We start from the raw sequence: 1,153,433 nt of genomic DNA, 5'->3' as shown, positions 1-1,153,433 counted from the left end.
CAGACAGATGGCCAAGAAGCACATGACAAGATGCTTATCATCATTAATTATTAGAGAAATGGAAATCAAAACTGCAATGCGATAACACCTCAGACCAGTGAGAATGGCTATCAAAAAGTCTACAAATAATATGTGTTCGTGAGGGTGTGGAAAAAAAGGAAGCCTCCCACACTGTTAGTGGGAATGTAAATTGGTGCGATCAAGAGGGAGAACAGTAAGGAAGTTTCTCAAAAAGCTAAAAATAGAGCTACCACATGATCCTGCAATCCCAGTCCTGGGCATATATCCAGACAGATCTGTAATTCAAGAAAATACAGGTCACCTCAATGTTCATAGCAGCACTATTCGCAATACCCAAGACAATGGATAAAGAAGATGAAATGTGTATGTTTGTGTGTTTGTGTGTGTATCAGTTCATTTCAGTTCAGTTGCTCAGTCGTGTCTGACTCTTTGTGACCCCATGGACTGCAGCACGCCAGGCCTCCCTGTCCACCACCAACTCCCGGAGTTTACCCAAACTTATATCCATTGAGTCGGTGATGCCATTCAACCATCTCATCCTCTGTCATCTCCTTCTCCTCTCGCCTTCAATCTTTCCCAGGATCAGAGTATTTTCAAATAAGTCAGCTCTTCGCATCAGGTGGCCAAAGTATTGGAGTTTCAGCTTCAGCATCAGTTCTTCCAATGAACACCCAGGACTGATCTCCTTTAGGATGGACTGGTTGGATCCCCTTGCAGTCCAAGGGACTCTCAACAGTCTTCTCCAGCACCAGAGTTCAAAAGCATCAATTCTTCGGTGCTCAGCTTTCTTGATAGTCCAACTGTCACATCCATACATGACCACTGGAAAAACCATAGCTTTGACTAGACGGACCTTTGTTGGCAAAGTAATGTCTCTGCTTTTGAATATGCTATCTAGGTTGGTCATAACTTTCCTTCCAAGGAGTAAGTGTCTTTTAATTTCATGGCTGCAGTCACCACCTGCAGTGATTTTGGAGCCCCCCAAAATTAAGTCAGCCACTGTTTCCCCATCTATTTGCCATGAACTGATGGGACCAGATGTGTGTGTGTGTGTGTGTGTATACACATATATGTATATAGTATGTCAGTTGTATATTATATGTTTATACTCAGCCATCAGTTCAGTTCAGTCACTCAGTCCTGTCGGACTCTGTGACCCCATGGACTGCAGCACACCAGACTTCCCTGTCCATCACCAGCTCCTGGAGCTTGCTCAGACTCATGTCCATTGAGTTGGTGATACCATCCAACCATCTCATCCTCTGTCATCCCCTGCTCCTTCTGCCTTCAGTCTTTCCCAGCATCAGGGTCTTTTCCAGTGAGTCATTTCTTTCCATATTTATATTCAGCCATAAAAATGAAAAATGTGATATGCAGCAAGATGGATGGACCTAAATTTATCATATTACCTGAAGTAAGTCAGAGAAGGACACTTATATGTGGAATCTAAAATATGACACAAGTGAACCTATCTTTGAAACAGAAACATTCTCACTGACATCGAGAACCAACCTGTGATTGTCATAGGATGGGTAAGCTGGTGCTGGAGGATTAGATTGGGAGTTTGGGTCCAGTTCAGTTCAGTTGCTCAGTCGTGTCCAACTCTTTGTGACCCCATGGACTGCAGGACGCCAGACTTCCTTGTCCATCACCAACTCCCAGAGCTTGCTCAGACTCATGTTCATCGAGTCAGTGATGCCATACAACCATTTTACCCTCTGTTGTCCCCTTATCCTCCCACCTTCGATCTTTCCCAACATCAGGATCTTTTCAAACAAGTCACTTCTTCACATCAGGTGGCCAAGGTATTGGAGTTTCAGCTTCAGCATCAGTCCTTCCAATGAACATTCAGGGCTGATCTCCTTTACGATGGACTGCTTGGATCTCCTTGCAGTCCAAGGGACTCTCAAGAGTCTTCTCCAACACCACAGTTCAAAAGCATCAATTCTTCAGCACTCAGCTTTCTTTACAGTCCAACTCTCGCATCCATACATGACCACTGGAAAAACCATACCTTTGACTAGATGGACCTTTGTTGGCAAAGTAATGTCTCTGCTTTTTAATATGCTGTCTAGGTTGATCATAGCTTTTCTTCCAAGGAGCAAGTGTCTTAATTTCATGGCTGCAGTCACCATCTGCAGTGATTTTGGAGCCCAAGAAAATCAAGTCTGTCACTGTTTTCATTGTCTCCCCATCTATTTGCCATGAAGTGATGGGACCGGATGCCATGATCTTAGTTTTCTGAAGGTTGAGCTTTAAGCCAACTTTTTCACTCTCCTCTTTCACTTTCATCAAGAGGCTTTTTAGTTCCTCTTCGCTTTCTGCCATAAGGGTGGTGTCATCTGCATATCTAAGGTTATTGATATTTCTCCCGGCAATCTTGATTCCAATTTGTGCTTCCTCCAGCGCAGTGTTTCTCATGATGTACTCTGAATATAAGTTAATTAAGCAAGGTGACAATATACAGCCTTGACATACTCCTTTCCCTCTTTGGAACCAGTCTGTTATTCCATGTCCAGTTCTAACTGTTGCTTCCTGACCTGCATACATATTTCTCAGGAGGCAGGTCAGGTGGTCTGGTATTCCCATCTCTTAAAAATTTTCCACAGTTTGTTGCAATCCACGCAAAGGCTTTGGCGTAGTCAGTAAACCAGAATTAGATGTTTTTCTGGAACCCGCTTGCTTTTTCAATGATCCAACAGATGTTGACAATTTGATCTCTGGTTCCTCTGCCTTTTCTAAATCCAGCTTGAACACCTGGAAGTTCACGTATTGTTAAAGCCTGGCTTGGAGAATTTTGAGCATTACTTTGCTACTGTGTGAGATGAGTGCAATTGTGCAGTAGTTTGAATATTCTTTGGCATTGCCTTTCTTAGGGATTGGAATGAAAACTGACCTTTTCCGGTCCTGTGGCCATTGCTGAGTTTCCAGATTTGCTGGCATATTGAGTGCAGCACTTTCACAGCATCATCTTTTGGGATTTGAAATAGCTCAACTGGAATTCCATCACCTCCACTGGCTTTGTTCATAATGATGCTTCCTAAGGCCCACCTGACTTCGTATTCTAGGATGTCTGACCCTAGGTGAGTGATCACACCATCATGGTTATGTTATCCAGGTCATTAAGATCTTTATCTGGGTCACCCTGGAGCCTGAGCAGTGTAGACCCGGAAGGCACACGCTGCCGTGAGCAGGGGCAAACCCAGTGGTGCATACACTGCGAGCTCTCCCCACACACGCCAGTGATATTTGTTTGCCGTGCCCTCCCTCCCCACAACACAACTGAACAAATGAGCCTAAATAAGTGACAACCTTCGCCTCTTGTGTCAGGGTGGAAATCAGACACTGAAGAAGAGACTTGCAAATAGAGGAAGCCAAAATAAAGAAGACAGAACCACTCTGGATATGAGAGGTGCAACAGGTTAAAACCCTGTAGTTAACATTGACTAAGCATTGGAGGGGTCCTATAGAGAACAAGCACAAGCTGGAACAAGCAACCATCTGAACCTGAACTGACCCCACATTACCCACACAGCTCCAGAGAAATTGCTAGATATATTTTGACTATTATCACTTGTAAAGTTTTTTGAATTTAAGTTTTTTATTACATCTTTAATTTTCATTTTTATAACCTACTGTTATGAGACAAATTCCACCACGGATAGTTTGTTGTTTTGAATCAAGTATTTCGCCCAGGGTTCTTTAACCTACACCAGCATTTCCAGTTATTTTCCAAATTTGGTTTCTGATAATCTAGTGAAAGATGGCTGTGTGCTCAGTAAGAGCAGGAACCTTGTCTTATCTAACTTTCATCTTTGGGGCCTATTTAGGTTCTGATAGGAGTAAACAGGAGAATGTTGGATACCACCAAAAAAAGATATCCCACGTCCAGGGGCAAAGGAGAAGCCCCAGCAAGATGGTAGGAGGGGCAAAATCACATTTAGAATCAAACCGCATACCCGCCAGAGACACTTAGAGGGCTCAAACAAAACCTTGTGTGCACCAGGACCCAGAAACCCCACAGAGATTGAGCCAGAACTGTGTCTGAGTGTCTCCTGTGGAGGTCCGGGTCAGCAGTGGCCTGCCGCAGGGGCTCTGGGTGCAGCAGACCTGGGTATGGCGTAAACCCTCTTGGAGGAGGTCACCATTAACCCTACCATAGAGCAGCCAGAACTTACACAGGACTGGGGAAACAGACTCTTGGGTCCAGGAGGTGCAAATTATTATATTTAAGATCTCTAAAAAAGGAGATCATATTGTATAGCACAAGGAAGTATATTTGATATCCTGTAATAAACCATAATAGAAAAGAAAAGCAATGGATTTCCATTCCTCAAGAGACACCAGAATGGAAAAGAGAAGGCACAAAGTAAAAATTTTGATCAGTATTTAGAATATATAAAAAGCCTTTATGGTCAATAGAGTTGATAAGATGATTGACCTCATTGATACATAAGGAAATGCAACTTAACCACAGCACAAAGCCATTATACCTTCATTAGACTAGCAAGAATTAGATGAATCCAATACTTGGTAATTTTGTGGAGCAAAATGCACTCATATGTTGTGATGGGAGTATTAATTGGTACAACTATTTTGGAAACAATTTGATATTGTCTTGTAGAAGGTTGAAGATACGCAGATCTGATGATTAGTATTCCAGTCCTAGGTGAATAACCAACAGAAATGTGTGCACGTGTTCATGAAGATTCATGCTAAAAATGCTCAGTGCAACATCACTTTTAGCAGCTCCAACCTGGAAGAATCCCAAATGTCCATCAACATTAAAAAAAAGGTATAGCTAAACTGTACTGTTTGTATGAAGGAATATTCTACCACATTCAAGAACATGAGTGAACCTTAAAAAGTTTTGAGTGAATTAATCAAGATAACAAAGAACATATCCAATAAGATTCCACTTACTCAAAGCCTCAAAAAATAGGCTTAGGGAAACAATCATAGAGGGTAAAATTATAGAAAAGAACAAGGAAGTAAATTATCGTAAAAGGGAGAAGGGGTTGTAGTTAGACACAGGACCAACTATTCTAGACAAGTGACCTGGGATACACATTTATTTCCATGATTGTAACATGCCAAAATGCAAAATAAGTGCCTGCAAATGTGTATTCAATTTTCTTGCTGGGCATGTAGTAAGAAGACCCAATTCCCAGGCTTGGTTAGCTGCCTGATTAACTCAGTTGACCTAAGGCTGTTATTTACCTGCCAATTCACCTGAGGTCTCCCTGAGGAGACCAGTGCTCCGGATCCTGAGGTCTCAACTGCAAAATGAGTGGTTTCATCAAAGGAGAAGTTCCCTGCAGGAATGTTTCATAAACTGTAGCTCACTGAAAATGTTAGCAAATTCATCCCTATTTCAAAATTGTTAAAAATTTGCTAAAGACCTTTGCCTTGTTCTCATTTGAATTTGTTTTTCAAGGTGTAAAACTGAAATTTTGAGGGTATAGTGAAACACAGTACTCTCAGCCAGGAACCATGAGGAATGATGTCTCTAAAAATTTTCTACTAAGAGTTGGTGTTCCACACTGAGACAGACTCCTTAGAGCATTAACTGCATTTTCATAGTTGTTTACTGAGTTTTAAGAATATAAGAATTCCATCTCTGGGAGGGAGTTATAGGTTCTATTAACATAGTGTGTGTGTGTTCATTTAGTCACTCAGTCATGTCTGACTCTTTGTGACCCCATAGACTCCCCGCCAGACTCCTCTGTCCATGGGGATTCTCCAGGCAAGAATACTGGAGTGGGTTACCATGCCCTCCTCCAGGGGATCTTCCCAACCCAGGGATCAAACCCAAGTCTCCCCCATTGTAGGTGGATTCTTTACCATCTGAGCCAGCAGAGAAGCTCAAGAATACTGGAGTGGGTAGCCTATCTCTTCTCCAGGGGACCTTCCTGATTGGAAGATCCTGATTCCCACCAGGAACTGTACCAGGGTCTCCTGCATTGCAGGGAGATTCTTTACCAGCTGAGCTACCAGGGAAGCCCTATTAACATTATAAATAGGTTGAAAATTGGGAAAAGGAGTACAACAAGTCTATATATTGTCACCCTGCTTATTTTACTTATATGCAGAGTATATCATGTGAAATGCCAGGATGGATGAATCACAAGGTGGAATCAAGACTGCAGGGAGAAATATCAACAACCTCAGATATGCAGATATCTCTAATGGCAGAAAGTAAAGAGGAATTATTTAACTCCTATGCAGAGTACATCATGAGAAACGCTGGGCTGGAAGAAGCCACAAACTGGAATCAAGATGGCTGGGATTTCTCAATAACCTCAGATATGCAGATGACACCACCCTTATGGCAGAAAGTGAAGAGGAACTCAAAAGCCTCTTGATGAAAGTGAAAGTGGAGAGTGAAAAAGTTGGCTTAAAACTCAATTCAGAAAACTAAGATCATGGCATCTGGTCCCATCACTTCATGGGAAATAGATGGGGAAACAGTGGAAACAGTGGCAGACTTTATTTTGGGGGGCTCCAAAATCCCTGAAGATGGTGACTGCAGCCATGAAATTAAGACACTTACTCCTTGGAAGGAAAGTTATGACCAACCTAGATAGCATATTGAAAAGCAGAGATATTACTTTGCCAACAAAGTTCTGTCTAGTCAAGGCTATGGTTTTTCCAGTAGTCATGTATGGATGTGAGAGTTGGACTGTGAAGAAAGCTGAGCGCCGAAGAATTGATGCTTTGGAACTGTGGTGTTGGAGAAGACTGTTGAGAGTCCCTTGGACTGCAAGGAGATCCAACCAGTCCATTCTGAAGGAGATCAGGCCTGGGATTTCTTTGGAAGGAATGATGCTAAAGCTGAAACTCCAGTACTTTGGCCACCTCATGCAAAGAGTTGACTCATTGGAAAAGACTCTGATACTGGGAGGGATTGGGGGCAGGAGGAGAAGGGGACGACAGAGGATGAGATGGCTGGATGGCATCACTGACTCTATGGACGTGAGTCTGAGTGAACTCCAGGAGTTGGTGATGGACAGGGAGGCCTGGTGTTCTGCGATTCATGGGGTCACAAAGAGTTGGACACGACTGAGTGACAACTGAACTGAGACAGCATGTTAAAAAGCAGAGACATTACTTTGCCAACAAACATCCTTCCAGTCAAAGCTATGGTTTTTCCAGTAGTCATGTATGGTTGTGAGAGTTGGACTACAGAGAAAGCTGAGCACCAAAGAATTGATGCTTTTGAACTGTGGTGTTGGAGAAGACTCTTGAGAGTCCCTTGGACTGCAAGGAGATCCAACCAGTCCATCCTAAAGGAGATCAGTCCTGGGTGTTCATTGGAAGAACTGATGCTGAAGCTGAAACTCCAATACTTTGGCCACCTCATGGGAAGAGTTGACTCATTGGGAAAGACCCTGATGCTGGGAGGGATTGGGGGCAGGAAGAGAAGGGGACGACAGAGGATGAGATGGCTGGATGGCATCACTGACTCGATGGACGTGAGTCTGAGTGAACTCCGGGAGTTGGTGATGGACAGGGAGGCCTGGCAGGCTGTGATTCATGGGGTCACAAAGAGTCAGACATGACTGAGCAACTGAACTGAACTGAACTGAACTGAACTGAAAGAGGAATTAAAACACCTCTTGATGAAGGTGAAAGAGGAGAGTGAGAAAGCTGGCTCCAAACTCAAATTCTAAAAACTAAGATCATGGCATCTGGTCCCATCATTATGTGGCAAATAGAAGGGGGAAAAGTAGAAGCAGGGACAGATTTTATTTTCTTGGGCTCCAAAATCACTATGGACAGTGACTGAAGCCTCATGAAGACACTTTCTCCTTGGAAGCTAAGACAAACCTAGACAGCATATTAACAAGCAGAGACATCATTTTGTTGTGATGTATGTATACAAAGTCTGTATGGTCAAAGCTACAGTTTTTCCAAGAGTCATATACAGATGTGATAGTTGGACCATAAAGAAGGCCGAGCACTGAAGAATTGATGGTTTTGAACTGTGGTGTTGCAGAATACTCTTGAGAGTCCCTTGGACTACAAGGAGATCAAACCAGTCAATCCTAAAGGAAATCAATCCTGAATATTCACTGGAAGGACTGATGCTGAAGCTGAAGCTCCAATACTTTGCCACTTAATGGGAAGAGCTGACTCATTGGAAAATACCATGATGTTGGGAAAGATTGAGGGCAGGAGGAGAAAGGGGCAGCAGAGGACGAGATGGTTGGAAGGCATCACTGACTCACTGAAGATGAATTTGAGCAAACTCAGGGAGATAGTGAAGGATAGGGAAGCCTGCCTGCTGCAGTCCATGGGGTCACAAAGAGTCAGACAGATTTAGCGACTGAACAACAACAACAATTTACAAGGCAAAAATAAAAGTAATGCAAGACAGTTTTTAAAAAATTGTATCTAATATTTATCAAGATTTTAAAATGTGCATGTATTATTAAAAACACTGTTATAATTATTTAATTATACTTAAATCAGTGTCCCCAATGATTAGAAAGGAAATCAAGCATAAGAGGACTACATTTTATGATAATTATAGCAATTTTGTAAGTTATTCATCAGAAAACATTCTAGAGAATTAATATGAAAATGTTGGTTCTGTATGCCACTCAGCAGAGTCAGGACTCAACAAGATTACAGGCATGTCCATTATTTCTTTGCAAAGCATAAATGCCAAACTGTCTTAATTATCATAGCTTTAGAATGTATCATGAGTGTCTGTTCAAGTCATGATGGAATAACAAGGAATAGATTTACCCTGTGTAAAATTCAGGGCTCTCCAGAGAATCAGAAGAGATAGGAAGCATGTTTATTACAAGAAATTGGCTCACATGATTATGGGGGCAGGAAATACAAAATCTGCAGTGTGGCCCAGGCTCAAGATTCAGGCAAGGCAGTGGTGCCGGTCTAGTTCTAAGGCCATTAGCCTGAAGACTGGAGACAGTCAGTGCTGCAAAGACTGGTAGGCAGACACCCAGAAAAGCTGGTGATGCAGGCGGAATCTCAAGTCTGCCTGCTGGAGGAGTTTTCTTGTGGTTGGCGGGGCCCGTCTCTGTTCTCCTCAGGCCTCCAGCCGATTGGATGAGGCCCAGCAGGTTATGGAGGTCACTATGCTACACTCAGTGTCCGCCGGTTTTAACCATAATCTCACACAGAAGCACTCTTCAAGTAAATATATAAAATTAACCTTCACACCCCCCTTCCTTAAATGACTTCAGAAACAGACAAAGTACAGTGTTCAGACACTGGCCACAAAACCCTACAGAACTATGATCTCTGAGTGAAAGGCTGCAGAGGAAGTGAACCTTGTCGTTGCCCAGCTTACTGCCTGGGCAAAGCTGTGAGGATGCAGTACAGAGAGGGAGTCAGACAGACTGTCTCCCTTGGTCTCCCTTGGATGAGGAGACAGAGTGGAGAATTTGAGGACACCAAGGTGGCTGAAACTTGCAGAATAAAGCCCTGGATGGGAAAGAGCTGCATGTGAGGAGCTGAAATGAATGGAAGTCTTCCCTCAAGTCCCCACCTTAGTCCTGATTTGTGTGTGTCTGTGTGTGCGTGAGTGTGTGTAGACTCCGGGGAAGGTACTACTGGAATGGAACAGGTAGAACAATCTCTGGAGCAAAGAGATGGCCAGGAAGCGTTTGCGTCCCCACCTTCTGGAGTGGAAAAACCTGACAGTACATGGGGCATTGGGTAGACGACTCAGAAAAATATCACCTCAGTTGTTCAGTTGCTAAGTCATGTCCAGCTGTTCGTGATCCCATGGACTGCAGCAGGTCAGGCTCCCTTGTCCTGCACTGTCTCCCGGAGTTTGCTCAAACTCATGTCCATTGGGTCAGTGATGCCATCCAACCATCTCATCCTCTGCCTCCCCCTTCTCCTGCCCTCAATCTTTCCCAGCATCAGGGTCTTTTCCAGTGAGTCAGCTCTTCACATCAGGTGGCCAAAATGTTGCAACTTCAGCTTCAGCATCAGTCATTCCAATGAGTTTTCAGGGTTGATTTCCTTTAGGATTGATTGGTTTAATCTCCTTGCAGCCCAAGGGACTCTCAAGAGTCTTCTCCAGCACCACAGTTTGAAAGCATCAGTTCTTCGGCACTCACCCTTCTTTATGGTCCAACTCTCACAACCATACACCACCTCAGTAGCAGTGCAGAATTCTTCCTAGACCCAAGACTGTTCTGACCCTAACCGGATCAACTTGAAGGTAAGCCTCAAAAGGATCAAACTGTCTGCAAGAGTGAGAGCTTAGCGCCTTCTCAGATCTTCCTGAGATAGTTCACAGCCCCGTGGCAGGCACATACCTTCCGAATTCCCAGGACTATGTCAGAGCGTCCGGAGCCCCTGTGGACTGCCCCCCACAGATGCTCCTTTTAAGTCTTCAGTTGTGTGCTAGACCGCTTTTGTCGTGTCCGACCCTTTGCGCCCCCATGGCGGTAGTCCGCCAGGCTCCTCCGTCCATGGCATTCTCCAGGGGATCTTCCCAACCAGGGCGCAAGCCTGTGTGTCTTCTGCGTCCTGCACTGGCAGCAGATTCTTCACCACTGCTGCCACCTTTTCTCCCCAGCCATGGGCCACTGCCTGAGGCACACACGACATTCAAGAAGTGCCTCTGATCCTTTTGCACACATGGCTTTTGGAAAAAAGATCTTTGCACTTAGTGAGCTCTAAGTCAGGTTAAATAGAGCAGCCCTGCCAGAGGCGTCTTCCAGGGAACCACCAAACCAGTTATATCATCACAGTTCTCTGGGAATGAGGCTTTGAAGGAGTTGCAATCTGGATTTGCCCCCTCTAATGGGTGCTAGGCTGCTGTTTTTCATTGGGATTATGAGCTGCTGGTTCTCCAAGCTACTGCAGAACCTGAGAAAGGGAGATGAGAGTAAGGCAAGTTAAAATACCACCCGTCTCACTGCTCTTGCTGAGATTGTCAATTTTTAAACAATAAATGCTCCCCAGATTGCTAAAGCCTCTGTTTAATTTCCAGAGCTCTGAAGAAGTTAAACTTGAGCACTTATGCCAATTTTATCATTGCTTTGATGGAGGAGAAATTTTTCAGTAGCTCTCCATTTTTACTTATATTAGACAGCAAAAATTTATAGTATAAATTTTATATAGTATATAGCAAAGATGTATATTATAAACTCTAAAACATCCATTAAAAGACAAAAAGAGCTATGCTATGTATAATAAACCTAAACCAAGAGATGAAATGGAATTATAATGATTATTCAATTAACAACAAAAAAAATAGAATAAGGGAAACATATGAGAAATGGGACACGTCAAGAACAAATAAGGAGACGACAGATTTAAACCCAGCCATATCCGTATCAATAATCACATTATGTGTCAATGGCTTAAACGTCCAAATTGAAAAGCAGAAGTTGTCAGTTTAGATGAAAGAAAAATAAGACCCAAGTCTATGCCTGTCTAAGAGAAACACAGTTTAAATGCATATTGAATAGATAAAACAAGCTCCTGGGTGCCAGTGGCCTGAGGGCAGCTGGTCAAGAAAAGTCCCAGGTGGTGACTGTCGGGGACAGAAGCACATGAGGCCTTGTGACCCACAAGGTGGTGGATGGTGACCAAGGTCAACCCAGGCACTACAAAGACAGTTAGCCAAGTGTCAGGGCACACCCAGACTTTGAATCTTCAAAGTGAGTCATTTAAGAGAACGTGGCATACGTGATACTCAAAGTGAAAGCGACTAGGTTGCCATGAAGATCGTTGAAGGGGCCATGCTGGCCCAGCGCCTGTTCTCACAGTCTCCACCAGGAGCTGAGGTGACATCTGCGGGCGGCTTCTGCGGTCTTCTCTGACGTTCTACTGTCCCAGACATTGCTAATTCCTCTTCCTCTGTGAACACTTCAACACACAAAGCTCTGTGCCACCTACATTGCAGAAAAATTATTGCTTGAGTTTTCCTTCCCACAGGGCTTCACAATGCTCTTACAGCAGTGACTGTCTTATTCGTCTTTGCATTTCTGACGTCTGGCCCCGTGGCTGGCTTCAACTAGGGATTCAATAAATGGTCGTTGAATGAATGAATACAGAAATCCTTTACAGCCTGTGGAAATTCTAGAAAATAAAATTTATCTTCAGTATCAAGTTTGAGTCTCGTATTGATTAGACAAAAGCAACGAAAATGACAAACTCCCTGTAGCTGGCCAATAAAAGGGATTGAGGCACGTCAGGTAACTCTTACATTTGGCTCAGAAAGCTTCTTACTGAAAATAGAAACTCAAGACTTCAGCTGAATAAAGCATTCCTGATGGAGAGCACTTGGTTAAAAAGAGCTCATTGACAAAAACCAATACTGTTTTTATAAGGACTAAGCTCCTCTCATCCCGCCCTGGTTTGGTCTCACGCGTCTACAGAGCACCTTTGGCAGTCGTGGGCGCCTGCTCCGCCACTGGCCGTGTTTGCAGAGGCTCAGGCCCTTCCCTGACGTCACTCTGGAAGAGATTACCAGCTACTTAGCTGGTCACCGTTATTGCTTCCGAGCTCCAAGGGGGGACATCTGGTGAGATCACAAGGACTTCAACAAAATGAGCTATTTCATTTTGTTTTTTCTTGATGACACAAAAATGCTTCTCAGAACACTAAAACTTTGGATACTTGGAATGGGATGTACCTGATGAAAGGTGACCTGTAGATATTCCAAAGAGCAGGAAAAAAATCTCTGGGATGGGATGAATACTTTTGACTTTGTCTTCAGCTTAGACATGTGGGGAAAAAAATCTGTTTCGCAGATTTTAGTTTCCCTGTCTTGAATTCCTCTTTCCCAGCAATGCATCAGCCATTCTGCCCACTGTATCCTCTCTGAGAATCTGTCTTCAGATTGTTTTTCTCTAAATAGGCAATAGCTTTTGTGTGGCCAATGCCCACTAGAGCCGCCACCCCACCCTACAGAGGTTCTGTGAGTCCTGTCTCTACTTGCGAAGACCAGTCTTGCATTTTCCAAGGGAATTTGGAATTTGTCACTTGTATCTATGTAAATCATTAGTGGTCACTCTTTATTAAGTTTTCTTAAGTTAAAAATGCTCTGTGTGGATTTTCTGCCCCACTGGGGACTGGAAAGGCAGAGAGGTGGGTCATAGGAGAGGGAGGGTGTGTTCTGAAGTGCTTCCCTGAATTGTTGTGCGATTGTTTTAGTTCTTGTTGCCATCTCCACTCTTCTTTTAAAGTCAACCAATTCATGAGTTTAGTCAAAGGCCATTACAAAATACAGTATCATGTTTAAGTTGAAAACCTTCACTTTTGGCCACAGAAATTTGTACAAAATTTTCACGTTTCTTTGAGATATGTACTCACCTAACCAGAGTGTGTCACCGGGAGCAACTCGCTTGCTTGTTCCATAGCTGTGAGCTCCACAGTTGGGAAAGTGACTCTAGTTCTCCTTGGCTTCCCGGGGGTGTCCAGTTCATTGAATGGATGTTTTATGAATATACTTGGGGCAGTTAATACAAATGAGAAGCTTCTTTAGGTCACAGACATGAAACAGTAATCTACTCTGAGGAAGTCATGTGGACTGATGGAATTTGCTCCAGAAAGAAGTGATTTCTAGCCTGGGGACCTCGGTCAGGTCACTTCAGTCGGTACATCTGTTAAATAGGGCCGCCTCAAAGTCCTGCTGAATGAGATATCATATAAATGCCTTGTTGAGTGAGACAGCATGTAACATGCGTCTGGCCCTCAGTGAACACACAATAAACACATCCAGGCACCCTTTTTCTCTTTCACGTTCTGTCTTAAACAGTTCCAGAGTCAGTGTGATGTGGCTGCAGACGCATGGACAAACAGAACAGGCTGGAAGATTCTCCTCATTCAGCACTGCCCTAAAAATTTCCTCAGCCCCTTTTTGCTGAGATTTGTGCTCATTTAATTATATTATACCCAATTAAAGACCCTTGGGCAGATTTATGATCCAGGCTTAATATTTTTTAAAATAGTTTTGTTTGTTTTGGGCTGTGCTGAGTCTTCGCTGCTGTGCTTGGGCTTTCTCTAGTTATGGCGAGTGGAGACTCCTCTTCACTGCAGGGCGCCAGCTTCTCATTGTGGGGGCTTCTGTTGTTGCAGCTCCTGGGCTCCAGAGCACACGTTCAGTACTTGTGGCACAGGCTTAGTTGCTCTGCGGCATGTGGAATCTTCCCAGATCAAGGCTCGAACCCACGTCCCCTGTTTTGGCAGGCAGATTCTTAACCCCTGCTCCACCAGGGAAGCCGCATCCAGGCTGAATATACATTTCTCACAAGTGAAACCACGTGTAATTATTAGTCAAATCCATTTCACCTACCGTCGGTAATCAAGGCCATAATCAAGTCTTTCAGCTCCTCTGAGCATGGAGCCTAAACAATAAGGTGTTTGCCTGAATTGTTTCCCAGGAGCATGGAGTCAGCTGTGTCTAGTTCAAGCTGAGCTGGTTGAGACTGGATGGGAACCCAGACCCTACAACTGGGTCTGTACCTGTGTCCACTTCGTGATCTCTAGACCATGCAGAGGCCTGTAGACCAGGTATGCTTCCCTGAATGTTGATTATGCACCTGTTTCCAATCCCCTTTCCCATGCTCTCCATGCCTCAGACTGCCCAGCTTCTTTATTTGTTATTCTATAAATATCACGAGCATCTTGCCTTCAAGGGGTAGATTTGAGGTCTGGTATTCCATGTCCTCCCTTGGCTGCTTCCAACTCTCTGCTTCAAATCTCGGCTCTGCTTTGGGCAAAATGAACCTGATTCAGTAACACAGGCAACTAGTTTATTGTTGTTGTTGTTTTCGAACTAAAAAGTGTGTAATTGACCTCATTTGTCTCTTTCCATTGGCCAGTAGAAAACTTAGAATCAAATTTGTTGCTTAATCTTTAGAAATATATGTCCTTTTGTTAGCTTCCTTCCTAGTTCTATTTTGTCTATCCATTTTTTCATGTTACAACATATTTTTACTGACATGTAATTACTGTGATCTTGATGTATATCTTATAAGCTGTCTGTAATCCTGGGAAGCATATAGGAGACACAGAGAAATATGTATGATTTGTCGTCTTCCATGGCAACAAACATCAGTTGGAAAGGCGAAGTAAAAACAGAAAACCAAAGCACCTTGTTCATTTCCTTTGACAAACCTAATAATGGAGGATTTCCCTGTTCTCTGTGCTATTTCCCCTCAAAAGCGTGCTCATCAAAACTTATTTCGCCTTCCTGTCCTGGTTTTGTTTTAATTATTATTACAAATAGAAAAGGAATTGATTTCAAGGGTATGGGGTAGGTCAGGAAATCACCAGGAGTGCTGGAGAACCATGCCTAAGAAACCACCAGGCTCAAGGGGGTCACAGTGCTAAGGCAGTCAGACCAGTGCGGGTGGGATGCTGTGGTTCTGAGCTGCGGCCCCTGCCTGCACCGTCCCCTCTGTCACACAGCTACTCTGTGGCCCCTTGGCCAGCTCTTAGCCGTCTTTCCTCAGCAGAGCTGCTCCTGATTCAAAGTCCTGGGTGGAGCCGCTCACTGGCTGAGGCTCATCACATGACCCTTGTCTAATTGCAAAGGCACCCAGGAAATGAGTTCTGGTTTTTAAGCATCTTCTTTCTGATATGATCTTTTTAATCTTTACAGTGAAAAGAGGGTTCTGTGTCTTTCCACACTCACCCAATAGAGAATGGCCCCAAAATAAGAATGTTCATACCTTTGCAAAATGACAACTGTCAACTCCAGTGCACCCTCATTTGCCTGCCTTACAGCCCGCACATGCTTTTTGCCCCCATACCTACATTTTTTAAAAAAGGATATTATCTAACAGCAACAGCAAAAAAAAAAAAAAGCACATTTCTATCGCATTCTCTTCCCAATGGTATACAACCCAAAGCCTTGTCAGTTACTGCAAAGAGCGTCCTCCTCCTCCGGTGTGGCACAACTTGGTCCCAATAGTTCTATATTCTACTTAAGTTCCATGACTAATAACACACCCTCTATAAAATACTGTGGAAAAGGGAGAAAGAAGCTGAGAAGGTAGCTTGTAGGGTGCCATGCTTTAGTTGCTCAGTCATGTCCGACTCTTGTCAGCCCGTGGACTGCAGCCCACCAGGCTCCTCTGTCCGTAGCATTTCACAGGCAAGAATACTGGAGTGGGGTGCCATTTCCTTCTCCAGGGGATTTTCCCAACTTGGGGACTGAACCCATACCTCTTGTGTCTCCTGCATTGGCAGGCAGATTCTTTATCACTGTGGCACCTAGAAAGCTCTTGGTCAAACCGAGAGACAAGTGGGCTTGTCTCCCTCATAGCCCCTCCAGAAGCCCCTTTGTGGAGGGTAGGGGTGGTGATTTGGGGTCCTAGAGATCTGACACCCCATCCTTTGCCTTTATACCAAAGGAGAGAGTAAAGGATGTAAGGATTGTCTGTCTTTTTTACTGATATTGATTTCCAGAACATAACAAATGTGTTTGCTCATAGATATGTAGATAGAAAGAGTCTTTTCTCTCTGCATCCGCGTATACATCTCCCTCTCTGAGGAAAGAGAAATGATTGAAAGAAAAATACCAAATTGGTAAACAGTCATTGTCTCTAAGAAATAGTTGACTTTTTCTACTTCCTTGTTACTGTGCTTTCTAAATGTTCTGTAATGAGCTCCTTTATTTATATCTGCAAAGACATAATATAAAATATTTCTCTATTAAGTGTGAACCATCTTATCTCTTTGCTCTGTGGTAAACAATTAGCTAAAGCACTGATTTAACATAAAACCAAGAAGATGGATTACTTAAGGGCTTCCCAGGCGGCACTAGTGGTAAAGAACCTGCCTGCCAATGCAGGAGATATAAGAGACGCTGGTTTGATCCCTGGGTCTGGAAGATCCCCTGGGGGAGGGCATGGCAACCCACTCCAGTATTCTTGCCTGGAGAATCCCATGGACAGAGAAGCCTGGTGGGCTACAGTCCATAGGGTCACAAACAGTTGGACACTACTGAAGTGACTTGATGCAACACTTGGGTTACTTAAAACTCTATTTCTTTAGAGATAAAATGGCTGTGTTAGCTAAGAAAGTATACTGCTGGCTATAAAAGTCAACTCTATGGTCCTGGTGATGATGGAATGTTGTGTCTTGACTGTGTTGGTGTCAGCATCCTAGCTGTGATATTGTCCTTTGATTTTACAAGATGTTATCACGGAGAAAAATTGAGGAAAGGGTATGTAGGATCTCTCTGCATTATTTCTTACAACTACATGTAAATGTACAATTATCTCAAAATAAAAAATTCAATTTTTAAAAAGCCCCTGAAAGGTACCACTTTGCTATTTCTTAGGTACATTAAAGGCCGAAAGTCTCCACTGTTACCATGAAGGTGATTCTGGAAGTAGATATTCATATCCTCTTAGTACTCTTGCCTGGAAAATCCCATGGACGGAGGAGCCTGGTAGGCTGCAGTCCATGGGGTTGCGAAGAGTCAGACACAACTGAGCGACTTCACTTTCACTTTTCACCTTCATGCATTGGAGAAGGAAATGGCAACCCACTCCAGTGTTCTTGCCTGGAGAATCCCAGGGACGGGGGAGCCTGGTGGGCTGCCGTCTATGGGGTCGCACAGAGTCGGACATGTCTGAAGCGACTTAGCAGCAGCAGCAGCTTCATGATGTCGATAAAATTTTTGTTGCCTTGTCTTTTAATACTTTAGGCCACAGAACTACATATCCAAATATCCATGACCAAGTGGAAGACTATTCTGTCAAATAAGAACATGTATTGTTGAGGATCAACTCTCCTCAGGTCTCCTGTGTTTCTACACTGACTGCTCTCTGCTCTGGGCGATCCTTGAGGGAGGTGTGTTTTGTGAACAGCCTTGGAAAATAGTGCCTCCATTCAAAGCAAAGGACAGGCATGTGTATTGCCCATTAAAAAGTGTGTGGGTTCCCCAGGCTCGGAGTCCCATCTGTAACACATCCCACTACATGTGGAGGTGTCATCTGATCTCTTTTGGTCACCTGAAGGAGCTGGGGTTCGGAGAATCAGTGACAACGTGGAAATCCCACTGGTCCTCAAGCACTACACTGTTGTAAGTTCCGCATGGTCCTTTGTCTCTGACCCAAGAGTCCCCCATCTTCTAGCAGCATCCATGAGACTGGACTGGATGCTGCATGTGGGGTAAATGCAGACCCTTGGGAGCTCCTGACAGTTCTGGTGATTAGTCTGGGTGCTGATAGAGATGTGACCTCTGGGATAGGAAGGATGAGGGCCTTGTGGAGTAGCTAATGGGATTTAAGGAAAATCCATGGGAACTGACAGGAGGCATGCTGATGGAAATTTATAGTCAACAAAGTAATACGTGGCCTTTCCCTTTATTTTGTCTTAAGGAGGAGAAATTGGGAAGAAGTTTGCAGATGGGGGTAGGTTTAAAGACAGCTGCACCAAAGGTTCCTTGATGGTTGCTCCCTGTGCTCACATGGAAGAATTCCTTCCAATCTGACAGGTCCACCCATTGTAACAACCAGCACCTAGATTTGCCCTTGGTAGGCAGAAGAGTCTCCCCCTTCAAATAAAAGTTACGAGAGCTGCACCTACACAGTGTATGAAAGGAAGGAAACTCACAACTGCTGCAGGCAGAACCCAGGTAGGTCATCAGAACGGGGCTGGTTTGTGTGGGAGATGAAGCAGCTTTGCTAAGAAAGCCTGGCCACAGTCATGTGCCTTGTGGCTCAGCCCCTCTCACAGCCCCTCAGAACACCCCCAGGTCCATTTGGAGATGAGAGAACATTTGCATAGGGTCCTGGCTGCTAGAGAAAAATTCTGACTGTTCTGGGAGGTTCTCAGAGGAACCCATCAATGAGGCGCTGACTAGTACTGGGGCTCTTACTGCACTGGTTTAAAACGCTGGTGGAGGTGACCAGTAGGATGAGAACCTGCCGGTAGGTGAAGCTGATGAAACCTGAGGATGTGAACTGTGGGGACAAAGCATGGCTGCTGGTGGCTCCATCTGGGTCACTCCTGCAGAAGTCCATCCTGAGGTGCCGGTCTCAAATGAGCCCAGCTGGACCCATCCTCCTACTGGACATGGCTGCACATCCCCATCAGGGATTCTGCACCAAGCAGAGGATTCTTGGGTCTGCAGCTGAGGCCATGGCCGCAGCCAAACCTGGGATTCCTGCCACGAGCTGGCCTTGGATGTGTAGGGCGGGAGGCCATTGTGCCTGGGGCATTACCTCTGTGAGGACCTGGCAGATTGAGTTCATCAAGCTTGGATCCTTCTAGAGGCCGTTGGGGATGCCTCATCACTGTTGACACTTTTCTAGGTTGCAGTCTGGCTGCTGTTGTCTGAGCAGCTGGGACTGCCCGCAGCCCTGTGGCCCTGGGGACTTCCCTGTGGCAGGCTTTTGTCTTTCCAGATGGTTCATCTGAGGATGGTGCACTTTTGTCACAGGAGCTACTCGCCATGGTGCTGAAGGTCAAGGCATGCAGTAGACCTGCCCCACCCCCGGCACCCACAGGCCCCAGATACTGCTGAGCACTCGAAAGGTCCAAGGCAGTGTGGCCACAGAGTCGGCTTCCCCAGGGAGCCGTCAGCGCCTCTCGACTGCCCCTAGATAGTGTCTGCACAGAAGTGGCGAGGAGCTCTCTTTTGGACATTCAGGATTCTGTCCTGGCAGGCCTGGGCAGGCTGTCTTTCTTTCCCCTGAGGGCAACCCCAGTCTGGCCCGGTTTGTTCACAGTCTGGGAGGCAGCCTGTCCAGAACGGGGCCTGAGGAACCAGCCTGAGTTCTGGTTCTGATGTGGGGCCTGTGTGGCTGGGGGGCTATCCTGGGTCGTGAGCACAGTGGCGAGTGCACACCTCACCCAGCCTTCCTGCCATGACCCCAGGAGCTGATATGGGGGTGTATCGGGCCTCTCTAGGTCTCATAAAAAAAAACCCTCATCTCTCTTGCATCTAACCTGTCCAGACAAGAGGTCTGCATGCAAGTAGGAAATTATTAGAAAAGTAACTGCTGAGATGGGCCATGATCTTGTGGTGCTAGAACAGGAAGGGGATACCCAGGCCCTGGGAAGTACAGGTTTGAGGGAGAAAACCCTGACCCTCTTCATCCTTCCAAATCGCCCTGACACCCTCTGCAGGAATGGAAGTGCACAGAGACATTAAGTGCCTTGCTCTTACCTGGTCCTGAGTCTCCAGCCACTTCCAGACTACTCCACCCAGGATCTGATCTCCATCCCCCTTAACCTGACATGCATGCAGTTCCTGTAACAACTTTGGGGTCTGCTGGTGGCCTGGACGAAAGGACAGGTTGGGCTGATAACCATCAGACAGTCCCACTGAAAGCGCAGATTAGACCCAGCTCTTCTGCTGCACTGCCGGAGCCAGCCGGAGATGGTATCTGAGGCTCTGCCAGCCATGGTTCCCAATGGATGTGGCACCAATGCTTGTAAACAGCGTTGTCTTTTCAGCTGCTTCCTGGAGACTGTAACTTTTCATAGGTGCCAGCGTTCACTCACCGCCCTCCTGGAGACATACTGACGTGCATGTTAGGGGTCGTCTTCAAGATCTGCAAGTGTTTGTGGGAACACACCTCTGCCTTGCAAGGTGTCCAGGTAACTTCACCCCTGCCAAGACTGTTCTGGAAGGTAGAATGGCCCATGACCTCCACCTCATGCAATTGCTAGTCACCCTGCTGTATGTGGAGCAAGGCCTCCAGCCAGGAGGATTTCTGCAGTAAACTCTCATGGTTCATAGCATTTCTTCAACTTGGAGTAGGGCCTCTGGGGTCATGGTCAGGGTTCCCTGTGTGGTTTGGCCTTATCCTGGTGCTCAGAGTCCTGTGGCTAGTAACTCTAGAGAGAGACTGTCTGAGAAAGTTTGAGTAGATTTGGTCTTAGCCTCTGTCAGATTAATCAGCTTGGCTGATGAAGGACAAGTTCACGGAAAAAGGTACCAGAAGCTGAGATGGTTGGGTTGGATGGTGGCCCCCTTCCAACCCCCTGCCCCCAACAAAGATACCTGGAACCTGTAAATTTGACCGTATTTAATATTTGTTTTAGTTTATCTGGTTGCTCCAGGTCTTATCTGTGCATGTGCGATCTTTATTGGGGCATGTGGGCTCTAGTTCCCTGACCAGAGATCAAACCTGGGCCCCCTGCATGGGGAGCTCAGGATCTTAGATACTGGATCACCAGGCATGTCTCAAATGTGACCTTGTCTAGAAAAAGGTCTTTTCAGAGTAATTAAGAATCTTGAGATGAATCCCAGCTTATCCAGATGGGCCCTCATTGCAATGACAGGTCCTTGTAAGGGACAAACAGGAGAGACAGAGGAGGACATAAGAAGAAGGCAGAAGCTGAAGCGCCACAGCTCAGGTGCATCTACCCGGAGCCACTGGAGCTGAATGCGAGGAGGCTTGGAGCCTTTGGAGGGGACAGCCTGGGCCACCAGCTTGATTCCAGACCCTGGGACTCTGTGCAAGAATAAGTTATGCTGTTTTGAGGCACCTAATTTATGGTTATTTACTGGGGGTTTCAGGAAATGAATACAACCATGTTGAGATGAAGTTTAGTTATTGGTGGGGGAAAATTTTCCATGAGTGTCTCATTTTTTAAGTGAAATATAGTTGATTTATAGTTGTAATAGTTTCAGGAGTATAGCAAAGTGATTATATATATATATATTCTTTTCCATTATGGTTTATTGTAAGATATGAATATAATTCCCTGTGCTGTATGTTAGGACCTTAACTATCTGCTAATCCCAAACTTCTCTTCGGTAATCATGTCTGTTTTCTGTATCTGTGGCTCTAATTTGTTTTGTAAATTAGTTCGTTTTTATCATTTTTAAAATTCTATATATAAGCAATACCATCTGATATTTGTCTTTACCTGACTTACTTCAGTCAGTAAGATAATCTCTAGGTCCATCCATCTTGCTGCATAGGGCATGATTTTGTTCTTTTTTATGGCTGAGTTCTATTCCATATATTCACATATATACCACATCTTTATCCATTCATCGGTCAATGGACATTCAGATTGCTTCCGTGGTGATTACCTCATTTTTCTGTGTCTTAAAAAGAAGGCAGTGAGTGCCATTTGCCCCGAACTTTCTTTTTGAGGGACAACCATGGATGTTGTTGTTTTGATGGTGGGTTAAATCTCAGCCTCTTTCCAGTTACTAACAGACGCTTTTCTTAAGTCTTCTGTAGTCAGGCTGTGACTACCACTCTAGCTCTGCTACCAGCCTCTGCAGATGCCTAACTTAATTCCATCCCCTCCTTTGAGACTCTCTAAAATATGTGAGCACCACTTATCAGAGAGGCAGATCAGTTGTAAAGAGATTAATTTATTATTACATTTTGTATTTGTGTCCGTGAGGAATGGGGAGTAGAGAAGAGAGAAGTTTTTGCTTTTAAAAATCTGCTGAGTGTGGGAATGGAGACGAGGCAGGTAGGAACATGAACACGTGTTGTTATCTTTGCAAAGTCCCATTGAGTCAAGAGTGCCCTCGTGAGAACAAATCACCCCTTCTTGTCCCCTCAAATTAGACGAGGAGCTGATTTGTCAACAACTCTTCTGCAGGCAAGAGACATACATTCCTCTCCTGGTGCCCTGCCAGCCTGTAGAGCTGAGATAAGGAGTCATACTGGCGTGTGTTGAACATTATGAAACGATTACTGGCGCCCTCTGTGGTTAAATGCCCTCAGCCCATCCTGTCAGCAGTGCTGTCGTCACAGCTCCAAGCAGGTGGGAGGATGAGGACGATAGGGTTGTTGATGAGGGCTGGCTGCACGCATTGTGGACCAGAGGCAACTCCGCACACGATTCTCCCTGCTCAGCGCCTCGGTCAGCTTTGGGGCTGGGGGCGGAGCCAGAGCCGCACACTGCTTCCACGTCAGGACCCTCCTCCCTGCCACATCCCCTGAACCTGCAGGACCTGGTCACCCAGAGACCCACAGCCCTGTGGGTGCTGCAGCTGAAGGGTGTATTCAGTCCAGAAATTCACAGGATTTAACTGAAGTAAAAGGCCAAATCCATTATGATTGTACAGTAGAAGTGACAAATATATTCAAGGGGTTAGATCTGATAGATGGAGTGCCTGAAGAACTGTGGACGGAGGTTCGTGATATTGTTTAGGAGGTGGAGGTCTAAACCATCCCCAAGAAAAAGAAATGCAGCAAGACATACCGTCGTCTGAGGAGGCCTTACAAATAGCTGAGAAAAGGGCAAAGGAGAAAGGAAGAGATATACCCAACTGAATGCAGAGTTCCAAAGAATAGCAAGGAGAGATAAGAAAGCCTTCCTAAGTTAACAAGACAAAGAAATAGAGGAAAACAATTGAATGGGAAAGACTAGAGATCTCTTCAAGAAAATTAGAGATACCAAAGGAACATTTCATGCAAAGATGGGCACAATAAAGGACAGAAACAGCAAGGAACTAACAGAAGCAAAAAATATTAAGAAGAGGTGGCAAGAATACACAAAACTATACAAAAAAGATCTTGATTGCCTGGATAACCATGATGGTGTGATCACTCACCTAGAGCCAGACATCCTAGAGTGTGAAGTCAAGTGGGCCTTAGAAAGCATCAGCATGAACAAAGCCAGTGGAGGTGACAGAATTCCAGCTGAGCTATTTCAAATCATAAAAGCTGATGCTGTTAAAGTGCTGCACTCATACTGAGTGCATGGAAAACTCACCAGTGGCCCCAGGACTGGAAAAGGTCAGTTTTCATCCTAATCCCAAAGAAAGGCAATACTAAAAAATGTTCATATTACTGTACAATTGTTCTCATTTCACATGCTAGTGAGGTAATGCTCAAAATCTTTCAAGCTACACTTCAATAGTATGTGAACCAGAAACTTTGATATGTACAAAGCTGTATTTATAAAAGGCACAGAAACCAGAGATCAAATTACCAATATCTGTTGGATCATAGAAAAAGCAAGAGAATTCCAGAAAAAAAACATCTATTTCTGATTCATTGACTATGCTAAATCCTTAGACTGTGTGGACCACAACAAACTATGGAAGATCCTTAAAAAGATGGGAATATAGTCCACCTTACCTGCCTCCTGCGAAAACTGTATGCAGGCTAAGAAACAGCAGAAGCAGACATGGAACAATGGATTGGTCAAAACTGGGAAAGCCGTACATCAAGGCTGTATATTGTCACCCTGCTGATTTAACTTATATGCAGGGTACATCGCACAAAATGCCAGGCTGGATGAATCACAAGCTGGAATGAAGATGGCCAGGAGAAATTATCAACAACCTCAGATATGCAGATGATACCACTCTAACAGCAGAAAGCAAAGAGAAACTAAAGAGCCTCCTGATGAAAGTAAAAGAGGAGAGTAAAAAAGCTGGCTTAGAACTCAACATTCACGACTTCCCTGGTGGTGCAGTGGTTAAGACTGGGAGCTCCCAATGCAGGAGCTCCCAATACAGGTTCAATCCCTGGTCAAGGAACTTGATCTCACATGGTGCAACTAAGACCCAGGGCAGTCAAATAAGTAAGCTTTTTTTAAAAGTTCAACATTCAAAAAACTAAGATTATGGCATCTGGTTCCATCACTTCATGGCAAATAAATGGGGAAAAATGGAAATAGTGACAGATTTTGTTTTCTTGGGTTTCAAAATCACTGCAGACAGTGACTGCACCCATGAAATTAAAAGACACTTGCTCCTTGAAAGAAAAGCTATGACAAACCTAGACAGCATATTAAAAAGCAGAGATGTAATTTGCCAAACATCTGTATAGGTGAAGCCATAGTTTTCCAGTAGTCATGTACGAATGTGAGAGTTGGACCATAAAGAATGCTGAGCCCCGAAGAACTGATGCTTTTGAACTGTGATGCTCAAGAAGACTCTTGAGAGTCCTTTGGACAGCAAAGAGATCAAACCAGACAATCCTAAAGGAAATCAGTCCTGAATATTCATTGGAAGGACTGATGCTTAAGCTCCAATACTTTGGCCACCTGATGCAAAGAACTGACTCAATGGAAAAGACCCTGATGCTGGGAAAGATTGAAGGCAAAAGGAAAAGGGGATAACAGAGGATAAGATGCTTGGCTATCATCACAGACTCAATGGACATGAGTTTGAGCAAACTCCAGGAGACAGTGAAGGACAGGGAAGCCCAGTGTGCTGCAGTCCATAGGGAAAGTTTCACACTTTCAAACATATAGACTGAGTGGGGTCTCAGAAGCTCCAGAAGCCACTTCCCACCGTGATATAAAAAAGCATCACCACCAGCAGCCATCAGTTTCTTCCGAGGCCCAGCGATGCCCAGCCATGGAGGGGGACAGGGGCCAGAGCCAGGCTGCACTTCAGTTTTCAATTGGCCTTTGGGATAAGCTGACATTTCTTTGCCTTTTTCTGAGACCAGAGAGGCAAAACTCCATTGTAACATCTTCTCTAGCATTCTGGCAAGAGTGGTGTCCTGAGGGCATTCATTGGCCTGCCTTGACGTGCTGCACAGGACAGAACCACACGCATGCACCAGCCGTGTGAGGAAACCCCAACGGCGTGGTCTTTCCTGCAGAAGCAGCCATCTTTCTGGGGATCCTCTCCCAGGGATGACTTAGCCTCATCTCATGGCAAAATGATTCCTTTCTCTCACTCTGTTTGGGCAGCCCTGTGAAAATAAGGCAAACTACTGACCTGCCCATATTAATCTCACTCTCATTTTTCCTGAGACCTATGGGTTGTCTCACCCATAATCTATCTGGGTAATTTCAAGATATCATTCCACTTTTAATTAGTTTCTGACATTCTGATGTCTTCCTTTGATGTTTAAGAAAATAATTCACTTACAAAAAAAAATGGTTTGCTGATGGCTTTTTCCCCCAAAAGAGAAATTTCCAGAATAGGCTATAAATTAAGATAATCAGATGTACTGTTTCCTGGAGATGAATCTCAGGATTTAACATGTTTGAGGGACTTTATAGAGAGCTTTTAAGACCCTCCAAACTATGACTCCTATTTTTCATCTCACCTCTATTTTTAGGTCTAGAAGGGTGAAGACACTTGTCTGTAGAAATGAAATTGGATCCCTGAGAACTGGGTGTCGGCAGGGCTCCAGGCAGGCACTCTGTGGCAGGAACACACAGGTCACACACTCGGCAGAGAGTCGGAGGCCTTTGGCTGCAGGTCTCGGGAGCGCGTTGCTGGCCTGCAGCCAGAACCATGAGCTGTTGGAGCCCTGTGCACTGTGGACCCCTCCTCCAGGAATGTTGCTGAAGTTCGAGGCGGGTCCGTGAGGGAGCCCCTATAGGACTCATGTGCTCCCTGCTCAGACTCCAGAAACTCAGGCTCCATCTTCTCCTACTCAGTGAATTTCTACTTATTCCCATCTTGGGCTTCAGTTTTTAACAGAAGAGTTGGCGCAATAGGAACGTTCCTGTACTTCACTGTGAGAGAAGCGTCTGCACAGGCTTAGTGCATTTATGAGCATGAATGCCGTGTAAACTGTTTATACCTCTTGGGTGAGATGTGAAGTCTGGAGGTGACATGTATGTGTGTCAGAGGAGGGTCTTTCCGCTTTGATGTCTCTTTGTTTTACCATGCCATGAAGGGATAAAGGGGCAGGATGTTTAAAAAGCACAGGCTTTAGACACAGAAGCAGCTCTACTGCTAATCAACTGTGTGATGTCTGGGAAGTAATTTCCTTGGGCTCACCTATTTCTTGGGAATAATGACATGGAATTTCCTTAGGTTGCCGTGAGAGTCACCTGGTAACAATACCAGCCTCGGTGGGCAGTCAGTGAAAACTGTGACGCAGCAGCTCTGGAAGATGTTATTCCAGCCTGCTCGTGAAGCATAAAATGAAAACCACATGATCCTTTCTGAACACCAGCGATGCACAAGAGACACACATGCTCCCCGTCCTGCTCTCAGCAGCGAGGAATAGCTGAGCACTATGTGAGTGCGTGCTCAGTTGTGTCTGACTCTTTGCGACCCCATGGGCTGTTGCCTGCCAGGCTCCTCTGTCCAAAGGATTTCCCAGGCAAGAATACTGGGGTGGGTTGCCATTTCCTAATTCAAGGGGTCTTCCTTACCCAGAGATCGAACCCACATCTCTCGTCTCCTGCATTGGCAGGCAGATTCTTTAGCACTAGCTCTACTAGCATCACCTAGGAAGCTGAACACTATAAAATATACAAAGTACACAACTCAATAAGCAAAAGACATCCCACTTATCCACCATGTGTAAAGAACTCCTACAACTCAGCAACAAAGACAATCCAGTTTTTTAAAATGGGCAAGAGATGGTACTTCCTTGGTGATCCAGTGGCTAAAGACTCTGTGCTTCCAATTCAGGGGCCAGGGCAATGGTTTCAACCCCTCGTCTGAGAACTAGATCCCACATGCCACAACTAAGACCCAGTGCAGCCAAATAAATACATTTTTTTTTGAATGGGCAAGAGATCTGAATAGACATTTCTCCAAATAAGATATCAATAAGCACGTGAAAAGATGCTCGACTTCACTTGCCATCAGGAAGATGCAAACCAAAGTCACAGTGAGATGCCTTTCACACCCACGAGGATGGCTGTGACTACAAGACAGACAATAACACGTGTCAGAAAAGACGTGGGTGAACTGGTATCCTCAGACGCTGCTGATGGGAAGTGTGACACGGAGCAGCGACCTTGGAGAACAGCGTGGCATTTCCTGGAAAGGTTAAATATAGAGTCACCCTATGACTCAGCAGTCCCACTCCTAGGTATATACTCAGTTCAGTTCAGTTCAGTCGCTCAGTCGTGTCCGACTCTTTGCAACCCCATGAACCACAACACACCAGGCCTCCCTGTCCATCACCAACTCTTGGAGTTTACGCAAACTCATGTCCATTGAGTTGGTGATGCCATCCAACCATCTCATCCTCTGTCGACCCCTTCTCCTGCCCTCAATCTTTCCCAGCATCAGGGTCTTTTCAAATGAGTCAGCCCTTCGCATCAGGTGGCCAAACTGTTGGAGTTTCAGCTTCAACATCAGTCCTTCCAATGAACACCCAGGACTGATCTCCTTTAGGATGGACTGGTTGGATCTCCTTGCTGTCCAAGGGGCTCTCAAGAGTCTTCTCCAACACCACAGTTCAAAAGAATCAATTCTTCAGTGCTCAGCTTTCTTTATAGTCCAACTCTCACATCCATACATGACCACTGGAAAAACCATAACCTTGACTAGACGGAACTTTGTTGGCAAAGTAATGTCTTTGCTTTTGTATATGCTATCTAGGTTGGTCATAACTTTCCTTCCAAGGAGTAAGCGTCTTTTAATTTCATGGCTGCAGTCACCATCCGCAGTGGTTTTGGAGCCCAGAAAAATAAAGTCTGATACTGTTTCCACTGTTTCCCCATCTATTTCCCATGAAGTGATGGGACCAGATGACATGATCTTAATTTTCTGAATGTTGAGCTTTAAGCCAACTTTTTCAGTCTCCACTTTCACTTTCATCAAGAGGCTTTTTAGTTTCTCTTCACTTTCTGCTATAAAGGTGGTGTCATCTGCATATCTGAGGTTATTGATATTTCTCCCGGCAATCTTGATTCCAGTTTGTGGCTTCTTCCAGCCCAGCGTTTCTCATGATGTACTCTGCATATAAGTTAAATAAGAAGGGTGACAAAATATAGCCTTGACATACTCCTTTTCCTATTTGGAACCAATCTATTGTTCCATGTCCAGTTCTAACTGTTGCTTCCTGACCTGCATACAGATTTCTCAAGAGGCAGGTCAGGTGGTCTGGCATTCACATCTGCTTCAGAATTTTCCAGTTTGTTGTGATCCACGCAGTCAAAGGCTTTGGCGTAGTCAATAAAGCAGAAGTAGATGTTTTCTGGAACTCTTTTGCTTTTTTGATGATCCAGCAGATGTTGGCTATTTGATCTCTGGCTCTTCTGCCTTTTCTAAAACCAACTTGAACTTCTGGAAGTTCATGGTTCACGTATTGCTGAAGCCTGGCTTGGAGAATTTTGAGCATTACTTTACTAGCGTGTGAGATGAGTGCAATTGTGTGGTAGTTTGAACATTCTTTGGCATTGCCTTTCTTTGGGATTGGAATGAAAACTGACCTTTTTCAGTGCTGTGGCCACTGCTGAGTTTTCCAAATTTGCTGACATAGTGAGTGCAGCACTTTCACAGCATCATCTTTTAGGATTTGACATAGCTCAGCTGGAATTCCATTACCTCTACTAGCTTTGTTCATAGTGATGCTTCCTAAGGCCCAATTGACTTCACATTCCAAGATGTCTGGCTCTAGGTGAATGATCACACCATCGTGATTATATGGATCATGAAGATCTTTTTTGTACAGTTCTTCTATGTATTCTTGCCACCTCTTCTTAATATCTTCTGCTTCTGTTAGGTCCATACCATTTCTGTCCTTTATTGAGCCCATCTTGAGAAACCTATATTCAGGTCAGGAAGCAACAATTAGAACTGGACATGGAACAACAGACTGGTTCCAAATAGGAAAAGGAATACATCAAGGCTGTATATTGTCACCCTGCTTATTTAACTTATATGCAGAGTGCATCATGAGAAATGCTGGGCTGGAAGAAGCACAGGCTGGAATCAAGACTGCCAGGAGAAATATCAATAACCTCAGATATGCAGATGACACAACCCTTATGGCAGAAAGTGAAGAGGAACTAAAAAGCCTCTTGATGAAAGTGAAAGAGGAGAGTGAACAAGTTGGCTTAAAGCTCAACATTCAGAAAACAAAGATCATGTCATCTGGTCCCATCACTTCATGGGAAATAGATGGGGAAACAGTGGAAACAGTGTCAGACTTTATTTTCTTGGGCTCCAAAATCACTGCAGATAGTGATTGTAGCCATGAAATTAAAAGACGCTTACTCCTTGGAAGGAAAGTTATGACCAACCTAGATAGTATATTGAAAAGCAGAGATATTACTTTGCCAATAAAGTCCGTCTAGTCAAGGCTATGGTTTCTCCAGTGGTCATATATGGATGTGAGAGTTGGACTGTGAAGAAAGCTGAGTACCAAAGAATTAATGCTTTTGAACTGTGGTGTTGGAGAAGACTCTTGGGACTGCAAGGAGACCCAACCAGTCCATCCTAAAGGAGATCAGTCCTGGGTGTTCATTGGAAGGACTGATGTTGAAGCTGAAACTCCAATACTTTAGCCACCTCATGCGAAGAGTTGACTCATTGGAAAAGACCCTGATGCTGGGAGGGATTGGGGGCAGGAAGAGAAGGGGACGACAGAGGATGAGATGGCTGGATGGCATCATCGACTCGATGGACATGAGTCTGAGTGAACTCCAGGAGTTGGTGATGGACAGGGAGGCCTGGTGTGCTGCAATGGGGTCGCAAAGAGTCGGACACGACTGAGTGACTGAACTGAACTGAACTTGCATGATATAGTTCCTTGGTATGAAATGAAAACACATCCATGAGAAAATGTGCATGTGAATCTTTGTAGCAGCAATATTCAAAAGAACTGATAGTGGAGTAACCCAAACGTCCCTCAACTGATGAATGGATGAAGAAGATGAGGTCATGCATTTAATGTAATGTCATTTAGCAGGAAAAAGGAGTGAAGTGCTATAGTAACATGCTACAACATGGATGAGCCTTGTACTAAGTGAAAAGGAAGATCACATATTGTGTTATTCTGTTTATGTGAAGTGTCCAGAATACACTGATCTGTAGAGGCAGCAAGTGGATTACGATTGCCTAGGGCAAGGTTGAGTGGATTTTGGGGAAGTGTGTCGCTTTCCCAGGCTGCTGTAACTGGGAGGCTTCGAGATGTATCCTCTCACATTTTTGGAGGCTACAAGTCTTCAATTCCTGCTGGCTAGGCCCTGCTCCCCAAGAGGGCCTAGAGAGAAAGGTCCCAGGAACCTGGGGAAGATGCCTTCCTTACCTCATTTAGTGTCTGGTTGGTTGCAGTCCATGACTTTCCTGGGTTTGTAGAAGCATCGTGCTGGCCTCTCTCCCATCTTTCCATGGCTTTCACTCCGTATGTCTCTGGGGTGTCTATGTCTGTATGTGCAGACTAAGGACACCAGTCACATTGGACTTCGGGCCACGAGAATCTAGTGTGACTGCGCCTTAACTTGATGGTGTCTACAACGACCCTGTTTCCATATTAGGTCACCCTTTCAAGTTCTAGGGATTAGGACTTGAGCACATTATCTCTCAGGGGACACGATTCAGTCCACAACGTGGAGAACTAGAGGGACGCTGCTCATGGGCCCAGCGTTTTTTCAGGGGAAGGTGAAGATGTTCTAGAATTGTGATGGTGGTTGCCCAACTCTACAAATATGCAAAAAACTATGGAATTGCACTCTTTAAACAGATGCATCATATGGTCTGTGAATTACATCTTGATGAAGCTGTTATTAAAAGCGCAACCTTAAGGCCTGGCTCCTGCCCTGGTTTGTAGTCCAGTTAAGGCCACCAGTTTGTTCATGTGGAACAAGCAAGCAACAGAAATCACTGTGGAATGACGTCCAGTCACCAGGATGCTGCTCATGTTGTAGGTACTTAGAGACAGGGGATACACGAGGGCAGCATGGCCCAGAAAACTCCCAGACAAGGTGTGAGTCAGACACAACCTGAAAAGGTGACTCAGATTTCTATTCTTTCTCTGGGGATCTAGAATGGCTTGGAGTCCCCGCTATGTGTGCAGGGTCTAGAAGGGCCCTTCTGGCTTGACTACTCCTTCCTCTCACGGGGGCACCTTGGGTCCTGGTTGGAGGCCAGTTCTAGGAAGTCGCATTTGCATGTTGCAGGAGTGGGGAGGGCAGAGCAGACCTAGAGGTCCTGAAGTGCTCTGGTGTCTCCTGTGAGGCTGGAAAGGGGTTCATTTGCCTGGTTTTGAATAACCAGGGGAGAACTGGTTTTGCATCGATTTCTGAGCTCTGTGTGACTCACTGATGACTTTCTTCCCAGTGTGGTACCCTCAGACCCCTGCAGATGCTGTGGGCACACCTGAGAGGTTTTCTGTACCTGTCTGTCTGCAGTTGCACAGGCCTCGGCAAGCTGAGGGCAGAAGGAAGTCCCATTTGTTACAGCATCTCCCTGACAAAAGCCAGCTCAGGAGCACAGTGGCCCTCAGGAGAGGTTTTCTTACGTGAATTTGTTGTTCAGTTTATGTCTAGCTCTTGGGCACTGGTTTTTGTTTTACTTACACCTGCTTAATGCTTGTCTTAATTTCCGGAGAAATTATCGTAGGACATTGTGGACGTAAATCCTGATGGAGAACAGTTTTCATTCACTGTGCAAAGGCCAAGCACAGTGAAGATAATAATTGATCATTACTGTAAGTAATGCTGTTCAGTTCAGTGCAGTCGCTCAGTCGTGTCTTACTCTTTGCGACCCCATGAATCGCAGCACGCCAGGCCTCCCTGTCCATCACCAACTCCCAGAGTTCATTCAGACTCACGTCCATCCAGTCGGTGATGCCATCCAGCCATCTCATCCTCTGTCGTCCCCTTCTCCTCCTGCCCCCGATCCCTTCCAGCATCAGAGTCTTTTCCAATGAGTCAACTCTTCGCATGAGGTGGCCAAAGTACTGGAGTTTCATTACCCAAGACCATCATCATTGGATTACAGAGGACACTTTTATATCACAAATTCCTTTTCCTTTCAAGAAGAATATGGGGGTATTTTTATAGCAGATAGCATATATAAATGGGCCAGGGGCTCTCAAATTTAGTTGAGCCATCACATTCCTGGGGTGTCTGTGTATAAAGCACATTCCTGAGCCCCACTCCTGGTGACTCTGTGGAGGGTCCAGGGATCAGCAACATTCACAGACACCCATGGGGATTGATGCAAGTGGCTCCTTGATCACACCCGGGGAAAACCTAGCATAGCAGCCAAAGCTGAAGATCAGGGTCCGTGAGAAGAAAGCATATAGAAACGGCCAAGGTCAATGTCTGTAATTTGTAAACAAGTTTTGTGGAAGTGTAGTTGATTCACAGCATTGTGTTAGTTTCTGCTGTCCAACACAAAGTGACTGAGGTATATGTATTTATATATTCTTTGTTATTTCTTTCTCATTATGGTTTATTACAGGACATTGAATGTGCTTCTCTGTGCTATACACAATAGGGCCTTGTTGCTTATCCATTCCGTATATGAGTTTGCATCTGCTAATCCCAGTTAATCAATCCTACTTTCCATCTGCTAAACTCCCAGTCCTTGCCTCCCCCCCCCACTCCTCTGAGGCAGCCCCAAGTCTGTTCTCTAAGCCTATGAGTCTATTTCTGTTTCGTGGATAAGTTCATTTGTGTCTTATCTTAGATTCCATGAATAAATAATATCACATGATATTTGTCTTTCTCTGTCTGACTTACTTCACCTACTATGATAATCTCTCAGTCCATCCATGTCGCTGAAAATGGGGTTATTTCATCCTTTTTTGTAGACGAGTAATATTCCATTGTGTATGCCTGCCACATCTTCTTTATCCAGTCATCTATTGATGGATATTTAGGCTGCTTCCATGTCTTGGCTATTGTGAATAGTGCTGCTGTGAACACTGGGCTGCATGTGTCTTTTCAAATTGTAGTTTCATCTGGATATGTGAGTGGCTGTAATATACCTTACATTTATTTTGAGACTCTTGGCAACTGTTACCAAAAAAAGACAAAGATGAAAATTTACACAGCTCTTACTATTAGAAAAGTGAAAGTGTACTGTTTGTTAGGAGAAAAGTGTTCTCCTGACGCTATACACTGTAGAATATTTTTGTAAGTGGTCTTCACAGAGGAGATGCTCAGATTCACTGGCTGGGGGTCTGGGAGGCTATTGTCTGAGTGAGAGGCTGTCACCCATGGCTCCATCTCAGGGACACAGCAGCAGGAGCAACAGTGGAGCCACATGCAGATAAGTTCTGTGCAAGAGATATTTGCCTGCCGTTTCCTATGTGTCAGACAGTCCACCGAATGCTGGAGGAGCAGGGAGGAAGAGGCTAATGGCCTGGTGACACAGGAGCTGGAGGGAGAGGCAAAGGCAGTAACCTGAGCTGGCAGCTTGTGGACGGGTGGGGAGAGTCCAGGTGTGGGGCTAGCCGAGCAGAGGGTGGGCCCTGACAGAGGGGTGAGCCATGTGCATGGGTCTGCTCAGCTCACAGAGAGGGGCTCCCTCATGCTGATGTCAGCAGGACCGGCCTTCCACACAAGCTCAGTTTCAGATCAGGGCATGAGAAAACATGACAGTGAGTCAAAATTACTCTTGCAAAATTCCTTATATTGTCCATAAAGTAAAGCATATATACATCCAACAGAGGAAGAACTGTGCAGTATGTGATACGTAGAACACATGCAAAATGCGATTTTCACTTTACGTTGTATAATTTAGATCCTTTCCCTCTTCCTACCCACTGTCCCTTACATTGCTTCACATAAATTAAAATCATGGGTGATGAGATGGCACTGAAATGGGTGATGCCCTCAATAGAATTCCTCCTTTTTGCAACAAATACAAAACCAGGGTTCCAGTGAGTGGCACATTGAATGCTTTTCAATGAAATCTGAAGTCTGCCTTACTTCACTCAATATGACGATCTTCAGGTCCATCCACGTTGCTGCAAATGGCATTATTTTGTCCTTTTTTAATGACTGAGTGATATTCCATTCTATATATGTACCTTGCCTTCTTTATCCATATCCTCCATGCCTCCAATCCATTTAGGTTGCTTCCATGATCTGGCTATTGTGAATAGTATTGCAGTGAATATTAAGGTGTATGTATCTTTTCAAATTATGGTTTTCTCCATGTATATGCCCAGAGTGGGATTGCTGTGTTATATGCTACTTCTACTTTTAGTTTTTTAAGGAACATCCATCTGTTTTCCAAATCAATTTACATTCCCACCAACAGTGCAAGAGGGTTTCCTTTCCTCTACACCTTCTCCAGCACTTCTTGTCTGTAAATTTTTTGATAGTAGCCCATATAGAGAAGGAATGAAGAGGCTGAGCCAAAGCAGAAACAACACTCAGTTGTGGATGTGTCTGGTGGTGAAAGTAAAGTCTGATGCTGCTTAGGAACCTGAAATGTTAGGTCCATGAATCAAGGTAAATTGGAAGTGGTCAAACAGGAGATGGTGAAGTGAACATTGACATTCAGGAATCAGTGAACTAAAATAGACCAGAATGGGCAACTTTAATTCAGATGACCATTTACCTACTATTGTGGGCAAGAATCCCTTAGAATAAATGGAGTAGCCCTCATAGTCAACAAGACTTTGAAATGCAGTACTTGGGTGCAATCTCAAAAACGACAGAATGGTCTCTGTTCATTTACAAGGCAAACCATTCAACATCACCGTAATCCAATTCCATGCCCCAACCCCTACTGCCAAAGAAGCTGAAGTTGAATGGTTCTATAAAGACCTACAAGAGCTTATAGAACTAACACCATAAAAAGATGTCCTTTTCATCATAGGGGACTGGAATGTAAAAGTAGCAAGTCAAGAGCGACCTGGAGTAACAGGCAAATTTGGCTTGGAGTACAGAATGAAGCAGGGCAAACCTAACAAGAGTTCTGCCAAGAGAACACACTGGTCATAGCAAACACCCTCTTTCAACAACACAAGAGATGACTCTACACATGGATATCACTGATGGTCAATACCAAAATTAGATTGATTATATTCTTTGCAGCTGAAGATACAGAAGTTCTATACAGTCAGCAAAAACAAGACTTGAAGCTGACAGCAGCTCAGATCATGAACTCCATATTGCCAAATTCAGACTTAAATTGAAGAAAGTAGGGAAAACCACTAGGCCATTCAGGTATGATCTAAATCAAATCCCTTACAATTATACAGTGAAAGTGACAAATAGATTCAAGGCATTAGATCTGATAGACAGAGTGCCTGAAGAACTATGGACAGAGGTTCGTCACATTACACAGAAGGCAGTGATTAAAACCATCCCCAAGAAAAAGAAGTGCAACAAAACAAAATGATTGTCTGAGGAGGACTTACAAGTAGCTGAGAAAAGAGAAGTGAAAGGCAAGGAGAAAAGAAAGATATACCCATCTGAATGCAGAATTCCAAAGAATACCAAGGAAGAAAAGAAAGCCTTTCTAAGTAAACAAGGCAAAGAAATAGAGGGAAATGACTGAATGGGAGACTAGAGATCTCTTCAAGAAAATTAGAAATACAAAGGGAACATTTCATGTAAAGATAGGCACAGTTCAGTTTGGTTTGGTCTCTCAGTCGTGTCCAACTCTGCAACCCCATGGACTGCAACACAACAGGCCTCCCTGTCCATCACCAACTCCCGCAATTTACTCAAACTCATGTCCATTGAGTCAGTGATGCCATCCAACCATCTCATCCTCTGTTGTCCCCTTCTCCTCCCACCTTCAACCTTTCCTAGCATCAGGGTCTTTTCAAATGAGTCAGCTCTTCGCATCAGGTGGCCAAAGTATTGGAGCTTCAGCCTCAGCATCAGTCCTTCCAATGAATATTCAGGGCTGATTTCCTTTAGGATGGACTGGTTGGATGTCCTTGCAGGCCAAAGGACTCTCAAGAGTCTTCTCCAACACCACAGTTCAAAATTATCAATTATTTGGCACTCAGTTTTCTTTATGGTCCAACTCTCACATCCATACCTGACTAACTGGAGAAACCATAGCTTTGACTAGATGGACCTTTGTTGGTAAAGTAATGTCTCTGCTTTTTAATAGACCATGTAGGTTGGCCATAACTTTTCTTCCAAGGAACAAGCATCTTTTAATTTCATGGTTACAGTCACCATCGGCAGTGATTTTGGAGCCCCCCAAAATAGTCTCTCACTGTTTCTGTTATTTCCCCATCTTTTTGCCCTGAAGTGATGGGACTGGATGCCCTGATCTTAGTTTTCTGAATGTTGAGTTTTAAGCCAACTTTTTCACTCTCCTCTTTCACTTTCATCAAGAGGCTCTTTAGTTCTTCTTTGCTTTCTGCCATAAGGGTGGTGTCATCTGCATATCTGAGGTTATTGATATTTCTCCTGGCAATCTTGATTCCAGCTTGTGCTTCATCCAGCCCGGCATTTCTCATGATGTACTCTGCATATAAGTTAATTAAGCAGGGTGACAATATACTGCCTTGACGTACTCCTTTTCCTATTTGGAACCAGTCTGTTGTTCCATGTCCCATTCTAACTCTTGCTTCTTGACCTGCATACAGATTTCTTAGGAGGCAGGTCAGGTTGGTCTGGTATTCCCATCTCTTTAAGAATTTTCCACAGTTTGTCATGCAAAATAAAGGACAGAAATGACAAGTTCCTAACAGAAGCAAAAGATATTAAGAAAAGGTAGCAAGAGTACACAGAAAAACTGTACGAAAAATATCTTAATTGCCTGGATAACCGTGATGGTGTGATCACTCACCTAGAGCCAGACATCCTGGAGTGTGAAGTCAAGTGGGCTTTAGAAAGCATCACTACGAACAAAGATAGTAAAGTGACAGAATTCCAGCTGAGCTATTTCAAATCATAAAAGCTAATGCTGTTAAAGTGCTGCACTCAACATGCCAGCAAATCTGGGAAACTTACCAGTGGCCACAGGACTGTAAAAAGTCTGTTTTCATTCCAATCCCAAAGAAAGATAATGCCCAAGAATGTTCAGACTACCACACAATTGCACTCATTTCATATACTAGCACAATAATGCTCAAAATTCTCCAAGCGAGGCTTCAATAGTACATGAACCAAGAACTTCCAGGTGTACAAGCTGGATTTAGGAAAGGCAGAGGAACCAGAGATCAAATTGCCAACATTCGTTGGATTATAGAAAAAGCAAGAGAGTTCCAGAAAAACATCTACCTCTGCTTCACTGATTACGCTAAATCCTTAGGCTGTGTCACAACAAGCTACAGGAAATTCTTAAAAAGATGGGAATCACCTTACGTGCCTCCTGTGAAACCTGTATGCAGGTCAAGAAGCACCAGTTAAAACTGGACATGGAACAACAGACTGGTTCAAAATGGGGAAAGGAGTACGTCAAGGCTGTATATTGTCACCCTGCTTATTTAACTGTTATGCAGAGTACATCATGAGAAACGCTGAGCTGGATGAAGCACAAGCTGGAATCAAGACTGCCGGGAGAAATATCAATAACCTCAGATATGCAGATGACACCACCTTTGTGGCAGAAAGTGAAGAGGAACTAAAGAGCCTCTTGATGAAAGTGAAAGAGGAGAGTGAAAAAGCTGTCTTAAAACTCAACATTCAAAAAATGAAGATCATGGCATCTGGTCCCATCACTTCATGGCAAGTAGATGGGGAGACAATGAAAACAGTGACTTACTTTATTTTCTTGGGTTCCAAAATCGTGGCAGATGGTGACTGCAGCCATGAAATAAAAAGATCCTTGCTCCTATGAAGACAAGCTATGACAAACCTAGACAGCATATTAAAAAGCAGAGTCCAAGCTATGGTTTTTCCAATAGTCATGTATGGATGTGAGAATTGGGCCATAAAGAAGGCTGAGTGCTGAAGAATTGATGCTTTTGCACTGTGGTGTTGGAAAAGACTCTTAAGAGTCCCTTGGACTGCAAGGAGATTGAACCAGTCAATCCTAAAGGAAAGTGAAAGTGAAACTCTCTCTGTCACGTCTGACTCTGCAACCCCATGAACTGAAATCCATGGAATTCTCCAGGCCAGCATACTGGAGTGGGTAACCTTTCTCTTCAGGGGATCTTCCCAACCCAGGTCTCCTGCATTGCAGACGGATTCTTTATCAGCTGAGCCACAGGGGGAGCCCAAGAGTACTGGACTGGGTAGCCTATCCCTTCTCCAGCAGATCTTCCCAACCCAGGAATCGAACCAGGGTCTCCTGAATTGCAGGTGGATTCTTTACCAACTTAGCTATCAGGGATCCTAAAGGAAATCAACCCTGTATATTCATTGGAAGGGCTGATGCTGAAGCTGAAGCACCAGCTGATGCTAAGAGCCCACTCATTGGAAAAGACCCTGATGCTGGGAAAGATTGAAGGCAGGAAGAGAAGGGGACAACAGAGGATGAGATGGTTGGATGGTGTCACTGACTCAATGGACATGAGTTTGAGCAATCTCCAGGAGATGATGGAGGACAGGGAAACCTGGCATGCTGCAGTCCATGGGGTCGCAATGAGTCAGTCATGACCGAGTGACTGAACAGCAACAGTAAGAAAGCCATTCTGACCATTGTGAGGTGATACCTCTTTGTAGTTTTGATCTGCATTCCCTAATAAGCCCATTCTGAAAGAGATCAGCCCTGGGATTTCTTTGGAAGGAATGATGCTAAAGCTGAAACTCCAGTACTTTGGCCACCTCATATAAAGAGTTGACTCATTGGACAAGACTCTGATGCTGGGAGGGATTGGGGGCAGAAGGAGAAGGGAATGACAGAGGATGAGATGGCTGGATGGCATCACTGACTGGATGGACGTGAGTCTGGGTGAACTCCGGGAGTTGGTGATGGACAGGGAGGCCTGGCGTGCTGCGATTCATGGGGTCGCAAATAGTCGGACACGACTGAGCGACTGAACTGAACTGAACTGAATAATTGGTGATACTGAGCATCTTTTCATGTGTTTCTTGGCCATCTGTTTGTCTTATTTGCAGAAATGACTATTTAGGTCTTCTGCCCATTTTTTGATTGGGTTATTTGGTCTTGTTTTGTTTTGTTTTTGATATTGAACTGCACGAGCTGTTTGTATATTTTGGAGATGAATCCATTGTCAGTTGCTTCATTTGCAAATATTTTCTTCCATTCTAAGAGTTGTCTTTTTGTTTTGTTTATGGTTTCCTTTACTGTGCAAAAGCTCTTAAATTTAATTAGATCCCTTCATTGTGCAAAAGCTTTCAAGTTTAATTGGGTACCATTTGTTTATTTTTGCTTTTATTTGGGAGGTGGGTCATAGAGGATCCTGCTGTGATTTATGTCAGAGAGTGTTTTGCCTATATTTTCCTCTAGGAGTTTTATAGTTTCTGGTCTTACATTTAGATCTTTAATCCATTTTGAGTTTATTTTTGTGTATGGTGTTAGAAAGTGTTCTAGTTTCATTCTTTAACAAGTGGTTGACCAGTTTTCCCAGCTGCTGCTGCCACCAAGTCACTTCAGTTGTGTCTGACTCTGTGTAACCCCATAGACAGCAGCCCAACAGGCTCCCCTGTCCCTGGGATTCTCCAGACAAGAACACTGGAGTGAGTTTCCATTTCCTCCTCCAATGTGTGAAAGTGAAAAGTGAAAGTGAAGTCACTCAGTCCTGTCTGACTCGTAGCGACCCCATGGACTGCAGCCTACCAGGCTCCTCTGTCCATGGGATTTTCTAGGCAAGAGTACTGGAGTGGCTTGCTCACCACCGCTTGTTAAAAAGAGATTGTGTTTTCTCCATTGTATATTCTTGCCTCCTTTGTCAAAGATAAGGTGTCCATAGATGCATGGATTTATCTCTGGGCTTTCTGTTTTGTTCCATTGATCTATATTTCTTTCTTTGTGCCAGTATCATACTGTCTTGATGACTGTAGCTTTGTAGTATAGTCTGAAGTCAGGCAGGTTGATTCCTCCAGTTCCATTCTTCTTTCTCAAGTTTGCTTTGGCTATTTCAGGTTTTTTGTATTTCCATACAAATTGTGAAATTATTTCTTCTAGTTCTCTGAAAAATACTATTGGTAGCTTGATAGGGATTGCATTGAATCTATAGGTTGCTTTGGGTAGTATACTCATTTTCACTACATTGATTCTTCCAATCCATGAACATGGTATATTTCTCCATCTATTTGTGTCATCTTTGATTTCTTTCATCAGTGTTTTATAGTTTTCTATATATAGGTCTTTTGTTTCTTTAAGTAGATTTATTCCTAAGTATTTTATTCTTTTCGTTGTAATGGTGAATGGAATTGTTTCCTTAATTTCTTTTTCTGTTTTCCCATTGCTAGTGTATAGGAATGCAAGGGATTTCTGTGTATCAATTTTATATTCTGCAACTTTACTATATTCATTGATTAGCTCTAGTAATTTTCTGGTGTAGTCTCTGCAGTTCAATTCCAGGAAAATGAATGACCCAATCAAAAAAATGGGCCAAAGAACTAAACAGACATTTCTCCAAAGAAGACATACAGATGACTAATAAACACATGAAAAGATGCTCAACATCACTCATTATCAGAGAAATGCAAATCAAAACCATAATGAGGTATTATCTCATGCCAGTCAGAAAGGCTGCTATCAAGAAGTCTATGAACAACAAATGCTGGAGAGGGTGTGGAGAAAAGGGAACCCTCTTACACTGTAGGTGGGAATGCAAACTAGTATAGCCACTATGGCGAACAGTGTGGAGATTCCTTAAAAAACTGGAAATAGAACTGCCATATGACCCAACAATCCCACTGCTGGGCATACACACCAAGGAAACCAGAATTGAAAGAGACACGTGTACCCCAACATTCATCGCAGCACCGTTTCCAATAGGCAGGACATGGAAGCAACCTAGATGTCCATCAGCAGACAAATGGATAAGAAAGTTGTGGTACATATACACAATGAGATATTACTAAGCTGTTAAAAAGAATGCATTTGAATCCGTTCTAATGAGGTGGATGAAACTGGAGCCTATTATACAGAGTGAAGTAATTCATAAAGAGAAACACCAATATAATATATTAACACATATATATGGAATTTAGAAAGATGGTAACAATGACCCTATATTCGAGACAGCAAAAGAGACATGGATGTAAAGAAGAGTCTTTTGGACTCTGTGGGAGAAGGTGAGGGTGGGATGATTTGAGAGAATAGTATTGAAACATGTATATTATCATATGTGAAATAGATCGCCAGTCCAGGTTTGATGCCTGAAACAGGGTGCTCAGGGCTGGTGCACTGGGATGACCCTGAGGGATGGGATGGGGAGGGAAGCGGGAAGGGGGTTCAGGATGGGGAACACATGTATACCCATGGCTGATTCATGTCAATGTGTGGCAAAAACCACTACAATATTGTAAAGTAATTGCCTCCAATTAAAATAAATAAATTAATTTTAAAAATAATAAATTTAATTAGATCCCATTTGTTTATTTTTGTTTTTTTTTCATCATTTTCAATTACCACTGTGAAAAATTTAAAGCCTATGTCTAGATAACTTCTTTGCTGGTGAATGTTCGGTTTTCTTAACATTGTTTGTTGAAGAGACTATCTTGGCTCTATTGCTCCGTTTTGCTCCTTTGTCAAAGATCAGTTGACTCTATTTATGGGCTTTTCTCTATTCTATTCCATTGATCTATTTTTCTGTTCTTCTACCAATACCTCACTGTCTTAATTACTATAGCTGTACCATAAGTTTTGGAGAAGGTAATGGCAACCCACTCCAGTACTCTTACCTGGAAAATCCCATGGACAGAGGAGCCTGGTAGGCTGCAGTCCATGGGGTCACTAAGAGTTGGGCATGACTGAGCGACTTCACTTTCACTTTACACTTTCATGCATTGGAGACGGAAATGGCTACCCACTACAGTATTCTTGGCCTGGAGAATCCCAGGGACGGGGAGCCTGATGGGCTGCCGTCTATGGGGTCATACAGAGTTGGACACAACTGAAGCGACTTAGCAGCAGCAGCAGCAGCAACCATAAGTTTTGAAGTTAAATAATATCTTTTCCTCCATACTTTATTTGTTGTTCTGGGTCTTTTGCCTCTGCATGTAAACTTTAGAATCAGTTTGTTAATATCCACAAAAAACTTGCTGGAACTTTAATTGGGATTACATTAAATCTACAGGTCAAGTTGGAAATAACTGACATTTTTACCATATTGAGTCTTCCTATCTATGAACATGGAATATCTATTTACTTCTTTAGTTCTTCTTGATTTACTTCATCAGAGTTTTGAAGTATTCCTCATGACCTGGGACATATTTTTTTAGATTTATATTGAAGTATTCCATATTATGAATTGCTGATATCAATTATATTGTGTTTTTAATTTCAAATTATTCTTGTTTATTGCTAGTATATAGGAAAGCAATTGGTTTTTGTATATTAACCATGTATCTTGCAACCTTATTACAATAACTGATTAGTTTCAGGAGTTTTCTTATGAATTCTTTTAGATTTTCTACACAGACAGTCAGGTCAGCTGCAAAGACAGTTTTTTCTTCCTTCTCAGTCTATATGCCTTCTATTTCTTTTTATTGTTTTTATTGCATTAGCTAGGACTTCTAGTATGATGTTGAAGATGGGTGGTGAGAGGGTGCATCCTTTCCTTTACCTAATCTTAGCAAGAAGTCTTCAACTTTCTGAGCACTAACTATGATGTTAACTGTAGAGTTTTGTATATGTTATGTAGGAAGTTGAGGAAGTTTCCCTCTACTAATGGTTTCTTGAGAGTTTTTATCATGAATGGGTGTTGAATTTTGTCACATGCTTTTCCTGAACCTATTGATACAATTATGTGATTTTTTTTTTTTTCTTTAGCTTGTTGATATGGTGGATCACATATGTTGAAATAGACTTGCATCCCTGGGATAAGTCTCATTTAGTCATGGCATAGAATTATCTTTATACACTGTTGAATTTGTTAGCTATCCTTGTTGAGGATTTTGCATATATGTTTAAGATAGATATTGGTCTGGCATTTTCTTAATAATGTCTTAATAATTGTTATTTCTTAATAATGTTTTTACATGGTTTTTGTATTAGGGTAGTGGTGATTTCATTGGATGAGTTAGGAAATATTCACTCTGCTTACATCCTCTGAAGGAGATTGTAGAGAATTAATATCTCTTTCTTAAATATTTGGAAGAACTCACCAGTGAGCCTGCCAGGTTCCTGTGTCCACGGGGTTTCCCAGGCAAGAAAACTGGCGTGGGTGGCCATTTCCTTCTCCAGGGGGGTCTTCCTGACCGAGGGATGGAACCTGCATCTTTTGCTTCTCCTGCATTGGCAGGAGGATTCTTTACCACTAGCACCCCCCTGGAAGTCGGGAAGAAAATAGGGTCATATGAATTGCTCAATTAAAATCACAAAAGGCAAAAAAGAAAAAGACTAGAAGGTGAAACAAAGGAACATAGAACAAGGATGTAAGTAGAAAATAGTAACAACTATGATACACATTAATTCAACCATACCAGTGACCATTTTGAGTGTCAGTGGGCCAAAATACACCAGACTAAAGGCAGAGACTGTCAAAGTGGATCAAACGAGACCCAACTATATGTTGTCTACAAGAAACCAACTTTAAATATAAAGACATGTAATTAGAAGTAAAAGGATGGAGGAAGGTATACCTTGTAAACACAAACAAAAAGCCATCAGGAATACCTATGTTAATTTCAGACTGAGTAGACTTCTGACTAAAGAAAGGTATCAGAGATTTAAAAAGGGCATTATGTGATGATAAAGGGATCAGTTCTCTAAATCTCATACCAGTCCATAATGTGTATGCACTTAACAACCATTTCAAAATATGAGGCAAAACTTACTAGATGAATCTACTATTATAGTTGGAGACTTCATTTCTATCAGAAATGTACAGCTCTAACAGGCAGAAAATCAGTAAGGACACAGTTGAAATCAAGAACATCAATCATCTATATATACTGGACACATGTACTATTTCATCCAGCCACAGCAGGATACACATTCTTTTCAAGCTCACCTGAAATTTTTTTTTTTTCTAATTTTTGGCCATGCCATGTATCTTGTGGGATCTTTGTTCCCTGACCTGGGATTGAACCCAGACCTTTGGCAATGAAAGTACCAAGTCCTAACCACTGAACTACCAAGCAAACTCCCAAGCTCACCTGGAACATTTACCAAGAGAGACCACATTCTCAACCATAAGACACACCTTCACAAATTTAAAAGAAAAGAAAGCATATAATGTCTATTCCCAGAACACAACGGAAATAAGCTAGAAATAAAAAAATGAAAGATAGGTGGAAAATCCCCAAACACTGAATGTGGAACAACAAACTCCTAAATAACATGGATTAAAGAAGAAATTTCAGCCCGCCAGGTTCTTCTGTCCATGGGGTCGCAAGAGTCGGACATGAGTGAGCACACGTGCACTCCTATCTTCTCCCCCTTCTCAGCACGTCAGATATGCTTCTTCTTTCTTTTTCAGTTGTTGCCCTAGATGTAATGCTTCCCAGGTGGTTCAGTGGTAGAGAATCCACCTACTAAGGCAGGAGACACGGATTTGATCCCTGGGTCAGGAAGACTCTCTGGAGAAGGAAATGGCAACCCACTCCAGAATGCTTGCCTGGAGAATTCCATGGACAGAGGAGCCTGGTGGGCTGCAGTCCATGGGATCCCACAGAGTTGGACATGTCTGAGCAATTAACACTTTCCATGTATTATTGCTGTCATTCAGTTCCAGATGTTCAAGCTGGATTTAGAAAAGGCAGAAGAGCCAGAGATCAAATTGCCAACATCCATTTGGGATCATCAAAAAAGCATGAGAGTTCCAGAAAAACATCTACTTCTGCTTTACTGATTATGCCAAAGCCTTTGTATGGATCACAACAAACTGTGGAAAATTCTTAAAGAGTCGGGAATACCAGACCACTTGACCTGCCTCCTGAGAAATCTGTATGCAGGTCAAGAAGCAACAGTTAGAGCTGGACATGGAACAACAGACTGGTTCCAAATCAGGAAAGGAGCACGTCAGGGCTGTATATCGTCACCTTGCTAATTTAACTTTTATACAGAGTACATCATGAGAAATGCCGGGCTGGATGAAGCACAAACTGGAATCAAGATTGCCGGGAGAAATATCAATAACCTCAGATATGCAGGTGACACCACCCTTATGGCAGAAAGCGAAGAACTAAAGAGCCTTTTGATGAAAGTGAAAGAGGAGAGTGAAAAAGCTAGCTTAAAACTCAACATTTAGAAAACTAAGATCATGGCATCCAGTCCCATCACTTCATGGCAAAAAGATGGGGAAATAATGGAAACAGTGAGAGACTTTATTCTGGGGGGCTCCAAAATCACTGCCGATGGTGACTGCAGCCATGAAATTAAAAGACGCTTGCTCCTTGGAAGAAAAGCTATGACCAACCTAGACAGCATATTAAAAAGCAGAGAAATTATTTTACCAATAAAGGTCCGTCTAGTCAAAGCTATAGTTTTTCCAGTAGTCAGGTATGGATGTGAGAGTTGGACTACAGAGAAAGCTTAGCACTGAAGAATTGATGCTTTTGAACTGTGGTGTTGGAGAGGACTCTTGAGAGTCCCTTGGACTGCAAGGAGATCCAACCTGTCCATCCTAAAGAAAATCAGTCCTGAATATTCATTGGAAGGACTGATGCTGAAGCTGAAACTCCAATACTTTGGTCACCTGATGCAAAGAGCTGACTCATTTGAAAAGACCCTGATGCTAGGAAAGATTGAAGGCGGGAGGAGAAGGGGATGACAGAGGATGAGATGGTTGGATGGTATCACCGACTTGGTGGACATGAGTTTGAGTAAGCTCTGGGAGTTAGTGATGGACGGGGAAGCCTGTCGTGCTGCGGTCCGTGGGGTTGCAAAGAGTCGGACGTGACTGAGCGACTGAACGGAACTGAACTCAGTCCGCTTATACATTAGCACACATCACCTGTTTGTATATGCAAACACAGTGGCTGACTGCTGGATGGGCTTGGCAGTGAACAGTGTGTCTATCTGACTCCTGAGGGCCCTCAGTGCTCACCATCCTTTTGGCTTTAATGTAAGAGCTATACAGCTACAGCATCCTTTGTTGATTGATAGGGCAGCAACAATATAGTTCTCAGGTGTGCTCAGCTTTTTACCCTGTTAGCATGGAGTGGCAACTTCCAGCTCCTGTCATGCCAGACCAGAACCAAAAAGTGCTTTTTCAGTCTGTTTTTCTTTAGCTAAAGTGGGTGGAGGGAGGACAAACAGTAGGAACTCAAAGTTTGAAATGAATTATTTTGAAATCTCAGCAATCTGATTTTGAGCAGGATTGATTGCATCAACTGGTTTTGAACAAGCATCCTATCTCATCCTTCAGATCCTGGTTGGATTGCAACTGGCCCCTGGGGGTGGGAATCTGTAGGATCAACTCTGAGAGAACAGTGCGGAGTGATCTAATCCCATCTCAAATCAAAGTTGGCTGGGGGCACGGGGTAGTCTTCCTCCCATCACACACTCAGTCTCTGCCATCTCCACACTGTTACCTGAGCCGATGTCCCTTCTTCAGCCCTGGTTCTGCCTCCCTTTGGTGGGGCTCCGCTCCAGGCCCACTGCTCGGCCAGCAGTCCAGAACTTCCCTTCCTGGATCTGCTCTTTTTCAGATCCCAATCTTTCCTTCCCTCCTGTTTTAAAAATTAATTCCTTGTTTGCTTGAGGACGCCTTCACACAACTTCCTCTGAAAAATACATGAGGCATAGGCTTGCTGAGTGTTTGTGGGTCTGAAAATAATTTGCGTGTTCTGCATGATTGGTAGACTGGCTGACCACAGAGCTCAAGGAGAAGAGCCTTCTACACGTATTCGTGAGAAAGAGAGTGTAGGCCCTTCAGTGCTGTGGGGTCCAGGGTGGACGTCCCTACACCAGGCCACAGAGCTAGGGGCCTCAGAAAGGGGTCAGGAGGGCAAGGGTCAGAGCCTCCAAGTTGAAGACAGCATGGCACACAGAATCCATAGATAAGGGGAAGGACTAAGGGAGACCCACCTAGGTGACAAGGAAGGCCAGATTTAGCCAGAGAGAGAAATACAGGCTATCCAGTTAAATTTGAATTTCAGATAAATAATGAATAATTCTTTTGGTGTAAATGTGTCCCATGGAGTCTATTTTATCTGGTGACCCTACAGATAAAATACACACACCCATCTGGCCCTCACAGGGTGGCAGGGAATTAACAGTTGAGCTGAAGCCTATATTATCTTCAAGGCTGTGAGAAAACGAACCTTTGTAGCTGAGGAACCTGGGTGGGGCTTGAGGGGGCAGGGCAGAGAAGCTGGGATGAGAAGCTGAGAATTTTCCAACTGATCACCTTGTCTTTCTACAGGGCCTCCTATAGCTCATGGAATTGCTGCTGTGTAAGAGGTCGCTGCAGGGTGATCAGCACTGCAGGTAGGGAAGGATGAGCCCAGCACGCTGCGTGTGTGTGTGGAGGGGAGGGGGCAGGCAGCCACCAGCAAAACACAGGCTGGAGGAGGGCACCGAGTTCCACGGAGAGCTGGGCTGCCATCGCCCAGACTCAGGAACACGAGCTTCATCTTAAAGAGCGCAGCAAGCGTGCTGAAAAAGAGTACGGCACTGTTGAGAAGTAAAGAGAGGCCTGAAAAAATAAGTGGAGAAAAATCTCTCGAAGCAGTAGAAATGCCAGGACAGAAACCACAGAGCAAATATAAGAGGACCAGAGGTAAATGCAGAAGTTGTAATGTACACATAAGCAGGCATTTGAGAAAGAGAAAAAGCAATCAAGGGAGGAGAGCTGATATTTAAGCAAATAGGTGAAGAAAATCTTAACAAAGCTAAAAAAAATACTTGAATCTTCAGACAGAAAGGATTCTTTGCGTTCCAAGGAAGGAGCATCCAAAAAAAAAAAAAAGAACACACAAGACAGATTCCGGGGTAAAACGTCGTCATTCCAAAGATAATGATAAAGTTTCACAGTCTCCCAGACAGGAAAAACAAGTCATTGACACAGAAAGAGAGTCAGGCTGGCTGTAGATTTCTATCTGCAACTCTGAAATCAGAGGTCGGCAGGATAGTGTCTACTGATAACTGTCAGTGTGGGTATAAAGCAAAACCCAACCGCATGTTACTTAAGAAACCCACTTTAAACAAAATGAGAGAGGTTGAAATTCAGAGGATGTAAGAGAGGCCATTAGATAAATATAAACCAAAAGAAGCCAATTCTGGCCTTTAATGCAGGAACAAGCAGGATTCATATTATGTAATGGTAAAAGGCAAATTTATAAAATAGGTGTAATAACCATAAAGCATGTTCACCAATCAATATAGTAGTTAAATATATAAAGCAAGAACTATTAACACAATGCAGTAAACATGCAATTATAATAGAGGATTTTAGTACATATTTTTCAGGGTCAGACAAATCTAGACAAAAAATAAGAAAAAGAGGAATAGAATAAAAGTACCAACAAATTTGACTTGCAAGATGTGTGGACCTTGTAGAGTTTATTTATAATACGGGCTTCCCTGATAGCTCAGTTGATAAAGAATACGTGTGCAATGCAGGAGACCGCGGTTTGATTCCTGAGTCGGGAAGATCCACTGGAGAAGGGATAGGCTACCCACTCCAGTATTCTTGAGTTTCCCTGGTGGCTCAGCTGGTTAAAGAATCCACCTACAATGCAGGAGACCTGGGTTCGATCCCTGGGTTGGGAAGATCCCCTGGAGAAGGGAAAGGCTACCCACTCCAGTATTCTGGCCTGGAGAATTCCATGGACTTCAGTCCACGGGGTTGCGAAGAGTTGGACATGACTGAGTGACTTTCACTTTTTCTATTCTATTAAGATAGTGTTAGGTGTATAACATAGTGATGTGATGTTTTTGTAGATTATGCATCATACATGGTTATTACAATATTATTGACTCTAGTCCCTGTGCTGTGTGTTACTTATTTGGAAACAGAACTTGGTACTCTTAATCCCTTTCACATACTGTATTCATCCCCTACCTTCTGTCCTCGGCAACCACCAGTTTGTTTTCTGCATCTAGGTGTCTGTTTCAGTTCTGTGAAGTCTATTCTTTGTTTTGTTTTTTAGATTCCACATTTTTGTGTGGAATCATATTGTACAGTGAAAACATATAGTATAGTTGACCCTTAGAAATCATGGGCTTGATGGGCTTGAACTGTACTTAATCCACTTATATGAGGATTTTTTTCTTCTTTTTTTTTTTTTTAGGATTTTTCAATAAAATATTGGAAAAAATTTTGGAGATTTATACAATTGGAAAAAAAAGTCATGGATGAACCAAATAGACTAGAAAATCAAAAGAATTAAGAAAAATATATGTCATGAATGCTTAAAGTATATGTAGATTCTAGTCTATTACTCAGGCATAGATTATATTTAATATAAAATTAATAATGTATTAGTTTTCGTACTGTTTTGTAACTTTGCTTCCAAAGAATTACCTTACTGTAAAGTATGTCTCTGTATCTCTCATAACAGAAGAAACTGCATATAAGTCTCATATATGCAGAAGAAACTGCATATAACCACTCACCACAGGTGAGTGGTTTTTTAAAAGCTATAAAACAATATTTCTAATACTATATTATAAATAGGACTGCATGTCATAAAATTACTACAATTGATTCATTAGTGTATAGTTAGGCTACCATAAAAGCATTACTACATGTTTCTTTTTCACCTTATCTTTTCGTTTTTGATGTTCGGTGTTAGTTGTAAAAACGACATCTACAGTGTCGTATTGTATCAGACAACATTGATACTGGTAATGAAAGACAGATGATTCATCATGCAGACAGGCAACATGATCTTAACCGTGTCGACAAACACAGTGCCAGTGATGTAAATGGATTTTCTCTCCCTTACGATTTCCTTAATAACATTTCCTGTTTTCTAGCTTACTTTATTGTAAGAATACTGTGTCTAAGGCATATAACGTACAAGTATGCATTAATTATCCATTTATGTTATTGGTGAGGCTTCTGGTCAACAGTAGGCTATTTGTAATTAAGGTTTTGGGGCATAAAAGTTATATGTGAGTTTTCTATTGCCAGAAGGTTGGTACCCTTAATCTCTGTGTTATTCCAATTTCAACTTGTATTTGTCTTTTGCTGTCTGACTTATTTTCCTAAGCATAATATTCTCTAGGTCCATCCATGTGGTCACAAATGATAAGATCTTACTCTTTTTGGGGGCTAAGTAGTACTCCACTGTATATTTATAGACCACTTCTTTATCTGCTCATCTGTTGGTGGACATTTAGGGTGCTTCCGTAACTTGGCTACTGTGAATAATGCTCCATTGAACATAGGGGAACATATATCTTTTTGAATTAATATCTTCCTTTTCTTCAGATAAAAACCAGAAAAAGACTTGCTAGATCATATGGTAGTTCTATTTTTAATTTTTTGAGGAACCACTTTACTGATTTCCACACTGGCTGCACCAATATACATTCCCACCAACAGTGAACATGGGCTCCCTTCTCTCTCCATCCCTGACAACACTTTTCATTTCTTGTCTTTCCGAGGATAGCTATTCTGACAGCTGTGAGGTGATAGTTTATTATGGTTTTGACTTACATTTCATTGATGATTAGTGATGTAGAGCATCTTTTCATGTGTCTGTGGCCATCAGGATGTCTTCTTCAGAAAAATATCTATTCGGATCCTCAGTCCATTTTTTAAGCTGGTTTATATGAGTTCTTTATATATTTAGGGTATTTACCCTTATTGTGTTAGTCACTCAGTCATGTCCATCTCTTTGTGACTCTTTGTGTGGAGTGTAGCCCACCAGGCTCCTCTGTCCATGGAATTCTCCAGGCAAGAATACTGGAGTGGGTTGCCATTCCCTTCTCCAGGGGATCTTCCCAACCCAGGGATCAAATCTGGGTTTCCTGCACTGCAGGCAGATTCTTTACTGTCCGAGTCACCAGTTTCCTCCCATTCGGTAGTTGCCTTATTGTTTTGTTGATGGTTTCCTTTGTTGCATGAAAGCTTTTCAGTTTGATATAGTCCTATTTGTTTATTTTTGCTTTGGTTTCCCTCGCCTGAGGAGACAGATCTGGAAAAAAAAAATTGCTACCACCAATGTCAATGTTTTTTTTTCTTGGAGTTTTGTGTTTCCAGATCTTACAGGTAGGTCTTCAAACTATTTTGAGTTTATTTCCGTATGTGGTGTTAGGGAGTGTTTTAATTTCGTTCTTTTACAAGTAGCTGTCCAGTTTTTCCCACACCATTTATTTAAAAAACTGTCTTTTCTCTGTTGTATATTCATCTTTTTTGTTGATTAACTGACCATGATGTATATATTTCCGGGCTCTTTTCTGCTCCATTGATGTGTATTTCTGGTTTTGTGCCAGTAGCATACTGTTTTGATCATTGTAGCTTTGTAGTATAGTCTGAATTCAGGGAGTCTGATTCTTCCAGCTCTGTTTGCCTCACTTAAGCTTGCTTTGGCTATTTGGGATCTTTTGTGGTTCCATATAAATTTTAGGATTATTATATTTGTTTTAGTCTGATAGTCATTTGAGTTCAAACACATTTGAAAAGCTGAATGTTTTTAATTCTCCCCCAGCACTTTATGTTTTGAACAATGTATTTTACATTTTCTTGTGTATCCTTTTATTACTTATTATAGTTGATTTTACAACTTTAGATTATGTTTTTTTTTTAAGTGGTTGATAAGCTGCCTTTATATTTGCCTTTCCCAGTGAGATTTTTTTCTTCATATATTTTCTTATTTCTTATTATGGCCTTTGCTTAAACATGATCCTTTAACATTTCTTTGAAGGCTGGTTCAGTGGTGATAAACTATTTTAGTTTTTGCTTTTCTAGGAAACTCTATCTCCTTCAATTCTGAATGATAACTTTGCCAAGTAAAGTATCCTTGATTGTAGATTTTTTCCCTTTCAGCAATTTAAATATATCATGCCACTCCCTTCTGGCCTGCTAAGTTACTGCTTAAAAATCAGCTGATGGACTTACGGGGGATTCTGCTGTAAGTGACTCTTTGCTTTTCTCTTACTGCCTTTAAAATTCTCTCTTTGACTTTTTTCATTTTAATTGTAACATATCTTTGTGTGGATCTCTTTGGTCCATCTTGTTTGAGACTCTGCTTTCTGGACCTTGATATCTGTTTCCTTCCCCAGGTTAGGGAAATTTTCTGTCATTATTTTATCAAATACATTTTGTGTAGTCTTCTCTCTCTTCTCCTTTTGGGACCCCTATAATGTGAATGTTGTCTCAAAGGTCACATAAACTCTCCTCATTTTTTAACATTTGTTTTTCTTTTCGCTGTACTGATTGGGTGTTCCCACTGTCCTGTCTTCCAGGTCACTTAAGCATTCTTCTGTATCATCTGATCTGCTGTTGTTTCCCCTAGTATAGTTTTCATTTCAGTTAGTTTATTCTTCAGCTCTGACTGATTTTTCTTTCATATTTTCTAATTCCTTATCCAGGTTCTCACCGTGACCTGTATTTTGTTCCCAAGGTGCATGAGACTAGAGCTGAAGGTGAAACTGGCAGGTTAGCCAGAGCACAGGTGCATCTATCTGCTGCCTCTGTCCTGGGACTCAGAGGGAGCTAGCATTCACACTGTTTAAGAGTTGAATCTTGGCTTCTTACAGCCCTCTGGTTCTCCCAGTTGTAAGCTCCTCTGGTTTTCAAAACCCATTAAGCGGGCTCACCTTCCCAGTGCCGGTCACCAGGGCGAGGGTGCCCAGTGTGCAGCTTGCAGCCTCACTCCTCAGTGAACCTGAGTTTGTGGCGTCCCCTTCTGCTTCGGGTGCCCTGTGCAGGGTGTGAGTCCTAACTGGAGCGCGGCTCCACCCTGCCACCTCTCCTGACGTGGCTTTTTTCTTCACGTGCTGGTTGTGGGAGAACTGTTCCGCTCATCATTATGTCGTTCTCAGAGAGAGCTGTTTCATCCATAGTTGTAGCTTTGGTGCATCTGTGGGACGAGGTGAGCTCACGGTCCTTCTACTTTGCCTTCTTACTTCTTCCTACTTTGCCTCTCTTTTGTATTTTAATGGAACGTCTATAAAAGTTAATTTCGTCTTTGCTCCCAAATAATATCTTAGATATCTGAGCTCATTCACAAAAGTAGAGATTTTATAATCCTCATTCCCTGATTGTTATTTTTTTTTAAAGGAACTCCTGTCCACTCCAAAACCCTCCAGTTATTAGAAATTAAGATCCAATATCCTAAATAAACTTTTGTCAAAATGTAAATAAAACTGAAATTATAAACCACCTACAAAGTAATGATGGAGGAAGCTTCATACCCAAACATACATGACACAGTTCAAACTATTCCAACTGGGAATTTATAGCCTTAAATGGTTTATTATTAAATAAAAAATAGAAAAATAAATTTAGAGCTCAGTCTAAGAAATAAGAACAGCAAGATGAACCAAAGGGAAAAAAAGTTGAAAAAGAGAATAAAGATAGAAATTAAAGAATAGAAAGCAACAGTAGTAGAAAGGATGCATGCTATGTCATTTCAGTCGTGTCTGACTCTTTGTGATCCCATGGACTGAAGCCCACCAGGCTCCTCTGTCCCTGGGATCTCCCAGGCAAGAATACTGGAGTGGGTAGCCATTCCCTTCTCCAGGGGATCTTCCCAACCCAGGGATTGAACATGGGTCCCCTGTGCCTCCTGCATTGCTGGTGGATTCTTTACCCACTGAGCCACCAGATAAGTCCATCTTAAAGCTGATTTCTTGAGAAAGATCCCGTGAGTAGACAAGCTCCTGGCCTGATGAGGGAATGAGAGGGAAGTCATGACAGCCAGTGCAAGTAGCTGGCCCAGTGGGCACAGGCAGGAGGTGCTCACTCTGTCCCACCACTGCCTTGGGCCATTTTTATCAGAAACATTTTCTTGCTCCTGGTGACATTGCTGGTAGAACATGGCTTTTCACCCACTTTGGTCCTAACAGTCGCTCAGTAATGTCCAACTCTTTGGGACCCCATGGACTGTAGCCCTCTAGGCTCCTCTGTCCTTGGGATCCTCCAGGCAAGAATACTGGAGTGGGTTGCCATTCCCTTCTCCAGGGCATCTTCCCAACCCAAGGATTGAACCTGGTATCCTGCATTGCAGACAGATTCTTTACCATCTGAGCCACCAGTGAAGCCCTTGGTTCTAACAACAGTCCCATCTTTAGGGACCTTGTGGCTTGATCACATTTAGGTGAAAGCGCTGCCTCATCAGCTCCATGCTTCCCCTCTTCCCAGCACAGGCCCTTCACTGCCCCTCAAGACCAGCGATGAGGAAGGGGCCGGACTGCCCACTGCACCTGTGCCCCCACCCCCAGGCCCCCCAGAACCTCAGGTGGTCTCTCCCGCTGCACTTTCACTGTCTGCTTCTCTTGATGTCGGCGTCTGTCCTGGGAGATGCCCGTGGAGGCCACCACAACACACCTTTCCCTGGAGCAGTGGGTGCCTTCGCCAGCCTCTGAGACGCTCTGGCCACCATACTCCTTGCCTGCTGCTGTTTGTACGTGGCGTTTTGTTTGTGTGTTTGTTTTCTTTTTTAGAATTCAGGTCACCCTGACAGGTAGCCCTCTCTCAAGGAATAATTTCAAGATGACCCATACCCTGCTACCTAATGGTGCTATGAGAGAAACAGAAGCTGTAAGATGCTGGAAACACTCCTCACTCTGCCGCCAGCCTGTCCTGCTGCCCTTGGAAGATCTGCTCCAGCCCACCCGCCCCCTGCAGACTCCGGAGGGGGAGACCCGCTGTCATGCTGTAGTCACAGGTGACCCTCGACTTCAGGACACTTGCCTGGTCCCACAGCCGGGGAAGAATGCCAGGATCCTTCTCTATCAAACGTCCACATGGGCGAGTATACCTCTTGATGCTCGCTTCACCCAGTTTGCTGGGGCAGTAGGGGACCCAGCACATCCCACACTCCCACCTGGCCTGGCAGCTCTAGGCCAACTCTCTCTAGTCCCATGTTGGAAGCCTAATTCTCTCCTTTCTCAGCTGGAGGAGTCATGGGGCTATGGTGGGGATAGCTCAGATGGTAAAGAATCTGCAATGCAGGAGACCAGGTTTAATCCCTGGGTTGGGAAGATGCCCTGGCTATGGGGGGGCGGGGGTGGGCGGCTACGGTGGGGGAGCCCAGGACAGAGCTGGTGTCCATGGGGATGGATGGTGGGAGCAGGTGTGACTGTCAGAGTGGGAAAAGTGTCTGGATGAGGGGTTTGCCCTGGAAGCCAACATGAAGGATGCCCACAAATCGGGGTCAAATCAAGCCTCAAAAGGACTAATGAGAGAAACACCTAACCCTCTGGATACAGCTGAAACCCATGAGGGTGTATATATATGTATATGGATAAATTGAAAGTTTGAGAAGTAAGAGCATGTTTTCGTCTCAAAATACTTCCTAAGAAAATAGTTGAGAGAGAAAAACGTAACTCTGCAGTAGGGATACCATCTGAAACAAGCTGTGTAACTGCCCATCACCAAACCCACATCATGTGCCCGTGGTGGACACCAGGGCAGGAACACAGCATCGCTTCTGTGAATTTTCTTCTGAAGGGGCATAACCCAAATAATGAGGAATCGTTTTAAACCCAAGTTTTTCAAAGTATCTGGCCTACAACTTTCAAGAAATTCAAGAATGAACAAAATTTTCCAAGTTGAAGAAAGGGACATGCTAGCTGTGTGCAAGGTATGATTCTGAACCGAATGAATTTTTGCTCCAAAGGACATTGCTGGGGCGATTCCTCCTCCTCCTTGTTCTTGTTATTATTGATCAGACTCCCTGGTGGTGATGTCTGAGGCCAGTGTACCAATCCTAGTGGTGGTGCTGAAGTTTGTGGGAGAAAGTCTGTGAGGTGACGTGGCATCATCTGGCAGCTCACTGTCAGATGGTTCAGGAGAATGAAAGTTCCTTATCTTGTATTCGCAAACTTTGTTTCAAAATTAAACAAAATTTGAAAGTTTATGAATAGAAAATGAAAAGACTAACAATTGGGAAAACTCTGAGCAATGCCTGTATCACAGAAGCACTAATATTTTAACATATGAGGGGCTCTGATGAAGATAAAGAGAAAATAAGACAAAACCCACATGGCAAGGGAACGATAAACAGAGATTACCTCATTGTTGTCAGGGATGAGCAATTAAAATATTAGCCATCTAACATAAGGTACCTGTCAAACTGATAAGAATTTTAAAGAGTGGCAGCCGGAAAGGGTGACTTGGGATGTGGAGTGAGTATTTTCATCCTAAGAATGGTAGAAATGTAAATTGTTTAGTTTTTGTGGAGTGAAATCTACCTATATCTGTTAAAAATGGATATTACATCACAACTAGTAGAGAGATAGGTTCTGGAGATTGAATGCACAAACCATGATACTAGTTAATCCTAGTCACTGTATTATAAACCTCAAAGATACTGAGATCTTAATTGCTCTCGACACAAAACAGAAATGCTCATTGGGTGACGTAATATAAGGGTTAGCTAACGCCAAGGTGGGATCACCTTGTGATGCTCACGTGTATGAACCAACATGTGGTATACCTCACACTCAACAGTGCTATATGTCAATTATATCTCAATTTAAAAAATCCTTTAATGCATTTCTCTTGATGCAGAAATTCCATCCTGGAAAGCCTATTCTGTAGAGATAAGAATCTTCATTGCGATTTTGTTTTTATTTTATTTTTAAAAAATTTATTGAAATGTAGTTGATTTACAATGTGTTATTTTCTGCTGTACAGCAAAGTGAATCAGTTATGTGTACACATATATCCCCTCTTTTTTAGATTTTTTTTCCATATAGGTCATTACAGAGTACTCAGTAGAGTTGCCTGTGCTACATAGTAGGTTCTCCTTAGTTACCTAGTTTATATATAGTGGTATGTGTGTGTCAATCCTCATCTCCCAGTTTATCCTTTCCCTTGTAGTTTTGTTTTTAGTAACAAAAAGCAGAACAGTAAATGACTATTAGTAGGGAAATGATTGGGATTCAAACAGCCCATGGAGAACTATGCAACCATGATAACTAAGGCAAGCTCTTTGCCAGTTGACTAAAAGGGCTTCCTACAGTATATTTGTAGCAGGGGAGAAAGGCAAGATGCAGAGAAATATATAAGATATATTCCTATTTTTCAGCACAGTTAATTTCCCAATGCATATAACCATTTATTTTGTTTGGTTATAGAAGCAGGTTACAAAATGCTTACCCTCGTGGTTACTGCACCATACATTGGTTTGGGGTGAGGAGTGAACACAGATAAGAAGGAGAAGATGGATTTTGATGGTATCACTCCATTTTGACTAATTTCTATTGCTCTACACACAGTCCTTACAATCTGGATTAACTGATCGCTGAGACACCAGCAGTTTGGATGAATTAATAGAGAAAGATGGCTACCGTGAGACAGTGACAAGTAACAGTCTGTAGATCCACTGCCCAGCAGAGGAGGCTGGAGCCAGAACCAGCAGTGGGAGGCAGAATGAGTGATGAACACAAAAAAGTTCAGGAAAAAGTCTGTGAAGACAGAGGTCCCAGGGAGGTTTAAGAGAAGATTCACAACTGATGCTTGTTTTATTCACCAAAGGGGAGTGAGGGGCTGGTGAGCAGAGGAGGAAGAGACTGAGCACGAGGGGTGAGCATCAGAGGCCAAGGACTCACGTGGACTCAGGGCTGGCGCTCAGGAGAGACTCAGCTCGTGGGAGGTGGGTCTGCAGCTCAGGGCAGGAAAGGTGTGGGCAGAGCAGGGCTGTGGAGGGTCCTCCTCTCTCCATCCTCCCACCCTGCAGCTCTTCCAACCCTCACCATTAGACGTTTGGGCAGCTTCTGGTCAGGAGGAAGGGGAGAAAGACAAAAACAAAAGACTAAGCACAAGACTTAAAAACCTAACATTTTTATATTTTTAAGGAAAAAAAGTTCCTTAATTTTGTTATTGCTCAGTTGCTAAGTCTAACTGGTGTCCAACTCTTGTGACCCCATGGACTTAGAGCGCCTGGCTTCTCTGTCCGCCACTATTTCCGTGTTTGCTCAGATTCATGTCCGTTGTGTTGGTGAGGCTATCTAACCGTCTCATCCTTTTGCCTTCAGTCTTTCCCAGCATCGGGGGCTTTTCCAATGAGTTGGCTCTTCACATCAGGTGGGCAAAGTACTGGAGTTTCAGCGTCAGTCCTTCCAATGAATATTCAGGGTTGATTTCCTTTAGGATTGACTGATTTGGTCTTCTTGCAGTTCAAGGGACTCTCAAGACTCTTATCCAAAAGAAAGTTGTGGTACATATACATAATGGAATATTACTCAGCTATTAAAAAGAACACATTTGAATCAGTTCTAATGAGGCAGATGAAACTGGGGCCTATTATACAGAGTGAAGTAAGTCAGAAAGAAAAACACCAATATAGTGTATTAATGCATGTATATGGAATTTAGAAAGATGGCAAAGACAACCCTATATGCAAGACAGCAAAAGAGACACAGATATAAAGAACAGACTTTTGGACTCTGTGGGAGGAGGCAAGGGTGGGATGATTTGAGAGAATAGCATTGAAACATGTATATTACCATATGTGAAACAGATCGCCAGTTCAAGTTCGATGCATGAAATAGGGCACTCAAAGCCAGTACACTGGGACAACCCAGAGGGATGGGATGGGGAGGGAGGTTGGGGGGTGGTGTTCGGGATGGGGGACATATGTATACCTTGGCTGATTCATGTCAATGTATGGCAAAAACCACCACAATATTGTAAAGTAATTAGCTTCTAATTAAAATAAACAAATAAAAATTTTTAAAAAGAGTCTTATCCTAAATACCTCAATGTAAAATAATCATGTCAAAACTAAAAACAGAGCTACCATATGATCCAACAATCCTATTCCTGGGCAAGTATCTGGATAAAAACATGATCTGAAAGGATACATGCATCCAAGTGTTCATTGCAGTGCTGTTTACAATAGCCAGGCATGGAAGCAACCTAAGTATCCACCAACAGAGGACTGGATAAAGAAGATGTGATACGTATATACAGGGGAATATTGTGTGTGTGCTAAGTTGCTTCAGTTGTGTAAGTGATTCTTTGTGACACTGTGGACTGTAGCCCACCATGCTTCTCTGTCCATGGGACTCTCCAGATAAGAATACTGGAGTGAGTTGTCATTCCCTTCTCCAGGGGATCTTCCTGACCCAGGGATCAAACTTGAATCTCTTACATTTCCTGAATTTGCAGGTAGGTTCTTTACCTCTAGCACCACCTGGGAAGAAAAAGAATGAAATAATGCCCTTTGCAGCAACATGGATGGGCCTGAAGATTATCATACTAAGTGAAGTAAGAGAGACAGAGAAAGACAAATATCATATGATATCACATGTGTGAAATCTAAAGAAAATGATACAAAGGAACTTAATTACAAAACAGAAATAGTCTCTAAAATACGAAACTGTGGTTACCAAAGGGAAAAGGTGGGGAGGGATAAATTAGGAGTTTAGGATTAACATATACACACTGCTGGATATAAAACAGATAAGCAACAAGGGCAAGAACTATCTTCAATACTTTGTAATAAATTGTAATAGAAAATAATCTGAAAAGGCATGTATATATACACACTATATACATCTGAAAAAGTATGTGTGTATACATATATATATATGTATATACACTAGAAGGGGCTTCCCTCATAGCTTAGTTGGTAAGGAATCCACCTGTGATGCAGGAGATCCCACTTCGATTCCTGGGTTGGGAAGATCCGCTGGGGAAGGGAACGGCTACCCATTCAGTATTCTGGCCTAGAGAATTCCATGGACTGTATAGTCCATGGGATTGCAAGGAGTCGGACACGACTGAGAGACTTTCACTATACGTACACTATATATGTGTGTGTATGTATACACGCATATATATGTATGCTGCTGCTGCTGCTAAGTCGCTTCAGTCGTGTCCAACTCTGTGTGACCCCACAGACGGCAGCCTGCCAGGCTCCCCGGTCCCTGGGATTCTCCAGGCAAGAACACTGGAGTGGGTTGCCATTTCCTTCTCCAATGCATGAAAGTGAAAAGTGAAAGTGAAGTCACTCAGTAGCGTCCGACTCTTAGCGACCCCATGGACTGCAGCCCACCAGGCTCCTCCATCCATGGGATTTTCCAGGCAAGAGTACTGGAGTGGGTTGCCATTGCTTTCTCCGATATATATGTATACACACACACACACACATATATATATATGGTATGTGCTAAGTCACTTCAGTCATGTCCAACTCTTTGTGACCCCATGGACTGTAGACCACCAAGCTCCTATCTCCATGGGATCCTCCAGGCAAGAATACTGGAGTGGGTAGCCATGCCCTTCTGCAGGGATCTTCCCGACCCAAAGATCAGACCTACCTATCCTGTGACTCCTGCATTGCAGGCAGGTTCTTTACCACTGGGCCACTGGAGAAGCCAATATATATATATATTGTGTGTATGTGTATAAATTACCTTGTGTGTGTGTGTGTGTATAAATTACCTTGCTGTACAACAGAAACTAACAACATTGTAAATCTACTACAGTAATAAAATAATGAAATACATAAATAAAACAATCATACTCTTACTACTACTAAGACTAGTGAAGTTTTACTAAGCTCTTACTAAGTGCCATATAGACACACCAAGTGCCTCAAACGTCTTCTCACTTTTAAGTGTCACCACAACCCGTGAGGTCGGTACATTGTCTCCATTTTCCAGATGACGAAACTAACGCTGACAGAGATTAAATAACTCTCTTAAAGTCACGTGAGTAAACTTTCTAAAGCCCTTCTATTCAAATCTGAGTCCACAGTCCTATTTATTCCGTTTGTACAATAATCGACATTTGCAATTATGGCCTGGAGTCATCTGTAAATGTTAACGTCTTGTGTTTTTTATTTCAAAAAATCAGGGAAAGGTATACTATCTCTCGGATACTTTCATCCAAATAAAAATTGGTTTTCCAGAGTGACCCATATTTCAAGAATTCTGGATAGATGAAGCTTTAACTGTACTCTGCAGTTTCTTACTAAATTTCAGTAATTAGAGTTCTACAAATTGCTTGCAATTGAGTTGCAAGTAAAATTTTTATGAAATGCTATAAAATATAGTGGTTATAAATTCTGAGTGCTACATAAATTCTATCTATTGCCATTTTCTTGCAAACATCAATTTTAAAAAGGTTTTTAAATGTTTTTGGCAGAATCTTTTTTTCAATGTAATACTTCAATATGTACTTTCTTGGCAACCCATGAGATTTCCTGGAAGTTCCTGCTGTGTATACACTTACCATGTAAACATAAAACTTGACTCCCCAGTATAAGCATCAGCCATTTGCAAATGCCAGCAGGCTTTATAAGCAATTCGTTGTCTATACGGTCATCATCTTTTCCTCATATTTTTTTCTAACGCTTGGAGTTTGGGCCACAGAACTCTTAGAAAGACTATTTTCAATTTCCTTCTGCTTTAAGATCTCCCCATCTTTTGACTAAACACTCCTTCATCTTCCTGGAGTAAATCTGATTTAAAATGTCTAGTCAGCTTACTTGATCACATTTCCTCCAATATGTCAGTGTAGCCATAACTGCTTTGAACATTTAACCTTTCCTGAACCCCAGCACAATTGTACAACCACACATAACAGTGTATACAGTTCCTTTTCATTTATCAAAGGAAAGAATCCTTGGGGAATAAAGATTTGACAGCTTATCCAGTTACAAGATAATTGTAATACTTTAAAAAAAGAGAGAAAAAGAGATGAGACAGATGGTGTACGCTGGAGACATGTGGAAGTTTGCTTGAAAAAAGCTTCAGAAATTAAACTGACACTGAAAAGAAATTATGCAAATCATCATTTTTGCATAAAAGCATCATGGAAAACAGGCAAATTATCTTAATCTGTAGTCTTCCACAATCTTGTCTAAGAGAGAGAATATCAAGTGGACTGATACCCTCCTGGTGTCCTATTTAAAAAGCTCTGTAGCCACTCATATTTCTTATTTATTTTTATCTATTTATTGGGTCCACTCACTTTAAATCACAAGGAAAAGAGATTAAATTGAGTGGGATGGTTAAGAACATCTTCTACTTTGCCATGCTTAGGTCTAAGTCATTAATATAAACCATTGATACATTTTTTGATGAGTTATTCAGTACTTTTATCATACATTATGGAATTTACACAGAGGAGTGCTTTATAATAAATTTACTAGATATTTCATCAGATTAATTTATGTGGAATGAAAGGATGATGGAAATTTAATTTTAATATTATGATTGTTACTTTAAAGCAAGATTTTCACATTGCACCTTTAAACTTTATATGCTTGTCTGATTTACACATTTCCCAAAATTTATAAAACAAGAAAATAAGCTCTGAGGCCAAAGAAGCTTATGAGGACAGGAATTCTAAGAAAGAGTGTGAATGTTGGGGTGAAAATTCTGGCAGTGTAGGTTGAGGGGACTGAAGGACAGAAAATTAGTGAGCAATCTGATTTCAGTAAAAGGAGGATAATCACATCCTGAATTCAGGCAAGTGTTGGAAGAGCAGGTTTGGAGGGTAACAGCATCAGTATCTAGTGTGATGATCACTGTGCTTTTAAGAACATGAATAAATATGTTTATTTGGGAGCAAGAAGGAGCAAAGGTGACCTGTTAGCTGTAGACAAAAGAAAATGTTATGATGGGATCATTTCAACTTATTTTGAGATCATGGAATATAGGCTTGTGTCTGAGTGTACATATGAATCAGGGAGAGTAAATGGAGAAGGGCCCACATTTTTGACCCAATATTATAATGAAAACAGAAACCTAGGTCTTACATTATGAGTGTTCCATGAGTGTGAGTGTGTGTTTAAACTGGCCTATTTAAATGCCATTAGAAAAGTCAACCTTTATATTTAATTTGAACAGAGAAAGAGAAGTCTGGAATTTGATAAACAACAACCTCAAAGATATAAGGCACTCCCCTTATATTTCAACCTCAAATATATAAGGTTCAGATGGTAAAGAATCTATCTGCAATATGAGAGATCCAGGTTTGATCCCTGGGTCGGGAAGATCCCTTGGAGAAGAAACTGGCTACCCACTCCAGTATTCTTGCCTGGAGAATTCCATGGACAGAGGAGCCTGGCAGGCTACAGATGGGTTACCAAGAAAGATGATGGAATTTCATTTCCTGAAGATGGTTAGATAAAGTGATGGATATTCGGGAAGACTGCTTTAGAAGCAAAAAGATCACTTCAAGGTTTAAGCTTTCAAAGTGAAAATGGAGTTTGACAAGAGAAAGTATTTTTCACAGAGAGGAACACATCCTAGTACATTTTCTTCAGATAAATTACATTTATGTTTCAACTTGGGTCAGCAGTCTCTCTGGCATGCTTCCAGTGACGTTTCACAGTATAAGCTGGGGACCTTCTGAGGCTCGATGTGGATGACCCTGGACCACGCTGGGTCCTGAGTTAACTCAGGGCAGCCTTGCGTGTTTCTCTGGGAAAGCTAATATTTTGGCTCCCTTATTAACTGATATCCTTTATATAAAAATCTGTGTAGCTTTTATTAAGAGGAGAGGCCGAGCCCTGGACAGTGGGGTGGGTGGGTAGGAAGAGGGGAGACCAGAATGAAAGTAGGTTGCAACACACAGGTCCTTTCTGTTACAGCGGCAAACCAGCACTGGCTGGAGCTCCTGTATGCTTCCTTGGCTTTATCAACTGAAGCCCAGAGGCCCTTGATGGACTAGCTTCCCTGCCCAGCTCTGGGTGACTAGGTTGGTCCTTTCTTAACTGCGGTCCTAGCATTGCTTTGTTAGAACAGTGTGATTCCCAAACCCATGCTGGTCCTGGTAAGAGAGCATCCCTAGGGACGGGCTGGAAGCCTGCATTTTGAAGGAGCTCTGCTGGTGATTCTGGCTGCACTGAACCTCAGGACCCATCCCTGAAGCCTGGGTTAGGATTAGAGGCACTTAGAGAGCCCTGGCTCCTCCCCAGTCAAGCAGCTCCTCAGACGTCTCAGGGAGACTGGAGGAAGGTACCATTCGCCACCCACTCCTCGCCCTTGCTCCCCAGCATCCATCCTGATTCAGCTGAAGTCCCCAGGGAGGGGCCTATAAATACTCCATCTGCTTGGATTTTTTTGCCAGACAGTGGAGTTTGCAGCATCTTCCCACTCCTGAGACCAAAATAGCCCCTCTGGGTTTGCCTTCTCTGAGCTGTTAAGAGCCCTGTTTCCTGACAACCGTGGTGCCTCAGGACTCCTGTCTTTCTACATGGTGATTCCATTACCCTTAGATGTCCTTTATGCAGTTAGGATGCAGATAAGTATTTAACTGGGGCTTCCCAGGTGGTGCCGTTGGTAAAGAGTCCACTTGCCAACACAGGAGACACAGATTCAATTCCTGGGTCGGGAAGATCCCCTGGAGGGAAGCAGTGGCAACCCACTCCAGTATTCTTGCCTGGAGAATTTCATGGACTGAGAAGCCTGGCAGGCTACAGTCCATAGCATTACAAAGAACTGGGCACAACTGAGCAACTAAGTAAATGCGCACACATACATTTGTTGCCACTTGCTCAGAATGTCACTCCTACGTCCAGGGCAGACCGTGGAGACATGAGCAGAGGCAGGCAGGCTGACGAGGAGGGCCAGAGGCCAGGATCCACAATGCTTGAAATAAAGGTGCAAAGAAGACAAAGGGAAGTAGGTAGAAACTGAAATATATTTGGGGGCGGGTAGCTGGCAGACTTGTTTGTTGATGGAGAGGAAACTGGAAAAATCACCATGACCCATGGGTTTCTGGTTTAAACACTGGATACATCATGCTGATATTTACCGATATCGTGACAACTGGAGGAGGAATTAGTTTTTTTTTTTTTCCCTGTAATAAATATTTATTATGAGTCAAAGGAAGTTGCTTTTAGCAAATATATCTCCCAAGCTTTTTGTTTAACCACAAAACTTAAAAATCAAATGGGAAATTTCTAGAAAATTACACAAACATTTGTGGTTGAAAAGTTATGTAGGTTTTCAATTTGTCATTAAATGTCAATAAACATAGATAAGAACTGTTAACACAGTACTAATAAATACGTCAAGTACAGCTTTGCCTCACCTGGATAATTTCCAAAGTGTCTCTTTGGTTATTATAGTCTTGTGGAATTATTGAAGTATAAATATTCTGTTACTTTAACTTTCTGAGGTGGTAAGGCAATGGCACCCCACTCCAGTACTGTTGCCTGGAAAATCCCATGGACAGAGGAGCCTGGTGGGCTGCAGTCCATGGGGTCGCTAAGAGTCAAACGACTGAGCGACTTCATTTTCACTTTTCACTTTCATGCATTGGAGAAGGAAATTGCAGCCCACTGCAGTGTTCTTGCCTGGAGAATCCCAGGGACGGGGGAGCCTGGTGGGCTGCCGTCTATGGGGTTGCAGAGTTGGACACGACTGAAGCGACTTAGCAGCAGCAGCAACTAACGGTGCCCAGCAACTTGCTTTTTTAATATATTTATGTTGGGAGAATTAGTTTCTGTCTTTACAATGTTTCCCATCAGACATCACTGAATTTTGATTCATTTTAATTTTAAATAAGTCTGGTCACAGTTTGAGGCTTCAATATTTTTATAGTACATAAAGTATATAGCTGATATACAATATGTTACAGGTATACAATATAGTGATTCATTATTTTTAAAGGTTATATGGGCTTCCCTGGTGGCTCAGACGGTAAAGAATCTGCCTGCAATGAAGCAGACCTGATTTTGATCCGTGGGTTGGGAAGGTCCCCTGCAAAAAGGAATGGCAACCCACCCCAATATTCTTGCCTGGAGAATCCCACGGACAGAGGAGCCTTTCAGGCTACAGTCCGTGGGATCACAAGAGCTGGACACAACTGAGCAACTAACATTCTGTTTATAGCTATTATAAGATGCTGGCTATAGTCCCTGTGTTGTACAATATACCCCTATAGCTTATTTCATACCGAATAGTTTGACCTCTTAATCTTCTCCACCTGTATTGCCTCTGCCCCGTTCCCTTGCCCAGCTGGTAGCCACTAGTTTGTTCTCTGTATCTGTGAGTCCGTTTCTTTTTTTATGTTATCTTCAGTAGTTTGTGTGTATTTTAGGTTCTATGTATAAGTGATATCATACAGTATTTGTCCTTCTCTGACTTACTTCACCTAGCATAATGCCCTCCAAGTCCATCCATACTTTGTGAATGGCAAAACTTCACTCTTTTCTCTGCTTTACCCAGTCATCTGTCAATGGACACTTACGCTGCTCCACATCTTGGCTATTGTAAACAGTGCAGCTGTGAACACTGGGGTGCGTGTATCTTTTCTAATCAGGGTTCTCCATTCTTTTCAGGTAAATACCCAGGAGTGGCGTTGCTGGGTCTCATGGTAATTCTATTTTTAGTGTTTTGAGAAACCTCCACATTGTTTTCCACAGTGGCCACACCATTATACATTCCCACTGACTGTAGGAGGGTTGGAGGAGGAATTAGTTTTGAAGGAAGTTGGTGAGCAGACACACATATGTTTCTGTATGTGTAAGCATGTGTACCAGAGCTTAACAAAGAGCACGCTGGACTGGGAATGGAAGAGTCTGACTCGTGTCAAAGCATCATCACTGCCAGCAGGAACTTCTTGACACCTCATCTTTCCCTGTCTGCAACTGGGGGATGATTATATCTGTCTTCACCACTTCAGAGGGATGCTGAGAAGACGAATGAGATAGCGTTGGGGATAGCACTTTGAAGTCTTGGTTGGATGAGAACTGTAGGAATCCAAGCTATCATTATCATGTCAGGGCGTGTTTATTTCTCATGTATCTGCTCAGAGTCACAGGGGCCATGCGCATATCACGTGTACATCCTCTCCTTCAGGTTCAGTTCCCAGAAATGGTCAGATGAACGTGTTTTTCTTTCCCTTACCCTCCTTTCACCTATATTATTCTCTTGACAGAATTTTGCAGTTATTACTGTTGCTGCAGACTTCTTAAAAGACCCTGGAAAGAAAGGACTTTGCCCAGTATAACTTCCTCAGGTAATTATAAAGATAATGATGATACCTTACTATAAAAGAGGTGTACAGGTTATAAAGAACCAGGGCTCTGCCTCACAGAATGCTCAACAACAGTCTAGGAAAGGTATGATTTTTTCCCCCACCATTTGACAGAGGGACGATGGCTCAAGAAGTTCAAATAATTGACCTAAAACTTCATTGTACAAGTTGGAGTAATGGAAACTAATGAAAGAATTGTGTTCTAAAAAACAGAGTGAATGAGCAGCAGGGGTATTGAAAGAGCTGAGCCGTGTCCCAGGTGACACTTGGGGAATCATGTGGGCTTCTTTCATCCCTTGTATCCCAGACAGTCTCCAGGTCTTTGATAACGCGTTGCTGTTTTCCAGTCACTAAGTCATGTCTACCTCTTTGCGACCCCATGGACAGAGGAGCCTGGCAGACTACAGTCCATGGGATTTCCCAGGCAGGTATACTGGAGTGGGTTGCCATTTCCTCCTCCGGGGGATCTTCCTGACCCATGGATTGAGCCAGAGTCTTGTGCATTGGCAGGCAGGTTCTTCACCACTGAGCCACCAGGGAAGCCCTTGATGAGGGGTGCAGCTAGGCATTTTCTGGTCTAGAGTTTCAAAAGCTGGACCATTCCACTCAGGGCCTTGTGTGCGTGCATGCTAAGTTGCTTCAGTCATGTCCGACTGTGCAACCCATGGACTGCAACCCATCAGGCTCCTGTGACCATGGGATTCTCCAGGTAAGAACACTGGAGTGGGTTGCCATGCCCTACTCCCAGACCTTGTGAACTGTTCTCTAAATACAAGCAAGTAACTAAAATAAGAATAAAATAAAACATAATTGTCCCTTGGTCTCCAGAGTCATTACCTGGTTAAGTGTCAGCTTTCCCTTGCAGGTCACACAGCACACTAAGGGGTGCCTGAGGTGACCTGTGAAAGACATCCTTGGGACAGCAGGAAGAAACTGGACTTGGAATCCAGACATGAGGTTGAGTCTTGATCCAAAGTGGCTACTTGTGGTGAGTGAACCTGCTTGAGTTTTGGTTTTAATAACCATAAATGACACATAATATTTACCTATTTACTGACTGTAACTGTCCGATCAGCCTTCCCTTCACCCACCTTGTTTCAGATGCAGAAGTTGATAGACTAAGTAGTCACTTTCAAGGTGACTTGGTGGATTAGTGGTTTAAAACTGCTCTGTTCTGATCATGTCCCCCCTTGTCTTTCTCAACTCAAATGCATGCATGGATTTGTTCACTTCAGTTTTTATTACATGCAGATGCTTTTACTGTTCCAAACTTGGTAGTTATTTTTTTGTCTTATTAAGGTTTACATTTATTTGTCAGATAAATACACATTCTAGGAGCTAAAAATGAAACATTTTCAAATAGTGTCTACATTTTATGATTCAGTGTTATGAAAAACTTGAAGTAAGTTACTTTGCTTTGAAATCAGCAATGCTCAAAACCAAATCATTTCCACAGCTCCCTCATTCTGCTGCTTGATTTTGCCTCTCTGTGCATCTTTCATCACCTTTGACATTGCTCACTTCTTGTTTTAATCAATAGTTTAAAACTCAAGTATGGGTGATTTACAATGGTGTGTTAATTCCTGCTGTACAGCAAAGTGATTCTACTATACATACACATACATCCTTTTTTAAATCCTCTTTTCCGTTGCGGTTTATCGCAGAATACCGAATACAGTTCTCTGTGCTTTACAGCAGGACCTTATTTATCTATCTTCTGTATATGTATTCATTCCCTTCTAATGGAGGGCAAGTGGGCTGTCTTTCCTGGCATTCATGCAGTAGATTGTCCGCATATTCAACCATTAGCGCAAAGCTAATGAGAGAAGGGGCTTCCCTGGTGGCTCAGATGGTAAAAAAAAATCTGCCTGCAATGTAGAAGTGGGTTCCATCCCTGGGTTCCATCCATGGCTACTCACTCCAGTATTCTTGCTTGGAAAATCCTATGGACACAGTCCCTGGGATCGCAAAGAGTCAGACACGACTGAGCGACTAACACACACACGGAAGGAAGATGGACGGAGGCAGTGAGGACTTGACCACATCTCAAACGTCGAGCAGGTGACTGCAGCCAGTGAGGGAGCGGTGACTGAAGGGTCACAGCGTGTCCTTACTCGGGTGGTTCTCATTTGTCTGCAGTGGTTTTGCCGTGGCCCCAGCCCAACCTTAGAGGAACATCCACTCCCTTCAAATGGTTGGGCTGGATGAAGGGCAGGCAGCGGTTTCTCGCAAAGGAGTATGTGTCCCCTCTTCTCCTTATTTTCTGCACACCTTTGAGGAAAGGTAGTTGGGAAAAATGTTTGTTGAGTGGACGGTAAATGCAAATAAAATGACAATTTTGAGATCAATGACAAAATTTTAACTTGTCTTCCCTCTAAACTGAGTATGAGAAACAATCCCCCACACCTGTGGACGACGTTTTCCCAAAGGACCTTTCGGTTAACAGGTGTGTGTCTGGCGTTACAGGTGTGTGCGGGGGGTGGGGGGAGCGAGCGTAGGCAGAGGCCATGGGGCTGGTTCCGGCCAGGCTGACCCCGGGTCCGGGGCTGGGCCGGGCTTCCCGTCCGCCCCGCTTTCCGGGTCCTGGCCCGGTCCCAAGGCTCGCGGCAGGGTCTGTGTCCAGGGACCCGGCGGCGCCTGCGCCTCCTCTGCGGCCAGCGTGTCCCACCTAGACCTCCCTCCCAGCCTTTGCGGCGGCCGCTCGGGTCCCCTATCCGTCCCCTCCCGGGACCCGCCCCGGACCCCGGCCCTCGGCAGGGCCCAGACACCGGAGGAGGGCGGGTGGCGCTCCTTGCCCCTCCTGCCTCCTCCCTCCTTCCCTGCGCCTCCTGCCTCCTCCCTCCTTCCCTGCGCCTCCTCCCTCCTCCCTCCTTCCCTGCCCCTCCTCCCTCCTCCCTCCTTCCCTGCCCCTCCTCCCTCCCCCTCCTTCCCTGCCCCTCCTCCCTGCCCCTCCTCCTTTCCCGCCCCTCCCCGCCTCTCCCCTCTTCCCTCTTCCCTCTCCCCTCCCCCCTCCTCCTTCCCGGCCCCGCCCCCTTTCCCGCGCTCCTCCCCTTCCCGCCCGGACCCGCCCATACCCACCTCCTCCTTCCCGGCCCCGCCCCTCCTCTCCTCCTCCTTCCTGGCCCCGACCCTCCCCTCCTCCTTCCTGGCCCCGCCCCTCCTCTTCCGCGCTCCTCCCCCTCCCGCCCGGCCCCGCCCCCTCCCCTCCCCCTTCCCGGGCCCGGCAGGCGGCGGCGGCGGCGGCGGCGGGAGCGCGCGGGCGACGAGCGGAGTCCAGAGCTGCCCGGCGTCCGAGGCAGGCGAGCGGGAGAGCGCGGGGCGTGCGGACAAAGAGGGCGCCACGCTGAGGTAGGACCCCTCCCCGCCCCGAGCCCCCGGCCCCGAACCCCGCGCCCGCAGGGCCGGGTTGGAAAGGGTCGGCCGGCCGGCCCCAGGCACTGCAGCGGCGGGCGCTCGGACGCCCGGCGGGCGGACCTGGCGACGCGGCGCTGCGGGCGCTCCTGAGCCCCGAAACTTCCGAGGGTGCGAGGCTCCTGTCCGGCCAGGCCCGGGGCGGCGGCCAGGCAGCGAGTGGACCCACCCGGCCCGGCCCTGCCTTCCCGGCCGCTGGCCGGGGCGCGAGGTCTAAGCGGGCGGCCCCCTGCAGCAGCCCCGGGGCGCGTCTACACGGGCGGCTCCTGGCACCTGGCCCCGGGATGTCTACGCCGGCGGCCCTAGCAGCAGCCTCAGGGCGCGTCTACGCGGGCGACTCTAGCACCTGGCCCTGCGGCGTCGACGAGGGCCGCCCTGGGCACCTGGCCCCAGCGTCTGCAAGGACGGCCCCCTGCCTCTGGCCGCGGGAGCGTCTACATTGGCGGCGCGGGCACCTGGCCCGGCGTCCACGCGGGCCCGCAGTACCTGCGGCGAGCAGAGCGACGGCCAGGCCCCTGCCCGCGTCCACACCGCCACCTGGCTCTCCTGGGCACGCCTACACTGAACTAGGGGTCGAGGAGAGCGGTGCATGGTCTGAATGCTTTTTCCTGAATGGCCCCATTTTCATATTCTGCTCGCGGTTCCCAGTCTAGCATTCCATTCTCAAATTCTTTGGGTGATAATTTTGCCAGATTTTCTGAATGGGATTAGCACAGGCCGTTCAGAAATCGCTTCCGAGTTTGTCAGCCGCTGCCCTGAAGGGTGATACGTTTATATTTGAGCTGCTTTCGGGCCCATCTTCAGTGTGTCTTTTAGAATTGTCAACCTTCAACTCGTTTTCCTTGGGTAAGATTAAACAATTCTATTTTTAAGACCAGCGAAGAAACATATGTATTTCATACTGGGATCATTTACCACCAAAGTGGCTTGAGTGCTGGGGAACTTGGTTGGATTTAAAAGGAATTTCAGGTGGAGGAAACAGTTCATTTGCCACTTTAACCTTCTCAGATAAGTTGAGGACTTAGTTAAGGCCTCAGGTTTCACTTTGAAAGCCAGAGAAATTATGTTTCTATTGCATTTCATAAATCCTATTTATGTCAAGAGTCCCCTGTGGTACTTGATAGCTGTTCCTGCACAGTGAACTAGATGTCTTCACGGATTTATTGTGAACTGCTTAAAAAGCCTGTTTTGTTTTCAATTGTTGACTCTGGAGTTCAGGCACCATGTATTCCAAAGCAAAGCTCCATTCTCTCGGGAAGCACTTCTGTGTGCTGTTGGGTTCCTGGCTCTTCTTTGTACCTTTACCCGCCAGTGATGGTCCTCCTTCTCTGTCTTTCCCTCCTCTTCCCCGGGGGCCCCAGAGCAGCGTCTGACATGGATGTTACATGAGCCCCTTTGAGAGCTGCACACAAGTATGCGTGTCACTGCTGCATTTCCTTTGGTGAACTAGAGGAAGATGGATGAGTCGGCCCTGCTGGATCTTCTGGAGTGCCCTGTGTGCCTGGAGCGGCTGGATGCCTCTGCCAAGGTCTTACCTTGCCAGCACACGTTCTGTAAACGCTGTTTGCTGGGCATCGTCGGTTCCCGGAATGAACTCAGATGTCCCGAGTGCCGGACTCTGGTTGGCTCGGGTGTGGAGCAGCTTCCGAGCAACATCCTGCTGGTCAGACTTCTGGACGGCATCAAGCAGCGGCCGTGGAAGCCCGGCCCCGTGGGGGGCAGTGGCACCAACGGCACCAGCGCCTTGAGGGCTCAGAGCAGTGCTGTGGTCACCTGCAGCCCTAAAGATGGCCCGAGCTCACAGGGCGGACCCCAGCCGCGGGCGCAAGCCTGGAGCCCCCCGGTGAGGGTGAGTAGCCCGCGGAGGCAGATGTGCGCATGTCTTCTTTATTCGTTGGGTGTTTTCTACATCAACTCATGGCTGAAGGAGCCACATCATTGGAACAGATAGGAAATTATGCGTCAGGAATTGTTTTTTTCTTTTTTGGAGTGAGATTGGATGTAAATAATGGTTTTGTTTTTAGAATTCTCTCCTGGATGGTGGGCCTCTATTGGCTTTTAAGATAAATTTTGAGAAACAGTAGCAATTATTCAATGAAATATAAAACACAGCAGTTTTTTATGCTGAATGTAAAATGAAAATTTGTTGTGGTTTTACCTTTTTGATGGCATTGAAAGAGTCATAATTATGCATGTATGTGTGCATATATGTATGCATATTATAAATAGGTGTGTGGGTAGGTCGTAAGTGGGAAATTGAGCTTTAATTTTATGTGGCTTGAAGCCATTCTATGGGTTTTATGAATGCACAGCACAGAATTTTCTGGTTGGAGGAATTTTTAACAAATCATGGCCACAGGTAGAAGAGTTTTGTTGCTGTAGCAACAGATTGTCATTGAGAGCCATGCTAAGACAGCAGAGAATCTAGCTTTATGTTGACTTTTGTAGGGATTGAAACAAAATGTTTCCATCAGATTTTTCTGGGGTTTTGGGTTTGGGCTGAAATAATTTCAAGTGTGGCTAAATATCTATGTGGTACAGTTACCACAACAGAAATTTCTAGAAGGAAGGTAAAAGATTTTGAAGAAATCTGAATTATGTTGCAGTTGACGACATCCTAATGAAGCATGCTTTTCTCATTTTTGTAAATCTCAAAAGTAGTTCTGGACATTTAAAGCAATTCTGTTTTTTTTTTTTTTTTTTATCCTGGAAGAAATGATTTTGATGAGTGGCCAAATTGAGAAAATGCAGTTTTAAAGAACAGTTAATCTGAATGAGAATATTTTTGTTACATACTCATAGTAAATACACAGAACTGACTTTTTCATGTAATGTAGGAGTGACCTTTGGGATGGTGTTGAATAGTGTCAGCTCACAGGTGTGGCTCCATTGGAGCCGTTAACAGAAGGGCTGTCTTTCTACTGTTCTTCTCCTTTCTCAAGCCCGTCTCTTACTAATTGTGTGTTTGCATCACTAGATGGTAAGTATAGAAAGTGTGTTAATCTCTGGAAAACAGTTTTATCCTCAGGCTATCAGATTTCTCTTAAGTCACATTTACTGTTTTTCTAAGACAGTGAGAACTTTGTGTTTTGGAGGTTTTCTTTGCATATTTGAAGCCCCCTAGTTATGAAATTGCTTATAGGATTTTCTTAGATTTTTTTTTTTTAAATGGGAGTTTACACGATTAGCATTCATGGGCTCATGAATATTTCAACCTCAGAACCTCTGATCAAGTTGGTTGTTTCTGAGACACCTGACCCAGGTCTGCTTCACTTAATTAGGGATTGGATTTGCTTCTTGGAAGGATTTTGTTTCCTTGTTAATTATGCTGGAGAGTCATAGCTTCTGGCTGTGAATAGAAGCGTCTCATCAGTTGACAGGTTGCCTTACCTGTTGTGAGGAATGTGGTGAATGTTTGATTACTGATAAAAAGAAATTTAAGACGAGGGCTCAGCATTCAACTTGGTGTCCTTTGAATTCTAAGGTTTTGTTTCTTTCTTACGTAGAAACTGACATTGTGATGCTGGAATGTTCATTTATTTGAGCTGCTAATCTCCAAAAATTGACCGACACTTTTCTTAGATACATTATTTTGAGGTTTTGATGATGTCAGTATTATTATTCTGACTGATTATGATTTTCCTAATTTACTTTTTGTTTCTTCTTTAGCATAAGAAAAATTACTCGCCAAGAAGCTCAACTGAGCTTGAGCCTTATAACTTAGATAAGGCAGTTGAGACCATTAAAAATAGGAGGTGATGTCTATTACTTGGGGTGGGGCGGCGGGGGGACGACACTGAGAGTGGAGGACAAAATAACAAACAAACCAGAATTATTCGGTAATGCGGGTGGATGCAGATGCTGCAATTCTTAAAAAAAGAACTTTCTCCCCACCTAGTCTAAAATAATTTCTCAGTAGCAGTTACTGGTACCTTTTACTTTGAAATATTCAAAATAACCAGGTATACAGGAACAGCACCAGCACCTAAAAGATAAATACATTTCAGAAAATGTTCATTTCTTATTTCTTTTAAAAATTTTATTTAACAAAGCGATTCAGTTCTACATACCTTCTTTTCATAATCTTTTCCATGATGGTTTACCCCAGCTTCTTGACTATATTTCCCTGTGCTCTTCAGTAGGACCTATTGTTTATCCATCCTGTATATACTAGTTTGCATCTGCTAATCCCAAACTAGGAAATGCTGCTTTTGAAAGTGAGAGCCCTGGAGTCGTCCACCAGCCCCTGGGGTGTCCCCTGAGGTGAGAGAATCCCAGATCCTTAACTGTTCTGACACCAGCCAGGGGATGTGAGAGCCTGTACCCACTGTGGCGGAAGCTGGTGCTGATAGCATGTGTTATGCTGTTTGGTTGTTGGTTATGATCCTGTGAAGAGCTGACTCAGTGGAAAAGACCCTGATGCTGGGAATGATTGAGGGTGGGAAGAAGAGGGGGCAACAGAGGATGAGATGGCTGGATGGCGTCACTGTCTCAATGGACATGGGTTTGAGCAAACTCCAGGAGATGGTGAAGGACGTCTTCACTCCAGAGAGGCCTGGCTTGCTGCAGTCCACACAGTTGCAAAGAGTCGAGCAAGACCGAGGGACTGAACGACAGCAAATACGTTCCTTGTTCTGTTAGATCGTGGCCATGTGGCTTCCTCATGCGAGTGTCTCAGGGAGACTGGGTGTTATCAGCAGATGCGAACATAGCTGACATATGACACACATCCTGTTCCCAGAATTTTAGTGATTTTTGCCTCATGTGTGTGCATGCTGTCCCTTCAGTTGTGTCCAACTCTTTGCAACCTGCTAGGCTCCTCTGTCCATGGAATTCTCCAGGCAAGAATACTGGAGTAGGTTGCTGTGCCCTCCTCCAGGGGGTCTTCCTGACCAGGGATTGAACCCAAGTGTCCTGTTTCTCCTGCATTGGCAGGCAGGTTCTTTACCCACTGTGCCACCTGGGAAGCCCTTCTTGCTACATTTTGTTATCGTTCAGTCACTGAGTTGTGTCCAGCTCTTTGTGACCTGATGGACTGCAGCACACCAGGCTTCCCTGTCCTCCACTGTCTCCCGGAGTTTGCTCAAACTCATGTCCATGGAGTTGGTGATGCTGTCTAGTCTAACCACCTCATCCTTTGTTGCCCGCTCTCCTCCTGCCTTCAATCTTTCCTCTCATCATCATCTTTTCCGGTGAGTCGGCTCTTCGCCTCAGGTGGCCAAGTATTGGAGCTTCAGTTCAGCATTTGTCCTTCCAATGAATATTCATGGTTGATTTCCTTAGGATTGACTGTTTTGATCTCCTTGCAGTCCAAGGGATTCTCAAGAGTCTTCTCCAGCACCGCTGTTTGAAAGCACCAATTCTCTGGTGCTCAGCCTTCTTTATGATCCAACTCTCACATCCATACGTGACTACTGGAAAAACCATAGTTTTGACTAGATGGACCTTTGTCTCGTATGAAGGATCAAATGGAAAAGTGTTGGGTCGACGTCACCACAGGGAGCTGGCAGCTCTTACTTCAAGTAAAGAATTCCTGTGATCCAAGGGCCAAAGGTGACCAGGGGAATGAGGTGCAGGGTGGGGGTGTCTGTAGATAACTGTTTACATGGACTGGAAAATACCTACTGAAGATGGGTTTTACATATATAAGGATATGCACAGTTAGACACGGACAGCATGTTTGAGTGGTTCCTATAGAATTATGACTAATGGAATAGATTTCTGCTTTCTGAGTGTGGTTCCGCTGGTTCCATAGCTGATACCTGTGCCTGTGTCTGTCTAGGTGTTGCCACATAACAACCTCACACTGCTGCTCCCTCAGAGTGAGCGTATTCAGCAACCATTGATCACATGACCCCTGGTTGACACTAAATTGTATTTCTTGTAGTCTTTCCTTTATCTGGCAAATATTGATCAAGCACTTAACTAGGTGCCAAGCACTGCCCTAGCTGCTGAATAGATAGAATTGGGCAAACCAGATGCAGATTCCGCTTAGGAACTTGTGTGTCACTCTGGTGGGAGACACAGCTTTGGTAGTGTGTAAACAGTGCAGGTAGGTCATTCCAGGTGCTCAGTGTTAGGCAGGGAGCTGGTAGAGGGTGGATGAGGGGCAGGTTTAGCGTGAGGGTGTGTGTGTGAGAGAGAGAGAGAGGATGGGCAGGGGCCTGGTTTAGGGTGAGGGATGTGTATGTGTTCATATTCACAAGCTTCCCAGGGTGTGTGTGTGTGTGTGTGTGTGTGTGTACGTGTGTACTCATAAGCTTCTTGAGGCCAAGGCATTTGAGTTGAAGTCTTCAGGGTGAAATGGTGTTAAGTAGTTGAGAGGGGCTGGGCAGGAGAAGGGTCAGTGGTCACTGCTCGGAGCCAAAAGGAAGGGCCTCTGGGCCTGAGATAACCGTCAGGCTCAGGCAGAAAAGGTTGGAGCTTGGTGTTCGGGGACCGGGAGACGGGGAAGGCGAGGGGTTCTAGAAACTGGGGTGCAGGTGAATTCCTTTCTCCTGTTTTCATTTCTTCCTGATTACACTTCCCTCTCTCCCCGGAGCTGACTATGAGGGGCTGAGTCGTGTCCTCCCAGACCTAGAAGTTGAAGTCCTGTCCCTTAGTTCCTGGGACCTCCCAGATGGTTCCACTGAGAAGAACCTGCCTGCAATGCAGGACACATGAGTTGGATTCCCTGGGTTGGGATGATCCCCTGGAGAAAGAAATGGCAACCCACTCTAGTATGCTTGCCTGGAGAATGCGATGGACAGAGCAGCCTGGAGGGCTCCAGGCCCTGGGGTTGCAGAGTCAGACCTGACTGAGCACACACACAGGGAGGCAGCAGATGGGGAGGCCGCAGAGTGTGGGGTGTGATGCAGGGGCGTCCCTGTGACTGAGGGCGGTGACCCCAGAGTGAGCATCTGGTCAGGGGGGAGGAGGTGGGTGAGAATGGGCAGGCAGGACCAGTTCCCCTGGCAGTTGGGTCACTGGGCACAGGGGGAGCATCCCTCCTGGACAAATCCAGCGGCAGTTTGGACAGGAGATGGTGAGGTGGGGAGGTTTTGATGTTTCCAAGTGGCTGAGTCAAAATAAACAAAGGTGTTGCTCGTTTTTGCCAAACACTGTCGCAGACATTCTTGACCTCTCCTTATTTACTGATTTATTTCCTCCCTGACCCCTGTTCTGTCCTTGTGTCCACCCCAAGCCTGGCTGCTACCTTGTTTCTGAGTCAGGAGGGCAGTGAGGCTCAGGGCTGGACTGGGCAGGAAGCCTGCGCCCAGCAGGGAAACGCCGAATGACTCTTGTACCACAAATGGATCGTGGATCTTACGTGTAAATCTCAACCAGCCCTTTGCAGTTAATATTGGAACAATATTGTTATTTTTAAAATGTAAATTTCAAAATGAGTTCCTGAAAACATCCTGGCTGTCAAAAAAAATTCTTCACTTTGGAAGTATAATGTGTGTCTGTCTTTATCTCTTTGTATATGTTTGTATGTATATGCATCTGGTTGTTTTGGTTCTTTACATAAGTGGAATTCCATACTCTGCGTATCTGATGACTAGAATGTGGCTGGGAAATCTTGTCTTGTCTGAGCACGTATACATCTACCTTCTTAAAAAGAAGACACCTTTTTTATTGAGCTGTACTATACACACAGAAGAGTGCATGAATTGTGAGCACGCAAGTCACTAAATTAACATGCTTCATTCTTTTTAAATGACCACGTAGTGTTTTTCTCTCCATTTAAAAAATTAAAGATAGTAAGTACTCATCGAGAGGATGTACAGGGGGAATGAAGGCTTCTACTCTCTCTGATCCTAGTCTCCAGAGGTGACCACTGGGAGGGGTTATTTTTTGGTGTGTTTTCTTCCCTAAGGAAAAAGCTGAGTAGAGACAGGATCCTATTATGCATGCTATCAGCAACGTGCAGTTTTCCACAAAGTGGCGTCACTCTCAGAGCGTGTCAGTGCTCTCACTGCTGCACAGGAAGAAATCCTCATTTTGTGGACGTGGGGAGGGTGGCTGGAGAGGCCCAGGAGCTGGTGCAGGGCCCCCGGGCGCCACTACAGGCCCCTGACCAACTGCCCTGGCCCCCTCAGCACTACAGCCAGCGGGGCTCTGTCCACCTTGCTGTCCCTGGCTCGTGCTTCATCCTGATAGAAAAGGGCCAGTGGATCCCTGCATGGCCGCAGGCCGGCCCTGTGTTCCTCTCCTGCGGCCACTGTGACAGAGTGCCCTGAGCACTCTGGGTGGTGGAGAACAACTGCTGTCCTGGGGCTGGATCCAACACCCGGGTGTCCTGCTGCCCCGAACCCGCAGGCCTCTCCTAGCCCCGGGGTCTCGCAGCAGACCCTGCTGTGGTCACCTGCTGCCCACACGCCTCCCGTCCCCGTCCCTCTGCACGGGGCCTGGCGCCCTGCGCGTCTGTCACCTGGTCTCCCTCCCACAGCCTGGCGGGCGTGGGGTGCTCAGCCTCCAGGGTCCCGCCTGGCCACGGTGGGGACACCGCATGCCTCTGCGAGGTGCAAGGGCCCGGCACCACTCGGTGTGAGTCAGCCCGCCTCTCCACAGCTGTGCGCTATCCGACTGTGGGCTCCTTCACTGTGGAGCCCAGCCCTCAGTCTCCCAGAGCTTTCGTCATGGTGTGTATTGTTGTTTAGTCGCTGAGTCGTGTCTGACTCTTTCGACCCCGTGGACTGTAGCCCCCCCGGCTCCTCTGTCCATGGGATTCTTCGGGCAAGGATACTGAGTGGGTTGCCATGCCCGTCTCCAGGGGATCTTCCTGACCCAGGTTCAGACCTGTGTCTCGTGCACTGACAGACGGATTCTTTCCCACTGTGCTACCTGGGAAGCCCTCATACTGTGTATACCCCTCACTTTTTTTTCTCAATTTCAAAGACTTCTGAGAGTCGTGACCATAAAAAGAGAACTCGCGAGGTTCACGCACCCTGTGTGTGGGGCCGTCCTTGCCCTGGCCGTCTCTGTGCCCGTACCCCATCCGGAGGATGGGGCGCCGGCCTCCGGGAGGCTGGCAGGCCTGTCACTGCACACACAGGCCTGCCAGTGGGTTCCTGGGACCGCAGGGCGGGGAGGAAGGCACCAGTGGCCGCTGAGCAGTAGATTATTTGAGTTGTGAAACGTGGGAAAAGGCCGCAGTAAGCAGCGTGCACGTGAACTGTTAAGTTGCATTTAGTAGAGTGCCGAGAGGCTTGGAATGTCAAGTTTCAACTTTCTTCTGTTCAACTAAGGAATTAAAAATTTCCCCAAGTATTTTTTAACAAGGACAAAAATTTAGAACACTGTATGTTCACTGTTTATATAACTCAGCAATGGATGAACAGGGGTGACTTTTCATTAGCATGTTTAAAATGTACTGAGTGTTCCTGGACATCAGAGAACTGCCAGGATGAAATGCGAGTTCGCTGGAGGGGCTCCATGCATACTACGTCATGTCCTACGTCATGTCTGACCCCACGGACTGTAGCCCGCCAGGCTCCTCTGTCCGTGAAATTCTCCAGGCAAGAATTCTGGAGTGGGTTGCCATTCCCTTCTCCAGAAGATCTTCCCGACCCAGGGATCGAACCTGGGTCTCCTGCATTGGCAGGTGGGTTCTTTTCCACTGTGCCACCTAGAATGCCCAAAGCGCTCCCTCCCTGGTTGTAATTCATGTGAAGGAAGCTTGTCTGCCCCCACAAATAATGCAACAGCAACGGGGCAGAACCTCACTGTGGGAGCCAGCAGCTTGGTATTGATATAAGGTTCCTGGAAGGTGTTTGGACACTAAGGCTACAAGCTGAATGTTCGATTTCTTAGGAGGAGATTATATTTCCATAGAGCTGAAAATCTTCTGACACTGATGATTAAATAACTGCTTAGTTCTTAAACATGTATCTTTATAGAACTTTAAAAATTCTTTAATACATTGACCACGTAGAGGAAACAATGTCAGGAATAAGTTAAACCTCAGACCTTAAATTTTTATTTGCTCAGCTCATTTGAAGGGGTATTTAGTTACCAAATGTCTCAATTTTTTTTTGTTTTTTTGTTTCCCATGGCTGAGTTTGTCTTTTAAACACACTGATATATTATTTCCAGCATTTCATATGTTTTTACTTTTTCTTCCCCACCATTGAGCAACAGTTGAAGAGCTTAAGTTTTTGAGTCTAAATATATTTGCCATTTTTGGTCAGTCTAAGTACTTTCGTTCAGTATTACGTATTTCATTGTATGTAATACTATTAGCACTTTCATTTTTCTATTTTCTACTTATTCTTAGGACAAATCCAAAATATTAGAAGATCTTGAAAGCCCAGACTCTCTTGTACAAGGGTAGTGATTTTGCTGAAAGTGAAATGTTAGGTGAAGGTCATCAGTAGGAGACAGTGCGGAATGTTTACAGAGTCCAGGAAAGTACAGCTGTGGCGTGGGGCTCTGGTCGTGCCGCTTGCTCTGCGAGGATGTCCCGAGATGGGGCGTGAGGACCACCTGTGCGGTGCCAAGTGATGGGGCCATGGCATCAGTCCCGGCTTGGTGACTCGCCACCAGGGATTTCTCTTCCACAGGCTGGGGTTTCCTCTCTTCTAAAACTAGAGGTTTGTGTATCTGAGTTCCTGTGCAGCCCTGAGAATTTTGACCTAATTGCCCACGCCAAGACCAGGTTCGATAGTGAGCGTTTAGGACGGACTGAGGCTAGTGTCTGGAGATCGTCTGGGTGAGACGACAGGAAATGTGCCTCAGTGTCACCCTGGGCCCGCAGCTCCTGAGTGTCCCTGGAGGCGCGGCGCGTCTGTGTCTTCAGACAGGTGGGAGGCGCACCGGGCGTTGAGCAGGGGGACACGCAGGAAGGCGGGGGCAGCTGGGGAGCCCAGCTGGGGGCCAGGGTGCTTGCCGGGCCGCCTCTGTTCTGCTTGCTGGGGTCCCCAGGGCTGAGACTGTAGTGTGCTCAGCCAGGTGTGCCGCCCTGCAGGTGTCTGGGCACCCTGCATCTGTCTTTCCCACTCTGAATGGCTGTCCCGGCATTGTGTTGATACTGGCAGTGGGGGGCGGGGGAGTGGCTGAGCTTCTCTGGGGGCAGATGAGCCTGGGGCGGCGGGGGCGGGAGGGGGCGCAGCAAGGGCAGCCGTGGACCTGCTCCTCCTCGTGGGCACACTTGGCTTCGGGAGTGAGGATGGAGGCGGTGGGTCGTTGGCGGAGTGGTCAGGAGGCATCGGGAGGCCATGTGGGCGGTGAGCTGAGGGCAGTGGGAGCAGCCAGGTGGAGGGGCTTCATTCAGGGCAGGGGAGGTGCCAGAGAAACGAGGCTGCTTCAGACGGTGCAGGGGGACGGGGGCGCAGCATCTCTGTCCTGGGAGGACGTGATGGCGGGGCACTGCGCCCCTCGTTTCCCGTGCAGCTCCGGGCACCTTCTTTCCTCAGCCTGACTTCTCCCTTTTTGGGACCACGAGGGTCTGCAGTCCAGTGCCCGGGAACCTGTGGACGCTCAGCACCGTGAGTGCCTTCTGGTCCTCTTCCCAGAATGAGAGCTTTTTGTGGCCCGTGTCAGTTATGTTGCGAAGTGAGCTGTGTGTGTGTGTACGTACACGCCCTAGTGCACGCAGGCTTGTGTACGACATTTGTCATGCGCATGTCATCGGACATTTTGTTCTCTTTTAAGCAGGCAGCTTAAACTTGAGGTTCCCAAGCTGTTCATGAGTTAGTGACTGTTGTCACCTCTGGTTTCGCCCTGGCTCTGCCACCCACTCGGGCTGACCCTGGGCTGGGAGAGGAGGCTGGGGGCCTTGTGTCTCTCCCTCCTCCTCCTGGGGCCCTAGCGGCCGTGGAATTCCTGACATGCTGATCCATGACTGTTTCTTCTTCTTCTCTCCCTGCCTCCCTATTTCTCTCTATCTTTTTGATGACATGGGGGAAATAATAGCTGAAATAATTAAAAATGCTTGTCTTTTGATTCTGTTCTTTGGCAGAGTTTTGAAAAATCTTAGATTCCCAAACGTCTGTCAGGGAGACGAGATGAGCTTTGTAGCTTGGTTCTGACTTTTAAGAGTTAGTGTTAGGGAAGATTATGATGTCCCTACCCGGGTCCCTTAATGGATGTTGGATGTAGAATGTGTGCTTTATTCCTTGAGGCTGATTTTTGTTTACCCTGCTCACCCTTTCCCGCCCCTCCTTTGAGAGTGCCCACTTCATGTTTTTAGATAGATACTCTGCTCAGCTTATCTGTGTTTTGATTATTTTTATCTCCTATCTAGAGTAGCTGATGGCTTTTTAAAATGTGACTAGGCCCATCTCTTTTAATTAAAAGACGTTTGCTCCTTGGAAGAAAAGCTATGACCAACTTAGTGTATTAAAAAGCAGAGACATCACTTTGCCAACAAAGGTCCATCTAGTCAAAGCTATGGTTTTTCCAGTGGTCATGTATGGATGTAAGAGTTGGACTATAAAGAAAGCTGAGGGCAGAAGAATTGATGCTTTTGAACTGTGGTGTTGGAGAAGACTCTTGAGAGTCCCTTGGACTGCAAGGAGATCAAAGCAGTCAGTCTTTTTTTTTTTTTTTTTCAAAGCAGTCAGTCATAAAGGAAATCAGTCCTGAATATTCATTAGAAGGACTGATGGTGAAGCTGAAACTCCAATACTTTGGCTACCTGATGCAAAGGACTGACTCACTGAAAACACCCTGATGCTTGGAAAGATTGAAGGCAGGAGGAGAAGGGGATGACAGAGGAGGAGATGGTTGGATGGCATCACCAACTTGATGGATGATGAGCAAGCTCTGGGAGTTGGTGATGGACAGGGAAGCCTGGTGTGCTGCAGTCCACAGGGTCAGACACGACTGAGTGACTTGATTGACTGGGAACCATCTCTCAGTAAATAAGTGCATTTATGTAGCTGATAACTTTCTGATGAATTTTGAAAATGAAGCAACAGTGAAGAGCTTTGTTCTGCTTTAACTTTTAGTAAGTTTGGTTTTTTTTTGGTTTTTTTAATGGAGCTTCTATTTTTAGTTAAAATATTCACTTCCTGTCTTTGTAGGGTAAGAAAGGACACTGAGTGGACATTTTAGGAAGACGGTCATCTCCTGCACTGTAAAATGTCTTTTGGAAAGGACATTTCAAAAGCTTGTTGATAACTTAGTCCAGAGCCTCACAGGAATCAGAGCCCGGGAGTTCTTGTTCTGTTTTGTTGTTGTATCACATCCAGGTTCATCGGATTCCTCTCGTCCTGTCCCTCATGGGAAAGAAGCGCTCCCTGTACCACCCGGCCGCCTCCCGGGCCATCCCTTATCTGGCCTAAACACTGCACTTCCTTTATGTGTCCCCGGAGGACCCATTTCCTGACATTTTGGTCATTTTAGTTGCTCTCCTTTGGAAGCCCGCCAGCTTCTCCCCTTGCCTGGGTTACTGTCCAGGGGTGCCCTGAGCCTGCTCATGGAGTTCTGGGAAGAAGAGAGCCTTGCCCTGGGGAAGGGCCGCCACGTGACGCTCCTGAGTGCGATGCTCCTTCTGTCTCTGTAAAAATAACTCCCTGTGTGGCTGACTCATGCTTGCACAGACACTCAGATTTTCTCTTCTTTTAAGTTTGGTTTTCTCCCATCTTTTATGTGAGCCCTTGGTTTTTGCTTCCTAATTAAACCAGCCCCTGCCTCTGTCACCCTCACAGCGGTCAGTAGCTCTCCATGGGAAAAATGCTGCTTCTGTAATAGTGGATGTCACGGGTGGACCCCTGATCTTAAAAACATACTTAATGTGTTGTTATATTTATTTAGAGTATTGTATTTATTATATTGAACCGCCTTGAAAGTTCAAATCTTTACTAAATCCCTCCATTTGGTTATTTTTTGTCATTCAGTCGCTCGGTTGTGTCCAGCTCTTTTTGACCCCTTGAACTGCAGCACGCCAGGCTTCCCTGTCCTTCACCATCTCCCAGAGTTTGCTCAGACTCATGTCCCTTGAGTCGGTGATGCCACCCAACCATCTCATCCTCTCTTGTCCCCTTCTCCTACCCTCAGCCTTTCTCAGCAGCAGACTCTTTTTCTCTTCGCATCAAGTGGCCAAAGTATTGGAGCTTCAGCTTCAGCATCAGTCCTTCCAATGAATATTCAGGGTTGATTCGGTATTTGACTGTTTTCTAATTAATGGTGTTTCCGTTTTGTCTCCTGTACCAAGTTATATGTTACTTGGGAGCAGGAATCTTGTGTTTTATGTCTCTCTTCTGATTTTTACAGCTGAAAAGGTAGTGGGTGTTTGCTCCAGGGACCACATCTTGATGGGCTTGAAAGTTCATATCCCAGAATCCTACGTCCACTTGGGCCTTTTTATCTTCTTCCCACACGTGTACTTTTGACACCTGTAACCGTATTTGTTCTCCACGGTCTGAGTCAGCTACGAAGGTATTACCAGAGGCTATGGAAACTTGACTGCCGTCAGACCCTCTCTGGGGGGTGGCCCTCAAAACATTTATGTGACTCCCACCACTGTGGTCTGGTAGTCATGTTTTCCTAGTTTATTAGAAAGAATGTTCTGCTGAATTGAACCAGAAGCCTTGTTAAAGTATGTGATCTGTTATTTCCTGTCCCCCCATGCAGATTGTCACTCTGACACAAGGAAAATAAAGTGGAACTAGCTCCCAAGGATGACATTGATCTTTATTAAATACTTGCTTAATTTTGAAAAATTTTACTGAAGTATAGTTGATTTTTCAGTTGCTAAAGAATCTGCCAGCAATGCAGGAGACCCTGGTTCAATTCCTGGGTCTGAAAGATCCGCTGGAGAAGGGATAGGCTACCCACTCCAGTATCCTTGGGCTTCCTTTGTGGCTCAGCTGGTAAGGAATCCGCCTGCAATGTGGGAGACCTGGGCTCGATCCCTGGGTTGGGAAGATCCCCTGGAGAAGGGAAAGGCTACCCACTCCAGTATTCTGGCCTGGAGAATTCCATGGACTGTACAGTTCATGGAGTCCCAAAGGGTCAGACACGGCTGGGCAGCTTTCATCTCTCTTCACGTAGTTGATTTACCGTGTTGTGTGAGTGTCTGCTGTCCAGTGAGGGGTTCGGTTATATGTATATATTCTTTTGCATTGTGGTTTGCCATAGGATATTGAATACAGCTGCCTGTGTTGGGCAGTAGGCCCTTGTTGTCTGTCCATCCTATGTATATGGGCTTGCGTCTCCTAATCCCAAACTCCCAGTCTGTCCCTCCCCAGCCCCTCTCTCCTTGGCACCCAGAAATCTGTTCTGTGTGTCTGTTTCTTTTTTTGTGGATAAATACATTTGTGTTGTATTTAAGGTTCCACTTACGAATGATGTCACGTGGTATTTGGCTTTCTTTTTCTGACTTATAATACTTTGCTGACTTATAATACTTATAATACCTTGCTGGGTCCATTCTTGTTGCTGCAGATGGCATTGTTTCTTTCTTTTTGTGACCGAGTAGTATTCTGTTGTATATATACACACCACATCTTCTTTATCCTTTCCTCTGTTGATTGATATTTAAGTTGTTTCCATGTCTTGGCTATTGTAAATAGTGCTGCTTTGAACAAAGCGGTACATGTATCTTTTCGAATTACAGTTTTTTTCTGGATATGTGCCCATGAGTAGGATTGCTGGATCATGTGGCCATGCTATTTTTGTTTTTTGAAGAACTTCATACTGTTCTCCATAGTGACTGTATCAATTTACATTCTCACCTACAGTCTAGGAGGGTTCCCTTTTCTCCACACCCTCTCCAGCATTCATTGTTTGTAGACTTTTTAAGGATGGCCATTCTTACTGGTGTGAAGTGATATTTCATTGTAGTTTTAACCTGCATTTCTCTAGTAATTAGCAGTTTTGAGCATCTTTTCATGTGCCTGTTGGCCATCAGTGTCTTCTTGGAAGAAATGTCTGTTTAGTTCTTCTGCCCATTTTTTGATTGTTTTTTGTTGTTGTTGTTTTGTTACTGAATTGTATAAGCTGTTTGCATATTTTGAAAATTAAGCCCTTGTTGGTTGCATCATTTGCAAATATTTTCTCCCAGTCCATAGACTGTCTTCTCATTTAGTTGATGGTTTCCTTTGCTGTATAAAAGCTTGTACATTTGATTACATCCCATTTGTTTATTTTTGCTTTTATTTCTGTTGCCTTGGGAGACTGACCTAAGAAAACATTGGTACGATTTATGTCAGGAAGCGTTTAGTCTGTGTTCTCTTCTAAGAGTTCTGTGGTGTCTTGTCTCATATTTAAGTCTGTAAGCCATTTTGAGCTTATTTTTGGGTGTGGCGTGGGGATGTGTCGACTTCATCAGTTGGCATGTGACTGATAGCATGGGCTGAATGAAGTACTGAACCCCTTCCAGTTGCTCTGCCTGCACCTCTGCTTTAGGGGTGAAAATGTTGCCTGTAATAAGGCTTGATGTTGGTGTAGATGATAGAGGTACTGAGTAGTCCCTGTGGTTGGCAAGAAGCACAGGTGATGATGTGGTTAGCAGTGAATGGCACCTCCACACCCCAAATCCTGCAAGAGGCAACACACAGGGTCAGAATTAAATTAAAATTCCTAATAATGAAGCAGAAAGGGGGCAATTAGAAGAAAAAATAAGCCCCAAGGGGCTCTGCAGTTCTCGAATCCTGAGCCAGCTATGGTGAAAACATGATCCTGGTTTCTCTGGTGAAGACACCTGGAAGACTGATTCCCCGTGGTTGTTAGTATGTCAGGTATTTAACTGCAATGCGTGGAAATGCTTTGAGTCATCATGACCTCTGTCAGGAGGCTGAGCTGTGGGGTGTCCACAGATAAGTAGCACTAGCTCGACCCGGTGTTTCTTGACGGATGAGGGCATGGTCTGTCCTGAGGAACAGCCCGTCAGCAAGGCCTGGGACCTGAGGAATGCCTCATGCTGGGTTTCTGGGCGTGCTGTAAGCGTAGGTCTCTGTCAAAGGAGCGGGATGTTTTGTGAATATTTATTATGCAAATTTGCATGTGTTGCTAGGTTTATTTAGGTTTCTCTTTGTGATCCCACTTTCTTTACTTCCTGGACTGGGGGGCAAGTTTGTTTTTCATGTTAAACTGATACATGACTTTCTCAAGCCCCGCTACCAACTTCGTTCTCCTTCTAGTAGCGGCATCAGGTCAAGGTCTGGGTAGGGAGTCCAGGCATTAACTGCTGGCTGGTGTCTGATGTCTGCAGCTGCAGTCCTGCTGCCATCCACCCATCCCCTCTGTGACTGGGGGGTGTTGGCCAGGGTGGGATTTATTCAACATACCTTATGTTCAGGTGGCTCAGCGATCAAGAATCCACCTGCAGTGCAGGAGACACAGGAGGCCTGGGTTCGATCCCTGGGTCGGGATGATCCCCTGGAGGAGGGCATGGCAACCCACTCCAAGTTGCCCTGAAGAATCCCATGGACAGAGGAGCCTGGCGGGTTCCAGTCCATAGGGTCGCAAAGAGTCGGACTTGACTGAAGCGACTGAGCACACATGTTCATTGATAAATGTTGAAATTTAGAACGTATGGAAACAGGTTGTATTTTGCTCCTTCAGTACACATTTTTTTCCTCTGTGACTGGATTGAAAGGTCACCATTTCTTGGAAATTACCAGACACACTGGTAACTTAAACCAAAGAATAGAATGGGTAAGTTAAAGATAGAGCAAGGCCAGGATTGATTTTAAGTTTGATACCTCATATCAATTTTCCTAGTCAGTTGTGTGTAATCTGACAAGTGTGCAGAGTTGCCAGTAATTGTAGCAGTCAGGTCCTGGGTAAGCCATCCACCAGGCTGGGGAGGAATCAGATCACAACTATCTATTGGCAGCTTTAGAATGAAAATAGTAGCAGTTTTAATGACAGCAAGTCCATTGTAAATGGTGCAGAATGATACTCAGAGTGGATCCTTTGGGATTCAGGAAGGTAAATTCTTGACTACCTGACCTTGGGGAAACATTTGTAGCAAGATGTTTTGTGATCTTGAAAGAGTGAAGTCATATTTTAGTAACTTTGTGTTCTGTCAGTTGTGTCCAGGCAAGCTGTGGAAGAACGTCCCAGTGCTGTTCTGCATTGATGCCACTATCTGAAAACAACGCAGTGGTGCACTTCATGAGCTGGAAAACTCAACACGCCCTAAAATGTGAAAATGCAGTGCTGCTCTTTACATACTAAGCAACAGTCTCCAACATCAGGTTACTTGCCTTCCTGTTACATTTCACACAGACCGGACACTAGAGTCCTAACCCTGTAGACCTGCGATCTTTCAATTACCGCTTCCGACTGATAAGTACACTTATTTGGCACGAACACACATGAATAAAGGTGACCTGAACAGTATATAGTTTTGACTAGTGAATATGCTGGGCTTTTCTTTAAGGTTTGACCAAAGAAGGATAGCACCCACAGTAGCACAGAGTTTTGTTTAATAAAAACAAAGGTTAAAGATGGGAACTGTTTCTCGTGGACTGTGCGGCGCTAAGTCATTTAAGAGTAAGGCAGCAGTTTTCTGGACAGGTCGTGCTTCCCTTGCAGAGGAAGGAAGCCACCTTTGTTCCGTGGCCCTGCCGCATACCTGACAGGTGAGGTCACCCGTGTAGCTGATACGCCTTTCCTTTCACGCAGGGCGGCCGCGGGTCCTCCCTGCGCCTCTGAGCTCCCACAGACCTCGGAGCCGGGCTTATGTGTACCTGTGCGTGAAAAGCTTCTGAAGGACAAAAGCCAACCCCAGGGGCTTTGTGAGCCGTGAATGGACAATAAAAGACAGTGTGCTTCTGTTTCTCAGATAGCCTGTTGAAGAACAAAGGAGCTATTCACTCCTGTGTGACTTTCATGTAGTTACAATGAAGGAGGGAAGGACGGTCGGCGTTGTTACGTGCTTGATCTTAAGGCTGCTCAACTGAGATCTTTGGAAACAATCGTTTTCAGTTATTCAGACTGATGAAGTCACCGAGGGATGTGTGCTGCTATGTCTTCTTATGTCTCGTTTCTTTAGGAAGAGGTGAATTTAAGACGAAGGTCCCCACCCGCTGCAGGTGCAAGGTGAAAGCATTTAGAGTCAGATGAAACTCTAACTGTTGAAACTGTCTCCTAACTAGTCCCCTAACTCGTCCTCTTGCCGCTGCCGTGTCTCTCAGGGCCCCTGGCGTTTCCATCAGTGTGACATGACGCCTCTTGTTCAAAGGTGCACAAGCAGAGTACCTGAGCCCTGCCCTTTCCTCCACCTTATCTTTTATGCCTGCATTGTTGGTTCCAGTCCCACAAGTCTTCTTGTCATTTATTAAATCACCAAGGCCTGGGGCTTTGGCACCTGCTCTTTGCCCTGCCTGGCGGGAAGGGCTGCTTTTACACACGTATCAACACGGCTCACTCCCCTGCTCCAGCTTGCTCTCTTCCTCAGAAGGTGTTCTCTGACCACCATATCCAAAAAAGTGCCTGGTCTCCTCCTGTCACTGCCCTGGCCTCGCCCTGCTCATTCTTCTTCGTGGCACTTTGTTCTTTTTCAGTCGTTCAGTCGTGTCTGACTCTCTGTGACCTCCTGGACTGCAGCCCAACAGGCTTCCCTGTCCTTCACCATCTCCCAGAGTTCGCTCAAACTCATGTCCATTGAATCAGTTATGCCATCCAACCATCTCGTCCTCTGTTGACCCCTTCTCCTGCCCTCAGTCTTTCCCAGCTTCAGGGTCTTTTCCAACGAGTTGACCCTTCACATCAGGTGCCCAAAGTATTGGAGTTTCAGGTTCAGCATCAGTCCTTCCAATGAGTATTCAGGGTTAGTTTCCTTTAGGATTAACTGGTTTGACCTCTCAAGAGTCTTCTTCAACACCACAGTTCCAAAGCATCAGTTTTTCGGCATTAAGGCTTCTTTAAGGTCCAACTCTCATATCTGTACATGACTGCTGGAAAAACCATAGGTTTGACTATCTGGACCTTTGTCGGCAAGATGATGTGTTTTAATCCGGTGTCTAGGTCTGTCGTAGCTTTTCTTCCAAGGAGAAGAAAAACTTGAAGCTTCTTTTAATTTCTTGGCTGTAGTCAACGTCCTCAGTGATTTTGGAGCCCAAGAAAATAAAGTCTGTCTCTGTTTCCATTGTTTCCTCATCTGTTTGCCATGATCTTGGTTTCTGAATGTTGAATTTTAAGCCATCTTTTTCACTTTCCTCATTCACCTTCATCCACAGGCTCTTTAGTTCCTGTTTGCTTTCTGCCATTAGGGTGGTGTCATATCAGGGACTCCTGACTTGTTTGTTCTTTCCTTTAAATAGACAGTAAGCTCTTGGAAGGCCAGGATGTACACTCTTTTCCTGTCTGTCATCCCAGCAGCTGGAGCAGACCCTCAGTAAAGAATCTGTTACTTGAACAAACCAGTGAATGAGTTTTACTTGAGGTATGTTGGGCTCCAGAACTCTGCACACCTCATGCTGAAAAAATGTGGCAAATGGAAAAATGATCGTGAATCATTCAGATGTTTTAAGTTGGAACAGAGAACTTTTGTAGATGAGCACATTCAAGTGTCATATTTGCTTGTTTGGCCATTCATTTGGTATTATTTTGTTTTATGGGGATAAATGTAGAACAGTTTAAAAAATTATCTTGCTGAGAGCCCTTTTGTTCAAACCAGGAGATGAGCGGCGTGACTTGGGGCTGTAGCGGCACCTCTGTTTTTAGCTTTCGGAAATGATACGCGCCCTTTATGACTGATGGAGCGCTTTGTCAGGCCTCCTTCTGTTGAGGCTACCAGGATAAAGAGAGCACGGAGAGGAACATGGTGCTTTTCATGTGTTTCTGCAAATACCGTGCTTCACTCACTGCTGGAGGAGGAGGGATGTTGTTTTGTGTGCCCACGGCTACTGAAGGAGGGGGTGGAGATGCCATGTCATCGCGGCTGTGTCGTGACTCCTGAATACTCCTGCAGAGGTTTGTGGGGGATGCAAATCAACCCTAAGATCCTGTGCTTTTAGCCCAGCCGAAGGGTGGGTTGATTCTTGTTGGTTCGTGTCAGAAGCGACTTTCCTTTTCCAAGGCTGGTTGTGGCTGTGTTCGTTACACGTGGGATTCACCGGAGCATCCCCTGGGGGCCCTCGTGTGTCACCAGGGACCACACCCCACCCCACATGCTCCTCTGCGGGGTTGCCACCGGCATGTCTGGCAGGGGGTCTTGTGTTTCTCACTCCCAGAAAATTCTGTGCTTCCCTCCCATTGGCACTCGGTCTGTTTCCACGTAGATTTAGACGCTGTCCCTTCTGCTGCTGCTGGAGAGTCACCAGAAACGGCTCTGAGTGGTTCTCTGAGGTCACTGTGAGTGTCATGCAGGTCATGCTGGAGGGACCCTCGGTCCCTTCTGGGGGTGTCACAGCCCCCCGCCCCAGCCCTGCTCTGGTGACACCGCGTGGCTGGCTCCCTCTCCCCATTCCGCTCCCGTGCTCAGCTCCAGGGTTTGCGGTGCTGCAGGAGGGGTATGCCACCTCCTCAGACTCCAGTCCCCTGGTCAGCAGCCCCTCCGTAGTCTCAGAACAGTGAGCCTGTTCTCTGTGCCCCCGTTTGTCGTGGGGCCTCCTCCACCCCTGTGGGTCACAGCTATCCTCAGGAACCTGGACCCCAGCACAGACCAGGGAAGCTGGGTCCACCTTCCACCTTCAGGCCTATCCCTGTGAGACTGGTCACTGTTCCCAGCTGGGCTCACCTCCAGCATTGCTCTGGACACTGCCCACCGTCCATTCACTCCTTCCATTGACATTGATCAGGAGGAAATCCGCCAGCTGGTCCCACCACATCTCCTGTCCACCTCCCAGCTCAGGCCATCAAGTGTGGCTTTCTCTCTTCCGTCTGCTCGCTTCTTGTTTCCTCTTCCTGCCCCTCCCGCTGGTGTCTGATTCCAGTATCTGACCTTTGTCCTCAGACATCGCCTTTTCCCATTTTCCCCAATCACCCCATTGTGCCTTACTCTGTTAAAGAGCTGTTAATGTCCTTTTTTCTTTTAAAATGTAAAAAAATATATACATTTTTTAAAGGTTGCTTTCAGTTTGTAGTAATCACAGGGTATTGACTAAACTCCCCCTGTAGTACAATACATCCTTGAACCTGTCTTACACCCAGTACCTCTCCCCACCTCCATAGCCCTTCCCCATCCTTACTGGTGGGCTTTCCAGGCAGCTCAGTGATAAAGAAGCCGCTTGCCAATGCAGGAGACACAGGATTGATCGGGGAGTCGGGAAGATCCCCTGGAGGAGGAAAGACAATCCACTGCAGTATTCTTGCCTGGGAAATCCCATGGACAGAGGAGCCTGGAGGGCTACAGTCCATGAGATAACAAGAGAATCAGACACAACTGAGTGACTGAAACGACAGCATCGTCACTGGTCACCACAAGATTGTTCCCTACATCTGTCAATCTGCTTCTTTTTTGTTATAGTCACTACTTTGTTCTGTTTTCCTTAGTTCTTTTTTAACGTTAACCATGTTTGATTTGGCATAGAAAAACCAGTGGAGCATAAAGCATGGGGTAAGAGACGGCTTGCTCGATACTTTCTCTAATTTTTCTGCAAAATGGAACTTTGTCTTCTCCCACCTTCCTTTCTGGATGGAGAGCCATGAGATTTTTCACATTTTTCACCAGCAGTCTTGCAAGATGGTCGTATTTCCCAGGGAATTATTTTATAGATGAAAACACTTCAGTTGGCTTGTAGTTTCCGAGTAAAGTAATTGCTGGTTAAGTGACTTGCGTTAGTGGATCAGGCCCAGTTATTACATGTGTGCCTCTCTGAAAATGAAAGTTGAAAAATTGAATTTGTTCCTTGGTAATTTGATTTGTAGGAAGTGGGGAACAAAGGATTCCAAACAGGGCTTTTAAAATCAGTTCTAATTAATTGTGTGTGCAGAGGCATCGGCGGAGATGGGGAGGCAATTAGTCTAATTATGTTTAAAATACAGTTGCGTGCCTCAACAGACCCTCACCCCCGTGGGCCTATCTTTCTCTGATTTCTGTTTTAGGCAATCAGTGGATTTTTTGGCCATTAAACATGACCTGATCAGAGTCTGTGGAGCAGAAGAGTGACTGGCTGCAGAGGAGAAGGGCTCATGCCCTCCTGCTCTGTGATCACGAGTGCCCAGCATACCCAGGTGGGATGATTGAGGTGTGCTGGGGACCATTTTTGTTTTCTAACTACTCACCTCCCTCCCATACCCTCCCCAACCCACCCCCCCCCCCACCCCCAAATCTTATTTTTGAAAAGCTAAGCTCTCTCTGAAATATTTTTCTCATGCTCCAGTTCGGAGTAAACTAGAAGTGAGTCCGGATCTCCCTGGTAGCTCAATCGGTAAAGAATCTGCCTGCAGTGCAGAAGACCTGGGTTTGATCCCTGGTTTGGGAAGGTCCCCTGGAGATGTAAATGGCAACCCACTCCAGTATTCTTGCCTGGACAATCCCATACAGAGGAGCCTGGCGGGCTACAGTCCATGGGGTTGCAAAGGGTCAGACATGACTGAGCAACTAAACCACCCAGAAGTGAGTCCTGTTCTGCACATTATGAACTGATTTGAGTTTCAGAGCAAAACTTGAGGAAGTAGAGCCTTGCCTGACAACTTACCTTAGCATGAAAGACTCAGTTGCTGGCCAGGGGGAGAGGCTGGGGCCACCTGGACTTCTGAAGGCCTTTTATACCCACCAGCTCTTCATCTGCTGCCGTTGCAGTGGGTCTGACACCCCTGACAGAACTGTGGTTTTTTTTCTTTTCAGTGTAAGCAGTCGGTGTTTGCACAGGAGAAGGAACCAAAGACATTTTCTGCCTTTTCATTAAAAACTAACCGCCCACTTTTCTCTTCCACACTTTGGATTTTATGGGAAGAACTGTGCTAGGTGGTCTTCTGCAAATACTCCCCTGCTGCCCTCCCTTTGGTTTCTGGTGGCATTAAAAATGATTTATGAATTACATTTGTGTTTTATAGGATATCCTGCCATTACAAAATGACAGTCTTTATTACTGACCTACCACAGCGATTTTACTTTTCCTTTCAGCCACATTTGCTGTATTTCTGCCCATATTATTTGTAGCAGGAACTGAGGTTGACTACCATTGCCATATTGATAGCTGGACCATGTGGTTTGCTCCTTGCAGGCTTTCTCCCACAAGAGTGGGACGTTGAGGGTAGATGACTGGTGGCGTTAGGCCAGTTGGACCTTCGTTTTCTAACTGCTTTGGTCTTCCTGCTGTTAAGAACATAAGCTTATTGTATTGTTGTCAGTACAGTGGATGTAGGGGTTTGTTCAGTTGCTCAGTCATGTCCAATGGTTCTTTGCAACCCCATGGACTGCAGCACGCCAAGCTTCCCTGTCCTTCACTGTCTCCTGGAGCTTGCTCAAACGCATGCCCACTGAGTCACTGATGCCGTCCAACCATCTTGTCCTCTGTCTCCCCCTTCTCTTCCTGACCTCAACCTTTCCCTTATCAGGGTCTTTTCCAATGAGTCAGCTCTTTGCATCAGGTGACCAAAGTATTGGAGCTTCAACTTCAGCATCAGCCCTTCCAATGAATATTCAGGAATGATTTCCTTTAGGATTGACTGAGCAATACACAAATTTTGACAGAGATAGTTAACGCGGACATTTGAATATGTCGCTTCTTAGGCAGTGAGGCTTGTGTACCAGCATGGGGACCTCTGTTTATGCTTCATCCACAGACACAGGCTTAACAGAGTGGATCTGTTCAGAGGTGACAGTTTCATCTTCCTCCCTTCTTGGAGGTTACTCTGTTGAATAGTTGGAGTTTGAGAAGTTTATTCTTTAATCTTGGAAACAAAACCACTCTTCTTGTTATGGTAAACGTAAGAAATTCTTTTAACATCTAGCGCAGTCTAGGAATTTGGTTTGTAATAAAGCAAAAGGTAAATGTATTCTTTTAATTCTTTTAAACAGATGTTTGTGTTTATAGTATTGTGTTCACCTCTTGTGTGTTGAGTCATCTTTACATATGTGGAACCTGCGTTTTGCATCACCTTTTCTAAAAACCAGGAAACACACACTGTTGCTTTGTTATAATTTCAATACCATTTTCACACAGAGCCTTATTTACTGTCCTTTTTGTTTCTAATTAATAAACTGTTCATTAATAGTACTATTTAAAGACATTAAAGGAATTAACAGGTTATTGCCAACAAAGGTCTGTCTAGTCAAGGCTATGGTTTTTCCAGTGGTCATGTATGGATGTGAGAGTTGGACTGTAAAGAAAGCTGAGCGCCAAAGAATTGATGCTTTTGAGCTGTGGTGTTGGAGAAGACTGTTGAGAGTCCCTTGGGCTGCAAGGAGATCCAACCAGTCCATTCTAAAGGAAATCAGTCCTGAATATTTATTGGAAGGACTGATGTTGAAGCTGAAACTCCAATACTTTGGCCACCTGATGCAAAGAGCTTACTTATTTGAAAAGACCCTGATGCTGGGAAAGATTGAGGGCAGGAGGAGAAGGGGACGACAGAGGGTGAGATGGTTGGATGGCATCACTGACACAACGGGGATGAGTTTGGGTAAACTCTGGGAGTCGGTGATGGACCCGGAGGCCTGGTGTGCTGCAGTCCACAGGGTCGCAAAGAGTGGGACACGACTGAGCGACTGAACTGAACTGAACTGATCACTGAAAACCACTGATGAATTTTAGAAAAGCTTAGCACTGGGGTGGCCATTGTGTCTTGGTTAAATATGTGCACTGTAAAAAAAAAAATCATCATTTTGTCCTATGTCTTATTTTATTAGACAGGCTTCCCATATTCTGTCTTAAGTATTGTCTTAAATATTCCCATTTGCATTTTGGTTTAGTTAGGGCACGAGGTGTTGTTTGTCTTTCCCCTTCAAGTAATTCTGCTTATTGTTAGATGAATTTAAATTATTAACTTGCAGTGGGGAGAATTTAGATTGATTGACATCCTGCCATTGGGACTATAGTGAATTCTTGAGTCCACAGGCAAAAAAAAAAAAATAGTGTATTGTGAAACACCAGAATTGGGTAGAAAGAGATCATCTGTATAGTGGCTTTAAAAACACAAAACAAAACTGGGAAGAGCTTTTACAAAAGCAGCAGGAAGTTCTTACTGAATCAGCACTAGGCCATTGTGTGGAGGGTTTGCAGATTTCTAATTAAGCCAGTGGATACTTACAGTCCTCAGTTCACATGGAAAAATGTGAAAGTGGCGGTGAGGCTGCTGTCCAGTGTGTGTGTGTGTGTGTGTGTGTGTGTGTATGTTTGCATGTAATGACTCAATAGCGAACATTAGACAAAAAAAGTGTCATGTGTGAAAGCAGCAAGAAGAATCCAAGTAGAGTGGCCTGAAAAAACAGTAGGATAACCACTGAAATGTCATTCCATGTAATTTCGAGATCAGACATAGCACTGGCCCCAGCATAAGGTGAGCCTGCGGAGGCCTGTTACTAAATCAGAAATGGGCAGCAGTGCAGCTCTGAACCTTGCTTACTACTCTTTAATCGGTTACCCTCGGGATAGACTTTGCATACTGACTCTGTCATCGCCAGGGTAGCTCAGTCCTTTGGGTGAAAACCTGAATGCGCGATTTGAAAGTGAGAGTCGACCATAGTCCATACAGTGCGTTACATTTGCGGTTGGGTGGGAATTTCTAGACTTGCAGTCATCTTTTGGAAAACAGAGATAAAAGGTCAGAGATAAATTCTGATTCTAAAACGTTCAAGTAGGAAAAGCTCAGGACAAGAAAGCAAGACTTTCTGAAATCCCTGGGCCTGGGCTGCCAAGGCTGATTTGAATGTCAGGCACCCTCTCAGTTTGCAGCTGAACGAGGTAACTGGAGAACGTAGATAACAAGATCAATAGTCAGGGGAGTGCTGGAGATGTTGCTTCAAGACTGAAATGATAGAATCAGCCTAGAATGACCGAAATCCTTTGCAGCTCTAACTTGAAATGATTACTGAGAACATGTGAGCTTTCGCCCTTTTGCTTGCTCCGTCTGCTGCGTTTTGCCTTCTGGTGTTGGTCTGAGGTTGCATTGAAAATGACATCTCAGAGATTCTCCTTGAAAAACACTAATTCAACTAGGGATTGTTCAAAAAGTGTCAAATAACAAGTGGAGTTGAAGCCTGGACAGACCGCTCTGATGGAAATGAATACTCTTCCCTGTGGTGCTATTTTTCTAGACCACCTGGATCAGAAACACCAGGGTGCTTATTAAAAACGCAGATTTCTGCTCCCTCCCTCCCCGCCCAGACCCACTGGTTTTGGTTTCCTGGGGCTGGCACTCCGAAATCTGTATTTTGAACAAGTTCTTGGGCTAGTGTGTAAGGAAAAACACTTTGAAAATATAAATGCATATTTTTGCTCATAAGACACAGTGATTGAAAGTTTCAAATCTGTCTTAACTTTGGAAATGAGGAACATTTTGGAAGTGGTATTTCACCCCAAAATTACTGCTTGATAGAAATGATTAGCAGATGCTGGAACTTGGGCCACTGCATAAGCGAGGTGTCTGTGTGAGGAGAAAAGTTTTCATAGAAAGCGTTTGCATGTTTGTGATCAAATTATCCCTCGGTTTAATGATCACAATGGCTTTAGGCAGAGTATTTCCCTTTTGGAGAGAGTAACAGAGAGTCATTTACCATAATTTATAATCCTTTGTTAGAAAAAGTTTTCTAATTCAACCAGAGAAACATTTGATCCCATCCCTCCTTTGCCACTAACGGGGACCCTATTTATAATATTTGGAGCCTGTAAATATTATTATCAGGCTTCCCTGGTGGCTCAGTAGTAGAGAATCCATCTGCCAATGCAGGAGACTCGGGTTCAATCCCCATGAGGAGGGCATGACAACCCACTCTAGTATTCTTGCCTGGAGAATCCCATGGACAGAGGAGCCTGGCGGGCTATAGTCCGTGGGGTCACAAAGAGTAGGATATGACTAAGTGACTAAACAACAACAATAAATATTATTGTTTATATCTGAAATCTTTAGGTTTTATTGGAGATGTGATTGAACTGAAGCTTCATCTCTTATTTTTCAAAATTAATTTTTGATGTTGTGCTTTCAGCTGTTTTAACTACTTGGTTGCAAATTTAGGGACTGGCCGTAAGGGCAAAGAACAGGTTGGCTTCATGGGCATGGAGAGCTGTGCAGGGAACTGGCCTCCCAGCCCCAGCCCAGGTGCTGGAATGACTTTCCCATGGGCTCTCAGCCCCAGCTTTTGAGTTTTCCTTTTAGAAAAAAGCCAAGTTCTCCTTTTAGTTTGGATGTGTTTCTGGAACTGCTGACCTTGGGCCCAGCCCGGGGTGTCCGGCCTGCTCCGTGTTGTGCGTGGAGCTCAGGTGCCCGTGTGGGCAGTGGGCCTGTACTCAGCCCTCCTGCACCTTCTTTAGCACAGACAGCACCCCCACAAGATAAGGCCAGACAGTCCTAGCTAGAAGTAGTCCTCGCTAAAGTTCACAGCCTGTGCCCAATAGTGTGTTTGTTGAAGAAAATCTATGTAAGCTCCTCCTACGTGTTATCCAGCCTGCATTTCCTGTATGTATTTGAAGGTTTAAACTTGGGTCCATTTCACATAGACTTGAGCCGTTGGCATAGCTTTAAATTTGTTGTTTTGTTTAGTCACTCAGTCATGTCCAACTCTTTGTGACCTCATGGACTGCAGCACACCACTTCCCTGTCCTTCATGATCTCCCGGAGCTTGCTCAAACTCATGTCCATTGAGTCGGTGATGCCATCCAACCATCTCATCCTCTGTTGTCCCCTTCTTCTCCTGCACTCAATCTTTCCAGCATCAGGATCTTTTCCAGTGAGTCAGCTCTTTGCATCAAGTGGCCAAAGTATTGGAGTTTCAGCTTCAGCATCAGTCCTTCCAATGATTATTCAGGGCTGATTTCCTTCAGGATCGTCTGGTTTGATCTCCTTGCAGTCCAAGGGACTCTCAAGAGTCTTCTTGAACACCACAGTTCAAAAGCCTCAATTCTTTGGTGCTCAGCCTTCTTTATGGCCCAATTCTCACATCTGTACATTACTATTGGAAAAGCCATAACTTTGACTAGATGGATCTTTTTAGCCCCCAGTAAAATTTTCTAGCCCCAAGGAAATGTTTCCGAAGAAGGCTTCACTCCCTTCCAAGGCCCCTGCGGTGAGTGGGATGCTCTCTCAGTGAGGCCTCAACTGGTCACCCAGCTAGTGCTGAGCGTCAAGCTGTGTAGGCGGGAAAGGAATCATGCAAGCTGGCGGCCCAAGTTGCCGTTTCTCAAACCACTTCCTTAAATAATTAAGTGAAACTCAGTTCACTGTAAAACTCATTGAGAGGTTTTAATTGACCTTCAGAAAGTTGACCATCTTACAATTCCAGGAGTAATTGTCTGTGCTCTGTGATCCTTACTTGTTGGGGTTCATTATATATTTTTAAAGAGAAGATGTTCATTGATGGATCTTGTGTTATAATTTGCAGTTAATTATTTGCAGTTCCCTGGGGGTATTTTAACAGACTGTACTCATTTCATTGAGATAGAAATGCTTGATAACAGAGGCAGATGTTGCTAAAACAGTTGGAAGGTTTAAACCTTAGATGACGCTTTTTGATTTCTTTGGAAGTCTGTGAAGGGCTGTTTAGTGAAAAAGCATGTTTGCCTGTTGACTGGCTCCAAGGTTCTCCTGGCAGTTGTCTGTTTTGCATTCGGAGCAGCCCTCGTGACTGCGAGCTCACCCGCCAGCCACTCTCTGGCCTCCTTGGGCCTGGCCTCGTGGGCATCAGCTTCTTTCTGCAAGTGGCTTGCACACCCAGGTGCAGAATGTCCCTCATGGTGCACTAGAGATGTGTGACGTCGATAGAAACAGCGCTTTGTACAAAGCGGGTCGATTGGTAACCTTCCTTATTAGTGTAATCGTGGCCAAAGCAGTAACCCAGGTATGGTTTGTAAAGGCAAAAATCCCACTGAGAGATGGAGGTGAATAGGAGAAAGATCACTGAAGCATTCCTGAGATGACCCAGGTGTGGTGTAACGTTTAAGAACTGGCTCAGGTCAGGCTTGGTCTGTAGATGTATGTGATCAGGCAGACTTCTTGTTTTAATGGGCTAGTCATCAAAATTAAATGTTTCCAACAGTAATAATAATAAAGACCTGACCAAGCACAGCAGTGGGTACAGCTTTCAGTTTCGAAGGTGTGTGAAAGACTGTGGTATCTCAAAGCTGCAAGGGGATAATCAAGGTAAAGAAAAAGAGTCAGCTTGGGAATTCTTTACCTGTCCATCTTTATTCCTGAAATGGTTAAATAGCCTGAAAATCACGTAGGAAGCAAGAGGCCAGGGAGGTTCTAATGGGGCAAAAGTGAGGTGGAGGGAAGCATGGTCGGGACCAGCGCTCTCTGGCAGAGGTGGTTCCAAGTGGACCTGAGGGTCCCTGCAGCGGGCAGTTTTGATTTAGTCCTGAGACCCAGGACCGTCACCTGCGCAGCCGAGGTGGTGAGTGGTGCCTCGTGAAGGGCATCCAGGGCTGATCCCTGGGCTTGGTGCTGTCATTCTGACCTTGAGAAAGTCCTTTTGCTCAGAAGGGCAATGGCCCGGGGGTCCAGCCTCTTCTGCAGCTTGGATGCCCTCTCCCCAGAGAGGGCGGGTGGTACCTACCGTACAGCACAAGGAACCCTACTCAGTACTCTGTAATGGCCTTTATGGGGAAGTCTAAAAAGAGAGGCTGTATGTGTACGTGTAGCTGATTCGCTCTGCTGTACGCCTGAAACTAGCAGCGCTGTTAATCAGTTATACTCCACTAAAATTGTTTTTTAAATGTAAAGCTCCACATGCACATTTTATCACACCAGCCCCTGACTAGGTTATTTTTCAGTAGTGTGAGATATTTTTTAGTATGTAAACGGGGTTCTTCTCTCTTCCTTTAAAAAAGTCTCCCTGTGTTTTCTTTAGCAAAATTGTGTCTCATAAAGATTTCAGAACTTTGCGTTTGTAGCAGGCTGGTCGTTGATGTGGGTAACCTCCGATGAGCATGGCAGCCTTTTTCACCCTGGAAATATGTTTTGCTTTTCTTCTAAGTAAATAAGAATCTCCTTTGGCTGATGATGCTCTGTGAAAGGCTCCGTGATTGTAAGCACGACCCTCTTCCTGCCTGCTCACGTGTCTTGTGTGTCCAGGGGAAGCCTCTTCCAGGCTGGGTTCCCGTCACATCGCTCCTCCTCCGTCTGCTGATGCTGTGCCCGCTCCTCGCCATCAGGCGACGTTAATCACTGTGCACTTCACACAGCCAGTTGGCACCACACATTTGGCTCCTTCTGTTGAATCTATAGTTGGCTGGCAGATTGTGTGCTCATTGAGAGCAGGATATGTGTGTATTTGTGTTTGTTTATATGTGTGTTACTGGCAGAGGATAAGGCAGGAGCAGAGTTGGGCTGGTTAAATACAACCATCTCTCTTCCATTTTCTTTTTTTTCCACCTCACTATGTACCATTTTTATGTATTCTATTTATTTTCTTTAAAAAAATTAAAGTATAATTAATGTACAATATTATACATTACAGGGCTTCCCTGGTGGCTCAGTGGTAAAGAATCTGCCTGCAATGCAGGAGACGCAGGTCCAGTGCCTGAGTCGGGAAGATGCCCTGGAGGAAGAAATGGCAGCCCACTTCAGTGTTCTTGCCTGGAGAATCCCATGGACAGAGGAGCCTGGCAGCTTACAGTCCATGGGGTCGCAAGAATCGGACATGACTTAGAGACTAAACAGCAGCAACAGTATATGTTACAGGTGTACAATATGAAAGCGAAAATCACTCAGTCGTGTCTGACTCTTTGCAACCCCATGGACTATACAGTTCATGGAATTCTCCAGGCCAGAATACTGGAGTGGGTAGCCTTTCCCTTCTCCAGGGGATCTTCCCAACACAGGGATCAAACCCAGGTCTCCCGCATTGTAGGCAATTCTTTACCAGATGAGCCACAGGGAAGCCTGTGTACAATATAGTGATTCACATTTTTAAAAGGTTATAACCATTTATAGTTATTATTAAATATTTCCCTGTTGTACAGTGTAGCCTTGCACATTTTTTTATAACTAAGTTTGTACCTCTTAATTCCCCACCCCAAATTGCTCCTCCCTTCTTCCCTTTCCCTACTGGTAACCATTAGTTTCTTCTCTGTGAAGAAAAGAGCAGCAAGTCTGGTTCTTTTTTGTTTTATTCAGTGATTTGTTGTATTTTCTTGATTCCATATGCAAGTGATACCATACAGTCTGTGTCTTTCTCTGACTTACTTCACTTAGTAATGACACTCTTTGGGTCCCACCACGTTGCTGTGAATGGCATTGCCTCACTCTTATTTATGGCTGAGTAATACTCCATTGTACACATGTACCACAACTTCTTTATCCATCCATCTGTTGATGGACACCAGGGTTGCTTCCGTGTTTTGACTACTGTAAATTGTGCTGCTGTGAACACTGGGGCACATGTCTTTTTCAATTAGTGTTTTGTGTTTTTTTGGTTATATACCCAGGAGTGGAATTGCAGGATCATATGGCAACTTTATGTTTAGTTTTTTGAGAAAAAATTATGTGTTACCTTTGGAGTCTGTGTATTTAACTTTTTATTTTTAGAGTGGTAAGGTATGGGGTACATGTTTGCACATCTCTTCCTCGTGTTGTGAATCCCCTCGGCCCTGGTGGCATGGTGGCTGGCCTGTGGGAGGAAATAGAGAGGGTGAGTCACCAGGTGTGTGTGTGCTGAATCTCTAATCCCATGAGCGGAGTAGTCAGGTGAGGGCCCCTTAGCTGGTGACCGAGGGTGTCACTGAGGACAGGCTCAGCCATGACTGCTGATGGATGAACCAGCTGTCTGAGGGCGCCTCGGGACCACGCTCACTGTTCGCTCGTGCCATGGGCCCAGTGGGGGTCTGGGGGCGGGGCCTGTGCATGGGGTCCCCCAGAGCCCCAGGACCACAGAGGCTCTGTCTCAGCTCCTGCTTCTAGGCGGGGATGCCAGCCAGGCTCTGCCTTGCAAAATGCCCCCCTGTCCCACCTCCCCCTGAAAGTGACACATTTCACTCCTGCTCAGTCTGTGGTCCAAACCTTTGCTGGGCCCTAAAATGGCACCCCACTCCAGTGCTCTTGCCTGGAAAATCCCATGGACGGAGGAGCCTGGTAGGCTGCAGACCATGGGGTCGCAAAGAGTCGGACACGACTGAGCGACTTCACTTTCACTTTTCCCTTTCGTGCATTGGAGAAGGAAATGGCAACCCACTCCAGTGTTCTTGCCTGGAGAATCCCAGGGAGGGGGAGCCTGGTAGGCTGCAGATCATGGGGTCGCACAGAGTCGGACACGACTGAAGCGACTTAGCAGCAGCAGCAGCAGCAGCAACCTCGCTTGAAGGCGTGGGAGGCACAGCCCCAGAGGGCGGGGCAGTGGAGGCCGTGAGCAGCCTGGCAACTAGCAGGTGGGGGACCCAGCCTCTGCCCCAGCATAGTGACCGCACGGTGCCCACGGCCGTGGGGAGTGTACGGCAGGTGGCCTGACGGTGTCCAGGACGGTTTTGTCACTTATGACAACAGAGCCTGTGTCCTTGGAAGAAAGTAAGCAAACTCTCCTGACTGTGTGCTCATTATTATGTGATTTGTAATTATTGATATGATGTGCTTTTATACAAGAGGTGGAGAAGCAGGGATGGTAGGAACATGGACTCTGGAGTTAGGCTGCTTGGATTGCTGCAGAGTTCCTGTGTGATCTTGGGTGAGTTACTTCACCACTCTGTGCTTTAATCGCCTCCTATTTAAATGGGATTAGCAGTAGCACCTATTGTACAGAATCACTGTATCATTTAAAGCTGTGCGTGTGTACTGCTGTTAGAATAGCCAGTGTAGAACTCAGAGTAAATGTTGAATAACTGCTAGCTGCTATTTTTTATTATGAATTTTGTTGTGTCACGGAGTAAATGACATCTCTAAAATTATAAAGAAAAAGTCTGATGGCCATGTTGGCCTATGAGGGTGTCAGTGTGTTATTGGAAGTCAGGTTATACTGATGCATGGATGCTTATCAGTGTTTATAATTTTGTGCTCATAAATTTGCTTTGTGTTCATCAGGAATTGGGGAAGTGTTGCTCTGAGTCCTATTTCCCACAGTAGGGTGGAGTCCTATTTAAACAACTTATTGACCAGAAACATATTAATTAATACCTCATCCCAAATGTTATTGACCAGAGATGTTTCACTATTCACTTACATAACAAATCTCTGGCCACAGGCATTAGTTTCTGCAAAAATCTCCAGGTCAATAATGTGTTAAGAATACAACATGAAAGAACTTGATTTAATTATCAGATATGTTTGTAACCAGCAAATCAGTGAATGAGAATGCAAGTGTGGAAACCCGAGTGAGCGGTCTGGCGTGTAAGCTCTGGAGCAGCAGTGGTCCGGGGAGTGGTCTTGTCCCCCAGGGACAGACGTCGGGCTGCGTCTGGACCTTTGTCATCCTTGACAGAGTAACTTGGTACTGCTGGCGTCTCGTGAGTAGAGGAGGGACAGAAAAACCTTTGGCCTTGCGAGTTTTACTCTGGAGTGGTTTGGGTGAGGACTCTGCGATCGCTGATTAAGTTGCTGATTATCTGGAGTCTATGAAGAAAATCAGACTATGAATTATTGTGGTGAAATACAGAACTTTCATTTTTCCAGAAGCCAAATCACCCCCCCCCCAAAAAAAAAAAAACCCTAAAGTAACCAGATATGTTTTTCATGGCTTAAAATGGCATTTCTTTTTATCAGCAAGTGAAGGCGGTGAAGAGTGTAGCAGATCTTAGAAGAACGCCTGCCCTGCAGTTAGCTTTCCTGTTCTAGTTACCATTAGCTGTGAGAAGGAAGACCATGAATAATCGTATTGAGTATGGTTTAAAATTTAAGTTATTTTACTCTAATTCTTTAGAAACGGTATAATGCACATCTTAATTACCTTCCAGATAACCAGAATATTAAATTAACCAGATCATCCCGTTTACTCAGGGCATCCAGTGTTGCTATAATCTGCTCTATATTGGTGGCTCATTGGTGAAGAATCCGTCTGCAATGCCCAAACCTCAGGAGACTTGGGTTTGATCTCTAAGTTAGGAAGATGGCCTAGAGGAGGAACGGTAACCCTCTCCAGTATTCTTGCCTGGGAAATCCCATGGATGGAAGAGCCTGGTAGGCTGCAGTTCATGGGGTCACAGAGAATCAGACACGACTGAAGTGATTTAGCATGCACGCACGCTCCGTATTAGGGCTTAATATTTATATGCAGGCAGTTTCCACCATTGATCAGCAGACTCTTAGGTTCTGTCATACTCAGAGTTGCAGTCCTGTGAAATTGTTTGATGGGCATGAATCTTATTGGCAGTCTCAGCGGGCCACCAATGAATGTAAACGTATCTTGGCGCAGCCAGCTTTCAGGACGGGAGCCCAGGGTTCCCGAGTTCACCCAGCATCGTCACTGGGTGTCACCGTGACGTGTGTGTGGTGCTGTTTCAACCGGAAGGTATCTGGCCCAGGTAAGTTCATGTGTCCTGGCCACGCCAAGGACGTGGTGTGACCCACAGCTGCCCTTTGATCTTAACTCCGAGGGCTGGAGAGGAGAGGGCGGTGGCAGGAGGAGGCCTAGATCCTGGGCCGTCTCCGCCTTCCTTCCAGCTCTGTCGTGCGGTCCTGTTGAGGCTCACTGTCCACCATCTGAGGGATGAGGGCGCCCTGTCCACCCACAGCTGTCAGAGGCGGAGCTAATTCTGAGGCTTGGTGGAAACGATAACGCTCCATGACTTCATCTGTCTTTTTTTTTTCTTCTGGTTCTTGCTTCCTTTATTTTATTCCTCATGTTGGGCACAGTGATCTTTTCCAAATGTGGATCTGGGCACTAACAGCTCTGCTTGAATCTCTCATAGCCCTCCACTGTCTGGAGCAGAGAGCCCCACGAAGCCGGCACTGTCCACAGGCTGGGGACCGCCGTCTGCTTACCCCTCCCCTCACTGCTCCTCATCGTGCCCTTCCCACCAGCTAGCACTTCGAGCAGCTGATTGGAGGCGTGCCTGCCCGTCTACCTTTGGTCAAGCTGCTCCCCGACAGCCTCCCTTCTCTTGTCCACCTGTCCATCTCCCTGGCCTCGTGCCCCCTCCCTTCAGCAAGGAAGCCAGCCCTTTCTTTTGCCAATAATAAATGTACTATGTTTTGGATATATTTCCATTGTGGAATTTTTAAAAACTTGAAAAACATTTGTTTCCCACTTTTTCTCCTTCTAGACTAACAGGTTTTTAAAGAAAGGACCTGATGCTTATATATCTTTATGTTTCTGAAGTCAAACGGTGCCTGAGAAGTAGTGGGTAATTGATGAATATAGTTGAAGGAAGCAATAATTGAAGAGAGATGGTCCAGGCAGAAGTAGAAAAAGATGGCAGTTGTTCAGAACTCTGACGGGAACGGAATGGTAGTTGGTGCTTACAGGTTGCTGGAGGAGGAATAAGTATCCTGTCATAGCTTTGGGGCAAAGCTAGTCTGGGCAGGTACGAATCTTGAGTGGATTAGGGGTTTATCCTCTCACATTTGGTGCAGCAAACATGACTGCAGTGTCATGAAGACAGCGGGAAGGCGGTGACAGGACACATCTGCTGAAAGCCACATGCGGGCTGTCCTCAGCGCGTCCGTGGTTGGCCCTGCATCCTTGCCTCTCCCGTTTGTTAATGCAGAGATGTGGGTGCGGGGAAGATGAGCAAGCCCAGGGCCAGCGGCTCATGTGCAGAGCTAGGATCCACCAGGCTCTGAGCTTGTGCTCTTCACATGGTCTAAGCACCTCTCGTAGCAGGTGGCTCATTGACCAAAGACTGTGTTTTTTAACCTGTTGAGCCTAGTACATTGTTTCTACTTAATGACTGTAAACTTCAAGAAGTAGATCTCATGTATAGAATTTTTTTTTTAGTAAAAGGAGAGTCACTGATATTTGAACAGTTACTATTTTAAGATTGAAAGTGTAAGTGTTAGTCACTCAGTTATGTCTTTGTGATCCCATGGACTGTGGCTCGACAGGCTCCTCTGTCCATGGAATTCTCCAGGCAAGAATACTGGAGTGGGGAGCCATTTCCTTCTCCAGGAGATCTTTCCTACCCAGGGACTGAACATGGGTTTTCCACATTGCAGATAGGTTCTCTACCTTCTGAGCCATCAGGTGATTAAAGGTGAGATTTTTAGTTTAGATGGAAATATTTTTAGACTTTTATTGAGAGACAGGGTGAGAAAGATTTAAAAGCAATTCCCCATCCCTTCTAAATTAACCTCAGTTTATTTTCATTGAGTATTCTTTTTAACTCAGTGGATGAAGGAAAAAAATAGCCTATGGAATGCCTTTTATGAATCTGTTGCTTATGTACAGTGGATAGAACCTCCACAGCTGTTTGAAGGCCAGCGTTTTGAATGAGATATATTTTGACTGTTTATAAACATAGAAAGGTTTGTTTAGATGTGGACCATTTAAAGCCATCTTGAGTTGAAAATGGCTTCTTTTAAATGACCTATCCATATAAATACAATTAGAGGCTACAGTACATTTCCAAAGCTGTGTTGTTTCAAGTTAGTCTTAATCCCAGTTGCAACTTGGTATTGGTTATACATTTGATATTTACAAATAGATCCCATAAACTCTCATGGGCTGAGCTGGGGCTGGTTTTGTTTCCACATGTGTTGAGTCTGCTCTGGGCGCGTGGTGAGTGATGCCCTGTGATGTTCTCATTCTCCTGTCTCAGCGCTGGTTAGTCACAGGGGTGTTAGGAAAACATTTCTGAGAGCAGTGAGGTTGAAGTCTTAGAGCTGTCAGTGCTTTGGGACATGTAAATTTAAAACAGTTAATGTGTATCTGCGACCCTCTAGAAGAGAATAATATATACATCCTTTCCCAAACCTCAGTGCAGTTCAGTCGCTCAGCTGTGTCCCCCTCTTTGTGACCCCGTGGACTGCAGCACTCTGGGTTTCCCTGTCCATCACCAACTCCCAGAGTTTGTTCAGACTCATGTCCATTGAGTTGACGCCATCCAACCATCTCATCCTCTGTCATACCCTTCTGCCTTCCATCTTTCCCAGCATCAGAGTCTTTTCCAATGAGTTGGCTTTTTGCATCAGGTGACCAAAGTATTGGAGCTTCAGCATCAGTCCTTCCAATGAATATTCAGGATCCTTTAGGATTTTTTTTTTTTTGAGATATACCAGGTTTTATTTCCAGGTATTCCAAGGAACACAGTCAATTTGGGAAACAAAAAAGTCATTACTTTAGAGTAAATTATTATTAAAATTGCTCTTTAGAAGCCTCAGGAACTGTTCCTCTGATCCTTATTTAAAGGAAGCGACCAACAGAAGTATTAGAGAATTGAAATGAGTTTGACAAACCTATTCTTAACTAAATTCACATATTTTAATTATTCTGTGAGAGTCTGTTCATTTAATAAAAGAGGGAGAATTGCAAATATGAATCCACATCCTTCAATTAAAAAATAAACAAAAGATGGTGAGTCCATTTTCCTACAATTGAGGTTAGAATTAAATTGTCATGATTTATTTTTCTTGGAAAGTGCAACAAATGAGCAAGCACTCAGATATCTTTGGTTAACTGAAAGGAGGCCTTGAGGGTTTCTGGAGAAACTCATTCTTTTGAGATAAAGTAAAATTAACTTAGTGGAAGTGTAACCATAGGTTAACCTGCCTGTAGCAGAATAAATTATACCTACAGGGGATTTCCCTGGTGGCTCAGATGGTAAAGCGTCTGCCTACAATGCGGGAGACCCGGGTTCGATCCCTGGGTCAGGAAGATCCCCTGGAGAAGGAAATGGCAACCCACTCCAGTACTCTTGCCTGGAGAATCCCACTGATGGAGGAGCCTGGCGGGCTACAGTCCATGGGGTCGCAGAGTCGGACACGACTGAGCGACGTCACTCACAGGAGCCTTAGAATCTTCTGTGGAATCTGCCCTGAGATGTGTGTGTAGCAGGTATCAGACACTTTGTGCAGCTAAAAGAGCTCTTTCATGGGGGCTCTCATGCTTTTATTATTATGATTTTTAACTCAAAGTGAAGGTATCTTCTAGATTGCCCTCTTGGAACCATCTGAAATTTCTTTCAAGATAAAAGATAAAATTTTAGCACTATAAAACTCTAGGAGATGTTTATGGAATTATTCAGCAGACTTAGTCTAGAACTCATGAACTGAAGCAGGAAATCCAAAGAATTTGTGTGTGTGAGAGAGAGTGAGAAGGAGGGAGAGAAAGACTCTGCTGTATGTCTATGTATTTATATGTAAAAATAAAATAGTATGTGTACTAAAGTGCTCAGTTGCTCAGTCATGTCTGACTCTTTGCGACCCCATGGACTGTAGTCCGTCAGGCTCCTCTGTCCATGGGATTCTCTAGGCAAGAATACTAGAGTGGGTTGCCATTTCCTTCTCCAGGGGATCTTCCCAACCCAGGGATTGAACCCGAGTGTGCTGTGTCTCTTGCATTGGCAGGTGGATCCTTTACCACTGAGCCACCTAGGAAGCCCGTATGTACTAATAGATGATTACATATTGTGGGAGGCAGAGCACTGACCCCCTCCTAACCCTGGAACTGGTGAGTATGTTGTTACGTGGCAGAGAGGAATTAGGATCACAGGTCAGATTAAGCTTGCTAGTCAGCTGTTCTGAGGTGAGGAGATGACCCAGGAGTGCCCAGATGGGTTCAGTGGAGCCCAAGGGCCTTTAGAAGGAGGAGAGCAGCAGAGAGGGTCAGAATGAGGCCGCTGAAGAAGCACTCAGCCTCTTCTCCTACTTGGAGTTGGATGAAAGACCCATAAAGCACTGAGCTCCGTATGTAAGGGGGTAAAGGTCAGAGGATGGGTCTTCCCTGGAGCCTTCAGAGAGGAGTGCAGTCTTGTCTACACTTGACATAAATGAGCCCATCAAGATCCACTTTGAACTTCTGACCTCAGAACTGTAAGATGATAAATTTGGGTTGTTTGAACCTATGAAGTTTGTAGTAATTTGTTACAGCAGCCACAGCAGACTGATACACATGTCAACTGTGAGCTGTTCAGGTCGACTCCCTGTGTTTGATGATCCCCCGGTATTTTCTTGTGCAGACTTTTAGTTCTTCTTGAAGATACGCATTTAGCGTATGGATTCAGTGGTGATCTGCTTAATGCCCCTGGAAACAGTTAAAAAGTGACACCAGTGAAACAACTTGTTGAAGAAAAATAAGAATTGAAAATGCATTCAGTTACTTGCGTAGGAAATAAAACCTTTAATAAAATTCAGATCAGGCATTTGGAATTCAGTTACTTCATGACTCCAGGGTCTATGGAGTTGCCGCCATTCACTCTTGTGACATGCTTTTTTTTTTAAAGTTTTCCTCATGAATGTCCTGACTTGAAGCATTTAGGGTACAGAAGATTCTGCTTGAGAATCCAGGATGTTATGTTTCCTTCTGGGAAGTTGCACTGCAGCTTTTCATACCACTGCTCTTTGTCATTCCTGCCGCTTGACCTTCCTCTGGAAGTGTCCAGGTTTATCTTGATGGCTCTGGGGCTGCCAGCTCTCCACTCTCAAGGTGTGTTTCCAGGCCACTGGTGGAGGGGACTTACGATCAGCACATGAGACAATGACATGAGTCGTGCACAGATGCTCAGGGACCCCCAGCTACCCCTGCCAAGTGTTGTCGCAGAGTGGAAAATCCTCATGGGGCTGCTGGGGGCTCCACTACAGGTTGTAAAGCATAAATCCCAACTTGACACACCTGTTAAGAAAACCCCTTACTTTTGTCACCGTTGATGGCCTCCAAGAATTATTTTACTGTGTACCTCTCAGTAAAAGATGGAATATTTGGTGACAGATGCAGTATATTCAAGAGGAACATTTTTTAAATATGTGAAATAGGGAATAGTTCTTGGTTTCTCATTTGCCATCTCTAATCTATTTAGAGTTGAGTCGATCTGAACTGAGTATTCTGAAAATAGATTATGGATTGGTATTATAATCTAATGATTTTTTTTAAATCTCCTACTCCTATTTAGCATTTTGTAATTGAAGTTAATTGAACTATTTAAATTCTATGTTATGTGTTTTTAAAACCAGTTTGGTAATTGAGGTATATACAACTTATATTTGAAATTAAGGATAACTAATTGGACTGCAAGGAGATCCAACCAGTCCATCCTAAAGGAGATCAGTCCTAGGTGTTCATTGGAAGGACTGATGTTGAAGCTGAAACTCCAATACTTTGGCCGCCTGATACGAAGAGCTGACTCATTTGGAAAGACCCTGATGCTGGGAAAGATTGAAGGCGGGAGGAGAAGGGGACAACAGAGGATGAGATGGCTGGATGGCATCACCGACTCAATGGACATGGGTTTGAGTGAACTCCGGGAGTTGGTGATGGACAGGGAGGCGTTGCGTGCTGCAGTCCATGGGGTCGCAGAGAATTGGACACGACTGAGCGACTGAACTGAACTGAAGGATAACTAATACTACTTTTACTTATTCATCTGTCATCCAGTCACAGTTTTATAAAACTGACTTTTTTACCTTCATGACAGTTTTGGTGCACTGAAGAGAGTTATAAAGATACACTTTCATTGTCTACGGTAGTTTCTTTTAAGTTGATGGTGCATCATGGCCAATTGTTTAGAAAGTTTCTAAACTAAAGATATTAGCTGCTGGTTTGTGCTGTTTTTGTTCCTCCCTCTGGGGATGGAGGGTGGTTAAATGAAGTTAGCGTGAGCTGTTATTGTGTCGTTAATTATTTAATTCATCTAAGTATTCTTTTCTCTCCTATCCCCCACTCTTTTAAATCAAATATCATCAAAATTTTCTTCCTGATAGCATCTTACATATTTAGCTTTTCACTGTCATGGAATGGTGATGTTTTGGTGACCAGGAAAAACTTCGTATAGAGACACGACAACTGTGGTGGAAAGCAGACTCGTTTTGGTTTATGAATTCAAAGTTGAATTGTAAATGTCAAGTGATTGTGAAAAACAAACCCCGTAGGAGTTGAACTTAATTTCAGAAGCAAAATATACTTTTATGTACAGCATGTTTTGCCTCGTTTGGAAGCTGCTTCTTTATTCACTTACCAAAGGTACTTAACCACCCACCTCTTTCATTCACTTTAAATGCATGCAGCAGGAGAGGAGCGTGAGTCCCAGCCTGGGCTGCTCTACGGTCAGATGGTCCTGGTGGTGGCAGTGGGTGCCGTATCTCCCCTCGGGGGTGGTCAGAGCGCGATGCTGGCTGGCCTGTGGCATCCTCTCCCTGCAGTGCACCACTGAGGTCGCGGCCTCTCCCTCCAGGTGCCCTCACTGCCCCTTCAGGTGCCCCTCACTGTGCCCCTCCAGGTGCCCTCACTGCCCCTCCAGGTGCCCTCACTGCCCCTCCAGGTGCCCCTCACTGTGTCCCCTCCAGGTGCCCCTCACTGTGCCCCTCCAGGTCCCCTCACTGCTCCTCCAGGTGCCCTCACTGCCCCTCCAGGTGTCCTCACTGTGCCCCTCCAGGTACCCTCACTGCCCCTCCAGGTGCCCCTCACTGTGCCCCTCTAGGTGCCCCTCACTGTCCCTCCAGGTGCCCCTCACTGTCCCTCCAGGTGCCCTCACTGTGTCCCTTCCAGGTGCCCTCACTGTGTCCCTTCCAGGTGCCCTCACTGTGCCCTGCCCCTGGTACCTGAGTGACTGAGCTTACTACACAGCCTGGTTCTGTGGCTCCTCTTCCTCCCGTGCCAGCCTCCACCCAGGGTTTTTTCTGCCAGCCCGCACATGTGACATCAGTCTGGACTGTAGCAGGGCCACCTTGTTGATGGCCCAGTGGTGATGCCTTCCTCACCCTGGGCCATGAACTCAGCGCCAGCAGGCTCTCCTGCCAGGGGGCCACCCGCTCAGGTACCGAGGCTGCAGCAGACAAGGTGCCCTCCTCAGCCCCACCATGTCCGCTGTCACTTGTTCAGGGCCTGTCGCCTTGTGCGCCCAGCCTCACTGCAGGGCCCATGGTGATGTCCTTTCCCCACTCTGGGACTGACGTGCCTGGGCTCCCTTTGCGCTCTGTCCTTACCCCCAGGCGGTGTGTGCACAGCGCAGGGGTCTCTACTGAGTGGGTGATCCACCCCAGCACCTCGTCCCCCGTGGAAGGCCACTGTGTGCCCTGGGATGGCCCCGAGGGACTCCAGGCTCAGTTCCCGTCCAGCCTCTTTGCTGACGTCTGCTCTTCAGCCTTCAGTCTCTGCTGCCCTGTCTGCACCACAGCCACCAGCTGGCCACTGTCCAGCACCCTCGCCGTCCCCACCCTGCCAGGGCTGTTGGGACCCCCCGTGGCTGCCCCATCACCCTGGCTGCTTTCCCTCCTGGGCTCAGTTTCCCGAGCCACAGATAGACAGTCTCAAGGTCCCATTTCCCTTGCAGCTTTGTGGGATGGACTCTGAGCCCTCTCCTCTGCTCCCAGCACTGGGGGCCTCCCGGTGACACGTGGAGCACAGTCACAGTGACTGTGTCCCTGGAACACAGTCACAGTGACTGTTTCCTGATGACACCTGGAACACACAGCAACTGCTTCCTGGGAACACTTGAAACACAGTCATAGTGACTGTGTCCTAGGGACACCTGGAACACAGTCACAGTGACTGTTTCCTGGGGACACCTGGAGCACACAGTGACTGTTTCCTGGGGATACCTGGAACAGACAGTAACTGCTTCCTGGGGACACCTGGAACACAGTCACAGCGACTGTGTCCTGGGGACACCTGGAACACAGTCACAGCGACTGCTTCCTGGTGACACCTGGAACACACAGCAACTGTTTCCTGGGGATACCTGGAATACACAGCAACTGTTTCCTGGTGACACCTGAAACACAGTCACAGTGACTGTTTCCTGGGGACACCTCGAACACAGTCACAGCAACTGCTTCCTGGGGACACCTGGAACACACAGCGACTGTTTCCTGGGGACACCTGGAACACACAGCGACTGTTTCCTGGGGACACCTGGAACATAAGCACAGTGACTGTTTCCTGGTGACACCTGAAACACAGTCACAGCGACTGTTACCTGGAGACACTTGGAACACACCACGACTGTTTCTTGGTGACACATGGAACACACAGTGACTGTTTCCTGGTGACACCTGGAAAGCACCGCAACTGTTACCTGGAGACACCTGGAACACACAGCGACTGTTTCTTGGTGACACATGGAACACACAGCGACTGTTTCCTGGTGACACCTGGGACACACAGCGACTGTTTCTTGGTGACACATGGAACACACAGCGACTGTTTCCTGGTGACACCTGGAACACACAGCGACTGTTTCCCAGGGACACTTAGAACACAGTCACAGCGACTGTTTATGACAGCAGAGCCACATGGGACCTGGCTGGTGGATCTCAGGGGCAGGTGTGCACCTTCCCATCCCTGTGGGCTGTTTGGAATGGCGAGGGGTTCTTTGCTGGTTATAGGGAAGGTCCTGTTGGCTTTCGGCCCCTCAGGGGCCACGATGCCGAGCAGGATGGGACAGGATGCCCACCTCTCCTTGCCTCTGCAGCTGCTTCTGCCACCATCCTGCTCAGGGCCTTTGCTTGGCTTTCCCCATTCCTTTGCCCGAGTCACTCCCTTTCTCACTTGTTCAGGTCTCTGTCTGTGAGTCCCCGCTCCTCGGTCCTTTTGCCTAAGTCCCTCCAGGTCACTGTGCCTTGCCTCCACTTTGTTCTTCCTCTGTACCTGATGCAGCCTGACGTGAGCTTGGCATGTATTTGTGGGTCTGTCAGTCCTTCTCGTGCTCTGGAGAACAAGCTTGTGAGTGACTGGAGTGCCGGCCTGCCCTATTCGCAGTGCACAGCCCCCTAAACCTGCTGTGACTGCCCAGTATGGCTGCCCTTCCCCGAGGAGTGGTTTCTAGAGGTGACATTGTGGGGGGCTGGGAGCAAGGTCTGATCTCGGTCTGATCTCAGCTTCCCTCACCCCTCGCCGCCAGCCTCTCTCCCCTAGCCTACTGAGACTGTTCTCTGTCCACCCGCACCTCCATTTCCCACCATCCCTGGGCCTGCAGCTGTACCAAGGCTGATATGGCCAGCCCCCAGAGTGCTCCTGGCCTTGATCTGTGTCTCCTCCCCCATCAGTTGAGTAGGTGACCTTCAGTGACTTCCTAGGAGAGGGGCCCCCTGAGGTGTGGGCTTCAGCATTCTATGGGAGGCTTGGGGAGTGTGCATGTGCAGGGGGACCTGTGTCACCTGCAGGGACATTGGAGGTGATGTCGTGTGTGCCTCCCCCATAGGGGCTGCAGCTGTACAGGCAGGGGGTGCGACGGGGTGGAGCTCTTCATAAGCCTCATGTGCCGGGGGCGCCGTCCACCCCACTCATGTCCAGGGGCGCTGTCCATGCCGTGTGTGTCCTGGGGCTCCATCCACTCCGTACACATCCAGGGCACTGTCTACACCACCTGTGTCCTGGGGCTCCCTCCACTCCATGCACATCCAGGAGCTCTGTCCACACTGCATGCATCCAAGGGTGCTGTCCACACCATGCACATCCGGGGCGCTGTCCACACCACCTGCGTCCTGGGGGCTGTGTCCACTCTGTGCACATCCAGGGCACTGTCTACACCACCTGAGTCCTGGGGCTCCGTCCACTCCGTGCACATCCAGGGCACCGTCTACACCACCTGAGTCCTGGGGGCTCCGTCCACACTGCAGATATCCAGGGGTGCTGTCCACTCTGTGTGCATCTTGGGGCTCCATCCACACCACACATGCCCGGGGGTGCCGTTGCACCCTGCGGGGTCCTCGTCAGACAGCGTCCAGACCGCCTTTTCTCAGCAGATCTGGTGACTTAGGGGTGCGATCGGGAGCAGGACAAATCTCCATAAAAGTTAAAGTGTCACAGAGCAGAGAGTTGTTAGCCTCCATTCTCTCTCACTTTTAGTTGTAAAAGCAGTTTAAAAGGTGAAAGATTAACACGGAAACAGTAAACTGTCTGAATTTTATCCTCAGATTATGAGTTCCACTTTATTAGAGTGAACTTTGTTTTTATTTTGTCCCGGTATGTATCCAACAATGTTGTGAACTTGGAGTTAAACTCTGTTACCTTAAATTCCTGTTAGGGAGTTGTCAAAATATATGGAACAACTAACAGCTTATATGCAGGTAATAATTCACAATAATTCAGTCACCACGTTGCTGACTTCCTGTTGCAGAATGTTTTGCCTGGGAGTAAAATAAGTCAGCCTTATAAACCAAGCACATGGATTGGACATATGTTATGATTACACAGTACATGTCACACTTCACAGTGTGATTTGGAGGAGCTAGTGGGTTCTTTGGATGGGGGAGGGAAAGAAGGCTTACTTTTAGAAGGGCAAATTGTACAGTTGATTATATTGGAAGTCTGTGTATCCATTAAGCACCGAGGTTGTGTTTTAGCTTAGCACTTTCGTGTATGTGCTATACAAAGGTGTTAGAATTGTAGAATGTAGATACTGTGTCAATGATGAAGTAAGAAATTCATGACAAATTTTAAGGAGGAAAGTATGACACATTTTGTCATCTTGGATTTAACAGCTGTGCCCTTTTTAAGAGTACCTATGTGCTATCCACTCCAGCTTCGAGATGTAATTGACGCACAGCTCTGTGTATGGTTAAGGTTATACCATAATGATCTGCCTTCTGTACATCATGAGATGATTATCACAGTAGCTTTAGTGAATACCCATTTCGTAGATTGGAGAAGGCAATGGCAACCCACTCCAGTACTCTTTTGTCTGGAAAACCCATGGACGCCCGGTAGGCTGCAGTCCATGGGGTGGCGAAGAGTCGGACACGACTGAGCGACTTCATTTTCACTTTTCACTTTCATGCATTGGAGACAGAAATGGCAACCCACTGCAGTGTTCTTGCCTGGAGAATCCCAGGGACAGGGGAGCCTGGTGGGCTGCTGTCTATGGGGTCTCACAGAGTCCGACACGACTGAAGTGACTTAGCAGCAGCAGCAGCAGCATCTTGTAGATTAAATAAAATAGAAAAAAACATTGTCTTTGTGATAAGCACTCTTAGGATTTACACTCTCAACAACGTTCATATATGACCTGGAGCAGTCTTAATTGTATGTGTCGTGTTGTACATGACACCCCTAGTACTTCTTTCTCTCATAACTGAAATTTTGCACCTTTTACCACCTTCATGCAACTCCCCCCACCCCACCTCTGATAAGAAGTCTGATCTCTTTTTCTGAGTTTGTATGTTTTTGAGGTGTAACTGACCTGCATAACCCTGTGCTGGTTCCAGGTGTACAGTATAGTGATCCAGTATTTCTGTGTATATCAAAGTGGTCACAAACAGCTGTGTTCTCTTACTATAAGGCGTCATTGTGGATTATGAGGCACATTACTAAGAGTATAGTCTTTATAGGTTGTAATGAAAGGCTGCTGTGGAGGTTTTAGCCTACTGCGAATTTCACCAAACCTCCTTTTCCAATGTCAACATTTTCTAAATTTTCCCAGAACAGACTTGTTAGTATAGTGGATCATGGTAAAGCTTAACTTATGCATGAATTGTCTTTGATGGAGATCAAAACCAGCAATTTGGGCAGTTTTTGAGTTTTGGTTTTGTGGAAAGTAGATCTAAGGGCATCCAGGTTCGAGTCTGCTGGATAAGGATGCAGCTGTTTCACTGTCTAGGGCGCTCGGTTGGAAAGACCAGTTTTCTGTGTGTGTTTGAAGGCTTCTCTGAATTCTGTTTATAAACATTGTCAGGAGCAGAGAGTGTCAGGAATCTTCCACCTGAAAGAAGAACGACAAAAGGAGTAAACCGCGCCGGGACTCGCCGTGGTTCGGGGCCACGTGTCTCAGCCCCATGCCTCTGGGATTACTCGCGGTCCCCCGAGAGCACGGAATGGGTGCTGTCAGCAAGTTGCACGGCGCATCACAGGCGGCGTGTGCCTCCCACTTCTGATGAACCACTCAGGGCCTTTCAGTGGTACAGCTGAGTTGTGTTTAAACCATTTTGACAACGTGACGTCCACTTTTAACTGAACTTTTAACAGAATTTTAATGTTAGCCTTGCAGCAGAATTGTTTGTCCGCCCTTGAAGGCACATTTTACCTATGCCAGACCTTTGATCTCATTCATTTCCATGATACTCGAGACCTCTGCTTTGACTGTGTTCTTGAAAATGATGGTCCTTCCCTCATGAAGGTTATGGATGGTACTCTTTTCTGCAGTCACGTTTTCCTGGAAAGTCACGTTCCAGAGTGAGCTGGGAGCCGGGCAGTCAGTTGTCTGCCTGAGGACTCCAGTGTGGTAGAAATGACTTTCCCCAGAGCCGGGTGCCCAGGTGCCCAGATGGGTGCCCAGGTGCTGGACATGGGCCGGCCCGCGAGTTGCTGAAATGTCCAAAGGCCAGACCATGGCTGCTCTCATAGCGGAACAGGGGTCTCCTCCAGCCACTGTCTCCAAAATGGGCACTCGAGAAGTGCTGGAAGACGGGAATTTATTTGCAGGAGAGAGGATCACCCAGAAGTTCACTTGGCTCATTCATGCTGACTGAGGAAGGCTAAGTGTAAATGTTTAAAGCTGGAACTCATGAAATGACATGCATTCAGAATGAGAGGGAGTCTTCATCAGTCTCCCTGTGAAGAGACAGCCAGCTCTTGGCGTTTTTCTTCCAGTTACAAGAAGTTCATCGTGAAGACAAAGAATTATGTCTGTTTCAATTTCACTGTTAAAACAGTCAGAATTACGCACAGCTTGGGACACAAGCTATTTCCTGTCTTAGTTTTCTCTAGTTGTAGACAGGCAGTGAGGCGGAGGCATCCTGGCAGACAGGTGATTCACTTTGAATTGAAGTAAGTTTAGTGTGTCTTTAAAGTATTAATGAAAAGTTCCTCTTTATTTTTTTTTTTCTTCTTGCCTCCCTTCTGTTTTTCCCCTAATTTAGATTACCACAAGCTAATTTGAATTGATTGCACGGGTGTAAATTATTAAAAAAAAAATAAAACCCTGTCTGTCCAGCTCTCATTTTTGTCACTGAGACAAGATGAAAACCTCAGAATAAAAAGCATTACATTTTAGTGAACACAATGATTTTACACAAGATGACAAGTAAATAATTGATTTCTGGTGGTTGCTGGCTTGATGAGAGAAGGCAGAGGAGCTCAAAGGAAGAAATATTCCTGCCTTGCACACTAACAAGCCCCTGGTTTCTGCAGCAGGAGTACAGGGACCCCGCTGTGGGTGGGGAGGGCAGCTGCGTCCCCGCCCTGCCCACAGTGGCCACAGGGAGCAGAAGACAGTGGACACAGGAGAGCAAATGCAAGCTGCCCTTGTTCATGTCCCTCCAGTACTTGGAGAGGGTATCGAAGGAGAGTGTGTTCAATTTTAGCAGGCAGTGTTTAATAGCCTGAAAATAGCTCCTTTTAGGAAGGAAATATTGAAACTCAAGCATCGGCTCCTTTCCTTGATGTCAGTGGGAAAGAAGGTATCTTCGTGGATGCATATTTGTCAGACTGTTGTATTACCTCAATACCGGAACCCCCTTTTCTCTCTGTAATTTCTACTAAGTCTTTGCTTAAATGCATCAGTGCCCCCTACGTTACTTGGACTAAGACCGCACAGAGCAGACGACCCTCCCCCGATGGCTTGGCACCCCTGCCCTGTGCTCAGCGTGACTCCACTTCTCCAGTCATTCTTTCCCTGAGTCTGTCACTTCTTCCATATTATTCTCCTTATACCTATCAGACATGCCTTTTAATTGTTCATATTTTTTAAGTGTTCATATTTTTTTATGCATTGAGAAATCAGGTAACTGGGTTTACTGTGAGTTCTCTTTTATGTAAGGAAGATTATGAAGGAATTTGGGTCTTTGGCTGGAGGACTCAGACTTCTGTGCCCAGGGCTGTGTGTTAGAGGGTGGATATGTCCAAAGTGTGATTTCTAAAGGGCGCCATGGAAGAACAGTTAACCCCTAATTAGCTTGAGCAAACTCTGCTTCTAGATTTTGTACTTCTGTGGTGGTGGTTTGTGGTTTAGTTGCTAAGTTGTGTCTGACTCTCTGAGACCCCATGGACTATAGCCCACCAGGATCCTCTGTCCATGGGATTTTGCAGGCAAGGATACTAGAGCAAGTTGCCATCTCCTTCTCCCGAAGGTCTTCCTGACCCAGGGATTGAACCTATGTCTCTTGCATTGCAGATGACCTCCTGCATTGCAGGTGGTTTCTTTACCACTGAGACACCAGAGAAGCTGCATCAAATTTGATTTTGATGCAAATCCTGGCTACTGCTTATTCTCCATAGGGATGAAAGTGTTCATATTTGATTTCTTATTGAAAATTCAGTCTGTAGACTTGTTATTGCACTGAAGTCATTTGGAGAATTGTGGCATGTTTCCCAGGGTAATTGAAGAGACCCATTATTTTTGAACAGTGATGATAGCATTTTTTCCCTCATTTTTAAAGCATTTATTTTTATTGTAGTGAAATATGTATAACATAAAATTTACAATTTCAACTGTATAGTTCTTGGATGTTAAGTCCATTCATGGTGTGTATCCACTTATAGAACTTTTCATCTTCCCTACTAAACACTTTCTTCCCGCTCTGCACCCCAAGGCCAGGCCAGTGTTTTATTCCTCATTGTCAGACACACCTGATCTCATCTAGTCCAGCCTTGGGGCTTTTCATTCGTCCAGAGCCCCTGGTCAGTGCCTGGCCGCATGCCCTCCAAGTTTAGGCTCCTTTTCTATTTGTGTGTGTGTGTGTGTTTTAATTGACATATAGTTGATTTACAATGTTATGTTAATTTCTACTCTGTGGCAAAGTATTCAGTTATAATATATATACATTTTAAAAATATTCTTTTCCATTGCAGTTTATCATAGGATATGGAATATAGTTCCCTGTGCTGTATGGTAGGACCTTGTTTATCCATTCCATATATAGTTTACATCTGCTAACCCCAGCCTCCTACTCCATCCCTCCCCCAAGCCTCTTCCTTGGCAGTCACAAGTCTGCTCTCTATGTGCGTTTCTGTCTCATAGATACGTTCATTTGTGTCATAGTTTAGGTTTCATGTATAAGTGATTTCATGTGGTATTTGTCTTTCTCTGTCTGATTCACTTCATTTAGTTTGGTAATCTCTAAATCCATCCATGTTGCTGCTAATGGCATTATTTCACTCTTATGGCTAAGTAGTGTTCCTGTGTGTGTGTGTGTGTGTGTCTCTTACCACATCTTCTTTTTCCATTCATGGTGGGAAACTCAGACCCTTCCCACGAAGATCAGGTACAAGGCAAGGATGTGCCCTCTCACCAGTCCTTTTCCAGACATCATACTGGAAGTCCTCGCCAATGTAGAAGTAAAAGGTACACAGATTGGAAAGGAAGGTATAACACTCTTTGTTCCCCCCATTCACTCCTGGTCAGTTCTGCTTGTATTTCTTCATTCTTTAAAACAAACAAATTATTGTCTTTGTTCACAGTTGACATGACATGATTGTCTATGTAGAAAATTCTAAAGAATTGATGGAAAAATGCCTAGAACTAATAAGCAATTGTAGTAAAGTTGCAAATAACTAAATTAGTTTATAAAAATCAGTTGCTTTCCTACATACGGGCAATAGAGAAGTAGGATTTGAAATTAAAAACACAATACTATTTATAGCATAATCTCCAAATACGAAGTATGTATAAATCTAACAAAATATATACAAGATCTATATGAAGAAAACTGCAAAACTCTGATGAAAGAAATCAAAGAACTTAATAAATGGAGAGATAGTCCATTTCCATGGATAGGAAAACTCATTATTGTGAAGATATCAGGTCTTCCAAACTTGATCTCTAAATTCAGTGCAGTCCCATTCAAAATCCCAGCAGGTTACTTTGTGAATATAAACAAACTGATTCCAAAATGTGCATGTAGAATAGGCAACACAATATAGAAAAACAAAAAAGTTGGAGAATTGATGCTACCTGACTTTGACTTAATATAAAGCTACAGTAGCCACCATTGGGTGGTATTGGCAAAAGAATTTTCAAAAGAACTGACAGGTTGATGAGTGCAACAGAATATAAGGCTCAGAAATAGACCCACATGAATATAGTCAACTGATTTTTGATATGGGAGCACATACAATATGGTAGAGAAAAGATAGTCTTTTCAATAAAAGCTAGTAGAGTAACTGGACATCAGCAGGCAGTGAAATGAACCTAGGCACATACCTTATACTCTTCATAAATTAACTCAAAATGGAATATAAAATGTAAAATTATAAAACTGCCTAGAAGATAACATAGGAGAAAATATAGGTGACCTTGGATCTCATGATGTCTTTTTTTTTTTTCTTTTTTTTTTCATGATGTCTTTTTAAATACAATACTAAAGGCATGATCTATGACGAAAACACTGATAAGCTAAACTTTATTAAAGTTTAAATTTTTTTCTACAAAATACACTGTCTGGAGAATAAGAAGAAAAGCCACACACTGGAAGCTAATATTTGCAAAAGAGATATCTGATGAAGGACTGTTATCCAAAATTTGTAAAAATTCTTAAAACTCAACAGTAAACAAGCAAACAATTAGGGGTACAGGGCTTAACTGTATAGTGATGAAGGGAAACTGAGCTTTTGATACGAGCATCATGGACGAAGGAGCCTGGTAGACTACAGTCCATGGGGTCGCAAAGGGTCGGATACGACTGAGTGACTTCAATGTCAATGTCATAGTGTACATAGAAGGTGAAATATAATGTATGTGAACTTTATATAGTATTATAAACCAATGATGCTTCAATAAAATAGAAAAGAAAAACAACCCTTTTAAAACCGGGCAAAACACCTGAACAGACATCTCACCCAAGAAAGTAAAACAGATAGCAAATACGCATGTGAAAAATGCTCCACGTTATATGTCATCAGAGAAATGCAATTTAACACAATGGTGAGATACTACTGCACACCTGTTAGAGTGGCCACTCCCCCACAGTCTGCATGGCACAGCCCCCCTCGCCCCTCCAAAATAAGAATGGCCAAAGTCTGGAATGCTGACAACACCATATCTTACTGAAACTGTGGAGCAACAGGAACTCGCATTCATGGCTGAGGGGAGTGCAGAATGGTGCGGCCACTGTGGAAGGCAGTGTAGCACTTGCTTATAAAAACCACATACACTCTTAGCAGGTGGTCCAGCACTTGCAGTCCAAGTGAGCCAAAACGTACGTTCATACAGATGTTTGCAGCTGCTGCTGCCGAGTCGCTTCAGTCGTGTCTGACTCTGTGCGACCCCACGGACGGCAGCCCACCAGGCTTCCCCGTCCCTGGGATTCTCTGGGCAAGGACACTGCAGTGGGTTGCCATTTCCTTCTCCAGTGCATGAAAGGAAAAGTGAAAGTGAAGTCGCTCAGTCGTGCCCGACTCTTAGTGACCCCATGGACTGCAGCCTACCAGGCTCCTCCATCCATGGGATTTTCCAGGCAAGAGTACTGGAGTGGGGTGCCATTGCCTTCTCCAACACAGATGTTTAGAGCAGCTTTATTCATAATTGCCAACATGTGAAAGCAATCGGATATCCTTCAGTCAGTGAATGGATAAATTGTTGTATATCCAGACAATGGAATATTATTCAGCACTAAAAAGAATAAGCTATCAGGCTGTAAAAAGATATGCAGGATCCATAAAATGCATATTACCAAGGGAAACAAGCCAATCTGGAAAAGCTGCATATTTTGTATTTCAACCATGTGACATTCTGGAAAAGGCAAAACTGGAGATGGTAAAAAGATCAGTGGTTACCAGCAGTGAAGGGGGGCAGGTGGAAGAGTTTTGGAGCAGTGACTCCATCCTCTGCCGGATACTGTAATGACTGGTGAGTGCCGTTATACATTTGTCAGACCCACAGAATGCCCAACAACTTCAGACGTGAATTCCGACATAAACTTTGGACTTCAGATGAGCAAGATGTGTTAGTGTCGGTTCACGGATTATCGTAAGTGCACCTCCCTAGTGGGGTTGCTGATGGTGGGGACTGTGAGGGGGCAGGGGTATATGGGAACTCTCGTTCTTTGGCTTACTTTTTTTCTGGGAACCTAAAACTGCTCTAAAAAGAGAAAAATAGGAATGATGAAAATATATTTAATATAAATATTAAAAAGAGTGCTGAATTTATCATGTCATTCTATTGCTTCAGACAAGAAATTTTTACTTTTTCTTCTGTAGTGATTATATCTTTCAGAGACTCTTTTAGAAATGAGATAGTGAAGATATCCCAGAAGCATTTATTTCTCTTTAACACTGTTAACAAAACACTAAGTCATGGTATGAAAGGTGAGAGATTAGCTACATTTAGAAAGAAGTATCTGAAACTGGATTTTGTAATTTTTCTTGCATTGTTGGCATTAGGATGTAAAATGTAAGGTAATACCATGGTGCAAAGCCCCACTTGTGAGTGTGGGTCAAAGGGGTGACCATGCAGATACTATCTTTGGGTGGGGTCAGCACAGTTTTTTTGCTAGATTCCTTGGTATCTGACAGACTGCCCAATATAAATGGAAATAAAACTTCTAAATGCTTTTGTCTGCCAGCCACAGACATAACATTTGTATATTCATAGTCTAGTCTGTAACTGTCCACTGTGAAACATGCTGTGGACACACACAGGGCTTTATTCAAGTTGAGGTAACTGGCTGTCTAAGAAGGAGCGTGAGCTTCCAGATGTTCAGGCTGGATTTAGAAAAGGCAGAGGAACCAGAAACCAAATTGCCGACATCTGCTGGAGCATCAAAAAAGCAGGAGAGTTCCAGGAAAACATCTACTTCTGCTTTATTGACTATGCCAAAGCCTTTGACTGTGTGGATCACAACAAACTGTGGAAAATGTAAAAGAGATGGGAATACCAGACCACCTGACCTGCCTCCTGAGAAATCTGCATGCAGGTCAGGAAGCAACAGTTAGAACTGGACATGGAACAACAGTCTGGTTCCAAATCAGGAAACGAATACGTCAAGGCTGTATATTGCCACCCTGCTTATTTAACTTATATGCAGAGTACATTATGGGAAATGCCAGGCTGGATGAAGTACAAGCTGGAATCAAGTTGGCCAGGAGAAATATCAGTAACCTCAGATATGCAAATGGCACCACCCTTATGGCAGAAAGTGAAGAAGATCTAAAGAGCCTCTTGATGAAAGTGAAAGAGGAAAGTGAAAAAGTTGGCTTAAAATTCAACATTCAGAAAATGAAGATCATTGCATCCGGTTCCATCACTTCATGGCAAATAGATGGGGAAAAACAACGGAAACAGTGAGAGACTTTATTTTCTTGGGCTCCAAAATCACTACAGATGGTTACTGCAGCCATGAAATTAAAAGATGCTTGCTCCTTGGAAGAAAAGCTATGACCAACCTAGACAGCATACTAAAAAACAAAGACATTACTTTGCCAACAAAGGTCTGTCTAGTCAAGGGTATGGTTTTTCCAGTGGTCATGTACGGATGTGAGAGTTGGACCATAAAGAAAGCTGAGCGCTGAAGAATTGATGCTTTTGAATTGTGGTGTTGGAGAAGACTCTTGAGAGTCCCTTGGACTGCAAGGAGATCCAACCAGTCCATCCTAAAGGAAATCAGTCCTGAATATTCATTGGAAGGGCTGATGCTGAAGCTGAAACTCCAATACTTTGGCCACCTAATGTGAAGAACCAACTCATCGGAAAAGACCCTGATGCTGAGAAAGATTGAAGCCAGGAGGAGAAGGGGACGACAGAGGATGAGATGGTTTGATGGCTTCACCAAAATGATAGACTTGAGTTTGAGTAAGCTCCGGGAGTTGGTGATGGACAAGGAAGCCTGGCGTGCTGCAGTCCATGCTATCGCAAAGAGTTGGACATGACTTGAGTGACTGAACTGAAATGAAAGAATTTGACCTAGTTCCTCATCTACCGTAGATCTGGCTGATGTGGTACCCAGCCTTTTCTGAATTCTCCAGTGAATCATGGCAGCACGGTGACATTGGGTTTAGGTCCATAGAGAATGGATTGAAATTCCAAACCTGCTCAATTATGGACAACAGTGGAGACTTGTTTTTTTAAGCAGTGTATCAGTCACTCAGTCTTGTCCAGCTCTTTGTGACCCCATGGACTGCAGCACACCAGGCTTGGCTGCCCATTACCAACTCCCGGAGCTTGCTCAAACTCATGTCCATCGAGTTGGTAATGCCATCCAACCATCTTATCTTCTGTTGTCCCCTTTTCTTCCCACTTTCAATCTTTCCCAGCAGCAGGATCTTTTCCAAAGAGTCAGTTTTTTGAATCAGGTGGCCAAAGTATTGGAGTTTCAGCTTCAGCATCAGTCCTTCCAATGAATATTCAGAACTGATTTCCTTTAGGATGGACTGGTTGGATCTCCTTGCAGTCCAAGGGACTCTCAAGAGTCTTTACCAACACCAAAAAAAAAAAAAAGCAGTGTATAGATTTTAATTTTTTTTCTTAAATTTTTTTATTATTTTTTAAATTGAAGTATAGTTGCTGTACAGTATTATATAAGTTACAGGTATACAGCACAGTGATTCGCAGTTTTTAAAGGTTATAACTCCATTTATAGTTATTATAAAATATTTACCGTGTTCTCCGTGTTGTATGCCATATCCCTGTAGCTTTTTTTATACCTGATAGTTTGCACCTCTTACCCCTGACCCCTGTGTTGCGCCTTCCCCCATCCCTCTCCCCACTGGCAGCCCCTAGTTTGTTCTCTGCATCTGTGAGTCTGCTTGTTTTTTGTTATATTCACTAGTTTGTTGTATTTTTTAGATTAGTGGACTTTGCATGGGACTTTGGATTTAAGGGTGTAAATGGTTTTGGTCTCTTGTTTTTATTTGCATTGTCTTGTGAAAATAATTCTGTTTTGATGAACAAGATTTTTTTTGAGTAGCATCAAAATAATGAAATAATTATGCAAAGTTATGCACATTATTATGAAAAGAAATGTTTTTCATAAACCACTTAGGTAAATGAAATTCTGTTTCAACAGGTTTTTTAAAAAAAATTAAACACCCCATTAGGCTTGCATCTTTTTTGGAAATAATGAACTGAAGTCTGCATTATGTTTCATTGTCATTTATGAAATTAGCATTGCTTCTTTATCGGCCTCATATTATGCATAATCATAGGTTAAGCCATATCTAGAGAAAGAGTGAAGCTGTCACACAAAATGTTTTGTCTTAGTGTGCATGAGAAGGTGAAGTTTGCAGTTTCAGATGCAAATGATCCTTTGTGGTAAGAAGGTGGAAATAAGCAGGAAGGTAAACACAGGAGGAGGGACAGGAAGGAGAAGCAGAGGGAGGAGAAGGGTGAAAAGGCAGAAAGGCTCTTGGGGCTGGGGGTGAGCAGGGAGGGGGATGGGAGAAAGGAAAGCCTGGAATACTCAGTGAGGCCCTTGTGCCAGCCTGCCTGGCGTGTCATGGATAATCTTATCTGCCTTTTTTGTTGTTGTTCAGTCACTCGGTTGTGTTCGGCTCTTTTCAACCCCATAGACTGCAGCACACCAGGCCTTCCTGTCCTTTACTATCTCTTGGAGTTTACTCAAACTCATGTCCATTGAGTCAGTGATGCCATCCAACCATCTCACCTTCTGTTACCCGCTTCTTCTGCCCTCGGTCTCTCCCAGCATCAGGATCTTTTCTAATGAGTCGGTTCTTCACATCAGGTAGCCAAAGTATTGGAGTTTCAGCTTCAGCATCAGTCCTTCCAGTGAACATTCAGGACCAGTTTCCTTTAGGATTGACTGGTTTGATCTCCTTGCAGTCCAAGGGACTCTCAAGAGTCTTCTGCAGCACTGCAATGTGAGAGCATCAATTCTTCGACTCTCAGCCTTCTTTACGCTCCAACTCTAACATTCATACATGACAACTGGGAAAACCAGAGCTTTGACTATACAGACAAACTATACTTTGTTGGCAAAGTAACCTCTCTGCTTTTTAACACGCTGTCTAGGTTTGTCATAGCTTTTCTTCCAAGGAGCAAGCATCTTAATTTCATGGCTGCATATCTGTCTTTACTGTCTCCATTTTGCATCTTATGCACAGTGTGAGTTAATGGTAGAAGCAGGGTTTGAACACATATGATTTCACTTTTCTAGTAATAGTGACTCTCATCATGGGCCAAGCTTGATGTTGAAAATACTACAATTACAGGCTCCATATAGTCTCTCTCCTTCTTCAGCTTGAGTCCCAGTGGGGAAGATGGCTCCAGGGGCTCCACAGTGACCTTCAGGGGATGCGAGCTGTAGATGGGAATGCGTGGGAGAACCTCAGACAGACCCGGCTTCAGGGAAAACTTTGTGGAGGAGGTGGGTCCTCGTTTGAGAACTGAAGGGCAAAAGCAAAGACCGCTCTCCTCTCCTGGGACAAGCTGTCTGATTTTTATTTTGTTTGGTGTGTGTTTCATCTTTTTCCTCCATTGCTTTTTTTTTTTTTCCCAACTTGTTTTTATTTTCTGGCCTTAGAACCCAGAGTCTCAAGGAAGTTCTGAGGCCATTATTCATTACTGGGGGGTGGTGCACAGTGGGGACTCTGAGCCTGCTTCTTGGCTTTGGGGGCTCTCTAGGAGCTGGGTGGGTGCAGGACAGAGCAGGAGGCAAACCCGGGCAGCTGCAGACCCCACACTTGACACAGATTCAAGCCTTAGTGTCATCTCATTTTGTCCTGGGGATGTCAGGATGTGGTGAACTTTGTGTTCACCTAAAATGCCTGTGATTTACTGGCCTTTTAGGTTATGTGTATTTGATTAAATAGGAATGAAAAATATTTGTTTACTCAATCATTCGGAAGGAAACATTTGACCTAATGGGCTTCCCTCGTGGCTCAGATGGTAAAGAATCTGCCTGCAGGAGACCCGGGTTCGATCACTGGGTCAGGAAGTTCTCCTGAAGGAGGAAATGGCAACCTACTCCAGTGTTCTTGCCTGGAGAATCCCATATACAGAGGAGCCTCGTGGGCTACAGTCTGTGGGGTCAGAGTCAGATACAACTGAGTGACTAACACACATATTTGACTTAATAGAAACATTTTTCAAATTTTGTTAAAACTTTGTTAAAGCTAATATTAAAATACATTGTGTGTGCATGTGTGTCCATGCACGTATGGTTTTTAGAAAGCTTTGTGTTTGTCTTCCTAAAAAGAAGTATGGCTTTAAGGTTGATTTTTCGTCTTTTTCTCCTGCCCAGTGATAACTGTGGGCTTCCCTGTGGCTCAGACATAAAGAATCTGCATGCAGTGCGGGAGACCCAGGTTCCATCCCTGGGTTGGGAAAATGCCCTGGAGGAGGGCATGGCAATCCACTCCAGTATTGTTGCCTGGAGAATCCATGGACAGAGGAGGCTGGCGGGCTGCAGTCCATTGGGTCACAAAGAGTCAGACACGACTGAGCACAGCACAATGATAACTGCGTCCTGGGTCGATGGAGAGTTCCTTTAGGAACACAGTCAAAGGGAGCAGAGAGCGGGCCCAGTGGGCTCTGTAGGCAACAGAGGACAGATGTAATCCCAGAGAAACCGGAGTGGGTGGGAGGGCAGAGGTCATTTCAACTCTGGGCAGCAACTGCTAGCACTTGGCAGCCTGAGCCAAGTATTTTGCATATTTGTGATGACTTGTTTCAGAATGTAGGAGTCTTGGTGGGATGCTCAGGAGCCAGCAGACCCCGTGTCTTTGTCCCTGCCCTGTTTCTGTAAAATGACCACGGTCCTGAGTGTGGTTTCCCTGGTTTGTCAAGGCTCGCTGTGTGTCCCATGAGGCAGCTTGTCTCCTGTGAGCTTGGGGTGGGGGTGCTCAGTATAACTCGCCTTCATGGTGCAGGCCAGGTGGTTGATGGAGACATTTCTTACTTCATGTATTTAGTTTGACTAAATCCTATGTGCAGTCTTCTTGGACGCTAGACTCCAGGGCAGTGTTGGCAGGATCCTGGGTGAAGTCACAAAGTTGTTTCAGGAGGCTGGGGGCCTGCCAGCACCCCCGTGACACACAGCGGTATCATTTTCAGGTCGCTGGGAGTGGGGTGTCGTCCACATTAGCTGGCGGTTCCTGAGTCTGGTCACGTTTCCTCCACACCCTCTCCAAGTTGCTCTTTAGTTCCACTCTCCCCATATCCCGAAGGACTGATCTCAGAGAGTTCGGTCACAGGGCCTCTCAGGCTGCTGCACTGGCCGCCCTCCAGATCTCCGCACTCTTTATTCCCCTTAGAAACATGAATTAAAAATGTATTTATTGTTCTTCTGTTGGTGGTGAGGGCAAGACCCCATTGTAAAAGGCCCCAGTGGGCTGGAATTGCTCTTTCAGGGTTTTTTTTTTTTTTTTTTTCTTTTTTTGCCACCAAAGTGGATTTGAGAACTCCTGTGGATATGGTTTGCTTGTTTTCCCAAGTCAGGATTTGGGTTTTTCCCGCATGTGTGTGTGTGTGTGTGTGAGTGTGCGTGTGTGTTTTGTTAGGAAATTCTTCACATATTCCTGGTGTTATCTTTCCTTTCCTTGAGTCAGAAAACTTTCACTGAGCGTCAGGGTGGTGTGTTGGCAAATTTCAAGACAGGGAAAGAACAGAACTTATTAGTCCTGTTAAGAATGTCATTGAGCCCTCGCCGAGTTCCTGGCTGTGTTACTAGGTGAGAAACTGTGGCGGGGGCTTTTCTGACCCGTGAGCGTGTCAGCACGTGAATGAGATCAGACGCTTTAAAAATAACCCCCGGAGGATGTGCTGTGGGGCACCCTGGACGCCTCTTAGTAGGGCTGTGCACTTGACAGGTCTGTCAAATGGCCTCCATTTTGGGGTGATTTTATCTTGTTTTTGCAAAATCAGAGTTCTTAATGTAAAAGAGACTACATTAAGGCACATGGGGCAGTTTGCCATGCTGAGTACTGCCTTATCAGTGGGATTACAAAAATACAAGCTCGTTCTTGCGATAGGAATGTGACAACTCATTTCTTTTCCTCCAAGACCGTCCATGTGGTGTTAATTTTTGACCTGATTCATAGGGCCTCTGATACCCTCCATACAGAGTGTGTATAAAACAGCTAGACCAACCATCACTCACTTGCAGCTCTTGCCAACAAAGAAATACTGTGTACTAAATTTGAATCTAGTTTCAAAACAAATGTCAACATTTTAAAACGCAGGATTTACTGGAACGTAAATAGTGTGTTTAGTGCAGCAGTTCCTCCTGACTCCCCCCTTATTCTGTCAGCATGTCAGGTAACGCCACAAATTTTCATCTTAATATATGATTCCTGTCTCTGCTTCATTCTCTGATGACTGATTGATACCGAGGAAGGAAAGCCCACCCCCTTCTCTTCAGCAAATCAACTTCTCAGCATGTCAGATTACTTCAGATTTCAGAAACAACATAAGCAGGAGCCCAGCCTCATCAAAGGGGGACAACTAGGCAAGATGCAGTTTTATTTGTGTAAATTAGGTGTGTGTCAAATAATCATCTTCATACTTGTGTTGTTGCCAGCATGCTGCTGCTGTTGCTAAGTCACTTCAGTCATCCAACTTTTTGCCACCCCTTGGACTGTAGCCCACCAGGCTCCTCTGTCCATGGGATTCACCAGTCAAGAATACTGGAGTGGGTTGCCATTTCCTCCTCTAGGGATCTTCCTGGCTCCAGGCTCAAACCCACTTCTTCTATGGCTTCTGCATTGCAGGCAGATTCCTTACCCCCCGAGCTACCAGGGAAGCTGTTGCCAGCATATTTTGAGCTTTGCTGCTGCTGCTGCTGCTGCTAAGTCACTTCAGTAATGTCCGACTCTGTGCGACCCCATAGACGGCAGCCCACCAGGCTCCCCCATCCCTGGGATTCTCCGGGCAAGATCACTGGAGTGGATTGCCATTTCCTTCTCCAATGCATGAAAGTGAAAAGGGAAAGTGAAGTCGCTCAGTCATGTCTGGCCCTCAGTGACCCCATGGCCTGTAGCCCACCAGGCTCCTCCATCCATGGGATTTTCCAGGCAGGAGTACTGGAGGGGGGTGCCATTGCCTTCTCCAATTTGGAGCTTTAAACCTGGCTTATTTGGGGACATTTTTATGTTTCTGGGTTGTTGGAGGAAAGAGACAAAATTTAATTGTACAAATACCGTTTTGATTTAGAAGATGCGAGGGCTTTGACAGAATAGGGCGACTTAATGTGATTATCTGCTGGGAGTTTTGTTGAATTAGTGTGATTAAACAAGATGAACACCTCAAGGTTAAAAGACACTCTAGCACTCAAGACCTCTAGGAACGTGAATGGGGCTAGTGTTACAGGCTTTAGAAGCAAGCCTTGTAAAGCATCCTTCTTGTCTCACGTTCGATGGGGGGTTTGTTTTGGCCTGTTTACTTCATCTCACTCAGCAGCCCCCCGTGACGTGTTGCTTGTCCCCTGAGTTGTTATTTCCTCAGGATTTAAATGAGGGAAAAGTCAGAATGAGGGAGAGGGGGGTGGTATTTTTTGAATCCTTCTCTGTGCCAAGCTCATGCCAGGTGCTTTCTTCACAGGGGTCTTATGGGATGAAAACGTTTTAATTCCTGTTGTGCAAAAAGTGCTCAAGATCACACAGCCCTGGCTGTCTCACACACGGCCTGTGTTCTTGCTTCTGTCATATTCTCGTAGCCCCCCTGTTCGTTTTAGGGGGTCTGGAGGGTGTATCAGAGCAGCTGTCTCTTGATTAGAGTGAGGAAAAAGAGAATTATTTAGTCATTCATTCAACACATATTTGTATATGCCAGATATACGGATATATGTATATTTGTATATGTATATTCTAGGTGTGTCCTCAACCAAACAGGCTTCCTTTCTTTTATTTAGCTATGACTTAACACATTTATGGGCTTCCCTGGTGGCTCAGAGAGTAAAGAATCTGCCTGCAATGCAGGAGACCTGAGTTCAATCCCTGGGTTGGGAAGATCCCCTGGCGAAGGAAATGGCAACCCACTCCAGTATTCTTGCCTGGGAAATCCCATGGACAGAGGAGCCTGGCAGGCTTCAGTCCCTGGGGTTGCAAAGAGTTGGACATGACTGAGTGACTAACACTTTTATACACTTTATACATTTGTAGATGATCATTCTTACTTGTAATGAGGGTTGTTGAACAATTAGAGCACAGCCTTAAGATATCTGTTTCATTGTTGAGTCGCTAAGTCGTGTCCAGCTCTTGTGACCCCATGGACTGCCGCATGCCATACACAGTTTCTTCACTGCAGAACTTCTTGTTGTTGTTTAGTCACTAAGTCGTGTCCGACTCTGCGACCCCATGGACTGTATGTAGCCTGCCAGGCTCCTCTGACCATGGCCAGAATCCTAGACTGGAATGGGTTGCCATTTCCTTCTCTAAGAAATCTTCCCAAGCCCTTAATGCACTTCTGTCAGTCTCCTGCAGGATTTCCAAGCTGAGTTGATCATAAACTCTTTTTTCCTAAGAGCTGCTACCCCAAACAGTGTTGAGGAGAACTCGCACTGCTGTCTAGGTACAGAATGCTGTATTTCCCTCCTGTAGTTTTTTCCTTTCCCTACTCAGAAAGCACACGATTATGTCTTTCAAAGTTCTTTTTATTGAAGAACACCTTAGCATTTTAAGATATTGAAATATAGTTGATTTACAATTTTGCATTAGTTTCAGTTATATAGCAAAATGATTGTTATATATATACATGTGTCCAGTCTTCTTTAGCTTATTTTCCCATATGGGCTATTACAGAGTATTGAGTAGACTTCCCTGTGCTATACAGCAGGTCCTTATCAGTTGTCTATTTCATATATAGTAGTGTGTATATTTCAATCCCAGTATCCCAATTTATCGCCCCCCCCTTACTTCTTGGTAACCACAGATTTGTTTTCTACATCTGTGAGTCTATTTCTGTTTTATAAATAAGTTCATTTCTATCAATATTTTAGGTTCCACATATAAGTAATATTGTATGATATTTGTCTTTGCTTCAGTGTTTCTAATAATAAATTTATTAAATGTTACTTTAGGTGCACTGATTAAATATCTGATGACAACAATGTGTCTAAGGAAGCTTAAACTGATTCTCTTTTTGTCACAAAGTTGCTAGATAAAATTATTCTGTTACTGCTTTAGAAATAGGCACTTCCGCAGGCCTTGAATTAACTGATACTTTGGTTTCTGAAGGTGGGTATTTACTTCCATTGTGTTTTCAGAGGTTCAGACAATTGTCACAGTGCCTTAAACCCAAATAATAATTATAAGCTGTCTGCAAGCTGAGGACTTTCGTTCATTTTAAATTATCCTCTGTAAAGAATCACATCCCCTCCTTTGGAGGAGATGGTAAATTGAAATAGCCCTGCCTGCCCTGGACTCTGTTTCTTGAGCACAGAGGTTCACTGTTTGAGCTTTCAACGTGTGTTCTATTTGCCTGGATGTGTGGGCACAGGAGAAAACAGGGCCCAGAACCAAGGTTGATCTCATCCCAGGAGCCAGCCCCTGCCGAGGAGGTGGGCGTGAAGCTGAGGAAGTGGGGGAGAAGCAGCCTTTGCTGGGCCCATGGCACTTGCACCACCCTCCGCCTCCCTGGCCCCCAGGCGTTGGGTGGTACAGACCAAGCCCTCTACAGATATTTACTGAGTGACTCAACTGTGGCCTCCTCTTCCAGAGGTCACTGAGAGTTCTGGGGAGCTCAAGGTGACCTCGGTCTCAAGTGGTCATTTGCCAGGCATTGTGGTAATGTAATAGTGGCCTGTGCACAGCCCTCAGCACATGGCCATTGGCGTTCTTCAGTCACCCTACAGCCACCCTGTTACCAGGCAACAGTTACCACAGGGCCATTAGCAGTCCTGCTCAGCCATTGGTCAGGGCTGCAGTGCCGCCCCCAAGTGAGCAGCCCTCAGTGGCCCACTCAGCCAGCTGTTGGGGAGCGGTGGTCGTCAGGCTGAGCAGTGAGATAAGAGGCGGGCCCCGTCTTCTCACCCAGCCTCAGGCCAGCGGGTGAGCTGGGGGCCCAGGAGCAGTCTGGGGGCTCTGTCCTGTGGGCTCCAGAGCCTCACCAAGGCCGCTGCTGGCCAAGCCCAGGCCTGCAGGTGGCAGCGACCCTCTCCCCCATCCCCTCCTCTGTGATCTGATGGCATCGCCCATCTGCATGGGACCTGCCCCCATGTCTGGGTGTCCTGAGGAGCCTGAGGCCAGCTGGGTCCTAGGTGCCCAGCTCCCTCAGCCGTGACCGCTGGACGGGTCTGGGGAACTGGCCCCCAGGACCGTTCTAATGGTCCTAATGTACTTGGCCACTTTACAGCTGGGTAAACTGAAGCTGGAGACCGTTAGATATGTGCCCAAGGCGCGTGTCTCAGAACTGGAGGGGCCTGGGTGCAAATCCAGGGGGTGGACTCTGCTCCTTTGGGCTTCACCAGGGTCCCGGGCTGTCAGGGTTCTTCTTGTCTCAGCCAGTGTAGTAGATGGGGTTTCAGTGTTGAGACCTTCTCCCCGGAACTTTTAATAGTAAACCTCCTATTTCCATTGGAAAGATTAAAATCCATGTATGATTTGACTGGGAAACCGAGGCTGTGGGGTAACTCGGCAGTGTTTTCTGTGTGACTTCACAGAAAGTTACCATGGAAACAGTAACAGTGTTATGAATGCAGAATTATAACCTGGAGCAGGAAATTAGCAACCTGAGGAGACAGAGCTGAGAAATAGCAGACAAATTCAGCAGCATGTTGTCTTGTCAGTCATATCTGACTGTTTGCGACCCTATGGATCATAGCTTACCAGGCTCCTCTGTCCGTGGGATTCTCCAGGCAAGAATACTGGAGTGGGTTGCCATGTCCTTCTCCAGGGGATCTTCCCCACCTAGGGATCCAACCCACATCTCTTGTGTCTCCTGCATTGGCAGGCAGGTTCTTTACCACTAGCCCAGTGTGAGGGCTAAATGCCTGCCCTCTCAGCCTTCCTGAAACATCCGTGTGAAATTACTCTTTTTACTTTCCCCAGTGTTGTTACTACTTTCAGAACTTGTTGAAAGTAAAATAATTCCCATGTGTGCGTATGTGTTTTCAGTTCAGCATATACTGTTTTTTTCTACCCCCACCCCCCATAGGATCCTGCCTTTCCAGGCCCCTCTAATCCCTTCTTGAAGATATTCCCAGTGGAGATAAAGTGTTTCCTGGGTTTTGCATCAACAGATTCCCTGTGGAGTGAGTTAGCACTGGTATTTGCTGATTGATAAAGCTGATTCTGGCAGCCAGATGGAGGGAGTAAAGTTAAAAAACAACAACAAAAAAACATTATTTTCCCAGTAGAAACTTAAATTCTAAATTATGTTCTTCCTGTCCTGTTAAGTAAATACAATTCTTTCCCAAAAATGCTTATTTCAAAAACATTTGTAATATGTCTTAAACCTTGTCATAGAAAATTCTTTAGATCACTGGTAAGTGGAGGTGGGGACAGTCAGCCCGTCCTCTCTGTGTATCTGGAGTCCTCTGGTGGGCCCTGTGTCTGCCTGGTTCCAGGGCACTCTGGAGATGTCCCTTCTTTTCCTGCTGCTCTTTGACCGTGAAAGGACTGAGGACCCCAGACAGGAGCCTCCCCGTGGCTCTGCCCCTAAAGCTCTAGAAGCTTGTCAGCTGACTCACGTGAGTTAGCCCCACAAATTCCTGTGGGTGCAGAAGCATCTTTCTCCCTCATGTCTTCTGGGACCTGAAATATCTTGCTAATCTGTGATCAGGAAGAGAAGAGTAAGTAGAGGTGGAGCTGTCTTTTTAATAAAAGGGGATTTCAAGTGACGAGAGAAGCTCAGAGAGAGTTGAACTGGTCCCGGCTGTGTATGTGCAGGTGATGGCGACCTGTGATACCCAGGAGAGACTGTGAGGTGTGTGTGCCATGAAACTTACGTATGTGATGGAAGAGTCAGAGCACGACCAGTACCGGGAGGTAACCTTGTTCTTTCACTGCTCTGTTTGTCTACCAAGTTGTGTTTATCATTCACTTGTCTTGTAGAGATAGAGTTGTGTGCTTTACCAAATGTGTACAAATATTTTTGAAAAAAGGAAATATACTCATCATAATGTGTTTTTTGTTGTGAGCTGTGGCTCGTTCTTACTAATGTATAAATTTCCTTTCCAATCTTTACTTTGAATTAAGGGTTACTTAGAAATGTTAAAAAAATTTTTTCCACGTGGAAAAATTTCAAATTTATCCATGCATTATTAATTTTAATTGCCTTGTGACTAGGAGATGTGGTCTGTATAATAACTGACCTTGAAAATCCATTGAGAGTTATTCTGTGACTTGGCACATACAGAGGTTTGCAACACGTATGTGAAAACAACGTGAAGTCTCCTAGGTGTTCTGCCTCTACTGCACTGAGCACGCTTTGGGATCTCCTAACAAATGATGGGTTTATTAGTTTATCCTGTATTTTTATTAAATTTTATCTGTAGGTTGAGGCGATTTTAATAAATATACGATACATAGATTTGTTATAACTTCTGTTAATTTTTGTCATTATATAGCGGCTCTCTTTTTTATTGAAGTGTGATTGACTTGCAGTGTTGTTATCGGCTTCTGATGCACAGCATAGTGATTTGATGTTTTTATACATTGTGACATGATTGCCATGATTAGTCTGGTAACCTTCTGTCACCATACAGAACTAGGGCGGTATTACTGACTGTATTCCCTACGCTGTGCATCACAGCCCCACGACTTATTTTATAACTGACTTCCTACCTTTTAATCTTCCTCATCTGTTTCCCTCCTCTCCCCCAACCCACCCCGTATGACAAGCCCCAGCCTGTTCTCTGTAGCCTTGAGTCTCTTTCTGTTTTGAATGGTGGTTCATTTGTTTTGTGTTTTCGACTTTACATGTAAGTGAGGTGTTTGTCCTTCTCTTACTTACTTCACTTAGCGTAGGTCCATCCATGTTTTTGCAGATGATATCATTTCATTTCTTTTTTTTTAATGGCTGAGTAACATATTCCACGGCTCCTTTATCCATTCATCTGTTGATGAACACTGCGGGGGCTTCCCTATCTTGGCTATTGTAAATAATACTGCTGTGAACATTGGGATGCATCTGTCTTTTCAAATTAATGATTTGGTTTTTTTAAAGATACATGCCTAGAAACAAAATTGCTGGGTCATATGGTAGTTCTATTTTGTACTTTTTGAGGAACCTCCATACTGTTGTCCATAGTGGCTTTTACATCCCCATTTTAGATTCCATTTTACATGCGACTTACATTCCCACCAGCAGTGCAAGAGGGTTCCCTTTGATCCACATCCTCTGCAACACTTGCTTTCCTTTTGATGATGGCCATTCTGACAGCTGTGAGGTAATACCTCACCGTGGTTTTGATTTGCATTTTCCTGATGTTTAGTGATGCTGAGCATATTGGTTTGATGACTGGCTTTATAGTATAACATGAAGTCAGGAACTGTGAGGCCTCCTGGTTTTTTCTTTTTTTGTGATTCCATAAAAATTTTAGATTTTTTTTCTCCTTCTGTAAAAAAAATATGGCATTGGAATCTTGTTAAAGATTGCATTGAATCTATAGGTGACTGTTGGTAGTATAGACATTTTAACAGTAGTTATTCTTCCAATATTTCTTATCCTTTTTAATATTCATTTCCTTAATATATTCATTTATGCATTTTTAAAGTTTTATACAAATTGGATGATCTAAAAAAGGTGAATTAAAAATTTATTTCTATAGGAACACAGATTTCTTTCTAAATATTATATAAATCAGGATCCATATGTTGAATCCATATAGAATATAATATTAGAAGTTGGAGCAAAAACAAATCTATAGGTTTTTGGACATGTACAAAGGTATATAATTTTAAACACACATTTATATTGACCAGCCCTATGGAAAATTATAGCATATAAAAGAATGAAGAGCTTGGATGTTTGCCACTACTGCGTGTAGATGAATATACACTGCAGAAGAAAAGCAATAATGGTAATATATTTAAAGTGTTATATATATATATATCTATTCATTTGCTGGTAGTCTAAAAATGAGGCCTTTCATTTGTGGTTTAAAGTGATGAAAATTAAACAGTAGCTTGACAATTTCTGCTTATAGAAAATACATGAAAGGTGGGTTCAGAGGACTCTGTTTTTAACCTTTTCATTAGGTAATTTACCTTATTCTCTGGCTCAAAAATAATGCCAGAAAGGGTGGAAAATCTTATTTGATGCAGTAACTTTGAGCCATTTGATTTTTCTAAACCACTGTTATGAAACATTTTTATTTTCCCTTCAAAGGAGAACTTTCTCATTATGAGGTGTCACTGCTTATTTAGCAATTCCAGCAAGTAAGTCAACTGTAGTTTTCTTATACAGCAAACGAAAAAAACAACTGTGGAAACTCTTCTTGTCTTCTCTTCCTCAGTGTCCTATAGTCAAGAGTTAACTTTTCTTCATCTTTTAGAAGGATATAGTACTGTTCAGGCTTCCCCTGTGGCTCAGCTGGTAAGGAGTCTGCCTGCAGTACGGGATACCTGGGTTTGATCCCTGGGTTGGGAAGATCCTCTGGAGAAGGGAAAGTATAAGTATTCTCCAGTATTCTGGCCTGGAGAATTGCATGGACTCTGTGTGTGTGTGTGTATACATACAGTATATACATATATATATAGTGTATATATATACATGAATGTTTAACAACGTGTGGTCCACTGGAGAAGGGAATGTAAACCACTTCAGTGTTCTTGCCTTGAGAACCCCATGAACAGTATGAAAAGGCAAAAAGATAGGACACTGAAAGATGAACTCCCCAGGTTGGTAGGTGCCCAGTATGCTACTGGAGAAGAGTGGAGAAATAACTCCAGAAAGAATGAAGAGACGGAACCAAAGCAAAAACAACACCCAATTGTGGATGTGACAGCTGATGGTAGTAAAGTCTGATGCTATAAGAACAATATTTCATAGGAACCTGGAATGTTAGGTCCATGAATCAAGGTAAATTGGAAGTGATCAAATAGGAGATGGCAAGAGTGAACATCCACATTTTAGGAATCAGTGAACTAACATGGACTGGGATGGGGGAATTTAATTCTGATGACCATTATATCTACTACCATGTGCAAGAATCCCTTAGAAGAAATGGCGTAGCCAACACAGTCAACAAGAATTCAAAATGCAGTACTTGGGTACAGTCTTAAAAATGACAGAATGATCTCTGTTCGTTTCCAAGGCTAACCATTCAGTATCACAGTGATCCAAATCTATGCCCCAACCACTAATGCCAAAGAAGCTGAAGTTGAATGGTTCTCTGAGGACCTACAAGACCTTCTAGAACTAACATGAAAGAAAGATGTCCTTCTTTTACAAGTGGTTGACCAGTTTTCCCAGCACCACTTGTTAAAGAGATTGTCTTTAATCCATTGTATATTCTTGCCTCCTTTGTCAAAGATAAGGTGTCCATATGTGCGTGGATTTATCTCTGGGCTTTGTATTTTGTTCCATTGATCAATTTCTGTCTTTGTGCCAGTACCATACTGTCTTGATAACTGTGGCTTTGTAATAGAGCCTGAAGTCAGGTAGGTTGATTCCTCCAGTTCCATTCTTCTTTCTCAAGATAGCTTTGGCTATTCGAGGTTTTTTGTATTTCCATACAAACTGTGAAATTATTTGTTCTAGCTCTGTGAAGAATACTGTTGGTAGCTTGATAGGGATTGCATTGAATCTATAAATTGCTTTGGGTAGTATACTCATTTTCACTATATTGATTCTTCCAATCCATGAACGTGGTATATTTCTCCATCTATTAGTGTCCTCTTTGATTTCTTTACCAGTGTTTTATAGTTTTCTATATATAGGTCTTTAGTTTCTTTAGGTAGATATATTCCTAAGTATTTTATTCTTTCTGTTGCAATGGTGAATGGAATTGTTTCCTTAATTTCTCTTTCTGTTTTCTCATTATTAGTGTATAGGAATGCAAGGGATTTCTGTGTGTTGATTTTATATCCTGCAACTTTACTATAATCATTGATTAGTTCTAGTAATTTTCTGGTGGAGTCTTTAGGGTTTTCTATGTAGAGGATCATGTCATCTGCAAATAGTGAGAGTTTTACTTCTTCTTTTCCAATTTGGATTCCTTTTATTTCTTTTTCTGCTCTGATTGCTGTGGCCAAAACTTCCAAAACTATGTTGAATAGTAATGGTGAAAGTGAGCACCCTTGTCTTGTTCCTGACTTTAGAGGAAATGCTTTCAATTTTTCACCATTGAGGATAATGTTTGCTGTGGGTTTGTCATATATAGCTTTTATTATGTTGAGGTATGTTCCTTCTATTCCTGCTTTCTGAAGAGTTCTTATCATAAATGGATGTTGAATTTTGTCAAAGGCTTTCTCTGCATCTATTGAGATAATCATATGGTTTTTACACCATACACAAAAATAAACTCAAAATGGATTAAAAATCTCAACGTAAGACCAGAAACTATAAACTCCTAGAGGAGAACATAGGCAAAACACTCTCCGACATACATCACAGCAGGATCCTCTATGACCCACCTCCCAGAATATTGGAAATAAAAGCAAAAATAAACAAATGGGACCTAATTAAACTTAAAAGCTTCTGCACAACAAAGGAAACTATTAGCAAGGTGAAAAGGCAGCCTTCAGAGTGGGAGAAAATAATAGCAAATGAAGCAACTGACAAACAACTAATCTCAAAAATATACAAGCAACTCCTACAGCTCAACTCCAGAAAAATAAATGACCCAATCAAAAAATGAGCCAAAGAACTAAATAGACATTTCTCCAAAGAAGACATACAGATGGCTAACAAACACATGAAAAGATGCTCAACATCACTCATTATCAGAGAAATGCAAATCAAAACCACTATGAGGTACCATGTCACACCAGTCAGAATGGCTGTGATCCAAAAGTCTACAAGCAATAAATGCTGGAGAGGGTGTGGAGAAAAGGGAACTCTCTTACATTGTTGGTGGGAATGCAAACTAGTACAGCCACTATGGAGAACAGTGTGGAGATTCCTTAAAAAACTGGAAATAGAACTGCCTTATGATCCAGCAATCCCACTGCTGGGCATACACACCGAGGAAACCAGAAGGGAAAGAGACACATGTACCCCAATGTTCATCGCAGCATTGTTTATAATAGTCAGGACATGGAAGCAACCTAGATGCCCATCAGCAGATGAATGGATAAGAAAGCTGTGGTACATATACACAATGGAGTATTACTCAGCCATTAAAAAGAATACATTTGAATCAGTTCTAATGAGATGGATGAAACTGGAACCTATTATACAGAGTGAAGTAAGCCAGAAAGAAAAACACCAATACAGTATACTAACACATATATATGGAATTTAGAAAGATGGTAAAAATAACCCTGTGTATGAGACAGCAAAAGAGACACTGATGTATAGATCAGTCTTATGGACTTGTGGGAGAGGGAGAGGGTGGGGAGATTTGGGAGAATGGCATTGAAACATGTATAATATCATGTATGAAACGAGTCGCCAGTCCAGGTTTGATGCACGATACTGGATGCTTGGGGCTGGTGCACTGGGACGACCCAAAGGGAGGGTATGGGGAAGGAGGAGGGAGGAGGGTTCAGGATGGGGAACACAGGTATACCTGTGGCGGATTCATTTCAAAATTTGGCAAAACTAATACAATATTGTAAAGTTTAAAGATAAAATAAAATTTAAAAAAAAAAAAAAAGAAAGATGTCCTTTTCATCATAGGGGACTGAAATGCAAAAGTAGGAGGTTAAGAGATACCTGGACTAATAGGCAAATTTGGCCTTGGAGTCCAAAATGAAGCAGGGCAAAGGCTAACAGAGTTTTGCCAAGGGAATGGACCAGTCATAGCAAACACCCTTTTCCAACAACACAAGACTCTACATGTGGACATCACCAGATGGTCAACACCAAAATCAGATTGATTATATTCTTTGTAGCTGAAGATGGAGAAGCTCTATACAGTCAGCAAAAACAAGACCTCAGTCCATGAACTCCTTTTTGCCAAATTCAGACTTAAATTGAAGAAAGTAGAGAAAACCACTAGACCATTCAGGTATGACCTAAAATCAAGTTCCTTATGATTATACAGTGGAAGTGACAAACAGATTCAAGGGATTAGATCTGATAGAGTGCCTGGAGAACTATGGACAGAGGTTCATGACATTGTACAGGAGACAGGGATCAAGATCATCCCAAGAAAAAGAGAGGCAAGATGGTTGTCTGAGGAGGCCGTACAAATAGTTGAGAAAGGAAGAGAAGCTAAAGGCAAAGGAGAAAAGGAAAGATGTACCCATCTGAATGCACAATTCCAAAGAATAGCAAGGAGAGATAAGAAAGTTCTCTGGACTTCTTAACTAATCAATGCAAAGAAATAGAGGAAAACAATAGAATGGGAAAGACTAGCGATTTCTTCAGGAAAATTAGAGGTACCAAGGGAACATTTCATCCTAAGATGGGCACAATAAAGGACAGAAATGGTACAGATGTAAGCAGAAGATACTAAAAATAGGTGGCAAGAATACACAGGAAAACTATACAAAGAAGATCCAGATAACCGTAATGGTGTGATCACTCACCTAGAGCCAGACATCCTGGACTGTGAAGTCAAGTGAGCCTTAGGAAGCATCACTGCGAATAAAGATAGTGCAGGTGATGGAATTCCAGATGAGCTATTTGAAATCCTAAAAGATGCTATTAAAGTGCTGCACTCAATATGCCAGCAAATTTGGAAAACTCAGCAGTGGCCACAGGACTGGAAAAGGTCAGTGTTCATTCCAATCCCAAAGAAAGGCAATGCCAAAGAATGTTCAAACTACCACACAATTGCACTCATCTCACATGCTAGCAAAGTAATGTTCAAACTTCTCCAAGCCAGGTTTTAACAGTACATGAACCGAGAACTTCCAGAGCTTCAAGCTGGATTTACAAAAGTCTGAGGAGCCAGAAATCAAATTGCCAGCATCCACTGGATCATAGGAAAAACAAGAGAATTCCAGGAAAACATTTACTTCTGCTTTATTGACTATGCCAAAACCTTTGACTGTGTGGATCACAAAAAACTATGGAAAATTCTTGAAGAGATGGGAATACCAGATCACCTGACCTGCCTCCTGAGAAATCTGTATGCAGGGCAACATGCAGTAGTTAGAACTGGACATGGAACAACAGACAGGTTCAAAAATGTGAAAGGAATGCATCAAGGTTGTGTATTGTCACCCTGCTTATTTAACTTATATGTAGAATACATCATGAGACACGCCAGCCTGGATGAAGCACAAGCTACAATCAAGATTTCCAGGAGAAATATCAATAACCTCAGATATGCAGATGACTCCACCCTTATGGCAGAAAGTGAAGCGGAATTGAAGAGCCTCTTGTCGAAAGTGAAAGAAGAGAATGAAAAAGCTGGCTGAAAACTCAACATACAAAAAAACTAAGATCATGGCATCTGGTCCCACCATTTCTTGGCAAATAGATGAGGAAACAATGGAAACAGTGACAGACTTTATTTTGGGGGGCTCCAAAATCACTACAGATGGTGATTGCAGCCATGAAATTAAAAGACATTTGTTCCTTGGAAGAAAAGCTATGACTAACCTAGACAGCATATTAAAAAGCAGAGACATTACTTTGCTGACAAAGTTCCGGGGGTTTTCCAGTGGTCATGTATGGATGTTAGAGTTGGACCATAAAGAAAGCTGAGCGTTGAAGAATTGATGATTTTGAAGTGTGGTATTGTAGAAGACTCTTGAGAGTCCCTTGGACTGCCAGGAGGTCAAACCAGTCAATCTGAAAGTCCTGGATATTCATTGGAAGGACTGATGCGTAAGCTGAAACTCTAATACTTTGGCCACTTGATGCAAAGAACTGGCTTATTGGGAAAGCCCCTGATGCTGGGAAAGATTGAAGGCAGGAGGAGTGGGGACAACAGAGTATGAGATGGTTGGATGGCATCACCAACTGGATAGACATGCGTTTAAGCAAGCTCTGGGAGTTGGTGATGGACAGGGAGGCCTGGCATGCTGCAGTCCATGGGGTCAAAAAGAGTTCAACATGACTGAGCCACTGAACTGAAGTGAACTGATACTACTATTTTAACCATACAGTGCTAGAAAAGTTTCATTATTTATTTATTTATTATTTATTTGTGGAACAAGTACTAAGTCTGTGTACTATTTTAATATAAAATGTCAGTAATTTTATTCATATTTAAAGAATTATTATGCCATTCCAGATTCACTTTTATAAAACATAATACAAGCACAGTTATTCTATGGTGGGCCTTTACGTAATTAAAAGTAAAAATTATAGAATTATAGATGATTGTTTTTAATGCTTTCAGCAAGAGCAATTTCCTCCCCTATCGTTCTGGAGACGAGAAGTGGCAGGTCAAAGTGTGGACAGAGTTGGTTTCCTCTGAGGGCCTCTGTCCTTGGCTTGCAGATACCATCTGTCATGGCCATCACTTGGTCTTCCCTCTGTGTCTTTTATGTGGCCTTTGTTTACTTTGGGTGTTTATTTTTCATTATTTTAAAACTTAAAACTATTCTTAAAACTATTTTAAGAATTTTAAATAATTGATAATAACAAGTCTTGTTGGATAAAACCAAAGTTGAAAATAAATATCCTGTTGGATGAAACTAAAGCAAGAGTAGACAATTTCACTCGTTAATATATGGGTGACTTTGAGGAGATAGAGTAAATGGTCAGCTTGTTAAAATAGAATGCAGAGCCCTGTGGGGGACTCAGTCAGGCGGGTTAGCCTTCTTGCTAAGGAATAGCAGGAAAGCAAATTAAAATGTAAAAAAGTGTTCTTGGAGCCACAAGGTGTCTTGCAGTAAATGCGTGGAAAAATAAACGGACACATCCAGATGTTAGAATAATGTTCACTGCTAGGAAGGAACAGGCTGTTAAGCCACGCAAAGACAGAGAGGAGTCTTAAATGCATAGTGCTACGTGAAGGAAACCCATTTGATAAGCTACTTCCTGTGTGATTCCAGCTTTGTGATATTTTAGAAAACACAAAAGTGTGGAGAGACTGTGGAGATGAATGCTTGTCAGAGAGTAAGATGGGGAAAGAAGAATAGGTGGAACACAGAAGATCTTTCTAGCAGTGAAAATACTCTCTTGGTATGATAGTACAGTGGTGGATACATATCATTGTACATTTGTCCAGACCCATAGAACATGCAGCGCCAGGACCGAAGCTTGATGCAGACTGTGGACCTTGTGTGGTTATGATGTGTTTACATAGGTTCTTGAGTTATAACAAATGCAGCATTCTGGTAGGGAATGTTGTTCATGGGAGAGGCTATATACGTGTGAATTGGTCGAGGGCATTTGGGGATTCTCAGTACCTTCCTCTCAATTCTGATGTGACCCTAAAACTTTTCCTTAAAAAATTGTCTTTAAATTTAGGAATATTCTACTTAGAGGCATTGGGGAGGTTATAAGATAGTGAAGAATTATGGGGCCAGGATCAGGGAGGACGGAGGCTCTTTCTCTGAAACAACGTCAGGGTGAGTCCAGAGTACTAGTCCCTTAGGCGTCTGGCAGAAACAAGCTTAAATCCCCTCTGGAAGAATATAATGTTATCCTAGCCCTCAAATTACTTCTACTAACAGTTTTCCAAAAACAACATCTGAAAATCAAAAATAAACATTGGAGAAGGAAGGACAACATTAGCAAACCTTGAAAAACAATAGCAGTGGAAAAATGCAGACGCTTCATAGATTGGTATTAAGAGGAATAGACTTCCAAATGGTTTACTATTTTCAAGGAAAGACAGGAATTCAAGAGAACTGGAAAGTATAAATAAGAACCAAATGAAAATTCTAGAACTGCAAATTAAAACAACCAGCGGATTAGGTATAACCAAAGACAGATTTAGCAACCTGAAAAATAGGTAAAAGAAATACTCAAAGTTAAACACAAAGAGCAAAAGGATGAAAAACACAGAAGAGAGGTGACAGGATGTGGTGAGAAGTTTAATGTACTTATAAACAGAATCTGGAAAGGAGATGCAAGCTAATATGGAACACAGTGATATCTGAACAGGAAGTGACTCAGAACTTAAATGGTAACTTCTATCTATAAACTCCACAAATCCTGTGAACTCTAAGAAGGATAAATAAAAAAACAACTCCTACCAAGTCATATTGTTGTAAAACTCACGAAAGCAAAAAGAGAGAGAAGACATTAGAAGCAACCAGAGGGGGGGTAAAAAAAGACAATTACTTTCCAAGCTACACTTAAGTCAACAGCTGACTTCTTAGCATAAACAGCAGAAGCCAGAAGGTGATGGGGTGGTATCTTTAAACTGTGGAAAGAAAATACCTGCCAACCTAGAGTTCTCTGCCCAATGAAAATATCCTTCAAGTATGTGGGTGAAATAAAGACATTTCAGACAAACAGAAATTGAACGGTTTTGTTGCCAACAGATTTTAGACTAAGACTATATTAGGAGGGGTTATTTAGGTAGGAGCAAAATTATCCCAGCTGGTCAGAAATGCAACTGTAAACATGCCTATGAAGAGAAGTCTAGTAACTCACTGTATAAAATAGTAACAATGTCTTATTGGATTAAAATACATGGAGGGTTAAAACATATGCCACATGGGCTTTTGAAAATGGGGAAATGGGACGTCCAATTGGGGCGAGATGCTGTGACACTCCTCCATGTATGGTGAGGAGGAGGAGGAGCAGCCGGCACTTCCTGGCTCTCCTGGGGAAGAACGGACTTGCTGTAACCACGTTAGGAATTTGGTGTGAGTACAAACTGTTTGGATAGGCATATGCCATGATCCAGCACTTTCACTCCCAATGTACTTATTAGTAACAGAGGTTCATACAGAAGACACATTCAAGAATGTTCATGACAGCATATTATAGTAACTAAAGCCTGGAAAGAGCACACATGTCCACCTAGGTTAGATGGACAGATTGTATGTGTATACAGTGGATTATGCATTGATGTAAAGGAATAAGCTGACAGTACACATAACCACACAGATAAATTTCACACACGTAGCATGGAGCAGAAACAGCTTGACGCATCAGAATACACACTGCATGATTCACTGAAGTAACATCTTGTAAAGGACTGTAGAGCCATCGTGTCTAAGGCTGCGGACCTAGGTAAGAGGCAGGATGGCAGGTGCCTTTAGGAAAGGAAGGGGCTGCTTGCTACCAGGATCAGGTGGAGGCTTCCTGCTCTGCCGGGGTCCGTCTCTTGACTGGCAGTGGTTACGTGTTTCTCGGTGTGGTAGGTCTTTCAGCTGCAGCTCTTGTTTTGTGTTTGTTTCTGTGGATGGTTTACTTCACAACAAGGAGGTTAAAATACACACTCAGTCCTTCTTGAACTGTATGGAAAGTCCTTAGATGGAGAATTGTCTTGACTTCATATTCTCTGAGTGTGTGTGTGTGTGTGTGTGTGTCTGTCTGTCTTTTAATATCTTGGAGGTTCTCTCGGGACAAGTTCTCAACAGCTCTCATGCTCACTGCCGAGAGTCAGCTAGTCCCTTGGTCCCGTTTGTAACTCTGGCCCGAATAAGAAGAAAATCCCCATCCTTTATGTTGCCTTAGTACAGCAGATAAAGATATTTTTAAAATATTTTACCAAATACCCAGGGGGGAAAGGGCAGGAGAAAAACCCGGTCACATCAATGGGACATAAACCTGGACAAGATTCTTCCTTTCAGGTTTCTAGTCCAACAGCAGCTGATTTAGTCCCGAGGCTTGTGGGCTGTCTTCTTCCATCACCCAGCGAGTGTCTGTTACCTCCTAAATAGAGACCTTGTCCTCAGTCCAGGCCCCAGACCCAGGGGCCTTCTCTTCAGTTGACAGGGAGTCCGTGGGGGAGACCTCGCCCCTCCCGTGCATGGATGGCGGGATGGAGCCACGCCGTAATGATCACTCAGGCACTCAGCAAACTGAGCATCCTTTGCTGTTATTCAGTCCCTCAGTCGTGTTGACTCTTTGTGACCCCATGGGCTGCAGCACGACAGGCCTCCCTGACCTTCGCCATTTCCTAGAGCTTGCTCAAACTCATGTCCATGGAGTTGGCGATGCCATCTAACCATCTCATCTTCTGTTGCCCTTTTCTTCTGTCCTCAGTCTTTTGCAGCTTCAGGTCTGTTTCAGTGAGTTGGCTCTTTGCATCAGGTGGCCAAAGTATTGCAGCTTCAGCTTCAGTCCTTTGTAGCGTCCTTATTAGTGGAGCCGAGTCTGTCTGTCCCAGAGGGAACAGTTCTGAATCCCAGCTTTAACTTGAAGACTTAATATCTCTGTATACTGTTGTGGAACGTAACAGCCCTGGAATAGCCACAGGCACTTGTTTATACGAAAGGAAAAAGGACTCCTCAAATCACTGTGGGTGTGAGGTCCTCAGGCTTTGTCTGCTGGAGGGTGACCCTGGGTTCCTGCTGACACTTCAATCCAGGCGTGCCTGGGGGCGCCCTGCGGCCCTCCATAGCCTCAGATGCTCTGCCTGCTCGTCCTCCCTTCAGCCTGAAACATGATTGTGAAGAAACTTGGGAAGAGTCAACAGTCTGCCTGAGAGCATGCAGCAAACTCAGCATGGTCGAGAGCGGGTCCACGACTCATTTTTTTCCCTGCAGGCCCCCCTTTTTCTGATGACACAGGGAGGTACTTGGTTTATTTTTAAGTTGGGATTCTGCGCCTAAGGCCCTTGGAACAGAATTTTTGGCTGGAAACATCTGCAGAGGAGAGGGCGGCAAGCGTGCCCTAGTGCTTGTGCTGTGGCTGAGTCCTCCCCCGCGGGGACTCTGCCTGCCTGGCTTCTCAGCCAGAGTGTGATGGGCAGGGAGCGCCGGCTACTCTCCTGGCTGTGTCCGCTTGGGCCCACGTGGGGACCAGCTCTGTAAAGGAGCTGCAATGCCAGCAGAGTGTCAGTGCTGGATGCTGAGGCCACGCTGCTGCGGTCCGACGTGTCTGACTGCAGGGAGCCCTTCCTGAGTTGATTGAAGTGGTTTGGGGCAGGCATTGTGTTCATTGTTGGGATCAGTGGTCACTTTACTCTGAAGGCACTTGAATGTTGCGTCAGTGGAAATAGAATTGTGAAAGCACAGAGAGCTTCAGCTTAGATGCTTGGCAAAGCTTCTACTTGAACCACGAAGAGTCTCTTCAGAATAACTTTTAAAGCCAAAGCTGTCTTTACCAGAATGAGAGAATTTAAATGTAGTCCCAGAAATTTTCATTTGTGCGTGTGTGTATAAATTTTTTTTCTTTTCCATGATACGTAACTTGCTGAAGATGTCAAGGCAGCTACATAGTTCCACTGAAACAGTCAGTTACCAGTGATCCATTGATAAAGTAATTCCCTAGTGACGCAGCCGCCAAAGTATTGGAGCAGAAAAGAGCATGTGTTTCACACTCCTTGCTGAAAGCTTGATGCACACACACACAACTGATAAAGGGAATATGGAAGAAATTATCTGGCCAGTTCTGGCCACTTCTGCACAAAGCTTTTCATTTAGAATTTACTGAAATGTGTCAGGCAGGTTGAAATTATTAAATAAGCCAGAAAAGCTGTAAAGATTTTGGGTATGTCGATGTTTGGGGATGTGGGCTTTTTTCCTGTTAGCTGTTCAGCGAATTACAATGACTACAACTGCGTTTTCATCCTTTTCTGTACCGTGCGTGAGGGAAAGGGTCCAGAAGTGATGGAGGAGACAGGTGTGGGGCTCCCCGTATTCCTGTTCCTGGAAGTACCGGCTTTGGTCCACCCCTCAGTCTTTCGGCTCCATGGGCGTCTCCCCTGCTGCAGGGCAGGGTGCATGGGGCTGCCTGGTGGGGGAGGGACCCATGGTCTCTGGAGAAGGCAGTGATGGGATGGCAAGGCTCGAGCATGTGCACCAGCGCGAGGCGTCTTATTGTGTTGGATTTCACATGAAGAATGAACGGGTCCTGGGAAGGCTGTTTTCATCCACTCGTGCCTTGGAGTCAGGGATGTCATGTTCATTTCCAAGGCCTCCTGTTGTCAATCCCCAGCCACAAGCCTGGAGAGAAGAGGCTGGGACAAGGCGGGACAGGGCCCCTCTCTTGGGAGGCTCTGGGGAGGGGTCCTTACCTGCCTTCCCAGCCCTGGGGGACTCACTGCCAGCCTCCCTCCCCCGGTGTTCTCTAAAGGCGCCTGTATCGCTCCCCAGCCCCTATCCCTCAGAACGGCCCCTCTGCCTCCACGTGGGCTCCGTGTCTGGGCACCACTGCTTGCTTAGGGGCTCAGCCCTAAGCTCACCCCATGTCTCTGGGGTGACACCATGTGGACAGATCACATCTGCAGGACCCTATATCCACTTGCAGCCTACTTCCTCCTCCCGCATCCTGTGGACACAGCTCTTTTTCCTCCCTCTCCTTTCCTGTCCCCACCAATTTGGAGAGTGAGGGTCAGAGACTAGTGTTCACCTTTCAATGAAAATATTTTCCTGAAAGAAAAGAATGATGCTTCCCGAGAGTCATAGTTCTCTTCTGTGCGGCTAAACTGTGCAGCTGGACTACAATTCACTCCTAAATTTTTAGAATTCTCTCTCTGTTGTATATAAGATATTTCAATTGAGATGTTCTGGAGTCAAAAGCTACCATTTCCTTCTGGCCCTTCTGTCCTGGGATTTGTCCCTGCCCAGCCCTGGGCTCCCCACCTGTACGGGCCGTGTCTTCCTTGTACATCATTTTACCTGCAGAGTCCAGTGCGGAGCTTCGCGCCAGATGTGTACCTTCTGAATACTTGTAGGGTGTGAGAACTGTGAAAGAACAGCTTCTTTGTATGCATGAAAGGAAACCTTGACCAGTTCACTTCAGTTCAGTCACTTAGTCGTCTCCCACTTTATGTGACCCCATGGACTGCAGCACGCCAGACTTGATTGTCCATCACCAATATCCAGAGTCCACCCAAACCCATGTCTATTGAGTTGGTGATGCCATCGAACCATCTCATCCTCTGTCGTCCCCTTCTCCCCCTGCCCTCAATCTTTTCCAGCATCAGAGTCTTTTCAAATGAGTCAGCTCTTCACATCAGGTAGCCAAAGTATTGGAGTTTCAGCTTCAGTATCAGTCCTTCCAAAGAACACCCAGGACTGATCTTTAGGATGGACTGGTGGAATCTCCTTGCAGTCCAAGGGACTCTCAAGAGTCTTCTCCAACACCACAGCTCAAAAGCATCAATTCTTTGGTGCTCAGCTTTCTCTGTAGTCCAACTCTCACATCCATACATGACTACTGGAAAAACCATAGCTTTGACTGGAAGGATGTTTGTCGGTAAAGTAATGTCTCTGCTTTTTAATATGCTGTCTAGGTTGGTCATAACTTTCCTGCCAAGGAGTAAGCATCTTTTAATTTCATGGCTGCAGTCACCATCTGTAGTGATTTTGGAGCCCCCAAAATAAAGTCTGCCACTGTTTCCACTGTTGCCCCATCTATTTCCCATGAAGTGATGGGACCGGATGCCATGATCTTAATTTTCTGAATGTTGAGCTTTAAGCCAACTTTTTCACTCTTCTCTTTCACTTTCATCAAGAGGTTCTTTAGTTCTTCTTCACTTTCTGCCAATAAGGGTGGTGTCATCTGCATATCTGAGGTTATTGATACTTCTCCCAGCAATCTTGATTCCAGCTTATGTTTGTTTCATCCATCCCAGCGTTTCTCATGATGTACTCTGCATAGAAGTTAAATAAGCAGGGTGACAATATACAGCCTTGACATACTCCTTTTCCTATTTGGAACCAGTCTGTTGTTCCATGTCCAGGTCTAACTGTTGCTTCCTGACCTGCATACAGATTTCTAGAGAGGCAGGTCAGGTGGTCTGGTATTCCCATCTCTTTCAGAATTTTCCAGTTTGTTGTGATCCACACAGTCAAAGGCTTTGGCATAGTCAATAAAGCAGAAGTAGATGTTTTTCTGGAAGTCTCTTGCTTTTTTGATGATCCAGCGGATGTTGGCAATTTGATCTCTGGCTTCTCTGCCTTTTCTAAAACCAGCTTGAACATCTGGAAGTTCACGGTTCACGTATTGCTGAAGCCTGGCTTGCAGAATTTTGAGCATTACTTTACTAGCGTGTGAGATGAGTGCAATTGTGTGGTAGTTTGAGCATTCTTTGGCATTGCTTTTCTTAGGGATTGTAATGAAAACTGACCTTTTCCAGTCCTATGGCCACTGCTGAGTTTTCCAAATTTGCTGACATATCGAGTGCAGCACTTTCACAGCATCATCTTTTAGGATTTGAAATAACTCAACTGGAATTCCATCACCGCCACTGGCTTTGTTCATAGTGATGGTTTGTTTGTAATGATGACCAAAACTTGTCCCTTTCAATTGAAATGTCATTGTAGGAAGCAGATGACACAGACGGCTTACTTGCAAAAATGTGGAATGAGGAGGCTTTCATCTTGGTGGTCCTGTAACTAGGACCACTTGAAAACTAGGAGGAGCCACCAAGAATTTGAGTCAGGACGTAAAAGCCTTATCTTGCAGATAATCCCTTACATGTGTAGTCTTGTTAGTTGCTGTTTTCCACTGGTTTCTCTGGAGGTGGTACTTTCCAAGCTGTAATTCAGAGTACACCCTGGGGCACAAGATCTGTCTTGGCATATTCCTTGTTGAGCCAGTGTGCAAAAAAAAAATTTAAAAAGTAGCAGCGCCTCCTACCCCAGCTGATAGGGAAGCCAGGGATCTTTTCTGGACCAGCCTCTTCATCCGGAGATAGGCATCTCCTCCTGAGCGGCTCCTGGATCATGAGTGATGGCTGTGGACTGAGGGGAAGGTCCTGAGCCTTCACTGAATGCAGGACGTCATCATATTGTTCAGTTTAAATGACTGTCTTGAAAGGAGAAGAGCAACTGACCTCAGCAAGGCTCAGGAGGCAAAGAAGTTGTGATGGGTGAAACCCAGGTCTGGCACCCCCCAACGCTCCCCCTCCCTACCTCACAGCCTGCATTGGTTCCCCTCCAGGACCTCACTGTCTGGTTTTCTAGAATCTTCCAGCTTCAGGGTCAGGCGTGTGTGGGTGTGCCTGTGTGAGGGGCCTGGCACTGCCAGTGGAGCTGGAAACATGTCAGTATTTAAGGTTGACTACAGAGCATTGGTGTGACGCAGTCAGTAGTCGGTTTGGGAAGATGCAGGTGATTCCCGGGAGAGCGCCTGCTCCAGCACGTGGACTTTGGAGGCACGGTGGGGTCATGGTCCGCCTGCCCACAGGGTGCTCAGGTCTGGTGCCTCCATGAGTGAAGGTCTGCGTGTCACCAACAGCTGTGCTCAGGCTCTCGGTGCTTCACCCCTCACCGCCGGTCACAGATTCAGGCAGAAGTAATGACATGAGCTTTTATTGCTTTTAAAAACAAACAAACCTTCCTTTGAGCCCTGCTAATGGATAAAACCTGTCAGCTCGAGCTTTGTACGCTCATAAACTTTGTGATGTTATAGAAATGAACCATCCCTTTTCTACATACTTCTTCTCTTGGCAAAGGCTTCCAATAAGCAGTCATGTTTCTTGTTGACATAAAAAAAATTTTTTTTGAGCAGTTATTAAAAAGGTTTGGAAAACACCACTAAAAGCCACCTTTGTCCTTTCTTTTTGTGGCAGAAAAAAGCTGTTCCTTGCCTACTGACCTGTGCTATAGCTCTTTAGGGAGGTGGAGGGGCTGTCTGAGGTCTAGACCTGCCTCCTTTCTGTCCTTGTTCAGCAAGAAAGGAGTGTAGTCATTAACAGGGACCCAAAGCAGTCACTTGTGTACAGGAGACACTTTTCCCATAAGCCCTTTGTAAGTCACGCTAGAGCAAGACTGCACCTGAAGATCCCACACAAGCCTATGATTGGGACATATAAAGTATCTCCTTTATTGTAAATTGTGAAGGTTGGTTTTTATGTTATGTTGGTTTCCATTCTCTCAACATCTCCATCATCATATTTTTGAGGAGTTTTGAATTTTCAAGGTGATGTTAGGTAGGAAATTAAGAATACTTTGGAAGAGAGGATGTTTTGGCATCTTAATTATGCATGTGTTGAAACAGGGGTCCTGCTTCACAGGTCCTCGTGTCCAAGCACTTGCTTGGGAGTGATTTGTTTCCATCAGCCTCTTTTGTAAATGATTATGTCTTTCCTGGTTTGAATATGAAAATTACTGTATCTAGCAAATCAGTGGTAATAATGTATTTCTTTTAATTTATAGAATAAGACACAAATAACTAAAATTATTAACTTGATTGCATTCAGTCAAGAATATGTAGTATATATGGTTTCCCTTGCTGTGCAAAAGCTTTTAAATTTAATTAGGTCCCATTTATTTTTGCTTTTGTTTCCATTACTGTAGGAGACAGATTTAAAAAAATATTGCTTTGATTTTTTATGTCAAAGAGTGTTCTGACTATGTTTCACTCTAGGAGTTTTATAATATCAGGTCTTGTATTTTTAGGTCTGTAAGAGATGATTGGATGGCATCACCAATTCAATGGACATGAGTTTGAGCAAACTCTGAGAGATAGTGAAGGACAGGGAAGCCTGGCATAGTGCAGTCCATAGGGTCACAAAGAGTTAGACATGACTTAGTGACTGAACAACAACAACAAGGCATTTGGAGTTTATTTTTATAGATGGTGTTAGGAAGTGTTCTAATCTCATTCATTTACATGTAGCTGTCCAGTTTTCCCAGCACCACTTATTGAAGAGACTATCTTTTCTCCATAATGTATTGTTAACTCTTTTTGGTAGATTGTCAGTAGGTGTGTGGGTTTATCTTTGAGCTTTCTATCCTTTTCTATTGATCTATATTTCTGTTTTTGTTCCAGTACCATGATGTCTTAATTACTGTAGCTTTGTAGTATAGTCTGAAGTCAGAAAGTATGATTCCTACAGCTCTGTTCTTTCTCAGTATTGTTTTTGCTATTCAGGGTCTTTTGTATTTCCATTGTAAAATTATTTGTTCTAATTCTTTAAAAAATACCATTGGTGATTTGATAGGGATTACATTGAATCTGTAGATTGCCTTGGGTAGTATGGTCATTTTTAACAATACTGACTCTTCCAATCCAAGGATACAGTATATCTTTACATCTTTCTGTGTGGTCTTCAGTTTTTCCCATCAGTGACTTATAGTTTTTGGAGTACAGGTCTTTTGTCTCCTTCAGTTCAGTTCAGTCGCTCAGTCGTGTCTGACTTTTTGCAGCCCCATGAACCGCAGCACACCAGGCCTCCCTGTCCATTGCCAACTCCCGGAGTTCAGGAAACCATAAACAAAATGAAAAATGACTCACAGAATGGGATAAAATGTTTGCTAATGATGTGATCAACAAGGGATTAATCTCTAAAATATACCAACAGTTTATGCAGCTCAACAACAACAAAAGAAAAAAAAAATCTTCTTCAAAAATGGGCAGAAGACCCAGGCAGACACTTCTCCAGAGAAGACATACAGATGGCCAACAGGCCCATGAAGAGATGCTCAACTTTGCTAATAATTTGAGAAATGCAAATCAAAACGGCAATGAGGCACCACCTCCACTGCTCAGAATGGCCCTTTTAAAAAGTCTACAAATAATAAATGCTGAGGAGGGTATGGAGAGATGGGAACCCTCCTACACTGTTGGAGGGAATGTAAATTGGTGCATCACTATGGAGAATAGTATGAAGCTTCCTCAGAAAACTAAAAACAGAGTTGTCATATGATCTGGCAACCCTACTCCTGGGCATGTATGTGGAGAAAATTCTAGTTTGGAAAGGTACATGCACCCCAGTGTTCACAGCAGCACTGTTCACAGTAGCTAAGACATGGAAGCAGCCTAAGTGTCCATCAGCAGATGACTGGATAAAGAAGATGTGGTAACCATTTTCTACACATTCATGTGTTATCAGGGTGCCTCAGATTTCACCATTAGTTTAATCTCCTTCTACCTAAAAGAACTTATTAATCTTCAGAGTCCTCTATTTAAAGGTTTTTCCAAAGTGAACGTTTGCTAAGAGAATTTTGGACCCGGGACACAGGTATGGAGCGGGGAGATGATGGGTACCAGCCACATCTGGAAGGAAAGAACAAGGTCCGCCAGGCTCCTCCATCCATGGGGTTCTCCAGGCAGGAATACTGGAGTGGGTTGCCATTTCTTCCTCCAGGGGATCTTTCTGGACCCAGGGATCGAACCATACCTCCTGCGTCTGGTACATTGTAGGCAGGTTAGTTACCACTGCCCCACCTGAGAAGCCAGAGGGGACAGTGATTATGTTAAAATCTATTGAGACAAAGAGCAGAAGTGTCTGCGTTTGCTCCATGTGCACAGGACTCTGACATAAATTCGTATTTTTCACTGTCTCACAGTGTATTTGAGGTGCTTCTACTCAATCTTATTTACTTGGGTAGACGAGAGCGACAACCAAAGCCTAAAGCAAGTAAAGGAAAACAGAACCAAATGAGGTTGGGCAAGTGCTGGGACGAGACCTGGTGGGTCACGGTGCATGGGGCGCCCACCTTGCTCTCTGGCCATGCTTTTAAGCTCTGACCTGGGCAGTGGTTGTTCCCATCCCTGATGGTGCAGGGCACAGAGTGACCTGTTACCACTGTAGTGGGCTAGTCTGGTGATGGCTGGAGTCAGGAGGTGGGTCAGTATTTACACGAGTGGGCCTTGGGAGAGCCCGGCTGGTACACGCTTCTCCTCAGCAGGTGCTCAGTTGACCCTTTTCCTTCACTGCTTCATTCTTCAGGCCCGTCCCAGGCCAAGCAGCAGCACGTCGGATGTGGAGGGGAGGAGCTGCTCCGGCTGCCTGGGCTGCATCTGCCTCCTTGGCCCTCGCTGTGCTCCACGTGCTGTCCTGGCCCCTGGGCTCAGAGCTGCGAGGTTTCCTGTAGTTGTGCCTGACAATCCATGCCGGGGCTGAGGCTGGAGGCGGAGGGGCTAGGGGCTGCCCTGTGTGCAGGCGAGGGGTCCGCCGCCGCCCTGCCGTCCTCTGGGACGCTGACTGCAGATGGCAGCGGAGGGCTCTGTCCACATGGTCATCTGGGGTCACCACCATGGCTTCTGCTGCAGCTTAGTGGGTGGAATAAGTTTTAGGGCAAAAAAAAAAAATACAGAGTTCTGATAAGATGCTGTTTGGAAGGTCCAACCAACTCTTTGAAGTAGAACACTGTAAAATGTATTCACAGTAAATCGTATTTCACTTAGAAGCAAACACAGTTCCAAAATGAGCTAAGGTAAACAGAGGGTGGCCTTGCCTGGCATTGTGTGGGGCCGTCTCTGGGCTGGGCCCCCAGCAGCCGTCTCCCCGGGCTGTGAGCCCTGCAGCGCTGCCTGCTGTCCTCGTGTGACCCGGGCAGTGTGGGGAGTCCCCTCAGCTAGATGAGATGGGGCCGCACCTGCCCCGTGGCCTTGTACCTCCTTGGACTGGCTGGGGGAGCGAGGGTTGGCTCTGGGTTCACGTGCAGTGTTAGCTTTCTTACTCCTGCAGTGAATCACCAGAAACTTCGGACTGAAACAATGCAAATTTATTTCCTTACAGTTCAATAGGTCAGAGTCTCCCTGGGCTGACCCCAACGCGGAGACAAGCCCGAGTGCTCCTGGGACGCTCCAAGAACGTTTCCTGCCTTTTCCTCGGTCTGGAGGCCATGCGGCCCTAGGCTGGGGTCCCCCTCCACCTTCCCACCTCGTGAGACGCAGCCAGTGTATCGTGTCCATAGCCAGCAGCATCCCCCCATCACCGCTGCCTCTGCCCCCCAGCTCTGTGGGAGTGTTTCTGATTATCCTGTGATTACCTGTGGCCCACTCAGTCCAGGACAAGCACCTCAGCTGAAGGTTCTGAACTGCACCTTTGCCAAGTCTCATTGGCCCACTGAAGCAACATCTCAGGGTTTAGGGTCCTGACTTTGGCACTGACCAGCTGTGTGATGTTGGCATTAGATTTGCCTTTTTGCCCCAGTGTGCTGGAGTTGGTCTAAATAATCGTTTGGGTTCCTTCCAGCAGCAGCACCCTGTGAATCTGTGCCTCCGAAGAGGAATCAGGTTCGTTGTTTCTAAAATGTAACTCTCACGGATGCTGTGTATGAGAACCAAGGCTTTAATGCCTTTACCCATCAGCTTTGTGAGTATCTGTGTATGTATTCAGCCCATGCACGCTTTTGATATTTGCTATTCAGTCACGCAGGGAACTGTATCAGTGAAACTATGTTTAGAATCTTTTATCTGTTTTCGTACCCCTTAACTCCATGGAAACTGGTCTCCATGTATGTAAGCAACTTGAAATAAGAGTTATTTTAAAACGTTTTAACACTTAGTTTACTTTTAAAATAGTAGATTATACAGTTAACATGAAGTCAAAATGATGTTGTTGTTCATTCGCTAAGTTGTTCCAACTCTCTGCGACCCCATGGACTGCATCACACCAGGCTTCCCTGTCCATCACAATCTCCCAGAGCTTGCTCAGACTCACATCCATTGAGTTGGTGATGCCATTTACCATCTCATCCTCTGTCACCCTCTTCTCCTTTTGCCTTCAATCTATTCCAGCATCAGTGTCTTTTCCAATAAGGCAGCTCTTCGCATCAGGTGGCCAAAGTATTAGAGCTTCAGGTTCAGCATCAGTCCTTCCAGTGAACACCCAGGACTGATCTCCTTTAGGATGGACTGTTTTGATCACCTTGCAGTCCAAGGCACTCTCAAGTCTTTTCTAGCACCACAGTTTGAAAGCATCAGTACTTTGGCGCTCACTCAGCCTTCTTTATGGTCCAACGCTCACATCCATACACAACTACTCGAAAAACTGTAGGTTTGACTATATGGACCTTTGTTGGCAAAGTGATGTCTCTGCTTTTTAATACAGTGTCTAGATTTGTCATAGCTTTTCTTCCAAGGAACAAGTGTCTTTTAATTTCATGGCTGCAGTTACCATCCTCAGTGATTTTGGAGCCCAAGAAAATAAAGTCTGTCACTGTTTTCATTGTTCCCCCATCTATTTGCTATGACATGCTGGAGTCCATGGGGTCACAGAGAATTGGACATGACTTAGCGACTGAACAATGTTTCCCATGAAGTGATAGGATCATTTGCCATAATCTTAGTTTTCTGAATGCTGAGTTTTAAGCCAGCTTTTTCACTCTCCTCTTTCACCTTCATCAAGAGGCTCTTTAGTTCCTCTTCACTTTCTGCCATAAGGGTGGTGTCATCTGCATATCTGAGGTTATTGATATTTCTCCCGGCAATCTTGATTCCAGCTTGTGCTTCTTCCAGCCCAGCATTGCATGTGATGTGCTCTGCATGTAAGTTAAATAAGCAAGATGACAATATACCGCCTTGACGTACTCCTTTCCCAATTTGGAACCAGTCCGTTGTTCCGTGTCCGGTTCTAACTGTTGCTTCTTGACCTGCATACAGGTTTCTCAGGAGGCAGATAAGGTGGTCTGGTAGTCCCATCTCTTTTAGAATTTTCCAGTTTTTGTGGTCTACACAGTCAAAGGCTTTAGCATTGTCAGTGATACAGAAGTAGATGTTTTTCTGGAGTTCTCATGCTTTTTCTATGAAATGTAAAAAATTATAAAGTTATAAAATTATTAACTTGTAAAATGGCTTGAGTGAAAGTCACTCAGTCATGTTCAACTCTTTGCAACCCCATGGACTATAGTCCACCAGGCTTCTCTGTCCATGGAATTCTTCGGGCAAGAATACAGGAGTAGGTTGCCATTTCCTTCTGCAAGGGATCTTCCTGACTATGTAAAATATATAAAATAGCTTATATTAGAGTAATCCTCTTCGTGATGTGGACATATACAATGGATTGCGAATGTTCTTTTGTGTTTAAATAAACGTTCCTTGCATTTACAAATTTATTGTGTGTTTGTTAAGATCAGCGTGGAGATCTTTCAGTGCTTGATTTTATTTTTTTTTTCTGTTCTTGCAAATGCTGTCATTTTTTTTAGTTTTTATCTTCTTATTTAAGTAGAGAATGAAAAATATCTCCTTGGTCCAAGAGGCTGTTTATAAAGATCTGTAGGGTACAAGCTGAAGAGATCTTTAATAAAACATCTGTTTTTCAAAAGAATTTAACAGTGGAAGACAAAAACTTGAGCAAAGACTTCTCTTCAGTCCATTTGTATCCAGCAGGCAGATGGTGGGAGCTGGTACAGGATGCCTGGCATCCCTGTTCAGCCTCAGAATAAGGAGCACACAGACACACTGTACTTAGGGCTCATCGTCCTTTCTGGCGTAACTTGCTGGCACCCCTGTGAAGAGTGGCACACGTCAGCAGTGTTCTTGGCTGTGGGTTTGGAGTAGGTGTTTGGGTGGGAAAGGAGGTGTGTCTCGTTGAGGAGCACAGCTGAGAGGGGCCCTGTGCAGCTAGGGCGGGTGCTGACTGGCGGGGCCGCCAACCCCTCCCCAAGTCCTCGCTGTTGGCCTGGAGCCGCTGTGGGGAAAACCCTTCCTTCTACCTGCAGTGAGCTTGGGTGGTCGTGACGTCCCTTTAGCTTTAGGCCCAGGAGCTGCAAGTAAAGAATAAGTGTAATGCTGGTCTTTAACGTCACCCTGTCAGGCTTGTAAAGGCTCCGTCCTGAGGTGAGTGTGAGCTTTGGGGTCACCAGAGGTATAGCTTTGGTTTCTGTAGCCTTTTAGTGGAAATAATGGTGGTCCCCGACCTGCCGGCTGCTGCGAGTGTGGAGTGTGCACCGTCAGTGCTCGGCTAGTCCTGGCGGCTTCCCTTACCAGTTCTCTTCTCCCAAGCCTTTGGAGCGCTTCTTTCACTTATGTATGTATGTTTGCTGTGCTGGGTCTTCCCCGCTGCCAGCCTTCCTCTCCTTGCAGTGCACAGGCTTCTCGGGTGGAGCACAGGCTCTAAGTGCACGGGCTCAGCTGCTCATCAGCATGTGAGATCTCCCCAGACCAAGGGTCAAACCTGTATTCCCTGCATTGACAGGTGGATTCTCACCCACTGTACTACCAGGGAAGTCCCCTTTTAAGGCCTTCTAACATGATTGTAGACCTTGTGTATTTAGAGACCATGTTACTAATACTCCCCTTAAGCTGGGACACAGAGAAGGAACAAGGTGCTCCATTATGAAGGTAAAGGAACAGCACGTGAAAACCAAAGTCCAGTTGTTTAAGAAAAAGGGGACCCACGCTGTTGCCACAGTCACACTCCTCACTTCTGTGCAAGAACCTGTGATGCCTTCACCCGTGTGATTCCACCCTGAGACGCAGGAGAGATGAACGTTGGAGTGTGATGCTGCATCCTGGCAAGTCAGGCCAGCGATGGCGGTGTGGTGGGTCTGCTCTTGTGTTTCTACAAGACTTCATGAGAAAAATAATGGCTTTGTGTTAAACATCTAAAAATCTCCTCTTTCTGATGAATCAAGTTTTTGTGACTGTGGTTTTAATAATTCTTGTGTCACCCCTCCATCCACCTGTTTAAAGGAGCTTGTCAGTGAGTAGATACTTGGTCATCAGGAGTACATATTGGTTTCTTAAGTTCACACGTCAAGTGACTGCCACGTTTCTCAGCAGTTAGTGAACTAATCCCTTTTTGAGCGAAGGGAAGGTGTGCACGTTTTTATCTTCTTCAAAGCTAGACTGTTAATTGTGCTGCTTCTTGTGGTCTGCAGCAACTAGAGGTCAACTCTCACTGTGAAGTCACGCCGACGGGATCGCCAGAACTTCTTGCAGGGAAGTGAGGAGCATGATCGTGGACACAGCTTAGGCCCCCTCCCCCCATTTTTAAGTTCCCACAGCTGAACTTATTGTATATATGTGCTCCTTTTTTATTCCATAAAGGAACTTATTAGCACAGCAAACGAAAACCTGAGTATTCATTGTGAGAGACGGAGCCTGAATGACAAGCGAGTGAAGTGAGGATGTCACTGTCATTCTGCTGATACTGCATTAATGTGCAAGAGTCGATGATTTGTGCAACTGAATGTCCTCATCAGTGAGGCAGGGCCTGGAGCTGGCAGTGAGGGGCGAGTGTTTAGGGTTCACCAGCTTTACTTCATTTTCTTTTAAAGGTTACTATATGGTTGGTGAAGAAAACTGTAGGAGGCTTCAGCTGCTGTTTACAGTGCTTAATTTCTAAAGTGAGGTTGTCAGTATAGGGTTATCTTTTGTGTTATTGATCATCTTTGAATGTTGAAAAACAAGATAATCTATTACAATTTATAGTGAGTACCTTTGAACTTTACACACTGCCTTCCTTTTTCTTATGCCTTTTATCTTTGAAGTTATACCTATTCATGATAGAAAATATGCAACCACACAGCAGAGTCTAAAGTGAAAAATACAAGTATTTGTCCTTTCATAGCTAGTCCTAAATTCCAGAGGTAAATGCTTACTCTGTTTTCTGTAGTTCTGCCGGTTACCTATACAACCTTATAAGATGCTTCCATTTCTTGATTGCTGAGCCTTAGACAGTATCAATTTCAGTTACCCTGTCATAAAACTCAGATGTCTTCTCCCACCTCCCACCTCCTCTTCCCAAACAGCTGGGTTTTGTTCAGCATTTTTTTTTTTTTTTTGCATTATTACAGTTGATAACATTCCCTCTGTGGCTCTAATTAAGGCTTCTTTGCTGTGTGTGGAGATTAATTCTAAAAATTGAAACCCCATAAAAATAGCACTTGCAGTGTTGGGATTATATAACCATTAGCCACTGCAGTGGATCTGGGCCCATGAAGAAGGACACATAACCTGTGTCAGGGGTCCTGCCCCACTGCAGGTGGGATGGGTCCCGCTCCTGTGTCTGGTGGGTCCTCTTTACATTTCTTTCCATTTTCCTCATCTCCCCAATCATATGGGAGTCACATTTCTTGCATCACGTGTCATCTCTCTAGTGAGTGGGTGTGGGTTTGCATAGGAGTTGCCTCTTTGAATAATTTTTTTTTTTTCATCTGAAATGCACAGGGCATAAACCTCCTGAGATTTTGTGTGTTTAAAGATGTCTTTGTTTTGTCCATGCACATAAGTAACAGGTTAGCTGGCTAAGATTTTCTGATCATGTTTATGATAAGATATTGAGTATAGTTCCCTGTCCTTATTGTTCATCTGTGTTATATATAGTAGTTTGTATCTCTTAACCTCATACTCACAATTTATCCCTCCCTGGCCTGCCCCATTGGTAACCATAAGTTTGTTTTCTATGTCTGCTAGTCTGTTTCTGTTTTGTAAATATGTTCATCTGTATCATCTTTTTAAGATCACATGTATAAGTAATACATGATATTTGTCTTTGTCTGTCTTCCTTCACTTAGTATGATAAGTTCTAGGTCTCTCCATGTTACTGCAAATGGCATTATTTCATTCTTTTTAGTGGCTGAGTAATATACATATATATGAATATATGTATGTATATATATGTGTGTATATATATGTATTCCACATCTTCTTTTCCATTCATCTGTTGATGGGCATTTAGGTAAGTTCCTTTCACATCTTGGCTGTTGTAAATAGTGCTGCTGTGAACACTTGGGTGCATGTATCTCTTCAAACTATGGTTTTCTCCAGATGCATGCCCAGGAGTAGGATTGCTAGATTACATGGTAATTCTCCTTTTAGTTTTTTAAGGAACCTTCATACTGTTCTCCATAGTGGCTGCGCCAGTTTACATCCCCACTAGCAGTGTTCTGCGGTCTTCCTTTTCTCCACACCCTCTCCAGTGTTTGTTATTTGTAGAGTATTTGATAATGGCCATTCTGACCTGCATGAGGTGGTGCCTCATTGTTCTTCTGATCTGCATTTCTCTAATAATTAGCAATGTTGAATATCTTATCATGCTCCCATTAGCTGTCTTCATGTCTTCTTTGGAGAAATGTCTATTTAGATCTGCCCATTTTTTGTTGGATCGTTCAGTTTTTGAATATGAGCTGTCTGTGTATTTGGGAAACTAAGCCCTTTTAGGCTGCATCGTTTGCAAATATTTTCTCCCAGGCTGTCGGTTGTCTTTTTATTTTGTCAATGGTTTCCTCTGCTGCACAGAAGCTTATAAGTGTAGGTTGGTCTCATGTGTTTATCTTTGCTTTTACTTCTGTTCCTTTGGGGGAGTGGGACACTCACCATCTTGATCGTTAGCCCTGCCTTATTTTTCTATCCAGCCATTGAAATGCTTTTAGTGTATTTATAAGTTTTAATAAAAGAATTTGACTGTCTTAAAAGTGAATATAATTTGACTACTCACACCAAAGGCTTTTTGGTCTGTTTTTTACTTTTTTAGTTATCAACTAATAACTTCTGGTTTGAGATATAGTTCACATACTAATAAAATTCACCCATTTACAGCCACTGAAATTTTCCTGATTTCACTTGCTTTCAAGTCTTCTTCTCTAAGTTCTTAAAAATTTCTGGTATGCTAATACATGTTTGCTGGAAAAGGTCAGTTTTCATTCCAGTCCCAGAGAAAGACAATGCCAAAGAATGTTCAAACTACCGCACAGTTGTACCCACCTCACATGCTAGCAAAGTGATGCTCAAATTTCTCTAAGCTAGGTTTCAACAGTATGTGAACCTTGAACTTCCAGATGTTCAATCTGGATTTAGAAAAGGCAGAGGGACCAGAGATCAAATTGCCAACATCTGTTGGATCATAGAAAAAGCAAGAGAATTTCAGAAAAATATCTACTTCTCTCTCACTGACTTTGTGTGAATCACAGCAAACTGTGGAAAATTTTTCAAGAGATGGGAATACCAGACCACCTGACCTGCCTCTTGAGAAATCTGTACACAGGTCAGGAAGCAACAGTTAGAACTGGACATGGAACAACAGACTGGTTCCAAATAGGAAAAGGAGTACCTCAAGGCTGTATTTTGTCACCCTGCTTATTTAACTTATATGCAGAGTATATCATGCATAATGCCAGGCTGGATGAAGCACAAGCTGGAATCAAGACTGCAGGGAGAAATATCAATAACCTCAGATATGCAGATAACACTGATTTTATGGCAGAAAGCAAAGAGGAACTAAAAAGTCTCTTGATGAAGGTGAAAGAGGAGAGTGAAAAAGCTGGCTTAAAACTCAACATTCAAAAAACGAAGATCATGGCATCTGGTCCCATCACTTCATGGCAAATAGATGGGGAAACGATGGAAACAGTGACAGACTTTATTTTCTTGGACTCCAAAGTCACTGCAGACAGTGAGTGCAGCCATGAAATGGTTCCTTGGAAGATGTCGCTTCCTTGGAAGAAAATCTATGACAAATCTAGATAGCATATTAAAAAATAGTGACATCACTTTGCCAACAAAGGTCCGTATAGTTAAAGCTCAAGTTTTTCCAGTGGTCATCTATAGGTGTGAGGGTTGGACCATAAAGTTGAGCCCCGAAGAATTGATGCTTTTGAACTGTGGTATTGTAGAAGACTGTCAAGAGTCCCTTGGACTGCAAGGAGATCAAATCAGTCAGTCCTAAAGGAAATCAGTCCTGAATATTCATTGGAAGGACTGATGCTGAAGCTGAAGCTCCAATACTTTGGCCACTTGATGTGAGGAACTGACTCATTAGAAAAGTTCCTGATGCTGGGAAAGATTAAAGGCAAGAGGAGCAGGGGATTACAGAAGATGAGATGGTTGGATGGCATCACTGACTTGATGGACAGGAGTTTGAGCAAGCTCCAGGAGTTGGTGATGGACAGGGAAGCCTGGCGTGCTTCAGTCCATGGGGTCACATGGGCTGAGTCGGACATGACTGAGTGATCAAACTAAACTAAGTGCACGTTTTCCCTCTTTTTCTAGAACTTCTATGTGTTAGTCGCTCAGTCGTGTCTGACTCTTTGCGACCCCATAGGCTGCAGCCCACCAGACTCTCTCCATGGGATTTCTGAGGCAGGAATACTGCAGTGGGTTGCTGTGTCCTTCTCCAGGGATCCTCTGGACCCAAGGATCGAACCTGGGTCTCCTACATTGCAGGCAGATTCTTTACCACCTGAGCCACCAGGGACTCAGGCAAGTAAACACCTGTGTTTAGCCACAACTGCATACCGCCTTGATTTGCGGTGTGTGCTCTTCCTTTGATTTCCTTGCCTAGATCAGATAAAACAACCAAAGGACAAGCAGATGCCCATCTCAGTGCCCTGACCTTCTGTTGGGTTGTTGCATATGTGGACACTACATAGGCCACCCCACTGACTTCTTACGCAGAGTTCCTGGTCGTAGGACCCCAGACACACCCTGGCGACTCAGCCAGAGGGTATGAGGCGGAGTGGGGGGAACAGGCAGAAACGCCTCGCCTCTCTCAGGATTGTGAGGTTGCTGTGAAAGGGTGTGGGGAGGAGGGACCTCATCTTTCAGTAAATGCACTTACTGTGTGTAAGGCCCAGAACTGGGCCCTGCAGGGGACTCAGGACCGTGTTGAAGACTATCACTGTCCTCAGAGTGTTTTACGTCTCGTACTGTTACTAGCTAAGAATGCAAGTGTATATTTAAAAGGTGCAGTAAAGCAAACGGGGAACCATAGATAACCGTCGGGTCCAGAAGGAGATGTACATCTCTATTAAGGAATAAGAAAGGGGTTGGACACTGTTGTATTTGAGTTGTGTCTTGTAAGGTAAATGGGCTTCTGACAAGTGGATGTGGGGTCTGGGGAAGAGGGCTCTTCAGATGGAGAGAGTGTCAGAGAAAAGTCCCAGGGGTGGGGGAAGAGAGACTGTGTTAGACTGTGTCTAGGGAGTTAGAATATTGGATACCTACTAAGAAAGGAGGATGAGGTATTTGAGAAAATTGTTTGGCATCTTAAGTGTCAGGAGAAGAGTTTGAACCAAGTTTGCTGGAAGGGAATTGGAAAAAGCCTGATCTGATAGAAACGATAGTTTTAACAAGATGAGTGTTTTAACACGATGATCTCTTGGCGTGAAATCCAGTGAGATGCAAATGGGAGACTTTGCCCTGGTCTCACTGTGCTCACAGCCTGTGGACAGGACAATCTAGTTGCTTTACCCAAAGAAACATTCAGTTATAACACATTTTTAAAAACATAGGTATGTAGTAGATATTTAGTAGATTTTTAGCTATAATTGAATCCATTCCCATGGCCATCTCAAATGATCAAATTTCTCATCTCAAATTTTATTATGAATGCAGCTAGAATGATCAGTTATTTTCTTCTGCCATATGTTGTTGTTCAGTCTCTAAGTTGTATCCGAGTTGTTGCAACCCCATGAACTGCAGCACACCCGGCTTCCCTGTCCTTCACTGTCTCCTGGAGTTTGCTCAAATTTATGTCCGTTGAGTCTGTGATACTATCCAACCATTTCATCCTCCGTCTTCCTCTTCTCTTCCTGCCCTCAATCTTTCCCAGCATCAGTGTCTTTTCCAATGACAAAATGTGGCCCACTGGAGGAGGGACTGGCAAGCCACTCCAGTATTCTTGCCTTGAGAACCCCAGGAACAGTATGAAAAAAATGCCATTTGTATTAAATGCTCATTACAAGTTGTCTTGCTTAACTTATACTCGCTGCTATATGTTTAATCATCTAGAAATATAAAAAATAATTTATCTCTTTATGATTGATTTTGGTTGAATGTTAGTGGTAGTTGCTCAGTCATGTCTAACTCTTTGTGACTCCCTGGACTGTAGCTTGCCAGACTCCTCGGTCCATGGGATTTCCCAGGCAAGAATACTAGAGTGGGTACCCATTCCCTTCTCCAGGGGATCTTCCCTACCCAGGGATCAAACCTGTGTTTCTCGAATTGCAGGCAGATTCTTTACCATCTGAGCCACCAGGGAAGCCCCTCATTTTGGTTGAAAGTAACTTTAATTCATATCCTATTGTTTGGTTATTTAGAGAAAGAAGAGTTAGATTTGGGCTTATCAGAAGTGTCTTAGTAAATCTTTCCTTTTAAGTTTCTCTTATTTCTTATTTTTGGAAATCATTATACTTGAATTGGAATACTGTTTTGTTTTTTTTAAAGAGTGCTTCAATAAAATTGCTCGTTTCAAAATAATAATCTGCTATTGATAAAAATTACTTACTGCACATGGGTATTTCTTTTCCTCTTATATCATCATATATTTGGAGAAACTAAGGCATAAAGACAGTGTTTTTCAGTAACACTCATCTCACCACAGAGTATTTTCAAGTATTTTAAGCATCCTTTTAAGATAGACTTAGTCAAAGGTGAAAGAGCTTAGTTGAAAAGGCCAGGAGATTGTACTTGGAATTCTTTTTGAAAGCCCAGATCCCAAAGCTTTTGCACCCAAGAGTTTGTTTCCTTACTGAAGATGTTGATGGTGCCGTCTGGGTTCACAGGGTTGGCTTTCCATCCTTAGAGTAGATTGTTCCACAGTGAGAGAGTGTCGTGCCCTGTGATTCCGTGCCGTCTTCACACTGGCTCAGCCAGCAGAGCCATCCTTTGGAAAGCAGTGACTGTGACAGGCACATTCTGTGTCACTTTTGCATGAAAAGCACGCGTGGTGAGAGGAAGGGCCGAGTGTGTGTGGCCCACAGCCGAGCTGCCTCAGCTCTCCTGTAACCTGGACCCCAGGGTGTTGAGGTCGCATTTAGGTCCTTCACATCCCAGGTGTCTTCTTCCCAAATGTGCCATCAGTGACCCTGCCCACACCTCATCCCCTCTGCATGCTGGAGAGCCCACCCCTAAAAAGGGAACAGAGACAGAACCAGCAGGAATGCAACCACCCTCTCGGATGGTCTGGTAGCCACAGGAGTCATCGAGATCACAGGTTGTCCTGTCTTCCTTTGCCTTTGGGCAGAACTCATCTTGTGAGAAGTTGGATTCTTCCAAGTCTCCAGTGACAGAGGTGTCATAATTCACTGCAGTATTGAACAGCCCTTGCTGTCAGGAAATCCTTTCATCCCACTTAAATAATGCATGCATCCTTTTCAGCCTGGGTTTTTCCGTCAGCAAATACGGAGCTGACTTCCTCTCTCTGTATGAGACTTCTCTGTTGTATTTGAAGACTGACTGCCCCACGAATACATCTCAGCTTCTGCAGCTTGTCTTTCATAGTATTTTCATATATTATGTAGAGACAATAGGTGAGATGTGGGTAAAGTCATCTGTACCTCTCTCTCCCCACTGAGAGCCCTGTGTTCCTTCTGTTTGTGGACTTCAGACTGTGTCCAAGCCATCCATGGAGAGGCCCCTGGCACTGGTGTGGGGTCAGATGACCACAGGCACCCACTTCTCTGCCTCAGTGATGGGTTTCCTTCCTGTTGGGCGCTGGTCTCTGCTTCTGCACTGCAGGTCTCTTGATTGCCCAGTTAGGCGTGTAACTGACTGAGATACTCGTGTATCTTTCCCCCCACATGCGTACATAGTTACAGATCTGGCATATGCGGTCATTTCTAAGTTTTTTTCACTGTGCTGCCACTGGTTTATTTGTAAAACATTTTAATATTGAAGTAAAACTCACATTAAGTGAATTACAGTGTGGAAATCCTCAAGTGTGGAATTATACTGAGTTCTGACACATGTCTACAGCTGACTAACCAACATCCCAGCCAAGATATAAAATACATCTATTTTCTCATTCCTTGTGAGGGTTTCTTTACAGTAGTTTGGCTTTACCTATTCTCAAAGTCATATAAATATAATTTGTATATATGTATTCTGATACCACTCTAATGGCAGAAACTGAAGAGCCTCTTGATGGGGATGAAAGAGGAGAGTGAAAAAGCTGGCTTGAAACTCAACATTAAATAAACTATCATGACATCAGTCCCATTACTTCATGGCAAACAGAAGGGAAAAAAGTGGAAACAGTGACAGATTTTATTTTCTTGGGCTCCAAAATTGCTGCAGATGGTGACTGCAGCCATGAAATTAAAAGACACTTGCTTCTTGCAAGGAAAGCTATGACAAACCTAAACAGTATAATAAGAAAGCAGAGACATCACTTTGCCAACAATGGACCATAGAGTCAAAGCTGTGGTTTTTCCATTAGTCATGTACGGACATGAGAGTTGGACCATAAGGAAGGCTGAGCGCCAAAGAATTGATGCTTTCTAAGGGTAGTGCTGCAGAAGACTCTTGAGTCCCTTGGACAGCAAGGAGATCAAACCAGTTGATCCTAAAGGAAATCAACCCTGAATATTCATTGAAAGGACTGATGCTGAAACTCCATTCCTTTGGTCACCTGATCCAAAGAGCCGGCTCATTGGAAAAGACCCTGATGCTGGGAAAGATGGAAGGCAAAAGGAGAACGGGGTGACAGAGGATAAGATGGTTAGACAGCGTCACCAACTCAATGGACATGAATTTGAGCAAGCTCCAGAAGATAGTGAAGGACAGAGGAGCCTGGCGTGCTGCGGTCCATGGGGTCACAAGGAGTCGGATGTGACTGAGTGACTGAACGACAATTCTGATACGTGTTTATTGTGATATATGTTTATTCTGGTTTTCCATTCCTAAGTGTCAGTAAGTTGCCCTTTTCTCTGTTTTAAACTAGCTGAGGAGTCCAGCATTCATCTTCGGCAGATGGACCACCTGGGTTCAGTGTTCGCACTGTGAATGGTTCTGCAGGGAGCATTTCTGTGCAGATCTTTGTGTGGACACAGCTTCATTTCTTGGATTAACACCCAGGACTGGAATTGTGGGGCCACGAGTAGCCGTGTTTGTAACCTTATAAGAAACTGTTGAGTAGTTTTCCAGAGTGGTTCCACCATTTTAAATGCCCACTGGCAGCGTGTGTGAGTTGTTGGCTCTGTATCGTTTACATTTTCTGTTGTCAGTTTTTTAAATTTTAATCATCCTAATGCGTATGAAGCAATAACTCCTTGTGGTTTTAGTTTATATTTCCCTGATGACTAGGGATGTTGAGTACCTTTGCAGTTCCTTTTTGAAGTGTGTGTTCAGATCTTTTGCCTGGTTTTCAGCTGGGTTGGTGGGTTGTTATTTATTTGCAGTTCTTTATATTTCTAAATTCAAGTCCATTGTCAGATACAGGTATTGCGAGTGTTTCCCCCTGTATGTAGCATGAATTTTTATTTTTTTATTGTCTCGTTTGATGAACAGAATTTTTCGGTTTTGATTAAGTTCAACTTGTAAATTTTAATGTTTAGTTAAGATGGGGGGGGCAAAGGAGACCTACCTCATCATTAAGATATTATTCTGTGTGTTTTCCTGGAAAACTTACAGGTTTAGATTTTACATTCGATTCTGAGATCCATCTCAAGTTGTTTTTATATGTGGTGTGAGGTAGGGGTCTCTCCTACGGACTTCTAAGAGTTCCACATCCATTGTTGAAAAGACTTTCTCTTCCCCAGTTAAACTGCCTTGACACATTTCCTTGCTTGTCCATATGTGTGTGGGTCTGCTCCAGTGCTGTTTTAACTCTGAAACTGTGAACTGTCTTTCACGTTTAATGTCATGTTTAGATTATATGAGCCTGTCTTACCACTATATCAATGAAAACACTGGACAAAAAAAAAAGAAAAATCCAACCCAGGCAGTTGAACTAGAGGTCTCACCTGACCGTCCTGTTCAGCATTGAAGCCTGCTCCCGTATGCCCCTGCCCCCATGCTTCTGGCTCACCCACCTTCCTGGCTTTCTGTGAGGGTTGGACAGGGGCGTGCAGAGCCCCTCAGGCAGGGCCATTCTTCCCTGTCTGCCCATGGCCCCGGGGCCGGTGGGAGGAAAGGCAGGCTTGGGGCAGGGCCCTTGCCAGGAACCCAGGTGTTTCCCAGATAGAAAGTCGATGCTTTACCAGGAAATAGCCCTCATTCTGCCATGAATCCTCAAGACAGCAGATCAAGTTACTGTCGCTGATTTTCCCAGTAAATTTTGCTGCTCTCTGCAAAATATTATAATTATTAAATGTGATGAAACAGAGAACTAACAGGGCGACGAGCAGCATGAGTTCCCTTCATTTTATTTCAGTGACTGCCTCTCAAGAGCTCTCTTCCCTTTGAAACATTTGTAAGATTTGTTTTCTGTAATGGTTTGTCAGTTGGGCGCTCCATTTTTAAGGCCATCCAAGAAAAAATACAATATATCAGCTGTGTGACTGCTTCCTCATAACCGCCAGAAGAGTCTGTAAGAAAGATGTTTGTTTGCTGTGGTTTGCAGCAGGCTTGGCTTTGCGTTTTTCAGATGCCAACAGTTCACTCAGTGCAAAGCCCTCAGCTGCCCCTGTCCGGAGCATTCGCGTTTTCAGCTTTGTCTGCAGCACACACCGAGGGGGACACCAGCTAGCAGCGGCGGCTCTCGTTTCTCCAGGTGCTCCTTGTGCACAGGTGCCAGGTCCCCCGGGGCTGGGGAGTGACCAGCCTCCTTCCTCCCCCTGCCCTTCCTCTGTCCACCATGCGTGTCCACCACATACTGGACCCAGAGGAGGGGCTGGGGACAGGCCACACAGGTGTGCAGCCACGCATCCCCACAGAGCACGACTCACAAGCAGGGGGGGTGTGGTCAGTGTGTCCGCAGCTGGTGAGCCTGACCTGCCGTAGAATCGTTTGAAGCAGCTGACCCTGTGGATGTGGTTTTTCCCATGTAGCCATCGCAGCTCAGTGCTCAGCCCACCAGGTTCATTCTTCCCTTATTCATCCAGCAGGGCTATGATCACGGGCACCCAGGTGGGTGCTCGTGAGGAGAGATGGGAGCCTGCAGCCCCTGTGCCCTGGTACCCTGGTCTCATGGAGACCAGGCTGGGAGCCAAGTGAGGACGGTGTGCAGCGGGCTCAGGACGAGCAGCCCCTCCTCCCACCCTGAGGGTGGGGTGGGGACCTTCCCCCGGCGGCAGCATTCAGTCTGGTCCTAAGACAGACATGGCCCATACGTGTGGAAACGGACCGTCCTGTGGACCTTCACCCAGCCCCGAACTTGGTCTTATTTATGGGTGATTCCAAACAACAGAAGCATCCGTCCCAGACAGACAGGAAACTGCAAGCGGGGGAAAGCCGGCCTCCTTGTCACCTCAGGATGTGTCCCTCCGGGGACATACTGGGGACCCTCCAGGTAGGAACAGGGTGGGGGCCGGGTGCCCTTGGTGAGCTCCAGCGGAAGACTGTCCCGTCTAGGCTGCCTCATAAAACACCCCAGATGGGGCAGCTTGTAAATGACAAGCATGATTTCTCAGCACTGTAGCATCTGGCAAGTCCAGGATCAGCTGTCTGGAGGAGTTCCTCCTGTCCACTGCTTGTGCCCCTCGCTGTGCCCTCATCGGGCAGAAGGGACGTGGGGTTTCTGTGGGTACTAATTGCACTGCTGAGGGCCCCACCTCATGCCCTGAGCACCCACCTCTTCAGCATCGCCTTTGAGGGGGTGGGTTTCAACATCCGAATCACAGGGGCACACAGACATTCAGACAGTAGCACGGAGGCGAGGCACCTCGGAGACTGGAGGTGATGAAAGCAGACAGGTTCATCTGCTGAGGGTGGGAACCATGACAGGAGGGTGTCCACACGGAGGGGGGTGCTCAGTTCTTTCTGGAAGTTTTTGGAAGTCAAGTTGCAATCAGCCAGAGTTTATACCAATTGAGATACAACTCAGTCATTGAACTTTACACATTTTATTGCTGTTCCTAGGACAAGAGTATCTTCTAAATGTTCTTTTTAGTAGGCCATTGAATCTTTTTTACTTTATGGAGCAGTAAGAAATGCATGAAGGAATTTGAATTTAGAGGGGCTGTTGTGCATGTATATCTGGGCACTGGCATTTAGAGTCTATAAAATCAATTGGCAGTGAAGGTTTTATTTACATGTGAGGACCTCAGCTAGATCGCCACGCTGCTCTTTGCCAGATGTACTGGAGTACACCCGATGGGGCAGAAATGGGCCGGAAACCAGTGAATCAGAAGTGTTTGTGCACCGCTCTCATGAGGATTTAATGTCCTATAAAATACCTGCGTATATAATGGAGAAGCAAAAATATTAGAAAAGTAAAACAGGCCCATGTCATAGTTATTCTTTTTTATAGGAGGAAAGCAGTTACTGTTTACTGAAGTGTGTTTTTGGGTTAAGAACTGTTGTCAAAGCTCACACTGTGATGCCCAGCTCTTTGACAAGACCTGCGGGCCACTGCAGAGCGTGCTTGGCCGCCACCTCTGGCTCTTTCTGGCCGGCTATGCTCCTGAACCTCCCTTTCATATGTAGCCAAGTGAAATGTAAACTCTGCAGATGCCGGGGGCCTTGCCCGGGAAGCAGTTTGGGAAGGCGGCCGAAGGTCTGGGGGCCAGGCAAGGCTGCAACCCCCAGCCTTTCCAGGAGGTGACCGAGGGGCCCCTGTGGCTCCCAGCTCTCAGGATGGTTTTGGCACAGGAAAATGCAGTCTTGCTTGCTTTTCAATCGCTTTACTCTTTATCCTTCATTGTCTGCCGTCTCTGTGGGGATCAGCCTTTTAAAAATCAGTGAACTTTGCTGGGTTTGAAATCAGGGTGAGATTCATTTTATTTAATACAGGAAGTTTTCTTTGGGGAAGTCTGACACAAACTGACTTTGCAGTCTCTTGGAATTTAATTGAATCAGCGCAGTGGAGCAGGACAGGGCCAGGGGCCCAATGTCCATTGCGGGGTTAGAGTGCTGTCGACCCCTGGCTGCCTCCTGCAGGGCTCCTGGTCACTGAGCGAACCCAACCCGCAAGGCAGTGTGTTTCCGGTTGCAGGCAGCAGGGTATAACCAGGCTGTTGCCTGAAGTTTACTCCTGCCACTCACCGTGTTAAGAGTACTGGGTGATCTTTGCTGTTCAGTTGCTCAGTCATGTCCAACTCTTTTCAACTCCATGGTCTGCAGCGCAGCAGGCTTCTCTGTCCTTCACCATCTCCTGGAGCTTGCTCAAACTCATGTCCATTGAATCAGTGATGCCATCCAACCATCTCGTCCTCTGTTGTCCCCTCCTCCTCCTGCCTTCAATCTTTCCCAGCATCAGGATCTTTTCTCTTGGGTCAGCTCTTCGTATCAGGTGGCCAAAGGTTTGGAGCTTCAGCTTCAGCATCAGTCCTTCCAACAAATATTCAGGGTTGATTTCCTTTAGGATTGACCTCCTTGCAGCCTTTGGCACTCAGCCTTCTTTTTGGTGCAGTTAATGTCAGAATTTAAGTTTTTAATGAGTTTTTAAATTTTATGCCAGGAAGCCAGACTTAGCGGTACTTCCACATCCTAAAAACCCTGAATAGGGTGAAAGTCTGGCTAAATTAGCCTTAGGAACAGAATGCCTTCTCAGGGTCCAGGGGTGGTCTGCTGTTCTTTCCTCGTGTGACATGGTTTGTTTGCTCTTGGTGACACACACACACACACACACACACACACATGCAGTTTTTTGTGTGGGATTGTCTTCCTAAGACAAAGTGTGTATTTGATCTGGATCTATTAACAACCACTGTGAAACAGTTGAATTTTAAGACATTTTGGGACAGTTCTTTCATTAAAACTTCTCTCTTTCCTTCAGGGAATACCTCAGTTACCATGTGCCAAAGCATTATACAACTACGAAGGCAAGGAGCCCGGGGACCTTAAGTTCAGCAAAGGCGACATCATTGTCCTGCGGCGACAGGTGGATGAGAACTGGTACCACGGAGAGGTTGGCGGGGTCCACGGCTTCTTCCCCACTAACTTCGTGCAGATCATCAAACCGTTACCTCAGCCCCCGCCTCAGTGCAAAGCACTTTATGACTTTGAAGTTAAAGACAAGGAAGCCGACAAAGATTGCCTTCCGTTTGCAAAGGTAAAGTTAGAACACGTTGCCTTCTGTTTGCCAGCTCTTCTGTGTACCTCATGCATGAACTATGGCCTGTGCAGAAAAATACAATAGTTTTATGTGAACTCTCTCTCTGTGCTTCTAAAAATATGTGGAAGCAGGCTTCTCAGGTCAGAAAGACAGTAATTTTGTGCACAGAGTGTTCTCTATGAAAGATAATTTTGGTTGACGCTCTGTATGGTATCATTTTCATATTTTGGGCCTAAATGTAATTCTAAGCTATGTTTTCGGGCGGGTGCATGCCACTTGGGGATTTTAATTCCCTGAATTATGAATAACAAAATGAAGCATCATTACTTCCTTGTTTTATATGTAAATTTCTTTGCTGAAAAGCATACCAGACTGTATCTACTGAATTGATAAAATGCTCTGGGATTATGACCAGAATGTTGTGTTTTTTTTGGTAAAGAAAAATAGTAGGATGTACATTTAAAGAAGGTGAGCAGAGCCTGAGAGTCCATCTAGAACAGGAGTTCAGGGCGTGGGTGGGATGGCAGGTGCCGACAGGCTGTTAGTTTGGTCTGCTGCCCTTCAGTTCATCACCTCATTGTGGTCACATCCCAAAGACATGGCATGGCATCTTAATTCATGTGTTCTTACAACTTGAGTCTCCTGTTAAAAAGAAAATTAGGTTGTGCGCTTCCTAGGGTCAGGTGGAGTAATGTCCGTTGATGTTTCTTTAGGATGACGTTCTAACTGTGATCCGCAGAGTGGATGAAAACTGGGCTGAAGGCATGCTGGCAGACAAAATAGGAATATTCCCAATTTCATATGTTGAGGTGAGTCAGCATCTGGAAGCATCAATCGTGTTAGTATTCTGCTTAGCAGACCAGTCTTAAGTGTGCAGGGTGAGCATTCAGGAGTCCTCACGATCATTTCTCAGTATACACACATATCGCCTCACTGTTGCACACCTTAAGTGATACAATGTTGCATATCCCTTTCTTGGATAAAACTAGGGAACAAAGAAAGACAAAAACCTAGTCTACTTAAGAAAAAAAAAAAAGCCCGCACAGCAGAAAGCCCCAGGAATGCCCCTGTTCTAGACTGTGGGATGGAATTCGTCTATCCTGCCCTACAGTTCCTGAGGACCAGGGGACTATGAGATGTTTGAGCTCTGTACTTTGTTCCCTGTTAAGAGCATTGGCATGTCTGTCGAGTGGGACCCTGAGCTGCCTGCAGCCTCTGTGTTCTATTTGCAGTTTTGGGGTCAGAGGGTGGTGAGGTCTTGACCAAGGTGGGAGATGCGTGTATCTGTGTGTTTATGTGCCACACCTCAGAACTCATACACTGATTTGCAGCGTAGCCTCCAGTCAGCATTAAATAAGCGATGAACTGCCCACACTTCATCCCAGCAGCCACGTAGCCACCCTCCCCACTTTAATCAGCTTTATTCAGAAACATACAGCCAATCCGATTCATCAAAGTCTCTTTAGGAGTATATATTAAGTAATATGTTGTATTAAAGAATAAACGAACTAAATTAAAAATGAACTAGGGAGTTATAATTTACAGTAGGCCTTATAACATCATGGGCTTCCCTGGTGGCTCAGATGGTAAAGAGTCTGCCTGCGGTGCGGGGGACCCGGGTTCAGTCCCTGGGTCGGGAAGATCCCCGGAGAAGGAAATGGCAACCCCCTCCAGTATTCTTGCCTGGAGCATCCCATGGACAGAGAGGAACCTGGCATGATACAGTCCATGGAGTCACAAAGAGTCCGACACGACTGAACGACTTCACTTTCACTTTGTAACATCATGTATAATAAAGTTTCATGTTGTTTAGTCATAAGAATTTCATACAAAAAACAAAGGGGTATTTATATATAGTTATAACTGATTTGCGTTGTTGTGTGGCAGAAACCAACACAAAATTGTAAGCAATTTTCCATCAATTAAAAAAAAAAGAATTTAATGCCAAAAACAAAGTTGAAGACGTTTTAGAGACTGAAACACCAGCCCAGACAACCCTGCAAGGTTAGCTGAGATCCCGGAAGGCTTCTGGGAAGAAGCAAGTTCTTCGCGATGTCTCTGTGGTGGGTAGGTAGCGCTTCACCAAGAAAATGGAAAAGGTGCCTTTTTACAGCAGAAAGGACACTCACACAGGATGACCAGTGTGTGCACAGGCCAGAAAGTAAGAGGCGCATAGGCTGTTGGGAAATTGAAGGTAATCCTGTTTTTAAGATGTCAACGCGTGTGTCTTAAGCATGTAACAAAGTAAAACCACATCACTTTTATTCCTGCCTTTTCACCTGCGGCATTTGTTTTGACATGATCCTGAGAACAAAAACGACAAACTGTATCATTAGAGCCATCGTTCGCCCATGTTTTCATAAAAAACTACTTCGACTACCATATAACCATGGAAAGCTAATTCAGACTGTGTACACGCCTGGAGTTTTGTTCTTATCCTTCAAATGTTCTTGTGTATGACAGTTGTTTTTCCTTCTTTGGAAGTAAAGAACAGAGGAAACTCGCAGCTCTCAGGTAACCCTTCTGTACATTGTTTACATGTTCTAACTGTGGTCATGGAAAGTTACACGCGTTTCCGGGTATTTGGATGCTTACTGTCGGGAGCGTGGGTACACGAGCTTAGTAATGAGAGCCTGTCTCCACCTGTGTGAGCTGAGCTACAAGCCAGCGCTTGGCGTGCAAGTGCTGGCCTCCACACCAGGCAGGTGTGCAAGAGGACTACTGTGCTTTTGTTACCAGGTGGGTGTAGAATTGCGTGACAGGCATGAATGATCCACCCACAGCAAACCCAGAGTCACTGAGAGTCACTTGAGTCATGGGGATTATTTACTCTGACTTCGGTTGGGAAGATAAAGGTCTGCCCAGGTTGAAAGTACTTGTATTCTCCTGCCTCTTAATTTCACAAGAGTAGTTTCCTCATTTGAACCGCAGTTTTGCCAGTTGAGACGAGTGAACAGATCGTCTCTCTTGGGGGGAAGGTGGGGACTGTGAGCTTGTTGTTGATGTCTGGCTGTTGGATGGACATTCCTGGCACCTGGAGATTGGCATGGGGTTCAGCCTTTAGGGGAGGAGGGGGGTAGATTTCAGTAGCAACCTACAAAATTCAACTGTTCAAGTAAAGGACAGGTGGCTGTACAGGGCAGCCTCACATGGAGTGAAGCCAGCTAGTGTTGGGAATCACAAACTGGGGCTCTTTCCTGAGTAATGTCTTTCTCTTGCACCATAAACCCCTTCAGGGCTCAGATTGTCCCTGCTGTAAAAACAGACGATGTTACAGAAACCCAGTTGTAAATTATTTTCTTACACCTTGTAGACACACATTTAGGTCTGCACCGTGTTAGGTGCCTCTGATTCTTGCACGGTGCTGCCCCAAACTTACCCCTGACGATCGAGCAGGTGTGTGTGATGATGTGTCTCGGGGGCCTAACCCTGCTGTGTGCTGTGCACCGCGGTCCAGAGCTCAGATCAGACGTGACCCAGAGAACAGCCTCACAGTCCTTAAGGGCCCCAGTGTTCCATCCCATGAGGAAGTCAGCTCAGGGCCAAGTCTCCAGAGCAGCATCTGGGCTGTCACAGCCTCACCAGCAGGGCTGGAACCCCAAGTCCTGCTGGGCAGCTGGTCTGCAGAGATGCCCACGGGCAGGACTTGCCCGAGGCAGCAGCTCTGACCGGTATGGGCGGGGTCGGGGGCGGGCCTGCAGCAGGATCTCAGGCTCCAGTCGGGAGCTCAGCATCAGCAGTGGGTGAGGAGAGAGCTGAGTGGGGAACCCAGGGCGTTAGAGGTACTGCTGGGGTGCTGTCCCCTTCCCTGTGACCCCCCACCCCTCCCTCTGTCTCCTGTCTCAATCCCACCCCCTCCAGCACCAGGACTGTGTATCCTGCTCCTGACCTGTGTCACAGGAGGTGACAAATGACCTCTGATTAAAGTACCAGAATCTTCAGGGTTTGAACAGAGGAGAGTCTGGTGGGAGGTGAGCAGGAAGAGAAAGGCCATGTGAATGTCCTCAAATTCTGCCCCTCAGGACTCTGTGAAGAGGAGGGGTCTTTGCCTTGATTGCATCATACCCCCGCTGGAGACTTGCCCATTGGAGCCTCGAGGCTGTGGATTCTGTTCTTTGGATGGATCTCCCTGGACGTGGGAAACTGGGAAGGAAGGAAGATAGACGTTCCCTGGGGAAACCCAGGGGACTCTTGGAGAAACCACATCAAGATATGTGTAAAAGGCTGTGTTTGTCAAGGACTGAATGTGGTTTCAGAAGAAACCAGTAGCTTGCTACTTTCTTTGTTCAGAAATACCAGGCTCCTCCAAAACCGCACGGAAGATTTTAACACCCTCATTAATTCAGAGCTGACTCACTCACATTTCAGGGTCATTTGGACAAAGATGACATGACTCTTAGCATGCCAGAAGTTGGGATGAAGTAAGTGCTAAATATGGCATTTTGGACGATATTCAAACATTGTTGTGTATTGTGGGCTTATGAGCTGTACATTTTTATTAAATCTAGTCATGCATGTAAACTATCACTCAGTTTTTCCAACAAAAAAAATTTATTTAGCAACTCTGCTACAGCTGGAATGTAAAAGTGGAGGTGGCGTGAAGTGGGCATGGCTTGTTGGACTGCAATCTTGTTCTGTGGTTGGTGCTGGCAGGGGCGGGGTGGTGTGGGAGAGTGTATCCCTCAGTTAGATCTCTGCCCAGTGACCCCTCTGCAGGCATGCCTGCCCTCGGCTCCTCGTGCAGAGTGATTCTTCCTCTGCAGCTGCCCTGCCTCACACATAGGGCGCTATGGTCCTGGAAGAACTTGGACTCTGAGCCCAGAGGCCCAGGATCCCAGTCCTGGCCGGACCAGCAGTTGTGGAGTGACTGTGTCCTCATCTGTAAAGCAGAGCTGTGCGGTGAGCTGGGCTGGTAGTGCTGTGCACTGCCTGCCCTGTGAGAGGTGTGTGCACTGCACTTGTCATCTCTGCACCGCACAGTGTCCCCCGTCTGTGTCTCCTCTGTGGGTGTTGCCCTCAGCCCTGTGCACCCCTTGGTGGGACTTGAGCTCCTGGGCCCAGCGTCTTTCCCTCTGCCTGTGCACAGCACTACTGGTCACCTCACCGAACGCTGGTCGAGTGGGCAGCCTGAGGACCTGGTGACCTGACACCGGAAACGAACTGGACGTGCACGTTGCTGACATTCACGTCTTTCAGCGAGGACTGACGTGTTGTCGCCGGGTTATCTTAGTGTTCTTCTGGGCCGCCGCCCCTGACCCCGGACGTGGGGTAGCTCCTCTTGGCCGTTCCTGTGCCGTCGCAGCCTGGCACTCTTCGGCCGCTGCCCCTGACCTTGGATGTGGGGTAACTCCTCTTGGCCGACTCCTCTCGGGCATGGGGTCCTCCCGGCTTCTGCCCCTGACCTCGGACATGGGGTAGCCGCCCGCACTAAATGCACCGGTAGCAACCACCCGCGCGCTAAATGCGCCGGTTGCAGCCGCCTGTGCTAAATGTCCCAGGTTAGCGGCGGCGGCCGAGAGGAGCTACCCCACATCCAAGGCCAGGGGCGGTGGCCAGGAGGACCTACCCCACGCCCGAGGCCAGGGGCCGCGGCCAGGAGGAGCAACCCCATCTCCAAGGAGCTGTGGCTACGGGGGCCCAGGAGGGCCTAGAGGAGCTATTCCACGTTCAAGATCAGAAGGGGTGGCGGTGAGGAGATAGCCCTTGTCCAAAGTAAGGAGCAGCGGCTGCGCTTTGCTGGAGCAGCCGTGAAGAGATAACCAACGTCCAAGGTAAGACAAACCCAAGTAAGACGGTAGGTGTTGCAAGAGGGCATCAGAGGGCAGACACACTGAAACCATACTCACAGAAAACTAGTCAATCTAATCACATTAGGACCAATGAAACTCAGTGAACTCAATGAAACTAAGCCATGCCCATGGGGCACACTAACTCAATGAAACTAAGCCATGCCCATGGGGCAACCCAAGACGGGCGGGTCATGGTGGAGAGGTCTGACAGAATGTGGTCCACTGGAGAAGGGAATGGCAAACCACTTCAGTATTCTTGCCTTGAGAACCCCACGAACAGTATGAACAGGCAAGATGATAGCATACTGAAAGAAGAACGCCCCAGGTCAGTAGGTGCCCAATATGCTACTGGAGATCACTGGAGAAATAACTCCAGAAAGAATGAAGGGATGGACCCAAAGCAAAAACAATACCCAGTTGTGGACGTGACTGGTGATGGAAGCAAGGTCCAATGCTGTAAAGAGCAGTATTGCATAGGAACCTGGAATGTCAGGTCCATGAATCAAGGCAAATTGGAAGTGGTCAAACAAGAGATGGCAAGAGTGAATGTTGACATTCTAGGAATCAGTGGACTAAAATGGACTGGAATGGGTGAATTTAACTCAGATGACCATTATATCTACTACTGTGGACAGGAATCCCTTAGAAGAAATGGAGTAGCCATCATGGTCAACAAAAGAGTTCGAAATGCAGTACTTGGATGCAATCTCAAAAACAACAGAATGATCTCTGTTCGTTTCCAAGGCAAACCATTCAATATCTCAGTAATCCAAGTCTATGCCCCAACCAGTAATGCTGAAGAAGCTGAAGTTGAACAGTTCTATGAAGACCTACAAGACCTTTTAGAACTAACACCCCCAAAAAGATGTCCTTTTCATTATAGGGGACTGGATTGCAAAAGTAGGAAGTCAAGAAACACCTGGAGTAACAGGCAAATTTGGCCTTGGAATATGGAATGAAACAGGGCAAAGACTAATAGAGTTTTGCCAAGAGAAAGCACTGGTCATAGCAAACAACACAAGAGAAGACTCTATACATAGACATCACCAGATGGTCAACACCGAAATCAGATTGATTATATTCTTTGCAGCCAAAGATGGAGAAGCTCTATATAGTCAGCAAAAACAAGACCGGGAGCTGACTGTGGCTCAGATCATGAACTCCTTATTGCCAAATTCAGAATGAAATTGAAGAAAGTAGGGAACACCACTAGACCATTTAGGTATGACCTAAATCAAATCCCTTATGATTATACAGTGGAAGTGAGAAATAGATTTAAGGGCCTAGATCTGATAGATAGAGTACCTGATGAACTATGGACTGAGGTTCGTGACATTGTACAGGAGACAGGGATCAAGACCATCCCCATGGAAAAGAAATGCAAAAAAGCAAAATGGCTGTCTGGGGAGGCCTTACAAATAGCTGTGAAAAGAAGAGAAGTGAAAAGCAAAGGAGCAAAGGAATGATATAAGCATCTGAATGCAGAGTTCCAAAGAATAGCAAGAAGAGATAAGAAAGCCTTCCTCAGTGATCAACGCAAAGAAATAGAGGAAAACAACAGAATGGGAAAGACTAGAGATCTCTTTAAGAAAATTAGAGATACCAAGGGAACACTTCATGCAAAGATGGGCTCGATAAAGGACAGAAATGGTATGGACCTAACAGAAGCAGAAGATATTAAGAAGAGGTGGCAAGAATACACAGAAGAACTGTACAAAAAAGATCTTCACGACCCAGATAATCACGATGGTGTGATCACTGACCTAGAGCCAGACATCCTGGAATGTGAAGTCAAGTGGGCCTTAGAAAGCATCACTACGAACAAAGCTAGTGGAGGTGATGGAATTCCAGTTGAGCTATTCCAAATCCTGAAAGATGATGCTGTGAAAGTGCTGCACTCAATATGCCAGCAAATTTGGAAAACTCAGCAGTGGCCACAGGACTGGAAAAGATCAATTTTTATTCTAATCCCAAAGAAAGGCAATGCCAAAGAATACTCAAACTACCGCACAGTTGCACTCATCTCACACGCTAGTAAAGTAATGCTCAAAATTCTGCAAGCCAGGCTTCAGCAATACGTGAACCACGAACTTCCAGATGTTCAAGCTGGTTTTCGAAAAGGCAGAGGAACCAGAGACCAAATTGCCAACATCCGCTGGATCATCGAAAAAGCAAGTGAGTTCCAGAGAAACATCTACTTCTGCTTTATTGACTATGCCAAAGCCTATGACTGTGTGGATCACAATAAACTGTGGAAAATTCTGAAAGAGATGGGAATACCAGACCACCTGACCTGCCTCTTGAGAAATTTGTATGCAGGTCAGGAAGCAACAGTTAGAACTGAACATGAAACAGCAGACTGGTTCCAAATAGGAAAAGGAGTACGTCAAGGCTGTATATTATCACCCTGCTTATTTAACTTATATGCAGAGTACATCATGAGAAATGCTGGGCTGGAAGAAGCACAAGCTGGAATCAAGATTGCCAGGAGAAATATCAATAACCTCAGATATGCAGATGACACCACCCTTATGGCAGAAAGTGAAGAGACTAAAAAGCCTCTTGATGAAGGTACAAGAGGAGGGTGAAAAAGTTGGCTTAAAGCTCAACATTCAGAAAACGAAGATCATGGCATCTGGTCCCATCACTTCATAGGAAATAGATGGGGAAACAGTGGAAACACTGTCAGACTTTATTTTGGGGGAGCTCCAGAATCACTGCAGATGGTGACTGCAGCCGTGAAATTAAAAGACGCTTGCTCCTTGGAAGGAAAGTTATGAACAACCTAGACAGCATATTGAAAAGCAGAGACATTACTTTGCCAACAAAGGTCTGTCTAGTCAAGGCTATGGTTTTTCCAGTAGTCATGTATGGCTGTGAGAGTTGGACTGTGAAGAAAGCTGAACGCTGAACAATTGATGCTTTTGAACTGTGGTGTTGGAGAAGACTCTTGAGTGTCCCTTGGACTGCAAGGAGATCCAACCAATCCATTCTGAAGGAGATCAGCCCTGGGATTTCTTTGGAAGGAATGATGCTAAAGTTGAAACTCCAATACTTTGGCCACCTCATGCAAAGAGTTGACTCATTGGAAAAGACTCTGATGCTTGGAGGGATTGGGGGCAGGAGGAGAAGGGGACGACAGAGGATGAGATGGCTGGATGGCATCACTGACTCGATGGACGTGAGTCTTAGTGAACTCCGGGAGTTGGTGATGGACAGGGAGGCCTGGTGTGCTGTGATTCATGGGGTCGCAAAGAGTCGGACACGACTGAGCAACTGAACTGAACTATCTTAGTGTTACATTCGGACACCACCATCCTCGAAGCACAGAGTCTCTCCAGTGACTTCTGGAAGTTCTTTGGTTTTGTTTGTTTGTTTTTAAATGAAGCAGGATGAGTGCTTGGTTATGCCTAGTTTAGACTTTTCCAGACTAAGGTAACAGTAGTGACACCCTGTGGATTAGATCCTGCAGCCTGTCCAGGTTGTCTCCCGGATTGTTTGTGAGAGAATTTTCACCTGTTTGGTACTATTCCTTTGGCCCACTTTGAGCAGAAGTCAGGTGGCCTAATTGTTAAGAATCCTCATTTTTCTAAACTAACTTTATGGAGTTATCAGTGACACACAACAAACCGTGCATGTTGAAGGCGTAATGATTAGGTGGTGTTTGTTGTTTTCAGCTTTCAAAAGCAGCCTGTAGACAAATCTTGGGAGATACTTCCGTGGCCAGAGAACAGAAGTGTGTCATCAGCCCTGATTACAGAAAACCACGTGTGTATGTCCAGGAGCATAGGTGCAGCTTTCATGAGAGTGAGAGCTGTGGATGCAGGGGCTTGGGAAACGTCGTCCGTGTTCCAGGGAGTTACACGTGGAGGTTTAGGTGCACAGTTTGAATTTGCCAAGGTGCCCCTCCCAGGAGCCAAGAGCATGGTTCACTTTACTCCTTCACCTAGAGTCTTTGCCCTAGAGAACGAGAGCCGAGGATCAGATCACTTGGCTTTGATCTCTCAGTCAGCGAGAGCAGACTGAACGATATAAAAGGATATTCTGTCATTCATATTTAAGGGAGTATTCTTTTCCTTTCAGATGCAGAAGTGAAATGTTCAATTCATTGAAATAGTTTTTTTAAAACGAGAAGTGTACGAAAATTGGGGAGAAGTTGTAAAGAGAATTACTATATTGCTTGGTTTCCCCAATACCCCTTCAATTCTGAAGTAATTTTTATAAAGTTGTTGGAAAGTCAGGAAGACAGTCGGTTGTCATACTTTCTCCTTCAATTCTGAGGTAAATAAATTTTTATAAATGCAATTCAGAGATACTGTTTAGGAATCAACGAGGGAGACTTACTGAATGCCCAGCATCATACGTTCATTCATCTGCAAGTCGCGCTGGCCGAGTCCGCCAGCCCTGCGTTGAGTAGTGTCTTCAGCCCCTGGGCTCTGCCCTGTGCTGAGGCTTCTCGGGTCTTCTGAGTGTTGTCTGCTTGGTGTAAGTAATAGTGGCATATCTATTTACCACAGTGATGGAAGTGAGAGCTAGGACCCTGAAGTTCTCAGGGCAGGTCGGCTCTGGACGCCAGGAAAAACCCTGCTCACTGTGGACAGCTGGAGGCAACCTGCCCAGACCTACTCAGAAGAAAAGGAAATTAGGCCAGGGTTTACTCGGCAGTTTACGCTCCATCTATTACGCAGCAGCCTCTTTCCCATTTAAGAGTTTCCCTTTGTTTTCCATGAGGAAAACCCTCCCAGAGCTGAGATTCTAAAGATGGGTTAATGTTTGCTTATTTCTCGCTGCATGAGCGGGCAGTTCCATAGAACATAAACACGCTCACGTCCTGTTGAGCCTGGAGCAGAGGCCAAGTGAATGACCAGCTGGTGTCTAATGTATGCAGTGCTTTCCCCCGGAGTCCACCAGTTCTTTAGCCTGGCCGTATCCCCCTGGGTCCTCGCTAGGCTGGTCCCTTGGAATTTCTGTCTTTACAGCTCATCAGGGATGTTTCTTTGTCCATGTGTCTGTGGAAACACACCTCTCTTCGGGGTCCTGATGGAAACTGTCCTTTCTCAGGAAGCTGTTCTTTCCTGATTCTCTTTCGTGGAAACAAAACACAAAGTCCTTGCATCAGACTTCCCCGGCTGCGGCTTGTGTGTTCTTACAGCCTGGCTTGTGTGTTCTTACAGCCTGGCTTGTGCCTGGAGGGTAGTGATGTGTGTGCAGGATTCCATGTTTTCCTGGGAGCCTCGTCGTATGTGAAGAATGCTGTTAATCATTTTATTTCTATGATATTATTGTGTTGCAGAGGATTTGGGGAGAAATAACTCTTAGGGCCATCGCATGTCATTTTGGTAAATATTCTTTCATTCTTGCTCTCTGTGCTTTAATGACAGTACATGTCTGATTCAAATATAGTGCTACTCTCCACCAGTGTTTGTGACTGTGAAATAATTCTGGGAGCTACACCGTAGTTTAGTTATTTTTCCATTTTAAAAACAAGTTAAGCGTCTTGTTTGGGGACACCCACCCAGTCACTGAGAGGTGATCTGTGGTCTCGCTCCAGCAGCCTGGGTCTGCCCTAGACCCCTGCTTTGCTGTTGCCTCCGAACTCGTGCTGAGAGCTAGTCTTCGTAAGGCTGGCACAGAATCACTGTGATCATCAAGCTTCACTTGAGAAGTGTTGAGGACATTTTGGTATTTTATCAAGAATAATGACAGTTTTTTAAGTTTGAACACCCAGAAGGTTGATTTTCAGAAGTGATGAAATATTCAACAACGTCAGATTACTGAGGTGGTCTTTTTTAAGAGGGAAATCATACCTTAATCAAAACCACCATATTTTAAAGCCTTAAATTTTGTCATTTGAAATTCTTAGTACATTGTTCGTACATACTAAATTTGGTAGTAACTGACGCTTTCTAATAAGCAAGAGTTGAGGCCTGTCCTGTGTCCTGAGAGAGACAGGATGAGTGTGTGCCCTGTTCTGCACATGTGTGTGGTCTGTTTCATCTTAAGTGTGAAGCCCCTGGGGACAGGCCCCTGTGGTGAAGTTGATGAGCTTCAGAAACTTGTGTCAGGAGGTGTGGAGCAGCCGCCCTGATGACAGCGACGTGGCGGGTTCCCTGCCTCATGGCTGTGTGAACAAACGCTTCTCTGCAGGTGGGCAGGAGGAGGGAAGTCCCACACCCCGTGCAGCTGTGGGGCTCTGGCCCTCCTGATGTGGTCATCCTGGTGGTGGCTCTCCCCATGCACCTGCTCACCTGGGCTGGGCCGCGCCTGTGTGCCTGCTTTCCATTTCAGGTGTTCACTGCTGGGCTCCATGTCCTGGGAGGGGGCAGCCTCTCGCCTTCCTCAGGCCATTCCCCTGTCTGCACGCCCCTCCCTCCTGCCTTTCCTGCCAGAATTCCCAGGGCTGGCTCCCCAGTCCCTCTGGTCGTCGCCCTCCCGACTGCTGGCTAACTGCATCCCCTCTGCTCTCCTCTTGCTTTGTTTTCCCAGTGCTGGTGACTCCTGCCATGATGCTTCCTCCTTCCTTTCCTTGTAGGAGTTACCATCATGACTGCTGCCCCCATCCCCTGGCTCCTTGGGCTCCAGGGCGGCGGCTGGGGGTCGTCTTCTCACCTGCAGTTCTGGGCATCCTCCTGGCCCTGTGTCTTCTCCAAGTTTCCTGCCCCTGCAGAGACCCCAGCTAGTAATACCTGCAGGGCGTCCACACTTGGCTTGCAGAGTGTGTGCATGTGTGCTAAGTCACTTGGGTCGTGTCTGATTCTTTCTAACCCGATGGGCTGTCGCTCACCAGGCTCCTCTGTCCATGGAATACTCCAGGCAAGAATACTGGAGTGGATTTCCATTTCCTCCTCCAGGGGATCTTCCCGACCTAGGGAATCAAACTTGAGTCTCCTAAGACTGCTGCAGACTGCTTTTGTTTCAATTGTTGTTCAGATGGAAAAATCAGGGTATTTTACAGAAGCCTAAGTGTGTAGCTTGCTGGGCTTGTGACAGTCGCCCAGAGAACATAGGGGCAGGGGATGTCCCCTCCAGGTCCGACTGTAGTCGTAGGCCTGAGGTCTTGGCCTCTGTGTGCTCTGAAGGGGTGAGAAAAGCCATTTGTACATCGTATATACGTAAAACTTTCTAGATCGTCAAGTCCAGCTATGTGTGATGTCTGAAAAGTAGGAGACGCACGTGAAGAGGACAACTGACGGTCAGGCTGGGTCTCAGGTCACGGTGAGAGCAGGGCGCGTCTGGGTGTCACACCGCAGTGATGATGCGCGTTCCCCTGCCCCTGGGTACAGAGGGCGGAGGTGCCCATCCTGCTCCTGAGAAAATGGAAACCTCATTTGAACGTCCCTCAGGACTGCTCAGCTGCGGAGACAGAGACCCGAGTCCACCTGGGCCTTTCATCTACAGGCTCGGAGCGTGGCTTTCTGGAGAGTACTTTCCTCAGCCTCCTGAACGAAAATCCTTTCAGGCTTTTGATGGTGTGCTCCCCCCGCTTCATCCCTTACATCTCAAAATCAGAAACCTGAAAAAGAACATTCCAGAACCTTCCAGTGTATTTATTTTCTGACAGGCCCACCAGAGGGGAGACAGTTAACATGCTGTCAGAGCTCAGGGGCTGGGGCTCCCCCTCCTGACTGGACGTGAGACGAGTCCCAGAGTGCCCTTTCCGGTCCTGTGGCACACGGGGCTGGGGTGCTGTGCGCCCAGCCAGCTGTGCCAGCTCAGGACACATCAGAGCCACTGCGTGGGGCGGGGACCGTTGAGGTCCTTCCTGTCCCACACGTTCCTTGAGTTCAGTGAACCTTAGGAGGTGCCCCCTGAGCCCCCCGTGCATCTTGGGGGGCCACTCACGCTGAGCCCGTCTCAGCTGGGATGTGGGGCAGGTGCCCGGAGCACACTGGGTGGCAAAACTCATACAAAAGAAGTGCCTATCTCAGAAACTTTCATATTGATTACATGCCATAGTGGTGATATCTGGGTTTTATGAAATAAAATGCATTATTAACTTTACCTGCTGCTTTTCATTCTTTAAAATGGGGCTACTGGAAAATTTCACACCACAGCTGCAGCTACTGTTCCGCTTCTCCGGGTAGCTCTGGTCTAGAGGCCTCCCTCCCCACCCCCGCCCTCCGATGGTTCTGGGACCCCAGCGTTTTTATTCTTTCAGCAGATCTGTACAGACGCCTAAATGGAGTTGCTACCTAGGGAAGGCTTTTTCGGACCCATTTAAAGACACTCCTGAATAACCCTTCCAGTCTACTGGTTATTCCTCTGCTCTGGGGGAGCCTTGTTTTATGAATAAAGACAAAGTTTGCTTTTGTATTTAGATCATCCAGAAACAAAAGCCTTGTTACGCAAATTGCAGAGAACAATGAAAGACTGATGAACATACAAAATCCCCGTTGCCACTGTGTGAGAGCACCTTGCAGAAGAGGCAGACACTTTCCATTTCTGCTTCACGGGGGCTGAGGCGTGAATCCCCACCACAAAGCGTCTTCCCTGGGGATGGGCACTGGCTTGACAGTGCAGCAGAGGGGTCTCTGTTGAGACCCTCACTTGTGAAGGGGGGTTTTCAGAGCTGGCAGGAAAGGATGGGGTTGTATAAATTGCTGGGCCACATGGAAGGAAGAATGGTCTGTCCCTGTCTCTGTCTTTACACAAAACAAAATGTCCACGTGGTTAAAACACCCAGAAGGACAAAGGGAGGAACCATAAACACACTGGGAGAAAAGTGATTTTATTTTCAAAAAATAATTGTAGAAAAAGAAGATTTTTAAAGTATGATGTTAGCTTAAGATACCATAATGGAAAAGATGAATAAATTTGCACATCCAAGAAATATTTATGTATGACAAATATATATCATTACAAGCTGAACTGGAACAACATTTCTAACTCAATGGATATATGTTGTTGTTCAGTTGCTAAGTCATGTCTGATTCTTTGCGACCCCGTGGACTGCAGCACACCAAGCTTCCCTGTCCGTCACCATCTCCCAGAGTTTGCTCAGATGCATGTCCATAGAGTCGGTGATGTCATCCAACCATCTCATCCTCTGTTGTCCCCTTCTCCTCTTGCCCTCAATCTTTCCCAGCATCAGAGTCTTTTCCAGTGAGTCAGTTCTTCGCATCAGGTGGCCAAAGGATTGGAGCTTCAGTTTTGGCATCAATCCTTTCAGTGAATATTCAGGACTGATTTCCTTTAGGATTGACTGGTTGATCTCCTTGCAGTCCAAGGGACTCTCAACAGTCTTCTCCAGCACCGCAGTTTGAAAGCGTCAGTTCTTTTATATTCAACCTTCTTTATGGTCCAACCCTCACATCCATACATACCTACTGGAAAAACCATAGCTTTGACTAGATGGACCTTTGTCAACAAAATGATGTCTTTGCTTTTTAATACAACGTTTAAGGCAATGGCACCCCACTCCAGTACTCTTGCCTGGAGAATCCCATGGACAGAGGAGCCTGGTGGGCTGCCATCTATGGGGTCGCACAGAGTCAGACACGACTGAAGCGACTTAGCAGCAGCAGCAGCAGCAGCAGGTTTGCCCTAGCTTTTCTTCCAAGGAGGATATATGTACTCTTGTATATGTATATATACATGCATACATAGTATTCTAGTATATTAAAGAAAGATTTATATGCTATATAAAGAGAACTCATAAATGTATCGGAGAAGGCAATGGCACCCCACTCCAGTACTTTTGCCTAGAAAATCCCATGGATGGAGGAGCCTGGTAGGCTGCAGTCCATGGGGTTGCTAGAGTCAGACATGACTGAGCAACTTCACTTTCACTTTTCACTTTCCTGCATTGGAGAAGGAAATGGCAACCCAGTCCAGTGTTCTTGCCTGGAGAATCCCAGGGACAGGAAGCCTGGTGGGCTGCCGTCTCTGGGGTTGCACAGAGTCGGACACGACTGAGGCGACTTAGCAGCAGCAGCAGCAGCAGCATAAATGTATAAGAAAAATACCAACTCAATAGAAAAATGGGTAGTGTGGGAATAATCAATTCCTAGGGAAAGAGAAAAACATACTTAGTCTCATTAATAGAGAAAAACAAATTAAAAGAAAATACAAATTGCCTCTTCATCTGATGAGATTTTTTTTAAATGGTAATACCTAATACTATAACTGTTAGAAATTTTAACAAAACATCAATACACCTGATACTGCTAACAGTATGAGAAACAGGGACTTTTCATTCACTTTTTCTTCAGAGGTGATGAGAATGGACACTTCTTTGAAAGTGCAGCTTGGCAGTGTCATTCAGAAATGCTTTAGGCTGCGCTTTAACCTGCAGCTTCACTTTGGGGAGTTCGCCTTGTGGGTGTGGCTGCTCAGGCAGGATGCGTAAAAGGAGATGGGTGGGCAGCACACAGCCAGCCTGCCTCTGTTCCCAGGAAAGGCCTCTCATGAGATGCTGTGAGCGGAGAGAGTGTAGTTTCTTTGGTGTTAAAATTAACCAGGCAGGTGCTTAATTAACAACATCTCCATGGAATGTACATGCAAGAGAGTGTTCCGAACTGTCAAACAGGAGAGGTCTGGGCAACAGGCCCAGGGCGGTCAGCGGAGGAGATGCAGGCAGAAGCTGGCCGAGGCCTGTCACCTCTCACTCCTGATAATTGACACCATTTCCTGTTTAAAATAACCAACACGTGTTACTTGCATAATCTATATTTACAGTCTTTACTTGCCTTTTATTGAAAACCCATCCCGTTGAGGAGCAAACACTAGGTTATGAATTAGACGAGGTTCCTCTATGCAGACCTGCTCTGTCCATGCTCTGATGCTCAGAATCTAGAGACCAAGTCCCCTGTAAAGCTTTATGGAAAACGGTGACTGTTCAGCTTTGTTCTCATTAGATTTTTTTGTTCTCGTTTAGAAAAAGTGAAGTCCTGTCTTTTAAAAAGACGGTATTCTCTTTGAGAAAGAGGCCAACCACACACACACAAAGTATCTTCATATTTCTTAAATTGCCTTGTTATTACTGCTGTTATTATGTCAGTATTTTCCCCCATGTTTATTTATGCCTCTTGTAAGACTAATTCTTTCTCTGTTTCAGAGTTTCCCCAAAGGGGATATTACTGGTTTTCAGATCGACCAATCCCGTGTGTCCCTGCTGTCCACTCCAGGGTGCTGCGTTGCCCCTCGTGTCCACCCTTGGCAGCTGGTCCACACCCAGGGCTGGAGGATGGTGTTCTAGGGCACAGAACAGGTGTCCTGAGGGTGGGGAGTGTGTTCACGAACATGGGTTGTGGTCAGAGAAGGATGTGCAGAAAAAGCTGCACAGAAGTTCAGACAGACTTCCTCTGGGAGATCGCTGACCCCTGGGGCTGGCTGAGAGGTTTTAGTTCCTAAGATGTCACAGGGCAGCCAGGTCAGTAAAGGCCACATACAGCCTGTGGCCAACTTGAAATCAGATTGCATTCCAACAGTGTGTAAGCACAACAAAACCCTTTGTGTGTGTGTGTGTACTTGAAGAAACAGAATTCCATGACGTTCCATGGAAAGTCATCGGGTCCTTGCTTTCCTGTCTGATTAGCTCACCATGGAAGGAGGTGTGCTCGGACCCCTGAGCTCTAGCATTGCAGAGCGGGTCTTCCGTCTCACTGGGTGATGGGTTTGGGGTAAGAAGGATGGAGGAGTTGGTCTGTCTGATGGGATCTCAGACCCTCATCCCCAGCCTGGGCAGAAATAAGAAGCCTCTGCTCCGTGCCCAGGCCTGGGCCACGCCTGCCATGGAAACAGAGGCTTTGCTTCCTTGGGTACTTGATTCTTTTGGAAGCACTCCAAAAATGAGGTGGCTAGACCGAAGCAGCAGCATGAATTCTGATGAGATCGGGTGTTTTTGGGGTAGTATGGCAGTAGAGGGCAACATCGTGAATCCTGGGTCTCTTGGCCACATGCTATGATGGTGCTGGAATACGGCTGCCCCTTCCTAGCAGCCCAGCCCCCATCCTCAGCACAGTGGCATCGTGATCCATCCCACCCCACCCCCCCAGCATTTGGGCATTATCGGGCACTACTCCCCACAAGTCTTGAAAGTTACCACGTGGAAAGAACCCTTGCCTTGAATGAGGGATGAGCTCGTGCTAGAAAAACTGTCAGACCAGGTTCTGACTGAGTCCCCAGGGAGCAAGGGTTTTGGGGCTCGGACACCACGCCTCCCAAGCTGCTGCTGCCAGAGCAAGAGTGAGTCCTTGAACATCACCAACAGGAGTCCTGTCCTTCCAGGAGGACATCCTCAACCGTAGGTGGGAGACAGCCTTAGCCTGTTAAGATGTGACAGTGTATTTGGAAGGAGGATGGAAAGAGGTGTCTGCAGAGTGCTGGAATGGGACAGTATCCACTGTCCTCAGGATTTCCAGGTTCCCTCTGAGTAGTTGGGCTTCCCTGGTGGCTCAGATGGTAAAGAATCTGCCTGCAATGCGGGAGACCAGAGTTCAGTCCCTGGTTTGGGAAGCTCCCCTGGAGAAGGGAATGGCAGCCCACTCCAGTATTCTTGCCTGGAAAATCCCATGGACAGAGGAGCCTGGCGGGCTACAGTCCATGGAGTGGCAAAGAGTTGGACACGACTGAGCAGCTTTCACGTCTAAGGAGTTTACTTGTCATCTGCACGTTGGTTACGAGATTACACTGCACTCAGTGATTCCCATTACTGCACTGTCTGGGTGCAGCTGGCTGTCATGGAAGCTTTCTGGAAGTATTGTTTCTGCCCTCAGGGAGCCCAGGCTGCCTGTGTTTTTCCTCTCTTGCTGGCGTTCCCAGCCCTCTGGGCAGCTTTGCCCTGGCTTTGCACTCAGGCAGCTTTTCAAACAGGCCAGTTTACCAGTCAACAGGACTTGGGTTTCAGGTCGTAGCCTGTTATAATTCAAAATGTAAGCTCAGGAAAGTAATGGGCATGTAACAGAACGATGGTAATCAGGAGTTTCCACTGATGTTTCTGGGAGGCCCCTGCACGGGGCAGAGAGGCGGGAAGTAAATTCCCCTGGAAGTGTGGTCATGCTCACAGCCACAGTCACCGCCCGGAAGCAGCCCGGCTAAGCCAAGACCATCAGGCTGACCACGCAGCCTGCTGCTCACCGTTCTCTGTGTTTCCTCTGGAGGCTGAAATACATCTTTGTTACCATATCTATGGCTGATTCATGTTGAGGTTTGACAGAAAACAACAAAATTCTGTAAAACAATTATCCTTCAATAAGAAATAAACTTAAAAAGACAGCCAATCATGGAAGGCATGTTTATGTATACAACCCAGAACTAGATACAATAAGCTGTCATTAAGTGAAAAAAGCAATTAGATACTTTGAAGATTCTTGAGGGGGGATATGTTCTCAGCCTTGTTGGTGTTAGGTTGGAATCGCTTGTTCTTGGCTTAGCATGTGTTTGTGATGTAGGAACAGTGCAGTCCCCATATTGAGACAAGATGCTGCACATGGGAAAAGCGTGTACTCGCAGATGCAGACTTTGAAGGACTGACACTCAGCTTCAGACACAGGCGTGTCAAGAGTCCCTGTCGTGTGACCTCATCTCTCTCGTCGCTTTGCAGTTTAACTCGGCAGCCAAGCAGCTGATCGAGTGGGACCAGCCCCCCGGGCCAGGAGTCGCGGCTGGGGAGGGCGCCCTGGCTACCACCCCGAGCAGCACGACCACCAAACAGCCGGACGGCAAGAAGAACACCAAGAAGCGGCACTCGTTCACCTCGCTGAGCATGGCCAGCAAGGCATCGCAGGCCGCCCAGCAGCGCCACTCCATGGAGATCAGCCCCCCGGTCCTCATCAGCTCCAGCAACCCCGCGGCCGCGGCGCGCATCGGCGAGCTGGCCGGGCTCTCCTGCAGTGCGCCCTCTCAGGTACGGGCCGCCGTGACACTTTACGGGGGTGTGAATTCCAGCAGCACAGATTTACCTGTAAAGATCAGCCATGTGCTGGCTTCCCCACCTTGGCAGCACCTTGTCCCGGGGAATTGAATGTTCCTTCAGGTCCCCTGGGAACTCACTCGGAGCCTGTCTTTGTCTTGAGCATCTTCTTCCTAATTGTTGGGACTGAGGAAACTAGGTTTAGGATTAAGTTCTTGTTACACAAAGCCCAGCAGTTTTGGTGTCACACTCTTTGCTGGAGAGCAAGGTTGCAGGCGGTCACCTTCCTTTCACCCTTAATAGTGGAAGGACGGCCCTCCTCCAGATGTCTGCAGTCATGCTGGGGTGCAGCAGGAGGGAATTCGATCCCGTAGCCGAACACAGGCACGAAGGGGCCTGAATAACTCTGTTTTTTCCTAATGAATTCATCTCAGGTAGTGTTCTGGATAAGACACCTTTGAACACAGGTAGTTTGGTTTGGCATTGTTCCCTGAAGGGTTTTGTAAACAGTTGCCTGCAATCCGCCAGCACATCTGGGCAGCTGCATTTTAATTACGGGTCCCCACGGGAAGGTGCAGGTCCTGAGACGTGATCCTGAAGACGCACCATGTGCCTTAAGCGTGTATGTAGATTCAGTGTGCTGGCGGACAGGTGAGCATCCAGAGAGCCCCCCTGAACTGGATCCTTGGGGAGGTGCTGATGGGCTGGCTCGTCCTGCGCCAGACAGGTCCAGGCCACAGCCATGTGAGGCAGTGGCCATGGGATCCTACACACGAGATGTCGAGACCAGTGTTTATCAAGTGACTCCTTGGCGTCTGACACACATGATGCCCGCCACACCTTTGGGCTCAATAACCCGAACAGGACTCTGCCTTGCCCCCGCAACAGACACTGCAGGCTTTGTGTGTTTCACTGTGACTTGGCTTCCCAAGGTTAGCTGGTCTCGTCTGTTTTGTCAGGTGTCTTCCTTGTATTCACTGCTGTTTCCTTGGCAGGTTCACATAAGTACCACTGGCTTGATTGTGACCCCACCCCCCAGCAGCCCCGTGACCACCGGCCCCTCATTCACGTTCCCGGCGGAGGCCCCTTACCCAGCCGCCCTGGCAGTGAGTATAGCCCTCCCCTCCACTCCCCCACCCCTGCCTGCTGGCCTGGCCCCTCCACCCTGCTGACACTTACTGAAGGTGGCGGAGGTCTGTCTTTCACCTCTGTCTCTGTTAATTTTAGCAAAAAATTACATAGGCTTTGGCCTGCAGCTGGCACTTTATTTTAGCAGTGGAGGTGGGTGGCCTGAGGCGACAGAAGGAGCCCTGTGAAGCTCTTTCAGTGTTCATTAAAGTTCAGCCTGATTCTCTGCAGGCTTATTACCCTTTGCTTCTGTCAGGTTTCTGGTCGGGCTGGTTTATCCAGGGACTGAGGAGGCTGGACTCCCCAGGCCGGGTGGTGCCTTGGTCCCCAGAGCAGGGATTCTTCTTGGCTCTGATCTCAATTCCACTCTGGGTCCCTGGTCTCCTGTTGGTCTGCGTGGCCGGAGCGCCTGGGAGCTCTCAGATGAGTAATTCTGCCCACAACCCCGCAGCCTGCAGACACAGTCTGACTTGGGGGCACACCCTAACGGAGGAACAGATAGAAGGAGCAGGGCAGTCCTGGGAGGCTGATGCAAAGAGGAACCCCGAGGGGAGAAAACTGAAAGAGACAAGGCACGCGACCCTGGGAAGCAGAAAGCAAGGCTCTAAAGGATTGCGCCTCCTGAGCTTGCAGGTGAACTGAGGGGAATGAGCCTGTCTTGTCCAGGACACAACCCTGTTACATGTTCAGACTCTTTCTTCCAGTGCGAGGGGAATGAGGAGAGAGGAGATCACTGACTCCCCTCTCCCAAGGGGACCCACCCTCTGCCTGCCTCACAGAGTCTTTGCTGGCTGTGATGCCCCTGGGGAAGCTGTGGCCAGCAGTGGGGTCCTGACTCCCCTCTCCCAAGGGGACCCACCCTCTGCCCGCCTCACAGAGTGTCTGCTGGCTGTGTTGCCCGGGGAAGCTGTGGCCAGCAGCGGGGTCAGGCCTGGGGCAGGGAACCAGCCCAGTTGTGCGTGAATGATGCAGCCAAGAGGTCACTCAGCCTCCTTGGGCCTCTCTGTCCCCTCCTGTAAGATAAAAGGCATCCTGTCTGCCCTGGGGAGGTGGCACTGCCTGGGGCCTGGTGGGGGGACTGTGGCAGCTGCCCATCACCCTCTGTCAGTGCAGTGGCAGCTGTGACGTGCCTACCGCTTTGCTTGGAGCCTGGGGTCTGGCTCATCGTTAGGGTCCTCTCTGTTCTCTGCACGGGGTGGCGAGGCTTCCCAGGGGTGGTTTGTGTTCAGGTTGTGAACTTTGTATATGTTGTGAAGGTGGAAGACTGAAGGCCAGACTTGCATCCACCCCAGGCCGGGACCTCACAGCTTGTTGTTGGCTCCATCTACTCGTATTTTCCTCATTTCCTTTTGCCTCATTTTTCTTTTATTTATCATGTCTTGATACATTTTATGAATAGTTGAAAGCTGACTTTGAAATAAGGTGGGCAATAAATAAATGCAGGATTAGTATCTAGCGACTTCCCTTTCACTTTTCACTTTCATGCATTGGAGAAGGAAATGGCAACCCACTCCAGTGTTCTTGCCTGGAGAATCCCAGGGACGGGGGAGCCTGGTGGGCTGCCGTCCATGGGGTCGCACAGAGTCGGACACAACTGAAGCGACTTAGCAGCAGTAGATACTAGTACACTAGAGACTAGTGTAGACCTTTGAAAGCTTTCTGTAGAGTTAAGTAAGCATGTTCCTGTATGTAAATAGAAGTTAGTAAGTTCCGATTAGCATTCAAGCCGTTTTTTGTTAATGTTTCTGGAACAATTACAGCTTCCTTGATACAACAACTGTGTAGGGTGGGAGAAGTTGCGTTGATTCCTCTGGGGAGGAGGGGGAGTCAGGTAACTTTTACGGAAAGGTGGTTTCCCTGAGGTTCCGTTGGCCCTGGGTGTTTCACCCAGAATCAAGTTTCCCAGTCTTCCTTCCCTCTCATCCCCAGAGAAGACGCTGTCTGTCCATCCTTCCTTCCTTCCCACCCACCCCAGTGCATTCACACGCTGTTGGAATTTCCATTTCCAAGTGACCTTTTCGTGTGGCAAAATTCTAACTTTATTTGTTAAGGGAAAATGGCTGATTTTTCTGATTGTAGAAAAATTAATTAGTGGAAAAGATGTAGAGCTGGCTGTGCTTCAGCCCTTGTGGGCTGATTATTTTACGATGAGGGAATGGCCAGTTGCTCTTAGCTGGGCGCATGCTAGGGCACCCTGGGCACTGATCACAAGAGAGCACGAACCCACAAAATTAATTCACACTCAGCCACTTCATCTCGGGATCATATCAGAGAGCCTGAATGTTCAGCACGAGGGTTTATTAACGTTGTGTCTCTGCCACTTCCGCTTAATGGAAAACTAATTATAAGTAGACCCACGGCCTGTTGTCCCAGGAGACGCCTGGCTCTCAGAGCCCAGAGTCGGCAAGCAGGAGTGCTGGATTCAATGTGTTAGGTTTAAGTGGGAAAATCTCTGTAACAGGTGCCCTCTGAATCGTCCATCAACCTGGCGAGTGTCCTGTGTAAAGTGTGAGATCTTCCCAGGACCTAGGGTGCAGTCACAGCAAGAACAGGTGGCATGATGGGAAGGAAGCTACCCTTTCCCTGGTGTGGGTTTTAGGTGCTGAGGCCATGGCTGGACCAGGGAGCGAGCAATGTTTCCAGCACTGTTTCACAAGGTAAAACTGTTTGATCTCTTATGCAGAATGAAATTGTGAGTGTGTTGGCCTAATTGTCTCACACGTGATAGTTAAAATGTTAAATATCTAATACTGGAAACAACACTGGTATTCCATGTAATTCACACATCCACTATATTCACAGCAGGGCGGGTTTTCTTCTGCCTGGTTCTGTGGGGAGGAGAGTGCAGATCTTGCTCCTGTGTCCTCTGCACACCAGCAGTGGAACTTGCGAAACAAGGGAGGGTGACCCCCGGGGCCAGCCAGGAGGTTTTAGTCACAAGATGTCACAGGGTAGCCGGGGCAGCGAAGGCCGCACGCAGCTTGTGGCGAACTTGGAGTCAGATTGCATTCTAAACATGTGTAAGCACAACTAAACCGTGTCTATGTGTGTGTGTACCTCAAAGTAAATGATGTCAGCTTCTCAGAACAGCCAAGATGTACTTGGCCACTGTCGCCCGTGGTGGAGGGTCCAGAGGGTCAGGGCAGGGCCCTGCATGTAGGGGCGGGACCGTCACGCTTGGCAGTTGGAGGGTCCAGAGGGTCAGGGCAGGGCCCTGCGTGTAGGGGCGGGACCGTCACGCTTGGCAGTTGGAGAGGCAGAAGTGGCGCCTTTGGAATTGGCAGGATGTGGACCAACTTCACAGTGACCACAGAGAGGGGCTCGGCATCTCGGGGACCAGGGTCTGCTGATCTGTATGACTGTCCTGAGGGCGGTGGAAGCACAGGAGGTTTTCTCATTGCCGAAGACCATGTTGAGCATCTGCGCGTCCTGTGGGCAGAGCTGGGCACCAAGCACGGGGACGGCGAGGTGGCGTGTGGCTCCACAGCCACGTGGATCCTGACCACCGGAGCCTGCCCCCGAGCCTCCACTCCTGGGCGCCAGAGCCATGTTGCTGAGAGCTCGGTGGACAGCACGTGGCCACGTGCATCATTTCTGCAAGTCGGGAGCACACGTGCACCCTCTCCTCGTGTGTCAGAGCTGCAGCCATGTATCAACAGCTGTGAGAGGAGGTCCATTCCCAGAGAGAATTAATTAATCTTCCTAATTACCAGATCCTTAATTACACCTCCCCTTCAGACACCATCTTCCAAGCATCTGTTTCTAGCATTTTAAGTACTTTCATTTTTTTTCTTTTTTTCGTAGCTGTGCCTACGACTGACTGGCTTAATTCTACTGGATATCCAGATGAGACAAAAGCTCACTTCCCATCTTCTTAACTTTACTGAATCCTGATGCCTGTGTTTTTTTAATCACTAGTATCAGTGCTTCCATTTTTCTACCTCCTACTCATCGTTTAAAAAAGGCAAGATACTCAGTTGCTCACACACTGCTGTGTGCAGGGGTTAATGCTGCAGGAATTAGTGACAGCACTCCCCGAGGGGATGACCAGCCACCATCCGTCTATTGGCCGAGCAGCTGAGTTCACAGCACAAGCAGAGTGTTTACAGAGGTTGAAAGTGGATTCATTGGAATCGGATATTTAGGAAGGATGGAATTGGAGGGCGTTTAATGGTCTTTGCTCAGAGGACCCAGAAATGCCCAGAGTCTTACACTGCCAGTCACTTTCTACCCCAGAAGAGAGGGGGGTGCACACATAAAGGGCAGTTGGGAAGAAAATGGACCCTTAATGTAGCCTGGAAGAGAGTGGGTATGTGTCTGTGTAAGGCTGAATCACTGCTGTGGGGAAGAAACTGATACAACATTGTAAATGAACTATCCTCCAATAAAAAAGTTAATTAAATAAAGAGAGGACAGATCGTTTACAGCCAGAACCCCAAGCTCCAAGCAGAGCACTTTCCTGGTCAGCGGCCAGTAGTTAAGACCTCGTGTAGCTCAGCGCCTGGGCATCTCAGCACTGGTTGCTGGAAGGGGAGAGGGCAGGGGGCGCCAGTGAGGAGGGGCCCCCAGCACGGCCTTGGATTCTCCCTCACTGTCCCCTGGCCGATGTGGCCTGTTGGGGCTGGTCGCAGGAAGGGGAGAGGGGAGAGGACACCAGCCAAGAGGGGCCCACAGCACAGCCTTGAACTCTTGCTCACTGTCTCATGGCCTGGCGGTAGCCTGGAGCCAACCACCTGGACAGGATGCTTTTGTTCTTGCAGTGAAACTGAGGGCGGCCTGCAGGGGCTGAGCGGGGACTGGAGTCTGCACAGCGTTTCTGACACAGCCCCGGGCTGCCTCCTTGTCCCAAGATGAGTGGGTCGGGAACACAGTCTGGATGTGGTGGGCCTGACCGTCCCCCATCGGCTGACCCCCGAGCCATGATTTTAGGGAGCATCCTCGTGGTCTCCAAACACCAGTGCCAGTAGCAGAGGGTCTGGATCTGCAGAAGCACAAGCAGAACCTCATCTCAGCAACCATGGGGCCACGGCCAGTCCCCTGCGTCGGATCCCGGAAGCCCGGCCACAGCCTCCTGAGCCTCAGCCCTTCCACAGGACTCAGTGGAAGCAGGAGCTGCAGAAGGCCCCGGTGAGGGGGAGGCTGCGGTTCCCGTGGGACAGCTCACAGCAGGTTCCTCCCGGGCATCTTTGTCCCGGGGTCTTTCAATGTGGACTGTTCATCAGCACCCGTGGGGCCTGCTGGCCGGCCCAGCCCTGGACATGCCCAGACCTTGGCATCTGACCAGCCTCATGGGACAGCCATGTCAGGGAATCCAGTTGGGATGTCTGCTCTGTGTGCTTAGCCTCCAGCACACGCACGTACACACACACACACACACACACACACACACACACACACACGTGTGTTCTCCCAAAGATTCGCAGACCAGTGCTGGGGTATGCCAGATGTCAAGTGAGTCTAACTTATGCTTTGTAAAATTCATACACACCAAACATTTCCTTTCTGTACTTACTAACCATAGGAGATGACCTTTTCTTCAGTTCAGTCACTCAGTCGTGTCCAACTCTTTGTGACCCCATGCACTGCAGCATGCCAGGCTTCCCTGTCCTTCACCATCTCCCGCAGTTTGCTCAAATTCACGTCCATTGAGTTGATGATGTCATCCAACCATCTCATTGTTACCTTCTTCTCCTGCCTTCAGTCTTTCCCACTATCAGGGTCTTTTCCAGTGAGTCAGCTCCTCACATCTGGTGGCCAAAGTATTGGAGCTTCAGCGTCAGTCCTTCCAGTGAATATTCAGGGTTGATTCCCTTTAGGATTGTCTGGTTTGAAATCCTTGCAGTCAAAGGGACTCTCAAGAGTCTTCTTCAGCACCACAGCTGGAAAACATCAGTTCTTCTGCGCTCAGCTTTCTTTATGGTCTGACTCTCGTGACCTTTTCTTACATTTTGTTAACGTAACATGGCCTATGTTTTTATCGGGCCTATAGTTTCCTTCTCTTTTCCTGCCTTCTTCTGTCTAGAGCCAGTGAGTACAGGCTGTCCTGACATGAAGGTGCAGGTTCCCTCTCTTCCCTTTGCCAGTGGAATTCTCCTCAGAGCCGAGTGGGCCCTTGACTCTGAGTCCTTCCAGGGTTGGGTGGCCTGAGTTCCTTTTGTCCACTTGTCACCTGCACCTCTGCGGCCACACAGCTATAAGGTGGGGCCTGGAGAGACACAGAGGAGACAGCTCAGTGGTGACCTCAGGCCGCTCCCGTGCTGCTGTGTGCGGTGGCCCAGCCAGGCCCACCTGGGTCACGTGCGCTAAGTCTCCTACCGGGGTTAACTTTGTTCCTCCCACTTTGTCCTGAGATACACAGCTCAGGTGCTCGTCCTTTTCCTGATTAAGGGTCATGAGGGCTCCAGGCCCCGTGTGTGCCCTCCTGGAGTCACAGCGCAGCCTGTTGTGTGACTGTCCGCCTGGCCTTGCCTGCCCTGGGAGCACTGTCAGCGTGTCTGTCCTGCCTCGGCCGCGGGACAGACTCCATTGTGGGAAAATGGAACATAATGTGCGCAACAGTTGCAGTGCGCATCTAGAAATTTGGGGTTCTTCTCTCCTGCGGTGTTTCTGGAACCATGTGACTTAATAGGCAGATGAAGTAACTGCTGATGAAGTGTCAGATTGTTTTTCCAGACAACAGAAACCTGTTGGTGTTCTCCGTGTTCAGAAACCATGGGGTTTTTCTTCTGTTATTCTGACATGGAGACACCACGTGCCCTGCCCAAGTTGCAGTCTTCAGCCTCTTTATTTCTCCTTTGATAAAGTTTTACACCGAGTGGTTCAGAGATTTGGGGCAGCTGGGCGAGGTAGGGGTTCAGGCAAGTCTGTGTGTGCCTGTTTGCTCAGTATCCAGACCCTAAAGAATGATCTGGGCTGTGTAGATTAGAAAGTAGCAGGCGCTCCATTGATTCTGAGAAGGCGTGGAGTCCTGTGGGCAGAGCCCGTAGAGGGACCGGCAGCTGCTTGCGGTATACTTGTTAAAGATTACCAGCCTTGATAGTCCTGAGCTTAAAAAGCCGGCAGAGCTAACAAGAGAGGGGTAAACAAAAGCAGCAAGCATATCCCCACGATTGTGGCTCACTGCTGTTTGTGGTTTTAGAAGCCCAGATGTCCAAGGAGATTTTCTTCTTGGGCGTGACATCCGAGATTTCCTTCTGTGGGCATGGTGTACAGTGCAGCTGGACTGTCTGCTACTTTGTTGACGTTTCGGGTTGCAGAAACAATCGCAAATTCAGCCCCAGCAAGCCCTGTGCTGTCAGAGCTGCCCCTTAGAAGGCATTTGGATCCTGATCCTAGTTTGTGCTTAGAAGTGCAATTAATCTTGAAATTGCATGCAATCTTGTCATTTTTTTTCTTTCCCTCCTCCCAGTTGTGATTACTTACCTGTTTGCTAGAAGGGTTTCTGGGGCTCTAAGACCTTGAAGGAGAATAGAGAGGAGTCTTTTAAAAGGAGGCTTGGGTATAGTGTGCAGGTGCTACTCTGTAGATTCCACCGATGTCTTTTTTTTAAATGGGTTTCTGATTCCTTTTCCCTCCCACTTACTGGAAGAGATGTTAATAAGTCATCTGTTCCTTCTTTTTCTTTCTCTCTCCAGACTCTGAATCCTCCTCTCCCCCCGCCCCCTCTCCAGGCGGCCACCCCCACGGGCACTGCTGTAGCTGCTGCCGCTGGGATGGGCCCCAGGCCCACAGCTGGACCCACTGACCAGACCACACACCCGCGGCCACAGCCCCGCCCCAGCGTGTAAGTGCAGGGGTCCTTTCTGCCCCTGGACCGAACCCAAATAGAGAGGCAGAGAACTGGTTTTTCTGAGGGGAGCTGGTGCCAGACTGGTGCCAACTGTGTTTGTGATTAGGAAACTCATGCTCTAAGGCTGAGCCTTCTTGGCCTTCCTCTGCGAGTGCTACCCGGGCTTTGTCCCCACCTTCATCCCCAAGTAAGGGTGTGAGGGGACAGGGAGGGCCCCGCACAGGTCAGACCTAGAGGAGGTGCAGTGGTGCCAGCAGTGAGTGTCCAGAGTCGGGTTGCTCCATCCATTCTGCCCATGGCCCAGTGCAGCCTGCGGGTGGTGGCCCTCCGTGCACACTGATCCAGGAAACACTTGGGGCCTGTTCATGTTGCCGCCGCTCTCCCTGTGTCGGTGGCTGTCACCTGCGCAGATGGGCTGTTGGGCTCTGTCCGTGATCTGGACTTGCTTTGCCTCTGACTCGCAAGTTTAGTGTCTACCCCAACTGAGCCCACAGATGCAGGTGCTGCCCGTTGCTGGTTCAGTGTGCACGGGGAGGCTGTGTGCCAAGCTTCCCAGTGGGATTTTAGACCACATGTCCTCGACAAGGCTGCTTCCCAGGTCTCAGGAGGGCTATCTGCAGGCCCAATTTCCCAGTAGGCATCTGATGCCCTGCTGCAGGTGTGCACACTGGGGGGTGGCATCAATTCCTCCACACCCACAAGTACCGTTTGGCGGGGTCATCACCTTTGCACCGGGAGGGCCAGGTGGGAGGTTCTGAGTCGCGCGGCTTCTGCCTTTTCAGAGTGGATGGCTGCCGTTCAGTGGACAGTGATTGAGGCTGCCCACAGATTAAAGGATTCTACTTTCTGTTTACTTTTGTACAAAACATTCAAGGCTTCATGCCAGAGAAGAGTTCTGCACATCGTGTGGTATGTCTGTTCCTCACCTTGAAGTCAGATGTTTTTTCCTCTTCTAGGTATGTTGCCATTTATCCTTACACTCCCCGGAAAGAGGACGAGCTGGAGCTGAGGAAGGGAGAGATGTTTCTTGTGTTCGAGCGCTGCCAGGATGGCTGGTTCAAGGGGACGTCCATGCACACCAGCAAGATTGGGGTTTTTCCTGGCAATTACGTGGCCCCCGTCACGAGGTATGGCTCCGAGCAAGTGGCTTTCTGAGCCCTGAACACAGAAGCTTTGTCCTTTCCCATGATTTCCAGCCTATCCACAGTTCCTTCTCATGTTACAGTTATGTGTTACACAGCCGGCATTTTAGAGGTCTCTGCCTGTATTTGCCAAAGTCCCTTCTAATCCTTAAGATTTTAGCTTACTCTTCACATGTGACATTGTAAGTTTCTCCCAATACAGGTGCTGGTTTTAAATTATTTGCTTTAAGTCGCATGTGAGAAGACTCTACTACACTGTTTTCAGTATTTTTTTGCTAGGAAATTTGTGCTGTTTAATATAAATACAAGTGATGTTATTAATCCTCTTGGTTATGTGATGCTTACCTGACACCTGGCACACAGAGTTCTGTGTTCTGCATATTAACGCCAGGTCCTCAAACGGCTCCCTGGTGTATGTGCTGTTATGATCCCCACTCAACAGGTGAGCAGGTTGAGGTGGAGAGGTTAAACAATTTGAGGTCACCCGGTGAAGCGGTGCTGAAAGCCAGGTGTGTATTCCAATAGCTTGGTGATTACGTCTGAATTCTTAATTACTTTTTAGAATGCAATCAGAACTGAAACTCCTTTAACATGACATGAGTCCCTCACCCTTCTCAGGAGAGGGCGGTTTTGCTCCCCAGGGGATTTTTGCAGTGTCTGGACGTGCTTCTGATCGTCACGATGGGGGAGCAGGTGCTACTCGCCGCCAGTGTATAGAAACCAGGGATGCACACGCCACCCTGCTGGGCACGGCACAGCCTTCACAGAAGGGAGCTGTCTGGCCCCAAACGTCACCGAGGCTGAGAAACCTGTTCTAGGATAGTCGGAGGCGAGCACTTGGGGTGTGTTGATATACACTGTTCACTTTATTTAAATATAGTCCCCATTCTGGGCACTGAGGACGCTTGCTCTGGGATGACCGTGATGACCTATGATGGGTCAGTGCTGAGAAAACCCCGGGTTTTGGCTACTGGGCTCTTAATAAATGGTCCACCTTAATTGTGTTAAATCATTTCTCAAAGACCCTGATTTTGAATAAGTGGCTGAATGAACTGACATGCTGTCAGATGTCGGTCTCAGTCCTCAGGCTGGCTGGCAGCCTAATCCAATGAAGATCACTGTCATTGCAGATGGCAACAGAACACTGGCTCCAATTAGACTTGCAGATTTCTCATCAGTGTAAACCTTGTCGGTTTATGCTAAAATCTACATTCACAGCCCAGAAGATGGGAGCTCTGTCTTCCCTGGTGGGATAAAACAAACAAACAAAAACCACAACAAGCAAGGGAGATAAACCAAGCAACAACCGCATGTCGACTTTCTGAAGAAAACGTTTTCCTAAGACTCAAATACGAACCATCAGAAGTCTCTGGAGAGACACTTCCTGATGGAAGATTCTGTCATTCCTCACGGTAGATAATGAGGTTTGAGTTAATGAAGCCTTCTGCTTGGTAGAAAGTTCCTATCTATAGAACTGTTCTTTAAATGAATTTAGGATATTAAAAAGTATGTTACATGAAGCTACACTGAACCTAAGTTAATGACATTCAGCCGGTAAATATTTGTTGAGGGCCAGCTGTGCCACTGTAACTGCACATCAGGAAGGGTGGGGAACAACCATTGCCCGCGGCCCTGCTGTCAGGGAACTGGTACTGAGTCAGGAGTATTTCACTGGGAATTGACTAAAAAAACTCCACGTCATGTTTTGTAATCAAGGGTCATAGAGGAAATACACCTGAAACAGGAGAGTCCCGAGGTCCTGGGCCTGAGGCCAGGCTGCTCGGGATGACAGGATTGAAACGCAGGTGAGGGGGAGGTAGGGTGGAGGGAGCCAGAGGGACATGACAAGAGTGTGCGCACACACGTGCGTGTACACGGGGCAGGTACAGAGAAGGCGTACGTGAGCCCAGCTGTGACAGCCTAGGCACTGCTCTGACAGGCCGGAGAGGAAGCGTGCAGGCCCTGGAGGCCCAGGGGAGAGTTACCTCCAGAGGGGAGCCGAGCCGAGGAGCTGTGTCACCAGCAGAGTGCTGTGTGATCTTTCTCCCCTCAGAAGAGGTTTCCAGAGCTTTCTCCGCCTCGGGGCCGCTGTTCCTTGAGTGTGTTGTTCTTACCTTTGGTCAGATAACTGCATTCTACAGGGTTACGTCTTAAAGCCCTGCGCCATTTTCTTTGGTGTTGGTCGTCCTCTCTCCCTCTTGCTGACGGACTGGGTTTCTGTCTCAGCAGGGCCGTGACCAGTGCTTCCCAAGGCAAAGTCCCCATGTTGACAACTGGCCCAGCAAGTCGCGGGGGGGTCCTGGCCAACCCTCCCTCTACAGGCGGGCCTGCCCAGAAGCCCCCGGGGAACGGCGTGGCTGGCGGTCCCGGGGTCCCCACAGCCGTGGTGTCGGCAGCTCACGTCCAGACGAGCCCCCAGGCTAAGGTCCTGCTGCACGCGTCCGGACAGATGACTGTCAACCAGGCCCGGAGCGCTGCAAGGACAGGTGGGCGCTGGGCCGAGGCCCCGGGAGAGGGGCCTGAGCAGCCTCAGACCTGCACCAGAGGCTGCGAGGATGTGAAGACAGTCTGAGGATGGTGGAACTTTAGGACAGTCTGAGAGAGCAAGGTGGAACTTTAGGACAGTCTGAGAGAGGAAGGTGGAACTTTAGGACAGTCTGAGAGAGCAAGGTGGAACTTTAGGACAGTCTGAGAGCAAGGTGGAACTTTAAGACAGTCTGAGAGCAAGGTGGAACTTTAAGACAGTCTGAGAGCAAGGTGGAACTTTAGGACAGTCTGAGAGCAAGGTGGAACTTTAAGACAGTCTGAGAGCAAGGTGGAACTTTAAGACAGTCTGAGAGCAAGGTGGAACTTTAGGACAGTCTGAGAGCAAGGTGGAACTTTAGGACAGTCTGAGAGCAAGGTGGAACTTTAAGACAGTCTGAGAGCAAGGTGGAACTTTAGGACAGTCTGAGAGCAAGGTGGAACTTTAGGACAGTCTGGCAGAGGGAGGTGGGAGAAGACAATGAATAACAGGAAGCGGGCCCAGCACAGCCTCAGCACCATCACTTTACATTGGCTTCATTTGCCTTCGCCTGCTCAGGTTGTGAATCCAAGCCTGGTCACCAGACCACGGGTCTGAAAGAAATTATTACTAGGCGGGTCCTGAGAATGTCGATAGTACTTGAAAATGTGACTCCTGTGGTCGAGACCAGCGATCTGGGGTCCCACTGCTGTGGAGGCGCACCCCCGTGGACTGCCGTCTGCATGCTGGGATGAGCTTAGTCACCGCTCTGTTTCAGACACAGAGTAGCTTTCTTCTTCCCAAAGAGTTTAAAACCTCCCAGGGGTCTTGGTTAACAGTGATAGAGAAAACACGTTCAGTTCTATCCGAAAATCCAAAGGAGGAAGGTAGGTTCTGAGAAAAGGGAGAATAGGAAACAGCACTGGGGCCAGCCTGCTCTGCCCTGCCAGGTGCGTGGGGGGTGGTGCCTCGGCCAGAGCCCGGGGGGCCTCCTGCACCCCTGGGTGTTGTCACCCTGCAGTCGCTCGGCAGACATGGCAGCAGACACTGTGTCGTGGGACAAAGTGGGGCGCTGACCTGGGATCAGGGAGGGGATGATGTCCAGGGGCCCCTCGAGGGTCAGAGCATCTACACCACCATGGTTTCTCATCACCTTGACATGCGCAGGGCTCAGTGAGCAGCGAGGCTCCAGCTTACACTTTCCTCCTCTCTTCCCTTTTCCAGTCTCGGCGCACAGCCAGGAGCGTCCCACGGCGGCCGTGACACCCATCCAGGTTCAGAGCACCCCGGGGCAGTCCCACCACCCTCTGGTGTCACCGCAGCCCCCAGCCCCGCTGGGCCCCCCTGCCCATGCGGCTGCCAGCGGCCTGGGCCGGGTTGGAGGCCCCCTGGCCTGCGCCACAGCCCCAGCGAGCATCCCTGCTGCTTCCCTGGAGCCCGAGCCCAGCAGCCGCCCTGCGACCCTGCTCCCGGGGACACCCACCTCTCCTGACAGTGGCTCGGCAGCCAGGCCAGACAAGGACGGCAAGGTGAGCCCAGGCGACGGCTGACCCGCTCGCGGTATGGGGAGGTGGGGTTCCATTCAGCTCTGGGGCTTATTCCCTAGCTGCTCACTCCCCTACCCCCTCACTGCCCTGAACTCCTCCCAGTGAGTGAGCTTTGCTTCTGGTTAACTGTTCTGCAGAAACGCACTTAGGATATGAAGGAGTTGAAACTGTTGATCCGAAATGTTGCTTGTGGATTCATTGTTCCTGCACTGTATTTGATTATAATCTGTGTGGATGTGGATAGTTTTTCTCTTGACTTTAGATATAGGGGGAAATTAATTTCTAATTTGATCTTTTTTATTAAAAAAGATCCTTTGGGCCTGAATTTCAAAGAAATTGTAAGTGGGAAGCTGTGTTTGAAAGACTGACCTGTGGTTGGGTTGTAGACAGAGGCATGTGTGGTGGTTAAACATGCACAGAGAGAGCAGCATGCAGCAGGCTCTGGTAGTCATGCTGCGGGCGTGGCTTCCACTCTGCTCATGCATGCCCCCCAGACCGCTCGCCAGCTCTGGGAAGCTGTGGGATCACACCTGCTTCCACGGTCATGTACATCGCTCTGTTTAAATGACCAGGGAGCCTGTGAACAGGGCTTTATAAGGAAATAAACTTAACAGCCTACTAAAAAGTTAATATTTAATTGTTGAGTTAACAGGAGTGCTTTTGCAAAAGATCGGTATCAGTTCAATGTTTATGATTAACTACATTAAACTTGTACTCAGTCTCATGTGGTCAACCCTGCCAGGATCTTCAGAAAGTAAACTTACTTTACAGCTTAGATCTGAAGGTTCCAGGACAAGGCATCAGGGGCCATTGTCTCAGAGAATCGGGCTCTGGAGCCCAGGCTTCCAAAGGAAGGATTCATAGAATCTGCAGGATGCCTGTGCTAGGGAGAATAACGGCCCCCAAGGAGGTCCATGTCCTGATCCCTGAAATTTGATAATACATTTCCTTACGTTGCAGAAGGGGTCTTACAGATGTGATTCAATTAAAGGTTTAAAGACGAGTGGATTAGCTGAGTGAGCCCAATATAATAAGCAAAGGGATCTCCTTATAAGGGAGGAAGGAAGATCAGGGCTGGAGGGAGATGACACCAGAAGCAGAGAGCAGTGACCTGTTTGCTCCGCTCATTCCCCCTCCTGACAAGTGGCCACTGGCCTCTGCTAGGATGCCCTGTGGCCCTGTGTCCTGTTGTGGAGCATCAACACTGTCTTCAGGCAGCTCGAACTCCTGGAAAGTTCCGTCAGCACACACCTGTCCCCCTGTGACTTCAAGCCCTCGCACTGTGCTTTGAGGGACTGCATAGAAAACGATGGTCTCCTTTCTATATGATCCCTGCAAAGAGTTCAGGGTTATCGTCTTTTCTTAAAGGCTTCACTCTTGAGGGTTTTTCCCCCCATATTCTTCATATCACAGATTTCTAATTTCCCTTTCTAAATCTGCCACCTCATTTAATGTTCCCAATTAATTAAAGAGATTGTCCCAATGGCTATAAACTCAGTGACCCATGATTAGTGCAAGGAGCGTCACTTCACCCCCATCACTCCATCCTCTTGCCAGGACACTCGGAGAGAGCTTGGCGGATGCCTGGCTGAGATCCAGCTGTCTCTCATTCTCCCATCCAAACAGTTCCCCAGTCGCCTCACCATTTCTGCTGTAACCTGTTAGCCCGCATCTCATGGAGGAGACTTCCTTGGTCTCACTTCCTTTTCTGAGTCAGCCTTTCATCAGATACCCTGTTTTAGGATTTCCCAGGTGGTCTGCAAGTGCTGTTGTGGTCGTCTATGAAAATGAGGACCACACATGTCTTTCTTTGGCATGTTGAGTTGACCTTGGTCCCAGATTCACCTCGATGTGTCAGAGATGGGTTGTGTTCCAGCTGTTAATTTCCTCAGTCCACTGGGGTGGATCAGCCTGTCGGGAGGAGTGGTTTCACCTCTGAATCCCAGTTCCTCCCCTGTTTCCCTCCTACCAAGGTTTGTTCTTGCTGTCTAGTCTGAAAGGGACTCTTCATGCATCTGAGGACCACCATCCACCCCAGGCACCAGATCCATGTCTTTCTTGTTCCCAACAAAACTTTAAAGCAGCACACACCCCACCCCTACTTTTTTCGGTCATTCGCATTTTTGTGAGTTTAAGTTCATTCTGGCCTTCAGCATCTTGACTTGCCACAGCCATGGTGTGTTCTTCTTGGGGCCCTTCTCCTGATCCTTTTGTGGAGGCCTTTCTGCCACTTCCTGGGACATCATCATCACTTCCTGGGGCATCACGTAAGTGCCTTCATCATTGGGTCCTTCTGCCCCTTCACCTGCTGGGGTGATTTACAGTGTGTGCTTGGAGCCGAAGCTTCAGGATTTCCTTCTGAATTTCAGGCCATGCATATATTTTCTTGTAACTTTTAAAAATCAATTCTCACTAATTACTAGAGAAATACAAATAAAAATTACAGTGAGGTATTAATATCACCTCACATTGGTCAGAATGGCCATTATCAAAAAGTCTACAAATGAGAAGGCTGGAGTGGGTGTGAAGAAAAGGGAACCCTTGTACACTGTTATGAGAATGTAAATATGATGACTAGTGCAGAGAACAGTGTGGAGGATCCTTAAAAATTGAAAAATAGAGTAACCATGTGACCCAGCAATCCCATTGCGGGGCATATACCCAGAGGAAACCATAACTCAGAAAGATACGTGCACCCCATTGTTCACAGCAGCACTGTTTACAGCAGCCAAGACGTGGAAACGGCCTGAGTATCTGTCAGCATAGGAGTGGGTCAAGGAGGTGTGGTACATGCACACACTGGACTATCACGCAGTCATAAGGAAGAACAAAATAATGCCGTTTGCAGCAACACCGACAGACCTAGAGATCGTCACACTGAGTGAAGTGCGGCGGACACAGACAAATACCATATAATGTTGCTTACGTGTGGAATATAAAAAGAAAAAGGGCACAAACGAGCTTATTTACAACACAGAGTAGGGTTGCAGACGTAGAAAACAAACATGGTTAGCAGGAGGTAAGAGAGGGAGAGACAGATTGGGATCGATATGTGCACACCACCGTATAAATAGATGACTAATAAGGACCTAATGTATAGCTCAGGGACCTCTGCTCAGCGTTCTGTAATGATGTTCCCTATGGGAAGAGCCCCTGCCCTGCAGGTTAGCAGTGCTGTGGGCCACGTTAGGTAAATGGGGCCCGTGGTGCAGACCACCTGGGATGATCGTCTGATAAATGGTTACCTTTGTTTCCTTCTGCCAGACTGTCTCTAACTGAACTCTGTTATTATGGATCCTCCCCTACCCCACCCCCCGCCACCGTGCCCAAGGGATATTTGACTGAGTTTGAACTAAGTCAGTATTCAGGAAGAATTCCTCGGTGTTCTCTCTCCTTGAGGGCTGCTTATAATTCTCCTTCCCTGTTAGTGGATCTTAATAGTCCCAGTTTGCCTAGAGAGCATTCTAAAGGGTTATTTCTCTCAACTATTGTATTTTCGGACCATGTTTTCAGTCAGAGGACTTGATGGCACAGTTGACACATTAGTAAAGCAACTTAAAATGATGGTTGTTATTACTTTGGGCATCAGAAGAATATTGACACCTGGGGTCTGGGCACAGAGAAGAGCCAGCCCTAGATCTGGTTTCCTAGCAGAGCAAGGCCAAAAGGAAAAGACCACAGGGGACCAAGACCCATGAGGTGGCTTCTATGGCTTGAGGTTGATGGGAGTAATTCTCATTTATACGCTTGCTTGCAAAAAGACACATAAAATGTTTTTATTATACTGATGGGCTTTTTTCAAATTTTGTACTTGTTTTTGGTAAAGAATCCGCCTGAAATATAGGAGACGTAGATTTGATCCCTGGGTGGGGAATATCCCCTGGAGAAGGAAATGGCAACCCACTCCAGTATTCTTGCTTGGAGCATCCCATGAACAGAGGAGCCTGGCTATAGTCCATGGGGTCGTAAAGAGTTGGACACGACTGTTTTTGAATTAAAGAAGTATTTGCACAACAGATACGGTTTGACTTCTGTTATTATCAGTTTGTTAAATTTCATCAACGTAGTGATGAGTGAATATGACTTAGCCCTTCACCCTGGTCAAGACATCATCTCCTATGAGGGATAAGCCTCAGGTCTATGGCTGTGGAGTAAGATACTAAAATGCAAGTGGGTTTATGTTAGTTGAGTATAGCACACAAGAATTGAAGATTTCAGGAAATTAAAGCTATCGTCTGAAATTTCCATTTTGTCCTAAAGTGTCTACTTTGCCTTCGCCAAGCCTGGGAAGTGAATTGGTGGGATTTTGGTTTTCCATCCTTTTTATCTGCTCATCCCACCTCCATGGAGGTTGGTGATGAGCACTTGAGTGTCCAGAACCAGGGAAGATGTGCAGGTGGGTGGACGTTGCGCAGAGAGGTAAAGGGCATTGAGCACACAGCCCCAGGAGCCGGACCAGGAGTCCCAGACACCCTCAGGGGTCCCTTGGAAAGCTCAAATCTGAACTTGAAACTCTACCAACAGAACCATGTCTCCAACCCATGCACTTTTTTTTTTTTTCTTAGAAAGAGAAAAAGGGGCTGTTGAAGCTGCTGTCTGGGGCCTCCACCAAGCGCAAGCCGCGGGGATCACCGCCGGCCTCACCCACGCTGGATGCCGAGCTGGGGGCCGAGCTGTCCTGCGGGCCCCCAGGTCCCCCCTGCGCCTGCCCTGGGCCCTGCGATGGGGACACCATGGCCCCCGGCCCCCAGCGCAGGGCCTCCTCCCTGGACTCGGCCCCAGTGGCGCCACCCCCCCGGCAACCCTGCTCGTCCCTGGGCCCCGCGGCCAGTGAGGTGCGGCCCGCCGTGTGCGAGAGGTGGGTTCTCGTCATGGGCGCTGGGAGCCGGCAGGTCTGCGGCACCCACGGCGTCTCCGGCTCCTTCCTGGGGTCTGTGGTGACAGCCGGCGCTGGCTCCTGTCCCCCTCGGGTGACACGCTCCATCTCTGCGGTCCCCTCTACATCCTCACCCCTTTCCATCATGTCTCCAGAGCTCTCCTCTATGGGGCAGTGGTCACGGCAGCCCTGGCCCTGCCTTCTCTTGGCTCCTCGTTCACGGCCAGCCAGCCACCCTCGTTTCATCTTCGGCCCTTTTTATCAAAGGTTTATGAACACCACTGCCTGCTAGTTGGAGGGCTCCTGGAGTGTTCCATCCCCCAGAGTTCTCTTCAGCTTCTTCCTGAGCCAGAATGTAGCAGAGTTCTTCTGGCCCGACCCCTGCTGACCCGCTGACGGGGCTTACCCTCAGAACAGTGAGCCCTGTTCGGTGACTGTGGCCTCGAGTCACCTTTACAGATGGGAGCTGTCCTGTCTGTGTCGCTGCTGGGGCTCTCGGAGCGTGTTAGGAAAGAAAATCTATTTAATAAAACAGAAACCTGCTAGGAAAAAAATAAAGCCGATCCGAGAGCAAAAAACAAAAACCGAAACCCTGCTCGGATCATATGAATTAAAAGTGCGGCATGGTCTGTTGCCTGAGAAGATGGCATGAAGCACTCTGAAACTAGAGAACTGTTTTCCCATAACGTTAGCATAAGTATGTAAGCATTTGCTGGAGGAGGTGCCATCTGTCTCTGCAGGCTCGAGTCCCCCTGTCCCTGAGTCTCACACAGAGCATGTTTCTCATCTGTGGTGGTGTCGCCTTTGGGGCAGTATTTTCAGTTAATGATTCAAGATCTTACTGTAAAGTGTTACACTTTACAATGACTTAAATCCACCTGAACTCTGTATTTCAGATGAAATACCCACTAAACCTGAGGCCTGCACTCAGACAGTTTGAGGGGCTTACTTTATTACCCAGAAGTAACTCGGGAAAGAATTAAACAATCCATGTGCCTTAAATACAAAGTACACTGTTCGCTGTGGACTTTTATGGGGGCATGAGATAGTTCTGTGTAGTTCTGACCCTTCTAAAACCAGTTTTGAAATGAGACATTACCCTGAAGTGTTTCTGCCTCACCTGTGAAACCATTCTGTCTTTCCCCTCATCCACTGGGCTCTCAGTAAAGCTTTGAGGTTTTGCCCCAAGTTCACATCCCCCTTCATTCCAGGAGTCTTGCTTTTTCCTGTGATGTCTCTTGGCTCTCCAGGGAGGGCACCTCTGCTCCTGGACCCAGTCCAGTGACTCGTTTACTCTCTCTGGGCCACAGAGGCGGTTCCTCGCCCCCCAATGCTGAGTGCAAGTCCCTCTGCGAGCTGAGCCTGCCCGCTGCCCTCTCATTGGTGGTGTCTCTGTGTCTGCCTGGGGGCTGCTTCACTGTACCAGACCCCCCCCACTCCCCGCCAGACTCTGGCCAGCACTGACACCTCTCCACGCCCCCCACCCCCAGCACTGGCTCTTTCCAGAGGCCCGGTGTGCCAGTCTCCAAGCTTCTGCACCCCAGCCTTGCTCACAGAGGGGCGCCTTGCTCACAGCAGGTCGCCTTGCTTACAGAAGGCTCCCACAGTCCAGAGCATCTCAACAGGAGGGGCCGTGGGTGGCTGCCCCTCCAGACAAGGCGCAGGCGGGTTTACTGCTGATCATGTGGGCAGGGCACGCTGGGATCCTCTGCCTGGTATTTTATGGAAGCATTTCCATTTTTACAAGTGGGAAAGTGGTCTTTGGAGAGAATTTCTGCCCCGCATTTATATTTTTATAATCCACGTGCTCAGTGGAATATTGAATATAATAGCCAGCCTTACCAGCTTCTCATGGCCTTTTTGCCATCCTACAGCCATGGTGATGGTATGTGTCTAACTCAGCTTCTTAGGTCTGCCTGACTATAGACACAATAGGAAAAATGTGTGGAAGCAAGTAGCATAGGAAAACAGTCTATTATCCTGTTATCCACTGGGAAGGAAATTTTTTGGTTACTCAGAAACTTCCAAGGGTGTATTTTAGGGATTACCTCTTTTGGAATTTAAAAAATTTCAACCTAGGAAAAAGTACTTCATGCTAAAAATGCAGGGAAGGTTAGCTTTCACATCAGTCTAATTTAGGAAGCATTTCAGGATCTTAGCATCCTCAATTCACCAGAGTCTAAATGTCACGACTCCTGCCCCCACAAAATGCGAGAGCATGGGGCTCTTCTGGTAGAATTTTTCCTTCTAGAGTTCCAGAGAAATATTTTTAATGTGTAATATCAGTCTAGTATGAGATAGGATTCATCTACAGATGAGAGTGACAACAGGAATAAAATTTCCTCTTGAAGTGGGACCCTGCCCCGTAAATCTCAAGTGGGAGAAGGGGAAGCTCTGCTTACGTCTCACACTATGAGGAGGAAGGGAGGCGCCTGGAGGTGTGCTGGCAGATCTGGTGCCAGCTGAGCCTGTTCTCCGAGGAGCAAAAGGAATCTTTTGTGTTTGTGAGAGAGACTGAGGAAAACAAGCACGAAATGCTGTATTCTGGGGGCGGAATAGAATTGATGACAGCGGAGATAATAAAGCAGATATTGAAGGCTCTATTTTGGAAGGACTGAGGAAAAATAATTAGGAAATTGCAAAGAGAAAGTAGAAATAAAATATTTCAGAAGGGATGGCAAATAAAGTACATGTGACAGTTTTTTTTTTTTTCCTACGAAAAGAAATTACAGATAAAGTAGACACAGTAAGTCATCTTCGTATATTTTTAAGTTTAGGATTTAAACTGATAACCACGTACCGATAAGCCCATCTGCTAAATTGGAAAAGGACCTCTGCTCCTTGATCAGGGACAATACCAGAAAACATACAAATTGGACAGAGATAGATTTATAGAAAGGCAGCTGGGCTTAAACAGAATGATTAATTTGAGGCTGTGACAGTGAACCCCCTGGATGAAGCAATGAGTGTAAGTCACTCAGACTTCAAGCAAACTACGAAGCAGGCAAGTCTGGTTTTGCTAGTGACATGCCGTAGTAGAGGTCAGCCACCCAGACGGGACAACGGGCACCCTGCCTCCCAGAGCCTGGGGACTCGATCTGGGCAAGATCCGGAGAGATCAGAAACAAAAAAGCGTGAACTGCAGAAAACATGAGAAAGACCAAAAAATTAAGGAAGTGGGAAATTTGTGCTAATGAAAGACTGCGGGTGCCCATCTAAGCAGACTGGAATGCCTGAGCCTGGAGCAGAAAGACTGCCCTGGGGGTGTCCGTGGAGCTGCTTCATACAGCAGGCTTCCCTGTCTTGCATTCCACCTGGGTCAGCATCCCCCAGATCTCAGGGCCACACGAGAGGCGGAGGCCCTCTCAGGGCCGGGCCTGGGAGCCGCCCTCCGTGCCCTTTGTCACCCCCAGGCTTTGTCCGAAAGGAGCAGGAGGCACGTAGCTTTTGATGGTTTTCCTTCCTTCCTCGCTCCTTCCCCGTCTGTCTTCTTTGCTTTCTTCTTTCTTTCAGCTTTCCATTAATTTTTATTTTTATTTTTTTTTAGTATTTATGCTTTCATTTTATTGTTTTTAAGAATTAAACTGCCACCTCAGTAGTCTTTTAAGAGCAATATAATGAAACATACATACATTTAATTTAGACTTACGTCCATCATAGCTTCAAAGGATTCCCTGAAATAAGGCTGGGATTCACATCTTTTTCCTTAAGGAAAGAAACACTAACAGTAATTTTGTTATCCTTCTACCCACCCACCCTCATTCAAACAATAACTAGATGAATTCAAGTCTAACACCATTTAAAAAAAAAAAACTGTCTGCTACAACACATTCATCTGAACTGCCTCCCTGCATAACACATATTTCTTAAACCTAACCAAATATTTTAAGCCTATGAGACTTAACATGTGGAATTTTACCGTGATAACATTTTTTTGTTCAGTACATTCTAGTGAATTTCAATTAAGTCAGGTGAGCTCTTCATAAATAGCTGAGAAGCTTTAAAGTGAGTTTTGTTAATTTTTCCATTAATTTTTAAAAATATGTATTTGTCTGGCTGCACCGGGTCTTTGTTGCAGCATAAGAATTTCTAGTTGTGACCTGTGGGATCCACTTCCCTAACCGGGGGTTAAACCCTGGCCAGGCTCCTGCACTGGGAGTGGGGAGTCTTAGCCACCGGACCATCAGGGAAGTCCCTTCATTTATTTTTAAATTAATTTATCTTTTTTTAAATTGTGGTAAAATGTCCATAAAATGTGCCATTTTTTTTTTTTCAGGGATACAGTTCAGTAGTATTAAGTACATTCACATTGTTGTATAACCATCACTGCCATCCATTTCTAGAGCTTTTTCGTCACCCTGTTAAACACTCACTTTCCATTCCTGCCTTCTCCAATTCCTGACAAACCCTCTTCTCGTTTCTGTCTCTCTGGGTCTGACTAGTCTCCACATCTCATAGGTGGAATTGTGTGTGACTGATTTCACTCAGCATAATATTTTGAAGGTTCATCCATGTTGTAACTTTTGTCAGAATTTTATTCCTTTTTGAGGAACGTTGTACATTTGGAAAAATCACTTTGCTATACAATTAAACCTTTCCTTTTGTCGCTGGACATTCTTATGAAGGATTCTTATGTGTACTGTGCTAAGGACCACGCACAGGGCTTCTGGAATCTGGTCAGGGATGAAGTTTCCTTCAGTCACGGGGCAGATGGAGCAAGGCTTTGAGAGCCTGTTGGACATGGGTGGGCTCTGGGCTTGTCCGAGGGTGCCCCCAGGGGACTGTGTGAGCCAAGGCCTGGGGTTTGGGGCAGAGGCCGTACCTGGGGGCTGTGTCCCGGTGCACAGGTGTGTGTGCACATTCATGGGGATGACCATTAGCTGTGGCTGCAGAGAGATTGAGGCCATTGAGCGCTTCACATGCCAGACTGGGGAGTAACCTTGCTCCAAGGAGTTGGGAAGCTGTAAGGAATATTGAGCAAGAAATAGCTGCAAATAGAGCTGGCAATTAAGAAAGTTAGTATTTTGATCATATGCAGAATGCAGTGGGGACAGGAGGAGATTGGAGGCTGGGAGGACAGGCAGGTTATTTGCTCAGGTGGGACAGGTCAGAGCGGCGAGGCTGGGGTGCAGATGTGGAAGGTGGACCCCAGGTCCATGGCAGTTGTGGGAGAGAATTATGGCCCCTGAGGCGTGGGATGCCCCAGAATCCCTACTCAGAACACCCAAGGGGTCGTGGCTGGAGCAACGGGTTTTGGGCTCTGTGGCTGCACTCACGTTGCCTGGGGTCAGTGAATATGGACTTTACAAAGCTTCTCCGTGCCTGAGATGGTGGCCCGCTGTGCCCAGCATTGGTCTTGAGCGTCCCTGTTGGGAATCTGTGTGCACACCGCTCTTCGAGCCAGGGCCAGGATCTGAGCAGAGTCTCTGCTGCAGCCACTGGTCTCCCTATGGTCCAAGGTCATGGTTCTCGCTCCTCTCAGCCCAGGAGACTCGTCACTCAGCCATGAAAACCCGCTCCCCTGGGAACTTGGCAGGAAGATTGTGGTCTTAGCTTGGCAGCAGTTCAAGTTCAGAAAATGTTTGACGGAGTTGGTTTAGTGCATTTTCTAAAATGCAAATGTTAATCTAGTCACTTTTTTCAATAACAGCTTTTGTTCCATTTCACCTTTAAGGCAGCTCGCGGAGGACCAGGGTCGATACGTTTAATCAGAGATTGGCTCTGAATATGATGAGTTACTTGTGTGCTTCTTCCTATAATTACGGAGCTTTGCTCAAATGTTAACCTGCCCCAGATGGCAGCATGGCTTTTCACAGGCTCTTCAACCTGTTGGCATCAGAGCTGAGACACCTTCTCATCTGGATCCCTTGCCTGAGACGCACGGTCGTGGTGGGAACTGGCGCTCAGGGTGTGAACTCTGTGACAGACGAGTGTTGAGTGCATCATACCCCTGTTGTCCCCACATCCTCTGGTAACACCTGTGTGGTCACAGCCATCCTAGTGCAAAGATGAGGAAATTAAGGCTCAAGCAAAAGCTGCTCTGAGCATAAGCCCCAGGCCCACTTCTCACGAGAGGCCAGGCCTCCCCCTACAACCTGCAGGCTTGCTCAGACGCAGCCTGTCCTGTCTCTGGCTTCCCAGGACCTCTCTTACGAACAGCCAGGCAGCCTCCGTGCTGCGCTTCTGCTCAACACCCCGGACGGCAACTTGGTTCCCGAGCCCAGAGTCACCCAGGAATGGTCCAGGCAGCCGCTGGGCCTTTGCAGAGATGCCTTTATTAATCGAGTCATAGCCTGAGGCTCTTGCTCACGTCCTCGCGTAAATGGACTCTGGTCATTATGGGTTGGAGGCTGGTAAAACCAGTGATCTTCCAGAAGGACTGCGCTCTGATGGGTTTCATGAGGTTGGGGCAGTTGTGTAGACTCAGTTCCGACGACCATTTTTTCAGCCATGACATTCTCTATGTGCTGTTAAGAGTGAGTCCTAGGAGGCTAGAGGTTCGTTTTCTGACTTTAAGAGCCAAATGAGAGTAGAAACTCAGCCGCTTTTATAGCTCTGTTGTTGTTGTTTAGTTGCTAAGTTGTGTCCAACTCTTGGCAACCCTGTAGCCTGTACCCACCAGGCTCCTCTGTCCCTGGGATTTCCCAGGCAAGAATAGTGGAGGGGGTCACCGTTTAGGCTCTAAGTTCATTTTCTGACTTTGAGAACCAAATGAGCGTAGAAACTCAACCACTTGAATAGCTTCATACTCACTGATTAGCATCAGCCAGCAAGAGAGGTGTGTCCACATTTATAAGTGTAACACATTACTCCAGAACTCAGAGGCTTAACTTAACCGTGAACATGTATTGTTTCGCAGTTCTGGAAGTTAGGACTTTGGGGGTGGCATACACGACTGGTCCTGGATTAGGGCATTTTTTGAGGTTAGTGTCCAGACATCCACCTGAGCTACAGTCTCGTGAAGGCTTGAGTAGGGAGAGAAGACCCCTTCCAGGTGGCTGCCCATTGCCAGCGACTTTTGGAAAGAGACCTCTCTTACCTGGCCTGCACATCTGTGCGCGGGGGGATGACTCAGCTGGCAGCGAGGGTGGTTTCCAGGAGGCTGCAGAGTGGGGACCCCCGCACACCCATTAGGACCGTGCCTCAGCACCCCAGATCATCATTTGTGCAGGCTTCTGTTGGTCACACAGGTGGGCAGAGACCACACAGAGTGAGACACAGCTCACCTCCCCAGGGCTTCCGTGGCTCTTGAGCATAATTTTGCAGAAGGAAACAAGCCTGGAAGCAGGGGGTGCTATGCTAAGTCATTTCAGTCATGTCCGACTCTGTGCAACCCCATAGACGGCAGCCCACCAGGCTTCCCCATCCCTGGGGTTCTCCAGGCAAGAACACTGGAGTGGGTTGCCATTTCTTTCTCCAATGCATGAAAGTGAAAAGTGAAAGGGAAGTCGCTCAGTCGTGTCTGACCCTCAGCGACCCCATGGACTGCAGCCTTCCAGGCTCCTCCATCCATGGGATTTTCCAGGCAAGAGTACTGGAGTGGGGTGCCAGGGAGTAGCTGGCCTTAAACCAGCCAGGCTTCAGGAATCTTGAAATGATAATTACCCCTTCTCCCAGTGATCCCTGAGTTGAGAACGCTCGGAGAAGCAGACCATAGGTCAGACCCGTGGCAATCAGATTGAGCAGGTGGCCCCAGTCCCCTCCTTGTGTGAACCTTGGGACAAGCTGCCCCAGAAAGAGCTGGCTGTGTAAGGAAGAGCTTCCCTGGAGTCCATCCTCATCCAGCTCAGTCCTTGGTCACTTGTGGACTTTTATGCACGTCCAAGCGCTGTTCACAGCAGGTCTCTACTCAACAGGGGACGGTAGCGGTTTGGGTCATTTTACCAACATTGTAGGCAGATTTGTGCTCTGTCCTGCTCTGTCAACATCTGAGGTATGCATGCTGGCTTTGCCTGACTCTGAGCAGCTGTAACTGAGCCCCCACCTTCCCTCTCCCTCCCCGACTTCTCCTGTCATTATTCTATCATCTGCCTCTGCCTCCCTGCTCCCCCTCCCTCCCTCATCCATCATCCTCCCCTTCTGTCCTCCTGCCCCTCATCATCGGTCTGTTCCCCTGTCTATCTGTTCCCCGTCTATCATCTATTCCCCCGTCTATAATCTATTCCCCCATCTATCTTTGATTTATTCTCTCTCCCTGTATCATCTGTCTATTCTCTGTCACCCGTCTACTATCTATCTGTTCCCCTGTCTATCATCTATTCCCCCATCTATCTTTGATTTGTTCTCTCTCCCTGTATCATCTGTCTATCTATTCTCTGTCACCCATCTACCATCTATCTGTTCCCCTGTCTGTCTATCACTTACTCTCTCTCCCCACATGTACCATCTCTCCCTCTGTGCTCTGGAGCCTGACTGTCTGTCATCTGTCTGTTCTTTGTGCCATCTCTCTGTCATCCACCGCCTCTCAGTCACCCACCGCCTCTCTGTCACCCACCGTCTCTCTGTCACCCACCGCCTCTCAGTCTCACCCACCGTCTCTCTGTCACCCACCGTCTCTCTGTCACCCACCGCCTCTGTCACCCACCGCCTCTCAGTCACCCATCTCTGTTTCCCCACCGCAGGCACCGGGTGGTGGTCTCCTACCCGCCGCAGAGCGAGGCAGAGCTGGAGCTCAAGGAGGGCGACATCGTGTTCGTGCACAAGAAGCGGGAGGACGGCTGGTTCAAGGGCACGCTGCAGCGGAACGGGAAGACAGGGCTTTTCCCCGGGAGCTTCGTGGAGAACATCTGAGGGGCCGCCGGGCCGGACCGCATCTGTCTCCACGGCCCTCTGATGGCCCGCGGGCACTTGGCCCCTTGCCTTGGTCACCTGCCACCTGCCTTGAGCTGTCTGATTCACTCCACAGAGGAACCTAGCTGAGATGGACAACTGTTTACAAGGCTTAACTAATTTATTTGCTTTTTTAAACTTGAATTTTTCCTGTAATAGATGAATTCTTTGGATTATGATTTTGAGAAGTTATTAATTTATGAAACAGTAGCCGATGAGAGGCTGTGTGACCCCCTGTTGGGAGCAACAGACCCCCTCGGTGTAGAAGATGGCCCCCGGGCTGCCCTGGTGGCTCAGAGGGTTAAGAAGACGGCCCCGCCTTCCCGGGCTCACTCCCTTCTTTGGGTCCGGGATGCCGGCTGTCACGCCTGGCCGTCTCTCTGGGAAGTCAGGGCCCATGAGTGAACCCAGGGCGCTGAGGGGGGCCCGGGTGGCGAGGTGGGCACCTGTCTTTCTGGTTGGGTCTGGAGTCACCCCAGAACCCAGTCCTCACTTTAATAGTGAGGGTCTCCGATTTCCTAGGAGAAGGGGGAATAAAGCACAACCCTTGGAGAGCATGTGTTCAGAGCTCGGCTCAGTGGCCGGACGTTGAAGAATCGCGGGTGCGCCCTGTCTGCAGACGGCCCTGAATGACCCCATGTTGTCACCACAGGCGGCCTCCGCGTGAGGGCCACAGGCGTTCGTGGGGCTCTTCCCATGCCCCCCACCCCCGGGTGGGGCTGCACCCCACACAGCAGCCACAGGGGATGCCGCGGTCGTGCGGCTGGGCTGGGCAGCCCCTTGTCTGCCCAGGTCACCCCCTTGTCTGCCCAGGTCACCCCGAGCGCCGCTGTCCCCGGGCGGCTGAGGCCTGGGCTGTGCCCCTTGCAGGCTGCTGGGCATGGGTGCGCTGAGCCCACGGCCCCCACCGCCCCTCTGTGACAGCCATGCCGCCCCCACCCCAGCCAGCCACACAGCCTGGCTCAGGGCCCCCTCACAGCAGAGCCAGGGAGGGGGCCTGGCAGCAGCAGAAACAGCGACCACAGTTTTCTCATGAGAAAGCAAAAACAAAACCCTTCTCATTTTTTACCTTTAAGAATTGCAACTAGGGAGTCAAAACATGGACTGAGAGTCTTCTTGCAAGCAGTTTTATGGTCTTAAAGAGATATATTATGTGGTTGAAATGAAATCATTCCTAAATTAACCATTTTTTATAAGACACTGTACATTATGTTCCTGTGTATTGAATTTTTTAAAAAAATACTTTACTGGGATATTCATGTAATATATAAAGTTTTGGTGAAATGAACTTCAGCTAGGAAAAAAAGCTGCCATCAGCTTTCATTTGTGTAAGTTGACACCAATGTGTCATAATATTCTTTATTTTGGGAAATTAGTGTATTTTATAAAAATTTTAAGAAGTAAAAAGACTACTACCGGATAAGATCACTTTTTTACCTGTCTTTTCTCCATATTTTAAGCTATGTGATTGAAGTACCTCTGTTAATAGATTCCTGGTATGAAGTTGGTTAAAATTTCATCTGTTAATAGATCACTTAGATAATATAATGTATGGGTTTTCTGTTGGTTTTTGGGCACAGTAGATGGAGACTTTGTAACAAGGGCTTGTTACTTGGCGATAGGGTAATGATAAAATTGCAGTTTATCATTCCTTTTCATGTTAATAATTTGAAGACTGGAGAAAAGGTTCAAGATTAAAATTTGATGTTCAGACTTTATGACTCCTTTACTTTTTTCTTTTCTTTTTGAAACATGGGACACATTTGACATCATTTCTACTTCATAAGGGAGAAGGCAATGGCACCCCACTCCAGTACTGTTGCCCGGAAAATCCCATGGATGGAGGAGCCTGGTAGGCTGCAGTCCATGGGGTCGCTAAGAGTCAGACACGACTGAGTGACTTCACTTTCACTTTCCACTTGCATGGCATCTACAACAATCAGCTTGCTGGCTGTGATATATTTTAGCCCTCCAGTCAGCAAACCATGTTTATTAAGGTTTCCCCAAAGGTTATAAAGAGTGTGTAGCATCTCACCGGGGAGCGGGTGACACGCCTGCTGCCCTTTCCCTGCTCATGGTGGCTACATCGTCTGATGACTCCGCAAGTCTTTTCTTAGCTACAGGAGGGCCAGACCTAAACCACCTGTGCCACAGCCTGTAGGTCTCAGCAAGGCTTGGGAACATCATCTGCAGACTCACTGTGACTTTAATCTCCCCTGGAAACCACAAAGTCCTAAGTTTAAAAAGACTGTGTCTACCAGGTTAAAAATATATGCATTTTCCTAATTTAATTTTTGTTGTTGCTGTTAAGTTGCTAAGTCGTGTCCAATTCTTTGTGACCCCGTGGACTGTAGCCCCCCAGGCTCCTCTGTCCATGGGGTTCTCCAGGCAAGAATACTGGAGTGGGCTTCCATTTCCTTCTCCAGGGGATATTCCCGACCCAGGGATCAAACCCGTGTATCTGACATCTCCTGCATTGGCAAATGGGCTCTTTACCACTAACTAGTGCCACTTTAGTTTTGCCGAAAGTGACCTCTGTAACCAGGTGGGCAAGACAGTGATGGCTTTGTTTCCTCCTGTCCGCCCCGTCTCCTGCCTGGGTGACAGTGAGGAGGAGGAAACTGCGGCCCTGTATTGAAAAGTGCTATTTTAACACGTGCATTGTTTTCACCTCTGCTTTCAAATATTTCACTTCTTCCTCCCAGAGTGTACGCATGTGGCCTTGGCTGAGTCTGACTGAGTCTAGAAGGAGCCAGTGAAGGTGGTGTTTCCCTGTGGTGCATGGACATCTCTGTCCCTAGTGAGAGCAGGACAGTGTTTTCATCCTCCAAAACTCAGGCAACGATTTCAATTCAGAGCTCTTTACAATATTAGGGTTCAAATTTAGAAAATGCTTTCAATAGGTTTTAGAGTAAGTTGTAAGCTCATTGTTTGTATCTGTGTGAAAATTTTTAAAATGGTTTCAAGCTGGTAAAATGATGCTCTTATTAAGCTTATCCACATTGCTTCTTTCCAGATGTGCCAACCCACCAGAATAATGGAGGGGATGTCCCATAAGGGTTGCCATGTCCAGGCTGAGCGTGGGCTTGCCTTTCCTTGACTCCTGTGAACACCTGGCTCTGCCCCTGGTGGTGAGTTGCACCAGAGACTGGAAGGAGCTAATAGGGTGGCTGGTGTGAACTGTGGATGTCTTAAAATGCCGTCTTTCTGGTTTACAAGGGAATATTTATTTTACTTCTGTTGTCTTTCCTGCTAATAAATTTTATTAACTTTCTGACTTGGCTGTTTAGGTTTCTATCTTTAAAACAGCACCTTGGTCTCACCCGATGCCAAGTCTTGTTCTGCAGCCATCTTGACCCAGGAGCCCTAATGGTGAGACCTGCAGGGGACAGTGGTCTTCGAGCCACCATCCTGTACCGTGATTACAGGTCAGACGACCTGAGTGATGTTCTAAAGCCCAGAGGTGGCAGAGTGGTCAGTGAGCCAGCAGCCACTGCATTGCCCACAACTTAGAGACGCAATTCAGTTCCAGAAGGCTTTGACCTTGAGTTGAATCTGTCTGGGTCTGAGACCCTTGTAAAAGCACTAGAAGAAACCAGGGGAGACTTCCAAGGGAGACCTTTCTAAGGGTGACTTAAAAACCAGAAGCCATAAAAAAAGAAAACAGGGATAACTTCAATTACAGAAAACATACCTACATGACAAAGACCTTACAGTCAACAGAGAACAGTAGGAAAAAAATTTTGTAACTCTTATGGTAGACAAGGATTCCTTTATATATAAAGAGCTCATGGGACTCAATAAAAGTGCAAATCCAAAAGTAAAATTGACAAAGAATGTGTGACAGAAACTACCAATTGCCTCTCAATATCTGTTGTCCTCTTCCCCCTTCTTAACTGATTCCTGGGCAATGCCCTCAGTTGAAAAGCCTCACGTTCCAATTTCCTTCAGATACAGCCACGTTACTGAGTCATTGCTGAGATGGAAGCTAAGTGTCAAAGGGAACTTCTGTGAAGCTTCTAAAAGGGAGGAGGCACACACCCTCTGGCTGTTTTCTTTTTCCTTCTTGCAGCCTGCAATGTAGACATGATGGCTGGTGCTTCAGCAGCTGTCTTGAGTCATAAGTGACCTTTAAGATGGAAGCTACATTTTAGCATGATGGGGAAGAAAGAGAAAGAAGATACTTGAGACCCTTATAACCTTCCAGCCTTCATGCCAACCTTAACTACTCATCTTCAGATGTGTTCTGTGTGAGAATAAACCCCTTGACTGTGGTTTGATCTCTCACCCACAGTCAACCTGATGCCAGTATTACCTAGTGGTTCCTCAAAAAGTAAATGCAAATATACTAAAAGATGATCTACCTCATGTAGATGTGCATGAGCAACTATGAAATATCTTTCACCTATAAAATCAGAAACTAAAAAAATTAGAAATTAAGAGCACATATTTTGCTGATGAAAATGATTTGATTAAAAAAAAAAAAAAACCATCTAGAGAGAGCAGTCTGGAAAATATCAAAATTCCAAATGCATTCACCCATTCTGAAAATCTGTTTTCCAGAGGCACTTATTTGTCAAGTGTAAAATGCCAGTACCTCGTCCATCACAGCAAGATACTGGCAACAACCCGTGTCCAGCAATAGGACGCTGGTGATGTTTGTGCAGAGAAAGCTGCGCAGCCATCAAGAGCTACACAGGTAGGGGACAAAGACGAGGCAGAACGTGCCGCCGCTTAGTGAGAGGTCAGGAGGCGGGGAAGCATGCGTGCATTAGCTGTTAGCTCGTACTTGGTGCAGTGTCTCTGTCAGAAGACACAGGGAATTGCCGGGGTGCTGGTCTCCACCACTCAAGATGGGACCCGTGCCAACTTCCTTCCTGAATCTCCCCTCAGACAGAACCTCAGCTCCCGGCCTGTGGGGATCACAGAGTCAGAGGGATGAGCAGACATTGGAAATGCTCTAGAGAGTTGAGATCTGAGAAATCAAGGGATACCCACTTCAGAGAGAAATATTGATCATCTCACTGCTGAGTCAAGAGCAGATAGAAAAATGACATTGCTTAGGAAGAGAAGCACCGCCCCAGGTTTCCACCACTGCTGTGAGTGAAAGCTCGTTGTCCTTAAGAGCCCAGGGTAAGTAAGCCTGATGTGATTTTCCACAAAGGATCGGCTTTAACTCCTCCCGTTACTTTGAGAACTTGAGAACCAACTTGTTTCATGGTACAGTGGATTCCATGAAGACCTTCCAAGATAAAATATACTCATACCCAGATCAGCAGTGAGGTGCTCCTGGGGCCCTGTGTGTGTTCCCAAGTGCAGAAGTCTAAGAAACTCCTGCCACAGTCTGGAGCCAGGGGCAAGATCAATGTAAGAATCTTAGGGTGCAGGCTTCCAGACTTGGGTCTCCTCGAGGACACATGTGAGACAAGCAGATTTCTGATGGTGCCGTCAGTCTGTGGGTGTTCACGTGAAACTTCCAGCAGAGTTATCGGCAAGCCCCCGCAATGCCCTGCATCACCCACCAGACAGACTCAGGTGTGTCCAGGTGGATGAGCAAGCGCTCTCTGCTGGCCAGACTCCATCTCCCAAACCTCACGCGCTCCCTTTGGCCCCTGCAGAATCAAGGGGCCCTGCATGTCACACCCTCACAGCACAGACCCTAGGGGCCAGAAGATAAGGAGCAGTAAAAAAGAAATAGAAAACAAAGCCCTCCTCATGGAGCAGAAAGTGAGCAGGTAGGGTGTAAAATTCAGAGTGTCTTTGCTGGCCCTGGCCTTCCTCCAGCTCTCTCTGTAGCTTCTCTAGCTCACGCTTTAAGGAGTTCTATTATTTTTGTAAGTGGAGTCCCTGAAAGACCTGCTATCAAAGGAAATCAGTATGCCACACCCTGCTGGCCCTTAAATCCCGAGACCTAGTTGATAGCTAGAAGAATCTAAAGGCAGTTGAACGTTTGAGTTGCTGTGTACAGTCTGGGGATTCTGAATATAGGTGGGCGTAGGGGAGAAATAAACATATCCCGTCCGTCTGTGCTGGCAAGTGACGGGATGTCTCATACCTGCACCTTCCACTCCGAGGGCCGCCTGTGTCCTGTGGCTGCCGTGACCAAGGAACTGAATGCCTCTAATTAGATTGCATTTTGTTGTTGTTCAGTAGCTCAGTCATGTCCAACTTTGCAATCCCATGGACTGCAGCACGCCAGGCTTCCCTGTCCTTCACTATGTCCCGGAGCTCACTCAAACTCATGCCCATCGAGTCGGTGATGCCATCCAACCATCTCATCCTCTGTCACACCCTTCTCCTCTTGCCCTCAATCTTTCCCAGAATCAGGATCTTTTCCAATGAGTCAGCATTTTTACCAAAGTATTGGAGCTTCAGCCTTAGCATCCTAAGTTTCAATGTAAATAGTCACAGATAGCTAAGAATCGGGTGGAGTGACAGATCTGAGTCAGAAGGAGCACTGAGGCCCCTAAGCCTGTGGTGTGTGCAGTAGATGCTGCTTCCCTGCGGACAAAGGCCAGTGAGTCCTCCGTGGCTGCCTTGCATCTTCCAAGTGTGTCTCCACATGATGCTGAGCTCACAAAGGGCCACGAGGGTGAACATGTGACTCCCTGGGGCTGTCAGGGCAATGGTCAGCGGCACTGCCTTCTGTGAGCTAATGACAGTTGTCAGCAGATTGGGGTTGAGGTTTATAGAGAGAACACAGAATTTGAGCTCTGTAATTATGCAGGAAACAGTCCCCTCCCCTGGGAACTAGTCCTTGCTTCTCATCCCCCTCCACCCCCAAAAGGTCAGTTCCCTGCAGGCTGGAGCTTTATCTTGACCATCAGAGCTAGACCATTCCTTCTGCCCGTGGAAATTGAAAGCTTGGTGGAATTACCTTTTCCCTATTTTTGAGCACTCAAGGATGTTATAAGACATAAAGCAAAAACATCCTTTTGGGTTGAACCAGTGTCCTTATCAGTGATGTCACTGGAGCACATTCAACAGATCTCGTATAGGCAGCTGCAAAGTGAAGACAGTGGCCTGGCTACCAGCTCCCCCTCGACACCCAGAGTCACCCGGGGTCACTTGTGAGCACCCCCTCCTTCCCCTCCTATGGAAAGGTCTAGTGAGCGCTCTGCTGGGACCTGATGCTCACGGAGGATGCTGGTTTTGTGAGGGAGGGTCTGGGGCTTCCCTGGTGGGTCAGACAGTAAAGAATCTGCCTGCAATGCGGGAGACCTGGGTTCAATCCCTGGGTTGGGAAGATCCCCTGGAGAAGGGAAAGGCTACCTACTCCAGTATTCTGGCCTGGAGAATTCCATGGACTGTACATTCCATGGGGTTGCAAAGAGATATGACTGAGCGACTAAGCTTGGCATGGTCTGGGGGTAGCCATCCTTCTGAGGTTTTACAGGATGTCAAGTGACAACACCAAGTCTGTGGTCCTTCTTGTTGATCAACTGGCAGCTTTAAACCCCTCCATTTCAATAAGCCCACCTTGGCTGTGGAAACCCTCCATGTCCAGTAAATAAAGACAGACACAGAGAATGATTGAACAGACACAGCACTTAAAAATCCACCTGCTGATGCAGGAGACACAAGTTTGATCCCTGGGTCAGGAAGATCCCCCGGAGGAGGAAATGGCAACCCGCTCCAGTATTGTTGTTGCCTGGAGAATCCCATGGACAGAGGAGCCGGGCGGGCTCCAGTCCACGGGGTCCCAAAGAGTCAGACACGACTGAGTGACTGAGCACGCACATCGGGTGCCAGAGCAGTGGGGCCCACACAGCACTGCGCCCGGCGCCCCCGGGGCACAGACACAGCCTCCCTCCGCCCCGGGAGGGGGCAGGCTGCTGCACCTTCTGGCCCTGGCCACGCGGCCCTGGGCCCCTGTCAGTCCATGTCCACAGGCAGCTGGCCCCGCCGGACCAGCAATCGTGGGGCTGCTGTGATGTGGCGGCCGTGGCGGACATCAAAGCTGGGCTCGAGTTTCTGCCCTCTCCGTGGGACGGACCCGCCTGTGGTTTCCCTGCCCACCAGGATAGAGGCGTGGGCCTGGCCTGTCATCCTCTGGGCCCTGTCATCACCCTGGCGCGATGAGGCTGCCGCAGCAGGACTCCACACAGCAAAGCTGTAATGATCCTGCCACCAGCTGAACGCACCCAGCGGCGTAGGCAAAACAGAACAGATGCAGAACTAGATGCAGAACTTTAGAAGTCAGAATCTTATCCTTTGACCCTGAACTGACTCGTGCCAGAGAGGCACTTTTTCTTTCCTTAAAAAAAATCCTGTTTCATATTATTTCTGTCCCGTCTCACTGACTGAGCGCCTGCATCTCTCTCTGCCCTGTTTCATATTATTTCTGTCCCGTCTCACTGACTGAGCGCCTGCATCTCTCTCTGCCCTGTTTCATATTCTTTCTGTCCCGTCTCACTGACTGAGCGCCTGCATCTCTCTCTGCCCTGTTGCATATTCTTTCTGTCCCGTCTCACTGACTGAGCGCCTGCATCTCTCTCTGCCCTGTTTCATATTCTTTCTGTCCCGTCTCACTGACTGAGCGCCTGCATCTCTCTCTGCCCTGTTTCATATTATTTCTGTCCCGTCTCACTGACTGAGCGCCTGCATCTCTCTCTGCCCTGTTTCATATTATTTCTGTCCCGTCTCACTGACTGAGCGCCTGCATCTCTCTCTGCCCTGTTTCATATTATTTCTGTCCCGTCTCACTGACTGAGCGCCTGCATCTCTCTCTGCCCTGTTTCATATTCTTTCTGTCCCGTCTCACTGACTGAGCGCCTGCATCTCTCTCTGCCCTGTTTCATATTATTTCTGTCCCGTCTCACTGACTGAGCGCCTGCATCTCTCTCTGCCCTGTTTCATATTCTTTCTGTCCCGTCTCACTGACTGAGCGCCTGCATCTCTCTCTGCCCTGTTTCATATTATTTCTGTCCCGTCTCACTGACTGAGCGCCTGCATCTCTCTCTGCCCTGTTTCATATTCTTTCTGTCCCGTCTCACTGACTGAGCGCCTGCATCTCTCTCTGCCCTGTTTCATATTATTTCTGTCCCGTCTCACTGACTGAGCGCCTGCATCTCTCTCTGCCCTGTTGCATATTCTTTCTGTCCCGTCTCACTGACTGAGCGCCTGCCTCTCTCTCTGCCCTTGCCCGTTGGTGCAGGTGTTGGAACCCCAGTCCTCGGGGTAGTGGGGGTGTAGTGCACCCCTTGGTACGGGTGTTCACTCGTGGAGCTTGGTGTGCAGTAGAAATGATCTACCAACCATGCTCCTGAAATTCCCATCTGAAGAGCCTTTGAGGGTTTTTTAATCGTTGTTTGTTTTTACCTTTTCTCTCTTTAGTTTTAGTTGTATGAAATCATTATCAAAGTTCTAGTATACAATGAAAAACTACTTAGCTTAGTTGAATCAGAGTAGGGGAAAAGCTTATTAAATGGTTCACTTAAATTCAGGTTCTTAAGGGGCTGAAATATATTTTCTTTTTTTAAAAATTATTTTAATTGGAGGATAATGGCTTCACAGTATTGTGTTGATTCCTGCTATATATCAGCATTAATCAAGTATACATATGTCCCCTCCTTCTTGAACCTCCCTCCTACCCTCCCACCCCTGAAATACATTTTTAGTTGCCTGAGATTAATAACACATATGCCCTGCTCTATTTCAAAACCAACTTCGTATTTATCAAGCAAATTCTCACAAGCCAATGCGTGTTTGGCTAGTACAATGATACGCATTGTGAAAGACACAGAAGGAATTATTTTTTCATCCTAGAAATTTGCAGATTGCTTATGAAGACATGTACAATAAAAAATGATAAAAGTAAAAATTAGGTAGGATCATAGAAAACAAATAGGATATCAAGAGGAAGGGATAAGTGGAAGGAACACTGTCCCTGCCCTCAAGGAGTATACAGTATGAATGGGGAGAAAAATGCAAACTGAAAGTGATAAGAAATATTAGAAGACAAAGCATCACTGTAGTAAGTCTGAGGTGGAGATGACAAACCTGACATGAGCTCAGAGCAGAAGCAGACGGAAGAAGGGAGAGAACATTCTAGATAAAAAGGTGCCAAGAGCTGGGTGATGAGGATAGGGAGGTATCTTCTGGAGATTATCAGGATGGAGGAGACACAGGAAGGACCAAGTGCAGGGGCTCAGCAGTGAACACGAAGCAGCTTGTTTGGGGGGAGAAGGACCCTGGGGCTCACACAGAAAGCATGTGCTTTGGAGTGAGCTGAGGGCCAGATGCTGCCGAGTCAGGAAAGGCCAGTGGGAGGTTCACCTGGGGCTGCTGAGGATTTCCCAAGACAGAAGCGATGGGAACAGGAGACCAGCCTGGCCCTGTGTGTGAGATCAGATGGGGAGATGGGAGCTTGGGGGTCCAGGAGATGGGAGCTGTCCCCCAACTCCCAGAGGCAGAGGGGACACAGAGGAAAGAACAACTGGAGAAGATGCTTAGAGAAGAAAGCCAGGAAGAATACATGACTGAAGAATAGAGGAGATGGAGAAGAGGGGACAAGAGCAACGTCTGAGATCTGCATCACCATTGCCATGGCAACGGTGGAGCCTTCAAGAGCGATGGTCATGTGGGCAGGAGGAGTGGCTCCAGGTCAAGACAGGAAGTTCCATTTTGGGAATGTTGAGTTTCGAATGATGGCGGGAGTTTCAACTGTAAATTTCCTGCTGAAAGCATGACATTTAAGCTCAAGTAGGGCAGCAGTGAGAAACTGCCAAGCAGGTGACTTTGAACTCCTTTAAGGATGAGGGGTGTGTGGGGTGCACAAACCAGGACCACCAGCTGCAGTTTAGAAAGGTTCCTGGGATGGAAGCTGTGGTCTAATGATGGGCAAGAAGAGGATCAGGGTAGGTCACAGGTCCCAGCCACCCAGAGAGCAGCTTCCGGCAGGAAACACCAGCAGGACCCAGGGCAGCAGACGGAAATGCTGAGGAAGAAGTTGTATTTCCACCTCCTCTACCTGGAGCCCTAAATGGGGGCTTCCTTTTGACCTTGGAGAGGCTCTGCTCTCAAAGCTTTGGAACCAAACCAAGAAATTCCTGGCAGGCGTCCTCATCCCTTTCTCTCCTCTTAAAAAAAAAAAAAAATTAAAATTTAAAACTCTTCCTCTTTGAGAAAAGAATGCAAAGGCCTAGTAGACCCAGTCAGAGCTGAAATAAAACCCCTGTGTGCTTGCTGTAATGTGTGTGATGACATGGAGATTCTGCCAGCAGATCTGATGGGGGTTGGCAGGCGGGGAGGATGTCTGTAGAATCGCACGGACCTCTCACTGAGCACAGCCTGAGAGCTGCTGCTAAACATGAGGGTGTTTCTTACACTGACTGTTCTTGTGCACAGTAAGGACAGAGCACTTCAGAGACAGCTGCCCTGCCAGCGGCTGTGCTGGGCATGGAGCTGCGTGCAGAGAACCTGCAGCCCGACCACAGGAGAGATTGCAGCAGGTGCCCCCACCGTGAACACTGGCACCCATTTCCCTTGCTGTCTGGACCCGCATCTTGGCCGGATGCTCCCTTCACGCGATTTCTTCCCATCTCAAATCTTTTTCTCTGCTTCTTATATTACACCCTCCTCTCTGGGCATGTGGCCATGGAGAGAGAAGAAACACATGTTGTTGGTGGTTCTGTCTACTAACTCTGCTGGTGCTTTCTCAAGATCAGGAACATGGGGTGACTTGAAAATGTGTTTCCTTCCTGACAGGACAGAAAGAGAGAAGAACCCAGAATTGTTGTTTTTCCCTCAAAGCAAAGAAACATCCTGGGAGCCAGAAAACCCCACTGATCCTCAAAGATGGCGAGTCCAGACCATGGATTCCTATGTTCCAAAATGCGCAGATGGACCTGGGGAAGGTGTCCCCTGATGTGGCAGAAGGTCGTCCCGGGCTGATACAGACCGAGTCCTCAATCCTGCCCTTCCTCCACAATCCTGATGTAGAAATAGAGGGGCCACTGATGTCACAGGTACCCTCCTTGCAGGAAGAGGCAGCGTGGGGCAAGGCTGGGCAGAGCAGTCCTCTGGAAGCCAGGTGGGGATGTTCAGAGATCATAATCGCATGCTGCCCCTCAGCCCTTTTGTGCCTTCTGTCTTCTCAAAGAAGAATCTTCTGCAAACTAAGAAGTGCAAATCGAACAGCTGAGAGGATGGCACAAGAGCTGCACCCAACAGGGGAAAGGAGATCCCAGATGCCCAAGAATCGTCAGATGCAGCTGATCCTGGGGATAATCTCAGAGGAATCATGAAAAATAACAGAGCCCTGAGAGATAAGGAAATTGCAGTTGTAATTTTCAAAAAGGGAAAGAAGGTAGGTCCTGTGAGGCATAGACGAGTTAGGTTGATGTTGACTCTTGGCCAGAATCTTGAAGGATGTCTGAGAAGATGGTTTTCAAGCTCCCACAGAAGGCATCAGCCACCCTGAAGAGCCAGCCCCGGCCTCAGAAAACACATGGGGTCAGGTGCACTCACCTCCTTTCCCAGCAGAGCCTCTGACGGCAAGCGTGTAAGTGAGGTGGATGATGGCCCATGGTCCGGGAAGGAGCAGATGAGAAAGGAGACTGGGCTCACTGACTGTGCAAATTCTAGCTAGTTTAAGCTGAGAAGGCATCTTATTCAAGGATATAGAACTGCTTACCAACTCTGGGAAAGGGCTAGAGAGTCGAGTTTGGGCATCACACACAGAACCACATCCAAAATCATGAGGTTGGTCCCGTGGGGACACAGAAGCTTGTCAACAGTGGCCTGGACACCACCATTCCCACCACCGACACCATGACCCTGGTGCCCCTAAGGGCATCAGACTGTCCCCACTCTCTTGCGCTCCTGGGTCAGAGTTCAGCATGATGCCCTCCACCATTGGAGCCCAGATCACATGGCCGTACCCCAGCTGCAAGGGGCACTGGGAAAGCCAGCCACTGGCATTTTCCACCTTTCATTCTGGGAGCTGGTCTGCACTCTAGAAAGACTCTTAAGGTAGATAATTACCCCAAATAGAAAAGGGGCTCAGATCATGGTGACCACAGAGATTGGCTAATGTCCTGCTACCGCTCACAGAGGTTGAGGGACAGGGTAATTGGGCAGGTTTATAAATGGTTGAAGGATCACAGAGTTGCTAATTAGCCATCCTTTTTCATCTAAAGGAAGGTTGTTACTGGCATACCGCAGAACTCTGTGTTTCTGTGCTACACAAGAATTTTTTTTTTTAATCAGTGGCTTATTCTCTCTGCAGGTGACATAGAACTAGCCTGGAATGCTAATACAGCCAAGGGCAAAATCGGAATCACAAAGGATCTCTGGGAGTCTGAATCAGCCAGCTCGCGTGACAGGACACAGTCTATCAGTAAGTAAATGGCAGGCTCTGTTTTCGGGTTTTCAAAACCCAACCACTCAAATGTGTCGCCGCTGCTAAGAAACAAGCCGTCATTTAATGTGGTTGCCAGGAAAGCTAATTAAACCCTAGGCTGCATAAATGGGCACACAGTGCTCGGAACAAAGCCGTCTGGCTCCACGTCCACCGGCCACAGCTGAGCCCTGTGCCAAGCCCCGGGCACCGCGGTCCGTGAGGGCAGGCCAGCCGCAGATGCCCAGAGGGAATTCAGGAAGGGAAGTGAGCTCAGCACCCAGACAGGAAGAGGGGCCTTGGAGGGACCAGTTCGAGAGGGGTTAGTTCAGTTCAGCTAGGTCACTCAGCTGTGTCCAACTCTGCACTGCAGCACGCCAGGCCTCCCTGTCCATCACCAGCTCCCGGAGTTTACTCCAACTCATGTCCGTTGAGTCTGTGATGCCATCCAGCCATCTCATCCTCTGTCGTCCCCTTTTCTTTCCACCTTCAATCTTTCCCAGCATCAGGGTCTTTTCAAATGAGTCAGTTCTTCACATCAGGGGCCAAAGTATTGGAGTTTCAGCTTCAGCATCAGTCCTTCCAATGAATATTCAGGACTGATTTCCTTTACGATGGACTGGTTGGATCTCCTTGCAATCCAAGGGACTCTCAAGAGTCTTCTCCAACACCACAGTTCAAAAGCATGAGTTCTTTGGGCTCAGCCTTCTTTATAGTCCAACTCTCACATCCATACATGACTACTGGAGGACCTCCAGTTACCAAAAGAGTCTGAGCATGGGAGAAGGGTGAGATACAGCCCACAGGGTGTCAAGAGCTGAAACTGAGGCCAGGCTGGCCAACCATAGGGCATCCTCAACAACAGGAAGAAGCTGTCCCAGCTGAGCTGGAAGAGCCTGGGGTGGGGTGGGGGTGGGGTGGGGTGGGGGTCACACCTACCTGTCCCTGAAGGTGTTCAGGTGAGGGACCATGGCCAGCAGTCAAGGTGCTGTTGAGGGACACTCAGCTAAGCTTGGAATAAATGAGCTTCATTTTGAAGCTTTCTTACTTTTAGTATTTTTATTTAAAAATATTGAGATATAATTGACATGTAATACCAAGTCATCAGGTGCACAGCATAATTATACGGTATATGTATGTATTGTGAAATGATCATCACATTGTCTAGGTTACAGAATTTTTCTTCTCATGATGGGAACCTGCAAGATCAACTCTCTTAGCAGCTTTCACATATGCGGTACAGTATTGTTTTTTTTTCAAACTTTAAACTTTTTATTTTGTATTGGGATATAGTCAATTAACCAGAGAAGGAAATGGCAACCCACTCCAGTATTCTTGCCTAGAGAATCCCATGGACAGAGGAGCCTGCTGGGCTGCTGTCCATGGGGTCACACAGAGTCAGACACAACTGAAGCGACTTAGCATGCATGCACGCATTGGAGAAGGAAATGGCAACCGACTCCAGAATTCTTGCCTGAAGAATCCCAGGGACGGGGGAGCCTGGTGGGCTGCCATCTACAGAGTTGGACATGACTGAAGCGACTTAACAACAGCTGCAGCATAGCCAATTAACAATGCTGTGGTTGTGGCTCAGCTGGTAAAGAATCCACCTGCAATTCAGGAGACCTAGCTTCAATCCCTGGGTTGGGAAGATCCTCCGGAGAAGGGAAAGGCTACTCACTTCAGTATTCTGGCCAGGAGAATTCCATGGATTGTATAGTCCATGGGGTCACAAAGAGTCGGACACAACTGAGTGACTTTCGTTTCCACTATAGCCAATTAACAATGCTGGGATAGTTTCAGATGAACAGGGAAGGGACTCAGCCATACATATACATGAATCTATTCTCCCCCTAACCCCCACTTCCATCCAGGCTGGCACATGTGGAATCTAAAAAGAAATGATACAAATGAACTTACACAGCAGAAAGAGATTCAGACTTAGAAAATGAACTTATGGTTGCCAGGGCAGGGAGGTGGGGTTGGGGGAAGGGATAGTTAGGGAGTTTGGGAAGGTCATGTGCATACTGTTATATTCAAAACAGATAATCAACAAGGACTTATGGTATAGCACAGGGGACTCTACTCAATGTTATGTGCTGGTGCTGTCAACTATAGTCACCTTACAGTGTATTATACCCCGGAACTTAGTTATTTTGTAACCGGAAGTTTATACCCTTTGACTCCCCTGATTCCCCTACTGTTGGTGAGCGGTATTGGTCTTTCTCTGACTTCTTTCACTTAGCATAATCCCCTCCAAGTCCACCCATTTTGTTGCAAATGACAGGATTTCCTTCTTTTTCAGGGCCGAGTAATATTCCATTGTATGAATATGTATATATGTGTGTGTGTATATGTATGTGTGTATTTATATATATACATATACCACATCTTCTTTACCATTTATTTACTGATGGATAGTTAGGTTGCTTGTGTCTTGGCTATCATAAATAGTGCTGCTATGAATATTGGGTACATGTATCTTTTCAAATTAATGTTTTCATTTTTTTCAGACAAATAAGAGTAGAATTTCTTTGTCAGATGGTAGCTCTATTTTTAGTTTTTTAAGGAGCCTCCATTCTGTTCTCCATCATGGCTGCACCAATTTACATTCCCACCAACAGTGTAGAAAGGTTTACTTTGCTCCACACCCTCTCCATCATTTATTTGCTGTCTTTTTGATGACGGACGTCCTGACAGGTGTGAGGCTAATAGCTCATTGTGGCTTTAATTTGCATTTCCCTGATGGTTAGTGATACTGAGCATCATGTCACGCGTCTGTCCACTCTGTCTTCTTTGAAAGACGTCTCTTCAGTTCTTCTGAATGTGTTCTAGTTGGATTATTTGCTTTTGCTATTGAGTTGTATGAGTTCTTAAATATTTTAGAGAGTAACTTCTTGTCAGATACATGGTTCCCATTTAGTAGATTTCCTTTTCATTTGTTGATGGGGTTTTTTGTTTGTTTGTTTGTCTTGCCGTGCAGAAGCATTTAGTTTGAGGCAATCCCACTTGTTAACTTTTACTTTGAACTCTCCATTTTAAGATTCTATTTTTTTATGAAAATTTGAGGCACTACCAGGCTCCTCCGTCCATGGGATTTTCCAGTAATCCCATGGACGGAGGAGCCTGGTAGGCTGCAGTCCATGGGGTTGCGAAGAGTCGGGCATGACTGAGCGACTTCACTTTCACTTTTCATTTTCATGCATTGGAGAAAGAAATGGCAACCCACTCCAGTATTCTTGCCTGGAGAATCCCAGGGACAAAGGAGCCTGGTGGGCTGCCATCTATGGGGTTGCACAGAGTCGGACACGACTGAAGTGACTTAGCAGCAGCAGCAGGAAGGTAACACGAGCAGCTTTAATGTGCCCATGAGCATTTTAGATGTGACCTGGTCTCTGCTGGATACTGGAGTGGAGGTGGGAGATGGCCTCGCTCAGCTCAGGGCTAGTCCTGCTTCCCTCTCCCTTCCTGCTGAGGCAGACAGTCGTGCCAGCCTGCAGCCGCACGCTGGGCGGGCAGCAAATTCAGGGAGCCCAGAGAAAGCAGATGAGGATGGTCAGCTCCAGGGCTCTTATAGGAGGCAGTCCGGGCTTCTCACCCACACTCCAGGGGAGAAACCAGGCAGGGCACCAACAGAGGCAGTCTCGATGCTCAGGAGGGCTACACCAGCTGGGCATGGTGGGTGCCAGGTCAGGTGCAGGCAAAAGGGGGAGATGGGAAGAAAGAGAAGACCCCACACTGCCACCTCAGACATGCAGGTGACACCACCCTTATGGCAGAAAGCAAAGAGGAGCTGAAGAGTCTGTTGATGAGGAGAGTGAAAAAGCTGGCTTAAAACTCAACATTCAAAAAACTAAGATCATGGCATCTGGTCCCATCATTTCATGGCAAATAAATCGGGAAAAAGTGGAAACGGTGACAGATTTTATTTTCTTGGGCTCCAAAATCACTATGGGTGGTGACTGCAGCCATGAAATTAAAAGATGTTTGCTCCTAGAAAGGAAAACTATGACAAACCTAGAAAGTGTATTAAAAAGCAGAGACATTACTTTGCCAACAAAGGTCCATCTATCAAAGCTATGGTTTTTCCAGTAGTCATGTACGAATGTGAGAGTTGGATCATAAGGCTGAGCCCTGAAGAACTGATGCTTTTGAGCTGTAGTGCTGGAGAAGACTCTTGAGAGTCCTTTGGACTGCAAGGAGATCAAACTAGTCTATGGTAAAGGAGATCAGTCCTGAATATTCATTGGAAGGACTGATGCTGAAGCTGAAGCTCCAATACTTTGGCCACCTGATTCAAAGAGCTGACTCCTTGGAAAAGTCCCTGATGCTGAGAAAGATTGGAGGCAGGAGGAGAGGAGGACGACAGAGGATGAGAGGGTTGGATGGCATCACTGACCTGATGGACATGAGTTTGAGCAAGCTCTGGGAGATGGTGAAGGACAGGGAAGCCTGGCACACTGCAGTCCATGGGGTCCCAGAGAGTCGGACACCACTGAGCGACTGAATGACAACAGCACGGCGGGGCTGATGACGCGAGGGTGGTGGTGGCTGGTAGTGTTTGTGACCTGTGACCGTGTGAGAGGCCACGTGTCTCTCTCCTGAACGTCTCCCTGAATTCGGGTCAGGATGTGCCAAGGAGAAATTTGTATGCAGGTCAAGAAGCGACGGTGAGAACCGGACATGGAACGACAGACTGGTTCCAAATTGGGAAAGGAGTATGTCAAGGCTATATATTGTCCCCCTGCTTATTTAACTTCTGTGCAGAGTACATCATGAGAAACACTGGGGTGGAAGAAGCACAGGCTGGAATCAAGATTGTCGGGAGAAATATCAATAACCTCAGATATGCAGATGACACCACCCTGATGGCAGAAAGTGAAAAACTAAAGAGCCTCTTGATGAAAGCGAAGGAGGAGAGTGAAAAAGTTGGCTTAAAAGTCAACATTCAGAAAACTAAGATCATGGCATTTGGCCCCATCACTTTATGGCAAATAGATGACGGAACAGTGGAAACTGACAGAATTAGTTTTTTTGGCTCCAAAATCACTGCAGATGGTGACTGCAGCCTTAAATTAAAAGATGCTTACTTGGAAGAAAAGTTATGACTAACCTAGGCAGCATATTAAAAAGCAGAGACATTACTTTTCCAACAAAGGTCCGTCTAATCAAGGCTATGGTTTTTCCAGTAGTCATATATAGATGTGAGAGTTGGACTATAAAGAAAGCTGAGTGCCGAAAAATTGATGCTCTTTTTTTTTTTTTTTTAAATTGATGCTTTTGAACTATGGTGTTGGAGAAGATTCTTGAGAATCCCTTGGACAGCAAGGAGATCCAACCAGTCCATCCTAAAGGAAATCAGTCCTAAATATTCATTGGAAGGACTGATGCTAAAGCTGAAACTCCAATATTTTGGCCACCTGATGCGAAGAACTGACTCATTTGAAAAGACCCTGATGCTGGGAAAGATTGAAGGCAGGAGAAGGGGACGACAGAAGGTGAGATCGTTGGATGGCATCACCGACTCAATGGACATGAATTTGAATGAACTCTGGGAGTTGGTGATGGACAGGGAGGCCTGGCGTGCTACAGTCCATGGGGTCGCCAAGAGTTGGACATGACTGAGCGGCTGAACTGAACTGAACTGAGTGCCAAGGAGCATGACAGCAGCAGATTCCTGGGAGTTCAAAGTCTGACTGGTCCTGGCCATGCTCATCACACCTCAGAAGGCAGGAGAATTCTCTGCACAGGAGTTGGGCTCTGTGACTGGGATCTTTGGGGGCTTGGTGGGGGCAGGGGTTTCCAGTGAGTCCAGAGGGCTTCAAGTACCCTCATGGTGACACTGGTGACACCTCTGATGTGCAGGTTGGACTTTATTTCTCTGGAGCTGCGCTGCATTTGCTGGTGAGGTGGTGGAAACCCAGGCTCGGCTCTTGAGGGTATGAGAACCCCTTCCAGCCTCGAAGCCCCTTCTGGCAATTCCTCGGTCAGTTCGGGATTTTAACTTGTTCAGGGCTGGTCTCCCCTGTCTTTGTCCTGGTGACCCCGGGGATGAGGTTGTGCTTTCTATGACCCATCCCCTTCCCTGGGAGGCGTCTTGTCACCTTGCTTCAGGTGTCGTCCTGGCCCTGTGCCTTCAGCACTGACCTCCTCGTCTGCTGTCTCAGAAGGACTGTGGTGCCTGCTCCCCGCTGACCCTCCCACACCAGCGGGCTGAGACCACCACCTTCACCCGGTCCCCGAGCAGCTGTGGTTCCCTGCAGAGAGCTGACGGGGGAGCAGGCGGGTGGCTGTCTGAGAGCCCCCTCAGTGCAGGCCTGCCCTCCCCATGATCCTGCAGGCAGGGTAGAGGCTCAGGCCACAGCCCTCGGCCGTCGCCCCCTGTCCTGCCCCCAGCCCCAGGCGTCTCAGCCCCAGGGTTGCAGCCCCCGCTGCCTACACCTTCTAAAGGGCCTCTCCACCTTCCTGTCTACGCTCTGCCCCTGCCCTGTCCTGTCCAGGAAATATTTTCATTGGTTTTTTTCTTGATGGGGAAATGACCTTCTACCAAGGCCTGTGTGTTTAGAGGTTAACACCTGTCCTATGCACCCCTCCTCCAAGGTTTCACCGTCTTCTTAAAGCCAAGCCCTTTGGGAATTCAAGACCGAATGCCACTTCTCTCTCTTCCCACCCACCCCCACACTCGCACACCACTAGCTCTTGCCAGTGTCTTCAGCTTCAGATGTTGTGAATTACGGCTCCACTCAGCACCTCGCCCACTGCTGTGTTCAGGCTGTCTCCACCTTCTCCTGAGCTCATCACGGCATCAGACTCATGGGTAGAGAACCAACAGGTCCTGGAAGGAAAAGAACCTCAGCTTCAAATTTTAAACCTTCTATAACCCATATGCCTCCTCTCCAAATAAATGGAGGTGTGAGTAAAAGCCAAGATGATCTGGGTCTAATTTGCCTTCATCCTGGTGTGATTTGAGCAAGGAGAAGCCGGGTGCCCTGTCATAGCTCAGAGTAACTCACCACAGTGGTCGGTGATTCTTTGTTCCCACACCATACCCCGGAGAAAATCATAGGGTCACCCTGCCTTCCCTTGAATTCAGCGGAGGCTTAGACCACCTGAGCTCCTGTTTTCATCCATAAAGTCTGGGTCCGTTTTGAAGTTGGCACTGTGGTCATGATTTGCGCTGGCTTCTTATTGTAAAGACTTTATGTTTCAGAGGAAGCTGGGCTTCTGTGCTTGGAGTCTGCGGGGCCGGTATTCTGTCATCTCCGTGGTACTCTCTACAGGTGTCCACGTGGGGACGATGGGGCAGGCTCAACAGCAGTGACTTTGGTGGGTGTTCTGGCCCCAGGCTGTCTGTGTGCAGCTGTTCCCCGTGGTCCCTGGTCTCTGGGGGTCACTTTCTTCCACCCCGCCTAGCCCACTATCGGCAGTCACCTGCATCTTGTCTGCGCCAGTGGCATCTCATCAGTGTTGACGGGCGTTTGGTGGGGACCCTAATGGGCAGTGGCCTGGGAGATGCAGCTGCGTGGACCCAGCTGGGGCTGGCTTCTTGGGATGCAGGCAGAGGGGAGAAAAGGCAGATTATGGGATTCTAACGAGAAAGAGGGACATTGAGGCTATTTCAGCACTTCCCCTGTGCTTCTCCACGTAGGGGCAGACCTGGCGCCTGAGGCTGACAGGATCGCGGGAGGTGGGGGCTCTTTAAGAAAGAACGTGGAAACACTGCCGGGAGAGGTCCCTGGCGTTCTCCTTACTTACTGCAAGTCATCAATCCTTACTTCTCCTGGCAAAAAAAAGAGAATACAAAATTATGTGGACAGAATTAGTTACAGCATAAAGAAATCATAGCAGATTACATATTTTTAAAAGCTAACAAATAAAATCACAAAATCCAGAAATGATTATTTGAATTAACTTATAGCCCTTTGTACTTCTGTAAAACATTTTCCCCCTACTTTCCTTGCCTGTATAAATCGTGTCTGGTGCAAGACATGGACGCTCATGAGGGTATCCAGTGTTTTCAGCCTGAAAACCACAATTCCAGATGCTTCGGCTGACGGCTAGGACACAACTCATGCACTTCCTTGGTGCTTGGCTAGCCGGGCTGAGGGGGGCAGCATCTGGCTCCCTTTTCCCAGAGCCCTGAGCCCCGTGGAGGAGAGGGGCCCCGTTCCTCTCTGCCTGGGCTCTCTCTACCCCCACCTGCAAAGCAGAGGTGGTGACCGCGCCGAGAGAATGGCTTCTGTGTCTTGACCCTCATGAGGGCACAGGGACCTGCTCTGCATCCAAGGAACTCACCCACGGGGCTGGCCAAGGGTATAGCCATTATGCCTGCTGTGCTGGACACAGCCTGGCCGCAGAGAAGGGGCACCGGGAGTCCTTACAGGTTGTCCTTGAAGGAGAATGTGGTGATGTGGGGTTCACAGGTGCCAGGGGAAGGGACGTGTGGAGTGAGTTCCAGGTCTGGAGATGGAGCCCAGCCCCCAGGGTGGCACTGCGGCCTGGGGTCCCCAGATGCTGGGAGGGAGGGGGACATGAGCATGACTTCAGTGTCTCTGCTCCCCTCTTGTCCCATGGGAGGACCTGGGGCCCCAGGGCTCTGGCAGAAAGGAGAAGATTTCAGGAGGTCTGGTTTTGGGGTGCTCCCAGGGTTGAATGTTCAGTCTCGTTTGTTCCTGAAAGTCCTGGCCACCTGGTGCAGGACACTCATGAGCTCACACACCCGGCCATTGGCGGAGGAGGAGCAGTTGGAGCCCCTCAGACAGCACAGCCCTAGGGGAGCAGGTGGAGGGCCCCAGGGTCTCTCGGAGAGCTGTTTCTGAGAGAGTGAGCCGTGGTCTGCATGCTAACTGCAATCAAGGGCTTGGAGCCAAATGCAGCTTAGCTTTGGTTTGTTAAAAGCTGCTTTATTGAGAGGATTTCCTCTTGGGGTCTGGCTGGAGGAACTGTGCACTCTCCCCCCACCCCCTGCTGAAGTCTGAAGCCCACAGGTGGACCCCAGGACCCTGCTCTTCCAGAGGGGCCGCTGACACCTTTGGTCTCAAAGGCCGATGCAGCCAGCCTTGCTGGGGCCACACTGCACCCACCACATGGCCGGTGGTAATAATGGTTGTCTTCCCAGTGAACACGTCAAGTCGGGGGTAGAGGAGCCCTCTGTCGACTTTGGAAAATGCTGGATTTCCCAAGGCCTAAATCATAGGCCATCCTGAGCCCACTGAGGAGGCTTTCAGCTGGTCGTCCAAAGGAAGGGAGCAGGGAGCTGGAGAGCTTGGGGGGGCGGGGCTTGGAGGGACTGTCCCTGGAGCATCTTGGTCGCGCTTCCTTGGTCGCGCATCCAGGAGAAGATGACTGCCCCCAAGACTCACAGCTTGGGTGTGTTTGCACCGTGACAGCAAGTGATGCAATGGCCCTGCCTGGGAACCAGGCTGAGGTCAGGAACACAGTGTGGGCTGGATAAAGCGGAAGTTCCCATCACTGGACTGTGTCCCACCTGACCATCCACAGGGGAGCGTGTCCTAGGGGCCTGTGACTTTCCAGACTAGCGGTGGCCTCAGGCGCACGATGACAGACACTTGGGACTGCAGCTGGCAGGAAGGATCAGTCCACCCCTCTCTGTCCCATGACCTCATGCAGTCCAGTGACCAGCATAGCCTTTTGTTCTTGGAAGGGACAGGAACTTTGCAAAGTGGAGTCACTCTGTCGCTTCTGTAGGTCATCTTCCCGGACTTGCCTGACCTTCAGGAGCTCAGTCTTTGGCTCAGTTTTACACGTGTTTTTTGAAATTTTTTTAAATGGTGAACTACTGTGTGTCGAGCATATAGGAGAGTGCAGAAAATAACATAATAGGGATCCAGTATCTACCAGCCTGCTTTAGCAAGCACTAACATTTTTCCCCATTTGTATCAGACATTTGTACAACTGCATTTAGAATTAAATCCTCTGCGTATCTGTTTTTGTTCAATGGAAAAGCACAAATGTTCAGTTCTAGTAGGTCACTGGGTATACACAGCAGCCTCTTTGAGCCCCCAGATAACAGAAACGTCGTGGATCTGTGCAGAGAAGTGAAGCCCCAGATATGTGCCTTAACCAGAAAGATTGCTGGTAAAGATGGTCTCAGTGCCTGAGCGTGTTTTCTTGGATTTACAGTCCAGATTTTCTCCATCAGTCTGCCAAGTGTCCCCAGGGCTAATACCCATCCCCACCGAAAGCAGGACCCCCTCCGGCTCTGAAAGTTCCAGGTGCAAAAAAGTACAACTGAACTGCTCAGGGTCTGGTCCCCATCTAATAAGAAACAATACTAAACATTGCAGAAAGTTACTAGCCCTTTAAACGATGTGCCGGACCGTTCAGATGTCCATGTCCCAAAGCTAAATGTTTGTTCTCCGGCCATAGAGGCTGGAGTTTTCAGGCTTGAGAGAGAGAGACGGCTCTCCTAGAATCTAGCCCTGAATCCCCAGACCCACTTGTTTCCACCAGACTGTCCTGAGGCTGTCTCCCACTCGCAAGGCTTGGCCGCAGAGTTACATTTTTCCACCTAATGATGCCCTTTTTGCAGTTTCTCCATTTTTCCACAAAAGGCACCTCTCTTCTTCCAGCCGCGTGATCTGGCCTCAAGCGTCTGTCTGCTTGATCCTCACCACCAGCATCTTCCCTGAAACATTTCTCACGCCTCTCTGCTCCTCCGCACGCCTCCTGCTGCCACTCAGGTTGGAGCGCTTTGACCATGTGGTGGCTCTCGCTTTGACCATGCGGTGGCTCTCGCTTTGACCATGTGGTGGCTCTCGCAGTTGAGTCTGCCTTTACCCGTTGCCCTTTTAGTCCAGTCTCGGCTCAAAATTATTTTTAAAAGGAGCATTTTGTGCCCACTTAAAATGATCCAGTAGTTTCCACGGCTGACCAGGGACTCGTTTTGTACCCAGAACCGCCTATATTTTTCCTAGTCGTTTTTCTATGATTTAATAAACATATCTACTCTTGGCTGCCCTGGGTCTGCGATGTGGCGCACAGGCTCTTCCTGCACGTCGGCTCCAGTTGTGGAGAATAGAGGTTCCTGTAGCTGCTGTGCGCGATTTTCTCACTGCAGTGGCTTCTCCTGTTGCAGAGCACAGGCTCTAGGGTGAGGCCTCAGCAGTTGTGGTTCACGGGCTGAGTTGCTCCACAGTTTGCGGGATCTTCCGGGATCAAGGATGCACCCTGTGTCCCCTGCATTGGCAGCTGGATTCTTTACCACTGGACCACCGGGAAAGGCCCCCTCCTAATCTTTCGTCTGCACTTATGTTTCTTCGTGGGTCCCAGACACACGGTGCTGCTTGCCCTCTCTGATCCTCTGACTCCTCTTCAATTATTTTCTCTGCCTGAGTCTCCTTTTCCCTTTTCCGTTAAACTAACCAACCCTCACTGGGCGCCCACTGGGAGTCGGGTTATGTGAAATGTATGTGTGTGTGTTAGTCTCTCAGTCGGGTCTGACTCTTTGTGACCTCATGGACTGTAGCCCACCAGGCTTCCCTGTCCATGAAATTCCCCAGGCAAGAATACTGGAGTGGGTTGCTATTTCCTTCTCCAAGGGATCTTCCCAACCCAGGGACCAAACCCAGGTCTCCTGCATTGCAGGTAGATTCTTCACCATCTGAGCCATCAAGGAAGCCCATGTGAAATGACGCCTGCCCATATAGACTTACAGCCTAGTGGGGAAAACAAAAGAGTAAACGGACAGTCGGCAGCCAGGCTGTGGTGGTGGTACCACAGCGTGGAAGCATGGGGACCCCAGACCCAGGTCTGGGAGTCAGAACAGGCTTCCAGGGAAGAGGCACACAGGTGGTGATTTGTTCTTTAGGTTAATGGGGAAGGGGAAAGGAGGAAAGTGAGTCAGGCAAATGGCAGCACTGGCTTGGAGGAACGCCGGGAGAAGCCATGGGTTCTGGGCACATCTCAGCAGGACCGTACAGATTTGCAATGGATCAGATATTGGGTTCAGGAGAAGTGAAAGGACACCCTTCTTGACTGGAGTGCCTAGAAGAACAGAGTTGCTCTTTAACAAGCCCCCAGGACTCTGGGGGAACAGAGGGGCTCAGCCTTTGACGTGCTGAGCTTAATGCAAAGTGACCTGGCAAGGTTTCAGTTCAGGAAGACCATTCAGTAAAGACTTGAAGGAGATGAGGGAAGAAAACACGTCTGTTTGGAGAGCCAGAGTCAGGCAGGCTCAGCCTAGGCATGTCCACTATTGTCCGTAAAAGATCCTCCTCTGGGGCAGCAGCTGGAGCAAACTCATCCCGACAGCCTCCCTCCAGTGAAGAGAGTGCACCGTGTCCACCCTGGTTACTCACAGGTATTTACTGAAAAGACTAGGGGAAGGAATGTTGTTCCAACCGTCTTCCCTTCCAAGCAGGCGATCCTTGCCAAGACCCTCTGCATCTGTGGGCAGGGACCTGGAGGTCTGAACCCTCCTTTTCAGGGTTAGCAGAGCCTCCTGCTGCAGAATCAGCTGCGATGGTGGTAAAACCTGCACCCCAGACCCTTCCCCAGACCTCCTCAAGCCAAATTCTGAGGGAAGAAGCTGGGACCTCTCAGTTGCAGACTCGTCAAGAGACTATTCTGAAACGAACATTTAAGAAGTGCTGACACTGCAGAAGATGACCACTATTCACGCTGTCCCTTGGAGGCAGACTGTCTCTAGCCGTGATGGGGTGAGTTACAGACACTCTGCAGACTCAAGTAACGCGCGCTCAGCACCTCATCAAGCCGCCTGGCTGAGCAGGAAGCCGGCTGGCCCCGAGCACCATGCGCTGTCCAGCCGCTTCGGCAGGCGAGTCCTTGTGCCAAATGCCTCGCAGCTGGACTCCGCAGCGAGAGGAGAAAAGTATGCAAGTACAAGTGCCAAGTCTCGTTATCCCGGGGGTTTTCAAATGACAGCAGTAAGTCTGTCTCACTCTCAACTGTAATGCAACAAAAGGCATACTCCCTTCACACCGTCCGAGCCACAGTAAGGACCCAGAGTTGCATGTTGACCTTGGACTCCGTGTCTAGAGAGCCCTTCATGGCTTGTCTTCCAACACCAGACAGTGTCTGCTCCCGAGGGGTAGTGGTTCCCCCTTGGTGCCCACAGTGCCTGGCACACAGCTGTCGCTTAGCAAGCGCCTGGATGGAGGATGTGACGCGCTCTCCACGCTTCCTGAGATGAAAAGCCCGGTGTGCACCCACACCATCTGTGTGGGTCTCACTTGTTTTCGCCTTGTCTTCCACACACCCCCATTCCGATGGTCCACTCCTCTCTATAGAAATCTGTGCACTTTTCATGGAAGATATTACTGTCTGCTGACCCCACAAAGAATTGGCAGGAGCCCTCGGAAAGGATGATACTGTAATTGTTCTTGTGGGGCTCCATGGGGGGATAAATTTCTCATGATTCATATTTCCAGACGGACTTCAGTTCCCCAGGGCAGTCATTCCAGAAACTTCTCTCAGCCTTTTTACTCTAAGAAATAAAAATAGTGATTTAGGGCTTGATTGCTCCCATGAGAGACTCCCCTGTTCATGATGCAGAGTGGGAGCTGGGGCAGAGAAGAAGCTGGCTGGGAGGCAGGACAAGGGGCCCCGGGGGTCAGGAGAGGCTGCGGCCAGCCTCTCTGGAGGGTGAGGGCTGGGGGGATGGGGGGACAGGCCAGAATCGGGTTTGTCCTCGTGATCAGGCTGCCCAGGAGGCTTGGGCAGCAGGAGCCCATGGACGCAATGCACTGAGACTGGAGGCAAAGTGGGTGCATGCTGTCCTTCCCCAAAATGGTACTCACACACCAGGCCGGTGCCCACGGCTGGTGCCCACGGCTGGTGCCCGTGGCTATTCCATGCCACTGGCTGCGGAGCTCTACTACAGGGGTCTGTGTTGCTCTTAGTGGCTCAGTCATGTCCAGCTCTTTGTGACCCCATGGACTGTATAGCCCACCAGGCTCCTCTGTCCATGGAACTCTCCAGGCAAGAATATTGGAGTGGGTTGCCATGCCCTCCTCCAGGGGATCTTCCCGACCTAGGGATCGAACCCAGGTCTCCCGCATTGCAGGCCTCCAGGGAAACCCATACTACAGGGGTTCAGCTGTCGTGTTTCTTGAGCTTTTACTAGGCAGATAATGAACTCTTTGAACAAATATCTACGTCAGCATCTGCGCTGGGTGCTGGGGACACAGCTGTGAACAGGGATGAGCACGAAGGACGGCTGATCCATGAACTCTTATTCCGCAGCCTCAGAGTCAAGCCCTGGGCATGTATTTCTCCCAGGCCTATTGTTGTTTTCAAGGGGATGTGTTCAGAGTCAGTGGATCAGAGTTAATTTTTCAGCAGTTCTTGCTGAAAACAACAACGGTCAGGGGAACCCCCTCTTCTAAGGATTTAAGATCAAATGCGTGATTGAGAGTCGGCCTATCAGAAGTGCCCCAGGCGTTTGACTCATGTAAGGCTCAAAGTTTCAGTGTCAGCTGACAGGATGGTCCACTCCTGGTACCGAGTGACCAGAGGGGCCTGCCTGGCCAGCAGCAGGCCCTCCCTGGACCTGCCCTCACCCTCGCTCTGGGGCGCTGGACCCTCCTGGTCTTCCTGCTGTGAAGGGATAAACCCAGTGTCTCACCAGCTCTCCTCCTGGGTCTGTTCCTACTCTGAGCCCCACTGTTTCTCTACAAGCTTATTCTACCAGCTCCTCATAATCCTGGGCTCAGCTCACACGCTTCCCAGGAGGGATCCGTCCCCATTACTTGTCATCACTAGTGTGTTTCTCACTCTACAGAACAGACACTTCAAGTTCTGTAGGAAGTTGGAAATTCCTTGAGAATAGGGGGGTAGGTGGCTCTCATTAAATAAGTGACGTGGATCACGTTTCCTCCACACTCGCCAGCTCTCTGGGGATGTCTGTGACTATCACCAGGATGCCGCGGACTAGACCATTCTCTTGAAATCATATCTGGAAACATGGCCTGTGACCTAGAGGCGCAGAACCTGAGTAACCTAAGGCATAAGATGTTTTGTGTTAAATTGACTTGAACTAAATTAGCACCAGACCAGTAACTGGGTAAATGACATGTGACCCCAGAATTCCCTTTAATGGGGCTGGACAGCGGCCCTGGAAGATGTGCTCAAAGTGGCCACTTATTAAAAGGGTGATGTCACCCACGTTCCTTTTACTAGAATGGAAGCTAGAGCCCAGGGAGCTGGAGCCACTCCAAAAAGAGAACCAGCATGGGCAGGTGATTGAAACGTGATGGAGGGAGATGTTGCAGCCACTCTGTGCTCTGTGTCCCCTTGAGACAGGGTGTTGGCAGGATGGGGCCCTTCTGCAGCCTGCGTGGTAGCTGTGCTTGCTCAAATGACAGCCTCACCATCAAAAGCTGACAAGGAGAGAATGAAAGTCTCCCGTTTTCTGTGTCACACCCAGATACCCCATTGTTTGGCAGCTGGTTAAAATTCATATTTCCCTTGTCTGGTTTTTAGTGACTTTGGAGATCCAGCTAACATGGGTCTCCCTGTCTCTGCCCACTTGGCTAACCAGCTGGTCACACTTGCTTTTCTTTGTGTGTGACTCTTTTCCTTCTCTCCTTTTCACAGCATGGTATCAGCAACGGTGTATGATTTTCCTCAGTGGAGTGACCATCAAGAGAAAAGATCAGTCAGCTCCTAGGAATTTGAGATTTTGCTAATCCTGCTAGAATGGGAAATTCTAAGTATTTCAAAATAGACTTTTCCATTGGTGGAGATTCACTGACAGATCCTGGATTGTAAAGTGCTAACCTGGGGAAATGAAGGCTGACTTCAGTGTCAACATGTTCGTCACACCTGTGAAACCTGTGGCAACGGTGTCCTTTCTCCTCCTGGTGAGGAGAGTGGTCCAGCCATGGGAGCGGGAAGGTGGGCAGCCTCGCTCTCACCTTGCCTGTGGATTCTGCTTGGTCCATGGCTGACAGGGACCTGCGGCTGAGAACCATTCACCGGCAGCTGCAGCCTCAGGCCTTCTCCCCACTTCACTGGGAAATTGCCAAGAAGGCAAGACAGAGCCTCCCGGCTGCATAGATGCTGCCTCAGGAGCATGCAACCATCACCCTGAGCTGAGCTGAGAACCTGGAGCACGATGGGAATTTCTCACCCGGACAAACCCAGGAGATCGCTCCTGAGGTGTGTAGGAAACTTGTTTCTCACTCAAGGGTCACAAAATGCATTGTTACTGATATGAATTTTAATTGACTGCCAGGTCATTGCTAATTCATCCCTGACTAAGGCAGAAAAAAATTAATTGTTAAATTGAGGAGGATTTTTTGTTTTTTACATGAGCATGATCCTACAGCTGGAGGGTAAATAAACCCAGGAGCTGTTTTCAAAACTTTCTGCCTGAGGAGGAGTCTGGAGAGCTAGGAGCTTCATTTTGGAAGATCAGTCTTCTGTGCTGACAAGGGAGTGGATCTGCTATGGCCAGAATCAGGCCAGACCAACTGATGCTCTGAGGCAAGGCTGCGGGACGGGGCATATCAAACAGAACCAATACTGACCTCACTTGGGGTTGAGAAGCTGAATCCCAGGTCCTTGATCTCTCCTCCCATTGTCCTGGATTCCCTACCTCCCCCCATCCTCCTGGGGTCCCTGACTTCACCCCATCCCCCTGGGTCCCTGACCTGCCCCCCCAACCTCCTGGGTCCCTGACCTCCCCACCACCTTCCTGGGTCCCTGATATCCCCCCAATTCTCCTGGGTCCCTGACCTCCCCCCATCCCCCTGGGGTCCCTGACCTCCCCCCCATCCTCCTGGGTCCCTGACCTCCCCCCATCCTCTTGGGGTCCCTGACTTCCCCCCATACCCCTGAGGTCCCTGACCTCCCCCCATCCCCCTGGGTCCCTGACCTTATCTGCCTGGGGTCCCTGACCTCCCCCCATCCTCCTGGGTCCCTGACCTCGCCCCATCCTCCTGGGGTCCGTGACCTTCCCCCATCCTCCTGGGGTCCCTGACTTCACCCCATCCCCCTGGGGTCTCTGACCTCCCCCCCATCTTCCTGCGTCCCTGACCTCCCCCCATCCTCCTGGGGTCCCTGACCTCCCCCCATCCCCCTGGGGTCTCTGACCTCCCCCCCATCTTCCTGGGTCCCTGACCTCCCCCCATCCTCCTGAGGTCCCTGACCTCACCCCATCCTCCTGGGGTCCCTGACCTTACCCCATCCCCCTGAGTCCCTGACCTCACCCCATCCTCCCGGGGTCCCTGACCTTACCCCATCCCCCTGAGTCCCTGACCTCATCCCATCCTTCTGGGGCCCCTGACGTCACCCCATCCGCCTGGGGTCCCTGACTTCACCCCGTCCCCCTGGGGTCCCTGACCTCATCCGCCTGGGGTCCCTGACCTCTCCTTCATCCTCCTGGGTCTCTGACTGCACCCCCATCCTCCTGGCCTCAGGAGAGCCCTCTTGGTTTTGTCCCTACCTATTCCTCTCATTTCCTCCTCCCCCAATTTTTTCCCTGTGTTTTCTCTCCTTACATTCACATTTTCTCTCTTTCTGCTACTCTCTTTCTGTAGATATCTATTACATATATACATTAAAATGTTTAAAATTCACAGTTGAATCATCACACATCCACATACTAAAATGAAATCGAGCGTCCTTTTTGGGAATTTATGCTGCTTGATGGATAATGTTGATCTGTCCTTTTGACATGCCACCCAGCCTGCTGTCTTCTCATATCATAAAGGTTAGAAGAGAATCTCTCAGCTTCCCAGCTTCTCTAGAATCCCGCTCTGGTTAAAACCTACCTGCAGTTTCTCAGGCCCAACAAGACTGTTAGAAAGGCTTTCCCCAGGAGACCTTGGGCATGAACCCTCCCCAGGAGATTGTAGGCTCAGAGGGGAGCTGCAGTCCAGGTTGAGGGACTCTGGTGCCTCCCCCACTATCTGGTCCCTTTGCTCTGGCTCCCTGGAGAGTGAGAACCCCACATCTGAGCTGACCCACTCTCTCCCATAATGGTGGGCAAGGGTTCCACGGGGGATGAGGGTGGAGATGGAGCTTGAAGCATCGCAGTGGGTGATTACAGGCTTCACAGTTGGTCCTTGTTGCCTTCCTTGGCTGCTCTTAAACCCCTGGTAGTTCAGTGCTCTCTCCCAGCTCAGCTGAGCTCCGGACAACCATGTCACACAATTTTAGTCAATTAAATCTAACAGGAAGTTGGCTGGATGGTGTAGGAGAAAGCTTTTACTTTCCTGCTCAGGCAGGCAGAGAATTGTGGGTGGATGGGCAAACATCATTCTGCCTTCATCCTGCCTAGAGGACAGATGTGATGGCTGGAGAGGCAGCAACCACTGTGTGACCATAACATGAGAAGCCCAGTCCTTACAAATCCTGAGAAAGTTTGAAGGAGCCTGTATTTTGATAACACACCTGAAGGTGAAAGTGAAAGCTGTTCAGTCATGTCCAGCTCTTTGCAACCCCAACTATACAGTCCATGGAATTCTCCAGGCCAGACCACTGGAGTGGGTAGCCTTTCCATTCTCCAAGGGATCTTCCCAACCCAGGGATCTAACCCAGGTCTCCCACATTGCATGTGGATTCTTTACCAGCTGAGCCACAAGGGAAGGCCATTTAAGCCATTGCAAAGCCTTGGGATGCCTCTCCTGGCATTTTATCTTGTGCAAGGACCTGAAACTTCTATAATGATTTTAAAATATATCTTCAAACTACCTGACTCTCTTCCCATCAGAACATAAAGTCTAACACCTTCCCTTCAATAAGGGGGCAGCTTTAGCTCCTTGTTCCTAATAGAACACAGCAAGCAGGATGCTGAGGCCAGGTTACAGACAGGGTGTGTGTGTCTGTCTCTCTCTGTTATTGTGTCTCTGTCTATCTCTCTCCTGCCTTCAGGGCTCTTAGTGGACACAGAAGATGTCCAGTTACACTGAAGCCACCATGCTAGATAGACCACAATGGTTTTTAAACATGAGCACAATCTTGCCACTGCTGACCATCTAAGGCAGGGGATGGTGCATCCAGGCTGGAGACAGACAGCAGAAGGTTGAGAAGTAGGATTTGGGTTACTCAAGATTTAGTGTGAATCATTCTGGGGGGCTTGCGGGACAGGGAGAGTAATGAATGCTGCTAATTATCCTGCTAAGTGTTTTCTGTGACTGGAGGCTACTTGGTTGTAGAGGCAATTCTCTCTTTATTATGTATGAACATATTTACAAGATCCATGTGGGCGTCGGTGACTGGGGAGCCCCATTGCACAGGTGTCCAGGGTGATAACAGAGAGCAGTCCGGCCCTGCTGCCCCCGCCCCGCCGGGGCTGTAGGTCCACTGCGGTGGTGCAAGGTGGACACTAAGTCTAGGAACAAAATTATCTCACCATGTAATATTAATAAACTATTAGTCATCTACTTATCTATGTTTCCAGAATTTGCGGGCCACCCTGCAGACATCGAAAGTGAAGTCGCTCAGTCGTGTCTGACTCTTTGTGACCCTGTGGACTGTGGCCTGTCAGGCTTCTCTGTCCATGGGATTCTCCAGGCAAGAATACTGGAGTGGGTTGCCATTTCCTTCTCCAGGGGATCTTCCCGACCCAGGGATCAAACCTGGGTCTCCTGCACTGCAGGCAGACTCTACCTTCTGAGCCACCAGGGAAGCCCATTGAGTGGGGGAGTATATGGCAGAAACAGAGGAGGAACTAAAGAGCCTCTAGATGAAGGTGAAAGAGGAGAGTGAAAAAGCTGGCTTAAAACTCAACATTCAAAAAACAAAGATCATGGCATCTCGTCCCATCACTTCATGGTGAATAGATGGAGCAAAACACGGAGATAGTGACAGACTTTATTTCTCTGGGCTCCAAAATCACTGCGGACGGCGACTGCAGGCATGAAGTTAAAAGACGCTTGCTCCTTGGAAGAAGAGCAAACCTAGACAGCATATTAAACAGCAGAGAAAGCGCTGTCCCTCGTTCCTGATCGGAAGGAGACGGTTGTGCTTGAAAGAAAGGATGGAGTTCGCCAAGCCTTGCAGAAGAGAAAGCAGTACTGTGCGAGTGCTGGTTTTTCAAAGAGGATGTTTTAAATCTCCAGTGCTGCAGAACCAGCAGAAAAGGAGGCAGAAACTTCATTTTGCTAGCTTATATTTTCAAACATTTAAAGAATGTGTTGAATGATTCCGTTGATTGAGTGAAGCGATCCAAAAAGGTCACACAGGGTTTGGCATCTTCAAAATGGCGATTGTGCTTCTGAAAATGCCCCAGAAAAATTAAACATGTTGTGAAGGATGAATTATAGCCGGACGTGAGTTGTCTTGTTAAAACGTCATCCCTCCTCCTCGGCAGCCTCCTTCCCGTCTCATTAAGCCAGCTGCCTGGCTCTATCCAGACAATTATCATGGTGATTTACTGCTCAGCTGTTTCTGGGAGCTGCAGGGGGAGGGTGTCCCATCTTCTGTGTCTCATGGGGGCCAGTCAGGCTCAGCTGCAGCAGTAAATACAGCACTAGAAAGCCGGGGCATAGGAATGCGTTCTGCCTGCTGTTAGAAGCCGAGATATAAAACGAGATTTATTTGCAACAATCTGATAGAGAAAATTGAGTCTTGGGAATTGATGTCCCAGAAAGCCTTTCAAGTCAGCCTAGAGTCACCGCATGACGTGAGTCACACCACAGAATAGGGAGGAGTTGGGGGAGGAAAAAACTGAGCCCTGACATCTACTGCGCCCACTGCTAAGGATAAAGGGATTGACCGAACTGTACACCCTGAACTGTGGTCACGGTTACAGACTCCCCCATCAGCTCTCTCCTGACAGTTGGATACTTTGGGCCCTCAAATCAGTGCTATAACTCAGCTTTTTAAGATGCGGTTCTTCCGCAGATTTGACGCCAAATAAACTGCCCCCCCCACCCACCCACCCTGCCATGGCTCTCTCCTTTTCCCGAAAGGTTTCATCTAATGTCTGTGCGTGCGTGTGTGCTCACTCAGTCGTGCCCGACTCTGTGACCCGGTGGACTGTAGCCCACCAGGCTCCTCTGTCCATCAGATTCTCCAGGCAAGAATACTGGACTGGGTTGCCATGCCCTCCTCCAGGGGATCTTCCCGACTCAGGGATCAAGCTTGCATCTTGCTTGGCAGGTGGATTCTTTACCACTTGAGCCACCTGGGAAGCCCTTCATCCTAATAAATAATTTCAAATAATTGTGATGGTTCTTCTGGTATTTCACATTTTAGTTCTTTAATTTTTCTGAGGATTCCTATTGAAATTTGAATTTGATGGTACAGCAATCCCCAGCTGATGTTTTTAAATTGTGTGTGTGCTCAGTCGTGTCTGAGTCTTTGCGACTCCACAGACTACTGTAGCTTGCAAGGCTTCTCTGTCCATGGAATTTTCCAGGCAAGAATACTGGAATTGGTTGCCGTTTCCTTCTCCAGGGGATCTTCTTAACCTAGGGATCGAAACTGCATCTCCTGTGTCTTCTGCATTGGCAGGCAGTTTCTTAAACCAACTGCGGCAACTGGGAAGCTGAAATGAGTGTGGAGATTAGACATTTATATTAAACTTCATTTACTCCGGTGTTTGTTCAGCAGTCAGTATATTTATAACAATGTTAATGTATGTCTGGCCTTGCTGGGCTATGATCAGAGAGAAGATACATGTGATTTTTCTGCTGGTGCAACTTGCTTCCAGGATACATTTCAAGTCTATGTATGTTTGCAAACTACCAGAGGTCGCTGCTGCTGCTGCTAAGTCGCTTCAGTCGTGTCCGACTCTGTGCGACCCCATAGACGGCAGCCCACCAGGCTCCCCTGTCCCTGGGATTCTCCAGGCAAGAACACTGGAGTGGGTTGCCATTTCCTTCTCCAACGCATGAAAGTGAAAAGTGGAAGTGAAGAGTTTCAGGTAAAGAACATGCAGGTTACTCTGCAACCAGAGGTTGCAGGTAAAGCTAAAAAAAATAAATAAATAAAGTGGAGGTTCATGAGTCTGTGAGGACTTTGCGTCCAGAAAGCCCCTTCCCTGTGAGGCTGACTTCCAAGCTTTGGAATAAGCCAGGGTCCGAGCTCAGGACAGCAGGGAGTGGGACCAGCGTCCCTGCTGGATCCTCTGTTCCCCACACATCCTCAGTCCCATCCCTGCCTCTTCCCCGCCCCAACATTTGGCCAAAAGTCATTGTTTCAAAAGCTACAGCACCTAGACTCCCCCTACTGCTCCTGCAAACTTGTCCCTAATTTACAGCTACTTCCATGAAGAACCAGATGACGACTTCAGAAGGGAACACTTTTGGCAGCTTTATTGGCCCCTCCAGCTGCGAACAAGGGTGGCGACAGCCTTCACGATAGCTGGCACAGGGGACTGTCACCCACTCTGTCCTCAGCAGCAACGGGGTGCCCCGCTCCCACACCCGGGAAGGGTTTGTGTCAGAATTGTGTGAGCGTGTCTGGTTCTGCTTGTTTTGAACATGTACAATGTCACTGTCTGTGCAGAGTGCATAATAGTCAGAGTTTGGTCATTTTGATCTCCTGAGGGCTCAGTAAAGAATCTGCCCGCAATGCGGGAGACCTGGGTTTGATTCCTAGGTCAGGAAGATTCCCTGGAGAAGGAAATGGCAACCCACTCCAGTATTCTTGCCTGGACAGTTTCATGGACAGAGGAGCCTGGTGGGCTACAGTCCTTGGAATTCAAAAGAGTGGGACACAACTGAGCAACTAACACTTTAATTTGGTCATTTCATCTTATTTTCCCATCAGAGGTGGGAAAAAATGGTTAATCGTGTGGTGGGTGAGTCTTTGGCCCATAAAGTGTAATTGGATCAAGAATTTCTCAAAACAATGATATGTCAATGATATATCTCAAAACAACTCAGTGTCTGCATGGCATTTATATTTATATTTAATATTATATTATTATTATATTATATAATATTATTAATATTAATATTATATAATATTAAATACAAATATATAAAATATAAATATTTTATATTTATATTAAGAGTTTGACCCATTGCTCTAGTTGAACAAGACCCTCAAGTTTTAACTTTCTAACTAAAAGTCTGAAAATATCAAAACTACTTGCATTATTTCGTTGTCGTTCATCTGTACATTGTCCCCTGCTTTCTTCCTCCACACCCCACACTGGCTCTTCCTTTAGTTATGCCGAACTGACTTTGCTGATGGAAAAAAATGCACAAAAGGTCAAGAGTTAGGTTTTATTTGGTGGGCAAAGCTGAGAACTTAAGCTGGGGACACAGCAGCTCAGATTGCTCCAAGGGACTGGTCCCAAGAGGCAAGGGAGGAGCCAGGGTGTGAAGGAGTTCTTGCATCAAAGACCAGGTAGTCCGAACATCAAAAGATTCGTCTTAATTAAAGAAAACCAGACATCTCAAGGAATTTAGGGCTTTCCTGAGTATGGGAAGATGCAGGAGTCTGGGCTAACTGAAATCATAGCTCTGACTGCACCTCAGCTGTCTGGGGCCACTGTCCGTTTTCCCGTCCTGAGTCCCCTCAGGGTGCAGTGTTGGGGGGGGGGTCGGGGGGGGTTGTAACGCCGTAGCTCGATGGCCTGGCTGCAATGTCCTTTGTTTACCGTATGGCAGGTGACATTTTTCATTAACAACTTTCATAAGGCAAAGTGTCTATCCAGCTTAAACTGTCTGAGAAATTTGAAGGAAGATAACTGTCGATTCCGTATCAGGAAAGATGTCTGGATAGTCAGTTTTCTTTTCTTCTGGTTCCTAAGGCTGACTCTGAGAAGGGTTTTGTTTTGAAACAGTCATGGGCTCACAGAAAGCTGTGAGACCAATACCCCGAGCTCATGCTCTCCTCCCCCATCCTCCCTGGATGGTGATGTTTTAGGTCACCACAAGCCGGTGTCAGAGTAGTGACCTGCTAACCGGGTGGCAGCCTTGCTCAGTTTCACCAGTTTTTACAGGCGTTTGTGCACACGTGTGCATGCATGTGTGCGAGACTGGCCTTTTTACTCAGCACACTGCCCTTGGGTCCATCCGAGCTGTGTGGTGGTCCTTCATGTGGATGGTTCCAGATGCCATTGAACCACTCACTCTTCAAAAGATATTCAGGCTGCTTCCAGGCCTCTGTGCTCACACACTAAGCTGCTATGAACACAGGATTTTGTGTCTGAGTCTGAGCAGGAGTGCTCATCTCTCTGGGACACATGCCCACGTGTGCGATTGCTAGGCTCTTGGGCTGAATGCAGAGCACACGTTTAGTTCTATGAGAAACTGCTGAGGCGCTTCCCAAGGGTGGCTGGAACGTTTTGTTTCTCCCAGCAGTGCTAGAGAGGAGTGTGTCTTTCTGGGAGCATCTTGTGTTTTGATCCCATCTCCCTGAATACCGCCCAGTCCCTCCAGACAGGAGTGGTGGAGGAAGTGGAGTCATGGAGAGCGGCTGGGCCGGGCAGCCCTCTTCTCCATGAGGGACAGTCTGTATCTGTGGGCAGGTTGGGCTGAGCTGCTGGGATGGCCGTGTTCTTAGGGGTTGCTGGGGCGGTGGTCTGGGTGTGTCCACAGCCCTGACGCGCGGAGCTCAAAGGTGTCACACCTGAGGCCTCGGCCACGGCCTCTCACGGTCACTTGGGAGCCCCCAGCTGCTGCTCTACACACGCTTTCCACACGCTGTGCGCGGCCCCCTGCAGCCCTCCAGGACCCGTGTCCTCAGGCGACCAGCAGACCTACACTCCCCCCTGGGACCACCTCATCCGTGCACTGGGCAGGTGGGCAGCCACCAGCTCCACTTTCCACTGACAAAGGACGTGTCTCAGCCTTGACACTCACAGAAGAAGCGCAACCTCTTGCCCTTTCCGTGACAAACTATCTGATGTGAGCAGGAGCCGTGGAGCGAACCCACCTGCCAGACGTGAGCCTCAGCTTAAGCCCAGAAAGGACCTCCTCGCGCTGTCTTCCTGCCTCAGTTCCTGTGTATATTTGACTGCTCCAGCTGTCTGGGTCCCTGACTCCCTCCCCCCTCCCTGCTCATAGCTCTTCCCCTAGGAGTAGTTTGGGGACGAAAAGGGAGTTTTTTCCATCCAGGGTGCAGAGAAAGCTCCCCACGTCTTTACTGCCGCCTTCCTGACTTGGCACCGCAACAGTGGGTAGGACTTGCCTTACTTAGTTATGGTGCAAATGCCAGTTGCTGTCACAAGGGCCCCAAGGTAACAGCGGTTTAAGGGACACAGAAACATATTTCTCTCTCTGGACTCAGAGCCAATACGCCAGCTCTGCATGTCAAGCAACCACTTGCCTTTGTCTGGTTTCGCCACCATCCTCAACAGGCTGCTCCAATCTTGTGTCAATCTGGGCAGCCCTCTCCCTCGTGTTCACGCCTCAGCTGCAGGAAGTTGGGTGGGGGGAGACAGGATGAGAGAACACACTCCTCCCCTTCTCCAGATGACCAGGAGACGGCCCACATAATTTTTGCTTATATCATATCAGCCTCACCCTTGGTTGGCTGTGAGAATCTGCCAAGTGTGGTCATCATACTAGACAATTGTGAGGTTGGCGGGGACTTGGGTGTCAGAACTGAACTTCAGACAGTGAGGAATGACTGGCAGGGTCAGGTACGCTGCCCTCTAGGTTTGGTGCAGGAAGGAGCGGTGTCATCTTGGGCGGTGGTTCTTGGCCAGGGGCAGATTGCCCCCAGGATAGGTTTGGCCCCGAGTGGAGATGTTGCTGGTGGTCGTAACTGGGCATGTGTGTCCTGGCATCGAGCGTAGATGCTTCTCAACACTCTGCCAGGCTCTCAGGCAAGGACCCAACCGTCGTGCAGCAGTGGCATGGTGAGAGCCCTAGTTCACCACATGCTAACAACTTCTCTCAGCTTTCTTTTTGTTCCTTTCTGGAAATTTTTCTACAGCTAGTGTCCTCTTAGGTGAGATTAGGAAGGTGTCAATGCGCTTCCCAGGTGGTGCTAATGGTAAAGAACTCATCTGCCAATGCAGGAGATATAGGAGATGCTGGATCAGGAAGATCCCCCTGGAGGAGGAAATGGCAACCCACTGCAGTATTCTTGCCTGGAGAATCCCATGGACAGAGTAGCCTGGTGGACTACAGTCCATGGGGTTGCAAAGAGTCAGACACGACTGACACAACTTAGCACACACGATGTCCTTCCAGCAGATGACAGTTTGCTGTGGGCTGAATTGCAAGCCTCTAAATTCATATGTTGAAAATCTTCCCTGACACAGCAGTGTTAGAAAGAGATGGAGAGGTGCTTTGGGAGGTGTTTGGTCATGATGGTGTGACCCTCCTGAATAGGATTCATGCCCGTATAAAGAAGATCCCAGAGAGCCCCTCACCCCTTCCTCCACATGCGGACACATGGGAAAGGCTCCAGCCGTGAACCTGGATGAGGCCAGGGACGAGTCACCTCTGATCTTAAATGTCCAGCCTCTGTGAGACATAAACGTCTTTTGTCTATAAGATGCCCAGGATGGAGTGAGACAGACTGTAAGGTGCTGATGCTCTGTTTGCTGTTGATCATTATAAGGGAGGAATGAAGCTTGCCACCCAGCAGGCACAGTTCTGTAGGAGTTACTGCCAGCCCAGCTTCAGTCCTGAAGGTGAAGCCTCCCTTGTCTCGGTTTTCCCCCACTGTTTAATAATACACACCATCCCTCTAATACAGAGGAAAAAAGGAAATCTATTCAATTAGAGACAAGTGTAATTTCATACAATTAATCATAGTCTCCTTAAGGGAAATAAAAATAATTTGTTTTTAGTAGGAAGGAACCTGTAATTATTTGGTGATGGAGGAAAAACTGCCCATTAGCACACTGTGATTGCTTTGAATGTGGGGAGACACGCTGCTGCTTTTGCTGTTAGTCTTAGGCATGAAATACTGGGCATAACATCTTGTGATTTCGGGATCTGATGCCCTCCATGGATGACATTAAACATGTGGCTTCGCATTTCAGGACACAAATCTCAAATAATCAGCCTGAGAGGACAGCACCAAACCCTCCTGGGGGGTTGCTAGCATGAGGCATGGGCTCTTGAATAAACTCGAGGTGGAGATGTGAGCCTGGTGGAGCCGGAGGGGTAGGGTAGGAGCAGGTCCCAGCCGCTGCAGTGACCACTCAGAAGCTGTGTCCTGTGAATGGAAAACCAGGACACACTGTGACTCAGCCATGCCCCACTGACACTTTTTATTACTTCAGGGGGTTGCTGGGCTTCACACATTTTCTTTTGGATAGAAACAAGCCAAGCTCTTTGTCTCCTGTCTCCCTGGATCTGGGAGACCTGTAATGTCCTTCATGGGACATGACTGTAGCCTCTCTCTCTTTTTTAAAAAAATTTTGTTTGTTTATTTGGCTGTGCCAGGTCTTAGCTGCAGCATGTGGGATCTAGCGCCCTGGCCAGGGATTGAACTCCAGCCCCTGCATTGGGAGCATGGAGTCTTAGCCATTGACCACCAGGGAAGTCCCTGTAACCTCTCTTAAAATATCCATTTCACAGCAAGTCACCAGTGAAGTGTGCTAAGTCACTTCAGTCACGTCCAACTCTTTTGTGACCCCCACGGACTGTGGCCTGTCAGACTCCTCTGTCCATGGGATTCTCCAGGCAAGAATACTGGAGTAGGTTGCCAGGCCCTCCCCAGGGGATCTTCCTGACCCCGGAATCGAACCCACGCCTCATACGACTCCTGCATTGGCAGGTGGGATCTTTACAGCTAGTGCCACCTGGGAAGCGTTTCACGGTGAGTCACACACACTCTTGCATTTTGTTGCATCTCTCTCCTCTATTTTTCTTTTTGTATCTTCACTTGTCTTTCCAATTAGACAGTAAAAGCTTTGGGGGGAAACTTCCTTTCTTACTGTGGTACATATATACAGTGGAGTATTAGCCATAAAAAGAATGAAATAATGTGATTTGCAGCAAAAGATGGATCTAGAGATTATCATACTAAGTGAAGAAAGTCAGACAGCGAAAGACAAATATCATATGATATCATTTATCTGTGCAATCTTAAAAAAGATAATATAAATGAGCTATTTACAAAACAGAAACAGACTTACGGTAACTAAAGTGGAAGGGAGGGGAGAGATAAATTAGGAGTTTGGGATTAACATATACACACTTCAGTTCAGTTCAGTTCAGTTCAGTCGCTCAGTCATGTCCGACTCTCTGCGACCCCAAGAATCGCAGCACGCCAGGCCTCCCTGTCCATCACCACTATATATAAAACACTTCCCTGGTAGCTCAGCTGGTAAAGACTCTGCCTGCAATGCAGGAGACCCTGGTTCGATTCCTGGGTCAGGAAGATCCCCTGGAGAAGGGATAGTCTACCTACTCCAGTATTCTTGGGCTTCCCTGGTGGCTCAGAAGGTAATGAATCCGTCTGCAGTGCTGGAGACCTGGGTTCTATCCCTGGGTTGGGAAGATCCCCTGGAGGAAGGCATGGCAACCCACCCTAGTATTCTTGCCTGGAGAACCCCCACGGATAGAGGATTTGGTGGGCCGCAGTCTGTGGGGTCGCAAAGAGCGGGACACAATTGAGTGACTAACACACACAGATATATAAAATAGACAACCATGCAAGTCCCACTGTATAGCACAGGGAACTGTATTCAGTGTCGTGTAAAAACCTATAATGGAATATAATCTGAAAGCAGGATAAATCCGAATCACTGCTGTACACCGGAAACTAACACATGTTGTGTTCCATTGTTCTCAGTTGAAGTCTCAATAAGACTATTAGGAAAAGAACTTCCCTTTCCGTACTCTGTTTCCCGTGACGTCTAGTACAGGTCCTTACATGTGCCAAACATCTTTACTGAGTGTTGTCTTAACTTTCACTTTGTATCATGGCTGCTAAGCGTGCTCTCAAAATCATCCCGACACAACGATCAGGAGACTACATGCAATTCAACTGTTCTCAAGCACGAATACAAAAGAATTTGAAACATAACAGAGAAAAAGATCTGGATTTTATGTGATTATGAGCTATTTTATAGGGACATATATAAACATTAAACCAATATACAGAACTTTAATTTGTTGTATCCACTGATATCTAGTAAAAATCCCTTAAAGTAGAATGCGGGTGAAGTGTTGAGCCCATGTGCCAATGAAGGGAGCTTTTTTAGTATTAAAAAATCAATTGACTGGACTTTCTAGCTAGGAGGGGCCAAGCCAGCCAGGGCCTTGGACACAGACCTCTCAGTTGGGGGTGGGGGTGTTGGGGACGGGGGGTTGAGGGGGCTCCCTTGAAGCTGGGAGACTTGGCAGGTGAGCTGACCCTCCAGCCAGAGGGCAGTGGTGGAAATGGGGGTGGGGTGTCAGGACTGAGGGCAGACTTAGAGCCACTTCTGGGCCACTGAACCTGGTAGACACGCTGCCCGGGGGGCTTGGTCTTAAGTACCTAGCTGGCCTTAACAGTTAGAAATTGGGGACAGACGTTTTTTTAAAGTGGTTTCATAAAATTTCAGGCATTGCACTCTTCCACTCCTGTATTCTTGCCTGGGAAATCCCATGGACAGAGAAATCTGGTGGGCTGCAGTCCATGGGGTCATAAGAGTGGGACACAGCTGAGCGACTCAGCAACCACACGGTGCCTCCTGGGGACATGTGCGCCGAGAGACGTCCTCAAGGGGAAACGCCAGCACTGCCTTCACTGACAGTCTCCCTCATCAATGAAGAGAATCCTTATGTTAGGCTATGTACTCCTTATGTGTAAACAATGTGTCTCCTAGTGAACCTCGTAACCTACTGGTGGACAGTAACTGCTGTCGTCACTCTTTGTAATATTTCTGAGTTATTATTCTTTTACTTCACGAGCATGACACTCTCAGAGGAGCCTGCTCTGACCTCAGACCCCCACACTGGGTTACAGTCCTCTGTTAGTGTCCTGTCCCTCCCCCTCACAGGCCCTCCACTGTTGCAATGAAATAGCAATTGCTTGATTAATTGTTTCATGCCTGTCTCCCTTGCCAGATTATTTTCCCAATGAAAGCAGGAACCAGGTCTGTTTTAATCATAGCTGCAGCCAACACTGGTTCTTGCCCATAGCAATAAATTCTTTTTAAATGAGTTATTTCATTCTCTCATCCATTCATCCATTAGCTAATGCATTTAGCATTCACAAGCTCTCGGAACTGTGCTACAATCAGGGACACAAAGCATAACATGATCGGGTCTGCATTCAAGGAGCTTATGATGTAGTGCAGAGGTCTTAACCCATGAAGGTTAATCTGGAGAACCTGGTAAAAACAATGGTCCCTCTCCCCAGAAACGACCATATTCATTTAAAATGGAAGCAAGATTTTGTAGGTGGCTTGCAATGTTCATAGATCCCCTGAAGTCTATTCACTGTCTTCCTAAAATTCGCTGAATTCCAAGGTCCTGCCATGAAACTGAGACTTAAAGACACATACAAGTTGAGACTTCCCTGGAAGTCCAGTGGTTAAGACACTGCTCTTCCACTGCGGGGGAACAGGTTCAATCCGTGGTTTGGGAACTAAGATTCTGCATGCCCTACTCATGGCCAAAACATAGAAAAATAAAAAAGACACACATGAGTTAAAGAGAGGAGTGAAGGAGGGCACCAGAGTGTCCTGGTGGGTTGAGAAATGCTCCCCTGGAAAAGATGTCTGAGCCCCGTTCTGAGTGCTAAATCTGATCTCATCAGAAGTAAGGACTAGAAGTGGAGCAGACAGCGTTTGAAACCGCACGACTCAGAGTGGGACTTGAACCCACTGTCTTTTCATCGAGATCACACACCTGGTCTCAGGACTGAAGGAGGGCCAGGTTCTTTATGTCTCACTGCAGAAAGAACTCAGTGAGAGACAAAGCAGTGGGTAAGAAGTGGATTTATTTAGAGAGATACACATTCCATAGACAGTATGCAGTCTGTCAAAAAGGCTAGAGGCCCTGAGATATGGGATGATTAGTTTTTATGGGCTGAGTAATTCCATCAGCTAATGAGTGGGCACATTAGTCCAACTATTTGGCGGAAGGGGTGGGGATTTCCAGGAATTGGGCCACTGCCCACTTGTTGGCCTTTTATGGTCAGCCTGGGAATGATCCTGGCCCCTGGGAGAGTGTCATTTAGCTGTGTTATACATGGACATCACCAGATGGTCAATACCGAAATCAGATGGATTATATTCTTTGCAGTCAAAGGTGGAGAAGTTCTATACAGTCAGCAAAAACAAGACTGGGAGCTGACTGTGGCTCAGATCATGAACTCCTTATTGCCAAATTCAGACTTAAATGAAGAAAGTAGGGAAAACCACTAGACCATTCAGCTATGACCTAAATCAAATCCCTTATGATTATACAGTGGAAGTGACAAATAGATTCAAGTGAAGTGACAAATAGATTAGATCTGATTGAAGAGTGCCTGAAGAACTATGGACAGAGGTTTGTAACACTCTACAGGAGGTGGTGATCAAAACTATCCCCAAGAGAAAGAAATGCAAAAAGACAAAATGGTTGTCTGAGGAGGCATTATGAATAGCTGAGAAAAAAAGAGAAACTAAAGGCAAAGGAGAAAAGAAAGATACACTCATTTGAATGGAGAATTCCAAAGAATAGCAAGGAGAGATAAGAAAGCCTTCCTCAGTGATCAATGCAAACAAAAAGAGGAAAACAATAGAATGGGAAAGACAAGTGATCTCTTCAAGAAAATTAGAGATACCAAGGGAATATTTCATGAAAAGGTGGGCACAATAAAGGACAGAAATGGTATGGATCTAACAGAAGCAGAAGATACTAAGAAGAGGTGGCAAGAATACACAGGAGAACTATACAAAAAAGATCTTCATGACCCAGATAACCACAACGGTGTGATCACTGACCTAGAGCCAGACATCCTGGAATGTGAAGTCAAGTGGCCCTTAGGAAGTATCACTACAAACAAAGCTAGTTGAGGTGATAGAATTCCAGTTGAGCTATTTCAAATCCTAAAGATATGCAGTTAAAGTACTGCACTCAATATGCCAGCAAATTTGGAAAACTCAGCAATGGCCACAGGACTGGACAAGGTGAGTTTCTATTCCAATCCCAAAGAAAGGCAATGCCAAAGAATGTTCAAACTACTGCACAATTGCACTCATCTCATATGCTAGCAAAGTAATGGTCAAAATTCTCCAAGCCAGGCTTCAATAGTACGTGAACCATGAACTTCCAGATGTTCAAGTTGGATTTAGAAAAGGCAGAGGAACCAGAGATCAAATTGCCAGCATCCGTTGGATCATAGAAAAACCAAGAGAATTTCAGAAAAATATCTATTTCTGCTTTATTGACTATGCCAAAGCCTTTGTGTGGATCACAACAAACTGGAAAATTCTTAAAGAGATGGTAATACAAGACCGCCTGACCTGCCTCCTGAGAAATCTGTATGCAGGTCTGGAAGCAACAGTTAGAACTGGACATGGAACAACAGACTGGTTCCAAATTGGGAAAGGAATATATCAAGGCTGTATATTGTCACCCTGCTTATTTAACTTCTATGCAGAGTACATCATGTGAAATGCCAGACTGGATGAAGCACAAGCTGGAATCAAGATTGCTGGGAGAAATATATGTAACCTTGATATACTGATGACACCACCCTTATGGCAGAAAGTAAAGAGGAACTAAGGAGCCTTTTTATGAAACTGAAAGAAGAGAGTGAAAAAGCTGGCTTAAAACTCAACATTCAAAAAACTAAGATCATGGCATCCTGCCCCATCATTTCGTGGCAAGTAGCTGGGGAAACAGGGGAAACAGTGACAGACTTTATTTTCCTGGGCTCCAAAATCACTGTAGATGGTGACTGCAGCCATGAAATAAAAAGATGCTTGCTCCTTGGAAGAAAAGTTATGACAAACCTAGACAGCATATTAAAAAAAACAGAGACACTACTTTGCCAACAAAGTTCCATCTGGTGAAAACTACGTTTTTTCCAGTGGTCATGTATGGATGTGAGAGTGGGGCCATAAAGAAAGATGAGCACTGAAGAATTGATGCTTTTGAACTGTGGTGTTGGAGAAGACTCTTGAGAGTCCCGTGGACTGCAAGGAGATCCAACCAGTCCATCCTAAAGCAGATCAGTCCTGAATATTCATTGGAAGGACTGATGCTGAAGTTGAAGCTCCAATACTTTGGCCACCTGATGTGAAAAACTGACTCATTGGAAAAGAACCTGATGCTGGGAAAGATTGAAGGTGGGAGGAGAAGGGGACGACAGAGGATGAGATGGTTGGATGGCATCACCGATTCAATAGACATGAGTTTGAGCAAGCTCCAGGAGTTGGTGATGGACAGGGAAGTCTGGGGTGCTGCAGTTCACGGGGTTGCAAAGAGTCGGACACAACTGAGCAAATGAACAACAACAATATCCAGCGAGACTGTGAGACAAGAAGACATGGTAGGGGAGGGCGTGTTGGCCGGAACTGGCCAGCAGGTTGGGAGGCGGTGACTCTGTGCTGTGGGGTGGATATCTGCTGCAGTGCCTCATCCCTGGGGCGGGAGGGCCAGACGTGACTTCAGGAGAAGCTGTCTGCTGAGGATTTGGGAACAAATGGAAGGGCAAGATCCTGGGGGACAGTTGATCCCATGTACCCGTCATTCAGGTCCAGGACCTGGATGCAGGTGAGACTCTGGGGTTGGTAGGAGTGTACGGGCTGGAGTGGCACTTAGGGAGGAGAGTCAGCAGGACTCAGGGACTGACTGCAGTGACCCGTGTGCAGGATGGTGGGAAGAGACTCCAGGTTTTTGCCTTAAGCAGTTGAGTGCACATTGAAATAGTTTCCTAAGGTGTCCTTGGGCACAAACTCTGTCCTTTTTTGCATGGATGCCAACCTGGCAGAATAAAGGAGCTCACAAGGCACCTTTTTTTCCCACTCAAAATGAAATAAGCTTTTGTCAGTGACTGAAAGGACATTCCTTACAACTCAGACGACCCAGCAGATTGGCTAGGAGAACGTCCAGAGGAAACCGATGCTGTTTCATCACAAAAGTTGTATGTAAGGCAGCTTGCTAATTTCCCTCCTGTGAATAATAAGGAGCGGGGCTGTACCCTCGCCATGTAGGCACTGCAGGTACCTGGTAGGGTGGACATGCTTAGTATTGGGTGTTACAGAGCTATTCCCCCAAAATGTCAAAACATAATTATGAATTTCTTATCAATTTCTATAGATTAGGAAGCTAGGGTGTTATACATCTTGACTTATATAAACCCATGAAAGAAACCCACTTACAATTAGCTGTCATTTTAAACTTCATTTGGAAGGACAAGTGGGCTTTCGATGAATTTTTTAAAATACCAGCTTTATTGAGATTTAATTCATAAACCATATAATTCACCCATTTAAAGTGTCCGGTGGGGAGCTTCCCTGTTGGCTCAGTGGTAAAGAATCCAGCTGCAAGTGCAGGAGACTCGGATTTGATCCCTGACCCGGTAAGATCCCACATGCTGTGGAGCAACTAAACCTGTGTGTGACAACTACTGCACCTGTGCTTTAGAGCCCGGGAGCCCCAACTATTGCGCCCACGTGCCCTAGAGCCCACGCTCACGACGAGGGAAGCCACCGCCATGAGAAGCCTGCACACTGCAGCAAGGAGTAGCCCCCTACTTGCCTGCAGCTAGAGAAAGCCCGAGCAGTTATGAAGACCTAGCACAGCCAAAAATAAAGGGCACAGTGGTTTTGACTAATTTTTACTTACTAAAAATATTGTTTTTTTCGAGATTTCCCTGGCGGTCCAGTGGTTAGGACTCAGCGCTTCCACTGCCAGGCACCCAGGTTAGATCCCTGGTTCGGGAACGAACATTCTGTAAGCTGTGTGGTATGGCCAAAAACTATAAAGTAAAAAAAAAAAAAAAAAAAAAAATTTTTTAATTATACGAACGTAAAAAAAAAATTTACTTTTTCCTAAAATTCTTTCAAGAATCAAATGGTGTTCCTTTTGTAACAAGAAAACTAATGCAAAGTATGTATAATTAAAAATGTGTACAGTAGTCTTTATACATAAGGAATTTTCTTGAATATCTCCAATGATTGCAGGGAAGAGAAAATACGTTCTGGCAAGCTACAGTCCATGGGGTTGCAAAAGAGTCTCACATGACGGAGCACACACACACATGTCCTTAGATTGGTTCAAACTGAAGTGTAAAATATGGTCACCGCACTATCATGAAAGTGACACGTGGAGTGAGGAGGGAAGCCCAGACGTGGCCTACCCTCGTGGCCCTGTTCACTGTCCTACTGGGGAAGAAGATCCAGTTTAATTCACAGACCTTCGCTCCACTCTCCAGGGCTCTGGGAGACCCTGCTCCTGCTGTAGCCACCTCCCCGCCCCCTGCCTGATGGCTGGCAGGTGGTGACGAGTGTCCTCACCTGGGCGGTGGTGACCCTGCACTCAGAAATTGCCTTGGGCTTTAAACTGAAGGTAATTGCACAGGAACAGCTCCAGCTAAGCACTGGTGTGTGTACACAGTGAGGATCATCGGAAGGCTCCGAGAATTTGAATGTCATCCCACCTCCTGTGTATATAATCTTTGTGGTAGATGCAGTACGTCTAAAAACCAGGCTTTTTCCAAAACAGCGTGCCAGAATAAATGTATAACCTTTTTTAAATTTGAAATTGACAGAACTCTTTTTTTAGTTTATTTTTTAATTGGAGTATAATTGCTTTATAATATTGCATTGGTTTCTGCTATACAACAACATGAATCAGCCACAGGTGTACATACGTCCCCTCCCTCTTGAAGCTCCCTCCCACCTCCCGCCTCATCCCACCCCTCTAGGTTGTCACAGAGCACCAGGTTAAGCTCCCTGCATCATACAGCAAATTCCCATTGTCTATTTTACATTTGGTAACGCATATGTTTCCGTGCCACTCTCTCAATTCTTCCCTCCCTCTCCTTCCCCCAGTATGTCCACAAGTCTGTTTTCTATGTCTTCATCTCCACTGCTGCCTGCAAATAGGTTCATCAGCACCGTCTTTCTAGATTCCATATATATACACATTAATATTCAATATTTTTCTCTTCCTGATTTCACTACTTAACAGGCTTTAAGTTCATCCACCAGAGAAGGTGATGGCATCCCACTCCAGTACTCTTGCCTGGAAAATCCCATGGATGGAGGAGCCTGGTAGGCTGCAGTCCACGGGGTTGCAAAGAGTCAGACACGACTGAGCGACTTCACTTTCACTTTTCACTTTCATACATTGGAGAAGGAAATGGCATCCCACTCCAGTGTTCTTGCCTGGAGAATCCCAGGGACAGGGGAGCCTGGTAGGCTGCAGACCACGGAGTCGAAAAGAGTCAGACACGACTGTAGCAACTTAGCAGCAGCAGCAGCAGCAGGTTCATCCACCTCACTAGAAGTAACTCAAATGTGTCCTTTTTATGAAATATGAGTAATATTTCATTGTATAGACTCTGTACCACAGCTTCTTTATCCATTCATCTTGACAGAACTTCGGACAATGATTGAACTTCTCTGCTTTGCCCCATGATGCTGGCTTACAGGAATATAACTGGCATGTAGATGGACACATATGTTGGTGATTTGTCTAAAAGTGGTTTCCCCAGATTACACATGTGTGTATAGTGGCAGAGGGGCTCAGACAAATTTGGTCTAACCCATCCTGATGTCACTACTAGCCATGTTCTTAAATTCAGCTTTTATCTTGTGACTTCTGGGGTTTCAGTGCCTCCCTATTTAAGGCCTGCATATGATTTTAAGGCTTCCCTGGTGGCTCAGATGGTAAAGAATCTGCCTGCCAATGCAGGAGACCCAGGTTTGATCATCTCTGGGTTGGGAAGATTCCCCTGGAGAAGGGAATGGCAATCCACTCCAGTATTCTTGCCTGGAGAATCCCTTGGACAGAGGAGCCTGGCGGGCTACAGTCCATGAGGTCACAAAGAGTCAGACACAACTGAGAAACTTCGCTTTCACTTTGTTTGCTTTAGCCACTAGGAAACCCAGACTTACACGTGCACTGCTTCTATAGTACTGCATAGGTCCTTACAGCACAGCTTGATTGTTGTAGCTTTTCCATTGACCCATGTCATTGTTCTTGCCTTGAGGGGTGAGGGTGGTCTCTCTTACCTTTAAAATTCATGTCTGTAGTTTTTAAAGGGGACAGATGTTTGTTAATTTGACATTTCCCATGGGTCAGGAGTCCTGGCACCACGTCTCACAGATCTGGAGTCCAGGAGTGCCCCTGGACTTCTCCCCCGCAGCATGGATCCTCGTCCCGTCTCATGGAATGTTCACAGAACCTACCTCCTTGTCCCTGTGGAGCTGGACGTCTTACTTACGCGATGGCTTTAGCTGGGGCTTACTCTCAGCCTCCAGGGAGCATTCACAGCACAGCTCGCATCCCTCCTAGAGACAGCAGGAATGCCTCTCAGGCCCTGAATCCCCTGCGGGCATCAGTCTTTTATTTTGTTTGCTTGTTTTGTGTGGTTTTTTTTTTTTCCATTTTATAAAATTGAAGTATGGTTGATTTGCAATGTTGTGCCAATCTCTGCTGTACAGTAAGTGACTCACTTATACACACATATGCATTCTTTTATATTCTTTTCCATGATGGTTTATCACAGGATACTGAATGTAGTTCCCTGTGCTACCGTAGGAGCTGGGTGTTTATCCATCCTGTGTATACTAGTTTGCATCTGCTAATCCCAACTTCCTAATCCATCCCTTTCCTTCCCCCAACACCTTTGGCAACCCAGACTCCGTCATCTACGGCTGTGAGTGTTTCTAGTCTATCTATTTCACAGAGAGGTTCATTTGTGGCATATTTTAGGTTCCACTTCACAGAGAGGTTCATTTGCGCCATATTTTAGGTTCCACATATAAGGTGTATCATATGGTATTTGTCTTTCTCTTTCTGACTTAATTCACTTAGCATGATAATCTCTAGTTGCATCCATATTGTTGCAAATGGCATTATTTCATTCTCTTTATGGTGGAGTAATAGTCCATTGTATATATATGTACCACATCTTCTTTATTTATTTAGACCGTTAGGTTGTTTCCATGTTTTGGCTATTGCAAATAGTGCTGCTGTGAACATAGGGGTGCATGGATCTTTTTAAATTATTATTTTCTGTGGATATACACCCAGGAGTGGGATTGCAGGATCATATGGGAGCTCTAATTTTAGTTTTCTGAGGAACCTCCATATTCTTCTCAATAGTGGCTGCACCAACTTACATCCCCACCAACAGTGCATGAGAGTTCCCTTTTCTCCACTCCCACTCAGCATTTGTTATTTGTAGATTTTTTAAATGATGGCCATAAATTTGACAGGTGTGAGGTGATGCCTCATTGTAGTTTTGATTTGCATTTCTCTAGGAATTAGTGATGCTGAGCATCGCTTTATGTGCCTACTGGATATCTGTATGTCTTCTTTGGAGAAATGTCTATTAAGGTCTTCTGCCCATTTTTCAGTTGTTTGGTTTTTTTGCTGTTGAGCAGGCTTTTAGTGTCTTTGACTTCCTCCTCAGCAATCAGCCAGAGAAAATGCTGTTTTAAGAGCATCACCTGATTAGACTAGACTCACCCAGATCATCCACATATTTAAGGTTAATTGAATTGTGGTTTAATTACATCTTCAAATCCCCTTCCCAGTGGTTCCTAGATGAGTATTGGGTTGAATGGGGTAGGAGAGGGAGGGTCATTTTCAGGATTCCGCCAATCACAATCCCTATATGGAAGACTATTCAAGTGTGAACAAAACCATGGCATGGTTTCCAGAGTATATTTTTATTCTGAAAAGAGCCATAGTTGCGTGTCCCACCTTTGTGTAAGAAAGAAGGAAAAACAGGAAAGAAGCCTGCATTTTCTAATATTTTAAAAAGGAAAGAATGGAAGGATAAATAAAAATCAATGAAAACAATGTTTTATATGGGTAGGAAGAGAACAGGAGACAGAGGCAAGGATGAAAGCGTGTTCTCTGAATGTGCTTGCTTTGTTGTTTACACTTCAGACAAAACTAAATACTAAATCATAAAGCAATTTCTAAAGACGGCAAACAACCCAGTATCAAGTTTGTGTTGTAACTCCTCAGAGGAGACATATTCAAAGTGCTTTTAAATCACAGTATTTTGACACTACTACTATAGACTTTAGGGATAAAGGTAACCACATTAAGAAGCTTTAAACTGCATCCAGTGTTCTTGTCAATGTTAATATTGGTATTGCTGGAGTTGTTTTCTTCCCCAATTTTAAAAATTGTGGTAAAACACACATAGAATTTAATTTCCTTTCTTAACCATTTGTAAGTGTACAGATAAGTGGTATTATGTAACATCCATATGATAACAGACATTACCATTACACCTCTCCTGAACTCTTCTCCTATTGCAGAACTGCAACATCGTATCCGCTAAACAACTCTTCTTTCGTCCTCCTGCCCAGTCTCTGGCGATCGCCATCCTACTTTCTGTCTATACCATACTGCCTTCTCTCGGTGCCTCCTGTATAGGTAGAATCATACAGTATTCGTCATTTTGTGACTGGCTTATGTCGTTTAGTGTAATGGCCTTAAGATTCAACCAAAAGTGAAAGTGAAAGTCTGACTCTTTGTGACCCCGTGGAATTCTCCAGGCCAGGATACTGGAGTGGGTAGCCTATCCTTTCTCCAGCGGATCTTACTGGGGTTTCCTGCATTGCAGACACATTCTTTACCAACTGAGCTATCAGGGAAGCCCTTAAGGTTTAACCAAGTTGTAGCATATTGCCAAGTTCCTTTTTCAGGCTTAGTAATATTACAGTGTGTGTGTGTGTGTGTGTGTGTGTGTGTGTGTGTGCACGCACACGCTACACATACGTATCCATCGTCTATCACTGGTCACTTGGGTTGCGTCTACACTTTAGCAATGCTGTTATGAACATGGGGTTACAAATGTTGCTTTGAGACCTTGCTTTCAATTCTTTTCAGCATCTACTCAGATGGAGTTGCTGAATTATGTGGTAAGACTTTTTTTTTATTTTTTTAAGACTTTTTTTTCTTTTGAGGAACTACCGTTCCATTTTCCAGAGCAACAGTACCAATTTACCTTCCCATCAGCAGAGCACAAGCGTTTCAGTTTCCCTACATCCTCTCCAAGTCTTGTTGTTTTTATAGTAGCTGTCCTAAAGGGTTTGAAGTTTTACTGTGTATTTTTGCAGGCCACTTCACATCCCTCTTGGGGCTAGGTGGGACAGAAATGATGCTGTTTGCTTAGCTCTGTTTTGTTTGGCTTTTCCCCTGCCTTCTTTCATCTGCATCCAGTCCTCTAACCTAGCTTCTCTGTGCCTTTCTTCCTCCTTCATTGACCTCCCTTTCCTCCGAGCTCTCCTGTTAAGATACTTCTGCAGGTCATGATTGTGGTCGCTCACTAGTGTTTCATGTGGATTTGTCCTGTTGCCCCACCCGATCTACTTTTTACCAGTGGGGACCATGGCGTACTTTTCTGAAACATTTCCTATCATGATACTGTAGCAAGCATAATGGTAATGAATGGTAATGAAACTCAGCTTTCATCTTACTAACCTGGGGAACACTGAGCATATCCTCTTCAGAATTGCAGGAAACTATGAGGATGCTTGAGGCTCATGTTTTGGATCTAGGAGACCGTTCACTTGGGTAACTTCTTGAGCTCCTCCTGTATGTTCCTGACTGGACACACTTGCCTCTGCAACAACGCCCTCTGAGGAGAACGGGGGCCTGGGCTGGGCAGGGGCAGGTAGGATGGGCTCTGACCCTTGCGTCCCACTCCTTCCCAGGAGGGCATTGGGATCTGGGGTGTGCCCTCCACTGCGGTCACTCCTTCCGGGGAGTGAAAGCAAGTCCACCTAAAACTGAGTTCATTTGTCCAGTTTTTGATGGACCGCTCTCTCCAAAATGTTAGTCCTTTTCTTGTCCAACACCTGTTCCCCTCAAGATGAAGAATTAAGGGACAGGTGGGAGTTGAAACTGAGCAGGACCCTGTGGGGCCCTCCCAGGTATAAAAGCTTGTCACCGATTTCTTGTTGGTAGGAAAGAGGCTTTCAGCATCCTAGACCTTTCCTGAGTTCCAAAGGGCAGATTCAAACAGTTACTGGTTAAGGGATGGGGAAGCAGAAAGAAACAATAGCGTGCGATGGGGCAGGGTCCTGGTTCCTGCTCAGAGGACATGCATAACAACATGATACATGTCTCTGAGTTGTTCTGCAGGAACTAAGGCCCCACCCAGTTAGATGGTGACTTCCTGCTGAGCGCAAGCATGAGGACCCCAGAGTGTTTGGAACCAGAGGCTGATGATGGAGATACCTAGAGCACCACTGTGTTATCTCACCACCAACCAGTCAGAAGAGGGTTAGGTATTCATCATTCAGTCATGTCTGACTCTTTGTGACCTCACGGACTGTAGCCCGCCAGGCTCCTCTGTCCGTGGGACTCTCCAGGCAAGGATACTGGAATGGGTAGCCATTTCTTTCCAGGGTGAACCTGTGTATCCTTTGGCTCCTGCACTGGCAGGTGGAATCTTTACTGAGCCACCTGGGAAACTCCACACTAAGCAAACCTCCTAGGAAATTTTGCCCATAACAACACGTTTGCCAAAACTGTTACCGAACGCAGTTCCTGTGCTAGATGCACAGTGGGGCCAATGATACCAACAGTCGACAGTCTGGAGCAGAGACAGGTTTATTGAAGGGCCATGCAAGGAGACTGGTGCCTTGTATCCAAGGAACCCCCAAACTCGCTGAAGGGTTTCAGCAAAGCATTTTTAAAGGTATGGCTGGTTTTGCAGACCTGGCGCAGAATTTCATGTTCTCACAGATGTCCAAGTAGGCCAGATCACAAAGACCCTATAAACCTACAAGACAAATGTTATTCTCTGTTTTAAAACTTTTTTTTTTAATCTCTATTTGGTTGGAAAAACGTTAACTTTTAAAGGGCTGCTAAGTCACTTCAGTCGTGTCCGATGCTGTGCGACCCATAGATGGCAGCCCACCAGGCTCCCCCGTCGCTGGGATTCTCCAGGCAAGACTACTGGAGTGGGGTGCCATTGCCTTCTTTTAAAGGGCAGAGACTTGATTATGGGCTCCCTTGTATATTTTAGGCTATAGGCAACATTCTTAACCCAAAGCAGAAACCATAGACTACAAAGGTTATAGTAAAACAACTGACCCAATATGGGGTCAGATTTGTTGTTCCCTTTTACAACCTTGCAATAAAACGTTCTGCTCCAAACTCCAAAATTTTGGTTTGACGGGCTTCCCTGGTGGCTCAGATGGTAAAGAATCCGCGTGCAATGCAAGATATTCAGGCAGGCACAGGAATCAAATTCCACAGCAGGAGGACTGGGGTCTGCTGGGAGTCTGACCCACGTGCCACTCCTTTGGGTCTCAGCCAAACACAACCTGGAGCATATATCCGGGGTCCTCATGCCCGAGTCCCTGTCGGCACGACCTTGATTTAACCCATAACATCTAGAATCCAGTAACCCGATGCCCAAGGCCCACTTCCTACAGGGCAGCCCCCCGCCCCGAGCCTGGAGCCCTTCTCTCCCAACACGGCCCCACGCCCTCCCGCCTGCACCAAGACTACAAGTCCCAGCGTGCAGTGTGGCCCTTGTACTGTCCCGCCGGCCCACGCTGGCATCCGCCGGGGGCGCGCCGCCCGGAGCACGTGCGCGCTGACGTCGACGCGCCAACGTGACTAGCGGTCGCGGCGCTCTGGGTTTCTGGGCCCGCACTGGTTCCAATCCGGCGGCGGCAGCCGTAGGCCCGCGATTCAGTTTGAGCGCGCCGCGGTGTGTGAATTTACGAGGCCGTTGGGAAGGGCCGTCTCTTGTAGCCTCTTCCCCCGGGCCTGCGGCTCCGCGTCCCAGATGGACAAGGTGTGCGCCGTGTTCGGAGGCTCCCGGGGCATCGGCAGGGCGGTGGCCCGCCTGATGGCCCAGAGAGGCTATCGACTGGCTATCGTCGCCCGGAATCTGGAGGGGGCCAGAGCCGCGGCCGGGGACCTCGGCGGTGGGTACCGACCGGGGTCGCACCCCCTCTTCGCGCGGCCAGTGTAGGTACAAGAAGCCGTCTTGGGCGCTCTCCCCGCCATGCTGGGCGAGGGGCGGCACAGGCGTGCTCGGGTCTTGGGAGGAGGCCCGCGCGTGTGCGCATGCGCAGGGAGTGCCGCCTCGGGCCGCTGGCGGCTGCACTAGTACGGGATGTGCGTGGGCTCGCCTCCCGGTGTCCACAGCGTTGAAGCACTCTTATGCCCTGATGACCTTCACCAAGGGACAGTGAGATTGTTCGGCAGATTCCGCTTAAATTTCATCCCCCCCCTGTATTAGGAATGGATTCACAGTTGCTGTGCGAATTTCAGTCTCTGGCTGGTAGTGAGACGGGGTGCTGTGAAGGATCGAGCTCGCAGCTAGAGTTAGGAGGGCTGGGCTCAGGGGCACCTCGTCCACTGTCGGGGCACCTTTACGCATCGTCGCCCCGACTTCACATAAGTCTCCAGAGGTTTAAGAAGGTAATTTTAGTGTTAATGTACCACGCAAGGTTAGCCAGAAAAGAATTGTTTACCTTTAAAAAAAAAAAAAAAAAATGGCAGAGTGTTAAGTGGTATAATGGTGAATAAAGAGTGCTTTCTTTGAAGTTTAATTTTCTTTTTTTAAAATTTAAACATTTCCAGAAAGTGGACTTTAAAAAAACAGGTAACAGTTTTTAGTAAAATTTTTTTCATGATTTGAGCATTTTAAAAAACAGCTTCCTGCTTTGTTTCATCTTTTCTAATAGTCACGCTATAGTAATGGCCATATAAGATTGTGTTAATAGTTAAACAGAAAAACCCTAGAGTTTATTTCAAAGCCAAGAAACCAGTTCGACAAGAATGTAACTGAATTAGACATTAAGCTTATATATGCAAGCGTGTTCAGTCGTGTCCCACTCTTTGCAACCCCATGGTCAGTAGCCGCACCAGGCTCCCCTGTCCATGGAATTTTCCAGGCAAGAATACTGGAGTGGGATGCCATTTCCTTCTCCAGGGGATATTCCCAACCCTGGGATTGAACTCGTGTCTCTTGTGTCTCCTGTATTGCAGGCAGATTCTTTACTGCTAAGCCACTGGGAATGTCTCAAGTTTACAAAATAGGAATATAAAACTGAGAGAACTGCTGAATTAAATGGCATAGGGTCAGTGTCAAACTGTAAATATTGGTAGGTGACTCATACAAAGTGCTATGAACATGAGAAAGGTGCTCCCTGACCTTTGTTGATTAAAAAAGTGTTTTAAGGTTTACATTCTGTTGCATTACTTTGCTTCTGCTTGTTCCCCACCTTCCTCCATCCAGTTTCTTAGACTGAACTCCATGAGATCAGGACTCTGGGACTTAATCATCCTTTATCTCAAGTTCTGGATAGAACAGATCTAAGGCTTCCATGGCTCAGATGGTGAAGAATCCCTCTGCAATGCAGGAAGACCCAGTTTGGATCCCTGGGTTGGGAAGATCACCTGGAGAAGGGAAATGGCTACCCACTCCAGTATTTTTACCTGGAGAGTTCCATGGACAGAGTAGCCTGGTGGGCTACAGCCCAAAAGGTTGCAAAGAGTCAGACCCTACTGAGTGGGACATAACTGAGTAATTGACACTACTACACTAGTTCATAGGACTTCCCTGGTGGCTCAGACGGTAAAGCGTCTTGTCTACAATGTGGGAGACCCAGGTTCGATCCCTGGGTCGGGAAGATCCCCTGGAGAAGGAAATGGCAACCCACTCCAGTACTATTGCCTGGAAAATCCCATGGACAGAGGAGCCTCGTAGGCTACAGTCCATGGGGTCGCAAAGAGTCGGACACGACTGAGCGACTTCACTGACACTAGCTCATAGTAGGTGTTTGATGAATGTGTACTGAATCATTTTTACAGCCAAGGTATACTTTATTAGTAATTCTAATTTAATTTTGTTGTGTAGGAGACCATTTGGCATTGAGCTGTGATGTTGCCAAAGAACATGATGTTCAAAATACATTTGAAGAGATAGAGAAAAATTTAGGTCGCGTTAATTTCTTGGTAAATGCAGCTGGAATTAACAGGTTGGTCACAAACTTAAGTACATTTCTAATTTTTTTTCGTCCTAATTTTCTTTTGATTAATATGAGTTAGTATATTAACTTGTTTTACTTCTAATTGGAAGAAAAGTTATGTATTTTAAAATTTGGTCTGTCAAGCTGCACACTTTTTTCATTGTTTTATATTGAGATTATAATAAGGGTTTCGTTTAGTTTTTTTGCGTGTCAAAATGTTATTTTATTACAGAGGAAAAAAACCTTTTTAAACTAAACGTGTGCTATTGGAATAGTTATATGTGTGTGTGGTACAGGTATAATATGATGTCTGGGAAGTGCACGTATTAAGGGTACAGTTTAGTTTCAACATTGTAATCAACACCCATATTGAGCTAAAGAATTTTACCAGAAACCAAATGACTCTCTTGTTTTCTTCCCAGTTAGTACTTCCTGGGTTACCACTGTTGTGACTATGTATGTTTCCTCACAGATCAAGTTTAAAATGGGCTAACTCAGAGGCAAAGCTCTTCTTATATTCTACTTTTAGAAAAAAAATATTATCTATTTCTTGACTTTTTAATTTGTCTTGCCCCATTTTTAAATCACACGGGATTGTTTTGGTTTGATTTTGCTTTTTTCGTAGGGATAACCTCTTAGTAAGGACAAATACTGAAGATATGCTCTCTCAGCTCCATACTAACCTCCTGGGCTCCATGCTGACCTGTAGAGCTGCCCTGAAGACAATGATTAAACAGCAGAGAGGGTCCATTGTGAATGTAGGTGAGTCTTTACCTCTGCGTGTATAGTATTATCTCATGGCACCACAGAAATTTAATCAGCTGATTTGGAGTTTATTTACCTGTGAAACTTGGACAGAATGTGTCTTTATTACCCATGGAAAAAGGATTTTATTAACTGATTAATAGGTGAAACAGGAATCACCAATTCACATCCTTCTAGCGGTCAAGCAGGTGTTATGGAGTGACACCACCAGGGACTGGGGAGGTGACAGCACACACCTGGAGATACCTGATCTGAGGCCCCCAGCTTTGGAGTCCAGAGGCTGTGTGGAATAGCTCCGATCCAGCAGGTCGTTGCTATGCACAAATGTGGTTCAGTTTGACCAGCTCTTTTGCACATTTAAGAAAAATTGGACATCCTGATTCTTACATGAAACCAAATTTTCAAAATGTGATCAAGGAATGAAAAACTTGTAGTTGGTGAGGGCTAAAAAATGACTTCTGCAGCAGCTGTGTGCGTCACTAGCAAATCCAGCACAGAGGTCTAAGAGGAGGTTTTCTTAAGAGAATAACCTTTTCAGTGTTTAGAATGGATGTTAAGTAACTCCTGGGCTTCAGTTCACCGGCCCCATAGGGCAGAGTGGAGTGTTTGCCTGTAGACTTTAAAATGCAGAGTGACTTGAGATTTTGTTTCAATGTGGTAATTTGAGAATAGCAGCATGCCTGCCGTCTCCCATTTAAGTGGTGATACCTTATAGGCCATAAAAAAGGGATGCTGCTCCTTAGAGTAAGTGACCCTACTCTAAAACAGGAAGTGTTTTTCCAAGCCAGAATACAGAGTGCTTCCTTTTTGAAATTGACCAAAGGAAAGAATATTGTGCTAATAAGAATTAGAACCTTTTGGATATTTACCCTTAAAAATATGAGAGGTCAATTTTCTTCTGAAAGATTAGTAACTGAGCTGACTTTTGCTATCTGACATAGCCAGGTAATGATCTGGGTTCTTGTAAGCTGGTATACTACCATGCACATCTCTCCTGGTAAAGGGGGGTATTTGTTCAACTCTGAAACATCCCCTCTTTAGACATGCACAAAACAAACCCCCTATCAGCCTTTTGCTTACATGCAGACTTTTAGACTTGTGCTGTAAGTCAATAAAATAGACTACTGAAAATAAGTTAGGGGTCTCTAGGGGTCTCTATGACCAAAGAGGTTACTGTAAATTTCTGGAAAGGACGTTGGTATTTCAGAAGTTAGCCCTTTGCAGAGGAACAGCTGTGTGTGGTGGAACCACAGCTGCTCAAGCCTCCTGCTCAGCCTTGCCTCCAAGTCTTTATTTTTCTTTTTTGTGTTTCTCTTTGTTTCTCTTCCTCCCCCAAACCCCACCTGCATTTCCTCTGTCTGATCAGAGTGTCTTTTCTCACTCTCTCTGCACTCCTTTCTGTTCCTTTGTCATTAACTAACATGTAACACCTAGTGTGGATCAATATTTTATTCTTGGACTTGCTGATGATAAGTATTTGGAGTTTTTTTTTTTCTCTCTCTCTAAAATTCACTTCAGTCGCTCAGTCGTGTCCGACTCTGCGACCCCATGAATGACAGCACGCCAGGCCTCCCTGTCCATCACCAACTCCCGGAGTTCACTCAGACTCACGTCCATCGAGTCAGTGATGCCATCCAGCCATCTCATCCTCTGTTGTCCCCTTCTCCTCCTGCCCCCAATCCCTCCCAGCATCAGAGTCTTTTCCAATGAGTCAACTCTTCGCATGAGGTGGCCAAAGTGCTGGAGTTTCAGCTTTAGCATCATTCCTTCTTTTTTGAGGTTCTTGGTTACTTTTTATATTACCTGAAGGAAAGTTACATGGCTCAAAATAGCCTGGAGTTCAAACTCCCTTCCAGGTCTGCCGGGGATCAGCCCCGGCTGATCCAGGGTATTGGAAGGAGAGACGGCGTAGGCGAAGATCAGGAAACAACTGCTTAATTAAACGTTAATTAAGGATATAAAGAGTAATAGAATAAGGATAGCTCAGTAGGAAAATTCAGTGGAGAAAAGAGGCTGAGTAGCTTGGTTTACGCTGGAGACCAATAAAACTTCAAGACAAGAAGTTTGCACCACTTACGTGGGCCGCAGGCGTCCTTCCGTTCTCCCGAAGGAGAGGACACACTGAGGCCTCCCCGGTCGGATCTTAGAAGCCCAGGCATAATTAGTAAGCATGGTGGGTTCCGCGCTCCAGATGGAGACTCAGCCAGAGTGAGAGAGAGAGCGACATGGGGAGACCAGTATTTCTAGAAACTGATCCCAATTCTTTATTTTCCATGGTCTACTTTTATACACTGAGATGTTATGCAAAAGTCACGTGGGGACAGCAGTCCTGACTTTTATCAAAGTCAGGTGCTTCACACAAATGTATACAGAGGTCTTAGGGGTGTTACATCATCTTCTGGCCAGGGGGGGCCTGCTGACAATTTACGACCCTCTCCTTGTGACAACGGTCAGTCAACCAGGACACTTATTTCTCCAGGGGTGATTATTCTTAAAACAGACACCACCCAAATAAAGTTACATTCCTATAGGGTGACGGTGTAGTGGGTTTTAGTTAAGGAAAGAATTTACTTAGCCTAAGGTCTAACGTGATTAGTATCAAAGGTTAATACTTATTTCTTCTATATATTCATTAATGTGTGTAAGGGCAGGGGATGTGGAGACTTAGCAACAAACATTGGCTCAACAAATGAAAAACCCTTCACCAATACAATTTCTAATCAGCCCATTATACTTATACTAATAGTTTTCTAACTTTTCTAAGGAACCTGTTTTTAGAAGGTTTAAAGCATCTCGTGCCTCTCACGGTTGGGAGGCTGTGAGCAATCACATGTGGCCGGACAAGCCTGTCAGGCAGGCTAGAGAACCTTCAGAGGAGTTTGTAGGTTAAAACACTCTTATCACGCCCAGGAATTATTATTAACTGGAGCTCTAGGTTAACTCCTTCTCCGAAAGAGGTGGTGGGGGACAGCCCCCCGTAAAGTCAGATGTGTAGGTGAGAGCACAAAGTAGTAAAGTAGGCAGGCTCTGGTTATGGGGGTAGATGCTCGAGGAGTTCCAGGGGGACTCCTGAGGCTCGATCCCGCCTTTGCATATGTCGAGCCTCCTTCCTCATGACCTTTGTCTCGGACGGAGTACCTCACTCTGGCCCCCAACACAGGTCCTCCCCACCATTCTATGCAAAACAAAGAACTCTCTCACCCAAAGAAAAAAGTGGACATCAAGGTTGATTATGACCAGCTCCTAGCCAGTCCAGCCTCTGGCCGATCTCCAGAATTCTTTGCCCCAGCCATTTAAGAGATAACTACTCTGAACAACCTTGGAGAAGAATAGGTCTCCTTAAGACAGTAGATTTCCACATACATGCCTATATATACTTACTCTTTTCTTGGGTTAGTGCAGCAGCTCACTAATCGGAATGCTGCCCCTTTTCGCCTCATTAAAGGTGATCTGTTCTTGTAAAGTGCCAGTCTGGTTCTTTTTCTGAACCTCGCCTTCTCTAACTCCCTTACTCTACATTACATATACAGGTCATTGATGCAGAAAATGACTTCCCCAATTTCTGTTCTCCAAGAATTTATTTGCATACAGTTGATACTTGGGTTATAAGTTATTCTTTCATATTCATATAATTGAGCCACCCAAGAATCTTTAACTAGGCAGTACAAGTTGATACATCTCTGAAAGTAACTAAATTACAATTTTACAAAAAGTTTACAGTAGAAGCTTTGTTAATTTAATCAACAGTAGTTGAAATTTAGTAAAATTTATCTTCAAATGAACTGTTTTTTAGCTGGAAATAAAAACTTCATGCAATGTCATAAAATCAGTCTTTACCTGGCTTGTCTGTTCTGGTTTTAACCTCTTCCTCCTGGAAGCCTCTATAAACTCTGTAGGCTTTTTATCATGCTCCACCTCCTCAGAGATGAGCATGAGTGCTGTCATTTAGTGGATCAGTTCTCAGCCCCTGCCTAGTCCTCCGGGTTCTACATGAGCTTCTTTCGGCTCCTGTTTCTGAGCAGACTCTAAGTCTTGCTACTCAAATGACAATGGTTAGAATTCCTCATTTTAGCGAAAGACGAGGTAAGGGTTTGTACCTTGTTTGTTTACTATAGACTATCTGAACGTGCAGAATAATAACCCTATGAATGTAGTTTGAATTTGCTCTCATTTCTTTTTCTAGGAAGTGTTGTTGGTTTAAAAGGCAATTCCGGCCAGTCTGTATACAGTGCCAGTAAAGGAGGATTAGTCGGATTTTCACGTGCTCTTGCCAAAGAAGTAGCAAAAAAGAAAATTAGAGTGAATGTAGTTGCACCAGGTGAGTGGAAACTTTTTTCTTTTAATTTATGTGAATCTATGGTTTTATAAATGGAGAAGGCAATGGCAACCCACTCCAGTACTCTTGCCTGGAAAATCCCAGGGACAGAGGAGCCTGGTAGGCTGCAGACCATGGGGTCGCTAAGTCAAACACGACTGAGTGACTTCACTTTCACTTTTCGCTTTCGTGCATTGGAGAAGGAAATGGCAACCCACTCCAGTGTTCTTGCCTGGAGAATCCCAGGGACGGGGGAGCCTGGTGGACTGCCATCTCTGGGGTCGCACAGAGTCGGACATGACCGAAGCGACTTAGCAGCATGGTTTTATAAAATAATAGCAAAGACCGGTCTTGTGTCTGTAAGCACTTCTCAGGGGGTTGGGGACAGGAGCCGGGACCCCACAAAGAACATGGAGCATGGTGGTGGGGGGTGTTGAACTCTGTCTGATGGGGCTGGGGGCCAAGACTCAGGCCAGGCATGCTGTATCTGTGCTGGACACAAGAGAAAGTCCCCATTTAAAAGTCAGGCATAACTTGGAACTCTCAAGAACTGAATGTATGAATGTCAGGTAAGTGGGATGAGGCGTATTGGTGACGTATATACTGCAGTTGAGCCCAAGTTGTACCCCTTGGCAGAACTGTTTGCATTTTAATTGTCTTTGTCCTCTTTGGGGATGTGTTATCTGTTTGCTGCTCATGAGGATACAGTGTTTGCTAATTTAGACGTTGTCAGTTTGTCAAAGCAGAACTTCAAACAATGCATCCATTCCCTAACATAGTCCCTGCATCTAGATTAAAGAAATAACACGTCTTTATATTTAAAATATCTGAATAGCACTGTCATACAGTGTGCTTTTCATAACAGTACGAATCAGAGGAGGTAATCCAACAAGGCTGCCTTGGTGATGTCCTTTGCACATTTCATGACATAATTGCCTGCAGTAACTGACTTACTGATAACCTGAGAGACTGCGGGTTTGGTTCCAGACACCACAGTAGAGCTTGTATCACGGTAAAGCAATCAGCAAACCTTGTTTCTCAGTGCATATAAAAATTATGTTTATACTATACTGTAGTCTATTAAATGTGCAGTAACACTGCATCTAAAAAACCAATGTTCATACTTTAATTTAAAAATACCACAAGATCCTCTTTGACCCATCTCCTAAAGTAATGGAAATTAAAAAAAAAAAAGCAAGTGGGACCTAATTAAACTTGAAAGCTTTTGCACAGCAAAAGACACTATAAATAAGATGGAAAGGCAACCCTCAGAATGGGAGAAAATAATTGCAAACAACTGACAAAGAATTAATCTCTAAAATATATAAGCAGTTCATGCAGCTCAATATGGGAAAAACAAACAACCCAATCAAAAAATGAGCAGAAGACCTAAACAGACATTTCTGCAAAGAAGACATCCAGATGAGCAATAAACACGTGAAAATACACGCCACATTGCTCAGTAAGACACACGTACCCCAGTGTTCACTGTAGCACTATTTACAGGAGCTAGGACATGGAAGCAACCTAGATGTGAATCAACATCTGAATGGATAAAGAAGCTGAGGTACATATCAGTTCAGTTGTTTAGTAGTTCCGACTCTTTGTGACCCCCATGGACTATAGCATGCCAGGCTTCCCTGTCCATCACCAACTCCTGGAGCCTACATAAACCCATGTCCATCACACTGGTGATGCCATCCAACCATTTCCTCCTCTGTCGTCCCCTTCTCCTCCCACCTTCAATCTTTTCCAGCATCAGGGTCTTTTCCAGTGAGTCGGTTTTTCATATCAGGTGGCCAAAGTATTGGAGCTTCAACTTCAGCATCAGTCCTTCCAATGAATATTCACGATTGATTTCCTTTAGGATTGACTTGTATCATCTCCTTACAGTCCAGTGGACTTTCAAGAGTCTTCTCTAGCACCACAGTTTGAAAGTATCAGTTCTTTGATGCTCAGCCTTCTTTATATTGTCCAGCTCTCACATCCAACATGACTACTGGAAAAGTCATAGCTTTGACTAGACAAACCTTTGTCAGCAAAGTGATGTCTCTGCTTTTTAATATGCTGTCTAGGTTTGTCATAGTTTTTCTTCCAAGGAACAAGCATCTTTTGATTTCATGGCTGCAGTCACCATCCACAGTGATTCTGGAGCCCAAGAAAATAAAGCTTGTCACTGTTTCCATTGGTTCCCCTTCTATTTGCCATGAAATGATGGAACTGGATGCCATGATCTTTGTTTTTTGAATGTTGAGTTTTAAGCCAACTTTTTTTAAGCCAGCTTTTTCACTCTCCTCTTTTACCTTCATCAAGAGGCTCTTTAGTTCCTCTTCACTTTCTGCCTTAAGGGTGGTATCATCTATGTATCTGAGGTTATTGATATTTCTCCTGGCAATCTTGATTCCAGCTTGTGCTTCATCCAGCCCAGCGTTTGGCATGATGTACGCTGTGTGTAAGTTAAATCAGCAGGATGACAATACACAGTCTTGATGTACTCCTTTCCCAATTTTGAACCAGTCCATTGTTCATGTCTGTTGTTCACGTCCAGTTCTAACTGTGGCTTCTTAAACTGCAAACAGGTTTTGCAGGAGGCAGGTCAGGTGGTCTAGTATTCCCATCTCTAAGAAATTTCCACAGTTTATGTGATCCACACAGTCAAAGGCTTTAGCATAGTCAATGAAGCAGAAGTAGATGTTTTTTCTGGAATTCTCTTTTCTATGATCCAACGGATGTTGGCAGTTTGATCTCTGGTTCCTCTGCCTTTTCTAAATCCAGCTTGTACCTCTGAGGATGAGAGTGAGCCTGAAAAGCCCGGCTCCCAGCCCTCCCCCCATGGCCCCCAGCAGCCAGGCTGCCAGACTGTGGAAAGAATGCGGGCCTGGCAGGAGGATCCACCCCAAGGACTGGAATGCTGCTGCAGAAGCATGTTGCCCCTGCAGTGCTTACTGTGATGTGGTTTCTTTTGAGAAAGATGATCATTAAAAAAAAGAAGAAATTGGAATCTATTTCCTGCCTCATATTTGAAGGTACAAACAATGCCCATTTTTTTCCTCAAAGGAACATATAATTGCAAGTAAAGATTTAAGCCAGTGGAAAAGGACAATATGAAAATATTATGGATTTAACTGGACTCACAGAAGCTAATGGTCTTCTCCCTTCCAAGTCAGTGCCTGTCTTACAATGTCATGCCTCTAGCACTTGGCTAGGATCAGGGCTGCCCAGCATTTTGTATGATGTACTCTGCATATAAGTTAAATAAGCAGGGTGACAATATACAGCCTTGAGGTACTCCTTTCCTGATTTGGAACTAGTCTGTTGTTCCATGTCCAGTTCTAACTGTTCTTCTTGACCTGCATACAGGTTTCTCAAGAGGCAGGTCAGGGTCTGGTATTCCCATCTCTTTCAGAATTTTCCACAGTTTATTGTGATCCACACAGTCAAAGGCTTTGGCATAGTTAATAAAGCAGAAGTAGGTGTTTTTCTGGAACTCTTGCTTTTTCAGTGATCCAGCGGATGTTGGCAATATGATCTCTGGTTCATCTGCCTTTTTAAAGTCCAGCTTGAACATCTGGAAATTAATGGTTCATGTACTGTTGAAGCCTGGCTTGGAGAATTTTGAGCATTACTTTGCTAGCATGTGAGATGAGTGCAATTGTGCGGTAGTTTGAGCATTCTTTGGCATTGCTTTTCTTTGGGATTGGAATGAAAACTGACTTTTTCCAATCCTGTGGCCACTGTTGAGTTTTCCAAATTTGCTGGCATATTGAGTGCAGCACTTTCACAGCATCATCTTTTAGGATTTGAAATAGCTCAACTGAAATAGCTCAATTCCACTTCCACTAGCTTTGTTTGTAGTGATGCTTCCTAAGGCCCACTTGACTTCGCATTCCAGGATGTCTGGCTCTAGGTGAATGATCACACCATCGTGATTATCTGGGTTGTGAAGATCTTTTTTGTATAGTTCTTCTGTGTATTCTTGCCACCTCTTCTTAATATCTTCTGCTTCTGTTAGGTCCATACCATTTCTGTCCTTTATCGAGCCCATCTTTGCATGAAATGTTCCCTTGGTATCTCTGATTTTCTTTTTTTTTTTTTGCCAATTTTTTTTTTCAGTTTTTTGTTTATTTATTTATTTTACTTTACAATATTGTATTGGTTTTGCCATACATCAACATGAATCCACCACGGGTGTACACGTGCTCCCCATCCTGAACCCGCCTCCCACCTCCCTCCCCGTACCATCCCTCTGGGTCATCCCAGTGCACCAGCCCCAAGCTTCCTGTATCCTGCATCGAACCTGGACTGGCGATTCGTTTCACATACGATATTCTACATGTTTCAATGCCATTCTCCCAAATCATCCCACCCACCCTGCTCTCCCAGAGAGTCCAAAAGACTGTTCTATATATCAGTATCTCTTTTGCTGTCTCACATACAGGATTGTCGTTACCATCTTTCTAAATTCCATATATATGCGTTAGTATACTGTATTGGTGTTTTTCCTTCTGGCTTACTTCACTCTGTATAATAGGCTCCAGTTTCATCCACCTCATTAGAACTGATTCAAATGTATTCTTTTTAATGGCTGAGTAATACTCCATTGTGTATATGTACCACTGCTTTCTTATCCATTCATCTGCTGATGGACATCTAGGTTGCTTCCATGTCCTGGCTATTATAAACAGTGCTGCGATGAACATTGGGGTACACGTGTCTCTTTCACTTCTGGTTTCCTCGGTGTGTATGTCCAGCAGTGGGATTGCTGGGTCGTATGGCAGTTCTATTTCCAGTTTTTTAGGGAATCTCCACACTGTTCTCCATAGTGGCTATACTAGTTTGCATTCCCTTTTCTCCACACCCTCTCCAGCATTTATTGCTTGTAGACTTTTGGATCACAGCCATTCTGACTGGCGTGAAATGGTACCTCGTTGTGGTTTTGATTTGCATTTCTCTGATAATGAGTGATCTTGAGCATCTTTTCATGTGTTTGTTAGCTATCTGTAGGTCTTCTTTGGAGAAATGTCTGTTTAGTTCTTTGGCCCATTTTTTGATTGGGTTGTTTATTTTTCTGGAGCTGCAGGAGTTGCTTGTATATTTTTGAGATTAGTTGTTTGTTAGTTGCTTCATTTGCTATTATTTTCTCCCATTCTGAAGACTGTCTTTTCACCTTGCTTATAGTTTCTTTTGTTGTGCAGAAGCTTTTAATTTTAATTAGATCTCATTTGTGTATTTTTGCTTTTATTTCCAATATTCTGGGAGGTGGGTCATAGAGGATCCTGCTGTGGTTTATGTTGGAGAGTGTTTTGCCTATGTTCTCTGAGAGTTTTATAGTTTCTGGTCTTATGTTTAGATCTTTAATCCATTTTGAGTTTATTTTTGTGTATGGTGTTAGAAAGTGTTGTAGTTTAATTCTTTTACAAGTGGTTGACCAGTTTTCCCAGCACCACTTGTTAAAGAGATTGTCTTTTCTCCATTGTATATTCTTGCCTCCTTTGTCAAAGATAAGGTGTCCATAGGTGCGAGGGTTTATCTCTGGGCTTTCTATTTTGTTCCACTGATCTATATTTCTGTCTTTGTGCCAGTACCATACTGTCTTGATGACTACGGCTTTGTAGTAGAGCCTGAAGTCAGGCATCTGATTTTCTTGAAGAGATCTCTAGTCTTTCCCATTCTGTTGTTTTCCTCTATTTCTTTGCATTGATCGCTGAGGAAGGCTTTCTTATCTCTCCTTGCTATTCTTTGGAACTCTGCATTCAGATGCTTATATCTTTCCTTTTCTCCTTTGCTTTTTGCTTCTCTTGTTTTCACAGCTATTTGTAAGGCCTCCTCAGACAGCCATTTTGCTTTTTTGCATTTCTTTTTCTTGGGGATGGTCTTGATCCCTGTGTCCTGTACAATGTCATGAACCTCCGTCCATAGTTCATCAGGCACTCTATCAGATCTAGTCCCTTAAATCTATTTCTCACTTCCACTGTATAATCATAAGGGATTTGATTTAGGTCATAGCTGAATGGTCTAGTGGTTTTCCTTATTTTCTTCAATTTCAGTCTGAATTTGGCAATAAGGAGTTCATGATCTGAGCCACAGTCAGCTCTTGGTCTTTTTTTTGCTGACTGTATAGAGCTTCTCCATCTTTGTCTGCAGAGAATATAGAGTTTGGCAATAAGGAGTTCATGATCTGAGCCACAGTCAGCTCCTGGTCTTTTTCTTGCTGACTGTATAGAGCTTCTCCATCTTTGTCTGCAGAGAATATAATCAGTCTGATTTCAGTGTTGACCATCTGGTAATGTCCATGTGTAGAGTCTTCTCTTGTGTTGTTGGAAGAGGGTGCTTGCTATGACCAGTGCTTTCTCTTGGCAAAACACTATTAGTCTTTGCCCTGCTTCATTCCGTATTCCAAGGCCAACTTTGCCTGTTACTCCAGGAGTTTCTTGACTTCCTACTTTTGCATTCCAGTCCCCTATAATGAAAAGGACATCTTTTTTGGGTGTTAGTTCTAAAAGGTCTTGTAGGTCTTCATAGAACCGTTCAACTTCAGCTTCTTCAGCGTTATTGGTTGGGGCATAGGCTTGGATTACCGTGATATTGAATGGTTTGCCTTGGAAACGAACAGAGATCATTCTGTCGTTTTTGAGATTGCATCCAAGTACTGCATCTCAGACTCTTTTGTTGACTGTGATGGCTACTCCATTTCTTCTAAGGGATTCCTGCCCGCAGTAGTAGATATAATGGTCATCTGAGTCAAATTCACCCATTCCAGTCCATTTCAGTTCTCTGTTTCCTAGAATGTCAACGTTCACTCTTGCCATCTCCTGTTTGATCACTTCCAATTTGCCTTGATTCATGGGCCTAACGTTCCAGGTTCCTATGCAATATCGCTCTTTACAGCATCGGACCTCGCCGTCTGAGCCACCAGGGAAGTCGAAACATGTATTACTGTATGTAAAATAGATGGCTAATGGGAAGTTTCTGTATAACACGCAGAGCTCGGCCCACTGCTCTGACAACCTGGAGAGTTGAGATGGGAGGGTGGGTGGGAGGCAGGATCTCGAGGGAGCGTTTCTATCTGTACCTGTGGCTGATTCACGTTGTTGAACGGCAGAAACCAACACAACATTGTAAAGCAATTATCCTCCAGTTGAAAATAAACTAAAAAATACTTTATTGCTAAAAAATGCTAACCATCATCTGAACCTTCAGCAAGTCAGTCTGTAGTGCTGACATCAATGGTCACTGATTACAGATACCACAACAAATACAGTAATAATGAAAAGTCAGAAATACTGTAAGAATCACCAAAATGTGACCCAGAGTCATGAACTGAGCAAAGGCTGTTGGGAAAATGTCACTGATGGACTTGCTTGATCCAGAGTTACCACAAACCCACAACTCGTAAAAACCCCAAAGTGCAGTGTCTGCAAGGCCCCTTAAAACGAGGTCAGCCTGTACTCCAGAAAGCCAGTGTTTGTAGAGAAGAAAGTATTAATGTCACAGGTCACGTACGTTTGTTTTCAAAATGGAGAAGATGCCTTTCACTGGGTGTCTCTGCGCCTCAGAGAGCTACCCCATATTCACATTAGAATTTCAACACGGAGAGGAATTTGAAGGAAAAAAGATACTTTACGCAGACTCAGGAGGGAGAATTCTTTTGAAAACTGACTCTGAAGTAGTTGATTTTAACAGTGATTGTAGCTGTAGTTGCTTCTTTAGTGAGTGAAGGGCCTCTGTGTGATTCCTTTTATATCGTTACAAACTTTACGTCTTTTTGGGTTTTTCATAATATGATTTTTCTAAACTGTCTGGATCTTCCCATTTTATAACTTTTACCTTTACGTTATTTGCCTTTTGACAAATTACTAGTTTATAAATATTGTCTGGATTAGTTGAGACTAATAAAAAGGTGCTAAAACGCAAATCTGCGTTGTCACTCGTGAGCTGGTATGACGGCAGGCTTGGTTATTGTGCTTTCAAAGACGACGGATACCCTCCTGAACTTCCGCCGGCTGCCACGGGACCTCTGTCCCAGCTTGCCGAGGGCACTGCGGCCGGTGCGCTGGGGGTTCGTGAGCAGGCTGAGCGCGACCTGGGCCGCTCTGCCCAGTGTGGCCCAGAGCTGTCCACCAGCAGGGACCTGTCAGGAGTGGCCTGCGTCCCCGTTGAGTGTTCAGCCAGACACTGGCTCCGTATCCGTAAACATCTGAGAAGTGACTCGCTATGGGCGCATTCTTTTTCTAAGGTAATCCCGAAGTGGCCCTGTGGTCCTGACAGCGCGGTGAGTGTGTGTGTGCTTCGTGCGGCCCAGCAGGGTGTTAGTGTGAGCTGACTTTAATGTGCAGAGTAGATGGTTTGTGGGTTGGGGGCTCTGTTACGTGCTTCCCACTTTGCGGATTGCAGCAGTGTGGGTGATGGAGAGTCAGCTGTGGGTCACAGTGAGCTGCGAGCTGCATGCTTGGAGCGTGATGCAAGTGTGCCTCACGTCTAGTAACTCATTCAGCAGACTCCCCGAGTGTGTCCCGTGTGCCAGGGCTGGCAGCGCTCCAGATTATAAACACGAATAAGGTGTTTGTGTCACAGGGAAGTAAGTGCAGTGGGAAAGACAGGCGTGTAAACAGATAATTACACTGCCATGTGATGAGTGCAAAGTAGGTACCCGCAAGATGCTATGGAAACGCTGGAGAAGGAATGCTTAATTTTGTCAGTCAATTAGTTGTTAAGGCAACAGACTAAACAGTGCGGATCCAGTTGTGTCCAAAGGGAAATTTTTTGAGTGTTAGGGAAGTGTGCTTGTATAGCCTTTCTAGAGATATTACTTTCCACTGCAATTTACACTGCAGGAAAGAAAAAACCTGTTGCCAGAAATGTGGACATTGAGTAGAGTGAGTTTTATTATATTATATTGGCTGTAGTATAATATATGAAATTGACTATGCTATAAGCCTGGTATGAATATGCTTCATCAACCAGGAGCAAAGTACAAGCTGAAATGGTAGCATCTAATTGATTCTATGGGTTATTTGTTAATTTTAGATAGTGATTTCAACCAGATTCTTCAGATCTTTGAACAGAGCTGAGAAATATCAGAATTAATATTTTTATATTTTTTTAATTTATTTATTTTTTAATTGAAGGATAACTGCTTTCAGAAGTTTGTTGTTTTCTGTCACACAGTAACATGAACCAGCCATAGGGTATACATATATCCCCTCCCTCTTGAACCTCCCTCCCATCCCACCCCTCTAGGTTGATACAGAGCCTCTGTTTGAGTTCCCTGAGTCACACAGCAAATTCCCATTGGCTATCTATTTTACATATGGTAATGTAAGTTTCCACTTTACTCTCTCCATACATCTCACCCTCTCCTCCCCTCCGGCCTTTCCCATAGGTCTATTCTCTATGTCTGTTTCTCCATTGCTGCCCTGAAAATAAATTCTTCTGTATTATCTTTCTAGATTCTGTGTATATGCATTCAGTTCAGTTCAGTTCAGTCGCTCAGTCGTGTCCGACTCTTTGCGACCCCATGAATCGCAGCACGCCAGGCCTCCCTGTCCATCACCAACTCCCGGAGTTCACTCAGACTCACGTCCATCAAGTCCGTGATGCCATCCAGCCATCTCATCCTCTGTTTTCCCCTTCTCCTCCTGCCCCCAATCCCTCCCAGCATCAGAGTCTTTTCCAATGAGTTAACTCTTCGCATGAGGTGGCCAAAGTACTGGAGTTTCAGCTTTAGCATCATTCCTTCCAAAGTATACGATATTTATCTTTCTTTTCCTGACTTACTTCACTCTGAATAATAGGCTCTTAGTTCATCCATTGAGTCATCAGAACTGACTCAAATGTGTTCCTTTTTATGGCTGAGTAATACTCCATTGTGTATATGTGCCACAGCTTTATCCATTTATCTGTCAGTGGACATCTAGGTTGCTTCCATGTTCTAGCTATGGTAAGTAGCGCTGCATGAACACTGGGTTACATGTGTCTTTTTCAGTTTTGGTTTCCTCAGGGTATATGCCTAGGAGTGGGACTACTGGGTCATATGGTGGTTTTATTCCTGTTTTTTTAAGGAATCTCCATACCATCTTCCATAGTGGTTTTATCAGTTTATATTCCCACCAACAGTGCAAGAGGGCTCCCTTTTCTTCACATGCTGTCCAGCATTTATTGTTTGTAGACTTTTTGATGATGATCATTCTGACTGGTGTGAGGTGGTATCTCATTGTGATTTTGGTTTTCATTTCCCTAATAATGAGTGATGTTGAGCATCTTTTCATGTGTTTGTTAGCCATCTGTATTTCTTCTTGGGAGAAATGTCTGTTGAGGTCTTTTTTTCCACTTTTTGATTGGGTTGTTTAATATGTTTATTTTTAATGTTAGTTTTCCTGGTCACCTTCAAATGGAGATTCCGATGAAGGAAAAATCAGTTAAAAAGCGAATCAGAAAAAACAAAAACAAGCAAATTAATAGATTAGCCTCTCATTTGCTTCCTAATGATTTTTAACTTTTAAAAGATAAGTTAGTTGCTAATTTTGGTATTACAGTAGCTGTAAATTTCCCGTCGTTGATAAATGTTACTGATTATTATTGAACATGAGAAACAGAATATTTGATAAATTGAAACTATTTTGGATACATTACTTTTAAAACTGTATTTTCAATAGGTAATAAAACACATAGTACAAAATTCAAAAGTACAAAGAAGCTTAAAGTGAAAAGTGGGTTGTCTTCTGGCCATCCAGTGCCTTCCTCAGAGGCAACCCCTGCAGCTGGGTTTTCTCTGTGTTTCACTTACAAGCTAGTAAAGTGTATGTGTGGTGTGTGTGTCATTTTCTGTGCAGTTCATCTATAAGCCAGTTAGGTGTGTGTGTGATATGTATAGTTTTCTCTGTATTTCATCTATAAGCCAGTTAAGTGTGTGTGTGATGTGTATAATTTTCTCTGTATTTCATGTATTATCCAGTAAAGTGTGTGTGTGGCATGTGTAGTTTTCTCTGTATTTCATATGTAAGCCAGTAAAGTGTGTGTGTGTGTATAGTTTTCTCTGTATTTCATATGTAAGCCACTGACGTGTGTGTGTGTTCTGTCCAGGAGGCAGCCTCTGCGATAGCTCTGAGGGACTGGTGCAAAGAGCCAAGATACATGGGAGTTTTTGTGACGAAAGCCAGGTTGTCAGAACATCACAAGATTACTATTTACTAGAGAAAACCAGACCTCTCAAATTAAGGAATTTAGTGCTCCTCTGTGTATGAAGATGCAAGTGTCTGGGCTCCCTGAAGTCACTCCTCTGACATGTGCTCGGCTAACATCCGGGCCAGCGTCCTGGGCTCCCATCCTGAGCCCCCTGCAGGCGCAGTGTTGGGGCGGGGTCCCGCAGGGCATGGCCTGCAGTGGCAGCAGCCTGTCCGTGTCTGCCCGGAGGCCCTCAGGGCTCAGCGATGTGGCGCCGATTGCAGCAGCCTTTGTTTGCTCATGTAGCAGCAGCACGTGTCATTCACAACACATATGTGTAAGAATGTTCTGTACCTTGCTTTCCTCATAGAGCAATCTCTGCTGGAGTTGATTCCATGTTGCTACATGTAGAACTGTTTTACTTCTTAAATAATAGGTTTATGGCAGTGTAATGACATAGTGTAATTCGCCCATTTAGAGTGTCTGATGTACTGAGTTGAGTGCAGTCACACAGTCGTTCCATCATCACTGCGGTCCACTTGAGAACACGTATTTTCATCGTCCCAAAAGAAACCCTGGAGCCCCGAGCGTTCGGGAGTCCCCATTTCCTTCAGTCTCCCCAGCCTTTCGCAGCCACTCACCCGCCTCCCGTCTGTCCGCAGAAGTGTGGCTGCTGTGGCCGCTGTGCACTGTGCCGCCTGAGGCAGAAGCCGGAGGTGTGCTTCACGGGTGCGCGGGCGTCCTGTGACCTCTGCCTCCCAGGGGGCACTTCCGCTGTTGTTCTTGCTCTTTTGCTGGTTCAGCTGCTGACACTGCGGCTTGTGCATGATTTACTTTGCCCGCACATGAGTGCGTGTCACGGGGGACTGAACCTCCGAGGACTGAAGCGTGTGACGTTTGGACAGATGGCACGGCAGTCACGGATTTCTCCGGGGACCCTCAGTGTCTTTTTCAGTTGAGGCGCTTTTGTGCTCATGACTGGGGCCGAGGCTGGCTGGCAGGTGCTGCAGAGGCTTGGCAGACGCGCGGCGGACACGACTTTCGCTGCTCTCCGGCGCTGTTCGGCGGGCAGCGGCTTGTCACGCCGCCTCCCTGTGCATTTTCACAGACGTAATGTTAGGACACACACACTTGCCCTGGTGAAAGTCTTGGTCTAGCTTTTGGCGACAGTCTTATTTTATCTCCCTAAAGAAGTGTCTGGGATTATTTTAATTCTTTCTAGGTCCTAGGAACTTGTGTCAGAGGACAGACATCTAAGCAGGGAGCTTTATCCTGCAGGTGGTGGTGCTGGTGCCTGAGAGAGGCTGACATCCTGGTGTCTTACTTAAGTGTCAGATCTCTAGATCAAGCTGTTCAAAGCTAAAATAGTAACCAAGCCATATGGAAGTGAGATGCTGTTTGTTTATACTCTGTAGCTAGCCAGGGCTTCCCTGATGGCTCAGTGGTAAAGAATCCACCTGCCAATGCAGGAGACATGGGTTTGACCCCTGAGTCGGGAAGATCCCCTGGAGAAAGGAATGGCAGCCCACTCCAGTATTCTTGCCTGGAGAATCCCATGGACAGAGGCGCCTGGTGGGCTACAGTCTATGCAGTCCTGAGAGAGGCTGACATGGCTGAGCAACTAAACGGCAACAACAACATAGCTAGCCAAAAATGGGTGAAGGAAGTTCATTTCCTTGGGAGCCGACAGATATAAACCCTCACTGGACAAGAACCATGCACTTGCTTTTATGAGTAAGACTGTTGGTTCCTAAGGCATTCCTGTCTGGAAGAAGTGTACCAAGCATGTTGTCACCGATGTGAAGTGCAGCAGCCGCACCCGTGTCCTCAGTTGAGCTCCTGTCCCTCCGTTCCCTCGCTGGCTGAAGGAGAGATGGCTTTGCAGCCACCGAAGCCTCAGCCTGGTCAGTGGCAGTCACAATGACGTCGTCTTCGCACAGTGGCACCAACTGGGGTTTTTCATTTTTATAGCCCAGCTTGAAAGGCATTGTACATGTGTATGTAGTAAACGAGCAGTAAAGCAGAATTTCCAGAGCTTCATAAAATGGCAAATTGCTTTGGGAGATAGTCCTCTGGGGTCGAGGAGGGAGCAGAGGTTGGGAAACAGTACAGGCACAAATGTGGGTGCGTGGAGCGTTTACAGACTACTGATACCCCTGCACGGGTCTTCTGAGACGTGACAGAGTCCGGGAGCCTGTTTATGTGCAGTGCCCTGGTTGTGAATGTATTTATAATTCAGGACCCTGTTGTTCACGAGCTGCAGCATAAAATAGTAGTGAAATTTGGTAGGGGCCTGGACTAGTTTCCCTAGAGACTAGCTTCATGCTTTTGGTTTGATTCCTTCATGTTTTTTAATTTTATTGGACTTTGGGAGATGATATGTATGAATTTTAAGAAGCTGCAGCTAGAGACTTAGGGCAGTTAAACTGCTGTCCATGATGTAGTGGTGAATGCGTGGTGATGCATTTGTCAAGACCAAACAGCTGTACAGCCAGCGGCTGAGCCCTGACGTGAGCCGTGACTTTCCTCCGCGGCACTCTTGGTCCGTCATGCAGCACCCTCAGGCAGGGCGTTAATACTTGGGGGTCCTGGGGGACGCAGTGTGGGAGGGGCTTGTGTGGGATTCCCTCACCTTTCTGATCAGTTTTTCTGTAAAGCTGCAGCTGCTCTAGAAAATAAAGTCTATTATTTGAAAAAAAAAAAAAAAAAGCTTCTGGCAGTGAGAGAACGGTGCCTGGGTTTGGGACAGGTTCCTACTCTGCTTGTCCAACATCGTGTCCAGGAGCAGATGCCAGCGCCAGGGACAGCTGCCTTCCACACAACCTGGCCTCTGCCCCCAGTTCTGGACTGGCAGCCACTGCTAGGCTCCCTGACTTACAGGTTCTCTGAGGAGTTTGTTCTTGTTTAATCACTCAGTTGTACCTGACTCTGTGAGCCCATAGACTGCAGCACGCCAGGCCTCCCTGTCCATCACCAACTCCCGGAGTTTACTCAAACTCATGTCCTTTGAGTCAGTGATGCCATCCAACCATCTCATCCTCTCTTGTCCCCTTCTTCTCCTGCCTTCAATCTTTCCCAGCATCAGGGTCTTTTCAAATGAGTCAGCTCTTAGCATCAGGTGGCCAAAGCATTGAAGCTTCAACTTTAGGAATGGAATTGAGGAACTGAATTCTTATTCATGTTTATATCCATCCACTTATATTGTGCTAAGAGTTGGACCAAATATTTGGTGGTCAAATATTTTAGTGTTGAGTAACTCTTCATTGAACTAAACTGAATAAAAGATAAGGACTTGAATGTTTGATTATTAGCAAAATTCTGTTTCCTAAAACAAGGTTTATTAACAATCTCAGATTAAATTTCCAGCAGTGAATGTTTTTAATTGAGCAAGTGTTTCTTAGTGTCTACGTTTTTCAACTAAACAGGCAAACATTTCTCTTTCAGGATTCATTCACACAGATATGACAAAAGACTTGAATGAAGAACTTTTAAAGAAGAATATCCCTCTGGGAAGGTTTGGAGACGCCCTTGACGTGGCCCAGGCAGCCGTATTTCTTCTAGAGTCGCCGTATGTGACAGGGCACGTCCTGGTGGTGGATGGCGGCCTGCAGCTCACCATGTAGCCGGCTCCTGTCACTGCTGTTGGAGTCACGGGCAGTCTCTGTTACTCCTGTGTTTGCTAATCAGACCTGCTGATGCTACAGGTGTTGATTTCTGTCTTCATACAAATCTGTCTGTAAAGAACAGTGGGAGAGCAGCTGCGTTTTCCAAATGACACGGGTCTCATGGGCGGTGTTAGTGTACAGTCCCTCCTCACAGGGATCACCTTCAGGAGCCCTGGTCTTCAGATGTTCCCGCCTCTTACGAAAACAGTGTCCTCGTGTCTGCGTGTAACCTCTGTGTACTTTCCATCATCTCCGTTGTTGTTCAGTCACTAAGTTGTGTCTCACTCTTTGCAGCCCCTCACACTGTAGCCGGCCAGGCTCCTCTGTCCATGGAATTTTCCCAGCAAGAATACTGGAGTGGGTTGCCATTTCCTTTTCCAAGGGATCTTCCTGACCCAGGGATCGAACCTTTGTCTCCTCAGTCTCCTGCTTTGGCAGGTGGATTCTTTACCACTGAGCCACCAGGGAAGCCGGAATCTAAATCATTCTTAGATTACATATAATACCTAACACAGTGTAAATGCTGTGTGAATAATTGAAATGCAGTGTAAATGCTATGTAAATAGTTGATTTTTAGAGCTTTTAAAAACATATTTAGAAATTTAAAAACTTTAAAAAATATATTTTCTATCCATAGTTGGTTGAAGCCATGGCTGTAGAAGCCGGATGCAGAGGGCCAGCTGTCTACATTTTGCTAATAAAAACAGATGTTATCTTAATTTATGCATTTTGTTACACAAGTAGGAAAAATTATGAGTCTGATTGTCATTAGATACTTGTTGTGATAGCTTACGGTGAACGGTGTTGGATTGGTGATCTCCGAAGAAGATTTAACTTTGGGACCAGGGACCAGGGTTGATCATTCAAGAGCTTTTGTGTAGCAGAGTTTTATTAAAGTGGAAAGGGACTGAGAAAGCTTCTGACACAGACATCAGAAGGGGGACAGAGAGTGCCCCCCTCACTAGTGTTAGCAAGGGAGTTAGATACTTTTTAGTTAATTATTACAATAAATCAAAATAATTCCTCAGGTTTGTGAAAATTTTACCAGACCCACTCCCATAATTTACATTTTAGGATAACAGAATTAGAATTTAACAATAGAAAGATCCTAGCAGAGCCACTCCCATAATACACATTTTAAGATATCAGGATTAGTCAGAAGGTTTTCAGGAAGGAAAAACTGTCCTCAAGCAGGATACATCATTGTTATATAATCCTTAGAACAGAGTTAAACTCTGAGTTGTTTGTTGTGTAATCATCAGTTCCGGGCTTAAAGAAAAAAATGTTTTATGTGACTAAGACTAAAGAATGTAAAGAAAAAAAAGTTTTTGTCCTTTCCTCCTCCTTGAGAACCCCAGACCTCTCTCCTCAGGGACCCCTGGACTTCTTATCAGCCTGCCTAGGAATTGACTCTCTCAGCTGGATTGGGCCGAATACTCTAGAAGTGAACCTGGCAGGCCAAGTGCAAGTTAAACAAGTACACCAAAGCAGGAGGACTTGAAGGGCACCCGGCAGGTGCCCTAGCAAGCCCGCTGGAGTTAAACACTGTAGCCCTTTGTCCGTCCCCTGAATAGTCAGCTGTTACTCAGGTTGAGAACAGTTAGACACAGCCGTGACTGGAGTCTGGTTTCTTTGGTGGCACTGCTCCTGGGTGAGCAGCTGGGTACAACAGACTACGCTGGACAGAGGAGCCTGGTGGGCACAGTCCACGGGCCAGAACTGGACACGACCGAGCGACTGAGCAGCAGGTGTGGATGGCTGACGTGCCCTGTGGAAATCTCGGGCGGCGTGGCTAACCCTTGGTCTTAGTACCTGGTCCAGCTGGGGGCTCCGTAGACCCCATCAGCTTAGGGTGTGGGACTGCTGTTTCTTGGGTTGTGTTTGTTTGTTTTTAATTCCTCAAAGCTCTCAATTAGCTGGCTTCTTAAAAACAGCATAAGAAATAATGACATTTTAAAAATTAAGAATTTTTGCATTAATGAATGTAATAATGATTCTTATGTGAAATTTTAGAAAAATAATAATTGTGAACAATCATTAGTAAATATGCAGCAATAGGGCAGTGTCTTTACAAGGAGCAGGTAAAGCATTAGTCTTGAATGAAAATACTTGTCTGAGATTAGAAATGTCACAAATTGAGTGAAAACATCAGATGATACCTATTTTGCATTGATCTCTTTTGTGAGAATAGCATGATAATTTTAAATATCACTGGGTTCATGTTATTTTTATTATTTCAAATGTTTTAAATATTGCATTTTAAAAAGTAATCTTTTTACAGTTTTATTGGAGCTGAACATGATTTTATGTAAACAGATTAATTTTATTTAAAGGTATGAATAGGATATATAAATAAATTCAGACTGATAAAAATAATAAAGTCAGATCTGTGTTCTAAATCAAGATTCATGATTCCTTAAAAATTCTTTTACACTGATCTTCAAAATAGCCTTTACTTGGAGAAGTCTATTCAGGAGGTAAAAAGGTCAGTAAGTGTCCATTACCACCAGGTTGTCTGCTCAGTGCAGACACGGCGGTCCCATCAGAACTGACCGCGTAGGAAAGCAGCAGGCGGCGGTTTCAAGTTCCACAGAAAGGACACGCCTTGCCAGCGCTGACCCTGGGCCGGCTTCCCTCTCTAGCTCCTCACGAGGCCACCTTGGCTGGCGGTCAGGAAGGAAGCAGGTACCACTTGAAATAACGACACTGAGGTGTGAGTTACAGGTGGATTTAACATTCGGTTGTGTGTATTCACACGTTGAGAAATGAGCCCTTTTACACTGTCCACCTCTCCCTCCAACATCAGACTGGTGGAGGGTGGAGTGAGGACGTGAACAGGCACGGTGAGCCTCGGCCCCTCGGGTGCTCCTGGCCAGATCTGCAGCCGGGTGTTGGCTGTCAGTCACGTGCAGAGGTTTGAGAGCTTCCCTGACTTCTTAACAAGAAAACTCATCTGCAGGTGTTTTCTGGCACTTACGTGCCAACAGTCCAGCCTGAATCGAAGGCTTTTTAGAAACCGGTTTATGGTTAAAGCTAGGGTTAACATTTTTGCATAGAATGTTTTTAAATTTGTGCTTCTATTTTTTTTTTTTCTTCCATAATCAGTTTATAAGAGGATTTAAAACTGCTTTCTAGGAGAAAATTGTATTATAAATTTGGGGGTGATGATTTACGTGAAGATGATTTAATGCACATGCTTGTGTTATCTAGAATGACGTGAAATTATTCTAGAATTTGCGTTATGCCTTACATTGCTGGCACATTTTCCCAAGTTTTAAAGACAGAAATATGTGTAAGTTGAAAAGTCATACCCCAGCCCTAACTTGACAAACATGATACTTAATAATTTTTAAATTTGTTTTATATAATTAATCTTTCAGTTACACTGAATAAATAATCTTTCAGTTACACTGTAAGCGCTAGAGGGCAGAAACCATCCTGTGTTTCCATTCCTTTGGTTAAATAACTCAGTAAATATTGGTTGAATATCTACAAGGGGCTTGTACTTCCTTTGATTCCTCCACCTTTCCTGCTCAGCCCTGAGTACATCAGGTATATTTCAGAAGTGCACTGATAAAATCTTACATGTTTTCATTCAGGGTCATCAGTCTTCCCTTGTGGCTCAGCTGGTCAAGAATCCGCCTGCAATGTGGGAGAACTGGGTTCTATCCCTGGGTTGGGAAGATCCCACGGAGAAGGGAAAGGCTACCTACTCCAGTATCCTGGCCTGGAGAATTCCATGGACTGAATAGTCCATAGGGTCGCAAAGAGCCAGACATGACTTAGCGACTTTCCTTTCACTTCATCGGTCATTACATGATGCTATGGTGGTGTGGTGGGGTGGGTCACTGAACTGTATCTTGCTCTCTCAGTACACATCCTGGAATAGTCAGTCACTCAGCTTCCCTTCTGTCTATTTATCTCTGATGCTTACTTTCCACTCCTAACCATTCAAATGCTAAGCTCATCAACTGTTTCTCTTAGGCAACAGAATTGACTCTGTGGTAATTGAGTAATTACCACCAATTTAATTTGGAAGCCTTGGACTGATAATCCAAAGGGGGATGGTATCGGTATCAGCTGGAAACCGCCCCCCACCCCTGCCCCCCCACAAAGTTTAAACACGTGTCAGCAGCCCCATCCCCGTGAATTTTGCTGGGGTAGGACGGGGTGAGGGAAACCTGGAGATGTTTTTAGGAAACGTTTTCAGCGATTCAAAGTGTTCATTACTTCGGTAAGTTCCGACTGTATACGCGACACTGTAGTCATGGGAAGTACAGTGGTGGGGAAAACAAACAAACCCAGGTTTCCTGGAGCCCACAGATGGATGGGTTCGGTCGGGGGCAAGCAGACCTTAAACCAGTACCAGACGTCAAAGCACAGCTGAGGTGAGCACGGGAGGGGCACGAAGCTCCTGTTTCACCGACACTCCTGGTGGGGACTTGTCCTGTTCTGGCAAGACAGCTGAACTGTAAGTGAAGCCTTGTTCACAGGGAGCAGCATGTAGTCAGCTCGGTGTGGAGGGAAGCTGCTGAGATCACCCTGGTAGTGGTGGTTTAGCTGCTCAGTTGTGTCCGACTCTTGCGACCCCATTGACTGTAGCCTGCCAGGCTCCTCTGTCCATGGGATTCTCCAGGCAAAACTACCGGAGTGGGTTGCCATTGGTGGCTCAGACGGTAAAGCGTCTGTCTACAATGCGGGAGACCTGCCTTCGAGCCCTGAGTTGGGAAGATCCCCTGGAGAAGGAAATGGCAACCCACTCCAGTACTATTGCCTGGAAAATCCCATGGACAGAGGAGCCTGGTAGGCTACAGTCTATGGGGTCGCAAAGAGTCGGACACGACTGAGCGACTTCACTTTCACTTTCTCCAGAGACCACCTTAACCCAGCTGAATTGAGGTCGTGCAAGAAGCCAAGAGTCGGACACGACTGAAGCAACTTAGCAGCAGCAGCTTCAAGTAGCCAAGAGGTGACCTCAAATACGCATGCACTAGGAACGTCCTGGAGGGTGTTGGGAAGAGCAACACACACAGTTCATCTACGCATAAATGGTAATGAAGGCATGAAGAGTGTGCCAGGTCAGAGCGAGGAGCTGACGCTGACAACTGCCTATCCGTGTAGCACCTGATAGAGGCCACGAGCCCCATGTAGTTCTTGGCCAGGGAGATGGGGTCTGTGGGAGCCTGGGGAACCACTTGCAGTTCACAAGGGAGGCGGGGCCTGGGGGTGGAGCCCGGCGAACCACCAGACATTCTCCGCCAGGGAGGTGGGGCCTGGGGAGGGGGAAGCCAGGCAAGTCACGTGGTATTTTCCTCAAGGGAGGCGGGGCCTGGGAGAGCCAGGGGAGTCCAGGAAAGAGCCTGAGACTAGCTAGCAGATAGGAGCAGTGGGTCAGGACACCCTGGCTGAGGGAAGGTTGTCTGGAAGGAAGGCATTCTGAGTGTCATTTCTGTTGGATACAGTGAGTTGCAAATAAAAAGAGCTGCTGCTGCTAAGTTGCTTCAGTCGTGTCCGACTCTGTGCGACCCCACAGATGGCAGCCTACTAGACTCCTCCGTCCCTGGGATTTTCCAGGCAAGAGTACTGGAGTGGGGTGCCCGTGCCTTCTCCATAAAAAGAGCTAGTAATCCTAAAAGATGATGCTGTCAAAGTGCTGCACTCAATATGCCAGCAAATTTGGAAAACTGAGAAGTGGCCACAGGATTGGAAAAGGTCAGTTTTCATTCCAATACCAAAGAAAGGCAATGCCAAAGAATGTTCAGAGTACCACACAATTGTACTCATCTCACATGCTAGCCAGTACTCTTGCCTGGAAAATCCCATGGATGGAGGAGCCTGGTAGGCTGCAGTCCACGGGGTTGCTAAGAGTCAGACACGACTGAGTGACTTCACGTTCACTTTTCACTTTCATGCATTGGAGAAGGAAATGGCAACCCACTCCAGTGTTCTTGCCTGGAGAATCCCAGGGACGGGGGAGCCTGGTGGGCTGCCGTCTATGGGGTCACACAGAGTTGGACACGGCTGAAGTGACTTAGCAGCAGCAGCACATGCTAGCAAAGTAATGCTCAAAATTCTCCAAGCCAGGCTTCAACAGTACATGAATTATGAATGAATTATGAATTTCCAGATGGTCAAGCTGGATTTAGAACAGGCAGAGGAACCAGAGATCAATTTGCCAACATCTGTTGGTTCATCGAAAAAGCAAGAGAGTTCTAGAAAAACATCTGCTTCTGCTTTATTGACTATGCCAGAACCTTTGTGTAGATCACAATAAACTATGGAAAATACTTCAAGAGATGGGAATACCAGACCACCTGATCTGCCTCCTGAGAAATCTGTATGCAGGTCAAGAAGCAACAGTTAGAACCAGAACAGACTGGTTCCAAATTGGGAAAGGAGTACTCAAGGCCATATATTGTCACCCTACTTATTTAACTTACATGCAGAATACATCATGCGAAATGCCGGGCTGGATTAAGCACAAGCTGGAATCAAGATTGCCGGGAGAAGTATCGATAACCTCAGATACGAATTTGACACCACCCTTATGGCACAAAGAGAAGAGGAACTAAAAACCCTCTTGATGAAAGTGAAAGAGGAAAGTGAAAAAGCTGGCTTAAAATTCAACATTCAAAAAAATGAAGATCAGGGCATCCGGTCCCATCACTTCATGGAAAATGAAAGGGGAAACAATGGAAACAGTGACAGATTTTATTTTCTTGGGCTCCAAAATCACTGCAGATGGTGATTGCAGCCATGAAATTAAAAGACACTTGCACCTTGGAAGAAAAGCTCTGACTAACCTAGACAGCATATTAAAAAGCAGAGACCTTACTTTGCCAACAAAGGTCTGTCTAGTCAAAGCTATGGTTTTTCCAGTAGTCATGTATCGATGTGAGAGTTGGACTGTGAAGAAAGCTGAGAGCTGAAGAATTGATGCTTTTGAATTGTGGTGTTGGAGAAGACCCTTGAGAGTCTCTTGGACTGTAAGGCGATCAAACCCGTCCATCATAAAGGAAATCAGTCCTGGGTGTTCATTGGAAGGACTGATGCTGAAGCTGAAACTCCAGTACTTTGGTCCCTGATGTGAAGAACTGATTGACTGAAAAAGACCCTGATGCTAGCAAAGACTGAAGGTGGGAGGAGAAGGGGACGATAGAGGATGAGATGGTTGGATGACATCACCGACTTGATGGACATGAGTTTGAGCATGCTCTCAGAGTTGGTGATGGACAGGGAAGCCTGGTGTGCTGCAGTCCATGGGTCGCAAATAGTTGGATATGGCTGAGCAACTGAACTGAGTGATGCAGGAGTCTTTGGTTCCTCGAACAAGAGTGAATTTGTGGGCTGGTGGGTTCAGAAGGCAAAGCTTGTGAGGGAAGAAATTAAATTTGGGAGTTTAACTGCCATTACAAACCTCGGTTCCCTGTGGGAAAAGCCCTGTATGTCCACATGCTTAGCAGAAAGTGCAGTGGAGCCTGGGACAGTGCAGGCGTTTGTCCCCGTGGAGCTGTGTCCCAGGTGCTTCCACCGCGGCCAATGGCCCCGAGCACTTGCTACTGCTGCTGCTGCTAAGTCACTCCAGTCGTGTCCGACTCTGTGTGACCCCAGAGACGGCAGCCCACCAGGCTCCCCCGTCCCTGGGATTCTCCAGGCAAGAACACTGGAGTGGGTTGCCATTTCCTTCTCCAATGCATGAAAGTGAAAAGTGAGAGTGAAGTTGCTCAGTCATGTCTGACTCTTAGCGATCCCATGGCCTGCAGCCTACCAGGCTCCACCGTCCATGGGATTTTCCAGGCAAGAGTACTGGAGTGGGGTGCCATCGCCTTCTCCAGAGCACTTGCTATTGGACAGCATATGAGCAGATGGCACCTGGAGGCTCAGACCTGTGCTGTTGGAGGCTCACCTGTCCATTGGCGGACACTTTTCAGACTCTGGGATGTGGCAGGAGTTCTTAAACATAGAAAGGAAGGGTTGGTTAAACTGTGTTAACATCAAGACCCTCCTCTGTTATAGCAAAACACCATAATAGCAAAAAAAAAAAAAAGGCTGATTACAAACTGAGAGGGGATTTTATGCAACACATATAACCAATGAAGAGTATCCAGTGAATGACAAATCATAATAACAAAGTGGGAAAATGGACAAAAGATACAAAATGAGAATTTTACAGAAAAGGCAACACAGCCAACAGGTATTGAACATTAAGTTCAATAATTGAAGATTAAGTTCATTAATCAGTGGTATGCAAATCAAGACCATGCTGCGAGTTCACTTGACATTCAAGTGGCAAAAATAATCCCTGATCTTTAAGGGATTAATATTAAAATCCGAGAAGCCCTGCTTCGCATCACTGGAATTATCAAACTTTTTTTTTTAACATCGAATGATCTTCTAACATTGCATCTTCTGACTCAGCAGATCTGCAGGGAGTCTGTGAAGCTACGTTTCTAACAAATTTCTAAGTTGATGCTGATGGTCTGTGGACCACAGTTCCCCTTGCCAGGTTGTGAAGGCTGTAGACCAACAGGGTCTGTTGAACGTCACGTGTCTGTTGGGAGTATAAACTGGTAGACATTTGGGGAAACTGGATAGGTAACCTGTCCAGTGAGCATGTGACCCTACTGTTCACCGACGTCAGTCCCTCTACTTGTGCACCAGGAGACATGTACGTAGCGGAAGCTGTCGGGTCTCCACCCAGATGTCCTTGGAACTCTTGCCATCTCTTTTAAATTGCATATTAATCGTGGTATTGCTGTGCTTTCATTCCCGTGGCAAACCGCCTCTGTGTCTTTGTTGACAGGGTGCCCAGGGATGTGCCTGCCTACAGAAAGCCTGGATTTTATGTCCCCTGGGGGCAGGCACTGATTATGCCTGGATTTTATGTCCCCGGGGGGTAGGCAGCAGGTATCCTGCACTTTTTGCATGCATGCTCAGTTGTGTCAACTTCTTGTGAGCCCATGGACTGTAGCCCGCCAGGCTTCTCTGGCCATGGAATTCTCCAGGCAAGAATACTGGAGTGGGTTGCCATGCCCTTCTCCAGGGACTCACTGGTATGGGGGGGGGGGATACATTACTATGCCAGTCTCTCCCCCACTCTCCCCTGATGGGACAGCTTGAAACTATGATTCTGTGTCTTTAAGGTTCCCACATTTGATTCAAACATGGTTACCTTCTATAGGACTTTGCTTAATATCACACTCTTGAGTGCCTTTGTCCTGGGATTGTACCTTCCTACTTCGATACAGGTTTTCCCTGGTTATATGCTCTCTTTTTAACATGGTATTCATTGTTGTTGTTCAGTCACTAAGTTGTGTCCAACTCTTTGCAACCGTACGGACTGCAGCATGCCAGGCTTCCCTGAACTTCACTATCTCCTGGAGTTTGGTCAAACTCACATCCCTTGAGTTGGTGATGCCATCCAACCATCTCATCCTCTGTCACCCCCTTCTGCTGCCCTCAATCTTCCCCAGCATCAGGGTCTTTTCCAATGAGTTGGCTCTTCATGTCAGGTGGACAAAGTATGGGACAAAGTATCAGTGCTTCCAGTGAATATTCACGGTATCCTTCTGTTATTCAAGGTATAACGTAGGATACCTCTCTCTACAGGGCTTCCCTAGTGGCACAGTGGTAAAGAATCACCTGCCAGGGTAGGAGACCTGGGTTCGATCCCTGGGTTGGGAGGATCCCCTGGACAAGGAAATGGCAACCCACTCCAGTATTCTTGCCTGGGAAACCCCATGGACAGAGGATCCTGGGGGGGCTGCAGTCCAGGGGGTCACAAAGGGTCAGACACAACTCAGTGACTAAATAAACTTGAGGGCCACAAGGTGAGATTACTTCATGGCCTATTTTTAAAAAATTGTAATTTCATTTGCATTTTATATTGGAGTAGAGTTGATCTCCATTGCTGTGTTTCTTTTAGGTGTATAGGACCTGATTGAGTTATACATAAAGTGAAGTGAAGTCACTCAGTCGTGTCTGACTCTTTGCAACCGCTTAGACTGTAGCCTTCCAGGCTCCTCTGTCCGTGGGATTTTCCAGGCAAGAGTTCTGGAGTGGATTGCCATTTCCTTCTCCAGGGGATCTTCCCAACCCAGGGCTACAACCTGGGTCTCCTGCATGGTAGACAGACGCTTTACCGTCTGAGCCACCATTGTTTGGCGGGGGGTGGGGGGGAGTTCTAATTCCCACAAATGTTGTGACAGTGGTTTAGTAGAGTTCCCTGTGCTATTAGGTTCTTTTTAATTATCTGTTTGATACAAGTTAGTGTGTATGTTTATGTCAAAATCTTATTTTATCCCTGGCCCCTCCCATTTAAAAAAAATCAACAGTTGTGTTCTATGTGTGTTACTCTGTTTCTGTTCTGTAAATTAGTTCCTTTGTGTGGATTCACAGATTCGATGTGTAGGTGATGCTCTATGCTATTCTTTCCTCTCTGGCTTACTTCACTCAGCCTGGTCATCTCTCGGTCCATCCACGCTGCTGTCAGTCACACTGTTCCCTTCTGTTTTACAGCTGAGTTGTGTTCCACTTTAGAGTTATACGATTTCGTCTTCCTTTTTCTCCAGATGGACATTTTGGTGGATTCTGTGCCTTGACTGTTGCAAATAGTGGTGCCATGAAAGTAGGGATGTGCATGTCATCTTGAGTTATGACTTTCACTGGGTCTCAGCGTCATGGAGGTGAGATGAGTGGATCATGTGGTTCCTCTGTGTTTCATTTCTTAAAGAAACCCCGTAATGTTTGCTTGTGGCAGCCCCTATTTCCATCCCCAGCAAGAGTGAAGGAGGATTCCCTTTCCTGGACGTTCTGAGCAGCATTTATTCTGTGTACATCTCTCGGAAGGTGGCTATTCTGATGGGCGGGAGAAGACAGCACCTCATAGTGGTGATTTACCTTGACTTACCAATTAGTGATGTGGACTGTCTTCCTATGTGCTTTTGTAAGTCATACAGTGAGAGTCCCATTTACCTGTTGAAGCTGGCTTCTTGTAAGTCTGCCCTGTTTTGAGTTCTTCTCTGATGATCTATCCCAGGACATCCCTTGAGGGCAGGAGTTCTTTACAACCCCACAGGCCTTGTGAATATGAGGAGCCCGAGAGCACCGGCTTTCAAGTTGTTGTAATGAAAAGCTGCCACAAGGGGGGGCTTTTTTCCTGCCCCACTGTGGTCCCTCCAGCAACCAGAGCCTCAGGGAAAGTCTCTTCCTAGGTTGTCAATGGAGTGCAGTGTGCAGAAGAAACACCCAAAGCCTGAGTATCACTGCATCTTCCCTGGAGCCATTCCCCCATAGACACATCCCAATGCCTGCAGTATCACTCTGCTGAGGGGTGCTATCATCCACAGGAGGGGCAAACCCTATGGAAGGAGGGTGGAAGCGGGAACACGCCCCGCTTCATGAGGACCCATAGAACCCAGGGGATGTCTCGGTGCTTCTCCAGCCTGGAGGCTCCCTGTTGCCTTGGGTGAAATCAGCTTGGTTTTGAGGCAGGAGTGCCCACCTGGTCTGGAGATGATGGACTGCTGCAGGGTCCCTTGGCACTTCAGGTCCATGGGGCCATGGGGTTGTCTGACTGGCAGATCCTCTCCAGTTCCCTGGGACCCAGGCCTGCTCGGCCTGCAAGGGTGATGGACAGCCCACCAAGTCCCTGAGGCGTGCGGGGAGTACAGTGGGCGTTTGGTTTTCATGTTCATTCTGGAGGTGTGTCTAGGTAACTGACAGTGCTGTGGGCTCTCTTTTGGGTTTCTTTACACGTATTTTGTTTCCTAACTAGGTGTCCAGCACCCTCCTTCCCTTACCCACAGAAGTACCTGAGTTCTTTTTCTGGTTGTCTTGCAATCTAGGCTGTTATAATAGTGTGTTGACACTGGTGAAAGAAATCAAAGAGGACACTAATAGATGGAGAAATATACCATATTCATGGATCGGAAGAATTAATATAGTGAAAATGAGTATACTACCCAAAGCAATCTATAGATTCAATGCAATCCCCATCAAGCTACCATGGTATTTTTCACAGAGGTAGAACAAATAATTTCACAATCTGTATGGAAATACAAAAACCTTGAATAGCCAAAGCAATCTTGAGAAAGAAGAATGGAACTGGAAGAATCAACCGGCCTGACTTCAGGCTCTACTACAAAGCCACAGTCATCAAGACAGTATGGTACTGGCACAAAGACAGAAATATAGATCAATGGAACAAAATAGAAAGCCCAGAGATAAATCCATGCACCTATGGACACAAGCCACTCCAGTACTCTTGCCTAGGAAATCCCATGGAAGGAGGAGCCTGGTAGGCTGCAGTCCATGGGGTTGCTACGAGTCGGACGCAACTGAGCGACTTCACTTTCACTTTTCACTTTCACGCAATGGAGAAGGAAATGGCAACCCACTCCAGTGTTCTTGCCTGGAGAATCCCAGGGATGGCAGAGCCTAGTGGGCTGCTGTCTATGGGGTCGCACAGAGTCGGACACGACTGAAGTGACTTAGCAGCAGCAGCACTAGCAGCATGGACACCTTATCTTTGACAAAGGAGGCAAGAATACACAATAGAGAAAAGACAATCTCTTTTACAAATGGTGCTGGGAAAACTGGTCAACCACTTGTAAAAGAATTAAACTACAACACTTTCTAACACCATACACAAAAATAAACTCAAAATGGATTAAAGATCTAAACGTAAGACCAGAAACTATAAAACTCCTAGAGTAGAACATAGGCAAAACACTCTCCGACATACATCACAGCAGGATCCTCTATGACCCATCTCCCAGAATATTGGAAATAAAAGCAAAAATAAATGGGACCTAATTAAAATTAAAAGCTTCTGCACAATAAAGGAAACTATAAGCAAGGTGAAAAGACAGCCTTCAGAATGGGAGAAAATAATAGCAAATGAAGCAACTGACAAACAACTAATCTCAAAAATATACAAGCAACTCCTGTAGTTCAATTCCAGAAAAATAAACGACCCAATCAAAAAATGGGCCAAAGAACTAAACAGACATTTCTCCAAAGAAAACATACAGATGGCTAACAAACACATGAAAAGATGTCAAGATCACTCATTATCAGAGAAATGCAAATCAAAACCACAATGAGGTACCATTTCACGCCAGTCAGAATGGCTGTGATCCTAAAGTCTACAAGCAATAAATGCTGGAGAGGGTGTGGAGAAAAGGGAACTCTCTTACACTGTTGGTGGGAATGCAAACTAGTACAGCCACTATGGAGAAGAGTGTGGAGATTCCCTAAAAAACTGGAAATAGAACTGCCATAAGACCCAGCAATTCCACTGCTGGGCATACACACTGAGGAAACCAGAACTGAAAGAGACACGTGTACCCCAATGTTCATTGCAGCACTGTTTATAATAGCCAGGACATGGAAGCAACCTAGATGTCCATCAGCAGATGAATGGATAAGAAAGCTGTGGTACATATACACAATGGAGTATTACTCAGCCATTAAAAAGAATACATTTGAATCAGTTCTAATGAGGTGGATGAAACTGGAGCCTATTTTACAGAGTGAAGTAAGCCAGAAAGAAAAACACCAATACAGTATACTAATGCATATATATGGAATTTAGAAAGATGGTAACGATAACCCTGTATGTGAGACAGCAAAAGAGACACAGATGTATAGAACCATCTTTTGGACTCTGTGGGAGAGGGCAAGGGTGGGATGATTTGGGAGAATGGCATTGAAACATGTAGAGTATCATATGTGAAACGAATCGCCAGTCCAGGTTCGATGCACGATGCTGGATGCTTGGGGCTGGTGCACTGGGATGACCCAGAGGGATGGTATGGGGAGGGAGGTGGGAAGGGGCTTCAGGATTGGGAAGCCATGGCGGATTCATGTTGATGTATGGTAAAACCAATACAATAATGTAAAGTAATTAGCCTCCAATTAAAATTAATTTATATTATATAAAAAAAGCAGTAGTGTGTTGAGTCAGGTTTCCTTGTGCTCTAGGGTGGGCCCATGTTGAACATTGTATGAGTTGTGTTTCTATGTTCCTGGGAACCAGAAAATCTGTCTCCACCCTGTACTTTCCCTTTGGTAACCCTATGCTTCCTTTTGAAGTCCGTGAGGTTGTTTGTCTTTTGGAAATGAGTCCTTTCGTACCACATCTCGATTCCATGTCAAATGGATACATCAGAGCCTTTGGTCCCTGTGTCCCTTCCTTCACTATGTATGCTCATGTCTGCTCTCCTCCCTGTGGCCTGAAGTTGCACAGTGTTTTCCTGTTCATGGCTGAGTCGTATTACAGTGTGCATACGTCCTCTATCTTCTGTACCTGTTCATGTGGATGGATACAGACTTTCTTCAGGGAAAAGTCCCTTCCTGGGTTTTCAGTGAGAGTGCAGTGTGCTGGAAGAAGCACCCAAAGCCTGTGTGTCTTTATCTGGTCGTGTTCTGGCATGGGTTGTTAGAGAGTTTTGAATAGGGTTTCCACGTTCTGTAGAGTTGACACAGGAGGGTTTCACTTAGGATCCTGCAGATCTTATGAATTTGATTTGCCCAACAGCATCTTTTTTTTAAACGTTGTAGTTCCCCCAAACTGCCACAAGGCGGCAGCATTTCTTCATGCCCCACTTTTTTTTTTTTTTTCCGCCCCGGTAATTTCGTCCATCTTTTATATTGGAATAGAGTTGGTCTCCAATGTTGTTTCTCCTAGGTGTATAGGAACTTGATTTTGGTATACAGACACATACATTATTGTTTTTGGAGTTCTAATTCCCACATATGTATTACAACAGGTTTAGTAGAGTTCTGTTTGCAATTTGGTAGGTCCTTTGTGATTATCTGTTGGATATATGTTACTTTGCATAGGTTTATCTTTTTTTTAAATCAGTTTGGTTTTACATACCTGTAAGTTTGCTCTGTTTTGTAAATTAGTTCGTTTGTCTGAATTCATAAACTGTATGTTCCAGTGCTGTTGTATGATAGCAGTCTTTGACTTCACCAAGTATGGTGCTATCTTGGTCTATTCACCACGCGTCTGTTTCACAGCTGACTAGTGTCCCAGTGAGTAGTTGTACCATGAAGTCTTTGTTTTTCTCGGGGTGGACAGTCTGGTGGATTCTATGTCTTGAGTGTTTTCAATAGCAGTGCTGAGAAAATGGGGTGGAAATGTCATTTCGGATGATGACTCTCTCTGGGTGCCAGCACAGGAGTGGAGTTCCCGGATCCTGTACCTGTCTCTAGTTTTTCAAAGACCCTCCATGCTCTTCTCACTGTGGCTGCACCCATTCCCCCCTCCCCCTCCACCACCACCCCTGGAATAGAGGACGAGTCCCCTCTCCGTGTCAGAGGGCCATGCTGGCCTGCCTGTGAGGTGACCCCTCACTGGACTTCGGATTTGCCTTTCTCTCGTGATGAATGCTGCTGAGCATGTTTTCATGGGCCTTTTGGTCATGTGTATGCTTCCTTTGGGAAATCTAGACATAAATGCCTATATCCATGTGTTTTTTACAGAGCAGCAACAGTTATGTATATGTCAATCCCAATCTCTAAATTCCTCCCACCCTCCTCCATTCCCCCTTGGTATCCATACCCGTGTTCTCCACCTGTTTCTATTTCAGGCTGGAAGTAAGGTTACCTATGTAATTTTTTAGCTTTCCCATGTACACGTTAGTATGGTATTTGTGTTCTGACTTTCTTCACTCATTATATGGCACTCTCTAAGCCCACCTAAGTCTCTACAAACAGCAGTTTCATTCCCGACCATCTTTCAGTCTGTGCCCTTCTCCGCTGGCTGGCTCTTCAGTTTCCTGTGGCCTGGACGAGTGTGCAGCCTTGTAAGGATTTCTGTGTTTATACTCGTAACTCTGGTGACAGAAATGCTCATTTGCTTTCAAAGCTGAGTGAGTCTGGTGCTGGACTCACAGTTGAATAGCTGGGGTCCTGACGAGGCGTCCACACCCTTCACTCCCCAGGGAGCAGCTCGGGGTCAGTCCCCTTGATGTGGGTCACTGTGCCAGGCGGTGGGGTTCACTGTGGGGCTGACGTGGGTTTCCCCATTCACCTGAGGTCACTTTAGAGGAAACTTCTGTGTGTGTAGCAGTAGATCTGGTGTGCCTGTGGGAAGGAGTGTGTTCAGCATCTTGTATTGACATCTTGAGCCACAGCGCCGTGCACTTAGTTCCTGAGAAAGGTGATGGTTAAATGGTGCGAAGGTGCTCCCTGTGGGGTCACAGAAACCAGTGTCACGCACGTATCAGGTAAAGTGCTGAGGTGGGCGTGGTTTCGAGAGGGCTCCCAAGGCCCCTCGTGGGTGCACCCACCTTGCCTCTCCCCGACACCACACCCAGGCTCTGTGTGGATGGGACTTTGCAGTCCCCACAGCTGGTGGTCCCTTGAAGCACGGGTTCTCCCAACAAGAGTTAGTGTGTGTGAAGACGTGTGCCGAGGGTCTTGGTGCTGGGCTTGGGGACGGACGGGCTGCCATGCCAAGGGGTGCGGGTGGCCCGTGGGAGCTGAGCGCCCCTCGCTGACAGGCCCTGTGAGCCCTGTCCAGTGGCCGCGTGGAGTTGGAGCCCGTTCCGGTCTCCTGCACCCAGGAGAGCGTGCAGTGCAGTTATCAGTGGGTCTGGTCTGCACGGGTTCATCAAGGCTGTGAGAGAGACTGGAAACTGAGCATGCGCTTCACAAAACTGCAGCTCTGATTTGTTAAATATTTATTGTTGTTAAATCCACATTACACCAGCACAACAACCCAAAGTAGTAGGATAGTACTTATTGTTTTATAAATACATGAAAGGTGGCAAAATAATGCTGCTTAATCCCAAACCCAGCAAATCAGCAAAATGTCACATTCGGGAAAATTTGGCAAGTATGAGAAGACATCAGTCGTAATTCTGCAAGAGAGAGAGGTCCAGGAGAGCCTCGCGTGCTCGTCTGCCCAGGCTGCGGGTACCGGCGCTCACACTGGGCACGCAGAGCTTGCTTGGTGTGTCTAGAAGAAGTGGAGAGCTGTGCGTGTGAAGCAGTGAAATGGGCTACACGGGCGCACACAGGTACAAAATCGTTCAAAAATACTACATATCGAGTAACTGAGCTAAGAGAGTTTGACATCTTTGTCATAAATAATGAAAGATAAATGTGTTTTGCATAAGGAATACAGTGTGTTCTCTTCATAGCAAAGTACCATTATCATATCATAGCAGGCCCCATTTTCTCGTGTTTAAAGTTGATTGGTTCCGACTTAAAACTGTCAAGTCTGGTCAGAATCCGCCCCGTCCAGCTGACCAGGGTCAGGGGCACTCAGGATGGCCTTGGGATGACTGGGAGCCCAGCACCTTCTTCAGTCAGAGGCCCCATGGCTGCAGGGAAGTGAAATTACGCTCCCACCCGCCGCGCGGGCGCGGTGGGGAACATGCACGCTGGCGCCCACCTGGCTCTAGCTCAGCCCTGTGCCCCCCAGCAGACGAGTGCCCACAGGCTGCCTCCGACCTTGACGACCTCTCCGCTCAGCCCATTACCAACTTGCTCTGTGCATCCCACCTCCGGCTCTGACCCTGCGGTGTCCCGAGGGTCCCCCACCGCTGGAACCCCAACTCCCTGACTTAGGAACGGCAGTGTTGTAGGCGGAATTTGAAGAGAACCAAGGGAAGCCTGGCCTCCACTGGCTCCCGCCCCCCCTGCCTTCTGCGTGGACACCGTCACCGTGCACCCTGCATTTCGCCCTTCTCCCCTCTGCTCCTCCCTAGCCCCTCACCCCCGACACGCCCCGCCTGCCGCGGTCACTTGGGTGGTCGAGACGCCCTCTGTGGAATGGTCTGTGATCTGTTTCTGCTTTCCTCAGAGTACGTTACGCATTTCAGCATGTAAGCTCCCTACCAAGGCAACACAAAAGGAAAATACACATTAAAAAAAAGCTAACAATGAAGGTCTTAACCTTGACAGAAACTCAGGATGTTGCTAGAACTGCAGCAAGTGGTTCCTTCGTACGACTTAGTAGAAAACGGTTTGCACAGACAAGGCACTTGCGTGGGTTTCTTGGTCGTGCCCTCCTGCTGTGGGGCCGCCTCCGGGAAGCGCCTCCGCTCACGCTGGGTGGCAGTGCTGAGCCAGTGTTGAAGGCACTTAGGACAACACGGAGAGGGGGCACTTTTCCATGAGGGCTTTGGCTTTTCAGACCCCTTGAAACACAGCGACTCCCGGAGTTTGAATTGGCTGATGAGTGTGAATTCTGTGCAAGGCGTTCGTCTACTGGCGTCGTGTGCACAGCCTCTGTTTTGTTTTACAGGAAGAAAAGGAGAGTTGAGGTGCCCTTTTGTCTCTCGGAGTCGAGGTGCACTTGCGTCCCGCGGCAGGAGGCGGGTCCGGGTGGCACGGTTTGGGTCTGTGCTCCCGCGAGGGCGCTGATCACAGGTCCTCGCTCTCCACCAGGCCGGGGCTCAGCGCCAGCGCGGATGGGCCGGCCTCGGGCTGGAACGCCGCCCGGATGTCCAGGCCCTGGTCGGAAAGCGCGGCATAGCGGCTGGCCGACGGCCGCACCCGCTTCGGCTTGGCGCTCGGCGGAGGCTGCTGCCACTGGGCTGCAAGACACCCGAGGGTGCACAGGTGAGGGCCATGATGGGGAGGGCTCTGCCGCGGGGCACGGGGCCTGTGGTGGGGCCAGGCGTGGGCTCGCAGCACACCCCACATGCCCCCGAGGAGGCCTGAGAGGCCTGCATGGTTCTGCACCTCACACCCCTGTCACAGAGCTCGTCTACACGGGCTGCGAAGACCGCAGGGGTAACATGGCCAATGCAGCTCACCCGCACCTTGGTACTCGCTGCAGCCTGGGGACTCCTCGGAAATGGCCACTAAGCTTCCTAGCTGCCCTTTTAAGAAATCTTCAAAGCTCACGGGTAGGCATGCCACAGTAGCAACAGTCAGGAATTCTGGATGGACTCGGGAGGGGGCGCTGGCTGAGCTCATAGTTACTGAAGCGTCTCACGGAGGTATTTCTTAATTCAGAAATCAGTTCTGAATTTTTCCTCGGGGTTTACTTGTCACAGAGTGCTACAGTGACTAAGTGCTACTGTCATAGAGGGATACTGACCTAGTCTGTCAACTCAAAAGGGATGATTTTTAAAAATCAGGGACACGTGTACACAAGGAGACACACACAAACACACAAGCCTACTGCCACACTACTTCAGACACCACACACACACACACACACACACACACACACACACACGAAGCGCTCAGCCGTGGGAAATACACCCTGCAGCATCAATGGGCCCCGTTCAGCGTGGGTCCCGACGCTGTGCCGGGTCAGGACACAGGAGGAATGTTAGAGGCGGCCCCGTGCACCATGCAGTAATGGGATGGACACGTCTGTGACTATGCCTGAGCCTAGCGTTAGCTCCTAGAGGCGCGGGGGCAGAAAGCACAGCTGGGGAGCCCACGCCAGAGAAACAGGCACATGCGGCACTGCGACACGCAGCGCTTCTGAACGATACTTGGGCACTGTTCTCCTGGCGAGGGTCACTATTACTGTCGGGAAGCTACAAACAGAAAGAGAAAGAGCACGATGAAGTCTCGGAGCGGGAGGCTCTAGGCTCTAGATCAGAGTCTGCGATGCGGGCCGGGAGGCCTCGGGCGCCCAGCACGGGGAGGTACTTACTGTACACGTCGAGTCGGGCCGTGCAGGACACAATCCCGGCCTCGTTCTTAGCTGACACCGTGTACCAGCCCGCGTCGTCCTTCGTGGCACCCTGGATGAGCAGGCACACGTAGCCGTGGTGGTCCTGGTGCATGCTGCAGGAGAGGGCCTGCTGTGAGGGCTGTCGGGCTCCTCAGCAGGGCTGCGAGCCGTGGCTCACAGCACCCTGCGCGTCCTGCAGCGGCTGCGGCCACGCCAGCGGGTGAGCATGGAGTGGACGCCTGCAGGCTCTGCCCTGACGCCCCTGGCAGGCGGGTCACCTTCCCGTGTGTGAGGCACAGGGGAGGCCCACAGAGCCTCCGCAGGTGGGGCTGGGAGGCCCGCGTGGCCCTTGTACTCTGGGGTGGCCAGCTTCTCCGATCCTGGGGTGGGGCGCCCCACAGGGGTGAGTCCTGCTGCCTCAGGAGCCCCAGACCCGAGGGTGGGCAGGGCCCAGCACTCACCTCACGCGGTCCGTGCTGTGAGTCAGTGACTCGTTCTCCTTCTTCCAGAATATCTGTGGTGGGGGTGCCCCCGACACCCGGCACTCCAACCTCACGGGGTAGCCGTCCGCCACGCCCGTGTTCTGCAGCTTCTCCAGAAAGACCGGTGGCTTGTGCGCTTCCTTAGCTGGAAGACAGGAGACAGGTGTCCTGCCTGGGAGACCCGGGCAGTGCCACGGAGCCTGCAGGTGCCCTCAGCGATGCGGGGCAAGAGGCCCATCCTCCACCAAGGGAGTCCTTCACCCGGAGGGAGCCCGTGCTCACCCCACACCTCCTCTTCCTCTGCTAGGTCGAGGCTGAGAGCCCTGCACCCGCCCCACAGCGCCTGCCTGCGTGGTTTCAGTGGCCTCCTGCAGGCTGGCAGTTGACCAGCAAGGGTGCAGGGCTTCCCTAGTCCGCCGCTGCCCCCGGTGACGCTGAGCCCCGGCGTGCGGGGGCAGATCCACGCGCTGCCGCCCTGCTGTCTGGGAGGTGCTGAGGCTCTGCAGGACTGTCTGACCTGCTGCCTGGCTCTGCAGGACTTCTAGGTCCTGCTGCAGGGAGACGGGCAACAGCACTGCACGGGGCGGGTGGCGGGGGGCTTTCACCAGGTGCCTAACGACTAGCAAGATGGGCTGTGCCCTGCAGGTCCCGCTGGCCTCGTGATCACTGCAGCTGCCAACACGAGGGAGAGCATCCGGCCTTCTCCCTGCCCTGCTCAGGGACGGACACATCACAGGTAGAGGCTCTCCCCCAGACCTGTAAATGATGAGGACCCTGTCTGACCTTAAACTATGCAGGGAGTTAATTTTTACTGGACTTTTTCACCTGAGCTACTCTGGGGGACGCAGGTGGTGGGAGAAGACCTCACTTCGTTTTCTTTCTGGGTCTTTGCTTTCCTAAGAGGATAAAGATGGATGGACCTTCACGTCACAACAGCAGACAGTTGCATTCAGAGGCTGTGCTGGGCAGGGCACGGGGACGCAATGCTTCGTAGGATGTCATCCTTGTGAAATGATTAAGTCCTTAAACTGTGAGCATCACGGCCCATTCTACAGCAGGGAGAGTGAGCAGCAGTGATGGGCCGGCCAGAGGACATGGCCAGGAAACGCGGACTGAGCCCTGACTTCTCCCAGAAGTGCCGACGGGGACATCTCGGGCCCGAGGACAGGCATGGTCCACAGAGCCAACTGCACAACAGTGAGCAGCGGGGGCCGGAGGAGGGAGTGGAGCGGAACAGCCCACAGGCTGACTACACTTCTGTGTGCGCGTGTCTCGTTGTCAGGAGCATCCTCATGAGGAGACACTGTCTCTACAAAGAGCTCGGGGTGCTCGGACCTGGAGGAAGACCAGGGATGGGACAGACCCAACTCCACAACCAGGGGAGGATGTTGTCTCCATAGATCCCGCCTCTGGGAAACATGGAAGAAGCCAGCTGCTTTGCTAAAGGTGCTCCTCTGAGGACCAGGCGAGGTAACACACACAGAGCGCTGTGCACAGAGGAGAGATGCAGACACAGCACAGGCTCCCCACACGGCTCCTGGAGGGCTCTGCACGCAGCATGAGGAAGGGACACAACACACTCCCCACTCTTGTTGATTCTCTAAACACTTTCATACACTCATTTTCCTCAGCTAAAGTAAAAAAGTATATCATCCAGGTCTCCTGCGTTGCAGGTGGATTCTTTACCAGCTGAGCTACCAGGGAAGCCCCACTGCTAAGTTAACTTTATAATCCTTATTAGTATATCCTATTTTTCCTATGTTTGCGTTAATGAAAATGATTTGAAATGTTAAATGATGAAGTCACTGTGGCTGACTTAACAAGTGGTGTACATGCAGAACGTGTGTACAAGCCCCACCTCACACACCGCTGGCTCGTGGAGGCTGGGCGGTGCTCTCTGGCCTGAGAAACCCTTGGGGCCCAGGAGGAGAGACACCCGGCAGAGCTGCTCAAAGCCCCTGCTCCGGCCCACTTGCTGATGGGGAGGTGAGACAGGTCTCACTCCAGCCTCTGACTGGCTACTCTGATGAGGCCCGCTATTCTCTCTGCTGAGTGTGAGGCCCACACTGGGGCCCTTGCTGAGTCTCCTCTCGCCCTGAGCGTGTCCTCCCGGGCCTACCTGCGACCACGAGCTCCAGGCAGAAGGAGTTCTGCCCCGCCCGGTTGGTGGCCACGCACGTGTAGATGCCGGCGTCCCGGGCTGAGACGGGCTCGATAACGAGCGAGTGCACGCCGTTCTCCCGCACCAGCATCTTGTGGGCGCTGTCCTGGCGCACTGGCTTGCCGTCCAGCAGCCAGGTGAGATCGGGCGTGGGCAGCCCACTGACCTGAGGCAGAAGGGAAATGCACATGAGTTCCCCCGATGCCACAATGGGTCACTCCATCCACAGGAGACCGGCTCTAGGGTCGGCCCCGGTACTCTTCTCAGCACAGACAGGCTCCCTTCTAAACACCTCCTCCAGGGCAACGCGGAGGACAGTGAGGTGGGGGCCTCAGGGAGTCCGGTGTAGAGTCTGCGCGTCACTGCATGGGGCCCAGGTTCAGTCCTTGGATGGGGAGTTAAGATCATTCTTTAAGAGAAGCAGATTTTTTTTTATACATTCACAGTTCCCTAGGGCTTCCCCCACAGCTCAGCTGGTAAAGACTCTGCCTGCAATGCAGGAAACCCTGGTTTGATTCCTGGATTGTGAAGATCCCCTGGAGAAGGGACAGGCTACCCACTCCAGTATTCTTGGGCTTTCCTGGTGGCTCAGCTGGTAAAGAATCCACCTGCAATGCAGGAGACCTGGGTTTGATCCCTGGCTTGTGAAGATCCCCTGGAGAAGGAAAAGGCTACCCACTCCAGTATTCTGGCCTAGAGAATTCCATGTGGTGTATAGTCATCCATGGGGTTGCAAAGATTCTGACATGACTGAGCGACTTTCACTTTTACATATAAAACTAAAATTAATAATAACCCCTTGGTATCACCTGATTAAAATAAAAAAATTTTCCCTTTTGACTCTGTATATGTATATTTATGTTTGTATTCATTTTCGTTCTGTAACTAAAATGTCATTTTAGAGGTGGTCTGTGTGAATTCTTACAGACCCACGATAAATACACGCATATAAACATACACATTGACAACTGCATACTTACACTGTGGAAAGAATTATGTAGCAAATGATGCAGCTGACAAGGGATTCATCTCCAAAATTTACAAATGGCTCATGAGACTCAGTATCAGAAAATGGATAGAAGATCTAAACAGACATTTCCCCAAAGAAGACATACAGGAGGCCAAGAGGCACATGAAGAGATGCTCAACATCACTAAATATACTACAGAAATTAAAACTAAACTATTAGAGAAAGGCAAATAAAAGATATGAGGTGTTACCTCACATCAGTCAAAACGGCCACTATCAAAAAGCCTACAGACAATAAATACAAGGTCCCCTTAGGAAAAGGGGACCCTCCTAAGGTGCTGTGCTGGTGGGATGTCATGGTAATAGCCCCTGCAGAGAACTGTAAGGAAGCATCTTTAAAGTGTTCAAGTAGAGCCACCACATGATCCAGCAGCCCACTCTTAAGAGTATATGTGGAAAAAAAAAAAAAAAACAGAATTCCAAGTGCATGTAATAGTGCACTGCAGCACTATTTACAACAGCCAGGACATGGAGGAAACCTAGCCATCCCACGACAGGTGAGTGGGTGACGGGTCAGGGCACGGAGGAGACCTAGCCATCCGACGACAGGCGAGTGGGTGACTGGCCAGGGCATGGAGGAGACCTAGCCATCTGACGACAGGCAAGTGGGTGGCAGATGTTCATGAACAATGGAATATCACTCAGCCATAAAAAGGAATAAAACTGGGTCATTTGCAGAGATGAGGATGAAACTATACAGTTTATATACAGTCTATTATACAGAGTGAAGTCAGAAAGAGAAAAATAAATACTGTATATTAATGCATATATATATATAAAACATAAATATGGAATCTAGAAAAAGAGTACTGATAAGCCTATCTGCAGGGCAGGAACAGAGATACAGGATGCAGTGACTGGACTTGTGGACACGGGGAGAACAAGGAGAGTGTGCGATAGACAAACTGAGAGTAGGATTAACATATACACACGACCACGTGTGAAACAGAGTCGGGGGAAGCTGCTGTAGAGCACAGGGAGCTCAGCTCGGTGCGCCATGATGACCTAGAGGGGAGGGATGGGGGGCGAGTACGAGGGAGGCTCAGGAGGGAGGGGGCAAACATGTAGTCACAGCTGAGCCACGCTGTTGCAGGGCAGAAACACAATGCTGTAAAGCCATTATCCTCCAATCATAAAAATGAAATAACAGAAGTGATACATTTGCATGATCGGATATGATTCAGCCATGAAAAAGAAGGAAATAATGCCATTTGCTGTAACCTACCGAGGGATAATCATAGTAAAGTGAAGTAAGTCAGAAAGAGAAAAACAAACACCATGTGGTTATCACTTACAGGTGGAATGTGGGAATGGATACCAATGAACTAATTTACAAAAGTAGAAGAGATGCACAAACTTAGAAAAACAGACTTATGGCTACTAAAGGGGAAAGGTGGGGTGGGAGGGGTAAATTAGGAGGCTGGCACTAACACATACATGTAAATACATAATCAACACAGACCTACTTTATAGCAAGGGAGGTGTACTGAACATTGTGTAAAAAACCTATATATGGAAAAAACCCCAAAGATGAACATTTATAACTGAGTAAGATTCTGTATACCTACAACAAACATGACATTGTACATCCACTTTACTCCAAATACATACATACATATATATATGTTAAAGTTAAAAAAATTGAAGAAGTAATGAGACACAAGTTTTTGGTGGCTTCTTGTAGCACATTTACACTCTAACTTACAAACCCAAAAAAGCACTTCCACTAATGCACTCCAATTTGACACCAGCACTATCCACAACAGCCAGGACAAAGAAGCAACCGTAATGTCCATTGACAGAGGAATGGATAAAGAAGATGTGGTACACATATACAATGGAATACTACTCAGTCATAAAAAGAAGGAAATAAACGTCAGTTGCCATAGCCTGGGTAGATCTAGAGATTGTCATTTTAAGTCAGTCAGAAAGAGAAAGACATATATGATATTGCATATATATATATACATATAATCTTGAAAAAAATGATACAGACGAACTTATTTATACAGATGAACTCATGTATAAAGCAGAAACGCACTTACTGACGTAAATAATGAATTTATGGTTACCACAGGAGAAAGGTAGGGCTATCCAAGTAGCTCTTATGGTAAAGAACCCGCCTGCCAATGCAGGAGACATAAGAAAACTCACGTTTGATCCCTGGGTCAGAAAGATCCCCTGCAGAAGGAAATGGCAACCTGCTCCAGTATTCTTGCCTGGAGAACCCCATGGACAGAGAAGCCTGGTGGGCTACAGTCCATGGGGGTCGCAAAGACTCAAATACAAGTGAAGTGACTTAGCACCCACACAGCAGGGAGGGGATAAATTGGGAGATTCAGATGGACATATAAAGAGCAGTATATTTAAAACAGATAGCCATCAAGGACCTGCTGTATAGCACAGGGAACTACACTCCCTAAATGGAAAAAAAACTTGAAAAGATACATGTGTAACACTGAATCCCTTTGCTGTACATCTGAAACTAATACGACATTGTATATCAATTATACCCCAATGTAAAATGAAAATAATAAAAAAATAACTACTCTGGAAAATAAACTCCTGTTAACAATTCTTTTATCCTTTTTAAACATTTCTGTAAGTCCAGAGTAAACTCTCTTAAGCGTCTCACGTTTATGTTCTGTAATTCCAGAGATAACCAGCAGAGGGAGCGCAAACAATTTTATAAAACATTCATGCTTCTGAGCTGAAATTTAAACTTAAGGTCAATCAATGGGGCAAAACCAGAGAAGAGAGACACAGCACCGGGGGGAGGTTGGGCGCACGCACTCACCTTGCAGTCCATCCTGCAGAGCCTGCCTTCCTGCACTGTCAGATCCCCGGGCGCCTGCAGGAAGTGCGGGCGGAAGAAGCGCTCCTGGATGGGCTCCCCTTCGTCAGCACTGTCCCTGGACCGTGAGCGCGGCCTTCAGACCGAGAGTCAACATTCGGGAGATGGGGGTGGGGCGGAGCGGAAAGATGATACAGAAAAACAGACCGAGAGACGGCAGGTCATTTCTAGGGTCCCAGTCTAAACACAGGGGCAAAAACAATTTCCTTACCTGCTTACCTGATCCCTAATCTCAACCGTTTACACCATAAAAAGTCCGGAGGCAAAATCTTGTTTCATTTGGGAGTTTAATATAAATTCAATAGTCTGCTAACTGCAGATCTTAATCTGCTATCCTAACCCTTATGACTAGTTTAAACGGGAGAAAAAATAGGTTAAAGATAGTTTTAAAATATTTTTAAAGTTGAATGAGAACTGTATGAGAATTAGCAGCTCATTTACTACAAAATATTTTTCAGTATCAATAACTATAACTTTCCACTGTGAGTCAAAGTTTGTAGGAAATCAGAAGTTATTATTTTTTTAAAAATTAATATATTTCTAATAAAAATTCCTTTTCATATTAACCAGGAAAACAAGTGAATTTTTAGGCAGGTCTAATGCATCCGTTAAAATTGTGTGAATCTCCCAGATTTTGTGTATCTTTCTTGTTTTTGAGTATGTTTCTAGAGGCACCTTTAAGAGTAAAATGATTTAAAGTGATGACAGGGAAGATGTAATAATCAAAGGGCAAGATGTTCAAACTAATTCTGCCAGTGATCATCAGAAAGTAAGTTATGAAACACTTAACTAGAAAAAGCAAAAGCAAAACAAAAATTAGTATAATGGGCTAGAATTATCCACCCTTCAACATAGAGTCCACCTATCAGATCGAGTTTATGAGCACCATGCTCCTCCAGGAAACTGCTTCCCATGTGACCCATGAACAGCTGAAATGTACTGAAGGCCCCAGAAAAGCAGAAGATGGACCTGCTCAGCTGTGCTGTGCTCACAGCTGGCACAGGTGGCGCTGTGCGAGGGTCCTGCCCTGGAGGCCAGCATCACAGCTGCGAGCCCGAGGCCTGAAGCTGCCCCCCAAACACTGGCAGAGGCCGCGGAGTGTGGACCTGCTCGTTGTTTCTGCTCCTCCTGCAGCTTCTCTGGCGTGCCCTCCCCTGCCTCTGTGGCCCTTCAGGATGCCAGCCCACCTGGAATCCCCTGGCAGGGTCCCCACGCCAGCAGCCCAGTAGCTCCTTTGAAGCCACGCCCATCACTGGGCACCACACACCCTGCCCATGTTCGCGTGCCCTGGCAGCTGCGGGTATGGAAAGTGTCCAAAATGTGACCAGTCTGACCTTGAGGTCTGGGTCTCGAGTAAACTTGTGCACTGAGTGACGAGAGCACAAACCTTTAGGCACGAGGTGGTCACAGGCAACCAGAGGCCCGCCTCGAGGGCGGCGGTGAGGGACGCGCGGCCGGGCCTGGGCACACCCGTGGTGACGTGGCTGCCACAGGATATGCCTCCTGGCTGGTGTCCCCACCCAGCCACAGGGAACCCCAGGCTTCCCCGCACATGCCCACTCTGTCGCCCCACAGCGCGGATGGTGCTGGGTTTAGGAGCCAGCGAGACCCCAGCAACGCCCGGGAAGGGCGCAGGGCATACCTTCTGCCGTGAGGGTGTCCGGCCGGCGGGCGGGGGCTGCGGCCTCTCTGGTTCACGGCCTGGACCATCAGCCGCCCTGTGCAGCTGACGCGGCCCTGCGGGGACAGGACCACAGTGGTGAGCGATGCCTGGAGCCAGCGCGGTCTCCTCAGGCCCATGGGCCGTGCCAGCGCCAGCCCCTGCCCACCCCCTGGGACTCCGCATGTGACTCCACATTCATCTGAAACACTTGGATAAGAAGGGCCCCCTTTGATGCTTGGCTCCGCTTTGTTTCATCTAGGATGCCGTTTAAGACGACGACCCCCTATGAATTAACTGTCACTTGCCAAGGTCTCCCGAGCCCATGAACATTCTTCCCATGAAATGAGTGCATTTGAGATTTATGAACCAGAAGCAAATCCCTGAAACGTGAGGGTCAGATGATAAAGGTTAGTTGGATAAGCTATCTAATGAAAAACTGTATTTTATCTTTAAAACATCTTTAATTTGAACTATAGTTGATGGGTCTACAATCACCCTGCCCAACACACCCAACCTCATCGGAAATATAGTGGACTTAACATTAGTTTCAGGTATAAAACATGAGTCAACATTTTTGTTGCTTATACATTTGCAACTGCCTTCTGAGTTCCCCTGGGAGTGGGCTGAGTGGGGAGAGGAAGCTTGCGGGGGACAAGGAAGGAGGTGCCACAGCCGGGTGCAGGGAGGGGCCCTGCACGTCTCCCCACAGCCTGCACGTCAGGCCCCAGGCCCCAGGCCCCAGGCAAGGCACGGACTCACACTAACAGTGCAGACAAATAGCTGCCGGGAACACACAGCTTGCGTGGCCCTGAACCATGAGGAAGCCTCCTTCACTGAGGCCACCACACCCCCGGGTACCGTGCAGTGCGCTTTGGGAGGGAACGACTCCCGCCCTGCACCAACTGCGTCTCAGGTTCTGGCCGTGTGACAGAAGTGCTCCCATGCTGACCCTGGCACACCCGGGGACTCCCCGACACAGCCTGACATCTAAGAATCACACTGACCCGTCCCATGTGTACTTGAGTAGGTGCACGTGCCTAGGAGAGCCTGTTACAGACAGCACAGCTGACGAGTCACCGCGGCTGGTCTAACAGGTGGATGTGGAAGCCCCGTGGTTCTTTCCGGAGCTTGACGACAAGAGCTGTGCATTCACACAGATAGCACCCCTTGTTCTCAGGACAGGGTTTCCCTACTTTCTGCTCTGCTGCTTCATCACAGGCTCTGGGCCCCCTCAATGCCCTCTGTTCACTTTTAACTGTCTTATTAACACATGAAGGAATAACAGAAGTGAATGTGTGAAGTGAAGCTTGGAAGGAGCCAGGAAACCCTGTAACGCTGAAACAGAGCCCATCAACAAGCCAGTCTTTTGAGTGTTAACTCTGCTGCCCACAGCTCTTCTGTTCCTACCAAGTCCTCGGCTGAAAGCTGACACAAGTCCCGAGTGTGAACTCTGAAGGTGGTTAACCATGAGGAGCACGTGATGCCTGGCAAGGCTGGCTCTTGACCTGCTGTGCAAACAGCATCTGCCTGTCCTGGCTCACAGAGTCTAACTGAGGGCCCAGGGCTCAGGACAGCCAGCCACTTGGACACACAGCACAGCTGGAGAAAGCACAAACCACCACGGCCATTCCAGCCCCGGGCAGGACCAGGGACCTAGCAACGCAGCAGAGCAAAGCCAAACATCTGGGTCTGCATTCTGCCGAGACTTTAGGAGGCGTGAGACTCGGCAGAGGTGGGGCCTGTGGTCCCAGTGTGGCACAGGGGGATATGGCACAGCCCCTCCTGACCTCGCTAACCCCTCGGCTGCTTGTCTCCTGGGAGCCACCAGGCAGGGATGCTCTCTGGTGGAAACCTGTCAACAACACCTCACATGCCTCTTCTTCCCGAAGACCAAGCAGGTGGGAAAGTCTTCTATGAAATAAACTGCTGGCCGTGTTCGTCTCCCTCTGTGCTTCTCGCCCCCTCTCGTAGCTACTCGCCCCTTCTCGTAGCTACTCTTAGGACACTGTCAGGAAAGCTGGGCTCAGGACTTCGCTGTGGCCAGGGGCTGAGACTCTGCGCTCCCAATGCAGGGGCCCGGGTTCCATCCCTGATCAGGGAACCAGATCCCACATGCCACAACCAAGATTCTGCACACTGCATCTAAGCTCGATCACCCTGCATGCCTCAAATAGACCCAGCACAGCCAAATAAACAGACTAAAAAGGCAAAGTGGGCTTCTGGTGCCCTGATGTAAATGGTCACTCCCCATCTCTTTGTCTCCAAGAGGTAAAGCATGAAGAATCAGCCGAGGTGATCTATAGGGCGTGGCCAGCTCTTCGCTGAGGCAGCAGAGCTCAGGGCCCCAGGTTGAGGGTGGGGGCCTCCTCCTGGCCCTGGTGTGGCTCCCGCCAGCCAGGCTGTGGTGGTGGGGGGTGGATCTTTAGCTAAGCCCCATGGCTGTCCCAGATCACACCCTGGTTGTGGTGAAATCTGTGGGACCTCAGTTCAGTCTAATTTTAACACTGCTGCAGTAAGGTATTTTTAAGTGACAGTGTAACCTTAGGACAGGATAATGCTGTTTGCAACACTGTACGCACTCGTAGAAGTGTGCAAGCGCTGCTAAAAGTACCTGGATCCTTTACTAACACTTAGTGTTTCTTTCAAAAGAAATAATGAAATATAGAATGATACAAATAGATCAGAGATTTTTTTTAAAAAGGATGACTTGTGAGCTATCTCCATCAGTTACCTAATAAAAATGTTAGCTTTCTTTTTTAAAAGACTGTTATTTACAGGCTTCCTTGATAGCTCAGTTGGTAAAGAATCTGCCTGCAATGTAGGTAGACCCTGGCTCGATTCCTGGGTTGGGAAGATTCCCTGGAGAAGGGAAAGGCTACCCACTCCAGTATTTGGCCTGGAGAATTCCATGGACTATATAGTCCATGGGGTCGCAAAGAGTCGGACACGACTGACTATGTGCTTTCTGTAGACTTTGTAAAGTACCCTGTCAAGTGTTTAAGGCACAAAACCACTTCTTACACATGTCTGTGGATCCAGTACAGTTCCTAACATATACAAGATATTCTCTAAAAAAGAATTTGCAGGCTTGAATTGGAACCTGGTAGCCAGTAGCTGCCTACTAAATTCTAAGTAGTCAATTAATTTTTTGGCCCTAAATCTAAAGGCCAATACAAGAGAAAACAAACCCAAATCCTGAGTGTTCTATTTATATTCTATCAAAAGTATAATTTGTTTACTTATAGGTTATTTAAATTCCACTGAATTAAGTGTGTGTGTATTTCTTCTAAATATTTAATTTTTGAGTCTTCCTATCACATCTTACACATACCCCTCACTCCCCTCTCCTGGGAATGTTATTCTACGTGGAATCACGTGGTTTGTGCGTCTATTTACTGGCTCATCTTCTGTCTCGGGACCTCGTCCTCCCTTGAACGGCAGCCCCATACCCCAGGAGAGGTGTGCACAGCAGTCTCTCGACATTGTGGAAATAAATGGTGCACATCTGTGCATCACGCACACAAACGTCTAATGGAGTAAACAAACGCTCAGGAAAGGAAATCTCTCTGCTGGGAAACCAAGCTGGACAGAGGACGTGGGGGACCAGTGTCCCATCGGGTGAGCCGCCTCTGGGGACCACACCAGTGCAGAGCGGAGCCAAGGCCACCCACGCTTCCCACCTGAGGGTTCGCGGCCATGACTGTGTAATTGCCGTCGTCCTCCAGCGTGGAGGCTGCAGTGTGCAGGGAGCAGGTCCCGCTGGGGTCGCTGCGGATGCTGTAGTGATCGTTCTTGGGGGAGATCTGCTTTCCATCCTTAAACCAGTAAATCTGCGGGAGGAGGCAGAGAGAAGGTGAGGCCTGTGTGTGTAGAGGGGTTGGGGCACTGCTCTGAGCTCCTGCAACAGAACAGGACACCTGGGCAGGACCTTGACTTCCAAGGGACAAAGGGAGACAGCAAACAGGCTAGTTCTATTCTAGCTTCAGAAATTACACGTTCTCTTTCTTTCTAGAAGATGTATAGGGATTTCCCTGGTGGTCCAGTGGCTAAGACTCCTTGCTCCAGTGCAGGAGGCCCAGGTTCAATCCTTGGTCAGGGAACTAGATTCCACTTGCCCCAGCTAAGATGACAGATCCTGCATGCTGCAATTGAGACATGGTGCTGCCAAATAAGAAAGTAAGAAAAATGTATATTTTAAATAATAAATTAAAATAATATTAAAATAAGATATTAATAATACATTATTAATAAAATAATAAACATATATATAAAAGACATACATAAACGGCATTTACATTCATCCATTATTTACATGGAAGACAGTGATGACTTCTCAGCTGGCATCACAGTTCTCTTTTTGCTTCTGTTTTCAAATGTCCTAAGTGAACACGTATTACTTGTAAAGGTAAAAGCATTATCTCAAGACGAAAACAACCTGACCCTGAAGTCCAGTCAATTCGTCTGTGTCAGACAAACAGAACAGGGTGAGAGGGCGGGGTAGGGGGCACAGGTTGGGGGCACAGGGTTGAAGGTTACAGTCCACCAGCTCTCCCCACTATGTTAAACACAGCAGTATTTAAACGTATACTAATTTTCAAATAATATTTGGAGTGATAGAACATTGTGAAAAATACAATAAAAGTACACCTTGATTAGATAGAAATGTTCTAAATGGTCAAACCATCTCTTCTACAGGTCCCTCCTCCCCTCTCTCACCTTTAAGCAAGATCCCAGGTCATCGGTTTCTCATGTTTTGGCGGTTATATCTGAGCTGGTCATGAACTTCACAGCAGAAGAGAGCCCACAGTGATGGTCACAGAGCCGCAGCCCCATCGCAGCCAGTACACTGTGTCGGCCGGAGGAAATGACCTCCTCGCTTTTTAAGCAGGATGCGGTCACCTCTGTTCCCTGCAACCCAGGCACTCCTAACTGATTCCCAGTAGAGGAAACCTACTTCAGAGCCTGCCATAAAATGAACTTCCTCCTGCATGTACATCACTTGGCAAGGTGAGACCGCAGCTGGCCTTTCACTGCTACTCCTGTCAAAGCCTCTGAATCTGAAAAACTGTTCTTAAACCTTCCATGTCTAAGACAGGAAAAGGCTAGAAACCGATGACACGAAATAAGTGCACCAACAATGAGGGTCTGGGAGCTGTAGCTCTTTTCTCCCTAGTTTCTATGGAAACTATGTTACCAATATTATCAGTCTACAGAACCTAAAAGTTCACCATTGAAACAGACTAGTAACTTTCAGTTCTAAAAGCTAAGTTACCTAAAGGCTGACACTTCATAATTATCAGGCTCTTACTTGTTGATTACTTCCTGGAACAAAGAAGCTCTGATCAGTATATAATTTATCCCTTTCACATTCTTGCTGCTATGCCAGTTCTTTAGAATTCTTTTTTCCCTTTAATCCTGTTTTTCACCTGTATTATACTTAGTAGACAACTTTCAAAAGAGAATTAAGAGACATATTGTGCTGAGCTGCTCAGTCATGTCTGACTATTCTCGACTCCATGGACTGCAGTCTGCCAGGCTCCTCCGTCCATGGGGATTCTCCACGCAAAAGTACTGGAGTGGGCTGCCACGCCCTCCTCCAGGGGATCTTCCCAACCCAGGGAATGGACCCTGGTCTCCCACATTGTAGATGGACTCTTTATCATTTAAGCCACCAGCGAAGCCCAAATTAAGAGACAGCACCAACATTCTACCAAGACTGCTCTGAGACGAAAACAGTGTGAACTAGAACTCGGCTTCAGTCTTCTCATGTTTCAAGGGAACAAGCCTGTCGAGGGCAGAATATCCTGGGAGAGTGTCAAGGTGGAGCTTCCGCTTCTCACTGTGCCTCTTACTGTCTTCTCTCCAGTCCTAGGGAAAAGTGCAGTCCTGTGTGCTGTTCCGTGGGGCCATGAGCGGTGATCCTAGTCTCTGTCTGAAGAGAGGACCACCGCCACCCGGTGTCCCCGTGTGCCTGTAGGACAGGGCTCTGGCTGGGCCAGCCCCCGCTGTGGTACTCCTGCCCCCTCTGCCCCTGTATACACAGGAGGCCTTGGCTTTGTGGATTAAACATGATTCCCATCGGTAGTGGCAGCTTCGCTCCTCTGTACAGTACAGAGCACAGGCGGGGTTCAAGTTCAGGCCTGGCCGCCACAGCCCTCTGGCCTTGGGAAAGCTCGTCAAGCTGCTGGAGCTGAGCCTGACACCTGTACCCTGGGTGTCACAACGGGTGACTCCATGTGAGCGAGAGAGGGGAGGGTGTGAGGCGCTCCTTGCCAGTTACTCTCCTCGTCTATCCGTCCTGTTCTCTTAGGTCCCATTCTATCCTACCCTATTCTGTTCAATCCTGTCCTAGTCTAGGGGCTTCCCTGGTGGCTCAGACGGTAAAGAATCTGCCTGCAATGCAGGAGATGTGGGTTCAATCCCTGGGTCGGGAAGACCTCCTGGAGGAGGGCTGGTAACCCACTCCAGTATTCCTGCCTGGAGAATCCCACGGACAGAGGAGCCTGGCAGGCTACAGTCCATGGTGTCACAAACAGTAGGACACGACTGAGTGACTGACACTTTCACAGTTTCAATTCCGGCACTTGTCCTCCTACCACACACCCTGCAGGCTGGAAGCCAGACCCAAGCTCAGGGCACGCAGCTCTGAAGAGGCAGTGTCTCCACTCACCTTGGGCTTTGGGTCGCCAGCCACTCTGCATGTGAACGTCGCAGGCATACCCTCAAAGATCTTGTAATGCTTCAGCTTCACCTCAAAGAAGGGGGCCATTCCGCTCTCCACAGACGTGTCCCCGCAGGGTGCCTCATCCCCTGACTCCTCCACCGGGGACCGCTCCAGCCGGTACTCGATTTCACTGATGAGCCTCTGCTCGCAGCTGGAGACCTTGTACTCCTGAGTCAGACGGAGGGGCTGCGTCACCTACTGGTACACACTGCCCCACCGGACTCAGCCCCTCTCCAGTCAGGCTCCCAGAGGACCGCGACGTGTTTACTGCAGAACTCAACGAGTCTGCACCCCAGTCACTCCCACATGAGACAAAGAACGCCAGAAGGACGTGTGCTGTTTCAAAGCATCCTCAAGTCCTATCAACTAGAAAACACCACAGACACACAACTAACAGAATGAGCTTATTTCGCCTCTCTCTTAGAATGGGGAGAAGGAACAAAAAGGCAACGGTTCCTCCTAAACTGCTCGTAAAAGTTAAGCACTGACCTCACACTGACCCGTCCCTGTCTGAGGGCGGGCGCCTCCCAGATGGGCAGCTGTGGCTCACTTGGCCTTTTCTCCAGCGGGTGATGGAGACATGGGACCTTACTCCCTTCTCCTGACAATCCTCCCCACCCAGCTTCCGACTTTCCCTCAGCTCCCCAGCTCTGGGCAACCATTCTCCACCCTCTTTAAAAGAAAATGAGGTCTGACAGTCCAGTCCAACGTGTGGTTAAAAAAATAGGCATCAAGTGCCCGCCAGCATCCTCCGGTAGTGGGTACCAAGAGACCTCTTGCTCACGAAGTATAGAAAAGAAAAGGCAGCCCATGATGAGACATTCTCTATTTAATATTAAATGAAAGGTTGTTTCAAACAAGGTTTCCTCTTAAAGTTACTCATTCTTTAAAAAACAGTCTGGCGTGGGGTTTCCCTGGTGCCTAGTGGTTAAGACTTGGCACTATCAGCGGAGGGGGCAGGGTTCGAGCTAAGATGTCACACGCCACATGGCACGCCCCAAAACCCAAAAAAGTCTGTTGGCTTGAAGGAAGAAATTCAGCAGTATGAATAAAACTGCAGGAAATACACAAGTTGCTTTGTCTAACTATTATCAAATTAATCAGTTTAAGAATTAGCTCTTTTTTCTCCTAGAAAACTTTTAACAAATGGGAAACTCCTCACGATTTAAAATTCAGAGTGTTCATAAAGGACAGAATAAAATTCAAGTCTGTAAATAAACGACGTGACAAATCACACTGCAGTAACTCTGTGCATCTGATACTGAATGAAAACAGACGTGGTGAGTGTATCGGTAACTAACGTGTGGCAGGAAATACAGACACACAGGAACATGAGGGAGAACACAGAAAGCGGACATGGAAGGACTGGGAGGAGAAGAGAGGTGAAGGCGACCTTTTGACCGTCCAGAGGGTTCTCTACAGAAGCACGAGATGGCCAGGGGTCCTGAAACAGCAGAAAAGGAGTAGTGAAGCCCAGTAAGAGAAGCGGCAAGAATCCAACCAGATTTCTAGCTTTAAGGGAAACACTGGTGGGAGCAATATTTAACACAGAAAAACTTTCAGATTTTGGAGGCTGATCCATTTCTCAATAGACACGAGGAAGAGTTTACGTGATCCTTTAAACTTGTGTTCTAAAGCGTTCTTTTACCTTAAAACTATTCAGTATATAGGGAGACTCCAAACAGAACCATTGGGATGATAAACAGCTCACAGCAAATCCATGAAGGATTCTGGTGTTAGCAGGGGACAAAGCAGATTCCTTGCTCATTACTGATTTTTAACTACATTTGTGAAGAAAAACATTCTTTTCTGTACATAGATACTTCACCTGGATGAGATATTAAGAACGTAGTTGAAAATAGTCATGAGTGATTTCACATAATTTCAGTGAACGTATGTTCCTCCACACAAACCTGTTTTGCATTACAGCACAGGACAGGGAAATCAGAAAGATACTTGAAAGAAGAGAAACTAATGGATAAGACAAAAAGGACAGGTGTCATGGACGGAAATAACTCCATCACCCCCTCAACACAGGGCATGCTCACTAGCTGCTGGCCAGAGGCAGCCTGAGACCCACCCTTGGTTCTGCACAGAGCTGGCCCCAGGACCGGGTCCCCAGGGAGGCTGGGGGTGGCAGGCGGAGAACACTCTGCTCTCCCGGGAAGCTGGGAGGATCGCGTACCTGGTTGGCCGCCTCCTCTTCTGGCTCCTGGACGTTGAAGACAGTCGCACTGTCGGCACCCAGCAGCCGCCGAGCCATCCTTTCCTCGTAGGTCAACCTCTAAGCAAAGAAGCCACACAAGTCAGAAAAATCACACTGCTGCAGCGCCTTGAGAACACGAATGCAAAGAACAAACCGGTCTGTGGTTCTCTGTGACCGCTCCTCTCCACCTCCAGGCGCCTGTGCAGACAGGAACCCTCTGCTCCCTGTGCTCACCTGCTCCCACTGCCCCTCCAGTCCTGACCCTGTGCTGAGAGTCAGGGTGACCCATCCCGAGAGCCAGCTAACAAAGCAGACTGAAGGTGAGCACAGCAAGCAACAGGGCAGAAGTCACCTAAAAGCGAGCGTCACGTATTTATGCCTAATGATAAATATGAAGACAAAGACCTTTACGTAACAAGATGTTTTCTACAGGACGTGTATGGTCATAGCTATCACGGGCTTCAGAACAGCTCTGAGCCTGGGAAGGGAGTCCGAGGCTGGTGGGCAGTGCTGCTTCGAGAGCTCTTCTGCGGGGCTAGGCACGGGGGTGAATGCAGGCAAACACAGGAAGTCGTGAAGGCTGGCTGCACACGCTGACCTAGAAGAGGGGCTGGAAGTGGCCTGCTGACCTGACACCCACGGCCTCGAGCCTAAGGGGAGACTGCTCCCAGCGAAGGTGGTGAGGCTCCTGCATTCAGTGACCAGGGCTTTGGGCTAAACACAAACCAAAAGGCCCACTTACGTTTGGTCTGATGGGCTGATGGGTGCCCTTGAGTCCTGGCTCCAAAACAACCATCAGCCCATTCACTGGGGCATTTTAAAAGCAAGCTTTTGATTCAAAATAGAGAATAATTAGTAATGCAAAATAAAATTTTAAAAAATGTGTAAGTTATTTCAGATGAGCTTCCAAACTTCTGAATCTAGACACAGACTCTCCTAGAAACTCTCTAATCAGGAAAATATGCTGGGTAAACCGCTGCTTTCCAGTAATTGCTGGTTTTAGTCCCAGCGGAAACCGGGAAGAGAACCAGGACACATGCCAAATGGCAAACAGACCTGAAGTTCCAATGACCTTGTTTTGGGAAAAAGGGGCTGAGGATGAGGAGAGGTGGAGGAAGGCATCTGTGGCACAGAGCAGCTTGTCCACATGCTGCTATTTAATTTTCTCACATGAGTTAAAAAATCATGGATTCAGTTTTCAGACACAGTTTTAAATACCTTTTTAAATGCCTGCTCTCGTAAAAAGCCTTCCTAATATTTGGGGAGGGCGGCCTGGAGCCACCCCATTCCTCTGGAGTGGAAGCATCACTCGATATTCAGGCCCACGTCAGACACACTTGCCACCGCCAGCAGCCAGACTCACTCACTGCTGTGTTTCGGAACCACTCACTGAGCCGTGTGAATAAAGTCCATATATGAAGACGCCAGAAATGCGCACAGAGTCACGTGCAGCGTCAGAAAAAAGCTGTTTGACAGTCACATTTTCTAAGAACAGAAACCTTACTTGTTCTTTTAAAATTCTCAAATGTGGAAACGTACGGAAAATACTGGAAATGTCATTCATTGCTGAACAAATACAAATAATATATGTCTATGCAAAAGAGATAAATGACACATATATGTAACAAATATAAATACATGTAGTGTAATAATAATAGCTTATAGAAATCTATTCTTTTAAACCAAGAGTTATTAGTTCATAAGGAATATTTAAACAAATAAACAAAAAAACCTTGAAAAAGCCTTTACCTGGCTTGAGAAAGATCCCATAAGTCATTGTTTTTATCTTTCAAAGGCTCTGGTTGACAGAGCCAGGGAAAACTTGCAGAATGTGTTCATTTGCACATGCAACCACTTGTTTCAGGGAGAAGATATTTCCCCTGTGTGAAAATCTCAGTGAGGTGAGTAACGTGAGGTCTCTTTAGCATGTCAGTCTTCCTCAGCCCCAGTAACTAAGATCAGTACCCAACCCCCTTCTCTGGCCCCAGCCTCCCAACCCAAGCAGTCTGTGCTCACGTCTTTATCTATCAGGGCGGCATAACCGCAGCTCCTAGAAAACAGAGCCAGCACGCAGGCTTTCCCCTCTGGAGAAGGTGCTGAGGGAGACTTTACACAAGAGGCCCCTCTCTGCTTCTACTGAAGAGCCAGGCCAATGCCCCCAGTAAAGCACACGGGTCACTGGCCCCCACCTAAGAAATCTCATTTCCTAGACTCGTTTGCCTATGCCCTTCAGGAACTCAGACGTGATGAGGGGCAGTGAGTCCAGGAAACAAGCCAATACCTGATAAGGAAGCACTGCGCCCGTGGAGGAGGCCCCTGTGTGGACTGTCTCCTCGTCTATCTACAACCCGCAGCCTCGGAACAGTGACCACTCCCTTCCAGAACTGAGCTGAGCTGCCCTGACAGACCAGGACAAGCGTGGTAAAGGAACCCGCACCTGGAGAGTCTAGACCAGATTGGCATGGTCTCCTAAGGTGTGCGGCCTTCTCTGCAGAAGCAGGGCAGGGCAGGGCACAGAGCCCAGAATTGAGTTCCCATCCACTGCCTCTGGGCAGAGACAGACCATGGGCCACAGCCCCCAGCCCTACCCTCCAGCGGGACGGGTTCCCTCTCTCTGCCTCCCACCCAAGGACTCACCAAGCCCAACCCTGCTTAGCTTCCAAGCAGGACAAGCTCGGGTGTGATCGGGGCAGTGTGGCTGTAGACCGTCCCTTTTCTCTGTAGTGTTGGAGGTCCTCGCTGAGCTGTGGCCTCAGCCTTCCTGCCCCCTCTACCTCCAAGCTGCCGGATTCCCCCCAGCCCCCAGGAATGGTTCACGGAAGGAGGCAGCAAAGCCTCCCCCCATGCTCTCCCCTCCACAGGCTAACATCAACCCGGAGAGGCGCGTAGGGGCTGGGGGGGGCTACACCAGCTGTGAGGATGGTGCTCGGGAAGGCCAGGTGTGAGGATGAGGCTCCAGCCCTAAGGCTGGTGAGGGCTGGCTCCAGGGACTGCCCCTGCTCATCGTGTCCCCGCCCTCTACCGCCCCCTACCGGCTGCCCGTTGTTCAGCAGGTCCTCCTTGAAGCGCAGCTTGCGTTCCAGGTCCTGGATGACCGCGTCCTTGGAGCCCTGGATCTCCTCGTCAGAGGCCATCCTGGCAGGTCTGCTGGCCTTCTTGGGAAGCCCCCTGCGGGAGAGCACACAGCGCAGGCAGGGTCAGGGTTTGATCCGGCAGGCACACCCAGCCCAGTGCTTGGGGCCTCGGGTGGGCTGTCCACCCTGGGCCCACACCCCTCCTGCTGGGTGTGGACCAGTGACACAGACACAACCGCTGGCACACGCTGGCGTGTCATGGGGTGAGATGAGCACCGAGGTAGAAGAGGCAGCAGCAACATGTGGCACCGTCTGTATGCAGACCTGGGTTTCTGCCACAACAGGTTGTGACTTTGGGCATCAACCGTGACTATTCATTGAAAAGACAGACTAATGCTGAAGCTAGAGAATAAATCTAAATCACAGAACACACCTTGCGGCAGGAATTCTAGGTGGGACAGGAATGGATGCAGGCCGGGAGGGGATGGAGGAGGCATGAATGGAAGAGGACCCTAGGATGCTGTGTGGAGCCCCTGGAGCCTGCCAACACTCCTGCCGACCCGCTGGTTGGGGCCTTGCTCCATTCCAGGCACCAGAGCAGACTGTGCATCAGCCTTAAGCCACTATTCTTGTGAAAATCGCCTCCTGCAGTGGCGGTGGGGAGGTGGTGCTGCCAGGCGACAGGAGGGGAGGGTCCAGGTGGAGCTGGACTGGGAGGACTGCATCGCGGCGGGGCGGCAAGAGCCAGCCCGGGGGGTTGGCGTGGCACCCTCTCCGTTTAACACGGAACCTGTTTTTCTGAGAGTATCTCGTTTGGACTAATTACTAACCTGATTTGGCAAACACTAAGAAATTATGTTAAAACCTGAGCACAGACTAAGGCTGAGCCTCTAAGGTCACGGAAAAAGCAGGATGCAGCATCTGCCCCCAATGTGGCACCCATCGACTTCCGAGGAGCAAAGAGCCACTCCTCAGGAATAAAAACGTGTCTGCTGACAGAGATGCTTTCCCTTCACAACGGTTTGTACAATTAAAAGTTAAGACATCTCTTCAAAGTTACCCAAACCAGCACTCTTCACCGCGCGCAGGAGCCAGTAACAGCCCCACCCGCCTGGGGTACTGACCTGGTGTGCACACGGTCCTGCCCCGCGTGTGCAGCAGCGACAGCACGACCCCCGGCCCCGGTGAACAGTGCTCGCGTGCTTGGGGTAGGAACTGCCTCCACTGGAGATGCACCGCTGGCTGGACAAGTGTGTCTGTAACCAGCTTTGGGAAGGGCAGTGACCCCACGGCCTCGGGAAGGAAAGTGGGGAGGGACTAGATCCACAGAAATCCCCTAAACCCTGACCCACATGAAGGCCGCAGGCTGTGGGGAGGCTGTCCAGCCTCCCTGCCTCCGTGGTCTGGCACTGCTTCTGCCCTCTGCCCGGCCCTCTGTTGCCCAGACATAAGACGCAAAACCACATCTCCACACACTGTTTAGAAGCTACTCTTTTACAGATGAGAACAAGACGATGCTAAACACAAACAACGAAAACAGCCATTAGTGCAACTGATGGTTAAGAAAATAGAGATATCTGATTTGCTGTACGGCTCAGGAAACTCCAACAGGGGCTCTATATCAACCTAGAGGGGTAGGACGGGGTGGGAGATGGGAGGAAAGTTCAAAAGGGAGGGAATATATGTATACTTACGGCTGATTCATGTTCAGGTTTGACAGAAAACAACAAATTCTGTAAAGCAATTATCCTTCAATTAAAAAAAAAAGATTAAAAAAAAAAAAAGACAGGCAACTGCCAGGTGGAGAACTCAGTACCTGGGAGGGGCTTGTGCCAGTGCTCAGAAGTCACAACCACTGTCTGTGTTCACGACGGCCTGAGAGAGCACATGGGCAGCAGGGGAGATTCTTCTTACACCTAAATGAGGACTGATGTCACTCCTGGAGGGGTAACCCAGGCCAGGGCTCAAAAGGAATGAGCTCCCATTTTTCAGAGGAAGACTGAGAGTAATTAATGTCAACATGAGTGGCATACCAAGCTTGGCATCCAAAACTGCCCCCCAGGAATTCTATGGTCTATGCCCTCTGGTTCCGAGAGGGTACAGGTATGACCATTCTGCCTGTCTGGCTTTGAATACTGTGTTAGCTCCTGCATCCCCAGGGCCTGCCTGCTCTGTGTCTTGGTCAAGAGAACTCACTGTTGCCTCTTGTGGCTGTGCAGGAAAACTGCACAAGTCACAAAACAAGGACTGGGATGGACATGCACATACGGCCATACAAAACGGATGCCATGTAAAATGGATAACCGAGGACCTGCTGGATAGCACAGGGGACTCTGCTCAATGTTACACGGCAGCCTGGATGAGAGGAGAATTTGGGGGAGACTGGATACATGTATATGTATGGTTGAGTCCCTTTGCTGTCCATCTGAAATTCTCACAACATTGTTAATTGGCTGCACTCTAATATAAATTAAAAGCAACACTAAAAAAATAAAACAGAGATATCTGAAATTTGCATCTAAGATTTTGGTATCAGATAGGCAAAGAAGCACAACAAAAAACCAACCAAACTAACGGATTCCTACTTCACAGAGTCACTGGTCATCAGTCTACTTGCGGGCACTTGACACACACGGCAAAGCTGTCCAACCAGACGAACAACAGGTGAGTGAAGCTGAGTCTGCTGTTGCATCACCACAAGTGCCCCACAGAACACACACACGTAACTGAAGAGTCAACCGACCAGGGTTGGGCAGTTCCTACAAATTCAAGGATGCCAACTGGTCATGGCAGCCCTGAAAGGGACACTCCAGTCTTGGGCAAATCGGAACGGATTTACCTGAGTTATCATGATGGCTAAAAAGTTACTTTTTCATTTTTAATTCAGAATGCAAACCAGTGATCCCACAATTTTGCAGAGGAAAAAATGTTCCAAAGGTCACGTGTATCAAACCAAAAAAAAGAATTCTTTAAGTGTGTGTGATTTTGCAACAGGAAATTTTTTGCAGACAAAAGGGTGACCACACAACTGTGGCTTCTAGGCTGGCATAGAGCTGGAGGCCTGGGATCACCATTGAACATGGTGTCAGAGGGCCCACCTCCCCACAGCCATAAAATCAGAGTGATGTCCCCATTAGCTTTGAAGAAATTGCAGGAGCTGCTGGTCTCCTCTCTGCTAATAATTATAAAATACCATGACTCCATATGAGTAACCATGACAGACACTGCTAAGAGGTAAGCACTTCTGTTACTTGAGATGAGCCCTTAAAACTGTTGAATACAAGGGAATTTCAAAGTCGGAGATCAGAATACACTACTGTTTCTGCCTAAGATGGTAAAAGATGTGACACTGCCCCCTTGTCCAAGGTGGTGGTAGATTCATCTTTCATCAAATTCCAACCGACAAATGTTGTTGTTGTTCAGTTGCTAAGTCCTGTCTGAATCTGAGACCCCACTGACTGCAGCGTACCAGGCTTCCCTGTCCATCACCATCTCCTGGAGCTTGCTCAAACTCATTTCCATTGAGATGGTGATGCCATCCAAAGATCTCATCCTCTGTTGTCCCCTTCTCCTGACCTCAATCTTTCCCAGCATCAGGGTCTTTTCCAATGAGTCAGTGCTTTGCATCAGATGACTAAAGTATTGGAGCTTCAGCTCCAGCATCAGTCCTTCCAATGAATATTCAGGACTGATTTCTTTTAGGATTGACTGGTTTGATCTCTTTGCAGTCCAAGGGACTCTCCAGAGTCTTTTCCAGCACCACAGTTCTAAAGCATCAATTCTTTGGCACTCAGTCTTCTCTATAGTCTGGCTCTCACATCCGTACCTGGCTATTGGAAAAACCATAGCTTTGACTAGACAGACGTCTGCTGGTAAAATGATGTCTCTGCTTTTAAAATCACTGTCTAGGTATGTCATAGCCTTTCTTCCAAAAAGCAAGTGTTTTCATGGCGCCTCCATAGTAAGAGGACAAAGGGTATCACGAACAAAGAGACAAAGGATTGCTCAGGCCAGAGGTTGGGAAGCCCATGATTACACCACTACCATCCTTGCTCCCCTCTTTATGTGACTATTTTTAATCACTTGACTGAGCTTTTCCCCAGGAGGACCTGAGAAGCAGCCAGACCTCAATCGTAGAATTCCTCAGGCAGCCTTTAGAAAATGCCTAGGAAAGCAGGGCGCGCCTAGCAGGCACTCCTGGACACACCTGGAGGGCAAACAGCAGTCTCGTCGCCAAGGAGCCACAAGCCCACCCCAGGGTGGGAACCTGCTGTGAATGAGTGTAACTCGAATTCTAGGGTCCCCTCACTTTTATTCCCATAGGAAACCCCACTTAGGGCCTCCTCCTTTTCTCTCTGAAGTACTGGGACCCTGCCAGCCCTGAAGCAGGATTCCAACAGGGAGGGTTGAGATGTGGCTCTGGGCTCGCCTTGGCCAGCAGGCAGTTCTGACCTCCTCAGTGGATGGGTGAGTGCCAGCTCTTACTCCACTTCAAGACGTGCCAGACGCCTCCCCGTGGGTTTGTTTTGCTAGCTTAGATTTTAGAGGGCTGCCACGTCAGCACTGTGACCTAAGGAAAGCCATTCAGAGAGTCTGGCAGAAGATGATGGAACCCTGTAGAGATGGGGTGGGGGGCTGGGGCCAGGGCTGGCTGCATCATTCAGGCCTGGGACAGAGCCTCGCGTATCTGCATCAAGTGTAGCCACTAACAGGTCTGTCCCCTCCAACCACTGCCCGGATGGAAACGTGTGCGTGGGCGAGTTCACCTCCTGATCCCGCGCACGCAGGGACTGCAACCTCCCCTCGGTGGGCACCCAGCCCTGACCTCGGCCCCCAGCAGCTGGACCCCCACGGCGTGCAGACCGGTGCAGAGGGGTGGTGGGCACTCACGCAGCGGGGGCGGCGCGCGGCAGGCCGAGGGCGGAGACCCCGGTGGAGACGGTGGTGGCGGTGGCGGGCTGCGAGGGCAGCAGGGCGCGGAGCAGCGCTGCGGGTGCGGGGCCTGGGCGGGCGGCGCGGGGCGCGGGGCCCGGGCCGGGTGGAGGTGGAGGCGGCGGCGGCGGGAAGAAGTCGGGCCCTGTGGCGAGCGCCGGCGGGCTGAGCGGCGGGGGCGGCGGCGGGAGCGTGCCCCACTCGGGCTCAGAGGTCGGCGGGGACGCGGGCGCCGGGGACCGGGGCGCGCTGGGACTCAGGCTCTGGGCGGCAATGAACTGCTTGGGGCGCGCGTAGCTGAAGGAGCTGGAGGCCTGCATGGCGGGCGCGGGGCGGGCAGCCAGCGCGCTCATGGGCTCCGCGCGCGACTCCGGGGGCTCCGGGGACGCGGGCGGCGAGGGGCGCGCGCGGGCCTCGCGCTCCCGGCGGATCTGCTGCTGCAGCTGCTGGATCCTGAGCGCGTCCCTGCGGGGAGAAAAGGACACCTTAATATGTGTGGCAGGGACGGGCCGCGGCGACCGCAACCCCCAGGAGCCCAAGGGCCACCATGGACACCGCTGACCAGCGTCTCACCGGACTCAGACCTGAGGCGAGCCGAGCCGGCTAACAGGTGCCAGTGGACGCTGTCTGACCCCCGAGAGCCACAGCACTGCATTTTCACAGAACCATAATCTATTAAACGGAAAACTTCTAACCTGAGTTCTTACCCTCTCATCTGGGGCCAACGTTTTGGGAAAAAATTTATCACAATGGGAAAGTTAAAAGAAACACCCGATTTAATTTATTTTTGGCAGATTTAGGTGAATCCAATTTGCCTACCTCATTGCTGTCAACTCTGTAATCAATAAATACCACAGGCTGATCTGGGGGTGGGGTGGGGTGGGGGGAGGCCTACTGTGATTTCTGCCTTTGCTCCCTAAAACACACATGCCGTTTATTCTACCCCAATTTTGAAACTGCAAACTATTTACACAAACCTTAATACATAAGGTTTTTTTCTGACATTTGGCATCACATCTGAAACATACAACACACATCGTTCACGTGCAGGGGTTCAATAAGCAGTAACAAATTATTAATTTTACAGTGTGCTGTGCTGTGTCTCTCAGTTGTGTCCAACTCTTTGTGACCCCATGGACTATAGCCCTCTAGGTTCCTCTATCCATGGGATTCTCCAGGCAAGAATACTAGAGTAGGTTGTCATGCCCTCCTCCAGGGGATCTTCCCAACCCAGGAATCGAAGCCAAGTCTCTTGTATTGCAGGCAGATTCTTTACTGTCTGAGCCCCCAGGGCAGCCCAAGAATACTGGAGTGGGTAGCCTATCCCTTCTCCAGAAGATTTTCCCAACCCAGGATGAACTGGTTTCTTCTGCATTGTAGGTGGATTCTTTACCAGCTGAGCTACCAGGGAAGCTCTGGTATTTTAAAATAATGCAGCTTTAATTCCTCAAGTATTTTCCACCAGAGTTTGAAAAAAAATTTTTTTTTTGATAAAAAAGTCAGCAAGTAACTAGCAATCAGCTAAAATCGTACTCTCATTTTACTCAAAACCTTTCCTCTCAAGCTGAGTTTTACATCCAAGATGTTTTCCTTTATCCACACAGTGACCACATCTGTCAGAAGAAACATCAACAGAAGGTGGCACTCTAAGCACAAATAAAATAGGAAGAGTCCACGGAAAGGCAGGGCTATGCTAACTTGAAACCATTTAAAACTAAAAAGCAACCCTCCCATTGAAACGTGTATCACCATATGTGAAATATACCAGTCCAAGTTCAATGCATGAAACAGGGCACTCAAAGCTGGTGCTCTGGGACAACCCTGAGGGATGGGATGGAGAGGGAGGTGGGTTCGGGATGGGGGAAAACACATGTACACCCATGGCTGATTCATGTCAATGTATGGCAAGAACCACCACAATACTGTAAAGTAGTAATTAGCCTCCAATTATAATAAATTAATTAACCCCCCCAAGCCTTCCTTATCTATAGGCATTAAATCTTCAAACTCAAAGCAATAAGAGGGACTGAAGCTCCTGATCAAAGGGGATCAAAGTTAAAGGGGATTCAGATCTGTTATCAAGTGTCACTAGATACAACATCGGCGAAGGAATCGCTCAACTCCTTCCCACGAATCGATTCCCGGCTATAATTTAACAGTGAGGTGATTACAATGAAGCTCATGAAAAGATGCCTCTTCAGGAACTGAAAAGTGTAAGGAGAATAGGGCTGCACATGAGAACCTGAGCTGAGCAGCCAGGCTTCCAGCAGCGGTGAACTCTGGGCAGTCCCAGTGAGATGGGCTGAGACTGGGATGCTCTGCTGCAGGGCTTGCACCTGGACACACCGCTCCTTGAGTAACAAAGAACTGCAGGGTCTGATGACACCTGCGTGCCTACTCAGTGGGGCAGATTATGGACCACGAGAGACAAAGAGACCAAAAAGTCCAGCTGCCGCTTCTGAAGAGCCAGGAGCAAAAGCAGGTTCTTCGCATGCTCCCTGCACACAGCACCACCAGAGGGATGGGCAAGCCACCTAAGCCACCCCTCTGCCCCGTCTCCTGGACACACCACCACCCTCACCCCACAGAAGGGAGCAGTTGAGCCTCTCTCTACTCCAGGAAGTGTGCAAGCAAGGGCACCTGTTACTTGTTCTTGTTCCCCACGTGGCCCCTGCCTCTCTGCAGCAGCAGGGGCCCCAAGAAAAGCCTTGTTTGAATTTCTTGTCTGGCCAGCAGCAGGGGCCCCAAGAAAAGCCTTGTATGAATTTCTTGTCTGGCCGCTGGTTGATTTCTATTGATGGGGAAGGCCAAGAGCACTGGTGCGTAACACTACGGAGCTTGGTTTGAAGGCTTTAAAAGGAGCCGTGCCATTGCTGGAATACACCGGATGCTGAAGCTCATCACAGAATTCTGTGGTTTGGGTAGACTGATGACCACCACCCACCAATGCTGACTTTCTGACTCCCCAGATGCTCCTTTCTGACCGCCCTGCCTTTACTTTCTTCTTAATTCCTACTCCCCGGAAGATGGGTCCCACCCCTGGACCATCTATCCCCCTACCATCCAGCTGATCTGCCCCAGGACTGGAACTGCCCCGTGTGCTCCGTGGAAGGCATGCTCCGTATTCAGCTCGCCTCCTCTGGGCCAGCTGGGCTCACGACGGCCAGGGCTTCAGCTCTCTCTGAAGGTATTTCCAGCCTGGCTGCGTGAAGCTTCCCTGGCACATGGCTCTAGACATCGTGCTGTCTCTGTGTTTGTGTGGGGACTCCCCTGCCCCAGGTCAGGTGTGGCCCCTGATAAGCCAGGCTTGTTCAAAGAAGCCGGACAAGGAAGCTCAGACCATCACGATGCTGGTTCTAATGTTGTCCACAGGCTCAAGCCTACTCATCCAGGCATTAAAAAACCCCACCACATTTGCTAACTTGCAAGGGCTTAAAATTGCTGAGATGCTACTGTTAGCAGTAAGTGCCAGTTCAAGAAGCTAGTGCAGTTTCTGTTCGTTTCACAAGAAGTCAGCAGGCATCCTGGTGATCCGTTCCTAGCATACCCTGCATGAAGAATTGCGCCCCCCCGCCCAACCCCCGACTTTGTGCAGGTGAGGATGTAACAGGCCGGGCACTGCAGGGCTGGGGGAAGGGAGGGCTGAACAATCATTTTGAATCTGAACGTTTCTGACTTGCTTTCTGTGCAAATTCTAATATTTAAAAAAAAACAACTTTATTAAATGATTTTCACACCTGGATTCTGAGATGACGAAATGCACAAATCTAAGTCACTTTCTCAGTTCCCAAGTAATTTTTATAAAACTTGGTTTTCACAGAGAGACAAAAAAGCAAATGAAATGAAAGGTCTCAGAAAGGCAAGCTTGCCTGTGGCTTCAGGAAATCACCCAGAGTTACCTGTCACATTGACATCAGTTTCAGAGATGCTTTCCTGGATCTAACTCCAAAGCAGGGGGTAAAAAAAAGCAAATATAAACAAGTGGGACTACATCAATCTAAAAAGCTTCTGCACAGCAAAGCAAATACCATCAAGACACAAAGGCAATATACTGAGTGGAAAAAGATAGCTGGGAATTGTATATCCTGTGAAAGTGAAAGTCGTTCTGTCGTGTCTGACTCTTTGCGACCCCATGGACTATACAATCTATGGAATTCTCCAGGCCAGAATACTGGAGTGGGTAGCCTTTCCCTTCTCTGGAGGATCTTCCCAACCCAGGGATCTAACCCAGGTCTCCTGCATTGCAGGCGGTTTCTTTACCAGCTGTATATCCTGTATGGAGTTAATATCCAAAATATATAAAGACTCATTCAACTCAACAACAAAAACACAAACAATCCAAACAAAAAAAAAGGCAGAGGCTCTGAACAGACATTTTCCCAAGGAAGACATACAGATGCCAACAGGCACGTGAAAAGATGCCCAACATGGCTAATCAGCAGGGAAATGCAAATCAAAAGCACAGTGAGGTGCCGCCTCACACGTCAGAACGGCCTTCATCAGAAAGGCAAGAAATAACAAATGTTGGCGAGGATGTGGCAAGAAGAGGAAATTTCTACTGCCTAGCACAGGGAACTCTGCTTGGGATTCTGCAGTAACTTAAATGAGAAAAAGAATCTGAAAAATATTAATAGAAAAAATTTAAGAAAAAAAAATTCTGCTAGCAGGAATGTAAACTGGGGTACCCACTATGGAAAACAGTATTGAGGTTCCTCAAGAAACTGAAAATTAATGACTACAGTATGATCCAACAACTCCACCTCTTATTTATCTAAAGAAAATGAAAACACTAATTTGAAAAGATATACACACCCCACTGTTCATAGCAGCATATTCACAATAGCCAAGATGTAAAATCAACCTAAGTGTCCACTGACAGATGAATGAATGCAGAATATGTGGTATGCACACCCGCATATACACAATGGTGTGCTGCTCAGCCATCAACACAAAAAGAAATGCTGCCCTTTCGTGACAACGTGGACGGACCTGGAGGCTCGAGAAAGACAAATACCATGTGACTTTTACTCATACGTGGAATCTAAACAAACAAAACACACGGGTAAAGCCATTAGTCTAGCTGTTACCGGAGGGAAGCGGTTTGGGGGCAGTGAAGGGGTGAAGCGGTCAAGTGTGACACGCAGTGACGCCCGCTCTGCAGTGTGTATGACATGGACTATCACGCTCTACACCTGAAACCCACATAATAAAAATGAAACACTCAGTATTTGTAAAACACCTTTTAAAAAGCTATTGGTTAAAAAACAATTCGTCACTTTTTTGGTTTTCCCATTTTTTTCTGCTACCCTTTCTCTGAAAATGAAAGAAGCATATGAACTGATGTGAGTGCCTTGGGGACTCTGGGTAAGGTGGGAAACTCGGGTGAAGGCTCCCAGCCTGAAGCAGGACAGTGAGGCCATCCTGTTAAAGCTGCCCCGTCCAGCCCCTTCCGCCCCCCTCCTCACCCCACCCCACCCCCAGTTCAGAAAGTCTCAGCAGTTCTCTGCTCTTCCCTCCTTCAACTCTGAAGAACGAGCTCGTGGGACTCTGATCACGTGCCACAGCCCGTGTACAAAGGGGAAGCCGCTAAGTGACTTGTTCAAGGTCACATCAGTTCCTGGAGAACCAGGTAGGTGCGTGGAGGAGAACTGGGACCTTTCACGGGGTTTCTAAGGAGCCTGTGTCCCTTTCCCTCCTGAGGACCCTTCACTCGCACGCCTCTTTGCTCCCGTAGCAACCCGCGCCTTTCGGATCTGAACCATCGGGCAAAGTTTTAAATGTCTACACATGTAGGCATGGACTCTTTCCAGGGTGAGGTGGTGCAGCTCTGGCAGCTCCGGAGGGGGATGCGTCAGGACTAATGAGGGGTCCTCTCTCTGTCACAGGAATCACGAGTCTCCATCCTCCCACCCCCGACAGTCTGGGCATGGCTGTCAGCAAGAACGGATTTACGGATGGCTGCGTGGGGAAGATTCAGATTTGACCGAGATAAACAGAGCTGTGGAAACCACTTTGAGTTTCCGATTCTGTCCTCTCTCCTGTCACCTGATGAAGGCAGCCTTGGAGAAACCAGGCAGCTGGGTGGCCAAGCGCGTGGGGGCAAAGGCTGGCCCGGCAGGGGCACGACAGGGGACCCAGCGGTGAGATGCACGCTGTCCCCGTGTGAGCCCCACAAACGCCTCTCACACAAGCACGGCCATGCCCGCCCTGGCTCCCTTTCAGAGAGGACCACGTTCTTCCCCCAAGGACTGCCCTCTTCACGGGCAAGTGGACAACAGGGGCACCTGGGGAGGGGGCCTGGAGACCGGGGCAGGGACTGAGCCGGGGTTAGGCTCCCCACCTTCTGCTCACAAAGCCACGGGGCTGGGAGGTGGGTGCTGGCCTGGGAGGGTGGCTGACAAGCCCGTGGGTTGGGGGGGAGGGCAGGGGGGCTCCAAAGCCATGGGCTGCGTCATCCCATCCCGACTGCTCAGTAAACAGAAAAAGGTTATGAAAATGCTAGTTGTTATTACCACAGATAGCTCTGTCCCTGGGGGCCGTAGCCCAAGGTCAAAATGAACGCTGTGAAAGCAGACTTCTGGAAAACAGCTTCTGTGTGACTTGGAAAGTCCCAGGGCTCACGGCGATGGAGACGGAGCAATCACAACTGTCCGCAGGGACTCCTGGGGTCACGAGGCTGGAAAGCAGCCATGCTCTCAGAGTAAACAGGCTGCGCGGTGCATGCTTTCTTTCCCCTCTGACTGTGACACAGAAGCCCTGCACCCTGTGAACCGGGCCCTGCGGTTCAGAAGGACTTTAAGGCAGGGCTGTGACCCGCAGCCTGCTCCCAGCACCCACCGCTCACAGACGCGGGGACACATCACAGTCCAGCACGAGCATCTGGCGTGTTCAGTCAGGCTACCCGACACAGGCCCACCTGGGACCGCCCAACGCCAGGCATTCTCACACGAAAGCAGGTAAGTGAACTTGGGATAAAGTGCTGGGTGCTCCCATAATGGAGTCCTCTCTGACTGGGATGAGCTCAGCATTGTACGTCTGAGAGCTTAGCAGATTAATTCTGGGTGCTTGCAGACAGGATATAGAATACCCAGAAGGGCTTCAGCCAGGCCTGTGTCAGCTCCCCCTGTGACTTGCTACAGCAGTCCCTCAGCGGCCTTGTCCTGCATGGATGCTTCAGTGTGCGTCTCCACCACAGAAACGATGCCCACTGGGCGAGAGCTTCCCAACACCTGAGTACTGCCCCTGGAGACATGTATACAAGGGCTTCCCAGGCGGCTCAGTGGTAAAGAACACGCCCACCAGTGAGGAGACCAGGGTTCGATCCCTGGGTTGGAAAGATCCCCTGGAGGAGGAAATGGCAACCCACTCTAGTGTTCCTGCCAGGAAAATCCCACGGACAGAGGAGCCTGGTGGGCTACAGTCCATGGGGTCACACAGAGTTGGACACAAGTGAGCACCTCTAAGCAGACTACACAACAGGTATACAGGTCACAGTTCAGAGGACAACCTCTTAGACCATCAAAACAAGTTAGCCAGGAGCCAGAGGAGAATGCAGAGAATGCATCCGTTGTGTTCAAGGGAGGCTGTGAGGGCAAAGCTAACTATTAACATGTATTTAGAAGCATCCCCCAGGAAAAACAAATGCAAAAAGGCAAAATGGTTGTCTCAGGAGGCCTTACAAATAGCTGAGAAAAGAAGAGTAGCTAAAGGCAAAGGAGAAAAGGAAAGATATACCCATCTGAATGCAGAGTTCCAAAGAATAGCAAGGAAGATAAGAAAGCCTTCCTCAGTGATCAATGCAAAGAAATAGAGGAAAACAATAGAATGGGAAAGACTAGAGATCTCTTCAAGAAAATTAGAGATACCAAGGGAACATTTCAAGTAAAGATGGGCACAATAAAGGACAGAAATGGTATGGACCTAACAGAAGCAGAAGATATTAAGAAGAGGTGGCAAGAGTACACAGAAGAATTATACAAAAAAAGATCTTCACGACCCAGATAACCATGATGGTGTGATCACTCACCTAGAGCCAGACATCCTGGAATGCAAAGTCAAGTGGGCCTTAGGAAGCATCACTATGAACAAAGCTAGTGGAGGTGATGGAATTCCAATTGAGCTATTTCAAATCCTAAATGATGATGCTGATAAAGTGCTTCACTAAATATGCCAGAAAATTTGGAAAACTCAGCAGTGGCCACAGGACTGGAAAAGGTCAGTTTTCATTCCAATCCCAAAGAAAGGCAATGCCAAAGAATGTTCAAACTACCACACAATTGCACACATCTCAAATGCTTATAAAGTAATGCTCAAAATTCTCCAAGTCAGGCTTCAACAGTATATGAACCGAGAACTTCCAGATGTTTAAGCTGGATTTAGAAAAGGCAGAGGAACCAGACATCAAATGGCCAACATCTGCTGGATCATCAAAAAAGCAAGACAGTACCAGAAAACCATCTACTTTTTGCTTTATTGACTACACCAAAAGCCTTTGACTGTGTGGATCCCAACAAACTGTGGAAAATTCTAAAAGAGATGGGAATACCAGACCACCTTACCTGCCTCCTGATAAATCTGTATGCAGGTCAAGAAGCAACAGTTAAAACCGGACATGGAACAACGGACTGGTTCCAAACTAGGAAAGGAGTACGTCAAGGCTGTATATTGTCACCCTGCTTATTTAACTTATAAGCAGAGTACATCATGTGAAATGTCGAAATGGATGAAGCACAAACTGGAATCAAGATTTCTGGGAGAAATATCAGTAACCTCAGATATGCAGATGACACCACCCTTATGGCAGAAAATGAAGAGGAACTAAAGAACCTCTTGATGAAAGTGAGAGGAGACTGAAAAAGTTGGCTTAAAACTCAACATTCACAAAACTAAGATCATGGCATCCGGTCCCATCACTTCATGGCAAATAAAAGCGGAAAAAATGGAAACAGTGACAGACTTTATTTTCTTGGGTTCCAAAATCACTGGAGATAGTGATTGCAGCCATGAAATTAAAAATGCTTGCTCCTTGGAAGAAAAGCTGTGACCAACCTAGACAGCATATTAAAAAGCAGAGACATTACTTTGTCAACAAAGGTCCGTCTAGTCAAAGCTATGGTTTTTCCAGTAGTCATGTATGGATATGAGAGTTGGACCATAAAGAAAGCTGAGCACCAAAGAACTGATGTTTTGAACTGTTGTGCTGAAGAAGGCTCTTGAGAGTCCCTTAGACTGCAAGGAGATCAAACCAGTCCATCCTAAAGGAAATCAGACCTGAATATTCATTGGAAGGGCTGATGCTGTAGCTGAAACTCCAATACTTTGCCACCTGATGTGAAGAACTGACTCACTGGAAAAGACCCTGATGCTGGGAAAGACTGAAGGCAGGAGAGGAAGGGGACGACAGAGGATGAGATGGTTGGATGGGATCACTGACTCGACTGACATGAATTTGAGTAAGCTCTGGGAGATGGTGATGGACAGGGATGCCTGGCACACTGCAATCCACAGGGTCACAAAGAGTCAGACACAATTGAGTGACTGAACTGAACTGAACTGAAAAGCATCCCCCTAAGGCTGGGGGAGATGTCTGTGTCATTTTCCCCTCAGCTGTTTCTGCTGCCCTGAGTTCCAGAAGCAGGGCTGTGAAGCTCAGGCTTGAACGATGAATGATGACCTTGGGAAAAGGTCCTGTCTCTCAAAACAAACAACCTAAGGGCTTCACTCGCCTGGAAGAAAAGGCATTCTCCCACGTTTCTCCCCTCCAAGCATTTTCAGCTCAGCATTGCCCTCTCCCCTCACATGTAGGTGCTTGCCAATTGCTGGGTGCTTTTAATTAAAGTCTCCAGATTTCTGCCAAGTTCAAAACTAGCTGCTCCATCGGCCTGCGTGGCACTCGGGACACTGCAATGACTTTCTGAGGGGTAAAGCCACCATCACACAGGTTATTCACAAGGAAATGCAGAGTCCACCAGAGAGAGAAATGTTCAAGGAGTTCAACTCCAGCTTGCCCACTGGCTTTTTATGACATCAGACAATTCACTTCTCCACTCTGGGACCAGCTTCTCAACTATCTGCAAGGTCCTAATAAACTCTAAGGTCTATGAGCCTTACTCCTTAGTCCAGCAACATTTAAACATTATAAAGAGACCGATTTTAAAGGAACTTGTGAAGAACTAACCAGGTCCAGGTGCGGTGCTTATTGTATACACATAATAACCTTAGGCACATGCTGTTTTCACCTCCCTGTCAACTGTTTTGGAAAAATGAATGTATGTCCTGGCAAACATAAATTGGCTTCAAAGGCACGAAAGGCAGACTAAATAATCCCACAGTAAATCCTTCTCCAAGAGGAAGGACAGGTCTATGCAGTGAAAAATAATCACCTACTGCTTAACACGAGCTCCATTTCCTTTTCTTAAGGCAGATACACCTATAGATACATACCATCCCGAAAGGAAGAAAAGCGGCTTTCGGGTTCTGCCTTCCTGGGTGTGTTTCCACTGCAAGGTGCGGCCCTGAAGTGTGAACTCCCTGTTATGTTAGTAGACGTTTCTCCTCTTCCTACCACAGAACCTTTTCTGTCCCTTGGCCACTCTGACCTGATGCTGTAAACATTCTAACATGGAAAGGGGTTCCTCACCCTAAAGGGGTCCCCCAGCCCATCCTCGCCTTGCTGCCCTGCAACCCCCAGCCTCTTTCCTCGAGCCCTCTCCTCCTCTGACCTTTGACACCAGACCCATCCTCATTCCCTGACCTCTGACCAGGCCTGGTCTCTCCCACCGTCGCCACCAGCTTTCTGGCCCCATGCTCTGTGCCTCCCTACTTCCTCTGCGTCACCCTTAGTCCCTCCGGGGTCCAGAATGCCAACTTGACAATCCAGTTCCATGTGACAGAAATGCAGTATTTGACGTCAACTCAGCACATCTAAGTCAGAGTCCTGCTCAGCCCTCACCCATGTCTCCCCCATAAAAGATAGGATGTTCAAGGGCAAACACACAACCAGGCCAGGCTGTCAGGAATTCTCACTGAGGACGACAGGAAGGGGTCTCCTAGTCCTCTGACAGCCGACTGACCACACGGACGGGACCCCCTGAGGGAAGGCAAGCACCCGAGAGCCAACACGTGAAAACAAGCCACAAGAGAAAGATGAGCAGGCGGACAGGCGCCTCGGCCCAGGGCAGGCCACCTGCAGACCAGTCTTACTGAATTTCGTGTACTAACGCCTGCCTCGCCCCCATTTCTGGCTTAGGTTATTTGAGACGCTCTCTGACACTCTGAAGAAAGTGGCCTGGGGCCCTGCCATTCTAGCATCCTTGGTGTACACACACGGAAATGGACACACGAGAGGTCACACAGCTGCACAGGCCTCACCAGAACCACCGGCAGGTGAGGACACGCTAAGTTCAACGCAGCCACCCTGATGGAAGCTGGCAAACCAGTGCGGGGACGAGCCCATGCCTGCCCCCAAGCTGCGGAGCAGACCCTCCGGAGGACGGGGAGCCAGCGGTCCCCAGCGCTCATCTCTGCAGTGGGAACCAGAGCAAGGTGGAGGCAGTCTCCTCTTTCTGCTTTCACAGTCTTCTACACTTGTGGTCTGAGGACTTTTTAAAGTTGCGCACAGAAAAAATATGATGGTAAAAATATATATAAAATTCTTAAAACATAAATTATAAACATGTAACTCTTAAAACACATAATAACTCCAAAAGCTACTATTCTAAGAAAGGTCACATCATAAAAGAAGACACGGAGCTGGTGTCCGAGCAAATGCATATTCCGGAAGCCCGAGGGGGTTGGGGTGTGTGTGTGTGTGTGTGTGTGTGTGTGTGTGTGTAGCGGGCAGGGGTGGGGGGGCCACGTTCCCCTTACCCCCACCTCTCCCATCACCACTGTTGCGGGTACCTCCTGCGCCATGGCCGTCACCGGGCACCTTCTAGGTACCAAGCACCACTGTACGTGCGAGTGCATACTGCCTCATTTAATCTTTCTAACCCCCGACAGATCCTATCGTCTCCACTTTACAGAAGAGGAAATGGAGGCACAAAGATACCCTGAAAGAGCTGTCAAGGTTACACACCTGGAAAGTGATGCAAACGCAGATTGAACCCAGGCGTCTGGCCCGTGACCACGACCCTGGCCTTTCTCATTAAGGCGGCAGGTTTATCCAGATCCACCTGTACTGGGGTCTCTCCAGCCACAGAGGACCTTCCTGGTGTGGGTTCTGACCACAGCAGTGGGCGTCTGTCCCTTCTATGCCCTGTTCTTCCTTGTCACTGGGGCCTAGACACTGCAGCGGGGCTTGAACCAGATACACAGAGAACCTGCCACACGTGCTGAAGACGTTCATGTGTGTAACGGAGTTACTGACATAATACCCAAGGAGCTGACGCTGACGTCTACGCCAGGCTTGACAAACGTCCACTCACCGGAGAAACTCTAAGAATATACTAAGTAACTTGAAGGAGTTAAGCTGTGAAACTAAGAAATTAATTTGCTCCCAGAATTGCTTATTCCTGTATTTGTATTATCAACCCGCATATGTTATACTGAGGGACTAGTAAACGTTCTGTGTGCACTGCTCAATTGTGTCCAACTCTGCAAACCAATTGTAGCCCGCCCGGCTCCTCTGTCCACGGAACTTTCCAGGCAATGATCCTGGAGCCATTTCCTACTCTAGGGGATCTTCGCAACCCAAGGATCGAACCTGTGTCTCTTGTATCTTGTACCGGCAGGCAGATCCTTTACCACTGCTCCACTCATACCTGGAGGAAACATTCAGTCTCTACTAAACATCAACTATTCAGAGCTACCCAATCTCAGTCTAAAACGCAGTAGAGGGACAGAAGGTGAGACACCGGTGAAGAGTCTCACGGCATATTTCACAAGTTAAAAGTGAATCCAAACTTCTAGGAACATTCAGGAGACAGGCCACCTAACATAAAAACCCAGCATGGGTTTCAGGGCACAGAAGTTCCATGTACGCTTAGTTCTGGCCTTTACTGTGCTCTTGGAAGAAGATGCTCCTTGAAGAGACAGAAAGAAGAATGCGGTGAACAGCTGGCACTGAGCCCTTAGGACGGCTCTGTCTCTTAAACCTGCCTCTTCTGGCACCCCTGCCACTGGTGCCACACCTCCCTGCAGAACTGAGGGCCACCAGGGACTTGGAGGCCTTGACTAAGACAGCTCTCAGCTTCCTCCTGTCTGTGGAATGCAAAGCTGAACTATTTTTAAATCGTCTTTTAAAATATGTTTAAAATGCCTCCCAGTGTAAAATGCACTCTTGTGTCTTTCAAGACTGGAATCTGAATACCACTCATTTGCTAAGTTACTCCATCCCGAGAGACTGAATCACTGAAGATGCTGGATTTTTAAACACTGTTATCTTTTACATGCTGACGAACAACACTACTTTATAAAGACGACTTTCTAGGTTTGTGTGAGCACAGGCCCGTCTCGGAAGAACGAAGCATTCTGAGTTAACAACTCGTGATAACTAATGACTTCAGCCTCCTGAGGGTAAAGCAGTGAAGGAATGCGCAGGTGGGCCCAGGAACTCAGCGCAATCCAGCTCCTCCGAGAGGTCAGCTGTTGCTGGTCTCGGTGTCATCGTCTGAAGGTTCACAGTGCGGACGCGCCGTCACCTGACCACCAGGCTCCAGCCCCACCCTCTCAACCAAGAAGGAAAACGTTCTTGAAAAAACTCAGAATGGCACTCTGGCAGGCTCGACAGATATGGTCAGTGAAGAGACTGCTGACTGTGGAAGGAATCATTAATTTTAAGTGGCTGTGACCCTCTGTGCTTTGACCGGCTGGCCCTGACATTCCTTAGTGGTGGGGAGGAGGGGTGCTGGGGACGGTGCCCAGGGGTCTTCCCTTGAGAGGCAGGCCCACTCCTCCCAGCAGGAAATGGAGTCTATCCAAACATGTCCCAGGAAGAACTGTAATAAATGTTCCCTTCCTGAGAAATGACTAAAACCACTAAAATAACCCTTAGATTAAAAAACCCAATTATTTATTGAAATGACTCTTTTTTTTTTGAAATGACTCTTAAGAAAAAAATGAGGGAGATTTATTAGAACCACATGAGGTTTCCAGCAGGACTACACATGACTCTGTTCAGTCCAGAGTTATTCATCTGGTGTTGCAGCAAGTGGGATTTTCTGTAACATGGTCTTCAGGCCCATCTCCAACACAGGGAAAGCCTGCAACATCTTGAAATGCCTTTTGGAAGAAAAAACTTCACAGAACATACAGCTGTTGCATTGCACTTGTTTACTGAACTTCACAGGTCTTTTCCAAGACACGTAGACACTGCAGTCTGCCGCACACACTGGGCTTACGATTACACTGTGCTGTCTCGTACGCTAGCGGCCCTCACTGAGAGCACGGTGCACACCTGAACGTGCTGCTGCTCTTTGCTCCTGGCTGCGCCACACAGCGTGTGGGATCTTAGTTCCTGGACCAGGGATTGGACCTGGGCCACAGAAAGTGCCCAGGCCTGACACTGGTATGCCAGGGAACTCCCGTGTTCCTTCTGAAATAGAAGACAAATAATGGGAAAAGCCACGGCAGAGAGTATAGCACCTTCGTGACAATGCACACGGGAGGGTGAGGGGTCCAGTGGGGGGGGGCACTGGGCCCCCCACCCCCGAGTATATGAGGCCCGTTTGCATGAGGTGAGGAGCTGACGGAGTAACTGGGTTTCCTCACTCCCGGCCTCCTGAGGGAAAACACCAAAGTGTGAACATCTTGCACTAACAATTAAACCAAAAAGTCTTTTCTAACAAGAATATAGATAAAAATTTTAAGGAATGATGGGTCCAATTCATTTGACTTCCATCCAGGGCCACCTCCTCCCCCACGGGTGGGGTGAGCCTGGCTCAGAGCAGCACAGAGCTGAGTCCAGCGGGTCTGTGTCCCTGTGTGTGTGTGTGTGCATGCTTACCTGCATATCTCTACGTGTGTCATACATCCACACGTGTCATGCATCCACACACGTCATCTCTACACACTTCATACGTCCACAGGTGTCATGTCTCTACACGTGTTATACATCCACAGGCGTCACATCTCTACACACATCATACATCCACAGGCGTCACGTCTCTACACGCGTCACACATCTATACGCATCACACATCCACAGGCGTCACATCTCTACACACGTCATACATCCACAGGCGTCACATCTCTACACACATCACACATCCACAGGCGTCACGTCTCTACATGCGTCACACATCTATACGCATCACACATCCACAGGCGTCACATCTCTACACACATCACACATCCACAGGCGTCACATCTCTACACACATCACACATCCACAGGCGTCACGTCTCTACACACATCACACATCCACAGGCGTCACGTCTCTACACGCGTCACACATCTATACGCATCACACATCCACAGGCGTCACGTCTCTACACACATCATACATCCACAGGCGTCACGTCTCTACACGCGTCACACATCCACAGGCGTCACGTCTCTACACACATCACACATCCACAGGCGTCACATCTCTACACACGTCACACATCCACAGGCGTCACGTCTCTACACGCGTCACACATCTATACGCATCATACATCCACAGGCGTCACATCTCTACACACATCACACATCCACAGGCGTCACATCTCTACACACGTCATACATCTATACGCATCACACATCCACAGGCGTCACGTCTCTACACACATCACACATCCACAGGCGTCACGTCTCTACACGCGTCACACATCTATACGCATCACACATCCACAGGCGTCACGTCTCTACACACATCATACATCCACAGGCGTCACGTCTCTACACGCGTCACACATCCACAGGCGTCACGTCTCTACACACATCACACATCCACAGGCGTCACGTCTCTACACACATCACACATCCACAGGCGTCACGTCTCTACACACATCACACATCCACAGGCGTCACGTCTCTACATGCGTCACACATCTATACGCATCACACATCCACAGGCGTCACATCTCTACACACATCACACATCCACAGGCGTCACGTCTCTACACACATCACACATCCACAGGCGTCACGTCTCTACACGCGTCACACATCTATACGCATCACACATCCACAGGCGTCACGTCTCTACACACATCACACATCCACAGGCGTCACGTCTCTACATGCGTCACACATCTATACGCATCACACATCCACAGGCGTCACATCTCTACACACATCACACATCCACAGGCGTCACGTCTCTACACGCGTCACACATCTACACGCATCATACATCCACAGGCGTCATACACCCACACGCGTCGTATCTCTATACGTGTTATACATCCACATGCGTCATATGGCTACACGTGTAATGAGATACAGCCATATGAGCATAATGCATATTTTCAGGTATAAATATGATAGCATTATTACCTGAAGATGATAGTTTTGAGTAAAAATGATGCAAAATCTATTAACTACACTTATATTCCCAACATGACCTTCTGCGTATGATCTACTGCCTTGGTTGTGACTACCAGTAAACAAAATGATGTCTGTAATCTCAGAAGCATAAGCAATTCGGACCAAGGAACCAAGGAATTCACATGTATTTTTGTTGCTAATACCTTCTGCGTAAATTCAGATTAATGTTACAGTTGTAAGTACAGAGGCAGAAAAGAATGAATTGATGAGTGGCTTTTTTTTTTCCTGTGGATATTTTATCAATCTATAAAATATGCTGTAAGACATTTAAAGTCACTTATGATACATATTTAATGACCTAATAATGACTAAATTTAGCGAGACCACCATGTTGTCCTCTTTTAAAAGTTGCTACTGTGTAGTATCAGGAGGATGCTGGGACCCTGAAGGGGTGGGCACTCCCTCCTCCACTGTTTCCAGGTTGGGGGTAGCCCTCCTCGCCTGTATCCTCACCCCCTACCCTTCCTCCCTTTGATGAGTGTGGGGGTAGATATGACAATGCATCTGTGAAGGGGCAGGTAAGCTTTTCAACTCAAGGCTGAGGTGTCAACGAGCTCATGACATAGGCTTCTCCTCGAGTACAGATCTGAGGCTTGGATCTTTTTCTGACTTCTCAATTCATTACTCGAATGGTCCCAAACTTGAACCCGGAGAAGCAGTAACCCCTCAAATATCTATACATCATTCACGCATCCTAAATCTGAAATAATCTCAGATGTATGGCCCCCCTTGCTAAGAAATCAGCGCATTTTCAAGGCAGCAGTCATTTAGCAGTCTCATAGAGGATGGTGTGGGTGGTCTCAGGTTGACTCAATGTAATGACAAAAAAAAGCATTAAACAGGGCCACTCCCCCGAGCAAGGCACCTGGAGGACCATCTACTGATGGGCACTCTGGGCAGGTCCCTTCTCACGGGGGGCCTTCCACATCTCTCTCCCCCTCAGGAACTCTGGCAACAACACCTTTATCCACATCTTTTCAGACCAGTCAGGGTTGAGTATCCCCACCCTCCCCTGAAGACAGAAAGGTTGCCTTTATCAACCTTTGTAAATTCAGCTGATCTAGACACTTAAATTTATCCTTACCCAGGGCTTGCAAAGTTTTAACTTTCTTACCTTGTAACAAAATACCACCATCAAACTTTGATTAAAGAGTTGGGTTAAAAACAACAAGTCAACATAGTCTTTTTGACCAACAGAACCTAACATTTTCGCTTTTAGACTTAAAGTACAATGATAGTTCTGAAAATGGATAAAGTCATAATACAACTTTGTCTCTTTGAAAATGAACTCTTAATTGTAACTAACAACTGCAGACGTTGCTACACAAGATTTCTTTTTATCTCTTTTAAAATTAAATTGTTATTTCTTAAATGCCCATCATAATAAAAAACAAAACATGCCAAAAAAATTCTACTGGGTTTTCCATATGCAAAATAAGCCTTCTTGGCCCCCAATTCATACCTTATACAAAACTTAACTTGAATCTTCAACTTAAATATGGACCTAAAATTATAAAATCTCACAAAGAAAACATAGGAACATCTTTGTGACTCTAAGTCAGGCAAAGATTTCTTTGAAAGAAAGTGAAAGTCACTCAGTCGTGTCCGATTCTTTGTGACCCCAAGGACTACTGCCCACCAGGCTCCTCTGTCCATGGAATTCTCCAGGCAGGAATACTGGAGTGGGTTGTCATTTCCTTCTCGAGGGGATCTTCCTGACCCAGGTCTCCTGCACTGCAGGCAGATTCTTTACTGTCTGAGCCACCAGAGATTTCTTTAACAAATACCAAAAAGCGTGGTCAATGAAAGGAAAAAAAAAAAGATAAGACTTTTTTTGCCCTTCAAAATGCAAAGGCTACAAAAAGCAGGCTGTGAGAAGCAAGTTTTCCCTCTCATTTCAGCATTGCCCCCAGCTTCCAGCACACACCCTGCCCAGTCCCTGGTCCCTCCCGGGCCAGCCTGCGTGAGGACGGCACACAGACACACAAGGCATGGTGGCTCTACTGCTCTTTGTAACAAGAGTTTTTCTAAAACACAAACTTCCATATCTGATCCACTTCCTCACCACTCGGTGCCATGCTCCTGGTGACCTCAGCCGGCCACGCACACAGTGGGGGCCAGATTCTTTGGGAGTAATCAGTATCAGTTTATTTAAGCAAATATGGAAAAGGAACAGAGTAAACATTTTAATTTGCTTGCCTTGGTGGAAACATGAAACTTCCTCCACTATCCGTCTCCCTGCACGGCTCTGGCCATGCTTCCCAGCTCAGCTGGGTCAGCTGTGAGATGTGGGGCCTGGCACTGAGACACTGTCTGCCGTACACAGAAACCAGTTCTTCAGCTGCTCCCGTGCCTATTAAGTGTTCTCAAATGATGAAATTCTCTTTTAGGTAAAAATGAGAGTCTCCTCAGTCACTTTGATAATTAGAGAAGTATGTTGTTGTTCAGTCGCTCAGTAGTGTCCGACTCTTAGCGACCCCATGGACTGCAGCATACCAGGCCTCCTTGTCCATCACCATGTCCCGGAGTTTGCTCAAACTCATGTCCTTTGAGTCAGTGATGCCATCCAACCATCTCATCCTCTGTCACCCCTTCTCCTCTTGCCCTCAGCCTTTCCCAGTTCAGGGTCTTTTCCAGTGAGAGAAGGTATTGCCTGCAAACATGGCCCCACTACAGAGCCCAGTTCACTCCTAATGACCTGTTTAGTAGCTTCAAAGACAAGAAGAGGACCTGTGTCTCCCTCGAGCTCACCATCCTGCTTCACAGCTTTGACCACTGACACGTCTTTTACACTTCTGGCCTGCTCGGCAGCCCTCCACCCACTGGTTCTAACCCTGGAAGGGTGGGGCCTCCAGGGAGCTGGGGGGTCCATGGTCCTGGCTCAGGGAGGAGGGCCCAGGGGAGCCTGGCACACAGCCTGTCCTCAGCGGGTCCTTCTGCACCAAAGAGACCCCACTGCCCTGCTGTGAAGGGCGGGCACACGGTCGGCAAGGTCAGCGGACACTCCTGGATGTGACACAGGGGGATGGCCATGGACAGTATCTAACACTGCTTCTTCTGCACTGATGTAGCGGGGGTGCAGGCCTGTGAGACTCTCACTCTAAACCCTCGAAGCCTGTGCTGTCCGATCGTGATGACCGCTGGCTGCTGAGGCTTGGCCACAAGGCTGACCCGGCCCGAGATGTGCTGTGAGTGTGAACCTCACACTTATTTCTGAAGATTTAGTTCAAAGACAGAGAGTGTAAAAATGATCTCACTCTCCCTGTTTACATTACATGTTGATACAGTATTTTTCATCTATTGGGTTAAACATGACACACCGCTAAATTTAACATTTCCTCTTCCTTTGTGGTCCGACTGCTGACTGACACGCTCAAGCTGTGCCCGTGGCCTGTGGATGTGTCGGCAGCTCACACCCGACTTCTGGACCTCGCTCCTGGGGCTGGGCTCTAACCGTTCCTTGAGCCTGCTCCCGAAGATCTCGTCTCTGCGCAGTGAGTTACCCCCAGGGCAGGTGCCACTGAGCGGGACTCTGCAGGGCCTGGTAGTCTGAGGGCCCGCCCTCAAGCACCAGGCCTGTGGGAGCAAGGACACAGTGGCTCAGGACAGGGGCACAAGCCAGCTCCCAGCGACTCACTCGTTTCCCAACTTGTTTGCCAACTTCCCAGCAAACAGTATCAGAAATTATTCTAACACGGTGCTTCTGACCTGTCCCACTCTTCTCTAAGACATTCATGTGCCTGCTTAAGGCCCGTGGTCAGGGGGCCCCCATCATCTCAGGCCCAGTGCCCCCCTTTAGGCAGTAAGGAGAGGCCCCAACTTCACAGGGAACCTACCCTGCTAAAGGTCATGCTGCAGGGCCACGGTGATGTGGGAAGGTCAGCCCCACCGACTACCGGGAACATGAGCATCGTTGGGTAGGGGCTGGGGGGGAGGGGCTGTGAGGAGACAGGCCTGGGGCCGCTGGCTTGAGGGTAAGATGAAATGCACAGAACAGAGCAGAAGTAAAAATGATGCACCATGTCACCCAGAGAGGGAGTGACCAAGTCACAGAGCTGAAGTTTCATCACAAATTTGAATTTTCCCTCCAATTTATAAACGGGCTTCCCTGGTGGGTCAGTGGTAAAGAATCCACCTTTGCAATCTCCGCAGTGCAGGAGACCTGTGTTCGATCCCTGGGCGGGGAGGATCACCTGGAGAAGGAAATGGCAACCCACTCCAGTACTCTTGCCTGGAGGATCCCATGGACAGAGGAGCCTGGCAGGCTTCAGTCCCTGGGGTCGCAAAGAGTCAGACACAACTGAGCAACTAACACTTTCACTTTTCCAATTTATAAAAATGTTGAAATAAACACTTTAATGTCAAAGTACAGAAACAACTGCCTATGGCCTTGAAATGCAGACTGTTGTTATACCTGGAGTAGGTTTGGGAGGGGGAGAATCTAGACTGAATACTGTGGGCAGAACGGCGCTCTTCAACATGCTCTGACAGACAGGCTTGCAAGGGCCTCCTGCTGAAAAGTCTGTTCTGAAAAGTTAATACAACCTCCTCAACCACCGAACAAAGCATCTATCTGCTGACTGGAGAAAATGTATCTCAAAGGAAAGCTGCCAAGTTAAAAAGAGATCACAAAGGATGCTTTTTTCATTCTGAGAAAATGTTAAAATGTTAATAAAAGTATTACTTATGCTTGATCAAACTTTATAAAAATGAGATGCCAGGGAAAACATCGACCAGCACACTAGTGAGTGCAGGGCTGGAAGGGCCTCCTGGTGTTACTGAGGCAATCTGGCTAAAAATAGCCAGCAGCCCCCCTGCTTGGCAACCATTCTCCCCTGGAATTCGGCTGATGGAAATAAAACACACAGAGAGGCCTGGCCCCCCTCCACAACATTACATCATTCTTCCTTATTAGGAAAGCTTCTTCAAATCTGACATTCTGCCTGAAACAATCAGAGCTTAATTCTCAATGAGCAATCCCAGGCGGGGAGCTGGCCTAATCAAAAGGGTCTGAACGTCAGGAGGAAGGTGGGTGAAGGCAGGCACGTTTCTGCCATGGCATTTTCCTTCTCTAAACAGTGGCACTGTAACGGGAAGCACTGAGGAGCTTTCATGTCCCAGAGAAGGCACACGGAAGAAGCGCGTTTACTATAGTCCTCAAGTGCTCGCTTCTACATGCATGAAATAGGCACACATTATAGTGAACAAAGGGGCTTCCCTGGTGGCTCAGATGGTAAAGCGTCTGCCTACAATGCGGGAGACCTGGGTTCAATCCCTGGGTCGGGAAGATCCCCTGGAGAAGGAAATGGCACCCCATTCCAGTACTCTTGCCTGGAAAATCCCATGGACCAAGGAGCCTGGTGGGCTACGGTTCATGGGGCCGCAGAGTCGGACACGACTGAGCAACTTCACGTTCACATAGTGAACAGAGAGGGGAAATCAGAAACTCATCAGCTCTTGATTTATCACAATTGCAATACTGGTTCTGACCAAACATTTTGGTATCTCCCTCTAAGATGATGTTGTGGAAGTTAAGAAGCTAAGATCTCCCTCTCACCCCCAAAGACCCATCACTATTACGTTTGACTTGCAGGACAACTTCGGGTAACCCTTTGGCCTGAGATGTTACCATATTACCACATTAACCTGGCAAAAAAAGCAAAAATAAACAAGTGGGACTACATCAAACTAAAAAGCTTCTGTAGCAAAGGAAACCACCGACAAAATGAAAGCTCAACTATGGGATGGGAGAAAATACCTGTGTATCAACTATTTGATAAGGGGTTAAAATCCAAAATATATAGGGAACTCAAGCAACTCAGCTTCAAACAAACAATCCAATTAAAAAATGGCAGAGTAACTGAATAGATATTTTCCCAGAGATATTGAAAGAGCCAAGAGGCACAGGAAAAGATGCTCAATATCACTAATCATCAGGGAAACACAGATCAAAACTACAATGAGACACACACTCACACCTGTCAGGATGGCCCTCCTACACTGTTGGTAGGAATGTAACTCAGCACATCCAGTAGGGAGAACAGTATGGAGAGCAGGGTCCTCAAAAAATTAAATAGAGCTGCCATAGGATCCAGCAATCCCACTCCTTGGTGTCCATCCAAAGGAAATGAATTTATTATCTTGAAGAGTTATTTGCATGCTCATGCTCACTGAAGCACTATTTACAACAGGCAAGACATGGAAACAACCTAAGTGCCCATCAATAGATGAACGGATAAAGAAGACGCGGTGCGCACACACACTGGAATATCACTCAGTCATAAAGGAGAATGAAACTTTGTCGTTTGCAGCACCGTGGATGGACTCAGATGATATTATGCTAAGTGAAATAAGTCAGACACAGAAAAACACTGTTATCACTCATATGTGGAATATTAAACAAACAGAAAACTTAGTAGACAACAGATTGGTGGGTATCAGAGAAAGGGGTGGGGGAAATGCGTGAAGGAGGTCAAAGGGTACAAACTTCCAGTTAGGAGGTGGGGAAGTCCTGGAAACGTGACGCACTGCACGCTTGTTGCTGTTCAGCTGCTCAGTCGTGGTGTCCGACTCTGCAGCCCCATGACTGCAGCCCGCCAGGCTTCCCTGTCCTTCCCGTCACCACCACCATAGTACTGCATGGTGACTACAGTTAACAATACTATGTTGTATATTTGAAAGCTGATGAGAGCAGATCTTAAAATTCTCACAAGAAACAAAATTTGTACCAACACAAGGTGATGGATGTTGGCTTATTGTGGAGATCACTTCACTGGAAAAAAAAGAGAATCATACTTTAAAATGTTATATAATTAAATTTGTTTGCAAAAAATATGCCAACTGATCTAGACTTCTTAAGAAAGTTAAGATTTACAAAGTTAAGATGTAATTGTAAAGCAAAAATTAATGAAGGCAAACCTCTGCCTTCAATAATCACCTTTCCATAAATACAAATGGGTCTATTCATCAGCGTGCTGATTCTCTCTGACGTCTTTCTCTCATCTTGACATAAGGCTTATTTTCATTGAAAAGAAAGGGTTACAAAAAGTCCACAGTGGTGCAGGGAACCATTACATTCTAAAGCAATCAACTGAGAAACCAGCAACCCTGAGAAACAAGGGTCCACCAGGGACCCTGCCCAGCGTGCAGCGAGCTCCTCCTGGTGGGCAGGCAAGAGAACAGACTGCATGCCGCCCCGCAGCAGAACCAGCTCAGTCACGCGCTCCTGGGGTCGTGCGGTGAGGACCGCTGTTCAGAGGAGGGCAGTGGACAGACGGGAGACAGGCTGGGAAGGCAGCGCTGACCAGTCCAGGCGGGCACTTCAAGATCTCGCTCATGACTAAACTTTTCTGACTTCAATGCTTTCAAAGGAAAGAAAAACAAACACCCCCGAATGTCTTGACCTGGGACCCGGCTGGGCCTCCCTGTTTCCATGTGGGCTGGGCGTGGCCCTGGGAAAGCAATTCCATTTAAGAGAGCAGAACTTCTGGGCTCCTGGGAGCTTCATCCATGGCCCGCTCACCGACTCAGGGATTAGAGGCGGAGTGTCCCTTGCAGGTGGGTCAGCCACCAGCCTGGGTTCAATCACTGGCTGAGTGCCCTTGGCCACGTCAAGTTCCCGAGCCTGTGCCTGCACCCTCGAGGGGCAGTCATAATGCATTTCTGTCCTGGGCTGAGAGGGTGAGAAGAGTTATGACATATGGAATGCGCAGAGCTCAACTGGAGCACACCTTCAGCAAGTGCAGCAATTGACCTCCAGGATGGCCGTGTACATCAGTGTCCAGACAAGGACCCTTCTGTCCAGGGGAGGGTCCTGGCCTGGACAGCACTTGCCCCCACGGGCAGACTGACTGTCCTGGGAGAAGTGGACCCTGGGGCACCCCTTTAACACTCTGCATGCCAAGGCCCCAAAATGCAGAGATGAACCCATTGAGAAAAGCAACTAAATGTGTGTGTCACTGGTACCAGAGGGTTTGAGATTAGGCGCAGGAAGAACGCCTTAACGCAACAACCACTGACTGCAATTACAGCACTTCTCTTAAAACAGACCTGACAGCTAGTCACGTGATAACCTCCCTGTTCTGCTCAGCTCAGAACACTCTTTTGCAACATCACCCCAAACACACTACAAAGATGCATTTACACGGTCTCGGTTACATGACAGAGCCCCTCCGCACAGACACCCGGGAAGCAGGTGGGAGTTACAGCAAAGAGATAAGGGTACAGGGTGCGTCCTGGGCACAGGCGAGCTCGGCACCTGCCTCTCCCTCCACCTGGGAACAGCCAGCGTGGAAACACGCCTGTTAAACATGAGCTTCAGTGGAAAGCATTCTGCTGGCACCCTCTCCTCCTCCTGGCCCTTGAGCAGCTCCCTCTTGACTATATATAGTGAGCTCGGGAGCTGGCTGTGACCCGCGCACACAGCCGGCCGCCTGGGGCTCCCCAGCACCTTGGGCCTGGGGAGGACAGGGCAGTGGCCAAGATCCTGCCCTGCGCCCCTTCAGGCCCTGACACCGCGGAGCTGGCTCCCGGGGCTTCGGCCTGCAGAACCCACCCAGGTCCGTCCTGACAAACTCCTGGGGCTGCTGTGGGACCTTGGGGAGCATCTGGATGCATTTTGGGGTTCAAGGGTGTGTAACCCCCCACCCCCGTGTGTCCATTCGAAAGTGACAAGAGTGTGTCCATCCAAGGCCCAGAGCGGCCCATCCCCGACCGGCTGGGCATCACCGCCCCTGGTTTTCGGCAAGGCTGCAGTCTATGTAAGGACAGGCCCACGTCTGCTCTATTACTCTGTCACCTGGAGCTCAGCACACCGTCCATGGATGAGCCCACGGACCAGGGCAGGCAGGAGGGAGCGAACGCCACCCTCGCCCCCCATACCTGTGTGTGCAGCCACACAGATGGTCGCCCGGCCTGAGCATGAGTGCACACGTTCTCTGCGGGGCTGGTGGCTGCACTCGCCCCGCCCACTCCTCGCACTTCAGTTCTCTCCTCCACACGAGGGGAGGCGACTGGGGACAGTGCTCTGCTGTCATCTCTCTTCCTGTGACTAAATGGCGTATCGTGGTGCAGCTCCTCCAGCCAGCCCCCCGACCTCACCAAGGCACCTACTGCCCTATCCCCGTCTTTCCCTCTCCCAGACCACCTCCCACCGCATTCTCCTGGAGCAGCCCAGAGTTTCTCAAGCGGTGCATTTTGTAACTTCCTGACTAGCCTGCCCTTAGGACAAGTCCTGAGTTCCCTGACCTGGGCCTGCTGGCCCCATTCTTGGGGTTCAGCCTGCCCTTCTGGGGTCCTCCTGATGCAGCACCTGGCCTCGCCCCCACCCCTTCTTCGGGTGTGGTCCAGCCAGCCCTCCCCCCCTCGCCCCACCCAGGGAGCAGTGGCTTCTGGTCTCTTGTCCTCACCTGTCAGCCTCGCCCAGGGTGGCCCTGTCTCAACTGCATCCCATCTGTGACAGCTGGTACCAGAGTCTAACACCACGTTTCCTATTGAAAGTCATCTCTGACACACACAGGAGAGGCTGGCGACTATGTGGTGTGAAAGGAGAAGACGCTGCGACAATCGCTGGTCTGGGAGGCCCTCCCCAGGCTGCCCGCTCATCTCTCCATCTCCTGATGCTCATCAGCTGGCTGTGACCTCTCTCCACCCTCACAGCAGGGTGGTCGTCTGTGTTTCCTCCCAAGAGACTAAAATTACAAAAACTGATTTTATGAATCTTAACCAGCTTTTTTTTTGCCAAGTTTAACAGTGAATAAGCAGTATTTGCAAATCAACTGAAAAAAAAAGGTGATTTCAGCTCAAAGTCCTACATCCATTAGTGTCAATGGGTCAAATTAAAGTATTCTGAGTACAGCGTGTAGATTGGCATGCCCAGGAAGCACTAGAGGGAGCGAGCAGAGGCGGGGACCACTTACTTATTTCATCTGAAAGTCCACAAAGTAGAGTCACTCTGATGATTGGAGCTCAAGGCAACACTTAAAGCCCCTGGAGAAATAACCCCAAATTCAAGCTTGTACTTTCTGACCCTTCTTCATCCATTCCATCATCAAAAATTATTAACTACTAGTTATAAACTAAGACCTGGGATGTGACTGGGACGTGATGACTACAGTTAATAATACTGTATTGTGTATTCAATAGCTGCTAAGAGTAGGCCTTAGACATTTTCATCACACACATACACACAAATCTTTTTTGTAACCGTGTATGGTGTGGGATGTTAAATAGATTTACTGTGGTGACTACTTCACAATACACACTACAAATGCAGAATCATTACACTGCACATGCGAAGCTAACAAAATGTTACATGTCAATCACATCCCCTGATGAAAACGAACTTCAAACTTACAGGGAACACAGACTCTTGTCTGCACCACTGACTCTGGGATCGTCTTTCCCCTCCATTCTGTCTTCTGGCCTGGGCTTCTGCTCCATGCTGGGCAGCAGGCTCGTCATGAACGCAGCCTGTTGTTTGTTGTTCTTCACTGTTCAGCTTGATTTATTCAAATGCGGGCAGCACAGCAGGTCTGAGATAAATCCCTCTGCACTCCCACTCTGCTGGCATGGTGGTGGGGTGCGGGGGGAGCCGTGTCCTTGGCCCCTGCAGACCCCCAGCCTCACTGGCAGCCTTTACATCTGACTTAGGAAGGCAGTGACCTCCAAGTCAGCCGCATGGTCAGTGAGAACTGAATCCTGGTGGCTGGACTCCCGCCGTCTGCCCTAAACAACATGTCAGCAACTGGATGGTTCAACACTGACTGCTCTGCTGGAAAGGGCCAGTATGTAGGGTTTCCATCAATGTCACCTATGGGCTTATCCACTGGGCATAAGAAACCTATAAGGTTTTTTTCCATTTTTAGCCTTAATGGTTTTTTGATCAATTACTTATTAAAGCGCTAAGATAATGAAACTTTCAGTAGAAGTCAGTTTGGGATGAATACAAAAAATCCACAGGGATTTTCCAATTTAATTCAAGAAACTAGACAACTGTCCTATCAACTGTGCAAATAAAGTTTCGTTGTACCTCCTTCTTCCATCTGACACACGCAGGTCACATCTGATTTAGGGGGATGGGCGGGAACAGAGAGGTCGCAGCCTCTGAAGCAGTGAGTCACGCGGTGTGAGTGTGGGGAGTGTACCAGAAGCACTGGGACGCTCGCCTGCGGGAGGAGGAGCGGTGCGCGTGCACATGCCTGCCCACTCCCAAGCTGCACCAGGAGAGCAGGCGACAAGCGACAGTCAGCGATGGAGACGTCAGAAAACACCCCGGTGACAGAGGAGACTAACATCTGCAACGGCGGCTGGATTTCCCAGGCTTTTCAAACAGGTTGGTGTGTAAAGAACTGTCGTCCTGAGAGGATGTCTGGGGGTGGGGGCGGGGGGAGCTTAGAGTGTGGGTGCACAGCTTCACAGCCCAGGAGACACTTCACTCTTGTTTCATGAATTCTCGGTTGCAGGGGGGCATCGCCCCCAGGAGCCTGTCCAGCCCCTGCCTGGGGCAGGGGGACACAAGACCGCACAGGCCCCATATGCTGCCCCACTCCAGGCTGGCTGGTCAGGCACTAGGCCATAAAGCTCCCCAGCTTCAAGGTCAGACAAGACCCACTCTGCCTGAGGTCAGACCCTCTGCTTCTTATGATCTCAAGTCCAAGCAGGATGAAGGGAGTTTGTGAAACAAGTATACTGAACACCTTGGTAGGAGTTTATGACTTTAGATTTCAGCAGATCCACTCCTAAGTGGACATAATGAAAGAGAATAAATGTCCTCCAGGTCACTTGGTGGGTGTGTGTGGGGTAAGAGGAAGGGACGGGGCAGAGTGCTTGGGTTCTTATCCTCCTGTGTGCACAGCGCCACACCAGCGATGCGTGGTCTGGACCCCAACACTGCCACTCACTGAATGTCTGCAGGTCTCACTGTCCTCTTCTCTAAAAATGGGGATAACAGCACCTACTTCTATGACTACCTGGCAAGTTTACATGAGATCGGGATGTAAAAATGTTAGTATCCCTTCCCTTTCCTTCAATATTCAGAAAATATGAAGATTAAGTTTGGTTTGCATGAAATCCTCTCTAGGATCTCAGAACCCAGTGCAGTATTTGAGGCAGACTTTGAAAAGCAGACTCAAATTCTCCACAGGTTGGTCCATGAACCCACCAGAGCCCAGGAGAGATAACCCCTGCCCTGTGCTCACATCCATGTCTGTGGAGAAGCAGAGTCCACGTCACAGCCACAGGTTTCCCGCCCATCACGGCTGCCCCTGCGAGGAAACATGGTCTGACTCCTGCAAGAGCAAACAACTAAGCGTCCCCAGCACTGAGTCCCCGGAAGGGGTGCCGGAACCCCTCAGGGCCCGCTCACCCCTGAAGCTGTGCACTGCCAAGGAAGAATGCAGGCCAGGGTCAGCGCCCCACCTGATGCCACGTGACCGCCCAGGGACGGGGACACACTGGGCTGCACGCCTGCTCGGAAGTTAAGGTCTCAATCAGCACTTGCTGCTGTGATGAGAAAAGCCCTCAGCTCACTGCAAGGTCACCTCCCGGCCTGTCCCGAGGGTGTGTGGGGCCCTCATGCTGCCTTTCAGGGGAAAGGCCACGTGTGTCCGCAGTAAAGGCGGATGCTAATCCGGTCGTGAAATAGGCAGAAGGCATGAAGGAACGTCACTTCTGGCCTGAATTCAGAGCTCCAAGTAGCTTTGGACACTGATAAAATACAGAAATGAAGTAGATTCATAAAACTGAACATTTCATTACTTTGCTAAAGATCAGGATTCAGGATATTTCATAAAGTCAGATAACTTGTCTTCAGGATATTTCAGTGTGGAGTATGTTCTCTGAATCCATGCCTTTCCTTCCCACTAATTACCACACAGGAAGAAACTCTGCCTGAAGGTTTGAATTCAACCAGTGTTGAGAGCTCAGAACTCAAATGGACATACAGCTCTAAGTTTGACAAGTACCCCGACTTTCTGTTTTCAGTACTGTCTCCTTTCTTACCCTGAATGTAGTTATGTTTTGTGCAAAACATGTTATCCTCAATGACGGTGTGAGAGAAGACGGAGGCAGGGAGGGGGAGAGTCCAGGTACAGCTGTGCCCAAGCAGCATGGCATCCTTGCTGGGCTGAACGCCAGTGAACAGAGGCCCCTGCTGCCCAGGCTCCGACCACAAGAGTGGTCCCCATGCTCCATCTGACCCTGAACTGTGCATGTGCCCAGCTCTCCTCGCTAGGCTCAGAGCACCCAGGACAGGCCCTGCGACGTGGGGCGGCCCACAGCTGCAGGGTGACCCTGAGCTGACAGTTTAAGCACGAAGCCCCCTTCAGCATGCGTCCCTGTCACTCTTGGGGGCTGGGTCTCATCTTCTCCTCTGTCACAATCTGGGGGTCGCTCTCCAGTTGCAGGCCCTCTTGGCTCAGCTTCCTCACAAGCAAAATCAGTAGAGCAGGCTACGTTTTTGCTCTAAAGTTCAGATTATCTGTTACAGGAAGTGAGAAGTAATCCTGAATAACACCGACCCGGAGATGGGAGATCAGGGTGCCTGAGTCAGCTCTACTGCTAATGAGCAGTCTCCTAACATTTTGGGATGCTGTTCTCTTCCTAATTTTTTTCAAAAGGAATATTCATTGCAGAAGTTCAAGTCTCAGAAAGTCAAAGTGCTTGGACAATGAAGTAAAGTGGAGAGTCTTCCCCTAAACCACCCAGCCTCCCAGCTCCCCTGCCCCACCGCAGGGGCCGGCACTGCTTGTACTCAGAGCTCTCTCCCCAGGGCCTCCATGTGGGTACCTGCACACAGCTCCCAGTTTGCTGGTTCTGTGTGTTGAAAGCAGCCGGATCGCATGTGTGCATCTTCCTTGGTGACGTTTCATCTTCCACGACTGTCAGGGACACCCCTCTGCGTCAACCCCCAGCTGAGCAGGCACAGACAGGCCATGCCTTATCAAGGGCACACGCGTCCTCCTCAAGGGCTCACTAGCACGAGCCGTGATGATCTTTGTTCAATGTGAGCACTCACTTTTAGCTTTCTATGGGAAAAGTTTCCAGACACTGTCAGATCAAGGGTGTGTGAATTTCAGTTAATGAGCGCAGCCACGCTGCCCTTGAGAAGATCTTATGACCCTATCTTTATCTGTAAAAGGATTGAATGTTCTAACTGAACATTCAATGCAGCTCAACTGAGACACTTTAAAGCCAGAATAGGGTGGCACTGAAACCCAGCCGCCTGTCAGCAAGTCCACTCCTTCTAAGCCCTGTCCTCACGAGCAAGTATCGAGACTGTTTGTTTCGCTTTGGTCTCAGTTGCCGAAGAACGCTTTTCCCCTTGGCAGCTCTGCTAGCCAGAAATGGAAGTGCCGCTTCGTCCATAAGCGGGTAAGAGACGGCTCCTGGCATCTGCTGCGCCATCACTTTCCACTCTCCCTTGTTTAAGGGACAGAACACTCCCTCACAGTGTGGGTCTCAAATTCAGTGCCTGTCAGAGTCACTCAGGCCTCAAGGACCCACCCTCAGGGCTTCTGATTCGCTAGGTCTGGGTTTCTAAAGATTTTCCAGGTGATGATGGTGTGCGGAGCATGGCTTTTCAGGATGCTCTTTAGTCACTGGGTGTGTTTGTGTGCTGTTGCTTCAGTCATGTCTGATTCTGTGACCCCATGGACTGTAGCCTGCCAGGCTCCTCTGTCCACAGGATTCTCCAGGCAGGAATACTGGAGTGGGTTGCCATGTCCTCCTCCAGGGGATCTTCCTGACCCAGGGATGGAACCTGAGTCTCTTATGTCTCCTGTAGTTCCTACACTGCAGGCAGGTTCTTTGCTGATGAACCACGGGGGAATCGCTAGGCATAAATCTGCAGTTCAAGGACCACCACCTGACTCTGAGAAGACTGAATTTACGGGAGTTTGGATAACAGTCAGTTACCATTAACTACAACACCAAGCCTTCTCTCTGCTCCAGGTCACCACTGGGCAGGAACAAGCCAGCTGCCCCGCCCACGTGGACGGGTCACCGAGTCCCCCTTCTGCCCCACGTTCACTCTGCACAGGAACTGGGACTTAAGTGCATGTAACACAACCGCAAGAGAATTCCACCTCTTTGCGCTTCTCACAAAGGAAACTGTTGACCAAATGGTAAAAGGGACTGACACTGATGCCTTCTGCTAATCACCAGGTACGTACAGATCCTTAAATGACCCGCCTCAGACTCAGCTCTCAGTGACCCATGTTCTCAGTGACCCACGTTCTGAAAGCAAACGGGAGAAAACAGGCGATGGGAAACTGAACCTCCCCTGTGGGTGCACGCAGTGGACCACAGGGCATTGCCACAGACTTCCTGTCCTAGGTCTGGTATCTGAGAACGACTGTGCAGCAGGTGTGGAGGGGAATCAAAGAACAGCTTCATGTTCTGTACTTGTGACAGGATGGTGGATTCTGCTGGAAGGAAGAGTGCAGGTCGTGGGACAAAGACCCAGAACTGCAAGGCACACGTCACACCACAGGCTCTTCACCTGTCAGGTGTGACCCAGCAGACTCACAGTGGGTTTTCAGAGCACGCTGAACTCATGTTACAGTGGACGGTTTAGTGACGAAACGACCGGAGGGCCGTCAGCCAGGGGGAGAAGACAGAGGTGCAGAGACGCCTTCCTGGAGCATGGATGCACCATCTGCAAGGCCAGGCAGAGGCGGTGCCTCAGCCCTGCCCCACCCTCTTGGAAGGGGCTCCTTGGGCACATCGGCACTGTCCGGGCGGGCAGGCCCACGAAGGTCCAGGGCCATGTGCTGTACTGTCCTCTAAGGCTAAGCCTGTGCTTCTGGCCAACGCCTTCCAAGTCTTGGTCAGTTGAGTTTTTTATTTGAATAAATCTTTCTTTAAAAAGATTTTTAAATGATTTTAGAGTTTTTTAAACTCCTATCTTATAGGTGATCAAAATCAGACACTACTGAAGAAAGTGACAAGTAGGTCCCGATTCCTTTTGAAAGCCTCTGGAGAGAGTCTACAGCCCCGTGCTCGGTCTGTGAACGTGGCCCTCTGGCAGAGCGATCTGCACATTTCCTGTGACTCTGGCGTGAGAGCCTGGCCAGGCCTTCTTACCCGCTCCCCACGGGGCCCTGCTCTAGCCACGAAGCTGAACACCCCATTGTCCTGCACACACACGGCCTCTGGACCTGCCACTCAGCGGCCTTCTGCACCCACGGTCACTTAAGCCAACTTCCCCCGCCACGCCTTGCTTGCTGTCTCCCCAACCCTTCCTGCCCCAGGAGGGCTGGTCGTGCTCCTCCAAGGCCTCCTCATCATCCACTTCCACTGCAGGCCTCCCCCCACCCCTACTGACTCGGGGCGGGGGGCAGGGTATGTGCTCCCCGAGTCAGGGTCAGTGCCCAAGTCTCTGCTGAGTGGCTGACACTAACTCGTGCGCTCACTTTTTAAAGCATAAGGAGAGGTTCCCTGTACGTCTTCCTGTGTTCCCTGCATGTCCACCGTGTCACATCTGGAAATCATCCTTCCTGATTAGGAAGTTGGCAGGGAAGACAGGCCGTGGAAAGTCACAGCTCAGGTTCTGTGGCACAGCTGTTTCCCCCTCACTGAGTCTAACAAAGCTCAGGTCATGTTAGAACTCCGAGGGTGCCACCACAGGATGCCAGGCAGTGAGGTCTTGTGTTGTCAGACTCAATACAGAAGTACACTAAACACTCTGAAAATGGACAGTACCGTTAGGTATCTGCTGAATCAACGTATAAAGAAGTCATCTGCACTCAGGTATCGAGACAGGCCAGCCAGGAATTGCCTCTACCAGCAGGCACGTCCGCTCGTGAGAGCCAATTCCTGATGCAATTGAGTCACGGCTTTCTGGAGGACTTGCGGCCGAAGGCGGAACAGAAAGAAACACAGAGCCTCTCTGCCTATGGACGCGTAGCTGCCTGGCGGCTGATGACATGGGTTAAGTGCGTCGACAAGGCCGGCTTCCTGCTTGCAACGGGAAGCAGAGTGCCGAGACACGGCCGGACCTGCCCTCGGCGCCAACGCAGGCGCCCGTGGAGATGCTGCGGCGATGCCTGTGGCAGTGGGAGGGCCCCAGGCTTGGCAAGGTGTGCAGCTGTGGCAGGAAGTCTGGGTTTGCGCACTACCGCTTCTGGCCCAGGTGACAGGTCCTTGGCCTGGGCTTGCTCCCCACTGACATCACTGGATCCATGCCACGCCCCACTGTGGCCTCCGCATTTGATGAGCCCCGTTTTCCAGCTCGGCTGCGTCTCCCAGAACCTAATATGGAAGACCTCTGAGTCACGGGCTGGACCGCCTCGGCGGTTAAAAAATAGCAGAGCGTTTACTAACCACACTTGGCAACCAGCGCCCGTTCAAGGAGGCTGCCTGCTCCACAGCACCGCTGCCCAGCCTGGCAGCTCTGACCATAGCGAGGACCACCCAGTTCTGTGCATCCCGGGGTCCAGCGCATGGGACCTCCGAAAATCAAAGGGAAACCCGAAACGCTCTCTCTAAAGTATGAGAACATCACTAGAGCTCAACAGAGAAGACCAGCTCCTGACCAGGTGGAACCAGAGATTTCTGCAAACTTTCTTGAGGCCTGGCTTAGAGGTTACAGCAACTCCTTAATTATCCTGTGTTTCCCAAATTATACTCTATCTGAAGGGTGTTATCTCCTGAAATATAAATCAGCACACAATGTTCCAGGAGGCTTGGCGGTACATCTCATTTTTGCTACATGGTGCACAGCAGTGAGTCTTGCGGCAGACACAATTCCCTTCCGGCAAGGCCGCAGGGCCAGGCTTAGAGTGTGGAGCTGGGTCAGTCGACACGGTGTATCTCCCTGGTCACCATGCACCATGAAATACATGCACAGCTAACACAGCTGCACATTTGTGTAAACACCACTTTCACCATCCTGGGTAACGGGAACCTGAGGTGTTTGTGGAGCTTTTCTTTCTCACAGCCTTTTGCTGATGATGCACAGGCTGATACTCTGAACGAGAACATGGCACTTCCTGTCTGAGATCCAAGCTTTTCCTGGTCTGAGACCCGGGAACCGTATCCCAGAGTCCTCAGTGTTCAGTCCAGCTCCCCTGGAGAGCAGGCTGACGAGGGACAGAGGTGGGCGAGAGGCTGTTATCTCTGTCCCCATACAACTCAGGGAGCCTCGGGGCATCTCAGCCAGCCTGCTCCTCTGTGGCAGGACAACAGAAACGGGGGCCAACGCCGGGGCTCCGGGGGGACAGCCGGCTGTGCACGGCCCGAGCCAGAAGGACCTGCTCGTCTGAAGACTGGGTCTCTGTGGCTGGTTCAGGAGGCAAAAGGGGGTGACCTGAGAGCGACAGAGCAGAAGGTCACAGGTGCATGTCTAGCCTGCAGCGCATCATCAATGAGGCAGACCTCCACTACGCGCAGGCCTGCGGGTGGCTCTGGCCAACACCAGGAAGCCCGGACGGTCAGCCCGACCTGTGGCTGCAAACACCGCAGCCTTCAGTCTATCTGCCGGGAACTGCAGTGCCCACAGGGCGTCCGTGACTCCTAATTTCAGCTGATGCCTGCTGGCAACAAAAGTGATTGTCTGGCTTTTTTTTAAATTAATGAAAATTGCAGAAGAGAAACTATTTGAAACCAGACCTAATTACACTGATGGAAGGATGAATGGATTATTTCAAAGTCAGAACAGGATCCAAAAGCCACTTTGTAAGAGACTCAAACCAAAGATTGAGAGCAGCCTCCCCGGACACTCAGCCTTCACTGCAGTGTCAGCCTGGCCGTGCGACTCTGGGACTGCACACAACTGCTCTCTTACGTCAAACGCAGGAGGCCATTATCGCTGCACAGCACAGCTACGGTACTCTTCACTATCAGTGTACGTTTCAAATACACCCCGATTACAGATTCAGGTAAAGACAGTAGTAAAACCGAACTCACTGGGGCACTGAGTAAACACTCAGGAGTCCAGTCTGATTATCCCTCTCTTTATTCACATTTCAGAGAAGTATTTGGCTTAGTAACCAGAGAAGATCAAAACAATGGGAGTAGAAAGAAAATAAACCCATAGGTAGAAGGAGCCCCAGGCAGAGGGGCAGAGCCACGTGGGTCCTGCTTGGGAGCTACAGGGGGTGGGGGGAGGGAACCCTCCCAGAGGCCTCCACGAGCACTGCCTCCCCAAGTGAGTCCGGAATTCTCAACATGTAACATTGGACTCTACCAGATCTGCCATGTGTGAGGAAGCCCCCAGGAAACCCTGCAGCCATGTGGGGTGCACACTTCCAATGGAGCAGCCCCCAACTCCACCCTTGTGGGGTGGGGGAAGAGCTGAAAAGAGAAACCGGCAGGAGCCAGGGGACCGGCCCCTCCTGCAGCTTCAGGAAGTCTTGGCTGAGTGCATGCGTCACACTGTCAATCTGTCCAGTGGAGCGCAGGACACCGGCCCCGCCCAGCACCCCTGCAGGGAGCACGAAGGTCCTGAACTGTGACATGAACGGGAGTATGGCCTCATACCCAGCCCGGGGCCCCACACTCTCGACCTTGATATGCCTGTCATGGGTGGGGCTTTCCTCAATCTCCAAGTATCAACTCATTCCATATAATTTCTCACTCGTTGGTACCCTGGAGCAAGGATGCCCACTGGGGTAGAGAAAGTCTGGCAGCTTTGTGCGGGTGGAGGGCACTGGAGCGCACAGTGGCTGCGGAGTGGCTCTGAGGGGAAGCAGTACGATTCTATCTATCTGCAAGCTGACAACCCCGCCTCCCCCCAGCCTACGCAGGAAGAGGGGCCAAGGATGCTGAGCTTGGACCACTTCAGTCGCATCCCTGGAGGATGCTTCTGCCTTGCAAAGAGACCTGCGGGGTCAGGTACCACTTTCTCTTGCAAATAAAAGTTCCCCTTGGGGCATCCCTGGTGGCTCAGTGGCAAAGAATCCGCCTGCCAATGCAGGAGACACAGGTTGGATCCCTGATCTGGGAAGATCCCACACATCTCGGAGCAACTAAGCCCATGCACCACAGCTCCTGGGCCTGTGCTCCAGAGCCTGGGAGCCACAACTATTGGAGCCCATGTGCCCTAGAGCCCGTGCTCACGAGGGAAGCCACCAGAATGAGAAGCCCACACACAGCACCTAGAGAACAGCCCTTACTCTCCACAACTAGAGAAAAGCCTGCGCAGCAACAAAGACCCACCACACCCTAAAGATAATTTTTTTTTTTAAAGCTCCCCTTAGAGAGACGACACTCAGCCCCTTGTCCCCTGTCTGAGCACCTGACCCCACCTGCCAAGGCAGTTTACAGGTGCTGGTGCAGTGTGCGCGCACACTCTGTATGACACAACCGTGTGAACCCCGAGAAAAGCATGGAGGGCACCCGGATTTGCTTCTCGCTTGGTAAGTGCCTCAAACAGATACTTGTACACATCCTACACAAACACTTCCATGTATAGTTAAGAAGACAGGTGGAAAATGACGCTTTACCAGGAGAAACCACAAATTTCTCCAACTCCAGTTCTGAGTTAGTTCACCTGTGGTTTTACTGGACATGCTTTACTTCAATGCTCTTTCACTGAACAGGTTTTTCAGACCAGAACTTAGTCAGGTGACAGGATCTTCATGCCACTTTCCAACACTGGGAGTCCCATGTCCCCACTCTCCGCTCTCCTTTGGGGCAGGGCCACTCCTCCCAGGAATTATCTGTGATGACAATCCTGCAGCTCTGCTCAACTCCGACCTCCCGGAACACCGCACATGGCTGTTCACTTGCCTCCCGGTCACCTCTCTGGTCCAATACGCCATCTGCCTTTCCCTCAGGGCTGCTCCAACTCTTGCCCTCGCTCACTACCCAGCAGGACCCTGGGCACAATGCCCCCTCATCACTCACACCCCACCAATGCTAAGTGCAGCTAAGCTCACCTTCTAACTAGAGAATGAACGATGACTGCAAACCCTTCAATCAATTCCTCTGCCACCAGCTCACTGAGACCACAGAGCACAGGCACCACTCAGAGCAGTGAAGCTTCCTTCAGGTCCCTGCCAGACAGCAACACAAGAGTGCACAGTTGAGAGCGGTCTCACAGTCCAGACTCGACCTCAGCGTTCCAGAGAGGAGCGGGGCTCAGGGAGAGAACCACCAACAGAAGGAGCTGCTGTCTCAGCTGCTGTATCAGAGCACCCCAGAGCAGGGAGCAATCACTGACGATCAGGGTAGGAGATATGCAATGGCATTTCTGGGTCAGTGTGCAGAAGGTGGACTGCAACAGTCACTCAGCAGACACTGAACTGACCACCATCTACCAAGTGTAGGCTCCACTCCATGTAAGGCACACAGAACAGCAGACCTTCCCCTCTGGAGGTCCAGGGGACGGTGAGTCTCTGGGGTCCAGGACAGACCACCAGTCAGGTGCAGGCGCCTCTCCAGGTGACCGTCATACCTCCTCTCGGCAAACACCCACTCCTACTTGCAGGCAAAGACCTGCTTCCTGCTTCACTGAGACAGGAAGACCACCCGCCCCTCCACCCACCCCCCTGCCCCACTGCTACACCTATCCATGCTGCCCCTGGCGCGCGGACCCCACCTACTTTCCAGAACCACAGATGAGCCATCTATCTGAGGTGCTCGATGAGGCGTTCTGACCCAGGCTGTCCCTGTGTCTCTCTGGAGCTCTGGTGGACGAGGTCAAGCCCTTGGTCCACATGCCTGGGTGCCTCCCCAGGCACCTGGCTGGGATGTTAGGCCGAGAGCGGCTGCACTGTAACAGCCGCTTCTATAAAGTGCCAGGCCCTGCCTGGAGGAGCAACGCCGCCCCACTCACTCCCAGACTCACTCTGTCTGTCCACAGCCGCTCCTCCGCCTGTCTCCTGCTTCCCTGGACAGATGCCCAGCCTTGCAGCTGCTCCTTCCGCTGGGGTCCATCCCCTCCTCTGCCCTCAACCCCAGCACAGCACTGGCTGCAGCCCTGGATGGTTAGCTCACTTCGTTTATGGCTTGCTTCCCATCACTAGGGGACAAGCTGCATGAGGGCAAAGGTTTTGCCTACTCAGGTGTCCATGTGGGTCCTGACTTTCTTCCCAGAGTCCAGCCAGGGCCTGGGGCTTGGGAAGTGTCCAGCAAGACCTGTCCAGCCCTGTCTCTGCAGACCTGCTGGCTCTGGGTAAACTCTTACCCACTCACTTGCATCATTTTTAAGATGGAGATGCTGACAGTATTTACTATGTGGGATTACGGTGAGGATTAAATGACATAAAGTATGTTACACACTGTGGCACACTTTCTGGTAGGAGGTAAGTGCTCAATGGTATTTACAATATGGTTATTCAGAATATTATAATTATACAAGAGCATTCAAATTATCTGAACCCAGGAGAAATTTGTTTGGGACTTTCGTGCACTGGTATCAAAAATGAATGAGTGAATGAATAAAACACCTGGGACTTTTCTTTCTTTTATTAAAGATTCTGAACCTGACTTCACAGACACTGAACGCGCAATCCAGCAGTGATGATGCGCAGGCTCTAGAGGAAAGATGTTCACAGTAACGAGGTCATGTCGACCATCAGGCAGCCCCCACTGACAGGCCATCAGAGGAGAGCCCGGCCTGCCTGGTGGACCACTGGGCTCACCGTGCCCACCCACTCTGGGGCCAGCTACAGCTATGCCCCCCCACGCCCCAAGCTCTGTGGCTCCAGGGTGGGGTCTCTGTGGGCACAAGGGGAGGATGAGAGGAAATGTGTCTTTCTAGGTGCCTTTATCTTCGAGGGTTTAAATGGAGAAACAGAAGGTGGGGGCTGGCCACTGTTGCTGGAATTAGAATCTAGAAAAAAAATAAATCAAGTCGGAGTTCTGAGTGCATTGCCCACAAACCTGTGTTATCTATGTGGCTCCATGCTATGGTTTCACTAACAAAGCAGAATGATCTGACCTGTCCCGGGAACCCAACCACAGGGGACATGGTTCCACCAAAGAGTTTTCAGAGTTCCCAGTGAAGGATTTACAGACACACATTCCCCACATAGCCCATCCTAAAGTGGACGGCGCTTACAGTTCATGTGCCACGAAGAGTGGGCCAGCGTGCACACTCTGTGCCCAGAGGTCCAGGGCTCCTCCTTCCCACGGGGTGTGGGCACCTGGTCCCCATTCTAGACAGCCGGCCACGTGGCCCTCGGGGTCCGGAGAGTGGTAGCTGGCTCCCCAAGTTTCCTTCCTCCCCCAGCCACAGGTGTCAGTTCTTTTTAACATGGTTTTGTATGTCTTATCGCTCTGTTTTGAAAACGTCTATGTGGAAAAAAATTAGAAAGTTTTACCAAGAACTCCTAAACTTTGCTCATTTCTCTGGCTGACACACTTGGCCTGCAAAGGGCAGCTTCTCCCTCAGGAGGAAATCTTTCCCATCAAATAAGCCTTTCCACTTTCCCTAAGTCCAGGCCTCGCTGACACCAGTGCCTTCCTTTCCTGCAGCGGAGGCACTCTAGCAGCTGGGCCACCGTGCACCAGGTGGGCTGACACGGAGCTGCCGTGAGCAAGCACCCGCATTCTCAGCCCACCTCCTGGTCCTTGGGATCCACACACGCAAGTCAGAAGGGCAAAGGTCACCCATCACCATCAACTGTAAAGCCCTGCCAGCAGCGCAGATGTCCTGGTGAGGGGGAAAGGGCCTTCCGTGATCGGGGGCGGGGCTGCAGAAAGCCATACAGGGCACTGGCGTCAGCAGTCGTCTCTCCCTCTTGACCCCTCAGGCCTGCCTTCCTGCTGCTTCCCCTCCTGCCTCTCCTACAAGCCCCAGCTCTTGCTCTCTCCTGGAGGAAAGGGTTCTCACCCAGCACCTCTCATCCTTCATCCTTCCACACAACCTGACCAGAGCTGCCCCAGGAGACAAACCTGACCGAGTGCAACCCTGCAGGGCATTTCCAGAGCCAGCAACCTGGGAAGCAGAGAGGGGAAGGCCCCAGGCCCACTCTGCGTCCACCAGCTTGCATCTTTACGATCTGGTGGCATTCCACTCCCCGTGTCTCCGAAGAGCTGACATGCATGAACGCAAGAAGATGTTCACACGAAAATGTGCTCAGTGACATACTTTTGTAGTGTATATTCAGTGTCTACTTCCCTCATTTGCTTGAAGAAGAGAATTACTTTGCCACCTAAAGAAGAGTAGGCAGCCTGAGAAATAAACCTCCGTTGCCCAGTGTCTATCTGGATCTTCTGAAACATGCTGAAAAAGCACATTACACGTTGATATGAAACTGTTTACATGAAATACACACAAAGAAGATGGCGATGTCTAAAACATATCTTCATTGTTCCGAACGACTGTGAATGGAATCTGGAAACTGGGGGAAGAAAATCAACAATTGTTTGGACAGTCAATAGTTGTGTGAATGAATTAGTAACTTTTTAAAAATAATGACTCCAGCATCTTGAGCAACATAGACTCCTTGATAATTTCCAGGAAATACTTCATAAATCAGTAATAATGAGTGATTTTAAATATAATGGAGTGTAAGACTTACTACGGTCTACGGAAAATATTTTGGGAAAAAAAAAAGGCACTATTTTCAAAAGTAATACAAAGATCACAGCTCTTGAGAAAATAACACAATAAAGTTTTTCAAGATCAAGATCAATGCAACGTGGTAGGTGGCATTCCACTGGTACTACAAGAGTCAACTGAAACCCAGAGCCCACAAGCCTATAATGAAGCGCCGAAGGGCTCCTTTAACTAGGACACGGACCCATTGTTCCCCAAGTCGGTGTCCTCACCTGGGAACTCTCTGAGTGTGTACTTATTACACCATTCCATCAGGCAGGCTACTGACCAGACCAGCTGTCGGAGTATTATGATTCATGGGTTTCACAGCCACAGAAGACAAAGTTGTGTTATTGTCAATCATCTACTCCCAAGTCTTCACCCAGAGCACAGAGCGTTCACACAGCCAACAAGATAGTGAGGCTGCTCACATGCCTAGTTTCTTAGGGATGTGGTGTGGGCTCCAGGCAACATCCCCTCCTCCCTCGTATTCAAAACACAAAGTAGACTAAACACTAAGTAACTCTTATTTTGTACAAAATAAACAGAATAAACAAAAATACAGCTAAGGGGTAAGTTGGAAAGCATGTTGATCATATATTGATTACACAGTGGGTATCTATTTCTGATACAGTCACTCCTTGGAGTGACTCCTTGGTCACTCCAAGGCACAGGGTCGCCTACTTTTACTAAACCAAACCCGGGAGAACAGACCAGGGAAAAAACAAAATTCAGTCAAACCTCTCATCACTAAATCAAAGCTCACCAGCTTTTCAGGAGAAAAAGCCTTTCGTTGGTGATGAGAAAAGTCAGTAAAAAGTTGATGACTTTGTATTGTGTTCAGAAGCAAACCAACATCCACTCCCTGGACGACCAATCCTTCCTCAGGCAGTGGCAGTTACTGCGACAAGACCTTTCATAATACCAACCAAGAATGTGTTCTCCAGGGCAGAGCCCAGCAGTGTCCGAGGCCCGAGGACCACTGCGAGCCGGGTGTGGGGGAGGGGTGTGGAGGTGAGGGAGGGGGGGAGGTGAAGAACGGGGGGAGGGGTGGAGCAGGATGGGAAGGGGCGGCCCTCCCCGCGCACGCCACCAGGGAGACTCTGCGTCTTCCCGCCTCCCAGGCCAGGGTGTGTCCACTCTGCCCGTCCCTGGGACCCTGGGACCCCAGATCTCAAGTAGCCCGGGCTTGTCCAGGCTCCTGGAGACCCAGTTCAGACGAGTTCGGAGCGCAGAGAGCCCGGCTCGGCTGGGGCCTCGGGGCGTCCCCTGGCGAGCACGGTGGCTCCGGACCCAGCACACTCGCCGCCCACAACCTCACCCCTCTCCGCGGGGAACCAGACCTGGGCGGCGGGGGTTCCTAAGCTCCGAGCGCACGGCTTCCCGACCCCGCGCCCCCGGCCGGCCGGCGCCTCCTCCCTAGACTTGGGACTCTTGGCGCGCCGGCGCCTGCAGAGAGCAGCGTGAAGAGAGGGCCGAACTCCCCCGGCCGCCCGCGGCGGAACGAGGTCACCCGCGCCCCCTCCCCGCAGGCTGCCCGCGGTCCACGGCCGTCCCCTACTCTTTGGCCCCGATCCTGTCCCAGGCGCCCGGGCTACGCTCCGCCCGCAAGGCCGGGAGGACTCCGCGGGCCGCGGCGGGCTGGGCCCTGGGCTGCCGCCCCCCAACCATCCCCTCTTCCCCGTCCGCAAGGCCGCCCTACCTGCCGTCCGGCTGCGGCTCGCCGCTCCGGACCCTCAGAGCCACCGGCCCAGGACCCGCGGGCAGCGCGCGCGCCTGCCGGGGTGCCTCCGGAGGCCGGACGCCCCGCCCTAGCGCCTGGGCAATAAGAGTCTGCGGGGAGGGGGCGGGGCGGGGCGGGGGCTGCGCTGGTGGGGAGGGGAAAGAAGGGGGCGGGAGAAGGGGGCGGAGGGGAGTGGTGGGGAGGGAGTGGTTGGGGAGGGGAGAGAAGGGGACCGAGGGGAGAGAAGGGGGCGGAGGGGAGGGCCCGGCGGAAGTTAGCCCCCCAGCCCCCGCGCCCCCCGGGTCGGTCCCGAGTCCCGGGCAGCACTGGGACAAATGGGCTTTCGGGAAACTTCCAGGAGTAATGGATAACGGGAAAGAATTCCACCTTTTTTCTAAGCCAAGAGGGATGTCGGCTGCCTGCCCGGTGATCTGCCCCAGGTTTTTATCTCCTTTATGAGCGCGGTTAGTCCCTGGGCTCCGGGCACATTCCAGCGCCCCGGGCGGGGGTCCAGGGTTCAGCCCCCAGCCATCAGTGCCATCAGAGTCGGTGCCGCGCGTAAACCCCACAGTACAAAGATCGTGTGGAAGGCTTCTTTCTTTTTGAAGGGGGAGTTCAGTTCGGGGATACTTTGTAGGCTTGCACGAATCCGTTCACTCTGTTCGCTTATCAATGAGTAACTGAATTCAGGGCCCTGAGGGTGAGAAGCGCTGGGCGGGCCGGTTTCGCAATGTCTCAGGAATGCGGTCCCTGTCCTGTGATTTCTCGATCATAAACTTCTAGAGGCCCCAAGTCACTTGGTTTAACCCGGTACGCAGGGATTTCTCTGGAACTGTTTCCAAGGAGGAAATGGACTCCTAAACTCCAGACTTCCTCATGTAAAACGTGTGGCTTTCGGTGGACTCCACCCTAAAGCCGAGTGGGTGTCTTCTCCTGTCACTAACCCAGCTCAGGACCCTGGCTCTTGGCGTCCCTGAGCAGTTGGGTCAGCAGTTATTTCTGGCCTGTTCCTCCTACACAGCACCCGCTCCTTGACCATCAAAGCCACAGCTCTCCTACTAACGACCAACTCTCAGAAAAACGAACAGATGAACACTAACGGTTCACAGTTGCTGAACATCCAGGGGTGCCTGGCCCTTTATGCAAAATGAAAACGCCAGTCATTTCCATCTAGGTGTGCAGGCCACTGGCCGCGGTAACTGGTCCAGTAATCCCATCCCTGTCTTCACTATTAATATGAAACAATAGGGTTTCTGGGTTCACAGACCTGAGACAGGAACTCTACCATCTCTCTCTCCCTGAAATAAATGATGTTTAGATTAAACACGATGTCTGTAAGATACCCAAAAAGGACGTTTGCCTGTGATTGAACCCTCAGAGATAAAACACTCTGTTAGAGGGTGCAATGTTCTTGTTCAGACTCCCGCTGGTGCATCTCAACACACAGTCAATGCACAGATTAGAGCATCACTCACAGATGAGTCTGTAACCTACAACACATTGTAGCCATCTTTCCAGGTTATTCTCTCTTGATTTTTGCAAGGAACAGACGTAAAAACCACAGGACGTCACTGTTTAACTTTGCCTTTCAACTTTGGTGTGCTCATTCCCAGGCAAGTGGCTGTTAGGGATACTGAAATGATACCTCTTGTGTTCTGCAGGGTTTTCTCGAAGGCTGGAGTTGACATTCTGAAATGGGAGTTAGGACTTAGTGGTCTGTGCCATTTTAACTGTGGAAGTCTGGAATTAAAATTTTTTTTCATAGTAATGGGATTAATTTGATGAACTTTAAAGCTACATTTCTTAAATGTTATGATTTTACGATGTAGAAGTCCATTCTCAATACAGAATTCTTTTCTGTTAGCACAGAAAGAACATAATGGATAAGCCTCCTGTGTGCTGTGCTGTGTTTAGGCGCTCAGTCGTGACTGACTTTGCGACCCCATGGACTGTAGCCCCCCAGGCTCCTCTATCCATGGGATTCTCCAGGCAAGAATACTGGAGTGGGTTGCCATGCCCTCCTCCAGAGGTCAGCATGAGTCACCACCAAAGAATTGATGCCTTTGAACTGTGGTGCTGGAGCAGGCTCCTGAGAGTCCCTTGGACAGCAAGTAGATCAAACTAGTCAACTGTAAGGAAAATCAACCCTGAATACTCATTGAAAGGACTGATGCTGAAGCCAAAGCTTGAGTATTTTGGTCATCTAATGCAAACAGCCAACTCATTGCAAAAGTCCCTGATCCTGGGAAAAGACTGAGGACACAAGAAGGTGCCAGAGGATGTGATGGCTGGATGGCATCACCAATGCAATGGACATCGGTGTTGGGCAAACTTCAGGAGATGGCGAGGGACAGGGAGGCCTGTTGTGCTGTAGTTCATGGGGTCATAAAGAGTCAGACACAACTGGATGACTGAATAACAACCACCACCACCTCAAGTGTTTACCTGGCTTGGGAGAGTGTGTAGGATGGATTAGACCCACAGGGTTGGTGAACTGCCTGAAAACATCCATTCTGCTCCTGTCTGGAGGCAGCATGGAAGGGTGACCCAGAGATCTACCACCACTGCCAACTCAGGAGCCCAGAAACAGGGACCAGTTTCTACTTCTCCGAGGTCCACAGAACTGAGAACGGAGTTTCAGTTCTGAGTTTCAGAACTGAGAACACCGAGTTTTCAAATGCTCTCAAATTTTTAAAGTTTCTATGCGTGCAGCGGTGGAGGCATGGGTACATCTTAGCGATCACACTGGCATGTCCAGGATTTGTGACAAGTGTTATCAGTGCTGATAGGAGTGCTGCCAAGCTTGAGAAAGAACACGCCTCCCCTCGTGCACACTGAGACCCTGACCAGCAAGCTTCTCCTTAGACTTCCTCCTCACTGTCCCTGAGCTCCAGCTTAGAACTGTCTGGCGGGGAGGCAGCAGGAAAGGGTAGAGAACACCTGTATCCAGTCTCACCTGGAAGGACTGTATCTGGGAGCCTCACTGTCTCGCCTGGGGGCGGGGGAGCATCTGGCCGAGTCTCCTTTAGAGTTTCCATCTCCAGGGTCACTTGGCACACTTGGGCTCAAACACCTAAGCTTAAAATGTTCAGATTTAATCTGAGATGAAGTAATGTGCTCAGCTGTCTGTCTGGAGAGGAGTATGGGGCAGTGAAGCTAATCTTTCAAACCATTTTTTTTTTCCTTTTCATATTCTCATAAAAAGAGTAAAGTGCAGGTGTTTAAAAAGCAAAATGGCAAAAGACACCTAAAAGCAAACGGCATCCCTGAACAAACATGATCCTGTTGGAGGGGCCGACTCCCAGGTTCTCTCCAGATGCAGACACAGAGCTCTGACTGCTGGCAGGCACCACACGGCCCCTGTGTCAAACACGCTCAGAGCTGGGGCTAATGCTTTACCAAGTGGATACGGTGCCCTCTCACAGAATGTCCACTGGAAAAACTACCACAAGTCAGCACCCAGCTGTGTTTTTCTAACATGTGAAACCAAACATCTCTATTTCCCTTCCTTTTATATACATGGAGCAGTAAAAGAATGTGAGTGTATCTTCGGGTGTTTTGCTTAAAATAATATTTCAATGAAAATTACCCAAACCTTGAGATGTTCTCAGAAGATTCTTGGCCAGTGGGCTGGCGCATCCTCTGTTGGGAAGTTTTTGCTATCTATTTCCTCACGGTGATAGATGGTGAATGAAACAGATGTTCTGATAGCAATTCAGTATAAGGGTCTATTTCCACTCACTTCTGGTGCTTTGATATTATTTTTAAAAACCTGTTCCTTTAGCTCTTGTTGAGTTTTTAAAACCTACAAGATCTTGGCTCCATGGCCCATTTCTTCAATTGCAGATATTACTTTTGCAAGGAATTCCAGATATGCTCAGCAAACAACAACAGACTAAGAAAACAGCAGAGCAGTTCTAGATTGTGACTGATTTGGGTTCCAACTATAATAGTATTTTGGGGAAAATGTTTCTGAGAGGAGAGTGCTTAAGACCAGCCTTTGTTCTATGCATGTTTAAAATGAGCACCTTTAAGAAGTCTTGGACCACTTTGAGTTTGGACTCTTTGTAATTAACTACATCATTTAAGAAACATATGTTTCTGTGTCAACTATCAAACTATTTTAATGAAAGTAAGAAATATTTAAAAACATGGATCTCCTCAAAAGGCTAAGCCCGTGCATTATCTGACCATGAACATGGACCAGTGGGGTAGAGTGAGGGCACAACTCCAAGGACAATTCATACTTTCAACATAAAAGCAGGGTAATGTGTTCCAGCGGCCAAGAGCTTTCTGGCTCTTCAGGTTGTACGTAAATTTTTATCAAGGGCAGGAGAAAGGCTGGGGGGAAATACATGGGGCTGTTTGTACTTGTGTAAAAGTGACCGGAGCCCAGTGGACATGAAATACCATGTGAGCGGGACCGTGGCTGCCAGAAGGGCTGCAGTCATGGAGGTTAGAGAAAGATGGTGAAACTGGAAACAGAAGAACAGGCTGAGCTCGCCTCCTGAGTACAGGAGGCCTTGAACCTGCAAAGGATTCCAGGCAAATCACAGAGGCAGACCAGTGGGAGCCACGGTCCCTCCTAGGCCATTGCTGTGACCTCGAACTCAGAGTTCTCATCTGTAAAATAATGGAAAGGCATTTCCCTTGGCTTGCCTTGAGAAGATAAACGAGATCCTGCCTGGGCAGCCCCACCACAGTGCTCGGTAAGTAGGTGGAAGGGACTGGTTTCTTTCTTTCTTTCTTTCTTTTTTTTACAAAATGAAGCCTAGTTTCTTTTCTTTTTTCTTTCTTTCATCTTTTTTTGTTTTGTTTTTGTTTCTGATTTTTACAAAACACAATACTTAGGAACAGAGTAAAAAGTCATAATCTGATACCATGCCAGTCATTTCACACATAGTCTCCCATTTTTTCTGCTTCTTCAAGCCATGGGAGGTCTGGCTGTTACCACACACCCCTTCATGGAGGAGTCTGAGCACAGAGAGGCCAGGTAACCTGGCCAAGGAGACAGAGCAGGCCAGGGCAGAAGGAACAGCACAAACTGTTAGCTCTAGAGCCCACACTCCAGGCCGTCTACCTCTGGAGTGAACAGTACGTGTGTGTGGAAGGTCCGTCAACAGTCAGGACTCCATGATCTCCATCAGCAAATCCTTCCTCTTTCTCGCTGAGTTGTACCGTGCACAAGAACGTCTGCTTGGCCTGCCGTGGCTCAGGCAGTTCTGAACACGTCCTGCTGCACTCAGAGAGTCTGACTCACTCCCCCCAAGTGCCCACTTCCCAGGCAGAGCAGCTGTGCCGGCTCTAGTGGAGTCTCCCCTGGATTCCACGGGGTTACTGAGAGGAATTTGCCTTTTTCTGTGATTCTGCTGAGGAAATGACGAAATACCACAGTCAACTGGCTGGTCAGTTTAACTCCATCCTGCATGAGAAAAGCCTTCAGCTGAGTCCTAGAGACGTAGTCACTGACAGACGCGGAGGACACAGCGTGGCACTGCGCATCCGTTGCAGGGGCAGTTTACGGAGTTACAGGTGAGACTGCTCTTAAAACCGATAATGCTGTGACACAGAGTCTTGTGTTGCCTTTTGTGCAGATTCCTCCGGATGCTTGGAAGATGAGCGGACCGGCCATCATCCGGCTTTGCTCCCAGAAATACAGGATGTCAGGCAACCTGGTCGCGGAGCTGGTGCTGGTGTCGGGGACCATTGAACGCACAGGTGCAGACTGGGGCCACGTCACAGGAGGAGACGAGCCTCTTTCCCGAGCCCTGAAACGCCCCTCACCAAACCCCTCACTTCCTAAACCGGAGGGTCCGTCCAGCGCCTTGCATTAATAAACTAATCCTCTGGCTCAAATTCATGCGATTATGTTATCTGAAGTGCTTAATTATTTTCGCTTATGGAAATATGACTGGGTGCTGCAGTGAACGGTTTTCTAGCAGAGATTCCCAAGTACTAAGAAAACTGTTGGGATTATTTCATGGCACAGATCTCTGATACACAGAGAATGTTGAAACCTAGACTCTGGTATTGAAAGGGAATGAGGAGAGAAGGTGCAATATGGTGAAATCAAATACTACAATTAAATTTGCTCTAAGAATAGAAATTTAATGGACACATTTTATATTGGAAAATCCTGACTGTATATTCTAAGACACTAGAGGAAACACTGGTAACATCAGTAATTAAATGACTTATTTTATCTGATATATAGTTTATGTGTTTGATCAGTAAACAACTGACTTAATCATACTGATACTGCCTGTTAGGGCTATTAAGTGAGTTATATTATATCATCTTGATACAAAAAGTACTAGATTTCAAGAGAAAAAAAGACTTTCCTCTATGATGGCACCCCACTCCAGTACTCTTGCCTGGAAAATCCCATGGGCGGAGGAGCCTGGTAGGCTGCAGTCCATGGGGTCGCTAAGAGTCGGACACGACTGAGCGACTTCACTCTCACTTTTCACTTTCATGCATTGGAGAAGGCAATGGCAACCCACTCCAGTGTTCTTGCCTGGAGAATCCCAGGGATGGGGGACCCTGGTGGGCTGCTGTCTATGGGGTCGCACAGAGTCAGACACGACTGAAACGACTTAGCAGCAGTAGCAGCAGCATAGTAACTTCAGAAAGAGTTAACCGAATCTGAGGTAATTTGGTCACTTTATGGGATGATGTCAAGAGAGTCTTCAAAGAACTGAGTGTCCTGGCAGTGTTTTCAGACGGGCTTGTCTTTTATAACAAGCAACGAATTGTGATGAGATGTGCACATGAAGAGTTGAAAGAAAGAAGACTGTGCTGAAGGAAGCTGGAGTTTAGGGCACCTGTTTAAAACTGTGCACACTGGTATATATATATATATATCATTGTGTGTGTATCATATATATATATATATATATAACAGACAACCAACCAGGACCTACTCTAGAGCACAGGGAACTCTACTCAATACTCTGTAACAAACTAAATGGGAGAAGAATTTGAAAAACGATACATGTATATGTAGAACTGAATCACTCTGCTGTACACCTGAAATTAATACAACACTGTTCATCAACTATAACATAAAATAAAAATTTAAAAACATTAAAGAAGAGCCTCAGTGTTCTCATGCATAAAATGAAGATATTGATACTATTATCTCCTTTGCATTATTGATGCAAAGATTAAATGTGTGAAAGGGAACACCTTTGAGAAGCTGTAATTTTGGACAAAAGTTGACGAAGTGAGATTTGAAAGCTTTCAAGCAGGAGAAGCAGGAAGACAGCATCCACTGGGAAGACTACCGGCACCACTGCCTCCTTCAGATCAAGCCCTCTGCACTGAACAGCCTTGCTGGACACGGGTGTGTCAGTGGCGGGACCGGACACTTCCCAACCACGGCCGCCCTTGGCTCCTGAGTCCATGGGTGGCGACATGGATGCCGTCTTCCCTGTAAGCAGCTGATAGAGGGCTGGCCTCACTTCGGTGCCTTGTCCCCCTGTTGCTTGGGGAAAAGCAGCAAGAAAAAAAGAAGTGAAAGGGGGCTAGTACTCCGTTACCACCAGGCCAGCCAAGGTCAGGATGTATCATATATATATATATATATATATATATATAACAGACAACCAACCAGGACCTACTCTAGAGCACAGGGAACTCTACTCAATACTCTGTCACCTTGGGCAGGGCTGGCTCATGTGCCAGTAGGTACCCTGGCTCATGTCCTCCCACCTGTGGCAGCACACAAACAAATTTTAAGTTTTACGTACTGTTTAACTCAAAAGGAAGAAAAATGAATACATATGACTGTTACCATGCTAACTACGTAATAATAAACCTAACCTGGATTCCATCTATCTTTATGCTGATGCTGTTATAAAATTCAGATTTTTTTAATGGAGGAAGAGACCTCAAAGGCAGAAGCACCTGAGGCCCATGAACGTCCCAGGTCAGCCTGGTCACTGGTGGCTGCTGCTCATCTGTGCCCGGCACACGTGTTTCATTGGCTATAAATCGCGTCTGCCCCTTTGCCTGAGAGGGCTGTACTGTGTGCAAACCCAAGGCAGTTGGTATCACACACTTTTCAATAAAGAAAACAGGTCCTGTGTTCTCAGACTCTTTATCGCCTAGGTGGGAGACAGTCGGCTGTTAACAACAGGTGCTTTGCAGTGGCTCATTCATGTGGACGTTTCTTTTATGAGTTAATTAGTCATAACTCCCTCCTGAGCATAATGCACATCTGGGAAAATAAAACTGCCCACTGAGAGTGAGTTACTGGTGCGTAGGTGGGGCAAAACCATCCCTTAAAAGGCTTAATGAGAACCCTGATGCACTCAGAAGCTGGACGGCCAGAATGGACACCATCAAAAAAGCTACAAACAACAAATGCTGTGGAGGGTGTGGCGAGAAGGGAGCCCTCCTACACTGTTGCTGGAAATGTAAACTCATGCAGAACAGTATGAAGGTTCCTTAAAAACCTAAATACAGAGCTACTCATGTAACCCAAAAATCCCGCTCCTGGGCATATACCTGGAGAAAACCGTAATTAAGACACATGTACCCCGAAGTTCATAGCAGCCCTATTTACAGTAGCCAGGACATGGAAACAACCTAAATGTCCATCAACAGAGGAATGGATAAAGCAGATGTGGGACATTCACACAATGGAATAGTATTCAGCCATAGAAAAAAATGAAATAATACCATATGCAGCAACATGGAGAGACCTAGAGACTGTCACACTGAGTGAAAAATGTCAGACAGAAAAAGACAAATATTATATGACATCATGTATATATGAGATCTAAAAAATGGTACAAATGAAATTACTTGCAAAATAGAGCCATAAATGTGGAAAACAAACTTATGATTACCAGGAGGGAAAGGATAGGGAGGGATAAATTGGGAGATTGAGATTGATATACACACTATTATATAAAAACAGATAACAACCTACTGTATAGCACAGGTTGTTGTTTGGTTGCTCACTTGTGTCTGACTCTTTGCCACCCCTTGGACTACAGCAAACCAGGCTTTCATGTCCTTCACCATCTCCTGGAGCTGGCTCAAACTCATGTCCATTTAGTCGGCGATGCCATCCAACCACCTTGTCTTCTCCTCTTGCTTTCAGTCTTTCCCAGCATCTAGGTCTTTACTAATGGGTCAGCTCTTTGTATCAGGTGGCCAAGGTATTGGAGCTTTAGCTTCAGTGTCAGTCCTTCCAATGAATATTCAGGACTGATCTCCTTTAGGATGGACTGGTTGGATCTTCTTGCAGTCCAAGGGACTCTTAAGAGTCTTCTCCAACACCACAGTTCAAAAGCATCAGTTCTTCGGCCCTCAGCTTTCTTCACAGTCCAACTCTCACATCCATACATGACCACTGGAAAAACCATAGCCTTGACTAGATGGACCTTAATATCTCTGCTTTTCAATATGCTGTCTAAGTTCGCCATAGCTTTTCTTCTAAGGAGCAAGCATCTTTTAATTTCATGGCTGCAGTCACCGTCTGCAGTGATTTTGAAGCCCAAGAAAATAAAATCTGTCACTATTTCCATTGTTTCCCCATCTATTTGCCATGAAGTGATGGGACCAGATGCCATGATCTTAGTTTTCTGATTGTTGAATTTTAAGGCAGCTTTTTCACTCTCCTGTTTCACTTTCATCAAGAGGCTCTTCAGTTCCTCTTTGCTTTCTGCCATAAGGATGGTGTCATCTGCATATTTGAGTTTATTGATATTTCTCCCAACAATCTTGATTCCAGCTTGTGCCTCATTTCACATAATGTACTCTGCATAGAAATTAAATACGCAGAGTGACAATATACAGCCTTGATGTACTCCTTTCCCAATTTGGAACCATGTTGTTCCATGTCCAGTGCTAACTGTTGCTTGTTGACCTGCATACAGATTTCTCAGGAGGCAGGTCAGGTGGTCTGGTATTCCCATCTCTTGAAGAATTTTCCACAGTTTGTTGTGATCTACACAGTCAAAGGATTCGGCATAGTCAATAAAGCAGAAGTAGATGTTTTTCTGGAACTCTCTTGCTTTTGTGATGATCCAACGGATGTTGGTAATTTGATCTCTGGTTCCTTTGCCTTTTCTAAATCCAGCTTGAACATCTGGAAGTTCTTGCTTCACATACTGTTAAAGCCTCACTTAGAGAATTTTGAGCATTACTTTGCTAGCATGTGAGATGAGTGCAATTGTGTGGTAGCTTGAACATTCTTTGGCATCGCGTTTCTTTGGGAATGGAATGAAAACTGACCTTTTCCAGTCTTGTGGTCACTGCTGAGTTTTCCAAATTTGCTGGCATATTGAGTGCAGCACTTTCACAGCATCATCCTTTAGGATTTGAAATAGCTCAGGTGGAATTCCATCACCTCAAGTAGTTTTGCTTGTAGTGATGCTTCCTAATGCCCACTTGACTTCACATTCTAGGATGTCTGGCTCTAGGTGAGTGATCACACCATAATGGTTATCTGGGTCATTAACATCTTTTTTTTATAGTTCTTCTGTGAATTCTTTCCACCTCTTCTTAATATCTTCTGCTCCTGTTAGGTCCATACTGTTTTTGACCTTTATTGTGCCCATCTTAGCATGAAATATTCCCTTGGTATCTCCAATTTTCTTGAAGAGATCTGCAGTCTTTCCCATTCTATTGTTTTCCTCTATTTCTTTGCACTGATCACTGAGGAAGGCTTTCTTGTCTCTCCTTACTGTTCTTTGGAACTTTGCATTCACAGGGGTGTATCTTTCCCTTTCTCCTTTGCTCCTCTTCTTTTCTCAGCTATTTGTAAGGCCTCCTCAGACAACCATTTTGCCATTTTGCATTTCTTTTTCTTGGGGATGGTATTGATCACCACTTTCTGTACAATGTTATGAACTTCCATCCATAGTTCTTCAGGCACTCTATGAGATCTAGTCCCTTTGATTTAGGTCATACCTGAATGACCTAGTGGTTTTCCCTACTTTCTTCAATTTAAGTCTGAATTTGGCAATAAGGAGTTCATGATCTGAGCCACAGTCAGCTCCTGGTCTTGTTTTTGCTGTCTGTATGGAGCTTCTCTATCTTTGGTTGCAGAGAATATAATCAATCTGACTCAGTACTGACCATCTGATGATGTCCATGTGTAGAGTTGTCTCTTGTGTTTTTGGAAGAGGGTGTTTGCTATGACCAGTGCATTCTCTTGGCAAAACTCTGTTAGCCTTTACCCTGCTGCATTTTGTATTCCAAGGCCAAACTTGCCTATTACTCTAGGTATCTAAGAGCCATGCTGTGTTGGGCCACCCGAGATGGGCGGGTCATGGTGGAGAGTTCTGACAAAGCATAGTCCACTGAAGAAGGGAATGGCAAATCACTTCAGCATTCTTGCCTTGAGAACCCGATGAACAGTAGGAAAAGGCAAAAAGATATGACACTGAAAGATGAACTCTCTAGGTCAGTAGGTACCCAATATGCTACTGGAGAAGAGTGGAGAAATAGCTCCAGAAGGAATGAAGAGCCTGAGCCAAAGCAGAAACAATCCAGCTGTGGATGTGTCTGGTGGTGAAAGTAAACTCTGATGCTGTAAAGAACAATACTGCATAGGAACCTGGAATGTTACGTCCATGAATCAAGGCAAATTGGAAGTGGTCAAACAGGAGATGGCAAGAGTGAACATTGACATTTTAGGAATCAGTGAACTAAAATGGACTGGAATGGGTGAATTTAACTCAGATGGCCATTATATCTACTACTGTGGGCAAGAATCCCTTAGAAGAAATGGAGGAGCCATCATGGTCAACAAAAGAATTGGAAATGCAGTACTTGGATGCAATCTCAAAAGTGACAGAATGACCTCAGTTCATTTCTAAGGCAAACTATTCAATATCACAGTAATCCAAGTGTATGCCCCAACCACTAATGCTAAGGAAGCTGAAGTTGAATGATTTTATGAAGACTTACAAGACCTTCTAGAACTAACACCCAAAAAAGATGTCCTTTTCATCATAGGGGACTGGAATGCACAAGTAGAAAGTCAAGAGATAGAACAGGTAACTCTTAATACTGTGTAATAACCTATATGAGAAAAGAATCTAATAATGAGTAGATATATGCATATGGAAAATTCATTTTCCTGTACAGCAGAAACTAACATTATAAACCAACTATACTTTATTGACTATGCCAAAGCCTTTGACTGTGTGGATCACAATAAACTGTGGAAAATTCTGAAAGAGATGGGAATACCAGACCACCTGACCTGCCTCTTGAGAAACCTATATGCAGGTCAAGAAGCAACAGTTAGAACTGGACATGGAACAACAGACTGGTTCCAAACAGGAAAAGGAGTACATCAAGGCTGTATATTGTCACCCTGCTTATTTAACTTATATGCAGAGTACATCATGAGAAATGCTGGGCTGGAAGAAGCACAAGCTGGAATCAAGATTGCCAGGAGAAATATCAATAACCTCAGATATGCAGATGACACCACACGTATGGCAGAAAGTGAAGAGGAACTTAAAAGCCTCTTGATGAAAGTGAAAGTGGAGAGTGAAAAAGTTGGCTTAAAGCTCAACATTCAGAAAATTAAGATCATGGCATCTGGTCCCATCACTTCATGGGAAATAGATGGGGAAACAGTGGAAACAGTGTCGGATTTTATTTTTTTGGGGCTCCAAAATCACTGTATATGGTGATTGCAGCCATGAAATTAAAAGACACTTACTCCTTAGAAGGAAAGTTATGACCAACCTAGATAGCACATTGAAAAGCAGAGACATTACTTTGCCAACAAATGTCCATCTAGTCAAGGCTATGGTTTTTCCAGTGGTCATGTATGGATGTGAGAGTCGGACTGTGAAGAAAGCTGAGCACCGAAGAATTGATACTTTTGAACTGTGGTGTCAGAGAAGACTCTTGAGAGTTCCCTGGAATGCAAGGAGATCCAACCAGTCCATCCTAAAGGAGATCAGTCCTGGGTGTTCATTGAAAGGACTGATGCTGAGGCTGAAAAATATTTTGGCTACCTGATGCGAAGAGTTGACTCATTGGAAATGACTCTGATGCTGGGAGGGATTGGGGGCAGGAGGAGAAGGGGACGACAGAGGATGAGATGGTTGGATGGCATTACCGACTCAATGGACATGAGTTTGAGTGAACTCTGGGAGTTGGTGATGGACAGGGAGGCCTGGTGTGATGCAATTCATGGGGTTGCAGAGTCGGACATGACTGAGCGACTGAACTGAACTGAACTGATACAATAAAAATCAAAAAGACAAACAAACAAAAAAGCGGGACCTCCTCCTGCCACGTCTGGAGAATGCGGGAGGGCCAGGGTGAGGGCCACACAGGAGGGCTTCTCCTGACCTGTCTGCAGCTCCCAGTCTCCATTCAGACACCACGCCTTCCAGACTCCCTACCCATCCTGGGTCAGGGGTCCACCTCATGTACAGAATCTTCTGCTTGTCATTTTTCAAATCCCGAAAGAGTCCCTTTTCAGTTCCAACTTGTTCATGGTGATAAGAGAGCACTGTGGCTACCCCCAAACACCTCTATTTGGTAAAAAAATGCCAAGTTTGGTTCATCGTAATCAGATACCTATTCAGACTTTATTTTTCAGCCTGAGTTATTTTATCTTTTCTAGCTTTATTGAAGTATAATTGATGAATAGAAATTGTACATGCTTAAAGGGTACAATGTGATGTAAATTTACTTTGTATAATGATGATCAAGCTAATTAATATGCCCATCACCTGAGTATATAACCCATATAACCCAAACCATTTGTGTGTCTGTGTGTGTGTCTGTGTGTGTGTGTGAACACTGAGGATGTGCTCTCTGAGCAAAATTCCTCTTACACCATGCTTAAATATAATCAATAATGGAAGACCTCATCTAGGCCTGCATCCTCTTGGAAACGAGGTCTTTAGGTCAAAGTCCCTTAGTTGCACAGTCTCCTTGACTGGGCTAGATGGCCTGATCCTTACGGCTGTCTCCAGCACAACGACTGTGGGACTAGGCCCCGGGTCAACCCACTCTGGCCCGGGGGTAGGACTTTCACAGCACCTCTTCCAGCTGGTGCTGAGGTGTTACATGAGGTGCTACACTTCTCAGTAAAAGTCCACTGGCCTTATCTTTATCTTATCCTCTAAATTGCATATTTGTTTATATTTTTAATCTATGCAATAACATAATGCATTTATGTATTTTACACATACACATATATGTATGTACACATAGAGAGAGCTCAGAGATACTGTGTGTTCAGTTCTAGACCTCAGTGATAAAGTGAATAGGGCAATAAAGTAAGTCCCATGAACTTTTTGGTTTCCCAGTACATGTAACAGTGGTGTTTACGTGGTAGAACAGTCTATCAAGTGTGCAATAGCATTGTATCTGGAAAAAAAATGTTCATACCTTAATTTAAAAATACATCATTGCTAAAAAATGCTAACATCTGAGAAGCAGGTGCCACAAGCCTTCAATTTATAAAAAGCAACACTCTATGAAGCATAACACAAGATCTGACTGCCTACACAAGATATTTTACTAAAGGGGATACATGGGGACCTCCGTGGGGGTCAACTGATTAAAAATCCACCTTCCAATGCTGGGGACTTGGTTCCGTTCCTGGCTGGAGAACTGAGGTCCCACATGCTGTGGGGCAGCCAAGCCCACGAGCCACAGCTCAAGAAACCTGTGTGCCAGAATGGAGACCCAGCACAGCCAAAAAAGAAAGAGATAAAATGGAAATAGAGGGCATACATGACCCCCAACTTTGCATCCCATGGCTTTAAGGTATAAAGAAACACATAAGCAGCGCAATTTGCCAGGTGAAGTGTGGCAGAGGGTCAGCCTTGGGACACCACCTCTGGGGTCAGCTTCAGTATGACCTGGCTCAAAGACACAGAGCTTCAAACTTGCAAATTTCCTTGAGATGAGGTAGTGGGGTCCACTTTCCACTAGTTTGGGGAGGGAGATGGAACAAGTGCAGGTAATTCCTTCCAACTGTTCTGCTTTACAGGAGGTTCCTTAACTACCCCAGACAGCTGAAGGCCTGAGGGAGCCAGGAGCCTGCCCAGCCTGCACGTTACCGGAGTCTTACGGGTACAGCCCTGGGTCTGCTGTTAGGAACCTGGATGTTGTAGATAAGTGGAGAGGCCGACCTGCCAAATCTTTGTTCCTACTGATGTGGAAGGACCCAGAACCCACAAAAACACAGAGACATTAAATCAGTCCACAATGTTCGCTGAGATCCTCGCTCCGCAAAGCACAGCACTGTCAGACTCCTTACTGACAACATGTATTTCAACATGTGTGTGTCTGTCTTCCACATTTGTATTGACCCAGGTAATTTTGGGAGCTGTTTCTGTATTTATCATCCTCCTATTCAAACTGAGAAATTACCACTTGGATACCTGGCTTCTTGAAGCCAGCGTTTTATTCTCTCAGTTGAAGTGGAACTTCTTTCTCATATCTCCAGACATTTTTAAGAGAAATGCCATCTACCTGGGACTTGCAAGCATGCCCTCCAAAGCTTTTATTCACACCTACTGAGGTAATGCAGGTTCACACCCAGGAGTTCAAGCTCCTGGGTGTGAACCCAATGTTTTCCCTTGTAGGCGTGTTTCTGGGCAGGTGATATAACCTCTCTGAGCCTGTCTCTCCCCCCCGAGAAATGGGCACAGCAGTGCTGCCCCACCATGCAGTGTGTTGAGGACCCAGGGAGATGCCCTGTCGGCAGGCCCAGCACGCAGGGCATGGCTGTCCACACAGTCAGCAACTCTCACGGTCACTGAGAAACACAGCCACACAGGAGCTTATGTTCCATGTGAGCAACTGGACGAAGCAACTGTTACGGTGTCACCTCTGCTGAGTCCGGAACACGGGTTACTGATGGCCAGCTGTTTAAGTCACCACAGCCAGGGGAAGGTGGGAAGGGGCAGCCAGTGGAACCATGATGGCAAAACACCCTCTAGAGACTCAGAGACACCGTTCAAGCCAGCAGCGACTCCTCCATGAACTCAAGTGACATCGCCCATGATTCATGTCAACGCCTGTGTCTGTGTGTTCACACCTGCATGAGACAGGGCTGGACGAGATTACATCTAATGGCTGTAATTATTGAATAGTTACTGTAAGTCATCACAGGAATTTCCATGAAGGTAGGCTGATTTCTTTGCTTCCCTGCATTTTGATACCTGTAAAGGATCTGTGCATTGTCCTATGTCTCCACTAGCTTTGCCCTGTAAATAGAAAAATTCAAACGAGCAACTGATGCAAAGTGCTTTCTCATCACCCAGAGTCCCTAGAATCCCTCTCAGTAGCAGAGGGACCGTGGCGGCTGAAGCACTGTGGAAAGGCTGGATGTACTGCTCTGGCTGCAAGCAGAGCTTTGCTGCCAGAGGCGGTCAGCGCTTTGAGACTGTCCCGCATGGGCACCCCGTATCTTCTCCCCTTGAAACTGGGGGGCTGCTCGTGAGGCCGAGGAGCCCTGCATGAAAATCCAGCCCTGGTCACCCCATGTTGACCAGATCAAGGGACGTGGGCCAGGTCTCTCTGCAGTTATATCTCCCTTGCTTTACTCTCAGAAATCTACAAGGAGCTTTTTTGGGTGGGGGGAACAAATAATTGACATATCATTCCTAAGTAGAAATCACAGTTCTTGACAACACAAAAGCTGGTAAAAAGATCATTAGGGACAAAAAGAGAACACTGTGAGTTTATCTGCTATTCAGATAAACACTGAAATCGCAGTTCTTTCTTACCCTGGAAACTGTCTCTTAGGGTGCTTTGCTTTTAAATTTAAAAGGTGTTTATTATGAAAACGTACCGTAAAGGCAAGAAAAAATGAATCCATATTCGTAATGCATTAACACTGACACGTTCTCCATGTTCCTTCCCTGTTTCCTAGCTTCAAAGCATAGCTGTACAGTGTGTCATCACATAAGCTTTTCCGCTTCATTACACTGCTTCTCACATGTGCACTTGCTGTCCCTGTCTGAATCACAGTTGGTTTTAGTGGCTGCATACTATTCTAGTCACTGAGACGAGAGAATTAACATTCTGTACTTTTTGACTCTAGGGTTTTTTTTTTTTTTCCCTTTCTTCTGAGATTGTAAAAATGCAGGAGATATTTTCAGGCTTATAAACTCATTCCTCTTTTGAATTATTTCCTCAGGGAAAACACTGAAAAGTGTGACTGTGAGAGCAAACACTGTTGGTGTAACTGTTGACATTTATCGCTACATAGCTTTTTTACAAAAATTCACTTCTTCGTTAGTGATGGCAAGCATGATCTCATAAGACTACCTCTTGTTCCTGTGTGTGGGTTTGGATGTGTCCCTGAGCGCGCCCTGATGTAGGGGTCAGTCTCAGAGGCTGTGGGCTTCCTGCCCTTCGCCTTTGGCCACCTTCCTGCCCAAACCCCTCTTTTCCACGAGGCAGTGTTTTAGAAGTTTCAGAACCTAGAGTGGGCTTTCGGTTGTGTATTTGGGGTGAGCAGAAAGGGGGTTCATTTCCCTGCCTACCTTCAAGTTATCAACAGTTCAAATTATTGCGGATTTAAAAAATTCTGATCCAGGGTCAACATCCTATATCTATTCCTAGCTTTGAATACAAACACATTGATTGCTCAGGAAAGAGAAATCACCACCTCTCCATGCTGGTTTTGTGCCATGAGGCATTTCTCACTGTGTTTAGGGCAGAAATTCCTCTTCTAAGCCTCCCCTCCTCCTACAGAAAAGTGCTGAATTGAAGTCAGTACTGCTGAGCAGCTAAGGTCGTCTAGCACTTGCAGAGCCTGGGAGACGTGGCTGAGAAGGGCGAACGAGGCACTGGTGGTTTCTCTGCATCATCGCCCCCTCTGACATCTTCACTAATGACCAGCACGTTTGGGTCAGATGGTGTGTCTCCAGGGCGTTTCCCCAGTTTGTGAGAAGGTTCACTCTTTCTCAAAGGACACAACTCCACGTTCAGAGCATGTCTGAGACTGGGAGTCAAGGTATCTCTGTGACTTCTGGGAAACTTTCACCATTTTCAGCTAAAACTTTCATAAATTAGACATAAAAGGAGTGCCGCGGTGCTTCTGAGGTATAGCTTGTGCTTTCTCATGTTGAACAAGAGAAGCTTGTTATGTCAGCTGCTCTGAGCATTTCTAAACATCTCTCAGATGCTGGTCTACCAGACGGCAGAGACATAATGCGCATTTCTCACCGCTGCTTAAAGACCAGAGATCCTGCTTGCCCTCTGTATTTAGTGTGAGCAAGTGAAACCAGACTCCTTTGACATTTTTCTTGGCTCATTTTCACTCTCCCAGATCGCCTAGAACCTCCACTGGCTTCTATCCTGAAATCCTGCAGCGCCAATTTCCTTATTTGGTTGCTGGAGCTGCTCTTTGCCTGGGTCAAACATTCTGCTAAGCTTGCAGCCTCCTTGCAACCCCCAGCCCCGCCCACTGCACCCCCTCTACACACACACACACACACACACACACACACACACACACGCACTCACGTCACTGACTCAGCCTCCCCTGCCTTCGTGCGCCAACCACCCAGCACTTATGCCCATTTAAGGAGTGCCTGTGGAAACTGTAAGGGGCAGAGAGCTTTCAGCTGTCTGCAAACTCTGCCCTGTTGCACACACTCCGAGTCACCGCAGAGCCTGTGTTTTACATGCATGCCCCCCTCATGGGGCAGGGCACGCATCTCAGGAGTGCAAAGGAGCTCGAAAAAATGAGGGCGCCTCATTGCGGTTCCGTGGTTCCTCAGAGTTCTGGCTCCTCTCCTCCTGTGGCTAGGGGTAGAGAGGTCTGGCTTTGTTTTCCACTGTCCCTAACCCGGGGAGACCGCTGGACACCCCATGTCAGGTCTGAAGGGATGGGCCACCAGGCCCAGCTGGACATACCGCAGGCCCGCCCCACAGGGTCCAGTCCCCCACCCGTCTGCTCTGCTTACGGGGCTGCAAACAGCCAGCTCCTCTGGGGCAGAGCATACTTTCTGATCCCTGAGCTCAGACCTGTGGGGAGGGCACAGCTCTGTGCATCTCCTAGTGAAGAAAGAATCTGCCAGCCCATCCTATAAAACACAGCCGTGCTCCTTCCCCTGCAAACAGGGAGAAATTCCTTGGGCAAACACACGGCCTTTCGGCTCCTAGAACAAAACGGATGGTGGTATTTATTATGTCAAACAAACACATCATCCACACTGCAAAAGGAAACTTGGAAAAATCAGCTGAACAAAGCAGTTTTCAAGGTTCTGATCCTTTTGCAGCTGGCTCTGTCTAACTCGACCGAGAGACAAAGACCGAGCAATTTTCCCAGATGGAGGCGCTGGGGTGATTCAAGGTCCACAGTCTATTCCCAAGATTTGCTGGGCAAAGCAATCAGAGCCATTCCCAAAGGTAAGTAATATAAACATACAGGATATCCTGTCACTTCACATCATGGCTCATTTAGCACTGAAAGTAGTCTGTGCTTCCCCTAGTCCACTGTGCTAATAGCTGAAGCCCTGTTTCTGCCAGGCACTGGACCGGACGCTGCCACCAGCCTTCACAGCGGCCACGTGGTCATCACAGGAGAAGGCCATGCCCCACAGCAGCACGGTTCTCCTGCGCCCTCATCGCTCGGTCCACTCTGCTTACTGTGCTCACCACAGTGACCAGTGTGGGAACAGCACGCAGCTGAACAGAACTCCCCAAGTATGGGACCCTCCGCTGTGTAGAGCCGTCTCCGACTAGGGGACAGGCAGGATATAGATTGTAAATACACTTCCTATCAGCCCCGCTGCCTGTGCCCTCAGGGACTCATGTGCCTTGTACTAGGCTGGTGAGTTCAAACTTGTCCAGGGCTTAGAGACAAGGAAGCTGTGATACTGTTATACTTAATTCCATCATAGAAGCACCACACAGGACTTTCCTGGTGGTGCAGTGGGTGCGAATCTGCCTGCCAGTGCAGAGGACATGGGTTCGAGCCCTGATCCAGGAGGATCTCACATGCTGCAGGGCAACTAAGCCTGCATGCTGCAGCTACTGAAGCCCGCGCGCCTAGAGCCTGCGCTCTGCCACGAGAGCTCATTGTGACGAGAAGCCCGCGCATCGCAACTAAAGAGAAGACCCTGCTTGCTGCAATTAGAGAAGAGGCCACACAGAAACACAGACCCAGCACAGCCAAAACTAGATAAATAAATAAAAATGAAATAACATGTAGTGATTTCACTAAAAAGAAAGAAACCCCACAAGGCTACTAAAAGAAAACGGTACAGTATGCCTGCAATGGTGAAGCAGTCACAAGCATGCTTCTCAGAGAAAGAACTCTGAAAGCCTGTTTCTGAGTTTTTAAAATGAATGTTTACATTCATACATCCATCCTGGTGTTGCTGAGAAGAAATTTGGTATCAGCCACTTTAAGATTTAAAACATTCATTGTTTGACAGGAGGCAAGTTTTAAATGAGAACATTATAACATGATTTGGGAAACACCATCAAGGTCTGCTTTCAGGTCAGTGTTCTGGGGAGCCTCGTGAGGAAATACAGACATCAACAAGCGAGCCCAATATTGCATGACATCCCTTATACGCAGAATCCGAACAAAAATGATACAAATGAACTTACAAAACAGACACAGGCTTCATGGACTTAGAGAAGCAACTTGTGGTTACTGGGGCTGGGGATGAGGGTGGGGAGGAGGGAGGGGAGGAGGCATAGTTAGGGAGTTTGGGATGGACATGGACACACTGCTGTATTTAAAATAGATTATCAACAAGGACCTACTGTATAGCACAGGTAATTCTGCTCAGTACTCTGTAATAACCTAAATGGGGAAAGAATTTGAGAAAAAAATAGACATATGTATGTGAATAATTGAATTACTTTGTTGTACACCCGAAACTAACACAGCACTGTTACTCAACCATGTGTTCTGTGCTGAACTCTGTCATATTTGACTCTGTGCGACCCCAGGGATTGTAGCCCCCCAGGCTTTTCTGTCCATGAGATTCTCAAGGCAAGATACTGGAGTGAGTTGCCATTTCCTCCTCCAGGGGATCTTCCCAACCTAGGGATTGAACCTGCATCTCTTGCATCTCCTGTTTGGCAGGCGGATTCTTTACCATTGCGCCATCTGGGAAGCCCCAGCTGACCATATTCCAATATAAGATAAAAAGTTAAAAAATGAAAAAAAAGAAACTAGCCCATGACTGGGCTTCCAAACCTGTCTTTGTGCCAGTTCTGCTGCAAAGCAGCTGTGTCAGTTTGGAGTAAATCCCTTCATCCCTGTGACCCCCACTTTCTGAATCTCTGACACGTCGGCACCGTTTCCAACCAGAATTCCTAGTGTGGTGCGAGCTCTAGACTGCCAAGCCCAGCAGAAACGCTGTGTTTGCTCAGGACAGACCTTACAGGCGATTGCATAATTGACTTCCACCCTATTGCCCCCACAAACGTGGTAAAGTGGAGGAATTTGAAGTATGAGTGCTCAGGGAAAAAACCCAGAACAATTAGATTAAAATAATTTGAAATAATTTCCTGGAACCTAAACTGCTAAACTCTCAGAAGGAGAAAGGTGATTATCCTTACGGTTTTGACCTGTGGGTCCCAAATTCAGCCAGAAATTTAGGTTGAGTTACAGCAGCCTTTCTCTAAGTGAGTTTGGGATCATGAACTTTGTGAGGCTGGTCTGCAACTTAACACTGAAGGCAGAACCCATTACCGGCAGATTTTAAGTACATTTTTGGGTTGTTGCTTCATTGCTCACTTTCCCCCTCTGGATCTGGTCCTTTCTAGGCCGCGTCCCTGATCCTCCTGACCCCTCACATCACAGCAGGACGGACAGTCTTGAGGGATGCTGTGGGACCCCTGAGGAGGCACGGCTCAGAGACAGGAAGAAAAGGGCTGGGTACAGGGTACCTGATCCCAGCAACAGTTACTGGGAGTCAAGAGGCAGTCTGAGCCAGTAGGGAAGCCCATAATCAGGTCCACCAGTTGTGATAAACCTGACTGTGCTTTGGTTTCCTCATTCTAAGCAGACAGCAGCCACTTTGCTCTGAGGCATGGGAGGGTTCTCAAGATGCTTTTATTCTTATTTATCCTTAGAAGCAGCCCTGATCCTAGCCAAGTGCTAGAGGCATGACATTGTAAGACAGGCACTGACTTGGAAGGGAGAAGACCATTAGCTTCTGTGAGTCCAGTTAAATCCATAATATTTTCATATTGTCCTTTTCCACTGGCTTAAATCTTTACTTGCAATTATATGTTCCTTTGAGGAAAAAAATGGGCATTGTTTGTACCTTCAAATATGAGGCAGGAAATAGATTCCAATTTCTTCTTTTTTTTAATGATCATCTTTCTCAAAAGAAACCACATCACAGTAAGCACTGCAGGGGCAACATGCTTCTGCAGCAGCATTCCAGTCCTTGGGGTGGATCCTCCTGCCAGGCCCGCATTCTTTCCACAGTCTGGCAGCCTGGCTGCTGGGGGCCATGGGGGGAGGGCTGGGAGCCGGGCTTTTCAGGCTCACTCTCATCCTCAGAGGTACAAGCTGGATTTAGAAAAGGCAGAGGAACCAGAGATCAAACTGCCAACATCCGTTGGATCATAGAAAAGAGAATTCCAGAAAAAACATCTACTTCTGCTTCATTGACTATGCTAAAGCCTTTGACTGTGTGGATCACATAAACTGTGGAAATTTCTTAGAGATGGGAATACTAGACCACCTGACCTGCCTCCTGCAAAACCTGTTTGCAGTTTAAGAAGCCACAGTTAGAACTGGACGTGGACAACAGACATGAACAATGGACTGGTTCAAAATTGGGAAAGGAGTACATCAAGACTGTGTATTGTCATCCTGCTGATTTAACTTACACACAGCGTACATCATGCCAAACGCTGGGCTGGATGAAGCACAAGCTGGAATCAAGATTGCCAGGAGAAATATCAATAACCTCAGATACATAGATGATACCACCCTTAAGGCAGAAAGTGAAGAGGAACTAAAGAGCCTCTTGATGAAGGTAAAAGAGGAGAGTGAAAAAGCTGGCTTAAAAAAAGTTGGCTTAAAACTCAACATTCAAAAAACAAAGATCATGGCATCCAGTCCCATCATTTCATGGCAAATAGAAGGGGAACCAATGGAAACAGTGACAAGCTTTATTTTCTTGGGCTCCAGAATCACTGTGGATGGTGACTGCAGCCATGAAATCAAAAGATGCTTGTTCCTTGGAAGAAAAACTATGACAAACCTAGACAGCATATTAAAAAGCAGAGACATCACTTTGCTGACAAAGGTTTGTCTAGTCAAAGCTATGACTTTTCCAGTAGTCATGTTGGATGTGAGAGCTGGACAATATAAAGAAGGCTGAGCATCAAAGAACTGATACTTTCAAACTGTGGTGCTAGAGAAGACTCTTGAAAGTCCACTGGACTGTAAGGAGATGATACAAGTCAATCCTAAAGGAAATCAATCGTGAATATTCATTGGAAGGACTGATGCTGAAGATGAAGCTGCAATACTTTGGTCACCTGATGCAAAGAGCTGACTCATTGGAAAAGACCCTGATGCTGGAAAAGATTGACAGCAGGAGGAGAAGGGGACAACAGAGGATAAGGTAGTTTGATGGTATCACCAACATAATGGACATGAGTTTGCTCTGAGCAAACTCCAGAGGGACAGGGAAGCCTGGCATGCTGCAGTTTATGGGGTCGCAAAGAGTCAGACACAGCTTAGTGACTAAACAACGACAATATAAATGATGCCATATAGAATTTGTTTGTCGCTCTCTGTCTTACTTCAGTTAGTATGATAATATCTAGTTGCATCTGTGTTGCTGCAAATGGTACTATTTCATTCTTATTTTTGGCTGAGTAACATTCCATTGTATACATACACCACATCTCTATCCATTCATTTGTTGATGGATACCTAGGTTGCTTCCATGTCTTGGCTACTGTGAATGGTGCTGCCATGAACACTGGGGTGCACGTATTTTTTAAATTATAATTTTCTCTGGATATATGCCCAGGAGAGGGATTGCTAGATCATACGGCAACTCTGTTTTTAGTGTTTTGAGGAAGCAAACCTGTTTTGAACACTCACTCATTAAAAATACTTCCTCATCTATTGGCGACAAAAGAGGACAGAGGTGTCTAGCCTTCCCTCCAGCCAGAGGCATGATGGTGCCACGAGACAGACGGGGGCTGCAGCCTCAGGGGAGGGGTCCGTGTGGAAGTCCCGTGGTGCCAGGAGCCAGGGAGACGAGGCAGGAGACCCAGAGGCCCCCACGGCGCCTGCTGGGTGCTTGTGTGACTTCCCACACAGGCTGGACCACGAATCCGGGCATGGCTGTCCCCTTCAACGCTCTTCCTTTTTTGGGAGGTGGGGGTAGGGGAAAAGTTGGCTCCTCACAAGGGCCACTGCAGTAACGGTTGCAGCCCTCTCCCGTCCTCCCCTAGCCCCTGGTGTCTCCCTGTCTCTCCACACCTCCGCGTTTTGGGGGTTTCTGTCATCTGACACATGGTCAGCTGGGGGTCTCTCAGCCCAGCATGTGTTCAGCATCGTGCTCTTCCCGGCTCGTCCTGGGCCCAACCCCAACGCCAAGCTTGTCTGTCCTGAACTTTCAGCCCCAAGTCTGCTCCTCGTCAGCAGGCTCCTGACAATCATCTCCTGTCCTCCCAGGAACCTTCCTCTGTCATTGAGGCCATTTCCCCTCTCCTCCCTGACGGGGCTCTGTCCTCCCTGCCTCCGCATCCTCCTCTTCCACTCCCTCTCACCCTTCATGGCCTTGCTTTCCCCTGGGCGCTGTACCCACATCGGGCCTCAGAGGCCTTCTGGGTCACCAGGGCACCACACTGCCAAGCCTCTTGCCAACACTGCCCAGTCCTCAAGCCCGTGGGCCCAGCCCCGGCCTCCCTGGAGGACGACCTCCGCCATCGGCCGTGACGGCTCTTCCGGCCTCTGCCTGGCTTTCCTGGCCACTCCCGCCTGCTTGTGTCCGTGAGCCCCCTCGTTCTGTGTCCGACTCTGACCTCTAGGGACTTCTCAAGTGCCTGCCTCCTCTCTAACAGGCTCCCCCTGGGCTATTTCTCACACCTCTCGTGTGTGGGACGCTATTGGAATATGTCTTTAAGCTCAACCTCTCCTCAGTTTTAGAAATTTCCTTCCAGTCCCCTCTACGACACACCCACGGGCACCTGAGCACAGGCCCAGAGGAGACATTATCCTTCCCCAGGCTCCACTCCCATCGCCCTGGTTCAGATTCCCATCACCTGCCACTTGTACTGTTACAGTCCCCTCCTGCCTCTTCCTCCAGTACACCTTCTGCAGGGTGGGTTTCCTAAAACACAAAGCTTATTTTAGAACTTTTGTTTCAGGTAAGAGGGCTGGCCAGATATTTCAATCCATCACTGCAAAAAATTTAGAAATGTTTTATGAAACATAAATCTCATCTAACACACTGAAGTGCTCTCAGGAAGTAAGGATCCCTGTGGGTGGAGCACAGAGTGGAAAGCAGAGCTCTGAAACCTCACTCACCCTGAGGGAACTTTCCAGAAGCTAGAGAATGGGCCTCAGTGATCATGGCCTCATAAAAACCTCAGACAGAAGAGACCCCAGGCTGGCTTCAGGTGCGGAGTTTCATAATCATAGCGCCCTCCCTGGAGAGCAGAGACCCCTCCCTCAGAGGCCCGCAGGGTCAGCGTGGACCAGCCACCAGGACTGTCCACCCAGGAGTGTGGCCAGAACCTGGCAAAGGACATTGCCTCATTTCAGGAGAGCAGGGGGAAAAAGTCCAGAGAAGGTGAAACCACAAGACACCCTTTGTCTAGACTTACAACCTAGACTACCGTCATGAAAACGACCCCCAGCCGTTTTCTGGTCTGAAACAGTCCCAGGCTGGCAGTTTCTTTAGATGGCTAGCAGAGCAGGCCCTCCCTGCAAGGAATTCTCACAGACAACCTTCCAAGGAATACCAGTGGCTTATAGTAATAGTAACGACAAGAGTAAGTAGATAAAATCACAAAGGACGCATGGAAACGCGGTATCCTCAGCAAGAGCCAGGAGGAAGAACAAACAGACTCGCAGATGCTTCCAATACTGGGTGGAAGTATTAGATACAGGGTGTACAAATGTAATACCATGTTTAGAGAAACGAAACACGTTTTAAACATTTCCCTTGTTCAAAGCCCTGAGTTGCTTCCCACTGCGAAGGCTGGAAACGCTCGGCCTGCCTATGATCTTCACAGTCAGCTCATCAGGACGCGTGTCCTCCCACACACACACTCAGCTTGTCACCAGCTCAAAGCAACACTCCTCACCAAGCCCTCTCAGATCTGCCCAGAAGGAGCTGGGGTATTCTCTCTCACGCTCCCACGGATGCACCGCAGTAGAGACCAGCATGTCACATTACAGAAGGGTCAGTTTTCCTCAATGGACAGCAGGCTCTTGTGAATCTAAAGCTTGTCTTTTTTTTTTTTTTTTTTTAATCTCTTTGATTAAATTAAAAAATCTCTGATTAAAAAAGAATCTCTGAAAGTGTCATGTACCTGTTCTGGTACTTTCTACACAATTGAAATCAACAAGGTTTGCTGAATCTTGTTCAATACAAAGTCACTCACCATGTTGAACAGTCTCCGAGGCGCTCAGATTCGTGCAGCACAAAAGCAACATTTTGTATTCGAGTTTCTCACTGGTTCCAAAATCTCACTATGAAGCCATCAGTTTCCTCACTGCTCCCTGTAAAGTCCATGCTCATTTTTTACCTTCACACTTTGGTTCATTTGCTTTCCCCACCTTGAAGCTCTTCCCCTCCCTCTGCTCCTGGAAACACTGTCTTCCTCACTTTGTTTTGGGCTCACGTCCTGCACTGCGCAGTGAAGTGCTGAGGGTGGTACCTGACTGTGCAACTCGAGCCCTAGGCCCTCATGCAGCTCAGGGGCTTGTTCATCACTCAAAGTGCACATATGAGAGAGTGAGTGAGGCTGAAGCAGCCTCTACAGGGCACAGTGTGGAGGTTCTGCAGAGCTAAACAGCTGCCATCTAACACAGCAGTCCCACTCCTGGACATATGCCCAGAGAAAACTCGAATTCAAAAAGATGCATGCACTTCAGTGTTCACAGGAGACATGGAGACAACTCTCTGTCCTTCAGCAGAGGAATGGATAAAGAAGATGTGTTACACATATACAACACAGTATTCAGTTCAGTTCAGTCGCTCAGTTGTGTCCAACTCTTTGCGACCCCATGAATCGCAGCATGCCAGGCCTCCTTGTCCATCACCAACCCCCAGAGTCCACCCAAACCCATGTCCATTGAGTCGGTGATGCCATCCAGCCATCTCATCTTCTGTCGTCCCCTTCTCCTCCTGCCTCCAATCCCTCCCAGCATCAGGGTCTTTTCCAATGAGTCAACTCTTCACATGAGGTGGCCAAAGTATTGGAGTTTCAGCCTCAGCATCAGTCCTTTCAATGAACACCCAGGACTGGTCTCCTTTAGGATGGACTGGTTGGATCTCCTTGCAGTCCAAGGGACTCTCAAGAGTCTTCTCCAACACCACAGTTCAAAAGCATCAATTCTTCGGTGCTCAGCTTTCTTCACAGTCCAACTCTCAGATCCATACATGACCACTGGAAAAACCATAGCCTTGACTAGACGGACCTTTGCTGGCAAAGTAATATCTCTGCTCTTGAATATGCTATCTAGGTTGGTCATAACTTTCCTTCCAAGGAGTAAGTGTCTTTTGATTTCATGGCTGCAAATGGCATTATTTCATTCTTTTTATGGCTGAGTACAAAAAGAATGAAATAATGCCATTTGCTGCAACATGGATGAATCTAGAAATTATCATATTAATGAAGTAAGTGAGAGAGCAAAAAATAGATGACATCACCTATATGTGGAATCTAAAAAAGTGATATAAATGAACCTGCCTATGAAACAGAAACAAACTCACTGACAGAGAAACTAAACTCAATTTCTGGTTACCAAAGCAGAAAGCAGGGCTGGGACAGACCGTGTGTTTGGGATTAGCAGATACACACTACTATACGCAAAATGGATAAACACCAAGGACCTACTACACGGCACAGGGGACTATATTGAGTATCTTGTAATAACCTGTAATGGAAAGGAATCTACATATAATATAGATTACATAAAAATAATGTATATCACTGAAACTAACATCAGATTACAAACCAACTACACGTCAATAAAAAGTTGTTTGAGAAAAAAAGTAAGTAAAAGTGTGCATGTCTGTATGGATGTGTGTGTGTGTGTGTGTGTACATATGTCTGTACAGATGTGTGCACGCAAACACATCTTGTCAATTCAAATGAGTTGTCAGTCTCGGGAAAAGAAGAACAAATATCCTACTTTTTCTTTTTTCTTCCTGAAATCTAACTGCTGCTTGATAAAAGTTGCGGGTTAAATGACCAGTTCTCCCAGATGGAGGGAGACCATGTAGGTAAATCTTAAGGCAGGAGTGGACAGTGGATCAGCAGCCTGGCCCTGTCTTTAAACATGCTGGGTGCCTGGGTCTCTAAGCTCCACAGTGAATATTGCTGAGTATCTACGATGCTGTTCTGGACTCTGGGTCCCTGTGAGACATGCAAATATGAGCAAGGAGATCAAATTCCCTGATTTCCGAGACCACTCACCCTAACAGGGGAACAGAAGCAAAGACCTGCGGTCGTAAGGCACTAAATGTCAGGACCTCCCAGGAGGTGGAGCAGGTAAAGCCAGAGCAAGGACCTGTGACCAGGTCACAAGGTGCTCCCAGGATGAGCCAGGAGGAGCGTGACGGGGGCGAGCATTCCAGCGTGTGGGCAAACCAGACACAGAGGCCTGAAGTTGTGCAAGAGCCCTGCACGCTTAACACAGGAAATCCGCTCTCCCAGGAGCCCGAGGGATGTGGGTCAGTCTCCACTTAGAACATGGGATCACAATTCCCTAAATACTTCCGCTTTTCCTGCTCAGCTTGGCTTCCTCCAGAGCAGCCCCTGGGCTCTGGCCTCTGCTTCAGCCTCTCACTGCTGGGGGAAGGGCTCCCTGTCTGAAACACTGGGACCCACGCAGCTCCACCTCCAGCTTCAGGCTAAAGTTCCCACCTGGGAAGCCCTTAAGACAAAGCTAGAAGTGGTCTTCCTTCATGGAGGAGATACAGATCTGCCTCTCTCCATCCTGCACTCAGGATTCTGCCACAAAAAGAAAGTTTCCTTTTAGGACACACACGTTCACTGTCGTGGACCATAAACTGTCATATTCACCTGGTAACAGCCCACAGCAAACTAAGCGATATGCCTCTTTAGGAAGAAGGCAGCTGTGCCCTCCGAGACAGGTACTGCGGCCGGTAGACCACGGCTGCCACCAGAGGTGAGGTGAGGACTCTAGTTAAGTGATCCCAGGTCCACATCTGTCATCACGAACCAGAGGTACCCACACCACAGAAGGTTTTGATGCTACTCTACACTGAGATACAGTAGTCTTGAAATTCTGAATATTGTTCTGAAAAACATGTGTCTGTGGGCCCTCGGCCCATCTCTAGACAGTACCAGACATGTGGCACCCGCTGCTTTCTGGGCCACCCAAGTCTGGACAAACGGAAGGGGACTGTTCCAGCTACTGTGCACCCAGGCTGTGCCAAGCAGCGCCTTGCTTCTGAGTTAATGCAATTTATTTCCAACTTGCTGTAGAGGTAACACGCTTTCCTCTTGCATCAGGGAAATCAACCCTGCATGGGTGACTTTTCTCCTGGGTGCGTGTAGGGCGCTGTTTTCAAGAGCCATACCTGTGTCACTAACACTCAGGGTCCCACCCACGGTGAGTCATCATTAAGAAGCCAAGCCCGTTCACTATGCTGCAGCTCAATATGCTGTGAACGGAAAAGACAACAGCACCTCGCCAGGGAGACGTGCCCGGACAGCAGGCCCAGGAGCCCTTGGGCTTCGGGAAGATGGCTCCAGACATGCAGCCCCCACCCCGTACAGTGGTTCACCCTGTGCCAAGGCCCCCACCCTCGGCCAGGCCAAGGGTGGTGGAAGGCCTCCATCCATATCAGCCCAAGATCAGCAGAGGGACCCCTCCAACCAGGCCAAAGGCGAAGAAGGGCCCCCACCCTGAGTAGACCAAGGTCAGTGAAGGGCTCCTCCACCAGGCCAAGGTCAATGGAGGGCCCCCCAGCCACTAGGCCAAGGTCAATGGAGGGCCGCCCACCTGCCCAAGGTCAGTGGAGGGTCCCCCTAACCAGTCCAAGGTCAGTGGAGGGTCCCCCTAACCAGGCCAAGGGCAGCAGAGGGCCCCCCACCAGCCCAAGGTCAGTGGAGGGCCCCCCAACCAGCTCAAAGGCAGTGGGGGGTCCCCCCAACCAGCCCAAGGGCAGTGGAGGGTCTCCCCAACCAGGCCAAGGGCAGTGGAGGCCCCCCAACCAGCTCAAAGGCAGTGGGGGGTCCCCCCAACCAGCCCAAGGGCAGCGGAGGGCCCCCAACAAGCCAAGGTCAGTGGAGGGCCCTCCCAACCAGGCCAAGGGCAGTGAAGGGTCCCCTCAATCAGGCCAAGGGCAGTGGAGGGCCCCCCAAAAGCCAAGGTCAGTGGAGGGTCCCCCCAACCAGCCCAAGGGCAGTGGAGGCCCCCTGCTCCTAAACAATGTGGTCCAGAAACTGATCTATGAACGTCCCCCGTCACGGCTGTGACAGATCCAAGAAGAAGAAATAACCCCCCGGAGCATTTCCAGCTGGGGTGCAGAAGCTGGCACTTCCGGGGGAGCCAGCTGTCCTGGGCAGACGGCCTCTTTCTGCAGAGCCTCACTGTGGAATGCTTTGTTGTTGGTGAATGCTGCCTGTCCTGTGAGAATCTAGAATGTGGACCAGGTGGTGTGTACTACACAGGTGAGTGAGAATGGATGCTCCCCATGATTAGGGGTTCCCAGGAGGACGCCTCACTTCTGCAGGCCAGCAAACACTCCCTATGTGGTGAGTGGATGGAGGGATAAAGGTTTTGTGCTGAGGCTGGTGTGGAGGCTCGCTGGTGGCCACCCAGTCAGATGATTCGGTTGACCTGGACATGGATCAGAAGAAGGCAGCGCTGGGCACTGCCGGGGCCACACCTGCCCTAGCCGTGAAGGGGTCTTCACTTGCTCACAGGGACCCATTTCACAGCTGGGGGTGCCTCAGCAGAGGGCTTGCCAGGGAGTGGGTGCCCGCCCACAGCACAGGTGTTCCCATCACATTCCTCTCCTGGGCATGAACTCTCCACTGACAGTTTAATAAAGACAAAGCTGACCCCCCTGTCCCCACTGTCGAGGCCAGTTAGAGCTGGGCAGCCCCACAGGTGTGCCCCACACGTGCCCTCCTCACCTGAGCTGTGCCAGTCCCTTCGTGCCAGCCATCCCCATGGGGCACCAACCCCTGGATGCCTCTCCCCACGGCCCGCTCCCCCGCCTCAAGCTGCACTGAAGGGGAATCACACTGTGGATTCACCCCTTTTCGCCTGGCTTCTCTTGTTCTGTGTTATATTTGTGAGGTCCATCCGCGTCGCAAGGGGCTGTGCTTCACTTAACTGCTGGATGACACATTGCTGGACAACCACCCTCCACGTTTGCTCCGCTGTCTGACTGCTGAGGCGGTCCCCGTTCGGGGACCAGGCCTTGTGTCTCCTGGTACGAGCCCTGGGGGCACGTGAGGGAGTGTTTCTCTGGGGAATACCTCCAGGAGCAGATGCCAGGTCACAGAGCGTGTATCTCATCGAGTCTACCGAGTGACACCCGGTCTTCACCACGTGCTTTCCACACTGTCTACTCCCACCAGCAGAGTGTGGAATGGTCACTTCAGTCCTTGCCAGAACCTGGGATCATAAGGCTTTTTCATTTTTTTCCCAATAAGTTGAGAAGGGAATAGTATCTCCTTGTTTTCATTTGCATTTTCCTCATTTCCAGTGAGGCTGAGTAACTTCTCGAGGTTATCGGCAATCTGAATTCCTTCTTCCGTGAAGTGGTTGTTCCGGTCTATCACCTAATTTACTTTTCTCTTGCTGATTGTATGAGTTCTTTACTTCTTTGCAGGAATTTGTTTGATAACTTGTGCATGCAGGTAGAAGGCCAGTGCTGTTGCTGAGTTGAAGGTGCCCTCCACTCCGTGGCCTGCTTCTTACTCTCTTCGTGGTGTCTTTTGACGGTCAGGAATTTTTTTGATTTTAGTGAATTTAAATTCATCAACCATTTCCTTTTATGTCTTGCTTAATCCATCTAGGAATTAATTCTTATATACGGTATAAGGAAGAAATTCATTTAAAAAATATAAGCATACAAGCTGACAAGTATTATTCATAAAAAGAGGAACTTTTAGCAGGAATGTTTCATATTTTCCTCCTTTACTGCAGCTAAAGAGCCTGCCTCTGATGAGAGGCAAAGAGATTGCGTACCTTGCTTACAGAGAATAGAGTGTGAACCTGCTAATTCATTGGGAAGTAGGAGTCTGTGTGTCTGAGGCCCCAAGTAGGGAGAGTTCCCAGAGCACATGTGTGTGAATCATATTCATGCACAGTTACATAAACGCTTGAAAAATTCTGGACAGTTTTTATAAAAATGTATAGGAAGCAGCTATGTTGCTACCTGTGGGGAATATGTTATTAAAATTTTGTGCCTCAGGGGAAAATAACCTAATGTTTAATATTAAATTACTAGAGTTGTTTACTAGGAAAATGGCATCAGATATACCAAACTTTACTTACAAAGTGTTGCAAAGTTCCACGAGGAACTTACTGACTGTGGGATTAACATGCAGTAGGTGGGGGATGGGAAGCGTGTTGAATACAGCTGTCAAACTGCAACAAGGCACACATCTGATGGCAGCTACACCTAGAATTCGGCTGTGGGTTGGACTGTGAATTTGATCTGATTTTTCTTTCACTGACTTTTTCCTTGTGAGCTAACATGAGGAGTGGCTCACCTCCCCTGGACACTTGCCAGGCTCTCTTAGGTCTACCCCTTCTTCCAAGCCCTCTCTTCAGGGTAAAGCCGGGACAAAAGGCCAGTTCTCACACCTCTGCTTTCTTTTCCTAAGACACCTACTCTTTTCCAAGCTGAAAATGCCTAAAATTTCCTTTGTTATGAAGTTATCTCAAAGTAACATCATTCAGGGTGATCTGATAAACTCACACACTGGGAATTAAACAATTCCCTGGAAAGGACAAAGATGAACACACAGATGAATAGTTCTATTTATCCTGCTTGGTTGTCTGGTTATCTAAATATACTGAGTTTTTGGACAGTCACCAATATGCTCCATAGTATTTGGTAAAGAAGGTTAGAATCAAAGACAGGATCAGTGTGGTGTAGATACAGGGATTTCAGAACAAGCACACATTCCTCCAAAATACCTGGAAGTCACTTGACTGGTTCTTTTTTTCTTTGCTCATCCAACTATGTATTCTTCAAGATTAGGAGTTTTTCAGAGAGATAAAAAAGTTAACAATCTTCAGAGATTGTACCAGATCAGAAACACAAGCAAACTAACATTCCTACTATACTGAATTATGTTTAAGCAAACTAAAGATAGCCCAAGCTTATCTTTGTGAATTTCTTGGGAAGTCAAGTTTTCTCCTTGAAGTGACCTCCTGGCTTTTATAGAACAAGGCGGTATCCACAGTCACATCCACCAGAAAAGGCATTTGTGGAACGAGACAGACTTTGCTTCTCAAAATCCATGACAGGGAAAGTACACTGTGGTTTGTGTCACAAATTTACTGCCAGCACCAAAAGGTGAGAGAGGGTCCCCTCCATGTGGTCAAACTACTGTTACAAGAAATTCCGTGATCACATCCCCAGAATATGACTAAAGACTCACTCCTTGGAAGGAGAGCTATGATGACAGAACAGTCAGCAAAGCAGAGACATCACTTTGCCAACACAGGTCCGTATAGTTAAAGCTATGGTTTTTCCAGTAGTCACGTACGGAGGTGAGAGGTGGACCGCAGTCCATGGGGTCGCGAAGAGCTGGGCCCGACTCAGTGACTAAACAACATCAAATCGAGATGAGAATTTGAAAAAGGATATGTGTGTATGTATAACTGAATCACTTTGCTGTACATCTGAGATGAACATAACATTGTTAATTAACTATGCTCCAGTATAAAATAAAGAGCTAAAAAAATAAAGTGAACACACACACACACACACACACATATATACAGGAGATCCCTGGGTTGGGAAGATGCCCTGGAGAAGGGAAAGGCCACCTACTCTAGTATTCTGGCCTGGAGAATTCCATGGACTACAGTCCATGGGATCACAAAGAGTCAGACACCGCTGAGCAACTTTTACTTTCACTTTGATGGGAGATAAACCACTTGAAAACCCAGCAGCCACCAGTCTCACAGATGGAACCCCACTCACCTCAAGGATATTTACGAGCAGAGGGTATGGCTCAGGCCCTGGTGGATGGAGTCTCACCTGGCACGTGTTTTGATGACCATGCACTAATGCAGCCGTGTCAGTAACTCCTTCCATCACCAGTGCAGAACAGGCAAAGTATTCTGCGCCCACGGCGGCAGCCGTGATTCAGCCCCTCGTCTGCCCCCAGTCACCCTCAGTCACGCAGGGCCCAGCAGGACCCCGACTCTGCGAGTCAAGGAGGGAAAAGCATGAACAGCCGCAGCAGTGCCCACAGATTTCCTGCGTGCCCTGCAGAGAACAGGGCAGAGCACAGGACACTGCCTGGGGTTCACAGCACACTTGCTTCATAACTCCACCCCGCCTCACTTGCGAATTACCGTGGAGGAAAACCTCAGGTACTATGCTATGTACAGCCTGGCAGCTTCCAAACGTTTTGATCACAAACAACAGGAAGGGCTTTTTTTTGGCCGCCCATCACAGCTTGCAGGATCTTAGTTCCCTGAGCAGGCACAGAACCCTCAGTCCCTGCAGTATAAGTGTGGAGTCCTAAACCACTGCATTACCAGGGAAGTCCCAATAAATACATTTTTAATCCCAATATACACACATGACATATTTACTTTATAATTTTAAAGCAAAAATTTCACAAAACAATACCCGGTTTGAGACATGCACTCTTGATTTCCCTATGCTTTGATTTCATTTCCAAGTTTCCACTTGAGAACCTTGACAGTGATTTCACAGTAAGCAGTGGCTGTAAAGAACACTCCCATGGACCTCATTTGTCAAATGACGACAAGGCTCTTGTAGACACCTTGTGAGACCCTGAGGAGAATGGACTTCCATGGCTCCACGAGTTCACTGAGCATTTCCTGTATGCCAAACACAGAATCGCATACCTTCTCATCTGTCACAGATTGTTAACCTGGCAACCCCTTCAGCCTCAGTTCTGACCGAGGCCTCGCAGGCTCTGGACAATCAACCAACGCCCGGGGTGATTCCCCCTGTAGGGAAGTATTGACCCACTCAGCAGGCCAGAGACCAAACAGGACAGAAAACCCAGCTCTGCCTCCCTCCCCACGATTACCCCTCCAGGGGAGGAAGGAGTCGGGCCAAGGCCATGAGGGGCAGAGGGCGTGGGGGTCCTTGGACTCCTGCCCTGGGGAGGGGAGGGCGGGAGGAAAGTTCCTGGGATCCAGGCTGCTGAGTGCTGGCCCAGCCTGGCTGTGGAGGAGGCTGTCTGTGGGAGTCACAAGGACAGGAAACCTACTCATGAAGGAGGCCTCTGAGAAGGAAGCTGGGGAGAGGGGCCCGGGGGCACCCCAGCCAGAGGCAAGTGTGGGGGACAGAGGGAGGAGGCTACCCATCACCCCCAGTCCACCCACAAGTGGCCAGGGAGGATGGCCTTGGTTGGGACATGATGGTAAGACACAGGATTGCAACTATTCTAATGAGGAGAAGACCATGTCAAAGCCACTGGAAAGCTCTGGGGTCCCCTGGAACTTCACCCAGTCCTCACAGGGAAAAGGCAGAGTGGAGGCAGAGGCTGCCTGTGGGGGTCAGTCATGTCCTCGGAGGACTGAAAGCATCACGTTGCAATCTCGTGGCGACTCCACGGCAAGACCGCTCTGTGCCTCAGTTTGATGGACGAGGACCCTGATCTTCAGAGGACGGTTCAGTAGTCTCTCACCAACGTGCCACGGGGGGAACGGGGGTCAGGACTGCAGCCCAGACAGCACCAGTGCACACTCCCCTTCTCTCCACACAGGATGGGGTGCTGGGGGATAGCAAGGTGGAGCTGGACAACTGAACCTGAATACTCTGAAAGCGCTGGTCTCCATTCTGTACCTTCACTTATACATTTAAAAAAATCCTTATAGTTAAAGCTATGGTTTTTCCAGAAGTCAGGTATGGGTGTGAGAGCTGGACCATAAAGAAAGCTGAGCACTGAAGAATTGATGCTTTTGAACTGTGGTGTTGGAGAAGACTCGCCAGAGTCCCTTGGACTGCAAGGAGATCCAACCAGTCCATCCTAAAGGAGATCAGTCCTGGGTGTTCATTGCAAGGACTGATGCTGAAGCTGAAACTCCAGTACTTTGGCCACCTGATGTGAACAGCTGACTCATTAGAAAAGATCCTGAAATGCAAACTAGTATGGCCACTATGGAGAACAGTGTGGAGATTCCTTAAAAAACTGGAAATAGAACTTCCATATGACCCTGCAATCCCACTGCTGGGCATATACACCGAGGAAACCAGAACTGCAAGAGACACGTGTACCCCAATGTTCATCGCAGCACTGTTTACAATAGCCAGGACATGGAAGCAACCTAGATGTCCATCGGCAGACAAATGGATAAGAAAGCTGTGGTACATATACACAGTGGAATATTACTCAGTTATTAAAAAGAATGTACTTGAATCAGTTCTAATGAGATGGATGAAACTTGAGCCTATTATACAGAGTGAAGTAAGTCAGAAAGGAAAACACCAATACAGTATCTGCTGCTACTGTTAAGTCGCTTCAGTCGCATCCGACTCTGTGTGACCCCATAGATGGCAGCCCACCAGGCTCCCCCGTGCCTGGGATTCTCCAGGCAAGAGTGCTGGAGTGGGTTGCCATTTCCTTCTCCAATGAGTGAAAGTGAAAAGTGAAAGTGAAGTCACTCAGTTGTGTCTGACTCTTAGCAACCCCATGGACTGAAGCCTACCAGGCTCTTCTGTCCATGGGATTTTCCAGGCAAGAGTACTGGAGTGGGGTGCCATTGCCTTCTCTACCAATACAGTATACTAATGCATATATATGGAATTTAGAAAGATGGTAACGATGACCCTATATGCGAGACAGCAAAAGAGACACAAATGTATAGAACAGTCTTTTGGACTCTGCGGGAGAGGGCGAGGGTGGGGTGATTTGAGAGAATAGCATTGAAACATGTATATTATCATATGTGAAACACATCGCCAGTCCAGGTTCAATGCATGAGACAGGGTGCTCAGGGCTGGTGCACTGAGCACCCACTGGTGACCCAGAGGGATGGTATGGGGAGGGAAGTGGGAGGGGGGTTCAGGATGGGGAACGCGTGTGCACCCATGGCTCGTTCATGTTGATGTGTGGCAGGAGCCACTACAATATTGCAGAGTAATTAGCCTCCAATTAAAAAAAAAAGTACACGAGGCTGGGGGTGGTGGGTATTCACATAAATACCTGAGAAGGTTGGTTATCAAAAATCAAATTTTCAGAGAGAGATGAAACAGTTCACCTGTAACTAGCTCACCCGTAACTAGCTGCCTGGCCTTCCTATAGAGCCTGTAATGCAGTCTTAGTATGAAACACTTTAAAGGCTATCTTCCAATTACCCAGAATTTAACATTTTAATGATAAAAATAAGACAGCTTTCAAAAGTAGGGCCAATTTCTTCTAGACAGTATGCACAATCCAAGTGGTAATTCCCAGCTGGTTGTTTGCACCTGTCTCTCCGAAACCACCTTCTACTCCCCATCGCTAGCTGACACCATCTTCCTCCCTCTGTGCCTTAGAGGCTGACCTACAGGGTCTGCATCAGGTCTCGTGTTCCTCTGGCTGCTGATGGCGTTTGCTAAGCGCCAGCACAGTAGGGATGCAGGCTGGAGGAGTAGGGCCTGGGCGTTTGTTGTGGTGACCCCAACACTGCGTGCTGGGTTCTGAAAATCCTTCCTTCTTCTTGCCCTTTAGGCTTAAGCAACATCTTGCTGGTTCCTAGCTGGGCACTGCTGACCTCGACATATCTCACACCCTTAAAAACAGACCCTTAGTTTTTTTAACTGGAGGGTAGCTGCCTTACAGTGTCGGTTTCTGCTTGTGCAGTGATGTGGGTCAGGTCTGGGTGTGCATGTGTCCCCTCCCCTATCCCGTCCTGCCCCTTGGGGTCATCCCGGGGTGCCGAGCTGAGCTCCCTGTGCTGTACAGCAGCTCCCCACTGGCTATCTGTTTAATACATGGTAGTCTATATGTGTCAGTGCTACTCTCCCAGTTAGAGAGACCCCGTACTTTGCAAGACCATTTGTCCCTGCTAGGATCCTAACTGATACAAAGATATATATTCCTTTTTTATGGTTATTTTAATTTTGGATGAAAACAAAAGAACAGCTTGTAAACTCTTTCAAAAAAAAAAAAGAAAAGAAAAGACCCTGATGCTGGGAAAGATTGAAGGCAGGAGAAGAAGGGGATGACAAAGGATGAGTTGGTTGGATGGCATCACTGACTCAATGGACATGCGTTTGAGCAATTCCGGGAGATGGTGAAGAACAGGGAAGCCTGGCGTGCTGCAGTCCATTGGGTCGCAAAGAGTCAGACATGACTCAGCAAGTATATAACAATAAACAACAATTCTGAAGAAAGGACTGTTCTGGAGAGGCCCCCAGGGAGGATGTCCTCTGGGCCCTGCACAGGGCGGGCAGTGGGGGCACAGTGTGCAGGAGGAAGTGGGCCTCTGAGCCCTCCTGCTGGGGGTGGGGACGGTGCAGGTGCTGGGGTCATTCCTGTGGCTCAGATGCCAGTAGCTGATGGAGATGGCAGGCATGATGGTCATGCTAAGTCGTTTCAGTTGTGTCCGACTCTGTGCGACCCCAGAGATGGCAGCCTACCAGGCTCCCCCATCCCTAGGATTCTCCAGGCAAGAACACTGGAGTGGGTTGCCATTTCCTTCTCCAGTGCATGAAAGTGAAAAGTGAAAAGTGAAAGTGTTGTCCCTCAGTCGTGTCCGACTCTTCGAGACCCCATGGACTGCAGCCCACCAGGCTCCTCCATCCATGGGATTTTCCAGGCAAGAGAACTGGAGTGGGGTGCCATTGCCTTCTCCGATGATGGTCATAGGAGCAGGAAATAGACACAAGTCTTCATGGAGATGCTGAGGATGCCTCACTGAAGGGTCAGGAAAACGAGTGGCAGCAAGTCATCCGTGGGAAGGGTAAGACTCAGTGACCTGAAGCTGTCCACTCTCCCCAAAATCAACGTTTGATTTTAAACCAGTATCTCAAAATCGCAAGGGATTTTTAAAAAAATTGATACATGTATGCAAAGTTTATCTGAGGTCAAACAGCAGGAAAAAGAGAAATATCTGGTATGCACATGTGTGACATCTGTACTGACAAACAGCTCTTGAAGGTACAATAACCAAAACAGTGTGATGCTAGCTCAACTGTAGACAGAGAAGTCTGAGGAGCAGAACATCAGAAAGATCCCCAAGCATGCATCATTTGGGCGGGGGGCGTTAAATATGCCATTTCAAATCTGTGAGTGTGTGGATTATTCAATAAACTCCAGGAAAACATAAATGCCAATCCATACCTCACACTACTGTTGTTCTTTAGTTGCTCAGTCGTGTCCAGCTCTTTGTGATCCCTTGGACTGCAGCCCACCAGGCTCCTCTGTTCATGGGATTCTCCAAGCAAGAATACTGGAGTGGGTTGCCATTCCCTTCTCCAGGGGATCTTCCCAACCCAGGGATTGAATTCACATCTCCATCCATTGGCAGGTGGATTCTCTACCACTGAGCTACCAGGGAAGCCCACTATATGAAACATAAATTTCAGATGATTTAAATTCTTCAATTAAAAAAAGTTAAAGCACAAAATCTCAGTTTAGAGCAGTAACAGGATTTTGAGGCTCCCATGTTCCTGGTCTTCACAAAACCAGAGAAAGCCAGGCCCAGGGTTACTTTATGAAGTCCTGTTTTTGCCCTTAGCCAGGAGCCCTTCATTAATAATAAGATGTTCAAATATCATCTAAATTCATCACTGAAATATATCTTAAATTTGTATATATTTCAGAAATGATACTGTCTCAAGGGCAGCATTCAGTTCATGAGAAGGGTGTGCATTTTACAGAACAATTTATAAATGATACAAGTCAAGTCTTAGAACCCTCAAAGTGGGAACTAAGATGAACAGGCGCGATGGGTTTCCTGTGCGCCCCCCTCCCCCCCCCCCCTCCCACCGCCCAGTGTTCGCTGCTGTTGCATTTGGGATGCTGGCCACTTGGACACATGTCCGTGGGGCTGCTCTGGGGTTTAGGTCTGTAAGTCCTAATGACCCACAGCGCCATCAGAGAATAAACTAGAAAAGGATGAACACTCAAGGTGTATGTATGTGTGGTGTTACACCTGTACAAATAGCTGTGAGCAGATTTTAGAGTTATTTTAAAATAACTAAAGCAGTGTGATCAAAAGGGAGGGGACCTATATATAGCTGATCCATGTTGATGTATGACAGAAACCAACACAAAACTGTAGTTATCCTTCAATTAAAAATAATTTTTAAAAAGTGTAACAGCAGCTCTGGCCTAGGTTGGCATGTGCGTCTGCCCCACACAGCTCCTCTGAAATATAAACTGCCTGCAGTATCAGAGCTGGAGGGAAAAGCAGTTGGGGTTGGTGTCTATCCAGTCAGCCCTTTTTCTATTTTGCTGACTACACAAATGTGTGCCTGCAATATTCTAAAATACTCAAACTAAAATTGGTTGCCTTAATAGTACATTTAATCTGTTTTTCAAATGTTCCAATATTGGTGCACATACTTCTAGGCCAAGCAGAGAGCCCCCACCACACTATTTAATCATTTCTTACTGGCCTCACAGGACTCCACTGCCCCAAATACTAATGTGGTCACTTCCCAGGTCTATGCAGCTTTCCATGTGGTTTTCTGATGCTACACCAACAACTTTATTCAAACTAATTTTAAAACTCGACATACTGAGCAAGAATTAATTTCCAAAATATACAAGCAGCTCATACAATTCAATACCAGAAAAGCAAACAACCCAATCAACAAGTTGGAAAGGGACCTGAAGAGACATTTCTCCAAAGAAGACATTCAGATGTCTAACAAGCTCATGAAAAGATGCTCAACATCACTCATTATTAGAGAAATGCAAATCAAAACTACAATGAGATACAACCTCATACCAGTCAGACTGGCCCTCATCAAAATGTCTACAAACAATAAATGCTGGAGAGGGTGTAGAGAAAAGGGAACACTCTTGCACTGTTGGTAGGAATATAAATTGACACAGCCACTATGGAAGATGGTATGGAGATTCCTTAAAAAACTAGGAACAAAACCACCATATGACCCAGCAATCCCACTTCTAGGCATATACCCTGAGGAAACCAAAATTGAAAAGACACATGTACCCCAATGTTCACTGCAGCACTGTTTACAATAGCTAGAACATGGAAGCAACCTTGATGTCCATTGACATATGAATGGATAAAGAAGTTGTGGTACATATACACAATGGAATATTACTCAGCCATAAAAAGGAACACATTTGAGTCAGTTCTAATGAGGTGGACGAACCTAGAGCATATTGTACAGAGTGAAGTAAGTCAGAAAGAGAAATATAAATATCATATACTGACACATATATATGGAATCTAGAAAGATGGTACTGAAGAATTTATTTGGAGGGTAGCAATGGAGAAGCAGACATAGAAAACAGACCTACGGACACGGTGGATAAAAGAGGAGGGAGAAGGAGAGATGTATGGCGAGAGTAACATAGAAACTTACATTAGTATATGTAAAATAGACAGCCAGTGGGAATTTGCTGTGTGACTCAGGGAACTCAAACAGGGGCTCTGTGACAATCTAGAAGGGTGGGATGGGGAGGAAGATGGGAGGGAGGTGCGTGAGGGAGGGAACATGGGTGTACCCATGGCTGATTCTTGTTGATGCATGACAGAAAACCACAAAATTCTGTAAAGCAATTATAGTTCAACTAAAACATTTTTTAAATGTAAAATAAAACTCTACATAAATCTCTACTCTTTATTAGAACTTATATTTAAATCAATAAGTAAATATTTATATGTAAATAAATAAATTGGACTCTGTCTCCCCCCCCTCCTTCATTTCAGAACCCACAGGGCGATCACCCGCTTTCAGCTTTGTCATCGTCTTTCCCTGATGTGCTGGGACCTCAGTCCTGAGAGGGACACTGTCCCCTGCGGGGGGTGGGATGCAAGGCCTGGAGCACAGACGCAGAGCTCCCAGGCTAGAGGAGGGGTTAGGGGTGAGCCAGAGACAGTTCATTCCTTGATGCAAATATGGGGGCTTCTAGATGACTCCTGCGGAGAAGGCAATGGCATCCCACTCCAGTACTCTTGCCTGGAAAATCCCACAGATGGAGGAGCCTGGTGGGCTGCAGTCCATGGGGTCGCTAAGAGTCGGACATGACTGAGCGACTTCACTTTCCACTTTCATGCACTGGAGAAGGAAATGGCAACCCACTCCAGTGTTCTTGCCTGGAGAATCCCATGGATGGAGAAGCCTGGTAGGCTGCAGTCCATGGGGTCGCACAGAGTCGGACATGACTGAAGCGACTTAGCAGCAGATGACTCCTGAAGAATTTCCAAGTAGTCACTGCTGCCCAGAGTGAAAGAGTAAAAATGTCCAAATTCCTCTCTGGTTCCAGAATCAGTGCTCTGGTCTAATTGTGACCATCAGTCCAAGGAAAGAATTTCCACTGAATTAATTCAGTGATCATGACACATTAGCACAGGAGACAGGGGTCCGAGGACGCACAGTTTGTTCTGGCTGAGGCACCAGCTTGGCACCCACAGCCAGGGAGGACCATGCATCACCCCATCTTCTGGACATACAGCCACTTCCTCACCCTGCACCCTCCCACAGGCATTGGAAGCACACGGCTCCCCAACCCTTAAAAAAAAAAGGGAAAATAGTCGAGGAGGATGAAAGAGCCGGGGCCCCATGAACAGGAGCGTGCTGGAAGTCCATCCTCGGCCTGGCCGTGCCCCCGCTGTGTCCTGGAAGGGTCTCTGGGGCAGGAAGGAGCCCCTGCGGCCCTGTGGCTGGCTGAGCCTCTAGGCAGAGATGCCTGAGGCTCTGCAGCTCTGCTTAGGGCTGTGGGGCTCTCATGGCCTGGCCTCTGCACCCCCGACCATTGCTCAGCCCTCGGGCCTCCACAGGAAAGGGCAGGGAGCCCCGTGAAGGGCCGGGCCGGCCGTGGACCTGCTGGTGGACTCGAGACCGCACGCCCTCATGTTCCTCCTGCCCGGGCCCCGACTCAGGACCTGGAGTTACTTCTGCGCTGACAGGTCTGAGTCTTGTCTCCTGCCCTCCTCCTCTCAAACTGCCTGCAGGCATCTCTACGGGTTCCTACCAGAGCCTCCAACAGCAGCTGTGACTCCCCTCGCTCCCCCGGGGGTGGCTCTCCCGGGGTCAGGGTCCCGGGTGCTGGGACACATGAGCAGCCTCCTTCGTGCCTCTCTCCCGTCACTCCCTCCGGGCCCTGACAGTCATAACGCAGGGGTTCCCGCTATCCTAAGAGCAGAGGACACAGCAGACTCTTGACCAGACTACATGGCCAAAGTGTTTTTGGAAAATTATTCTGTTCTCCATGGAACTCCACCTCATCGTATTTTATTAAGTATTCATCACGTCCACCTCCAGCACTCAGTTACTTGACAAATGCGTGGGCATTTCCCAGGTCCCAGGAGCTGCTGAGGGTGTGGCACTGACATTCCCTTTCTCTGTCCTCAAGACAACCCTGTAAGGAGCCCAGAGTTGTGGGCCCTTCCCAGGGATGAAGCCTCCAAGGCGCGGACAGCGCAGCCACTCCTCCAGTGCCTGGTTACCTGGCTTCACTTCCAACCCTGACGCTTTATTCCGGTCTCGCCTGCTCACATGCCTCCTGGGCACACCAGCGCTGCTCATCCCACTCGCGCCACAAGCTGCCCCCAGGTCACCAGGGCTCCCTCCTCCCCCACACTCTGGGGGACGCCCTGCCATTTCACTGGCTCCTGCCCCAACTAGACTCTAATCTAGAGGTCAGAGGTCACCAAGATATGCGCTTATCTGTTCCAGAGCCGAGTGAAAACACGGCTGGTGCTCAGGAACTACAATTTAACAGCAACAACAAAAAATGATAAATATTGTCATTACCCAAGAAAAAAGAACATTACCTAAAGGTGTCTTTTGCATCTCTTTTGAGTCCATATTCTCCTCTGTTCACTGAGAACAGCCTGTCACCTGTAACTGTGGGTAGAAGTTCAGTGTTCTGGTTTTCGCTTGACCAGGGGTTGGTCCACATGGGCCCCTCCTGCTCTTTTAGGTGAAGCTTCATGGCACACCCAGGCCATTTCCCTCTATCCAGTCTGAGGCCGGCTTCTCTCCAGAGGTGAGCTGAGCACCTGCCACAGAGAGGGCGCAGCAGGCAGACCCCAAACGTTTACTCTGCAGCCCTTAACGAACAAAGGGTGCCGATCCCTGTTATAGACACAGGGTAGATCCGGCTCCTGAAGAGGAAACACTTTTGTTCACTGTTTCAGTTTTTAATTTGAATTTCCTTTTCACTATTAATTTCCTGACACTATCTGTATCCTTTAAAATTAAGCATCTACCGAAGGTTTGGGAGCAGAACCCCCGCACATATAATTTACTCTGCATCACAAGGCAGACGCAAGTGTACCTGAGAAGCAAGGGCAGAGGCGGTGAACACACTGAAAACTCTCCTTCCCTTTTGGAGAGCTTCTTCTGCACCCCAGGGTTCCCTTGTAATGCACGTCTCTGGATGATGCTCAGCGTCACAGGAAACCTTAGTTCCAGAGACTGTCAGTGGTCTGGGCCAGCGGGCTCACGGTCACCCAGACTTTCTGGGCCAGTGGGGATGAGGGGGCTGGGTGTAGGAGCAGGTCACTGCAGGCACTCTCCCTGCGCAGGAAGGTGGGGAGCATGCAGTGCCCATGGCTGCTCGAAGGCTGAGGCAGCGACCACAGCCTTCTCATCACTCTCCATCCAGCTGCAAAGCCGTCAGAGGGTGAATTAGAACCACATACTTTCATGCAGAGGCAGGAAGACACCCAGCTGTCACTTGAGCTTGTCTGGGTCCAGCCTCATTCTTGGCTTCTGGGAGTCCCAGCTGTTTGTCCTGGCCCTCATTTCTCATTCTGCTCCCTGGAACCTGCTGGGTTCCCAGACCTCCCAGGACGTATGACCCTAACCATCCCGGGAGCTGGGGAGGGGTGTCCGCTGCCTGCCGACAGCCGGCTCAGCCCCCTCCGAGCCCAGGCACCGCTGCCTGGGTCCCTGCCATTGTGTCCCTGCGGCGCTGTGCCAGCCCTCCCGGGCCCCCTGCACACACCTCTGCTGGAGCCCGGGGGCCTCCTGCCCTCCCCGTCTCCTCCTGAACTCCCCTGGGAGATGACACACAGCCACAGGACGCAGCGGAGCTCACACCCTTTCTCTGTCTTCTCTAGTCTCACAGCCTCAGCCAGCACAAGCCAGGCACTCACAGAGCCACTATCTGGGAACCTTCTAATTTTCAGTCCACACTGGAGTCAGGGAAGGCCCCAGGGACCAGCATCCGCACCACTGGGAACCCACAGCCAGCAATTTAGTCATCCCAAAAGCTGAAAATGAGCCAGCAGGTGGCTGGCCCTTTCTTCTGGGTAAGTTTCATCATGTCGACACTGAAATTTTTGAATGTTTTCAAATACACAGTCTCGTCCAATGGTTCTTTTCGAAGCAACATATATCACATACATGTCCACACGTGCACACGCGTGTGCAGGTCTTGCAGTCTGTGGCCTGGCCTGTGGACGACTCTCACAGTTGGCCCCTGCACTATCCATGGCCAGGCCTCTCAGGACAGGAGGGGAGGCAGACAGGAAGAGGGGAGATCCCTGAGCATGTGTGGGGGAACCCCAGAACGAAAACGCAGATAACAGTGTGACAGTGATGTGAATTTCAGCAAGAAGCAGTAGGATACTCACCAAGTGAACGCTCCGTAAGGTGAGAGAGGAACAGGAGAGTTGGGGTGAGATCTTCAGAGGGCAAGACGGTGCCAGCCAGGACCTCAGCTTCAGGTCAGGGCGCCAATCCTCGAGCTGGGGACACAGTGTGCATGAGAGGGCCCTGCTCCACCTTGGGCGCCAGAGCAGACCTGGGCTGTCTAATGTGTAGAACCAGGCTCAGAATCCACAGGACATTAGAGAAGGAGACAAGGAAGCAGAGCAGAATTCACACTGCACGAAAGAGTCATCAAAGCTATCAAAGAGAAAGTGACACAGGGCTTACATCTAGAAACAGATCTCCTCAGGGTCCAGGCGTCACACTAGGACATCACAGGGAGTGTCTGGAGTCCAGCGGTGACTGAGGACGTGCACACACTTGGAGGCTCTGGTACGCGGGCAGGAACATAAAACAGGGCAGAGCGGCAGGAGTTTGCATGGTGCATTCAACACCAAAGAAGTCACAGAACTCATAATGTGTGTTCACGGTTACCCAGAATCAGTAAGGCAGATGATGGGGGTGTGTATCAGACACCGAAAATGAGCATACATTTCTAAACTGCAAAATCAGGCAACATCCCACCACCGAGATGAAGAGAGTGTTTCCTTCCCAACATCCTTTGTAGTGGAGAATGTGAAATGAACAGTTCAAAAAGAGAGGGATTTCAGGTTTGTAACGTATTAGACAAACCTAGACAGTGTATTAAAAAGCAGAGACGTTACTCTGCTGACAAAGGTCTGTACAGTCAAAGCTATGGGTTTTCCAGTGATCATGTATGGATGTGAGAGCTGGAATATAAAGAAAGCTGAGCACCAAAGAAATGATGCTTTCAAACTGTGATGTTGGAGAAGACTCTTGAGAGTCCCTTGGACTGCAAGGAGATCAAACCAGTCAATCCTAAAGGAAATCAACCCTGAATATTCATTGGAAGGATTGATGCTGAAGCTGAAGCTCCAAATACTTTGGCCACCTGATGCAAAGAGCCGACTCGTTGGAAAAGACCCTGATGCTGAAAAAGATAGAATGCAAGAGGAGAAAGGGACGACAGAGAATGAGATGGTTGGATGGCATCACTGACTCAATGGACATGAATTTGAGCAAGCTCTGGGAGTTGGTGACAGTCAGGGAGGCCTTGCGTGCTGCAGTCCATGGGGTCACAAAGAGCCGGACACGACTGAGTGGCTGAATTGAACTGAACTGAGTGATTGAACAACAACAACAACAACAACAAATGCATTATACAAAAATCGAACAACAAAAGGGTGATAGGATTCTTTAATCTCTATATAGTAAGAAGAGTAATGCTGCTCTTTTAACCCAAAAGGTAATCTGGGGTGAGGGATACACTGCAATAAATACACAATTCCTACGGATCAACTAACACGGGGTCCATCAGCAGCAGGTAATCAGGAGGAGGAGGAGGTACAGTCTTGACATCTGGTGCTTAACTCATTTAAATCAACGAAACCCTCACGGAATCCTCGTTTTTCTTGCTGAGTTGTAGCGTGGTCTCATAAGCATCGATAACATTAATGATTAAAAATTCACTATCAATATACTCTTAGCAAGTGTTAAGAGCCAGTCTGCCTGGGTCTGGGGCTGGCTCCTGCCTTTAACAACACAGACAAGCTGTTCAGTCTCTCTGGGTGCACTTTTCTCATCTGTAAAATGAAAACAATAGTTGTGTCTTCCTAACAGTGACAGAGGAACAAATGAGCTGGTATTTCTGAGGCACCAGGACAGATCAGCACAATGGAAGGTTTATGGTGCAAAAGTCTATTGAGCATCTGCTGCCCTGAGAGGATTCAACAGAGGCTAAGTCACAGTTATGGCCACAGGTACAAAGACACAGCTTAAGCCTCTACTCTGCTTCTTCAGGCTTACAGTCAAGTTCCCATAAACAGGCCACACACACTGAATCCAGGGCTTACACAGGCACTCCATCTCTCTGCCCTAATCCGTAGCATAGTAAGAACCTGAATCACTCCCGCAGAGATTAGGGCGTCCTTTTGGAGACAGCTAGGTGACACACATGTGCTCAACAGTGTCCAGCCTCTCACGCTCCCCTAGGGCTCAGACTCGAAGTTGCAAAGAAGAGACTGACTAACTATTCTTGCAAAAAAACAGAGACTGGAGCATTTAAAGACTGTTTTAGAGAAAACACATGAAAGAGATCAGAGGAAGGAAGAGCTCTCTGGACTGGGGTTTCGAGTCCTGCCCCCAGCACCCCAAGTCCATCTGAAAGGGAGAAAAGTGGACATAGATGGATGGTCCGAGGTTAGGTGGGCCTTATACCCGCTCTGGGTGCTTAAGGCTTACTGTTAACAGGCTGAGATGATCATAAGGCATTGGCAGAAGTATTTTCTTTCCATAAGTCAGCTGGCTCCCGGAGTTTATGGCAGGATTGCTGATTCCAGGAGCGGGTGGAGCCCCCAGGGTGAGTGAGGAGGTGGTGAGCGTGCCAGGTGTGCAAGTGCCCCTGCGTCTACCACTATAAGGCCTGTTCTCTCAGGAACAAATCACTGTCAAACTGAGATGTGTGGGCAGGGGTGGGAGAGGAAAGTCTGTTTTTGGATGAACAACTTAACTGTCTCATTGTGGCTTTCTCATCTGTGCTCTGGGTTGGGTGACCTTGATGGTCTCTCAGCCCCAGCCACTACTGATGTTATCTGAGTCGACACATATAACCTCGAAACCACTGGGTTTCTCTCATTCTTGACTCCTTGCTTCACCTGCCAATGTCTACTGTTGTGAAGGTGTCCCATCATCACTCAGCCCTTTGACTTAAAATCTACCAGCCTGGAGTCCAGGGCTCCTAGTTCAAGTCTGAGGGAGCTGAATATAGTGGTCTTTGGTGATGAAGATGGCCAGAGGGTAGCTCTCTGGAACAAGGTGGCTTTACACATTTTCCTAAACCCTGTCTCAGCATCACAGTTGTCTTGGGGCAGAGAATCTATCTCAGGCACAGACAGCAGGAGAGCTCATGTGAAGCTGACTGGCAAGTGACAAAAGAGACTGCTACTGTGCTCCCCAAAGGCTCCGTGGCTGTGCTCACGGCTCCTCTTATGCATCTGCCTTCCCCAGGCCTCCCTGAGGCTTGCTAAGCCATCTGAGTCTTATATTAACTCTATTTAGAAGGCTGAAAAGCCCCTTGTCCTGTCTCCTCTGTCTCTCACTGTTTTCCTGATAAACCTCTATCAGGACCAATCTCAGTGTGAGATGATACTGTGTGTGTGTATGTGTGTCTCCTTGATTTTCCAATGATCCTCGGCCAAAGTCATACAAATATTTAAAATGGAGGAAAACACTGTTACTCCTCATCATTGAGTTAGCTGTGGCTAAGCTTAACTGGGGTTTAGTGCACAGAAATGAAATCTAACAGATTGGGAATCAGTGTACTAGGAATGTTTAAAATGTAAGGGAACTAAGTAAAATCAAAGAAAATCAAATCCAACTGTATATACAAAGGATAATACATCATGATGAAGTGGGGTCCTTTAACATTTGAAAACCAATTGTGTAATTCATCATATTTTAGAAAATTATATAATTATCTCTATAGACACAGAAAAGGCAGTTTACAAAATGTAACATTCTGATAAAAATCCACAGTAAACTAGAAACGGGACAGAAATTTCTCAACTTCAAAAAGATTATGAAAAACCATAGCTAACATCATACTTAATCATGAAAGACAACATCTTCTTAAGATCAGGAACAAGGCAGGGATGTCTGCTCTTATCACTTCTGTTAACACTCAATGTTTTATTGAAGGCAATATGGCAGGCAAAAGAAATAGCAGGCATCCAGTTTGGAAAGGAGAAGTAAGACTGCCTTCATTCGCAAACAGCACTATAGCCTATATAGAAAATCTGATAGCATTTACAACAAGCCTACTAGAATTAATAATTAAGTTTAGGAAGGTTACCTAGTATGGGATCAATATACAAAAATCAGCTGTATTTCTATACACCAGGAATGGAACCACCAGAAACTGAAATTAAAATTAAAATGCTATGACAGAAATACAAACCACTTAGGAATAAATCTAACAAAACATGTGCAAGGTCTGTACATTGAAAACTACACACACAGCTCAGAGAAACTCAAGAAGACCTGGTCAACGGGAGAGACACTCGGTCATGAGCCAGAAGACTCAGTCTGAAAGATGTAGATAGATTCTCCTCAAATTGATGTGTAGGCACAAAACAATCGCAACTCAAACCCCAGCAGGTTGCTGATAGAAGCGGACAAGCTGAGTCTAAAGTTCCTATGGAAATGCAAAGAGCCGAGAATGGCCAGGACACTGTGAAGCAGATCAAAGGTGCAGGGCTGACGTGATCTTTTTCAGGACGTGTTGTAAAGCGTCAGAAGTTGAAACAGCGGAGGACTGGCAAAGAGACGGACTAGTGGGGCAGAAGAGAGTCCAGAAACAGACCACACATCTATGGACAACCAACTTTTGACAGTTAAACCCGTAATTTAATGGAGAAAGGGTAACTTTTCCAACAAACAGTGCTGGATATCCATGTGTGCAGGAAGAGAGAGAGAGAAAAAAAAAGAACTTCAATTTAAACCTAACACCATATACAAACAGTAACTCGCTTCCCTGGTGGTCCAGTGGTTACGAGTCCACCCTGCAGTGCAGGGGATGCAGGTTTGATCCGTGGTCCAGGAACTAAGATCCCACACACTGTGGAGCAACTAAACCCGGGCACCACACTAGAGAGTCCACGCCCTGCGATGAGAGAGGCCGCGTGCCACAGCTAAGACTTGACACAGCCAAATAGACACACAAACTCAGAACAGACCATGGGTCTAAATCCATAACATCAAACTGTAACATACGTGCAGAAGAAGACAGAGGGGAACACCTTTGTGAGCTTAGATTAGGCAAGATTTCCCTAAGTATAATGTTAAAAATGTGACCCAAAAAACGTTGAAACATTTGACTTCATGAAAATTAAAGACTTCAGCTGTCATTTTGGGGAGAATTAAAAGATAATCCACTCCAGTATCCTTGTCTGGAGAATTCCATGGACAGAGGAGCCTGGCGGGCTACAGTCCATAGGGTCACAAAGAGACATGAGGGAAGTGACTCTGCACAGCAACAACAAAAGACAAACCACAGACAAGGAGAAAAAACTTACAAAGCACATATACCATAAAGGACTTGTATCTAGAATATATAAATGATACAATAAGAAACTCAGTAACAAGAAAATAATGAGAAAACAAACTATCCAGTTAAAAACACAGGCAAAAATATCTGAACAGATACTGTCAAATGCGCATATGAAAAGACGCTCCAGTCATTAGCTATTAGGGAAACACAAATTAAAACCACACTGAAACACAATTACATACTTACTAGAATGGTCAAAATTAAGAAAAACTGATGATACCAAATACTGGCCAGAATGTGGAAGAACTAGAACTCTCACACACTGATTGCGGGAACATAAACATGACATATCATTTTGGAAGACAATTTGGTAGTTCTTTAAAAAGTTAAGCATTCACCTATCACATAACCTAGCTGTTCCACTCCTAGGTTTTTATCCAAGCACAAAGTTTAAGTCCATTCAAAGACTTGTACACAAGCACCTTTGCTTTAATGATAAAAAGATTGGAAACAATTTAAATATCTATCAACTACACACATAAACAAATCATGGTATATATCACATGTAGAGATATATCACATATATTATATATGTGTATGAGGAGATACATATTCCATTGCATGTATATTCCATGATATATATAAACCTGTCAATAAAAACAAATAAACCATTCTACACACAATATGGATGCAGTTTGAGAAAATTATGCTGAGTGAAAGAAGCCAGACAGAAAAGGAGTACATAGAGTATCACTCTATTTTCATGAATCTCTAGAAAACAGAGGTGAGCATGCAGGGACACAGAGCAGACCGTGGTCTTCCAGGAGGGGAGGGGGCAGGCAGAGGGGTTCCCTGGGGGTGGGAAGACACTTCTGAGAATGATGGGTGTACCTGCTATCTTGACTGTGGCGACGATTCCAAGGGCAAATATACATGTCAAAATGTATCTAACTGTACCCACTAGATGTGTGCTGTATTTATTGCATGTCAGTTACACCTAAAAATGTTAAAAACTACCTGAAGTGAAAACATCCCCCCAGGCTGTGAATACTACTAGTGAGAACAATGCGACCACTTTTCGGGGTGACAAGGAAGTGGGGTGAGCACGTGGCAAGGGCTTTCTTGACCTGATGGTAGCACCAGGGTGCCTCCATTACAGCCATTCATATCTGTGAATTTATGCTCTAAGTAGATGACTATTTTTATAATTATTAAGCCATATATTTGTTTTGCACGATTTTCTGTACCTGTGCTTTATTTTACCATAAAAAGTATTTTTTTTAATCCCTAAAAAAAATAAAAACAGGTTAAGAAAACAGCGGCTTGAGAGGAAGAGACGCATAAAATGTGACCCAGCTGACGAAAGGCACGTTTCCAGCTTTTATTCCCCAGGCTCCACAAGGCTGAGGAAAAGGAAATTGAAATGATGTGTGGTCCAACTGAACGGAGTTAAACAGACATGCACCAGGGCTGGCATTTAACTACCATTTCCTCAGTGTGAAGGGAGCGCGGTGAATGCTATCTGAAGTGGGTGTGTCCCAGTGACCTTTCCCACCAAAGTCGGGACAGGCGGCGGGTGGGGTCTGCAGGGATCTTAACAAGGAAGAAGGGCAAGGGCAAAGAGAAATGCCAATAAACCCACAATGAAGTATTACCTCACAGCAGTCAGAATGGCCACCAAACAATAAATGCAGGAGAGGGTGTGGAGAAAAGGGAAACTGCCTACACTGTTGGTGGCAATGTACATTGGGCAGACACTGTGGAGAACAGGGTGGAGGATCCTTACAAAACTAAAAACTCAGTCCAGCAATCCCATGCCTGGGCATATGTCTGAAGAGAACCACACTTAGAAAAGACACATGCATCCCAGTGTTCATGTGCTGTGCTAAGGAGATTCATCTCACAAGCTAGCAAAGTAATGCTCAACATTCTCCAACCTAGGCTTCAACAGTACCTGAGCCAAGAACTTTCAGATGTTCAAGCTGGATTTAGAAAAGGCACAGGAACCAGAGATCAAATTGCCAACATCCATTGAATCATAGAAAAAGCAAGAGAGTTCCAGAAAAGCATCTACTTCTGCTTTATTGACTATGCTAAAGCCTTTGACTGTGTGAATCACAACAAATTGGAAAATTGTTAAAGAGATGGGAATACCAGACCACCTGACCTGCCTCCTGAGAAACCTGTATGCAGGTCAGGAAGCAACAGTTGGAACCGAACAATGGACTGGTTCCAAACTGGGAAAGGAGTACATCAAGGCTGTATATTGTGACCCTACTTATTTAACTTATATGCAGAGTACATCCTGTGAAGTGCTGGGCTGGATAAAGCACAAGCTGGAATCAAGTTGGCCAGGAGAAATATCAATAACCTCAGATATGCAGATGACACCACCCTTATGGCAGTAAGTGAAGAGGAACTAAAGAGCCTCTTGATGAAAGTGAAAGAGGAGAGTGAAAAAGCCGGCTTAAAACTCAACATTCACAAAACTAAGATCATGGTATCCAGTCCCATCACTTCATGGCAAATAGATGGGGAAACAATGAAAAGAGTGAGAGACTTTATTTTCTTGGGATCCAAAATCACTTCAGATGATGACCGCAGCCATGAAATTAAAAGACGCTTGCTCCTTGGAAAAAAAGCAATGACAAACCTAGACAGCATACTAAAAAGCAGAGACATTACTTTGCCAACAAAGGTGTGTCTAGTTAAAGCTATGGTTTTTCCAGTAGTCATGTATGGATGTGAGAGGCGGATCATAAAGAAGGCTGAGTCCCAAAGAACTGATGCCTTTGAACTGTGGTACTGGAGAAGACTCTTGAGAGTCCCTTGGACTGCAAGGAGATCAAACAAGTCAATCCTAAAGGAAATCAATTCTAAATATTCATTGGGAGGACTGATGCTGAAGCTGAAGCTCCAATACTTTGGCCACCTGATGCGAAGAGCTGACTCATTAGAAAAGACCCTGATGCTGGGAAAGATTGAGAGCAGGAGGAGAAGGGGATGACAGAGGATGAGATGGCTGTATGGCATCACAGACTCAATGGACATGAATCTGAACAAGCTCCAGGTGATGGTGAAGGACAGGGAAGCCTGGTGTGCTGCAGTCCATAGGGTCACAAAGAGTCGGACACAACTGACTGACTGAACAACAACAAAAGTAGCTTCAGTCGTGTCTGACTCTTTTGTGACTCCAGGGACCTTAGCCTGCCAGGCTCCACTGTCCATGGGATCCTCCAGGCAAGATTACCAGAGTGGGTTGCCATGCCCTTCTCCAGGGGATCTTCCTGACCCAGGGATCGAACCCATGTCTCTGACATCTCCGACACTGGCAAGTAGAGTCTTTACCACTAGCATCACCTGGGAAGCCCTCCTAGTGTTCACAGCAGCACTACTTACAGCAGCCAAGACATGGAAGAAACCTAAATGTCTATCGACAGATAAAGGATAAAGAAGATGTGGTACATTCACACAATGGAGTATCATTCAGTCATAATGAAGAGTGAAATAATGTCATTTGCAGTAGCCTGGATGGGCCTAGAGATTATCATTCTAAGTACAGTAAGTCAGACAAATATCATATGACATCACTTATAGGTGGAAAAAAATGATACAAATGCACTTAGAAAACAAAGACTCATAGGCATAGAAAACAAACTCATGGTTACCAAAGGGTAAGGTGTTGGGGAGGGATAAATTAGGAGTTTGGGATTAATATACACACTATTATATATTAAATAGATAACGAACAAGGACCTATGTACAGCACAGTGAACTCTACTTAATATCTTGTAGTAACTTATATGGGAAAATAATCTGATAAAGAATGTATTACTGAAGCACTTTGCTGAAGATCTGAAACTAACACAACATAAATCAACTATACTCCACTTTTGAAAAAATCTATAAAAGGGGGAGGAGCAGGAGACCATCATGGGTGGTTTGCGACCAGCTGGGATCATGGTCTGATTTCACCCCCAGAAGAGCCCTTGCCTGCCTTCTGCTTCACTCTCCTCATTTGAAATGAGCTGACCTCATGTGAAATTTTGTGTGAATTAAGTGAGAAACATCTGTCCCGCACTTACAGATGATACCTGACATGCAGAAAGCAGGTGACTAGTATCACAACTGAATTTTAAACTCACAAACTTCAAATCTTAGCTCAATCAAGGACACAGGTGTTTTCAGGGCTGTAACAGGACCTACCAGAAGCAAACCATGTAAAGCGTGGTTCCATGGGGCTGAGTCAGATACGGGGCATTGACTGGACAGGCTGGGCACCCAGGGCTCAGCAGTGCTCCTCCAGGCAACACCTGCTGGGGCTTGGATCCTAAATATGTCTTGAAGTTCAGGCAGACAGAGGACAGCGTCTTTGAGTTCTAATTCTGCCCATAATGCCTGCCATAATACCAGTGTCATGCTCTGAACACTGGACCTGAACACCTCTGAGGGAGAGGTACTGACAGATATTGGCTTTTGCCGCATTTTGCATCTGTGGCTAGGGATTCACCCAAACACATGTCAAAGTCATGTGATAACCAGCTCTTCAATGCAATAAAATGTGTACTTATGAGTTAAGAATTTAGAGGATTAGTTCTTTGCATTTGGTTTTAGGGGCTAGGTTTTGGTTCTTAAGAACTTGTTCTCTGGTCCCTGAAGCTCTGGCTCTAAGTTTATAGAAAATGGGGCCTCCGGAGATGTTTGTGGAAAGTCATGGAGAGCCACCTGATCCAGGGCTGCTCTGGGGAGGAGCGGACAGGTCTGCGTCCATGGAAAGAGAAAAGCCCAGGAAAGATTCATTGCCCGTGAAAGCCAGGGCCACTGCCTCCATCAGGAAGGAGGAGTGAGTGGGAGTCCTCTGCTCAGCTGGGATCCGCTCTGAGGGTCCACCTGCTGCAGAAGGAGGCCACCTCAAGAGCTCCAGGCCTGCGGCTCCCTGACTGTAGGCCACGAAAATCCCATGGCCCAGCACCACGCTCCGACCCAGCGGCAGGGTGGGCAGGCTCAGCCCCCGCCTGCAGACACCCAGATGACTTTGTCCTGAGCACCCCAACCTGAACTAAATCCATCAACAAAGCCGTGAGCGCCCACGTGCGTGTTCACAGCAGGACCCGACTCTACACACAGGGCTCCTGATGACGCGGAGAAACTGTGGGCCGTGGTTCTCCCCCCACACTCCGCTCCAATCCTCGGCCCCACCCTCCGCCGCCCACACAGCGGGAGGAGCAGGAGCAGACGGGCTGCAGTCCAGGAAGGGCCCTGCACGCGGAAGGAGGCGGTGTGGGTCGTGTGCAGGGCTGACGTCCGTGGACAGCGGGGGCCACGCTAAGCTTGGGACAGTTAAAGGCTGAGACAGGACACTGCCCACTCAGGAGAAGCACAGCTCCACCCCAGCCCTGCGACCCGCCAGCGCTCTGGTCTCCTCTGGCCCCTTGCTCCCCGAGATCTGCCTCTTCGGATGGAGTCCCAGCAACCATGCCCTGGGCCCCACGTGCAGACATGAAAGGCTTCCTTCCCGTCCCAGGCCCGCAGACTGTCTGGGGCACAGGCTCCTCGGGCCATGGGAGGCTCCTACCGGAGCGGGCAGGGTGCTCAGAGGGGCTGACTCAGCCTCCCTGTCACAACCCTGCCCTGTGAGGGAGGCAGGCTGCAGTTCCTGGGCTCCTCCTCCCGGAAGCTCACACAGACAAAGCAAATCAGCCCAGGTCACAGTGAGGACATCTGGAACTGATGTCCCTGGACACTCACAGGCAGGCGTGGATCTCCACACGCTTCCAAGACTGAGCGTGCGAAAATACAAATAGAACATATGCCTATGAATCATGAACAGACAAAAGTAGAAATGTTTGTAAGAAAATTTGTTGAAACCCACTGTCTTGAGTCTATTAAAGACTCTTTCCTCCGCCTCCTCTGAATCTTGACCTTTATTCTAAGAGACAACTGCTTGTCTTAGGGCAGGTGTCCTGCCGGGTGACTCGTGTGAATATCAGAGCAGAGCTGTTGCTGGTAGAAGGGCCAACTTGGCTCTCCTTTTTTTGACAAGGATTTCAGACACTACAGTTTGACACACTAGACTTTTTGTCCACTAACGTGTGGCTCCCAGGGTGGGACTCTGTCGGCACAGCCAAGCCTGTACTCTCACGGGCTGTAAAAGATCTGCGAGCCAGATCTGCAGAGACACAGCTAAGGAAAGGTGAGTTCTAATGGGACGGGAGAGGAAGGCAGGCAGGATTCTTGGAGGAGGGACTCTTAGGGTGGGTCTTGAAGGGTGAATAGGAGTTTTCTAAAAGGACAAGTAGGGGACAAAGGGGAGATTTTAGGAGGTTACAGCATGTACTGAAGTCTGAACCACAGCTAGGCAGTGATGGAGACATGGCTAGAAAGACCACCCCATTGTAGCAGAAAAACAGCCCTGGACAGAGGTTTCCTGCTGTGGGTTCAGGGACGCTCAGGAAGGCAGGGACATGGTAACATCAGACATAGGAGTGTTATCAACACCAGAATGTAGGGAAATCATGCCTGTTGACATTTAGGTAAAAAAATTTTTTTACAAGGTGACACAAGAGAAGTTAACATTGTATTTTCTGGGTACTGCACTCTGGAAGCTGTTTCTCAGTTTCCACATTCACAGGAGAAGAAGTTATGAAAGGGGAAAGCCATCATACCTGCATGCACAGAACAGGGAAGAAGTGAGTGAAGAAGAGCTGGGCTGGAGGGAACCCAGTGGCGTCAGCTGACCACAAACACGGTGTGTGGTCTGTGCCACAGGGCAGCCGTGAAGGCCGAGATGCTCCCCTGAACAAAGCACAAAGGTCCTTGGTTTGTGCCCAATTCTTCTCAGGTTCCCAAGGGTCATACCAGTTCTGGGGGCCACAATTTATTTATTTGAAAAATTTCATTTATTTGGTTGCACTGAGTCTTAGTTATAGCATGTGGGATCTAGTTCCCTGACCAGGGATCGAACCCAGGCCCCCTCCATTGGGAGCATAGTCTTAGCCACTGCACCACCCGGGAAATCCCTAGGGGCACAATTTAAAGGGGTGAAGCTGTCTGTCTGAATGAGGGGGTTGTCGGAAAGTCAAGTCATAAAAGCAAGATTTGTGATGTCTTGAGATGTTTACCCTGAGGACAGGACCGCTCGTGGGGTTCACGGCCACATTCAGTGCTTGGTGAGCTGCCACGGCAGTAAGAGAGTAGCCCCGTCCTCTGTCAGAACTGCCACTGAAGCTGGAACTCAGGGGGAGGCCAGCTTGGGCTGGACACAGGAGAAACAATGGTAAATCACAGGGAGACGGTGAGGGGAGCCTGAGGTCATAGCCAACAGCCTCACTGTGGAGGAAAGTGAGTCATTCTGCGGCCCAAGACCCGTCAGCTGATCCTTAGGAGAACAGGGACCAGACCCTTCTCCTGCCTCCATCGTTCCCATCCGCCGGCTCCTCCCCCTGCCCCCGGCGAGCGGCGCCCCAGCCCCTGCAGACACCCAGGAGACGGCCCCAGTGCTCCAGGTGGGCCCCAGCACGAGCTGGATGGCCCTCTGAAGGGCACCCCCCAGGGAACATCAGTGTGGCAGAGGGGCCACCCCGAAGAGCGCTTTCAGATCTACGCTGCTACAGCATGAATTCGGTAAAGGAGCTGACCACGAGGATTTTGTTTAACAGAGCTCTCATACTCGTCACAGAGAAGTCTAGCTGATTCACAAGGTTGTGTCGGTTTCTGCTGTACAGCAAAGGGACTCAGATATACACACATATGTCTTCATATTCTTTCCCAGTCTGGTTTATCACAGGATACTGGATAGAGCTCCTGTTCTGTACAGTAGAACCTTGTTTGAAGTGAAGTTGCTCAGTCGTGTCCGACTCTTTGAGATCCCATGGACTGTGGCCTACCAGGCTCCTCTATCCACAGAATTTTCCAGACAAGAGTACTGGAGTGGGTTGCCATTTCCTTCTTGAGGGGATCTTCCCAACCCAGGGATTGAATCCAGATCTTCCGCATTGCAGGCAGATGCTTTACCATCTGAGCTACCGGAGAAGTCCCAAATATTTCTTTGAGCACCTTTTTTTGGGGGCAGGGAGGCAAGAATACTGGAGTGGGTTGCCATTCCCTTCTCTAGGAGATCTTCCCAACCCAGGGATTGAACCCGAGTCTCCCGCATTGTAGGCAGACGCTTTACTGTCTATTCCGTATTCACTAGTTCGCATGTGCTAATCCCAAGCTCGGCATCCTTTCCTTCCCCACCGCACTCCCTCCCTGCCAACCACAAGTCTGTTCTCTCTATCCCTGATTCTGTTTCATAGACAGATTCATTTGTGTCATACTTTAGATTCCACATGTAAGTGATATCATATGGTATTTGTATTCAACTACACTTTAGTGAAAGATAAATTTTAAAAAGGGAAGTCTAGGAACTCAGTGCTTGGGCTACAAAGGGGGAGGCAACGCCATGTAGTGGCCAGTTTCTCCCCAGGACCCTCTGCAGTTACCATCAGTAGGGCCATGTTGGCACTGCTCCCCCACACCTCCCATTTGCCAGGAGCCAGAGGTGCCCTGGGCGGGGAGCACACGGTCCGCCCGCTCGGGCCCCTCCCCTGCCGAGTGGAAGTTGTGAGGTCCCAGTGGAAAGGGAGGGGGTCATGTGGGTGTGTCTCCTAAGCGAGGGCAGAGGCCACCCAGGAGTCACAGATGGATTATGTAAACACTCTAAGCATCTTCACTCACTGCGGCCCACCATCCTCTCCCCAACCCATCCCCTCTCTGAAGGAGCCTCACACACCCATTAGTAACTCAGCCATTCCCTTGGCTCACAATCTGAGGAAAAGGGCTGAACTGCTGACCTCAGGAGCCCCATGTCCAGACCCGGAATCAACACTTAAAAGAAGGCCCAGCCCAGGACTTCCCTCACAAGCAGTGAACTGCAGACGACACATTCATTAATTGGAGCTCTTTTCTGGCTCCCGGTAAGTCTGTTCTCTGGGAAAGAGATTATGATCTTGGTACAGAGTAAGCTGGCCTGCAAACCGGAAGGCTTCTGCAGGGTCAGCTGGCCCAGACTTTATGTCCCTGAGCATGTGACCAAGCTCACCTCAGGGGAATGTTAAAGAGACGCCGTTAGAGCCTTGGGTGCCCTCTCTCTGGGTCACACGATGCCCCCAGCCCCTACACTGACCCGAGTCGCCCTTGGCACGTCTGGACGATGCTCCCAGGGCATCCCAGTCCCCCTGGAGTCCCTGTCACAGCGCAGCTGGACCTCGTGTCATGTCCCGTGGCCACGCTCAGGGGCAGGGGCCATGCTCAGGGTGGGGGGCTTCCGGTTACTGAGACCGCTTTCTCCTCCTCCTCATCCCTTCAGCATCACGTCCACATATTGAATAACCTGCTTGTCAGATACTGTGCTGTGTGTCTTACGTACAGTATCTCATGTGTTCGTCACACTTTTATCCTTATCCTTCAGATGTTTGAACTCACCCGCCCAAGTCAACGCTACCGAGGGCCGGGGTCCGGAATTCAAAGAAGCCTTTTCGGACTCCCATGCCTGTGGCTACAATAGAGGCCCCAGGGGGAGCCTGCCCGCTGCGAAGGACAGTCTTCTTGCCAGTGAGACTGGACGTCGTGTGAAGACGGTGTATAAAGCCCTGTGTCCCACAGGGCAAAGCTGTCAGACAGGAGAGTGACACTGGGAGTGACCGAAGCCCCACCAGAGGGAGGGGATGGGAGAGATGGGAGAGAAGGGGGCTCCATTCAGGCTCCATGCGGTCAGAGAGGCTGGAAGGGAGCTTTCTGCCCAACACATGGATGTCGGCTGCAAGGGTTGGGGGTAAACATTCCTCGGGGCGGGGCAGCGATGGGGCGGAAGTGTAAAATGCTCCTAAGGGCCAAGGTATGCAGGGAGGATTGTCGTCCAGGGGGAGTACATTTACAAAATATATTTTAAGCTAAATATCACATATAATATGAAGTGGGCTTCCCAGGTGGCTCAGTGGTAAAGCATCCACCTGCCAATGCAGGAGATGGGTTCGATCCCTGGGTCAGGAAGATTCCCTGGCAGAGGAAACAGCAACCCACTCCAGTATTCTTGCCTGGGAAATCCCATGGGTGGAGGAGGCTGGCGGGCTACAGTCCATGAGGACACAAAAGAGTCAGACATGACTGAGCACACACATGACTGAGCACACACAGCACGCAACGTAAAGAAAAAGAATCATGAGCGCCTACCCCTCACCCTCCCCTGATTCACACATCTGCTTATTCCTCAGCTCATCTCCCTGCATCTTTCCTGAAAGCCTGTGACTGGACTCGGAAGCCTGCCCTCTGCGTCCGGTTACTCAAACCCCCTGGAGCCCACAGGCCTCCACGTCTCACTCTGGCCCTCCCTCCACATGGAGCTGCCTGACAGCTCTGAAGCTGCTCTCTCGTGGGTGAAAAGGAGGCAAATCGTCTACTTTGAGGAATTCTTTGGGGAATTAATTAACAACAAAGTGGAGGCTCCAGGCAGGGCACTTGCACATCAGAGGTTCTCTGCAGCGTCTAAATTCCACGGGGCCTAAATTTCATGGAAAGACACTGGAATATTTAACTGTACATATGAAATCAATGCAGTGATGACTCTCAAGCTCTGAGATTACATAGACATCAAAATGTTTGCATAAAGAATGACAATTTTTACATATTTTAACTGCAAATGTGTACATGTTCAGCAAATCTTAGCATTTCTATTACGGAGCAATTTAAAGAATCAGAATTAGTGAGCACTTGTGTTTGAGCCTTAAGGTATCTCACGACGTTTACAGTTATTATGAAACAAATTTCTACTGACTCTTCAAAAGTAGACCTGTCCTTTCTTCTTTCCCTAAAAACAGAGATTACAGGAAGTTAAGACTTTTCAGTTTAGAGAGTGGAATAGACAGCATTACAACTCTGAGTGTAATAAGGTCCGAACACAGCTCATTAGGAAAGAATGTCTGGAATCATAACCCCTGGGGGTCCCAGACCGATGGCCAAGAAACAGAGAGAAAACCACGTTCCCTTGGCCACGAGGGTGGAGCACTTCCTTGGGTGACTCCCAGGCATCTCCCGAGGATGATGGCTCCTTCACAGGAGCCAGTGAACACGATCTTAAGTGGAGAGAGGATCTCAGGGTTTCAGACACAGACAAAGTGGGGATTGGAGAGCACCCCACGGAAGAGCCGGAGAAGGCAATGGCACCCCACTCCAGTACTCTTGCCTGGAAAATCCCATGGACGGAGGAGCCTGGTGGACTACAGTCCACTGGGTCGCAAACAGTCAGACACGACTGAGCGACTTCACTTTCACTTTTCACTTTCATGCATTGGAGAAGGAAATGGCAACCCACTCCAGTGTTCTTGCCTGAAGAATCCCATGGATGGAGGAGCCTGGCAGGCTGCCGTCTATGGGGTCGCACAGAGTCAGACACGACTGACGTGACTTAGCAGTAGCAGCCACAGAAGAGCACAGGCCAGGGCTCGGTGGGGATCTCCCAGCTGGAGAGAGGCCCCTGCCTGAGGGCCAGCATCGGAAAACACTGCAGGAAAGGCCCAGCCCACGGGGATGTGAGTCCTCACCCGCTTGTGTATGAGAAACTAGAGGCCTTTCTTCTCCCCGTAGGGCTCTACCACTGCAGATTCCAAGGAACAAGGACCTCTGTGAGATCTGAGGGTCAGGTTAACATCTGTGACCCCTGCACATCCAACCCGTTCTCTGGTTGAAAGACTGAGAACAAGAAATGTGTCTGATGACGTTCTAAACGTCACACCGCCTGCTTTCCTCCTGGTAATCCCCATTGCCCGAGCTAGGCTGAGCTGTCCACTCATTCCGAGAGGCAGAACCCTGGGGAAGCGAGGAGATCATTCAGAGTTGTAAGAAAAGCAACAGGCAGTGTGCTCTGGTTTCAGTGTCCAGGGCCAGGCAGTTGATGGATGAAATAGAAAAGCCTTCTGCCAGCCTCCCACCGTAGGGCAGTGGCTGCCAACCTCAGTCGGAGGGGCAGCAGAGACTTTCCCAACATGCTTCCCCCAAAGAAACCTTCCTTTCTCAGAGGTCCCCCCACCTCCCAGGAGATAGAACAAAGAGGTGGGTGTGTTCCTTTGAGGCTGAGCATCTGCCCTAGAGACAGAATTAACCTGGAAAAGCTGAGGTCTGAATGTACCTAGAGATGATGATACTAAGTGAAATAAGCCAGACACAGAAAGAGGAGTATCATATAAGGATGATATGCAGGATCTAAAAAAATGACACAGATAAACCTACATGTAAAACAGAAAAAGACTCACAGATATAGAAAAGAAACTTAGGGTTACCAAGTGGGGAAGGGGAAAGGATCAACTAGGAGTTTGGGGTTAACACAGACACACTGCTGCTGCTGCTGCTGCTAAGTCACTTCAGTCGTGTCCGACTCTGTGTGACCCCATAGACAGCAGCCCACAAGGCTCCCCCGTCCCTGGGACTCTCCAGGCAAGAACACTGGAGTGGGTTGCCATTTCCTTCTCCAGTGCATGAAAGTGAAAAGTGAAAGTGAAGTCGCTCAGTCGTGTCCGACTCTCAGCGACCCCATGGACTGCAGCCTTCCAGGCTCCTCCATCCATGGGATTTTCCAGGCAAGAGTACTGGAGTGGGGTGCCACTGCCTTAGGTAAACAAGGACCTCTGGTACAGCACAGGGAATTCTTCTCAATACTTTGTAGCAACCTATATGAGAAAAGAATCTGATAAAGAATAGATACGTGTATATGTATACCTGAATTAGTTTGCTGTCCACCTGAAATGAACAGAAACATTGTAAATCAGCTACACTCCAATATAGAATAAAGAAGCCTACATCTGAAGCAGGAAGGGGCCAGGTACCTTGAACAGGTGAGCTGAGGTCTACCTTCCCATCAGATGGCTCCCCTTGTGGCTCAGCTGGTAAAGAGTCCGCTTGCAATGCGGAAGACCTGGGTTTGATCCCTGGATTGGGAAGATTCCCTGCAGGAGGGAAAGGCTACCCACTCCAGTATTCTGGCCTGGAGAACTCAATGGACAGTACAGTCCATGGGGTTGCAAAGAGTTGGACACAACTGAGCGACTTTCAGTTACTTAATTATAGATAGAGCATACCAAGTTCATATGCTATAAAGGCGCTTTTCTGCATGTGAAAGGTGGTATATTTTTAGAAATATATTTTATATTCCATTTATATTTTACCTTACATTGGGGTATAGATGATGTATATGGCAGGGGAGTTTGAAATCTCCCACACACGAATATGCAGTGGACTCCGGAAGTGGGGGCTGCAGACAGGCTAAGGCTGGTGGGCCAGCGTCACCAAGCACATACTGTCTTTACACTCATAACCTAGGAAATGCATTTGCACAGGCTGACCTGTGGATCTGTGGTCTGGCATTTATTTCTTGATGAGAGAAATGAGGGACTGAAACGATCCACAAGCAGGGGACGTGGGAGGAACAAAAAAAACTTTGAAAACCTTTCAAATTTACTGTTCATGGTTACAAGTTTCCTTGGGAGACATAATATTTTTTTCCCTCTTCTAAAAAAATAACTTGGACTAACCTCAGAAAGCTGGGTTTAATGTTTCTCATACTGTTTCCAGGCAGACTAAAATACCGACAAGTCCGTATCCACAGGGGGAGAGGCCCGCAGTTCTCCAAGGCTGAATGATTCACGCTGGCGAGCGTCCGACAGTGCCAGAGATGCCTGACGCGCCTTCTGAGCTCCCAGGAGCCCAGGGGTGGGCTCCTACCAAGGCTGCCATACCCAGGATCCCCCTTGAGACAGAGTTGTCACTGGAAAGAAGACCAGGGCCAGGGCCAGCCGTGTCCCCATTCGCCTCTGACCTGCATGGGAAAGCATTCGGAGCAGCTGCAGAAATGTGAAAAAGGCAACATCTCAGATGCTCACCCACATCCTCTCCAAAGCAACAGTTCTTGAGCCTGAAGACTTCAGTTGCAAACACTTTTAAAATGAGACGAAAGCAGGAAGGTGTCACCAGGATCGCCAAACCACGCGTAAAACTGGTAACTGGAGTATTTGAAAGAGTGTTCTCAACAGTTTTATGACTCAATAGATTTCTGTGAAAAGGCTACCATGTTGTCAGTCCCTCATGTTCTTCTTACATTTCCTTCTGGTCCACACGCTGGAGGTCTGCGTGCAGACACACAGGATCTGTCCTGAGACTTAGGTCTTTCAGAAAGTGATCACGGTGCTAGTCTGAATCATAAACATGGCTATTAGTAAACTGATAAGTGCAAGTTGTTCTCAGAATCAAGTATTGAAATAACTTCTTAAAGTTTCTATCATTATTCCAAGGCATCACATAGCCATCTGATGCAAAGGATGCTGACACAGCCTCTGGGCAGTGAGGACATCGCAGCCTCCAGACCTGGGCAGCCCTTCTGCAGCAGGCTGGCCCTTCAAGATTTTACTCCAAGACATTTGCTGGCGTGGAAACAGAGCCCCTGCCGCCTCTCAACGTGCAGTGTGAACCTGAGTAAATGGCATTTCTAGCTGGCATTACACTGCTTCTCTGCTTGTCTTCAAAACAGACCCCTTGGAAGATGTGTTCACAGTCTGTGCCAGCTTTGCCACCGTTCAGTTCTCTCCTTCATGTTCACCCCAGTTTTTGTCTCCATGACTCCTCAAAGCTTCCCTTACTAAATTAATAAGACCCCCTTTTGACAAATTCAGTCCCTACTTCTCAGCAGCTCTGATGGGACCAGCTCTCAGTCTGACCGGAAATCCCTTTCTCTTTTGGCACCACTCTCTGGGGAGTCCTGTCTCACCGGGGGTGCTCCCAGTCCCCTCCTGAGGCTGGGGAGTCCTGTCTCACTGGGGGTGCTCCCCATCCCCTCCTGAGGCTGGGGAGTCCTGTCTCACCGGGGGTGCTCCCCATCCCCTCCTGAGGCTGGGGAGTCCTGTCTCACCAGGGGTGCTCCCAGTCCCCTCCTGAGGCTGGGAAGTCCTGTCTCACTGGGGGTGCTCCCCATCCCCTCCTGAGGCTGGGGAGTCCTGTCTCACCAGGGGTGCTCCCAGTCCCCTCCTGAGGCTGAGGAGTCCTGTCTCACTGGGGGTGCTCCCAGTCCCCTCCTGAGGCTGGGGAGTCCTGTCTCACCGGGGGTGCTCCCAGTCCCCTCCTGAGGCTGGGGAGTCCTGTCTCACCGGGGGTGCTCCCAGTCCCCTCCTGAGGCTGGGGAGTCCTGTCTCACCGGGGGTGCTCCCAGTCCCCTCCTGAGGCTGGGGAGTCCTGTCTCACTGGGGGTGCTCCCAGTCCCCTCCTGAGGCTGGGGAGTCCTGTCTCACCGGGGGTGCTCCCCATCCCCTCCTGAGGCTGGGGAGTCCTGTCTCACCGGGGGTGCTCCCAGTCCCCTCCTGAGGCTGGGGAGTCCTGTCTCACCGGGGGTGCTCCCAGTCCCCTCCTGAGGCTGGGGAGTCCTGTCTCACCGGGGGTGCTCCCAGTCCCCTCCTGAGGCTGGGGAGTCCTGTCCCACGGGGGTGCTCCCCATCCCCTCCTGAGGCTGGGAAGTCCTGTCTCACTGGGGGTGCTCCTTGTACCCCTAGCCTTTCCATGGCCTACATGGAGCTTCTGGATGAAGGCTGGTCACCACAGGTTGAGGGTGAGTCTGGTGACACTGATAGTTTGGTTGAATCCTGATTTTTGATTCTATCTAAAACCACACAATTGTTTTTCTTTACATGATTCCCATATAAAAATCACCACCATGTAATAAGCTTAAGAAGCTTCACAATGGAAAATAATAGTCAGCATAACTTAACAGCATGTGGAAAGTGATATTTGGAAAACCACAATTATGATCTTATCTCAGATTTGTTCTGGAAGACATTAATAGTAATTTTACTGAAAAACACTGAGGAATTTGCATTCAGAGCAACTCATCTGAATGAACATAAAATGCAATCATTGCTCTGGGCCTAGGAAATAAACCATGGCAAGAGAAAGCACACCAAAGGTGTAGTCGTGTATACAGTCTTGGTCAGGATGATGAAAACTTTAAAAACACTGGGTGGAGCAGTGTTGATTATACGCCCAGAAACATTAGCCATGGATGAGGTTCTCAAGGGTAGATTAATGGTGATTTCTTATATGAGTTCTGGTCTCCTTCTCAGCTTCTTCTATTAAAAAACCAAGAAAACAAGTCCTGGCGCATCCTTCTAAAATGTTTACTGGGGCAATTACCATAGACTGTGAGCATTCAAACAAGTAAAACTCTTACTACACAAAAAAGTTTGGGACTTTTTAATCCTTTCTGAATGTTTTCGTTTAAAGTATTTGTCATATTGTTTCCTAGTGTACACATATTGTATAGCACGTATTTGTTGTATCTCTCTCTCTTTGGTCGCTAAGTCGTGTCCGACTCTTGCGACCTCATGGACTGTAGCCCGCCAGGCTCCTCTGTCCATGGGATTCTCCAGGCAAGAATACTGGAGTGGGCTGCCATTCCCTTCTCCAGGGGAGCTTCCTGACCCAGGGATCAAACCTGCATTTACTGTGTTGGCAGGTGGATTCTTTACCACTGAGCCACCTGGGAGGCCCAGGCTTTTCCAAATGGTTTTGTTTTAAGAGAAAAAGTGCACCAAGTACAAAAAGCACAGGCTGCAGTCAGCTTTGTAAAACAAGTGACAGCCTCGCCACGGGGGAACATGACCACAGTCACAGCCTGCCCCCAGGTGTAGGTGGGCTGTCTCTTGCATCCCACTCCCAACTGTGGGCCGGTGACGGGGAGGCCCCCACCCGACTGAGCTGTAGTTCACGGCCGGGGCGGTGGGATGTCACCCCACGTTGTGGCAACTGATGTGGGACTCAGCGCGAACCAGAGCTGGACTCTCCCCAGCCTGGTGAGGCAGCAAGCTGTGACTTGCTGTGGGGACGGCCGCATGGCAGGACTTCTGAAACAACCCAGCTTGCACTGACAGGGGTTGCAAAAGAGGCCCCCACCCTGCTCTGCAGGGAAAGGAGTTCAGGAAACTGCCCGGAAGAGCCGGGGAGCCCACCTGCCCCAGCTCAGCTGCCAGAGGAGACGCAGCCCTGCAGACACCACGCTGGCGGCTGGAGACCCTGAGCAGAGGGCTCCGCCCCTCGCCTGGACCACTGACCTGCGGACACCGTGAGACCACACACAGAAGCTGGCTGAAGACAGTGGCAAGAAGCCAGCACATGGCACAACTCAACAAAGCTTCTTTAAGGACTGGACGCATTCTCTCCCAAACTGCTCCGAATCACCTCCTAAACCAGGAGTGTTTGAACGACTGATTCGTCTGCCCTGTGCTCAGTCACCGGGAGGCTGCTAACTGCACTCTGCCGGTCCCACCCTGAGGAGGGTTTCTGATTCAGTGACTCTGGGCCCAGCCAGAGACCCTGCCTTTCCCACAAGTTCCTAATGCCAATGCTGCTGGTTTGGGGACCGCATTGTGAAAATCTCCGTCTGTACCAATTTTTTCTGGATATATTGTTCCACTTCACCTCTCTAAAGCAAAAGGACTGCAGTGAGTAGTTTTCAAAATATTACCGTCAAAAATACCGCAGCCTTTGTCTCAACATCATTTTCTCCTCGCCCTCCATCCGTCATCCATATTTCTTTTTTCTGATGAAACAATTACAAATGAATTCTGAGAATAGAACACAGTGGGAATATGGGATAAGAAGTGATGAGAAAGGGGTTTGGCTGTGCCCAATACTTGAGTCATCATGTGGTGGTAAAGACACTAAAATTCTAAAATAGGGTCAGTCTCTGTGGCAAAAATATTCTTTTTCTAGAAGCTGGAATTTTTCAAACTGTTGGGATTCCTTTGATGATATCAACTGTATCTCAACCACAAGATGTCAATATTCTCCGAAAAGCTAAAATTTGGCGTGGGCAAGCGATTTGGCCCCCTGAGACTAGGGGAGAGACAGGATGCCCGGCTGCCCTGGCACTCCATCCGCTCCACAAAGGACCCTGGCCTCTTTGTCTACACACGATTCAACCCCCTATGCTCTCCACACACGGGGACCACACGGCCCACACCTCCTGGCTCAGCTGTGGACCCAGGCCTGCTGTCCCAAGGTCGGAGCACGCATCCCAGTGTCTGACTCGAACCTGTGGCGTCACATCACATCCTTCACAGTAAGAATAACACCTACCGTTAGAAATAGGCCGTGAATCCTCTACCTTCACTGTCTTCTGTCGATTTCTACACTTTTGCTAAGAGCCACACGCGCTTTTGTGGGCAAGTATAAACTGACCTTCACACTTGCCCCTGCACACAGCTGTGGATCCTGCAGGTTCCTTGCTCGTACAAATATCCAGTCCCTTGTCTGAGAACCTCCTCACAGCATCCTCATCAAAGACTCTCAGCCAGCAGCCACCATCTCCCCTTCCTGTGACTGCTCCCTTTTCCAGACAGGGTCTTCATAGCTTTACTGTTTTCAAGTTGTTATCATGTATGTTCTTGGCCTCCTGATATACCAGCTTACTTCTTTCTCATTTTAACAGACTATTTTTTTTTAGAGCAGTTTAGCTTCACAGCCAGACTGAGCAGAACAGTATAGAGATTCTTTTGTATGATGGCTCAGCGGTAAAGAATCAGTCTGCCAGTGCAGGAGACACAGGAGACGCAGGTTTGACCCTTGGGGCAGGAAGATCCCCCAGAGAAGGAAATGACAGCCCATTCCAGTATTTTTGCCTGGGAAATCCCACAGACAGAAGAGCCTGGCGGCCTATGGTTCATGGGGTCACGAAGAGTCAGACAGGACTGAGTCACTGAGCACACACACTGTCCTCCCCCACACACATGCAGAATCCTTCCCACCATCAACACCGCTATCAGATGGGATGTTTGTGACAACTGATGAACCTATGCCGACGCGTCAGCATCACGCTGAGTCCAGAGTTCACAGAAGGGCTCACTCCCAGGGCTGTGTGTTCTATGGCTTGGGACACAGGTGAAACGACATGTCCCCACCACTATGGCTAAAGTGGTTTCATCCCTAAAAATCTTCCATGCTCCCCTGTTCATCCCTCCCTTCCCCGAACCCTTTATCTCTTTTCTGTCTCCATAGTTTTGTCTTTTCCAGAACATCACAGAGTTGGAATCACACAGCGCCTTTCCAGACTGGTTTCTTTCATTCAGTCATCAGCATCTAAGTTGTGTCCACGTCTTTTTTCACAGCTTCACAGTACGCTTTATTTTAGGAATGAATCATGTTCCACTGTCTGGATGGACTAGAGTTTATTAATTCTGAAAGTAATGTCTAAGCCACTGAAATAACTTGCACAAGATCCACAGGTTCCTAACATTTTTCTGCCCTGGGAAAAGAACTGCTGCTATACCCATAAACTGACCAGAGATGGAGAAAGGTTTGCTATTCATTCAAACATTTATTTCCCGAGATGTGCTCTGCGCTTAGCGCGGCTGACGCTGAAAACGCGATAATGAAACACGGACTCTGCCCTCAAGGCTGCGCCTTCTGTTTCCCGGCCTGCTTTCTGTCTCGGGCTGGACTGCGAATGCTGGCGTTTCAGTCCCTCTCCTGAAGAAGGGAGTGGTCTGTCCAGGGAAACCTGATAATCCACACAGGCTTTTAGAATTCCCATACGCATGCTGTGCGCTTAAGAGGGAAAGAAAGAAAATAAGGAAACTAGACCCGAGCTGGTGAAAGAGGAGAGTAAAGTGATGAAAAACAATTACATTTTACTGGCCAGGAAGAGGTGGGGGTACACAACTGGCTTCATTCTGGACCCAGGACTTTCCTGGCCTCAAGGTGGTCACTATAAGGGGAAACTTAGAAAGCGGGTCTGAGGGATCAGCTCAATGTTCCTGGGCACACATGGCAGGAAAAAATTAAACTTGAAAAGGTTGACTCAACCTGCATCTTCTCTCCTGCACACAAGTCTAGGCGTCTCCCTGAAACGTTACTCTTCCTTGGGATTGTTTTGATCACATTCAAAACAGCGCAGGTAGTTCTTGTATCAATAATGCTTTTATCACCAACAATGACGATCACTTGGAATCTTGTTAAGTGGAATGCATTCAATTTAAAAGCTGACGGACCATACTGGAATGAGGAAGGAACGAGAACAGCAGGAGAGAACTAGTTTGGATACACCCTTCTTGAGACATTAGAAAAAGTGCTTTTAGGGATTTTCCTGATGGTCCAGGGATGAGGACTCTGAGCTTCCCCTGTGAGGGGCATAGGTTCCATTCCTGGTTGGGGAACTAACATCCCACATTGCCACATGGCACAGCAAAAAAAAAAAAAAAAGTGCTTTTAAAAGGAAACATTATTAAAATACAAATATGTGCATGTATCCATATAGAAACATATAATCTAAAATAAAATTTCAGCTGTTACCTCAGTTCTCTTTTTAAATGTTACCTTCTTTTTTAAAAAGACTGTATCAGGGCTTCCCTGGTGGTCCAGAGGTTAACACTCCACCTTGCAATGCAGAGGACACTGATTTAACCCCTAATCCTAGAAGATCCCACATGCCACAGGGCAACCAGGGCCCTGAGCTGGAACTCCTGAAGCCCCTGCACCTGGAGCGCGGGTTTCACAGCAAGAGAAGCCGCTGCAGTGAGAAGCCTGTGCGCCACAACTACAGAGCAGCTCCCGCTTGCCACACCTGGAGAAAGCCAGCACAGCAGAGGCCTACTGCTGCCAAAAAGTACAAGTAAACAAAATTACTGAAAAACATCAGGCACCATTATTTACCCAGCATCTCGCAGACTCTAAACTAATGAGATCACCTCTGTTTGTACTTTAACTAACATACCTTATATAGAGTGCGGTATCCCCAAATAGTATTCCCTATACAAAAAGATGAGTCAAAGGAATGTAGTAAAAGAAATGCTGGACCAGGAAACTCGGGCCCTGGGCCCCGGTTTTGATGGTGATGATGCCTTGGATTTGCAGCCATGTGCCAGGCACTGGGCTGAGGGCTTCTCGTGAATGTTCTCTCATGCAGTCATCTCAACAGTCCTGTGAGTGCTATTATCACATCCTTCTCTAGATGATAAAGCTGAAGTTCAGAGAGCGTGAGGGACTGAGTCAAGGTCATGGCCAGGTGGTGGGGACTCACACTGAGGCCTGAGCCCAGAGCCTGCACGTCCTCTTGCCACAAGACCCCCTCCTGCCAAGTGGCTTCCAATCAGCGGTCTCCTCTTGTTTCCCAGAGGAAGGGAGGCGCTGAACAAGTGACCCTGGAACGTCTCTCGAGCTGTGAGCTTGTCCGAATCTTTCGGTCCCTCACTGGCAGCCCGTGAGACTAGAGTCCTATTTTTCCCAGGACTTCAGCTTGACTCAGTTTTGTTCTGTTTCACGCTCATGAGACATTCGGGGAGTATGTCTATGACGCCGGGATGCGGCGGCCAAGCAGGTGCCCTGTGGACCTGCCACTGTGTGGAGCACAAAACCCTAATGTGATGGGACAGCTGCCTCCTGATGCCCGTCCCTAAACAGCCCAGCAAAGGGAAGCAGAAGGGAGGGCCCCCTGGGGGCAACCCCACAGCTCATCTTCCCCTAGACAGCAATGTCTAGAACCTCAATCAGACCCACCCTCTCCCTGAGGGTAGGCTCTCCTGGGTGGTCTGCAAAGGGATGACCCGCCATCACTGACGGAGGTCTTCCGGGCCCAGGTTCTCACAGGGTGGGGTGGGCACAAGAAAACAGACCCCCGTGGAGCTCACTGGCTGGTCTTCCTCCAGGAGACCCTCTACTGAGCACGAAGGCCACACAGACTGAGGAAGCAGCTTCCAATCCGCTACACTTGGAAACTGCCAACCTCCATCCCGCCCGCCCCGTTTACCTTGCGTTGGTTTTGGAAAACCCAGGAGATGACAGACAGATGGAGGGCACCTGAAGGTGTGCTGAGGATTGCAAGGCTGACTCACAAAGTCCAACTGAAGCAGCCTTTTATCTGTGGGCCCCCTGCCAGGCCAGAACAAACCAAACAGGCAGAAAACAAGAAAGGCTGAAGGTTGGAGGCCCTTCTGTGGCTTCGTCCACACTCCTGGTGTAGCGGAGACCTGGGACCTGCTCCAACCTGCTCTGTTTGACCTTAAGTTGCTGTCAGACCTCGGGTCACACACAGGTCACACACTAGGAATCGAACACAACAGAATCTTCATGTCCGCTGCTTAGACCTTGGATCACACAGCTCACACACTAGGAATCGGATACAACAGAATCTTCATGTCAGCTGCTTAGACCTCGGATCACACAGCTCACACACTAGGAATCAGACACAACAGAATCTTCACGTTAGCTGCTTACAGACCTCTGATCACACAGCTCACATACTAGGAACTGTATACAACAGAATCTTCATGTCAAGGGGAGTGTAATTTTGAGCAAAGGAGACACTTTTCACAGCACTGCCTGATGACAGAATGCGAGACAGCATCGTTATAGTCTTTACCAAAATCTAGAGGGTCCCTGTGTAAAAGTCTCAGGTGTAAATGAACTAAAGTAAATTTCTGTCCTTGACACTTGTGACGATTGACACCTTCACAGACAAGCCCCTTCTCCGGAAAAGGACAGAATAGCGATGAAACCAGGCATTGAATGGACAGATGCCACCCGGTGCGACGGTAAATACAGGCCATCCTTTAAACCCGCTTGTGTTTATCGAGTGTTCATGTGCGCCAGGACTGGGGCAAAGCCAAGAGCAAGACAGACGCAGCCTGTGTCTGAGAGCTCTAGTCTGGTGGGGAGACCACCCTCAGAGAGAGTGCAGGAGGCCCCCAGGTGGGAGCCCCCCGGCCGGCCTGTGCCTCCCGGATGGCAGGGCACAGGGTGTCGGGAGGAGGAGCTGGGCTTGGAGCTGGAGACCCGAAAGTGGGAAGGTGGGGGATTTGGGGCAGCACCCACGTGACTGAGAACAGGGCGTGAGATGACCCAGTGTCCTCGGTTGTTTAAAGGAAATCCAACACCAGGCAGGAAATGACTCGTTTTGGTGCTAAACAGGGATGATAACTAACTACCCACCGGAGCGTCTGGTCAATGTGGGGAGGGCTGTGTGGTGAATGAAGAGACGGGCAGTCAAGTGCAAATAACACAGGGGTCTCAGCTGACCTGTGCAACCTGCGAGATCTTTGAAATGCTACACAGACTATTCAGACTCCTATCACTCCTCTCACTGACTCTCCCACACCCTCACTGGAAACACTCCCCTAGAAGGCTCATGTCTGGAGCATAAGACTGCCTCTGGAGACAGAACTCCTGGGTCAGGCGTGTTCACGGAGCAGAAACTGCCTCTGTCCCCACGATGCTCATGGGTGTGGTTTCCCGACAACGAAGCATTTACAGCATAAAACACCTCGATGCCACTGTAATACTCTCAGCACACACGCCTCTCCTCTGTGACTGCTTCCTTCTCCAGGACAAACAGTCTCAATTCTGAGCCAGGGCTGGGAGAGCCAGGCCACCTCCTTTGAGGGGGAAGGAGGGGCAGGAGCTGGGTGGGCGGAACTAGTCTGGGTCAGAGAAGGCAGGGGTGCTCAGAAGTGGGTGTGGAGCTCAAGGAGGAGCTGGGAACAGCGCTGACTGCCAGGGTAGTGCACAGTGACCTGCGTGTAACTAATACTCACTCGTCGCCTGCACGGGGAAGGCAGTGGCCCCTACTCCAGTCCTCTGCCTGGAGAATCCCATGGGCGGAGGAGCCTGGAAGGCTGCAGCCCATGGGGTCACTGAGGGTCGGACATGACTGAGCGACTTCACTTTCACTTTTCACTTTCATGCATTGGAGAAGGAAATGGCAACCCACTCCAGTGTTCTTGCCTGGAGAATCCCAGGGACGGGGGAGCCTGGTGGGCTACGGTTCATAGGGTCACATAGTCTGATACAGCTGAGCGACTGAGCATGTGCGCACGTACTCCCTTGCAGAGAAAAGTCAGTAGAGCACAGTGCACACCGCTGTCCACACCACTGAGTGTGTGAGCCTGCGGGGACCCAGTAAGCCTGCCTGGGGGCCAGAGCACAGGGTGACATGCATCCTCCCCATGGCGTCCTGGTCTTGGGGCTGGCTTTGGAGTGCTCTGGCAAACAGCAGAATGAAGTCAGCTGCTGATGAAGTGTCTCTGTCCACTCTCCCTCTGCTGTGTGATGTTCCTGTCTGCCCAGGATGTGCTCCAGTCAAGCTTCCCAGGACTGCCAGGCCTCAGCAAAGAGGTACCTGTGTTCCAGGGTGCTGCAGGGTGTAATACTCACCCTCAAGAAAATGGTTCTTCTCAAAAAGATTACACACCCAGCACAGTCCTAGAACTTGACTTCCTTACTAGCTCAGAAGCTAGCAACCTCCATAAAAGAGGTGAAGGCAAACAGGAACAGTCTTCTCAAGTGTCACCACTCTCTTTAAAATTTCTTCCATGTTTGGTATCTCAGAAATATGACAGCAGCACCAACTGGGGGATAGCTCCCCACCACCCAGAGTTTGATTTGTATGGACATGGGCTGTAAGGATTCTGAAGCCCAGGGGAACAGTTAAAACTTGGGATGAAGATAATCAAGCCCATATGGCACTTAACATTTTTCTCTATTGAACAAAGGTCACTTCCTCCAAGATACTGTTTTGAGCAAGTAAGATTTCTGTAGTTGTGCAAGACTGAAGCTAATTAAACAGCAGAGCAAAATGGAAAATAGATGTAACAGAACATTTAAAGAATTTTAATGACATCCCGCCTGTTTTTCTAAACTCATTTGTAGTTGCCATCGCTCCCCGCCCTGAAGTTCATAAGGGGTGGGAAGGGGAGGGCTTGTATCCACTTCATGTCACTGGCGTGGAAAAGCCTTTCAAAGGGAAGTGCGGCTGGGGAGTCTTGCAGAGTCTTTTCCTACACAACCTGGCCAGCGCTTTTGGCTTCCACTCTTGAACTCTTTTAAATTAACGTTTTCCATCTCTCAGAAGAAATTTCCATCTCAGCGACTCCGACTTCAGCTTTTTTAATGGTCCTTTCTGGTCATCTCATGCTCAGTTATCCTGAACACACCTGCTAGGTTGCCCAAGAAACTTCATATCTGTTTCAGCTCAGAAAAAAAGTCACAGCATGATGATGCGTGTTGGAGACGAAAATCAAAGTGAACAAGCAGAGACAGCCATGATTACACTTGTAAAGTGTTTTCACAACGTTATATCCACAATTCAAAGTGGTCACATCTTTCTGAAACAAAGTTTCAAATCAAACTGGGATGAGACAGGTTTCCTTTCTTCAAAAGCGCATTCACAGAAAGAAAACACAGACGTTTTAAAAGGGACCAAGAAGGGGAAACAGAGTCTCATCACTATTTCTCTCCTGCCCCAAATCATCTTTTCAAACATCTTTTAGAATGTTTCTCTTTACAAGTGTCTGAGACAGCACAGCAAAATGGACATGTGTTCTGAGTAGCTTACATCACACAAAGGCTCAATATACCCAGCACTCAACCATCTATTAAGCACGGCCTGGACCATTTTCTCAAATCCTCCTGACACAGTAATTAATTAAGAGGAAACCAGATGAGAATGATGCCTGCTGTATATATAAGAACCCTGGCAACTGCAAGTCAGGCATTGTTTCCAACATAAGAATGCCTACGTCTGCTAGTCAGGGAAGAGAAGAGGCAGGCGGATGCTGCAGGCGAGCCTGGGGTTCTGGTCTCAGCAGTGAGGACGCAGCCGCAGGACCGGCTTCTCACGGGGGATGGCGTCTCCCGCCGATGCCGAGCCCACATGCGGAGGCAGCCAGCGACTCCTGAGCCTGTGCTCATCAAAGGGGCTGTTTCCTCTGCCTGGACTTTAGGCCGGAAAGCCTTCTTCTCATTTTCTAAGAAAGCTTTATAATTTAAACTGTCCAACAAATACTTTACTTATTCATTTTGCCATTTATATCTTGTAATAATCTCAGTACTGCATATTAAGTTAAAAAAAGAAGAATAACAGAAATGATAGTGAGTAATGTGCTATCAGTCGGAGTTGCTGTGAACACAAGGATCAACAAGGATTAACGCAGGGGGAGGCCAGAGGCGGACGGAGCAGCCTGGGTGACAGACGTTCAGGTCTGCGATGGGTGGGGCAGCAAGAGCCGTGTGGTAAGGGAACACAGAGTCAGGAGAGGAAACTACAATTACCACCGCCACGGGCCGTATGTGATGCCTCCCACCCGTCTCTTAGGTGCCCCCCAACCCTGTGGTCACATCACTGTCCTCACGCGTGTTGGCTGAGAGTGAGATCTTAGTTACAGCCAGCGACTTCTGTAGCATCGCTGACTCCAGACCCAACTCCTGACCTGCCTTAAGCTCCCCTTTTTCAATCAGCTTCTGATCACAAATCAAGGAAAACTACACCACGGAACGACTTTGCACTCTGATACTAGGACAAGGGTGATGTGGGTTAGACATGTGAGCGAGGGGATCAGACTTGGTCTGTGCTTGAGCTCATGGACACTGCCCCAGGGAGCCGGCCCACAGCCAGGAATGCGGGCGGCCCGCGGCCACCACGGCCGGACCCCAGCCCCCAAGACCCAGATGGTGGCGCCGGCCTTGGTCTCTGAAGCAAGATGCTGGACCTCCCAGCAGTCAGGGAAGCAAGAGCGGAGTGTTCCTTCTCTCTGCCCCTCGGTCATGGTGGGCTCAGGAGTCATGGGCCCTGGGACTCGGGGAGCAGTCTCCCCAAGAGGTACTCAGTGAGTCGATGGGCTTGGGGGGGGTCAGTGAGGCTGTCCCCACTTTGAGCAGAGACCAGAACCTGAGCAGGGTCACAGCAAGGACTTTGGGGAGAGTAGAACAGCGAGTTCTCATCTTACTGCGGAGCACTTTGTTAGTAAGGGAGCTTCTCCCAGGAGACACCCTGGCACCCGTGGCTTGTGTGATGGCAAACAGTGCACACAGACAGAGCCTTCCGCAGCCTCCTCCCCACAGCCTCCTTCTGATGGACCCAGATGCCGCAAGAGTGTTTCTTTAGTGCCTCACCCTCCAGCTGTCTTCTGCATCTGACACTCAAAAATAGTAATATTCACATACAATTTTATTTTTAAAAAAAGCAGGCTCCAGTATGTTCGACATCAGCCGTCTCTTGAGCCATCTGAGCTGGGGGCATTCTGTTAATTCCCCGGTTCTGAGCACTAAAGATGAACAGGTCCCCAGTCTGCCCCACTCCCTTTGGAGGTCAGATGAGATCGGGTATTTGAAGGGGAGGGAACACAGACCAGCACCTCACTCTGCAGAGAACCCCGGCAGCAAGCAGAGCAAACATGGGTATCTACCAGCGTGTGTCTCTATGCCTCCAGGGGCTCAGAGGGTGCTTGTGATGGAACGGGGTTCGGGAGAGCCCTGTGTGCACACCCTCTGCGCCCATCAGATGAAGGCTGGGATGCGCGATAGCCATGTCATACCCACCCTGTCGCCCTCCAAGTCACCTGTAGTGTCTGTCCTCTTCCATCTGCCCACCACCACTCTCAACTCATTTTGGACCCTCAGGTCACTAGTAACTGGACACAGGCCCTTGAGGGTCTCTCCTGGAGCATTTTTAAGCGTGCTGGGGCAACCGGTGATCTGCGCGTGTGAGCTCCCCAACAGCCTCCCTACTCCCCTTGTGTCCAGTTCTGCTTTCTCAGACAATGGACAGAGGTTCTCTGAGTGCTGGGTTCCTGAGCTGGGAGCAGTCTCAGCGATTGGGGTGACTCCAGGACCCACTGCCAGAGTCCCCACTCTCACGCCCTTTCTGGGAACAAAAAATGGACCTGAGATGCAGTTGTGGTCAAGGATACTTTGGGGAAAATCCACTGGAAAGGAATGTGTCCAGAATAAAATAAACAGAGCCTCACAAGACATACGCCTGTGCCCCACCCTCCCACCCTGGACGCTGGTGCGAGGACTTGGTACCTGGGGATGCAGCCACATCACAGGCATGGGGACGCCACATATACCCTCAGGACTGCGAGCTCCCGGAAGAGGCCCTGGCCACCAACATGTGGGTGTCATGTGTGAGTGTGTATGTGTGTGAGTGTGTGTGGTTATGTGTGACTGTGTGTATGTGTGTGTGTAGGTGCCATGTATGAGTGTGAGTGTGTGTATGTATGTGTGTGTGGTGTGTGTGTGTGTGGTATATGTGGGTGTCTGTGTGTGTGTGGGAGTGTATGTGTGTGTGTGTGTGTCTGGGGTTGTGTGTGTCTGTATCTGTGAGTGTGAGTGAAGTGTGAGAGTGTTAGTATGTGAGTGCAAGTGTGTGGAGGTGTGTGTGCGGGCTTGTGAGTGTATGCGTGTGTGTAGTGTGTGTGAATGTCTGTGTGAGTGTGTATATGTACGTGAGTGTGGTGTGTATGTGTGTGTATGTGTGGGGGGATGTGGTGGTGTATGTGTGGATGTGCAAGAGTGTGTGTGTGAGTGTATGTGAGTTTGTGTGTGGATGTGTGGAGTGGGCATGTGTATGTGTGTGAATGTGTTCAGTGTGTGTGAGAGAGTATAATGTTTGCCTCAGTATGCACATATAACAAAACTAAGGCATATGGTTACTAAGGCAAACACCTTAACAGCCACAAAGCAATGGCATTTTGAGAGAGGAAAAATGGAACCAAAACTGAGGCACTGAGCTGAGACACCAGCACCTGCTCTGAGGCAGAGGCCCACCCAGGGCTCCTCCACCCCAGGGGACAGCTTTGGGGTCTTCTCTCTGCGTCCCCTTTGACAAGGTTCAGGTTAACCTGTGGAAGCTGGTCGAACGTCCGGCGAAATGGTGACACTGGAGAGAGGAGTCTGGAGCACGAATGGGCCCCTTCCAGAGTGCATGCAGACAGAGCCGCCCCATGGGACAGAGCACGTGGAGGGCCGGACACCTGGGGGGTCCAGGAACTGAGGAGGCGAGGCCGTCTGGACCCCGTGAGCTCAGAGGGACACGGACTGAGTCAACAGGACGTCATTAGGGGCGAACTGCCCGAACTCTGCTCCTGTCTGAGCTCCTTGAAGGCTAACAGGCTCCACCTTTGATGCTCCTGACACTGACCCTGACTCCCAGGGAGAGCATTTCCCACATTACGACCCGGTGATGGGAGACTCCGCACCCCCGCCTCCTCCTCCCCATCCCCTTCCCTCCTTTTCTTAATTCTGCTGCTTAGAGGAATAGCATGAGTTTTTTTTGGCAGGTTTCCTTACAGAGAATATTGTGTTCCTCAAGGCTGCTTTTTAAAACCAGTAGCTTATCTGTGATAAACGCTGATGACAGACATGGAATAATATGAGAAAGTGGCACCCGGAGCAGGAAGACGCTCACACCAGAAATACACTTGGACAAGAGAAAAGGAGCCTGGCAACTCTGTACAATCTCAGGCTGTGCCATGCCTTCCCCTCATCCCCAGCAAACCTTTTAAGACAGAAACAAGGCAGGACATACAGACTGTGGCTGAGACACCCCGTGGGGGCTGTCTGACGGAGCTGTCAGCTTACTGACCAGCTTGGTGTGCCAAGGCCCCTGTGGTTCCCTCCACTGCTGGACACATAACATTCTCAGCTCCAAAAGAAACCAAACTCCAGGACTTACACCACCACTAATACTGAAACTTAAACTACTGAACACTGTCTTTTAGAAATAAATGAGTAGCTGTAGTTAGTTGGGCTTCCTAATTAAGACGTAAATTTGAATCTTAGGTACAATTTCAAAAAAGTTACCAGACTCGGTGATTTTTAAGGACAAAACTGATACCTCAGGTAATCAGGATTTGGGATTCTGCTAGTGACAATGACATAGCTGGTAAAATCATTTCACTTTCCATTAGTTGCTAATGACTAAAGCAAATAATGGGCTTCCCTGTTGGCTCAGTGGTAAAGAATCTGCCTGCAATGCAGGAGACACAGGTTCAATCTCTGGGTCAGGAAGATCCCCTGGAGAAGGAAACATTCTTGTCTGGAGAATCCCATGGACAGAGGAGCCTGGCGGGTTATAGTCCATGAGGTCTCAAAGAGTCAGACACGACTGAGTGTCTGAGTACAAAGCATGAATGCACACTAATATTTGATAATTGTATTTATGATCGAATTGTACTCATCACATTGGTCATATTTTCCAACACATGTCAATAATTTTACAAGATGAATTAGTGGCACAAAAACAGACCCAAAGATGAATGGGGCAGGATAGAGAGCCCAGAGGTAAACACACTCACCAGGGCCAATTAATCTGCAATGGAAGAGGCAAAAATAGACAATGGAGAAAAGACAGCCACTGTAATAATAATAATGGTGCTGAGAAAACTGGACAGTAGTATGTAGTGGGCTGGCCAAAGAGTTCATTTGGGTTTTCCCAGAAAATGTTATGGAAAAACCTGAATGAACTCTTTGCCAACTTGCTAAAAGAATGAAATTAGAACTTTTCTCACACCAAAAACAAAAATAAATTCAAAATGGATTAAAGACCTAATGTAAGACCAGAAACCATAAAACTCTTAAAAGAAAACATACACAGAATACTCGGACATAAATCACTACCAGTGTTTTTTTTAGATCTAAGGCAAAGGAAATTAAAGCAAAAATAAACAAATGGGAACTTAATTAAACTTAAAGCTTTTGCACAGCAACGGAAATCATGGACAAAATGAAAAGACAACCTACTGAGTAGAAGAAATATTTGCAAATGATATGACTGATAATGGGTAAATGTCCCAAATACATAAACACTCATATGACTCAATAGCAAAGACACAAACACCCAATTAAAATAACAGAAGACAATTCTCCAAATAAGACAGATGGTCAACAGCCACGTGAAAAAATGCTCAAAATCACTATCAGGTAAATGCAGATCAGAACCACAATGAGATATCACCTCATGCCTGTCAGAATGGCCATCATCAAAGAACACAAACTATTAATGTTGGTGAAAACGTGGAGAACAGGGAATCCCCCTACACTGTTGGTGGGAATGTAAATTGGTGCAGCTGCCATAGAGAACAGTATGGACGTTTCTTAAGAAACTAAAAATAGAACTACCATATGATTGAGGATCCACTCCTGGGTATATATCCAAACTTGAATGTGAATGGTCACTTGGTTTTTGACAAGGCTGCCAAGATCATTCAATGGAGAAAGAACAGTCTCTTCAGCAAACAGTGCTGGTATTAATACAACTAAATATTCACACACAGGAAAGAAGCTTGACCCTGACCTCACAGCACATACAGAAAGTAAAGCTTTGATCAATGGATCAAAGACCTAAATAGAAGAGCTAAAATTATAAAACTCTTAGAAAGAAACATTGAAGTAAATCCTCATGATTTTTGGATTTGGCAATGGTTTCTTAGAAATGATACCAAAAAGTACAAGAGAAAAAAAGAGACTGCATCAAAATTAAAAACTTTTGTGTATCAAAGGACACTCAAGAGAGTATAAAGACAATCTCCAAAATGAGAAGAATATTTGCAATTGCATATCTGATAAAGGCCAACTACCCAGATTACAGAACAAACACACTCCAACACCCCAATTAAAAGATGGGCACAGGACTTGAAAAGATATATCTCCAAAGAGAATGTACAAATCTCCATGAACAGATGAATGGATAAACAACATGTGGTAAATTCATACAGTGAAATATTATTCAGCCCTAAAAAGAAGGAAATACTGAATAGTGAAATCCACGCTACAATATTTGTTGCTGCTGTTCAGTCACTCAGTCATGTCTGACTCTTTGTGCGCCAGGCCAGGCATCCCTGTCCTTCACCATCTCCCGGAGCTTGCTCAAACTCATGTCCATTGAGTCAGTGATGCCATCCAACCATCTCATCCTCTGTCCTCCCCTTCTCCTCCTGCCTTCAGTTTTTTCCAGCATCGGGGTCTTTCCTAATGAGTCAGCTCTTCGCATCACTTGGCCAAAGTACTATAGCTTTAGCTTCAGCATCAGTCCTTCCAATGAATATTCAGGACTGATTTCATTTAGGATTGACTGGTTTCATCTTCTTGCAGTCCAAGGGACTCTCAAGAGTCTTCTCCAACACCACAGTTCAAAAGCATCAGTCCTTCATAGCTCAGCCTTCTTTATGGTCCAGCTCTCACATCCAGACATGACTACTGGAAAAACCATAGCTTTGACTACAAGGACCTTTGTTGGCAAAGCAGTGTCTCTGCTTTTTAATATGCTGTCTAGGTTTGTCATAGCTTTTCTTTCAAGGAGCAAGTGTCTTTTAATTTCATGGGTGCAGTCACCATCTGCAATGATTTTGGAACTCAAGAAAATAAAGTCTGTCACTGTTTCCCCATCTATTTGCCATGAAGCGATGGGTCCGGATGCCATGATCTTAGTTTTCTGAATGTTGAGTTTTAAGCCAACTTTTTTCACTGTTCTCTTTCACTTTCGTCAAGAGGCTCTATAGTTCCTCTTCATTTTCTGCCATAAGGGTGGTGTCATCTTCGTATCTGAGGTTATTGATACTTCTCCTGGCCAATTTGATTCCAGCTTTTGCTTCATCTAGCCTGGCGTTTTGCATGATGTACTCTGAACATAAATTAAATAACCAGGGTGACAATATACCGCCTTGATGTACTCCTTTCCCAATTTGGAACCAGTCTATTGTTCCATGTCTGGTTCTAACTGCTGCTTCTTGACATGCATACAGATTTCTCAGGAGGCAGGTAAGGTGGTCTGGTACTCCCATCTCTTTCAGAATTTTCCACAGTTTATTGTGATCCACACAGTTAAGGGCTTTGGCATAGTCAATAAAGCAAAAGTAGATGGTTTTCTGGAAGTCTCTTGCTTTTTCTATGATCCAATGGATGATGGCAATTTGATCTCTGCCTTTTCTAAACCCAGCTTGAACATCTGAAAGTTCTCGTACTGCTGAAGCCTAGATTGGAGAATTTTGAGCATTACTTTGCTAGTGTGTGAGATGAGTGCAATTGTGAGGTAATTTGAACATTCTTTGGCATTGCCTTTCTTTGGGATTGGAATGAAAACTGACCTTTTCAAGTCCTGTGGCCACTGCTGAGTTTTCCAAATTTGCTGGCATGTTTGCAGCACTTTCACAGCATCATCTTTCAGGATTTGAAATAGCTCAACTGGAATTTCATCACCTCCACTAGCTTTGGTCGTAGTGATGCTTCTTAAGGACCACTTGACTTCACATTCCAGGATGTCTGGTTCTAGGTGACTGATCACACCATCATGCTAATGAAAGTAGCCAGAGACAAAGGTTATATACAGTATGATTTTATTTATGTGAGGCACGCAGAAGAGAGGTTGCTTAGGGGTGGGAAATGGGGGTTTGGGAAGAGGGCTTACTCTAGAAAACACCAGGTTTCTTTCTGATGAACATGTTCTACAAAAGAGACTGTGGCAATGAGTGGGCCTACCATGTCTACACTGAGAACCACTGAACTGTATGCTTTACATGAGCGAGCTACATAGTGTGTGAATTATGTCTCATTAAAGCTGTTAGAACAAGGAAAATGAATTAGGCAGGTAGTTAATAAAAGCTAGCTAAGTTTCAGCACTTATCCACTTAAAAGGAAGAGACAAGATAAAAGAATCACATAAATTTATACAGTTTCAGGAGTATGAATGAAAATATTTAAGAACTGGATTAAGAGTACCAAGAATCCATGTCTACATGAGGTCCTGAAGCCTTCCATTAGTTTCTAGTCTATCTGATCTACGTGCACAGTGTCAATGTTCTCCTTGTAAGAGTGAGAAACACTTCTGTGAGTTCTCCGAACTATTCCACCCTGAAGATGGAGCTCCTAGTTTTCTAATCACATTCCAGTTAGGATTTCTTTCATGTGAATCCATTTCAGTGGAGAAAACAATTCGTTGTGAAGAATACACTGTCAGATTATGTAAAATAAACATATCATGTGTATTTTAACTGATGAATCATGTTCTACACTTTGATTTGCCCTCAGATAACCTTGGTTTGACTAGGAATGGCATTATTTTAAGGTCAGAAAAGGGAAGAATTGCACTTTGAGCTCATGGTTACTTTTGGAGACATCTGTAAACATCCTACACTTTTCTCAAATTTCTGATTATGCTCCCTGACCCTAAATATCATTTCCAACAGACCCTGAACTGCTGGACTGGGTAGGCAGCAACTGGCTTTCTCCAATAAAAGGTTACCAGCCTGCCCTACATCAGCTCAGGTTGTTCTGGGCTCACCCCCAGCAACACACGTTAAGTTTCCTCTCTCCCTTATGACTCACGGCTCCTCTGAATCATCGCTACACTTGTCCTTCAAGTTATTCACCACCTGGCACTGAGTCTAAGTCACTCACCTGCATGGAAACAAGAGAGGGAAGGGGCTTCAGGAGAGCTGACCAGTAAGAATTCTGCAGAAACTCCCTGTGGAAGAGGGTCTGTCCTGGGCTGCAGACACGGACAGGGGTCCTGGGCTGCCCGAAGTTTCCAGAGTTCTTTGTCATGGGAGGAGATGCAGACAGGCCTTGGTGAATTTAGAAACTTCTCCTTCATGACAGATCAGTTGGTTATTAAAGGGCTTTGAGGGTCCCCTGTGGTCCATGAGCAGTGTTTCCTGCATGGCGATAGCACTGAGCCTGCCCCAGAGAACAGACTGCCAACATTCTGCAGCCTTATGTAAGCATAAGCATCCCCGCCCCAGCCATTTCTCTCTCTCTCTTTTTTCTGGTTGTGCTATGCAGCAGGGGGATCTTAGTTTCCCAGCCAGAGACTGAACCCGTGCCCCATGCAGTGAAAGGGCAGAGTCCTGACCACTGGACCGCCAGGAAAGTCCCTACTCCCCTCATTTCTGATATTCAGCATTTAAAGTTCACACATGTAATTTTTAGGAACTCTAGGGGACTTGAATGAAAACCAGAACTCCTAATTGGTCAGTGATTTTTCCATCAAATTTTTTTCCTCACTACATTTTCAAGGTGAAGCTGGGGTGGAGGGGTGTGAGGGAACATAACCTAGGAAAAATTCACTTGTATTTTGCAAGGTTTGTGAGTTGGTTATTTCAGAAACTTTCTGTATGTGCAGTCAAGGAACAAAAGAGTCATTGTCCACATTGCCTTAATGAAAATAATGCCAACAAAGGTAGGCAGCACCAGCTGGGTGCCCGCCCTGTGGCTCCGCTCTGCGCCAGCACATTGTCCCTAAGACCACAGTCCCATGAAGCAGGTACATCGACATGCCCTTGACTCGAGAAGGAGCTGAGATGGGGCATGAGAGGCTTGTTCAAGGTCATCTAGTCTGCGGTAGAGGAGCTCTCCTCAGTCTACACTGCTTCCTGAGACTGGAGTGTCCCTTTAACAACAAGGTCCACAGTCACAAATGGGCTTTTACTAAACTGTGGTGGACTCAATGGATGCATTCTATTTTTGTTTCTTTCTTAGGTCAGGGGTGTTAGAGAGGAGGGAGGGAGAGAGAACCACTGCAGTTTCACTGGAATACTAGTGAAGGGAGCCTCACTGACTTCCAGGACAGCAGGGTGGCAACCAGGTGCCCCCAGGAGCTGACACCAACAGGAAAGGCACTCCCTGAGCAGCTGAAGGCCTGGCCACTAGCCTCCTCCGAAGGCGGGGGATGGCAGAGCAGAGGGCAGCCTGGGGGTTCCTGGGAGACCAGCTCCACCCGTTCCTGGAGCCTCAGCCACGCCTCCTCCTGTCCTTCAGAGTCAGGAGGCTTCCACTATGGGGACAGTCAGACCCAGTGACACCTGGCCCAGCAGAGGGAAGGGGTTGAAGATGAGCTCAGGAATTAGGTGGATGTGTCCACCTAGGGATGAGGCCAGCCCCCTCTCCCCCAGCTTCCATATGTCTGCCAAGCAGTCCCTGCTTGTCCAGTCTCAGCCAGGGAAGGAAATGAATACTTTTTCTTCTGGAGAAACTGAGCAACCTACAAGGAAAGGCCTGTAGACCCCGGCATTTGGGGTCCTTGCCGAATACTAGGGGGACTGCTACCCACCAGCAAGACGCAGCCAACCAGACAGTTTCCAGTCAGTGATCATGGGATATTTAAGAAAAACCTCAGACACAGAATTCAGGGCAAGTGGGTACAAAAAAGAAAGCAAGCAAGAAAGAAACTTGAGGGAATAGAGAAAATTCTGAAAATGGTGGGGGACAGCTAAGTAACAACAATAATGTCAGTCACGCCCCCCCCCCACCCCAATAAAAACATCCAATGATTAATAGCTGCAGAGAGATACAGGGCACGATGTCATCCCTGACACAGCAGGATGCCACAGAAAATCTAGAGAATGAGAAAGAAGACTTGGGAAATAAAGTATGACTGCAGAAATGACAAATTCAGCTAAAGGTTTGGGAGACAAAGGTGAAGAGATCTACAGAAAGCACAATGGAAACAGGCAAGAAAAAACCAGAAAATCAGAACCTCAGGCCTAATGCCGCAGTTCTAAGCATCAGGATGATACAAATTTTGGCAAGAGAGGACTGAGAGACTGGAGAGGAGGCAAAAAGTGATAGGAAGAAATTTGCAGAATAAATTTTCAAATTGCAACTATCCTACCTAAATATCCTGTATAAGGCTGGAGAAATACTGTGCATCCCTGAGGAAGTCTCAGAGCCCTAGGATCAAAGATGAGATCTGACAGGTTTGTAGAATGAAAAAATAACTGGTCACACACAAAGGTCCAGAAAGCAGACTGGCACCGGACTCTTCCATGTCAACACTGGAAACTGGAAGACTCTGAAGCCATTTCCTCAAAACTTTTAGGAAAAATCTATCTGTCCCTTCAGACCCAGCCAAACTGCCAAATTAGTGTGCGGATAAAATAAAAACATTTTCAGACAACCAGGGTCATTTGTTATTCGTTATTCAGTCACTAAGTTCTGTCCAATTCTTTGCGACCCCAGGGACTGAGCATGCCAGGCTTCCCTGTCCTTCACCATCTCCCAGAGTTTGCTCAAACTCATGTCCATTGAGTCAGTGATGCCATCCAACCATCTCATTGTCTTTTGCCCCCTCTTCCTCCTGACCTCAACCTTTCCCAGAATCAGGGTCTTTTATAATGAGTCGGCTCTGTGCAACAGGTGGTCAAAGTATTAGAGCTTCAGCTTCAGCATTAGTCTTTCCAATGAATATTCAGGGTTGATTTCCTTTAGAATTGACTGGTTTGATCTCCTTGCAGTCCAAGGGATTCTCAAGAGTCTTCTCTAGCACCACAGTTGCAAAGCATCAATTCTCTGGCACTCAGCCTTCTTTATAGTCCAACTCTCACATCCGTCCATGACTACTGGAAAAACCATAGCCTTGACTCTATGGACCTTTGTTGGCAAAGTGAAATCTCTGCTTTTTAATACATTATCTATGTTTGTCACAGCTTTCTTTCCAAGGAGCAAGTATCTTTTATTTGGTTACAGTCACCATCCACAGTGAATTTGGAGCTCAAGAAAAGAAAATCTGTCACTGTTTCCATTTTTTTCCCATCTATTTCCCGTGTAGTGATAGGACCGGATGCCATGATCTTAGTTTTCTGAATGTTGAGTTTTTAAGCCAACTTTTCCACTCTCCTGTTTCACCTTCATCAAGAGGCTCTTTAGTTTCTCTTCATTCCTGCCATTAGGGTGGTGTCATCTGCATATCTGAGGTTGTGGATATTTCTCCTGGCAATCTTGATTCCAGATTGTGCTTCATCCAGGCTGGCATTTCATATGATGTTAAATAAGTTAAATATGCTGGATGATGATATACAGCCTTCATGTACTCTTCTCCCAATTTGGAACCACTCTGTTGTTCCATGCCTGGTTCTAGAAGCCACTGGTCCTTTATGCTTTCTTTGAAATCTACTGGAGAGTGTGTGCTTCTGGCATATGAGAGAGGAAAATGAAAAAATGAAACATTGGGCATTTAGGAGCCAGAAACCAAGAAAAGAAAGAAGCGAAGGCACTGCGAAGATGACAGTGAAGGGGAATCAGGAGGAACAGCTGTGCCCTGCGCCACAGAGCAGTGGTCAAGAATGGAGAGGAGAATGCGGGGCCTGCCAGGGGACACATCTGCATTTCAGATACTTTCACAGCAGGAAAATAACACAAGAAATGCAACGTTTAATGCACCCCAATGTTCACTGCAGCAGTTTTCACAACAGCCAGGACCAGGAAACAACCTAGATGTCCATCAACAGATGAACAGATAAAGAAGGTGTGGTACATACACACAATGGAATATTACTCAGCCATGAAAAGGAATGAAATAATGCCATCTGTAGCAATGGCCCACTGCTAGATATTATCATACTAAGTGAAGTCAGAGAATGACAAATACCACATATGTAGAATCTAAAATATGATGCAAATGACCTTATCTATGAAACAGGAACAGTCTCACAGACACAGAGAAGAGACTTGTGGTTGCCGAGGAGGAGGGAGGGATGGAGTGGGGGTGTTGGCTAGCAGATGCAAGCCATTACAAACAGAATGGCAGCACAGGGAACTACAGTCAGTATCCTGTGACAAACCATGATGGAAAAGGATATGGAAAAGGATGCGTATGTACATGTATAACTGAGTCACTCTGTTGCACAGCAGAAATGAAGAAAACACTGTTAAAACAGACCTTCTCAGTTAAAAAAGAAAAAGCAGCAACAGTGTTTAGAAGGTGCTGACTAGCTGCCCTGGTGGTCTCAACAAGACCCGACAAGGCTACAGATAGTTCATTATAAAAAGAAGGCCAGAAGCAGGATGGGGAATAGACTGGGTGAGCCTGAGCCCGGTCTCCCAGACACGCCCACCATCAGACTGGCCTCCTGCACCTGCACAAAGGTGCCGAAACAATGTCTCTGTGACTCACGCAACTCCTTACTTTGAAATGTTACATCAGTGTGACACGCCAGGTCGTATAAGTAGCAGCAATTAAGCGTTTTCAGAGGAAAAATGCCCAGCGTGTCTACCTACTCTTCATGTAGGACAACAGTCACTGCTCCCATAAGGATAAACATCCATCCACCATGTGCCTTTGTCAGCGGGGGAGTGTCCAGCCACGGTGGAGGCTCTCAGGTTATGACCGTATAGAGTGGTTTTTCCCTCCTGTAATCTCCACGATAATCTTGTTTCACCTTTAGAGAGTGTTCTGATTATACACTCAAGTCAACATGGACCATAAATGAATAGATTGCTTCTTAGAACAAGACATGCTCACACCACAGGCAACCATCGACAAAAACAAAAAAGGCAACCCACAAAAACAGAGAAAATATTTGTAAATTATATGACCAATAAAGGGTTAATACCCAAACTATACGAACACCTCACAGGACTCAACAGCAGGGAAAAAAAAAATGAACAGCCTGATTAAAAATGGGCAGAGGACCTGAACAGACATTTTTCTAAGGAAGACACACAGATGGCCAACAGACACCTGAAAAGATGCTCAGTATCACTAATCATTAGAGAAATGCAAATCAAAACTGCAAGGAGGTATCCACTCACACCTGTCAGAATGGCCATCATCTAAAAGTCTGTATCTGATAAATGCTGGAGAGGGTGCGGAGAGAATGGAACCCTCCTACACTGTCAGTGGGAAGGTGAATTGGTGCAGCCACCATGAAGAACAGTAGGGAGAGTTCACAGAACTTAGAAGCAGAGCTACCTTCTGGGCCAGTGATTATACTTCTGGACATTTATCTTCAGGAAATGAAATTGCTATTTTGAAGAGACAGCTGCACCCCATGTTTGCTCTAGCTCCATTCACAGCAGCCGAGATGGATGCAGCCTAAACATCCATCAGTGGACGAACGGTAAAGACAGGAGGGTGTCCCCTCTCTCTCCTGCGCTTCTACACACACACACACACACACACACACACACACACAATATTCAGCCATAAAAAGAAGGCAATTCTGCTCTTTTTGAGAACATGGATGGACCTTGAAGGCAATATGGTACATGACAGACTGAGAAAGACTAAAACTGTATGACCTCATTTTTATGCGGAATCTTTAAAAGAAAATCACAAGACCCAAAAAACTGGAACTCACAGATACAGAGATTAGATTGATGGTTGCCAGAGTCTGGAGGTGGTGAGGGGTAAGTAAAATGCCTGAAGAAGGATCAAAAGCTACACAATCCAGTTGTAAGATAACTAAGTCTGGGATGTAATGGATCACATGTTGGCCACAGTTAACAATGCTGTGCTGTATATTTCTAAGCTGCTAAGAGAGTTGGTCTCCAATGTCCTCCTCACAGTGATGGGTATCAAATGGACTTATTGCGGTGGCTGTTTCACAGTGTTCACATATATAGGAAACACACTGCACACCTTAACTAATATGGTGCTCCATGACAATGATTGCTCAAGGAAAAAAATTAATAAAAAAAGATCAAAAAAGTTGATGTCTATAAATTGCATGTGAAAGTAGATCACAGGGGAAATTTGACACTGGGGGAAAATGACTCAACCTGGGAATAAATCCAGAGTAAATGAGAGATTGCTCACAACCAAGTGGGACGCAGTGAGCTAGAGGAACTCAGTTATTTTCTCATACAACCCTAAATTAGTTTGTTTTAGACTCTGTGGAGTTGGATCATAAAGAAGGCTGAGCGCCAAAGAATTGATGCTTTTGAACTGTGGTGTTGGAGAAAGCTCTTGTGAGTTTCTTGGACTACAAGGAGATCAAGCCAGTCCATCCTAAAGGAAATCAGTCCTGAATATTCATTGGAAGGACTGATGCTGAAGCTGAAGCTCCAATACTTTGGCCATCTGATGCAAAGAACTGCCTCATTGGAAAAGACCCTGATGCTGAGAAAGATTGAGGGCAGGAGGAGAAGGGGATGACGGAGGATGAGATGGTTGGATGGCATCACCGACTCAATGGACATGAATTTGAGTAAGCTCCAGGAGATGGTGAAGGACAGGGAAGCCAGGCACGCTACAGTCCATGGGGTCACAAAGAGTCAGACACGGCTGCATAACTGCATGACTGAACAACAAGATCCTGTGGAGTGTATGCTGCAGGCTAGGAAGGATCTGGGAGACAGAGGAATTCGAAACTTTAATGTATCATCTATAGATACTTACAGTGTTAGAGCGACTTCTGGTCATTTTCCAGAGGTCAAGCTCTTAAGCAAAAGGCCATTCAGCTCAGGCCAATCTCCCACCCAAACCCACCACACAGAGCCAGCCTGGTGGGATGGCTTCCCCAAATACACCCAGATGGGGCCTGTCCGTGATGCCTGTTGTCTGCCTGGACGCCCTCAGACACAGAGTTCCACCCAAATCCAGCTCTAGGTCTGAGGCCTGGTCTACATCTGGGTGGCATCTAGCTCATCACCAGCCTGCCTGCATCCTGCCAGGCACTCAGGTAGGAGGAGATGCTGAGAGATGCAGGCCCGGATGCGGAGCTAGGGTTCCCGTTTCCGAGGCACCCTCCTCCTCCAGAACAAAGGCAGCACTGCAGAGCCGGCCCCCCTCACTCCACCCACTCACGACTCTGGGAGAATTCCGGTTTACTTACACTGCTTCCTACAGGCTGTGTGCAAGCGGTCTTTGACCTTTTGTTATGTGTAGGAGAAAGCCTCGCCGTTTCCCCATGGGTGACACACAGTGGCCATGGGGGCAGTGGCCCTTGGCGGAAATCAACTTCTCAAGTAACCCACGGACAGGGGCCATCTCACTGCTTCTAGAAACTTCCGTATGCCATTTTCGGGTAAAAATTAAAACTTCTTCATTATCTTTCTCTCCAGCAAGACAGCTGTTTAGTGTCAGACTGTCACAGTAAGGACGAGACCAAATACAGTTCTTAAACGCAGTTTAATGAGAACACATGAAGTGAAACTCCTGCTGTTTCTCTAGGAGGCCTCACTGTGGAACCCGCTCCTCCGAGTGTGAGACTGCTTTGTGACATAATCCACACTGGCTGTAAAGGACGCTGCTCAAAGGAAACAACAGCTTCGTGAACGACAGGAGGGAATCAGATGACAAACACAGTCTCCCAGAATGAGGCTTCCGCCCCGGGGCCAAACTGTCCAGAGGGCCAAGCTACCAAGTCCAAGTTAGAAATGACAGGAGACCTTTCCCTGTGCACCGCATGGTACTCAGGCCGTGTTTGACGGCTTTTGTTTTTCTTGCTGCAGACGGTACTGCACACAATGATACATCCCAGAAACCAGATGGCACAGTAACTATTTTCCAACGAAGAAAGAAACAAGGACAAGGAAATATTTGTGGTCTTTCCAGAAATCTTTCACAACCTTCACATTTAATGGCTATTACTAGGAAAGCAGAAAAGTTTGCAATGATAGCCTAGCCACATAATTACCCATATGTGACCGATTTCTAAAATCTTCTGAGATAAAAAAGCATACCAGTGAACTGGACCTACTCTTTTGTGGTTCCCAACATGCAGAGAGAAGGGAAAATACTTGGAGAATATGCTAGTGAATCCACGGTGTCACTAGCTTCATACCAGGAGGCTGGACTCACAAAGACCATCTGCAAAGATACACCCTCGGCCTCATAGACATACAAGGGGGACCCACGGGATGCTGAGAACCAAAGCAGCGCATACAACAGGCACACTCCAGGGTTTCTGAGTTAAGATGGGGGAGAGACGCAAGAGACAGAGACACTAGCTGAATGCTTTTGTTTACAAAGGCTTTTGAGCATCATCAAAAACCTTCAGAGTCAATACATATCCTTCCCACAGCCTTGATCACAGGAGGCGCCCACGTCGCCCTCGTATGACCTCCACACCCAGGGTCAGAAGATGTGAACCTCACACAGCAAAGCTGCAGGTCCTGACTACAATTCATAGCTTCCTTTTGAAGAAGGGAGCAAACGTGTGTGTCAATTTACACACGGTTATCCAGCCAACGTGTCTCATGAAAATCTACGTATTTTATCCAACTCATTTAATAAGGACCTTATTCGTAAAACCAAATGAAAGAATATCCAGTTCCCTGCCACATATGGAAAAAGTTTTCAAAAACCAACATCCATTCCAGCGCTCTCCACAAGGTTTGTGTAATCGTAACTTAAGTCAAGTAAGGAAACAGTCATCCTTATGTTTGCTGAGAAAATGAGCAGTCTGCTTTTACACATGTAAGAGGAATTAACTCAAATAAAGCTCCCTGTGACTAATATTTTCACCATTAGGTGATGGATTCTGTTCAGTGGAGAATCTACATGTTCACAGAAAAAAAGAAATGGATGGTAAAAAAAAAAAAAAAAAAACAGAAACAAAACTGGCAACCCAATGTTGGTCTGTTGCAGCAGACAGAAATAAATTCTCTAGTAGTAAAAGTTGTAGACACAAACTGAAATTCAATACCAAAGGGTTAGAGACTCATTAGCTGAGAATGACTGCCTTACAGTATGAAAATCTAGGAAAGAGGCTTATGCAATAAAAACTCACTCACAGTCTTCCCTGGGTGGAAGAGGTGGATAACCACAGAACGAACACACTGCTACGATGGAAATAAAATAAAATAAAAACACACTGCTACGAACAAACAAGTGTGAACTGGACTGGAGATGGCCATCTGCTTCTCAGTACTGATACTGTGCCTGGGTTGCTGGGCGTAAAACCCCAGCAGGTAACCCCACCACCTGATGGTCCTGCCCCGCGCCTCCCCCGAGGCAGCCTGGCCCTGCCTCTCCTCCCGGCCCCCTGCCTCTTCTCCTAGCCCCCCTGCTCTGGGCCCACAGAGCCCCCTCTGCAGGGTTATCTGTGGGGTCCTTATTCCCACACAACACCCCGCCTCCTCGAACAGTGTCACTGGAAATGCTTCTGTACTGTCGCACGTTACTGAAGTCTTGAGAATGTTAGGAAACCTGTTTTGATCCTCTCTGGATCATGTGGTCCAGAGTAGTCCCACGTGGTCCTGGACTCCCTGGTCCACTCCGAGGACAGTGCTGATCCCCCCGGGTGGCTATCTCTCTTCAAGATCTCTGCGCCCGCCCAGCACCCCTCTCCCCAGCTTGACGCCAGCCCTGGCCAGGTCCTCACTCTGCTGACAGCTTCACTGCTTCCCCTGGCCGTCATCCATGTAAACGTTCCTCTAAAGTGTCCACTTTGGGCTTCCCTGGAGGCTCAGCTGGTGAAGAATCTGCCTGCAATGCAGGAGACCCTGGTTCGATTCCTGGGTTGGGAAGATCCCTTGAAGAAGGGACAAGCTACCCACTCCAGTATTCTTGGGCTTCCCTTGTGGCTCAGCTGGTAAAGAACCCACTTGCATTGCAGAAGACCCGGGTTTAATCCCTGGGTTAGGAAGATCCCCTGGAGGAGGGCATGGCAACCCACTCCACTACTCTTGCCTGAAGAATCCCACGGACAGAGGAGCCTGGCGGGCTACAGTCCATGGGGTCACAGAGTCAGACACAGACAAGTGTCCCCTTTGGCCTCCCTGACCACCTTCTCCATGCTGTGACAGCCTGTCCTGCACCTCCACTGGACACTCAGACATCCCTGGAATGCCTCAGCCACTCGCAAGTTCCTCTGTCTTGAGGTTTTGAACTTTCAGCATCCTCTCCCCCTTCGCTTGCTTCCCCATCTCCCTGTTATCCCATCTCCCCTCCTGAGTCATCTTCATCCTTGGTGTCCATTCCCTTGACTCCTAGCTCTTTTCCCCTCAAGCCCCAATCCGGCTTCACCTGCTTCCCTTTCTGACCCAGCAAGGGCCCGGCCGGTGGTGCCGGCCAAGGAGAAAGCCTTGATGCGGTGTTCACCTTGGAGGGCAGACCACCACGGCTGTTACCGAGTCCTGAGACCAGGCTCCCTGGGGGCACCGCGGGCCAGTGTCCAATCCCAATGGGTTCTCCCCATTTCCACAAAGCACACAAGTCCTATCCTGGATTCCCTGACCTCTCTCATGGCTAGCCTCAGCCTTGCTGGCTCTTATTCATCCCATTCGCCACAGCCCCCCTTCCTCAGTTGGCAGGTATTTTCCTGACAGTATTGTTATCTGACTCGGAACCTCAATCTTCCTTTTTGGGTCTCTTCTCCTTCCCCAGTGCTTCTGAGCCGGAGGTTTCATCCTACTTTCTATGCGAGGCCCCATGTGGACTGGCCACTCAAGGCTGACCTGTAAAATATCTGGCTTATCTGGGCTTTAAGACGGAAATGTCTGACTCCTGTCACTTTTATCCCAATGCCTGAGACACACCTTTGCAGGAAGGGGGTGTGGTTGGCGGAGAGGAGAGGTGCACAGACAGTGAGTGAGGAGCAGAGTCTGTCTGGAACACAGGCTGTTCTCCAGGGAGGGCTCCCAGGATGTGGTCACAGCCCACGGGGAGTCCAGGAGCCTCCAGTGTCTGGGAGGAGAGGAGGGCTCGGGGCTGGGGGCGGGGGAGCTCACGGGCCGCAGCCTCCTGCCTCCAGCTGTGTTCAGAGCTGACCAGCCTAGGTGACTGAGCTGAGGCTGTACAGAGGGCGGAGGATGGCAGAGACAGGCTACAAACGGGCTTATTTTGTTAACGAATTTTTAAAATTGGATTTTTTAAAAAACTGTCTCTTTTTTTTTTTTCTGGTCATGCCACAAGGCATGTGGGATCTCAGCTCCCCAGTCAGGGACAGAACCCGGGCCCCTGCATTAGAAAAGTGGAGTCTTAACCACTGGACCACCAGGAAAGCTCCAGGGCTTATTCTTTTAAAATAACACTTGTAAGCATAAAAGAACTCATATTGTTGAAAAATCAGTTGGGAAATCAAGTGAACGAGAAAACATCACGTGCTCAGAAGCCCACCTCCCTGAGAGCTCCTGGTAACATCTGCTGTATTTCCTTCTAACACACAGTAGGAACTTTCACTTATTTTTTTGGCTATGCCGTGTGACCTGCAGGATCTTAGTGCCCTGACCAAGGACTAAAAGTGCCCTCAGCAGTGACAACACGGTGGACTGCCAGAGAATCCCACATAACACACATTTAGTTTGTTGAAATAGTACTTCTTTTTCTTTCACAGTATGTATTCAGGTCATACATCAGTTTCTTCTAGTAGTTTCTGCTCAACACTTTTGTTAATATTTGGACACCAGATTCATAGCACTGTCTCTGGGCATGTGGTTCATACATGGCTCTGTCTTTCCTCTGAGCCAGGTCTGCCTCTTTAAAAATAAAAGGTCTCTAGCCAGCAGGGACTACATTTTCCAGCTCACTTTGTGATCACCCAAGGGGCCCTCATATGCACTTAGACGAGATGAGATGGATTCACTGAATAGGCATTGCATCATCATGCACTCGTTCACGGAAAGCACCTAATATTTAAGATGAACTCAAAGCATTCTTCTGGATGGCTGAGAACTACTTCAAATATACGTAGTGTCATCAGCAAATACTTCCAACTCTATTTTAGACACAAGAAGGACTCAAGCTTCTTTTAGGACATGTCTGTATCTTTAAGGACCTCATCATACCTGCTGGGAGAGGGCTCTCTTTGACCTTTGTTCCTTACTTTGCCCCCAACTGCTTTCCTCATTTTCTCTTTGTTCTGTGTGTTTAGATCTAGCAGGTAAGGCTTATCCTAGGATAGGACCTAGGAGACCATTTGTGTTCTAAAGCCAACCAGGCAGAGTGACAGAATTTAAGAGCAAGATCCCGAACCCCAGCCAGCAAAGGGGAAAGGAAGGAAAACTTCCAACGTGCTGACAGGGCTGCGCCTGGGGCCTGGGCCGCATCCCATGTAAACAGGATGGGGAGGAGCAGCCAGCAGCCCTGGAAGGTAAGCAGACGTCCGTGTCAAACGGTGCTGACCCGTCAAGGACACACACCTTGAAGCAGCAGTGTGCCTGCCCTGCGGCCAGCAGGCAGCAGGGTGCAAGGGTCCCTCGCTTTTCCACACATCTTATGCTCTCTACAGCGCTGTAAAGGAAGATATTCATAAAAGATGATGCAGAAGAAACGAGGAAGTGAAAAGGCTCCCAAATCAAGTACCCTGGATGTCCTTTACTGTAACTCCATCAGTGGGATTTTAATTTGATCCTTCGTATTCACTCAGCTTCTAGGACAAGCAGGTCAGTGGGAAGTACCGTCAAGTGAGAAACCTCTGTGGTTGATGAGGACAGAGAATAGAGACCCTATCGTGTACCTGGGTCAGAAGTAACCCTGAGGAATGAGGTCCCTCTAAATGGGAGAGACTTCTTGCTCTTTGTGGGTCTGTTCTTGTCTCATTCACTCAAAATATTTCTGCACATTTACGGTCTGTCAGTACCTGACCGAGGACCCTGCAAAACGGCAGTGAGGAGACAGTGAGGTCTTCCACGGTTAAGAAGCATCCCCATGGGAGAAACATCACCCAAACCAGCCTGCAGGCAAGTGAGCAGAGATCAGAAGTAGCTCCGTGCTGTGGGGACAGCAGAGAGTGTGGTTTATGGGGACAGCTGGGGACGCCTCAGGCCAGGTGGTAACAGGGAACAAAGGGGGCAGCCAGCCATCTGCAGCCCAAAGACATGCCAGGGAGTGAACACTCCAGGTAAGGGGACCCCACGCCCCAATTTCGCGTCTAGGAGCCGGGTGGGGACCATGGGGAGCTTCCAGGCAGGGCAGGTCCGGCTCAGCTGATCCTGTGATGAGAGGGTCCAGGCTGCCCCTCCTCCTCCTGTCTGCTCTCACCACTGCTCCTCATCATGCGGATGTCAGCCCAGAACTGGACCAGGTGACACGGTAGCAGTAGTGCATTTATAGGGCCTGTCCCGTTGTAAGACAAGCGCTGCAGGAAGAACCGGGGCTCTCAGGGTGGCGGCGAGAGCAAGGAGGAAGACGCAAGGGTCCCCAGGAGCAGCCCATCTGAGAAGCCATTTGGCCCCTTCAGGTAGGAATCCTGACACTGCTTCCTCCGGCAGCCGCGGCGGGGCAGTGAGAACGCAAGCAGAGGAAGCTCCGCCCACACCTCGGGCAGGTGAGCCAGCAGGGAACGCTGCAGGGTCACGGCGCCATGCGCCATCCACAGACACAGGTCGGGCTCTGAGGCGAGGGGAGGACCCGCGCTCGGCTCACAAGCCTGCACTGTCTCCCCGTTGAGCGGTCCTGCGTCCAGCACAGGGACGTGCCCCGGCTTCCCCTCCTCCCGTCGCCTCTCGGACACCTCATCGGCTCCTTCCACACACACAGGAAGAACGTCAAAGAAGCAGGAAGTGACAGGGTCTGACAGCAGCATCCGCTCTTTCCACTCCTCTGGGCCTGGTGCAGGGGATGCGCTTGGTGAGCGGACGGGACCTGCTTCTCTGTGCTTTCCGAACGCCGCCTGCTCAGGGTGGCCCCGAGGTGCCCCCAGGTTTTCCCCGGAGATGACACACGCCTGTGTCTTTCAGGGACTGCTTTTCGGCAAGAATAAAGAGACGGGATTTTGTTTCCCATTAACAAACCGAGTGGTGTATTTATGTTGCCTTTTCAGGCAGCATTTGTAGACTTACTTGGTGGGCTCTGAACAAGGATGATAACATGACAAGTAGCTCACAAGCTATTCTACCTTCCTCCCCTCCTCTTTGGCTCTGATAAGCACTATGATTTCAGCAGCACTTCACCTCTCCTGTGTACTGCGAGGGACGGCGCTGGGTGTCAGACACAGGGACTCTCAGACACTCTCACGACTTCCCTGGGTGCAGTCAAAGTGCCCTCTGGTCTATGGTGTGGTGTGTGGGCACCTGGATGTCACTGAACGGCTATGCTCAACCCCAGGGAACTCACACCGGGGGAGGGGCAGAGTCTGCGCCAAGGACACCGCCTTGGGCGTGAACAGGGGAACCCACAACCCTGGGGGGCGGCGCACCCTCAGGGCAGAGGCAGACAGCAGCCAGGGGCTGGGAGGGCGCCAAGACCCATGCTGGGGCTTTCTGTTCTAGAATCTTGCTGCAGAAAGGAATTCAGGACATTTCTATCTTTTCATTTTAGTCTTTTTTCCCCGTCTCATGATTGCTACTGAGCTCTTTGAGAGGAAAAATACAGAGATTTTCCTTCTAACAATGACACTATTTCAGGAATTTAACAAATAAAATACCCTTTTCAGATTCACTTAATAAGAGTAAATATTTAAATTCCTACTATTTTCAGTCCCTCCTAATTGTTTCCTATTTGTTTGCTTACAAATGATTCAGATGAATGGTATGCCATACAGTTCCCTACCCACCCCTCAAATATAAGCCCCTCCTTTTCTATGAAAAGGAGTAAAATCATGGGTTGATGAAAAAAGATTCAAGTGGACCAGTTTTTCCACTGCTAATCGTAAGATTCAAAATTTCATTTTTTCCCAAAGTATGAAAAGAAACAGACATGTATAAGAATTTTACTTAGTGGTTACATTAATCATTGACACCCTGGACATCATTCCACATTACCTATAGATGTCATTCAATGGCATTCCTATCAATGGATACAACCTTTAAAACAATGAGCCAACCTTCTCAGATAACAGAGAAAGGGGTGGAAGGCCTCATACCAGACCTTGGCACTAGTTCCCTCAACCACTTCTGTATTGTTTGACCTGCCGCTTCAAGCATGCACTCGCTTTGTGATGAAAACAAAATCCAAAAAAGTGCTACAATTCCTAAGAAAATTTAAAAATTGATATATATGTTGGAAGGGTCAATCACATATTATTTCCTCCGTAGTAACTGGAAGGTACTCATACAACATGGACATCATGAAGGGATGCTCTAAGGATATACTTACACACAAAGATTTGAAAACAGAAAGCAGGACAAAACCTGCTACCAGCAATGTGACTTCTAAGCTACCAAGTTTCCCTCAATTTCCTCATGAAGGGAATTTAGACACTGAAATCCACCCTCCCTGGACTTGACTTTAAACTGAACACCTGACTAGTAAGCAGATCATGATGTCAGTCTGCAAATTTGTGCCCGAGCCATTCAAGTAGCTCTTAATAACCACAGAAGTGTTCCGTCCATCTTTTATAGACATCCCCCCACACAGTTGAGTCAGCTGAAGAGCTGCTGAAACCCCTGAGATACGGAGGCTGCGAGGCCTGTGAGCAGCCCCTTCTGTTTGCTCTCCTGTGATTTATACTCAAGAGCTAGCAGGTGTTAGTGGACACCTTCCTTCTCTGCCCCAGGAGAGCTGGTCCCTTGCTTCATCCAAAGCACTGCAAATACACACTCTGGATGCAAAGATAAAAGCAGACGGCAGAGACAATTAATTCAGTGGGCTGGAGCTACAGGGGCATAAGCCTCTCTTCAGGTGGCCTCTCTGAGCTGCTGAGACCTGTCCCGCATCTCAGGGGGCTTTGTCTAGGTGAGGAACATGCTACTGTACACAACTGAGCAGCCCACCGCCCACAAAATGAGCCCGGCAGATACATGAGGAAGCCTGAGGTGTTCATTGTAAAAGATAATAAAAGCAAGTTCTGAAGCTGTGATACAGGCAGTGCAGAAGTTTCCTTTCACAGAAGTGCCTGCCCATCTGTTGACTCAGGCACTAGTCTGGCTGATTTGTTATTTGAGTGGTCTAATGATGCTCACGAAACTGCCCAATAAACAATAAAGTGATGAATGAATGTAAGATGCCATCCTAATCTGAAAACTGGCCTGTTCCCACAATGAGTCACAGTCAGGGGGAGGAAGCAGTCACTCCTGTCCTGAGGCTGCTTCCTGCCCCACAGCACACCCCTCCCCCAGACAGCGAGGGGAGCACAGGCCCTGGGGAGTCCATCCTCGTGCAAACACGGCCTCAATGATAGGACTCTGACGTTCCCGCCGACCTCCGTCAGGGTAGGGACTCAGCTCTGCTCTGCTCAGAGGGATCCCTTAACTGACTCTCTAACGGGTTCACCACCACCCTCCCCGGTGGCACCAGCGCAACCCCGCATACAAGCATCACCACCCTTTTGTAACACTGGAAACCAAGTAGGAAGGTGGTGTGGGTGGAAGCATGCCCTTCGTGGAACGCTGCACCCAGCAGCTTGTGCTGGGAGAGGCGCTCTCCCTCCACCCCTCCAGCAGCCTGCCACACCTGGAAACTCCATCTTCAGCCACAGGCTCCGTGCTTAGTCAGATTTCCTCACCAACTCCTCTACTTAAGACAGTGGCAGTGATTTTCACAGGCCGGCTCTCAGCAGGCCCTTCCCACCTTCTGAAGACACCTCTGCCCCAGGCAGGACACCTGCGCAGCTGAAACCAGCTACGGTTTTTAGCAAAAGGTAGGTTGAACCAAGCCTCTCATGTACTTCTCTGCTTTGGGGTGTTTTTTACATTTGAGGGGCCCCATTGAGTAGCAAGGTCACACAGCCGGGACACCTGCCTGCAGGCGGCCTTGCCCCGGGGGAGGTCTGGACCCTGGGCCCCTGGCAGAGGCCGGACCGTGGCTGTGCGACAGGGGTACTCACAGCTTGGGCTTGGCGAGCAGAGGCGGGGGCTCCTTCACGGGGGACAGCAGAGCGGGCGGGCTGGGGAGAGCGGTGCCGCCCTCAGCTCGGCCATTCACCATTCCGTTTACTCCGCGTGCGGGGTGCACACAGGTGGCTTCCCTGTCGGAAGCAGAGCTCAGCCCTGACTCGGGGCCGCTCTTGGGAGGGGCCTCTGCCGGCTTCTGCGCCACCAGCTCGAAGGGGCTCGCCTCCCATAGGGGAGAGGGCAGTGGGAAGTGGCCACTGCCGGACTCTCCTGCTGAGTCGTAGCCGCAGGCGTCTGTGCTGGCTGAGGGAGGGAGAGGAGGGAACTCGGTGAGATGGCCTGGCCGCAGCCCCTTCCCACCCCACCCACAGCCTGGATCCTGGGTGGGGGCTGCTGCGGGACAGTGCCAGAGGGGGCAGGGGTGGGGCGGGGCAGGCTGGTCCCCCAGGCTGGACTTCATCTCCCAGGTGGCTCACAAGTGGGACCCCGGCTACCAGGTTATTAACAAATTTCAAACAAGAGCTAAAAAAAGATGACAAGAGACTACTGGTAACGACGACCTTATATGCAAGGCAGCAAAATAGACACAGGTGTTAAGAACAGACTCTTGGACTCTGTGAGAAAAGGCAAGTGTGGGATGATTTGAGAGAATAGCGTTGAAACATGTACATTATCATATGGAAAATAGGTGACCAGAGCAAGTTTGATGCGTGAAGCAGGGCACTCAAAGCCGGTGCACTGGGACACCCTGGGGGATGGGGTGGGGACGGAGGTGGGAGGGGGTTCAAGCTGGGGGGCACACATGTGCACCAGTGGCTGATTCATGTCAGGGTATGGCAAAAACCACCACAATACTGTAATTATCCTCCAATTAAATAAATTTGGGCTTCCCTGGTGGCTCAGATGGTAAAGCATCTGCCTGCAATGTGGGAGACCCGGGTTCGATCCCTGGGTCAGGAAAATCCCCCTGGCAAAGGGAATGGCAACCGACTCCAGTACTCTTGCTTGGAAAATTCCATGGACTGAGGAGCCTGGTAGGCTACAGTCCATGGGGTCGCAAAGAATCGGGCTGAGCAACTTCACTTTAAATAAATTTAAAAAAGAAAAAGACCACACAAACACTGTCAACGACGCCACTTCGTCCTCTCTGTTTCAGCCTAGAACACCCTACCTGTGCTTCGCTGAGCTTAGCTCAGGCTACAGAGGTTTTCTGTGCTGAGCAGTGGGAACTCACTCCTAAAGCCAAGCGAGGCTCTCAGGGAAATGTCTTACGACCTCATAGGGAATTATTTCCCGTTCAGGGGACTGCTGCAGCTGTGACTCAGTGCAGAACACACTGCTCATTTCTCAGTGGATAACGGAGAGCATCCTGACACAAGGGTGTGTCTTCCGAGGACCCTGTGCCCCGCCTAGCACCCAGCAGGGCTTCTGGAGTGTTCTGCAGGTGCTTCCTGGGGCAAGCAGAAAGCTTGAGAACAGCTCTTGATCACGTTTGGCCAAGAGCAGATTTACCCTTGAGAAAAACGGGAAATACTACTAATCTCTGTCACACAGACATGGGGCTGGAGCTTTGGCTGCATGGTCAGAGCACTGCACCTGTGCTGGCGCCACTCGCTGGGACCATCTTCAACCCTGAATCAAATACTGGACCCTTTCTGTGGCTCTGATCACAACCCTGGAGCCTCCTGTTAACAGAGTCCTCGGTCCTGCCAGCGGAGCCCTGTGAAGGAGAACTTTACAGTTCCTTTCTTACTGAAGATGACAAATCAGGAATCCCTCCCACCGCCCTAAACTGGTTTGTCTGTGTCTCTGCCGCCCCCTACCAACCAGCTTGCCAGCTTCTAGAGAAATCCTTTGAAACTTTCAGAGCGTTGAATCCACCTCCAGCTGAGGACTGCCTCCTGACCGAGGTGCTAGGTGCCGCCTTGGTCAAAGAGGTATTTTATAACCGTTGTAAAATAAACAACAGAAATATCGCCATAAAACCCAAATAAGGCTACTTAATAACAGCAGAATACTCATGTTTGACTCTTTTGTGACCCCATGGACTGTAGCCCACCAGGCTCCTCTATTCATGGAATTCTCCAGGCATGAATACTGGAGTGGGTTGTTATTCCCTTCCCCAGGGAATCTTTCCAACCCAGGGATTAGACCCATGTCTCCTGCATTGCAGGCAGCTTCTTTACTACTAAGCCATGAGGGAAGCCCCAGAAAACAGTTAACTAAAGGTCAAAGCAACAGAGGAAAAGAATGGTTTCACACTTTCCCTAAGTGCTAAGTTTCTGAGTTTACAAAAATGTCCTGATATTCTTGGAGGTTGGTTTGAACAATAAAACGCGCTGCTTGAGTTCTTCGTAGGACTCAGCTTTCAGTGGAATCTGGTTTCTACGATCTCTGCCGCTTCTCTGGGTCTACTGAGCGGGGTTAAACAGTGACTGACTCGCCCTGGTGCCTCCCAATCCCCGCGTCATCCCGGTAGGCAGGAAGACACGGGCAGCCAGCTCCGTTGTTCCCAAGACAGAGAACACACACCCGAAATAGCTGCCTATGTGTGTTCTCTCACCACACTATCATCACCCTGTGGTTTCAGCTCTTGTTTCCCACTGCCCAACCCCTATCCCCAGCCCACTCCCCCCGCCTCCCAGCGCCCCCCACCCCAGCCTTCTGTTTTGTGATGAAGCACAGATTCTTAGCATGACTCCTGGAGGCCGGGCAGTCCTCCGGGTGGTCCTTTCTGCAGTAGGGACCTGGCGTACCTGAAGTGACCACCAGCTGGGCAGTGCTGGCTGCTGAGCCGTAATCATTGCTGGCTGAGCACGTGAAGATGCCAGCGTCCTCGGGGAATGTCTCTGCGATAACCAGGGTGCAGATCTCCTCTGGAAGGAAGAGAACCGAGTCACTCATCAGAGGGCACCCACAGGGTTGCTCCCAAGAAGCCAGACTTCTGCCTTCTAACCCAAGCAAATTCGGTAACAGTTATCATGGGGTCATTTTATGAAGTATTCACAGCGGAATCTCTTGACATTTAATTTAGCTGTTCAACCTGGTGGCAAAGCTTTGGAGTCAGATGGATGCTTGGTGATTGTGGCCAAGCTCTGTCTTCATCAGCCTTGGCTTCTTCGCCTATAAAACAGGGATAATGTACTCCTCGTGAGGGTACTGTGACGAGGACACAAGAGGTTTGCAATGCGTGTACCCATACGCTTGGTACGTGGGAGACGCCAGCCCTGCCTAGTTTGGCTGACGCTCATGAAGTTCTCAATAACAAAAGAACTGCTCAACTGAAGCCCTTACTGGGGACATCAAGCTTCTCTGAGAAGCTAACAATGGGGAAAAGAGAACACAATGGGGAAATGTTTGACTGCAGACAGTTACTCTGAAAGCTACTGTTACACAGCGTGGCTGTCTTCTGTGGGGTGAGAAGCTCAGACTCTGGGACCAGAGACCGGGAGACCGGGGCACGAATGAGGGTCTCGCCACGTGGTGCCTTTGTGCCTCTGGCCCACCTCTTACCTAAAGATGGAGACAGTAAGAGAATGTACCCTCTGGGTCTTGTATGGACCATGACTCATAAATCATCCATCACAGGGTTGTCATGAGGGTCGATGCTGGTAACCATCACAACAGTTCAGAGTTACAGAAGCCCTTCTCCAGCATGAGGTACCATTATTAGCACTGAACAGACATGAGTTTAGATTTAACCCTCATGCCAACCTTGCAAGTTACATTTCCTATGATTAGCCTGTTTTACAGATAGGAAAGTTGAAGCACGGTAAGGCTAACTGATTTACCCAAAGTCACACAGTTCATGAGTGGCAAAATCAGAATTTGAACCAAGTCGGGCTCCAGACTTCACTCTCATGACCATTTATGGTTGTGACAAGATACGCACTATGCTTAGGGCACTGCCTGGTGACTTAGGGTGACTGCTACGTCGTAAGGAACTGTCGGTGGTTTTGCTAAAAAGAAGCTTAATGTAGAGTGTAGTACCTATTCCCAGTTAATCAATGTATGCATAATATGCATTGTCATTTTGGGAGTCGATTACCTATTATTACATGGAATGATGATCTATGTTGCATCAGTGACATAGGACGGCTGTGTTGGTAAATGTTAAGAAACGTTGTGTACTTCTGATTCCCACAGACACCGATTAATCACACATCATGTGGAATACGTGAGACTGTGCTGTGGCTTGTTTGTAGGAATGGCTGCGGCTGCTCCTCCTACACCCAGGCCCAGACACCCCCCACACCAGGCTCTGCAGTCCTGCCCCAGGCCTGGTATCGGGGGTTCCCCTCTTACACTCAGGCCCCACTCATACCGGGCTCTGCAGTCCGGTCTCAGCCTGGGATCTGGGGGGCTCCCTCCTATACCCAGGCCCCCCACACCAGGCTCTGCAGTCCTGTCTCAGTCCTGGGATCTGGGGGTTCCCTTACTACACCCAGGCTCCCCCCGACACCAGGCTCTGCAGTACTGTCTCAGTCTTGGGATCTAGGGGGTTCCCCTCCTACACCCAGGCACCCCCCACACCAGGCTCTGCAGTCCTGTCTCAGTCCTGGGACTTGGGGGTTTTCCTCCAACACCCAGGCCCCCCTGCACTGGGCTCTGTCCCAGTCCTGAGATTCAGCTGGCCTGGCAGCTGCTTTAACCTGGGGGCGGTGGGAAGGATGTCCCTTTGGAGCCAAAGTCTCTGCGGCCCTGTCCCTCTGCTTCATCTCTGCGAGCACTGATGGACCCTTGGTGACCTGGAACTCAGGGCCCCCCAAGCTGGGATGGGCCATGCCCATCACCCGAGTCCACTGGCTCATCCCAGCTACCCTGGAGGCTGGCCACGCCCACCATGTGCGCCCACGGGGTGGGGGCCAAGCCTGACATGGACCACAGAGCTGCGAACGGCTGAACCACAGAGTCAGGCGCCACACAGTGGTCGCCCCGTGGAGGCACTGGTGTCTGCGCCCCTGGGCCTTGTAGCAAGAGCTGGCAGACCTTGGTGGGGGCCGTGCGCCTCTGACAGCCCCGATGGCATGCTTCTCAGAGTTCAGAGTTAAGGCATCTCTCCTGGAGCCAACCACCAGGGATGAGATTAGCAAACTGGCCTCAAAACAACTTATGCTGTAAACACAGTGGGTTTATAAGAAGTACTATCTTATAATAAAAATACTGCTATTTATTAAAATTACATCTCTTAACTTTTACATACCAACAGAAGTAGGAAATGCAAAAGTAGAGCAATTAAGGCTTCCTTGGTGGCTCCATGGTCAAGAATCTGCCTGCCAGTGCAGGAGACATGGGTTCGATCAAGCCCGTGCGTCACAATTACTGAGCCTGTGCTCTAGAGCCTGGGGACCACAAATGCGGGAACCCAACTGCTCTAGAGGCCATCCTCTGAGACAAGGGAAGTCACTGCAACGAGAAGCCTGAGCACTGCAGCTATAGAGGGGGGCAGCTATAGAGGAGGGCCCTGCCGCCCCGACGTCGATGCTACTAGAGAAAAGTCCAACAGAGATCCAACACGGCGAAGATGAAAAATAAGTGAATAAAAAGTAGACCAATAAAACAGTAAATAAAATGAAAGTAAGTCTTCCTTTATATCCCAAGAGAGCTTGTTGACCTTAACTTCAATTGCAAGATATGCTGAGTTCTTAATAACGTACTGCTTTCTTTCAACAAACAAAATTATTTTCCCTTTTTGAAATGATGGTATCATTGGAGACTTCCCGTGCTATGAATAGTGGGGAAATGCTGGGCACTATGCATTTTCTCTTCTAGTTTGTTTTAAACGGATGGGGGGGTTGCCATCCGCTTTCATAGGTCATGATCCACAGTTTAAAAACACTGCCCTAGGGGGCCCACTGGAGTTCCTGGCTCAAAAACCGTCAAGGAATCCTGTTAGATGGAGCTGTTTGGCGTATTAGGAAAGGGTTTTCAGGGAAAGGCTTGAGAGCATTTATAGCACACGACTATCACTGATGCAAAGGCTCAGTGGCCAGAACGGGAGGGTGACAGGGAGCAGGGGGAGGGTGCCCTGTGTGTCCTGACTGCACTGCACACACTTCCAGGCTCTCCACCAAGAAAGACACGAAGCTAGAAACAATTCCAGTCGGGGCGGGGGGTCACGTAAGACGAATCCTGGAGAAACTGATTTATCCAGAAGTGCATCGGGGACTGGGGATTTGTAAACTGAACACATAAATTTGGGCTACAAGGACTAGCTTAAATTGCTCATTCCTTTGGGCGAGGTCCCAGGGGATCCCCCTAAGGTCACAGTTAATTAACGTTGAGGCCAAAACGCTGAAGGTCACACCCTGCCTCCCATGAGCTCCTTAGCACAAGGCCTTTAGGTGTTCTGCATTTGCTCCTCGTCCAGGAGATGGGGAACTCAACAGAAATGAAGCTGTGAAAGGTGGGAAAGGGGGAGTTTCTTGGATCTGAACATCCGAATTACTCTCACTGTCCAAGTAACTCACTGCAAACCCACCTGCAGGTGGGCTCTGTGTCCTCCAGGTACCAGACACACTGGGAGGATGCCAGACCAGCCCCAAGGGTGCTGTCACATGGCCCTGCTGGTAGAAGAAGAGATGGACAGCCCAGTCTACGGAGATTTGGGGAAAACCCCCCACCCTCCACCCTGTCCTGGCCATTCTCTGGGAGGTGGGCAGCAGCATTTGCTGCTGGGCGTCTGTGCCCGCCTCCCCATCGCACTGTCCTGGAAGATGGAGCTTCTGGAGACAGAGAAACGCCTGAGAAGCTTTCCTTGCAAGCACGGTGCTTACAGTTCATACAGTGCTGTGCTGTAAACGTACCTTTTAAATCAGGGTAATATCTTACCTAGCAGGGATGAGAGAAATCGGTCTGGGAGCAATGACCTCGTCAACTCTCAGAGTGCCTTCTTATGTTATCTACAATTTTGTGATTTTTTTTTTTTTTAAGTCATGCCATTTTAAGAAAACCCCAGCTTGTTTATACAGCTGCCCCTTCTCACCCAGAGGACCCTTCAGAGAATGAAAAGCCTTCGTGTTTCAAATCTGACTCAACAAACTTCATTTTCCAGCAATTCTCAGGAACACTTCTCCTGCATAAAATGAGGTATGTTCATGCATAGAGCTGATGACCGACTGGATAGTTTACATACAGAACAAAAAAGTCAGAATAAAAAAGCACAAGCAAGTTCTTTGGGTTATCTTCAGACATTGCCACGTCTCAGGGACTTTTACAAGACAAAGCTTTGGTCCAACGCCCTAAAAGTCGTTCAGCTTTGCTTCTCTTGGAAAATTGCATCCGAAAGTGACAACAGGCTCATGTTTTGCTGAGAAAGCAGCATCTTGGCTCGTATGCTTCTGACACTAAGGGAAGAAGAAAGCCGGGAAGACAGGGCACGAGCCCGGTGCTGCACCCAGTTCTCACCCGGGACCATCTTCTGTGAACAAAGACCGTAAGAGACCGTGAAGTACATTTTGGTGAGGGACGGGAATCAGGAAATGACTGCTTGTCTCAAAGACAGAGGCTCACTTGCTTGTATTAAAAAACTGGCCTTTGAAAAAATGGAAAAGTTTAAACTTACTAATGACTCTAATTATGATCTATTTGAATCCAATTTTCCTAACTAGAAAGCTTTGATTTGAAGACATATAACAACTTACTAAATCAGAAATCTTTTTGCTGATGGTAAATTCTGTCTTTTTTACCATTACTTAAAAGTTACTCAATCACATAACTACCTCTCAGAGGTTAATCGCAAATTTCATTCAACTTCTTGGTCATGTTTAACTCTTCATCAAATACAAACAAAACCATTTTGTTTGCAGAAACATAAAATGAGGAAGCAGCATGGATTATATTACTGGATCCTCTGGGTAACTGGGGGATGTTTTCATAAATGTCTTCCTTTACAGGCCTTTTTTTCCCCCTTTGGGATCCAGCCTAACTAAAAATAAAATGCAGCTTTTACCTTCCAAACCACATAATTTGGCTAACGCAACTATTAATAATAATAATAAAAAAGGACTCTGGACTAAAGTTAGCAAGATGTGATTCAGTGTGGGTAACTATAAGACATACACATTTTTTAAAGGACTTCCTGTGTTAAATCATAATGGAAAAGAATATGAAAAGGACGGATATATATATATATATATATGAAACTGAATCACTTTAACATACAGTAAAAACTAACATTATAAATCAACTACACTTCAATAAAAAAATTACAAAAATAAAAACACATAGATTAGGGAGTAACAATGAAATGAACCCCAGCAGACTCATCAATAAACCTAAGAAAAGAAAGATGACCAGTTCTTTAGAAATGCCCCCTAATACCCACCCCAGCTGAATCTTCCTTTCTGTTTGATTTCCCTGTATGTTTACCACGTATCTATAGTTCCTTCAAAAGTGTGCCCTTTAGTTTTACTTTGTAATTTATTTTGATTGGAGTGTAGTTGGTTTGCATGTTGTGTGGGTTTCAGACAGCAGAGTGAATCAGTTATACATGCACACACACCCACTCTCCTTTAGATCATTTCCCCACACAAGTTGTTGCAGCACTGAGCAGAGCTCCCCGTGCTACCCAGGAGGTCCGTGATGGTTACCTATCTTACATATAGTGGTGTGTGCATGTCAGTCCCAATCTCCCAGCTTATCCCTTCCTAGCCTCCTTCTCCTTCAGTAACCGTAAGCTTGTTTTCTACATCTGTGATTATTTCTGTTATGCAAATAAGTTCATTTGCATCATTATTTTAGATTTCACATGAGTGACATCATATGATACTTATTTTTCTCTGACTTCACTTAGTTTTTAAATGTTGACTAACAAGCATTTTGGAGAAGAAAATGGCAACCCACTCCAGTATTCTCGCTGAGAAAATCCTACGGACAGAGGAGTCCGGGGGGCGGGGTCCCAGTCCATGGCACCTGAAAAAGTCAGACACGACTGAGCACAAGCATTTATCTCGTTGTGTAAAGAAAAGGCCAACTTGCCACTGTCAGAAAACACTTGAGCTTCCCCAGGTGTTTACCAAAGTACACAGGGGTCCTGAGTGGTCAAGGCCGCAGGGATTCCTGGGAAATCTGGGGCTCCTGGTTGGGTGGGGGCTTGTGTGGAGGGGCTGAGCACCGGCAGGAGAGGGACAGCTGGCCAGAAGACCTGGCGGTGTCTGCGTCTGTCACGTGACCGCTTTGCAGTTTAACCTGGCCGACTTTCTGCTCTCAGCTTTGGGTCAGATCACAGCACGTCCACAAGCAGGCACACGTGTGCTCCCAGCTGATCCCGCAGGCAGGGATGGGGGTCAGGCCAAGCAGAGATGCGACCTGGGGTCAGTTCACCAGCCTCCCTCATCATCTGTCGTCAGGGCAGGAGATGGGCGCTGGGCCTGAGCTCTGAGTGGGGAACGTCACACTGTGTCTGCCCTCGTCACATCCCAACGTGGCCGTGCCCCGTGGGTGCCCCCAGCTCTGCTCGCCTTTGCTGTCGCGCTCCTTCCTGCCCCGTGTCTCGCTCCGGCCGGTGAGTTCTCTCACTGCCAGGAGCACACCCTGCAGACAGGTGGTGCGGGGCAGTCCTTGAGGCATGCAAGTCTGACAGATCCCGAATGCTGCTCTGCGTGGAGCCAGAGGCTCGCCTGGGGTCCGGCTCTGCGCTGGAGGTCACATCACAGCAGCATGTGGAAGGCCTGCCTCACCCCTGTGTGCTGTGACCCCGCTCAGAGGCTCGGGCTCTCCGATCCAAGTACTGTTGCGCGCTGAGGCTGCCTCCTCGGGTGTGGGGCGATCATGGTCGTCCCGGGCCCTGTGACTTCACATGACGCGTGGCCATCAGTGTGTCTAGACACATTGTGCGTTCAGGGTCCCTTCAGTCTGGACACTGACTGCCTCCAGTTTGGGGAATAAACATAGTATCTCATTGATAATCCCTCCCCTTCATCCTCGCCTCCTGCAATCCTAGTTTCGAATGTGCGGTCCACGCCAGTGGGTCTCTACCATCTGATTTTCATTCCTTTTCTCTCTTACATCCCTCCTCTGTCTTTTCCTCCTCCTTTGTCAGACATTTTCCCATCTTTTGTTTCTGTTCCCAGTCTTTTCATTCCACCAACTCCTCATTTTCTGAACACCCTCCCCTCCTCCCAGTTTTGCTTCCTGGATGCGCCGATTCTCTTGTCTCTCTGATGATAGCGGTGCGGTTTCACAATTTCTCTTAGTGCATCTGCTGCCTCCATGCTGCATTCTGGGGAGCTGATCCTGCTTTTCTGTACCATCCCAGAGGGCAGTTTCTCCATCTGGGTTTGATCTCTTCCCATCCTCATGGTTCTGAGCCGTGTGGAAGCTCAGAGCAGCAGAGAGCACTGGGCACCCAGGCCTTCCCGTAGCTGCCTCTGTGTTGGAGAAACTCCTGGATTGTCACGGGTGGGTTTTTCTTCTTTTGGGGTGTTCCAATGCCCAGAGAGGAGCCCCAGCATCTTGGCCTAGCCAGCCTTCCCAGGGCCAGGGCAGTGGGTCGTGGGGGAGGCAGGTCTCAGGTCCTCAGAGTGACGCGGTCCTTCTGTCTCCTGCTTCAAGTCTTTCCCTCACTCCCCAGACATTAAACCAGACTTTGTTGGTTCACAAGACCCTAAGTGTCTCAGCAATTTTTCATGGTGTTCCAAACCAAAAGATGCAGAGACAGTCTTGTTTGCTAAAGTAGTTCTTACCAAGAATGTAATACTATCTAGGTCTTAAGAAGTTACTGTTTTTAAAAACACACATAAGTTGAAGGAAAACATCAGTATCTTATTCTTAAATCACCATGATCACTCGTGTGTATGAGTGTATGTGTGTACGTGGACCTGGACCGTGGCACAACTCCTCCTGGAGTCACGCTGGACCAGTCACCCTCCTCTCACGTCCACCCTGGACCCCCCACCCTCCACTCACATCCACACTGGACCCCCCACCCTCCTCTCATGGACACCCCCCATCCTCCTCTCATGTCCACACTGGACCCCCACCCTCCTCTCTCGTCCACACTAGACCACCTACCCTCCTCTCACGTCTACACTGGAACCCCCACCCTCCTCTCGTGGACACCCCACACCCTCCTCTCACGTCCACACTGGACCCCCAACCTCCTCTCACGGCCACACTGGACCGGCCACTCTCCTTTCATGTCTTCACTGGTTTGCATGTGGGACTTGCTCTTCATCACACACACACCAAAAACTCAGTTTCACAAAGTTCAAAGGACTGATGCTGAAGCTGAAGCTCTGATACTTTGGCCACCTGATGTGAAGAGTCGACTCATTAGAAAAGACCCTGAATGCTGGGAAAGACTGAAGGCAGGAGGAGAAGGGGGCGACAGAGGATGAGATGGTTAGATGGCATCATCAACTCAATGAGCATGAGTTTGAGCAAGCTCCAGAAGATGGTGAAGGACAGGGAAGCCTGGTGTGCTGCAGTTCATGGGGTTGCAAAGTACTGGACATGACTGAGCAACTGAATAACAACCACCATATTACCGAAGAGAACATAGAATGATCTAACATTGTGAGGCAGAGCCGTCTCAAGCCAGCAGTCCTTATCTATGTGTCAAGTCTCACTGTTTTGTTGAAAATCTCCACCATCTCCAGCACCTCTGTTGGCAGGTATGGCGCATGGGGTGTCTGGCCACACAGTTTGGGAACCACAGGCTTTATCCAACCCACTTTTGTTTAATCTACCATCTTAACCTGGAACTGTATTCAAACATCCTCACAGTCACCCTCTGACCACTCAGTACCTCACTTCATGTAACAAAATATAATTCATTCACATGTTGACTCAGGATTCCACTCTCGGGAGCTAGGAAGGTGAGTATCCCTGGTGAGCAGAGAGCCACACTTTCTCAGGCACCATCTCCCAACCAATAAGACATATTTTTGAAGTTTGGATTTTGCACGCCATGAGACAATGCTGCAGGAGTAACTCAATACAGCCTGTGGCCATTTGCAGACAGCTGAGTCAGGGCCTGGTGCTGACAGCTGTCACGCAGGTCTTCTGTGCCCTGCTCCCCTCCCTTCCCCCTCCCTGCCCCCCCCCCCATACACAGGTCTCTGAAGGACTCAATCAGGATAAGGTCAGTATGTTAAGGAGGCTGGGGCAGGCTCTCTGAGAGACATGTGGGTCCTGAGCACACTGACTGCTGTGGACTGAGCCGCTGAGGAGATGGGGATGCAGGCAGACCTCTGTCTAGACAGGAAGGCAGTGGAGACACATCAGACTGACGCAGCACAGGAGTGACGAGAAAAACCTGCTTCCGTTGAGTAACACAACTGGAGGGAATTGACTATTTCCCTCTTTATCTAAACATCTAACCCCTCCAGGGGCTGCGGCCAGGCACGTGAATTTCAGTTTCATTTCCAGGTCTTTATCTTACCCACGAATAAGAGAAAGGAAGGAGAGTGAAGAGAAGAGAAAAAGAGACATACAAATAAGTGAGGGGGCAAACCGGGAAAGAAAGGAAGGGAAGAGGCCAGCCAGGGAGGACAGCACAAGAGTGCGTGGGTCAGGAAGTGGGGCGAGGCTGGATGCATTCTGAATCTCAGCCATCTTACATCTTGGCATTTGGAGACCACCCTCAACCTAGTCCTTTAACAAAATTTATCTCCTCTCCATGAAACAGTGGCTAAAAAGTAGCCAGGGGGGAAACCAGTTCCTACATACATTCCAAAAGGCTAAAGAGCTCACAGGTCTGTCCGTGGGATGGAGCTATCCATCCAGTCATTTAAGGAAAATAGAAGGTTCAATACAAGTTGAGTTTTGTACCCGGGAAGCATCAGTCAACTTCAAGGTCAATGTTAGACCTCCGCCTCCCAGTAAAGGAATCATAATCATATGTGGTTTTGTCAGGCAAGCCAGGACACTGCTCAGCTCCAAATATGTGTTAATATTTGCTTGTTGTGAAGTTCTAATTCAACAGCTCATGTAAGCGGTCACTGGGATTGTTGTTCATGTTTATGGATTTTATGTAATTCTCCATGCCAAGGGTAGACTCCTGAAGCCAAATATTGTGATAGTCCTCCATGAAAGAAAGGAACAATCCAGCTGTGTGGTGAGGAACACAATTGTGGAGGAATTACAGAGGTCAGAGAAGACTAGTTGTGTTTTTTTCCATAACTGATGACTATATGTGTGGTTTGCCTTGCGCTGACAGATTTGCTTGAAATACTGTTCAACCAAAAAAATACTGATACTTGTCTTCAGCAAATGCTATTATTGTGGTTGGAATGAAGGAATCTGTATTCCTAAATGCTTCCAGATCAAATCGAAGGGAAAAGAAAAATAGGAAACTTGAGTGAGCACAGAAAGCACAGACTTTTCCATACGTTCCGAGGATGTGCCGATTATAAGGAAGGCCTTCCGTATCCTGCTCTCCCTGGCATGATTTGTCACTAACCCAAAAGCGTTCAAGGACATTCTAGAGGTCAGACTACCCCATGAAGCTGCTCAGCACTGGTTTCACTGAATAGTTCAACCAAATTCTAGAAGCAAAACAGCAAACATAACAGACAGGCATGTATGTTGTGTGAGGCATGGGAGTGTGTGGAGTTTCTCTCCCTCGTCACTAAATCCTTCTTAGTTGGCATACTGTTTTCAATTTTCAAACACACACATACTCAGAAACTGAGCTATGCCATTTCTAACCAGTGTTTTGAATTTTCAGATGATGCTTAGTTTATGATTTTCCAACACAGATCACGAAAGACATTTAATAAATTACATCACCTGTGTAGGTGATGACAATGGATAAAACATGATGAAAGAAGTTACATGAATTCAAACAGAATTCAAACACGATGAAAGAGTTGCATGAATTCAAACAGAATCCAAAATGCAACCTCAAAAGCACTCTTAATCCATTCCACCAGAAATACTTTCAGAATGTTTGGCCCAAGACTTTAGTTTTATTTGTAAATAAATAAAGTATCAAGAGATAACCTTCTCCATAGATTTGTTCATATAAACTTTCTTGTGGGTAAAGGAGAAATTTGATTCCTGTGTTTATATCCATTCATCTATCTAGTCTATTTAAAATAGCAATGTAAGAGATGTGCCCTAACTCCCATAGGGTTTCCACACCAGTTCACACAGGAGACTGAGCCTCAGAAGTTCCCTCTATCAGGGAACAGCATGATCATTAAACAGCATCAATTTTATATGAAACCATGTCACAGACAAAATATGCAGTTGTGTTTCCGTAATTTGGAAAGTGACCACAGCACCTGCCGTGGGGACTATACATGTGGGCGCTGGGTTGGGAGCAACGCAGAACAAGAAGGCGTCAGATCAGCATTTGCACAGCAGAGGAAACAAGAAACAAGATGAAAAGACAACCCGCAGAACTGGAGGAAATATCTGCAAACACAGCAAGTGATAAGGGATTCCTCTCCAAGATATACAAACAGCTTATACAGCACAATGCCAACAGAACAAACAACCCAATCAAAAATGGAAGACCTAAACAGACATTTCTCCAAAAAAGAGATGTCCAAAAAACATAGGAAAAGATGCTCAACATCGCTAATTATTAAAGAAATGCAAATAAAAACCACAATGAGGTATCACCTCACACTGGTCAGAATGGCCATCATCAAAAAGTCTACAAACAAAAAATGCTGGAGAGGATGTGGAGGAAAGGGAAGCCTCCTACACTGCTGGCTGGAATGTAAATTGGGGCAATTTACTGCAATCCCAGTCTTGGATGTATATCCAGAGAAAACCATAATTCAAAACAATACCTGCGCCCCAGTGTTCACTGCAGGACTATTCACAATAGCCAAGATATAGTACTGGTTAGTAGTTTGGTTGCTCAGTCATATCCAACTCTGGCAACCTCGTGGGACTATAATCTGCCAGGCTCCTCTTTCCATGGGATTCTCCAGGCAAGAATACTGGAGTGAGTTGCCATCTCCTTCCCCAAGGGATCTTCCTGACCCAGGAATCGAACCTGGGTCTCCTGCATGGCAGGTGGATTCTTTACTGACTGAGCTACAACGGAAGCCCAAGACAAGGTAACAACCTAAATGTCCACTGACAGAGGAGTGGATAAAAAAAGATGTGGCACATACATTCAGTGGAATATTGGCCACAAAAAGAATGAAATAATGCCGTCTGCAGCAACGAGGATGGTCCTAGAGATTGTCATACTGAGTGAAGGAAGTCAGACAGAGAAAGACATCATATGATACTGCTTATACATGAAATCCAAATACATGGTATGAATGAACTGATTTACAAAATAGAAGTAGAGTCACAGGTGTAGAGAATAATCTTATGGTTACGAAGGGGAAAAGGGGGAAAGGGATAAACTGGGAGATGGAGACTGACATGTACCCACTAGTACACACAAAACAGTACACGTAAGGACCTGCTGGATAGTGCAGGGAACTCTACTCAGTACTCTATCATGACCCATACGGGAAAAGAATCTGAAGAAGAGTGGATATATGTGTGTGCTGTGCTTAGCTGCTCAGTCGTATCTGACTTTTTGAGACCCCATGGCCTGTAGTCTGTGAACATATAGCTGATTCACCTTGCTGCACAGCAGAAACTAACAGTATTGTAAATCACCTGCTGTCCAGTAAAGATTTAAAAGAAAGTGGAAGGCATCAGATCCACTCCAGTCTCCCCTCAGGGTACTCTGAGCATCCCTCATGGCTGGATCCTAACTGGCTCACATTCTGCCCCTCAGGGCCTCTGCTGGGGTATGAGAGCTTCGGGACCAACCACAGCCTTTCTGACCAGGAGCCTCCAAGCTCTCCAAGGAGGGCCAGAGCCGAGTCTGGCTCCTGAGAGACGCAACCGTGGTGAAGCAGAGACATATCATTCCTACCCTTCAGCAAGAAGACTGAAGCCTGTGACGTCACTGCTGGGAAAAACACTGAGACAGTGTCCTCCAGGAGGACCTGCTAGGAAACACGTGACAGAAATCTTGCTTCTCTTTAGATGTCAGTTTTGTCTGTGAGAAGACAGGCGAGAATGAGAAGAGTGAGGCAGAGGGCAGGAGACCCAGATGCTGGAGCACACAGCTCTGATGAGGCCAGGGATGTGTGAGTGAGACACCACAGGCTGAGACACTGTTACCCTGCTGCAGCACAGGAAGTGTTCACGGCTCAGGGCGTACACACGGAGAGCCTGGGGTCACTCTACTGACACCTCAGGGTGCACAGAGAGTCCCTGGGGTCACTCTGCTGACCCTCAGGATACACAGAGACCCTGGGGTCACTCTGCTGACCCTCAGGACACACACAGACCCTGGGGTCACTCTGCTGACACCTCAGGACACACAGAGACCTTGGGGTCACTCTGCTGACACCACAGGGAGCACACAGACCCTGCGGTCACTCTGCTGACCCTCAGGACACACAGAGACCCTGGGGTCACTCTGCTGACACCCCAGGGAGCACACAGACCCTGGGTCACTTTGCTGACACCTCAGGATACACAGAAACCTGGGGTCACTCTGCTGACCCTCAGGATACACACACACAGAGACCCTGGGGTCACTCTGCTGACCCTCAGGACACACAGAGAGCCTGGGGTCACTCTCCTGACCCTCAGGGAGCACAGAGAGACCCTGGGGTCACTCTGCTGACACCTCAGGACACACACACACACAGAGACCTGGGGTCACTCTGCTGACTCTCAGGGAGCACAGAGAGACCCTGGGGTCACTCTGCGGACCCTCAGGGAGCACCCAGAGACCCTGGGGTCACTCTGCGGACACCTTAGGGAGCACAGAGAGACCCTGGGGTCACTCTGCTGACACCTCAGGACACACACACACACAGAGACCTGGGGTCACTCTGCTGACCCTCAGGGAGCACAGAGAGACCCTGGGGTCACTCTGTGGACCCTCAGGGAGCACCCAGAGACCCTGGGGTCACTCTGCAGACACCTTAGGGAGCATAGAGAGACCCTGGGGTCACTCTGCCAACACCTTCAGGCTGCTCTCTCAGGAGACACATCTCCAGGCTGCGGTCTGGCTGGTGGTGTCTTCTGTTGAGGAGAAATGTGCCGCGTCTTAGCAGCATGCTTTTTCATCTCTAGCTTAGTTTGTTTTCTGAGTATAAAAGACCATGGTTTTAAAAGACTTAAGTCACTGAGCGCAATCTTCTTGTCTGAAAGGAACTTAATGTTTCACTAATAAAACAACTGGATGTAAAATGCAGTGTGCAGACCCCACAATAAAGAAGATATTGTCTGTAAGGGGGTTTCACATTTCCAGGGAACTGCAAAAACATTGTTCTGCATGTGGTTTAAAACGGAAACAAAGAACTATTGAAACTGAAGATACATTAGCAGACAGAAAAAAAGAAAAAGCTTCTTACCAGGTTCAGCTGTGGATCGAGGTTCTGTTCAACACATGAGAAAAAAAGAAATCAAAACAGAGCATTAGAGTCAGTTTCCGTTCATACTAAACCTGCCCATCCTTTCCTGTGACCTTGTCTAGGACATGTCTGCAGAAACACTGCAGACAAGCCCCGTCGTACAAGAAAGAGGGATGGTAGATCAATTTATATTCCCATAAATAAACTAAAATTCCCTTAACAGCTCTCACTAGCAAGGTTTTCAACTGTGGTTCACAGAAGGCTCAGAGCCTCCTAAGATGACTGGCCCAACTTTGAATTCAAATGTGGATTTGCGATTTTGAGGAAGAAGAAAACAAAACCTCAGTCAGGGCGTGTGAGGGCCCACAGCCAGCAGGATGGCTTTAACGTGCTGGAGCCCAAGTCCCCTCACTCTGGGATCACAAATCTATGTACCTCACACCACTGTCCATAAACAGATACACAACCAGGCCTCCTGTACAGCACAGGGTCCTCTACCCCGTACTTTGTAGTGACCTATATGGAGCAAGAGTCCAAAAGAGGATGGATGTATGTATGCTGTGCTCAGTCACTCAGTCGTGTCCGGCTCTTTGGACAACCCCATGGACTGTAGCCCGCCAGGCTCCTCTGCCCTTGGGATTATCCAGGCAAGAATACTGGAGTGGGTAGCCTACCCCTTCTGCAGGGGATCTTCCCAACCCAGGAATCAAACTGGGGTCTGCTGCATGGCAGGCAGATTCTTTGAAATCTGAGCCACCAAGGAAGCTCGGATGTATGTATATGTATAGCTAAATCACTTCACTGTACACTTGAAACTAATTCAGTATTGTTAATCAACTACATTTTAATAAAAATAAAAATTAAAAAATATCTAGAGGGGTGGTCTGGGGTGGAAGGTTCAAGAGGGAGGAATAAAAAAATAATTTAAAAGTAATAAAATCCCCCCAAAAAAAGGAAACAAAGAAATCCATGCATGTCAGTGACTAAACCCTTCCTGGTTCTCCTGGACTGGAGACAAGGGCCTGGTCAGACCCGGGGGTGGTGTTGTGGGCAGTGTTGTGAGGGGGCCCCTCTCCTTACTTTTCTGTAAGATCCGGAAGTCCGGTGAGTCCTGGATCTCGCTGCCTTGTCGGAACCAGCAGACCTGCAGCGGGGGTGTACCACGCACACGGCACTCCAGCACGACCACCTGGCCCTCGGACGCACAGATGTTCTGCAGCTCCTGAAACACCGGGACACACCCGTCAGGTCTGGGCTCACACAGCCACACAGCACGGCCTCATGACACAGAGGAACACTTCCCAAGCTCAGAGGAGCAAGCACAGGGTGTGCACCATGCCCACGAACCCCTCCTCAGGTCAGGAGAGCACTGTATCCCCAGTGATGAAGTGCAGGAGGTCCTGGGGCCCGCTCTGCAGTGCATGGGCTCCATCATCCATGGAACTTCTCAGTGTCGGCGTGACCTGTCTTTATCTACATGAGGATGCACTCATGCAATGCACCCATGCTCCATCTGGGGGTAGAATCCTGGGGGACCAGACAGGAGGGGAAGGAGATGCCATGTGTCCACCAGAGGCGCTCGCCAGGCTCCTCTGTCCATGGGATTCTCCAGACAAGAATACCGGAGTGGGTCGCCATGCTCCTCTCCAGGGGATCTCCCCAACCCAGGGACTGAACCTGGGTCTCCCATCTGTGCCCCAAGCTCCGACCTTCCCCCAGGACCCGCCTCTGTCCACCAGTGTCCTGGGGCAGCTGCACCAGAAGGAGGGCTGGCATTTCCTCATCTGCAGGTTCTTTTGTGTTTTTAATACTTAAATTTATTTTTAATTGAAGGATAATGGCTTTACAATATTGTGTTGGTTTCTTCCAAATATCAACATGAGTCAACCATAGGTATAGATATACCCCCTCCCTCTTGAACCTTCCTCCCACCTCCCTCCCCATCCCACCCTGCTAGGTTTTCACAGAGCCCTGGTTTGAGTTCCCTGAGTCACACCGCAAATCTCCCACTGGCGATCTATTTTACCTATGGTAGTGTATGTGTCTCTACACCACTCTCTCCACTCGTCTGACCCTCCTTCCTCCCAGACCTGCTCCCTGGGTCCATAAGTCTGTGCTCAATGTCCGTGTCTCCACTGCGGCCCCACAGATAGGTGCGCCAGTACCTCTTTCCAGATTCCATTCACCTGCAGGTTCTGAGCGAAATAAAACGGGAGCACTTCCCCCACCTGACCCTCCTTGCCTCCTCCCCCTGACCAGCACTGTCCCCTGATGCTCCACCCACTCCAGCTCCAGACCAATAAACTTTTACAGCCCAACAGACCAGAAACCAGAAACGAGTGTGGCTTCACAGATGCAAAGAGCTGAAGCTTGTAAACTGGCTACTGAAAACCAAAGGAATAACTGGCCCTTCCAGGGGCCTCCCTTGCCTTCTTCCTCTGGACATGGGCCCACTGAAAGTTTCTACTACCTACATGTGTGCGTACAGGGTATCGCATCTGATAAAGGACATGAACAGATCTTGAAGGAAGTCAGATACAATAAATGATTATGCATAGAACCAAAGGAAACAAATTCACATTAGGAAGTATGCTTTTTTTTTTTTCTGTTTCCATTTTTGCTTTTTATTTTACATTTTCCTCAAGAGATGGCCAATGGTATGCTGGGGAAAAACAGATCCTGTAGCAACTGGCCTTCAGTGCGTGTGCTCTGGCCCCGTGGAAACCCTGGAAGTCCACAATGTGGGCAGAAGCAGGAAAGTCTAATGTACTTGGTGAGAATTTTGGTGCTAAAGGCCTTTTTTGGTAAACGAAAAGGTGAATATTATTACCTACTTCTGAGTCCATTCTCACTTCATTCTTAGTTTTAAATGTAGAAAAGTTTCTGGTTTTAAATTGACTTCCACTTTCTGATTAGTCCAGAGAGCAGTATTTTGCAGGTCAGCAGGCAAGACGCTGCCCTCGGGGTCCAGCTGGTGAGGATGGAGTCATCGACGTCCCGGTGTCCAGGGAGCATTCACAGCACATTACAGACACTTCACAAATACTCTTCACGTGTGAGCTTCCAGACACCTAGGGGCCTCTAGTTTCCTCTTAGGATTGTGCATACTGTTCACACTGGAAAATCACAAAGGTAGGACCTGGGTAGAAACGAGGCACGTCACACACACAGGTCTCTGTAGTTTTCCAAGGTCTGCCACATGGCTCCTCCTGAGTGAGCTGCTTCTCCTGACCAAAGCCACATCAGCACGGCTGACGTTGGAAGGCTGGTCTGGGGCCCTGGGGATTTGAGGTCCACAGGAGGGCATCGTGTGCTGTTGGGTCCACCTGGTACCAAGTCTCCCTGCAAGGTCCACGGCTCCAGGGAGAAATGCCACCGGGGTGGCCGCGCTCCTGGCCCTGAGCGTGTCCCTGGGGCCCACGAGCTGCTGTCCCCAACAGGTCAGTGGCCCCGGCTTCAGCCCCAGGGACGCCCACCAGCGGCATGCGGGGACACGGATGGAGGTGCCCAAGGACTGGCAGAGCCCAGGCCCCCGAGGGGCGGATCAGGCCAGGGAGGGGCACGGCCCCCAGGAGAAGGGTGCTGCAGGCATCCGTGAGGAGGGAGAGGCCCGCACCGCAGGCAGGGACAGCCACTCTGCTGTTTGCGAGTTAAAAACTCAAGCTTTAGAAAAACGTGGACTCCTGGTTTCCTTCTCTATTAGGCTCCGAGCATGCCTCCTGGCTTCCTTTGGGGTGAAGGGGACACTGTGCTGGGGTCTCTGCCCCAGGAGCTGGGCTATGCTGCTGGGACAAGGATGGGCTGGGGCTGGCCTGGAGGAGTTCTGCAGCCCAGCGGGAGGAAAGGGACATCTCAGGTGCCAGGTGCCCCAGGACGGATGTGACACCTCAGCCCGGAGGTGCGCGGGGCCCTGGCTCCAAAACCAACAGCGTGCCGACAACTCAGCAGGTCACACAGATTTCATGGATGCGGCTGCGTGTGAACAGCTCCTGAGCGCCACGCAATGTTCGCAATGTTCGTGCCGGCCGCTCTGTGAAGGACTCCTGCTCTGAGCACGGACGGACGGATGTCCCTGCGCTGTTATCCCAACACCCCTGTTCACAGGTGGAATGGGACTTTTTCCTTCTTCGGGTATTTCATCCTGGGTAGGGGGAGGTGGACCCTCACTGGTGCTGTCGACAACCCTCATTCATTGACTGTGTCCTCTCTGAACACTCTGCAGGAAGAGGTCTTTAACCAAGCTGGCTGCAGGCTGGCTTAGGAGGAAGCATCACTCCCTGGGGGAAGACAGAGACTCTTCTCGGCTGTCTTGTGGAGGATTCACAGATCTCAGATAACGGACCACAGAAACCACTGTCACGTTCGTCTTCCGTTACTTGGGGTTGATCCTGTGAGGTGGCTGAGGCTGGGGCCCACTTCTGAAGAACCTACCCTGCCCTGGGAGTCTCGTGTTGCTGGGGCATCTTGTGGGCACTCTCGGGGCCTTATCTGTCTGTCCAAGCTTGAGCCAGCCCTGCCATCCTGGCGTTCTGCTCTAGGGAGTCCTGACATCTCAGATCCTAATACCATCTCAGCCTGCCCCTGCAGGAGGACCCTGGCTACTCTTACCACTTTCTAAACCACAAAAGATTTAGAATCAGACTGCCAAGTTCAACAACAAACGTAGATAAAAACGAGGATCTGTTGGAATTTGAGCTATATTACACTGAACTTAGAGACTGGCCTGGGGGCACGACTTCTGACAGTATGCTGGTGCACAGACATGGGGCACCTCTTCAACTGTGCCTTTTAAATATCTTTCAGTCCAAAAAATGATACAAGTGAACTTACATACAAAATAGACCCACACACTTAGAAAACAAACTTTCCTGTTACCAAAGGGGAAGGGGGGGTGGATAAATTAGGAGATTGGGACTGACATGTACAGACTACTGTCTGTATAAAATAGAGAACCAACAAGAAGCTACTGTCTTACACAGGGAACTCTACTCAATATTTTTTAAAACTCTATAAGGAAAAAGAATCTGAATAAAAGTACATGCATAACTGAATCACTTTGCTGTACATCTGAAACTAACACAACACTATAAATCAACTCAACTCCAATTATAAAATGTACAGTTTTCTTAGACAGAGGTGGGGAGGAGACAGAGGAGAAACACCCCACGGGACCATTTCTAAGCTTAGCTGACCAGCTGTCCAATGTCATCATGCCTGGCGATGCAAAACACCCACTGAGACAAGCTGAAAATCTGTCAGTTGTTCCTTAAACCATCTACAAACCTTGTTGGTTTCCCAGGTTCCCATCCACCATTCTGTCTTCTCCCGTGCACTGTTTGGTTTTCCCAGTCTATTCTGACTTCTATCAGGCCCAGCTTTCTCAGACCTTTATATGATCATGGTCACACAGCAGCTGTGCACTGAGTATCTGTTTAGCCCCACAGGTAACCTCAATAAGAACCTGTTCATCACTCGTTTTATGAGGCCACAGGGGAATGGAATCAAAGGCCCAGAGCAAACTCAGGATGAGACGTGCAGGTGCCTGACCTTGGTGAAGACGGGCGGGAGGCAGGCGGCAGTGGGTCCATCCGGCCGGCAGAGGAACAAGGTGGGGCTGGGGGCCTGGAGAGCAGAGGCATGTGGGTCAGACTCGGAACACACAAATCACGAAAAGATGGACCACACAGGCGACAGCACGGCCACCGACAGGGCTAAGCGTTCACTGCTCACCTGCCAGTGCCTACATGGCAAACGCTAAACAAGTCCAGTGGTTCACAGAATGGTTTCTGCAAATCCCACTCTGCTTTGGGGGTTGACAGGGAGTTTCTACTACACGTGCCACCTTGAGTGACTTCTACTGCTTGACTCTTTCCTCGTGTCTCATCTCAGATGTGCTTTCTCTACGGTTCGCACACCCAACATACCACAGAGTACATAAGAGCTAGTCGCTCAGTCATGTCCGACTCTTTTGCGACCCCATGGACTGTAATCTGCCAGGCTCCTCTGTCCACAGAACTCTCCAGGCAAGAGTACTGGAGTGGGCTGCCATTCCCTTCTCCAGGGGATCTTCCCAACCCAGGGATCAAACCTGGGTTTCCCTGCACTGCAGGCGGATTCTTTACCACTGAGCCACCAGGGGAGCCCTGTTATTTGTAAAACACCCACGGGCGCTGGTGCTCCGTGGCTGGAGGGTACACTGATGTTCGTTAGACACACTTATGACTCAAGAATGAGCTCACGTTGCAAGAGTCTTGGGTTTACAGATGCCCATCATAGCACCAAGGCTAAGTATCATATTTGATTTAGAGACATCTAGATTCTAATTTTTTACATAAAAAAAGGTTCAGGTCTTCTGTGTTTGCAAAGTGAATTCACTACAATGACCCAGTCATGGGTACTGTTGTTCTTCTTGGATAAAGCAGTCTTACGATGAAATGAAAGCAGGATGAAAATGCACAGTGAAGTGAAGGAATCTGAATATTCCTGTATTATCTGTTAAGCTCTCAGAGGACAGGTGGACTTCTGAGCTCTATCAGGTGGACTCTGTAGATAAGGCAGACTTTTCTCATTTTCTGCTTTGTTTTAAATGAGCTAACGAATTTGGCTACATGGAAGATGGCACATATGTGAGGGAGAATCAAGCGGTAATAGCCAAGACAGATACCACTTTATCAGAGTATAAGCTGAAAAAGAAATTCCCAAAGGAAACACAGATGTTGATTAATCAGTGGTGTGTCTCAGATTAAAAATTATTTTTAGTGCATTAAAAGGAAGAACTTAACTTATCATTGTCTTTCCACCCAGTTGTGTGTCCATTGAGGAGATACTTCAAGGGAGGACTGCTGCTGCTGCTGCTAAGTTGCTTCAGTCGTGTCCGACTTTGTGCGACCCCATAGACGGCAGCCCATGAGGCTCCCCCATCCCTGGGATTCTCCAGGCAAGAACACTGGAGTGGGCTGCAATTTCCTTCTCCAATGCATGAAAGTGAAAAGTGAAAGTGAAGTCGCTCAGTTGTGTCCGACTTTTAGCGACTCCATGGACTGCGGCCCACCAGGCTCCTCCGTCCATGGGATTTTCCAGGCAAGAGTACTGGTGTGGGGTGCCATTGCCTTCTCTGCAAGGGAGGACTAGTTGGGGTCTTTACACTGAAGAGTCTGATTCCCCTCGGGCTGTGGATAAGGCTCACCTGCTGAACAGGGACTGACAGAGGCTGGATCACAGCTGTGGTCACTCCTGACTTGGGAGATGATGATCCAATGGTCAAGGACACGGAAGTGGTTTTCTTCTGAGCTCTGGAAAGTAAGGAGTGAAGTCTTGGGTCAGAATTTCCTAAGCAGGAATTATTCTTTGAAACATTTCCACAGAACAGGCCAGTTTCTTTATGTTTGCTCAATCTGCTTCAGCTGTAACTGCTTCAGAAATGGGGACCCACAACCCATAGTTAGAACAGTGGTGCTCAGTGTATATTCAGACGGTCCCCACAGTCATCAGCAAAATAAACACACAGATGAAAGTAGCTCATGAACTATGTATCTCAGCTCTTATTAGAAAACAGAAAGTATTGAACTGGAAAATCTAAGAGAAAAGATAATACTTAGAAGAGCCCAGTCTATAGGAGTAAGCAGATAATGTTTAGGAAATGTTTAGGACCGGGCGTCTATATTTAATTCAAAGTTCTGGTGGTTGGTTTTCAGTACAGCAACTGCTCTTCGTTCCAGTTAACCATTGCGTAAAGTTGAGAATGTCTTGGACTGTGGTCTTTTCTTAGTGCATAAAAGTTAAGAGTTGTTTCCAGGCCCAATTTTGCTAAGTCACAGGCTATGTAATCTCAAGTGAGTCATGTAACTTCACTAAACTTGAGATCCTTGTCTGAATGCACAGGTAGCAGAGTGTGTGATCTTATTAAGAGCCCTTTAACACAAATGCTCAGTTAGCACTCAGTCATGTCTCTTTGCCACCCCATGGACTGTAGCCCACCAGGCTCCTCTGTCCATAGGATTCTCCAGGCAAGAATACTGGAGTGGGTTGCCATGCCCTCCTACAGGGGATCTTCGCAACCCAGGGATCAAATCCATGTCTCCTGCATTGGCAGGTAGATACTTTACCACTCAGCCACCAGGGAAGCCCCCTTTAACATGAATGGTCAGTGGTAATTTGATACTGAACGGCTGTGATTGTTATGTATATACTAGTAAATCAAACATATTAGTACAGTCTCAAATTCATGGAGTTTTCTACAAAATCTTGGTAGATTTTATCTTTGCAAAATAATTAAGATCCTAACATATTACTAATAGTCCCTATGTCTTTGTAGGGAGAATTAAATTTTGAGATTTTCATGACATGATCTAACTGGAGATACACTTTATCCAAATGGAAATCCATTTCTAGCCTAATTAGATATTTTCTAATTTATGTGATAAGTTGTTTGTCATTTACATTTTAGTAATGATTTAAGTAATTTTCTCTCAATGTGACTGCTCCTTCTACACATTTATAAGCAGTCAGTTGTCCTTGGGACTAACGTTGTGGATGGTTAGACTTTGGGACACGGATGATGAAATGCAGGTTTCAAAGTTCAAAAGTCAAAGACTATGCTCCAGGTTCAAGCATCTGATCTCTGACCAACATCAGCTGACCTCTGCCACACAAGTGGCGTCACTGAGCACAAGTCTGCTGACATTTTCTACTTCACTGACGGGATCGTACACACTTACTGTGGCATGGCTCCAGGTTTCGATCTGAAAGCTAAACTTTCACTGTCAGAATCTGTTGAACTGGCACCTGAGTGAAAAAAAAAATAACAGACATGTAGGTCTATAACCTATTAACAAATAACAAAGTATCTATACCCGCTTCCAAGGGCAATATTCTTCATTCAGACAGTAACATACAGAGTCTTACTTTGAAATAGAGAATGTTTCATACCATTTTTACTTAGGCTATTTTTTCAGATAATCAGTTTAAAAAAGAAATACTGAAAAAGTTTTCTTCAAGTCAGCATGTGTTTCGTGTCAGATTTATTATTGGTTTCATTTTTGTCCCTTTGGGCATTGTAACCATACTTTTAAATGGCTTAGAAACTATGGAATCAATGTGTGTGTGTCTGTGTGTAAAGACAGCCATGGTCTTAAGCTTCAGCTCTTTCCAGCAGATTGCACGGTAGCGGGAGCAGTGTGTGTGCTCAGTCGTGTCTGACTCTTTTGCACCACCATGGAGTGTAGCCCACCAGGCTCCTCTGTCCATGGGATTCTCCAGGCAAGAACACCGGAGTGGGCTGCCACTTCCTCCTCTAGGGGATCTTTCCAACCCAGGGATTGGACCTGTGTGTCTTGTATCTCATGCACTGGCAGGAGGAATCGTTACCACTGTGTCACCTGGAAGCCCAGATTACACAGTGTGGATTATCAGTGCCTTCACTCCTTAATGAGGAGACGCTTTCTAACTCTGACCAGTTGGAACTTGACTGTGGCTTCACTCTTGAATGCGGGGGTCTCTAGTTTGGATCATACCCTCCCAATATCATTTGCTTCATTGCTGTGTTTAAATTAAGGGTCACCTCATTGGGTTTTCAAGCCAAAAGGCAGGTTGTACTTACATTTTAATGCTCATGTATTTTGTGACAAGAGATTTTAGGTGACATTTAGAATAACTGTGATGGTTAGAAGTACATTCTTGATCATTCCTTTATGAGACATATTTAACACGAGTTATTTAAATTATCTATTTAGAATATCTTAAAGTAAAATAATATACGCTTACAGAAAAGTAAACCTGGGAAAGATTAAAGGCAAAAGGAGAAGGAGGCGAAAGAGGATGAGATGGTTAGATGGCATCACTGACTCCATGGTCGTGAATTTGAGCAAGCTTTGGGAGACAGTGAAGGACAGGGGAGCCTGGGGTCCTGCAATCCATGGGGTTGCAAAGAACTAGACACAGCTGAGTGGCTGAACAACAACAGGAAAGTAACCAAGAAGCACAGAATTGTGTGACGTCAGAGTGCACACCAGGACATCATGTCCCTGATGCCATCCTGCATTTGCTAACAGTCTGGCTGTAATTTTCAGGTAAACTGAGTGTATTAACAAGTGTACAGTGGACCGCCCTGTTATCAGCGAGGGATACATCCCCAAACTCCAAAACCATCAGCTCAGTTGCTCGGTCCCGTCCGACTCTTTGCGACCCCATGAATCGCAGCACGCCAGGCCTCCCTGTCCATCACTAACTCCCGGAGTTCACCCAAAATCATGTCCATCAAGTCGGTGATGCCATCCAGCCATCTCATCCTCTGTCGTCCCCTTCTCCTCCTGCCCCCAATCCCTCCCAGCATCAGAGTCTTTTCCAATGAGTCAACTCTTAGCATGAGGTGGCCAGAGTACTGGAGTTTCAGCTTTAGCATCATTGCTTCCAAAGAACACCCAGGACTGATCTTTAGAATGGACTGGTTGGATCTCCTTGCAGTCCAAGGGACTCTCAAGAGTCTTCTCCAATATCACAGTTCAAAAGCATCAGTTCTTCAGTGCTCAGCTTTCTTCACAGTCCAACTCTCACATCCATACCTGACCACTGGAAAAACCATAGCCTTGACTAGACGGACCTTTGTTGGCAAAATAATGTCTCTGCTTTTGAATATGCTATCTAGGTTGGTCATAACTTTCCTTCCAAGGAGTAAGCGTCCTTTAATTTCATGGCTGCAATCACCATCTGCAGTGATTTTGGAGCCCCCAAAAATAAAGTCTGACACTGTTTCCACTGTTTCCCCATCTATTTCCCATGAAGTGATGGGACCAGATGCCATGATCTTCGTTTTCTGAATGTTGAGCTTTAAGCCAACTTGTTCAGTCTCCTTTTTGAGGCTTTTAGTTCCTCTTCACTTTCTGCCATAAGGGGGGTGTCACTTGCATATCTGAGGTTATTGATATTTCTCCCGGCAATCTTGATTCCAGCTTGTGATTCTTCCAGCCCAGCATTTCTCATGATGTACTCTGCATAGAAGTGAAATAAGCAGGGTAACAATATACAGCCTTGACGTACTCCTTTTCCTATTTGGAACCAGTCTGTTGTTCCATGTCCAGTTCTAACTGTTGCTTCCTGTTGACCTGCATATAGGTTTCTCAAGAGGCAGGTCAGGTCGTCTGGTATTCCCATCTCTTTCAGAATTTTCCAGTTTATTGTGATCCACACAGTTAAAGGCTTTGGCATAGTCAATAGAGCAGAAATAGATGTTTTTCTAGGACTCCCTTGCTTTTTCCATGATCCAGCGGATGTTGGCAATTTGATCTCTGGTTCCTCTGCCTTTTCTAAAACCAGCTTGAACATCTGGAAGTTCACAGTTCATGTATTGCTGAAGCCTGGCTTGGAGAATTTTGAGCATTACTTTACTAGCGTGTGAGATGAGTGCAATTGTGCAGTAGTTTGAGCATTCTTTGGCATTGCCTTTCTTTGGGATTAGAATGAAAACTGACCTTTTCCAGTCCTGTGGCCACTGCTTTTTTCCAAATTTTCCAAAGTTTTCCAAATTTGCTGGCATATTGATTGCAGCACTTTCATGGCATCATCTTTCAGGATTTGAAATAGCTCAACTGGATATTCCATCACCACCACTAGCTTTGTTTGTAGTGATGCTTTCTAAGGCCCACTTGACTTCACATTCCACGATGTCTGGCTCTAGCTGAGTGATCACACCATTGTGATTATCTTGGTCGTGAAGATCTTTTTTGTACAGTTCTTCTGTGTATTCTTGCCACCTCTTCTTAACATCTTCTGCTTCTGTTAGGTCCATACCATTCCTGTCCTTTATCGAGCCCATCTTTGCATGAAATGTTCCCTTGGTATCTCTAATTTTCTTGAAGAGATTTCTAGTCTTTCCCATTCTGTTGTTTTCCTCTATTTCTTTGCATTGATCGCTGAGGAAGGCTTTCTTATCTCTCCTTGCTGTTCTTTGGAACTCTGCATTCAGATACTTATATCTTTCCTTTTCTCCTTTGCTTTTCACTTCTCTTCTTTTCACAGCTATTTGTAAGGCCTCCCCAGACAGCCATTTTGCTTTTGCATTTCTTTTCCGTGGGGATGGTCTTGATTCCTGTTTCCTGTACAATGTCACGAACCTCCATCCATAGTTCATCAGGCACTCTATCTATCAGATCTAGTCCCTTAAATCTATTTGTCCCTTCCACTGTATAATCATAAGGAATTTGATTTAGGTCATACCTGAATGGTCTAGTGGTTTTCCCTACTTGCTTCAATTTAAGTCTGAAAACCGTTAACAGCACCAAACCCAGTCAATGGTATTTTTCCTATACAGACATACCTAAGATAAAGTGTAGTTTGCAATTTGGGCACAGTAAGAGTTGAACAACAATAACTAATGGTAAAACAGAACAACTATAACAGTGTAATTATATTACAGTTATAATAACGACAACGGTATATGACTATGGTATCTCTTTCTCTTAAAATATCTTATTGTATAAATCTAATGCCTTCACATACTGGGTGTAAATTTTAGGGTTTGAGACATAATAGCAAAACAATGTGGATTTCTTTTGCCTTCTTCACTACCTTATGGATTGAAGGTCATTCTCACCATCCATCTTGGCGACCTCAGCATATGGTTTTCTCCCCTTTTCTCACTAATTCTCACCTTTCACTTAAAGGAACCCTGCGTGGCTTCCCTGTTGCATGTCCAAACTGCCAGCATCACTCCCCTGGTGCTGTGGGGCCATTTTTAGTAAAATTATGGTCGGTAAACACAAGCCCTGGGCCCTCAGTCTGACAACCTCGGTGACTGACAGGTTCGACAGGGATAACTCACGGCCCAGGGGCCGAAGCTGAGGTGAGAAATCTCCTCAACCCTGCTCAGATGGCGCAAAATACAAAAGTGGTCAACTGTTTACTTCTGGAACTCCCTGTTTAATATTTTCACACTGCAGCTTTCACTTTCCCTGAGACCTCGGATGAGAGGAGACTGTATATCTGTGCACATATTTGCACAAACAGAATCACACTACATGTGTCTCTGCAGTTGGCTGTCTGCCTGCAGACAGCAGCTTGTCAGCTGTTACTGAGGGTGAGCGCCCTGCTCAGGTAATTGTGGGTGTTCGCCGTCCTGCACCTACCGAAGCCCTCACTCCAGAACCAGTGCTCTGCAAGAAGAGCAACCACCACAGTGAGAAGCCCACACACCACAGCTAGAGAAAAGCCCATGCGGCAACAACGACCCAGGTCAGCGAAAAATACATAAATAAATTATTATTTAAAAAAAAAAAACAGGCAAGCCTTTGGAGTTTTTTAAAATAAAAAACATGAACACAAAAAACAGAAGCAATTATTGAAGGCACCACTTTATCCAATGTTTCTGCACTATAGCGTCACTCTTACTGGTTAACTGCACTGCTCAAACTAAGAAGCTCTTTAGTACTGGCGAGGAGCTGATCCCGCCTGCTGCTAAGGACATCTGTCCTGAACTTTTGGGAGACGCTGCAGCTCAGAAGGTGGCACGTGTTCCTCCTTGGCCAGCACGGTAACTAGACGAGCTGATGAAACAGCAGAGGGTGCTGGGGCGGGTGGGGGGGTGGGTGAGTGAATGCCCGTGGGACGCAGTCCAGGCTGGCGAGTCTGCTGACGTGGGCAACACACAGCAGCGCTTCTTTCCGTCCTATATGTTTTCCAGGAGGATGTGCAGGCGGACATGCTACCCGCACTTTTGTTGCCAGCCAACACCGCAGCCGCCGAACTGTGAAGTCTTGGAATGACTATGTATCAGGAAACGGAGGGGGTCACTGTGCGTCAGTATACACTATCGGCATATACACGGATGGAGCGGCTCCCGAGACTGGAAGGCTTTCTGGTTTCACTACTCGGTCAAAGACTTCGCTTCTGGATATGTCTACCTCCTGTGTCATCCACAGAGAACCAAACGCTGGCTAGCCAGAAAATGCCACCCAAACATCGCAGTGCTTTGCAGGATGTGGTTAAAATGACCAACCACACTAAATTACATGCCCTTAACTCACGTCTGCTGGCACAGCCCTGTGAAGAGATGAACACCGAGCACACACATCTGCTCTTGTACACAGAAGGGAGAGGGCGTTCTAAAGGCAGGGCCCTGGCCAGTCTCTGAGTTATGAGAGCCACTCCAGAGATTTCTTTTAGAAAAATTCTCACTGCTGGCAGCACATTCCTGTGACACAGAGTGGGTCCCAAACCTTGCTCACTTGTGTGACATATTCAACCTGTTCAATGAACTCATTCTGTCACTTCAGCTGTGCTCAACTTGGCAGATAAAGCAGCTGTGTTCAGAACAAACTGGAATCACGAGGGCAACAAGTGAGGATTGGGAGTTTGGACAATTCAAACATTAGCAGAGAGTCTGAAAGAGACTGAGCCACAGCCTTCTTTCTCCCAGCTAGAGCATGATCACCTATCTCAGCTTTTCAAAGGAGTTTGAGCATTACTTTACAACCACAAAAGACCCGGGAGCTGGGAAGGAATGGACCCATGACCCATCTGTGAACAGGCCAGGTGAATCAACTTTGTCCATGCTAGAAGAAGATCAACTGCTTGAGACTGCAAATGATGGTGGCCTTAAGAGTACGTCTGATACAACTTCACATCTCCAGCCATTCTGGATTAAAGTCAAGGTGGAATATGCTGAGGTTTCTACAAAAGTACCGAAAAGCCTGCTTCCATTTCCAACATCCCATCTTTGTGAAGCAGGGTTTTCTGACAGCAACCAAAACGAGATGAAGGAGTAGACTGGACATGAGAACACACTCTGGGTGTTCCTGTCACTCCCACTGCCTCTAGATGGGACCATCCAGTTGCGGGAAAACAAGCTCAGGGTTCCCACCGATTCTGCAGTATGGTGAGCTGTGTGATTATTTCATTATATATCACAATGTAATACTAACAATGAAATAAAGTGCACAATAAATGTAATGCAGTTGAATCATCCCAAAACCACCCCACCCCTGACCCTCAAAAAATTGTCTTCCACGACACAGGTCCCTGGTGCTAAAAATGTTGGGGACTTGAGCATCCTGGGTACCATCATGAAATTGTTGACAGCAGCTCCTCACCGCCCACACGCTGCTGGGGGAGTCCATTTCCTTCTCCCTTCCCAGACTTGGTCCCCTGGCACCATACTCTGTCTCCCTCTGCAGGGTCTGTTTTCTCTCTTGGATTATTTTCACAGCAGGGAAAGGAAGTCTTTCACACAGGCTCTAGTAAGTCTGCTATGAAAACCAACAAGCAAACAGACTGCAAAAAGCATCCTGACCCTGTGCTCCTGTCCAAATTCCGGTCCCAGCCCTGTGGCGTCTGGGCAGGACCTCCGGGCACCACCCAGGCGTCCTCACGTTTCCTTCCATGTCCGAGGACCTCAGTGCACTGGTCCCTCCAGTGCTCATGGCCCCTCTTGTTGAAATCGCCATCAGCATCCGTAGCTGTGCATCCTCGTCCTTCGCGAGAGACCTCCCGCAGTGGAAGCCCAAGTCGGCTGGCTCTCCCTCCCTGCCTCCTCAAACACTGACCTGCTCCACCCGCCCAGAGCCCCCCTTTGCTCCCTGGCCAGCACCTCCTTTCCCTGGTGCACCCAGGTGCGGGGTCACCCTCGGCTCAGACAGTCCATCTGGTCCTGTGCCCTGGGCCACCATCTACCTCCTGAAGCTTCCAGGACATGTCCTCACCCTGGGCAGTAGCTATACCCACACATTCCCCTCCTGGCTGTGTCCACTCGGCTGTCTAGATGGCCATGCACACAGGTCACCCACTCCCCTCTGTGCCCAACTCCCCATCTTCCCATCTCATGATGGGCCACATCGTCCACACCAGTGGAGAAGCCAAAACCCCTGGGTCTGCTGGTTGCCGTGACCCCTTGGCCCACACCTGCCCCACCACGTGGCTGTGGAGTCTGACCGCCTCTCCCTCTGTCTATACAGCCTGCTTCCCCAGTACCACCATATTTCCTCGGGCCTGCTGCAGCATGCATCTTACTGGGCTCCCGATTACAAGCCAAACTTCGATTTAAAAACAGAAATCGGGTACTCTGACTTTTCAGTGTAAACCTTCACAGGTGATGATTTTATGTAGAGTAACGGCCAGCTTGCCGACAGCGCCCACAAGGCCCCACATCCTGTGTGAGCTGGCCACCGCCCAGCTGCTCCCACTGGTCCAGGACACACTCGCTGCTCCTGCGGCGACCCCCCCACCCACGCCCCCACATCTGGAGCACCTTCCCCTCGGCCTTCCCAACACTTTCTCTCAGAGTTGGGACCGAGGGCAGATGCCACCCCTCAGAAAGACCTCCCGACTTCCCCCCGCTACCTCTGCTCTCTTCCAGGCTTGCTGGGGGCAGGCCCTTCCCCTCCTGGAGCATTCCTGAGCAAGGGCAGAGGCCTAGCCTGTCCAGCAAGGGTCCCCACCCAGCACCCAGACCTCTGCCTGCCCTCTAGGGGCCTCTCAGGGAACACATGGCCACTGCCCCAAAGCTCAGTGATATCCTGAGATGTTCCAGGCACACATCCCAGGCCCGTGCTGGATGGGCTGATGACCAAGTGACCCCAAGATCCTGAGTTCACCTGTGTCTTCCTCTGTGGCTGCTAAGAAGGGGTCACACTGCCTGGATCTAGTCCTTGAGGCTCAGGTAAGTGTCTGTGTGTGTGTGTGTGTGTCTGTGAGAGACAGTGTGTGTATGTGTTTCTGTGTGTGTGCGTGAGAGACAGAGTGTGTGTGAGGTCTGGAGCTCTACACGTCTCCCTAAGCTGCAGTTTCCCCAGCCACAGAAGGGGGTGATTTTCCTAAGCACTAAATGAGATAATCCATGTAGAAATGAAGACCAGTGCCTGGTTCCTAGCCAACACAAGGAGAAAAAGTTCATTACTGTTCTTAAGCTGAAATTTTCTCAGTACCATTCTAAAATTTGATGCACAGGACAGTGACATTTAGACAGTTTCCAACCAGTAGGCCATTACATTTTTAGGGATGGTTTTGTTGAGGTTTCTGAATCTATAAGAAATTTCCTAGCCTCTGGTAACCGGCCCCATACTGTATGCTGAGAGCAACAGCAACGAGGTTCAAGAAACAACAGAGATGCCCCGAGTCTCATGGAGTAAGGAACGCAGCACCATCCTTTCCATTCAGTCATAAGAGGAGGCCAAGAGTTTGTGTGAAATTCTCTCCCATCTCATGTAATTATTCTTAGAGGTAAAAATACACCAAAATCAGGCTTTAAAAAAGCTATCGCCCTGACTTCACGGGGGCAAGGAGCAGTTTCCTACAGCGCTTTCCAGTAGGCTCTTTAATCTGTTCCGCCCAGACCGCTCCTCCCATCAGCACCAGGATCTGAAGCCGGACCCGTGACCACACGTGGCCAGTGTAACTGGGGATGTTTCCCCATGTTAAGTAGCTCATGCAGGGACCCTAAAGGCAGAACAGGACTGCAGTGTGGAGGGCTGCCATGCTAAAGACCACATTCAGTGAAATCAAGTTAGAGACCATGGCATCCAGGGTCATACCCTGAAAGAGGTCTACAATTAATAAAAACAAGAATATTCAAAAATATTCAATCCTTTAACTTTCCTGTGAATGATATCCTAAGTCTTTAGTTGGTTGACAGACCTAGTACTTCAGTATGTTCCCATTCTTGATCTACCAGAGAAACTAAAAATAAGTCGGATATTTAGTGTTATAAATTTAAGTTCACGCGGCTGAAATGTTTTAAATGAAAAGGAACAAATGCTGACATCAGACGTCATTGATGAACGCCCAAGTGTCAGAACAATTTCATTTACCCATAAAGCTTCTGGGACAACTGAGGTTTGATTCACGAAGTTGGAAAGTCACGTTCATAAGAAGCGATGGGTCCCCTCTCACCCACACCCCGCACCCCTGGGTACCTTCGATGAACACCTCGGCGGAGGTGCTGTCAGAGCCACTGGAGTTGGCGGCCAGGCAGGTGTAGCGCCCCGTGTCGTCCTCGAAGGCCTCGGCAATGACCAGGGTGTGCAGGTCGCCCCCGTCCCAGAGGATCTGGATATCGGGACTGCTGTGTAGTTCACTCCCTTCACAGAACCATCTGGCGACCAACAGGAGTTGCAGGATGGGAGGGAGAGAAGGAAACGAGATGTTTACAACAACAAAGCACTAGCAAGAGGTGAGAGGCTGTATAATGAGATGCTTGTTTGATAAACAGAGACTCGAGCTCCTGATATCACTGCACACTATTACATTTGGGGCCATGAAATGCACTGCTAGACCACTCCCCTGGGTCTTCATCATAAAGCGTCTTGTAATTTCATCAACGTGGAATGAAGGAACATCATCAAGCTGGGAAAGTGCCAGTTACAAACTGAAAGGAGCACAATTCCAAGGGCCTTATAGATTTTTGTCACTAATGCCTCTCACACCTGTTACAATGTCATTTACTGCTCTCCTCTAGAAAAAAATATGAAAGTGACAAGAACATGGTACTCAAAAGATGTGATATGTCCAGGGAGACTGAGGGTCACAGCCCCGGGCAGCAGCGTGCCTGCTGAGCTGCCAGCTGGGCAGATTAATACCCCCCACACCACTGCTATTTGGAGATCTTTCCAGTGGCACACCCAGCCGTGTGGGCAGGGGCCATGGTGGTCTGTGATTCATTCTTGCCGGTCTTACCCCTTTCCATCCCCTGGGTCTATGATGTGGGAGGCGGCAAGAGACCAGACCATTTTCATGAGGGTTCCTCCTCACAAGCCGAGCACCTCAAACTCTCAACAGGATTTTTACCAAAAAATAAAATAAAATAAAATAATGAAGCTTCCCTAACCCCCTCCCCTTCAAAATGAGATTTAAAGAAATATGAAGGAATGTCCACCAACAACTAAAAGGATTGACAACTATCCAGTTGCATCAGATCCTAATCAGCATCAGAGATTTTCTGAGTCTGAAGCTCTAGAAAATTCTTTGGACTTGGCCTCCTTTACATGTCACTGAAGACTAGTCTTTTCTGCACTTAGACAGCATACTATAGATATCTGTCTGTATTAAATCTGAAAGCAAAGGTAATAAATTGAAAAAAGTAGGGAAAACCACTAGACCATTCAGGTATGACCTAAATCAAATCCCTTACGACTATTCAGTGGAAGTGAGAAATAGATTCAAGGGATTAGATCTGAGACAGAGTGCCTGATGAACTAAGGATGGAGGTTCGTGACATTGTACAGGAGGCAGTGATCAAGGACATCTCCAAGAAAAAGAAATGAAAAAAGGCAAAATGGTTGTCTGAGGAGGCCTTACAAATAGTTGTGAAAAGAAGAGAAGCTAAAGGCAAAGGAGAAAAGGAAAGATATATCCAGCTGAATGCAGAGTTCCAAATAATAGCAAGGAGAGATAAGAAAGCCTTCCTCAGTGATCAGTGCAAAGAAATAGAGGAAAACAATAGAATGAGAAAGACTAGAGATCTCTTCAAGAAAACTGGAGATACCAAGGGAACATTTCATGCAAAAATGGGCACAATAAAGGACAGAAATGGTATGGACCTAACAGAAGCAGAAGATATCGAGAAGAGGTGGGAAGAAAACACAGATGAACTATACAAAAAAGATCTTCACAACCCAGATAATCATGATGGTGTGATCACTAACCTAGAGCCAGACATCCTGGAATGTGAAGTCAAGTGGGCCTTAGAAAGCATCACTACGAACAAAGCTAGTGGAGGTGATGGAATTCCAGTAGAGCTATTTCAAATCCTAAAAGATGATGCTGTGAAAGGGCTGCCCTCAATACGCCAGCAAATTTGGAAAACTCAACAATGGTCACAGGACTGGAAAAGGTCAATTTTCATTCCAATCCCAAAGGCAATGCCAAAGAATGCTCACACTACCACACAATTGCATTCATCTCACATGCTAGCAAAGAATTTTGAGTAGCTCAAAATTCTCCAAGCCAGGCTTCAACAGTATGTGAACCATGAACTTCCAGATGCTCAAGCTGGATTTAGAAAAGACAGAAGAACCAGAGATCAAATTACCAACATCTGTTGGATCATCAAAAGAGCAAGAGAGTTCCAGAAAAACATCTATTTCTGCTTTTTTGACTGTGTGGATCACAACAAACTGTGGAAAATTCTTCAAGAGATGGAAATACCAAACCACCTTACCTGCTTCCTGAGAAATCTGTATGTAGGTCAAGAAGAAACAGTTAGAACTGGACATGGAACAATAGACTGGTTCAAAATAGGAAAAGGAGTACGTCAAGACTGTAGGGGAGAAGGCAATGGCACCCCACTCTGGTACTCTTGCTTGGAAAATCCAATGGATGGAGGAGCCTGCTAGGCTGCAGTCCATGGGGTCGTTAAGAGTCAGACACAACTGAGCGACTTCACTTTCACTTTTCACTTTCATGTATTGGAGAAGGAAATGGCAACCCACTCCAGTGTTCTTGCCTGGAGAATCCCAGGGACAGGGGAGCCTGGTGGGCTGCTGTCTATGGGGTCGCACAGAGTCAGACACGACTGAAGCGACTTAGCAGCAGCAGCAAGGCTGTAGATTGTCACCCTGCTTATTTAACTTATATGCAGAATACACTATGAGAAACACTGGGCTGGATGAAGCACAAGCTGGAATCAAGACTGCCGGGAGAAATATCAGTAACCTCAGATATGCAGATGACACCACCCTTATGGCAGAAAGCAAAGAAGAACTAAAGAACCTCTTGATGAAAGTGAAAAAGGAGAGTGAAAAAGTTGGCTTAAAGCTCAACATTCACAAAAGTAAGATTGTGACATCTGGTCCCATCACTTCATGGCAAATAGATGGGGAAATAATGGAAACAGTGACAGACTTTATTTTGGGGGGCTCCAAAATCACTGCAGATGGTCACTGCAGCCATGAAATTAAAAGACACTTGTTCCTTGGAAGAAAAGTTATGACCAACCTGGACAGCTTATTAAAAAACAGAGACATTACTTTGCCAACAAAGGTCCATCTAAAAGCTATGGTTTTTCCAGTAGTCATGTGTGGATGTGAGAGTTGGACTATAAAGAAAGCTGAGTGCTGAAGAATTGATGCTTTTGAATTGTGGTGTTAGAGAAGACTGTCGAGAGTCCCCTGGACTGCAAGGAGATCCAATGAGTCAATCCTAAAGGAAATCAGTCCTGAATATTCATTGGAAGGAGTAATACTGAAGCTGAAACTCCAATACTTTGGCCACCTGATGCGAAGACCTGACTCATTAAAAAAGACCCTGATGCTGTGAAAGATTGAAGGCGAGAGGAGAAGGGGACAACAGAGGATGAGATGGCTAGATGGCACCATGGACTCAATGGACATGAGTCTGAGTGAGCTCCAGGAGTTGGTGATAGAGAGCGAGGCCTGTGTGCTGCAGTTCATGGGGTTGCAAAGAGTTGGACACGACTGAGCAAATGAACTAGCTGAACTGAAAGGTAATAAAACAAACCGGTTTGCTAGTACTCAGTGTATTAACCACAGAAACTATGCTAAAAAAAAAAAACACACACACACAAGCACAGGATACTTAGAAAAGAATAGCCATGACTTTGGGAATTAAAAACCATTTGAAAAACCAGCCAATTGAGCAATCATGTAATGCAAGGCATACTGCTTTTGAGGCAATTGAGAAGGGCACTATTCCTTGATCCTGGGCAGTTGGCGGTTTCCATTTCCAAAAAGTCCTGGAGAACATTCCTGCCTAAAACCGTCTTATAGCTCCTTCCTCTTTGCTCTCTCCACAGTCACAATCCAGGTCCTCACTCCTGAGGACTGACTGTGGCTTAAGCATTGCTTGATCTGAAGTCTTCTAATTGGCCTCGTCATAGCTGGGCATGCTGAGGACTCCTCTCTAGCCCGTGTCAGGCGAGTGCATTTGACATTGCCCTGCATGAATCGTCCCCTCAACTTTCAGTCTCTATGGTCTGCTTTCCTGTAACTTGGGCCCAGCTTCTTCTATCACACTCCTACAGAATCCTGCATGGATTGCTTGTCCCCTACGCAGCCCTCAAGTATTTTCTGCTTCTCCTCCCCTCTCAGGAGCTCTCTCCTCACCCTCTGTGTTCATCCCACCCTGGGGCTACTCTCCTCACAGCCAAGTGAATGGTGCCTTCAGCACACTGAAGTCTCCAGAGCACAGGCTGGCTGGATGCCCTCCGTGTGAATGGGACTGTGCTAAGTGCCAGAGGCCCTGGGAGGAGTCATGCCCCATGGACTCTGGAACCAGCCAGAGTCTAGGTATCTGTATGGCACCTCGAGTGTGCTAACCATCCATAAAAAGATAAGAACCAACTGTCAGAGGAACAATAGAGCATGAAAAAAATGCAACAAAGATTTAAAAGAAATGACAGTTAATCACCCTGGTCAGACCTGCTCCATAGGGACAGCTCCACCAGCCACCCCAGCGGAGTGGCACCCTGATCTCGTGCAGCACACTGTCTATAGGCCCTCACCAGTCTCCCCATGGCCCTGAGCCAGGAAATTGTTTTCATGTTTTTAAAGGTTAGGAAAAACTCAGAAGAATAATAGTTTGTGACACGTGGAAGTTACATAGAGGACAGATTTAGAGTCTGTAAGTTTGAGGAAGAGAAACTAAAGAACCTCTTGAAAGTGAAAGAGGAGAGTGAAAAAGTTGGCTTGAAACTCAACATTCAAAAAAAAACTAAGATCATGGCATCCAGTCCCATCATTTCATGGCAAACAGGGAAACAATGGAAACAGTGACAGACTATTTTCTTGGGCTCCAAAATCACCACCGATGGTGACTGCAGCCATGAAATTAAAAGATGTTTGCTCATTGGAAGAAAAACAATGACTAACCTAGACAGCATATTAAAAAGCAGAAATACTACTTTGCCAACAAAGGTCTGTCTAGTCAAAGCTATGGTTTTCAAGTAGTCATATATGGATGTGAGAGTTGGACCATAAAGAAAGCTGAGCACCAAAGAATTGATGCTTTTGAACTGTGGTGTTGAAGAAGATGCTCGAGAGTTCCTTGGATAGTGAGATCAAATCAGTCAATCCTAAAGGAAATCAGTCCTGAATATTCATTGGAAGGACTGATGTTGAAGCTGAAGCTCCAATACTTTGGCCATCTGATGCGAAGAGCTGACTCATTAGAAAAGACCCTGATGCTAGGAAAGATTGAGGGCAGCAGGAGAAGGGAAGGACAAAGGATGAGATGGTTGGATGGCATCCCCGACTCGATGGACATGAGTTTGAGCAAGCTCTGGGAGTTGGTGATGTACAACAGGGAGGCCTGGTATGTTGCAAAGAGTCAGACATGACTGAACGACTGAAGTTTTAGGGGCTCAGAGCCATGCCCCTGAACTCACCCAGTGTCTATGGCAGCCTTCACGCTGCAGCAACACCTGGGTCATTGGGACAGACTGCATGGCCCACAAATCCTGAAACAGTTACCATCTGGATTTTATAGGAAAACTGTGATCCCTGGGCCAGCAGCATCAGCACCATTTGGGAGCTTGTTAGAAATGCAGTATCTCTGGGGGTTCCTGAGAAAAGTAAAAACAGAGCTACCTATGATCTAGCAACCCCACTCCTGTGCATATATCCAGAGAAAGCTCTAATTCCAAACAATGCATACACTGTACCATTCACTGCAGCAATATTCACCTACTGTGAACCTAAATGTCCACTGACAGATGAATGGATAGAGAAGATGTGGTACATATATACAATGGAACACTACTGAGTCATAAAGAAGAATGAAACAATGCCATTTGCAGCAACACAGACAGACCTAGAGATAATCATACTAAGTCAGGTCAGAAAGAGAAAGACAAATACCACATGGTATCACTTGTATGTGGAATCTAAGATATGACACAAATGAACCTACCTACATAACAGAAACAGAATCCTGGACATAGAGAATAGAGCTGTGGTTGCCAAGGGGCAGGGGGTGGTAGAGGGTTGGATTTGGAGGGTGGGATTAGAAGATGTAAGCTTTTATACACGAGATGGATAAACAACAAAGTCCTACTATACAGCATAGAGAACTATATTCAATACCTTGGGATAAACCATAATGCTATGCATGCATGCTAAGTCTCTTCAGTCGTGTCTGACTCTGTGCGACCCCATAGACAGCAACCCACCAGGCTCCCCCGTCCCTGGGATCCTTCAGGCAAGAGTACTGGAGTGGGCTGCCATTTCCTTCTCCAATGCAGGAAAGTGAAAAGTGAAAGTGAAGTCGCTCAGTCGTGTCCGACTCTTAGTGACCCCATGGACTGCAGCCCACCAAGCTCCTCCGTCCATGGGATTTTCCAGGCAAGAGTACTGGAGTAGGGTGCCATTGCCTTCTCCAAACCATAATAGAAAAGAATATAAAAAATGTGTGTGTGTGTGTGTGTATATATATATATATATATATATTTACACACATATAACTGAATCACTTGACTGTACAGCAGAAATTAACACAACATTAACATACTTCAATACAAAGTTAAAAAATAATAACTAAATTTAAAACAATACAGAATCTAGAACCTCACCCAAACCCATTGAGACAACTTGGATTCTGGCGATTCACACACACATAAGGGGTGGAAGTTCTGGTCTGCCACGAGTGGGTCATGCCAGCCTGATCACAAGGCCCTGGCTCTCCCCTGAGGGGCCACGCTTCTTGAGCACAGACACCAAACTGCGTGTCTTAATCTCTGACCCTCTGCACACAAGTGCCCATGAAACTGTATTGCTTCTCTCTTCTCTACAATGCAAAATGTATAGCATTATTCACTTGGCAACTGATATTATATCATTTCCTACCCTCTGTGTTCTTTATACCATTATCTGAGGCCTAATACATTTATGGCTTACTTTCCCATCTAGAAAATGGACTATTTTTCACTAATCCATAGAGTACTGTCACAGTCACAGCATCCTGGCAAAAGACTAAGAACATTTAGTCTTCTTTAAAGACGAGTTAACAGTCGAGTCTGTTGATTCCATTTTGACCTTAAAGTCACCCTCCATTAAATTCTTGTTGCTAGCACAGCTTAAACTACAGCGTAAATACACAAAATCGGTGCAACAAAGGTGTGTGAGGGGGTGGGGAGATACAGCCCAGGTGTGACACTCGGTCCCCTCACCACCCCCCAACCCCGTCCTGAGGCAGACGTCACTAAGGGTTACAGTGTCCTCAGCCAATGAAACTAAGGATGACAGTGTCCTCAGCCAATGAAACTAAGGATTACAGTGTCCTCAGCCAATGAAACTAAGGATTACAGTGTCCTCAGCCAATGAAACTAAGCATTACAATTTCCTCAGCCAATGAAACTAAAGATTACAGTGTCCTCAGCCAATGAAACTAAGGATTACAGTGTCCTCAGCCAATGAAACTAAGGATTACAGTGTCCTCAGCCAATGAAACCAAGTGCCTTGTGGTGGCCCCTCTCATAGCAACCGAGGTGCAAGTCTGCAATGAAACACCCCTGCCATCCTCACCTCCGTCTCTTTCTAGAAAATACACTGGTTTCCCTCCAGATCCTGAAACCGCCTCTCTTCATTACGAGGAGAGGGTGGACAGAGGGCTAGGTGCAGAGGCAGCCTATGGACACGTGACCTGTGCTCAGCGCCTACTTGGGGAGCATTCCATTGAAGGACGTCTGCATGTTTTCTCATCCCGTTTCTAACACCTGGAGCCACTTACTCAGTGGACAGGACAGTGTACTGGGAAATCAAATCTGACTATCTACACACCCATTCTGTACCTCCAAGTCTCAGCTTCCGGCATACTACTAAGCTGCTAGTATAAAATGGGTAAAACGTTCCATACGATCTCACAGTTAGGATGAGGAGATGATAGAAAAGTTGGGAGCTGTGATAGCTTTTAAGAGCTTATCTGATACAAATTAATGGAAAGAGCATGAATCTTCATTAACTGCCTATTACATGCTACATGCTTCACAAACATGGCCTGGTTTTATCTGCCATCAACCTTGTGAAGTGGTTTGTTACTGTACTGAAGATTCAGGCAGCTCCCATTTATCCATAGAACACTGACAATTAAACACAGACAAATGTGTGTTTCAACTGTCTTCAACTGTGTCTTTCATTGTCTTCAAACTTTTAGTTTCCTCTTTCATCAAGCTTTTAAAACTATGGATAGAAACAAGCTGTAATAAAGTTTCCTGGTTCTTTCTCTAATCTTGATGGAGTCACTAAGCAGCTATGTAATTGCTACACCACAGCTGCTGAGGAGCGAACCTTGAACCTCAGTGAACATGGTAAATCCCCAATCAAAAGTATTTAGACTTGCTCAAGTCAGACTAAGCCAGTTGAGACCGGCTGTCAAACTCTAAGGCCATAAACAGGGTATGAAAATAAGCCTGTATTAATTAGGAATAAAATGTAAACAGGCTAGCAGATGCAATCTCACTCATTCATTCCCTCATCAACCAATTATTAATTCAACCAGCAAAGGGCTCCCTGCACTTAAATTCCAACATAGAAGCTGACCACGGTATAGACGAATAGATCTGATAGACAGAGTACCTGAAGAACTATGGACAGAGGTTTGTGACATTGTACTGGAGGCAGTGATCAAGATCATCCCCAAGAAAAAGAAATGCAAAAAGGAAAAATGGTTGTCTGAGGAATCAAGGCTATGGTTTTTCCAGTAGTCATGTATGGATGTGAGAGTTGGACTGTGAAGAAGGCTGAGCACGGAAGAATTGATGCTTTTGAACTGTGGTGTTGGAGAAGACTCTTGAAAGTCCCTTGGACTGCAAGGAGATCCAGTCCATTCTAAAGGAGATCAGTCCTGGGTGTTCTTTGGAAGGAATGATGCTAAAGCTGAAACTCCAGTACTTTGGCCACCTCATGCGAAGAGTTGATTCATTGGAAAAGACTCTGATGCTGGGAGGGATTGGGGGCAGGAGGAGAAGGGGACGACAGGGGATGAGATGGCTGGATGGCATCACCGACTCGATGGACATGATTTTGGGTGAACTCTGGGAGTTGGTGATGGACAGGGAGGCCTGGCGTGCTGCAATTCATGAGGTTGAAAAGAGTCGGACACAACTGAGCGACTGAACTGAACTGAGGAGGTCTTACAAATAGCTGTGAAAAGAAGAGAAGCTAAAGGCAAAGGAGAAAAGGAAAGATATATCCATCTGAATGCAGAGTTCCAAAGAATAGCAAGGAGAGATAAGAAAGCCTTTCTCAGTGATCAATGCAAAGAAATAGAAGAAAACAATAGAATGGGAAAGACTAGAGATCTCTTCAAGAAAATTGGAGATACCAAGGCAACATTTCATGCAAAGATGGGCTCAATAAAGAACAGAAATGGTATGGACCTAACAGAAGCAGAAGATATTAAGAAGAGGTGGACAGAGTGCTTGAGCAGGTGCTGCCGCCGCTAAGTCACTTCAGTCGTGTCCGACTCTGTGCGACCCCATAGACAGCCAGGCTCCCCTGTCCCTGGGATTCTCCAGGCAAGAACACTGGAGTGGGTTGCCATTTCCTTCTCCGCTGCATGAAAGGGAAAAGTGAAAGGGAAGTTGCTCAGTCGTGCCCGACTCAGTCGTGTTGAATTCTTTGTGACCCCAGGGACTGTAGCCCACCAGGCTCTTCTGTCCACGGGATTCTCCAGGCAAGAATACTAGAGTGGGTTGCCATTCCCTTCTCCAGGGGATCTTCCCCATGCAGGGACCGAACCCTGGTCTCCTGCACTGCAGGCAGATTCGTTACCACATTCGTTAGCCATCAGAAAAGCCCGAAGGTTCATTATAGCTTCTCACGTATAGGTTCAGCTTGTTCTGGGGCTCTGCAACCCCCACGCCCCACCCCCATGGCGCTAATGGTAAAGAACTTGCCTGCCAATGCTGGAGATATAAGAGGTGCAGGTTCAATCCCTGGGTTGGGAAGATCCCCTGAAGGAGGAAACGGCAACCCACTCTAGTATTGCCTGGAGAATCCCATGGACAGAGGAGCCTGGTGGGCTACAGTCGATGGGGTCACAGAGTCAGACACGACTGAAGCAAAGAATGCAAGGGACAAGCTAAGTAGTGAAGTCCCTCGTGGGATTTTTCCACCTGGAGGACTGAACAGATTCATCTTGCTCTGGATAGAATACTTGGGCTGAAATTAATCTATTAGAGACGGGATTATATTGATAGACTTGTTTCCTTTTTACTCAAAAAGGATTATAATACATAGGAAAAAAGAATTGCAGTAATTAGAGCTTTGTAAAATGGCATGTTTCTTCATATTATTCTGTGCTGGGATTTTGAAATCAACAATGTTTTAATATACAAATACCCGTATATTTCTTTTTGTTGCAAAATGTCTTTTTTCCAGCCTAAACATGGGACAGTGCCAGAAATTCAAGGTTCCTCTTATGGCACTGCAGGATGTGGGAGGACTGAAATTTGAGAAGGTGTTTTACGCAGAAAAGCTTATATTTAATTGTTCACTTTCTACGTTTCAAGGGGAGGTGAGCTGTAAGCCTGACTTGGCCTGAGATGATGCTGGCAGAGAGGGCCTGCATGTGACTGCAGCCCTGGGAAGCCTCTGCTTGGGAAGGCAGTGGGAGGAGGATAAGTCACATCAGGGGCACTGCAGCTGCTTCTGAGCGGGCGCTGCCTTTGGGGACCACCAGTCGTTTCCGTCTTGGACAGCATAAGGCTCACCTCCCCCGTTTCCTGCCCTTCTGCCCCGGGCACCTGGCGGCCAGCCTCAGAGTGGCACACTGCAGCTGGCTGTACGTCTGGGAAAGCTCAGAACACCGGTCCTCCGAGACTGAGGAACAGTGCTGATCTTTACGACAATAAATCCAACTGCTAAATGAGAGGAACTAACAAATCCACTGGCCAAGCAGAGTTTATATTTCTCGGCATGGGAGATGATAGTTTATGTTAAAAAAAACCCACATATGGCACCACTCAACTTCCACACTGACTAGTATCTATTCTAACACTATCACTTAAAAGGAAATATATGTTTTAGGGACCGATGGTTTTTTTGGGTTTTCTTATTTTTTGTACCACACTGATGTGTCATGGAAACTTTCTGCATCCTGAATTTTAAACATGCGGTTTTTAAAAAGAACAAATTTGACTTATTAAACTTACAAAGTCTCATCAATGGATCTTGACTAATACCCTCCAACTCGGACAAGGAAAACGGTAACTCTCTGAAGTCAGTTAATTAAAACAATGAGAGCTTATGAAATACAAACCTTTAAAAATGGTTGAGTTATCATTTTCTCCTCATAAGGCAGTTTCCTTAGGCTCAAGGGGAAGACAAGTTATGCTCAAAGATTTCTGCTTTGCTTCTCAACTCCACTGATCTGTACTTTTCAGAAAAGTGTGTGGTGACCATGTGTGTGTGCTTGACTGCTCAGCTGTGCCTGACTCTTTGGGACCCTATGGACTGTAGCCCGCCAATCCTCTGTCCATGGAACCGTCCAGGCAAGAATACTGGAGTGAGTTGCCATTTCCTCCTCCTGGGGATCTTCCTGACCCAGCGATCAAGCCTGTGTTTCCTGCATTGCAGGCACATTCTTTACCCTGAGCCTCTTGGTAAGCCCGTCTGTGGTGACCACATGCTGGCCAATCGGGCCCACAGCAGTCCCTTCAAAGCGCAAGCAGCCACACGGCCTTGTGGAAGCGCGTGTTGGGAGTAAACCAAGGAACCAGTTTCCTTAATGCTAACAGAGTGGAAATCAAGGGTGGGGAAGAGCTCAGAGACAGGAGTGGTTCAGCAATGACTCTGTTTTCCAGGAGCCCTTGCTCCCTAAGGAAGGGCAGTGCTCTGCCCTAAGGTGGAGAATCACCAACATGGAACCAGCAACCTCTACCCAAGACAAACCTCGCTCATGCTGAGCTCACAGGCAGGCTGGCCGCAGACATCCCATTTTATACGTCTTCAGTTAAGCAGCAATTAACTTTTACAGAGCATTTTTTGTCTTGTCACCAAAGATTTCTTAATTCTTTACATGTGTTCACATGAACCGCAAGACACACCATGTTTATTCTGTCGAGTGGATTTATAGGCAGACCAAAGTGAAGTTAGTCCTTGGCTAAATTTACTATGGCTATAATTTCATGACCGCCTAGCTCGAGGGCCAACAGCTAAATCTGTGTGGACAACAGATGTACTTTAACCTTATGGTCCAAAAGACACCAATAAATAGATTGATGTCTTGAAATTCAAAGCACAGGAAATGGTAAAATAGATTCTGAACCGAAACCAGACTCCAATCGAACAATTCTTACCTCTAATCATCACTTTGTCTCCCAAGATGGGAAGATTAAAATAGAGGAGGACCAAAGAGCTCAGATAAAACAGAACCTAGAGAATGATCTGACCTCGTCTTGTTCTGACCGTGACAGGTCGCCTCACGTCTGGATGCTGTGTGCAGACAGATGTTTAATCACGGTCCTGAGACACAACTATGAACAGGCAAGTGGGATCCACACCAAGTCTGTGCGCTGCCAGGAGCTGTTAAACTCTCAGGCTGCTTCTAATCAGTTCCACACTGTGTAATTAGTAAGAGGCTTAGGGTTGGCAGGCTGCAGTCCAGGTCTGGTTCCGCCTGGTCCACAGACCAGCCCAGCTGAAGGAGATGCAGACCTCCTCTCTTTGGGGCTGAGTTTCCTCATCTGGGTCTCCTCCTAGATGTCCCTAGAAACTAGTTCTGCCGCCAGTGGGCAGATACCGTTGAAAAGGATTCTGGGGCCAAACAGGTTTTTAGATCACCGGGGTTAACGGAGTTCAACATCTGTCTTCACTACAGAACTCTTTAGAACTCTGGGCCGATGTGCACTTTCCAGACAGAACGATGGCCATCCTACTGGACCACAGCACACACGCTCTGAGAATCAGGCCGAAGGACCAGCGTGACATGGACACAGAGTGGGCTGAAGTGTCCCTCGGTCCCCGACTAACTCTCCGATAGTGACATGAGGAACAAGAAGGAAGAGAGGCCCCCAACCCTCCTGTTGCTCATTCACAGATTCCCAGCTGAGAAAACAGGTTCATCCTCAGCAGTTGTCTATGCAAGCACAAAGCTCAGCATGACCCAACAGGTCGCTTCAGAGCTACCTGCCTGGTAACTCGTGCTGATGTTCCGAGCCTGGGAGCCCGGGCAGGAGACGCCTCACCAGACCCAGCGGAGCAACCTCAGCTGGTTCGTGCTGCAGGGCCATGGGCAGTCGGTACCTGTCACTGCATCAGGGCTGCATTCTGGAGGGAATACAGCGGGAGGCGGTTTATGAGAAGCACACGGTGCTTCTGGAGCAGGTCCATTCCACACAAGGATTGTCTCAGAATTAGGAGACCCTGAGGACTAAGACCAAGGTCAGCACAGGGCAGCCAGCCCTCCCGCGTCCTTGACTCCACCCAGAACGGTCACCCCACTCCCACAGGGCCTGGAGTCGGTGTCTGACGAACAAGGCCATGAAGACCCTCCCCCGGCAGGGGCACAGGCCTCCCAAGGTCAAGGTCCAGGAGCTGTCACCCTGCTCACCCCAGTGTCTGACATGTGCCTGAGCTTCTGGCCTTGATGGTGCTGAGGGGCAGGGGGTGCTCCTCTTTGGAAACACTGCACCTTTAGGGGAGAAAGACCTTCCTTCTCTCTCTCGTCCCCAAGGAGCCTCAGCCAGATGGGGGAGGCAGCCTCCCGCACCTTGAACCTTATTCCAGCCTCCAGAACCTCCAAGAGGCCAACGTGCACCTTGAGGGGCCTCGGACACATGGAAAGCAGAGTGCGTGTGACTTAAGTTCTTGTGCACACGGGCCTGGCAGGGACCCTATGCACATGTGGGCCTGCAAGGCAAGCTTTCCTGGGGTACCCTTGGCAAGGCCACCTGCCCCACATCCCAGTGCCGACCCTGGAGCTCACCCTGCGTGCCTTCCGGCAGTGTGTGCGGAGGCCAGCTTACAGGGAAACAGTCAGGTCATGAGAGGTCAGCAGTGTAGGAGCTCAGTGCTCACAGGTCAGCTTGCGGCCTGTGCCTGCCTCCCATCTCGTAACCCAGACCAGGATGCCTTGGTCATACACATACACACACACACACACACACACACACCCTAACCACTGTCAACCACACAGCCACAACCACCACACACAATCACAACTATGCACACACAAAACCTGCACACACAATCACAGTACTCACAGCCACAAACCCATACACAAGCACACACACTTGTACACACTCACAACTATACACACACACTACACACAACCACTACACACACAACCACACACACACAACCACACATACTCATATACAACCACTCACAAGCACACACACAACCACAACCACTACACATACAAACACACATATACAACCACACACATTTGTACAGAACCACACACATGACCACATGACCACACACAGTCATACACAACATACACACATAACTGCACATACACACACAACCACAATACACAACCACACACACTCATACACAACCACTCATAAGCACACACACAACCACAACTACACACACATACACAACCACACATTCACACAAAACCACATATACATAACCACACACACTCATGCACAACCATACATACATAACTACACATACACACATATACAGTCACATACCACTCTGGATTAAGCATCAGACACACACCTGGAATGGACTTCGGGGAAGAGCCTTCCACCCCCGGAAACACCGTGTCAGTTACCTGTCTGCTCCAGCCACACTGGTGACCCCTCAGGAGTAACTGCCCTCCTCCACCAAGCTGGAACGAATACTGCCTCAGAGTCTGCAGAGTTCTGTTCTCCGGGAGCCCCAGCCCAGCTCCAAGCTGGTGGAGCTGCTTCAGGGCGGGCCGGCCACACCTCATTTTATGTGGCTATCTGAACAACGAACAAAGTGGCAGGTTCCACTGCAGTGGTTTTCAGAGCAAATTACTGGCAGCAGGCATTTCATTCCAACAGGCTACATGTATCAAAAATGTTAAAATTAATGTTAGGCTTGGATACAGACTAGAATCCTTCTCTTTGAAAAACAGACAGACTTTTAGAATGAAAAAGCTTTCAGACAGTTAGAGCCCCTCAGCCACCATTAGCCCCATGCTGTATTCCGCCATTTAGAGTTTATACTCTGCCTGTCCCAAAGCTACTGTGATCACACAACATACAGTTTGTGAAAACCAGCTTCAAAAGCACTTTTTCCAAGTGCTTGGCAAAAGACAAATCAAAACGAAAACTAAAACCAGTATGAGGTATTGGTTGGGGGAGGGAACAAGGCTTCAGCATACGATATTTACTAGTTACAGAACATGGTAACAGTTCCTTTGCTTACATAGCAAATAAATATGTGTGCTTTGCAGTTAAAACCTGTCACTGCTGCTAAGGCCTCCGTGTGTGTGCTGCACAGGACACACTGTGCTCTTTAACAGTGTCCTGGAGACTGGTCGTGTGCCGGATTCTGGTTCTCAGAGCCAGGACATGACTGGGCCATCAGGAGCACGTGACCTCCGGCTCCTGAGAATTTCGTGAGACAGGAAGAGTGACCAGAGGCCCACTCTGTCCCTTCAAGTCTGTACTTCATGAGAAAGCCCTTCCTCGATACCTAGCATCCTAGTGATTCATCCACACTGAGGAGACAGGAGCTCACCACGCGCCGCAGACAGGTGCAGGGTCTGTCAGTCAGTCCCTCAGTTCAGTCGCTCAGTCATGTTCAACTCTTTGCGACCCCATGGACTGCCGCACGCCAGGCCTCCCTGTCCATCACCAACTCCCGGAGTCCACCCAAACCCATGTCCATTGAGTCAGTGATGCTATCCAGCCATCTCATCCTCTGTCGTCCCCTTCTCCTCCTGCCCTCAATCTTTCCAGCATCAGGGTCTTTTCAAATGAGTCAGCTCTTCGCATCAGGCGGCCAAAGTATTGGAGTTTCAGCTTCAGCATCAGTCCTTCCAATGAACACCCAGGACTGATCTCCTTTAGGATGGACTGGTTGGATCTCCTTGCAGTCCAAGGGACTCTCAAGAGTCTGCTCCAGCACCTGAGCTACACGTGAACGCTGTGTCACACTCATGTCTCCTCTCAATTCCTTTGCTAAGAATAATCACACTCTCCCTTAATGTTTCATTGGTCCAGCTTTTCCACCTTATACGAAGCTGGTCCTAAAAACACTTGCCCACATATGAGGTCAGGTCAATTTTTCAGGATCTGAAAAAGTTCCCAGAAGCTTCTTATGGCTAAAACGATTCCTTGTGCCAGAGATGAAACTGACAGATATGAACTCCTGAGTTCCTTGTCATGAGATGTATTGACACTGGAGGAATAGGTGGCAGGGATCTTATAGAAAAGATCTGAGAACTAGATGAGTAAGTGGTTGGGAGATTAGGAAGACTGGGCCTACAGCCTTTCTCTCAGCAAACAATGGATTGACAGCTGATGAACGAGAGTGGGCGAGAAGGTCCAAGCCTGCTGTGCTGAACACTGAAGAATGGCACAATCCTCTTGATTATGATATACTGAGGAGATTAGCCTAATTTAATCACAATAATGAGCCCTTCGGGTGCTTTTTAATTAGGATAGTTCACTGGGGTACATGAACACATTCGGGATCCCCGCCCACAAAAACTCACACACGCAAAATGCTATGTTTCCTAGTTTCTAAACAGTTTGCACCACACAATATCTTTTAAAAAAACAATTTCATACTCTGTACAAAAATGTGGGTCAATAGGTGACATTAGAGTATTTCCTTTAAAATAAGGGCTTTCAAAACTTAGTCATATTCCTTATCTATTTGATGTGTACTATAGGCCTCCAATGGCACCCCACTCCAGTACTCTTGCCTGGAAAATCCCATGGACGGAGGAGCCTGATAGGCTGCAGTCCATGGGGTTGCTAAGAGTCGGACATGACTGAGCAACTTCACTTTGACTTTTCACTTTCATGCATTGGAGAAGGAAATGGCAACCCACTCCAGTATTCTTGCCTGGAGAATCCCAGGGACGGGGGAGCGTGGTGGGCTGCCGTCTACGGGGTCACACAGAGTCAGACACAACTGAAGCGACTTAGCAGCAGCAGCAGCAGCAGAGGCCTCCCTGGTGGCTCAGATAGTAAAGAATCCACGTGCCAATGCAGGAGATGCAGGTTAGGTTAGGATTAGATTAGGAAGATCCGCTGGAGAAGGGGATGGCAATCCAATCCAGTATTCTTGCCTGGAGAATCCCATGGACAGAGGAGCCTAGTGGGCTACAGTCCATGAGGTCAATGATTCTTTGATAGCTTTCTGAATATCCTACTCTTTCCCCTCATTGTTTATATCATCCTTATTTTTCCCACACTTCTTGGAGAAGTCACACCACTCTTTTGGTAACAAAATCCCAACTTTTGTCTGTATTCGCTACAGGAGTGTGTGTGTGTGTGTGTGTGTTTCACAAGCTCAGTCCCCATTGTCCCCCCACCAACACAGCAACTTCTCAGCCTTTCAGCTTCTGTGCAGAGGGTCCCACCCTCTTCTGCCCTGGCATATGCTGTCCATTCTCAGCGCTGAGGGAAAACAACAAAACTAAAGGAAAATCAGCCCTTAGGTCATTGTGCACAGTCGCTACCTTTAAGTTTTCACTTTTTGTTCAGAAGTAACTCTCCTGAATAGGACGCAAAATGTGTACCTGTGATCAGTACACATAATACACAGACATTCATCATCATGACCTCCCATCTCTTGAACTGGACCCCTGCCACAGAGGAGAGAAGTAGAGATTCCTCCTCTCCCCAACCTCTTCCTCTGAAGAGTATCATTATGACTTCTAAGTGACTAAGAACTCAAAGTATTTAATAGCTCTAGCATTCTGGTAGGATTATAAAGAGATTTTCAGCCAATGATTAAAGAGTTAATCTTAGACATTTCAAAGAAAAATGTTAAATCTGTTGCCAGGTCGTTTGCTGCAATGTTAAAGCTAAAAGAATGAGTTTGTCCAACACTCTGGAGCCTAATAATGTAATTGTAACTAATAAACTGAGGAGACAGAATGGTTCTAACACAGCTTTGCACATGATTTAATGACCCCTGTGCAATAATTCTTCAGTGGTTCATATAACCAGAATTTACAGACTTATTCCTAACTTCAGGAAAAATTGACTTCACTCTTGAACCCGATGCCTTCTTGCATCAATCTCTGAACTGCACTTATTGAACTAAAATCACAATCCTGAGAAGGCCTCCCCCCACTCCCTGGGGTAGAGAATCTGCTTGTTCAAAATTGTGACTGTATCATTTCATCTTCAGAAAGCCGTTTATAAGTATTTTATAAACTTAGCAAATGATATCATCAGAACGTACACACTGCCTGTGAAGGAGGAAAGAACAGGGTGTTCAGGAAGCACTGCTGTGCTGTGTAGCTGTGACACACACATGGTACATGGGGTGTGCAGGACTCTCCGTGGAGGAGGCGGCAGAGGCCAGGGTCAGGAGTGTTCCAGCTGGGAGCTGTTTGAGCATGTAAAGAGAAGTGAATACAATGAAAACTACAAGCAAGCACTCCTACACATTGAAAATGACTAACTACTATGGGACTTGGAGAAGGCAATGGCACCCCACTCCAGTACTCCTGCCTGGAGAATCCCATGGACGGAGGGCCTGGTGGACTGCAGTCCATGGGGTCGCTGAGAGTCGGACACGACTGAGCGACTTCACTTTCACTTTTCACTTTCATGCATTGGAGGAGGAAAGGGCAACCCACTCCAGTGTTCTTGCCTGGAGAATCCCAGGGACGGGGGAGCCTGGTGGGCTGCAGTCCATGGGGTCGCTGAGAGTCGGACACGACTGAGCGACTTCACTTTCACTTTTCACTTTCATGCATTGGAGGAGGAAATGGCAACCCACTCCAGTGTTCTTGCCTGGAGAATCCCAGGGACGGGGGAGCCTGGTGGGCTGCCGTCTATGGGGTCGCACAGAGTCGGACATGACTGAAGCAACTTAGCAGCAGCATGGGACTACTTAGGGACTGGTGTAACCTTTAAGAAGACAATTTGGCAACATTTAGACGCCCATTCACCTGAGCCGGGGGCTTCATTTCTGGAAAGTCAGGCTTATACAAGGGCACAGGACACATGACACGTACATGTACATGGATGTTCATTATAACATCTTTTTAACATATTAGAAACACACTCATGTTGCCCTAAGCGTCCTTGAGAAAGGAAATGGCAATTCAACTTTGGCATCCCACACAAGGCAGGCTTTAAAAATACCAAAAGTGCACGGTCTGTCCAGTAAACCACCAGATTGGAGAAGGGACAGTAGACTTCTTGGGGCGGGGGCAGGCAAGAAATGCACAGCTTTTTAGTTATACTGAGAGGAGAGACTGATGCTGAGCAAACTAGAAATTTTTCACTTTTCATTTTGTAGCTTCCTGTATGATTTTTTTTTTACCATAAGCAAATATTCCTCATACACATTAAACGTGTTAAAAAAGGAAAACTAAAGAAAAAAGCATGGTACTATTAGAACCCCAAGCTATGTAGCATTTTCAAAATGAAAAGGAATCCATACTTCTGAGAACAATAAAGGAGACCTGCATTATCATTCTGTCACTTATTAACTTCCTGTGGTCTTTGACTCATATTCTATCTGTCCCCACCTTGCAAGGTTGTCACAAGGCTGAAACAAGGTAGTGCACGTCGAGCCTTTGGTATGAGGCTGGACGCACTGCACTGAAAACGGTTGCCAGCTGCTGCAACGTCAGACAAAAGCTAAGGGCACCGTCCCGTGTCGGGGCAGGGCTGAATGCTCGTCCCCAGTGTCTACTCCCTGCCCCCCTGGCTTGAAACATCCGCCCTGACTCTATCTGCGAAGCTTCTCACCGCATGCCTTCTAAAAACATGGTCCCAGCAAGGATTAAAGGGACTTGACTAAAAAAATCAAATGTTAGTAGATTGTCCCCTACACTGACATAGACGGTCATGAGACTGGATCTCGAGGTGCAAACAGATGCTGAAAAAAATTCACACCAGCCGGGGGATTCTCTTGTCTCACTTCGAAGAGTAGGTGAAAATGCCAAGTGCCCAGAAATGAGACTTTATAGAATGTGGCACATTAAGGTTGAATTCTGCTGTTTCTCCTTAACAACCAAGCAACAGCTGACAGGAAAACTCTTGGCTCTGCTTCGTAAAGGATGCCCTGGAACCAAGACAGAGTGACGCCTGCAGGCCACAGGGGTCCGGGCCCCTGCCTCACCTTTGGGCTGGATGGTGAAGATCGAGCTAAGAGGACACAGCAGCTCCTCCTGGACAAATGCAGATGTGGCTCCTCCAGGGGCCGCGCTGGGCAAGGGCATGAGCACTCAGGCTAAATACAATATTCCAGATAGGGCCCCACATTGGGACTAGGGTAGCTGAGGGCCAGAGGTCACTTCCTGCTACAACAGTACAATGGTGCTTCCAACCAAGTTGTGTAAGAGAGACACCAGCACACAGTAGGAGCTTCAAGAGGGAGCCTTGAAAGCAGATGCCTGATGTAAAAATATTCATGCTAAGAAATTCCCCTCTTTGGATGTATGAGGACGAATTGGCACATCCTTCACCTTCTAGGCAAACATAATTTATAGTTTCTTTTCCTGAGAGCATCCTCTCCTATTTATACCCATGAGGACCAAGAAGCCTTTACTCATGACCTACTGGAGAATTCCAGTCCATCTCTACAGTGAAAGGACCCATGTTCTCCCTGCCACCTGCCAGAGTTCCAATTTTCCTCTTAATCTGTAAAGTAGCTGTTTTTAATGAATATGGATGGGTCTCAGAACTGAACTGCTGTTATTGAATGAGGAGCTTTCCTCCAGCAGTCCTGTAAACTGCTCAGAGTTCTCCTCTGTCTGGATGTCGGAGGCTCTGGTGGGTGAGAGAAAGAAGAGTAGTTAATGGGATGGCCCGATGAGAAGCGCAGCGGGAACTCTCTGGGGTGTATCAGCTCTTTATAGGAAGCAGGCAAACCAGAGAACAGGAGAGAGTTCACGTCACATCACTTTCAGAAGCTGCTGCAGCCCCACAGAGCGTACTGAAAGGGAGAAGGGAAAGGCAGAAATAGAGCGGCATTGCTCCAAGTGCAGTGTGGATAAACAAGGAAAATGTATGAGTCTTTACCCTGGGCGTGCAAAGACAGGTGGTTACATCCTGCAGACCTGCGGGGCTTCTGTGACAGTACAGTTTGGTACACCCTCCCCCACATGTTCAAGAGCCCCTCTCCCACTCAGGCTTATTATTGGGGGATCAACTGTTGGGCTGTCTGCCTAGCAGCCTTAGAAACATCTCGTCTTCTGTAAAATTTTAATAAACCTGCACACTGAAGAAAAATTGAATAATATATTCCCTATAAAAAGTGACCTGGAGAATCTCATTTGCATTGTAAATAGAGTCAGCCAAACCTTTTTGAATAACTTGACTGAGTGTCCAAGGAGTATTTTAATTCTAACTTTTATCCTTTTTCAGGACCTCTTATGGGTTTAAAAGGCTACTACAAAAAATGGGCAGAATGCCTAAACAAACATTTCTCCAAAGAAGACATACAGATAGCCAATAGGCACATAAAAAGATGCTCAACATCACTATTAGAAAAAACCAAAGCAAAACCACAGTGAGGTATCACCTCACACCAGTCAGAGTGCCCATCATCAAAAAGTCCATGAACAATAAATGTTGGAGAGGGTGTGGAGAAAAAGGAACCCTCTTACACTGTTGGTAAGAATGTAAATTGGTGCAGCCACTGTGAAGAATAGTACGGAGGTTCCTCAAAAAACTAAAAGTAGAGCTACCATGTGTTCCGGCAATCCCACTCCTGGACATAGATCCAGGCAAGGTGGGGTGGGATGGAGGTAGAAGAGGGAGGGGATGTATGTATACATGTAGCTGCTTCACAACTGTTGTACAGCAGAAACGCAACACTGTAAAGCGATTATATTCCAACACATGAAATATATATATATATATGCATCTCAACATTCACTGCAGCACCAGTTATGATACCCAAGACATGGAAGCAACCTAAGTTCAACAATAGATGAATGGATAAAGAAGATGTGGTACATACATACAACGGAACACTACTCAGCCATAAAAGCCATGAAATAATACCATTTGTAGCAACATGGGTAGGCCTGGAGATGATCATACTAAGTAAAGACAGACAGCCAAAGAGGAATACCAGATGATATCACCTACACGTACAATCTACAAAAATGATACAAAGGAATTTATTTACAAACCAGAAACAGATCACAGACTTAGAAAAAAAAATATGGCTACCAAAGGGGAAAGGCTGGGGGGGCAGGGATAAATTAGGAGTGTAGGGTTAACATATACACACTACTATAAATAAAATAGATAACCCACAAGGACCTACTATATAGCACAGGTAACTCTGCTCAATATTCTATAATAACCTAACTGGGAAAAGAATTTTAAAAAAAGAATAGGTGCAAATACATGTGTAACCCGGTCACTTTGCTGTCCACCTGTAACTATCACATTGCTAATCAACGATCTTCCAATATAAAATTAAAAAAAAATGTTTAAAGCCTACTGAGGTGTGCGGTTCCTTTTATACGTGATGATCAGCAAGCACCTCTAAGAGGGCTGAAGAAAAGAGGGTCCATGAGAGAGACTGACACAGCTCCTCAGTGGGGACCTTTCCAGTTTCCTTCTTTCTTTCCCAAACTATTTTGACTACATAAATTGAGAAGCAGATTATTTTTTCATAATATTTTACGTATAGGTATATTTTTTGTGCTATTTACCTAAATACCTTCCTTTTTTTTTGTTTGAGGACTAAGATCGTATCATATTTAGACTATTATGTAGAGAAGGTATCTGTAATTTTTACATTGTAATACATATTACATGTCATGGAGCACTATACTCTTGAATGACGAGACTCCTGCAGACGTTACCCTAACCTACTGAGATGATCTACTGCAACCGTCAAGGCTAAGACATTGTTTATCTTGTGGCCGTTTCTGGCATCTCTGCTTGGAGCTCTGGATAGCAGTCTGATGCCTGTGACATCAGAGGAAAGCAGGGGCCTTCGGCACCGTGGTGGCGGAGGCCACATCTCGATTCACCCTTGGAAGGCTGTGTCTACCACTTCACCAGTGATGCCTGAAGACCAGTCTAAGTAATCTCATGTTGGAGTCAGCAGGGATTCTGGAGAGAAGAACATTCTGGGGTGGATGGTAACGAGCCACGGAGGGATAGGTGGCCACCGCCTTAGAGCGGCAGCCCTGTGCCCCCAGCATGCGCGCCAAGGCCTGGGCACACACCCACTGCAGTCCTGCGTGGGGGGCTATGGGGCCCCTCTGGCACCAAAGGGCTCATGGTCAGGCCCCACAGCCCTCCTCCACAGGGAGCCCCCCAGGAAGGCCGCCTGGGGGTCTTGCCTGCTTTTCCTGAAACTGCAGATGACACTCCTTATCTAGCAGAAAGAAATACTATCTCTGTGACAAAGAAGGAGCACTCCGGGGGTGGTGGAGAGTGACTGTGAGCAAGGGTGTCCAGCACAGAGTCCCACGTGGACTCACACTGCCATGTCCTGTCCTGCACCACCAACAGCCTTCGTCAACCCCCACACAGGCTGGGTGGTGGGAGAGGACAGGTGACCCACCAGAAAAGCCTGTTCATGGAGAGGATTCAAGGACCCCCCCCACCACCCCCATCTAAACCCCAAGACAGACTCGGCACTCCACCAAGGCCTAAAGGACACCACCGTCCAGAAAGCTCCTGTCCAGCTCGTGCCCAGCACCTGCAGCCAACAGCAGCCCTCATGTAACCGCTACCCTCTCCGAAGGCTCCACGTGGCTCAGAAAGGGGACTGGCCTCCAGCAGCGAGGGCTCTGTGCTGGGCAGGAGCCTGGCTCTGTCCTTCCCTCCAGAGACTTGGCAGGTTCTGAGCTCTGGTCCCTCAGGGGCCAGATGGGGTGCTGACGGCACCGCAGTCACAGGAGAGTAAGGGAGACGACACATGGACAGCGGCTGCCGACAGACCCAATGCAGACTGGACCACGAGAGCTGAGACCCCCCAAGAGACGCCCAGTGGGTACTCTGCTTGGCCCCCCGTTTCCACGAGGTCACCCCCGTCTACACGCAGGCACCTCCCCTGAGCTGTCACCTGGCTGCCTCTGACACCCCTCACCAGTCTGCTTTCCTAAACGTGCCAGCTCATGGAGGGGAATTTTGCTTTTTCAGCAGAGTTTCAAAGTGCCCCGGCAGGACACTGGGGGCCTGGATGCCTGGCTCAGGAGAGCCTCATGCTGTGATGATGACCAGGATGAGTGCGCTGGACACCGGACCCGGCCTGCAGTGAGCCGAGGCACGGAGCCAGAGCCTGACCAGGGACGTTCCGGCCATCACCCCGCCATCACCACTAACACCACAAACGCCAGTTTCTGGATTCCAAGTTGTTGGTTGCTTACATGTCACAACCAAAAGAAAAAATAATTGTTTCCTGTGAATTATGCTCGAGTCAGACAATCTGGGTATGAATTCTGCCCAAAAGCAATACTTCCCCAGTGGTTAGCAAACCAGACTGCGTTTCCTTTTCGGTTTAATTTGACCTAATTAAGGACAGGGAGGAGAACTCTGCCGTAATGCTCTGAGAGCCTTTAACAAGTATTCCTTCATAGCTGGCCAAGTCATAACATAAAAGGGAACTGCTTATTTCAGCACAACTTTGGCTCTCATGTTTGGATAATATTCCAAGGCTCCAAATGGAGCCCCACCAAGGTCCAAACATTCCTCCCCCTGCGGCCCAAACACCGAGCTGTCTCCTTACAAGCTCTCACCTCTGCTCACAAGGTGATGTACATACCTGACAATCACTCAGGAGCTTCTATTTGGAAATTTCCCTCCTGGGGGTCACAGGACAGCCAGGAGCAAATGGGGGAAAACACCGTGTCTTTGCATTGTGCCCTTGACTGTGAAAGTATCTGAGTCCTTCCTGTGTCACCATCACAATCTTTGTGTTTCTTGAGAAATCTGCAAAGAGCCAGCCTGTCGTGAAGGCGGCAGCAAGCGGAACATGTACCCCCTCCCCCCAGCCTGGGAGGCCACGGGTCCACGGAAAATGTCAGCCACACTGTGAGCCTGCTTTGATCTCAGAAACCTTTTCCTTCAGGGCTGCTCTTCCTCCATGATTAAGCACGCATGAAAGGATCTAGGGAGGAACCCCACAGATTGGAGAACCCCAAGCCTTTGGTGACTTCCAGAGGGCAGGAACAGGGCCGTGAGGAGAGAGGCTCCAAGGGCCCAGACATGGGGAAACGGACCCCTGTGCAACCACTCAGATGGATGTCTGATGTCTGATCAGGGAAGGGTCATGAGACATACGCTGTGGAGAGGAGTCAGTACCATGCCCGGTGGGCTGTGGGCCCAGGCGGATGCTGATCACACTGTTCCCTGGTCACCTGCTGGCCCACTAGACTCAGCAGGCTTTCAAAGAACAAGAGCATGAACTTTCTAAGTGGCAGGATCCCAGGAGGTTTCTTTCTGAGGGAGCTGGCTGGACTTTCTCTCAGAGAGGCCAGTAAGTGATGTCCAGCTTGGGTGCTGGGTCCGGAGGGGTCCCCAAAGGGACCGGCCTGGGGGTAGTGTCATCACAGGACCCTGCTGACTCAGGTGCAGGCCCACCGTGTGGCTGCACCTGGACAGGCTCCGGGAGGCGGGCTCTCTGATTGGGAGAGATGGACAGAACCTGGGGTCACAGCTCCCCAGGAGCCGAGCGGGGCGCTGAGGCAGGAGTTCAGCGAGGAAAGTGCAGGGCCTGAATGAAAGGGTGAGCCAGGGCTGGATGGCCAGTCTGAGGGCCACAACTGGGTCCTGGGGGTAGGGCGTCCATGGCTGGCTTCTGTGCCAGCTTCGTTACAGGGAACAGGTGGGTCAGAAACTAAAGTCCCACAAGCTGGGAGGCGCGGCCAAAAATGTCTAGAAAGGAGAGTTTAAGGGACAGTTTCTTCTGATGAGATAATACCTCAGGAGCACTTGGGAAATACAGATTCCAAAGCTCCCCTCGAGCTTCAGGAATCAACACCATTTGGAGTCAGAGCCTGGGAATCTGTGTTTGTGCCAAGCAACACCCCTCCCACCATGTCCCAACCATGGGATTTTTAGGAATTCTAAAGCTTTAAGCCCACCGAAGCCTGTTCAAGCACAAGGAACTTAAAGGCAGGAAACTTGCTCAGTTACAAGCATGGCCGTGCGACCCTGGGGGTCACTGGACCTCATGAGCCTCAGCTCTTCATCTGTAACGTGGGGACAACGCACTTCTTCACAGGACAGTGCTTGAGCTGACAGAGAGCACACTGCAATCTGTCAGTGTGAAGGTTTACGATTATCGTGTTTTCGAGCCCAAGTGAAATCTCGCAGGCTTCCAGCCCTGTAGCTAAGACAGCTCTGGGTTTCAGTCACTATCTTTGAACTGATGTCCCTAAGGGGGACGGTCCTTGGCTGTGGGTCTCCTGGAAGGCCCTCCAAAGGGCTGTCATTTCAGCCAGCACTTTCCACTCTGCCTGGTGGTCAGTTTGAAGGCCCTGTGCTGTGGGATGGATCCATGCTTTTCAAATCCTGGAGTCATGAGGGAGAAGGGCTTTGAGGGGCAGTAGTCTCAGGGGTCGGCTCCCACAGGGGTAAATCCCAGGGACATCTGATGTGCTAAGCTCCTTGGGACAGTAGCTGGCGTGAAGCTCTAAGAAGCGGAAGAGCAGGATCAGAGGCCCAGGGCAGCTGATGAATGCGAGACGTGGTCAGGAGCAAAGGCAGGAGCAGCTCCACAGGGAGGCTCCAGACGACCACTGGAGGAGATGATCGTCATCACATACGGGCCGAGCCATGTCCAGCAAGCGAGGAGACAGCTCATGACGACACAGTGAGGCTCGGCTGCCACTCACAGCCCGGGGGAGTCAGCCATACCCCCGAGGCCCAGGGGAAGGCAGTGTCAGGCCGGGGTCGCTGCCACACCCTGTGCAATGCCTCTCACGGCTCGAGAGGCCTGGGGCGCTGGACACAGCTCAACAGACAGAAAGAAAGATGATGGAGCTGCTGGCGAGCAGAACTCTGAGATAAAGCAAAGAGATCTGGTGTCATTTAACCCAGAGGAGGAGCCAAGGTCAGACGCAGAATCCAGAGTGACCGTGGCTCTTCACACCCTGAGGAGGAGGCCAGTTCAGTGGGACCGTATATGTTAAGGAAAAGAAAGCACGGTTTGTGATGAGTGTCCCAAGTGTGGTCAAGCTTGCAAGGCAAAGGAAAATCCCTTTCCCAACCTGGGCAAGCAGAGATGATGAAACATCAACTCAAACCACAGTGCAAACTGGAAGGAAGATGGTGCCAAGTGGCTGCATCAGCCCTGGCCCAGAGCTGGGCTTGGGGACAAGCAGTTAATCTCTCTGTGCCTGCGTTTCCGCATCTGTAAAGTAAGGTCATGGTCCAGGAGGCCTCCCAGGTCCTTCCTCCTCAGCCTGAAAAGTCACCTTCTGTGGGCCCAGGGGGAACGTGGCGTCTGTGTTTAATAACATGCTAAAGATTCTCCTTCCAAGGAAGCAAAGACAGGACACGTGCAGTGGGGGTGGAGGCCTGATCTGGGCTTGGAGACCAGCTGCACAGTCCTGCAGGGGGTCCTCTGCTTCTGGGAGGAGAGGAGGGGAGAGGAGACCCAAGTGGAAGGGAGCATGAGGAGGCCAAGGAGCCAGCTGGGACTCGGAGGGTGCAGGAGGCTGTGGTCGGGCAGCAGCAGAGAGGAGGAGCCTATCCAGCTGACAGGCCACTTCGGGAACACAAGGGTGGGGCTGTGCCCGGCAGGGAAGGCCCCGGGTCTCCACGCAGGACTGGGTGGGCTGCCCGGGTTTCCGTTTTCCCTCTGCTGTTTATTAGCCCGTGATCTTGGGCAAAATGCTTATCCTCATTAGAACATCATTTCCACGTAATAAAATGGGGGTAACAGATCCACTTCATGGTGTTTTCGTGAGGATTAAACATGATTATGTGCCTGACACGTAGCAAGGACGGAAAAACCACCATCATTCTGAGGTGGGCCTGCGTATGGAATTAAGGCAGAGAAAAAAGAAACCTCCGTGACTCACAGCTCAAAGACAAGACCTGACGCAGGGCTGCTTCCGCAGACGTGGATGGTTCTCCCCACTCCTCCCTCGGATCCCAGGAGCACCGAACTTCCTGGGAGGGGGTGCTATTACTTCCCCACTTCAGGGCGGGGACACTGAGCCTCAAGGCGCTCAGCTGTAACTGAGCTGTTGAGATGTCGCCATCACTCAGGCTCCTGGCTCCAAAGTTGCTCCTGTTCTCCCAACATCTAACCCCGGGAGAGAAACCAGGAGAAAGTGGGAGGTAGACACGTCTTCTAAAGTGACAACCTAGTCAGCTGAGTAATTTGGGAACAGGAGACTGAATTGGTCGTTCCTCCAATGACCCTGAGCCTTGGAAGCCCGCCAGAACCCACCTGGCACTGGGAAGGCGGACAGGCTGGGGCTCCTCCGGTGGGCCCGGCAGGCACTGTCGCAGGGACGAGCCTGTCCTCCCTGCCCCACGCAGAGGGTGGGCGTGAGCGGCCAGCTCTCACCCTCCCAGACGAACAGCAAGCCTGTGCTGTCTCTGAGCAGACCCCCGGGCCCTGGGCCACGGTCACAGCTCTCCCAAGCCCCGAGGGAACTGGAGGGTCTTTCCTGAGCCACTCTGCTCTTTCTCCCTCTTGGCACAACAACCCCTGCTGAGCTCTCCCCACTGGATGCCCCCCAGGCCTAGAGCCTGTCCAGGACTGGCCTCTCCTGTTCCACCTCCTCCCCCGGGGATGGGACTCTGTCTGCTGAGGCCAGACATGCAGCCCTGGGCCTCAACGCTGGGCCCTCATCCCTCATTTCCCTTCTCTCCAGAACGCACTCACACTCTCTGGCTCTGGGATTATTAAAAATAATAATAATAGTAAAGTGAGGTGGGGGGCATATTTTCTTTTCAAAATTTTAGATAGAGTCCTGCTGGAAGCAAGCAACATGACTAAATGACTTCTTAGAGTCCCTTCCAGCCAGTGATTCACCAGACCTAGAATTTAAGCTGGAATGGACTGTTCTATTCTAGGCCAAATGTCTCATTTTTGCAAATAAGGAGAGTGCAGTCCATGAAGGTTAAGAGTCGTGGGGTCCACTTGCTGCCGTGGAAGGAGCACAAGGTCTGAAGCTAGACGCTCCGTGTCTGACCAGACTGGACCGGCTGCACGCTGCGTGCCCTGGAGTGGGGAAGACGCAAGGACGCCCTGCTCCTCCTGCCTCTGCACCTCATCCTGGCAGTCAGATGCCAGCACACCCGTGAAGGACACGAGGCGACGTCATGAACTGGTCCATCAACATGAAGCGGTTTGCTCAAGGTGGTCCTGGATGAACGCTGTCGTTTGAGTCTCATCACACACTGCTGCCTTCTTGACATTTCGCCAGGGCTCTGGTTGTTTTTTCTCATAAACAATACTAATTTGACCTCCACAAGCGTTCCTTTAAGGCCCTCGAGGCACAGACTCAAACAGACCAACTTGGAGGAAGCTCAGCCTTCCACCGCCTCGGGGTCCTGGCCCTCTGACCTAGATCCAGAACTGCCCAGGGACAGGGCGCGCTTTCCCCGGAGCCCTCCCGCTGCTGCAGGCCAGGCTGGGTGCTGAGGGCACTGCTTGGTGGTCTGTAGAGGACTGCTGGGCCACAGCCTGTACCCTGAACACTGGAAGAGGTCGGGGCTGAGTTGCCAAGCTAGGTAACAGATACTGTCTCCTCCAAGCTCACACTGGATAGAGCTGGGAACTAGCTCAGCCACAAGAGCTGGCTCACTTGCCAGTTTGTGGTCGGGCACAGAGGAGAGGCAGGAGACGGCAGCTGGGCCCCGGGGATGACGCATGGACCTCCGAGGGCTCTATGCCCCGACCCCACCACTGCTGGAGCCTGGAAAGAGCATCCATGCCCCTCGGCTGATCACGAGGTGAGGCGTCCTCGGCAGGTGGGCCAGAGCCAGCTCTACACTCTTCCCAAGCAACGTGCATCCTGCCACTGCAACCGCCTGGCCCACGGGGCCACAGGGGCAGCCTGGACCTGCCCCTTTCCTCCCTGACAGCCCTCTACACTTGACACGGGGTGCCTCCCCTTCATCAGGGAGAGCCAAGCCTCTTCTCTGACAATGGTATCCAGCCCGTGAAGAGCCCAGCAGAGAAATCCTGTGTCGCCTGCTTTCTGAAGCATGAAAACTGTGTCACGTTTCAGGAACAACGCTGAGGTCAGGCCTACAAGAAACAGACGATATCGATCTTTTGCTCTAAGCAATAAATGGACAAAAAATGGGGAAAATCCCATGAGCCAGTTCAGCCAACAATTTCCACGTTGAAAAAAAAAGTTAAAAGTCCAAGCTGGAGCCATGTGGATACATTTTCTTTACCCTATACTTCAGGCGCCCATAACCTTCCTTTTAAATCATCTCCAAGCAGCCACAAGCCACGCCAGCCGCAAATCACGAGGTGGCTTTGGTCTCGCGGCAGTGGAATGTTCTGCAGCGGACGGGCTGCTTCCCGGGCGCCGGGGGGAGCCCCAAAACCCGCGAGGCTGAGAGCACGCATGACATCAGAGCTCAACCATCCAGGAAGGGGCTGCGCAGGCCGCAAACCACAGCGGGCAGATAAAGCAGGGAACAGCCTTGCTTAGGAAAACATTCGCGAATACCACAGGCAGCTGGCAGAGGCAAGTTTAATTACATTCACAGAAAGCCACTGTTTCCTCCGCCCCACAGCCCTGGTGCCGACCAGCGAGTGGGGAGAGCCCGGCAGCCCAGCCGGCATAGAGGGCCAGAGGAGCCGAGCGGATCACCACTTCCCCCCATCTGCGCTCTGTGTCACGCCTTTATTGGCCCCAGCTGTGGAGCCGCTCAATAGGCTCTGAAAGGGTTTTCAAGCGAACTAGACCTCAGGAGTAACCTATCCTTTAATTTATAGCTGGAGATCAAGAACATCCATTATTCAATTCATGATTAATTGACAAGGCACCAAGAGCATCCTGGGCATAAATGAAGCCGCAGCGACTGCCATCTGCCTACACATCAGGGGCCACTGAAGCTTTCCCTCGTTTATTTATTTATTGTTTTTAAAGGAATCGTTCAAAGAGTTAACTATATAGTGTTTGAAGGGCTGGTAAATGTACTGGATGTGCCTCTGGGCACCTCAGAGGAACAACGTTCAACAGATATTGGTAAAGCATGATTAAAGCTCAAAGGGAAAAAACGGTCCAAATAAAAATGCTATCTTAAAGAGTATTTAAGCGGCATCTTATAGTAACTGCTAAAGTGGGAGTCTCAGGAGAGACTGCAGAATCTTTTATGAGACAAGAAGGATATGCCTGAAGAGTTCCCTTGGCTTTTCTAATTTTAGCCCCAGAGACCATGGCTGCTGCTAATTCCAGTCTGTGATTCCACCTAAGTGAAGGATTACCAATATCAAGAAGGGAAAACAGGCCCAGTGAAACCACACTACAAACAAATAAACAAGCAACAAATGAAAACACTGCTGATCAAAGCGACCTCATTCTTAAAGGAACAGTGAAAAATTACATTGTCATTAGTGGCACTAATGTCCAGTGCCTAGTCTTGTCATGCTATTTTACAGCCTGGTACTGCATTGGCAGTAATCTTCACCAGAACCCACTGTCCATTTCAGGAGGAGGTGAGGGGAGGGCCCTAGTGCACGTTCATAATATCTTCATGGAACCTCTAAAACAATGGCCCGAGAAAAACGCAAGGCTCCAGAGTTGATGAAAATAACCTGTTTGCCTTTGTTAGGAGCCAGGACCTGCCTTTAGAAATTGCTGGGGTCATGAGATCTCTTGTAGGTTTACTGGGAGCAGAAACAAACAAGCACCCACTGAGCTCCACCTGGAAGAGTGAGAAGGGCCATAAAAGTCTTTTCATCAAGTGAAAAGAGACTCAGGGTAACCTACCAGCATGTTTCACAACATTCCAGTACCCTGAGACTCTCTCCTTCCCCTCCTCAGGCAGTCCTCCCCACCCCCAGCCTATCACTGTCACCACGGTCACCCTCGACCACCCACAGACCACCTGCCCAGCAGGAGGGCAGTGACTTCCACATCCCTGTGAGCCCAGGTGTCAGGGTCTTCACGTTCATGGCACAGGAAGTTTGGGGGAAACCTCTTCATAAAATCATGCTGGCTAGCTCTGGATTAGCTAGTTTCAAGAACTCACTAACACCGAGTACTTATGAAACAGTGACAGCAAAGCTTTCCATAAAAACCATCAGATTTTAGCTAGTCTTTCTAGGGTAGGCGAGTCATCAGGAATGCATTCTTCCCATTGTGCTCGGCCTGCCACTTGTTCCCTGAGAGCGCAGCCAACTGCACACTAACCAAGGCGCGGACCCCATCACAGGGCCTTCCAGGGGAACAGGAGGACTCCATCAGACAAAGGGTTGCAACCAGGTGACACCCAAGAAAACAAGCAGACAAACAATCTGGAGGCAACTGAAGAGCGTCCAGTGAGAGAGCTCCCGGATTCCTCGTGGAGAGAGGCATCCCGAACCCTCGGGCGAAGCGTTTCCAGCTGAAGTTCATTCAGCCCCGGATCCCGCAGCCAGGCTGTCAGGGAGCGCTCTCCCGGGAGAGGTTCCGTCTCCTTGGACCAGCGATGGAGAGACTGCAGGGACATCGGGCTACACCAAACCGGTGCGAGCCGCTCCAGGAGCACAAACGCTTGAAAGAGCTTTGGTCAAAGTGTCACTTTTTAAAGGAAAAGGACGGGGGCGGAGGAAACCTCAGCCTCTTGCCTCTCTCCCCTCCCCCACCCCTGCTCTAACCGCGGAGAAGTCTAGGGCGCAGGACCCCCTCCCCGACCCCAGAGCCGACGGACAAGGAAGGATAGGCGGGAGCACGCGCTGCCCGGCCCCGCCGACCTGCCGAAAGGCAGCCTGGACTCCGCGCTCCCCCCGGCCCCGCGTGACCCCGCGCCCCGCGCCGCCTGCACTAACCGGCCGCGCCGCAGACACCTCCTGCCCCGAAACAGCTCGTCTCGGGCCTCTCAGGACTCAGTCCCGCCCGGCTCACAGGGCCGGCCTCTGAATTCGGTCTCGTTGGCCGAGCTCCGGGCACTGAGAGCGCGCAACCGGCGGCCAGGAGCCGGCGCGAGGGCGGCGGGAAGACTTCTCGGTTTAGTCGGCCAGCGGTGGAGGGGAGCCTGAGCGTCGGGGCCGGGTTGGGGAGCGGAGGGGTGTGTCCTCGGGCGGCTGGGGAGGGGGAGGGGTGTGTCTTGGGGGATGGGGAGGGTGTACCCTGGGGTTGGGGAGGGGTGTGTCCTGGGACTGGGGAGAGGGGAGGGGGTGTGTCCCGGGTTTGCAGGGGAGGGGGAGGAGGTGTGTCCTTGGTGCTGGAAAGGGGGGAGGGGTGTGTCCTGGGGGGTTGCTGGGTGGAGGAGGGCTGTGCCTGGGTCTGGTTGGGGGAAGGAGGTGTGTCCTGGGAGATGATGGGGAAGGGAGGGGGATATGTGTCTTGGAGCTGGAGAGGGTGCCATCCAAGGAGGGGCGCACAGAAATAACCGGGGTGAGAGCCGGGGGTGGGGGGTGGGGTGGGGAGCGGGGGCTGGGAGAACTGGGAGGACGGCAGCCGAGTCTCAGGGGCTCTGCGCTCTCTGCACATCTGGCGAAGCCTGCTTCTCTGCCAGGGTAGCGATCAGCCCGCAGCAGGTAATAAGCAAGCGGCACCGGGGTTTCAGAAGCATTTCCCACAGACCTCTGTTCCTTTAGTCAAGGTAAGTGTCTCTCAGGACCCTTTGGGGAGCGGCGAACCTAGGTAGTAACTGGTAGTGAATCTGTATCATTTATAGAAGAACTCACCTTCTGCCTGACCTTCCTTCTAGACCCTTCTATGCCCAGTACCCTCGGTTACACTCTCCATCTGCATTGTTCTTGTGAATTAAACTGTTTCTCTGATGTTGCCTTGCTGCAAAGCTATAAATTAATTACTACATCATCCCCCAAGCCCCTAGGAAGAAGAATGCCAAGAATAAATCCGGGCTTTGTTCTTTTTCATGTTGAACAAGTCTGTCATTAATCAAGCCTTCCCACCCCATCCAGGGAACAGACCCAAGACTGCCAGACAAGTATATGTCCGGCGATCCTACTGTCTTTCTCTGCAGTCTTACGCCACGGTGACTCAGCTCCCACACAGATGGCCTGCTGGGGAGACGACAGCACAGACAGGGCCAACCGTTTCTTAAAGACCTAAGACTCACCAACTCTAGCCCGCTGGCAGACACAGCCTCATTTTTAAACACTTGCAAGAATTGTCTCCTGCCTTGCAGTCACAGAACTGCTTGTGATTGGTCAGTATGAGAGAAAGCCAGGGCTGTCTTTGGAAATTTAAGAAAGAAACTCATAAGACCCATGAAGCTATTAATTTTAATGTATCGTATAACATGTCAAAGGCATGACACACTTGAAGTCAATTAGAAACCATGTCAGAAAGTGTGTTCCAGAAATGGAATCATCTTGAAAGGTCTAACACAGAGATAGTGCAAAAAACATTTTTTGAAATGAAAGTAAAATGTTGAGAGTCTAGTGCCTTTTTATTACACTAAGGAAGTGGTGGTCATGAAACAGCACACTTTTCCTCCCTTACTAAATGCCCCCCTTTCTTTGGGAACCAATGTAAGGTTAATAGAAGTGAAGATGCTTTTCAGATATGAAGCATCTGGCAGGTTCAGTCCCTTTTTGTGTGTGATGAGGTCCTGTTATGTTTTCTCTACACTTGCTTCTCCAGTCTCTGAATAACTTAGGGAAAGACTTGTGTCCCTCACTTGCATCAAGTGAAGCCGTGGCCTTGCTGGGGAAGGGGGCTATCTCTAGTAGACATGGCAGGTCCTAACTGCCATTCTCACCCCCAGGAAGGGCTGTTAGGACGACCTTTCCTCTATGAATTAAGAGGGACACTTCACTGATCATGTTGCCCTGGCAAACAGGAGGATCAGTGTGTCAGTGGGGACCAAGGCCACAGGGGCCCTGGCAGCCACTCTGCTGACACTGCGCACAGTTCAGGAGCCGGAAATGCAGAGAGACTGCCACCACGTAGAACTCTCAGTCGAAGATGGCAGCCCTCTGGGCGTCCTGAGTTCAAGCGTGGGTGAAGTGGAGGGTCCACACCAGGAGGCCCCTGGAGAGTGTGGCTCTAGCTGCAAAGGGCCCTGGCGCCTCCGCCTCCTTTGATGTGTCCAGAGGAGCCATCAGAGCGCTAAACCTTCTGTAGAGCTTCTTGGGTCAGGAGAGGAACAAGGGAGCTGGGAGGGTTCTCAGAGTGTGGTCTGCAGTGGACCTGTCTCCAGGATGGGTGGGGAGCTTGCTGAAAATGCAAATTCCTCAGGCCCTACTCTGAACAGCTGAATCACAGGATCATCCTGCCTGGGGGCTCTGATGTCACTGTGTGTGTGTGTGTGTGTGCGCGCGCGCGCGCACGCATAATTGAATATTTTGAATAAGAAATATTCATGTAATTTAAATAAAGGTCCAGACACCATGGTCTTCCTACCAGAGGCCCTTCTGTCCAGTCCACACCCTTCCCTGGAGGTAACCACTGATACTCATTTTTTTTCCTGCAGACTTCCAAGTTTCATTATGCATATACCTGCAAATATAAATTCCTAATCTTTTTTCTTTATTTTTTAAAAATGTATGCAGAACAATTACTGTCTTTTAACTTGCTCTTTCATTTAAATATGTTTTTGGATCTTTTCTATATCACATGCTCAATCAATCAGTCATTTGGAAACATACATTTATTAGGCACCTACTACATGCCACACCAAAGAATTGATGCTTTCAAATTGTGGTCCTGGAGAAGACTCTTGAGAGTCCCTTGGACAGCAAGGAGATCAAACCAGTCAACCCTAAAGGAAAAAAACCCTGAATATTCATTGGAAGGACTGTTGCTAAAGATCCAGTAATTTGGCCACCTGATGCAAAGAGCTGACTCATTTGAAAAGACCCTGATGCTGGGAAAGATTGAGGGAAGGAGGAGAAGTGGGCAACAAAGGAGAAGAGGATCAGATGGTTGTATAGCATCACTGACTCAATGGACATGGGTTTGAGCAAGCTCCAGGAGATAGTGAAGGACAGGGAAGCATGGTATGCTGCAGTCCATGGGGTCACAAAGAGTCAGACACGACTTAGTGACTAAACAACAACTACATGCCAATTGAGGCTTCTCTGGTGGCTCAGCTGGTGAAGAATCTGCCTGCAATGCAGGAGACCTGGGTTCGATCGCTGGGTTGGGAAGATCCCCTGGAGAAAGGAAAATCTACCCATTCCAGTATTCTGGCCTGGAGAATTCCATAGGCTATGTAGTCCATGGGGTTGCAAAGCGTCGGACATAACTGAGCGACTTTTACTTTTCACGTGCCAACTAGGGCTTCCCAGTTAGCTCAGTAGTAAAGAATTTGCCTGGCAATGCAGGAGACTCAGGTTTGACCCTGAGTCAAAAGGGGTCAGGAAGATCCCCTGGAGAATGAAATGGCTACCCACTCCAGTATTATTGCCTGAAGAATTATATGGACAGAGGAGCCTGGCGGGGTACAGTCAATAGAATCACAAAGAGTTGGACATAGTGACTAAACAACAATAAACAGGCCCAAGTACTGTTGTATATCACAGGGATATGGAAGTCAACAAAACTGACGACAATTACTGCCCCATAGCATCTATATCTTGGGGGAGGCACATAAAGCAGACAGTAAACATATAAGTTATATGTTGTGTTAGAATATAATAAAAGTAATTGAAAACATAGAACAAGATAATGGAGATTGGAAATGTCAGGCGGGGACTTAGATTTTAGATGGAGTGGTCAGAGGTGGCCTTGTGGAGAAAGTGACATTTAAGCAGAGTTAACGATGGTGAGGGGTGAGCCCTGAGATTCTCTGGGGAGGCTGAGGGAACAGCTTGTACAGAGGCCTTGAGGTGGGAAGCTGACCCGCATGTTCGAGGTACGGGGAAAAGGCCACGCAGCTGGACACAAGCAAGGTGGAATGTCAAAGGAGGGGAGGGAAGTCAGGGGGCCACAGTCAGCCATCACAGGGTCTCAGGCAGAGGAGAGGCGCAACGCGGATCGCTCTCATGTGTCACATCTCAGGGCATTGTCCCGGACAAACGCCGCACAACTGCAGCAGGGCCCGAATGAGCGACACTGAGCTGCTTCCAGGACGCGGCTATTAAACAGTGTTGCAAGTTTCCACATATGACAGTTTACCCTCTCCAGCATGTGTCTAAGGGATTCATCCCAGCAAGTGCGATTACTGGGCTGTACATTCCTAATTCTGGTGGACACGGCCCTGTTGCCCCTCAAAGGGCTTGGCCAGCCCACACTCCCACCAGCAATGCTGACCACTGCCTGTTCACCACGGCCTTGCCTGCAGAGCACCTCGGCAAACATCAGAGTGTCCACCAGTCAGATGGGTGAAGAGTGACGTCTCAAGCAGATTCACAGGGACTTCCCTGGGCATCCAGTGGCTAGGACTCTGTGCTCCCAATGCAGAGGGCCCAGGTTCAATCTGATCAGGGGACTAGGTCGCACAGGCTGCAACTAAGAGTTCTCATGCTCAAGAGTCCACCTGCCTCAACAAAGACCCTGTGTGCCACAACTAAGACTTAGCATAGGCAATAAATGAATACAGGAAAAAAAGAAAAAGGCATACTCACAGATCTTGAAATCAAACTTTACAGTGACCAAAGGGGAAGCGTGAGCAGAAGTAACAAACTGGGAGATTGCGGTTGACATATACGCACTACTATATATAAAATAGGTAACTAATGAGAGCCTACTGGATAGCACAGGAAACTCTGCTCAATATTCTGCAATGACTTACATGGGAAAAGAATCTAAAAAAGAGTGGATATATGCATATGTATAACTGATTCACTTTGCTCTACAGCATAAAGTAACACAATATTGTACATCAACAATAAGAAATATTAAACATAATAAAAATTAAACATTAAAAAAAGATTCTGATGGCCTTTCTGTGACATTCAAGTAGCTAGTTGGCTACCTGAGTATCATCTTTGGAGAAATGTCTCAAGTCTTTTCCCCATTTTAAATCATGTTATCATCATTGCTGTTGAATACAAGAATTCTTCATGTATTCTGGATATTGGCCCTGTAGTAGATACATGGTTTGCAAATACTTGCTCCTGTCTTATAGTCTGGCTTCCCACTGTGGGCTGTGTCCTTCGATACCCGGAAGATTTGCAGTTTAACGTAGTCCCCCTACTTGTGTGATTTTTCTTCTGTTGGCTGCGCTTTGTCCCACAAACACTCTGTGATAGTCATCTTCTACCTACCTACCTGTCTCTCCCATCAGGAAGCTTCCATAAGCCTCTTATCCCTATCCATCAGAAGGTAGACAGACTGAAAGCCATAATCACAGAAAACTAACCAATCTGATCACATGGCCCACAGCCTTGTCTAACTCAATGAAACTGTGAGCCATGCCATGTGGGACCACCCAAGATGAACTGGTCATGGTGGAGAGTTCTGACAAAATGTGGTCCACTGGAGAAAGGAAGGGCAAAGCATGTCAGTATTCCTGCCGTGAGAACCCCATGAACTGTGTGAAAAGGCAAAATGTATGACACTGAAAGATGAACTTCTACATTAGTAGGTGCCCAATATGCTACTGGAGAAGACTGGAGAACTAACTCCAGAAAGAATGAAGGGAGGGAGCCAGAGCAAAAACAACACCCAGGTGTGGATGTGAGTGGTGACGGAAGCAAGGTCCAATGCTGTAAAGAGCAATATTTCATAGGAACCTGGAATGTTAGGTCCATGAATCAAGGCAAATTGGAAGTGGTCAAACAGGAGATGGCAAGAGTGAACATCGATATTCTGGGAATCAGCGAACTAAGATGGACTAGAATGGGTGAATTTAACTCAGATGACTGTTATATCTACTACTGTGGGCAGAAATCCCTTAGAAGAAATGGAGTAGCCATCATGGTCAACAAAAGAGTCCGAAATGCAGTACTTGGATGCAATCTCAAAAACGACAGAATGATCTCTCTTCGTTTCCAAGGCAAACCATTCAATATCACAGTAATCCAAGTAAATGCCCTGACCAGTAATGCTGAAGAAGCTGAAGTTGAACAGTTCTAGGAAGACCTACAAGACCTTCTAAAACTAACACCCAAAAAAGATGTCCTTTTCATTATAGGGGACTGGAATGCAAAAGTACGAAGTCAAGAAACACCTGGAGTAACAGGCAAATTTGGCCTTGGAGTACAGAATGAAGCAGGGCAAAGGCTAATAGAGTTTTGCCAAGAGAACACACTGGTCACAGAAAACACCCGCTTCCAACAACACAAGAGAAGACTCTACACATGGATATCACCAGATAGTCAACACTGAAATCAGATTGATTTTATTCTTTGAAACCAAAGGTGGAGAAGCTCTATAAAGTCAGCAGAAACAAGACTGGGAGCTGACTGTGGCTCAGATCATGAACTCCTTATTGCCAAATTCAGACTTAAATTTAAGAAAGTAGGGAAAACCACTAGACCATTCAGGTATGACCTAAATCAAATTCCTTACAATTACACAGTGGAAGTGAAAATTAGATTTTAAGGACTAGATCTGAAGGACAGAGTGCCTGATGAACTATGGACGGAGATTTGTGACATTGTATAGGAGACAGGGATAAGACCATCCACAAGAAAAAGAAATGCAAAAAAGCAAAATGGCTGTCTGAGGAGGCCTTACATATGGCTGTGAAACGAAGAGAAGTGAAATGCAAAGGAGAAAAGGAAAGATATAAGCATTTGAATGCAGAGTTCCAAAGAATAGCAAGGACAGATTAAGAAAGCCTTCCTCAGTGATCAGTGCAAAGAAATAGAGGAAAACAATAGAATGGGAAAGACTAGAGATCGCTTCAAGAAAATTAGAGATACCAAGGGAACATTTCATGCAAAATGTTCATTTCATGCAAAATGGCTCAATAAAGAACAGAAATGGTATGGACCTAACAGAAGCAGTAGATATTAAGAAGAGGTGGCAAGAATACACAGAAGTGTACAAAAAAGATCTTCATGACCCAGATAATCACAATGGTGTGATCACTCACCTAGAGCCAGACATCCTGGAATGTGAAGTCAAGTGGGCCTTAGGATGCATCACTATGAACAAAGCTAGTGGAGGTGATGGAATTTCAGTTGAGCTATTTCAAATCCTGAAAGATGATGCTGTGAAAGTGTGCACTCAATATGCCAGCAAATTTGGAAAACTCAGCAGTGGCCACAGGACTGGAAAAGGTCATTCCAATCCCAAAGAAAGGCAATGCCAAAGAATGCTTAAACTATTGCACAATTGCACTCATCTCACAGGCTGGTAAAGTAATGCTCAAAATTCTCCAAGCCAGGCTTCAGCAATATGTGAACTGTGAACTTCCAGATGTTCAAGCTGGTTTTAGAAAAGGCAGAGGAACCAGAGATCAAATTGCCAACATCCATTGGCTCATTGAGAAAGCAAGAGAGTTCCAGAAAAACATCTATTTCTGCTTTACTGACTATGCCAAAGCCTTTAATTGTGTGGATCACCACAAACTATGGAAAATTCTGAAAGAGATGGAAATACCAAACTACCTGATCTGCCTCTTGAGAAATCTGTATGCAGGTCAGGAAGCAACAGTTAGAACTAGACATGGAACAACGGACTGTTTCCAAATAGGAAAAGGCATACATCAAGGCTGTATCTTGTCACCCTACTTATTTAACTGATATGCAGAGTACATCATGAGAAACGCTGGGCTGGATGAAGCACAAGCTGGAATCAAGATTGCCAGGAGAAATACCGATAACCTCAGATATGCGGATGATACCACCCTTATGGCAGAAAGTGAAGAGGAACTAAGGAGCCTCTTGATAAAAGTGAAAGAGGAGAGTGAAAAAGTTGGCCTAATGCTGAACATTCAGAAAACTAAGATCATGGCATCTGGTTGCCTCATTTTATGGCAAATAGATGGGGAAACAGTGGAAACAGTGGCTGACTTTATTTTTCTGGGCTCCAAGATCACTGCAGATGGTGATTGCAGCCATGAAATTAAAAGATGCTTACTCCTTGGAAGGAAAGTTATGACCAACCTAGACAGCATATTAAAAAGCAGAGACATTACTTGGCCAACAAAGGTCCATCTCGTCAAGACTATGGTTTTTCCAGTAGTCATGTATGGATGTGAGAGTTGGACTATATAGAAAGCTGAGTGCTGAATAATTGATGCTTTTGAACTGTGATGTTGGAGAAGACTCTTGAAAGTCCCTTGGACTGCAAGGAGATCCAACCAGTCCATTCTAAAGGAAATCAGTCCTGAATATTCATTGGAAGGACTGATGTTGAAGCTGAAACTCCAATACTTCGGCTACCTGATGGGAAGAGCTGACTCATTTGAAAAGACCCTGATGCTGGGAAAGATTGAAGGCAGGAGGAGAAGGGGACGACAGAGGGTGAGATGGTTGGATGGCATTATCAACTCAATGGACATGAGTTTGAGTGAGCTGCGGGAGTTGGTGATGGACAGGGAGGCCTGGTGTGCTGCGGTTCATGGGGTCACAAACAGTTGGACATGACTGAGCGACTGAACTGAACTGAGCTCATCAGGTATTAAATTCCTGTGTATGGTTGGGGCTATTTCTGGTCTTAGTTCAGGTCACAAGTATCACTGCCCACTGTGTTAATTATTGAGGCTTTCACTTTCAGTACCCAGTGAGGCTCATTCTCTCATGGCTCTTCCAGCTCAGAGTTCCCATTTATCCTTATTTATTTTCCCATATGAACTTCAGAGTAAACAAACAATAACAGTAGAAACCTTTAACAATATTTGTATTGCTAGAATGAAATTTACATGATTAACATAAAGTTACATAATTAACAAAACATCTTTTTGTTACCAAGTTTTCCTAGTTGAAGAAAAGATCTTTCTATTTGTTCAAACTTATTTTATGATTTTGAGGAATTTTTTACAGTTTTCTTCATATGTGTTTTGTACATTTATTGTTAGATTTATTCTCAGCTATTTAATTTTTTATGATTATAAATGAGGTCTTATTTTTTAATTTGTTATTGAAGTATAGTTGATTTATAGTGTTGTGTTAATTTCTGCTGTACAGCAAAGTATATACAAATATATATATGTATTTTTTTCCATTATGGTTTATCCTAGGATATTGAATGTAGTTCCCTGTGCTACAGTAGGACTTTGCTCTTTATCCACCCATATCTACTGGTTTGCATCTGCTAATCCCAATTTGGGATAAATGGAGTCTTTTATCTCCTTTCATCTTCTTATTGAATGTAATCAACTAATTATCGTGTATTCATTTTGTACCATTCTGTTACTAAATTTTGTCATTGTTTATAGATATTTTTCATGTATTTATAGTATCATCTAAAAACAAAGATTAACTCTGCTCTCCCAATTTTATAATTTTAATTTTCCTCTTTTCTTATTTCGTTGTCTATTAGGCACATGTTAAATAACAGTAGTAATAGCGGACATTCTTGCTTTGTATTTGATGTTTTGCACGTTAAAAAAAGTTCTGGCACGTGGGATCTTAGTTCCCCAACCAGGGGTTGGACCTGTGACCCCTGCGTTGGAAGCTCAGAGTCTGAACCACCGAACCACCAGGGAAGTGCCGCCTGATACTTGGTTTTAGTGCGGAAGTGTCGCCAGTGTTTCCCAAGAGGTGTGGGATGGCCTCTGGGCTGAGAACAACACACTTTATTATGTTAACGAAATATTAACTTATTCTTATTTTATTGAGGGCTTTTTTTCTTGGTCAAGTATGATTATTGACTTTTGTCCAAATGTGTTCTTTAAAGTATCTTTAGAAATGGTCATATAATGTTTCTCTTTAGATCTTTCAATTTGATAGAATATAATAAATTTCCGAAATGAGCTATTCTTCTATTTCTATAATAAACTCCACTTGTGTCATGGTAATTATTTTTTAAAGGGCTGACTGATGCTATTTGCTAATATTTTATTTAAAAATTTTGCATAGGATTAATAATTGAGATTTTGACAATTGTTTGTGTGTTATTGCATTGCAATCAAAGAATATCATCTGTAAAATTTCTGTCTTTTGGGATCAATTGACTTTCTTTGTAGCCTAATTTACAGACAGTTTTTATGTATGCTCCTTAAAAAGTGAAAGTGAAAGTCACTCAGTAGTGTCTGACTCTTTGTGAGACCATGGACGATACAGTCCAAGAAATTCTCCAGGCCAGAGTACTGGAGTGGGTAGCCTTTCCCTTCTCCAGGGGATCTTCCCAACCCAGGGATCAAACCCAGGTGTCCTGCATTGCAGGCGGATTCTTTACCAGCTGAGCCACAAGGGAACTCCAAGCATACTGGAGTGGGTAGCCTATCCCTTCTCTAGTGGATCTTCCTGACCCAGGGATTGAATTGGGGTCTTCTGAATTGCAGGCAGATTCTTTACCAACTGAGCTATCAGGGAAGATATCAGTGTGCTCCTGGGTCACTTGAAAAAACAGTGCTGTCGATATTTTCATGATATAGACCTGAATAACAGATATCTTATTAATGAGGTTATTTATGTCTTCTTTGAATTTCAGATATTTTGATTTAAATTTATAGTGGAGTGAGTTTTAATTTATGTATGTTTCTCCTTCACCACTGTAATTTCTACTTTATGATGTGGATGCTACATCATTTGGTGAGTATATATTCATAGGTGGCTTCCCTGGTGGCTCAGCAGTGAAGAATCTGCCTGCTAACTCAAGAGACTCAAGTTCGATTCCTGAGTCAGGAAGATTCCCTGGAGGAGGAAATGGCAACCTGCTCCAGTATTCGTGCCTGGAGAATCCCATTGACAGAGGAGCCTGGGGTACTACAGTCCATGGGTTGCAGAGTCAGAGATGACTCAGCGACTGCACAACAGTGTCATCGTGATTGTCACAGCTTCATTTTGAGTTGTGTCATTTGGCGTTGCAAGGTGCCCTTTCTCATATTACATCTGTCCATTGGCTTGCATTCCTCCTTATCTGATGGTAAGGGCACAGCCTCATTTTGTGTTCAGTTCCCCTGCCTGGTGTGTCTCTCCTTAGGCTTTCACTCTGTCCTGAGCCACCTGGATTTGTTTGTCTACGATGGTGTGATCACGGACCTAGAGCCAGACATCCTGGAATGTAAAGTCAAGTGGGCCTTAGAAAGCATCCCTATGAACAAAGCTAGTGGAGGTGATGGAATTCCAGTTGAGCTATTTCAAATCCTAAAAGATGATGCTGTGAAAGTGCTGCCCTCAATACGCCAGCAAATTTGGAAAACTCAACAATGGTCACAGGACTGGAAAAGGTCAGTTTTCATTCCAATCCCAAAGAAAGGCAATGCAAAGGAATGCTCAAACTACCGTACAATTGCACTCATCTCACAGGCTGGTAAAGTAATGCTCAAAATTCTCCAAGCCAGGCTTCAGCAATACGTGAACCGTGAACTTCCTGATGTTCAAGCTGGTTTTAGAAAAGGCAGAGGAACCAGAGATCAAATTGCCAACATCCGCTGGATCATGGAAAAAGCAAGAAAGTTCCAGAAAAACATCTATTTCTATTTTATTGACTATGCCAAAGCCTTTGACTGTATGGATCACAATAAACTGTGGAAAATTCTGAAAGAGATGGGAATACCAGACCACCTGATCTGCCTCTTGAGAAATTTGTATGCAGGTCAGGAAGCAACAGTTAGAACTGGACATGGAACAACAGACTGGTTCCAAATAGGAAAAGGAGTACGTCAAGGCTGTATGTTGTCACCCTGCTTATTTAACTTATATGCAGAGTACATCATGAGAAATGCTGGACCGGAAGAAGCACAAGCTGGAATCAAGATTGCCGGGAGAAATATCAATAATCTCAGATATGCAGATGACACCACCCTTATGGCAGAAAGTGAAGAGGAACTCAAAAGCCTCTTGATGAAAGTGAAAGTGGAGAGTGAAAAAGTTGGCTTAAAGCTCAACATTCAGAAAATGAAGATCATGGCATCCGGCCCCATCACTTCATGGGAAATAGATGGGGAAACAGTGGAAACAGTGTTAGACTTTATTTTTCTGGGCTCCAAAATCACTGCAGATGGTGACTGCAGCCATGAAATTAAAAGACGCTTACTCCTTGGAAGGAAAGTTATGACCAACCTAGATAGCATATTCAAAAGCAGAGATATTACTTTGCCAACAAAGGTCCGTCTAGTCAAGGCTCTGGTTTTTCCTGTGGTCATGTATGGATGTGACAGTTGGACTGTGAAGAAGGCTGAGCGCCGAAGAATTGATGCTTTTGAACTGTGGTGTTGGAGAAGACTCTTGAGAGTCCCTTGGACTGCAAGGAGATCCAACCAGTCCATTCTGAAGGAGATCAGCCCTGGGATTTCTTTGGAAGGAATGATGCTAAAGCTGAAACTCCAATACTTTGGGCACCTCATGCTAAGAGTTGACTCATTGGAAAAGACTCTGATGCTGGGAGGGATTGGGGGCAAGAGGAGAAGGGGACGACAGAGGATGAGATGGCTGGATGGCATCACTGAGTTGATGGACATGAGTCTGGGTGAACTCCGGGAGTTGGACAGGGAGGTCTGGCGTGCTGCAATTCACGGGGTCGCAAAGAGTCGGACACAACTGAGTGACTGAACTGAACTGAACTGAACTGACCATGTTTCCTGCAATGCGATCCCTGCCGCCCACCTCCTCAAGGCCTCTGGTACTCACTCTCACCACTGGTGGGCTGTAGCTTGCTGCTCCTCCTTTCCAGGGGACCCCTCATCTTCAGGGAGAGCCTGGCGCTGTGTGAGACCCCCACAGCTAGTGGGCTTTCTTAAGTACCTACATGCTGTTTCCTCAACAAAATGTCTGTATGTGTCATTTAGGTTTATATTTACACTATTGTTTTTCAGGGGTCCCCACTATTTCTATAATAGAGTGACTTTAAATGAGAGCTCTGGATGCAGGTTAGAATGGTGATCTTGGTGGTGGTACAGGTGACACCCCCAGGGCAGCCTGATACAGTCCCTCTGATCCTCCCATCGCACTGAGTGTACAGAGCAGGGATCCCCCTCATACAGATGGGAGACGGTGAGGCGAGGCTTCTCAACACTTTGTTCCTCATCCTTTCTTACACAAGCAGTCAGACAATGCAGCTTTCAGATACACCACAGAGGGGCCTGGATGTGGGGATGGATGCTTTTTGGGGCCCACTTGGCACAGCTTCACATTATAAGAGGTAAAGTGAGCATAGGTTTATTTTTCTTCTGAAAATGCTAACCTTGCTGAAACTCTGGAGGGTTTTCTTAGTGGAATCTGCTCTGCTGAGGAAGCTTTAACAGAAAAGCTTTGTCTCTTGAGGACAGTGAGAGTATGGTCCTGCCCTCCAGGTCTGGGTAACCTCCAGAGTCCTCTTCCACTGGAATGCTCAGGCAGGACATCTCAGGGTCCAGAGGTGTCGTTTCATTTCCAAACTTAGGCCCCAGAAGAATGATCTGCCAGGAGATGGTAATCACTGACATTCATATTTAAAATCACCCAAGGGTTACGTAACAAGATGCTACCTCACAGAGAAACTGAGGTCAGCGCCCAGTCTCAGCACAATAATGCTACTTCTCTTTGGGGTTAGGGACAAGGAGATTATAATCAGCTTCAAATTACTGCATGTTAAAGGAAACAGAGTCCCTTGGACTTCAATGAGATCAAATCAGTCAATCCTAAAGGAAATCAACCCTGAATATTCATTGGGAGGACTGATGCTGAAGCTGAAGTTCCAATATTTTGGCTACCTGGTGCGGAAGAGCTGACTCATTGGAAAAGACCCTAATGCTGGGAAAGATTGGAGGCAGGAGAATAGGGCAACAGAGGAGGAGATGGTTGGATGGCATCACTGACTCAATGGACATGAGTCTGAACAAAATCTGGGAGATGGTGAAGGACAGGGAAGCCTGGCATCCTGCAGTCCTTGGAGTTGCAGAGAGTCGGACACAACTGAGCCACTGAACGACAATAAAGGAACCCCTCCCTCTCCCCAGAAATAAGCTTCTGACTGGGCGACAGTGATGTTGGAACAAGTTTGAGTCTCGCAGTGAGGAGGGAAGATTCAGAGGACGACGTCCTCTGTGCATCAGCTTGATCCAGTGTTTAGTCTGTGCTTATGAAGAACGGGCCTCTGCAGGCTCTTCTGAGGCAAACCCATCCCCAGGCTTCCAGAGGTTTAGCCACAGCCAGGCAGAGAAAGCACAGCAAAATGAACCCATGTGCCTTTGAAACAGCTGCAGGATGACTAAGTCCCCCTGTGCTGCTCTGAAATGTGGTTCTCAAGTCGTGTGCGTCCAAATCAAAGGTTCTTGGAGAAACGCAGGTTGCCGGGTCCTTTGATGGGACTCAGAGGGCAAGGCATGTGATCTGGGGTTTAAACCTGCCTCCTGGGCGAGCTGATGGGCATGATCCGTGAACCCGACCCCGAGATCCCCTGGGCCTGATATGACTTCATTACGGAAGAGGTGGGGGTTAGAATCCAGTTGAGATCTCACTACCTGGGCTGTTGGCACACTCTTGTCCTTTACGATTCAGAGGCATACTCAGCTGGATATGTGGTCAGGGTCAGCATTTGAGGTCTGGACTGTTCTCCTGAGGAGCGTGTGCTCTCCCTGGGATAGGAGGGTATCCAGGTGGGATGGCACCCCCAGGTGGGAGAGCCTGTCCTGGACCGTCCCCAAAGCCCCCAGTGCTGTCCAGCAGACACAGCCCTGACCGTGGCAGTCCATGTGCACCACTGTGAGTCTGCATCTCTCGGTGACCACGGGCAGGGTCTCTGAGACACTTTTTGGTTGGTTTCCTAATGTTTGGCCCATGGGAGGACACTCATTTTGGAGATGCCTTTCATGCAACAGAGAAATGAAGTGTCGTTGATCAGGAGTGCTGATGATGTCGTGAGTGGGGTGTGGTGGCTTGGACTCCCTGGGTCCACTCTGTTTCTCTGTGGCTTTGTGTGGAGGCTGAGAGCCAGGGAAGGTGTGGATGGGTGAGAACGCTGAGGGCACACGCCCTGCCCTGGCCCTGTGAGGTCTGTACTCTTTGCCCCCAGGTCCTGGGGTCTTGTTGACCACTTGCTTTGGCCACAGGAGAAGCTGCTGTTTAGAGGGTGGCTGAAGAGGCCCGAGGTGGCCCACACCCATGGATCCTGTTCTTCTCAGGAATGCATTAGCAGCGAGACCCATGGCGTCAGCTTGACTCCGAGCAGACCTCTCTGACACCGTGAGGAGATAACCCCAAAGCCTGCGATAAATGATCAACACAGCTTCCTCAGACACTCTCACCCCCTTAGATGCCCCTGATCCAAGCTGGCTGTGTGGAGAAAGCCCCATTGCAAGCAAGGAGCAGCAGAAGCCAGACGTCCCCAGCTCAGCCCCAGACTGCGGGGTGTCAGCTCAACTTGGGGGTGGGTCAGGCCATCCTGGTCGGGTAAGGAAGCGACTCCCACTGCAGCTGGACGGTAACAAGGCCCTTGCAGAGTCCCCGGGCGCTCCCCGTCGGTCCCCACCCCCCACTCCTGGTTCCCTTCAGCCTGTCCCATCAGAGCTGCAGTGCCTGCTCCTGCCCATCTGCCAGCCCAGCTCCTAAGTCGCCGTCTGCTCAGAGACTTGGTGGGTGCTTCCCCACCACCCAGCAGAGACCCCCGTGTCCCTGAGGAGGCTCTGGCCCCACCAGGCCGGCGCCCCCCAGAGAGGGCAGTCAGGCCCGGCATGCTTGGGGCTCAGCCTCCTGACACCCTCACACAGGCACAAGATCCAGGTGTGCAGGGCGTCAGCTGACGCGTGCGACCAACAGAGCTGTGCCTTCCAGAAACCTGAGGATGAGTGTGCGAGGGCTCATCACATGAAAATGTGTACGAAGGATTCGCCGTGCGTGGATTTATCAAGACCCAGCAGACAGTGCGTTGAGGTGTGACGGGGGGTGACCCTTGTGAGTAGACACACCGTGTTTATATCCCAGGCATCCTTGTGCAGGAAGAACTCATGCGGCCGGCCGGAGTGGCCGGGGCATTCTGTGCCCTGATGAGGCCCCTTGGGGCCTTGACCGTGGTGCAGTGGGTACAGCCCCATCCACACACAGACACACACAGACATAAACACACACACAGACACACACACAGACACACACACACATAGACGCACACACACAGACATAAACACAAACACACAGACACACACACACAGACATAAACACAGACAAACATAGACACACACACACACATAAGACATAAACACACACACACAGACATAAACACAGACACATACATAGACACACAGACACACACGCACATAGACATACACACACAGACACAAACACAGAAACACACACACACAGACACACACAGACATAAACACAGACACACACACAGACACAGACACACACACAGACACACACACATAGACATACACACACAGACACACACACACACAGACACACACAGACACAGACACAGACACACACACAGACACAGACACACACACAGACACACACAGACACACACACACACAGACACACACGCACAGACATAAACACACAGACACATACATACACAGACACACACACAGAAACAAACACACACACAGACACAAAAACAGACATACACACAGACACACACACACACAGACACAGACACACATAGGTGCATACACATAGACATAAACACATACACACACACAGACACAGACACACACACAGACACACACACACATAGACATACACACACAGACACACACAGACACACACACACAGAAACAAACACACACACAGACACAAAAACAGACATACACACAGACACACACACACACAGACACACCCATACACACACACAGACACACCCACACCCACACAGACAGACACAGATACACACATACACAGACAGACACACGGACACACACTACATTCAGAAGAGATGCCCGTCTCTCCTCCTAACAGTTGAATTTGACTGGCTGTTCAAAACTCTTCCTTTTTGCACAGTGAAGAGGTTAAGTAGTGACTAAGAGGGGTGGCTTAGTCGGTAAAGAATCTGCCTGCAATGCAGGAGACCTGGGTTTGATCCCTGGGTTGGGAAGATCTCCTGGAAAAGGGAATGGCAGCCCACTCCAGTATTCTTGCCTGGAAAATCCTACGGACAGAGGAGCCTGACAGGCTACAGTCCATGGGGTCACAAAGACTCAGACGTGACTGAGCGACTAATGCAAGAGGGGTGGGTAACTGGAGTGCCTCTGAGCTATGTGGGCATCACTGGGTGGACCACCTGTAAGCACATGGCTAGTGCAGCCCTCGCATGCCGGCACCTGGAGGTGGGCACACACACGACCTCTGTGCCTGCTCCCCATGCAGAGCAGGGGTGACAGAGCCGCTTTGAGGCCCCGTGTGAGTCCGGGTAACGCCCTGCACATCTCCCACTCTCTGTACTGCACTCAGCATGCCATGTCCTTGCCGTGCTCTCCCCCCAGCCATCCTGGGAGGCAGACGCTGGGATCCCCATCCTGCAGGAGGGAGACTTCACCCCCAAACAGCCGGCCTGTCCCCCCATACCCTCCCTACTCTCGCTACAGTCTCTTCCCTTTCTTCCCTAAGATCAATAAAGGATGTTGCTGGTGACTTCTTCATGCTGCCACAGTAGGGACTTCAGAGTCCTGTTTAAACATCTCTCTGTGTCCAGAACTTGGCCTCTCACGGTATTTCTCTCTCAAGTTGGAAGATGGTCACACCCAGGCCCAGCCTGCTTCTCTGGCTTGGGTCACTTGTTAAGAGACCAGCCTCTGTGTTCTGGGCAGACTCTGGGGTTCCGGAGGAGAGGAGCCAGCTCTCCTCGGCGTCTGTGTCCTTTAGGACGAGGGCGCCTGTATGTGACATTGACCCTGCCTACCTGCTGGCCGAAAGCAACGTGAACCACGTACACGGATGACTTACAATGGGGAGAGACGTCTGGTTAGGATGCTACGGCAGCATCATGACGTCAGGGATGTGGGTTCCTTCTGTTGCCCCGTGGCCTCATTCCTAAGGTGGGTGTTTGGGTGCTGGTCACTGCACCCCTCTTCTGGGGAGAAAGGAGAGGCAGCAGGGTACGTGGCAGCTGCCCTTTGCTTCTGCCCCTGGCTCCATGGGGCCTGGGTGCGCTCCGTGGCCACTGGTGGCTGGAGCCGTGAGGGCTTTCTCACTGGGGAAGGAGGAGGTGCGACTGTGGGCTGAGAAACGCACTGGGCCGCCAGCTCACTCCGAGAGCCTCTTGGGCATGCCGTGGCAGTCACCCCCCAGACTTAGGGGCTGAAGCCTCTCCTGGGAAGCTTGTGAAAGATTCCAATTCTGGGAGCCATGGTTAAAGAGTTTGTTTTGTAGATTCGGGGCAGGGCCCAGGAGCCCCCACTTTGTTCATGCAGCCCTTACTCCTCATCTGGGAGATTCTGATCAAAGGGTTAGGGACCCATCTGCCTCTTGGGCTCCAGTGAGAAACCAGGAGGAGAGACGGGGTGTCTGGGGAAACCCGCACAACTCACATTCAAGAACGTGAACCCCCCTGTTTCTCCTCTAGTGAAATAACATGATTCTAACCTGCTTCTTCGACCCCATTGTGGGATTTGTGGAGTGAAAGAAAGCAAGTCAGTTCTTCTTTGTAAGAAACAGGGATGAAGTCAGCAAACTAGCCTGTTAATTCTGTGAACAGTCCTCTGAATTAATTTTGGGTATTTTTCTAATCTAGGATTCATTCTTTAAAAAGAATAGCTAATGTAGTTTTGCTTTTAATCCTTAAAGCCTGAAATGAGAAAAGGTTTAACAATCTCAAGAGACTCACGTGGCCATTAGAATTGCTTCTCCCATGATTTAAAATAAGTCAGAAAGAAGCCAGGGTGTACAGTGTGCCACAGCAAGGCATGGGGTCTATGGTGACAAACTCTTTGGTCACAAAATTAAGGTTGACTCCTTGAACTATGTCCCAGTTCAAGTTCACAGCCAAAAGGCACATGTAAAATAAAAGGGCAAAAGTAAAATACTAAGGTTATCCTCAAAGCACAAGGACTGTTAAAGAAAAAGAGAAAAGAGAGGGAAAATGGTAACACCATCATTCCTTCCTTAACAATCACATCATAAATAACTTCCCCCAGCCAGCAGCAAACTCTTTTCATCCACAGCCTGAAGGCAGAGACCTCATATATTAACTGGGATGTTCCACCCTGGTTTGACCACAAGGCAGTGATTATTTAAAAGTGAAGGCTCCTGCTGATGTGTTTTTCAGAGTGAGTCCCCTGTGGGGTTCAGAACAACTGATGTTCGTCACTTTAGGGGCTGACACCCCATGGAAAACACGAGAGGAATCACAAGCCCCCCCGCCCCCCCAAGCTGGGTGCAGCCACGGGGACTTCAGAGGTCACGGCCCTCAGCCTGAGGACCCCAGGTCCTTCCTGGGGCTGGCGTCTGGCCACCGCCTGCGAGCTGGCAGTATACGCTCTTGAATATCAGTAGAGAGTGGACATAGAGGAAAACCCCACTCCACACAGAGAGGAATGTGAGCCCGGCCTCCGTGCCCGCTGAACTGTTGTCTCAGAACCTCAGGACTCCCGTCCTACTAAATGCACTCAGTCCGCCACCTACCCTTGGTGCCCCTGCTCTGCTGTTGCCCTTGTGAAATGTGAGGAGACGATCTTCACGACCCCAAAGTGTACGTGGCTAGATCGTAATCTCCACAAATCATGTTCTCCTCACTTGATACCTCAACCCTGCAGAACAGGCCACAACATAGCTTTAAAAGAATAAAAACCATGTGTCTGTTTTCACGATATTTGGACAGAAAGTGTGTGAAACTGAAGTGTGAATACAGTATCTATTCTCAATGTCTTTTACATGAATTTAAAAAATTTAAAAGTAATGTTTGTAAGAACTTTTCCCCCCCCTAATTCAGCATTCTCCCCAGGAATGAGGGCAAAAGTCCCCAGAAGATGTCTTGCAGGAAGGATGGGCCAACCCCAGACACAGGGTTCACTCCCTCGGGCAGAGACCGCAGCCCATCCGTGTCTTCCTTCCGGGCACTTGTGCTGCTGGGCCGGGCTATGCCTAGTCTGAAAACCTTGCTGCCTCCTGTCTTAAATACCCAGAGCCCATCAGAATGGTGCTCAGAGCCCATCAGAATGGCACTGCATGGCTCTTCACGCCTGCATTCACTTGGTTCTGCAGGACCCTAGCAGGTCCTTGAGACAGCACTGCCCATCGGTGTGGGGCCCCCCTGAAGGACTGCAGAGGGACGACCCTTTGGAAAGAAGAGGGCCTGGGTTGTGAGGATCCACTTAATTCATTATCCTCTTGGCTCCTTTTCCAGCATTTCTTTTCTTATGATCTTTAAAAAAATATTTTTTATTGTGGTAAAAGTCACATAACATAAAACATACTGTTTTAACTGTATTTAACTATATAGTTCTCTGGCACTAAATACATTCACATTGCTATGCCCTTCTCACCATCAGCCATCTCCCAAATTTCTCACCTTCCTAAACTGAAACTCTGTCCCCATTAAACACTAAGCCCCCTCCCCCGACTCCCCAGCCCCCTGGCATCCACCAGTGTACTTTCTGACTCTTCTAGGTACCTCTTATATTTTCTCATGATCTTTTAAAAACAACAATGGATAGCGCCCCATACACCCCAGCCAGTGGAACAGGAGAGTGGTCCAGACACATCTGGAAGTGACCTGAGCAGGGGGCCCCCCACAAAATCAAGGCAAGACGAGACCCCTCAATAAACACATGTAAAAGCATGCGTGGGACAAAGCTTTTTTCCACCAGAGTTCCATCTGTTATTGCTGCTTTATGGTTTTCCAGATTAGACTAAGCTATTTCAAACCCATATGGTACACGTGCGCCGTCCCCAGAGAAGAAAAGATCTCTGGCAGAAGCCTCTTGGGGCAGTGGCCTTGCCCCTTGGCTGGGCCCTGTGGGAGCCGCAGGGCCCCCTCGGACAGTACTGTGATTGTCCCATTAATTTATTGCCATGATTACTTCTTAAATATGAGTAACAGAGTCTGCAATGTCTTTTTTAATAACACTAAAGTCCGGGACTCTTAAGAAAAAACGATTAAGACCAATGTAGCATCACAGGATCAGAGACTGTCCAACTCCTTCATGAGACGGGAGACTGTCAGCCAGCTTACGTGGGGTGCCATCCTCAGTTTTATCGGGTGGACGTTCCTTATGAGGTTCCGTGAGTGCAGGAAGAACAGCTGAAAGCAGATTCTCCGACTTCTGCAGCCCTGAAATGAGTTCCCAGCTACAGACCAGGAGACTCGCATTGCTAGGGCTTCCGGGGGTGGGAGAACAGAGCTGTTCTGCTCAGCTTTCTGGCACAACGCCGGCTTGACTTTGTGTGACCCACGTATTACTTAGGTGGTTCCAAAACCGCGTTTTAAAATAATGTTTGGACCTCTGCCCACGAATTAGTTCAGTCTGACTCTGCCGCTCTTGTCTGTAACGAGTCCTCGTGTTTTCGCAGCCGGCATGGCCAGAGGCACGCTAGTGTCTCTTGGAGGACGCGGGTCAGCCACGCCCTCATTATTCCTAATGACTTCAGATCCGAGAGCCTGCCAAAGCGAGGGAGGGGTCTTCTCTCCCCAACTTTCTCTCGAACATAAATACGGATATTTCACAACCAGACCCTGGCAACCAACCCCTAAAGCTTGCATCCATTTCTGGCACTGTGATCTGGAATTCAGGGTGCAGCACAGTTAACCTGAGAGGGCACTGACAGGCACCCAAAGACGAGGGAAAGATTATGCGGATAGGTAGCGCTGAAGACTGGGGATTCTGAAAAGAGTTACGGTAGATGCGCTTTGACGGTCGCAGCCGGCCAAAACCTCTGGGGCCGCGGTCAAGACACTGATCTTAGCAGTGTTGGAGCGTCTCTCTTCATCTTGGGCATGGAGCTGGGGTGGCCGACTCACCTGTGTTTGTCCCGACCTTTCTTGGTTTCAGCACCGAACACCCTGCGTCCCAGGAGACCCTCAGTCATAATAAAAATGGGATGCTTGGTTACCCTCCAGGGTGCATAGGAGATGAAAGTTGGAGACGAAAGTGCACGTGATGCATTTCAAAGAGTGATGTTAAAAATGAATGTTTCTGTTGTGCCTTCTCCCAGGACATGTGTATGTTATTCTCCATTTGTCACTGAAGGAGGAAGAGGCGTTTCAAAAGTGGCACCCTCAGTCACTGCACCGGTCAGCGGGACTTCCTGATGCTGGTAACCCAGCTGTCCTGAGGACGCAGCACAGACAGCATTTAGACCCCAGGACAGCTCCAGAGATCCCTCCTTAAGGCTGAGCGCCCCTTCCCCCACATCTGCTCCTTCTAAAGAGGACTCAGTGCTGTGCTGTCTGGCTGCTGGCCGGAGCAGACTTTTCAGGAAGCTCAGCTCAAGGAAGCGTAGTGTGATTCCCTTGCGCTCAGCCTCTAAAGAGTTGCCAGTAAAACAGGAAAGTCATTTCTTCCTGAAGATATTTTTGGTGACATGTGTCTGTTTCTTGTTCACGGGTCACCTGCTGAGAAGGACTTGGAAGCAGAGGTGAATTGAATTAAAGAACCTGCTTTAATCCAGCTTCCATTTGGGGCAAATGCTTCGGAGTGTGGACCCAAAGAACCATGCACAGCTGCACCTTGGATGGAAAGATTTCCCCAGAACACACTCACCCGCTGAGTTATGGAAACACGGACCGAGGCCTCGATGGGAAACAAACTGTGGTGGGCCTTGGAGCATTGTGTCTAAATCAGAGGAAACTGCGGACCTTCCTCCGGGCTCAGTTACCACCATTACCCTGAGGAAGCCTGTGCTGAAGCCGGACGGATGTCTCTCGATCCCCCAGCTTCGTGGAGAGGCCCTGCTCTCAGCGCCTTGGAGAGAATGCTACGCCCTTAGCAGAGGACAGGAAGGAAGCAGGGGTGGGCGTTGGGACAGGCCGGGAGAAGCCCCGGGCCCCAGGCATGATCTGTAGTTGGTGGGAATGCAGGGATTTCAGGAGGACGCACCCTGGGAAGGCTGCCCCTTCCTGACCCTCCAGAACCTGTTACATGGATCAGAGCAGCGAGAGTAGGAGAGATACCAAAGAGGCCAGAGCACGTCATGTAAGTTGGGGCCCAAAAACCAAAAATCCACCACCAGCAGAAGCAGTAGTTCTGAGATGGGAGAAGGGCTCGAAGAGGAGCAGCGTCTGCTGAGGGTTCTCCTGTGACGACCTTCCTCCCACTGCTGCGGTTATATCTCAAGGGCTTTGGTAATGGCTTGTGTTTCCTGGGGAGCAAGGCTGTGCTGATACAGGCTGCAGGGTCTAGGTCTTAGGGAGACTCACACGGTGACACTCCATGAATATCACAGTGTTTTGGAGAAGATTAATGCCGATGACATCAGACGTCTCAGGTGAGGCAGAGGGCAGTGGGCATGCTTCAGATGTGCCCCAGGTGTGCAGGCCACTGTGCTCCCAGGGCATGGAGCTGGTCGCAGCCTGGGTGTGTGTGTGGGGGGGCCCCTGGTCCAGACCATACACTGCTGGATGCTGCTCCTGCTGGGACCCTATGCTGAGGGACAAGCTGGCCCCTTGGTGGGCAGGACAGAGTCCTCTGTGGAGTTGTGGGGTGAGCCCATGGGCAGGGAGTGGCTCTTCAAGTGGCAGGACCCACCGCGCCCACACTTGAGAGCAGCCTGTGGGCCGTGCTCTTATCCTGGTGGACCAGGAGGCAGAGGAGCAGAGCCTGAGGGCGTGGAGGCCCTGTTACATCCCTGTCCTCAGGGTCTCTTACCCTAACAGCAAGGTTTTATTTCACTGGTGGTAGCACAGCTGAGTTCTCTCTTGACCCTCAGGAGTGGGGAGGTGCAGGAGGAAGACCCTCAGCTCAGTACCTTCCAAGGACGCACCGGAATCCTGACGACAGAGAGAACACTCCCTCTGGGGAAGACGTCACAGAGCAGGATGGCTCTTCTAGCACCAGGGGTGTAAAGGAAGGCAGGTGGGGAGGAGGGGCAGAGGCATGATCTGAGCCGGACGAATGCCCCCAGCGGGTGACACACAGTGGGAAGGGACGTCACAGATGCAGAGTCCCCCTCGAGGAGCAAGGGGTTCCAGCCCTTCATCGGGCACTCCAGCCCTGGGGACCTGCACCAGGATGACGAGCTGCTCAACTGGGTCCGAGAAGCAGCAGGGCTCAGGACACGAAAGCCGGAGGGCGCTGGGAAGCCAGGACTTCACTCCTAAAGGCCAGGCACACGCTCACTCCCCTGAGTCCCAGCATGGGGGCAGCAGAGAAGCACCTGGTGCCCACCCCCACCTCCTGCCAGCCCCCTACCCCGACCACGGAAGCCCCTGTGGATCTGGGGAGGCCCCTGCCTTGCTGGGCTTCAGCTCTAACCCTACTCGGCCCCCATCAAGGCGGTGGCCACAATGCCATGAAAAATGCTTGGCCTGCACCCACTTCACTTCCCAGCCTCCCGTCAAAGCACCGGCACACACAGTCTGCACAGGGCACTCCTGCCCAAGGATACACGCTCACACAGGGAGAGGTGACCGCCTACCTTGTCCACAGAGACAGAGAAAGTCAGATAAATGAGAGAGCTGGGGAATGCATTCCAAATGAAAGAACAAGATAAAACTGCAGAAACAACAACAACAACAACAACAAACCCTAATGAAACAGAGGTAGGTAATTTACCTGATAAAAAGTTCAACAATCATAAAAACGCTCCCTGAACTTGGAAGAACAGAGGAACGCAGAACTTGAACAAAGCATCAGAAAATACGAAACTTTCCTGGTAGAGAATCTGCCTCTCAATGCAGGGGACCGGGGTTGGATTCCTGGTCTGGGAAGATCCCACATGCCTCAGAGCAGCTAATCTGGTGTGGCACAGTTGCTGAGCCTGTGCTCCAGAGCCTGTAAGCCACAACTAGTGAGCCCACGAGCAGGGACTACTGAAGCTTGTGAGCGCTGGAGCCTGCTCACTGCAACTGCTGAGCCCACGAGCTGCAGCTGCGGAAGCTCATGAGCTCTGGAACCCATGCTCTGTAACAAGAGTAGCCACTGGACTGAAAAGCCCGTGTGCCCCTGCCCTCCACAATTAGAGAACACCCATGCAGCTTTCAACAAGGCCCTGAGCACCACCGACAAATAAAATTAATTAATTTTAAAAAAGAAAAAATGCAAAGAAGACCCGACCAGAGCTGAAGAACACAGTCCCTGAAATGAAAAAATACACTGCAGGGAATCAAGAGCAGCTCAGATGATACAGGAGAAGAAATCAGTGGGAAAGAGTAGAAATCCCCCAATCACAACAGCAAAAAGAGAACAAGACTTAAGAACAATGAGCATAATTTAAGGAGCAACGTTAGCAACTCATATTAGCATGATAGGCTTCCTGGAAGGAGAAGAGAGTAAGAAAGGCAGAGAACACATTTGACATAAGAGTGGCTGGAGACTTCCCTGACTGTGGGATGGAAGTGGACGTGTAGGTGTAGAAAGCACAGAGTCCCAAACAGGATAAACTCAAAGGGATGTACACCAAGCAATGTTATAATTAAAATGGCAAAAGTGACAGAATTTTAAAGGCTGCAATAAAAAGCAAAGAGTCAAGTATCACCCCATAAAGCTAATAGCTGATTTTCCAGCAGAAACTCTGCAGCCAGAAGGGAGTGGTGGATTACTAAAAGTGTTAGAGGGAAAAAACCCTAAAACCAAGAAGAGTCTACCCAGCACATCCATCCTGATATTCAAAGAAACTGAATACAAAAAGCGTTTAAATTGAAACACATGTTCACTTCTGCCTATCTCACTGGTTAGGGTTCAGACAACTTCCACCTTACAGTCAGGAAGGTAGCAGAAGAGCCTTGCTTCCAGCAGTAAGAGCTAGTACAATCTTCAGAGGGCACTGTGACAGTTATTACAGGAGTTTAAAATGTATCTACTCTTTCACTGAAAAAAATTACATTCCTTGAGGTCTGTCCTAAGAAAAAGGCAAAACCTTCAAACATGTACCACAACCTATGTTTGTATTTGCACAGCAAAAATGTCCGAACGCCAAACCATAAGCAGTAAACGCCTCTGGTGGCGGGGATTCCCTTTTCATATATTTTAAGCTACCTAAAACGTTTTATGAGGTGAAAAGTCTTTTTTTAGTTTTGGGGGACAGTGGTGCTGAGGTCAAATGGTGGCAGGTGCAGAGCCGGGGGTGGGCTAGGGCACAGACGGGCACCGCGGCCCAGCCCCCACACTCTGCAGGCCCATCTTTGGTCCAGCAGCCTTGCTCGTCTGCTGCTCATTTTCTTAGATTCCAAGACTGGCCTCCACGCCAGTCTTCAGGTCCGCTTGCTTCCACGCACGCGGGAGCCCTGACTTCACACTTAGCTCCCTGCAGGATTGGGACCCTCATTGGAAAGCAGACAGCTGCCTGGCTCCTGAGTCCTGGGGGGAACGGCTGTGCTGGGAGGCTCAGACTTTCATCTGGACTCGCCTGTAGAACTTGTTACAGAGACACTTTCCATTCCCAGAGGTTCTGCCTCTGGTTGAGCCAGGGGCCAGGCATCTCTCAAATGAATCCGGTAACAGTCAGGCCCGAGTACCTTGGGACCAGGGACTGAAAACAGGGCCCAGGCCGGAGCACAGGGGAGATTCTTGAAGGGCTTGTGATGACTGTTGGACGTTTCAGAGGGTGGGTTGGCCTGCTTGATCTCCAACACAAACATTCTCAGCTTCAGAAGGCATCCAATGCAGGATTTCAAATAAACATAGGATAAAACTGATGCTGGGCTGCTTTTCTCTCTCCTGATGACCAGAGTGGACACTGGCAGCCACGCAGACATCTGACCAGCATGAGCTGTGTTTCCACTTCCGGGAGCAGCACAGCTCTGCAGAAGTGAATCAGCTGAGAGCTGGTTAATCCTCTGTTTGCCCGGGATCCAGCAGCCTCGCTGAGCCATGCTTGAGTCTCGGCTGAGTCACCAGCAAGGACACAGTTGGCAGCAGGTGCGGCCCCAGGACAGCTCTGCCCAGTTGCCACAACAGGAATTCTCAGAGACACACACTTCCTTCAACCTCTTCCCTATTAACCACACACAGTCAGTTCAGTTCAGTTCAATTGCTCAGTCATGTCCAACTCTTTGCGACCCCATGGACCACAGCACACCAGGCCTCCCTGTCCATCACTAATTCCTGGAGTCTGCTCAAACTCCTGTCCATTGAGTCGGTGATGCCATCCAACCATCTCATCCTGTGTCATCCCTTTTTCCTCCTGCCTTCAATCTTTCCTAGCTTCAGGGTCTTATCCAATGAGTCAGCTCTTTGCATCAGGTGGCCAAAGTATTGGAGTTTCAGCTTCAACATCAGTCCTTTCAATGAACACCCAGGACTGATCTCCTTTAGGATGGACTGGTTGGATCTCCTTGCAGTCCAAGGAACTCTCAAGAGTCTTCTCCAACACCACAGTTCAAAAGCATCAATTCTTCTGTGCTTAGCCTTCTTTATAGTCCAACTCTCACATCCATATGTGACTACTGGAAAAACCATGACCTTGACAAGACTGATCTTTGTTGATAAAGTAATGTCTCTGCTTTTTAATATGCTGTCTAGATTGGTCATAACTTTCCTTCCAAGGAGTAAGCATCTTTTAATTTCATGGCTGCAATCACCATCTGCAGTGATTTTGGAGCCCCCCAAAATAAAGTCAGCCACTGTTTCCACTGTTTCCCCATCTATTTCCCATAAAGTGATGGGACCAGATGCCATGATCTTAGTTTTCTGAATGTTGAGCTCTAAGCCAACTTTTTCACTCTCCTCTTTCACTTTCATCAAGAGGCTCTTTAGTTCTTCTTGACTTTCTGCCATAAGGGTGGTGTCATTTGCATATCTGAGGTTATTGATATTTCTCCCAGCAATCTTGATTCCAGCTTATGCTTCATCCAGCCCAGCGTTTCTCATGATGTATTCTGCATATAAGTTAAATAAGCAGGGTGACAATATACAGCCTTGATGTACTCCTTTTCCTATTTGGAACCAGTCCATTGTTCCATGTCCAGTTCTAACTGTTGCTTCTTGACCTGCATACAGATTTCTCAGGGGGCAGGTAAGGTGGTCTGGTATTCCCATCTCTTTCAGAATTTTCCACAGTTTATTGTGATCATGCACACTATTAATATTCATACTGCGACATTGTAAATTTCACTTTATAGAAACAGGCCCTCTGCTCCCTCCAGACTGTCTGTGCCTCCACCAGGCACAAAGAGTCCATGAGTTCGGCTCTTCTTTTGTCATGTCTAGAGATGCTATGACTCGGAAGCTCATCCATCATTTTGTCAGAGTGTTGGGCTTATTGTTAAGCCAGCTGTGTGGTGATTTCAATTAATAAGATTTTATGAGATTTCTATAAACAATTTCCTAAAGGAAATTCACCCTGAACATTCATTGGAAGGATTGATGCTGAAGCTGAAACTCCAATACTTTGACCACCTGATGTGAAGAGCCGACTCATTGGAAAAGACCCTGAAGCTAGGAAAGATCGAAGGCAGGAGGAAAAAGGGATGACACAGGATGAGATGGTTGGATGGCATCACTGACTCAGTGGACATGAGCTTGAGCAAGCTCTGGGAGTTGGTGAGGGACAGGGAATCCTGGTGTGCTGCAGTCCATGGAGGTTCATAGAGCTGGACACAACTGAGCGACTGAACAACAATGAGATTTCTCTGGTGCTGAGACTCCTCCTTTGATTGGCTGCCAATCTTGTCTAAACTAAATTAGAATGCAAGAGCATATGGATGGTGGATGTGGGGTTTGCTCTGGTCCCTTTGACAGTCCCGGATGACAGGGACATCTGGCTTGGTATCTGCAGGCGTCTTTGTTCCTCTGGGTTTCCATGGCACTGCTGGAGTCACTGTCCCACCCTCAGCTCCCTGGAACTTGTCAGCTGCCCTGACCTTTCTCCCCTCCTTGCTCCCATCACAGGTCTCATGACCTTGTTTCTAAAGGAGGAGTTTTAGTGTAAGGTTAGAAACATCTACCCTGCTTCATTGACTAAGATACAGCCTTTGACTGTGTGGATCACAGCAAACTGTGGAAAATTCTTGAAGATATGGGAATACCAGGCCACCTTACCTGCCTCTGACAAAGCTGCATGCAGGACAAGAATCAACAGTTATAACTGGACATGGAACAACAGATTGGTTCAAAAGTGGGAAAGGAGTACGTCAAGGTTGTATATTGTCACCCTGCTTGTTTAACTTAAATGCAGAACACATCACACGAAATGCTGGTCTGGATGACTCACAAGCTGGAATCAAGATTGCCGAGAGAAATATCAACAACCTCAGATATGCAGATGATACCACTTTATTGGCAGAAAGTGAAGAGGATCTGAAGAGCCTCTTGATGAAGGTGAAAGAGGAGAGTGAAAAAGTTGGCTTAAAGATAAACATTCGGGCTTCCTTGGTGGCTCAGTGGTAAAGAATCTGCCTGCCAGTGAAGGAGACACAGGTTCAGTCCCCAATCCAGGAAAACCCCACATGCCTCAGAGCAACTAAGCCCGTGCACCACAAGCACTGACTCTGTGCTCTAGAGTCCAGGAGTCATAACAACTGAGCTCAGGCACCGCAGTTACGCTCTAGAGCCTGTGCTCTGCAATAAGAGAAGCCACCATAATGAGAGGCCCATGCACTACAACTAGGGAGTCGCCCCCATTCCTGGCAACTACAGAAAAGCCTGCGCAGAAGTGAAGACCCAGTCTAGTCAAAAATAAAGAAATAACCTCAGCATTCAAAAAGCTAAGATCATGGCATCCGGTCCCATCCCTTCATGGCAAATAGATGGGGAAACAATGGAAACAGTGACAGACTATTTTCTTGGGCTCCAAAATCACTGTGGATAGTGACTGCAGCCATGCAATTAAAAGATGATTGCTCCTTGGAAGAAAAACTGACAAACCTAGAGAGTATATTAAAAAGCAGAGACATAACTTTGCTGACAAACGTCCATTTAGTCAAAACTGTGGTTTTTTCAGTAGTCATGTATGGATGTGAGAGTTGGACCATAAAGAAGGCTGAGCACCAAACAATTGATGCTTTTGAACTGTGGTGTTGGAGAGGACTCTTGAGATTCCCTTGGACAGCAAGGAGATCAAACCAGTCATTCTGAAAGAAAATCAATCCTGAATATTCATTGGAAGGTCTGGTGCTGAAGCTCCAATACTTTGGCCACTTGATGCAAAGAGCCAGGTCATTGGAAAAGACCCTGATGTTGGGAAAGATTGAGAGCAAGAGGAGAAGGGGACGACAAAGGATCAGATGGTTGGATGGCATCACTAACTTAATGGACATGAATTTAAGTAAACTCAGGGAGTTGGTGATGGACAGGGGAGCCTGGCGAGCTGCTGTCCATGGGGTCACAAAGGGTCGGACAGGACATAGTGACTGAACAGCATGAGGCACCTAACATAGGGCAGCACTCACCAGAGTGTGTTCCATGAGTAACTCCACGAGGTGACTCTGGATCTACAGGATTTTCTGCCTGAGGATGTGTGGGGAATGCTGCAGTCTCCCCTTTGCTGGGGATTTACAGGGTGCATCAGCACAATCCACTCTCTGAAATGTCAGCAATTGGAAAAACAAAGACTGTTTGCCTTTAATCCCAATACTTCCCAGACTACTGGGTTGGCCAGAAAGTTTGTTATTTTTCTTAACTGGAAAACATCAAATGAACTTTTTGGCCAACTCAATACTTTGACCTTTGGACACTTTTTGGCATCCTGGGACATTTGGGGAAGTATTGCAGGAGACCAGCTCCACCACACTGAACAGGCCCCCTAAGCTAGTAAAATCTATGGGTCTTGTATATAATGAAGGAATAATACTAGCCTGTAATGGGAATTACTCTAAAAATCAGAAGAAACAGCCTAAGGAAAACACAAAGGCAAACCTAAACAGAGTTAACATGGAGATTTCTTATAGTCTACAAAAAAATGTTCTTTCCTATACTTATTGATAACCTGTAATAGAATGTTATTGATAAAATTGTACATAATTACTAATTCATAATTAACTGGACACATTTTCATCTGAAGGACAGGTGGTTGCTCTCTTGGAACTCTACTCAGGAGCAAATCAATAGCCTTAAAAAGACTTTAGGACATGAAGTCCCCTACGTAAATATTCTCAGATGACGAACAGACTGCTGCTGTTTTTTCCCTGAGGAAAATCAGTCCTGAGAGCCTGTGAACTGTAGCTTAGGCAGGTCAGGAGGTTTGTCTGCAAGAAGGTGGATGGAAACCAGGAGTGTGCAGGCGGCTCTGGGCTGCACAGGCTCTCACCCTCCAGTCAGCACGTCACTGGAGGCCAGCCTGGATTTGAGGGGAGCAGAGTCCCCACCGAGGGTGGCTCAGGAAGACCTGCACGTCACAGCCTGGTTTTAACACGGAACCCCCGAAGCTGCCCTCCAGGAACCACATTTTTCTGTGGCTCCATGGATGTTAACAGTTCCTCACTCTAATTTTTCTTCCAGCATTTGAGGTGACCGAGAAGGCCCATACAGGCAGGGCGGGGAGCAGAGCTGAGCTGCTGGGGTTGAGTCAGGGGTGACCCACCTGCACCTCTGCTCCTGGAACCCCTTCTGGTGGGGCTGCCTCCCCACTTCGTGTCTCCAGATGGCTGGAACAGCCTCCAGACACTCCTCTGGAATTCCGTTTCTCTGGCTCCTGAACACATGTCCCTCACGGCACTTGTCACCTGGACACACCTGTGTGTCCACCTGCCCGCTGCCTGCCCTGGACACCAAGTGCCGTGCAGTAGGAGGATGTGTGTCTCCCGTGCTCACTGTGCAGCCTGTCTCAGCGCTTGCAGACATTCATGGCGGCTGCACGGACACCTGCAGGCTCGCCCTGGCTACAGGGTCCCTGTCCTGGGCTCTGACGTCCCCACTGTCTGTCTCTGCTCCTCCTGCCATTGGAGACCTGAGGGCAGAAACGAGGGAGGGCTGAACGCCTGGAGGCCCAGGCTGTGCAGACGGGGAGGTGTTGCACCCCAGGCCACCGGGCAGGGGCAGTGGCCAGGGCCCCCTCGCCAGGAAGGGAGCCAGGCAAGATCCCGGGCCAGATTGCGCGATGGCCGAGGCCATGCTTTACTGCACACCTGCTGTGTCCTTTCATGGACCTTCTCTTGCTCATTCTGACTGAAGCTTGTTCAGTTACCCACAAATGCATCCTCCTCTTTGTTCAGATCAGGCAGCTGAGGCCTCAGGGAACCCAAACAGAGGACAGATGTAGGGGGCCTTCCTCCCGGGTCGTGTCCAGCTCCAGGGCTTCTTAGCGCGGCCCCCGGTCAGTGCTGGCAGTGCTGAGGCCTGGCTCTTCCTCACCAGCTGGGCGTGGCTCCGCTTCTCATGTGGAGGAAGAGTCACTGCTCTGGGGATGTGGGGAGAAGAGGAACCCCGCCTACAGCTGGTGGGAACAGAAACTGGTGCAGCCACTATGGAGAATAGTGTGGAGGTTCATCAAAAAACCAAAGTTTCCGTATGATCCAGAAATCCCATAGCTGGGCACAGACCCAGAGAAAACTCTAATTGCAAAAGATACGTGCTCCCCAGTACTCACTGCAGCAGTTCACAGCAGCCAGGACATGGAAACAACCTAACTGTCCATCAGCAGATGAACGGCTAAAGAAGATGTGGTACATATATACAATGGAATATTACTCAGCCATAAAAGAATGAAATAATGTCATTTGCAGCAACATGGATGGGCTGAGAGATTATCATACTAAGTGAAGTAAGAGAGACAAATATATGATTTCACTTACGTGTGGAATCTAAAGAACTGATACAAATGAACTTATTTACAAAAGGAATAGACTCACAGATTTTGAAAACAAACTTATGGTTACCAAGGGGAAGTAGGGGAAAGATAAACTGGGAGTTTGGGATTAACAGATACACATTACTATATACAAAATAGATAATCAACAAGGACCTACTGTATAGAAACAGAAACTATATTCAGTATTTTGTAATATCCTATAAAAGATATAAAATAATATTCTATAAAAGAAAAGAATATGAAAAATTATTTTATATATATATATAAAGCAATCACTTTGCTACCCACCTAAAGATACCACAACATTGGGAATCAGGTACATGCCAATAAAAAAAAAAAAGAAAGGCCACTGCCTCTAACACACGTGGACTGAGCTGACACTCCCGAGATGCTCTGGATCACAGTGGCCACGAGCCACCTTGCTGACCTGCGGCTACTGGTGCCCGAACAGCCCTGCTCTGAAACAACCCATCCTGTCTCCTCCAGTCTGTCAGCATACAGACACATTATGTGTTGGATCTTTTATTGTTTATAAATAAATAATGTGTCAAAAAGCTAGTATTTTTGGACCTAGGTCGTAACCAGCTAAGCATATTTTAAAACGGAGAAGGAAGGAAAGAAAGGGTTTATGGCAAATCCAAACTTGCAGAAGGGAGAAGGAGTGAGACAAAGGAAGTGGTGATAAATCATGATTTCTCAATACCCTTGCATCATGTACAGGAGTCAGGGAAGGACGCTGTTGGCCATGCTCTCCCCAGGCAGAGCTGACTCTGTATCATGACACTACACCCTTGCTCAGGAGTCAACTTCTGCTTTGCAAGGAAGACCCCCTCCAGTGTTCCAGAATACACCCACTACTCTCCTGAGACAACCCAAGGCTCCCAGCCTCCAGTCCCCTAAGAGCCACCAGTCACAGGGTGGATCTTCCTTATACCCCCTGCTGGATTATGACGACATAATAACTATCCTGGTTTCTGAACAGAAGACCTTTACACATCCTGCCCACCCAACCATCATGGCTTTTTACTCTGCTCAGTCATTATTCAAGAAAGAAGACTTTCTCAGTGACTGAGAAGGCAATGGACACGTGACTGAACACGTGACTGAGAAGACACTGAACACGTGAATAGGAAGGCACTAAACATGTGACTGAACACGTGACTGAGAAGACACTGGACACATGACTGAAAACGTGACCGAGAAGGCACTGGACACGTGACTGAACATGTGACTGAGAAGGCACTGGGCACGTGACTGAACATGTGACTGAGAAGGCACTACACACGTGACTGAGAAGGCACTGGACATGTGAATGAGAAGGCACTAAACACGTGACTGAACATGTGACTGAGAAGGCACTAAACACGTGACTGAGAAGGCACTGGACACGTGACAACACGTGACCGAGAAGGCACTGGACACGTGACTGAACATGTGACTGAGAAGGCACTGGACATGTGACTGAACATGTGACTGAGAAGGCACTAAACACGTGACTGAGAAGGCAGCAAACACGTGACTGAACACGTGACTGAGAAGGCACTAAACAGGTGACTGAACATGTGACTGAGAAGGCACTAAACACATGACTGAGAAGGCACTGTCCTCGTGACTGAGAAGGCACTACACACGTGACTGAGTGGCACTGACCACCTGAGTGAGAAGGCACTGACCATGTGACCATGAAGGCACTGATCATGTGACAGGTAACAGATGGTATGGATTAGTGCTGTGCCTTTAAAGCACAGAAAGTCAGTGCTACCCTCATGGGTCCCTGATGATTTTATACCAGGTTGGCAGTGACAGTCTCAGAATTTCTCTAGGGAAGAGTGCTATTTGTTGGACAAGCTTAAAATATACAGTGGAGGCCAACTGATGTGGAGACTGTGAGGAGGGGTTAAGACTTGTGGAGAAAGAGCCAGGAGTAAAGGTTTCCACTCCTGGAGGGGTCAGCAAACTCTCCTCTGGATGGCACTTGGTGCACATGGATGTCCTTGTTAAAACTTGTGAAAGGCTGCCTTTTACACCCACGAGGCCAGAAAGCAGCAGCATGCATGTGTGCAGAACAGAAGCAAAGGTGATCATGAAAGAAAACGCAAGGGGGTTGTCAGATGCCTCCGGGGTTGTTGGCCTCTACAGGCCTGGCACCAGAAGCCCCTAAAGTGTGATCCTCTTGGCAGCAGGAAGGTTTGGCTCATGTCTGGATTACAACACAACTCACAATTGCATGGAACCTGTTCTCCTGGATAGCTCCCTGAGCTTCTCTGTTCTATACCTCACCCCAGGTGATGATACTGAATAGAAATTTCAACTTCTTGCCTTTACTCTTGAACTTTCAAGGACAACGGCAGTGACTCTGGGCCACCTTGGAAGTGGAGGGGGCTTGAAGGGAGGGAATCAGTTTCACACAGGAAAGATCCTGGGCCTTCAAAACCCTCCTGTCGTCCCAGGAGGAAATGAGAGAGAAACTGCCTTTAAAACCCTGGCTCAGAATTCTGTGAGAAAGTTGAGCCACGTTGTGACCTCATCCTGAAGCTTCCAGAAGCACCTAGGCTTTCCCTGGATGTCCCCTGCCTGACGGCTTTCCCTGGGGGGTCCTCCGCCTGACAGACAGGGCTTTCCCTGGGGGGGTCCCCCACCTGACAGGACTTGGCCCACGCTGTTTGGCCCTGAGGGTGAACCAGTGAGAACCCTGCCCGTGGCTGCTCCCAGTAGGGACTGAGGAGATCACTTTTGAGAAGCAAAGACCATGGTATCCAATCCTATCACATCATGGGAAATAAATGAGGAAAAAGTAGAAACAGTGACAGATTTTATTTTCTTCACTCCAAAATCACTGCCGACAGTGACTGCAGTGATGACATTTAAAGATGCATGCTCCTTGAAAGGGAAGTTATGACAAACTTAGAAAGCATATTAAAAAGCAGAGACATTACTTTGTCAACAAAGGTCCATATAGTCAGAGCTATGGTTTTTCCAGTAGTCATGGACAGATGTGAGAGTTGGACCATAAAGAAAGCTGAGCACTGAAAAATTGATGCTTTCAAACTGTGGTGTTGGAGAAGATTCTTGAGAGTCCCTTGGACAACAAGGAGATCAAACCAGTCAATCCTAAAGGAAATCAACCCTGAATATTCATTGGCAGGACTGATGCTGAAAGCTGAAGCTCCAATACTTAAAGGGTCACCTGATGCAAAGAACTGACTCATTGGAGAAGACCCTGATGTTGGGAAAGATTGAAGGCAGGAGGAGAAGGGGATGACAGAGGATGAGATGATTGGATGGCATCATTAACTCAACGGACATGAGTTTGAGCAAACTCCAGGAGATGGTGAAGGACAGGGAAGCCTGGGGTGCTGCAGTTCACAAAGTGCTGGACATGACTTAGCCACTGAACAACAACAACAACTTCCCATCTGTTTCCACCACGGATGGCCCGTAGGGGCAGATGAAAGCTTCTGCACAAGGGGCCATTCTGAGGGCAAGTGAGGGTGTGTTTGAGAGCAGCTGGCTTTACCCTTGAAACATCCAGTATTCAGGGCTTTCCAGAAGCCCCTGCATTCACTCCAAGTTTTCATCTAAATGTGAAAACTTACTGTCAATGAGCAGATGAAGGCTTCACAATTTTTCTGAGGGTGAAAGGAATACTTGAAAGAAGAAATTCACTAAAGGAGAAGAGTTTTACCTGAAGGGGTTTTTGACAGAGATTGAACAAGGCTAGTCATTAAAATATCTTACACTTCAAATTACCAGGCTGTTGGTGAATACTCCAGCCACCTTGTCTCCTGTGTTGCATCCAAAGGAAGAGCACGTTGAGTTCAAAGACTCGGAAAGGCAGTGTGGTTTTCTGGAGCCGTTTCTCCAGGAAGAGATGGGCGTCTCATGCCTGGCATGCTTGCTTCAGCCTCATCATTCATGCCCCTCTTCCCATCGCCTCCTGTTGCTTTCAACCCTCACTTCCTTCTCTCTTAGTCCAGGGCCCTCCATGGTGTCTCTTTTAGTAAAAACCAACTTCACTTCTTTCTTTTCCCAAATCACCTCTCCATTTTTACTTCTGTCCCTCACATAGCAAACAGTCTCTTCCAAGGACTTCCCTGGTGCTTCAGTGGCTAAGACGCCAAGACCCCAGTGCAGGGGCCTGGGTTCAGTCCCTGGTCAGGGAACTAGATTCCACAACTAAGAGTCTGAATGTCACAACTAAAGATCCTGCATGCTGCAACTAAGACTCAGAGCAGCCAAATACACAAAAGAAAACAAAACAACAACAAAGAAAAACCCTGTTCTGTAGAAAGAAGAGGGAAATTACAAATGCTTTTCATATACCTTAAAACCTTCTCATACATATAATGAAAGCCCAAATTAAAGAGTACCAGAAAGCATTGATCTTCTGTGAATAAGACTTGTTTATTCGTATTTCTTCAAATCATTTAAAATTAATTACTGAATTTCATAGAAAGTAAGACCCTTCATATTTTATCTACCAATCATCTTACGTTCCACAAATAAAATGCTGCCAATGATTTCTTTAAGCGACACTGGTGGCTAGAGGTCTTTCAGTTTGAGAGACATTAAAATATGAAAAAAGCGTATCTAAGAGCCAATTAAACATACTGGCATTTTCTTATCTATTCTACAAGTAGCTCCTATTTTTTAGACAGTTGTGGTGATACAAAAATTCCACAAGCGATTTGCTCTTTCCAGACCAGTTTCCCTTTCCCAGGGGAGCACGGGTCATCTGTGATAGAAATTGCCCAGGGCTGCTCATTACAGGGCAGATTTCAGGGCCCCATGCAGACCTACTAGAGCAGAATCTGTCGCAGGATCCGGGCAGCACGATTTTTCAAGTTTTTCAGGAAATTCTAACAATCAGCCAGAGACGAGAACTTGAAAGTGGTCCCAGATCAACACAGTGGTGTCCCTTGGGTGCTTCTGAGACATGCAGAAGCTCAGCCCCCAGCCCAGACCCACTGAGGCCAAACCCACACATGACCTACATGGGTCCACTTAAGTCAGAGAAGCCCCAGACCCCAGGGCTTCTCAAAGTGTGGTTTCTAGGCCAGCAGCAACAGCAGCACCAGGGCCTCATTAGACGTGCAGATTCTTAAGCCTCAACCTAGACCTCGTCATTTAGAAACCTGTGGGATGGGGTGGGGTGGAGCCCAAGTTCCCTGTGTGTTAATAAGCCTCCAGGTGATTCTGATGCGTGACAAAGTGGGGGACCCTCGCTGTCACCCAGCCGCGTCTTACACACACCTGACAATAAGTGCTCAAGGTAAGTCAAGGCAAAGGGATTAGGCTGGGGCAGATGCCAGCTCTGCAGTCATGGTGATTAAGAGGCATTAAGTAGCATCTCAAGGGGTAAGTAAGCCTTTAATCCCAGATGTTAAAGTCACAGCAGATAGAACACTTGGGAAAAGACAGGTAATCAAACACTGGTGAATGTCCAGCTCTCATTTTTAAGTGAGTCAGAGACAGTAAATTCATTCTAAGCCTGAGGAATCTTTCTAGCTTTCATCTTTTGCTTTAGCATTTTTTCCCCTGACTCTTCAAAGCATCTACTTGACAAAGCCTTCTTATTACTAGATCCCTGTAGAACCTAAGAATTTCTACTTTCAAATGCTGCCAACCTCCAGCTCAAATTCAGGGTGAAAGAGTGGGTCTTGAACCCTCCTTTTCCCCACTATGTGAAGCACACCACTGACGATGCGAAGGGTCTGCAGAATGATGGACTGTTTGGATCGTCGTCAGCACCCACATCAGTCCGGTGACATGGGGTGCTGAGAACTCAAGATGAAAGGGCAGCCCTTTCTCTCGAGGAGAATACAGAGAATTAGGGAGACAGACACAGCCAGCAAATAATCTCACCACAATAAGATGCATTGAGTGCTGAATGCACGAGGCCATCATTGACTATAAAACCACCAGCCAAACAGCAGCTCGAAGATAGATGAGGACGGTGAGAAGAGCAAGGAGGAAGGTCAGGGAAAAGCTGCCTGAGGGTTTAAGGCAGGATGCTGAGCGGTGACAAAATGTGGCTGCGACACTCATACAAGCCTCTTCTAAACACGATGTCTTACAGTCAGTTCTGCGTCCACTGAATTGACTGGGCGTGAGAAGTGACTCGGCTGATTCAAAATCATTCGTGAAAAAAATCTCTGACTTCGGAAGGTTTTATAAGAACCATATTTTCAGTTCTCCGGTAAATGTCTGCGGCTTCTCAGCACACCCTCTTTATGATGTCCAGCATTCCGTGACTGTGTTGTTTATGCCAGGAGTACGCTTAATTAAGTGCCTGACAACACCAATAAGATCAGACAGCAGGACATGGCACAGATCATCCAAAAATGCAGCTATCCTTCGACCGAGGACAAAGCTTACAAACCAGAGAGATGTTTCCCAGGACCCGTTTCCCTCTGACTGCAAATCCAAAAGTAAGAGGTTCTATTCCTAGGAGAAAGACCACAGTGGCCATGTCTCTGCGTGTAGAGTCAGCGTCAGGGTTCACGCTCCACGGCAACAACCTTACGCTGCTTCGTACGTTCTGAGAGGAGCGCTCTCGTGCTCTTTGTTTTGTTTTCTGTTCTGTAAGAACCACGTGTTTTAGGTATTTGGTGTTTCAACCTCAGGGTCATTGTGTTTTAGTGCTCACATTGTCCCTTCTTAGCCGAATGGGAGCCTTTCCAGTTGGCTCTGTGTCCTTTGAGAAGATCCCCTTGGTCCCTGATAGCTTTCTTCCTTCCTGGCTCAAAAGAGCGACCAGCATTTAACTTGTCCATTTCTGGTGCAGAGTTGAAAGCAGCAGTTTCTCGAAAAACCTTCATCCTTCTGTGGCAACTGGAATCAGAACTTTGCTTCAGGATGCTGGGGCCCTTTTACTTTTGGGTTGCCACTGCTTCCAGGCCTCTGAAGTGCACAAAACTAGGAAACATGGGCAGTTTTGTGTGAGAGAGAATACTAGGAGCTTTTTCCAACGGAAACGTCACCTTATGGCATTCTGACTCAACTCTGTATACCTTTTCTATTACAGAGAATCTTGGTTCTTAAGGGCATGATCATTCGCTTTTCCTACAATATAATGTGAACAGCTTCAAGATGACAATGCTAGTAGCATGGCTAACAAAGGAACTAATGAATGAAAAGAAAGATTTCTCTGTGACTTTTTTTCAAAATGAGGTATCATCGGCTCTAACATCATACTAGTTTCAGGTGTGTGACATAATGATTTGATATTTGTATGTATTGTGAAATGATCACTACAGTAAGTCTAGTTACCATGCATCACCTCACTAGGTACAGATATTTTTTCCCTTGTGATGAGAACTTTCTCCAAAGGAGGAAAGGAAAGATATATCTATTTGAATGCAGAGTTCCAAAGAATAGCAAGGAAAGATATGAAAGCTTTCTTCAGTGACCAATAAAGAAATAGAAGAAAACAATAGAATGGGAAAGACTAGAGATCTCTTCAAGAAAATTAGATATACCAAGGGAACATTTCATGCAAAATGGGCACAATAAAGGACAGAAACGGTATGGACCTAAAAGAAGCAGAAGATATCAAGAAGAGGTGGCAAGAATACACAGAAGAACTATACAAAAAGACCTTCATGACCCAGATAATCACGATGCTGTGATCACTCACCTAGGGCCAGACATCCTGGAATGCAAAGTCAAGTGGGCCTTATGAAGCATCACTATGAACAAAGCTAGTGGAGGTGATGGAATTCCAGGTGAGCTATTTCAAATCCTAAAAGATGATGCTGTGAAAGTGCTGCACTCGATATGCCAGCAAATTTGGAAAACTCAGCAGTGGCCACAGGATTGGAAAAGGTCAGTTTTCATTCCAATCCCAAAGAAAGGCAATGCCAAAGAATGTTCAAACTACTGCACAATTGGACTCATCTCACATGCTAGCAAAGTAATGCTTAAAATTCTCCAAGCCAGGCATCAACAGTAGGTGAACTCATGAAATTTCCAGAGGTTCAAGATTGATTTAGAAAAGGCAGAGGAACCAGAGATCAAATTGCCAACATCCATTGGATCATCACAAAAGCAAGAGAATTCCAGAAAAACATCTACTTTTGCTTTATTGACTATGCCAAAGACTTTGACTGTGTGGATCACAGCAAACTGTGGAAAATTCTTGAAGACATGGGAATACCAGACCACCTGACCTGCCTCTTGAGAAATCTGTATGTAGGTCAAGAAGCAACAGTTAGAACTGGACATGGAACAAGAGACTGGTTCCAAATAGGAAAAGGAGCACGTCAAGGCTGTATATTGTCACCTCGCTTGTTTGACTTCTATGCAGAGTACATCATGAGAAACACTGGGCTGGCTGAAGCACAAGCTGGGATCAAGATTGCTGGGAGAAATATCAATAACCTCAGATATGCAGATGACACCACCCTTATGGCAGAAAGAGAAGAACTAAAGAGCCTCTTGATGAAAGTGAAAGAGGAGAGTGAAAAGTTGGCTTAAAACTAAACATTCAGAAAACTAAGATCATGGCATCTGGTCCTATCACTTCATGGCAAATAGATGGGGAAACAGTGGAAACAGTGGCTGACTTTATTTTTTGGGCTCCAAAATCACTGCAGATGGCAACTGCAGCCATGAAATTAAAAGATGCTTGCTCCTTGGAAGAAAAGTTATGACCAACCTAGACAGCATATTAAAAAACAGAGACATTACTTTGCCAACAAAGGTCCATCTAGTCAAAGCTATGGTTTTTCCAGTAGTCATGTATGGATGTGAGAGTTGGACCATAAAGAAAGCTGAGCACCGAAGAATTGATGCTTTTGAACTGTGGTGTTGGAGAAGATTCTTGAGAGTCCCTTGGACTGCAAGGAGATCCAACCAGTCCATCCTAAAGGAGATCAGTCCTGAATATTCATTGGAAGGACTGATGCTGAACCTGAAACTCCAATACTTTGGCCATCTGATGTTAAGACCTGACTCATTGGAAAAGACCCTGATGCTGCAAAAGATTGAAGGCGGGAGGAGAAGGAGACGACAGAGCATGAGAGGGTTGGATGGCATTACCAACTTGATGGACATGAGTCTGAGCAAGCTTTGGGAGTTGGTGATGGACAGGGAAGCCTGGTGTGCTGCAGTCCAGGGGTTGCAAAGAGTCGGACATGACTGAGTGAGTGAACTGAACTGAGGAGAACTTTAAAGATGTACTATCTCAGCAACTATAAAATATACAGTGAAGTACTGTTAACTATAGTCACATGCTGTGCGTGTGTGCTCAGTCGCTCAAATGTGTCTGACTCTTTGTGACCCCATGGACTGTAGCCCAGGTTCCTCTGTTCATGGGATTCTCCAGGCAGGAATACTGGAGTGGGTTGCCATTTCCTTCTCCAGGGGATCTTCCTGACCCAGGGATCAAACCCCTGTCTCCTGCATCTCTTGCACTGGCAGACAAGCTTACCACTGAGCCACTTGGGAGTTGTCATCTGATGTACATGACATCAACTACAAGTCTGTACCTTTTGACCCCTCCGCCCATTTCTCCTTCCTAACTGCCCCCCCCCCACCCCGCTTCAGGCAAGGCAACCACGAACCTGTTCTCTGTATGTATGAACTTGTTTATTTTAGATTCTACATGGAAGTGATATTGTTAGGTTTTGTTAGAGGGCCTTCTAAAAATAGGACTTCCCCTGTACTTTCTCCCACATCCCTGGAGACTCTTTGCACCCACCTGCTCTGCATACATCTTTCTGAACTGCAGTGACCTCTCTGGTGCCCTTCTCCCCATTGATGAATGCCAGGGGGTTCACTTATATGACCCCAGTATTCTTAGCCATTCACTCACTCACACGTGTTATATGTGCTATTGTGGGCATGGGGTACAGCATTGGAAGAGACGGAGCCCTGGCTAAGAAGGGGGGCCTAGTGGAGGGAGATGCACAAACTCTTTCATCTGAGATCAGTAACTTCAGGTAGTGATGCATAGCATGCAGTCAGCAGAGTGAGCGGAGGGGTCAGAAGAGCTGGGGTGGAAGAAGTGGGAGTCAGCCTGCTCCGAGCCGGCCTTCCTGCCACAGTCGCTCTGCGCTGTGACCTGTGACCACGAGAAGATGAAGACTCTCAGGGGCTTTTCAGGCAGAAGGAGTTGTGAACTCTTAGGCCCTGAGCTTTCCTGGGCTTGGGAATCTTGAGAAAGGGAAAGAGGTGACTTGACTCAGAGCCTCGCTGTTAGAGTAGAGAGGGGTGGGGCAGGAGGGCTGGGTGAGGCTGAGTGGCGGGCTCAGGTGGCCTTCCCTGGCATAGATTCTGGTCTAAATGCTATAGAAAGCCTCTGATGGGCGACAGCAGGCTGGCATCATGATTGATTCATAGTTTTTTAATATCCTTTTGACGGTCACATGGAAGAGGAAAGGGCGTCGTTGTTTTCCGAGGTGTCTGCTGCTGTGGGGGACAAGATGCTGATGGGGGGCAGGGTCGCACAGGGAGGGGCCAGGCTCGGAGGGGATGCCCACTGGCCCTGCTGATGGCGGGGGCGCTGACCGGAGCCTGACCCCGAGCTGTGCGGATGGTGCAGCCACCTGCTGAGACTGCACGAGGAGGAGACTGGAAGCAGGTGTTTCTGTCTGGACATGTGGGTTTGGAGGGTGCTGAGTGTCCAGGGCTCCCAGCAGGCTCGAGGAGGAGGATGCGCCCACGGGAGGAGAGCCCCTTAATATTTCCCAGACGTGTGGGTGGGATCCAGCCTTGGGAGGAGACGGCCCAAGTCTGCAGCCTGGCTTCCTAAGGAATCAGGTGAGGCTCCACGGATTACCGCCCTCCTGGAATCTCTGCTTTCCTCGCTGGCGAATACCCACCCCGGGATAGCCATGACGTGAACTAAACTGTGCACATAAGGCTTGGGGGAAGCTTGACGCACAGTGAGGACGGGCTTGTGTGGGCTGGATGGTCACAGGCCGCGAGCGGAGTCCCCACTGGCAGGGCCTTCTGCTTGCTACTTTAGCGTTTCATTACTTTCAGGCCTCACGAGCCTCTTCCCCAAGTGACTAAAATGTTTGTATAATATGAATATGAATAAAATGCTTCTTTTTCTGAGGCTTTAAAATTTTCTCTAAAATATGCAGGACCAAGAACCTACCATCTTAAGCCCACTTGGGTATAACTTCAGTGGCATGAAGTGCTTTCACATGGCTGGGCAGCTGTCACCAGTGTCCATCTCCAGAATGTTCATCGCTCCAAACTCAGACTCTGTGGCCATCTTACAAACTCCACTTCCCCCTACCCTGCACCTCCACCAGAGCCAGCCGCCCACCCCCTCTGGCTCCACGACCTGGCTCCTCAAGGGACTGCACATAAGTGGAACCCCACCAGATTGTCCTTTGCGGCTGACAGTTCACTGAGAGCAGTGACCTCCAGGTCCATCACCAAGGCTTCAGGTGTCTCAGGGTCTACTCCCTGTAGCCTCAATCCTAACCCTAACCCTAACCCTAAGTGTTAGCCGTTCAGTCTTGTCCGACTCTTTGTGACCCCGTGGACTGTATCCATCAAGCTCCTCTGTCCATGGGATTTCCCAGGCAAGAATACTGAAGTGGATTGCCATTTCCTCCTCCAGAGGATCTTCCCGACCCAGGAATTGAACTCAGTTCTCCTGCATTCACAGGAGGTGTCTTTACCGTCTGAGCCACCGGGGAAGCCCAGCACTAACGCCCACCCTCTGCTGCACACACCGGCCACGTTGCCTCTCCCCATCACTTGTCCAGGGGCACACGGACAGTTCCCACCTGTCACTTACTGTGAGTAATGCTGCTGTGAACACGGGCACCACATTGGAGGAGTTTTGAGGTAGTGTATACATTCAGTTAGCTATTAATTCATCTACTCATGTTCTCCCTCAGCAAACACTCCCCAAGCACAAGCTCACGCTGGCATCGATGGTGCGATACTTACACGAAGGTCTGTAAGGCCCTTAGTGTTCAGAGTTTTCTCAGGAGGTGACAGCCTGGTTCAGAACATGAGCTTGTCTCCAGGTCTACAATCCACAGAGGAAACTTTCAGGCCCTTCAGTCCAGCAACCCCCTCGGCAAGCAGTTTTTCAAGGCTGCTGTTGTACGTGGCATGAAATTTTCCTCAATCTTGCATTCTGTTGCACAAAACTGGACTTCTAAAAATGCTAAAAATTGTCAGTGGGTAACACGGAGAATACAGAAAACAGAGAGATGTGTCTGGTCTAGTTTTCCAAATTCTGGGTCTGTGGAAAGTGGTACCTTTCATTTTTGGAGTCAGCTGGAATGCAAATGAAGTCAAGGCTTGTCATTAAAATTTTTTCCTTAGCTATAGTTTTGACTATGAGTTGGTTGAGAAGTTACATAGATATTAACATTGTGTTCATGGTACCCAATCAACTCTTGAAGTGGATGGACTTGACAGATAACTTGGAGACTGTGTATGTGTTTAGTGAAAAGACAAGTTCTCCTTCTGCAAGATGGGTCTACAGAGAGTGTCCTGCTGGAGGTGGCCAGACCCAAGTGGAGTGGACAGGCGCTTGGGGGTGAATGTGGAGTGTGGGCCATGGCATAGATGAGGCTGCAAAGCAGACAGTGGTGGGACGCCGTGGAGGGGGTGACCGATGAGCAAGGACTAGGCAGGATGGGAGGCTGCAGCGAGGGGAGTGGGCCAAGGCCCAAGATCACTGTGTTTTGTCTGCTGTTACTTTAAAAGAGTAGAGCGAAGACTCTGCTCCAGGGAACAGCAATCAAGCTCAAAAGAGAGCCGGCAGAAAGCCTGCATAGTCCTCCAGAAGCCTCCATCCTGCTCGGCTCCTTGTTGCCCCTGAAATGCGAGCGGAGGAGAACTTTCCACTTTGAGGCATGTTGTCGGGAAAGGACTGACCAAGGTTCAGAAATTAAGGAGATTATCAGTCCAGGACAGAGGTGCTGTGCGCAGCTGTGCTCTGCAGTCTGGCCTCAGGACATTGGGTCTTCAGTATTTCCACAACATGACTGTAGAAATACGTCCTGCTAGCTAGGTCTACTTTCCTTTTTTTTTTTTTTGGGGTATACTTTCCTTAATGGGTAATGCTCTGGCTCAGATCTTTGTGAGGAAAAAAGGTTCTTTTGTCTCATAAAATGTTACAGATGCTGCCAAGGTAAAATGCTTTAATTTTATTCCTCTCTCAGAAGATAAACATGGAAAAATGCAATTGGCAACTTAATCTAATATTTAAGATTCACTTTAGGTCCACAGAACATCTAGGAGTTTGTTTTCAAGGAACATCAGCATGGGGACAGGGGACAGACAGGGGGACAGGGGACAGACATGGGGACAGGGGACAGACACGGGAACAGGGGACAGATGGACATGGGACAGACACGGGGACAGGCCGGGCACAGCAGGGCGGGATGAAATTGGGCGTTGCCTGTGCAATGATGAGGAGAAACCAGCCCTGGCGGCTCCTGTCTGAGCTCCCTTCAGTTCACCACTGGTGGGTTTTCCTTTTCTGCCTCCGGAAAGCAGCAAAGGGTGAGGCCCCTACACACCAAGTTCCAGAGACAAGCAGGCCCCAGCTTCCGCCTGGCCCTCAGAACAAGCTGCCTGTTTGTCCACTGATCAGCAGTGCTCACTCTGTATCATTTCAGCCACTCCAGGTCTTTCTATAATCGCAGAAGTTATCACCAGGATCAATTCACACCCTGACATTTAGAAATTGCACAAAGAATGGGCGAGCACCACACCGCTTCTGACATGGGCTGAACTGAACGCCTACCTAGGCTGTTCTTGATGCAGGCGTCAGCATCAGTAATATTTTCCCTTCATAAAAGTCCCCGAGAATTTACAGTCAGCAGATGAGATCATATCTTGAAATGGTCAGGATCCACAAGAGGAGAAGGTAAGGAGGGCCTGTCTGCACCGGCGCTCCTGGTATTGAAACGCCTCCGGCACCATCCGGCCTCACACTGGTCCCCGGGCGCCGGGAACAATATTTGCCCGTTGCCATGTAGACGGGGCGGCTGCCAGCTCCTCCATCAGCCTGGACCTGGCCTCTGCAGATAAGGCGCTTATTGTTCCACTGAGTGTGTGCTGATAAAATGCTCACCCAGGAAGGTGACAGAGAGACCTTTCTGCTGGGACAAAGTAGAGCCACTTGGAGACATTTCTCTGTTGTCCCCCTAACAGCTGCTGCAGAAAGCAAGCCAGGATATGACTTCTTTTCTTTGTTTAGTGAGAGTTTTCCCTTACAGGAATGCACGTCTGAAAAGATCACCCTAAACTGCTTTCTTACAAAGCACCCTATACCCGAAATACAGTGGAATAATTCACCCACCTCAACTCTGAGAACCTGCTAAAATATGATGAAAGCATTCCTTGGTGCCTTCATGTATATGTAAAGTATACACTTCATGTATACATATATTCATTATTGCTACTTAGTGGAGGTTTACATTAGGGAAACTTCCCAAAATTTCAAGGAAAGCAGCTTGGACTGGAGAGGTACAGGCACACACCCCATCTCCAAGCCTTGTGAGCACATGTACACATACACATGCGTGGAAGTTTGAGGAACACAGGACTAATGTAAAGCACATGCCAATTTAGGCAGGATTTTAAAACCTTCAAAGGCAGATGTTTTTCTTTTTGTGTTCAGAGAAGTGCCCTACTGTTTTTTCAACTTGTACTGAGTGTGAGTGCATTTTTGTGGGATTGTGTGAAGATTCTTTAGACCCTCAGTTGAAGTTCATGTAATGAACAGAGGCACAGGAAAACAAGTGCATTAGATATTCTTTAGCAAATACTTTTTGGTAATGATCTCAGTGTGCCAAATACTAAGAGAAAAATGGAATCAATTCTTTGTCTTAACAAGTAGGATGCCTCTTAGGGCTCAGCTGTAAAATTCCTCAAAAAGATCATTCGCTATGATACTAATTATCTATGTACCTCTAATTTGCTCTTTATCACTACTTAAGTAAAGCACAATGGACTTTTTGCTATATATTTGCTTATTGGTTATTAATAGAAATAAAAACTAACAAAATAATAGATTCATAATAAAAGTTTCTTACAGAACCATAAGGGACCACGGTGCTTTAAGTTCTATGCTAGAATACTGAGAACTCTCCACTCTCATCCTGGGTATTTTTCTAAGTGAAAATGAAAAGGTTTTCGGATAATTGAAAAGAACCTTAGTGCACATCCCAGGGTGGGGGGTGCTTCCCTGGTGACTCAGATGGTAAAGAATCTGCCTGCAATGCCAGAGACCTGGGTTTGATCCCTAGGTGAAGAAGATCCCCTGGAGAAGGGAATGGCAACCCACTCCAGTATTCTTGCTTGGAGAACCCCATGGACAGAGGAGCCTGGTGGGCTATAGCCCATGGGGTCACAAAGAGTCAGACACGACTGAGTGACTTCACTTTCACTTTTTAGAGGCCATCCCAACAGGCGGAGTTTCTGGTATTAAAAGAGCGATCTCTTGAGCTCAGACATAGGAGGACCCAGTGACGCTACTGAAAGCTGGCTATTTCTGAAATGGAGCCGCAAGGAACGATGACAGGGCAGGTGAGGCGCTGATGCTGGTGGAGCCCCCAGAAAGCGGCTGTGGGCGTGGCCCCCGCTGTTCCCTGAGTCTCCTCCCCAGTTGTGACAAGGGGTTTCCAGGGAAGCGTCCGTCGCGTCCGCAGCCTCAGTGCCTTTGCTGGCCTCTTGGGCTACATGGGCACTCTTCATGCTGCGTGCATGAGAAACACACCTGTGAATGATCCTGATGTTTCTTATCAACCACGCTGTTACAAGGGAGCCTTTCTACACTGCCAGTGGGAATGCAAGTTGGTGTAGCCACCATGGAAAGCAGGGCAGAGGTTCCACATGCACACTATGTCGCTTCAGTTCTATCTGACTCTGCGACCCTACAGACCCTAGCTGACCTGGCTCCTCTGTCCATGGGACTCTCCAGGCAAGAATACTGGAATGTGTTGCCGTGCCCTCCTTCCCGACCCAGGGATCAAACCAGCATCTCCTATGACTCCCACCTTGCAGGTGGATTCTTTAACACTGAGACACCAGGGAAGCCCCTACAGAGGTTCCTTAAAAGACTAAAAACTAAGAAACATATGCTCGAGCAACCTCACTCCTGGGCATATTATCTGGACAAAACTCTAATTTGAAAAGACACCTGTGCCCTAATGTTCACTGCGGCACTAGTTACAATAGCCAAAACATGGAAATAACCTAATGTCCATCAACAGGTGACTGGATAAAGAAGATGTGGTGCATATCCGCACTATAGTACTAGTCAGCCATAAAAAAGAATGAAATATGCCATTTGCAGCCATATGGAGGGACTTGGAAATTATCATACTAAGTGAAGTAAGTCAGAAAGAGAAAGACAAATATATGATATCACTTTATGTGGAATCTAAAATACGACACAAATGAACTTAACTACGAAACAAACAGACTCCCAGACACAGAGAACAGACTTGTGGTAGCCAAGGGTGGGGGAGGGAGGGAGTGGGAGGCTGGGGTTAGCAGATGCAAACTATTAGACATGGAATGGATAAACGAGGTCCTGCTGTATAGTACAGGGGACGATATTCCATATCTTATTATAAACTACAATGGAAAAGAATATAAAAAGAAATGTATGAATACATATGAATATATATATGTATAACTGAATCACTTTGCTGTATAGCAGAAATGAATACAATGCTGTAAACCAACTGTACCTTGTTAAAAAGAACATACAACTCTTTTGCTCAGCACATTCTTACAGCACCTGGTAAAACTGGGGTTGGAAGGAAAGATGGAGATTGCCATCCTCCTATGTCTGCAGGAAGAACCGTATTTATTAAACAGAACATGTTTATGTTTCATGGACTCATGGGTCAATACAATTTCAAAAATACAAGTACTTAGATTTGGTCATTATAGGTAAGTGTCCCCCTACAACCTGGAGAAGGGAATGGCAACCCACTCCAGTATTCTTGCCTGGAGAATCCCCAGGACAGAGGAGCCTGCTGGGCTACAGTCCATGGGGTCGCAAGGAGTCAGACACGACTGAGTGACTAACATGGACATGGACATGTCCCCCTATAAATACTGGAAGAAGTTTATAGCAAAGTCTAAATCTAGAAAAGAGTGTGAGCTAAAATTGGTGTCTCTGAATATATATTAGCTTTTAGTAACTGAAACTCGCAATCTCAGAGAAAATTTTCTGTTGGATGATGGCCAAATAGATTAGCTAAATGCTAACAGGCCAGAGCCTTTCTCTTACCTTATCTCTGATCTATTTCACACTATTATAATCAAAATACCTCCTTTGTGTCCAGAATTTGGTCACAGGATGGGTCAAAATTCTATGGGTATTTTATGAAAGGGAAAAAAAAAGCACTCTATAACATAAACCACGCTAACTCTGCAACAGACACCAGGATTATTAGAAGATAAAATTTTCTCAGTGCTATAAAATTTCATGGAGCATATAAAAATAGAGCAAGCAGTCAGCTTTTTGATTATGACAGCTTTTCCTTTCAATTCGAAACAGATTCTCTTCTTTGAGCTCCTCTTTGCTCCTCCGTGGCAGACAGTGATAAAGTAAAACAAATGATTCCGTAATACACTAGAAAAGCTGGGAAGCAACAGTCCTGCAGCCCAGGAATGGTCTCTTCAGAGTATAACCCTGACCATGCACCTTCTTGCTGGAAGCCCGTGGCTTCCTTACCCTCTCGGTGACCTTGGAGCTGGCTACCAGCCTCTCCAGCCTCACCCAGGCCCTTTCTGGAGCTTTCCTGCTGCAGGCCAGTTGGACTGGTTTTGGAATGAAGGCCCTGCATCCTAATTCACCTCCAGCCTCACACCGGTGACTCTCTAGGCCTGAGGCTGAACATCTCGTCTGTGGGCCTCCAAGCCTCCCCTGAGGTGTGCATGGTCTGTGCGGCCAGAGCCCGTGGGGTTCCTCCTCACATCACGCATCACGTGGGTCATCACCTGCATGCACAGGGCTGGGACGGGCTGTCAGTGTCCCCGGCCACGTCCTCAGAACCTGTGATAATGTCCAGTTGGCACAGGTAAACTCTCAGCAGATATTTGTTTAAGGAACAAGTCTGGGCAGGAGTAGATGTTATGCTGGTGGCACTGGTCAGGAAAATAACAACAGCAGTGGAAGGACCGGTGTTTTCTCCTGGGTAATGCAATGCTGTCTTTAGGGAAACGTGGCTTTTCTGGGGAGCAAAGATCATGAGACTGGATCTGTTTTTGATCAGTCCAGAGCCCCAGGACTTCAGTCTAATCTGGAATGATTTTCTCTAAAAACATGAAGACTCTGGCCTCACGTTAGCACTTACATAAATCCCTGTGGAATCTTGGGGGGTGTAGTATACAACCTTATCTAGCCCGCTGTTTTCACTGATCCCCATCCCTGGGTTCAGCCTCCAAACTCCTAATCCCTGCAGGGACTCCTGTCACTAGTCTCTGTCAAGAATGTGGGCAGGCTTGTATTTTTATTCCCTATTAGGCCACATACAGATTGTATCTTGTGTCTCCACAACCTGAGAGCTGTGTTTCCTCACATTTCTGTTTGGGCTGAACAGAGTGCCAGGCTCCAGAGACTGCCAGATCCCCAAAGAGCAGACAAGTGAACAAATGAATGAGTGACAAACTGTTAAGGGGCTTCCCTGGTGGTCCAGCAGTCAGGGCCCCATACTTCCCACTGCAGGGGGTTACGGTTCCATCCCTGGTCAGAGGCCTACAGTCCCACATGCCACCAGTGCAGCCAAAAAAAAAAAAAAAACAAAAAGCAGTTATATTTTTACAGAAAGAATTATAAGGAGATTGTGACAACACACCCTGGACAAGCTTGGGCCTGGTCACCTCACAACCTCCGGCTGCAGCAACATTAGAACAGGAGGCCTGGGGATGCTCACTCGGCCTCTTGGGAGAAGGGCCCTGAACTACATGCTGCCCCAGGCAGCACAGCGTGGCCCCTCTCATCCTGTGGAGGCCCGTGCCAGCTTGCCTCCCATGGACATCTAGAGTCACCTCCCAGTCAGTCTGCTGCTGCAGGACACAGGCGGAACTCAGTGCCTTGGGAGGGGGAGCTGCTTCCTTCCTTGGGAGGGCTGAGCTGCCTCCTTCGTGGGGTCTTGATTGTAATTCCCATCACAGGAGGCAAAACGTTCATGTGTGTGAATCTGCAGACAGGGAACCCCCCACTTGCTCACGTGCATTTTAACTGAGGAAGAATGGGCTTCTCTTGCTAGAACTTCACACCTGAAATCTACGCATATATTAAAATGACCAACATAAAGTTTTCCCTGGTAGCTCAGCTGGTAAAGAACCCACCTGCAATGCAGGAGACATTGATTCCTGGGTTGGGAAGATCCCTTGGAGGAGGGCATGGCAACCCATTCCAGTGTTCTTGCCTGGAGAATCCCATGGACAGAGGAGCCTGGAGGGCTACAGTCCCCAGGGCCACAAAGAGTCAGACACGACTCAGTGACCAAGCACACACACAACACAAAGGAAAGCTGAGGGAGGAAATGAACAAGCTGCTTACAAACTAGGGCTCCTGGGGCTCCTGGGTGTGCCTGGTTGTGATGAGATGTGGCTGCCATCACTGACATGGGGTGAAAGCTGTCTGATGTCAGGACAGATACCCTCCAGGATGTCCAGCTGTTTTCAAGCAGCTGCACCTCTGTGGCTCCTTAAGTGACCGTGTGTCCACCTGCCGACTGTTCCCTGGCTCCATCCTTCAGGCTGAGCTACAGGGCCCTCTGTCCCATGTCCCTGGGGTCTCTGCTTAGATCGCTTATAGGATCTGAACAGACCCTGATTCCTGTCCTGTTTCTGCCGCCAATCCTCCGCCTGCTCAACTGCCCCTGCTGATGGCCACCTGCCCTCCATCAAGAAGTCCTCCCAGCTCCGCCGCCAGAAATCAGGAGGAGCTCTGCTCTCCCCATCTCCACAGCCATGGCAAGCCCCATTTCTAGCTGGACCATCTTTTTCCACTCATATCCTCTCCTGCAGTCTGTCCTAAGAGTCTAGAGCCACATGTCCATTCTAAGAGAAACCTCAGGTCACGTATCTCTCTTAGAATTTCCAAGTGAAACCAGAACAAGAGTATTAGGTCCATGCATTGTCCAGCTGTTTCTCTTCCCCTCTCATCCCACCTAGGACGCCCCTCTTCTGCCTTCCTCTCTGCTGAGTCGTAGTCCCCAGGGATGTTCCCCCACTGGACCACACACGCCACTTGAAGGACCCTGCATCCCTGCTTTCTCTCAGGCAGCATCCTTCTTTCCTTCAAGCATCAGAACCATCTGAAATGATGCTACTTACGTACTTGTCTATTTTTTTTTTTGCTGTCCCCGTCCTCTGTCAGATCATAACTCCTTCAAGGCAAGAACTCAAACTGGTTTGTTCCACAAGACCCCTGGGTGCCCCACAGCCCCATCAGTAGTGGGTGAATGAATGAAGGAATCTGAGATACTTCTCATCTTCTTCAGCCTCTGCATCCTACCTGACATGCTGCAGGTTCAGAAATGATGCATTAAATCACCCAGCACAGCACCAGGAACATAAAGGACCTGAAGTGAGGTGTGGTATCTGTAGGGAGGTGTCCCTCAGGGTGAGGTGGAGGGAGGGCCCTGGCACAGGAAGGGGTGCTCAGGGCTATGGTCCAAGTTCCTATCTATTTTATCATCTCCATGACCTGGGAGCTCCCCATCAGCTTCTCTGAGGCTCAGCTTCTTCATCTGTAAACTAACCTGGCTGTTACGATGACGGAGCTTAGGCGAGGTTTCTGTTAGCTCTGTTTCTCTGGAGAACTCTAATAGATACAGAGGACTGTGATCTGAATGTTTGTGTCTCTCCAAAGGCTGAATAGGCTTCTAAGTGAGATTTTGTAATTATGTAGGGCAATCCGTCAATCATGATGTGAGAGGTTGTGGTATCTGATTCTCTCCTCTGGTTTTCCCCTTGAAATAGTCTTGAATCTCAGACCTAACCCCACTGAGTCCAAGAGGGAGGCTTGGGGACCCTCATTAAGAAGGGGAGGGATCTGTGAGCAGGGACGGAAGTTGTCAAAAATTAAGGGAGGCTCATGGAAATGTTTTGAACAATTTCTTTCTAACTTAAAAATGACTTTGGAAAAGCAGTCACTTGGCCGCCCACCCTGACCAAGTGGCCAGCTGTTCACAAGTGCCTTTCCCAGCTTCCTTCTGGGGAGGCTCTGGGAGTGAGGTCCTGCATCCCAGCTCCTCTGCAGCTGTGCTGGGAGGCCCAGGGGACAGGGGCACCCCACACAGATGCCCCAGGTGCTTCACCCCACTGATGGCGCATCCTCGGCTCCCTCAGGTAACTCGCTTCCTCAGGCAGAACAATACCAGCCGTCTCACCCTCTGGGTGGCTTTAACAGAAGGCCACAACTGGAGGCGTGTACACCACACACGCTGACTTCCACTGCCTGGGGCTGGGACGTCCAAGACCATGGCACAGGAGCCCGGGCTTTGAGGAGGCCTTCCCAGGCTGTGGAGGGCCCCTGTTCCCATGTCCTCACGTGGTGGGAGGGGTGAGGGGTGCACGGGGGCCTCTTTCGAAGGGCGCTAATCCCACCTTCATGACCTCTCACCTCCCACACGGGCCCCACCTGCACCTTGAGCATTAGGTTTTCAACACAGGAATTTTGGAGAGACACAAACATTCAGATCACAGCCCTCTGTATCTATTAGAGTTCTCCAGAGAAACAGAGCTAACAGGCTATATCTGTATCTACCATTACCCTCTATTCATCCATCTATCTATTGAAAGAGGAGGCTCGTTATGTGAATCGCTTTACGCAATTATGGATACAGAGACATGCCACCACATGACAACATGTTGCCAGCCCGAGGACCAGGAGCTCTGATGTCCAGGACAGGAGAAGATGGGCATCCACTCAAGAGGAGAAAGAGGGAGAGACAGTTCAGCCTTCCTCGCCCCTCTGTTCCGTCTGAGCCTTAAGACTGAATGTCACCTCCCCACCCCACTCCCCAATCCCGGGGAGGACAGATCTTCCCCAGAGTCCACAGATTCAATGCTGGTCTCCTCTGGACACACCCTCCACAGCCACACCCGTATATGACACCTTACCAGCGTTCTGGGACTCCCTTAGCCCGGCCAAGTCAATGCAAAACAACCATCACAGCAACCAACATCCTAGTTGTGGCAGAACCGTTATGTGTGTGCATGTGTTTTTCAACAGAATAAAATCCTTGTCCATTTCCAGCTTGGATAAACAAATGGAAAATCCACTTCCTGTGAAAACATATTTAAGTGTAAGTTCTCTGGGGATAGGATTGGGTCTGCCTTCCCCAATGTGGTCACACCTGGTCCTCACTGCAAGCCCGGCACTTACTGAGTGTTTAGTAAATAGTGATCAGATGTAAGTCTGAAAGGTTCAGTGAGATTCTCCCTGATCTCCCAACAGCAGGCCCACAGACACCCCTAGGGAAGGTACTATGACTCAAACCATTTGAATGTTTTTCATTTATTTGGTTACTAAAAATCACTGTCCCGATAATTGTACTCTCTGTCTCCAGTGTAAGGAAAACCTTTCAGAGGAAGTTTCAAAAAAAATCTGTCTGGAGAAATGGATAAAAAAGATGTGGTACATATATATTAATGCAATGGAATGTTACTCAGCTATTAAAAAGAATGCAATATTGTAAAGTAATTAGCCTCTAATTAAAATAAATAAATTAAAAAAAATAATAAAAAGAATGAAATATTGCGGCAACATAGACGGACCTAGAGATTGTCATACTGAGTGGAGTAAGTCAAACAGAGAGATATTGTAAGACATCCCTTAAATGTGGAATCTAAAAAGAAATGATACAAATGAACTTACAAAACAGAAACAGACTCAGAGAAGGAACTTATGGTTGCAGGGGGGCAGAGGGGAAGGAATAGTTTGGGAGTCTGGGATGGACATGTACACACTGCTGTATTTAAAACAGATAACCAACAAGGTCCTCCTGCAGAGCACAGGGAACTCTTCTCAATACTCTGTAAAAACCTTATGGTTACTGGGGGGAAGGATGAAGGGAAGGAATAGTTTGGGAGTCTGGGATGGGCATGTACACACTGCTGTATTTAAAACAGATAACCAACAACGTCCTCCTGCAGAGCACAGGGAACTCTTCTCAGTTTCATGTGGCAGCCTAGGTGGAAGGGGAATTGGGGAAGAATGGATACATGTGTATGTATGGCTGAATTCCTTTGCTGTCCACCTGAAACTATCACAGCATTGTTAATCAGCTGTACCCTAACGCAAAAAGAACAACAACAACAAACCCCGTCTGTCCTGGATTGTGTGTGAATCTGATCTATTCAGATCCTTTAACCACCCCACATCAAAGGGAACCACACATCTTGTTACAGGTCTTCAGAAGAATATTCTACAACCTGTTTCAGGTCACCTGTCCTGAGGTTACTGCATTGAACACCATGCTCCTTCAAGTTCCACCTGACATTATATTTTGAGGGCACTTGTATTAACTTCAATAAAATACATGTTGAAATTTCTAAAAGACGCTACTTAAAGTTCACATGGACTCAACTATTTTTAAAGTAAGTATCAGGTAAAATGCTTATATATTGTTTTCAAGAGACTAAAAAGTTCGCTACAAGTGGCTCTAATATTTTCATGGCAATAAATACCTTCAGGAGAAACATGCCTATTTGAGCACGTTATCTTACAATGTTTCAGCTGTGTTTGAATTTTGACATAACTCTGTTTTCTAGTGATAAAAATCCAGTGTCAGGGTGGGGCCGTGGTTTACCCAGTTCAACAGCAAATTGTTTTCGCATCCTTTGTCAGAAGGGTTAGGCCAATACGCCATGCTCTGTATCCCAGTCACTCCTCTTTTCAGAAAAACTGCCCTGAGCATCTCCATTTTCTCGTAGTCTTGCTATGACATTGGCTCACTAACCTGAGAAAGTGACCTGATTTTCAGGGATTAAACACCCTGCATGAAAAGAACCTTAAGGCAGGTACTTTACCGGAAACTATAAAGTGTGAAAAACTTGTTATGGCTCATAACCCAGGGTTTCTTTTGAAACCCTGTGTTTTCCTGGAGAAAACACTTCTGCTTGTGTTGTCAGAGGCATTTGTGATCTAGGGTGAGTTAGAGGGAGGGTTTCCGGCGTGGTGTTGGGACTAGCGGCACTCCTCTGGAGTAAATCAAATCACAGGATAACCCATCCCCTCCAGCTGGCCCTGTGGGAACCTCACAGCCTGCGGCTTCCGGTTGCTCTGTGGAGTTACACTGACCCTTGAGACACACCTAGGTCATGTTTTACAATACACGGCAGACCATTATTGCTTCCTTTGGCATTTCCTCTGTAAGGCTGATTACAATGAGCCCCTGGCGTCGTGACAGCAGATGCCATTCCAGAGAAATTCCACGTTCACATCTATAACAAAGTGTTAGATGGGGCTTTTCTGGCTTCAGCTTCCTGGTGCACAAGGGTGGTAGACGTCACGTCCGAGTGCGGGTGTGTCACAAATCTGCCTATCTGGGTTTTCAAAGAAAATGAGTAAAAGTCATTTCAAGACTCTTGGGCCCTCCGAGGCTGATGTGATGGCTCAGAGAAACACGGCACGGAGAGTCCAAGAGTGAAGTGTTCTGGAGTGGACTCAGGTATCCTTGAGCATTTTCAGATGAAGGAACCTCAGACAGCCACATGTGGTGAGCACATAGTCATGGAAACAGGAGGCAGAGCCCTGGGAGCAGGGGTGCCCCGAGTCCTGCTGCCCTGCACTCCATGGGAGGCACCCGTGTTTGAAGCAGAGCTGCAAACCACAAGCTGAATGGCCCGTTTCTTGTAGACTTTCCACAGTGGTCCCAAGAGAGGTGGGACACCCCAGCCTTTGAGGGCACGAAAGCAGCAGGGTAGCACCCCACGCGCTAACACCATTCCCCATGCCTGCTCCTAGGCACTGATGCTTGCTTGTCCCTGTTTTCTCAGAGTCCTTGTGGATGGCTCTGAGTTGGGCTGTGATGCTGTGAAGGCTGGCGTTCCTCTCAGCTGTGACTCCCAGGGCAGAGGACGTCCTCCACCCCATGTGTGGGATGTGTACTCTGGCTCTCTCAGGGTGAGTCCTGCTACCAGAGATGAACTTGCAGACACTGACGGCGTCCTGCTGTGCTCTGCCTGTGCTCATTCAGACACTCTGCCTCCAGGAGACACGTGTTTAAGAAATGGAAGATACATGTGAACAGAGAGGAAGCTCCTTCACTTCCTTAGACATTCCTTCTTTGAGAGGTACGCATCCCATGAGCACAAAGTACATGCTGGGAGTTGTGCTGAGAGGCTGTACACATCTTCTCTCTAATCTATAGGACAGATCTTGAGGCTGTTCCATCCACAGGCCACGAAGAGACGAGGTCTGAGAGTTAGATATCGTGTCTTCACAATGATCATGCTAAAATTGCAAACTGTGTGGAATTTATTAAACTTGCACAGCAATTTACAAGGTAAATCTCAAGTGTCATTGGTCCATTTGACTGATTTTTATTGAAACATAGTTGATGTGCAGTAATATATGTTACAGGTATACAATATAGTGATTCACAATGTATTGGCTATCTTCCCCATGTTGTACAGTATATCCTTGTAGCTTATTTTATCCCTTCAGGGGATCTTCTCAACCCAGGGATCGAACCCACACCTCCTTTATTGGCAGGTGGGTTCTTTACCACTGAGCCACCAGGGGAGCCCTGTTTTAGCATGATATCTAACATCTATTAAATATTAATGCATAATGAGTATTAGCTCTTAAATTTCCCTGAAGATGTCCACAGCTCTCTTACTATGGTGTGTTGCGATTTTGTACCGAGAAGGATAATGTTTGCCATTGAGTTTCCAAATAGGGACAATGAGCAGATGAACTGGATGGACTTCCACTGGCCAGTCAGTATTTGGAGCTCCTGCACCTCATGGGTGGGGTGAGATAGCTCAAGTTTCCAGGTTCATTGTCTCTCAATATTAAACTGCCTTAAACATAAAATCTCACACTTGTCTGTAGTTAAATCTATCTCCCTCTTTTTCACCAACTCAAAAAACCAACCAAACTTCCCATCTCTTCCTGCCTCAAAAGGAAAACCCGGGGTAGCTTAGTGTTATTTGCATGATGGAAATGTTGCAGCGCACGTCCTCCTCCAAAGTGCTAACTGCAGCCTCAGAGTCTTCCATTCCTGGCAGTGGTCTTGAGGGAACATTGCTGCCTGATGCTTCATCCTGTAACACAGATCGAGCCTTGGCTTCCTCCCTGCAAACCAGTTCACTATCTGTGGAACGGCTGCTCTAAACCCACTATTCACACTGGCTGTTTTTCAGCAAGTTGCGAAATGTGGCCAACAGTTTCCTGATCCAATTAAAACAAAACGACACACACAAAACAAGGACATGAAAACAAAAACATCACCCTGGTTTATCTAAACTGCAGTCCAGGCTTTTGAAGGTCCGAATAAATTTATGTTCAGTTTTGTACCCCTCAAGGAGAAGATAATCAGTCACAGTTTAGTGCTACTGGAGTTGCACTACCATGTTTCTTTTAATAATTAATGCATGAAGTATTCAAGAATTCAACTTGCTCACAAAAATTTGTGACTCTTGACTTATAGTTTGAGGTATAATCATGGAACCTTCTTATGAATGAGGTCATACTGCCAATTAAAAAAAGGTAGCTAACCACTTGCTAATTTTAGCCTTGAGTTTCTTTAAATTACTAATGTGATGGGAAAAACCTGACCAAACAATTCACAAAAGAGAAAATCAGAAGACTGATAAACATTTCTAAACACAGTTAATATTCAAAGAATGCAGATAAAAATGGATTTACTTTTTAATCTATCAAATTAATCAGTTCAGTTCAGTCGCTCAGTCGTGTCTGACTCTTTGCGACCCCATGGACTGCAGCATGCCAAGTTTCCCTATTCTTCACCATCTCCGGGAATTTGCTTAAACTCGTGGTTGGTGATGACATCCAACCATCTCATCCTCTGTCTGCCTCTCTTCCTACTGCCTTTAATCTTTCCCAGCATCAGGGTGTTTTCCAATAACTCAGTTCTTTGTATCAGGTGGTCAAAGTATTGGAGATTCAGCTTCAGCATCAGTCTTTCCAATGAACATTCAGGGTTAATTTCCTTTAGGATTGACTCTCAAGAGTCTTCTTGAGAATGAATTCTTCAGCACTCAGCTTTCTTTACTGTCCAACTCTCACATCCATACATGACTAATGGAAAAACCATAGCTTTGACTAGACGGACCTTTGTTGGCAAAGTAATGTAATAGAGACTGAAAAAAAGATTGTTCAATTCAGGCAAGAATACAATGATTCAACTGTCTCTTGAACTGGCTGGTATGAAGATACACTGGAATAATCTTTTGCAAAACAGCAATAAGTTTATGACAGGTACAATAATTCAAACAATGTAACAAAATCAAATTATAGTGCAGAGATAATGTGAAACTCCCTTCACTGAATTTAGAAAATGTAAAATTTCTTCAAGTGTCTGAGGACTTTGTAGTGGCTACACACCACTGTTGACAAATTATCCTGTAACTCAAAACATGCACTTCCACCCTAGTAACAAGATACTTGGTTATAAACCATTTTTTCCTCCACAAAGTAATGGTGGCACAGAAGTAAAACATTCCAGTTCATTGAAAGAACCTGAATTTGGGGGAGAACATCAAACTGAAAAATAAGACTAAATTACTAATTGAAGAATTCATGACATGTGCCTCTTAGCAGACACAACTAAATACTGACCTCCTCCTACAAGAGAGAGAAATTTGCAGAACACACATGTGGTTTTGAGAACCCACTATTAGTAAACCCATAGCCGAGTGAACCCACTTGGCAGGTGATGAGTCCAGTCTCAGAAGTCCAGGCAAGTGTCTGGCATGGAGACAATTGGATGTTCAGAAACATCTCCACCTTGAAGTTCACTTTGGTTCCAGGGACCTACTGTGTTTTATCAGTTCAGTTCAGTCCCTCAGTTGCGTCCAACTCTTTGCGACCCCATGAACCACAGCACATCAGGCATCCCTGTCCATCACCAACTCCCAGAGTTTACCCAAACCCATGTCCATTGAGTTGGTGATGCCATCCAACCATCTCATCCTCTGTCGTCCCCTTCTCCTCCTGCCCTCAATCTTTCCCAGCATCAGGGTCTTTTCAAATGAGTCAGCTCTTCGCATCAGGTGACCAAAGTACTGGAGTTTCAGCTTCAACATCAGTTCTTCCAGTGAAGATTCAGGACTGATTTCCTTTAGGATGGACTTGTTGGATCTCCTTGCAGTCCAAGGGACTCTCAAGAGTCTTCTCCAACACCACAGTTCAAAAGCATCAATTCTTCTGCGCTCAGCTTCCTTTAGAGTCCAACTCTCACATCCATACATGACTACTGGAAAAACCATGGCCTTGACAAGACTGACCTTTGTTGACAAAGTAATGTCTCTGCTTTTTAATATGCTTTTTCTAGGTTGGTCATAACTTTCCTTCCAAGAAGCATCTTTTAATTTCATGGCTGCAATTTGACAGAAAAGTCCGTTTTGCTTCAATTCCACATTTGGCTTTCCCCATGTCCTGAAAGGCTTTATTCTGTTTTGTCCAAGATGATAAAGCTAGAGTAACTAAGATATTTGAGGCTGGGGAAGCTCAAGTGACCTGGGTGTGGGAGTCCTCTCTAGTGAGTGGTGTGATTGGACTACTTAGCACTTTTCTTTGTTTTCTACCTTGTTGAAGATTTTGTGGTTTGACATTGACTCAGACATAGGATTGATGCTTTTGAATTGTGGTTCTGGAGAAGCCTCTTAAGAGTCCCTTGGACTGCAAGGAGATCCACCCAGTCTATCCTAAAGGAAATCTGCCCTGAATATTCATTGGAAGGACTGATGCTGAAGTTGAAGCTCCAATACTTTGGTCACCTGATGCGAAGAACTGTCTCACTGGAAAAGACCCTGATGCTGGGGAGATTGAGAGCAGGAGACGAAAGGGGCTGACAGAGGATGAGATGGTTGGATGGCATCACCGACTCAATGGACATGAACTTCAGCAAACTCTGGGAGACAGTGGAGGACAGAGGAGGCTTGCAGGCTGCAATCTACAGGGTCGCAAATAGACGGACACGACTTAGTGAATGAAAAACCAATGACAACAGACCTAGGAAACTGGGTTAGTATTGACACATCCCTTTTGGGTTAGTATTGTGCCTGGGGACCTTCCTCCCTTTCTCTTTTATGATCACTGCCCTTTTCCCAAGCCTTCATGAATCCCGGCTCCACATTTATGCTGGGCACTGAACAGGATATTTTGGACCAGGGAAAGGTACCATGCTTTGAGAAAAAATTGGGGACTTTAATCCCCAATGTTTTGCATTGGCTCTGGCTAAGTTATATAATTACTCTGATTTTTCTCTATTTATGAGGTGCTTACACAAGAATATTGGGAGGAATAAATGTATAAAACAGTTTTGTAAATAGTATAATTCTAAATACATGGGTTATTATCAGCATCGTGATCACCTTCTTCATTTGGGGGATAGAATTGCTATGTCTTTTGCCAAATGCCACTACAAAATAAGATATTTAGAAACTCCTTGGTTTTCTGAGGGTTAGTGAGTTGGTTTTTAAGTTCCAACTCTCATTTTTTCCCTTGAACAAATGGCCACAAATGTCTAATAGGTACCTTCTCTTAAACTGAATAACCATTTGATGCATAACTTTGGTTTTGCATCTCTCACCAGAATATTTAAATAAATTGTGGGATATATTTTTCCCTAGAAATAGGATACCTCATTTTAAAAAAATTGTTGGGTGAAATCTTAATAAGAGGGAAAGATTGGACTGGGTTCAAAATGTCAAGATACTGCAGTACTAGATATTTGAAAAATCCATGGGAATAAAGGACAGACAAGGTCAACTGGTCAAGTAGTTTGTTTTAAAAAATGGTGTTTATCTAATTGACATTATCATCTCAAACACACATTTAGCTATATAAACCGTTAGCTCGAATCTGTGTTTTGAGACTGTACAAACACTTACACAGAAACATCTGATTTTAAAAAATGGTTTGCACACCCACCAGGATGAACATCTGTTTTCCATTGACTGCTTTCTGCCTTTGGCTTAGAATGCAGTAACACTGACTTTTTAAAAAGAGGTGTGATATTACAATCACTTACAAGTATTACAGGAATATCTTTGCAAAAGAAAATAAATTCACTCAAAAAGCATAGAATGTGGCAGTTTAATTAAACAGTAGGTGGCATTCATGTGGTTTAAATCATCAGGTGGGTGTTTTTTCCTGGGATAGTTATTTTCTCCTCAAGCTTCAATGGTAACTTTCATTTTATTTACCAGCTTCCCCAGATTGTATTTAAATAGTTAACTATAAGAATACAAATATTTAAGATAATTTTTAAGAATCTTTAAAACAACCAACATGGAGGAAAGTGTTTTATAGTGATTTCTCTAGATCTTTATTTTCCTGTATTGTTTCTCAGGACTCTCTGCCTCAGAGCTCTCCCCTTAGACTTTTTCAAAGTTTTCTCTCTCCTACAGTGACTCCCAACTGGGCCCACCCACTGGATAACACCCAGGCCATTTCAATCAGACCCTCTAGGGCGGGGGACTGATTGAGCCTCTTCTGAGAGTCTTCTGAGACTCGCACTCAGGGTCTCTCTTTAGAGCAAATGAATCACCAGGAAGAACTTACGTCTTCAAAAATCATCTCAAACAATCGCTTTTTTCCTCTGGATACACCAGAAAATGAAGAAGTATAAAAAACAAGATCTGCTGAGAGCATTAGTTTTCCCTGTTTTTCTTTTTTTCTCTCCTGCGTCAGAGGGAAATGATTCCTTTCCCCTTTTTTCATCTGATAAGAGTGGAGAAACAGCTCTTTCCCTTTGAATCTGAGCAACAATAGTAAGTATTGGCACTTAGGGACTGAACTCTCCCCTCCTCTTTCATCTTTCAGAATTCCTCATCAATGGCTGCAGGGGAGATGCGTGTGTCTCTTTAGTTTTTTTGTACATCAAGCCCTGGTGTACTTGGTCTAGTAGGTTCAGGGAAGAAGTTTCTGGGTACTCTGAAGGCCCCACACTCTCCAAGTGCTCACCCCAGTGTCTCTTGCTCTTCCAGAATAGGGGCTGCTAAGGTTGCTATTAATACATACATTTACATAACAATTATTTTAGCTTAAAAAGCTGATTTTGCAAGCTTTTGCATGTGTGTGTGCGCGTGCACACACACAGCCCACTTGGTTTTCACAATAATTCCAGGCACATTTACCAGAGGTAAGGTTAGCCTTTCAGTTTCATGAGTGGGGAAACTGGTGCAGAAAGGCTGAGTGAGTGCCCAGCACGCGGTGGGCATCCGTCCTCCCCTCCCCACCACACTGGTGACTCCCCGCAGGGTGAAGGCCTGTTGTCAGATCTGCAGCTGACCCAAGGGTGGCAGAATCAGAACTCTAAAATATCTCAGCAGCTTGGAACGACAGCCAAGAAAACCCCAAAGGTGGAATTTAATGGGGAAGAAGATGAGGTCTTCAGTTTAAATTAAAGTGCAGCTCTGGGGGGCGGGGGCGGGGGGACCCTAGCCTGTTCACGTGAACTAAATGTACGACTATGAGATAAGCACAAGATGGATGGAAACACAATGCAAAGTCGGGTGGCTTTCTTAGCACTGATGGGAGGAGAGGTCTTTCCAGGAGCTGAGAAAAGTCCCATGTTCTTCTCTGAGCTGGAGGGAAGCCATCAGAATGTCACACTCTGCTTTAGCCACCGTTTTTGAGAGGACAGTGACCAGACTGGCGCTTGTTCAGAGGAGGGTGAGTACTGTCAGCCCACACCCCGGGCACCCTCAAATCCCAGGTCCTCCTGGAGCACCCCTCCTACCCCAGCACCTATGGAAAGTTTAATGGCCTTAAGAACAGCTGTGAGTTCACAGGGGTGGAATGTTCCCCATTACTTCTGGCTCTGAGCTCTTGCCTCTTTGGAGTTGAATCCTAGGTCCCACTGGGCTATTCCTTGTCTCCTTTCTGCAGAACCCGTGAACTTGGTTTCTGGTTCTGATTTCCACAGAGTCCCACTTGCACAAGGCTCTTTGGTGCTAAGAGATGTTACTGATAGTTTGGGGAGACAAGGAGGGTTGATGGAGCAAGAGCAGTAGGAATTTTAAACTGAAAACCAGACATCCCCTTCTCAGGACACTTTACTTGCCGGCCTGCCTCTGGGAACTTCTCCGTCTGCTGATGTGCTCTCAGGCCCCCTGCTCTGGGCTCCCGGCACTTCCCCTCCCCTCCTGAGGGACTCCACATGTTTCTCCCATTACGGCACATGGCGGCCCACTGTCCTCCAGCCTGGCTCCCCAGCTCAGCCCTGCCAACCTGTGCACATTCGAAGCTGTTCCCATGCGCTCTTGGCAGTACTAAAGACTCCTTCCCCACCAACTCCAACTCTCCCAGGCAGGAGCCATTCTCTCCAGAATGGACTTGGACATTGAAGTGTCTTTATTCCTCTGCTAAACCAGGAAAATAAAGGGTTTGAAAATGGCTGCTTCCTAATTCATACATTTAACTTATTTCAAGCAATTAGCCCATTTCAAATTGCAGTGTGTGGGAGCATTCCCCCTTCCCCATTGTAACCATGTATGAATAGAAACTGTTCTTTATTTTGAAGATGGAAAATGCATCTTAAGTAAACTTGGTTGTTCTGTCATTACAAATGAATACTGGGGGTTAACATAATGCAATCTTTGAGATCAGGAAAGAACAGTGCAATGGCGTACACATGGGATGGAGCTGGGGCAGCTGAGAGAACAGGATTCACAAAGGGCTTTGGATGCACTGGAGAGGAAGGTGGCCATGAGCTTGATACAGTTTGCTTCCTCTGATCTGGAGGAAGCAGAAGAGAAACAAACTTGACAACCTTGAGCTCAAGTAAAAGAAAGTAAAGAAGATAGTCATTTATGGCTAGGTGCTCAGGCTTTAGACTCTAGGGAAGGATTCTGAATTTTGGAAACCAGAGAGGGTGAAAAGGAAAAGAAACAACTCCTGGGGGAGACAGTTGGAGCTGTGGGTTGTTTCTAGAAACCACCGCTTGCTTCCCTTTCACAGCCTAACTGTCCAAGGCCTGGACAGCCCCATCTGAGAGAGCAGACTTGCGTTTGTCCTGATGACACTGGCCTCTGCTGGGCTGGATGGTGGTGGTCCAGAGGCGCCTGTGGCGTGTTTGTGCCCAAAGAGTCCCGGAGATGTGAAGTCACCCTGGCCTCCCAGCACGGGGAAGCCTGAGCAGCGCTGATGTGTCAGCTGAGAACTCAAGCCCTTGCAGGGTCAGCCGTGATGCACATGTGCAGACTTGGGGTCTGTCCCCAAGGCTGGAAAGGCTGGAGGGCGCCTTAGTGTGGTGTGTGTATGGCCGGGTGGAAGGGCGCCCTTCAAACCAGGGCTCATGCTCTAAGGATGGGTGTTGTAGCTGTCATGGACAAGGACTCCTGAAAGCCACGCGTTAGCTCTAGAAGAGGACTCTGATTTTGTTGTTGGAAATGCTCATCTGAACAATGGCAGAAAAGCAAAACTAGAGGAAAAAAGTAAAAGTCAAAATGGCAGATACATTGATGAAACTTAATTCCTGCTGATTCACTGGAAAAGACAGACTCATTGCAAAAAACTCTGATGCTGGGAAAGACTGAGGCTAGGAGGAGAAGGGGGTGACAGAAGATGAGATGGTTGGATGGCATCACCGACTCGATAGACAGGAGTTTGAGCAAACTCCAGGAGATAGCGAAGGACAGGGAAGTCTGGTGTGCTGCAGTCCGTGGGGTCACAAAGAGTAGGAGACAACTTAGCAACTGAACAACAACAAATCCCTGCTGAATTAAGAACTGCACCCTAAGTAACAATGAGTCTGCATAGCTGCATAAATGCTACTGTGCGTTTGTACTGCATTTTCCATTGTTTTCAGTATAAATGTCATTGAAATGAACACACTCATTAAGGGGGAGACTGTGCCATGGGCTTTGCCCCCAGGGAGTTGGGACACAGAGACAACTACAGACTACACCATGAGTCAACAGTTTCCACGACAAGGATAGTCCTTTCACAAAAATGCAACAGGGGAGGAGGGCTGGGTGGGGAGAGGAGCAGGGCCAAAGAAAAACTCCAGCTCCGTGCTGTGGAGTCCAGATTATTCTGGTGACAAAGGCCTTCAAAAATGAAGGCCAATGAAAAAAACGAAGATCTGGTCCCATCACTTCATGGCAAATAGATGGGAAAACAATGGAAACAGTGACAGACTTTATTTCTTTGTGCTCCAAAATCACTGTGGACAGTGGCTGCATCCACAAAATGAAGACACTAGGTCCATGGAAGAAAAGCTATGACAAACCTTAGCATATTAAAAAGCAGAGACATTACTTTGCCAAAAAAAGGTCCATATAGTTAAAGCTATGGTTTTTCCAGGAGTCATGTATGGATGTGAGAGTCGGACAATAAAAAAGGCTGAGTGGTGAAGAATTGATGCCTTTGAGTTATTGTGTTGGAGAAGACTCTTGAGAGTCCTTTCGACTGCAAGGAGATCAAACCAGTCAATCCTAAAGGAAAGCAGTCCTGAATATTCATTGGAGGGACTGATACTAAACTCCAATACTTTGGGCACCTTATCCAAAGAGCTGACTCATTAGAAAAGACCCTGATGCTGGGAAAGATTCACAGCAGGAGGAGGAGATGGGAGCAACAGAGGACAAGATGGTTGGATGGCCTCACTGATGCAATGGCCAGGAGCAAACTCTGGGAAATGGTGAGGGACAGGGAAATCTGGCGTGCTTGCTCTTCCTGGGGTCGCAAAGAGTTGGACACGACTGAGCGACTGAGCCACAACAGCCTTCACGCCCAGACCTGCAGGAAGCTCCTCCCACCACAACAAGCCCCTCCTCCCATGGAAGCGCAGAGAAGTGGGGACACAGGCGCTTGCTTGCGTGCTGCTGAGCCAGGGAGGGACTTCCTTCCCTTCAATACTAAGGAGTCATTAAAAGGTAAACGAGGAAGCAAAGAAGGGAGAATGTGAAGAAAACGCAAACAAACCTGCTCTTCTCTGGAAAATGCTGGAAAATGCACAAACCCAGGGAGGCCCGGAACGCGTTCTAAGTTGTCCGTGTGTCTTTAGCCCCAGGTCAGATCACGGTCACCCCTGGGCAGGGTCGCTCCCTCCTGAAGCCCGTTCAGGGCAGACCGTCACAAGGCGGTCACAGGGCGGACGTCGGGCGTCACAGGGCGTCACGGGGCGGACGTCAGGCCCCGCTCAGGACCGGAAGCGGGGCGGGGCGTGGGGAGAGCTGACCCCTGCGCTGAGAGTCGGCAGACTCTGTGGACTCTGAGGCGCGCCTCGCGTTCATCCCCAGCCCCGCCGGCACGTGCACGGCTGCTGAGGTCCCGGCCTGGACAGCCCCTTCGGGGCCCTGACTGTGGGGAGGCCTGTGGGCCGGCCGGAGCGTCTGCGAGCCAGGAACTCATCCCCCGCCGGTTCTCGCCCTGGAAGGGCTTGGTTGTAACGGTTGGTCGAGAGAAGTGCGCTTCTTCAGCGTTAGGGTCCCTGCGGTGCAGCATGGTTTCCTCCACACAGAGGATGGTGACCCCGAGTACATGCAGCCTGTTTAGTTGGAAATAGGCAGGAGCTCGGGAAGGACGCCCAAGTTGGTTTTGAGCCTGAGGGCTCGTGTCCCGTCAGTTCGTTCTCCATGGAGGCCGTGGAAGATTTTCCCTGACCCCTTAGACTGCGACAGTGGAACCTAGACTCTCTCATTTCCTAGCTAACACGTGGGGACAAGTTCCTTACTTCTCTGAGCCTCGGTTTTCCTCATTTGTAAAGTGGGACAGCACAGCCGTTGTGAAAGTTAAACAAATGAGGTCAGTAGAATTCTTCTCCCCTTCGGTAGGGCCTTAGCAGGCTTAAGACTTAAACCCCAAATGTCAATTCTGAAAACTCTTAATAGCCTCGGCGTACATTATACATTTATCTAGATCTTCGGGAAAGGTCTGTTTATTATAGCCCTAAGATGAGAATTTTTTGGTGAGAGTGGGGGTGGCTTACATTAGGAAGATTTTTCCCTAAAGGACTGGGATTATTCCAAAAATATCCCTGGTGTAATTTGAAATTCAATAGGAAACTAAGATTTGTTTTATGTTCACCTTCGTGTGACAGCTTCTGTTCTGCAGATCGAGAACAAGCTGTGACAGGACAGTGCAGGTAGGACTGACACACGGGCCATTTCAAAGACTGTCTAGAGCTAAAATTAATTTCATAATTTTAAAATGTATTTGACCTGAACTATGAATGTCATGACTTTTTTTGTGAAATCTTCAGGTTCTCTGTAGACTCACTTTTTCATTTTAAAGGCAAGGGTTTTAAAACATTTGACTGTATTTGAGGTAGGAAAGAGGGAGTGGATTGTCAACTGACTCAGAAAAATTGGTTCTGTACTTCCAATCAGGAGGCACATTTCACAATTGTGTATATTATCCACAATCATTCTCATTTTGCTTCAACTTACTTATTTCTTTATCTTAATACTGTACTTAAGTAAATATTTCACTAAGTATTTACTTATAAAGTCTATATATTAGAGCAATTCAAACAAAAAATGCAGCTAGCTTTGATATTGCCACTCTCCTGTGTTAAAACATGGAAGGGATCCAAGAATATAAAATATCTCGCAGAAAGTATCCTGAACAGTTAATCTCACTTTAAGGGGATTTCTGACAATAGAAACAGGTTATTCACGAATGTGGCAATAAGCATAAATTATGCTGAACTGGTTTCTAAAGAAAACAAAGTTCTCTGTGTGAACCGTCACCCATTTTTGAAGCTTTGAAATAAGTAGATAACATTTTCTCTCTCATTTTCATCTGCCTTTGTAGTTTGACTCTGAGCCAGGAATTGAAGCAGATGTACTGGGCTCTTGCGAAAAAGCTTGTTCCCACAAGATTGCTAGCCAAATTCTGCAGACTCAAGATGTTTCAAGAGTTTGGGTAATCATCACAATTTTTGGAGTCCTATCTGAGGTGAGTAGAAATGCCAAACCTTGAGGGTCTCAGTATTTGTGTCAGTATGATTCAGTTGGAGGTATTTCTGTTCTTGGCTGGTTGACAGAAGATAATTATAAGGTTTCTTAATTGGAAATATAAAGCAATACATGTTGGTTTATAGAGCATTCCAGAAAAACAATTTGCTCCATATCCAGATGAGCAGAAAGCAAATTAACACATTCCCAGAACTGCTAAGTGAAAATTAAATGTAGAAGAATTGTTTCAATGTTTGAAAACATTTTATCAATTGATGGAGTCAAAGATTTGTCACGGCAAACATGTTAAGGGCTGTAGGTGAGGGCTGCTTTCTCCTGCCTCAAACGCTCCTTCTTTTTGCATTCTTACCTAAACAGCACAAAAAATCCCCAGAGGCATCTCATTTTAAGAAATGTCTGCAGTAAGGACAGTTTGTAGATGCTAGCCTCTAGGAAGTGTTTGTCAACACTAAGCATTTTAGAAGCTAATACAGGGAGGTGATAATGGGAGAGGCAATCAGATGGGAAGTTTCACACCTTAAATGCCAAGAGTGCTTGCTGCAAGGTTTCTTGCAACCTGGCTGGGGGTGGGGGTGGGGTGAGGGGGTGGGAAGAAAAGCCTCTAGAGCCAGTGGTTTCCTTTTGTTTTGCTGAAAGGGCAAAGGGCATTCATTTGAGTTAAAGGATAAACTGAAGTCAGGGGTGTTTTGTGAGAGAAGCAGGAGAGTAAGCATATTGGGAAATTCAATGATTGAATGTACTGCTCCAATAAAGAGGAGCAGAAAGCTTCTCCCCTTAAGACTCAGGGCAGTTCTACCTGACTCTCCTTTTATGAAGGTACATCAAGAGGGACTCACAAACAACCTGGATGAAGTGAAGTCTTTAACTGACTCTGAGGTGCTTGGAGTCCTTTTTGTTGTCATCTAGTCACTCAGAAAGGAACCTGGAATGTTAGGTACATGAATCAAGGCAAATTGGAAGTGGTTAAACAGGAGATGGCAAGAGTGAACGTTGACATTCTAGGAATCAGCGAACTAAAATGGACTGGAATGGGTGAATTTAACTCAGATGACCATTATATCTACTACTGCAGGCAGGAATCCCTCAGAAGAAATGGAGTAGCCATCATGGTCAACAAAAGAGTCCGAAATGCAGTACTTGGATGCAGTCTCAAAAACAACAGAATGATCTCTGTTCGTTTCCAAGGCAAACCATTCACTATCACAGTAATCCAAGTCTATGCCCCAACCAGTAACGCTGAAGAAGCTGAAGGTGAACGATTCTGTGAAGACCTACAATACCTTTTAGAACTAACATGCAAAAAATATGTCCTTTTCATTATAGGGGACTGGAATGCAAAAGTACAAAGTCAAGAAACACCTGGAGTAACAGGCAAATTTGGCCTTGAAATACAGAATGAAGTAAGACAAAGGCTAATAGAGTTTTGCCAAGAGAATGCACTGTTTATAGCAAACACCCTCTTCCAACAACACAAGAGAAGACTCTACACATGGATATCACCAGATGGTCAACACCGAAATCAGATTGATTATATTTTTTGCGGCCAAAGATGGAGAAGCTCTATACAGTCAACAAAAACAAGAACAGGAGCTGACTGTGGCTCAGATCATGAACTCCTTATTGCCAAATTCAGACTTAAATTGAAAGTAGGGAAAACCACTAGACCATTCAGGTATGACCTAAATCAAATCCCTTATGATTATACAGTGGAAGTGAGAATTAGATTTAAGGGAATAGATCTGATAGATAGAGTGCCTGATGAACTATGGACTGAGGTTCCTGACATTGTACAGGAGATAGGGATCAAGACCATCCCCATGGAAAAGAAATGCAAAAAAGCAAAATGGCTGTCTGGGGAGGCCTTACAAATAGCTGTGAAAAGAAGAGAAGTGAAAAGCAAAGGAGAAAAGGAAGGATATAAGCATTTGAATGCAGAGTTCCAAAAAATAGCAAGCAGAGATAAGAAAGCCTTCCTCAGCGATCAATGCAAAGAAGTAGAAGAAAACAACAGAATGGGAAAGACTAGAGATCTCTTCAAGAAAATTAGAGATACCAAGGGAACATTTCATGCAAAGATGGGCTCGATAAAGGATAGAAATGGTATGGACCTAACAGAAGCAGAAGATATTAAGAAGAGGTGGCAAGAATACACAGAGGAACTGTACAAAAAAGATCTTCACGACCAAGATAATCACGATGGTGTGGTCACTCACCTAGAGCCAGACATCCGGGAATGTGAAGTCAAGTGGGCCTTAGAAAGCATCACTACGAACAAAGCTAGTGGAGGTGATGGAATTCCAGTGGAGCTATTTCAAATCCTAAAAGATGATGCTGTGAAAGTGCTGCATTCAATATGCCAGCAAATTTGGAAAACTCAGCAGTGGCCACAGCAGTGGAAAAGATCAGTTTTCATTCCAATCCCAAAGAAAGGCAATGCCAAAGAATGCTCAAACTACCGCACAATTGCACTCATCTTACACGCTAGTAAAGTAATGCTCAAAATTCTCCAAGCCAGGCTTCAGCGATACATGAATTGTGAACTTCCAGATGTTCAAGCTGGTTTTAGGAAAGGCAGAGGAACCAGAGATCAAATTGCCAACATCCGCTGGATCATGGAAAAAGCAAGAGAGTTCCAGAAAAACATCTATTTCTGCTTTATTAACTATGCCAAAGCCTTTGACTGTGTGGATCACAATAAACTGTGGAAAATTCTTCAAGAGATGGGAATACCAGACCACCTGACCTGCCTCTTGAGAAATCTGTATGCAGGTCAGGAAGCAACAGTTAGAACTGGACATGGAACAACAGACTGGTTCCAAATAGGAAAAGGAGTACGTAAAGGCTGCTTTATTGTCACCCTGCTTATTTAACGTATATGCAGAGTACATCGTGAGAAATGCTGGGCTGGAAAAAGCACAAGCTGGAGTCAAGATTGCCGGGAGAAATGGCAGAAAGTGAAGAGGAACTAAAAAGTATCTTGATGAAAGTGAAAGAGGAGAGTGAAAAAGTTGGCTTAAAGCTCAACATTCAGAAAATGAAGATCATGGCATCTGGTCCCATCACTTCATGGGAAATAGATGGGGAAACAGTGTCAGACTTTATTTTTGGGGCTCCAAAATCACTGCAGATGGTGATTGCAGCCATGAAATTAAAAGATGTTTACTCTTTGGAAGGAAAGTTATGACCAACCTAGATAACATATTCAAAAGCAGAGACATTACTTTGCCAACAAAGGTCTGTCTAGTCAAGGCTATGGTTTTTCCAGTGGTCATGTATGGATGTGAGAGTTGGACTGTGAAGAAAGCTGAGTGCCGAAGAATTGATGTTTTTGAACTGTGGTGTTGGAGAAGACTCTCCCTTGGACAGCAAGGAGATCCAACCAGTCCATTCTAGAGGAGATCAGTCCTGGGTGTTCTTTGGAAGGAATGATGCTAAATCTGAAACTCCAGTGCTTTGGCCAGCTCATGTGAAGTGTTGACACATTGGAAAAGACTCTGATGCTGGGAGGGATTGAGGGCAGGAGGAGAAGGGCACGACAGAGGATGAGATGGCTGGATGGCATCACCGACCGACTCCATGGACGTGAGTTTGAGTGAACTCTGGAAGTTGGTGATGGACAGGGAGGCCTGGCATGTTGCAATTTATGGGGTTGCAAAGAATTGGACATGACTGAGTGACTGAACTGAGTCACTCAGACATGTCTGACTCTGTTATCCCATGGACTGCAGCACGCCAGACTTCCCTGTCCTTCTCTGTCTCCTGCAGTTTGCTCAAACTCATGTCCATTGAGTCAGTGATGCCATCCAACCGTCTCATCCTCTGTAGTCCCCTTCTCCTCCTGCTTTCATCAGGCTGTTTTCTAATGAGTCAGCTCTTTTGCATCAGGTGGCTTAAGTATTGGAGCTTCAGCTTCAGCATCAGTCCTTCTAGTGAATATTCAGGGTTGATTTCCTTTAGGATTGACTGGTTTGATCTCCTTGCTGTCCAAGGGACTCTCAAGAGCCTTTTCAAGCACCACAGTTCAAAAGCATCAATTCTTTGGCGTTCAGCCTTCTTTATGGTCCAACTCTCACATCTGTGCATGGCTACTGGAAAAACCATAGCTTTGACTATACGGACCTTTGTCAGTAAAGTGATGTCTCTGCTTTTTAATACCCTGTCTAGGTTGGTCAAAGCTTTTCTTCCAAGGAGCAAGTCTTTCAAGTCTTGTAAATTATACACATGCGGCTCATGGGATTATTTATGGGGTGATGCACTGGTTGTGTTTTTCTATAGAAAGAACATGAGCCTGGACTGTGGGCTGAGTCCACTGCCTTTGCTCTGTCACCTCCTGTAACACACATTCTCTGAGACCAGTTTTTGGACATTTGTCTTTCATATGTAGTCTCCCACTTTGCAGGCAGATTCTTTATTGTCTGAGCCAACAGGGAAGCCCTCATGTGCTTACCATATTTTTAAGAATAGTGGCTAAAACAACAAGGTCCTATTGTAGAGCACAGGGAACTATATTAAATATCCTGGAATAAACCACAGTGGAAAGGAATATAAAAAAGAATGTATATCTGTATAGCCAAATCACTTTGCTGTTTAGCAGAAATTAACCAACATTGTAAATCAACTATATTTCAGTTAAAAAAAGGATAATGGCTAAAAGTATTCAATGACTAGTTTGCAGATTTTGATACAGATCATAGGGAAGATTATTTGTCAGGTAGTTGCAGGGTGACTATGATCCCTTTGTTTGCCTAACCTTGCTGAGTTTCTCCAGTGGGGATGAGCAGCACTTGGATGTCCCACCTGGTTGTCCCTCACTTTCCTGCCTCCAGTGTTGGGATGTTTACACTATGTGCCACAAACATCTTCTCTCTGTTGTGATGACACACTGCAGCGTGTGTGTCATCACACACACATCACACACATCACACACACACACATCTCACTGCAGCGTGATATATGCACACACTCCAACATCCCCCCCACCCTACCCCAACCCCCACCTCCTGAGAACCCTTGGCCTATGACATGAAGTTTAGTTTCCTGAATCTCAATTATTCCAGAAAGTAAATAGCAGCTCAGATAGTAGGAGGAGAACCCAGTGAAGACTCAAGAAATCTAGACTGAAGTGTTAATACTGAATTTTTTGGAAAAAGTCATTGAATTCTTTGAACCTTAGTTTATCCATCTGTTAAATGGTAATAAACTTTCTAGTTAAGAAATCCTTATGAAAAATCAAGAGCTCTTATGTACATTAAAATACATTAAAATATTTATATTTTTTTATAAAATATAAATAGGGAAATAGTATTATGAATATTTCTCAGCAGTCTTTATCTTAAGGTAATGAAATAGATGACAGTTAGCAGGAAAAAACCTATTATGTTTTGGACACTGTTCTAGGGGCTCTAGAGGGTTAAAAGGAGCATAAAGCATGGATCATATACTCCAGTGTTAGTCACTTAGTCTTGTCTAACTCTTTGTGACTCCATGGAATGTAGCCTACAAGGCTCCTCTGTCCATGGGATATCCCAGGCAAGAATGCTGGAGTAGGTAGCCATTCCCTTCTCCAGGGGCTCTTCCCAACCCAAGGATCAAACCCAGCTCTCCTGCATTGCAGGCAGATTCTTTACCATGTGAGCCACCAGGGATGGTATATACTCTAGAGGGAAGAATAAATGTGTAAGATCTAAAAATGACAACACAGGGATAGTAAATGATTAGAACCAGGCATGTGATGTTAGCAACACATACTAGAGACATTTAGAAGAGAAAACATGTTCAATGAAAATGAGAAAACCTAAAAACTATGAAGGAACCACCTCTCCTGTTACGTTGTTTGAGAGACACAGTTGTCTTTCATCATACTACAGATAGAACAGTGTTGGTCTTCTCCATGTGAATTTTTTTTTTTAAGCATAGATACTGTATTTTGGAATATCTTCATAGTGTTTTTATTTATTTATTTTTTTACTTTACAATATTGTATTGGTTTTGCCATACATCAACATGAATTCACCATGGGTGTACACATGTTCCCCATCCTGAACCCCCCTCCCATGTCCCTCCCCGTACCATCCCCCTGGGTCATCCCAGTGCACCAGCCCTGAGCACCCTGTATCCTGCATCAAACCTGGACTGGTGATTCATTCCACATATGATATTATACATGTTTCAATGCCATTCTCCCAAATCATCCCACCCTCTCCCTCTCCCAGAGTCCAAAAGACTCTTCTATACATCTGTGTCTCTTTTGCTGTCTCGCATACAGGGTTATCGTTACCATCTTTCTAAATTCCATATATATGCGTTAGTATACTGTATTGGTGTTTTTCTTTCTGGCTTACTTCGCTCTGTATAATAGGCTCCAGTTTCATCCACCTCATTAGCACTGATTGAAATGTATTCTTTTTAATGGCAGAGTAATACTCCATTGTGTATATGTACCACAGCTTTCTTATCCACTCATCTGCTGATGGACATCTGGGTTGCTTCCATGTGGGCTTTATCCCAGGGATGCAAGGATTCTTCAATATCCACAAGTCAATCAATGTAATACACCACATTAACAAATTGAAAAATAAAAACCATAGGATTATCTCAATAGATGCAGAGAAAACCTTTGACAAAATTCAACACCATTTATGATAAAAACTCTCCAGAAAGCAGGAATAGAAGGAACATACCTCAACATAATAAAAGCTATATATGACAAACCCACAGCAAACATTATCCTCAATGGTGAAAAATGAAAGTATTTCCCCTAAAGTCAGGAACAAGACAAGGGTGCCCACTTTCACCACTACTATTCAACATAGTTTTGGAAGTTTTGGCCACAGCAATCAGAGCAGAAAAAGAAATAAGAGGAATCCATCCATGTGAATTTTTTACAGATTGTAGATCTTGGGAACATAAGTGATTAACACTGCCCTTTATGGGAAACATTAAGCGGGTGACCACTTACAATAGGACCGAGGAGGGCCGAGAGGACCCCAGGGCTGCAGTTCCAATGTCCTCTGACCCCTGCTGCCCCTCTCTGGTTCTAGTCCTCTCCTGCTGGCTTTGGTCCCTGGGTCCTGCACTAGGGGGCTGGGCACCCTGGGATGTGGTCTGACCTCAGCCAGGAGCTCTGGAGACCCACCCCTCAGGGTTTGCCTCTGACTGAAAGTCTGGTGAGTGTGTCAGCCAGAAAAAAGTTTCTACCCTTGTCTGTCTTAAGATGGTCATAGACCCTCAGTCCTGAAGAGATGCCCACATTCAGACAGCCTGATGAACCATGCAATATATTACATAAGACTATTTGTTGTTGTTCAGTCACCCAGTTGTGTCCAACTCTTTGTGATCCCATGGACTGCAGCACGCCAGGCCTCCCTGTCCCTCACCATCTCCTGGGGTTTGCCCAAGTTCATGTCCATTGCACTGGTGATGCCATCCAGCCATCTTATCCTCTTATACCCTCTTCTCCTTCTGCCCTCAATCTTACCCAGCATCAGGGTCTTTTCCAATGAGTTGGCTGTTCAAATCAGGTGACCAAAATATTGGAGCTTCAGTTTCAGCATCAGTCCTTCCAATGAGTATTCAGAGTTGATTTCCTGTAAGATTGACTGGTTGGGTCTCCTTGCTGTCCAAGGGACTCTCAAGAGTCTTCTCCAACACCACAGTTCAAAGGTATCAATTCTTTGGCATTCTGCCTTCTTTACCACCCAGCTCTCATAACCGTACATGACCACTGGAAGGACCATAGCCTTGAGTATATGGACCTTTGTCAGGAAAGTGATGTCCTTACCTTTCAACACACTGTCTAGGTTTGTCATAGCCTTCCTGCCAAGAATCATCTTCTGATTTCATGGCTACAATCAACATCCACAGTGATTTTAGAGCCCCAGAAGAGGAAATCTGTCACTGCTTCCACATTTCCCCCTTCTACTTGCCATGAAGTGATGGGGCCTGATGCCATGATCTTAGTTTTTTTAATATTTAATTTTAAGCCAGCCTTTTGACTCTCCTCCTTCACCCCCATCAAGAGGCTCTTTGCTTTCCCATTAGAGTGGTATCATCCACATATCTGAGGTTGTTGATGTTTCTCCCGGCAATCTTGATTCCAGCTTGTAACTCATCCAGCCCAGCATTTCTCATGATGTGCTCAGTGTATAAGTTAAATAAACAGGATGACAGCAAACAGCCTTGTCAAACTCCTTTCTCAATCCTGAACCAGTCAGTTGTTCCATGCAGAGTTCTAACTGTTGCTTCTTGACTTGAATACAGGTTTCTCAGAAGACAGGTAAGACGGTCTGGTATTCCCATCTCTTTAAGAATTTTCCACAGTTTGTTGTGATTCATACAGTCAAAGGTTTAGCATAGTCTATGAAACAGAGGTAGATGTTTTTCTGAAATTCCCTTGCTTTCTCTATGATCCAGCGAATGTTGGATATTTAATCTCTGGTTCCTCTGCCTTTTCTAAACCCAGACTGGACATCTGGAAGTTCTTGGTTTGCATAATGCTGAAGCCTAGCAGGCAAGATTTTAAGCATGACCTTACTAGAATGGGAGATGAGTGCGAAAGTCTGATGGTTAGCACATTCTTTGGTACTACCCTTCTTGGGAATTGGGATAAGGATTGACCTTTTCCAGTCCTGTGGCCACTGATGGGTCTTCCAGATTTGCTGACATATTGAGAGCAGCACTTCAATAGCATCATTTTTTAGGGTTTTAAATAGCTCTACTGGAATTCCATTGCATCCACTAGCTTTATTGACAGCAGAGCTTCTTTAGGCCCACTTGATTTCACACTCCAGAATGTCTGGCTCTGGGTGAGTGACTACACTGTCGTGTTTATCTGGGTCATTAAGATCTTTTTTGTACAGTTATTCCATGTATTCTTCCCATCTCTTCTTGATCTCTTATGCTTCTACTAGGTCTCTGCTGTTTCTGTCCTTTATTGTGCCCTTCTTTGGGTGAAATGTTCCTTCGATATTTTCAACTTTCCTGAAGAGATCTCTAGTTTTTTCCTTCTGTGTTTTCCTCGATTTCTTTGCACTGTTCATTGAAGACGGCCTTCTTGTCTCTCCTTGTTATTCTCTGAAACTCTGTGTTTAGTTGAGTCAAAGACTATTTGATCATTCACATATTTATTCATCTGAAATTTCTCATTGTCTGGGGCCAAAAATTGCATTTATACTCTTCTTTCTGACGTGAGCTTCCCTGGTGGCTCAGATGGTAAAGCGTCTGCCTGCAATGTGGGAGACCCGGGTTCAATCCCTGGGTTGGGACGATCCCCTGGAGAAGGAAATGGCAACCTACTCCAGTACTCTTGCCTGGAAAATTCCATGGACTGAGGAGCCTGGTGGGCTACAGTCCATGAGGTCATAGAGAGTCGGACATGACTGAGCGACTTCACTTCACTTCTGATGTGGCAAAGCCTTCCCCACTGTTGAAAACGCCTGTCTTTAGCTGTGACATCAAGCTCCCCAGACTCGTCCCCCTCTGACCTCTCCCGGCACTGGCTCCTGGTCCCTGAGCAGGGGGCTTCCCCTGGGACTCAGGCACCACACTCTGTTGGCCTGCCCCCCGCCCAGGGCCCAGCTGTCAGCCACTGGACACCCTTCCCAGCTCCACCTCCATGTCGGACCAGGCCAGACCTTTCAGGAGAATGCTTTCCCTGGAGCTCAAAGTCAAGGTAAACATCTGACGGCCTTTTCGAGAGACCTTATTCTTAGTTTCAGTGAGTCACCAAATCATCAAACATATTTGTGAAATGTTCTTTGATGGCCTCTCCTTTCTATTGCTCTAGATTTTTTCTCCCTTCGTTTCTTTCTGGCAACTTTCATAATGACCTTCTAATTGATTTAACAGCTTCAAGTCTCTCCCCAGCAATTAATTCTATTCACTGCTGCCAGGGTTAATGTTTTCTTTTAAAATAATTGAATTAAAAGGTAATAAAAGATTATTGTAAAAATTAAAACAATAGCAGGATAGAACGGAAAAAGTGAGTTTCCTCTTTACTGCCTGAGCTCCAGCAGGTCTGATGGATATTCTTCCAGACTTCGCTCTAAGACACGTGGACAGAAACATGGTCGCCCTCAGGTCTCAGTGCTTCTGTTGAAAGGTTGGGTGTTAGCCCGAGTCTTCCTTTGGGTAACTGATTTTGATTCTTTAGAAGCCTTTAGAATTTTCTTTTCATCTTGAGATTTCCTTTAGAGCTCTGTAAGTCTTGTAAGATTTATTCTGCCCCAGGCATCTGGAGACGCCTGCATTTCTTCAGCAAAGACTAATTTTCTTCTATTATTTCTCTTAGTGTTTTCCTTTCCCGCATCTTCTCTGTTTTCTCCTTTCCCAGCTGGATGGACTGTGGCCCCATGACTCTCCCTGGAGTTAATATCCTTTTGTCTGTATTTATCATCTCTTTTTTTTGTGTGTGATCTACATTCTCAAAACCTTCATTATTTTTCCTTTCATGTGAGATAATTAGTCTTTGATTATTTGGACTACCCACTGAAATGTTTATTTTCATAATTCTATTTCAAATGTCACTATGTCCTATTCTTTTTTCCCCTAAAGGATGCATTTTTATTTTACTAACGATCTGTCTCCTTATTGGTAACTAGGAGTACAAAAAAATCTTAAAATTCTCCTTAAGCTACTTCGGCTGCTTCTTGGGATCAGTCCTGTTTGTTCATGCCACTTGGTTTCTTGTGATACATGGCGATTCTCATGGTGTTAGATCATACAGTGAGTCAAGACCCAGGATGGCTGGTATGAGTAATGCACTGTGTTACCCTGTAGCAGACAAGACCTTATTTCCTGTGGGCTCTCTGCAGTAAGAGCAGCGCTAGGGAGGGGAGGTTCCCATTGAAGACACCCTACCTCACCCTCAACACATCAAGGCAGGAAGGAGTCCCCCCAGGGATGGAGTGCTTTCCTGGTGGACATACCCTCAGGAATGCAGTTGTCACTGTTGACCAGATGGCCTGCAACATGTCTATGCAGACAGTGTTGTGTCAGCACTAAGTTGAGGAAGGACTTTCCAGCAGCGTTCTTCATTGTTTGGTGAGTTTTCCGAAAGTGTGACCTGTTCTTTTGGTTCATGTCTAGCCTTCATATGAGGAGGCTCTTAGGCCACTGGTGGTCGGAAGGTAGGGGATGTACCACCGAGAGTCACACCCTCATGACTCTGCACCGGTGCTCCATGTCAGCATGCGGCACCGTGTCATCACTCTGCTCGAGGGGGCATGACATCCACACCCGACGTTCTCTCCAGAGACCTGGTATGCATGCATGCTCAGTCGTGTCCAAGACTGTAGCCAGGGGTAACATGGTTACAGGGATTCTGTCCATGGGATTCTCTAGGCAAGAATACTGGAGTGGGTTGTCGTGCCCTCCTCCAGGGAGTCTTTCCAACCCAGGGATCGAACTCTAATCTCTTATGTCTCCTGCATTGGCAGATGGGTTTTTTACCTCTGTGCCACTTGGGAAGCCACCAGAGACCTGGAGGCAACATTTAGTCTAGTAACTTGTTCAAACAAAGTAATCACAAGGCCCTGGGCCTAACTATCAATTTTAGATTCATCACCATCAATTTAAAAATTATATCTAGTATTTTTTAAGCAATGTTACTTGTTATTCTAAAACAGTCATGTTACCAAATATATTAACAGATAGTAGAAAAAGAAAAGTCATCACACAGTCCCCTAATTATATACATTCATATATATGTATACATACTTGTATATATAAAATCAATAAATTTCCCTGCTGTAAGGAATCACTAATAATAAAACATCTCATTTTTTATTGCTCATGCCTTGAATTAGTATGGATACTAGAGAGAATATTTAAATACAAATATTATATATAATAATTATATAATAATATATATATATAAATATATTTTCTATTTAAATATAAAATATTTAAATTTAGGAAATTTAAATATATATAATATTTTATAGCTTATACAAGAATTTCTCCCATGGAGAGAATTCTCAGTTGGAAATATCTAGATGTCAGATATCCAGAAAAGACCAAAACTCTGATTCAAAGTGATGTATGCAGTCAAATGTTCATAGTTTACAACAGGTAAGACCTGGAAGCAACCTAAGTTTTCATGGGCAGATGAATGGATAAAGAAGATATGGTATGTACATGATGGAATATTACTCAACCATGAAAAAGAATGAAATAATGCCATTTGCAGCAACATGCATGGAACTAGAGGTGATCAGATTGAATGAAGTCAGATAGAAAAAGACAAATACCATATGATAATACTTATACATGGAATCTAGAAAAAGATACAAATGAACTTATTTACAAAACAGAAATAAACTCATAGACATAGGAAACAAAATCATGCTACCAAAGGGGAAAAGCAGGGGGAGGGATAAATTGGGAACTTGGGATTAACATGCAAATTACCATGTATAAAGTAGATAAACAATGAGGATTTACAATCTAGCATGGGGAATTATATTCAATATCTTGTAATAATCTATAATGGGAAAGAATCTGAAAAAGAATGGATGTATGTATACATATAATGAATCACTTTGCTGTACATCTGAAATGAACACAACACATAGTTGTAAATTAACTATGCTTCAATTTTAAAAGAGATGGTGCCAAAACTTCAGAGGACGAGAATGTGGTCCTGACTATTGGAGGAAAACAAGTCAGTACCCAAGCGAGAAGGGGAGGCTGAGCAGGGGTGCAGAGAGGCCAGAGCAGGATGGGGAGGGCCCAGGAACAGGCACATCTGGGGAAGTTCCATGATGTCATTTCATCCCCAGTTATCTGCTCTCTTAGCTCACATATACTGTGGTGTTCTGGTGATCTCACATCTGTTTCACAATAGCTTCTATGAAGATGATCAAGCTCATGAAGGAAAACATTTTAAATGTGGAACCTGGGGAGATGCTGAATTCCCACATTAGAGTCCCTGGGAGCGCACAGAAGCCTCAGTTGGAGAAAGAGGAGCCCAGGGAGTGAGGAGAGAGGTGGAGGCAACCCTTGGGCATGTTCTGGACTTCCACAAGCCCTACAATTGGCCAGAGAGGGAGACGATCATATCTCTTGAGAGGCAGAAACCCGCAATTACAGCTAGCAGTGCTGTCTGTCTCCTGAAAGTCCAGGCTTCCTGGATGACGGACCAAGTCCTGTACCTCAGACACTCAACAGAACTTGACCCTCAGGGTGTATTTATAAATGTTCATCTCCTGAAAAGCATATTCCTAATCCATGCGACAGTCCTTCAGTAACATGAGAGAGGAAGGCCACTGGGCCATTTGCAATGAGACATTTATTTACTGAGAAGGTTGAGATTATTGTTTAAGATACTGGGCTCCCACTCTGAGGTCTTAGCTAGCTGTCCTCTGTTGCTGACTGCAGTGGATAGATTGTGTGTGTGTTAGTCGCTCAGTCATGTCTGACTCTTTGCAACCTCGTGGATGGCAGCTTGCCAGGCTCCTCTGTCCATGGAATTCTCAAGGCAAGAATAGTGGAGTGGGTTGCCATTTCCTTCTCCAGGGGATCTTCCCAATCCAGGGATAGAACTCAGTTTCCTGCATTGCAGGCAGATTGTTTACCATCTGAGTCACCAGGGAAGCCCAGTGGATAAGTTAGCATTAACTGTTACTTTTCCATTTCTGTACAATTAAATTCATCTACTCTTCTGGAGAGTAAATCATCATCCAAGATTTCATTCGATTCTTCCAAAATGGAACTATTCTTACCAGAACCTGAGGACCACAGCAGCTGCTGAAATAAAAATATTTTTTAAAATGATTGATAAGCATGAAAGTGAAAGTCGCTCGGTTGTGTCTGACTCTTTGTGACCCTATGGAATTATCCAGGTTAGAATACTGAAGTGGGTAACCTTTCCCTTCTACAGGGGATCTTTCCAACCCAGGTCTCCTGTTTTGAAGGCAGATTCTTTATCAGCTGAGCCACAAGGGAACCCCAAGAATACTGGAGTAGATAGACTATCCCTTTTCCAGTGGATCTTTCCAACCCAGGAATCGAACTGGGGTCTCCTGCATTGCAGGCAGATTCTTTACCAACTGAGCTATGAGGGAAGACCTACTTTGAAAAGTACACACACTGTATGGAAGCCAGTCTTCTTTAAAATGAAAATAAACATCTGGGCCAATATTTTAGGTAAAGAAGATATATATCTTGCTTTGATTTCTTTAAAGATTTATTTTCATTTATTTAATCTGGCTTTCATTTTGGAAAACAAAACTGTTAGTACTCAGTCATTTCTTTGATAATTATTTGACCTAAAATCTCACCCACCTTCTTCAGTTTTGTGATTGTCTTTGTCCCCTGAGACTTCCCATCAGAGAAGCTGTGGTTGACCTGGACCTCAGGTAGCTTTTAAACATGAAATATCTCAACTTTTTTTCACATTAAATGATAATTCTTTGGCTTTAATAAATCAGAGGCAAGTTGAATTAGCAACTTACCAGGTTAATTTTCTGGAGGGGAAAGCTTGCTGTGTCCTGTACTTGCATTGGTGTCCACTCTGTCCGAAGAACAGACTCAGAGATGATGTCTTGGCCACTTGAGGACTCGGCCTGTGGTAGTTAAGTCCTCAAGTGGGATAGACTCGGAGACGATGTCTAAGGTTCACCTGCAGTGGCCAAGTCCTCAAGTGGAAGAAGACAACAAATGGTTGCTTTCAATCACTGAGTTTTGGGGTGGTTTGTCATGCCCCATTAGGTGTACAAAACACCACTTCAAATATTCAATACATAAACCACCAAGGATTAGCAAGGCTGCCAAACAGCCAGCTTTTGGTGTTGGTAACCCCAAATACACCATTAACCAGCTATGTCTTTGTGTGATTATACACCTCCTCCAGCCTCAGTTTTCCCCCATATAAGATGCTGATGCGGTACTTGTGGAACTCACCCCAGGGAGCTCTCGTGAGGTCTAGAAGAGAGAATGGATATAAAGTCCTTGGAGAAATGCCAGGCATATATAACGCTCAGTTCCATGCTCCTCATTATTTGGCTAATTGACAGAGAAAGTACAAACAAGGACATTCCACAAATGACATAAAATGTGTTTTGCACCTTCACATCAATGTGATTCTTTTACCAAATAATAGAATTGGAGTGGAAGTTTAATTCAAAAGTCTAAAACAGTGAGATGTGATAGGGAGCAAAGAGCTGGAAAAATCACTTCTGAGCCATGAGTCGCCCAGAACTTAGCAATCTCAGGGTACAGGGTTTCAGGACCTGTTCATGCTGCCATAACTGGGTTAGAGGACAATGGATCATCTTCTAAGAGTGGAATGGGCCATCAGAAGGAGCACGTGTCACTGTGGTCCCAGCTAGGAGGAGAGGACACACCACATCCCAGATAACACAAGAGGGTTTCGTGAAAGGATGGATCCAAAGGTGTCAGCATTTCAGGAAACCCTAGGGCTGACGCATCACCAAGGACTGCTGGGCAGATGGTCACACCCTTCTGCCTGCAGGGAGGAGCAGCTTCGAGACCAGGCACACACCATTACCTTAAGGGGGCCTTTGCTGGGTGGAGGCTAAGCTCGTAGGGAGGAAGCCAGGGGTCTAAGTACCTTGAATTCCTCTCCTTTCCCCTGCCAGGGCTCCCTGGGGGCTGCACCCACTAGAGCCTGGAGTCTGCTGTGGCCCATGCAGGTCATGTCCTGGGGCAGGAGAGAGGGGTGAAGGAGGGGAAGGAAGGCCCCCCAACACAGGGCAAAAGTGCCGTACTTTTATAACCTCAGCTGCAGTGTTGTGGCATCTTGGGCCAAAGGGATGTGTGCAGGTTTCCTTTCTGATCCATGAAGACACAGGGACCCAGGGGGTGCTTCTCCATGTCCCTGGTTCCTGAGCTGTAAGTCAACAGGGCCAACCATGAGTGTCGCCCTGCACTTGGGAAGGGCTGTGGTCAGTGCCAAGGGGAGCAGCCCCCGGGGAGGCTGGGCAGCCAGGGGAGGCTGTTTGTTAACGGACCCCCGGGGTCCCCGCTGGACCTGCATGGCCCCAGGGCTCCTGCCGGCCCAGCACTCTGCTCCCCAGCTTTGCTGTCTCTGCTCCTTTCTCCTTGGAGCAACTTCTGGTGCCCCTTTCTGATTCTCTTTCTAGAGCTTTCATTTTCCTTGGTAATTTTTTAACCTGACTTCAAACTTGCTCACTGCTCTGCTAATCTAAGCTTCGCGGACTGTGTCTGACTGACTAAACGGCCACCTGGTGAGGGTTAAGGACCACTCTCCACCTCAGAGCCCCAGGTTGGCAGGGTTTCCCATCCTCATCATCCATCACCTGCAGCTTGAAGCAGAGGTGCTGGCTCAGGTGTGGGCTGTGTTTAACACTGAGAGGGAACCAAGTCATGTTTCTGTAAACCTACCTGGGGGCAAGCTGGCCTCTGAGACCAACACGAAGTCAGGGGACAAAAGACAGCTGATGTGCAGCGTGGGCACGGGAGAGGGTGGACCCAACTCTGCTTCAGTTTGGGTCACAGTTTACTCTGATTCCACAGATGCACAAAAATAACATTTCAACCTGAGCAAAGTGTAATGAAAGACAGGTTTCATCTGGGTTTAATCTCTTTATGATTCGTCACAATCTGGAAGCCAGAAAACCATCAAAAGGAGAAGAGAAACACATGTGTGACAGTTGAGAACTTGAGGGAGACCAGTGGAGTCAGGGACCAATGAGGCCCCGGGGGCATTCGGGAGGCAGCTGGTGGAGAGTGGGGCTATGCTCCCAGAGAAGTAGGGGGGCATGTGGGCAGCTGGACCCCAAACTGGAAGGCTACGGGTGGCCTCCAGGTCTCCTTGGAAGATACACCTCTAAATTCCAACGAGCTAAAGCCATTTTACACAGTACACTAGATGAATGCATGTTCAGATGTTAAGCTCCACAGATGAAAGGGACTAGGTGCATATTAATTTTTTAATTGGCAATATAAGTATTACAGGTATACACTGTCTATTATATGGTGGTAGTAAAGCTACTTTGACTCGGTGTGGGAGAGACACGCCTTGTTAATGGATTCATCTTTCTACCTGCATTGGCCTGTTAGGAATTGGAAAGAAACGCAATCCAAATTCAGTAGTTCTCATACCAGAGAGGTTCTATGGGTTGTTTTCCTGTGGTGCAGCTGCTGTTTAAGTGAAAACACCATCTCTGATCTGAGGTAGCACCTTACCTTGTTCCCTTAGAAAATAGTGGGACAAATGAAGCACTTAAATCAAATGCTCCATCCACCTCCAATTAACATTTTTCTCAAACATTAGGACCTAGGATGGAAATGTACTGGTCAAGATGTCTGTGGAGAGGAGTGTATACAACAGGGTAGCACCTATTTCCCATAAATGAAATAGACCAAAACCTGAGGAAACTGGCATTTTCCCAGAGACCTCCCAGCTTCACAGGTAATGTCATCCTGCCTGGGTCCCCACACCACATAGGCCCTGGGCTGAGGTGTATCTGCCATTTGGTTGTATACATGGACTTTTCATGTAATCACCACACTTATCCTATATGTTGCTAGAAGTCCATTTAATTCTCAAAAAAAAAAAAAAAAAAAAAAAGGATGAAGTGAAAAGAAAGTGTTACTTGTTCAGCCATGTCTGACTCTTTACAACCCCAAGGACTGTAGCCCGCCAGTCTCCTCTGTCCATGGGATTCCCCAGGCAAGAATTCTGGAGTGGGTTGTGATGCCCTCTTCCAGGGGATCTTCCTAACCAAGGGATTGAACCTGGGTTTTCTGCATTGCAGGAGGGTTCTTTACCATCTAAGCCACCAGGAAAGCCCCCTTCTTAATCGCTACCTGTCCAAAGTTTAAATGATTGATTCTGTAAGAAGTTATCTACTGTGTGTTAAGTTACAACAGCCTTTTTTAAGAAAAGGCTGATCTGCAGTTAACTAAACTAACAGGCTGGTTTCCTGAGGCCTGCCCCCCTGTCTCAGGCAGTGATGATCTGTCCTTGTTCCTGGGGCAGAGATAGGTCCACGTGCAGGATTCTGGCTGACGCATGCCGACACATTCCTGATCAAAGTGCGGCTGCTGAGCACGGGAACCGCACAGTGTCACAGTGGGTGACAAAGCACGTCTGTCTGTTCTGCGGGGATTACTGCTCTGTTTACCACAGACTGGGCTAAATGGCTTTGCCAGTGGACAGTATGGCCCACCGCCCACACGCTGCATCAGCATAGAGGTGCTCCCCCCACTGCATCCACACCACGAGGGCCTGGGAGTGGGCACTGTCCACAGTTTCCTCAGGAGGACCAATGACCTTTGACCATGGCCCTTTCCCTTTGCAGGTCTCCTTAACCATATCTGGGGCAGTGGAAAGAAGCCATTCACAGGAATTTAGCTTTTAGAGAAATAGCAACTCCTGTGTTGGGCATTTGTAAAGGTAAACTTGGGCTCATCTCTCTCTGTTGGGGGTGCCCTTGTGAATGAAGTGTCGTACATCTCACTCTGTCTGGCAGAATAGCGTAATGGACAGTTCAGTTCAGTTGCTCAGTTGTGTCTGACTCTTTGAGACCCCATGGATGGCAGCATGCCGGGCTTCCCTGTCCATCACCAACTCCCAGAGGTCATCCAATGATCTCATCCTCTGTTGTCCCCTTCTTCTTCTGCCTTCAATCTTTCCCAGCATCAGGGTCTTTTCTAATTGGGCATTTTCCCTAAACTCATGTCTTACTGTATGTACTAGGGAAGAACAAATCCGACTCATATTTGATCTTTGTCTTTTACTTAAACCTTTGTATTCTTTTGCTTTTGCTATGAGTTAATCGCTAATAGCTGGCACTACTTGGAGAAAGAAATGGCAACCCACTCCAGTATTCTTGGCTGGAGAATCCCGTGGAAAGGGGAGCCTGGTGGGCTGCTGTCTATGGGGTTACACAGAGTTGGACACAATTGAAGCAACTTAGAATGCATGCATACATTGGAGAAGGAAATGGCAACCCACTCAAGTATTCTTGCCTGGATACTCCAGGGACAGGGGAGCCTGGTGGGTTGCCGTCCACAGGGTCACATAGAGTTGGACACGACTGAAGCAACTTAGCAGTAGCAGCAGCAGCAGTGGTAAAGAACCCATCTGCCACTGTGGGAGACATAAGAGATGTGGGTTCAATCCCTTGGTCAGGAAGATCCCCTGGAGGAGGGCATGGTAACCCTCTCCAGTATTCTTGCCTAGGAAATCCCATGGATGGAGGAGCCTAGCGGGCTGCAGTCCATGGGGTCACAGAGAGTCGGACACAACTGAAGAGACTTGGCACAGCACAGCAGTCACTAAAAGACTGTTCCTTGCAGCCAGAAAGACACAGGAGAGCCCATCCTCAAGGCTCTGACTTTTAAAGCTATGACACTTTCCATTCATAGAGAGAGAAAAAGTTGCCGAACAGAGAATAATGTTTGTCTTGATGGGAAGTTTATAGGAGCATCATGACCTGACCTATGAGGAAAGCTGCAAGAACAATGGAGTGGGACACTGAGAGAAGCAACAACCAGCCACACCGCCTCCCATCTAGTAGAAAAGAAGCCTGACAACTCAGAGAGGATGGTTCTTTGGGATGCTAGTCCATCTTCAGTCTGCTGGCTTTGCAACTAAAGTCACTATTCATTTGCCCCAACAACTCGTCATCTCTCAATTTATTGGCTTGTCCTGCAACAAGCAGTGAAGCGAAGTTACATGGCTCAAAATAGGCTGGAGTTAAAACTCCCACCATTCTATGCAAAACAAAGAACTCTCTCACCCAAAGAAAGAAAAATGGACACTAAGGTTGATTACACCCAGCTCCCAACCGGTCCAGCCTCTGGCTGATCTCCAGAATTCCTTGTCCCAGCCTTTTAAGAGACAACTACTCCGAACAACCTTGGAGAAGAACAGGTCCCCTTAAGACAGTAGATTTCCACATACATGCCTATATATACTTACTCTTTTTCTTGGGTTAGTGCAGCAGCTCACCAATCTGACTGCTGGCCCTTCTGCCTCATTAAAGGGGATCTGTTCCTGTACAGTGCCGATCTGGTTCTTTTTCCAAACCTCACCTTCTCTAACTCCCTTACCCTACAAGCAGTATGAGCTTAAACTCTGTAACATTCGTTCCAAAGATATTAACACTGCAGTTCATTGAATGCGGCATGCCACTCACTATAAGCCATCTTTATTTTATAAACCCTGAAGAAAGAAAAAGAGAGCATGTAGTAACTATGATGTAAATAACTCAACTAAAGCAACAAAATACACAGCTCTGACCAAATTTGTGTGTGCAGAAGCAAAGACAACCACATCATGACTGTGGTCTGGCAGTGACTATAAAGTGCCCTTTACTGCAAGATGTGTTCTGATTACAAAGACAAGAAAAATGTGACAAAATACGTCTTAGAATCCAAGAATTATGATAGTATCTACCTTATAGGAATAAGCGAGTTTATATATAAAAGGCTCCCAGGGGTGTTTCCTAGATGGGGAAACAATGGAAATGGTGACAGACTTTATTCTTTTAGGCTCCACAATCAGTGCAGATGTGACTTCAGTCATAAAATTAAAAGATGCTTGCTTCTTGGAAGAAAAGCTATGACCAACCTAGGCAGCATATTAAAAAGCAGATATATTACTTTGCCGACAAAGGTCTGTCTAGTCAAAGCTATGATTTTTCCAGTAGTCATGTATGGATGTGAGAGTTGGACTATAAAGAAAGGTGAGTGCAGAAGAATTGATGCTTTTGAACTGTGGTATTGGAGAAGACTCTTGAGAGTTCCTTGGACTGCAAGGAGATCCAACTAGTCCATCCTAAAGGAAATCAGTCCTAAATATTAACTGGAAGGATGATGCTAAAGCTGAAACTCCAATACTTTGGCCACCTGATGCAAAGAACTGACTCACTGGAAAAGACCCTGATGCTGGGAAAGATTGAAGGCGAGAGGAGAAAGGGACAACAGAGGATGAGATGGTTGGATGGCATCACCGACTCAATGGATATGAATTTGAGCAAGCTCTCGGGAGTTGGTGATGGACAGGGAGGCCTGGCGTGCCGCAGTCCATGGGGTTGCAAAGAGTCGGACACGACTGAGAGACTGAACTGAACTGAGGGGTGTCTGGCATTTGCTAAGTACTCAAGGAGTGTTGACTATTAATGTCATTATATTTATTATTATTACTTGGGAATGACTACAAATTTCATGAGGTTCCAACATCAGTAGCTCTGTAAGAAAAATGAAGAAGAAGTGCTCTAATTGGTGACTTAAGGATGATCAGCAAAGGGCTGAGAAACATGACAGTGACATCGCAGCATAAGCTGCCTGCGCTTTGGTGGTGTGACATCTCTGCACGAGGATGCACAGACGTGTGGTGCTGCTCACACACCACCCCCAGTCTCTGTCTTAACTTCCCAGGGCTCCCGAGCAGGGTCTGGCAGGCCCTGGACAGGAGTGTGGGCCGAGGGACGCCCTGACCCGGACCTGATCCTCGTGTCTCTGAAGAGTGCCTGCTCAGTACTGCCATTCCAGGCACCTTGCTGCTCTGTACTGGTCCCTTCAGCATTACCAAATTCACTCAGTAATCTGGAGAATTCTTAACATCTGTAGGTGGTGGTTCAGAGTCCAAAAGGGAAACAGAGGCGTTTGCCATCTCACCTCCCAGACTTCACATCTTCTGTGCCTTTTCTGCACAGAAGCATGACTGGAGCGTTCTCTGAAGATGCAACTGGTCTGTGATAACGTCTATGATGGTAAAACTGATTTTGGAGACCTTTCTGGCTTTTACAGGAAGAATCAACTACCTCAGACTGTGAATTACCTCCCCAACCCCAGCGCCCTCCCTTTCTCCTTCATCCCCTCCTCCTTCTTCAGAGATTCTCCTTCGTTACTTGGAAATCCTTCCCCCACACTTGTTTTCTATTTTTCCGTCAGAGAATACTTCTCCAATTCCAGCAATCAAGGCTAAAAGCTGTTACCTTAGGGGAAAATCCTCATTCCCGAGGTTATTTTTATTTAGGGTTTCGGGCACACATGTGGATCATATAACCCGTGACCGGAAACTTGTTTATGTGGCGTACTTTGCTGTGTGCTGGTACACAAAACCAGACTTCACTGTTAGAGCTCATAACCAACTTTCCACTTGAAACTAGTCATTTTTCTGCCAAGAACATGCTGATGGGTTTATCAATGCTCAGGTGACTGTACAGTTTACTCCTCTTCCCTGGAGAAGGAAATGGCAATCCACTCCAGGACTATTGCCTGGAAAATCCCATGGACAGAGGAGCCTGGTAGGCTACAGTCCATGGAGTCGCAAAGAGTCGGACACGACTGAGCGACTCCCCAGCAGATATTAAATAGGACACTATTTCTTGGCTCTAAGAGACTATAAGTAGGTTCCAATCTTTTTTTTTTTTTTAAATCGATGACGGTTTGTTGCAGGAAGGGGGACAGACCCCTTCCAGGGCTCGAAAGGGGGCTCTTGTCTAACACTGGGAGATGAACTGTCCATAGAGACACACATGCTGACAAAGCAAGGGACACTATTGGGAAGGGGCGCCTGGGGAGAGCAGGAGGGCAAGGGAGCCCAGGAGGACTGCTCTTATGTGGCTTGAAGCCTCGGGTTTTATGGTGATGTTAGTTTCCGGGGTGTCTCTGGCCAGTCTCTCTGACTCAGGGTCCTTCTTGGTGGTGCACGCATTGCTCAGCCAAGGTGGATGCCAGCGAGAAGGATTCTAGGAGGTGGTAGGACACCTGGTGTCTCCTTTGAACCCTTTCCAAACTCCTTTGGTTGGTGGTCGCTTGTTAGTTTCGTGTTCCTTACCGGGGCCTCCTGTCATAAAATAACTCATGCAGATGGTTACTGTGGTGCCTGATAAGGCAGGGCTGTAGCAGTCAATGCATTTCCCCAAACGTGTTCAGCAGTTAGCTGTGATTTTCGTGAGAGGAGGTGCGCTCAACGTCCTTCTACTGCAACATCCTGTCTCCAGAACCTCTTAAAGCAACTAAACTTAAATAGGAAAGAATCATTTCCATTGCCTCACATGACCGGGTACAACATTTCTGCACCTTGGTCTGCTTGAGAGCTGGAGCAAGTCGCAGACTGATCACTGTATTTGCTACAGTTGTGTTTATAAAGTAATTCCATCGAAAGAATGCAGCCTCCATGTGGAGTTAGAGGACTGTTGTAATTATGCCTGAGCAGATGCAGAAGTCCACATGTGGCACTGCCCCTGGCCAACGAAGAGATGGCAGGGGTCCTTAGAGCAGCAGGCAGAGAGGATTCCAGACACTGAGCGGTTTCCACAGTGAAAGGATCTAAAACTGGAGTCAGATTCTTTCAAGACAACTTCTTCACAGTTGTTTGCATGAGAGTAAATGAAACTTCCAAAAGGCACATTCTTTTCCTTTTGAGAACCTTGCTGTATGGTAGAATACTTAGTAGGAAGAAAATACAAAATCAAAGCCAATTATTTAGCTGAGGGAAAAGCCTGCCTTTGTTACTCAAATTGCTTTTGGAATTTTCTTCCTGCTGAAATTATTGGAATACAAAAACAGGGAGTGGTCGAATTGTTGGGGCACCTTTTTCAACAGGCTTTAGCTAATATTTAACAAGCAACTGTGAATTAAACTCAGGAAAATTGTTGAAGAGTTTTAAAAGCAGCAAGAAAACAATAGTTGATGAGATTTGAGTTTTGGAAGGCTCTCCAAGTTGACAGTAATGCATAATGAGGCTGACATTTGGAAAGAGGATGGGGAGACAATTAACCATAGGAGGGAGGGGTGGCGATGGGAAGAAATCACCGTCCTTTGCTGAGAGCCCATTCCTGCAGCAGGAAGGAACAGAAGGCCACATGAGGTGAAGGTTCTAGAAGATGACAGTAGATCAGAGAGAGGGGAGGGGTTCCACAACCCACCGTGACTGGGGGGCGATTCTGATTTCCAGACACTAACCTAGGACTCCTGCCCAAGCAGGGTCAGGAACACCTCCAAGAAATATTGTATTCCTGAAAGAATTGTTTGTTCAGCCTGTGATGTTTACACATTCCCTTTCCATACCATTGTGGATACTTCGTACAAAAGAGAACTGCAGCATGAAGACTTTAAAAAAGATGAAGCAGATCCAGAGAGTTTTGAAAAGGTAGCTTGTAGGGTGGTGGTGGTTTAGTTGCTAAGTCATGTCCGACTTTTGTGAGCCAGCCAGGCTCCTCTGTCCATGGGATTTCCCAGGCAAGAATACTGGAATGGGTTGCCATTTTCTCCTCCAGAGGATCTTCCCAACTCAGAGATCAAACCCAGGTCTCTTGCAGTGAAGGCAGATTCTTTGCTGTCTGAGCCACCAGGGAAGCCCGATAACCCCAGAGGTAAGTAATTTTATTATTCCCATTTTACCAATAAGGAAACTGAGGCACAGAAAGGGTAAATGACTTGCTGAGGTAATTGGAGATTCACAGAATCTGATTGTCAGCCACTAAGCTCTTCTGCTGTTTGTTCCACACAGCATGTGTGTGTGAGAGAGAGAGCTGGACCATAAAGAAGTCTGGGTGCCAAAGAACTGATGCTTTCAAATCGTGGTGTTGGACTCTGTCCTTGACTGCAAGGAGATCAAACCAGTCAATTCTAAAGGAAATTAACCCTGAATATTCACTGAAAGGACTGATGCTGAAACGGAAGTTCCAATACTTTGGCCACCTGATGCAACGAGGTGACTCATTGGAAAAGACCCTGATGCTGGGAAAGATTGAGGGCAGGAGGAAAGGGGGTGACAGAGGGTAAGATGGTTGGATGGCATCTCTGACTCAATGGACATGAGTTTGAGCAGACTCCAGGAAACGGTGACGGACAGGGAAGCCTCATGTGCTGCAGTCCAGGGGGTCCCAAAGAGCCAGACAGGACTTCGCGACTGGACAACAGCAGCACAGTACTTTATGCATAAGCATATTTTCAATTCTAAAGGGATTCTTTGTAACTACCTTTATTTCTTAGGAAAATTTATATCAGTGTTTGTTTATTGATTGGTTTTCTCATTAAATTCAGAAACTTGGCCCCTGAAATGGACTCTGAAATGATGAAATCAATTCTTTAGAGCAAGCACTACTGGCTACTGCCACTGTACAGCTAGATACTGAGGACTTACAATGGATTCAGGTTGTGGCTAGGGCAATACCCCACGTTTGCCTTGGACATCAAAGGTACTTCTTGGGTCATGGAGATGTCAGATGTGCAAGTCCTCATGTGCAGTGGCCCTGTCACAGTATCGTGGGCCACGGGTCGACAAGGGAGTGGTGACAGGCCGCTGCCGTCACTCTGTAATGTTCAAACCACAGGATAGCAGCTGCACACGATGAGGGCAGTGTTTCCTGGGCGAAGGAGTCCATACAGGTCCACAGAAGGATTAGTACTGATGTCTTCAAGTGCGTGAAGCCTTGCAGAGGTAGGACTAACTTTTCAAGTGAGATTACAAGAGGGCCGATCCTGTGGGGAAGCAAGGATTGAGCAAGAATGCAGAGGCTGGGAAGAGGACAGACAGCATGGCGAGCTGTATCCCGGTCATTTATTAGCTCTTGGATGCAGGGCTCAGAGATAGGTCTGTGTCTCTGCGGTGAAACTGAAGGTGCTGCCCTGTTGCTTCACCTCTTTTGGCTTCTGGTTCACTGGCAGTTCAGTGTCAGAACATGTATTGTACTGATGTAAAAGATGAAAATTTTCAATTCAGCACAAATGTACAGAGAAAGGAAAAAGATGGAAAGAATTAAAGGAAATGATAATTAAGAATGGGACAACAGGAAACTATAACTAACTGGTGTCATTTCCCTTCGACTCTGTCCCATTCTGCTTGCCCTTGTCACCCAGATATGATGGTGGCGGGGAGACAGTTGGTTTTTGCAATTCTCATTAATTAGAGTCTGCTAATTCTAAAACGGTACTCTGTGTGTGTGTGTATGTGTGTGTATTTGTGTCTAAACATGCATGTTCTTTCTTAAGAATAACAGGCTCACAGACAAGTCTTTGTACCCTCGGCAGCCAGTAAACTGTGTGGATGACACCATAAAAGATCTTTGGCATAAGACCGAATACATGTAGTATTTTTAGGAACACCATGAATTTAAAATAAGAACATTTTCAAAAGCTCTAAAATATAACGGAAACAAGCCAGAAAACACTCATGTCTCATGAGGGCAAATGGGTAAGCACCAGTGTGTTTAATTCTTTCTGACACCCAGACTCGAGGCATTGTCTGGATGTGCTTGTGGATTGCACCTGCCATCCATCAGAAACACCGCTGCAGAAAGTACCAGTACATCATTGGGAGAGGAGAGGGGATAAAAAGACCACACTTTTCAGTGAGTAACGAGTAAGGTAACTTACACCCATGTCTGCCCCGCCCACCTGGACACAGAACGTCGCCACAGGATCGCAGCCACTGGACCCTCCTTCCCCGTGTTCTTTGGAACCTGAAACAGCATGGCAGTGCCACAAAACACGACAGACAGGACACCAACACAAGCCAGAGTCTCACTCCTGGCATCTATCTGAAGGAGATGAAGTCACTCTCTCATAGACAGGTCCACTATCTTTGATGACTGTTTAGGTCCTTTCCAGATTTTGGAAACTACGCTGCTATGACCATTCATATCCATGCATCCTTATCCATATGATCACTTCCTCCAGGCATAAACACACACCTAGGAGAGGTCCATTCATTCACTTACTCAGCACATGCTCACTGAGCACCTGTTACCTATAGGCAGCATTCTAGGTCCAGGGACTCAACAGCGAGAATCAGCTGGAGGTCCTGACACTCCAGGGGTTTATATTTTACTAAGGAAGACAAACAATAAAATAAACAAAACAAGTGTAGAGTGTATCAGTAAGTTCTATGGAGAAAACCAAAATAGAATCTAAAAAATGATACAAATGACCTTATTTACAAAACAGAAATAGACACTCAGGAAACAAACAAGGTTCCCAAAGGGGAATGGGGAGGAAAAAAAATTAGGGATTTGGATTAACATATACAGACTACTTTATATATAGGCTTGCCTGATGGCTCAGAGGGTAAAGAACCTGCCTGCAGTGCAGAAGACCTGGGTTCAATTCCTGGGTTGGGAAGATCCCCTGGAGAAGGGAAAGGCTACCCACTCCAGTATTCTGGCCTGAAGAATTCCATGGACTGTATAGTCCATGGGGTTACAGAGTCAGACACGACTAAGCAACTAACACTATCAGTTTATATATAATATACACAGACTATTGCATATCTGTTTTATATATAAAACATATAACCAACAAGGACCTGCTATATAGCTCTCAATATTTTGTAACCTGTAAGAGAAAAGAATCTGAAAAAGAATATATATACAGAGCTGAATGTATATTCACTGTATAAACTGAATTATTTCACTGGACACCTGAAACTAACTAACAGTGTAAATTAACTCTACTTCAACTACACAAAACAAAAGAGTGGGCAGGCCTGTTCTTTTCCCCAGGTCAGTCATAGAAGGCTGGCTTTGAGGCAACATTCGAGGAGAGAGATGGAGGGTCCAGGCCCACATGCACCTGGGGATGAACATCGCAAGAGGAGGGAACAGCAGGTGTGGAGGCGCTGGGCACGCACAGTCCAGCAAGGATGCTGCTGCGGCTGCGGTGGATGAGGCAGGGCTGAGAATCACCGTGGTGTTGGAGAGACGGGGCCTTTTCACTGCATATATGACTATTTTACTCTGAGAACAAGCAGCAGGCACCAGACAGCTTTGCACTGTGCTGTGATCACAAGCCTGTGCTGTGATCATGAAAGAGAACCAAGCCAGGCGCAGTGTCGCCGGTGATGGTGGGTGGAAACCGTGAGCAGATAAGGAAGGCGGTGCGGATGCCCAGGGTAGGGGGAGAGGGTGGCGGCTGAGCAGAGACTCTCTCCAGGAGGAAGCAGAAGGCGGTTGGGTTCCGGGTGTGGAGGGAGCGCCCCCACACTCTCCGGGTGGATGGGGAGATGTGAGGTGGGAGGGAGACGGAAGCGCCTGTCCAGTGCCCAAGCATAGACGCCAGCAGACTTCCTGGTGGATACTGCACAAAGTCCAGAGGCTGCTGCTTTAACTCCCTGTGTGCCCTAGCATCATCCCCACGCTGTCTCTGCCCACTCACAGGTCACACTGCAGCGACCCCTGAGTGGTCAGTGGTCACGCAGCTCCTCTGGGTACGGCCTGCTGTCGATGTTGACAACCGTCTTCAACAGAAGCAGCAACCCTGGGCTAAGCCATGTGGATTGTGACTTTGTAAGCACTGCAGCCTCAGTACCTGCCTGCCACGTTTTTCTCAACTGAAGTGTCCAATAAAGGGGACACATTGCAACCTGAACCCCTTCGAGTGAAAAGCAAGCCAGCGGCTTGTTTCCATGTCTGCTTTCTTTGGAGGAAGTGGGAATTTCCACCAATCCTGTTGGGCTTCCTAGGTGGTGCTAGTGGTAAAGAATCCACCTGCCAATGCAGGAGATGTAAGAGACACAGGTTGGATCCCTAGGTCAGGAAGATCCTCTGGAGAAGGGAATGGCAATCTACTCCAGTATTCTTGCCTGGAAAACCCCATGGAGAGAGGAGTCTGGCGGGCTACAGTCCATGGTGTCGCAAAATCGGACACAACTGAGTGACTGAGCAGCCAATGGCGCTGCATAGGTTTGATAGAGCTCATCCCTCTTGTTTTGGTTTTGGTGATGATCAAAGTTTTGCTAATATAAACTAACTGGAGGTCTGCAGGTGCTGGGGTTTGACTGTAAAAAGAAAGAATTTAATTACTTTTATTATATATATAATTGAAACTTTATTAGGCTAATAATGACCTAATAGGCATCTTATGATTATGAGCAGGTATGAGTCATTGCCCTAGAAGACTGAATATTCCTGGACTATCGCTGGATTCTACTTTCACTGCAGTTAAGTCAGTGTCTAAAAATGGCTTTTTTCCTTATGAGTTTGCACACATTTAGCTTACAATGTAATTCGAATGTGAGGATGGTTTGGAATACTGTTCAGAAACTGGGAATAACTTGCCTTGTTTGTAGTTGATAGAGAGTATCTTCCTTCCCTGTCTTTATATATTTATTTATTTTTTATCTGTAATCAGTATTTATTCTCCAGCTTAGGAATTTCAGTTTTTTTTTGTTTTATTTTTTAAATATAAATTTATTTATTTTAATTGGAGGCTAATTACTTTACAATATTGTATTGGTTTTGCCATACATCAACATTTTTGGTTTATGTTGATTGACTTATTTAACAGTATTAACTGAATGCAAAATAAAAGATAGAATAACCAGGAATAGCTATGTTTTAAAAATATAGATCAATACTACAGAAATCACCAGGGTACCATTTTCTTTAAAGATAGGTGAAGTCTGAATTCCAAAGCTGAAGATGTTCAAGGTGAGTCATTACAGGGCATGGCCAGGAATTCAGGACCTGGATTCTGTTCCCTAGGACCAATTGATTCTTTTTCTGTTCCTAGGTAAAAAAATTTCCTAGCTTTCTTAATTTCTTTATATTTACATGGTTTAAAAATGGTTGCCATGATGAAATATTTTTAAAGTATAAAGTGAAAATGGAAGGCCTCATTTTAATAATATCAGAGGTGCTTTGAACTAAAATTCTTCATGAAGTTTTCGCCAACTCTGAAAAGTTGCGAGTGGAGGGGGAGGGGGTCGGGGAGGTGAGGGGTCATGTCTTTGCCTTGTTGTCAGCTGTGTATGAGAAATAGGGAACATCTGAGGTGAGGTAATAATTCAGACTGTTGACAATTAATTTGCACATAACTTAAGTTGTAGCTAAATCGTATGTAACTTCAGTTATTGTAGATAAGTTTTAGTTCCATCAGCTTTTCTCTGCTTTGCTGGGGTTTTGGTGGAACTGTGCAAAAGTAAAGAAGGAAGATGAGATTTTTCAGTCCTGGTTGTGATTATAGCTGGTCCTTGTGCTGGTTATACTTGACAAGGAGGGGTGAAGTGACTGGATAGGATGAGGAAATGCCTTCAACCATGTGTCCTTCAGTCCTCCCTGGAGCTGGGCCCCTTTGTCTGACTCTGTAAGCTCACTGGTCCAGGGCCCGGGTCCAGATGGCTCTACTTGGGCCAAATCTAAGCAGCTCCAGGCCTGCAGTTTGGTGAGCCACAGGCTGGTCTGGCCATCTGTCCCCTCCTGGAGCCTGCAGGAATTGGTCATGGCGTGGCCCTCACTCGGCCCCGTCTGAGTCCCTGTTTCAGTGACTCGAGTCCTGAAGGGCAGACGTGCTCCCCAGGTGCAACCCCTGGTCTGGTCCCTGGTCCCCACTGCCCTGCCTTCGTGGGGCGCCTGCCTCTAACTCAGCCTTGGCCAACATCCTGCACCTCCAGACCCGTCACCCATTTCCCAGCCCCGCACGTCTTTGGGCCTCTGTCCGTGCTTGGCCCAGCTCCCTGGACCCCTGCTCTTCACAACTTCTGTCACCTGCTCCAGGGCCCTCGGAGGTGGCCCACTGACCACCACGCCTGCCCAGTGTTGGGTTCAGAGACCCCTGATGGACTCAGTGGGAGCCGGGCTCTAAACTGCCCGGGTTCAGGCAACCTCTTTATTAACATTTGTCTTCCTTATGCAAAATTCACTTCCAAGAAGGTTTCCTCTTCAGGATCTCCAATTCTCATGGAGGAAAGGAGCTCAAAGGTTTTAGGCATTTGGTGCATTTGCAAATGCATGGCAGAGGGACTAAGATCTTTGGAACAGAGATTAAGAAACTTCAATGTATATTTACACTTTCCGCCTAAAAAAAACCCTCAAAGGATAACAAAACAACCCAGCTAACTTTAAAAAATGGTGCATTTTCATCAGAAACTTAATTACTCCAGAAGGGCACAACTTTATTGGCTAACATTGGTCATGGGCTTTGGCAGACTGGGAGATGACAAGAGAAACTAGTTAATAATCCTGTAGCTACTAACTAAATTAATTCTCCCCTTCCCCTAAGGAGAAAAGGCAGAAGCCTGAACTGGATGGCCCCCAAATTATGAAATGGTTAAGTGAACTTTAACACAGAAGTTATGGTAGGCTCACTTGAATTAATCCTTTGATGGGTAAATGGATTACTTTTTGTTAAGAATATGTTTAGAAGGGGGCTATTTTGGAGTCAATGTCAGTGGAGCAGAGTGCAGTTTCAATACATTTGGAAGGGGCTATTTTGGAGTAAACGTCAATGGAGCCGTGTGCAGTTTGAAAACCTGTGGAACCGTTTTGAGTGACACATGAATGTATTTCTACCAAATAATTATTTGTTCCCATGGTTAGTGGGTTAAAGACATCTAAATGGAATCCAAAATAAATAATTTCACTTCTATCACAAACAAAATGATAAGAACATTTTTTTTTTATAGAAAAGATAAATAATGGCTATACAGAGTCCGTGGAATTCTCCAGGCCAGAATACTGGAGTGGGTAGCCTTTCCCTTCTCCAGGGGATCTTCCTAACCCAGGGATCAAACCCAGGTCTCTTGCGCTGCAGGCGGATTCTTTACTAGCTTAGCCACAAGGGAAGCCCAATGCAGAATTTAGGATGAGATATTTAATTAAACACACTCATTAGGAAGTTTTTTGCTGCCCCCTGCTGTCAGCTTCTAAAAGACATGAAAACCATGTAAAAAGGGTGTCCCAGGTGGCGCTAGTGGTAAAGAACCCGCCTGCCAATTCCATCCCTGGGTCGGGAAGATCCACTGGAGGAACGCAATGGCAACCCACTCCAGTATTCTTGTCTGGGAAATCCCATGGACAGAGGAGCCTGGCAGGCTACAGTCCGTGGGGTCACAGAGAGCAGGACACGACTAAAGCGACATAGTATGCACGCAAACTGCAAAAACTGACTCAAGGTGAATTAGTTGAACAAATTGGTTTGAAAAAAAAATTCTTTGCCTCTGACTCCATCAGTTCCTGTCTGTGATGCTGACTTACTTCATGTCTGTGAGTAATGGTCCGTCAGCCCAAGGAGCCAGCTGCAGCAAAGTGTGCGTCAGTGGGTGCTGGTGAGCAGTAGTTTGTGATTTGTGAAGTGCTACATTAGTAAGTACCAGTCTTGCAGCTTGGAGCCAGTGATGTCTTCCTTACCTTTTTGCTGAATTTCTTAATTTTGAATTAATTTTTATATTTATGTAATTTAGGTAAAACACTTCATTAATAAAACCAAAACTTTCCAAGTAAATGCATTAATGGCTTATTTTCCATAGTATGGTCCTGACTTGAATTGTTATTTTCATTTTGGCATATGAAATTAAGAAATGAGAGGTATTAGCCATAAAAGGTAAGAGTAAAGCAATAGTCACTAGATGCAAGGCACTGTTTTATTTTTTCACATGCTATTTTATTTAGTCACAAAATACAATGGGAGTGGGTATCATAATTCTCACTTCACGGATGAATAAACTGAATCACAAAATGACTTGTCTAGGTACACATTTGCTGAAAAGTGGAGTCATGATGGGAGACCCCAGGGTTGTTTCTCTTAACCTCTTGGCACAGAAGGTACAGATGCTATACCTTCTGTGCATACAAAATAATGCAGAGAAATTACAGTGGCCATGGTGGTGTCAGTGATCAGTGATTACCACTGACCGCATACTCCTCACCTGCTGTTCGTTTGCTGTCCGCCCTCTCATGGCTGCAGCCTGGGCATGGGCAACTGGCCTGTCCACGCCCTGCCTGGCGTCTCTGTCTTCACGGGTAAGTTCCGCCACATTGAAGGTGTGGTGCACTCAGCATAGTGAACACGCGCCCATGGACCCCATGCTCAGACCAGACACACTTGGGGCTGACCTTGTGACGGGTCACACACACCCTCTGCCTTTCATCTGCCAGACAGCTTCTGGTTTTAGCCACACTTTAACCATATCCAGTAAATATTCAAATTATGCCCAGTACTTGACTATACCAGTTGGCATCTTACTGGCTACCTTTGGGGCCCCCTGTAGCAATGTGCTGTTCTGCTGTCTGCTTGCCCCATCCTTTGCACACCACCCCCCGCCCCCCGACTTAGCAGCACTGGTTCAGGACGGCAGATCCACCTGCCAGGGACCAGAGCACAGCTAGTATTGATGTCTGCCATGATGAGACGCCTCTGCTTTGTGGGTCCTTGAAAACATGACCTCATGCTCCAGGGGGCTCACTGTGCAGGAAATGAAACACTGACTAGCTGGAATTCATTTGCCTCCTTAGGTAGGTAATGGGTTGGTCAAACCTGAGTTATTTTACAGAGGCAGCACTACACATACATGTGTAAGAGGGAAACCCACGTCTCCAGGATGGCCCCAACTGAGTGTCTTCAGTCTGTTGAACAGAGCATGCAAACATTGCCATCAGAGCCCTTCAGTGAGGAGAACCTGACTCCCAGCTCCAGGGGCTTACCCGCGCTGATTAGCAAATCAGCTTCCAAGTTTGAAATTACCTGAACCCCTTAAATTTTGCTCTGATCCCTGGAGCTGGTAAACGGATTTGAGCTGTGCCTCCTGTCTCCTTGCTGGTTGACCTCACAATGAAGCATTTTCTTTCCTCAAAAGAAGTGCTTTCAAGGGCTACTATATTGGCTCCTATGCATGTCCAGCAGCCAGCCCTTGCTGGGTAACAATGTTTGGTGACCACGAAGGGACCGGGTGTCGTGACCCCCTGCCATGGCCCTGCAGCCCCCGGGTATATGGCCCTCAGCCCTGACTCCGAGTGCCCACCTTGATCGCACTTGTCTGCAGGAAGGGATGTCAGTTTCCTGCCTCCCCACCTCCGGACTCGGGCTCCTTGTGCTGCTTTGGGTCAGCTGTCTTTGTGACCAGTAACCTTGCTGAAACACGCCCATGCCTGAACTGTCTAATAAGGATTATGGGTTAGAGCCCCACCTTGGGGGAAATACAAAAAGTCCTCAAAAGTTCTGGTTAGACATAAGTTGCAGCACTATCTTTTTTTGACCCCCTTCCTAGAGTACTGAGAATAAAAACAAAAGTAAGCAAATGGGACTAATTAAAAGCTTTTGCACAGCAAAGGAAACCATAAACAAAATGAAAAGACAATACACAGAATAGAAAAAAATATTTGCAAATGAATTGACTGACAAGGGATTAACCTCCCAAAATATACAAACAGCTCAAGCGGCTCAATATAAAAAAAAAAAGACCAATCAAAAAATAGGCAGAAGATATAAATAGACATTTCTCTAAAGAAGATACACAGATGACCAAAAAGCACTGAAAAGATGCTCAACACCACTAATTATCAGGGAAATGAAAATCAAAACCACAAGGGATCACCTCACATTGGTCAGAATGGCCATCAGCCAAAAGTCTACAGACAATAAACACTAGAGAGGCTGTGGAGAAAGTGAACCCTCTCACACCATTGGTAACAATGTAAATTTTTGCAATCACTATGGAGAATAGTATGGAGTTTCCTTAAAAAACTAAAAATAGAACTCCCATATGACCCAGAAATCCCACTCCTGGACATATATCCAGAGAAAGCCATAATTCAAAAAGATACATGCACCCCACTGTTCACTACAGGACTATTCACAATAGCCAAGACATGGAAGCAACCTAAGTGTCCACTGACACAGGAATGGATAAAGCAGATGTGGTACACATATTCAATGGAATACTACTCAACCATAAAAAGAGTGAAATAATGCCATTTGCAGCAACATGGATAAGCCTAGAGATCATCATTCTAAATGAAGTAAGTCAGACAGAGAAAGACAAACATCATATGATGTCACTCATGTATGGAATATAGGAGGAGCTGGGGATTAACACACACACAGTACTACATAAAAAATAGACAAACAACAAGGACCTACTGTAGAGCACAGGGAACACTACTCAGTATTCTGAAATAACCCAAATGGGAAAAGAATCTGAAGAAGAGTGAATATATGTATATGTATAACTGAAGCTGGTGTGCTGCAGTTCATAGGGTTGCAAAGAGTCAGACATGACTTAGTGCCTGAACAATAAATGAATCACTTTGGTGTACACCTGAGACAACAGTGTAACTATACCTCGCACTTTTTTTTTTTAAGTTCAACTTAGAGTTCTGAACCCTGGGTTAAAGTTCCAGTCTTGGATTTCTTTGTTCAGGTTGGTTTATGTCTGTTTTTTCAGTTCAGTTCAGTTCAGTTGCTCAGTCATGTCTGACTTTGCGACCCCATGGATTGCAGCACTCCAGGCTTCCCTGTCCATCACCAACTCCTGGAGCTTGCTCAAACTCATGTCCATCGAGTCAGTGATGCCATCCAACCATCTCATCCTCTGACATCCCCTTCTCCTCCTGCTTTCAATCTTTCCCAGCATCAGGGTCTTTTCCAGTGAATCTGTTCTTCACATCAGGTGGCCAAAGTATTGGAGTTTTAGCTTCGGCATCAGTCCTTCAATGAACATTCAGGACTGATATCCTTTAGGATTTACTGGTTGGATCTCCTTGCAGTCCAAGGGACTCTCTAGAGTCTTCTCCAACACCACAGTTCCAAAGCATCGATTCTTCGGCACTCAGCTTTCTCTACAGTCCAACTCTCACATCCATACACGACTACTGGAAAAACCATAGCTTTGACTAGATGGGCCTTGTTTGTTAGCATTGGCTAATGGGGGAGGCTGTTGGATGACTGAAGGAAAACTTTTAAACCTGATTTAATGAAGGCCCTCTGACTCAGGAGACAGAAGACACTGCTCCCTGATTGACAGTCATTGCCCCCGTGACCTATAGTGGTTTCACAGGCGTCCATCCCAGAAGAACATACCCTGTTCCTGGGAGAGAGGTATTTCCACCCAAGACACCTCCGTGGGATCCTTTTGCTCCATCCTGAGAGCAACCTTTCAAATGGGGAATGTTAATAGCACAACTGACTGTAGTCCTCTGGCATGTATTCTTGCAGAACTGGTCAATGTTTAGCTATAAGCCAATGGAAATGAAGAAAATTATTTTCTTTGTAACACTGCCTGGCCCTGGTATTAGGTGAAGCCTCAGGGAAAATGGCCAGAGAATGGGTCTTTGAACTATGGTACTATTTTAAAATTAGACTTGTTTTATTAGAGGAAAAACGGGGTTAATCCCATTATACAATCATTTATGCCTTTATATTGGAATAAGAATTTGCAGAAGAGATGTAAGATTGTGGTTCAGAGGGAAGAACCTCAGAAAAAGCCTGTGTTCATGGAGTCAAAGCCAAACAATGACTGACTGCATGCAGACGCCCCTCCAGCAGCCCCTTGCATGGTCCCCCTGCCCATGAAGGGGGTCTTCCTGTGAGCAGTGCAGAAGGTACCAACAGCCCTCCCAGGGCTGCCCTTATCCGATCATCATAAAGGAACACTCTTTCCTCCCTGTACCCACCAAGGTGCTCAGTTTGCCCAGGGAGCACTCTACCGCAGGCAGGGCATTTCTATTAGAGCAGGTCCCAGAAGGCTTAGATGACCAAGGCCAACACAGGGGACTCTGACCAAGGCCAACACAAGTTTCAGCTTGAACTTATACAACTATAGCAATAATAAGCCATCTTACTGAGATGACCCTCAGAAAACAGAGAATCTCTTTGCATGTTTTGCTACTCATCACCCTAACTGGGCTGCATGCAGGCCTTCATGAACACTCTCCTGTGGAGAAGCACAGGATGGTATTAGGGAAGGCTCTGAATCACATGGGAGAAGGAAATGGCAACCCACTCCAGTGTTCTTGCCTGGAGAATCCCAGGGACAGAGGAGCCTGGTGGGCTACAGTCCATGGGGTTGCACAGAGTTGGACATGACTGAAGTGACTTAGAATGCATGCATGCATTGGAGAAGAAAATGGCAACCCATTCCAGTGTTCTTGCCTAGAGAATCCCAGGGACAGAGGAGCCTGGTGGGCTGCCGTCTGTGGGGTCACACAGAGTTGGACACGACTGAAGCGACTTAGCAGCAGCAGCCTGAATCACAACCAAATCGTCCAATCAGGACTTGGGAGGCATGGACCATGCCTGGAGCTGACCCAGAAGGGACCCCCGTGACCCAAGGGGATTGAGCAAGGCTGAACCATCATAAGGAATGTTTAATAACAGACCTCAACAGGGGTCCTGAACCAAACAGCTTAAACGAGATCCAGGAGTACAGCAAGGGCCCCAGGGGAACCCCTCCTCTTCCCTGAGAGGGCTGAAGGCTGACAGACGATATACTGATGTGGATGTGGAATATCCAGCTGGACCTGCCCTGTTCCCTTGTGGAGAACATTAAGTGTACTCCCAGGTCAATCTTCTGCCCTCCAAGCTGCACCTTTACAGTTGGAAGACCAAGCCTCACCTAGATGTCCTGAAGAAATTCTGCAAAAGCTAAGAGTGATGTTTGGATTGACAGAAGGCCAGAAAGAGCCAAGATGGCTGTCCCAGTAGCAGTAAAACTCTGTCCAGGGGACAAGGTGCTAAATTTAAGTAAGTAAGTAAGTATCAGTCATTTAGTCATGTCTGACTCTCTGCTGCCCCATGAACTGTAGTCTACCAGGCTCCTCTGTCCATGGGATTTCCCAGGCAAGAATACTGGAGTGGGTAACCATTCCCTTCTCCAGGGGAGCTTCCTGACCCAGCAATTGAACCCAGGTCTCCTGAATTGCAGGCGGATTCTTTACACTATGAGCCATCAAGGAAGTCCAAATATAAAGCAACAGGCATCTAAAGAGGCACATGAAGGAAAGTATAAAGCCTCTGACAATCACCTTCTTTAAATATCAATTATTCAGACCTTGTTGATCTTCATGTAACACTTCCATCCCATCTGTACAAAAACCCAGGACCAGAGATAACTGTTCTATTCAGGATTTGAGGGCTGATATGCAGATGACACCACCCTTATGGCAGAAAGTGAAGAGGAACTAAAAAGCCTCTTGATGAAAGTGAAAAAGGAGAGTGAAAGAGTTGGCTTAAAGCTCAACATTCAGAAAACGAAGATCATGGCATCTGGTCCCATCACTTCATGGGAAATAGATGGGGAAACAGTGGAAACAGTGTCAGACTTTATTTTTTGGGGCTCCAAAATCACTGCAGATGGTGATTGCAGCCATGAAATTAAAAGACACTTACTCCTTGGAAGGAAAGTTATGACCAACCTAGATAGTATATTGAAATCAAGGCTATGGTTTTTCCAGTGGTCATGTATGGATGTGAGAGTTGGACTGTGAAGAAAGCTGAGTGCTGAAGAATTGATGCTTTTGAACTGTGGTGTTGGAGAAGACTCTTCAGAGTCCCTTGGACTGCAAGGAGATCCAATCAGTCCATCCTAAAGGAGATCAGTCCTGGGTGTTCATTGGAAGGACTGATGCTGAAGCTGAAACTCCAATACTTTGGCCACCTCATGGGAAGAGTTGACTCATCAGAAGACTCTGATGCTCAGAGGGATCGGGGGCAGGAGGAGAAGGGGATGATAGAGGATGAGATGGCTGGATGGCATCACCGACCCAATGGACATGAGTTTGAGTGAACTCCAGGAGTTGGTGATGGACAGGGAGGCCTGGTGTGCTGTGATTCATGGGGTCACAAAGAATCGGACACGACTGAGTGACTGAACTGAACTGAACTGAACTGAAGACCAAAATATGACTAGATAAACTTTGCAAGGGAAAAGCACACAATTTCTCAACCAACTCTAAACTAGTTAGTGTTTGAAGTATCAAAAAGATAAAGAAATTTACTGCCAGATGGAGCAGAGGCATTAACTAGGGTGACTGCAGCCACCCCCAGAAGGTGCTTGTGAGGATTCCTAGGAATGGCTGAGTATTTCATCTTTGGACTCCTGATGTTGGACTCAGCCAAACACAAACATGAGGCTCTTAAAGGAAATGACAATAAGCCATTAAGCTGGACTCTGAGCTGTCATAATGTGTTCCACACCACCAAGGAGAAACTTTTAAGAGCCCAGCATTTGGTTGCCCAGGTATTTTGTGCATGAAACAGTCTTGGAGCTAACTCAATACTTAGATACCATCAGAAGGCCTGTAGCTTACTTTTCTAAACAATTGGGCGCCTACATCAAGGATTGCCAGTTTGCTTCTGGGCTGTGACTGCAACCTTTCACAAGGGGCTGAAAAATGAACCCTCGGCACACTCCACATCATGCACTGCCTTTCCTAGAACAAAACAGTGGATGTGGGCTTACTTTGGGGAGATGGGGCAAAGACCAGGGCACACCACTCGACATCTGAATGTCACCTTACAGGCAGTATCAACTCTAAACCCAGCCACTCTGCTCCCTAGGACAACAGGAGAGCCTGTTTACAACTGTATACAAATAACTGAAGACCTGAGCTGACTGGTCAGCCTTTAGACATACTCTTGGATGGGACCAGTTTCACAAACAAGGGAGGGGGGCGTGCAGTTGTAGCTCATCAGGAAGCCCTGGAAACAGAAGCCATCGTCTGGGTCCATCTGCCCAGAGCTCACTGCTCTCATCGTCTCCTGCCCTGAGCCTAGGAGCTAAGAGACAGTGACCACATGTACTGACTCCAAGTCAGCCTTCTCCGTCGTATGTGTGCACGGGGCCACCTGGAAAGAGAGGTCCACTGATGTCAGGAAGGAGAGAAACGAAACACACAGAGGAGACACCAACCTTATTATTAGTAAATGCTGTTAAAATGCCAGGAGGAGCAGCTGTTGGGTGCTGCTTGGGTCACTCAAATGGATCATCACTTAACTAAAGGAAATAATTAGGTGGATCTGGCGGCACAACAAGCATCCAGAACCAAAGACCCAGATCTAGAGACCCTACCACTAACTCGAGTGTGGACCATCCTCATTGAAGCCTCAGATCTGGAAATGGATCATCCAGAGAGCATGCACAGGGAGTTCATGAAGACTGGGGACTTAGATGGCGCTCAGGACGAACAGCCACAGAGGCCAGGTTTATGATGAGTTTATCCCAAACATTTAATGGACAGAATTTTACTCATCTACACTGAGGAACCCATGATGGGAGGGCTGTAAAATGTCATGGACTCCAGCAGTTCACTGTTGGTCCATAAAGACAAATGAGCATTCAAAAGGTAAACCAAATTGCTAATCTGTTTCTGGATTGCTAATCCAGAAACAATCCTAAAACTGGGCCACCCTGTTGATAAAAGGGTTACATGCTCGAGGGACAGAACCAGAGGATGGTGGCTAAAGAGACTTCACTGTACACCAAGTGCCAGGGACACTGTAGAAACGTCTAGACGCTGGTGATGTCATCACTGTGGCAAGGCTTTCCCACATAGTACAGAGAAAGTTTCTGCAGTAACAAAGGCCTTCCTCCGAGAAATAATCCCTTGTATGGGGTCGCCTCTTCTGATTCAAAGTGACAAGAGAGGAGCTCTCATAGATGACGTGACTCAAAGGTGTCAAGGCCCTTGGAACGTGATGAAGCTCATGCTTCTTGGAGACCTCAGTCCATGGGGAAACAATGAATCATTCCTTCGCCAAGACAAGCCAAGAAACCAGAGTAACCTGGGATAAGGTCTGACCAGTTGCCCTGCTGAGGGTCAGAGTGGCCCTGAAAACAAGCTCCTATTGAGCCTGTACATGATGTTCTACAGGAGATCTTCCTGAAGGTCTCAGTGGTAACAGCACTACATTTGATAAAATGTGTACAGCGTCTTGGTGCTGTCTTCTTTTCTACACATAAATATGTGTCTAGCCCACTAGGGTTTCCCACGACGTCCCCTTGCACTGCACAATCCCCAGGACTGCATCCTCCTCACACTTGGACAAACCCACACAGTGAGCACCCGTGCAGGCATATGAAATAGCCCCTGTGACGTCCTTCTGGTTACACATCCTCCAGGAAAGCTAAAGTAGTCACACCCTGGCCACCCCACTCCCAGGCACTTTAAGTAACTCTTCAAAAGGAAACAGCTAAGACTCCACCTGGCCAAGACGAGAAGAGAGTAGCATCTCAAAAGCAGACTATTTTGACCTAAGAGTCTGGTACAGGCCTACATAAATCCAAATTCAATCACTAAAATGTTAAAAACAGGTTTTCATGGATTCCCAAAGAAATAAGGTCTGTTTTGAAGGACTGTTAAAGTTAGGAGCCATAGTATCTCAGGGTTAATCCTCTTACTCATCAAATTCTGTCCTCATTGTCCACCTCCTACATTTAAAGAGCACCGCCTGCCCCGCCCCGGACTCACAGGACGATTGCCTGAGACTTCAGAGTTCAAGGTGGAACATGCAAATATTTATTAGGTAAGTGCAAAACAATTTCATTCTTCTTATAAAAACCCACATCCCTCATCAGCAGGAAGCAGCTAGCAGAGGTCCTCAGCCCTACTTCTCTTAAGACTGAGGCGTGAACAAAGAAAAAGCAGGTAAAACATCACCGAGCTTAAACGGACATAGCTCCTTGCATAGGTGTATTGAGGAAATCTGCAGTTATTGTAGGGAGACCCCACTGTGCAAGTTCAAGATGGGTCCCCACCCCCACACCCTCCACCCCATGCCCCTCCAACCCCCTGCTCCCTAGCCATCTCCAGGATGACCACAAACCCAGCATTTTCAGTCTGCAGATATCGGAGCGTAGAAAAGCTGCCACACTTGCGCTTACAAAGCGAGGAGTCCCTAAGTGAGGATGACCCGGCTCCAGCACAAGGTGCAATACTGTGGACTATCATCAAGGCAGCTTCCAAGCTTGAAATTCCCTGGACCCTTAAATTCCACCCTGATCCCTGGGTCGAGAACCAGATTTGAGCCTTGGCTCCTGTCTGCCTGCTGGTCCAGCTTGCAATGGACCTTTGCCTTTCCTCAAAAGCCAGGGCCATAATACTTGCCTCTGTGTGCTTGGGGAGCCACGCCCTTGCCTTGTAACAGAAATCTCTTCTCTCGCACTCAAGTACAAGTGAGGTCTATGCAAAGCATCTAATCTCCGCAACCAGAGTCCTACCTGACCCGAGGAGGTGGGTTCCCAGTGACTCTGCACTCCAGGTGGACCCGACTACCTTCTGCCACTTCTTGGCTCCGCAGCTTCTGGATGAACCTGGGAGCGGCTGGTGGGTGGTGGGCGCTGCGGGGCGGTGGGGATGAGGGGCTGTGGCTGGGCCGGGCCAAATCCTGGGCCACAGGGTGGTGATGCCTGGGCTCTGGGGGCCTGGCCCCAGCCTCCACGTCCTGCCTGTCCCGGGTTGGGTGATGCCCAGGTGCCGGAGGCCTGGCCTCGGCCTCGACGTCCTGCTGGTCCCGGGTGGGGCTCCGGCTGGCCGAGGCGCTCCTTGGGTCTGACGGCTGGTTTTTAGGGGACAGGTACCCGCTGTCCGGGGACGAGGACTCCCCGTCCGGGCTCCTGGTTCTGGGCTTGGCAGCTTCTCGGAAGATGGAGGTCAGCTCCTCTATGAGGGTGGCCGCCTTGTCATTCAGCGGGCTTTGGGGGCCGGCCCTGCCGGGGCGCGTGGCCCTGGGCTTGGCAGTGGTGCCGGGGGTCTTGGCCACCTGCTTCCCAGCCTTGCGCAGGCTCCGGATGTAGCTGGGCCTGGCCAGTAGGGGCGAGACTCCGGGCTTCCTTCGCGATGCGGGTGAGGAGATGTGCTCGGCTTGCTCTGCTGGTGGAGGCGCGGCAGGTACCCGCCTGCGGGCCCCAGGTGTCCCTGGGGACGCGTGGTCGCCCGGCCGGACCTCCGGAGGGGCCGGTGGCTTCCGGCGGCTCCTGGGAGAGGGGCTGCAGCACTGCGGGACCTCCTCGCAGTCGCAGTCGTCCGTCTCGGAGCTGGCGATGGCCCTGCGGGCCAGATCCAGGCTCTTGTGGATCTCCTCCTGGCTGAGGAAGGCCGACAGCCCGGGGAAGAAGGCCGCATTCTCGCTATCTTCCAGCAGGTCCGAGAGCGAGTCATAGAAGGAGTCGTGGGAAGACGTCTCAGACATAGTCGAGAGGCTCTCATGCACTCTGTCCACTTCCACAGGAAGGCCGGTGTCTTGAACACAGGCTGTGAAGGACAGGAGACACACCTGCGTTAGTAGGAACGACTGGGGGTGTGTGTGTGTGTGTGTGTGTGTGTGTGTGCACGCGCGCGTATGACCACGGTACTACTCATCCACAAGTTGGGAGAAACATAAAGGGGAAAACATACTTTTAAAATCATTTCCTCTATAAATTGGAAAAGGCATCGAGCATACCTGTGTTTATCGTTGACCATTTTCCTAATTTTTAAAATTCTGTTTTTATTTATTTGACCGTCTGGCTTGTGGGATCTTACTTCTGGAACCAGGGATGAAACCTGCACTGCCTGCAGTGAAAGCACAGAGTCCTCACTGGACCCTCAGGGAAGTTCCTTGTTCATTATTTTAATTTGATATTTGCCCCCGAGTGAGTACTAAGCATCTCACGGTGCTGTGCTGTGCAAGTCGCTTCAGTCGTGTCTGACTCTTTGTGACCCTATGGACTGTAGCCCGCCAAGCTCCTCTGTTCATGGGATTCTCCAGGCAAGAATACTGGAATGGGTTGCCATGCCCTCCTCCAGGGGATCTTCCCAATCCAGGGATCAAATCACATCTCCTGCATTGGAAAGAGGATTCTTTACAACTGGCGCCTTGAGGAAGCCCAAGCATCTCACTAAAGCTCTTCAAATAATTCAGGAGGGTGACCCCGCCCGTGGTGCTGTGAGTGGTCCAGGGCTTCTGACCCTCAGGCCCTCCTCCATCGCCCCACCCACTTCTCTTACAGCTCGAATTTCATTGATGTTATGCGAATAGGAGTGTGTTGATATTTTAAGCAAATCTGACTCTGCTTATGTCACCCTAAACCACAAAATGCACTTTGATTTGTTTTCATTAGTGTTTAGTTTTTGATGAAATTTTGGAAACCTTTTTATCTCTTCCTTTCCTGGTGTGTCCATATGTGCATTCACATTCATTCATTCATTCATTAGTTAATTCAAGGCAGAGCTGAAAATTGATTACTAAATTTCAGGTGCAGAGGGACAGCTGTGCTCTAGTCAGCAAACTTCCCCGTAAAGGGGCAGATAATCACTGGACTGCTCAGCATGGGGGAGGCATTTACCAACAGCCATTATACAGATTATTTCCCTTAGAAACTGTACAACTAGGGCTTCCCTGGTGCCTCAGTGGTTAAGAATCCACCTACCAATGCAGAGGACACAGTTTCAATGATCCCTGATCTGGGAAGATCCCAGATGTTGAGAAGCAACTGAGTCCATTCACTGTAACTATTGTGCCCGTGGTAGAGCCTTGGAGCCACAATTACTGGTCACACGTGCTGCAGCTACTGAAGCCCTCGTGCCCTAGAGTCAGTGCTCCTCAACGAGAGGAGCCACCGCAGTGAGAAGCCGAAGCACCACAGCGAAGACCCAGTGCAACTAAAAATAATAAATTTTAAAAACCAACACCCCAAACAAACAGAAGACCCCAAAACTGGCAGGCCCGGTTTAGAAAGAAAAAAACTGAGGGGGGAGCCAAGACTCCACCCCATATGATGACCCACACTGTTCGTCTCACACTTGTGGTTTTAAAAAGGTGCCACCTGATGGGATCCGGTTGTCTGAATCAGGTGTTGCTTATAAACTGCTTGCAGAGTGAAAGAAAAAATAATAGCAGGAGGGCATATATAGTCCAGGTTTAATCTGTGACCCCAATATTGCTGCTAAAACATGCACAGGACTCAGGAAAGCGCTCATATAATGTGGATGGAAGGAGAGGTTTCTATGTGGCCCAAGCCTACTAGAATAGTATGCCTCAGAGATTTCCTTGTTATTCAACCAACGGCCAAATTAAGAGGCTGTAAGCAAAGAAGTACAACTGCAGACATCACCATTATAGTTCCGAGGTTTCATGGCTTGTTCCCTACAGTGCATCTGGCAACTGTGTGTTGGTGAGAAGACATAGAAAATGCAGCACACCATGAGTGCTGGGGGCACATGGAGGGCCAGGTGGCCCAGCCAGATGAGGCACAGCTGCCACTCAAGGAGCTGCAGGAGGAGCTGGGGTGGGCCTCTCGGTGCCCTGGTGGATGAGGGTGACCTACGACTGGGAGATGGGCATCTTCAGGACCCCCAACACCTACTACAGGGGCAGCTACTTCAAGGCACCTCAAGAGCCCCATCTGTGATCCCTGTGCCTGACACACAATGAGGCAGAAAAACATAAAAACCTTGAAATTTGGAGCAGAGAAAGGTTTATTGCAGGTCCTGTAAGGTGACAGGTGGCTTCTGCCTTAAAAACTGTAGACTCCAAAAGCTTTCAGCAGAGCCCACATCTTGGAAAGGGGAAGGAGGACGTGGTGAGTTGTGGCAAATGTCTTAGTGTCAAAGCCTATGTTTTTGAGGCAGGGCACCGTCACAGTGCTCTTGTAAATGTCCACCAAATCAACTTTCCTCTCTGATCTGACAGGAAAGGCCAGGTCCCCAGGCGCAGCTGTCACCCTCCCCTGCCCCAGTCCTGGCCAAGAGAAGGCAGAGCTCAGATGGTGTCTCTCAGGGCCAGGTCCCCAGACCCGTCCAGTGGTCACGGCTGAGGGGGCCAGGCACCTAGGACCCAGCTGGCCTCAGGCTCCTCAGGACGCCCAGATGTGGGGGCAGGTCCCATGCAGATGGGCGATGCCATCAGATCACAGAGGTGGGGATGGGGAGAGGGTCACTGCCACCTGGAGGCCTGGTCTTGGCCAGCAGCCTTGGTGAGCCTCTGGAGCCCGCAGGACAGAGCCCCCAGACTGCTCCTGGGCCCCCAGCTCATTCTCTGGCCTGAGGCTGGGTGAGAAGACAGATCCACCTCTTATCTCACTGCTCAGCCTGACGACCACCACTCCCCGACGGCTGGCTGAGTGCGCCACTAAGGGCTGCTCACTGGCCAGGCCTGGGTCCCTTCACGCCTCAGACTCTGAGCCTGCTTTCAGATGATGGCGTGTCCCTGCGGCCCTTGCCTTTTCCTGCCTCCCGCTTCCACTACGTCGTGGAGGAGTTGGCGGGTGGAAAGGTGTTGGGCTCGCTGAGGAGGGAGGTGGTGCTTTCTGTGTGGGTCGCACCGCTCCGAGGGCAGCTGCCCGCTGTAGGGTGGAGGATGGAGACACGCACGTGCCGGGTCTGGTAGACGTAGGAGTACACAGCTTGGTCAGGGGCTGAGAGGTCACAGGGAGGAAGGGCAGAGGAGGTGAAATAGAGCCGGGCACGGGCAGCCCGGAGCACGCTGTTGATGGTGACGGATGCTGCTGGCCCTCAGAGGGCCCCATCCGGGCTTCGGGCGAGTGTCACGGCAGGACAGAGCGTGATCCTGCTCAGCGCTGGGTGGGGCCTCGGGGGCCCCGCCCCAGAACAGCAGCAGTGCTCGCTGCACCGGCCGCCGGCTCTCCCCGGCCCCAGCCTGCCCGAGACTCGGGGCCACACGCGGAGTCGACACACTGACCTGCAGTCACCTCTTCTCTCTCCCTTGCTTTACTGGGAATCAAAATAAAGCGACTTTATGGGGGCCTAAAAGGAAAGAAAATGCAGCTCACTGAAAAGCAAGTAAAGAGGGCGCGAGGTGAGTGTCCGCTGCAGAGCAGCGTGGATGGCGGGCAAGTCTGGGTGAGGCTCCAGCACGTCTGTACGTCTCTGCCTGCTCTGTTCTTTCTGAGGGAAGCAGAATCTCCTCAAGATCCTTCTGCTTCCCCTCCATCTCCTTCGTGTCTTCCCTGTCAGTGGTTTAGTCGCTTGTTTTCCTCTAGAGTCTGTGGGTCCAGCCTGCTCAGGAGGAGAAACGTCTCCTGCGGGTTTTGGTCACTCATCCTTTCCCAGAGTGAGAAGCGGGCATGAATTCCGTTGACAACTGTTTTTTCCTCACTGACTATACAAAGAAGAAGGTGAGCCAGGCAAGGTTCGTCCTCTGTCAGGAACCTTGATCCAGGAAGAGGGATTAGACAAGGTCAGAGAAACCAAAGAGGAGGAGGGAGGGACGTGGGAGATTGACACGGGAGATCTGACGGTGGGAGAAATCACGCAAGTTTGGCCATGTCACTCCTTTGCTCCCTTTTCCCCAGTGGGGCCCCCGTCCCATAAGAGGAGGTCCACATGTAGGAGGCAGGCTCCCTGTGCACTCCTGGGTGTCAGTGAAATCTGAATTCTTGAGTCTCATGCCCCACGTCACTCGGACAGGTCCTGTGTCCCTGTGCCCAGCTGTCCACTCCCTGCTGTGAACAGCTGTATTCTTCCACATCCCCACGCTTTGCACATGCAGTTTCTTTGCCCATCCTGTCTGTTCTGTGTTTCCAACTCCAGCTCCTTGAAAACTGTACTTAATTTCACTTTTTGTTGGTGACCGCCCAGTCAATCAAATCCACTCCTTCTGAGGGCTTCCCTGGTGGCTCAGTAGTAAAGAATCCACCTGCCAATGCAGGACTTACAGGTTTGATCCCTGTGATAGGAAGATCCCCTGGAGAAGGCAGTGGTAACCCACTCTAGTATTCTTGCCTGGAGAATCCCATGGACAGAGGAGCCTGGCAGACTACAGTCCCCACGGTTGCAAAGAGTCGGACATGACTGAAGGACTCAACAGCAACTTTCTTTGCAGGCATTTTGCTATACACTCATTTTATTGAACTATAAGTATGAGTTAAGAGCCCTGTGAAGGTCAGGAAAGCAGGTGTGTGAGACAGGTGTGTGACAGCCTCTATGTGGTGGACATCTGGCAGGGTGTAGGTCACGATCGTGGCAGTTGAGGAAGAACCAACCTGGTGTTTGAACCGGGTTTGAGTCCTGGGTGGGATTTGACAGGAGAGGGAGCCACACGGCCACGGCAGATGCAGACCTGTCTGTGACCTCCTCTTGCTCTCAGCTCCTGGCCCCAAACTCCTCCCTGGGCTGGGATTTCTTCAGTGAGGAGGGAGGCGTTCTGCTCTTTGCCTGGTTTTGTCACCTGTCTTATCAGTGGTCACTCAACGCCTGGGCTCTGCTTTCTGAGAAGGACTTGATAAAGTAATCAGTGTTGTGTGTTCATAGCCATTAACAAGTACACGCAAACTATATATAGGTGTTACTGTTCAAAAACAAAAGTGGTAGGTCTGGAAAAAAAAACCCCTTATCTATAGAGACAGTGATTTTTATGGTTTTCATTACCATCAAGAAAAGTTTGTTGTGAAAATATTCAGAACCAGATAGGCATTCCTTTTCTGGCACGTCTACTATGAGATCAGGGGAATTCTGTGAGTGTTGATACCCTTCATAATGGGTCCCAGCAAGTTCAGAGTTAAATTCTGAGTCATAGAAATACAAATGTTTTTAGTCAAAGCATGTTTCTGTCTTACTTTCTTATTCACCAGCAGTGATTCTCTGAGTGCCTACTACATGCCTCATTTGCAGGCTGGGGACACAGCCATGAGGAAAGGGGGCTTCTCTGCCCTAAGGAACTGCCATTTTAATAGAGAAAAATAAAAAGTGGAAGGGCTCCACTGTTGGCTCAGACAGTGGAGAATCTGCCTGCAATGCAGGAGACCCAGGTTCAATCACTGGGTCGGGAAGATCCCCTGGAGTAGGGAATGGCAACCCACTCCAGTACTCTTGCCTGGAGAATCCCATGGACAGAGGGGCCTGGTGGGCTACAGTCCGTGGGGTTTCGAAGAGTCAGACATGACTGTGCGACTGTACACACATGCGAAAACTAGGAAACAGAAAATGTCAGGCTCTGATTTCTTAGGCTTGGTTTCGTCGTCAATCTTTTGTTAGTTGATCTTTGGAAACTGTAATGTGTTTTCATCCGTCGGATCATCTCCCAAAGTTGTTAGGGAACAAGTGAAGCGGCACGGGCTGGATGGGTGTTTGCAGGCTGCCGTTGGTGTCCACAGACCACGGCCGTTCCACTGTGGGGGCGGGGTGACAGTGACAGCAGGAGGACCCTTTAGCCCAGCGGTGCTTCAGACTCTTGAACTGTGCAGTGGGGGAGCTGCAGGCACCCTCCTCCAGCCGGTGATGATGATAATCACACGTGATGCCAAACTCTCAGTCATGAGCAAACATTCGGTAAAGCACAGGTTTGGGAGAGTCTGAAAAAAAACACTAGGAGGCATCGTAGCTGCCTGTCCATCTTGACCTTCGGCAAGCAGCTATCCACAGCTGGCGTATCCCAAGGAAGCATCGCTGTCAGGCGCCAACTCCCGTGGTCACCTATGTCGCTGCATCCCCGTGCATATTTCATCCATTCTTAAGGAATTTCTTGCCACTGAATTTATAGGTCATTTCTAACTGTTAATTTTATGGTGCACAACTTCTCCCTAAGTTCACATTATCTGGCCTGTTGGACACATATTCAACTATGAAATATAGAGCCTATAAGTAAGTTTTCACTGAACATTTAATATTTCTTATGCGTATCACATTCTGACATAAGCAATTTTATGTTCTTAAATTGTCTCAGCATTGCTATCTTGGTGTTTGGGAAAACACTTATTTTTGAGTTCCTCAACATGTAATAGACATATAAATGTATATGATTCACAGATGAATGCACAACTAATAGAAAAGACAGAAAGATTTTAAAATTATGAATAACATTTGTGTTTAGAGTTGCTGACCTTGGGGGCAATTATCTGAAAACAAGATCTATGTTGTCCAGGATAACCCTCTATTTTGTGGGTCAGAAAAGACTTGTGGACACCCCCTGCACCATCTCGAGGCAAGCACATTGGCTGCTGAAATGTATTGATAAAAAAATTCCCTGACTGAGAGGTTGAGGGAGACAAAGCACCTCATGAGAAGCAACAGGGTCTTGGAAGGAGAAGAATGCAGATGCAAACAATAAAAGCTCACCTTCCCCAAGGAATGCCATTTCCAAGTTTTGAGCTGAAGGCTTTCCCAAACTGATGATCTGACTTGCAGTGGTTGGACAGATCAGCTTTACAGTGTTATGAAAGTGATAGGCCTTCCGTAGAAATTGTACTAGGAAGTTTGAACTTGTTTCTTTTCCCAGGCCAGTGACATAATCCCATCCTCTCTGGAGATGCTGGGAAGTGGCCACTGTGCCCAGTCAGCCCCATGATCATGAGGGTAAACAACTGATGTACTTACAACTCTTCTGGACCCAGACAACCCCTCTGCTTTTCACTGTCAGTTCAGTACTCAATGACTTACACAAGATACTCAACACTTTATTGAAAAGCAGGCTTTGTGTTAGATGGTTTTGCCCAACTGCAGGCTGATGGAAGTGTTCTTGGCACACTGAAGGTGAGACAGGCCAGAACCTGTGGCCCTTTGCTGTAGTGCTTGCATTGGGACAATCAACTCCTCCAGCAACAAAATACAAACAAACTATAAGGGCCTAAAAATAACTGCATGAGTGATTGGGGCAAATTATGGATGTGCATGCTCAGTCACTTCAGTCATGTCTGACTCTTTGTGAACTTATGAACCATAGCCCACCAGGCTCCTCTGTCCATGGAATTCTCCAGGCAAGAATACTGGAGTGGGTTGCCTTGCCCTCCTCCAGGGGATCTTCCTGACCCAGGGATGGAACCCACTTCTCTTATATCTCCTACATTGGAAGGCAGGTTCTTTACTACTAGTGCTACCTGGGAAGCCCTAAATTATGGATGGCAAGATACAAAGACACCACAAAGCCCAACTGCCACTTCTGAAGCATTTGAAACAAAAGCAGGTACCTGCACATGCCCTCTGCACACACCAACACCAGAGGGGTGGGCAAGCCACCTAAGCCACCCTTCCAGCTCGACCCCTGGACACTCCACTACCCTCAGCCCATATAACGGAGCAGCTTGACTACCCCCCTTAGGGAGCAAGTGAGCAAGGGAACCTGTTGTTTGTTCTCGACCCCTGCCAGTGCAGCAGAGGCCCTAGTAAAGCCTTGTCTGAATTTCTCCTCAGGCCTCTCATCAATTTCTATTGATTAAGGAGGCAAGAGCCCTGGTTAGTAACAAAGGTGGGCTGCGCTGGTAGGTAAGTGAGATGTGTTCAAAGCATTTTCAACTTGGGATGGATGTGCCGGGAGCGAGCCCCATGTAAATCCAGGAAAATCTGTAGTGAACCATTGGATCCTGAGAATAATAGGGTAAGCACTGTTTTTCTTTTGCTTATTTTGATTATCCAACCTATGGCACAAAAACATCCAATTGTTTGGCCAAAGTTGAACCAGCAAGAAATAGACTTACAGTTGAAACCTGCGTGGAACTGCCACATTGTCTTTTCCCAGTGAGCACATTACGGGTATTTACTTGAATAATGTAGATAAAGGGAGCACTTTTGTGGCAGTTTATGGAATAGTTTGTAGGTATTGATGAGCTACTACAATTTTGAAGGGGAAAAGTCTGTGATGTTAGAAAAAGACTGACAGGCAGCAAGGATCACTCAGTATTCTGAACCACAGGGGCCAGGTCCTTTAGAGAGTCCAGACAGTGGCAGCAACATTTCACAGGGCATTTAAAAGTACATATATACTTAGATATAAATACACAGGAAGGTTGCAAGATTGGGAATCAGGCAGTGGGCGCTGATTACATCTGTGGTGGGTAAGGAGTCATGCAGTTAGGGGAATCTTTGGTTGCTGTTATCTTTGTGGTGGGAGTGGAAATTCTGAGTGATTTCAATGTTTAATTTAGCATTTTGCTTTCTGTTTATTTTCCTATTTAAACAATTACTAAAAGTATTAAAAACCATTGGTACAAAGATTCGGGACTAAAAATATTTTAAAATAAAACGCAAACTATTAAAACCAAATTTGAAAAAGCTTTAAAACATTTTTTTTTTCTTGTTCTGGAAGCACATGCAGGTCCTATATGAAATTTCTTCCTTCTGTTGATTTAACATTTTTAGGTTAGGTCCAACATGGAGCTGCTCCTGCCTGAGGCCCATGTCACCAAACCGAAGCACGGGGAACTTCTGTGTCCTTAAGGACACTCTCTACTTAGTCACTCAGTCGTGTCCAATTCTCTGAAACTCCATGGACTGTGTTCCGCCAGACTCCTCTGTCCATGGGATTTCCCAGGCAAGAATACTGGAGAGGGTTGCCATTCCCTCCTCCAGAGGATCTTCCTGACCCAGGAATCAAATCCATGTCTCTAATATCTCCTGCATTGGGTTCTTTATCATCTGAGCCACCAGGGAAACCCAAGACTACTGGAGTCTCTTCTCTAGGGGAACTTCCCTACCCAGGAATTGAACTGGGTCTCCTGCATTGCAGGCAGATTCTTTACCAGCTGAGCTACCAGAGACACTCTGCTTGAAATATTTGCATGCGGTCAGCCAGCCCCAAGCCAGGCCAGCGCTGGCTTCCCAATTTATCTCCTTGCTCGTCTCACCACAAACAACAGTGACTCTGCAACCCCAGCCAGTCAAGTTATTTCCATTTTTCTCTTCCCTGTTCTCTTCCTATAAAGCTTTGTGCCTTCCTCCTCAGGGTGCAGCTCTTCCAAAAGAGGCTGTCCACTTCATGAAGGGTTAAACAAAGTGTGTTTATGTTACCTCAGTTGTCTTCTTTAATCATCATTTATTTGTTTTTTAATTTCTCCAAGTATTTAAAGAAGTTTTTATTTTATTGAGTCTTCCCAGGTGGCGCTAGTGGTAAAGAATCTGCCTACCAATGCTGGAGACGTAAGAGATGTAGGTTCCATCCCTTGGTCAGGAGGATCCCCTGGAGAAGGAAATGGGAACCTGCTCCAGTATCCTTGCCTGGAAAATGCCTTGGACAGAGGAGCCTTATGGGCTACAGTCCATGGGGTCGCAAAGGGTTGGACATGACTGAGTGCACACACACACCACCGTATGTAATGGCTTCACAATATTGTGTTAGTTTCTGCTGTACAACAAAGTGAATCAGATGTAATCATCATTTTAAAATCAATCTTCCCTTCCTTCCTTTCTTTCTTTGTAATGTTCTTTTTACCAAGGGCCCTATAGGACAAAAGGCAAATATGAAAATTTTATTAAACCCCAAATGCACAACAATTTTATCAACTATTTCTTAATAAACACATGTGGATTCCACTCTTTCCTGATCTTTAAGCAAGTTATCATCACAGGGAGGTATGGCATATTTTTCCTCCAGCTTTAAATACTCCCAGACAGTATATTGTAGCTCAGCTTCAGAGACATAACATAATAGCTGGTTTCATGCCCACAATAGTTATATGAAATGTTTCCAGAGAAAGTGTTTGCAGTTACTGGTGTCCTCTTCAGATACCATCTTATCCACCATATTGAATCTGTGGGAGCTGCTCTACTGGAATTTAACTGGGGCATAGCTGTCACCTCCAGATGCCTGAATTACTGGCTAGAGCTCAGATATCACAGTTCCCTTTGATGTCACACACACACACACACACACACACACACACACACACATATATCAGTGAAGTGCAGGCTCTTGTCTTGGCTTTGGAGATTTCAGCTGGTATCTCTTTAAGTATGTGTCAGATTTATTTTGAATCTTGACTAATTCTACCCTCTACATTTAAACAAAAATGAGGTAAAGAAATGAAAGTGATTGTAACTGTCCCATGTAGTCCAGATTTCTCTTCTACTGTTAAGTATGCTCTGGCCCTTTCAGCTTTAGCAACACAGAGTGGTTTGGACGGAGCTGGGATGGGGACCCTAAGTCATTATAGACGTGGGAATGCAGAAGGACAGACCCTGTGTTCTAGGAAATGTAATCATGTATTCACAGATACATATTGCCTAAATGAATCTCTTAGGCCTTGTCTGCTGTTTATAATGGAGGAGGAAATGACAACCCATTCCAGTATTCTTGCCTGGAGAATCCCATGGGCAGAGGAGCCTGGTGGGCTTCAGTCCATGGGGTCCCAAAGAGTCGGACCCCACTGAGCACACACGGGGATGGGCTATTCGTAATAACTTGTCAGATAGACTCTGATGTTTAAAATATGGGTAATGGAAGTGGGCTCTGTTTTTGAGGAAAAAGTATATTGGAAAGCGTATCTATCCTGTAATAAGGATTTCATTTCTGCACATTCATGATTGAGGGGACTTGGTCAGTGTTAAATTGTCAGGCAGTGGGCTCTGAGTGTGGACACATTGTTCATACTAGAAGGTAATTAGTATTTTTAGCAAATGTTGAAAAAGTAACATGAGCCTGAAATCATTCTGTATCAACGTCATCTATTGGATTCAAGACAATTTAATGTGTAACTTACAACAACATGATATAAAATTTTACTGTAAAGCTTAAATTTGACTGTACTATAATTTCCCTTGATAAGCTTTATCTTTAAAAAAAAAGGCAAGCTTTGTGCATAGATAGAATTTAAGATGTCTGCCTTTACTCTCAACATTTAAAAATTCTCTGAAAGTGTAATTAACAACTTAAATGTTACTACAACCTAAAGAATATCATTTGAAGCCATTTGTAGTTAGCTTAAGTATAGGCAAGGTTCAAATTAACAGCATTCTTACTTTCTTTAAAACAAAGCACAGACACAGACTTGATGAATGTTGGCTCCATCATTACATTTGATCCTTTTGGAATGAATAGCACCAATTTAGTTTAAGATTATTACAGACTAGGCAGTTCTCTGACAACATAGGTAGAAACAAAGCCTGCAGGTGAATCTTATATGGTCTCTGTTCTTGAGATGAGTACAGAATTCCCATTACTTTTTCTCTCCAAATAAAAGAGAAATCAAGCCATCTTCTAAACAGTGCTATATCTTCTGGCAAATGACTATAATGTTTTCAGCATTTAATAAAGAGTTTAAAAATATTGCCTTACTAGTTAGTACATTAAGACACATTTTACAGACCTTTTCGATCCTTGGCTCCTCGAGGATCCCCAAAGGTGATGGCTGTCAGAGGACCGTTTCTTCTTTACCGGGGGAGCAGAGGTGGCCTCGTCTCTTCGTGACACACTGCTTGGTCCGTGGTCACTTTGAGGCAACTATGGCCTCAGATCCCATCTGTCCTCGTCCTCCACTCAGCTATATTTGGTAACTGAACTCATGTTTCCGCAGACGGCCCTGGCCAGGGATTCCAGCAGCCCAGATCCGAGGGCTGGGTTCTTAGAAATTAAAGGCTCTAAGTGTAGAGGGAACTATATTTATGGATCTAATAAACATGGGATTTACGCGTGTTTCTCTGCTCTCTGACTTTGTGACTGGAAATCACCACCTGTCTTTTAAACATATTCTCAATTAAAATGTGCAGTGTGTGAATCTAAGGAGAAAAAGCGACCCTCTTAAGGAAGGCTCTTCTGACTATAATCTTCTGCTCTGTGCATTTAACTTAGTCACATGGTAGATTATCCTAAAATATCCAGTAGCTATTTACAAATTAAGGCACCTGTCAAATGGAGAGGAGAGCCCCCCGATCTCTCACTTCAATTTGTTAATTAAAAATTGTCATATGACTTTGTGTATGTGCAGGACATAGTCCAGCACAGGATTAAGTAGACACGAGACAGACATGAACACACCGGAGCCTGAGTCTTACACACGTTGCAGTGCTGAGCACTTGGTCCAGGGCTTCGCACATCCTCACTGGCTAGCAAGTATCTGATGATAGAATAAACAGATGTTGAACAGATATTGTACAGGACAAGGCTGAACTCTCTTACACTTGTAAAAAAATGTTTCATTACGTATTCTGTAACATCACATTGTAACATGTTCTAATATTTTGAACTTCCAAAGAACAAAACAGAAAGCTTTTCTGTTCCAAGGTCAGGCAGCAGAGTCAAATAGAAGGGGCAGAAAATAATTACACAAAAACTCCTGGTGCAGTAAATTTGGAAATGAAGTGCTACTTCTTCCTTTGTCTGGATAATATTGTTCTAGTCGATGCAGGTTCTTATCTAGATAATTTTTTTCTTTTCTGTTTAAAAATATTTTATTTTTTAAAAACTTAAAAAAATTTTTATTGGGAGATATTTACTTTCAAAGAAATTTTTTTCTGATGGTGGAACACTTAGAAAGGGCTACTCTTAAAGTTTCCTTTACAGGTAGTTCTGGTCCTTTCTAATCAGTCCTTGAAAATGGGCACATTCCTAGGCTGTTTCAATGCCTTGAGGCGGGTGGGGGGGGGGTGAAGTGGCTGGTAAAAACAAAAGTGTTTATGTTTCCTTCTTACTAAAACCCTTAAGATGCTAGTAAAAACCCAGAAGGATAAAAGTTGGGAGAGAAGACAGTAGAAGATTCTAGAAATGGACAGAATGGCTGGGAAATGGCTAATACATAAATGAATGGTTTAATTCATTGGGAAGTTAAGTGCCTGCAGGAGGAGGTACCTTGGGGAAACAGTGATTTGTTCAGAATTACAGAAAGACTGGAATTGGAGGCACCTAACTCCACCCTGAACATCATTTTAATTGTCAAGTCTTGGTGTTGCTGGATTTGACTGAAAGAATCCCCCACTGAACAGTCAGACCTGCAGCTGTTTCCACACCCTTAACCCTTGAAGAGGACAAGAGCTGTGTTCTCTGGAGTGTACAAGACAGTCCCCAGGACCGGGGCCACAACACAGCAGAAGGAAAGGGTGAGGCCCAGAGAAAAGTTTCTGGGAGCTGGGTGGGGGGAAGGAACAGAGGCTTGAACTAGTGTCCTATTTCTAGAACAGAGGAATGATGGGAATGTGGAAAAACAGTAACATTCGATATAGCTTGGCATTACTGTGTCTGTGACATGAATATCTGTACTTCTGGTGTCTAAAAATGTCATGATCAAAAATTAAAGAAAACCTCTGTTGTGTCCTGTGGCAAAGTGCAAGTGAAAGAGATGACAGGAATCAAAATGTTGTGAGCTCTCCAGGGTGTTAACTTAGTTAAGAAAAGAGTTGCTGAGAGCAAGGAGGCTGGTGGTTACAAAGGCCAGTGGACAATGAATGCAGTAGCAATCTCCTCCCCTCCGTCTTCTCCCCCATTCTCTCCTCCTCCTCCGTTTTAAGATAAGTGGATGTTAACCCTATGACCCAAGCTTCATCTCCACGTTTTAACAGATTTTATTGTTGTATTAATGGTAAATTATTCAGGAGGCACCACCTGTTTTTTCTATCTGCACCAGACTGCACCTAGACAATAACTTGCAAATCCTGGCTTCATTTTAAAACCCACCTAAAGTGTGTGCCAGGACGTGCACACTCGTACTAATATTTTTCTCTTATTAACACGTTACCAAGAAGATGCACATCCTTGCAGTTTTTAGGAAGAGAAGAGAAGGGAATGCAGTCTAGTGAGCATTCACTGTGCTGCTACTGCTGCTGCTAGGTCGCTTCAGTTGTGTCCGACTCTGTGCGGCCCTGTAGACGCCAGCCTACCAGGCTTCTCCATCCTTGGGATTCTCCAGGCAAGAACGCTGGAGTGGGTTGCCATTGCCTTCTCCAATGCATGAAAGTGAAAAGTGAAAGTGAAGTCGCTCAGTCGTGTCTGACTCTTCGTGACCCCATGGACTGCAGCCTACCAGGCTCCTCCATCCATGGGATTTTCCAGGCAAGAGTACTGGAGTGAGTTGCCATTGCCTTCTCCGGAGCATTCACTGTACACAATGACAAAAAGAACCATAATGTATTACTGATAAATTAGTGGCTCATCCTTTTTTGTTGTTGTGGAGTCATTCACAAAGGAATGAAAATACATTCCCCCTTCCTCTTTCTGGGAAGTATAGCCAAATTTTATGATCTTTAAGGTGCCTTGGTCACAGGAGACAATTCAGACCTTTTTGTGGAAATGAAAAGTTAAAAGTTGCAGGTGTGAAAACCATCAAAGCAACTGAAGTTGGTGTGTAGGATGGGAACAGTATTGTTGGTGTATCTACAGGGAGGTGGGGGCTGGGGCTTCTGGGGAAGATGCCTTCTCAAATCCTTGAGGGACAGAGGGGTGGCAGGTTCTGTGACGGCCCAGGAGGCTGATGAGAGCACCATGGCCTGGCGGCCGAGTGGCAGAGGTGGGGTCCTCCGCCTACCAACAGACTCGGGGCGGACAGTACATCTCACCGTGAATCTCAGGTGGGTGTGCTGTTTCTCAGCCCAGAGGGAGGCCTGGCCCACATGTCCCTGGAGTTCCACAGGTTCCCAAAGGCCTGGAAGCCATGAGACTGTAAGAAGAATAAAGAAATAAAAAGATAGCTGTGGTCCTGAGAAGCATCAAAGATAGATACGATTTTATTCAAAAAGACAAAATGACTTTTCCTGAATAACGTGCACATGGAGCAAACCATGCTTGTTTAGCAGGTATTGTAAGAATCGGGACACAAAAGTTCTTTTCCTTAGAAGAGACTCTTGACCAAGGCTCTTAAGTTATCATGGGAAGGGTCTGGGGATGTTAAGGATGAGACCTGTGTGTACACAGTCATGCCATGTGAGGTCCACTTTTATTTACTGTCAGAGCCATTTCTGTGAGCACCAAGTCTGGGGTGGGGTCGTGACCCCTCCCCTAGGTCTCACTTAGTTCATCTTCCAAGTGGCTTCTTCTTTGTGTGACAGTCCCTGCTCTTTCCGAGGCCTGCACTGAGCGGCCCACCCTCTGTCCATGTGTTCTCAGGGAAGCCTCCGGCTGTGGCTGAGCTCCTGCTTCCCTCCAGGTGTGTGGCCCGTATCCTCAGCCTACTGTCTGTGTCCCTGCCCCAGGCGTACCCCACCTGCCTAGGGCAGGCTAGCTTCACCACCCACCCGCCCTGTTCTCCTCACAGGTGACCCAGTGGGCCTGCTCCCCCTTGATCAGCCTGGACTAGTTAAGTGCTACTTCATAATGAATTATTGAGAAAATCAATGTCTTAGAACAATAAATATATATCACCTCACACTGTTTCTGTGTGTGAGGAATGCTGTCCAGTCTGAGCCTGCTGACCCTGAGGTCGGGGTATCATGAATTGACATCCAGGTGTTACACACGGCTCCTTTCTTCTGAAAGCAGGACTGGGCTCTGGAATCTGCCTCCAAGGGTGTCACTCATGTGCATATTTCAGTGCACAGGTGTATAAACTTCCATTTAGATTATGAGGACCCTGGTTGTTCAGACAAACACTAGGCGAAGGTAATCAAAGCTTTTGTGATGGAGGGAATGTGAAAAGGACCTGCCCCTTCATTCTTCTTTGATGTTTTCTCACCCTGGGCCTGGGGGCCCAGAAAGCTCTGAAAACCCTCTGGTTTTCCAGGAGCTGATCCCCTTCCCCTCTTTCTGAATATTTTCCTTCCCCCTTTACTCGTGGTATCGTCTGCCAGCAAACAGGGATCATGGGGCAGCACATAAAATAGTAAACTGAGAAATCAAGAATCAAATAAAATTAGAGGCATAAAATGCTTGCAGAGTTGTTCTAAGGACCACTCATTGGCCCGTTTGGCCATCCTGGGAACAGATGTCCTTCAAACCATGGACAGGCTTCCTACGTCTTCCTCCTCCTATGTATGTGGCTTGGACACAGGTCACAGGATCAGGTGTGACCCAAAGCCTTGTTTGTTTAAACAGGTTATGTCCATCTGTGTGTGTGTGTGCTCAGTCGCTCAGTCGTATCCGACTCTTTTGTGACCCCCGTGGGCTGTAGCCTGCCAGGCTCCTCTGCCCATGGGATTTTCCAGGCAAGATCACTGGAGAGGGGTGCCATTACCTTCTCCAGGGGATCTTCTTGACCCAGGGATCAAACTTGCATCTCTTGAGTCTCCTGCATTGGCAGGTGGACTCCTTTCCACTGAGCCACCTGAGAAGCCTTGTGTCCATCTGTACACAGCAGTAAACTTCAGATTTGTCCCTCCTGAGTTATGCTTTAGGAACTGTGATTAAATCTGCTGCATTCGTGTAGCCTAAACCTGCAGGTAGTCTTTTGATCACAGGCTTCTGTTACCTGGGATGTTTGCCAGTTTGTGTATGTGCACAAAATGACTAGAGAAAGGTAACTTTATCACAGTAGTCATCAAAGGAGAGTTGACATTTCTGAGAATAGATTCTATAGTGCATATTTTAAATGGATATTGTGGCCCAGTTAGGAATTATGATCTTCAGCAGAAATAATCTCATTTTCAGCTTGACTCTTAGGGTCCAACTGTAGAGAAGTTTTATTCTTCAGGGCTTAAGAACCAGTGACATTAATTTCAAAGTGGTGTTGACTGGATTTAAGCAAAATACATTTAACATTTTTTACAAAGAATAACATGGGTATCATTGAATAAAGAGAAAAGTACAGATTGTGTTTGGAATAGTGATATAAATTTTGAAAAAAAAATTAGTAAAAAGAAATTGTATATTGAAAGAATACTATACCATGGACAACTGAGTTTTTTCCAAGTTATAGAGGTTGGCTTAACTAACACCTGAAGATATAATTAATTCTCCATATTGATAAGTCAAAAGAGAAAAGCTATATGGCCATTACCATAGGTTATTAATGAGCCTTTGGACAAAATTTAACATCCACTCTCAGGTAAAAAAATCCCTCAGTGGGATGGGGAGAGGAGGATTCCCCTGTCATATGGTACATTAATTATATTGAAGGGTATGCGTATGTGGTCCAGCCTTGTATATACACAGATTCATTCACACGTACCTGAGATGCATCACAGAGTGACACAAAGAACACTAACCACAAAATGCATGCCTTAACCTATTCTGAAGAAAAGAGGGGGCAGGGTAAGGGAATAAATGGAGTGCTATGGGAAGAATTGATTTTGTAATATAAAGAATCCTCCATAAAAATATTGTACAAATGTTGTACAACCTCAATTAAAACAGTACTTTTTGTGTGTGGAACTGGGAAAACTGATGTGAGTTTATCCAGAGGAATTATTGTGGCAAAATATGCAGGAAGATTGTAAGAAAGGGGACAGGGCTGGAGGGGAGCTCTTTGAGACTAATGACATGCACACCAGCTCCTAGTAGATGAGAAATAGGGGTGGGATGATGGCTTGAATGGGATGACATCTTTCTCTTGTATAGGAAGAACATTTCCCTGAAATGGCTGCACATAGTCAATAACTACATCTGCTTCTTGTTCTTGTCCAATTCCACTGACCTGGCCTTCATTACAGTTTAAGAACTGATAACCACTTCACTTCCTGCAGCAGAAAGCAGGCTCGTTAGGCTCACACAAATTGAACAGAAAAAGGGATGTAGGATGAGTGAATAAGTAATCAGTTACAGGACTATATTCAGGATAGGATTAGGATAAGAATAGTGTACACTTTGGTGTGTGTAACATCATTGTTATATAGATATGTATATAAATATACCGCTATATATTGATGTTTGTTATTTCTCTCTTTCTGGCACATAACTGACACATTTTTAAGTTTCCCTGGAGGGTGACAGTGGTCAGCCTGGAGCAAGTGCTCTCAGACAGTGTGAGCAGGCGTGGGCAGGACATGTCCCCAAGGTGGCCTTGCAGTGTTACTTCTAAAAATGGCATCAGACATTATCTTGACTATGATTGTTCTTTCTCTTTATTCTTTGCCTAATTAATTGTAGTAATTTTTAACATGTACTTTCTAATATACCAAGAAGTGAGATGGAAAACTGTCCCAAATATATTGTTAAGGGCAACAAGCACATTCCATCCTTGTTATTCTCTGTGGAGGGTTAGATTAAAGAAAACTTTCAACTCTTTTTTTCCTATACTTGGCATTTGTGTGCATTCATTACACGAACCATCAAAAAAAAAAAAAAAAAAGTTAACCACACAATGAGCTAAAGCCATTTTAATTTTTTGACATCCTTTCTTGCCTGGTGAACCTACAAGAGAGTAAAAATTTTGAAGTCATTTGGGTATAAAACAGAGAGTAATCAAGAAATTCTGAATTCAGTATGTTTCAATTCAGAGAGTTAAAAATAAACTTCACTGATGTTAGTACCTTAAACCAGAGTCCCTCTTCTATGGGGCGGGCCCTGCTTGCTGATTTGCTGCTGTTTAATCTGAGCAAATGGCAGATTAAATGACTCTGCATCTGCGACCAGTCCTCTTCGCCTGGCTGACATCAAAATAGCACGTCCTTTGACCCACTTCATCCCAGGTCTGCTCTAAGGACATAATCTCAACTATAGCAAGAGCTGTATGCAAAACACATTCAATTCCACATTGTTTGCAGTAGCAGGAAGCTGAAGCAACTCAAATACAGTTTGTGGAACAGCTTAGCAAAGTCGGGGAGTTTTGAAGTGGTCACAAAAAGTGACTTTTTTGAAGTATTTACATTAGTTAGGAAAAAGGAAAACAGGAAAGAAACCAACAGTTTTTACAGTCTGAATATAACTTAATTAAAACAATCTTTGCATGGCTGAAAGTTTTAATGGTTTACTTTGAAATGCTTCGCTATTTTCAACAAATGTAGACTTCCCCAAACTTGCTTTTTGTTGTTGTTGTTGTTGTTAGAGGGGCAGGCAGATCTGCCAGGATAATTCTATGCCTAATAGTGGCTTTGAGACTTCACAGCCTCCTCCCAGCTGACAACCTCTGCTTCTCCTAGAGTTCTAGTTTTCTCTGCCTTGGGGAGACGTGGGGTGGGGAACATCAGACTTGCCTGGGGAGCATTTGCTGGAACAAGCGGGGACATGTGGACAGCTGCCCACAGCTTCAGGGGCAGCTCCCCACGAAGCCTGCCCTGGACCATTTGGCTGGGACTCCGTGGGGAAAGCAGACAGGAAGGAAGAATGTGTCAGAGGGGGAAAGCGGCTGTTGGAGCAGAGAACAATTTAGATGCTGAAAAAAGGCCAGCGTGGGGGCCAGTTGCTGTCCACAGAAACCCCGGGTCCGCCCTGGCCTGCTGCGGCTGGACTTGCTCTTTGCTCAGCGCCTGCTATTCTGGGAAGGAATCTGCAGGGAGCTGGCGGGTCTTCAGCCCCGAGGTTTCCTCTGATGGACTGATGAGCAGGTGTTGGAGAAGCCTGTGTCAGAAATGTCACACACCCGGGGGCTCATGTTACTCCTGTCACTGGGACTGTAGTTTGGCTAGAACGTGTGGTTTCTTATCAAGGAGTCTTCCTGCAGGAGGAAAGTGGAGGAGGTTATTTACAACACTTCCAGGCAATTGCTTGTCCATAGACACAGCCTATGCTAGGGTCAATACCATGTTTATCTCCAATTTATCAATTGAAAATTGTACCCATGATTGTACAGCCGATACGTACCTGAATGTAATCCAGAATGACCTTTTCAAAGAAAGGGTGTTGACAGTTTAATCCTAAAAATTATTAAACCCCCTTGAGTTAATTTTATCTCACCAGCAACTTGTCAGAAAAGCCATTACAACAATGATCCTGTCAGTATTAAAAGGAAAAAAGCATATATAAAGTGTTAGATGGTCAAACACTTCAGGAGTATAATTTGTTATGCTATTTTTATATTGTTTTGTTTCTTGATTTTTCAAGGAAATTTATCCAAAGCAAAAGAAACATGTATATGAATTATTCAAATTTTCAGTAAAAATAAGGAAACTTAAATAAGGCCAAAATGTCCAATATAGTTCCCACCATGTTCAGAGTGACCACTGACATCCTTCTGTGGGGTCTGGGGTCTGCCTCCTCACTTTACTTTGGCGGCTCCCCTCGTCCACGGCCACCCTGATCTTTGGTTCAGCCACACAGGTGTCTCTGCTGTCCCTGGATGGTCTCACTGCCTCAGTGCTGGGCTGCCCTTCAGCCAGACACACCAGCTTCCAGGGAGGAGAATACACCGGATCCTTCCCTCCTTCACAGCTTCAGTCAGAAGTCACGCTCTTGGTGGGCTTCCCTATCCAGCAGTCTACAATGTATCCTCCTTTCTCCTTCAGCACCTTACATCCCTTCATGCCTGTGTTTTTTGTCTCTTGTAGTTTTTCTTAATCTAACACAATGTTCGTCTTGATTCTATTATTATTAGTTATATTCCCCACTAGAACAGAAGCTTTAAAGAAGGCGTTTTGTGTTTTGTTTGCTTTTCCATAAACCATGTATAACAAGTGCCTGGGACATAGTCTTTAGATTGTCAATAATGCCTGCAAAGGAATGCCTGGAAAATATGATGTTTGGGTGCAACTGGCCTGATGCTGCTGTTGCCACTCAATCAAATTATCCAATTTTGACATGCTTGTTGTTGTTGTTCAGTCACTAAGTTGTATCCAACTGTTTGCAACTCTTTGAAACCTGATGGACTATAGCCCATCAGGTTCCTCTGTCCTTTACTGTCTCCTGGAGTCTGCTCAAAATCATGTCCATTAAGTTGGTGATGCTGTCTAACCATCTCATACTGTATCACCTGCTTCTCCTCTTGCCTTCAGTCATTCCCAGCATCAGGGTCTTTTCTAATAAGTCAGCTCTTCCCATCAGGTGGTCGAAGTATTGGAGCTTCAGCTATGGCATCAGTCCTTTCAATGAATATTTGGAGTTGATTTCCTTTAGGATTGACTGGTTTGATCTCCTTGCTGTCCAAGGGACTCTCAAGAGTCTTCTCCAGCAACACAGTTTGAAAGCATCAGTTCTTTGGTGCTCAGCCTTCTTTATGGTCCAACTCTCACATTCATGCATGACTACTGGAAAAGCCATAGCTTTGATTAAACAGACCTATGTCAGCAAAATGATGTCTGCTTTTTAACTCGCTGTCTAGTTTTGTCATAGCTCTCCTTCCAAGGAGCAAGCATCTTTTAATATTGTGGCTCAGTCACCATTGGCAGTGATTTTGGAGCCCAAGAAAATAAAACCTCTCACTGTTTCCATTTTTTTTGTCATCTACTTGCCTTGAAGTGATGGGATCCAATGGCATGATCTTCGGTTTTTGAATGCTGTTTTTTTTTTTTTAATTTAATTTTATTTTTTAACTTTACAATATGTTATTGGTTTTGACCTATATCAAAATGAATCCGCCACAGGTATACATGTGTTCCCAATCCTGAACCCTCCTCCCTCCTCCCTCCCCACACCATCCCTCTGGGTCATCCCAGTGCACCAGCCCCAAGCATCCAGTATCGTGCATCGAACCTGGACTGGCGACTCGTTTCATATATGATATTATACATGTTTCAATGTCATTCTCCCAAATCATCCCACCCTCTCCCTCTCCCACAGAGTCCAAAAGACTGTTCTATACATCAGTCTCTTTTGCTGTCTCGTATACAGGGTTATTGTTACCATCTTTCTAAATTCCATATATATGCGTTAGCATACTGTACTGGTGTTTTTCTTTCTGGCTTGCTTCACTCTGTATAATAGGCTCCAGTTTCATCCACCTCATTAGAACTGATTCAAATGTATTCTTTTTAATGGCTGAGTAATATTCCATTGTGTATATGTACCACAGCTTTCTTATCCATTCATCTGCTAATGGACATCTAGGTTGCTTCCATGTCCTGGCTATTATAAACAGTGCTGTGATGAACAATGGGGTACACGTGTCTCCTTCAATTCTGGTTTCCTCAGTGTGTATGCCCAGCAGTGGGATTGCTGGGTCATAAGGCAGTTCTATTTCCAGTTTTTTAAGGAATCTCCACACTGTTCTTCATAGTGGCTGTACTAGTTTGCATTCCCAGCAACAGTGTAAGAGGGTTCCTTTTTCTCCACACCCTCTCCAACATTTATTGCTTGTAGACTTTTGGATCACAGCCATTCTGACTGGCATGAAATGGTACCTCATAGTGGTTTTGATTTGCATTTCTCTGATAATGAGTGATGTTGAGCATCTTTTCATGTGTTTGTTAGCCATCTGTATGTCTTCTTTGGAGAAATGTCTATTTAGTTCTTTGGCCCATTTTTTGATTGGGTCATTTATTTTTCTGGAATTGAGCTGTAGGAGTTGCTTGTATATTTTTGAGATTAGTTGTTTGTCAGTTGCTTCATTTGCTATTATTTTCTCCCATTCTGAAGGCTGTCTTTTCACCTTGCTTATAGTTTCCTTTGTTGTGCAGAAGCTTTTAAATTTAATTAGGTCCCATTTGTTTATTTTTGCTTTTATTTCCAATATTCTTGGAGGTGGGTCATAGAGGATCCTGCTGTGATGTATGTCAGAGAGTGTTTTGCCTATGTTCTCCTCTAGGAGTTTTATAGTTTCTGGTCTTACATTGAGATCTTTAATCCATTTTGAGTTTATTTTTGTGTATGGTGTTAGAAAGTGCTCTAGTTTCATTCTTTTACAAGTGGTTGACCAGCTTTCCCAGCACCACTTGTTAAAGAGATTGTCTTTAATCCATTGTATATTCTTGCCTCCTTTGTCAAAGATAAGGTGTCCATAGGTGCGTGGATATATCTCTGGGCTTTCTATTTTGTTCCATTGATCTATACTTCTGTCTTTGTGCCAGTACCATACTGTCTTGATGACTGTGGCTTTGTAGTAGAGCCTGAAGTCAGGTAGGTTGATTCCTCCAGTTCCATTCTTCTTTCTCAAGATTGCTTTGGCTATTTGAGGTTTTTTGTATTTCCATACAAATTGTGAAATTATTTGTTCTAGCTCTGTGAAGAATACCGTTGGTAGCTTGATAGGGATTGCATTGAATCTGTAGATTGCTTTGGGTACTATACTCATTTCCATTATATTGATTCTTCCAATCCATGAACATGGTATATTTCTCCATCTATTAGTGTCCTCTTTGATTTCTTTCACCAGTGTTTTATAGTTTTTTATATATAGGTCTTTAGTTTCTTTAGGTAGATATATTCCTAAGTATTTTATTCTTTTTGTTGCAATGGTGAATGGAATTGTTTCCTTAATTTCTCTTTCTGTTTTCTCATTATTAGTGTATAGGAATGCAAGGGATTTCTGTGTGTTGATTTTATATCCTTCAACTTTACTATAGTCATTGATTAGTTCTAGTAATTTTCTGGTGGAGTCTTTAGGGTTTTCTATGTAGAGAATCATGTCATCTGCAAATAGTGAGAGTTTTACTTCTTCTTTTCCAATTTGGATTCCTTTTATTTCTTTTTCTGCTCTGATTGCTGTGGCCAAAACTTCCAAAACTATGTTGAATAGTAATGGTGAAAGTGGGCACCCTTGTCTTCTTCCTGACTTTAGAGGAAATGCTTTCAATTTTTCACCATTGAGGATAATGTTTGCTGTGGGTTTGTCATACATAACTTTTATTATGTTGAGGTATATTCCTCTATTCCTGCTTTCTGGAGAGGTTTTTTTTTTTTTTTATCATAAATGGATGTTGAATTTTGTCAAAGGCTTTCTCTGCATCTATTGAGATAATCATATGGTTTTTATTTTTCAATTTGTTAATGTGGTGTATTACATTGATTTGCGGATATTGAAGAATCCTTGCATCCCTGGGATAAAGCCCACTTGGTCATGGTGTATGATCTTTTTAATGTGTTGTTGGATTCTGATTGCTAGAATTTTGTTAAGGATTTTTGCATCTGTGTTCATCAGTGATATTGGTCTCTAGTTTTCGTTTTTTGTGGCATCTTTGTCAGGTTTTGGTATTAGGGTGATGGTGGCCTCATAGAATGAGTTTGGAAGTTTACCTTCCTCTGCAATTTTCTGAAAGAGTTTGAGTAGAATAGGTGTTAGTTCTTCTCTAAATTTTTGGTAGAATTCAGCTGTGAAGCCGTCTGGACCTGGGCTTTTGTTTGCTGGAAGACTTCTGATTACAGTTTCAATGTCCATGCTTGTGATGGGTCTGTTAAGATTTTCTATTTCTTCCTGGTCCAGTTTTGGAAAGTTGTACTTTTCTAAGAATTTGTCCATTTCTTCCACGTTGTCCATTTTATTGGCATATAATTGCTGATAGTAGTTTCTTATGATCCTTTGTATGTCTGTGTTGTCTGTTGTGATCTCTCCATTTTCATTTCTAATTTTATTGATTTGATTTTTCTCCCTTTGTTACTGGATGAGTCTGGCTAATGGTTTGTCAATTTTATTTATCCTTTCAAAGAACCAGCTTTTGGCTTTGTTCATTTTTGCTATGGTCTCTTTTGTTTCTTTTGCATTTATTTCTGCCCTAATTTTTAAGATTTCTTTCCTTCTACTAACCCTGGGGTTCTTCATTTCTTGCTTTTCTAGTTGCTTTAGGTGTAGAGTTAGGTTATTTATTTGACTTTTTTCTTGTTTCTTGAGGTATGCCTGTATTGCTATGAACTTTCCCCTTAGGACTGCTTTTACAGTGTCCCACAGGTTTTGGGTTGTTGTGTTTTCATTTTCATTCGTTTCTATGCAAATTTTGATTTCTTTTTTGATTTCTTCTGTGATTTGTTGGTTATTCAGCAGCGTGTTGTTCAGCCTCCATATGTTGGAATTTTTAATAGTTTTTCTCCTGGAGTTGAGATCTAATCTTACTGCATTGTGGTCAGAAAAGATGCTTGGAATGATTTCATTTTTTTTTTGAATTTACCAAGGCTAGATTTGTGGCCCAGGATGTGATCTATCCTGGAGAAGGTTCCGTGTGCGCTTGAGAAAAAGGTGAAATTCATTGTTTTGGGATGAAATGTCCTATAGATATCAATTAGGTCTAACTGGTCTATTGTATCATTTAAAGTTTGTGTTTCCTTGTTAATTTTCTGTTTAGTTGATCTATCCATAGATGTGAGTGGGGTATTAAAGTCTCCCACTATTATTGTGTATTGTTAATTTCTCCTTTCATACTTGTTAGCATTTGTCTTATATATTGCAGTGCTCCTATGTTGGGTGCATATATATTTATAATTGTTATATCTTCTTCTTGGATTGATCCTTTGATCATTATGTAGTGACCTTCTTTGTCTCTTTTCACAGCCTTTGTTTTAAAGTCTATTTTATCTGATATGAGTATTGCTACTCCTGCTTTCTTTTGGTCCCTATTTGCATGGAAAATCTTTTTCCAGCCCTTCACTTTCAATCCGTATGTGTCCCCTGTTTTGAGGTGGGTCTCTTGTAGACAAATATGTAGCGGCCTGTTTTTGTATCCATTTAGCCAGTCTTTGTCTTTTGGTTGGGGCATTCAACGCATTTACGTTTAAGGTAATTATTGATAAGTATGATCCCGTTGCCATTTACTTTATTGATTTGGGTTCGAATTTATACACCCTTTTTGTTTCCTGTCTAGAGAATATCCTTTAGTATTTGTTGGAGAGCTGGTTTGGTGGTGCTGAATTCTCTCAGCTTTTGCTTGTCTGTAAAGCTTTTGATTTCTCCTTCATATTTGAATGAGATCCTTCCTGGGTACAATAATCTTGGTTGTAGGTTATTTTCTTTCATCACTTTCAGTATGTCTTGCCATTCCCTCCTGGCTTGAAGAGTTTCTATTGAAAGATCAGCTGTTATCCTTATGGGAATTCCCTTGTGTGATATTTGTTATTTTTCTCTTGCTGCTTTTAATATTTGTTCTTTGTGTTTGATCTTTGTTAACTGGATTAATATGTGTCTTGGGGTGTTTCGCCTTGGGTTTATCCTGTTTGGGACTCTCTGGGTTTCTTGGACTTGAGTGATTATTTCCCTCCCCATTTTAGGGAAGTTTTCAACTATTATCTCCTCAAGTATTTTCTCATGGTCTTTCTTTTTGTCTTCTTCTGGGACTCCTATGATTCGAATGTTGTAGCATTTAATATTGTCCTGGAGGTCTCTGAGATTGTCCTCATTTCTTTTAATTCGCTTTTCTTTTTTTCCCCTCTGATTAATTTATTTCTACCATTCTATCTTCTAATTCACTAATCCTATCTTCTGCCTCTGTTATTCTACTATTTGTTGCTTCCAGAGTGTTTTTGATCTCACTTATTGCATTATTCATTATATATTGACTCTTTTTTATTTCTTCTAGGTCCTTGTTAAACCTTTCTTGCATCTTCTCAGTCCTTGTCTCCAGGCTATTTATCTGTGATTCCATTTTGGTTTCAAGATTTTGGATCAATTTCACTATCATTATTCGGAATTCTTTATCAGGTAGATTCCCTATCTCTTCCTCTTTTGTTTGGTTTGGTGGGCATTTATTCTGTTCCTTTATCTGCTGGGTATTCCTCTGTCTCTTCATATTGTTTAAATTCCTGAGTTTGGGGTGTCCTTTCTGTATTCTGGCAGTTTGTGAAGTTCTCTTTATTGTGGCATTTCCTCGCTGTGTGTGGGTTTGTACAGGTGGCTTGTCAAGATTTCTTGTTTAAGGAAGCTTGTGTCGGTGTTCTGGTGGGTGGAGCTGGATTTCTTCTCTCTGGAGTGCAATGAAGTGTCCAGTAATGAGTTATGAGATGTCTATGGTTTTGGAGTAACTTTGGGCAGCCTGTATCTTGGAGCTCAGGGCTGTGTTCCTGTGTTGCTGGAGAATTTGCTTGGTATGTCTTGCCCTGGAACTTGTTGGCCCTTGTGTGGTGCTTGGTTTCAGTGTAGATATGGAGGTGTTGATGAGCTTCTGTCAATTAATGTTCCCTGGAGTCAGGAGTTCCCTGGAGTCAGGGTTTGGAATTAAGCCTCCTGCTTCCAGTTATCGGTCTTATTTTTACAGTAGCCTCAAAACTTCTTCTTCTATACAGCACCATTGATAAAACATCTATGTTAAAGATGAAAAGTTTCTCCACCATGAAGGTCACCCAGAGAGGTTCCCAGCGTTACATGGAGAAGAGAAGAGGGAGGAGGGAGTTAGAGGTGACCCGAATGAGATGAGGTGGAATCAATAGAGGAGAAAGTGGGCTAGCCAGTAATCACTTCCTTATGTGCACTGCACAACTGGACTGCTCAGAGATGTTCACAGAGTTATACAGAGAAGAGAAGAGGGAGGAAGGAGACAGAGCTGGCTAGGAGGATAAAAGGAGGGAATGAAAAGGAGAGAGACAGATCCAGCCAGTAATCAGTTCCCTAAGTGTTCTCCACCGTCTGGAACACACAGAAATTCACAGAATTGGGTAGAGTAGAGAAGGGTTAGGGAGGAGACACAGGCGACCTGGTGGAGAAAAAGGAGAGTCCAAAAGGTGAGAGAGTAGTCCAGCCAGTAATCTCACTCCCAAGTAAAAAATGAGTACTGAAGATTGGGTTCTTAAAGGTATAAAATTGGTAACAAATACCTAAAAGCAAAACTTAAAAATTTAGAGTAGAGTTTGGAATTTCAAAAATACAATGTTAAAAAAAATGAAGAAGGAAAAGAAAGAGAGAAAAAGAAAAAAAAAGTCACAAAAATTATAAAGAAAATATAGGTACAAGATTGATAACAAATACCACAAAGCACAAGTTAAAAATCTAGAGTAGAGTTTGGAATTTTAAAAATACAATGTTAAAGAAAAGAAGAAGAAAAAGAAAGAGAAAAAAAACAAAAAAACAAAAACAAAGTCACAAAAATTATAAAGAAAATATAGGTATAAAATTGATAACAAATACCAAAAAGCATAAATTAAAAATCTAGAGTAGAGTTTGGAATTTCAGAAATACAATGTTAAAGAAAAGAAGAAGAGAAAGAGAGAGAGAAAAAAAAAGTCACAGAAATTATAAAAAAAAAATATAAGTACAAAATTGATAACAAATACCAAAAGGGTAAAATTAAAAATCTAGAGTGGAGTTTGGAATTTCAAAAATACAATGTTAAAGAAAAGAAGAGGAAAAAAAAAGAAAGAGAAAAAGAAAAAAAAAACAAGGTCACAAAAATTGTAAAAAATATATATATGAAGTTTGCTTTTAAAAAAAAGGGTCTTTTTTTTTTTTGCAAAGTAATAGTAGGTTATAAAAGTGAAAATTAAAGGAATAATAGAGGACTTAAATTTTTTAAAAAAAATTAAAAAAAAAAAGAAAGAATGATCGTAAAAATAGTAAAAATATATCTAGGACTTTCTCTGGTGTTGTTGTGGGTATTGTGGGGTCAGTTCATTTTCAGCTAGTTCCTTGGTCCGGCTTATATTTCTCAAGATCTATAGGCCCCTTCCTATGTAGTCGGTACTAACGACAGGGTTTTAATCTATTGCCTGTAGCTTCCAAGGCGGTTCCCTCTGTTAGAGCTTCTTCTGTTTTCTGGTCTCTTCAGTGTCTGATTTCTGCCCTGATACAAAGAGGATGGTGGATGACACTTTTTTTTTTTCTTTTTTTAGGCTCACTTGTTCAGTCACGCTGTGGGGAGGGAGGGACGCTGCAAACAAGTAACACTGGCGTGTGCTCACAGTGCCTCAGCCACACTGGGCCTGCCCCTGCTCACGGCGCATGTAGGCTCCCTGCGCACACTGCTCAGGCTCTAGGTTGCTCTGCTGGGAACCATCCGAGGCTGGCCCTGGGCTGCCTGCACCTCCCAGGTCTAAGCCACTCAGGTTCCAGCACTCGGGTAGTCCTCAGAGGCACAGACTCGGTTGGGCCTGCATTTTGTGCCCTTCCCAGGTCTGAGCAGCTCAGGTGATGAGGTGTTTGGCGAGCGTGGTTGCTGCAACTTATCGCCTCCCTGCCACTCGGTTTTCTGGGTGTACAATTGGCGCACCTTCTCAGGTGGATGTTGACCGTCCAGAACCCCAAGAAGTCTTAGTTAGCAAAGAAGCCTGCTTACAGTTTTGTAGATAATGTCTCTCTGGGGCTGCAATTGCCCCCTTCTGGCTCTGGCTGCCTGTCACCGGAGGGGGATGGTCTGCAGCTGGCTATCTCTGTTCAGTCCTTTGTTCCATGTGCGGGCCTGGCGGTGTCTTAGGTTAGGGCTGGCTTTTCGCATGGTAGATATCCCACAGTCTGGTTTGCTAGCCCAAATTAGTTCACTCAGATAGCACTTGGGGCATTCAGGCCAGATCCTTACTCTAAGTGATGCAGCCCACGCCCTGCCTCCCTGCCCAGCCCCAGCTTGCTAGTGGTGGGTGCAGGCGTCTGTGCTGCTTCTCCGCTGGGGGAGTTACCACTGGGTTCGTGATCTATGGATTTTAATTGTTTATTTTTCCTCCCTGTTATGTTGCCCTCTGTGCTTCCAAGGCTCGGCACAGAGTCGGCAGTGAGAGTGTTTCCTGGTGTTTGGAAACTTCTCTCTTTTTAAGACTCCCTTCCTGGGACGGAGCTCCGTCCCTCCCTCTTTTATCTCTTTTTTTGTCTTTTATATTTTTTCCTACCTCCTTTCAAAAACAATGGGTTGCTTTTCTGGGTGCCTGATGTCCTCTGTGGGCATTCAGAAGTTGTTTTGTGGAATTTACTCGGCGTTTAAATGTTCTTTTGATGAATTTGTGGGGGAGAGAGTGGTCTCCCCGTCCTATTCCTCCGCCATCTTAGCTCCTCCCCCTGAATGTTGAATTTTAAGCCAACCTTTTCACTCTCCTCTTTCATTCTCATCAAGAGGCTCTTAAGTTCCTCTTTGCTTTCTGCCAGTAGAGTGGTATCATCTGTATATCTGAGGTTGTTGATATTTCTCCAGGCAATCCTTATTCCAGCTTGTGAATTATCCAGCTGGGCATTTCACATCTTGTACTCTGTGTATAATTTAAATAAGCAGGGTGACAATATACAGCCTTGACATACTTCTTTCCCAGTTTTGTTCCACATGCTATGTAACTCTAAATTAGATATTGAACTTTGGAATTATTGGATCGTTTTCAGAAAAAATAATTTAATGATTAAATGTTGTTGTTTAGTTGCTCAGTCGTGTCTGACTCTTTGTGACCCCATGGACTATAGCCCACCAGGATCCTCTGTCCATGGGATTTCCCAGGCAAGAATACTGGAGTGGGTTGCCATTTCCTTCTCTAGGGTATCTTTCTGACCCAGGGATGGAAGCTGTGTCTCCTGCACTGGCAGGCGGATTTCTTTACCACTGAGTCACCTGGGAAGCCACAATGATTAAACAGAAACCTGCTGAAAAACCAAAAAAGAAAAAACCCCAAACAGCAAGCAAAAAGACCCCAAGGCACTAAGACCTGCATCCTCCTCACAGCTCAGGGAAGGGCCCCCAATCTAGTGCCCCATTCATGGTTCCTGAAGAGAATAATAATAATATAAGAACAACAACAACAACAATAATATGTGCATCCTATTGCTTTGTCCTTGGCTTCTTTACAAGAACTAATTCATTTACGCATTTAACACCTCCATGAATTGGACCATATTGTCTGGATTGATTTCACAGATGAGAATTTGAGGCCAATTCCCTACCTCAACTGCTATCCTTGGAGCTAATTATGTAGGGGAGCTGGTATGAGACAGATCATCTGAATCAGAATACTCATTTGTCACCACGAAGCTATGGTGTTTGGGAGCACTAAAAAGAGCTGAAATATGAACAGGCAGATGTAATCTGAAAACTATGAAGTATGGTTAATGGATTTTAAACCAGGGAGTTACGTAATTAGGCTTACATGTGGGAGGAAGTACTTGGGCAGACAAAATGAAGAGCTCGTTCCCATCAAGGGAACGGGTGATACAAAAGGAACATAGAATTCAGCTGTGTGTGATCCAGAGGCCACTGTGGGCTGAGAGGTTCCATCCCTGGGTCGGGAAGATACCCTGGAGAAGGAAATGACAACCCACTCCAGCACTCTTGCCTGGAGAAACCATGGAGAGGGGAGCCTGGCGGGCTACAGTCCATGGCGTCACAGAGTCTGACACACTGAGGGACTGAGCATGCACACAGAGATGTAATAAGAAGAGCAGATTTGGAAGGGAATAGTGTAGCTGAAGTCAAGGGAGAAGAGACCCTTTCAAAGAAGAAATGCCATGAAAATCTCAGATATTGACAACAGGTCACTAACTGAAGAACTAAACAGGGCTGTTTGGGTTTGGCCGTCCATAGCTCGTCGCTGGTGGTGTTTGGCAGAGGAGCTCTATGCAGATTCAGTCTAAAGGTAGGTCAGCTCAACCGCCTTCAGGAGTTTGAAGAGGAAGGAGTAGAGATGGAGCGTGTACACCCTGCAAGTTTCCACAGGGAAAGAGAGGAAGTAAAGTGGGGTGTGGGCTCATTCTCACAGCTGTTTCAAAGATGGAAGTGGATTGGTTATTTTAATGGAGTTGATGGTAAATGTTATTTGTACTGAATTCTTATTGTTGTTGTAACAAATTCCAACTAACTTATTGGATTAAAATGCACAAATTTGTTTTCTTGCAATTCTGAAAATCAGAAGTCTAAAGTCAAGGTGTTAGCAGGGCTGTGTTACATCAGGGGGTTTGGGGGGATTTGTTTCCTTGTCTTTTCCAGCTTGTAGAGGTTCCTCAATACCTGTCATGTGCCCACCCCCATCTCTAAGCCAGTAGCATGGCACTTTTTTCCTCTCTAACCATCTGCCTGAGATCATATTGGGCCTCTTGGATAATCCAGGATAATTTCCCATCTCAAAGTCCTTAAATGAATGAATGACATATGCAAGTTCTTTTGGCCATCTAAGGTAATATTCACAGGTCCTGCAGATTAGGGCATGGACTTCATTCATTGGGGGCCATTTATTTGTCTACTACAGTCCACTCTCTGCCCAGAAAAACTCACATATATTTCACATGAAAAATATAGTCACCCCATCCCAAAGTCCCCCAAAGCCTCAATCCATGATGGTATCACCTCAAGTCCAAACTTTAATCTAAATCTTATCAGCTCAAGACATACAAATATCATCAGCTAAATTATTTAAATCAGGTATGGGTGAGGCTGCTGCATATGAACCATTCTCAGCCTTTGATTCTCACTCCTTTCCATCAAAGTAGCTTGGAGCTAGAAGGCAGGTTATCTGTGCCCAAGATGGAACATTGTGACAGGGTCAGCGTACCAGTTATGAACATCCCTGTTCAGAAAAGAAGAAAATGAAAGGAAAAAGAAGAAGTTACTGGTTGGTCCTAAGAAATTAAATTTTCTAGCAAACAATCCTCTGTGGCTCTGGGCTCTGCCTTCTGGCCTTGAGGTTCTGACCTTGGGGTCATCCTTCCTTTTTCTTGAAAGGTATCGCATGTCCTGAGGCTGGGCTGTGGCTTTTTTCTCAGCAAAACTTTCTCTCTGCTCTTCTGCTCATCCTGAGGCTGTCTTTTTACCCTTTGTTGTGGAGGCTGCTTATCCAATTTAGGGAATTATTGTATTAGTTGTAGGTTTGTTGTGTCCTTGGGAGGAAGTGAACTCAGGCTCTTCCTGTGTGACCATCTTGAACCCTCCCTCTGTCACTCTTTACTCTCTTTATGGGACAGATTACAAGGGAGTACTGATTCTTCAGCTGTTAGGCTCAAAACCTTCAAGGAAGCTACCTTTGAGCTCTGTGTCATTTGTCATATTTATGATTGATTAAATTTTTTGTGTAATTATTTGATTAGTGTCCATCTTAGGCACCAGATTGTTTATTCCATGAAGTTTGTTACCATTAGTGTTTTTGCTCATTCTCTTTGTTGTTTTAAGTATAAGTGCATTTTTGACTTTTCTTTTTTTCCCAAGAGTGCTATTTACATAAAATATAGTCAACTTAGAGGTGACAAAATAAAAGACATTAGCCACATTTAGTAAATATTCTAGTCTAAGGTCCAAATAGCAACCACAATGGGGTAGTTTTCAGTCTTTGACATTTATAGTTTATAAAACCACAATATTGTGAGATACTCAGATTCAACAGTATTAAAAATAATTGGATTGCCCTCTCTTCTTTCCCTAACAATAAGTAAACTATGTGTTTATTTTGAAAGTATTGATGGTTCACAATAATTCTTTTTTAAAGTTAGCATATCGTGCAGTATTTTTCAGGAAAATGACAAAATTAATACTGAGTGAAATAGCAAAAGCTAGGTAAGTACTTTGAAACAAAAAATAATGTGCTGTGAAATTTTCTGCTCTGTGTATCTGTGTATCTATAAAGTGATAAACACATAAATGATCATTCAGCATATTTACTTAGAGCAATTTGGTGACGGTGGGAAAACATTATTTTCCCTATGGCTGTCAACAGGTGTCATTACCAGATGGTTTCCAAAATGAATCAGATTTCTGATGTTTTGCATGCATATATATTACATATGTTTGTATCCAGAATAATGGCCTTAGAACCAGATTTTAAGTTTAGATCCTGGCTCTGCCTTTTAGCACTGGACATATTACTTTGTCCCACTGAGCCCAGTTTTTCTTGTTATGAAATAGTAACTGCATTGTGTCTTTATGTAAGATAGTTGTAATGCTGAAATGAGGTTATTTTTGAAATTCATAGCAGACTGCCTGCTATGATAAGTACTCAACAAAGAGGACTTCCCTGGTAGTCCAGTGGTTGAGAATCCACTTTCCAATGCTGGAGACCCTAGTTCGATCCCCAGTCAAATATTCATTGGAAGGACTGATGCTGAAGCTCCAATACTCTGACTACCTGATGGGAAGAACTGACTTACTGGAAAAGACCTTGATGCTGGGAAAGATTGAAGGGAGGAAAAGAAGGGGACAACAGAGGATGAGATGGTCAGATGCTGTCACCAACTTGATGGACATGAGTTTGAGCAAGCTAATGGAGTTGGTGATGAACAGTGAAGCTGGAATCCCAGTGCATGGGATTGTAAAGAGTCAGACACTACTGAGCAACTGAACTGACTCAACAAAGAGTAGCTGTTGATATAACTACAACAACAATGATGCTGATAATAAAAATAATAATAGCAACAATGTCCTTGTAGAAAATATAGTCATAAATCTGTAACATTTATTTTAACTGGTTGATTTTTATTATATATATTCCAGTTTACTAAATGATTTTGTCGAATCTAACTTTTGTGATTAATGGAGACTCCTTGCTTGTCGCATGCTTACATGAGAAGTCATTCAACAGGGACAGTAGCTTCTTCTACCTGGTAGAATGCTGTCTCGCAGATTTTATGAGACATGAAGGACAGTTTGCATAGTTCTCTTCAGATAGTCTTAATGAACTAGCCAGGACTTCAAGTGTCATGCTGAAGAGGAGTGGTGAGAGGGGTAGCCTTTCTCTGCAGCTGATCTCAGTGGGGAAGCTTTGAGTTTCTTGTGCTTGCTAAGTTGCTTCAGTCATGTCCAACTCTTTGTGATCTTGTGGACCGGGGCCCGCCATGATCCTCTATCTGTGGGATTCTCATTGTTAAGTATAATGTTTCCTCTAAGTTTTTTGTACATGATCTTTATCTAGTTGAGGAAGTTCCCCTTTATTCATAATTTATTGATTTTTAAAAATCATGAGTGGGTGTTGGCTTTTGTCAAATGTTTTCTCTTCATCTGTTGATATGATCATTTGATGTTTCTTCCTTAGCCAGTTGATGAATTTTAAACCATCCTTGCATACCTGGGGTAAATCCCACTTGGTTGTGAAATAGAATTCTTTTTATACATTGTTGAATTTGATTTGCCATGATTTTGTTGAGGACTCTTCAGTCTGTGTTCATGATACATGTTGGTCTGTAGTTTTCTTTTCCTGCAGTGTCTTTTCCTGTTTTGGTATTAGGGTAATGCTGACCTCACAGGATGAAGTGGGATGTATTTCCTCTACCTCTGTCCTCTGAAAGAGACTTTAGACAGTTGGTATAACTACTTCCTTAACTGTTGGGTAGAATTCATCAGTGAGTCTATCTGTGTCTGAAATTTTCTGCTTTGTAAGGTTATTGATTATTGATTGAATGTCTTTAGTAGATAGAGGCCTATTCGTATGGCTTATTTCTTCTTGTGTGAGTTTTAGAAGATTGTGCCTTTCAAGAGATGGGTGCAGTTCATCTAGGTAATCAAATTTATTGGTGTACAGTTGTTCACAGTGTTCTGTGATTATCCTATTATGTCCATAGGATTGTCATGAATGTTCCCTCTTCATTTTTGATATTAGTAATTTTTGTCCTCTCTCTCTTTCCCTTAGTTAGCCTGGCTTAGTGGCTTATCAATTTCTGAACTTCTCAAAAAACCAGGTCTTGGTTTTATTGTTTTTGTATGCTAATATCCTGTTTTCAACCTCATTGATTTCTGCTGCAATTCTTACTATTTATTTATTTTCTTTTGTTAATTTTGGACTAATTTTGCTCTTCTCTTTCTGTCATGGCAGTACAAGCACAGGCTGGAAAAGAATTTCCAGACACAGCATTGCAGAAGGAAGTGAGTTTATTAAGAGCAAAGAGCAGAGATAAGGAGGGCACTGACAGCTCAAAGGACTGACCTCCTGACAGACCAGGGAGAATTAACAGTTTCTGTGGTTTAGTAGCCAGTTTTTATAGCCTCAAGGCAAATAAAATTCATGCTGTAAGGTTGGCATTAGGCGATTGGTTAGGGCACTGTAGGGTGAGCACTGAGGTGGGCCTTTTACCTAACTTGGAGTCAGGAAGCTTGCTGGTGATGATCAGGGGCCTTTTGTCAACAGTGACACAGAGTCAGTTCCGGAGGTGACCTTGGCACTGGGCTTGCACCAGTGGCCTAGTTTTCTGAAGTAGAAGCTTGGATTACTGATTTTAGATCTTTCTTTTCTAATGTAGGCATTTAATACTATAAATTTCCTTCTAAGAATTGTTTTCACTGCATTTCACAAATTTTGATGTTATATTTTAACTTTAATTTAGTTCAAAATATTCTAAAATTTCTCATGAGATATCTTCTTTGGTCCATGTGTTACTTAGAAAAGTGTTAAGCTCCAGTTATTTTGGATTTTCCAGTTATATTTCTGTTATTGATTTCTAGTTTAAATACATTTTCAGCTCTGAGAAATTTTATATGATTATAGACTGATGTCTTTTTAATTCTTTGAAAATAAAAATTAAAATCTCTTAACTTACTTTTAAACTACTTTACCTCAAATAAAGTATATCATTATAATGAATGGAGATTTGCAGAAAATATATAACCCATAATCTCAGTACTCAAAGAAAACCATTCTTCAGTTTTCAACATTTTATTACAAAAATTTGCAAACATAGAAAGTTGAAAGGTGTGCCACAAGTATCCATAGCCCCACCATCTAATTCTATGATTATGTTTTATTATATTTGCTTTACGTATGGCTATAAATTTTCTATGCCTCTAGTCACCCATCAATCATTTGTTAAAAAGAAGATGGAGAGGGACACATTTCAAAGGAAGTTGCAAATGTTCAGTTCAGTCACTCAGTTGTGTCCAACTCTTTGCGACCCCATGGACTGCAGCATGCTAGGCTTCCCTGTCCATCACCAACTCCTGGAACTTGCTCAGACTCATGTCGTTCGAGTTGGTGATGCCATCCAACCATCTCATCCTCTGTCATCCTCTTCTCCTCCTGCCTTCAAACTTTCCCAGAATCAGGGTCTTTACCAGTGAGTCAGTTCTTCCCATCAGGTGGCCAAAATATTTGAGTTTCAGCTTCAGCATCAGTCCTTCCAATGAACGTTCAGGGTACATTTCTTTCAGGGTTGACTGATTTGATCTCCCTGAAGTCCAAGGGACTCTCAAGAGTCTTCTCCAACACCACAGTTCAAAAGTATCAATTCTTAGGTGCTCGGCTTTCTTTATGGCACAACGCTCACATTAATACTTGACTACTGGAAAAACCATAGCCTTGACTAGATGGACCTTTGTTGGCAAAGTAATGTCTCTTCTTCTTTATATGCTGTCTAGGTTGCTCACAGCTTTTCTTCCAAGGAGTAAGCATCTTTTAATTTCATGGCTGCAGTCACCATTAGCAGTGATTTTGGAGCCGAAGAAAAGAAAGTATCTCAGTTTCCATTGTTTCTCCATTTATTTGCCATGTAGTCATGGGACCGGATGCCATGATCTTAGTTTTCTGAATGTTGAGTTTTAAGCCACTTTTTCACTCTCCTCTTTCACTTTCATCAAGAAGCTCTTTAGTTCCTCTTCACTTTCTTCCATAAGGGTGGTGTCATCTGCAGATCTGAAGTTATTAATATTTCTCTCAGCAATCTTGATTCCAGCTTGTGCTTCCTCCAGCCAGCATTTAGTATGATGTACTCTACATATAAGTTAAATAAGTAGGGTGACAATATACAACCTTGACATACTGCTTTTCCAATTTGGAACCAGTCCCATGTCCAATTATAACTGTTGCTTCTTGACCTGCATATAGATTTCTCAGGAGGCATGTCAGGTGGTCTGGTATCCCCATCTCTTGAAGAATTTTCCACAGTTTGTGGTTATCCACACAGTCAAAGGCTTTGACATAGTCAATAAAGCGGAAGTAGATGTTTTTCTGGAACTCTCTTGCCTTTGTGATGATTCAACGGATGTTGGCAATTTGATCTCTGGTTCCTCTGCCTTTTCTAAATCCAGTTTGAACATCTTAAATTTCATGGTTCACGTACTGTTGAAGCCTGGCTTGGAGAATTTTGAGCATTACTTTGCTAGCATGTGAGATGAGCGCAATTGTGCAGTAGTTTGAGCATTCTTTGGCATTGCCTTTTTTGGGGATTGGAATGAAAACTGTCCTTTTCCAGTCCTGTAGCCACTGCTGAGTTTTCCAAATTTGCTGGCATATTGAGTGCAACACTTTCACAGCATCATGTTTCAGGATTTGAAAGAGCTCAACTGGAATTCCATCACCTCCACTAGCTTTGTTCGTACTGATGCTTCCTAAGGCCCACTTGACTTCGCATTCCAGGATGTCTGGCTCTAGGTGAGTGATCACACCATCGTGATTATCTGGGTCATGAAGATCTTTTTTGTATAGTTCTTCTGTGTTTTCTTTCCACCTCTTCTTAATATCGTCTGCTTCTGTTAGGTCCATACCATTTCTATCCTTTATGTGCCCATCTTTACATGAAATATTCCCTTGGTATCTTTAGTTTTCTTGATGAGATCTTTAGTCTTTCTCATTCTATTGTTTTCCTTTATTTCTTTGCATTGATCATTGAGGAAGGCTTTCTTATCTCTCCTTGCTATTCTTTGGAACTCTGCATTCAAATGAGTATATCTTTCCTTTTCTCCTTTGCCTTTTGCCTGTCTTCTTTTCTCAGCTATTTGTAAGGCCTTGTCAGACAGCCATTTTGCCTTTCTGCATTTCTTTTTCTTGGGGATGATCTTGATCCCTGTCTCCTGTACAATGTCATGAACCTCCATCCATAGTTCTCAGGCACTCTATCAGATCTGATCCCTTGAATCTATTTATCACTTCCACTGTAAAATCGTAAGGGATTTGATTTAGGTCATACCTGAATGGTCTAGTGGTTTTCCCTACTTTCTTCATTTTAAGTCTGAGTTTGGCAAAAAGGAGTTCATGATCTGAGCCACAAGCAGCTCCCAGTCTTGTATTTTTGACTGTATAGAGTTTCTCCATCTTTGGCTGTGAAAAATATAATCAATCTGATTTCAGTATTGACCATCTGGTGATGTTCATGGGTAGAGTCTTCTCTTGTGTTGTTGGAAGAGGGTGTTTGCTATGACCAGTGTATTCTCTTGGCAAAATTCTATTATCCTTTGCCCTACTTCATTCTGTACTCCAAGGCCAAATTTGCCTGTTATTCCAGATATCTCTTGGCTTCCTACTTTTGCATTCCAGTCCCCTATGATGAAAAGGGCATCTTTTTTGGGTGTTAGTTCTAGAAGGTCTTGTAGGTCTTCACAGAATCTTTCAATTTCAGCTTCTTCTGCATTACTGGTTGGAGCATAGACTTGGATTACTGTGATATTGAATGGCTTGCCTTGGAAACGAACAGAGGTCATTCTGGCATTTTTGAGATTGCACCCAAGTACTGCATTTTGGACTCTTTTGTTAACTATGAGAGCTACTCAGTTTCTTCTAAGGGATTTTTCCCAGTGGTAGTAGATATAATGGTCATCAGAATTAAACTCATCCATTCCAGTCCATTTTAGTTCTCTGATCCCTAAAATGTCGATGTTCACCCTTGCCATCTCCTGTTTGAGCACTTGTAATTTGCCTTGATTCATGGACCTAACATTCCAGGTTCCTATGCAATAATGTTCTTTACAGCATTGGACTTTACTTCCATCACCCATCACATCCACAACTGGGTGTTGTTTTTGCTTTGGCTCTGTCTCCTCATTCTTTCTTTCTTTTTTTTTTTTTCTAATTTTATTTTATTTTTAAACTTTACATAATTGTATTAGTTTTGCCAAATATCAAAATGAATCCGCCACAGGTATACATGCGTTCATTCTTTCTTATTTCATTGTCTATTAGTCCATGGGGTTGCAAAGAGTTGGACATGACTAAGCGACTTGCACTTCACTTCACCCCATGGCCTGCAGCATGCCAGGCTTCCTTCTCCTTCACTATCTCCCAGAGCTTTCTCAAACTCATATCCATTGAGTTGGTGATGCCATCCAACCATCTCATCCTCTGTCATCCCTTCTCCTGCCTTCAGTCTTTCCCAGCATCAGAGTCTTTTCTAATGAGTCAGCTCTTAGCATCAGGTAGCCAAAGTATTGGAGCTTCAGCTTCATCATCAGTCCTTCCAATGAATATTCAGGATTGATTTCCTCTAGGATGGACTGGTTTGATCTGTTTGCAGTTCAAGGGACTCTCAAGAGTCTTCTCCAACACCACAGTTCAAAAGCATCAATTCTTTGGCACTCAGCCTTCTTGTGGTCCAACTCTTACATCCATACATGACCACTGGAAAAACCATAGCTTTGACTAGACAGACCTTTGTTGGCAAAGTAATGTCTCTGCTTTTTAATATGCTGTCTAGGTTGGTCATAACTTTCCTTCCAAGGAGTAAGCGTCTTTTAATTTCATGGCTGCAGTCACCATCAGCAGTGATTTTGGAGCCCAAGAAAAGAAAATCTGTCACTGTTGCCATTGTTTCTCCATCTATTTGCCATGAAGTGATGGGACCAGAAGCCATGATCTTAGTTTTCTGAATGTTGAGTTTAGGCCAACCTTTCATTCCCCTCTTTCACTTTCATCAAGAAGCTCTTTAGTTCCTCTTTGCTTTCTGCCATTAGGCTTGTGTCATTTGCATATATGATGTTACTGATATTTCTTCTGGCAATCTTGATTCCAGCTTGTGTTTCATCCAGCCCAGCATGTTGCATGATGTGTTCTGCATATAAGTTAAGTAAACATACCTTAATTAGAAATACTTTGTTAATTAAAATGCTAACCACCATCTGGGCCTTCTGTGAGTCATAATGTTTTTGCTGGTGGGGGGCTGTGGCCTTGGTGGCTGCTGACTGATCAGGGTGGTAGTTACTGAAGGGTAGGGTGGCTATGGAGATTTCTTGAAATAAGACAACACTGAAGTTTGTAGCATTGAATTGACTCTTCCTTTCATGAACAATTTCTCTGTAGCTTGAGATGCCATGTGATCTAACTCACGGGAGAACTTCTTTCAAAATTGGAGTCTGTCCTCTAAAACTGTGCCTCTGCTTTATCACCTAAGTTTAAGACATGTTCTAAATCCTTTGCTTCCTTTTCCACAATCTTCACAGCATCTCCACCAGGAATAGATTCCATCTCAAGAAGCCATTCTCTTTGCTTATCCATAAAAAGCAACTCCTCTGTTAGAGTTTTATGATCAAATTGCAGCAAATAATCACACCCTCAGGCTCCATTTCTCATTTTAGTTCTCTTGCTGTTTCTTTCTTCTTCTTCTTCTTCTTTTTAAATTTTTTTTGGGGGAGACATTTATTTTTATTTATTTTTAAAAATTAATTTTTCTGGAATTGAGCTGCAGGAGTTGCTTGTATATTTCTGAGATTAGTTGTCTGTCAGTTGCTTCATTTTTTATTATTTTCTGTCATTCTGAAGGCTGTCTTTTCACCTTGCTTATAGTTTCCTTTGTTGTGCAGAAGCTTTTAAGTTTAATTAGGTCCCATTTGTTTATTTTTGCTTTTATTTCCAATATTCTGGGAGGTGGGTCATAGAGGATCCTTCTGTGATGTATGTCGGAGAGTGTTTTGCCTATGTTCTCCTCTAGGAGTTTTATAGTTTCTGGTCTTACATTTAGATCTTTAATCCATTTTGAGTTTATTTTTGTGTATGGTTAGAAAGTGTTCTAGTTTCATTCTTTTACATGCAGTTGACCAGCTTTCCCAGCACCACTTGTTAAAGAGATTGTCTTTAATCCATTGTATATTCTTGCCTCCTTTGTCAAAGATAAGGTGTCCATAGGTGCGTGAATTTATCTCTGGGTTTTCTATTTTGTTCCATTGATCTATATTTCTGTCTTTGTGCCAGTACCATACTGTCTTGATGACTGTAGCTTCAGGTTCTACTGAGCCTGAAGTCAGGCAGGTTGATTCCTCCAGTTCCATTCTTCTTTCTCAAGATTGCTTTGGCTATTTGATGTTTTTTGTATTTCCATACAAATTGTGAAATTATTTGTTCTAGCTCTGTGAAGAATACTGTTGGTAGCTTGATAGGGATTGCATTGAATCTATAGATTGCTTTGGGTAATATACTCATTTTCACTATATTGATTCTTCCAATCCATGAGCAGGGTATATTTCTCCATCTATTAGTGTCTTCTTTGATTTCTTTCACCAGTGTTTTATAGTTTTCTATATATAGGTCTTTAGTTTCTTTAGGTAGATATATTCCTAAGTATTTTATTCTTTTAGTTGCAATGGTGAGTGGAGTTGTTTTCTTAATTTCTCTTTCTATTTTCTCATTATTAGTGTATAGAAATGCAAGGGATTTCTGTGTGTTGATTTTATATCCTTCAACTTTACTATATTCATTGATTAGCTTTAGTAATTTTCTGGTGGAGTCTTTAGGGTTTTCTATGTAGAGGATCATGTCATCTGCAAATAGTGAGAGTTTTACTTCTTCTTTTCCAATTTGGATTCCTTTTATTTCTTTTTCTGCTCTGATTGCTGTGGCCAAAACTTCCAAAACTATGTTGAATAGTAGTGATGAGAGTGAGCACCCTTGTCTTGTTCCTGACTTTAGGGGAAATGCTTTCAATTTTTCACCATTGAGGATAATGTTTGCTGTGGGTTTGTCATATATAGCTCTTATTATGTTGAGGTATGTTCCTTCTATTCCTGCTTTCTGGAGAGTTTTTATCATAAATGGATGTTGAATTTTGTCAAAGGCTTTCTCTGCATCTATTGAGATAATCATATGGTTTTTATTTTTCAATTTGTTAATGTGATATATTACATTGATTTGTGGATATTGAAGAATCCTTGCAATCCTGGGATAAAGCCCACTTGGTCATGGTGCATGATCTTTTTAGTGTGGTTGGATTCTGATTGCTAGAATTTTGTTGAGGATTTTTACATCTATGTTCATCAGTGATATCAGCCTGTAGTTTTCTTTTTTTGTGTGTGGCATCTTTGTCAGGTTTTGGTATTAGGGTGATGGTGGCCTCATAGAACGAGTTTGGAAGTTTACCTTCCTCTGCAATTTTCTGGAAGAGTTTGAGCAGGATAGGTGTTAGCTCTTCTCTAAATTTTTGGTAGAATTCAGCTGTGAAGCCGTCTGGACCTGGGCTTTTGTTTGCTGGAAGATTTCTGATTACAGTTTCAATGTCCTTGCTTGTGATGGGTCTGTTAAGGACTAAATAGACATTTCTCCAAAGAAGACATAGAGATGGCTAACAAACACATGAAAAGATGCTCAACATCACTCATTATCAGAGAAATGCAAATCAAACTGCAATGAGGTACCATTTCACACGAGTCAGAATGGCTGTGATCCAAAAGTCTACAAGCAATAAATGCTGGAGAGGGTGTGGAGAAAAGGGAACCCTCTTACACTGTTGGTGGGAATGCAAACTGGTACAGCCACTATGGAGAACAGTGTGGAGATTCCTTAAAAAACTGGAAATAGAACTGCCTTATGACCCAGCAATTCCATTGCTGGGCATACACACTGAGGAAACCAGAATTGAAAGAGACACGTGTACCCCAATGTTCATTGCAGCACTGTTTATAATAGCCAGGACATGGAAGCAACCTAGATGTCCATTGGTAGATGAATGGATAAGAAAGCTGTGGTACATATACACAATGGAGTATTCAGTTCAGTTCAGTTCAGTTCAGTCGCTCAGTCGTGTCCGACTCTTTGCGACCCCATGAATTGCAGCACGCCAGGCCTCCCTGTCCATCACCAACTCTTGGAGTTCACCCAGACCCACGTCCATCGAGTCAGTGATGCCATCCAGCTACCTCATCCTCTGTCGTCCCCTTCTCCTCCTGCCCCCAATCCCTCCCAGCATCAGAGTCTTTTCCAACGAGTCAACTCTTCGCATGAGGTGGCCAAAGTACTGGAGTTTCAGCTTCAGCATCATTCCCTCCAAAGAAATCCCAGGGCTGATCTCCTTCAGAATGGACTGCCATTAAAAAGAATACATTTGAATCAGTTGTAATGAGGTGGATGAAATTGGAGCCTATTATACAGAGTGAAGTAAGGCAGAAAGAAAAACACCAATACAGTATCAGATCAGATCAGATCAGTCACTCAGTCGTGTCCAACTCTTTGCGACCCCATGAATCGCAGCACGCCAAGCCTCCCTGTCCCTCACCAACTCCTGGAGTTCACTCAGACTCACGTCCATTGAGTCAGTGATGCCATCCAGCCATCTCATCCTCTGTCGTCCCCTTCTCCTCCTGCCCCCAATCCTTCCCAGCATCAGAGTCTTTTCCAATGAGTCAACTCTTCGCATGAGGTGGCCAAAGTACTGGAGTTTCAGCTTTAGCATCATTCCCTCCAAAGAAATCCCAGGAAAGATGGTAACGATAACCCTGTATGCGAGACAGCAAAAAGACACAGATGTATAGAACAGTCTTTTGGACTCTGTGGGAGAGGGAGAGAGTGGGATGATTTGGGAGAATGGCATTGAAACATGTATAATATCATATAAGAAACGAGTCACCAGTCCAGGTTCGATGCAGGATACAGGATGCTTGGGGCTGATGTACAGGGATGACCCAGAGGGATGGTATGGGGAGGGAGGTGGGAGGGGGCTTCAGGATGGGGAACACGTGTGCACCCATGGTGGATTCATGTTGATGTATGGCAAAACCAATACAATATTGTAAAGTAATTAGCCTCTAATTAAAATAAATATAAATTAAAAATTAATTTATTTTAATCAGAGGCTAATTACTTTAGAATATTTTTGTGTTTTTTTTTTGCCATACCTCACCTTGAATTGGTTACAGGTGCACATGTGTCCCCTCTCTCTTGCTGTTCCCACCACATCTGCTGTTACTTCTTCCACTGAATGGCTGAACCTGTCAAAGTGATCCATGAGGGTTGGAATCACCTTCTCCATTAACTCCTGTTAATGTTGATATCTGGACCACTTCCCCTGAATCACAAGTATTCTTAATGGCATCTAGAGTAGTGAAGCTTTCCAGAAAGCTTACAGGTTACTTTTCCCAGGTCCATCAGAGGAATCACTATCTGTGGCAGCTGTATCCCTACAGAATGTATTTCTTTAAAAAAAAAAAAAAAAAGATGTCATTGAGAAATGACTCCTTGATCCATGGGCTGAAGAATGGGTATTGTGTTAGCAGACATGAAAACAGCCTTGATTTTGTTGTACTTTTCCATCAGGTGGAGCAGTCAGTACTGACATGTTTATTAAGGTCACAGTCTTTTATGGGTACAGTTCATGGTTCCACTAAACAATTACGATAGTAACATCAAAGATCTTTGTTTATAGATCACCATAATACATTGAATAATAATGACAGTTTGAAATATTGTGAGAATTACCAAAATGTGACACAGAGATATAAAAGGAGCAAATTTTGTTGGAATAGCAAATTTTGTTGTTAGTGATAGAATTGCTCAATGTAAGGTTGCCAAAACATTCAATTTTGTAAAATGTGCAATATCTATGAAACACAATAAAGTAAAATGGAATAAAACAAGGCAATCCTTTATGTTATGGAAATATGTTCTCCCAGTCTGTGGCTTGCCACTTGATTTTCTTAATGATATCTTCTTCAGATGACCAGACAGCTTTTCTGATGAAATCTAATTCATCATACTTTAATAGTTGTTCCTGTATCACTAAAAAAAATAAAGCCTCTTAATTATATAATCATATTTAGTTCTAGGAGTATATAGTTTCAACTTTTGAACTTGAGTCTAAGATATATTTTGAATTAAATTTTTTGTGTATGTGGTTTGAGTTAGAGTTTGAGGTCCAGTTATTCCAGTATCTACTGTTGAGAAGATTTCTTTTTTCTTCAGTGGATTACTTTGTTCTTGTTGTTTTGGTAAAAAATCAAATGATGGTATATGTCAGTTTACTTCTGGGTTGTCTACTCTGTTTCAAAAACGGACTTAACTTTGTTTGTTCCCAGTATCACAATGTCCTAATCAATATAACTTTATAGTAAGTCTTGAAATCAATTTTGTTCTGTGCCCTTCTTAGTCGTTCTTAGTGTGTCTGACTCTTTGTGACCCCATGGACTGTAGCCTGCCAGCTCCTCTGTCTATGGGATTTCCCAGGTAGGAATACTGGAGTGGGTTGCCATGCCCTCCTCCAGGGGATCTTCTCCCTCCAGGGAAGATTGTTTGTCCTGTGTTCAGCTTTGACTATTCCTCAATATGACTGTGAATTCTTGTCCTTAAGAAAAAGATATAAGAGTAGAGAAACAGGCAAAGGATTAGAAAAGTCAATTCATAGAAGATAATAAAATGATCCATACATATACGAAACCCAGGTCTCCTGCATTGTAGACAGACGCTTTACCATCTGAGCCACCAGGGAAGTCACAAAATAACTACAGATAACACAATATCCAATGGTGAAATAACACTTTCCCTTTAACATCAAGAAGAGAGTGAAGATGTTTATTCACTCTACTTCAACCCTTACTGAAGGAATCAGCCAATTTAATAATACAAGGAAAAAGACATAAAATTAAAGAAGAATATGCACCTCCACATAAATTTTACAGTCAGCTTCTGAATTTGTGTGTTTTTTTTTTAAAGCTTGATGGAATTATACTCATTATAGCTGTAGAGTCTTTCAATGAATGAACATGGTCTATATCTCCATTTATTTAGATCCTCTCTAGTTTCCATCACCAGTTGTTTGTAGTTTTAAGTGTGGAGGTCTTGAGCATCTTTTATTAAATATATTTACAGATATTTCATTAAAAATTATTCACTGAACTTTTAATTTCTTCATCTTTTGCTGCTAGTGTATAGAAATATAATCGATTTTTGCATATTGACCTATTATCCTACAATCTTGCTAAACAAGCTCATTAATTTTAGTCATTCACTTGTACATTTCTTAAGATTTTCCACATGTCTTTAGTGAATAAATATGTTTTTATTACTTCTTCTTCAATTTTATGTCTTTTTCCTTGTATTATTAAATTGGCTGATTCCTTCACTACGGGTTGAAGTAGAGTGAATAAGCATCTTCACTCTCTTCTTGATGTTAAAGGGAAAGTGTTATTTCACCGTTTGATATTGTGTTATCTGTAGTTATTTTGTGACTTCCCTGGTGGCTCAGATAGTAAAGCGTCTGTCTATGATGCGGGAGACCCGCGTTCAATCCCTCAGTCGGGAAGCTTCCCTGGAGAAGGAAATGGCTACCTTTATCAAGATTGAATAAATCCCCTTTATTACTAGTTTCCTGAGAATTTTAATCATAAATGGGTGTTAAGTTTTTTCAAGTGCTTTATCTATCTGCATTGTTATATGCTTTTCCTCTTATTTTTTTAATTTCGTGTATTACATTGACTGAATTTGGAGTATGAATTCAACCTTTTATTCCTGGGAAAATTCTACTTGGCCGTATTTTTTAAAAAGATATATAAGTGGATTTGATTTCCTAATATTTTGTGTGTGCATATATTCATCCATGAAAGATACTGATGTGTAATTTTCTTTCTTTTATAATGTCTGTCAGGCTATTTCCATATCAGTATTATACTGACCTAGTAAATTTATATTCTTTATATAATATTAAATATTATATAAATTCTTTATATTGGTAATTTATGACTTCTGTCCCATCTTATGGATTAATTTACCAAGTGGTTTATTAGTTTTGTTGATGTTTTCAAGGACCCGGCCTTAGCTTTTTTTGTTGTTGTCTTGCTGGGTCTTCACTGTTGAGCAGGTTTTTCAGGGAGCAGGGGCCACTCTAGTTGTGGTGCTCAGACCTCTCATTGCTGTGGCTTCTCTTATTGCAGAGCACAGGCTCTAGGGCTCATGAGCTTCAGTAGTTGCAGCATGTGGGCTCAGTAGTTGAGGCTCTTGGGCTCAATAATTGTGGCTCCCCTGACCCAGGGACTGAACCCCTGTCTTCTGGATTGGCAGGTGGATTCTTTACCACTAAGCCATTGGAGAAGGTGATGGCACCCCACTCCAGTACTCTTGCCTGGAAAATCCCATGGATGGAGGAGCCTGGAAGGCTGCAGACCATGGGGTTGGTAAGATTTGCAAACGACTGAGCAACTTCACTTTCACTTTTCACTTTCATGCATTGGAGAAGGAAATGGCAACCCACTCCAGTGTTCTTGCCTGGAGAATCCCAGGGATGGCGGAGCCTGGTGGGCTGCCGTCTATGGGGTTGCACAGGGTTGGACACGACTAAAGCAACTTAGCAGCAGCAGCAGCAGCAGCAGCAGCAGCAGCAGCAAGCCATCAGGGAAGCCCTGGTTTTGTTATTTTCTCAAGTGTTTGTCTGTTTTCTTAAAAAATTCATTAATTTCTACTTATATTTGTTATTTCTTTCTCTTGGAGTTTCTTTATGTTTTTTCCCCTCATTTATTAAATTGGAACCTCAGGTCAAGACCTTTATTCTTTATGATTTTGAACATTTAAAATTTAGTTTTAATCATTGCTTTAGTGGCACATCACAAATTTGCATCTACTGGTTGTTTCTTCCCCATTTAATTAGACGTATTTTATAAAATACCTCATCATTCTTCTTTGACAAGGGATTAGCTAGAAGTGTGCTATTTTAATTTATAAATACTTGTTTTTTTCTAGATATGTTATCACTATTGGTATCTAACGTAATTACATTGTAGTCAGATAAGTTATTCCTGTATAATTTCATTTATTTTAAAATGTTGGGGCTTGTTTTATGGCCTATTTGAATGAATGTGCCATGTGTTTTTGGAAAAATACATCTTCCATAGTTTTTGAATATAGTGTTCTGAAAATGTCATCAGGTCAAAATGGATGATAGGTAAAACTCATTTTTATTTGTGATGCAGTGAAGTGAAAGTGAAGTGAAAGTCTCTCAGTGGTATCTGACTCTTTGCGATCCCATGGACTGGAGTGGGTAGCCTTTCCCTTCTCTAGGGGAATCTTCCCAAGCCAGGACTTGAACCCAGGTCTCCTGTATTGCAGGCAGATTCTTTACCAGTTGAGCCACTAGGGAAGCCCAAGAATACTGGAATGGGTAGCCTATCCCTTCTCCAGCAGATCTTCCCAACCTAGGAATCAAACCAGGTGGATTCTTTACCAACTGAGTTATCAGGGAAGCCACTATTTATTTGTGATGATGGATATCTATTTTAAGGACATCCAGAAACATGAGGAAGGAGAAGAAATTTCATCATCAGCCTTTTTCCTGTCTAGATGCCGTCCTTAAATTCTAGGAAGCTCTTTAGACTTCAAAACTCACCAGGAATTTTATTTACAGCCCAGTAAAATGGCACATTCAACAGAGGCACTATGCTTTCATTGTTTCCTTTAATTAAATATCCCCAACAAGGTAATTTTCTGGCTTTTAAAAAATACAAATTGAATGGATTCCAACTTTAGCAAATCTCAATCTGAATATAGAATTTCTCCTACCCTGATAAGCAATTATTGCTTTACTTTTAAGCAATCTAGACTACTTCATTGAAAAATAGAATTTTTTATCTGTTTATTAAAGACTTGTGTTGTTTAAGGAGGAAATACATTACCTGAACGACTAGGTTTAGTCCGTTGAGAGTGACCTGCATCAGCTTCCCAAAACAGATATAACAGATCCATCCACTTGCTACTTTGATCCCTATTTGAACTCAGAGAGTAAAAGAATTGGAAGTTGAGAAGTGAAATTGATACTCTAAGAAGTGAAATTGATACTCTAAGTAGTGTTCAGTTCAGTTCAGTCGCTCAGTAATGTCCGACTCTTTGCGACCCCATGAACTGCAGAACGCCAGGCCTCCCCGTCCATCACCAACTCCCGGAGTTCACTCAAACTCACGTTCATCGAGTCGGTGATGCCATCCAGCCATCTCATCCTCTGTCGTCCCCTTCTCCTCCTGCCTCCAATCCCTCCCAGCATCAGCGTCTTTTCCAGTGAGTCAACTCTTCACATGAGGTGGCCAAAGTACTGGAGTTTCAGCTTCAGCATCAGTCCTTCCAATGAACACCCAGGACTGATCTCCTTTAGGATGGACTGATTGGCTCTCCTTGAGTCTTCTCCGACATCACAGTTCAAAAGCATCAGTTCTTCAGTGCTCAGCTTTCTTCACAGTCCAACTCTCACATCCATACATAACCACTGGAAAAACCATAACCTTGACTAGATGGACCTTTGTTGGCAAAGTAATGTCTCTGCTTTTTAATATGCTGTCTGGGTTGGTCATAACTTTCCTTCCAAGGAGTAAGCGTCTTTTAATTTCTTGGCTGCAATCACCATCTGCAGTGATTTTGGACCCCCCCCCCCCGCAACACACAAAAAAAAGTCTGGTGTACACCTGCTTAAATACAGAAGACAAATGTATTTAAATCCTAATTTTGACCTATGGCATACCTTTGTGAAATGACAGTTGAGGATTCAGACCTCTACTTAACCTATGGTCCTTGACTATAATTCAGAGCAAAACATTGGACCACACTGCTTCTGATCCTATGACCCTTTGATTTCTAACTAATAATATTAACTGCCATGAAGTGAAGATTTCAAAGTAGTGTACATTTTCCCCCTCACTGCAAGAAGCTGAATGTTTATGTTGTGATTTCTTAAACTTCTTTCGCTGAAGTCTGTCTTAATTCTCTGTCTTCAATACAGTGCTAACACTGGTGTTCAAACAGGGTTTTCTGGATGCCCCTCATGAAAGTAGAAATTATTCTTGGAAAAGCATTGCCCATGTTTCCTGTTTCAAAGGAAGCCTAGATGACCTCAAACACTCCTTTGTAACTTCTTAATCATACTCACCCAGAGGATGGGGGTCAGTGTTATGTTTCTACCAGGGCAAGAATCTGATAGCCTCAGACCTTATGCATATGTTATGCAAAGCACAGAAAGAAACAAAAACATTTTAAGAGGTAATTTACAGGAACAATTCTCATTGTTTTGTCTTCACATTTTATTTTATTTCTCAAAATGACTTAATTCAACATTCTTTCCATCTTTTTCTATAAGATTTATCAGAGACAGTCTCAGAAGAGGTAATAAATTTAGTGATAGTAACAATTGTTTTTGCTAGTTCCTTTTCTAAATAATCTGTTTTAATTCTCAGAATAATCCTATGAGATACAGGGTGTTTATATATCTCTATCTGTTTGTGGTATTATCACATCACCTGTCAAAGCATATTTAGAGTATAGAAATAATTTTCTCACATTAAATACCTAATGAAAGATTGACAGTGAATGTCTTTCTTTTAATTTTCATTTTATATTGGAGTAGAGTTGATTAACAGCGTTGTGTTAGTTTCAGATATACAGCAAAGTGATTCAGTTATGCATATACATGAATCATTCTTTTTCAAATTCTTTTTCTATTTAGGTTGTTACATAATATTGAGCAGAGTTCCCTGTTCTATACAGCAGGTCCTTACTGGTTATCCATTTTAAATATAGCAGTGTGTACATGTGGATCCCAAACTCCTGAACTATACCTCCCCCAACTCTTCTCAGTAACCATCAGTTTGATCTCTAAGTCTGTGAGTCTGTTTCTTTTTTTTTTTTAATTTAATTTTATTTTTTAACTTTACAATATGGTATTGGTTTTGACCTATATCAAAATGAATCCACCACAGGTATACACGTGTTCCCCATCCTGAACCCTCCTACCTCCTCCCTCCCCATACCATCCCTCTGGGTCGTCCCAGTGCACCAGCCGCAAGCATCCAGTATCGTGCATTGAACCTGGATTGGCGACTCGTTTCATATATGATATTATACATGTTTCAATGCCATTCTCCCAAATCATCCCACCCTCTCCCTCTCCCACAGAGTCCAAAAGACTGTTCTATACATCAGTGTCTCTTTTGCTGTCTCGTACACAGGGTTATTGTTACCATCTTTCTAAATTCCATATATATGCATTAGTATACTGTATTGGTGTTTTTCTTTCTGGCTTACTTCACTCTGTAATAGGCTCCAGTTTCATCCACCTCATTAGAACTGATTCAAATGTATTCTTTTTAATGGCTGAGTAATACTCCATTGTGTATATGTACCACAGCTTTCTTATCCATTCATCTGCTGATGGACATCTAGGTTGCTTCCATGTCCTGACTATTATAAACAGTGCTGTGATGAACATTGGGGTACACGTGTCTCTTTCAATTCTGGTTCCTCAGTGTGTATGCCCAGCAGTGGGATTGCTGGATCATAAGGCAGTTCTATTTCCAGTTTTTTAAGGAATCTCCACACTGTTCTCCATAGTGGCTGTACTAGTTTGCATTCCCACCAACAGTGTAAGAGGGTTCCTTTTTCTCCACACCCTCTCCAGCATTTATTGCTTGTAGACTTTTGGATTACAGCCATTCTGACTGGCATGAAATGGTACCTCATAGTGGTTTTGATTTGCATTTCTCTGATAATGAGTGATGTTGAGCATCTTTTCATGTGTTTGTTAGCCATCTGTATGTCTTCTTTGGAGAAATGTCTATTTAGTTCTTTGGCCCATTTTTTGATTGGGTCATTTATTTTTCTGGAATTGAGCTGTAGGAGTTGCTTGTATATTTTTGAGATTAGTTGTTTGTCAGTTGCTTCATTTGCTATTATTTTCTCTCATTCTGAAGGCTGTCTTTTCACCTTGCTTATAGTTTCCTTTGTTGTGCAGAAGCTTTTAAGTTTAATTAGGTCCCATTTGTTTATTTTTGCTTTTATTTCCAATATTCTTGGAGGTGGGTCATAGAGGATCCTGCTGTGATGTATGTCGGAGAGTGTTTTGCCTATGTTCTCCTCTAGGAGTTTTATAGTTTCTGATTTTACATTTAGATCTTTAATCCATTTTGAGTTTATTTTTGTGTATGGTGTTAGAAAGAATTCTAGTTTCATTCTTTTACAAGTGGTTGACCAGCTTTCCCAGCACCACTTGTTAAAGAGATTGTCTTTAATCCATTGTATATTCTTGCCTCCTTTGTCAAAGATAAGGTGTCCATAGGTGCGTGGATTTATCTCTGGGCTTTCTATTTTGTTCCATTGATCTATATTTCTGTCTTTGTGCCAGTACCATACTGTCTTGATGACTGTAGCTTCAGGCTCTACTGAGCCTGAAGTCAGGCAGGTTGATTCCTCCAGTTCCATTCTTCTTTCTCAAGATTGCTTTGGCTATTAGAGGTTTTTTTTGTATTTCCATACAAATTGTGAAATTATTTGTTCTAGCTCTGTGAAGAATACCGTTGGTAGCTTGATAGGGATTGCATTGAATCTATAAATTGCTTTGGGTAGTATACTCAAATTCACTATATTGATTCTTCCAATCCATGAACATGGTATATTTCTCCATCTATAGTGTCCTCTTTGATTTCTTTCACCAGTGTTTTATGGTTTTCTATATATAGGTCTTTAGTTTCTTTAGGTAGATATATTCCTAAGTATTTTATTCTTTTTGTTGCAATGGTGAATGGAATTGTTTCCTTAATTTCTCTTTCTGTTTTCTCATTATTAGTGTATAGGAATGCAAGGGATTTCTGTGTGTTGATTTTATATCCTGCAACTTTACTATATTCATTGATTAGTTCTAGTAATTTTCTGGTGGAGTCTTTAGGGTTTTCTATGTAGAGGATCATGTCATCTGCAAATAGTGAGAGTTTTACTTCTTCTTTTCCAATTTGGATTCCTTTTATTTCTTTTTCTGCTCTGATTGCTGTGGCCAAAACTTCCAAAACTATGTTGAATAGTAATGGTGAAAGTGGGCACCCTTGTCTTGTTCCTGACTTTAGAGGAAATGCTTTCAATTATTCACCATTGAGGATGATGTTTGCTGTGGGTTTGTCATATATAGCTTTTATTATGTTGAGGTATGTTCCTTCTATTTCTTCTTTCTGGAGAGTTTTGATCATAAATGGATGTTGAATTTTGTCAAAGGCTTTCTCTGCATCTATTGAGATAATCATATGGTTTTTATTTTTCAATTTGTTAATGTGGTGTATTACATTGATTGATTTGCAGATATTGAAGAATCCTTGCAATCCTGGGATAAAGCCCACTTGGTCATGGTGCATGATCTTTTTAATGTGTTGTTGGATTCTGATTGCTAGAATTTTGTTAAGGATTTTTGCATCTATGTTCATCAGTGATATCGGCCTGTAGTTTTCTTTTTTTGTGGCATCTTTGTCAGGTTTTGGTATTAGGGTGATGGTGGCCTCATAAATGAGTTTGGAAATTTACCTTCCTCTGCAATTTTCTGGAAGAGTTTGAGTAGGATAGGATAGGGTTAGCTCTTCTCTAAATTTTTGGTAGAATTCAGCTGTGAAGCCGTCTGGACCTGGGCTTTTGTTTGCTGGAAGATTTCTGATTATAGTTTCAATTTCTGTGCTTGTGATGGGTCTGTTAAGATTTTCTATTTCTTCCTGGTCCAGTTCTGGAAAGTTGTACTTTTCTAAGACTTTGTCCATTTCTTCCACGTTGTCCATTTTATTGGCATATAATTGCTGATAGTAGTTTCTTATGATCCTTTGTATTTCTGTGTTGTCTGTTGTGATCTTTCCATTTTCATTTCTAATTTTATTGATTTGATTTTTCTCCCTTTGTTTCTGGATGAGTCTGGCTAATGGTTTGTCAATTTTATTTATCCTTTCAAAGAACCAGCTTTTGGCTTTGTTCATTTTTGCTATGGTCTCTTTTGTTTCTTTTGCATTTATTTCTGCCCTAATTTTTAAGATTTCTTTCCTTCTACTAACCCTGGGGTTCTTCATTTCTTGCTTTTCTAGTTGCTTTAGGTGTAGAGTTAGGTTATTTATTTGACTTTTTTCTTGTTTCTTGAGGTATGCCTGTATTGCTATGAACTTTCCCCTTAGGACTGCTTTTACAGTGTCCCACAGGTTTTGGGTTGTTGTGTTTTCATTTTCATTCGTTTCTATGCAAATTTTGATTTCTTTTTTGATTTCTTCTGTGATTTGTTGGTTATTCAGCAGCGTGTTGTTCAGCCTCCATATGTTGGAATTTTTAATAGTTTTTCTCCTGGAGTTGAGATCTAATCTTACTGCATTGTGGTCAGAAAAGATGCTTGGAATGATTTCAATTTTTTTGAATTTACCAAGGCTAGATTTATGGCCCAGGATGTGATCTATCCTGGAGAAGGTTCCGTGTGCGCTTGAGAAAAAGGTGAAATTCATTGTTTTGGGATGAAATGTCCTATAGATATCAATTAGGTCTAACTGGTCTATTGTATCATTTAACGTTTGTGTTTCCTTGTTAACTTTCTGTTTAGTTGATCTATCCATAGGTGTGAGTGGGGTATTAAAGTCTCCCACTATTATTGTGTTATTGTTAATTTCTCCTTTCATACTTGTTAGCATTTGTCTTACATATTGCAGTGCTCCTATGTTGGGTGCATATATATTTATAATTGTTATATCTTCTTCTTGGATTGATCCTTTGATCGTTATGTAGTGACCTTCTTTGTCTCTTTTCACAGCCTTTGTTTTAAAGTCTATTTTATCTGATATGAGTATTGCTACTCCTGCTTTCTTTTGGTCCCTATTTGCATGGAGAATCTTTTTCCAGCCCTTCACTTTCAGTCTGTATGTATCCCCTGTTTTGAGGTGGGTCTCTTGTAGACAACATATGTAGGGGTCTTGTTTTTGTATCCATTCAGCCAGTCTTTGTCTTTTGGTTTGGGCATTCAACCCATTTACGTTTAAGGTAATTATTGATAAGTATGATCCCGTTGCCATTTACTTTATTGTTTTGGGTTTTAATTTATACACCCTTTTTGTGTTTCCTGTCTAGAGAATACCCTTTAGTATTTGTTGGAGAGCTGGTTTGGTGGTGCTGAATTCTCTCAGCTTTTGCTTGTCTGTAAAGCTTTTGATTTCTCCTTTATATTTGAATGAGACCCTTGCTGGGTACAATAATCTGGGCTGTAGGTTATTTTCTTTCATCACTTTAAGTATGTCTTGCCATTCCCTCGTGGCTTGGAGAGTTTCTATTGAAAGATCAGCTGTTATCCTTATGGGAATTCCCTTGTGTGTTATTTGTTGTTTTTCCCTTGCTGCTTTTAATATTTGTTCTTTGTGTTTGATCTTTGTTAATTTGATTAATATATTTCTTGGGGTGTTTCGCCTTGGGTTTATCCTGTTTGGGACTCTCTGGGTTTCTTGGACTTGAGTGATTATTTCCTTCCCCATTTTAGGGAAGTTTTCAACTATTATCTCCTCAAGTATTTTCTCATGGTCTTTCTTTTTGTCTTCTTCTGGGACTCCTATGATTCGAATGTTGTAGTGTTTAATATTGTCCTGGAGGTCTCTGAGATTGTCCTCATTTCTTTTAATTCATTTTTCTTTTCCCCCCTCTGATTCATTTATTTCTACCATTTTGTGACTCATGGGGTCACAAAGTCGGACACGACTGAGCGACTGATCTGATCTGATCTGATCTAATTCACTAATCCTATCTTCTGCCTCTGTTATTCTACTATTTGTTGCCTCCAGAGTGTTTTTAATATCATTTATTGCATTATTCATTATATATTGACTCTTTTTTATTTCTTCTAGGTCCTTGTTAAACCTTTCTTGCATCTTCTCAATCCTTGTCTCCAGGCTATTTATCTGTGATTCCATTTTGGTTTCAAGATTTTGGATCAATTTCACTATCATTATTAGGAATTCTTTATCAGGTAGATTCCCTATCTCTTCCTCTTTTGTTTGGTTTGGTGGGCATTTATCCTGTTCCTTTACCTGCTGGGTATTCCTCTGTCTCTTCATCTTGTTTATATTGCTGAGTTTGGGGTGTCCTTTCTGTATTCTGGCAGTTTGTGAAGTTCTCTTTATTGTGGCATTTCCTCACTGTGTGTGGGTTTGTACAGGTGGCTTATCAAGGTTTCTTGGTTAGGGAAGCTTGTTTCGGTGTTCTGGTGGGTGGAGCTGGATTTTTTCTCTCTGGAGTGCAATGAAGTGTCCAGTAATGAGTTATGAGATGTCTATGGATTTGGAGTAACTTTGGACAGCCTGTATATTAGAGCTCAGGGCTGTGTTCCTGTGTTGCTGGAGAATTTTCTTGGTATGTCTTGCCCTGGAACTTGTTGGCCCTTGTGTGGTTCTTGGTTTCAGTGTAGGTATGGAGGCGTTTGATGAGCTCCTGTCAATTAATGTTCCCTGGAGTCGGGAGTTCCCTGGAGTCAGGGTTTGGACTTAAGCCTCCTGCTTCCAGTTATCGGTCTTATTTTTACAGTAGTCTCAAAACTTCTCCTTCTATACAGAACCATTGATAAAACATCTATGTTAAAGATGAAAAGTTTCTCCACCGTGAGGTTCACCCAGAGAGGTTCACAGCGTTACATGGAGAAGAGAAGAGGGAGGAGGGAGTTAGAGGTGACCCAAATGAGATGAGGTGGAATCAGTAGAGGAGAGTAATCACTTCCTTATGTGCACTCCACAACTGGACCACTCAGAGATGTTCACGGAGTTATATATTGAGAAGAGAAGAGGGAGGAAGGAGACAGAGGTGGCCAGGAGGATAAAAAGGGGGAATGAAAAGGAGAGAGACAGATCCAGCCAGTAATCAGTTCCCTAAGTGTTCTCCACCATCTGGAACACACAGAAATTCACAGAGTTGGGTAGAGTAGAGAGGGGTTAGGGAGGAGACACAGGCGACCTGGTGGAGAAAAAGGAGAGTCCAAAGGGTGAGAGAGTAGTCAAGCCAGTAATCTTGCACCCAAGTAAAAAATGGGTACTGAAGATTGGGTTCTTAAAGGTATAAAATTGGTAACAAATATGTAAAAGCAAAAATTAAAAATCTAGAGTAGAGTTTGGAATTTCAAAAATACAATGTTAAAGAAAAGAAGAAGGAAAAAGAGAGGAAAAGAAAAAAAGTCACAAAAATTATAAAGAAAATATAGGTACAAATTGATAACAAAATATAGGTACAAATTGATAACAAATACCAAAAAGCAAAAGATAAAAATCTAGAGTAGAGTTTGGAATTTCAAAAATACAATGTTAAAGAAAAGAAGAAGAAAAGAAAGAGAAAAACACAAACAAACAAAGACAAACAAAGTCACAAAAATTATAAAGAAAATATAGGTACAAAATTGATAACAAATACCAAAAAGCATAAATTAAAAATCTAGAGTAAAGTTTCAAATTTCAGAAATACAATGTTAAAGAAGAGAAGAAGAGAAAAAAAGAGAAAAAAAAAAGTCACAAAAATTATTAAAAAAAAATACGTACAAAATTGATAACAAATACCAAAAAGCTAAAATTAAAAATCTAGAGTAGATTTTGGAATTTCAAAAATACAATGTTAAAGAAAAGAATAAAAAAAAAAAGAAAGAGAAAAAGAAAAAAAAAACAAGATCACAAAAATTGTAAAAAAAATATATATGAAGTTTGCTTTAAAAAATAGGGTCTTTTTTTTTGCAAAGTAATAGTGGATTATAAAAGTGAAAATTAAAGGAGTAACAGAAGACTTAAAAATTTTTTAAAAAGTTAAAAAAAGAAAGAAAGAATGATCGTAAAAATAGTTAAAATATATCTAAGACTTTCTCTGGTGTTGTTGTGGGTATTGTGGGGTCAGTTCATTTTCGGCTAGTTCCTTGGTCCGGCTTATATTTCTCAAGATCTATAGGCCCCTTCCTATGTAGTCGGTACTAACGACAGGGTTTTAATCTATTGCCTGTTGCTTCCAAGGCGGTTCCCTCTGTTATAGCTTCTTCTGTTTGCTGGTCTCTTCAGTGTCTGATTTCTGCCCTGATACAAAGGGGGCGGTGGTGGACACTTTTTTTTTTTTTAGGCTCACTTGTTCAGTCGCGCTGTGGGAAGGGAGGGATGCTGCAAACAAATAACACTGGCGTGTGCTCACAGTGCCTCAGCCACACTGGGCCTGCCCCTGCTCACGGCACGTGTAGCCTCCCTGCACACACTGCTCAGGCTCTAGGTTGCTCTGCTGGGAACCATCCGAGGCCGGCCCTGGGCTGCCTGCACCTCCCAGGTCTAAGCTGCTCAGGTTCCGGCACTCGGGTAGTCCTCAGAGGCACAGACTCGGTTGGGCCTGCATTTTGTGCCCTTCCCAGGTCTGAGCAGCTCAGGTGATAAGGTGTTTGGTGAGCGCGGTTGCTGCAACTTATCGCCTCCCTGCCGCTCGGTTTTCTGGGTGTACAATTGGCGCACCTTCTCAGGTGGATGTTGACCGTCCAGAACCCCAAGAAGTCTTAGTTAGCAAAGAAGCCTGCTTACAGTTTTGTAGATAATGTCTCTCTGGGGCTGCGATTGCCCCCTTCCGGCTCTGGCTGCCTGTCACTGGAGGGGGATGGTCTGCAGCTGGCTATCTCTGTTCAGTCCTTTGTTCCATGTGCAGGCCTGGCTGTGTCTTAGTTTAGGGCTGGCTTTTCACATGGTAGATATCCCACAGTCTGGTTTGCTAGCCCAAATTAGTTCGCTCAGATAGCACTTGGGGCATTCAGGCCAGATTCTTACTCTAAGCGATGCAGCCCGCTCCGCGCCTCCCTGCCCAGCCCCGCTTGCTAGTTGCGGGTGCAGGCGTCTGTGCTGCTTCTCCGCTGGGGGAGTTACCATTGGGCTCTTAATCTGTGGGTTTTAATTGTTTATTTATTTTTCCTCCCTGTTATGTTGCCCTCTGTGCTTCCAAGGCTCCGCACAGACTCAGCAGTGAGAGTGTTTCCTGGTGTTTGGAAACTTCTCTCTTTTTAAGACTCCCTTCCCGGGACGGAGCTCTGTCCCTCCCTCTTTTGTCTCTTTTTTTGTCTTTTATATTTTTTCCTACCTCCTTTCGAAGACAATGGGTTGCTTTTCTGGGTGCCTGATGTCCTCTGTGGGCATTCAGAAGTTGTTTTGTGGAATTTACTTGGCGTTTAAATGTTCTTTTGATGAATTTTTGGGGGAGAAAGTGATCTCCCCGTCCTATTCCTCGGCCATCTTAGCTCCTCCTCTCTGTTTCTATTTTTCTAAAGAAGTTCATTTTTTTCCATTTTTTTAGATTCCATATATAAATTGTATCATATGATATTTGTCTTTTTCTGCCTGACTTACTACATTTAGTATGATAATCTCTAGGTCCATACATGTTACTGCAAATGGCATTATTTCATTCTTTTTAGGGCTGAGTAGTATTCCGTTGTATATATGTACCACAGCTTCTTTATTCATTCTTCTGTTGATCTGACATTTAGATTGGTCCCATGTACTGGATATTGCACTTAGTGCTGCAGTGAACATTAGGGTGCATATATATTTTTTTGACCTTTAGTTTTGTCTGGGTATAAGCCCAGGAGTGGGATTGCTGGATTATGTGCTAGCTCTATTTTGAGTTTTTTGAGGAACTTCATCCTGTTTTCCTGGATTCCCTAGTGGCTCAGATGATAAAGAATCCACCTACAGTTCAGGGGACCTGGGTTCTATCTCTGGGTTGGGAAGATCTCTGGAGAAGGGAATGGCAACCCACTGCAGTATTCTTGCCTGGAGAATTTCATGGACAGAAGAGCCTGGTGGGCTACACTCCAAGGGGCTGCAGTCAGACATGACTGAGTGAGTAACTTCACTTTCATTTTCTATTTTCCCTAGTAGCTGCACCAATTTACATTCCAAGCCCCATGCTGTTTTTCTCTGAGTTTGAAAACCACCTTATAAGTGTACAAATGGTAACAAAAATCAGTGAAAATTTGCTGTTTTGAGATACATCCTTCCTGACAATGAAACATTCATAAAGTCCTGTGTTTTGGTTTACTGTTTGATTTTGTGTTGTCTCTGTCATTAAAACTTTTTTAGGTTTTTAAAAGAACTATAAATTATATTTTCATAGTGAGAGAAGGTACAGCCATCAGTAAATCTTTATTTTGTCTGAGAAATGCCAGACTCAGAATGTTAAAAATGCAGCATAAGTACTCTGTTTGGTCTCTCCTTAAGAATAACTTTTTTTTTTTAATTGAGGATTTTATTTTCTGCAAAATTATTTCCTACTCCTTTGACTATAGCCATTTCCCTAAAAGTAGTTATTTTATTCATCAGCATTTGGACTGAGTCTATGAATGAGCATTATAGTTGTTATATGTTGATAATTGAGGGTGGTATAAGGATGGAGGTCATACTACTTTCTGTAATTTTTAAAACTTCATAATCCAAACAACCCATTGTATTTTTTAGTAATAATTAATTTGGCAAAGAGTTTAAGCAAATTACAGCTTAAACGAAATTGTCCCAAAGACATATACAGGTGATTTTACTTAGTGTACATTGTAATACATACAGAATTTATATATCTTATTTTTTCATAGTTGGACAACTAAAGCCATAATTTTGGAGAAAACTACATAGCTATTATCTACTGTTTTATACACTAATTAAAAATACTGTGGTGCTCTCTCTCCTCGTTCAAAAAGCCTATTGCGTAATAATTCAGAATCCGAGCTCTAGAAATGGGACTAGTGGCACATCTGGGGTTTCCCTTTGTTACTGTACCCCTCCAGCCAACACATTTGAAGAGTTATTTCTCATATGTGTAAAATCAGGATAGTAACAGTGTGCTTCCTCATAGGGTTCTAGTAAAAACTAAATGTGGCCATAGCTGTAGTGTAGCTAGACGCTGCTCAACGTGTCATAAGACCTTGATCAATATGATCTGTTATTAGCTATTTTTTCATAATATCCCCATCCTGTGTACTGAAAGCAGTTTGTTAGCATATGCTAGATATTCAAGAAACGTTAGCTGATTTGATGAATAAATACTCATTTTTCAATCAACAAAGCAACGAAACTGCAATTCACTTGAATGTAAGCAAAGGAGAGAATCAAGAAGGAAGAAGCACAGAGAACTCAGTGTTCTTTTCTGCTCTGCTGTCCCTGGTGCCCAGGTTTTGTGTGTGTCTGTGTCCTCACCTGCTACCTCAAGTGGTTACCAGGATGTTGCCACCTTTACTGGGACTGGGGAAAGCAGGGAAGCCCTAAGTTTGAGGCGTTTGGTCTCAGGCATTTTAAATTTGAGATGTCCATTCACTACACATCCAAGTGGAAATGCTGGTAGGCAATCGGACATGTGTCTGGAGTTCTAGTAATTTCAGAGACCAGGAACACTGCATCCCAAGGTGTATGCTGTTAACTGGGTTGACATTCCTTCAGTGTCCCCAGACTGCACATCGTGTCACCAAGGACAAAGTAAATGTCTTGAGAAAACATGCTGATGGATTTTAAATATTGACAACTCCTTCTCTAGAACAGTAGTTCTTTGAGCCCTGTGCAGTCGCTTTTTATGAACTGGATTTTTTTTAGCCTGGAATACACCAGTATCCAGACTGAGACTGCATACAAGGTTTCCTCTGAGTGTAAGTGTGTTCACATGCCTAGGGGCACATTCAAGGAGGCATTTTTTATTAGAAAATCCATGTTCATTAACAGATTCTTAAAAGTATCCTATGAGCCAAAAAGTATTTTTAAAATTCAGAATTTCTCCAGCATGTGTAATGTGAACACACAACAACAGAAATGTTCTTTTATAAAAGGCAGTTTAGTAAAGTGGAACCATCACAAGCTTTGGTGTTTCCAAGGTTGTGCTAGTGGTAAAGAATCTGCCTGCCAGTGCAGGAGAAGAAAGAGATGCATGTTTGATCTTTGGGTTGGGAGGATCCCCTGGAGAAGGAAACGGCAACCCACTCAAGTATTCTTGCCTGGAAATCCCATCAACAGAGGAGCCTGGTGGACTACAGTCCCTGGGGTTGCAAAGAGTTGGATAAGACTGAAACAACTTAGCACGCATCTATGCACATATTGCAAGCTTTGATGCCAGTCCTCCTGGTAGAATCCAGGTAGCGTTAGTTACCATAACAAAGTCTTGGTCTCCAGCACGTGAATGGAGAGCATCATAACACTTACCCCAAGAAGCCGCTGGAAGATTGAACAACCTTAAGCACAGAAAGAGACTGAAACACAGGTGCACAGTGAGGTCTCCCCAGATTCATTTCTTTTCCCCTTCTTACTCACTTTCTCTGGTGATTAGAAAAATTAGAAAAGTAAGTACTAAGTGGAGCTTCAGATAATACTCTCTCTGCATTGTTTTCTAAAAAAAACAAAACAAAAAAACCCCCCAAAAAACACATTAAGTTAAATAACAATATTTTCTCATAAGCACTCTGATTTCCCCAGTTTTTATTTATTTTATTTTTTGCTGTGCTGGGTCTTCATTGCTGCAGGTGTTTTTCTCTAGTTGCGGTGTGCGGGCTTCTCGTTGCGGTGGCTTCTCTTGCTGTGGAGCCTGGGCTGTAGGACACATGGGCTCAGTAGTTGCGGCCTCCCAGGCTCTACAGCACAGGTTCAGCACGCAGGCTTAGTTGCCTTAATACCTGTAGAATTTTCCCAGGTCAGGGATTGAACCTGGGTCTCTTGCATTGGTAGGTGGGTTATTTATCACTGAGCCACCTGGGAAGGCTCTCTCCCTGTTTTGATATTTAATACATATAAATTAGCCAGAGGGCGGGGGTAAGTTCCAAAGGAAGGACGCGGTGGTCAGAAGCCAAGGGCCTTTCCAGAGTGGAGACCCCGGAGAGGTGGGGGGGGGGGGGGGGGGGGGGGGGGGGCCCGGTGCAGCCACACCAGCCACACCTGCTGATGAATGACTGTCTCCACCCAGAGGCTTCCCCGAGAAGGGACAGCACGTTCTCAAGATGCTAACATCAAGTCATGCAGACATCATACCCGGAGCCCCAAGCTTCCCATCCGTGGGAAGCAGAGACGCCTGTCAGAAAAGAACACTTTTCAAATGTCAAATAATTCAGAAAGATTGTTTTTTACTCAGCAATATTCTTAACTGAAAGAAAACATACAGAAAAAGTTGTTTACATCTGACTACACAGAGGTCCAGTAGTGGAATGATGACTATCCCTTCATGTTTTACTTTACTTTCCAGAGTTTCTTAGGCAAATCACCTTTTTCCATTTGAGGATCAGAAAAAGGAAGAAAGGGGTTATCTTGCCTAGCAGTTCATCACAATCAACAGTGGTGTAAAACTTTGTTTAAGGAAACTAGGTTGAAGGTACAACTAATTTCTCATTTTGACTTTTTAGGTGACAAATGATAACCTCCTCAATTAGGAAAACATGCACTAAAAACAAGATTGCTCTTGCATTAACTGCTACAAGTTTCTAACCTGTCAGAGTCTATCCTAATATGGTTCCCAGAAATGAACATTAAGTCTTATCTGCCATCTGATCAATCCAGATCCCATTAAGAGCATAATATGCTGAGATGTGGGCAGTGTGTCTCTGGTTGGTAAGGTCACAGAAGGCAGCCTTTAGTCTGGTCTGAGGCACTAAACCCCTCAGAACAGTTTCTTATTGATCAAAGTCCATCAAACTTGTTTTTCAAAGCCGAACCTTTCAGTACCTCTTCCATAGTCTCTTTCCGCGTTAAACGTCCAAAGTCAGGGGCTCATGCTAACATCTTCCTTTCTCTTGTGGGTTGCATGAAGCTTTGCTATGCCATCTGAATCATCATCTTACTCGAAAAAACAGAGAAAGTCATATACAATACCTTCAGTGAAATATACATCTGTCCCAGATACAAAAACATGACTGCTCCCCAGGTGAACGTGGTCATCACTTCCTCCATCTGTCCTTCCTGTAGACGGTCACCTGGCACTCTTGAGCGCCTTCTGTGCTTTGAGCAGGCAGTGGGAAGGCCTAGCCTTGCGCGGAGGTTGGGGGGCGGTTTGTGTGGACATGGTTCTCTCTGTGCGGCTTGGCTGCTCCACTGCCCTGGCTTGGACAGCCTGTTCTTCTAGGATTGGGTGTGTCTGTGTGTTCTTAAAAATGGTAACTGTACTTCATACTAGCTTATTTTTTGTTTCAAGATGAGAAATAAAGAGCATGATCACCTTTAAAATAGATTCATGTTGTGGGAAATTGCCATATAGTGCAGGGAGCTCAGATCAGTGCTCTGTGATAACCTAGAAAGGTAAGATAGTAAGAGGGAGGCTAGATGGGTGGGAGGGAGACTCAAGAGGGAGGGGATATGCATATAGCTGTTGTGGATGTGTCTGGTGATGAAAGTAAAATCTGGTGCTGTAAAGGACTGTATTGCATAGGTACCTGAAATGTTAGGTCCATGAATCAAGGTAAATTGGATGTGGTCAAGTAGGAGATGGCAAGAGTGAACATTGACATCTTAGAAATCAGTGAACTAAAATGGACATGAATGAGGGAATTTAATTCAGATGACCACTATACCTACCACCATGAGCAAGAATCCCTTAGAGGAAATGGAGTAGCCCTCATAATCACCAAAAGAGTCCAAAATGCAGTACTTGGGTGCAACCTCAAATATAACAGAATGATCTCTGTTTGTTTCGAAGGTAAACCATTCAACATCACAGTAATCCAAGTCTATGCCCTAACCACTGATGTTGAAGAAGCTGAAGTTGAGTAGTTCTATGGAGACCTATCAGACCTCCTAAAACTAACACCAAAAAAAATGTCCTATTCATCATAGGGGATCGGAATGCAAAAATAGGAAGTCAAGAGATGGCTGGAGTAACAGGCAAGTTTGGCCTTAAAGTCCAAAATGAAGCAGGGCAAAGGCTAACAGAATTCTGCCAAAAGAACGCATTGGTCATGACACACACCCTTTTCCAACAATACCAGAGACGACTTTACACATGGACATTACCAGATGGTCAATACCAAAATCAGATTGATTACATTCTTTGCAGCCAAAGGTGGAGAAACTCTATACAGTTAACACAAATAAGACATGGAGCTGACTGTGGCTCAGATCATCAGCTCCTTATAGCAAAATTCAGGCTTAAACTGAAGAAAGTGGAGAAAACCATTAGGCCACTCAGGTACAAGCTAAATCAAATCCCCTATGATTATACAGGGGAGGTGACAAATAGATTCAAGGGATTAGATCTGGTAAACAGTGCCTGAAGAACTATGGACAGAGGTTCATAATATTGCACAGGAGGCACTGGCCAAAACCATCTGAAAGAAAAAGAAATGTAAGAAGTCAAAGTGGTTGTCTGTGGAGGCCTTACAAATAGAAAAGAAGAGAAGCCAAAAGCAAGGGAGAAAAGGAAAGGTACCCCGAACTGAATGCAGAGTTCCAGAGAATAGCAAGGAGAGATAAGAAGGCCTTCTTCAATGAACAATGCAAAGAAATAGAAGAAAACAACAGAAGGGGAAAGACTAGAGATCTCTTCAAGAAAATTGGAGCTGTCAAAGAAACATTTCATGCAAAGACAGGCACAATAATGGACAGAAATGATAAAGATGTAATAGAAGCATAAGAGATCAAGAAGAGATGGCAAGAATACACACACACACAAAAACTGTACAAAAAAGATTTTAGTGACCCAGATAACCAAGAAGGTGTGGTCACTCACCCAGAGCCAGACATTCTGGATTGTGAAGTGAAGGGGCTTAAGGAAGTGCTGCTGCTAATAAAGCTAGTGGAGGTGATGGAATTTTCAGCTGAGCTGTTTAAAAATCCTAAAAGATGATGCTATTAAAGTGTTGCATGAAATATGTCAGCAAGTTTGGAAAACTCAGCAGTGGCCATAGGACTGGAAAAGGTCAATCTTCATTCCAGTTCTCAAGATGGGCAGTACTAAAGAATGTTCAAACTATTGTACAATTGTGCTAATTTCACATACTAGCAAGGTAATGGCCCAAATCCTTCAAGCTAGGCTTCAGAAGTACTTGAATTGAGAACTTCCAGATGTACAAACTGGGTTTAGAAAAGGCAGAGGAACCAAAGATCAAATTGCCAACATTTTCTGGATCATAGAGAAAGCAAGGGGATTCCAGAAAAACATATACTTCATATGTTTCATTGACTATGCTAAAGCCTTTGACTGTGTGGGTCATAACCAACTATGGAAAACTCTTAAAGTGATGGGTATACCAGACCAATTTACCTGTCTCCTGAGAAACCTGTATGTATGCGGGTCAAGAAGCAACAGTTAGAACCTTATATGGAACAACTGACTGGTTCAAAATTCAGAAAGGAGTATATCAAGGCTGTATATTGTCATCCGGCTTATTTAACTTATATGCAGAGCACATCATATGAAATGCCAGGCTGGATGAAGCACAAACTAGAATCAAGATTGCTGGGAGAAATATCAGTAACCTCAGATATGCAGATGCCACCACCTTTATGGCAGAAAGCAAAGAGGAACTAAAGAGCCTATTTATGAAGCTGAAAGAGGAGAGTGAAAAAGACAGCTTAAAATTCAATGTTCAAAAAAACTAAGATCATGGCATCCGGTCCCATCACTTCATGGCAAATAGAAGGGGAAAAGGTGGAAGCAGTGACAGATTTCCTCTTCTTGGGCTCTAAAGTCACTGTGAATGGTGACTGAAGCCATGAAATTAGAAAATGTTTGCTTCTTGGAAGGAAGGCTATGACAAACCTAGGCAGTGTATTAAAAAGCAGAGACATCACTTTGCTGACAAAAGTTCATATAGTCAAAGCTATGGTCTTTCCAGTGGTTATGTACAGATGTGAGAGTTGGACCATAAAGAAGTCAGAGTGCTGAAGAACTGATGCTTTCAAACTGTGATGCTGGAGAAGACTCTTGAGAGTTCCTTGGATAGCAAGGAGATCAAATCAGTCAACCCCAAAGGAAATCAACCCTGAATACTCATTGGAAGGACTGATGCTAAAGCTGAAGCTCCAGTACTTTGGCCACCTGATATGAAGAGCTAACTATTGGAAAATACACTGATGCTGGGAAAGATTGAGGGCAGGAAGAGAAGGAGGAGACAGAGGTTGAGATGGTTGGATGGCATCATGGATTCAATGGATATGAGTTTGGGCAAACTCTGGGAAATGATGAGGGACAGGGAGGTCTGGTATAGTTGGTATATGCAGTCCATGGGGTCACAAAGAGTTGGACACAACTTGGACATTGAACAATAGCAACAGCTGATTTATGTTGTACAGCAGAAACTAACACAACATTGTAAAGCAATTACATCCCAAACGAAAAAAAAAAAATTCATCTTGGAGTAATGCCAGATCTAATTAGTTGATGAATCAATCAGGTCCAATTTTCAACACACTGCTTTTTTACAATATATCTGTTTTTTTGAAGCATGAGAGCATTCCTGTCTTTCCTTCCTCCCTCTGATGAGAGCATGTTTCTGTGTCATCAACCAAGAAACTTGGTTAACATTCTGTTCTGTTCTTAGAACTATAAAACCCATTTATGCATTTATTTTTTTCTGTTTATTATAAAATTATAAGAAAAATTGGAAAACTGAAGAAAAATAGATAATATATACTCCTAGCCTGCCTCTCAAATTGATGCTGATAACTATTAGTATTTTACTTAATTTCTGCTACTGTTTTATTTTAGGGCATATATTTTGTTGTGGGTGTTTCTCTCTCTCTTTTTTTCACTTAAAAAAAAATTTGACTGAGCTGGGTTGTCATTGCAACATGTGGGGTCTGGTTCCCTGACCTAGGGGTCAAACCAGGGTCCCCTGTGTTGGGAGCACGGAGTCTTATCCACTGGACCACCAGGGAAGTCCCTGTGGTGGTTTCTTATATGGTTGCAGTCATACTATATATACTGCGCATTATTTTACCTTAGAGGTATTTTCATTTTTCTCACAGCACTGTGAAAAAATAATTTTTAATTCTTAAATATTGTTTGAGTGACCTACTATAGTTTATATAATCGCTCCATTATTACAGAGCATTAGGATAATTTTCAGGTTTTATATCATAAATGCTATTGGTCTCAAGAATTGTGTGTTTAAAGATTTCCTTCTAATTTGGAGTGAAATTCTTAGATTTTCTGAAATGGAAACTGGGATTATTGGCCAAAAAGCTACTGGAAATGTGGGGATCTTGGTACCTCTTGTCAAATTGTCATGGAAGGCAGTTAGTAACACATGTGTGGGCAGCCCGCACACGAGCGAGTTAGTGCTCCTGGAGCCCTAACCCCTCGGCTGTCCCTCCTGCTCCTCTTCTGGGCATTGGCCATTTCCCTCCCTTCCCCACCTGCAGGCGGGGTGGGGAGACCCTTGGCTTCCTCCTCCTGCTGCTCTCTCTGCCTTCCTCCTTCTGCACAAACTGGAGCTCTAGGGGCCAGTCAGCCCACAGGGAAGTGGGGCCCTCCCAGAGGTCAGGCTCCCCTTCTCCAGTGGGCAGCCTGGCTTGGAGTGCTGTGCACCCTCGGGAACCACGGGCACTGTCTCTTCGGTGCTCCCCAGGATGCTCCCCCCAAATCTGGTCTCCTCTGTAGGCTTTCTTCTCCTTTTGCCCCCACCCCCAGTCTCATCTCCCTGACCTGTCCCCTGAAGCCCAAAGCAGCAGCTTCCGCCCCCAAACTAAGCCCAGGCCTTTGGTTCTTTCTGTCACAGACTTCCCCCAATAGATTTCCATATGTTGTATTTCTGTTCGCATTTATTTCTAGATAGTTTAAAATTTTTCCTTTGGTTTACTTGATGACCAGTTGATTATTCAGCAGTGTTGTTTAATTTTTTGTGTTTATTTTTTCCATTTTAAAAAAGTTTTTGTAAGTTTTCCACTGAAAAATTTGCTGGTAGCCTCATGGGGGTTCTCTTGTATGTAACAAGTCATTTTATTATTGCTGCATTTAGGATGCTTTCTTTGTCCTTAAGGGCTTTCCAGGTGGCTCAGTGGTAAAGAATCCACCTCCCAATGCAGGAGGCAAGGGTTCGATCCCTGGGTTGGGAAGATCCCCTGGAGAAGGAAATGGCAATCTGCTCCAGTATTCTTGCCTGGGAAATCCCATGGACAGAGGAGCCTGGTGGCCTACAGTCCACAGTGTCACAAAGAGTTGGACATGAGTGAGAGACTAGACAATAACAACAGTTTTATCCTGAATCTTTACCACTTTGTGTTCCTGTGCCTTGGGTTAATCTTAGAACTCTCTGGGCTTCCTGGACTTAGATGTGTTTCCTTCCTCAGATTGGGGAAGTTTTCAGAGACTATTTCTTCTAATAATTTTTCTCTCTTGCTCTTTCTCTTATCTTTTTGGGACCCCTATAATGCAAATGTTATTCTGCTTGATGTTGTCCCCCGGTCCCCTGAAGGTAGCTTTGTTTTTCGCTTTGCTGCCCTGTCTGGGCGAGCTCCTCTGGTCTCGCAGTCTGGTCTCGCAGTCTGTTGACTCCCTCACACCCACCGTTGAGCCTCTCTGGTGTGTTTGTCGGCTCAGAAACACGACTGCTGGGTTTTTTCTCTCTTTGTTGAAGTTCTCACTGTGTTTCTTCATCATCCTTTCCCTGAATTCAGTGAGCACTTTCAGGACTATGACTATGAACTCTATCAGTTAGATTGCTTATATCTGTTTCATTTAATTATTCTTCTGAGATTTTTTTTGTCTTGTTCTTTTGATTGGAACACATCTCCTTATTTTGCCTAACTCTCTGTTTCTATGTATTAGGTGAGTCAGCTCTCTTTTCTGGTCTTGAAGGAGTAGACAGCATAGTAGGTTGCCTGTGAGCTCGGAGGCACAGCCCCACCTGGCCACAAGAGCCAGGCGCCCAGGGGCTGCATGCCCCTCCTGTTGTGATGAGGCTGTGCAGGCAGGTGGGTGGCCCCTGGAGTGACTGTGCAGCCCGCCACAGCAGCTGTGGCCGTGGTGAGTGTAGTATAGTTTGTAACACATTAATTTGGCCAGTTCTGAGGCCCTTATTAGGAGCTGCTACTGTCCCTTTCTTGTCCAGTGCCTCAAGCCCACACCCCAACCACCTCCCAAATAGAGTTCACACACTCCAGGCCACAATGCACCTGCCCTTATCACCCCCAGGCAGGTGCGACAACCAGAACTGGTGGGATTTGTTTGGAGCCTGGACTAGGCTGCTTACCCTGCCTCACCAGCTCCTTTGCATGGAAACCACAGGCCAGGCACCACCCACTTTCCCCTCTCCTCTCCCCTGACTGACCCCAGTGCTTCCTCTGAGTGACCCTGAGTGGTCTGCTCTCACCCTGGAACTCAGCTGACAGAGCTGCTGGACTCTCTCTGGTCTCTCCTCTCAGTCTGCTTCTGCCATGCCATGCCTGACTGAGCTGATGTTGTGAAGGGGAGTCCCACGCACTTCCCATTTACCACCACAGCCATTCCACATGCATCTGAGGCTGGGAGATGAGGAGGGGAATCAGGGATCTGTCCTGGAGCCCCAGTTCAGCCTTGACGCAATTGCTTCTTCATAAAAAGCCCTGCTCTTTCGTATGCTGCTCATGGGAGTGGACTGTCCTCCACCCACCTTGTTGAATCAAGACCTTGAACCCATCTGGGCTCTTGGCTTTCTTCTTCACCTCAAGTCCTGCTATAATCCTGGGTGATGCCAGCACCCACTTGTCTGTCAATTCCACACCCTGGAGTCTCGCGTCCTATCTGTGATTTTATCTTACTCCTGCTGTTTTTCACCTCTGTTTATTGTCTACCCGTTGATTGTCCAGCAACACTTATGTCCTCCGCTTCCAAAATTCCAGATCAAAATATGTATCAGTATGTACTGCTGTTGGCAATTTGATCTCTGATTCCTCTGCCTTTCCTAAAACCAGCATGAACATCTGGAAGTTCACGGTTCATGTATTGCTGAAGCCTGGCTTGGAGAATTTTGAGCATTACTTTACTAGCGTGTGAGATGAGTGCAATTATGCATAGTTTGAGCATTCTTTGGCAAATGAAGCAACTGACAAACAACTAATCTCAAAAATATACAAGCAACTCCTACAGCTCAACTCCAGAAAAATAAATGACCCAATCAAAAAGTGGGCCAAAGAACTAAATAGACATTTCTCCAAAGAAGACATACAGATGGCTAACAAACACATGAAAAGATGCTCAACATCACTCATTATCAGAGAAATGCAAATCAAAACCACTATGAGGTACCATTTCACACCAGTCAGAATGGCTGTGATCCAAAAGTCTACAAGCAGTAAATGCTGGAGAGGGTGTGGAGAAAAGGGAACCCTCTTACACTGTTGGTGGGAATGCAAACTAGTACAGCCACTATGGAGAACAGTGTGGAGATTCCTTAAAAAACTGGAAATAGAACTGCCTTATGATCCAGCAATCCCACTGCTGGGCATACACACTGAGGAAACCAGAAGGGAAAGAGACACGTGTACCCCAATGTTCATCACAGTACTGTTTATAATAGCCAGGACATGGAAGCAACCTAGATGTCCATCAGCAGATGAATGGACAAGAAAGCTGTGGTACATATACACAATGGAATATTACTCAGCCATTAAAAAGAATACATTTGAATCAGTTCTAATGAGGTGGATGAAACTGGAGCCTATTATACAGAGTGAAGTAAGCCAGAAGGAAAAACACCAATACAGTATACTAACGCATATATATGGAATTTAGAAAGATGGTAACAATAACCCTGTGTACGAGACAGCAAAAAAGACACTGATGTATAGAACAGTCTTATGGACTCTGTGGGAGAGGGAGAGGGTGGGAAGATTTGGGGGAATGGCATTGAAACATGTAAAATATCATGTATGAAACGAGATGCCAGTCCAGGTTCGATGCACGATACTGAATGCTTGGGGCTAGTGCACTGGGACGACCCAGAGGGATGGTATGGGGAGGGAGGAGGGAGGAGGGTTCAGGATGGGGAACACATGTATACCTGTGGTGGATTCATTTTGATATTTGGCAAAACTAATACAATTATGTAAAGTTTAAAAATAAAATAAAATTTTAAAAAAAGGTGAAATCATAATGTTTTTCTGTTCTTATTTGCTCATTTTATTGTTTTGCTGATATATTATTTGAAATAAAGTGAATTTTTAAACTTAAAAAAAAAAAAAAGAATTGATGCTTTTGAACTGTGGTGGTGGAGAAGACTCTTGAGAGTCCCTTGGACTGCAAGGAGAGCCAACCAGTCCATTCTGAAGGAGATCAGCCCTGGGATTTCTTTGGAAGGAATGATGCTAAAGCTGAAACTCCAGTACTTTGGCCACCTCATGCGAAGAGTTGACTCATTGGAAAAGACTCTGATGCTGGGAGGGATAGGGGGCAGGAGGAGAAGGGGACAACCGAGGATGAGATGGCTGGATGGCATCACCGACTCGATGGATGTGAGTTTGAGTGAATTCCGGGAGCTGGTGATGGACAGGGAGGCCTACGTGCTGCAGTTCATGGGGTTGCAGAGTCGGAAACAACTGAGTGACTGAAGTGAACCGAACTGATGTACTGCTGTATAAGAAACTACTCTCAAATTTAGCGGCTAAAAGCATCAGCCTCAGACCTCATGTCTTTTTATCCAGAGCATTAAATGACCCTCACTGACTTTAAATACTTGAAACGAAGTGTCCTCTACTCAGCTCCAGCTCTCATCTGTGGACTGGCGGATCTTCAGTCCATTTGTAAGTGGGTTAGCATCTGCACACTTTAAATGCTCACACTTTACAGCATACTTGACCCATTCATTGTTTCCTGCTCTTCTTTGAGGACATGTGTGATGCCATGGTCTGTACAACAGTATTCATAGTAGCAAACAGTTAGTAACAGCCTCAATCTCCAGGGTATGGACTGGCCAAGTAAATTTATAGAGTTTAAAGTGGTCATAGAAAGTGATGTGAATGAAATGTTTGTAATTGCAAAGGGAAAACTCTCTGTAGAATGATAACGAGAAGAAATAATAATCACTGTGTTTACAGTATGAATGCATTATTTAAAATGCAGCATCTTTAAAAATGTATCTATTTATTTTTCACCATGCTGGATCTTCATTGCTGTGTGGGCTTTGCTCCAGTTGGCAGTGAGCCAGGGCTCCTGTCTAGCTGTGCGGGCTTCTCAGTGTGGTGGTTCTCTCGTTGTGAGCGCAGGCTTCAGGGCACGTGCGCTTCAGTTGCTGCGGCTCCCGGGCTCCGGAGCACAGGCTCAGTAGTTGTGCAGCACAGACTTCGTTGTTCCGTGGTGTGTGGAATCTTCCGGGACCAGGGATTGAACCTGTGTCCCCTGCATTGGCAAGCAGATTCTTATCCACTGCATCAACAGGGAGGCCCACAGCATCTTTTTTTTTTTTTTTTTAATGGTGGCAGACTGCACTGTTTTAAGTTGAGTTGATATAAATAAAAGGAAGTAAAGCCTTGATGGGAAGAGGTAGTTTGGCTTTTTTTTCTCCATTAGAGGGGAAGGCAGATCTTCCAGGAAAATACGATGTTTAAAAGTGGCTTTGAGACTCCACAGTCTCAATCCCAGCTGATAGCCTCTGCTTCTCCTAGAGTTCTAGTTTTCTCTGCCTTGGGGAGACATGGGGTAGGGAACATCAGACTTGCCTGGGGAGCATTTGCTGGAACAAGCGGGGACATGGGGACAGCTGCCCACAGCTTCAGGGGCAGCTCCCCACGAAGCCTGCCCTGGACCATGTGGCCGGGACTCCGTGGGGAAAGCAGACAGGAAGGAAGAACGTGTCAAAGGAGGAAAGCGGCTGTTGGAGCAGAGAATGATTTGGATGCTGAAAAAAGGCCAGCGTGGGGGCCAGTTGCTGTCCACAGAAACCCCGGGTCCGCCCTGGCCCGCTGCAGCTGGACTTGCTCTTTGCTCAGCGCCTGCTATTCTGGGAAGGAATCTGCAGGGAGCTGGCGGGTCTTCAGCCCCGAGGTTTCCTCTGATGGACTGATGAGCAGGTGTTGGAGAAGCCTGTGTCAGAAATGTCACACACCCGGGGGCTCATCTTCACTTTCTACTGGAGCCTGGGATTGTGTTTAAATGTTTTATGTGTTTCTTCATCATGAAGAGGTCATTATATTATTGGTGACACTTTTCCATAGGGATACATAAAATTGATTAATTCCATTGTTTATTTATTATTTGTATATTTAATACTCAGTTATTATTACACAATTCAAACCAAAGCAAATTCAGTAGAGAAGAACTCTGTTGGTAATAAAAAGTGTTGACTTTATGATATTAAGAAAGCATGAGACTATCTTGGTGTTAAAAAAAAAATTCATCGTGGGACTCCCTGATGGTCCAGTGGTTAAGACTCCGGGTTTCTGATGCAACAGGTACAAGTTCAGTCCTTATTCAGGAAACTAAAATGCCACATGCTTCTTGACAAGACCAAAAAATTCAATTACATCTGAAAAAGTAAGTCTTGAGATTCCTTAGAAAGCCACATGTGAGGTAAACTCCTGAAACAATAATCACAGCATAATCAGAAAAAAAAAAAGTAAAAAGTGAAATAGCATAGTGTTCAACTGCTGCACTCTTGACAAATAATTTTCATGAACTGAATCATATCTGTGTGTGTGTGTGTGTGCTCAGTTGTGTTGGACTCTTTGCGACCCCATGGACTATAGCCTGCCAGGCTCTTCTGTCCATGGGATTCTCCAGGGAAGAATACTGGAGTGGGTTGTCATTTCCTTCTCCAGGGGATCTTCCCGATCCAGGGATCGAACCTGCATCTCCTGCTTGGCAGGTGGATTCTTTACCGCTGCACCATCATTGACTTAGTGATGAAGGGGTGGTAGTCCTCACTGGCTCTCCAGGCACCAGCCCACCTTGGTGTGTTCTCAGCCTGAGGGTGCCCCCTGCCTCCACCATGGATCCACTCCCTTCATAGCTCCAGGAAGCCCCCAACCCCCGTCACTCCATCCAACGGCAGCTGGTGCATGACCAGCTGGTGTTACAGAAATGCACAGCTGTTCTGTTCTCTGCCTGTTTCCACAGCCCCTCTGCTGTCTGCAGTGTCCCGTCTCTGAAGGGCCAGGCTCCCTGGGGAGGGGGGGAGCAGCCTGGATGTGCACATGCTTTGTGGGTGACATCTTAGCCGTGTCACCTTTCTCCAGGGGCACAGGTGTGACAGCACTGATGGTCTCATCTGAGGAGATCCCTTCTTTCACTGAAGTGCTCATCTTGGACTCACGGATGTTGACAAAATGCCCAGTGAGTGTTGGGGGTGGATGCTATACAGACAGAGGGTGCAGGCCCACCACCCTGGAGCGGGGCTCAGGATCTGATTGGTGAGCTGAGGGCTCCACTGCCAACAAGGAGTGCAGAGACCTGGTGACCGGCCCCCATCTAATGTGTGGACACAATGCTGACGGCTTTTAGTCCTGGTTGGGTTCTGGGGACAACACGATCTGCATCCACTCATTCACCTGACTGCTGGTGTAACTTGCAAGTCACTGTCTCGTGGGGGCCCCCTGCACCACACGCTGTAAAACCTGCCTCTGCTGAGCTCAGTGAGCATTCCAGAGGTGCCCCCCAACTCCTTCGCTGAAGAGGCCTCCTCTCGTGACTCCTCAGTACCTGACTACCTGTGGTAGCCACAGGTACCTCCAGGCTTGTGACATCAAGTGCCTTCCTCAGCCCTGCACTCAGGATCCTGGAAAAGAGGTGCTCAGGACCCTGAGCCTGTGACCCTCTGGACTCTGCCCTTCCCAATTCGGTTGGTTAACAGCAGCACCCCACAGTGTGGAATTGGGGCTAGGCTGGGGCCAAATCTGGGGACCCGCAGGTCCCGCCCTGGAACAGGACTTGTCCTTTGTGCCCCCTGCCCTCAGTCCAGGCCAGATGCTGGGGAGTTGGAGGAGGTACCCTGATCCCAGACCATTCAGTTGCCTGGGGACACCCAGGGATCACCTGAGTGAACAGAAACAGGAGTTGGCAGATTCTGTAGATGGAGTTACTGCCAGTGTGTGTGCAGGAACTCAGAGGTGTAGGGCTGCTCTCCCATCTCTCAAACCAGGTGTCCTGGCGGAGGAGGGGGCCACAGCTGAACAGCTGGTGGCCCTTCCACCACGCTCTCAGCTCCAAGGCTGGCCGCCCAAGGGCCCTGTCTGGGCATCTCCACATGTGCCTGCCCCTGGCCTGGAAGGCCTTCCCTTTGGGTAGAAGGACTCCAGAGATCTTTGCTTTGCAGATACCCAAACAGAGAGCCGGTAGCAGACTTATCTACATCTGCTAACCCCCAGACAGCCCTCCTGGGACATACCTCGTCCCCTTGGGAGTCCTAGATGTCATCCAGATGTTACACACAGCAAGGACTCCTGTCCCATCTCAGAAGACATTGCTAGACCTGAAGGGAGTGCTCTGGGCACCCGCCTTCCACATACACTCCTGGCAGCCAGTCTAATTGGTTTAGTTTAGACGACCAAGGGACTCTTCCAGAGCTCTGATTGAAGTTAAACAGTAGCACATGCCACCCTCCCACCTGCTGTGAGTGTCAGCATTACTACAGGCACCAATCAAGTTCTACCATCACTGTAGAACATGCAGAAGTCTTGGTGGGAAGGCATCAGCTATGTCTACAAATAGTTTGATGGGACACGAGCAGTGTCAACTTCCCCTGTGTCCAGAGAGAACACTGGGGAAGGTGGATCCAGATTGTCAGCTGCAGGCAAGGTATGGAGGAGAGCCAGCAGTGGAATGGAGAGGTGCTGACTTGGAGCTCACCCAACAGGACCCGCTTCTGGGAGGTCCCCAGGGGAGGCAGCTGGAGGGAGGGGCTGACACACAGAGGGGGGTTGTGATTGTTGACATGCTGGACAAGGTCTAGGTGTGGTCATGGTAGTAGGTTGTTGAAGTGGAAAGCGAGACTAGAACTTCCGGTGCTGTTGAAATATGCTGGGTGGAAGAGGGGAAGGACTGGGTCAGGGGTTGCTGAGGTTTCACTTCCTCAACTCATTAAAAACCCTAAACAACCGCAAAATACCATACATACCTGTTGGGGGCCAGAGTGAGGTACTCCACCCGTGACAAAGGTCATGAGGAAGGAGGCTCGACATACGCAAAGGTGGGATCGAGCCTCAGGAGTCCCCCTGAAACTCCTCGAGCATCTACCCCCATAACCAGAGCCTGCCTACTTTACTACTTTGTGCTCTCACCTACACCTCTGACTTTACGGGGGGCTGTCCCCCACCACCTCTTTCGGAGAAGGAGTTAACCTAGAGCTCCAGTTAATAAAAACTCCTGGGCGTGATAAGAGTGTTTTAACCTACAAACTCCTCTGAAGGTTCTCTAGCCTGCCTGACAGGCTTGTCCGGCCACATGTGATTGCTCACAGCTTCCCAACTGTGAGAGGCATGAGATGCTTTAAACCTTCTAAAAACAGGTTCCTTAGAAAAGTTAGAAAACTATTAGTATAAGTATAATGGGCTGATTAGAAATTGTATTGGTGAAGGGTTTTTCATTTGTTGAGCCAATGTTTGTTGCTAAGTCTCCACATCCCCTGCCCTTACACACATTAATGAATATATAGAAGAAATAAGTATTAACCTTTGATATTAATCACGTTAGACCTTAGGCTAAGTAAATTCTTTCCTTAACTAAAACCCACTACACCCTTACCCTATAGGAATGTAACTTTATTTGGGTGGCATCTGTTTTAAGAATAATCACCCCTGGAGAAATAAGTGTCCTGGGTGACTGACCGTTGTCACAAGGAGAGGGTCATAAATTGTCAGCAGGCCTCCCCCCCCTCCCTGGCCAGAAGATGATGTAACACCCCTAAGACCTCTGTATACATTTGTGTGAAGCACCTGACTTTAATAAAGTCAGGACTGCTGTCCCCATGTGACTTTTGTATAACATCTCAGTGTATAAAAACAGACTCTGGAAAATAAAGAATTGGGATCAGTTTCTCGAAATACTGGTCTCCCCATGTCGCGCTCTCTCTCACTCTGGTTGAGTCTCCATCTGGAGCGCGGAACCCGCCATGCTTACTAATTATGCCTGGGCTTCTAAGATCCAACCGGGGAGGCCTCAGTGTCTCCTCTCCTTCGGGAGAACGGAAGGACGCCAGCGCGGCCTACGTAAGTGGTGCCAGCTTCTTGTCTTGAAGTTTTATTGGTCTCCCGCGTAAACCAAGCTACTCAGCTTCTTTTCTCTACTGAATTTTCCTACTGAGCTATCCTCATCCTATTACTCTTTATATCTTTGATATAATATTTAAATAAATAGGTCGCCGACGCCGTCCCCGCTTCAAATACCCTGGATCAGCCGGGGCAGGACCCCAGCACATACCAAAACACTTCCCATCTCAACAAGTGAGCCAAAGGAGAAGCCAGAGTGAAATCAGTTGCCCTTCAGTGAAAGGCTCTCAGTTGAGGAGCTTGAAGGGTGGATCAGGTCACAGAGAAAACTGTGGGCAGACCTGCGGGCCAGACAGGGTGTTGGATCTTGTTGCCATTTACTGCTGTGTTACCCTTCTAAGTTTTTTTAATCTCATTTATGAAATGATAAAAATAATAGTGCATATCTAATGGCATTGTTATGAAGGTTACTGTGGGAACAAATGCAAAGAGGTCAGCATATTTTGGACACACAGTGGCTTTGGCTAATGCTACCTCTTATTATAACACAAAGTCCATATTTCTGCTGCTGATAAATGCATTATCACTTTCTGACCATATTAGTTTACAATATTGTGATAAAGTACAACAGCTTAGTGGTTTGAAACAGCACCCATGCATTTCCTTACAGTTCTGCAGGTCAGTCCCATGAGGCTAAAGTCAAGGTGCAAGAGTGCTGGTCCCCGGAGCCTCTCCAGGAGAATCCGTTTCCTTGCTTCGCCAGCTTGTAGAGACAGCAGACTCCTTAAACTGTGGCCTGCCCTCCTCCTGACGGCCAGCAGTATGGGCCCCCCAGGCTGCTGGTCTCAGTGGGCCTCAGCCTGCAGTGGCTTGGAGCAGGGTTTCGGGTCCCCACCAGAGCCTGTAGTCGGTCAGTGCGGGGAGAGTGCTGAGTCCGAGCCATTACACCACCAGGGACCAGGGACCAGGTTTGTCCTGTCGGCTGTGTAGAGATGAATTTCCTCATAGAGATGAAACTAGTAAAGTGTCTGTTAGGAGGAAAAAGAGTACCCATGTAGACACATGGGTGGGCTCAGAGACCGTCATGCCCTCATGGTGGTTTGGACAAGACCTGTCCTTCTTCTACCTGATTGAATGCTACCTCATAAATCTAATTAGTTAAGGAGGACAGTTTGCCATTGTTTTATTCAAGGTAACATGCAACAGTGGGGTTCTTTTCTGTGATTTGAGAACTGAAACCTACAGTGACATTGTTTTGTAAGTAGTCTATTTTTGCTTTTTTCAAAGAGAAATAGACCAATGAAAATTTAGAAAATTTAGAGGGGATAGCAGAAAAAGTTGTTACCCATAATCCCAGTATTCAGAATGACTGAGAGTTGAGGACTTTTTGTTTTTGTTTTTGTTTTGGCTTTTGCACTTTTATCTATTATGACAATCTCTGCATTTTAATTGAGGATATAGAACATTCATATTTATTTATTTATTATTATCCATTTTTGTTGGAGTATAGTTGCTTTACAAAATTGTTAGGTTTTGCTGTGCAGCAAAGTGAATCAGCTACACATATACATATATGCCCTATTTTTTGGGTTTCCTTCCCATTTAGGTGACCACAGAGCACTGAGTAGAGTTCTCTGAACTGTACACTATGTTCTCAATAGTCATCTATTTTATACATGGTATCAAGAGTGTATAAATGTCAGTTCCAATCTCCCAACTCCTCCCACTCCCTCTTCCCCTCTTCCGTCCATACATTTGTTCTCTATGTCTGTGTCTCAATTTCTGCTTTGCAAATAAGATCATCTCTATCATTTTTCTAGATTTCATGTGTAATCAATATAATTTGATATTTGTTTCTCTCTTTCTGACCTCCTGGAGCTTTCCTGTGAGGACATACGGGACCCTGGGGGAGGGTGGCCAAGCTGGTCTCCAGTCTAGCCTCCCAACTCCAAGTAAATCCATCTCTGTCTTCAAAACTCAGCAGTTTGAGCCCAGAGGAAGGCCAAACTCACTGGCGTTGCTCTGTTCTTATTTGTTCTGCAGTAAATACCTCTGAGGGAAAATACTTGGCTAGTGAAATTTTAGCACTTTTAAGTTCATATGTGTATAATACCACCTCCTTCTCATTCTACCCCTAAAGGTTTTGGTGCATGCCTGTCCAGTTGTTTTGTGATCGACATTATTTTAAGTGTTTGAACATTGCTGACTGCTTGCAAGCAGTGCACAAGCTGTGGTCTTTTGATAAAAACCAGTGCTACTTCCGGATAACCTGAGACCATCCCTACAGAGTGATCCACCCTATCTTTCCTTGTGGATGATTTGTAGCCACCATTTGGTTTTAGTATTTTTCTTTCTTTTTTTTTTTTTTTTTGAAGTGTGATTGGAGAGGAAAAGAATTAGAGTGGGAAGGGAAAGTGTGGTAAATTCTGAGTTAAAGGAGACACGTGTATTCAAACCCAAATTGGGGTTTGTGGATGTATTTGCAAAATGACAGTCAAAGGTCTATTTCCTGACTGTGAATCAGAACATGACTGTGTTGGAACTCCCTTTAAAGGCTTCCTTGGTATATGTTAACCAGTGAAGCTAGAGAACGAAATGATGATTTCACAGTTATCTATCCATCCTCCCAGGATGCTGAGCATGCACATTTCAACTTCCAGGAACTTCGTGCCCTGAGAACGGCATTAATCCTCCATCTTCAGCATAATACCAACATTTATGTTCAAACAACCTTTTCTGGGTGCTTGTCACAAGAGTGGATCACTTTCCTGGAAGGCAGTTGTCCATATTTTCTGATTGTTGGTCAATGAAGGTCAATGCTGTACTCTTCTCTGGCCAGTCATCTGATATCTTTCTATTTTATGTGTACTTTATGCAGAGCAAGTACAAAAACCAGATGTTTTTCCATAAGGTAATTTCCACCTGAAAGACAAACTTTTAGAATTTCACAAAGTTTTCTATATTACATGACTTGGTTTTATTTTTACCTGTTTTATGGAAATTATCATAGGTTTAACAGAGAGGTATAGAAATGATAATAATAAAATAAAAATGCTGTCTTCTACTGGGAAGTTATTGTTATAACAGTAGTGCTTGGCACTTTCTGTGGATCACTTTGTTTAACCTTCACAGTGACGCTGTGAGGGAGGTGTTAATGTCATCTGTGTTTTGCAGATCATGAAATAGATACTTGAATAAATAATCTGCCCATTGTGTGTGTGTGTGTATGTGTGTGTGTGTGTGTGAGAGAGTTGCTCAGTCGTGTCTGATTCTGTGACCCCATGGACTGTGGCCCGCCAGGCTCCTCTGTCCATGGGATTCTCCAGGCAAGAATACTGGAGTGAGTTGCCATTTCCTTCTCCAGAGGGATCTTCCCAACCCAGGGACTGCACTGGGTCTCCTGCACTGCAGGCAGATTCTTTACTGTCTGAGCCACTAGGGAAGCCCCATCTGCCCATTGTCAACCCCAGATGAGTAATAGAGCCTGGATTTGAAAAGAGGCAGCCTGACCCCAGTGCTTAAGTGTGGCGTGTCATTCTGCCTCCACTTAGGAAGGCCAGACACACATCCATGTACTAGTGAAAGGGTGGTGACTACAGCAGCTCTTAATGAGACAACAACAGAGAAATTTGATGAAGGAAAATAAATTAAATACAACTTTTCAAAAAAATTGGTCCAGTGGTTAAGAATCTGCCTTGTAATGCAGGGAATGTGGATTTGATCCCAGGTCAGGAAACTAGGATCCCACATGCTGCAGAGCAACTAAATCCACATGCTACAACTAGAGAATCTACAACTAGAGAGTCTGTGTGCCGAAACGAAGGATCCCATGTGCCACAACTAATACCTGATGTAGCCAAATAAATGCATGCTACTTTAAAAAGAAAATTAAAAAAAAATATTGGCCATGTTGTGTGGCATGTGGGACCTTAGTTCCCAGACTAAGGTTCAAACCCATGCCCCCTGCATTGGGAGTGCAGAGACCTTAGCAATAAATGGACTGCTAGGGAAGTCCCTGACATAAAATTATTTCCTAACAGAAAATCATTAACAGAATTTTCAAATTATTTAGAATTTTAATCCTGTGATCTTATTATTTTGCTGTATTGGTAAAATTGGTAATGACTGTAATATACTTTTGAGAGTTCAAAAAATGCTCACCAATTTTAGAAATCTGGTTTCTGTCTAATTTTCACTACTTATAGTGAATTTAGAATATGAAGATAATTCTACATATCATCAAAATGATTTTTGAGGCAATTAATATTTCTTACTTTTTTTGAGTTTAGGGTCATACCCCTCTGGACATTGGAGACACCCATCATAAGATAGTTTACTATTCTTCCATTAGAGCTTCAGTCATTAAACTATTTCTAGCTCTAGTTGCCTGCAGTGAGCAGGAACAGCCTTGGGTTCTTTTTTTAATTAAAAAAATTTTATAGTGATAAGGATTCGTATAATCAGTATATCTCATTTTATTCTGTTAGTGCAATTTCTGAATCTGAGTTTAAAGAGTCCTAACAAAATTTCCTTACTAAACTTTCCATAAGAACAGTATTTTTTAAAGGAGGATTTATTTTTGGTAAAATAATTTATGTTAACACTCATCTTACAGAGGTTATTTCATTGATCACTTTGAGGACTATGTGAAATGCACATAAAGTGATATGTTAATGGCTGTGGCTGGATGCTTATTACCTGGGTGGGGATTATGCTGTTCTCTCTGCTTATGTTTGAATTTTTTCTAATATAATATATTGCATTAAATGGGTAAATAGTTTCTTCTTGAGATGTTGAAGATGTTCTAAAATTAGATTGTGACAGTGATTGTACACAGTTTTGTAAATTTACCAAAAGCCATTGAGTTGTACCCTTAGAGTGAGTGGATTTTCTATCATGTTAATTATACCATCATAATGTTGTTATGGACAGGGAGACCTGGCATGCTGCGATTCATGGGGTCGCAAAGAGTCGGACACGACTGAGCGACTGAAAAGAAAGAAGAAAGAAGAATGTTGTTAAAAAACGAAATGGGTCTAGACAAAAATTAATTTGGTGAAAACAAACTAGTGCTGTTTGGCAGGCTTTAAAAACATTGTTAATACTCCATAATTACATTTGGGCCTTAGGAAGCATCACTGAGAATAAAGCTAGTGGAGGTGATGGAATTCCAGTTGAGCTATTTAAAATCCTAAAAGATGATGCTGTTAAGTACTGCAGTCAATATGTCACCAAATTTGGAAAACTCAGCAGTGGCCACAGGACTGGAAAAGGTCAGTTTTCATTCCAATCCCAAAGAAAGGCAATGCCAAAGAATGTTCAAATTACCGCCCAATTGCACTCACCTTACACGCTAACAAAGTAATGCTCAAAATTCTCCAAGCCAGGCTTCAACAGTATGTGAAACGTGAAATTCCAGATGTTCAAGCTGGATTTAGAAAAGGCAGAGGAACCAGAGATCAAATTGCCAATATCTGCTGGATCATCAAAACAGTTCCAGAAAATCATCTGGTTTTGCTTTACTGACTATGCCAAAGCCTTTAACTGTGTGGATCACAATAAACTGTGGAAAATTGTGAAAGAGATGGGAATACCAGACCACCTTACCTGCCTCCTGAGAAATCTGTATGCAGGTCAGGAAGCAATAGTTAGAACTGGACATGGAACAACAGACTGGTTCCAAATCAGGAAAAGAATATGTCAAGGCTGTATATCGTCACCCTGATAATTTAATTTATATGCAGAGTACGTCATACAAAAATGCTGGGCTGGATGAAGCACAAGCTGGAATCAGGATTGCCAGGAGAAATATAAATAACTTCAGATACACAGATGACACCAACCTTATGGCAGAAAGTGAAGAACTAAAGACCTTCTTGATGAAAGTGAAAGAGGAGAGTGAAAAAGGTGCCTAAAACTCAACATTCAGAAAACGGAGATCATGACATCCACTCCTTTCACTTCATGGCAAATAGATGGGGAAACAATGGAGATAGTGAGAGGCTTTATTTTCTTGGGCTCCAAAATCACTGCAGCCGTGAAATTAAAAGATGCTTGCTCCTTGGAAGAAAGGCTATGATCAACTTAGACAGCATATTAAAAACAGAGACATTACTTTGCTGACAAAGGTCCATCTAGTTAAAGCTATGGTTTTTCCAGTAGTCATGTATGGATATGAGAGTTGGACTATAAAGAAAGCTGAGCACCTAAGAATTGATGCTTTTGAACTGTGGTGTTGGAGAAGACTCTTGAGAGTCCCTTGGACTGCAAGGAGATCCAACCGGTCCATCCTAAAGGAAATCAGTCCTGAATATTCATTGGAAGGACTGATGCTGAAGCTGAAATTCCAATTCTCTGGTCACCTGATGTGAAGAGCTGACTCATTGGAAAAGACCCTGATGCTGGGAAAGATTGATGGCAGGAGAAGAACAGGATGACAGAGGATTAGATGGTTGGATGGCATCACCAACTTGGTGGACAGGAGTTTGAGCAAGCTCCAGAAGTTGGTGATGGACAGGGAAGCCTCGTGTGCTGTAGTCCATGGGATTGCGAAGAGTCAGACACAACTGAGTGAGTGGACTGAATTACACTAGTGTATTTTTTTTTTACTTAGAAATATATTGTAACAATATTATCTTCAATATATGATTTTCTATAATTGGAGAGTAATGGAATGTTTTATTTATGTGGTTTGCCTTCCTTTCGCAGAATGAAAAGAACATTGAGAATGCTTGTAAGGCACTGATGGAGGAACTGGAGGAATGCCAAGCTTTAGCTTTAGGACGTCTTTTTGGAAATTTAAAATGGAAAACTATGATGGAAGAAGTACTGAAGCTTTAAAAAAGGCTTCTTATTTGAATGAATTTTTTAATTATTAAGAAATATGCAATAATAGTAGAGTTTCCGTATACATCTCACTCAGCTTTCCCTAAAGTCAACATCTAATATAATGAAGGCACATTTGTCAAACTGGGAAATTAATATCACTATAATGGTAAAGAATGCACCTGCCAATGCAGGAGACACAAGAGACATGGGTTCTATCCCTGGGTGGACAAGATTCCCTGGAGGAGGAACTGACAACCCACTCCAGGATTCCTGCCTGGGAAATTGCATGGACAGAGCAGCCTGGTGGGCTACAGTCCATGGGGTTGCAAAGAGTTGGACATGACTGAGCACACACACACACACACACACACACAAAATAATATTAACTAACAGACAAATATATTAATAATAGACTTTAATAGACCACTTTTGCTGATTGTCAAAAAATTCTAAAATTTTATTTATTTAAAAATTTATTTTTATGGATGTGTGATAGCTCTCTAATGCTGAATATTTAATTGTTTGAAAACTGGCTTTAACAAATAACTTAAATGTCTTGGAGCATAAATCTTTGTACACATTTTGTATAGCTCACTAACCTACATACCTGGAACTTGAATAGTCAATCCAAAAGTATCAACATGCTTATGGTAATCATTCAGTTCAGTTCAGTTCAGCCGCTCAGTCGTGTCCGACTCTTTGTGACCCTATGAACTGCAGCACACCAGGCCTCTCTGTACATCAACAACTCCGGGAGTCCACCCAAACCCATGTCCATCGAGTTGATGATGCCCTCCAGCCATCTCATCCTCTGTCGTCCCCTTCTCCTCCTGCCCCCAATCCCTCCGAGCATCATGGTCTTTTCCAATGAGTCAACTCTTCACATGAGGTGGCCAAAGTATTGGAGTTTCAGATTTAGCATCAGACCTTCCAATGAACACCCAGGACTGATTTCCTTTAGGATGGACTGGTTGGACCTCCTTGAAGTCCAAGGGACTCTCAAGAGTCTTCTCCAACACCACAGTTCAAAAGCATCATATTGCTAAATGTCTTTGCAGTAACTCTGTACCTATTTGTCCTCCTTGGCAAAATGGAAGAGTTATCCTGTGATCCACAGACTTACCCTGTGATTTCCAGTGCTGCTGCTGCTGCTAAGTCGCTTCAGTCGTGTCCGACTCTGTGCAACCCCATAGACGGCAGCCCACCAGGCTCCCCCGTCCCTGGGATTCTCCAGGCAAGAACACTGGAGTGGGTTGCCATTTCCTTCTCCAGATTTCCAGTGCTATTAACCTTAAAATATACTTTGCTAATTTGAAAGTAAAAATATGCTATCTCATCATCTTTATTACTAAAGAGGTTGGACACTTTTATCAATATTTGTCTTTCTTTTGTAAATTATCTACTCATCTCTTATTAAAGGCTTACATACTTTCTTATTGAGAAAGAAGCTTCAGTCAGACATGACTGAAGCTCACTTACTTCAGTCATGTCTGACTCTTTTCCACCCCGTGGACTGTAGCCTGCCAGGCTCCTCTGTCCATGGGATTTCCCAGGCAAGAGTACTGCAGTGATTTGCCATGCCAAGTATTATTACCCCTTTTACTGAGGAACAATGAAGTCTCAGAGAGGGCCCAAGAGCAAAGATAGAAGACATTCATAAGCGAATTAAAACCCATTCCTCATTGCTTATATGTGGAATCTAAAATACAACACGATGAACTTACCTAGAAAACAGAAACAGACTCACCAACATAGAGAACAGGCTTCTGGGTGCCATGGGGGAGAGTGGGAGGGATCGGGTGGAAGTTTAGGATTAGTAGATATGAACTCAAAATGGATTAAAGATCTAAACATAAGACCAGAAACTATAAAACTCCTAGAGGAGAACATAGGCAAAACACTCTCTAACATAAATCACAGCAGGATCCTCTATGACCCACCTCCCAGAATATTGGAAATAAAAGCAAAAATAAACAAATGGGACCTAATTAAAATTAAAAGCTTCTGCACAACAAAGGAAACTATAAGCAAAGTGAAAAGACAGCCTTCAGAATGGGAGAAAATAATAGGAAATGAAGCAACTGACAAACAACTAATCTCAAAAATATACAAGCAACTCCTGCAGCTCAATTCCAGAGAAATAAATGACCCAATCAAAAAATGGGCCAAAGAACTAAATAGACATTTCTCCAAAGAAGACATACAGATGGCTAACAAACACATGAAAAGATGCTCAACATCACTCATTATCAGAGAAATGCAAATTAAAACCACAATGAGGTACCATTTCACGCCAGTCAGAATGGCTGTGATCCAAAAGTCTACAAGCAATAAATGCTGGAGAGTGTGTGGAGAAAAGGGAACCATCGTACACTGTTGGTGGGAATGCAAACTAGTACAGCCACTATGGAGAACAGTGTGGAGATTCCTTAAAAAACTGGAAATAGAACTGCCTTATGACCCAGCAATCCCACTGCTGGGCATACACACCGAGGAAACCAGAATTGAAAGAGACACGTGTACCCCAGTGTTCATTGCAGCACTGTTTATAATAGCCAGGACATGGAAGCAACCTAGATGTCCATCAGCTGACGAATGGATAAGAAAGCTGTGGTACATATACACAATGGAATATTACTCAGCCATTAAAAAGAATACAGTTGAATCAGTTCTAATGAAGTGGATGAAACTGGAGCCTATTATACAGAATGAAGTAAGCCAGAAAGAAAAACACCAATACAGTATACTAACGCATATATATGGAATTTAGAAAAATGGTAACGATAACCCTGTATGTGAGACAGCAAAAGAGACATAGATGTATAGAACAGTCTTTTGGACTCTGTGGGAGAGGGAGAGGGTCGGATGATTTGGGAGAGTGGCATTGAAACATGTATAATATCATATAAGAAACGAATCGCCAGTCCAGGTTTGATGCAGGATACAGGAAGCTTGGGGCTGGTGCACTGGGATGACCTAGAGGGATGGTACGGGGTGGGGGGTGGGAGGGGGGTTCAGGGTGGGAACACGTGGCACCCGTGGCGGATGCATGTTGATGTATGGCAAAACCAATACAATATTGTAAAGTAATTAGCCTCCAATTAAAATAAATAAATTTAAATTAAAAAAAAGTAGATATGAACTAGTATATGTAGGGTGGATAAACAGCAAGGTCCTGCTGTTGAGCACAGGGAACTATAGTCAGTATCCAGTGATAAACCATAATGGAAAAGAATGTATTTGTCGCTGAGTCACTGCTCTACAGGAGAAATTAGCACAACATTATAAATCAACTACACTTCAATAAAAAATTAAAATCGATTCCCAGTCAGAGTTGACAGCTATTTAGAGAATCGTGGGCATGGAAGGGGACCCACAGGGCAGCTGGACTCCCAAGAAGAGCCTGTCATCTGTCTCTGAGGTGTGAAGAGAAAACATTTATCTTTGGGCAAAACTCCGGCCGCGTTTGCCTGGCATGCTGAGTTTCTATGTGCTACTTTACAACTGCCACAGTAGACAGGAGAAACGAAAAGGAGAGGTAGAAAGAAGCAGATGAGGGAGAGACACAGCTGGGTAGAGACATGCAAGTTGGTGGCAGATGACATGACCAGGGGCCAGTACGCCACCAACTGACTGTTCTTCCGAGTGAATCTCACTGATCTGTTTTGATCGTCTCCACACGCGAATCCACGAAGCACATGGTCACTCCCCGACATTCTATACTAACTTCCATCCTACCCGCAAAGTCAGTCTTTCCTGAGGACCTTGCCACAGCAAAAAGCACAAGGCTTGGTCTCTGGCATCGCTCTAATTAAGAGGCTGTGTCAGGATTTGCAGATGGTGGCTGTGAAAGAGAGCAGGATTAGCAGTGGCTTACCCCCTAGGGCAGCGGGGGCTGCAAGGAGAATCCATGTTAAAGCTCTTTTGTAGCCTTTATAGCATTGGTAAGTGTTTGGTAATGTTTGTAAATAATGTGTAGGTTGATTGGAAGAAAGAGGGGATCAAAACAGCCCTAAATGTGAAGTATGAAAAAGCCAGCTGTGGGGAGGAAGAGAGAGTATGTCTGTGACCTAAAAACAGGAGAGGAATTAGCCAAGTCTGGGTCCAGTGGGGTTACAGACCCGTTGAATTAAAGGCTTTAATGTTTACACCACATATTTATGTCTGGTCACTGTTAGGATTCAATACATCTTGCCAAGTTTTAGCCAGATTGTTAAAGTTATCTCAGTATTTTTCTTTGAATATAGTAGAGAAGGCATGGAAATACTAGTTGGAGAAAGATTTGTGTTCCTCTGAACTTAGACCAATTTGGGTTTTAATGACCTTATTTTTGTCATGAACTACAAGATTTTTCTTTTTCTCCAACACTTACATGGCTACCTCTCAATTATCCATGGAGGGTGATGGAGTGTATATAGCTGCATTTTAATTTTATTGAGTTTTCTGTATTCCAAAACCTCCATTAATTCTGAGTAAATAGTGAGTTTAATTGGGACAGGTTGACTGGCCAAGTGACTAATCTTGGATAATCAAACATTTGTTATTTTTGATAGCCTTTTAAAACAGTTTTGTCGTATATTCTTTACCAAGGTGAAACCACGAAGACTTAAGTATAGCTGTGCAGATGGTGAAAAGGATCTGCTCTGTGCTGGAAAAATACCCAGAGCTTCGGCAGGAGGCAGATCGGCAACTCATAGCCAGGTGCCTGCGGTGTTCAGGGTTCAAGGAGCTGGCGAGTTCTTTGCATCCAGTGCATGATGTTTTCAGAAGAGCTCCATTTTAATAGAGCAGCTGTTAGGTGTACAGAAAGTGTCTTGTACAGTCACCTCCTGGCAGACTTTTTCTATTGAAAATACTAGCTTCAAGTTCTTAATCATTATTAGTAATCCAGATGCCCCAACCTGAAAAGTGAAAGTGAAAGTGAAGTCGCTCAGTCGTGTCCGACTCTTTGCGGCTCCATGGACTGTAGCCTACCAGGCTTCTCCATCCATGGGATTTTCCAAGCAAGAGTACTAGAGTGGGGTGCCATTTCCTTCTCCAAGTAACCTAGAACTGGAACATTTTACAAATGCTTCTCTGGACAAGCAAATTGAATATTAGATAGTCTCTGCAGACCCTTAAAACTAGTCCTGTGTTTAATTCTAGGAGAACACTAAAAGCTATATTGTGATTGTTCAGTTGTCTTTGTATCAGATTGTAGCTCAAGTACTGTGATGGGTATTTGAAAATCTTGATGTCTGCTATTTACTCTTAGTTAAGATAATGATTTAGATGGTAGAAGATTTTTTCAATAAGTACTTCAAAATTTCAAAGATGGTAAAATGCTTTTCTGATAAAAATTAGTTTTCAGTCATTTTATTTTAAAAATAAAATAAATAATTTTGATCACTTAAATGATGTTAAAGTTTAAAATCACTTTCAAGTTGGGCTTTTAAACTAATACAGGTCACAGGAAAGGGCATAAAGGAGAAGAAAAAGGACAAATACTCACAGTGGGCCTTGGGCCAGCCCGGTTTTAGCTGCAGTTCATGGGCCACCATCTGGTGCATGAAGAGAGGAAAGATCCAGACCCCAGAGTTCAGGACTTTGTTCCTGACAACTGGCAGGTAATGCCTGAATTTTCTATTGTATAATTAAATCTGATCTCAGAAGCTACTCATGATTGTAGTTCTTCATATCATGTTTGGCATGAAATTCTTAATATTGAATCATGTCATTTAAAACTGCCACAGGAAATGTCAAATGTGAACTTTTTCCCACTTAAAGAAAGTGAATTTTCCATATCATCCACTTTTGTAAGTGGACCATCTTCTTGGAGGTGTTCTGGTGGATTCACATGTGTGTCTTTGAAGTTCTGACTGTATCATATGGAGCAGCCTCCAAGGTTCCCCTGAGTCAGTAGGGTTCCTGTGTAAATACAGAAAAGTGTACAGAGATTCAGGGAGGTTAAACAGTATAGACAGTCATTTAGGTATTTACAGCCGATATCTGGGACCATAGTAACTGCTTTTCTATAAATATGTGTAAGAATAATATTGATGGATATAAAATTAGGAATAAAAGGACGCGTTTCTGCATTGGTCCAACCTTATGAATTAAACATGCTTACCTACAAGAGAGCCATTTCAGAGGTTCACTCTCACAGGCTGTCTCACCAGCATCCGACTTTGTCCTCCTTGTGTTGGTGCTGGCGGTGCTGGTCGCCCACAGGCTCTCTGCTGCTGCTCGGAGCGGGGCCCAGGTCCTTCCTGCCTGAGGGCAGGCCTGGGGCTGCCGAGGGCTTCCAGGAATCCTACACACACCACACTGCTGATGCTGCCTTCGCTCTGAGGTGCAGCCCAGAGTGGACTTGGATTCAGATAGCGAGTAGGGTGGGCTTTGGAGAACTATTGTGTCTTCTGCCCATCACATGGTCTCTCTATCCTTTGATGAGTCATCATTTTGATGAATGAAAGCGCAGGCTGAAGGATGAGAATCTGTTTTAATGAAGGACCCACAGGCCCTCTAAAGTAGGGCCATTCTTCTTTTTACAAAGGAGAAGATAAGTAGTAAAATGCTAATTATTTATTTATTTTTTTCTATTCAGCTACTTTTTCACCCTCACAAAAATACATGTTCTTAGGTCTTCATTTCTCTAAGCCAAGGTGCACTTAATGACAAGTCATCAGACTTGTTCTGACTCAGTCTCCATTTTTCACACAAAGCCCACCTTTGTATGCTCAAAAGCACTGTGGTCCTCTCTGCTGGGAGAGGCAGTGAGCTCCTCACAAGTTCTCTAGGATCTCTTGGCGTGTTTTCAGCTCCCAACCACTGCTTTGCGGCACAGTGTTACTGGCCCAAGCTCGCTCTGCTTGCGGCAAGTCAGTAAGTCGGGAGGCAAGTTGTTGGGATAAGAATTTTAATCAGAAAGCCAGCAGACCCAGAAGACGGCAGACTAGTGTCTCAGAAAACCATCTCCCTCAGTTCCAGTTCAGACTCCTTTTACACACAAGAGGTGGGGGGGGCCATGACCAATTGCCAAGAAGGACCACGCAGGTGGCTGGTTGACAGTTGCTCTTAATGGTCGCTTGCTTGGGGGAAGGGCCCAGTGTGGCACCGACCCCCAAGGGAAACAAGCTGCTAGAGCCCACACCTGCCCTGGTGCCATTAGAAGGGAATTATGAGGGGGGTGTCTTCACGTACTGGTTTTGCTGTTGCTGCACCTGGTGCTGACGTGACAGTGCTCTGAATCTGCAGCAAGAGCTCCTGGACATCGTGGACAAGAACAAGTCTGCAGTTATCTCAGCCCCAAAGTCCTCTGGGAAGACCTAAGCCTCCTACTACTGCATGGAGAGGGTGCTGCATGAGGGCAATGAGGGGGTGGTCGTGGATGTGGCCCCCACCAAGGTACCTCCCAGGGCTGGGGGTTGTTCCCAGGTGACAAGGGGGTGCTCGTGGATGTGGCCCCCACTAAGGTAACAATAAAGTAAGTTTTCTCATTTACTCCTGAACCTCCTTTTTTGAAATAAGCCCATGGTCATCTGGTAGATTACCCACTTTATTTTTTTTCCAGTTTATTTTTTCAATTTTTATTGAGGTAAAATTGACATGTAACATATTAATTTTGGGTATACACCATAAAGGTCAGTAGTGGTGTATATTGTGACGTGATCACTACAATAATTCTAGTTACCATGAATCACCTCATACAGTTATACCTTTTTCTCCCTTGTGATGAGAGCTTTGGACTACACTCTTGGCAGCTTTCAGGTACACAATGTTGTTCAGGTATACAGTGTTATTAGGAATAGTCACTATTACATCCAGGACTGACTTACAACTGGAATTTTGTACCTTTTGACCCCTTCCCACTTTCCCCTGCCCCCTCCCCCACCCACCATCTGCACCAACCACCAGTCTGTTCTGTTCCGTGAGTGTTACTTTATCTTCTGTGCTTTCTCCTTCCAGTTTGAGAGCCTAAAGTAACACTCTCCTTGGAGGGTTGTGAGGGAGAGTCTGGACTTGCAGCCTTTTCGTTCAGCTTTTTGCTGTAACTGAGCGAGGCACCTCCATTTTGCTGGGCAGTGTGGAGTCACTAAGGACCCCACATCACCTCTGCCCTCCATGGGGCGTATCTAGTCTGCTCTCGGGCGTCAGTTCCTGGCCTGTTCCTCACGCCCAGTGGTTTTGCCATATTTGTTTTATGGCTAGAACCACCTAAAGTCAAACTTAACAACAAAATCTTTGTTATTTAGATGAAAGTTTGATTTCCAGGAAGTATAAGTTTGCATATCCTCATTTACAACCCCTTGTTTTTAATGTGATTACTCTTAAGAAAGGCAGAGTTAGTTGACATAACTTTGATTCTACAGATTAAAATGAGATCTCACTCCATTTTATTGATGTTTATAGGAAAATGTAGTGTTGAATGACTTAGGGTCAGACTCAGAACCAGATTGATCAACATGTTAAATGAAATTAGCACTTTAGTTTTTACTGTAGCTTTCCATTTTTCACACTTGTGAAAGCAGTAAGTGTTCATAGTAAGAAATTAATAAAAAATACATCAAGAAAAATTAAGCTTGCCAGAAGTGGAATTGGTAATTCAACACAGTACATATTCCTTTTCTAAAAGTTTTAGAAAACAAAAGTGTAGAAGCCAAATTACTCTTCTAAAAGTTTAAATCTATTTTTATTCCCTCTGGAAGTGTATGGAAGTATATATTCTATTATTTTTTAACAACATTCCTATGATTTTAAAATTTTATTTCCATGCTGATAAAAAATTTCCATCTCATATTAAATCTGAATTTCTGTGATTACTGACCAGAGAGTCTTCCCATATGATTTCTGGGCATTGATGTTTCTTTATTCATGAGCTACTTGTTCATGAAATCTGCCCATTTTCTTTTTCTTTTAGTGAAGGGGAATTCCCTTTTTATGATTGGCCAGAACTGTATGTAATAAGTATATTTCTTTTTCTCTCCAAATTATAATCAATATACCTGTGTCATTTTGTCTTTTTACTATCTTGCAACTGTATTAATGGTATTTTGTTAATATTTGTGTAGTCAGATTTATCAGTATTTCCATTTAGCTTTGCCATGTGTGTGCTCAAATATATGAAAATATGTGAAATTGTTCACTTTCTAGTATCTTTATGCTTATGTTTTAAAGTTTACATTTTAATCTAGGTGAAACTTTCTAGGGGCATAAAGTATGAAGTAGAGAGATATGTGTGGGTTTGCACATACTCAGATTCCACTGGCCGCCACCTGCCTGGTCTGGGGTGAGGATCCCTCACAGATGGAGGTCTGGAGGCCACCCCCAAATACAAGGACCACATGTCCACCCCACAGCCCACCTCGGCCATTCTCCTAAATAGACTCACGGCTTCTCTCCAAGCCTTGATTGCCCAGGGAGCAGCTGTTTGTTTCTCGTGTGTGGCAACACTTTCTGTTTCTGTCTCTGATGAAGCCATTTTTCCCATTTTACTTTAGGTTGCGGCTATGACCAAGGTTCAGGCGTAGTCACACAGCTGGTAGACAGCCTGTGGGTCGGTGTATGAGGGCAACGGGAGGAGAAAGAGGTTATGAAGCCCCTGCCCCCGCCCCCAGCAGCACGTGTTTTCAGACAGAGCCTGTTGTTCTCTGAGGTTTTACCGGTGCTCTGTCACATGATTCAGTTCAGTCTCTCAGTCATGTCTGACTCTTTACAACCTCATGGACCACAGCACGTCAGGCTTCCCTGTCCATCACCTGTTCCTGGAGCTTGCTCAAACTCATGTCCATTCAGTCAGTGATATTCAACCATTTGATCCTGTGTCATCCCCTTCTCCTGTCTTCAATCTTTCCCAGCATCGGGGTCTTTTCCAATGAGTCAGTTCTTCTCATCAGGTGGCCAAAGTGTTGAAGTTCCAGCTTCAGCATCAGTTCTTCCAATGAACATTGGGACTGATTTCCTTTAGGATGGACTGGTTTGATCTCTTTGCAGTCCAAGGGACTCTCAAGAGTCTTCTCCAACACCATAATTCAAAAACATCAATTCTTCAAATCTGTCACATGATAAACGAATCTCTTTCTTTATCAATCAGGCCCTTCTCAATTAAGCGGCAGCAACCGTTGAGAATCGTTTTAACAAAAATCTGCCAAATAAAGGAAAGTCTGTGTGGTGTTTTCACCTGGGACTATTATCATGATGCCCTGAACTCTCAGGTAGGACACACGCTAACTAATGCCTTGGTTACTGACGTACATGATAGCACTCAGAAGTCTGTCTCAGTAGAAGTGCGGTACCTCCCCAAGGTTTTGTACAAGTAATTTTCTTGAATTTACAAAAGGCATCATCTGGTTTATAAGTGGATTTAAAATGATCTGAAAAACCCCATAGTATAAAAAGTAAAAGCTCCGATTTCCATTCAGAATAACTGTTTCTTGATCTTTCTTGTTGAGAAGGATGCTCGTCATGGTTTCAAATGTTATATTTATGGATGCACTTCTGGTGTTAAATAAATCAAACAGTTTTCCTCCTTACTGAACTCACAGAAAATTGTTAAAGCTAAACAAACATCCTGTCCCAACTTCCATAATTGTTTATTTATTTTTTTAAGATTTTTTTTTGATGTGGACCATTTTTAAAGTCTTTATTGAATGTGTTGCAATATTGCTTCTGTTTTGTTTTGTTTTTTTGGCTGTGAGGCATATGGAATCTTAGATCCCTCACCAGGGATCAAACTTACACCGCCTGCATTGGAAGGTGAAGTCTTAACCACTAGACCACCAGAGAAGTTACCCCATCATTGTTATTTTTTAACATTTAACATTTTTCAACCTAAACTGAACCTCAGGGTCGGATTTTGAAGAAATAAATCTGTGACATTTAACTCCTTCTATTGTTATTACCTTGATGGCTCATAAATAAGAATTTAAACTTCAAATCTCATATTTTACCATTTAGACCTACAAAAATTGCAGTTTCATAGTATTCAGAAAAATACATTGCAGCTGTAGTGAAATGTTCTCGGAAACAGTATCATATTTGAGCTATTAGCAGCTCCATTTAGGAGTTTTAACTCTCTCTTTTATATTCTTAGAAGCACATCTGTATGTGGCAAGCGCTCAAAGTGTTCTTGTTTGCGCGTGCTCATCACAGTGCCTGCCTGCTTTGAAATTCTGCTGCTGGCTCCGTACCACCAGCTGTGGGTGAAAAGGATCAGATACATCAGATTTGATGAGGTAGGCTTGGGGTCGTTTCTGTGGGTTGGTTTCCTGGTTGCGTCAGCGCTACACTGAAGAAGTTTGCTGCTTCAGGGCTTTGTCGTCTGTGTGGAGTTTCTGTTGGGTGGCGGGGGACACTGGCCTCTCTGTGAACCACACCAGTCTGTCTTCAGGCTCCGTTTTCCTGTTCTGGCTTAGGACTGGGTATCTGTGTCTGTGGGCCTCTGGAAGGCACAGGAGCTGTCTGTGGTGATCACGGTTTCAGGGAAGCAGAACTAACCACCAGGACATAGGTGTTCCTGGGCAGAGATTCCAAAATCCAATATTTGATCCCTAAAGCAAAGAATTGGGCCTCTAGCAAGGATGTCAGTTACATGAGTTATCTTTTCACTTGTGATGCCAGCAGGAAACCAACGACATACCCAAAACAGAACAGTGCAAGAAGAGCATTTTCCAAAGGTGTGTGTATAGTAGGGAGGGGGCACTGTGAGGTTAGTGCAGGAATGCCAGGCAAGGAGCCCACCACTTTCCCTAAGGGGACGAGGCAAAGATGTGGTCCTTGAGGCCCACAGGGAGGTTCTGTGTGTGCTGGCCACTTGGGGAGGGCAGCTGCCTTAGTGAGGGTGGCGGGGGGTAGGGGTGGGCGGGCAGGAGGGCACAGCTGGCTCAGGGCAACCTGCCAGGAAGACAGCTGGTGGCACTAAGATCTCATCCTCATTCCCCTCAGGTCTCTTGCCCAGGCTCTCATTTGGCCAAATCCGATGGACCTAGAGAACCCCAGAACCCTTTTGAAGTAGCCTCAGTTTCCCAAGGCAGAGAGAGCAGGATGGAAAATAGACATTTATAGGGCAAATGAAGGGTGCTGAGAACGTTTTTATAGCAAAGTAAGAGTATTTATTCAGACAGGCTTACAGCATTATAGAAGAATTCTGCTCTAAGGGGCTTTCGGCTTAAAGGGGAAATGATAATAAGCCTGTATTTCACTTAACTTTTCTTGTGTGAACTAGAAGCCACCAAGAAGGCTGTACTTTTGATTTGTTTGAAGCTGACTTCTTGTGTTTATTTCTGCTCAATCTGTATACACTGCATCTTGAAGGCCTTGAATATTCACATTTGCAAAACATCCAACAGCTTTGTCTTTGCACTCCAGTGCCTTGAACTGTTGGAGAAGGCAACGGCAACCCACTCCAGTACTCTTGCCTGGAAAATCCCATGGACGGAGGAGCCTGGAAGGCTGCAGTCCATGTGGTCGCTGAGGGTCGGACACAACTGAGTGACTTCACTTTCACTTTTCACTTTCATGCATTGGAGAAGGAAATGGCAACCCACTCCAGTGTTCTTGCCTGGAGAATCCCAGGGACAGGGGAGCCTGGTGCGTTGCCGTCTATGGGGTCACATAGAGTCGGACACGACTGAAGTGACTTAGAGCAACTTAGCAGTAGCAGCCTTGAACTGTACTCTCATTTCCAAGCTCTGAAATAAAGTGACATGGGGTACCTCAGCTTCCATAGTTTATGTAAGGGTAAAGCTGGAGGTCTTTGGAGACTGATGGCTCTTCTGGCAGAGTCAGGGAAGAGTGCCATGTGTACTTGTAAGGCCACCATTCAGCTGAGTGGTGTGTTATCTGACTGTGTGTGGTCAGTCCCTCAGTCGTGTCTGACTCTTTGCCACTCCATGGACTATAGCCTGCCAGGCTCCTCTGTCCATGGGATTTCTCAGGCAAGAGTAGTGGAGTGGGTTGCCATGCCCTCCTCCAGGGGGTTTTCCCAACCAGGGATCAAACCCGTGTCTCTTGTGCCTCCTGTACTGGCAGGTGGATTCTTCACCATTGTGCTACCTGGGAAGTCAATAATAAATAGAATTCTCCAGGGAAGAATACTGGAGTTGGTAGCCATTCCCTTTTCCAGGGGATCTTCCTAACTCTGGGATCGAACTTGGGTCTCTTGTGCCTCCTACATTGCAGGCAGGTTCTTTACCATCTGAGCTACCAAACCAAATGGGCAAGGGAATTTAAAAAAAATTATCTAATAACTGTGATAGTAAGTCCTTTCCAGTTGATTGCCAGGTGTCAGTGTAATCTGTTTAAAGGAAACCACTGTGAGATGAAGTATTTCCTGCCATATCATAGACAAGGGTGCCACAGCCTTCAGCTATTTTGGCCTTCCAAATGTGACTTTCTGAGCCCCGAGGGTGCCCAGGAAGAACAGTGCATGCTATCTGGCAGCCATGGAGCTGCCACCACTCCCTATGGTAAACAAGGAACTAAGGATGTGAATAATCAAATCACAGGGCAGTGGCCCTGGATAGCTGAGATGCGTATGAAAGGGATGATTTCAGTGAGCCCAGGCTCTTGCATCTTCCCATACACAGAAAAGTGCATTTCCTTAATGAGATATCTCATCTTCCCTCAGTTCAGTTCGGTTCAGTGACTCAAGTCATATTTGACTCTTTGCGACCCCATGGACTATAGGACGTGTTCCCTAATTAGCAATAATCTTTTGATTTTCAGACTACCTGGCCCTTGTTGCAAGCTTCTATATTACCTGACTTCCCACCCTCCCCTCCCCTCCCTGTCTCCTCAGAGCAGTTCTCTCAGGGTCACTTGAGACGCTGTCTCCTGGACTTGAAGCCCTAAAAATTCCCACCAAATGAAACATAACTCTCAACATGTTTAGCTTTTAACTAAAACTTGTGTCCTGTGATTTGATTATTCACATCCTTATTTCCTTGCTCACCATAGGGAGTGGTGGCAGCTCCATGGCTGACAGATAGCAGGTATTGTTGTTCCAGGGCGTCCTCAGGGCTCAGAAATTCACATTTGGATGGCAAAAATAGATGAAAACTTATATTTTATAAGTTGACACCACTTCTGAGGATCTTCCCTAAGTCTAGTTCCATTTGCTTTATCAGGTCAAAGGGCATTCATGAATTCAGCAAGTATAGAAGCAGTGTCTCCACAACGCCAGGCACTATGGGTGTGGGAATGCCCAGGTGTGAGCCACAGACTCACTGGGCCAAAGGATCAGACAGCTGAGCATAGTGTGACTGTGGCAGCCCACTTCCCTGCACATGGTGGTGAGAAGGGGCCGCCTGTCTGACTGTGATGATGGCCAGGTGGGGGATGGGTGCAGCCTGAGGGCAGCTCTGCAGTGCTGGTGGGAAGAGTCTTCCAGTGGGTAACACTGAGTTGAACTCTACAAGTCCAAAAGCAGGTTAAAGCATTCTAAGCAGAGGGAACAGTGTATGTGGAAGCTCTGGGGTAGGAAATTTGTGTTCAGGCGACAAAGCAAAGTCCAGTGTGTCTGGAGAGAAGTAAGCGCATGAAGGGAGAGGGGCTGGAATGAGGCTAGAGAGCCGGCTGGTGGGGGTGGTAACCCCCAACACAATGTTCGCCCTGTTCAGGAGTTTGTATTTTGTTCTGCATGTAGTGGGAAGATATTGAGAAAATGTAACTGGGGACATGGCCTGATTGAGTTCATCCTCGAGACGTGTCTGTTGGCTATGACGTGAAGAGTGCAGGGGTGGGCCCAGGGGAGCTGTGAGGTCAGCCAGAAGGATATTGTGGATGACCTGGGGGCCATGGAAGTGGAGAAAATGCTTAGATTTGAAAGATATTTTGGAAAGTGAGTTACAGAGGAATTATTGATGGATTGGTTATGGGAATTAAAAGAAAGTGTGTGTTAGGATTTTGTGTTGGCTGAATTTGTCAGTGTTTATATAAACTTGGCATGGTTGGCAAATATGAAACCATGTATGATGATGATTCAAGCTTCCAGGTCTTATTTTCATCTGCTAATTATTTTTTAAATACCAAAATTTATTTAAAACATAAACTCTACATGTGAGTACAAAAATCTGCTATTTTTAAATCAACTGGAAAGTTATTTAACTTATTCAGTCTAAATAATCTAAACTAAAACAACAAACAAAAGCCATTCACCAACTTCTCCCACACACACTTCTTATAACTACATATGTGTTCTGTATATATTTGAGGTTGTTTGTGTATGTGTGTTTTAAGATTTCACATGTGAAATTATTGTTTGTCTTTTTATGTCTGACTTATTGATTTATTTCTCTTAGCATAATGCCCTTGACGTCCTTCCATGATCACAGATGGGAAGATTTCATTCTTTTTTTATAGTTAAATAATATTCCATTCTATGTATACACACTACAGTTTCTTTACCCATACATTCATCCTTCAGTGAACACTTGGGCTGCTTACTATCTTGGCTGTTATACATAGTGCTGCAATAAACATGGGGGATGTATATATCCTTTTGTTTTCTTTGGATAAATACCCAGAAGTGGAATTGCTGGATCATATGGCAGTTCTATTTTTAGTTTATTGAAGAGGAACTAAAAAGCCTCTTGATGAAGGTGAAAGAGGAGAGTGAAAAAGTTGGCTTAAAACTCAACATTCAGAAAACGAAGATCATGGCATCCGGTCCCATCACTTCATGGGAAATAGATGGGGAAACAGTGGAAATAGTGTCAGACTTAATTTTTTTGGGCTCCAAAATCACTGCAGATGGTGATTGCAGCCATGAAATTAAAAGACACTTACTCCTTGGAAGGAAAGTTATGACCAACCTAGATAGCATATTCAAAAGCAAAGACATTACTTTGCCAACAAAGGTCCGTCTAGTCAAGGCTATGGTTTTTCCTGTGGTCATGTATGGATGTGAGAGTTGGACTGTGAAGAAAGCTGAGCGCTGAAGAATTGATGCTTTTGAACTGTGGTGTTGGAGAAGACTCTTGAGAGTCCCTTGGACTGCAAGGAGATCCAACCAGTCCATTGTGAAGGAGATCAGCCCTGGGATTTCTTTGGAAGCAATGATGCTGAAGCTGAAACTCCAGTACTTTGGCCACCTCATGCAAAGAGTTGACTCATTGGAAAAGACTCTGATGCTGGGAGGGATTGGGGCAGGAGGAGAAGGGGACGACAGAGGATGAGATGGCTGGATGGCATCACTGACTCGATGGACGTGAGTCTGAGTGATCTCCGGGAGTTGGTGATGGACAGGGAGGCCTGGCGTGCTGCGATTCATGGGGTCACAAAGAGTTGGACACGACTGAGCGACTGAACTGAACTGAGCTGAACTGAGGACCCTCTGGTACTGTTCTGAATGGCTGTAACCATCTCACATTCCCACTAACAGTGTACAAGGGTTCCTGTTTCACCATACCCTCGCCGACAATATTTTTTTAAATGTGTTTACTTAGTCTCAGAGTAATGGACGTTCAGGTTGCTTTTTAAAATATTTTTGTTTATTTTATATTTTTAGTTTTTGGCTGTGCTGGGTCTTCACTGCTGCATGGGCTCTTCTCTAGTTGCGACGAGTGGGGCTTCTCTCTAGTTGTGGTGTGCAGGCTTCTCATTGCAGTGGCTTCTCTTGTTGTGGAGCATGGGCTCTGGGGCGTGAGGGCTTCATTTGTGGCACATGGGCTCAGTAGTTGCAGCTCCTGGTCTCTAGAGCACAGGCTTAATTGATGTGCTGTGCAGGCTTAGTTGTGCCATGGCTTGTGGGATCTTCCTGGATCAGGGATTGAACCTGTGTCTCCTGGATTAGCAGGTAGATTCTTTACCACTGAGCCACCAGGGAAGCCTCCAGCCAACAGATTTTATTTGTGTTCTTTTTGGTGGTGGCTGTTCTGACAGGTGTGAGTGATATCTCACGTGGTTTTGATTTTCATTTCTCAATGATGGGTAAAGTTGAGCATCTTTTCATGTAACTATTGGCCATCTGTTTGTTTCCTTTGGAAAGACATCTTTCAGACCTCCTGCTCATTTTTAATGGAGCATTTTTGTCTTTAATAGGTCCACAGTCTTGGTGGGGAAATTGGAGCAGAAATCTGGGAGCATCTCCTCATTATCCGCTGCCCCTTCCTGGCCCTTTCCACCACCATCAGCAACTCGGAGCATCTGACTTGAGTAGGCCTGAGCTTCGGTCTAGATAGAATACTTACCTGTTTTGAATGTTTGAATGTTATCTTTTCTATATGTGTTCTGGAAAGTTCCATAACCACCTGATGAATCTCTTACCTTATCTCTGAATATTCAGGGAATAAACTCACCCCTCCTGGCAGGTGCTGAGCAAGGCCACGCTCTGTAAAGGAAAAAACCAAGGGTTCCCCCAGCCAGATCTTCAGTTGAGTAGGAAATTTCCCTTGTATCTCAAAAAAGGCTCACCAGAAGTGATTGATTTATTTTTCTTTTTCTTTCTCCTTTTGCAAAGAAATAAAATTAAAAGAGTATAGTGGCTCCCCTGGTGGCCCAGACAGTAAAGGATCTGTCTGCAATGCAAGAGATCCAGTTTCGATCCCTGGGTCAGGAAGATCCCCTGAAGAAAGGATAGGCTACCCACTCCAGTATTCTTGCCTGGAGAATCCCATGGACAGAGGAACCTGGTGGGCTAGAGTCTGTGGGGTCGCAAAGAGTCAGACACTTTGATTGAGCAACAAACACACACATGTATTGACACAGTCTGCCATGGACCTTGAGACTGCTTATGTTGTCCCAGTTTGCAGATGTTTAGAAAGATAGGGAAGCCTTATTAGTTGAAAGCTCCATATCATTTTTCCACTGTGCTAGATCTTTGCCCACTAACAACAATTATAGCAAAGACTCTGATTTGCCAAGTGCCTTTCTAAGTACTTTGCATATGTTGATTTGTCTTAGATGGCCAAAAACCTTTATGATTTATTATTTTAATTGCTGCTGTTAGATAGTTTTCTGACTGCTATTATTATTTCCTTTTAAATATGAAAAACAAGGCACAGAGAGATTTTGTGATTCAACAGAAAGTCTTAGCCCATGGTAAGGAGGCTGGGATTCAATCTTAGGTCATCTGGCTCTAGGGCCTATTCATTTATGTGCAAGTTTTAAGGCACATACAATTTTCTGTATTTTGAAGTACTTGATATTTCAGGAAGTGTTTCCATGTTCTGTCTAAGTAATACGTAATTTAAATTTTAAGGTGGCTACAATCTGTAAAATGGTACTGGAAACAAGCAGATGGTATGATTGAAAAAAGCATTGCTTCTACAAGAAATGCCAGCTGCCGTGCCAGTTCCCACAAAAATTACTTGCTGATGAAGCAGTCATATAAAGTGAGACTTGGTAGGTTTGACACATTCATAGGAATTTTGTCTCTTCCTTTCAAGTTATCCCATCATTGTGTGTCCATTCATTGGGAAATTCTTGCTCTTCGCTTCCAGTGCTCTATGAAAAGACCTGCAATGACTTAGAGAAATACATATGTTCAGTGAGAAATCGTGAAATTTCCTTTGACCATTTTCACTGTGTGCTGCATTGACAACGGACCATGTGAGTGATACTTCTGCCGTGTTTTTTCTGAGCAAAGGTTATTATTTATGTCATATTGCAGAGCTGCCTGGGTGGTACTCATCAGAATTACAGAATCAGTACTTTTAACAGATATTTAATCTGAGTTTTAAAAGTAACAAGAATAACTTCCCAGTTATTATCTATTCCTTAATGGTGTTCAGTTCAGTTCAGATAAGTCGCTCAGTTGTGTCCGACTCTTTGTGACCCCATGAATTGCAGCACGCCAGGCCTCCCTGTCCATCACCAACTCCCAGAGTTCACCCAGACTCACGTCCATCAAGTCAGTGATGCCATCCAGCCATCTCATCCTCTGTCATCCCCTTCTCCTCCTGCCCCCAATCCCTCCCAGCATCAGAGTCTTTTTCAATGAGTCAACTCTTCGCATGAGGTGGCCAAAGTACTGGAGTTTCAGCTTCAGCATCATTGCTTCCAAAGAAATCCCAGGGCTGAACTCCTTCACAATGGACTGGTTGGATCTCCTTGCAGTCCAAGGGACTCTCAAGAGTCTTCTCCAACACCACAGTTCAAAAGCATCAATTCTTCAGTGCTCAGCCTTCTTCACAGTCCAACTCTAACATCCATACATGACCACAGGAAAAACCATAGCCTTGACTAGACAGACCTTTGTTGGCAAAGTAATGTCTCTGCTTTTGAATATGCTATCTAGGTTGGTCATAACTTTCCTTCCAAGGAGTAAGTGTCTTTTAATTTCATGGCTTCAGTAACCATTTGCAGTGATTTTGGAGCCCAGAAAAATAAAGTCTGACACTGTTTCCACTGTTTCCCCATCTATTTCCCATGAAGTGATGGGACTGGATGCCATGATCTTCGTTTTCTGAATGTTGAGTTTTAAGCCAACTTTTTCACTCTCCTCTTTCACTTTCATCAAGAGGCTTTTGAGTTCCTCTTCACTTTCTGCCATAAGGGTGGTGTCATCTGCATATCTGAGGTTATTGATATTTCTCCTGGCAATCTTGATTCCAGCTTGTGCTTCATCCAGCCCAGCATTTCTCATGATGTACTCTGCATATAAGTTAAATAAGCAGGGTGACAATATACAGCCTTGACATATTTCTTTTCCTATTTGGAACCAGTCTGTTGTTCCATGTCCAGTTCTAACTGTTGCTTCCTGACCTGCATACAGATTTCTCAAGAGGCAGTTCAGGTGGTCAGGTATTTCCATCTCTTTCAGAATTTTCCACAGTTTATTGTGATCCACACAGTCAAAGGCTTTGGCATAGTTAATGAAGCAGAAATAGATGTTTTTCTGGAACTCTCTTGCTTTTTTGATGATCCAGCGGATGTTGGCAATTTGATCTCTGGTTCCTCTGCCTTTTCTAAAACCAGCTTGAACATCTGGAAATGCCTCTGCAAAACTTAAAAATGACTGAACACTTAACCTGAAGTTTTTTGGGTTGATTTTTCTTTATTCTTAGATGTTATCTTTGCCCATTTTCCTTCTTCTCAGCACCCATGTCCATCTATCCACCTTTTTGGACACTGTCTCTTCTCTTAGTGCAGCTACAACTTTGTGTGGACAGTGTCTCATACATGTGAGAATTTGATCATTGTGAATTAGGTTAGACAAGGAAAAGGTGCTTTTTACTGACATAGCAATCGCAGTGTGATGTTTTGGTAGTAAATCAGTAAGGTGGAAGTCTTAAGGAGACCTCATTTGGGGCTCTGGGGTTTGAGTGGAGGAAGATTTCTTAATTTTCCTTTTCCATTCTATTCTGAGGATGGCCCATTAAAGCTTTGGTTGCCTCTCAAAGTGATAATTAGGCAATAGTTTTCCTTCCTTCCAAGACTGAACAAGTTAAATATACTCTAAATTCTGTTGTCAGGTGAAGCCTTGTAGTCTGACAGTTTTTAAGCCACATGCAGTTTTCTTTAGTTACAATAGTTGATGTCATAGGGAGTAGTTTCAAGTTCTGCCTGAATGACGTATCTGGATCAGAAACCTATCTTAGGTAAATAAATAGGATAATTCTGATCCTTCTGAGCCTGTGATGGCTTTCTCTTGCAAACAACCAAAGGCACAGCTCCTTGGTCAGGCTTCTGAGGTCTTTCAGGACCCAGCCCCAAGTGCTTCTGCTCATCTACTTGATGGATTTTACTGGACGCCCTCATGGTTTATCTGTAAACTGGAGTGTTTCACCACAGATGCACAGTACCAGTCATCCAGACCCTGTTCAATTTTGATGGCTCTTCAAGTGGGCCTTAGAAAGCATCACTATGAACAAAGCTAGTGGAGGTGACAGAATTCCAGTTGAGCTATTCCAAATCCTGAAAGATGATGCTGTGAAAGTGCTGCACTCAATATGCCAGCAAATTTGGAAAACTCAGCAGTGGCCACAGGACTGGAAAAGGTCAGTTTTCATTCCAATCCCAAAGAAAGGCAATGCCAAAGAATGCTCAAACTACTGCACAATTGCATTCATCTCACACACTAGTAAAGTAATGCTCAAAATTCTTCAAGCCAGGCTTCAGCAATATGTGAACCTTGAACTTCCTGATGTTCAAGCTGATTTTAGAAAAGGCAGAGGAACCAGAGATCAAATTGCCAACATCTGCTGGATCATGGAAAAAGCAAGAGAGTTCCAAAAAAACATCTATTTCTGCTTTATTGACTATGCCAAAGCCTTTGACTGTGTGGATCACAATAAACTGTGGAAAATTCTGGAAGAGATGGGAATACCAAACCACCTGATCTGCCTCTTGAGAAATCTGTATGCAGGTCAGGAAGCAACAGTTAGAACTGGACATGGAACAACAGATTGATTCCAAAGAGGGAAAGGAGTACGTCAAGGCTGTATATTATCACCCTGCTTATTTAACTTATATGCAGAGTACATCATGAGAAACTCTGGACTGGAAGAAGCACAAGCTGGAATCAAGATTACTGGGAGAAATATCAATAACCTCAGATATGCAGATGACACCACCCTTATGGCAGAAAGTGAAGAGGAACTCAAAAGCCTCTTGATGAAAGTGAAAGTGGAGAGTAAAAAAGTTGGCTTAAAGCTCAACATTCAGAAAACGAAGATCATGGCATCCGGTCCCATCACTTCATGGGAAATAGATGGGGAAACAGTGGAAATAGTGTCAGACTTTATTTTGGGGGGCTCCAAAATCACTGCAGATGGTTACTGAAGCCATGAAATTAAAAGACACTTACTCCTTGGAAGGAAAGTTATGACCAACGTAGATAGCATATTCAAAAGCACAGACATTACTTTGCCAACAAAGTTTGGTCTAGTCAAGGCTATGGTTTTTCCTGTGGTCATGTATGGATGTGAGAGTTGGACTGTGAAGAAGGCTGAGCACCAAAGAATTGATGCTTTTGAACTGTGGTGTTGGAGAAGACTCTTGAGAGTCCCTTGGACTGCAAGGAGATCCAACCAGTCCATTCTGAAGGAGATCAGCCCTGGGATTTCTTTGGAAGGAATGATGCTAAAGCTGAAACTCCAGTACTTTGGCCACCTCATGCGAAGAGTTGACTCATTGGAAAAGACTCTGATGCTGGGAGGGATTGGGGGCAGGAGGAGAAGGGGACGACAGAGGATGAGATGGCTGTATGGCATCACTGACTCGATGGTCCTGAGTCTCAGTGAACTCTGGGAGTTGGTGATGGACAGGGAGACCTGGCATGCTGTGATTGATGGGGTATCAAAGAGTCGGACACGACTGAGCGACTGATCTGATCTCGTGGGAAATCTCTTCAGAATCCTCTGTGACCTGCTTAGCTGGAGGGAGTCTTCTCTCCATGCACCTGGTCTGTATTTCCTGTCCAACAACAGTCGTGGTTGGCTTGCTGCTGAAGTTCCTTAAGAGCTTGTCTTCTTACTGGAATAATTCCTTGAAGACAGATTTTCTGCCTTTGTGGCTTGTAATTAACTGGATTGAAACGTTTGTTACATGAATATAGACACCCAGGGTGAGCACATTCTTTGGGTTCTAAGGATTTTACGTATCTTGCCTCCTGTAACCTTTGCAACAATAGGATGGATGCCTTACTGATACTCCCGTTTGACAAGCGAGGGAGGTAGGGCGGAGAGAACCTGTACTGCCGAGGAAGGGGTGGTACTGGGGTGCGGTCTCAGACGGATGACCCCAGAGCCTGCAGCTTCATCGCTGTATTCTGAACAGACTGGTGGACAGATGCGTGAGTGAGCGACTGCGTGAGAATCTTGTTACGGCCTTTGGGCTGTGACACAGTAGCTTCTAAGAGCAATGGAATGAGTTCAGTGCGGTAATTTTCCAATAGGATTTCATTACGGGACTTTCTTTTTTGTGTGGCAATGGCTCCATCTACATCTAAAGAAAACTGAAATGTGGGTGAAATTCCTGTGACCTAACTCACACCCCAAAACTGGAGTAGTGGTGATAACCCGCACATAGATAACAAGCCCCCTTTCTCTGTGTCCATCTCCTCTTCTCTTCTCTTTCCGCCTTGTCTCCAGGCATCTCAGTGCAGCATTTACACAGTCCTCCATTCTGTGTAGATGGTTCAGGGCAGACTGTCTTTAGGTGGCAGTGAGCAGAGGGATTGGGAGAACTTGGTGAGTTTGGCATCTTGCTCCAAGTGCCTGTCTGCTATCTCAGTGGCTATTAATGGATGGCTGGGAAGCGGACCCAGCTACTCTAACCCCATGTGACTCCTGCAAAGGTCATGCTGCTGCGTGAGTCTCCTGTGCAATAGGAACGCAGCTTGGATGGCATTAAATGTGTATGTTGACCGTTGTGTGTGTAGCGTGTGTTCACATGGAGTGTTCCCTACAGCATCAGTGGTAAAAGGCATGGCAGCCTCCCTGAACAAGGAGACAATCTCTGATCTTGTGTAGTAGACCTCAGGTGGACGTGAGGAGGTTGGGTGGTGAAGCAACATGAACAGAAGAGCTGTCCCCATAGATGTCTGTGCTCTGGCTCTGTTGTCACACGGGTGGCTCTAGAAGGAAGGGCTGAGTAGCTTGGGCCTGCCTCCATGTGAGGCTCATTTCTGGCACAGGGTGGAGTCCAACCTTGTCACCAGCTATCTGGCCGGGGACAGCTGTTGGGACAGGGGTGTCAGCCCCAGCAAGTGTAGGAGGGGCTGCCCATCTGTCTGCTGCCCATGGAACTGTGCTTCCCGTCACCTGTGGGGTTGGGGACAATGCGATTTGCCAAAACACCTTCGTGGTGTGATGCTGTGTGCTCATAAGTGAAGGAGGGTGGGAACCTTTTATCTCTCTTCCTTGTCTCCCTGGGCTGGCTCATTAGTTGTCACACAGTGAACACCAGCTGAATGGAATGGTGTGGCCCAGCTTTTGGCCACGAGTTGTTAAATTGATTAGAAAATGAAGACCTATAAGTTGGTCATTCATCAGGCACATGGAAGGTCGAGGCGCTGGTCACATGCTGGGTGTTTTCCTAGGCCTGTGCCACGTGTTGTGTAGCTTAGTTCTGAGGGCAAAGGCAGTACTTCTCTCCATGGTGGAAATAAGGGCATGCAGGCTTTTGTAAGAGGCTAAGAAACCAAATGCATTCTAGGGACCAAACCAGAACAATTATATCTTAAAAATTATGATAGTTCTTGTATTTATTTTATTTGGGCAAGATATTGTTGTTGTTCAGTCGCCTAGTCACGTCTGACTCTTTGAGACCCCATGGACTGCAAGTTGCCACTTTTACGTAGTAATAATAAGAGAACAAATGCTAACATTCCAAAGCAAGATATTCAAATACTATTTGGCGAAAAGCAATTTTTTCTGTTCAGCTAGTTCACTGCTCAGGTTGAGATGCTGAACTGTGGTCCAGGCACTCACCTACATTCTGTTGATCTACAACCTCAGTCAAAGCCCAATTATTTTAATTGAAGTACGTTTGGCATAAAACCTTGTATAAGTTTAAGGGGTACAGCATGTTGATTTGGTATATTTATTTTGCAGTATGAAAGCCACCTGTGTCAAGTCTGAGTCCTCATCCTTTTTTATTTTATTTTTATTTTTTTGTGGTGGGACAATTAAGATCTAGTCCCAGCATGTTTAGGGCTCCCCAGGTGGCTCAGTGGTAAAGAACCTTCCTGCCAGTGCAGATTTGATCCTGAGTCGGGAAGATCCCCTGGAGGAGGAAGTGGCAACCCACTCCAACATTCTTGCCTGGGAAATCTCATGGACAGAGAAGCCTGGTGGGCCACAGTCCATGGGGATACAAAGGGTCAGATATGAGCATACACACATCCTCAGCATGTTGGTGTTCATAATACAGCTTTGTTGTCTGTAGTCACTGTACTAGGCATTAGCTCTTCAGGTCTTACTTATCTCCTAGTTTAAAGTCCAAAACCTTGTGCTGAAGTGTTTGTCTTATTTGCTTTTACTGCAGTCTGTAAGGTGGCAAAAGAGATACTTGGATCCTATGTTGTAGATGAGGAAACAGCATTTAGGGGTGGAATTAGAATTAGATCTTCTGATTCAAACTTGACTGTACTTTCCAGCCTAATAAACAGTTTTTTTCAACTGCATTATTTGAAGTGGCTTTTTTTAGCCTTGAATTTCCAAACCTGAGTTTCATAACTTAGTAGCTGTTTATTAAAACTCATTCCCTATTGTCAAATAACTTTGGAGAAATCTGCGTACATAGCCCCTTCTTGAAGACATAACCTTTCCAATGAGAAATCTTGAAGCCTATTCATAAACCAACCCCCCACCCAACCTTTTCTTTTGAAGGAAATCTGCCAGCATTTTAGGGATCATAGTTTCACAGGCAGTGGATTTGTAGCAATAGTGGTTGAATCCAACAGAATTTACTGCAATACAAGCTTTTGGAGAACGGGACTTTTAAATTTATATTTTAAAATATCTGAGGAAAAATGAATTACATGGATATCCAGAGGGCTTAAAGCAGAACCGAGTCAGTGACCTGGGGAGAAGTTTCCTTGAGTGTTGTGAAGGTGACCTTCAAGTGATCTTCAGTTCAGTTCAGTTCAGTCACTCAGTCGTGTCCGAGTCTTTGTGACCCCATGAATCACAGCATGCCAGGCCTCCCTGTCCATCACCAACTCCCAGAGTTCACCCAAACTCATGTCCATCGAGTTGGTGATGCCATCCAGCCATCTCATCCTCTGTCGTCCCCTTCTCCTCCTGCCCCCAATCCCTCCCAGAATCAGTCTTTTCCAATGAGTCAACTGTTCGCATGAAGTGGCCAAAGTACTGGAGTTTCAGCTTTAGCATCAGTCCTTCCAAGTGATCTTAGTACTTGAGAAAGTCAGAGTTGCCACTTTCAGGCTAGTGCTCAAAAGCCAGGAACCATATTCATAATGAAATCACTTTCACTTCTGGTGACAGGGTGGATGCTGTGTGTTCTTGTCTGAACTGAGTTTGCAGATCTTTTAGACACCCCCTCACCTCTACCCTTATAGAGAACTGACCCAGCTGCAAGGTCTCAAGAAGTATAAAACTTTGTGGCGGGCTTTTGGGTTTTTCCCCTTTCTTAGTAAATCAGGGATACTCTTGGTTAGTACTGTGATTCCATCAAGCATTTTAGATCAGGGATAGTTTCAGTGTCTGGGTTCATGATAGTGACTCTGAAGCAAAGGATAGAACTTCAGATGAAACAGAAAGAATATTAAAATTTTCAATTTTATTTTAAAGATGGATTGAAAAGTTTGGATTCCCTTCCGATCTTACCCTTTCACCTCGAGAAATGGTCCAGCTTTATGATACCTACCATGTTTGAATTCTGGAAAAGTTGTCTCAGAGCTCAGGTAAACAGTAATTCTGCAATTGTTTTTGAATTGATTTTAGTGGATGGTAACTGCCATTCACAGAGATGAGCTATCAGCCTTCCTAATTGTCTGCATCTGATCTTTGAAAATCACCAGTGGATTCTTTACAAAATAAGATTGCTCCTTCCCTAACAGCCTTCCTGCTCACAGTCTGTGTTTTCCTGTAACTGGGGAGAAAGCCCCTCAACTCTTGACCTTGCTTCCTCTTCTGCTTTCTGGGACAGGACCACCCTTCCATCTCCCACACTGTGTGCCAGGTCTTGGGTTTCTATTCTTGCCTTCCTCTCCTCTCATGCCCCTTCCTTCCTCTGCCCATCTGTGTTCACCTCCTGGTTGGTTTTGCTGCATACTCTTCTGTAAGGGTTCACCATTCCATCAGGTTTACACACCAGGAATGACAGGGAGATAGTTTGCCCCCTCTTTGCAAGACACTTGTAATTCTGTTCATGAGACATATTGTTGAGAAGCACTTGGATTTTCTTGCATGATTTTACTGAATTTTGTGACATTCCTTTTCAAGGAGTTGTGTCCAGAGGAATTCGTTCATTTTGAGAATAAAATAGTCATTAGGAAGATGGATGCTAGAAAGTATGAAGAGAGCTTAAAGGCAGAACTGACAAGCTGGGTGAAGAATGGCCACGCCAACAAGGTAATTTTCACACATGTTTTGGATGAAGCATCTCTATGTTCTTGTTTCCTTGAGTTATACTGGGCAGTCATGACTATTGTCTTGACTTTTTAATCTTCAACCTCCATTCTAGGATTTTCAGTTGAGCGTGAAGCCCAGTGGTTCTGAGATAGACCAGAGAGAAAGGACCTTGATCCTTGACTTCTGCCCTTTCCCCACCTGCCACGTGTGCTCTAATTTCTGACGGATGCAGGCAGAGGGAGCCCTTCCCGTGGGCCAGGTCGTGATGCCCCGAGAGTGTGGGGCTGGAGTTACAGTGGTAATAGCTGAGGAGAGCTTTTGACTTCTTTATCTCTTTTTCAGAAAGCTTTTTTTTTTTTTATGACTTTTGTTTTAATTTGCAGAAACTATTTTTGTGTTAAAACCTTAACCCGGGGTCATATGAGTTATGCATATTTATTTTAAGTAAGTTGATGATCTTTTTTATTTTGATGTTTGCTTTGTTGTCATATATTGAAGTTTCTGATTTTTGGGGTGTGACACATATTAGAATTCTCAGGTGAGCCTTTCCCATTATCTTTTTAACTTAGGTTATCTCCTCCTGCTCAGAAACATAATTTTATTTTATTCCACTTATTTTGCCAAGAAAAACCTTTAAAATATATTTATAAGAGACTTTTACATGATAAAGAGAGAAACTGATTCACTTCATCTGTTGCCACAGTGAAAGTAGCATTATTTACTACATAATCCTCTTCCTGACTGATTTGTGTTGCCTTAAAAAGTCGCATGTTAAATTGCACCTGTGTGCATGGTTATTACTTTTTATCTTTTTGTTCTCTAGTGTATTTCTTTAATTCTTTTGCAATGTTGTATCTTATACTTCCATCTTTATTATTTTTGTTACATACTCTATTAAAGAACCAGAGTTATATAGATAAGATAGCGATGAATGTGTTTTAGCAAGAAGTAGGCACTCCTGTCTTCATTATGCAGAACTTAAAATAGTTTTATTTTCCCTGCTACAGGCCAGAACGGTCCTGGAGAGTGTTCATCCTCCTTCAGTCCACGGTTGTGTGGTTGTTAGTTCAGAAAACATGGCAATTATGTTTCCACTTCTCCTTGTAAAGCTAAGGGAAATGGAGAAGTTACCTGCACGGTTTTTTCTGTGAGTCACTTAGTTTGTTTTTTATTAGATACATTCCTTTAAGGATAAGAGTTATACAAACTTGACTATTGTAGTGTTCAATATGATTTTCGGTTCCCTTTTGTTATCAGACTACATATTTAAAATGACACCTTTCCAGTTCAACTTTAAATGTTCTCACCACAAAAGGAAAAAGAGATAACTTTGGGAGGTAATGGTTTTGTTAACTAACCTTATTATGGTCATCATTTTGCTATATATACCTGTATCAAATTATCGTGTTTTCTTTACCTTAAATGTGTACAGTGTTATATGTCAATTTTGTCTTAATAAAACTGAAAACAAAAAACACAGAAAAAAGCAAAGGAGGCACTACAATTCACAGAAGATTTGACCATCAAGAAATCTAACTTACTTCACTACTCATAATATTCTCTGGTGAGATAAATCAAACAGAGAAAGACATATACTCTATGATCTCACTCATGTGTGAAATCTAAATAGTCATACAAACGAGTGTACATGGGAAACAGAAATGGTCACACAGACATAGGGAACAAGCTTATGGCTACCAAAGGGAGGAGGGAAGGTGGGGAGGGACAAACTGGGAGCTTGGGATTAACAGATACAAACTATTAATGCTATATATTAGATAGCCAACAAGGACCTGCTCTATAGCACAGGGAATTATAGTCATGGTCTTGTAATAACCCATAATGAAGTAGAATCTTCAAAAATACTGAATTACTATCTTGTACAACTGAAACTAATATGATACTATAAATCAACTATACTTCAGTAAAAAATAAAGTCAGGACTTAGATATCTTTGGGGGCTTCCTAGGTGGCACTAGTGCTAAAGAGCCCGCCTATCAATGCAGGAGACGTAAGAGACATGGGTTCCATCCCTGGGTTGGGAAGGTCCCCTGGAGGAGGGCATGACAACCCACTCCAGTATTCTTGCCTGGAGAATCCCATGGACAGAGGAGCCTGGCGGGCTACAGTCCATAGGGTTGCACAGAGTCAGACGTGACTGAAGTGACTTAGAATGCACACAAGGGTCTTTGATTCTGTTACAAGACAGACGTAAAGGCCACTGGAATTAAATATAAGAACAACTATAATAACAATAAAAATAAATTTTAAAATAGTAGAACATTTTTTTTGTTAATTTTCCCCTCCTTTCTAAAGAGTATACAGGGGAGCACCTCTTTTCTGTAGACAGAGAAAATGCACTGGGGTTGGCCCCTTGGCTGTGGGGCACCTGACCCCTCCTACAGGAACATTCTCCAGGGGACTCTGCTTGCTGCCCCAGGAGGGGGACTTCTGATCTCCCAAAAGGTGGTTAGTGATGGGTCTGTGACCCAGAGCACCCCGTGTTCAGAATGAAGCTCGTAGCAATGGGTATTCAATCTCGACAGCCGTATGTCAGTGGCAGCAGTGGCTGCCTGGATGGTTGAATTGTCTTTATCATCACTCTCAAGGCACACCTTCTTCTCCTCTGTTTCGAGTTTGATTTAGGGGCTGTGGAGAGAAGGGCTGAAAGTGTGAAAAAGTTTCTACAGCAAAAGCAGGAGCGCAGAAGGCCCACCTCCCCCCACCCCCCAGGGCAGATGAAGAGGCCCATGACATGGGGAACAAACTGCACAAAGTGAAAAAAATCCATGGAGAAATACAAGACAGTGTGAGTATGCAGCTCAGTACATTGTGCTGGGAAGGCCGAGATAGTCGCACGTCCTAGCAGGGAGGCCGCTGGCTGCACAGACCAGTTAGTTGTCACTGGGACTTGTTTGCTGGCCAGTTCTGTGCTTGGAGAACTGTGTGTGCGGTGGGCCCCTCTGCCTCGGGGCCGTCATTCTGGGTCCCTAGTTCTTGGGGTCTAATTCTGACTCCTCTGGGTCTGAAATGCATCCCCCCTGCCCCCATCCTCATGTCCTCAGTGACGTCCTGGTCTCAAAGTGTCCACATCTTCCCTTGGATGGTCACAAAGTTCTTCTTGAAACCTGACCTTGAGGCTCCCTCCTATACTGCAGCTGACATTCAGGCTGATAATCTCACCCTCACTCGCTCTTCCTTCTGGGCTGTTGTCCACAGGCCAGCATGCGTGGGCTTTGCCCTCACCTTTTCAGGTGCGCTTCCTACTACTCTCATCCGACAGTACCCCACACACGCCTCTCCCTAGGGCCGTGTCCCCCTGTACTGTCCCATGATCTTGGGCCCTCCATCCCATGCCCCCAGGTCTTCTGCGCAGCAGCTCGCATCCCTCCCTGAGGCGTGCCCGCCCCTCTTCCCCCCACCCCTGTTTGGACTTGTCCCTTTCTCCTGGGCTCATGCTGCACTGCAGTACTTGGTGGGTCAGTTGTGATGCATTGCTCTCTTTCCTAAATTGTCACTCCCTCACAGCAGGGACCGTGCATTTTCCTCTTTTTATCTCCAGCTGTTATTTTATGTGGTGTCCTGCTAGTCACAGCTTACAAAATCAATTACATTCTCACCAATGTCAGTAGAAAGGAAAGGTGCTTTTAATCAGGATGCCGGCCATCTGGGAAGAGGGCGGGCTGAGTATCTGCTAGAAATACCTCTGAGATCCCGCTCGGCCGAATGGCATTGAAACGTGTAAATTATCATATGTGAAACGAATCACCAGTCCAGGTTCGATACATGATACAGGGTGCTCGGGGCTGGTGCACTGGGATGACTCAGAGGGATCAGATAGGGAAGGAGGTGGGAGTGGGCTTCAGGATGGGGAACACATATACACCTGTGGCGGATTCAAGTCAATGTATGGCAAAACCAATATAATATTGTAAAGTTAAATAAATAAATAAATTTAAATTAAAAAAAAACCATTGAGCACCTAAAATATAAATAAATAAAATAAAAATAAAGGGAAGGAGGGGAGTCATCTCAGTGAATCACTGAGATGAGGGGGGTCAGTCTCCATCCCCGCCAGGCTTGAGGATGCCTCAGAATCTTCCTCTGGATGTTCTCTTGTTCATGTACTTTGGTCACACAGTTTGCACGATTACTGAAGGGGAAGCTCGAGAAGAGATCTGGTCACTCATTTCTTCTTCTCTGATCTTTGTGGACAACCAACCAGTCAGGCAACATATCGCATGTCCAGACTTGAAAGGTGTGCTTGGGCAGAAATGAGTAGAGCCTGGGGCGCCTGGTTAAAAGTCAGAGACAATATAGCTCTGCTAAGTGATGAGGAGAGGACTTCATGCTGAGGAGGGCTTCCTGCAGAGAGCTGCGTACACAGTCCCAACGCACAGCTGGGCGGGTCACAGCTGTTCATAGCTATTTTGCAGTGAATGGTAGTTACTTCCTTGAAAGTGGAAACAGCTTTTAGAGCTTCCCTGACTCAGATTTCTCACGTTCTGAGCAAGAGCAATCCTAGAGCAAGTTAGGATTTCCTGCTGACACTTCTGTGTATCTTCCTTCCACCGGCTGTGCTCGTCTCCTTGGTCGTGACAGCAGGTGTCGGCCTTTTCAGGCTCTAGTCTTCCAATAGCTTTTCTTCAGGGCTCTAGGAGTCATGGTTTCAAGCTGGATTAGTGACCAACAATTCCAACTATAAAAATAACGAGAATGTTTTTGTGAACTAGGAATGCTGCTTGCCATCTTGGTACACAGAGGGTGTTGCAGCTCTCAGCCACTGCAGCCACCCCAATTCCCTGACCGTGCACTTGAGGGGACTCAGGATGGGCAAATCCAGGACAACAGCCCAGATGTTAGCTGAGTGCACATCAGGAGTGACTTCAGGGAGCCCAGACTCTTGCATCTTCCTGTACGTAAAAGGGCGCTAAATTCCCTAACTTGAGATGTCTGAGTTTCTTTAACCGTGATCTTCTGATGTTCTGACTGCCTGTATCCTGACTCCTCCCTCCCCTCTTTGGAGCAGCCCCTCAGAGCTGTCTGAGACACCACATGGGGGCCTCCGTTAATCCTCTGCCTGTGCTTTGCTGACAGTCAGGCCAGGCCTGCTTGTCCTGGCACTGCTGCGGGGGTGAGGGGAATATCAGTGAAAGGGAGTTGGTGGTTTCTCTACTGCTTGGTCAGTATTTCTCACCCATGAAACGGAGTTAAATCGGACACTCGTGAGCACATATTCTCGTAGTAGGAGCCATGTGCACAGTCAAGAGTGTTGACTAAAAAATAAAGCGCAGCCTACAAGCTGAGAATTTATTCATTTGGTAGACATTCTGAGGACCTAGACCCAGAAGACAGCATCTCAGATAACTCTGGGGGGCTGCCTGAAGAGGGAAGGGAGGGGCCAGGATACCCAGGAGTTTTTGCAATAAAGACCAGTGAACATCACAAGATTACTGTTCACTGAAGAAGGCAATGGCACCCCACTCCAGTACTCTTGCCTGGAAAATCCCATGGACGGAGGAGCCTGGTAGCCTCCATGGGGTGGCTAAGAGTCAGCCACAACTGAGCGACTTCACTTTCCCTTTTCACTTTCATGTATTGGAGAAGGAAATGGCAACCCACTTCAGTGTTCTTGCCTGGAGAATCCCAGGGACGGGGGAGACTGATGGGCTGCTGTCTATGGGGTCGCACAGAGTCGGACATGACTGAAGTGACACAGCAGCAGCAGAGAAAACCAGACCTCTCTAGTTAATGAATGTAGGGCTTCTCTGGGTATGAAGATGCAAGAGTCTGGGCCCCATGAAGTCAGTCCTGTGATGTGCACTTGGCTCTCTGGGGCCAGTATCCTGTGCTTTCCCGTCCTGAGTCCCCTTGGGGCTCACCGGCGGGGGGATGATTGCAGCTGCTGAGGGTTTGCAGTGGGGAGCAGCTTCTCAGCTTCACAAGAGACAAACAAAAGAAGGACCAGAGATGTGTGTGTGTGTATGAATGGTGGTTCTCGTGAGGAGTGGTGGATGACGTGATTTGACACTGGAGTCCAAGCCAGTGTGTTGCGGGTAGTGTCTTAGGTCTGGTCCATATGGGGATCTGTGCCGGGAGCTGGCATATTGCATATTGAGTGCATATTGCATATTGAGTGCAGCACTTTCCACAGCATCATCTTTCAGGATCTGGAATAGCTCAACTGGAATTCTATCACTGCCAGGAGCCAGCATGAGGAACTCTGCCCATGGCAAAGGTCATGAGGAAGGAGGCTTGACATACACAAGCCTCAGGAGTCCCCCTGGAAATTCTCGAGCATCTACCCCCAAAACCAGAGTCTGCCTACTTTCTGCTTTGTGCTTTCACCTACACCTCTGACTTTACGGGGGGCTGTCCCCGACTACCTCTCTCTGAAAAAAGAGTTAGCTTACAGCTCCAGTTAATAATTCCTGGGTGTGACAGTGTTTAACCTACAAACTCCTTTGGAAATCCTCTAGCCTGCCTGAATAGGTTTTTCCGGCCACATGTGATTGTTCAGAGCCTCCCAACTGTGAGAGGCAGGAGATGTTCTAAACTGTCTAAACACAGATTCCTTTGAGTAGTTAAAAGATTGATTAGAAATTGTATTGGTGAAGGGTTTTTCACTTGTTGGGCCAATGTTTGCTGCTAAGTCTCCATATCCCTTACCTGCTGTGTCCCTGGCAGTGTATTGATTAATATAATTGGTGTAAGTAGTAGCTTTAATGTTTGTAATCTTGGACCCTTAAGTTAATTCTTTTACTTGTTATGGCCCACCACACCTTTGCCCTATAGGAATGCAACTTTATCTAATGTTTTTGGAGGGTGGCTCTTGACCAATCACCTTTAGAGAAAAATAAGTTTTCTGAAGAAAGGGTCTTAAAATGTTAACAGGCCTCCGGGCCAGAAGATGATGCAAATCACCTAAACTTTTGCATATGGTGAGTTTGCAGGAAGAAAGCCTGGCTTGCTGCAAGACTCGACCCCTTCCCCCATTATCCTCTATGCATAACTTAAGGTATAAAAACTACTTTGGAAAATAAAGTGTGGGCCTTGTTCACGGAAACTTGGTCTCCCCATGTCGTTCTTTCTCTCACCTTCTGGCTGAATTATTCAGCCTCTTTTCTCCACTGAATTTCCTCACTGAGCTATCCTTATTTCAGCCTCTTTTCTCCACTGAATTTCCTCACTGAGCTATCCTTATTCTATTACTCTTTATATCCTTAATTAACGTTTAATTAAGCAGTTGTTTCCTGATCCTTGCTGACGCCATCCCTGCTTCGAATTCCTTGGATCCACCGGGGCTGGACCCCGGCAGATCTGGACCTCATGCAAGTGATCTGTTGAGGGGGGTGCTTGTGAGGGGCCTGCAGGAAAGTGAGGGGCAGAGAGGGGGTGCCTGTGAGGGGCCTGCAGGAAAGTGAGGGGCACAGAGGGGGTACCTGTGAGGGGCCTGCAGGAAAGTGAGGGGCACAGAGGGGGTACCTGTGAGGGGCCTGCAGGAAAGTGAGGGGCAGAGCGGGGGACTGAAGAGGACACATGAGGGTGTGCCTGTTGCTGGAATGCTGCCAACCCTGGCCAGCATGGAGGGCTGGGGGTGCTGCAGAATCATGCTGGCCTCGGTTGAGGTGGCTGATTTCTGCACCTATCAGTGGGGTACCGGCTGGGGGCCACCTCCCCGCCAGGAGCCGTTGTACCTTCCAGGCCCTGATCAAGGCTTTTGTCAGTGGAGGACAGTATTGTCACCAGGAGCCCTTGAAATCCAAGTTCAGAACCTCTGTAGCATCTGCAGTAGGGGAGGAGGGGGCCTGCACTCCACCTGTGGAGCCTGAGGGCACCTACCTTGCTTATCAAAGGCCTTCCAAGAGGAAGCAGTCATCAGTGCAGCAAGGGGCGGGGGGCCATACTGGCAGAACTGGGCTGGCAAGAATGGGGGCCATAATGGGAGAAGTGGGCTGACAAGAACTGGGGGACATACTGGGAGAACTGGGCTGACAAGAAGGGGGGCCATTTGGGAGAAGTGGGCTGACAAGAACTGGGGGACATACTGGGAGAACTGGGCTGAAAAGAAGGGAGTCATACTGGGACAACTGGGCTGGCATGAAGCCTGCTAGACCAGGAGGAAGGAGGGGACACCTAGAGACAATTGAGGACTTTTCTGACGATGGACACAAGTTCCAGAGGCTGATGAGGGAGAAGACTGTTTCATGGCAGTCCAGGTGTTCATAGAATCGAATGTCTCGGCAATGAGGGGGATCCAGGAAATCTTGGGCTTCCTGTGATGGCCAGATCTGACCATTCATTACTTAAGATTTGTTTTTATTAAGACAGAGATGAATGAAGCCAGAAAAATCCCAGAAGAATGGATCAAAGCCTACTCCATGAAGCTGAGCATGATAACCTACTCAAGGTTCTTGAGAAGAACTTGGATATCCCTCAGGACTGCAGACACATGGACCAGAAGGCCATCGATGCTGAGGTCAGCCCTGATGGAACACTTCTCGGAGAGGTCACTCCACAGTGTCCCTACTACTGCTCCATCTGGACAGTGCTGGGTGTGGTCCCTCAGTACCTACCTTTCCAGAGCAGAGCTCCCTGAGCACATGCTTCTGGCTGCACCAGAGCCCGCGGGCCTTGCAGAGCTTGTCTGAAAGGACAGGGTGAGCTTTACAGATGAGTTCTTTCTTGTTAACTGTTAACCCTGCGGGTGCCTGCCCTTCCCTTACCTCTTTCTGTGATACCGTTTTGCACAGTCCAAATTCTACACTCTGCTCTCACTTGCCTCCACCGAATATTTCAGTATGTGGATACAATACACTTGAAATAATTAATATATACACAGTTTTTCAAATGCTGAAGCTTTTTCTATATTATAGTCAACATATGTCACCAAAAAGACATTGACATATCTAAATATGGTATGCTATTTCTTCTTCAAAATATTTTTAATGCAAATAATGCATGCATTTGGTAGACAAATTTGAAATAAAAATTAGTAATAATAGAAACCATGCCAGCACTCAGAAGTAAACATTGCCCTTCCAGGCGAGCCTCTCATATCTTTGTGACCACACGTGTGCGTGCACACACAAACACACACACACACGCACGCACATACAGGTGCACTCATACACAAGCACATGCACACACACATGCACATACCCCCCCCTAACACATACATATATGAGTACATACCGGCACATGAATATCCATGTATGTGTGTTCCATTGTGTGAATTTTTTGCAAGTGTCTTAGTTTCCCTCTTTCTAAGAACCATTGTTGTTTTCATGGCTTTGACAGCTCATTGTATGGTTGACTGTACAGTGGAGTTTATTTTGCCGTTGGATTCTTAGGGGTTTTGCTTTTTCCTTTTCTCTCTCTCTCATAAGCAGTATTTATTTTAACGTACATAACTGTGCACCCAAATAGACTTAACTGCTTAGGGCTGGGATATTTTTAAGGCTGTCTATGGACAATTTATAGTGAGAAGGAAGCCTCCCAGACCGTATAAGTAATCTTCTCTCCTTCTTGGAGAAGTCTCTCTCCCTTGGGAGAACTGAGGCAGAGCTGACCTCACTTAGGCTATAGTGGCCTCCCCTGGGGTCTGTCTGCTGCTTGATCAATATATCTCACCCCTAACATAGGGTGAAACAGCACGGGGCATTTTACTCCAAGATTCTGGAATATTTCCTTAGTTATGGTTGCACCCATATAATGTTCTTTATATGTAGAATTAATTTCAAATAATTCTCCACGTTTAGCTAAATTGCCTTTCTTTGGGATTGGAATGAAAACTGACCTTTTCCAGTCCTGTGGCCACGCTGAGTTTTCCAAATTTGCTGGCATATTGACTGTAGCACTTTCACAGCATTATCTTTTAGGATTTGAAATAGATCAACTGGAATTCCATCACCTCCACTTTGTTCATAGTGATGCTTCCTAAGGCCCACTTGACTTCACATTCCAGGATGTCTGGGTCTAGGTGAGTGATCACACCATTGTGATTATCTGGGTCATGAGGATGTTTTTTTTACAGTTCTTCTGTGTATTCTTGCCACCTCTTCTTAATATCTTCTGTTTCTGCTAGGTCCATACAATTTCTGTCCTTTATCGAGCCCATCTTTGCATGAAATGTTCCCTTGGTATCTCTAATTTTCTTGAAGAGATCTCTAGTCTTTCCCATTCTATTGTTTTCTTCTATTTCTGTGCATTGATCACTGAGGAACGCTTTCTTATCTCTAGTTGTTATTCTTTGGAACCCATTCAAATGGGTATATCTTTCCTTTTCTCCCTTGCTTTTTGCTTCTCTTCTTTTCATAGCTATTTGTAAGTCCTCCTCAGAAACCCAGTTTACCTTTTTGCATTTCTTTTTCTTGGGGATGGTCTTGATCCCTGTCTCCTGTACAGTGTCACTAACCTCTGTTCATAGTTCATCAGGCACTCTGTCTATCAAATGTAGTCCCTTAAATCTATTTCTCACTTCCACTGTATAATCATAAGGGATTTGATTTAGGTCATACCTGAATGGTCTAGTGGTTTTCCCTACTTTCTTCAATTTCAGTCTGAATTTGGCAGTAAGGAGTTCATGATCTGAGCCACAGTCAGCTCCCAGTCTTGTTTTTGCTGACTGTATAGAGCTTCTCCATCTTTGGCTACAAAGAATATAATCAGTCTGATTTCAGTGTTGGCTACCTGGTGATGTTCATGTGTAGAGCCTTCTGTTGTTGGAAGAGGGTGTTTGCTATGACCAGTGTGTTCTCTTGGCAAAACTCTATTAGCCTTTGCCCTGCTTCATTCTGTACTCCAAGGCCAAATTTGCCTGTTACTCCAGGTGTTTCTTCACTTCTTACTTTTGCATTCCAGTCCCCTATAATGAAAAGGACATCTTTTTTGGTGCTAGTTCTCGAAGGTCTTGTAGGTCTTCATAGAAATGTTCAACTTCAGCTTCTTGAATGTGACTGGTCGGTGCATAGACTTGGGTTACCATGATATTGAATGGTTTGCTTTGGAAACGAACAGAGATCATTCTGTCGTTTGTGAGATTGCATCCAAGTACTGTATTTTGGACTCTTTTGTTGACTATCATGGCTATTCCATTTCTTCTAAGGGATTCCTACCCACAGTAGTAGATATAATGGTCATCTGAGTTTAATTCACCCATTCTAGTCCATCTTAGTTCGCTGATTCCTAAAATGTTGACGTTCACTCTTGCCATCTCCTGTTTGACCACTTCCAATTTTCCTTGATTCATGGACCTAACATTCTGGGTTCCTATGCAATATTGCTCTTTATAGGATCGGAACTTGCTTCTATCACCAGTCACATCCACAACTGGGTGTTGTTTTTGCTTTGGTTCTGTCCCTTCATTCTTTCTGGAGTTATTTCTCCACTGATCTCCAGTAGCATATTGGGCACCTACCGACCTGGGGAGTTTGTCTTTCAGTGTCCTATCTTTTTGCCTTTTCATACTGTTCATGGGGTTCTCAAGGCAAGAATACTGAAGTGGTTTGCCATTCCCTTTTCCAGTGGACCACATTCTGTCAGACCTCTCCACCATGACCTGTCTGTCTTGGGTAGCCCCACATGGAATGGCTTAGTTTCATTTAGCTAGAAAAGGCTGTGGTCCGTGTGATCATATTGGCTAGTTGTCTGTGATTGTGATTTCAGTCTGTCTGCCCTCTGATGCCCTCTCTCAGCACCTACCGTCTTACTTGGGTTTCTCTTACCTTGGACGTGAGGTATCTCTTCACGGCTGCTCCAGCAAAGTGCAGCTGCTGCTCCTTACCTTGAACATGGGGTAGCTCCTTTCAGCCGCTCCTGCACACAATTGTACTCATCTCACATGCTAGTAAAGTAATGCTTAAAATTCTCCAAGCCAGGCCTCAGCAATATATGAACTGTGAACTTCCAGATGTTCAAGCTGGTTTTAGAAAAGGCAGGGAAACCAGAGATCAAATTGCCAACATCCGCTGGATCATTGAAAAAGCTGGAGAGTTCCAGAAAAACATCTATTTCTGCTTTATTGACTATGCCAAAGCCTTTGACTGTGTGGACCACAATAAACTGTGGAAAATTCTGGAAGAGATGGGAATACCAGACGACCTGACCTGCCTCTTGAGAAACCTATATGCAGGTCAGGAAGCAACAGTTAGAACTGGACATGGAACAACAGACTGGTTCCAAATAGGAAAAGGAGTACGTAAAGGCTATATATTGTCACCCTGCTTATTTAACTTATATGCAGAATACATCATGAGAAACGCTGGACTGGAAGAAGCACAAGTTGGAATCAAGATTGCCAGGAGAAATATCAATAACCTCAGATATGCAGATGACAGCACTCTTATGGCAGAAAGTGAAGAACTAAAGAGCTTCTTGATGAAAGTGAAAGAGGTGAGTGAAAGTTGCCTTAAAGCTCAACATTCAGAAAACTAAGATCATGGCATCCGGTCCCATCACTTCATGGGAAATAGATGGGGAGACAGTGGAAACAGTGGCTGACTTTGTTTTTTTGGGCTCTAAAATTACTGCAGATGGTGATTGCAGCCATGAAATTAAAAGACACTTACTCCTTGGAAGAAAAGTTATGATCAACCTAGACAACATATTAAAAAGCAGAGACATTACTTTGTCAACAAAGGTCCATCTAGTCAAGGCTATGGTTTTTCCAGTGGTCATGTATGGATGTGAGAATTAGACTATAAAGAAATCTGAGCACTGAAGACTTGATGCTTTTGAACTGTGGTGTTGGAGAAGACTCTTGAGAGTCCCTTGGACTGCAAGGAGATCCAACCAGTCCATCCTAAAGGAGATTAGTCCTGGGTGTTCATTGGAAGGACTGATGTTGAAGCTGAAACTCCAATACTTTGGCCACCTGATGTGAAGAGCTGACTCATTGGAAAAGATCCTGATGCTGGGAAAGATTGAGGGCAGGAGGAGAAGGGGACAACAGAAGATGAGATGCCTGGATGGCATCACCGACACAATGGACATGAGTTTGGGTAAACTCTGGGAGTTGGTGATGGACAGGGAGGCCTGGTGTCCTGCAATTCATGGGGTTGCAAAGAGTCAGACACGACTGAGTGTCTGAACTGAACTGAAGTTATTAAATTATTATATGGTATTCCTGATATTTTCATTTCATCATTTTAAAATGAGATTTAAATTAAAATGAGATGAAAGGTGATCATTATCACCCACAAGTGTTCTTGCTGCTAGAGACTCTGCTGACTGATGCAGACAGCTTTGGGGTGCTGTGGACATCCTGTTACCAAAAATTCTCATGTATTTTCAATCTAGACACAACATTCACTTAATGGAAATATCAGCTTTATGCATTTTTACTGATTTGATAAAGAAGCAAACTATTCATAATACCTAAATTCTGAAAAAAGAAAGAAAATTTGAAGAAGAAACCTATCTAAAGCAATAAAGGCTCAGAGGAGAAATTATGAACAGTGGAGTATTTCCAGTTGAATTGTGGTGTTAAATCCTTAATCAATGAATGTTTCAGCTGCTTTTATAATTCCAGCTTTCACTTATGACAATGTGGCTTCTTTCCCTCTTTATGACACATTCAGTTAATTATATTGCACTTTTGGGGGACATCCAGGAGAGGATCATTGAATATTTTAATAATTATACAATATTTTACAGTAATTTTCTCCATTGTATTGAAAGGTTGTTGTTGAATCATGCAAAGACGCTGGGATTCTTGGCCCCCGGAGGAGAAAAAAAGCTTGATTGCTCAGAGCTTTTGTGTAATAAAGTTTTATTAAAGTATAAAGGAGATAGAGAAAGCTTCTGACATGGGCATCAGAAGGGGGCAGAAAGAGTACCCCTCTGCTAGTCTTCAGCTGGATGTTATATAGTCATTGACAGTCTGTTAATAAAAGAAAGGAATGTCTTAAAACTCAGAATGGCACCAGGGCCCTTACCCATAACATGCATTTTGGGATAATCTTGGCACGAAATGGTTCATCCTGGGCCATAAAATGATTGACTTGAATCTTGAAGAAGGGAAGATCACCATACAAATAGTTTCCTTTACACAGATTAGGGGAACACTATCTGAGTATAACATACTGATTTATCAAGTAGGTTCTGAGCCAAAAGGCGGAAGGACTTGAAGACTGAGTTTGGGGTAAATGCATAGTACATTAGCATAGCTTAAGACAAACATTTCCATAAGAAAAAGGCATTGGTTAACTCAAGGTTTGAGAATAGTTAACTTCAGGTGAAACCAGGTGTCATTATGGCAACACAGTATTTTAAGAGAAACCTCTTTTTAAATTTGTATAGAGAAGGAAAAAAATATCGCTAGTTTGTTTCCTCCTGCCGCTTAAGAGAGATAAAAATGTCTGACACTTGCAGGCTATTTCCTCCATTTGGAGACCCCTGGCCTTCCTGCCTGTTACTCTCTCAGTATTCACTTTTTTTCTTCCTTTTCCTCAGAAGTGCACATTACAAGTTTTTTTGTTTGTTTTTTTTTTTAGAAATTGCAAGTTTACAAAGTTGCTTAAAATATAATTTGTGAATGTTGATACCCACTTATAAAGGATAGTCACTAAAATATCAAACCCTAGTCAGGCCAAGTATCTAACATCTTAAAATCATTTTAGAATAACTTTCAAGAAATATGATTTTAGTTTTTTTGTGCCTTTATTGTCTTCAGTTCAGTTCAGTTCAGTTCAGTCGCTCAGTTGTGTCCGACTCTTTGCAACCCCATGATTCGCAGCATGCCAGGCCTCCCTGTCCATCACTCCCGGAGTACAACCAAACTCATGTCCATTGAGTCGGTGATGCCATCCAACCATCTCATCCTCTGTTGTCCCCTTCTCCTCCTGCCCCCAATCCCTCCCAGGATCAGGGTCTTTTCCAGTGAGTCAACTCTTCACATGAGGTGGCCAAAATATTGGAGTTTCAGCATCAACATCAGTCCTTCCAATGAACACCCAGGACTGATCTTTAGGAAGGACTGGTTGGATCTCCTTGCAGTCCAAGGGACTCTCAAGAGTCTTCTCCAACACCGCAGTTCAAAAGCATCAATTCTTCTCCACTCAGATTTCTTCACAGTCCAAATCTCACATCCATACATGACCACTGGAAAAACCATAGCCTTGACTAGATGGACCTTTGTTGGCAAAGTAATGTCTCTGCTTTTTAATATGCTATCTAGGTTGGTCATAACTTTTCTTCCAAGGAGTAAGCGTCTTTTAATTTCATGGCTGCAATCACCATCCGCAGTGATTTTGGAGCCCCCCCAAATAAAGTCAGCCACTGTTTCTACTGTTTCCCCATCTATTTCTCATGAAGTGATGGGACCAGATGCCATGATCTTCATTTTCTGAATGCTGAGCTTTAAGCCAGCTTTTTCACTGTCCTCTTTCACTTTCATCAAGAGGCTTTTTAGTTCCTCTTCACTTTCTCCCATTAGAGTGCTGTCATCTGCATATCTGAGGTTATTGATATTTCTCCCGGCAATCTTGATTCCAGCTTCTGCTTCTTCCAGCCCAGCATTTCTCATGATGTACTCTGCATATCAGTTAAATAAGCAAGATGACAATATACAGGCTTGACGTACTCCTTTTCCTATTTGGAACCAGTCTGTTGTTCCATGTCCAGTTCTAACTGTTGCTTCCTGACCTGCATATAGGTTTCTCAAGAGGCAGGTCAGGTCGTCTGGTATTCCCATCTCTTTCAGAATTTTCACAGTTTATTGTGGTCCACACAGTCAAAGGCTTTGGCATAGTCAATAAAGCAGAAATAGATGTTTTTCTGGAACTCTCTTGCTTTTTCCATGATCCAGTGGATGTTGGCAATTTGATCTCTGGTTCCTCTGCCTTTTCTAAAACCAGCTTGAACATCTGGAAGTTCATGGTTCATGTATTGCTGAAGCCTGGCTTGGAGAATTTTGAGCATTACTTTACTAGTGTGTGATTGAGTGCAATTGTGCGGTAGTTTGAGCATTCTTTGGCATTGCCTTTCTTTGGGATTGGAATGAAAACTGACCTTTTCCAGTGCTGTGGCCACTGCTGAGTTTTCCAAATATGCTGGCATATTGAGTGCAGCACTTTCACAGCATCATCTTTCAGGATTTGAAATAGATCAACTGGAATTCCATCACCTCCACTAGCTTTGTTCGTAGTGATGTTTTCTAAGGCCCACTTGACTTCACATTCCAGGATGTCTGGCTCTAGGTCAGTGATCACACCATCGTGATTATCTGGGTCGTGAAGATCTTTTTTGTGTAGTTTTTCTGTGTATTCTTGCCACCTCTTCTGAATATCTTCTGCTTCTGTTAGGTCCATACCATTTCTGTCCTTTATCGAGCCCATCTTTGCATGAAATGTTCCCTTGGTATCTCTGTTTTCTTGAAGAGATCTCTAATCTTTCCCATTCTGTTGTTTTCCTCTATTTCTTTGCATTGATTGCTGAGGAAGTCTTTCTTATCTCTTCTTGCTGTTCTTTGGAACTCTGCATTCAGGTGCTTATATCTTTCCTTTTCTCCTTTGCTTTTCACTTCTCTTCTTTTCATAGCTATTTGTAAGGCCTTTTCAGACAGCCAGTTTGCTTTTTTGCATTTCTTTTCCATGGGGATGGTCTTGATCCCTGTCTTCTGTACAATGTCGCGAACCTCTGTCCATTGTTCATCAGGCACTCTGTCTATCAGATCTAGTCCCTTAAATCTATTTCTCACTTCCACTGTATAATCATAAGGGATTTGATTTAGGTTATACTTGAATGGTCTAGTGGTTTTCCCTACTTTCTTAAATTTAAGTCTGAATTTGGCAATAAGGAGTTCATGATCTGAGCCACAGTCAGCTTCCAGTCTTGTTTTTGCTGACTGTATAGAGCTTCTCCATCTTTGGCTTCAAAGAATATAATCAATCTGATTTTGGTGTTGACAATCTGGTGATGTCCATGTGTAGAGCCTTCTCTTGTGTTATTGGAAGAGGGTGTTTGCTATGACCAGTGCATCTTTTGGCAAAACTCTATTAGCCTTTGCCCTGCTTCATTCCGTATTCCAAGGCCAAATTTGTCTGTTACTCCAGGTGTTTCTTGACTTCCTACTTTTGCATTCCAGTCTCCTATGATGAAAAGGACATCTTTTTTAGGTGTTAGTTCTAAAAGGTCTTGAAGATCTTCATAGAACCGTTCAACTTCAGCTTCTTGTTGTCTTAAAGTATACAGATGTGTAGAGTCATGCCTGTTTTTTTTTTTTTTTTTCCCCCCATTCTAACGCATAAAGAAACCTTGGAGAAGGCAATGGCATCCCAATCCAGTACTCCTGCCTGGAAAATCCCACGGACGGAGGAGCCTGGAAGGCTGCAGTCCATGGGGTCGCTCAGGGTCGGACACGACTGAGAGACTTCACTTTCACTTTTCACTTTCATACATTGGAGAAGGAAATGGCAACCCACTCCAGTGTTCTTGCCTGGAGAATCCCAGGGATGGGGGAGCCTGGTGGGCTGCTGTCTATGGGGTCACACAGAGTCGGACACGACTGAAGTGACTTAGCAGCTTAGCAGCATAAAGCAGCCTGGAAAACAAACTTCATTATAATAGTTGCATGATTCCCATCTGCACTCAGGATTCTTTCCTAGCATTTGTCCTTATCTACTCTTGAGAGAAATAATAACCAGAATGCAATATATCAGTGTTTTCTGATACTGATAGGTGTATTTCTGAGATGAGGTGATCGTGGAGGATAGGTTTGGGTCTGAAAAGGCTGCAGATGATTCCTAACCCTTCATGCTGCCCGGGGCTGACACAGGCCTATCTAATGGCTCCACAGGCTCTCACCCAGTCACCTGGTGACTTACTGGTGGAAACAGACCCCAGCTCATCTCACGGCTGATCTCAGCACCTCTAAAATATCTGCACAGTGTATGTTAGAATGAGAGTCTGGCAGATACAACTTTCTATACTTCTTCAACTGTGAAGCATTTCAATTTGTATGCAGTTTTAGGAAAATTGAATTTTTCTGTCAAATGTGATGTCAAAAACTGGAGATAGAAAATAAATAAAGCTTTAGTTAGCCTGAGGGATGGGATAGTTCAGAAGGTTTTGCTAATTCCTGTTAAATCCATATGAATACTTACACTTAAAATATACTTAAATGGTAAGCTGATAAATCTGGGTAATTAAAGCCTGATAAATGTCCTCTAATAAGACAAGTACAGTTTGGGTTTGAGTTACTTGGCATTCTTTTTTTCACCTGGCATTTACAGACATAACCTCAAACTTAAAAAAACAAAAAGAAAGAAACTTAAAAAAAATACAAGCAATATATTTACTGATTTTCCTGATATTTTATATTCAGTTTTTAAAATTTGAATTCCAGGGCAAGATTGGAGAGAGTGATTTTTTGGGAGGCTAAAATAAGTGAAATGAAGAAAAACCTTAGGAAGCATTACGAAGTTCTTCTGGACTGCACTTACACTGAGCACTCGGTTGTGGACAGTCAGGTAGGAGGAAAGGATGGGACTACATTTGGGGTGTGTGTGTTAATTGTGTGGCTGGGGCTGCTCCAGTGACATAACCATAGCCTAAGCAGCTTAAACAATAGGAATTTGCTTTCTCAGAGGTCTGGAGCTTGGAAGTCAGGGATCAGGGTGTTGGTGGGATCGGCTCCTTCCGAGTCCGTGAGGGCCTGTGTCCTTGGTTTGTAGACGGCATTTGTCGTCCCCATCACCTGCGGGTTCTGCCCCAAACACAACGGCTCCTTGTAAGAGGACTGTCTAGTGCCACACTCTCCTAATCTACTCGAGAGAAGTAAGAACCAGAATGCAATGTTCATCTTTTCTGATGCTTTCAGGTGTATTTCTGAGCACTGTTTTAATCATCATTAAGTTACAGAGTGAAACCTTTAATTTTATATTTCTGACTCTTTGGTGTTTCAGACTTTAATGAAGATCTTATGCAGACTGTGGAAGACGAGAAGAGGCTAGAAGCTGTGTAGTCTGTTATGGCGGGGCAGCAGGTACCATCATGGGTCGATGGAGATTAGGCAGAGACAAATGGTGGAGACACTCTTCAGGCTGAAGCACATCAAGGTTGGTGAATTTTGAGGATAACTTCCCTAAAAGCACTGTCTTCATCCCTTTGGACTGAATGTCCCCTGATAGCTTATAGGGGAATGTGCCCTGACATCACCTCTCTCCCCGCCAGGTCCCTCCACTTACCAGGATGCTCTGCCAACACTCAGCATTTTTATTTTGTTCTTCCAATACATTTTTACATAGTTCACATATGAAGTATGTGCAATTTGGGATCCTGTCTGCTTTACCTTTGAACTTCTCAGGTGGCTCAGCAGTAAAGAATCTGCCTGCCGATGCAAGAGATCTGGGCTCGATCCCTGGGTTGGGAAGATCCCATGGAGAAGGAAATGGCAACCCACTCCAGTATTCTTGTGTGGGAAATCCCATGGACAGAGGAGCCTGGTGGGCTGCAGTCCATGGGGTTGCAAAGAGTCGGATACAACTGAGCAACTGAGCACGAAAATGTAATCAAGTAAATTATTAATGAACATTACATAATCAACATCTTTTAAGTGCATCATAATACACACACACATATATACTCTACCTAGACATTTTCTTGACATTTTCTGGTTTATACATTTATACCAGCATTTCTGATTGTTGAAATGCCTGTTTCAGAGGGCAAAATTATTATTAAGGCTCTAGAATTATATCGCTATTTTTTCCCCCAGGATGGGTCTATTTGTTGTGACTGATGTTGAGTATTGTGGTTAAAAAGTGGAGCTGTGAGTATAGGTCAGAGAGTTTCCTGTTTGCCACCCATCACACCCCTAGCTCCACACATTACTCACATCTTACATCATTGCGGTGCCTTTGTTACAGCTTTCATTTTCCTACAGTGTGGTCAAAATTACATAAAAGAATGACCCTAGAAAAAGCTAAATGTGGGTAGATTAAAATTATTAATATCTGAATAAAAACTTTAAAAGAGCACACACACAAAAAAGAGAGGCTTTTGGTTCAAGATGGCAGAGCAGAAGGACGTGCACTTATTTCCTCCGGAGAGAACCAGAATTGCAACCAGCTGTTGAATAGCCATCAACAGGAGGACTTTGGAACCCACAAATGAAAAAGAGAGAAAATGTGTCCCAATAGTGTATGTATCAGAAGTGGGAGTTGTTTGAGGTAATGCCCAAAGGAAGGGTAAAATTACTGATCAGTTTTAGAATTTTACTACTATGGATTGCGTACATTTGTCAGAGCCCGCTGAAAGAACAGAATTTAAGGGTGTAACTTCCAAACCCAAGAGGAAAAGCAGCTGGCAGTAGAAACAGCTGAATCAATGAAAAGCAATCAGGAAAGCAGACAAAATGATTAAAAACACTGGACAAATAAAAGGCACAGTATTAACTGGTAGGTATATCATCAAATAGGACAATTATGTTAAATATACTGGATGTGTATAACTCTAATTAACAGGACAATATTTTGAACTTAGTTACCAAAATATCCAAGTAGGTAAAGATTATATGGTACACATTTAAAACATAAGAGGAAAAGAATTGAAAGGGAAAAGTGCAATAATAACCAAAAGAAAGCTGATTCAGTAATAAGAAAAATAAGCTGATGCTTGTATGAAATAAAATATATTTTAAGGTAAAATAATTACTTCAGGGATGGATGGCACCACCATTAGGAAGGTATACTAATTTAGCATTTGTACATGCTATCACAAGGTCAAAGTGTATAAAGAAGAAACCATAATGGGAACAGGAAAATATAGAGTTGATCAATAAAACACTACACAGTCAAACACAGGTGCAGGTAAACTAGTGCTTAGAGGAAAATGAATAGCCACAAGTGACGAGAAGAGAAACAAGAGAGGGTATGAACAACCTTCGTTAAGTCTGGAGCAAGGTAGACATATGGCAGATTCCAACTGGTGGCTTCAGTTTCTTCTAAAAAATGTGAGTCAAAATGGTATTTTCAAATAGAGGTAGGAAAGCAAAAACCTCAGGAAATATCCTTTTTCCTATATCTTATCTCTTCTGATGCCATTACATCTTATCTGCTGCTGCTGCTAAGTCACTTCAGTCGAGTCCGACTCTGTGCGACCTCTGAGACGGCAGCCCACCAGGCTCCCCCGTCCCTGGGATTCTCCAGGCAAGAACACTGGAATGGGTTGCCATTTCCTTCTCCAATGCATGAAAGTGAAAAGTGAAAGTGAAGTCGTTCAGTCATGTCCGATTCTGGGCAACCCCATAGACTGCAGCCTACCAGGCTCTTCTGTCCATGGGATTTTCCAGGCAAGAGTACTGGAGTAGGGTGCTATTGCCTTCTCCGACATCTTATCTAGAATCATCTAAAAACCTCCTTCAGATCATTCAGCTTCCACTCACCCACTTCTTAATGAGTAGTTCACAGAGCAGCCAAAGCAACAGTAGAAATATGAATAAACTCATGCTACTCTGCTTTCTCTTACAGTGTAAGCTCCTCAGAGTAGTGCTTTTAATGCTCAATGGGACCTGACCTGTGCTGTGCCACTGATTTTACCTCCTACTCTTTTCTTGTCTTGGAAATCTTATTGCTTCATTTTTGTTTTTGGCTGTGCTGGGTCTCTGTTGCTGCTCGGGTTTCTGCCCAGCTGCAGCATGAGGGCTTCCCCTGTTGTGAGCACAGGCTCTAGGCTGTGTGGGCTCAGTAGCTGTGGTGCCCAGGCTTATTTGCTCCACAGCATGTGGGATCTTCCTGGATCAGGGATCGGACCTGTGTCTCCTGCAATGGCAGGTGGATTCATTACCAATGAGCCACCAGGGAAGCCCTAGAAATCTTTTAATGTAAAATCAATACTCCTTTTATAACCTATTGCTTTGATTTATGCAAAAATCAAATGCTTCCCGAATGGCTTTGGTTTCATATTTTTTTGTAATCTAAAAGTGATAGATAATTGTAATATTAAGGGAAAACATTGAAAAGAAAGGAAACTGTAAGACATAACTATTTCAAATGAAAATATAAAGTTTGCAGTTTTGGTTACATTGGCTACTCTCTGGACTTTTATATAACACAAATGATTTCAGAGGGTCTAATTCAGTTAATATTCAACACCTTCCCATACAGCTGTGTTTTCTATGTTAAATTTATTTTTCTGTTTGTTTTTTGTTTTGTTTTATCCTCAATCCTAGATGGTAACAGCTACGTCAACTCTTGCTTTGGGAGTTAATATGCCATGTAAATCTGTTGTTTTTACGGAAGATTTTTTTTTTTTGGATGCTTTAAACTTCCGACAGGTATTTATGCCTTTTGTTACGTCTGTATACATGAGACTCTGCAACAACCGTTCAGTGAGCTGAGATACACCATGCTTATTCTAAGGCATTTGGGGACTATAAAATACTGAAAATAGATTCTAGATATATGACATCTGATGCATATGACTATTTTTAAAGATGTTTTCCAGTCATTGATTAAATAGATTCATTTTCTTAAGAATACTCTTGCTTTGATAAATATTATTGAACTGAACAAAAATGATATGAAGGATGATAAATGTTCTCAGTTAAGACTAGTTTCTGGAAATATATGGAAATAAGACAGAAATTTCTCCTGCTTAAAAGTCACGACTTTTAACACAGACGTTACTGAAGAAGTAAACACATTTTAATGGTGATTTTGTGAAATCAGACAATACTTTGAATTTTGCTAAAATTAATAATGGTAAGACAGAATGCTTTCAGGATTTTTGAAAGTTTAATACTCCATATAGTCTAGGTAAGTGTGACGTTGATGGAGACAGGATTTGATCTAGGTGGGTGTGACCATTGATGGAGACAGGAATGAGGCTGCTGACGAGCTGTGTATCCTCTCTCCAGATGTCCGGCCATGCAGGCAGACGTGGGGAGGACCTCACAGGAAGTGTGTTCTTCTACAACATCCCATTACCCAAGACAGAACAGCTTCTGAGATCAAATGTGCCTGAACTGAATGACCAGTTTCCTCTAAGTCTTTCCTTGGTTCTCAGATGCATGCTGTTAGTTGCCAAGGCAGATGACAAGGAAGATGCCAATGCCAAGGTATTAATACATGTTTCAGAGGATCTAACTCAACTCAATAAATAGAACCATTCCCCTCTATTGTGTAATATTGCCTGAGCTCCATAGGCTGCAGGGAATAAAATGACAGTGTGCCTCACTGTGATGTTTGATTCTACTCCACAGAACCCTTATTCCTCACAAAAGCAATCTTGTAACCTCCATGCTTCCAAACATATGGAAAATTTAGCCCTTGACTTTACTGCTGTAATTACTCCTGGGCTCTACATATATTAGACAAGAGACATTATTTTTTCTGTAAATATATCTTGTCTGAAATATGTTAAAAGTCAAATTTCAAAGAAATAATTAATGGCTTAAAAATGTACATGATACTGAAATGTTTATAATTCTTGGTTCTATATTTTTATACCTTATGTTTACATACATATAATACAAAACATTATGTAATATTTATAATGTATTTTAATAATATATTTAATAAATATAATTTAATAATAATTTATTATAACAAATATGATACATTTTAATAAATTTAAGAGCAATATGGAATGCCTAATTTAAAGAGTAGAAATTCATCATACCTTATACATGGTACATACGTATGTGAGCCACCATGTTTTATAATAATAGCATCTAACGGTCCCATGGGTGTTGCATCTGAAGACAGTACAGAGTCTGCCCCATGTCTAACCTCATACTTTGATCTACATCTGTGTAGGCATTGTCAGTTCTCCAATGTTCACTCATGTCCTTCAAGCAACCAAATATCAAGTGTGTGTTGAAATTTTATTTTATATATTCTTTACAATTCTTGGTCATAGAGGTAGTAAGATTTATACTATTTTTACCAAATCTAAGTGTTAGTTTTTGCCTCTACTGTACCAAAATTTGCTTTGTTAATGACTTATTTGTTGGATATTTCTGAGATCTAGAGACAGAGGTTAGCTTGTTGGAACTGGTTTCCAGGGAGTCCCGGATCAAGAGTGTGTTCCCATTGGATATTCTGGGCTTGTCTCCCATTTACACTACCACGAACCCTCCAAGTTTGTTTTAGTGAGCTTGCTGGTGAAAGGTTTATTTCACAAGTTGTGTGTTCCAACCAACACCAAAGGCAAGCAGAAATGCCTTTTCCACACTCCTACTCATTAAACTGTGCTTGTGCGTGCACACCCCCCACACACCATAGGCACACCATCATACCACACACACAGAGCATACACACATACAACCCACATGCTCATACACACCACATAGACACCACACGCCATACAAATATACAGTCATCAGTCAGTTCAGTCGCTCAGTCATGTCTGACTCTTTGCGACCCCATGGACTACAGCATGCCAGGCCTCTCTGTCCATCACTAACTCCTGGAGTCCATCCAAACCCATGTCCATTGAGTCGGTGGTGCCATCCAACCATCTCATCCTCTGTTGTCCCCTTCTCCTCCTGCCCTCAATCTTTCCCAGCATCAGGATCTTTTCAAATGAGTCAGCTCTTCACATCAGGTGGCCAAAGTATTGGAGCTTCAGCTTCAACATCAGTCCTTCCAATGAACACCCAGGACTGATCTCCTTCAGAATGGACTGGTTGGATCTCCTTGCAGTCAAGGAGACTCTCAAGAGTCTTCTCCAACACCACAGTTCAAAAGCATCAATTCTTTGGCACTCAGCTTTCTTCACATCCATACATGACCACAGGAAAAACCATAGCCTTGACTAGACGGACCTTTGTTGGCAAAGTAATGTCTCTGCTTTTTAATATGCTGTCTAGGCTGGTCATAACTTTCCTTCCAAAGAGTATCTTTTAATTTCATGGCTGCAGTCACCATCTGCAGTGATTTTGGAGCCCCTAAAATAAGGTCAGCCACTGTTTCCATTGTTTCCCCATCTATTTCCCATGAAGTGATGGGACCAGATGCCATGATCTTAGTTTTCTGAATGTTGAGCTTTAAGCCAACTTTTTCACTCTCCTCTTTCACTTTCATCAAGAGGCTCTTTAGTTCTTCTTTACTTTCTGCCATAAGGGTGGTGTCATCTGCATATCTGAGGTTATTGATATTTCTCCCAGCAATCTTGTGCTTCATCCAGCCCAGCATTTCACATGATGTTCTCTGCATATAAGTCAAACAAGCGAGGTGACAATATACAGCCTTGATGTACTCCTTTTCCTATTTGAAACCAGTCTGTTGTTCCATGTCCAGTTCTATCTGTTGCTTCCTGACCTGCATACATATTTCTCAAAAGGCAGGTCAGGTGGTCTGGTATTCCCATCTCTTTTACAATTTTCCATAGTTGATTGTGATCCACACAGTCAAAGGCTTTGGCATAGTCAATAAAGCAGAAATAGATGATTTTCTGGAACTCTCTTGCTTTTTTGATGATCCAGTGGATGTTGGCAATTTGATCTCTGATTCCTCTGCCTTTTCTAAAGCCAGCTTGAACATCTGTAAGTTCACGGTGCATATATTACTGAAGACTGGCTTGGAGAATTTTGAGCATTACTTTACTAGGGTGTGAAATGAGTGCAGTTGTACAGTAGTTTGAGCATTCTTTGGCATTGCCTTTCTTTGGGATTGGAATGAAAACTGACCTTTTCATTTCAAAACCCGCTGGATTAGGACAGACATATTTGGGAGCCAGGTGCCAGTATCCCACAGCAGGACGCAGGCTCTGTCTTCAAGTCTGATGCTAAGCTGGTTGGAGGGCAGGGAGATGGTGAGTAAAAATGTCTCAGTGGTTTCCTGCTTTCCCCACTGTGTTCTTGACTCTGAGTTAAATCCCAGCTAATTTCCCACACTTCTCAGTTAATTCCGTCAACTTTTGCTTGTGTTTCTGATGTTTCTCTGCAGGGACAGGCCCTCATTCTGCCTCTGTTCCATCTTCTGAGACATCCCAGTTTGGCACTGTTTTAACATGTACAATGACAACTTTGTTCATAATAATGTTCTACAATATAAGAGCACTAAAAGTCATTTTTTTTTTTTAGCCAAACGACTAGCCTCTTTTCTGATTCAGTCCATTAAAGTTTTATTTTGTCTCTGGAAATGCCAGCAATTCAGTGCTAATTTATCTTTTCCTCAGCTGTAGACTAAGAACACACCCAAACAAAGCACATTCCTTTCACGCTGCTGGCTCTTTTCTGTAGGTTAAACATGGGTGATAGGTTTCAGTTAATTGGAGGCCTCGCACTGGTCACTCGGGCCATGGGGTAGATACCCCTCCCTGCGTTTGGGGTTCCTGTGACCACTGGAGGTCGGTACGCACAAGCAGCCATGGCTGTAATGGTAATGCTCCCTCTAGCACAGGACCTCAGTGAGTGAGTTATGCAAAGACGAGGACAGCCGTGTTGTGCTGGCATTTAAACAACTAGGTGACACTTTCGACAGAAAACTTGGGAGAAAAGAAAGGCCCTGACTGTGTCCAGTTTTCCTGAGCCCTGGGCACCTCGGAAACTCAGGTGGCCCAGGTGCCCCCTTGCATGTCAGGATGCGGTCACCACCCCTTCCCACATGGCTAAGATGGGGCTTGTAGTGACTCCTCCTTACCCACGACCATCCTCAACATGCCCTTGAGAGTCTTCTGCTTTGTCTCATGTAGGATGAGCTGGACTGATTTCCCCTGCTGACCAACCAGACAAATATTTGCTACAGATATTAGTCTTCTCCTGTCCACCCCACAGGTCTCTGAACTATATAACCCACCTTCAGGCTCCTCCTAAAAGCTGCCTGGAGGGGACCCCAGATCTGTCCCCACCCAGTCCCTGTGAGGGTCACTGTGAGGTCAACAGTGCCATCACACCACGTCCCCCACTCCCACACTGATCCTCTCCAGCCTCGGGTACTGACCCTGTGAATTGAAGCTGTTTCCTGCTGACCTTTGAGACCCTGCACACCCATGGTCAGCATCTTCCCTTTGTGTTCGCCTCCTCCACTTACTGCGGTAAAATCTGCTTCCCTAAGTCCAGAGGTTTTTTTTTCCCACACTATGCCAAAGACACGAAAGATATTACTTAGCTAAAGTGTAAGTTTCACAATTCCTTGAACAATGTATATAAAGATGTCTTAAGGTGAAAAAGATCTATTTCTGCTTTATTGACTATGCCAAAGCCTTTGGCTATGTGGATCACAATAAACTGTGGAAAATTCTGAAAGAGATGAGAATACCACCACCTGACCTGCCTCTTGAGAAATCTGTATGCAGGTCAAGAAGCAACAGTTAGAACTGGACATGGAACAACAGACTGGTTCCAAATAGGAAAAGGAGTACATCAAGGCTGTATACTGTCACCCTGGTTATTTAACTTGTATGCAGAGTACATCATGTGAAATGCTGGGCTGGATGAAGCACAAGCTGGAATCAAGATTGCCGGGAGAAATATCAATAACCTCAGATATGCAGATGACACCACCCTTATGGCAGAAAGTGAAGAGGAACTAAAGAGCCTCTTGATGAAAGTGAAAGAGGAGAGTGAAAAAGTTGGCTTAAAACTCAACATTCAGAAAACTAAGATCATGGCATCCAGTCCCATCACTTCATGGCAAATAGATGGGGAAACAATGGAAACAGTGGCTGACCTTATTTTGGAGGCTCCAAAATCACTGCAGATGGTGATTGCAGCCATGAAATTTAAAGACACTTGCTCCTTGGAAGGAAAGTTATGACCAACCTGGACAGCATATTAAAAAGCAGGGACATTATTTTGTCAACAAAGATCCATCTAGTCAAGGCTATGGTTTTCTAGTAGTCATGTATGGATGTGAGAGTTGGACTATAAAGAAAGCTGAGCACCAAAGAATTGATGCTTTTAAACTGGTGTTGGAGGAGACTCTTGAGAGTCCCTTGGATTGCAAGGAGATCCAACCAGTCCATCCTAAAGGAGATCAGTCCTGGGTGTTCATTGGAAGGACTGATGTTGAAGCTGAAGCTCCAATACTTTGGCCACCTGATGCGAAGAGCTGACTCATTGGAAAAAACCCTGATGCTGGGAGGGGTTGGGGGCAGGAGGAGAAGGGGATGACAGAGGATGAGATGGTTGGGTGGCATCACTGACTCGATGTACATGGGTTTGGGTGGACTCTGGGAGTTGATGATGGACAGGGAGGCCTGGCGTGCTGTGGTTCATGGGGTCACAAAGAGTCAGACATGACTGAGTGACTGAACTGGAATTGGAAGGTGAAAAGTTTTTTTTCAAGGAGTTTTTTTTTAATTAATTTTTTTATTGAAGGATAATTTCTTTACAGAATTTTGTTGTTTTATGTCAAACCTCAACATGAATCAGCCATATATACTCTCCCTTGAGAACCTCCCTTCCATCTTCCTCCCCATCCCACCCCTCTAGGTTGATACAGAGCCCCTGTTTGAGTTTCCTGAGCCACACAGCGAATTCCCGTTGGCTATCAATTTTACATATGGTAATGTAAGTTTCTATGTTACTCTTTCCATACATCTCACCCTCTCCTCCCCTCTCCCCATGTCCATAAGTCTATTTTCTATGTGTGTTTCTCCATTGCTGCCCTGTAAGTAATTTCTTCATTACCATTTTTCTAGATTCTGTATATATGCATTAGAATATGATATTTATCTTGCTATTTCTGACTTACTTCACTCTGTATGATAGGTTCTAGGTTCATCCATCTCATCACAACTGACTCAAATGTGTTCCTTTTTATGGCTGAGTAATATTCTATTGAGTATATGTGCCACAACTTCTTTATCCATTCATTTGTTGATGGACATCTAGGTTGCTTCCATGTCCTGGTTATTGTAAACAGTGCTGCAGTGAACAGTGGGATACATGTGTCTTTTTCAGTTTTGGTTTCCTCAGGCTATATGCCTAGGTGTGTGATTCCTGGGTCACATGGTGGTTTTATTCCTAGTTTTTAAAGGAATCTCCATACTGTCTTCTATAGTGGCCGTATCAATTTACATTCCCACCAACAGTGCAAGAGTGTTCCCTTTTCTCCACACTCTCTCCAGCATTTATTGTTTGTAGACTTTTTGATGATGGCCATTCTGACCAGTGTGAGGTGATACCTCATTGTGGTTTTGATTTGCATTGCTCTAATAATGAGTGATGTTGAGCATCTTTTCATGTGTTTGTTAGTCATCTGTATGTCTTTTTTGGAGAAATGTCTGTTTAGGTCTATTTCCCATTTTTTGATTGGATTGTTGTTTTCTGGTATTGAGTTGTATGAGCTGCTTGTATATTTTGGAGATCAACCCTTTATCAGTTGTTTTGTTTGCTATTATTTTCTCCCATAAGGTGGAAAGTTTTTAAGTTCTCATCGGGAATTCTAACAATATTTTTCTTATAAGAGTTTTGGCCTGTATAACAGCTATGCTAAATGTCTCAAACAATTACTACTTTGGCTTGAAATGCTAATGATTTTTTTTTAACGGAAATAAAACCCAGGTTAAAATTATATAGCATCATATGCATCAAGACAATCAGTTGAAGTCTTGAAAGTAGTTTCAGAAGTCTAATTATGAACTGTTTCTACATGTCCTGCACCCTCCCCCAAGGCAGAACCCAGTTCTGAGCATGTGCGCTACATCCCTGAGCCCAGAGGGGCAGTCTCCCGGGACTGGGCTGTGAGCTTGCGAAGTGTGCTCCCCGGGGAACAACACACTCCTGTGAATGTCACTTAGGTTTCTGCCTGCCTGTCTTCATCCTTACCCATTGCCTCCAGGGTCTCGTTTGTGTGCTCACCACCCGCACCCCCCCCCCCACCCCATGCCACTGTGTATCCTGGGACTGCAGCCCTCTGTCGTGGGCTCACCCATCCCTGTTCCCGATTCTGTTCTTGCTACACTGTGGCTTCAAGCTCCATTCTCCCCAAATCTGACTCTGTGAGTACCTTTTCTCTGCTTCCCCTAATTTACCAAATCTTTAGAGACCAAAGGGATCGGCCTCACTGATGGTACTAATCATGTGCTTGCTTCCAGAGAGACCTTGATGCTGCTGTTGAGCAGTGAAAATGGAAACCAGGAGCAAGGACTCCTCTGAAGCAGCTGGTAAGTGGCTGGTTCAACACCAGTGCCAAGGAAAACAGTACCTGGGATAAGCTGCTGTCACTAGGGTGGCTGTCAAATACACACATGCCTGTTTTTATGTCTCTCACACATCTCAGCTTGACAAGCATAGAGCTGGCTGCATTCTGCTGTTTTGTGTCTTTGTGGTGGTGGTTTAGTCCCTTCATTTGTGTCCAGCTCTTTGTGACCCCTTGGACTGTAGCCCACCAGGCTCCTCTCTCCATGGGATTCTCCAGAGAAGAATACTGGAGTGGGTTGCCATTCCCTTCTCCAGGGGATCTTCCTGACCCAGGGATTAAACCTGCATCTGTTGCATTTCATGCATTGCAGGCAGATTCTTTATCAAGTGAGCCTTATGTCTTTGCTTTCATTTAAAAGGGCTTTCAATGTTCACTTAGCTTTAGTTGGCCCAGAGTCTTGAATGGGGGAGGGGATGGCCACCCACCGATTGTCCTGGTCTCCTGCTGGGACAGACATAAGCCAATCCACTTCTTGTAGGAATTGATCCTTCACATTCAGTAACATATATTTCAATACAATGATTTCCTTTATTATTCCAGTATACACAATTTAACAAATTGCTGATTTAGATATGTGCATATCCAATCCCATATACTTTCATCAATAAGTTTTTCTTGAAGAACCTATTGATACTAATTATTCTTAAAATACTTTTAAAGAGAAAAAAGAAACTATGATTCTATAATTTCATAATAATGCTCCTAACAAGGCAAATTAATCACAACCTATATGTGACATGTCTGTGAAGATGACGGCGTACTCCAGATTCTCCTTTTCACTCAGTAGTCATCTGCGTCACCCGCACAGATGGCCAGCAGAGCCTTCTCATAGTGCCCTGATGCGAAATTCTGAAAAGGAGCAAATATAAGGTATTTGAAACGCAATGTCATAAAAAGAAGCATAATTCCTCTGAACTATACAGTGAGACACCATGGGCCATTAGCACCTCAAAAATTGTTTATGTTTCCATCCTGATGTAACATGTCCTGGGGACTCTTCCCGGTGGAGGTTATTGAAAAGTAATGACATGGTCACAGTCAATAGAATGGGGTTTATATAAAGCTGATGGAACCCTAATGGTTTTTATTTATTTAGTTTTGGCTGTGCTTGGTCTTCATTGTTGCCTGTGGGCCTGAATATGTTTTTATAAAGAAGAATGCTTAGCAGTAGAATTAATTCTTCTCCTCACCCTTAGATAAAGAGGTGTTAATGTTGTTACAAATTAGTGTAGAGTCTAGAGGGCACACTGGACAATGTGTCTCAAATGGTTTAAAGATATTTATACTCATTAATGCAGTCATTCTACTTCAAAAGGTCTATCCTAAGGAAATAATGATCAATTGTTGATGAGCCCAAGATTTGTGCTCCAAAACATATGTCATTATATTGTGTACAATAATGAAAAAGTAAAAGATAATATATAATAATATAGGGCAATTTATGCTCTTTACAACTTATACAATGGGATCCATGATTTAAAGAAATAGTTCTTTAAGTAGTAAAACTTTGATGTTTACATATAGTTTTAAAAAGAAAACACATACAACAAAATGTTACTGTTGGTTATCTGTGGTGAATAATTTGTTGTTGTTGCTCAGTCACCCAGTCGTGTCCAACTCTTTGCAACCCTATGGACTGCAGCACACCAGGCTTCCCTGTCCTTCACCATCTCTCAAGAGTTTGTTCAAACTCATGTCCATTGAGTCAGTGATGCCATCCAACCATCTCATCCTCTGTTGTCCTCTCCTCCTCCCTTCAATCTTTCCCAGCATCAGGGTTTTTTCCAATGAGTCAGTTCTTCACATCAGATGGCCAAAGTATTGGAGCTTCAGTTTCAGCATCAGTCCTTCCAATGAAAATTCAGGACTGATTTCCTTTAGGATGGACTGGTTTGGTTTCCTTGCAGTCCAAGGGCCTCTTAAGAGTCTTCTCCAGTGCCATATTAGGGCAATTTAAATCCTTTTATCATCTTCTATAGTTTCTACATTATTTTCAAAAATGATAGTAATAAAAGTATTATAAAACTTATCTTTGTTAAAAGGCAACTCTCATGTTCGTGTTCTCTTACACAGCCATTACTTATAATTCACTGCTTTAAATGCATAAGGTTGCATTAATTATTTGTGAATATTAGTAGATTTTGAGGTGGCCATGGTTAACTGCTGTATAGTATTGAGCTAGTTTATTCACTGAGAAAATGAGTTATGCATTTCTCAGTGAGAAATGTTCATCTTCACTAAAGGTTTAGGGCTTTGAAGGTGGATGCGAGAAGAGTCTTATCAGAGACAAAGGAGGAAGATGTGTCTTAAGTGCTCCAATAATCCTTCCTCTGAAACCATCTCAACTTCCTGAGGCCTATGAGGCCTCCTGGGTTATATGGTCTCTTGGTCCTCTGGTTGTCAAGTTTCACCTGGATCTTTCAGTGAACTAAAAAGCTATTTTATGCAATGGAAATTTTCAAGAAACAATGTGGATAAGACAACAGGGCTTGTTCAGTGGCTCAGTCGTGTCTGACTCTTTCCAACCCCATGGACTGTAGCCCGCAAGGCTCCTCTGTTCATGGGATTTCCCAGGCAGGAATACTGGAGTGGATTGCCATTCTGTTTTCCAGGGGAATCTTCCCAGCTCAGGGATGGAACCCAGGTCTCCTGGTTGGCAGGTGGATTCTTTCCCACTGAGCCGCCTGGGAAGCCCAGAGGACACAGCTGTGCTCAAAATATACCTTCAGATACATTACAGGTCCCTGTGCTTGGGTGCCATCTTGGAGTTCTTTATACTTTTTTGAACCATGGGTCAAACATTTTCATTTTCCACTGTGTCCCCAAGTTACATAGATGGGCCTCCATATGCTGACAGTTCTTGGCTGGGCTTTATCAGGATCCAGAGTACAGTCTACATGTGTTAGAGGGAAGACCCCAGGCTGCAGACTTCAGAGTCATCACATCAGCACCCTCCAGGGCTCATGGGTGCGGGTGCACAGAACGTTATGGCCCCAGCATGTGCGGGGACCTGACAGGCTGCCCTCCCCTCTGGCAGCACACAGGCGGTTGATCTCAGAAGGCGCTCTTCAATTACCGTGCTCTTGTTGCAGAATGCAGTCTTCTGGTGCTGGTGATCAGGGGATGAATAGCGCTCATGACCAGACCACTGACTTTTGCTTAAAATACATCAAAGAGGAGTAAGTGAGGTGAAGGGGTTTTCTTACCTATTGATGCTCTCAGGGTGCCTGACCCACTGATGTAGACGACCCCTTGATTGAACTTTTAGATTCCACCATGAAGTTATTTAAAGTTAGGCTCTGGTTTCAGTTTCAAAAAGGATGAACTATGGGTGCAGGTGGATGACGATTAGGAGACTTACCTTGATGTCGTGGAAAAGGGACTTCCCATATCGCTCTTTGTATCGCTTCCTTATGGTCATCAGGTCGATTTCACTTCTGGCGATTAGAATCCTAATCACGGTTTTATTATGGAAGCCGAAGTCCTAAGAGACACAGCCAAGTGGGGGTGACCACCATGAGGAAGCAGCACCTTAAAGACAGTCTGTCTGAAATGGACCCAGCCCTTTTCTGTGACCATGGCCTGTATTCCTCAGACCGTGGCGCCGGCACCCATGAGCACTGACTCAGACTCCGCCTCAGCTCTGTGACCAACCCCGGCCATGGCGCACACACAGTGAAGCGGTCCATCTCCTCTGCTTTTCCAATGCCCTGTCATCTCTATTTCCAGGGTCACAGCCTTGAGGCTGGCCCTTTTCATTTCACCAGGTTCTACAATAATCTTCCCTTTTATTTATTTTTAAAATTAATTTTTATTGGAGTATAGGTGATTTACAAGGTTATTTTCAGGTGTACAGCAAAGTGAACCAGTTGTACTAAAACCTAAGTCATCCAGCCATATCTGACTCTGTGGCCTCATGGACTGTAGCCACCAGGCTCCCCCATCCCTGGGATTCTCCAGGCAAGAACACTGGAGTGGGTTGCCATTTCCTCCTCCAATGCATGAAAGTGAAAAGTGAAAAGTGAAAGTGAAGTCGCCTAGTTGTGTCCAACTCTTAGCGACCCCATGGACTGCAGCCCACCAGGCTCCTCCATCCATGGGATCTTCCAGGCAAGAGTACTGGAGTGGGGTGCCACTGCCTTCTCCGATTTTATATATGCTGCTGCTGCTAAGTCACTTCAGTCGTGTCCAACTCTGTGCGACCCCATAGACAGCAGCCCACCAGGCTCCCCTGTCCCTGGAATTCTCCAGGCAAGAACACTAGAGTGGGTTGCCATTTCCTTCTCCAGATTTTATATAGTGTGTATATGTTGATCTCAAATTCCTATATTGATCCCTCTCTCCTCTTACCCGCTGGTAACCATGAGTCTGTTTTCTACATCTGTGACTCTATAATTCTCCCTTTAAACCTGGCAGCCTCCTCATCATCTCCCAGGTGCTGCATTTTAGGATGCAGATGTGATCATTTGCTCTCTCTATGTAAACATTCTTCCTGGGTTGGGAGGTGGTCCCAGCTCCGGTTGATGAACCATTGGAGGCTAATTACTTTACAATATTGTATTGGTTTTGCCATACATTGACATGAATCAGCCATGGGTGTACATGTGTTCCCCATCCTCAACCCCCTTCTACCTCCCTCCCCATCCCATCTCTCAGAGTCATCCCAGTGCACCAGCCCTGAGCACCCTGCCTCATGCATCGAACCTGGACTGGTGATCTGTTTCACATATGATAATATACATGTTTCAATGCTATTCTCTCAAATCATCCCACCCTTGCCTTCTCCCACAGAGTCCAAAAGATTGTTCTTTACATCCGTGTCTCTTTTGCTGTCTCGTGTAAAGAGTCATCGTTACCATCTTTTTAAATTCCATATATATGCGTTAGTATACTGTATTGGTGTTTTTCTTTCTGAAGTAAGTCAGAAAGAAAAACGATTAGGTTTTTATTTTAACATCTGCTTATTGTAGTAAACTGTGCACATAAGAATTCAAGGTATTCGAAATACTTGCTGATTTAACCTCCAGTATTGAAAAATGCACAAAAATTAATTTCTGTGTATTAGCTTCAGAAAGAATACCTCTGCACAAAGCAAGTTCAAATTGCCTGTTCAAATGCAGTGATGGTGACACCTAGTGGCCAGGAAGGATCAGCTAATTTTTGAGGTATGAATGTTTTATGTATAGTAGCAGTAGTGTTAGTCACTCAGTCGTGTCCGACTCTTTGTGACCCCATGGACTGTGGCCCACCAGGCTCCTCTTTCCATGGGATTCTCCAGGCAAGATACTGGAGTGGATCGCCATTCCCTTCTCCAGAGGATCTTTCCGACCCAGGGGTCGAACCCAGGTCTCCTGCATTGCAGGCAGATCCTTTACGTCTGAGCTACAGGGAAGATCCAGTTTTATGTATAGGCTCCAGTATTCTTGGGTTTCCCTGATGGCTCAGCTGGTAACGAAGCCACCTGCAATGCAGTAGACCTGGGTTTGATCCCTTGGTTGGGAAGATCACCTGGAGAAGGGAGCAGCTACCCACTCCAGTATTCTGGCCTGGAGAATTCCATGAACTGTATAGTCCATGGGGTCACAAAGAGTTGGACATGACTGAGCAACTTTTATTTTTTTCAGTAATCTGTCTGCCATTTCAGGAACCATGGGTTTGATCGCTGGGTTAGGAAGATCCCCTGGAGGAGGGCATGGTAACCCACTCTAGTAGTCTTGCTTGGACAATCCCATGGACAGAGGAGCCTGGGGGGCTGCAGTCCATGGGGTTGAAAAAGTCGGACGCAACTGAGCAGGCATGCATGCATGCATATGCACTACTAGCAAACTGCCATAAGCTGAAGTGATGAAAATGAATGGTTAACCGAGTTTCTGTATTTAAGTTGTGTAATTAGAGTGCATTGGAGAAAATCAGAGATGCTTTCCTTGGTGAGGGCTGGTGAAAACAGCTTTCCCCTGAACTTGACACTGGAGGGCCCTGACTTGATGTGGTCCTGTGCATGAGATCTCTGACTGCTGGAACACAGGACTCTCCTCCATAACCCGCGACACTGAGTACACACACCTTCCTTTTTGCACTGACACACCTCAGCAAAGTAGTTTTTATTATTAGGGGGCTCTCACTTGGGGCATAATTGGAATCAGTAATGTGATTATTTTCCCAAGGTCATTCACCAGCAAAGCTTTACTCTTGTTGGAGAAAGATGAGTTGAAGTTATCCAATGTACATGCTAAGCCCTTTAGTCGTATCCGACTCCTGGCAAGTCTATGGACTGGAGCCCATCAGGCTTCTCTGTCCCTGGGATTTTCCCAGCAAGAATACTGGAGTGGATTGCCCTGCCCTCCTCCAGGGGATCTTCCCGACCCAGGGATTGAATCTGCATCTCCTTTGGCTCCAGCATGGCAGGCGGATTCTTTACTGCTGAGTCACAGAGTAAATCCAGTCACCCATTGTTCAGTTGCCCATTTGTTTCTGACTCTTTGCGATCCCATGGACTGTAGCATGCCAGACCTCCCTGTCCCTCATTATCTCCTGGAACTTGCCCAAGTTCATGTCCATTGAGTCAGTGATGCCATCCAGCCATCTCATCCTCTGACGCCCTCTTCTTCTGCCTTCAATCTTTCCCAGCATCAGGGTCTTTTCCAATGAGTCAGTCATCTGGTTTGCATCAGATTACCAAAATACTGGAGCTTCACCATCAGTCCTTCCAAAGAGTATTAGGGTTGATTTCTCTTAAGATTGACTGGTTTGATCTCCTTGCTGTCCAAGGGACTTTCACGACTCTTCTCTAGCACCTCAGTTTGAAGGCATCAATTCTTTGGCGTTCTGCCTTATGATTCAGCTCTCACAACCATATGTGACCACTGGGAAGACTGTAGCCTTGACTATGTGGACCTTCGTTGGCAAAGTAATATCTCTGCTTTTCTAGGTTTGTCATAGCTTTCCTGCCAAGAAGCAATCATCTGATTTCATGGCTGCAGTCACCATCCGCAGTGATTTTAGAGCCCAAGAAGAGGAAATCTGTCACTACTTCCACCTTTTCCCATGCAGTAATGGGGCCGGATGCCATGATCTAGGGTTTTTTTTTAATACTTCATCTTAAGCTGGCTCTTTCACTCTCTTCCTTCACCTTCATCAAGAGGCTGTTTAGCTCTGCTTCACTTTCTCCTATCATAGTGTTATCATCTGCCTATCTGAGGTTGTTGATGTTTCTCCCGCCTGTCTTGATTCCAGCTTTTAACTCATCCAGCCTGGCATTTCTCATGATGTACTCAGCATATAGGTTAAACAAACAGGGTGACAGCAGACAGCCATTCCTTTCTCAAGTCACTCAATAGCCTTGCCCATGACACTTTTAGACAGATATTTAATCCAATCAGGTTTTCTTCTTGGAAATAGAATAACAAAGAAGCAGGGGACTGTGAGCGTCAATCTTCCTCCTATGTTCTGAGGATACAGAGGTTCTTGTACTTAATAAAAATTACTGTACGTAAGTATAAGTAAATAAATTATTCTTGATGATTAGCATGTTATCCACACTTTCTGGCTACCTCTAAGAAGCTGGTCTCTAAAAATCACTTGGAGGATAAAACACTCTATTAAAATTACAAGTCTGAGTGAACTCTGGGAGTTGGTGATGGACAGGGAGGCCTGGCGTGCTGTGATTCATGGGGTCACAAAGAGTTGGACACGACTGAGTGACTGAACTGAACTGAACTGAACTGACTGAATTTTTAAAATGATTTTCACTGAGTTTTCAGGGCTGTGATGTGTATAATGATCTGCATCAGACCTTATCAGTTTCTCAGTGTCTCATGCATGTTGTGGATGCAATGTGCATTGTCTCAGGCCTGTGAGCCTTTGTTTCTTTGAACATGAATGCACCAAAGGATGTGCAATTGACTATCACCTGAAAGTAAAAACATTTGTACTTAATTACAAATACAGCTTTAGAGTTTATTGTCTGGCTGTTGCCTTTTAAGTGGTTTTAAAAAACCACTATGTTGAAAAATTTGTAGTGCTTTGACATTTTCTGCTTGACTCCATATGCTGTGTAATTGCCTGAGTATGAGGTGGTGGGGTGGGGGTGGGGGGTGGTGGCTGGGGTGGGGCGGGGCGGGGGGAGGTTTCTTTGGAAGCTGTGACAGCATTTGGCTTTTCAGTTTCTTCAGATGCTAAAAAAATGCTGAAGCACACCTCCTGGGGGGAAAGGCGCTAAGAAATACTTCTTAGGCCCCTCCATTTGATATAGAAAGCAGAGCATTATTTTCACTTGATGGGTCTCATTTTGGTGTGTAATATATCTTTTCACGTGAGCATATCTACTTTGAAGGTAATATATTTGCATACAAATTCAAAAATGGGAATAAATACTTAAATGATTGAAGTAAAACTAGTCCTTTGAGAAAGTATACATGACTTCTGGAGAAACATTAAAAATATGTGGGTCATACTTACATGGATTGCACTATACAATCTGTAAGCAAAATAGGCTGGTTTGTCTCGAATACAGAGAACTAGGAAAAAACAGAGAGAAAAGAAGAAAGTTTGAGAGTAACAATACATTTTTTTTTTCAAAATTTGGGAAATGATGAGAATACTTTTTTTTTTCCACTTATAATCCTAGAAAACTGATATTTTCTGAGTTCTCTGTGGGATCCCTCATTGTACACTATATTACAATGTCAACATTTCAAATAGTGGTAAAACCATAACCTCTTTACAAGGCAAGGAAATTAGCATGTATGCAATGAATTTAAAGATGTGAGATCCCAATGACCTGAGAAGTCAAGGCTTCCTACCATGAACACTGACAGCTCTTAGGAAGAGTATAGGTTCATGAAAAACATCAGCTTGCCATTGTATTAGGAGCTGATGTATTTTTTGTCTACAGAGAATGTAGAGAAATGTCTTGTCTAAATAATTAAAATCAAGGGAAACTAACTCAGTCACTTTAATTCAATTGAACACATCTTTATCTCAGTCAGAGCTAATTGACACTTGATATATCAAGTAAATTATTACTCACCAGTTGCTACTAGCAGCTCTCGAAAGTATCCATCGTAACATTCATTAATGGCATCTACTATGTCTTGCCCAGAAATATTTTGAAATTCCTGGAAAACTTTAACAAATTGATTCAAATGAGATTATTATGAATACTATAAGTTTTAAATGTAGGTATTGATTTGACTGCTTATACATAGGAAGGCAAATAAAGTGTAGGTATGTGCAAATAAGTTTTGGGTTGGAGTGGGACACCTTTTAAATTATTATAGACTTCTGTGTGTTATGGATAGTAGAAAAAAAATATTGTAAAAAAATAAGAGAAACAGGGACTTCCCCGGTGGTCCAGTGGCTAGGACTCCAGCTTCCACTCCATGGGATGCAGGTTTGATCCCTGGTCAGGGAAGTAAGATCCCTCATGCCACGTGGTGCAGCCAAAAAAAAAAAAAAAAAACAATTAAAAAACAAGAGAAATAGAAAAGTATCCAGCAGTTTGGGGAAAGCCAAAGAAAGCACCTTTAAAACCAATACGGCAGCTTTGTGTGAATCACAGCTTCAGTAACAATGACCTTGGTTCCTTCCAGACTTATTAACCTATGTTCAGCATATTCTGTTTAAGACAACACGTGATGCACTGAACGGAACATGGCTGATACATGTAAGTTCTTCACCAAAACCAGAGATGGCTTTTAAAGGTTTAGTATTGAAAGGTTGTTGTTGTTCAGTCGCCAAGTTGTGTCTGACTCTTTGCAACCCCAGGAACTGCTATAATTCAGTTACTGGAAAAATAAAATTCTACAGAAACTTCCTTCCTTAGCAGTGTTAATGGATGAGGCATGTCTGTACAAACATAATCTAAAATAGATGCCTTGAGAGAACTGGCTTTCCTCTACTTGTAACACCCCCTTCCCCCCAATTACCTACTTGCTTCTTACTGCAAATTGGAGAGGAGCTATAAAGAAGGAGGACATTACCCAGGCACAGCTGCTGGTAGCTCTTGTTACACAGCATCAATTGCAGAAGCGTCTTGTGCTCCCCTGTCCTCTGCTGGCAGGCCTCCCACAGCACCTGAAATGCCGCGGGGCCGCCCGGTAGCACCGCAGCCCCAGGCTGCCCGACAAAGCCCCCACAGCTGCCCCCAGCGCTGGCCCTAGTTACCATCGCGTCCTGAGTGGCCGTGGCTGGGTCTGTGTATCCTTCCTCCCTGGTTCCCTGGGAAGCAAGCACAGGTTTCCCTTATAAGTGTCCTTTGTTTTTAAATTGGAACATGGCTGATTTTTCATACTCTTCATGTTCATGGGGTTCTTGCAGCAAGAATCCTGCAGTGGTTTGCCATTCCCTCCTCCAGGGGACCGCATTTTGTCAGAACTCTCCAGTGTCATCCGTCCATGAAGCTCCAATACTTTGGCCACCTGATGTGAAGAGCCGACTCATTTGAAAAGACCCTGATGCTGGGAAAGATTCAGGGCAGAATGAGAATGGGGCGACAGGGGATGAGATGTTTGGATGGCATCACCGACTCAATGGACATGGGCTTGAGCAAACTCTGGGAGATGCTGAAGGGTCTTTTCAAATGAGAGTATTTTGTACATTTGTTTCATTCCTGCCTCTTTATCATATAAGGAAAGAGCAGACACAGCCAAGCTGACCTAAGAAGACATTTCAAACAGGAAGGAAAGAGGGCTCGCCAGTGCAAGGTCCTCTGGTCCCCGAGGGTCATGAGGACACAGAGGAAAGAGAGGTGGGAGAGACACGTGATGACCCAGTTTATCTCATGCTTCCTTTGGGAGGCCTGAAGGAAACATGCTTTTTGAACTTTGCGGGAATACTGAGTACCCTGTCTTTTGCTCTTATTGTTTTTTGGAATCTGCAAATGAACTCAGTGACACAGGACAGGGCAGGGGGCCCTGAAGACACCTCTGTGCATTATCTCCATCTGGGAGTCCCCTGAAGGATCCCAAGTGTCTCACCCGCTCCTGATGGAGAACCCTGACTGCTGGCTGAGAAGCACACAGGGGAGCCTGACAGGTGGAGGGGCTTACGGCCACAGCAGGCAGACCCTTCCGGCAGCCCAGGGCCATGAGGCAGACCACAGTGGCTGGAACCGTGTGGAGGATACAGCTGGACATGAGGGGATTCTTCAGTGAGAGCAGAGGTGAGGCCAGACCATCATGAGAGGTTACCTGCTTCTGACCAAACTGAAACAGAGAAAGGGCTATACATTAACCAGCTGAGGCTCATCTTCTTAGTGGAATTTGCTCTGACTGAGCTGTGGCACATCTTAACTGACCCACCATCCCCTCCCCTGCTGTATTCTTCATCAGCTAACATGCTGGGAAATGCACCAATTTACTAGCTTTCTCCTGTCTGAATCTCCCCACTAAAACACAAGCTTCTTAAGACTGGGGTCTTTGCCTCTTTTGATAATTCCCAGTCGTCCTTGGCACACTGAAGGCTTTTGATCAATACTCACTGAATCAATACTACACAAAGGAAGGAAAGATAAAGAAATACCTTAGATGTCACAGAACTTAAACATCAGTTAGTAGAGATGGGAAGATTTTCTGGATCACTGAAGTGTTTTTAGTGATTTCCAATCACACGATGTAGCTAAGTTGTGAGAAACATTTAAGAATTTTCTGCAGTTCTGTGCATCTGATATTTTTTTTGAGAGGTAAGAATTTTGGACATTTAACTTGAAATGGGGCCCATATGTGTACTTCTTTGTGCAATTGATTGCCAAAAGCACTGTAAGCAGACGGGTAGATTAAGAAAATGTCAATCAGCTAATGTGTGATGTAGCTTTTCCTACCAAGCAGATCTGGTCACATAAAAAGCCTAAGTTAGGACAGTAGCCTGTTAGGGGATGCAAATGCCAGAGAAATGGCATAAACAGGCATTTGGGTTAGGAATAGAATAAACTCGTGACAGGAACAAATTAAGGGGGTTCAAGTCTAGCCAGAAGTGTTGGGAGCAAGCACAGTGGCCGCTGCAGGTAGTGGGTCGCTGGAGGCCCCAGGGCAGCCACCTGTGGAGCGGCACAGGGGACTCCTGGCAGATGCCCCTCTTCTTCTCTGTGGAGACACTTGTCATCTCTGTGTGATCATGCATGCGGATTAAGTAACCTCTAAGTGACTAATCCTTCATTATTTGACACATAATTAGATCTCCCGTAAGTCTGGTTTAACAGAAGCAGAGCAGAGGAAGTGCTGTGAGTAAGTTCAGTGATTGGCATTCATTTTCAAGAAGAACGTGTTCTGGTCGAGTGGTTTTCTTATTAGAAATAGCCCTGCTGGAAAATTCTTTGTAGATTAAGTTAAAGCACTTCTTTCCCAGAAAATATGATAATAATTTAAACACTTTACGTTTCATGAACACCTTCAAGCTTCCAATCCCCACTCTCTATTAATTCACAAAAAAACCCAAGTGTGTCTGAATGTCCATGGACAGTCTTTCCTTTGATTCTCAAAGTGAAGATGCAGAGGGAGGAGGCGGATGTGATTATAACTGTTGGAGAATTTTAGAACATGGGCACAAGGAGGGAACAGAGAGAAGAATGGTTTCATGACCCTTAATTTATGGAGTATGTCTCTGGAATCTCAAGAAAGCAAAATGATAAACCCAAGGACACACACTGACTTATAGCAGAGCTGAGAGGAAAAGATACATAGATAATACCTGATTGTTTTACAAACAGTGTCTGTCATCTCTCTATCTACTTTCTACCTCTCTACCTTCATATCTATCTAAGGAATCTAATATATCTATCTACCTACCATCTATATTTCTATTTTCTACCTATCATCATCTATTTTATTGGGCTCCAAAATCACTGTAGATGGAGACTGCAACCAAGAAAATAAAATATGCTTCCTCCTTGGAAGAAAAGCTATGACAAACCTAGATAGCATATTAAAAAGCAGAGATGTTACTTCGCTGAAAAAGGTCCATAGAGTCAAAGGTACGGTTTTTCCAGTAGTCATGTATGCATGTGAGAGTTGGCCCATAAGGAAGGCTGAGGGCTGAAGAACTGATGCTTTTGTTTTGTTTTGTTTTTATAAATTTATTTATTTTAATTGGAGGCTAAAGAACTGATGCTTTTGAACTGTGGTGTTGGAGAAGACTCTTGAGAGTCCCTTGGACTGCAAGGAGATCAAACCAGTCAATCCTAAAGGAAATCAGTCCTGAATATTCATTGGAAGGACTGATGGTGAAGTTGGAACTCCAATACTTTGGTCACCTGATGTGAAGAACTGACTCATTAAAAAAGACCCTGATGCTGGGAAAGATTGAAGGTGGGAGGAGAAGGGGATGACAGAGGATGAGATGGTTGGATGGCATCACCAACTCAATGGACATGAGTTTGAGTAAACTTTGGGAGTTGGTGATGGACAGGGAGGTCCATGGGGTCCCAAAGAGTCAGACACGACTGAGCGGCTGAACTGAACTGAACTGATTCATTGGAAGAACTGATGCTGAAGCTCCAATACTTTGGTCACCTGATGTGAAGATATGAATCACTGGAAAAGACCCTGATGCTGGGAAAGATTGAAGGCAGGAGGAATAAGGGGACGACCGAGGATGAGATGGCTGGATGGCATCACCAACTCAGTGGACATGGGTTTGAGCATGAGTCTATTTTCTATGTGTCATTTATCATCGATCATCATCTATCTAAGGAATCTACCTAACCTATCTATTTGTCTATCTATCATCTATCTATGGAGAGAGCTTGAGGCAGAGAGAACAAGGATCCCAACTCGGAGGAGAGAAGGGTCTTGGTCCTGTGACAACACCCTCAGTTAGCTGGTTGTCTCAGTTGTCTCAGTTATTATCTACTCTGAGTTTCACAAACCCGTAGGATGCAATTCCATTTCCTTTCTGAGAATATCTAGACAGATTCTCTGGCATGGGATATACCAGAGTTTGTGGTCAGCGGACATGCTGGACTTCATCAGTTCCCTAACTCACTTTTCATATGTGTCCAGTCCTCTAAGTATTGATTCAAATCCTAAACTAGGAGTTCCAAAATGAGTCATGAGTATGGAAATCAGAAGCCAGTGGTCAAATTTAAAAATATTTAAAAATTTATGAGAAATTGTACAGTTTACTAAGCATTACACAGGACTCCTGATCTTGAAAAAGACTATTAGTAAAGGATATTATACTATGTCTTTTTAAGTTTCTTATATCCCGTTTCAATTGTGAGTTAAGTAACTTCTGTAAAATCTGTATTATACTCATAAAGTGTGTTTTACATTTTAAGGGAAATATACTGTGAAACCTCCTAAATATATAATATTTAGGTACACATTATTAATTTTCCTTGGCTTCTTATAAAATCTAGAACTCTCCTCATTTTTGGTATTCTATGTTGAAAGGGCAATTTTAATGCTCTGAAAAGCTATTTTAAGGTTAAACACACACACACTTAAGTTCCAACTCTAGAAATTGAACTTCAGAAGTAATACTTTATCCTGTAAAGTCATAATCAAAATCAGGTGAAAGCCAGTGATAAAACAAATTGTGTGTTATTTCAAAATATGTATGTCTTTACAGATAATATTATTGCATATACATGTGTACTCTATAAAAATAAAGCATTATTGTTTAATTTCAGGAAAAAGGAACTGCAGTTTTGCCAAGGGAAAATATTGTGCACTGATTTTTTCCCTTTGTGACTTATTTTCTGTCATGTTTAATTTTCAGAACTGTGTGTTTTTCCTGAAATATAGAGCATTTGCTTTATAAAAATCTACTGCAATCCTCATTCTTGGGTATCAGTTACTTTTAGGTGTTTTGTAGCTCAGCCTTTGAAGAAGGGCAGAGATTCTGAGAGGCAGCACACTTGATCACTGGAATTTCACCAAATAGAAACATAAGTGGAGAGGAGTCAGACGAGGTGGAAACAATCCCATTTACCATGTGCTTCCCTGTTTGCAGGCTGGGCTTTTACTCAGCAGATGTGAAGTGTCGGCCCAGCCACAGGGCCCGTCTGAGCTTCCAGGGAGGAGGTGCCATCAGCACACTTCCCTCAGCTGGCTTTGAGATGCGGACCAGCAGTTATCTTTGTTTTTTTGCCTTAAATTTTTTGTTGTTGGTGTTTAGTTGATTTATAATGTTGTGTTAATTTCAGGTGTATGGCAAAGTGATTCAGTTATACATATATACATATCAAAAAGATACATTCACCCAAATGTTCACTGCAGCACTAGTCACAATAGCCGGGACATGGAAACACCCTAAATGTCCATCACCAGATGAATGGATAAAGAAGATGTGGTGCATACACACAATGGAATACTACTCAGCCATAAAAATGATGAAATAATGGCATTTGCAGCAACATGTATGGAACTAGAGATTGTCACACTGAGTCAAGTTAAGCCAGAGAAGGACAAATACCGCATGATATCACTTATATGTGCAATCTTAAAAAATGGTACAAATAAACTTATTTACAAAACGGGTGCCATGTTACTGTGGGATGTGCTGGGGGATCAACTGTGGACCAGAAAGAAAAGAAGCCGGACTTGGAAGGAGAGTCTGGACTGAGATATAGCCCTAGTGGAATACAAAAAGGTCCTTACGAAACACATTTTTACCCTACTTATATTTTTCTTTAACAAATTGAAATACATTTCTGTTTGGATACTAAGAAAATAAAGATATGTTTGCCCTTAGATGTAACTTGTGGATTTATAGCAGCACTGTTGTCTTTACTCTGTTGGCGCAGTACTAATGCCAATATGAATTTCTGACTGGAAACTGTTGTTTTAATTTACATTATGGAGTGTCAGTCCAAGAAAGCCAAGAAATGATGACCCCTTTAAGTTGAGAGAATCTTGTAACTAATCTTACAACATTTATAAGTTAGAAAATATTTGATTGACGCTTTTCCAAGTGAGATTATTTTTAATATTAATAATGATTATTAAAAACTTTTTTCATATAAAAAGACTCAACTTCTGTCACAAATTTAAATAGGCTTATAGCTCAGTTGGTAAAGAATCCACCTGCATGCAGGAGACCACAGTTCAATTCTGGCGGAAAGATCCACTGGAGAAGGGATAGGCTACCCACTCCAGTATTCCTGGGCTTCCCTTGTGGCTCAGCTGATAAAGAATCTGCCTGCAATGCGGGAGATCTGGGTTCAATCCCTGGGTTGGGAAGATCCCCTGGACAAGGGAAAGGCTACCCACTCCAGTATTCTGGCCTGGAGCATTCCATGGACTTACAGTCCATGGGGTCACAAAGAGTTGGACACGACTGAGCTGCTTATTATTATTTATTATTATTTCCCCAGCAGCTCACACAGAAGCCTCCTGTTGGGCAATGTAAAGCCAAGCTCTGTGTTCTCTATTGATGTTATCATTCCAGAGAGTAGAATCCTCAGAATAGGACTTGATGAATTGATATGGGCAGTTTTGGGAGGTACACAGCCATGCTGTGCAAATCCACTTTATTATTATTTTTTTTAATTTTATTTTATTTTTAAACTTTACATAATTGTATTAGTTTTGCCAAATATCAAAATGAATCCGCCACAGGTATACATGTGTTCCCCATCCTGAACCCTCCTCCCTCCTCACTTTAAACAATATTTGATTTTGTTTTTACAAATGGAAAGTTTTACTTTAATTGTAAGGTCAATGGGTTTGTTTAGTTCTATGCCATTTGTTTTTCAATTGAACAATTTGAAAAAGCCAACCAGCCCATCACCAATCTCTCCTCCATTGGAGCAGCTAGTACTTGGCTTCCTCAGAAACCTTTCCTTTTGGATTTCTTTATTCCTAATTTAAAAATGACAGTAACTTGGGCACAAAAAAAGTTTAAAAAATTAAAATTCTTGGTGCTTGGCAATGAATGAAATTCTCAGTTGGTGTTAAAATCAGGCTGATGTATTTATTCATTTTCTTAACTAAATGATACCAAATATTGTGAAGTACAATATGAAGATTTTAATCACATAAACACACATCTGATTGGATATGTGAAGCTACCCTGGATAAGAAAGATGACAAAATTGAAGATTAAGAAGGAAAATAAAGTAGTTATTTAAATTTGCACACTGCCATTGGTATTGTAAAGGAAAAAAATCATTATCAATAGTTGTGTTCTCATTTTAACTCTTTTCTATACACAGACTAGTTCTAGCCAGGGTAGAAATAATTCTTAATTTTTATCTTTCTCATGTAAAGTACTATGTAAAACTGCCCATTTTAAAAAAACAAAGTTTTGTAGAATCAAAAAAAAAAAAGAAGAAGAAGAAGAAATCTCCCAAGCTAAAGATTTGAACCTGCAGTTTCAGAAAGAAAAATCAGTATATGGCTATGGGTCTGTCTACCACGGAATTTCCTGGTGGCTCAGACAGCAAGGAATATGCCTCCAATGTGGGAGACACAGGTTTGATACCTGGGTAGGAAGACCCCCTGGAGGAGGAAATGGCAACCCACTCCAGTATTTTTGCCTGGAGAATCCCATGGACAGAGGAGTCTGGTAGGCTACGGTCCATGGGGTTGCAAAAAAATTGGACATGACTGAACAACTAACACTGTCACTATTTTCCAGAATGGGTGGGAGATTTTCTGTAGTTTTCCCTGACCCCATGTCCCCTTGTTCTCTTTCATTCGGTAAGTTCTATAACCTGGGCTGGAACATCAGGAACTCCATCCACTACTCCCTGCTAGAAGATGGCTGGTCAGCAATCCGACTGATAACACAGAAGGACGGTGGCAACTTTGCTTGTCTAAATTCAAGCCTCTGGCTTCCTGCACCTGTCATCAGACACTGAGCCTGTGTCTGAACAATTCGGTCAATACAAACTCAAGCAGAAGATGGAATTACAGACATAAATAGTTGCTACGGAGGGCTCCCTGGTGGCTCAGATGGTAAAGAATCCCCCTGCAATGCGGGAGACACAGGTTTGATCCTTGAGTTGGAAAGATCCCCTGGAGAGGGAAATGAAAATTCACTGCAGTATTCTTGCCTGGTTAATTCCATGGACAGAGGAGTCAGACATGACTGAGTGATTAACACTTGTACTAAGGAGGGAAAACTAGTTTTTGTTTTCAATAAAGCAGAATCTCTTAAATTAAAGTCATATGGGAGGCTCCTGCATCCCAGTTTCTTGTATTTCATCTGGTGGTTCTGACTGTTCACCAGCTGGGTGGGTCCTGGGTTCCTGATGCCTTAGACAGTGTGCACATTCTACTAATTGTAACTGTAATATTGTCAGTCTGTTAATTCCCTCGTAATATATAATCAGCTATGCATTTATCTATAACTATGATCATTTTATTTAGAATAGACTGTCTTGAGGACAGAGATGGTGTCTCATTCATACTTGTTTGTCTCTATATTCAACCCAAGTTTCCATTGAAGTGCCTTGAATTTACTGGCATTCAGTAACTGTTATTACTGGAGTTTCCTGTCCTGTTTTTTGAAATCGAAACATATCTATTTTTCAGTAGTGCAAAGTGGAGCAAATCTAGGAATCTCCTACCTGGACCAAGCTCACGAGCATGTCTCTGAAGTGTCCTGAGGTCTCTGAGTAGATGTCCTCCTGCAGGTCACGGCTGTATTCTGGGGGAGAGCACACCCATGTGGAAGAGTTAGTCATGAAGGAACCGCGCCTCCCTGTGTTTGCAGAGGTCAGTGCTGCTCCCATAGGGTGACATTTCTTGGTCTTCTGCCACCTTCTACTCACATGAGGCCCGTGAACAGTCCACCCAACAAAACTGATCCCAACAATAACACAGGCCCAAGTCTACTTTCTTATAAAAATACTATCTCTATTCCAAAATTGAAAACCAGCATTGAGAATCATTTCACATTCTGTAACCCTTGAAATTCAGGGCTGTCTTCTCTTTCCTTAGACCACTGCCTGGCCCAGCGGTCCCCCAAGTCTTTGTCTTGTCTTAATATTGTCAGTGAAGGGTCTTAATTCTCTCCCCTGGCAAAGTCTTGTTTTTGTTGGAGTGCGATGGAGCTGATTGTCTGGAACATTTTGTTCCCACTCAATGTCATATGATACATGATGCGATGGAACTTAAGGTATTAAAGCTTTTTTGAATATGAAAGTCGTTAACCTTTCCGCTTTTAAAATGCATAAAAATCAGATTCTGAGGTTGATTCAGTGATTATGAGGTTTATGAAAAGTGAAGCTGTTGCCTGGATTTGTAGAATTCACTGAGTGATCATTACACTTTGCTTTGTTCTGTCTTCGTAATTGTCCCTCTTGGGTGACAGACAAGGTCCTCCCTGAGCCACTGTCCTGAGTGTGCGCTGTCCTAAACTAAAGTCCACCTTGTAGAAACTCATCATTATTTTCCTGGAAACTTTGCTTCACTCAATTATCTTGGGGTTGCTTTGATTTTAGTGCCCTAACCACCAACTCTACTTAGACAATTCATTAGTCTTGCGTAAGCGATATCTCACATGTGACTGTCTTAGATAATTCTTTCAAATATATAAACTGGAATATTTTGCCTGTTATTTGAAAAATATAAAGTTTATAACATGTAAAACATATGTACAAATGTATATTTCCTTACGCAAATAGTAGGCTTCTCGCATCTGGAAAATTTCTCCATTTGTTCTCGAAGCTAATATGTCAATGAGGCAGTTCTCATCAGTGCCTGCTCCCTGGAAGGACAGAGCAAGAGACACATGAAGGCACCTACACGAGGAGTAGCCCTGTAGTGAATGGATGTAGCCCTGGTGCTCTGTCCTTGATTCTGGGTCCCTAATTCCCCAAGAATGGTGCAGAGACCTCACCCCACCTCTCCCCAGGTGTGGAGTTTTGTACCATTTGCCTGCATATTTGGACTGGGTACTCTCTGCAGCCTCTTCCAGTCATGGGATATTCCTCCCTGATGGTGATTTGAAAGACAACACACCTTTTTCAGAGAGCTTCAGAAATCCATACCATTTTATGAGACACTGAAAAAATATAACAGTTTCATCCAAACATTGACATAGGACTTTCTCCTTAGGTTTTTAGTTACATCATTTTGCAAGAGGTACGGACTGACATATGCAACACTTAAAAAGACATTAGTTGAAATTCATATTTTATATAAGGCCTGTGCTGATCTACTGGTCTTCCCTGGTGGCCTAGCGGTAAAGAAACCACCTGCCAAGTAAGAGATGCTGGTTTGATCCCTGGGTTGGGAGGATCCCTTGGGGAAGGAAATAGCAACCCATTACAGTATTCTTGCCTGGGAAATCACATGGACAGAGGAGCCTGGAGTGCTACAGTCCCTGGGGTCACAAAGAATCGGACATGAGTTAGCGACTAAAACAAACAACAATGCTGATTTGTGAATATGATAGCCATGACCCAGGTCCCCTAATTTTCTCCCTTTCCCTTTTCGTGTTGTTCCCAGATGGGGGAAATCAGGTCATTGGCAGGCACCCCCCTGGAGTGATTGCAACCTCTCTACAGGTGTCTCATTCAGCATTTGGAAAGATCTGGAAAGATGTGAAAAGTCATCTGTCTCCCTTCCCTAGCCAACAAACCTCTGACAAATCTGTAATCAGTTTCTTTCATGACTGGCCTGTAAGAAAGAATTGTTCTCATCCTTTAGAAGCAAGATTTTGCTACATTTGAGCAGTAGTTTTGGTAAAGGACTAATTTAGGGTCACAAAAATATAGATGTCATCTATGTTTTGTCTCTGCCTCAGCATTACTGACTCATTACTTTATGAGCCCAATTTATACAATAGTTTAAAGAGATTCACAAGAATGCTAACATTTCCATGTAACATAGGAAGACAAACCAGCTGATGCTGCTGTTTAGTCACTAAGTTGTGCCCTACTTTTTGTGACCCCATGTACTGTAGCCTGCCAGGCTCCTCTGTCCATGGGATTCTCCAGGCAGGAATACTGGAGTGGATTGTCATGCTCTCCTCCAGGAATTCTTTCTGATCCAGAAATCGAACATGTGCCTGCTTCATTGGCAGGTGAATTCTTTGCCACTGAGCCATCAGGGAAGCTGAAAGCCATACTGGGGAAGAGACAAATGCAGACAGCCCCAAAAGAACCTCATTTCCTCTTTCCTCTTGGCAGCTCTGCACAGGGCCAGGTCGTGGGTCTGAGTTTGCTCAAAAGAAGAGTCAAGTGATCCTGCTGCTGGGCTATGGAGGCTTCCCCTTTTCATGACAACCTCCTCTCCCCAAGCATTTCTCTTGTTTATGACATGCCCCCTTTCCTCCCTGATCACACGTGGCAGTATAACAGGGTGACCCGCTCTACCTTCATGGCGTGCCACAGCTCGTGGGCATCATATGAGGGTGGGGGGTACATGAGGCCAACCATGACGTCCTTGAAGTGATTGGAAAGCTTTTCCTTCAAGTCCCCAACCAGGTCCTGTGCAGGGAAAACAAATACTTGCATTACACCACCTCTCAAGTTTGTGGGGAAAACGGGATAATTGCAGAACATCTTCTAGCAGGATGCCCTTCTCCTTGCCCCTTCACATAATAGCTAGTTTGGTTTGGGTTCACATGTGTGTGCGTGGGTTACATGAGATGATGGACTTGAGGGTTTGAAAATGAGTGATGTCACCGAGGAAACCAGAATTGAAAGAGACATCGTGTATCCCAATGTTCATCACAGCACTGTTTATAATAGCCAGGATATGGAAGCAACCTAGATGTCCATCAGCAGATGAATGGATAAGAAAGCTGTGGTACATATACACAATGGAGTATTACTCCGCCATTAAAAAGAGTACATTTGAATCAGTTCTAATGAGGTGGGTGAAACTGGAACCTATTATACAGAGTGAAGTAAGCCAGAAAGAAAAACACCAATACAGTATACTAACGCATATATATGGAATTTAGAAAGATGGTAATGATAACCCTGTATGCGAGACAGCAAAAGAGACACAGATGTATAGAACAGTTTTTGGACTCTGTGGGAGAGGGAGAGGGTGGGATGATTTGGGAGAATGGCATTGGAACGTATAATATCATATAAGAAATGAATCGCCAGTCTGGGTTCGATGCAGGATACAAGATGCTTGGGGCTGGTGCACTGGGAGGACCCAGAGGGATGCTATGGGGAGGGTGGTGGGAGGGGGGTTCAGGATGGGGAACACGTGTACACCCGTGGTGGATTCATGTTGATGTATGGCAAAACCAAGGCAATACTGTAAAGTAATTAGCCTCCAATTAAAATAAATAAATTTAAATTAAAAAAGAAAAAGACTGCCGGTGGTGCCCAGGCGGGAGGTGGCCTGGGTTCAGTCCGGGCGGAGCATCAGCTGCGAGGTGGGTGGCTCGCCTGTGAGCCCCATCCGGTCTGCACAGCGAGGACAGCTCCTACCTCAGCGTTGACCTTACTAGGCGGTGTTTGCTCAGGTGAAGTCCTTAACATGTTTTCTGGCTGGTATGAGGCACTCAAAAGGTCTTTTTTCCCCCAAAATATTAGGTAATTTGCTGTAGGTTTAAAATGGCAGGTGCTAGCTGTGTTCTCTCTCCCCTCTTTTTTCTTTCTCTCCACCTCATTAGTTGTCTGTTCCCTTGTATTTCTCACAGCCTTTACAGTATCCAGTTGTCAGTGATTTCATGGCCTCTAACTTACGAATGCATCCCCAGACTGACGATTTTATGCCCAGTTACCACCGCAGCCTCGACCTCTCGTGGTCATCGCTCCTGCGGTCAGTGCCCAGGCCTCTGGAGCGCCCCCTTCTGCCCTCTCGTTTGCCCTCCCAGCACACCTGACAGGTGACCCTGGAACGTGCACATCAGCTAGTCACTTCTCTGCAGAAAGGCCCTTCCCCACTCCAAACTCTAGGACGAATTATAATTACTTTTGTGCAGCTCAGGTCAGAATATAGCAAACGTGTGGGTGTTTTATGTGATGGTCTCCAGGGTGCTCAATGTGCCCGTGGTGGTCACATCCCTGCCCTCACCTCCTGCTGCTGCTATCCCTGCTCCCCACCCACTCCACCCCGCCGGCTTCCTGCAGCTCCTGGGTCTGCAGGCCCCTCCCTCAGGGTCCCGGCTTCCCATTCCTGTCACCTGCGTGTTCCTTTGCTGTCTGTGCCGTCGGCCTCCTTCATAGAGCCTGCTGTCACTGTTTACAATATGCCCTGGCCCCCAACACTGTTTATCACCAGGCTGCATCTTTTCTCCAGGGCACTAGTTCATTCTAACATGACATGCGTGCGTGTGTGTGTTGTTTCAGTCGTGTCTGACTCTTTGTGACCTATGGACTGTAGCCTGCCAGGCTCCTCTGTCCTTGGAATTTCCCAGGCAAGAATACTGGAGGGGGTTGCCTTTTCCTTCTCCAGGGGATCTTCCTGACCCAGGGATCGAACCTGGATCTCTGGCGTCTCCTGCATTGTCAGGTGTGTTCTTTGCCACTAGTACCACCTGGGAAGCTCGCTGTGGTGGTGGCTCGTTTTTCAGGACATCAGAAGACAGTACTTTCATTAGAGAAAATAGATACTGAGTAACATGTTGAAGCAGCCAAACTTCTCAAGCTCAGAGCGGAGCCTTCAACTGCCTCGTCTAGTCAGCGTCTTAGATGCTCTCTGGAGGGGCAGACACAGCTTTGCAGATGCAGTCTTCTCAGGGTGCCTCTCCCCAGCCTGACTGCTGCTCTTTCCAGTTTGCCAAAGACTTGCCCCAAAGGGACTCTGTGGGCTTCACGGCCTGGGCCTAAACTAGGCTGGTGAGCGGGTGCTGTTCAAGCGGATCTGTTGGAGCTGCAGGTGGGCCATGTCGCAGCAACTCCGACAGCTCCATTTAAACTAAAAATGACATGGCGGTTCCCTTTTCTTTCTTCCTTTTATCTTTACCTAATTGTGTGCACTCAGGGCAAGACAAAGGAGGACGGCCAGCATTCTGCTTGTTGGAATATGTTTTTAACTTCTATCGCTTTTCCTGCTGTTGTAAAAAGATACTTGCTATTGAAGCCATGTTGTAGACCTGTATGAAGTGTGACTGAGCAGTTGTCTTAATTCTGCCCACCCAATAGTCATCCTGTAAACACTCGGGAAATTGTATATTACATTATAAAAACACTTATGCAAGCTGCTTTGTCACTGTGCACTGGTAAGTAAATTTTTAAAAAACGTATTTACTTATATTGACATACAGTTGATTTACAATGTTGTATTAGTTTCAAGTATACAGCAGAGTGATTCCTTATAGGTTGCTACAAGATATTAAGTAGAGTTCCCTGTGCTATACAGTAAACTGTTGTTATTTATCTATTTTATTTACAGTGGTATCTATCTGTTAATCACAAACTCCTAATTTATCCCCCCCAACACCTTTCCCCTTTGATACTGTATGTTTGTTTTCTATGTCTGTGAGTCTGTTTCTGTTTTCTATGTAGATTCATCTGTATTATTTTTAAGGATTCTATGTTTGTTTAAGTTATGTTAAGGATTCTATGTTTAAGTATATTCTATGTTTAAGATGGAGAAGGCAATGGCACCAGTACTCTTGGCTGGAAAATCCCATGGATGGAGGAGCCTGGTGGGCTGTAGTCCATGGGGTCGCTGAGGGTTGGACACGACTGAGCGACTTCACTTTCACTTTTCACTTTCATGCATTGGAGAAGGAAATGGCAACCTACTCCAGTGTTCTTGCCTGGAGAATCCTAGGGACGGGGGAGCCTAGTGGGCTATCGTCTATGGGGTCGCACAGAGTCGGACACGACTGAAGTGACTTAGCAGCAGCAGCAGCATGTTTAAGATATCATACAGTATTTATCTTTCTCTGTTACTTCCTTTGGTATGATAATATCTCTAAGTCCATCCATGTTGCTCCAAATGGCAGTATTTCATTTTTTATTTAATGGAGCAATATTCCATTGTACATATCACATCTTCTTTATCCATCCTTCTGTCACTGGACATTTAGGTTGTCTTATATATAAAAGTCATGTCTTGGCTACTATATGCTGCTATGGACATTGGGATGCACGTATCTTTTGAAATTAGAATCTTCTCCAGATATATGCCCAGGAGTGGGGTTACTGGATCGTAGGGTAACTGTTTTTAAGGAATCTCCATACTGCTCTCCATAGTGGCTGCACCAGTTTGTATCCTGGAGTATTACCTCAGGTGACCTTGCCCCCTGTAGGAACCACTGTCAGATTGCCCAGCCCTTCAGCTGGGGCAGTCCCCCCAGCCCAGGGGCATCCTGGGTCCCAGCTTGCACCGCCCTGGGGAGAACTGCTTTGGGTCAGGGTCTGGAGTGCCGCGTTCCTCACACTGACCAGTGTGTTGGCTATGTTCCAAGGCTTCTCTTGTGTGTCTCGGGACTAGTATCAGCAGCTCATCTCTAATGTAAAGTATCAAATAGTAAGAAGTATTTATGGAATGTGCCCAGAACTGTAACTTATTCAGCAGCTAAGAGAGTAATTTCCTCTCATCTTTGTTATTCATGTTAATAAAAATCAATGGTTAGCATACAGGAAATCTATCAGCTCTCCCACAGGAAGGGAAAACTAGCCTTGTCCAGGTGGAAGAAGTCATTCTGAAAGTGAGCAGTGGGGGCGGTCAGGAAGCCATCCCCAAGGTCCGGCAGGGTGTCTGGGGGGCAGCCAGAGGAAGAAATGAAGGAAATGGGACATTGAGGCAGTTTGTCAGTGTTTTATTTTTTTAACTGTTAAGTGTACCCTAATGTGATTTTTTCCCCTCCTTTTTATTTACAGGCAGAGTGGACTCCAGTGAATGCAGTTCCTGTTCTATATCAGACCCTGGCTGGACCCGTTCCCTGACTCCCGGAGGTGAAGGCTGAGGGGCGGGAGGTAAGGTCAGTCTGCACACCTGGCGGGGAGGGAGAGGTGGGGAGCCAGGCCTGTGCACCGGCAGAACAGGATGTGGTGTAGCAGTCTTGGGGGGGGGTGTCTGGGGCTGCCTGAGTGTCCAGGTCCTGGGGGAGTGCACGGAGCCCTGGCCAGGCAGTTTGCGGACGTGCAGGGCCTCCTCTTGTTGCAATGGGCAGAGCAAGAGGTGGCCAGTATAGCTTGAGGGTCAGAGTGCAGATGCTGGGCACTTGGTGAGAGGGGTGGGAGGATGGATTGAATTTGGTGCACAGGTGGGTATTTTGCAGGGGAATCGACATTAATGCTCTGGGATTAAAGCAAGACAGTGAAGTTTTAGGTTTGGACTCCTCCTGCCTTCAGTTTAGGGATACCCAGGGTAAGGTCCTGGGGCAGCAGCTTTGGCAGGGGGGAACCATTTCCAAATCCATCTGGGTACCACGTGGCAATGCCCAACTCAGGACTGTGTGAGCCAGGGACCCGCAGCAGTAAAAGTGACTAGGTAACTGACCTGATGGAGTCTCTCAGAGCCAAGGGGCCCCACTAGGTTCCTCTGAGGGTCCTCAAGTTCCCTGGAGGCCTGGGGCCCTAGCACAGGGGGTCTGACCATTCTGAGACCTTGGGCATGTGGTAAAGCCTCTTCCCTGGAGGATCCACTGTCTGAGAAGGTGCAAACGCCTCGTTTCTTAGGGTTTTTTTTTGGTCTGTTTTAGGGCCATTTTGTAGAGAGTGATAAAGTGTTGCTTTTACCTAAGTTAACCTTATCTATGAAAAGCACAGATGTATGTAAACTTTTGGGATAAGAAGTTACTGAAAATGACCTCTCTTACAGCAGTATGCATATTACAGCAATATTGGGTGACTGATGCTGCAACTTGTATAGCTTTTACATTTTCTTCCAAAGGAAAACTACTCCGGGTATCATAGGAACACAAGAAAAGGAACAGTTTTACCTAGAAAAACAACAACAACTGGTTTCCTACTATGGCTTAATTCAGCTAATTTCATGAGCAGTGGTGGCTTTTTAGATGTCATTCATTCTAAAGCAGAGAACGCCTTTGTTTTGTGTATGTGGTTGTTCAGAGCCTGAGGTTTGGAGATGGACTAAATCTTTAAGAACTAGTCTTACAGAGAAAGAGTTACAGAGAAAGAGTATTTCATCGATAATGGTCAGTTGACAAAAAGTAATTGCTATTACAGGTCCTTTTGGACTGAAGAGTTTTCATTTTTAATCTGTGGTTTAACCACACAAAAAAGGAGAGAAATCCTTAATGGCACCTACTTCAAAACCAGTGCATGATTACGAGTATTCTGGACGGTTCTATTGCCTGAAACTATTTTTGAGCACCATTCTTTTCTAATGGTCTTTAACTGTAGCTTTGGGAGGAAAAGCTAGTGGGGAAGCCACTTGGATAGAGATGCGGGTGAGGACCTCAGGAGAACTGCAGGAAAAGATCTTATTTCTGGGCCTGGGTCATTAGTTCCTGTGTGCCTTCCCTGGAGCTGAACATGGGGTGTTCGCAGGCAGTGCCTAATTGGAACAGGTGGAGGTGCTGGGCTGTGAGAGCTTCTACTATATGAAATGAATGATTTCTAAGAAAGGGCTGGTGGGGTCACACATCACGTACAGGCACTTCTGATGTGTCTGTTCCCCACATTCTGTGCCACATGTTTGAGGCAGAGGAACTGTCCCTAATGTTCAGTAAAGTCAGACACCTTTGTGATCAGAGACTGGAGAGCATACCAGACCCTGTTTGGAGGTGTCTCAGAAGTTTGCCTGGAAACGAGAGGGGTTGGGGGGACTCACCCGGCTGAAGGCACCCAGGTAAGCCTCGGCGATCAACAGCCTCTGGGTGTTGCAGCGCTGGGTCAGGATGTCAATCAGCAGGTCTTTGTCACAGCCTGGAAGAGAGTTGTGTTGGCGAGTGAGTGAGTGCTGTGAGTGCCACACTGCAGGTAGGGAGAGCCCACGGTGCCAGGGTCAGGCCAGTGGGCCCGCTCGTCCCCTGGTGCTCCCAGTGGAGGGAGAAGGCCCAGCTTGAGTGGAAGTTTCAGGGTACCCCTGCTGCGGCCGAGGTGCCTTCTGCCTCCCCCTCTCCTGGTGCTACAGACTTTTCTTTTTTAAAAGAGTCAATAAAAATAGAGGGGAGGAGAGAATGTGGCCTTTCTCCCATCCCCTCCTACCCCACCAGCAAAAGGCTTCCCTGAACTCCACACTGATCTAGTTTGAACAGACCCCATGTCCTTCTCACCACACGGCTCCCAATGACTTACAACAGATGTGCATTGAGAGGAAAGTCACTGCTCTGGTCCTTCCAACAGCAGGTGAGATCACCAGGGTCCTTGGCTTTTTTTGGAGAAAGAATTCCCCACAGAAATGGGGTGAAGCAGGCACAGAGTTTATTGGCAGCACAGTTAGTACAAAGCGAACAAAGAAGCAGTTCATGTAGAGCAGGAGCAAAGCAGAAACACAGACCTAGAGAAGAGAGCAGCAAGGTCCCTAATGAGGAGTGTGCCAGAGATGTGATTTAAATCACTGATGTGGGGCACTTCTTCCAGGGCTCTGTTCCGCTCTGGCCAGTTATCTCGCCTCTCTCCCCACATCTGACCTGTCCCAGGGCCCTCCCCATATACATGCTCACCTTTTAGCCAAGATGGATTCTAGCACAGAAGACTGTGGGAAGTCTGACAGCACTTATTATGATGTGAGAACTGGACCATAAAGAAGGTTGAGTACCGAAGAATTGATGCTTTCAAACTGTGGTGCTGGAGAAGACTCTCAAGAGTCCCTTGGACAGCATGGAAATCAAATTAGTCAATCTAAAGGAAATCAACCTTGAATATTCATTGGAAGGGCTGATGCTGGAGCTGAAGCTCAAACACTTTGACCACCTGATGCAAAGAGTCAACTCATTGAAAAAGACCCTGATGCTGGGAAAGATTGAAGGCAGGAGGAGGAGGGGATGACAGAGGATGAAACGGTTGGGTGGCATCGCTGACTCAATGGACGTGAGTTTGAGCAAGCTCCAGGAGTTGGTGAAGGACAAGGAAGCCTGGTGTGCTGTAGTCCGTGGGGTTGCAAAGAGTCTGACGTGACTGAGCGACTCAACAACAACATCATGGGATGGTGCCCCTCCCTTTCTGACCCCTGAGGAGCCTTCTTGTACACTTGTCCCTGGTGGGGCGGGGTCTACTCTCCCTGACCTCAAGAGTGACAGATGTGCTCATCCTCTCTCTTACTTCTGCAGAGCTCAGCTCCTGCCACTAACTCTGTCCTTGGAGTATCAGGGAAGACACAGCTCCAGTTTAACCCACCTGACAAACTCCAGCTGCTCTGCTCAGGGGCCCATCTGTCCCTTACTCAGTGCAGATCCTCCAGAGAAGCAAGAGCCTTGGGGGAGGGAGCTGTGAGAGGAGGGAATCAGGCCCCTGCTTGTAACAGAGGCCCTGCTCCTAGGCTCTGAGGCCTGCGCTTCCTCCTCCACCAACCCATCGACCTGGTAAAATGCCTGGATGTACAATTGCTGCAGGGAGATCTAGCTATAATTGTGGTGATAAAGAGCTGCCTGCCAGTGCAGGAGACATAAAAGATGCAAGTTCGATCCTCAGGTTAGAAAGATCTCCTGGAGCAGGAAATGGCAAATCACTCCATTTTTCTTGCCTGGAGAATCCCATGGACAGAGGACAGAGGTGGGCTGTAGTTCGTGGGGTCGTAAAGAGTCGGACACGACTGGGCAGATTAGCATGCACACACGCAGTTACAGTAGTGACCAGGAAGACCTCAGGTGCCCCTCAACTTGATCAATATTTAGATAGACTTCTTCTTATCATAAGCCTTGGATCTTTTCTTTTCTTTTTTTCTGAGAGCATTTACTTTGGAAAATCTGTGGTTGTAAATTCTTTCTTTATTCCTTTGAGATGTAAATCTTCTCCCAACCACTTGCTGGAAGGCTAGAAATGCCTTCCTCAGGGCTTAGGACATACCCCTTTGAGCCCGCTGAGTAAGACAGTTGCTGTCCCCGGGGCCCTGTGGCAGGATGCACCCTCAGCACCAGTGGGCAGACTTAGATATCCTCATTGCATGACCGGGCCCCCAACCTGCGTCCTCTGAACCACTCACTAGCTCAGCCCAGGGCTCAGACCTTACCCGCCTTTGTCCCAGAGGAGCTGGGGCCAGTCTCTCTCCTTTGGTAAGGGCATCCTGGCCTGTTGAGTTGTGTGCGGTACAGTTTTTCTCTGACAAATGATGGAGATGAGTATAAAAGCAAGTTGAAGCACTGGGATGTTAAGCAGATCATGTTTTGGGGATTTAACGCCATCCTGGAAATGCTGGGCTCATAGGAAGGTAGTGCGTTGGCTGTGGAAACGTGCAGTGAGCAAGGGTGAGGATTGGGTAAAGGTGCACGGTGGGTCTCTAAAGATCCAGTGTGGGGTGGGGTGTCTTTTCATGTGAGAGAGAGGGCCTGGCAGCGGCAGAGTGGAGGTGGGGAGGCAGAGAATCTTCTTCAAAGACTGGAATTTCAGATTTGTGACAAAGACGTAGCCTGAAGTGAAGTGGCACCGAGCAGCAGGGTGCCCAGCCTCCCGGGTTACGTCCTGGACCCAGGGTATGTGAGATGGTTCCAGAGGAGTCTGTTGACCAAGTGATCCAAAATGAATGTAGCTTTAATAAGCAGCAGAAGGTTTTTTTGTGTTGACCATCTGGTGATGTCCATGTGTAGAGTTGTCTCTAGTGTTGTTGGAAGAGGGCGTTTGCTATGACCAGTGTGTTCTCTTGGCAAAACTCTGTTAGTTTCATTCTGTACTCCAAGGCCAAACTTGCCTGTTACTCCAAGTATCTCTTGTCTTCCTGCTTTTGTATTCCAGTCCCCTATGATGAAACGGACATCATTTTTATTTATTTATTTATTTTTTGATGTTAGTTCTAGAAGGTCTTGTCGGTCTTCATAGACTTCGATCTCTTTGACGTTAGTGTTTGGGGCATAGACTTGTATTACTGTGATATTGAATTGTTTACCTTGGAAACGAACAGAGATCATTCTGTAGTTTTTGAGATTGCGCCCAAGTACTGCATTTTGGACTCATTTGATGACTGTGAGGGCTACTCCATTTCTTTGAAGGGATTCTTGTCCACAGTAGTAAAATGATTGTTATCTGAATTAAATTCATGCATTCCAGTCTGTTTTAGTTCACTGATTCCTAAAATATTGATGTTGGGTCTTACGAAGCATTACTATGAACAAAGCTAAAGGAGGTGATGGAATTCCAGCTGAGCTAATTTCAAATCCTAAAAGATGATGTTGTGAAAGTGTTGTACTAATATGCCAGAAAATTTGGAAAACCCAGTAGTGGCCACAGAACTGGAAAAGGTCAATTTTCATTCCAATCCCAAAGAAAGGCAATGCCAAAGAATGTTCAAACTACCACACAATTGCACTTATTTCACATGCTAACAAGGTTATGCTCAAAATCCTTCAAGCTAAGCTTCACACAGTGACCCTAGAACTCCCAGATATTCCAGCTGAATTTAAAAAAGGTGGAGGATCAAATTGCCAACATCCATTGGATTGTAGAAAAGCAAGTGAGTTCCAGAAAAACATCTACTTCTGCTTCATTGACTATGTTAAAGCCTTTGCCTGTGTGGATCACAACAAACTGGAAAATTCTCAAAGAGATGAGAATACCGTATTTCCTTACCTGCCTCCTGAGAAACCTGTATGCAGGTCAAGAAGCAACAGTTAGAACTGGACATAGAACAACAGACCAGTTCCAAATTGGGAAAGGAATACGTCAAGGCTGTATATTGTCACCCTGCTTATTTAACTTATATGCAGAGTTCAGTTCAGTTCAGTCCTCAGTCCTGTCCAACTCTTTGTGACCCCATGGACTGCAGCATGCCAGGCTTCTCTGTCCATCACCAATTCCTGGATCTTGCTCAAATGTATGTCTGTCAAGTCGGTGATGTCATCCAACCATCTCATCCTCTGTTGTCCCCTTCTCCACCTGCTTTCAATCTTTCCCAGCATCAGGGTCTTTTCCAATGAGTCAGTTCTTCGCATCTGGTGGCCAAAGTATTGGAGCTACAGCTTCAGCATCAGCCCTTCTAGTGAATATTCAGAACTGATTTCCTTTAGACAGAGTACATCATGCAAAATGCTAGGCTGGATGAAGCACAAGCTGAAAAAAAGACTGCTGGGAGAAGTATCAATAACCACAGATATGCAGATGATATCACCTTTATGGTGGAAATGGAAGAGGAGCTAAAGAGCCTCTTGATGAAGGTGAAAGAGGAGAGTGAAAAGGCTGGCTTAAAACTCAGCATTCAAAAAACTAAGATCATGTCATCTGGTCCCATCACTTCATGGCAAATAGATGGGGAAACAGTGGAAACAGGGACAGACTTTATTTTCTTGGGCTCCAAAATCACTGCAGGTGGTGACTGCAGCCATGAAATTAAAAGACGCTTACTCCTTGAAAGAAAAGCTATGACAAACCTAGACAGCATGTTAAAAAGCAGAGACATTACTTTGCTAACAGAGGTCCATCTAGTCAAAGCTATGGTTTTTCCAGTAGTCACATATGGATGTGAGAGTTGGACTATAGAGAAGGCTGAGCATTGAAGAATTGATACTTTTGAACTGTGGTGTTGGAGAAGACTCTCAAGAGTCCCTGGGACTACAAAGAGATCAATCCAGTCAATTCTAAAGGAAATCAATCCTGAATATTCATTGGAAGGACTGATGCTAAAGCTCCAATACTTTGGCCACCTGATGTGAAGAGCAGACTTACTGGAAAAGATCCTGATACTGGGAAAGATTGAGAGCAGGAGGAGAAAGGAACAACAGAGAATGAGATGGTTGGATGACATCACCGATTTGATGGACATGAGTTTGAGCAAGCTCCAGGAGATGGTAATAGACAGTGAAGCCTGGTGTGCTGCAGTCCATAGGGTGGCAAAGAGTCAAGCAACTGAACAACAAATAAGGTTTTTCAGTTATATATACATACTGATTTTTGCTATCATCACACATAATTATTATAATGTGATTTTGTTGTTATCCTGTTGGGATTATCCACAATACACCTCTCTGAATTACTCTCCATTTTTCAAAGTTCATAGCAATTCTGGCTCATTTATTCTTTTAGAAGTATTTAAAAATATTTTTCATATGGATCTCAAAAATGTTATTCAAATATCAATTAAAATAACTGTAAACTTAGGAATCAATTTAGAGAAGTCACTAACATATCTGTTGAATTATTTATGTGTTTTTCTTTTCTAAAAGACTTAGTAAACATTTGTATAGTTTTTGTAAATTACAAGAAACTTTATTTGGTTAAAATTATTCATATTTGTATTTCTATCAATATTTCAAATTATATTATTTTTATTTTGGTCTTAACAGAATAATTCCTTAATGAAATAGAAGATATTGAACTTTATGTGGACCTTGTGTTCAGAAAAATTATTGAACTCTCATGCTGCTGCTGCTGCTAAGTTGCTCAGTCGTGTCCGACTCTGTGCGACCCTATGGACAGCAGCCCACCAGGCTCCTCTGTTCATGAGATTCTCTAGGCCAGAACACTGGAGTGGGTGCCATTTCCTTCTCCTGAACTCTCATACTTCTAATAATTTTTTACTGGATTACCTTGGATTTTGAAATTTGCTGATAATGTCTGCTGCAGAAACAAAGAATTTTGACTTATTCTTTAGACAGTGTGTCTTTTTCTCTTTCTTGTCCTATTGCATTAGGGCCAGGAATTCCTAAATAATTCCTACTTGATGGTTTAACAGAAAAGCATAGCGTAATGATCCTTACCAATTTTATGGGCTTGTATGATGTATGGTTGATTCTTGTTATTCATGATGTGTTTCTACAAAGTCACCATGAATATGAGTTAGTAGATACTGAATGGTTACTTCCAGGGGAGACACAGGAAAACTCAGCCACAAGGTGTAAAGGGACACTTCCTCCACCTGTATAAATAGTGTCTACACGCACTCTACAGCTCACACCACATTATTGCTGAGTAAGGGCAGAGGCAGGTAGTGGCGGATCTAATTTAAGTAGCACCGAGGGTCCCACAGAGATTCGTTTTGTCTTGTGGGCAGCTTTGCCATGATTTAGGCATGTAGGTCAAAGATAGTTCCCGTTGTCCAGGATCTGACAGGGATGGTCTGGAAGTTACATGTGCTAACTGAGACAAAATAAACACAGGTACTCTGTGTTCTAAGCGTGCATGGGCGGGGGAAGCAGCTGGTCACAGCTGGGGCTTGGCAAGTGCACTGTTAGAGACGTTACCTGGGAGGCACTGCTTTTCCTCGGTGAACTGTTACACACTGTAGGACACATTTTATTAAAACAACTCCCTTTCCTTTGCATCAGACCATATTTTTGCTTTCTGATTTTTCTAAGTATTAATAAAACACAGAGCCAAGTCAAAAATCATCAAGTAGGATTACATCAAACTCAAAAGCTTCTGCAAAGGAAAAGACTACAGTTAACAGTACTGCATTGCGTAGTTGAAAGCTCCTGAGAGAGTAATCAGTGAATGTTCTCAGCATAATAACAAAAATGGTAATTATGCGATGAGAAGGATGTGTAAGCTAACCTTACTGGGTTAACCATTTAGCAACATGCATGTCAAATCATCATGTGTACATACACCTTGAACTTACACTGTTGTATGTCAGTTATGTCTCAGCAAAGCTGGAAAGAACCCACAGTAGCCAAGGAGAACACTCGCAGTTGTCATTTTTGGTTGAACTTTGCCAGGAGCATCCAAGCGTGTTGACCTGTGTCCTTGCTCTATCACCCTGAAGCATGCCTGAGCTGTCACATGCAGAACCTCCTGGAATCCTTCAGCTAAAACACTGACAAGCAAAAAGCTGCAAGGGTCGAAGTGAATCTGAATTCTGACCCTAAAATTGCAATGACAAGAAAACTGAAACTGGTGCAAAGAAAAAAACTTTTTTTTCAATGAGTAGATTTCTCTGATCTATAGTTTTAAAGCAAAATATTCTCCAGAAGGAAGAGTTCATCCATAACTTTCTATTACCCTGCCTTTAGATTTTTCTAGTGATGATTGATATTTCAAAAGGAATGGAAGCAGTGCAGATTCTTAAAGTGGACTTCAGAGCATATTCAAGTTCTTGATTGTTTTCCTCTGGGGTCCTGCTAGTGGACACACGCACACACACACAAACACACAGACACACAGACACACACATACACATAGTATCGCTCTCATAAAAGCAACCTTGTCTTCCAAGCTGACAGTTCGCTTTCTCCTGAAAGGCTTTGTATGTTTGGTGCAAATGTTCTGGTGTCAGTGTTTATCTCCCTGCTCACCAGCAGTCTCCTTCGCACAGGTTGACGTCTCACAGCTCTGTGTTGAATCCTAAGGATTAAATCCTTTTTTTAAAAAAACTCAACAACTTCCCCCTTCTCTCTACATTTCTTTCCTAAACTCTTGTTCGTTCATTGGACATCCACTTCTAAGGTGGGCGACCCCGCCTCCCCACCCTGAGAGCTCACAGACTGATCTGCAGTTGACCTAGGTGGACAGGCTGGGTGAGTGGGGGTGGGGGCAGGGCCGTGCAGAAGGAGGTGTCTGGCCTGATGAGTCTGGAGGATAAAGAAGGGCTATAAAGAGGACGGCTCACTTGAGGGGGTTCCTGAAAGATGAGAATTTGAATGCCAAGTGGATGGGAGAAGAAAACAGCCTTCCAGGTGGGGTGGGGGAGCAGTGGGGTGGGGTGGGGGTTGCTGGGCCAGTTTGCAGGATGTAGAGGAGCTGCCTCTGGGAAACAGCAGAAATAGGGCTGGTTTAGCCGGATATGGAGGTCCCAAAGGAAACAGGCTAGAAAACAGACAGTGAGAAAAGATGCTTATCCCAGATAAAGTTTTTGACTTAAGAATTTCATTGAATAGTAGTGGTGAGACACTTAAGAATTTAAGGCAAAAATATATTGATCAGATGTGCAATGGTGAAAAGCAATTCTGTTCATCTTTTCTATTTTTTTTATTCTATTTCTTTGCCCAGCTTTTTGTTTGAATCTGTGTTTCCCTTCTGTAGGGCTTCCATGGTGGCTCAGATGGTAAAGAATTTGCCTGCAGTGCAGGAGAGCGGGTTCAACCCCTGAGTTGGGAAGATCCCCTGGAGAAGGAATGGCAACCCACTCCAGTATTCTTGCCTGGAGGATCCATGGACAGAGGAGTCTGGTGGGCTACAGTCCATGGGGTTGCAGAGTCAGACATGATTGAGTGAGCATGCACATACAGTCATAAAATAAGGTGAAAACACAGAAAAAATGACCCCAAAGGAGCTAGACATCCCCAGGCTCACCGAATCCCTGGAGTGCGCCTCCCAGCAACTCAGCATCCAGCACGGGGTTGAAATTCGGAGCTGGGAAGATGGTACCCTGAACCTGATGGGGAGGGTCAAAGAGAGAGAGGAATTGGGTAATTCTCACCAAAGACTTCAGCGTGTTTTTCATATAAATAAAGACAAAAGTACATTCTATATGTTTGAATTACTCTAAGACACACACATGGGTATTTTAAACAGATGTGTTATTTGTATGTCAGTTGCGGCAACTTAGTTGTGTTCTTTTCAATCCCCTGTTCTCTCCTGTATTGGGATCTAGAAACTGAGAAACTAGAACTGATAGTAGAAAAGTGTAAGAATCAAATAAATACATGTCTTCTTAGTAAACAGTAAGCATTTTCTTAGGAATTGGAGACTACTTAGAAATTGAAAAGAGAACCCTATTATAGGGCTTCATTCCATTTAAATGCTGCTGCTGCTGCTGCTAAGTCGCTTCAGTCGTGTCTGACTCTGTGCGACCCCATAGACGGCAGCCCACCTGTCCCTGGGATTCTCCAGGCAAGAACACTGGAGTGGGTTGCCATTTCCTTCTCCAACACATGAAAGTGAAAAGTCAAAGTGAAGTCGCTCAGTCATGTCCAACTCTTAGCGACCCCATGGATTGCAGTCTACCAGGCTCCTCCGTCCATGGGATTTTCCAGGCAATAGGACTGGAGTGGGGTGCCATTGCCTTCTCTGCCATTTAAATGAGTTACAGATTAATCCTTTGTCGCTTCATCTGCAAATATTTTCTCCCATTCTGACTGATATCTTCTCCTCTTGTTTATGATTTCCTTTGCTGTAAGCTTTTAAGTTTACGTAGGTCCCGTTTGTTTATTTTTGCTTTTCTTTTCATTTCTCTAGGAGGTGGGTCAAAAAAGATCTTGCTGTGGTTTATGTCAGAACATGTTTTTCCTAGGTTTTTCTCTAATAGTTTTATAGTGTCTGGTCTTATATTTAGGTCTAAGCCAGAAAGAAAAAAATAAATATTCACACATATACGTGGAATCTAGAAAAATGATACAGATGAACTTATTTGCAGAGCAGAAATAGAGACACAGATGTAGGAGATAGACTTGTGCACGTCGGGGTGAGGGGAAGGGGGACAAGCTGACAGAGTAGCGTTGACATGTATAAATGGTTGTTTGTTATTCCTCACTAAGTCGTGGCTGCCTCTTTGTGACCCCAGTGGACTGTAGCACGTCAGGCCTCCTTGTCCACCATCTTCTGGAGTTTGCCCAAGTTCATGTCCATTGAATCAGTGATGCCATCCAACCATCTCATTCTCTGCTACTCTCTTCTCCTTTTGCTTTCAATCTTTCCCAGCATCAGAGTCTTTTTCAATGAGTTGGCTGTTCACATCAGGTTGCCAAAGGATTGGAGCTTCAGGTACCATGTGTAAAACAGATAGCCAGTGGGAAGCTGCTATAGAGCACAGGGAGCTCAGCTCGGTGCTCTGTGATGACCTAGAGGGGTGGGAGGGGGAGGCGAGGGAGGTCCCAGAGGGAGGGGTATATGTACACATGTGGCTGATTCACTTCACTGTACAGAAGAAACTAACGCTACATTGTAAAGCAACTATACCCCAATAAAAAAATAAACAATGAGTTAGAAGTGACAGTTACCACTACAGCTTTAAAAAAAAAATTCAGGGGCCCTAAAGTCATATTATAGAAAATTGAAATATTGAATCTAGAATCGAAATTCACAAAAATCTAGATGATGCAGGTAGAGTGGAGGGTTTTTGGCAGAAACTTGCAGGTGCAGAGGAAGCCATGAGCTTCCGAAGCCCCTCCTTTCACACTCTGTCGTGTGCCGATAGTAGAGTGACTCTGCATCCCTTATTGAGCCCGAGCCAGCAGCACTGGGCTGGGTAGGAGCACACGCCAAGCAGTAACCACCAGTTCAGGTGTGCTGAGAAGGGGAGCTCCCCCCGTTTGTTGTGAGTTTGCCCAGAAATGATGGGCAAAGAGCCTTCCCATGGTGACGAGTCTCTGGGCCCTTGAGCAGGCAGCTTCGCAGAGCAATTCTGTTGAACACACAACATTCTGGGGCCCATGGTCTAAGAGCAGAAAATTAATTAATTGATGAGCCTGGTTTCTAGTCTTAAGAAACATGCATATACCACTGCCAAAAGATTAATGAAAAGATTTTGGGGGAGTAAGAGCACTGTTCACCTGTGTTAAAGCTAAGAATTAAATTCAATTTGTGTTCCACTTGACCGATATTAATAAGTTTTTATAGTCAGAGGCACAAACGTGTCTGTGAAACATTCTTTTTAAATCCTAGATGGACAGATGTGTGATTAAAATACGGACATAGTTTAGGACCTTAGGATGCCCACGTGTGTGTCTGCACTCCAATGTCCAGTTCACTTCTGAATCAGTGAAAGTGAAAGTCGCTCAGTTGTGTCTGACTCTTTGCGACCCCAGGGACTATACAGTCCATGGGATTCTCCAAGCCAAAATACTGGAGTGGGTAGCCTTTCCCTTCTCCAGGGGATCTTCCCAACTCAGGGATCGAACACAGGTCACCTGCATTGCAGGCAGATTCTTTACCAGCTGAGCCACAAGGGAAGCCCAGGGATACTGGAGTGGGTAGCATATCCCTCCTCCAGCGGGTCTTCATGACCTAGGAATTGAACTGGGGTCTCCTACATTGCAGGTGGATTCTTTACCAGATGAGTTATGAGGGATATCTCAAGCTCATTGGCGATGACCCAGAACTTACTTTTCTTGAGCCAACCCTCATTTCTATACACTATTGCATAGGAGACGATATGAGTTTTATTTCCCTATTCACTATCACCCCTGAGAATGAAACTCTATTAAGAAAATAGACTTCGGTTTTTCTTTCAGTCACTAAATTGAGTTCAGAAAGCAGACTCTAAGTTAAACTCCTAGATTGAGTTCTCTTCACCTCGGTTATTTTCTTTTGAATCTTATAATCCTAAAGCAATTTAAGATTTAAACTTTTGAAAGATAAGCCCTGCCTTTAAATGTGAAATTTATTCTCTGCTCTTTGTCACTGTCTTTTACTAAGTCCCTTTTGTCTGCGTAGCTTTTTCTCAGTTTTTTCATTGGGAAAACTAAAGGCTCATTGAGGCATGTTCATTGTAGGAGTTAGAAGGCTGTTGCACAGGTCTTGGGTGACAATGCCATTCATTGCCTGGTGACCTCGGTCTTGCTGCAAGCTCTCAGACAAAGGACTGTCTTATTTATTTATTTTTTAATTATGGGAGTATAATTGCTTTACAGTGTTTTGTTAGTTTTTGTTGTACAATGAAGTAAATCAGCTACATATATATACATACAGCCTCTTGAACCTCCCTCCCAACCCCCTATCCCACCCCTCCAGGCCGTCACAGAGCGCGAGCTGAGCTCTCTGTGCTTTACAGACGCTTCCCACTGGCCATCTGCTTATGTGTCAGTCCCAGTCTCCCAGTTTGTTCCTGTCTTAAAAGTGTAAAAGAGAAAATGTATTTGGAAACAGTGAGACATATTGTTACATATGAGTAAGTAGCCTAGGCCATCTCATCTCTGAAGGTACAAACGTCCATCACAAAGCAGAGCATTTCATTCCTGGCTGGACTAGGGTCCTCCAGAATTCCGACTGGAGTGAGTGCTATAAAATAAAACTATTCATATATTTTGCAAAAGAAAAAAAAAAGGCACACACACACAGAGCTCTAAAAGTAATACATAAGGAAAGTTGTTCACTCGCTAAGTTGTGTCTGACTCTTTGTGACCCCATGGACTGCAGCATGCCAGGCTTCCCTATCCTCCAGTATCTCCTGGATTTTGCTCAAACTCATGTCCATTGAGTCAGTGATGCCATCCAACCATCTCACCCTCTGTTGCCCCCTTCTCCTCTTGAACTGTCTATAGTGATTTATTAGACAAAATTTGTATGTGAAATAAAAATCCACAGTTTTTTCTTCATAGTTTTTTTAAATCCTCACACAGACTACTAATACAATGTATTTTTACAACATAATGCAAAAATTATTTCTTTCTGTTTACACTTCTTGTCTCTTTTGCCACTTAAGGTACTCTCCTTATCTATTCGTCTTAGAAAACACTAAAAATGTTTTAGAAGTAAATTCAACACTAAAAGTAAAAAAGAAATTGTGAATAGTCAGTAATTCAAACAACAGTTTTCTAGCGAGCTCTTGTCATTCATGCCCACTTATATAGCATATTAAATCATTATATTCATTTCATATCAATTATTATGTTTCAGTTAAGCTTGGAGTCAGCAACATTGTTTCATGTAAGGTACCTACTTAGGGTTCCTTGGAATGCTGCCCTCTTCTTTTAATGGTCATGTTTCCTTGTTTCATTGAGATGTAACTGACATGTGGCCTTGTGCACAATGTGATATGATGTCTGTGTGTGTGGTGAAGTGCTCCCCTCAGTACAGTTAGTTGGCACATCTGCCACCTCACATGGTCTGTCTTTCTTCTGATGAGGAAACTTGAGACCTGCTCTCTTAGATGTTGTTGTTGCTTAGTTGCTTCAGTCGTGTCTGACTTTGGGACCCCATGGACTGTAGCCCACCAGGCTCCTCTGTCCATGGGGTTCTCCAGTCAAGAATACTGGAGTGGGTTGCCATTCCCTCCTCCTGGGGATCTTCCAAACCCAGGGATCGAACCTGCATCTCTAATATCTCCTGCATTGGCAAGAGTGAAAGACTGTTATGTTAGGTATTTTTCAGAATGTATGCCTCTTAAAGTGAAGTCCCTTTTAATATATGTGTTCCTAATTTGTTCACATCTTAGAGCAAATTGGAAATTTTGAAAAAGTGGACACTTTCCAATGTGACATAAAAAATAATGCATCTATCCACAAAAAATTTTTTTTGCCTTGAAAATTGACAGATTTAGACATAGCGTCACTTAAAAATAAGTCCTAATGCCTGTCATTTCCACTTGAATTCTTACCGCAAGGTAAGCAGAATATGATCTTCACTTCTACTCATTTGTGAATTTAGATTTTGACAGAGGAATGAAACATACTCCCTTTTAAAAAGACAGAACAAACTGCTTCATCAATTCACTATGCAGAAGGTTATGAGTAATTTGTAAATTTAAAATTGGTTCCAGAACCTACTCCCCTGAGTGAATAATGAATGGATTTCTTCAAGTGACAGAAAAATTTCAGAATTATCTGGAACTGAATACAGACTGGAAGACTCACAGATTGCTCATAAAGTTGATAAAAACATCTTAATCATCTCATATCAATAGGTGCATGGATCAGTGCATATTTCGTCTCTTCATAGCTGACCTAGGGGCCAAGGTCAGTAAACCCATGCTGATCCTTATTCAGCACCCACTCTTAAGTCCTTTCTCTCCTCTGCCTTGTGTCACCCGAACACTAACCACCTGGGAGCCTCAAGAGTTTCGACTTTGAAATGACAGCTGGCCTGACTGGTGCCTGCCAGTAGGTGGGTTTCAGTGAATGACTTAGCGTAGTTTCAATGTCATTGGGATTCCTAGATCTCTAGGGAACTGAGGATTTTTGGAGCCCTGTGAGGATACCCTCCAGGAGTCCTGGGCCTTCATTCATGGGCATATTGTCACTTTGGGGCACGGGTCCCTGGTCTTCACTGACTCAGTTCTGAACACCCCGCACCCACTCACCTGTCACTCCTGTCTGCAAGAACATCCTGAACGATTTCAATGGCTTGGAGACAAATAGCACCATGGGGTGATTGACCCACCGTCTCCCACCTTCCAGGAGCGTGTCCTTCAGTCCCTCTGCTCCCGGCAACACCTTCCTCGGGTACCCTTATCTCAGCCTCTGCTCCTGCTTCCTTGATGCTCCTCCCCACCCCACCCCCCGCCAGTCTCCCCACCCCCAGCGAGCTGTCCCCGCAGCCAGAGAGTTCCCTTTCGGGTCAGACACGACACCTATCCTTCTGCCTCAAGTGCCCCCCACCCAGAGCCGGGTTTCCCATGCTGGTTTTCTGCTCTGGTGCACAGTGGGGATGCTGTTCACGTGAGAAAAACATCCCGGTACACCGGGATTTACGCACACATCCAGGGGGCTGGCCTGAGCACGCTGCAGGGCGTCAGCAGAGCGCGTCCTCCCACCCCGGGGGCAGAGCAGGAGTGTGTGGGGGTAGAGCAAGAGCTTGAACCTCGGCGCATCGGTCAGTGTCCACGGCGACTCTGCCCGTGACTAAGAATAGATCACAGTCCAGAGGTTTCAACCGCGTAAGCAGAGCTCTGCGCACCATCCCAGGCTGTCTGTGGGGTTCCTGCCTGACTTCCTCTCTCCTGAACCTCTCGGCTCCCGCACACAACAGCCCCACACTGCAGCCCCAGGGAACTTGTCACCCACCCGTGCCCACCTCCGTACCCACTCCCATCCCCAGACTCCTCCGTGACTCTGGGGAGCCTCCACTCAGGATTTGACTGATGGCTCCAAGGCCACGTGTGCAGAGGTCCCTCCTGACGTTCCCCTCCCCCCAGGAGTGTCTGCGCCCTTCCAGAGTGCAGCCGTGTGCCATCCCGTGCCAGTGGTTGGTACCCCATCAGGAAACGACCCTAATTCCTCCTTCCTTCAAAATAACAGAAACCCACTTCTGCAGCACTGTGCAGGACCCCGGCCACCTCCCAGACACTCAGAGGGACAGAAACACATACACAAGCTGGAACAGTGGGCTGGAGTACTGCGGCACAGAGGGAAATGTTCCTCCCAACTCTCCCGGTGTTCCCAGAGCACGAAGTCTCCTTAACTGGGCTTCCTGCATTTCATTGAGGATGGACCTGAATGTGACTGGTCGTGCAAGGTTAGAGATTGAACATTCTCATGAAAAAAGGAAGAATATTTGGATTTCCAGGCATCAGTTTAGGAAGAGACACAACAAGTCACGAGAATGGAGGTGACCTAGAATTACACTCTTTCCTCCCAGACTCTGGAGTCAGCTCAGATTGCACCTGTTCTGTGGAGTCTTCCCTGATTTTATTGTGTGTTACCTGTGGCTGACTTTGCTTATTAAACATGGCCTTGCATTTTTTTGCATTTACCTTTTCCTCCAAATTTTTAGTTTCTGCAGGGCAGTGACACTTCCTGCTTTTCAGAGCATTTAGGGCAGCACCTTATTCAGGAAGTGGGCTCTGAGGATGTCTGCAAAATGCTAAATAGAAAAGTGTATGGACCCAAAGGCATCTGAATGCATCCCCCGGCTTCAGAATCCGCTTTCCACACAAGCGGGCTGTGCTCCGCGCACCTTCACCCGGGCTTCCCAGGCAGTCGCCGCAGCCATCTCGTGAGACTGGGTTGTCAAGTGTATTTCACAGGTGAGGAGGCGCTGGGGCCAAGTGAGTGGTGTGTCAGGAAGCCCACACTCAGCTCCAAATTTATCTTCCTGGCTGGTGCTTTTTCCATTAGAGCTGGAGTTGATGTAAAATAAAATAACATGTATGGTTGAGGCCCCTTACTCATTTCTTTTTGCCAGGGAAAATGTCCCTATTTGCAAAGGTTCCTGTGGGTAAAACTAAAACTCTAAAGCATAAATTCTTACTCTTAAGCCAGTTCTATTAGAACAAGAAAGGGGTGTGTATGTGTGTGTGTGAAGGAGGGGTTGAGGAAATTAGAGAAAGACAGCCAAAAATAGATCCAGTGGCTGGGCCACTGAAGTGCATTTAAGAACAGAATGTCTAATAGTTAACCTCCCAAAGAGCGTTAGTCACTCAGTCGTGTCTGACTCTTTTGCGACATGACTGTAGCCCACGAGGCTCCTCTGTCCATGGGGTTCTCCAGGCAAGAATACTGGAGTGGGTTGCCATGCCCTCCTCCAGGGGATCTTCCCAACCCAGGGATTGAACTTGGGTCTCCTGTGTCTCCTGCATTGGCAGGTGGATTCTTTTTTTTTTTTTTAACGATAATTGCTTTACAGAATTTTGTTGTTTTCTGTCAAACCTCAACATGAATCAGCCACAGGTGTGTGTGTGTGTATATATATATATATATACACATATATATATATATCTCCCCTCCCTTATGAACCTCCCTCCCATCTCCCACCCCATCCTACCCCTCTAGTTTGCTACAGAACCCCTGTTTGAGTTTCCTTAGCCATACAGCAAATTCCTGTTGGCTGTTTATTTTACATAGTTTCCATGTTTCCATGTTACTCTTTCCATACATCTCACCCTCTCCTCCCCTCTCCACAAGTCCATAAGTCTATTCTCTATGTCTGTTTCTCCATTGCTGCCCTGTAAATAAATTTCTTCAGTACCATTTTTCTATATTCCCTATATGTGGAGGCCTGGTGTGCTGCGATTCATGGGGTCACAAAGAGTCGGACACAACTGAGCGACTGATCTGATCTGATATGTGTGTTAGAATATGGTATTTATCTTTCTCTTTCTGACTCACTTCACTCTGTATAATAGGTTCTAGGTTCATCCACCTCATCAGAACTGACCACTGAACTCACCTGGGAAGCCCAAGGAAATATGCATCTAGCATGTAATAAAAATAAAGCTTAGTGATCTGATGACTACCATAACTACTGATATTAAGATGTGCTAAGTCATTTCAGTTGTGTCTGACTCTGTGACACTATGAACTGTAACCCGCCAGACTCCTCTGTTCATGGGATTCTCCAGGCGAGAATACTGGAGTGGGTTGCCATGCTCTCCTCGAAAGGATCTTCCCTGATATTAAGATAGGCTGAGTTATATTCTCAAATTGATGCAGAAGTGTTTATGACTATGAACCAACTACTAAATTAGTTTCTGTAAGATCTTTACAACTTAGTAGATGGATGTTAAGGAGTTTAAGAAAAGAATGGAGGAACCTGGATTCAACCACATGGTCTCTAATGATTCTGGTCCAAGAGTGTCTTCCCTCACAGGACTTTATATTTTGAGGAAACAGTTATGAAGGAAGATGTAACTGAAGATAACTTTATCTGAATAACAGGTATTGTGAACATTATCTTAATAATATGTAGTAGAACACTATAAAACTTAACCCTCCTCAGAATGAATTGATGGCATCAAATGACTGCTTTCTCTTGAAGCCTCAAAATATTCAATTCTTAACCCCAGGAATCTAAGATGCTCCCATGTTTGTAGGTGTGATTAAGTGAAGGGGTTTGAGGTGGAAAGTATCCTGGATTATCTGGGGGCCCTGAATATAGTTTTACCTATTGAGGCAGAGGGAGATTTGACTACAGCAGGTGATGTGAAGCTGACAGCAAGCTGCCGCGATACAGGCTGTGAGCATGAAGGAAGGGCATTGTGCAGGGAGGTAGGTGATTTCTAGCTGCTGAAAGGGTGAAGAGACCCCCTTTCCAGAGGCTTCAGGAGGACCTGGGAACAGCAGCCTGGTGAGACTGATTTCAGGTTCCTGACTTCAGAGCTGTCAGAGGATACGTTGGTATTGTCTCCACCTTTCTGATACTTTGTTACAGAAATAAAACAGAAAATGAACCCTTCACCTTGGAATCCTCCTCTCCATCTGTCCTTCAAGCCTGAACTCTTAGCTCAGGAACTTGCTCAATCCATTAGGAACCCCACCCCGTCAAATGATACCCTTAAGCCAGCCCCCCGAATTCATAAATATCCAGCCTTCCTCTGCACCCTGAGACACTGTTAAGACTGTCAAGGTAGAACTTCCCCTTCTATTCAATCTGCTTTATTGCTGGAGTGCTTTGGTGCCATTTCTAGGAAGCCTGCATTTGATATGATACAATGAGGAAATCTGAAATAACATTCTGTCTGGATGAATAAAAGGCAATGGGTTATTACTGTTTTGTAAGTAAATAAAGACTGTCACTGAAGTTACCAGAAAGACTAGGTTTCATAGCTTAAAACATCTTGGAAGCATTTCATGTGACTGATGCCAATTAATGAGGATTGTAAGAAGATTACTGCTATTTGGTAACTCTGTCCAGGGTCTTTCAGAATAAACAGAAAAAGACATAGGGTTGAGATTATGAATTACAGAAGAAACAATAAGATATAGAGACATAATTTAGGACATTATATTTAATGTATACGCCCCTAGGAGAGAGCATAACTATGGAAGAAAAACAATACTAAGAAACAATAAAATAAAACTAATAAATAATATAATCATAATAAATACATAACAATAACAAAATAACATATCACTATATAAAATAAATATAAAATAATTAAAAATAGAGAAAAATGCATCATAAAAAATTCAGGCAGTGAAAGAATCACATCCTTGTGATGTGATAAAGAAGGACTATTTGTCTCAAGGAATAGTAAAGAAAAATATCAAGGTCAGCACTTAAGGGACAATATTTATACATATTCCAGTTGCTTACAAGGGACATAATCAAACTGGAATCTGAATTCTCCTTCATAAAATTAAATTTTAGAAGGCATTTGATCAGTCTTTCCAGACTTCAGAGGAAACAACTGAGGATTCAAAGTTTTAAACCCAGTGAACTATAAATTGAAAGAAAGGGCAAAAGAAGAAGTTACCACTTATATACCCTATTCAAATCATAGTAAGAATGATTCAGCCCAGTAAAGCTGACACTGGAAGGAAGGAAGTCATGTGAAAAACAGAAGTAATTCCATATTCTTAGCACCTCAATCCAGAAATAATGGCACCCACTGAGTTTCCAGTATGTCTCAAGAATCATGGTAATTTACTACCAAAATCACTGCTGATGGTGACTGCAGCCATGACATTAAAAGACGCTTACTCCTTGGAAGGAAAGTTATGACCAACCTAGACAGTATATTGAAAAGCAGAGACATTACTTTGCCAACAAAGGTCCGTCTAGTCAAGGCTATGGTTTTTCCAGTGGTCATTATGGATGTGAGAGTCAGACTGTGAAGAAAGCTGAGTGCCGAAGAATTGATGCTTTTGAACTGTGGTGTTGGAGAAGACTCTTGAGAGTCCCTTGGACTGCAAGGAGATCCAACCAATCCATTCTGAAGGAGATCAGCCCTGGGATTTCTTTGGAAGGAATGATGCTGAAGCTGAAACTCCAGTACTTTGGCCACCTGATGTGAAGAGTTGACTCATTGGAAAAGACTGATGCTGGGAGGGATTGGGGGCAGGAGGAGAAGGGGCCGGCAGAGGATGAGATGGCTGGATGACATCACTAACTCGATGGATGTGAGTCTGAGTGAACTCTGGGAGTTGGTAATGGACAGGGAGGCCTGGCATGCTGCGATTCATGGGGTCGCAAAGAGTCAGAGACGACTGAGTGACTGAACTGAATTGAACTGATGCCTTATCTAACTCCCAGGAATTAAACAATCAGAAGTACACACAAGATGCATGAAGCTTAGGTCACTTTCTGTTCAAGATCACGAGCTTAGTGATGGGTGCAGACTAGCACCCACTCCAGTCTGAATCCACCCTCCCACTCTGTGTTTAAAATTTAATTTATATTGGAATATGGTTCATACACAGTGTTGGGTTAGTTTTAGGAACAGCAAAGTGGTTCAGTTATACATATACACGTATTCATTCTCTCTCAGATTCTTTCTCCATATAAGAATATTAGGTAGAGTTTTCCTGTGCTGTACGATAGGTCCTTGTTGATTATCTCTTTTATGAATATTAGTGTGTATATGTCAGTCCCAAGCTCCTAATTTATCACTATCCCCAGTGTTTCCACTTTGGTCACCTTAAGTTTGTGGTTTTTTTTTTTTTTTTAATTTATTTATTGATGGTATCCGGTCCCATCAGTTCATGGCTAATAGATGGTGAAACAGTGGAAACAGTGGCTGACTTTATTTTTTGGGGCTCCAAAATCACTGCAGATGGTGACTGCAGCCATGAAATTAAAAGATGCTGACTCCTTGGAAGGAAAGTTATGAGCAACTTAGATAGCATATTAAAAAGCAGAGACATTACTTTGCCAACAAAGGTCCATCTAGTCAAGGCTATAGTTTTTCCAGTGGTCATGTATGGATGTGAGAGTTGTACTACAAAGAAAGCTGAGTGCTGAAGAATTGATGCTTTTGAACTGTGGTGTTGGAGAAGACTCTTGAGAGTCCCTTGGACTGCAAGGGGATCCAACCAGTCCATCCTAAGGGAGATCAGTCCTGGGTGTTCACTGGAAGGACTGATGTTGAAGCTGAAACTGCAATACTTTGGCCACCTGATGTGAAGAGCTGACTCATTGGAAAAGACACTGATGTTGGGAAAGATTGAGGGCAGGAGGAGAAGGGGATGACAGAGGATGAGATGGTTGGATGGCATCACTGACTCAATGGACACGGGTTTGGATAGACTCATGTGATGGACAGGGAGGCCTGGCGTGCTGCGGTCCATGGGGTCACAATGAGTTGGACATGACTGAGCAACTGAACTGAACTGAACTGATTTATTTATTTTAACTGGAGGATAAGTATAATACTGTGATTTTTTTTGCCATATGTCAGTAGGAATCAGCCCCAGGTACACATGTGTCCCCCATCCTGAACCCCCACCGACCTTCCTCCCCACCTTCTCCCTCTAGGTTTTCCCACAGCACTGGCTCTCGGTATCCTGCGTCATTCATTGAACTCACACTGGTCATGTATTTTACACACGGTAATGCACATGTTTCAGTGCTATTCTCTCAAATAATCCCACCCTTGCCTTTTCCCACTGAGTCCAAAAATCTGTTCTTTACGTCTGTGTCTCCTTTGTTGCCCTGCATGTGGGATGGTTGGTACTGTCTTTCTAAATTCCACACATGTGCATTAATATATAGTATTTGTCTTTCTCTTTCTAACTTACTTCAGAAAGAAACAGGCTTTGTTTTCTAAGATGTGGTACCTATATACAATAGAATATTGACAGATTTCATGATATCTATATGATATTATGATAAGATAGAGATTACATTTAATGTGTGAATAGAATATTATATATATGTACAATATATACAGGCTTTGTTTTCTAACCCTAGCCCTAACCCTAGGCTTTGTTTTCTAAGATGTAGTACATATATACAGTTCAATATTACTCAGCCATAAAAAAAGAATGAGATAATGGCATTTTCTGCAATATGGTTGGAGTTAGAGACTGTCCTGAGTGAAGTAAGTTGCTGCTGCTGCTGTTGCTGCTAAGTCCGACTTTGTGCGACCCCAGAGACAGCAGCCCACCAGGCTACCCCATCCCTGGGATTCTCCAGGCAAGAACACTGGAGTGAGTTGCCATTTCCTTCTCCGAAGTAAGTTAGAGAAAGACAAATATTGTGTGATATCACTCATATGGAATCTTAAAAATTGATACAAATGAACTTAAACAAAATACTGAGTCACAGACTTTGAAAACCATCCCCCTTACTTCCTTCCATGCATGGAACAGATTCCGGTGGGAATATTTTATCATTAAATAATTAACCTACACTTAGTATAATCATGTTAGCAAATAAGAACGTCTCTGACAAAAGTTAAAACATCATTTGTGATCTCATTGTCTACAAATTATTGGTAAATATTTAGTGGCAACAACAAAAGGAAATATCTGCCAAGTCCTCTTCTTGTGCTTTTCGTATCTTTACATATAACTGTGTTTGTCCAAATGGAATCATGTTTTACGTATTTGGTAATTTGCCTTTTCCTATGGGCTTCCCTGGTGTCTCAGAAGGTAAAGAATCTGCCCGAAGTGTGGGAGACCTGGGTTCAATCCTTGTGTTGGGAGGATCCCCTGGAGGAGGGCTTGGCAACTTGCTCTGGTGTTCTTGCCTGGAGAATTCCTTTTCCTAGTGTACCAGTCTATAGGAAATAGCTTACAGTCTCTTCTGTTCTTTTCTTTGAAGATAAAATTATGCAGCAGCTCTAAAAATACTACTCAACCTGACTTACAAATAATCTAATTAATAATAAGGTATCCTAACACTCTTTTAGGTCTCGTCTATATCATTTAAAGAGACCTGACTCATACATGTGTGCTGAGTCATGTCTGCCTCTGCGATCCTATGGGCTGTAGCCCACAAGGCTCTTCTGTCCATGGGATTTCCCAGGCAAGAATACTTGAGTGGGTTGCCATTTCCTTCTTCAGAGGATTTTTCTGACCTGGGGATCGAATCTGCATCTCTTGTGTCTCCTGAATTGGCAGGCAGGTTCTTTACAACTAGCGCCACCTGGAAAGCCCAAAGAGACCTGAAATCCACATCCCAAACAGAACAAAGTGTACGTGTGGGTTTGCAGACCCTGGTGTTCTGAGGTGAAGGAGGCTTCTGTACCTCTTGCTCTCTTCCTGCCTACTCTGCAGTTTAAACAGTGCCTTTATGGTCTCTGTTTGATTCGAGGTTATCAACAAGGCTGTAGCAGGCAAGGCAAGTATTCTTTGTTCTACATTACATATGAAAATGATAACTCAATGTTTGTATAACACCCTTGGCTTAATAATTGGCAAACCAGAATAATAGTGTTCTGACGTTAAACCCAGTGCTTTCCGTGTATATCTTACTTCTCATTCCTATTCTCTCTCTTTTTTTTTAACTCTTTGTTCTTATATTTAAAAAAAATTAATGCTGCTTTCATATTTGTTTGTGTATTTTTTAAAAAGATTAAAAAAAACCCTAGTGCCCATAACATAGTATAGAGGGAATAGAGATATCATAACTTCAAATTTTTAAAGGTTAATTGGGAAGCAAATTCAATATAGGATCCATAGCTCAAACTCAAGGAACATGTGGAGTCTTGAATTTCAATCTTAAGATAGAGATTATGTTGCAGTTAATGAGCGAAGAATTGCATTTCAGGATTTATTATAACAGTTTCTACAAAACGAGGCTACTCCTAGATGAATGGTGATTTCAGCCACTCTACACTAATTTTATATTTTTAGAGGTTGGTAACCAGCAGCAATCTCAAAGCACAGTCATCTTTCACAAATAGAAATAGGCTCCTGGTGATTAGAAATTCCTTACCTTTGTAACAGAGATCAGTGATAACTTTATCTGGTAAACTGCCTGTTCTTGAGAGGTTAATGAGAAAAAGAGTGGCTTTTCTGGGCTACCGTTTTACTTCCTTTTACACCCTGAAAGACTGTTGTGGAAAAAGAATCATGATACTCTTTTCCCACCAGATTTTACCTTTATATTAATGCTTGATTCTAGCTGGGTTGACTTTTTTTTTTCTTTTTTCTGAGTTAATATTAACTAAAGCAAGAGAATATGGTTTTTAAAGAATTTTCAGCTAAATAAAATTCTGGATGGATAATCTGTAAATAAGTTGTTTAGCTATAAAATGAAGGAAATTTGTATTTCTTTATTAAGGAAAATTTAATGCAAAGATTTTAGGATTTCATAATAATTTCAATAGATACAACATATGACTAATACATTTTACACAGTTAAAGTAGTGGCCAGTTTAGGGCATTTTTTGCTTTGAATTATTTTAAATAAATATTCTGCAAAGCAGTTCTGTTTCATTCTGTGAATGAAGATGTATACATCTAAAAAAAAGCAAAACAAACACACACAAAAACACAAAAGCAGAAAACAGCAATAACAATAACCATTTATGGGCTTTGTGTATAGTAATGGGAAAGAGATCATTGGGATGGTATTATTTTACAGCTTTTCTTAGATATTTGGTAGACCGACAGGCAATGTACAATGGAAGTAAGAGTTTGCTTTAACCTTTTATACTGGCTTCTCCCCTGGGTCCCAGTTTTGATATTCAAATTAGTGTTCACACTTGAAATCACATAATATGGGCAGTGAGGGTTGTGGGGAAAACTCGTAGAGTAGGTGAGACTCTTGCAAGTATTAAGGTATCACAGGACTAGATAAAAAAAAAAAAAAAACAAAAGCAGAGAATATTAGTGAAGATAAAATATGGAGTCATAGTAAATGTGGAAGCCATTCATCACTACAAGATTTCTTTATACACATTAGCTGTGCTTCTGCCATCATTGCACCAAGGATGAAGACAAAAGGACCACTTGATACCTTGACTGGTTTTATATCAGTTGGTTCACAGGTCTCTACTTCCTTAATGAAAGGCATGATGGTATCATAGTAAGGGATCAGGGAGACATTAGTTAACTTTATGGTTAGATAAAGTACTTTTAAATTGTGTAAAAAAGAAAGAGAGTTCCAGAAAAATATCTGCTTCTGCTTTATTGATTATGCCAAAGCCTTTGACTGTGTGGATCACAACAAACTGTGGAAAATTCTTCAAGAGATGGGAATACCAGACCATCTGTATGCAGGTCAAGAAGCAACAGTTAGAACTGTACTTGGAACAACAGACTGGTTCCAAATCAGGAAAGGAGTATGTCAAGGCTGTATATTGTCACACTGCTTATTTAACTTATATGCAAAATGCTGGGCTGGATGAAGCAAAACTGGAATCAAGATTGCCGGGAAAAGTATCGATAACCTCAGATACACATATGACATCACCCTTGTGGCAGAAAGGGAAAAAGAACTAAAAAGCCTTTTGATGAGAGTGAAAGACGAGAGTGAAAAGGTTGGCTTAAAACTCAACATTCAGAAAACTAAGCTCATGGCATCTGGTCCCATCACTTCATAGCAAGTAGATGGGAAAACAGTGGAAACAGTGAGAGATTTTATTTTGGGGGGGCTCCAAAATCACTGCAGATGGTGACTGCAGCCATGAAATTGAAAGATGATTGCTCTTTGGAAGAAAAGCTTTGACAAACCTAGACAGCATATTAAAAAGCAGAGACATTTCTTTGCCGACAAAGGTCCATGTAGTCAAAGCTATGGTTTTTCCTGTAGTCACGTATGCATGTGAGAGTTGGACTACAAAGAAAGCTGAGTGCTGAAGAATTGATGCTTTTGAACTGTAGTGTTGGAGAAGACTCTTGAGAGACTCTTGGACTGCAAGGAGATCTAACCAGTCCATCCTAAAGGAAATCAGTCCTGAATATTTACTGGAAAGACTGATGCTGAAGCTGAAAACCCTAATACTTTGGCCATCTGATGCAATGAACTGACTCATTGGAAAAGACCTTGATGCTGGGAAAGATTGAAGGTAGGAGGAGAAAGGGATGACAGAGGATGAGATGGTTGGATGGCATCACTGACTAGACGGACATGAGTTTGAGCAAGCTCTGGGAGTTGGTGATGGACAGGGAAGTCTGGTATGCTGCAATCCATGGGGTCACAAAGAGTTGGACACAACTGAGCAACTGAACCGAACTAAATTGTTTAAAGTACTTAAAGGTAATTTTTAGTTTCTCAAGAATACCTGGTTTAATTGCATTTAAATAGTGTTATGCTTTTAAATTAAAAAGTTGATCAGTGTTCTGATAAATAGCAATCAGTATAAGAGATCTCATTGTAAAGAAAAGATCTCAGAACTCTCAAATGTTTAGGAAGGAAAAGATAATTCAGAATCTAATTTTATGGTAAATATGCCCCTATTTTTAATCTTCATAGTAACCTGTCAGCCAGGTGTCAAACACCACAGTGATACTAGGATCTATTCAGAAAATGACAGCCACCTGCTTCAATGGGGGATCCAGTTTTATTTAATTTTTCAAAATAATACTCAATTGGTCACTTTTACACTTTGAAGTGTTGGTAATGCACCTAGAGTTTTCCTAATAGGTACTTAAGTACAGTGCTCTTTTCTGTTATAAATTGCATTTAGCATGTTTTTATATTACGTTTCTTACTTTAAAAATGTAATAGCTATTCTTGAGAAATGTAAGTGTTAAAGCAGTACTAGTATTAAGATAATTTGAAAAACTTGAGAACATGTGTTGAGGAGACTAAAATCCATTAACATTCATGTGATGTCTTATATTACAGGGAAGACTTCTGCCACATAAACATGGGTGTGTTGGATAGGAGTCTGTGGTGTGGGCTGCACCACAGAAGGCATATATTAATCTTTCTGAAAAGTGAAGGTTGGTAGAGAAAGATACTCATTTGATAGACAAACCATAGGGAAAATGTGGCAAACAGTCAAGATGTTTATATAACACTAATAGTGGGATTTGGGGCTTCTCTGGTGGTTCAGTGGTAAAGAACCTGCCTGTCATTGTAGGAAATTAAAGTTCAATGCCTGGGTCTGAAAGATCCCTTGGAGAAGGAACTGGAAATCCACTCCAGTATTCTTGCCTGGAGAATCCCATGGACAGAGGAGCCTGGTGGGCTACAGTCCATAGGCTCACAAAGAGTCAGACACAACTTAGCAATTAAACAACAGCAACATAATAGCAGGATTTTAACACTGGTTGCTTCATTGTGCTGTTTTCACTGAGGCTGTAATTTTCTGGCAATGCAGTGGCCACCATTGGCATCCACACTGCAGAGTGAAGTGGAGCACCTGGCTGGGGCTGCAGAGAAGGTTCTAGATGCCCATTTTGTAACTCAGCCACTCAGCAACCTAGGAGAGGGGAAGAGTCTCTAAATTAGAGGTGGGATTACTTGGTTGGAGGTGACAGTGTCCTGAGACCCTCTGCGCTGCCATGGGAACCAAGGTGAAGAGTTCCAGGGTGGGGGTGTCTTTACCAAGGGAGCCGCTACAGAACTTGAATGTGACCATGGAGTCCTGACTACACAGCGACTCACACTGGACAAAGCCTAAAGCTGAGACTGCCCAGCTGCCCGAGGTGAGGAGGGCAGCTTTCCTGGGACTGCCAGCCCCAAGTGTTTATTCCATCCAGAGTTGGAGGGGAGGTAGGCATGAGTGCGTTTACCACCAGCCGAGTGAGGGCCACAAAGCAGGTGCATTAAACCCGAGTTAATCTGAAGGGCTCTGGTTCCATGTCTTCCTTCAGTGGGTAACAGGAACTTTGAAAGCAGACAGATACACAAACCTAAGGAGAGGATTCCTGGAGCAAGAGGTGTCCTGAAACCACAGTGGCCCCAGAGGCATCCTCTGTGGCCACAGGGCATCTTGACTGCACATTACTTAAACATCCTTGATCCACACGCTGTGGAGCTTATATAGACGCTGTGTTCACCTGAGTTATTTTGAAGAATGAGGTATTATGTCAATCAGAGGTAGTTGCTTTTTTATTGAAGTATATAGTTGATTTACAATATTGTGTTTCAGTTGTATAGCAAAGTAATTCATTTATAAGTACACACACACACACACACACACACACACATATATATATATATATATATATATATATATATATATATTTTTTTTTTTTAAGAGTCCTTTCCCTTATCAGTTCAGTTCAGCTCAGTCACTCAGTCGTGTCTGACTCTTTGCAACCCCATGGACTGCAGCATGCCAGACTTCCCTGTCCATCACCAACTCCTGGAGTTTACTCAAACTCATGTCCATTGAGTCAGTGATGCCATCTAATCATCTCACCCTCTGTCATCCCCATCTCCTCTCACCTTCAATCTTTCCTAGCATCAGGGTCTTTTCCAATGAGTCAGTTCTTTGCATCAGGTGGCCAAAGTATTGGAGTTTCAGCTTTAGCATCTTCCTTCCAGTGAAAATTCAGGATTGATTTCCTTTAGGATGGACTGGTTGGATCTCCTTGCAGTCCAAGGGGTTCTCAAGAGTCTTCTCCAACACCACAGTTCAAAAGTATCAATTCTTTGGCGCTAGGCTTTCTTCACAGTCCAACTCTCACATCCATACATGACTACTGGAAAATCCATAGCTTTGACTAGACGGACCTTTGTTGGCAGAGTAATGTCTCTGTTTTTTAATATGCTGTCTAGGTTGGTCATAACTTTTCTTCCAAGGAGCAATCGTCTTTTAATTTCATGGCTGCAGTGATTTTGGAGCCCCCAAAATAAAGTCTCTCACTGCTTCCATCGATTCCCCATTGATTTGCCATGAAGTTATGGGACCAGATGCCATGAGCTTAGTTTTCTGAATGTTGAGCTTTAAGCCAACTTTTTCACTCTCTTCTTTCACTTTCATCAAGAGGCTCTTTAGTTTTTCTTTGCTCTCTGCCATAAGGGTGGTGTTATCTGCATATCTGAGGTTATTGATATTTCTCCCAGCAATCTTGATTCCAGCTTGTGCTTCATCCAGCCCAGCATTTCTCATGATGTACTCTGCATCCTAGGTTAACATCATCATAAGTTAAATAAGCAGGGTGACAATATACAGCCTTGACATACTCCTTTCCCAATTTGGAACCAGTCTGTTGTTCCATGTCCAATTCTAACTATTGCTTCCTGACCTTCATATAGATTTCTCAAGAGGCAGGTCATGTGGTCTGGCATTCCCATCCCTTGAAGAATTTTCCACAGTTTGTTGTGATCCACACAGTCAAAGGCTTTGGCATAGCCAATAAAGCATAAGTAGATGTTTTTCTGGAACTCTCTTGCATTTTTGATGATCCAATGGAATTTGGCAATTTGATCTCTGATTCCTCTGCCTTTTCTAAATCCAGCTTAAACATCTGGAAGTTCACAGCTCACATACTGTTGAAGCCTGGCTTGGAGAATTTTGAGCATTACTTTACTAGCGTGTGAGATGAGTGCATTTGTGGAATAGTTTGAGCATTCTTTGGCATTGTCTTTCTTTGGGGTTGGAATGAATACTGACCTTTTCCACTCCTGTGGCCACTGAGCAGTTTTCCAAATTTGCTGGAATATTGAGTCCAGCACTTTCACAGCATCACCTTCCAGGATTTGAAATAGCTCAACTGGAATTCCATCACCTGCACTAGCTTTGTTCGTAATGCTTCCTAAGGCTCACTTGACTTCACATTCCAGGATGTCTGGCTCTAGGTGAATGATCACATCATCACAATAATCTAGGTTGTGAAGATCCTTTTTGTACAGTTCTTATGTGTATTCTTGCCACCTCTTCTTAATATCTTCTGCTGCTGTTAAGTCCATACCATTTCTGTCCTTTATTGAGCCCATCTTTGCATGAAATGTTCCCTTGGTATCTCTGATTTCCTTGAAGAGGTCTCTAGTCTTTCCCATTCTATTGTTTTCCTCTAATTCTTTGCATTGCTCACTGAGAAAGGCTTTCTTATCTCTCCTTGCTATTCTTTGGAACTCTGCTTTCAAATGGGTATATCTTTCCTTTTCTCCTTTCCTTTATATGTTATTACAAATTATTGAGTGTAGTTGCTTGTGCTATTCAGTAGGTTCTTTTTGGTTACCTATTTTATATGTAGTAGTGTCTGTATTTTAATCCCAATCTCCTAATTTATCCCTGCTTTCCCCTTTGCCCCAATAACCATAAGTTAGTTTTTATGTCTGTGAGTCTGTTTCTGTTTTGTAAATAAATTCATTTGTGTCATTTTTGTTTTAGATTACACATACTTGTGATACCATATATTATTTGTCTTTCTCTGTCTGAGTTAGTGTGATAATCTCTGGGTCCACCCATGTTCCAGCGATTAGCATTACTTTATTCTTTTTACAGCTGAGTAATATTCCATTGTTTATATGTACCATATCCCCTGTATCCATTCATCTGTTGATGACCACTTAGGTTGTTTCCATGTCTTGGCTGTTGTAAATAGTGCTGCTCTGAACACTGGGGTATATCCTATTCCTCATTATAACCATTAGCTTCAACCTGTAACAACACTTAGGTTTTCATTGTTCTTCTGAGAGTTTCATGGGACTCTACCATTTTCAAGAATCAACTTTATATAAAATTAGAAATGTTAAGTTTGTTGAGATGTAAAATGAAAACTGTAAGTCTTATAGGTATCCACAGATAAATTTGTAGTACTTTCCATTTTTTATCTCAGAAATTCATAATAAATGCTTTAAAATATTATTTATCTGTAATTGTTTCTATCATGTAACATCAACAAGTTATTACTGAGCATAACAGTTTTCAAGACTTTATGGAATTTTTCTGATCAAAATCAGGCAGGAGGAACAAAGTCGACTATCTCCTCAGTTTCTTTCTGTTATTAAAAGAACACTTATAGCATTAAATGCAGATGTTAGAAAAAATTATCAAATTAAAAATTTAAGATTTCATGATAAAAAATAGGAAAGATAGTAGAAGATTACACTAAAATTAACAGAAGGTAGGAAATGATAAAGACAAAGTAGAAATCAATAATGGGGAAGGCAGTGGCACCCCACTCCAGTACTCTTGCCTGGAAAATCCATGGACAGAGGAGCCTGGTAGGCTGCCGTCCATGGGGTCGCTAAGAGTTGGACACGACTGAGCGACTTCACTTTCACTTAATACTTTCATGCATTGGAGAAGGAAATGGCAATCCACTCCAGTGTTCTTGCCTGGAGAATCCCAGGGGCGGGGAAGCCTGGTGGGCTGCCATCTATGGGGTCACACAGAGTAGGACACGACTGAAGCGACTTAGCAGCAGCAGCAGCATTAGAAATCAATAAAACTGAAGAGAAAAATACATGAAATAAATGAAATGCAAGAAATGAAATCACAAGCTTGTATTCTGAACAACAATAGAATTGGTAAAACTCCAGCCAGGCTGACAAAAACAGAAAAAATACAAACTATAAATATGAATATATCTGAGACATCATTACGAAAAAGGAATGTTAAGAACAATTCCATGTCCATAAATATGATAATTTAAATTTCTTTTCCTTGACAGACAAGAACTATCAAGCTTTACTCAAGAAAAACAAATAAGATGAATAGCCAGATCCTATTCACTTCCCTATTCTAATTCATAGTTAGCATTGCATCAAGAGGAAGAACTTCAGGCACATAGTTTCACTGAAGGTTTTTATCAATCATTCAAGGAATAAATAATAGCCAATTTCATAAATTCTCTTATAAGAAATAGAAGAGAACACTTTCTACCTCATTCTGTGGAGCCAGAATTGCACTAACCCCAAATCTAACCATTACAAGAAAAGAAAATTACAGAACTGTAACTTAGTAGGTGATTGCAGCCATGAAATTAAAAGACAATTGCTCCTTGGAAGAAAAGCTATGACAAACCTAGACAGTGTGTTAAAAAGAAGAGACATCATTTTGCCTACCAAGGTCCATCTAGCCAAAGCTATAGTTTTTCCAGTAGTCATGTATGGATGTGAGAGTTGGCCCATAAAGAAGGCTGAGTGCTAAAGAATTGATGCTTTTGAACTGTGATGATGGATAAGACTCTTGCAAGTCCTTTGGACAGCTAGGAGATCCACCCAGTCAATCCTAAAGGAAGTCAACCTTGAATATTCATTGAAAGGACTGATGCTGAAGCTGAAGCTCCAATATTTGACCACCTGATGCGAAGAACAGGCACATTGGAAAAGACCCTGATGCTGAGAAAGACTGAAGGCAGGAGGAGAAGGGGGAAGTAGAAGATTAAATGGTTGGATGGCATCACCGACTCAATGGACGTGATTTTGAGCAAACACCGGAGATAGTGAAGGATAGGGAAGCCTGGAATGCTGCAGAACATGGGGTCACAAAGAGTCAAACACGATTTAATGAGTGAACAACAAAAACTCTTAGTAACACAGATGCAAAAAGTGCCCAATCTAAGAAAATCCAGTGCAGCAATATGTAAAAACAATAAGTAGCATGACCAAATAAGGATTATTCCAAGAATGCAAGACTGATTTGATGTTCAAAAATCAATCAGTTTATTTTGTTATACCAGAAATCAAAGGAACTAAAACAGCTGAAACAGATTTGAAAAAGAAAAACATAATTAGAGGAATAATTGTGATTTTAAGAATTATTATGAGGTCACAGTAAGAATGAGATTGTGATATTAGCTAATGTTTTAGAAAATAAGATGAATGGAACAGAATAGAGAATGAAGCAACAGACAAAAAATCTTGAGTAAGTTGTAAAAGCAGTTCAATGGATAAAGAATAGTTTCAAGAAATGGGCCTATAGAAAGTGAACATCAATATGCTAAAAATTTAAGCTTGACTTATACCTCCCACCTCATACAAAAATTAACCCCCACTTTCTCTTAGGCCTAAATAGAAATGTTAAGTGTGTGAAATATCTGGAAGAAAATATAGAAGAAAATCTGCATGACTTTGGGTTAGTCAAAAGTTTTTAGTCACGACAACAAAAATGTAGTCTATAAATACAAAAAGATAAATTGAACTTTGTCAAAACTTAAACCTTTTTCTCTTTGAAAAATCTTAAAAAATGAAGACAGGGAATTCCCTGGTTGTTCAGTGGTTAGGACTCCATGCTTCCATTGCAGGGAGCATGGGTTTGAAACCTGGTTGGGAACCTAAGATTCCACAAGGCATGTGGTTTGGTGAGGGGGAAACAAAAAGGACAAGTAACAGAATGGGAGAAAATATTTGTAAAACATTCCCTCGTGGGTCAGTGATAAAGAATCTGCCAGCAATACAGGAGACCTGGGTTCAATCCCTGGGTTGGCAAGATTCCCTGGAGAAGGGAATGGCAACCCAACTCCACTGTTCTTGCCTGGAGAATCCCATGGACAGAGGAACCTGGCAGGCTACAGTCCATGGGGTCACAAAGAGTCAACACAACTGAGCGACTAACACTTAAAGATGCTAAGAGATAAGCAGACACATTTTCAATGATGGTATGGTAAATAAGTATATGAAAAACTATTGACATCATTTACGTTAAAAAGTTCGACATAAAGCGACAGTGAGATATAGCTGCATACATTGCTGGGTGGAAGGCAAAACTGTGGGCTGCTGAGGAATAACAACTGAGAAGTTTCTTATAAAGTTTAAACACAGTCTTATCATACAGCCTGATGATCTCAGTCCTAGATATTTGTCTAAAAGCAATGGAACCCTATGTTTATTCAAAAACCTTAAGTGTTCTTAGAAGCTTTATTGTAATTTATTTATTTGTAATTGCTAAAAGTTGAAAACAAGCCAGATATTCTTCAAACTGAATAGATAAACAGACTGCAGAACACCCATTCAATACTGCTTTTCAGCCATAAAACGACAACCTCTGAGTCATTCAACAAATTGGATACATGTTAAATGCATTCCACTAAGTGAAAGAAGCAAAATCCAAAAGGTCTGATAGTCTGTGATTCCTTTTATGTGAAAATCTGGAAACTCTGTTAGAACTAGAGTAATGGTAACTAGGTCAGTGTTTGCCAGGGTTTGAGGGCTGGGGTCTTTGTTGACTCCTGACAGGAAGTGTGTATGGTGTTTGGGGTGATGGAAGTGTCTATAAGGAAATATATTGGATCCATAACTCAAAACTCTTACAACTATATACTGCAAAGAACATATTTTACCACACATGAATTTAACAAAATGAGCTATGATGGAGAGGAACCTGACAGGGAACACAGATTGTAGCAAAGCTGTTTAAATTGCATGTGAACCTTGTAACCACAGTCAAGTGGATTGGGAGAAAGAAAGAGCCCTAAGTAACTTGGAAAAATAGCGTTTGACCAGAAACTGACACTCAGGATGAAAGGAACCCAGATAGTGTCCTCTTCCTGGCAGTTAACCATGCGTTAAACTTCATGGACGTGTGTTTGCATGTGTGTGTGCTCAGTTGCTCAGTCGTGTCCAACTCTTTGCAACCCCATATACTTTAGCCCTCCAAGCTTCTCTGTCCATGGCATCCTCCAGGCAAGAATACTGGAGTGGGTTGCCATTTCCTTCTCCAGGGGATCTTCCTGACCCAGGGCTCGAACCTGCATCTCCTGCACTGGCTGGCAGATTGTGCTCCTCTGAGCCACCAGGGAAGTCTTCATATACAAGTGCCATAGAGTTAAAGAAATGAGCACGTGCATTTTAGGTAGTTTCAGTTATAAATATGGAGAAGGTTGACATGTGGAGCCTGAATTAGATTGAATGTATCAATGTGAAAACAGTGATAGATAGCTAGAGAGAGAAACCAGCCACCATAGGTAACTGTACTGTGAACCAGCTGTGTGGACAGGGAGGTGCCTGCAAAGTCTGTTAGCATTCCTTCTGTCCCACTGTCTCTGCTGGCCCAGCTAACGTGTTTACCAAAGACGTTCTTTTCCATCTCCATGTGAATTGCCTTTCCTCCTCTGAGGTCCCAACCCCCTACCCCCAACACCCTCTTTGTCTTTAGCTGAGATGTTGTTTAAGCTGAGGGTCTCAGCCATTTTGGCGAGTGACTCAATTTTCTTGGGTCTCTCCCAGGTGTACATGCTTTTCTGTCAGGGAACATTTAACAGGAGTATTCCTGTGTGCTGTTTCCTGTCTCTCATAAATCCTCTGTTCCTTATCAGTTTCTGGTAATGAGTGGAGTGGCACACTGCTCCCAGGACTGAGGTCATGAGATAAAACGCATGCATGGATTTCCTTCAGTAAACATTCTCCTTACGACAAAAGTGCTTAGTCACGACCCTCTTTCTTGAGATATGGATTGTCTTCTGACATTATGATCATTGTTAATTCCTTGTTTCCTTGATAACAGTTGCTGTACGTCTGGTTTTCTGATCTTTATCATTGTCGAAAGAAATTCCTTGTACAACAGCCTATTATATACTTACAGAAAGATCATTAAAGCACCCTTGCTCCACCAGAGGCTTGGGTCCCCGTGACTTTCTTTCTCTCTCTCTCTCTCTCCCTCCCTCTGGCTAATTCTCTGGAGTGTGGAAACCCGCTGAGCTCACTTTCCTGTCCAGGCTTTCAAGACCTCTTCGAGAGGACATCCTGTGCCTTCATGAGTGGTGCAAGCCCTGTTCAAGGGTTTTATTGGTTCTTGACGTAAACCAGGGAATATTACTTTCTTTCTCTCTTTCACTTTTTTATCATCGATCTGGAACAACAGGTTCCAGTCCATTAAAGGACCGCAACACTTTTCAACTTCTGTGTGATCTTCTCCTGTTCATCTGTCTCAGGCCCATTTAATTCTTAGACCAGCCAGAAGAACGTAGACAGATGGAAAATTCTTCCTCCCTGACAGGGCTATATTATTTGTACTTATTTTGGCCTGTAAAAACTAAAATAACATTTTCCTGAAACCATTTCCAATCTCTGAAGCATTCAAATTACTCCCAATCAGTATTATATGTGAGAGAAAGACCAAGTTCACTAAGGGAGGCAATCAGAAGTCACTGACCTCCTCTTGAAGGAGAACTTGACACATCCCTGTACGGTCACCCTACGGTGTTTGAAATGTATGTGAAATGACACAGAGAAGAAGTGCAGGGACTGAGGTCTCTAGGAGTTTTGTAGGTCATTAAATCATCGTAGGTTCAGGTGTGACCTTGGCTGCACAAAGAATTCTCACTTCATAACCAGTAATTTGTGTGTCATTGAGGGTTCATAAATCTGACCCATCTTTGCTTTGAAGGGACTACTGTACTCACTGTGAATATTTGCCTTTTTAAAACATGAGCTACATGCTTGATTAAACACACAGCTTGATTAAGTACACAAGTGATGAAAGGTACACAGAAGGTGTGTGACCCCACGTACGGTGCCTCTATCTTTATCCACCCTTGTTGTTGTTGTTGTTTTATTTACTCTTTAAAACAATGACATTTTGAGCCTGGCAACTAAATGAAAGCTTCAGTTCAGTTCAGATCAGTTGCTCAGTCATGTCCGACTTTTTGCAACCCCATGAATCTCAGCATGCCAGGCCTCCCTGTCCATCACCAACTCCCGGAGTTCACTCAAAATCATGTCCATCAAGTCGGTGATGCCATCCAGCCATCTCATCCTCTGTCGTTCCCTTCTCCTCCTGCCCCCAATCCCTTCCAGCATCAGAGTCTTTTCCAATGAGTCAACTCTTCGCATGAGGTGGTCAAGTATTGGAGTTTCAACTTTAGCATCATTCCTTCTAAAGAACACCCAGGACTGATCTCCTTTGGAATGGATTGGTTGGATCTCCTTGCAGTCCAAGGGACTCTCAAGAGTCTTCTCCAACACCACAGTCGAAAAGCATCAATTCTTCGGTGCTCAGCTTTCTTCACAGTCCAACTCTCACAGCCATACATGACCACTGGAAAAACCATAGCCTTGACTAGATGGACCTTTGTTGGCATAGTAATATCTCTGCTTTTTAATATGCTGTCTAGGTTGGTCATAACTATCCTTCCAAGGAGTAAGCGTCTTTTAATTTCATGGCTGCGGTCACCATCTGCAGTGATTTTGGAGCCCTCAAAAATTAAGTCTGACACTGTTTACACTGTTTCCCCATCTATTTCCCATGAAGTGATGGGACCAGATGCCATGATCTTCGTTTTCTGAATGTTGAACTTTAAGCCAACTTTTTCACTCTCCTCTTTCACTTTCATCAAGAGGCTTTTAGTTCCTCTTCACTTTCTGCCATAAGGGTGGTGTCATCTGCATATCTGAGGTTATCGATATTTCTCCCAGCAATCTTGATTCCAGCTTGTGCATCTTCCAGCCCAGCGTTTCTCATGATGTACTCTGCATATAAGTTAAATAAGCAGGGTGACAATATACAGCCTTGACATACTCCTTTTCCTATTTGGAACCAGTGTGTTGTTCTATGTCCAGTTCTAACTGTTGCTTCCTGACCTGCATGCAGGTTTCTCAAGAGGCAGGTCAGGTGGTCTGGTATTCCCATTTCTCTTTCAGAATTTTCCACAGTTTATTGTGATCCACATAGTCAAAGGCTTTGGCATAGTCAATAAAGCAGAAATAGATGTTTTTCTGGAACTCTCTTGCTTTTTCAATGATCCATCAGATGTTGGCAATTTGATCTCTGGTTCCTCTGCCTTTTCTAAAACCAACTTGAACATCTGGAAGTTCATGGTTCATGTATTGCTGAAGCCTGGCTTGGAGAATTTTGAGCATTACTTTGCTAGCATGTGAGATGAGTGCAATTGTGCGGTAGTTGGAGCATTCTTTGGCATTGCCTTGCTTTGGGATTGGAATGAAAACTGACCTTTTCCAGTGCTGTGGCCACTGCTGAGTTTTCCAAATTTGCTGGCATATTGAGTGCAGTACTTTCACAGCATCATCTTTCAGGATTTGAAATAGCTCAACTGGAATTCCATCACCTCCACTAGCTTTGTTTGTAGTGATGCTTTATAAGGCCTACTTGACTTCACATTCCAGGATGTCTGGCTCTAGGTGAGTGATCACACCATCGTGATTATCTGGGTCATGAAGCTCTCTTTTTTTGTACAGTTCTGTGTATTCTTGCCCCCTCTTCTTAATATCTTCTGCTTCTGTTAGGTCCATACCATTTCTGTCCTTTATCGAGCCCATCTTTGCATGAAATGTTCCTTTGGTATCTCGAATTTTCTTGAAGCATTCTCTAGTTTTTCCCATTCTGTTGTTTTCCTCTATTTATTTGCATTGATCTCTGAGGAAGGCTCTCTTATCTCTCATTGCTATTCTTTGCAATTCTGCATTCAGATGCTTATATCTTTGCTTTTCTCCTTTGCTTTTCACTTATCTTCTTTTCACAGCTATGTGTAAGGCCTCCCCAGAGAGACGTTTTGCTCTTTTGCATTTCTTTTCCATGGTGATGGTCTTGATCCCTGTCTCCTGTACAATGTCACAAACCTCCATCCATAGTTTACCAGGCACTCTGTCTATGAGATCTAGTCACTTAAATCTATTTCTCACTTCCACTGTATAATCATAAGGAATTTGATTTAGGTCATACCTGAATGGTCTAGTGGTTTTCCCTACTTTCTTCAATTTCAGTCTGAATTTGGCAATAAGGAGTTCATGATCTGAGCCACAGTCAGCTCCCAGTCTTGTTTTTGCTGTCTGTATAGAGCTTCTCCATCTTTGGCTGCAAAGAATATAATCAATCTGATTTTGGTGTTGACCATCTTGTGATGTCCATGTGTAGAGTCATCTCTTGTGTTGTGGAAGAGGGTGTTTGTTGTGACCAATGCATTCTCTTGGCAAAACCCTATTAGCCTTTGCCCTGCTTTATTCTGTACTCCAAGGCCAAATTTGCCTGTTACTCCAGGTGTTTCTTGACTTCCTACTTTTGCATTCCAGTCCCCTATAATGAAAAAGACATCTCTTTTGGGTATTAGTTCTAAAAGACCTTGTAGGTCTTTCATAAAAGCGCTCAACTTCAGCTTCTTCAGCATTACGGGTTGGGGCATAGGCTTGGATTACCGTGATATTGAATATTTTGTCTTGGAAACAAACAGAAATCATTCTGTCATTTTTGAAATTGCATTCAGGTACGCTTTTTTGACTCTTTTGTTGGCCATGATGGCTACTCCATTTCTTCTGAGGGATTCCTGCCCGCAGTAGTAGATATAATGGTCATCTGAGTTAAATTCACCCATTCCAGTGCATTTTAGTTTGCTGATTCCTAGAATGTCGATGTTCACTCTTGCCATCCCCTGTTTGACCACTTCCAATTTGCCTTTATTCATGGACCTAACATTCCAGGTTCCTATGCAATATTGCTCCTTACAGCATTGGATCTTGCTTCTGTCACCAGTCACATACACAACTGGATATTGTTTTTGCTTTGGCTCCATCCCTTCATTCTTTCTGGAGTTATTTCTCCACTGATCTCCAGTAGCATATTGGGCACTTACCAACCCGGGGAGTTCCTCTTTCAGTATTCTATCATTTTGCCTTTTCATACATGCCTGAGGTCAGGGGAGGCGGCTGAAAGGAGCAACCCCATGTCCAAGGAGCAGTGGTTGCTCAGGCACAGGAGGGCTGAGAGGAGCTACCCCACAAGGTCAGGACGGGTGGCAGTGAGGAGATACCCCTCGCCCAAGGTAAGGAGCAGTGGCTGCACTTTGCTGGAACAGCTGTGAAGGGATACCCCACGTCCAAGGTAACAGAAACCCAAGTAAGATGGTACATGTTGTGAGAGGGCATCAGAGGGCAGACACACTGAAACCATAATCACAGAAAACTAGCCAATCTGATCACATGGACCACAGCCTTGTCTAACTCAATGAAACTAAGCCATGCCCACCCAGGATGGGCGGGTCATGGTGGAGAGGTCTGACAGAATGTGGTCCACTGGAGAAGGGAATGGCAAACCACTTCAGTATTCTTGCCTTGAGAACCCCATGAACAGTATGAACAGTATGGAATGAAAGCTTAGTAGAATGTATATGTATATTCACTACCTCTAAAGAATTGAACAATAATTCAAGCAGATTACTTTTATAGTGGTGACAAGAACAGGAGTCATCCAACTCTAAAATACAATAGGATTTATATTTTTTTAAAACCATAACTAATACATATTCCTTAGAACAATATGTCTGCTGGGGTTAATGTGTTTTTTTTTTATAACTTGAAAAAATATTATTTCTTCCATGTTTTTAATCCTTCTCACTTAAAAATTAAATAGCACTAAGGTTGTAATTGCTAAATAGAATGATAAAATACATTCATATCTTGTTACTTTATTACAAATTGCCACATAATAAACTGAAAAGATAATCCAGAGTGGCCTATGAGTGAAACTGATTCCCACTTTTTCTCTAACAGGACCATGTAACACACAGTATCATATGCACAAATAGCCTAGAATCACTCTTTTGTACATCATACATGTCATGGTCTGTTAGCATCTTATTTTCCTGCTTCCTTCAAGTGTAGTGACCAGGATGTCTGAAGGTTACATAAATCAAAGCATAATTTAGAGACTCCACTGTATGAAGACTCCAACTCCATACAGTGATAATGAGACAGGAGGGTGCAGGGCTCAACCTTTGAAGGAATGACAGAGCCCAAAGATATGATGTAAACTGACTAGACCCAAATAGGCACACGATGGTGGACGGGTTGACCTCCACTTGACCTGAAGCCTCGATATGCACTCACTGGAATACAACAGCAAGCTGGGTGACACACCCCTGGCACCACGACCACAAGGTCAGAAAGTGGGCAGTGGCCCAATTCCTGGAAATCACAGCCCCTTCCCCGAAATAACTGGAATATTCCTCCAACTCCTTAACCTATGAAATTTCCCACTGCTATAAAAACTGACTCCCCACACCCAGGGGCCTGCTCTTTCCTTCTGAGATGACCCACATGCTGTCTATGGAGTGTGTATCTCCCTGAGTAAACCTTCTGTGCACGACTGAACACAGACACATGCACACACACACATACACACACACTTTACCATGGCTCACTCTTGAATTCTTTCCTGCTTTAAGTCAGGAAGCCACACTTGGCAGCCATCCCAGGGCCTCAGACGTGACCCACTCTCTTTCCTGTGTCAATAAGATGGGATGCTGACAAAGAAGATGAGTCTTAAAAAGCAGTCTTTTCTATGCCTTGGATGAGAAAGGCACGTCCACAGGCTATAAGCAGGGTATTATGAATTCTTGAAGACAGTTCCAAAGAGGCTCAAGGAGGGAGGTTGACAATGTGAACTCTGAAATACATTTTAAAAATTCCCATAATCTTTTTGCTTTTGATGAATGATTGCAAGAAGTTTGCACTGATAGCAGAAATTAGTGGTAGATAGAGGGCTGGGTATTGGTCTAAAGGTAGTGCTATAGCAATGAAGTATCAGCAGGTAACACCCTCCAAACCATCTCTCTATCTGCTTTCTCCACTTCCTGTTATCTTGGGAATGCATGACTCATTAGAGTAACCATGAGTCTCATTGCTTAGTCATCGTTGCTTCAGTCTTTAATCTCAAGACTTAACAAAAGAAGTATAGTTTTTGAAAGTGATTTGTGATAATCTGATGATGTTCTTGTACTGTTTGTTAAGTGGGTTGATTAATTGGAAAACATAAAATAAAAATATCATCAACCATATTTTTCTTGTTCCTTTGGTTTTACAACTCCCAGTGCTATTTATATTTGCAGTTGGTTCTGGCTTTGCCCTAATGTTATGAGAATGAGCACCGTGTATTAATGAGAGTAGACATATAATGTCAAAAATCTTCCCTGATAATTTGCAATCACCTGGAAACCTGGACATTTACAAGAAGTCAGCATGTCCAGAGAGGTATGTGAGAAAGGTGTCTTATCTTCCACGAACCCTGTAGTCTGTACACGGTAAGCACTCTGGAAACTGAAAATGATGCTACAACATGAAACTGGGTTTCATTCTTGTTATCACAGTGAACAATGACTTGTAAACCAAGACCAGAAGCTTGTTTCCATGCTCCTCTTTAATGTTTTTACCTCCTCCTCTGTAACTCACTCCAGAATGATGGTGGTCCCTACACCATCATCAGTGGAACTTGTCATCAATGGAATTCATGTTTTTGACAGTTGTACTCACTGTTGTGTCCACAAGACCCAGAAGTTTGAGCAGAGATAGAAGCAGGAGTCCAGGTAGGAGGGAGCTGCAGGAAGCCATCAGGTAATGATGATGGTGGAGTGGATGGCTGGATGTAGAGGACTGGTGAGAGGTGTTGTGTAGTGAATTCTGTGACTGTAGAACCTACAGGTTCTGCTGGTGGATTGTTGTGAGGTGTGAGGGAGACAGAGGGGCTTCCCAGGTGGCTCAGTGGTAGCGAATCTGCCTGCAATGCAGGAGACTCAGTTTGATCCCTGGTTGGGAAGATCCCCTGGAGAAGGAAATGGCAACCCACTCCAGTACTCTTGGCTGGATAATTCCATGGACAGAGAAGCCTGGCAGATGACAATCCATGGTGTCACGGTGAGTCGGACATGACTGAGCACACACAAACTCATGAGAGTCAGAGGAGTCAGGAGTAACTCTGATTTTCAAGCTTTTACCTTTCTTTTACTCTGACCTAAACCAAGGATGGAGTGAGTTTTTACTTCCTGAGTAGACACCCGCTTGTATGAATCTGGGATTCAGGCACAGGTGATGAGTTGAGATGTACATTCCAAGAAGGCTCTGTGTGTAGATTGTAATTAAAGCCAGTAGATTGGATGCAATGACTGAAGGAGTGGCTGTAAATAAGTTCAAGGATTTAGCCCTAGGGCTTTCCCTGGCAAAGAGCCGAAGTTAGACCTCACCCATATGTCTACAAGAGAAGGCAGAGAATGGGGTATAGGTCAGGTCATGGAGGTCACTGCCAACCTCCACAGGACCCTGCAGGTAGAGGGGGTGGGTGACAGCCCAGGTAGGATGGAGCCAGGGATACTCAGAGGCGAGGAGCTGGATAACACAAGTACAGTACACTTTGGAGGACATAAAAAACAGAGTTTGCAATAACTGGTGAAGGAAGTGGGATTGTGAGAAACTTTTTAGCATGGTAGAAGCTATAATGGCACCCCACTCCAGTACTCTTGCCTGGAAAATCCCACGGATGGAGGAGCCTGGTAGGCTGCAGTCCATGGGGTCGCTAGAGTCGGACACAACTGAGCGACTTCCCTTTCCCTTTTCACTTTCATGCATTGGAGAAGGAAATGGCAACCCACTCCAGTGTTCTTGCCTGGAGAATCCCAGGGACGGGGGAGCCTGGTGGGCTGCTGTCTATGGAGCTGCACAGAGTCGGACACGACTGAAGCGACTTAGCAGCAGCAGCAGAAGCTATTTACAGATAAAGAGAATGTATTCATATAAGACAATATATTTCTGTTTCCACCCTTGGAACTTTTGCTGGTATTCAAATTTGCTCATGAATGTTATGAATACTTATACACATATATATGAATATACATATGTGTGTGTGTGTGTGTGTGTGTGTACGAGCACGTTAGTAATGGTGCAGACTTAACCTCCTCTCTAGAAGCCGTGTGCTGGGATGTTGACAGCCAGGGCTTCTGCATTAGTTGGGTTCAAATGCTGGCACAGCTACTTAATAAAACTGCTAATAGTAGTTCCCAGGTGTGTTTGTACTTCAGGTCTTCTCAGAGCATTACCTGCCAAGTAATCCTCGAGAGACTCATATAATACAGGTGCTATTATACCACCTATTTTCTGTGCTGTGTGCTGTGCTAAGTTGCTTAGTCATGTCCAACTCTTCGCGATCCCACTGACTGCAGCCATGGGATTCTGTCCTCTGTCCACGGGATTCTCCAGGCAAGAATACTGAAGGGGGTTGCCATGGCATCCTCCAGGAGATCTTCCTGACCCAAGGAAGGAATCCATGTCTCTTATGCATAATCTGCATTAGCAGGTGGGTTCTTTACCACTTGTACCACCTGAGAAGCCCATATCACCCATCTCACAGGTAGGAAAATTGAGATGCAGAAAGCTTAAGTAAGGCCTTCCCAGGTTGGTGCTCAGTGGTAAAGAACCCGCCTGCCAAAACAGGAGATGCGGGTTCAATCCCTGGGTGGGGAAGATCCCCTGGAGGTGAAAAATGGCAACCCACTCTAGTATTCTTGCCTGGAAAATCCCATGGACAGAGAAGCCTGGTGGGTGATAGTCCATGGGGTCAAAAGAGTCGGACACAACTGAGTGACTAAACAACAACAAAGCTTGAGTAAATGGTCCTCAGCATAGAGCCTTGGAGGTGAAGCTGGCCCTGAGTGCTTGTTCAGTAGTGATCCTACGGTTATGTTTGCCCTGCTCTTACAATAAAGCAGTCCATAACTGTTAAAGGAGTTTTGAAATATTATTAGCAATAATAATAATACTTATTAGCAATATGCTTATACAGGACTACAAGGAAAACATGACTGCATAGACTTTTCCAGTCCAGTATGTATGAGTTCAACAGAAGCTTCAGTTGCAGTGGAGGCCTCACCCACATGAGTCATGAGTCTTGTTAAATCCTAGCATGTCAAGTTCAGACAACACAGTCCTGTGATAGTAAAATGCAATCGCAGTATGAATAATCTTTTCTTATTATTTGTTCAGTAAGTCATACTGTAGATAAGCAATCAAAATCACATTTCTAGCTTGGAATATTTCTCTCAGGAGTCCCTTTCTATAGGAAAATCTGCTTTTAAAATGCTCTTGCCTTTGAATCAACTGCACTCCAATAAAATTGTTTTTAAAAAGATCTTGCCCCTCCCAGCTTCTGCCTGCAAGGGAGGGAGGCCTTCTCAGCCTGAAGGCCCTCCGGACTGAAAGCCCGGACTTGCTTCTGATTTACTGCCCATCTGCCTTCCCCACCTGCCATTCATACCTGAGCAGCCGTGCATTTAATTCATGTTGTTGTTATTCAGTCCTCAGTCATGTCTGACTGTTTTCGACCCCATGGACTGTCACCCGCCAGGCTTCCCTGTCCATGGGATTTCCCAGGCAAGAATACTGGAGTGGACTGCCATTTCCTCCTCCAGGGGATCTTCTCCACCCAGGGATCAAACCCAAGTCTGTGCCTCCCGCATTGGCAGGTGGGTTCTTTAATACTGAGCCTTGTTTCACGTTAGTTGGGCTGAAATGCAGACTGCCTGGTTGCCCATTCTAGATGTTAGCTCAGCTGCTGTTGTCAGACTATTCTCAGGCCATTCTGGAAGCAAATCTATGAGTAACAGCATCTCTGTGAAAATACTGCTGCTAATTTCCTCTCTCAATTGGACTGACAAAGGGTCTGCTGTTTCCTTTGTAACATAACCTCTAATTATGTAGGATAATCACACTTAGGGGCTTCCCTGGTAATTCAGCTGGTAAAGAATCCACCTGCAGTGCAGGAGACCTGGGTCAGGAAGATCCCCTGGAGGAGGGCATGGCAACCCACTCCAGTATTCTTGCCTGGAGAATCCCCAAGGACAGAGGAGCCTGGTAGGTGACAGTCCATGGGGTTGCAAAGAGTCGGACACGACTGAGTGACTAACACACAGCAGTCACACTTAGATGTGTTTAACTTCTAACTGTGTATGTGTGATGGATACGGTTTTGGAGTTACATTCTGTTTCACCACTTCCTGCCTTTTCATTCCCGGAAAAATTATTTAACTTCTCTAAGCCTCAATATATTCATATGGAAACTGGTAGATAAAATTTTCCTTGAAGGTTGTGAAACCTGAAAACAATGTTTAAAACCACTGAGCAGAATGTCTGGAGCCTCCAAGAAGAATGGAAGGATCTTTGCCTGTCCCGGAGTATTCTTGTAAAAAGATTCACAGTGACTGTCCCATCAGACAAGGCATGCAAAGCTCCTGCTGTTTATCACAGACTCGGGAAATTTTAATAGTGATAACTTCTCTCTGTGTAAAGTAAAACGTAAATTCAGGTGTGGAATATGTGCTAGACATATTATATTGCTTGTGATCTTCCTATGATTAACTTTTTTTCAGATTCAATAAATGTGGTAGAAATAGGAAAGTTGTCAAAAGGAAAGGAAAAGGATTAAAATTTCCTTTGAGGCAAAAAAGAAGAGTGTTACCAAATAAAGGAGTCTATAATAAATAAAATGCTACTGTACAAAATGATGGAGGAGGAAATGATAACTCAATCCATTGTTCCTGCCTTGGAAATCCCGTGGACAGAGGAGCCTGGTGGGCTACAGTCCATGGAGTCACAGAAGAGTCAGACACGACTAAGTGACTGAGCACGCATACAAAAAGGGGAAATCAGTTGATGACAAAACAGGACAAAAGCAGCCATCAGTTTTGGTAGAAGAATCAGGGCAATGTATGTGGAAGGGACAGTGTTTTTCTGTGGATAAGAGCTTGAGTTACAGTGACAGACAGACCTGGTTTAGATACTGATTTGGGCATGTTTTTGGTAATGCTCTGCAGTGAAATTTCTTCCATTCCAAGAGACATGTTATAATACCATCTTCCTGACAGGTGATTTATATCTGGCTAAGTAGTAAATCAGAACAGTTCCAGGCTTGCCAACATCATTTCATTAAATCTTGCTTTTAACAATTTTACAGTCAAGCACACCTGTAAAATACTTTCAGGAAGGTGAATTTACCTTCTTGATGTAACTAACCCACTTGAATTACTTTAATCCCTGAGGATCATCTAACTCCAAAATTCTGGAAAGTAATTTTCAATGAGTGAATATGTTTCTTTCCTATAGAAATATAACTGCTTTTCTCTAATTCTTGCCTCTTGCTTGATTTCTGTTTAAATTTTCTATGTTTTGCAACTGACATAATGCATTATTTTGGTGGCTCTAAAGATCAGATCAGATCAGATCAGTCACTCAGTCGTGTCCGATTCTTTGCGACCCCATGAATCGCAGCATGCCAGGCCTCCCTGTCCATCACCAACTCCTGGAGTTCACTCGGACTCACGTCCATCAAGTCAGTGATGCCATACAGCCATCTCATCCTCTGTCATCCCCTCCTCCTCCTGCCCCCAATCCCTCCTAGCATCAGAGTCTTTTCCAATGAGTCAACTCTTCACATGAGGTGGCCAAAGTACTGGAGTTTCAGCTTTAGCATCATTCCTTCCAAAGAAATCCCAGGGCTGATCTCCTTCAGAATGGACTGGTCATGTGTTTATACCAAGGGGGTGAATTCAGGTGTCATTCAATCAGAGCTGCTGAGAAGAAGGCTCAGTCGATAATTTAACTTTAGTTTAAACTTAATAGTTTAACAAGCAACCCCGTCAGTAATTATCTCCCCTATGACTTGAGGACTTTTACTTATTGTGCAAAAGCCTGCCTTTTGCTGAAGGACACATCCCCAGAATGGAGATTAAACAGGTGAACTTGACCTCATATATGCCAGGTTAATATCCAATTCTTCCCAGTTAGTCCATAAATCTTAAGGATATATATATAACTGGATTTATAAATATGAAAATATAATAACATGATTATGTAAAACCATTTATCATCAAAATTTTCTGAGATAATTCATAAAACCTAATATTTATCTCTAAAATAGATGATCAGAACACTTAAAATGAAAGTTTAGGTCTGCTGAAATCCAACTCTTTAATCTCTGATATTCTTCTTTATCTACAGAAGCATGGCAAACCATCGCATTTCTTTAAAAGCTTGTTATCATTGGTAACTTTTAGTAGTCTCTGAAATGTAATTTAAATATTCTATGAATATATCTTTTGATAGATTGGCATAAAATATTAATATAAAACCATATGTACCACACAGAATATAGTTTTAATTACTTCCAAATAATTGTACTTGAATGAAAAAAAAAAGGGAGAAATTTTCTATTCATCCATGTACAATTATTTGAAAGTAATAATTGGGAAAAAACAATTTCTTTTACAAATTAAATCATTTACTGTGCTGGCCTAAATTATGTAACAACTTCTGTTTCTATAGTAGAATGTAACTGCCTTACAATTAATAAGATGATAAAGGAAATTTCAACTGCAAACAAGATCCTGAAATCTCAAGATAAAATTAAGATTCATGAACCAACAGTGATGGAAAGTAGCTACTTTTTAGGTTCCATTCAATATTTAATTTGAAAAGCAATATAAGTAAATAAAAATTTCTAGGGATTAATATTTTGTAAATAGGTAAATAACATCATTTTTGTGCCAAAGTTTAACCAAATAATTGTTTTCTTTTCTTTCATAAAATTTTTGCACTAAAAATAAAAGGCTTCTGGAAAGCATTTTTAATGATACAGATTTTTAGAAAATCCTCAACAAATGTATATATAATTTCCAAGGTTGTGCAAAGTGGATATCTTTTCAAATGATGTATATTTAAATAACTCAGTGTCTCCATAGGCTCTTCCAAAGTTCATGGACTGTTAGAGTAATTGGATCAAAGTGACTCAGACAAGAAAAAAAATAAAATGACTAAACTAAGTCTTACATTTGTTTAAATTCAAAATAATTGTTAAAAAATAAACTATATTTTCTGAACATACCATAGATTTTAAATAAAAATTAGCAACCAGGTTTACTTTTAGTTTCTTATAGACAGAAGTAAGTATGGAGACAAAAATAGCTTATTACTACTTCAGTTAGAATTCTGAGTCAGGTAACTTTAGAAAGTAGGGATCACTGAATTGCCTCTAGAGAACAATACCTTATTTCAAAATTAGCACGAATTTGATATTTAATAACACAAACTTTGTTTAATAGTTACATTGGACACCTACTCATTAAAATTTTAATGAATATAAATCAAAACACCAATATTTCTTGTCAAAAATGTCAAGAACCACAAATGAAATTTTGTAAACAAGGTTTACACATCTCGAAAAACTGAAGTTTTATGGAAATAGCCATTATACTCACATAGTCTCCGCAAAACATTTTGATGATAATGTTTAACTTCAGGGCAGATCAAATGGTGTTTAGTGTGTGGTCAGTTGAATAGACTTGTTTCACTGTGTCCCTAGAAAGAACTCAAGTTCACCGTTCAATCCAATTTAAGTGTGTCCACTGTCCACTTTGGTTTCTCAAGCAAGAAAACAGAGGGTCAGTTATGGACAAGCATTTATTAATATACTGAGCCACCAGTCACAGGCAGAATTAATGCACAAAACAAACAGAATCGGTAGCTTAACCCCTGGCTCTGTGTTGATTTAAGAAACATTAATTATCAAACCAATCAAAGCAGTGTAATCTTTTGAGAAAGCTGGTGACTTACGGAAAGTGGGTTGATTAACCACATAGTTAATGATTTATTTTCTGCTTTGTCGTTTTTAACACTCAGACTTTTTCAGTTCCTCCAGCTTCTAGCTTCATGCTTCACATGGCTAGGTTTTATATGCATCTCTACCATTCACTTGGAGAAGGAAATGGCAACCTGCTCCAGTATTCTTCCCTGGAAAATCCTGTGGATGGAGGAGCCTGGCAGGCTACGGTCAATGGGGTCGCAAAGAATTCCACACGACTTAGTGACTAACACACGTACCATTCACTAAATATATTAAACAGTTATATGTCTTATGTTAAAAAATAGTTTATTTAGGAAAGAAATGATTACCCATCAGGAGAAGTTTTGGAGAAATTATATATGTGCGCCATCATTTGTACACTTGGGCTTCCCTCATAGCTCGGTTGGTAAAGAATCTACCTGCAATGCAGGAGTCCCGGTTTGATTCCTGGGTCAGGAAGATCTGCTGGAGAAGGGATAGGCTACCCAATCTGGTATTCTTGGGCTTCCTTTGTGGCTCAGCTGGTAAAGAATCTGCCTGCAATGTGGGAGACCTGGGTTCGATCCCTGGAGAAGAGAAAGGCTACCCACTACAGTATTCTGGCCTGGAGAATTCCATGTATAATCCATGGGGTCACAGAGTCACACATGACTGAGTAACTTTCACTTTCATCTATACACTTTCATATGTATATACTTTATTTTAGGATTTAGCCTTATTACATTTTGAGGAAACATTTTAAAAACAGCTTCAAAGTCCAATATATTGTTAGGAAATATCTGTAAGCATATGTTTCATACATTATTTCCCCCAAATCACAAAATGTGTATTATAGCATTTTACTGCAACTTGCCACTTAGTGAACAACCCAGTGTTCATTTGTTGTTGTTGTGAGTCAGTCACCAAGTCCTATCTGGCTCTTTGAGACCCCATGGACCGCAGCATGCCAAGCTTCCCTGTCCCCTGCAATCTCCTGGAGTTTACCCAAGTTCATGCACATCACATCAGTGATGCCATCCAACCATCTCATTCTCTGTCACCCCCTTCTCCTTCTGCCTTCAATCTTTCCTAGCATCAGGATCTTTTCCAATGAGTCGGCTCTTCCCATCAGGTGGCACACGTGTTGGAGCTTCAGTATCGGTCCTTCCAATGAATAGTCAGGGTTGATTTCCTTTAGGATTGACTGGTTTGATCTCCTTGCTGTCAAAGGGACTCTCAAGAGTCTTCTCCAGCACCACAGTTCAAAGGCATCAATTTTCCGCCGCTCAACTTTCTTTATGGTCCAACTCTCACATCTGTACATGACTACTAGAAAGACCATAGCTTTGACTAGTTGGACCTTTGTTGGCAAAGTGATGTCTTTGCTCTTTAAGACACTGTTTAGGTTTGTTACAGCTTTCCTGCCAAAAAGCAATTGTCTTCTAATTTCTTGGCTGCAGTCACCAGTGGCAGTGATTTTAAAGCCTAAGAAAAGGAAATCTGTCATTGTTTCCACCTTTCCCCCTTCTATTTGCTACTAAGTGATGGGAATAGATTCCATGATCTTAGTTTTTTAAATAATGAGTTTTAAGCCGGCTTTTCACTCTCCTCCACCCTCATCAATAGGCTCTTTAGTTCCTTTTCACTTTCTGCCATTAGAGTGGTATCATCTACATATCTGAGGTTGTTGGTATTTCTCCCAGTAATCTTGATTCCAGCTTGTAACTCATCCAGCCTGGCATTTCACATGATGTACTTAACATCTAAGTTAAGTAAACAGGGTGACAAGAAACATCCCTGGTATACTCCTTTCTCAATCCTGAACCAGTCAGTTGTTCCATACAAGGTTCTAATTGTTGTTTTTTGACCTGCATACAGGTTTCTCAGGAGACAGGTAAGATGGTCTGGTATTCCCATCTCTTTAAGAATTTTCCACAGTTTGTTGTGATCCATGCAGTCAAAGGCTTTAGTGTAGTCAGTGAAGCAGAGGTAGATGTTTTTCTGGAATTCCCTTGCTGTCCCTTGATACCATAGTTTTATTCTGCTGATTTGCATCATTGTAGCTATGGGGGTGGAGAAGGCAATGGCACCCCACTCCAGGACTCTTGCCTGGAAAATCCCATGGAAGGAGGAGCCTGGTGGGCTGCAGTCCATGGGGTCACTAAGAGTCGGACACAACTGAGCAGCTTCACTTTTCACTTTCATGCATTGGAGAAGGAAATGGCAACCCACCCCAGTGTTCTTGCCTGGAGAATCCCAGGGACGGGGGAGCCTGGTGGGCTGCCGTCTATGGGGTTGCACAGAGTCGGAAACGACGGAAGCGACTTAGCAGCAGCAGCAGCAGCTATAGGGGTTGAGAAGATCAGAGAATCAAAAAGCCACAAATTCAGGTCTGAAAGCCTCAAATTCACACTTTTTTTTTCCTGGCGAAATTGCTTTACAATGTTTTGTTGGTTTTAGAACAATGCGAATCACTGATAATTATGTATATATCCTCTCCCTCTCGTGCCTCCCTCCCACCCCCACATGCCACCCCACTACATCATCACAGAGCGTGGAGCTGAGCTCCCTGTGCTACACAGCAGCCTCCCACTCGCTGTTTTACACATGGTAGTGTGGATATGTCGGTGCTGCTCTCCCAGCTTGTCCCACCCTCTCCTTCCTCCCCTGTACCCACAAGTATGTTCTCTCCTAGGTTCATCAGTACCATTTTTCTAGATTCTCTATATATGCTTTAATATTCCCAGGTGGCTCAGAATCTGCCTGCCAATGTAAGAGATATAAGTGTGATCCCTGGGCCAGGAAGATACCCTTGAGTAGGATATGGCAAACCACTCCAGTATTCTGGCTGGAGAAATCTCATGGACAGAGGAGCCTGGCATACATACAGACCATGGGGTTGCAAAGGGTCAGACACAACTGATTGACATGCATGTATACAATACTTCTTTTGACTTACTTCACTCTGTATAACAAACTCTGTGTTCATCCACCTCACTGTAACTGACTCAAATTCATTCCTTTTCATGACTGAGTAATATTCCATTGTATATATGTAACACATCTTCTTTACCCATTCAGCTACTGACGGACATCTAGGTTGCTTCTGTGTCCAGCATTATTGTAAATAATGCTGCAGTGAACATTGAGGTACATGCATATTTTTGAATTGTTGTTTTCTCAGGGTATATGTCCAGGGATTGCTGGGTCATGTTGTCAATTTATTCCTAGTTTTTTAAGGAATCTTCATACTTTTCTTCATAGTAGCTGTATGAATTTACATTCCCACCAACAGTGCAAGAGGGTTCCCTTTTCTCCACATCCTCTCCAGCATTTATTGTTTGTAGATATTTTTTTTATCATGGCCATTCTAACCAAGGGCTTCCCTGATAGCTCCATTGGTAAGAATCTGCCTGCAATGCAGGAGACCCCAGCTCAATTCCTGGGTTGGGAAGATCCACTGGAGAAGGGATAGGCTACCCACTCCAGTATTCTTTGGCTTTCCTTGTGGCTCAGCTGGTAAAGAATCCGCCTACAATGCGGGAGATCTGGGTTCAATCCCTGGGTTGGGAAGATCTCCTGGAGAAGGGAAAGGCTACCCACTCCAGTATTCTGGCCTGGAGAATTCCATGGACTGTATAGTCCATGGGGTTGCAAAGAGTCAGACACGACTGATCGACTTTTACGTCACTTCATTCTAACTGAGGGCTTCCCTGGTGGCTCAGACAGTAAAGAATTTGCCTGCAGTGCAGGAGTCCCAGGTTCAGTTCCTGGGTTGGGAAGATCCCTTGGAGAAGGAAATGGGAACCCACTCCAGTATTCTTGCCTGGAGAATTCCATGGACAGAGAAACCTGGTGGGTTAGGGGCCCATGGGGTCACAGTTGGACCTGACTGAATGATTAAAACTTTCATTCTAACCATGTGAAGTGATACCTCATATAGTTTTAATTTTAATTGCTCTAATAATGAGTGATGTTGAACATCTTTTCATGTGCTTATTGGTCATCTGTAGGTCTTCCTTGGACAAATGTCTGTTTAGGTTTTCTGCCCATTTTTTGATTGGGTTGTTTGTTTTTCCAATATTGAGCTGCATGAGCTGCTTGTATATTTTGGAGATTAAGCCTTTGTCAGTTGCTTCATTTGCAATTATTTTCTCTCATTCTGAGAGTTCCCTTTTCATCTTGTTTGTAGTTTCCCTTGCTGTGCAAAACATTTTAAGTTTTATTAGGCTCCATATGTTTATTTTTGTTTTTATTTCTATTACTCTGGGAGGTGGGTCATAGAGGATCTTACTGTGATTTATGTCATACAGGGTTCTACCTATGTTTAACTCTAAGAGTTTTATTGTTTCTGGTTTTACATTTAGATCTTTAATCTGTTTTGAGTTGATTTTTGTGTATGGTGTTAGGAAGTGTTCTAATTTCATTCTTTTACACAGAGTTGTCCAGTTTTCTCATCACCACTTATTGAAGAGGCTATCTTTTCTTAATTGTATATTCTTGTCTCCTTTGTCAAAGATAAGGTGCCAATATGTGCATAAGTTTATCTCTGGGCTTTCTACCTTGTTCCATTGATCTGTATTTCTATTTTTGTGCCAGTACCATACTGTTTCAATGACTGTAGCTTTGTAGTATATCTGAAGCCAGGAAGGTTGATTCCTCCAGCTCTGTTTTTCTTTCTTAAGATTGCTTTGGCTATTTGGGGTCTTTTGTGCTTCCAAACAAATTATAAAATTATTTGTTCTAGGTCTTTGGAAAAAATACCTTTGGTAATTTATAGGGACTGCATTGAATCTGTAGTTTGCTTTAGGTAGTATGGTCATTTTCACAATATTTATTCTTCTAGTCCAGGAACATGGTATGTCTTTCCATCTGTTTGTGTCATCTTTGATTTCTTTCATCAGGGTCTTAGCGTTTTCTGCATACAGGTCTTATGTGTCTTTAGGTAGGCTTATTCCTAGGTTTTGTTGAGTTAGACAAGCTGTGGTTAGTGTGATCAGATTGGCCTGTTGTCTGTGATTGTGGTTTCCGTCTGTCTGCCCTCTTATGCCCTCTCTTAGTGCCTACCCTCTTACTTGGGTTTCTCTTACCTTGGATGTGGGGTATCTCTTCATGGCTGCTCCAGCAAGGTGCAGCCACTGCTCCTTACTTTGGATGTGGGGTAACTCCTTTGGGCTGCCACCCCTGACCTTGGATGTGGGGTAGCTCTTCTCGGCTTCAGTCCCTGAGCTTGGGTGTGGGGTAACTCCTCTGGGCGGCCACTCCTGACCTTGGACGTGGGGTAGCTCCTCCTAGCCTCTCCTTGGATGTGGGGTAGCTCCTCTCGGCCACACCTGTGCACCATCACAGCTGCTACACCTGTATTCTTTGTGTTGCAAACACATTTCTTACCCTTAAGAACTGTTTTTTTTTTTTTTTAAAGAGCAAAATTTCCTGTAGCCTCTATCTGATTTTGGATAATTTCTACTGCCTTTACATTTTCAACTTTTTTCTTATATCTGGCTCTGTAATTGTTATCTACTATAATTTTTTATTGACAGTGGTTGAATCTACACAGCCATTTTACTTGGACAACGTTCCTGGACATTCTCTCTCTCTCTCTGTCTCTCTGTTAAAAAAACCAAGCATTTATTTATTCATGTTTGGCTGTTCTGGGTCTTTGTTGCTGCATTGGCTTTTCTCTACCTGTGGTGAGCAGGGTCTTCTCTGAAGTTGTGGTTTGTGAGTTTCTCATTTCAGTGGCTTCTCGTGTGGCTCCTGGGCTCTAGAGCACAGGCTTAGTAGTTGTGGCTCCAGGCTTAGTTGCTCTGAAGCATGTGAAATCCTTCCAGACCAGGGATTGGGCCTGTGTCCCCTGCGTTAGCAGGTGGGTTCTTCACCTCTGGGCCACCAGGAAAGTCCTGGATGTTCTCTCTTTATGCATAAGATGTAATTAGTAAAAATCCTGTGAACATAATCTAAGTATTAAATTTTTTCTTTCTTTAAAGAGATTTCCTTAGAGTATTAGTGCATAATAGGTCAAAAATATAAATTTTTTTTCAGGTATATTGTATTATAATGAGATAAATAAATGATTTTCTCGAATCCCTGTGGGTGAATGTTGCTGGTAGCTGGAATGAGAGAATAATAGTAAATCAGCAAGCATTCCAGTGTTTTAAAGAGGGTAAGCCTTGCAAAGCATATTCATATCAGTATTGTAGTAGGAACAAGAGAAGTTTGTTTGTTTGTTTGCTTTTTTACGAGAACGCAATTCACTGCCGGGAAGCTCTGAGTAATGTGAATATTGTGAATGTCTCATTGAAATATTTACCAGTTTCAGTTCAGTTCAGTCGCTCAGTCATGTCCGACTCTTTGCGACTCCATGAATCACAGCACGCCAGGCCTCCCTGTCCATCACCAACTCCCGGAGTTCAACCAGACTCATGTCCATCAAGTCAGTGATGCCATTCAGCCCTCTCATCCTCTGTCATCCCCTTCTCCTCCTGCCCCCAATCCCTCCCAGCATCAGAGTCTTTTCCAATGAGTCAACTCTTCACATGAGGTGGCCAAAGTACTGGAGTTTCAGCTTTAGCATCATTCCTTCCAAAGAAATCCCAGGACTGATCTCCTTCAGAATGGACTGGTTGGATCTCCTTGCAGTCCAAGGGACTCTCAACAGTCTTCTCCAACACCACAGTTCAAAAGCATCAATCCTTCGGCACTCAGTCTTCTTCACAGTCCAACTCTCACATCCATACATGACCACAGGAAAAACCATAGCCTTGACTAGACGGACCTTTGTTGGCAAAGTAATGTCTCTGCTTTTGAATATGCTATCTAGGTTGGTCATAATTTTCCTTCCAAGGAGTAAGCGTCTTTTAATTTCATGGCTGCAATCACCATCTGCAGTGATTTTGGAGCCCCCCAAAATTAAGTCTGACACTGTTTCCACTGTTTCCCCATCTATTTCCCATGAAGTGATGGGACCAGATGCCATGATCTTCGTTTTCTGAATGTTGAGTTTTAAGCCTACTTTTGCACTCTCCACTTTCACTTTCATCAAGAGGCTTTTGAGTTCCTCTTCACTTTCTGCCATAAGGGTGGTGTCATCTGCATATCTGAGGTTATTGATACTTCTCCCGGCAATCTTGATTCCAGCTTGTGTTTCTTCCAGCCCAGTGTTTCTCATGATGTACTTTGCATAGAAGTCAAATAAGCAGGGTGACAATATACAGCCTTGACGTACTCCTTTTCCTATTTGGAACCAGTCTGTTGTTCCATGTCCAGTTCTAACTGTTGCTTCCTGACCTGCATACAAATTTCTCAAGAGGCAGATCAGGTGGTCTGGTATTCCCATCTCTTTCAGAATTTTCCACAGTTTATTGTGATCCACACAGTCAAAGGCTTTGGCATAGTCAATAAAGCAGAAATAGATGTTTTTCTGGATATCTCTTGCTTTTTCCATGATCCAGCGGATGTTGGCAATTTGATCTCTGGTTCCTCTGCCTTTTCTAAAACCAGCTTGAACATCAGGAAGTTCACGGTTCACATATTGCTGAAGCCTGGCTTGGAGAATTTTAAGCATTACCTTACTAGCGTGTGAGATGAGTGCAATTGTGCGGTAGTTTGAGCATTCTTTGGCATTGCCTTTCTTTGGGATTGGAATGAAAACTGACCTTTTCCAGTCCTGTGGCCACTGCTGAGTTTTCCAAATCTGCTGACATATTGAGTGCAGTGCTTTCACAGCATCATCTTTCAGGATTTGGAATAGCTCAACTGGAATTCCATCACCTCCACTAGCTTTGTTCGTTGTGATGCTTTCTAAGGCCCACTTGACTTCACATTCCAGGATGTCTGGCTCTAGGTCAGTGATCACACCATCGTGATTATCTGGGTCGTGAAGATCTTTTTTGTACAGTTCTTCTGTGTATTCTTGCCATCTCTTAATATCTTCTGCTTCTGTTAGGTCCATATCATTTCTGTCCTTTATCAAGCCCATCTTTGCATGAAATGTTCCCTTGGTATCTCTAACTTTTTTGAAGAGATCTCTAGTCTTTCCCATTCTGTTGTTTTCTTCTATTTCTTTGCATTGATCGCTGAAGAAGGCTTTCTTATCTCTTTTTGCTATTCTTTGCAATTCTGCATTCCGATGCTTATATCTTTCCTTTTCTCCTTTGCTTTTCACTTCTCTTCTTTTCACAGCTATTTGTAAGGCCTCCCCAGACAGCCATTTTGCTTTTTTTGCATTTCTTTTCCCACAGGGATGGTCTTGATCCCTGTCTCCTATACAATGTCACGAACCTCATTCCATAGTTCATCAGGCACTCTATCTATTAGAGCTAGGCCCTTAAAACTATTTCTCACTTCCACTGTATAATCATAAGGGATTTGATTTAGGTCATACCTGTATGGTCTATTGGTTTTCCCTACTTTCTTCAATTTATGTCTTAATTTGGCAATAAGGAGTTCATGATCTGAGCCACAGTCAGCTCCTGGTCTTATTTTTGCTGACTGGATAGAGCTTCTCCATCTTTGGCTGCAAAGAATATAATCAATCTGATTTCGGTGTTGACCATCTGGTGATGTCTATGTATAGAGTCTTCTCTTGTGTTGTTGGAAGAGGGTGTTTGTTATGATCAGTACATTTTCTCAGCAAAACTCTATTAGTCTTTGCTCTGCTTCATTCCGTATTCCAAGGCCAAATTTGCCTGTTACTCCTAGTGTTTCTTGACTTCCTACTTTTGCATTCCAGTCCCCTATAATGAAAATGACGTATTTCTTGGTTCAGAAGGATTTGCTCCTCAATCATTATTATCATCATCTCAGTTCCTAATAAATACCCTGAAAAGCACAACCTCCCTAATGACTATTAATTTTGCTCTTCTTACTTTCTTAGATATATCTTGTTGTCAGAGTTAAAATCAAACATAACTGGGGAAACACAATGCTACAAATAGGAAAAGTAGGAAAATTTTTACTCAAATTGTCACCTAGTATCAAAGACCTATATAACAATGCTTAATTTTCTTGGTTATCTTTAAATCTTGAAAGTACTTGAAAATTGAACAGAAATCAGACACTGTGGAAATACTGTATGTATTAGTAGCTAAATACAATGTTTGAAAACAATTAAGTATATAATTTAGACTTTTGCAGAATTAGAACAGCAGTGAACATCTGCAAGAAAGTAATTAATCGTAACCATGAAGCTGGTTTTCCAAAGTCCTAGGCGTATTCCCTGACTGCAGTGAGGGATATTTTGCCTTACTCTGACTGCACAGGTCTCACTGTCTCAATCTCCTACTCTGTGAACACCTCGTCTTCCCCACCTCCCTATTTGGAAATGTCCCCTGATTAGTATTAGGTCCTTTTCTGTTTCTGTGTAAACACAGAATGAATGAATGAATGAATTTATTATTCTGCCCTAGTTTATCTCATTTAATTCCTGAGCTTTGAAACCATCTATCTACTTAGGTGTCCCAATTTTCAGATTGGCCCTGAACTCCAAAATGTTTATTTAACACCCTCACTTGAATGTCTAAAAAAGAGAAAAACAAATACCATGTGTTAATGCATATATGGAATCTGAAAAAATTGATATAGATTATCTTATTTACAAAGCAGAAATATATATTCAGACATAGGGAACAAATGAACAAATGTATAGACACCAAAGAGGGGGAGAGAGGATGAATTGAGAGATTGGGATTGACACATATACATACACTATTGACACTGTGTATGAAACAGGTAACTAATGAGAAGGTACTGTATAGCTCAGGGACCTCTACTCAGTGCTCTGTGACCTAGTAAAATTGTTAATCATGCAGTTGTGTCTGGCTCTTTGCAACCCCATGGACTGTAGCCTGTCAGGCTCCTCTGTACATGGAATTCTACAGGCAAGCATACTAGAGTGGGTTGCCATTCCCTTCTCCAGGGATATTCCCGACACAGGATTTAACCTGGGTCTCCTGCATTGCAGGCAGATTCTTTACTGTCAGAACCACCAGGGAAGCCTGTGGTGCCTTAAATGGGAAGGAAATTCAAAAAAGAGGGGATATGTGTATATGTATAGCTGACTCACTTTACTGTATAGCAAAAACTAGCACAAAATGGTAAAGCAACTATACTCCAATAAGTTTTTTTAATGTATCAAGAAGGACCAGACATTTTTATTTACCTCAATGCAGCCCACCCTCCCATGTGAGTCAAAGCCAGCACATTCCTCCCACGACCCAACCAGCTGCTCAAGCCAGGATCTGAGTCTTACCCTCAGAGCCCTTGTGTACCCTGAATCACCAGCAGGTCCTGTTGACACTGCCTTGCCATGTGTCCTAACCTGGGTCAGCGTCTCTCCTCATGCCTGCTAGACATGAGCTCCCTCGTCCTCAAAGAGCAGCTTTGATGACCTGCTAAGCTCTGCAGGATCCAGTCTGCATGCTGAACCAGAGAGTCAGATCCTTCTCTCACCCCTTTAACAGCCTTCCCTGACTGACGGTTCAAATAAAACCCATCTTCTGCCCCCTTCTTCCCAGGGTGTGCATGGCCTTGCCCTGAGCCTTTCTGCCTGCCCATCCGCCTTTACTTCCAGACTAAAGGCTGTCTTCTGGAGGGCCTGTGGACACCAAACTCGCCTCCTGCTCAGAACCTTAACTTGACATGTAAACCTGCTCTTCATTTATGTGGACCCCTGTGCCCATATTGAGCAAGCATGGCTCTTTCTTCTTATTGAGACCTCTGCTTGACCATTGCTTCCTTATAATATCTTAACCTGGCCAACCTGTTCTTCTTTTTTTTTTTTTAATTTTATTTTTTTAAACTGAAGTAGTATAATAATGAGTACAACTCAGACAGTAAAGACTCTGCTTGCAATGTAGAAGACCCAGGTTCTATCCCTAGGTTGGGAAGATCCCCTGGAGAAAGAAATGGCAACCCACTCCGTATTCTCATCTGAAAAATCCCACGGAACAGTGGATCCCAGGCTATAGTCCATGGGATCCCAAAGAGTTGGCCATGACTGAACGACTAACACTTTTACTTTTCAGAGTTGATTTATAGTGTTGTGTTAATTACTTCTGTACAGAAAAGTGATTGTTATACATGCATATATGGAAAAGAATATAAATTGAAAAGAAAAAAAAGAATATAAAATGGAAAAGAATATAAATAAAAGATATATATATATATATATATATATATACACACATACATATACCTTTTATTTATATTCTTTTCCATTTTGGCTTATCACAGGATATTAAATGTAATTCCCTTTGCTGCACAGTAGGACTTTGTTGTTTATCCATCCTCTGTATAAAGCTTGTGCTGTGCTGTGCTTAGTCTCTCCATCATGTCTGACTCTTTGTGACCACATGAATTGTAGCCCTCCAGGCTCCTCTGTCCATGGGGATTCTCCAGGTGAGAATGCTGGAGTAGGTTGTCATGCCCTCCTCAAGGGAATCTTCCCAACTCAGGGATCAAATCTGGGTCTCCTGTATTGCAAGCAGACTCTTCACCATCTGAGCCACAAGGGAAGCTCATATATTTATATATGATATACGTAAAGCACCCAAAATATTTTTGAATGAATGAATTTGTTTTTCTAAGGATTTGGAACCGAGGGCAAGGCAGTTGGTCATGTTGGTGGCTGTTGGATGTCCCTGTGTGGCCGTGCTCTCACCTTGTATGGTACATTCGGGCCACTTGTTAGTGTAAAGACCAAAGTTACAGGTCACCCAAATTCATCTACTTTTCAGGAATACTCTTTTCCAGGACTTTAAAAATGTTATCATTGGTCATCCTAGCTAGCAATCCCTGAAACCTCGATCTTTGTAAACCTCAAGACTCTCTCCGAACCAAAATAGGAAATGTTAGCTTTCCTGAATTGTGTTGCTTATCAATTATAACAATAGATTTTCATTGTATAAACCACATTTGTCCAACTCTAAATGTCACTGTCAATTTCATATATGGACAGAGTATTGCTCTTCAATTTAAGCAATTTTTTGAGTGAATTCACATAGAATATACAATAAATATCTATGTCATGCATAAATGAAAAAAATGTGATTTAAAAAATTATCTTTATCTCAGCACTTTGGACATAGACTGATATTCAAAGGTCCATTTAAGGCTGCCTGTAATTGGAAATTTGCATTCACCTTTCCATTTTATAGCAACAGAATTCATGAATAAAAATAATCTGTTTTAAATTATTTTTCAAATCAGAGACTCAAAACCTTATAAGAAATTTAGTTAAAACTCAAAGAAAAAAGTAACATACTACAAAATTATTTTCACCACTTTGAAAATTAGATTCTAGCATATTAGTTATATATATAAATTTGAAACAAAGTTCAAATTTCTGGAATAGTAATTTTCATATATTTCACAGAGATTAGAAGTCAGAGAATCATTTTCATTAAAGAAGGAGAAATATTTATGATGGTAAACGGGTCTCATGTGAAATTAATATTAAAAGCAATGAGTATTGAAAAGCAGTATCAGATGTTTCTGGAGGATATTTTCCTTTTGGTTTATCAATACCTTTTTAAAACACTGTTTGTTATTTATTTGGCTGTGCTGGGTCTCGTTGCTGCACAGGCTTTTCTTGAGCTGTGGAGAGCAGGGGCCCCTCTCGGTTGCAGAGCGCAGGCTTCGCTTTTCAGGGGCTTCTCTTGTTGCGGTGCCAGGCTCTGGAGCATAGGCTCAGTAGTTGTGGCACACGGGCTTAGTTGTTCTGCGGCATGAGGGGTCTTCCCAGACCAGGGACTGAACCCTCGTCTTCTGCACTGGCAGGCGGATTCTTTTCCAGTGAGCCACCAGGGAAGCCGCAGTACCTTTTTTTGTTTGTTTTGAAATGGAAACACAAGATGTGTTTGACTCCCATGTGAACGCTGGAGCTGGTCCTAGGGAGGAGTATCAGTTCTCACGGAGGAGATGTGGACAAAGCAGAGCCATAGCCATGACTTAACTTTTCTTGAAATCAGTACATAAAGTTCATGTCATCATATAAAAATCCTTCCCTGGTGGCTCAAGCAGTAAAGAATCCACCTGCAATGCAGGAGACATTGGTTTGATTCCTAGGTCAGGAAGATCCCCTGGAGTAGGAAATGGACTCCTGCATTCTTACCTGGGAAATCCCATGGACAAAGAAGCCTGGTGGGTACAGCCCATGGGGTTGCAAAGAGTCGGACATGACTGAGCAACTGAGCACACATACTAGTCTTATCCATTGAAATAGCAAATATATTTTTTGCAAAATAATATTTCATTTTGATGTGTGACTGTGAAGTATTTAAGAAATAGACAAGCTAGAATTTACATATCTAGGCATGTGTTGTTGTTTGCCTTGGGAGATTATCAATGATGGCAGTGATGCCCTTGTTTCAGTGATAAAAGTGAATATTTTTTCAGCACCAAATGTGCCAGCTTTGTTCTAAAGACTTTAAATAGTTTAATTTGTTCCTATAAACAACCCTATGAAGTAGGCTTTATTATTTCTCCATAATATAGTTGGGGTTGAATAGATGGAAAATGAGATTCAGACGGTTGATGCTCTGTGGAGCATCCTTGTGTGATGTTTTAGTGAAGATAACGACCTGGAGTGGCAGGCAGGAGAGTCCAGACAAACTATGGGCTTCCATCGAGGCCCCCCACATGGGAGGATGGGACACCCACAGATGGGACCATCACCTGTGGATGTGTGTTGCTTTGGGAGACTTTGCTAGAAGTTTCCAGTGAGATCTTTCTGTCTCTGGTTATGCAGGCAAGCCAGGCTGACTCACCTGCACCAGCAGTTCCTAGTTGTTGTGGGAGTTGTCTGGGGTTAGTTTGGAGGTGCTGCAGTGTGACACCCGCCCTCGATGCAGTAAGGGGTTTCATGATGCAGCCCCTCGCTTTGGGCTTCTTTTCCTTTCAGGTGTCTCAGGCCCATTTTCTAGACAGCATCACAACCCCATGGCTCCTCTCCAACAACTGGCAAAAGCCACTTTTGCTGTTGGCGATTTCCTCTGACTGTGCAAGGAACACTGCTTAATTTTGCCCACACAGCAGGTTTTTCTTTTATCTCTTCAGTTAGTGTAATGCCATCAGCACATCAGCAGAGCACTGTTTTCTAGATGGAACACAGGTTGGTTATCTTGATCAGCGGTTCCCAACCTTTCGGGCACCAGAGACCAATTTTCTGGAAGACAATTTTTCCACCAGCTGGGGATGAGGGGTGTTTTCAGGATGATTCAAGCTTTACATTTACTGTGTGCTCTATTTTTAATCTAATCCCACTGCTGATGATGACAGGAAGTACCGAACCACAGCCTGGAGATTGGGGTCTCCTCCTCTAGATGGTCAATGACCGCCCACCATCCATGCCGAGTGGCAGTCTCTGATAGTGTCACAGGGAAGGGACCACCGGTAACATTCTTTCAATAGTCCACAGGGAAACGGAGGACCTGGAGGAACACCAGCCTCCTGAACATCCACGTGATGAGGTCGCCTAATATGCCCCCCTCCAACCCCCATGATGCTGTGAAAATGCTGCACTCAACATGCCAGCAAATTTGGAAAACTCAGCAGTGGCCACAGCACTGGAAAAGGTCAGTTTTCATTCCAATCCCAAAGAAAGGCAATGCCAAAGAATGCTCAGACTACTGCACAAGCTGCAGTCCATGGAGTCGCTAAGAGTTGGACATGACTGAGTGACTTCACTTTCACTTTTCACTTTCATGCATTGGAGAAGGAAATGGCAACCCACTCCAGTGTTTTTGCCTGGAGAATCCCATGGATGGGGGAGCCTGGTGGGCTGCCATCTATGAGGTCGCACAGAGTCGGACACAGCAGCAGCAGCAGCACACACTAGTAAAGTACTGCTCAAAATTCTCCAAGCCAGGCTTCAGCATTACGTGAACCATGAACTTTCAGATGTTCAAGATGGTTTTAGAAAAGGCAGAGGAACCAGAGATCAAATTGCCAAGATCCACTGGATCATCAAAAAAGCAAGAGAGTTCCAGAAAAACATCTATTTCTGCTTTGTGGACTATGCCAAAGCCTTTGACTGTGGATCACATTAAACTGTGGAAAATGCTGAAAGAGATGGGAATACCAGACCACCTGATGCCGGAGTCCAGCCCCGGCTGATCCAGGGAGTTCGAAGGGGAGACGGCGTCAGCGATTAATTTAAATAGTCATCAAATATATAAAGAGTAATAGAATGAGGATAGCTCAGTAGGAAAATTCAGCGGAGAAAAGAGGCTGAGTAGCTTGGTTTACGTGGAAAATCAATATAACCTGTGACATCAGGTTACCTCTGACCACAGAGGCTGCAGGCGCCCTCTCGAATAGCGGAAGGTGCCCCACCTTAGGCACCTTCTCGAGTGGGTCTTAGAAGCCCAGGCAAATAAATGGTCGCAGAGGACCTCTGCACTCCAGATGGAGACTCAGCCAGAATTTGAAAGAAAGAATGACATGGGGAGACCAAGCTTTGGCGAGCAAGGCCAGTAGCTTTATTTTCAACAGGGGCTTTTATACCCTAAGTTGCACATAGAGGATAATAGGGGATGTGAAATCATGCAAAGTCAGCAGTCTTTGATCCTTATCGAAACCAGGGTTTCTTTTCTGCAAATTTATCATATACACATGGTTTAGGTGATTTACATCATCTTCTGGCTAGAAGGCCTATTAACATTTTATGACTCTGACAAAGATTTGTCAACCTTAAGACTTATTTTCTCTAAGAGTAATTATTTTAAGGTTTGGCGCCATCTTCCGAAGGTGTCAGATAAAGTCGCATTCCTATAGGGCAGAGGTGCAGTGGGTTTACAACAAAGGAAAGAATTTATTACCTTAAGGGTCTAAAGTTGCTAACGCCAAGGCCACTACTTATTTTTTCTACATACCAAGTATATTAATTAATACACTTTCAAGGATACAATACAAGGGATGTGGAAACTTGGCAGCAAGCATTGGCTCATCAATGAAATCTTTTACTAGTTTTATTCTGACAGTTTCTAACTCTCCAAGAGGCTCTAAGCTATTTGAATATCTTAAGCTTCCCATGCCTCTCGTGGTTGGGAGACTGTAAACAATCGTATGTATAGCTGTAGGAGTCCGGGTAAACTTGTCAGGCCAGTTAGAGAGCCATATGAGGGGTTTGGATTTAAACATTCCTATTATGCCCAGGAACTTTATTAACTGGAGCTGTAAGTTAACTCCTTTTCAGAGAGAGCAAGATGGTGGTGGGGGACAGCCCCCTGTAAAGTCAGAGGTGAGAGCACAAAGCAGTAAAGTAGGCAGACTCTGGTTTTTTTGGGGTAGATGCTCGAGAATATCCAGGGGGACTCCTGAGGCTCGATCCTGCCTTTGCGTATGCCGAGCCTCCTTCCTCATGACCTTTGCCATGGGCGGAGTTCCTCATGCTGGCTTCCGGCAACCTGACCTACCTCTTGAGAAACCTGCATGCAGGTCAGGAAGCAACAGTTAAAACTGGACATGGAACAACAGACTGGTTCCAAATAGGAAAAGGAGTACATCAAGACTGTATATTGTCACTCTGCTTATTTAATTTATACGAAGAGTTCTGCTGCTGCTAAGTCGCTTCAGTCATGTCCAACTCTGTGCGACCCCATAGACGGCAGCCCACCAGGCTCCCTCATCCCTGGGATTCTCCAGGCAAGAACACTGGAGTGGGGTGCCATTTCCTTGTCCAATGCATGAAAGTGGAAAGTGGAAGTGAAGTCACTCAGTTGCGTCCGACTCTTAGCGACCCCATGGACTGCCACCCACCAGGGTCCACCATCCATGGGATTTTCCAGGCAAGAGTACTGGAGTGGGTTGCCATTGCCTTCTCTGATGCTCCGATACTCTATGCAGAGTACATCATGAGAAACGCTGGGCTGGAGGAAGCACAAGCTGGAATCAAGATTGCCAGGAGAAATATCAATAACCTCAGATATGCAGATGACACCACCCTTATGGCAGAAAGTGAAGAAGAACTAAAGAGCCTCTTGATGAAAGTGAAAGAGGAGATTGAAAAAGTTGGCTTAAAGCTCAACATTCAGAAAACTAAGATCATGGCATCTGGTCCCACCACTTCATGGCAAATAGATGGGGCAACAGTGGAAACAGTGTCAGACTTTATATTTCTGGGCTCCAAAATCACTGTAGATGGTGATCGCAGCCATGAAATTAAAAGACGCTTGCTCCTTGGAAGAAAAGTTATGACCAACCTAGACAGCATATTAAAAAGCAGAGACATTACTTTGCCAATGAAGGTCCGTCTAGACAAGGCTATGGTTTTTCCAGTAGTCGTGTATGGATGTGAGAGTTTGACGATAAAGAAAGCTGAGTGCTGAAGAATTGATACTTTTGAACTGTGGTGTTGGAGAAGATTCTTGAGAGTCCCTTGGGCTGCAAGGAGATCCAACCAGTCCATCCTAAAGGAATTCTTTGAAAGGACTGATGCTGAAGCTGAAACTCCAATACTTTGGCCACCTCATGTGGAGAGGTGACTCACTTGAAAAGACCCTGATGCTGGGAGGGATTGGGGGCAGGAGGAGAAGGGGACGACAGAGGATGAGATGGTTGGATGGCATCACCGACACAATGGACTCCAGGAGTTGGTGATGGACAGGGAGGAGGCCTGGCGTGCTGCAGTCTATGGGGACCCAGAGTCGGACACGACTAAGCGACTGAACTGAACTGAACTGAACTGAACCCCCGTTGTATGTTCTTGAATGTACCTTTTCTTTCAAAGACAATGAATTTCATTAAATTCTTCTCTCCATTTCCCTCCATGTAGGATGACGATGTGACATAACCCACAGTGATGGGCACCTCAAGTCTCATAATGCATCTGTGTCCTTCATAGTGGGCCCTGGTAACAGAAGCCAGTCCAGGGGTTGTCATTCCGTTTCCAGGGAATTACATCAGGTTACTGTCTAGTGCAAGTACCAGTGGACACCACTTGGTGGCAGTGTCAAACTTTTGCCAAGTGCTTGAGTCAGCTTTGATTTTTAGGTAATATGCATGTTACCAGATTTATCTGGGCTTCCCAGGTGGTGCTAGTGGTAAAGAATTGGCCTGCCACTGCTGGAGACTAAGAGATCTGGGTTTGATCCCTGGGTCAGGAAGATCCCCTGGAGGAGGGCATGGCAACCTACTCCAGTATTCTTGTCTGGAGAATCCCATGGGCAGGTTACAGCCCATGGGGTTGAAAAGAGTTGGATATGACTGAGCGACTAAGCACAGCTCAGTGTTCATAACATTAATCCCCCAGTGGTTCATTGGTAAAGAATCCATCTGCCAAGCAGGAGACACAGGTTCAATCCCTGGGTTGGGAAGATCCCCTGAAGAAGTAAATGGCAACCCACTCCAGTATTCTTGCCTGGAGAATCCCATGGACAGAGGAGGCTGGTGGGCTACAGTCCCATGGGGTTGCAAAGAGTTGGACACGACTGAAGCAACTTAGCACATAACACAGATTTTTTTTTTTAATTTATATACAGTAATACTTGTTTCTTTTGGTGTATAGGTCAGTGAGTACTGAACTATACTTGACAGGTGCAGTGTCAGGTAACCATAACCACAAATGAGACACAATCTGTCACCTCAAAAATCTCCCTCCTTCACCAGCATCCTCGGATGATCACTAACCTGTTTGCCATCACTGGAGTGTTGCCTTTCCCAGAATGCTATGTAAGTGGGATAATGAACGCAGTGTCAGCCTTCTTGGATTCAGCCACGCTCTTGCACATATCAATAGTTCACTCCTTTCTGTGGCTGAGTGTTCTGTCATAGATGTGCCAGGCTTTGCTGGCCCATTCACCTAGTGAGGGCTATATGTCTTCTTTACAGCTTTGACTAGTATGGTGGTGCTGAAACACTGATGGGACTCCCCGGCACTCCAGCAGTGAAGACTGAGCTCCCGGTGCAGGGCCCAGAGTCAGTCCCTGGCTGGCAATCCAAGGTCCTGTGTGCTGCATGGCATGGCCCCCCCCAAAAATCACTGATGTATGGGATTTTGTGAAAATGTAAGTTTTCATTTCTCCTGAGTAAAACCTTAGAGTAAAACCTAAGTAGTTGCTTATAAGAGTCCGACAGACTGTCGTCCCAAATAGTGTCAGGAGGTATTTCCACCAAGAGCGTAAGAGTTCTAGTAGTTCTGCATCATCTCTGCTCCAGCCAGCTTTCAAGGGACAGTGGGAGAGTAGAGTTACAGAGGGCTTGATTGTGCTGTGGTTCTTTGGGGGCCTAAGAAAAAGAGCAAAACCTCTTGTTTCTCAAAGCCTCACTCAAATCTAATTTTTTTTCCCTTGGTAATTTTATGAATGTGTGCATGCATACTCAGTCATTAAACCATGTCTGACTCTTTGTGACCCTATGGACTGTAGCCCACCAGGCTCCTCTGTCCACGGGGATTCTCCAGGCAAGAATACTGGAGTGGGTTGCCATTCCCTTCTCCAGGGGATCTTCCCAACCCAGGGATCGAACCCGTGTCTCCTGAATCTCCTGCTTGGCAGATGGATTCTTTATCACTGATCCACCAGGGATGTTATGTCCAGGATATTATGAATGCTGTGCTGTGTTTAGTTGCTCAATTTTGTCTGACTCTTTGCAACCCCATGGGCTGCAGCCTGCCAGGCTCCTCTGTTCATTGGATTCTCCAGGCAAAAATAATGGAGTGAGTTGCCATGCTCTCCTCCAGGGGATTTTCCTCACCCAAGAATTGAACCCAGGTCTCCTGCATTGCAGCCAGATTCTTTACCAGCTGAATTCCTAGGGAAGTCCCAATGTTATAAATAGGGGCTGATAAATCTCTCAGATGTTATTATGTGGTTTTTCTAGAAATCACACAATCAATTTTCGGGCCCCTCACTTTGATTTTGCAGTTGGCAGGACCAATAACTTATTTCTGGTTGTCTGAGGCATGCCCTAGTCATCCCCGTCTTAGAGATGTTTGAGCATTTCATGGGGATCCTTTGCTGAGCCCTGTTCTTTAGTTGGCTTACCCAGCCTCTTCTGGTATTGTATGGCTAACCAGTACTTCCAGTTTAGTTTTAGTGTAGGGTTCAGGAGATCTGATCAGATTGAGAAATACACATAGCAATAATGTAATAAATAACTGTACTTTCAGTTGGATCAAGTTTATCTTTAATGGCAAAAATATGTACAGAATTCATACAAGTCAGCAGGAAAAAAACAATTTGATTAAAAAATGGAAAGAGGAACTGAATAGACATTTTCCCCAAAGAGTTAATTATACAAATGGCCAAGAGGTGTGTGAAAAAGTGTCCAACATTGTTAATCATCAGGGGAATACAAACCCAAATCACAATGAGCTATCACCTCACACCTGTCAGAATGGCCATCATCAAAAGACCAGAGATAATGAATACTGACAAGGGTGTAGAGAAAGGGAGCCCTCCTGCACTGGTGATGGGAATGTAGACTGGTGCAGGCACCATGGAGAACAGTGTGGAGGCTCCTCAAAAGACTAAAAACAGAGCTACCGTATGACCCGGGAATCCCACTCCTGGGTGTACATATAAAGAAATGAAAACAGGATATCGAGGCGATACCTGCCCCCATGTTCACTGCAGCTTTATTCACAGTAATCAAAACACGAAAATTGCCTGAGTGTCTGTCAATGGATGAGTGGGCACAGAAGATGTGATATGGAATGTTGCCATTCAGCCACGAGGAAGAGGGAGACTCTGCCATTTGTGGCAAAAGGGCATTTGCTGAGTGCAGTAAGTCAGAGAGAGGCCCACACTGCATGATCTCGTGCGTGGACTCAGAGATCCAGAGAGTGGGATGGTGACTGCAGGGCTGAGGGCGGGAAATGGGGATGTCACTCAAGGGTAAAGACTTCCAGCTGTAAGATGAGTAAGTTCCCAAAACAGGACAATTTAAATACCCTCACGGAAACACAGTGCAAGTGTATTTTCCCATCTATCTCACATGAATGCAGCTTATCTTTGAATTTCTCTGTGAGTAGAAATGGAGAGAAAGCATTGACCAACCTCCTCATAGAACCACAGTCTCCTTCAGCACATCCCCCAGTTTGAATATTCATTGTTACACTCTGCACTGTTGTGGCCTGGGGGCCAGTATTTATTAAAATTTGTGTCATCTTCAGTAATGACACATCCAGGGTTCTTAAGCTTTTCTCACAGGACATTAAATGAGGAATTTTTGGGTATTGATGTACCTGCCTCTAGAAGAACTTTAATTAAAATCAAAATTTCTGTATGCCCCTCAGGTGTCCAACCCTGGTCTCTCCTAATTTTTTTAAATTAGACACTTGAGTGGGCTGAGAGAATTGTCAGAGTTACCATTACCCAGCCCTGTTAAAAGAGAATGAAGACCAGATTGGCAGGATACCATCCCCCCAGTCATTTGGGTGAGATAAGACCTTCCATTCGAGCATCACGTCTGTTCCAACAATACAGTCTGGTGGATGAAACAGCCAGACATACACACACACTCACACAAACACACACCCCTTTGATTCATACATCGCTGTGTTTAAGCCACACTCTTATCTGTAACAGGAAATGAGCAAGACCCTGGGAGCTCCTGAACACAGAAGCCTTTCTGAGTCCCCCAGTTTCTTGTTTGTAGGGAACAGACTCCAGCCTCCATGAGCTTCCCTGAGTCCCACAGGGAAGATGCAAACAGATGCTGTTCAGGGAAAGGGGTGGATGTAGAGACAAGGAAGGAGCAGCCGAGAAACAAAGGAGCAGCTTTGGAGCAGGTCCTGGTTTCCCCTCAAGGGATACAGATGACAATCTTTGAGCTCTTCTGCAGAACTTTTTAGTTCAGTCACTCAGTTCTGTCCGACTCTTTGTAACCCCATGGACTGCAGCACACCAGGCTTCTCTATCCTTCACCATCTCCCAGTTTGCTGAAACTCTTGTCCATTGAGTCGGTGATGCCATCCAACCATCTCGTCCTCTGTTGCCCCTTCTACTCCTGCCTTCAATCTTTCCTAGCACCCCCAACAGACGTAATATGTCAGCATTCTTCATTCCATAGAACGTCACAGATTGATGAGCTTATGAAGCTCTTCAGGAGGCCAGTTGAGGCCAGATTAAAGGACTGCAGTTCTTGTACACACTCTGATTCTTGTCAGTACTCCCCCACCTTGAACTGTCACTATAAAACTCCTCACAAGATCTGCCCAGGTTGAGACAGTTTTTCAAGGCAGGGCCTCACTGTGGCCCCCTTTGCCTGTTGTTGTTGTTCAGCCACTCAGTCATGTCTGACTCTTTGTGACCCCATGGACTGCAGCATGCCAAGCTTCCCTGTCCTTCACTATCTCTTGGAGTTTGCTCAAACTCAATCCATTGTTAAAGTGCTGCACTCAATATGCCAGCAAATTTGGAAAACTCAGCAGTGGCCACAAGACTGGAAAAAATCACCTATCATTCAAATCCCAAATAAGGGCAATGCCAAAGAATGTTCAAACTACCGCATAATTGCACTCATCTCAGATGCTAGCAAAGTAATGCTCAAAATTCTCCAAGCTAGGCTTCAATAGTATGTGAGCTGAGAACTTCCAGATGTTCAAGCTGGATTTAGAAAAGGCAGAGGAAACAGAGATCAAATTGCCAACATCTGTTGGATCCTCAAAAAAGCAAGAGTGTTCCAGAAAAACATCTACTTCTGCTTCATTGACTACACTAACGGCTTTGACTGTGTGGATCACAACAAACTGTGGAAAATTCTTAAAGAGCTGGGAATACCAGACTACCTTACCTGCCTCCTGAGAAATCTGTATGCAGGTCAGGAAGCAACAGTTAGAATGGGACATGGAACAGCAGACTGGTTCCAAATTGGGAAAACAGTACGTCAAGGCTGTATATTGTCACCCTGCTTATTTAACTTATATGCAGAGTACATCATGAAAATGCTGGGCTGGATGAAGCACAAGCTGGAATCAAGATTGCCAGGAGAAATATCAATAACCTCAGATATGCAGATGACACCACCCTTATGGCAGAAAATGAAGAGGACCTAAAGAGCCTATTAATAAGGGTGGAGGAGAGTGAACAAGCTGGCTGAAAATTTAGCATTCAACAATTAAGATCATGGCATCCAGTCCCATCACTTCATGGCAAATAGATGGGAAAAAAGTAGAAACAGTGACAGACTATTTCTTGGGATCCAGAGTTACTGCGGATGGTGACTGCATCCATGAAATTAAAATACACTTGCTCCTTGGAAGAAAAGCTATGACAAACCTAGACAGTGTATTAAAAACCAGACATTATTTTTCTGACAAAGGTTGGTCTAGTCAAAGCTATGGTTTTTCCAGTAGTCATATATGGATGTGAGAGTTGGACCATAGAGAAGGCTGAGCACCAAAGAATTGATGCTTTTGAAACGTGGTTTTGGAGAAGACTCTTGAGAGTCCCTTGGATGGCAAGGAGCTCAGTCATATTCATTGGGAGGACTAATGCGGAAGCTGAAGCTCCAATACTTTGACCACCTGATGTGAGGAACTGACTCAGAAAAGACCCTGATGCTGGGAAAGATTGAAGGCAGGAAGAGAAGGGGATGACAGAGAATAAAATGGTTGGATGGCATCATTGACTCAATGGCCATGAGTTTCACCAAGCTGTGGGAGATGGTAAAAGACAGGGAACCCTGGCATGCTGCAGTCCACGGGGTCACAAAGAGTCGGACACAACTGAGTGACTAAACAACAACCCACCTTTATTAACACCTGTTTCTGTTTCATGTATGGTTCACAAACAGGAACTGACTCACAGACAGAGAACAGGCTGGTGGCTGCCAAGAGGTGGGGGGTGAGGAGGGATGGAGTGAGAGTTTGGGATTAGCAGATGCATACTGTTATATACAAAATGGATAAACAATAAGGTCCTACTTACTGAAAAAGAATATATATATATATATATATATATATACACACACACACACACACACACACACATATATATGTATAAGTGAATCACTTTTCTCTACAGCAGAAACTAACACAGCATTGCAAATCAACTATATTTCAAATTAAAAACTTTAAAACAAAATAAAAAATAAAACCTTTGGGGGTGTGTGTTCTGTGGCCTCTTTTGAGTCCTCTCAGTTATGTAACCAGTTGCAATGTGCGCAGCTGGCAGACTTCACTCTAGAATTTAATTAACAGAGATGTCTGTTTTGGGGGAAATAAGCAGTGAAGAAGAGAGGGCCAGGAACCCAATGCCCTCTCTCCACATCCCTGGCAGGAACTGGCACCAACGTGGCAGCCACTGTGGGGAGGATGCCTATCAGTGGCCTGGGGGGCAGATCCCAGCCCCGGCAAACAGCTGGATGGATCTGAGTCGCCCCCTTGGCTGCTTTGTCTCTTGGGGAGAAAACGACACTGAAGAGAACTAGCTGGTTGCTTTCGAGGCCACAGACTGTGACACATAGCTCAGCTTGTGATGCCAGAGTGGGCTGGGGAGATACTTGTTTTGTCAAAATAACCTCACTAGCAGAAGTCAGTCTCTGTTCACCTGGGGGAAGGGTAACTACAGAAACCCAGGGACAGCCAGCTGCACAGTCACAGTACTGTGGAGACGGTCACACACTCACTTCTGAGCCACCTTGGAAACCACGCTCTGTGCATGGACACTGTCCAAGCACAAGCCTGTCCATCTGTGCCCACGGCCCCCACTTCCTGCAGCTTCAGCTGTGATGCAGAGGGCACACCCCAAAATGAATCTCTGCTACGGGAAAGGAGAATTGTCCTGACCCACCCTCAGATAGTGCAGCGCTTCTGAGGTCACCAAAGTGTGTCAATCAGCCAGTCAGTTCAGTCGCTCAGTCGTGTCCGACTCTTTGCGACCCCATGAATCCCAGCTTGCCAGGCTTCCCTGTCCATCACCAACTCCCAGAGCTTGCTCAAACTCATGTCCATCGAGTCAGTGATGCCATCCAGCCATCTCATCCTCTGTTGTCCCCTTCTCCTCCTGCCCGCAATCCGTCCCAGCATCAGAGTCTTTTCCAATGAGTCAACTCTGCGCATCAGGTGGCCAAAGTACTGGAGTTCAGCTTCAGCATCATTCCTTCCAAAGAAATCCTAGGGCTGATCTCCTTCAGAATGGACTGGTTGAATCTCCTTGCAGTCCAAGGGACTCTCAACAGTCTTCTCCAACACCACAGTTCAAAAGCATCAATTCTTTGGTGCTCAGCCTTCTTCACAGTCCAACTCTCACATCCATACATGACCACTGGAAAAACCATAACCTTGACTAGACGGACCTTTGTTGGCAAAGTAATGTCTCTGCTTTTGAATATGCTCTCTAGGTTGGTCATAACTTTCCTTCCAAGAAGTAAGCGCCTTTTAATTTCATGGCCGAAGTCACCATCTGTAGTGATTTTGGAGCCCAGAAAAATAAAGTCTGACACTGTTTCCCCTGTTTCCCCATCTATTTCCCATGAAGTGATGGGACCGGATGCCATGATCTTCATTTTCTGAATGTGGAGCTTTAAGCCAACTTTTTCACTCTCCACTTTCACTTTCATCAAGAGGCTTTTGAGTTCCTCTTCACTTTCTGCCATAAGGGTGGTGTCATCTGCATATCTGAGGTTATTGATATTTCTCCCAGCAATCTTGATTCCAGCTTGTGTTTTTTCCAGTCCAACGTTTCTCATGATGTACTCTGCGTATAAATTAAATAAACAGGGTGACAATATACAGCCTTGACGAACTCCTTTTTCTATTTGGAACCAGTCTGTTGTTCCATGTCCAGTTATAACTGTTGCTTCCTGACCAAGTATAGAGTACATTATTTTATTTGTTTGTATAAGATAAATGATTTTTGTATTATTTTTGAAATTTTTGCCATCTGCAATTAATGAACTGAATCTATCTTCCTTCAAGACACTCTTGCTAGTATGGATGTTTTCCTTCTAATTAAATTTGAGTCAAACTGTATTTCATTGCACTTTTTATTTGCATTTTGAAATTATATTGTGTGTATCAAATTTTCAGTTTCACATTAATTGATTTTTACTCTTGTATGAATTGGAGGAGGAATTGGCAATCCATTCCTGTATTCTTGCCAGTATAATTCTATGGACAGAAGATCCTGGCAGGCTACAGTCCATGGGGTTGCAAAGAGTCAGACATGACTGAGATACTGAGCACACACATGCACTTGTATGAATAGTTCATATGCTTAGCCCATTTTTCTTACCATATTTCTTGTAGATCTGAAGAGATTTTTTTTTTTAATTTAATGTGCTGCTGCTGCTTCTGCTGCTTCTGCTAAGTCACTTCAGTCGGTCCGACTCTGCGACCCCATGGATGGCAGTCCACCAGGCTCCCCCGTCCCTGGGATTCTCCAGGCAAGAACACTGGACTAGGTTGCCATTTCCTTCTCCAATGCATGAAAGTGAAAAGTGAAAGTGAAGTCGCTCAGTTGTGTCTGACTCTTAGCGACCCCATGGACTGCAGCCTACCAGGTTCCTCCATCCATGGGATTTTCCAAGCAAGAGTACTGGAGCGGGGTGCCATTGCCTTCTCCAATTTAATGTGCACCATAATGTAGTTTATGTCAGTGCCCCAACAGTCCGTTGTGAAAGGTTGTAGTTGAATCACGTGAATGCACCGGGATTCTTGGCCCCCGGAGGAGAAGAATTCAATCCGGGGCCAGAGACGAGGCTTGATCGCTCAGAGCTTTTGTGTAATAAAGTTTTATTAAAGTATAAAGGAGATAGAGAAAGCTTCTGACATAGGCATCAGAAGGGGGCAGAAAGAGTACCCGCTTGCTAGTGTTAACAATGAAGTTATATAATCCAAAGAATGTCTGGAGGTTGTAAAGACCTCATCAGACCTACTCCCATAATTTACATTTTAAGATAACACTGTCCTCAGGCAGGATACATCCTTGTAAAGACCAGGTCTACTCCCATAATTTACATTTTAATGTAACAGAAGGTTTAATCCAAAGACTGTCCTTAGGCAGGATACAGTATTGTTATATAATCCTAAGGAATGTGGAGAAAGAAAAAAAGCTTGTCCTTTCTTCCTCCTTGAGAATTCCAGACCCCTCTCTCCTTGGGGACCCCTAGACTCCTTATCAACCTGCCTAGGAAATGACTCTTTCAGTTGTAACACAGTTGCTGGTGAAGAAGTTACTCACTTTTGCCGTTAGGCAGTCCTGCTTGTGGCTGAGGTCTTTTTTGTCCTTCCATTCTGCGGAGGCTGGTACGGGACTGTGGGCATGAGAGAGCCTTGTTTAGAATATTCATGATCACCACATGTAATCCTGTTAGAAAGTGTCTCTTTTCCATTTATGACAACAAATGCAGAATCTTGGTGGGGTGGATTTATGTTGATCTACATGTGAATTTGAGATGGTGAGAAGGTGTATTAAAGCATGATTAAAATATGATGCTGTTGCCTGAAGGTGGTTGAGGACCAGTTTTCAAGACCAGGCAGTGGAGCGGGGAGTGGAAGGCAGGGGACAAGTCCATCATTACACAAAGTATGCTCCTGGCTCCTACCTCAGGAGTCATGAAGAATGTCGTGTGTTCAGCTGACCAATGTCCATACATGAACATTGTGACCGGCATGTGTGTTTTCACTTCTACACAAGATGGAGAGGTAGAGGTTTAAATATCCTGATAATCTTCATGCAATCCAGTGAGATGGGAATGGTCATGTCTTAGACTAGGAAACCAAGGCACCAAGAACTAGATCACAGCCACCAGGTTTATTAAGGATGATATTTATTTCAGTCTGTTTACTAGACTGCTGCATTGGAGTTCTCTAAAGGAGTTATTATAATGTGTGGAACAAAGTTACAAAGTATTATTGAATTGCTCTATATGACTGTTGAATTATTACACGTACACTAAATGCTGGGCTGGAAGAAGCACAAGCTGGAATCAAGATTGCCCGGGGAAATATCAATAACCTCAGATATGCAGATGACACCACCCTTATGGCAGAAAGTGAAGAGGAACTCAAAAGCCTCTTGATGAAAGTGAAAGAGGAGAGTGAAAAAGTGGACTTAAAGCTCAACATCAGAAAACTAAGATCATGGCATCTGGTCCCATCACTTCATGGGAAATAGATGGGGAAACAGTGGAAACTGTCAGACTTTATTTTTGGCGGGTCCAAAATCACTGCAGATGGTGACTGCAGCCATGAAATTAAAAGACGCTTACTCCTCAGAAGGAAAGTTATGACCAACCTAGACAGCATATTAAAAAGCAGAGACATTACTTTGCCAACAAAGGTTCGTCTAGTCAAGGCTATGGTTTTTCCAGTAGTCATGTGTGGATGTGAGAGTTGGACTGTGAAGAAAGCTGAGCGCTGAAGAATTGATGCTTTTGAACTGTGGTGTTGGAGAAGACTCTTGAGAGTCCCTTGGATTGCAAGGAGATCCAACCAGTCCATTCTAAAGGAGATCAGTCCTGGGATTTCTTTGGAAGGAATGATGCTAAAGCTGAAACTCTAGTACTTTGGCCACCTCATGCGAAGAGTTGACTCATTGGAAAAGACTCTGATGCTGGGAGGGATTGGGGGCAGGAGGAGAAGGGAACGCCAGAGGATGAGATGGCTGGATGGCATCACCGACTAGATGGACGTGGGTTTGGGTGAACTCCAGGAGTTGGTGATGGACAGGGAGGCCTGACGTGCTGTGATTCATGGGGTTGCAAAGAGTTGGACACGACTGAGTGACTGAACTGAACTGAACTGAATGGGGTTTATTTATTTTTTGATTTTAATATAATTGCTTTACAATGTCGTGTTAGTTTCTACCATGCAATGAAGTGAATCAGCTACATATGCCCTCTCTCTCTTGGACCTCTTCCCACCCCTCAGCCGCATCCCACCCCTCTAGGTTATCTAGGTTGAACTCCCTGTGCTATACAGCAGCTTCCCACTGGCTGTCTATTTTACACATGGTAGTGTATGTATGTCAGTGCTACTCTCTCAATTCATTCCCCCCTTTCCTTCCTCTACTGTGTTCTCAAGTCTGTTCTCTATGTCTGCATCTCTATTCCTGCACTGCAAATAGATTCATCTGTACCATTTTTCTAGATTCCATAAGAAAGTGTTAGACGCTCAGTCGTGTTCAACTCTTTGCAACCCTGTGGACTGTAGCCCACCAGGCTCCTCTGTTCATGGGATACTCCAGGTAAGAATACTGGAGTGGGTAGCCATTCCTTTCTCCAGGGGATCTTTTCAATACAAGGATTGAACCCTGATTTCCTATGTGTTAGTATACAGTATTTATTTTTCTCTTTCTGATTTAGTTCACTCTGTATAACAGGCTCTAGGTTCATCTACCTCACTAGAACTGAATCAAAACCATTACTTTTTATGGCTGAATAATATTCCATTGTATATATGTACTGCAGCTTCTTTATCCATTCATCTGTTGATGGACATCTAGGTTGCTTCCATGTCTTGGCTACTGTACATAGTTCTGCAGTGAACACTGAAGTCCAGGTGTCTTTTTCACTTACAGTTTTCTTTTGGTATATGTCCAGTGTTGGGATTGTTGAGTCTCATGATAGTTTTACTCCTAGTTTTTTTAAGAAACCTCCATACTCACCTCCATAATGGCTGTATCAACTTACATTCCCACCAACAGTGAAGTAGGGTTCTCTTCTCTCCATGCCCTCTCCAGCATTTATTGTTTGTATATATATATATATATATATATTTTTTTTTTTTTTATGATGGCCATTCTGACTGGTGTGAGGTGATACCTCATTGTAGTTTTGATTTCCTTTTTTCTAGTAATGAGCAATGCTGAATATCTTTTCATGTGTTTTTTGGCTATCCATGTGTCTTTGGAGATGTCTGTCTAGGTTTTCTGCCCATTTTTTGATTGGGTTGTTTGTTTTTCTGATATTGAGCTGTGTGAGCTGCTTGTATATTTTGGAGATTAATCCTTTGTCAGTTGCTTTATTTGGTTACTTTCCCTTCTATGGTCATACCATGCCGAACATGCCCAATTTTATCTGTCATTGCTGTCTCCTATTCTGAGCATTGTCTTTTCACCTTGTTTATGATTTCCTTTCCTGCAGTGCATTTGCTGAAATGTTTTGGTATGCTCAGTACACCTCCCCTATACCACACAATCCATTAGAGTGATCTGTATTTACATGTAGCCTTAAATATTATATTGCTTATTCACTTTATACTTTCAATTTATGTATCTCATTTCCAGGAATTTAATTAAACAAAGGAAAGGTCTTAGCCCCTACCTTGTTTTATATTAGTGTTCCTGATAAGTCTGTTTGACCTTGTTAATTTCTTTTTCTTTTTTTTTATTGAAGTATAATTGTTTTCTCATTAGTTTCTTGAATTCGTGTTGTTTTACATATTTTTTCCAAATCCATGTATACAGACTAAGGATAAATAAATACTGCCAAGTTTTACAGTAATGTAATTGTATTACTTATAAAACCCACTTGAGTTTTGTATATATGTGCATATACTGAAACAGTCTGTTGGTTGGAATTGAGCTACAGAGACGCCACCAGAAAATTACTAGAACTAATCAATGAATATAGTAAAGTTGCAGTATATAAAGTTAACACAGAGAAATCCCTTGCATTTCTATACACTAACAATGAGAAAACAGAAAGAGAAATTAAGGAAACAATCCCATTCACCATTGCAATGAAAAGAATAAAATACTTAGAAATATATGGACCTAAAGAAACAAAAGACCTATATATAGAAAACTATAAAACACTGATGAAAGAAATCAAGGGGGACACAAATAGATGGAGAAATATACCATGTTCATGGATCAGAAGAATCACCTTAGGATTGACTGGTCTGATCTTGCAGTATACTACCCAAAGCAATCTATAGATTCAATGCAATCCCTATCAAGCTACAATGGTATTTTTCACAGAACTAGAACAAATAATTTCACAATTTGTACGGAAATACAAAAAACCTCGAATAGCCAAAGCAATCTTGAGAAAGAAGAATGGAACTGGAGGAATCAACCTGCCTGACTTCAGGCTCTACTACAAAGTTACAGTCATCAAGACAGTATGGTACTGGCACAAAGACAGAAGTATAGATCAATGGAACAAAATAGAAAGCCCAGAGATAAACCCACACACCTATGGACACCTTATCTTCGACAAAGGAGGCAAGAATATACAAGGGAGAAAAGACAATCTCTTTAACAAGTGGTGCTGGGAAAACTGGTCAACCACTTGTAAAAGAATGAAACTAGAACACTTTCTAACACCACACACAAAAATAAACTCAAAATGGATTAAAGATCTAAACATAAGAGCAGAAACTATAAAATTCCTAGAGGAAAACATAGGCAAAACACTCTCTGACATAAATCACAGCAAGATCCTCTATGACCATCTCCCAGAGTAATGGACATAAAAACAAAAATAAACAAATAGGACCTAATTAAACTTAAAAGCTTTTGCACAACGAAGGAAACTATAAGCAAGGTGAAAAGACAGCCTTCAGAATGGGAAAAAATAATAGCAAATGAAGCAACTGACAAAGAATTAATCTCAAAAATATACAAGCAACTCCTGCAGCTCAATTCCAGAAAAATAAACAACCCAATCAAAAAGTAGACCAAAGAATTAAACAGACATTTCTTCAAAGAAGACATACAGATGGCTAGCAAACACATGAAAAGATGCTCAACATCACTCATTATCAGAGAAATGCAAATCAAAACCAAGTGAGGTACCATTTCACACCAGTCAGAATGGCTGCTATCCCGAAGTGTACAAGCAATAAATGCTGGAGAGGATATGGAGGAAAGGGAACCCTCTTACACTGTTGGTGGGAATGCAAACTAGTACAGCCACTATGGAGAACAGTGTGGAGATTCCATAAAAAAAACTGGAAATAGAACTGCCACAGAAGCAGAAGATATTAAGAAGAGATGGCAAGAATACACAGAAGAACTGTACAAAAAACATCTTCACGACCCAGATAATCATGATGGTGTGATCACTGACCTAGAGCCAGACATCCTGGAATGTGAAGTCAAGTGGGCCTTAGAAAACATCACTACGAACAAAGCTAGTGGAGGTGAGGGAATTCCAGTTGATCTATTTCAAATCCTGAAAGACGATGCTGTGAAAGTGCTGCACTCAATGTGCCAGCAAATTTGGAAAACTCAGAAGTGGCCACAGGACTGGGAAAGGGCAGTTTTTATTCCAATCCCAAAGAAAGGCAATGCCAAAGAATGCTCAAACTACCACACAACTGCGCTCATCTCACACGCTAGTAAAGTAATGCTCAAAATTCTCCAAGCCAGGTTTCAGCAATACGTGAACCATGAACTTCCTGATGTTCAAGCTCGTTTTAGAAAAGGCAGAGGAACCAGAGATCAAATTGCCAACATCTGCTGGATCATGGAAAAAGCAAGAGATATCCAGAAAAGCATCTATTTCTGCTTTATTGACTATGCCAAAGCCTTTGACTGTGTGGATCACAATAAACTGTGGAAAATTCTGAAAGAGATGGGAATACCAGACCACCTGATCTGCCTCTTGAGAAACTTGTATGCAGGTCAGGAAGCAACAGTTAGAACTGGACATGGAACAACAGACTGGTTCCAAATAGGAAAAGGAGTACGTCAAGGCTGTATATTGTCACCCTGCTTATTTGACTTCTATGCAGAGTACATCATGAGAAACCCTGGACTGGAAGAAGCACAAGCTGGAATCAAGATTGCTGGGAGAAATATCAATAACCTCAGATATGCAGATGACACCACCCTTATGGCAGAAAGTGAAGAGGAACTCAAAAGCCTCTTGATGAAAGTGAAAGTGGAGAGTGCAAAAGTTAGCTTAAAGCTCAACATTCAGAAAACGAAGATCATGGCATCCGGTCCCATCACTTCATGGGAAATAGATGGAGAAACAGTGGACACAGTGTCAGACTTTATTTTTCTGGGCTCCAAAATCACTACAGATGGTGACTGCAGCCATGAAATTAAAAGACGCTTACTCTTTGGAAGGAAAATTATGACCAACCTAGATAGCATATTCAAAAGCAGAGACATTACTTTGCCAAAAAAGGTCCATCTAGTCAAGGCTATGGATTTTCCAGTGGTCATGTATGGATGTGAGAGTTGGACTGTGAAGAAAGCTGAGCACTGAAGAATTGATGCTTTTGAACTGTGGTGTTGGATAAGACTCTTGAGAGTCCCTTGGACTGCAAGGAGATCAGCCCTGGGATTTCTTTGGAAGGAATGATGTTAAAGCTGAAACTCCAGTACTTTGGCCACTTCATGAGAAGATTTGACTCATTGGAAAAGACTCTGATGCTGGGAGGGATTGGGGACAGGAGGAGAAGGGGACAACAGAGGATGAGATGGCTGGATGACATCACTGACTCGATGGACGTGAGTCTGGGTGAACTCCAGGAGTTGGTGATGAACAGGGAGGCCTGGCATGCTTCGATTCATGGGGTCGCAAAGAGTCGGACACGACTGAGCGACTGAACTGATGACCCAGCAATCCCGCTGCTGGGCATACACACCAAGGAAACCAGAATTAAAAGAGACACATGTACTCTAATATTCATCACAGCACTGTTTATAATAGCCAGGACATGGAAGCAACCTAAATGTCCATCAGCAGACGAATGGATAAGAAAGCTGTGGTACATATACAGAATGGAATATTACTCAGCCATTAAAAAGAATACATTTGAATCAATTCTAATTAGGTGGATGAAACTGGAACCTATTATACAGAGTGAAGTAAACCAGAAAGAAAAACATCAATACAGTATACTAATGCATATATATGGAATTTAGAAAGATGGTTACTATAACCCTGTATGTGAGACAGCAAAAGAGACACAGATGTATAGAATAGTCTTTTAGACTCTGTGGGAGAGGGTGAGGGTGGGATGATTTGGGAGAATGGCATTGAAACATGTATATTATCATATGTGAAATAGATCACCAGTCCAGGTTCGATGCATGAGACAGGGTGCTCAGGGCTGGTGCACTGGGATGACCCTGAGGGATGGGATGGGGAGGGAGGTGGGAGGTGGGTTCAGGATGGGGAACACACGAATACCCGTGGCTGATTCATGTCAATTTATGGCAAAACCAATACAGTATTGTAAAGTAATTAGCCTCCAATTAAAATAAATAAATTTATATTAAAAAAAAAAGAGAGAGAATACTGAATGAGTTGACATTCCCATCTCCAGAGAATCTTCCCAACCCAGGGATCAAACTTGAGTCTCTTGTTTCTCCTGCAGTGCAGATGGATTCTTTACCTGCTGAGCCCTCAGTGAAGCTCCTAAAATGAATGTTCAGTGCAGCTCAGTTGCTCAGTCATGTCTGACTCTTTGTGACCCCATGAACTGCAGCATGCCAGGCCTCTCTGTCCATTGTCAACCCCTGAAGTCTACTCAAACTCACGTCCATTGAGTCCATGATGCCATCCAACCATCTTATTCTCTGTACTCCCCTTCTTCTCCTGCCTTCAGTTTTTCCCAGCAGCAGGGTCTTTTCAAATGAGTCAGCTCTTCCCATCAGGTGGCCAAAGTATGACAGCTTCAGCTTTAGTATCAGTTCTTCCAATGAGTATTCAGGATTGATTTCCCTTAGGATTGACTGGTTTGATCTTGCCGTCCAAGGGACTCTTAAGAAAGTCTTCCCCAGTACCACAGTTCAAAAGCATTAATTCTTCAGGATTCAACCTTCTTTATGCTCCATTTCTCACATCCATACATGACAACTGGAAAAAACGTAGCTTTGACTATACAGACCTTTGTTGGCAAAGTGATGTCTCTGCTTTTTAATATGCTGTCTAGGCTTGTCATAGCTTTTCTTCCAAAGAACAGATGTCTTTTAATTTCATGGCTGCAGTCACTGTCCACAATGATTTTGGAAACCAAGAAAATTAAGTCTGTCACATTTTTTCCTCTTCTGTTTGCCATGAAGTTATGGGACCAGGTGCCATGATCTTCAATTTTTGAATGTTGAGTTTTAAGCCACCTTTTCTATTCTCCTCTTTGACCTTCATCAAGAGGCACTTTAGTGGAACTTTAGTTCCTCTTTGCTTTATACCATTAGGGTAGTGTCATCTGCATCTCTGAGGTTATTGATATCCTCAATCAAGCTTTATTCCAGCTTTGGATTTATCCAGCCTAGTGTTTCACATGATGTACTCTGCATATAAGTTAAATAAGCAGCGTGACAATATACAGCCTTGATATACTCCTGTCCCAATTTGGAACCAGTTTGTTGTTCCATGTCCAGTTCTAACTGTTGCTTCTTGACCTGCATACAGATTTCTCAGGAGACAGTAAGGTGGCCTGGTATTCCCATCTCTTTAAAAATTTTCCACCGTTTGTTGTGATCCACAAGTCAAAGGCTTTAACACAGCCAATGAAGCAGAAGTAGATGTTTTTCTGAAATTTTCTTGCTTTTTCTATGATCCAGTGGACGTTGGCTACTTGATCTCTGGCTTTTCTGCTATGTGGAACCTTAGAAAGTTATATTAGTGATTTCTTGTTAATTACTAACACATGTGCCAGTTGTATTTACTTTTGTTCCAACTTTCACCAGAGACACAGAGAGAAGTTCTAGGAAGGCGAGCAATTCAAAGGAGAAATTCCTCTTGCTTCCTCTGGGTTGCCTGAGACCTCTGCTTCCTCCCAGGGAGCAAGGACAGTTTCATGAGCAGAAGCCAAGTCCATAATCATCATCACGTTTTGGCTGCAGGTCCCCAGAGGTGAGGCTGCCCATGAAAGCAGATGTCAGCACAGTATTTCTGTTTGGGCAGGTCCTCTCCAGATTCCATTCGACACCAGAGCCTGAGCCTTGGGGCTGGGAGGTGACATGGAGTCCCTCCCTTCCCAGTGAGTGAAACATGCAAAAGAGAGAAAAATATAAAAGGGGACCCTATTACACAGAAGCCTGGAATTACAAGGGAGGAAAAATAACATGCAGTTGTTTCCTTTTTACTATTGATTTTATTTTTTAAAATTAATTTTTATGGTTGATTTTCAGGCTTCCCTGGTGGCTCAGTGGTAGAGAATCCACTGGCAATGCAGGAGACATGGGTTTGATCCCAGGGTTGGGAAGATACCCTGCAATAGGAAATGGCAACCCACCCAGTATTCTTTCTTGGGGAATCCCATAGACAGAGGAGCCTGATGGGCTACAGTCCACAGGGTCACAAAGAGTTGGACATGACTTAGTGCTAAACCATCACCACCCCACCAGCTGACTTACAGTGTTGTGTTAGTTCCGGCGTACAGCAAAGCGAGTCAGGGGTATATATACAAACATATCCTCTGTTTCATACTTCCTCCCACTCAGGTCACGGCAGAGCACTGAACAGAGTTCCCTGAGCTAGCCAGTAGGTTCTCAGTAGTCACCTATTAGTCTCAATAGTGTATATGTGTCAAGCCCAATCGTTTCTTATGGGACAATCAGTGCTATTGTTTTTCTTTCTCATATTGAGGCTGATTGAGATTGTAGTTTCCATATTCAGAAAGTTCCTACCTGTATCGTTTAACATCTTTAACTAAAAACTGGGAAACCTAGTACTGCAGGTCCTCATCCAAGTGTATTCACAGCTTGTATAATCTCATATATCATGAAGCCTGGAGCCAGTGAGCATTCCATGATAATCCTCCTAAGTTCCAGACATCACAGGCAAGAGATTTGTCTTCTGGTCTCCAGTTACCTAGAGAAACATTAAATCATCCCCTAAATTATAGGCATGTCCTATAAGTAGAAAATGGTCAGTTACCTAACCCAGTTGATGTGCCATTATTCAATGTTTAGTGATTTTCCTTGAAAAAAATATAATATGGCTATTTCCATTTAAATGCCCTGCCATGAAAGAAATGAAGTTTTGGGATCCCAGTGATATAACGATGGAAATAGGAACAAAGAAAACCATGAATTTATAGACATTGCTACTACCTCCTTTTCTTCTTATTGTCCTTCTAAGTTAATATTAATGTCCATCTTATTCATGGCTTCTCAGGCCAGATGTGGCAGATGTGGCAACACTCTAAGACCTGGGTCTTTCACCTGAAGGTTTCATACTAGTCACCCCGCGGGTGCCCTCGGTGAGCCGGCCCCGCTGGAGGGCAGTGACGTGCTCTGAGCAGACAGTGACATCCTGTCCCAAGTCCATGGTCCCTGCACACAGAGACCTTACCAGCAACACCTCAGGACAGGGCAGTGGCTCCCCAACCATCATGGGAGGTAGGGGCCACACACAGGGTCATGGGAGTCTCCACAACATCACAGCAGAGGGAGGGTGGCCTCAAAAGGGGGTATAGTGAGATCTCCACATCACAGGAGGGAGAGGACTTCACATGGGGGGGCCTGTGAGGGTCTCTACAGCATCACTGGATGGGGATCCTCACGTGGGGCCCCCTGGGGGTCTCCACACTGTCACAGGAGAGAGGGGGTTGCACACGAGGGATTGTGAGGGTCTCAGGAACAGCTGTTACAGGACTCTGAGACTTCAGTCATGAGTTGTCAGAAAGTGGGGTGGTCCTTTGCTTGTCTCTCAGGAGATTTTGGCTTTTTGGCTGTGCTGTGTCTTCGTGGCCCTGCAGGCTTTTCTCTAGTTTGGTGAGCGGGGGCTGCTCTCTAGTTACAGTGAGCAGGCTTCCCACTGGGAGGAGGAGGAGCCACTGCAGGCTGTCATTGGAAGTTGGAACAGGCACCTGCCAGCGTCTGCTCCCCTGACTCCCAGGAAGACCCTGTTCTGCTCTTGATGCCCTGCCCCATCTGTCCATGAGCCTTCTCTCTCCTTCATACCTGGTTCCAGCCCCAGCCTTGCTCATCTCCCTGTCCCCCTATCCCTCCAGCCCCCAAACCCCCAGCCTTGTCACCATCTCTGCCCAGACAGGATCTTGGCTGCTCCTGCTCCCAAAGCTCAGTTCTCTGCAGGGCTCCAGTTCACAGTGCTTCAGTCATGGCCAACTCTTTGTGGCCCCATGGACTGTAGCCCACCAGGCTCCTCTGTCCATACGGTTCTCCAGGCAAGAATATTGGAGTGGGTAGCCATTCCCTTCTCCAAGGGATCTTCCCAACCCAGGGATCTAACTAGGGTCTCCTGCATTGCAGGCAGATTCTTGACCATCTGAGCAATCTGGGAAGTCCGTTACTCCTGCATGTTGCCTCAGAAGCCACCATAGTAGTGGTAATGGGGTTTTGTGGATGAACTTCAGAGAAGTGTGGCCCTGGGTGCATAATGTAATCACATAGCAGTACCATAAGCAGGACCATCACACAGCAAAGCTAGGACCCCTCCCTGCTGGTTGGAGGTCTTCACAGTCCGCTTTCAGCATCTAGCAGGTAGACCGAGATTCAGGACTTTAGTCCCGTCCTGAGGAGGACTTCAAGGGTCACAGTGGGTTTTGTCCCTGTGCTTACTCTCGTGGGTCTGGTCTCACCCCAGTCCCCTCCAGCTGCCCCATGGGCTTCCCAGCATGCCCTTGCTCTTCTCCTCAGTGTCCTGCACTTTTTTTTTTTAATTTCTTTTTTTTAAATTTTATTTTATTTTTAAACTTTACAATATCGTATTAATTTTGCCAAATATCAAAATGAATCCGCCACAGGTATACCTGTGTTCCCCATCCTGAACCCTCCTCCCTCCTCCCTCCCCATATCCTCCCTCTGGGTCGTCCCAGTGCACCAGCCCCAAGCATCCAGTATCGTGCATCGAACCTGGACTGGCGACTCGTTTCATACATGATATTATACATGTTTCAATGCCATTCTCCCAAATGTCCCCACCCTCTCCCTCTCCCACAGAGTCCATAAGACTGATCTATACATCAGTGTCTCTTTTGCTGTCTCGTACACAGGGTTATTGTTACCATCTTTCTAAATTCCATATATGTATGTTAGTATACTGTATTGGTGTTTTTCTTTCTGGCTTACTTCACTCTGAATAATAGGTTCCAGTTTCATCCACCTCATTAGAACTGATTCAAATGTATTCTTTTTAATTGCTGAGTAATACTCCATTGTGTATATGTACCACAGCTTTCTTATCCATTCATCTGCTGATGGGCATCTAGGTTGCTTCCATGTCCTGGCTATTATAAACAGTGCTGCGATGAACATTGGGGTACATGTGTCTCTTTCCCTTCTGGTTTCCTCAGTGTGTATGCCCAGCAGTGGGATTGCTGGATCATAAGGCAGTTCTATTTCCAGTTTTTTTAAGGAATCTCCACACTGTTCTCCATAGTGGCTGTACTAGTTTGCATTCCCACCAACAGTGTAAGAGAGTTCCCTTTTCTCCACACCCTCTCCAGCATTTATTGCTTGTAGACTTTTGGATTGCAGCCATTCTGACTGGCATGAAATGGTACCTCATAGTGGTTTTGATTTGCATTTCTCTGATAATGAGTGTTGTTGAGCATCTTTTCATGTGTTTGTTAGCCAGCGTCTGTCCTTTCTACTTCCCTCTGGGGGAGGCTCGCCCCATGGCTGAGAACCCCCTGTTACTTAAGCTTCCTGTAAATGTTCTCAGGGGTCATGACTGCTTGCTCTCCAGGAACCCTTGCCACATGGATGGAGAGCTGATCAATCTAAGTCACAGCTGGCTGGGGACAGTGGACACCTGTGGGCAGGTTACTTGTCAGCCCCTCCCTCAGTTCTGGTGCAGCAGACCACAGGTGGGCATTCTGCCATGCAAACCTACCTGTTTGTGGATGTGAAAAGCCTCAGGAGTAGGAAGCTGACTTGAGGGAAAAATACAGTCATATCTTTGGGTGAAAGTGTTAGTCCCTTAGTTGTGTCTGACTCTTTGTGACCCTATGGACTGTAGCCCACCAGACTCCTCTCCAGGGGATCTTCCCAACCCAGAGATTGAACCTGGATCTCCTGCACTGCAGGCTGATTCTTAACCATGTGAGCTAAATAATAGCCAGGTCTGGAAAATGACAGGAGCAGAGATAACTGGTAAAAGGAAAACTCTCCATGGATGTCTTTATAAGAATTCACCTGCCTATCCAGACAGCAGAGTCTCTTGAGTTATTCTTTACAGAGATTTTTAACTCTACTTGGTGGTTTTTCAACTGTCTACATTCTTTTATCTTTATTACATATATGGCTTTCCACCCTGAGGCTGGTATACTTGGCTCTGCTCTGATTTAATACCCACATTAGCGTCTATTTTAAATATCCTATTAGTGCATGTTAGACATGGTGTCAGCAGACCCATAAAGAGCTGTGCTGATGTGTGAGGCAGCTTTAATTGTTCAGTTGCTAAGTCATGTCTGACTCTTTGCAACCCCATGGACTTCAGCATGCCAGGCTTTCTTGTTCTTCAGGATCTCCAGGAGTTTGCTCAAACTCATGTGCATTGAATCAGTGATGCCATCCAACCATCTGTCATCCCCTTTTCTTCCTGCCTTCAATCTTTCCTGGGATCAGGGTCATTTCCAATGAGTCAGCTTTTTGCATCAGGTGGCCAACGTATTGGAACTTCAGCTTCAGCATCAGTCCTTCCAATGAACACCAGGAGTGATCTCCTTTAGAATGGACTGGTTGGATCTCCTTGCAGTCCAAGGGACTCTCAAGAGTCTTCTCCAGCAGCACACTTCAAAAGCATCAATTCTTCAGCACTCAGCTTTTGTTATGGTCCAACTCTGACATCTGTAATGACTACTGGAAAAATATAGCTTTGGCTATGTGTACCTTTGTTGGCAGAGTGATGTCTCTGCTTTTTAATACTCTGTTCTCTCATAGCTTTTCTTCCAGGAATTAAAGCTGAGCTCCCTGCATTGACAGCACAGAATTTTTAACCACTGGACCACCAATAAAGTCCCTGTAGTTCATTTTCATATGTGCAGACATATATTTCCTGTTCCTGCATTTGTTGATCTTGCTTCCTTGGTTGCTTCAGTTCTGTCCAATTCTTTGCGACCCCATGGACTGTCGCCAGCCTCTTCTGTCCATGGGATTTTCCAGGCAAGAAGACTGCAGTGGTTTGCCATTTTCTCCGCCAGGGGATCTTTCTGACCCAGAGATTGAACCCGCATCTGCTGTGTCAGCATATGCTGAATTGGCGGGCCTGTTTGTTTGTTGATAGGTGCTGCTTTTTGCTGATCGCAGACTGTGGGCGGAGGGATGAACTGACACTTGTCCTAAATCATAGCACATCAGAGGCAAAACATCATTCCTGATTTTCTCTCACCTTTATATCATAAGGCAAAATCTTAGCGTAGTTTTCCTCTAGCTGTCAAATTAGCTGAAATGTTCTCTGCCTTTTGGAGATGCAGTTTTTAATTATTCATTGGAGTCATTGTGTTCATCAGAAAGAATAGGCAACATAGATGTGTGACATGTGGGGACACACCTGTGCAGCTTTCATCTGTATCACATCCTTTAGAGCTGCTTCATGTGGGGGTGAGGTCACTGCTCTTTGCAGCCTGTGCTGGGTGGGGACAGAGGTGGGACCCAGTATTGTGCAGCCTTCCTAGCAGTTTGACTTGAATGTTTGTGCTAATATCTGTTTCTGTGGCTTAACTCCTATATTGATGAGTTTGGTTTTGTAGCTCATCCATCTGGCTTGGTTTCTTTCTTCAAACAGTTCCTTTTATTGTATTTTATGAAAAGCTTGTTCTGAAACAATTTGGGAAAAACAAACATCCTCCCCACAGCCTGACCCTTCTAAGGCCCTGCTGCTTCACACAGGCTGATGGTGAGGTGACTGAATCCTGAAGTTAAAGAGATGAGGCAGAGTTGAAATTCCTTTTCTAGAGAACCCTGAGGGTGGATAAATGAAGTGTTCTGTGTCCAAAGCATGGGAGGTCTCTAGCACCTGGAGCCTGCCCACCAGCCCCGCACCCCCATCCTAGTGGTCCTCCTTCTGGGCTTGGATGGGGCGGGTCCAGCCATAAGCTGTGAACAGGTCAGAGGAGCTGCAGTCCTGAGCTTAGAGTAGGGAGACCCTTCTGTGTGCCACGTTCCCGGGAGAGTCCTCACGTGGATGATGGCCTCCTGAGCCATCCTGAGGGGACCCCTTCCTTGTGGCAGGCAAGGGACTGAGCCAATGAGAAGTGGTACCCCCATTCAGAAGGGAGCGAGTATGCTACATTACTAAAGATGCCTGAATGTAGGCAGCTCTTGGTGAGGCCTCTAGAACAGAGTGTAACCTGGTTGGCCCCTTGCCTGCACCTGGCAGAGACTTTGAGCTGCACATTCTTCTTGACTTCCCAGAACTCCTAAGATGGATGGTTACTGTTCTAAACCTCTAGATTTTTCCCTGAAAGGTAGGCAAGCCTGCATTATCTTCTCCCTGTGTGCAGAGAAGCCGATGGCTCCTGGGGACTGTGTTTTAGTCACTATCCTCCATGTAATCCTTTCTTTACAGATTGCAGCTGTTGTTTTCAGCTTTCTGATCACAGGGCTGTTTTTAAAAACTACTCTGTGGATGGTGTCAGTGGTATTGTTTCCATGTTTTAAGAAGTCTGAAATGTAAACCTTAAGTACTGAAACAAACTCTAAGCAGTATATATTACTGACTTTTTGAATTGAGCAAAGGGTCATTCTTTCATAAAGTCTTCTCTCAGCAACACCAGAGAAGAAGATTATAGTCACAAAGCAAAGCTTCTAGGGTGAGAATACAGCACACTTTGGTTCAAAGATTTTAAAAACCAGTAAACTGTGAGCTTCACACTTACTATATAGACAGTAGCAGACATGCATCAGAATCCCAGCTTATACATGAGAAAATAAAGTTACAGTAAACCATGAGCACAGGTCAGAAATTGTATTAAACATAAAAGTGACATCTCAGAGTGAGCAAAAGAGCTTCAGTTTGTGTCTAAATATGTGTTCAGAAAGGTTTCAGCATGAATAAGGACACAACTGTGTGTAACTGGGGTAAGTGTATAAGTATATCCTGCCTCCCCATTGGTGTAGCATCTAATATTTTAGATGTTGGAAATTTTTAAAAAGGATGTAAATATACAGTACCCTTTGTTTCTTAGCATAGCACATGCTAAAACAGAGAAATACTATGTTGCTTTCATTTATACTGAGTAACTTCCATTTTGTGTGTGTGTGCTAAGTCGCTTCAGTCATGCCTGACTCTTTGTGGCCCCATGGATTGTAGCCCATCAGGCTTCTCTGTTCATGGGATTCTCCAGGCAAGAATATTGGAGTGGGTTGCCCTGCTATCCTCCAGGGGATCTTTCCCAACCCAGGGATGGACCCTGAGTCTCTTTTGTCTCCTGCATTGGCAGATGTGTTCTTTACCGCAAGTGCCACTCGGGAAGCTCCAACTTTACATAGTATTTATGTTTTGAATATTGCTGTATTTTCATTTACTTTATGCTAATAATTAGTATCAGACTTACGGTAATATTTGTATATGATATGTGTGTGCTTAGTCACTCAGTCATGTCTGATTTTTTTTGACCCCATGAACTGTAGCCCACCAGGTTCCTCTGTTCATGGGGATTCTCCAGGCAAGAATACTGGAGTGGGTTTCCATGCCCACCTCCAGAGAATCTTCCCAACCCAGGGATTGAACCCAGGTCTCCCTCAATGCAGGCAGATTCTTTACCAGCTGAGCCACAAGGGAAGCCCAAGAATATTGGAGTGGGTAGCCTATCCCTATCCCGGGGAACTTCCTGACCCAGGAATCAAACCAGGGTCTTCTGCATTGTAGAGTGATTCTTTACCAGCTGAGCTACCAGGGAAGCCCTTTATATGGTATAAACTTATTTACATTTGGTATGATGAAACATTAGTATATTTGAATTACGATGTATGATGAATATTTAGTTTCATGTATTTGTTCCATCAGTTTGCTTATGGTTTTCATTTTAAACGGAGGTTCATAATGTCATAGGGAATTCTGAGGCATCCAGTTGTCACACGTTTGCCATGTTAGCCTGAAATGCTTCTATTGTGTAAAAATAGTAAAGCTTTTTAGAATCATGCTCTTCCATGATTCTGGATTAGACATCTTGATTCCTTGTGCTGAAATATGGTAAACAGATCTGTGGTTTACATCCAGGGATATGTAATATAATTATGTTCAGAAAGTGGGAATGAAATACTTGGAAAGTCATAGGTCTTAACATTTGGAAATTTAATCACAGATTCAGAACATTAAATACATTAAACACCTTTTTCCTTCACCCAAAATACTTATTGTCCTACATTAATGGAAATAGAGAGGCATTCTGTTAAATCTTGTCTTTGTATTTTCACATGTGTTCTTTTATGAGGTGGAATAGACCAGTGCTTCCCTGCTAGCTCAGTTGGTAAAGAACCTGCCTGCAATGCAGGAAACTCTGGTTCGACTCCTGGGTTGGGAAGATCCACTGGAGAAGGGATAGGCTACCACTCCAGTATTCTTGGGCTCCCCTTGTGGCTCAGCTGGTAAAGTATCTGACTGCATTGAGGGAGACCTGGGTTCGATCCCTGGGTTGAGAAGATCCCCTGGAAAAGGAAAAGGCTACTCACTCCAGTATTCTGGCCTGGAGAACTCCATGGACTGTATAGTCCATGGGGTTGCAGAATCAGACACGACTAAGTGGCTTTCACTTTCACAAACCAGGATAGGGCTTCCCAGGTGGCTCAGTGGTAAAGAATCCATCTGCCAATTCAGGAGACATGGGTTTGATCCCTGGGTCAGAAGATCCCCTGGAGCAGGAAATGGCAAGCCACTCCAGTATTTTTTCCTGGAGAATCCCATGGACAGTGGGCCTGGCGGGCTATAGTCCATGGGGCTGCAGAGAGTTGGACATGACTGAAATGACTGAAAACAACACAGACCAGGTTAGGAGGATCTGTGTTTTCTTCTAGTTTAAGACCTGCTTTGCAGGCCTCAAGGGCTCAGTGAGTACGATTCCCCTGGGCTGTGGGGGGTGTCAGAGTGGCCTCATCTCAATAAAATTTTGTTTATAAAGACAGGTTCCAGAGGAAGGGGACATGTGTATACCTACAGAATGGGAAAGACTAGAGATCTCTTCAAGAAAATCAGAGATACCAAAGGAACATTTCATGCAAAAATGGGCTCGATAAAGGACAGAAATGGTATGGACCTAACAGAAGCAGAAGATATTAAGAAGAGATGGCAAGAATACACAGAAGAACTGTAAAAAAAACATTTTCACAACCAAGATAATCACGATGGTGTGATCACTGACCTAGAGCCAGACATCCTGGAATGTGAAGTTAAATGGGCCTTAGAAAGCATCACTACGAACAAAGCTAGTGGAGGTGATAGAATTCCAGTTGAGCTATTACAAATCGTGAAAGATGATGCTGTGAAAGTACTGCACTCAGTATGCCAGCAAATTTGGAAGACTCAGCAGTGGCCACAGGACTGGAAAAGGGCAGTTTTCATTCCAATCCCAAAGAAAGGCAATGCCAAAGAATGCTCAAACTACCGCACAATTGCACTCATCTCACACGCTAGTAAAGTAATGCTTAAAATTCTCCAAGCCAGGCTTCAGCAATACATGAACTGTGAACTTCCTGATGTTCAAGCTGGTTTTAGAAAAGGCAGAGGAACCAGAGATCAAATTGCCAACATCCGCTGGATCATGGAAAAAGCAAGAGAGTTCCAGAAAAGCATCTATTTCTGCTTTATTGACTATGCCAAAGCCTTTGACTGTGTGGATCACAATAGACTATGGAAAATTCTGAAAGAGGTGGGAATACCAGACCATTGGATCTGCCTCTTGAGAAATTTGTATGCAGGTCAGGAAGCAACAGTTAGAACTGGACATGGAACAACAGACCGGTTCCAAATAGGAAAAGGAGTACGTCAAGGCTGTATATTGTCACCCTGTTTATTTAACTTATATGCAGAGTACATCATGAGAAATGCTGGACTGGAAGAAACACAAGCTGGAATCAAGATTGCCAGGGGAAATATCAATAACCTCAGATATGCAGATGACACCACCCTTATGGCAGAAAGTGAAGAGGAACTCAAAAGCCTCTTGATGAAAGTGAAAGTGGAGAGTGAAAAAGTTGGCTTAAAGCTCAACATTCAGAAAACGAAGATCATGGCATCTGGTCCCATCACTTCATGGGAAACAGATGGGGAAACAGTGGAAACGGTGTCAGACTTTATTTTTCTGGGCTCCAAAATCACTGCAGATGGTGACTGCAGCCGTGAAAGTAAAAGACGCTTACTCCTTGGAAGGAAAGTTATGACCAACCTCGATAGCATATTAAAAAGCAGAGACATTACTTTGCCAACAAATGTTCGTCTAGTCAAGGCTATGGTTTTTCCTGTGGTCATGTATGGATGTGAGAGTTGGACTGTGAAGAAGGCTGAGTGCTGAAGGATTGATGCTTTTGAACTGTGGTGTTGGAGAAGACTCTTGAGAGTCCCTTGGACTGCAAGGAGATCCAAGCAGTCCATTCTGAAGGAGATCAGCCCTGGGATTTCTTTGGAAGGAATGATGCTAAAGCTGAAACTCCAGTACTTTGGCCACCTCGTGCCAACAGTTGACTCATTGGAAAAGACCCTGATGCTGGGAGGGATTGGGGGCAGGAGGAGAAGGGGACAACAGAGGATGAGATGGCTGGATGGCATCACTGACTCGATGGACGTGAGTCTCAGTGAACTCCAGGAGTTGGTGATGGACAGGGAGCCCTGGCGTCCTGCAATTCATGGGGTTGCAAAGAGTCGGACACGACTGAGCGACTGATCTGATCTGATGGCTGATTCATATTGATGTATGGCAGAAACCAACACAATATTATAAAGCAATTATCCTCCCATTAAGAATAAAATAAAAAAGAATAGACTTGTTATTTTTTAGAATAGAATAAATGCATATCAACAATGAAAACAAACAAACAAACAGGCAGTGGCTGTCCCCTCTGCACGCTGCCTCACCTTTTCTGTCCGGGAGGGTGTATGTGTGTGGACCCAGCTTCACCTGCTCCGTGTCAGTGAGCTGAGCGCACGGCAGCAGGTGGCTGCCTTCCTCTGTTCCCTGGCCCCACCTGTGAAGCAGGGATGACAGGTGCTGAGAGGAGGGAGCTGCGAACCTGTTCCGGGGCCGGTGCGATGCTCCAGGCCACTGTCGCCAGGTTCAGTCTGTGTCAGTGTCCTTAAAGGTACATGCAGCCCAATACGCCCCATATTTCAAAGTCCTTTTTTATGGCAAGCTGTTCTGTGTGTCTTTCCTTGAAATCAGTGAATTGTACGTTTTGTGTATGTGTAAAAGTAAGCAGCCTGCCTACATAGTCAGGAGAACTTTAGCTGCAATGTGTAGGGATTTTCAGACAGTTGAGAAATCACCCCCAATGCACATTCCTTTTGATACAATTTATTTTGTTTATGGGTTTAATCTGTGGTGAGTCAGGTAGCCTAAAATGCTCTCTGAAAAATAAAGGGCTCACAGAAGTAGTACGACTGAATTCTCTCAGGTCCTAGTACATCTGCTGGAGGGCTGAGTGGGGCTTCAGTCATACATGTGGAATCGTTGGTTGTCTCGTGGATAATTCCTCTGTTCCCAGACAGAGCTTACTTCCTCTATCTCAGGGTCAGATCTCGAGTTCAGGGGGGTCTCCTCTTTCTCATAATGTCTGGCTTCACTCTTAGACTTGACGTTCCTCTCACGATAGGTGAGGTGTGTCCATGAGGCTGTCACAACTGAGAACACATTCCACAAAGCAAACAGACTTTCCTTGCATATCTTCAGCTCAGAACTAGCAATCCTTGTGAGTTCACTGAGCAGTTGAAATACAGCAAAAACAAGAGGTCGTTTTAGTAGGAAAATCCTGAAGTTTAGCTTGGCGGGTTTAGAGGATGCAAACACAAATCACAGAAATTCTAGGAAACTCCCGCCCTGCACCCCAGTCCCTCAGCATAGACCCACACAGGTGTCATCACACTGACTTTTGTGGACATTTATGAAGATTATGACACTCAATATGTCAGCAAATCTGGAAGACCCAGCAGTGGCCACAGACTGGGAAAGGTCAATCTCATCCCAGTTCCCAAGAAGGGAGTACTAAAGAATGTGCTATCAGACAGTCACATTTATTTCCTAGCCCAGTTAAGGTCATGCTTAAAATCTTGCATGCTAGGCTTCATCTTTATGTGAACCAAGAACTTCCTGAAGCCCAAGCTGAGTTTAGAAAAGGCTGAGAATTGACAGCATTCACTGGATCATAGAGAAGGCATGGGAATTCTTGAAAAACGTCTACCTCTGTTTCATTGACTTTGCTAAGCCTTTGACTGTGTAGATCATAACAAACTGTGGAAAGCTCTAAGAGAGATGGGAATACCAGACCATCTTACATGTCTCCTGAGAAACCTTTTTGCGGTTCAAGAAGCAACAGTTAGAACACTGTATGGAAAACTGATTGGTTCAGAATTAAGAAAGGAGTATGACAGGGCTCTCTGTTGTCACCCTGTTTGTTTAATCTATATACCGAGCACATCATGTGAAATGCCCAGCTGGATGAGTTACAAGCTTGAATCAAGACAGATGGGAGAAACATCAACAACCTCAGATTTGCAAATGATACCACTCTGAAGGCAGAAAGTGAAGAGGAACTAAAGAGCCTCTTGATGCGGGTGAAGGAGGAGAGTGAAAGAGCTGGCTTAGAACTAAATATTAAAAAAACTAAGATCATGGCATCTGGCCCCATTACTTCATGGCAAATAGAAAGAGAAAAGGCGGAAGTAGTGACAGATTTCCTCTTCTTGGGCTCTAAAATCACCGTGGATGGTGACTGTAGCAGTGAAATCAGAAGACAATTACTTCTCTTCAGGAAAACTATGACAAACCTGGACAGCGTGTTGAAAAGCAGAGACGTTACTCTGCCATGGTCCATATAGTCATGGCTATGGTCTTCACAATGGTTACATATGGTTGTGAGAGATGGGCTGTAAAGAAGGCAGAATAACAAAGAATTGATGCTTTCAAACTGTGGTTCTGGAGAAGACTCCTGAAATCCCTCGGACAGCAAGGAGACCAAACCAGTCAATCCTAAAGGAAATCAACCGTGAATATTCAGTGGAAGTACTGATGCTGAAGCTCCAGTACTTTGGTCACCTGATGTGAAGAGCTGACCCTGATGCTCAGAAAGATTGAAGGCAGAAGGAAGAGAGGTCGTCAGAGGATGAGATGGTTGGATGGCACCACCAACTCAATGGACATGAGTTTGAACAAACTCCAGGAGATGGTGAAGGACAGAGAGGCCTGGCGTGCTGCAGTCCATGGGATCACAAAGAGTTGGACGTGACTGGGAGACTAAATAACAAAAACAATGAAGATTGTTTTCTTTTTTTAATAAGTGGAGCAATAGTTTCTCTTTGCTTTCATTCTGGAGGTTTGAATAAAAAAAATATGATTGTAGAATGGTTCAGAATTTGGTCATTCTGTCTTTTATGTTTTTACCAGATGTAGATGCTTTGCTGAGTCATGTGCTTCTGGGGAACAACAGAGCTTTCTTCTTCCCTGGAAGAGGACTGGGACCCAAATTACTCTCTTTAATTTTGACTGCATCTGTGACCATGTCTATTAGGGTGAGCAGGAAATCACTGTCTCCTACCACTTGTGAAAAAGGTATTGGCAGTTGTGATGGTTGCCTGGAATTGGGACTTAATCAGATGGAGGCCAGAGGGTCTAGGCCGTGAAGTCAGGGGCTTGTGTGTGGACACTGAGTGACTGATGGGGGCCTGGGGACTCAGGGAAGTTCCAGAAACGGAAAGGATGTCAGAGGGTGAGCAGGGGAGTCAGAGAACAATGCATGGAGGACAGACTGACGTCCACACACACGGTCGGGGTGCTGAGGACAATCAGGATGGACCCAGAGTCCCCCACAGGTCCAGGGGCCCAATTCAAGGCCAAAGCCATCATCCTGCATCAGAATCCCAGGGGGCCTCATCTGGGAAGGGTTTACCTGATGGATCTCAGCTGGAATCCTGCCAATAGGGGCTCTTTGGAGTCATGGACTGGGTATGGGGAGTGTGGCTGGGGGTGGAGAGCTGGTGTGCACCTCTTCATCCTCTAGCTCTCCAGCTCTTCATTATTTCTAATAGGCTAGCCCCAGAGTTAGGGTTTCCCAGGTAGTGCTACTGGTAAAGAACCCACTTGCATATGCAGGAGACATAAGAGATGTGGGTTCAATCCCTGGGTCAGGAAAATTCCCTGGAGGAGGGCATGGCAACCCACTCCAGTATTCTGGCCTGGAGAATCCCATGGACAAAGGAGCCTGGCAGACTACAGTCAATGGGGTTGCAAAAGAGTCATACATGAATGAAGCGACTTAGCATGCACATACACACAGCCCCCAGACTTAGTGGCTTAAAACCACAGATTTTTATTCTCTCTCATGGTTCTGAATTCTGACTGCTCAGTGTGATATGTATCACTCTGAGTCTCTTAAGAGTGATGGCTGTTGATTTCAGATGCTGTTGGGAAACTCAGGACAGGATGGGGCAAGTGGCTTCTCCTCCCTACTTGCACAGCTCCCATTCCCTCCTGTGGCTGAAGCTGGTTTCCTATGGACCAGCCTTTGGTGTTCCTGAGACCTGCCCCCCATGTTCTGTTGGCCAGCAGGTCATGGGGCCAGGCTGGGCTCAGGGGAGGGGGATGCCCTGCACGCCTTGTAGGATCAGCAAGATGGATGGACACATGAGGGGAAAGCCTCTGATGGGCTCCGTCCATCGCCTTCTCCCCCGAGCCAGGGAGCAGGACAGGCTGTCAGAGCCCGGGGAAGCCCCCCTCAGGTCTCTGTAGGACATGGGTGTGGGAGACGGCTCACCCACATCTCAGGTTACCTGCTTGCTTCCTTTGAACCTCCGATTCCGTGTGGGCTGTGTCCTCCTTCATGTCGGGTTCTGAGCTCCCTGAAGTCACAGGCCCCGTGTCACTATGTTTTATTTTTCCTTAGCATTTGCTGTGTTGACCACAAATTTGGGTTGGGTTTTTCTGTAAGAGCTTATGGAAAAATGCAAAAGAACATTTTGGCCCACCCAGTACTAGAAGCAAAATAAATGTTAAGGTCAGAGTTGAAATATCAGAGCTAGTGGTAGATACAGGGTCTAAATATTTGCTTTTCTCATTCTTGGGCCTCATTCTTGGCCCTAATGTCCTATTATATGTTTCTCTTTATTTTTCTTTCCTTGTAGTTTTTACTCTAACTCATTAATTTAAGTTGTCTATGTGGATTTGCAAATTTGTAGCAAAATAAATTTATCTTTAAAACTTCCTAATTATTATTTTTGACATTTTGCAAACTTTCATTTTTTCATGGTAATACAGTCAAATATTTGAAACATAATTATTATATGAAAAGCATGACTGATGAAACTGTTGCTTTTGGAGGTATCCATTTTTTGGGAAAAAAATCAAAATGATATTTTAAATAGTGTATCACTAATGAAATACATTGTGTAAATTCTTAACATAATAAAATAGAGTTACAAATGCCTTGGAGTAAAAGATACAATCTAGGTGGGACTCTGCCAGTTAAAAGCAAGACTGGGAGAGGAATTCCTTGATTGACCAGTGGTTAGGACTCCATGCTTCCATTGCAGCAGGCACAGGTTCAATCCCTGGTGAGGGAACTAAGATCCCGCATGCTATGTGGCATGGTAAAAAAAATAAACTAGAAAAAATAATAATAAAAGCAAGACTAGTAGAGAGCTGTTGTAAGGGGCTTTCCACTTCTTGGGCTGACACCATAACACCAGGGGAGAGTTTACCCCAAAACAGTTAATATAATGATAAATGTCAGTGCACGCAGTGGCTAATACCACAGATATCTGTTTACTTTTTCACTTTTCTCTGGAGTAAGATTTTTGGGTTCCCTAGTCATAAATAGTACTTGTGCAAATCTTTAAAGAAATCTTCTCAATTTTATACCAAATGGATTTATTTTTGGGGGAGAAACTGATTGGGTAAAACATATCTGCCTTGTTAGTGGCCTTATATGACTAAAATATTATTTATGTATCATTTAAATATAATACAAACACTAATAAAATGTACCTCTATAATTTGTTAGTCACTCTGTTGTGTCTGACTCTTTGCTACCCCCATAGACTACTGTTGCCAGGCCCCTTTGTTCATGGAGTTCTCCAAGCAAGAATACTGGAGTAGGTTGCCATTCCCTTCTCCAGGGAATCTTCCCATTATAATAGACTCATCTATTTTAAATGTACATTTTTGTGTATGTATGTAGACTTCCCAGGTGGTGCTAATAGTAAAGAACTTGCCTGCCAATGCACGAGACGTAAGAGATGCAGGTTTGATCCCTGGGTGGGAAGATCCCTGGAGGAAGAAATGGCAACCCACTCCAGTATTCTTGCCTGGAAAATCCTGTGGACAGAGGAGCCTGGTGGGCTACAGTTGATGGGACTGCATAGTCAGACATGACTGAAGTGACTATGCACACAGCACGTGTATGTGTATTTCAGCATACATTCCTGAGTGTGTTGTGTGTATGTGTACGTGTGTGTTCTGAATGGATGACTAATACAGATGCCTCCCATGACATCTTGGGTGCTCCAGTATCAGACTTCAGGGAGAGAAGATGGGTCCTGTGGAATACATTTGCCTAAGTGATCTTGATGCGGTTGACCCTAAATCCTATACCCCACCTGGAACAGGACTCTTGTATGCTGGGGATATGAGTACGGTGTTTCAGAAATCCCCACCATTGATAACCATCACTTATTTTATTTTTGTAATGTCTCCAAAAGTATTATCTTCTGTGTCTCAATTTTGTACTTGTATAATACTTTTTTTATAGCTTAAAAATACTTTAAAGCAGTTGTTTAATATAAATTGCAGCATGCTTATGGTAATATAGGACACAAGGTGTCCAGTAGTCATCAATAGTACCTCTATCGACTATTATTTAAAAGCTGCATGCCCTGTTAGTAATTTTCAGATAAACTTTTCGGGAAGGTTCCGTTGTGTACACATCCATTTATGGACTTGGGAGCAGGTTAGATGGTTAGCACCCGCTATGTGATGCCTGAGTGCAGCTCTTCTCCTATTCAGCTCTTGCTCTTGGGGGGTTCATGAGTGCCTGGAGTCTCCTTTTCCCCATCAGTCAAAGTTTCAGAATTCGTGAGGATCTCAGTAATCCCTGCCCTGCTTCCTCACCTGTATGATTCCTTCAGGCAACGGGAGAACTGATCACCACATGCTGCTACTGCTGCTAAGTTGCTTCAGTCGTGTCTGACTCTGTGCGACCCCATAGACAGCAGCCCACCAGGCTTCCCCGTCCCTGGGATTCTCCAGGCAAGAACACTGGAGTGGGTTGCCATTTCCTTCTCCAAAGCATGAAAGTGAAAAGTGAAAGTGAAGTCGCCCAGTCGTGTCTGACTCTTAGTGACCCCATGGATTGCAGCCTACCAGGCTCCTCCATCCATGGGATTTTCCAGGAAAGAGTACTGGAGTGGGTTGCCATCGCGATCGCCACATACATGTCAGTAAATGAATAATCCAGACTGTTCATCCACTTATAGAGTTTCTCTCCCCACCTGTTTCCCCTGGAGAAAACCTGGTTCTGACCAGCTAGGTTCTCTGTTCTGGGCAAAGAACAGAGTGTTTTGGATGTTTATTTCAAATACGTACTCTAAATGTATAAGAAGGTACTCGTGTGTGGGTGCTTAGTCGCTCAGTAGTGTTTGTGCAATCCTATGGACTGTGCTCCTCTGTCCATGGGATTTCCCAGGTAAGAATACTGGAGTGCATTGCCATTTCCTCCTTCAGCAGGGTTCCCAGGGATTGAACCTACATCTCTTGTGTCTCCTGCATTGGCAGGAGGGTTCTTTATCACTGTGCTACCTGGGAAGCCCAAGAAAGTACTTAGTCGGACATTTATGTGTGAATGGGCTGTCATTAAATATACAAACAATGTGAAAACATATCTATGAGGGGATAATTCCGTTCAGTTCAGTTCAGTCACTCAGTCGTGTCCGACTCTTTGCGACCCATGGACCACAGCATGCCAGGCCTCCCTATCCATCACCAACTCCCGGACTTTACCCAAACACATGTCCATTGAGTCGGTGATGCCATCCAACCATCTCATCCTCTGTCGTCCCCTTCTCCTCCCACCTTTAATCTTTCAAATGAGTCTTCAAATGAGGGTCTTTTCAAATGAGTCAGCTCTTAGCATCAGATGGCCGAAATACTGCAGTTTCAACTTCAACATCAGTCCTTCCAATGAACACTCAGGACTGATCTCCTTTAGGACGGACTGGTTGCACCTTGCTGCAGTCCAAGGGACTCTCAAGAGTCTTATCCAACACCACAGTTCAAAAGCATCAATTCTTTGGCGCTCAGCTTTCTTTATGGTCCAACTCTCACATCCATACATGACTACTGGAAAAACCACAGCCTTGACTAGATGGGCCATTGTTCGCAAAGTAATGTCTCTGCTTTTGAATATGCTATCTAGGTTGGTCATAACTTTCCTTCCAAGGAGTAAGCGTCTTTTAATTTCATGGCTGCAGTCACCATCTGCAATGATTTTGGACCCCCCAAAATAAATGCAGCCATTATTTCCACTGTCCCCATCTATTAGCCATGAAGTGATGGGGCCAGATGCCATGATCTTAGTTTGCTGAATGTTGAGCTTTAAGCTAACTTTTTCACTCTCCTCTTTCACTTTTATCAAGAGGCTCTTTATTTCTTCTTCAGTTTCTGCCATAAGGGTGGTATCATCTGCATATCTGAGGTTATTGATATTTCTCCCAGCAATCTTGATTCCAGCTTGTGTTTCTTCCAGTCCAGCATTTCTCATGATGTACTCTGCATATAAGTTAAATAAGCAGGGTGACAACATACAGCCTTGACGTACTCCTTTCCCGATTTGGAACCGGTCTGTTGTGCCATGTCCAATTCTAACTGTTGCTTCCTGACCTGCATATAGGTTTCTCAAGAGGCAGGTCAGGTGGTCTGGTATTCCCATCTCTTTCAGAATTTTCCACAGTTTATTGTGATCCACACAGTCAAAGGCTTTGGCATAGTCAATAAAGCAGAAATAGATGTTTTTCTGGAACTCTCTTGCTTTTTCAATGATTCATAAGATGTTGGCAATTTGATCTCTGGTTCCTCTGCCTTTTCTAAAACCAGCTTGAACATCTACAAGTTCACAGTTCATGTATTGCTGAAGTCTGGCTTGGAGAATTTTGAGCATTACTTTACTAGCATGTGAGATGAGTGCAATTGTGCAGTAGTTTGAGCATTCTTTGGCATTGTCTTGCTTTAGGATTGGAATGAAAACTAACTTTTTCCAGTCCTCTGGGCACTGCTGAGTTTTCCAAATTTGCTGGCATATTGAGTGCAGCACTTTCACAGCATCATCTTTCAGGATTTGAAATAGCTCAACTGGAATTCTATCACCTACACCAGCTTTGTTCGTAGTGATGCTTCTTAAGGCCCACTTGAGTTCACATTCCAGGATGTCTGGCTCTAGGTCAGTGATCACACCATCATGATTATCTGGGTCATGAAGCTCTTTTTTGTACAGTTCTTCTGTGTATTCTTGCCATCTCTTCTTAATATCTTCTGCTTCTGTTAGGTCCATACCATTTCTGTCCTTTATGAAGCCCATCTTTGCATGAAATGTTCCCTTGGTATCTCTAATTTTCTTGAAGAGATCTCTTTCCCATTCTGTTATTTTCCTCTATTTCTTTGCATTGATCACTGAAGAAGGCTTTCTTATCTCTTTTTGCTATTCTTTGCAATACTGCATTCAAATGGGTACATCTTTCCTCTCTCCTTTGCTTTTTGCTTCTCTTCTTTTTACAGCTATTTGTAAGGCCTCCTCAGACAGTCATTTTGCTTTTATGCATTTCTTTTTCTTGGGGATGGTCTTGATCCCTGTCTCCTGTACAATGTCATGAACCTCCGTCCATAGTTCATCAGGCACTCTATCAGATATAGTCTCTTAAATCTATTTGTCACTTCTACTGTATAATCATAAGGGATTTGATTTAGGTCATACCTGAATGGTCTAGTGGTTTCCCCCACTTTCTTCCATTTCAGTCTGAATTTGGCAATAAGGAGTTCATGATCTGAGCCACAGTCAGCTCCCAGTCTTGTTTTTGCTCACTGTATTTCCATCTTCGGCTGCAAAGAATATAATCAATCTGATTTCGGTGTTGAACATCTGGTGATGTCCATGTGTAGAGTCTTCTCTTGTGTTGTTGGAAGAGGGTGTTTGCTATGACCAGTGTGTTCTCTTGGCAGAACTCTGTTAGCCTTTGTCCTGCTTCATTCATATTCCAAAGCCAAATTTGCCTGTCACTCCAGGTGTTTCTTGACTTCCTACTTTTGCATTCCAGTCCCCTATAATGAAAAAGACATCTTTTTTGGGTGTTAGTTCTAAAAGGCCTTGTAGGTCTTCATAGAACTGTTCAATTTCAGCTTCTTCAGCATCACTGGTTGGGGCATAGGCTTGGATTACTGTGATATTGAATGGTTTGCCTTGGAAACAAACAGAGATCATTCTGTCATTTTTGAGATTGCATCCAAGTACTGCATGTCAGAGTCTTTGTTGACCATGATGGCTACTCCATTTCTTCTAAGGGATTCCTGCCCTCAGTAGTAGATACAATGGTCATCTGAGTTAAATTCACCCATTCCAGTCCATTTTAGTTCGCTGATTCCTAGAATGTCGATGTTTACTCTTGCCATCTCTTGTTTGACCACTTCCAATTTGCCTTGATTCATGGACCTGACATTCCAAGGTTCCTATGCAATATTGCTCTTTACAGAATCGGATCTTGCTTCTATCACCACTCATATCCACAACTGGGTATTGTTTTTGCTTTGGCTCCATCCCTTCATTCTTTCTGGAGTTATTTCTCCACTGATTTCCAGTAGCATATTGGGCACCTACCAACCTGGGAGTTCCTCCTTCAGTATCCTATCATTTTGCCTTTTCATACTGTTCATGGGGTTCTCAAGGCAAGAATACCTAAGTGGCTTGCCATTCCCTTCTCCAATGGACCACATTCTTTCAGACCTCTCCACCATTACCCACCCATCCTGGGTGGCCCCACACGGCATGGCTTAGTTTCATTGAGTTAGACAAGGCTGTGGTCCTAGTGTGATTAGGTTGACTAGTTTTCTGTGAGTATGGTTTCAGCGTGTCTGCCCTCTGATGCCCTCTTGCAACACCTACCGTCTTACTTGGGTTTCTCTTACCTTGGACGTGGGGTATCTCTTCATGGCTGCTCCAGCAAAGTGCAGCCACTGCTCCTTACCTTGGATGAGGGGTATCTCCTCACCGCCGCCCCTCCTGATCTTGAACGTGGAGTAGCTCCTCTTGGCCCTCCTGCACCTGCGCAGCCACCGCATGCCCCAAATAAATTGCTTTGGGTCTCTCTGCCTAGAATTTTCTGTGCAATTACTTCTGTTCTTTAGCCGACAGTACATAAATTGACTGAAAAATAGTTTTAATGTGGACATGCATCTTGAACAGGACATAAAAATTCTGTGTTTGCCAAGAGAAAATGAAGTAGTTCAGGGATAAACCCTAAGTGGTAGCTGAATACAGATTTTAAATAAGTTGATAAATGCTTTGGCTAAATGTGCTGTAGATTTAAAATACAGTCACTTTTTTCCTTTTCACCACATTCTTCCTGTCTTGTTTTTGGTTAGAGATTAATTTGGAGAATAGCTCAGTTGCTGAAATTTTGCCATCATTCTTTTGTGAAATTATTTGTAATTGATTAATGATTGGCTTACAATACTGGTTTGATTTCTCTCATACATCAATATGAATTAAACAGGTGTACATATGTCTCCTCACTCTTGAACTTCCCTCCCACCTCCCACCTTTTCCCAACCCTCTAGTTTGTTACAGAGTCCCAGTTTGAGTTCCCTGAGTCACTGCAAATTTCCATTGGCTATCTATTTTACATATGGTAGTGTATATGTTTCCATGCTCCTCTGTGCATTCATCTCACCCTCTCCTTCCTGTCCCCAACCCTTGTCCATTAGTCTGTTCTTTATGTCTGCTTCTCCATTGCTGCCCTGCCAATAGGTTCGTCAATATCATCTTTATAGATGCCATATATATGCATTAATATACAATATTTGCTTTTCTTACTTATTTCACTCCATATAATAGGCTCTAGATTCATCTACCTCATTAGAACTGACTCGAATGCATTCCTTTTTATAGCTGAGTAATATTGCACTGTGTTTATCTACCACAACTTCTTTATCCATTTATCTGTTGACGGATAACTAGGTTGCTTCCATGTTCTAGCTGCTGTAAGTGGTGTTGCAATGAATGGGGTACATCTGTCTTTTTAAGTTTTGGTTTCCTCAGGGTATATGCCTCAAAGTAGTATCGCTGGGTCATATGGTGGTTTTATTCCTAGGTTTTTAAGGAATCTCCATACTATTTTCCATAGTGGCTGTTTCAATTTTCATTCCTGACAGCAATGCAAGAGGATTCCCTTTACTCCACACCATCTCCAGCACTTGTTGTTTGTGGATTTTTGGATGATGGCCATGGGGTGAGGTGATATCTCATTGTAGTTTTGATTTTTTAGCCATCATTAGTGAGCGCTGTTTAAGGCATCTACTTGTCCTAAAGTACTATGTCTCTAAGGATCACTTTTTATCCAGAAGTTATTTTCTCCAGCATTTGATATCGAGGAGCCCCAAGATGAAAGGGTTTCAGGCTAAATATACTGTCTGTATTTCTCCAGTTCTGTCCTCCACACCAGCTCAGAGTCCTCTGGTTGGTCCTTACCATGCAGTGAATGACACTGAGAAACTGAATTCAGTAGACACAGGGACCACAGGCAGACGAGTTCCCTGTTATGATGTGTTTCACCTGCTGGTGTGGGTCTCCACTTCTGGGATGTGGAGCCGGACAGGTGATGTAGCCGAGCACTTTCCATCAGCGTCTCTGTGTCACTTTGGTTTTCTGCTGTGCTCTCTTTCTGAATCCTGACCTCTCTGCGCTGGGCAGCCTGATTCTGCCTGGGTGGTGAAGTTGTATTTAAATTCAACAAGAGTTCCTGAACAGGTGATGTGCTGGGACACCATTCAAAATGCCAGCCACTCAAAATCTAACTGCAAGAGAAGTGTGGCAGTCATCCCTGGATTTATATGAGCCATTCTTTTTGTGGGGATGAGGGTTTTAGATTGGGGGCTTTCCAGGTGACAGCTACTGGTAAAGAAGCTGCCTGCAAATACACAAAGGAAATACACAAAGGTTTGATCCCTGGATCAGGAAGATCCCCTGGAGGAGGAAATGGCAACCCACCCCAGTATTGTACCCTGGAGAATCCCATGGACAGAGGAACCTGGCAGACCACCGTCCATGAGGTCGCAAAGAGTCAAAAACAACTGAGCATGCAGGTATACATGAACCATTCTTCAGGAGCGGAGGGCTGAGAAGACTTAGTTGTATACTCACCCACTGCTTCTGTGGAGAACCACGTGCTTCTCATTGCAGTGGCTTCTCTTGTTGTGGAGCATAGGCTTAGGGTGAGCAGGCTTCAGCAGCTGCAGCTCCTGAGCTCTGGAGCACAGGCTCAATAGCTGTGGAGCATGGACATAATTGCTCCGTGGCATGTGGAGTCTTCCCAGACCAGGTATGGAACCTGTGTCTCCAGCATTGGCAGGCAGATTCTTAACCACTGGCCCGTTGTGGAAGCCCTGTTTTTAGTTTATAAGCTACAATCAAGATGAATGTTACCTCACTTGAGTCATACCACGGTAGTCTATGTAGGTGGCAAGAAGGAGATTATATTCATTTCTTTTCATTCATCTTTTGTTGTTGTTCAGGTGCTAAGTCATGTCTGACTCTTTGTGACCCCATGGACTGCAGCATGCCGTATTTTCTTTTCCTTTACCATCTCCCAGAGTTTGCTCAAATTCGTGTCCATTGAGTTGGTGATGCCATCCAACCATCTCATATTCTGTCGTCCCCTTCTTCTCCTGCCCTCAATCTTTCCCAGCATCAGGGTCTTTTCCAGTGAGTCAGCTCTTCACATCAGGTGGCCAAAGTATTGGAGCTTCAGCTTCAGCATCAGTCTCTCCAATGAATACTCAAGATTGATTTTCTTTAGGAAGGACTGGTTGGATCTCCTTGCTCAGTCCAAAGGACTCTCAATAGTCTTCTCCAGCACCAGTTTGAAAGCATCAATTCTTCTGCATTCAGCCTTCTTTGAGTGACCTAATGTGTTACTAAATTGTGAATCAGGTTTATAGAGCTAGAGATTGATTAAAATACTTCAAAGTTGTTCACATATATAAAAGATAATAGTTTTATCTAAACCTGGTTCATCTAACCTACTAATAAGTATTGGAAAGTGTGAAAACCAGTAGAGGTGTTCAAGAAGTGGTATCTCAACAAGAATCCTCTGCTAATTTGGAAAGATTTTCTTCCTGCCTCACACGAGAATCACCAAACACCCAGTTAAAGTGTAGCTGCTGGGGTTAATCCCTGAACATTTGACTTAATTTATGTGGGGCAGATTGGGTGCACTTCCTGTGTGTTTTTGTGAAAAAATTGTGGTAAAATATACATAATATAAAATTTACTGTTTCACATATTTTCTGTGATGTTAAGTACATCACACTGCTGTGTAGCCATCACAACTGTCATCTCTAGGTCATATCCATCTTCCCAAACTAAAGCCCTGCCCCACCCATTAAACACCCCTTCCTCGTCCCCCTAACCCCCCACCCCCCACCCCCCGGCAACCACAGTCTACTTTCTGTCCATCTTATTTGACTCCTCTTAGTTCCTCTGTAAGTGGAATTATGCAGCATCTGTCCTTTTGTGACTGACAGTTCAGTTGACCTGATGTCTTCAAGATTCATCCTTGTAGTGCTCAAAATTCCTTTCCTTTTTAAGGCTGAATAATGTGCCCTTGTATGTAGATGCCACAGTTTCTGGATCCATTCATCCATTCATGTCCCCAGGGGCTGCTTCCCTGTTTTGGCTATTGTGAAAATGGAGCTATGGACATTAGGCACAAATATCTGTTTAAATTTCTGCTTTCAGTTCTTCTGAGTATATACCCACACATGGAATTGCTGGAACTTGTGGTAGTTCCATGATTAATTATTTTTAGAACCATTATTCATTCTCCAGAGTACCTGTACCATTTTGCATTCCCTGAAGCAGTGCAGAAGAGTTCCAACTTCTCCATGTCTTTACCAGCATTTGTTATTTTGTGTGTGTGTGTGTGTTTTAACGACACTACCCCTCCTGATGGATACATACGTGTTTTAAGCTCTACAATTTTTTTATTTTATGCAAATACAGTTGAGAGTTACAGGGTACAAGCAATGATTTATTAAAATGGTTCCTCTCAATTCCTCTTTCCGTTCTGCAGCACTAGGAAGTTTTGGGTCTTCTTCAAAAAAATCTGCTGTTTCTTTGAAGGCAACCAAAAGTGTCACGGAATTTTATTATTCTGTCTGGAAATTTTATTTATTTGTTGTCAGGGAATTTTACATGCCTGCTTCACCATTTCAGATCTGGTTCCAGAAGCAGGTACAAAGGGATTTGAGGATGGACTGTGGGAATCCACCCCCCACCCCGCCAAACAAAGATGGAGTCATAGTTTCCAGGGAACAAGCTGCGCCTGTGTCAGCCTTTAAAAGTAGGTACACTCTTCACAGGGGAAACAAGTTGAGAGAAGTAGATAGAGGTCACCGAGCTGGTAGGCCTGGCTGGGTCTAAAGTCTTGTCTTACTACGCTATGCTGTGCTAAGTCACTTCAGTTGTGTCCGACTCTGTGCGACCGCATAGACTGTACCCCGCCAGGCTCCTCTATCCATGGGATTCTCCAGGCAAGAAAACTGGAGTGGGTTGCCATTTCCTTCTCCACTTGTCTTACCGGGTAAAGTCTTTTTCTATATGCACCTGTTCAGTCTATATCTTAACTCAGACATAGTTTTTATGAAAACACATGGTAGGGATTGAAACTGAAGGATTGAGTGTATGCATAGGGGGAGATTTCCCAAGGGGTTCTGTATATCCAGGTGCAGAAAGAATTCATGTGTGTGTGCTAGGTTGCTTTAGTTGTGTCTGACTCTTTGAGGCCCCATGGACTGTAACCTGCCAGGCTCCTCTGTCCATGGGATTTTCCAGGCAGGAATACTAGAGTTGCCATGCCCTTCTCCAGGGGATCTTCCTGATCCAGTGATAGAGCCAGGTCTCCTGCTTTGGCAGGTGAATTCTTTATTCTAGCACCACCTGGGAGGCCCCAAAAGATAGGTAAAAAATGATTTATTAGTATAGAATGCTTGTGAGAATTACTAGTGGGCTACATATTTACCATCAGAGGAAAATGGAGAGGGAGAGAGATCACCTTCTTCCTCATTCTTCAGTAGACATCAAGTTCCCGCCATCAGCTCCTCTGCCATGTTGGTTTAGGGGAGTTCTCTTGTCCCTATGTGGTCCAGCCACAACTGTTCCGGTGCTGCTGAAATTAGAGAAGAGTGGTAACAAATGCCAAAATATGGTAAATCAGCTCAGATTCAGTCTAATGTCACCATTTCCTTGTATTTTTGTTTTTTGTGTGTCCGGAGGAGCATGTCCTAGGAATTATTAACTAACTGAGCTCACTGGGCAGGATGTGGTCTCCTGCCATCATAGTTTTATTGTTTTAGAGCACTTCATGTGCTTCTGTTGCTTGGTTTTGTTGTTAAGCAAGCATACTTTTCTGGAGTGGTCATTCACTTACAGGGTCTCCCATATACCTTTCTCTACTTACAGTCAACCCCCCAGTGGGAGTAACTTTCCACCTACTCCATCAGGATCAGGGTGACACAGTGATTGGACCCATCACCCAGTGCACATTGCGCCCTGTTTAGAGTCGGTCCACCACCAAGGAAAGGAGGTGTTTGTAACCTGTATTCTCATTATCACTTCAGTTCAGTCACTCAGTTGTGTCTGGTTCTTTGTGACCCAATGGAATGCAGCACACCCAGGCTTCCCTGTCCATCACCAACTCCCAGAACTTGCTCAAGTTCATATCCATTGAGTCAGTGATGCCATCCAACCATCTCATCCTCTGTCGTCCCATTCTCCTTCTGCCTTTGATCTTTCCAAGCATCAGGTTCTTTTCCAATGAGTCAGTTCTTCACATCAGGTGGGCCTTAGGAAGTGGACCATCACTATGAATAAAGCTAGTGGAAGTGATGGAATTCCAGTTGAGCTATTTCAAATCCTGAAAGAGGATGCTGTTAAAGTGCTACACTCAATATGCCAGCAAATTTGGAAAACTCAGCAGTGTCCACAGGACTGGAAAAGCTCAGTTCTTATTCCAATCCCAAAGAAAGGCAATGCCAAAGACTGTTCAAATTACCTTACAATTGCACTCATCTCACATGCTAGCAAATTAATGCTTAAAATTCTCCAAGCCAGGCTTCAACAGTTCATGAACCTAGAAGTTCCAAATGTTCAAGCTGGATTTAGAACGGGCAAAGGAATCAGAGATCAAATTGCCAACATCCATTGGATCATAGAAAAAGCAAGAGAGATCCAGAAAAACATTTATCTCTGCTTTATTGACTATGTCAAAGCCTTTGACTGTGTGGATAAAATTACATATATGTAAAGCAGCTTTTTTTTCTTTGTAAATCATCTGTGCCGGATTCTTCCTGTTCACTTTCTGTTATATTTTCCATCTCCTGAAAAATGCTGCTGCTCTTTTATTTGACTATTTATGTAGAGTTTAATGTCAGACTTGAATGAAACTCTTTTTCATGTGCTATGTTTGTTCTGATGATTTCCTTTTTGCTATACAGCAATTTTGGGGTTTACTTTATTAAATAGGTACAATTTGAAAATCACCTAGTTGGGCTCTATAAGGTAAAGAAGACTGAATGAGATAACTGAATATAACCACCACGAGTCTGCATTCACTGTGCAAGTAGATTAGATGAACCATTATAGTTTTGTATGTACTATAATGTTCTATTTCAAGGTGGGAGCACTGCTTTTTCAGAATGATGTCCTAGATTAAATATATAAGTAGTAAAAAATATGACATGTATGTACAGATTATGCAATGACATTGTTTAATTGTTAGAATTGTTTAATTTTAATCAGTTTTTTAAAGTGATATCGATAATGAAAATCAAAATAAACTAAGGACAAAAAATATCTCTAAACAGTGCATACTACGTTTTTCTGTATTTTTCTTTTATGTTGTCATAAACAAGATATAATATAGTTCTAAGGTATAAAAGTTCAACAATACAGTTTTTAATTAATGACAGTTTAAACTGTGACAGCATGATGCGAATGAAATTTGCATTTCATACTGAGCAAAGAATGTTCAACATTTTACAGAGAATAAAGTAATATTGTTGACTTCAATTTTTGGTGCTCCTTAGAAATTAAGAGAAATTATAATTGAGCCAATCATTGCTTGTCATGAAGTATTTTCCCTAGAGTGGAAGAAATGGAAGATTTATGTTGCAAATTCATTATTTAATATATTAACCATTTTATCATGATATATTATGTCTGTTAAGGCAATGGCAACCCACTCCAGTACTCTTGCCTGGAAAATCCCATGGACGGAGGAGCCTGGTAGGCTGCAGTCCATGGGGTCGCAAAGAGTCAGACACGACTGAGTGACTTCACTTTCACTTTTCACTTTCATGCATTGGAGAAGGAAATGGCAACCCACTCCAGTGTTCTTGCCTGGAGAACCCCAGGGACGGCAGAGCCTGGTGGGCTGCCGTCTGTGGGGTTGCACAGAGTCTGACACAACTGAAGCAACTTAGCAGCAGCAGCAGCAGCTATTTTATCGACTGTATGTGTTTGTATTCTTTATTTTAAACCTCATGGTTATTTGAAATCTCAAGCATTTTCCACAAATCTACTTTGCATTTTTAAAGGAAGAAAATATGTATACATTTACAGACACATAATACATATATATATATATATGTTTATATCTGTATTTTGTTACATTAACTGATTGTCAAAATGAACTCACTTATGTAGGTTATTACCTAAACATTTCTACAGCTTCATGTTTGGAAAGGTAAGTTCAATTTTCAAGATAGATGTTCACTCCTGTTTATCCTAGATTTGTCCATAAAATATTGGCTCAAATCTACATTTCATGTACAGTGAAAAGCCCTGGGCCCTGTCAAATATTTTTCATATTCCAGATGCACATTTTTCTGGTTACTCTAGCTTCTACATGCACTGGAATGTTACTTTCAGCTTGCTGTCTTTCATGGATTCTTTCTCTCAACTTTGACCTGCACCCACACTGGACACTCAGCCTATTTTTCCCTTGCCCGAGTCCAGCTCCAGCAGCCAGGGTATCGGCCTGAAGAGATGAGCGTTGTCGGTGAGTAATGACGCAGCCTCTCAATTTTCTTGGACTGCGTATTTATTTCAAGTTTAAGATTCTCTTTTATACTTTTACAAAAGCATTATGTCAGAGGTTTGACATTTTCAGTTCCCCCTCATCCAGATTTATTATCTCCATAAATCATTGTTGCCCTTCAAACAGAGTTCCTGCTTCAGCAATTCTCTAGCAATCAGCTTTACCATTTATTATCTACTTCCTCTTATGTGTCCTATAGTTAACTTGTGATTACATTGTAACTCATGCAACATTCCTCAGTTTATTTATCTTTATAAACCCTCTTTGCCCCTAACATCCTGAGCTCACTATCTCTTTAAATAGGCTTCTAGCTATTAGCATCTCTAAAATTCCTGACCTCTATAAGCTATAGTAAAATATGCTAACATTATGAAATTCCTTAAATCTTTAACTTCTAACTATTTTAATTATTTCTAAGCCCTAAATTCAGTAAACTCCTTTGCCATAAAAATTTTCCTCACAAATAGGCTTCAGATAGCAATCCCTCCTATGGCCTCAAGCTGTGGTCTATGTGCTCATCCTGGAACGCTCTTTTGTAAAAGTCCTTGAACAAATGTCAATGATTAACTTTATGAATTATTCTCTGAGCACAGCTGCAAAAGGCTTTGTGCCTCTCACGCTCCTCTCAAGAACAATAAGCACCTTAATATTCCTTTTCAGTCAACTCAGCCGAGGAAAGGGAAAAACAAGTCAGAATCACAAGGCCTAACTCCTTCATCCTAGGTCCGTGCCTGTGGGACAAAGAGAGGGGGTTGGGGCCATGCCTCCATTTTGTCAGTAATGTCTAACGCGGCTCCCGACATTCCCTCTCTGACACTGACCCCCAATCATAAATCAACAAAACTCCATTGATTATCTCTGATGTAGATCACCAACGGGTATATTATTTAAACTAAACAACAGTCAGGAACAGCATGATACCTATCAACTATTGAATGGATAAATGAATATGGCGTAGCTGTGCAGTGGAATATTATTCAGCAGCATAAAAAATGAAGTAAAGATGCAGCTACAACATGGATGGACCTTGAAGACATTGTTCTAAATGTAGGAAACCACTCAGGAAGGACTACATAGTATACAATTCCAATGGTGTGCAATCTGCAGAGGCAAAAATCAGATTAGTGAGTGATATTGGTAGTCATCATAGGTTGGGAGGAGGATAACTCTTGGATGAGGCTAGTTTTTCTGATATAAGGAGCCTCTTCTAAAATTGATTATGTATGAACCCATACACCTGTGGGCACCCTATTTTGATAAAGGAGGTAAGAGTACACAGTGGAGAAAAGATAGCCTCTTCAGTAAGTGGTGCTGGGAAAATTGAACAGCTACATGTAAAAGAATGAAACTAGAACATTTTCTAACACCATACACAAAAATAAACTCAGAATGGATTAAAGACCTATGTAAGATTGCTGCTGCTGCTGCTAAGCCACTTCAGTCATATCCGACTCTGTGCGACCCCATAGATGGCATCCCACCAGGCTCCCCTGTCCCTGGGATTCTCCAGGCAAGAATTCTGGAGTGGGTTGCCATTTCCTTCTCCAATGTGTGAAAGTGAAAAGTGAAAGTGAAGTCACTCAGTCGTGTCTGACTCTTCGCGATCCCATGGACTGCAGCCAACAGTCTCCTCCGTCCATGGGATTTTCAAGGCAAGAGGACTGGAGTGGGGTGCCATCGCCTTCTCCGCTACATAAGACTAGAAGCTATACATCTCTTAGAGGAAAATATAAGCAAAACACTCAGTCATAAATTACAGCAAGATCTTCTATGACCCACCTCCTAAAGTAATGGAAATAAAAACAAAAACAAGCAAATGGAACCTAATTAAACTTAAAAGGTTTTGCACAGCAAAAGAAACGATAAACAGGATGAAAAGACAGCTCTCAGAATGTGAGAAAGTAATTGCAAATGAAACAACTGGCAAAGGATTAATCTCCAAAATATGCAAGCAGTTCATGCAGTTCAATATCAGAAGAACAACTGAATCAAAAAGTGGACAGAAGTAAACAGACATTTCTCCAAAAAAGACATACAGATGGCCAACAGACACATGAAAAGATGCTCAATATTCTCATTATTAGAGAAATGCAGATCAGAACCACAACAAGGTACGACCTCACCACAGTCAGAATGGCTGTCATCAAAACATCTATAAACAGGAAATGCTGAATGCTCTGTAAATTCCTTATTAAATTATTTAATGAGATTAAAACCTTCATTGTACAGAAATTCACTTTAATATTCCCTGTGCTTTTTTTTTGTTTTTTGTTTTTTAGCTTTCAGATCATATCAGATCAGATCAGTCACTCAGTCGTGTCTGACTCTTTGCGACCCCATGAATCGCAGCATGCCAGGCCTCCCTGTCCATCATCAACTCCTGGAGTTCACTCAGATTCACGTCCATCGAGTCAGTGATGCCATCCAGCCATCTCATCCACTGTCATCCACTTCTCCTCCTGCCCCCAATCCCTCCCAGCATCAGAGTCTTTTCCAAAGAGTCAACTCTTCACATGAGGTGGCCAAAGTACTGGAGTTTCAGCTTCAGCATCATTCCTTCCAAAGAAATCCCAGGGCTGATCTCCTTCAGAATGGACTGCTTGGATCTCCTTGCAGTCCAAGGGACTCTCAAGAGTCTTCTCCAACACCACAGTTCAAAAGCATCAATTCTTCGGCGCTCAGCCTTCTTCACAGTCCAACTCTCACATCCATACATGACCATAGGAAAAACCATAACCTTGACTAGATGAACCTTTGTTGGCAAAGTAATGTCTCTGCTTTTGAATATGCTATCTAAGTTGGTCATAACTTTCCTTCCAAGGAGTAAGCGTCTTTTAATTTCATGGCTGCAATCACCATCTGTAGTGATTTTGGAGCCCAGAAAAATAAAGTCTGACACTGTGTCCACTGTTTCTCCATCTATTTCCCATGAAGTGATGGGACCAGATGCCATGATCTTCGTTTTCTGAATGTTGAGCTTTAAGCCAACTTTTTCACTCTCCACTTTCATTTTCATCAAGAGGCTTTTGAGTTCCTCTTCACTTTCTGTCATAAGGGTGGTGTCATCTGCATATCTGAAGTTACTGATATTTCTCCTGGCAATCTTGATTCCAGCTTGTGTTTCTTCCAGCCCAGCGTTTCTCATGATGTACTCTGCATATATGTTAAATAAGCAGGGTGACAATATACAGCCTTGACGTACTCCTTTTCCTATTTGGAACCAGTCTGTTGTTCCATGTCCAGTTCTAACTGTTGCTTCCTGACCTGCATACCGATTTCTCAAGAGGCAGATCAGGTGGTCTGGTATTCCCATCTCTTTCAGAATTTTCCACAGTTTATTGTGATCCACACAGTCAAAGGCTTTGGCATAGTCCACAAAGCAGAAACAGATGCTTTTCTGGAACTCTCTTGCTTTTTCCATGATCCAGCGGATGTTGGCAATTTTATCTCTGGTTCTTCTGCCTTTTCTAAAACCAGCTTGAACATCAGGAAGTTCATGGTTCACATATTGCTGAAGTCTGGCTTGGAGAATTTTGAGCATTACTTTACTAGCGTGTGAGATGAGTGCAATTGTGTGGTAGTTTTTAGCTTTAGACCCAACTAAAGACCCATGCTTAAGGGTGAAATGTAGTCACCATGAAGTGTGTGTAATTCAAAGTTCTGAGACCGTGGTCTGCGTTGGTCAGTGGAGACTCACCCACAGGTAACCCTTGTGAAGTCAGTCCTACTGGCTGAATTGTAGGAGTCGCTTCAGAATGTAAAGGTTTGACAATGTCTGCTAAGCTTTTATCCAGAGTTCACTGAAACATTTGCAATTTTCTTAGCTAATACGGTTCACTTGGGTTAAACATCGTTATCTATCAGAACTACTACAGATTATAGAATTTTGGAATTTTCTGTTAGATAAAGAGGATTTTGGGAAGACTGAATTAAAGGATTACATCAGCATGCTTACACTTTTTTCAAGTTTAAGGAAAGTACAGTTTGTTTACGTTCTGAGTATTTCTGCTTATGCAAGCTCAAGCATATGATTTCCCTCAGGGAGAATTAGGAACAAAGTTCATAGGAAAGAAAGTGAATGATTGATATTCATTAAAAAGGAGAAAGAGAGGCAAAGTCACAGATAGAGATCTGTGTTTTCAAGGAAGCACTGGTACTAGTGAAGTCCTGTCATCCATTCCCTGAAGGCATATGCAATGTCCCAAGAGGAGAAAGGGTGTAGGTATCTCATGCAAGGATTAGCACTGCCTGTGTAGAGCAGGATGCGTGTTGAGAAGTGTCAGTAGTTTAGAAACAGGCTGTAGAGTTTGATGCTGTGTCTTTAGGACAGAACATGCTTTTGAAACCGTGCACTCAGACTGGGACCTGAACCCACATGGCTGGGACCTCAGCTCGGCCAAAAGTCCCGGTCTTCTGGCCGAGGTCACACAGCTGGTCTCAGCACTTAATGAAGATCAGGTTCTTGATGTCTCATCTCAGAAGTATGAGACAAAATGATAGGTAAGAAGTGGATTTATTTGGAGAGATACATGGTCCACAAAATGTGGTCCATCTCAGAGGGTGAGAACATCCCAACATCTGGTGAGGTTAGCTTTTAGGGACTTGGTAATTTCATAGGCAATGTTCCAGCTATTTTGGGGGAAGAGTTAGGGATTTCCAGGAACTTTTTGACCGTTGCCCACTTTTTGACGGTTTTGGTCACGGCGTCTCTGGGTGTGTCATTTAGCTGGCTGATGTGAGCATGTACTCAAGGTGCATGGAAATAGACTCGTCCACCATCTTGGACCCATTTAGGTGTAACCAGTTTATGTCAGGTCCTCAGGCTGTGTCATCCTTTAAAGGTTGTGCCCTGCCCCCTTCCCTCCTGTTTCACCAGGTAATCAATGGAGGAATCATTCCTGCCCATGTGGAACCAATGAAGCAGGCAAGTGTAATCACTCCCTCAGGTCCTCTAAAAGGAATCCTGTTTACAAGTTCACTGTATTCTGTGGTAGTGGCTGTAATTCATGTTTTGCATTTACATCAAAAGAGCAAGAGAATTTCACTATCTTTTGTATGTTCAGAGACAAATTGGGTTTTGATTTTAGTGTGCTGTGCTGTGTTTAATCGCTCATTCATGTCCAACTCTTTGCAACCCCATGAACTGTAGCTTACCAGGCTTCTCTGTCCATGGGGATTCTCTAGGGAAGACTACTGGAGTGGGTTGCCATGCCCTCCTCCAGGAGATCTTCCCAACCCAGGGATTGAACACAGGTCTCTGCATTGCAGATGGATTGTTTACCATGTAAGCCACCAGGGAAGCCCAAGAAAACTGGACTGGGTAGCCTATCCCTTCTCCAGGCGATCTTGCCCTTCTCCAGGGGATCTTCCTGACCTATGGATTGAACCCATGTCTCTTGTATCTCTTTCATTGGCAGTGGGTTCTTTACTACTAGTGCCACCTGGGAAGCCATCTGCAGACAAAATGAAACTTTCTTAACCTGATAAAGACTCTTAGAGTCAAGAATTAAATAATATTGAGTATAAGTAGATATCGCATCCTGAATCAGGACCACAGCCAGCCCCACCCGGGCCACAGTGGGGAGCTGGAGTTTTGGGGGATGTGCTTTGAGAGAGTGGGCTTCAGAGAGTTTCTGCAAACAGTGTTTAGTTCCTTTCTGTTTCTGGTAGAGACTGTTTTCTTTTTAAAAATTTATTTATTTTAATTGGAGGCTAATTACTTTACAATATTGTAGTGGTTTTTGCCATACATTGACATGAATCAGCCATGGGTGTACATGTGTTCCCCAGCCTGAACCCCCCTCCCACCTCCCTCCCCATCCCATCCCTCAGGGTCATCCCAGTGCACCAGCCTTGAGCACCCTGTCTCATGCATTGAACCCCGACTGGCGATCTGTTTCACATATGGTAATATACATGTTTCAGTGCCATTCTCCCAAATCATCCCACCCTCACCTTCTCCCACAGAGTCCAAAAGACTGTTCTATACATCTGTGTCTCTTTTGCTGTCTCGCATATAGGGTAATTGTTACCATCTTTCTAAATTCCATATATATGTGTTAGTATACTGCATTGGTGGTTTTCTTTTTGACTTCACTCTGTATAATAGGCTCCAGTTTCATCCACTTCATTAAAACTAATTCAAATGTATTCTTTTTAATGGCTGAGTAATATTCCATTGTGTACATGTACCACAGTTTTCTTATCCATTCATCTGCTGATGGGCATCTAGGTTGCTTCCATGTCCTGGCTATTATAAACAGCGCTGCTATGAACATTGGGGTACACGTGTCTCTTTCAATTATGGTTTCCTCAGTGTGTATGCCCAGCAGTGGGATTGCTGGGTCGTATGGCAGTTCTGTTTCCAGTTTTTTAAGGAATCTCCACACTGTTCTCCATAGTGGCTGTACTAGTTTGCATTCCCACCAACAGTGTAAGAGGGTTCCCTTTTCTCCACACCCCCTCCAGCATTTACTGTTTGTAGACTTCTAGATAGCAGCCATTCTGACCGGCGTGAGATGGTACCTCACTGTGGTTTTGATATGCATTTCTCTGATAATGAGTGATGTTGAGTATCTTTTCATGTTTGTTAGCCATCTGTATGTCTTCTTTGGAGAAATGTCTGTTTAGTTCTTTGGCTCATTTTTTATTGGGTTGTTTATTTTTCTGGAATTGAGCTTCAGGATCTGCTTGTATATTTTTGAGATTAATTCTTTGTCAGTTGCTTCATTTGCTCTTATTTTTCCCATTCTGAAGGCTGTCTTCTCACCTTGCTTATAGTTTTCTTTGTTGTGCAAAAGCTTTTAAGTTTAATTATGTCCCATTTTTAAAATTTTTGCTTTTATTTCCATTACACTGGAAGGTGGATCATAGAGGATCCTGCTGTGATTTATGTCAGGGAGCGTTTTGCCTGTTTTCCTCTAGGAGTTTTATAGTTTCTGGCCTTATGTTTAGATCTTTAATCCATTTTGAGTTTATTTTTGTGTATGGTGTTAGAAAGTGTTCTAGTTTCATTCTTTTACAAGTGGTTGACCAGTTTTCCCAGCACCACTTGTTAAAGAGATTGTCTTTTCTCCATTGTATATTATTGCCTCCTTTGTTAAAGATAAGGTGTCCATAGGTGCGTGGATTTATCTCTGGACTTTCTATTTTGTTCCATTGATCTATATTTCTGTCTTTGTACCAGTACCATACTTTCTTGATGACTGTAGCTTTGTAGTATAGTCTGAAGACAGGCAGATTGATTCCTCCAGGTCCATTCTTCTTTCTCAAGATTGCCTTGGCTACTCGACGTTGTTTGTATTTCCATACAAATTGTGAAATTATTTGTTCTAGTTCTGTGAAAAATACCATTGGTAGCTTGATAGAGATTGCATTGAATCTATATATTGCTTTGGGTAGTATACTCATTTTCAATCAATATTATATTGATTCTTTCGATCCATGAACATGGTATATTTCTCCATCTATTTGTGTCATTTTGATTTCTTTCATCAGTGTTGTATAGTTTTCTCTATATAGGTCTTTTGTTTCTTTAGGTAGATTTATTCATAAGTATTTTATTCTTTTTGTTACAATGGTGAATGGAATTGTTTCCTTAACTTCTCTTTCTGTTTTCTCAGTGTATAGGAATGCAAGGGATTTCTGTGTGTTAATTTTATATCCTGCAACTGTACTATATTCATTGATTAGCTCTAATAATTTTCTGGTGGAGTCTTTAGGGATTTCTATGTAGAGGATCATGCCATCTGCAAACAGTGAGAGTTTTACTTCTTCTTTTCCAATCTGGATTCCTTTTCTTTTTCTTCTCTGATTGCTGTGGCTAAAACTCCCAAAACTATGTCGAGTAGTAGTGGTGAGAGTGGGCACCCTATTTAAAACATTTTTAAAATGTCATGTAGGTGGGATTTAAATAGATAAGGAGCAGTTAGATACACATGCAGATAACTAACATTTGCTTTGCTAATATGGATCACTGTAAATCTAAGACGGGGCATAGAACAATAGATTAAAACATTTATGCAACCAACTAAACAGGAGAATTACCTAGTTGCCATGGAATTTTTAATTGGAAAATTGCTGATTAGATCCAGGTATGGTTCACTTCAGTTCAGTTGAGTTCAGTTCAGTTCAGTCGCTCAGTCGTGTCCAACTCTTTGCGACCCCATGGACTGCAGCACGCCAGTCCTCCCTGTCCATCACCAATTCCCAGAGTTTACTCAAACTCAAGTCCATTGAGTCAGTGACACCATCCAACCATCTCATCCTCTGTCATCCCCTTCTCCTCCCACCTACAATCTTTCTCAGCATCAGGGTCTTTTCCAATGAGTCAGTTCTTTGCATCAGGTGGCCAAAGTATTGGAGTTTCAGCTTCAACATCAGTCCTTCCAATGAACATTCAGGACTGGTTTCCTTTAGGATGGACTGGTTGGATCTCCTTGCAGTCCAAGGGATTCTCAAGAGTCTTCCCCAACACCACAGTCCAAAAGCATCAATTCTTCTCTGCTCAGCTTTCTTTATGGTCCAACTCTGACATGCAGACATGACTACTGGAAAAACCATAGCCTTGACTAGACAGACCTTTGTTGACAAAGTAATGTCTCTGTTTTTTAATATGCTGTCTAGGTTGGTCATAACTTTCCTTCCAAAGAGTAAGCATCTTTTAATTTCATGGCTGCAGTCACCATGCAGTGATTTTGGAGCCCCCCAAAATAGTCTGTAACTGTTTCCACTGTTTTCCCATCTATCTGCCATGAAATGATGGGGCCAGATGCCATGATCTTAGTTTTTTGAATGTTGATCTTTAAGCCAACTTGTTCACTCTCCTCTTTCACTTTCATCCAGAGGCTCTTTAGTTCTTCTTCACTTTCTGCCATAAGGGTGGTGTCATCTGCATATCTGAGGTTAGTGATATTTCTCACAACAGTCTTGATTCTAGCTTGTGCTTCATCCAGCCCAGCATTTCTCATGATGCATATAAGTTAAGTAAGCAAGGTGACAATATACAACTTTGATGTACTCCTTTCCCTATTTGGAACCAGTTGGTTGTTCCATGTCCAGTTCTAACTGTTGCTTTCTGACCTGCATACAGATTTCTCAAGAGGCAGGTCAGGTGGTCTGGTATTCCCATCTCTTTCAGAATTTTCCACAGTTTGTGGTTATCCACACAGTCAAAGGCTTTGGCATAGTCAATAAAGCAGAAATAGATGTTTTTCTGGAACTCTCTTGCTTTTTCCATGATCCAGCGGATGTTGGCAATTTGATCTCTGGTTCCTCTGCCTTTTCTAAAACCAGTGTGAACATCTGGAAGTTCATGGTTCACGTACTGTTGAAGCCAGGTGTGGTATGGTATTTTAAATTAGTGTCTTCATTTATCAGGTAATTCAATAATTTGAGGATGTGAGAAAGAGCACCACAACTTTTGTCTTCCATAGTTCGTGATTGCCTGAAATGGATGTTGGATATTCTACATTCAAAAGAGTGGAATGCTCTTAGTCTTCAGGGCAGTAAGCAGTATGTTGTAACTCTGTTCCCTTGTGCTGGGCACATGGAACTTTAGAACTTCTCGTAAACCCAAGTTCAATGCTATTCCTTTGCTTAAGTCTCACACCTCTGAGTAAGCTAGTAGTCATGGTACCGTCAAGGAGCATGGGTAGACAAGTTTCATCTAGAGAACTAGAGTGCATGCTCACAGAATTTCATGGAGAGAGAAAACAATCCTTCATTCCGAAGCACGAGGTCTTGTCTAATAAACACAATGTGTGTCTTCTTGGCTATTGCTCTTATCAAAACTCTAATAAAACTTCAAACAACCCAGTAGAATTAGGAGAAAATTTGGCTAAAAAAGGAGTCTATTTTCCCTGCCAGGAGAAAGCTCTAGATAACAATACTTGACCGAGAAATGTGTCCACTCTAGGCTATGTGACTACAGCAAATGTTTTCCGTTTTTCTTTCACATATTTATATGTATGGACTTCCCAAGTTGTGCAGTGATAAAGAATTTGCCTGCCAGTAAAGGAGGCACAGGAGATGAAGGCTGGGAAGTCCCTCTGGAGGAGGAAATGGCAACTCACTCCAGTACTTTTGCCTGGAGAATCCCATGGATAGAGGAATCTGGCGGGCTACATTCCATGAGGTTGCCAAAGAGTCTGACATGACTGAGCACAATCATTTAGTAGTTATTTAATTTTTAATTTGATAAAATAAACCTGATGCACGATTGAGTTCTCAGAAGCTAGAACTGGATATTCAGCCTATTAAATTGATCATATCACCAAACATTAGCAAAGTCCTTCATATTCCATTCTTACAAGCAACTCATTATCTGTACAGATTTTTAACAATGCAAGAACTGAAACAAAACAGAAGCTGGGAACACACAGTTTGCTTTGATCTGAAAATTCTATTAGCAAAAGAGCATTTTAAATATTGAACAAGGAATGATGAAGCCCTCCAACTCTTTGGAACTGTCAGTTCCTGCTGATTAGTTTTATTTTCAGCACTGTTTGCAAAGTTTGTCTCAATATAGATAGATAATTGGAGGGAGAATTTTCTGAGTGGGGTCTGAGATCACCAGATCCAGGGCACTCTCTTACACCTTTAAAGACAAAACTAGAGCAAGCACTCCTGATTGATAACTTATTCTTGGCCTGTGGATCCATCAGACTGGTTTTTACCTGGAAGTTGCTAACATAAATGTGTGGTTTAATTTGCATCTCAAATCCAGGACATCTGAACACTTGCTCAAGATCCCCAAGTAAAACAGAGATCATGAGTGGACATAGCAGACTTCATCACCAGCTCCTTTGTGATGGTCTGCAGTGGTGGATGTGACAACATGAAGAACATGCTGACGTCACAATGTGCCCAGAGCCCAGGACCCCAGCAGGAGGACCACAGCCACAACCAAAGGTCACCCAGCTGGCAGTATCAGACCTTTAGTCCCTACCATGTCTCCCAGCACACAACAAATAATTGATTTTGTTGAACAGATGAGACAGCATCACCCTCCTGACAATGAGAGATGATCTGGAGCAAAGGGCATGGAAGAAGGAAACCGTGCTTGTCTGATCACCTACTAGGGCTCATCCCCATGAAATGTGAGAATCCATGGCCTTATTCTGCACAACACACACACACAAAGAACACACACAGAGAACACAACAACATACACACAGCATACAGATGGAGCACACACACACACACACCACACACACAAACAGAACATTTTTTAAGGGAGTAGAGTGAGGGGAGGGCCTTGGTTCCTTTGGGACTGCTGTAATAAAATGCCACAGCCTTGGTAAATTATAAACAAAGGTGATTCTGGAGGCTGAAACACAAGTGTGGTTGGGGTCAGGGTCAGGGCTGGGTCCCTGTGGGCCTCACAGGGAGGCAGACCTCACAGGGAGGGGCTCTGTGGTCCTCTGTAACAGCACTGACCCCATTCTTGAGGGCACTACTCTCACAATGAAGTGTCTCCCTTGGGTCCCACCTCCTAGTGCCATCACATGGGCATCAAGATCTCAACACATGAATCTGGGGGAGACACAAACAGAGCAGGAGCCAAAGTGAACATCCCTGGGCCATACTTTTGACATTGCTTTTTATATCTTTTTACTTAATGAGATAAATTTAAAAGCCAGATGTGATCAACCAGGATTATTATTCTTTTTAAAATTAATACAAACGTTGCACCAACTTTACATACTTGGGATGAATCACCCTTGATTATAGTATATAGTTATTTTTATACATTGTTGAGTTCTATTTGCTAATATTTTATGAAGATTTTTGCATTTATATTCATAAGAGATATTGATATGTAGTCTCCTTTCATTTTTTTTAAATTTATTTTTGAATGTGCTGGGCCTTCATTGCTGTGTGGACTTTTCTTTAGTTATGCAAGAAGGGGCTCCTCTCTGTTTGTGGTGCATGGGCTTCTCATTGTGGTGGCTTCTCTTGTGGAGCACAGGCTCCAGAGCACAGGTTCAGTAGTGGTGGCACACAGGCTTAGTTCTGTGGCATGTGAGAGCTTCCTGGACCAGGGATCAAACCTGGGTCCCCTGCATTGCCATGTGGGTTCTTACCACTGTACCAACCTGGAAGTTCATTATATGATTTCTGTTCTTTTAAATTTGCTACAGTGTGTCTGTGGCCCAGAATGTGGCAGATCTTTGTAAATCTTCCGTGTGAGCATGAAGATAATGTGTGTTCTGCTGTTGCCATAATTCATAGATGTGCATTGTATCCAGCTGATGAAAGTTATTTTGTTGTTGTTGTTATTGTTCAGTTGTTCGGTTGTGTCCAACTCTTTGCCATCTGCAAAGACTGTGGCATGGCAGGCTTCCAGGTCCATAACCATCTCCTGGAGTTAGCTCAAACTCATGTCCATTGAGTCAGTGATGAAGTTATTTTTAATATTTGTTGATTTGGTTGTGTTGGCTCTTAGTTGTGGCATGCAGGATCTTCATTGTGCCATCTGAAATGGTTTGTTGCAGTGAACAGACTCTCTAGTTGGGACACGCAGGCTCATTAGTTGTGGGGTGTGGGCTCTAACGCTTGTGGCTTCAGTGGTTGCAGAACACAGACTTAGTTGCTCTGTGGCATGTGGGATCTTAGTTCCCATGCCAGATTTTGAACACGTATCCCTTGCATTGCAAGGTGAATTCTTAACCACTGTACCACCGCAGGAGTCCCTAGATGTTATTGTTGAGTTGAATTGTGTCCTTCCTGATTTTCTGTCTGATGATCTGTCCATTTCTAACAGGTGCTGAAATCTCCAGCTCAGATAATGGTTTTACCTACGTCTTTTGCAGTTCTATTAGTTTCTGTTTCATGCAGTTTGTCCATCGTTAGGTTCATTCACGTGAAGGATTGTTATGTCTTCCTGATAACTGATCCCTTTATCATTATTTAATGCCCTCTTTAGCCCTGATATTCTTCCTTGATTTGAAGTTTGTTCTCTGTGAAATTAATAGGCTACTCCTGCTTTCTCTTGACTCCTGTTTACATGTGTATTTTCCTTCATCTGTTTGTCCTTATACTCAGCATGGGTTTCCTATAGACAATGTATGATTGAGTCTGCAGTTTTGACCCAGCTTACAGTCAATTATTGGTCATTTAGATCACTGACTTTCAAAGTGATAGTTGATGTAGTTGGATTAGTATCTACCATATTTGTTTCTGTAGTTTATTTGTTGCCATTTTCATCTAATTTTTCTACACTTTTTCTGCCTTTTGTGATTTTAACTGAGAATTTTGTATGATGTTATTTTCTCTCTTTGATTAACATATCACTTAATTTTTTTTTAACTCTTTTTAGTGGTTGTCCTAGAGTTTGCATCATACATTTACAACTCATTGAAGGCCACTTTCAAATAATGTCATAATTCAATGGTAGTATAAATACCTTATAATAACAAAATAATCCTAGTCCATTCCTTCAAGCCTTGAATCTTTGCTGTCATTTTTAAAATTTATATACAAGCATGTTATTTTTTAGTCACTAAATCATGTCCAACTCTTTGTGACCCCATGGACTATAGCCTGCCAGGGTGCTCTGTCCATGGTATTTCCCAGGCAAGAATACTGGAGCAGGTTGCCATTTCCTTCACCAGGGAATCTTCCTGACCCAGGGATCAAACCTGCATCTCCTGTATTGGCAGGTAGATTCTTCACTACTGAGTTACCTGGGAAGCCCATATGCAAGCATACACAAGCATATCTAGGTATGTAATATGTGCTTACATAATTGAATATATTGTTGGTAGTATTATTTAACAAACTGTTATCTGATAAGTGAGAAAAGAAAAATAAAAGTTTATTTTGACTTCATTTATTCTTTCCTCAGAGCTCTTTCTTACTTTATGTAAGCCTGAGTTTCTGACCTTCTCTCTAAACAACTTTTTTCCTCCCCTTCTGTCTAAACAATTTATTATTTTCCTTCTCTAAATTACTTATTTTTACCATTTCTTGCAAGGCAACAAATTCAGTCTGTGTGTGTCTAACAAAGTCGGTATTTCTCCTTTATCTTTGATAGATAATTTTGCAGGGTATGGAATTTGAAGTCGGTCATCTTTTCTTAACACTAAATACTGTACTCCTTGTTTTCATGGATTCTGAGATATCAAATGTAAACCTTAGCTTTGTTCCTCTAGGATGTTAGAGAATGATTAAAGAAAGTTTAAGTGATATAAACAAATTTTAACCCTTCATGAAGCAGTCTCCATTTGGAAAACTACAAAATGGAGGAGAAGGAAAGAAGCTTTTATAAGAAAGAATGAAGAACAAGATGGAGACAAATAGAAAATTTCTGGTTGTCTGGGCAACACAGTCAACCTTGTTTAGGATGAGAGGGAGCAAGGTAATAAGTCTAGAGCAGAGAATTAGCTTGACCTTTCAGGACTGACTGACTGGATATGCAGTGTTTCTGGTCAAGAGGAACATGTCCAGAGACACAAAAGTCATGTAAGTTTCAACTTGCTGTCATGGCTTCCCAGGCAGGAGCAGCTCCATCTTGGACCTAGAAAGTTACTTCAACACCAGAAAAAGTATTTTATTTTTGCTTTCCCCCATCATGTCTTTCAGGATTTCTTGTTTATCTTTGGTCTTATGTAGATTGAGCATAAAATTCCAGCCAGTATCCTTTCATAACCCTAAAAATGATGATGCCATTAAAGTGCTACACTCAATATGCCAGAAAATTTGGAAAACTCAGCAGCGGCCATAGGACTGGAGGGCAACGCCAAAGAATGTCCAAACTACCGCACAACTGTGCTCATTTCACATGCTAGCAAGGTAACCTTCAAAATCCTTCAAGCTGGGCTTCAGCAGTATGTGAACAAGAACTGCCAGATGCACAAACTGCATTTAGAAAAGGCAGAAGAATCAGAGATCAAATTTTCAACACTTATTGGGTCATAGAAAAAGCAAGAGAATTCCAGAAAAACATCTACTTCTGTTTCATTAACTATGCTAAAGCCTTTGAGTGTGTGGCTTACAAAAAAATGCGAAAAATTCTTAAAGAGATGGGACTACCAGGCCATCTTATCTGCTTCCTAAGAGACTTGTATGCAGTCAGCAACAATTGAAGAAGCAACGATTAGAACCAGAGATGAAACAATGAACTGGTTCCAAATTGGGAAAGAAGTACATCAAGGCTGTATATTGTTACCTTGCTTATTTAACTTCTATGATGAGTACATCATGCAAAATGCAAGGCTGGATGAGTCACAAGCTGGAATCAAGACTGCTGGGAGAAATAACAACCACCTCAGGTATGCAGATGATACCAGAAAGTGAAGAGAAACTAAAGAGCCTCTTGATGAGAGTGAAAGAGGAGAGTGAAAAAGCTGGCTTAAAACTCAACATTCAAACAACAAAAATCATGGCATCTGGTCCCATCACTTCATGGTGAATAGATGAGGAAAAAATGGAAGCAGTGATAGACTGTATTTTCTTGGGCTCCAAAATTACTGCTTATGGTGACTACAGCCATGAAATTAAAAGATGCTTGCTCCTTGGAAGAAAAGCTATGAGAAACCTATTAAAAAGCAGAGACATCACTTTGCTGACAGGGGTGTGTATAGTCAAAGCTATGTTTTTTCCAGTAGTCATGTATGGATGTGAGAGTTGGATCATAAAGAAGGCTGAGTGATGAAGAATTGATACTTTCAAATTGTGGTACTGGAGAAGACTCTTGAGAGTTCCTTGGACAGCAAAGTGATCAAACCAGTCAATTCTAAAGGAAATCAACCCTGAATGCTCATTGGAAGGACTGATGCTGAAGCTCCAATACTTTGGCCACCTGATGTCAAGAGCCAACTCGTTGGAAAAGACCCTGATGCTGGGAAAGATTGAAGGCAGGAGGAGAAGGGACAACAGAGGATGAGATGGTTTGATGACATCACTGACTCAATGGACATGAGTTTGAGCAAACTCCAGGAGATAGTGAAAGACAGAAAAGGTTGGCTTGTCTATGGGGTTGCAAAGAGTTGGACACAACTTATTGACTGAGCAACAACAAACTGTTTCATATATTTAACTTGTTTCTTTCTCTCCCCTTTCAGTTAGGCTCTGATGATCCCCAGGTGGGGTTCTCATTCCTAGGCTTCCCCAAGTGCAGCCTTATTAATAAGAACAGAGTGCCCTGTTAGAGCATAAAGGATTTTCTCACTGATTTTTAATGTGAGGGCCTAGTTGAGCTCCTCAGGGTAAACTCCACAATCTTAAAGGTGTCCCTCCATCACTAGGTCCTTCTGGAGTTTTTAACAGTTTGTCGCCACTGAGCTTCCAACAATTCATAAATTATAGTTAAGGCTTTCCTACCCAGGGACTGGCTTCTATGGTACCTTCTACTTGTGTGTCTCCACTCCAGATGTTTTGTTCTCCCATGTGAGATGCAGGAGAGGAACCGAGGTTGGTAGTTCCTGGCCCTAGGGCAGCTAGGCGGTGAGGAAACCTGAGTAAGTTAGTCTCCGTAAAGTGATTTCTCTTGAGTTCAGGTCTGGTGAAGTCCTGTAGCATTGGGAACAAACGATACTCAAACATAAAAGTCAAGAGAAGTCCATGGACAGTATAAGCAAAAGTAACATTCCTTAGTGCCAATAAAAAGTGTGTATTAGGTTTTGACTTGATTTACTGATCATCAATCCTTGAATCAAGAAGACCCCTTGGAAAATAGAATGACTACCCAGTCCATATTCTTGCCTGGAGAATTCCATGGACAGAGGAGCCCATGAGGTTGCAAAGAGTTGGATGCGACTGAAGTGACTGACACTCTTTTACTTACCCAGTGTAATGGAGTAAGATGTCACCAGTGACATTACTTTTTCAATGACATTTATATAATAATAACTTTTGAGGCTTTAAAAATGCAGTTTTGCTAGTCCAACATCATCTTCTCTATACTAAGAAACCACACATTGTAAGCACAAGTTGGGAAGACATCTGTGCAAGTAATTCAGGGAAGCTTGAGAACATGACTGTGTTGGCAAGATGTGATGAACTCCATAGCAAACAAGTGTGTGTGAGTGACTGGTTGTCTTGGAGATGAGATATTCAAGGCCACATAGGAAGACAATTCAGACATTGTCTTGACCAAGGCCTTCCCAACAGGGTGACAGACTCTAAAGAATAAGTAGTCTGTTCCTGGAAACTAGATGAACATCTTCTCATTAGATGTTTGTTTATGTAAGGAATCATTGCCTGAGATACTGAACCACCCTGAATCCTTGACACACTGCTTGTGTGCAACATAGAAACTCAGAAGTGTTGTCTTATGTGACTGTACAAGCCACCTAAAATATTTTAGCAGGCTCAAGGCCACTTCTGCTTTCACTTGGCTCATTTTTCTCGAGAGACCTGTTTTGAAGGTACAGTTTAAATGGTGCCTAAGACCAGAATCTCTTGTTTTCTTTTGTAAAAAGTTATTGGAGTAGAGTTGCCTTACAATGTTGTGTTAGTTTCTACTGTACAGCAAAGCGAATCAGCTCTGTGTATAGCTATATTCCCTCTTTTTTGGGTTTCCTTCTCATTTAGGTCACCAAGGGGGACAGAGGGATGGGACGATTTGAGAGATTGAGATTAACACATATACATATACACTATTGATACTATGAAAAAATAGATAACTAATGAGAACCTACTGTCCAGCACAGAACCTTTTAAATTTTTTTTTCTTTGTTTATGGCTGTGCTGGGTCTTCATTGCTGCACAGGTTTTTCTCTGGTTGTGGTGCTCGGGCTTCTCATTGTGGTGGCTTCTCTTGTTGCATCTCCCGGGCTCTAGAGCACAGGCTCAATAGTTGTGGCACAAGTTTAGTTGCTCTGCAGCAGGTGGGATCTTCCCGGACCAGTGATTGAACTCATGTCTCCTGCATTGGCAAGTGGATTCTTTACCACTGAGCCACCAGAGAAGCCCCCAGAATCTTTTTAGAATACTCTTCCCTCAGCCATTAACACACTCTGGCAATCAGATTGATATACTTTTTAAATTTGTTTCTTTTTCTCTGAGTAAGGGAAGTTAATACTGCTTCAAATATTTTATACAATTAGGTTTTAAATTTCCAGGAGGTAGGCAGGACTTTCCAAACTATGACAGTAAGGGCCAACCACACTTAAATTCATGTATAATCATAACATGCATACATTGTGGAAATGTGCATAAATTATTAATTATAGCTCATTGCTGCTAAGTCACTTCAGTCGTGTCCGACTCTGTGCGACCCCAAAGACGGCAGCCCAGCAGGCTCCCCCGTCCCTCAGATTCTCCAGGCAAGAACACTGGAGTGGGTTGCCATTTCCTTCTCCAATGCATGAAAGTGAAAAGTGAAAGTGAAGTCGCTCAGTCGTGTCCGACTCTTCACGACCCCATGGACTGCAGCCTACCAGGCTCCTCCGTCCATGGGATTTTTCCAGGTAAGAGTACTGGAGTGGGGTGCCATTGCCTTCTCCATTTTCACAAAAGGCAACCCACTCCAGTGTTCTTGCCTGGAGAAACCCATGGACAGAGGAGCCTGGCAAGCTACAGTCCATGGGGGTGCAAAGAATCGGACACAACTGAGTGACTAACACTTTCATTGTCAACTTTTCTTAAGCAGAAAAATCTAGACATCTAGGCATCTTTTGTTCTTACTCTCATAAATTAAAAGACTGCCTTGTTAAAATCTGTTGGAACTGTAGCTTGATCTTCATGGTCTGAGTTTCTGTGGCCTCTTCTCAGAATACCTCCAGCTTAGGCCAGACCTGCTCTGAGTCTCTGCTCAAAACCTGCCATCCCCCACTCTTAGCAGGAATGAGCATACATCTTTACATTAAAGCATCCAGCCATCTCAAGCCCAGCCCCTCAAGAAGTTTCGTCTGTTTTTCAGGGGCTGTAAACCTAATTCCAGAATACTGACCAAGATGACAGCTCTCACAGGAGACAACATCTCCAGAAGACCCAGAAGGCAAGCTCCCAGTATCAGAGACAGGTTGTCCTCTTTTGGTCTGCTCTCCTGAGTCCCCTCCTTGCATCTCACTGTCTTCTCCACTTACTTAAGGATCTAGATTATTAACAGATACGCAAACCTCTTATCCACAGTGTGTATGTTTCCCATCTCTCATTTTTCTTTTGATGCTTGGAGTCAGTCCTTTGTGTGTCTTTTGATTAAGATGCACATTCAATACATTTATTGTTTATGCTTGTGTTCCTTTGAATGACAACCAGCTTCCTCTGATGCTAGTTTATTGCATTAAGAAAGGCGATTTTCTGTGTAATTGGAATCAAGCAATAAGTGCTTTGTAAATGATTAATTAAACAATGGGTCAAATGGCCAGAAAAAGAAAATTTCCATCAAACCTAGACATGAAGGTGTCTGTCTGAACAATAACAACACTTGGCATCTTTGTCACCCATTTTTCACAGAAATAGAGCTTGGGTACCCCTAACTCCTGCTGAACGCAGGACAACAAGCCCTGAGACATGTTTTTCTTAGTATTACTCCATGTCGCTTTGATCAGATGTGTCATCAACAAAATCCAAAATACTGATAAATGGACTTTGTCCCTTCAAGTGATCCAATACAGTGATCTTGAGCAAAAGGAAATAGCAAATCTGACACTAATAGATTCTAGAAAACTGCCAGCAGACCCTTATCATGTATCCACAGCTCACCAAGAAGCAGTGAAGATTGAAATCGCTTCTGTTTGCAGACAGTAGTGTTATGATGTCCATCCTGGGCTGACATGAATGTCAAGGGGGAAGGGCTGAGAGCTTAAAGACATGTGGTTTTGTTTTTACTTCTGATTGGAAAATATACGTCCCCAAGATACATTCCTGTCACCATGTGAAGACTGAGAAAAATGAAAGACATGGTAAGTCTGGCTCCGGGATACGTATCCGTGAAGATCAACTGAAAACACCTGAATTATCAAGACTGTTGAGCAAACTCACTGAAAAATCAGTGAAAACACCCAAACTATCAAGACTGTTGAGCAAACTCGGCTCAGAACTTGGTCTCGTATGCATGAGTATAAAGCTACTGTGTCTCATGTGCTGCCAGGTCCCAAGGAGTTCCCAACCTCACAAGGCTTGTCTGAGAATCTGTCACCTAGTCAGACACTAAAGGCCCATTACTCCACTCTTCCTGTCTAGACTTTTAAGATTCTACTAACGTATTTTCCTTTCTTGTTTCAGCAGATCCAACAAAGTAAGCCTTGTCTGCTCAGCGGGGGTTTCTGATGGTGTTTTGCTAAAGCTGAAAGTTGACAAAAGCTATAAACATAAAAATCAATAGTTTATCTATAGAATAGCAAGGCATGCCTAAAGAAATAAAATTTGGAAGCAATCTTTCCACAATACATAGAGCAATAATAAAATGCTTAGAAAAAATGTTCACAAGAAAGACACAAGACCTGTATAAAGAAAGCAATTGAATTATACTGAAAGAAGTAATGGAAAACGCTAACAAAATGGAAGAGTAGGAGAAGAATAAAAGTGTCAATTTCTGCCAAATTATCATAGAGTCCATACAGTCTTAAAGGATCACAATAGTTTAAAAACATTTAAAAAAAAAAATTAAAAAAAAAAAAACATTTTACCATGTTTAACAATTAGCACCATTCTCAAATTGGTAGCTTTAGATGAAATGAGTGAAGTGTTACATCCATAATTTACTTTGGCAGGTAAAATGATATTAAACTAGATTAGCATCAATCTTTATAAAAATAAATGACTTAATTACATATTCAAAAGCATTTAAATTCAGCTTAAGTCATTCTGATTTGTTTCTTTATATTTTTCATTCTATCTTTTAAAGATAATGCTGAAGTAATATAATTTTCATTGAACAAATCAAAGTGATATACTGAAGGGATGTTTAGATGGAAAAAATTGTCGTATTTTGTAAACTTTTATTACCTTCATTTTAGTAAAATCACTGTTTTCAATTATTTATATAAATATCCCTTCCCTTCAACAGAACAGGAAAGCTGTACAGTGGTAGTCAGCAGTCTTGGATATTTTTGTCAAATTTCAGTCACATAGCACTCATAATTTCACACATTTTAAAGTTTTGTCTTGAAGACCCACATATTATTTGATAGTTTATTGGCATTTGTATTTTTATCTTTAAAAATGTAAGCACATCACACACTCACCTGTCTTGCACTGTTGCTCAGGACTGTTAGGAGGGACTGCAGGAGGGTTCCTGCTTTATCTGAAAACTTGGCAGGGCAGTTAGGCATCCCGAGGGGCTGGAGTGGGGCAGGGCACATGCGGGGCTTGGAGGGGCTGGAGTTAGGGTAGGGCACATGTGGGGCAGGCATCCCGAAGGGCTTGAGTGAGGGTAGGGCACATGTGGGGCCTGGAGGGGCTGGAGTCGGGGTGGGGCACACGTGGGGCCTGGAGGGGCTCTAGGCCCAGAGAAACTGTGGAGGGACTTTGACCATGGTGTTGACTCAGTGATTCACATCAGTACTTATTTATTTTATTTTTACTTTGGTATCTTTATGCTTTTATTTGTATGTTTTGTTAGTGTGATATAGACAAAATGGAAGACCAGTATTGGACTGTGGTAAATTAAGTGACATCATGTCACTTAATGGCCCATCTGGTCTTTGGTGAGGATTATTCTCAACATTATACTCTGTAAAGCTACAGCATCAATTATTGTAAAACTCATTTTACATATGTATGAAAATACAGTATCATGGATCTGAAATGTTTTTGAAACAATCTTATAAGAGATAGAAACTTTTACTTATTTTTTACAAATATTTGTTTATTTATATGCACCTGGTCTTGTTTTTGGCATGTGAGATCTAGTTCCTGACCGGTGATCAAACCCAGGCCCCTTGCATTGAGAGAAAAAATATTTTTTCTCTCTTTTTTATTTCCTTGTTAGCTCTGAATATGGCAACTAAGGTTTCATACAGGAAGATTTGGTCTGGATGTGATTATAGGTCTGGATGTGATGAGGAATTTAACAATAGAAGACTTAGGAGTTTTGTTATGGTAAATAAAGCAAAACAGGAAAAAGGGTAGGTAACACTTTGCTTTAAATGTGAGACAAGTGTAAGTTCAGAAACAAGAGACGTGGTCTCTCCCGTATATATTGAGGAAATATTTTGTGATGGGCCAGACAGGTTCGCATCCCTTGAATTGTACATTCTACTGGGCAGACCCCCTTTTCTGAACCCTAAGCATGCCACTGATGTGTTTTTACTAGAGAATGTGGTTGGACCTGTTTGAGTTGTGTGAATCGGTAGAATCAGGTGAGTCAAGAATGCTTGAGTTCTGACATTCTGCAGCTTATAGGAAGGATTTACAAACAGGTTTTAGTGAATAGATTTCATTCCTCATGTTGCTTCCATTAAATATTGACAGTTCTGTGATGAGGCAGAACCAAACAGGGTCAAAATCACAACATGGATCATTGGAGTTAGTCTCCTTTTTTAAAAAAAAAATGCTTATTTATGTATTTTTTGCTGAGCTGGGTCTTCGTTGCTGCACAGGCTTTTCTCTAGTTGCAGAGAATGGGGGCTCCTCTCTAGTTGCAGTGAGTGGACTTCTCATTGCAGTGGCTTCTTTTGTTGCAGAGCACAGGCTCTAGGGCACTCAGGCTTTCATACTTGCCACAGGTGGGCTCAGTAGTTGTGGCTCCCAGGCTCTATGGTGTGTGTGTTTAGTATTTGTGGCTCACAGGCTTAGTTGCTTCACAGCATGTGGTATCTTCCTGGATCAGTGCTCAAACCCATGTCTCCTGCATTGGCAGGTGGGTTCTTCACCTCTGAGCCACCAGGGAAACCTTGGAGTTAGTCTTTTAATAACTGAGCCTCAAGGATGACAATGGTCATCTTACTTGCATTCATCTCCCTAATAATAATCACTAGTATTTATTGAGTGCTTGGTGTGTACCAGGCATCAGTACACACTTTAAATGCATTATCCAATTTGTTACATAATTGTAACAAAAATATGTTGGATATTGATGTTTAAGGCCCCGATTTCAAGTAAATTGCACTCACCACCATCTATTACTACTCTGTTTCTGTAAGCTCAGTTTCTCTGGCTTAATCCTGTTATCTAAGGCTTGTATGGCACACATCTCAGTAGGTTATAGTTGAAGGGTTTTATTCTAATGTGTTATCATTCACATTTAATATTTTCATGTTATGCCTATTGGTGATACATTTCTTACTGAAATTAGTCCATTTCTATCATGACATCTGGTCCCATCACTTCATGGGAAATAGATGGGGAAACAGTGTCAGATTTTATTTTTTGGGGCTCCAAAATCACTGCAGATGGTGATTGCAGCCATGAAATTAAAAGATGCTTACTCCTTGGAAGGAAAGTTATGACCAACCTAGACAGCATATTAATAAGCAGAGGTATTACTTTGCCAACAAAGGTCTGTCTAGTCAAGGCTATGGTTTTTCCAGTGGTCATGTATGGATGTGAGAGTTGGACTGTGAAGAAAGCTGAGTGCTGAAGAATTGATGCTTTTGAACTGTGGTGCTGGAGAAGACTCTTGCGAGCCCCTTGGATTGCAAGGAGATCCAACCAGTCCATCTCAGTCCTGGGTGTTCATTGGAAGGACTAATGCTGAGGCTGAAACTCCAGTACTTTGGCCACCTCATGTGAAGAGTTGACTCATTGGAAAAGACCCTGATGCTGAGAGGGATTGGGGGCAGGAGGAGAAGGGGACGACAGAGGATGAGATGGCTGGATGGCATCACTGACTCGATGGACGTGAATCTGAGTGAACTCCAGGAGTTGATGATGGATAGGGAGGCCTGGCGTGCTGTGATTTATGGGGTCACAAAGAGTCGGACACGACTGACTGACTGAACTGAACTGAACTGAACTGAAAGAACTACATCTCATGATGTCAACATATTATGTGTGAATTCCATAATTGTAACTTAAATTATGGATGATACTTTGGCATGAATTAATTTTTAAAATTTTGTAATCATATTTTATTTAGTTTTTATGTAAAGCCTTCTCCTGATCATCACTTTCTCCTTTCCTAGCTGTCTGTGATTTTTATGTCTCTTACAACTTAACTTGATTTGTTAAAAAAAATCACAGCATCCAGGTGGCATGTAAAATACTTTCTATTATTTTTAGATAAGAAAAGGAGGAAATGAGTTCCCTGGTAGTCCAGGGGTTAGGGCTCCATGATTCCACCGCCGGGGGCTCAGGTTTGATCCCTGGTCGGGGAACTAAGATCCCACATGCCACCGGGAAACCAAGCCCACAAGCCACAGCCAGAGAAGAGCCATGTGCTGCAAGAAAGATCTAGCACAGTAAAAATAAAAGCATTCCCTCCCTTCTGCACCCCACCACATCCCGCAGCTCTAGGCTGATACATATGTATACTTATGGCTGATTCACATTGTTGGATGGCAGAAACCAACAAAACATTGTGAAGCAATTATCCTTTAAACATTTTTTTTTAAAGTGATATCAGGCACCCCCACACCCCCCCCCAAAAAAAAAATCACTGAAATACGTAATGAAGGTATATGGGTCAAAATTCAATTATTTGAAAAAATAAAAATACATAAATTTAAATGAAAAAACTATAATGTCATGAATTTTGCTTTATCTTCCTGGCTTATGCATTAACCCTTTCTCTTCCCAGTAGTTGGGGGTGGAAATCTCATGAACTGAAACAATATATTCAAGAAAGACAAGTATTTGAGAAGAATATCACAGCAAATTTACAGATATTTATTGGCTTCCGCAGATTCAATAGTTAAATCACGTGATGAATTTTTCCTTTTTCTCTCATTAACACTTTCTAAATGACCCAAGATGCTGTCATTGGCAATTCACATGGAGCCTGGCTATTTTTAATTATTGGATCAGAATTCAGAAAGACAAGTGAATATATATGCATGTGTTTGTGTATTCATTAAAGCTTCCATTTAAAATTTCAGAATCAGTAGTAAGTGAATACATTAACTCTTTTGCTCTGGTCTACTTTCAATATTGGGGGTCTCAGTCATGAGACTGAGAGTCATTTAGTCTCTCAGTCATGTCCGACTCTTGCAACCCCATGGACTATACCCACCAGGCTCCTCTGTCCATAGGATTCTCCAGGCAAGAGTGGGTTATCATTCCCTTCTCCAGGGGATCTTCCCAACTCAGGATCATTCCCTCCTCCAGGAGATGAAACTGCATCTCCTAAATTGGCAGGTGGATTCTTTACCACTGAGCCACCAGGGAAGTCCATTTTCAATATTAAATTCTACAATTACTGTGTATTTTTCAGCTGAAGAAAGTAACCCAGAATCAAATTTTTATATTTTTCTATTAATGAAACAATAGTTAATATGATGAAACAAGGGTAAAGTCATCTTTGAAACTGTGTATCAGAGAAGAAATACCTCATTAAATTAACTTTTAACACAAGATGTCCCTGCAGTGGTGATCTGACATTAATTACAGTTGTATTAAAACTACAGAGTGTGTGCACAAGACTGTTTCAGAAGAAAGAAAAACTTGTAACTATGCATCTAGGTATATCTTCCCTTCCTGAAGTTGCAGTGGCTTTCAAAAATGCATGTCCCAGAATCGATTTTCAGGTGTGCACAGTTTCAATCATTAATCAGTACTGAATCCTGGGAAATAAATCCTTTCTTAGATGCACTCATCTTAACCACCAACATCATCCTTGACTTTAGTTACATGCAAACATCAACCTTTCACCTCACTGTCATCTGCCTTTGGATCCACATACATTTCTGGTATTTTTTGAGACCAGAAAAGCCTAAAGAAGAAGAAAGCCCAACAAATAAGTAATTATGTTGTTTTCTCCATGTGTGCTTGTGAATTGGCAGAAATTTCTCATTTTTCCCATGACCTGAATTTAGTTTTCCCTTAGTGACTTTTTCTTCACACCTTTAAAAATGTGCTGAGTTTTATCACAGAAAATACTGCTTTTCAATGAACTCCAATCTCTTCTGTGAAAACTCTCAGAAATGTTTGGCCTTCTGTGAATAAAAGAACAGAAACCACCTAGGACAAATCTGAAACTGTAATATCTGAATGCTGTTCTGCACAAAGAAATAAGCAAGTGTTTTAGAACAAGAAAATGGTAATGTAATAAAAATAAGGATGGGGGTCACAGAAGAATCAAGCAGTAAAGTTAGAAGACATGTTTTAGCTTGAGAAAGCAAACATAAGACTTAGATAATCCAATGTTGGTGCTCCAACAAGTTAGTTAGTGCACTTTCAGGGTGAAATGCAGATTGCTTTGTTTAAAGATGCTTCTTTCTATTTAGACAGACATCTTGATGCCAAATACAAGTGGAAGATATCTAAAAGTCACATTATGTGTACACACTGATGATATCATCCCCGTAGTTTGAATAATTCTGTGTTTGTGTATTTACATAAAAAATTTCACTGGAAATCCAGAGCCACAACTAAATTTGTCCAAAAGGTCAATGGCGTTGATGGGTAAGAAGCAAAGTCAGGTGAGTCAGCTGCAGAACAGAGCAGAAACTATTTTAAAGTAAACACCAGTTTAAACTATTTTGACTATGGCATTTGTTTTGCATGAATAAACATGATATTGTTTCATTAGACAATTTAAAAACATCAAAAAGAAAACAGCCTTTCAAATAAACGGCTTAATGTCCATTTGAAATAGCATTGAAATAAAAAGGACAATAAGTTAAAAAAAGATAAGAATCAATAAAAACACGATGTTTGTGAGGAGATGAAAGTACCCACTTTTTGTTTAAATAATGTATTGGTTGGATATTGGCTCTGATTACTGCATTCAGCAGTTGCACCCACAGCACTGAGGCTGACTTCCAGTGTACTGTCAGGGCTGGGTCACCAGAACCAGGTGCTGGGGTTTGACTTGTAAGGCTTTGTGTTGCCCCATCTCAGCGAGGACCACAGGGGATCATGGGAGACATTCAGGGCCTCGGGCAGAACAGGGTGAGGATGAGCATGGCCGCTCTAAGTAGATGTGCTGGTGATAACTCACATCCTAAGATGCAACTTCAGAGGCAGATATTATTGAATGGTACAAAAAAAAAAAAAAATAGCCTTGATATGAAATTAACCCTCAGCCCTCATTACTGTGTATAAAATAGATAGCTAATGAGAACCTACAGTATAGTGCAGGGAACTCTATTCAGTGCTTTGTGGAGACCTAAATGGGAAGGAAATCCATAAATGAGGGGATTTATGTATAAGTATAACTGATACACTTTGCTGTATGGTAAAAATGAACACACCATTGTAAGACAGCTATACCACATTAAAAAAAAGAAAACTGCATATAAGGCACTTGTGTAGGCTTTAGGGTTGCAAGCATTGGATAAGCAATCAAAACCTGTCCTCATGGAGCTCAAGTTGCAGTGGGGAGAAAGAGAAGATGGGGGATTAATAAATCCATAAACAAAGGAAACTGCAGAGATATATGTCGTTAAGTACTGTGAACAAAACAGGCAGGGAAGCGATTTGGGGAATTTCTGGTGATAATACAGTGTAAAGATGGCTAAGGGTATCTCTCTAAGAAGGTAACATTTGAACAACAGCCTGAGAAGGCAGGAGCTCCGTGTATGCCAGAGACAAGGGCACACTTGTGGAAGCATGTTCTCAGGAGAGGGAACAGAACCTGCAAAGACTCAGAGGCAGGGGCACAGAAAGGAAGCATGTCTGTCTGGGGCCAGTGAGAGGAAGCAGGATAGAGGAGGTGCAGGCTTGCAGGTTATTTATTGTGACGACTGTGGCTCCTGCTCCAAGTGACAAGAAGGCTTTGGAGGGGGTGGCAAAGAGACACTTCATTGACTTATGAACAGCTGGTAGATTTACATTTGGCCTCCACTTCTGTCCCACAGGAGATTTGTATTAAGCTTCTAACATAATACTATGGCTTCTTAGGTGATGCAGTGGTAAAGAATCCATTTGCCAGTACAGGAGATGCAAAAGACACAGGTTTAATTCCTGGGTCAAGAAGATTCCCTGGAGAAAGAAATGGCACCCACTTCCAGTATTCTTGCCTAGGAAATCCCATGGACAGAGGAGCCTGGCCAGGTAGAGTTTATGGGGTTGCAAAGAGTTGGACATGACTGAGCGACTGAGCACACTGTCAAATGAAGAAAAACATTAGCGATGCTCAGGGGTCCAGGGGCAGCTGGAGAATGTGTGGACTGTGTCTCATGGATGTTAAACCATCTTAGGAGATGATGCACACTTCCTCTAGTATACAAACCCTTCTGTTACCACATAACTCTAAAGAGACTTTCCCATTTTCATATATTTCATGTGAATGTATTTTTTCTGTTGTATAGAATGTAATTTAGTAATAGCACACTTTATTGATCATTAGAAAATATTTGCTTAAGAGAAAGTTAATTTTTAAAAGCAGATAAACACTTAGCAAAGATCATTAAACTAATTTATTTTTAAACTCCCTTCTTAGAGTAGGTAAGTCACTACAGTGAATAAATGTATTATTCATACTTTTCAGAACTGTCATAGTTTTGCTATTTAAGACTTATAGCATGGACCTCTTCTTGTTTGCTTGTTTGGTTTTTACTTTATTTTATATTTGGCTATGCTGGGTCTTCATTGCTGCACTCAGGCCTCGTCTACCTGCTGCAGGTGGAGGCTACTACTCTCTGCTGCTGCTGCTTGTGCTAAGTTGCTTCAGTCGTGTGGACTCTGTGTGACTCTCTAGTTCCCCGTTAAGTGTGTGGGCGTCTCCTTGCGGCAGCTGCTTTTTTGTTGTTGTGAAGCATGTTGTGGGCTCTAGGTGAAGGAAAGTTACACAGCTCAAAATAGCCTAGAGTTAAAACTCCCCTCCGGGTCCTCCCCACCATTCTATGCAAAACAAAGAACTCTTTAACCCGAAGAAAAAAATGGACATTAAGGCTGATTACGACCAGCTCCCAGCCAGTCCAGCCTCTGGCAGACCTCCAGAATTCCTTGCCCCAGCCGTTTAAGAGATAACTAACCCGAACAACCTTGGAGAACAACAGGCCCCCTTAAGACAGTAGATTTCCACATGTATGCCTATATATACTTACTCTTTTCTTGGGTTAGTGACTGCTGCCCTTTCTCGCATCATTAAAAGTGATCTGTTCCTGTACGGTGCCAGTCTCATTCTTTTTCCAAACCTTGCCTTCTCTAACTCCTTTACTCTATACTTGGGGCACAGAGTTACATGCCTAAATATGATAATTTCCGCATTTCAGACAGGTAACTCAAGGTGCAGAGTTTCCTGCCTGAAATACAAAATTCTCCACCTTTCATTCTAGAAAGTTGGGGTGCATAGTGTTCTGCCTGAAATAAATTTTCCTCATTTTAGGCCAGTAACTCAGGGCATAGAATTTCCTGCCTGAAACCTGACATTTTCCGCATTTCAGTCTGGAAACTTGGGGCACAGAGTTGCCTGTCTGGAAAATGAAATCCTCATTTCACTGGAAAACATGGGGAGCAGATTTTCCAGCCCAAAATGGTTCATCCTGGACCATAAAATGATTAACTTGAATCCTGAAGAAGGGCAGATCACCATACAAATAGTTTCCTTTACATAGATTAGGGAAACAATATCTGAGTATAACATACTGGTTTGTCAAGTAGGTTCTGAGCCCTGAGGCGGAACGACTTGAAGATAGAGTTTGGGGTAATTGCATAGTATGTTAGCATAGCTTAAGACAAACATTTCCATAAGAAAAAGGCATTGGTTATCTCTAGGTTTGGGAATAGTTAACTTCAGGTGAAACCAGGTGTCATTATGGCAACACAGTATTTTAAGAGAAACCTCTTTTTAAATTTGTATAGAGAAGGAAAAAATATCGCTAGTTTGTTTCCTCCTGCCGCTTAAGAGAGAGAAAAATGTCTGACACTTGCAGGCTATTTCCTCCTTTTGGAGACCCCTGGCCTTCCTGCCTGTTACCCTCTCAGTATTAAACTTTCCTCATTTCAGCCCAGAAATTTGGGGCACAGATTTCCTGCCTGGCATATATGACATTTTACACATTACAGCCCTCAGCCTTGGGGTGCAGTTTCCTGCCTGAAATATGACACTTTCTGCATTTCAGCCTGGAATCTTGGTGTATAGAGTTTGCTGCCTGATTTATGCATTTCTGCCCCAAACCTTGGGGTGCAGAGTTTCCTGCATAAAATATTAAAAATATCTGCATTTCACTCTGGAAACTTGGGCAGAGAATTACCTGCCTGAATAATGAAATACTCCGTATTTCAGCCTGGAAACTCGGGCCACAGAGTTCCTGACTGAATTATGAAATTCTCCAAATTTCATCCTGGAAAGTTGGGACACATAATTTCCTGCCTGAAATATGACACCTTTAGCATTTCAGCCCAGAAACTTGGGGTGCTGAGTTTCCTGCCTGAAATATGAAAACCTCTGCATTTCAGCCCATAAACTTGGGGGTGCAGAATTTCCTGCCTAAAACATGAAATTCTCTGCCTTTCAGCCTGGAAACTCGGGGCACAGAATTTCTTGCCTGAAATATGAAATTCTCTGCATTTCAGCCCAGGTTCTTGGGCCATAGAGTTTTCTGTCTGAAATTCTCCTCATTTCACCTGGAAACATGGGGTGCAAATTTTCATGCCCAAAACGAGATTTTTTGTATTTCAGCCCAGAAACATGTGGTGCAGAGTTTCTCACCCAAAATTTGAAATTTTACATATTTCAGCCTGGAAAATAGGGATGCAGAGTTTGTACTAGCCAAGAGTTTGAAATAGCCAAGAAACATGCTTTTGTGAACCCGGAATTGGGCCCTTATGGCAAAAGCAATATTTTCTACCTGTGGAAGCTGGTTCACACTTGTTCATTTTTCTCTTCATTCCAACAACAGCTTTGGTCAAGTTTTTGGATTATCTGTAAGAAATAAACTGCTTGCCACTTCTTTCTGGGAAATCACCTGACAGTACTGTTTCAACTAATCAGGGTATGAAAGTTTGCGGCTACGAGCCATGAATGATGCCAGGATTCATGGCCTCTGGAAGAGAGGAATTCGATCCAGAGCCAAAGACAAGGCTCGATCTCTCAGAGCTTTTGTGTCAATGTTTTATTAAAGTATAAAAGAGATAAAGCTTCAGACATAAACAACAGAAGGGGACAGAAAGAGTGCCCCTTTGCTAGTTTTTTAGGTGTTTTATACCTGTTAGCAAGCTGCTAACCAGATAAAAGAAACACCTCAAGACTAAGAGAGTTGTACCTGGTCCCTCTCTCACAACATACATTTTGAGATATCATTGCCACAAGGGGAGTCATCTCTGGTTGTAAAACAATTGACATCAATGTTAAAGATAGATTCTAAAGCAAATACATAGTTTTATTAACATAGTTTAAGAAGAACATTTCCATAAGAAAAACACATTGTTTAGGTGAAGGTTTGAGAAAAGTTAAGTTCAGGTGGAACCGGGTGTCATCATGGCAACACATGATTAGAAGAAGTTTCCTGTAACTTTGTATAGAGAAGGAAAAAAATGTCTGCCACTTGCAGTTTATTTCCTCCTGCTAATTAGGGACCTCTGGCCTTCCTACAGAGGCTGCTAACCCTCTCAGGTAACAACTGGTATGGCAATCAACACTCAAAGAACACCTTCCCATGACCTCTTTTCTAATGGAATGGTACAGTGTTTTCTAGCTGTGTCTTTACAAAGCTTTGAAAACACCAGAAAACATGTTTTTGTGAACCTGGGAATTGGGCCCTGATGACTAAAAAAGTATTTTCCATGTGAATGCTTGATAGTTGCAGCCTCAATCCTGCCAGAAAATTACACTTACTCATTTCTTTCTTCATTACCACAACAACTTTGGTTTAGTTTTGAGTTTTCTGAAGGGAACAGTCTGCGTGTCACTTCTTGCTGGGAAGTGATTTGATAGTACAGATTCACTAATTAGGAAGCAAAGGTATGGCAGTCAACACCCACAGAACTCTCTCTTCTGACATCCTTTCTCATGGAAAGGTACATTGTATCCCAGGAGTGTCTTTACACAGCTTTGAAACTGCACCAAACATGTTTTTGCGAACCTGGGAATAGGGCCTGATGGCGTAAGAAGTATTTTCCCACTATGAAAACTGGATAGCTGTAGCCTTAAACTTGCACTAAAACACATTGGTTCATTATTCTCAACAACAGCTTTCACCATGATTTTGAGTTTTCTGAAATAAAAAGGATGCTTCCAACTTCAGGCTGGGAACTCATCTGACAGTAATTTCTAGTGATTTTTAGTGATTTCACCTAATCATAGTAACAACAGGTATGGCAGTCAACAGTCACAGAACACTCTCCCCTGCCATTTTTCTCATGGAATGGTACAGTGTGTCCTAAGTGTGTCTTTACACAACTCTGAAACAGCCAGGAAACATGCTTTTGTGAACCTGGGAATTGGGCCTTTATGGTAAAAGCTGTATTTTCCACCTGTGGAAGCTAGATAACTGCAGCCTCAGAGCTGCCAGGAAAACACATGGATTCATTTTTCTTTTTATTACAACAACATCTTTGATCAAGTTATTGAGTTTTCTGAAAGAAACAGGGTGCAGGCTACTTCTTGCTCAGAAGTCACCAGACAGTACTTTTTCATCTAATCAGGGAAACAACAGGTATGGCAGTCAACAATCACAGAACGCTCTCCCTTGACCTCTTTTCTCATGGACTGGTACAGTGTTTCCTAGGTGTGTTTTTACAAAGCTCTGAAAATGAAGGGAAACATGCTTCTTTGAACCTGGTTATTGGGGCCTGATGGCAAAATAAGTATTTCCCCACTGTGAAAGCTGAGTAGTTGTAGCCTAAAACCTGCTATAGAAACATATTGGTTCATTGTTCTCTTCATTACAGAAGCAGATTTGGTCTAGTTTTTGAGTATTCTGAAAATAATGAGCTGGTTTCCACTTCTTGCTGAAGTCATCTGACAGCACAGTTTCAGCACACACAGAACACTCTCCCCTGATGTTTCTTTCTCATGGAATGGCACAGTGCTTCCTAGGAGTGTCTTTACAAAGCTCAGAAAGCTCCAGGTTCGTGCTTCTATGAGCCTAGGAACTGAGGCCTGATGGCAAACCAAGAATATTCCCACTGTGAAAGCTGGAGAACTGCAGCATCAGTCCTGACAGAAAAACACTCTGGTTCTTTTCTCTCATCATTACACCAACATCTTTGGTCTAGTTTTTGAGTTATCTGAAAGAAACAGGCTGCTTGCCACTTCTTGGTAGGAAGTCATCTGGAAGTACAGATTCACCTAATCAGGGTAACAACATGTAAGTCAGTCAACACTCACAGAACACTCTACTGTCATCTTTCCATATGATGGTACAATGTGTCCTAAGTGTGTCTTTACACAACTCAGAAACTGCCAGGAAACATGCATTTGTGAATCTGCAAACAAACAAAAACAAGTAAAAGCTGTCTTTCCCACATTTATAAAATGGATAATTGCAGCCACAATCCTGCCAAGAAACAGACTGGTTCGTTTTTATCTTCATGATAACAACTTTGGTCAAGTTTTTGTGTTTTATGTAAGAAACAGGCTGCTTGCCCCTTCTTTCTGGGAAGTCATCTGACAGTTCAGTTACACCTAACCAGAGTAACGACAGGTTTGGCAGTCGACATTCACTCACAGACACTCCCCCCGGCTTCTTTTCTCACGGAATGACGTATTGCATCCTAGGAGCGTCTTCAAATAGCACCAAAACTACAGGGAACACTGCGTTTCTGTGAACCTGGAAATTGGGGTCTGACGGCAAAATCAGCACTTCCCCCAGTGAAAGCTGGACAGTTGCAGCATTAAACTTGCCAGAAACTCCCTGGTTTATTTTGCTCTCCCTTATAATAGCTTTGGTCGTGATGACTTTGAGTTTTCTGAAACAAAAAGGATACTTCCAGCTTCTTGAGGGGAAGTCATCTGACAGAACAGTTTACCCTTATCAGAGTAACAACTGGTATGGTAGTCAACATTCACAGAACACTCCCCCCCTGACACTTTTTCTCTTGGAATGATACAATAAGTCCTAGAAGTGTCTCACACAGCTCTGAAACTGCAGGGAAACATGTTTTTGTGAACCTGGGCATTGGGGCCTAATGGCAAAAGAAGTGTATTTACCCAGTGAAATCTGGGTAGTTTCAGCCTCATACTTGCCAGAAAAACATACTTCTTCATTTTCCTTTTCATTTCAATCACATCTTTGGTCATGATTTTGAGTTTTCTGAAACAAAAAGCAGGCTTCTGACTTCTTGCTGGAAAGTCATCTGACAGTACCTAATCAGAGTAACAACAAGAATGGCAGTCAACACTCACAAAACACCCTACCCCCTGACATTTTTTTTTTCTCTCATGGAATGATACAGTGTTTCCTAGGAGTGTCTTTACAAAGCTCTGAAAACGTAGGGCGACATGTTTTTATGAACCTGGGAATTGGGGTCTGATGCCCATTGTTGAGGCTTGAGAGTTGCAGATGAACCTGCCATAAAAACACGTTGGTTCATTTCTCTGTTCATTGCCAACATTTGCTGGATCATAGAAAAAGCAAGGGAATTCCACTTGCTTGGAGAGGCAACCCACTCCAGTATTCTTGCCTAGAAAACCCCATGGACGGAAGATCCTAGAGGGCTACAAGAGTCGAACACGACTGGAGCGACTTTGCATGGTTATTTCCCTTCCCCCAGATCAGTTAGGCTGTTAATACCCCAGAAAATTAGGCTCCTGTTAACTAGTTTCTTCTAAGAGCAGGCCTTGTTAAGAACAGGATGCTCTGGTGTATTTCAAAATGGTCCACCCACTCAACTCTCCAGGTCAGAAACACATTTTCCCCCAGGATTTACCATAAGAGCTTGGTCAAGCTCCTAGTGGTGAATCTCATGAAACTGTGGGAACTCTCCAAAGATTTGGTCTTCTGGGGTTTTTAACTCTCAAAGTTGTTCACACTGAGCCTCCTGCAATTCATCGATTACAGTTCAGTGTTCACAAATAAGGCGGTTTCTATTCATGAGTCTTTGCTCTCTTAAGTTGAGACTTTCTGAATTCATCTGTCTGTGTCTCTAATCTTGAGGACAGGCAGTGACTTGTTCCCCCATGTCTTATGGACCCAAGAATAGTTTTTGAGTTTTCAGTCTCTTCAGTTTTTTTATTTATTGTTAGGATGAAGTGGCAACTTCTAAGCTCCTTATTAGCAGAACTAGAAATTTGGAATTTTAGTTTGTTCATTTTTACTTATGACTAGTGCTTCTGATATAGTTTAACAGCTCACCTATTGAACAACATCTGGATTGATTCATTTCGATTTATTTATTTGTTCATGAGCAAATAAAACCTCTATGAACATTCACCTACAGGGGTTTGTGTGAACATAAATTGTATGTTCGTTTTGATTTATTTATTTGTTCATGAACAAATAAAACCTCTATGAACATTCACCTACAGGGGTTTGTGTGAACATAAATTCTCATTTCCCTGGGATAAATGTCCAAAGGGTGCAATTGATGGGTAATTGCACTTTCAGTTTTATAAGAAAGTGCCAAACTGTTTTCTAGAGTCATTGTAATCTTTATGTGTGTGTGCGCAGTGAAATGATCACTTACTTAATATCTATCACCACATAGTAAATTTTTCTTGTGATAGAACTTTTAATATTTATTCTTTCAGCAACTTTCAAATATACAACAAAGTATTAACAATAGTCATCATGCTCTATGTTACATCCCTTTGACTTATTTATAACTGGAGTTTGTACATTTTGGTCACCTTCACTCATTTTTGCCACCCCCCACAGCTGGAAACCACCAATCTCTTCTCTCTATTCTCTATATTTATGGGTTTAATTTTGTTTTTTAGACTCCACATATAAGTGAGATCATGCAGTATTTGTTTTTCTGTCTGATTTATTCATTTAGCATTAATGCACTCCAGGTCCACTCATAATGTTACAAATGGCAATATTTCCTTTTATGATGACTGAATAATATTCCATTGTGTGTGCACACGTGCACGTGAGTATGCTGTTGTTGTTCAGTCATCAAGTTGGACTCTTTGCAACCCCACGGACTACAGCTAGACTTCCCTGTCCCTCACCATCTTGTGAAGTTTGTTCACATCCATTGAGTTGGTGATGCCATTCAACCATCTCATGCTGTGTTGCCCATTTCTCCTCCTGCCTTCAATCTTTCCCAGCATTTTAGGTTTTTTCTTTTTTTTTTCAATGAGTCAGCTCTTCACATCCAGTGGCCAAACCTTCAGCCTCAGTCTTTCCAATGAATATTCAGGACTGATTTCCTTTAGGACTGACTGGTTTGACCTCCTTGCTGTTCAAAGGACTCTGAAGTCTTCTTCAGCACCATGATTTGAAAGCATCAGTTCTTTGGCACTCAGCCTTCTTTATGGTCTAACTCTCACATCCATACATGATTATTGGAAAAACCCTAACTTTGACTATGTGGATCTTCTTTTATTTTTTTAATTGAAGGATAATTGCTTTATAGAATTTTGTTGTTTTCTGTCAAACCTCAACATGAATCAGCCATAGGTATACATATATCCCCTCCCTTTTGAACCTTCCTCCCACCTTTTGCCCCTTCCCACCCCTCTAAATTGATAGAGACCCTGTTTGAGTTTCCTAAGCCATACAGCAAATGCCCGTTGGGTATCTGTTTTACATACGGTAATGTAAGTTTCCATGCTACTCTTGCTGTCGGGAGCTGCGTTAGGCATTACTGACAAAATGGATGCATGGCCCTAAACCCCCTCCCTTTGTTCCGCAGGCACGGACCCGGAATGAAGCAGTTAGGCTTTGTGATTCTGACTTGTTTTTTCCTTTCCTTGGCTGAGTTGACTGAAGAGAATATTAAGGTGATTATTGTTTTTGAGAGGAGCACGAGAAGGCATAAAGCCTTCTGCAGCTGTGCTAAAAGAATAGTACATAAAGTTAATCACTGACATTTGTTCAAGGACTTTTACAAAAAAATGTTCCAGGGTGAGCACACAGGCCGCAGCTTGAGGCCATGGGAGGGATTGCTATCTGAAGCCCATTTGTGAAAAAAGTGTTTATGGCAAAGGAGTTTGCTGAATTGAGGGCTTAGGAATAATTAAAATAGTTAGAAGCTAAAGATTTAAGGATTAATGTAATATTAGCATATTCTACTATAGCTTATAGAAATTAGGGACTTTAGAGATATTATTAGCAAGAAGCCCTTTCTAAGAAATAGTGAGCTTAGGATACTAGGGGCAAATGGACTTAGAAAGATAAGAATTAAACTGAGGAATGTGGTATGCAGCCCAGACATTAGCATGAGTTACAGTGTATTCACAAGGACACATGAGAAAAAGTAGATGAGAAAATTGCTGAGAAAGGCACTCCTTTAGAGGGGCAACAATGATTTTTGGAGAAAAATAAATCTGGGTCAATGGGAACTAAAAATATCAAACCTCTGACCTAATGCTTTTGTAAAAGTACAAAAGAGAATCATAAGCTTGAAATAAACAGGCAGTCCAAGCAAAATGAGAGGCTGCCTCAGTTTCTCGCCGACACCGCTCATCCCTTCAGGTTGAATCCCTGGCTGCTGGAGCTGGACTCCGGCATCTTGCCATACATCTCACCCTCTCCTCCCTTCACCCCATGTCCATAAGTCTATTCTCTGTCTGTTTTTCCACTGCTGCTCTTAAAAATAAATTTTTCAGTACCATATTTGTAGATTCTGTATATATGCATTAGAATACGATATTTATCTTACTCTTTCTGACTCATTTCACTCTGTATAATAGGTTCTAGGTTCATCTACTTCATCAGAACTGACTCAAATGCGTTCCTTTTTGTGGCTGAATAATATTCCATTGTGTGTATATACCACAACTTCTTTATCCATTCATCTGTTGATGGACATCTAGGTTGCTTCCATGTTCTCTGTGGTCAGAGAAGATGCAGAAAATTGAAATCATATATATATACAAGACTTCAATTTTCTTAGATTTACTGAATTTTGTTAAATTGATATGATTTTAATTTTCTTAAATTTACTGAATTTTTGTGACCCAAGATGTGGTCTATCTTGGAGAATGTTCCATGTGCACTTGAGAAGAAGGTGTATTCTTCTGCATTTGGATGGAATGTCCTGAAGATATCAATGAGATCCAACTCATTTAACATATCATTTAAGACTTGTGTTTCCTTATTAATTTTTTGTTTTGATGATCTATCCATTGGTGTGAGTGGGGTGTTAAAGTCTCCTACTATTATTGTGTTACTGTCAATTTCTCATTTTATATCTGTTCGTGTTTGTCTTATGTTTTGAGGTGCTCCTAAGTTGGGTGCATAGATATTTACAGTTGTTACGTTTTCTTTTTGGATTGATCCCTTGATCATTATGTAGTGTCCTTCTTTGTCTCTTGTAATCTTCTTTATTTTAAGGTCTATTTTGTCTGATATGAGGATTGTTACTCCAGCTTTCTTTTGCTCCCCATTTGCATGGAATATATTTTTCCACCCTCTCACTTTCAGTCTATATGTGTCTTTAAGTCTGAAGTGGGTTTCTTGTAAACAGTATATATACAGGTCTTGTTTTTGTATTCATTCAGCCAGTCTGTGTCTTTTGGTTGAAGCATTTAATCCATTTACATTTAAAGCAATTATTGATATATATGTTCCTATTGCCATTTTCTAATTGTTTGGGGTTGATTTTGTAGATCTTTTTTCTTCTGTTGTATTTCTTGATGATATAAATCCATTTAACATTTGTTGTAAAGCTGGTTGGATGGTACTGAATTCTCTTAACTGTTGCTTGTCTGCAAAGCTTTTGATTTCTCCATCAATTTTGAATGAGATCCTTGCCAGGTACTGTAATCTTGGTTGTAGATTTTCCCCTTTTAATACTTTAAATATATCCTGCCATTCCCTTCTTGCCTGCAGAGTTTCTGCTGAAAGACCAGCTGTTAAGTGTATGGGGCTTCCCTTGTATTTTACTTGTCATTTCTCCTTACTGCTTTTAATATTCTTTCTTTGTGTTTAGTCTTTGTTAGTTTGATTTGTATGTGTCTTGGAATGTTTCTCCTTGGGTTTATCCTGTATGGGACTCTTTGTGCCTCTTGTACTTGATTGCCTATTTCCTTTTCCATGTTGGGGAAATTTTCAAGTATAGTCTTTTCAAAAATTTTCTCATACCCTTTCTTTTTCTCTTCTTCTTCTGGGACCTGTATAAATCGACTATTGGTGTGTTTGATGTGGTCCTAGAGTTCTCTGAAACTGTCCTCAGCTCTTTTCATTCTTTTCACTTTATTCTGCTCTTCAGAAGTTGTTTACACCATTTTATCTTCCAGCTCACTGATTCATTCTTCTACTTCAGATACTCTGCTATTGATTCTGTCTAGAATATTTTTAATTTCAGAAATTGTGTTGTTTGTCTCTGTATGCTTATTCTTTAATTCTTCTAGGTCTTTGTTAATTGATTCTTGCATTTTCTCCATTTTGTTTTTCAAGGTTTTTGATCATCTTTACTATCATTATTCTGAATTCTTTTTCAGGTAAGTTTCCTATTTCCTCTTCATTTATTTGGACTTCTGTGTTTCTAGTTTGTTCCTTCATTTGTGCAGTATTTCTCTGCCTTTTCATATATTTTTTAAAGTTATTGTGTTTGAGGTCTCCTTTCCCCAGGCTTTAAGGAAAGATGAATTCTTTCCTTGAAGAAGGTTGTATTCTTTATTCCTTTTGGTTTCTGCTTTCCTAAGGTTGGTCCAGTGGTTTGTGTGAGCTTCTTATAGGGTGAGATTTGTGCTGTTTTTCCTCTGATGGACAAGGCTGAGTGAGGTGGTACTCCTGTCTGCTGATGATTGGGTTTGTATTTTTGTTTTGTTTGTTGTTTAGATGAGGCATCCTGCACAGGGTGCTACTGGTGGTTGGCTGATGTTGGGTCTTGTATTCAAGTGGTTTCCTTTGTGTGAGTTCTCACTATGTGATACTCCCTAGGGTTAGTTCCCTAGTAGTCTAGGGTGTTGGAGTCAGTGCTCCCACTCCAAAGGTTCAGGGGTTTGATCTCTGGTCAGGAATGAGGATTCCACAAGTGGTTTGTTATGGTATTAAGGGAGAGTGAAACAAATATCCAAAAACGAGAAACCAAAGATGAACTCCAGACAAATGGCATGTACAAAATCAGGCAAATAATAATTAAAATAATGGAATATACACAGGTACATATACACCCATGAAAAAAGTGAAAGCAGTCCAACAAAAATAAAGTACAGTAGATTGATCCAGTGAAATCAAAAATTATACTTACCAGTTAAGAACAAAACTAACTTAAGCACAAACTGGAAAACAAAAGGAAAGCAAAGTGCCAAGTGGGGAATAAAGCAATGAAAACAAAACTAACAAATATGTTGAGTGGAAAGGAAAGAAAGAAAGAGTAGATATGCAAAGTTAAATAGAGGTAGATGAAAAAGATTTATATACATTAAAGATTAATTCAAGGGGAAAAGAACAGTAGGAAAGGAAAATGAAGGAATAAATGTAGAAAAAGTATAATAGGTTTTAAAAATTAAAACTTATAAAAGGAGAAAAGAGAAAAAAAATGGAAGAAGAAAAAAGGGAAAAAACAGGAAAACTTCACAGAACTGCAAAAGTTCAGTGTAGAGGCAGAGGTTTATAACAATAAAAAGTGTGACTGAATATATACATTTACATATACACCCATAAACAAAATCAAAACAGTTGAAAAAATATTAAGTACAATAGATTGACCCAGCAAGCAAAAGAAACAAAAAATTATACCTACCAAAACAAAACTAATTAAAGCACAAACTGGAAAACAAAACTAAAGCAAGGTGCCAATTGGGGAATAATGCAATGAAAATAAAACTAACAAATATGTTGAGAGGAAAGGAGAGAAAGAAAAGAAAGAAATAGATATGCAAAGTAAAATAGAGGTAGATATTTATATACATTAAAGATTAACTGCAAGGGGAAAATAACAGTAATAAAAGCAAACAAAGGAATAAATGTAGAAAAAATAATAATAGGTATAAAAGTTAAAATTAAAAAAAGAGAAAAGAAGAAAAGAGGAAAACTCCCCAGAACTGCAAAAGCCCAACCTAGAGGCAGAGGTTTATGACAATAAAAAATGTGACTGAGGAAAAAGAAAGGAATAAAAAAAAAGCTGAAAAGCTTAACTGGATATCTTAGTGCCAATAAATCGACAACTACAATGAGGGGTCAGGGGGGTGCGGAGAAAAAAACCCAAAAGAATCTACAGAACAAGTCAAAAAATAAGAATAATAAATATTTCTCTTGAGTCACTGCTGTCAGTCCTTTCTCGTGCTGCAAATCATAGTCCACCTCACCTCACTAGGATGCCCTCCAACATTGTGCTGATCTCTGGACCTGCTGTGGGGGCTGCTGAGATTCTAGTCTGGTCCTACTTCTGTGTGTTCTTGCCTCCAATGTCCAGAGCTATCAGAGCTAGTGTGTTTTCTTTTGCGGGAGCTCTCAGTGTCCTTTTATATATTCCATAGATATAGAGTTTGCCTATTTGATTGTGTGGATTTAATCTGAAGCTTGTACAGCTGGTGGGAAGGTTTTGGGTCTTCTACCTTAGCCACACTACCCCTGGGTTTCAACTGTGGTTTTATTTCCACCTCTCCATGTGGGTCGTCCAGTGGGGTTTGTTCCTGAGGCTGCCGTGGAGGGCTTGGGTCTGTCCCTGTGAGGGCCAGATGTGGAGATGGTGCAGCTGCTTGGGTCGCAGGGGTTCTGGCAGCACCAGGTACTCAGGGGAGTTGGCGGATAGGGGAGCAGGAAATACAGTGCTCTAGAAGGGTATGGCAACCAGTTTTGGCCAATACGCTCCAGTATTCTTGCCTGGAGAATCCCCCTCTCTGACAGAGAAGCCTGGCAGGCCACAGTCTACAGGGTTGCAAAGAGCCGGACAGGACCAAAGTGACCCTGTGCACATAAACACAAGACTTTATTATTATTATTATTTTGCGTGTGGTAGCTCTGCCCCAGTGAGAGTTGAGCGTGAAGGTGGTGCAGTTGCTTGGCTTGCAGGGACCCTGGCAGCACCAAGTGTGCAGGGACACAAACTGCCTCCGTGGCAGGAGTTATGGCCCTGTCAGTCTTTTCTCGAGCCTCTTGTAGCTGGCTATCAGAAGGCCTCTTTGGCCAGTCTTTCTCCATAGCTCCGCCTGGTCAGGCACTTAGAGGGAATCCCTTGCCTGGGGTCCCTCTCTGTTGTTCTACATGTCAGGCACATAGAGGCCCTCCTGCCCCTGACTGGGGTCCTACTCCATAGACCCCATCAGGGACTCAAAGGGGCACCCTGGGTGGGGTCCTACTCTGTAGTTCAGTGCCTCAGGTGTTTGATGGGCCAGCTTCTCTATTGTTCAACTGCCAATGCTGGCATGTGGAGAGAGGCTATGGTGATGGCTCTACATTCTGTGAGTGACTCAGCAGTATTGCCTTGCTCCCATGGCTGCCCAGCTTTCCTCTGCAGGCATTTCCCACCACGATCTCCCCCTTCATATCCCCTTGATCCGTCTCTGCACAGTCAACAGCAGCTCTCGAACTGGGTTTGCTCCACAATCCCTAAACTCCAGCTCCCAGCTGCTGCGCCTTCTAGGGTACCCGCGTCCCTGCCCAGGGTATGTATGGCTGTGGCAAGGACTGTCTGATTCTCATTCCGTTTAGGCTGCCACAGATCAGCTGTTTCACTTAAATGTTTCTCCTCTGACTCAGACAGTTGCCCCACTGTGGGGATCGGACGCCTGCTTCCATTCCCCCACCTGCTGAGGATATGTCCACTCCTACTAACACTCCTATTTTTTCCCCTAGTTCCTTCATCCTACTGAGTTTTGCGTGGTTCTATATAAGATTTTCCACTGGTCAGGTCCTCCTGTATGCTTTCAGCTGGTGTTCTGTATGCACGTCTGTGTCTGAAGGTGTATTCCTGATGTATCCATGGAGAGAGATGTATTCCACCTCCACCTACTCCTCCATCTGTTCCCCCTCATCTTTATTTTTAACTGTACAAAAAATAAACAAATTAACTTTATTACTACTTCAGTCCTTATGTTGATTGTTTATAAAAATATCAGTTTGAAATACATTATTGAAAGTGAATACACAATAAATAGAAAATAAGGATGCATGGTGCTGCAGACATATAAATCAACTTATCTTGATCTATTGCCCACTGCTGTAAGCAAAATTTGACATGGATTCAGCACTACTGACTCAGCAGTCAGAGTATCAGGGTGAGGGTTGCAAACTATGAGAAAAGTAGCTTAAAACTCTGGACCAAAAAAACCCTCTGGATCACTCACCAAAAGGAAAAAAAAAAAAATTGTTGTTTATCTGGAAGTTAACCTTAGTATAATACTGAATTATCTACTACTACCTATAGGGACAATTTAAAAATAAGAAAAGTGTCAGGGAACCTTCACTAACAGTATTTTTAAGTCAGTTTTTTTTTTTTTTAAAATATCTGGTTATTACTCAAATATCCTAAGCCATGAGGCAGGCCCTAAGGCAATAAATTACAAATAGTCTGAAATTAATAACTTAAATGTGACATGGTTAATACAGTATACACTGCATGAGTATCTCAACCAACCTCTTTTAGGTGAGGTAATAATTAAAAGGTTTAAATTTACAGTTTCAATTTCTGCTCAAACGAATGATGTCAGTATTCTAGCAACAGTGACGACATCCTATTATTGTAAATATGCTAACATACATACTTCTCTAAATTATGCTTGATTGAATTCTATGTTCATGTGGTTCCATATTCCAAGTGTAAATTTTCAACGGTATGGGTTTATAATCAAAGCTGAGTTCGACATATGCTTTCTGACTTCTGAAAGCAAATGATGAAAACACTTCCTAAAAGTGAATAAACTAGATACAAGTAGGTGACCATTTCATTTTCTCTTTACACGTGATGAATTTCATGAAACATCATTTCCTGAGGTATGTTTGTTTCTGGAACATACAGCTTACATGCTCTTCTTTCAAAGGCAGCCACCATCTACTTTACAACTTCATTGAAAAAATATTGTGGCAAGCTGAGAGTGTAGAAGTGAGCAAAATTCAAAAGAAATTGAAAAATCCAAAGTACAAGTTCTTGGGTAGCCAGGAAGACCTGGGTGAAAATGCCAAATCGTCTCCAAATGATTGAAGAGCTTCCCATCAGTACAGGATACCTTCACCAAATGTGGTTTCACCAAGGTTACTACTGATGTACTGCACTTCAGTTCAGGTGGAAATTCAATTTCTAATCGTGTTTTATAGTATTCAGATTTCCTTGATATTATATCTGATTTTTTGCACCAAAGAACAAAATGCTTGTAATTCTCCATTTCATCATACATTTCCTGCATAGAATAACCTACAATTCTCCTTTCTGAATATTCTTTTGTTTATTAATGGTGCAGCAATTCTGAAGAAGGTTTTTGCGTTTATCTTCTTAGGCAAAATTGAGGTATGTAGTGGAAGAGTTCTGCTCATCAGTATACCACAGGAAGCTAACTGACATTCCTCACAGGCATTGCGCTAGAGCGAGGGTTCTGGCGGCTGTGCTGACTTTGGAAGGCATCCCGAGACCACCTTTGGGCTCTCTTACCTGTCTGAGGTGCCATGATCATCTTAGTGAAGCCCGTCACCAGTAAGCCGGGACCAGGCCCCAATTATCATCTTTTCAAGTGAATTTTGGTCTCTTAAAAACTCTGAGAGAAAGAATATTTTTTGTGTTTTTAATGGCAGGAAAGTAGATTTTAAATCTATTTAGACAAAGGCTTTTTGATTCTTATATAATTATAAAGCAACAGCCATACAACAGAAAATTCACAATTTTATCTTTGCTGATATCCTAAACTCTCAAGTTTGAAACCAGCAATTGGCGAGACTTAGAACTTCCCTAAGTGAAATTCTGGCAGCTTGTCACACTGATAGAAAAGTCAGACTAGAACAAGGAAGACTCAATCACTCTTACACAACAGAAGAGGACAATGCTGTCTTCTAAAATTACTATGGTCAGAAAAGAAAATAGATGAATGTACTTTTTAAGCTCTTACCACTCTTCCCTTTTACTCTTCTTTTTATTTACTGTTCAAGAATTTTGGTATGCAGATATTTAAAAATGCCCATTGTCACAAAATTGTTTTTTTTTTTTTTTAAAGTTCTAATAGAATCAAGCAATGCTCTGCATTAGCCCTAACTGTGAAAACCACTGTCTAACCACTGTCATCTAGTGGTCATATTTTAGAACACAATGATTCTACTCATTATTACCTTCTTTCCAAGACAAGTAACAGCTTTATAAAAATGGCCATGATGACCATTAATGCAGCTATACACACATAAACCATAAAAAAATCCCCAAATAGCTAAAATACTGAAGTACCCTAATACATCTAATGCATCTTAATATTTTGTAATACATTTATCTTTACCTGTTCATGTTCTTGAGCATTATAAATGATTCAACTTAAAGAAGCTAATCTCAGGCAGAGTTGAAAAGAAAATTCCAATTAATACTTAAGTATGAACAGACTAATAATCTCCACATTACCTCACCTCTGCCCTCAAATATCATGGGGTTGTTCATAACATTTTTACAAGTTATGTTCCCTTTTAAAATTTTAGAAAATATAAGCCTTTTTATTCTTCTTAGCCCAAATGACCAAAATATAAAATAAAGTTATTAGAACTAAAATAATTACAGCCAGTATTAGAGATCAATGTATTTTAGTATCCCAAAGACAAACATGCACAGTTACTCTTAGTTGATACATAAGACATTTGAGAGTCACTGCAGAGAACCTCATAGCTCAGGCCATTCCAGTGGAGCTGCACTGGTAATAGGAGTGAGATAGAAGATTTCTGGGCTCAACATCAAGGAGGATCAGGCAAACACATAAACATTAAAAATAAGAAGAAAGGGGAAAAGTTTTCAAACACAAGCAAGCTAGAAAGAGACAGGGAGACCTAGCCAAGATGGTCATTCCCTCTGACTTAATCACAGAACTGAGAAAGAAAAAAGCTAAAAAGAATAAAATCCAAGCTCCATAGCTTTGTATGGGAAATGATATAGCATACTCTCAGAGCCAGAATATAAGGAATTAAGACACCAGGGAGGAAGTGAAGGGGCTTCTCTTTCCATCACAGTTCAGTTCAGTTCAGTGCAGTCGCTCAGTCGTGTCCGACTCTTTTTGACCCCATGAATCGCAGCACTCCAGGCCTCCCTGTCCATCACCAACTCCCGGAGTTCACTCAAATTCACGTCCATCGAGTCAGTGATGCCATCCAGCCATCTCATCCTCTGTCGTCCCCTTCTCCTCTTGCCCCCAATCCCTCCCAGCATCAGAGTCTTTTCCAAAGAGTCAACTCTTCGCATGAGGTGGCCAAAGTACTGGAGTTTCAGCTTTAGTATCATTCCTTCCAAAGAAATCCCAGGACTGATCTCCTTCAGAATGGACTGGTTGGATCTCCTTGCCATCCAAGGGACTCTCATGAGTCTTCTCCAACACCACAGTTCAAAAGCATCAATTTTTCAGCGCTCAGCTTTCTTCACAGTCCAACTCTCACATCCACACATGACCACTGGAAAAACCATAGCTTTGACTAGCCGGACCTTTGTTGGCAAAGTAATGTCTCTGCTTTTCAATATGCTATCTACGTTGGTCATAACTTTTTTTCTAAGGAGTAAGCGTCTTTTAATTTCATGGCTTCAGTCACCATCTGCAGTGATTTTGGAGCCTAAAACAACAAAGTCTGACACTGTTTCCCCATCTATTTCCCATGAAATGATGGGACCAGATGCCATGATCTTAGTTTTCTGAATGTTGAGCTTTAAGCCAACTTTTCCACTTTCCTCTTTCACTTTCATCAAGAGGCTTTTTAATTAACCCTCTTTGCAATTCTGAGATGCCAGTTGGAGAGAAGTGGGTAATGCTGCTATGAGGTGAAACATCTATGGTTCCACTGCACTGGGAAATGAGACTCCTACTTGGCCTCCTCATGCCACTGAGGCAGGAGACAAAGTTGCTGCGAGTGAGGGGAAAGGAGAGCTATGTCCAGAACTCTAGGGATTCTCTGAGATAGTTCTTAGTACTCCATGCCTAGTAACAAGATTACTGAAAAATTACAGGTACCAATGATAATGATGATGATGGTGGTACAACTACTGAGGGTGCAGATCCGTTAGTAATTCAGATCTTGGTTACCTGTCAGAAAACACCAACAAGCCGAAGTTCTATCGAAGGTCAAGGAAATGGAATGGGTAGAAGCAGAAGTTTTAAATATTAGCCAATTCTAGAAAAAATCTACTTCTGTATTATTGACTATGCCAAAACCTTTGACTGTGTGGATCACAACAAACTGGAAAATTCTGAAAGAGGTGGGAATACCAGACCATCTTACCTGCCTCCTGAGAAATCTGTATGCAGGTCAAGAAGCAACAGTTAGAACCAGACATGGAACAAGGGACTGGTTCAAAATTGGGAAAGGAGTACATTGAGGCTGTATATTGTCACCTTGCTTAATTAACTTATATGCAGAGTACATCAGCAAAATGCCAGGCTGGATGGAGCACAAGCTGGAATCAAGATTGCTGGGAGAAATATCAATAACCTCAGATATGCAGATGACACCACTCTTATGGCAGAAAGTGAAGAGGAACTAAAAAGTCTCTTGATGAATATAAAAGAAGACAGTGAAAAAGTTGAGTTAAAACATAACATTCAAAAAACAAAGATCATGGATATGGTTCCATCACTTCATGGCAAATAGATAGAGAAACAATGCAAACAGTGACAGACTTCATTTTCTTGGGCTCCAAAATCACTGCAGATGGTGACTGCAGCCATGAAATTAAGATGCTTGTCCTTGGAAGAAAAGCTATGACTAACCTAAACAGCATATTAAAAAGCAGAGACATTACTTTGCCAACAAACGTCTGTCTAGTCAAAGCTACGGTTTTTCTAGTAGTCATGTATGGATGTGAGAGTTGGACTATAAAGAAACCTAAGTACTGAAGAATTGATGCTTTTGAACTGTGGTGTTGGAGAAGACTCTTGAGAACCCCTTGGACTGCAAGGAGATCCAACCAGTCCAGTCCTGAATATTCATTGGAAGGACTGATGCTGAAGCACCAATACTTTCACCATCTGATGCAAAGAACTGACTCATTGTCAAAGTCCCTGATACTGGGAAAGATTGAAGGCAGGAGGAGAAGGGGATGACAGAGGATGAGATGGTTGGATGGCATCAGTGACTCGATGGACATGAGTTCGAGCAAGCTCTGGGAATTGATGATGGACAGGGGAAGTCTGGTGTGCTGCAGTCCATGGGACTGCAAAGAGTCAGACATAACTGAGTGACTGAACTGAACCGAAGGTCACGTGACCAGTCACAGAAGCGAGGACAGGACAGGTGACTATCATCTCCTTCCTTTTGCTGGTGTGTGTGTACATGTAGAGTTAGCATTTTCTTCTCTTCTGATTTTATACAAGTTTTATTGCAGGTTAATTATACCTTTTGTTAAAAGAATTTTCAAATGGGACTATGATTATTTGGGGATTGAGAAGTAATCAACATAGTTCAGTGACAGATAACTCACTACTAAGATTTTGTGCCTCCTAATTTTGTGGACAGGGCGGATGCATCACTTGCAAATAAGAGTTACATCTCATTAAATAGAAGAACGGAGTTTGTTGGTGGCCACACAGGAGCTCACACCAGTTGTAGCAACCAGTGATTCAGTTACGGTCTTTCAGTTCCAACTTGCCCTTTAGTTGGCATGCCCATTCTGTTTTTGTCAGCTCATATGTTAGCTCTACCAATGGAGGGTGCTTAGAAGGAGGCTGCAAACTGAAGAGGAAGGGGCACTGACTGACTCCCTCCTGTCTTCTCATTTCTCATAGCTTCATACCAACAATTTCTTTACCCTGGCAAAGGTAGTTCCTTCCCATAGCAGCAGTTAAATCCAGTTTTCAGTTTTCTCATCATGGACAGAACCCCGGGTACACTGTATCACCTCCATACACACCTTACTTCCAGGCCTAGAAACACCATCAGTTGTTCTTTGAAGATGTCTGAGACCCAACCACATGGAGAATCTTCCCTAAGATTTTAATAATTCAAATTTGTTCCCTTTGTTCCCTCATTCTGGATAAACTACAGTTGTTAACCCCGTGATACATGCTTCTCAGACTGTGGTCCCAGAATCAGCAACATCAGCACGTCTTGGGAACTGGTTAGAAATGCAGATTTTCTAGCACTATCCAACCTGCTGAGTCAGTGACTCAGATAGTGTGAGCAGAAATCTGTGTTTAACAAGCACTCCAGTTGACCTTGATGCATGTCGAAATTTGAGAGCCACTACCCACTGCCTTAGAGTTCTCGCTTCACTCTTTTGGTTGCCTAGTTAACAGTATAGTTAACTACTCCTTATATTAAATTCTCTGTTCAAATACCTGGTGTGGGGTAACTTAATACTGTAGTGTTCTATCAAATGTTTAAAGTACTATCAACACTAATTCTTTTTAAACTCTTTCAAAAACAGAAGAGAAGGAAACATTTTCTATGAAACCAGCATTACCAAAGCTGGAAAGACATCATTAGAAAAGTCCAATACTCTTCGTGAATATAGATGAAAAAATCTTTAAAAAGTAAAAAATGTGCAGGTATCCAGCAACATATTAAAGATTATGACCAAGTGGGATAATTACTGGGAATTATCCCAGTAATTTAAGAGTGGATCGACGTATGAAAACCAACCAATGTAATACACTACAATAATAGAATGAAGAATAAAATACCACAAACATCTCAATGCAGAAAAAAACATTTGACAGAATCCAACATCCTTTTATCATAAAACAAAACTAAACAAATAACAAACAAAAACTCCACTCAAAAAACAAAGGGGAACGTCCCACAACATGATAAAGGTTGTCTATTAAAAAATCTGTAACTAATATACTCAAAGGTGAAGAGCTGAAAGCTTTCCTCCTAAGATAAAGAAGACAGAAAGCAAAGATATACTGGAAGTTCTAGTCAGAAAATCAGGCAAGAAAAATAAATAAAAGACATCCAAACTGGAAAGGAAAACTACCTACTTGGAGATAACATGATCCTTAAGACAGAAAATTCTTAAGAGTAACACACACACACACACACACAAACCCAAAACTACTGGAGCCAATAAATTCAACAAAGTTTCAGGATACACAATCAACACACAAAAATCAGATGCATTTTATACATGAGAAATGAAGTCTAAAAGTGAAATTAAATGTAAAGACACCCCATGTTCATGGTTAGGAAGGCATAATGTTATTAAGATTATTATCTTACTACACCCAAAATGATCTACAAGTTCAGTTCAATCCTTAGCAAGATACTGATAGCTTATGGCGGTGATCTCCAAAGATTTTTCTTCAGGATCAGGGACCAGGCTTGATCACTCAGAGCTTTTGTGTGGCAAAAGTTTTACTGCAGTGAAAAAAGGCAGAAAGCTTCTGACATAAGACATCAGAAGGGGGACAGAGAATGCCCCCTCACTAGTGTTAGCAAGACAGCTTATACTTTTTCAGTTGGTTATTAACAATAAATCAAAAGAATGTCTCAAGTTTGTAAAGGTTCTACCAGAACCACTCCCAGAATTTACATTTTAAGATGACAGGATTAGTCAGAAGGTTCTTAAGAGAAACATGTCCTCAAGCAAGACACCTTGTTGTTATATAATCATTGGTACAGAGTTTAAGGAAAAACATATCCCTAAGTAAGATGAATTGTTTTTTGTTGTATAATCATTAGCTCTGGGCTTAAACAAAAAAATGTTTCATGTGACTAACATGAAGGAATGTAGGAAAAAAAAGTTTGTCCTTTTCTCCTCCTGGGGACCCCCAGACTTCTTATCAATCTACCTAAGAATTAAGTCTTTCAATACCAACTACCTTCCCCTCCCTAAAATGGAAAAGCTGGTTTTACAATTCCTGAGGAATTTCAAGGGACACCGACTAGTCAATAAACCTTTAAAAAGAACAAAGTTGGAGAACTCATACATTCTGATCTAAAAACTCAATATGATAAAGCTACAGTAATCAAAACTGTGTGCTACTGCCATTAGGATAGAAAAAATAGACCAAGAGACAAGAAAGCTCAAAAACAGACCCATACATCATTGTTCACTTAATTTTCAATAGGGGGTGCCAAGACAATTCAGTGGGGAAAGAATCTCTTCAACAAATGATGCTCAGTCACTAAATACTCACGTGCAAAAAAGAATGACACTGAAATCCTACCTCACACCACATACAAAAGTAAGTTCAAGAAAGGCCAAAGAACTAAATGTGAAAATGCAAACTATAAAACTCTTTTAGAGGAAGAAAACATATTAATTCATAACCTTGGACTTGATAGGACACCAAACAAAGCACCAAAAAGAAAAAAAAAACTGATAAACTGGACTTTATCAACACTAAAACTTTTGTGCATCAAGATACAATCAAGAAAGTGAAAAGAGAGCCCACACAATGGGAGAAATTCACAAATTATACATTTGATCAAGAGTACTGTGTCCAGTGGGTACTGTGGAAGTGAGAAATAGATTTAAAGGACTAGATGTGATAGACAGAGTGCCTGATGAACTATGGACAGAGGTTCGTGACATTGTACACGAGACAGGAATCAAAATCATCCCCAAGAAAAAGAAATGCAAAAAAGCAAAATGGCTGTCTGAGGAGGCCTTACAAATAGCTGTGAAAAGACAGGAAGTGAAAAGCAAAGGAGAAAAGGCAAGATATACCCATTTGAATGCAGAATTCCAAAGAACAGCAAGAAGAGATAAGAAAGCCTTCCTCAGCGATCAATGATCAATTTGATCAATGCTGATCGCGATCAAAGAATTAGAGGAAAACAATAGAATGGGAAAGACTAGAGAACACTTCAAGAAAATTAAGATACCAAGGGAACTTTTCATGCAAAGATGGGCTCAATAAAGGACAGAAATGGTAGGGACCTAACAGAAGCAGAAGATATTAAGAAGAGGTGGCAAGAATACACAGAACTGTACAAAAAAGATCTTCACGACCCAGATAATCACAATGGTGTGATCACTCACCTAGAGCCAGACATCCTGGAAGGCAAGTGGGCCTTAGGAAGCATCACTATGAACAAAACTAGTGGAGGTGATGGAATTCCAGTTGAGCTATTTCAAATCCTGAAAGATGATGCTGTGAAAGAGCTGCATTCAAAGTACCAGCAAATTTGGAAAACTCAGCAGTGGCTACAGGACTGGAAAAGGTCAGTTTTCATTCCAATCCCAAAGAAAGGCAATGCCAAAGAATGCCCAAACTACCGCACAATTGCACTCATCTCACACGCTAGTAAAGTAATGCTCAAAATTCTCCAAGCGAGGCTTTAGCAATACATGAATCGTGAACTTCCAGATGTTCAAGCTGGCTTTAGAAAAGGCAGAGGAACCAGAGATCAAATTGCCAACATCTGCTGGATCATGGAAAAAGCAAGAGAGTTCCAGAAAAACACCTATTTCTGCCTTATTGACTATGCCAAAGCCTTTGACTGTGTGGATCACAACAAACTGTGGAAAATTCTGAAAGTGATGGGAATACCAGACCACCTGACTTGCCTCTTGAGAAACCTGTATGCAGGTCAGGAAGCAACAGTTAGAACTGGACATGGAACAACAGATTGGTTCCAAATAGGAAGAGGAGTATCTCAAGGCTGTGTATTGTCACCCTGCTTATTTAACTTATATGCAGAGTACATCATGAGAAAACGCTGGACTGGATGAAGCACAAGCTGGAATCAAGACTGTCGGGAGAAATATCAATAACCTGATATACAGATGACACCACCCTTATGGCAGAAAGTGAAGAATTAAAGAGCCTCTTGATGAAAGTGAAAGAGGAGAGTGAAAAAGTTGGCTTAAAGCTCAACATTCAGAAAACGAAGATCATGGTATCCGGTCCCATCACTTCATGGCAAATAGATGGGGAAACAGTGTCAGACTTTGTTTTTCTGGGCTCCAAAATCACTGTGGATGGTGATTGCAGCCATGAAATTAAAAGATGCTTACTCCTTGGAAGGAAAGTTATGACCAACCTAGACAGCATATTGAAAAGCAGAGACATTATTTTGCCAATAAAGTTCCGTCTAGTCAAAGCTATGGTTTTTCCAGTGGTCATGTATGGATGTGAGAGTTGGACTATAAAGAAAGCTGAGTGCTGAAGAATTGATGCTTTTGAACAGTGATGTTGGAGAAGACTCTCGAGAGTCCCTTGGACTGCAAGGAGGTCCAACCAGTCTATCCTAAAGGAGATCAGTCCTGGGTGTTCATTGGTAGGACTGATGTTGAAGCTGAAATTCCAGTACTTTGGCCACCTGATGTGAAGAGCTGACTTATTTGAAAAGACCCGGATGCTGGGAAAGGTTGGGGACAGGAGGAGAAGGGGACGATAGAGGATGAGATGGTTGGATGGCATCACCGACTCAATGGACATGGGTTTGGGTGGACTCTGGGAGTTGGTGATGGATAGGGAGGCCTGGCGTGCTGTGGTTCATGAGGTTGCAAAGAGTAGGACACAACTGAGTGACTGAACTGTACTGAACTGTGTCCAGAATTTATAAAGAACTCTTACAACTCAACAATAGAAGAGTCATCCTGATTCAAAAATAGGCAAAGGATTTGAATAGACATTTCTTTAAAAAGAAAAAAAAAGAATATATATATATATATAAATGGCAAATAAGGACACAAAAAAATGCTCAGTACGATTAGTCATTATGGAAATGCAAATCAAAACCATGAGATACCGCTCTAAACCCACTAGAATGTCTACAAACAGTGGCAACAAAACAGAAATTAACAAGTATTGGTAAAGAAATACAGAAATGAAGCTCTCCGACATTACAGATAGGACAGTAAAATGTGGAGCTGATGTGTCAGTTCCTCAAATGGTTAAATAGTACTAAAGTGAAAGTGAAGTCGCTCAGTCGTGTCCGACCCTCAGTGACCCCACGGACTGCCGCCTTCCAGGCTCCTCCATCCATGGGATTTTCCAGGCAAGAGTACTGGAGTGGGGTGCCACTGCCTTCTCCACTAAATGACCTAGTAATTCTACTCCCTGATATATACCTAACAGGATATGCTCACCAAAAAACATGGACAAGAATGTTCACAGAGAGTTAACATTCATATTAAAAGTGAAAACCATCCAAATACCAAATGATATTATCAACTGATAAATGAATAAAGGAAAATTCCATTTTGTGCATTTGGTATATGCACAAAATAGAATATTCACCCTCAAAAGGGAATAAAATTTGACACATGATACAACATGGATGAACCTTGAAAACATGGTATGTAAAAGAAGCCAGACAAAATGTCACATACTGTATGATTCCATTTATATGAAACATTCAAAATAGGCAAATCTACAGACACAGAAAGTATATTACTGGTTTTCAGGGGATGGGCATGGGGAAATTGGTAGTGATTGCTAATGGGGATGGGGTCTACCTTTTGGGATGATGGAAATGTTCTGGAATTGATGCTAATAGTTGCACAACTTTGTGAATGAACTAAACGTCACTGAACTGTACACTGTAGAATGGTTAAAATGGTGACTTCTATCTCAATTTAAAAAATCTACCTAAGTTTTAAAAAAATTGTGACAAGATATACCTAATAATAAAATGGATCATTTTAACCATTTTTAGGTTAGTTCAATGGCATTGAGTACATTTACATTGTTGTGCAACCAGCCTCACCATCCATCTCCAGAATTTTTCTTGCAAATCTTTGCAACTCCATGGACTGTAGCCCACAAGGGTCCTCTCTGTCCCTGGGATTTTCCAGCCAAGATACTGGAGTGGGTTGCCATTTCCTTCCCCAGATCTTCCCGACCCAGAGATCAAGCCCATATTTCCTGAATCTCCTGAATTGCAGATACATTCTTTACCACTGAGCCACAGGGAAAGCCCAAAACTGAAAATCTATCCATTACATAATAACTTTCCACTTCCATTTCCCCCAAGTCCTGGCAACCACTACTTTCTGTGTGAATTTGACTAGATATTTCATATAAGTGGAATCATACAGTTTTTTTCCTTTTGTTACAAAAGTATGCATCCTGCTTATTTCACTTAGCATAACATTAAGGTTCATCCATGTTATAACATGTGTTAGAATCCTTTTAAAGGCTGAATAATATTCCATTTTTGTATATACCATATTTTCTTCATCTACTCACCCAACAATGTACACTTGAGTTCTTCCACCTTTTGGCTACTGTGAATAATGCTGCTAATAAACATGGGTGTACAACTAACTGTTTGTATCCCTGCTTTTTGAAAAATTTTTAAAAAGTTGTGAACTCATTTTGAAGATTGTGAAATGAAACTAATTTTGAAAATACACATATCTTTTGCATTAGCTTAAGGACTAAAAACTTATTTTAGCTGAAAGTCACCCAAAGGAGAACCTAAAGATCAATGGTACCATTTGCTTTAAAGAAATACAAAAGACATAAAAGTATCCATTGCAAATTTATTATGCATTAGGAAGCTTAACTTAAAAATCAACAGCATAGTAAAAAAAGATATGTTATCTTTGTTCATAGCAGAACAGGTTTCAAAATATATTTTCTTTTAAATGTATTCAGTCAGTACACAATCCTTTATAAAAGTTGTATATATATTTTTTCTGTCAATACTTTCATTATATTTATAAATACAAGATTTACACAGCACCCCATCAAAGAAAATTAAAACTCCTTATGATATAGCTACATATATTTCATACCTATAAAACTTTCAAAGGAGTGCTATGTTAAAGATGGGCCCTAGTTAATGCTCCACTTACCGTGCAGCAAAACACATAAATCTGTAAAGTTTTCTTTGTCCATAAAACATCTTGAAAAATTAGCAAGACACTTGTGAAACTGAGCTTCCTAAACCCATATTTTAGGAAGGGATTTGCTGTGCATATTCTTATGAGATTTAAAATGCAGATAACAGATGAAAACGAAGACTGAAAACAAATGCCTACATATAACAGTTAAGGTAGGGATGTGATACAGTCAAAAGCAGGACACAGGATATGTGGGTGGGAGTAAATAGTAACAAAACATTACATGAGTCTAAACTTGGATATAAACTCCACTGGCATCCAGTTACTAACTCTCATCTGCACTTAGGAATGTTTACCTTGTTGAGAACCTTCTTACAAGCACCCTCCAATTTCTATGTTGCCACCAGAATGCTTGATGTATCTTTTTCTTCTGTAAAATCACCATGGATCTAACCAAGACATTAGGTCCAGGAATCTGAACTGCTAGTTCTTCATGATTTAGATTTATTAAAAAATTTTCCTTCCTCTGGTAAAAGTATTAAATAATACTAATCAGTATTGTTACTATCCAGAGGTGTATATGCTGAATTTCATTCTAGCCAAGAATAGGAAGTAGAGAAAGAAAGGAGAGTAAGACTAGATTTTTGCTGACCTTAGAACAAAGGCAACAGATCCCTGATACTGAGCAACTCCTGAAGCAGCCACTCACAAACTGTCATGGGATAAACGCACACAGTTCAGAGGAACAGGAAAGGAGAAAATATGGGATTTTTTATCTTAAATTTTGTCAGAGACAGCAGTTGTATTACAATCCTGCACCTTTTGAAAAGGACATGATCACTCCTACACTGACATTATTAAAGGAAAGCCATCATTTCTACCACAGATTTTGAGTGTCTGAATGTGGATCCCAGATAACTTGCAGAAAAGTATATTTCAAATCTTATTTAGTTCTAATGTATAATGAAAAGGAAAAGAATGGGGTAAGAGGCACAGGAGGAGGAAGGGGAGGAAGACAGAGGGACAGAGGTGGTTACTTCTCAAACTCAGCCCTGAAGGGTGCCACTGGTATCCCCGCCCCAGCACCATGAAGTCTCCATGTGGTGTGGCTCCCCCATGGCTCTCAGAGATGGCGTCCACAGAATCCTTTCTGCAGAATTTATAGCTCAGTGCACTGATGCCCAGGCTCTTCGAGGGAAGAAAGCTCCCAGATGCTGCTGTCCTGCAGTAGTGGCTCAATGTCCTCATCACTGCCCCGTTCTGGAGTGTTGGCCAGGCTGCCACTGATACTGTTGCTGTGTTTTTGAATTCCACCTTTACTGTACTCAGGGATGAATACAGCAACCAGGAAAGACATAAAAACTATACACGCCCCAAACAAAAATGGTGGGCCTGGGATGACAGCTCCCTGGTGGGTGTGGAAACAAATGAAGATGAAGAATTTGGTTAGCCTTTCAAACTAAAATTAGTACTGGATAAACCAAAAAAATAAAAAAATAAAAACCACACCACTGAAAAGTGAGTTACTTTCTCATTAGCAAATGTTCATTAACTGTCATGGCAAATTCTAACAAAGCCTGGTGTCTGGAATACAATGGAGGGCAACTAATCACTGCTTTCCGACAGCTTAACCAAATATGTAAGCACAGCTGTTTATCTCTAATCTTGCCCTGTGACCAGAGATCATGCAGTCTGTATATGTAAGAACATTAATTCCAGTTTTGTGCAGAAATCTATATTATACATAGATTGGAAGCACGGAAGTAACAGCAAATAAAAGGTAGAAAAAGCACTTCAGCTCAATTTGTAGCTGGAAGTTTAGGTTATTTCATCTTTTATTTGGCCTCAGTTTCACCAGAGGACAGCATTCTGACCACAGAAATTATGCAGGTGAAAACAGAATCTGAACAAAGGCAAGACAAATATTTTACATAAGACATTATCACTGAAATGATCCCGCCCTAGTCTCAAGAAGCAATGAACACACACTACTGTCAAATACAATAGTAATATTATAAAAATAAGAACACTTTCCAAATTTAAGGTCACAAGATTTTGCTCTAATCAGATACAATTGTTAAAAACTAGGCTTATTACCAAATTACCTGTAGGGCGGCATTGTTAGAAATCAATTCTGGTTCCAACTCAGTCAGTTCCACATGGAACATGTAGAATATGAAGCCATACAAGGCTGGCCCCAGTCCATTACAGAGTCCTCTTATTCCAGTTATGATACCCTGGGCAACTCCTAAGTCAGAACAAAGAAAAGGGAGCCAGTCTTCTCAGAAAAGCATCTCAAGATTGGAGACTTTAGAGCCCTTTTTTTCAAACTATAAAATACTGATTAAGCTGGACTGAGTACCCATCATACTGATATCCATTCATTGTACAAATCTTGTCCTTTTCTATGCCCTTACAATACTCTCCTCACTACCTGTCCTAAGATCTATAAGGATATGAAATGACACCAATGTCTCTAAAATCCCTTTGAGGCTGAATTCCCTCCTGAACAACAGATCTTCCTATAAATACGGAATGATAAAATGAAAAATTTTAATACTCTCAATTTATAGGCAATTTCTACTTTTTTACGGATTGAGATTTTCCTCTTCTACTTATTTAATGGTGCTTTTACAACAAAAATCTGTCCTTTGCATCTTGGATCCCTGCCCAAGTGTCAGTCCATAGGGGTCCTGAATCTGTGTGCTTCTAGCACCTTCTGACAGATTCTGTTCCTCACAGTGATAGCTGTACTCCAAGTACACCTGTACTGAAAAATTCCAGAAGTGTCAATTTCTAGGTATCTCTGGTGTCTCATGTGGCAGGTAAAAAATTAGCTTGAATCATGAGATAGATATTTCTGTAAGTCAAAAACAGTCAAATATAATTCAACCTAATATACTGTGTTCTAATAAGTTTATTTGTTGACATTTAGAAACATCTGTATTAATACATGTAAGCATAAAAGAAGCCAAAGCAAATTCATGCCCTGAGAGACAAGATAAGAGTCTCTTAGAGCCCAGGCAATGCCCATCCTTCAGATAGCTCATGCCTTTACTTCAACCACAGCATCTCCCAAGGATGCTGTCAGCTAAGTGACCGTAACAGGATAAAACACAGATTTGAGGTCTTCAAATGATAACCGCTATATTTAAAATAGATAACCAGCATGGATCTGTTGTTAAAAAAAATAAAAAACAAAAGTAGATATGAATAAAATGGCTAATTTCCAATGTGAAAAAATAAGTGCAACCAATAAACTATCTTTTCCAGTCTAGTTTCTTTTTTTATTGAAACTTTTTAAAGATCTCTAAGACATAAATTTTTTCTTCTTCTAAAATTCACTATTTTCTGACTATAGTCAGGTAAACCATTAAGTGATGGAGAAGAAAAATAATTAATTTCAGCAGTAAGAAGTACCTGATAGGGAAGCCAGAGGCACAAGAAGGATGAAGAGTCTAGACATTTACAGTGCTACTCTATAGAGTCATCTTACTTTTGTCTCTCACTCTGCAATTCAAATATCAAGAACTACGCAGATTTATTTGCTCAGAGAATCATTTTCTAAACTGAGTAAATAATGGACTTTGAGTGATTCCAAATTAAAGAAACTTCAGTGATTACAGTGATTAAATAAAGAACTCATTGTTTTAGTAGCTAGTCTATCAATTATTTAACAGATATTTGTTAAAATATGAGTATAGTCTAGTAAATTCTGACAGTAACATAAAAGAAGAGTCAAAACTGAAAAGAGAAATTAGATAGTTGTATTTCTAAGTATTCTGACTTGCTGTGTCCAGATTTCAAAAATATGAGTATAAAATCAAATCAGGAAGGAAAAGAGAATTTTCCTATTTGTCAAAGTAAAGAGGTATGATTGTTCAGCAGGGACCATACAGCTGTAACCTGTTTCTATGCTGATGTGGAAAGACATCAGAGATGCTCATGATTCTGGCAGGTACATCTCCACTGAGGGAAAGAAACAGTGAGGGGGACAGTGACCTCACCTTGCTGGTTTGAGTCTGCGTTCTGAGAGACGAGGGTACTGACTGCTGGGAACGTAATGCTGGACACGGCGGCCACAATCCCTGCTGCCCACATCATCCTGCAATGACAGGTCAGGCTGTGGTCAGGCGGCAGGCCAGCCCCAGTGAGAGAGCTGTTCAGAGTACAAGCGGCAAAAGCACAAAATGCTTTCTGTTGTCTTATATTAAGTTGTATTTATTTTTTTTCCTCTTTGAAAATTGTTTTTTTTTTTTTTTTTTTAAACGTAGAACGTTACACAGCACACTGTTTATACTAATACTGATCACTTCATGAGCTGGGAAAGTTTCATTTCTTTATCTTACCTGTCAAAATATGTTTTTCTTCCTGGTTTCTCTATTGTCATCTTTAAATGCAAGCTCAATGAAATTCAAAAGGATTTCTTGTTTCTGTAAAGCCACACTTTTTCTCACCAATTTTCCACTTTTTTCTTTGTACTTTCCAAAGGCTCGCCTCCAAACTGCCCTTAGGCTGCTCAGTTTCCTACCCTCAATAAAGTGTTATGTGCAACCAACTGAGAAAAATGGAGACCTGGAGTTCAGGATGGCATCTTGCAGACTTCTAAGTCTGCTTCCTTTAGACCTTTGTCTCAATGAAAGGAACTTATGTTCCTTTGAACTTATATGTGTGTTAGTATTAAGCGTGAGTGTGAGCAAAGTCCAGTGCCAATTGAGCTAAAAACCTGTTTGGCCAGACTGTCTTGGGGATGACAAGAATAACCTTACTTAAAAGGAGAAACCCTTTAGGTTGATAGAATCAGCTGTTGAACCAAAGTTCCTAGGACTAAAATTAAGGTTTCCAAGAACAAGAAGAATCTACTACTAACCACCTAAAGCATTTAAAGTTCTAAACTGTGTCATTCATTTCCAGTTGGAAAATAAGGACCAAGTCAAACATTTTAAGTGAAGATATGAACTGTAGTATTTGGTAATAGGCACATAAGGAAACTTGCCACGCAACAAAACAGTACTCACTTCTTTTTACTTTTTCTTATTGCACAGGGCTTAATTTGACTTGCTTTCCTATTAACAGGAATCTAACTGTTAGAAGTAATAACTGCCTCTGGGTACAGAAGCTTTTGGAGGAGATCTTAGTGTTCATCTAACTCACATACTTTGTATTATAAAGATTATGTCACTGGCCAATGTCACTCAGCTAATTATAGCAGTAAATCCTGCCATAATCAGTCATTTTTCCTTGTTTTCTTTTTGACTATATGTGCTGTCACCAAAAACTGACAAATGTGTTTAACAATTAGGCATAAAAATTTTTTTGGAGGGCTGGAGAAAGAGATACATATATTTAGTTAAGTAACATCTCACTGAAGCTTGCTGAGGTGAAGGTAATCTGTCTGAATAATGTGGAATTATCTAGCTGTACCCTTCCTCAAACTAAGGCTAAAGGGTTTTTGAAATTTTGAATACACTATGCTAGTAAAGTAACTCCTGCTTCTTTTGCACGAACACTCAACTAATTCAAGCTCCTCTAAAAGATCAATCTGTCATGAGAATCTATTGGAGAGACTTACCATGCTTGAGATCCAAAACCATACCAGGCTAACTGGAACATCTGGAAGCCCAAACCAAGGAGAACAGTGTTCTTATTCCCTAATGATCTCATCAAGCTAGTAAGAAAGACCGTCTGCAAAGCAAAGGGGATAATCATTAGAAATCATATAAGCACAGAGATCTGATGCAAGCTCTGTGGAAAAGCCCATTAATGGTGATCAAGAACCTCTAATTGCAGCCCACTTGACCTGAGACCTTGGAAACCATATAGTACTGATGCAGCTCCAAAAGGAGTGAAGCTTCAAGGGCTTCCCAAACTGACTTGGGCTCAGGGCCTTCAGCCTCCTCCCCAAAAATCTGTTTATGTGTTGCTTGTTGCTGTTCAGTCACTAACTCTTCGACCCCATGGACTGCAGCACATCAGGCTGCACTGTCCTCCACTATATCCCAGAGTTTGCTCAAACTTATGTCCATTGAGTCGTTGATGCCATTGAACCATCTCATCCTCTGTTGCCCCGTTCTCCTCCTGCCTTCAATGTTTCCCAGTATCAGGGTCTTTTATAATGAGTTGGCTCTTTGTTATCAGGTGGCCAAAGTATTAAAGCTTCAGCTTCACTCCTTCCAGTGAATATTCAGGGTTGATTTCCTTTAGGATTGACTGCTTTGACCTCCTTGTAGTCCAATTGGTGGGAGTTAACAGTTTCACAAAGTTGGATTGATACAAATATGATTTTAACAAATATAAAATGCATTAGTCACTCAGTCATCTCTGAGTCTTTGCAACCCCATGGACTACAGAATGCCTGCCTCTTCTATCCATGGAATTCTTTAGGCAAGAATACCAGAGTGAGTTGCCATTCTCTTCTCCAGGGGACTTTCCTAACCCAGAAATTGAACTCGGGTCTCCCACACTGCAGGCAGATTCTTTACTCTCTGAGCCTGCTAAAAAAGTAAGTGAGATAGACTGAAAGGGGATAAGATAAAAGATGAATCTGGGCTAATTAACCAGAGTTAATATAAAAAAAAAATCATAAGCAACTTGAAAGTTTAACATAATTTACACAGACTGGTAAGAGTTAAAAAGTAAAAGGTATTTACCTGAATGTATTCCTATGAGGTATTTGTGGCATTCTCATTTCTCTTCCAGATACACTTATCACAGAAGAGTGTTCCACATGGTCTACCATGCTTTAAAACAGCATATAGCCCCTTCATAGATCCCAGCCTTGTGGTGAAGGGGCTTGCATAACTCAATGAAGCTATGAGCCATGCCCTGCAGGGCCATCCATCACAGACAGGTCATAGTGAAGAGTTCTGAGAGAAGGTGGTCCACTGGAGGAGGGACTGGCAAACTCCTTCAGTGTTCTTGCCTGGAGAACCTCACGAGCAGTATGAAAAGGCAAAAAGATATGACACCAGAAGATGAGCCCCCCAAGTCAGAAGGAATGCAATATGCTACTGCGGAAGATCAGAGGGCAATTATGAATAGGTGCAGAAAGGATTATGTGGGTTGGACAAAACAGGGATGACACTTAGCTGTGGATGTATCTGGTGATCAAAGAAAAGTCTGATGCTATAAAGAACAATACTGCATAGGAACCTGGAATGTTATGTTTATGAATCAAGTTGGACGTAGTCAAGCACAAGATTGAAGAGTGAACATCGACATTTTAGGAATCAGTAAACTAAAATGGACTGGAACGGGTGAATTTAATTCAGATGACCATTATATCTACTACTGTGGGCAAGAATCTCTTAGAAGAAATGGGGTAGCCCTTATAGTCAACAAATGAGTCCAAGACACAGTACTTGGGTGCAATCATAAAAACTATAAAATGATCTCAGTTCATTTTCAAAGCAAACCATTGCAACATCACAGTAATCCAAGTCTATGCTCCAACCACTAATGCTGAAGAAACTGAAGTCAAATAGTTCTCTGAAGACTTACAAGACCTTCTAGAACTAACACCAAAAAAAGATGTCCTTTTCATTATAGGGGACTGGAATGCAAAAGTAGGAAGTCAAGAGATATCTGTAGTAACAGGCAAATTTGGCCTTTGAGTACAAAATGAAGCAGGGCCAAAGCTAACAGACTTTTGCCAAAAGACTGCACTGGTCGTAGCAAACACCCTCTTCTAGCAATACAAGGGATGGCTCTACACATGGATTTCACCAAATAGTCAATACTGAAGTCAGGTTGATTATATTCTTTGTAGCCAAAGATGGAGAAGCTTTATACACTCAGCAAAAACAAGACCTGGAGCTGACTGTGGCTCAGATCATCATCTCATCATTGTAAAATTCAGGCTAAAACTGAAGAAAGTAGGGAAAACCACTGAGCCATTCTGATAAGATCTAAATCAAATCCCTTATGATTATACAATGAAGATGATGAATAGACTCAATTGATCTGGTAGAGTAACTACAGAACTATGGATGGAGGTTTGTAACACTGTACAGGAGTCAATGACCAAAACCATCTCAAAAGAAAAAGAAATGTAAGAAGGCAAAGTGATTGTCTGAAAGGCTTTACAAATAGCTGAGGAAAGGAGAGAATGAAAGGAAAGGGAGAAAGGGAGAGATATACTCAACTGAATGCAGAAAATAGCAAGGAGAGATAAGAAGTTGTTGTTTCAGTAAATCAGCAAATTTGGAAAACTGAACAGTGGCCACAGGACTAGAAAAGGTCAGTTTTCATTCCATCCCAAAGAAGGGCAATGTCAAATAATGTTCAAACTACCATACAATTGCACTCATTTCACATGCTTTCAAGATTATGCTTAAAATACTTCAAGCAAGGCTTCAGCAGTACATGAATCAAGAACTTTCAGATGTTCAAGCTGGGATCAGAAAAGGCAGAAGAATGAGAGATCAAATTGCCAACAGTAGATGGATCATAGAGAAAGCAAGGGACTTCCAGAAAAACATTTACTTCTGCTTCACTGACTATTCTAAAGCCTTTGATTGTGTGGAAAACAGCAAACTGTGGAAAATTCTTAAAGAGATGGGAATACCAGATCACCTTACCTGTCTCCCAAGAAACCTGTATGTAAGTCAAGAAGCAAAGTAAGAATTGGACATGGAACAACTGACGGGTTCCAAATCAGGAAAGAAGTACGTGAAGGCTGTATATTGTCACCCTGCTCATTTAATTTATATGCCAAGTATATCATGAGAAATGCTGAGCTTGATGAATCACAAGATGGAATCAAGACTGCTAAGAGAAATAGCAACAACCTCAGATATGCAGATGACACCATTCTAATGGTAGGAAAGCAAAGAGGGACTAAAGAGCCTGTTGATGAGAGTGAAAAAGTTGGCTTGAAACTCAACATTAAAAAAACTAAGATCAAGCCATCCAGTCCCATCACTTCAGAGCAAATAAAAGGGGAAAAAGTGGAAACAGTGACAGATTTTATTTTCTTGGGCTCCAAAATCACTGTGGACAGTGACTGTAGCCAGGAAGTTAAAATACACTTGCTCCTTGGAAGGAAAGCTATGACAACCATAGACAGCATATTAAAAAGCAGAGACATCACTTTGCTGACAAAGGTCCGTATAGTCAATGCTATGGTTTTTCTGTAGTCACATACGGTTGTAAGCTGTGTCATAAAGAAGGCTGGTTCTGTATTTATAAAGATGGGCTTGATAAAGGACAGAAATGGTATGGACCTAACAGAAGCAGAAGATATTAAGAAGAGATGGCAAGAATACACAGAAGAACTGTACAAAAAACAGCTTCACAACCCAGATAATCACAAGGGTGTGATCACTGACCTAGAGCCAGACATCCTGGAATGTGAAGTCAAGTGCGCCTTAGAAAGTATCACTACGAACAAAGCTAGTGGAGGTGATAGAATTCCAGTTGAGCTATTCCAAATCTTGAAAGATGATGCTGTGAAAGTGCTGCACTCAATATGCCAGCAAATTTGGAAAACTCAGCAGTGGCCACAGGACTGGAAAAGGTCAGTTTTCATTCCAGTCCCAAAGAAAGGTAATGCCAAAGAATGCTCAAACTATCGCACAATTGCACTCATCTCACACGCTAGTAAAATAATGCTCAAAATTCTCCAAGCCAGGCTTCAGCAATATGTGAACCGTGAACTTCCAGATGTTCAAGCTGGTTTTAGAAAAGGCAGAGGAAACAGAGATCAAATTGCCAACATCTGCTGGATCACGGAAAAAGCAAGAGAGTTCCAGAAAAACATCTATTTCTGCTTTATTGACTATGCCAAAGCCTTTGACTGTGTGGATCACAATAAACTGTGGAAAATTCTGAAAGAGATAGGAATACCAGACCACCTGATCTGCCTCTTGAGAAATCTGTATGCAGGTCAAGAAGCAACAGTTAGAACTGGACATGGAACAACAGACTGGTTCCAAATAGGAAAAGGAGTACATCAAGGCTGTATATTTTTACCCTGTTTATTTAACTTATATGCAGAGTACATCATGAGAAATGCTGGACTGGAAGAAACACAAGCTGGAATCAAGATTGCTGGGAGAAATATCAATAACCTCAGATATGCAGATGACACCACTCTTATGGCAGAAAGTGAAGAGGAAATAAAAAGCCTCTTGATGAAAGTGGAGAGTGAAAAAGTTGGCTTAAAGCTCAACATTCAGAAAACGAAGATCATGGCATCCGGTCCCATCACTTCATGGGAAACGGATGGGGAAACAGTGGAAACAGTGTCAGACTTTATTTTTCTGGGCTCCAAAATCACTGCAGATGGTGACTGCAGCCATGAAATTAAAAGACGCTTACTCCTTGGAAGGAAAGTTATAACCAACCTAGACAGCATATTCAAAAGCAGAGACATTACTTTGCCAACAAAGGTTCGTCTAGTCAAGGCTATGGTTTTTCCTGTGGTCATGTATGGATGTGAGAGTTGGACTGTGAAGAAGGCTGAGTGCCGAAGAATTGATGCTTTTGAACTGTGGTGTTGGAGAAGACTGTTGAGAGTCCCTTGGACTGCAAGGAGATCCAAGCAGTCCATTCTGAAGGAGATCAGCCCTGGGATTTTTTTGGAAGGAATGATGCTAAAGCTGAAACTCCAGTACTTTGGCCACCTCATGCGAAGAGTTGACTCATTGGAAAAGACTCTGATGCTGGGAGGGATTGGGGGCAAGAGAAGGTGACGACAGAGGATGAGATAGCTGGACGGCATCACTGACTCGATGGACATGAGTCTCAGGGAACTCCGGGAGTTGGTGATGGACAGGGAGGCCTGGCGTGCTGTGATTCATGCCGTCGCAAAGAGTTGGACATGACTGAGCGACTGATCTGATCTGATTTATAAAGATGGGGAAACGTTTAATTGTTGTTGTTCAGTTGCCTAGTCATGTCAAACTCTGCAACCTCATGGACTGCAGCACACCGGTCTCCCTGTCCCTCATCATCTCCTGAAATTTACCCAAGTTCATGTCCATTGCATTGGTGATGCCATCCATCCATCCATCCTCTGATGCCTTTTTTTACTTCTGCCCTCAATCTTTCCCAGCATGAGGGGTTTCTTCCAATGAGTCTGCTGTGTACATCAGATAACCAAATACTGGAGTTTCAGCTTCAGCACCAGTCCTTCCAAAGAGGATTCAGGGTTGATTTCCCTTAAGATTGACTAGTTTGATTTCCTTGCTGTCCAAGGGACTCTTAGGAGTCTTTTCCAGCACCACAGTTGGAAGGCATCAGTTATTTGGTGCTCTGTCTTCTTTACTGTCTAGCTCTCACAACTGTACGTGATCACTGGGAAGATCATAGCCTTGACTATTACGGACCTTTGCCAGTAGGGTGATGTCTCTGCTTTTCAACACACTGTCTAGGTTTGTCACCGCTTTCCTGCCAAGAAGAAATGTCTTCTGATTTCATGGCTGCAGTCACCATGTGCAGTGATTTTAGAGCCCACGAAGAGGAAATCTCTCACTACTTCTACTTTTTCCCCCTCTAACTGCCATGAAGTAATTACATACAATCCTAACATAATGACTTACCATATTTCTTCAGTTTTGTGGATAGCAAAAATTGTAATATTTACAAATTTTCACTTGTTTTTCCCTTTCACTTTTTTTCAGTATTAAAATAATATTGAAACATTCTTCTGGTTAATTTCAGACCAGTGGAGAAAGACTGTGGTTGGTGGCTATAAAAGCAAATTTTTATGTGCCAAACCTATGCATTAGGGGTAACCACACATATTCTAAAAAGCACTAAAAATTTATATTAAATTCTAAAAGGAACGAGATGGTGGAGGAGTGGATGTGGAGTACATCTCTCTCTATGGATACATCAGGAATATACCTTCAGACACAGAAGTACTTGCAGAACACAAGCTGAGAGCAGACAGGGGTACCTGACCAATGGAAAAGAATATATAGAACCACACAAAACTCAGTAGGATGAAGGAACTAGGGGGAAAAACAGGAGTGTTAGTAGGACCGGACCTGCCCTTGGCAGGTTGGGAAATGAAGCAGGGATCCGATCCCCACATTAGGGCAATTGGCTAGGTCAGAGGAGAAACACTTAAGGCTGAGAGTGAAGCAGCTGATCTGTGGCAGCCTAAATGGAATGAGAATCAGACTGTCCTTGCCGCAGCCATACATACCCCAGAACTGGAAACAACTTAGATGTTCATCGACAAAGGAATGGATAAAGAAGTTATGGTACACAACATAATGAAATATTATTCAGCCACAAAAAGGAATTTGAGCCAGTTCTAATGAGATGGATGAACCTAGAGCCTATTATACAGAGTGAGGTAAGTCAGAATGAGAAAGATAAATATTGTACACTAGCGCACATATATAGAATCTAGAAAGATGGTACCAAAGAATTTATTTAGAGGGCAGCGAAGAAGAAACAGACATAAAGAATAGACTTATGGACACAGGGAGAGGGCTGTAGAGGGTGAGATGTAGGGAGAGAGTAACATGGAAACTTACATTACCATATGTAACATAGATAGCCAATGGGAATTTGCTGTATGTCTCAGGGGAATCAAACAGGGTCTCTGCATCAGCTAGAGGGGTGGGATGGAGAGGGAGATGGGAGTGAGGTTTAAGAGGGAGGGAACATATGTATACCTATGGCTGATTCATGTTGATGTTTGACAGACAGCAATAAAATTCTGTAAAGCAATTATACTTCAATTAAAAAATTAATTTTTAAAAATTTATATTAAATTCCTCCTATATCACAACCTCCAGATTTTATTAAAAAGAGAATAATTCTATGATCTGTATCCACATCAGTGGATACAGTGGGTATGATATCGCTCATAGCTATATAACATGCTACCATGGCAGGGAAGGAGCGGAACTGATGTAGGGGTGCAAGAAATCTTCCTGAATATCTCTTTGCAGCTTCCTGTGAATCTATAGTTATTTCAGATTAAAAATGTTAAAAAAAAAAAAAAAAAGTGGGGTGGATGGGTAAAATAACACTCACCTGAGCCACAATAGATAGAATTCCTACCATGGCTATGAAAGCTGCAATTTTAATAGATCCAAATCCTATGACCTGTGAAAATGAACACATTTTGCAATATAGACATTATATAAATAATAAGAAATGTTATGTTCCATTAAAGCTATAGAATAGTTGAGGAAAGTTCATGAAACCTTGATAATGGAAATTTAGGCGGTGCTCAAAGCTAAACCTATTTAACCAATAATTTATAGCTAAATCTGCCATGAGAAATCACTGTAAGCAGGCACACTTTAATATAACTAAGATTAACTACTAGCACAATATTTTCTATTACAGGTCTCCCTACTGTTTTCATATGCTTTCCCCTCTACAATCCACCAAGAACTATGTAACATTATCCACTACTAGGGAAAAAAATGAAGAAAAGAAAAATTTGATTTTTGATGCTGTCAACATAGAATATGTTCACTTGGAGAGTTAAGTGGCTCTCAACTTTGGTTGCATATTAAAATCATGTGGGCAACCGAGAAAGGGAAAGGGGAGAAGAGAGATGCTGGAACTCGCTTGATATCAATTAAATCAGACTCTCTGGGCCCAGACACAGGTATGTTTTAAAAAGCTCTCATGGTTATTCCAATGAGCAGCCAAAGTTAGCTAGCAATGATTTCTAAGCCTCTTAATCTTAAGAGCAGCTATGAAATGCCTGAAACTTTTAAGTTTTAAACATCAAGTTTTTAAAGCTAACTTGCCATCTATTAAAACCATAAAATCCAGAAAAATTTTAAGAATAATTGTAAGTAATCTTCACACTTCATAAATGATTATCTTGCTTCAAATCACACAATTAGCTAATGAAAGAGAGCCAGAACTTCTGGTTCCCAAACCAGTGCTGCTGACATTAACACTATTCCATCACTCTCTAATCGAATGCAATTAAAAAAATTGGACTCTATGGTGGTGGTGGTTTAGTTGCTAAGTCATGTTGACTTTTGCAACCCCATAGACTGTAGCTTACCAGGCTCCTCTGTCCATGGGACTTCTCAGGCAAGAATACCAGAGTGGGTTGCCATTTCCTTCTGTAGGGGATCTTCCCAACTCAGGATAGAACCCACGTCTCCGGCACTGCAGATAGAGTCCTTACTGTTGAGCCACCAGGGAAGCCCATATATGTATTTTTTAATTGAAGTACAGTTGATTTACAATGTTGTATTAACTTGTGCTATATAGCAAAGTGACTCAGTTATAAATACTATACATTCTTTCTTATATTCTTTTCCCTGAATATACAGTGTGCCATATACACTGTACTATATAGTAGGACTTTTTTGTTCATTCATTCTATATGTAAAAGTTTGTATCTACTAACCCCCAAAACCTAGCCCACCCCCCCTTATTCTCCCAATAAATATATTTCTAGAGGTAGAATTAAAAATACCGTACAATCCACCCATTACAAGTGCACAATTCAATGGTTTTAGTATTGATATGGGTTTCCCTGGTGGCTTACATGGTAAAGAATCTGCCTGCAATGTGGGAGACCTGGGTTCGATCCCTGGGTTGGGAAGAACTCCTGGAGGACAGCACAGCAACCCACTCCCTGCCTGGAGAATCCCCATGGACAGAGGAGCCTGGTGGGCTACAGTCCATGGGGTACCAAAGAGCTGGACACAACTGAGCAACTAAGCACAGTACAGTATTGATACAGAGTTGAGCAATTATTACCATGATCTTTTTAGAAGTTCTCATCACTCTTCAAAGAAACATGGTACCCCATTAGGAGTCCCATTCCCACAACCTACCCCACCACCCAGTCAGTAATCTATTTCCTGTCTCTCTGTATTTATTCAGAGCATTTCATACAAATGGAATCACACTATATATGGTTCTGGGTTCTTTCACTTAACATAACGTTGTCAAAGTTCACCCATGTTGTAGCATGTATCAGTGCTTCATTGCTTTTTATTGCCAAAAAAAAAATATCTGTACATTGCATTGTACAGATGTATCATGTTTGTTGATCCATTTCATCAGTTAATAGGCAGATAGGCTATTTCTATTTTGCTTCTACTTTTTAGCTATATGAATAATAATTTGTGTTAAGAGTTTTTGTACAGATAGGTGTTTTCAATTCTCTTGGCTTCAATTCTCTTGGCTATATACCTAGAAATAGATTTGCTGGGAACCCTATGCTGGACACTCTGAGGAACCACCAGGCTCTTTTCCACAGTGGCTACTCCATTTTACATTCACACCAGCATGTATGAGGGTTGCCATTTCTCCATATCCTAGGTCGTTGTTTCCTTTTTATTACAGCTTTCTTAGCGGGTGTGTTTGATTTCCTTGATGGGTAATGGTGTTAGCCATCCTCTCATGTGCTTATTGGCCATTTGTATATTTACCTTGAAGAAATATGTATTCAAAATCTTTTGCCTACTTTTTTAGTTGTTATATGTCTTTTTATTGTTGAATAAAGTTTTAAATATATACTCGATATTAAATATATACTGGATATTATATTTTCTTATAAAATAGATGATTTATAAGTAAACACAATTTAAACTAAAAATACATGTGTGTTAATTATATGTTAGCTCTAAAAAGTGAGCATAAATACAGAACAACAGAATTATTCTGATTTGTTGTAACTGTTGTTGTTGACGGTGATATAAGCATATCTATAGGAAAAATGGAAAGAGAACAAAATAGTCACTGTTATTAACTATACATGTGAAGAAAGGAGACTTTTTTTTACTTTCTTCCTTGGGCTTACCCATTTTTCCTACATTATTTTCCACATTAAATGTACATTTAGAGATGCATATGTAATTTTCTACATTTAACACCTGGGCTTCCCAGGGGGCGCCAGTAGTAAAGAATCCATCTGCCAGTGTGGGAGATGCAAGAGACATGGGTTTGATCCTTGGATCAGGAAGATTCCCTGGAGTTAGGAAAAACCCCACTCCAGTATTCTTGCCTGGAAAATTCCATGGGCAGAGAGCCTGGTGGGTTACAGTCCATGGGGCCACAAAGAGTTGGACACAACAGACTGACTAAGCAAGTATAAAAACACACACACACACACACACTAATAACAGTATCTCACTACTTTTCCCTCTATATCTCCAGCATCCTCCAACCATAAATGTGTAAAACAAAAAAAGAACTGCTTGAAAAAAAAGCTTTACTTAAATGTTCTACCATATAAAATATTATAGTCTCACACTCTCAGGAAAACCATGAGTGGCAAACTTAACAAATTTTATTTGAAATATCTCTAAAAATAGAGGAATTTATCTTAGGGGGAGGCTTGCTCTGAAAAAGTGGAGTAAACCATTAGGAGAAGGACTTCCAGTGAAATCAGTGAAAGACCAAGGCAGGATTGCAATGCTGAGCAACCCCAGAGACCTAAGACAGCAGTTGGAAAAGCAAACTTTTTTTACTTGCCTTAAGTCAACTGCCTTTTGGGGGAAAATGTGAAGCATAAACTTTTAAAGGGAGAAAAATCAGAAGACAGAAAAGATTACTTTGGTCATTATTTGTGGCCTACCTTGAAGTCCACAGTGGTGTGTTTTTGTTTTTAGTGGGGACTGTGTGTGTCGGGGGCAGGTGGGGGTGGTTTCAACACGTAGGATCTCACTTCCCCAACCAGGGACTGAACCTACATCATCTGCATTGGAAGCATGGAATCTTAACCACTGGACTGCAAGGAAAGTCCCTATAGTGGCCTACTGTAGATGGCTAAGCAAACTGAATGTGATCGATTAGACCCAGGGGTCATGGTTCTTCTGAAATAAATTTTACCTCTCTGAAATTTAATGAATATTATTAAAGATTTAATAAATTCTGTTTCTACTAATTCTTTTTGTGTAATTCTCATAATTTTCAAGGAAATTTTTCCCACAGTAAACATTTTATTTTAAAAAATTATTGGACTAGAGGTCTCCTGACTACTAATTATATGTCAGCACCTACATTTACAACTAGAAGTAAGTCAACACATTTTTTCCTCTTACAACGCTGTGCGCTTAGCTGCTCAGTCATGTCTGACTCTTTGTGACTCCACGGACTGTAGCCCACCAGGCTCCTCTGTCCATGGGGATTCTCTATGCACAAATACTGGAGTGGGTTTCCATGCCCTCCTCAGGGGATCTTCCCAACCCAGGAATTGAACCCAGGTCTCGTGCATAGTAGGTGGATTCTTACCAGCTGAGCTACCTGGGGTTTTTCCATAAAACACTTTAAGACAGATACCAATCTCTGATTTTCCAGCATTCCTTACTCACCTGCCTGAGATAGAGAAAAAAACTTGAATACTGTCCAGCTTCAGGAAGGTATGAAAGAAAAACAGTGATGCAGATTAGCAAAATGGTAGAGTCTTTTCCAACTTTCTTCAGTGACTAGAAATAAGCAGAAACAGAAACAGAAAAATAAAAAGCAAATAGATACTGATGTCACTGATATTCTGGGATATTAGCTTCACTGTTTTTTGATTTCTTAAGGTGGATAACAAAAGATGAATGGATTAAAAAAGGAAGTAAGCCTTAACATTAAATCTATTACCACCTCTCTAAGGACGTTACAAGTCCTAATTTCAGAGGTACATATTTCAAATATTACAGTCTTTTCTCTTTTTAAAAAAAACATTTTTGCTCATCTTTGTTAACAATACTGGTTCACATACTGAAACAAACCCTGAACATACTATGAACAGCCTCTGAAAAATAAAAAAAACACACTGCTACAGAACCTTTTAAGAAAATCGCATCTCTTTTTACTCATAATACAACTCCTTTAAAGCCACAAACATTACAGGTTTTTCATTACACATAAATTTATTCTTTAAAATGTTAATAATAAATTTGCCCACACAATTGGCAGAAAAATAAATGTGCTCCAGGCATGGGGTCAGTGACAAGATTCTCTGACTAGTAACAACTTTTTCAATATTATACCTTTGCCCAAAATCCTTACATCCTTTTCTACACAGGATGTCTGAATAGACCAAAAGGTGCACCAAAAGCGCATCTCTTGTCTCTCATGGTAACTACATACTTTCGTTCAGTCACTCAGTCATGTCCGACTCTTAAGAATTATCAATTTTATATATTCTTTGGTGTACCGTTCACCTCTGTCCCTTATTTTCAATTAAGTTTTTTCTATTTTTACTAGAGAAAAAAATAAACCAGCAACTGCTAGGATGATAGAATCTGCAGAAATGCACTTTTATTTGCATGGTTTAGAAAGATATTCAGGAAAGTAAGTGTTTTCATGTTTTTATTTACCGCAAAAGGGTCTGCTTGTTTCCAAGAAATCCGGGCTCCCCAGGAGAGAGGTCTCATTTTCTCTGGCAAAGATTCTGGAACAGCCAATAAGATGAAGCAGATGTCTAGAAGAGCTACCACTGTGGCTACTAGCACAACAAGGCTGTCTCCATAACTGGCAGAAAGGTATGCTCCAATGGCTGGGCTGCTAACCAGACTGGCTGCAAAAGTGGCTGAGACCTATGGAGAAAGAACACTCTCACCCAGGGTTGCTTCTACAGCAGGTGCGCACTTACACTCCTGTTTCCAATTAGGGTCTAAAACCATCCTTCTCTAACTGTAAAAATACAAAAGGACTATATTGCACACAACTTTTAAGAATGAAAAGTAATTTTCTTTTAAGAATTTGCTCACAAGTTATTAATTAATTTAAATAACTTTCTAATCCTTGTAGCTTTCTAGAAGTTACTCTAGAAAGCTACACGAATTAAAAAATGATTTATTTAGAAATAAAAATTGTAAAACCTTCTCCACAAATAAACGATACATATTTTAATCTTCTGTAATTAGGGAACAGTGATACAGAGAGAAAGGAACAAAAAAAGTTTTTGCAGGGTTGATAACAAAATCTACAAATTACTCAGAAACTAGGCTTGATTTCATCTTCCAAAACTGTGCACTGTTTCACCATTTCCTTAGCACTAACTGGGGGTGGAAATCCCTGGAAGTCTTAGAAAAAGCTATATAACAACAACAACAAAAATCCAAAAAGATTTGTTGAGGGAGACCTCAAAAGCTTTTTAATTAGAGAAATCCTTGGGCTAGGAGTTTCTGTCATGCTGTCACCCCCAAGGTCCTAATACCAAAGATCACTGAGTCAACTGATCACACTTACAACTTGAATCCATGTGAAGCTTCTTCACACTGCTTCCCTATAAGCATGTAGAAGGTTCTCTTTATTTTGAAATGTAGTCTGAATGTTCAGAAGCTTAAGTGGACAGCCTCCAAATTACAACCAGACTGAGTGTGAAAAGCACATTTATAAGCCAGTCACCTAAACTTCTAATGGGTTTTAAAAGGAACTACAGAAATCATTAACTATGACTGAAATTATGACTCCTGGGTAACCGATGATATTCTTCCTTTATCCATAACCCCCAAGTGACTGTAAAAATACAATGTATTGGAAATCAGTATTATAACAAAATTATAAAAGCCAAAAGTTAAAAAATTTCTGGGGGAAAAAAAGGAAGTACATAGAATTCCAATTTGAGGAACAGGAATTCTCTGGTTCAATAAATATTGAGTATTTATATGTGCTAGAAAAATAAGAAAACAGAGCTCCTGCCCTTAATTACATAGCATTCCAAGTGTAAAGAACTAAAGATCATGGAGCATACAAATATCTCATTATTTGTCAAAGGACATTTTTAATTCTATCATCATAATTCTATTCTGTATCTGTAAGGTAGCTTGCAAGCTTTTTTTCCTTTTTCTTTTTTCAGGTTTGTCATCTCAACATCTAACACACAGAGTTAAACGTAAAGGTTAGTCATTGGCCAAACCCTGAGTCCTATGGTCCAGTCCAGGTAGCCTTATGGCCTGGAGGGCATACTTCAGCAGGGAGCTCCTCTAACTAACTTCTCTCAACATACCTATGACCAGGCATTATTATAACTGGCATTTTACAGATGAAGAACTGAGCTAGAGATAGGGAAACTAAGTCATGATCATTTTGGTTCCAGAACTCTCTCTCTGAAATCCTTCCTTAAATACTACTGCTTAGCACAACAGCTTTGTGAGGGATTTTTCTGATGAAGGCAAAAGAACAAAAATCTAATAAAACTGAAGAGGAATGAGTGTTTCCTGCAATGTTGAGAAAAGCTTCACAAGTGTTATAAATGAGGCTTCTGGCACCCTTCAACTCCACTGACCACCCTTCAAAAGCCCACCTTGAACATCCTGCCTTCTTTGAAGCTTTCCTATCTGTTTCTCCCTCTGTCCTCCTCCACAGCACTCAGGAGATGTCTCTGTTTTAGGACATGACGTGAGAAACATTCAGGGGAGGTGGGGAGAAGGAAGGAAGGAGAAGCAAGTAGTAGCTAGAGGGCAAGTGGCTTGGAGAAGTTTTTAAACTACTGATGTCTAAAGTCAACAAACCAAAAATGACTGTTGTGTTTTGTGGAACAACAGTAATTGGCATATATGTCCATCACTGAGCCATACAATTATTCACTCAGTCAACACTGAATGACTGCTTACTGTCTTCCAGGAAGTGGAATTTAACAGAAAGAATAAGACTCAGGAGAGAAGTAACCTGAGTTTCTGGCATTCAGTCCCTCTCCAACCATTAAACAATCCAGTCAGGTTACCTTTCTTCTTCCATCTTCTTACTATACACATTTCAAACAGAGAGACTTAAAAGAAGAACAAAATGTACACTAAAGGGGAGCAAAATAAGCTACCCCAAAATGTGCCACTTTGGCATGTGGATTGTTTCAGTTCAGTTCAGTTCAGTCGCTCAGTTGTGTCCGACTCTTTGCGATCCCATGAATCGCAGTACACCAGACCTCCCCTGTCCATCACCAACTCCCGGAGTTCACTCAGACTCACGTCCATTGAGTCAGTGATGTCATCCAACCGTCTCATCCTCTGTCGTTCCCTTCTCCTCCTGCCCCCAATCCCTCCCAGCATCAGAGTCTTTTCCAATGAGTCAACTCTTGGCACGAGGTGGCCAAAGTACTGGAGTTTCAGCTTTAGCATCATTCTTTCCAAAAAAATCCCAGGGCTGATCTTCAGAATGGACTGCTTGGATCTCCTTGCAGTCCAAGGGACTCTCAAGAGTCTTCTCCAACACCACAGTTCAAAAGCATTAATTCTTCGGCACTCAGCCTTCTTCACAGTCCAGCTCTCACATCCATACATGACCACAGGAAAAACCATAGCCTTGACTAGATGAACCTTTGTTGGCAAAGTAATGTCTCTGCTTTTGAATATGCTATCTAGGTTGGTTATAACTTTCCTTCCAAGGAGTAAGCGTCTTTTAATTTCATGGCTGTAGTCACCATCTGCAGTGATTTTGGAGCCCAGAAAGATAAAGTCTGACACTGTTTCCACTGTTTCCCCATCTATTTCCCATGAAGTGATGGGACCGGATGCCATGATCTTTGTTTTCTGAATGTTGAGCTTTAAGCCAACTTTTTCACTCTCCACTTTCACTTTCATCAAGAGGCTTTTTATTTCCTCTTCACTTTCTGCCATAAGGGTGGTATCATCTGCATATCTGAGGTTATTGGTATTTCTCCCAGCAATCTTGATTCCAGCTTGTGCATCTTCCAGCCCAGCGTTTCTCATGATGTACTCTGCATAGAAATTAAATAAGCAGGGTGACAATATACAGCCTTGACATACCCCTTTTCCTATCTGGAACCAGTCTGTTGTTCCATGTCCAGTTCTAACTGTTGCTTCCTGACCTGCATACAGATTTCTCAAGAGGCAGATGAGGTGGTCTGGTATTCCTATCTCTTTCAGAATTTTCCACAGTTTATTGTGATCCACACAGTCAAAGGCTTTGGCATAGTCAATAAAGCAGAAATAGATGTTTTTCTGGAACTCTCTTGCTTTTTCCATGATCCAGCAGATGTTGGCAATTTGATCTCTGGTTCCTCTGCCTTTCTAAAACCAGCTTCAACATCAGGAAGTTCACGGTTCACGTATTGCTGAAGCCTGGCTTGGAGAATTTTGAGCATTACTTTACTAGCATGTGAGATGAGTGCAATTGTGTGGTAGTTTGAGCATTCTTTGGCATTGCCTTTCTTTGGGACTGGAATGAAAACTGACCTTTTCCAGTCCTGTGGCCACTGCTGAGTTTTCAAGCAGAAGGCAATTATGACCCAGGAGACTCAGGCAAAGCTTTTTACCTTTCCCAGAATAGCCCACTGCAGTCCATAGGGTCTAAGAGTCAGACAGGACTGAGGGACTAAACTTAGCTGATAAAAACCTAAAAGAGCTTAGAAAGGAGAAATACTGGTAAATACTAAAGTTAACCTATACCAAGAAATACTGGTAAATACTAAAGTTAACTTTTTACATTAGATACTAAATACTAAAGATAACCTTTTGTATTAGAAAGATATTAATAATACTATGATAAAGATACTAAGTACTAAAGATAACTTTTTATATTAGAAAGACTTACCTACATGTAATGGCAAACATTTGATTTGCTCTCCTCATCTTCCTGTGAATTATTTTCCTCCCCTTTGAAGTCCCAGACCCCTATAGTCTTTCTCCTTAGCTCAGGATGGTATATAAGCCTCACCTGCTGACAGTCCTTGAGCCTCTCACATCTTTGTAAGACTCCCACACACATGAAATTAAATTTGTTTTTCTCCTATTAATCTGTCTTTGGTTTTAGTTGTTAAGTCGTGTCTCACTCTTGCAACCCCATGGACTGTGTAGCCCACCAGGCTCCTCAGATTTCTCCAGGTAATAATACTGGAATGGGTTGCCATTTTCTTCTCCAGGTTCTCTCCAACTTTATGTCAATTTAATTATTTTGCTCACTCTTCCCTTGTGGCTCAGCTGGTAAAGAATTCACCTGCAATGCGGCAGAACTGGGTTTGATCCCTGGGTTGGGAGGATCCCCTGGAGAAGGGAAAGGTTATCCCACTCCAGTACTCTGGCCTGGAGAATTCAATGGACTGTATAGTCCATGGTGTCACAAAGACTTGGACACAACTGAGTGACTTTCACTCCCTTAACTCAAAGAACCTAAAAGGGAAGAAGGGAAAACTTTCCCTGTTCATACCCACATACCCCAAGAGGTTCACACATTGAACACATGCCCACAAATGCTCACCTGTCATTTTCCCCCCTTGAACCACTTAAGTATTTCTCAGAGTTGTGACATTCTGACCTAAATGGCTTCAGACTGCCATCTTTTATAGGTCTTTCTTCTCCTACATAATCACAATGCCAGTATCTTGCCCAAGAAAATTAGAAGTGACTTTCTAATATTCAATTATGCCAAAAAGTTCTCCTATAACTTTTGTTATTGACTCAAAAATTATTTACTGAATGAATGTAGTCCTTTTTCTGTAGTACTACATTCAAATAAGTGTCTTAGTCACATAACCTGCAATACAGTGACAATGAATCAACATAACTGAGGTTCAGTCACCTCTCCAATTCTAATTAGGTGCACAGAGATCTATGATTGCAGCACCTGTTTACTGTTTATGGTTCCTTAAGAGATCAGCTAACAAGAAACAAATCAGACCACATTTAGAAAAACTTTGCAAGTGACAACTCACATATCCTGCCAATCTTCCAACACTAAAACCAAAGGATAAATCCGTAGCAATTTCTATCTTGCTATTTTTAGTTTCTCACAAGTCTCCTTTTTTATTTCAACTGTTTCGGATTTTCTTTACATAATTAACACTATTTTAATAAAAGCTCACTTTCTAGTAAATTTTTAGTAGAATGTTTATTATTTCTCTGGTTAAAAAACATAATCTATTATCTTACCCATCCATAAGCAGTACTTCGCTCATGCTCCTGAGTGACATCAGCTACATAGGCAAATATCACAGAGAACGTGACTGAGAAGACTCCAGATATGGAAATCATTGCAAAATACCACCTATAAAAAGATTATTTTAAAAAAAAAAGGTTATTTTAAGCATTCATGAGAGAAGTAGTGTATATACACTTTTATAATCAAATCAAAGATATCATGTAAAGGTTATAAACCAAAATATAAATTGTAAAAATACCTGTATATTTAAAGATATAAAGGACAACTAATAAAATTATAATCAAGATGGAGAGGAAGTAGAAACATACCAATACTGTCATTGCTCAAGGGGTGTCAGTACATGCAGTTTAAAAAAAGTGAAAAAGTAGGAGTATGCAGTAAAGTTAGTTTTAATGATAGCCAGAACATAAATGAAAACTTTCTAAATTTCTGAGTTTTAGCTGAGAAAAATACATATACACAAAAGCAGGAAGAATTTTAAAAATTAATATAAGACAAAAAAATTTCTACCATATAAAATATATGCTTAACAAAAATCTAGTTAAAATATTAGCCAACAGAATCTCATAGAACAAAAAGTAGTGTTTTAATTCTAGGATGTAATGATGTTTCAATATTAGAAATCTATTAATATAATTAATCATGTAATAGATTTAAGGAGAAAATTCAAATCATCTCCACTGATACTAATGGCATCAAAACTTGATATTCCCTTGATTTTAAAAAAGAAAACCTCTAAACAAAATAGGAACTAGTATTTTTCAACCCAAAAGCTAGTTTGATACTCAAGGATAAAACATAAAATTTCCTTCATATACATAAGGAAGATAGGTCCATAATCATTACTTTTATTTAATAATAATAAAAGATTTTTATTTTATGCATTAGTCAATACAAGCAATAGAAGCAGCTGCATGACAACTGGAAGAGAAGAGGTAAAATCATTTTAAGATTCTAAATAAAAAAACTGTAAGATATTGAGAGGACATTGAAAAAACAAAAAACCTAATGCATCAGAAAAGCAGGACTTGTTCTTGAACAGAAAGAATCAATACCAAAAAATATTTTTAAAAAATCTATCTGGTAGGAACCAAAATGATTCCTTATAGGTACCCAACACATTTAGAACATGACAAATATTGACATAAAATTCCTATCAGATAACCAAATGAGAGTATTCACATTTAGTATCCCCCAAATCTATCAGTTGCATTTAAACCCTAAATGAACAAAACACAAAAGACCCTTCCATTCTAAACTGTGTTATTCACATAGGAACAGCATCTCAGCAACAGGAATTCTGACCAAAATATCATTCTTTGGGCTCCAGAAAAACTAAGTTACAGCTCAGGTACAAATTTCAACACATTTTTATTAACTAAATGACTTTGGTTATTACATGCTAATTATTCTCTCCCTATTTATCATGAAAAAATAAGATCAAATTAAAATTCACATTATGATTTAGAATAGGCTGCTGGACATAATACAGTACACACTAAAGTGACTCCTGCCCCCCTTTAAAAAATTAATTTATTTTTGTCTGCACTGGGTCTTTGTTGCTGGATGCAGGCTTTTACGAGTGGTGGTGGGTGGGCTTCTCATTGCGGTGGCTTATTGTGGGGCACCAGCTCTATGGCACGCAGGCTTCAATAGTTGTGGCACACTGGCCTACTTGCCCAGTGGCATGTGGAATCTTCCTGGGCCAGGGATCAAACTCGTGTCCCGTGCATTGGCAGACAGAATTCCAACTGGACCATCAGGAAAGTTGGACTCTTGACTTTTGATGTAAACTATCATCATGTCAGTGCCCTAGAACAGGGGTCCTCAACCCCCAGGCAGCAGACTGTGGCCTGTTAGGAAGTGGGCCATCCAATGAGCAAGAGAAGCTTCACCTGCTGTTCCCCATGGCTCCCCACTGCTTGCATTACAACCGGAAACACACAACCACCCCTCCTTGTCTGTGGAAAAATTGTCTTCCATGAAACTGGTCCCTGGTGCCAAAAACCTGGGGGATTGCTGCATGAGCTGACAAAAACAACACATCTGCAAAGTCAAATGAGCCACAACTGAGTGAGTACAGACTGCTTGCCCCCTCCCGGGACCCAATCATGTAACTTACCTCATGACAAAAACAACTGCCCTTAGAGACATCTTTTATTTTATTTGTTCACCTAAGTAACTATCTTAGACTTAATTTCATGTCCTCATTTATAAAATGGGCATGATGGCAACTGCCTACTTGTTTTCAGTATTAGCAAAGAGTTCAAATGATAATACAGGTACAACTGCTCTGCAAAGGTTGAAAAGTGCACTGTAGATGTATTGTCCATATGTGACCCCAAACAGACAGTCGTGACGGAGGGCCTAGTCACTCACCATGGACTGATTCTCATCAGTGGAATTGGGAAGCAGGTGAAGAAGACAGTGCCAAGAAGAAAAGGCTTCCTTCCCCACACATCAGACAGTGCACCTATGAGTGGGGCACTCAAAAAAGAGAGCAGACCCTGGAGAAGAAAGCAGAAGCAAGGGTCAAATTTATAATGTGATTCCCCCAATTACTTATAATTTTCATTTTCTAAATGAATTTCTAAATGCTCTAATTCATTTTAGTGGCTCTGAAACAGAATAATTTGTAACATTAAATAAAACCTGTTTTTTGTTTTTTTTTTTAATTCTAACAAAATTTGTAAGCATGCTATTTGAGAGGGAAGAAAAGGATAAAAGCTTGTTTTCTGGGTGAAACTGGAAAAGTGAGGTGATATGAAATATATATACACACAGCTGGCCCTTAATGTGAACACACAACAAAGGTATGGGAAGAAGCCAGACACTTAATTCATTTTATAAATACATACAGCATATCTATTACGTGCAAAGCTCTGAATTAAGTGGTGAAATGAAGATACTCAGATGAATACATACCTTCTGCTCTCAAAGGGCTTGTAAGCTAATAAGAATAAACAGGATGAATGTGCATATACTAAATGTCCATAAAAGAAGTAGATTCTATTTGTCTGATGAATTTAGGATAGAGATAATGAAAAGTTGCACAAGAGTTGAGGCTAAAGGGAGGCAAGAGCACCATCACACATAAGCAAAGAAAGTAAAAAAAAAAAAAAACTCACATTTATCACTTCCTCATTATTTGCTAGTCACTCTGCTGGCTGACCACTTCCATATCAATTTCTTTTTTCATGTCAGGGCCCTTTGAGGTGGCCACAGGCCTGCCTCTCAGACTCTGTTGGTGCCACTGTCCTCCTTTAGATGCTCTGCCTATATGCATGGCCACCACCACCTACTTTATAAACAGCTTTCCAATCTCTCTTCTGAGTTCTGTGTCTACAGTCAAATGGACTTTCCTACTTGGACATTTAACATGAACACTGTTCCCTATAAATCTGACCAAACACCCACACTTCCCATCTTGGCTAAGAAGCTGTCCAAAGCTTCCCCATCATTCCTTCATTCCCCATGGTGATTTTCCAGACCATTCTCTTATAATGACTTCTCTTGGTCTATCCCCCGCTGTGATGCATTTCAACATTTCTTGCCTGGATTTAAATAAAATAATCTTCTAACTGTTCCCTGCCCCTGGTTCTACTTCCTTTCAATCTGTCCTCCACATAACCCCAAGAGAAACCTTGATGAGCTGCAGACTTCAGTTCTTTGATCCCTTGTTTAAAATCTCAACTGTGCAGAATTGAAATCAAGTGTCTGAACTCTGCTTTTAAATACTAAAATTAAAAATGAGTGGTGGAAAACCAAGATAGATAAGAGCGGGGAGATGCTGATGGTGATGAGTACGTGGGTAAGTTTATTATCTTATTCTCTCCTTTTGTATATCTGAATTTTCATAGTACATTAAAAAAAAAATCTTCAGCACAGCCTACAGATAGAACCCTCCAAAATCTAGTACCTAGCATGCATCCTATGCTTTGGCTATATGCAATATTTCTTAGTTTTCTCAACATACTACATTCCTTTGTGCAAACGGGCATTTGCAAAGCCCTTGTGCTTGTAGGCATTTTCCACACTTGGACCTGGTAAACTACTAGTCATTCTTTTCAACTCTGGGCCAGGAGTACCTCTTCCTCTATTTTCTTAGCTACTCAAATAGAATTAATCACATTGGTTTCTGAGGGGTACAAAACAAATAACTCCTATCCCCACCCTGGCACATATCTCTTCTATTATAATTATAATACTCTATTACAAATTACTTGTTATTTGTCTATCTTCTTTATTAGATTAGAAATTGAGATTAAGGTCAGAGAAACGATTTTCTTTCATCTCTGTACCCTTGGTACCTACCATACAGTCTGGTGATAAAGGCTTGCAAAGAGGTTTGGTAAGCTGAAGAGAACTTTTATGAGGCAATCAACTCATGTTTCTAAGGCTGAGAAGAGAAAGAACAGGATTCTAATCCCCTATCAGCCACTAGTAAACCCAGAGACAATGGACCAGGAGATGGGTAAACTGAAGCAAGGGGAGGTAAGACTAAGACTAAGTGGAGGGGAGGTAAGCTTAGGAGAAAAGCACTGGACTCCTCTGACTCCTCTGAAATAAAATATTAATCTATGCCTATCCTTGGAAGAAAAGCTATGACAAAACTAGACAGCATATTAAAAAGCAGAGACATTACTTTGCCAACAAAGGTCCTTACAGTCAAAGCTATGGTTTTTCCAGTAGTCATGTATGGATGTGAGAGTTGAAGAACTGTGAAGAAGGCTGAGGGCTGAAGAACTGATGCTTTTGAACCGTGGTGTTGGAGAAGACTCTTGAGAGTCCCTTGGACTGCAAGGAGATCAAACCAATCAATCCTAAAGGAAATCAATCCTGAATATTCAATGGAGGAACTGATGCTGAAGCTGAAGCTCCAATACTTTGGCCACCTGATGGGAAGAGCTGACTCATTAGAAAAGACCCTGATGCTGGGAAAGATTGAAGGTGGGAGGAGAAGGGGATGGCAGAGGACTAGACAGTTGGATGATACCACTGACTCAATGTGCCGGGAGCCAGCGTGAGGAACTCCGCCCGTGGCAAAGGTCATGAGGAAGGAGGCTCGGCATACACAAAGGCGGGATCGAGCCTCAGGAGTTCCCCTGGAAATTCTCGAGCATCTACCCCCAAAACCAGAGTCTGCCTACTTTACTGCTTTGTGCTCTCACCTACATCTCTGACTTTACAGGGGGCTGTCCTCTACCACCTCTCTCTGAAAAAGAGTTAACTTACAGCTCCAGTTAATAAAGTTCCTGGGTGTGATAAGAGTGTTTCAACCTACAAACTCCTTTGGAAGTCCTCTAGCCTGCCTGAAGGTTCTTCTGGCCACATGTGATTGTTCACAGACTCCCAACCGTGAGAGGCATGAGATGTTCTAAACTGCCTAAATACAGATTACTTTGAGCAGTTAAAAGATTGATTAGAAATTGTATTGGTGAAGGGTTTTTCACTTGTTGGGCCAATGTTTGCTGCTAAGTCTCCATATCCCTTACCTACTGTGTCCCTGGCAGTGTATTGATTAATATAATTGGTGTATAGGAATGTAAGTAGTAGCTTTAATGTTTGTAAACTTGGACCCTTGAGTTAATTCTTTTTCTTGTTATAGCCCACCACACTTTTGCCCTATAGGAATGCAACTTTATCTAATGCTTTCGGAGGGTGGTGCCTGACTTTAGAATAATCACCTTTAGAGAAAAATGTTTTCTGAAAAAAGGATCTTAAAATGTTGACAGCCTCCGGGCCAGAAGATGATGTAAATCACCTAAACTTTTGCATATGATAAGTTTGCAGGAAGAAAGCCTGGCTTACTGCTGACCCTACTTCCCCATTATCCTCTATGCACAACTTAAGGTATAAAAACTACTTTGGAAAATAAAGTGCGGGGCCTTGTTCACCGAAACTTGGTCTCCCCATGTCGTTCTTTCTCTCACTTTTCGGCTGAATTTCCATCTTGAGCGTGGAGGCTTGACAAGCCTACTAATTATGCCTGGGCTTCTAAGATCTGGCCAGGGAGGCCTTAGTGTCTCCTCTTCTTCAGGAGAACGGGAGGATGCCTGCGGCCTATGTAGGTGACGTAAATTCCTTATTTTGGAATTTTATTAGCTTTCCACGTAAACCAAGTATTCAGCCTCTTTTCTCCACTGAATTTCCTCACTGAGCTATCCTTATTTAACCACTCTTTATATCCTTAATTAACGTTTAATTAAGCAATTGTTTCCTGATCCTCGCCAACGCCGTCCCCACTTCGAATTCCCTGGATCCACCGGGGCTGGACCCCGGCTGGACATGAGTTTGAGAAAGCTCAGGGAGATGCTGATGGACAGGGAAGCCTGGAATGCTGCAGTCCATGGGATTGCAAAGAGTTGGACAAGACTGAGGGACTGAACAACAAGGCATCAAACCCTGCAATTTATAAGACACATTGGATTTCCAGCATTTGGTCTGTTTTTGCATCAAAAGAGTTAAACGATCTTTTTAAGAGCCAAACAACTGCAGAAGCAGGGCTGAAATTCACGACCTGCAACATCAGTTTTATAAATTTAGAAAAGAAAATCTTTTACATTGCTTTAAAATTTTCTAAAAATATCAAATACCCGAGGTCTTGGGTAGTATAGAACTGGTCAAGAAAAACATGGAAATAAATTTAAGAGGACAAAAGAATAGAAATAAGAAGCACCATAAAAACAGTAACAAAATCTGAACACAAAGAACCCTGGAAAATTTTTTGGACAGTTCTGATTTTAGATTTCATACAATAAAATACGGAATGCATGTCATTAAAACAAAGGACATGAGAAGGCCAAGAATTAAAGTTTTATTTAAAATGATGCAGTTTCTAAAAAAAAAAAAAAAAAAGATACTATTATCTAGATTCTGGATTTCAATTGTAATTTAATCTATTCATTAAGTAAATATTATTTTAAAATAATGCTCAGTGACAATTGTTGTTCAGTTGCTCAGTTGTGTCTGACTCTTTGTGACCCCATGGACTGCAGCCCACCAGGCTCCCCTGTTTTACATCATCTCCCAGAGTTTGCTCAAACTCATGTTCATTGAAAAGATGATGCCATTCAACTATCTTATCCTGCCACCCCCTTCTCCTCCTGACCTCAATCTTTCAATTATTAAATCATTAAAAGATCACTCAGTTCAGTTCAGTCACTCAGTCGTGTCTGACTCTTTGTGACCCCATGAATCGCAGCACACCAGGCCTCCCTGTCCATCACCAACTCCCGGAGTTCACCCAGACTCATGTCTATCGAGTCAGTGATGCCATCCAGCCATCTCATCATCTGTCGTCCCCTTTTCCTCCTGCCCCTAATCCCTCCCAGGATCAGAGTCTTTTCCAGTGAGTCAACTCTTCGCATGAGGTGGCCAAAGTACTGGAGTTTCAGCTTTAGCATCATTCCTTCCAAAGAACACCCAGGGCTGATCTCCTTTAGAATGGACTGGTAGGATCTCCTTGCAGTCCAAAGGACTCTCAAGAGTCTTCTCCAACACCACAGTTCAAAAGCATCAATTCTTCGGCGCTCAGCTTTCTTCACAGTCCAACTCTCACATCTATACATGACCACAGGAAAAACCATAGCCTTGACTAGATGGACCTTTGTTGGCAAAGTAATGTCTCTGCTTTTGAATATGCTACCTAGGCTAGTCATAACTTTCCTTCCAAGGAGTAAGCGTCTTTTAATTTCATGGCTGCAGTCACCACCTGCAGTGATTTTGGAGCCCCCAAAAATAAAGTCTGACACTGTTTCCACTGTTTCCTTATCTATTTGCCATGAAGTGATGGGACCAGATGCCATGATCTTCGTTTTCTGAATGTTGAGCTTTAAGCCAACTTTTTCACTTTCCTCTTTCACTTTCATCAAGAGGCTTTTGAGTTCCTCTTCACTTTCTGCCATAAGGGTGGTGTCATCTTAAATAATTATTTTTTAAAAATAATTCTCAGTGACAACAGATACTCAAAATAGCCTCTGGGAGAACCTACATTTATTATGATGCTGAAATACAATCTAATAAAATACTTGCCTCTTGGGAAAACTTGTATTTCTCAAAAATCAAAGACTTTCTTCTGTTTCAGAATTACTTCTTCACCACCCAATCTAGTCCTAGATCTTATCATGCCACATTATTAGAATAGTAGATTGAGAAGGATATCTGTACCTTGATTAGGCAAGTACTGCAGCAGTCCTAAAGAGGAAAAGCACGATTTGCAAATGAGAAAATATTTAAAGACTAAAACCAGACTGGGACTTCCCTGGTGGTCCAGTGGTTAAGATGCCACACTCCAAATGCAGGGGGCACAGGTTTGATCCCTGGTCTGGGAACTAAGATACCACATGCCACAAAGCATGGGCAAACAACAACAACAACAACAACAACAACAACACCACCACCAGAGTGACATCAAAATCTTAGCCTTTAGCATAAATATAGTTGGCTTTCATTATCTCATTATCTACACTGGTTATGTTCTGTAAGTTTTCCAGGAACACCAAATTAAGAGAATCTGGAACTGCTGTTGTAGAGGAAACACAAGCTTGTATTCCTACCATTCTCTGGTCACATATTTTAATTAACTGATCAATATATAACCTTGGTTTATGTATATTTCTCTTTAAAGATGACTTATTTAATACGTAGACTGCTGATTTATTAACACTGATGTCTCAGCCATCAGCACTATGATTCATGTCTCAATGAGGCTTATCTAACACAGTATTTTCTCCATAATGTATATCAACACCCCCCTACACTTAGAAACACTTAACAACACTTTGGCACTACACTTGAGGTCATTTTAAACAGAGAAATTGTCAACAAAAGGAACAAAAATGCAAGATGCATAGTGCAAAATGGACATGCTCACAGTATGAGACCTGAAACAAAAAGTGTCCTTTGTCCAATCTCAGCTGGAAACATGCAGCTGGGCAACTCAGACTCCCTCCTCATGCCACACATGCATGAACATGAAAGCACTGTACTGACTCAGAGGTTGCAGAATAGGCAGATTTTGCACATATGAAATCTGGAAGTAACAAGGGCTGAATGTACTAAGCCATGCTATCAGGGTCCAGTGACTACTGGATAAAACATGGTGTGGAGGAGTCCAGTGTGGACCAAGAATTACTATGTCAGTTTTGTAAATTAGCTTCCCAGTCCAGTAGATTTTTAAGGTGGCATAATTAACTGGTCAGTAATGCTAACATGGCCTTCAGTTCACTTCAGTTGCTCAGATGTGTCTGACTCTTTGTGACCCTCTGGACTGCAGCACTCCAGGCTTCTGTGTCCATCACCAACTCCCACTGCTTGCTCAAACCACATCCACCAAGTCGGTGATGCCATCCAACCATTTCATCCTTTGTCATCCCCTTCTCCTGACTGCTGCCTTCAATCTTTCAGGGTCTTTTCCAGTGAGTCAGTTCTTTGCATCAGGTGGCCAAAGTATTGGAATTTCAGCTTCAGCATCAGTCCTTCCAATGAATATTCAGGACTGATTTCCTTTAGGACTGACTGGTTTGATCTTCTTGCAGTCCAAGGGACTCTCAAGAGTCTTCTCCAACACCACAGTTCAAAAGCATCAGTTATTCAGAACTCAGCTTTCTTTATAGTCCAACTCTCACATCCATACATAATTACTGGAAAAACCATAGCTTTGACTAGATGGACCTTTGTTGGCAAAGTGATGTCTCTGCTTTTTAATATGCTGTCTAGGTTGGTCATAGCTTTTCTTCCGAGGACCAAGAATCTTTTAATTTCATGGCTGCATTCACCATCTGCAGCAATTTTGGAGCCCAAGAAAAGAAAGTCTCTCACTGTTTCCATTATTTCTCCATTTATTTGCCATGAAGTGATGGGACCAGATGCCATGATCTTAATTTTTTGAATGTTGAGCTTTAAGCCAGCTTTTTCACTCTCCTCTTTCATTTGCATCAAAGAGTCTTTAGTTCCTCTTCTCTTTCTGCCATAATGGTAGACATGGCCTTACAAGCTCTTATTTGACAAAATAGCAATTAAAGCTTATTGTTGAATTAAATGCAATTATTTAATAAACTTTTTAAAGCATACAAAGAATGGCAATTACAACTCGAAGCAAAAATACATAAATTTTATACTTTATACAGCTATCATAAAAGTATTAAGCATATGCTTTCCTTAACAAAAGCAGCTGACAAATATTTGACTAAATAAATGTGTCAATATCGTTAAAAAGTTTTAAAACTAAAACATTTTTTTGTTTTGTTTTCCTTCAAATATTTTAATTAACTCTGCAACACAGTATGAGAGAAAAATGGTACCCATGAAAAATAAGATATAGTCATTTAACTGCTTCTGAAAACTTTAATTTTTCAATGAAAAAGTTCACATCTTATGACATCCTTTGTAAGCCACAAGGATGTACAACATACAGACATAGATTACCCCAAAATTATATTCATTCACTTTGATTTTTCATACAGTATTTTACTAATAATGACTTTCATCTCTTTCATTTTTTAAAAGGAGATCAAAGAGAAATTTTCACACTGATGGGACTTTTTATTTATATAACTGACAAATGCAAATTTTTCACATAAAAGATAGTACTAAAACAAGGATCACCTTTCAGACCTAGGACACATTATACCCTACACAATACACAGCTTTTCTTCCCAGGAAGCACAACAATCAGTTTTATAGGACAAATGACAAACATGACAGACTAAAGTCCAGGAAAGGTGATTTGAAAAGCACGAGGAAGGTCTAAGAACAGCTAGTAATCCTGAAACTTCTGGGAGAGACCAATGTGGGCAAGAGGGCTGAAATGCTTTCTTTTGATTGAGGGAGAAAAGGAGATGGATATAGGGAAAATTCACTGAAACAAAATTTTAATTAAAATATAAAGAAACAGACTGTTTTCACAGGTTTTCCCTTATCTTAGAAGTAATAGGGCCATTACTTCAAATTGATTCCAAGAAAAAATAACAGCACATTTATATGCCAATCTGTTCTATGCCTTTCACACAAATGTCTTACCCTATGAGATGGGTATACTACTAGGGTAAGTAACTAGTCTAAGGCTCAGGGCTCATAAGCAGAACCAGGATTCAGCTCAGGCTGAGGTGGCTCTAAGACCTGAGATTAACCCGGCCCATAATTCAAATCAATTATCACACTATTTTTCTTACTCATATTTTAGTGTCTCTGTCCTGAAGCACACAAAGTACTAGACTTTACCTACTTGTGAATTCTCTTAAGCACATTTCAATAAATGTATAAATTACCAGTCTGTTATAAAACAATATTTAAAATTTATGAACTCACCTCTCTCAAGTAGGTTGCTTTACAATTTTGTTTACAGATAATTAAAAGGATAGTTTTTATCCAACTTCCTGTCCAAATTAAGGAAGCAAGATTATTGTGCATGTGTGTGTATGAAAAACACTTCTGAACTTAGTAATACTCAAGAGTAGCTAAAAGGGGACTTTAAAAGTATCTTGTTTTTTATTTTTTTAATTCTTAGAGACATCAGTCAACAATTTCTCTGTGTGTTTGTGCTATGCACTGGTTGATGATTTAATTCATTAAATAGCAGGATGAGACAGTTCAGCAGTAATTCCTAGGCTCAGATAAACTCTTGACATATTAAATGTCCCTGTATGAGTGTTCAGGCAGAGGATCTACATGACCATCTCCTTGATCAGACTTAACCATCCAGTCTAGACTGAGAAGAAGCACTCCATGTGAATCCCTGTGGCCAAGCCCTGGGATGGATTGCTGGGTCTTCCACTTTCCCCCTCTTTCAACCCCTTGCTGTGATGTTAAAGCCAGACAAGAATAAAGCAGCATGCTTTAGAGGCACTTTCTTCATACTGATTGACCCAGCTATAAACCAATCCTGGACATCCAGCCCACTTAGTTTTAGTTAGTTTGGGACACTGATGAAAGTATCTAGTTTTTTAATAAGTATAAAATAAGCTAAAGAAGAAAGCTTCAAGAAGTTTCAAGGTAGACACTGGGCAATCAGACCAACTCTTTTCATGAAGAATATTATTAGTCACTCCATCTGGTCATGTTAAACCCAGCAGTAATAACTTGACTTCATCTACTAAGTCAAACCACAGCATCTCAGCCTGGTTATACTTCCAATGAAGTGTAGTCAAAACTACTTTAGTGGTTAGTTTTATGTGTCAGTTTGGCTAGGCTATAGTACCCAGTTATTTAGTCAAACACTAGCTTGGGTGTTGCCATGAAGCTAATTTGTAGATGTCATCTAAAATCTACAATTAACTGGCTTTAAGGGGTATTTTTGTTGTTTAGTTGCTAAGTCATGTGCAACTCTTTGTGACCCAATGGACTATAACCCGCCAGGTTCCTCTATCCATGGGACTTCCCAGGTAAGAATACTGGAATGGGTTGCCATTTCCTTCTCCAGGGGCTCTTCCCAATCCAGGGATTGAACCCATGTCTCCTGCATTGGCAGACAAATTTTTTACCAATGAGCCAGCCACCAGGGTAGCCAAAGTAAAGGGTAGTATCCTCATTAATATGGGAGTCTCATTTAAGTCAGTTGAAGGCCTTAAGAGGAAAATCTGAGGTTTCCAGAGGAAAAAATTCTGCCTTAGGACTGTAGCATCAACTCTGGCCAAATTTCCAGCCCTACCCTACATATTTCAGATTTGCTAGCCCCAAAATCATGTGAGCCAATTCCTTAAAGTAAGCCTCTTTATACAAATATTCCATTGGTCTTATTTCTCTGGAGAACTCTAACACAACTTATTGCTAGTCATATAACAATGTCTGCCATATATTTCAATTTCATAAAGATAAAAATTGCTAGTGAAAAAATTTTTGAGTAGGACTTTGAAAACCTGAGAAGTATGATTAAGTATGAGTTTTTCCCTTTATAACTGTTAAGAGAACAGGTACTAAATTAATAATCATTAAAATGAGAGGATTAACATAAAACAAATTTCATTATTGAAAAATTAAGAATTGAACAATCTTTACTAGAAAAATAAAGAATCTGAAGGCACTTCATAAAAGAAGCCAGCAAATAATGTAAAAATACCTAACTTCATTTGTAATTAAAGAAATACAAATAAAATTACAGTGAGACATCATTCTCAAGCTATCAAACTGGTAAAGATCTGAAAAGTAATACTTGTATTAGAGCATGGTGAAACAGATATACATACTGCTGATGGGTGTGTGAAACGGCACAATTGCTCTAGGAGATAATGTGGTACTATATATTCAAGATTTCTTAAAATGCTCACACTTTTCTACTCACTAGTTATAATTTTACAACTCTATTTCTAAGGAAACAGTAAAAATATATAAAGATTTATTTTAAAAATTTACTCAGGATTATCTTCAATAGTGTGCAATTAGAAGGCACTTATACAGGGAAATGGATAAATTATTCATACAATGGAGTATCATATAACCATTGCAGACAATACACGTAGTTTTTACTTTGCATGGTAGTATAGAACTGAAAGAAATGACTCCAAGCTGAAACCATGTAGTTATTTTAATCAATGGGAAAAACTGATTTATTCTTTGACTTTCAGAAATTTTTGTCAGAACACTGAAAACTCTTTTACTATCACTTATAAATGTCTAGTGAAATGAAAGAAATAGAAAAACTAGTATTTATTTAGTACACTGTAATTTAAAGCATTAATAATTAAAATGTTCTTTGTAAAAAAAACATTAAGAGTCATAAGACTTGTGCTTGTCTTTTTTCAAAGTCTTATATGATGCACATATCTTTTATGAACTGGAAAACTGTCATATGCCTTTCTAGGTTTGGATCAGATTCCAACATATTACTGGATCAAAGAGGCAACACAACACACGTTTTGCTTTACACGCGTGAACTAAGAAATGCACGGTGACCAGGTCACCAACACTTTGAAATGTCACAATGGGTTATGATGCACATCTGTTACTGACATAGTGTTTTGTGGACTGAGGAGTTAGTCATTATTTATATTTTATGCAACTACTCACAGTTAATACACATGGTAGTGGAAATCTGAATTGTGTGTTGGGAGACTCATGCTATTTAACTGAACTGTGGCAACTGAAATTTGTGTGTACTACAACATGCAAAGACAGGGCTGCTTGTACTTCATGTAGTTTTAATGTCATGGGGAAATTAGTAAGGTATAATTAACAAATGCTGATATAAGCGAAAAAGAAACATAGTTAACGGTCTCTAAGTAAGCTGGATCTTGACTTTATCAAAAGGACTAGAAAAAAGACTGGAAGAACTTTTAATTCAACAATATTTGTTGTTGTTTAGTCGCTAAGTTGTGCCCAACTCTTTGGTGACCCCATGGACTATGGCCCGCCATGCTCCTCTGCCCACGGGATTCTCCAGGCAAAAATACTGGAGTGTGTTGCCATTTCCTTCTTCAGGGGATCTTACAGACCCAGGGATCAAACCCACATCTCCTGCACTGGCAGGTGGACTCTTTACCATCTGAGCCACCAGGGAAGTTAAGTGCTAAGAACTATGCTGGGGATAGCAATGAGTAAACTGGACAAAAATCCACGTCTTTAAGAAACTTTCAGTCTAAAAGAGGAGGAGTGAGGAGAACACAATAACAAGATAAAGATAAAGCAAAATATATAGCATGTCAAAGGAGAGATAATGCTTTGGAGAAAAAGCAGAGAAAGAGGATTAAGAGTGATGAGAACTGGATACATTACTCAAGATGGCAGTCAGTGAAGCCTTCACTGAAAAAATAACATCCAGGTGAGGAGTTGAGGGTTAGGGAGTAAAGCCTGTCAAAACCTGGGAAAAGCAAGCAGAAAAAAACAGTACCTGCAGAACCCTCAGGCAGAAATAGGCTGAGGAAGTTGTGGCTGCAGCAAGGTCAGTAGGAAGTGGAACAGAGTAGAAGGATGCTGTCAAGAGAAAATGGGGGTTTGGGTTGGGTTGGTTAAGAAGAGTGCCACAGGGACTTCCCAGAGGTCCAGTGGTTAAGACTCTGTGCCTCCAATACAGGGGACAAAGGTTCAATCCTTGGTCAGGAAAATAAGATTGCACATGCTGCTTGGCACAGCCTATATATATATATATATATATATATATATATAAAAGAGAGGAAGAAGAATGCCACAAACTGGTTTATATTTGATCATGATCTCTACCAAAGGGCTTCCCTGGTAGCTCAGTTGGTAAAGAATACATGTGCAATGCAGGAGACCCTGGTTTGATTCCTGGGTTGGGAAGTTCCCCTGGAGAAGAGACAGGCTACCCATTCCAGTATTCTTGGACTTCCCTTGTGGCTCAGATGGTAGAGTCCACCTGCAATGCAGGAGACATGGGTTTGATCCCTGGGTCAGGAACATCCTCTGGAGGAGGGCATGGCTACCCAATCCAGTATTCTTGTCTGGAGAATCCCATGGACAGAGGAGACTGGTGGGCTACAGTCCATCAGGCTGCAAAGAGTCAGACACGACTGAGCCACTAAGCACAGTACACACAGCACTGAAAAGGGAACAAGTAGAGTTTTGATGATGGTTCTGTTTTGAAGTAGAATAACAGAATTTGCTGATGGATTGGGTTTGGGATATGTATGGAAGAGAAAGAAGACTGATTCTAAGAATTTTGGCATAAGCAAGAATGGCATGACAAGTAACTAATATGGGGAAGACTTATGAGTTGGTCAGGCTGGAGGGGAAGACCAGGAACTTAGTTTTGGAGCTGTTAACTTTCAAATACTTATTATGCAAGGAAGTACAGATGTCAATTAGGCAACTGAATACACAAAGTCTAAAGTTCCAGCCCAAGGTCTAGGAAGATACTTATTTGAGAGTTTAAAGTCTTAAGTCTGATGACATCATTAAAGGAGTTAAGTATAGAAAGAAAGAAGAAATTGTCCCTGGCTTGAGCCACTTATCTGTCAGAAGTCTAGGAGATGAGGAACATAAATTACTTGTCAGAAATAGGGTTAAGAAAGAAATTAATTTGAAAACACAATTTTTAGAAACTCAAATTACTATATGACCCAGAAATTCTACTCCTAGCAATGTACCTATGATAAAGTGAAAACAATGTTCATATCAAAACTTGTATACAAATGTTCACAGCAGCATTATTCACAATAATATAAAAAACCAGAAACAACCCCGAATGTCTATCAACTGATAAATGGATAAACTGTGGTATGGATACAGAGTGAAATATTGTTTGGCTGTAAAAAGAATAAAGTACTAATAAGTACTACAGGTGAAAGTTGAAAACACCATAAGAAAAGAAGTCAGTAATAAAAGACCATACTGTATATTCCATTTATGTGAAATGTCCAGAATAGACAAACCAATAGAGGGAGAAAGTAGATTTGTGCTTGAGGTTAGGGAGGAATGAGGAGTACAGGATTTATTTTTGGAGCAATGAAAATGTGATAAAATTGACTGTGTTGATGGCTGCACAACCCTGAGTATAATGAAAAAACCATACATACACTTTATGACTTGCATGGTAGGTGAATTATATCTCAACAAAGCTGCTGCAATAACCAAAACCACAAACAAACAACCCCCTGCCCAATTGGAGAATTCACAAACCAAAACTGGTTACTCTTGTATACTTTATTGATGTTCACCCCAAATCTAAAACTTCTCTTCCATGCATTATGATAGTAAACTTACAAAGTGAAAGTTAACTGTAGAAAATCTACAAAGATGAACAAAATATATAAGGAAGAAAATTAAAAATCATCCATAAATCCACATCCTTTCAAACTTCAGGTGATTCCTTTTTAATCATTTCCCTCCCTGCTTACTTACATTTATTTTGGTCAAAATAAAACTGAAACCATATTATATTACATTATATGTCTATACCACACATATCTATTCTTCTAATTTCAAGGAATTTAAAAAGTTTCTACACGTTTACTATTACAAAGAGTCCTTTAGCCAAATCTCTGAATAACTCAATTTGAGAAGAACAAATTTCTAGAAATGCAATTACTTTGTTAACATATGTGAATATTTTTTTAACTCTAAAAATACTGCCTTCCAGAAAAGCTATACCAATTTATCCTCTCATCAACAGTACAAGGGGACACAATTTAACACAAATTGAACTAGTTCTTGTCAGTTTAAAATTTTTTACCAATGTGCATGAAAAAATATTATCTTATTTAACTTGGGACTCATTTCTTAATAGTGATAAACTTATTTTCAGATTGTTATCTTTTGTAAACTGCCAGCTTACATCCTTCTTTGCCCTTCTGGGATATTAGTCATTTTCCTACAGTTTTACTTTGAGACTGCTTTTATGTATTCCTCTTTCTATCATAAATAACATTTTGTCATTCGTATTTTAAGTTTGATGATGGTGGCTTTGACTTACCAAAATTTAAAGATTGATGTAAATGACTCAGTCTTTTCATTTATGAATAATTCTTACTCTAAAAAGGAAAATCTTTCCCCAGACTGGTGAGAAAAGTGGTCATCAGGCTTTCCTTCTAACAGTTTCTGTTATTTTTCTTTGCAATATTTACTAAGTATTTAACACATGAATGTAGAGTGCTAATAGTTTTACATATACTAGCTCATTGAATCCTCATAATCACCCTACAAGAGATCTTTTATCTTTCTCATTGCTTTCCAATGAAGGGAAGATTACATTATCTGACTAAGGTAACCATTAATAAGATGCAGAACAGAAATTTAAAGCTAAAGCAATATAAAGCCATACTTGTTCCACTGTGCTCATATCCATATTAAAACATTTTAATAGAGCTATGCTTGGCTGTAGGGTTCTCTCATATCCTCATCTGAGAAACAATGACCAGTTACTAAAACATGTAACTCCTTAAGTTCAATAGATTGAAGTTCAATAGTTGCTGAAGTTAAGTAAGTCCTGGTCCACACCCTTGAATCAACTTAAATACTTTTTGTTCTGTGTTTTTTTACAACAATATTGTGGGTATCTCTAAGTAAAAGTATGATAAGCTCGCCACTTGGCTTTCGGACACAGACCAAGTTGGTTTTATTCTGTAGAATCAGACTAAAATAGATTTTATTAGCTCCACATGATAAAAGAAAAAAATCTACAGAGTAACTTTCAAAGAATCCACTATAATGATAAACTTATGTAGTATTTGTAATCAATGCCCTCTCTCATTTAGTTTTTCTTTTGATCATGTAGATAAAACTGCTCACAAACTAGTGCTTAAATAAAAACACACCAGATTCTTGATAATATTCCTCCTCTCAATGAGTATTAAAAATGTCTTATTTTACTTTATTTAAATTGTCTTGTTTTACTTATGTTATTATTGTAAGCATTCTCAAATTCTTTTTGAAAATCGGCAAAGAATAAATAGTATTTATTACAATTAATGTTGCTCAAAGCTTTCCTCTGACTGAATTTAGCAAAGTACTATGGTATAATTTCAAGTGTGCTTTTCAACACAACATAAAATTATGTAGACTGATATTACGTAACTTGAAAAGAACAAATTAGATGCTGAACACATATATTTTACTACAAATTGGGACTGGAACACAGCATTATATTTTAACCCCTTATTTATAAGCTTTTCTGACAAATATCACATTAAAATTTAAACAATGAACTAAGGCTAATTATGTCGAGTGGTTGAGAGCTCAGAAAATTGTGTCTAGAACACCAGCCTTGCCATAAGACTTTACATCCAACTAAATCTTGATGACTCCTTCTTCAATCTCTATCTCAAAAGAAGACATTAATACTTGACCGATTTTTAAGACTGATTTTATTCTGTTAATAGAGGAATTAAAAGTTCACACAATTCTACCCTTCTGTACATGTTAATTCTGCTCTGTACATGTTAATAAAAATAAGGCAGTGCCTTATGGATTTGGGTTGTATTTTGACTTTGATAATTCAACTAAAAATTTGATTTACAAGATTTACAAATGGTAATAGTTTTCCAGAGTCCTATTTAAACTTCCAGAGTTATGCTATCAAGGATTCCTGGCTTCGGTTTGTTGTGGACCAAACAAAAATTGTTCTTACCTTTACACCCTGAATGAGACCATTCATGAGGAATGTGTGTTGAGGAAATGTTTCATGTAGAACCTACAAAAAGCAAACAAACATCAAGAAAAATTCTAAAGTAAATGAAAGGGAAAGATTTCTGACTCTTGTTAATGGCAGACTAGGTAACTAAACCCTGGAATGAAAAATATTAAGGAATAATGAAATATGGAAAATATCTTAAAAGTATGAAAAGGTAACAAGATAATGAGGCAGAAATCTAAATAAAGAACCTAAAAAGGTACGCCCAGGATTCAGTTGCTTTTGCTACAAAACCACAAACAATTTAAAGGATGTACTGCAAAGAGTTACTCCAACTCAGTTATGAGCCTGCAGCCCAGCTTCATGGCACGTACATAGTCCAGGAAACCTCAAACCTTAAATTTGGATTACTGATCCAGACTGGAAGCCTCTCCAGATGTTTAGAAGAAAAAAATCTAAAGTTATTTCTGAAAAGGCCATCACTCAGGCTTTCACATCAACCATATATGTACTTTCTCAAATATAAAGACAAGAACATAATCAAAAGTAATCAGATACAAAAGTAAATGAGACATCATGAACAAGAAAACAGCAAACAATACATAACAAACACTCAAAGACCTCATGTTTTGGAATTATTTAACAGACTTTAAAAATAGCATGCTTACTGTGTTACAAGACATATAAAGTAACCTTGAAACTTTGTAGCAGATTTAAAGAACAAAAGTCTAGAACAGAAAAAACTAAATTAAAAACTCAATGGGTATGTTTAACAAGATAAGAGAGAATAACTGAACCAAAAGTTAGGTTAAAAGAAGTTATCCAGAATGCAGCAGAGACAAATAGACAGGATATAAGACAGAAAGTAAGAGACACAGAGGATCCAATAAGAAAGTCTAACAATTTAAACTAGCCCAGTAATAACAGTGAGGCAGAGACAATATTTTAGAAGCCGATGATTGATAATGTACTTGAATCAATGACAGACATCAATGAAGAGATTAAAGCAACCTATCAAATTTTAAGCAGTATAAAAAGAAATCCACATGTGCAATCAAATTAAAATTATAGAGAACCGTAAAAAAAATTCTTTAAAACAGAAATAACAGATTGCTTTCAAAGGAACAACAGTTAGATTATTTCTTAAGACTAACATTTTTGAACCGAGACAAGGAGTGTGCTATTCTATCATCAGGATAGTAAGAAACATAAGACAAATGCCAACCTAAAATTGTATACCCAGTTAAAATGTCCTCTGACACAAAGGCAAGTATCCACAGTTTTCGATTTGGCAAAAACAAGTTTATTAACTTATAGTAATGAGTTTACTAACTTATAGACTTGGCTAATTTGACTGTGTGGATCACAATAAACTGTGGAAAATTCTGAAAGAGATGGGAGTACCAGACCACCTGACCTGCCTCTTGAGAAACCTATATGCAGGTCAGGAAGCAACAGTCAGAACTGGACATGGAACAACAGACTGGTTCCAAATAGGAAAAGGAGTACACCAAGGCTATATATTGTCACCCTGCTTATTTAACTTATATGCAGAGTACATCACGAGAAACGCTGGGCTGGAAGAAGCATAGGCTGGAATCAAGATTGCCGGGAGAAATATCAATAACCTCAGATATGCAGAGGACACCACCTTTATGGCAGAAAGTGAAGAGGAACTAAAAAGCCTCTTGATCAAAGTGAAAGAGGAGAGTGAAAAAGTTGGCTTAAAGCTCAACATTCAGAAAATGAAGATCATGGCATCTGGTCCCATCACTTCATGGCAAATAGATGGGGAAACAGTGGAAACAGTGTCAGACTTTATTTTGGGGGGCTCCAAAATCACTGCAGATGGTGACTGCAGCCATGAAATTAAAAGACGCTTACTCCTTGGAAGGAAAGTTATGACCAATCTAGATAGCATATTCAAAGGCAGAGACATTACTTTGCCAACAAAGGTCCGCCTAGTCAAGGCTATGGTTTTTCCAGTGGTCAGGTATGGATGTGAGAGTTGGACTGTGAAGAAAGCTGAGTGCAGAACTGATGCTTCTTTTTTAAAAATTTATTTATTTTAATTGGAGGTTAATTACTTTACAATATTGTATTGGTTTTGCCATACATCAACATGAATCTGCCACAGGTGTACACGTGCTCCCCATCCTGAACCCCACTCCCACCTCCCTCCCCATACCATCCCTCTGAGTCATCCCAGTGCACCAGCCCCAAGCATCCTGTATCCTGCATCGAACCTGGACTGGCGATTTGTTTCTTATATGATATTATACATGTTTCAATGCCATTCTCCCAAATCATCCCACCCTCTCCGTCTCCCACAGAGTCCAAAATTGTTCTATACATCTGTGTCTCTTTTGCTGTCTCGCATACAGGGTTATCGTTACCATCTTTCTAAATTCCATATATATGCGTTAGTATACTGTATTGGTGTTTTTCTTTCTGGCTTGCTTCACTCTGTATAATGTTGGTGGGAATGCAAACTAGTACAGCACTATGGAGAACAGTGTGGAGATTCCTTAAAAAACTGGAAATAGAACTGCCTATGACCCAGCAATCCCACTGCTGGGCATACACACTGAGGAAACCAGAAGTGAAAGAGACATGTGTACCCCAATGTTCATCACAGAGCTGTTTATAATAGCCAGGACATGGAAGCAACCTAGATGTCCATCAGCAGATGAATGGATAAGAAAGCTGTGGTACATATACACAATGGAGTATTACTCAGCCATTAAAAAGAATACATTTGAATCAGTTCTAATGAGGTGGATGAATTGATGCTTTTGAACTGTGGTGTTGGAGAAGACTCTTGAGAATCCCTTGAACTGCAAGGAGATCCAACCAGTCCATTCTAAAAGAGATCAGTCCTGGGTGTTCTTTGGAAGGAATGATGCTAAAGCTGAAACTCCAGTACTTTGGCCACCTCATGCGCAGAGTTGACTCATTGGAAAAGACCCTGATGCTGGGAGGGATTGGGGGCAGGAGGAGAAGGGGACGACAGAGGATGAGATGGCTGGATGGCATCACCGACTCAATGGACGTGAGTTTGAGTGAACTCTGGGAGTTGGTGATGGACAGGGAGGCCTGGTGTACTGCAATTCATGGGGTCGCAAAGAGTCACACACGACAGAGCAACTGAACTGAACTGAACTGAATTTATTAAAAAAAAAAAAATACTTCCAGGAGAAGGAAATTGACAGAGGTATAAATAAGGTTCAAGATGCAAAATAAAATAAAGATCATGGAAAATAGTATATAAATGAACAGGGATGCTACCAAAACAAAAATAACGGGTCTTATAGTTTTTATTTTCAATTATACAGAAGTAAAATATTAAATTGGATTTTACATAGAGCAGTGTGTACATGACCATGTAAAATGGACAGGCTACAAAGACCTGTTGTATAGTACATGGAACTCTGCTCAATTTTATGTGCTTGCCTGCATGGTAGGGAGGTTTGAGGGAGAATGGATATATGTATATGTATGGCTGAATCCTTGCACTATTCACCTGAAACTACGACAACACTGTTAATCAGTTGGCTATATGCCAATACAAAGTAAAAAGCTTTAAGTCTGAAGTTAAAAAAAAAAAAAAAGCTTAGAGAAGGAAATGACAACCCACTTCAGTATTCTTGCCTGCTAAATCCCATGGCAGAGAAGCCTGATGGGCTATACAGTCCAAGGGGTCACAAGAAGGCAAACAACTCTTTGTGACTAAACAACAAAAACAAAATACTTAATAATACTCATTTACCTCATTTATGCTAATATGCTGGACATCCTAAAGGAATCTTTAAGGAAATCAACTCTGAATATTCATTGGAAGGACTGACGCTGAAGCTGAAGCTCCAATACTTTGGCCACCTGATGTAAAGAGCCAATTCACTGGAAAAGACGCTGATGCTGGGAAAGATGGAAGGCAAAAGGAGAAGAGGGAGGCAGAGAATGAGATGGCTGGACAGCATTACTGATTCAATGGAAATGAACTTGGGCAAACAATGGGAGACAGTGACAGACAGGGAGGCCTGGCATGCTGCAGTCCATGGGGTTGCAAAGAGTTGGACATGACTTAACAACTGAACAATAACATGTTAATATTATATAAAATTAAAGATATTGATTAATAGTACTTTGATAAGTTTACATGTAATGCTATAGAAACCACAAAAATAACAGGAATAGAGTAGAATACTTCTAATGTAATAGAAGAAAAGTTAGCCTAACTATTCAATGCAAATGAAGGCAAAAAGGAACAAAATGACAACTTAGAACTGCAGTACATAGAAAAAAATAATGAAGTAACTGAATTCACGAAGACTTAATATACCAGTTAAAAGGCAAAAAAAGTGTGGTCTAAAACCAGAATTTGAATCACAGGATTTGGAACCAAAGGATCACTTCACTCATACTGGGTTTGCCAAAAAATTCCTTCAGTTTTTAAGTAAAAATAAAAGACGCATTTTTCATTTTGCCAAGAACTTTATTGAATAATGTATTCACCATTTTGTTCCACTTATCTTCTGTCATTTTCCAGGCAACTTCGTAATTCGATCTTGCCTAAACTTTTTATCTTTTTGAGCAAAGAACTGTTACAGGTGGCTTCTACAGTCTTTCAGGGAATTCAAATTTTTTTCCATTACGATAATTTTGTATAGACTGAAATAAGTCAAAATCTGAAAGTACAACGTCTGGTGAACACATTGGATGAGTCAGAACTTCCCAGCCAAGTTATAACAATTTTTGCCTGGTCATCAAAGAAACATGCATTATCCTGATGGAAGATTACACATTTTCTGTTGGCTAATTTTGTACGCTTTTCATTGTGTGCTTTCAGTTGGTCTCGATGGGCGCAGTACTTTCTGGAATTGTCTGGTTTTCCATAGAGAGTCCATAATAAAGGACTTCATACCAATCCTGCCATATACATGACATCACCTTCTTTGGAGGAAGACCAGCCTTCAGTATGGTTGGTGGTGGTTCATTTCATTTGCCCAGCAATCTTCTCCATTTCACATTATTGTACAGTATCTGCTTTTCATTGTCCATCACAATTTAAAAAACTGGTACATTTTTGTTACATTTAAGTAAAGAATCCAGTGTGAAAATACAGTCAAGAAGGGTTTTTCTTTTGCTTAACTTGTGTGGAACCCAAACATCAAAGTGACTGACATAACCAAGCTGGTGCAAATGATTTTCAGTGCCTAGTTTGGATATTTTGAGTATGTTGGCTCTCTCCCATGTGCTGTAACATTGACTTTGGAGTACCATCCAGCAAGAAATCTCAGTATGAAACTTGGCAAGCCACTTTTGATACATTCAACAGTCACAGCACCTTTTCCATATACTGCTCAAGTCTTTTTTCTGTGTTTCAGTTGTGTTTTTACCTTTCTTGAAATAGTAAAGCATAATATATCCAAAAAGTGTTGCTTTTTTCCTTCCACTTTCAATATTAAAATGGCTACAAAAAAATTCATCAATCTTGATGTTTTTTAAAAAATTCATGCTGTTATGACAACCATCACAATACAATTTTACAAAACTTTCTAATGAAGTTAAAAGCAACTAAATAGAACTAGATAAAAATGGATAAACTGAACTTTTGTATAAACTGTGATCCCATGTTTAACCAGAAAAAGAAAATCAAGCAAATGAACATCAAGACATGTACAGAATGTTTATAGCAGCACTGTATAAACAATGGAAAAACTAGAAACAAATATTCATAATTTGCACTGCTGCTGCTGCCAAGTCGCTTCAGTCGTGTCCGACTCTGCGACCCCAGAGATGGCAACCTACCAGGCTCCCCCGTCCCTGGGATTCTCCAGACAAGAACACTGGGGTGGGTTGCATTTCCTTCTCCAATGCATGAAAGTGAAAAGTGAAAGGGAAGTCGCTCAGTCGTGTCCAACTCTTAGCGACCCCAGACACTGCAGCCTACCAGGCTCCTCTGCCCATGGGATTTGCCAGGCAAGAGTACTGGAGTGGGCTGCCACTGCCTTCTCCTATAAATTAACAGTGTACAATAGAAAAAAGGAAGCCCCAGAAGACAACATGAATGTTATACATTATGCCCTTTTTAGAAGTTCAAAAATAACCAGAATCAAATAACACAGACACATCCATGTATTTATATATATAATAATGTGATCTAAATCTAGAAAATAAGCAAACAAAAAAAAAATTCAGAATTGTAGTTATCTTTGTGGATGGGGAGTAGAGAAAGAGATAGGCAAAGCGGACACAGAAATAAATTGTTGGGTTATACATGGGTTCACCAGTATTCAACACATCCTTAAAAACTATGTTGCAGCAATAAATTTTAAAAACAAAATAAGGATAAAACAAATGGGGGAATGTTTAATTAAATGTTTCATTCCATGAGTGAAACAAACCTATGTATCATGAAGACAGTTATGACTAATCTATTTCTATGCACCTGAAATCCTATGAATTACAAAAACAGGGGGAAGGACAGAGTGACTAGCCTCTAACTTTAGACAGTTTATCTCCACAGGTTTTTCAAAAAAATCAAATTAAGATGTATCCATAGAAATGATTTCAAATCTATCCCTTAATAACATAATTTTTATAGGTTAGAAAAGATTTGCCATCACAGCTAGTGGCATTTGAACTCTACTAACTGTACTGAAAAACAAACAAACAAAAAATAGTAAAGACAAAGGACAACAAATAATTCAAGTGCAAAATCAGTTTTCAGAAAAATCTTTCCTAATAACAAATTTCATAGAATACAGAGATACAGAAATCGTAAAAGGGAATATTAATCAATATTAGAACTGTTTAATGATTTATCATATGCATCATAGAAATATGGTAAAATAGCAAAACATAAGTCAGTATATTTTTAAAAAATGTTTCTCTGATCCCTGGTGTGTCAAAAACATTTTCTGATATGAAAAATATTTCTCTTATCCAGTCTTTTAGCCCCACTTTTTCCCTATTATACACCGTCAGACGAAGGCTGAGAGCTTAACAGGTAGTTTTCAAACTCCCCTTGTCTATGGGTTTCCTTACAGTTTTTACCAGTGGAAAAAAATAGGGTTGGGGGAGCGCTGGTGAACACTACACCAGTAACTCCAGGACTGCCTTCACTCTGTCAAAGGGACAGTAATTCTATTCACCTCTGCTGCCCCCAGTTTAATCCTCACCTCGCAGACCTCTGGTGTCCCCTAAAACAGTTCTACATTCAAGATGATCCAAATACGCATTCACTTATGCAGGTAATGTATCTAGCATTAAGAAATTAACTCTTTAATTTGGCAAGACCATATCCATGTCAATCTTAAAGGAAATCAACCCTAAATATTCATTGGAAGGACTGATGCTGGAGCTTAAACTCCAATACTTTGGCCACCTGATACAAGGAACTGACTCACTGAAAAAGACTGATGCTGGGAAAGACTGAGGACAAGAGGAGAAGGGGGCAAAAGAAGATGAGATGGTTGGATGGTATCACCGACTCAATGGACATGAGTGTGTGCAAAAGTGAAGGACAGGGAAGCCTGGTGTGCTGCAGTCCATGGCGTCCCATAGAGCTGGACACAACTGAGAAACCAACAACAACATATCCATGTATGAATGACATAACATGGATTTACTGAACTGCATATTAAAATATATAGCTCTAAAGGAATTAGATATGACTGAGCAGCAGGCATGGCAGGGCAATGGAATTTCTGAAAGTATGAGAAACTGTTTCTGGGTAATAAAGCAACGATGCAGGCAGTTCCTCTAAAATTTTTTAATATGTGCTTTTTAAAACTTTTCTACTTTTTCCTATTAAAAAAAGATAATGAAATAGTAAAGTTTTAATAAAGAAGTAAAACAAAACAAGTCAATAACTTCTTTTCTACTAAGCTAAGGACTAAACCTTTATAAAATAAAGCAGCTATAAAGAAAATAGCAAACTTTTCCAAACTTTTCAAATTCAAAAAATTTTTTCAGTATATAAATAATAATACTACAAAAGACAGTAACTGTTATCACAACAAACCTAATGCTAGGACTTTTCTGGTGGTCCAGTGGTTGAGAATACACCTGCCAATGCAGGGGACCTGGGTTTGATGCCTGATCCAGGGAAATTCCACCTGCTGTCAGGAAACTAAGCTTGTGTGTCACAACTACGGAAGCCTGCAAGCTCTAGAGCCCGTGCTCTGCCAACAAGAGATGCCGCTGCAAAGAGAAGCTGGCACGCTGCAACTAGAAAAAGCCTGCACAGCAAGTAGAAAAAGCCTGCATAGCAGCAAAGACTCAGCACAGCCAAAAAAAAAAAAAACACATAATAATAATTTTAATTAATTAATTTTTTAAACGTATACTGACTTTCAGGTCAACATGGTAGAGTAGAAAGACCAGTATGCAACTCCTGTGAGAGCACCAAAATTGCAACTAGCTGTTAAAAACCATCGACAGGAGAACACTGGAACCTACCAAAAAAAGATACCCCATGTCTAAAGACAAAGAAAAAGCCACAGGAGATGCCAGGAGGGGCTCAGTCATGATAAAAATCAAATCTTATACCTTTCAGGGGGGTGACCCACAAACTGGCGACAGTAATACCAAGGAAGTTCTCCCACTGTTGTGAAGGTTCTAAACTCCACATCAAGCTTCCCAACCTGGGATCTGGCAAACGACCTGGGAATCCCCAGGGAGTCTGACTTTGAAGACCAGCAGGATTTGATTACAGGGCTTCCATAGGACTGGGGGAAACAGACTCCACTCTTAGAGGGCAGAAACAAAACCTTGTGTGCACCAAGACCTAGGGGAAAGGAGCAGTGACCCCACTGGAGGCTGAACCAGAGCTACCTGCTAGTGTTGGAGGGCCTCCTGTGGAGGCGTGGGTCAGCAGGGGTTCATCGTGGGAATGGGGGCACTGGCAGCAGCAGTCCTGGAAGTGGACCCTTGGTATAAGTCCTCCTGGAGGTTGCCACTAACCCTACCAGAGAGGTGGCTAGCCTCAGGCTAAAAAACAAACACGGAAGGAGCACAACTCCACCACCCATCAGCAGACAACTGAATTAAAGTTTTATTGAGCATGGCCCTGCCCACCATTGCAAGTCCCAGTTTTCCCCACCAGTCTATCCCATCAGGAAACTTACACAAGCCTCTTAGCCAACTCCATCAGAGGGCAGACAGAAGAAGCAAGAATAACTACAATTCTACAGTTGCTAGAAGAAAAACCACATTACAGAAACTTAATCAGCATGAAAAAGCAGAAAGTTATGTCCCAGATTAAGGGATAAGATAAAACACCTGAAAAACAACTAAATGAAGATAGGCAAGGAGGCCTGGTCCATGGGGTCGCTGAGAGTCAGACACGACTGAGCGACTTCACTTTCACTTTTCACTTTCATGCCTTGGAGAAGGAAATGGCAACCCACTCCAGTGTTCTTGCCTGGAGAATCCCAGGGACGGGGGAGCCTGGTGGGCTGCCATCCATGGGGTCGCAGAGTCGGACCGACTGAAGTGACTTAGCAGTATCAGAAGGGAATGGCATGATATATTTAAAGTGATGAAAGAGAAGAACCTACAATCAAGAATACTCTACCCAGCAAGACTCTTATTCAGATTTGATGAAGAAATCAAAAGCTTTCCAGACAAGCTAAAGAATTCAGCACCACCATACCAGCTTTAGAGCCGATGCTAAAGGAACTTTTCTCTAGGCAGGAAACAGAAGGAAAAGACCAACACAAAATAAACCCCAAACAATTAAGAAAATGGTAATAGGATCATGTTATTGTTCAGTTGCCCAGTCATGTCCACTGTTTGCGACCCCATGAACTGCAGCAGGCCAGGCCTCCACCATCTCCCAGAGTTTCCCCAAGTTGATGTCCACTGTATCAGTGATGCCATCCAGCCATCTCATCCTCTGATGCCCTCTTCTCCTTCTGTCCTCAATCTTTTCCACGGACTTATTTTAAATGAGTCAGCTCTTCATATCAGGTGACCAAAATACTGAAGCTTTAGCTTCAGCATCAGTCCTTCCAATGGGTGTTCAAGGTTGATTTCCTTTAAGACTGACTGGTTTGATCTCTTTGTTGTCCAAGGGACTCTCAGGAGTCTTCTCTAGCACCACAGCTTGAAGGCATCAGTTCTTTGGTGCTCTCCCTTCTTTAAGGTCCCATTCTGACAACTCTACGTGACCACTGGGAAGACCAGAGCCTTGAACATATGGACGTTTGTAGGCAGAGTGATGTCTCGGCTTTTCAACACACTGAGTAGGTCTGTCATAGGATCATACATATCAGTAATTACCTTAAATGATAAGGGACTGAATGCACCAATCAAAAGACATAGACTGGGTGGGCAGATGAAAACATGTGCATGTATGAACCTCTATTTAACACATCACTCTACTTAACTCCAAACTGTATGTAATTATTTAGTATTTTTAGGTTAATCATGTTTCTATTATGGCTTGCAACTGTAATTATCTCCTATGTTTGGCTATTGATACTAAAAACTTGATAAAAGCCTTCTATTATTGTGATTTTTGATTAATACAATAATTGTATCATGATTGGTTAACAGAAAATAATAGAATTCTTTATCACTAAAACTATCATTTATTAGAAAAACCTGCAATCACTTTTTAAAATCCAGATGCATATCAGAATTATCTTGGAATTTTTTGAAAACTACAAATGCTCACATGTTGCTTTTTTTCCTACAAAGTTTCAGACGTGTTTCTAATGAGGAGCCAAGCTTAAAAACGATTGGACTACATTACAATCTTTCACTTTTATCTACTGTGTTTCATTTTTCTCTGTTTCACGCTCAGTGCTCCCATTTCATTTAGTTTATGCTTTCCAATTTCTCCATCTTTTTTTGATGTTCTTTCTCAAGCCGTTACCAATCATAGTAGAAAAACTTTTGTATACACACACACATATATAGTATGTATAATACAATATATATATGTTTTAGAAAACTTACAATTTTTGCCTAGTTAAAAAATTTGATATTTTGAGTCCACTTGTTTGACTTAGTATGAATAGAATGCTAGACTTCTAATTTATATTCATTCAAAATTTTGATATTGTTTATATATTTTGGCAACTAGTATTACCATTAAAAGTTTAATTTTTTGTCATGTGTGTGTGTGAGAGTGACTCAGTCATGTACAACTCTTTGTGACCCCATGGATTGTAGCCTGCCAGGTTTCTCTGTGCAGTAATTAAAAAATAATTTTGAATGAGGCTTGAAACTTCTAATCCAATTTTGAGAATATAAAGAAATATTATGTTTTAAAAAAAAACCAGGAGATTAACATGTGATCGAGTATTAACAGATTTTGTTCAAATCTTACAAAATTTCTCTACGTTAGCGTCCCTAATTTGTTTTCATACCTTATTCAAGACCCCACATTGTGTTTAATTGCAGTGAACAGCTCCAGCTGCATCCAACAAATTCTGGTAAACTCTTTTTATTTTTATTCTATCACAAATTTTTTCTAGTTTTCATTGTTATGGCATCTTAGATATACCCCTCAGTTAAAAGTAGACATTTAATTTCCAAATACATGGGATTTTTTAAAAGTATCTATGATATTAATTTCTCATTTAAATGCTTTCTTCTCTGCAATCACCTTCTATGTTTTTTCAGTCTTCTAATTTTATTGTGGTGTTCAATGGCTAAGTCAAAGATCTCTCTTAGTAAATGTCACACTAGACTTGAAAAAATGTGGTTTATTTTAAAATATCTTTTGATACTGACCACTAACATAACTTCACAGTAATAAGAAAACAGAGTCTGTATGATTTCAATACCTTTAGACCATGAAATTTCTGCACCTGGTCGTATGTCTCTGAAAAGCATTATGAACCGATTTGACATAATTAAGATTTATACAGTTTTCATATAACAGGATCCAAATTGTATTCAAGTTCCCATAGACTATAAATTAGAAGACACTGGAACATATCCAGTCTATGGGAACTTGAATACAATTTGGATCCTGTTATATGAAAACTGTATAAATCTTAATTATGTCAAATCGGTTCATAATGCTTTTCAGGCCTATTATCTTCTTCCACTTCTCTGTGAAGTGTAGTGCTCATTCACTTCAGTCATGTCTGAATCTGCGCCACCCCATGTGTAGCCCACCAGGCTCCTGTCCATGGGATTCTCTGGGCAAGATTACTGGAGTGGGTTGCCATGCCCTCCTCCAAGGGATCTTCCCGACCTAAGTATCAAACCCAAGTCTCTCACGTCTCCTGCATCGGCAGGCGGGTTCTTTACCACTAGTACAACCTGGGAAGCCTCTGTACATTCATTCTATTAATTTCTGAGGGTTTGATATCAAAACTCCAATGAAAAATCTTAATTCATCTACTTAAAACAAAAAATTGTAATATATAATGGAATTATACGTAACTTTCCGCAGTATTTTCCAAGTCTCCTGTAAATGTGTTACCATATTTTATAACTTTTTTTCCATATTTTATAACTTAAAAATAAAAATTAAAAAAACAAAGTATATTAAATATCTCAAATAAGATCAAAGTTTTAATTTTAAATATCTTTCTATGCTAAAAATTTCAAGAAGGATACTGCCTTTATTCTTGAGAAGGAATACAGTAAACAAAAAATATGACAGCATTTGCTTATCTCTTAAAAAAAAAACTTTAGAAACTTAGAACTGAATTGACACTTAGAACAATGAAGCTAATAAATATCTGTATGGATATGTGTATATTACATATGTATATATTATACACACACACATTACATTCAAACATACACATATCTGTTTTCTACTTCCACACCTAGTATCACTGATAGAACAGAAAAAAATATGAATCTAATTTACAGCATTTTCCATTTACTTGGAAGAATAGTGAAACACTTCTGGATGATATAGAGAAGATGGGAAAAGGCTTTATGAACCCTTTAGAGTTGAAAAAACAGTCACATGTTAAGGTGAAAAAAGACCTTTTAGGTCAATTTTTCAGGATTCAGGGGGACCAAAAAACAAAACTGGAGATGGATGCCATCCATAATTCAATAGCTTAATAAAAGGTTATAAAATAAGTCCATGGTATATTTGCTCTCACAGCTGCTGACCTGTCCATCTGTCCCCAGAATAACAATCACAAGGAAATTTAACCAAAGTATATATAATTTTCTAGCATTTTATAGGAACCCATAAGCAAAACATGGGTACTGAATTGCCATGTCACCAATTATCTAAGTAGATAGTGGCTGCTGTGGTAGAAAGAATATGCATTCCACCGATAATACAAACCTATTCTTACCCCACTTCTCACATTTACAACACTTGGGTAGCCCCAGAAGACATTTCTTTCAACAATCCCTGAACTACCCTCTCATTTGTAAATATAAAATACATAAAATTCATCAAAACAATTGGAGGAAAACCACTTGAAGACTCAAAAAAAGAATACAGGAAATAAAAGACAATCTACCTCACTGCCAAATAACTAAACCATAGTAGGAAACAAAAGGAAGCTTTAAAATAAGTTTAAGTGTCCTCCAAAAGATTCAAGGGGATGTCACATGCATTAAAAACAATCTGTTGCAGAAGGATCAGCACCAAAGAAAGCAAAGCATCAAACAAGTAAGGAAAGTCTGTCTTAAAGAATTGATTATAAGGAGAGAACAAGATGGCAGAGGAGTATGTGGACATGGAGTACATCTCTCTCCACGGATACATCAGGAATACACCTTCAGATGCAGAACTGCATGCAGAACACCAGCTAAGAGTGGACAGGAGTACCTGATCAGCTGAAAAGAATATACAGAATCACGCAAAACTCAATAGGATCAAGACACTAGGGGGAAAAACAGGAGTGTTACTAGTACTCGGTGGCTGGGGGAACTGAAGTAGGAGTCCAATCCCCACATTGGGGCAACTGTCTGAGTCAGAGAAAAAACATTTCAGGCTGAGAGTGAAACAGCTGATCTGTGGCAGCCTAAACAAAATGAGAATCAGACAGTCCTTGCCACTGCCATACATACCCTGGACAGGGACGCATGTACCCTAGAAGGTGCAGTGGCTGAGAGCTGGAGTTTAGGGATTGTGGAACAATCCCAGGGTGAGGGCTGATGTTGACTGTGCAGAGACAGATCGAGGGGATGTGAGGGAGGAGACTGTGGTGGGAAATGCCTGCAGAGGAAAGCCAGGCAGCCATGGGAGAAAGGTAATACTGCTGAGTCACGTGTAAGGAGTGGAGCCATCAGCGTAGTCTCTAATACCTGACACACTGAACTACAAAGTAGTACCCTACCCAGAATGCTCCTTTAGGTGACTGATGGTCTGAACTACAGAGTAGGACCCCACCCAGGGCACCCCTTTAAGTGCTTGATGAACCGATCTACAGAGTAGGACCCCAGTCAGGGAGGCCCCTCTATGTGCCTGATGTGCCAAACAACAGAGGACTCCAGGCAAGGGAGACCTCTAAGTGCTTGAACGGGCAGAGTTATGGAGATACTTTATGCGAAAGGCTGGGTTGGATGATGCACAAGCTGGAATCAAGATTGCCGGGTGAAATATCAATAACCTCCAGATGACACCACCCTTATGGCAGAAAGCTAAGAAGAACTAAAGAGCCTCTTGATGAAAGTGAAAGATGACAGTGAAAAAGTTGGCTTAAAACTCAACATTCAGAAAACTAAGATCATAGCATCAAGTCCCATCACTTCATGACAGATAGGGAAACAATGGAAACAGTGAGACTTTCTTTTTTTGGGCTCCAAAATCACTGCAGATGGTGACTGCAGCCATGAAATTAAAAGACGCTTGCTCCTTGGAAGAAAAGCTATGCCAGCTAAACAGCATATTAAAAAGCTAAACAGCATATTTAAAAGCAGAGACATTACTTTGCCAACAAAGGTCCATCTAGTCAAAGCTATGGTTTTTCCTGTAGTCAGGTATGGATGTGAGAGTTGGACTGTGAAGAAAGCTGAGCACAGAAGAACTGATGCTTTTGAACTGTGGTGTTGGAGAAGACTCTTGAGAGTCCTTTGGACTGTAAGGAGATCTAACCAGTCCATCCTAAAGGAAATGAGTCCTGGGTGTTCATTGGAAGGACTGATGTTGAGGCTGAAAGTCCAATATTTTGCCCACCTGATGCAAAGAGCTGACTTATTTGAAAAGACCCTGATGCTGGGAAAGACTGAGGGCAGGAGAAGGGGATGATGGAGCATGAGATGGCTGGATGGCATTACCGACTCAATGGACATGGGTTTGGGTGGACTCCAGCAGTTTGTGATGGACAGGGAGGCCTGGTGTGCTGTGGTTCATGGGGTCACATAAAGAGTCAGACACAACTGAGCGACTGAACTGAACTGAATGCAACCACATTCAAAATTCCCAGCAAGTCATTTTGTGAATATTGAAGAGTTGATTTCACAATTTACATGGATATAGAAAAGGCCTATAATAGCCAAGGCAATCTTTTTTAAAAAATAATTTCTTTATTACTATTTTTTACATATACATTTATCTATTCTCCCCCAGTCTCCCCTACATTCCCAGCTATAGCCAAGTCAGTCCTGAGGAAGAAGAACCAAGTCACGTAAGTTATAGAAGATATCAAGAAAATGCTAAAGAAATCAATATAGCATAGTACTGACACAGGATATATACAAAAATAGAACATAAAACCCAGAAAATAAGTCCATGTGACTATAACTGTCTGATTTATGATAAAGTTGACATATGGAGTGGGGAGAGTTTTTTTTAAATAAACAATGCTGGTTCAACTATATATTAATATGAACCCAAATGAATTGACCCTTATATAAAATGATTTTTCTAGAAAAAAATCATGAAACTGGTTCATGAAAAAAACATGGACTGAGAATCGGTATGAAAGATCTGTGTGTGAAAAATAAACAGATAAATCTTGGGGGAAGAAGAAAGTTTCTTTTTTAAAATTTTTATTGGCATATAGTTCCTTTACAATCTTGTGTTAGTTTCTACTGTACTAAAAAGTCAATTAGCTACATATGTGCCCCCTCTTTTTTGATTTCCTTTCCATTTAGGTCACCACAGAGCATTGAGTAGAGTTCACGTGCTATACAGTAGGTTCTCATTAGTGGAAGAAAGCTTCCTAAACAAGATTTTAAAAAAGCAACTAAACATAAGAAGCAAAAAAAAAAAAAAAAAAAAAAGTCAGTAAATTGAACTGTGTAAAGATTATGAACTTCTGTTCATACAAAGACACCATTAAGAGAATGAAAAAGTAATTCAAGGAGGGAAAAAGACATTATCAATAAATATGTGAGTGTTCAAAAATAAACAAACATTTTGCTGTTACTGTTGTTCAGTCCCTAGGTCAGGTCTGACCCTCTGACCCCATGGACTGCAGCATGCCAGGCTTCTCTGTCCTCCACTATATCATGCTGCTGCTGCTGCTGCTAAGTCACTTCAGTCGTGTTTGACTCTGTGTGTCCCCATAGACAGCACTCACCAGGCTCCTCTTTCCCTCAGATTTTCCAGGCAAGAATACTGGAGTGGGTTGCTATTTTCTTCTCCACTATATCCTGGAGGTTGCTCAAACTGATGTCCACTGAGTTGCTGATGCTATCTAACTACCTCATCCTCTGAATGTCAGAGGTTGTTGATATTCCTCCCAGCAATCTTGATTAAAGCTTGTGTTCTATCCACCCTGGGATTTCCCATGATGTACTCTGTGTGCATATAAGTTAAATAAGCAGGGTGACATTACAGCGTTGTTCATTTCCTAATTTTGAACCAGTCAGTTGTTCCATGTCCGATTCTAACTGCTGCTTCTTGACCCACATTTACGTTTCTCAGGAGACAGGCAAGATGGTCTGGTACTCCCATCTGTTTAAGAATTTTCCATAGTTCATTGTGATCTACACAGTCAAAGGCTTTAGTGTAGTCAATGAAGCAGAAATATATGTTTTTCTGGAACTCCCTTGCTTTCTCTATGATTCAATGAATGTTGGCAATTTGATCTCTGGTTCCTCTGCCTTTTCTAAATCTAGCTTGTAGATCTGGAAGCTCCCAGTTGATATTGCTGAAGGGTAGCTTGAAGGATTTTGCGCATTTCACTTGCTAGCATGTAAAATGAGCTCAATTGTATGGTAGTCTGAACATTCTTTGGCATTGCCTCTTTGGGGGTCTGGAATAAAAACTGACCATTTCCAGTCCTGAGGTCACTGCTGAGTTTTCCACATTTGCTGACATATTGAGTGCAGCACTTTCACAGCAACATCTTTCAGGATTATAAATAGCTCAGCTGGAATTCCATCACAACCACTAGCTTTGTAGTAATCTTTCTTAAGTCCCATTTGATTTCAGACTCCAGGATGTCCAGCTCTAGGTGAGTGACCACACCATCATGGTTATCAAGGTCATTAAGACCTTGTTTGTACAGTTCTTGTGTGTACTCTTGAGACCTCTTCTTAATCTCTTCTGTTGTTAAGTCCTTACCATTTTTGTCCTTTATTGAGCCCATCCTTGCTAAGTCCTTACCATTTTTGTCCTTTATTGAGCCCATCCTTGCATGAAATGTTCCTTTGATATCTCCAATTTTCTTGAAGAGATCTTTAATCTTTCCCATTCTATTATTTTCCTCTATTTCTTTGTACTGTTTGTTCACATAAGAAGGCGTTCTTTTCTCTTGTTGCTATTCTCTAGAACCCTGCATTCAGCTGGGTGTTATCCTCCCTTTCTTTCTTGTTTTTTGCTTCTCTTCAGGTATCTATAGGCTTCCTCAGACAACAATTTTGCCTTCGTGTATTTCTTTTATTTGGGATAGTCTTAGTCACGGCCTCCTATACAACCTTACAAATCTCCAGTCTATAGTCCTTCAGGCACTCTGTTATCAGATCTAATCCCTTGAATCTATTCATCACCTCTACTGTATAATCATAAGGGATTTGATTCAAGTCATACTTAAATGGCAAGAGTAAACATTGACATTTTAGGAATCTGTGAACTAAAACGGACTAGATTGGGTGAATTTAATTCAGATGATCATTATATCTACTACTGTGGGCAAGAATCCCTTAGAAGAAAAAGAGAAGCCCTTATAGTCAACAAAAGAGTTCAAAATGCAGTTCCTGGGTGCAATCTCAAAAACAACAGAATGATCTCTGACTCTAAGGCAAATGATTCAATATCACAGCAATCCAATCTATGCCCCAACCACTAATGCCAAAGAAGTTGAAGTTGAATGGTTCTATGATGATCTACAAGACTTCCTAGAACTAACAACAAAAAAAGATGTCCTTTTCATCACAGGGGTTCAGTTCAGTTGCTCAGTCGTGTCCGACTATTTGCGACCCCATGAATTGCAGCACGCCAGGCCTCCCTGTCCATCACCAACTATTGGAGTTTATGCAAACTCATGTCCATCGAGTCGGTGATGCCATCCAACCATCTCATTCTCTGTTGTCCCATTCTCCTCCTGCCCCCAATCCCTCCCAGCATCAGGGTCTTTTCCAATGAATCAACTCTTCGCTTGAGGTGGCCAAAGTATTGGAGTTTCAGCTTTAGCATCAGTCCTTCCAATGAACACCCGGGGCTGATCTCCTTCAGAATGGACTGGTTGGATCTCCTTGCAGTCCAAGGGACTCTCAAGAGTCTTCTCCAGCACCACAGTTCAAAAGCATCAATTCTTCGGCGCCCAGCTTTCTTCACAGTTCAAGTCTCACATCCATACATGACTACTGGAAAAACCATAGCCTTGACTAGACGGACCTTTGTTGGCAAAGTAATGTCTCTGCTTTTGAATATGCTATCTAGGTTGGTCATAACTTTCCTTCCAAGGACTAAGTGTCTTTTAATTTCATGGCTTCAATCACCATCTGCAGTGATTTTGGAGCCCCAAAAAATAAAGTCTGACACTGTTTCCCCATCTATTTCCCATGAAGTGATGGGACCAGATACCATGATCTTAGTTTTCTGAATGTTGAGCTTTAGGTCTACTTTTTCACTCTCCACTTTCACTTTCATCAACAGGGTCTTCAGTTCCTCTTCACTTTCTGCCATAAGGGTGGTGTCATCTGCATATCTGAGGTTATTGATACTTCTCCCAGCAATCTTGATTCCAGCTTGTGCTTCTTCCAGCCCAGCGTTTCTCATGATGTACTCTGCAAATAAGTTAAATAAGTAGGGTGACAATACACAGCCTTGACATACTCCTTTTCCTATTTGGAACCAGTGGGTTGCAATTTTCTTCTCCAGTGGACAACGTCCTATGAGAACTCTTCACTATATCCTGTCCATCTTGAGTAGCCATGCAGTTCATGGCTCATAAATTCATGGAGTTACACAAGCCCCTTTGACACAGCAAGGCTGTGATCCATGAAGGGAAAACAAACCTACATACATGTAGAAAAAAAAAAAATAAAATAACTTATATACAGAATATATAAAGAAATCCTACACATAATGAGAAAAGAATAGACAACACAATTATTTAAAATGGATGAAATACTTGAGCTGACACTTCACAAACATAGTCACAAGACAAATATATATAAAGGACGTTAACTTCATTGATCATTAGGAAGATGGAAAATAAGGCCACACTGTACACATCAGAATCATTAACAATGAAATAACAATTGTGGGTGAAGATGTAGAGCCTGGTTTACTAGAGGGTAAATTGATTCAACCACTCTGGAAACTTTTGGCAGTATATAGGAAACTGAACAAAACTCTGCAGTTTATTCCTAGGTATAAAGAAGAAAAAAACGTATACACATTCACCAACAGACATATACAGGAAATACCATAAAACCAGTATGTGTAATAGGCAAACACAGGGAACCCGTGTCCATCAACAATAGAATGGATTCCTGTGGTTTGTCAAAAGGAGTCACAGGACTCAGAAACAGTTACACTCACAGTTACAATTTAACAAAAGGATATAGCTCAAAACTGCAAAATCAGTGTTGTTGCCTGAAGTTGAATAGCTTAATAAGTAAGTGCTTCTCAGTTTGTTGTCTTCCTCTGGTTGAATTCCAGAGTACTGAAATGGTTGTTTGTGATTGTTTTGTCCAGCTTTATTAGGACAGAATTTGTTGACCTTCTGTTCTGTCATACCAAAATTAAAATTTTTAATTCTGAAAAAAGTGAAAATTCTGGTCAAGCAGGTGAGATGAACTTCACCTCCCAGTCCCTTGACACCTGTAACAATTCAAGTATGATGAGAGTCCCGAATGGAAAAGACAGAAAGGGCAGCAAAAATATTTGAAACAATGATGGCCAAAACTTCCCAAATTTGATTAAAAAATATATACACACACACACACACACACACACATATGGGAGTGGGTTGCCAGTTCCTTCTCCAACGGATCTTTCCTATCCAGGGAATGAACCCATATCTCTTACATCCACCTGCACTGGCAGGTGGGTTCTTTACGACTAGCACCACCTCAGTTTATTTCAGTCACTCAGTCGTGTCCAACTATTGTCCATTATCAACTCCTGGAGATCGCTCAAACTCATGTCTACCAAGTTGGTGATGACATCCAACCATCTCATCCTCTGTCATCCCCTTCTCCTCCTGCCTTCAATCTATCCCAGCATCAGGGGTTTTTTTTTTCCAGTAAGTCAGTTCTTCACATCAGGTGGCCAAAGTATTGAAGCTTCAGCTTTAGCATCAATCCTTCCAATGAATACTCAGGACTGATTTCCTTAGGACTGACTGGTTTGATCTCCTTGCAGTCCAAGGGACTCTCAAAGAATTTTCTCCAACACCACTGTTCAAAAGCATCAATGGATTGCTACATCAAAATTGCTGAATCAGTGGTTTCAAAAGTGCCACCTGGGAAGCCATATATATATAAATCTACAGACCTCAGAAGCTAAACAAGTCCCAAGTGAATAACCCAAAAAGAGAATTCCCTGGTGGTCCAGTGCTTAGGACTCTGCACTTTCATTACCATAGCCCAGGTTCAACCCCTTGTCAGGGAAGCAAGATCCTCCAAGCTGCAATACATGGCTAAAAAAACAAATAAACAAACAAACAAAACACAGTTCAACGCCTAGACACATTACAGCAGAAACTGTTGAAGACAAAAGAAAAAATCTCTAAAGCAGAACGAAAAAGAAAATGAGTTACTACTTATAGTTGGGACCAACAAACTTACTGTGTAAAGGAACACAAACATAAGATAAATATTTTAGGTAAGATGGTGTGTGTTACAACTACTCAACTCTGCCACTGGAAAACAAAAGCTTTCACATTCAGTCGGCACTGCTGTGGTCCAAGAAAATTTCACATTTGAATTTCATACAGTTTTCATGTGTGACCAAAAACATACTTTTTAGAAATGCAAAAAAAAGAAAAATTTTAGTATACAGACCACATAAAAACAGGTAGTGGGCCAGATTAAGCCTGTGGACCACAGTTTACAGACCCGCTGACATCAAGTGAACTACAATACTTGCTAAAAACTCTCTTCCCATTAGATATAATAGATGCCAGAAAGCAATATAATGATATATAAAAAGTGCTGCAAAATTATTTAAAAATCTAGAATGCACACTAAATATTTTATATACCAAATTCTAAGACAAAGAGACCCACCAACAGTTACCCTGCATTGATATTTTCATGTCAACTCTTCTTAAAATTATATTAACTTGGTAAGTTGGAAATCATCATTTTTTAAAGCAATCACAAGTTTATAGATATAAAAGCATGCTACAGATTACAATATACAACACACAATAAGCCAGAAATAAATGCCAAACAAAGATCATTGCATCTGACTAGCTCAGACACGGTAACTGTCAGCTGTGCAAAAGAAGGTCATCATATTAATACATTGGGCTCCCCTGGTGGCTCTGTGGTAAAGAATCCACCTGCCAATGCAAGAGACACAGGGGATGCAGGTTCAATCCCTGAGTCAGAAAGATCCCCTGGAGTAGGAAATGGCAACCCACTCCAGTATTCTTGTTTGGAAAATTCTGTTAGGGGAAGCACACTGACTAAAACCGCCCACCCTGGCCAGGCACCATAGTAACCATTTGCATGAGTTGTTTTAAGACAGGAGGTCCTGGAAAGGAACTCGGAACTAAGAAGCCACCACCAACCACCGGAAGAGTTCAGGAAAGGTCAAAAGGTGACACCACATATTCAACCACCTCCCAGAATCCTTCTCTCTGGCATCCATCTTGGCTGAGCAATATGTGCGCCACCAGGAAGGCCTCTGAGTCAGAATGACTGGCCAAAGACAACCTGGAAACTAATCCCATCACCATATAACCCAAGACTGTGAGCCATGTGGTAGAGCAGTTCTCCTGGGTTCCCTTACCCAACTGCTCTTCATCCAGACACCCCTTCCCAACAAAAATCTTTCTCTGTCAGTATATGTATCTCCTCGGACAATTCATTTCCAAGTGTTAGACAAGAAACCACTCCTGGGCCCTGGAAGGGGCGCCTCTTCCTGCAACAATTCCATGGACAGAGGAGCCTGGTGGGCTACAATCCACAGGGCTGCAAAGCGTCAGACACGATGGAGGGACTGAGCACACAAATATACATCATGTATTACAGGTACTTTTAGTGAATGATACTTAATTATATGACACACAAAATAGTAGTGAGAGGGTAACAAGTAGGAAGGCTGCTGCTACTGCTGCTGCTAAGTCACTTCAGTCGTGTCTGACTCTGTGTGACCCCATAGACGGCAGCCCACCAGGCTCCCCCGTCCCTGGGATTCTCCAGGCAAGAACACGGGAGTGGGTTGCCATTTCCTTCTCCAGTGCATTAAAGTGAAAAGTGAAAGTGAAGTCGCTTAGTAGGAAGGCTAGGGGACCCCAAGTGGAGGAAACAGACTGCAAGTGGAGGATTTTTTTTGTTTTGTTTTTTCCTTCTCTATACAAAATAAAAAGTTTTCTTTTAACTATGTATTTGCTTGGAAATCTGCCTTTCTTTAAGATTCATGTCAATTGTTTTATGGCTGGGGATGTTCACTTTGTGCAAATGCCATCTCAAAATGCATGTTGTGGGAGAGGGGCCTGATACAACTCTCTCAGTTTTGAGGTGATTCTTTAACAGATATATAACTCTTTGCCAAAAACTAGCACACTTTCTGCCCTCTTCTGAAGCCTATGTCAGAAGCTTCCTCTATTCCTTTATACTTTAATAAAACTTTATTACACAAAAGCTTCAAGTGATCAAGCCTCATCTCTGACCCTGGATGGAGATCCTCTCCTCTGAAGGTCATTATTTGCAGCATAGCTCACGGCTTGCAGCAGCAACCTTTCAGTAGGTTCTGGGTACTACGGTCAAAAACACCATTAGGAAATTGTCAAAATCACATAAAATGAGACTGGAACACCTTAGGCAGCAAACAATGTCAATTTGCTTATAGTCAGAACTTTACTTCCTTTTCAAGTGCAGAGCAAATCATGCCTCAAAGTGCCTGAGTACTCTGCCAAAAATGCCTGACAAACAGCTCTATCCATCCATCCACCTCACTTCTCAAGAGAAAACACTGGTTATGCAAAGGAAGCAGATGGGCTGGACTGTTGAGCTGATGAGATAGGCTACATGTCTGTTATATGAACATATATGTTGAGAGTAAGTAAGAAGGTATAGGAAAACTCAATGTGGCAGAGAAGCATTTGAAGAGCATTCTTTGGATTAGCAGTTTCCCATACAGAGAGAAGACAGGGTGGTAGGAAGAAATATTGAGTCCTTGAACTTTTAGCAGGATTCCTAAAAGGTGAGTTTACAAAAGAAAATTTGCAAATTGCGAGGGAGGAGCCAAGATGGCAGAGGAGTAGGACGGGGAGAACACTTTCTCCCCCACAAATTCATCAAAAGAGCATTTAAACGTCGAGTAAATTCCACAAAACAACTTCTGAATGCCGGCAGAGGACATCAGGCACCCAGAAAAGCAACCCAACTCTTTGAAAGGAGGTAGGAAAAAATATTAAAGACAAAAAAAAGAGACAAAAGAGGGAGAGACGAAGTTCAGTCCCGGGAAGGGAATCTTAAAAAAAGAGAAGTTTCCAAACACCAGGAAACCTTCTCACTGCCGAATCTGTGCCGAGCTTTGGAAGCACAGAGGGCAACGTAACAGGGAGAAAAAATAAACAAACAATTAAAACTCGCAGATTGTGAGCCCTACGGTAACTCCCCCAGCGGAGAAGCAGCGAAGATGCCTGCATCCGCCATTAGCAAGCGGGGGCTGGGCAGGGAGGCGCGGCGCGGGCTGCATCGCTGAGAGTAAGAATCTGGCCTGAATACCCTGAGCGCTATCTGAGTGAAATAATTTGGGCTAGCAAACCAGACTGTGGGATATCTACCACGCAAAAAGCCAGCCCTAACCTAAGACCGCCAGGCCTGTGCATGGAACAAAGGACTGAACAGAGATAGCTGGCTGCAGACCTTCCCCCTCCGGTGACAGGCAGCTGGAGCCAGAAGAGGGCAATCGCAGCCCCAGAGAGACATTATCTATAAAACTGGAAGCAGGCTTCTTGGCTAACTAAAACTTCTTGGGGGTCTGGACGGTCAACATCTGCCTGAGAAGGTGCACCGGTTTTACACCCAGATAACCGAGTGGCGGGGAGGCGATAAGTCTCAGCATTGGTGCTCGCCAAACACCTCATCACCTGAGCTGCTCGGACCTGGGAAGAGCACAAAACGCAGGCCCAACCGAGTCTGCGCCTCTGAGGACTACCCGAGTGCCTGAACCTGAGCGGCTTGGACCTGGGAGGTGCATGCAACCCAGGGCCGGCCTCGGATTGTTCCTGGCGGAACAACCTAGAGCCCGAGCAGTGTGGGCAGGGTGGCTACACGCGCCGTGAGCGGGGGCAGACCCAGGGTGGCTGAGGCACTGCAAGCCCACGCCAGTGTTATTTGTTTGCAGCATCCCTCCCTCCCTCCCCGCAGTGCAACTGAACAAGTAAGCCTAAAAAAAAAAAAAAAAGTGTCCTCCACCGTCCCCTTTGTGTCAGGGCGGAAACCAGATACTGAAGAGACTAGCAAACAGAAGAAGATATAACAGAGGGAAACGCCTTGGAAGCTACAGGCAATAGATCAAAACCCTGTGGTTACTACGGACTACATAGGAAGGGGCCTATAGATCTTGAGAAATATAAGTCTGACCAAGGAACTAGCCAAAAATGAACTGAACCCACAACACCCACAACAAAACCAAGCAAGTCCTAGATATATTTTTATTATTTTTACGATCATTCTTTTTTTTTTAATTAAAAAAAAAAAAATTTAAGTCTTCTATTGTTTCTTTAATTTTCACTTTTATAACCTATTACTTTGCAAAAAAAAAAAAAAGACCCTATTTTTTTCTTCTTCAGCAAACTTCATATATATATATTTTATAATTTTTTGACCGTGTTTTTTTTTTTTTCTTCTTCTTTTCTTTAACATTGTATTTTTGAAATTCCAAACTCTACTCTAGATTTTTAATTTTCGCTTTTTGGTATTTGTTATCAATTTTGTACCTATAGTTTTTTTTTTTATATAATTTCTGTGACTTCTTTTTTTTCTTCTTCTCTGTTTCTTTCTCTTCTTCTTTTATATAACATTGTATATCTGAATGATATCAATTTTGTACCTGTATTTTCTTTATAATTTTTGTGACATTGTTTGTTTTTGTTTGTTTTCTCTCTTTATTTTTCTTCTTCTTCTTTTTTTCTTTAACATTGTATTTTTGAAATTCCAAACTCTACTCTAGATTTTTAATTTTTGCTTTTTGGTATTAGTTATCAATTTTATACCTGTACTTTCTTTATAATTTTCGCGACCTTGTTTGTTCGTTTTTTCTCTCTTTCTTTTCCTTCTTCTTTTCTTTAACATCGTATTTTTGAAATTCCAAACTCTACTCTAGATTGTTAATTTTTGCTTTTATGTATTTGTTACCAATTTTGTACCTTTAAGAACCCAATCTTCAGGACCCATTTTTCACTAGGGAGCGAGATTACTGGCTTGACTGCTCTCTCTCCCTTTGGACCCTCCTTTTTCTCCACCAGGTCGCCTGTGTCTCCTCCCTAACCCCTCTCTACTCTACCCAACTCTGTGAATTTCTGTGTGTTCCAGACGGTGGAGAACACTTAGGGAACTGATTACTGGCTAGATCTGTCTCCCTCCTTTTCATTCCCCCCTTTTATCCTTCTGGCCACCTCTGTCACCTTCCTCCTTCTTCTCTTCTCTGTATAACTCCGTGAACATCTCTGAGTGGTCCAGTTGTGGAGTGCACATAAGGAAGTGACTACTGGCTAGCCCACTCTCTCCATTATTGATTCACCTCATCTCATTTGGGTCACCTCTAACTCCCTCCTCCCTCTTCTCTTCTCCATGTAACCCTGTGAACCTCTCTGAGAGACCCACACCGTAGAGACACTTTTCATCTTTAATGTAGATGTTTTATCAATGGTGCTGTATAGAAGGAGAAGTTTTGAAACTACTGTAAAAATAAGACCGATAACCGGAAGCAGGAGACTTAAGTCCAAACCCTGACTCCAGGGAACTCCTGACTCCAAGGAACATTAATTGACAGGAGCTCATCAAATGCCTCCATACCGACACTGAAACCAAGCACCACAAAAGGGCCAATAAGTTCCAGGGCAAGACATACCAAGCAAATTCTCCAGCAACAAAGGAACACAGCCCTGAGCTTCAAGATACAGGCTGCCCAAAGTCACCCCAAAACTATAGACATCTCATAACTCATTACTGGACATTTCATTGCACTCCAGAGAGAAGAAATACAGCTCCACCCACCAGAACACCGACACAAGCTTCCCTAACCAGGAAACCTTGACAAGCCACCTGTACAAACCCACACACAGTGAGGAAATGCCACAATAAAGAGAACTCCACAAACTGCCAGAATACAGAAAGGACACCCCAAACTCAGCAATTTAAACAAGATGAAGAGACAGAGGAATACTCAGCAGATAAAGGAACAGGATAAATGCCCACCAAACAAAACAAAAGAGGAAGAGATAGGGAATCTACCTGATAAAGAATTCCGAATAATGATAGTGAAATTGATCCAAAATCTTGAAACTAAAATGGAATCACAGATAAATAGCCTGGAGACAAGGATTGGGAAGATGCAAGAAAGGTTTAACAAGGACCTAGAAGAAATAAAAAAGAGTCAATATATAATGAATAATGCAATAAATGAAATTAAAAACACTCTGGAGGCAAAAAATAGTAGAATAACAGAGGCAGAAGATACGATTAGTGAATTAGAAGATAGAATGGTAGAAATAAATGAATCAGAGAGGATAAAAGAAAAACGAATTAAAAGAAATGAGGACAATCTCAGAGACCTCCAGGACAATATTAAACGCTACAACATTCGAATCATAGGGGTTCCAGAAGAAGAAGACAAAAAGAAAGACCATGAGAAAATACTTGAGGAGATAATAGTTGAAAACTTCCCTAAAATGGGGAAGGAAATAATCACTCAAGTCCAAGAAACCCAGAGAGTCCCAAACAGGATAAACCCAAGGAGAAACACCCCAAGACACATATTAATCAAATTAACAAAGATCAAACACAAAGAACAAATATTAAAAGCAGCAAGGGAAAAACAACAAATAACACACAAGGGAATTCCCATAAGGATAACAGCTGATCTTTCAATAGAAACTCTTCAAGCCAGGAGGGAATGGCAAGACATACTTAAAGTGATGAAAGAAAACAAAGCTACAGCCCAGATTATTATACCCAGCAAGGATCTCATTCAAGTATGAAGGAGAAATCAAAAGCTTTTCAGACAAGCAAAAGCTGAGAGAATTCAGCACCACCAAACCAGCTCTCCAACAAATACTAAAGGATATTCTCTAGACAGGAAACACAAAAACAGTGTATAAACTCGAACCCAAAACAATAAAGTAAATGGCAATGGGATCATACTTATCAGTAATTACCTTAAACGTAAATGGGCTGAATGCCCCAACCAAAAGACAAAGACTGGCTGAATGGATACAAAAACAAGACCCCTACATATGTTGTCTACAAGAGACCCACCTCAAAACAGGGGACACATACAGACCGAAAGTGAAGGGCTGGAAAAAGATTTTCCATGCAAATAGGGACCAAAAGAAAGCAGGAGTAGCAATACTCATATCAGATAAAATAGACTTTAAAACAAAGGCTGTGAAAAGAGACAAAGAAGGTCACTACATAATGATCAAAGGATCAATCCAAGAAGAAGATATAACAATTATAAATATATATGCACCCAACACGGGAGCACCACAGTACGTAAGACAAATGCTAACAAGTATGAAAGGAGAAATTAACAATAACACAATAATAGTGGGAGACTTTAATACCCCACTTACACCTATGGATAGATCAACTAAACAGAAAATTAACAAGGAAACACAAACTTTAAATGATACAATAGACCAGTTAGACCTAATTGATATCTATAGGACATTTCATCCCAAAACAATGAATTTCACCTTTTTCTCAAGTGCACATGGAACCTTCTCCAGGATAGATCACATCCTGGGCCATAAAGCTAGCCTTGGTAAATTCAAAAAAATAGAAATCATTCCAAGCATTCTTTCTGACCACAATGCAGTAAGATTAGATCTCAATTACAGGAGAAAACTATTAAAAATTCCAACATATGGAGGCTGAACAACACCCTGCTGAATAACCAACAAATCACAGAAGAAATCAAAAAAGAAATCAAAATTTGCATAGAAACGAATGAAAATGAAAACACAACAACCCAAAACCTGTGGGACACGGTAAAAGCAGTCCTAAGGGGAAAGTTCATAGCAATACAGGCGTACCTCAAGAAACAAGAAAAAAGTCAAATAAATAACCTAACTCTACACCTAAAGCAACTAGAAAAGGAAGAAATGAAGAACCCCAGGGTTAGTAGAAGGAAAGAAATCTTGAAAATTAGAGCAGAAATAAATGCAAAAGAAACAAAAGAGACCATAGCAAAAATCAACAAAACCAAAAGCTGGTTCTTTGAAAGGACAAATAAAATTGACAAACTATTAGCCAGACTCATCAAGAAACAAAGGGAGAAAAATCAAATCAACAAAATTAGAAACGAAAATGGAGAGATCACAACAGACAACACAGAAATACAAAGGATCATAAGAGACTACTATCAACAATTATATGCCAATAAAATGGACAACGTGGAAGAAATGGACAAATTCTTAGAAAAGTACAACTTTCCAAAATTCGACGAGGAAGAAATAGAAAATCTTAACAGACCCATCACAAGCATGGAAATTGAAACTGTAATCAGAAATCTTCCAGAAAACAAAAACCCAGGTCCAGACGGCTTCACAGCTGAATTCTATCAAAAATTTAGAGAAGAGCTGACACCTATCCTGCTCAAACTCTTCCAAAAAATTGCAGAGGAAGGTAAACTTCCAAACTCATTCTATGAGGCCACCATCACCCTAATACCAAAACCTGACAAAGATCCCACAAAAAAAGAAAACTACAGGCCAATATCACTGATGAACATAGATGCAAAAATTCTTAACAAAATTCTAGCAATCAGAATCCAACAACACATTAAAAAGATCATACACCATGATCAAGTGGGCTTTATCCCAGGGATGCAAGGATTCTTCAATATCCACAAATCAATCAATGTAATACACCACATTAACAAATTGAAAAATAAAAACCATATGATTATCTCAATAGATGCAGAGAAAGCCTTTGACAAAATTCAACATCCATTTATGATAAAAACTCTCCAGAAAGCAGGAATAGAAGGAACATACCTCAACATAATAAAAGCTATATATGACAAACCCACAGCAAACATTATCCTCAATGGTGAAAAATTGAAAGCATTTCCTCTAAAGTCAGGAATAAGACAAGGGTGTCCACTTTCACCATTACTATTCAACATAGTTTTGGAAGCTTTGGCCACAGCAATCAGAGCAGAAAAAGAAATAAAAGGAATCCAAATTGGAAAAGAAGAAGTAAAACTCTCACTATTTGCAGATGACATGATCCTCTACATAGAAAACCCTAAAGATTCCACCAGAAAATTACTAGAAATAATCAATGATTATAGTAAAGTTGCAGGATATAAAATCAACACACAGAAATCCCTTGCATTCCTATACACTAATAATGAGAAAACAGAAAGAGAAATTAAGGAAACAATTCCATTCACCATTGCAACGGAAAGAATAAAATACTTAGGAATATATCTACCTAAAGAAACTAAAGACCTATATATAGAAAACTATAAAACACTGGTGAAAGAAATCAAAGAAGACACTGATAGATGGAGAAATATACCATGTTCATGGATTGGAAGAATCAATATAGTGAAAATGAGTATACTACCCAAAGCAATTTATAGATTCAACGCAATCCCTATCAAGCTACCAACAGTATTCTTCACAGAGCTAGAACAAATAATTTCACAATTTGTATGGAAATACAAAAAACCTCGAATAGCCAAAGCAATCTTGAGAAAGAAGAATGGAACTGGAGGAATCAACCTGCCTGACTTCAGGCTCTACTACAAAGCCACAGTTATCAAAACAGTATCGTACTGGCACAAAGACAGAAATATAGATCAATGGAATAAAATAGAAAGCCCAGAGATAAATCCACGCACATATGGACACCTTATCTTTGACAAAGGAGGCAAGAATATACAGTGGATTAAAGACAATCTATTTAAGAAGTGGTGCTGGGAAATCTGGTCAACCACTTGTAAAAGAATGAAACTACAACACTTTCTAACACCATACACAAAAATAAACTCAAAATGGATTAAAGATCTCAACATAAGACCAGAAACTATAAAACTCCTAGAGAAGAACATAGGCAAAACACTCTCTGACATACATCACAGCAGGATCCTCTATGACCCACCTCCAATAATATTGGAAATAAAAGCAAAAATAAACAAATGGGACCTAATTAACCTTAAAAGCTTCTTCACATCAAAGGAAAGTATTAGCAAGGTGAAAAGACTGCCTTCAGAATGGGAGAAAATTATAGCAAATGAAGCAACTGACAAACAACTAATCTCAAAAATATATAAGCAACTCCTACAGCTCAACTCCAGAAAAATAAACGACCCAATCAAAAAATGGGCCAAAGAACTAGACATTTCTCCAAAGAAGACATACAGATGGCTAACAAACACATGAAAAGATGCTCAACATCACTCATTATCAGAGAAATGCAAATCAAAAGCACTATGAGGTACCATTTCACACCAGTCAGAATGGCTGCGATCCAAAAGTCTACAAATAATAAATGTTGGAGAGGGTGTGGAGAAAAGGGAACCCTCTTACACTGTTGGTGGGAATGCAAACTAGTACAGCCACTATGGAGAACAGTGTGGAGATTCCTTAAAAAACTGGAAATAGAACTGCCTTATGATCCAGCAATCCCACTGCTGGGCATACACACTGAGGAAACCAGAAGGGAAAGAGACACGTGTACCCCAATGTTCATCGCAGCACTGTTTATAATAGCCAGGACATGGAAGCAACCTAGATGTCCATCAGCGGATGAATGGATAAGAAAGCTGTGGTACATATACACAATGGAGTATTACTCAGCCATTAAAAAGAATACATTTGAATCAGTTCTAATGAGGTGGATGAAACTAGAGCCTATTATACAGAGTGAAGTAAGCCAGAAGGAAAAACATAAATACAGTATACTAACACATATATATGGAATTTAGAAAGATGGTAACAATAACCCGGTGTACGAGACAGCAAAAGAGACACTGATGTATAGAACAGTCTTATGGACTCTGTGGGAGAGGAAGAGGGTGGGAAGATTTGGGAGAATGACATTGAAACATGTAAAATATCATGTAAGAAACGAGTTGCCAGTCCAGGTTCGATGCACGATACTGGATGCTTGGGGCTAGTGCACTGGGACGACCCAGAGGGATGGTATGGGGAGGGAGGAGGGAGGAGGGTTCAGGATGGGGAACACATGTATACCTGTGGCAGATTCATTTTGATATTTGGCAAAACTAATACAATTATGTAAAGTTTAAAAATAAAATAAAATTAAAAAAAAATTAAAAAAAAAGAAAATTTGCAAATTGCAAAAAATAAAATTCTTCACTCATAAGAACTAATATTAAGCATATTTTTATTGAAATATATCCTCTATTTAAATAGACTTTAAAACTTTTAAAGAAATTTAATCAGATGACTTTATTTACATGAAAATGAGATCGGGCACTCTAAAAGGATACACATTTTGATGAGAGGGTAGAATATCAAACAGGAATGTAAGACAAGAGATAAGTCATTTTTATGTATGAGCTAATAGTACTACTGGAAGGTTAAGGCCATTGTGTAAGGCCAACTTTGTGGTTTTGCTTCAGTATATTAGGGGTGGAGACCTTTCTGATGGTGCCTAATTAACAAACTAAAGCTGTAATCTAGGACATGGCCACATGAGAGAGGCAACAAATCTCACAGAGAAAATAATAAGTAAATTCTTGGGAATTCCCTGGTGATCCAGTGGTTCAGAATCTGCCTTCCAGTGTAGGGGATGCAGATTCAATCCCTGTCACGGAATTAAAATCCCACATGCCATGGGACAACTAAGCCCAAGCATGCACATGTCACAATAGAGTCCATGTGCTCGGCAGCCCCCATGCCCCAACTAGAGATAAGGCCACACACCACAATGAAGAGCCTGTGTGCCACAACGAAGACCAGACATAGCCAAAACAAAACAAAAAATATATATTTTTTAAAAGACATGAATTGTTCTACACTACTTAAAACAGTCCTAATGAATGTTAGGATGCAGTCAGACTGTACAAAAAATGATTATGTATATACCACTCTGTATCTCCACACTCTGATCTCAGGACTTTTGGAAACAGAACAGAGTGCTTGCTATCTACTAGCTACAGCGTAAGTTGGGGCAGGGGTAAGGAATACACATGAACCATCATCCTGAAATTATACCAAGGTGGATGACAGAATCAAGATTCCAAGAACTGGAAACAGGATATTAGTAAACTCCATCATAAAGGAAGAGAAAAACAAACTCCAGCTGTCATAAAACAAACCTTGTATTTGCCCCTTCCTTTTTGAACAACCTAATACTATCACTTCTCTGTCCAACCAGAAAAGGCAGAAAGTGGAGGTTGTATGCCAGAGCAAATCTTTCTTTTCAAATATAGGAGTAAACCAGTTCTCCCACATCAAAAACAACAACAACAACAACAAACAAACAAACAAACAAAGTTACCCAACTATGGTGTAAAGTCTGGAGGAGACAGGAAAGTAAAAGACATTTAGCTTAATTTATAAACACCAAAAGCTTAGAAAAAGCATGAAAACATGGGCTTCCTTTGTGGCTCTGCTGGTAAAGAATCCGCCCACAATGTTTGATCCCTGGGTTGCGAAGATCCCCTGGAGAAGGGAAAGGCTACCCACTCCAGTACTCTGGCCTGGAGAATTTCATGGATTGTATAGCTCATTGGGTTGCAAAGAATCCGACACAACTGAGTGACTTTCACTTTCACTAACTGAGCAATTCTTTGTCTATGACACTGTAGAGGGACACTAGCAAATCTGTACTTCTCACAAAACTAATCATTTTAACCAAATCTTTGTAAGCAGTAAAACTGCTCAGAATCTGCAAAGAGGCAGTAGAACAGCATTTTAGCTGCCTTCTAAGATTGCATTCCAGATCTAACAGGGACACAGAAACCCTAAGAAAATTATCTGTTTTGGGCAATAAGAAAGAAGATGATATACTAGGCCCCTGGGGCACTTTAGCTAATCAATTAAATTTAAAAGGGATCTGATAATTTGGCAGCAGCTGGCAACTGCGCAGGGGAGGAGAGGGACAGGTGCGTGACAACGCAGGTGCAGGGGGTTGGCTGTGCAATGGCACAGGGGTGGCCAAGAGGAGCTACCCCACATCCAAGGTCAGGACGGCTTAGAGGAGATACCCCATGTTCCTGGTTGGGGCGTCAGCCAAGAGGAGCTACCCCATGCCCAAGTTAAGGGGCAGCAGCCAAGAGGAGGTACCCCATGTCCAAGGTCAGGGGGGCCAAGAAGAGATACCCCACGTCCAAGGTCAGGGTGGCCAAGAGGAGCTACCCCACGTCCAAGGAGCGGCTGGGAGGAGCTACCAAACACCGAAGCTCAGGGACAGCTGCCGAGAGGAGCTACCCCACGTACAAGGTAAGGAGCAGCGGCTGTGCTTTGCTGGAGCAGCCATGAAGAGATACCCCACGTCCAAGATAAGAGAAACCCAAGTAAGATGGTAGGTGTGAGAGGGCAGATTGAAACCACAATCACAGACAACTAGCCAATCTGATCACAAGGACCACAGCTTGTCTAACTCAATGAAATTAAGCCATTCCGTGTGGGGCCACCAAAGATGGAGGGGTCATGGTGGAGAGGGCTGACAGAATGTGGCCCACTGGAGAAGGGAATGGCAAACCTCTTATGTATTCTTGCCTTGAGAACCCCATGAATAGTATGAAAAGGCAAAAAGTTAGGACACTGAAAGATGAACTCCCCAGGTCAATAGATGCCCAATATGCTACTGGTGATCAGTGGAGAAGTAACTCCAGAAAGAATGAAGGGAGGGAGGCAAAGCAAAAACAATACCCAGTTGTGGATGTGACTGGTGATAGAAGCAAGGTCCGATGCTGTAAAGAGCAATATTGCATAGGAACCTGGAATGTCAGGTCCATGAATCAAAGCAAACTGGAAGTGGTCAAACAGGAGATGGCAAGAGTGAATGTCGACATTTTAGGAATCAGAGAACTAAAAAGGACTGGAATGGGTGAATTTAACTCAGATGACGATTATATCTACTACTGCGGGCAGGAATCGCTTAGAAGAAATGGAGTAGCCATCATGGTCAACAAAAGAGCCTGAAATTGCAGTACTTGGATGCAATCTCAAAAACAACAGAATGATCTCTGTTCGTTTCCAAGGCAAGCCATTCAATATCATGGTAATCCAAGTCTATGCCCCAACCAGTAATGCTGAAGAAGCTGAAGTTGAACAGTTCTATGAAGACCTACAAGACCTTCTAGAACTAACACCAAAAAAAGATGTCCTTTTCATTATAGGGAACTGGAATGCAAAAGTAGGAAGTCAAGAAATACCTGGAGTAACAGGCAAATTTGGCCTTGGAGTACAGAATGAAGCAGGGCAAAGGCTAATAGAGTTTTGCCCAGAGAACACACTGGTCATAGCAAACACCCTCTTCCAACAACATGAGAAGACTCTACACATGGACATCACCAGATGGTCAACACCGAAATCAGATTGATTATATTCTTTGCAGCCAAAGATGGAGAAGCTCTATACAGTCAACAAAAACAAGACCAGGAGCTCACCGTGGCTCAGATCATGAACCCCTTATTGCCAAATTCAGACTGAAATTGAAGAAAGTGGGGTAAACCACTAAAACATTCAGGTATGACGGAAATAAAATCCCTTATGATTACACAGCGGAAGTGAGAAATAGATTTAAGGGACTAGATCTGATAGAGTGCCTGATGAACTATGGACAGAGGTTCATGACAAGGTATAGGAAACAGGGATCAAGACCATCCCCGAGAAAAAGAAATGCAAAAAAGCAAAATGGTTGTCTGAGGAGGCCTTACAAATAACTGTGAAAAGAAGAGAAGCGAAAAGCAAAGGAGAAAAGGAAAGATATACCCATTTGAATGCAGAGTTCCAAAGAATAGCAAGGAGAGATAAGAAAGCCTTCCTCAGGGATCAATGCAAAGAAATAGAGGAAAACAACAGAATAGGGAAGACTAGAGATCTCTTTAAGAAAATTAGAGATACCAAGGGAACATTTCATGCAAAGATGGGCTCAGTAAAGGACAGAAATGGTATGGACCTAACAGAAGCAGAAGATATTAAGAAGAGGTGGCAAGAATACACAGAAGAACTGTACAAAAAAGATCTCCATGACCCAGATAATCATGATGGTGTAATCATTCACCTAGAACCAGACATCCTGGAATGTGAAGTCAAATGGGCCTTAGGAAGTATCACTATGAACAAAGCTAGTGGAGGTGATGGAATTCCAGTTGAGCTATCTCATATCCTAAAAGATGATGCTGTTAAAGTGCTGCACTCAATATGTCAGCAAATTTGGAAAACTCAGCAGTGGCCACAGGACTGGAAAAGGCCAAGTTTCATTCCAATCCCAAAGAAAGGCAATGCCAAAGAATGTTCAAACTACTGCACAAATGCACTCATCTCACACGCTAGTAAAATAATGCTCAAAATTCTCCAAGCCAGGCTTCAGCAATACGTGAACCATGAACTTCCAAATGTTCAAGCTGCTTTTAGAAAAGGCAGAGGAACCACAGATCAAATTGCCAAATCTGCTGGATCATCAAAAAAGCATGAGAATTCCAGAAAAACATCTATTTCTGCTTCACTGACTATGCCAAATCCTTTGACTGTGTGGATCACCACAAACTGTGGAAAATTCTTAAAGAGATGGGAATACCAGACCACCTGACCTGCCTCTTGAGGAACCTGTATGAAGGTCAGGAAGCAACAGTTATAACTGGACATGGAACAACAGACTGGTTCCAAATCGGGAAAGGAGTATGTCAAAGCTGTATATTGTCACCCTGCTTATTTAACTTATATGCAGAGTACATCATGAGAAACGCTGGGCTGGAAGAATCACAAGTTGGAATCAAGATTGCCGGGAGAAATATCAATAACGTCAGATATGCAGATGATACCACCCTTACGGCAGAAAGTGAAGAAGAACTAAATAGCCTCTTGATGAAAGTGAAAGAGGAGAGTTAAAAAGTTGGCTTAAAGCTCTTCAGAAACCTAAGATCATGGTATCTGGTCCCATCACTTCTTGGCAAACAGATGGGGAAACATAGTGTTTAGACTTTATTTTGTGTCAGACTTTATTTTGGGGGGCTCCAAAATCACTGCAGATGCTGATTGCAGCCATGAAATTAAAAGACGCTTACTCCTTGGAAGCAAAGTTATGACTAACCTAGGCAGCATATTAAAAAGCAGACATTACTTTGTCAACAAAGGTCTGTCTAGTCAAGGCTATGGTTTTTCCAGTAGTCATGTATGGATGTGAGAGTTGTATTATAAAGAAAGCTGAGGGCAGAAGAATTGATGCTTTTGAACTGTGGTGTTGGAGAAGGCTCTTGAGAGTCCCTTGGACTGCAAGGAGATCCAACCAGTCCATCCTAAAGGAAATCAGTCCTGGGTATTCACTGGGAGGACTGATGTTGAAGCTGAAACTCCAATACTTTGGTCACCTGATGCGAAGACCTAACTCACTTGAAAAGACACTGATGTTGGGAAAGACTGAAGGAAGGAGGAGAAGAGGATGACAGAGAATGAGATGGTTAGATGGCATCACCAACTCAATGGACATGAGTTTGGGTAAACTCCGGGAGTTGGTGATGGATAGGGAGGCCTGGGGTGCTGCGGTTCATGGGGTCACTAAGAGTTGGACACGACTGAGCCACTGAACTGACTGATTGACTGACCAATAATGTGGTATAGGTTCAAAATTTCCCAAGGATTTTAATTGTCTGGAAGGTGGTTTTAGAATTCTCACAGGATATCAAAAATACTAAAATATTCCTCATTTCAATTTGAATTTTTAACAAAGAAAGAATGGTTACAGAATAACTTCTGCATTGAGAAACCTGCTGAATAACTACAAGTATAGACAACTGGTTGCATCAGAAAAGCACTATTTTGAACTTTGTAACCTAAAGACACTGGGAGGGGGTGGGAATCAGAAAACACGGGTCAAAAATTAAATTATAACACTCTGTTAAAATGAATAGACTGGTGTGTCTATATTTATATTAAAAATATGTCTTAGAGAAGCAATCACTCAAGACACATATGCCTGTAACACGTACATTTGTTCAAAGAAAATGCACATTTTACACCTTTGTCCCAGGCAGCCCTAGGCACTAGGGACATAGTGAAGAACACGGCAGGCAGGATCTCATGAAACTTGAAATGGAGACCACTTATCCCTCATTAACTAATAACCAATAACCTTCTACAGTAAAGGATTAATGAAGAAAAAGGTAATGCAATGAAAAAGAATAAAACAGAGAGTTAAAAACACCGGCAGTTTAACCTTACTATTTCATCCAAGACGTAATTTTAAATGTGCTAGAAGAATTAAAAACTTTAAAAAGTGTATAGCAATGTAATATATAAAGGTAATAGTCACCCTCTCAAGTTCTCTATTTTCTAAACCTAATTTGGGAACAAAGTTTACCTAGATCCAAAGGGATTCTCTGGTAAGGCAAAATGGTGACTGGGAAGAGTTAATCAACAATGAATTTTATAAAACAATTTAAGACAACTGAACTCTTAAGGCCAATTTAAAAATACCTTTATTAAAACCGAGTGTTAAGTAGTTACTAGTCACTTAAAGTCTGCACCCCAATCTTTTCTTCAGCATTTCCCTTTCCTCTAACCACATCATATATCAGACCTCCAAGTTCTTGCTAAGGGATTAAATGGTCTCTGCAAAGAAATGGCTATAGGTCAGCTACCAAAAATGGAAATTCTTCATTCTTTCATTCATCACTGTCACTGTTATATAGTACTTACCAATCTCCTATTACTATGTTCTTAACTCAAAGGCTGTTACACCCATACTAAGTAAGTTACAAACTTCAACAAAGCATTGCAATGTTTTCCTCTAGGACTTCTAAAAGATGTTCCTAACTATGCAGACTAGAGTTCATACACAAGCACTCCCAAGATTCTGGTTCAATGGAAGTAGTCCTGCTATCCAAGAATATTTAATAAGCAGATATTTTGTTGCAAGTGGTTCACAGTCTACAGTGGAAACAACACAATTAAACAGTCTTAAGTTACTGTCAAGAGCTACTCTCAAACACATACCTAGATATACAGCTCATATGCTTAAGGATGTCTCTGCTCTCATAAACAAGGACTTGATTCAGGAATACTTACAGTTAACATTGAGGTTGTCAACAGGCCCCATGCAAAGAATTCAAGGAAGATGACAATAGCAGCATGGTATACACTTGGTCGGCCAAAGCCTTGTAGCTAAAAAAAAAGAGGAAAATTATTATGAAAAACAGTAAACAGTTAAAAGAAACCCATTATCCTAAAATGGTACTTAACACACACAAACTGTATAAACTTAGGACCTACCCATATTAAATAATATTAAATAATATGGGTAGGTCCTACCTATTTTCTAGTAGTCATGTATGGATGTGAGAGTTGGACCATAAAGAAAGCTGAGCACCAAAGAATTGATACTTTTGAACTGTGGTGATGGAGAAGACTCTTGAGAGTCCCTTGGACTGCAAGGAGACCAAATCAGTCAATCTTAAAGGAAATCAGTCCTGAATGTTCATTGGACGGACTGATGCTGAAACTCCATTACTTTGGTCACCTGATGTGAAGAGTTGACTCATTAGAAAAGATCCTGATGCTGGGAAAGACTGAAGGCAAGAGGAGAAGGGGACAATAGAGGAAGGGATGGTTGGATGGCATCACTGAGTCAATAGACATGAGTTTGAGCAAGCTCTGGGAGTTGGTGATGGACAGGGAAGACTGGCATGCTGCAGTCCATGGGGTCGCCAAGAGTCGGACACGACTGAGCAACTAAACTAAACTGATATTATTTAAGATAAAGCTTCATTCTGTGGTACCCCTGATTTCTTCATCTTCCCTTATGGAAGATGTCAAGATTATACACTTTCTACTTGGCCTGTCAATGCAAATCACTGGAACTCTGGTAGAAAATCAACTGGGTCTTTAAGAGACTCAGGTTCCAGGACCTGAATATTCTGTCTGAAGACACTAATTAAGGGTTCCTTAGCCATTTGGCCTAAGTCTGAAGTTGCCCTTGTTACTTGAGAGAGGCAGACAGGGAGTCAACACTAAAAAGCTTCAGGGGCAGCATAGATGATTTAAAATGATAGGAGCTGGGGGAGGAACAATAAGGATTAGGTCAAATCTGAAAACACACTTTGATACATAAAGGTGTCAAAATCTAGCTTTCTGTTTCCCTTTTGTTTTAAAACTGCCTATTCTAATTTTCTTCAGTTTATGACTCTGGAGATAAAATCTAAAAGTCCACTGAATTAATGTTCTTTGACTCTGTGACAATGGTTATTACAAGATCAAGTGCTTTATTAGCATTTTGTATTGGAAGTGATACTTACAAAAGACTCTGTAAAATCCCCACTCTTCCCATGCTTTTCATACTTCAAAAGGTAAAAGCATATCTGCATGGTTTAATTAGAATCTAACCATGAGTAAATGATCAAATTCAGATTATGAGACATCTATAAGACAACCAGCCAGGTCTCCTTAGAAATGTCAATGTCATAAAAGACCAAAGTAAAGGTAGGAGACTAGTACAGATTAAAGGAGACAAGTCATGACAACCAAATGGGGGATCCTGGATTAAAAAGGAGATGAGAGGAAAAAATTTGAATATGTAATATATATTAGATAATCATATGGCATTAATGTTACTGCAACTTACGGCTATCAAATGATTTATCAAAAAAGAAGGTACATGTATACTTTTGAAAGCAAATGTCACAAAATTTAATTTTGTTAATTGTTGAGCCTTGATGAAGGGAATGACTATTCATTTTACTCTTCTTCTAATTTTTTATTGTTTTGAAAATTTTCAAAATTTTCAGGCCAAGAACAATTGTTATTAAAAATCCAAATTTGTAAATTTCTAGATATTTGCAACAACTAATAAGTAGTTTTAAATGCCACTTAAATAAGACATTTGCAAAACAGAAAGCATTTTACAAAATTTTAAAAACAAAAAAGGACCATTTAAGCACCAAACAATTAAAACAAAGGAAGATCTTTATTATAACACAACCTTCAAACCAGGTTTTGAAACAGGAGGGTAGAGGGCACAATCTTTAGAAGAATGACATAGCCTAGGATATATAGAACATAAACTGGTTAGAATCAACTAGGTCTCCTGAGAAACCTATGTGCAGGTCAAGAAGCAACAGTTAGAACCGGACATGTAATGACTGGTTCCAAATTGGGAAATGAGCATGACAAGACCATACATTGTCACCCTGTGTATTTAACTTATATACACAGAGTACACCATGTGAACTACCAGGCTGGATGAATCACAAACTGGAATCAAGACTGCAGGGAGAAATATTAACAACCTCAGATATGCAGATGATACCACTCTAATGGCAGAAGCTGAAGAGGAACTAAAGAGTTTCTTGATGGGGGTGAAAGAGGAGAGTGTAAAAGCTGGCTTGAAACTCAACATTAAAAATACTAAGATTAGGCATCCAGTCCCATCACTTCATGGCAAATAGAAGGGGACAGAGTGGAAATAGTGACAGATTTTATTTTCTTGGGTCCCAAAATCACTGTAGATAGTGACTGCAGCCATGAAATTAAAAGACACTTGCTCCCTGGAAAGAAAGCAATGACAAACCTAGACAGCATATTAAAGAGCAGGGACGTCACTTTGCCAACAAAGATCTGTATAGTCAAAGCTATGTTTTCCCAGTAGTCATATAAGGATGTGAGTTGGTCCATAAAGGCTGAGCATCCAAGAATTGATGCTTTCTGGCTGTGACGCTGGAGAAGACTCTTGAGAGTCCCTTGGATGGCAAGGAGATCAAACCAGTTAATCCTAAAGGAAATCAATTGTGAATATTCATGGGAAGGGTTGTGGCTGAAGCTCTAATACTTCGGCCACCTGATGCAAAAAGCTGACTCACTGGAAAAGACCCTGATTCTGGGAAAGAATGAATGCAAAAGGAGAAGGGGGCAGCAGAAGATGAGATGCTTAGATAGTATCACTGACTCAATGGAGATGAATCTGAGCCAACTCCAAGAGACAGTGGAAGACAGAAGAGCCTGGCGAGCTATAGTTCATGGGGTTGCAGAGTCGGACATGACTCTGTCTGTCCATCACTAAACTCCTTCTGTAACACAACATTAAGAACCCAAGCTTCATTAAGTCCTGAGCCCAGGTGTGGGATCTCAATTAAAACAGAGGTGGGTTCAAGTCCCATCTGAGTTGTAACTGCACCAACTATAGAGTAGCTTTTCATCCTAGCTCCTTCATCTCTTGCAAGGTAGCCAGAGCAACCATTTAAATGTAAATTGATCCTCTTCTGGACCCTCCCTGGCTCCTACTGCATGGAACCACACATCTGACACATCCAACATGGTCCTACACTCCCTATTTCCTTTGTTATCTGCTATGGTTCTCTACAAGAGGTCTAACAAACTTCATTTTTGTTTACTGTCTACCTCCCCTAGACTGGAAATGTAAATGCCATGAAGGAAATGGATTTTTAAAATCTGTTTTGTTCAGAGATGTACTCCAAATAGTGCAACCCACTATAACAAGCCCTCAACAAAATGCAGGTGAGATGGAAGAAGGAGCTCTTTGGAAAGTAATGGTTTTTCTCTGGTCTCTTACACCACAAAATCTAGAATTTAGAAAAAATGACCCATATTCCTCAAAGACATGGTATGGAGAGTATAAAAAGAACCACATACTACATTAGTATACAGAGTAAAACAAATTTGACCAATACTAGCCAAAAGCAACGTGTAGACTTTGGGTTTTGACCAACGGGAAAAACGGAGTCAACTGTGAAGTAAAACTCACATTTTAAACCAAGATAAAAAAAAATTAAACATAATAAATTTTCTCTGCCCTCTGGCCTCCCCTCTCCCCACTGTGGATAGTTTGTCTGCCTTATGCATCAACCAAATCTTTCCCATCAGTAGAAATTTCCCCTCATCCATAAATGGCAATATTCTCCTAAGATAACACCTTAAATATAACATTCTTTCTTGATAAGGGGTCACACGGCTCTCTGATATGGATTGTGAAAGCTGTCAATAATATGATAGTTGATGTATAGCCCCTCTGTCTCAAAAACACTGGATATAACTGTTCTTGACCTCTAAAGAAGTGCAATGATATAACCGTGTATGGACCAAACGATTTTCAGGGTTTTCTGACATGCTCCTCCTGGTTAAAAACCTCATGCTTAGCTCAAACAAAAATTTTCATTTCTTTCTTAGATCAATTTATTTTTCATCAACCCAATCATAGAAATTTGGAAATAGAATAGGTATTAAGTGATACTCAAGACTTATACTCATCGTAATAATGGTACTGAAGACTTCTTTAAGTTCTTAAATCTTAGAGTCACAAACTAATGTATTAAAATTTTAAACAGAAGATATCTGTAATTTGTTTTAAAATCTACAGAATGAAAACAAAAGCAGAAGTAATGGTAAAAATATATTTTAAAAAGTAAATAGCTTATATGCATTTACCAATAATTTCCAAATTATCTACGGTTAAATTACCCACCCCACACTGCAAAGAATCTATTCTCAAAACGTGGATGAATATATGTCAACAAATTGCATAACTATCATTGTAAATCATTCATTTTATCAATCATCATGCACACAGAATTTTTTAAAAAGCAAATAAAAACACCCCAAAACCTTTGAAAACTGCTCACACTAGGAAGCAAAGGAGGGTCACCTTTTTCTCATTTGCAGTTTCTGTGGTTTAGTGTAGTACTCTTTCCCAGGCAAGTTCTATTTATGAAGACCACTGGGATAGAGATCCACGTGGCTACAATGCTAATTAAATATAAAAACAGGCACTCAGTTTGCGGGCATATACCATTAGACAATTATGCTGTGTTTAACACCTTGCAAAAAAAATAGACAACCCGCCTTTTGTTCAAATAGTAAATGTTTATATCTGTCAGTTAAAATTTGTTTAAATTTACATCTCTTCTAAAATGCAAACACTTTCTTTCATCTCCATGTAAACTACCTTAATTATCATTCATCCCTAGCAAATCTTGACAGCCAGGCCTTGATATAGTGGGAATTTTGTGTAGGCAACTATATAGGAGACGGTGGCAAAAATAAATCTGCTTTCTTTCCAATTCTTCCGTAAGTTCTCCGTGTCTAGTATGCTGATGAAAAAAGCAGCACATGCTTCTTTAAATTATGATCTAATTAGAAACGATTTACTAAACTTTTAATTATTTCCAGTTGAGCATGATGTAGCAAAACCTCTCTGGATCAGTTCAATGTCTCCCCTCTCCATTTTCAGTCATCAGTCAGTTCAGTTCAGTCACTCAGTCGTGTCCAACTCATTGTGACCCCATGGACTGCAGCATGCCAGGCTTCCCTGTCCATTACCAACTCCAGGAGCTTGCTCAAACTCATGTCCATTGAGTCGGTGATGCCATCCAACCATCTCATCCTTTGTCATCCCGTCTCCTCCTGCCTTCAATCTTTCCCAACATCAGGGTCTTTTCAAAAGAGTCAGTTCTTTGCATCAGGTGGCCAGTTACTGGAGTTTCAGCTTTAGCATCAGTCCTTCCAAAAAATATTCAGGACTGATTTCCTTTAGGATCAACTGGTTGGATCTCCTCGCAGTCCAAGGGACTCTCAAGAGTCTTCTCCAACACCACAGTTCAAAAGCATCAATTCTTCGGCGCTCAGCTTTCTTTACAGTCCAGCTCTCACATCCATACATGACTATTGGAAAAACCATAGCTTGACTAGATGGACCTTTGTCAGCAAACTCTGCTTTTTAATATGCTGTCTAGGTTGGTCACCGCTTTTCTCCCAAGGAGCAAGAGTCTTTTAATTTCATGGCTGCAGTCACCATCTGCAGTGATTCTGGAGTCCCCAGAAACAAAGTCTTTCACTGTTTCCCTATCTATTTGCCATGAAATGATGGAACCGGATGCCAGGATCTTAGTTTTCTGAATGTTGAGTTTTAAGCCAACTTAAATCCCTCTGCATTTTGCCCCTTTATAAATCAGTATGGGACATCTTGAGATATTTTGAAGCACAGGATGAAAAGCATGTGATGTCTTTACACATTCACATCTCTCCCACAGATGATGATCCCACCTTGACTCTTGACTCACTACGTGCTCCAAATCTTTCTTGACACTACACTCAACAGTGATCATTCTAAAATACAAATCTCATCCCATTAGTCCTGTGTGTGTATGTGTGTTAGTTGCTTAGTCATGTCCAACTCTTTGTGACCCCACGGACTGTAGCCCGCCAAGCTTCTCTGTCCATGGAATTCTCCAGGCAAGAATACTGGAGTGGACTGCCATTCTCTTTGCCAGAGGAACTTCCCAACCCAGGGATCGATTGAACCCTGGTCTCCTGTCTCACAAGCAGATTCTTTACCATTTCAGCTACAGGGAAGAACTGTAGAAGACTTCAAAAAATGAACTACAGATTGTTCCTATTCCTGTACACTAAACCTTTTAATAGTATGACTGTGCTGTCAATTCCATTAGGTTTATTTCTCCACTTCCTGAGATATGGAGGGGCTTAGCAACTTGATCTAACCAACATATATCAGATAAAGTAACAACACATACCTCTGATGAAGGCCTCCAGAGGCCTTCAGAGAAATCCCATCTAGGCATACAAGGATGGGAGCATATGAGACTCTCCCTATGAGGCCATCTAGATAAACCAAGGGCCTGATACAGGGGCAAGGCCAGCTGAGATCATCCAACTCCAATCAAGCCAGCAGATGACTGAAAAAGTATGAGTAACTCCCTCCACCTCTACCCCCCGCCCCAAAAGAAAAATGCAGTGAAGAACCCCACACTGAGATTAACTGAAACTGCTAATCCAAAGAATACTTGTTTTAAGTCAATAAATTTTAGGGTAGTTGCTTATAAAAAGCAAATACTAATAGGAACTGATATAAACACCACCCCCTTGCCCTCATGATTAAACTCAAGACTGTTTTGAGTCTCCTCTAACTCCCCAATCTCACCCTTAGTCCAAACACAACACAATGAAAAATGTGTGAGATTAAAGAATAACCTCCATCACAAACATCCTTTTTTACTTCTATTTTAAAAAATAGATGGAGTAATCATTATATTTATTATAAGTGTTTGCAGTTACGAGCTTCCCTGGTGGGTCAGATGGTAAAGCGTCTGCCTGCAATGTGGGAGACCCGGGTTCAATCCTTGGGTTGGGAAGATCTCCTGGAGAAGGAAATGGCAACCCAGTCCAGTATTCTTGCCTGGAGAATCCCATGGACGGAGGAGCCTGGTAGGCTACAGTCCATGGGGTTGCAAAGAGTCGGACACGACTGAACGATTTCACTTTCACTTTTCACTTTTGTGGTTACAAAGAGAAACAAGAATTTCTGAGAAATTATTTTTTGAACACTAAGCTACAAAAAATTAGTTCACATGTGAAGTCAAGTGGGCCTTAGAAAGCATCACTACGAACAAAGCTAGCAGAGGTGATGGAATTCCAGTTGAGCTATTTCAAATCCTGGAAGCTGATGCTGTGAAAGTGCGGAAGTCAATATGCCAGCTAATTTGGAAAACTCAGCAGTGGCCACAGCACTGGAAAAGGTCAGTTTTCATTCCAATCCCAAAGAAAGGCAATGCCAAAGAATGCTCAGACTACCACACAACTGCACTCATCTCACACGCTAGTAAAGTAATGCTCAAAATTCTCCAAGCCAGGCTTCAGCAATATGTGAACCATGAACTTCCTGATGTTCAAGCTGGTTTTAGAAAAGGCAGAGGAACCAGACATCAAATTGCCAACATCCACTGGACCATGGGAAAAGCAAGAGAGTTCCAGAAAAACATCTATTTCTGCTTTATTGACTATGCCAAAGCCTTTGACTGTATGGATCACAATAAACCGTGGAAAATTCTGAAAGAGATGGGAATACCAGACCACCTGACCTGCCTCTTGAGAAATTTGTATACAGGTCAGGAAGCAACAGTTAGAACTGGACATTGAACAACAGACTGGTTCCAAATAGGAAAGGAGTATGTCAAGGCTGTATATTGTCACCCTGCTTATTTAATTTCTATGCAGAGTACATCATGAGAAATGCTAGGCTGGAAGACGCACAAGCTGGAATAAAGATTGCCGGGAGAAGCATCAATAACCTCAGATATGCACATGACACCACTCTTATGGCAGAAAGTGAAGAGGAACTAAAAAGCCTCTTGATGAAAGTGAAAGTGGAGAGTGAAAAAGTCGTCTTAAAGCTCGACATTCAGAAAACGAAGATCGTGGCATGCGGTCCCATCACTTCATGGGAAATAGATGGGGAAACAGTGGAAACAGTGTCAGACTTTATTTTTGGGGGCTCCAAAATCACTGCAGATGGTGATTGCAGCCATGAAATTAAAAGACACTTACTCCTTGGAAGGAAGTTATGATCAACCTAGATAGCATATTCAAAAGCAGAGACATTACTTTGCCAACAAAGGTCCACCTAGTCAAGGCTATGGTTTTTCCTGTGATCATGTATGGATGTGAGAGTTGGGCTGTGAAGAAGGCTGAGCGCTGAAGAATTGATGCTTTTGAACTGTGGTGTTGGAGAAGACTCTTCAGAGTCCCTTGGACTGCAAGGAGATCCAACCAGTCCATTCTGAAGGAGATCAGCCCTGGGATTTCTTTGTAAGTATTGATGCTAAAGCTGAAACTCCAGTACTTTCGCCACCTCATGCCAAGAGTTGACTCATTGGAAAAGACTCTGATGCTGGGAGGGATTGGGGGCAGGAGGAGAAGGGGACGACAGAGGATGAGATGGCTGGATGGCATCACTGACTTGATGGACATGAGTCTCAGTGAACTCCAGGTGTTGGTGATGGACAGGGAGGCCTGGCGTGCTGCGATTCATGGGGTCACAAAGAGTAGGACACGAATGAGCGACTGAACTGAACTGAACTGAACGGTGGTGGGAGCAGGGGAACGAGAGTGACATCTGGACTTGTGAAACAGGCTACAACATGAATGAACCTTGAGGACACTATGTTAAGTGAAATAAACCAGTCACACACACTAAAAAACAAATACCTTATGGTTCCACTTATATGAGGTATCTAGAGTAGCTGAACATAGAAACAAAATGTAGAATGGTGGATGACAGATGGAGTATGGTGAAAGAGGAAATTGTTATTTACTGGGTATAGTTTACTTTGCAAGATGAAAATGTTCTGTTAACAATGCAAATATACTTAATACTATGGAACTGTACACTTAAAATTTAACATCTTAATTGTTTTATGTTATCTATATTTTACCACAATTAAAGAAAGTTTATATGTACATATATATATGCCTGCAATGCGGGAGACTTGGGTTGGATTCCTGGGTCAGGAAGATCCTCTGGAGGAAGAAATGGCAACCCATTCCAGTACTCTTGCCTGGAAAATTCCATGGACGGAGGAGCCTGGTAAGTTATAATCTGTGGGGTTGCAAAGGGTTGGACACGACTGAGTGAGTTCACTTACACACACATATATATGCATATGAATATTCAAAATCATGTAAGAGACCCCCAAAGAGCATTATTTTCCTCCTTTGGAGAAGAAGATCTATAAAAGCGGCTGAAACTGAAGGAAAGGGACTCTGTGTTATTAAAGATGATGAGAGGCCCATATAGATTAAGACCTATTTCTTTCAAACATAAACCCCAGATAGAGACATCCAAGAGCAGCCAAAGGTCTAGACTTGTTTTAGAGTTTCCTTTCACACACAGGGTGCTCCAGGGTGCTTTCTACAGGAGTTATTTTTTAACTTAGTGATGATTTTCCTAGGATATTCAAAGTTAACTTGTAAGTAAATCAAAAGCATGGTCCATAGCATTCTGTTTAAAAGACTGTGTATTACTCATTATAGGAAAAGAGTAAGCACTCATTTTTTTTATTTTTTAATGTGAGGAATTAAGATTGTATGCTTAAGAAGGAAAACAACTTCAACTCTCAGCTCTGTTAATTAAGCCTACTGTGATTCTCTCCTCAGGAGACATACCTAGAGGATTAACATCACTCTGGCTACACAGGAGTTTGTAAAAAAGTGAAAATGTTTGTCACCCAGTTGTCTTTGACTCTTTGTGACCCATGGACTGTAGCCCGCTAGGTTCCTCCATCCATGGAATTCTCCAGGCAAGAATACTGGAGTGGCTAGCAATTCCCTTCTGCAGGAGATGTTCCCAACCCAGGGATGAAACCTGTGTCTCCTGTACTGCAGGCAGACTCTTTACCTTCTGACCACAGGAGTTTGTAACTAGTCATCAAAACAATACACAATGCAAAACAAGTACTCCCTGGACTTCATTCAAAGCCAGACACAGCAATCAGCCAATGAATCACTGCACATATAATCCTAAAAGTTACCTAATGAGCTTAACACAAAAAGCCAAAATATCAAATACATGAAAGGCATTATTAAGGGAATTAAATACTTGGACTTAGCACTTCTCTTTTATCTTAATGTTTTATATAACAGTAGAGACTAATAAGAGAGTTAAACAGTAGAGACTAATAGTTCAGTTCAGTTGCTTAGTTGTGTCCGACTCTTTGTGACCCCATGCACTGCAGCACACCAGGCTTCCCTGTCCATCACCAACTCCCAGAGTCTACCCAAACCCATGTCTATTGAGTTGGTGATGCCATCCAGCCATCTCATCCTCTGTCGTCCCCTTCTCCTGCCCCCAATCCTTCCCAGCATTAGGGTCTTTTCCAACAAGTCAACTCTTCGCATGAGGTGGCCAAAGTATTGGAGTTTCAGCTTCAACATCAGTCCTTCCAATGAACACCCAGGACTGATCTCCTTTGGGATGGACTGGTTGGATCTCCTTGCAGTCCAAGGGACTCTCAAGAGTCTTCTCCAACACCACAGTTCAAAAGCATAAATTCTTCAGCACTCAGCTTTCTTCACCGTCCAACCTTCACATCCATACATGACTACTGGAAAAACCACAGCCTTGACTAGACAGACCTTTGTTGGCAAAGTAATGTCTCTGCTTTTAAATATGCTATCTAGGTTGGTCATAATTTTCAATACTAAGACAGTTAATTTTTAGGTAGGTTGATAGAGAGTCCAGGGCCCTTGAGGAAGAGGAGGAGGCAACCCTTTTTTACATTCTTTCCCCTTAGGCCTGTGAGCTGCTATGGCAACAATCTATTTGTCTAAGACTAACTCTAACCCCAGAGCTAATGATTATACAACAAAACAATGTACCTATTCAGAAACCTATTTTTCTTCAAAAACCTATGCCCTTGATTATATGGATACAATATATCCCAACCAAAGACATCTTGTTCAGAGACCTGTTCCCCTTGATTAATCTTGTTTTGATGTTATCTCAAGATGTATGTTGAGGGAGAGGAGCCTGGTAAAACTTTCACTGCCTTGAGATATATATACCTTGAGGTATATATAATATCCCACTAAAGCAGCAAGGGTGGGTATACTCCTATCCCCTTCCAGTGCCTTTCACTGAAAGCTCTTCTCTATTCTTTCACTTTAATAAAATCTCTGCTACACAAAGCTCTGAATGACTGAGGCTACGTCTTTGGTCCCAGAGTGAATTCTTCTCCTTCGGAGACCTTCTCCTTTGAATTCACACACCATTCACCGTAAGCTATCGCTAATGAGTTAATTATCTTTCTGCATTCCTTTTTATGGAATAGACATACATAAAAACCTTACAACTGTTACATGAACATACGAAAGTCATAAAACATTAAAGTAAGGGAATATATTAATTAATATATGTTCTACTTTCCATAGGCAATCACGATGCTAGAAATCCGTCAATATTTTTACACATGTACATTATAGGTAAAAACATTCTTTTACATAAATGGTAACAGAAAATGTATCTTCTTTCTTTTTTATGAATACCTTAACCTATTTTTCCATGTCACTGTATACAAATTCTTGTTCTCTGTAGCTGATAAACTGTATTCCACTGTATGAAAATACCATTATTTTACCCATTCCATGTTGATGGACATCAATGGAGTTTTGTCTTTTTTAATGTTGTTGAAATAATAATTTTTATTTTAAAACATTTTAAAGATAATTTTAAAGATACAGAAACCAGTAGAGTCTTTGTATATCCCTTACGAGTGTCCCCAAATGTTAACATATTAAATAACTATGGTATAATTATTCAAATCTGGAGGCAAACATCACTATGCTACTTTAGCTAATTCATGAATCTTATGTGAATTCACTTTTTCTCCACTAATTTATTTTTCCTAGTTTAGGGTCTAATCAACGATTTCACACTGCATTTTCTCATGTTTCCTTAGACTCATGTTTATGAGTTTAAAACTCTAAACTCATGTTTAGACTCATGAGAACTGGTTCTCATGTTTCCTTAGACTTTTCCAATCTGAGATGATTCCTAAGATTTTTATTTTATATTTTCATGATCTTAACACTTTCAAGAAGTACTGGTATATACTTAGCAGTTATTTTGTAGAATGCCCTTCAATTTGAATTCGTCTAATGTTCTCTCATGATTTGGTTAGTGATAATCACTAAAAATGTTTCAGTTCAGTTCAGTTCAGTCGCTCAGTCGTGTCCTACTCTTTGCGACCCCATGAATTGCAGCACACCAGGCCTCCCTGTCCATCACCAACTCCCGGAGTTCACTGAGACTCATGTCCATCAAGTAAGTGATGCCATCCAGCCATCTCATCCTCTGTCGTCCCCTTCTCCTCCTGCCCCCAATCCCTCCCAGCATCAGAGTCTTTTCCAATGAGTCAACTCTTGGCATGAGGTGGCGAAAGTACTGGAGTTTCAGCTTTAGCATCATTCCTTCCAAAGAACACCCAGGGCTGATCTCCTTCAGAATGGACTGGTTGGATCTCCTTGCAGTCCAAGGGACTCTCAAGAGTCTTCTCCAGCACCACAGTTCAAAAGCATCAATTCTTTGGCACTCATCTTTCTTCACAGTCCAACTCTCACATCCATACATGACCACTGGAAAAACCATAGCCTTGACTAGACAGACCTTTGTTGGCAAAGTAATGTCTCTGCTTTTGAATATGCTATCTAGGTTGGTCATAACTTTTCTTCCAAGGAGTAAGCGTCTTTTAATTTCATGGCTGCAGTCACCATCTGCAGTGATTTTGGAGCCCCCCCAAAAAAAGTCTGACACTGTTTCCACTGTTTCCCCATCTATTTGCCATGAAGTGATGGGACCAGATGCCCAAGTGATCTTCGTTTTCTGAATGTTGAGTTTTAAGCCAACTTTTTCACTCTCCTCTTTCACCTTCATCAAGAGGCTTTTAGTTCCTCTTCACTTTCTGCCATAAGTGTGGTGTCATCTGCATATCTGAGGTTATTGATATTTCTCCCGGCAATCTTGATTCCAGCTTGTGCGTCTTCCAGCCCAGCGTTTCTCATGATGTACTCTGCATATAAATTAAATAAGCAGGGTGACAATATACAGCCTTGACGTACGTACTCCTTTTTCTATTTGGAACTAGTCTGTTGTTCCATGTCCAGTTCTAACCGTTGTTTCCTGACCTTCATACAAATTTCTCAAGAAGCAGGTCAGGTGGTCTGGTATTCCCATCTCTTTCAGAATTTTCCACAGTTTATTGTGATCCATACAGTCAAAGGCTTTGGCATAGTCAATAAAGCAGAAATAGATGTTTTTCTGGAACTCTCTTGCTTTTCCCATGATCCAGTGGATGTTGGTAAATTGATCTCTGGTTCCTCTGCCTTTTCTAAAACCAGCTTCAACATCTGGAAGTTCATGGTTCACGTATTGCTGAAGCCTGGCTTGGAGAATTTTGAGCATTGCTTTACTAGCGTGTGAGATGAGTGCAGTTGTGTGGTAGTCTGAGCATTCTTTGGCATTGCCTTTCTTTGGGATTGGAATGAAAACTGACCTTTTCCAGAGCTGTGGCCTCTGCTGAGTTTTCCAAATTTGCTGGCACATTGAGTGCAGCACTTTCACAGCATCATCTTTCAGGATTTGAAATAGCTCAACTGGAATTTCATCACCTCCAGTAGCTTTGTTCGTAGTGATGCTTTCTAAGGCCCAGTTGACTTCACATTCCAGGATATCTGGCTCTAGGTGAGTGATCATACCATCGTGATTATTTGGGTTGTGAAGATCTTTTTTGTATAGTTCTTCTGTGTATTCTTGCCACCTCTTCTTAATATCTTCTGCTTCTGTTAGGTCCATACAATTTCTGTCCTTATTGAGCCCATCTTTGCATGAAATGTTCCCTTGGTATCTCTAATTTTCTTGAGGAGGTCTCTAGTCTTTCCCATTCTGTTGTTTTCCTCTATTTCTTTGCATTGATCGCAGAGGAAGGCTTTTTTTTATCTCTTCTTGCTTTTCTTTGGAACTCTGCATTCAGATGCTTACATCTTTCCTTTTCTCCTTTGCTTTTTGCTTCTCATAAAATTCACCTCTCCATATATTCACAAAGTTTTAAAACTATTACCCAAAAAGAAGTCCCATACCCCATTTTCTCCTCACCCCATCCCTTAGTAACAATCTAACTTCTAAATCTGTCTCTACAGATTTGCCTACTCTAGAATCATATATAAATAGAATTCACAAATGGAATCATACAACATGTGGCTTATTGTGTCTTGCTGTTTCCATCCAGCATAGTATTTTCAAAGTTCATCATTGTTCATTATTCAATTCTATGGCCAAATAATATTCCATTATGTGAATGTACTGCATTCTGCTTATTCATTTATCAGTTTAATAGACACGAGTTCTTTCTACCTTTGGCTATTACAAATAATGCTAGTATAAACACTGATGTACACATTTTTGTAGAACATAATTCTCTTGGCTATGCATTAAGGAGTAGAACTGCTGGGACAATTAATGTCCTTTTATATATACAAATGTACAGTATTCTAGGATAAATTCCTGAAAGTGGAATTGTAGGGGCAAAGGTTAAACACACTTTAAGTTATAATCAATAAGAAATATTATAATAAAAAAGCAATATAAACTGTGAGTGAAAAAAAAAACAAAAACACTTCAGATTACATGAGCTAATCAACAAATGTCTCTAACACACACAATGCTTCTTTAAAAAAAAAAAATCAAGGAAGACTAAAAACCCAACAGTAAGATGGGCAAAAGACAAACTGTTCATAGAATAAGGTATTGTATCAAATAGCCCTTCAACAACTTCATTCATAATAAGAAAACTGCAAATTGAGCTTTACTCAGATAATGTCTCATTGTCAGATCAGGCAATCTTCCAAAGTTTGACAATATTCCCTCATATTGCTAACCGCATGAAAAATCATACAATGTGGCAACATCTAGCAAAATTACTTACATATTTATCCTTCAAAGCAACAATTCCACTTTAGGGATCTGTGCCAAAGACAAAACAGGAATAATATGAGGTGTCATATAGACAGGGCTCTGCAACACTTCAATAGGGTTTCCCCGTCAAGGGACTCAGTTCATCCAGTAAAGTACTACCAGAATAGTCTATAGTAAATCCACACACTAGAGTATTATACAGTGATAACATATTGCTTCGTAGCAATGATCAGAATATGTTGTTAAGTAAAAAAAGCAAGGCACATACAGTACTTTTTAATCCAAGAGATCAAATACTATTAATACCTATGCACACACATACATTTGGTTATAATAAAATACAAAACATAGGTGGAAAGAAGCATCCAAAGCAGTATCCAAAGAAAACCAGTTACATACATGAGAAGGAGGGAGAGAAATGGGAGTGACAGATGGAGTAAAATTTCACATCTTGTTTTATATATTTGCTTTTGGAACAAAGGATTATAGATGCTTTGAAAGTGAAAGTCACTCAGTTATGTCCTACTCTTTGTGATCCCATGCAGCCCACCAGGCTCCTCTGTCCCTGGAATTCTCCAGGCAAGAATACTGGAGTGGGTAGCCATTCCCTTCTCCAGGAGATCTTCTCAACGCAGGGATTGAACCTGTGTCTCCTGCACTGCAGGCAGATTCTTTACCATCTGAACCTAAAACATAATTAAATCCAAATGAAATAAATCAACCTGTGTATCAAGGTGTTGTTTAGTTGCTTTTTAAAATACAGAATTTGAATGCACGTCCTAAGGATCCAAAAAATTAGAAACACACACACACACACACACACACACACACAAAGTAAGCTGTTTTAAAGTAATCCTGGTGATACTAGAAACACTTTTATTTTCTGAAACTTCAAATGCATCTAATAGCACAGTAAATAAGTTACCATGCTATTATCTCTATGAACAAAGATTTTCATTGTTTCAGAGAAAAAGATACAAATGTAAAATGAAAGAAGTAAAAACTTGAAATCTTAAATTTGATTTAAAAATATTAATATAGATTGTGGTATAATTACCTTAAAGGAAAATAGGATTTCCTAATTCTATTCACTGAAAAAGTGTACAAAAAATGAGCCACCTAACAGGAGTGAACACCTCCTAGAGCACAGATTGTGGTCTTGAAACATCATTTCCCACTAAAAGAAAATTGAAATTTTTGACAATAAGTTGACTAAAGGTTTTCGGTCAAAAAATGTACACGATCTTGGAACATATTTTGCCAAAAGCAAAGATGCTATAGACAACTATGGTCATATCAAAAGATTCAGGAACCAATCTAAAGGGACCCCCAGTGGGGAAGGACTGAGTAAGAAGGGCAATATCTGCATGAATTGAAATGTAAGATCTTTGGTGGATGTTAGAAAACTAAGCTATTATTCTGAAAACTGGTAAATGTGTGAAAAAATGAGAGAGAAGCATGTATTCCCCTTTTCTACATCTCAGGATAACCAAACACTGATTAGCTAAAGTTTTTTTTAAGAATTTTGATAATGAATGAAAAAGGAATGATTAACTTATTATCTTCACACTTTGTAAGCTCAATGAAATAGTAAGTCCAGGCAATTAACTATTAATGGGCTTAAAGTCATTACGTCCCTTCATGAATCATAGCCTTGTCATGGCAATGGGGCATATGTCATGCAAGGCCACACAAAATGGATGGGTCATAGTGGAGAGTTCTGACAAAATGTGGTCCACTGGAGGAGGGAATGGCAAGCCATTCCAGTATTCTTGCCATGAGAACTCCATGAACAATATAAGGCAAAAAGATATGGCACCAGATGATGAGCCCGCCAGGTCAGATTGTGTCCAATATATTACTGGAGAAGGAAATGGCAACCCAATCCAGTACTCTTGCCTAAAAAATTCCATGGATGGAGGAGCCTGGTGGGCTAGTCCATGGGGTCACGAAGAGTAGGACACGACTGAGCGACTTCATGATACTACTGGGAAAGAGTGGAAGACAATTACAAATAGCTCCAAAAAGAATGAAGTAGCTGGGCCAAAGCAGAAATAATGCTCAGCTGTGATGGTGGCTGGTGGTGAAAGTAAACTCTGATGCTATAAAGAACAGTACTGCATAGTGTGGGGAAAGAGCAAAGTAGCCAGGATGGTGTGGTCAGGCTCTCTCGCCCCATGCTCTGTAAACAATGACCCTGCACAATTATGGAACATCTGAGATCACTTACAGTGCTGCACATGTGCATCACGAGGTACTTGCTTGGTCATGGGCTACTCTGTGAGGTACACCAGTAAAAACTTCACTTGGAAAAGCCCTGAAGGGTTGTGTGTGGTTATGTTGTGTTCTGTCTAATGCTATGGCTGCTGCACCAGCCAGGAGAGAATAAATGTATCTGCAGTTCCCATGGAACCTAGCATTTTTTTCCAGCCTCTTAGCTCGCACCTTGCCTGCCATGGGTTCAGCGAACAATGCAGACAGATGAACAGGATGAGCAAGACCACCGGCACTGTGAGCGGGGATCAGCAGCACACAGAGGAACCTGGAATATTAGGTTAGTCAACAAGAGTCCAAAATGCAGTACTTGGGTGCAATCTCAAAAATAACAGAATTGTCTCAGTTCATTTCCAAGGCAAACCATTCAACATCACAGTAATCCAAGTCTGTGCCCCAACCAAGGATGCTGAAGTTAAAACTAAATGGTTCTATGAACACCTATAAGACCTTCTAGAACTAACACTGAAGAAGATGTCCTTTTCATTATAAGGGATTGAAATGCAAACATAGGAACTCAAGAGATACCCAGAATTGTAAGCAAGTTTGGCCTTGGAGTACAAAATGAAGAAGGGCAGAGGCTAACAGATTTTTGTCAAGAGAACACACTGATCATAACAAACACCTCTTCCAACAACACGAGATACAATCCTACACAAGGACACCACCAAATGGTCAACACCGAAATCAGACTGATTATATTCTTTACAGCCAAAGATGGAGAAGCTCTTACAGTCAGCAAAAACAAGGCCTGGAGCTGACTGTGGCTCAGATCTTAAATTGAAGAAAGTAGGGAAAACCAGTAGGCCATTCAGGTACAACCTAAATCAAATTCTTTATGATTATACATGGAAGTGATGAATAAAAGGATGAGCCCTGGTGACCAGGGTACATTAAGAACTATGGACAGATTCATAATATTGTACAGGAGTCACTGACCAAAACATCCCAAAGAAAAAGAAATGAAAGAAGGCAAAGTGGTTATCCGAGGAGGCTTTACAAATAGCTGAGGAAAGAAGAGAAGTAAAAAAGCAAGGGAGAAAAGGAAAGATATATCCAACTGAACAGAGTTCTAGACAACACCAAGGAGAGATAACAAGGACTTCTCACAGGAACAGTGCAAAGAATAGAGGAAAATGATAGAATGGGAAAGACTAGATACCTCTTCAAGAAAACTGGAGTTATCAAGCGAATAGTACATGCAAGGGTGGGTATGATAAAGGATAGAAACAGTAAGGAACTAACAGAAGCATAAGAGATTAAAAAGAGATGGCAAGAATACACAGAGAGTGAAAGTGAAGTTGCTCAGTCGTGTCCAACACTTTGCGACCTCATGGACTGTAGCCTACCAGGCTCCTCTGTCCATGGGATTTTCCAGGCAATAGTACTGGAGTGGATTGCCATTTCCTTCTCCAGCAGATCTTCCCAACCCAGGGATGGAACCCAGGTCTCCCGCATTGTAGTCAGACGCTTTACCATCTAAGCCACCAGGGAAGCAATTCAGGTGATATTTAAAGACCTGTTTACACAAAATATAGGTGAAAAAGAGATAATGTTTCAAGAACAACATGGCAGAGGAGTAGGGGGGCATGGAGTACATCTCTCTCCATGAATACATCAGGAATACACATTCGACACAGAAGTGCATGCAGCACACCAGCTGAGAAGGGACAGGAGTACCTGACCAGCAGAAAATAATATATAGAACTATGCGAAACTTGGTAGAATGAATGAACTAGGGGGGAAAAAAGGAGTGTTAGTAAACAGTAAAACTGGACCTGCCTTCATCGGGTGGGGGAACTGAAGCAGGGATCTGAACACCACATTGGGGTAACTGTCTGAGTCAGAGAAGAAACATTTAAGGCTGAGAGTGAAAACCTGATCTGTGGCAGCCTAAATGGAATTAGAATCAGACAGTCCTTGCCACAGCCATACATACCCTGGACAGGGACGCAGGTGCCCTAGAAGATACAGCGGCTGGGGGCTGGAGTTTAGGGATTGTGGAGCAATCCCAGGGCGAGGCCTGCTGTTGACTGCGCAGAGATGGATAGAGGGGATGTGAGGGAGGAGACTGTGGTGGGACATGCCTGCAGAGGAAAGCAAGGCAGCCATGGGAGAAAGGCAATACTGCTGAGTCACGCGTTGGGCGTGGAGCCATCACCATAGCCTCTCTCTCTCCAAACGCCAGCATCGGTAGCTGAACAACATAGAGGCTGGCCCATCAACTGCCTGAGAGGGCGAACCACGGAGTAGGACCCCACCCAGCGTGCCCCATTAAGTACCTGATGTGTCAATCTACAGAGCAGGACTCCAGCCAGGGGACCCCTCTATGTGCCTGACATGACAAAAAACAGAAAAGGATCCCCAGCAAAGGAGCCCTCTAATTACCTGAACGGGCAGGGCTGCAGAGAAAGACTAGCCAAAGAGGCCTTCTGATCACCAGCTACCAAAGGCTCGAAAAAACACTCTGATAGAGCCATAACTCCTGAGGCAGAGGCAGTCCTTTCCAAGCACACTTGGAACAGCCAGGGTCCCCGTGACCCAGGCAGCTATGCCACCTTCATGCTCAACCTTCACTGAGCCAAAGCTGCCACATGCAAAAATACTCTGACATCTATGCAAGCGAGGTCGCTTCTGTTGTGTCCAACTCTTTGCAACCCTGTGAACTGTGGCCTGCCAGGCTTCTCTGTCAGGAGAGTTCTCCAGGCAAGAATACTGGAGTGTACAGGCCAAAACTGGTTGCCATACCCTTCTAGAACACTATATTTCCTGCTGCGCTAGCCACCAACCCCGCTGAGTGCCTAGTGCTGCCAGAACCCCTGCAACCCAAGCACCTGCACCACCTTCATACCTGGCTTTCACTGGGGCAGATGCAAGTCCTCCAGGGCAGCCTCAGGAGCAAAACCCAGTGGATGATCCACATGCAGAGGTGGAAATAAAACCACAGTTGAAACCCAGGTGCACTGTGGCTAAGAAAGAAGACCCAAAACCTTCCCACCAGCTGTACAAGTTACAGATAAATCCACATGATCAACTAGGCAGATTCTGTGTCTGTGTTATAAAAGGACATTGAGAGCTCCCAGCAAAGAAAACACACTAGTTCTGATAGCTGTGGACATTATTGGCAAGAACACATAGGGGCAGGGCCAGATTAGAATCTGAGCTGCCCCCACAGCAGGTCCAGAGATCAGCACAGGGCATCCTAGGGAGGTGAGATGGACGTGACTCCCACCAAGGGCAAGGACTCTGACAGCAGTGACTCTAGAAATGTATTTATTATTCTTATGTTTTGACTTGTTCCATAGTTTCTTTTGGATTTTTTCTTCTCTTTTTTCTTTTCTCCCCCCCTCTGTTGTAGTTGTTGATTTATTGGCATGATGAAATCTAATCAAGTGTTTGAGTTTTTGTTGTTGTTAAATTACTTTTTAGTGTTATAAACCTCTGCCTCTACATTGGGCTTTTGTAGTTCTGTGGAGTTTCAGTTTTTCTTTTTTATTTTCTTTCCTCTTTTAAAAATTTTAACTTTTAACTTTTTAAAACCTATTGTTATTTTTTTCTACATTTCTTTGCTTGCTTTTCCTACTAATCTTTTCCTCTTGCAGTTATTCTTTACTGTATACAAACATTCTTAATCTACCTCTATTTAACTTTGCATGTCTATTCTTTTCTTTTCTTTCTTTCCTTTTCCCTGAACATATTTGTTAGTTTTGTTTTCATTGCTTTATTCCTAACTTGGCACCTTGCTTTAGTTTTGTTTTCCAGTTTGTGCTTAGTTAGTTTTATTCTTAACTGGTAGACAAAATTTTTGGTTTCCTTTGTTCACTGGCTCAATTTATTGTACTTTATTTTTGTTGGACTGTTTTAATTTTGCTTTTGAATGTGTATGTTTCTATTCCATTATTTTAATTTTTATTCGCCTGATTTGCAACTGCCATTTGTCTGGGGTTCATCTTCGGTTTTTCATCTTTGGGTATTTGTTTTAATCTCACTTAATGCCATAACAAACCACTTGTGGAATCTTCATTCCTGACCAACGATCAAGCCCTGAGCCTTTGGAGTGGGAGCACTGATTCCAAGACCCTAGACTACCAGAGAACTAACCCTAAGTATCAAATAGTGAGAACTCAAACAAAGGAAACCACCTGAATACAAGACTTGGCATCACCCAAACACCATACAGGATGCCTCATCCAAAAAACAAGCAAAACAAAACTACAAACCCAATAATCAGCAGACAGGATTACCACCTCACTCAGCCTTGTCCATCAGAGGAAAAACAAGACAAAAGAAAACAAAACAAACAAAAAACTCAGCACAAATCTCACACTACATGAAGCTTACACAACCCAATGGACCAAACTGAGGAGGGTAGAAATGAAAACGAAGAAAAAATTCAACCTTGAAGCCTGGAAAAAGGAGACCTCAAACACAGGAAGTTTTAAAAAAAATAATGAAAAGGCAGAGAAATATTGCACAAATGAAGGAACAAACTAGAAACACAGAAGTCCAAATAAATGAAGAGGAAATAGGCAAGCTACCTAAAAAAGAATTCAGAGTAATGATAGTAGAGATGATTAAAAACCTTGAAAATAGAATGGAGAAAATACAACAATCAATTAACAAAGACCTAGAAGAATTAAAGAACAAACAACACAATTACTAAAATTAAAAATACACTATAAGACATCAATAACAGAATATCTGAAGCAGAAGAACAAATCAGTGACTGGAACATAAAATGGTGGAAATAACTTCTGAAGAGCAGAATAAAATAAAAAGAATGAAAAGAACTGAGGATAGTCTCAGAGATCTCTGGGACCATATTAAACACACCAACATTTGAAAAGAGGGGTCCCAGAAGAAGAGAAAAGAAAGGGTATGAGAAAATTTTTGAAGGGATTATAGTTGAAAATTTCCCCAACACGGAAAAGTGAAATAGTCAATCAAATCCAAGAGGCACAAGGAGTCCCATACAGGATAAACACAAGGAGAAACACGCCAAGACACATACTAATCAAACTAACAAAGATTAAACACAAAGAAAGAATTTATTAAAAGCAGCAAGGAAAAAGTAACAAGTAACATACAAGGTAAACCCCATATGTTTAACAGCTGATCTTTCAGCAGAAACTGTGGGCCAGAAGAGAATGGTAAGATATATTTAAAGTACTGAAATTCCCTTTTAAATCTACCACCAACATTACTCTACCCAGCAAAGATCTCATTCAAAATTCATGGAGAAATCAAAAGCTTTGAGCACAAGCAAAAGTTAAGAGAATTCAGTACCACCAAACCAGCTTTAAAACAAATATTAAAGGGACTTGTATAGTCAATAAATACAAAAGAAGAAAACAATTTACAAAATCAAGCCCAAACAATTAAAAAAATGGAAATAGGAATATCAATAACTACCTTAAATGTAAATGAATTAAATGCTCCAACCAAAAGAATCAGACTGGCTGAATGAATATAAAAACAAGACCCATATATATGCTGTCTATAAGAAACCCACTTCAGACCTAAAGACATATATAGACTGAAAGTGAGAGGATGGAAAAATATATTCCATGCAATTGGAAAGCAAAAAAAAGCTGGAGTGGCAATCCTCATATCAGACAAAATAGACCTTAAAATAAAGACTATTACAAGAGGTTAGGAACACTACATAATGAACAAGAGATCAATCCAAGAGGAAGACATAACAATTGTTAATATCTATCCACCCAACATAGGAGCACCTCAACATGTAAGACAAACAATAAGAGACATAAAAGGAGAAATTGACAGTAACACAATAATAGTAGGAGACTTTAACACCCCACTCACACCAATGAACTGGACAGATCATCAAAACAGAAAATTAATAAGGAACCACAAGTCTTAAATGATACATTAGATGAGATGGATCTCATTGATATCTTCAGGACATTCCATCCAAATACAGAATACACATTCTTCTCAAGTGCACATGGAATATTCTCCAGGATAGACCACATCTTGGGTCACAAATCAAACATCAGTAAATTTAAGAAAATTGAAATCATATCAAGCATCTTTTCCGACTACAATGCTAAGAGACTAGATATCAATTACAAGAAAAAAAAAAAACTGTAAAAAACACAAACCCATGGAGATTAAACAATACGTTTCTAAATAACCAACGGGTTAATAAAGAAATCAAAAGGGAAATAAAAAAATTTCTAGAAATAAATGACAATGAAAACAAGACAACTCAAACCTACAGGATGTAGCAAAAACAGTTCTTAGAGGGAAGTTTACAGCAATACAATCCTACCTAAAGAAATAAGAAAAACATCAAAGAGACAATGTAAGTTTACACCTAAAACAACTGGAAAAAGAACAAACCACACACCCCCCTCCATCCTGCAAAATTAGCAGAAGGAAACAAATCATAAACATCAGAGCAGAAATAATTGAAAATGAAAGAAACAATAGTAAAGATTAATAAAACTTAAAACTGGTTCTTTGAGAAGATAAACAAAATTGACAAACCTTCAACCAGACTAATCAAGAAAAAAAGAGACTAATCAAATCAACAAAATCAGAAATGAAAAAGGAGACGTTACAACAGACAATGCAGAAATACAAAGAAGTCTAAGAGATCATTATGAACAAACACACAGCAATAAAATGGACAACGTGGAAGAAATGGACAGATCCTTAGAAAAATTTAACCTTCCAAGACTGAACCAGGAAGAAATGGAAATGATAAACAAAGCAATTACAAGCACTGAAATTGAAACTGTGACGAAAAATCTCCCCCAAAAAAACAGAAGCCCAGGACCAGAATCACAGGAGAATTCTATCATTTAAAAAAGAGCTAATGCCTATCCTTCTAAAACTCTTTAAAAAAACTGCAGAGGAAGGAACACTTCCAAACTCATTCTATGAGGCTACCATCACCCTGATATCAAAACCAGACAAAGACAACACACAAAAAAGAAAACTACAGGCCAATATCACTGATGAACATAGAAACAAAAATCCTCAAGAGAATTTTAGCAAACAGAATTCAACAAGATATCAAAAAGCTTATAAACCAGATCAAGTTGGGTTTATTCCAGAGATGCAAAAAATATATGCAATATACGCAAATCAATCAATGTGATGCACCATATTTACAAATTGAAAGATAAAAACCATATGATAATCTCAATAGGTGCAGAAAAAGCCTTTGACAAAATTCAGCACCCATTTACGATTAAAACACTTCAAATAATGGGCACAGAACTTACCTCAACATAGTAAAGGCCATACATGATAAGCCTACAGCAAACATTATTCTCAATGGTGAAAAACTGAAAGCATTCCCCCTAAGATCAGGATCAAGACAAGGGTGTCAACTTTTATCACTATTATTCAACATAGTTTTGGAAGTGCTAGCTACAGCAATCAGAGAAGAAAAAAATTAAAAGGAATCCAGATCAGAAAAGAAATTCTCACTGTGTGCAGATGACATAATAGTACACCAAAGACATTAAACATACTATCAGAAAATTAGTAGATCTAAACAGTGAATTTAGAAAAGTCATAGGAAACAAAATCAATACAGAGAAATCACCTGCATTTCTATATACTAACAATAATAAATCAAAAGAGAAAGAATCAATCCCATTCACCACTGTAACAAAAAGAATAAAATATCTAGAGATAAAGTTACCGAAAGAGACAAAAGAAATGTACAAAGAAAATTATAAGATACTGATGAATGAAATCAAAGATGACAAAAGCAGATGGACAGACATTCCATGTTCCTGAGTAGAAACAATTGATATTGTGAACATGACTATATTACCAAACACAGTCTACAGATTCAATACGATCCCCATCCAATTACCAATGGCATTTTACACAGAACTAGACAAAAAATTTCACAATTCATATGGAAACACAAAAGACCCTGAATAGCCAAAGCAGTCTTGAAAAAGAAGAATGGAGCTGGAGGAATCCACATTCCTGACTTCAGATTATATTACAAAGCTACAGTCACCAAGACAGTATGCTACTGGCCCAAAAGCAGAAATACAGACCAAAGGAACAAAATAGAAAGCCCAGAAATAAACTCATGCACCTATGGGTACCTTATTTTTGACAAAGGAGGCAAGAATATACAATAAGGCAAAGACAGCCTCTTCAATAAATGATGCTGGGAAAACTGGACAGCAACATGTAAAAGACTGAAATTAGAACACTTACTAACACCATACACAAAGATAAACTCAAAATGGATTTAAGACCTAAATGTAAGACCAGAAATTATAAAACTCTTAAAAGAAAACATAGGCAGAACACTCGATGACATAAATCACAGCAAGATCCTCTATGACTCACCTCCTAGAGTAATGGAAATAAAAACAAAAGTAAACAAGTGGGACCTGATTAAACTTAAAAGTTTTTATACAGCTAAGGAAGTTATATGCAAGGTGAAAAGACAACCCTCAAAATGGGAGAAAATAATAGCAAGTGAAACAACTGACAAAGGATCAATTTCAAATATACAAGCAGTTCATACAACTCAATACCAGAAAAGCAAACAACCCAATCAAAAAGTGGGAAAAGACCTATACAGACATTTATGCAAAGAAGACATACAGATGACTAACAAACACGTGAAAAGATGCTCAACATTGCTCATTATTAGAGAAATGCAAATTGAAACTACAATGAGATATCACCTCACAGTGGTCAGAATGGCCATCATCAAAAAACCTACAAACAATAAATGCTGGAGAGGGTGTGGAGAAAAGGGGAAGCTCTTGCACTGTTGGTGGGCATGTAAATTGATACAGCCACTATAGGAGACAGTATGGAGACTCCTTAAAAAGCTAGGAATAAAACCACGATATGACCCAGCAATACCACTCCTAGGCATATACCCTGAGGAAATCAAAACTGGAAAAGACACATGTATCCCATTGTTCATTGCAGCACTACTTACAATAGCTAGAATATGGAAGCAACCTAGATGTCCATCGACAGATGAATGGATAAAGAAGCTGTGGTATATATACACAATTGAATATTCAGCTCAGTTCAGTTCAGTCGCTCAGTCGTGTCCGACTCTTTGCGACCCCATGAATCGCAGCACGCCAGCCCTCCCTGTCCATCACCAACTCCCGGAGTTCACTCAAACTCATATCCATCGAGTTGGTGATGCCATCCAGCCATCTCATCATCTGTCATCCCCTTCTCCTCCTGCCCCAAATCCCTCCCAGCATCAGAGTCTTTTCCAATGAATCAACTCTTTGCATGAGGTGGCCAAAGTATTGGAGTTTCAGCTTTAACATCAGTCCTTCCAATGAACACCCAGGACTGATCTCCTTTTGGATGGACTGGTTGGATCTCCTTGCAGTCCAAGGGACTCTCAAGAGTCTTCTCCAACACCACAGTTCAAAAGCATCAATTCTTTGGCATTCAGCTTTCTTCACAGTCCAACTCTCACATCCATACATGACCACTGGAAAAACCATAGCCTTGACTAGACAGACCTTTGTTGGCAAAGTAATTACTCAATCATAAAAAAAACGCGTTTGAGTCAGTTCTAATGAAGTGGATGAACCTAGAGCCTATCATACAGAGTGAAGTAAGTCAGAAAGAGAAAGATAAATATTGTATACTAATCCAAATATATGGAATTTAGAAAAATGGTACTGAAGAATTTATTTACAGGACAGCAGTGGAGTAACAGACAAAGAGAATAGACTTACAGACACAGGGAGAGGGGAGGAGAGGGTGAGATGTATGGAGAGAGTAACATGGAAACCTACATTACCATATATAAAATAGATAGCCAGTGGGAATTTGCTCTTACGTCTCAGGGAACTCAAACAGGGGCTCTGTATCATCCTAGAGGGGTGGGATGAAGAGGGAGATGGGAGGGAGGTTCAAAAGGGAGGGGGTATATGTATACCTATGGCTGATTCATATTGAGAATTGACAGAAAACAACAAAATTCTGTAAAGCAATTACCTGCAACTAAAAAATTAAACAAATTTATAGCTAAAAAAAAAAAAAAGAGATAGTGTTTCATATACAATAAGGTGATAAATACATGGGTATATTCATAACAAAACAGTAAAAACACCAAAAATTTATTAAGTTACCAAAAATTAAGAAAACAACTTGCCACATCAAGAGTGCTTGAAAATACCTATCTCCTCATATTCTAAGATTACTAATAAGTTTCACATTTTTGTTAGATTTTAAAAAATGATTATCTCATTCTATTTTGGATTTCCCTGATTACAAATGAAATTGAGCTTCTTTCCTATGGTTATTAGGCATTGTATTTTTTTTTCTATGAATTGTTTACCTTTTGTACTTTTCATTAAAAGTGTGATATGTCATATTTATTTACAGAACCCCTTTACGATCAATATAAACAGTTTTCCTGGTGGCTCAGATGGTAAAGATTCGGCCTGCAATGTGGGAAACCAGAGTTTGATCCCTGGGTTGGGAAGATCCCCTGGAGGAGGAAATGTCAACCCACTCTGGTATTACTGCCTGGAAAATCCCATGGATGATGGAGCCTGGCAGGCTGCAGTCCACAGGGTCACAAAGAGTTGGACATCACTGAGCAACTTCACTCACAATCAATATCAAAGATATTTATAGTGTGCAACATTAAGTCAACCACCCTCATCCACTGGCACCGACACCCTTTAAAAAAGGCCCAAACAGAAAAATCAACAATTAACTGGAGACTTTGATATCCACTTCCAATAATGGATAGAACAATTAGACAAGATTGACAAATAAACAGAAGATTTCACCAACACTGTACACTAACTAGACCTGACAGATGTTGAGTATCCTGCCCTACTACAGAAGAATACACATTCTTCTCATGTGCACATGAAAAACTATAAAACAAGTCTGAATAAATTTTAAAGAATTAAAAATCACACAAAGTATATTCTTGACCACAATGAAATGAAACCAGAAGTCAGTAACATACAAAAATTTGGAAAATTCATAAATGTGAATATTAATCAATGTACACCTAAAAATGATGATGGGTGAAAGATGAACTCACAAGACAAGTTACCAAACTATCAGATGAAGGAAAAGTTAAACATATCAAATCTTCTTGAGTGCAGCTAAAGCAGTGTTTAGAAGCAAACTTATAGCTGTAAATGCCTGATAACAGAAGATTTGAAGTCAGTTCTTTGGAAGGATTGATGCTAAAGCTGAAACTCCAATACTTTGGCCACCTCATGCGAAGAGTTGACTCATTGGAAAAGACTCTGATGCTGGGAGGGATTTGGGGCAGGAGGAGAAGGGGATGACAGATGATGAGATGTCTGGATGGCATCACCGACTCGATGGACATGAGTCTGAGTGAACTCCGGGAGTTGGTGATGGACAGGGAGGCCTGGCGTGCTGCGATTCATGGGGTCGCAAAGAGTCGGGTACGACTGAGCAACTGAACTGAACTGAATCTAGCTTTTCACTGTAAGAAACTAGAAAAGACCAAACACAAAGCAAAAAAGAAAAAGAAAGAAAGAAAGAAAGAAAGCACAGATTATAGAAAAAGTAAACACAATATAGAAAAGCAACAAAATCAGAAGTTGATATTTATGAAAATATCAAAATATTGGCAAATCTTTAGCAAAACTAACAAGAAAAATAGAGGGAAGACTTAAATTGCTAAAATCAGAAATAAAAGAAATGTCACAAGGGATTACTCAGTACTTAGGCATGTGTATGCCAACAAATTGGATAAACTAGTTGAAAGGGACAAATTCCTAGAAACACAAAATCTACTAAGGCTGAATCAAGAACAGATTATAAAAACAGACCTAGAACTAGTAAGAAGAATGAATCAGCGATCAAAAACCTCCTGACAAAGAAAAGCCCTGAATCTGATGGCTTCACTTTAAACCAAACATTTAAAGAACACCAATCCCTCTCAAACTCTTCTCACAACTGAACACATTCTATGAAGCCTCTCTATGATGACAGCATTACCTGTATAAAGTCAGACAAACACACTTCAAGAAAAGACAACTAAAGACTAGTTTTCCTATGTTGTTGATGCAATAGTTCTTAACAAAATACTAGCAAACCAAATGCAGCAGCATACTAAAAGAGCTATACACCATGACCAAGTGAGATTTATTCCTGGAATGTAAAAACAGTTCATATATGAAAAGCAACCAATGACATACACCACATCAAAATGAAGGGGGAAAAACTCACATGCTCAACCTCAAATGATGCAGAAAAAGCATCCACAAAATTAACACCTTTCTATGGTTAAAAAAAAAAAAAATCCAAAAAACAAGCATCTAAGGAAACTATCTCAATATAATAAAGGGCACATATGCAAAATCCATACCTAACATCAAAATAGTCAAAGGTGGAAAAAACTTTTTACCCAAGATCAGGAAGATGCCCACTTTCACAGTTTATATTCAACACAGTAGTGGAAGTTCTAGCCAGAGTAATTAGGGAAGAAAAAAAAGAATTCAAAATGGAAAGGAAGGATCAAAAGTATTTCTATTTAAGATGTTGTGATCATATACGGAACTCTCAAGGAACCTTGAATAGCCAAAAGAAATCTAGAAAAATTAGAACAAACCTGTAGTTCTCACAATTCCTGATTTGAAAACATATTACTGGGTTAGCTAGAAAGTTCCTTTGGCTTTTAAGTTAAAAAATAAAAGACGTATTTTTAATTTTCACCAAGAACTTTATTGAATAATGTATTCACCATTTTGTTCCACTACCTTCTGCCATTTTGCAGGCAACTTCAAAATTCCATCATCCAAAGCTTTTATCTTTTTGAGCAAAGAACTGCTCTAGGTGCCTTCTACAGTCTTCCATGGAACTGAAACTTTTTCCATTAAGAGAATTTTATAAATACTGAAATAAATGGAAATCTGGAAGTACAATGTCTGGCTAATATAGTGGATAAATCAGAACTTCCCAGCCAAGATGCAACAGTTTCTGCCTGGTCACCAAGGAAACATGCAGTCTTGCGTTATCATGATGGAAGAGTATGTGTTTTCTGTTGACTAATTCCAGATGCTTTTTGGTCAAGTATTGCTTTTAGTTTGTCTAACTTGGAGCCGTACTTGTTGGAAATAATCAATTGGTTTTCCAGAAGGAGCCATAATAGAAGACTCCCTCCAATCCCACCATACACACAACATCACCTTCTTTGCATGAAAACCAGCCTTGGTTTTCATTTGCTTGGTGGTTCATTTTGCTTGCCCCATAATATCTTTACTTCTACATTATTGTACACTACCCACTGTTCATCACCTGTAACAATTTGTTTTAAAAACAGAATGTTTTCATTATGTTTAAGTAGAGAATCACGTGCAGAAATATAGTCAAGATTTTTTTGGCTTAATTTAGGTGGAACTCAAACATCAAAGTGATTAACATAACCAAGCTGGTACAAATGGTTTTCAACACTTGATTTGGATATTTTGAATGTGTCAGCTATCTCCTGCATGACATAACATTGACTGTTCTCGACTAATGTGTTGATTTAATTGCTTTCAACTTCAACTGGTTTACCTGACTGTGGAGCATTGTCCAGCAAGAAATCTCCAGCATAAAACTTTGGAAACTACTTTTGACATATTCAGTCAGTCACAGCACCCTCTCCAAACACTGCACGTATTTTTTTTTTCTTGTTTTGCATTTCAGTTGCATTTTTACCTTTCTTGAAATTATAAAGCATAGTGTCCAAAATGTTGTTTTTTCCATCTTCAATATTAAAATAGCTACACAAAAATTCACCAATTTTGGTTTTTTATTAAATGCATACTGATATAAGAGCTGTCACAATAAAATCTAACAAACTTGTTCTAAATGAACTTAAAGACAACTAAGCACTACTAGAGCCATCTTACGGAAAAACCAGAATGAACTTTTTTGCCAACCCAATACAAAAATAATCAAAACAGTGTGGTACTGTGATAAAGACAGACATGTAGACCAAATTAGTATAAGAGAATCCAGAAATAACACTTGCACAATGGTCAAATAATTTGCAATAAGGGTGCTAAGACCATTCAATTGAGAAAGAACAGTTTCTTCAACGAACAGTGCTAGGGAAGTGGGATATTCACATGCACAAGAACAAAGGAGACCTTTTTACTTTACATCATGTATAGAAAGGGCTCCCCTGGTGGCTCAGCTGGTAAAGAATCTGCCCACAATGCGGGAGACCAGGGTTCAATCCCTGCTTTAGGAAGATTCCCCTGGAAAAGGGAAAGGCTATCCACTCCAGTATTCTGGCCTGGAGAATTCCAAAGGGTTGGACATGACTGAGTGACTTTCACTTTCACTTTCTCATGTGCAAAAAACAAACTCAAAATGGATCAATGCCTTGAACATAGGAGCTAAAACTATAAAACTTAGATGACAACATAAAACAAAAGCTTCATGACACTGGACTTGGCAATGATTTATTGGATAGTAACACCGAGAGAAAAAGAAAAAAATAGATACACTGAACTTGATCAAAACACAAACCTCTCTGCTGCTCTGTGACAATGTGGAGGGACAGCATGGGGAGGAAGGTGGGAAGTAGGGGGTTCAGGGGAGGGAACATATGTGTGCCTATGGCTGATTCATGTATGGCAAAAACCATCACAATGCTGTAAGATAAGTATTGTCCAATTAAAATTTTTTTAAAAAGTAATACAAGAAATCCATATGTTGATAGCCTTACCTACAACTCTAAATAAAAATAATTATACTCAAAAAAAAAAAAAATACAAACCTTTTGTATTTAATGTCCTTGTATCAAAGGACATTATTAACAGAAGGAAAAGACAACTCATAGGAGAATCTGCAAATCACATATCAGATAAAAGATTAATATCCAGAGCATATCACACACACACACACACAAATCAAAAATTGGGCAAGAAGAAATAAATACATGAAGGGGTGCTCAATATCACTAATCATTAGGGAATGAAAACCAAAAGAAAAATGTGATATTACTTTGTGTTTATTAGGATGTCTAAGAGTGAAAAACAAAAATTAAAACCAGAAAATAACAAGTGCTGACAAAGATACAGAGAAATTGGAACCCTGGTGCACTATTAGTGAGAATGTAATATGCTACGGCCATTGTGAAAAACAGTATGGGGTTCCTAATAAAATTTAAAATAGATCCAGTATTCTACTTTCTATATGCAAAAGAACTGAATGCAGGGTCTTAAAGAGGTATTTACATCTACATTCGTAGTAGCATTATTCACAACAACCAAAAGGTAGAAGCCACCCAAGTGTCCACTGGTGTATTAATGTATGAACAAAATATGCTATATGAATGTAATGGAATATTTTTCAGCAACAAAGACAGGAAACTCTGATATGTTACAACATGGATAAACCTTGAAGAGATTATGCTAAGTGAAATAAGCCAGTCATAAAAGGACAGATGCTGTATGATTCTATTTATACTAGGTACCTAAAGTAGTCAGATTCATAAAGACAGAAAGTAGACAGTGGTTGCCAGGGGCTGGGAGGACAGGGAAATGGGGAGTTAATAGTTTAATGGGTACTGACTGAGTTCAGTTTGGGATAATGAAAAGTTCTGGAGATGGACAATAGTAATGGTTGCATAACAATTCTAATGTATTCAAATGTCACTGAACCATACATTTAAAAACATTCAACACGTTATGTATATATATAGTATTAATTTTTTAAAAAAAGTAATTCAAAATAGATCACAGACTCCAAAATTAGGTCCCTTAGTTTCATGATAAGCTTGTATACACAATATTATCATCACCATCCATGCAAGAAAAAGTTATGGTGGACTCCATTAAAATAAAAAATTTGTGTTTAACAAAGAGTTAAACTTTTATGCATATATAATAGCAAGTAAATATAAAGAAGAGCCAACCTGAGATGAAGAATACAATGCATGAAATGAAAAATCCACTAGAAGGAATGAACGAGAGAGAATGGTACAGAGGAACGGATCAGCAAGCTGAAAGCTTAGTAGAAAAAACTAAAGCACAACTGAAAAAAGGAAGAACAGAAAAAAAGGAGCACAATGTAAAAGACCTTTAGGACAACATCAAGCATACTATAATACAAGTATTACAGGGGCCCAGAAGGAGAAAAGAAAAAACTTACTTGAAGAAACAATAGCTGAACATTTCCTTGACTGGGGAAAGGAAAGAGACATCCCAAACAGTCCAGGAATCACGGACATCTGAAACATGGTCAACCCAAAGAGGACCACACCAAGATAAGTAGTAATTAAAATGGCAAAAATAAAGAGAGAATACTGAAAGCTACAAGTTAAGTACAAGTGAACTACCATAAGGCTATCAGCTGATGTCTCAGCCTAAACTAAGCAGATGAGAAGGGAGTGGCACAATATTTAAAATGATGAAAGGAAAAAGACCTACAAAGAATTTCATTCAGATTTGATGGCAAGATCAAAAGTTTTACAGACAAGCAAAAGCTTGTTCAACACCACCAAATCAACTTTACAAGAGTGTTAAAAGGGACTTCTCTAAGCTAGAAAACAAAGGCCACAACTAGAAACAAGAAAATGTAAAATGAAAAGTCTCATCTGTAAAGATAAACACAAAGCAGCTAATAAATAAGCCATGTATAAAGCCAGCAGGGATAATTAGCAAAATCGGCTAGCAATAATTAGCAAAATCATCTATCTATGATAAGCAGATAAGGGATATAGAAAACAAAAAGATGTAAAATAGAATGTCAAAAACAGTAACTGTAGGGTAACAGGAATAAAAATGCAGTGTTGCTAAGATGTATTTAAACTTAAGAGATCAGCAACTTAAATACAGAAAGAAAGCGTTAGTCACTCAGTCATTCCGACTCTACAACTCCATGGACTGTAGCCTGCCAGGCTCCTCTGACCATGGGATTCTCCAGGCAAGAATACTTAAGTGGGTGGTCATTCCCTTCTACAAGGGATCTTCCCACAGTGTTCCAGGTCAGTTTTACTTCAAAAACAAAGAAACAAACTCATAGAAAAAGAGAGCCAATCTGTGGTTACCAGAGATTGGGGGGAGGGATTGCATAAGGAAGTCAAAAGGTATGAATTTCCAGTTATAAGTACTAGGAATATAACATACAATATGATACATATAATGAACACCACTGTATGAAAATTAAGATAGTAAGTCCTAAGAGTTTCATCACACAAAAAAATTTTTGTCTTTAACTTTGCATCCATGAGATGATGGATGCTCATTAAGTTTATTGTGATAACCATTTCATGATATATATATATATATAAGTCAAGTCATTATGCTGTACACCTTAAACTTACAGATGCTGTGTATCAATTATATCTCAATAAAACTAGAAGAAAAAAATTTGAAGCAAAATTAAAACTTGTGCTCTATAAAATGAAAATGGAATGGAAGTAAATATTTGCAAAACTCGTATCTGATAAGGCAGCAGTACTCAGCCTTTCTGGCACCAGGGACCAGACAGTTTTTCCATGGTGTGGGGGGTGGGGTTGATCTTGGGATGATTCAAGCACCATTACATTTATTGTGTACTTTATTGCTATTAATATTGTATCAGCTCCACCCCAGATCCATTAGGCATTATTAGATCTTGGAAGGTTGGGGATCCCTGTGATAAAGGATCTGATATAATAATATATAAAGAGCTCTTAGAGCTCACTAATAAAATGACAACCCAATTTAAAAATGGGCAAAAGAAGACAAACAAGTGGTCAATAAGCACATGAAAAGATGCTCAACTCATTAGCCATCAGAGAAATGCAAATCAAAACCACAGTGAAATACCTCTTCCCACCCAGTTTAGGGGCATTACTGTGTAAGGACATGTTACTTGAGCAGTTAGCCATCTTGAAACCACAATGGGTTGATCCTAAAGACCAGAAGTCAACATACTGAAAAAAGCAAAGTCTGTGAATGCAGTGAGCCTTCGAGGCACACCAAGAGGTGATATTAAACTGCTAAGCTAAGCACACTGTTCCTGGACTTATGTACAATAATAAATCCCTTTATCAAATACATTATTGCATCATGCACACTTAACCTGTTAAAAATGAAAATATTTGAGATTGAACCAAGTCTGTAACTATATAAACTATCGTCTCTATTATACTTCTGAACAAATATATTCTAATTAAAAGTTGGTACTCCAGAGTTGGAAATTACTGCCATAAGATTCAGTCAGCCATCTCTGCATCACTATAAAAGACGTATGTGAAAAATGTTTCACTATGAGCCTTCAATATTTTAATAATTTTTACATATGCTTTTTGCCTATATCATTTGTACCTACCTGGTTAGTAAAATGCCCCATCAAAAATAATTTTTTTATTAGAAAGCTTTTAAAATACAAACACAAGGAGAAGAACACAAATGGTTTTAAAAAACAAGTAAATGACTATTACCTAAAAGTGTGCTTTTCTTTCTCCTAACATTATTAAATATTGAAATGCAAGTTGGAAAAGCAGTTTTACTGCCTATTTCTTCAGCTGAAATAATTTCCACAGAAATTATAAAAATTTTCTCAGTTCTACATTAAATAGCTGAATAAATGACACAGTTGGTAAGATCAAGAATACATAAGATATATATAAAATAACTTTTTCCTCATCAAATTCTCCAACTTAATTTACCAAATGCCACCCAACTTAAAGCAAATCAAGATCCCAAGAACTGCTTTTGTAAATATTCTACTTCTATCAGGATTCTATTTTTTTTTTATTTGAAAATATTTAGTTTTAATTAGAGGATAATTGCTTTACAATGTTGTGTTGGCTTCTGCTGTACAATGTGTATCAGTTATTAAATATACATATATCCCCTCCCTCTTGAGCCTCCCTCCCACCCACCTCCACCAGCATTCTTTAACAATAAAAATATTCAACTCCAGGGTGTTCCCTATCAGTCCAGGACCTGGCACTTTTATTGCCCTTAGTCAGTTTGGGGAACTAAGATCCCATAAGCCAAGCAGCACAGCCAAAAGAAAAACATCAATCACTCCAAGAGATCAATTCATTCAACACATATTTGCTGAGTTCTGCTATATGTCAGCTAGATTCTTAGAATAATAGTAGCAATAGAAGAAACTATCCCTGCTCCCACTTCATGTAATGTACAATTTAAAATGGAAATAAACACTATGAAGGACAGGAACACAGGTCAGGGACAGTCTATTACAAAAGGTCCTGAGATATAAACAGGCAAAAATTATCCTTTTAGAGCAACAGACACCTTGATAAAAGCACATAACTATCATTTTATTCTAACTATAATCTTTTGAGATAGGAATTGTCCCCATTTTATAGATGACAAAACTCAGACGCACAGAATTTAAGGAATTTCCCAATTCACGTGATTAATAAGTGCCAAAGCTGGTATTACATCTGGAGAGTCACATACCTCCAGAGTACATGCTACTAACCATTTGTATTACTTATACTGCCTTTCTTTCTCCACAAATAGAATCAGGACATATATAAAGCAGGTAGCCTGGACTACAACAACTTCAGTTAAGGGATAATAGAAGTCAAAGGTAGACAGTTTCTCAGGCAAAGTAAAGCATAGACCTTTATTTACTCACCCATTTCTTTCCCAGAACTAAGAAGTCTGCCCTAGACAGTGTGTACCTAGGTGAAAGATTATTTTCACCAACCCCTTCAACTGCTTTCCCAACATGGCTTGAAAAGTTCAGATGAATGAGGACATCTGACTTTTGTCAATCAGGTCATCTGCTGCCAACTGGAAAAAATATAAGGTTGTCCCACGCATAACCCCAAACTCAAAGATCATAGTATATCGGAACTTGTCAATATAGAAGCAAGAAGGAGGCTATCATACATACCAACTGAATAAAACTGAGAGTCCACAAAGAAATTCCTGTATCTATGTCCAATTGTGGAGAAGGCAATGGCACTCCACTCCAGTACTCTTGCCTGGAAAATCCCATGGATGGAGGAGCCTGGTAGGCTGCAGTCCATGGGGTCACTAAGAGTTGGACACGACTGAGCAACTTCACTTTCACTTTCCACTTTCACACGTTGGAGAAGGAAATGGCAACCCACTCCAGAGTTCTTGCCTGGAGAATCCCAGGGACACGGGAGCCTGGTAGGCTGCCGTCTATGGTGTCGCAGAGTAGGACACGACTGAAGCAACTTAGCAGCTGCACATCCAATTGACTGTTGCCAAAAAACAGTGTCAAATCCATTCAATGAGCAAAGAACAGTCTCTCCAACTAACTGTGCTTAAGACAATTCAATTTCCACATATAAAGAATGAAGGTGGACCCCTACCTCACACCACATACAAAAATTAACACAAAATAGATGAATGACCTAAGCTAAAACCATAAAACTCCTAGAAAACAGAGGTAAATCTTGGATTTAGGAATGGATTCTTAGACACGACTCCAAAATGACAAGCAACAAAAGAAACAACAGATATTGGGCTTCATTAAAATTACAAACTTTTAAAATGAACTGAAGACCTATGGAGAGAAATAAATTAGTAGTTTAAGATAATCAGGAAAGAAAAAAAAAACACCTAAACATAAGACCTAAAACTCTAAAACTCTCAGAAGACAACACAGAAGAAAAGCTTCATGATACTAGATTTGACAATGATTTTTTTTGGATATGGTACCAAAAAACACACAAAACAAAAGTAAAAACAGATAAAACTGGACTTTATAAAAATTTAAAACTTGTACATCAGTGGACAAGATCAACACAGTGAAAGACAACCTATAGAGAAAACATTTGTAAAGTGTGCATCTGGTAAGAGTTAACCCAAATAACCCAATTTAAAAGGAGGCAAAGGACTTGACTATACAGTTCTCCAAAGAAAATATACAAATGGCCAACACACATATGAGAAGATTCTTGAGACTTCCCTGGTGGTCCAGTGGTTGGGATCTCACCTTCCAATGCAGAGGGGCAGGTTTGATCCATGGTCAGGGAGCTAGATTCCACATGCCTTGTAGTCAAAACATAAATCAGAAGTAATATTGTAACAAATTCAATATAGATTGTAAAAACGGTCCACATCACAGTAAAAAATCTAAAAAAAAGAAAAGAAACACCCCATAATTTAAAAAACAAACAAACAAAAACACATGTCCAACATGCTAATCATTAGGAAACTACATAATCAAAATGAGGTATCACCTCACACAAATCAGGATGGCCACTATCTGAAACAAAAATATGTTCACAATTGCCAAAAAACAGAAGCAATGTCATGTTCATCAACAGATAAATGGAAGAACAAAACTTCTTCCATTACATATACAGAAAATGGAATTATTCAGTCTTGAAGGAAATCCTTATACATGCCACACATGCCTTCAACAATCTTAAAGACAACATGTCTTGAGGGCATTATACTAAGGGATATAAACTAGTCACAAAATGACAATGTATGTGATTCCACTTATGAAGTATCTAGTCAATACTTCGAAACTTAAGGCAGAACGGTGGTTAGCAGGAGTTGTGGTAAATGGGAAGGTGCTATTTAACAGATATAGTTTCAGTTTTAGAAGATGAAAAAGTTCTGGAGATTGGTTGCACTACAATATGAATATACTTAACACTACTGAATTGTACAGTTAAAAATAATTAAACTTGACAGTTTTAACTGTACTGTCCAAATAACTGAATTGTAAATTTTGTCACATATCACAACTAAAAAAATTTTTAAATCAATTGTATACATTGGTTCACAATAAACAATTGGGAACTTTAAATTTCTTAGTAATTTACATTTATAGTACATCTGGGCTCCGCTGGTGGCTCAGCTAGAAAAGAATCCACCTGCAATGTGGGAGACCTGGGTTTGATCCCTGGGTTGGGAAGATCCCCTGGAAAACGGACCAGCTACCCACTCCAGTATTCTGGCCTGGAAAATTCCATGGACTGTATAGTCACAAAGAGTCACAAAGGGTCACAAAGAGTCGGACACAACTGAGTGACTTATACTTCACTTTCATCGTACGTTTACATTACACGTAAGGTATGAGTGTGACAAGTGACACAAAAGAACTATTAAAAATTATAAAGCACAGCTGAGAAATTAAAGATATAAAATAAATGGAGAGATACCCTGTTTATGGATCTATACTTTTTCAACTCCTTCTAAACTGATTTTCTGGACTGCCATAATCCCAATGAAAATATCAGCTGACTTTTTTGTAGAAACTGACAAGCTGATTTTGTAATTCTAAAACACAAAGGACTCAGAATAGCAGCCATGAAATTAAAAGACACTTGCTCCTTGGAAGAAAAGCTATGACAAATCTCGACAGCATGTTAAAAAGCAGAGACATCACTTTGTTGACATAGGGCCACACAGTCAAAGCTACGGTTTTTCCAGTAGTCATGTAAGAATGTGAGAGTTGGACCATCAAGAAGGCTGAGCTCCAAAGAATTGGTACTTTCGAACTGCGGTGCTTTAGAAGACTTTGACAGACTCTTGGACAGCAAGGAGACCAAATTAGTCAGCAATATGTGAACTGTGAACTTCCTGATGTTCAAGCTGGTTTTAGAAAAGGCAGAGGAACCAGAGACCAAATTGCCAACATCCACTGGATCATGGAAAAAGCAAGAGAGTTCCAGAAAAACATCTATTTCTGCTTTATTGACTATGCCAAAGCCTTTGACTGTGTGGATCACAATAAACTGTGGAAAATTCTGAAAGAGATGGGAATACCAGACCACCTGATCTGCCTTTTGAGAAATCTATATGCAGGTCAGGAAGCAACAGTTAGAACTGGACATGGAACAACAGACTGGTTCCAAATAGGAAAAGGAGTACGTCAAGGCTGTATATTGTCACCCTGCTTATTTAACTTATATGCAGAGTACATCATGAGAAACGCTGGGCTGGAAGAAGCACAAGCTGGACTCAAGATTGCTGGGAGAAATGTCAATAACCTCAGATATGCAGATGACACCACCCTTATGGCAGAAAGTGAAGAGGAATTAAAAAGCCTCTTGATGAAAGTGAAAGTGGAGAGTGAAAAAGTTGGCTTAAAGCTCAACATTCAGAAAACGAAGATCATGGCATCTGGTCCCATCACTTCATGGGAAATAGATGGGCAAACAGTGGAAACAGCGTCAAACTTTATTTTTTTGGGCTTCAAAATCACAGCAGAGGGTGACTGCGGCCATGAAATTAAAAGACGCTTACTCCTTGGAAGGAAAGTTATGACCAATCTAGATAGCATATTCAAAAGCAGAGACACTACTTTGCCAACAAAGTTTGGTCTAGTCAAGGCTATGGTTTTTCCTGTGGTCGTGTATGGATGTGAGAGTTGGACTGTGAAGAAGGCTGAGTGCCGAAGAATTGATGCTTTTAAACTGTGGTGTTGGAGAAGACTCTTGAGAGTCCCTTGGACTGCAAGGAGATCCAACCAGTCCATTCTGAAGGAGATCAGCCCTGGGATTTCTTTGGAAGGAATGATGCTAAAGCTGACACTCCAGTACTTTGGCCACCTCATGCGAAAAGTTGACTCATTGGAAAAGACTCTGATGCTGGGAGGGATTGGGGGCAGGAGGAGAAGGGGACGACAGAGGATGAGATGGCTGGATGGCATCACCGACTCGATGGACATGAGTCTGAGTGAACTCCGGGAGTTGGTGATGGACAGGGAGTCCTGGCGTGCTGCGATTGATGGGGTCGCAAAGAGTCGGACACGACTGAGTGACTGAACTGAATTGAAAGGAAATCAACCCTGAATATTCACTGGAAGGACTGATGCTGAAGCTCCAATACTTTGACTACCTGATTCAAAGAGCCTGATCATTAGAAAAGACCCTGATGCTGGGAAATATTGAGGGCAGGAGGACAAGGAGGCAACAGAGGATGAGATAGTTAGATGGCATCATCAACTCAATGGACATGAGTTTGAGCAAACTTTGGGAGACAGTGAAGGACAGACAAGCCTGGCATGCTGCAGTCCGTGGGGTCTCAAAGAGTTGGACATGACAACAGAATAGCCAAAATCATTTTAAAAGAGAAGAACAAGGATGTAGGACAAACTCGACTTGTTTCAAATCTTATTATGAATCTCCAGTAATAGAGATTGAATGGTATTGATGTAAAGATAAACAAATCAATTAACAAAATAGAGAATCCAGAACAGACTGACACACATATGGGAAAACTGAATTTTGACAACGGTACAAAGGCAATTCAATGAATAAGTCTTTTCAACAGATGATAAAACAATTCATTGCCATATACAAAAAAAGAACTCCCATCCATACTTTGCACCATATAAAAATAAACTCAAAAAGGGTCATAAAACTAACTGTAAAATCTAAAAAGATTTTAAAAATATAAAAGGAAATAATTGTGATATTGAGTTAGGATTTCTTAGATATGAAAACAAAAACAATCCTTAAAAGAACATACTGATAAAATTAAAACTTCATCAAAATTAAAATATCTGCTCAGAATATTTGCAAACATGTATCTGATAAAAGACTTGTAACCCAAATAAATAAAAAAAAATAAATATTATCTTATATCTCAATTATAAGATAATAACACAAAAACAATAAATAAAAAGGCATAAGAGGTGAATAGACACCTCACCAAGAGGATATACAGATGGCAAGTAAGCTTAGGAAAGATGCTGAATAAAATTAGCCATAGAGAGATGCAAAATAAAAACACAGGAAGACACTACTACAGATCTAACAGAAGTATGAAAATTGACTGACCAAGGGTTGATGAGGATGCAAATGAACTCTCACAGGGCTGGTGGCAATAGAAAATTTTAAATTAAAAATTTAGAATTTAAAAGTAGTTTGGCAGTTCCTTAAAATGTTAAACAATACACCTACCATATGTTCTAGCCATTCTACTCCTAAGTATGATATTTACTTAAAAGAAAATAAGGTATAGTTCATACAAAGATTGGTTGATGACTGCTCATTGCAGTTTTATCTGTAACTGCCCCAAACTGGTGATAAATGAAATGTTTACCAAGGGATGAACGAAAAACCACACTGTGATATATCCATACAATTGAACACTTTGTTGTTGTTGTTCAGTCATGCAGTCATGTTCAACTCTTTGTGAGCCCATGGACTGCAGCACACCAGGCTGCCCTGTCCTTCACCATCTCCCAGAGCTTGTTCAAACTCATGTCTATTGAGCCAGTGATGCCATCCAACCATCTCGTCCTATGTCACCCCTTTCTCATCTTGCCTACAATCTTTCCCAGCATCAGGGTCTTTTCTAATGAGTTGGCTCTTTGCATCAGGTGGCCAAAGTACTGGAGCTTCAGCATCTTTAGGACTGACTGATTTAATCTCCTTTCACTTCAAGGGACTCTCAAGTGTCTTCCCCAACACCACAGATCTAAAGCATCAATTCTTCGGTGTTCAGCCTTCTTTATGGTCCGACTCTCATATCCATACATGACAGTGGAAAAATATATATACTCCTGTTAAGTGGAGGTTGTACACTTTTATCATCACTACTGAATGTTTTCCTCAATAGTCTAATTCATATAATACAGAAATACAGGACTAAGACATGAAATTATTGCCATTTGAAAAACTTGTGACTATCCAGAAGACATCAGAGAATTAATGTATTTTAAAGGTAAAAATTACCAATATCAGCAATAAAAAAAAAAGACTAAAGATCCAACAGTAATTAAAAAGAGCCTAAGAGGCTGTTAGGAACAACTTTATGCCAATTAATCTGAAATTTTAGATGAAACAGACAAGTTCCTAGCAAAATACAACTTACTAAAACTGACAGAAAAAAATAAAAAATCAAACAGAAAATCTGAATTGTTGTAAAACTACGTTAGCCCAAAAAAGTGAAGAACTACAAAGTTCTGTAAACGTATTATCAATCTTACACAAACTCTTTAGAGAATAAAACAGAACTCTCCAATTTGTTTTATAAGGTCAATCAAAACATCATATAACAGCAACAAGTTAATTTCACTGATAATCATAATTGCTGGTTTAAACTTGACTGATTTACTTCTCTAATACATTTACTGATGATGGCCTAAATATTTAGAGTAAAAGATACACATCTGTAGTCCCTGTCTTCAAAGACTTAATCTGGTAAGATAAACAGAGGGAAAGGATGCTTAGATACCCAAAGAAGCAAATTCTGAAAAATCCTGCCTTTATCAGGTCCAAGAACAATAAAACAACTATAAGTCTGTGTTCTGATAAAGACGAGGCTTAATAACAGAAAGCTGTCTAGATATCTGCATAATTCTAAATATGAAACATAAATGTCTCTGATATGAAAGCATGATGCAGTTACTCATAAATTGCAATAGATCAACTACCCATTAACGAATGCTTTTAATCTTTTTTCTGCTACCATTTATTTAACAGAGTTTGGTTGCACTACTGTCCCTGCTGCTAAGTCGCTTCAGTCGTGTCCAACTCTGTGCGACCCCATAGACGGAAGCCCACCAGGCTCCTCCGTCCATGGGATTTTCCAGGCAAGAACACTGGAGTGGGTTGCCATTTCCTCCTCCAATGCATGAAAGTGAAAAGTGAAAGTGAAGTCGCTCAGTTGTGTCTGACTCTTAGCGACCCCATGGACTGCAGCCTACCAGGCTCCTCCGTCCATAGGATTTTCCAGTCCCAGTACTGTTTTATTACTGAAATGACATACTGATTCCTAATAGTGTTAAGAACCAAAAGCTGATTTTAAAATAAATTTCCCCTAAAATGTCCATAGGACCTCTTTCACTTTTTTTTTTTTGTCTATACCACTCAGCATGTGGGATACAGGATCCTAGTTCCCTGATTAAGGATCAAACCAGTGCTCCCCTACAGTGGAAGTGAGGAGTCTTAACCACTGGACCACCAGGGAAGTCCCCTTTTTAATTTTTTACAAACAAAACATATCTAGTGATTTCAGCCTTTTTGTTTGTTTGTTTTGTTAACAAACTGCTCTTTGATATTATTTCCATTTTTCCCATATGACATTTTTGTTCCTGTAAATCAAAATTAGTCTGTACAGGGGCCCTCTCTGAAACAATCTGAGGAAAATCAACTAAATAGACATCAAATGTAACCAGAATGGCACTGATCCTGAGAAGCCATCCATCAGGGATCTTAACTGGTATCCTAGTACTGGCTTTTTTTTTAAAGGTTTAATTAGAGAATAATTGCTTTATAATAAGGCAATGGCACCCCACTCCAGTACTCTTGCTTGGAAAATCCCATGGATGGAGGAGCCTGGTAGGCTGTAGTCCATGGGGTCGCTAAGAGTCGGACATGACTGAGCGACTTCCCTTTCACTTTTCACTTTCATGCATTGGAGAAGGAAATGGCAACCCACTCCAGTGTTCTTGCCTGGAGAATCCCAGGGACAGAGGAGCCTGGTGGGCTTCCGTCTATGGGGTCGCACAGAGTCGGACACAACTGAAGCAACTTAGCAGCAGCAGCAGCATTGTGCTGGTACATTAACATCAATCAGCCACAGGCATACATCTGTTCCCTCCCTCCCATCTCCCACCCCTCTAGGTTGTCACAGAGCACTGGGCTGAGCTCTCTGTGTCACATAGCGAATTCCCACTGGCTATCTATTTTACATATGGTGGTATACGTGTTTCCATACCACTCTCTCAATTCATCCCACCCTCTCCTTCTCCCACTGTGTTCACCAGTCTGCTCTCTATGTCTGCATCTCCACTGCTGCTCTGCAAGTAGGTTCATCAGTACCATCTTTCTAGATTCCATACACATGCGTTAATATACAATATTTCTTTCTCTTTCTGACTTACTTCACTCTGCACAATAGGCTCTAGGTTCCTTCACGTCATTAGGACTGACTCAAATGTGTTCTTTTTTATAGTTGAGTAATATTCCATCATGCATACATACAATTTCTATATCCATTCATCTGTCAGTGGACATAAAGGTTGCGTCTATGTAGTTCATGAACATTGTGAAATACCGTATGCTAAATTCAGTTGTATTTTCTTTGCAGAAAATCTTTAATTCTCATTAGATGCTCAGAGGTAAATGACTCCAAAAGGAATTTCTCTTTACCTGGTAATAGGCAATACGCTTTCAATGATAATGCAAATAATTCTGACACAATATTTCAAGGTGTCACATACACATACAGCTAGGGAGAGACAGAGCAAAGAAAGGACACTAAAACAAGAACTTATTTGTTACACACACCTCCCTTTTCTAGAATGCAATGATCTTTTAGAATAAATAGATGATTCCCTTCTATTATTCAGGTCAACACATCTCTTTGCCAAACAAGATAGAAAACGGTTCAACCAAATCCCTGGACATGTGCAGTCTTGCTTGTGATTATTAGTAACATCTAAGAACCTGAAATGATGAATGCACTCTTACACAATCAAGGTATAAGGAAATTCCAACACATCAAAATAAATCAATTCTTCTTGTTTAGTTGCTAAACAACTGGGGGCGTGGTGGGGGGGGGAGCGGTGGAGGCAAAGAATGTAGCACCTGTTAGCAACACTAGAAAGAAACTACAAGCAGGAAAGACGTATGATTTGGGGGTACTGGCATATGACATGAGCATATTAAAGGCATTCACTTCTTTCCCAGGCCACACACATTACAAAATGTGCCACTGGCTGAACTCTGTTACCTGCCCATTCTACTGGTCTCACTGAACAGAGCAAGCACCAAAACTCATTGTCAGTATTCGCTGCAATTTATCAATACTGACTAGATGCACCCTCAGAGACAAGGGAAGACTGGACAGGAATCTATTTATTCCTAATTAGCAACAAGACTCCTATCAGTTTCATTGAATACACATCTCTCAAAAGTTTCTGCTCTAAGCACATAAACTTACCAATTTTAATTTTTAGGTTGGGGTCTAGTTCCTGTATAGATTAGTACATGGGAGAGAACTGAACACTTTATCAGTCAGGGATCACTTATACATTCTGACCAATCATTTATGTCCAAAATATTGAGAAAGGTTGTATAACTTGCCATAAGTTATATAGGTAGTAAAAGGTGGAAAGGGAAATTCCAAGCATGCTCATCTAATCATTATGCTATAATGTGTCAAGTTGTCAGGTTTTTTTTTTTTTTTTTTTAATACAATAAGCCAAGGAAAGCCAATGAAAATATTTGACATCAGTAATGATCATATTTACATTCTTGATTCCACTAATCAATAAGGTGGAGAGCAACCTGATGGTAAAGCAACAATATCAAAGTCAAAATCCAGCTCAAAAATGCTGAGGAACTGAACCACAGGAATGCAGAAAGGATAAACAAACAAACAAACCTAAAATCTTCACCTGGTAAACTTAGATAGACTTATTACTGTATTATATGAAAAGATGGAAAAGGATGAAGGAGGCTACCTCCAAGGTTAGTATCTTGGCCAATGGTCAGTAATTATGGTCTACTGATTGAAAGACAGGAGGAGGAGCTGGCAATTTGGTCTCCTTTAAGCGGCAGGAAAACAAATCTACTTTTTATGTAATTAAAAACAAAACGAGAAAAAGCCAATTCTACAGAATTTCCCTCCTACCAAAAAACCTTCCCACTTTCCAGAAATCTTATCTTTGAAATGAGGAACCCTTAAAGGTTTTTGTTTTTCCAAAAATAAAAAGTCATTTGGGCAGAAGGGGGTCTTCAACATCATTTAGCATTCTTTAAAAGCAAATTAAATCCGAAGCCGATTGCATATAATTTAATTTTTCTAAAGTTTCTATTTTTCTTTGGAAGTCTCGTTGGCATTAGTTTGTATTCATTGTACCATTTCTATGTCTCCTGTCTAAAACAAACTCCAAAAAAATATTTTAAGAAATGACACTCTATGCTTAGAGTTCCACCGTCAGACATATAAACGCCACGAACATAGCCTGTTCTGCCAACCCAGGCCAATAAAACCAGTGTTTCAGAAGTCATCTGAATCTCACGTGAAACTGTTAAAGAGATTGGCCTGAATAAACTCCTCAGCTGGGCCCTGGGATAGGCAGCTCCCTCTGAATCCTGCTCACCAAACACTGCAGCGACAGCCTAGAGAACCAAGAAGGAACAGGAAGGAGCTGCCCAGCCTCCACGCCACCTTCCGGGTCCAGGATCCAGGGCCCAAGGCAGGTTCTGAATGCTCTTCGCACATCTTCTAAGTTGGCTCAAGCCAGAAATGCACCATGAAAGCAGTACCCGCTGTCACGTGTATGGAGAACTCTGAAAAAATCAAATTACTTATATTCACAATCCCACATCGGGCGTCTTCTGAAACAACCAAGTCGCCTAAATTTTAATCTAGCGGTGAGCAACGCTAGGAAAGCCTAGCAGTGAAGTCGGCTGGCTGAGTCGGAAAAGGAAAAGCTTTCCGAGAGCCAGAGCCCCCGCGCCGAGCCGACGGTCAATGTCTCATCCCCAAGGGAACCAGATCCCAGTCCCGCACTGGACGGCCCTGGACTCCGGCCGCTACACGGCCCGACATCCCCTGACTCCGGGTTTCGGGCTGAGCGATGCGTCCGGCCTCCAAGCCCACGCTCACCGAGTTGCCGCCCGCGGCCCGGGAGCCCGCGCGCTTCTCTGGCATGGCTCCTGCCTCCGCTTCCGACGCTGCTTTCTCCTCAGGAGGTTCCGCGTTCATGCTGCGGTCATGCCTCCGTCGGCTCCGGGCGCCCCTGGATTACAGCTCAGCTGCAAAAGCGGCGGCGGGTCCCGCGCTCTCATGGGCTCTGCGGCCCAAAACGGCCGTAGGTCAAGCGGCAGGCCAGCGGCGAGGCCGTGGGTTGTGAGGGATGCGGAGGCAGCAAGAGCGCGACTGCAGTGGCCGCAACCACAGCCGCCGAACCGAACACAACTCAGGTAGCTGCCCACCTCTTCCTCGGCCGGCCTGGGTAGTCAGAAGGCCGAGCGCCCGCCCCGCCCCGCCCCCGCTTCCCCACAGGCTGCCGCGGGGAAGGAGGCCTCGCCCCGGATCTCAGCTCACGCCAGAAGCTCAGCGCCAGCGCCGGAAGCCTCAGCGGCGCCCGCCCACCTCAGGCCCCGCCTCCACGCTTCCGAACCTCCTTGGCTTCCGGATTCCGCAGCGCGCAGGAAATGCGTCATCTCCTAAGGCCTCCAATCGTATTTTCTTCCTGAGCTGGTGTGGCTAAGTGAGAGTGTCGGTGCGTTGTTGTTAGTGACATGCACTTTTGGCCTTGGTTTGGAAGCCAAACCGCCGAACTAATTTTTTCTGATGCCGCCAACAGTTATGTGGATGGGCACGTTCACAGTTCAGTTCAGTAGCCAAGTCGTGTCCGACTCTTTGCGACCCCTATGGACAGCACAGCCAGGCTTCCCTGTCCGTTACCAACTCCTAGAGCTTGCTCAAACTCGTGTCCATACAGTTGGTGATGCTATCCAACCGTCTCATCCTCTGTCGCCCCGTTCTCCTGCTTTCAAACTTTCCCAGCATCAGGGTCTTTTCCAATGAGTCAGTTCTTCCCATCAGGTGGCCAAAGTATTGGAGGTTCAGCATCAGTCCTTCCAATGAATATTTAGGATTGGTTTCCCTTCAGATTCGCTGATTTGATCGTTCTAATATGGAAATATCTCCCGATTCTGAAATCCTGGAATGGGAACTGTAACTAACCATAACTATAACTAACCATATTTTGTTCCTATTCAGAATCTGAAGCAGAATCTGAATCCCACCTGGTCTGTGGGATTATTGGGAGGACATACAGTTCCCTGTTCCAGCTCAGAGCTACTTGATGGTACCAACACGTTGAATGTGAACTGATTACTTTGCTGGCCAAAAGCTTGGCTTTCTTTGCCCACCGAAACCGAATAAAAAATATAGAGATAGAGTTTGGAGGAAATAGAAAAATGGCTTTAATGCTCAGCCAGTGGAGAGGGGAACACAGTAGGCTCATGCCTCAAGAACTGTGCCCTCACCTCATGAGCTCTATGCTATCGCTAAGTTGCTTCAGTCACGTCTGACTGTGTGAGACCCCATAGATGGCAGCCCACGAGGCTCCCCCATCTCTGGGATTCTCCAGGCAAGAACACTGGAATGGGTTGCCATTTCCTTCTCCAGTGCATGAAAGTTAAAGTGAAGTCGCTCAGTCATGTCTGACTCTTAGCGAGCCCGTGGACTGCAGCCTGCCAGGCTCCTCCATCAATGGGATTTTCCAGGGAAGAGTACTGGAGTGGGGTGCCATTGCCTTCTCCAACATAAGCGCTATAGAGTCTTATGTAAGATCAGGGCTTGCAGTCAGGAGTCAGTGATGAGGAACAAAGGTGTAAGGAGCTTGTTTTCTTCCTCTTGCTTTGTTTCAAAATCAGTCATAGGCTGGTTTCAGTAACCCAGTAATCAAGTCTGACAATTTGTGGCTCTGTGGCCTTCTTTTTGATATGTAAGAAAGAAGAACTACAAGGGGAAAAGTGTGCTATAAAGATGAGCACCAGATACAGTTTGTATTTAGCATACAGTCAAAGGATAATAGGTGCAAAATGTAGCTCCTGCAGTTAGGGGGCAGAAAAGCAAACTTACTTATAGGCATGCAGAGTTAGGATCAGTTAAAGTAAGAAAAGTAAGAATGTTCAGGCCTGCTCACTGTTCTCTTTATCTTCATTATTCTCAGTAGAGGAAACAAAAAACTTATTTCATCTTTTTTTTTTTCCACTGAAACAATTACTCAAAGTCTCAGATCCTCTTTGGATAAAATGCTGATGTACAGAGACCAGGTAACACTAATGGTTGTGATTCTGTAGATGCTATTGTTATGATTACTGGCTGGAAAGGACCTTGTGAGATATTACATCCTACTTTGCAGATGCCAATCCAAGTTTCAAAAGCAAAGTGGCTTGGCTAAAGAGCTAATGTAACAGACAAAATCTCCAAAAATTTTGAGTACAAATATAGCCAGGATATTTTTTATTAGATGTTTGAGCAGTGTAATGAAAATATCTCCTGAATATCAGTAAACAACAAATGTCACAGCCATCGGCGATTTCTGGCCTCCAAATGTGATTGAAAGCTGCCCAAACTGCAATCCAGTGGATGCTGACACCCCCTCTCCCATGGTGATTCAGAGGAGCAGGGGGAATGCAAGAAACAAGGTGAACAAGGAAACAGGATTGACCCCAGATAGCTGAGGTGCACATGAAAGGAGTGAATTCAGTGAGCCCAGAGGCTTGCCTCTTCCAATACATAGAATGCTACATTCCTTAACTTGATACCTGATCTTTGATGTTCAGACTGCCTGCTTCCTTTTTTGCAAACCTGTATACAGCCGGACTTTCCGACCTGCCTCATTTGAGCAGTTTTCTCAGAGTTACTGAGGTGCTATCTCCCAGTTTCAGAGTCCTAAACATTTCCACCAATTAAAATAACACTCTACTTTCAGATTGTGAAAATATTTTTTAGTGTCCAGCATTCGATGCCTCTTTGAATGAAGACAAACACTTTGAAGAATTTATGTCTTTCTCCTTATTACTGAGCCACCAGGGAAGCTAAGTCAATGGATACACTATAGCAAATCAAACAAAAATCTTTAGGGTTGTAGAAAACCTACTTGAAACACTAACAATATAAGATGTAAATCAGTAGTAAAAAGATTTTTGTTTGATTTGCTATAGTGTATCCATTAACTTGACTTCCCTGGTGGCTCAGTAGTTAAGAATCTGCCTGAAATGCAGGAGACTTGCAGGAGACACAGGTTTGATCTCTGGTCGGGAAGATCCCCTGGAGATGGAAATGACAACCCACTCCAGTATTCTTGCCTGGGAAATCCATGGATTAAGGAGCCTGGTGGGCTACAGTCCATAGGGTCACAAAGAGTCAACAAAACAACAACAACAACAAAGTCCATTGACTGAGGTCTCTTTCAGTGAAGAGGAAGAGTTAAAATTTTACCTCCTTCTCCTTCTACCTCTGTAACTCAGCTTGCTCCTTGCCAAGTCTGGATCATGTAGGTCTCAGAAAGTGGGGACTCATGATACTGGAAATTGGAGCTTATCTCACTCACCCTTGTCCTAATCTTTGCAATCGCCCTAGCCCCCAACCCATAAACCCACTTAATCATGCCTGTCTGTGTATAAAACCTCTGTAATCCCTTTGTTTGGGGCTCAGAGCTTGGAGTGTTAACTCCTCTGGGCCCACTGGCATAATAAACCTGAGTTCTCCAACTCTCTAAGTGTGGTGCTTGGTTTCTTGAGTACTGGTTCCTGAAATATTTCTGGAGGCCCCAGCGAGATTCCAACCACGCTGGCCCCTTTGAACCGCAGGACTGGTGGCTCAGCAGAGGAGCCCCAAGATGAACAAGGAGGCGCTCCACCTGACAGTATTCCAGGTTCTCTTTTGGACTGGCGTTCTGATATTCTGGAGGGCCGAGCCCTGACCAGAGTCATTGGAGGACCTGATTGACTCACCAGGATCAGCCACAGGAAAAGGTAAGACCTCAGGGCCCATCCCCAAGCAGGAAATCCTACCCTAATGGGTAGAAGAGACTGATCACCTCCTTAGAGCTCGCAGGAAGGGAGCATCAGATAGGGAGACCTGGGGACTCTGGAAAAGGGAGGTATTATGATAACCTGTGAGTGATTGTGTATACATGATTGCTGATTGAAGGAAGTAAAAGTGAGCTCCACAGTCGTCAAACTAGGGAGCCTGAGAGGGTCCAAAACATGCGGTTCCGTGACCACCTCATAAGGCTGAAAGATGGTGCCAGTCTCTGAGGGATTGACCCCTCCCAGTGAGGCTGGTCTGGGTGGGGGGTTTATACCAACCTGCCAATGCTAAGAGGTGTCTTAGATCTCCCTCGGGAGAGTGTCCAGGTGGAAAAAAATGAACGTGAATGAGTGTGTGGCCTGATTCACTTGCGCTTCAGGCTTGATTGTGTGGCTTCACGGCCTTCATGGCTACGGAGTCTGAGTGGGCCTTAGCTTGTGATTCCGTGGTAACTTCATATGGCTCAAGGCGGTGTCTGCCTCTGGGGGACCCAGTCCCTCCCTGCGAGACTGATCTGGGTCAGGGGTTTATACTGATCCATCAATGCTAAGAGGCACTTAAGTTCCCCCTGGGGAATGCTCGGCCAAGTGGGCACCTGAATGGTCTCCTCCTTTGAGGGTGCACCCACCTTTGTGCCACCAACTCAGGGCAGGATACACAGGGAGGGAGAAATTATTGGTTACCCATTATTCTTCTGTGGACTGACTCCTTGAGCTGATATCTAAGAGATTAGGTTTTCCTCAAAATCCTGCCAGGTATATTACATTTGTCAACATGGGGGGAAGTTCCTCTAAGCCAACAGTTTTAGATTGCATGATAAAGAACTTTAAGAAGGGCTTTGTAGGAGATCACGGAGTCAGGATGACCCCCAGAAAGCTTCGTAACTTATGTGAGCTCCATTAGTCATCCATTAACTTTGGATGGCCGCCAGAGGGCACTTTCTACCTGCCCACTGTACAAGCAGTGCTCCAGGTAGTCGCTGGGACTCCAGGACATCCAGATTAGTTTACATACATAGAGTCTTGGCTTCTAATGGCACAGACCCTTCCCCCATGGGTAAGATTTTGCATAAACAGACAGGGACAGAGTAGGGTATTTGTGGCATAACCACTCAGAAAAAAAAGAAGGAAAAAACCCTATATTCCAGGGAGATCCAGTGGAAGACCCACTACTGCCCCTGCCATATGTTACCCTGACTCTGTAAGCTCTGGCACAGCCAGCGCCAGACTCACTGCCAGACAGTCTACACCCCCACCCGCCAGTGTCCCCTGCATCACCTCATGAGCAAGACTCCAGCCCTGAGCCAGTAGGGAAGTGGCTCTACTCAGCCAAACAATCTAACCAGCTGGCCACGACCCATCAGATGCCACTGCGAGAAACTCAAGGTCCTCAACAAGTGAACAAGGATGGCTCAGTCCAGCCTGGTAGCTCCATCCTCTATTGCAAGCCATTCAGCACTACTGATCTCCTGAACTGAAAACAGCATAACCCAGCATACTCTGATAAACCATAGGCTATGACTGACCTCCTAGAGTACACTTTCCACACCCATCAGCCTACATGAGACGACTGTCACCAGCCCCTTATGTCTCTCTTCACCACGGAGGAAAGGTGATGCATCTCGACAGAAGCCCAAAAATGGCTCCGAGGACAAGCCCCCCAGAGGTCTTAGATGTGGAAGAATGGGCACCAGAAGCAATGCCAGAGATGAGACCTAATTGGGATTTCAAACCAGAGAAGGACAAGAAACCCTGAGTTGCTACCATGATACCCTTCTACATGGACTTCGAGCGGGAGCCAAAAACCCCAGCAATATGTCCAAAATTACAACAATAATCCAAAAAGCGGATGAGATCCTCACCAATTTCTATGAAAGACTATGTGAAGTGTTCCAGACATACACCCCGTTTGACCCTGAGACAGCCGAGAATCAGTGGATGATTAACGCTGCCTTTGTGGCTCAATCCTGTGCAGACATCCAATGGAAGCTCCAAAAGCTGGAAAGCTTCACTGTGATAAATGCCACACAGCTCCTGGAGGTAGCAAATAAAGTCTTTGTGAACCAAGACCATGAAGCCCAACGAGAAACAGATGAAAAAATGAAACAGAAAGCAGCCCGGCTGGCAGCAGCACTGAGGAGCTCAGATCCAGTGAAACAGACCATTCACTCATGGAAAGGGGAAACTAAGACGTGACCACCACTATGCTACAACGAGTGCGCCCATTGCAAAGAGACCCAACACTGGAGAGATGAGTGCCCCCATCGCAGAGGGACATCTAAAGGGTCAAAGCAGTTCAGTCAACCCAACAAAGAAATCTCTCTGTCCAAAACCTTATCAACCTGGCTGGAGCAGAATCAGTCTAGGGAAGACAGGGCTCCCTGATCCTGGGCCCCCGGGAGCCCACGGTCACGATGAAAGTAGGGGTCCAATCATCGACTTTTATGGTGGATACTGGAGCTGAACACTTCGTGGTACCCGCACCTGTGGCTCCCCTCACAGGCCGAACAGCAATTATTGTTGGGGCCACAGGGGACAGGGCAGCCCGCTCATTTTGCAAGGCCTGTTCATGTCACCTAGGGAGCCATCTGGTGACTCACGAATTTCTGTACTTAGTGGAATGCCCATTACCTGCTGGGTAGAGACTTACTGACCAAAGTGGGGACACAAATCACCCTTGTCCCCAGGAAGCCTGTGAGCCTCACCCTGGGGAGCCAATCAGCTCTGATGATGGCCGTGCTCGTGCCCAGAGAAGATGAAGTGTCAGGAGCCATGTTAGGCATTATTGACAAAATGGAGGCAAGGCCCCAGCCCCCTCTCCTCATTCCGCAGGCACGGTCCCGGGATGAAGGAGTTAAGTTTTGTGATCCTGACTTGTTCTTTCCTTTCTTCAGTTGAGTTGGCTGGAAGGAATGTTAAGGTGCTTATTGTTCTTGAGAGAAGTGTGAGAAAGCACAAAGCCTTCGCAGTTGTGCCCAGAAAATAATCTATAAAGTAACCATTGACATTTGTTCAAGAATTTTTACAAAGAATGTCCCAGGATAAGCACATAGGCTGCAGCTTGAGGCCATGGGAAGCATTGTTATCTGAGACCTGTTTTTGAGGGAAATGCTTATGGCAAAGGAAGTTCGCTGAGTTTAGGGTTTAGGAATAATTAAGAATAGTTAGAAGCCTTTTTAGGAGATAGTGAGCTTAGGATACTAGGGGCAAGCAGGATTTAAAAAGATAAGAAATAAACAGAGGAATGTGGTATGCGGCCCAGACATAAGCATGAGTTACAATGTAATCACAAGTAAACACGATTCTGAAAGAATCGCTGAAGCAGGAACTCTGTTTGAAGGACAACAAGGAGATAATAAATCTGGGTGAGGGGAAGCTGAAAATGTCAAACCTCTGACCTAATGCTTTTGAAAAAGTATAAAAGACCTGATGCTTGAAATAAACATGTAGTCCCATACCTCGAGTCAGAGGCTACATCATTTCCCTCCAACACCGCTCATCCCTTCAGGCTGATTCCCTGGCTCCTGGAGCTGGACTCCGGCAGTGAAGGTCTATTCCTCAGGGAGGGAACAAATAAATCCCCCCCACCCCCAGCCTGCTAAATAATTCCTTGATGTCTGGGCAGAGAAGGGACCCCCAAGTTTAGCCAAAAACCATGCCCCCATTGTAGTGGACCTGAAGCCAGGAGCCACTTCTGTTAGAAACCATATCCAGTACCACGGGAGGCACGCCTGGGAATTCTGACCACATCCAGCACCTACGAGATGCTGAGATCCTAATAGAATGTCAGTCTCCCTGGAACACTCCACTCTTACCAGTCAAAAAGTCTGGAGGGAACGATTATGGTCCTGTCCAGGACCTCAACTCAACCAACAGTTCAGTGATCACCGTCCAACCAGTGGTCCCAAATCCCTACACTCTCCTGAGTCTCTTACCTGCTCAAGCAAGCCGGTTCACATGCATCAATTTCAAGGACTCATTCTTCTGCCTCCAGCTGCCCTTGTTTGCCTTTGAATAGCAAGATCCACACACTGGGAGAAAGACACAGCTGACTTGGACTTGACTGCCACAAGGCTTCAAAAACTCACCTACCCTGTTTGGTGAAGCCCTGGCTGTGGACCTTGCTGCGTTTCCCAGAGAAACGTTAAACTGCACCCTACTCCAGTACGTGGATAACCTGTTGCTAGCCAGTCCCACCCAAGGGGACTGCTGGAGAGGCACCAAACTGCTGGAGCTGGCTCTACTCTCCACCACAGGGTACAAGGTGTCATGGAAAAAGGCTCAGATCTGCAGACAGGTGGTCAAGCACTTGGGGTTTGTCATCTCAAAAGGGCATCAGGCCCTCGGACATGAGAGGAAGCAAGCCATCTGTTCAATACCTCTGTGGAGCACCAAGAAAGAAGTCTGCGAGTTGCTTGGGGCTGTAGGATTCTACCGGATCTGGATACCGGGTTTCTCTGAAATTGCCAAGCCTTTATTTAAAGCCACAGTGGGTCTGGTAAGGACCACCTAGAGTGGAGACCTGAGCAGGGAAAGGCCTTTAAGGAGATAGAGACTCTTGACCAGTGCTCCAGCATTAGGGCTGCCAGATGTGACACGGGACTTTAACCTCTTTGTACATGAGAAAAATCCCACTGCACTGGGGGTCCTCACACAAACAGCTGGGCGATGGCAGTGCACAGTTGCATTCCTATCCAAACAACTGGATCCAATGGCCACGGGATGGCCACCAGGCCTCTGGGCATTAGCTGCTACTGTGATTTTGGTCAGAAAAGCAGATAAGCTTAATCTAGGACAAAATATAAATGTAAAGGTTCCCCATGCTGTTACTGCCCTGATGAACAGCCAGGGGCATAATTGGCTGACCAACTCCAGGATGACTCACTATCAAGGACCGCTTTGCGAAAACCCGCAGGTCCAACTCAAGACTGTGTGGACACTGAACCCCACCACCATTTAACCTACGGAAGTGGGATCAAAAGTATGAGGAGTTCGTAGATGAAATTTACTTTAGCCAGCTGGACTTGACAGACATTCCCCTCTAGAACCCAGAACTGGAACTGTTCACTGATGGAAGCAGTTTCATCCAAGATGGGCAGTGCAAAGCAGGCTCTGCCATAGCAACGACTGACAAGATAGTGAAGGCTGAGTCCTTGCCACAAGGGTGGTCAGCACAATGGGCTGACTATGGGCACCGGCCCAGGCACTAAGGCATGCCGAAGGGAAACGAGTCAACAAAAATACTGATTCAAGGTATGCCTTTGCTACTTTACATGTTCATGGAGACATTTATAAAGAAAGGGGACTATTGACAGCAGGGGGAAGGAGATTAAAAACAGAAAAGAAATTCTTCAGCTGTTAGAAGCAGTCTGGAAGCCTTCCCAAGTGGCAGTCATCCATTGTAAA

At 44.7% G+C, this 1,153,433-nt stretch overlaps 7 protein-coding genes, 3 long non-coding RNA genes, 2 other non-coding genes and 1 pseudogene across 36 annotated transcripts; 8 read left to right on the top strand and 5 right to left on the bottom strand.

Annotated features, from left to right (window-relative positions):
* The first annotated feature begins 70,869 nt into the window (after window positions 1–70,869).
* Window positions 70,870–226,694, top strand: SH3RF1 (SH3 domain containing ring finger 1). 6 transcript variants are annotated; one of them, NM_001098065.1, is given in 12 exon segments: window positions 70,870–71,000; window positions 72,430–72,912; window positions 177,243–177,518; window positions 178,235–178,330; window positions 196,854–197,156; window positions 198,158–198,268; window positions 205,925–206,073; window positions 207,036–207,206; window positions 209,451–209,707; window positions 210,949–211,253; window positions 215,837–216,129; window positions 224,769–226,689. In NM_001098065.1, coding segments are annotated over 11 exon segments (2,523 nt in total). In that variant the 5' UTR covers window positions 70,870–71,000; window positions 72,430–72,519; the 3' UTR covers window positions 224,938–226,689.
* MIR2467 (microRNA mir-2467) lies at window positions 78,230–78,308 on the top strand. The gene has a single exon (NR_031004.1). It is a non-coding gene; the product is annotated as a microRNA mir-2467 (primary transcript).
* Window positions 226,695–280,977: 54,283 nt separating the features above from the next.
* CBR4 (carbonyl reductase 4) lies at window positions 280,978–305,600 on the top strand. The gene is given in 5 exon segments (NM_001083717.1): window positions 280,978–281,237; window positions 283,178–283,298; window positions 283,915–284,051; window positions 288,238–288,372; window positions 302,977–305,600. Coding segments are annotated over 5 exon segments (714 nt in total). The 5' UTR covers window positions 280,978–281,095; the 3' UTR covers window positions 303,156–305,600.
* Window positions 305,601–319,876: 14,276 nt separating this feature from the next.
* On the bottom strand, window positions 319,877–686,231 carry PALLD (palladin, cytoskeletal associated protein). Of its 10 annotated transcripts, none has more exons than XM_010807668.4 (22): window positions 686,105–686,231; window positions 673,313–674,345; window positions 528,364–528,542; window positions 519,184–519,250; window positions 517,653–517,758; window positions 516,014–516,088; window positions 511,547–511,688; window positions 510,467–510,490; window positions 495,884–496,003; window positions 493,121–493,430; window positions 347,938–348,444; window positions 343,006–343,141; window positions 339,953–340,051; window positions 339,161–339,211; window positions 337,714–337,935; window positions 334,724–334,873; window positions 331,023–331,117; window positions 329,324–329,456; window positions 325,456–325,663; window positions 323,316–323,481; window positions 322,834–322,967; window positions 319,877–321,754 (listed from the first exon to the last, which is right to left on the bottom strand). In XM_010807668.4, the coding sequence occupies exons 2-22, from the start codon at window positions 674,281–674,283 to the stop codon at window positions 321,582–321,584; spliced, it is 4,068 nt and encodes a 1,355-aa protein (XP_010805970.1). In that variant the 5' UTR covers window positions 674,284–674,345; window positions 686,105–686,231; the 3' UTR covers window positions 319,877–321,581. The 10 variants fall into 10 exon arrangements, with proteins under 10 accessions (XP_010805970.1, XP_010805971.1, XP_005209841.1 ...); XM_059889307.1 differs by lacking the exon at window positions 319,877–321,754 and adding an exon at window positions 321,761–322,714; XM_010807669.4 differs by lacking the exon at window positions 339,161–339,211.
* On the bottom strand, window positions 337,936–337,993 carry MIR2466 (microRNA mir-2466). Its single transcript, NR_031006.1, has one exon. It is a non-coding gene; the product is annotated as a microRNA mir-2466 (primary transcript).
* LOC112447762 (histidine-rich glycoprotein-like) lies at window positions 353,469–365,971 on the top strand. 6 transcript variants are annotated; one of them, XM_059889314.1, is made up of 4 exons: window positions 353,469–353,608; window positions 353,865–354,935; window positions 359,228–359,364; window positions 359,980–365,971. In XM_059889314.1, exon 4 carries the CDS (start codon window positions 362,790–362,792, stop codon window positions 364,335–364,337), a length of 1,548 nt encoding a protein of 515 aa, XP_059745297.1. In that variant the 5' UTR covers window positions 353,469–353,608; window positions 353,865–354,935; window positions 359,228–359,364; window positions 359,980–362,789; the 3' UTR covers window positions 364,338–365,971. The 6 variants fall into 6 exon arrangements, with proteins under 6 accessions (XP_059745297.1, XP_059745296.1, XP_024851802.2 ...); XM_059889313.1 differs by having other exon boundaries at window positions 359,228–359,523; XM_024996034.2 differs by having other exon boundaries at window positions 359,228–359,612.
* LOC132345908 (uncharacterized) lies at window positions 375,156–380,318 on the top strand. The gene is made up of 2 exons (XR_009495494.1): window positions 375,156–375,781; window positions 376,592–380,318. It is a non-coding gene; the product is annotated as an uncharacterized lncRNA (long non-coding RNA).
* On the top strand, window positions 390,798–396,519 carry LOC112447763 (uncharacterized). Its single transcript, XR_003035944.2, has 2 exons — window positions 390,798–395,368; window positions 396,254–396,519. It is a non-coding gene; the product is annotated as an uncharacterized lncRNA (long non-coding RNA).
* On the top strand, window positions 676,996–810,983 carry DDX60 (DExD/H-box helicase 60). Its single transcript, XM_059889573.1, is given in 31 exon segments — window positions 676,996–677,047; window positions 677,225–677,418; window positions 677,590–677,758; window positions 707,759–707,822; window positions 708,747–708,782; window positions 708,784–708,840; window positions 754,104–754,197; window positions 755,636–755,807; window positions 764,438–764,585; window positions 765,286–765,439; window positions 767,070–767,219; window positions 769,906–769,965; window positions 769,967–770,026; window positions 770,936–771,046; window positions 776,853–776,966; window positions 777,989–778,154; window positions 778,253–778,333; window positions 778,336–778,381; window positions 786,011–786,083; window positions 786,085–786,123; window positions 786,665–786,793; window positions 787,801–787,944; window positions 789,430–789,516; window positions 789,519–789,572; window positions 789,574–789,602; window positions 795,125–795,272; window positions 805,699–805,851; window positions 808,965–809,069; window positions 809,652–809,852; window positions 810,553–810,657; window positions 810,801–810,983. Coding segments are annotated over 31 exon segments (3,378 nt in total).
* Window positions 810,984–817,399: 6,416 nt separating this feature from the next.
* ANXA10 (annexin A10) lies at window positions 817,400–893,001 on the bottom strand. Its single transcript, NM_001192058.1, has 12 exons — window positions 892,818–893,001; window positions 853,040–853,121; window positions 844,497–844,591; window positions 838,154–838,267; window positions 836,451–836,541; window positions 835,400–835,479; window positions 827,053–827,106; window positions 826,869–826,962; window positions 825,917–826,012; window positions 825,346–825,404; window positions 820,250–820,372; window positions 817,400–817,737 (listed from the first exon to the last, which is right to left on the bottom strand). Exons 1-12 carry the CDS (start codon window positions 892,833–892,835, stop codon window positions 817,669–817,671), a joined length of 975 nt encoding a protein of 324 aa, NP_001178987.1. The 5' UTR covers window positions 892,836–893,001; the 3' UTR covers window positions 817,400–817,668.
* Window positions 893,002–969,178: 76,177 nt separating this feature from the next.
* On the top strand, window positions 969,179–978,599 carry LOC112447868 (uncharacterized). Its single transcript, XR_003036150.2, has 3 exons — window positions 969,179–969,579; window positions 972,145–972,207; window positions 977,349–978,599. It is a non-coding gene; the product is annotated as an uncharacterized lncRNA (long non-coding RNA).
* A 16,421-nt stretch (window positions 978,600–995,020) lies between these two features.
* LOC132345907 (coenzyme Q-binding protein COQ10 homolog B, mitochondrial-like) lies at window positions 995,021–1,012,736 on the bottom strand (annotated as a pseudogene).
* A 1,263-nt stretch (window positions 1,012,737–1,013,999) lies between these two features.
* On the bottom strand, window positions 1,014,000–1,144,435 carry MFSD14B (major facilitator superfamily domain containing 14B). 6 transcript variants are annotated; one of them, XM_059889015.1, is made up of 12 exons: window positions 1,134,488–1,134,627; window positions 1,096,087–1,096,182; window positions 1,057,122–1,057,184; window positions 1,040,483–1,040,610; window positions 1,038,094–1,038,208; window positions 1,032,583–1,032,801; window positions 1,031,584–1,031,697; window positions 1,027,319–1,027,390; window positions 1,019,895–1,020,007; window positions 1,018,330–1,018,427; window positions 1,016,428–1,016,570; window positions 1,014,000–1,015,730 (listed from the first exon to the last, which is right to left on the bottom strand). In XM_059889015.1, exons 2-12 carry the CDS (start codon window positions 1,096,093–1,096,095, stop codon window positions 1,015,482–1,015,484), a joined length of 1,323 nt encoding a protein of 440 aa, XP_059744998.1. In that variant the 5' UTR covers window positions 1,096,096–1,096,182; window positions 1,134,488–1,134,627; the 3' UTR covers window positions 1,014,000–1,015,481. The 6 variants fall into 6 exon arrangements, with proteins under 6 accessions (XP_059744998.1, XP_059744999.1, XP_024851359.1 ...); XM_059889016.1 differs by lacking the exon at window positions 1,134,488–1,134,627 and adding an exon at window positions 1,111,296–1,111,316; NM_001083662.2 differs by lacking the exon at window positions 1,134,488–1,134,627 and adding an exon at window positions 1,144,081–1,144,427 and having other exon boundaries at window positions 1,014,006–1,015,730.
* Window positions 1,144,436–1,153,433: the final 8,998 nt, after the last annotated feature.

Source organism: Bos taurus, chromosome 8 (assembly GCF_002263795.3).
Source record: "Bos taurus isolate L1 Dominette 01449 registration number 42190680 breed Hereford chromosome 8, ARS-UCD2.0, whole genome shotgun sequence".
Lineage (NCBI taxonomy): Eukaryota > Metazoa > Chordata > Mammalia > Artiodactyla > Bovidae > Bos > Bos taurus.
The sequence above is the reverse complement of the archived record's forward strand: the minus strand, read 5'-3'. Positions and strand labels throughout refer to the sequence as shown.

Excerpts from the sequence above, each read along its gene's own strand:
- SH3RF1 (XM_024995766.2), top strand. The coding sequence starts at position 72,520 with ATGGATGAGTCGGCCCTGCTGGATCTTCTGGAGTGCCCTGTGTGCCTG. Across the intron at positions 178,331-196,853 it reads TCCCAATTTCATATGTTGAG|TTTAACTCGGCAGCCAAGCA; the intron begins GTGAGTCAGCAT and ends GTCGCTTTGCAG. Across the intron at positions 216,130-224,768 it reads CGGCCCGCCGTGTGCGAGAG|GCACCGGGTGGTGGTCTCCT; the intron begins GTGGGTTCTCGT and ends TCCCCACCGCAG.
- LOC112447762 (XM_059889315.1), top strand. The coding sequence starts at position 362,790 with ATGATGGGTCCAATTCATTTGACTTCCATCCAGGGCCACCTCCTCCCC.
- PALLD (XM_010807668.4), bottom strand. The coding sequence starts at position 674,283 with ATGTCTGAGACGTCTTCCCACGACTCCTTCTATGACTCGCTCTCGGAC. Across the intron at positions 510,491-511,546 it reads CTTCCGGATCTTACAGAAAA|AACCTCGATCCACAGCTGAA; the intron begins GTAAGGAGAGGG and ends TGTGTTGAACAG. Across the intron at positions 493,431-495,883 it reads CCAGCTGGTGGTCACTTCAG|CCAGCACAGACGCCTGCGGC; the intron begins GTACGCCAGGTC and ends TCCCTCCCTCAG.
- ANXA10 (NM_001192058.1), bottom strand. Across the intron at positions 844,592-853,039 it reads AGGCGCACTCCAGGGATTCG|GCTGTGACAAAGACCTGCTG; the intron begins GTGAGCCTGGGG and ends ACTCTCTTCCAG. Across the intron at positions 825,405-825,916 it reads AGAGCTGCTAGTAGCAACTG|TTCTCTGTATTCGAGACAAA; the intron begins GTGAGTAATAAT and ends GTTTTTTCCTAG.
- MFSD14B (NM_001083662.2), bottom strand. The coding sequence starts at position 1,144,179 with ATGAACGCGGAACCTCCTGAGGAGAAAGCAGCGTCGGAAGCGGAGGCA. Across the intron at positions 1,040,611-1,057,121 it reads GTCTCATTCAGGGTGTAAAG|GGTCTGCTCTCTTTTTTGAG; the intron begins GTAAGAACAATT and ends TTTCTTCTCCAG. Across the intron at positions 1,015,731-1,016,427 it reads CTAACAATGCCGCCCTACAG|GGAGCTGTCATCCCAGGCCC; the intron begins GTAATTTGGTAA and ends CACACCCACCAG.